General features: G+C 44.0%; 5 protein-coding genes, 2 long non-coding RNA genes and 3 pseudogenes across 44 annotated transcripts in view; 5 read left to right on the top strand and 5 right to left on the bottom strand.

Annotated features, from left to right (window-relative positions):
- Positions 1 to 22,918: 22,918 nt before the first annotated feature.
- LOC108594056 (uncharacterized) lies at positions 22,919 to 556,103 on the bottom strand. Of its 4 annotated transcripts, none has more exons than XR_013524691.1 (8): positions 556,017 to 556,103; positions 553,133 to 553,205; positions 516,416 to 516,542; positions 375,459 to 375,536; positions 331,222 to 331,329; positions 269,555 to 269,612; positions 173,948 to 174,088; positions 22,919 to 24,560 (listed from the first exon to the last, which is right to left on the bottom strand). It is a non-coding gene; the product is annotated as an uncharacterized LOC108594056 (long non-coding RNA). The 4 variants fall into 4 exon arrangements; XR_013524692.1 differs by having other exon boundaries at positions 516,460 to 516,542; XR_013524694.1 differs by lacking the exon at positions 553,133 to 553,205.
- On the top strand, positions 60,021 to 70,429 carry LOC144578479 (uncharacterized). The gene is made up of 4 exons (XR_013524329.1): positions 60,021 to 60,085; positions 65,399 to 65,504; positions 68,469 to 68,635; positions 70,231 to 70,429. It is a non-coding gene; the product is annotated as an uncharacterized LOC144578479 (long non-coding RNA).
- Positions 92,177 to 94,711, bottom strand: LOC100404574 (bromodomain-containing protein 7-like; annotated as a pseudogene).
- A 153,887-nt stretch (positions 556,104 to 709,990) lies between the features above and the next one.
- Positions 709,991 to 777,315, bottom strand: LOC100408200 (BOS complex subunit NOMO1). Of its 6 annotated transcripts, XM_078344778.1 has the most exons (33): positions 777,051 to 777,315; positions 776,507 to 776,650; positions 774,296 to 774,413; positions 772,975 to 773,064; positions 770,098 to 770,143; positions 766,474 to 766,574; positions 764,529 to 764,635; positions 761,743 to 761,815; positions 757,635 to 757,787; positions 756,599 to 756,736; positions 756,181 to 756,270; positions 752,935 to 753,040; positions 752,606 to 752,756; positions 747,260 to 747,434; positions 745,763 to 745,904; positions 744,543 to 744,674; positions 743,000 to 743,136; positions 741,068 to 741,155; positions 738,075 to 738,138; positions 737,436 to 737,531; positions 731,852 to 732,070; positions 731,683 to 731,765; positions 730,614 to 730,773; positions 730,344 to 730,470; positions 728,022 to 728,135; positions 726,773 to 726,900; positions 725,232 to 725,373; positions 723,941 to 724,024; positions 722,298 to 722,408; positions 719,943 to 720,044; positions 717,770 to 717,889; positions 711,058 to 711,150; positions 709,991 to 710,634 (listed from the first exon to the last, which is right to left on the bottom strand). In XM_078344778.1, exons 4-33 carry the CDS (start codon positions 772,993 to 772,995, stop codon positions 710,503 to 710,505), a joined length of 3,435 nt encoding a protein of 1,144 aa, XP_078200904.1. In that variant the 5' UTR covers positions 772,996 to 773,064; positions 774,296 to 774,413; positions 776,507 to 776,650; positions 777,051 to 777,315; the 3' UTR covers positions 709,991 to 710,502. The 6 variants fall into 6 exon arrangements, 4 of the variants coding, with proteins under 4 accessions (XP_078200904.1, XP_035122954.2, XP_054098610.2 ...); XR_013524683.1 differs by lacking the exon at positions 774,296 to 774,413 and having other exon boundaries at positions 717,770 to 717,930; XM_035267063.3 differs by lacking the exon at positions 774,296 to 774,413.
- Positions 777,316 to 784,964: 7,649 nt separating this feature from the next.
- NUBP1 (NUBP iron-sulfur cluster assembly factor 1, cytosolic) lies at positions 784,965 to 809,468 on the top strand. 2 transcript variants are annotated; one of them, XM_002755930.7, is made up of 11 exons: positions 784,965 to 785,006; positions 785,085 to 785,189; positions 788,133 to 788,266; positions 794,171 to 794,239; positions 797,251 to 797,283; positions 798,017 to 798,107; positions 798,801 to 798,955; positions 802,129 to 802,239; positions 802,835 to 802,937; positions 808,041 to 808,124; positions 809,159 to 809,468. In XM_002755930.7, the coding sequence occupies exons 1-11, from the start codon at positions 784,988 to 784,990 to the stop codon at positions 809,215 to 809,217; spliced, it is 963 nt and encodes a 320-aa protein (XP_002755976.1). In that variant the 5' UTR covers positions 784,965 to 784,987; the 3' UTR covers positions 809,218 to 809,468. The 2 variants fall into 2 exon arrangements, with proteins under 2 accessions (XP_002755976.1, XP_035122955.1); XM_035267064.3 differs by having other exon boundaries at positions 784,967 to 784,996.
- TVP23A (trans-golgi network vesicle protein 23 homolog A) lies at positions 801,685 to 862,112 on the bottom strand. 10 transcript variants are annotated; one of them, XR_013524686.1, is made up of 10 exons: positions 861,875 to 862,112; positions 861,474 to 861,553; positions 816,569 to 816,713; positions 814,383 to 814,472; positions 813,360 to 813,488; positions 811,877 to 812,005; positions 810,365 to 810,424; positions 805,231 to 805,483; positions 804,056 to 804,264; positions 801,685 to 803,805 (listed from the first exon to the last, which is right to left on the bottom strand). XR_013524686.1 is itself a non-coding variant. In XM_054242636.2 (8 exons), the coding sequence occupies exons 1-7, from the start codon at positions 861,881 to 861,883 to the stop codon at positions 810,371 to 810,373; spliced, it is 636 nt and encodes a 211-aa protein (XP_054098611.1). In that variant the 5' UTR covers positions 861,884 to 862,112; the 3' UTR covers positions 801,685 to 804,264; positions 810,365 to 810,370. The 10 variants fall into 10 exon arrangements, 2 of the variants coding, with proteins under 2 accessions (XP_054098611.1, XP_017834259.1); XR_013524689.1 differs by having other exon boundaries at positions 801,685 to 802,790; XR_013524687.1 differs by having other exon boundaries at positions 805,231 to 805,480.
- LOC100403594 (NADH dehydrogenase [ubiquinone] 1 beta subcomplex subunit 5, mitochondrial pseudogene) lies at positions 847,862 to 848,462 on the top strand (annotated as a pseudogene).
- A 6,565-nt stretch (positions 862,113 to 868,677) lies between the features above and the next one.
- On the top strand, positions 868,678 to 903,371 carry LOC144578795 (Fanconi anemia core complex-associated protein 24 pseudogene; annotated as a pseudogene).
- A 6,432-nt stretch (positions 903,372 to 909,803) lies between these two features.
- CIITA (class II major histocompatibility complex transactivator) lies at positions 909,804 to 970,733 on the top strand. 20 transcript variants are annotated; one of them, XM_078344767.1, is made up of 20 exons: positions 909,804 to 910,175; positions 940,803 to 940,952; positions 941,193 to 941,288; positions 944,135 to 944,197; positions 944,391 to 944,468; positions 947,236 to 947,280; positions 948,196 to 948,342; positions 948,808 to 948,951; positions 949,871 to 950,035; positions 950,826 to 950,894; positions 952,429 to 954,079; positions 955,266 to 955,424; positions 956,399 to 956,470; positions 961,156 to 961,236; positions 961,963 to 962,055; positions 964,377 to 964,463; positions 968,072 to 968,155; positions 968,313 to 968,396; positions 969,123 to 969,220; positions 969,769 to 970,733. In XM_078344767.1, the coding sequence occupies exons 1-19, from the start codon at positions 909,893 to 909,895 to the stop codon at positions 969,196 to 969,198; spliced, it is 3,627 nt and encodes a 1,208-aa protein (XP_078200893.1). In that variant the 5' UTR covers positions 909,804 to 909,892; the 3' UTR covers positions 969,199 to 969,220; positions 969,769 to 970,733. The 20 variants fall into 20 exon arrangements, with proteins under 20 accessions (XP_078200893.1, XP_078200892.1, XP_078200885.1 ...); XM_078344766.1 differs by having other exon boundaries at positions 944,388 to 944,468; XM_078344773.1 differs by lacking the exon at positions 909,804 to 910,175 and adding an exon at positions 921,153 to 921,343.
- A 4,416-nt stretch (positions 970,734 to 975,149) lies between these two features.
- The window catches only part of DEXI (Dexi homolog), a 14,158-nt gene continuing 14,132 nt past the window's right edge, over positions 975,150 to 975,175 (bottom strand). The window contains exon 2 of the mRNA XM_002755927.5: positions 975,150 to 975,175. This exon is cut by the window's right edge and continues 644 nt beyond it. The gene's annotated coding sequence lies outside the window, so the exon portion shown is untranslated.

Below are 975,175 nucleotides of genomic sequence, written 5' to 3'. Positions count from 1 at the left end.
GAGCCAAAACTGTTCTTTGTGGAAAGGTTTTAAGCTACAACCTAACTTTCTTTAATGGCTGCAGCACTATTCAGGTGATCTCTTTCACTTGAGTAGGCTGTCATAGTTACATCTTTTAAGGGGTTTATCAATTTCAATTGTCAATGCATTTATAGACATAAAGTTGTTTATAATATTCACCCAAGTATCTTTTTAAATATCTGCAGAATCTGTAAAGAGATTACCTCTCTTATTTTTGATATTGGTATTTGTGTCTTCCTTCTGGTCAGTATGGCAGGATGTTTATCAACTGATCTCAAAGAATCAGCTCTTTTTTTTCTATTTCATTTGTTTCTGCTGTGATATTTATTGTGTCTATTCTTTTGCTTATTTTGAATTCGTATACTTCAGGTTCACCTTGCTCTTCACTTTCTGTTTTTCTAAGGTGGAAACTGAGGTCATTGTTTTGACAGGTTTATGGTTTTCTAAGGTAGGCATACAGTACTACGGATAGCTCCCTAAGTACTGCCTTAATGACGGTGTATACCCTTTGTTGTATTTTCATGTACATTCACTTCAAGGTATCATTTTCCCTTTTGATTTCTTCGACTCATGGGTTGTTTAGAATGATGCAATTAAGTTTCCAAATATTTTAGTTTTTCCAGGGATCTTTCTGTCATTGATATTTCATTTAATTCCACTATTATCAGAAAACAGTTTGGATGACTTGAATTCTTTGAACTCTATTGGTGCTTGTATTCTGGCCCAGGAGACAGTCTATACTGATAAATATTCCATGGAGACATTCAAAACACATTGAAAAGAATGTATATTCCACTGCTGTGGAATATGCATCCCACATGTTTTATAAATGTTAATTCAGTGAATGAAGTTGGTTAATAGTACTACTAAAGTCTTTTATATCCTTGCTGATTTTCCACTGACTTTTCTCTCAATTATTGACACAGGATTTTGAAATTTCCCACAACTGTGGAATTCTTTCTTTTTGCATTTCTATTGGTTTTTGCTTCATGCATTTTCCAGCTCTGAGTAACTGATCCCTTTATTAAGTAACCTTCTTTATTTCTTGCTGTGAAATCTACTTTCTCTGATGTTAATATAACAACTACAGCCTTTTATAAAAAGTGTATGCATGCTGTACCTATTCCTATCCTTTTATGTTTAGCCTATTTGTGTATTTCTACCTAAAGTGAATTTCTTGTAGGCAGCATATGTTTAGCTCTTGCTTTTGAAAAAAATCCACATTAACATCACTGCCTTTTAATAAGGATGATCAGACCATTTAATATCATTATTAGTGTAATTAAGATATCTCATCTTGCTATTGGTTTTTCATTAGGCGTATTTGTTCTTTGTTTCTCTTTCCTTCTATTCCTTTTGTTAAGAGTATTTTATGGTTTCATTTTTTAAAAAATAAGTTTTATTGAGTTATAATTCACATACTGTCAAATTCAGTTTTTAAGTGTAAAATTCAATGGGTTTTATCAAATTCAGACTTGCTCAACATCACTACTACCTAATTCCAAGACATTTCTATCATCCCCCACAGAAACCCAATACCCATTATGCAGTCATTCTTCTTTTCCCCTTATTCTCTCTGCCAGCCACTATTCTACTTTTGTCTCTGTGGATTTGCCTATTCTAGATATTTTACATTAATGGAATCATAAAATACATAACTTTTTGTGACAGTGTTCTCTTACTTAACAAAGTGTTTTCAAGGCTGATTCATAGTATAGCATGGATCAGTGCTTCATGCCTTTCTAAGACTTAATATTCCTTTGTATACATAGGTCACATTTTACTTTTTAAATTCCTAAGTTGATGAACATTTAGGTTGTTTCAATTTTTCAAGTAGTGTGAGTAATGTTGCTATTCATATTTATGTATACATTTTTGTGTGGACATGTGTATTCAGATATCTCGGATATGTACCTAGGAGTGGAACTGCTGCCATACAAAGCTATGTTTGACAGTTTGAGAAATTACCCAACTGCTTTCCAAAGTGCCTGTACCACATTACAATTCCATCAGTAATTAAGGTTCTAATTTCTCTACATTCTCACCAACATTTGTTATTGTCTATCTTTTTAAAAACAGTCATCATAGCAGGCGTGAAGTAATATTCCATTATAGCTTTGTTTTGAGTTTCCTTAATGATTAATGATATCCAGCAACTTCCTGTGTGCTTATCGGCCATTTATCTTTTTTGAAGAAATGCTGACTCAAATTCTTTTTCCATTCTTGAATTGAGTTGTTTTAATTGTTGAGTCCAAAGAGTTCTTTATATTACATATTCTGGATACAAAGTCCTTATCTGATACAGAATTTGTAAACAGTATCTCCCATTCTGTGGTTGGCCTTTTACCCATTTTGACGATCTCTTTTAAAGCACAGAAGTTTTTAGTTTGGATGAAGTTCAATTTTTCTATTCTGTCACTCATGTTCTTTTTTGGTATCATATCTAAGGAGGCTTTGCCTACCACATATTACAAAGATATACTCCTATATATTTCCTAGGAGTTTTGTATTAACTCCTATATTCAGGTTGATAATGGATCTTGAGTTAATTTTTGCACATGGCATGAGATAGGGGCCAACTTTTATTCTTTTACCTGCGAGTATTGTATTGCCCGACATCATTTGTTGAAAAGACTATTCTTTTCCCATTAAATTATTTTGGCACCTTTATCAAAAAGTAAGCTGACTATAAACATGAGAGTTTATTTTGGGACTCTCAATTCTACTCCACTGATCTGCATGTCTAGCTTTATGCCCGTACCACACTGTCTTGATTACTATAGCTCTGAAGCAAGTTTTGAAGTTAAGAAGTGTTAAGTCCACCTTTCTTCGTTCAAGATTGTGTTGGTTATTCTGGGTCACATAAAATTTCAGATTATCTTGTCAATTTCTGAAAAAAAAAAAAACAAAAACACAATCCAGCTGGTACAGTGGTAATGAAATGGGGCTTGTCTGTTCAGCCACCACCACTGTCCAAACCCCTCATGGGACAGGGAGCATGTAGACAGGCAAGTGAAGGAGCTGGGGTGAGCACTTCCAGGCTTTGGCCCCATGGTAACATCTAGGGGTGGGCACCTGCAACTCTCAAAGCCCAAGTGTGCGTGTATTACAATACACTCTTATAGCTTTGTCCTCCATGGATGGCATAAGTGTTAAACAGCTCAGTAAACCCTGTGCCTTTTCACAAGGGCAGAGGGCCATCGTGACAGCTTTCTGTACCCCAAGCTCTCGTCCAACATCCAAGAAAAATCAGGTCACACCAGGACTTGAAGGATGGTGAATCCAGAGGTTTTACTGAATGATGGAGGTGGCTCTCAGTGGGATAGATGGGGAGCTGGAAAGGGGATGGTGTGAGAATATGATCTTCCCCTGGAATTTGGCTGTCCAGCAGCCCAGCTCCTCTCTGACCATCCCCAGCTGAACTCCTCTTGATGTTTAGACATTCCTTCTCTTCTCTCCTTCTCTGTTATTCTTCTGCTCTTCTGTTCATTTGCTCATCTGTGCTTGGAGCCTTGGGTCTGGGGTTTACATGGGTACAGGATATGGTGGTGTGGTGGGCAAAGAGGCAATATTTAGAAGCAAAGATGGGAATGCCTGTTCCCATTTAGGGCCACAGGTCTCCAGGCTTCAGGGTGGGGCCTTTGCTGGGGAACTCTCCTCTTCTACCCAGTATTCCCTGTCTCCTGTTTGTATCAATAAAAATTGAATAAAATCTTTAGATCATTTTGGAGAAAGTGGTAGGTAGAATTATGACCCCCTCCAAAAATGTATGTCCTAATCTCTGCAAACTGTGAATGTGTTATATGGCAGATGCAACATTATAGATGTGATTAAGAATTTTCGTCATGATAGGCTCAACGTAATCACAAATGTCTTTTACAGGAGGGAGAAAGAAAGGTAGACTTAGAGGAGGAGATGTAAGGAGGAAGTAGATATCACAGTGACATGCTTCCAAGCTATACCACCTCGTCCCAGGATTTAATCTGTAGGATTTTTAAAAAGAAGCCTCAGCCTCCCAAGTAGCTAGGATTATAGACACTTGCCACCACTCCCAGTTAATTTTTGTATTTCTTTCTTTTTTTAATTGCACTTTAGGTTCTGGGGTACATGTGCAGATTATGCAAGACTGTTGCATAGGTACATACATGGCAAAGTGGTTTGCTGCCTCCATCCTCCCATTACCCACATCTGGCATTTCTCCCCATGTTATCCCTCCCCAACTTCCCCATCCCCTGCTGTTCTTCCCCTAGCCACCCCCAACAGACCCCTGTGTGTGATGCTCCCCTCCCTGTGCCCATGTGTTCTCAGTGTTCCACACCCGCCTATGAGTGAGAACATGCAATGTCTGATTTTCTGTTCCTGTGTCAGTTTGCTGAGAATGATGGCTTCCAGATTCATCCATGTCCCTACAAAGGACACGAACTCATCATTTTGTATGGCTGCATAGTATTCCATGGTGTATATGTGCCACATTGTCTTGGTCCAGTCTATCATTGATGGGCATTTGGGTTGGTTCCAGGTCTTTGCTATTGTAAACAGTGCTACAATGAACATATGTGTGCATGTGTCTTTATAATTGAATGATTTATAATCCTTTGGGTATATAACCAGTAATGGGATTTCTGGGTCATACGGTATTTCTATTTCCAGATCCTGGAGGAATCACCACACTGTCTTCCCCAATGGTTGAGCTAATTTACACTCCTACCAACAGTGTAAAAGTGTTCCTATTTCTCCAAATCCTCTCCAGCATCTGTTGTCTCCAGATTTTTTGATGATCACCATTCTAACTGGTGTGCGATGGTATCTCAATGTGGTTTTGATTTGCATTTCTCTAATGAGCAGTGATGAGCATTTTTTCATACATTTGTTGGCTTCATATATATCTTCTTTTGAAAAGTGACTGTTCAAATTCTTCACCCATTTTTGAATGGGTTTGTTGGTTTGTTCTTGTAAATCTGTTTTAGTTCTTTGTAGATTTTGGATATTATCCCTTTGTCAGATGGGTAGATTGCAAAAATTTTCCCATTCTGCTGGTTGCTGATTCACTCTAATGATTGTTTCTTTTGCTGTACAGAAGCTCTGGAGTTTAATTAGATCCCCTTTGTCTATCTTGGCTTTTGTTGCTAATGCTTTTGGTGTTTTAGTCATGAAGTCCTTGCCAATGCCAATGTTCTGAATGGTTTTGCCTAGGTTTTCTTCTAGGGTTTTTATAGTGTTAAGTCTTATGTTTAAGTCTTTAATCCATCTACAGTTAATTTTAGTGTAAGGTGTCAGGAAGGGGTCCAGTTTCTACTTTCTGCACGTGGCTAGCCAGTTTTCCCAACACCATTTATTAAACAGGGAATCATTTCCCCATTGCTTAAAAGGAATCTGTCCATTTTACATAGATTATCTAATCTGTTGATACATATTTGTTTACAACATTTGAATTGTTTTATTTCTGTAAGCTCAGTAGTAATGTTCCCTTTTTCATTCCTGATGTCAGCAATTTGAGACTCCCCTCTTTTTCCTTGGTCAGAGTTAAGGCTGGCCAATTTTTTAAATCTTTTCAAAAACCAATTTTTGGTTCATGGACTTTTCTCTACTGTTTTTGTTGTGCTCTTTGTCATTTATTTCTATGCTCATCTTTGCTATTTTTCTCCTTCTGCTTTTTGAGGTTTAGTTTGCTCTTTATCAAATGAATGAGCCACAGATGGCCTCTGCATATTAGCCTCTAGGTTGTTTATTTCTTCACTGCAGGCTGAGACCTGTTTGCTCAAAACCCCTCTAGCACCAAACTCAAACTTTTACATAGCCATTTGTTTTAAATATAGCCCAAGCAAACATCTTTGTAGCTATTTAGTGCCTGTTTGCTTTGCATGCCCTATGAAATCCCATCCTGCATTTGGTATTGGCTAATATATGTCCTTCCAAAATTCATATATTTAAGTCCTAACCCCTAATACCTCAGAATGCAAGTGTATTTTGAGATCATATTTTTAAAGTGATGATTAAGGTGAAATAAAGTCACAGGGTAAGCTCTAATCCAATATGTCTGTCATCCTTATGAGAAAAGAAGATACAGATGAACAGACTAGGGAATGACTACGTGAGGACATGGTGAGAAGGCAGCCATTTGCCCATCAAAGACTGACGCCTCAGAAAAAAACAAACTTGCCAACATCTTGATCTTGAACTTCTAGCTTTGGGAACCTTTGGGAAATAAATTTCTGTTTCATAAGCCGTCCAGTCTGTGGCGTTTTGTGACGGCAGCCTTAGCAAATTAATACCCACATCTGCTAGCAATGGATAAGATAAAGCCTTATAGTTATAAGACTCCAAACTGCTACTGCTCTTGGGAGCTTCAGATCCAAAGACACCCTGCTATGATACTGAGGATGTTGACTAGATATGTAAGCCTTTTCTCTCCAACCCCCTTCCTCCCTAGAAGTAACCTTGCCCCATTTCCTTTAGAATGGTGGCCTCCTAGGATTAAGCCTCTGGAATGTCTCATGCAGCCAGCTACTTCCTCTCCTATGCAATTCTGTCAAAGCAACACCTAATAAAGCTTGTGTGTTACTGTCTCTCATGGTCAGCCCTGAAATTCCTTGAACTCTACCCCACGCTCCCTTTTCTTTAGTTTTTTAAGGTAAAAGGTTAGGTTTTTAATTTGACATCCTTCTGTCCTCCTCCCCTCCCATAATATCCTTTTGTTTTTTCAAGAACAGCTGTTCATACTGTAGATTCCTCTCTGAGCACTGATACAGCTTTATCCCCTAAGTTTTGGCATGCTGTGATTTTATTTTCACTCATCTTAATGTATTTTCTCATCTCCTTTCTGATTTCTTCATTGTTTTAGCAGCATATATTAAAATTCCAAATATTATAAAATTTCTAATTTTCTCCCTGTTAATGATTTCCAACTGCATTCTTTTTTTAATTGCATTTTAGGTTTTGGGGTACATGTGAAGAACATGTAAGATTGTTGCATAGGTACACACATGGCAGTGTGGTTTGCTGCCTTCCTCCCCATCACCTATGTCTGGCATTTCTCCCATGTTATCCCTCCCCGACTCCCCACCCACTGCTGTCCTTCTCCTATTTCCCCCCGACAGACCCCAGTGAGTGATGCTACCCTCCCTGTGTCCATTTGTTCTCATTGTTCAACACCCGCCTATGAGTGAGAACATGCAGTGTTTGATTTCTGTTCTTGTGTCAGTTTGCTGAGAATGAAGGTTTCTAGGCTCATCATGTCTCAACAAAGGACACAAACTCATCGTTTTTTATGGCTGCATAATATTCCATGGTGTATTATGTGCCACATTTTCTCTGTCCAGTCTATCATTGATGGGCATTTGGGTTGGTTCCAAGTCTTTGCTATTGTAAACAGTGCTGCAATGAACATTCGTGTGCATGTGTCCTTATGATAGAACAATCTATAATCTTTCGGATATATACCCAGTCAGAAAACATTTTGTATTATTTCAATCCTTTTAAATTTTGTGAAACTTGTTTTGTTGCCTAACATACGATCTATCCTGGAGAATGTTTCATCTTCACTTAAGGAATATGTGCACCTACTGTTGTTCACTTTATTTGATGTGTTATCATACTAATTACATCTTTATGCTTTCTATACCCATTAATACAGATTTATAAGTATTGCTATAAAGCTTTCTTGTAAATCATATATGAGAAAATGAGACTTTCAAATAAAAACACATTTATATTGTCTTTTATATTTATCTATGTAGTTACTTTTATCTATGCAGTTATGTTCTTTATTTCTTCACATGGATTTGAGTTACTGCTAAATGTGTTTTGTTTCAAACCGAAGGATTCTATTTCTTGTAGGACAGATCTGCTAGTGACAAATTCTGTCATTTATTGCTTATCTTGGAATGTCTTCATTTCTCCTTCATTTTTAAAGGACAGTTTTGCTAGGTGTAAAATTCTCGGTTGACATTCTTTTTGTCATTTTGAAACGTCACTTCCCTGCATTCTGGACTACATGGTTTCTGGAGAAAAATAAGCTGTTCATGTAATTGAGAATTCCTTGTATGTAATGAGTCACTTTTCTCTTGCTGCTTTAAGATTCCCTTTTTTTCTATCTTTTGTTTGACAATGTTTTACATGTGTATCTCTTTATGTTTATCCTAGCTGGACTTCAACAAACCTCCAGGATGTGGAAGGATGTAAATGCATGTTTCTCATACAATTTTGGAATTAAAAACATGATATCTTTAAATGTTCCTTCTGGATCTCTCTCTCTCTATTTTCTGGGATTATCAGTATGTGTATGTTGATGTGTTTGATAGTGTCCCACAGGTTTCTAAGTCTCTTTTCTTTCCTCCATTCCTTTTTTCTTTTTATTCCTCAGACTGGATAATACCATTTAAACTATTAATGTATTTGAGTTCACTGACTATTCCTTCTGTCTTCCAATGTGCTGTTGACCCTTTTTTGAATACTTCATTTCAGTTACAATACTTTAAGCTCCAGAATTTTAATTCTTTATATAGCTATTTATTGATATTCTCTCTTTAGTGAGATACTTTCATATTTTTCTTTATTTCTTTAGACATGGTTTTCTTTAGTTCTTTGACCATATTTAAGATAGCTCATTCATAGTGTTTGCCTAGTAGGCCCGACAGCCAGGCTTTCTCATGGACAATTTTTATTGACTATTTCTTTGTTGCATATATTGTGTCTGGTTTTGTTCTGGTTGGTTTTAGATAAGTAAATCTAATTAATGTTATTTTATCATCTTTGAAAAAAGAATTGATGATGTTCAAAATAAACTTTGAAGATAGTTCACAAGACACAACTGGGCCGGGCATGGTGGCTCATGCCTGTAATCCCAGCACTTTGGAAGGCTGAAGTGGGCAGATCACTTGAGGTCAGGAGTTTGAGACCAGCCTGGCCAACATGGTGAAACCTTGTCTCGACTGAAAATACAAAAATTAGCCAGGTATGGTGCTGCACACCTGTAGTCCCAGCTACTCAGGTGGCTGGGGCAGCAGAATTGCTTGAACCTGGAAAGTGGAGGCATTGCAGTGATCTGAGATTGTGCCACTGCACTCCAGCCTGGGTGCTGCAGTGAGACTCTGTCTCAAAAAACACAACTGTGTGTATGCTGTTTGTTCAATTTCTGTTAGTGCACTGCATCCAAACAACAAAAAGTTAGTGAGCTATCAACAGAGGAAAAATTGTCTTTTTAAGGAAGCATAAGGTGGAGGACACAAACCATGCAAGCTAAGAAGTTAATCTAGTAACTGTAATTCTTTTCCCTCACCCTTTCTCTAAGCCTCCCTCAACTGATCTAATCACTGAACTGAGGCAGGGTTAGGCCATGGGAGGGGTCATGAAGATATATGTGAACCTCACCAATCTGGGATATATTTTTAAAAGATGATGAAGAGGAAAATTCTAGCCTCAGCATCTTCTTTGGGGAATTCCAAAAAAGCCAGTTGTTCTTTCAGAAAAAAGACCTTGATCTAAGTAAGGAGGTGGAGAGTCTCAGAAATCTCCCTGGAGAATTGGGAAATATATAAGAAATAAAGTAGACAGTGTCTCAAAGGGAATAGGCAGGAGCAAGTAGAAGAGGAAGAAAGTAATGAATAATCTCAGCTTCTTATACTCTTTTCTCATTGCTGATTCAGCCCTTCCTTTCCTATTCTCTCTTCCCATCTTCTCTTTCGTTTATCCATTCCAGAAAATTTTGCTGGAAATGGAGAATGTGGCGGTAAGCAAAACCACCTCACTAAATATCAACAACAGCAACAAATCAACCCCTACACCACTAGAACTTACAGACCTTAATTAAATAAACTTTCCTATTTAAAAAGTGCTACAAGGGCATATAAGAGCTTATAACAAACAGATGGCCTAGATTTAATATGTTGGGGGATGGGGGGAGGAGGTTGACAACAGAGTGACTTGCCCAGAGAGCAGAAATGTGGAAGAAAAAGAAGGGATTAATTCAATGAAGCAGGTGAAGTGAACACTTCAGACAGGGGTACTCACCATACATAGGCCAGGAAGAAAGAAACAGATTTCAGTCCAGACTCTAGATTTTCATCTCAGAGCATGTTGGGGGATTGGAGGAAGAGATCTTTGTCACCATGATGCTGGAGTCAGGGGGGGGGTGGGTCTTACTTTCTTCCTTTTGGAAGCCAAATGTCTCTCTATCTTATTGTGACTCTCAGCCCAACTTGGATCACTTTCTGCCACACAGTAGGTCCCAGTGACTGACATCATCTTGAGCACATTATTTCTTCTCTAATGGGGCAGTATACCCGTACTGCCAGTGGCTTCTCCTGATCTCCCGAGCCTAAGGAGCCACAGGAGGTCACATTAACAGTTTTGCTTTAATAAGTCATTGCCATGCAAGCCAAAGGCAATTAGTTCTAAAACTGGGAACTGTCAAGATTAATTCCACTAAACTATATTATGAAACCCAGGCCAAAAAAAAAAAATCATACTACCATTTACACCAGGTGCTCTTTGTTTCATGATGTCATTTACTTCTCAAAGCCAACATTTCAATTACATACTATTGCTATTTTCCTTTTCAGATGAAACAACTAAGCCCAGAGAGGTCTGCGGAGTCACACAGCATCGATGCTAGAGATGGGATTCTATTCTATGACTAAGTTCTTTTCTGGAATCCTACGTGAGTTATGCTTCTGGTACTCTGAACTATATTTTACACTCAAAATTTAACTATTATTATCTCCTACTATTGACAGAGAATCAAGGCAGCAGGCTTTTACAGCTATGATTTCTTTTCTTTTTCTATTTTGTGATCTCTATGTAAATAAAATCTTTTGGCCCTAATAGCTATCCTGGCACTGCCAAACCTCTGATCCATGGGAGACACAGGGAGCCTCTGTCCAGAGCTGTCTCCTCCCAGAAGAGCTAACGAGGAAAAAAGTAACAGAAGGTAACTTGCTGGTTCTAATTACTTTGCCCATGTACATGTCTCAGATCAAATATCATTTTGTTCTCTTTTTCCCCTTTAGGGAGAATTAATTAAGCTCTAATTACACTGACAGAAAAAAATAGAAACTACAATAAAATTATTTTTTTTAAAAAAAGCTATTAACAAGGTCTGAGCACAGAGCTTGTTATAACCTGGGGAATGAGCCTAGTTTGAATTTTATGGCCTTTGCATTTACATTTTTTTATTAAACCTTTTCTTATAATCCTCAATATGTCTTCTTTCCATGGTACAATCATTCTTGGGACTCTGTAGATGTTAAATTAGATACTTGGGGCTCTCTTACTCTCCCTGCATTCAGTAAGAGTATAGCATATCCCATGAGGCAGATTAATCATTTTTTTAACTGATTTATAAGCTGACACCAGTTCTTTTTTTTTTTTTTTTCTATCTGGAATGAAGTCTAACTCACAGAGCCCCTCTGGTTCAGACAAATTAAGCCAATGTTTTCCCTGTTAGAGAAAAAATTAAAAAACTTAGTCCAATCAGTACATCTCACTGCAAAAATGGAGTTCGATTCTTTCTCCCTGTCAAATGGAGTCCAGCCATGCAGACAGGGCTGTGTTGACGTGAAGATGGAAAGAACCTCCCCACTCAGAGAGTGAGAGGTCCTTTTACCCCACAAGATATGCATTACTGACCTGAAGGTCAGAGCTTCAAAGATAAACTATCCCAGGAGGAGATGTGACCTGCCGCTGAGTAACACGATGCAGGGCAGAATCACACCTCAAACGTAGACTTTGGACCTGTCCAGCAGTTTCCCTGCCAACGTGGCTGGCCCACCTGGGTAAGGTGTTTAGAATTCAGGTTCTCATCTCAAGTCTAGGTCTACTGAATCAGAACCTCTATGAGTGGGATCCTTGAATCTGCATTTCTCAAAGCCCTCAGAGAGATTCTGATGACTAGCAAGGCAGAGGAGTCATCTGATTAAGAGTAGCTGTAAAACACTAATTTTCAGAGAAAGGGAATGCACTAGGTATTCCAAAGAGCAGAGAAGAATGAGACATACTCCCAAGAGAAGACTGGAGATTCTAACCAAGGTTGCTTCCTAAAGGGGAATTTCTCTGGAATCTTTACATTGGTCTTAAAAACTGATATAATTGGTAGAAGATGGCCGAAAGGAAGCTTCTCTGGAGTGCAGAGCCGACTGAGTGAGACACAGAACCAGAGCGATAGCTGCATCTCCAAGCGAGGTACCAGATTTGTTCCAAAGGGACTATTTGAACAGTGGGATTAACCCAATAAAAGGCAGCAAAAGCAGCCCAAAGGGGGCAAGCTGAGGCAAGGTGGGGCACTGCCCCACCTGGAAAGTGTATCTGGCACAGAGGATCGGGGGGCATCATCTCCTTGGTACTCCAAATCAGATACAGCGATTCACTCTGAGACTTTGGCAGCACGTAGCCCAAGAAAACGCCACTTGGCTAAGAACCACCCTGAGTTACAGACCTGGGTGACAGCCCAGGCTGCCGTCCCTGGCCAGACCAGTGCCTTGTCAGTGCAGACTAGGTGGGGACTTGGACAAACACCGAGAAAACTTGCGGAAAGGAACTGCTCGTCCCACAGAAGGGAGAGTTGAAAGTGGGGAGAAAGATATGGCCAGACGGGCCCTACCTCCACAAGATCCAGCAACCAGAATTCCTCTCCCTGTTAACTGTGAAACCAGGAGAGTGTCACTGTTAACACATCAGATGGAGCTCCATCCGGGAGCAGCAGGCTCCACAGAAGGAAAGAAGCCCTCTATTGGGAAGGTGAGGCTAATCTGACTGGCATAAGCAGAAACCAGGTGAAGAATAAACAGCAGTCTGGTTGAGACTGAGGCAGCCCAGCAGCGCCTCCACAGGCAGACAATGGACAGACTGTCTCAAGTGGAACACTGACACCCGCATTAAAAAAAAAAGCCTCGTACAGGAGAAATAACCCCAACTTTAACAGAAAAGATGTCCACTCAGCGATCCCACCCAAAATCACCAACTTCAAAGAGCAAAGATAGATAAATCCACAGAGATGGGAAAAAACCAGCACAAAAAGGAAGAAAACATCAAAGTCCAGAACGCCTCTCCTCCCCAGAGAGATCACAATGACTCACCAGGAGGGCAACAAAACAGGTCAGAAAATGATTCTGATGAGCCGACAGAAGCAGGCTTCAGAAGGTGGGTAATGACAAATTTCTCTGAGCTAAAAGAACATGTTTTAACCCAATGCAAAGAAACTAAGAAGCTTGAAAAAAAATAGACAAAATGCTAACTAGAATAACCAGCCTAGAGAAGAACATAAACGACTTGATGAAGCTGAAAAACACAGCATGAGAACTTGGTGAAGCATACACAAGTTTCAATAGCTGAATTGATCAAGCAGAAGAAAGGATATCAGAGATTGAAGATCAACTCAATGAAATAAAAAGAGAAGGCAAGAAAAGAGAAAAAAGAGTGAAAAGAAATGAACAAAGCCTCCAAGAAATATGAGATTATTTGAAAAGACCTAATCTATGCTTGATTGGTGTACCTGAATGTGACGGAGAGAATGAATCCAAGCTGGAAAACACTCTTTAGGATATTATCCAAGAGAACTTCCCCAAGATAGCAAAGCAGGCCAACATTCAAATACAGGAAATACAAAGACCACCACAGATATACTCCTCAAGAAGAGCAACCCCAAGGCACATAATCGTCAGATTCCCCAGGGTTGAAATGAAGGGAAAAAATGCTACGGGCAGCCAGAGAGAAAGGTTGGATCATCCACAAAGGAAAGCCCATCAGACTCACAGCAGATCTTTCAGCAGAAACCCTACAAGCCAGAAGAGAGTGGGGGCCAATATTCAACATCCTTAAAGAAAAGAACTTTCAACCCAGAATCTCATATCCAGCCCAACTAAACTTTATAAGTGAAGGAGAAATAAAATCCTTTACAGACAAGAAATTACTGAGAGATTTCATCACCATCAGACATGCCTTACAAGAGCTCCTGAAGGAAGCACTGAACACACACACACACACACACACACACACACACACACACAACCAGTATCAGCAACTGCAAAAATGAACCAAATGACAAAGACCAATGATGCAATGAGGAAACTGTGTTGACCAATGGGCAAAACAAACAACCAGTAACAAAATGGCAGGACCAAATTCACACATAACAATATTAATGTTAAAAGTAAATGGCCTAAATGCCCCAATCAAAAGACACAGACTGGCAAACTGGGTAAAAAGTCAAGACCCATCAATGTGCTTTATTCAGGAGACCCATCTCACATGCAAAGACACATACAAACTCAAAATAAAGGGATGGAGGAAGATTTACCAAGCAAATGGAGACCAAAAAAAAAAGCAGGGGTTACAATCCTAGTCTCTGATAAAATGGACTTTAAACCAACTAAGATCAAAAGAGAAAAAGAAGGGCATGACATAATGGTGAAAGGATCAATACAACAAGAAGAGCTAACGATCCTAAATATATATGGACCCAATACAGGAGCACCCAGCTACATAAAGCAAGTTCTTGATGAATTACAAAGAGACTTAGACTCCTGAACAATAATAGTGGGAGACTTTAACACTCTACTGTCAACATCAGACAGATCAACGAGACAGAAAAGCAACACGGATATCCAGGACTTGAACACAGACTGGAGCAAGTGGACCTAATAGACAGCTACAGAACTCTCCACCCCAAAGCCACAGAATATACATTCTTCTCAACGCCACATCAAACTTACTCTAAAATTGACCACATAATTGGAAGTAAATCACTCTTCAGCAAATGCAAAAGAATGGAAATCATAACAGTCTCTCAGACCACAGTGCAATCAAATTAGAAGTCAGGAGTAAGAAACTAACTCAGAACTGCACAACTTCCTGGAAACTGAACAACTGGCTCCTGAATGTCGACTGAATAAACAATGAAATGAAGACAGAAATAAAGATGTTCTTTGAAACCAACAAGAATGAAGACACAATGTACCAGAATCTCTGGGACACATTTAAAGCAGTGCCTAGAGGAAAATTTATAGCAACAAATGCCCACATGAGAAGCAAGGAAAGATCTAAAATCAGCACCTTATCATCAAAATTGAAAGAGCTAGAGGAGCAAGATAAAAAAAAAAAAAACCTAGCAGAAGACAAGAAGTAACTAGGATGAGAGCAGAACTGAAGGAGATAGAGACACAAAAAAACCTTCAAAAAATCAATAAATTCAGAAGCTGGTTTTTTGAAAAGATCAACAAAATAGACCACTAGCCAGATTAATAAAAAAGAAAAGAGAGAAGAATCAAATAGATGCAATAAAAACAATAAAGGGGATATCACTACCAATCCCATAGAAATACAAATTACCATCATAGATTACTGCAAACAACTCTATGCACATAAACCACTAAACCTGGAAGAAATGAATAAATTCCTGGACGCTTGCATCCTCCCAAGACTAAATCAAGAAGAAGTTGAAACCCTGAAACCCTGTTATTGTTGAGACCAATAAGAAGAGTCGAAGTTGAGGCAGCAATTAATAGCCTACCAACAAAAAGAAGTCCAGGTCCAGATGGGTTCACAGCCAAATTCTACCAGATGTACAAAGAGGAGCTGGTACCATTCCTTCTGAAACTATTCCAAACAATACAAAAAGAGGGAATCCTCCCCAACTCATTTTATGAGACCAACATCATCCTGATACCAAAACCTGGCAGAGACTCAACAAAAAAGAAAACTTCAGGCCAATATCCATGATGAACATAGATGCAAAAATCTTCAGTAAAATACTGGCAAGCCAATGGCAACAGCACATCATAAAGCTTATCCATCACAATCAAGTAGGCTTCATCACAGGGATGCAAGGCTGGTTCAACATATGCAAGTCCATAAATGTAATCTACCACATAAACAGAACCAAAGACAAAAACCACATGATTATCTCAATAGATGCAGAGAAGGCCTTTGACAAAATTCAACTGCCCTTTATGCTAAAAACTCTCAATAAACTAGCTATCAATGGAACATATAACACAATAATAGCTATTTATGACAAACCCACTGCCAATATCATACTGAATGCACAAAAACTGAAAGCATTTCCTTTGAAATCTGGCACTAGACAAGGATGCCCTCTCTCACCACTCTTATCCAATATAGTACTGTCAGTTTTAGCCAGAGCAATTGGGTAAGAAAAATAAATAAAGGGCATTCAATTAGGAAAGGAGGAAGTCAAATTGTCTCTATTTGCAGATGATATGATTGTATATTTAGAAGACCCCATCATCTCAGCCCAAACTCTCCTTAAGCTGATAAGTAATTTCAGCGAAGTCTCAGGATACAAAATCAATGTGCAAAAATCACAATCATTCCTATACACCAATAACAGACAAATAGCCAAATCAAGAGTGAACTCCCATTCACAATTGCTACAAGAAGAATAAAATACCTAGGAATACAACTGAAAAAGGAGGTCAAGGACCTCTTCAAGGAGAACTACAAATCACTGCTCAAAGAAATAAAAGAAGACACAAACAGATGTTAACACATTCCATGCTCATGGTAAGGAAGAATCAATATCGTGAAAATGGCCATACTGCCTAAAGTAATTTATAGATTTAACACTATCCCCATCAACCCACCAAAGACTTTCTTCACAAAACTGGAAAAAAACACTTTAAACTTCATATGGAACCAAAAAAGAGCCCACATAGCCAAAGCAATCCTAAGAAAAAAAAAAAAAAAAAAAAAAAAAAAAAAACAAAGCTGGAGACATCATGCTGCTAAACTTCAAGCTCTACTACAAGGCTACAGTAATCAAAACAGCATGGTACCAATACCAAAACAGAGCTATAGACCAGTGGAACAGAACAGAACAGAGACCTCCAGAGCAACACCATACATCTACAACCATCTAATTCTTGACAAACCTGACAAAAACAAACGATGGGGAAAGGATCCCATGTTTAATAAATGATGTTGGGAAAATTGGCTACCAATGTGCAGAAAGCAGAAACTGAACCCCTTCCTGACACCTTACACTAAAATTAACTCCTGATGGCTTAAAGATTTAAACATAAGACCGAACACCATAAAAACCCTAGAAGAAAACCTAGGCAAAACCATCCGGGACATAGGCATAGGCAAGGACTTCATGACTAAAACACCAAAAGCAATGGCAACAAAAGCCAAAATAGAAAAATGGATCTAATTATTTTTCAGAGTTTCTGTACTGCAAAAGAAACAATCATTACAGTGAACCAGCAACCAACGGAATGGAAAAAATGATTTGCAATCTACTCATCTGACAATGGGCTAATATCCAGAATCTACAAAGAACTAAAACAGATTTACAAGAAAAAAGCAAACAACCCCATGCAAAAGTGGTCAAAGGATATGAACAGACACTTTTCAAAAGAAGACATACATGAAGCCAACAGACATATGAAAAAATGCTCATCATCACTGGTCATTAGAGAAATGCAAATCAAAACCACATTGAGATACCATCGCACGCCAGTTAGAATGGCAATCATTAAAAAATCTGGAGACGACAGGTGCTGGAGAGGATGTGGAGAAATAGGAACACTTTTACACTGTTGGTGGGAGTGTAAATTAGTTCAACCATATTGGAAGAGAGTGTGGCAATTCCTCAAGGACCTAGAAATAGAAATTCCATTTGACCCAGCAATCCCATTACTGGGTATATATCCAAAGGATTATAAATTGTTCTATTATAAAGACACAGGCACAGGTATGTTTGTTGTGGCATTGTTTATGATAACAAAGACCTGGGACCAACCCAAATGCCCATTCACGATAGACTGGACAAAGAAAATGTGGCACATATACACCATAGAATACTATGCAGGAATAAAAAGCGATGAATTCGTGTCCTTTGTAGGGACCTGGATGACTATGGAAACCATCATTCTCAGCAAACTGACACAAGAACAGAAAATCAAACACCACATGTTCTCACTCATAGGCAGGTGTTGAACAATGAGAACACATGGATACAGAGACGGGAGCATCACACATTGGGGTCCATTGGGCAGGGTTAGGGGATGGATAGTGAGAGGGAGGGTGGGAAGGGATAACATAGGGAGAAATGTCAGGTGTAGGTGATGGGGGGATGGTGGCAGAAAACCACCTTGCCATGAAGGTACCTATGCAACAATCTTGCATGATCTGCACATATACCCCTGAATCTAAAGTACAATTTAAAACAACTGATATAATTTTGGATTTCATTCTAATGATGACATATACACATATAGACGTATACACACATATACAGAGATACTCTTATACATATTCATATATATATATCTGTGTGTATATATGTAGATGTACAATTGTGTATATATATGTATCTGTTACATTACCTAGAACAGCCCATTCTATAGTCAGAGAACAAATATAGTCTTCTGGGGCTGAATGTGGGGGTTACTTACATCCTGATATGGTTTGGCTATGTTCCCACCCACATCTCATCTTGAATTATAGTTTCCATAATCCCCACATATCATAAGAGGGACCTGCTGGGGGGTAATTATATCATAGGGGCAGTTACTTCCATGCTGTTCTTCTGATAGTGAGTTCTCATGAGATGTGATGCTTTCTATAAGGGGCTTTTCCCCCTTTGCTTGGCCCTTCACTCTCCTGCCTCCATGTGAAGACGGATGTGTTTGTGTCCCCTTCTGCTCAGATTATAAGTATCCTGAGGCCTGCCCAGCCATGCAGACTTATTTACTTTTTCTACTTCTAGATCCTTTCACCATTTCATGGGTATCATTTCTAATTTTCCACACAGGTAAAGTGAGCCTGCATTTGATTTCCACTAAAATCTATTCTCATAAGGTGTTGTTTTATATAGTACACCGTAATAAAGAGTATTTTGGGGAGAAATGCCTGGACGAGGGGCAGTGATATGCTGGATCTGGCTCATACAGGGCCATGAGAGCCAGCCATTAAATTTCCAGGAATTTTGTAATCCAGTTGTTAAGTACAACTATGATTAAATATTATATGTTTGTAATTAAGTTATATAATTAATAAGGGTAGTATCAGAAGCTCATCACTTACTAGTTGTTTTACTACATTTTATTATTACCTATGTCCTTGAAGATATTTATATCTACTGTATTTGTGTTGTAGAAATACAATAAAATTGGCTCAAGCCTGTAATCCCAGCACTTTGGGAGGCCGAGGCGGGTGGATCATGAGGTCAAGAGATCGAGACCATGCCGGTCAACATGGTGAAACCCCATGTCAACTAAAAATACAAAAAAAATTAGCTGGGCATGGTGGCACATGCCTGTAATCCCGGCTACTTGGGAGGCTGAGGCAGGAGAATTGCCTGAACCCAGGAGATGGAGGTTGCAGTGAGCCGAGATCGCGCCATTGCACTCTAGCCTGGGTAACAAGAGCGAAACTCCATCTTAAAAAAAAAAAGAAAAGAAAAGAAATACAGTAAAATGTGCTGCTATTGCTCATCTCTTCCCAATTCTGTGTTTAGAGATTATACATGGGTAACTTGAGAATGGCCATGGTGAGAGTATTTATATCACAGAAATTGGTGAATGCTACACATCTAGTGTTATGCTGATTGCCTGGACTTAAAAATTAATGGATAATATGGTAATAATGCCCATTAAGCTTAAATGTGTCCTGTCTGTAGCCACTACATTGTGAACAGTATAAAAATTGAAGACTTAGGCTGGGCACGGTGGCTCATGCCTGTAATCCCAGCACTTTGGGAGGCTGAGGCGGGTGGATCACGAGGTCAAGAGATCGAGACCACCCTGGTCAACATGGTAAACCCCGTCTCTACTAAAAATACAAAAAATTAGCTGGGCATGGTGGTGCGTGCCTGTAATCCCAGCTACTCAGGAGGCTGAGGCAGAATTGCCTGAACCCAGGAGGCGGAGGTTGCGGTGAGCCGGGATCGTTGCATTCCAGCCATTGCACTCCAGCCTGGGTAACAAGAGCAAAACTCCATCTCAAAAAAAAAAAAAAAAATTGCAGACTTTTTTCAGCATTTAAAAAACTTTTTTTTCTGATTCAGCAGTCATTCACATCATTGACAAATGAGTGAAGTCCTAACATATGTTTTCTTTGTGTTCCTTTTATTCAGTAACATAAAACATTAACCAACATTTATGTGGAATGAATGTTGTTTAATAAAGGCTACAAATAAATATGTGTATTCACGTATGTGGTTAACAAAGGCTACATGTTATATTCAAGTATTTATTTGTAGCCTGATTTTGTCAAATGATGGTTGAATTGCAAACTTAGGTCAGTTATACATATGAGAATTCTGCAAAAACCAAGAAAGTGTTGTGTAAGTATCAATTGGCTATATGACAAAGAACACTGTATAATTTATTATTATCTGTTACATATCCTTTAGGTCAGTAAAGTTTATAAGAAACTTAAGTATGTTTTCTCAGAGACTTGGTTGTTAAACATTTACCAGTCTCCCACAAGAGTTTATAATCACACCAACATAAATACATTAAATAGTAAATGTCCTTTGATATATATACATGCTTTCTCACCTCGTTGGTGGTAATTGTTCTTCTCCTTATCAAGTGCAAAAACTGATAATTCCCTTCATCTCCTGCAAAGTGGTTTGTCATCCCTTTCACTGGAGTACTAGATAATTGTGGGTTACCACCCAAACCTTCATGTCCTTTTCTCCCATCAAGAGCACACTGATCTTTCATTGGTGGCTATATTCCTCTTCAATTCTCAGTCCTATTGTTTGGGTAGATTTAACTCCATTCCCCAGTTACAGGAATTGGCTCTGCAGGCTTAAGCCAATCAATGCCTTCCTGCTCTCTGGCCACAGGGATTGGTGCAGAGTTGAGCACGTGACCCAATATGGGCCAATGAGAGAGACGAAATCTCAAAACTGAAGTTGAAAATATCAAAAGAGATCTATGACTTTTTTCTGGACAATGTATTTTAAGATAGGAAGAACTTTAGCCATTTTATTATCACAGGAAGAGAGCTAAGAGCTGAAGGGGGAGAAACTACCAGAACCCAAGAATGAGGCCAAACACCATAGACATAAACAGAATAGACAACAACCTAGGTCCATAGTAAAATCACTTGAGCTTTTAGATGAAGTGTTACCTGAAACAAGATCTTCCTGGGTTTTAGGTACAAGTATGAATATCTCCTTTTTTTTTAAGGCTCATTTGAGTTGGGTTTTCAGTCATGTGGAACCAAAAATATCCATAACTTTTATATTTGTCGTGACTTCTAAGCTCAGGGGCCTTACTTTCCATTCCAAGTCTAATCAAGCCTTTGGGTAAAACAGGTAATTCCTTCCTTAACAGTGTTTCTTCTCTAGTAAGGTAAAAAAAATTTAACCCCACTACACAAATGCAGTGTTTCTAATAACTTATTGCCAAACAAAATGAACATTCTAGAACTTTAGACCATATTTATTCCATGGCTTCTAGAGCTTGCTAGCACAGGATTATATGCACTACGGGAATATGCATACTTTAGATTGAGAAGTGTGGCACTAAAGTATGAAGCCACCACTTATATTTCAGGAAAAAAAATTTTCAATAATTTGCTTAAATAAGAATCATTGCTTGATCCATGTGTTTTCTATGATCACAGAGTAGGATATTGAAAGAATTAGATGTAGAATGCAGTGGTTTGAAGGAAGTGAAGGGTGATGATAATGATGCGAACAGCAAAAACTTTTAGTAGTTCTTGCAATGTGCCAGGCTGTGTTAAGTGATCTCCATGAATTAATCCTTGCTGCCATCCCCCGTTTACAGGTGGTGAAATGGAAATGCTTAACTTCCTACACCTTGGTTCCTGAGTCTGTGCTCTAACCACAAGGTTGTACTGCTTCTCCACTGTGTGCTTAAGAGAAAGCTGGGAAAATGGAAATGTTGGATCCATTCATAGAAATCGGTGAGTCCAGGTCACAATCTGCTTTGGGGGCTCTGATAGTTGTGGAGTCACAACATTCACAAAAGATGCCTAACTAATGCCAGCAAAGCAGACAAAAGACCGAATGCAATTCATGCTCGAAGAGCACTGGAGTTAGAACTGGAGAGGCATCCAAGAGCTCCATATCCATAGAGCAAGATAAGGCTATTAACAGTCAGGGATCAGAGGGCATGAAGATGTGTATATGTCAACCAGTGGAAAGGGAGGGCTGCAGATACTACCTCAGAATGGAGACTATACAATGAGAGGGCACCAAAGGATGATTTTTTTTAATGTATCAAATAAAGAAAGGTCTCATGGTTAAAGCCTCTGCACTTAGAGAGAGGAGTACTGTACTAAATAGTCATTGTCACAGTAATGCTAAATAAGAAACCATGCCAAGGCTCAGTAGCATCCAACCACAAGCATTCATTTCTTGTTCACAGATTTGTGGGCCAGCTGGGGTTCAGCTGATGTAGGCTCTGCTCTGCTGGAGGCAGCAAGCTGGGTTCAGATCTCTTCAGATGACCTTCTATAAGGTCATCCCGCCTTATGACCCTCTCACACCTTCTTTGGACCAGGAGGCAAGCCAGGACAGGTTTATGTCACAGCACTGACAAAAGTAAGTTGGACCATACCAGCATGTTTCAAGACTCTGCTCATATCTTGTCTGCTAGCATCCTGCTGACCGAAACCAACTCACATGGCCAAGCTCAAAGACACTAGAAACTGTGTGCTGTGAGATACAGCAAGAAGGATAGATTTAGTCCTGATACTATTCTAGAAGGGGAAGTAATTAAGACCAACAATTAAATCTACTCTATTAATCCATTTTGAATTCCCATAAAGGAGTATCTGAGAAGGAGTAATTTAATTAATTTAATTTTATATATTTATTTATTCATTTTTGAGTAGGGTCACTCTGTCACCCAGGTTGGAGTGCAGTGGTGTGATCTTGGCTCACTGCAACCTCCACCTCTCAGGTTAGAGTGAATCTCCTGCCTCGGTCTCCCAAGGAGCTGAGACCACAGATGTTTACCACCATTTTCTATTTTTAGTAGAGATGGGGTTTCACCATGATGGTCAGGCTGGTCTCAAACTCCTGACCTCAAGTGATCTGCCCACCCCAGCTTACAGGTGTGACCCAGTGCACTTGAGCCTGAGACTGGGTATTTTATAAAGAAAAGACATTTATTTGACTCGCAGGTCCACAGACTATACAAGTATGGCACAAGCATCTGCTTCTAGTGAGGTATCAAGAAGCTTTTAATGCAGGTGGAAGGGAAGAGGGAGCAGAGGGGTCACATAGTAAGGGAGGGAGCAAGAGAGAAAGGAGGAGGCTCCAGGCTCTTAAACAACCAGCTCTCATATGAACTGGAGCAAGAACTCACTCATTACTGCAAGGATGGCACCAAGCCATTCATAAGGGATCCAGCCTTATGACCCAATACCTTCCATGAGGCCCTACCTCTAACACTGGAGGCCTCATCTCCACATAAAATTTGACCAGAACACACATTCAAACCATATCATACAGGCCCAAAAGATGAAGAGAATTTGTTTTATAGCAATATAAGGGTCTGCCCTAAAGATAGAAGCAAGGTGTGAGACAGTATCCTTGGCATTGGAGAAGGAGAATGGGGAAGAACCCATCAGCATGATCAGGTGTATGAGAGAATGGTGAGGGAGAGTAGAGGGAGGAAGGCAGAGATGCTTTTTCTTGATAGACATCACCAGATGGGGCATGGCTATTTCTAAGGTAGCTCAGTGGGAAGAATCAAGATTGGGTTGAAATTGTGTTCAGGCCAGTTATAAACTAGTACATATGCAATGGTAAAGGTTATAGATTGATGATTAGGTTTCTTCCCTTCCCGGAAGGATCCTCAGCTCACCTTACTGTGGATCTAACATAGCCAGCCCAAGGGATGATTAAATTTGTGTTCTGTTGTGCTATGTCAGGGTCAGTTTTTAAAGGAAGCATGCAGTGATTCAGAAGGACTATGTTTCCCTGTCAATTTCACCCCTTGCTTCTTGAAGGAACCTCTCTAGTCCTTTCTTGGCCACCAGAGAATGCAGCCATGAACAAAGGTAGATGACCCATCATTTCCCTCAGGAAGTTGTAGATGCAAATTTGCTGAGCGAATTCACCCAGATTAGCTCAGCAAATCTGCACTCACAGCTTTCTAAGCAAAATGATCTTTACTACCTATGTTGGGCTGTCTGAATCTGAAATTACACCCAGTATTCCTTGGTGCTCAGAGCATTATAGTCAGCTTTCACTGGATATCAGAGCTTTACATACAATAAATGTCAACATCTGATACCTTCAAAAAAAAAAAAAAAGAAAGAAAGAAACTCACCAGGTACTGTTTTAGAGCAGTAACTCTCAATCCTGTCTGCGTGTGAGAATCATCTTAGAAGCTATGATATCACAGATGCCCGGGTCCCTCCAGGACTAATTCAATCAGAATCTCAAGGTAGAGGAAGTACCTGGACTTGTTGTTGTTGTTAAGCTCTCCAGTTATTTCCATTGTAGTCAGGTGTGAAAATCACTGCTTTAGACCCTCTCGTTTCATTAGCATGGTGCTGTATTGGTCTGGTGATGTCTCTGACAAAATTCACTGTGAAAATATAAAACATGTTCATGTTCGTTCTGTGTTCATTGAAGAATGGAACTTTCTGTGAAGAGCAACACATCATGCTTCTTTGCTCTAGAAGTTCTGCAACAGTTTTCAGCCAAAAGCAAGGGGGAGGCATGTCTTTTCAATCAAAACATTAATAACCAATAATGATGATGACCATGATGATGAGAAAATGTCGCAACGTCTTGGCCAACCGCACTCAGAGATAGAATGTTGTAAGTTTTTCTTTTTTCCCTTCAGGAATTGTGTGCATTTATTGATATACATGGAAGCTTTTGTTTTACAATCAAGGAATGATGGGGAGCGGATATGTTGCTAGATAAAAGGCCAGCAGGAGAAAACCTTTGACCTGGATGGGACTGCTTGGTGTCTACCTTTTCCTTCTTGGACTGCACATTTCTTGCATGTGCTAGAAGTGAACAAACTACCTTGTCTTAGGGGATTTTTGAGCTCTGGATATTTTCAGAGCTATTTTGGGGACAGATGATAAAATATAAGGTAAAACGGGAGAACCCATTCTCTCTTATGATCTGAGACCTCTGGAGCAGCACTGATCTGAAATAGTCATCCCCATTTCAAAGCTGAGACTAAGATAAAATAAGACATTTGCCCAGCATCACTGAGCATGGAGAGATGGAGCTGGGATTTAAACACAGATCTTCCAAACCACAAATTCTCTGCTGATTTCAAGATAGAAAAACCATAGTATTTTGGGGAACCGGAAATAACAGAGGTATAGAGGCTTTTTTTTTTTAAAATATCTCCATGACATCAGTTTCTCTGGGCACTTAGGGATGGCTCCATGTTGAGACATCACTTCATGTTATTTCAAATACAACAGCAAGCCCTGTGACTTCTCAAGCAACAGACCATTGCTGGGGAAAGAACATGAAAACACTGAGCTCATTTTTGCAACAAAGAATGGAAAGCCTTCCTTGCCAAGATGGTTCATACCTTTTAGTTTTTCCACTGAGGAGTGGAAATAGTAATGGAAGAAGCAGAGATGTAGGGTTTCAACTCCCTGTCTCTACCACCGTTGCTCTTTCGTGGGGCCCAGGGGCTTTCCCCACTCCCCACAGCTGCCTTGGGAATCATCCCTCCAGGAAAGAACAAACATTGCATTCATTTTCCTGCCAGGAAGCTCTTGGATGGGTAGGAGTTTACAGAAGATGGGCAGGTTGGAGAGTTTATTTTCAAAGTTGACCTTAACTTGGAAATCCTCACCCTGAGCGGCAGGGAGCCATCTGGTTGTCTGCTTGCACTCTGCCCTGATTTCTTTCTCATGCTCTGAGTTGGCTTGGTTATATAATTTTACTTTTTATTTTTCCTCTATGTCTCCCAAATGCAGTCTTGGCACATTCTCCTCTATTATAAACCTCATTTTGCCATAATCAGAGGCTAATTAGTTAGACAACCTTAGATTCCACTGCAACACTCTGATCAGTGAACCTGACCTGGTGCCAAGGAAGTCGGTGGACATGCCAGCGGGGCAGAAACACAACTCTCTGCTACAAATATACAGTATATTATCCTAAATTTCTTCGTACATTTCTGAAGAACCAAGAGTGGCAAGGGAGATGGTATCAGGAGATGATATTCCAAAAGGAGAGGCAAGTGTCAGGGAGAAAAAAATAGCTTTTTGATGACAAAGCGAATGGTTCCACATTGCTGAACTACCCAAGAGATTATTCTGCATTATCTGTTACTGGAATGGAGTGTCAAAATATTTCTTTTTTTTTTAAATAGATATATTTTATTGCATTTTAGGTTTTGGGGTACACATGAAGATTGTTGCATAGGTAAATACATGGCAATGTGGTTTGCTGCCTTCTTCCCCATCGCCTATATCTGACATTTCTCCCCATGTTATCCCTCCCCAACTCCCCACCCCCTGCAGTCCCTACCCTTGTTCTCCCCAACAGACCCCAGTGTGTGATGCTCCCCTCCCTGTGTCCATGTGTTCTCATTGTTCAACACCCGCCTATGAGTGAGAACATGCGGTATTTGATTTTCTGTTCTTGTGTCAGTTTGCTGAGAATGATGGTTTCCACATTCATCCATGTCCCTACAAAGGACATGAACTCATCTTTTTTTATGGCTGCATAGTATTCCATGGTGTATATGTGCCACATTTTCCCTGTCCAGTCTATCATCAGTGGGCATTTGGGTTGGTTTCAGGTCTTTGCTATTGTAAACAGTGCTGCAATGGACATTCGTGTGCATGTGTCCTTATAATAGAATGATTTATAATCCTTTGGATGTATACCCAGTAATGGGATTGCTGGGTCAAATGGAATTTCTATTTCCAGGAATCCTTGAGGAATCGCCACACTGTCTTCCACAATGGTTGAGCTAATTTATACTCCCACCAACAGTGTAAAAGTGTTTCTGTTTCTCCACATCCTCTCCAGCATCTGTTGTCTCCAGATATTTTAATGATTGCCATTCTGACTAGCGTGGGATGGTATCTCAATGTAGTGTTGATTTGCATTTCTCTAATGACCAGTGATGATGAGCATTTTTTCATATGTTTCTTGGCCTCATACGCGTCTTCTTTTGTAAAGTGTCCATATCCTTTGCCCACTTTTGAATGGGCTTGTTTGTTTTCTTCTTGTAAATCTGTTTGAGTTCTTTGTAGATTCTGAATATTAGCCTCTTGTCAGATGGGTAGATTGAAAATTTTTTCCCATTCTGTTGGTTGCTGATTTACTCTAATGATTGTTTCTTTTGCTGTGCAGAAGCTGTGGAGTTTAACTAGGTCCCATTCGTCTATTTTGCCTTTTGTTGCCAATGCTTTTGGTGTTTTAGTCATGAAGTCCTTGCCTATGCCTATGCCCTGAATGGTTTTGCCTAGATTTTCTTCTAGGGTTATTATGGTGTTAGGTCTTATGTTGAAGTCTTTAATCCATCTGGAGTTAATTTTAGTGTAAGGTGTCAGGAAGCAGTCCAGTTTCATTTTTAATGAACAAATGTTGACATTAAATTTGATTAAGTGAGCTCAACAGTTAATGAAAAATGGCCCAAATATTTCTTTTTCTCAAACATGTTAAAGGTTGCAAAACTCATATCCATTGAAAATATCTGGCCATGACTTCTCAACTAAGGAAACACCCATCTCCAAAGTTATCTGTGGAAGTCACAGAGCCAATAATGTTTGGCTACTGTGACGTTCATTTGGCTTAATGGTTCCTTCCTGAGAATCTGCTGTCTTTTCCACCTGCCCAAGCTACAAAGGAATTGAAACTGACATACTTCTCCCCACAGGTCACTTTCTTCTCTGTAGATTATGTGAAAAATGAGCCAAATTTCAATTACCTTGTTATGCTCACTCCCCTCACATTGAGGGCCTGTCTCTTTGAGGATCTGTTATCTGCCAAGCACCCCATTTTTTCTTTCAGCCTCATCACTGCTTTCTCGTCTTCCAACCTCCCTCAAAGTTTAGAGGGAGACCTTACTCTGCCCCAGATGTCCCAGGTCCACCCTGCTATGCAGACTCCAGGAATCAGCTCCAGGTCCTAATCCCCTCATTCTCCCCACCCCACTCCCGTCCTAAGTCATAGCCCCTTCTATACAGGCCCCCCTGTTAGAATGCAATGAGAACAAAAATCATCGTCATGGAACAACAATGAAAAAAAACCCCCCAAATTTAATGAAGATTTAACTCTGTCTAGGGCCTCATATGCACTGTAAAGACGTGTAAGTCATGTTTCCTGTTGTCTACTGGGGACAGTCTAACAAGGAACATGCAGTCATACCCAGTGTGCCATTTAAAATCCTTGGCAACACGTATGTCATGAACACCCAAACTGGCTTCAGCACTGGAGCAGACACCTGCAGACTCACTGACCAAGGTAATAGCCTTCTATTTGCAAGATACCGGAAAGTCTTGGGTGAATGGCTGGGATGATACAGGAGGTGAGGAGGGCATTGGAGTGATGGGAGAGCAGGTATTTATCAATCAGAATGGAGGTATTTCAATCTGTAACTATCTTAGATGACCGTGTGAGTGCTCACCAGCTGAGCAACAACCGTGCTGGGACCAAAGCATAGGTGGTAAACCTGTTTGTGCATCTGATACCACCTGGGACACTTGATAAAAAATCAGATTCTATGTCCTACACTCAGATTCTGATTCAGTAATTTTAGGCTGAGTTTGGGAATATGTACGTTAGCAAAAGTCTTTAGTGACTTCGATTTGGAAAAGACTGCTAACATGCTGGTCAAGATGGCAGGCTTTGCAGTTTGGCAGGTCTGGGTCAGAACTCTAGCTCTGACAATGGCTTAATCTTTGAGGCTCACTCTACTCATCTGTAAAATGGTTCTAATGATGGCGGTTGTGAGGACTATATGAGAAAATATTTCTGAAATGCTTAGCCCAGACCTGACATAGGAAAAGTAGTAAGTCTGTACCTCCCCATTCCTTGTCCAAAACAAAACAAAAGGAAAACTCTAACTGAACTTTCTAAGGCACACTGTGGGAATGAAGCCTCCCGGGACTCACCCTATTTTAAATAAGTCAATATTTCTCAGGGCGAGAATTTACATTTTAAACAAGCACCCAACATCATTCTTAGATTCACTAAATTAAAAATAAACATTGGTGCGGTCGGAGAAAGAATAAACAAGCACTTCGCATCACAGGAGCTGGGTGCTGCTGCTCTGGCTGCACAGGTGGCTTCTCCTGAACACAGAGAACGTGAATGATGTGGGCTCTGGAGGACTGTGCAGACAGGGGGACCCTAGCACCGAGTCTGTTTGTCAGTATCCTCCCTGCATCGGGCCTGCACTCCCCGGGGGGTGTTTAACCTCATTTAAATATGGATATGAACCCCCTCCCCTCTCAGCACACTGTGAAGAAGAAATGAGCTCATGGATATGCAGTACTCATGCCTAAGAGAGCATTCTAATTAATGACACAAATCAATAGTCCCATGGGTTAAGTAGGAGGCTTCCATTTAGTTTCTTCTTTAAATTTTACCAACATTTTACTTATTTATCAATCTTTTTCCAACTATAAAAATCCTATGACAAATTTGGAACAACTGAAAAATAGGAAAAGAGCATAAAGTGGTTTAAAAATGTTATTTATCCAGGCCCAACAACTACATCATCAAAAGGGCTTCCCAGGTCAGGAGCTCGAGATCATCCTGGCTAACATGGTGAAACCCTGTCTCTACTAAAAATACCCAAAAAATCAGTTGGGCATGGTAGCAGGTACCTGTAATCAGCTACTTGGGAGGCTAAGGCAGGAAGATAGGAAAATAGCTTGAACCCAGGAGGTGGAGGTTGCAGTGAGCCAAGATCGTACCGCCTGAGTGACAAAAGCAAAACTCTATCTCATTAAAGGAAAAAGGGCTTTCCTGTTAAAGACGATGAGTATCTCCTTACACAGTTCCTAGAAGGAGAGAAACACTATAGCACAGTGGTCAAAGACATGAGCTCTAGTTTGGGCTCTACCACCTACAGTGTGACCTTTAGCCAACTTACCTCACCTCTTTTTGTCTCAGTTTCCTCATCTGTAATGTGGGGGTAATACTATTCCCTAGTAGATAAAGGTCTCACAATAAGTAATACAATATAATAAAAAGTGTAGAGCTCTTAACCTGCTCAAAAGGCATCAGATTATTACTTGAATAATACATTTTGATCAAGGGAGAAAAACTGGGTCAGAAAACCCTACTGTTAGTAGGTGTCGTCCATTCTGATCGGTCAGTTTGTAAATATTTCAGCTGTCATCCTGGGAATAATAGTTGCAGCCAATATTAACAGCCTTTACAGTAGCCAGCCACTATTCTAAAAGCATTTAGCCCTCCAAATAGCTTTCTGAGATTGGGAATATAAAGAAGTCCCTATATATTTTACTGTTTTCTAATTTTTTCATTCTTACCTGAAAATTTCACCTGTCAAAGAAAATGATCCTGGCTCAAATCACACCCCTGCCATCCAGATGAGCACACCTGGAGGTTCATTTTCTCATCTCTGTTACTGCTTGAGGGAGTGATGTTTGTGATGTCGCTTTTGATTGTTTGCTGCATGGCTAATCTTAAATATTTGTTTAATATGCAAATGACACCTCCCAGTGACAGCTCCGGGGAAACTGCAGATGTCTTTCCTTCAAAACCACACAGCCTCACTGCTGTTCACTCAGTTACTGGTATTGTATTGCTTCAATTCAGAGCTCTGATAGACTGAGTTTGACTTCAAACACAATGACTTCCAGCGAGGCCACTGTTAACACATACAAAAACACCTCTGTGAGAATTAGAAAATGGTGCTTCCCCTGGACACATAAATTAGAAGAAAGTAGCACCATCCCCACTCGCCTACAACCTAGTAGAAAATTAGAAAACACGATTCCCATCTCAGTGGCTAACATAGGAAGAACAACCCTTCTGGATATACCTAATATCAAAGGGTACACAGCTTGGGGAGTGGAGAACCAGCTCCATTTGGGGCCAATACTTGGCCAGACATCTTTGGTCAGTGCAGCACCTGCAAAACCTTATATAGCAACCATAACCCAGAGTCCTAAAATATCTGCACTTCTGAATTTCCACATATTGTAAAATAAAAATGTTATTTCAGCAGCTTGGCATCAGAGACCCTCTTAGGAACCAAGCTTGATTAGGAAAATGCCTTGATGGGCTACTTTATGTGCAGAAAAATCCTTCATGGAAGAAGATGGCTTTATTGGTAGAGGCTCTCTCTGGTTAACAGGAATTTGGTGGGAGGCAGGTGGAGGATGGTTAGGCTAAGAGGAGAGGAATGAGAAAAGGGAAGGGAACTAAGTAATGGGAAGATAGCACATGTAGAGTGATAAGGTCCCAATGGCAAGGTGGTCAGAAGGCTTTTTTTGGGGGGAGGGGGGCAAGGATATCTAATATTCCAGTTTAGGTTTTAGGGAGATTGTCATACAAATCTCTTCTGTTGCCTTAAAGCTTTCCCAACAATCTGATAAATACAGCCTCAACTTAGGCCAGTGCTTGTAAACAGCCAAGTGACCCCAAAACTGATCTAATTCCATAAAAGGAGAAACACAGATACAGAGTGACCCAAGAAGCCTAATTCATAGAAGCTGGTCTGTACCATACCTCTGAGAGTCCTAGAGGGATGGGAAGAGACTCTGGTTCTCCCACTATGCATGGGGTAGAGGCAAAGTCAATTTCATTTAAATTTCAAAGAACAAGGTAACCCCAGTGGACATCAAACTTCCACATTTCAGCAATGATCACGGAGCTTTGGCTGTCATCTCTCTACTTCCCTCTGAATTGTGATCATTATAGTCCATAACTGCCAAGTGTCTAATATGTACCAGGAACTGAATATATATGATCTTAAACATCAAAACAAACTTAACCAGATGTGTATGTCCACATTTGAGAGTTAAGGGCCTTGTAGGTCAGAGAGGTCAGTTACACGTCCAAACTACAGAAGTGTTAGGTGACAGAGCTAAAATATGAACCCAGACCTCTCCAGCTCCAAAGACAAACTACCTTTCAGCATCTTGTGGGAGTGAATTCATATCTGCTTAAACTCTCCTTTCCAACCACTTTAGAAGAAGAGCAAGTTCCTGGGGCTGAGTGTGGGAAACACTTACAGTTGGAAACCCACACACGTGGGCAATTTTCCATTACCAGAATAAAATCTTGCTAATTTTGGAGATAGGCCAGACTAAACTGGGTAAGAATCTGAATTTTAACATGGTTCTTAAGGAAAGTATAAATATAGGATATATAGGACAGTTGATGGTTAAGTCTCCCCTGTTGGTGTTAGTTCTGGTATGAGTTTAAGGGATGTGAGAATCAGATCCAGACGGAGACCAGGAAGGGAAATGCCTTCCTCCAGCAAGAACAGAGGCTTTGTTGAGTCCCAATCTCTTCTTCCCAGCCGGCATTCCCTTAACTCCGGGGGTACTTAGCCTGGCGTTTGGAGAGAGTAATTGCTTTCATTTATGTGAAGAGCATGCCGTGTATGCAATGTGTGCCTAATTATCCTGCAGCATGGCAACAATGATGCTTATCATTAAATACATGCTGGATCACCTTCGTTAGAAGTTTTTCTTAATGTCAACACTACATTCTGTCATGCGGGCTGAGACTTCATGGCTTTTTAAATCATGTTGCAGTATGGTTACAATGAAGATAAAAGCTAGAGGAAAACACTGTGCAGAAATGCCAAGGAACAGGAGAAGGAAAGTACGGTTTTCTACGTGTCAGGCACACTGTGGCGGAGGTAGTGGCTTTTCATGTTGACAGCCGAGTATCTGGCACTGTTTTATTTTTACGTTCCAGAATACATGGACATGCAGGTTTGTTACATAGGTAAACACGTGCCTTGATGTTTTGCTGCATCTATCAACTCATCACTGAGATATTGAGCCCCACATGTATTAGGTATTTATCCTGATGCTCTCCCTCCCTGCCCCTGCCCCACAACAGGCCTCAGTGTGTGTTGTACCCCTCCCTGTTGCCACATGTTCTCATTGTTCAGCTCCCATTTATGAGTGGAAACAAGCAGTGTTTGGTTTTCTGTTCCTGTGTTAGCTTGCTGAGGATAATGGCTTCCAGCTCCATACAAGTCCCTTTTTATGGCTGCATAGTATTCCATGGTGTTTATGTACCACATTTTCTTTATCCAGTCTATCGCTGACAGGCATTTGGGTTGATTCTATGTCTTTGCTATTGTGACTAGTCTGGCAAAGTTTTCAAATATCCCACTCCCTAGGGGATGGCATCATCCCTCGCTGATAACCACTAGCCCATATACAGACATCACTGAGACATGAGGGCCCTCAGACAGAGGGTCAAAGGGGAACCTGGGAATATTCTAATGGCATTCCAGAGGGAGGGCAATGGAGGGTTCTGGGGATGTGGCATCATATCAACATTCCAGAGAGAAAGCTGAGATATATTGGAAATATAACATCCCAGTGACATTCTCAAGAAAGGAAGAATTTCTGGGCCTCTGGGAAGCATGGCAACATGAATGAGACATCTTTCCCATCCACTCACAGGTTTAAGCCTGACATTGTCCATGAGCAGGTGGAAGCAAACGAGGCCGTGGATTCTGCTTAAATCCTTTCAAAAAGAATTGGGGAGGAGACTTGTTTCCCCAAAGCTAGATAAGTCCTGTAGCTGCAGGATTCAAACAGCAGCTCCTGGGAAGAACTGGCATCTTAGAGATCTGTGTCTTTCCTAGAAACCTAAAATTAGTTTGTAACAGTGTGTAAAGTCCTCTGGAACCGAGAAGAAGCTGAATGGAAGGCCTGAGCTCTTCCTGACCCTGAGACAGAGAAGTTCGAGAGGTCAGAAAGGCTTCCTCTAGGTGCTTCTGCAGGGGCTGGCCCACCTCATCATTGCCTCACCTTCAACCTACAGGGGTAGAGATATTTCACCTCTTATCATCCATAAAGCTGGAAACCCAAAAGGCCAACAAATTAATATACAGTCACTACTAATAATGGCAAATGCTTAAATAGATTTAGCTTTGTGCCAGTCACTGAGTACTTGATGGATATTAGTAATTTTTAAAATTAAACTTCTTATTTTTAGATAAGTGTAGATTCACATGAAGTTGTAAGTAATAATAGAGAAACGTAACATTTATCCATTTTTCCCCTAATGGTAATGTACTGCAAAACTACAGCACAATAGCACAACCAGGAAATTGACATTAAGATAGTCAAGATACAGAACATTTCCATCACCACAAGGATCCCTCATATTGTACATATATTGCCATTCCCACTTCCTTCTTACCCCAAGTCCCTCCTTAGCCCCTGGCTGCCACTCATCTGTTACCCATTTCAATGACTTTTCCATTTCAAAAATGGTATATAAATGGAATCATATAGTATATGACCTTTTGAGACTGCATTTTTTCACTGAATGTCGTTCTCTGGAGATTCATTCAGACTACTGCATGCATCAGTAGTTTCTCTCTTTTATCACTTAGTAGTATTCCATGACTGCCTCCTTCCTTCCTTCCTTTCTTCCTTTCTTTTTTTTGACAGAGTCTCACTTTGTCACCCAGGCTGTAACACAGCAGCAGTGGCGGGATCACTGCAACCTCCACCTCCTGGGTTCAAGTGATTCTCCTGCCCCAGCCTCCCAAGTCACTGGGATTACAAGTGCATACTACCACATCCAGCTAATTTTTGTATTTTTAGCAGAGATGGGTTTTCACCATGTTGACTGGGCTGGTCTCGAACTCCTGACCTTAATTGATCTGCCCATGTCAGCCTCCCAAAGTGCTAGGATTACAGGCATGCACCACCACACCCTGCTGAATGTATCATATTTCATCCATTCATCCACTGAAGGACATCTGAGTTGTCTCCAGCTTGGGGATATTTAGAAAAAATAGTGCTATAAATATTTGTGTACAGGTTTTTGTACAAATCTGTTTTCATTTCTCTGGGACAAATGCCCAGGTGTGCAATTGTGGGGTTGTAAGGTATAGTGGCATGTTTGCTTTTTTAGGAATCGGTCAAATTGTTTTCCAGAGTGGCTGTACCATTTTGCGATCCCACCAGCAACGTATGAGTGATCCAGTTTCTCCACATTTTTACCAGCAATAGACTGGAGCTGACATACCGGACAGAATCAACATGTTATCCTTGTGCTAAAGCAACAACAAGCTTTCCAGGAAACTCTCATTAGAATGTTCCTAGATGGAGAAGAAATGAATCCATTGGCCCGCCACATTTTAGGAGGGATATATTTGTCAAATTCGCAAGGCAGAGAGAATGCAGAAGGAATGGCTCTCAAGAGAGATGAGTGTTGTTGGGGGTGTAGTAGGAGAAGTTCAGAAAACTTGTGTTGTTGTTCAGGACAATCACAGCAGTGCTACCCAAAGTGCTCTGTGTCTCTGGATGGTAAACAGAAAAGAAGAGACAGCAACCAAAAGCAAATTTCAGGAACTCTGAAAACCCAGGTACTCAGAGGTCAGTTTCCTGAAGTCTACTCAGTCCTACTGTTGGCAGAATTCTTACAATCAATAGCACAGCAAATAGTCCAGTGTTCGCCAACCAGAGGCTGAGGGCTTGTCCACGTCCATCTTTCTCCTCCACCCCTCATTTCAGCCTTATCTTTTCCCTCTCTTTTTGGCACCATCATTTTTATGGATGCAACAGAACTTGGTCCCTGTACTGTAGCTTCTGTGGCTCTGTCTGTCGTCGTCGTCCTCCTCCTCCTCCTCCTCCTCCTCCTCCATCCACTCAGAAAATTCTCTTTCCCTGTGATTCCCAATTATTTTCCTATCTTAACCCTTAAAACTTTGATTCTGAATTTCTATGATGGCAAAGAGTAACTGTGAGAATCCAAACAGATCTTTCTCTGGATGAAGGTATGAGGGGTGGTTGGGCAGGGCTTAACAAGAAGAAAAAGCAATTGGAGAAGAAAGTGTCACAGCATCTTTTACTTTGACGATATTAAAATAGTTATTTTTACTGAGGGATTATAAATGTGCCAGGCATTGTGTTAAAAACCTTATCAGAGATAATCCTTCAAACATTCCAATAATGTACGTACTATTTTTCTCTCTCCTTTGAAAACAGGAGAAGTGATTTTGACAGATGAAGTTACATGGCCAAGGTCGTTATACCGTAGGCAGGGGAGCTAGTATTCAAGCCCAAGCAGTCTCTTGCAGAATGCTTGTTCTGTCCCAGATTTATCAAGCAAGAAAAACTCATTTGGTATCAGCTCAGACATTGAGCCTAAGTCTACAGGAGCCAGTGTATAGGTTATACTGCATGAGAGAAAGGTCAGGAAGGGTGTCCCAACACAACTTGCCATGGATGTAGATCCTATCTGGGTTCTGGGACTGTATCTGGCTTCCTTTCGCCCTCTTAGATGCCCTTGGATGCCAAGATTAGGTCTGGGCACCAACCTGAGTGAGATTTCCAACCTCACCCAGCCTGGTGCCTGATAACTAATTGAAAGAAAGAGGCACCATTCTTATGACTGCATAGAAGGACAATATTTCTACAAAAACCTACATATTAAAAGATCATTGGGACTTCCATTTCTCATCAAATGGATGACCTACCACCTCACTGAAAATAACTAAAAATGCTGATGGTTAGAAATTATCAGGCCTAAGTCTAAGGGAATACAGGAACTCAGAAAGATTAATGGAGTGCTGATCCGCTTTTGTGCTGAAAGTATTTCCCAAATCTGATGAACTTAGACTTCATGGGGAACAAGGGACTAATTATCAAGCCTAAGGCATTCCCAAAGTGGAAAGTTAAATGCAAGATTCTACCAAACATGGGACCCCAAGAGTTACAATATTAGTGTGAGGATGAACCAGAGATTTGAGAATCCCCAGAGTCTATGAGAAAATTTTGTTTAGCAATGAGCAGAGCATGGAGACAAATACCTTCTCTAAAAAGTCATAATCATAGGGATTACAGCCCAAATTGAACCACCCTCAGGGTCCAACAAATTCTAAGTTGTGAACGATATTAACACATTTGCAGACTCTGCCCCAGGTGTCCACTAGAGGCAAAGGAAAATGCCCTTAGAAGAAGGTGAATTTCCCCAGTCCTCAAGGGATGACCACATATAAAAATCCAAGGAAAGACCAGGTGCGGTGGCTCACGCTTCTAATCCCAGCACTTTGGGAGGCTGAGGCAGGCAGATCACAAGGTCAGGAGATTGAGACCATCCTGGTTAACATGGTGAAACCCCATTTCTACTAAAAATACAAAAAATAAGCCAGGTGTGGTGATGCGCTTGAATCATTTGAACCCAGGAGGTGCAGGTTGCAGTGAACCATGATGAAGCCATGGCACTCCAGCCTAGGCAACAGAGTGAGACTCCATCTCAAAAAAAAAAAAAAATCCAAGGAAAATAAGCGCACATAGTAACAAATATTTAAACACACAAGGACAAAAGACACAATGAGTAGAACACAGAGACACAGAGAAATGATCATGGGCAATTCTTGGAAGATGGTAGCAATGGCAACTTCATGTTTCAATCTCTTTCAGTCCCTATCCAAAAGCAGAGCAATTGTATAGAAAACTAAAAACACATGGGCAACATCTGAAAAAACAAAAACATGAACCAAAATTACAAGAGGGTGGGGACAGACCACTATCAGGCACAAGACCTACACAGTATTGGTATGTGTGGAACAGGGGAAAGAAGGAAATCATAAAAATGAAATATAATAGACTTAAAAAAAAGAGAACCCCAAGATAGCCAACCAGAAAGAACACAAGAAACAAAGCCTCAAAGAAATAGAGAGTGGAGCGGAGGAAATATTAAGAAGACAAAAAGAAATGAAGAACTCAGATATTTGTATACCCATGTTTACAGCAGCATCATTTGCAGTAGCCAAAAGGTAGGAGCAACCCACATGTCCATCAGTGGATGGAAGGGGAAGCAAAATGTAGTCTGTACATACAATGGGAGCCGGGTGTGGTGGCTCATGCCTGTAATCTCAACACTTTGGGAGGCTGAAGGGGGGGATCATCTGAGGCCAGACATTCGAGACCAGCCTGACCAACATGGCAAAACTCCATCTCTACTAAAAATGCAAAAAATTAACTGGGTGTGGTAGCGAGTGCCTGTAATCCCAGCTACTTGGGAGGTTGAGGCAGGAGAATCACTTGAACCTGGAAGCAGAGGCTGCAGTGAGTGGAGAGGGCACCATTGCACTCCAGCCTAGGCAACAAGAGCAAAACTCTGCCTCAAAAACAAACAAACAAATAAATAAATAAAAATTTAAAAAGCATAGTATACATACAATGGCATATTCTTCAGCCTTAAAAAGAAAGGAAATTCAGGCACATGCTATAACGTGGATGGGACTTGAGGACATCATGTTAAGTGAAATAAGCTCATTACAAAAGAACAAATATTGCATTACTTGACTCACATGAGGTACTTAGAGGAGTCAAATTCAGAGAGGCAGAAGGTAGAATACAGGTTGCCAGAGCCTGAGGGGAGTAGGAAATGCAGTGTCATTGCTTAATGGGTACAGAGTTTCACTTTTGCAAGATCAAAGAAGTCCTGGAGATGGATGGTGGTGGTGGATGCACATTATGTGCATTATATATTTAACATCACTGAACAGTACACTTAGAAATGGTTAAGAGGGTAAAGTTTATGTTTTGTATATTTTAACATAGTTTTAAAAAATAAATTTTAAAAAGAAATGTAGAGGGAAAAAGTGTGAAGCATTGAAAATAGTCAATGGAGACTGAACAGACGGATGGTAGGAATTCGTGTAGATAAAAGCCAAAGCAAACGGATGGAAGAAATCCTAAAAATCATATTTCAAGGAAACATTGCTAAAATTTAAAAAAAAATTGAAACTACATTTGAAAGTACACAATGCAAACATGAGAATACTGACCTGGAATAATTAATATCTAGAGATATCCTAATATAATATGGGACCTAAAGTATTCTTTCAGTATCTTGCAGAAAAGAACATGTGACTATTAAGGGAAAGAAATCAGATTAGTAACAGGCATCGAAAGCCATACTTTATGCCAGAAGAAAATTGAGTAATATATGAAAGAAACTCAAAGAGAGAGAACATCAAGGCTTTTATATCCAGCAAAAACTGATGTTTAAGTACAAAATGCACAGACAAACTTATCAAAGCTCAAGAACTCAAGAAATACTGTTTCTGTAAGCCCTTCCTGAGTAATCTACTGTAGAATGAGTTTTAGACAACCAAAATAACTTAACGGTAAGTAACATAATGATTGCTAATCAGCATCAAATAAATAGCTATTAAGGTAAATACAATTAAGACAAAATGAGAAGAGGAAAAGGCTATATGCCCTGGCAATGTGTATACAGTACAGCTGTTAAGAATGGCAAGACTGTGTAAGTTGCGCAAAATTCGTAGGTCTGTATACCGAAAATGAGTAACTTCACTACTATCCTAAATTTTATCTCAATGAACTTGAAAAAAGGAAGGGGTAAGAAGAGCATACATTAATAATTTTTAAATGTTTTAAGTAATCATAAAGCAGATGTTATTATTCAGGAACTGTTGTATACTTAAAATCGGATAAAATGAGGAAGTATAATTGTACTATCCTCTAGGTCCTTGAAAACTAGGTTTCTTGGAATGAAAGAGTGCTTACTGATATAACAGAAATGAGATTTAAAATAAAAGCTCAGAAATCTTGACTTAGAATACCAATGTGAATCCATAAGATATTTTGTATATTAGGTTATAATTTGTTTCTTCAAAACTTCTAGAGACAACAACCAACTCAATGGCAATGAATATCCCTAAGTGCCCAAATTATGGTCTTGAAATACCATTTATCTAAAAGATGCCAGGGCTTCTTGGAGAAATAGCTGATTCCAGGTCTGGAATAAGAAATGCACACTACTAGCCTGAAATATAGTTTAATTATAGATAGCAATGGAGCTGTCGAAGACCACTAGGGTGACATAGAAAATACCCAGTAGCAAACTCAAACAGGCTTGTGTTGGCACAGATGGGACGCACTGAATTTCAACAAGGATAATAAGGGTAGTGGATTAAAAACCCAGTATGCTGGGTTGGGCATGGTGACTCATGCCTGTAATCCCAGGACTTTAGGAGGCTGAGAGGGGCAGATCACAAGATCAAAAGTTCGAGATCAGCCTAGCCAATGTGATGAAACTTCGTCTCTACTAAAAAAAAAAAAAATACAGAAATTATCCAGGTGTGGTCGTGCACACCTGTAATCCCAGCTTTTCGGAAGGCTGAGGCAAAAGAATCACCTGAACCTGGGAGGTGGAGGTTGCAGTGAGCCAAGATCGCCCCACTGCACTCTAGCCTTGCAACAGAGAGAGACTCCATCTAAAAAAAAAAAAAAACAAAACAAAAAACTCACTGTGTTCAAAACCATGAGTTCACAATGCAATTTGTAAAAAAATAAACAATAATAACAAAAGCTGATACCTTTTGGGGATCGCAAGAAACCAATTCATTATATTGAAAACTGGTAAATAAAGAAAAATGAGCATATATTCTGCATTTTTCATGTGAACATACTGGATAATCACATAATAAATGAAATAAACTGCCTTTATCAAAGCTTCTGACTAATAAGTGAGCATCACTGTGCCCAGCTGAATAAGAGCCCCCTTAAATTGTCCAAATCTTAATCCCTACACCTATGAATGCCATTTTATATAGCAACAAAAGGGATTCTGCAGGTGTCGGGGGAGATGATCTTGGTGGGCCAGATGTAATCTCAGGGTTCCTAATTGAGGGAATCAGAGAGACAGAAGACAACACAGTGGTGAAACCAGACGGAAACCTGAAGATGCTAAATTGCTGTCTTTGAAGATGGGTGAAGGGGCTGTGAGCCAAGGAATCCATTTCCCAAGGCTGGAAAAGGTAAGAAAACAAATTCTTCCCTGCAGACTCTTAAGGGCGCAAACTCCTTAGTTTCAGATCAGTGAACCCATTTGGGACCTTGGGCCTACAGAACGCTAAGAATACGTTTGTGCCATTTTAAATAGCTAGGTGTGTGGCAATTTGTTACTGCAGCCATTGGAAAATAAGACCACCAACATTTTGTAACCACCAATAAATAAATAGGTTACCGTAATTTTTAAAATAAAATTTAAAAAGAAATGTAGAGAGAAAAAAGATTAAGAGAGTAAGAAATACTGAAAACAGGCAACAGAGATGGAACACAGGGATAGCAGGAATTTGTGCAGATAAAATCCAAAACAAGAGAACAGAAATCCTAAAAATGCTATGTCAAGAAAATATTCCTTAAAGTAAAAAAAATTTGAAACTACATTTTGTTTTTTGTTGCTGTTTGAGACAGAGTCTTGCTCTGTTGCCCAGGCTGGAGTGCAGTGGCATGATCTTGGCTCACTGCAACCTCCACCTCCTGGGTTCAAGCAATTCTCCTGCCTTAGCCTCCCAAGTAGCTGGGCCTACAGGTACCTGCTACCATGCCCAGCTAATTTTTGTATTTTTAGTAGAGACAGGGTTTCCCCATATTGGTCAGGCTGGTCTGGAACTCCTGACTTTGTGATCTGCCTGCCTTGGCCTCCCAAAGTGCTGGGATTATAGACGTGAGCCACTGTGTCCAGCTGCAATTTATTTTTACATGGGCAAAACCAGACTACAGTGTCTAGAAATATACATTGGACAAAACACTATGAAATACCTCAAAGGAAAGATGATTGTAAAGAAGAGATCATGGGGTTTTTTTGGAGTTGTGAGGGATTATGGGGTATGGGACATACAGAGGGGTCTTTTGGGGTAGCTGGCAATATTTTTTCTTGACTTTAGTAATGTTCACTTTATAAAAATTCATTAAGTCATACAATTAACGTGTGTTTTTCTGTATTTGTGTGTTGCTTTAGGACTATAATTATGGTGTCTAATGAAATAAAACACAGATTTGAGACAGTCTTCATGAAACAGGAAACCTTTAAATAGATGGCAAAAAATCTAAAGATAAAACATATATAATTGATTTGAAAAGTCAATGAGCAGGTTTAACTTCAGATTAGACACAAATGCTGAAGAATCTGGGAACTGGAAGACAAGTCAAAAGAAATTACAAAGTAGCAGTTGAGAAGCAACCCAAACCGATCCACAAATTCTAATGCACTTCTAATCCGAATTCAAGCAGGGGAAAGCAGAAAGAATGAAGAAAAGCAAAACTGCAAGGTTATCATGAGAATTTTTCAGAACAACTGAAGGAGAGTAAACGCAGAATCAAGGAGCCTAATAAATACCAAGCAGGAAGAAAAGCAAAAACAAACAAACATACATCTCATCTAGACATATCAGACTGAAATGGCAGAAAACACCAGCTACAAAGAGAAGATCATAATAGAAGTCAGAAAATAAAATTACCTTCAAAAGATTTACAGTCAGCCCCATAGCTGACTTCATTAGTAACAAAAGAATAAGGATCATTCTGAAGGTTAGTCTCTGACATGTGATGATGGGAAGGGCGAAAAGTTGAAAGATGGAAAGACTTCAGACTTTAATTTCTGCAGGCCTATAATGCAATCTCATTAACATTACCACAAGAGGGAAAGGAGAGGGAAGGAGGGAAAAGAAAGGAGGTGGGAAGGAAGAAAAAGAGAAAAGGAGAGGAGAGAGGAATAAAACATAGATGACCACCAAAGCCGAATTTAACTGCAGCGTCCTTAATTCCTGTCTGGCCCCATACCACAATATTAAGGGCAGTGGTGTCCTCATAAAAATTTTAACAGATGGATCTCTGAAGCAAAAAGCCAAGACTGTGTAACATTTGTCAACTTCTACGGAGAAAGCCCTTGTACAAAGCCCGATTTCAAGCTACTACCCTGACATCACTGAACTGGGACTCGGGAAGTGATATGTATGGTCAGCTCCCACAATCCGGTAGGGCGATTGCTACCATCTCTCCAGCACACTGCTGGTTTCAAGGTCTCACATGCTGACATTAGTGAGACGGTCCAAAAATCAAACCTATGTCTCTCCAAAGTCACAGTCCTTTCCTCTTGAGGTATCTACAAATGTGATTACCACCTTCTTGGAATGAAGGAGCCCAGTTGAATTTAGAGCTATTTCTGTGTCTCGGCCATTGCAAGGGATGCTAGTTGCTCAGTAGAAGCTGGTCTTGCAGGTGTCCAAAGTGGAGAAGCCATTGCTCCCATAGTAGCCGAGGCACTAGGCAAAAACCTTTTCTTAGAAAAAACTATTATGTGACACTGTGCTGATTAGGAGGACTCCAAATATATATAATCCCAGTCCTTCAGGTTAAACGTCTTTTGATTTCCTCATATAACCATTTACACAGACCGTCCTATACAGTCTAACCATACTGCAAGAAGTTATCCCTTAGGCAAGTTTGTTTATATGTTTGCAGACACTGAATTCGTTTTCAAGTAGAAAGCCAACAATCCCTATGGAGCAAGCCCTATAGATTATAAAAGTTTACTAAAACCTCTAAAGTTTTAGTAATAGAATACAACTTGAACACTTGGCATATTTTATAAAAAGAAAAACACAGACTTATGCACACACATACAACTTCCCTTATCTTGTATTCTAGAAAATGAAAAAGATTGGGGTAGTCATGACTGAGCACAGTCCCATTTGATGCAGGGTTAAGCCTCCTCGGGTTGGGACTAGTTACACTGGGGTCACCTCTTGGTCAGCTAGTACCAGGAATTAGAAATGCAGAGATCCTTGGGTACCCCCAGAATGGCTTGGTTTAGAGTCTATTAACTGTGGCATTGGTGAAAAACAGGCCATAGAGGATAGCCCTATCCACATCTTTGAAACCTTCTCAGAGGTTGAAACCTAGAGGCTTTGCACCTTAGCACTTAGCTAACACACAGCGGCTTCCTGTCATAAGCTACCTGCAGACATACAAGATGAGAAGTCTTCCTAAGGTCTATGGATCTTAGACCCCAGAACCACCATTTGCTATTCTTGAATGGATCAGTACCAAAAATAGACCATTGGTCTAGTTTCCCTTTACACTTATAATTACTTTCATTATGATTATCCCATTACTCTGCTCTTTCACTGATTCTTAATTAGGTCCTCTCCAGCCCTCTTAGTACAACATCTTACGTAAAATAATCAGGAGCCAAGTATTCTGGGAATGTTGGTGTCTTCTTAGAAAATCCCTGGCCTCTCTATGGAAAGTACCCGTCTCCCCTTTGCAGACAAAGAGAAGTGTGTAGGTAGGATCTCTATGTCAAACCGAAGACCTCATTACAATAGTTTCCAAATCTAGGTCTGCTCAGCATATATCTGCATATTAAAGAGAGCATAGACATCGGCTCTCAATTGACCTTCTTTCCCCACCAGAATGAACAGAGCTGGCAGCTTCTTTACCCAAAGAAGGGAAAAATCTGGTTCGGCTATTCTACTCTGCAAGGACTCAGTATGAACCTACTATCAAAATCAGGGAGAAGCTTGCACTCAGAAGACTTACGGATAAAAACTGAAAATGGGCATGTAAATGTCTCACTAGACGTATCGTAGGACACTCCTACAGCCCCTCGTATCTCCTGCATGCATCTCTTCTACAACCTTACCTCTGTCTCTGACATGTAAGGTACTTGCCAAGCAGAAAGCCAGTAAATCGTCACTCTTCCTAAAGGACACTTGGTTTAGTGTTGTCCAGGCTGCATCCATCAGTAATATTTTTTGTAAAACATTACTTTAAGTTCTGGGATACATGTGCAGAACATGCAGGTTTGTTACAAAGTTATACGTGGTTTGTACCTATCAACCCATCATCTAGGTTTTAAGCCCTACATGCATTAGGTATTTGTAATGTTCCCCCTCCCCTTAGCCCCTACCCCTTGACAGGCCCCAGTGTGTGATGCTCCCCTTCCTGTGTCCATGTGTTCTCACTGTTCAACTCCCACTTGTGAGTGAGAACATGTGGTGTTTGGTTTTCTGTTCCTGGGTTAGTTTGCTGAGAATGATGGTTTCCAGCTTCATCCATGTCCCTGTAAAGGACATGATCTCATTCTTTTTTGTGGTTGCATAGTATTCCATGATGTATACGTGCCACATTTTCTTTAACCAGTCTGTCATTGATGGGTATATGGGTTGGTTCCCAGTCTTTGTTAGCATTCTTTTACATCCAGTTGAATAATCTAACTTAAAGAAAAGCAGTGGTCAGGAGGTAGGAGCAGCAGCACTCTTAATCCAAAGAGACACATCAATATACTCAGTACACACACACACCCCTCCACAGGCACAGTCAGAGCCATTGTAGCAATACGTGCTGCAAACTGTATGTTTTCTTCTGCTTGTTGTTTCAACACGTCAGAGGGTCAGAAATGTAAACAGAACAGTGGCTCTCAAGTATGGTCCCTGCAATGGCAGCATCGGCATCCCCTGGGAATTTGTTAGAAATGTAAATCCTCAGGCCTCACCCCAGAACTGGTCAATCAGAAACTCTAGGGATAAAGACTAGCAATCCAGTTTAAAACACCTCCCAGGTGATTCTAGTAACGGTCATGTTCAAAACTAGCGGAACAGATGATACGAGAACGTTCAGTATAGCCATGCTAGATAAAGGACATTTTTCTGGAAAACTGATCCAACAGCACCCAAGTAGAGAGAAATAATCTACAGAAAATCCACATATTCTTTCTGTTGGTGAGCACTAAATTTGGATCACTGTCTCTACGTTCAAGTGCAAGAAAATAAAAACCATTAACAATAAGCCCATAAAAAACCACTGCAGGACACAAAAGAAAATGCCACCATGAACACTTGGAAGAAAATAGCAGAGTTTTCTTAATGTGGTTTACTATAGAAAGAATAACAAATACATAAAACGATTTGACAAACAGTCATTATGAAACAGGAGCACATCGAGCGTGACTAGGTTAAGCTAAAACACATAGAATGTGACAAAAATGGAGTTTAGTTAGAAAAGATGAGGGAAACTTAAAAGTGCAATAGTAAAATTAAAACACATTTAATATTGCAACGACCAGAAGTGACGATGTGGAAAAATGAGATCAGAAATGTTGGAGACAAACTGTAACAAACTGACAAAGAAAAAGACATAAAAGGCCGAAGCAGGGACTCATGCCTATAATCCCAGCACTTTGGGAGGCTGAGGTGCCCAGACCGATTAAACTCAGAAGTTCAAAACCAGCCTGGGTAATATGGAGAATCCCTGTCTCTACTTAAAATACAAAAAACTAGCCAGACGTGGTGGTAGATTCCTGTAGTCTCAGCTACTAGGGAGGCTGAGGTGGGAGAGTCACCTGAGCCTGGCAAGTGGAGGCTGCAGTGAGCTGTGATCAAGCCATCGCACTCCACACTGTGCAATGAGAGTGAGACCTTATATATATTAAAAAAAAAAAAAAAAAAAAGGCTGGGCCACTAGCTCATGCCTGTAACCCCATCACTTTGGAAGGCCGAGGTGGACAGGTCACCTGAGGTCAGGAGTTCGAGACCAACCTGACCAACATGGAGAAACCCCATCTCTACTTAAAATGCAAAATTAGTCAGGCATGGTGGTGCATGCCTGTAATCCCAGCTACTTGGGAGACTGAGGCAGGAGAAGCACTTGAATTCGAAAGGCCGAGGTTGCAGTGAGCCAAGATCGTGCCTTTGCACTCCAGCCCGGGCAACAAAAGCGAACTCTGTCTCCAAAAAAAAAAAGACGAAAAAGATGACAAGGATGAGAGTAGGTGATGAATAGAAAATCTTACAATGTGAACTATTCCTGAGAAAGATATTTCAGTGATTACAAGTCATTGTAACAGTGCATGCAGAGTTTGTTTTTTTATATGCCTATTGTTTCAACATGTCAGAGAGCCAGAAACGCTCTAGAAACAGTAATCACAGATGCCATGGAAGACGGCTTTCCTTAACTGACTAATGTCTTCAATTCACAGATCCAAAAGGCTCAGTATGTTTCAGGCAACAACCATTAACAATGAGAACACTCACATTTTCACCTGGGTGGCAGAAGTAAGGGTAGGGGTGGGAGCCGGAGTGGGGAGCAGGGGGGTTGTCGCTTCAGAAAACCAAACCACTTCAGAAAATCAACTTGGAGATAGTTGGGGAGTCTGTTTAAAATACCATTCAGGTAACTCACATTGGCAATTTACTTCACTACGACTTGTTCACTTTATTTGTCAGAAGAACTCTGTTATTTAGGTACAAGAATTCAGCCTTAAAAACCCTGTCCTTGATCGGATTTATTGCCTGATATTGAAGTTCACTTAATAATGGGAGAAGATGTGACTGTCACGGAGCAACTGCCTGGATGGTGGGATTAAGGATGACTTTTTTCCTTCTGTAATTTCCAAATTATTTCCTGTAATGAGCATGTGTTATTCGTTTACAAAATACCCACTGGAAACAGAACTGAGGATAAACTGACCCACTGGAAACAGAACTGAGGATAAACTATGCGCTTGGTACTGTGCTTTTTCTCTCTTACTCTTATTCTTTCATTCCTTCCCTACCCCATAATCACCAACAAATAAATATTCATGGGATCCACTATTTACGATCTCACATTTAAAGAAAAAAGGTAGGCCGGGAGCAGTGGCTGATATCTCTAATCCCAGCACTTTGGGAGGCCGAGGTTGGCAGATCATCTGAGGTCAGGAGTTCAACACCAGCCTGGCCAATGTGGTGAAACCCCGTCTCTACTAAAAATACAAAAGTTAGCCAGGTGTGGTGGTGGATGCCTGTAATCCCAGCTACTCAGGAGGCTGTGGCAGGAGAATCGCTTGAACCCAGAGGCGGAGATTTCAGTGAACCAAGCATACCACTGCACTCCAGCCTGGACAATACAGCGAGACTGCCTCAAAAAAAGAAAAAAGATAATTTTTTTCTACCAGCTCCCCATATAAACATTCCAGGTAAATTTCTGATTGGCCTAGCTTGGCTCCAATCACTGTGAGAGGGAGGAACAGAAATTTATACTTGTCTAGTACTGGGCTTTATGTTCTGTAGGCAAGATGCTATAATTTTCAAGTTCATCCAAAATATGTGATGGTATTTCTTGATTATTCCACAATGCATACATGCATCGAAACATCACATTGTACCCCATTATACATTTATAAATTAACGTAAAACTTTAGAAAATGCAAGTTATAAAACTGAAAGAAAGACACATGGCTGTCATTAGGAAAAGTAACCTTTAAGGAATTTGAGAGGGAGGGTATTTTTTCCCCAGAAGAACCAAGTCATCAATGTTGAGCAGTCAGAAACTATAGAGGTCTTCCACCACAATCCCAGGTCCAAGGGACCCTGGGATACCTTGTATCACCATTCTTATGTATCTTCCTAAAGTGTACCACCAAGACTCAAACATGATTATACAAGCATCATCTGAAGGACTGGCAGCTGTCTGAATCTGACTGATACTCTGGCAAGCAAATTTTGAAAGTATACAGAGCTGAGAATACTATCTTGATAGTAATCTGCACTACATTCCAAGGTTCAAGAAAGTTGGATTACCTCTCTCTACCCTTCTGATTCATTGCCCTCGAATGGACCAGCACAAGTGAGAGCCTATCTTGTAATAATTGGCAGCTAGAGGCATCAGCAGCTGCCTGAATGTAATACTCTGGCTAGCCAATTTTGAACGTGCATAGAATTGGGACTATTATTATCTCAGGTTCTCTACACTCTATCGATTTTACACAATCAATGATTGAAACAAGGTGAGTGCTTGGCAACCTGGATGGCTTCAAGTTATCAAAGGATTGTCACTCCAGACAGCTGCTGTCTTTCCTGATTTGGATGATTTAGAGGATGACAGAACAATGAACGACGGCTTTAGCGTGACCTTTCAGTACCACCATTCAGGCAGCACTCAAAAACAACAACAACAACAGACTTCAACAAGACTCTTGCCTGGTTGTTCCTGCCCCTGAAATAGGGTGACTAAGTTAGTAACAGTTGTTCTATTTAATAACAGAGGAATTAACACATTTTAAAGATTGTGCATTTTGAACTTATCAGAACAGGAGGAAGGAGAGTTGGTTTGGACATTCGTCTGACATTCATTCTTTTCCTATTTAGTGTCCCAGTTTTCCTTTGGGCAATCACTTCTCTCTGATTCTTCATTCATCTCCTTTGGGTGGAGGTTAAATTCACTGCCTGTTCTAAGGATGGGCATGTGGCTCCAACCAGACCCATCCCAGCATGCAGTACTGTGGTTACAGTGATTGGTTTGGGGATAGTCACATGGTTCAAGTTGAACCAATGAATATAAGCACACTTGATGGTTAAAGAATCAGAGGTTCAGGTTCTCCACAGCTGTACTTGTATCTAGAATTAAACTTGGTGATGCTGAGAGCCATTTTGCCATCCCATGGAGTCTGAGAATGAAGTCACATAGAGGAAAGTATTAAGACAGATGAAGAAAGACTTCATTCTGATTACCTAATTTGAACACCTTGGTCAGGCCTCCCCTGAACCTGGTTCTGGTCCTCAACCTTGCATTTATGGGAATTAAGACCCATGCAGGGTGGCTTTTCTATCACTTGAAACAAAGAGTTCTATACGTAGGTTCTAGTCCCAACCCTGTCACAAACCAACAGTGTGACATTGGGCAAGCCTCTTTATTCCTCTGAATCTAGGTTTTCTCATCTATGAAATGAAGTCATTAGATGAGGTAGATATTTGAACTTTGACATTCTAGGTTATTGTACTAAATTATTGTTTCCCATTTGTCAGAGGAGACAGGCAGAACATCCTGAATTCAGGCCCTTAGGAAAAATAGATGGATTGGAGCAAATCTATCAAGAAGTCTTTCCAGAAAGGGAAATGGGTAGCTGAAGTGTTTTGTAGGAAGAGCTGATTCTCCACACTATTTCAGTATTTGAAGAGTCAATTGGTAGCTGGGTGTGTGTGTGTGTGTGTGACAGAAAGAGAGAGGAGTTATGTGTTCTTTATAACTTTCAATCACTTGAATTTCTTCCAACTGCCAAGTATGACTTTTGTAATAAAGAATATATAGAATAATATGAAAAAATGGCTAAATGTAATTATGACCCTGGACTAGTAGGCTTTATTATTTTTAAAATTCCTGACATGAGCTTGATGTCTTATCATTCTAACCCAAATGTCCCTGAGGCGAGACTTTGAGAATTTTTTACAAGAGTGAAAATTTCAAAATAACTTAGCAACTGACCTAAGGTTAACATTTCATAAAACAAGAGTATTTTAATAGAACAAGAATAAAATATGGTGAGGCATTTTATCTTTAAGCAAATAAAATTCTTCCTTAGAAAAGATAGTTGCCAATCTAATTCGACATTTATATCTTTCAAGTTTTCTTTCTGACTTTTCCCCATGGTCTCCTAAGCAACATAATAGTTAAATTTCCCATTAAAAAAATCCCAATAGTGTTTGTCTTTTAATAGAAGAAATTAACTTATTTATATTTACTGTAATCATATGTATTAGTTTTCTTCCTGTCCTATTAATTTATGTTGTCTGCTCTTCTTTGTCTCTCAGGGTTTCCCCTTTTTAGACTTTAGCTAATTGGTCAAATGTTCTTTCTTCCTTTCATTTCTTCAGGGAAATAGAAATGTTTCTTTTTTTGTATTTTAATTTATATGTATATTTTTACAAGCATAGATATGTTTCTAACCCTGTTTTCTTAGCAATTTCAAAAATCAAAAGCCTACTCTCACTAAAGTAAAAAGGCAATCCTTCATTTCTTCCACTCTCAGGGATTCACCTCCCAAGTTTTACTTTGCAGAATTTTGTTGTAAGACTGATATTTTGTTGTAGGTATGCATGGACTTATCTATTAAACTTTATGTCATGCCCTTTCTATTTATTAACTTATTTAATAACCCCATTGGGATTTTACACCTGCATTGTGAGCAATTGTTTGTAAGTTTCCCCTATCATTTATTTGGCTCTTCCTTAGTTCCATTATGTCTGGCTAGAATCACTCTAATGAACACTGGATTTCCTGAACCTCTCTCTCAGGTGTCAACTTTTCCCTTGTAATTTTTATGTTATTAGAGAGAATGCTTTGGCTAGCTATTCCAGATCACTAAGTCAATTTATTTATTTATTGTTTTTTATTTATTTTGACACAAGGTCTTGCTTCGTCATCCAGGCTGGAGTGCAATGGCTCCATCATAGCTCACTGCAGCCTCAACCTCCCGGGCTTAGGCAATCCTCCCACTTTGGCCTCTCACATAGCTGGGACTACTGATGTATGCCACCACACCCAGCTAGGTTTTAAATTTTTTTGTAGAGTTAGGAGTCTCACTCTGTTACTCAGGCTGGTGTTGAACTCCTGGGCTCAAGTGATCCTCCTGCCTTGGCCTCCCAAAGTGCTGGGATTACAGGCAGGTGCCACTGTGCCTGATCTCAATTCTTTTACTTAATTTTTACTTCTGCCATCAGCCTTTCCATTTTAGTTTTTAATCTTATAAATTATATTCTAATTTCCAAGGTTTTCTTTTTGGTATTATGAAGGTATTCTTATTAATTACCCTACGTTTTTCTGTCCAGTATAGCAGCTATTTCATTAGCTACATGTGGTAGTCACTAGCCACATGTGGCTATTTAAATTTCAGTTTAGGTAAAGTTAAATGAAATTGAAATTCAGTGCATTCATTGCCCTGGCCACATTTCAAATACTCAATAGCCACATGTGGGTGGCGACTGCAGCATTGGGCAGTTCAGAGTTGTACAGCATTTTCATCAGCACATGTTGACCTGTTGTATAAAGCTAGTATAGACTGATTAGTATTAACAGTGAATTGGTTTTCCTTCAAACACGAGGCAGTCACTGTCCTCCAGGTAGTGAAAATGGCTGCTACAAGAGCAGGAAAACTACCATCTTGGACAAACATCACCATTTTAAGTCCCCACGGTTCTAACCAAAAATCAGCCAAAAGCCCCTCTCAGGTTTAGTCTCCAAAATAAACCTATCTTTAACTGTTAAGCCACTTTTCATGTTTCTTTCCTCTTTCTTTAACTCTTACAGCTGCCTTGAGTGGAGAAGAACTCCATCCTGTAGGCTTCCCTGCACGATGGGAAGAAAACCTAACTTCTCATTGTGAATGCTCTTAGTTATGTTCAGCACAAGCTACTTGGGGCAGGGATCCATGTCCTCTCCAGCCCCCTAAACTCCAGTCCTGACATTATACAGAAAACTGACTTCACAGAAAACCTGGGATCAAGGTGCTGCAGCCAGCCTCTCTTTCAAATGAAAAATTTGTGTCATTGTTTTGTTGTTCTCTAATTTATGACCCTTAGACTATTCTGTAGACCATTGCTTCTCCCAGACTGCTGTCTTCAATCTTGATTTTCCTCCAGAATTCTGTTGGAAGAACTCAGTTTTACAACTGTCTCCTCTTTCATCTACTTGGGGTTATGGTCTCCTGAAGGCTGTTAAGGAATCACCATTCATCTGATGCCATATATTTTGTCTGTTTCATACATTTCTCAAAACTTACGGCTTGCTGATGGTGACGCTTTCCATTTTGCAGCATTGTCATTGATTTATTCTTGCTCTTATGTTTCCTCTGTCAAGATGTGCTCAGTCAGCCATCTTGAACTGAAAGGAGCAGCCCTATTTCTTAAGCTTTTGTGTCTACAGAATTCGTTTTATAAATAATCATAGAATGTCAGGCTAGAAAGAAAATCTAAGATCCAATCGAATCCATTTATTTTATAGATGAACAAAGTGAGACTCATATGAGAAAAGTGGCTCACACAAACCTTCACAGCATAAGGTCACAGCAAAGCTTGGACAAAGAGGGCAGTCACTTATCTCCTAGACTGGCCTCTGACCATTTCCCTATGCTCCAAGAACCCTGAGTCATTATAAGGGGTCAATGTCTCAGCCCACGCATAGCCCTTGTTCAGCACAGTTGTTCTATTATGCAGATCTTTTCTAAGCTCCTCCTAATGCAAAAGAATGGGGGACTCATATTTTTAAAAGGCATTTTCAACTAACTGAATGAAATTAAAAGAATCTTCCACTGTTGGTTGGAGTGTAAATTAGTTCAACCATCGGGGAGAACAGTATGGTGATTCCTAAAGGATCTAGAACTAGAAATACCATTTGACCCAGCAATCCCATTACTGGGTATAGACCCAAAAGATTATAAATCATTCTACTATAAAAATATATGAACACATATGTTTACTGCAGCACTGTTTACAATAGCAAAGACTTGGAATCAACCCAAATGCCCATCAATGATAGACTGGACCAAGAAAATGTGACACATATACACCATGGAATACTATGCAGCCATAAAAAAGAATAAGTTCACCTTCTTTGCAGGGACATGGATGAGGCTGGAAATCGTCATTTTCAGCAAAGTAACACAGGAAGAGAAAACTAAACACTGCATGTTCTCACTCATAAGTGGGAGCTGAACAATGAAAACACATGGACACAGGGAGGTGAACATCACATGCTGGGACCTGTCAGGGGGTGGGGGTTAAGGGGAGGGAGAGCATTAGGACAAATACCTAATGCTTCTGGGGCTTAAAACCTAGATGATGGGTTGATGGGTACAGCAAATCACCATGGCATATGTATACCTACATAACAAACATGCATGTTTTGCACATGTATCCCAGAACTTAAAGTAAAATAATAAAGAAAAAAAATCTTCCTCTTAATCTACAAATTCATTTATTCCAAAAAGTCCTTTCCCCAAGCACAGTGAAAAAAAAAATCAAGGTTATACTTCAAAAGTATAAGAAGAAAGGAGCTTGGAAAATGCAAACAGTTCTTGCTTAGGAATGAGCACGACATTGCAGAATGGGTGGGAGCAGTGGAAATGAAAAACAGGCTTCCCGTTTCCCCAGCAAGTTCTGGGGTGGGAGCTTATTGTCCATCTTAAGTGAGATCTTTCACTTCGAGCATCTGCCTAATTGCACTGATCTACAATCTGTTTCCAGTGAAGCAAAGTAATTAATTGTTTTAAAATGCTTTCTGAGACTTTAGAAAACTGACCTGAGGTTAATGGTTCATAAACCTCATTTGTGCTTCTATTAGAGATTTTAAAATGTGAGCTGATGTGCTTCTGGACTGGAGAGGAAGAGAGGCCCTCAGAGACCTGCTGTGAAACCTATACCAGTGGCTGCAGCCAGGGACTTATTCCCTTTTTTTTTTTTTTTTTTTTTTTTTTTTTTTTTTTTGACATCTTAAAGGAAGATAGAGGGAGCAGCACAGATTCTCTGACATCATCTCTCAGAGAGTTTGACTTAACGATGATGTGTTGAACTAGGAGAGAAGGAGTACACTTTCCCTATCCTAGAAGTTTCATCATCGACCCTCATCCGCTCTACAATGGGATTTGGAACCAGAGTTTCCAGTCCAGGGGGAGCTCCTGTTTCTATGTATTTCTTGATAAAATACATTTATCCCTGTACTTGGCCTCAAAGACTGTAATTTTTCTAGGGATACCAATAAGGTCTCTCAATATCTCTTCTAATATGAGCAATTCATTCCACGCGATCACAAAGACTTACTTTGCGGATTATGAACTCACATGCATCCAGACAGCAGACAGATAGCAAAAGTAAGTTGGGAAGAAGGGTGGAGACTGGGGAACTGGAACAGGCACATCCCTTTCAAAGTGGGGAGGTTCACTGCTTTTCAGTTCTAACTTGTTGTTGGCATGCAGAAATGTGTGCCTCATGTTTCCAGAGGAATCACAAATCCAGATAACAAGTGAAGCCTGACTCTTATTTGGTGCTGGTGACTAATTAAAAAATAGATACACTTTCAGCTACAAGCAATGCAGATCTGTGATTTCCCCCATCCCAACCCCTGGTTTGAGATTTCTGCTTTGGTTCTCCCAGAAACAACAATCAAATGCAGAGACAGAAAAAAAAATTTCAGAAGGAGCAGGATTGGAAAACAATGCAAAGATGAAAAGATTACAGAAGCAACAACTTTTAGATACCAAATGATCAGTGCATGTGCAAATTCTAAACAGATGTCGCTGATCTGGTGAAGTTCCAGCCTATAGGACATTCCCCCGCTGGCCCCGAGTAGTCTTTATAATATGCAAACTCTTGTTTATTTGAATTCTGGGTTAGACTAGAGGGGCAGTCACCTCAAGAAGGGGGAGTCTTCAGGAAGGTGGGTATTCTTAGGGTATTCTCAAGGGTAGACATCCTAAGAGATTAAAAAAGATCGAATTTCCAAGGTATACTCATACTAATCAGTTGAAATGTAACCATGGCACTTGTAATAAATCGCTTCAGTTCACCGAGTACGCATGTACAAATGTTAGGATAAGCAATTTATAGACATCGTCTTGTTTCGTTTACACAACAAACCAAATAGGTACTATAACTATCCCTTTTCTACAGATGGGAAAACAGGCTCAGAGAGGGTAAGTGGTTTTCCTGCAGCTCACAGATGATAACACCTGAATTTTGTTAGAAAATGAGCTCTCTCAATCTTTGTGTTATTCTTTGTCTCCCTTGAGGACACCTAGCAGGAAGTTCAACATAATGTTGAAGTGATTTTCCCCTCCCACTTCCAAAGATTCCCAGAGTGGGCTTAAAAGTAAGAGAACAGATGGTTGTTGTTGGTGGTGGTGGTGTATCAATTTCCTTCAAATGTATATCTGGAATATACAAAAACAAACTAGGATGAGCAGAAAAAATCAGCATTTCTAAAAAAGAAGAGACTCTGTAGCTTTCAAGAGTCTTTTATTAGCTTTTATTATCATTTTGTGTACTCTGGGACCATATGGATAATATCTGTTGGCCTAAGATTGGTAGGATAAGGAGAGGAGACCACAAAATAATTTAAGAGAGTAAAGGGTAGACACTGAGAGGGAGAGCATGACCTGGACAGTGAATTGCTCATGCTGGTTGTTGAGATGTTTATTTATATTTAATTATTTTTTTAAGTATCACTCTATCACCCAGGCTGGAATGCAGTGGTAAGATCTTGGCTCACTGCAACCTCTGCCTCCTGGGTTCAAGAGATTCTCCCGCCTCAGCCTCCTGAGTAGCTGGGACTACAGGCACCCACCACCGTGCCCAGCTAATTTTTTTTGTATTTTTGGTAGAGATGGAGTTTTGCCATGTTGGCCAGGCTGATTTTGAACTCCTGACCTCAAGTGATCTGCCTGCCTTGGCTCCTAAAGTTCTGGGCTTACAGGCATGAGCCACCACACCCAGCCTGTTGAGATGTTTAAAAACAACTTTATTAAGATATACTTCACATATCACACAATTTGCACATTTAAAGGATACAATTCAACATTTTTAGTATTTTTGCAGACATGTATAACCTACCCCACAGTGAATTTTAGAACATTTTTGTCATCTGTAAGAAGCCCTGTACCCTCTAGCTTTCATCTCCATATTCCCCATCCCTTTTCTCAAATCTCCAGAAAAAGCTCTAGACCTGGATACGCCTGGGATTTCCAGAGCTGTAAGCCAGAAGTCCTCTGCCAGTTCATTTTTCAGACGCAACATCTCCAATCAAATACTCAAGTCTTTGCCCCCTTTTTTTCTTACGCCTACCTTTCTGATAACTTAGCATTTCCAGTACTGACTTTAGAGATGGGTTGGATTTATGAACAGTTACCCCCAATATTGCTCAAGAGGTCGCTATGTTTAGAGTGGGTCTAAATTCAGAAACTAGTACCCAGGTCTTTCTCCAAGCACCATCAAAGGTAGTTCTTCTGTGTGCATCTTCACAACCTTTTTCTCTATTTTCTGCATTATCTTGAAGAGCCCACAACATTGTGAAATTATAGGATATAAGTGAGTTTTGTTCAAAGCAATGGTGGGAAGTGGTTATTCTTAAATGATGTCTACTATTAAGGACCTACAAGTGAATCGAAGGTGCTAGGCATTGTGAGTTGCACAAAAAGATTTTAGACTAGTTTAGGGGAGATAGAATATTAATTGTGATTGGAAGGAACATGGCATGGGAATACAGCATTTTTTTCAGAACCAAACTACTTTGGATCAAATCCTAATCCCATTACTTACCAACTGCACAGCATTGGGCAAGGTAACTAAGCTTCTCTGAGTCTCAGTTCCCTTACCAATAAAATAGAAATAATGTCACTGTATTAGTCTGTTTTCATGCTGCTGATAAACACATACCAGAGACTGGGAAGAAAAAGAGGTTTTAATGGACATAGTGTTCCACATGGCTGGGGAGGCCTCACAATCATGGTGGAAGGCAAGGAGGAGCAAGTCACATCTTACATGGATGGTGGCAGGCAAAGAGAGAATGTACCAGCAGGAGAAATGCCAGATGCTTATAAAACCGTCAGATCTTGTGAGAACTCACTCACTATCATGAAGAAGGTATGGGGGAAACCACCCCATGATTCAGTTATCTTCACCTGGCCCTGCCCTTGACATGTGGGGATTACTGCAATTCAAGGTGAGATTTGCACGGGGACACAGCCAAACCATATCAGTCACCTAGTCTATGTGGTGTTTCAAGATTAAAATAGGTGAGATTGACAACCACCATAACAATTATTACTTCTACTACTGCCACCACCACTACCACCACCATTTAAGTGAGCATTTATTGGTCAAGATGTTATAAGTCACTTCATATGTATTATCTCTCTAACCCATCCAACAACCTAGAAACGCATACAAGATACAATCCTCCCTCCATAGATGTAAAAAAAACTGGCTCAGACAAGTTAAATGACTTGCCCCAAACCATACAGCTGGTGAGTGGTGGAATTAAGTATTAAAACCAGACTTGGTCACAAACATAACATCACGTCACAATTAATTGCTACTAGAACAGTAAAAGGAAGAATCCAGAACATGAAAAGAGACTTTTTTTTTTTCATTCAAAAGCTAGAAATCCATCTTTTAAAAGTCAGGCAAACACTTAAATTTAAAATAGGCAGTTTCACATTTTGATGGCTGTGTTTAAAACTAGGCAATATCAAGTACATGGTTTAAATGCCAGTCGATAAGGACGAGAGACTATGTCTAGACAGCTGGTACACCAGCTCCAACACATCGCCTGTGTTCACCCATCTGCCCCACAGGCCGAGATGAATTTTTAGGAAGAGATGCTATTCAATCACTCTGTAAAGGGGCTTCCGGAACATAACCTGCCCTTCCTGGAACTATCTTGTGACATCCCCGGCAGAGAAACTCTGTCCTCTGTTCAGCAACAAACCTTGGGATCTGCCCAGTTTCTTGTCCTTGGGTTCTTGCAATGTCACCATAATTTGAATTTTTATAAATCAAATCCTATTTCAAATGCAATTGAAGAACTTGCACTTTAAAAAAAATCCTGTCTTGAATCCTCAAGAAAATGGAAGACTGACGTTGAACTGAATAGCTAATCCTAAAATTATCCATTTGCAAATTCGGAATTTGGTTCCCAACCTTGTGAAAATAACCTTTAAACTTCGAAACCAATTTGAAATTCAAGTTTGTGGCTCGGTCTTCTGGGCACTCCTTATCACCTTAGCTGATAAGCATTTAAATATATTCATTAACAAAAATAATTGTTGTCACAGTTAACTACATTAGCACCTTTTAATTGAATTAGAAATTAGATGGGGGTCATGAATATTTCACTAGGACTCACTGCCAGCCTTCCCAATTTCCATCTTAAAAAAAAATACTGCCACGTAGCATAAACAGGTAAATTCGCAATGTTCATGTTCCTGCCTTTTCTTATAGTTTTGCCACAAAAATCATCCTGGTGTCAAAAATGAATCAAAATCAAATTTTTAACTTTCATGCTGCTCTTCTGTGCTTCCTGACATGATGCAAGGAGTTTTCTGTCCTTAGGAAATTTTATATAAATATTGACTAAACAGAATCCAGAAACCATCAATCCTATTGCATGCTGAGAAGGCTAGGGCTTTTGAGGTAGAGTCCAGAGTTCTGGAACTGGGAAACTCAGTGGGAGGCCTGCTCTGCACATTGAAGGATGTTCAGCAGCATCCCTGGCCTCTACCCCCTAGATGCTAGTAGCATATATGACACACTGCATCCCCTGTGTGACAATTAAAATTGTCTCCAGATAATATTTGTTTGCTTGTCTATTTGTTTGCTTGAGATGAAATCTTGCTCTGTCACCCAGGCTGGAGTACAGTGGTGTGATTTTGCCTCCCTGTAGCCTCCACCTTTGGGGTTCAGGTGATTCTTCTACCTTAGCCTCCCAAGTGGTTGGGATTACAGGCATGCACTACTACATCCAGCTAATTTTTGTATTTTTTTTAGTAGAGAAGGGGTTTCACCATGTTGGCCAGGCTGGTCTTGAACTCCTGACCTCAAGTGATCCTCACCTTGTCCTCCCAAGTGCTGGGATTACAGGCATGAACCACCACACCTGGTCATGTCCCCAGATATTTGGGTGTCCATATCATATCCCACCCTTGGGGGAATAGTTTGCTCCCCAGCTGGGAGCCACTAAGACAATGATATAGATTCAATTACTAGCCCTGCCTCTTTTGTTTGTTTTTTTGTTTCTTTGAGATGGAGTTTCACTCTTGCTGCCCAGGCTGGAGTGCAGTGGTGCAATCTCAGCTCACCACAACCTCTGCCTCTCAGGTTCAAGTGATTCTCCTCCCTCAGCCTCCCAAGTAGCAGGGATTACAGGTGCCCGCCACCATGCCCAGCTAATTTTTGTATTTTTAGTATAGACAGGGTGTCTCCACATTGGTCAGGTTGGTCTCGAACTCCCAACCTCAGGTGATCCGCCTGCCTCAACCTCCCCAAGTGCTGGGATTATAGAGGTAAGCCACTGCACCTGGCTCTCCCTGCCTCTTGTGTTTGACCCTTCTCTGAGCCTCAGTTTTGTTCTGTATATGTGAAATAGAGGCAATCATAACTACCTCACTGGGTTGCTAAGAGACTTAAATAATACCGAGTAAATAAAAGGCATAGCTGAGGGTGTGTTCTTAATATCTGATGATGTAATAATCATAGTAATAGTAACAGAAGCAGCAGCATCACTAGCAGAACTTGCATCACAACATAAGGGAAGGGGAGGAAAGAATGAGCTGCTCCTCTTCTGTTTATGCTCCACTCCACTCATGGAAGTAAGTGCCCCTGTTATTGGGCTGAACCACATTAACCCTCCCCGCTGGAAGAAAGACCCAAGAGGACCCTTCAAAGGCAGCAGTAGCCCTTCATCCCTGCATCTTTAAGCTAGTTTGATTCACCCTGCATGCCACATGTGCAGTGGATGGGTCAAAAAAGCCCCAGATATGTCCCCAGTGGAGACGTTTGAGATAGCACAGTGAGGTTTAAAAAAAGAAATTGGATTTGGAGTCTAAGGGACCTAAATTCCAAACCTGGCTTCTGATTCTGGAAAATGTTGGGCAAGTTCCTTAATCTCTGTGAGCCTCAGTTTCCTCAGCTTTAAAATAGAGTCAATGGGCCGGGTGTGGTGGCTCATGCCTATAATCCTAGCACTTCGGGAGGCTGAGGCGGGTGGATCACAAGGTCAGGAGTTTGAGACTAGCCTGGCCAAGATGGTGAAACACCATTTCTACCAAAAAGACAAAAATAAGCCTGGCTTGGTGGCGGACACTTATAATCCCAGCTACTGGGGAGGCTGGGGCAGGAGAATTGGTTAAACCCAGAAGACTGAGGTTGCAGTGAGCCAAGATCACACCACTGCACTCCAGCCTGAGTGACAGAGCAAGACTCCATCTCAACAACAACAAAATAGAGTCAATGAAAATTCTCTCATAGACTGGTTGTAAGAACTAAATGTGGTAATACATGCAGAAAGCCCAGTGTGGTGATTGATACACAGTAAGTGCTGTTATCTGTAGTAATTATCACTTTTATGACAAAGAATATCACAGTGCTGGCCCAGCACTGTGGCCCACACCTGTAATCCCAGCACTTTGCAAGGCTGAGGTGGGTGGATCTCTTAAGGCCAGGAGTTCAAGACCAGCCTGGCCAACATGGCAAAAACTCATCTCTACTAAAAATACAAAATATTAGCCAGGCATAATGGCATGTGCCTGTAATCCCAGCTACTTGCTTGAACCCAGGAGGTGGAGGTTGCAGTGAGATGAGATTGTGCCATTGCACTCCAGCCTGGACAACAGAGCAAGATTCTTTCTGCAAAAAAAAAAAAAGGAAAGAATATCATGTTTTACAGCAAGGTTTCTCCACCGTGGTGCTATGTACATTGTGGGCTGGATAATTCTCTGCTGTGGGAAGCTGCCCTATGCATCCTAGGATGTCAGCAGCATCACTTGCTAATGAGATCCCAGTAGCACTTCTCCACAGCTGCGACAACCAAAAATGTCTCCAGACATTTCTAAATGTCCCACAGAGACAAAACTGCCCCTCCTCCTTTGAGGAATACTGCTCTACAGAAAGTGGATTCCCTTTCTAGTCTAACTGGTCACTGTATCCCGGAAGGATGCCACCTCTTCTGGGAAGATTCCCTGCCTTCCTTATGCAGAATTCACAGTTCTCTTCATTGCCTCATAAGTGTTTGTTTGCTCATCTCTGTGGTCTGCCAGACTGGGAGACTCACAAGGGCCAGCTCCATTCAGATCTGCATCACTTGGCACAGAGTGAAGGGTAGTGAACAGAGCAAGGAAGACAAGGAAATAAGAGAGGACACAAACAGATGGAAAAACATTCCATGCCCATGGTTAGGAAGAATCAAAATTGTGAAAATGGGCCACGCTGCCCAAAGTAATTTATAGATTCAGTACTATCACCATCAAGCCACCACTGACCTTCTTAACAGAACTGGAAAAAGCCACTTTAAACTCCATAGGAAACCAAAAGAAAGCCTGCATAGCCAAGAGAATCCTAAGCAAAAAGAACAAAGCTAGAGGCATCATGTTACCTGACTTCAAACTATACTACAAGGCTACAGTAATCAAAACAGCATAGTACTGGTACCAAATCAGAGATATAGACCAATAAAACAGAACAGAGGCCTCAGAAGCAACACCACACATCTACAACAATCTGATCTTTGACAAACTGGGCAAAAACAAGCAATGGGGAAAGGATTCCCTGTTAATAAATGGTGTTGGGAAAACTGGCTAGCCATGTGCAGAAAACAGAAACTGGACCCCTTCCTGACACCTTACACTAAAATTAATTCCAGATGGATTAAAGACTTAAACATAAGACCTAACACCATAAAAACCCTAGAGGAAACCTAGGCAATACCATTTAGGACATAGGCATAGTCAAGGACTTCATGACTAAAACACCAAAAGCATTGGCAACAAAAGCCAAAACAGACAAATGCGATCTAGTTAAGCTTAAGAGCTTCTGCACAGCAAAAGAAACAATCAGTAGAGTGAACTGGCAACCAACAAAATGGGAAAAAAAATTTGCAATCTACTCATCTGACAAAGGGCTAATATCCACAATCTACAAAGAACTCAAACAGATTTACAAGGAAAACAAACAAACAAACCCATTCAAAAGTGGGCAAAGGATATGAACAGACACTTTTAAAAGAAGACATATATGAGGCCAAGAAACAAATAAAAGAATGCTCATCATCACTGGTCATTAGAGAGATGCAAATCAAAACCACATTGAGATACCATCTCACATCAGTTGGAATGGTGATCATTAAAAAATCTGGAAACAACAGATGCTGGAGAGGATGTGGAGAAATAGTAACACTTTTACACTGCTGGTGGGAGTGCAAATTAGTTCAACCATTGTGGAAGACAGTGTGGCGATTCCTGCAGGAACTGGAAATAGAAATTCCATTTGACCCAGCAATCCCATTACTGGGTGTATACTCAAAGGATTATAAATCATTCTATTATAAAGAGATATGTACATGTATGTTCACTGTGGCACTGTTTATGATAACAAAAACCTTGAACCAACCCAAATGCCCATCAATAATAGACTGGACCAAGAAAATGTGGTACATATATACCATGGAATACTATGCAGGCATAAAAAATGACAAATGTGTGTCCTTTGTAGAGACATGAATGAATCTAGAAACCATCATTCTTAGCAAACTGACACAAGAACAGAAAACCAAACACTGCATGTTTTCACTCATAGGCAGGTGGTGAACAATGAGAACACTTAGGCACAGGGAAGGGAGCAACATTCCCTGGGTAGGTGGGGGGCGGTGGAGGAGAGGGGAGGGGAGGGACAACAGCAGGGGTGGGGAGGATGCGGAGGGAGAAAACTGGGAGAAATGCCTGATATAGGCGATGGGTGGAGGGGTGGGGTAATGGAGAGAGCAAACCACCACGGCATTAATGTACCTATGCAACAATCCTGCAGGATGCAGGATGTGCACATGTACCCCAGAGCCCAAAGTTCAATTTAAAAAAAATCAAAAAAGGCCAAGCACAGTGGTTCACACCTGTAATCCCAGAACTTTAGGAGGCTGACGCAGGCAGATCACTTGAGGTCAGGAGTTCAAGACCAGCCTGGCCAACATGATGAAACCTCATCTCTACTAAAATTACAAAAGTTAGCCAGGCATGATGGCAGCCACCTGTAGTCCCAGAAACTCAAAGGGCTCAGTTAGGAGAGTTACTTGAACGCAGGAGGCAGAGGTTGCAGTGAACTGAGATCACACCTGGGTGACAGAGTGAGACCCTGCCTGTGTCAAAAAATAGTGATAATAATTAATTAATAAATAATAAATGTTGGCATGGATGTGATGAAAAGGGAACTCTTTTACACTGCTGGTGGGAATGTAAACTGGCACAACTACTGTAGAAGATGGTATGGAGATTCCTTAAAGAACTAAAAGTGGAACTACCATTCCATCCTGCAATCCCACTTCTGAGTACCCAAAGAAAAGAAGTCATATGAAAAAGACACACACACACACACACACACACACACACACGCATGCACGTCAATAGCGTCACAATTTGCAATTGCAGAAACATGAAACCAACCTAGATACCCACCAACCAACCAGGGGATAAAGACAATGTGGTACATATCCACCATGGAATACTACTCAACCATAAAAAGGAATGAAACGATGGCCTTTGCCGCAAGTTTGACGGATTTGGAAGCCATTATTATAAGTGAAATAACTCAGGAATCACGTATCATCTGTTCTCACTTATAAATGGGAGTTAAGCTATGAGGATGCAAAGGCATATGAATTATCAGAAATTTCAGGATTCAGAAAGAAGGGTGAAGGTGGTGAGGGATCAAAAACCACATATTGAGTACAGTGTACACTGCTAGGGTGATGGGTGCATCAAACCCTCAGAAATCACCACGAAAGAACTTACCCATGTAACAAAGAACCACCTGTTCCCCAAAAACTATTGAAATAAAAATGTTTTTAAAATTAAACAAACAAATCGTTATTTTCTGAGCACCTACTATACATCAAGGATAACACCTAAACTGCTTGCAAGCACAATTTCCTTCAATCTTCTCAATGGGTTGCTCATGTATGTATTATTGTGCCCATTTTACTGATGAATAACTGAGGCTTAGAGAGAAGAGACTCAGTTAGAGACACATGGCAAGTATTCTAATGGACTTAAGATTTGAACTCACCTTCTTCCCAGGCTGTGCTGCACCCTAGAGTTCTCCCATCTGCCAAGGGCTTTATCAGATGCATTCCTTGTCCCATGGATGAGATCAGGCTGGGCACGGTGGCTCACACCTATAATCCCAGCACTTTGGGAGGCCAAGGCAGCTGGATCACCTGAGGTCAGGAGTTTGTGGTCAGCCTGGCCAACATGTGAAACCCCATCTCTACTAAAAATACAAAAATTAGTTGGATGTGGTGGTGTGCGCCTGTAGCCCCAGCTACTCAGTAGGCTGAGGCTGGAGAATCATTTGAACCTGGGACGTGGAAGTGGCAGTGAGTGGAGACTGCACCACTGCACTCCAGTCTGGGCAACAGAGCGAGACTCCAAAAGAAAAAAAAAAGAAAAAACCAGACAGAGAGATCAGAAAATTGGGGTGGATTGCCCAAGGTCAGGAAACGAGCTGACCAGCTTGAAGAAACAATCCATTCTAGATCCAAAGAGGAGGCACCACACATTTTTTTACTTTTACTGAAAAGGTCATATTGGAGGCAGCAAGACCCACAGTGACATCTTTTGACAATTTCTGAAAGTTCCACCTGCAGTTTGGGGGCAAAGTTGAAGCCAAGGCCTACATTGCCCCGGTCCCCCTCTCCACCTCTAGCTCAAACACCAGCTGGCCCTTAGCTCCTAGAGCATTAGCCTGCAGGGGTAGCAGATCCTCGTGCATGGAGGCGGCATCTCCCTTCCTAGACTAGACCACTCCCCGGTGCAGCTGCTTCTTGTTATTTCTGAGATTCTGAGAAATACGTTAAATAGGCTAAGGGAGACAGACAAAGTGGACAGCAGACTCCAAAAGGTTAATATCTTCCTTTTCAGATGGCTCCCACAGTTGCCATGGATATCTCCTACAGGAGGCTTTGCAAGTTCCACATGAAGGGGCTGAAATTAATAAACTCCTTTGAACTCAGAGGAAACAAACCAGGTGGGGCTAAAAATGCTGCAGCCTGTTTATAATCATCTTAGACAGGGGGCCTAGATGTGCAGGTGTGTGTGCAAAGGTGTTTGGGTGTCTGTTGGTATGTGTTTCAGTCACACACATGCAACTGTATGTGTGCCTTTGGTTTTTCTGTCTATACACACGAAAGAGGGTCAGAAAAAGACTAGACTGTCTGCATATCCCAAAGGGCAAAAATTGATTTGATAGTTTCCCCAACCAGGCAGCAATATATTCAAGGTCAAGGGCTGTTTTTATTTGTCTCTGCAATCCCATTAGCACCTAGCCCAGTGCCTTGTAGATGTTCAGCTACTGTTTATTTAACAGTTTCATCTGTTCATTCAACACATAATTTTGAGGGGCTGGTACTGTGCTATGCACTGAGGTTATTACCACAGGAAACAAGACAGAGACTCTTTCTTCATGGAGCTTAGGGGCATGAGACAGGTGGATGAATGGGTTGAAGGGTAAATTCCCAAATGAAAAGTCATATAAATGCCTTCCCTGTGGTTTATGTGTGCCTATGTGTGTGTGTACGTGCACACAGGTGTTTATAAACAGACAAAAGAATCACCTGAAAACTGAAGTGTCAGTGAGAAAAAGCATCTGTGCATAAAAAATAAAGAACATAGGGTGGGCGCAGTGGCTCATGCCTGTAATCCCAGCACTTTGGGAGGCTGAGGTGAGCAGATCACCTGAGGTCAGTAGTTCAAAACCAGCCTGGCCAACATGGTAAACCCTGCCTCTACTAAAAATACAAAAACTAACCAGGTGTGTGGCGGGTACCTGCAATCCCAGCTACTCAGGAGACTGAGGCAGGAGAATTGCTTGAACCTGGGAGGTGGAGGTTACAGGGAGCAGAGATCATGCCACTGCACTCTAGCCTGGGCGACAGAACAAGACTCCACCTCAAAACAAAACAAAATAAAGGATAGGGACTCTGGAGTGAACAAGTCCTGCCTCCGTTGCTAATCAGCTACACCTGCTTCGCCAACCAGAGCCTCAGTTTACTCACATTGAATATTGTGGCATACCTACCATGTGCCAGGTACTTTCCAGGTCCTGAGATATAGCAAGGAGCAGAGTGGACATCAAAATCCACCTTCATGGAGTAATGGTTCTAAAACTCCGTGAGTGCCAGAATGGCAAGAGGCTCCAAGATGGCCCAGGGAAGCAGGGGAGGTGTCTGAAGGAAGTGACTCTTCAACAGAGACATGAAGGATGCATAGGAGTTGGCCAAGGGACAGGTAGAGGGGAAAGGGTCCCAGGCAGAAGAAATAGTGTGCACAGAGGTCTTGAGGCAAGAGGGATTGTGGCATGTTTGAAAAGCTGGAGGAAATTGAATACGGCAGCAGCAATGTGTGTAAAGGTGAGGAAAGGGTGTAGGGATGGGTGTACTTATGTGTCCATGCATGCATGTGTCTCTGTGTGTATGTGTTTCTAGGCATGTGAGTATGAGCATGTATCTGAACAAGTGTGTGCATGTGTATCCAGGTATGTATATACATATATGGTATGGTGTCTGCATAAGTGTGTCTGTCTCTTTGTTTTTAAGCATAGTGTGTGTCTCCATGTATGAGTCTGTGTGTGCATGTATTCCCATGCATGTGTGTGCATGCCTATATGTACATGTGTGTCTAAGCATATGAATGTTTACGCATGTTTCTGAATGAGTGTGAGTCTGTGTGTGTGCCCAGGCATATGAGTGTGGGTGAGTACACCTCCTTACAAAGAAGTTTGCAGATACTATGACCAGAAAGCCACAGATAAAGGAATAAGACTTCCTAGGGGAGTTCTGTAACCACACAGCAAAATCAATATTCTAACCAAATTGCTTCTATAGATAATGTATCATGTGAGAAAGGTTTTAATTAAACTGTGGCCTCTAAGAAGGTTCAGATAGAGCTCAAAGAATCACAGATCTCACTGTTCTGCTCAGACAGAGCTCAGGGTAGACGGGGAAGAAACTGGTATTATCCAACAGGCAGCCCTCTCATTCCCTGTCCTCTTCTGTGGCTGTCATTCTTATCTGCCTTGTTAGAAACTCATTTTTAAAAAAGACTGGGCATGGTGGTTCACGCCTATAATCCCAGCACCTTGGAAGGCCAAGGCAGGTGAATCACCTGAGGTCATGAGTTCAAGACCAGCCTGACCAACATGGTGAAACCTTGTCTCTACTAAAAATACAAAAATTAGCTGGGCATGGTGGCAGGCACCTGTAGTCATAGCTACTCAGGAGGCTGAGGCAGGAGAATTGCTTGAACCTGGGAGGCAGAGGTTGCAGTGAGCCGAGACTGTGCCACTGCACTCCAGCCTGGGCTACAGAGAGACTCTGTCTTAAAAAAAAAAAAAAAAAAGAGTATATTTAGGAAATGCTGTTCATGAATTTTCCAGAAAACTATGCAAACATATTGGTAGTCAAAGAAATGCAGACGAAAACAAATCATATTTTTTGCATAAAAGAGTTAAAAAATAGATTTTAAAATAATAATATTTACTTGCAGTAAGGGTACAGTATGTCAGGCACATTGGTGATAGAAGTGTAGATTGGTTCATATTTTCTGAAGGATATTCAGGATATCAGAACCACAGTATCTGAAACTTTAGATATACCTTTGGATTCAGCATTTCTGCTTCTAGGAATTTCGCCAAAGAAAATAATCACTCAAATGGGGCAGGTTAAGTGTAAAAAGTTGCTCATATAAGATGAAATTCTTTTTATGATGGTGTGATCTTTTCCATAATTGGCCTCTAAAGGCTGAGAGGAAAAGGTAATAAGCATTCCACATTTTAAGGATAGTAACCATCAATATTTGGCCAGGCTTCTCCCTGAAAGGTTAGGTTTGAAGAAGAGGTGTGCTGGTAATTGTTTAACAATCAACTACCGGGTGGAGGTGGAGATGGGGTGTCGTCATATGATACGAACTTTCATAGTGTAAATATTCCCACCAGGGCTGATTTTGAGGTTCCAATGTGCCCTTGTGAATGCGGATTTTGGAAGAGATACTAACAATAGGGCCCCACAAGGCAGTATGAGCAGCTTCAGCATACGATGGGATAGAGGAGCCACTTCCGCTGAACCCACGCTGATCCCTTGCTCTGCCTGTTCCTCAGAACATGTAAGTCAGGGAGGGAGAGTGAAGTCATCCTTTGGAGAGGCGCGACGTTGGTGCAGAGAGATTCTCCCTACTTCCTTCTACTTCCCCCGAGGTTCTACTCCTTGTGGCAAAATGAGAGCAGCACAAAGAAAATTGCTCACTAATTTTGGAGGCATTTATAAAAAGGGGCTGCCAGTCCCTCTCTCTGTGCTTGCTGACCAGTTTAGTGCTTCCTGAACTAAATAAGAAAGCATCGAGACACAATAATACTGCAGATTGACCACAGGGATGAGAGGAGACAAGTTCCACTTGGTTCTCTCCAGTCCCAGCTTTGCAAGTAGAATGGATGATGGATGAGGGGAAGGGGCACTTTAAGTAGCATGTGAAATTGACATTGTCCAGTGACCAAGATGGAATCTTAAAAACCAAGTTCAAACAGAGACCTTTGTTTTTTTATTTTTTATTATACTTTAAGTTCTGGGGTACCTATGCAGAATGTGCAGGTTACATAGGTACACACATGCCATGGTGGTTTGCTGCATCCATCACCCCGTCATCTATTTCTCCTAATGCTATCCCTCCCCTAGGTCCCCAACCCCTGACAGGCCCCAGTGAGTGATGTTCCCCTCCCTGTGTCCATGTGTTCTCACTGTTCAGCACCCACTTAGGAGAACATGTGGTGTTTGGTTTTCTGTTCTTGTGTCAGTTTGCTGAGAATGATGGTTTCCAGCTTTATCCACGTCCCTGCAAGGGACATGAACACATCCTTTTTTATGGCTGCATAGTATTCCATGGTGTGTAAGTGCCACCTTTTCTTTATCCAGTCTATCACTGATGGGCATTTGGATTGGTTCCAAGTTTTTGCTATTGTGAACAGTGCTGTAATAAACATATGAGTGCATGTGTCTTTATAACAGCATGATTTATAATCCTTCGGATATATACCCTTTAACGGGATTGCTGGGTCAAATGGTATTTCTAGTTCTAGATTCTTGAGGAATCGCCACACTGTCTTCCACAATGGTTGAACTAATTTACACTCCATCAACAGCGTAAAAGCGTTGCTAATTCTCCACATCCTCTCCAGCACCCAAAAAGACCTTTTAATACTAGGATGTATCTGTCTGAACTCAGCTAGCGATCTCCTTGAGGAAGCCTGCTAGGTAACAGGATAGGAAAAATTTGAAAGGGTAGAGGTCATAGCAGCGATTGGAAAAGTATATATTTTTCTGGTTTTACCTCAATGACTTAAGGCTTACCAATCAAATTGGTCACACTTTTGAAATAACCTAAGTATGCAACAAGCAGGAATTCAGCATAATACAGTACATCCATTTATTCAGACAGCACGCAGGCGTTCAAAGGTGTTAATACCCATTGTGTGTGTGTGTGTGTGTGTGTGTGTGTGTGTGTGTGTGATCTGTACCTTAATTCAAGTACCACACAATAATCACTGATATATGCTTCTTTAAAATTTTTAAAACTTAAATTTTATATTCTCATTTTAACTAGTAGTTAATAACTCTGTGAATTAAAAACACCTCTTTTCCTTGTGTCTGCTCTGATATGACCAACGTTGTAGAATCCAAAGTCACAGTATATTCTTTCTATCACAGCTACTACCATAAAAAGATGACCACAATAAACAGGAGAGATGACTGCAGTAAATAGTTGTGTGGAAATAAAAAGTGACTTACAAATATGTACAATATAACCTTGCTTTTGTAATGGAATATGAAAGTGTTTGACGGTATGTATAGGAAAACATCTGGAAACGTACATATCAAAATGTCAAGAGTAGTTGCTCTGGGTGGGGTATAGTATATAGACCTTTATTTAATCATTTGCCCAACTTTCCATTCTTCAGTTAATATTTATTAAGTTCTCACTATGTATTGGAGACACTCTGCTAGCCGCCCATACTTTCCTGTTTTACCTAGCAGTGTACGCTACAGATTTTTAACTCTATAATTAACATGCATTTTTAAAAAGTGAGGACAGGAAAAGAGAGCACTTCTATCTTGTTGAAAAAACTAAGTACTCAGCCCATAGTACTTAGAACTCAGTGGGTACTTAGCAATGGTGGCCATGATTGCATCATTCTGTGAATTTTGGCTCTTCCTCTGCTATAGTTTCTAGAGCAATTGCCATAACAACAACAGTGATGATAGGAAGTACTGATATAGTATTTATTACAGACCAGGGTGGGGTTCTGAATACTGATTATTTTTGTTTTGGTTTGGTTTTTTGGGTTTTGAGATGGAGTCTCCTTCTGTGGCTCAGGCTAGAGTGCAGTGGTGTGATCTCAGCTCACTGTCACCTCTGCCTCCGAGGTTCAAGCGATTTTACTCCCTCAGCCTCCCAAGTAGCTGGGACTACAGGTGCCTGCCACCACACCTGGCTAATTTTTTTGTATTTTTAGTAGAGACGGGGTTTCATCAGGCTGGCTTGATCTCCTAAACTCATGATCCGCCCGCCTCGGCCTCCCAAAGTGCTGGGATTACAGGCGTGAGCCACCACGCCTGGCCCCTGAATACTGATTTGGTTCTCACAATAACTCTATGAGGTAACCATCATTCCTGTTTTACACATCAGGAAACTGAGGCAGAAACACAGTTCCTGCAGCAATAGGTCTTCTCCCTCCATAACTGCAACCTGGCCTGAGACTCAGGGCAATGTCTTCACCCTACCCTGTCCCTGAAACTGCTCTGATAGGAACTATCAAACTACACACACATGCACACACCTACATATAGATTGGGTTGGGCCTGGCCCGGGCTATTGTGGGTGACTCGGGCGGTCAGAGGAAAAGGCAATGTAATGCAGACAAATGTGAGATAATAAGTCTGAAGCCAATGAACCGAAGGAGAGGGAGAGCACATACTAAATAAAAAGCCATGAGTCCCTGCAGCCTGGAAAGGGATTTAGAGGTTACTGTTAAAAAAAAAAGAAAGAAAGAAACCCTCCTTGAAATTATCAGCACTTTGTACTATTAGAGCACACTTGGGAGTTAAGGGGTCCCTGTATCCATGCCTGTGGCATCTCCCTCCACTGACACAAGCCAGGAGGGAGTGGGTCTGGTCACTCCATCTGCTGGGGTCAGGCTGGGAACAGGAGAGCTGTTTCTGAGCCTCGGTGTATCCACGGTGGACGCATGCTCATTCTGGGTCCCAAGGAAGAGGCCAGCCTGAAACAACAGGAATGTGTACCTACGGACAGCCCAGCAAGAACAGGTGTAGCGTGGGGTAGAATATGAGTTTCAGGATCTCAGAGTAAGGATGTGTATGGAGGCTGGAGAATCTGGGAAGAAAGGAAAAGTACATGCATATTGCAGGTGGTCAGGGTGAACAGGAAGGCTAGTCTTGAACTCCTAACCTCAGGTGATCCACTCGCCTTGATCTCCCAAAGTGCTGGGATTATAGGCATGAGCCACCTCTCCTGGCCAAGAATTACCCTATTTCTTAGTGAGTTTCCACCCACCAACCTCCACCCCTCATCCTACTCCTTGCCTGTAAATTTTCACTTTTCTGATTTTATTTGGAGTTGGACTCAATCTTTCTCCCCTGCTTCAAAACCCTGTTGTAAAGCTTCCCTTGAACAATCTTTCTTGAAAGTCTAATGACATATTTAACAAATGTCATTAATAACGTGTTTTTAATATTCTTTTTTCAGCTCACTGCAGCTTCAACTTCTTGGGCTCAAGTGATTCTCCTGCCTCAGCCTTCTGAGGAGCTGGGATTACAGGCTTGTGTGACCATACCCAACTAATTTTTTTATTTTTAGTAGAGACAGGGTCTCACTATGTTGCCTAGGCTGGTCTTCAAGTCCTGGACTCAAGTGATCCTTACTCCTTGGCCTCTCAAAGTGCTCGGATTACAGACATAAGCCACGGTGCCTAGCCTGTTTTTAATATTCTTAACCGCTGTACATGCCACTCTAACGTCAGACAAAAATAAAACCTATTTGGTGGCTCAGGCATGTAATCCCATCACTTCGGGAGGTAAAGGTGGGTGAGTCATCTAAGGTTGGGAGTTTAAGACCAGCCTGATCAACCTGGAGAAACTCCATCTCTACTAAAAATACAAAATTAGCCAGGCATAGTGGTGCGTGCCTGTAATCCCAGCTACTTGGGAGGCTGAGGCAGGAGAATTGCTTGAGCCCGGGAGTCGGAGGTTGTGGTGAGCCAAGATCATGCCATTGCACTCCAGCCTGGGTAACAAGAGCGAAACTCCAACTGAAAAAAAAAAGAAGGTTTACTTATGGCATTTACTCTAGTAAATGTTGTAAGTCATTGGGGCCAAGCTGCATTGCCCTGGGTCGCTTCTAATTGGGTATGAAAATAAGGCAGGAAGGGGAAGAGAACAATTCTGCATTTTGTCCTAGACCATAGAGTAGCTTGGGCTTAGAATGGCAACCATCAAGCTAGAGGAATTCTTTGGAGCCCAGGTCTGGGGCAGAGCTGCTGGCAGAAGAGAGCTCTACAGCAGGAATGACGAGTGCCTGTAAGAGAAGCACAGGGATGCCTGAAAACTAAAGGAGAGAACTCATTCCTGAGCAACCCTGGAAGAACCACTGAGACATCAGCTGCCTGCAGAGACATGTGCATGAGGCCAAGACCACTGATGGGAGCAGGTGGGGCCAGCAGATCCTGGGGTATTCCGATTGCCCAGCCTGGTGAGCTTGCAAGAAAGTGTAAATATTTCCCTCTTTTCCATGACTCATTACAGAGAGGCAAGACACAATTTTCTTGGAGAGGGAGCAGGGCTGAACAAGTCCAATTTACTCGGATTTCAAGACTGGTTTCTATTAGGCTAAGGAAGATTCAGGATGCGTGGAGCAGGGAAACGATTTCAAGGTGACCTTGTGGAAGGAGCCGGCATTAGGAAATGTTTTCGATAGGGTGGAACAAGATAAGCTGTTCATGTTGTGGAAGGGTTCAAAGCCCTGGACACCAGCTGAAATAAGAAAATTCAATTTCTGGCATAAGATTGTGCTTTTTCTCCCTTCTAGAAGAATGTACACATCTGCTCCTCTTCCCCTGATGAAAGCGTCGTGTTCCTCTGCGGTCGTTCTGAAACAAACAGGGTGGTAAAGGCAGGTTTGCATGGCATAGGTGACACCGCTGGCAGGTGCTTAGAGACAGAGAGGGCTGTCTGAGCCCAGAGGCTTCCAGGCAACTTCATACAAGGCCAGGGCGGGGACCAGGGAGTGACCTAGGGCTATTTCCATAGCATTCTGTTTGCTTTTGTTCTCCCACAAAACACTCCTCTATGTCTACCTAAAACACGGCCATCCGACAGAACGTTCTGCATTCATAGAAATGTTCTATGTCTTATGTTGAGTAGGGTAGTCGCCGACCACATGTGACTACTGAGTACTTGAATTGTGTCCAGTGTGACAAAGAGATTTGGTTTTTAATTTTATTTCATTTTAATTAATTTAAATAGCCTCGGGTGGTCAGCAGCTACCTCAGTGGACAGCACAGTGCTAAAAGACTCAGTGGAAAGGGCATGATCCTCACACCCACCCAGACTGGGCTGAACTCTGCCTCTACCGTTTGCTAGCTATGTGACCTTGGGCAGGTTCCTTAACCTCTCTGACCCTCTCTCTGAGCCTCACCTGAAACATGGGGATGATGACATCAGTGCTGCAGGATTTGAGACACGGAGATGGAGACACAGAGACAAAGAGACAGACACAGAGATGAAGACACAGAGACACAGAGACAGAAACAGACACAGATGCCGAGATTAAGAGACTGATGTAGAGAGACAGATGCAGAATCAAAGACAGAGAGACAAGCAAAAAGAATAAGTGGGGTGGGGGGCAGGGCAAGACAGAGCAAGAAACACACACACACACACACACACACACACAAACACATACCCCTGGAGAGGGATGGGAAGCCGGGCTGAGAGAGACAAAGCAAAACACAGAAAGAGAAACAAAAAGGTGAGAAGAGCGAAGTAGGAGGAAGCAGGGAGGAAAAGCTGGAAAAGGTGGGCTGAGCAGGCACAGGGAGACCTGCAGAGACCCAGGGAGGCAGAGACATGAAGATAGAGACACAGAGACAGAGAGATAAACTCAGACAGAAACACAGAGACACAAAGACAGAGACAGACAGAGAGATGCAGAGAGAGATACAGGAAAGCAGGGACCCACAGCAAGACAGAAATACATTCCAAAAAAGAAAAGCAAGAAACAGAGGGGCACAGATGAGGTTGTGAGCCAGAGGGAGACTGGCTGGCGGGTGGGGCCAGGAGGAGGCTGTTGGATGGGCGTCTCCGCCTAGGCTGGGGGTTTACAGCGTGCAGCCTGCAAGGCTCCCACCGAGCCCTCTTTGTTCCCCGCCGCCTCCTCACCATCAAGGGGAGGGCCTGGGCACCTGGGGGCAGCCAAGGATTCCAGAGCCCCACTCGCCCGCCCTTCTTCCCTCTAATGCCGGAGTGGAGTCGTTAATCTTAGGGGACAGGTTGGTCTTTTATTAGCTATCTCCAAGGGTCAGCTTAGGAGTATCTGAGAAGATACTGATTCAGAATGTCATTTGTCATCTGGGGGCCTGACGGGTGGCCACATCGACCCGGCTGACTCCGGCCCTGCCTGGAATTTAGGAGGCGAAAGCTGCTCTTAACCTTTTCCCTAAATGGAGCTTTAATTCCTCTCTCCTTCTGTTTGCTCATGGGAACAACAGCAGGCCACAGGCGGGAAGGGGGAATTGTTCCTTCCAGGGAAAAGTGCAGTGTCCCTGCTCCTTGCGATGCCTCCCCCAATTCCCAGCCCCCCACATCAGCTGTTCTCAAGCTTGGTTGCATGTGGGACCCTCCTAGGAAGCTTAAAAAAATGCTGAGACCTGGACTCACCCAGAGAGGTTGGTATTTCACTGCTCCGGGCTAAAGATCAGACACTGCAGGTTTCAAACCTGTCCTCGGGTGATACTAAAGAGCAGCTGAGACAGGTCGGCCGACTAGATGGTCCCCTGCCTGCCTTCTCATCATTATCCAAGTCTCAAACCAGGAAACGCCTCCTCTGGGAAGCCTTCCCTAGTAACCTTCCCTGGAAACAACACCCGATCACAATTTCCCATTTGTCATCTGCTGAGCATTAGCAGCTATCTACACAGTGATTAAGAGCCTGGCCTCTCAAGCCAGTGCATGTGGGTTTCAATCCCCAAGTCACTCCTCCATAGCTGGAAGATCTTGGGTTAGTCACTACTTCTCTGTTCCCCCGTGTCCCCTTTCTGTAAAATAGGAATGATGATACCTTCAAGAATGCTGGTGTGGATTCAAGAAGCCAAGAAAGGCAATGTTCGCGGAAGAGTGCCTGACACAGAGTGAGCCCTAGATTTGTGTTCGCAACTGTTATTACCTGCTTTTTATCTCCTCCTGTTTAGCTCTTCCTGCAAGCTTCCTTAGGGAACTAGGCTCTGATTTTCATCTTCACCATCCCCATTTTACAGATGAGAACACTGAGGCACAAGAAGGTAAGAAACCTGGGCAAGGGGCTAGGTTTCACCATGCTGTTTGACTGTGGCCCTCCACAGCTAGTAAGCACAGAAGCCTCAGCAAGCTGGTAAGAGGCTGGCTGGTTGGCTTGTTTCCCCCTGGGCTGTAGGGCTTGAGCTTCCGTGGACATCAGCAAGGGAGAAAGAGGTGTTCCAGTCGGAAGAAGCAGCTAGTGCGGCCACAGGAAGCAGCCTGGGGCTTCTAGACAAAGCACCTGGCTCTGGGTGGTGTCAGGAGTGGGAAGAGGTGGGGAAGCAATGGAGGCAGGGCTGTCACCAAGGAGCTCTGGAGGCAATGTCAGAGATGGAGAGGTATTGAGGCTTTGGTTCTGCATCCACACAGAGATGGAGAATGACTAGAACACAGGCCCCTTGCTTCCAGCCCTCGGATCTTGCCCATGGACCCTGGTCCAGCTCTTTGAAATCATAGACACTTGTGATCTGTGTCTGCAGTTGGCTGAGTGAGACATTTCTGGGGTCCAGCCCCCCTAATCTGGGCTACAAACTCAATGCCTTCACTTTACAGCTGCGTGGCCTTGGGTGAGGTCCACAACCCATGTCTGCCTTGGGTTCCTCTCCTGTAGACGGAGGTGAGGACTCTCCCTCAGAGGGTCTAGTGAGGAATGACTGAGAGGAGGCATAAAAAGCATGGAGCACCCTGCCCACCTGAGTAAACGAAGCAGTCACCACTGCTGACGCTCACAACCACCTCCTGGGGCAGGTAGATGCCGAGAAAAATAGAACAGCTGGAAATGATTATGATTGGCATGCGGCATAATAAAGGAAGGAAGAGAGGAAGCAGCAGAGGGACACAGGAGGAAAGAAAGAAAGAAAAGAAGGAGGGAGGGAGGGAAGGAAGAAAGGAAAGGAGAGAGAGAAAAGGAGGCAGGGAGGGAGGAAGAAAGGAGAGAGAAAGGGAGGCAGGGAGGGAGGAGGAAAGAAAGCAATGAAAGAAGGAAAGATAGAGGGAAGGAGGGAAGAAGGAAAGGAAAGAAGGAAGGAGAAAGGGAGGGAGGCAGAGAGAAAGGGAGAAAAAGAAAGAAAAGGAAGGAAGGAAAGAAGGAAGGAAGGAGAAAGGGAGGGAGGGAGGCTGAGAGTAAGAGAGGAAAGAAAGAAAGGAAAGAAGGTAGGAAGGAGGGAGGGAGGCTGAGAGATTTTCGCAGATGAGTGACTTTCAGTGGTAAAACCAGGAAAGTCCCAGGCAACTAGAGATGAGTTTGTTGCTCTACTGGAAGTCTAAAGCAGCACAGTTGAATTCGTCAAGCTCAAAATTGGCCAAAAGGAAAACAATGAAATCAATTCAAGCTACAGCCCAAAGAACTGAGGTTAGATCTCGTGCAGAACTTCCTAGCTGCTGAACAACAGGCACAGCTGGGCATCCCCTTTAGCAACGGAGAAGAAAGCTCAGAGTCCAGGAGGCAACTAGGAGAAGCGGCGAAGCATCTCTCTGGGGCTGGAAGGTCCGCGTTGGCTGCTGGTCGCTCTCTGTGACGGGGTCAGCATTGACCCCACTCTCCTGTGACCCATCGTCCTCAGCAGAGCTAGCAGCATGTTTCCAAATGCCAGACATCAGAGGCTCAGGGAAGATACTCAGTCCAATTCCGCCTGAGCAGTAGAGGGGCAGGCATATGCTTGGTGGCACGCAGCCTAATCTCAGGGAAAGTGTTCTGATAGAAAGATTCATGATAGCCATCCACGCTGCAGACACTGGGCCTTAACTTCCAATTCCAAGAGCCCTGTGGCACACACCCCTTACCTGCCGGCTGGCATTGTGGCTGGTCTCAGGCAGAGTTACAGCCTATTATCAGCAAATGAATGTCACAGCTGGTCTTTGTGCTTTAGAGGAAAGGAAAAGAAAGTAGGACAGTTCAGAAGAAAAGGAGGCTGCAGGATCCGGATGATTCTGAATCCCTTTCTAACCTGCTGTGTAGACGGGCTGAAGCTACAGGGTAGGGGTGGGGGTAAGGAGAACCCTGCAGCCATTGTCTACAGAAGGAACTGAAGTCTACAGGGGTGCATAATGCAGCAAACCAGGGCATTTCCACAATGAAGGGGAACAGTCTGGCCTCCCCACTCCAGCAGAAAGGGCAGGGAGTCACCATTGCTCTAGGAAGGACCAGCATCTCAACTCTGCAGCTTAAATGCAATTTTTCATGTGTTGGAGCATGGGGGTCCAACGTGTCCCTGACACATGACCTCCCGAGGACCATGACAGGGTAAATAAGTGACTTTAGGGTATGGACTCTGAGGATCGAAGCCTCTTCTCTCATTCCAGGAAGCGGGACAGGGCCAGGAAAAGTACAAGTTCTGTTTTCTTTTTCTCCAACTGACTGTTAGGAAAATGTTCAAATATTCAGAAAAGTTGTAAAAGTAATGCAATAAATAGCACCTAGATTCAAAGGCTAATGTTTTGTTCTGAATGCTCTATCATACCTATTTTATGTATGTGTGTGTGTATTTTTTCTGCACCATATGAAGCTGCAGACACCGTGATTCATTAGCCCTAAATACTTCTGCCTTCTAGGAACAAGGCATTCTTCTACAACCACGGCCCATTACCACACCTAAGAAAATGAAAATTCGACATCATCTAACATCCAAATTCAAATCTCCTAATTTGTCCCCAGAACGCATTTTAACACATTTAAAAAATGCATTTTTGTGACACTATAAATTTACTATGTCGTTGCGGCACCTTTTAGTCTAGACCCGCCACAACCCCCACCCCCTGTATTTTTAGGACACTGATTTTATGTAGAGGCCAGTTGTCTTTCAGAATGTCCCACATCCTGGATTTGTCACATTGCTTTCCTGTGTTGTCATTTGACTTTTTTCTCTGTCTCACCTATTTTCTGTAAACTGAAATTTGAGCCTAAATGAGATCGAGGTTCGATTCTGGTTAATTTCGTGAATTTGAGTTATGTTTTACCTTTTCAGCAAAGAGCCTTTTTAGATGGTGCTCTGCATGTGGCAGTACATCACTGCCTTCGGAGGCAAATAACGTAAGGGTGTCAGGCTATCAATGAAGACAAGTGTGTAACTTGGTTAAGGTAGTGACAGCTGATGACCTGTTATAAAGATACACTTTACCCTCCTTTACTTCCCAAAGGCACCCATGGGTGAGGCTGGAACTAGGCAAGACCTCTTTTCTCCACCAATCTTTCTCCGAATGGTTATAGCATCTATTGCTAACATCTGCCTGAAATAACTACTTAACTGCAAGTTTTAAAATGATACTTTTCCTTGCTGATAGGTGTATATATTCAAAAGAAAGGAAATCAGTATATCAAAGAGATATCCTCACTCCCAAGTTTGTTGGAGCTGTTCACAATAGACAAGATTTGGAAGGAACCTAAGTGTCCATCAACTGATGAACGGATGAAGAAAATGTGGTATATCTACACAATGAAGTACTATGCAGTCATAAAAAAGAATGAGATTCTGTCATTTGCAACAACATGGACAGAATTGGAGGTCATTATGTTAAGTGAAGTACACCAGGCACAGAGATGCAAACTTTGCATGTTCTCACTCATTTGTGGGAGGTAAAAATGAAAACAATTGAACTCATGAAGATAGAGGAGAAGGATGGTTATTACCACAGGCTGGGAAGGGTAGTGGCAGGGCCTGGGGATGGTTAATATGTATAAAAATATAGTTAGGTAAAATGAATAAGAGTATCTGATAGCACAACAGAGTGATTACAGTCAATAATTTATTACATATTTAAAAACAACTAAAAAAGTATAACTGGAATATTTGTAACAAAGAGAAATGACAAATGCTTCAGGTGATGGATACCCTATTTACCCTGATATGATTATTACACACTGTATGCCTGCATCAAAATATATTAGGTACCTCATAAATATATACACTACTATGTACACACAAAAACTAAAATTTAAAAAATGATACTTTTTCTGTTTTTCCTTCTGATTCTCCTTCTGTATTAGCTGGTATAATAATTCCTAAATAAGTTCTCTTGTTTTCTTTCCCTCTTCTAAGAGTCCCTACAGACTTATGAAATTTTAGCCATTCAATATATAATGGCCAACCTCTGTCATTTTTTAAGCTAAAATTGTCCCAAATTTGGCTATTTCAAGCCCCATACACTTGGATTTGGGGCTGTTTGGACACATTTGCATCATTTTTGACACCTCTTTGCTTTCTGAAACAACTGGATGACCCAAGCTCACTTTGTATGTCTCTGCCCCAGACCTGGAGTGAATTATTTCTCCAAACAATGAGGCTCCTTTCAGCTTGGGATCCTTTTTTTTTTTTTTTTTCTTTTTAGATGGAGTCTTGCTCTTGTTGTCCAGGCTGGAGCACTATGGCACGATCTCAGCTCATTGCAACCTCTGCCTCCTGGGCTCAACTGATTCTCCTACCTCAGCCTCCCAAGTATTTGGGATAACAGGCACCCACGACCACACTCAGATAATTTTTGTGTTTTTAGTAAAGACGGGGTTTCACCATGTTGGCCAGGCTGGTCTCAAACTCCTGACCTTGTGATCCACCCACCTTGGTCTTCCAAAGTACTGAGATTACAGGTGTGAGCCACCATGCCCAGCCTGGGGTGGTATTTTAAACCAAAATCTGGGCTCCAGGTGTGATAAATACAGATTCTGCCATCAGATAACATGGGTTTAAATCTTATTTCAGGCTGGGCACAGTGGCTCACACCTGTAATCCTAACACTTTGGGAGGCAGAGGCAAGGTAGTGACAATGTCACTACCTTAACCAGATCACCTGAGGTCAGGAGTTTGAAACCAGCCTGTCCAACATAGTGAAATCCCATCTTTACTAAAAACACAAAAATTAGCCGGGCGTGGTGGCAGGCACCTGTAATAGGAGCAGCTACTCAGAAGACTGAGGCAGGAGAATCACTTAAACCCGGGAGGCAGAGGTTGCAGTGAGATGAGATGGCACCACTGCACTCCAGCCTGGGCAACGATGTGAGACTTTGTCTCAAAAAATAAAACAAAATAAAATAAAAAATCCTAATTCAGCCACCTACCAGTGTGATCTTATGTAAATCACTTCAGAGTTCTGTATGTCAATTTTCTCATCTGTAGAATGGGGATAGTAATGATAATATATTCTACTCTGTAAGATTGTTGACAGGATTAACTATATTCCTCTTTGTAAAGCCGTTCAAGCAGCACTTGGCACCCAGTGAGTGCTAGACAGATGTTTGCTAAATATATATGTGGCCTTACAATTTATGAAGACAGGCGGGTAGGGTGGAAAAGGCCCTCAGGCATCCTGAGACAGAGAGAGAAAATTCTTTTTAAAGATTTTATTCCACTTGGATGAACATAAGTGAAAATATCATGATGTTTATTTTTACCCTTTTTCCTTCTATTAATGATAAGTAATACTGACATGGGAACTGATTTGACATGTGGAGTCTTGAATCAAAATTTCCTTCCTAACAATAAAAGTAAATTTTTATTGAAGTTACATAGAGACACCCAACAAAGCTTCCTTTTAAAATGTGTATTTTTTAAAAAATCAAATGAGACAGTTTTTAAAAAAATGACTAATTCCTAATAGCTATGGAATGCAATATGTCAAATATTAATGCTGATGACATGACAGCAATCGAGGCCTGGGCAACATTGCAATAAAGGTGTCTGGGAGAGAATCCTCACTCCCATTGTTTAAAAGGACATTTCATTTTTTTAAATTAAAATAATTATTTTAATATGCTCTGGATGCATGTGTTATAAGGTCTACCAGCATCTGAGTCCTTCAAGGGCTGAAGACCTAATAGGAGAGCACAGGAGATCTCCATGCGACAACAGAAATGAAGTTGAAAATTCACCTTAATCATATTCTCCCACCCACCTTTCAGAAAGGAGATGTGGGTGAAGCAAGGGCTGAAATTTCCGGGAGAGCTGCTTCTGGGGAAGATTGTGTAGCGCTATGTGGGGGCACCCTGTGAGCTCCATATGCCTTAGTTAGAAATGCTTATCCCAGTCAGGTGCGGTGGTTCACAACTGTAATCCCAGCACTTTGGGAGGCCAAGGTGGGCAGATCACGAGGTCCTGAGTTCGAGAGCAGCCTGGCCAACATGGCTAAACCCCGTCTTTACTAAAAATACCAAAAAAAAATTAGCTGGGCATGGTGACAGGCACCTGTAATTCCAGCTACTCAGGAAGCTGAAGCAGGAGAATCACTTGAACTCAGGAGGCGGAGGTTGCAGTGAGCTGAGATTACACCACTGCATTCCAGCCTGGGTGACAGTGTGAGACTCCGCCAAAAAGAAAGAAAGAAATGCTCATCCCATGGATGAAGAAAATCTTCAAAACTAAATAAGTGAAAACTTAAAAACTAAATGCTCATCTTAAACACAGCTTTGGAAGCCATAGACAGTCTGCATTGCAGGTCATCTATCTATGGAATGAGACCACCCTTTCCATCCACAATCACCTTTGACTTCTTTGTATTAAACCCTGGACCCCAAAGAGCTGCAACTGTCTTGCATGTTCTGCACATGTACCCCAAAACCTAAAATGCAATAAAAAATATTCAACTAATTAAAAAATAAATTAATACAATTCTTCAAAAAGAAAAAAAAAAAAGAATGAGGCAAGGAAAGGGCAAGAATCAAGATGACCATGCTCGAGCAGAGTGAGGCGAAATCAAGCAAGGATGGAGCCTGGATGTGTGGTTTGCTCTGTTGACTGATGTTCAATTTTATGCTTTGACATCCAGTCAACTCACCAGCCTTTTCATGAGCATCCATCACGTGCCAAGCACAGAAAAGCTCAAAAGAAACATCCTACGGCATTACCTAGTGGTTCCAGTCATTAAACATCGTCTTTTCACTGAGAGCCCTGGCTGGAAAGTGAGGTTTTAATCAGGTGGCAATTTTAGGGTCTTTAGAGAATCACCCTATGAGAAGTGACTGCAGGGTGACTATTTCTTGAAATTTGTAGATCATTAAAACGGGAGTAATGCCCTAGCCTAACCTCTCCCCTCCTTCCCACCCCCTCCCTTATTCTCTACTTAGTCACTTAATTTATTCTCATGCAGCTTCAGAAGATAGAAGTTCTCACACCGCTGCGAAGATGATCAGCTGGAATGGGACCCTTTCCAGACTACATTTGAGGGTACGTTAGATGTAAAGTGTAGTGTTTTCTAAACCAAAAATTGGGACATGCAATCTGTCAAAAATAAGTGCCTGTGGGGACAGAGAGACAGCCTATTTTTAAGGCGGGACTCCCTCCGAAAATCTGGGGTGGATGCTGATGACAATTGCAGTAGGGTGTTCACTCTAGTGTGTTTTGCACAAGTGCCATTTAGTGTCTGTCTCTGTGTTTTCTCACATGCCCAAAGCATCTGCCACCAGTTGTGTTCACGTGTGCTGTGTGATAGACAGGGAAGGGGGATGTGAGCCCCAAACTCTCTCCTGTATGTGGAATATAGAACTCCCAGGCATAAACAAGCCCCATGAAGACAGAATAGGATAAGGAGGTTGGAGATTCAGTGGGATGTCCTGATTTTTCTCTCCTCTAGATCCCTGCCCTGAAATAATCTGAAGGCAGCTTCTCAAGTCTGATGTTTTTATCAAGTGATACCTGGAGAATTTTTTTAATTTTAAATGTTCTTAAAATGCAGAAATAATTAAGGATAATAGAGCCCCTGCTATGGAATGAGAACCATCCAATTAGTCGAAGTACACTCCTGTCAATCTTATAAACAACTGGGAATACAAAATTAAGGACAGACACAAGGGAATGAAAACGAAAGTCAGGACCCTGCTTCTGCAAGTGGGCATTCAGTAAACCTTTGTACATAAATGAATGAATGAACTCGACAAAAGTTGCAAATTAAGAGCCTGTATATTTTCTCTATGTCTTTTACATTAGCTTTTTGAAGAATAAATCTGACTGGCTTAGTCCACACTATGGACTAAGTCACATGACTGACTCACCCCCATCCAATCAGCTGTGGTCACAAGGATGGATTATACAGTAGAAACAGCAGTACTTAGTAGATAGGATCAAGGATCGTGGGGAACTTCCAAAGAAGGAAATATCAAGTAGGTATCCCAAAACATGGTCTCAGCCTTCAGTTCTTTGCTGAGGGCATGGCAAAGACTATTCGTTCAGTGTGGCTAAGGGAATTATCCTGGTCTGGTTTGTGTGATCTTCAGTGGTTCCCATACGGTTTTAGTATATGTCGGAATGGTTATGTTTTGCTTCTGTTCTAAAGCCCTAAGTTTTCTTCTGAATTACCCATAATAGTCCAGATGCTTTCTTTATTCCAGTGCATTTTGTTGCAGGATTTGAGCTCACTCTCCCAAGCCCTTCTCCCTTTCCCTTTCCCTTTCCCTCCTGCTTCCTCTCTTTGATTCTCTCTGTTCCCACCCAAGTACTTTGCTGCTGTACCTCTGTCCTCTTCTGCATTAGCATCTTTCCTGCAGAATTAATATTCTTCTGTGGAACTCAGGGAGGGCTGGTTATTGTGTTTGGGTGAGAAGAGTTAGTTATTCTTCTTTGAAATCTGAGCTATAAGCAGGCTCCCTGTTGCACAGGGAAAGGTAGCCATGATACTTTCTCTAAACTATAATATGATTACATTTCCCCCCAGCCATAGAAAATGCAGTGAATGGGTATTAGGATTTAATCACTCTTTTCCCAATGTTATGTGGCCTGCACTTACACATAGGACACTTAATGTAAGTTTGGGGTATACACACCATCTAGTCATGACAATGAGAAATACGTCTGAGGTCTCATGTTTACAGCAGTGTAACATATGTGTGTGTCACATATGTGTATGTATCAGATCATATATGATATATATCATAGATATATGTGCACATATAAAAAATTTTTCATAAATTTATATATCTACCCATCCATCTATTCAAATACATATTGTGTACTTTCTATGCAAAAGGTGTTTGATAAAAGATAATTGATTGTAAGAAGTGATATCAAATAGGACATGTAATATATTTATAAATATATATATATATATACACCTACACATATATATACAAACATGTATATGTATATACCTGTCATATATACCTGTAATAGGACTGACTATGGCTAATGCACAGTGCTATTTTGAATGAATTAGATTATGAGATTTTTAATTAAAATAATTTTGTTTTTGACACAGTGTCTTGCTCTGTTGCCCAGGCTGGGCTGGAGGGCTGTGTCACAATCACTGGACCTTCCAGGCTCAACTGGTCCTCCCACCTCAGCCTCTCAAGTAGTTGGAATCACAGGCATGCACCACCATGCCGGACTGTTGCATGTATGTGTTTGCGTGTGTGTATTTAATGTTTTATAGAATCAGGGTCTAACTATGTCACCCAGGCTGGTCTTGAATTCCTGGGCTCAAGTGATCCTTCTGCCTCAGCCTCCCAAAGTCCTGGGATTACAGATATGAGTCACCCACCCAGCCTTAACTTTTTTTTTTTAATCATAAGAACCATTTTTTAGTTTAGGAAAAGAAACAAAACCTAAGTAAAAACAAGTCTCATAGAGTTTCTGTCTCTTACCCAGCATTGCATAGCTAATAAGTAACAGATTCGGGTTTCAAACCAGGTGTGTCTGCCTCCAAACTACTTAACCACTATATTATATTGCCTCTTTCTAAACACTGAGATAGTTTTGTGTTTCTTCAGAAAACCACAAGAAAGCAAAGACAAATAAAAACTCTGCCCTTTCAAATCCTTGCAGCCAGCCAGGCTCTCTGGGTTTGGTTTGACAGGTTGTCTTCCCTTCAAAATGAAAAGAGAGGCACATGGACAGAAATAGAGGCCAGCTGTTTGGTGGAGCGAGATACCTGCCTGCATGCCAGCAGAGCCAGGAGATTATTTCAGGAGCTGCTGGAGTTGGCGGCTCTGTTCTCGCCTCCTCCATTCACTCTGGAAGCGTGAGCTGGGGCTGACGTTACCCCAATGAGGGAGAATCTCCCCAGATTGCATGTCTGTATATTAGGAAAATGTGAGAGATTCTGGTTAGAACATACTGATACCATCATTAATCAACAACCAGGGAGAGAAAATGAAGGGATGAAAAGGCAGTTTCTTGTATTAGAAAAAGAATTGTGGGAAGAGATTAGAAATGCTGAGAAACCAGAGAATATTTTTGCAAACACTTTTCCATTCTTAAAGTTTCAAAAGTTAACCAATAGAGGCAGCCCCAAAGCACTCATGTATTTATTCATGGACTTGAAAAATCACTTTCTGAATGCTTGCTGCGTAGGTGACTGAGAGGTGAAGACAGAAACAAAATTTTATGTAACAAACACTTATATAAAACCTACTATGTATCAGGCATGATTCCAAACACTTTACATGCATTCATTCATTCCATGGTCATCTAAAAAATTTCAGAGAGGTAGACATGCATTATCTCCATTTTGCTAAAGAAGAAACTGAGGCACAGAGAGGCATCCAACCGTTATCTTGCTCAAAATCATGGAGCCTTTGGGATTTGATCCCTGGCAGGTCTGGCTTCCACACTGTGCTTACAGCATACTACCTCTCACAGAGTCCTGGTCTTCAAGCTCACATGTCAGCAGAGAAGACAGAAAGAAATCATCCTTTTTTACAGTAAGAAACCAGTTTTGATTGAGAGACCCAAGGAGAAAGAATTCATTTCTATTTGGGGACTTTAGGGAGAACTTCACTGAGAAAGAGACCCTTTAATGCCTGCATGCATTTGTTAGCCTGGTGGGCAAGTGGAGAAAGGGCCCTTTAGGAGGAAGGAGTGGTTTGAGCAAATGCAGAAGCAGGAGACAGCCTAGGCTTGTCAGGAAAGTGCTGAGGCATGGAATGTGCAAAAGAGGACAGCAGGAGATAAAGCAAAAGAGGGTACCAGGTCAGAAGAAGGAGGTGCACCAATTCCAACTAAGGTACGGCAGGGGTTGAGCCTGTGCCTTCTGCAATGCTGATGTACCAATGAAACAGCATCTGCTGTTTGTAGATCTCTCCCAGCTGCACTTGAGGAAAGGTACCTGGCAGCTGTGTGCAGGTCTGGCTGGGAGGGTAGGTAGCAGAGCGATTAAGAGAGAACCCTTTACAATCAGACAGCTCTGAGCCTGAATCTCAGCTCTCTGTTATCACCCAAGCAGTTGCAGGCAACTGACCAAACCTTCCAGAGCCTCATCTGCCAAATGGGTTGCTGCAAGGGCTGCATATGAAAGGTGGTTATTACACGATCTGGATGCCAGAGTTCCACTTAAAAGGATGTTACTACAGAGCAGGTGAAGGTAGACACATGGCACTATTGCCCTGTCAATGAACAGGATTGTTTCCTTCTGCAGCGAAAAGGAATTTGTTGGCCCTGATTTATCCATGTTCACACACTGGGCTTCCCACAAGACCAAATGCAAGGTGAAGCTGGTCTGTGGGCTTCCCACAAGACCAAATGCAAGGTGACTCAGCAGTGCCAATTAAATTGGTTGATGTGGGAAACCAGCTTATACACTTGGCCTCACAATCAGGGGCTCTAAACCAGGGATGTTCAAACTTTAATGTGCACACAAATCACCGTGATCTTGTTAAAAGGCAGATTCTGACTCATTAGGACTGGGGAAGAGCCTGGGATCCTGCATTTCCAACCATCTTCCCATGCTGCTATTCCATTGAGTGCCACTGGCGTGGTCTGGCCTCAATCCACAAGAGCACTCTCATCATCCTAAGACCTAAGTTATGGAACCTAAGAGAGAAAATGCAACCCAATGCCTCTCGTTAATTGGCTTATTCTCTCATCCTTCTGTTAAATATTTCCTAAGCACCTACTATGTTCCAGGCTTTGGGAAAACAAAGGTATATATAACACAGGTCCTGTACTCAATCAGCTTGTCCACCCTATGTACATGGAAAAGGAAAAGAAAAGGGGACTGGCCATTTGGGGGGTACTCACTGCACATACTACATCTCAGTGAATTCTCCCAACATTCTATGAAATTGTAACCATTCACTCCACATTGGAAACTACAGCCTGCAGAGTCAGGAGATCTCAGGGCCGGGCATGGTGGCTCACACCTGTAATCCCAGCACTTTGGGAGGCCGAGGTGCGCAGATCAACTGAGATCAGGAGTTTAAGACCAGCCTAGCCAACATGGCGAAAACCCGACTCTACTAAAAATACAAAAATTAGCCAGGCATGGTGATGCATGCCTGTAATCCCAGCATCTCGGGAGGCTGAGGCAGGAGGATCGTTTGAACCCAGGAGGCAGAGGTTGCAGTGAACCGAGATCATGCCACTATACTCCAGCCTGGGCCACAGCTAGTTGCTGGCATTGGGATTTGAGACCACATCTTGGGATTCTGAAATCACTGCCTCATTTATACTTAACTGTAAGTTGTTGATTATGTTCTTTTTTTATTTCCTTTGAGCTTGACTGTGTCTCTTTAGGTTTAGAGAGTGAACTTTTTTCCCTCATAAATTTAATTGCTGACATAAAGAGAAAAAGTCCTGATGTAATTGAACAAAAGGATGTTTACAACCTTCTTTGAGTCATAGAGCTGCTGGCACATGAAATTTATGACAGCCAGGAAAGGGGAAATAAAAAGAAGGGGAAGACTGAGACAGATGTAACTGTGGAAATGCCTTGGTAATATATGAGTGGACACTCTGACACTTGGACATTCACTTGGGTAACTTTTTGGAGGCCATTTGACCAGCTAATGAAGACTTACTTAATAAACTCTCAAACTTGCCAGAGCTAGACTCTTTAAAACAACCCTATAAATTACAAAGATGGTGGCACATTCAAGAGGCCTTGCAGTTGTTCAAGGATGGAATGCAGTTGCCAGAGTTACAAAGGTCATTGTCTAGGAATCTTGTGGCCATCCCTGGAGGGCTGAGGAACCTTTCAAAGGAACGGCTCTGATGTTTGCACCCCATCCAGATAAATGCATACAGATGTTGCTTGAACTTGATCAACTTGCTTCTCAGCATGAATGCAAAACTGATTGGGCCAAATCAGAGCTCGTGCCAGTGAAGGCTGGCTGCATACAGAAATAAAATCAGCCACCTCCCATTTACTTAGAAGTCTCCGGCTTAAAATACATTGGAGGAAAATGTGCGCTTCACGTTAGAGCAAGAGCCAAACGGCACAGCGACAGAATTATTCCCATCATCATGACAGCTCCAGCCAATCGTTTCCTTTTTTAATGTGCTCAAAGGAGGCAAGTTGGCATCATTAAAAGTATTTTTTCCCCAAAATACAGCATGAAATATGGAGAAACTAGAAACAGAAGAAGGGGGCCCACGCTTAAATCTAATTCTGAGAACGGACTATAGAGATTTTCTGTTCCGGTTGCACTAGGAAGGATCTAAGGAAAAAGGTTGTGTTTTTTGCCTCCCACCTTGCCTGATGGCCTGAGGTTGACATGGATGTGGATTTTTTCCTTTAATTCAGTTCCCATTTTTCAAGCCTTGCCCCTTTCGCTGAATGATTATCCCCAGAAACCTTTGATCTTCACTCTTCCTTGATGAAAAGCTGCAACTCTATCATGTCTTTGTGACTTGGTCTTTCTTTTTTTTTTTTTTTGAGACAGAGTTTCGCTCTTGTTACCCAGGCTGGAGTGCAATGGCGCGATCGGCTCACCGCAACCTCCGCCTCCTGGGTTCAGGCAATTCTCCTGCCTCAGCCTCCCGAGTAGCTGAGATTACAGGCACGTGCCACCAGGCCCAGCTAATTTTTTGTATCTTTAGTAGAGATGGGGTTTCATCATGTTGACCGGGATGGTCTCGATATCTTGACCTCGTGATCCACCTGCCTCGGCCTCTCAAAGTGCTGGGATTACAGGCTTGAGCCACCGCGCCTGGCTTGACTTGGTCTTTCTTAAGTACTTGGTCAAGGAAAGCATTGATGCTGCACGCCTTCATTTCCTCTTCCCAAATGAGTCCAGTGTTCCCTTCACCCTTCCTTCTGTCTTTTATTACCGAAGTTCTAGAAGCCAAGCTAGGATGTTCTGATGTGACAAGTGTCTGAAAGGAAAAGGTTAACCCTGTGTCCGTGCTCAGCCAGCCTGTCAGAGAGATCCCTGTTCCTAAGCCATAAAGCAAGGCTTCTTTATATCCATTTTGTCCTTCAGCTGCTTCCTCTGGAGAAAGTTTTTTTTTTCTTTCCCTAACTCAGCCCCAGCAAATTGGTGTGCTCTTAACTCAGTCTCAGAAACTCTGATTTCCGGATGTCTTGTGCCCTTTAATATCTGTTTCCGATTACCGCCCTCACCACCAAGAACTGAAAGCATGTGCTTTTTCTTCTGTGCTGAATTGCATTTTGTTCTTTTTTTGAACCTCATCCTTGGAAATTAGACTCTGCTGTCTTTGGTTGTTTCTAGTACATGACTGAGATTTCCTTTCCAGCACGGTGACTTAATATCCCTTTCCGGAATATTACTTAAGGGGAAAAGGAGTAAATTCTTCAAGATTTTGAATATTCTATAAGACTATGTCCCCATTTTTACTTCAGAGGAAATCAGTCACCATTGATTTTAAGGATGAAAGTTGCACAGATAAAGAAGGAGCATATTATTTGAATCAAAGCCCAGTAATTCGGGGATGATCAGAGGTTTCATCTCACGTGTCAGGTCAAATCAATTGTACTGTAGTCTGGCACGCTGTGGTGAGACAATTCTGAAGCTGAGTTCAAACTGGATGAGGAAATATGGTGAAAAAGTTCAGTTATGTCTGCCATGGGTGATATGCTGGGACATCTATTCACTTTTTAAAATGCTAACTCTTGCATAAGAAAATCTACACTTTTTCTGATATACCTACCAGAAGTTTTGAGAAAAAGTCAAGATTTCCAGGGCAAATTAGTAAGTGGTCTTCCCCTGAAGCAGACGCTTCTGTCAACAAGTTTTATTACACAGGCCAACTCTGATTGATGATTGTCAAGATGGCTGGGTGAATCTCCATAATTGATTAATTATGTCTACCACAGATGAAGGCAAGGACATAGTGCCACATGTACCCAGTATTTTCTCTCCTGGTCTAGCTCAATATGCCATTTACTCTGTCTTGGGAAAGTAATAAAGCAAGAAAGGTTTTGAAGGCATCCCACAGAGTCAGGGTATGGGTTTATCTCACATCTGTTAGAGGAGAAGCAGAAATAAATGGAATATGGCAAAATGTTAACAAACCTGCACCCAATATTTAGAGCATTTACTTTTTTCCATCCCATATGGAATATTCACAAAATTTGACCATATATTGGCCATAAAGCAAGTATCAATAGCATTTAGACCACATTCGAAAACCAAATTGGAAAATAAAAGTAAAACCCCTTCTACGGTTTGAACGTTTGGGTCCCCTATAAAGTTCATAGGTTGAAATGTAATCCCCATTGTGATCATGTTGGGAGGTGGGGCCTTTAGGAGGTTATTAAGTCATAACGGCAGAGCCCTGATGAGTGGATCAACGCAATAATAAAAGAGCAAGTTCAGCTCCCTTTGCCTCTGTGCTCATCTATTCTTCTGCCATGTGAGGAACAGTATTTTCCCCCTCCAGGGAAGCAAGGATTTCAGGTGTTATCTTGAGCAGAAAGACCAGACACCAAACTTGCCAGCACCTTGATCTTGGACTTCCCGGCTTCCAGAACTGTGAGAAATACATTTCTGTTCTTTATGAACTACACGGTCTCAGGTATTCTGTTCTAACAGCACAAAATTAAGACAACCCCTAAACAATTTGATAGCTATGTGAAAAACTCACTATATATTTGAAGTTTTAAAAACATGCTTCTGAATAACTTACATACTCTCTGACATAATTTATTTGTGCATTTTGTTTGCCTTTCCTTATATGAGTACAAGCTTCATGAAGTTGAGGAGCATTATACTACCCACAGCATATGCATAGATCTAACCTTGTTTGAGTAGGGGCATGCTGATTAAATGAATGAATGAATATCAACACTTATGATATTCTATTTATAAAGTAGTTGAAGGGCAATGCATAACCTTAAGAACATATATTAGCCAGGAATAAAGACAGAATATGAGTTAAACATTTACCTTGAAATATTAAAAAATAAACAGTAAATTGAAAAAAATTAGGGTTTCTTAAATGAGCAGAGTTTAATGGAATGTAAATAATCAGGAATAAGAAGAGAACAAAACAATTATCAGGGGCATATGGTATTTTTTGGCAAAATCTATAAATTTTTGAGAAATAAATAATCCTATTTCTTATTTTTTTCCCCAGGTCCAACTTTATTACCTAATACAAGTCCAACCTATGGAACTTTAAAATTCACTCTTTCAAAGTTTAATATAAAACATAATTTATAAATATTTAATATCTTCTGAAAAGTGTTTCTAAGTTAAGAATGAAAAAGTATGTACATAATATATAATCAAATACCAGGCGGCCTCAACTCCCACCAGCTCCACACTCAGCAACATCCATCTTTTTAGGTTCTTCAGTATCGTCTGTGAAATCCACAAAGTTGTCTTCCACAATGGGCGAAGGAATGGAAATCCCCATTGCCCTCTGAACTCCATATGTGCTTACGATAATACCTGGAGTTACTTGCTGTGCAAGTTCTTCAAGATTATTGGTCACTTATTCGGCAAGATGCATATCTCTGTACGAGGGACCCAAGAGACAGATCATGTTGGGAGGGGGTCTGGTGCTCAAACGTTCATTCTGGGCTTCCTGAAGCTCCCTGAGCAATCTCGTGGTCTCATCAAGTTTCTTCTGGAATACTTCAGCTTCTTCAGAGTCAAAAACTTCAACTGGAATGCCAAAGTTTGCTACTGCTTTCAATGCTTTGAGCCTGTCTTGGAGTCCAAACTCCTGCTGGCGCTATTTCAGTAATCTCCATTTCTTTTGCTGTGTCAAATGTCCTAGTATGGCCTTCATCTTCAGGCGATGACATCTCCAACTCTTGTAGAGTTCTGGAATGCCCTTCTTTTGTTAAAACATCCAGCAAACTGCCGTGACAGATGGATAATCTTGGCATGTGGCCAAAAACTCGTGGTTGCTGAAATCGGCTTGGAAGATCAGAGTCTTCCCCATAGGTTGAATAGATTAAATCAGAGTCATCCTTGCTGATATTTGCAAATGTGGTGCGTAAGAACCATAGGGCTGGTAATTCAAATGTAACACTGAAGTGACTTTGTTCCTTTTATCCTCTCTGAACCCCTGCAAAGTATTCACTCCAGACTGAGGTCTTCCAGTTGTCATTCCCGGTCTCACGGGGCAGTAGCCTGGCTCTCCTACAATGAGATCCACAGGATGGAGAAGTCCCAACGTCCTTGTTCCGTCTGGTTTTGTTTTTTCAAATTCACACTCACTGCTCACAAGCCACCTGGTCAGCTTTCCTCCAGATTCCCTCAGGACGCAGTCAAGCTGCTCCTGTTTTCTCACTAAATAATTGCTTTTAAACTTATCTTCAAGCATATCTTTTTTTTTTTAATTTTTTATTGCATTTTAGGTTTTGGGGTACATGTGCAGAACATGCAAGACAGTTGCATAGGTACACACATGGCAGTGTGTTTTGCTTCCTTTCTCCCCTTCACCCACATTTGGCATTTCTCCCCAGGCTATCCCTCCCCAGCTCCCCTGCCCAGCTGGCCCTCCCCTTTTCCCCCCAGTAGACCCCAGTGTTTAGTACTCCCCTCCCTGTGTCCATGTGTTCTCATTTTTCATCACCCGCCTATGAGTGAGAATATGCGGTATTTCATTTTGTCTTTCTTTTTATTTTCTTTGCTGGGACTGTTGAAGCCTTGTGTTTCAGCATCTCCAGAGTCCTCTCTCTCTTGCCCAGCAGCCTCTGTCCTCTCCACTCTGCCAGGTGTCTGTTCTATCTTTCTGCAAGTCAGCCATGAAATCTATGCTCTGCTCCAGGCTCTTAATTCTTTCCTGGCTAAGAATTTTCATCCCTGAGTGCAACAGCTTCTTTGCAGCTTTATAATAAATGGTCTCTGGTTTGTCGTAAATCATGGCATTAGTACACATTAGTTTGAAGTTATCCTTCAGTTCTTCTATGGACTGGTAGTCATTGGTCTTGATCTTTCCTTGCATGGTACTGAAATCCATTGGATGTTTAATGATCACGGAGCAGCCAGGAGCAACACAATCAGTCACAGGAAATGAAAAGAAAGCACCTGGATTTTTTCTCTGCAATTGTCTCATCAGTTGATTCAAAGCTTCGCTAAAGAGCTTGTGAGGGGCTTCTCAGGGGGCAAGTCTAATCTCACACGGGCATGACACTGCAGGTCCTCTTCTGAGTCATTCTCCACACGGTCTCGATCTCGCTTGTTTTTATTCTTCTTAGCGCTTCTCCATTTTCTCCCTTTTTCTTCCCCTGCAACCTGCTTCTCTCATTTCTTTCTCTTTTTCCACTTGTGTTTGTCGTGATCGTTTTTATCTTCTAAGAGGCTGCCCGTGGAGAGTTTGGTGACTTCGTTCCCTCCTACTTTGAGGACCAGTCTCAAAGGCTTCTCTACACACTCCTCGAAGAGGTGTTTGTCTGACTTGTGCTTCTGGCCCATGTCCGACCAGGCCCCGGTGCCCACCCCCAGCGCCAGGCCATGCGGTGCCACTTAGGTCCGGGCCAGGTGAGCTGAGCGCGGGAGCGGGGCCCGCGAAACCCTGCGCGACGAGGCAGTGGGGGCAAATAATCTTATTTCTTATAAAACATTTTAAAAGAATAGAAAAAGAAGAATGGTTCAGTTGATTTTAAAATAACATATAACCTTTATATCAAAGACAGGCAAGGAAAGTTATGTCCATCTCATTTATAGATACATGTGTAAAAGTTTTCAACAAAATATTGGTCACCAAAAATCTAACAGTATAAAAAGAAACAGAAACCATAACCAAATAGAGTTTGTTCCAGGAACGTAAAGACAGCATAACATTAGAAAATCTATTAATGTAAGTTATTATGTACCAGATTCAAGTTGAAAAATAACCATCTTCATGTAGGCAGAAAAAACATTCAGTAAAATTTCACATTCATGTGTTAAAAGAAAAACGTTACCAAACTAGGAATAGCAGGGGAAATTCTTAACAGCTGAGGCCAAACTGCACTTGATATGACTGTCCAGATATGAAAATCAAGACTATCTAGGGCAAACTATCATTTTAAAAAAAATTATAAATACTAATAAAATCAGCATATTTGAACACTGTCAACAAGTTAGAAAACATTATTTTAAATGTCTTATTCATAACAACAAACAGAAAACAAGCTTCTACAGAATCAATGTATTGAAAGACCTGTTGTTATGGGGACAAATATAACATTTAATTAAAGGATAGAGAAGAAGATCATTTGGAGAGGAACACTAGGTTCATGGAAAAATGCACTATAATAAAGATGGAAATGTTCCAGATTGACCTACACAACCAATGCTTCCATCAAAATTCAAGCAGGTCATTTTTCATAACACTTGACAAGCAGACCCTAAAATTCACAAAGACATGTTGAAGCCAAGAATAGCCAAAACAATTATGAATAAGAACAAAGGTGAGACACCTGTAAGGTGTTAAGACTGGTTATAAAACTTAAATCAAAGAGTGTCGATCTGGTGTTGGGAGACACAATTAGAACAAGGTAAAAAATAACCACGAAAACCATCCAGAATGAGGACAACGTTTGCAATACACAGAACTAAATGTACAAAAAGTTCCTAACGGCAGTAAGAAAAAGATAAAACAGAGCAGAAAAATGAGCAAAGGTTGTGAATAGCAATGGACACCTGAAGGAACACAAATCTTCCACAAACATTTTGAAAAGGTGCTTAAGAAAATGTAATTTTAAAAATCATCTCACAGCCATTTAATGATGAAGGTTTCTTTGTGAGGATGTGGAAAAATCATATTTTAATACAGCTGGTGGGAATAAAAAATTAAACAATCATTTTGTAAAGGAATGTGGAGTCATCTGCTCTGTTACACTGGTTCTAAGATGTTCCTCTTCCACCACCACATGTACTGACCCCCACTGCCACCTTTTAACATTGCCTACATCTAAATGCATCTTACAACTGCTGCTTTCTTAATATTTTAAATAACATTTTGGGTGCAATTTACACTAGATGGCCTCTTCATTTTCATAAAATGTGTAGTAAAGTAGAAGACGTTAACCCTTCTGGATCTAGCAATTTGATTCCTAGATGTATTTCTAGAAGAACTCACATCTACACACAAAGATATATATAATGCTATCATTGCCAAATTTGTTTTTCTTTTAAAAGTTTTGCTCTAAGAAGCTAAAATATTGATTTCTTTCGTGCTTATTTCAGTAAAATTGCTGTTGCCTAGACACAGAGAAAAATGTATTACTCCCCATAAGAGGTCTAGAAGAGTTTTTATTTCTTGACTCAATAATGATCAAAATCTCAGATTTATTCCATTTCTCTGCTTTTCCACAGGTAACTTTTGGACCCATTTATTTATACTTGCACACTTCCTGATCACAACTTCCCTATTTAACAAGTCCAGGAGCTTCAAATGATCTCATTATTCTTGCTATTAATTTTTTGTTTTGAAATAATTACAGGTTCCCAAGAAGTTGCAAATGTAGTACAAAGAGGTCTTGTATAGCAATCGCCCAGTTTCTCTCAGTGGTGAAACCTTCCACAACTTTGAGCCAATGTCAGAACCAGGAAACTAATATTGGCACAATGTGCATGTGTATAATTTTATGTCATTTTCTCACATATTTAGATTCATGAAACCACCACCACAATTATTTAAAATCAAGATGGGGAGCTATTCCAGCACCACAGAGATTTCACTCACGCATGCCTGTACAGTCTCAACCATCTTCCTAATTCCAAATATCCCCTAATTCCTGGGAATCACTATTTTGTTTTCCATCTCTCACATATTTAATAGTAAAACATAGCAACTTACTTTGCAAAGCAGCAAAAGTAAGATGCATGGATGGATGAATGGATTAAAGGATAAGGATATGCGGAGCAATAAGGCAAATATAGCAAAATGTTAAAGAACCTGGGTAGAGGGATTATGGTTATTCAACACACAACGCTTTACATATGTCTGTAGACTTGCAAATGTTCATCAGTGTAATGTGGGAACCAAAGTGATCTAAACGTCCACCAGTAGAGAAAAGAATAAGTCAATTATATTTCTATAATAGATGATTTTATAGCATTTAAGGAGGAACTAGATCTTCATGTAACAATATGGCTAAGTATCAAACACATTATATGGAATAATAAAAAGGTACATGTCAGAATAAAGTACATGGTGCAATTGAAGCTAATACCTACAAAATATCAGAAAGGTAACCACTCCTTTGAAGTTGTTTTTTTCTATTTGTTTTCATAATTATATTATTGTATAATAACATCATGTGTGACATCTGGATATTGTCGAGAACATGGGTGCATGCTATATTCTTTTTACTTTTCATATTGGAGACACTTTACTATTAAAGAAAATTCAAATCAAAAAAGAAACACCACATAGGTCTGCATATGGTAGAAGATACTGGCTCAAAATTAGACTTCAGAGAAGTGTGAGTCACCTTCTACATATTCCTTTTATAGTCTCTCAAATTATGGAACACATTTGCCAATTACTTTACTTTAAAGAACAAGGTACTTCTGGGAGAAAACACATTATTCTGAAACGACCTCAATCAATGCTAGCTTTAGATGTTTATAGAGGCCCCATGACAGAATCAGTAAACAAGGAAGCAGGTAAATTTAACACACATGTAGTAATTATTCCTGGGAGTACGGCCTTCCCACTGCAAGCGCTGGTTATCATTATAAATAAAACCTGCAAAGCTACTTGAAAGTGAAACAGACTAAGAGCTTGTATTGTGTCGTCAACAAACAGATTTACACAGAACAGACGTTTTTTAAAAGAGCTGTTCATGCTTTTCTTATCACAGAAGTTAAGATAGTGTTGCTTCCAGGAAAGATAATGAGTTTTGATCTTTTGAGGACCTGGAAACATGCTATTTCTTTGTCTGGGTGGTTATAACAAATGTGTTTGTTTTATAATTATCCATTGAGCCATTCATATATTTTGTGGGTATGTCTGTATTTTGTTGTTGTTGGTGGTGGTGGTTATTATTATTTGAGACAGAGTCTCACTCTGTTGCCCAGGCTGGAGCCCAGCGGTGTGATCTGGGCTCATGGCAACCTCTGCCTCACAGGTTCAAGCAAATTCTCGTGCCTCAGCCTCCAAGTAGCTGGGACTACAGGTATGTGCCACCATGCCCAGCTAATTTTTGTATTTTTAGTAGAGATGGAGTTTCACCATGTTGGCCAGGCTGGTCTTGAACTCCTGACCTCAAATGATCTGCCCACCTCGCCTCCCCAAAGTGCTAGGATTACAGCCGTGAACTACCATTCTCAGCTATTTTGTTATGTTTTACAATAAAAGAAAAGGTGTCCTAAAGTTGTGCAAATCAGTGCTTGTGAGTTAGAATACAATTTCTAGTGAACTCAAAAATTGCTAGATCTGAAGTGCTTTGGATGAAAGTGAAATTAGCATGCTCAGGAACAATGTGGGAGGAATTGAACCAATGTCAGTTTGAGGAAAATGACTCAAAAGTGTCCCCTGTGATGCCAGAGAAAATCATATAGAAAATGCATGGAAAAATTGAAATGATTTACTGAAATAGAAGAAAAGAAGCCTTATATCTAAACTATAATTCTGTATATAATTTAAAATGTATGTGTAACTAAACACAAACTTACTATTATCACTAGATATGAAGCAATGTTATCAATATCTCACAGCTGTAAAAATGTACTTTGGCTAAAAAGTTTTAAAGAGAGAATCTTCGAGAAAATGATGATCGCCCTATATTTGGGGCCACCTTGTTTGTAGGCATAGACAGCTTTTCACAATTATGAAAGCTAACAGGATTTTTCTTTCTTAGATTGTGTACTGCAAAGACTTGTTTTAAAAAAAGTCATATCTTGAAAGATCTTTACAAATCATCCATGTTTTTAGTTTTCTCTCATGTAGAGCAAGAAAAGGAGGGAAGAGTTTGATCCTATTGAAGGAAAGATTGCCCCCTAAAAACTTGGAGATAAAGAAAAATAATAGAGTTGTCAAAAAGATTTCACTCTCCCCATGGTCCTGATAGATATTTGTCAACTCCTGTCAGAATGGCTTGTCATTCTTATGCTTTGCTCTTCCCTGAAATACAAGAAGCTACCAGCACCAAGGCACAAGAGCAGTGACTAAGATGCAATCTGCACATTCCTAAATCATTATGCAGGAGGGTGATATGCCAAGATAAATCAGGGTTGAATGGGAAAGAGCTAATGTTTGGTGAGGAAATATTTATTATGGGTCACTATTACATCATTTCAGAATACTGAGGGAGAGGATAAGTAAATTCATGTGATGGAAAATGAAATTTTAAAAACATATTTACAATTCATGGAAGGCCAAAATATTTTAAGTCCTAGGACAGTTAGAAACTACCTTATTTCAGATGGGCATGGTGGCTCTCGCCTGTAATCCCAACACTTTGGGAGGTTGAGGTGGGCAAATCACAAGGTCAAGAAATCGAGACCATCCTGGCCAACATGGTGAAAGTGTGTCTCTAGTGAAATATAAAAAACTAGTTGGGTGTGGTGGCATGCACCTGTTGTCTAAGCTTGGAGGCTGAGGCAGGGGAATCACTTGAATCTGAGAGGCAGAGATTGCGCCACTGCACTCCAGCCTGGTGACAGAGCAAGACTTCATCTCAAAAAAAAAAAGTTGGGGGGGGGCGCGCCAGGCATGGTGGCTCATGCCTGTAATCTCAGCACTTTTGGAGGCCGAGGCAGGCAGATCACGAGTTCAGTAGATGGAGAGCATCCTGGCCAACATGGTGAAACCCTGTCTCTACCGTCTCTACTAAAAATACAAAAAAAAAAAAAAAATTAGCTGGGTATGGTGGTGCACACCTATAGTCCCAGCTACTCAGGAGGCTGAGGCAGGAGAATTGCTTAAACCCAGGAGGCAGAGATTGCACCACTGAACTACAGCCTGGGAGACAGTGTGAGACTCCATCTCAAAAAAAAGAAAAGGTAAAGAAACTACCTTATTTCATACAACGACTTTGAAAATCACTAAGAACACAAAAAACCCTCATGGAGTCCACAAAACAATTTTTAGACAGAAGTCTTGTTTATCTGATAGTATGATACAAACATAAATTGAGATCCTGATGGTATATTTCCATAGCCTATTGTTAGGCTACCCTCTGGTGATTTTCAGAGACAAGTTCTTTCCGGTACTGATTATGTGCAACTGGTACCTTCCTATGGGATAACCAATCACAAAGTGTGAAAGTGATGTAAAATCTCCTTTACGCACCTACAGGATTCACTGTGGGTGTCTATGGGAACTCCTTGTCAAAACTCTGTTTTACATGCTATTAGTATACATAGTCACATACAAGACGGAAGGAATCATGGGTGGCCCCGATCTAGGGGAGATATCTGACAGTAGGGAGCTTGGGACTTCAAGAAGTCAAAGGACTAGATTGATAGGAAGCAGTGCTTAATGCACAGTAGGCAGTCAATAAATATTTCTTGCATGAATGAAGGAGACTAGATGGAGGTCTATGAGTAGGACATTTAATCATGAATACATATGAATCCAAGTATGCAAGAACTCAGTTGGCTGCTGAGGATTGGGAAAATTCCAGGGGTCTTTCCACTCACTCCAGAGAGGAGGAAGAAGACTAGTTCAGCAAAGAACAGTGAGGCAATTAGGCCATTTACTAGCACTAAGAAGTGGAGTTTTCCAGTATAAGCATTTTATCCTTTGGATTAAAAACCCTCAGTGGGCTAGGCACGGTGGCTCATGCCTGTAATCTCAGCACTTGGGGAGGCCGAGGCGGGCGAATCACGAGGTCAGGAGTTCAAGACCAGCCTGTCCAATACGGTGAAACCTCATCTCTACTAAAAATACAAAAATTAGGTGAGCATGGTGGCAGGAGCCTGTAGTCCCAGCTACTCGGGAGGCTGAGGCAGAAGAATGGCTTAATCCCAGGAGGTGGAGGTTGCAGTGAGCTGAGATTGCACCACTGCACTCCAGCCTGGGTGAGAGAGTGAGACTCCATCTCAAAAAAGCGGAAAAAAAAAAAAACCTTATGGATTTTCATAGAAGCAAATCCAAGTCTTTACTATGATTGTGATTGCTCAACTTCTTCCAGAAGCAGATCCTGAGGATGGGGAGAGGTGGGAAGTAAATTCATGTGATGGAAAATGAAATTTTAAAAACATATTTACAATTCAAGGAAGGCCAACATATTTTAAGTCCCGAGACAGTTAGAAACTACCTTATTTCACGCAATGACTTTGAAAACCAGTAAGAACACAAAACCATGGAGTCCACAAAACAATTTTTAGACAGAGGTGTGTATATTTCATAGTACAAAACAAATAGAAATTGAGCATCCTGATGGTATATTTGCATAGCCGATTGTTAGGCTACCTGTTGTATATCCAGAGAAAAGTTCCTTCTGCTCTTGACTATATAAAACTGGTACCTTCCTGTAGGACTATATGAAACTGGCACCTTCCTGTAGGAAAGATTCTTGTGCACATGACTGATAAAGACAGTGCTTTCAAGAGAGCGGGCCAGAGAAAGAGGCGGTGAGGCAGAATGTGACTTCAGGCCCTGTTCTACCCTCAGCCTGACCCTGGGGGGAGTGGTGGAGCATAAATTGCATGTCAGAGTTTGTTCTGCCTCATGACAAGGAAACTAGAGACTTGTGCTCCCACCAGTAGATTAACTGCTATGGGATACCCCTGGGGTGCCAGCTCAGTTCTCAGGATAGGTGAGGTGGTTCCAACAGACCAAGAGCAATCCTCTGAAGAAGGTTGCACATGCCAGCCATCAGCAACAGAGCACACAGAAGCTGGCGGAGGTATGCACAGAGCTATTAAAAGGGATTAGAGGAGATTTGGGAGGGGACACATATATTTCTGCTACAACAGTCACTTACAAGCCCACATGTTGATGTTCCGCCAAGCTTTCTATCCTCCTCTGCCCCCAAGGTCTCTGTATTAGCCAAGGTTCTCCAGAAAACAGAACCAATAAGCTACATATATCTATCCATCTATCTTTCTGTCTCTATCTCTATCTATCTATCTATCTATCTATCTATCTATCTATCTATCTATCTACCTATCTGCCTGCCTGCCCGTCCATCTGCCCGCCCATCTATCTGTCTGTCCATCCACCCCACCCACCCACTCAGCCATCTGTCTGTCTGTCTGTCTATCATCTATCTACCTACCTACCTACCTACCTACCTACCTATAGTTATTGTGGGAGATTTACAATAAGGAATTGGCATATGTGATTATGGAGGTGGAGAAGTTCTGCCATCTGCCACTAGGAAGCTAGAGACCCAGGAGAGCTGGTGGTGTAAGCCCAGTTCAGGCACAGGAGAAAACAGATATCCCAGGTGCAAAACAGTCAGGAGAGAGAGAGAGAATTCGTTTTCGTCCTTTTTGTCCTATTCAAGCCTCCAACTGATTGGATAAAGCCCATCCACAATGGGGAGGACTTTATCTAATTTACTCAGTCTACCAATTCCAATGCTAATCTCATCCAGAACTGCCTTCACAGGCATTCTGGCTGTATATCTGGGTACCCTGTGGCACAGTCAAAGTCACACATAAAAATTAACCTTCACACTCTCGTTAGGTTCTGTACTCAAGCCACAAAGGCTCTGTGCATGGAGTATGAATACAAAGATGGAGCTCTGTCAAGAAAAAGAAGGAAATGCTGGCCAGGAGAGTTTAGATGCTGGATTCTGAAAACAATGTCATAGAAAGGATACAGTGACCTCTTTCCAAAGAAGTTACTTCTTGATTCTTTACTTTGTTTGTTTATTTATTTTTTTCCTCAGTGAGTCTTGTCTTTTAAAGCACAGGCTACAGACTGCCTTTTATTTTACTGAGCTCCAGAAGTCAGAGGAAAAGATAGAGGCCTTTGTCCTGTAATATGAATTCTCAAAAGAGCTTATCCTGTCCCCAAGGGGGTGAAAATTGGTTCTTTTGGGGATAGGGTGAAAAACAATCTCTTTTTATGTATAAAGCACAGACATACATAGAGTATATCAACAGATGCACCCAGTGTATCTATGGTTTTTTATGGGGGTGGAGGGCAGGCACAGTGGCTCATGCCTGTAGTCCCAGCACTTTGGGAAGCTGAGGCAGGTAGACTGCCTGAATTTAGGAGTTTGAGATCAGCTTGGGAAACATGGTGAAACCCCATCTCTACTAAAAAATACAAACAAAATTAACCAGTCATCGTGGCGTGCACCTGTCGTCCCAGCTACTAGGGAGGCTGAGGCATGAGAACTGCTTGAACCTGGGAGGTGGAGGTTGCAGTGAGCCAAGATTGGGCCACTGCAGTCCAGCCTGGGTAACAGAGTGAGACTCTGCCTCAAAAAAAAAAAAAAAGAAAAATTTTTTTTCATTGAGAGACAATTAGGAATAAATGTCTAAAATGACTCTGGGTGGAAGGAAACAATAATAATTATTTTTAAAAGATTAAGAAAGACAATTCTAAAACCATAGGTATCTAAAGCTAAAAGGAAGCACCTCTTTTATCTAAGACCTTTCAACAGGCACCTCAAGGACCCGGATGCTCAGAACTTCCTGAAGTTCACACAGGGATTTGATGAGAGAACCTGGCACAAACCAGGATTTTTTCAATCCTAGACCAATGCACATGTCACATGTTTCATGCAAAATTTCATATATCTATGAGCAGAGTTCAAGCCTCTGCATCTCAACAACTCACACCCCCCACAGAGGTGACACTTTGGAAAAAAAGTAAGTGATCTGTGTGGTCAGATTACACACCTTTGGGATCCTTCAGGAGAGCTATGTTGTCTTGCTCTCTTAATGGTGAGATAAGGAACAGTCAGAGCAGACAGAGAAAACCCAGAGAGTTGCAAGATCCGAGCAAAAGTGTATCAGGACTCAGAAGCCTCACAACTCAGAGAAGACAGTGCAGCATAGGAAATAAGCCTTCTTCCTGACTCCTCACCCACTCTTCATGTCTCAAGTTGACTCCTTCTATTGCTGCTTAAAATCCATCCAGAAACTGAAGAGGTAGGGAGTGGAAACTTGGAAAAAGAAAAACAAAAATCTAGTGGACGATAATGAGAGTTTTATTTATCATTGGATAATTCAGTGTCATTAGACTCACTTATGTGAGTCTAACTTTACAATTCTCTGACTGTTCCTTGTCTCATCTCTGAGAGCAAGACAACATATCTCTTCTGAAGGATCCCAAAGGTGTGTAATCTGACCACACAGATCACTTACTTTCTTTCCAAAGTGTCACCTCTGTGGGGGATGTGGGTTAATGAGATGCAGAGACTTGGACTCTGCTCACAGATACATGAATTTTTGCGTGAAAAATGTGAAATGTGCATTGGATCTAGTGTTGAAAAAATCCTGGTCAATGCCAGGCTCTGTCACCAAATCCCTACGTGGACTTTAGGCAGTTTGAGCATCCTGGTCCTTGATGTGCCCATCAAAAGGTCTTAAATAAAGGAGGTACTTCCTTTAGATACCATATGGTTTTAGAACTTTCTTGAAGACAATCTCACAGGCCGGGCACAGTGGCTCACAGGCCTGTAGGCAGGTGAATAACGAGATTAAGAGATCAAGACCATCTTGGCCAACACGGTGAAACCCTGTCTCTACTAAAAATACAAAAATTAGCTGGACATGGTAGCATGCACCTGTAGTCCCAGCTACTCTGGAGGCTGAAGCAGGAGAATAGCTACAACCAAGGAGGCAGAGGTTGCAGTGAGCTGAAATTGTGTGTGCCCCTGCACTCCAGCCTGCTGAAAGAGCAAGAGTCCATCTCAAAAAAAAAAAAAAAGGACATGTTCATTGACATGAGTTAGCTTTATCATTCTCCCCAGTGTCTGTTTCATTCATTCATTTATTCATTCAAGCATTTATTGAGTGCCTAGTATGTGCCAGGCATTGCCCTCTAGGCTAACATTGGTGGTGGGAAAGCACTAACATATAGTAATAACAATCAGATTTGGTCCTAACTCCAGGCAAATTTTAAATTTCACAGCAGAGCTAAGTAAAATAGGTAGACAAGCCTACATTTTAATTAAATTATCTCCCATTCCCTGACTGGCACGTGACAAGCATTATTTTCTGACTGCGCAAGGAGAAATGGGCTGTGTCATATGTGTGAGTTCCACTCTCCTCTGGCAAGCTTCTTAATCCATGTTTGAGGGCAGTAAGGACTAAATGAAATTATGGGAACAAAAAAATGAAAAATGCAAAAAAAAAAAAAAAAGAAAAAGAAAAGTTTTAATTGGCTTACTCTGATCTCCCTGCTGTGATTGTATCACCGAGTTGGCAGCTTGTCATTGTGGTTGCTAGGCAACTGTGAGCGGTAAGGCGAACATGTCAGCCTGTGTTTCCCATCCTGTTGTTGGAGTCTCCCGGTGTCTGGGACTGACGTCTGGTCCTACCCGACCCTCCACAGGGGTCTGGACGCTTCACGAGCCCCATGAATAAGCCTCTGACCTGGTGCTCAGAGCTGCCTCATGGGGAAGTAATTGATAAAACTTCAGCCCTTATTCAACACCTTTTTTTTTTTAACTAGAAACAGGTTTTCACCATGTTAGCGAGACTGGTCTTAAACTCCTAACCTCAGGTGATCCTCCTGCCTCAGCCTCCCAAAGTGCTGGGATTATAGGCACAAGCCACCGCATATACACAATGTAGCACTCTAACTGTGACATTGCTGGAATGGCCCCAGCGACCCTGCGCGAGTCTTTCCAGCCCCTCGGGTATATCAGCAGAACAGATGTGGAAGCAGAGGCAGGAGACACAGAATACCTGCATCCTCCTTCCCTGGTGAGCTCTATGTACTTGGGAGCCCCATTCTGATGCCGTCTTTCCTATTCAGGCTTGTGGAGTCCACAGAGTATGGGTGCTGCAGTCAGAGAGAGCTGGGTCCACCTGTCATATACAAGCCATGCGACTTTAAAACACGTTTTTAGCCCCTCTGTGCCTCTTTTTTCCCATCTCTAAAGCAGAGCTGAGCTTAGGAGTTTGAGACCAGCCTGGGCAACTTAGCAAGATCCTGTCTCTACAAAAAATAAAATAAAATAAAAATTAGCTGGGTATAGTGGTGTGCATTTGTAGTCTCAAAACTGCGGAGGCTAAGGCAGGAGGATCACATGAGCCCAGGGTTTCAAGACTGAGGTGAGCTATGATCACCCACTTCACTCTAGCCTTGGCACCAGAGTGAGATCTCATCTCTAAAAACAAAACAAAACAAAAAAATGAAAAATAAAATAAAACGGAGCTAACACTCCTTCTATCCCAGGGTGTTGTTGAAGTTTTACTGGACAAAAACAGACGTGAAATGTTGAGTGCGACGCTAGCATATAGTTAATGCTCCACATTTTAGCAACTGTTATCCAGGCATCCAAGAAGAACTTCAAAGCATTTGTAGAATCCCAGAGCCAAAAAGGAAGTTAGCTAATGGTCACTGAGTCTCCTCATACCTTAACAGTCTGAGACTCAGAAAATCAAGAGTGTTGTACCCAAAGCCATGTCACTGTGATTGAAACTAAGGGCTCAGTTGCCACCATAAACATTTGCCAGGATTGGGTACAAAAAAGAGTCCTCCTGCGTTAAACACATCTTGCAGGCAATGGGTAATAGTATTTGTATTGAGTAATCAGAGAGGCATTCAATGGACACAGCTACCCAGAAGACAGTTTGGTCTAAGCACGTGCTTCCGACAGGGCCATATCTCATAGAAGACATCTGCTTATTTCCCTGGTGACTGTTTATTTCCCCGGTAGCTGATAGAAAATGATCCACTCTCTTTACCATGGCATCTGAGAGGCTACTTGCCCTGGCTATGGCTCCCACTGCGGTCCAATTCCCCTCCTCTCCATTCATCTTCCTGTTGATCCTCAGACATGCCTGAGGGAGGCTCCTGCCTCAGGCCTTTGCATGAGCTATTCCCCTTGCTTGGAACACAGATATCCACATGGCTCCCCACTTCACTTGTTTCAAGTTGTTGCTCAAATATAATGTCCTCATGGAGGCCTTTCATGAGTTTTCCATTTAATATGGCTGCCTTCTCAAGTACTTTCTCTTCTCTTTCCCTGCTTTTTCTTTATAGGACTCGTCACCACCTGACTCACTGCCTATGTGTGTGCCTGTCGGTCATGCCCAATCCCCCCCACTACACTGTAAGCTCTATGGGGGCACAGATTTTTGCATTTGGTTCATTGCTGTATTCCCAGTACTTAGAACTGCACCTGGCACACATGAGGCGCTCAAGAAACATTTGTGGGATACATAGAAACCATAGAAACCTCTGCCTGTGAGGTTTCCTCTGCTCTGCACTGTCCCAGGTTCATTTTCCTTACTTCTACACACCCTTCGTGAGGTAGCAACAAGCATCACCTCCTTTGAGAAGTCTGTCCTCACCTCCTCCAACTGGAACGGGGACCTTACCATGTGGCTCCATGGAATCCTGCACTTCTTCCAGAAGGGCAGCCATCAAATTGTTGTAATAACTTATTTGCCTGGTATGCCACCAGAAGCTGGGCCTGTTCTACAATTAGAGGGGCAACAAAAGAAAAAGACGTCTTCCTCTGATTAACTTCCCTGACTAGTTTTCAGAGACCAAGCTTCCTGCCTTCTACTCTCTGCCCCAATCCCAAAGCATTTCCCTTTAGATTGAGCCACTTAAGGGCAGGGCTTCATGTCATCCATCTTCCCATGTCAAGCACCTTCCCAGCATACAGTGCAGCTTCTGACATGGGGTAAGCGCACAGCACTGTTGCTCAAAAGACAAGAGTCAGGGCTCACCTTGAGCCATGAATTGGCCTATCTGGGCTTTCCAACCTTGGTACTTTCGACATATGAAACAGAAATTCTTTGTCATAGGAAGGCTGTCCTGTGCCTTGTAAAATGTTTAGCAGCATCCCTGACCTCAATCCATATGCCGATAATACTCACACCAATTTTGTAATCAAAACATCTGCAGACACTAGCAAATATCCCCTGGGCAGGGGGGGCGGTCACACATGTCTTCAGTTCAGAACCATGACTCTAAGAGTTGACTACGAATTAATTCATTAAATCCTCACAGCAATGTTATCAGGGGGAACTGTTATGAAATCTAGATTACAGATAAGTGAAAGGAGGCTCAGAGAGGTTAGGCAAGACATTGAACATCACACAGCTAGGAATTGGCTGAATCTGGATATGAACTGGGCTGTCTGACTCCACAGTTTAGGCAATTAACCTAACGAAATAATGCTGGGAGTTGGGTGGGGAATGGAGAGGCACTGTTTTCAGTGTGGATATGGATTGCCTCATTTAATTGTCTCTAGCCTTTATCACAGTCATCATTATTTCTAACACTGTACAGAGAAGGCAACTGAGGCACAGAAAGCACCCCATTAACTAGAGGCAGAGCAGCCAGAATTCAAGCACACAGAGTGTGACTCCAAAGCTTATGGTGGTGGGAGGTGGGGGGCTATTTCCACTCTGCTCCAAGTCTGCACAAAGTCACACTGTCCTTTACCCAGGCTTCTCTGCCAGGACAACCTTGGCACAGTCTCCATGTTTCCTCTAAAATAGCTTCACTGCAACTCACTCTCAATGTGCCCGATTCCCAGGGCACCGAGACCTGAGAGTCATGATGAGCACTTTCAAGTTCCAAAGCGGTCTTATACACAAAGAGAACTCCACGGGTGGGAAACTGCCAGAGGCTTCCCCAGAGTTGAGACTTCCAAAGTGGGGGCAGTCTTGGTCTTCAACCAAACCAGGCTTCACAGAAAAGCAGGAGGAGAGCCCAGAGGGGAGATCTTAAGGGTGTTTTCACAATATCATGAAAGTCTCTGACAAAAAAAATAAGAGAGAGAATTACAAGCACCTTCCCCAGTCCCTTCCCTTTCAGTAGTTACCAAAGCAGAGACGGTGTGTGTTTCAGAGGCATCTCTTGACATGATTGCCCTGATGTTTAAAATAATGATCAGATCATTTTCCCAAAGCCATTTCATCTAATGAGCTCAAATAGGATTACAGAGAAATTGCAAGGTCTTGCAGGAAGTCTGTCTTCTGACCTTGGGCATTGTTAGTCAGGCTGACTCATAGGAAACAAGATCCCCTTTCATTGTTAGGACAATTCTGCAGGCCCTTCTCCAAATAGGGGGATCCCAAAGTGGTAAGGAAGAGACACTCTGAATGGCAATACTTTATCTCCTGTGCACCCAGACACAACCAACCACTTGCCCACAGGACAGGGAGACATGGCGTGTGACTGTTTCCATGAGTCTCTACTGTGAAGCAATGTCAGCTTCTCTTATGCAATACCCTTAGCTTCAGCAAGATGCAGAGAAAAAGGTTATACTAGAGTACAATCAATTCTCCTTCAAAGACTTTTCTTTTTATTTATTATTATTATTATTATTTTTTGAGACAGAGTTTCACTCTTGTTGCCCAGGCTGGTTGCAATGGCGTGATCTCAGCTCACTGCAACCTCCACCTCCTGGGTTAAAGTGATTCTCCTGCCTCAGCCTCCTGAGTAGCTGGGATTACAGGTGCACATCACCATGCCTGGCTAATTTTTGTATTTTTAGTAGAGATGGGGTTTCATCATATTGGCCAGACTGGTCTTGAACTCCTAACCTCAAGTGATCTGCTCGCCTCCCAAAGTGCTGGGATTACAGCTGTGAGCCACCAGGCCCAGCCTTAAGACATTTTTCTTAAAAACACAGCTTGAAAAGTAGATGAGGATAGTGAACACCATATGAGAAAATGATGAGGGCAGATTTGCACCGTCAGATACTAAAGTGCATGCTTTAGGTACACTAATTGCAATGATAAATACGAGTGGGCAAGAATTTGCAAGAGGATCAATGAATCAAAATATATAGCTCCGAAACAAATAGCTCACATTGTTTCTCTCTCTCCCCTCTTTCTTCTACACCTGCACACACATAGCCGGGCAAACACATGTACACAATAAATTCGGCAGTGTAAATCAACAGGAAGAGGAAGGTTTATCCATCAGATCAATCAACGTACCCTTGAGAAAACAGAAATCACTCTAGGTATTTCAAACAGAGGGGACTTTAATACAGGGAACTGTATTAAATTTAATTTAATACATTCTTCCCATTTGTGAATCCCATGTGATTGACGCTGCTGGCCACTATGGACCCACACTCAGACGCCAAGGAACTCTGGGAATATAGTTTTCAGGTTTCTCGCTGTGGTGTAGAGTAAAATATATATATAAGGACAGGCATAGGGCTGAGATATGACAGACAATGTTTAGCAAAGAAAATTTATCTGATAATGCTACAGAAAGTGGTGAGTTGGCAACTGAGCAAAAACAAACATTTTCACTTCTTGCTGTAAAGCAAAGCCAATCCCAAGTTGTGCAAAGAGTTAATATACACCAGTATTCAAAGACAGAAAGGGAAAATAACAGCAAAACAGAAAAATATGAGAAAAATGTTATGATTTAAGGTGACCAATAACTTTCTAGATACTGAGGCAATGAAATAGTTACAAAAGAAAAAAATTTATAAAATGGAATAAAATAATTTCTAATTGTCAGATGATTAGGAATCAAATAATCTGGAAGGCATATTTACAACATGTATTAAAATGAGCTTAAAGCCTAACATATTACCATATAAAGATGAAGCTATAAACACCAGTAATTCTACTGAAGAAACACGTGCATATAATGGAATACTATGCAGCAGGTAACAGGATAAATTTTGCTATACACATTCATATGCACGAATCTTAATAACAATTTTAGGTGAAAAAAACACAGAATATTTACAGTACTGTGCCATTTATGTAAGATTAGATTAACTGCATTGCTTACAGATGCATGAATGTGTGTTAAAACTATTTTAAAAATCAAGGAAATAATGACCACAAATGTCAGAATTGTCGTTACCCCAGAAGGTGGGACGAAAATAATTAAGAGGAACATGCAGGAGGCTTCTAAGGTACACAAATGCTCTATTTCATTAGCTGAGTGGTGGATAGATTACTGTTTACTAATTATCATTTAAATTATACATACACATATTTTGACATGTGTCATAAAACTGAAAAACAAAAAAATACAGACAAAAAGAAATTTTTTTTTTTTTTGAGACTGAGTCTCGTTCTGTTGCCAGGCGCCAGGCTAGAGTGCAGTGGGGTGAGTTTGGCTCACTGCAACCTCTGCCTCCTAGGTTCAAGCAGTGCTCCTGCCTCAGCCTCCTGAGTAGCTGGGACTACAGGCACTCCCCACCACGCCCAGGTAACTTTTTTTTTTTTTTGGTAGAGATGGGTTTCACCTTGTTGGCCAAGATAGTCTCGATCTCTTGACCTTGTGATCTGCCTGCCTCAGCCTCCCAAAGTGCTGGGATTACAGGCGTGAGCCACTGCGCCTGGCTCCCAAAAAGAAAAATTTCAACCATTAAGTAATATGAATCAATAATCAACAACATTTTGGATCAAAGAACTGTAAACTTAAATAATGAGAGGAAATTGTTTAATAATCAAATTAAGAAAGATTCTGGATCTCATAATTCTCATCGTTAGCATAAATGTAGTGAAAAATCCTATTCCCTGGGTGGGGGTATAACTTGGTTAAACATTTTGGGAAAGCAATTTGGCAATGCCTATCAGAAGAATTTAAAAATGTCCATGCCTTAGGGAAATGTCTTCAATTTCAGATAAAGTTTTTATGGCTAAAATCGTGGTCATTTGAGTGTTTTTATAATAGTGAGAAATTTAGAAACATTATGGGCATAAGTAAATCATGAGCGATATAATGAAACATTACACAGCTTTTAATGATGATTACAAAGGGATTGTCATTATCATGGGAAAATGCTTATGTCACATTATTCAGTGAGAAAAAGAAACTGCAAAACTTTATGCCCAATGTGATCTCGTCTATTAAACAAAAACGAGCATACTGGAAGGGTGTTTTCTTTCCACATAGTCATGTTACATTGTATTTCAGCTTTTAGGCTGGCATTATTCCAAGAACATTCTCTCGTGGCAAGGAGATGGGAGGTTAGGTCATTTCCAGTGGCCATTCTTCATGTCTGTCTTGACTTACACAGTGATAGGGAAAGAGGAACTAATAGTTTGTGTCATCTTGGCACCATCCTATTCCTACATACTATCCTTGTGAGCTAGAAAATAGCACCCCCATTTGAACATCGGAGAAACTGGGTGGGCTTAAGGCACTTGCTGAAGAGCACACAGCTAGTAAATGGCAAGGTGGTATGTCTGATTCCTAAACTGTTTCTGTAAACTCCCTTCCTTCCCGTAAGTTAGGATCCCTGAGTCAAGCGTCTGTGATATCACAGCCTTAATAACTTGGCTCAGAAATCAACCTGCCTGGGCTGAGCTACTGCCTCTACTTACTATGAGACTTCAAGTAAAATTTATTTAATTTCTCCATGCCTCAGTTTCTGTATCAGTAGAATGAGAATAATAATGATGCCTTCCTTACAAGATATGATGCGTGTAAAATGCTTAGACATTTCTTGGCACTCAGTAGAAATCAGCCAACATTGCTATCTCGAACAGGGCCTGAGTGAACACTAAGGACTTATTTGAGGTAATTTACACTCTCACTTGCCCAGAGTCTCCAGTGGAAAACCATCAGTGATGATCTGCTCCAAGACATAATTTCACAGATGGAGACACCAAAGACCAGAAAGGTGAAGTGGAATAACCCAGTCCTACCAGTGGCAAGTGATAGAGGGTGGTCCTGACTATAGCGCATATTCTTTCCATCAAAGTACAGCATTTCCCTGTAAGCCCTTTTACCAACTGCCAGGAAGACCAGACCACAGCCTTCTCTTCAGGCATACACTATGATTTATGTACATATTATCATTTGCTCTCTCAACAACCCCTGGAGATGAGCAAGGCAGGCACTGTGAAGGAGAAAATGACCTGAGAGAGTTTAAGGGGTTTCTTCCTTTCCCATGGGGAACTGATGCAGGACCCCCAGAGTTCTTTGCACAACACCATGGTACCTTCAAGAGCTTTGTGTCTTGGCTACATTAGAAACCAACTTCAGATCTCTGTCTCTTATAGTCAGGAAGGAAGTTGGGCTGGTGAATGTTCTCATCCTGATATTCTCATTCATATTCTCTCTCTCTCTCTCTCTCTCTCGACAGAGTCTCACTCTGTCACCCAGGCTGGAGTGCAGTGGTGCCATCTCGGCTCACTGCAACCTCCACCTCCTGGATTCAAGTGATTCTCCTGCCTCAGCTTCCCAAGTAGCTGGGATTGCAATGCTCACCACCACATCTGGCTAATTTTTGTATTTTTAGTAGAGACAGAGTTTTGCTACATTGGTCAGGCTGGTCTTGAACTCTTGACCTCAGGTGATCCACCCACCTTGGTCCCCCAAAGTGCTGGGATTACAGGCATGAGCCACCATACCCAGCTTGATTTCTCTCTTAAACCCCAAGGTTCCAGCTATTATTCATCAACATCTCATTGACAGGAAAGGAGCTTCCTCCAGCACTTCACTTGTGGGGTAGCCCATTAAGCTTTCTTCCAGAGCTCAGGTGGCCAAAATGTGGGAATTGTGACAGTGGTTAGGCCAGTGGGACAGAAGTGATGCCATCCTTCTTCCCAACACCATCCCTGCTGTCTACAGCCTTGAGGTTACAATTCCTGCCTTACTTATGCATGATGCTAACCTGTGATGCTTTCTGAAGCCTGACAGCTACCAAAACTCTCAAGAGCTTCTGGTAGGGGTATAAATTGGAATCAAGAAATCCTTTCAATTTCTCCTGAGGCTAAGCGTACACCTTCTTATGATCTAGCAGTCCCACTCCTAGGCATATACTCAAGTGAAAAAAGTGTTTATGTTCATCCAAAGATATTGATAAATGTGTTTATGACTGCTTTACTAACACAGACAAAATTGCAAGCAATCTAAATGTTCAGCAATAGGAAAATGGATAAATTATGGCAATATTCATTCAACAGAATTTTGTGCAGCAGTAAAAAAAAAGTGAAGTACAATCTCATGCAACAGTATGGACGAATCTCACAAATGTAATGATGAGAAAAATAAGGCAGAAACAAAAGAAAACATACTATAGGACGCCATTCATACCAAGTTCAAGAGCAGGTGAAATCATTCTATCATGCTAGAAGTTGAATCCTCTTTGCTGTTGTGGGCAAGGTTCTACTGATTAAGAAAACTTCTGGGGTGATAGAAATGTTCTATTTCTTGACCTTGAATGGAGGTTCTACTAGTGTAACATATGTGAAAATCATTATGCTTTACATTTACAAAAAGTGCACTTTGCTCTATGTATATACAATATTTAAAAAGACAAATTCTGCCAGCTGGATCACTGAGGATTCATTCACCAAGAACTCAGAATAATCCCTAAGCAAAAACCCATCAGATAAGCTTATCTTTTAAGTCAGTTGGTGGATTCTGTATATACCAAGTGAGTTATCCCTTCCCTAAGACCCAACCTGGGCTGGGATACATCTCTCTTCTCAGAGGTGTTGCTGGCATTGTACTCCCTGAGCTGCTGCTGTGTGTGTCTGTCTGCCCCTCAGATCCATGTTCCAAGAGCAGAGACTGCACCATTCATTTCCCTTCCCCAGTATGTAGCAGAGTGCCCAGCTTAGACATGTAGTGACTATGCATGGGACATATGAAGTCATAAATGCACAAAAGAATGAATGAACATGGCACACAGAAATATGATCTATGACCACAATCTAGAAAGCTCCTGCGGGGCTGTGAGCTGTGGAATCATCACTTAGGCAGCAAGATATGAGCCAGTGGTTCTCACCCTGGAGAAGTTTTACACCACAGGGGCCATCTGGCTATGTCCAGAGTTAATTTTGGTGATCACAACTGGGGATGGGAAGCAATGCTGTTGTACCTGGAATAATGCTAAGTAGCCTACAAGGCACAGGAAAGCACACCTCTTCTCAGCACACACACACACACCATCCAGCTCAAAATGTCAGTAGTGCTAAGACTGAGAAAACCCTGGTACAGAGGAACAGGAGCTAAACACAGGAAGAAAGCCTTGAGTTCAAATGTTAACTGCCTACTTAATAGCTGTGTGACTCTGGGTAAGTTGCAAAACCTCTTAGATCTTTCCCTTTTGCACTGATAAGACTGATCCTTACCTTAAAAGTAGATGAGAATATTAAATGAGCTGAACTATGTGAATTGCCTGGCTCAAAACAGGAGCCCGGTGAGACTTGGTTCCCTTCTCTTCTCCACTGTTTCTGATCCCCCTTTCCCAGAGCCACAGATGGGCAATTTTTAGTAAGAAAAACAGCTGTCAAGCATTGCTGCTTCTTCCTCTGCATAAGAAACTCTCAAAGAGCAAGGCTGCCTTGAATCATGTACTTTATTTGCCAGGTACCTCAATAGCCCCTGTTCCTAATGAAATGCATTATTAAAAGATAAAGTCAACATATTCAGAACTCAGGCCCATGATACATCCCAATGTAATCTGCCATTCTCCCTGCCTTGCAGGTGTCCTCTAAGCCTGCCCTTGAAAAACCAATTCTGATTTACCCCCCTTTCTCTTGCTTTTCTCTAAGTCCCCACAAACACACTGGGTTCCCGAGAGATAGAGAGCAAACACCACACCCATTACTAGCGCTGTGTACAAGTGGCAGAGACATCGTGAAGAAAGAACCCAGCCTTGTTCTCTGCACATGGGAAGTGGAATTTCCCGCAGGCTCAATCTAAGGCTTGCTACATTTGTCCCTTCTGCCCCTTTATGTATTTATGAGAGCGGCTGCCCCCTAGGCAATCTGAAGCTGGATGCTTATGTGTGCTGATTATGATGATTTTTGCTGTCCTTGGTGCTGAAAAAATCTCCAAGTGCTAAGGGTTATGCTTTTCCATTACTCATATTGTCCAGGGACTATAAAATGGGGCATTAATACACATGTTAACATTATTTTAGCAAATGCTTAGTATAGAACATTTGGGAAACACACAGAACAGAAGTAATAAAATAATTAGTATTTACTGAGAGTATGATGCTTTTCAGGCATCATTGATTTTATCTTGGGAGCTATGTACCATATATTATTCCCCGTTTTTCAAATGAGGAAAACTGAGGCAGGAACAGTCCCATTCACATGAACTTCCAGCGACAACCACATTGACAACAGAAGAACAGCTGGGTTCCTACAAAGGCCAGTTGCACCACGGGCTCTGGCTCATCTTTCTTCATCTTCTCCAAAACTTGGTTTGTCTTGGCTCCCACATGTACCATTTCTTCTCCTGAACCATCATCTTCAGTCTTTCTACCATACAATTTTCTTACTGGCACACAAGCATGCCTCAGGATTTCTCATCTTACAGAAAAGCAAGAGCTCTTGGCCACCACATCCATCCCTCAAATAACTTTCTCATTCCTTTCCAAGGAGAAGTTCCTTGAACGGTGTTTAGTTCTTGTCTCTATGTATACAACCCCCATTTTATATTATTTCCTCAAATCACCCCACTTGAAGTGAACCAAGTTGAAATCAACAATGATTATCCCATTAAGAAATCCTGTGGTTGCTTCTTTGAGCTCTCATTTCAGTTCCCAGCAACATTTGACATCAATAACTACTCCCTTCTTATTAAACTACTTTTTTTTTCTCTTTACTATTGTGTCACAACAAAATCCTAGGTTTCCTTTTAACTCCATGGCCCAGATTCTCAGTCCTTTTCCCGGATCCTTCTCTTCTCCTCCCCTTAAAATATTTTGCCCCAGGGCTCGGTCCTGGGAAGCCTTCACTTTTCAAACTCTACTCCTCATCCAGTGAGCAGTCTCGTCCATTCCCGTGGTTTAAAAAACCATCCCTATCTTGATGCTTGCTAAGTTTATATCTCCAAGTTGAAGCTAATCATATATATCTCCAGGCAATCATTCAATAGCCTCTCCAATCACTACTTGGATGTCTTATCACCTCAAATTTCACAAAATTAAAAAGTACTTCTGATTTTCACCCCCAAACCACCTCCTACCCTAGTCCTCCTCAACTCGGAAAATGCCACAACTTCATTTCTCAAACCAAAACCCTAGCAATCATCTTTATTTCCCCTTATGGTTCACAACCAATCCTCCAATCTAGTTCCATAGACTGAGCCTAAAAATATATGCCAATGTCAACCACTTCCCTCCATCTCCAATGCCACTACCTAGCACCTCCACCCTCTCTTCCAAGGATTGCTAGGAAGACTCATTTTTTAAATTGAGCTTTGATTGAGTAGGTAGTACATATATTTAAAAATCTAACCATATCAAAATATATAAACCTCCATCCTCCATTACACCAGTCTCAACTTTACACCTCACAGGTAACCAGATTTTCACTTCATTTTAAAAGACTCCCTAGCATCTTCACCTCTCTTCCCAGGATTTCTAGGAAGTCTCATTTTTTATGTTTGAGCTTTGACTGAGTAGGTAGTACACACATTCAAAATCTAACCATCTCCAAATACATATGCCTCCATCCTCCATTGCTCTGATCCCACCTTTACGCTTCACAGGTAACCAAATTTTCACTTCATTTTTAAAGACCCTTTCAAGAGTTTTTATGGAAATATAAAACGTCCATTCCTCCTGCTTTTACAGAATTGTTAAAACATCATGCATTCTATTCTGTTCCTTGCTCTGTTCACTTGGCCATACATCTTGGAGAGCTTCCCATATAGATGTTGAAGAGAACACTCTCTTTAGCTGCTTAGCATTCCATCACATGCCTGTGACCATGTTTATTTAACTGGTAATATATCCTTTGGCAAGTGGGTTGTTTCCAATACTTTGCTATTTCAAATGATACTGCAATGATCATGCATATACTATTCTCACACATGCCATTATATCTGTATTATAAATAACCAGAAGACTACGGAATCAAAGGAAACATGCAAAAAGCACTTAATTGATTTATGTTTTCTCTCTTGAATTCTACATTACATTTCCAAAAGCATCTACAGTGGTGTGTGTTTTTTTTTTGAAATGGAGTTTCGCTCTTGTTACCCAGGCTAGAGTGCAATGGTGCGATCTTGGCTCGCCGCAACCTCTGCCTCCTGGGTTCAGGCAGTTCTCCTGCCTCAGCCTCCTGAGTAGCTAGGCATGCGTCACCATGCCCAGATCATTTTTTGTATTTTTAGTAGAGACGGGATTTCACCATGTTGACCAGGATGGTCTCGGTCTCTTGACCTCGTGATCCACCCGCCTCGGCCTCCCAAAGGGCTGGGATTACAGGCTTGAGCCACTGCACCTGGCCTACAGTGGTGTTTTTAAATATGTAAATCCTATTAGGCTGCTCCCCAGCTCAAAGCCCTCCAGTGCCTTTCTGCTGCACGTATATGGATATAAATGCCTATTTCAGTCTCCAAAGTCCACATTTTTCACACTTTGCCTACTTGGCCACTCATTAGACTCCAGCAATCCGGTATATCTCTAGAGCGCACCCAACTCTCCTTGCCTTGACACTTGCTCATTTCTACCTGGTACACTCTTCTACCAGATCTTCACATTTTCCCTCCCTATCAACCAGATCTTCACATTTTCCCCTCTATCAACCAGATCTTCACATTTTCCCTCCCTATCAACCAGATCTTCACATTTCCCCTCCCTATCAACCAGATCTTCACATTTTCCCCTCTATCAACCAGATCTTCACATTTTCCCCTCTATCAACCAGATCTTCACATTTTCCCTCCCTATCAACCAGATCTTCACATTTTCCCCTCTATCAACCAGATCTTCACATTTTCCCTCCCTATCAACCAGATCATCACATTTTCCCCTCTATCAACCAGATCTTCACATTCCCCCTCCCTATCAACCAGATCTTCACATTTTCCCTCCCTATCAACCAGATCTTCACATTTCCCCTCCCTATCAACCAGATCTTCACATTTTCCCTCCCTATCAACCAGATCTTCACATTTTCCCCTCTATCAACCAGATCTTCACATTTTCCCTCCCTATCAACCAGATCATCACATTTTCCCCTCTATCAACCAGATCTTCACATTCCCCCTCCCTATCAACCAGATCTTCACATTTTCCCTCCCTATCAACCAGATCTTCACATTTCCCCTCCCTATCAACCAGATCACCACATTTTCCCCTCCCTATCAACCAGATCACCACATTTCCCCTCTATCAACCAGATCTTCACATTTCCCCTCCCTATCAACCAGATCACCACATTTCCCCTCTATCAACCAGATCTTCACATTTCCCCTCCCTATCAACCAGATCATCACATTTTCCCCTCTATCAACCAGATCTTCACATTTTCCCCTCTATCAACCAGATCTTCACATTTTCCCCTCTATCAACCAGATCTTCACATTTCCCCTCTATCAACCAGATCTTCACATTTCCCCTCTATCAACCAGATCTTCACATTTCCCCTCTATCAACCAGATCTTCACATTTCCCCTCCCTATCAACCAGATCTTCACATTTCCCCTCCCTATCAACCAGATCTTCACATTTTCCCCTCTATCAACCAGATCTTCACATTTTCCCCTCTATCAACCAGATCTTCACATTTTCCCCTCTATCAACCAGATCTTCACATTTTCCCTCCCTATCAACCAGATCTTGATATTTTCCCTCCCTATCTTCAGTTCAGCTTAAATATCACCTCCTCAAAAAGGCTTCCATGACACATCATCTGAAGCTGTCCACTAAGAATTGAAGACGTCCAATAACAACCGCTCCAAAGGGGGCTATGCTTAGGCCCCTCACTGCTGGCACCATTCCAGTATATCATTGTGTTTTATTTTCTTTATTGCTCTTCTTCTTTCTGTCCCAAGCTCTTGAAACAGAGTCTGACAACAAATATGAGTTTAATGAATAACTGTTAACATCTTAGTATATTTACTTCCAGCATCTTTCCAAAAAGGTATTTTTTACATAGGTGAGATAAAATCATGCATATAATTTTCTGTCTTCCTTTTTCCCTCTAATATTATATTTAATCATTTCTTCAGGGAATTAAAAGTTCTTTACAAACACTCTGTTTTATGAATTCAGGACAAACTTATCATAAGGAGAGATAACTATGTTAATCACTCATTTTGTTAGGTAGATATGTTGTTTCTATAATTTTTATTATTTGAGTGAATACAACAATAAACATATTTAGGCAAAAATACTAGTCTATAACTTTGAATATGCTAAAACTGGATTTAATAGGTTAAAAGGCAACCAGATTTTTTTTACCAAATAGCTTCTCAGAAGACTGCAATACCTTCTCATTGTCTCACAGTAAATCACTCAGTCATTAGCAGCTTCCGTATTTTCTTCAGTATTTGCTAATTTGACAGGTAAAGTGGTTCATTTTTAAAACTGTCCCTTCTTATAACTAATGAATCTGGATTTGTATTTAGCTCAGCTTTGACTGATTGATAACAATATTACATCAACACCCATTTCCACAGGCTTACAAAGAGTTTGGCCGTATGAAAGCTGAAGACAGCAAGTAATACAGCTGTGAATTTTCTGCCATAGAAAGAAAAGTAGTAAATCACCTGTGGGATTATAGCACTAGTACTACGTGCTTTTCTCTTACTTTGGGAAAGACGAACCTCCTTTATAGTGCAATTTTGAGGAAATGCGTTGCACTTCCCTTGTTTTCCACATAGGATGTAATTTCCAGCATCATTGCAACATCTTCCAAGAGTGAGGCATTTTAAAATCATTGACAGATATTGTGAAGGTTCCATCATGGAGGTTTCATATAGTGGCTTTTGTTTTGCATTTTTCTGGACCATATTTCTGTTTAGAACCTACTATTAACTTCAGTAATTTAATTTTACCCCTCTCCTAAGAATAAAATCCATGCACGTGTCAGTATCAGCAAAATCACATCACCTCTGTCTTCTGTAGCTTCAGCTAACCTTTAAGCAAATCTTAAAATTTTCTATAACCATCTTCCAAAACTGGGCATTTTATCCAATAATATCAAATTAGCATGTTATAGAGGGTGCTGCACAAATAGCCTACATTGATTCACAGATGACTTTAAAAATCCAGTGAGCCAAGAATCCCACATTATTGATTCATGCTAACAAAGCGATGAAGCACAGCTAATCTTTACAACACATGCTGGGCAGAATGACATTTACAAATGCAGACAGATGGAAACCAATTGGACACAATTCTTTAAGGATTAAACTGATGGCTGCAATTAGACCTAAGAAGGTGAGCAGTCTCTCTGCTGGGAACTGAGACTCAGCCTGCTGGGTCCAGCTCCAATTTTCTCTCATCCTTGGCTAACCATGGTATTCCATTGTTCCACTGACTGGCTAGTTGAGTAGAGTTCCCCATGACTACTCAGGTTAACTAAATGAGTTTGTAAAATATGGCATGTTAACACTTTGACTTGCCTCTCTGACTGTTAATAACAACTGCTCCAAAGGGGGCTATGCTTAGGATCATCACGGTTTGATGCTATCATTGTAGAATACCAGATGAGCCCAGGAAAGAACCTGTGGGGGTAGGGACAGAATATGGATACATCCCTTTGTATCTGTCTTGCTTTGTCTTTCCCTTCCTTCCTTCTTTCCTTCCTCCCTCCCTCCCTCCCTGCCTTCCTCCGTCCCTGCCTCTCTTGCCTTGTCTTTTCCTTCCTTTCCTTCCTTCCTTCCTTCTTTCCTCCCTCCCTCCCTTTCTCCCTTCCTTCCTTCCTCCCTCCCTCCCTGCCTCCTTTCCTTCTTTCCTCCCTCCCTCTCTCCCTTCCTCTCTTCCTTCCTTCCTTCCTCCCTCCCTCCCTTCCTCCCTCCCTTCTTTCCTCCCTCCCTCCCTCCCTCCCTGCCTCCCTCCCTCCCCACCTCCCCCTCCTCTCTCTCTCCTATCTCTCGTTTTTGAAACAGAGCATTGCTCTGTTATCCAGGCTGGAGTGCAGTAGTGTGATCTTGGCTCACTACAATATCCACTTCCCAGGTTCAAGAGATTCTCCTGCCTCAGCCTCCCAAGCAGTGGAATTAAAAACACATGCCACCACACCTGGCTACCTTTGTATTTTTAGTAGTGACGGGTTTCACCATGTTGACCAGGCCACTCTTGAACTAACCTCATGTGATCTGCCCTCCTTGGCCTTCTAAAGTTCTGGGATTATAGGCGTGAGCTGCTGTGCCCAGCCTAATTATTTTTTTCTGTTTAAGGAAATACCTGGGCTTGACTCATAGCGCCTAGTCCTAGGAAACAAATCTGTCTGCCATTTCTGAGTAGTTTCAAGGTTGATAAGTATCACCCAAAGAACAGAAAAATCTAGTTGATAACCTTCAAAAGAATTCTGATAGTCTTAAAATTCATAATGAGTCTGCTTATTAGAAAAACAGAACAGCGATGGGGTAAGAAGTACTTTGCAGCCATGCAGTATACACAAAGCACCCACGTTAGGAAATCAAATTCTGTCCCTGCCACTTACTTACACAGTGAGGGCTTAATACATGCTATTATGTCCTACTTTCCCCATTCTACCTACATCCAGCAGGATTATTTTGAGACTCTCTTGAGGTGGCTCAGGGAAGCTCCTAAAAGAGCCTACACCACATAGTCCTGTAAGAACTGCCATCCACATTTGATGGTTTCTTGGCTCGCTCTCTCTTCTTCATCTTCTCACCATATTCTTTTCCTTCTCTACACTTTACTATGCACTTACATTTTGGGAACCATCAAGAATACACCCAAAGAGAAACTCCAGGAGAGGTGCAATTTCAGGGATATGGAATTAGCATTTCTGTAACAGTTAGGACTCTTTTGTTTAAAGTGAGTAACAAACAAACAAAAACCTTGAATTATTCTGAGAAATGGAGATAAAATACTGGTTGCACAGGACACAAGTATTGTCCAAAGCTCATAACATCTCTTTGACGGGCTCAACCTCAGTTTGAAAATTCATAATTATTCAGTTTAACAGAGGGAGAAAGGAGGCTGAGGTCATGTTTACTTGATGCAGCAATGCAGTAGAACAAAAATTCCAACTTCTGGCCAGGCCCGGTGGCTCAAGCCTGTAATCCCAGCACTTAGGGAGGCCGAGGCGGGTGGATCATGAGGTCAAGATATCGAGACCATCCTGGTCAACATGGTGAAACCCCGTGTCTATTAAAAATACCAAAAAAATTAGCTGGGCATGGTGGCGTGTGCCTGTAATCCCAGCTACTCAGGAGGCTGAGGCAGGAGAATTGCCTGAACCCAGGAGGTGGAGGTTGCGGTGAGCCGAGATCGTGCCATTGCACTCCAGCCTGGATAACAAGAGTGAAACTCTGTCTCAAAAAAAAAAAAATTCCAACTTTTGAAATATGACCTTCATGGAGTAAATCTCGTCTCTCCTACTGGTGGGCTGTGGAATTTTGGGCAACTAACTACATTAGTTCATTTTTATGCTGCTGATAAAGACATGCCCAAGACTGGGTAATTTATAAAGAAAAAGAAGTTTAATGGATTCACAGTTCCATGTGACTGGGGAGGCCTCACAATCATGGAGGAAGGCAAAAGGCACATCTTACATGGCAGCAGGCAAGAGAGAATTAGAACGAACTGAAAAAGGTTTCCCCTTATAAAACCATCAGATCTTGTGAGAACTACCTTGAAAAGGGTACAGGAAAACTGTAGCCCCGCCATGATTCAATTATCTCCCACCAGGTCCCTTCCACAACATGTGGGAATTATGGGAGCCACAATTCAAGATGATATTTGGGTGGGGACACAGGCAAATCACATCATTAACCTAACCTCATCAAGCCTCAATTTTCTCATCAATAAAATGGAGCTAATCATGACCATAGTAAATGGGATTAAATTCATGACTCAAATGAGGTCATCAAGATTCACTTCCCTTTTTAAAATATCAATAATTATTTTTATTTTATGTAGTATACATTTAAGGGGTACGAGTATAATTTTGTTACATTCATATACTGTCTAGCAGTGAACTATTGGTTTTTAGTGTGTCCATCACCCAAATATTGCACATTGTACCCATTAAGTAATTTACCATGACCTTCCCCACTTCTCCCTCAGCTTTCCAAGTCTCCAGTGTGTACTGTTCCATACTCTACGTTCATGTGTATACATTGCTTAGCTCCCACTTGCTTCTTCTTTCCACACTATCTTTTGCCATGCAAGCTTTGTTCTTAGGATCCTAGGTGATTCCAGCTTCTTCAGCCTTCTCCTAGGTGCAAGTCCAGCTAAAATGCAGGCACATCCCCTAAAGTCCTCATGCTGTTTGACTGGCCTGGGGAATGTGGGTGCTGACAGAAGCCTGAGAGTACTCTTCCATCCGGAATCCTGGAGTCAACCCTTCCCAAACTTGCGGATAGAAAATGGAAATGATAAATGCCTGGGGTGATGGATATCCCAATTACCCTGATTTCATCAGTACACACTGTCTGCTTGCATTAAAATATCACATATACCTCATAAACATGCACAACTATTACATATCCAGAATAATTAAAAATGAAAAAGAAAGCAGAAGTGATAGATTCCGAAACAAAATAGAAAGCTGTGACCAGAAGATGAAAAGATGAATGCACCCGAGGCAAAGCACAGTTGTTTGCCATGTTTGCCCAGCTGAAAACCAGTGGCAACATTGTCAGTCATTCTTAACCCAGGTTGCAGATTAAAATCACCTAGGGAGTTTATTTAAAAAAAAAAAAAAAAAAAAAAAGGATGGCTGATATCTGGGCTTCAACCTCAGAAAGGTTAAACCAAACTCCCTGACTGTAGGAACCAGACAGTGGTGGTCTTGTAAATGCACCCAGATGATCCTAATGTACAGCCAGGCTTGGGAACAGTGCCTATGTGTACTTGTATAGATACAGACCTTGCACACAACCACACATCCAGGTGGGATGCTTGGGTGGGGGATTTTGTTCTGAAACTTCTGTGCAAAATTAGAATTCCCATCTAAGAAAATGGAAAAACTGCACATTTAGCAGCCACTAGGATCTTGTCAAGGTTGCTACTTCTCAGGTAGTTATAGACCCTCAGAATTGGAAAGATGTGGGCTATCAATGAGGGCAGCCTCCACTTAAAATAGGAATCAGCCCCAGGGCAATCTGATGTCCAGTTTTCTCTTGTACATCTCTAATCATTGTGAACTCATAACTTTATGGGTAACAAAGTCTAATTTTGCTTGTTTGTGTTTGTTTGTGTCATAGCTCTGACTTGCTAAGACCTACATATGAGAATTCTGATGCAAAGCTCTACAAAATCACCTCTCTCTGTAATTAATAAGATTTTAAATGTACTCTTGGTTGTCTGGCACAAATCCACAGCTAGTCAGCAACAGAACAGGAAGTTGATCTAGGTTTACTTTGAACTACTTCAATAGTATGCCATCTGTAGTAAATAAAATGGAGAGGGAGGGGTATCAATCAAACAGAGAAAGCTGGAAAACAAAATGATGTAAGTAAACTCAAACAAATATGCTAGGGCAATAAATGTAAATCTTTTAAGCTCCCCACTTGAAAGTCAGAGACTCTGAGGTTGGGTCGAAAGTTAAATTCCCACCTTATGCTGTTTGCATTAGCTAAGCCTAAAACAAAATCAAGTATTTGGGTTAAATGCAAAAGAACAGGCAAAGAGGTGCCAGTCCAGTGCAAACAAAAGTCAAGCCAGAGGCAGCAATCGAATGTCAGGCACTGCAGAAGTCAAGCAAAATGTCTTAAAATAGACCGACACAATTGTTTTTTACTGATAAATATCCGATTCACAAGGCAGATCAACAGTTACAAATGTTTACTTGCTAAAATCATTAAACACCTAGAGCTAAAATTACTGGCAATACAAGAGACAAATGACATAAGCACAATCAATGGTGTGAGATTTTAACACTCAGAGTTTTTGACAGATTAAGTAGACAAAAATAAATAAGGATGCTGTGGATCTGCATAATATAATTAATGCTGACTGAATAGAGTTTTAAACATTATATCAAGAAAATAACTGAACTTCTTGTAAGAGATAAACGAATACAGTTTCCAAAATATATATCATTGGCAGGCATGGTGGCTCATGGGCAGGCGTGGTGGCTCATGCCTCTAATCCCAGCACTTTGGGAGGCTGAGGCAGGTGGATCACAAGGTCAGGAGATGGAGACCATCCTGGCTAACACGGTGAAACCCCGTCTCTACTACAAATACAAAAAATTAGCTAGGCATGCCGGAACGCACCTGCAATCCCAACTATTTGGGAGGCTGAGGCAGGAGAATTGCTTGAACCTGGAAGGCGGAGGTTGCAGTGAGCCAAGATTATGCCACTGCACTCCAGCCTGGGCGACAGAGTGAGACTCCATCTCAAAACAAACAGACAAACAAAATATATATCATTAGGTCATACACACTCAAAACAACAAAGTTTAGTAAGTGGTAGTTCAGGTCACATTCTTTGGGCATACAGAGAAAATACTAACTTGTAAGAATATACAGAAAACCTATATAAAATAACATTCTCTGAGCATCCATAATGGAAAACAGCCTTCAAAATCTAAAAAGCAAATAAACCAAAAACCCACCCAAAATTTCCAAAAGCTAAAAAAAAATTACAGATCTTTACAAATTGAAAATCTGTCTCCTAAATAACATGTTAAAGAGAAAATTAAAATATTGGTTATAGATTACTTGGAAATTAATGATCTGAGAAAATGCAATATACAAAGATGCGATGATCCAAGATTTCAGCCTTAAATTTTATTATTAAACAGGAAAAAATGGAAAGAAATTCACTGAGAAAAGCACAGCAATGAGTTTTCTTCAAAGGCAGCAAGAAAAGCATAAGGAATTAATAAAGCACAGATTTTAAACTCCCAATAATTTAGAAAACCAAATAAGACACCTGTATAGTTAATATATAAATCTAAATGGTATTTTCTTTGTAAACACAAATATTAAAAATTTGTAAGCTAGATTAATAGCTGAATGTTTACTGAGCACCACTTAGTATGTGCCTCACAGTGACTGAGTGTGTTATTAACAATAGCACAGGCTGGGCGTGGTGGCTCTCGCTTGTAACCCCAGCATTTTGGGAGACTGAGGTGGGAGGACAGCTTGAGGCCGGGAGTTTGAGACAAGCTTAGTCAACACTAGGAGATCCCATGTCTACCATACATTTAAAACCTAGCCAGGTGTGATGGTGCACATCTGCAGTCCCACGGTGAGTCAGGAGAATCCCTTGAGCCTAGGAGGTTGAGGATATACCGAGCCATGATCATGCCACTATCCTCCAGCCTGGGTGACAGAGTAATAACCTGTCTCTAAACAAACAAACAGACAGACAAGGCCCTATTGTTATCTTGGTGTTACAAATGAGGGAACTAAGGAAGACAGAGACAACCCAATGGGCCCAAGACCACGCAAGCAACAAGTAACAGAATGGGGTCAGCAGAGTACCACCATGCTCCATGACCTAAGCTCCTACCAAAGGGTTTATATAACCTCTCAATATGGAGAAGGAGTGAGGGTGAAAGCCAGAAAGTAATAATCACAAGGAAAGGCAATATATAATAAACATATAATTTTATGCTAAATATATCTGAAAATCTTCAGGATATTTATGGCTTTCTTAAAAAATAAATTATAAATATTGACTCAGTTGGGATTTGAGCATATTGAAAGTTTAGAAGAAACTGAATAAGTCATATAAAAGTCATCTCTGAAGGAAGTACTAGGCCTAAATTATTCTAAACATTCAATATTTCCAAATAAATAATTCCTATGCTAGCTAACAGTTTAGGAAGAAAAAAACTGTGTCCTAATTTTTCCGATGAGGTGGGCATGAGTCTGCTATGGCGACCTAATAACAATAACCAAAGAACAAAGAAGCTCCAATCCGATCTTACTTTTTGATATATATATAAACATGCTAAATAAAATACAAGCAAACCTAATTCAGCCATGCTTTAGAAGGGTACTTCACCACAACCAAGTAGATCTTCTTCCAAGAAACCCAGGATGATTTAATACAAGAAATCATCTACTATTCAGAAATCTATTAACATCATTGATCACACCAATGGGTCAAAGGAGAAATCCCACCGTCAAATATTACAAGGTCTTTGACAAAAAGCAGTATCAATCTCTGAGTTAGTCTTTACAATGCAGAGCTCTTGGGATAGAGGAATATTTCACTAACATTGTAAAGAATACTTCTCATGTATCAACAGCTGACACTTTCCTGAACTGTTAAACAGCAGAAATGTTCCCGTTAAAGTCACGGACAAAACGGGGGGTCTTGCTTGTCAACAGTTTTAGATGATGAAGACGACAAACAGGAGAAAAAACTTTAGGTTATCACCGGCTTGGAAGCACAGGCATTGACATCAGACCTGGGCTTGGATTTCGGCTGCCTCCCTCTCTAGCAGTTGAGCCCGATTTTGGTAAATCAGTAAGTTGGTTTCTTCTGCATGAGGAATAGTGGTACCCATCCCACAAAGGACAGTGAGGATTAAATAAGCAGACACAGAGAGACCCCTTGGCACAATGTCCAATGCAGCATCTGAATTCACAACTGCTCCCCTAGGCTCAAAAATATAAGGGGTGTGTGTGTGTGTGTGTGTGTGTGTGTGTGTTTCAGATGGAGTCTCACTCTGTCGCCCAGGCTAGAGTGCAGTGGCACCATCTCGGCTCACTGCAAACTCCACCTCTGAGTTTCAAGCAATTCTTCTGCCTCAGCCTTCCTAGCTGGGACTATAGGTGCATGCCACCACACCCGGCTAATTTTTTGTAGTTTAGTAGAGATGGGGTCTTACCATGTTAGCCAGGATGGTCTTGATCTCCTGACCTCGTGATCCCCCACCTCGGCCTCCCAAACTCCTGGGATTATAGGCATGAACTACCATCCAAGCCAAGTTGTTTCTTTACTAGAAAATCCAGCGAGGTCAACTGATAAATAATTAGAGGTATCCAAGAGTTTAATGAAATATCCAGATGCCACATAAACACATACAAATAGCAATGAAAAATTGGTTAGGGGACAGAAGGGCCTCAAGGGGCCTCTTGCTAACAGTTGGATCTTGTATACCACTATCCTCACTGGAAGGCCCAACCATGCCCTTGTTGCCCCATCCCTGACCAGCCATATCTTACAATTATTGTTTAGGTTTCACATAATTCATCACCTCCTCATAGAAGCTTTTACTGACCCCCAGGCTGAACCCTCTACCAAGGGTGCTTTTAACTGGAGCGGCTTGTTTGACACACTTATCACAGTAGAAATTTTATACTTTTATGGAATTATTGGATTAATGCCTGTTTTCTCCTCAAAGCTTAGTTCTGAGTACACTGTGCAGCGATTAAAATTATGTTTATGTAAAAGAATTTAATGTCTGCATGTGATTTATTTTTAAATGCATCATATAAATCAGTTTTTTAGCACTCAATCTTCATTTCTAAAATTTCACATTGGTATATGCATAAAAGATAAAAAGATATTCATCAACATATTAACAGTAATACTAGATTTTTATTACCTAAATTTTCTTTCTCATAATCATCAATGCTTTTAAATGTTTAATATGAATGAACAGTATTTCTCCTTTAAATGATAGAGATTTGCCAAATATCTAAATTTTAAAAACACTTAAAATAGATACTTTTTTTTAAAACCATCAAGTGACAAGTGTTTAGGTGGCTGGTCACTGAAGCTGACCACATATAAATATAGCTATATATTATATAGAAGTGTCTTCTTTCAAAAATTTATCTTCCTGACAGGTAAACTCTTATTCCTACAGAAGAGAGCAAAGAATTGAGTGCATTAAAAAAGAATCAGCAATGATGGCAAAATCTAGAGAAATATTTTAATCTCACCAATATAAGACCAAGCCCGTATCTCAGCCCCCACAGAATTACGTATCTAGCACCCTCTCACTTACACAAACACACACACACACACACAGCACCAGCAACTGGTTACCAAATGCACACTGAGCATCTACTATGTATCTCAGCCCTGTGCTAGCTGTGCAGAGGGCTTAGACCCTGCCCTTGATGAAGTCACTGGCCACCAAGACCAACACATTGAGAAAAGAAAACCAACAGCAAAAAATAGAATGCGAACACTGACAAACAAGTGGTAGACAGTAGTTCTGCACATTTTTAAAGTTACAACTTCCCACCCATCACGGGCTGCCAGCAGGGCTCCCAGTGGTGGTGTGAATCAACTCTATTTCCATCGTAGCAGTATAAATAGAGGAATGACTTGAGGAACTCCCTGTGCTAACCAAATACATTCAAACACCTCTATTGAGGTCTGCTCTCTTGCCACCCCTTGGCTGGCACGTTATCTTCTAGTCTGGAACCACAGAGCGGTGCCCATGCCAAAACTTCTTTAAATGACCTTCTTCCATTTTGGGCATCTGATTCTGCTCTCTCCTCCCCACAGGAAGCCCGGGTCAAATGCCCATCCTCCTTTTTCCCAAAGTCTCCTAAGGTCCTCCTGTTATTGTTCTTGACACCGTCTGTTCTACTTTCTTCTTGCCCTCCCTGATGCACCCATCAGACCAAAGCTCTTTGCAGTAATTTTTCTGCATCTCAGTAGGTCCAACTCCTAGCTCTGTGTTCCAAACATACTTTGTGCTTGGCAAATATATGTCACTTTCACTGAATGAAGAAAGAATGAATAAATGCAATTCACCTCTGGACACCTTTACAACCTTGCATTCCTTGCCTTTGCTCAAGCTGTTCCATGCATCTGAGATGCCCTTTCCCCAACTAATTTCCATATGTTCAAATCTTAACCTCCATCCTTAAACGTCTAGAATGGATGCCTTCTACTCCAGGAAAACTCCCCTGGTCTCTCAGCTATCAGTGACTTCTTCCTCTTCCAGTTACTACATTTCTTTATCAGGATTTCCCATATTCTACTCAGACCTAGTGTTATTTGTGGATATATTTTCACATGCCCCTCCCCATTAATTGATATACTCTGTGATGTCAGAGAGCACAAGTCTCCTCTATCCTGGTCCTCCTCCTAGTGACCACTACATTGTAGATAATAAATTAATAGATTTAAAGTAAATGGACACATACAGAATTAGTGCCTTGGAGATGTCAGCCCTATATTCTATTCCTCCATGGCGGATTTGGCAAATTTGAGCAGAAGGAGATATGGTAAAGACAAGTTCTTGGATCTTATTAGGAGCTCAAATATTTCCATTCCTGTCATTTTTATGGGATGTTTTTTAACTTGGCCTACCAGGAAATGTGTGTGATTTACTATAAGTATCCGAATGAACTTAAAGTGTCAGGAGAAACATGAGACCATCATCTGGAAGGTGAGGGGGAGGGAGGCGGAATGAAATTCTTTCTGGAAATACGTACTTCTAGGAAGGGAATGCAGTAACATCTCTACATTGTCTCTTCGAAGCATACTTCTGAAGAGAGAAGATTCAGGTCTTCTGACTTGGACACAGGTCAGGAGAAGTGGCTGACCTTGCACTCCTCTAATTTTTGAGCTTTCCCAAACACTATTTTTCTCCTCCTGCCTGGGCTTAGTCTTGGCGGCTCCTGCCACAATAAGGGGAGTTATTTTGGGGAGACAGTTGATGCTTGGCGAGTCCTCCTACAGATCAGCAATAGCTGTTTGAAATGTTAAATGCCTCCCAGATGGAGATACTTAGCATTTGTAGGAGGAATAATTTGGAGGAGAAAAATGCATTTGTCTTTTTGGCATCCTGTGGATTCTGTTACAGAAGACAGAGAACACTGTGAATCCTGCCATCCACACGTCAGTGTTTTCCTGGAATTTTGCTAGTCCCAGGTGACTGTGTTGCTGCTGCTGCTTCTAGGGATATCAAGGTTTGGATGTGCCAACACTCAAGGGAAAAGTGTATGGGGCTGAGTCTCCGAGGTCAGTGAGCTTCCAGAGTGCCCAGAAACCAGCAGGGCTTAGCCTCCCAGCTGCCACTGGCAAACACTTCAATCACGTAGACCAGATGGTTTTTACTTTTGGGTGTGATCGTTTATACTCAGTGAGGCTGAAGAATGTCGTACAGACTAGCAGAGAGAACCTGGGATTGAGAGGCGTGAGTTCTGGCCCTGCTTTTGCTACTAACTTTCTTTGTGGGCTCAGGCAAACCACCTTGCCTCACAAAGCCTCTGTTTCCCCACCTGCGAGGTGAAACGATTGGATTAGATCATCTTGTGATTCTTCTCTAACTGCAGAACAGTGCTATGGTGCTCACTGCCATGGCTTATGAAGAAGGCCACATTGTTGCAGAAGGTAACTTGGGTTTGTCCTTCAACATGAGCTTCCGGATGCTAGGAGGAGAAGACTTCACTGAATTGTTCATCATGCCCCATTATTCATGGCAAGGATAGGGTGGATCATTCACAAAAAAAATACTCAATCAATGACCCTTTTATTTAATTCATTTCTGGGCACCCATGGGAGCACTAAGGTCCATCAATAAGCTTCACCAAAAAGTTCTGCCTTTGAGTAAGCAGCCACTTTTAGCACCAGAGTGAACTTGAGCTGGATAGAAAGCTCAACTCTTAAAAATTGTAACTGGGTAATTGCAGGGTAAGTGTTCTCACACCACACTGAGATGTGCAGAGGAAAGGGTGCCTCCTTTATCATCTATACAAGCCTCACACACATTTTAAGAATCCCCTGGTCCTCTTGGATAGGTGGGTGGGTGGATCAGGGGTGCTACATTGAGTGAAATCCAGTCAGTTTTGCCCTATGCAATGATGAAAACAATCTTTATAGCAAATGCATACTCTTTTGGATAATGCTATCTTTCCAATTTCTCTCTTCTCCTGATCACTCCTGAGACAGATTCTGGGTACTGGAGAGAGGGAAAGAAGGCGGCCTCAGGTTCTCACATGTTTTAGACTCCCCTGAACTCTGCAGCAATGCACTGCGCCCCTCTGGTCACTGGTCATTTTATCAGGATCTGAAGGAAAAGCTGGGGCTGCTGGCTTACGGGCTATTTTCTTACTTTGTCTGGACACAGATTCTGATTTGACCTCACAATGGCTGCTTGGAGGGCTGGACATACCTGATTCCAGTGTGCCCCACTCTACGAACCATATACCACAGCCCTCAATTGCAGAGTAATGTACCCGACTCTGGTAACCCCCCTAGATGGGATCTCAGCTACCTTTCCCCTCTTCCATCATGAGGCATGGGTAGATATCTTGGTTCACTCTACCACACAGGATTTTAGTGTCGCTTAGGAATAATAATACAATCTCTCTCCCTCTCTCCCCTTCTGTTTTTCTGTATCTCTGTATCTCTCACTGTCTTTCTCTTCCCTCCAATCGTGTTATGCTACTATCACTTTGACAGGGAAGTCTCAGTGTCCGTAGAAGCATCTTGGGAGGTGTCTGTCTCCCAAATCTCAACCTACATTCAGGCGTGAGCCTGAAAAGAGATAGGAAGGACCCACGAGTCTCCCAGCATGGGAGCAACCTCTTTTCCTTACCTCAATCCATTGTGAGCCAGAAAAACACATGATTTCTATGTTTTCCCATCTTGTGATGGGTCTGCCTATATTTTATCCTCCTCTTTTCTGAGGTAAAATTTTTTTCTCTTGCTTTTCCTGAGGAAAATGGCACAATGGTTGCCTGGAAATGCAACATTTGTGGTATAAGATATAAACAAATAAATAATATTTTCAAATATTATTTCCATTACAAAATCATTTCTTCAATGGCTGAAAGAGGTTTTCTTGACTGAGGGTGATAGATTTTCTTCCCTGTGAGCCTTCTACCTATAAAACAATGTGATCAGACCTCACAGCCATTAAAATCCTTTCCAGTTCTTACGTCTTAATGTCACCTAACGATGACACACTGTGAGAGGCTCACAATGATCTCCAGATTATTTTCCAAACTAGCCATTCTATTCATAAACCAGTTAGAGGCCTATTTAATTTGTTTGGCATCTTACCAACAAAAAGACTGAGCTTATCAACCTTTTGCCCCACTAAATCCCACTATGAGTCCTGAGACTTAATAATTTACTACTAAGTAGCTATGGATACAGTTTATCCAACATGACTAGAAACCACAGAATATCCCATGAAGAATCCAGTTAACAGAGGAAGTGACTTTCAAGTCAGAAAATGGAGGAGAAGCAAAACAAAATGGCAAGTGACAAGAGGAATTACGTTCTCCTCTAACTGGCTAACGCCTGGGGTTGGTGGCTTCTCACATAGTGAAATGGGAAAGGATTCCACACGTCAACACAGAGGTCCTGGTATATCCTATTATAAGAAGGAATTAACTCAAATGGAGCAGAGAAATTCCCTGGCAGATTCCAAGATTCTGCAAAGGGAAAGGCAGAAACATGACATCCACACACAAACTGCTCCGAGGAAAAGAACTGCGGGGCAGTGGTTGAAGGCTTGATGATTGTTCTCCAAGTTAGCTGCTCTAACATATGTACATAATCTCCCCCACTTGATACACAATCCATACATTGGCTAGGATTTTTTTTTTTGAGACAATCTCACTCTGTCACCCAGGATGGAGTGCAGGGGTGCATCTCAGCTCACGGCAACCTCTGCTTCCTGTGTTCAAGCAATTCTCCCGCCTCAGCCTCCGGAATAGCTGGGATTACAGGTACTGGGCACCGTGCCCAGCTAAGTTTTGTATTTTTAGTGGAGACAAGATTTCACCACATTGGCCAGGCTGGTAGGATTTTTTTAAACAACAAAAAAAATTGTAGTAATTCTGGGGAAGCCGAGGTAGGAGAATCACTTGAAGCCAGGAGGCAGAGGTTGTAGTGAGCCAAGGTCACGCCACTGTGCTGCAGACAGGGCAACAAGAGCAGAACTTCGTGTCAAAAAAAAAATTGTAGTAATTATGAATGGCACATTTTAGCTATTCTAATCAGAGATGAGAAGGTGAACTCCACCATTCAGAAAAACAGAAGAATAAAAACATCTTTCTGGGAGCACGTATTGTTGCACTGTGATGTTTCATCCTTTTTGCCTATCAGGAAATATTTATTATGTCTGCTGTAGGATGCTAGGCATGATGGGATACTGTGTCACGCAACACAGGTTCAGTCCCTCACCTTGCTGGTAAAAATCAAATAGAAGAGGTGGGAAAATAAACCAAATATTCCACCACGTGTACTAAGTGCTAACACAGGTGAAGTAGACAGGTGTCTGGATTCGGACTTCTATGGGAGCTCTAACTTACCCAGTGATGAGGAAAGTGGGAGTCAATGTTTCCAAGAGGAAATAAACTTCAATGAACAGAACTAGTAATCCCAATTGGCCTCCATCAAGATGCTTTCCACCAAAAGGAAATAATAATATTTGGATTCCCAGATCTCAGCCCCAACAGTACTTGAGTTGTCAGACCCAAAGAAGTAAGACATTAGTATGTCTTCCTCCACCGCCCTCCACCTCCTACTTGAGCCCATTCCTAATCTATTCATCTCCATTTATAAATATCGACTAAATTAAACTTCCAGGAGCTCTGCATGGCTGCCTTTAATGCTGATGCCAACCTCCAGCAAGAGGCTGGTGTATCTGGAGCTTCCCAAACTATAACAAAACCGGCTAACACGTGAAAGCAATGACCCTGACAAAAACGTCATAGACTGGGAGTTCCAGCATTTAACCAATCTTACGTATGCATTTATTTGTTTAAAGGGAAGGACTTTTTTTAAACCACTAAAAGAGTTCCTCAAAACTCCCGAGTTCCCAATGCAGGCAGCCATCAATAAAGTATTTTAAGGCTGCTTTTTTTTTTTCATTCTGGGTTGTCTTCTGGCAGCCCTCAGGGGCTGCCATATTGAGTTCCAGTACTCGAAATCTTGGTAGCAAAGAAGAACATGCCCAGAATCATGCAGTGAGTGACCAAACACACCCCAGGGCCTCCAATTTCATCCCCTTAACAAGGGACTTGAAGAGTCAGCTAAACAACCAGCTGACCTCACAGGAGGCTCAGAACAGGAATGTCATCTGTCAGAAGCTGGTTTTCTTAAACTGACTTTACCTAGCAGGCATGGAATCACTCATAAGGAATAGGAACATCCTGAGGTTGTAAGATAGACAGTTACGGCTTCAAATTCAGCTCTTGGATTTGCTTTGCTATGACAATCCTGGGCAAGTCACCTAACCTTTCTAGGCCTTGGTTTGCTCAGTTTACTCATCTGTTCAATGGGAAGCACTGCTTTCTTGTAAGAATAGTGTTTTAAAAATAAGTCTTTTATTTGCCAAAGCAATGTGTACACATTGCTTTATTAAAAATCTAAAAGTGTTGAAAGTCTTTTAATAAAAATCAGAAGTTCCAACTCTCACCACCCCTGAATCTTACTCCCTGGGGCAGCTGCTCTCAACTCCTCCAGATCATTTTAATATTCCACAGATTTAAATACTGCATATTTCTCCTGTTTCCCCTATTCTTAGATCCCTCTACCTTTTTTTTTTCTCAGGTTGCTTGTTTGGATCTCTCTCTCTTCTGCATTGGAAATCCACATCACAGTATGGTCAGATTAAAGATCAGGACTCTAAGAAGCCATCTGTGAGTTCCATGCATGTGGGGTTAGGACTGTTGACTGATGAAATTCCTGTAGGATCATGAGGCAGTGAGTCAGCCTATTCATCGCGAGTCACCCTATTTCAGGATCTTGACATCTTTTCTCAGGGATCTGTCAGTTTCTCCGATTAAAAACCCTCTAAGCATTTGGATGAGAAGAGAGAAGGGTGGAAAGGCTCAAGTCTTTACTCATTTCTCTTCCCACTGTCTGCTGTCTCTGTTGACCCCTTGAGTCCTGAGCCTTTCTTGTTTATTACCCACAGAAATCCCATTTGTGTGTGGTGGGGGTGAGAGGAGAGAAGGGAGTTAGTTGTCTGACTGTGTCAGGGGAGGGATAGATCCCTGAGAGCCAAGAGATCTGCATATGGTTTCTAGGTCCCACCCACTTTCACCTTGCATATGCCTGGTGCCTTAACATGCCAGGAATATAATGTCTTTACTCTGTGATGTCCCTTGTCACTGCTTCTCTCCTCCTTTCCATGTTCCCTTATCTCCTTCTTGCTTTCTTCCTTTCTTTCCTCCCTCCTACCTCACTTCCTTCCCTTGTTCCTTTCCTCCTGCTACCTTTTCAATTGAGGGGAATGAGATAAGCTCAACATGGCCCTCAGCTTTTCAGTCCTTACTTTATAAACAGAAGTTCTGTTAAAAGGCCTTCTTGAGAGGAAGGATATGTAGTTTCTTGCTGAATACCTGCCATGTATTTAAATGCTCAGCTACACTCATTTCTGAACCATGCCTCTCAGCATCACCTTGGACATTCCCTGACATCTCCAAATCCTTCCCCCAGAGTGAAGAATCTACCACCTGAGACACAAATTTTTAGGAAATTCCTAGAGCTCACGGTGCATCCTCGAAGAGAGTGTGGGAGGGAGGGCTCTGAAATGACCCCTTTCTCCAGGGTCAGCCAAATAATTCTATTAATCCTCAAGACAACTTTACTAGGCAGTTACTGTTATGATTATTTCCATTTTTTGGCCCTTGGTTTTCATATCTATGCACTATAGAGCCATGACCTAGGACAGTCGTTTATTTGGGGAAGAAAAGAAAGGTGAGAAATATCCTTGACCTTCTGCCTGTCACCAGAGTTTAAAAAAATACAACCATCTTTCCCAGTGGAAGCCTTCCCACCTGAACCTACAAAGACATAGAATTATCCTGGCATGATCTCAGACACACACACACACACACACACACACACACACACACACACACACACACTCCTGTGTGCTCCAGAAAGTGGTAACTAATAAGTGAAACTATGGTTCCGAGGTCTCCTGGTGCCTGAGCTCCCCTGCAGGGCTCCCAATCAATACAAGGTTTGCTGTCTGCAACTTGGCCGAGTTACTAAGATTACAAATGAAAACCAGCCCCCAGAGGGTACAGCGTTCCTGTAGCACAGAAGGAAAGCATAATTCTTGCTTATACTTGGCTTTGTGATCGGTTTCTCCCCTGGTAGCTAGTCTTGTAACTTCTTTTTAGGGCTGTCAATCTTAACAAAACACACACACACACACACACACACACACACACAGCCCCACACTTCTGCAGATCCAGTCTTTCTCATCTCACTGGGGTGTTCTCTCCCCACTAACCACAGGATACTCTGTTTCTCTGTGGCTGTTTCAAATGGAACAGCTCTTTTGGTAGTTTAAAAAATATACACATTGAATAAACAGTGATAATAATAGTAACTATCATTATGATTGTACATATTGTTATCATTTCTCGTCCCTGTGTCTCAATTCTGTGTCAGAGGTTGTGCAAAATACTATGTAGCCAATATCTCTAAATCTTCCCCAACCCACACAGTTTATGTATATTATTTCCTGACAAACAAGGAAACTGGGGTTCAGAGATGTTCAACAAGATCCTCAAGGTCACACAGCCACTTAAGAGGGATTTAAACCCAGTTACCCCATTGACCGAAGTAGCTCTAGAACCTCCATTCCTCATACCAAGAAAGGATTTCAAATACAGTGCGACTGCTTTAAAAACCAGGCTGTCTTTCTGAGTTCTGTTAAGGAATCCACCTCAGAGACGATACCTGGATTCCAACATATTCCTTGGTTTCTGGATCTATCATCTTCATAGTTAAAAAAAAGAAAAGAGCCAATTGCCTTCCTCCTAGGAAATTTACATATCTTAAAAGGGTAATAAATATCTTACATTTTCCATCAACAATATAAGACACTGTCAGACTTCTCCTTCTATGGGTCCAGTTTATGCTCCAATGACCTCATAACTCCCCAAATGTACAATGTAGAGAGCAAGAAAGCCTGGCTCTCTCCTTAAATTAAGGTTCATTAAAAGATCCAAAAATAAAACTTTTAGACCAGCTCAGGAGGTAAGGACTAGGCTATCTTGTTCCTCGTCCCACTAGAGGGCACACACTGGTGATCTACTATGAAAATCAGACAACAGGCAGCTGAAAGAGGCAGGTCTTGTAAGACATGCCTCGGCAAATCCATCTAATTCATCCGAGAATGCTCTTAGCTGCAAGTGATGGAACAGCCAACAAATACATCCCTTCTTCCTCATAAGGTCAGAAGGCTGCTGACCTTAGTTCAGCGTTCAAATGGTCTGAGGCCAGCATCTCTGTGATTCTCATGGCTTTCTCCTCATGGTCTGCTCTCCTTCCAGGCATCATGTCCAGAATCTAGGTAACATAAAACAGGAAACACACGTGTGTGCCTGTGTGTGTCTGCACGTGTGATATTTAGAGTAATGGATTCAGGGAGTGAGTCTACCAGTTATATCTCTCCTTTTCTTTTTTTTTTAAACTAAGAAAGCAGAAACTTTTGGAATCCTCTCCCAGCAAAGTGTTATCATATCCTTGGCCATTTCTATGTCATATAACTACTCCTAGCTCCCAAGAAATCTTGGAAATCAAAAGTTTTAGTTAGGTACATTTCTACCTTGAACAAAATTGGATTTCTTTTTTAATTAAAAAGAAGAGTACATCAATGTCAGCTAAGCATCCTCTGAATTATCAGTGCAAATCCGTTTGGGCACCTTGAATTCCAGTTCTCTCTAAGCATCTCAGGTGCACAGCCAGCACTCCACCGGGATTTCTCCGTCAGGGTAAACTCCAACTTCCCTTTGGGAGCTTTCAAATATCAACAGTGATAAAGGATAGCTGAGGTATGCACGAATTATTCATCAAGGTTTTTACTCTTTGATTTTTCTCTAGGAGTTAATATACAATGTACTTTTGTCAATAACTAGAATCTGATTTGTGCACCTGATGGTTTAAATATTCTGCCTTAGGACATATCAATTGCCCGGCATGTAAAAGGAGTTCATCCAGTGGGACTGGAGTTGGAGTAACAGCCACATCTCAAGGAGACCCTCACATATATGTTGATTCTAATTCAGTATCTGATTCTAATTTACGTGTTAGTCTGCCTGGACCCTTGTAACAGGTCTACTGGAAATCCTTCATCTCAAACACTCTGCCAATGTTGAACCCGGAACTCTTGCTAAAGTAAACAAGGAAGCTATGAAAGGGGATTTTTAAAATAACTTTGTTATTTGTTTTAATAAAACAACCCCAAAAGGCTGGGGTTGGAATCCTGGCTCTATTGCTTACGTACTTTTTGACACTAGTCAGTTTATCTGATCTCTCAGGACCACAGTTTCCCCAAATGACCAGTAAGAACATCAATACTTACTGGTCATTGAAGAGTCATTTTCCAAGTTAGGTAATAATGTTTAAGATAAGCTATCTAGCATGGTCCCTGGCACATGACAGACATTAAAGAAACATTATTCCTATTAGCATTCTTTATTTTTTTGGTTCCTTTTTTTGAGACAGAGTCCCACTCTGTCACCCAGGCTGGAGTGCAATGACATGATCTCAGCTCACTGCAACCTCCGCCTCCCAGGTTCAAGTGATTCTCCTGCCTCAGCCTCCTGAGTAGCTGCGATTACAGGTGCCTGCCACCACACCCAGCTAATTTTTGTATTTTTAGTGGAGACAAGGCTTCGCCATGTTGGTCAGGCTGGTCTTGAACTCCTAACCTCATGATCTGCCCATCTCAGCCTCCCAAAGTGCTGGGATCACAGGCAGCATTCTTTTAAGAAAGCGGAGTTGAAGTGTTACTGAAATGCCAGGGGTTCAGTCTAGGTCCTGCTGCTCATAGAACAGAGAGATTATCACTGAGACATTGAGTATTACCAGGGAAGAAGGCTTTATTCAGGTGCTGCAGTCAAGGAAATAGATTAGTCTCAAATCCATCTCCTCGACCAGCGAAAAGAGCGGTTTACGTGGCAGAGAAGAAATGTAACTATGTTTGGAAAAAGTAGGAATTAGGGAGAAGTTAGAAAGAGGTCAAAAGGAAGCAGGTGGTCATTAGGCAATCATGACAGGTGAGGGTCTGACATCTCATTGTCCAGATGTGGTGACCTGGTGAATTTCCATTCCTTGATACTATCTGGGAAGCCTGATGGTCAGTTTCCTGAGACAGAAACTCAGTTAAGATAAATTTAATTTTCAAGCTTTAAGACTGAGGGGTGGGCATGGTGGCTCATTCCTGTAACTGGAGCACTTTGGAAGGCTGAGGCAGGTGGATCATATGAGGTCAGGAGTTTGAGACCAGCCTGACCAACATGGTGAAACCCCATCTCTACAGAAAACACAATATTAGGCTGGGTGCCGTGGCTCACGCCTGTAATCCCAGCACTTTGGGAGGCTGAGGTGGGTGGATCACAAAGTCAAGAGATAGAGACCATCCTGGCCAACATGGTGAAACCCCATCTCTACTAAAAATACCAAAAAAATTAGCTGGACGTGGTGGCTTATGGACGTGGTGGCTCACGCCTGTAGTCCCAGCTATTTGGGATGCTGAGGCAGGAGAATTGCTTGAACCCAAGAGGCAGAGATTGCAGTGAGCCGAGATTACACCACTGCACTACAGCCTGGGTGACAGTGCAAAACTGTGTCTCAAAAAAAAAGGAAAATACAATATTAACCAGGTGTGGTAGCACATGCCTGTAATCCCAGCTATGCAGGAGGCTAGGGCAGAAGAAATGTTTGAACTCAAGAGGCAGAGGTTGCAGTGAGCCGAGATTGTGCCATTGTATGCCAGCCTGGGCAACAAAAGTAAAACTCCATCTAAAAACAGAAAAACACACACATAAAACACAACACAACAAAGAAGATTGTGAGGATCAATCTCTATGTTTATCCAAAAGAAAAAATTCTATGGGACAATTGGGCGGATTTCAGTCTTCCCTTTCTATTTATCAATTCCTCAATTATGGGGAATCTGGTCATTGATCTTTCTGGCTGCTTTATGCTAAGAAGGGGTAAGAATTTTGAAGGGGCTAAGAACCGACCTACTTCTAAGGGCTCTTTGTATGTCTGGCAGGGCAAGAGGCAAGACCTTTTCCCAGGTAATATTTGTCTCTTGGCAAATTTTAGAAAGAAGTTTATAAAACTGCTTGTGACTCAAAAGAATTTCCTTTGCCATCTAAGAGCTCACATTCTGGCCTGGCTGTCCCAGGTCCCTAGGCCCCAAAGCTGGGTTGCATCTTCAGCACTGGCCTAAAATGGTGATCTGTTTTTAAGGTCTGTGTAAAGACACCTACAACCAGCAAAAAATAACATTCGTAACTAATCTTATCCCTTAAAAATTGGTCCTACGTTCTGATGTGCCCACCTCTTCTACATTTGTCCCCAGGACGGGCAGGATTGAATAGTTTTTATTTCTGGCCCTGTGTCTCATGAAAGTAATTCATTTTGACTGACACCTTCTCCTGGGTCTGAAGATGGGGCTTTGATTAGTGTCAATGTTCGTTCAAGATTTATCAGTAGTCAGTACCTTTTTCAGAAGTCAAAGACCTGTAACTTAATGATACAGGGAATTTAAAAGAAATGCAGAGGCCGGGTGCAGGGGCTCAAGCCTATAATCCCAGACTTTGGGAGGCCAAAGCAGGTGGATCATTAAGGTCAATAGTAAGAAAGAAGCCTGGCCAATATAGCAAAATCCCATTTCTACTAAAAATACAAAAATTAGCTGGGCATGGTGGCACATGCCTATAGTCCCAGCTACTCAGGAGCTGAGGCATAAGAACTGCTTGAACCTGGGAGGCAGAGGTTGCAGTAAGTCAAGATCATGCCACTGCAGTCCAACCTGGGTGACAGAGTGAGACTGTCTCAAAAAAAAGAAAAGGCAATATAGAAAATTAGATGGATATAAAAACCTGAAATACGAGTTTTCCTAAGCATTTAAAAAAAACAAACTAATAATGATGGCATAGGAATTATCTTAGTAATACATAAAATCTGCTCCTTAGACCAGTTACCAAAAGGCAAAGAAAGACCTCCTGCAGTGTGACTGATTCTGCTTACAGGAAGCCTACTTACATAACCTGAGAGTGAAACCCAACGAACAATTTAGACATATCGAGAAAATCCAAGTGTACAGGATCAAGTTATATTGTGGGGACACATCACTGCTCTAGACCTCAAGATAAACATTTCACCATGAGGCAGTTAGACAGCAGCAGTTAGAACCAGAGGTAAAAACTTACAGAAGCTGACAAAAATGTTGAAGGAGAAAATTATCATCTCAATGAAACTTACCAAGTGAAAGAAAAAATTGAAAGCTACTAGTAAGACACAATAAAATTAAACTTCTGAGATGGGAATGTGAGAGGTTTTCAAAAAGAAGCAGATTATATAATGAAAATCAGAATCTCTTGTCAAATCTATCTATCTATCTATCTATCTATATGTATATTTTATTGTACTTTAGGTTCTGGGGTACACATGTAGATCATGCACAATTGTTGCACAAGTACATACATGGCAAGGTGGTTTGCTGCCCCCATCCCCCTGTCACCTATATGTGGCATTTCTCCCCAGGTTATCTCTCCTTAACCTCCCCACCCCCTGCTGTCCCTCCCCTAACCCCCAGACCATAGACCCCAGTATGTGATGCTCCCCTCCCTGTGTCCATGTGTTCTCATTGTTCAACACCAGCCTTTGAGTGAGAATATGTGATGTTTGATTTTCTGTTCTTGTGTCAGTTTGCTGAGAATGATGGTTTCCGGATTCATCCATGTCCCTACAAGACAGGAACTCATCGTTTTTTATGGCTGCATAATATTCCATGGGGTGTATGTGCCACATTTTCATTGTCCAGTCTATCATCAATGGGCATTTGTGATAGTTCCAGGTCTTTGCTATTGTAAATAGTGCTGCAATGAACATATGTGTGCAAGTGTCTTCATAATAGAATGATTTATAATCCTTTGGGTATATGCCCAGTAATGGGATTGCTGGGTCAAATGGAATTTCTATTTCTACATCCTGGAGGAATCACTACACTGTCCTCTACAATGATTGAACTAATTTACACTCCCACCAACAGTGTAAAAGTGTTCCTATTTCTCCACATCCTCTCCAGCATCTGTTGTCTCCAGATTTTTTAATGATCGCCATTCTAACTGGTGTGAGATGGCATCTCAATGTGGTTTTGATCTGCATTTCTCTAATGACCAATGATGATGGGCATTTTTTCATATGTTTGTTGGCCTCATATATGTCTTCTTTTGAAAAATGCCTGTTCATACCCAAATCAGTATTTTAAGATAAGCTTGCTCATATAACCTATATCATGTAGGGGACCAATATAAACTTTTTCATCTCTCTCTCCCCTTATTGGTTTCTTTCTACTTGCTTATAAATAACCTTTCTAAGCACATGATTTTAATCAACCTTTAGGTAACTTCTGAATTTTCAACAAAATTATTCTTTGTTTCTCAATAAGAGCACATCTTCTGTGGCACATTTTACATACGGAATTATTATGTATTAACTAGAGTTGTTATTCTTAGTAACCTTAAATTTCAGTGATTACCTAAAAAACAAAAAAATTCTAAACTATCAGTATTAGCATTTCCTAGATAAAAACATTTCATGATTTTTAAAAACATATTTTCCCATATCATAAGCCTTTCTTATTCAGAAATGGCCCACCATCCCATGAACATCACAAAAATGTTTATTTTTACGTTAAGTTCTGGGATACATGTGTGGAAGTGCAGGTCTGTCATATATACATGTGCCACGGCGGTTTGCTGCATCTATCAACCCGTCATCCAGGTTTTAAGCCCTGCATGCCTTAGGGATTTGTCCTAATGCTCTCCCTCCTCTTTTCCCCCACCCCACAACAGGCCCGGCTGTGTAATCTTCCCCTCCCTGTGTCCATGTGTTCTCACTGTTCAGCTCCCACTTATGAGTGAGCACATGCGGTGTTTGGTTTTCTGTTCTTGTATAGTTTGCTGAGAATGAAGGTTTCCAGCTTCACCCATGTCCCTGAAAAGGACGTGAACTCATTCTCTTCTATGGCTGCATAGTATTCCATTGCATATATGTGTCACATTTTCTTTATCCAATCTATCATTCCGGTGAATATCCAGTGTTCGCCTAAGTAAGGACCTTAAACACATGGGCATGTTCACCAGTAAAGCAGAAGACATAGCTGCTTTTATCAAAACAACAAGGTTAAATTTGTCTTTGTATCAAAAAAGTCAGGAAACAAAGATTACTTTGTTTTGGCTGAGCGTATGGTTTTGTAACCTTCTGTGCCAAACCCTGGCACCTCAAAATCTCTGGCATAGACAAATATAATACCCAAAGAAAAATGTATGCTGATAATTCTGAAGACGTTCCTATTTCCATTTCACCAATAATTTTAAAACCAGTTTATTTATTAAGGATTTACTTGTTACATATACTTGAAAAAATGCTTACACTTTTTACTTAATTTATGAATACTCATTTAATTATAAGCCAATTTGGTACCACCTAAAAACATCCCATGAGAATCAAAAATAATTTTAAGATGTTAAATCACACAGAAAGTTCATGTATAAGCATTTATCCCATTCATATGTACTCAACTATTTCATTTAAGAGTTTATCTGGATTACTTATATATATAATATAAAAACCATGTAAAACAACACATAACACACACACAGACACACACACACACACACACACACAGACACACACAAAATAAAAGTCTAATAGCCTCTACCTTGGAATCTAGCCATAAGATAGCAATCAATACAAACTCACTGGTTTAGGAACGTGTTCACGTGGTTAAACTTCATTTGCCCCAACAGGTAATCCAATGAACGCTATGAACCAAAATTTTGGGTAAAGCAGTCTCCATGGCAGTTCAGTCTTTAAAGGCCAAACCTTCCCAGCCTGCAAAGAATGCTGGAGTCAAACAGCACCACAGAAGAACATCATATACTCACAAAGCCCAACCCTTCTTGGAACAGCAGCGTAAAAGCCTGGATACATGAAACTTCATCCCGCTTTCCTGTTCAACAGCAAATAAATCCAACTTTAAGACAACACTATGATTCCAAGACCTTCTGAGACCAGACAAGACTGGGCACATCCAGGGTAGTATGACCATAGATTTTCCTTCACTCCATTGGCCCACAACTACATTCAGACCAACCCCAAAGAATGCAACCAAGTGGGCTACAACACTCTGGGATGGACCCTGACCTCCATGACCACATCAACACAAACAAACAATCACCAAAACACAATCCAACTGCAGCAGCAACAAGCTCCATGAGTATCCAGCTGAAACAGTCAAGGTGCTTTCCTCTCTCAAAAGGTTGAGCATATTCAACCTGCAAATGGGAATTCCTATCGAATTTCCCAAATGGAAAGAAGTCATTCCTGCTGTCTGGTACCCACAGAAGACATTCAGCTGTCCACACCCAGATGTCACCTTTCAAAGGCTGTTCTTCCTGGGCGATCAGGAACACAGTTGGAGCAGGTGGCAGGGGAGTCAAGGAGGGAGACTAAAACCCATCTCTGGCTCAAAGTGGTCAAACAGCTGCTTAGAAGTGCTTCCAAAATTCTAGCCCCCGCGACTGAGACACAAACAACACGTTCCCAGTTAGGCAACCAAAATCTGTTAGCAAACTGCCAGGAGTTCCGTGCTAGGTCCTGTTGCTCACCACACAGTAGGTCAATTACTGAGACAACAGATACTGCCAGGGAAGGAGGCTTTAATTGGGTGCTACAGTCAAGAAAATGAGAGGTTAAGTCTCAAATCCATCTCCCTAACCAACTAAAATTACAGGTTTATATAGCAGGGAAGAAATGTAACTACATGTGGGAAAACAGGAATTAGGGAGTGGTAAGGAAGAGAAGTTGGTCAACAGGCAGCAGGCGTTTGGTCAGGAAAACAGGAATTGGGGAGGGGTAAGAAAGCAATCATTGGCTGGGCACAGTGGCTCAGGCCTGTAATCTCAACACTTTGGGAGGCCGAGGCAGGTGGATTACTTGAGGTCAAGCGTTCGAGATCACTCTGGCCAACACAGTGAATCCCTGTACTTTGTAAAAATACAAAATTTAGCCAGGGGTTATGCCTCAGCTGCTTGGGAGGCTGAGGCATGTGAATTGCTTGAACCCAGGAGGCAGAGACTGCAGTGAGCAGAGATGGCACCACTGCACTCTAGCCTGGGCAACAGAGCTACACTCCATCAAAAAAGAAAAAAGCTATCATGATGATGGGTGCAGGGAATATGCACAATAATGAGTGCATGAAAAATGCAACCTAATTAAATGTGCTTCAGGGAATTGACACTGCATTATCACTGAGGTCGTCTAAGCAACTTTAGCCAAAGATTCCAACGGTATCATGACAACAGCATGAGAACTCCTCCTGCCTTACAGACATAGGTGCACACAGAGATTTGCTTTAATCAGTCTTACAGCTGAGCTACAGAATAGTCATGTAACAGGATCAGGCATTATGTAATAGCAGAACAGATACAAATAGCCCCTGAGACCAGCAGCCTGGCATAAATTACCAAGAGCCATGAAAGGCACAGCTGTATCTAAAGCATATGATTACACAGAGGCACACACACCCAGAGAACCTATCAAGAATGCATGATGACTGTCTTCGAAGTTTCCCAGATTAGGCACACAAGAAAAATGAGTCTACCCCTTCCAAGAGAATGAATAATGCTAATAATACCTTTATTGGACAATTAACATATATTAGGTATGTTGCTAAGCAATTTACATGCATTGCCTCAGTTTCACTCAGTTTCATTCTCAATAATCCTTTGGGCTGGACACTATAATTACTTGTATTTTACAATTGAAGAAACTGAGGCTCAGCTGTCCAAGTTATACACTTGATAAATGACAGACCTGGACCTTCAAAAGAAGGTCCATCTGAGCCCCATACTTTTAATGAAATGTCATTACGAGCTTGAGCTTCACCTTTATGTATAAAGAGAGACAAACCTCAGTATTCCCCAAACTTCCCATCATTCAATTCCCATCTCCTCACTACACATCTTTTTGCCCAATTCTTTTCTCTCTGTCATCAATGAACACATCCCAAAAAAAGAGCAACATTACTGCAGTGTAACCCTTGGTCACGTGTTCCCAAAACATCTTCACACTGTGCTAGCCTTGTCCACATGTTTATGCCTTTGAAGTCATCCCCTTACAGAGGACTTGGAGGCATAGAGGGCTTCTAAAGATAAAACAAAACAAAACAAAAACAGAAAAAACCCACCTTGGTTCAATCTAGACTTCCCTCCTCCCTGCTATGTAAGCTGGAGCAAGTCACTTAACCCCTTTGAGCCCTACTGTCTTTATCTGTACAATGAGGATACTAGTACATGTTTCCTAGGAACTCTCATTAGAAACAAATGAAAATATTTATGCACAAACATTTGAAAGATATGGATGTGCCTAACACACAATAGGCAAAGTAACTGTTATTTTCCTTCTCTTGGCTTTGTGTAAAGAACACATACTTATCTTTGAAAACCCAGATCAAAGCCTCCATCTTTTGTCACACATGGGTTTTGTCACTCCATCCTCTGTGCTCTGGGAACTCTGTATCTCTAATTAGCACTTTCTACATGGATTTTTATCTGTTTACCAGACTATCTTTACTATTAGAAAGTGAGCTCCTCCAGGGAAAGGCTTTGTCTTATTTCTGTGTGTATCCACAAAGTCTACTGCTGTCCAATCACTGTGTAGAATAAACCATTGTTTGTCAATTGCATGCATTAAGCTGCATTAACACTCACTCATCCATAAAACCACCTGGAGGGGGTGTCTTTTGGAGAGCAGAGCTCACTGCTCCTTTGCTTGTGTTTTGTGTATTGTCTCACATCCAGCCTAACAGCATACAGTAAATCTGACAGAAACTAAGAATAATTAAGCAATACAACTTCCTTCCTTTCAGCTCCTACCCTATGCTATGCACTGGCTGTTTTACATATATCATCTCTAATTCTCATAGTGATCTTGCAAGGTCACTGTGACTGGAATAAGAGGATGAGATATTAAATTATGTTTGCAGTCAGCCTCCTCCCCACTCCCTGCCTGTAAAAGGGAAAAGATCTTGGTCCATCTCATGAGATCTTCCTTGCTAGGCAAGGAAGTCAATTTGACTGGGCCATGGGGTGCCCAGACATTTGTTCAAAGATTATTCTGGGTGTGCCTGTGGGGATGTTTGTGGAGAAGACTGATATCTGAGTTGGTAGACTAAGTGAAGCACATGCCCTCTCTAGTGCATACAGGCTTCATCGAATCCACTGAAGACTTAAATAGAACCAAGAAACTGATCCTCCTATAAATAGAAGGGAACTCCTCTTGCCTGGCTGTTTAGAGCTGAAACATTGGTCTTTTCTGGTCTTCAGGCTCAAATGGAAACATCAGCTCTTCTTGGGTCTCAAGCCTGCCAGCTTTCAGGCTAGATTTTATATCATGGGCTCTCCTGAATCTCCAGTTTGCTTACTAATGGGACTTGCAAGCCTCCAAAATCACGAGCCAAGTCTTTGTAATGGACAGGTAAGTAGGTAGGTAGGTAGACAGACAGACAGACATAGAGGCAAACAGATGACAGACAGACAGATGGACAGAAAGAAAAATACACACACACACACACACACACACTGCTGTTTATGTTTCTCTGGAGAATGCTAATACAAGAAGAACCCAAATAGTAATAAAATGGAGGAAAAATGAAGATATAGGGACTTATTTGATTTATATGTAATAATTAAAAAAAATGCAAAAGCAGGGGCTGGGTGCTGTGGCTCATACCTGTAATCCCAGCACTTTGGGAGGCAGAGGCAGGCAGATCACATGAAGTCAGGAGTTCAAAACCACCCTGACCAACATGGAGAAACCTCGTTTCTACTAAAAATAGAAAATTAGCTGGGCGTGGTGGTGCATGCCTGTAATCCCAGCTACTCAGGAGGCTGAGGCAGGAGAATCGCTTGAACCCAGGAGGCGGAGGTTGAGGTGAGCCAACATCGTGACATTTTACTCCAATTGGGGCAACAAGAGAGAAACTCCATCTTAAAAAAGAAAAAGAAAAAAAAAAAAAAGCAGGAAGAAAAGTGGGAAAACGGAAGAGCTTGCCAGATTATATACAAAGAAGCATTTGGGGGCAATACAGAAAAAGAGGAGAGAGTTTGCAAGGAATCATTCCTAAGAATGTAAGAAACCGGAGGCAGGAAAATACGGAGAAACTTTCTAAGAGATATTTAGGACATCAGAAATGATTCTTACCTTTGTCATTTTCTTAAGAGTTTGAATAAAGCCTTGATTTGTTTTCAACATTTTCTAATAAAAATGAGGCATTATGTAAGAAGGGCCACACAGGGTCCTAGTTATGTGCAGGTTACAGTTATACAGATTCTCGTGTATAAGTTCAACATTTGGGGTGGGTTATTGGTTTATGAAAATCTCTCTGTCTTTCTCGCTTTCCCCTTCCTTCCTCATTTCTATCTCCATTTCTCTTTTCTTCCTCCCTCCTCCCTGAAATAACCAATTTATTTAGCTACGGATACAGAAACTCATTGAACACAAGGTGGCCACATAGAACAAAGGCCACTGCAATGTGTCTCAGTTTAGCTTCCCTTGGCCCCCAGTGTCTCTGAAAGGTACACATTTACATAAATGCAACAGATTTAGAAAGTCACATTTTTACTACTATTCTTGGTTTTTGTAATTCTTGTAATTTTTTATTTTTGTATACTCAAGGTATGCATTAGAATTGCAAAATGACTTTCACTGACAAGCTATGCATTTCTATTTAATAATTTTTTGGTAAAAAAAATGAGTAAGTTCTCCTGGATCTCAAACCTAGATTTTGTGTTGGCAAGGCCCATGTTCTTATCAGCTGCAATGGGGGGAAAAGCACAGTCCATCCTTAAGTCAGTTCTTATGTGTCCCTGAAAAAAATATCTGCTCCTAGCACTCCAGAAAACTCATTTCACTGCTACCAAAGCGTGCACAAAGTTATTATTAACCATCAAGACGTTACCAAAATGCCAGGGGTTCAGTCTAGGTCCTACTACTTGCCAATCATTGAGACAACAAGTATTGCCAGGGAAGAAGTCTTTAATTGGGTACTGCAGCTGAGGAGACAGAAGATCAGTCTCAAATCCATCTCCCCAACTGCCCAGAAGTGGGGGGGTTATACAACAGGGAAGGAACGTAGCTATGCACAGGAAAATAGGAATTAGGTAGCAGTAAGGAAGAGGAGTTTGTCAACAGGAAGCAGGTGGTTGATTAGGAAAACAGAAAATTAGTGAGGGCTAAGAAAGCAATCATGATGAATGAAGGGGTTGGCATCTTATTGTCCAGATACAGTGATCTGTTATTTTTCAATTCCTTGATACTATCTGGGATGCCTGATGGTTAGCTTTCTGAGGAAGGAGCTCACATAAGATAAATGTACATTTTTCAAGTTTTAAGACTAGAGGGTCAATTTCTATAGCTATTCTATAGAATTGTAAATCTTAATTCTATGGGACAATTGGGCCAGTTTCAAAGATACCTTAACTTATAAATAGCAGAGACAGAAGATGAATCTGGATCTACCTGACCTTAAAGTTCATGATTTTATAGTCTTATCTCTGAAGAGCCAGTTTGTAGAAAATAGGCATCAAATTATACCAATACAAGTCCTAAAGAGGAGTAAGTCTAGAAGCCAATTCAGCTCTCAGGAGGCACCTAGGCAATGGTTTTTTTGTGCAGTAAACAGCCACAGCCTTCCTCCAAGGAATCCAAATGGAGCATCTGGTATACCTGTGTGGCTAGTCCCTAGGGAAGCCAGATCTTTTGAAAAATGGACCCAATTTTAAGCTTGGTCTTTGATCAAATAACTCATCAGACAGATTCTCAATTGGTACCTAGGAAGCATAATATAAGCTTTGGAAATTTATTATGGAAAAAAACAATAGATTGGGTAATTCACTCTCTTTGGAGGTTTCATGTCAGAGGTTTTTCATCCTAAATTTTACTTTATTTTGCTCTGAATAGAAACAGGCAATTAAATATGTCCATTGAAATTTGTTTTGGAGATTAAAAAGTTGCTAAGGCTGTATGGGAATGATCCAAAGCACTCCAAATGTCAAATGGGAATGGTCATAAAAGGCAAGTTGAATGCTAAAGATAAATGGCTGCAATTGGAATGCCATAAAACGTGATAGCCTCTTTCAGAGTTTTAACATTCAAAGGGTATTAGAACAGCACAGAGCCCTTGAGAATTTTTCCAACATCCTCACCTCCAAATCTCCCAAATTGGTGAAACTAATGCACAACCCAGAACTTGAGACCAAATTTCTCAACTCAGGCCAGTGAACTCATTCTTTAATTTGCAAGGTAAGAACTAAATATTTATGATCGATGACTTCATTTCTACTCTTATGTCAAATTTCACTGACACCGCTAAATATTTCAGAATGCATGCTCATTAGAAAACTTCCTAGCACTATGCACAGGGAAAAGAGTTTAGGAATGGTCACAATATCCAGGGATATTGTCTACATCTGTTTTACTTAGAGTATGCTCCCTGACAGGATACAGTTAAGTAACATTGCATACTTGCATTGCATTTCCTTCTTGAAGATTCTAGATTCTCTTTAGCTAGACGTTGATCTGTAAAGGGAACATCTGGCATTCTCTGTCACCCAGCCTTGTCATTAGCTTGTTAGTGCTCCTTTACAATCCAATCCTGTCAAAGCAACTCCTGAATCCCTCCATATTCCCAAGCCTAGGTCTGAATTCCTTTTTTTTCTGATAAAAATAAAATTTTCGGAACCTAGAATATGACATTATTTTCTCCATCCCAGATAACAGGATTCTTCTGGGTTAAAGTAGGTAACCTTCATAGTTTCATTCTTGCAAGGAAATGGTCCTGTAAATGCATATGGGGTTAGGGAGATCACTGCGTTCCAAGGAGTTTCGACTGTTTTTTGAAGTAAAGGATGCAGAACTAGTGGGGGGAACTAAGAAAATAGAAACATAGTTTTAGAAGTGGAGGAAGAAAGGAGTTTCTGAATATGTGCTTAGCATTGTACGTGACAGACTAGATCAACGCTTCTCAGACCCCACTGTGTGTCGGAATCACATGGAGGGCTTATTAACACAGAGTTTGGGGCCCCACTCCCAGGCTTTCCAACCAGAAAGGTCTGGGTGGGGCCCAAGAATCTGCACTTCTAACAACTTTCCAGGTTATGCTGAAGCTGCTGATTCGGGAGCCACACTTTAAGAACCACTTGTCTAGACCACTGGTTAGGCTTAAACATCTGGCATAACTACTCAGACCCCGGTCTTCAGGTTTCTTCTTAGCATAAAATCTTACTGTGCATGACATTGCTGTTGTTGTCAAGGTGGCCTTCTGTCCCCACCCAGCACCCATGTTCACACGCTTTGGCCACATTCTCTCAATCTTCCTTTAGAAAACCACTTCTCCCACACTCTCTTGCTAGGAAACTCAGTCAAGCTATTTTCTCTCTCACCTGGGCAGAGTGGATATCTCTGGATATCCACTCTGGAGAGGTCCAGCTATAATCCAATACCAGGAGTGAGTATGGGGGTGGAGGTAAGAAGAGGAGGGGAGGCAGAGATTTCACTGTGGCTAGAAAACGAACACCAAAAAGAAGCTACCGTAATCGGATCTTTTTCCGTGCATCTCAAGGTCCCATTTTTTTCAACAGCTTTCAATAGAGTCTCATCACAGATGTCAATATATTACTTAAATTAAAAATGCATCATTTAAAAAATGAACCCATCAACCCAACCCAGTCGTATTTCTAAACCAATCAGACTCATGTACCTGGGAATTTGAAAACAAATGCCTAAATCAATTCCTAACACGAAGTCCCTAACCGACTGGAGCCCAACCCTGGCGCCATGGAAAGTCGGTCTATTAGTTGCTGCTACATGGATCCAGGAGCTCTCCCCAGTCCTATCTCCCAATAAGGTTGTCCAGCATCCCCTTTACTTCTGTGTCTCCTCATTTCTCTTTACTAAGTTCCTTTTTCACCTAAGTAAGCTAGTCTGTTTCTGTGGCTTAACACCTAAGATTCTCCCAACATAAGAGATACGGAACTCCACATTTAACACATAAAAATAATCTCTCTGGATAAAAAGGGAAGTGGGGACCTATGACTGAGACAATTGGAACCTGTAACACATGCTCTCCCTATCCCAAGAACCTCCAATGAGTTTCTGAATAGCTAAAAAGTTTTGAGGGGCACAAATGGGAGCTCTCGGCTTATAACATCTGCCTGTGCTTTAGGCTAACTTTGGTAACCAGCAAAAGATAACAGTTTGGATGGATCTGGTCATCTTAAAAAGCAATGGATAAAAATAGGACCCACTTCCCTGTGAGTTTTAATTATAAATCCTTGTATTAGCTCAGCCCCAAAAGGCCTTACAAAAGTATATTTGTGTATAACACGATCCTCCAGTGCACTGGGTTGTATTACTCATTTCATCTACATAGATGGAATCAGATATTTGGCTCCACTAACATAACATACATCCAAAGGCTTATTTCCTCCAAAAGAAGTACAATTGGAAATAGCAGCGATTGAGCCAAAACACATTAATTTCAGCATACATCGTTAAAGAGCAGACATCAGCAAACAGGCAGCCGTTGAGGAGGCCCACACAACAGAACTACGAGAGTGCTTACAACACTACCCCAAATAGAAGCTGCCTCCTGGAGGTTTCAAACAAGAAAAGAAATCCACATGAATAAGCTTTGTCTTAAAAAAAGAATTTTCTATCCTACGACGTTCTTTATAAGACAGTTCATCTGAAATAAGTCACTGTCTTTGGAAAACAAAGACCCTTCACCAAATTTAGTACAATTTTACTTCTAGAGATGGATGCTTCACTATACAGCATAAGTACCCCAGGAAATCTGAATCCCACAAGTTGAGGGTCAAACCATTCTATTCAGGAGACATTCTGACTTTGAGAGTGCTAGACAAGCCTATTCTCAGAGATCATTTTGATTAGGACCCTCCACTCGAAGTGTAGAGGGTCTTAGTCTGATTGCTACATCAATCCAGTCAAGAAGTTGGGGTGTAGGCCAGGCATGATGGCTCACACCTGTTATCCCAGAACTTTGGGAGGCTGAGGCAGGCAGATCACTCGAGGTCAGGACTTCAAGACCAGCCTGACCAATATGGTGAAACCCTGCCTCTATTCATGATACAAAAATTAGCCAGGCATGGTAGCACATGCCTGTAATCCCAGCTACTCAGGAGGCTGAGGCAGGAGAATTGCTTGAACCTGGGAGGTGAAAGTTGCAGTGAACCGAGATTATGCAACTGCACTCCACCCTGGGCAACAGAGTGAAACTGTGTCTCCCGAAAAAAAAAAATTGGGGCATAGACCTCCTGAGGGCCACCCACTTAATGTACAGAGGGACGACTCCAAAGACCCCATAAGCCCCACTTAGGGGTCAGAATCTCAGAACTAGAGGGCCAGATCAGTCTATCTGGGATATAGGACCATTCAACAGAGAAAGGGCCAGACAAGGGACTCGGATACTCAGGGAGCTTATCAGTCTTTTCTAGGAATGGGGAGCTCAGACCAACTGGAGAAGTTCAATTAGGTTTCAAAAGTAAATATTCTCTGCAGAATAATTCTCAGCTTGGGTCATTAATCTAAGAAGGAAAGTTAAGGCTAAAAGGAATTATTAGGCATGCATTGCATGCTATTCCTAGGTGGGAAAACCATTTCTAGCCCAGGCTGAAGACAAAAACAAAAGATGATACTTGAGTCCTATTGAGAAGAGGAGTGGGAGTATAGACACCCAAGAAGTCTGACACCCTAAGGGAAAAAGATGCTGATCTACCCACGTTTATCAGTATACCACTTCTGCTTCTTCTGACCTTACCTTAGCCTTCATCCAGTGAATTCTCAAATAATCTCTGAACATCCATATCCTGTGATGCCCCCGCATTTTCCTATAAACTGCCTTGTTTGCTTAGCCTTGGTTTCTGCTGCTTATGGTCAAAACCCTTTAACAGACACAATTTCAAGATCCTTAAAAAAAAAAAATGCCCTTGCCTTCATTATCTCATGCGCTTCCTCATTGGTTTAAAATGCCTACAAACATGTGCAGCTCCATTTGAAGAAATAAAAATTCTCTAATTGCATTTTTGCACCCAGACATCTGCATGGTATTTCACAGTTCACACAGTATTTTCATAACTTCGCTAATTGGGAAGCCTTAAATACTTGTGAGGTTAAAAATAAGGAGGATTATTGGTGTCATTATCTCAATGTTACAGATAAAATAGAAAGTCTGAGAGATTAATTAGCTTGTCCCAGGATCTCATGGCTCAGGTGCTGTGCAGCTACATTTAGAGCCAGGTGTATCTGAATTTGCTCCAAGAGTCCTAGATTTGCCATTCATCTTTGAAACCTCTTTCTTTGGTGTCTCAAAGCCTTAATTTTTTTTTTTTTTTTTTTTTTTTTTGAGACAGAATCTTGCTCTGTTCCCCAGGCTGGAGCACTGTGGCACCATCTCTGCTTACTGAAGCCTCCACCTCCTGGGTTCAAATGATTGTCCTGCCTCAGCCTCCTGAGTACCTGGGATTACAGGTGCGTGTCACCACACCTGGCTAATTTTTTGCATTTTTAGTAGAGACGGGGTTTCACCATGTTGCAGGATGGTCTTGATCTCCTGACCTCATGATCCACCCAACACGGCCTCCCAAAGTGCTGGGATTACAGGCATGAGCCACTGCACCCAGCCAAAGCCTTAATTTTTTCCCCAACATTGTATATCCAGGAATTCAACTAACTGGACTCTGGTCCATGGAAGGACTTGGACCCGAGTTCTGTGTGATCTTAAATAAGTTATTATTTAACTGTTCTGATTTAGATTCTGCACCCCACAGAACAGATTTTTGTTGTTGTTGCTGTTTTTTGTTTGTTTGTTTGTTTGTTTTTTTAGATGAAGATCTGCTCTGTCACCCAGGCTGGAGTGCATGGCGTGATCTCAGCTTATGGCCACCTCTGCCTCTCAGGTTCAAATGATTCTCCAGCCTCAGCCTCCCCACTAGCTGGGATGACAGGTGCATGCCACCACTCCCAGCTAATTTTTGTATTTTTAGTAGAGACGGGGTTTTACCATGACAGTCAGGCTGGTCTCAAACTCCTGACCTCAGGTGATCCACCCTCCTTAGCCTTCCAAAGTGCTGGGATTACAGGCATGAGCCACTGCGCCTGGCCACAGAACAGATCTTTTATGAAGCCTAAACGAAATTATGTGCAAGGATTTGTACTTCACAACAAAGCAGTCCACAATGGAAGGTCTTTCACTGACTACTATCCCTCCAATGGGCCAAGGAGACTGAGTTTTCATAAAAGGAAACTTAAATATCATTTTTGTTTGGTGTTCTTTCCCTCAAAAGAGCAAAATGAAAGATTCTAACATTCCTGATGTGACTGAGAGAAGTCTTAATCAAACTCTCTAACCCAGATCTGTACTAGCTACACTCTCAAGACCATCATCCTTCTTGAGTAGGAGTAACACTTTAATACCTGGAGTCACTTAGGTTTGAAGCACGAGCAGATGTCATTATGAAGATGTTACCTACGGAAGGTAATGAGTGCGCAGAACCACTGTCAGCTTATGTTCATTGAATTACCACATTAACCAAGTCAAAAAAGATCCTTAGAGAATGGGACACAGGATACATAAGCTTTGTTGGAAACAAGGTAAAAGAACTTGTGCTTTTCTCCCCGAGAAGAGGAAAATTCCTTGCAATGGAATTCCTCGCACTGGACCATTGATTAAAACTCATGTATGCCTAGTGTACCCTTACTGGAATGCTAAGCATGTAGGAGTTATTTATATCCTATTGCTCAAGGTCATCGCCAATGTCTGATTTTCTGTACATGTCTGCAATTCAAAAAAGTGCAACCTCTGGCATAAACGGGTTAAACACACCTGACACCTAAATCCTGACATTCATTACCTGTGTGGTTATGGGTGAGTTCCTCAGTTTCTCCTATTAAAAAAAAAAAGAAATAAAAACCCTGCTTCACCTGCATCTCAAGACTTTTGTGGGGATCTGGGAAGGCAGAGCAACCATGAGGTCCCAGAAAGATGTATTGGGCACCAAGGAAGAGAAGTGAGACATAAAGAAGAAAACGAGTTTCTCATTCAAGATGGTATACTGGGAAAAACACTGGACCACTGATTAAAAATCCTGAAAGTCATTCGTTACCAGTGTGGTTGTGGGTGAGTTCCTTAGTTTCTTCCATTGAAAAAAAAAGGAAATAAAAATCCCACTTCTGCATCTCAAGGCTTTTGTGGGGACCCAGTGAGTGAATGGAAGAAGGGGTACTTTGAAAGGAATTGTGATGATTTGGATGTAGAAGGAAAGATGCAGGAGGGGTCACTGGTTGACTCCCAAGTTCCTGACTTAACAAAGTAGGTAGATGAAAAAAAAGACACCCTGGAGGAAAAACACATTTGAGAAAAAAGAGTTAGGCGGAAGTCGTGTTGAGTTTCCCGTGTTAGTGGGATATCCAAATGGAGACGGACAATAGGCAGCTGGATATTCAGAACACGTGGGCCAGGTGTTCTCCAGAACTGATCCAATAACCAGAAATCCATCCCTCTCTCAACTGGAGTTACTCTGACTCTGACCCTGCTGCTCTATGTACCCTATTTATTATTGCTAATTCCCCAGGGCCCCAAGATCCTTCCGCAGGACTCTCATTTCTCGCCACATAAATCAGCAGAAGAACTACACTAAGTCCCAGCTGATAAATGAAGCCCTTCCCCAAAGAGTTTGGCTTAAGCCCAAATCAGCAGCTTGCCTGTTGATTTACTGTTCATGTAAATCATTCTTGCCTCTTATGACAAAATCTTAATGACAAAATATAGGTGATCCTCCAATGGAGGGAAAAGCTGTATTTTTGCAACTGGAAATTAGAAATGTATTATTAACCATGAGCATTAATTATATATTTTAATGTTCACAGGCGAGAGGTGATGGGGGCATAATTTGCAGAGAGGCATAGGGGAACCTGAAACCTAGCGCGATCATTTTATTAGGCACACATCCTATTTCCTGCGCCCATGAATATTTCATTCTGAATATTTACTCCATCTTATTATTCAGCCATTCTTCCTCAGCTAAGCCCCAGGTTTAGACAAGTCCTCTCTCTTTCCTGATCTTGTTCTTGAGAGAGTGACACTTATCCAGAGATGATGCATGATTCTGAGAAAGGATATCCCGAAACCCAAATTACAATTTGCTCCGTCCCTGGGAAAATCTGTATTAAGCAGTGGAGGCCCTGTGACTACTTAGGGCTGTACACATCCTATGGGAAAAGGACATGAAGTATCTTCAGTGTTGATATCACTTGCTCTGGAAAGTCTTCCTAATCCTAATAATCTAATTCTCCAGTTCAAGACCAGATCCACAGTGCAATGTCCTGCCCTGTCAAAGCCCTCCACGAGGTTGTCCTAATTACCTGTGACTAACGCATATGTCCCTCTGCAAATGTGCTCATATTCTGGATGCAAGACCAAGCACAGATTTCAAGAAGTATTCAGCTCATCAGAATTGAATATTTTAACAAATATTCACATATGTAAACATACAACTTACACCCTTGCAAATATGATAAACTTCATGGGAGTAGACGTACCTGCCCCATGTGCAGCTGTATCTCTAGAATGCACATAAGTTCACCCCTACTTCAATGCATTTCATTGAAATGAATTATATGAATTCTCAGAATGAGTTGCAGAATAGTCAGGTAACAGAATCAGACATTTGGCAGCTCTGGTAACCTTGACTATTCACTCCACGAACAGAATATATCTTAGTCCTTCCTCACAACCTCACAGCAACATACTTTTCATTCTGTGCACTTTTGGTAGAAGTCAGACGAGCTTCACAGAGAAAACAGAAGCTTAAGAAATAAGCTCTTGAACAATGAGAACACATGGACACAGGGAGGGGAGCACTACACACTAGGGTCTTTTGTGGGGAAATAGGGGAGGGACAGCGTGAGGGTGGGGAGTTGAGGAGAGAGAGCATGGGGAGAAATGCCAGATATAGGTGATGGGGAGGAAGGCAGCAAATCACACTGCCACGTGTGTACCTATGCAACAATCTTGCATGTTCTTCACATGTATCCCCAAACCTAAAATGCAATCAAAAAAATATTAAAAAGAAAGAAGCTCTTGGCTGGGCACAGTGGCTCTCACCTGTAATCGCAGCACTTTGAGAGGCTGAGGCAGGTGGCTTACCAGAGATCAGCCTGGCCAACATAGTGAAACCCTGTCTCTATTAAAATTACACAAATTAGTTGGGCATGAGGCAGGGCCAATCACTTAACCCAGGAGGCAGAGGTTTCAGTGAGCTGAGATCACGCCACCCATCCAGCCTGGGTGACAGAGCAAGACTCTGCCTCAAAAAAAAAAAAAAGGAAGAAGAAGAAGAAGAAGGAAGGAGAAGAAGAAGGAGAAGGAGAAGGAGAAGAAGAAGAAAAGAAGAAGAAGAAGAAATAATAATGAGCCCTTAAGGGCACATGCCGGTACATGCTAGAACTGGGTTTGAACTAAACACCGATTCTGAAGTTTATGTATATAAGACCACCCAACCCATCCTTGGGTGAATTTGAGAAAGTTCAAGAAAAAAATGGTAACAAAGAAAAAATGACAATAACCCTAATTGTAAAGAACAGCCAACTGATGACATATTAAGAGCTTTACACACATTATTTCATTTAGTTCTCCCAACAATCATATCAAGTAGATATAGTTATCTTCCTTATTGATGAAAAGAGTCTCAGAGAGGTTAAGCAACTTGCTCAGGCACACACAGCTTCTAAGTGTGGGATCAGAAGTCACATCCTTCTGACTCCAAAGGAGACAAATTTTCACCTTGGCACCGAAGCAGCAGTTTTACAGACTTATGTTGACTTTCTTCTTCTCACCAACTGCGCAGAGAACTTCTAACTACTCTGCATTACGCTTCCTAAATTATTCTATTCCTGCTGTGCCAGACCACAGGCTCAAAGTTGTAGTCCTGGAATCCAATTTTTTGTCCCGGGCTCCTCAGAGCCTATGGGCCCACAGAAGCTACCTCTTCTCCAGAACAAAAGAGTTCCCTGCCTTGAAAATCCAGTTCTGTCTGAGTAAAAAGACTCTCTTGAAAAAGGTTCTAAAACAGATTTTATTGTGGTTCTCTTTTTGGACATATTAAGGGACAAGCTCTCTAATGATTCATAAAGGCCTTTAACATCAGTTTTGCAGTGAGTACAAGACCTTCCCAGACGAGTCATTGAAATCCTACACAAATAATGTGATGTTTAATTGCATGTGCAAATAAAATTATGCAAAACCCTCTAATTAGAGTATAAAGTTCAAAAGACTATATTTTATAAAGAATGTTTTAATGATATGGGAATATTCTTATGCAAGTATGTTAAGAAAAAAACAGCAGGGTGTGAAACTGTACACAGTCTATGATCATAATTATGTAAATTGTCTAAAGGTGAGAGGCAGGAGCAGGGGAAGAACTTGGAGATAACTGCACAGAAGTGCTAAGAATGGTCGCTGATAGACAGCGCTATGGAGACTTTTAATTTTCTTTTTTTATACGTTGTGGAATTTTCCAAATTCTCCTTGGTGAAAATATTTGCCTTTGGCCTACGGGGAAATAAACACTGATGTAACTACAATGTGTTAGATTATAATATTCAAATTTACATAGAGGTCTAATATTGTAGATTTGATAGCGAACTTGAAAGGAGAATAAACTTTTCAGGTTTTGCTTCTGTATCCACTCACCCCATTAGACAACATTTTGTTGACATAATATTTTATCTTTGTTCTTTTCCTTCAGAGCTGATGCAGTTAGAATATTTGTGCTAAACAAGCCTACCTGAGGCCAATTACAACTCTCCTTCCAACCCTGAAAGATGGGAGAAGAGAAGCATCTCATTTCTCTCCCACCCCATCCGATACATATATTTAGGCTGAGCGCAGATGACATCTGTCCAGACGATGCATAATACTGCAATCACTTCTGATTAGTTTCCTGTTACCACCACACTATCCTCCCGTGTTACAGGGGTGGCTATGGGGTATGCTGGAAGGAGGGAAGTGGAGGAGATAAAGGCAGTTATTGTAATTTGAGAATCCGTACTATCTTTACAAAGCCTTTTCTGCAGAATCCAGATCCACGCAGCCTCCCTTCCTCACATGCAGACATTCTGGATGTGGGAAGTGCTAGGCAGCCAGTCAAATTTCTGTGGGATGGGCTGTTTGTCTTAATTTACATTTCTCCAGGACCTTAGCAGCCATCATGTCGGTGAACAATAGATAGGTCCCAGCGATTGTAACATGATGCATGTAATTTGCCACTGACATCTTTCCCCTGAAAATAGCAACGAGGAAAACGCAGGTACTTCTTTCAAACCAGTGTTGAACTTCCTATTCATCTTCTGAGCAACTCAGTTTTTTGGGAGTCACTCTTAATTTTGTATTAATAAAAACTTGATTTTAAAAAATCAGGAAGATGTGTTATGAAGGCTGTCAGTCCATTTTCTAATGATCCAGATTTCCTTCTTCAAGGCCAAAGCTATAACTTTAATATTAAAATACATGTTCACGCTGGGCCTTACCAATGTTGATTAAGCCAGGGATAAGGCAAGAAGCAGAAAAGATCGACAGGATATTTTCATTCACTCTCTCTTAAAATAATGATGCATGCAACTTCATGTCATTACTTTTTAATGATCTTAGCCTAGTTAATAGCAGAGTAATATTCCAAAAAGGAGCAGGAAATTATTTCCACATTTAATTTTCATTGCAAAAGTGAAAGGAACTTTTGATGTTTTTTCCAGCCAGAGAAGCTGTCTGCTGCCTATGACTGCATTAGCTCTGCTACATTACAGCTGAGCTAATGGATCAAAGCCAAGTGATTAGTTTCCTACTCTTTTAAGCATTTCCAAGTGCCAACCGACTGGCTCTCAAAGACTTGGACATGGCTTTTCAACGTCTCCCTGAAGTTTGCTTGATTTCCCATCAAGGCAGGGCCTTTTGACCTTGCAACTGACCTGAGATGGGATTCATTATATGTGTTCCTTTGGATGTCTGGGTTGCACCGAATGATTAGAAAAGGGGGCTCTAGGAAGTGTAATAGAATATTATACAGTCCAGGCACGGTGGCTCAAGCCTGTAACCCCAGCACTTTGGGAGGCCGAGATGGGCGGATCGCTGGAGGTCAGGAGTTTGAGATCAGCCTGGCCAACGTGGTGAAACCCCATCTCTACTAAAAATATGAAAATTAGCTGGGCATGGTGGCATGCACCTATAATCTCAGCTACTCAGGAGGCTGAGGCAGGAGAATTGCTTGAACCCGGCGGGGTGGAGGTTGCGTGACCTGAAATCACACCACTACATTACAACCTTGGCAGCAGAGTGAGACTCCAACACACACACACAAAAAAATTATACATTATGAGTTTAGGCCTTTGGTATACAGCAGTGGACACCACAGAGATGGTTCCTTATGTTGGAGCTCATGGCAGTAAGGTTTAGGGTATTACATTTCCTCCATTCCAAAATGCTCTTCATTATAGGAAATACAATTGATATAACAGGGCCTTCTCTTTCAGGAGAAAGGAGAAAAATAAAAAGCAACAAACTGACTTAAACATTGACATCAATTGTAAAATGCATCTCAGATGACATCAAATGCAAAAAGAAAAGTATGTCTTTGAAACACAATGAGTGGCCACCGTATACCCAACAGAACGGCTAAAATTAAAAAGACTGACAACGCGAAACCTTGGCAAGGACGCAGAGCAACCGTAATTCTCATGCATTGCTAATGGGAGGGTAAAATTGGCCAACCACTCTGGAAAAAGTTCTGACAGTTTCTTAAAAAATGAAACCCACAACTATCCTATGACTCAGCAGTTCCAATCCTAGGTATTTGTCCAAGAGAAAGGAAAGCATATGTCCACAGAAGACTTGGACCTAAGGAAAAGTTGTCAATAGCAACTATGCTCATAATAACCAAAGGCTAAAACAGTTGTGCATCAACTGAGGAACAATGAACAGACTGCAGTGTCTTCATTCAGTGAAACACTATTCTTTTTGGTTTTGTTTGTTTTTGTTTTGAGATGGCGTCTTTTTTCCATTTTGGGCTCCCACTTAAAAGAATCCACAATCCCTATAGAGTACCTTCTGAAAGCTCACAATTCTGCTCTGTATCTTGTTCCATTCAATAATCTGAAAAATCAACATATGAACTTATTACGGTTTTATAGTAGGTAGATGTGTGTGACCACTCTCACACTGGGATATTGGTATTTTAATCCAATAATGCATTTAATGCTGATTAAGGTTGCCTTTTGTATGTTTGTTTTGTTTTTTGAGATGGAGTCTCCTTGCGGCTGGAGTGCAGTGGTGCCGTCTGAGCTCACTGCAATCTCTGCCTCCCGTGTTCGAGTGATTCTCCTGCCTCAGCCACCTGAGTAGCTGGGTCTATAGGTGCCCACCCCCACATCTGGCTAATTTTTGTATTTTTATTATTTATTTATTTATTTGAGATGGAGTTTCGCTCTTGTCACCCAGGCTGGAGTAAAATGGCACGATCTTGGCTCACCGCAACCTCCACCTCCCGGGTTCAGGCAATTCTCCTGCCTCAGCCTCCTGAGTAGCTGGGATTACAGGCATGCGCCACCATGCCCAGCTAATTTTTTTCGTATTTTTAGTAGAGATGGGTTTCACCATGTTGACCAAGATGGTCTTGATCTCTTGACCTCATGATCCACCCACCTCAGCCTCCCAAAGTGCTGAGATTACAGGCTTGAGCCACCACGCCCGGCCAATTTTTGTATTTTTAGTAGAGACCGGGTTTCACTATGTTGGCCAGGCTGGTCTCGAACTCCTAACCTCGTGATCCATCCACCTTAGCCTCCCAAAGTGCTGGGGTTACAAGCATGAGCCACTGTGCCCGGCCTTAATTATTTTTTTTTTTAGAGACAAAATTATTTGTCTCACAATTATTGCCCAGGCTAGAGTACAGTGGCTGTTCAGAGGCATCATAGCATACTACAACCTTGACCTCCTGGGCTTAACTCATCCTTCCACCTCAGCCTCCTGAGTAGCTGGGGACATGTCTATGTAATTCCTTTAGTGCCTCATCTATTTCCTCACCTTTAAACATAGTAACAACCATGTTTTGTGCAACTTCTGCGTGCCAGATGCTATGCTAAGTGCTTTCACAAATTATTGTTATTACTGTAAACTGTCTTGTGGCTTAGGAGTCATTACCACTGCTTTACAGACGAGAAAACCAAGGTTCAGGCAGTTTAGAAAATTTTCCCAAGATTAGAAAGCTATTCTGTGGCAAAGCCAGCATTCAAAACCTGGTGTGGCTGATTTTGAAACCTATGTCCTTCATCATACAATAAAATGAGGACTTGGACTAAGGTCCTTTTTTGTTCTAAAAATCTCTAATTCTAGGGGAGGAGGTAAAGCACTATATTAGACACGGTGGAGTACAATCAGTAAGTTCAAGGGTCTTCGTACAATTTTATGTAAATAAATAAGTAACAAATATGTCCCAGCCTATTTACAGCATTACCTCCAGCGACTCCTGCAGGCTGGTTAGTTTCCTGTTCCCCAAACATACCTTGTGTTTCTAAGCATAACAAAATGCAAAGAGAAAAGACAATCAAAGATCAATCTGGAAAAGAGCACACTGCTGTCACCAGCTACCTAAGATCAACTGACTGCTGTAGCTCAGGGATGAATTTGTTCTTTCCTGGAAGCCACAGTGAAGGGGAAACATCTTGTATTCTATGGCATTCGCTCTTCAGATAAAAGATAACATACAAATACAACTGCAGGGGTGAACATTTTTTTTTCCTGGACAACTTGGTAGGAATCTACATCCTTATTCAAGAAATGTTAGTTAACAGTGAACAGTATCTTTGGCTTTCTTTTTTTTTTAAACAGAAAGATAAGAAAGCATTCTTCAAATGGACACACTTTCTGGGATACTCCCTAAAGGCAGCGTATGACCTTAAATAGAAACTCTGCTAAGTCCTTGCTATGTGGCTAAGAATTAGTTTCACATACTTGGTTTTGTGAGAATCTCATAAAATATTGATTTAGAATTTGGAGACTCAAGATAAATGACTACGTTAACTGGTCTTTTGGTTGGATATTGGGCTGCAATTGATTCATGACTCATTTCTCTAACAGAAATTCATGGGACAGAAATTCTGAGTTTTGGGTTAGAGTGCACACATTTCTTAATTGGCCATTAAATGTTGCACATATTTTCACCTGAATAATCAGTTAAATAACCCCTTATTTTACACAGCATTATGTCGTTTTCAAAGACCTGAAACACTTTTATTCTTGCTCTCTATCTGTCTCCAAAATCCCTCATCTCTGTAGGACAGATACCAGGTCCTATTTTATTTTATAGATGAGTAAATAGAAGAAAAGAGCTAACAGTCACTATTATTTCAATTTACAGATGAGAAAGTTGAAAGGAATTTGGCAAAAAGTATATACTTGATAGTTGGGGCAGCCAGAACTGACCAGCCTTACCTCTCTTTGAATAGTAATAACTGTCATAAAACATCACAGCTTTTATTTAGCAAGATGCTTTGCATCCATAGGTCAGTGATTCTCCAGCCCACCAAGAGACTGGAAGACTCCCTAACCAAGCAGCTCCCTCTGCTGGAGGATTCGGGGAACCCAAGGCTGTCCCAAGTTGGCTGCCATCTTGACAATTTCTCACCAGCGCCCACTGCCATCATGGCAGCACACAATGAACCAGAGAAGCTTCTACCTGGATTGGTTAAATTCTGGGCTTCCTAAAATGTTCCAGAGGCTGCTTGCAATGAGGGAGCCACAGAGGAGTATCTGATCCTATCATTCCTGACCAAGTCCTGCCATTTGGTTTATTCAGGCTCACCTCTTTCTGTTATTTGCTTGGTCCTTCCTTATTTACAACGCAAAGATGGGGTTCCAAGATGATCTGGGGGACACTCATCCTTTATTTATCCTCTTTCTATGCTTTATAAGTAAAGGAAAGTTGATGGGTTAACTGAACAAGGCACAAGGTGCATGCCCCATATTACAGTTTATGAGCTATAGACATGTCCTCGACAAAAACAAATGAGACCTGGTTCACTGCAATGCTCCCATCCAGCAAAAGCCACCACACACATTCAAGCTCCCTAACCCAGTGTGGAGAGTCTCCTACCTGGCTACAAACTAATAAAAAAATACAATGACTGTATGTGTAACCAAACACTTTTGTTGAACGGCATACAATTCCACAGACTTCATGTGTTCACATATGACCAAGGGCCAAACAGTTACAGGCCACCACAGGTGTCCTTAAAGATAACAGACGCTGGTGGTACTCATGAACTGAAATCACTACATTCCCAAAGCTCACTGAAGATTCTAATTCAATGTTTTTCAAAGAATGATTAGACTATGCAGGATCTCTTGTGCTCCTTCTCAAATGAAGTTCAGCAGTCTAGTGATAAGTGGGGCATGCTCAAAAATGTTTGAGATACCACAAATGAACCAAAAAAAAAAATAGGATGCTGAGACTGATCACTAGAATCTTCACCTTGGCCATTATCACAAGACCTGTTTCTCCCCTCCTGAGCTCTTCATTTTCTGGTTGTTACCAACTAACCTTCCTAGTAGACAGGTATAAATAATGTCCTTCCAAAGATGTGGCATTACAGTTCTCAGACTCTTTACCGGAGTGTTATTAACTAGATATTAACCATATGAAGACTTGGGGTGAAGGAGGGAGGAGTTCCTGAAGCCTGTGGAAGGGGAGCCTACAGCACATCAATTACCAACTTCAAGGACTGTTCATTAAGTGACATGATTTATATAACACCTAGCACATAATAAACGTTCAATAAACATTATACCCATTCAGTCCCTCTTCCTGGGGAACGTAATCCATTTTCTACCTGCTGATTAATTGGCGAGAGTGCTGCATATCTGAGTGATGCGCCATACAGAGCATGGACAGTTGATTCATCATAAATAATGTAATGTCACAATCTGGACTATTTATATTCAGATGAATTGTACATAATATGCCATACATGCTAAAAAGGAACATTACTATTTAGCATTCCAAGCTAAGCCAGGATGATTAATTTGGTTTTAACTTACTATCTTCTTTGCAGAATTTTCAATCTTCTTTCTACTTCTAAAGGGGCATTATAAGAAATATTTTCTACAATATAATTGGTCCTTGCATATACACTGCTGAAAAGAGTTGAGTGGGATGTTTCAAGAGCCTTACAAAATCTCCATCTAGCTTTTTATCCAGATGTTTTAGTTCTCTGACTTTATGCTAAGGAGACATTTGAAAGTATATGGGGAAAAAGTCTTTATGCAAGAATGTATAAGAATAGGTAATTGCCTCAGTAAATTCATTCATTATATGGAACATTATGCAGTCACCAAGAAATGACTTACACAAAGCATTACTGACAACACAGGAAAAGGAATATGCTTATGTTATAGATTTAAGTAAAAATAATTAACACAGAATAAGGAACTGAAGAAAACACTGCAAAATGTTTACAGTGGTTATTTTTGAAGAAGTGAACCTACTGATAATACTTTTTCCAACTTCAAAAAATTCCTCCGTTTGCTTTTTTAATTGGAAAAGTTCTTTTATACATAAGTTAAATATTATTGGGTCCCAGCTCCGTGAGGCCAGAGTCCTTGTTCCTCATCCACTATTAGGGTTCCAAGTCTTAACACAGGATTGCCGTATGAACAGACATGTAGTAATTTTTATCAACCTTATTTTCTGCAATAATAATGTCTTCTCTGTGTTTTTAAAAACAATTTGCTGAGTTACTGAAGCCAGGGAAATTAATAAAGTGGAAGAGAGGAATGATGGTAACCGGTCACCATTTACTGAGCACCTACTATGTGCTTGCCCCGTGCCATCCACTCTACATGTGTTATTTCTAATCCTTTTCATAGCCTTGTAAGTAAATATCATTATCTGCATGTTTCAGATGTGGAAAGAGGCACACAGAGAAAGCTAAGGAACTTGCCCAAGTCCTATTTAGTCAGCATGAATAAAACTCAACTGTGGCCGGGCGCAGTGGTTCACACCTGTAATCCCAGAACTTTAGGAGGCCGAGGCAGGCAAATCATGAGGTCAGGAGTTCAAGACCAGCCTGGCCAACATGGTGAAACCTCATCTCTACTAAAAATACAAAAAAATTAGCTAGGTGTAGTGACAGGTGCCTGTAATCCCAGCTACTCGGGAAGCTGAGGCAGGAGAATCACTTGAACCCGGAAGGTGGAGGTTGCAGTGAGCCAGTGAGCCAAGGTTATGCCACTGCACTCAGCCTGGGCAACACTGAGAGACTGTCTCAAAACAAAACAAAAGAGGGAGGCCAAGGCGGGTGGATCACGAGGTCAAAAGGTTGAGACCATCCTGGTCAACATGGTGAAACCCCATCTCTACTAAAAATACACAAAATTAGCTGGGCATGGTGGTGTGCGCCTGTAATCCCAGCTACTCAGGAGGCTGAGGCAGGAGAATTGCCTGAACCCAGGAGGCGGAGGTTGCGGTGAGCCGAGAACGCGCCATTGCACTCCAACCTGGGTAACGAGCAAAATTCTGTCTCAAAAAAAAAAACAAAGAAAAATCACTGTGTGATTCCAGTGTTTTTGCTATTTCTACTAGAGCTTTTCTGGTCATCTGGATCTTTCTAGAATTCCATAAGCAGATGCTCCCTCTCAACACAAACATAATAACCTTTTAGCCTTTCAGTTTTCATTGCAGATGTTCCCGAGTGACTACTACTCCTATCTGTTTACACATGGCAAGGGTCTATGCATTTAAAATTGTGCATTTAATGACCCAGGATGCCTTCCTATCATGTATCCTGTTCTCCACCTCCATTCAGATTCCTTTACTGAAACCCCAGCATTGGCCTTCTTGAGCCCCTTGACCCCTCAGCTAGGTCAGAGTGGATAGCCATGTGCTTGGCCATCTTGGGCACGCAAACCCAGCACCATGAAGCCAGATGTTTATGTTTACTACAGAAACTGTGAGGAGCATTCCTGGCCTTTGGATTTGTGGAGTATGGAGGTTTAAATCACACTCACCTTCAAGGAGCCTACCTTCTTTCTGCAAAGAATTCGTGGAGAGCTCACTCTGCACAGAATAGTGCTGAGTGCTGAGCTAAGATGGATAAAAATATTGAAGATCCCTGTCTGTGTGCAGCTCACACCCCACTGGGAGAGGTAGAATCACACATCCAAGTACATAAACTGCTATGTGCTATAATAAGGAAGTTGGGTGTTATGACGGGGCCCCTTCCGTGGTCTGGAGGTCATTAAGGATGTACCAGTGCTCTGAAATATCAAGAATGGGTAGAGATAAACTTAGCCAAGAAGGTGGGGCGGGAAGAAACACGACTCATTTCAGAAATAAAAATGATCAGAATTTCCCAGAGCACAGAGGAGCTAATGAGAGAAAAGACCCAAGAAAGGAGAAGCCTGATGCAGAATCCTAAGGACTGTTTTAAGAATGTTCACATTTACGGCAAGTGCGATGGGAGGCTATTCAGACCATAAAGAGGCTCAAATTACGTTTTTAAAAGATCCCTCTGACGGTGTGGGAAACGAGCTGGAGAGGGACAAGAGCAGATATAAGCTCCTCCTTTCCTCCCTGGTCCAGAGCAGCGTCTCTCAATTCATCACATATCTTGCATACAGCCTCTGTGATGGAGTTTCCTCTGCATCTCTGCAAATCTGTCTTAGGGACCCTTCCTATACTCTGCGGCACTGTGTGCTTTCTCCATCTTCTCACGTGTCATGGCATATTGGAACTGCCTCTTTACTTCTCGGGAACATCACTAGTCTGAAAGCATTGAAGGTGAGGATCACATCTATCTTGTTTACACTTACATCCCCAATGCCACCAAACATGTTGGTTCACAGTAGGCATTCAATAAACATTTGTAAAATCACCATTTCATTGAGCACCTACTGTGTGCAAGGTACCCTTCCAGTCCTTTCATATGTTTGAACTCATCCAATTCTGCCAATACCCCTTCGCAGCAGGTTCTGTTATTGTTCCCAAAGTCCCTGATGAGTAAACTGAGGCACAGAGAAGGCTAGGCAACGTGTCCAGGGCTACAGGCTAGTGTGCAGCAGCACTGGGTCTCACAGCGCATGCTTGCAACCGCCGCACTCTAGTGATTATCCAAAGAATGGAGTTCTGATCTGTTAGAGCCGGCATTTAATTATCTGTGTTAATGGTTCAAAGCAGCATCCTGCATCATCCACAACAGTGAGTAACTTCCAAATAATGCCCAGTGGACTCTGTGATACATGTGGGGTTTTTCCAGTAGATTGACCTTCATAAATTACCACTTAAAATAGCCAATAACAAAACCTATCCCTGTTCCCTAAGTAGCAATCAAACTAATGGACAGGAAGTAAGGAAGAACTAAACTGGCTAAGCCAAAAAAAGCACTCAATCAACAAATTTAATTAAGCACTTACTTCTGCAAGCTCCACCCATGTCCCTGTTTCTCATCACTGCCAAGTTTCCTAAAAGCACATGCTACACCCACCATCTCATCTACTTCCTTACCTCTCATTTCCCCACCCTCAAGTCAGGTATTTGTTTGCACAACAGCACCGAAGACACTCTGACAGAAGTCACCGACAGCCACGGTACTGCCACATTCATTGGGTCCCGTCATCTCCAGAGTTGTCCATGGCAACATCTTTCACTCCCTGAAATTTCTTCTTTAGCACCTTGAACACCGCTGCCCATCCCGGGAGAAACAGACTGAAGGACATGGGATCCAGAGCACCATATTTTATTTCTCTTCTCCCTATCATTGGGAAATTCACAAACTCTTCCTCTGCCCTGAGTTTTAACCCATTGTGTGCTGCTATGAGATTAATACGTCCAGGCTGTGTGGCTTTCTCTTCTTTCTCCCCTAATCTTACAGGACAGCACAAAGAATTTTCATAAGGCAGTAAGTATTTCACCTCAATTAGAAAATAGAGGAATCAACAAAACCTCCATAATATAGTATACTAAACATACGAATTCACCAAGGAAATGGAGTTTGTTTTGTTCTGTGTTCTAGTAGGGGATTTCATTTGAGGACATCAGAGGTACAAAGTTTCAAAGACGAGGGGGGGGTCCCAGGATCATCCAGGATAGGCAGGTGGTGGAACTACATTTAAACATTGTGGAAAGTACAAAGGGCAGTGGATTTGAGATCAGCAACTTGAGCTAAAACTCCAGTTCAGCAAATTCCTAATAGTGTAAATTTCTGCAGTTACACTTAAGCTCTTGAGACTTGAGGTCTTCATGTGGAAAATAAGAATGATGGATAGTGAAGAACAAATGGAATACTGTATATATAAGACTTGGTATGTAGGAAGCTCTTAGTAAGTGCTTATTTTCTCTTTCCTTGGTAGGGATATAGCTTCCCCACATTTCCCAGCTCCTTTCAAGATGGGCGGGGCCATGTGACTAGTACCATCCAATAAATTGCAAATATATAGGAAACATTTTTGGAGTGCAATGGCATGATCTCGGCTCATTGCAACCTCCACGTCCCAGGTTCACGTGATTCTCCTGCCTCAGCCTCTCGAGTGGCTGGGATTACAGGCGCACACCACCACATTGGCTAATTTTTTGTATTTTCAGTAGAGACAGGGTTTCAGTATGTTGGCCAGACTGTTTTCAAACTCCTGACCTCGTGATCAACCCACCTCAGCCTCCCAAAGTGCTGGGATTACAGGCGTGAGCCACCGCACCCAGCCAGGAAGCTCCTAGTAAGTGCTCAGTTTCTCTCTTTCCCTGGTAGGGTTGTACCTTCCCCACACTTCCCAGTTCTTTTCAAGGTTGGATGGGGCTGTGCAACCAGTACCTTCCCATAAATCGTGACTGGGAGTGTTGCCTGTCACTTCTGGCCAATGCATTCATGAGCCACTGCAAGACCCCCCAACAGTCCCTTCTAATCTGGTGGCAACCTGGAAGCCCTGTGATCAAAGGAGCTTACATTTCTGACTCATCACCTAAAAGACAGCCCTATTGAGTGGCCTCACCAGCTTTGGAGTTTGGTGAGTGATACACAAGCCTTTGTCATGCTAAACCACTCACATCTCTGGGTTAGTCTGTTCTTACAGCACAGCCTAGACTACCCTGCTTAAACCCATCACCCACTGGGGAGTCCTTATGCTCCCAGCGGTGGAAACAAGGATGATTCAGCTTCATCTCTTTTTTTAGCCAAAGTCTTTACTGTTAGCATCTTCTCTTTTCTTCCTTGTCTTCCCTTCACACAGCAGAATATGATCTCTTTATTTTACCCATAAAGAAACTGAAGTCCAGAAAGGCAAAGTGACTTGTCCAAGCTCACACAGCACATGAGGGGCACAGCCAGGCCAAGAACCCAGGGCCTCCGACTCCCCTCCAGCCCTGGTAGTGTCCACACTACACCACCTCCCAGCAGCTTCCAGCTTCCAATGTTAATGTTCTGAGCTTGCCACACCTTTCAATCACTGTAAGCGATACAATCTATGCCACATTAATGCACTAATTACCAAAGGAGCATATTACCACGCCCTAATTACTAACAGCAAGTGTTGTCAATTCACCATCCTGTTTGCCAGTACATGCAAAATGTTTCCAGACTTGTTCTCAAGGTTTGGCTTGAGAAGGAAAGACGAAATAGAAAGAACAATTGAGTCATTTCATGTTGACAACCAGTCAGGTGGCCCTTCCATTATTATTCTTTGTTAGCTAAACAGAATCCAACAAAGCCCCGGAAGAAAGGTAGCTGATCGAATGAGACTGTGTGATAGGCAGTATGAATGAGCTCCAGAAATACAATTGCTCACCTGGTTTAGATGCTCATCTTTCCCCTTTTTGCCTCTGGGGTTTTTCGAAGCCTCTGTGTTTTCAGTCATCAAATGGGGATGAAGTAGTGCCAACCTCAGGGGGCTGTCCTGGGAGTTCTGGAGCATCATGCACATAAAGTCCTATGCAAAATGGCAAGAAAAGAGTAAGATGCTTCACTGTTATGCCTGTGATTATGGTTGCTATTTAAGGATAGTTTCTTAATCATTAATTTTTCCAAGAAGATTAAAACCAGGCAAAGGGGCCAGGCACAGTGGCTCATGCCTGTAATTCCAGCACTTCGGGAGGCAAAGGTGAGCGGATCACTTAAGGTCAGGAGTTCACGACCAGCCTGACCAACATGGTGAAACCCCATCTCTACTGAAAATACAAAAATTAGCTGGGCATGCTGGTGGGTGCCTGTAATCCCAGCCACTCAGGAGGCTGAGGCAGGAGAATTGCCTGAACCCAGGAGGTGGAGGTTGCGTGAGCCAATATCACGCCACTGCACTTCAGCCTGGGCAACAAAGTAAGACTCCATCACAAAACAAGCAAGCAAACAAACTGGACAAAAAAGTAGGGATAAGAGACAGTAACTTATCTTTTATTAAGCACTTGCCCATTCTATGAGGTGACTTCTTGGTAAGTACATTACTCACATTCTGTCTTTGGATCCTTACCAAAGTCCTATAGTTTAAACATGATTGTCAATTTTATAGATGAGGGAACTCAGGTTCGGAGATGTTAAGTAGCTTATCTGAGGCCACATAGCTAGTAAATAGTAGAGCCAGGATTTCAATCCAGGGCTGCCTACTTTTTTTATTTCACAACAATGCTGTCATTCATTTTCACTTTTCATGGACTGTCTGCCTCCAAGCATCTTTATGGATCTGTATTTTGGAAACTTTAAAGGGAATCCTACTTGAGGGCAAACAAAAAGGAGCATACCCTCTGGAACTGTCACTTGGGACATAATCGTATCCATTCATAGAGCCTTTGCTGTGTACCTAGCGTAGCGTTTAGTGCTGGGGTCATGGGGATCAATAAGATGTGACCCTGGCCTTCAAAGTTTAACAAGAAAACGGATACAAATTTGAGACAATTACAATAACCTGTGGACAATATTCAACAAAACTATAAGAGCACAGAGGAGAGATGGGAACTCAAGGGAGACTTGGAAGAAGCAAAGTCGAAAGCAGGTTTTGAAAAATTAATCACCACTTGCATGCGGATTCGGGGAGAAAGGGCATTCCAGGCGCAAAGCAACAGTGTGCAAAGGCATGAGGTGTGAAAAGGGAGAAAGACAAGCAGCCATTCCGCTGGACTACGCTAATACATGAGAAGGAAGAGGAGGAATGGGACTCCAGGGGCCAGCTAGTGTCAGATCACTAAGCAGGGACCTTGCCCTCCATGCTGAAGGTACCTAGTGTCGGGTTCTAAGCAGGGGATGGCACAGTCAGATGGGCTTTTTGCTGTCTGTTTGCTACATGAAGCCAGTGCTGGCTCTCAACTCTGGCTACACAGTAGATTCACCAGGGAGCATTTAAAAAAAAGTCCAATGCCAGGACCTCACCCTGGACCAATTAAATCAGACACTCTGGAAGTGCAGTCTGGGCACTGGTATATTTTAAAAGCTCTTCAGGCAACCCTAATGTACTGCCAGGAATCAGACTACTGGTGTAGGGGAAGGAACAGCATACAGGAGGCTCATCTTGGGGAAGTGAATTCTGGATGAAGAGAAAGGACAGGATTCAAAACAACAATATTTTTAGGAGCTAAAATTGACAATTGTGTTTGATGAGATGTGGGAGCTGAGAAAGAAGAGGGAGGGAGAGTGGGTAGGAAATGGCACTCCATTTTTTAAAATCTTGATACATAAATATATTATGTGTGTATATATCTCACATAATATTATTGCCGCCAAGTCCAGCAAGCCCATCAGCAATTACTGATGCCTCCATCCCCATAGTGGTTATCTATGCCAGTCCAAAACTACAATAATTGAGGAATGCGTATCATATCCTATAAGCACCATCTTCAATACTCAGGGGTCCACATTCATTCCAGTCACCCTGCATGGTCCAAAGAGATTTGCCCAGAACCTATCCTGGCCCCTTGAAGGAGAAACGCCTGGGGAATTCCACAGGAGGAATGAAATTGCTGCCTCGTTAGTGAATTATTTACTTCGACACACAATTCTAGCAGTTGAGGTTCAGGCACCATTGTTCACAGGGTTGGGCTGGGAGTGTAATGGGAATACCATTAATTTGATGGTTTTAAAGGAGGCAATTTCCAATTTGAATTATTCTCAAGTTGTGAAATGAGTCTGAGCTGGTTTGTAAAACAGCAAGGAATCAATGCACCGTATAACCTTGATTTTTTAGAGTCCCAACGCTATACAGGAAAAAGTGTCCTCAGAACCCATTAAAAGAGGGTTAAAAAAAAAATGCCATCATCCTCCCGCCCCCTAGACAAATTAGCAAGACAAATGTTAGCAAAAAGCTCTGCAGACGCGCCATTATTTACAAAGGGGAGAGAGAAGAAGATGCTATGAAATAAATCATGCTGACAGTTCAATCAAAAAAACCCAGAATATATTATTCATGCTGTGTCTCATGAGTTGGAAAGGAACTGGACAGGGACAGCCAAATATGTATTTGTGTGCTTTATTTATGCATAATAATTTGAATTCCTAAGGTACCTCTGTTTAATGAAATCTGCATGCTAAACTGACTTGACAGGCTCATTCAGCATGTATTTTTTGAATTTTGACTCTTAACACTCTTATCTAGTGCTGGTCTAGATACTGGGGATGCACAGGTGAGCAAGCCATTGAGACCTCTGCTCCTGGGAAGGTTAATTCTGCTTGTGAGTGGGGTGGATGGGCAGACAGTACACAAGCCAACAAGAGGACAGGGGTTCGTAATCAGTTCCCAAGAGAATAGTAACTGCGTGGTGCAGGAGGGACCTGCCAAGGGCTACTTTGTACTGGTGATTGGGTGAGGCCTCTCTGCAGAGATGACATTTAATTGAGTGACATGCAGGAGCCATGAAAAGAGAATCTCGAGAAAACGTGCTCTGGGGAGGGGTCATACCAATGCCAAGGTGTGGGAGTAAGAACAGGCTGGGTGTGTTCAGTCAACATGCAGTAGGAGCATGGACCGTGATATAAGGAACTGGCAGGGGCAGGTAGGAGATGAGGCAGGAGAAGTAGGAGAAGTAGGCAGGGCTTTGCCCAGGCAAGACTTTTTAGGCTGCAGAAAGGAGTTTGGATTTTATTCTAATTGCATCAAAAGCCTAGCAGAGGGTTGTTTTTTGTTTGTCTGGTTGGTTGGTTGGTTTTTAGTTTGAAACGGAGTCTCCCTCTGTCATCCAGGCGGGAGTCTAGCAGCATGATCTCGGCTGATGAAATCTCTGCCTCCCAGGTTTAAGCGGTTCTCCACCTCGGCCCCCCAAGAAGCTGGGATTACAGGCATGTGCCACCTCCTGGCTAATTTTTTATATTTTTAGTAGAGATGAGATTTCACCATCTTGCCTAGGTCTTGAATTCCTGACCTCGTGATCCACCTGCCTCGGCCTCCCAAAGTGCTGCAATTACAAGCATGAGCTGCCATGCCTGGCCTTTTTTTTTTTTTTTTTTTTTTTTTTTTTTTGATGTGGAGTCTTGCTCTGTCTCCCAGGCTAGAGTGCAGTGGTGCGATCTTGGCTCACTACAACCTCTGCCTCCCAGGTTCAAGGGATTCTCTTGCCTCAGCCTCCTGAGTAGCTGTGGTTACAGGTGCGCGCCACCATGCCCAGCTAATTTTTGTATTTTTAGTAGAGACAGGGTTTCACCAAGTCAGCCAGGCTGGTCTTGAACTCCTGACCTTATGATTCACCTGCCTCAGCCTCCCAAAGGGCTGGGAATACAGGTGTGAGCCACCGTGCCTGGCCTAGCAGAGGGTTTTAAGCGGAGGAGTGACAGGATCTGACTTCAACACTTTAAAGACTACTGTGGCTGGGTTGATGATTCAGCACTGGGCTGGACTCCAGGAGGGATGAGAGGGAAAGAGCTCTAGTAACTAGGGGGTGGTAGGCGTGGAAACTTGAGTGGGCTTGGGAGTGACGGTAGGGTTATCAACCAAGGAATCGAATCGAAGAAAAGGAAATCTTCCAAAAGGATGAGCTTTTGGAAGACATCCATGGTGAGAGGCAGGAGCAAGCAGTGGGAAGTTTCCTGAGTATATTTATGTCATCAGCACTAACACATTTGAAGAAAAATGGTATTATGTGGGTTGCCTTGCTCAGAGAGCAGGATGTGGATGGGCAAATGTGGGCAGGAGAGGGTGTGAGAAATCCCAGAACCATGAGAAACCTGGTTACTAGAGATGAGTGAGAGGAGGGATGGTGGGTACATTTCTGGACTGATGATTCTCAACTGGGGGCAATTCTGCATCCCAGCAGACATTAAGAAGCCCCTGGAGGCATTTCCGGTTGTCACAACTTGGGAGGCAGTGCTACTGGCATTGAGTGGATACAGGCCAGAGATGCTGCTACACCCCCTAAAAGGCATAGGACAGCTCTCAGAACAGAGAATTCTCCAGTCCACAATGTCCATGGTGCCGAGGCTGAGAAACTGTGAATGACAGCAGAGCAGAGCAGTCCTGGATTTCGGTCCCCAACGTGTGAACTTGAGTAGAGCCCCTGACTCCATCTGTAAAATAGAGGTGGCAGTCGTACCTGCCTCCCGTGGGGCTGTGGATGGAGCTGAGGCCATCGGGGTAGTAACCACAGTTGTGGGTGCAGGGGGACTGAGAGAAGAAGGCAGATGCTATGCCATATCCCTTGAAATGAGGTATCAAAATGCCTGGCTGAGTGTGAGAGGCTGGGCCATGCTCTGTTGGGCATCAGAGGATTGGGGTTTGAGTTCTCTCACACACAGTGGGTGGACTTTGGGGAAGTGACTCCGCCTCCCTATGCCCTCCCTGTTCTGGTGATATAGTTATAAATATAGATGTGGATATATAGACAAACTTGCTCTCAATATAGAAGCATAAAAATCATGTTAATGTGGTTCATCCCATAAAGGACAGTCTGTCTTAGTCTGTTCAGGCTGTTATAACAAAATACCTTAGATCGGATGATTTATAAACAACAGATGGCCAGCCATGGTGGCTCATGCCTGTAACTGCAACAATTTGAGAGGCTGAAGCAAGAGGAGTGCTTGAGCCTAGGAGTTCAAGACCAGCCTGGGCAATGAGCAAGACCCCATCCTTTCAAAAAATAAAAAAATTAGCAGTCCTTCTAATATCATCACATTGGGGATTAGGTTTCAATATATGAACTTCAGGGTGACAGGCATGTAACCCCAGCACTTTTAGAGGTGGAGGCGGGCAGAACACTTGAGGTCAGGAGTTCCAGAACAGCCTGACCAACATGGTGAAACCCTTGTCTCTGTGTAGGTCTGTGGTTCCAGGTACTCTGGAGGCTAAGGCAGGAGAATCGCTTGAGCCCAGGAGATCAAGGATGCAGTGAGCTGTGATTGCATCCCTGTACCCCAGCCTGGGTGACAGAGTAAGAGACCAGAGATCCTGTCTCAAAAAGAAATAAACACTTAAACAACAGAAATGTGGTTCTTACCATTGTGGATGCTGGGAAGTACACGATCAAGTCACCAGCAGCTTTGGTCTCAGCTGGGCAGTCCAGCTCCTGGGTCATAGATGCCCACCTTCTTGATGTTTTTTTTTCACATAGTGGAAGGGGCAAGCCAGCTCTCTGGGGCCTCTTTTATAAGGGCACCAATATGATTCATGGAGGCTCCACCCTCATGACCTAATCGCCTCCTCAAAGCCCTTCCTTCTAATACCATCACATTGGGGGTTAGGTTTCAACATATGAATTTCAGGGGGACATGCATATAATTCCAGCACTTTGGGAGGCAGAGGCGGGCAGATCACTTGAGGTCAAGAGTTCGAGAAGAGCCTGACCAACATGGTGAAATCCTCGTCTCTACCAAAAACCCAAAAATTACATGGATATGATGGTGGACTCCGGTAATCCCAGCCACTTGTGAGGCAGAGGCAGGAGAACAGCTTGAACCTGTGAGGCAGAGGTTGCAGTGAGCCAAGATCACACCACTGCACTCCGGCCTTGGTGACAGAGCAAGACTTTGTCTCAAACAAACAAACAAAAAATGTCAGGGGGACATAAATTTTCAGACCATAAATAGCACAGTCTTTTCCAGGTTCCATCCTGTAAGGTGGGACAGGGCAGAGTACAGGCACAACAAACAGCGAGCCCACCCTGAGCAGAGTGGCCTTTCTTACACACAGCAGGTGGGCCCACTTGCCCCAGGTGGCTCTCCTTCGTAACACCTAAACACAGCTTCATTTAACTCAACACTAGAGAGCTGGCCAAAAAGAACTAGCTGTGAGTGTCTCATCCAGCATGGAGTCTCTCAGCCTCAGCATGATTGATCCTTGGGAACAGATAATTGCTGGTTGCAGGGGGCTGTCTTTTGCATTTCAGGATACGTAGCAGCATCCCTGGCCTCTACTCACCACATTTAAGTAACATGAAGCTGAGAACCACTGATCCAGCATGGGGTAGTAATAATTCACCAGCATCATCATCATCTGTGTAGATGGGCAGAAGTCAGACTCAAATCCCTAACCAGAAGTCAGACCTCTCCCCTTCACTAGCTGTGTGGCCTTAAGTAACCCACAAATTGCTCTGTTTTCTCATCTGTAATATGGGTATAGCACTTCTCTAAGCCGAGAATGAAGTAATGTAGAAAATTCTTAGCACGGTGTCTAGCATATAATTCTTCTCCCAAAAGCCCTTATCCTTCTTTGTTGTACATGATTGAGAGTTACACAGAATTAGGTTGGGCTCAGTGGCTCACACCTATAATCCCAGCACTTTGGATGGTGGATCACTTGAGGCCAGAAGTGCAAGACCAGCCTAGCCAACAGAGCAAAACCCCATCTCTACTAAAAATACAAAAATTAGCTGGGCGTGGTGGTGCAAGCCTGTAGTCCCAGATATTTCAGAGGCTGAGGCAGGAGAATGGCTTGAACTTGGCAGGCAGAGTTTGCCTCGAGCTGAAATTGCACCTCTGCACTCCAGCCTGGGCAATAGAGCAAGATTCCTTCTCAAAGAGAGAGAGAGAGAGAGAGTTACCTAGAGTCAAGACAGTTCTGCAGCTGGGTCCCCAGAACAAAGTCCTCCTGTCCCTTTAAATAGGGCCACGAATGGACAGTGAGTATATGGTCCAATGCTTCTTTAAACCTGTGCTGTGAACATTTGACCCCTCATCTATCTACAGAGTGGCTGTTACTACTTATGAACACCACCGCCATCATCATTAGCAAAAGAAGAAACTGTTGAATTTTCCCCCATACCTGGTCTCTGTCTTGACCCTAACCAGAATCAAAGGATCCCCGAAATTTCTGATCCTCCCCCTCAGAGGGAGGAAGGCCACTGAAATGAAGTTCTCACAAGGTCGACCAAGGCACACCAAGAAAAAGCAGCATTGCAGCAGGCCGGGGTAGGGCGTGGGTGGTCTCCCTGACAGCTTGTTTTTAAATACTTCCAAACGAAAATGAGTTTGCCTCCAAGGAACTGTCTGTGTGCTGGCAGATCTGAAAGCGGAAGCAAAGTGCTCGTGGCTGGCTGCACGCAGGCTTCCTGATGCAGGAGTGCTGCTAATTTAAACCCATTTTACAAGGTGCACAGCCTCCATGGGAAATCACCAACGTTCTCTGGAGAAGATGCTTAATCACCTGAAGAAGTCGTGGGAACAGAGAAAACAAGAGCCGAAAATCCCCTCTGGAAGGGAGGTCCCCAAGTGACATTTCAGCAGAAGATTATTCTCTAAGCATTTTCTTTTCACCCTGTGTTCTCCTGAACCAAACAGATTATTAGGATCTAAGATGCATTTTGATGGTATTTTCCTGGTAGGGGCCAGTCGTGCCCCCAGTTCTGTCCCACCTTTTAATCTTCCTCTCGGTGGAGTTCCTGAAGGAAATAGAAGCAAAGAACTTCAACCAAATGAAAGCAAACACCACTTCATTATTCGCTGGGCCAAAGCCCAGTGGCCCAATGTTGGATGATTTGGAAAAAGCTGGTCTATGTAACAGAGACTCGATAGGTACCTTTTTCTTATCCTAGATCAGCACCTTGAGTAGATGCAGTGATAAAGGAACTCTGCACAATAGAGGCATGGCTGATGCAACTCAGGAGATAGAACGCCAGGTGCATTTCAGGGAAGGAGGACAGGGAGGGAGAGGATATGGCTGATCTAGCTTATCTCATCCACAGGTGCACGGATGGAAGAGGACAGAGGGAGCTTAGCTCGGTACACATCTCTTAAAACACACTGGCCCAGGCCCCCAGTCAGGGTGGCCCAGTCCGGGGTTTATATCCCGACTCATCACATTAGCCTTTTCTTCTCCATTGGATGTGGGAGCTAGGGTGAGGATGTATTGAGCAAGCTTCCAGACATGGGAGACCAAGGCTGATGAGAGAACCCTTCCTGCTATACATGGAGCTCTAGTTTTGTAGTTGTTGTTGAGATGGAGTCTCACTCTGTCGCTCAGGCTGGAGTGCAGTGGTGCCATCTCAGCACACTGCAACCTCCACCTCTTGGGTTCAAGCCATTCTCCTGCCTTGGACTACTGAGTATCTGATACTACACGTGCACACCACCACGCCTGGCTAATTTTTTGTATTTTTAGTAGAGACGGGGTTTTGCCATGTTGGCTAGGCTGGTCTCAAACTCGTGACCTCAGGTGATCCACCCATCTTGGCCTCTCAAAGTGCTGGGATTACAGGCATGAGTCACTGCCCCTGGCCCATGGAGCTCTGTTTATCAAGTATTTTTCCTTGTGATACAAAATAAAATTGGTCTTCTAATCCCCACTGCCAAACACTGGGAATGGATACAGAAGAAGTAAGTTCCTGACTTAGAAAATATTCCTTCATTCCCTTGTTCTGTTATCCAGCGTAACACAAAATAGCTTCCTCCATCACATGTATGAATCAACTCACGTCCTAGGACTAGGTATGTGTATGAACTAAAGTTAGATATGGCTGGGTAAAAATCATCCCAGCCTCATTCCCTTCTGCCCAGCGACCTTTCTTCCAGCCTTACTGGCAGGCTCCCTCGATTGTTGATCCATCTCTTATCATCTTGTCCATGTGACTTAGCAGAATATCCATTCATTCAATGAATATTTATTACATGTCTTCCTCTTAGGTCGGATTTCTCGAAGCAGAGGGTGAGAGATGGATGTGGGGCCAGGTGATCTATCAAGAAACAGTGGGCCGGGTGTGGTGGCTCATGCCTATAATCTCAACACTTCGGGAGGCCAAGGTGAGCAGATCACCTGAGGTCAGGAGTTCCAGACCAGCCTGGCCAACATGGTGAAATCTCATCTCTACTAAAGATACAAAAATTTACCGGCATGGTGGCACATGCCTGTAATCCCAGCTACTCAGGAGGCTGAAGCAGGAGAATCACTTGCACCTGAGAGGCAGAGGTTGCAGTGAGCCACTGCACTCCAGCCTGGGGGACAGAGCAAGACTCCATTTCAAAAACAAACAAAAAAGAGGTAGTGAAACTGGCCCAGTTTCCTCATAGGACTGATGTATATGGGGTTTTAAAAATAAACATTGAAATTAAGCCTCTCATCCTTAAAGCTTGAAACTTACATTTGTCTTATCTAACTTCCTTTGTTCGAAGTTTGAGGCCAGCCCTGACAACATGGTGAGACCCCTATACTTACTAAAATCAACAAAAAAAAAAAATAGAAAATTAGCTGGGCATGATGGTGCACACCTGCAGGCTACTGGAGAGGCTAAGGCAAGAATCTCTTGAGCCTAGGAGTTTGAGGCTGCAGTAAGCTGTGATTGCACCACCGCACTCCAGGCTGGGTGACAAAATGAGACCCTGCTTCAAAGAACCTGAAAATCCTCTTCTTTAACCCTTCCTAATTTCTGTTTTCCTGCGTGTAGCTACATTCCTTCCCAGTCCTATAAACCCCAGTTTTAGTCAGATGGGGAGACAGATTTGAGACTTATCTCCCATCTCTCCAGCTGCACACCTGAATAAAGCCTTTTTCCCTGGCAAAATCTTGCTGTCTGAGTGACTGGCTTTCTGTGCTGCGAGCAGTGGGAACTACATTGAACCCTTGGCATTTCAGCAACCACACCTATCCGAGAAAAGCCTCTCAAGGAAAGAGAGTGGAATAAGGAGAAGGAAAGACCAGAGAGCAAGAACATGGTCCCAGGTAGAGTCTAGCCTTGACCAGATCCCCACGGGCAAGGCTCTGTCTAGCACAGGGGTTGGCAGGCTTTTTCTGTAAAGAAATAACTATTTGAGCCTCTGCAGCCATATCATCTCTGCCACAACTACTCAACTCTGCCGGTGCAGTGCTAAAGCAGCCACAGATGATACATAAATGAGTGAGCACGGCCATGAGGCTAAAGAACTTGTCTTGCCCATCAATGTGCTCTATGCCTGGAACATGGTAGGCAGGAATAAATGATGTCACTGCACACCCAGGCTACTCTACTGGGCTGCTGCCCCCACCAGCTGCCATAACCGTTGGCTGCTATGGCTTGCAGACGCGCTTCTGATACAGAAAATTGCCCACATCGGACAGAAACCACCTTGCAAAAAAGATGACGCTCCCCGCTCCAACCTTTCCGGAAGCAGCCCACAGCCAATGGCTGATGGATATATAGGGGCACAAGAGACCAACCCTCCTGTTTCCCGGAGGGACACTTCAGTAATATGGTTGAGGCCAGCAAATTATGGGATGTGGGCCAAATGTGACCCACTGTCCAATCAACTCTGAATTCACTCTACCAAGTACAGATCCTGGAATAGAACAGACAGAGACTAAATGTGTATCGAATACAATGGAATAACATTGAACCTTGAAAGACGGGTCCAATTTGGGAAGGGTCAGGAGAGAAAAGCCTTCTTTCAGGTCCTCCAACATGTTATACACACGGTTCCATCTGCCCATCCCCCACACCACTTTAGTGAACCAGCCTTGTCTCTCATCTTTCAAGTCTCCAGTTAGATAGATCCGACCCCAGCATGAGTCCACCGCTCCCCATCTGTCCTTCCATAATACTTTTGCTTGCTAGTCACAGAATAATTCTCCCATAGCGTATTAGGTCCTTAAGTTTGCTTCTCTGTCTGTCCCACTAGAATATTGGCTTCTAAGAGTCACAGACCTCACCTGTCTCAGACTCTTCCATGATCTTAGCATCTAACACAGTGCCTGGCATGTGGTAAGCCTTCAATGTAATATTTCAGCAATTCCACTACTGAGTATAAAGACAATAGAAAGAAAATCAGCATGTTGAACCGCTATCTGTACCCCCATGTTCACTGAAACATTATTCACAATAACCAAAATATGGAATCAATTAATAAGTAGCCATTAATAGAGGAATAAAGACAGTGTGGTATATACACAAAATGAAATACCATTCAGCCTGAAAAAGGAGGAAACCCTGTCACCTGTGACATGGATGCACGTGGAGAAAATTATGTCAAGTGAAATAACTCGGGCACCGAAAGACAAATATCTCACGATCCCATTTATATGTGGAATCTAAAAACACTGAACTTGTAAAAGCAGAGGGTAGGATGATGCTTACCAGGAGCTGGGAGGTGGGGCAGCATGGACTGGGGAAATGATGGTTAAAGATGTCAAATTGCAGTTAGGATAAATACATCCAGGAGAGCCACTGTGCTACACAGGCGACTATAGTTAATGGCAATGTGCTGGATACATGAAAGTTGCTAAAAGTTGATTTTAAGTGTTATCACTATAAAAGTATATGAGGTGATACGTGTTAAATAGCTTGATTTAGCCATTCCTCAACGTGGACATACATAAAAACATCCTCTTGTATTCCATAAATACATGTGCTTTTTATTTGTTAACTAAAAACAAATTATCATTTCGACTCCGGATTTTTTTCATCCAATTTTCATAAAATTTTCCAAATGTGCAAAAACATGGAAAGGTTTAGTACAATGAACACCACTTAGATTCAATAACTGTTCATATTTTACAGCCCATATATATATACACACACACACACACAGACACACACACACACACATATTTTTCTGAGATGGAGTCTCACTCTGTCACCCAGGTTGGAGTGCAATGGCATGATCTCGGCTCACTGCAACCTCTACCTCCTGGGTTCAAGTGATTCTCCCGCTCAGCCTCCTGAGTAGCTGGGACTACAAGGTGTGCGCCACCATGCCCAGCTAATTTTTGTATTTTTAGCAGAGATGAGGTTTCACCATGTTGGTCAGACTGGTCTTGAACTCCTGACCTCATGATCCACCCACCTCAGCCTCCCAAAGTGCTGGGATTAATACAGCCTATATATTTTAAATGACAGCCATCATTCTTGGGCATTTACTACATATCAAGCACCTGCTAGGTGATTTGCAAATATTATTTTTTAAATCCTGAAAAATAGCATAGAGAATAAGCACTATTATTCTCCCCATTTTGCTGATGAGTAAGCTGAGACTTAAAAAAGTTACATCACAGCCGGGAGCGGTGGCTCATGCCTGTAACCCCTGCACTTTGGGAGGCTGAGGCAGACGGATCACCTGAGGTCAGGAGTTCGAGACCAGCCTGACCAACATGGAGAAACCCCTTCTCTACTAAAAATACAAAATTAGCTGGGCATGGTGGCGCATACCTGTAATCCCAGCTACTTGGGAGGCTGAGGCAGGAGAATTGCTTTAACCTGGGAGGCGGAGGTTGCAGTGAGCCAAGATTGCGCCACTGCACTCCAGCCTGGGCAACAAGAATGAAATTCATCTCAAAAGAAAAAAAAGAGAGAGAGAAGTGACATCACTAAAATCAAACAGATATAAAGTGTTAAATTTAAGCCTGAGCTGGGGTACTGTAGCTGAATTCCTGACTACTGTAACCCCACAAAGGATCCTAGAACTGTGGGGCTGGGTTATTTCCGAAGAGTCTGAGGCAGCGCCTGGGGGAAAGATGACTCCAGAGGGCAGCTGAAAGGGAGATGAGCTGAGACAAGAAATCCAGCTGAAGTTTGGTGGCCAGTCATCAGAGATTAACTCCAACAGCATCTACCCCGATCCCCTTCTTCCTTGCCATACATCTCTGACACAACCATTATTAGTGACTGGGCTCAGAAGCTTGCCACCTTGTATGATCTGAATTGATCCAGTAAAGAATTCTCTGAAAAGCACCATTAAGATGATTTATAGTCTAATTTTGGTTGCTATAGATTCCAAGTCAGACTTATGACCGGGAAGAGAAGGGGGGAAAAAAACCCCCGCTTGCTTGGAATTCAGGCAAAGGTTTCAGTATTGATAGAAAAGCATGGCTGGCTGGGAAAAAAAAGTCATATTTTTTTAAAGTTTACAGCTACCACTCCTGGTTTGGGGTTGTCATAGCAACGAAGGGCCTCGGAGGGGGGCACGGTGTCTGCAGATCTCACTCTACAGAGAGTTGATTGATAGGTCTCCTGAATGCTATTTAGACACTTCTGTGCTAGGAACCAGATAATATTAGTTTATTTATTAAAATACATGTTAAAACACCAGTCATCTCTCTTGCCCCAGCATTTTATTCTAATCATTGTTGTTAAGGAATTGTTAACAGGCTACTGATAGGAATGGAAGGCAAATCCCATTAGGGAGCTAAACGACATTTTGCTGGGGATGGCGTGCACAGGCTGGGCGGCAGGCCCATGCAGGGTGCATAATTACAATAATTTGGCATGATTGATTGCCTCCCTGTCCCCCACCTCCCACCCCCCACCCCTGGCTTTTCAGGGACTGAGAGGCACGGCTAATCCTTGTAAAGACTTCTGTTTCTGGCTGCGGAGGGGCTCTGGCTGGGACTGTGCCTAGCTAAGGTCTCCAAATGTCTGTCTTCTCTGTCACCATGTGACAGCCTGGCCTGCATGAGTAGCAGTTTGTGCCCCAAGAAGAGCGCCATCAGGGCCAATGTATATGGACTGTCCAAGGTCTCAGTGCTTGGGAGATGTGGTCAAGACAAGCTGGGCAGGAATCCTGGTCTTGCGACTTGCTAGATTTGTGACTGAAGAAACCTCTTAAGCCTCAGTTTGCCTGGCTGGAAATGGGGTACTGATGTTACTTCCTTTTTCTGGAGTAGAAATAAGACATTCTGTTTAGCCTTCTACCTGGAAGAGCTCCTTCCTTCCTCACCAAACCTGAGAAGACAAGTACTTCAACTCCATTTTGCAGATGGGGAAATTGAGGGTTGGGGAAGCTCAGGAGCTTGAGGAGCTAAGTCCTAGCGTTTGGGGAGCATTCAAGGATGCATGTAAACTGCTTAGCGTACTACTTAGCACAGGGTTGGTACTCCATAAAAGTTCTTAGGTGTGTACTGTTGAATCATTATCACGATGAGTGGCAGAAGGTAGAATGGTTACCCTCATCGGCCAAAGCTCCTCCTGGCAACACATGTCTCAGAGCGTGAATAATCTTCAAGCATTTGGTGGGCTGTTGGCACTCCTCATTATTTCATTAACCTCATAACCAACCCCATGATATGAGCATCTGAGCATCATTACCACAATTCTACAGGTGAAGACCTTGAGGTTCTCAGAGACAAAATCACTAGCTTGGGGTCACCCAGCTAGCAGCAGGCATTGCTGGGATTTCAACCCATGTCTTCATCATTCCAAAGCCGGCTGTACTCTTATGTTCTACTGTGAACATACCTATATAAAGCCACAGACTGTGCATTAACACAGGATTAACATAGGTCTCCTATGGCTTTCATTCAACCTACATGTGATGCATAATTTTCTCTGTGTTAATACTGAGCAAGAAATTACCCAGGCTTGGCTTGAGTACCTTAAGGGAGTTCACTGTAAAATGGAGGGCAACTTCATAGTTAGAAAGGTCTTCCCAGCTTGGTGCCATGGCTCACGCCTGTAATCCCAGCACTTTGGGAGGCCAAGGCGGGTAGATAACCTCAGATCACAAGCTCGACATCAGCCTGGCCAATGTGGTGAAACCTCGATCTCTACTAAAAATACAAAAATTAGCTGGGCATGGTGGCACACACCTGTAGTCCCAGCTACTTGGGAGGCTAAGGCAGGAGAATCACTTGACCCTTGGAAGCAGATGTTGTAGTAAGCCAAGATCATGCCACTACACTCTAGCCTGGGTGATAAAGTGATTTTGTTGGAAGGAAGGGAGGGAGGGAGAGAGGGAGAGAGGGAGGGAACAGAAAAGAAAAGAGAGAGAGAGGAAGAGAGGGAGGAAGGAAGAGGAAGGAAGGGAGGGAGGGAGGAAGGGAGGGAGGGAGGGAGGGAAGGAGGGGAGGAGGAGGAGAAAGGGAGGGAGGGAAGAAGGAAAGGAAAGGAGAAAGATTCTTTCTTATGCTAAGCCCAAAGCCCAGCCTGCCTACACTAGTTCAAATCTCCACAGCCACAGAGATACAGGGTCTTTTTCAGTGCTAGCCCATCGCATAGTTGCGATTCATCACCATGCCCACCTTTTGTAGATTCCCTTTTAGTTCATCTCTTCATTCTTCCGTTCACCTATCCGCTCAGTTATCTAGTTGTTCCACAAACATTTATGGAGCTTCTACTGTCCACCAGATACTTACCAGGCCTGGGGCTGTAGTGCCGGAGGGCATAGGTACAGTCCTGCCCCCAGGTTATTCACATTTTCGTTGGGGAGAAGGGTACTCAAAACTATTTTTCCATTCATTTGATTATAACTCTTAAGAATTATAAAGGGAACAATAGGATTCTAAAGGAGAACTATAAGATTCTATGGGAACCCACCACCAGGACAAGCAGAAATTGACTGGGCAAAGAAGAATGTTGGAAGGCAAGTCAGGCAAGCTAGACCAGAGGGAAAAGCATTCCAGGGAAAGTAAGCAGCATGTACAAAGGTCCTGTGGTAAGAAAGGAGTAAAAATCATCCTGTTATAAAGAACATGCCCACATATGTTTAATGCAGCGCTGTTCATGATAGCAAAGACTTCCAACCAACTCAAATGTCCACCAACGACAGACTGGATAGAGAAAATGTGGCATATATACGCCATGGAATACTATGCAGCCATAAAAAAGGATGAGTTCATTCCTTTGCTGGGACATGGATGAAGCTGGAACCACCATTCTCAGCAAACTGACACAAGAACAGAAAACGAAACACCACATGTTCTCACTCATAAGTGAGTTTTGAACAATAAGAACACATGGACACAGGGAGGGGATCACACACTGGGTGTTGAGGGGTGGAGGGGACCAGGGAAGGGATAGCATTAGGAGAAGTACCTAATGTAGATGACGGGGCTTGCCTGGAGACTCACAGAAGCGAAGCTACACACTGGATGATTCTCTGCAGAGATATCTACAAGCTCCCCTTTCAGGTCTCACTTTGGCTGGATGTGCTGAGACTCTATTTCCCGCTCAGGCCAGTGCTTCAGGAAGGTGGCCTACTGACTTTTTCCAACGCTCCATCGCCCTCTAGACCCTCATTTCCCAGCTCCTTGCACAGGTAGACGAAGTCTAATTCCTGTAACAAATCCTTGCACTCATAATAATCACTGTGGCTGTATTTCCCTGACTGAAGCTGAACCAACATGCTGAAAAACATCAACAATGGGAGAGGAAAAGGGGAGGAAAGGGAAAGGGAGAGGGAAAAGGAAAGAAAATAAGGAAGGGAAGGAGATGGAAGGTGAGGGGAAGGAGGAACTTCCTATTGAATCTTCTACTATATATATGTGTTTTTAATTTTAGATTCAGGGGATACATGTACTTGTTTGTGACATGGGTATTGCATACATAATGGTGAGGGCATGGATTCTAGTGCACCGTCAGCCAAATATTAGATATGCTACCAATAGGTAATTTTTCAACCCTCACCCCCTTCCTACACTTTCAGTTTTAAAGTCCCTAGACTCTGTTTTCTCCATTTTTTTTTCAAGATGGAGTTTCACTCTTATTTCCCAGGCTGGAGCGCAAGGGCACGATCCAGACTCACCGCAACCTCCACCTCCCAGGTTCACGTAATTCTCTTGCCTCAGCCTCCCAAGTAGCTGGGATTACAGGCATGTACCACCATGCCCAGCTAATTTTGTAATTTTTTTTAGTAGAGACAAGGTTTTTCCATGTTGGCCAGGCTGGTCTCAAACTCCCAACCTCAGGAGATCCACCCGCCTCAGCCTCCCAAAGTGCGGGGATTATAGGCATGAGCCACCACACCAGGCCTGTTTTCTCCATCTTTGTGTTCAAGCATGCCCTTTGTTTAGCAGTCACTTGTGAGTGATATTTGATTTTCTGCTTCTGTGTTACTTAAGATAATGTCCCACAGCTGCATCCATGTTGCTGCAAAGGACATAATTTCAATATTTTTTATGGCTGTGTAGTATTCCATGGTAGGTGCATGTGTATATGTGTATATATATATATGTGTGTGTGTGTGTATTCTTTAGGAATTTCTTCCCTTTTATGTCATGGAACAGAACTGGGTCTGTTCACTCTGAGGTGTCTATGCACCTTCACTCTGAGCTGCATAGACAGTCCATCTATCTGCAGCTATCTAGCCTGACTTTATTCTCTCTATAGGAGGAGGTAAGTAGAGGAAAACAGGTTGAGAATGGCTTTTGGGATAGCCAAACAAGAGCACTGGTTGTGCCTACTTCCCTGGCAGTTAAAGGATCCAGGGCACGAATGTAAGTAAAAGGGCAGTGAAGCACTCATAGAATGCAGCCAGGACATGCTCCTCTGGGGAAATGTTGGACAAAACCATGACTAGGCCGGGTGCGGTGGCTCATGCCTGTAATCCCAGCACTTTGGGAGGCCGAAATGGGCAGATCACAATGTTAGGAGTTCGAGACCATCCCGACCAACATGGTGAGACCCTATCTCTACTAAAAATACAAAAATTAATTGGGTGTAGTGGTGCACACCTGTAATCCTAGCTACTTGGGAGGCTGAGGCAGGAGAATTGCTTGAACTTGGGAGATGGAGGCTGCTTTGAGCTGAGATTGCACCACTCCACTCCAGCCTGGCAACAGAGACAGACAAGAAAGAAAGAAAGAAAGAGAGAAAGAGGGAAAGAGACAAAGAGAGAAAGAGAGAGAGAGAGAGAGAGAAAGAGAGAGAGAGAGAGAGAGAGAGAGGAGGGACGTAGGGAGGGAAGCATTCTTAACTGATACCCAGGGTCTCACTATGTCTATTTACATATGATGATGGAGAGGCTCAAAAAGTTGGGCAAATTGCAAAAATTCTCACAGAATTTCAGCAGAGTTTGAATTCAATGCCAGTTTCTGCCAGTTTCAAAGCCCGACTTCTTTACCAAGATCAATGTTCTGTACCCAATGAACGTAAGTTTCCCTACTTTACCTCCTCTTCTCCATATATTTAAATTCCATTCTGATTTTACTTCACGTTCTAGACCCTCCAGGAATCTTTCCTTGATTAATCCAGTACACAGGGAGCTCCCACTTCAGCGATTTCCGTTTCTCCCTGAAGGCCCCACCCTACTGTGACACTGAATGGTTTTCCAGCATTTCAAACGCATTGTACTTTTGACACCACTCCACCCAATCCCCATTATATCACACGCTCCTTAAGGTCAGAGAAGCAAACTCCTACAGGATTACAGATCACAGGATTTGGAGACTGGTTCAAATCCCAGTTCTTCCTCTTGCCTGTTACGTGGCTTTGGGGGAAAGTCAGTTCATCTCCTGTAGCCTCAGTCTGATTTATAAAATGAAGGTCATAGTTGCTGTGAGGTATTCACGTGAAACCCATTTGAAAAGCAATTAGCAGAGTACCTGACTTGTAATAGATATTCAAAAATGATAGCAACCACTGTTATTACCACATTACATATCCTGTGTACAGTCTTAGTGTGTGGCAGAATGACAACAAATAGCGTGAGTTCAATAGGCAACTGTTAATAGAATGGTCCATTGACTATTTCATTAAGAACTTACTGAGATGTCATTTTATTCCAGACAATGTGCTAAGTATTTGACTTTAATGATTTTTTTAAAGTCAAATAAAATACCCTTGTCTTTGATGCATGAACAGATAACTGTAATACAATGTGACAAATTCAGTAATAAAGAAATTCATAGGGTTTTATGGGGACACAAGGGAAGGGCACTTATCAAATCCAGGAGGACTTCCAGGAGGAGGTCCCAAGTTGACTCCTAAAGAAGAGAAGAATCTGGATTATGAGTCCTTTTCCCATCCACAGAACTCTGCTGTCCTTGCCAGGAGTAAGTTATAGAAACAGCAGATGAAGAAGTGGCATTTGTGCATCTGTGAGAAGGGACGCAGATTCATGTATATGATAATTGTTTTTGCATCTTAGGACTTCTATCTAGAGGCCGGATTAGTTAGAAACAAGCCTCCTTTTCAACTTCGCTTTCATTTCAGCTTTTCCTCCTGCATGGTAAACACAAAACCCGTTCTGTAAGGGCTCTCCTATTTCCTCTTAGGCACGAAGCATATTCTTAGAAGCAGCCTGCTGGGAAACAAAGGTTAATTCTGCAGGGAATGAATTGCTAAAGCGAGTTCTTATTTGAAGTTTTGATTTAGGGAAGCAACCGTGGGTTTTTCTTTGCTTTGTGAAGTTCTTTCATGTCTTGGTTTCAGGTACATCCGTCGGCGTCACTCCACGCGTGGGCCAAAGTCATTGGCAAGATTTTATTTGACTCTGCTATCCTTGCAGGAGACAGGCTATGTCAGGCCTCACAGGACCTCCAGCAAGGGATGCTCAGTTGGAAGGCTTCCATCCCACTAGCCCAGCCACGTACGGGGGGCTGTAAAGTTGGTGGGCAAGAACAAGGCTAACAGGAATACTTAAAGAAGAGTTCCTGTGGTTGGTGCATTTAGGAAATATCAGAAGGTCACAGAAGTCGCCCTCAATTGGTTACCACGCTATTGCAGTGCTGCGGTGTTCCAGCCGTGAGCCTCTGATTGGTTCTAGCTGGTCTGTAAGGGAATCGAGGCTGGTCTCAGAAAGCTTTCCAAGGTTTTTTGTGGTTGTTGTTCTTACATAAGATATTGCTGTATAACACGGATTGTTTGGTAGGTCTAAGAGGGTATTATGGTCTCCTCTTATTCAATTATGGTATCATATTGATTCATTCACTATATGCCGGCGGTGATCCCAAATAGCAGTAGACAAGCAGGACGGCACCATCTATTTCTGAAGTTCTTATGCTGCATGCAGATGAAAAGCAAGGGGTTGAAATCCGCTTACCAAAGCTATGAACCCATGCAACTGGCACCTACCAAGAGGATGTGATTTTTTCTAACCCATCTTTTTGGAGAGGGTGTTTTTTTCTAATTCATGCAAAGGTGCACCTGAATCTAGTTTAGGCTAGCCTCTACCCTGTCTACAAGACAATCATAGTTCTTGTACTCCCGAAGCTTTTATTTTAGAAGAGAATGAGGAGCAAGCCAGAGGTAAAAAGGCAAACTTACAATATTCAAGATGACTTCAATGTTAAGTCCAAGAAAAGAAATTCTTAGTGCGGTGTTAGCACAGTGATGGGGGAAGGCCGTTACCTTAAATAAGGAGTCAATGAAGACGTCCTTCGTTATTAGCATCTGAGCTCAGACTAAAGGTGTAAAAGACCAAGCTAGTGAAAAGCTGAAGGTCCAGAATTTCAGAGTCCAAGAGTCTAACTACAGGAAGTTGAAGATGGATTTCCCAGGACATTTATTTGAGAGAAGGAGAGCTTCCCAGTAATAGCAATTGCACCGCACTTCCCGTTGGCTTCTGACATTGTTTTTGTGCTCAGAATTAATCGATTCCTTGCTATTCTTGGTGGGCAGAAAGTCTTTGCAAAACTTGACCTTTCCCAAGTGTTATCAATACAGCTAATAGTGATGCTGTCAGAAATGTCCAACCATCATCACACATCAAGGGGCTTTCTGCGTTCAGTGCTCTTGGTTCAGACTTTCTGCTACCCTTGGAATGTGTCAATGTTTGTTGAAGATTATTTCTTTACTGAAGTTCAATTATGGCATCATATTGATTCATTTTATGTCGGATATTTTTACATGTTTACGTGTCTGTTTTCACCAGTAGGTTGTGAGTCCCCAGGGGCGGGGGCTCTGTGTCATTGAACTTTGTGCCCTCCCCCCACAATAAAACAGTGTATAGTTCAAAACAGATAGATAGGCAATCAATACTTTCATGTCCTATGATGGTCACATAGTCACATGGGGTGTCGTTTCAATGCTTTGGTTAACTGATTGGCAGACTGATAGATGACTAGAAATTTCAAAGTCTCTGTCCTCTATATTATAAACAACTTGAGAATGAGTCCACACATTATTCTCCTAGTTCGGTAGTTTGGATATGTGCTACCCTAATCTGTCTTCTTTTTTTTTTTTTTTTTTGAGATGGAGTTTCGCTCTTGTTACCCAGATTGGAGTGCAATGGCGTGATCTTGGCTCACCACAACCTCCGCCTCCTGTGTTCAGGCAATTCTCCTGCCTCAGCCTCCTGAGTAGCTGGGATTACAGCACGCGCCACCGTGCCCAGCTAATTTTTTTGTATTTTTTAGTAGAGACGGGGTTTCACCATGTTGACCAGGATGGTCTCGATATCTTGACCTCGTGATCCACCCGCCTCGGCCTCCCAAAGTGCTGGGATTATAGGCTTGAGCTACCGCGCCCGGCCTCCTAATCTGTCTTCTTGAAGAACCCCCCAAAAAACTGACTCTGATCAATGAATCAGTGAATAATGTAAAATTTACTGAAGATTTCATGGGGTAAATACAACTTTACATTGTGCACCAAAGTTCACAACCTGAAATCTCTTAGATCGTTCTTTTAAGGGAATCTCTTCTGTACTGTCTAAAGACTGTGTTTCCCTCATCCCATTGTCCTAAAGAGCCCCCAGCTTCACTGACATCTCTTTTTCCTGACTACATTTGCCTTTTATTTTGTTCCCAAATCATCTGTCGAGGCTTATTTTCTAAACAGCCACTGCGCTCTGTGCAAGTGGAGTTTCCGTATCAGCTTCTTAGACAACAGTCCCCATGTTGATTGACCTAGTCCCCAAAGTGTTTTGAGCATAACAGATGCTCAGTTAACAGCGAACGGAATCAACTATAGCCCAGAGCAATTATGATATACCGTGCTATGAAACAGAGAGAGAGAGATTCTCATCTTTCTCAGAGTCCTTCAGATCGGCTTCATATTTCTGTTGTAAGAGGAGCCGTCGCTGAGCCTGTCATCAGCCAAAAGGCAAACAGAGTTTCTTTAGTCCTAGTGTTGCCAGAATGCGGGTCACTCCAGACTGTTAAGTGGTTAATAATTCTAAGGGTGCACAACAGCACGTACATGGGATAAACCACTTCCTACTCAGACACTTTATGGTTTAGGAACTTGTCTGGTGCCAAAAAGCCAGTGCCATTGGGACCCCAGTTAGTGACCTTCCCTCAATCCATCATCTTTACATAGCTTTCAAAAAATTGATCTTTCTGGAGTTTGAGACCAGACTGGCCAATATGGTGAAACCACATCTCTATTAAGAATACAAAAATTAGCCAGGTATGGTAGTACAAAGCTTCCCAGCTGCTCAGATGGCTGAGGTGGGAGAATTGCTTTAACCCAGGAAGAGGAGGTCGCCGTTAGCTGAGATTGCACCACTGGACTCCAGCCTGAGTGACAGAGTAAAACTCCAACTCAAAATAAATAAATAAATAAAAATAAAAAATAAAGAATTGACCTTGCAAAAGCCTACAGTACCTGTCTTATGACACTTCTCCCTGGCCTCACATGGTGGGTCCAGAGTGGTACGTGACTCTGGTTGAGTCAATCACATTCTCTTTCTCTCTCTTGGCTATCTGGAATTGAGCCATGGAGATAGAATTCAATGCTGAACAGGAAGGATCTGTAGACCTCTGTATCATCAGATGATAAGAGCAGAGAAGTTGGATTAAACAGGAAGGACATGACATGGGCAGAGACACAGTAAGAGTTCCTGATGATTTTACAGTTCCCATGATGTCTCTTACATTTGCTTCAATGACATTCCCTCTGAATCTTTACAATTACATTGTAAGACCACATCTTTAAAACATTACATGTATATTCTTTTTTACAAAAATACACAGAAGTTTGATTCTGTCTTAAACTGGATAATTCAGAATTAGATACCCTACCTACTTTTCATGTGTCCTCCTTTGCATGTGTCTCTGGCACATAAACTGAACGATCCTGAACTAACCATATCTTGTCACCAAAAACAGAGGCAACCAACCCTCCCATGCACCTTGCACCAGGGGCTCTCTTCATACATTGAACTGGAATTCATCATTTACAGATTTCTCCCTTCCAGGCTGTGAACAAATGGAAGGCAAGGTCTGTATGATTTTTGTCCCTATATCCCTACTATCTAACTCAGCACCAGGGACATAGTAAATGCCTAATAAATGTTTGTTGAATCAAATTGAAAGCAATGCCATCTGCAGAATAAAATTATGTGCCTATTGATTTGCTCTAAGCTCTATTTACCACAGGAGACCAGAATTCTACAATCAGCTTACAGCCATGTATTTACATCTTGCACCAATCGCAAGCCACCTTGGAGACTCTTTTCTAAAAATAATCCCATTCCCTTAATTATAGCACTGCCTCTGCAGAACCAGATTGCCCTCCGTGGGGGCTTTTGAATGCAAACGTATGCGTAAGCCTGCATGCGCAATACTGAAGGTTGGTACTGGAGCCATTTTCATTATTCAACAACCCCTTGACCCACCTCTTCAGACTAATGGAATTACGCAATTAGATGTGCTGGCCATTCCTTTCTTTTGTTTTCTTCTGATAAGGGTAATGCGATTGGAGATAATTCTACAATGATGTCACAGGTAGCCTTGGTATCCACCTCCCCGCCAGCAAGAATCAAAATCCATTTACCCACAATATCATAATCTTGCTCTGCCCCAATTGGTCTTCAGCATCCTTTTATTCAACACTGTGGTAGCAAGTTCTACAGGAAATAAAATGAAGCCTGCCCGGGTTGCTTCTTATGCCATTACAAAATGTTATATGTGGCAAAAGCAAGGGATTATCTTTTTTTCTTATAAGCGGTGTAGTTCACCAAAATGATGCTGATGGGATTTAATTAAAAAAAAAAAAAAAATGAAGGCAGGGAATGGTAACTTATGCCCATAATCCCAGCACTTTGGGAGGCCATGGCAGGAGGATTGCTTGTGAGCAGCCTGAACAATATGGCAACACTGTCTCTAGAAAAGAGAAACAAAAGGATAGGGTTGATAAATAACAAAAATCTGTACCTTAAAACAATAAAGAAACATGCATGCAAAAGTGTGGTTTAAAAAGCCTTGACTAGAACTGGATTAACTCTGTAAATAATTAGAAGCAGTACTGAAAGGTGATCATTTATGTCCACTTACCCTCAATTTTGCCTAGGTTTAAAAACGAGCTAATAAAAAAATAGTAAAGCATGTTTTACACTGTAGTTCTTTGCAGTTCTCCACAGAACCTTAATCTTTATACATTGCAAGATCAAATATTAAAACATTACCTGTGTATTTGGGAGTGCAAATCACCTATCTCTGTTAAATAGCAAACTTCTCACTTCCCAAAACATGCCTCAAACCGCCAATCCAGACAAACAGAACATACGCATGATAATGATACATACAAAAATACCCAGAAGTTTGATTCTGTCTTAAACTGGATAATTAAGGATTAGATAGCTTACCTACTATGCTATTTGATATACATGTACCTTTCCTAGAATGGTAGTTCTTAAACCGCTATTGGTGTTAGAATGTCCAGGGAAGTTTTTTAAATGTTTGCTCTGCTCAATTCAATTTAATTATAATCTCTAGGTGTGAGATTCTAATGGCATTTCTTAAAGTTCCTCAGATGATTCTAATACACAACCCAGACAGACAGCCACTGTCCTCAGAAATATTTGGGAGTGGGTGGCCGGGTGCAGCAGCTCGGGCCAGGTGCGACTGCCCATGCCTGTAATCTCAGCGCTTTAGGTGGCCAAGGCAGGTGGATCACTTGAGGCCAGGAGTTTGAGAGCAACCTGGCCAACATGGTGAAACCTCCTAATAAAAATTAAAAATTAATAAATAAAAAACATTAGCTGAGTGTCGAGGCAAGCACCCATAATCCCAGCTACTTGGGAGGTTGAGGCAGGAGAATTGCTTGAACCCAGGAGGCAGAGGTTGCAATGAGCCCAGATCACACCACTACACTCCAGCCTGGTTGACAGAGTGAGACTCCATCTCAAAAAAAAGAAAAAAGAAAAAAATATTTGGGAGTGCATATCACCTATCTCTGTTAAATAGCAAACTTCTCACTTCCCAAAACATGCCTTGAACCACCTCACCCAGACAAGCAGAACGTAGGCATGAAAATGAGGACCAAGTTTGGGGAAAGGGCTGTGTAGTATAGATGGGTAAACATCTCTGTGTTAGTAATTTGGATCACATCTATACAAGTCAGATACCTCAGCAAGCACATCCTCTATTGCAAACTCGCAGAGCACACTTTTAATCAGCCATTGTTAATTTGGTTGGGGGTCAGAACAGAGTGCAGCCCTTCTATGGGGAGGGCTCATTAGTCACTATTAGGAGCATCCATTCAGCTTGGTTGTCTTAGAGTCTTTGTCTTGCTGGTTATAAAGCATTAGCTAGAACAGGAGAGTATGCCAACAGCCCGGCAGATTGAACAAGCAAGACGTCTTAGAGGTACAGATAGGACTTTACACTCTCCCAATATCAAACATTTAAATATTAAGTCATTATTATTCAATTGGTCAACAGTTATGATATGGTCACTATAAGGAAAAATGCATACAGTGTAACCAGAGTAAAGGAAATGTATCCTCAGAACTCTGAAAAGAATTTTCAGGTTGGGAAGTACTTTAGAAGTCAACCAATCCAACTTCTTTATTTTATGTTTGGAAATTCTCAGGCCGAAAGAGGACTAAAACTGAGGTTTCTAATTCTCAGACTGCCAATCTTTCTTCCTAATCCTGGAAGTCTGTTTGACTGATCTCATCAGCAGTTGACTTTTGAAAGGCGCTGCCTCCTCCTCCCGTAGAATAAAGTACTATCATGGCATTGCAGGATGAACATTGTGGCAGGGGAATAAGTGGTTTCTGTGGTTAAATGGGGTATAACCAGGCCTAGGACACTAGCATCCTTCCTCCAGATCTAGAATCACCACACGACCACTGGCCCCAGACAAAGCAAACACATTCTAATCTGAACCTCCAACTCAGAAAGTGTTGGCTTAATCCTCTTGAACAAGATTATTCACCTCCATGAATATCAGTTTTCTCATAAGTAAAATGGTTGTAATTTTTTTTTAAATCTATCTTGCAGGATAGTTGTCTAGATAAAGTGAGATCTGGCCGGGCAATGATGGCTTATACCTGTAATCCCAACACTTTGGAAGGCTGAGGCAAGTCATGAGGTCAGGAGTTCAAGACCAGCCTGAGCAACATGGTGAAACCCCATCTCTAGTAAAAATACAAAAATTAGCCAGGCATGGTAGTGGGTGTTGGTAATCCCAGCTACTTGGGAATCTGAGGCAGAGAATTACTTGAATCCAGGAGGTGGAGGTTGCAGTGAGCTGAGATTGCGCCACTGCACTCCAGCCTGGTGACAGAGCGAGACTCCGTCTCAAAATAAATAAATAAATAAAAAATAATAAAGTAAGAGCTTTAGAGGTCAGCAGACCTTTTCTGTAAAGGACCAGGTAGTAAATTAAAGTACGTTTTGCAGGATCCATGAGGTCTCTGTTGTATAATCTCTCTCTTACACACACTTTCAACATGTTTAAAAATAAAATAAACATTCTGAGTTTATGAACCATACAGAAGCAGGCATAGGCCATAGTTTTCCACAGCTGATAAAGACCACATGATGTATGCAAGAATGCAGGAACCAGACACGTCTTCCTGTTGTGTATTCAGCACCAAGCACAGCACCAGATTCTTGGGTATTTACTCAACAAAACTCTGAATAAATTACATGTAAAAGGCTGGGTGTGGTGGCTCATGCCTGTAATCCCACCACTCTGGGAGGCCGAGACAGGTGGATCACCTAAGATCAGGAGTTCAAGACCAGCCAGGCCAACAGGGTGAAACCTTGTCTCTACTAAAAATAAAAAATCAGTCTGGCACGGTGGTGGGCACCTGTAATTCCAGCTACTCAGGAAGCTGAGGCAGGAAAATTGGTTGAACCCAGAAGGTGGAGGTTGCAATGAGCCAAGATCGTGACACTGAACTTTAGCCTGGGCAACAAGAGTGAAAGTCCATCTGAAGAAAAGAGAAATAATAATAAATAATATGTAAAGAGCCTGATCCAAAGTCTAACACGAAAAGGTACTGTGTGTTTATTTAGTACTGTTACTGTCCTTGTGGCATGTAAGCTCCAGAACTATGATATAATATGATAGACAGGATGGGTTCGCAACTGAAAGTATTTGGAGGAAAAAGAGATGAGTGGAAGTGTTGCCGAGGAGGAAGCATTGTCCTGAACTTGGAAGGATGGGTACATTTTTGGGTAAATGGATAAATGAAGAAGGTGCTAGTGTATTCAAACGGAAACAAGAAGGAGGTCACCTGCCACCGTACCATGGTGTATATATGCTACCTGGACGAGGTTATGGCTTCACAAAGACCACCTCCTTACGTGAATTCTTGGAATGTGTAACTTAGCAGCTGCTGAGGTGAGATACGGGTAAACTCCTGCGGGGAGAACTGACCTCTCATCGTTTTGAGTTTCAATGAGACTAGAATATCTCAGACAAATATAGCCCTATTAAGTAGTGAACGTGTAAAGATACAGAAGGCCTCCCATGACTCACTATGAAGTAGAGGAAACTTGCCCAACTCTCTTGGTACATTGCCAATATCTCAACACTTACAGGAGCTGATTCTGCACACAAATTGTACTCGAGCCTGGAAACTTCAGGGGACTTGGACACTAGAGCAGTATAGTCATATTCTGAGTTATTGACTTTCCATAAGAGTTAATGAAGACCTGTAATTGAGAACCTGGGTCCTGGATGGCTGGGCACAGTGGCTTACACTTGCAATCCCACTACTTTGGGAGGCCAAAGCAGGTGGATTGCTTGAGCTCAGGAGTTCAAGACTAGCCTAGGTAACATGGTGAAACTCCATCTCTACACAAAATACAAAATTTACCTAGGCATAATGGTGCACATCTGGAGTTCCAGCTACTTGGGAGGCTGAGGGAGGAGGATCCTTTGAGCCTGGGAAGCAGAGGTTGCAGTGGGCTGAGATTGTGCCACTGCACTCAAGTCGGGGTGAGAGAGTGAGACTCTGTCTCAAAAAATAAAAGATAAAAAAAGAGAAACTGGGCCTAGGGTAATAGGAATTGTGGTTGAGTATCATCAGGGATAAATACTTTCTCCTTCCGTCTCCCACTAGATACACCCTCCGACACACAGAGGAATTTTTGCCAGGCTAACATAAAGGCTTAGGGTTGTGTTAATCTGATCACTAAAGGAAATGTGAATTAATACCTCCAAGATTGTGAATGGTAACATACCGCTGTGTAAGCATTATCAAACTTATTCCTCCCATCTTAACAGATAAGAAAATAGCCTCAAAATGTGAACTAACTTGCTCAAGGTCACAAGCTAAACAGGGGAGTAGATCTGTCTTCCTTTTCACTAAACCCTGTGGCTTACCTAAAGAATGAATTATAAATGGCTAGCATCAGGTCATTGCTCAAAAATGGGTTTTGGAGGGCAGAAGACTTTCTCTGAGCAAGAGTTTTAAAGACAGACAGGGGAGGCAGACAGAGTGAAGATAAGCATCAAAGTCATTTTCCTTGGGTAGAGAAACCCCAGATTCCATCAATCAAGTTAGCAGGGTTTTCTGGTCTTCCTTGAATACTGGGGCTTCGATAATGATGACACCCAGCTGATTGTCAGGCCGCTGTTGAAGTCAAAATTTACACAAAGATCAGACCCAGGGTTGCAACTCAGGCTACGTAAAGCTGCTGGTATGAGGAGTTAAGAAGAAAGATACATGGGCCAAGGAGACCGATCACACCCTGCTCCCTCATTTGGAATAACTGGCCAGGTCTATTAAACACAATCTCCAGATTCATCATGCCAGATAGGCGATTTCAAATACAGATGCGAGTATTTGTTCTATTTCATTCAACTCTTTGAGATTGATCAATAAAAAGATGTATATGGTGCCTGTGTGTCTGGCATTTAAAAAGGAAAGAAATGACCTCAGTGAATATGAACAGTGCTTGGATTTCTTAGAGTGCCTCGGAAACCCTGAGTAAACCAGGCAGATTCAAGCATGTGATGAATTTCTGCTGTCCAATTTAATATTTAATATTTTAATATTTAATCCTAAAGCTGTGTGTTCCATTTCTTCGGTTACAGAATATTAAAAAGTAAAGCTATTAAAAACACTAAGTGTTTTAGTTCAGGAAGAGAGCACAACCTTCCCTAAGTGACAGGTGATGCTGGATGTCTTGCTTTATTTGTTTTTGAAAACATGGGCTTTATTTCTTAAATATTTATTATTAATGTGACAATCAGACTACCCAGTATTTATATAGTGCCTTGTCTTCCAAGGAATACTCTGGTTGAATAACATCATCTGTCTTTATGAACTTCACCATCAGGAAGAAGACTAGACTAACTTTTGACATCTTACATATGGGAAAACAGAGACCCTGAGAGATCAAACAAGTTTTCCCAAGTCACAGAATAAATGTATTGAATTTCCTCACACTTAACATTGCTCAGACCAGCATGTGTTGGTTATGACAGGAAAATCTCTGCTACAGAATTCCAGAGAAATGTCCCTTCGACCTTTCATCTGATGCCCACTCATAAACCTTGACTTACAGGAAGATAAATGTGAAATGGAGACACAAACATTGCATTGCAAATGGCTCATATAGTCATTTGTGGAAGAAATACATAAGTTCCTACTATGTGCCTACCTCTATCTAAGCACTAGCACTATGTTTTCATTTCTTACTGGTGCTGTAACAAATTACCACAAAGGTCAGAAGTCTTAAAATCAAGTTGTCAGCAGGGAGACATTCCTTCTGCATGTTTTAGGGCAGAATCTGCATCCCTGCCTTTTCCAGGTTCTCATCTACATCTATCTATATATGTATATATAGATAGAGTTAATTTTTGAGACAGGGTCTCAAAATGTTGCCCAGGCTGGAATGCAGTGTTATAGTCAACTGCAGCCTCGACCTCCTCAACCTCAAGTCATCCTCCCACTGCAGCCTCCCTTGTAGCTGAGACCATAGCCATGCACCACATCCAGCCAATTTTTCTTTCTCTGTAGAGACAGAGTCTCTCTCTGTTTCCCAGGCTGGTCTTGAACTCCTGAGCTCAAGCAGTCCTCCTGGCTGAGCCTTCCAAAGCACTGAGATCACAGGCCCCAGCCTATCCAGCTTTTAGACGCCGTCTGTATTCTCTGACTCATGGAACTTTCCTCCATCTTCAAAGTGCATCACTTCAATCTTTGTTTTCATCCTCTCATCTCCTTTTTCTGACTTTGACTCTCCTGCCTTTCTTTTATAAGGACCCTTGTGATTCTATCAGGCCCATCTGGATAATCCAGGATAATCTCCTCATCTCAAATCCTTAACCAAATCACATCTACAAAGTGGCTTTTGCCATTAGGCAACATAGTCACAGGTCGAGTGGACTGGGAGTGGACTGGGATGTGAACGTGTCTGGGAGGAGAGACATTATTCAGTCTGGCCCAGACTGTAAAGAGGTTTAAGATGTGTTGAAGCCCTTGCAGCGATCTTCATTTGGTGGGAAAGAGGTTCACAAACAATTGATGACAATCATCATGGTGAGTGACAAGCGGTGATGGGTAAAATGATGGGCCTCTATCCCAGACTAATGGGTGTGAGGAAGACTTCCAGACAGAAGAGTGTCTGAACGAAAGCTAGTCTTAAAGGATGAATGGGGAATGTTCATGCAAGAGAGCAAGGAAGCATGTTGGAAGTTGGGTGGCTCAGGAAACAAGGATACAGCAGGCAAACAGCACACGAGAAGCCAAGGAGAGTCCATTTGTACAGTTCATTTGGGCACAGCCTCTGTCTCTCATCAGTCAGCGTTGTTTTATGAGTACCTTGAGTGAGAGGCAGACAAAAAACTAGGCTGGATAGCAGAACAATTAAGAGTAAGAGCAGGAGGCTGGGCATGGTGGCTCATGCCTGTAGTCTCACCACTTTGAAAGGCTAAGGCAGGTGGATCACTTGAGTTCAAGAGTTCTAGACCAGTCAGGGCAACATAGTGAGACCTCTCCCTACAAAAAAAAAAAAGTTAGCCAGGCATGATTGTGCTATTGCACTCCCACCTGGGTGACAGACTTTGATCCTGTCTCAAAATGAAAAAAAAGAGTCAGAGTAGATGGCCTTTGTTCAAGCCGTGACCCATCCTAAAAGTTTGTTTAACTTCTCTGCTCCTCAATTTTGTCATCTGTCAACGGGAGTAATAACAGTAATAATCTTAAAGAATTGTTCCAAACATAAAATAAGAGAATGAATATAAAGTCCTACGCACAATTTCTGGCACATAGTGGGTGTACAATAAATGTTAGATTTTTCTCTTTCAGTTCCCTCACGTTCAGCCTCTCCTGCACTAGGACACTGTCATGCAGTATCTCAGTTTGTTCAGGCTGCTCTAATAAAATACCACAGGCCGGGTAATTTATAAACAATGGAAATGTATCACTCACAGTTCTGGAGGCTGAGAAAGCCAATATCAGGACGCCAGCAGATCTGCAGTCTGGTGAAATCTCACTTCGTGCTTCAGAGATCACACCTTCCAGTTGTGTCCTCACATGAAAGGCGGAGAGAAAAAGCTCCCTCGGGCTTGTTTCACAGGGTCACTAATCGCATTTAGGAAGGCTCTGTGCTCATGACCTAATCATCCCCTAAAGGTTCAACGTCTTAACACTATTGCCCTGGAGATGAAGTTTCAACATATGAATTTGGGGGAGATGCAAACATTCTGACCACAGCACACAGGTCGTGTTTTGACCCATGCCAGGAAACTCCTATAGGAAGAGCATGTGACTTTCCCTAGAGAGCCTAGTTCCCAGGGAGCCATCACCACATGCACCATTACAGAGACGACAAGGACTTTTATAGGACATGATGTGCTACGTTAAGTACAGTTCAGACAAAACAAGACCACACCTGGCACACCCAGACTGCCAGGTCCTATCTATACATTCTCCATTGTTGGAATTTTACTTTTCTCTGTTCTTAAAACGGCCAGATGGGGGGGCGTTATTCTTAGGGAGGGATAAATAAATAGCTGTGATTTCTGTTTATGGGAAGAGCCCTAACTTTCTGGGTTTTTCCCCACAACACTGACTGTTGGGCAGATTAAAAGGTTTGGCGCTTGAGCCAGGTCAGCTGCTAGGAACTGCACCTCTGTATTAAATGCTATAATTTCAGTCTACTCACCAACAAAATGAAAAGGTTGGATGAGAAGATTTGTAAGAGCCCCTCCTAGATCTAAAATTCTCTTTTTCTATGGCAAGTTTAGCGCATAAATAGACACCAACTACAAGAAAGCAACAGGAGCTGATGGGAATAACAAAACTCTGTAGTCAAACAATCGCATGTTGAAATCCTGGTGAGATGTACCCACAGAGTTAGTTAACTTCCCTGAGTCTCCGCCTCTGTAAAGTGAGGATAAAAGTTCTTACCTCAAATGCATACTTCATTCACCCTGATGTGATTATTACATACACTTTGTAAGCCTATATTAAAATATCCCATATAACCCATAAACATACACACCTAATATGGTTTGGCTGTGTCCCCACCAAATCTCATCTTGAATTGTAGCTCCCACCATTCCCACATGTCATGGGAGGGACTTGGTGGGAGGTAATTAAATATGAGGCAGGGTGGACAGGGATTCTCCCATACTGTTTTCATGGGAGTGAATAAGTCTCACAGGATCTGATGGTTTTATAAGGGATTTCCCTTTTCACTTGGCTCTTATTCTCTGTCTTTGCCCGCCTCCATATAAGATGTCCCTTTTTTCTTCCTTCGTTTTTCTACCACAATTGTGAGGCCTCCCCAACCATGTGGAACTGAGTCTATTAAATCTTTTACCTTTATAAATTACCCAGTCTCAAGTATGTCTTTATCAGTAACATGAAAATGGACTGATACACCTACTATGTGCCCATAAAAATTAAATTTTTCAAAAAATGTGCTCCCCTCAAAGTGTTGACTAGAAGATTAAATGAGATGTCATATGTAATGGAAAGTCAGGCACAAAATCAGCATTCAGAGATTGCTGAATACTAAAGTGGAAAGGTCCTATGTCTCACTAAAGTGGTCTCTCCATATTCCAGTGGCCAGCCCCCTGTTCTGAGAGGTTTTCTCTCTAAAATGTTGATGTTTATCATTTTCAAAACAATAAAAAATCAGTCCTCTTCCCCACCCCTCTCTACCATTAATTACTGCTCTTAAGGGGAAATAACTTTTAACTTTTAGGCTTTCCTCATGGCAGTTTCCCCCCATATGCCTAAATAACATGGTTATGTAGCTATTTCTCAATTTCTCAATTTTAACTTTTTGTTAATGGTACTGAAAGATTTAGTGCCTGCTCCTGCTCCTTCCTCTCCTCACATTTTGCCAATTTAGTGATATTCCATCGTTTTTGTTACATCAATAATTAGTATATGTGTTACAATAGCTATTAATCCAAATAGAATACAATGATTGTTTCCTATTTATGTAGTTTTTCCTTAATTTTTTTGGCCTTTATTTTTAATGTACCTAACATGAATTCTTCCCAGAAATCTCCAGGAGAACATTAAACAAATTTTAATGGAATAAAACTCATCAGTAAGCTATCACTCCTTTTATAAGAAGTGCCTGTTCGGGACACCTGTGCCATCTTCTCCCATGTGAATGAGTTCCACTCTGAACATGCTACCTTACCTGTCTCCTTCCATCCCTCTTCCCTTCCTATCCTGCGGAGTCTACATTTCATGTCGTTCCTCTTTTGAATCCTATTTCCCTGATTTCCTGTCTAACTTCTCTTGATATTCTTTGTTCTCTTGAGAAAAAGTCTTGCTATGGCCCCTAGGCTGGAGTGCAGTGGTGGGATCACAGCTCACTACAGCCTCAACCTCCTGGGCTCAATCAATCCTCCCACCTCAGCCTTCCAAATAGCTGAGACTACAGGGACATGTCCCCCATGCCCTGCTTTGATTTTTTTCTTTTATTTTTGAAGAGGCACATCCTCTCAAAGCCTTTTCAAGTACAATTTTGAGTCTTCCCATGTCTGAAAATGTTCATTATATCCTCACACTTGATTAATCATTTGATTGGATATAGAATTCTAGATTATAATTTTGAGAGCCTGGATCTATTGTCTTCTAGCTTCTAGTATTTCTATTAAGACATTCAATATCAATTCTTATTCTTAATCCTTTTTATGTGACCTGTTATTATTCCCTTGAAGCTTTTAGGATTTTCTCTGCATCCCCAGCATTCTGTGACTTAGCAATGATGTAGCTTATTACACGTTTTAAAATTTATTTTACTGGGTACTCAGTGATTCCCTGTAGTCTGTATTTTCATATCTTTCACTTCTGGTAGTTTCCCTCCATATGTCTGAATAACATGGTTATATGGCTGTTTCTTAACTGGTCCATTTTTACTTCTCGTAAATGGTATTGGAAGACTTAGTACCCCTCCTGTCTCCCCCACACTCCCAAACACTTTTACAGCATTTATTCTTTGGTAATATTCTCCCTGCCATTTTGTGTTTCCTTTCTTTGCAATTTCTGGGAGTCCTACATACAACTTCTGAATTGTTCTTCTACTTTTCTTACATCTGCTCTATGTTTTTTCATCTTTGAATCATGATTTTGCCTTCTTGAAAATTTTCTTTTTCAACTACGCTTTTAAATGTCTTATCTTTCAGATTTTTCATTTCCAAGAGCTGTTTGTTATTCTCTTTCAGTTCATTTTTTTATAGCATCCTTCTCTTGTGGCATGGATGGAATATCTTCTTTAATCTCGCTGAGGCTCTTAATTATCATTTATTTGAAGTTTTCTTCTTCTGCCTGCAATGTCTGCTTTTCACAAGTTCCATTAGTTATACTGTTTGTGTGTTCTAATTTGTTCCTCACCCCATGTCGAAGGCTTTCCTTAAGTGCCTGATTACCTTTTATCTTGTATTAATAGCTACTCTAAGATAAGTCTCTCTCTCTCTAAGATTAGTCTCTCTCTCTTTCACACACACACACACACACACACACACACACACACATCCCTCACACTAATCAGAGGCTCTGTGGATAAGATTGACCAATTCAAGAATTTTATGGACGAAGCCATTCTGTTGGGATTATCCCAAAAGTCAGTATATCGCATTTATTTTTTTTCTTGTTTTTTTCTGTTACTTTCAGAAAATTCTTCTAAGCCAGGCACAGCAACTCACGCTTGTAATCTCAACACTTTAGGAGGCTGACGCAGGAGTTCAAGATCAGTTTGGGCAACACAGTGAGACCCCATTTCTGCAACAAACTCAAAAAATATTTGAACCCAGGCGTTCAAAATCAGTTTGGACAACATAGTAAGTTCCTATTTCTATAAGATGTTTAAATGCTAGCTTCCAGCATTCCAGAAGCTCAGGGAAAATGGGCTGGGTAGCCACACCATTCAGTGTACTGACTTTCATTCAATCTTCCCACTGTCACACTTCACATCCCTACTACCCACTGTGTCTGATATTTCTGAATAAAGAGCCCAGGTTCAATTTTTCCAAATCTTTACCTCCACGTTCCTGCCTGGCTTCACAGGGTGGGGTTGGGTGTCCTGCCTGGCTTCACAGGTGGGGCTAGGTGCCGGGGAGTCTATCAACCAGACCTCTTGTTGTGAGAGCCTCCTTTGCTCATGCTGTATGAGGTACCTGCAGCCTCCAATTGCTCAAACTTTCTGAGGTTCTATGACTCCATTCCCCTTGACTTTGGTTTGTAATCTCCCCTCAGTGGGGCCTTAGATTTCGGTTTCCTCCACTCGGTTAGTTTTGTTACACACATCGATCCACATACCACCACTCAAAACGCAATTGACATCCCTTGTCAATTATTGCCTTTTCTCCTCCTCTAGACTCCCTCTTTCATTCTAGTTTCTCCCTCTATTCATATCAGTTTATCTCTTCTGTGCCATTTAAGTGAGAGTCTCTGGGGAGTAATGGAGATAACCGGGTGTGTTCAATCTGTAATATTTAACTGTAATATTTAATATTCTACTGAGGGTTTCCTTCAGTGAAAGATTTTGCATGTGGATGAAACGAGGAAAAATACAGAGAATGTGCTTCGCTGATAAAGTCTCTCCCTGGTGCTGCTCATTCACAATGCCCTCATTTTCTAGAGTAACAGAACTTACTTAGGGCCACCGTGTCTCCTAAAGAACTGGATGACATTACCTTGAATTCCAACCTCACTTCTAGTTCATCTAAGATTCTCACCATTCTCAAGGTTTACTTTTTTTTTTTTTTTTTTTTTGAGACCGAGTTTCGCTCTTGTTACCCAGGCTGGAGTGCGATGGCGCGATCTCCGCTCACCGCAACCTCCGCCTCCTGGGTTCAGGCAATTCTCCTGCCTCAGCCTCCTGAGTAGCTGGGATTACAGGCACGCGCCACCGTGCCCAGCTAATTTTTTTGTACTTTTAGTAGAGACGGGGTTTCACCATGTTGACCAGGATGGTCTCGATCTCTTGACCTCGTGATCCTCCCGCCTCGGCCTCCGAAAGTGCAAGGTTTACATTTTTACTAGGAATCTTTTTTCTCCACTCAGATGGACTGTTTTCCTTATATCTTCCCCAGCATGATCTCAAATCCGAGACACAAGACGTTTTTTTGTCATTTCAGTATACTGTCTCCCAACCCCCCAAACACAAAGGAAACACCCTCCTGAAAAGAATCTGCCTGGAGTAGAGTTTTACTGAAGACTGGAAAGTAATCGTTTCTTCTCTAGATTGAATGCTGATACCAGATGGCAAGATTTTAATTTTTCTAATCCTGCTACCATGTCTGTATGTTTACTTCTAAAATGAACACAAAAATCCAAATAGCATGGACCCTCTATGTATTCTGATCGAAGAAATGAGAAAATCTTGGTTTTCAATTGAAGAAGGCCTGCTATTATATGCCAAGAATCCTTATAAAAGAAAAAACATTAAACAGGATATCCTGTATCTGCTTTTGGTTTCCACATTGCAAGAAAGAAAGAAGATATTTAGAACAAGGCCAGCAGGTGACAAAGCACATCTGCTTATGTTATTTCATTTAATCTTCTCAATAGAGGCTACATGACTTCCCCAAACCACATATCTAGAAAGTGACATTACCAGTAACTATAATAGTAGCTGTTTCTGCCTCACTGTGCTTGCTTGCAATACATAGTGATAGATTACATAGATACATATACACATAGATTCGCTACAGTTATATAGATTACATATATTAGATACATAGATTTCATTGCATAGATTACATAGATTATAGTTGTGTGTATCCATATATGCATATACATGTGTGTGTGTGTGTGTGTGTGTGTGTGTGTGTTCACATTCATGATGACAAGCAGATGATTCTTCTTCTTCCTCATCTTTGGAAACTAAGACTTAGAAAAGTTCAGTAACATGCTCGAAGTAACACAGTCACAAAATGCCCACCTCTCCCCCTCTCTTTTCTTCCATCTCCTCATGCTGTTTTTGTTAACTAGTGTCCAAAGATGGCGCCCAGTAATCCGTCCCCATTCTGTGTGCACACGCCACTCCTGACATGAAGAGGAGAGGTGTAATTTCCCAGCCCTTGAATCTTGGTTGGCTTTGTGACTAACTTTGACCAAGAGAATGTGGCACAAGCAACATTCTGGGTTTTCAAACTCAAGCCTTAGGATAAGTGGCCATTCCTATTCCCTGGTTCATGGAATTGACACACCATGTTGTAAAAAAACTCAAGTTACATGGAGAGACCATGTGGAAGAGAATGGAGATGCTCTGGTCAGTAGCCTAAGGTAAACTCCCGGCTGAAGACCAGCTTTATGAGGGAGCCATCTTGGTTGTTCTGGCCCTATCAAGCCCTCAGATTACTTCAGTCTCAATCAACAGCATGTGGAGCAGAAGAATCCCCCAAATGAACTCAGTCAATCAGCAGAACCACAAGATAGAATACAACAGTCATTGTTTAAGTTACTAAGTGTTGACATGTTTTGGTTATGAAGCAAGAGACAACCAAAACACCGCCTGTCTATGAAAGCCTGATCTCAAAACCTGATGTCTTTCTATTAGAGAAATTTCACTGACACAGTCTCTTCCACTAAGAATAAAAATGGCACGAATCATTGAGCACCTAGAAAGACAACATTTGAAAACAAGGCATGCAAGAATAACTTGGAAATGGCAAATTAAAAGCTCATATAGTTTTGGCAAGCGTGTAGAGAAATAGGAACTGTTACTCATTTACTGTTTGTAGTAGTGTCAAATAATAAAGTGCTTCTGGAGGGTATTTTGGCAATGTCTTATAAATGCTCTTCCTCCTTGATCCAGATTTGTCACTTGCAAGGCATTTACCCTTGGGAACCGTAAAGACATAAGCAACTATATTTTTCTGTAAGAATGTTGATCATAATGTTTGCTATAATACTCTTATAATAATGCAGAGAAAGAGAGAGAAACACCTAAATACCCAACAATAGGGGATTTAAGTAAATAAGCATATTTTCACATAATGGAAAGTTACTACATTGCCACTGAAAATAAGACAAGTTTTCAATGGGCCGGGCACAGTGGCTCATGCCTGTAATCCCAGCACTTTGGGAGGCCAAGGCAGGTGGATCACGAGGTCAGGAGTTCAAGACCAGCATGGCCAAGATGGTGAAATCTGTCTCTACTAAAAGTACAAAAATTAGCTGGGTATGGTGGCATATACCTGTAAGCCCAGATACTCAGGAGAATTAGGCAGAGAAATGGTTAAACCCAGGAGGCAGAGGTTGCGGTGAGTCAAGATCATGCTACTGCACTCCAGCATAGGTGACAAAGTGAGACTCTGTCTCAAAAAAAAAAAAAAATGTTTTCAATGGCACGAAAGTGCATTCAATATTAAGAAGAATATATGAAACCGTATAAATGGTTTCCATTGGTTTTTGTAAGCAACAACCACAATAATTATAACTAACACCAAGACACACTTGAAGGACGTACCAAGCACACTTGAAGGACGTAACACCAAATACATAACGACTATCCTTCAGTGGTCTGATTACTTCTGCTGTATGCCTTTTAACATTACTATTTTTTCAATAAACATGTGATAAGAATATAAAAACAACCCATTATTATAAGCCCAGATATAACTTTTTAAATGGGTTAGTAACGTTGAGATTTCTGGGATGATTTAAAAAACAGTTCTGCCCTTCTGAAATTGTCATATGTATAACCACACATTCTCATGGGGCATTTTTGGAACAGTAGCTTCAGCCAAACTCCTGGGCTTGAAAGAGCCCCTGATCTCAGGCATATTTTTAGTGCATAATTTTAGGCCAATTCTGGGCCATCTCCTGGGATTTTCTATGCCAGGCCAGTTCCCAGTTTCATTTCTGCCATATGAATTAGGCAAGAGATTCCAAGGTGTTCTTTGCAGGGGTTGGATCAGGTACACATTCACTTTTATTGCATCCCAGAAGTTTTAAACTCTCTGGGGATTCAGAATATATCGCTACCTTATACTCTATAAGCCTGGGAAACAGGGGACTCCCTGCATTCTCAAATGGCCCTCCTGCAATTAGAAATGAGATTTCTAGAAGGACTTCTATTTCAGCATGAGCAGCAGGCAATAGCCTTTGGCTCTAACAAGAGCAGCAAGCCAGGCTCTGTAAATTGGCTAAATTTATATTGCACACTAGACTCTGTGAATAAATAACAAGGAAATTCTTTTGTTGGCTTGAAAATAATCTATACAAATTCTATCTTATAATAGTCTCTCAAGAGGCCACACAAGGGCAGGCAGGCAGGAGCCAGATCAGAGGATGGGGACGGGATCTCGGAGTTTGGAGTGTCTGTAATGAAACGCTACACTGGCTGCCTCTCAAAGTGGAATTGATTGAATAAAAATTTAGTACACAAGTGTCATCCTGTGCCTGCTTCCCAGACATTCAGAATCTAAAGTTTAAGGTACTATTTCCCTAAAGCCTGGAAGGTGCTCTGAATTCTTAGTGAGATAAACAGTGATCTGGAGGTTTTCTATGTAGGAAAATAAGAAAACTGGGTGGGACATTAACCCTGGTACATTCTGTCATCTAATATTCATTTGATGTAATACAAACCTCTTTCCATACTGACCAGAGCACATGAGGAATTTATTCTCCCACCCAAGGGAAAAGCTGAGGGCCTGGTTTAGCTGCAGGCATGGCTTGATCAGGGGCCAAAATGATGCTAACAAGATTTAATTCCTCTCTTCCTATCTTTAAGTTGTGCCTTTACTCACCTAATATTAGATTATATTGGACTATTTTTTTCTTCTTTTGTGTTTTCTTTTTCTTTTCATACAATTTCTTCCATCATGGTCAAAAGAGAGATGCAATGTTTTCAGAACTTAACATCCTCCTGGTTTCAAATTTCTTGTGAAAAGAGGGAGAACCTCTTTCCCTGAGGGTGCAGCAAAAAATTATTGTGTCTCACTGGTTCTGTTTGGGTCACATACTTAATCCCTGAACTAACCAATGAAGCAAATGCATAGACAAAAGCATAAACTCACTTAGCCCTGGTTCACACCTCTTCCCTTATAGTTAGGGAAGCTGGGAGAAGGAAATCATCTCCACCCAAATCATGGATTGAATTCAGGGAGAAGTGATTGATCCAGAACTCAGTCAAGGTATACGTACAAGCAGGAACATGTTTGGACCTGGGGACAAAGTGCAAATTTAACACAGATGGTAAAGACAAACTTTAAAATTGCCCTTTAAGACAAACTTTAAAATTCCTCCTGTACAGAACACCTTAAGCCATCTTCTCTTTCTGCAACAATGGGTCTCTGGGATGAAGGTGCATGCACCTTCCACTTCATCTTGCAGCCCCTGCTCTTCATGGAAAGATCCATCTATGCCTCTTACCTACATTCTTCGTCCCTACATCTACTCTTAGGCATGCCCTGATGAAGGTAGGAAAATTCCTCTTTATTACAGTAATAGCTATTACTTACTGCTCCCTTAGGATACACCTGGTACAAGGCAAAATCCTTTGTGCTAAAAATCATTTAATCTTCACGGAAACTCTAGGAGGTCACATCTACTGTGTATACAGTGAGAAAAATGCAAGTCAGGAGGAGGATGAAGCTCAGGCAGGAACACAGAGCTACTAAGTGGAAGAAAGGGGTTCCATTATATGACTCCTGCAGCAGTGCTCTCAACTCTGCAATGATCCCGTTCAGTTCCATTCTTCACTCTGTCGAACCAGTTCCACACAGAAAGGCTTCTACTTGCTCACAGATATGGTTTGGCTGTGTCCCCACCCAAATCTCATCTTGAATTGTAGCCCCAGGTGTTCTGGAAGGGACCCAGTGGAAGGTAACTGAACCATGGGGCAGGGTTTTCCAGTGCTGTTCTCGTGAGAGTGAATACGTTTCACGAGATCTGATGGTTTTATAAAGGCCAGGTCCCCTGCACACACTCCCTTGCCTGCTGCCAGGTAAAACATGCTTTTGCTCCTCCTTCACCTTCTGCATGATTGTGAGGCCTCCCTAAACTGGTGGAACTGTGGCTCCATTCAACCTTTTTCTCTTTATAAATTACCCAGTCTTGATATGTCCTTATAATGGCAAGAAAACAGACTAACACATTCACTTTTCCTTAGATCTGAGTTTCCCTCTCTAGCCTTCATTGCCATACTCCTCCCTCACAACTGTAAGTATGCTTCAAGCTCCAGACCACTGACTGGGAGTCCAATGCCTTCTTTCACACCATTCCTCCTCCCTATGATAGGAAGCTTCTGGATATGACTAGGTTGCCTACTTGAAGCTGCCACTTGCTTGGCCCAGGGATCCTACCCACTGTTGTGTTCTTCATCTCTCCGTCTACTGACTGGGCAATCCGACTCTGGCAGTATTCTACATTCCTTCTTATCTTCCCCGCCAATAAGAAGCCGCCTCCCACAAGACAGGTGAACCAAAAATTTGCAGAAAAATAAATTTAAGTGCCCCATGGCATTACGCATAGAGGCTCGAAATCACTGAGGGTAAAAGGGATGTCAGTTAAAATGACAGTGTGATAACCACTCACTGCCTAGTAGATTGGCAAACGTTCACAAGCTGAATGATGTATTCTGCTGGTGAGGCTGTGGGGAAACACACTCATGTATCCTGGTGCAAACGCAAAAATGGTACAACCCTTATGAAGAGAAAATTGGCAATTTTTACCCAAAAAAAAAAAAACAATGTATGCATTTATTCTTTGACTCAGGATTTCCACATTAAGAACTCTAGTCCAAGGAGAAGTTGTCAAAAACATGAATATGCAAATGCACATGTCTAGTCATTGTAGTACTATTTGTAATGTTTGCAAAGGATGAAAAAATACCTAAATTTCCATCAATGGATCAGATATTTTTATTGATTGACTGATTGAGACAACGTCTTGCTCTATAGCCCAGGCTGGAGTACAGTGGTGTGAGCTCAGCTCACTGCTGCCTCTACCTCCTGGGTTCAAGCAATTCTTTTACCTCAGCCTCCCGAGGAGCTGGGTTTACTGCCACCACACCTGGCTAATTTTTAGTTTTTTTGTTTCTCGTAGAGATGGGGTTTTACCGTGTTGACCAGGCTGGTCTCAAACTCCTAGCCTCAAGTGATCCGACCACCTCAGCCTCCCAAAGTGCTGGGATTAAAGGCATGAGCCACCACTTTGGACAAGTATGATAAACTATGGCACATCCACACAATGGAGTATGGTGCAAAAATTTAAAAAAATGAGAACTACAATCAATCCTTGTTATTAGTGGATTCAACAGCTGCAAATTCACACGCAAGCTAAAATTTACTGGCAACTCCAAAGCCAATATCGAGGGCACTTTCACAGTCAATTGCAGACATGCATGTGCACAGAATGGCAAAATTTTGAGCTGCCTGATGTGCACGTTTTCCGCTGAGGTCACACAAGGTGACACTCTGTCTGCTTGCTTCATCTCTCCTATTATAAATGTAAATATCCTTGACACAGTCTACGGATTGCCACATCAAAAGCATTTTGCGCTTTTTGATGGAGATTTAACTGTTTTAAATGGTCCCCAAGTGAAGTACTGAAGTGCTGTCCAATGTTTGTAAGCATAAGAAGGCGATGAAGTATCTCACGGAAAAAAGAAGTTACATCAGCTTTGTTCAGGCATGAGTTACAGTGCCTTAGTTCACTGCTAATGAATGAACAGTATATATTAACTCAAGTGTCTTCAGAAAGAAACACACATAAAACAAGCTTGTATGTTCACTGGTTGGTGAAAATGTTGTGATACAAGGCTCACAGGAACCTAACGATATATTTTCCCTGGGAGCAATAGTTCAGGATTTACTAAGCTAGTATTCATGGGCACTTTACAGAACAAAACTACTATGAATAATGAGAATTACCTGTACCTCTATATATTACTAAGCCGTGATCTCCTGGATATATTATTAAGTAAAAATAAAGCACAAAATAATGGATATAGCATGCCACTCTTTCCCTAAAATATGAAGCATATATGAAGAGATGTTCTGTGTGTGTGTGTGTGTGTGTGTGTGTGTGTGTGTGTGTGTATAATCATAGAAATCACAAAAACTAAAAAAAAAAAAAAAAAGTCACCAAAAGCAAATAGTATGAAATATGTGAAGGGGAGATGGATATAAACTAGATTTATCCGAATACAACCTGTTCCAAAGATCTTACTTTCAAGCATGTAAATATTCTACAAAATTATAATATAAAATTGTATAAAAAATCTAAAATAATTCATTCAAACCTAAAGCAAAATGAAGTAAACGAACTCAACTATACACAGTTCATGGCTTAACAGTGAGAACTTATGTTACACTCCTTTAAAATACACTAATTTGCCTGTGTATCCCTGCTGGGATTCAGCTTAGGGTTAAAAATAACTGCAAAGAAATTGCGAGTTATTTTCAGGTATCATATTCTTAGTTGTGACTGCTGCGGTTACTCTGGAACCGCTGCACGAATGCGGTAGGATAAAGCACTGAGTAATTACATTGATGCTACGGGGGCCAAGGATTTTGTCATAGGGAAGCAACACCCAAGTGTAGAATCAGAAAACTTCATTATAAACCTTTTTACCTTAAATGTGAGTTGAAGGTATCAACAGAACACGTGATATATCCCCTCTTAAAAAAAAATTCATTTCCTACCTTAGTCTATTTAAAAGACCTATTAGGTTGGGGCAAAAGTAAGTGCAGTTTTTGCCATTCCTTTTTGTTTTTTGAGATGGAGTTTCCCTCTTGTCATCCAGGCTGGAGTGCAATGGCGCGATCTCGGCTCATTCCAACCTTCACCTCCTGGGTTCAAGCAACTCTCCTGCCTCAGCCTCCTGAGTAGCTGGGATTACAAGCACGTGCCACCAAGCCTGGCTAATTTTTGTATCTTTAGTAGAGACAGGGTTTCACCATGTTGGCCAGACTGGTCTTGAACTCCTGACCACAGGTGATGTGCCCGCCTCAGCCTTCCAAAGTGCTGAGATTACAGGCATGAGCCACTGTGCCCAGCCATCATTACCTTTAATAGAAACAGTGACATAGCTTACAATGCAGTTTCTATTTCTATTTGCCACTTAAGGAACTAGGGATCTTGAATACAAATAGTCAATTCCTGGTCCAGGGCAGGGAATACAAAAGGTGTGCCCAGAACATCACATTGTACCATTAGGCTAGAGAATTATCAAAGACCACTGGGGTACATCAAAAGGATTCGAGAGACATTCCCAAGAAGATATTTCTACTAGCTCAAGGTTGTTTAATATTAGCTTCAAAAAGAACATATGCAATAAATGTCAACAACCAAATATGTTAAAAATTAATGAGTTCAAACTAATACTATACAAAAAGAAAGAAACCTCAGTGGCCACAATGGAGATGTTAGGGTACCAACTTACTTTTCTGAAAACTGATGATAAAGGAAAAACATAAAAAGTGTAACCTGTAATCCCAGGACTTTGGGAGGCTGAGGCGGGCAGATCACTTCAGGTCAGGAGTTCAAGACCAGCCTGGCCAACATGACAAAACCATTACACTCAAAACCATGAGTGTAATGACACATGCCTGTGATCCCAGCTACTTAGGAGGCTGAGGCAGGAGAATTGCTTGAACCCAGGAGGTGGAGGTTGCAGAGACCTGAGATCGGTCCACTGCACTCCAGCCTGGGCAACAGAGCATGATTCCATCTCAAAAAAAAAAAGTTTAACCTGATTTTCCTATATAAACTCTACTGTGAGGTAATCGAAGAGTTGATAAGGCAGAGTTCTTCTTTTAGAAAAATCTCAGCTACTAATGAAATGATAGAGTTAGACTCTTATGACTTTGTACCCATAAAAACAATGGGTCCAGGAAATGATCATCAATAGTAGCTAAAACAATTGAGTGAAAAGCTGAAGAAGAACTTTAGAATGGGTGAACCAGGCTATTACCACTTACACCCAGGGATAGATCTTAAAGAGAGTTAGCCAGATTTGACTGGCATCTTGATGTAATTCAGTAGGAAGTACACAATGCTGCGTGTGAAATATAATTCCCTTTCCCCCAGAATTGAACCTAGATCTTACTGCCAATTTATAGGACACACAGAGGAGACAGGAATATATCACAAAACGCTGCAGATTCGTAACAGCAAGACTTACAATGGGGAAACTCTACCAAACAAATCAGAACTTTTAAATAGATAAATGGGGGAAAAGTGGGAAGAGGACTTTCAAATTAATAGACTCAAGAGATACATCAACCTAACACAGTAAGTGAATGTTACACTCTAATTTGATCAAATTAACGGTATTGCGCACACAAACATGCGAATACAGAGGAGTTGAGGAAATTTGGACAGGACCTGGCTAGTTTACGATATTAAGGTTTTTAGGTTTGATGCTGGTACCACGGTTATATATTTTTCAAAGTCCTTTTGTTTTATTATTTAGTTAGTTTTTGAGACGGAGTCTGGCTCTGTTGCATAGGCTGGAGCCCAGTGGCGTGATCCCAGTTCACTGCAACCTTCACCTCCTGGGTTCAAGCGATTTTCCTGCCTTGGCCTCCCAAGTAGCTGGGACTACAGGCCTGAGCCACCACACCTGGCTAATTTTTGTATTTTTAGTAGAGACAAGGTTTCACTATGTTGGTCAGGCTGGTCTCAAACTCCTGACCTCAACTGGCCATAAACAAATTATCTCACCTACCTATTTTGACTGTGGGTCATAGGACCCCCCTTCCAGAGAGGACCCTGCCCCACACGCAGAAGAAAGGAATATATGAAGAGAAACCAAGAAGAATCTAGACAGACAGGCCTTGCTGAGTTTCCCCACGCCATCTGTTAGCAATTGATCAGACCCTTTTTTCCCATGATATTTCTACACGTCTGTCTGTAGTTTGTCGGAACTAAGCATAACAATGGATGATTTCCCTGAAATCTTTTAGTCTTCATTCTTAAGGATCCTATATATACACGTTAAGTATATTTATATGCCCTTTCTCCTATTTACCAATCTGCTTCATAGTAATGATTGTTTTAGCAAACTTAGACTTAGAATATAAGCAAAACTCAGAGAGGTTTAGCAGCACAACGCCCAGTCAAGGTCACTTTGTAGGATCATTCTGTCAAGCGTACAATAACTGAAAAGCCACTATGGGACACTCAGAGCCTGCGGGGCTCTCAGCACCACCAATGCCACTGGATGCTTGATGCTTTTATTATTAAATCCTCAAGACGCAAAGTCCTAGGCATGAGCTTCTAATTAACCGAGTCTGTATCACGTAACCACACTCCAGGTGCCAGGATGTAGGGAAAAAGGAATATTTGCTGTCTTTGACTTCTGTTATTCAAGAGAGTACTTCCTACTAGATGCACAAAAGAAGCATCTCCTAAAAGTCCAAAGACTGTTTACACCTTAAGTAGGAAAAAAAAAAAAGGTCAAAAGGCCACAAGAGAAGCCACAGAGACATGCGAAGAAGTTAAGTTTTACCTTGTCGCTTGCAGAGCATGTGCTAACATCGCCAAATATCTCAGCCTAATAAATCATGGAATTTTTTTTTAAGCCAGGAGAGAGTGGTGTTAATTGATTCACGGGCCATGAAGGACTAGTTGGGGCTGCACATCTATTCATCACGTGGCTTCTGGTGACTTTTCACAGAAGCCCTTTAACTTCTTTGGCATCTAATTCAATTAAAGGATTGCAAGTTTCACTGAGTAGAAACTGCAGATGAAAACCCAATATTCTTTCATTTGACTCAAAATTATATTATCCATACCAAGAACATGAGAGGTGTCAAGGAGCATGAGTCATGATAAAGAGCAGTCATCGAAATGACTGCAGGAATGTCTGTAACCCAGTGTCATTCAGAAGACCCTTGACTCAGAATCGACTGGGAGTTTGAGAGAGAAAAACAAAAAACAAGAGTCAAGGCCAGGTGCGTGTTCATGTCTATAATTTCGGCACTTTGGGAGGCCAAGGCAGAAGAACTGCTTGAGGCCAGGAATTTTTTTTTCCTTTCTTTTTATTTAAGACAGTGTCTCTGTCTTTCACCCAGGCTGGAGTGAAATGGTGCAATCTCAGCTCACTGCAAACTCTGCCTCCAAGGTTCAAGTGATTCTCCTGCCTCAGTCCAAAAGCAGTTGGGATTATAGGCATGTGCCACCATGCCTAGCTAATTTTTTATATTTAGTAGAGACAGGGTTTCACCATGTTGGCCAGGCTGGTCTCAAACTCCTGACCTCAGGCTCTGGCCGCCCACACACTGGGATTACAGGTATGAGCCACCGCACCCAGCCAAGGCCGGGAATTTGAGACTAGCCTGAGCAACAGAGCAAGACCTTGCCTCTACAAAAAAAAATTTTTTTAATTAGCCCAGTGTGGCGACATGTACCTGTAGTCCTAGCTACTCAGAAGGCTGAGACAGGAGCATTGCTTGAGCCCCAGAGTTCCAGGCTGCAGGGAGCTAAGAGGGCACCACTACAACCCAGCCAGGGCTACAGAGCCAGACCCTGTCTCAAAAATAATAATAATCAAATTTTTAAGACAAATGTAAGGTATTTTTGGTGAGCAAAATAAAATTGTTCATCATTTAATAGCATCTCTCTTTTCTATACCATGCCCTCCCCCAAAAGTTACTATTGAATTAGCAGTGACTTTAGAATCAGTAAGACACAATAGTAAATGTCAAATCAATATCGGTGTATAGATATGGGCTTGGGAGTGGAACCATCCAGACTAGATAGCCTTTCTTCTCCTTTGCCTTTTCGATCTTGCACTTGCCTGAACTTCCTCATCTCTGTGGAGTCCACAGTTCCAGGTCTGAGCTGTGTCTGGGCTGAGTGGTGCATAGGACCCAGGGGATGTCAAGTCTCTGATTTCTCCCTGATGAGCTGTGCAAGGAAGCCATCTTTGCTGTGAAGTGAGAGACCCCTGAGAAGAAGGGGCAGGAAGACAGACTGGTGGCTGTGGATTCACCTCTTGGACTCAGTCCTATAGCCAGTGGCCAGATTCCCCCACAATGCTCAAGGAATTTGTCCTTCCTTCCTGTTGATCCTACTATGACTTTGACTGCAGATAAGCCCAGTGAACAGGGGCTGGGATAAGCAGGAGGAAGCAGGTGCTCCCTAGGCTCTGTCCACTGTGACGTACTCAATGCCAGGAGCCAACTATCACTCCAAACATTCAGCGTCTCCCCAGATCACATATCTAAAACTGGTGAACCTTTCTTTATCAAAGTTATAACTCCTGTCTTGCTTTATTATTAGATTCAAATTTTTAGTCACTTGTTATGTTCCAGGAACTATATATACACTTTATCATTTAATCATTACAAATACTCTATGGTTGTTGAGGTTTAGCCTCCCTTCTTCCATTTTGCAGATGATGTAATTGAGCCTCAGAAATGGAGACAGGAGTTGACTCCAAGCTCTGTCTGTGCAACTAGTTTTAACTAATCGGCACTGAACTAATCAAATTCTCCTCTAAATGTGCCTTTTTTGTATTACAGATTTATTAAAGTTTAATTCACATATAAACAACTATTTTTTTTAAAAAAAAAAGAGTTTTGCTCTTGTTGCCCAGCCTGGAGTGCAGTGGTACGATCTCAGCTCACAGCAACCGTTGCCTCCTGGGTTCAAGTGATTCTCCAGCCTCAGTCTCCCAAGTAGCTGGGACTACCACACCTGCCATCATGCCCAACTAATTTTTGTATTTTTAGTAGAGATGGGGTTTCTCCACGTTGGCCAGGCTGGTCTCAAACTCTTGACCTCATGTGATCCACCTGCCTCGGCCTCCCAAAGTGCTGGGATTACAGGTGCCAGCCACCACGTCCAGCCCTCACTCTTTTAAAGTATGCAGTTCAATGGTTTTTACTATAGTAACAGAATCAAGTAATCATCCCCAATATCTAATTCCAGAATGTTGTCACCAATCCTCAAAGAAACCCTGTGTTCATTAGCAGTCACTTCCCATTCCTCCAATCCCACCACTGGTAACCACTAATCTGTTTTTTGTCTCGACAGATTTCATATTCTGACTATTTCACATGGTTCTATTTATATGAAATATCTGTGTCTGGCTCCTTTCTTTTGTGTCTGGCTTCTTTTACTTACCATAATGGTTTCAAGGTCCATCTATGCTCTAGCATAAATCAGTACTTAAACCCTTTTTAGGGCTAAGTAATATTCCTATGTATGGATAAACCACATTTTATTTATTAATATTCATCAATGGATAAACACCCAAGTTGCTTTCACTTTTTTGCTATCATGGGTAATGTGCCAGGAACATTCATGTATGTATAAGTTTTTACATGGACATATGTTTTCATTTTTTTTGAGTATATATCTATGATTGGAATTTCTGGGTTATATGGTAACTTTATGTTTAACATTTTTTTCTTTTTTAATACAGAGCCTTGCCCTGTCATATAAGCTGCAGTGCAATGGCGTGATCTCAGCTCACTGCCTCTGCCTCCCAGGTTCAAGCAATTCTCCTGCCTCAGCCTCCCGAGTAACTGGGATTACAGGTACATGCCACCACTCCCAGCTAATTTTTTTGTATTTTTAGTAGAAACAGGGTTTCACCATGTTGGTCAGGCTGGCCTCAAACTCCTGACTTTGTGATCCACCCACCTTGGCCTCCCAAAGTGCTGGGATTACAGGCATGAGCCACCAAGTCTGGCTTCTATGTTTAAGTTTTAAGGAACTGCCAAAGTGCTTTTTACAATTTCTGCATCATTTTCTGTTCTCACCAGCAGTTCTATGTTCCCCACATCCTTTCCCACATTATTATTTTCCAACATGTCTTCTTTATTACGCCATCCTGCCAGGTATGAAATGGTATCTTACTGTGATTTTGAATTGCATTCCCTCAGTGACTTAAAATGTTGAGCATCTTTTCATGTGCTTACTGGCCATTTGTAAATCTTCTTTGGAGAAATGTCTATTCAAGGCATTTGCTCATTTTCAATTGGGTTGCTTTTACTGTTGAGTTACAGGAGTTTTTAAGTAAATTCTAGACACAAATCCTTTATCAGGTACATTACTTACAAAATATTCTTCTATTATGAGTTGTCTTTTAACTTTCTTGATGGTTTAACTTTGAAACATATAAATTTTTAATTTTTTAATTTTTTTTTTGAGACAGCCTGTCACCAGGCTGGAGTGCAGCGGTGCAATCTCGACTCACCACAACCTCCACCTCCCAAGTCCAAGCAATTCTCCTGCCTCAGCCTCCCAAGTAGCTAGAACTACAGGTGTGTGCCACCACACCCAGCTAATGTGTCTTTTTGTATTTTTTAGTAGAGACAGGGTTTCACCATGTTGGCCAGAATAGTCTCAATCTCTTGACTTCGTGATCCACCTGCCTCAGCCTGCCAAAGTACTGGGATTACAGGCATGAGCCATCATGCCTGGCCTAAATTTTTAATTTTAATGAAGTCAAATTCATCTGAATTTTTGTTGTTGTTCATACATTTGCTGTCATATGTAAGAAACTGTTACCTTATCCAAGGTCCTAAAGATTTATTTCTATATTTTCTTCTAAGAGTTTTGTGATTTAACTCTTAGGTTTAGGTCTATAATCTACTTTGAGTTAGTTTTTGAACATAATGTTAGGAAGGGGTACGACTTGTTTCTTTTGCATATGGATATCCAGTTATCCCAGTACCATTTGTTGAAAAGACTTTTTTCTTTGAATTATCTTTGTAACCTTGTAGAAAATGGAAGGGTTAATTTCTAGACTCTCAATTTTCTTCCAAGGATCTATATATTTATCCTTATGCCAATCCTTATACCACACTGCCTTGATTACTGCAGCTTTGTAGTAACCTTTAAAATGAGAAAGCATGAATCTTTCAAGTCTTTTTTTCTCAAGAACTTTTTTGGCTACTCTGGGTCCCTTGCACTTTCATATGAATTTTAGGAGGAGTTTGTCTAACTATGCTGGGGTTTTAGGATTGTTCAGAACCTGCAGATCAGTTATGAAATACTGTCATCTTAATATTAGTTCTCCCAGTCCTTGAACATGAGACATATTTCTATTTATTTAGGTCCTTTTTATTTCAATGGTGTTTTGTAGTTTTCAGTGTATAAGTTTTGCACTTCCCTTATTAAATTTAACCCTGAGGTTTTTAAAAATTCTTTTTGATGCTTTTGTAAATGGAATCGTTTCCTTCCTTTCTTTTTGGATTGTTCATTGCTAGCATATGGAAACATAACTGGTTTTTGTATATCGTTCTTATATCCTGCAACCTTGCTGATCTCACTGATTAGTTCTAATAGATTTTCGTACTTGAATTCTTCAGGATTCCCTGTCTATATACATGAGACATTCCTGGGTGGAGGCTAAAATTCCTGGATGGTCTTTTCAAATCCAAACCTCCCATTATTTGTAAGCATAGCCCTCTCTTACCCCATTCTAATGAGCTTTTTTGTTTTTGTTATTTTATTCATTTTTCCCACCTAGTATTCACTTCCTCTCTTCTGAAATTCATACCTTTTTTTTCCCAGGAATATATTCTCTCCCTCCCGCTCTGTCCATAGTCTTCAGAGAATGTAGCTCCAGGAATGGGCGTGTAATATAAGCTTGACCCTCATATGCATCTGGCTACTATTATTTCAGGTCTGGGAACGTGGCACAATTAGGACCAATGGGTTGCAATCTCAGGACTTTGAGAAGCATACTGCAAGATCATAGTCGTCTTTTCTGACAGGCTTATTAGAAGTCAACACAGAGAAAAGCAGAGAAGAGAGATTGGGAGAGATTGGGTCTGATTACTTCGCTTTTGCCCAGAATCACATTACACCGGGAACTCAGTCTAGCCCTTGACTATTTCAGTGTGCGAACCAATAAATTGTCTTTATGCATTAGGCAGTGATCTGTCACCCATACTGATGTTATTTTAGACCATGTGGGAGGCACTGCTACTCATAAAAAACCAGTCTTCTCCCTTTGCGACTCCTAAAGGCTTTATTTTTAAGTGCATTGTCTAGTGATTAAAGAATAGCAAACACTTAAAAAATATTATGTTTTATGTTTTAATTCTATAAAGGAAGCCCAAGTAAAGAAAAGTGATTTTCATTAAGGGCATGCATATTTGAATTATTTAGTTCTACATTTGGCAATGCACTTGGCTTGAATTCTACGTGTAGTCCCTCTGGTGGCTAATTTAACATAAAACACAGTCCAGGCTTCCTTTTCCGCCAGCAGTTTTTGCTAATGGTGACTCTCCTCTCAGAGAGTCTAGGACCACGAAGACTCAGCTCCATGGTATTTTTTAAATGAATCCCCTTAGATGGAAAAAGCTAGCTTCTATTTAGTGAGATGCTCTGTTAGAGGGAGTTTTGCATTATATCCAACAGTGTTAAGCAAGAAAAAAATAATCCTTCCAATAATCAGTTCCACAAGGGAGGCTGCTGACTTTTACTCATTCCTATAGCTCATGAACCCAACCTTGAATTCCAGAGAGAGAAAGCTACCCTCAGCTTGTGATTTAACAGGTTCTGCAGTTCACGAGAAACTGAAGAGGTTTTTAGCTCTGGATACCATCCCTCTGGCTCCATTCTTTTAGCTAATAGAGAACAGGATATTACTCCAGGGAAGAAGGTTCTTTTATCTCCCAGCTGTAGCTTTCTTTAGAGAAAAGGGATTGTGGAGGTCAGAGCATGGACCTTCCCTGAACAGACAGGATTGACTTATTAGTTGGCACCTTTATAATCCTTTCCTAAGTGAAGGCAAGCAACAGTGCTTACCAGCATGGATTTAAAGCTCCTCATACATGGGTCAAAATTTGCCACTCCCACTCCCACTCACTAGAATGTGTCGGTGGAAAAGGTCCTGAACCAGTCTGAGCCTCAGACTCCTTTTCTGTAAAAAGCAGTTAATAAAGCCTACCTCAGGAGACTGATTTGATAACTGCATGTGATAATGATGTAAAACGCACTTAGTTCATGGTGTCTAATAAGAGTTCCTCAAATATGATTTATTTTTGTGACTGTTTAATCCTCAGTGAGAATAGTAAATATCAGATGTCCCACCTCCCCACCAAGAAGGTACATTCCCAGTTCATTTTCAAAACTCAAATAGCCAAGATGAGCAAACTTTCTAGATGTGACTGAGGCTGAACCAAGTTGGCATTATCTACCCGTGATGCTCTCTGAAGGATAGTTATTCCAGTACTTTATGGCACCATAGTCCTCTAAATGTCAGGGATTTAAAAATATATATTGCTTGCCATTTTTTTGCTTCTGTCTCCCTTTCTTTTTGTGTTTTATTTGTTTATTTGTTTGTTTGTTTTTTAGAGACAGAGTCTTGCTCTGTTGTCAGGTTGGATTTCAGTGTCATGATCTCAGCTCACTGCAACCTCCACCTCCCAGGTTCAAGTGATTCTCCTGACTCAGCCTCCCAAGTAGCTGGGATTACAGGTGTGTGCCACCACACAGCTAATTTTTTTGTTTTTAGTAGAGATGGGGTTTCACCATGTTGGCCAGGATGGTCTCAATCTCTTGAACTTGTGATCCACCCACCTCAGACTCCCAAATTGCTGGGATTACAGGCATGAGCCATTGCACCAGGCCTGTCTCCCTTTCTTAGTCCCGAGTTTTAAAGTATTGAGGGGTTCTGCCATTCAACTTTCCAGATCTGTCTGGAAAACAGATGATTTTTATCCCACCAAGTTCACCTAAAGCCTTTCTTCCGAAATTTGACCAGAAATGATAAAGAATCATGAGTTGGTTCCACTGAGCATCCACCCAGAATGATGACTCCCAAGCTAACGTCATTTTTCAACCATCACAGTGGAGTGAATGATGTGGACATTAGCATCCCTACTTACAGTCATTGATGAAGCTGCTGTTGGCAGTCAGAGTGCCTAAGTGTGACTCCAACAATGGCAAGGGGGAAAGTTAGAAGGGGCGATAAATGAGCTCATTGTGCCTATGTGTTTTGGAAGCCAAGGCGACTACCAGGTGGTTCAAGAAATGGGATACAAAAGAAATGTGTTTTATTATCTCAAAAGAGGAAAGGATTCAACAAAGGCAAACTCTGGAAAGAAAGAACAGCCAGTGTTGCCCAATTTCTACCTCTTCTAATCATGGCATTCATCTAATTTATGTCTCTAGCCAAGGAAAAATGCAATGCCTCCTTTACAGATGTGTTCTGCTGAAGACAGTGATTATTAAAGCAATTTGTTACAGGCAGATTGCGTACATATTAAAGTAAGATGATCATATTGGAGAAGTTTGCCTGAAGCGGGGATTCAGCTGGAATGGCCACTGCACACCAGTCTGTTTTTCAGACCTGGGTAATGACGAGCACATTTAATGACCAAGATGCATGGTTGATTTAATGGGGTTTCCCCCAAAATATATGCGGTCATGAGATTAGGCCTGCTTAAATAGTGGGTACTTTTGGAATCCTGCTTTAAGGGAATACAACTTACCAATTAGATCCCAGCCTCGTGTAGGGGAGGAAAAAATTAAATCTGCCCCTGGAGTTGATGTATTCCTTCCACAAATATTTATCTAACACATACTCTGCACAAGGGGCTGGAAATTAACATTTGGAGAATAAGAAAGACATAGTGCCTGGTTTTATAAGGTTTCCATGCCGGTGAAGGAGATCAAACACAGCACCACACAGTTAGATACTCAATTACAACCATGACACATGCTTTGAAGGAGAACTAAGGGCACTTTGCATGTGAGTATTAGGGGAACTCACTCTAATCCAGACAATCAGAGGTTTTCTTGAGGAAGAAGCATTTAAGCTAAACACAACAGATGAGAATTAGGTGGGGTGGAGAATAAAAAACGTGTTCCAGGCAAAGAACATGGCATATGCCATGGCTGGAAGTCAGGAGCAACAGAGTTACCTGGTGTGGTTGGAGCTAGGACAGAAGAGGAGAGGTGAAAGAAGGTGCTGGAAAGGTTGTTAGAAGCCTTGCCATACACTGCACTCTTGCCTGGAACACAGCATAGTGCTGGAACATGCAAGCAGGGCCATGGGCAGGATTTGGCTCTAGCCTAAGAGCAATGGGGAGCTACTGAGGGACCCTAAGCAAGTGGCGTGGCAGTAGTTTTGCATTTTTGAAAGATCACTCTGGGCTGGGGGTGGTGGCTCATGCCTGTAATGCCAGCACTTTGGGAGGCTGAGGTGGATGAATCACGAGATCAGGAGTTTGAGACCAGCCTGGCCAACATGGTGAAACCCTGTCTCTATTAAAAAAAAAAAAAAAAAAAGACCAGGGGTGGCTCACACCTGCAATCCAGCACTTTGGGAGGCCACAGCGGCAGATCACAAGGTCAAAAAATCGAGAGCATCCTGGACAACATGGTGAAACCCTATCTCTACTTAATATATATATTAAGATATATATATATATATTAAGATATATATATATTAAGATATATATATATATATACACATCTACTTAATATATATATATATATATATATATATATATATATATATATATACACATCTACTTAATATATATATATAAATTGGGTGGATATGGTGATGCATGCCTGTAGTCCCAGCTGCTCGGGAAGCTGAGGCAGGAGAATTGCTTGAACCCAAGGGGCGGAGGTTGCAGTGAGCTGAGATGGTGCCATTACACTCCAGCCTGGTGACAGAATGAGACTCCATCTCAAAAAAAAAAAAAAAATTAGCCAGGTGTGGTACCGCATGGCTGTAATCTCAGCTCCTTGGGAGGCTGAGGCAGAAGAACTGCTTGAACCTGGAAGAGGGAGGTTGTAGTGAGCCGAGATTGCACCACTGCACTCCAGTCTGGGGGACAGAGAAAGACTCCACCTTAAAAAAATAAAAATTTAAAAGTACTTATAGTTATTAATTCATTTAGTCCTGTGAACAACCCTTTGCGATAGATACTATCCTTATACTCATTTTACAGACAAGAAAACTGAGATTCACAGAGTCAGGGCCACCCCAGCAAACAGCATAGTTGGGCTCGAAAGTAGTGAGTATTAAAGAAAAACAAGCTTCCATACCACTTACGAGGCAACAACAGGCAGAAATAGAGTTTGAAATTTATGTTAATCACCTTCTGTGATTCTATACTCTCAATAAATTCAGATAGAAAAACCCGAGCTAACTGCACAAAGGCACAGCACTCTGAAAAATTTAACACTGTGCCACGCTTATGAAGAATGAAACAGACTGGATGTCAGTTCCACAGCATTCCAAATGTTCCCACCCTTTGCCTCATGACAAAGGAACAGCAACTTCAATTTCTACGCCAGCGAATCATGCCCCAGCATTCCAAGGGACTTTGCTGGGGAGGAAGTACAGTGGTTTAATGGTACAGCATGCTGTGCTGGGTTAACAATGGAAAGCAGACACAGCAGTGTGGGCTCCGGCTTGCATTTACAGAAGGGAGTTCAGTTGGGTGTCGAGCTGGCTCAGTCCAGGCGGGGAAAGGATGAATGTCTGAATGTCTCCTTTGGAGAAGTACAATGGAATGCTACAGAGCTGCAAACTGTCAAGTCCTGCGGAAACTGACGGTCTCATTCATGACGTTTTACTGGCAACCCCAGCAAGGATGATAACAGGTTGTATAAGGTGGCACTTGGAGAATTAAACTTTTCATGCCATTGTTTGGTACAAAGATTATTGGATACTGACATGCAATGATGCTGTGTGCTGTTATTCATTTATTACCTGCTTCCCCAGTGAACCCCGTGAGGGCAAGAGTTCAGTCTGTCTGACTCAGTGCTACAGCTCAGCACTTAGCATGATGCCTATAATAATAACAGTAACAATGAAAAGGAGAAGAAAAAAGATGCTAAAGAGGAAGAAGAGGACAAAGAAAAAGGAGAAAGATAACAGTTTGCATATATTACATATTATGATAAGCCCATTATAGTCTAAAAGTTTCCCGTGAATTGTCATTGAATTCACGGAATCCTATGAGATGGAGTTTATTACTGTCTCGGATTACAAATGAGGAAACCAAGGCACTGTGAACTGCAGTAACAGGCTGACTCTGCCACTAAGAGATAGACACAGGATTTGAACCCATGTGCTGACATCACGATCTGTGCTCTTGACCACTACACAGTGGTGCCTCCTGTAAACAGAGGAGATAGGTCAGTTCTTGTGGAGTAAATAAGTAAGTGTTTCAGAAGCGCTCACAGTAGTAGGGGTGTAGTGAGGAAGTAAATGAGTGCCTTCCTAGGAGGATATATTGGAATCCTAAGGGAGTTTTTTTTTCAAACTACCCACGTTTCTTAGCTCCTCCCACCACCCTCCCCCGGATGAAAAGTCTTGCGGTAGCCAGTCACCTTTAGTGATTGGAAGTGTGTTTTCTCACTCGAGTGAATAGAAAGGAGAAAGAAAAAGAGCTTTGGAAATGACTGTTCTAGACCAGCAGTTCCCAAACATGCCTGCACATTAGACTAAACCAGGGAATTTATAAAAATACTAATGTCTCTGTCCCACCTTAAATGGAGCAAATTAGAACTGTGGGGGTGGGGCCTGGACACTGGTATTTCTTAAAAGCCACCAAGGGAATTCAGTATATGGTCAAGACTGAAAAGCACTGATCCACTCTCCTCATCAAAAAGCAACCAAGGGATGGCTCCAGGCCCACCTCATTCTCCTTCTTTAGATATTAGCTTAGAGGTACAGACATCAAGGGCGTTTGATAGTTAAAAGTTGAATTCAATTCAACTAACGTTTCATGAGCACCTCCAGGTTTTTTTGTTTATTTCTAATTTTTGTGGGTACACAGTAGGTGTATATACTCATGGGATCTAGGGGATATTTTGATATAAGCATCCTATCTGATACACATCCTATCCTGATATGTAATAATCACATCAGGGTAAATGAGTTATCCATCACCTCAAGCATTTATCCTTTGTGTTACAAACAATCCAATTAAGTTCTTTATTTTTAAATGTACAATTAAATTACTATTATAGTTACCCTGTTGTGATATCAAATGCTAGATCTTATTCATTCTTTTTCTTCTTACCCATTAATCATCCCTGCTTTCCCCATTTTGAAGAGATGTCTTAGTCTGCTCTTATTTTGCTAATAAAGACATATCCAAGACTGGGTAATTTATAAAGGAAAGAGGTTTGAAGGAATCAGAGTTCCACGTGGCTGGGGAGGTCTCACAATCGTGGTGGAAGGTAAAGGAGGAGCCAAGGTACATCTTACATGGCGGCAGGCAAGAGAGTGTGTGCAGGGGAACTCCCCTTTGTAAAACCCTCAGACCTCCAGACCTCCTGAGACTTATTCGCTATCACAAGAACAACACCGGAAAAGCCCATCCCCATGACTCAGTTACCTCCCACTGGGTCCCTCCCATGACACATGGGAATTATGGGAGCTACAATTCAAGATGAGATTTGGGTAGGGACACAGCTGAACCCTATCAAGAAATAAAAAGGCACAAAGCACAACTTTGATCTTCTATGGCCCCAAAGCTTAATAATGGAATAATACAAGCATAGAGATGAGTATATAACATAGTTATAATACATAAGTGAATATCTTAGAGATAGGAAGGAGGAAGATGACCAATAGGAAGAAAAGTCCTCGTGGAAAGTGGAAGATTCTCTCTGGGCAGCTAAGAAAAATGCCATAAAAGTACAGAGAAAATGGATGCAGAAGAACAAAGCAAAGACAGAATTTCTTTTCTTTTTAATTTTTAATTTTTTAAGTTAATTATAGATTCACATGCAGTTGTAAGAAATACAGAGAAATCACATATATCCTCCACCAGTTTTTCCCGATGGTAACAACTTGCATAACTATAGCCCATATCTCATCTCTTTTCTTTTTGATAAAAGGCTCTGAGAATGAGCAGATTTCAAAAAAAAAATTTAACTATCCTATCAGATAATTTAATTATAAGCATGAATCAACATTGTATTTCAAATCTGTGGCAAAGGCTAGAGACTTTGCTGACCTTGGAAGGGATATTTTCTGGGAAAAGAGAAAAAAGATAATCACTGTTAGACTGAATACATGTAAGAATGCCTGGTTAAGAAGATCATTGGCCCCTTGACTGACAGTCAGCTAAGTAAGTGGGTAGGTAGTTTCCCAGAAGAGGTTATAATCTCATTGAAATTTAATGTACAACTGTTTAAGCATTTTATCACAAATCTTACTTTCCTTCCTAGTAGGAGGTTATGAATTATATCATGAAAAAAACTTCTGTTTCAAACCAGATTTGGGACAGTTTTTCTGTATCATAAGCCAGGGATCTGAGTGAAACCTTGAGTACCCACACTGAATTTTGGAAGGAATAAACACAATAGCAAGAACTGAGGCCCTGGGGAAGATAACCCAGAAAGGAAACCCATACAAGTCAGTCCGACAACATGGACACTTTAGTTTCTGTGTGACAAACATGACTTGATGTTTGGTCTGTCTTGGCCTTGGTTTCAGTGAGATACCCTACGCTCTTATGATAATCCTTGTGTGTGCTTCTGTTTAATCAAGCGCAGTTGACTTGATTGTAAAAACACAGACTCTGAATTAACCTATGGGCTTTTATATACTATTTCCAAGTTAGAATGTGATTCCTCTGTAATATAAGGTTCCAGGACAGGGATCTCTATTTGTTGTACTGTTTTTCCCCCCTTGAACATTATCCAGCACATAATAGGTTCACAATGCAATAAATATCGACTGAATGAATGAATTTCTAAACACCTAAATAACCAGTAACACTGCCTTTTCTGTATTTCAGGCATGTCAGAGGTGGGGATAGTTAAGTCATGACTGTATTTCATGAATTTTCATGAACTGTTATTTGGGGAACACGTGAAGGAGTATGCTGATAGACACCAAGGCTGCAACTATAAGAAAGTTTTCAGCCTCATCTTGGCCAAGAACCTCTACCCAGACACAGGGGACCCAGGAAACACACAAGAAAGCATTCATTGTAATTATGAAGATGAAGAACAAATCAGTGGTTGCTGGGAATTGAGAAATGGGATGCGATTACAAAGGGATAGAATAAGAGAATTTTTTTTGTGGAGGGGAAGAAGCTGCTCTGTATCTTAATTGTGGTAATGGTTACACAAATCTATATATCTATTAAAATTCACAGAAGTATATATAATAAGTCAATCATTTTTAAAATGTTGATGCTAAAATCTCATTTAATGGATATCTTGTGTTGATGGGGGTGCATGCCAATCAATACACTATTATTTCCTTCCCTTGGACCTGCACCCCAACCCCCAACCACCACCTCTGTATATGATGAGGTCTCCAGGAATGATACTTACACTGTGAGACTCCACTCCCATCTCTACCCTTCAGAGTAACTGACAATAGGTAGACAGCAAACTAGACCAACTAGGTGTCTCTCTCAGATATTTGAGATTGGGACTGTAGCTACAACTAAATCTCTAAGAGTTGCTGGAATGGCAACAAAACTACCTAAAATTGTGAGACAGCCATATTGTGTTTCACAGATATACAAGTTGAGGTAGACAGTTTGCAGAGTGAGAGAGAGAAAAGGATGTAAACCTAGCAAAAGAGGTGACAATAAGGGAAATGAGAAAGAGATTGAGAATCAGACATGTTGACTGACTGATTTCATGGGTTTCCAGTTTCTAATTCCTCTTCTTAAGGTTCATCTACTTTCTTGGCCTTGGTTTCAATGAGCCACCCTACACCCTTATAATAATCCTTTTGTGTGCTTCTGTTTAATCAAGTGCAGTTGCCCTGTTTCTAAAAACACAGACTGAATTAACCCATGAGCCTTAAAACACTAGATCTAGCACCATCAAATAGTAAGAATTTGGGCAACTCAACCTCTTGATGCCTTAGTTTTCTCATCTTTAAAAGAAGGATAGTACCTTTCACATAGTTGTGGGGACTAAAGGAGTCCCAAGATGAAGTTCTTAGAGCAATGCTTGACACATAGTAAGAATCCAGGTATGTTGCTATTATTACTAACACAGCTTTGTCACAATCTGCCTATACCCTCAATCTCATTTCACAGGAGGAAATAGCTATAATTGTCAATATTTTCTGAAGTAAGGGAACAAAAAATTGGAAACCATCTCACTCATTTTAAGAACCCTAAGACTTCCCCCAAACATGAAAAATGCCTCCTGAAATGATTATTCTAACCTAATTCAAAATTACGAGCATGAGGAGTTTTCCTGTATATCTTTAAATTCTGGTAAGATTTCCTGTGAAATTATACCACGGTGCCAAAATGAAATTTAAGACCTCTCACCAAGTTTGGTCCCATTCTCTCTGTGGCATGAATACAGTGGGGAATTGTAGATGATTTCTTCCTTGTGCATTGTAATTTTAGAGTTTACAAAACACCTTCTTGGATTCTAGCTCATTTTGATCTTTATGACAGCTCTTTGAGGCAGATATTATCATCAAAAATCTACAGATGAGGAAACAGAAGCTCAGAGAGACACCAACATCATCCAGCTGCTTAGTCTGCTAGACATAACAGAGGCCTTCTGGCTCCAAAAATTTCGCTTCTTCATGACAATCATACTGATGCCCACCAGATTAACACCTCTGAAGATGAAGACGAGTCTGATGTAATTATTTTGCCCACTTCTCAGTTTCTGCTACCGACTCTCATGTTTCAGGCCTATATATGAGGTTCTCACATAAGTGCACAGAAGTTAGCAGATCATCTTCATTGCACAGACTGTGAAACCAGGTTTTCAGTAATTCAAGTCCAAGGTCACCCTTTGGGTGTGTTAACTAGTAATCACATAAACCTGGAAAATCAACCAAATATCTCTTGACTTCAAATCCAGTACTTTCCCTCACATTATGGTGCTATCTCTCATGATACTTTATTCTTAGTGCTAGAACTTCAAATTTCCAACCAGGGTTGGGTGGTAGAGACATGTATTACCTATGGTCAAACAAATTGCCAGAGCTAAGACAGAAACACATTTGCTTTTCCAAGTAGATAGGGGAATAATGAAAACTAAGGTCAATTGCTTGATACTGTGCACGTTACGCAAGAATAAGGTAGATCTATGTATTAGGTTGATGCAAACCTAATTGCAGTTTTGTTTGTTTGTTTGTTTTGAGATGGAGTCTTGCTCTGTAGCCTGGGCTGGAGTGCAGCGGCACGATCTTGGCTCACTGAAACCTCTGCCTCCTGGGTTCAAGTGATTCTTCTGTCAGCCTCCTGAGAAGCTGGGACTACAGGCGTGTGCCACATGCCCGACTAATTTTTTGTATTTTTAGTAGAGACAGGGTTTTACTGTGTTAGCCAAGATGATCTCGACTTCCTGACTTCGTGATCCACCTGTCTTGGCCTCCCAAAGTGCTGGGATTATAGGCGTGAGCCACTGTGCCCAGCCTTGCCGTAACTTTTAATGGCCAAAAATCGCAATTACTTTTGCGCCATCCTAATATTTCAACCTAGGTGTCCAAGATAGAGTGTTAAGTTGGTGGGGTGGGCAGTGAAGGAAGCACATTGTAAAACAGCTTAGCTGATGGCTTCAACCATAAGGAGAAAAGGCACAAACTTATATAGGCATGTAACGAATTTGAGTATTTCTCTAGAAATATCAAATTCATCGCAAAATAGGTCACAGTTGGTCTTGGGCCGGAAAGAGCACAGTTTCTTTGTTCTCTGCGTGGTTGAGGATGGAAATTCTTCCCTAAAAGATCCAGCTATCCCACTATTGTGGTTTGCCTTAAGAAAGTAATTGCAAGAGAGGTAGGGAGTGAGAGAGAATGAGTGTTGGGGGTGTCTGTGTATACCTGTGTATGCGTATCTGCATACGTATAGCTAAACTATGAGATTTAAGCGTTAAAGAGCTTTGGAAATCTGGGACCTGCACCTAGAGACACCACCTATTGGAACAGCAGTTTGTATAAGTGGGAAAAGAAACTGGGTTACTAGGTTTGGCTGTAGTATAATCCCAGGTCATGGTCAATTTTATTCAAGAGTTCATGAATTACACCAGCACAGCTGGAGAACCTGTGTTTCTACAGTAACCATCTGAAGATAAAGACTACCCAAGCCAAAAACATTATTCCTCAGCTGAGGAAGGTTTTTGTTTTTCTTTATCTCTTCATAATTGTGGTAAGCAGATCTGCCTCTTCAAAGAGTAGAATCACCCTGTATTATAAGAAATTACCATAGGAGAACAGACTCAGGATGGGAAAAAGATATTCTTACAGTATAAGGTTTCAGAGATATTTAATTTAGATAATAAAGGGAACGTGATGTAACTTCTATTTCTGCCTAGGACAGTGGCTTTTATCACACTAAATCTTCTGACAACAATAACTATACAATCTAGGTTAAAAAAAAAAAAAAAAAGACCATTGAAGGGGAACCAAGGCAGCCAAAAGTGGATGAGGCAAGATCATGAAGAGATGAGGGCACTATTAGCCCTGTGTTATCATTTAGTGTGTTTCCCTTTGAGGCGTTTGCCAAGTCACAGTGTGTGGCATCCAGGCCAAATCGAAATCAGCAACCTGGAACTTGCAGCTGTCTTAGCAACGAACTTCCCTACTCCCAAAGCATCCAGAACATGAAGGTCCCAGATTTCAGGGAAAAAGAGAATTTCTGAGAAGTGAGCCCAAAATTCTACATACAATGATTTCTCGAGGGATTTGGAAGCTTTATTGATGTACACACACACTGAGCAAAATGCTGAGAACATAGGAAGAAAGTTGGCTAAGAAGCTAAAAAGCTAGATTTGCAGAGATAAACCTTGGAGGTCAAAGGAGACCAAAGATAATGGACTCTGGTTAGGAGAATTGGGGGAGGATGGTGGTGTAGAGGGCACACTTTGAGTTGAAACTTCAGTAGTCATTGTCCTAGGATTAGGGGCTACACTTTAGGAGCATGGAGAAGCTAGAAATACAGTCTATACTTAAAAAAACTGAAATCTAGCCTCCACTAAAGCAAGGTAATCTTCTCATACTCTCTGCCAGAAAATAAATCCCCTATAGAGGAAGATAATGTTGTGTAGAGGTTCTACTATCTTTCATACAAAATATCCAGCATTCTACAAAAAGAAACAGAAAAAATTATCAGGCATCCTGGAAAACAGAACAGAATGACTAAAAACCTAAAGAAAACACAGACAATAGAAACTAGCCTCGAAAGGATCCAGATATTGAGTTATCAGACATGGACTTTAAAATAACATTAGTATTTCCAAAAACAGAGAAAGAGACAGTGAATTTGTTACAGGCTTAGAACCCCTAAGAAAAAAGCAAATGGAAATTTTAAAATTGAAAAACATCGTTACTCAAATTTAGAATTCAGTGATGATTTTAAGAGAAGATAAGACAGAGCAAAGATTAAGGAAATAAAAGGTAACTAAGTAGAACATATCCAGATTGAGGCATGGGGAGACTGGGAGGAATGAAAACCAGATGAGGGTGTGACAAAAAGGATATGACAGGAAAGTTTAATGAATATACAGCAGGAATCTCAGAAAGAGAGAATAGAAAAGATAGAAAAGAAATATTTAAAGAATAAGGACTGGAATTTTTCCAAAACTGATGGAAGATCAATCCACAGATTTAAGAAACTTATAAATACTGAGAGAAAATGAATACAAAATAAAATATCTGGGTACATTGTTGCAAACCAAAGACATGGAAAAAACAAAGAATGGCCAGAAGAGAGAAAAAGTTTCATGATTTTCCAAGGGATATGCATAAGACTAACAGAAGATTTCTCAATTAAAATGACAGAACCTAGAAGGCAGTGCAATGGTACTCTTAAAAGACTGATAGAAAGTAACTGTCGTCCGGGTGTGGTGGCTCACGCCTATAATCCCAGCACTTTGGGAGGCCGAGGCGGGTGGATCATGAGGTCAAGAGATCGAGACCATCCTGGTCAACAAAGTGAAACCCTGTCTCTACTAAAAATACAAAAATTAGCTGGGCATGGTGGCGTGCACCTGCAGTCCCTCGGGAGCTACTCGGGAGGCTGAGGTAGGAGAATTGTTTGAACCCAGGAGGTGGAGGTTGAGGTGAGCCGAGATCGCACCATTGCACTCCAGCCTGGGTAACAAGAGCGAAACTCCATCTCAAAAAAAAAAAAAAACAACTGTCACCTCAAGTTCTACACACAACATGAAAGTGAAGGTAGAAGAAAAACATCTTTATATAAATAAAAACTAAAAGGTTTAATTACAGCAGACTGGTACTACAGAAAATATTAAAGGAGGTTCTTCAAACAAAAACAAAAACAGTGATCCTAGAGGAAAGCAAAGCAGTACAGTAAGGAATAAACAGCAATGGAAAGGACAAATATGTAAGTAAAGCTAAATGAATACTGACTACCAAAACATCCACAATTTGTCTTGTAGTGTTTACTATATTTTTAGAATTAAAATATAAAACAATGATGACATTAAAAATACGAGATGTTAGATAAAACTTAACTCTTGCAATATTTTAGTTTTGTCTGGGAAATAGGAAAAAAATGGTTACATAAAGGAGACCTTAGTAAGTCAATAATGCATATTATAATATCTGTTGAAACCCCTAACAGGAAAATAAGAGAATGCATGTGAACATGCTAAAAACTGGGGAAAATGGAATTAAAAAATAATGTATTAATCCAAAAGCAAATACAAACAAAAGTATGATGATACATTTCACCATAAATATTTCAGTAACTAGCATTAAATGTTAATTGACTAAGTAACACAAGTCAAAATAATGGTGATCTTTGAAGAAGATGATGGAGAAAGAACACGGAAATCTTCAAGGAAATGTTTCCCATATTGATCTGGGTGGTGGGTCCACCTGGGAACATTTGTTAAGCAGTATACTTATGATTTGTTTACATTTATGAGCACATGTTTTACTTCAGTAAAATGTTTTAGAAATAAGATAAATGTAATCCCATTTGCTATATCAAGCTACTGAAAGAGGATATCTGATCTGCTTATGATAATTTTAATCATTAATAGTAACAGTAAACACTTAACTAGTCCTGCCTGGAAAGGCAAATACCACAAATACGATATGTGAAAGCTAAAAAATTTGATCTTATAGAGACAGAAAGTAAAATGATAGCTACCAGAGTGAGAAGGAAGTATGTGAAGGTGGAAGAGAGAAATGAATAGAGACTGGTGAACAGGTACAAACCAAGAGATGGATAGAAGAAATAAGTTCTAATGTTTGATAGCAGACTAGGGTCACCATTATTAGCAACTGTATATTGCATATTTCAAAGTAGCTGGAAGAAGATTTGAAATATTATCAATGCATATAAATAATAAATACTCAAGGTGATGAATATCCCAAATACCCTGACTTGATTAATACACATCCTATATGTGCAAAAGATACTCACTTATACCCAATAAATATGTAAAATATTATTTGCCAATAAAATTTATTATTAGTCCTGCATGTTAGCATTGTAAATATGTTAACTTAATACTTAGAAAAAAATGTATTAAGTAGGTTATTTTATTATCCTCATTTTACAGATAAAGAAATGGAATAAGAGGTAGTGTCATAGTTATTTTCTGCTGCTATAGCAGAATCTCAAAGGCTACAAACTTTATGAAGAACAGAGTGTATTTGGTTTATGGTTCTAAAGGATGGGAAGTCCAAGAACACAGCACCTGCCCCTGGCAAGGTTTATCTTGTGGCAGAAGAGTGTAAAGCAGAAAATGGAAAGCAGAAGCAAGCACTCAACACAGAGAAAAAAACAGCAGCCAGACTTACCCTTTTGTTAGGAGCCCACTTTCAAAATCATCAACCCACTCTGGTGATGACATTAATCCATTCATGAGGGTAAAGCCCTCATGGCCTAAGGGCCCTCACCTTCTAAAGGCCACACCTCTTAATCCTGTTAAATATATGATTAAGTTTTCAACAAATGAAATTTTGCAGGACACATTCACACTATAGGAGGGAGGTTAAGTACTTTGCCCCAAAAGATACACAGGCAGTGAGTAACACTCTTTCTCTTTCTCCCTCTCCCTTCCCTTCTCCCCCTCTTTTCTCTTCTCCCTGCCATTTCTCTGCTATACATTAGAATCACTTGAGGAAATTTTTAAAAATTTCAACGTCTAGACTGCAGCCTAAGCCAATTAAATCAGAATCTCTAGAGTAGAACACAGGAACCCTTTTTTTTTCTTTTAAACAACTTCTTGATTTGGTTTATGTATGTTTATCATTTCAAAGATGCAAAAGTTAAAGCGTGAAGGGGTTATGTAACAACTAATGAGTGGAGGGAAGTTAAGAAGCAGGGAAATCAGAATTTAAACTCCATTGTGTTGAAGTAGAATTTGGGTACCATAACACATTCCAATGATCAGGAACTTCTGATTTTCTTCCAGATACCCAAGCCTCCACCTTAAAGGCACAGCCCCAATATCTGGGGGTGGGGAGAGGTAGAGGTCTGGCCTTTATCACGGTTTTCTTTAGCTTCCTTCATCAGAAAACACCTGAAGATAAACAGTTACCTATGCCAAGAAGCAAATACCAAAGATGCAACTATGGGAATAAGACATAAGTAAGTTCTACCTTAGGAATTCTGTTCCAGTATGATATCCACACTTCAAAATTTTATAACCATGTCCTTCAATGACTAAACTTCTTTCATGGGTGTCCAAAGCAGGCTTACCTTTCTCCTTCCTCTCTCCAGAGAAATTAAGTGACTAAATTACACTGTGGCTCCAAAACTCACATTGAAAGAAAATTGGGTAACACTCAAATGGGCAAAGGAGAAATTTTCTAACATAAAAATATTATAATAGTGCAATGTTGGCCATAAAACATGCTGAGAAATAATTGTTTGAAAATTATCATTATCCAAATCTCAGTATGGGAGAGAGAAAAGAGAACAATGTTCACATGAGCTTCTTCAATTAAGGGTGCTACAATCACGATCTCCAAATGTAGAAGAAACAAATATATGCAGTTCTTTGAAACATGTACTTACAGCCACAAAATGGATTGTGAGTGTAATTTAAAGGTAAGGGTCTCCCTGCAACTCACCTGGTTATATTAATGAGAAGCAGGGTGTGGAGGTAAAAAGTTCCCTTTGCCAGAAGATGTGCTTATTCCTATCAGCTTGAGTCCATCCACTGGCCAGTCCCCTGATAAGGTCTTTCTTAATATCTAAAATGATATCCACATCATCCCAGTATCAGCTTCCCTGAGACACCCATTCCTTTGAAATTCAAATGAAACTGGCAAAGTCAGATACCATATGCCACGGAAAAGCTTGGCGTTAACCTCCATCTCTGTGGAGATTCTTGAGATGTACAGAAAGAGTTGACACAATCACTGGACCATTTCTTGCTCAGAGTCTCAATAATCAGGAAAGACCATTTAGTTTGTAGGTAAACTCACTGTCTGCCCATTTTTTCACAAAGCTCCGTCACTTAACCCAGAATTCGCATCCCTTAGCCCAGGCTACATGAGTGGCAGCCTTTACCATGAAGACGGTTTCAGCACAGACATAAACCTAGCAGCAAAGTGCCTCACTGTTCTAAAATTCAACATAATTTTTCACAGACCACCTCACTTGGCCCCATTTTCTCTCTCCTTCCTCCTCCTACCCCTTCCTTTGCTCCATACAAGCCATAACTGCAAAATTATCAATCTCTTGTGAGGATGAGTCTCCTTGTTCACTGTCTCCTCCCCAACGATTCCTTGTAATCTCACCACTTTCCAAGCCCAACTGGTCTGTATATTAAGCCATTTTGCTACAACAGTAGCTCTCTTTCTCAAAGAAGTTCTGCTGCCAGATTTTACATGATTAATTTTTACCGTGCTTCAACCAAATGATGTAAGTAAGTTCTCTTCTACTTCTAAATTCAACCAGTAGACGGTACCTAGTCTCTGCCAAGCACATACTGGGATAGACGGTGGCTAAACATGACAAAGTCCCTAATTTTATCAAGACAGATAATTTTACCAAGACAGAACTCAAGAGATGCTTGTTTGTTTAGAAAGAATAAAGTCAAGTCTTTTGCATTAATGAGTGAATGAGGAGCATTATTTCCACATCTGTGACCTGGAAGTCAGAAATGCATACATAATAATGGTTCTCTCTTTCATTCTTAGGATACCCACCTAGGCCCCCTTGTTTTTTAAAGGGGTGGAGGGGGGAATAAGTTACAGAAGCAATGCTCCTAACCAACATTTACTAAATCTGCATTATCAATATGACCAAAACCCTCCATTTCTTCCACAAATCATACTGAATGCTCTCTACAGAAAGCTGAATGCTCATGGTTAACAGGAAACTCTAATTTTTCTGCTAGATTAACCAGCCAACTACCACTTCTAATTATATCAGATAAGAAGGCTTCTACTGTATTTTTCCAAATAAAAGCAGTTCCTTCCCAAGTGAAAATCTAATGCAAGCTGTTGAAAAGAAAGTAGTTCTGTTTTCTTATCACATGCAGATGACTGAACTCCTCAGAATGACTTTGCCAGGACTTCACAAAATTCACTTAGTCCTGTTACAGATTATGACTATGATCTTCTTTTGCAGAAAGGAAACGTAGTAGCTATCAATTGTATCAGCTACCTATCACTGAGAAACAAGTCCCCTAATATTCAATGGTTTAAAACAAGAAGCTTTTATTATTGCTTATGAGTCGATGGGTAAGCAGGGAAGGTCTATTGATCTGGGCAAAGCTTGGGTAATCTCATCTTATATCTGCAGTCAGCTGGCAAGGACATCTGGTAATGGTTGTCCAAGGATAACCTGACATGTCTTGTGATTGGTTGGCTGTTGGCTGAAGCAAAGGGAGTCACTGAGCCCTGTGGCATCTCTACATGGCAGCTGGGCAGATTCCAAAAGAAAGAAGGTACGATGATGCCTGCTGAGGTGGAGGTTTATAGCTGACACACTGTCACTTCCACCATGTTCTAATAGTCCCCTGTAATTGATTAATTAATTATTTTTTGAGATGCAGTGTCGCTCTGTAACCCAGGCTGGAGTGCAGTGGTGCGATCTCAGCTCATTGCAACCTCTGCCTCCTGGTTCCCAGTTCAAACATTTCTACCTCAGCCTCCCAAGTAGCTGGGATTACAGGCACAAGCCACCATGCCCTGCTAATTACTGTATTTTTTTTTTTTAAGTAGAGACAGGGTTTCACCACGTTGGCCAGTCTGGTCTTCAACTCCTGACCTCATGATCTGCCTGCCTTGGCCTCCCAAAGTGCTGGGATTACAGGTGTGAGCCACTGTGCCTGGCCAGCCCCTGTAATGTATAATGTCTTATGGATTGAATTTTGTCCCCCCTTAGATTCATATGTTGAAGCCCTAGCCCCCAATGTCACTGCATTTGGAGACAGGGCCTTTAAGGGGTAATTAAGGTTAAAAAGGCCTTAAGGGCGGGGACCTAATCTAATATAACCTCTGTCCTTATAAGAATAAGAAAAGATACCAAACACACACACACACACACACACACACACAGAGAGAGAGAGAGAGAGAGAGAGAGAGAGAGAGAGAGAGAGAGAGAAGGAGGGAGAAAGAGGGAGGGAGAGAGGAAGGGAGGGAGGGATGGAGGGAGGGAGAAAGAGAGAGAGAAAAGACCCTGTGAGGACACATGACCTTCGTTATTTTGCCAATATTTATTGACAAAACAATCGAATTCTTTATAGGAAAAAAATGAACCATGATACTTTTTCCCCCAACAAAACTTATTCAAGTTAAATTGAATTATATACTTAGACATAAAACTCAGAACCATAACATTTCTAGGAATAAAAGAATATTTTCAAGACCTTGGGGATGCAAAAATTTTTTTGAATAGTATACAAAAAAGTGACAAAGTGTCACCTGCAAATCAAGGGGAGAGACCTCAGGAGACACCAAACCTGACAACACTTTTATCTTGGACTTCGAGCCTACAGAACTGTGAGAAAACAGATTTCTGTTGTTTAAGCCACCTAGACTATGATATTTTGTTATGGCAGCCCAAGCCAACTCACACACAAGGTGAACCCAGACTCAAGGGGTAAACAGATAGATTCCAACTACTTATGAAAACAGTTACAAAGTCATATTACAAAGTTTGTTTATATAGGGAGGGACAGAGAATCAAAGCTATTGTTGTAATCAGTCTACCCTACTATGTCAGTTGAGGCAGAATTATCAACACTTTCTATATTGTATTTCAATTTTACCTGTCCATTTCAGTATTTAGAAGAAAGTCATGGGTTCTTTTACATGATGGACATAGAACACACCCAAAGGATCTAAACAAGTCACTGAAGCTATAGCAAAGGGCTGAGACTAAATATGATAAGGTCTGCCTCTAAGGCATTCTAGTCCTATATAGTTCACATAGCTGCACCCACAGAAGACCCAGAGACATGAACAGGACTGAAAAATCTCTAGGCTCTGAAATCAGGCAGCAGGCAGAGTGAGCAAAGAGAAATCTTCAGAACCCCACATGTTGGTAGGTTGGTAGCAGAGCAGGAAAGACTTCCTCCAGTTCTGAAAGCTGGAAACTTGTTCGTGAAGCACAGAGAGATTGGTATACCTTCACCAGCACTCAGACCCGGGTCCTACTGAAAGGAAGTTTTGACCCTCCACTCTTTGAAGTCAGGAACAAATGGAATTAAAAAAGCAGCAAAACCCAGCTCAACTACAGATTACTGATTACAGATTACTAATGCTATTAGTAATCACTCCCTGCTGCAGTAGCCTAATATAAGAATAGCCAAAATGATCTTGAATGAAAATAATTAAGCTGGAGAAATTTTCCTACCTGATTTCAAAATATACTACAAGGCAATAATAATCGAAACAGCATGATTGACATAAAAACAAACATATAAGCCAATGGAACAGAATTAAAAACCCAGAAATAAATCCATACATTTATGGTCAATTGATTCTTGAAAAAGAAGCCAAGAACATACAATGGAAAAAGAATAGTCTCTTCAATAAACAGTACAGAGAAAACTGGATACCCACACACAAAAGAAGGAAATTAGACCTGGATCGCTGCTGGGTGCAGTGGGTCATGCCTGTAATCCCAGCACTTTGGGAGGCTGAGGTGGGTGGATCATGAGGTCAGGAGTTCAAAACCAGCCTGGCCAAGATGGTGAAACCCTGTCTCCATTAAAAATACAAAAATTAGCTGGGCATGGTGGCGGATGCCTGTAATCCCAGATATTTGGGAAGCTGAAGCAGAGAACTGCTTAAACCCAGGAGGTGGAGGTTGCAGTGAGCCGAGATCATGCCACTGCACTCGAGCCTGGGTAACAGAGTGAGACTCCATCTCAAACAATAATAATAATAATGGAACTTGACCTCACATCAGATACAAAAATCGACCAGAAATAAATTAAAGACTTAAACATAAGGCCTGAAACTGAAAAACCACTGGAAGAAAACATGATTTTTTCAGTCGGACCCCAAAGATACAGGCAACAAAAACAGAAAGAGACAAAAGGGATTTCATCACACTAAAAAGCCTCTGCACAGCAAAGGAAGCAATCGACAGAGCGAAGAGGCAACTTACAGAATGGAACAAAATATCTGCCAATCACACACCATATGAGGGAGTTAACATCTAAAATACATAGGGAACTCAGTTCAATAGCAAGGGAACAACCTGATTAAAATGGGCAAAGGATCTGAATAGACATATCTCAAAAGGCACTATATAAACAGGTATATAAAAGATATTGGATTTCTACATCTTTTTATATTTTCTTAATTGACAGAAATTGTACCTATTTATGGAGTACAACATGATGTTCTGATATATGCATGGTTTGATCTAGTCATTTGACAGTCATTGTGAAACGACTAAATCCAACTAATGGACATATCAACTCCCTACATATTTAGCGTATTTTGGTGGTGAGAACATTTAAACTCAATTCTCAGCAATTTTCACACATACAGTATTATTTATTATAGTCATCACAATATACAACAGATCTCTTGAACTTATTCTTCTTGTCTAACTGAAGTTTTGTATCCTTTGACCAATATCTCCCCAGTACTCCAACCCTCCAGCTTTATTTTTTCAATACTTTTTATATGCCAACAGGGTACACACACACACACACACACACACGTGTATATATATGTATATATATAAAATACTTTAAGTTCTGGGGTACGTGTGCAGAACATGCAGGTTTCTTACATAGGTATACACATGCCATGATGGTTTGCTGTATCCATCACCCTGTCATCTACATTAGGTATTTCTCCTAATGCTATTCCTCTCCTAACCCCTAATCCCCAACAGGCCCTGATGTGTGATGGTCCCCTCCCTGTGTCCATGAGTTCTCATTGTTCAACACCTACTTATGAGTGAGAACATGCAGTGTTTGGTTTTCTGTTCTTGTGTCAGTTTGCTGAGAATAATGGTTTCCAGCTTCATCCATGTCCCTGCAAAGGACATGAACTCATCCTTTTTATGGCTGTATAGCATTCCATGGTGTACATGTGTCACATTTTCTTTATTCAGTCTATCACTGATGGGCATTTGGGCTGGTTCCACATCTTTTCTATTGTTAACAGTGCCACAATAAACTTATGTGTGCATGTGTCTCTATAACAGAATGATTTATAATCATTTGGGTAGATGCCCAGTAATGGGATTGCTGGGTCAAATAGTATTTCTAGTTCTAGATCCTTGAGGAATCACCACACTGTCTTCCACAGTATTTTTAAAATGCTCAAGATAACTAGTCACCACAAAAATGCAGATTAAAACCACAATGAGAGCACTTCACAACTGTTACAATGACTTACCAACGAGATGAAAGAAAACAAGTATAGACTAGGAATGTAGATACAAGGGAATCCTCGGATGGTATTGGGAAAACTATAACTTAGTACAGCTATTATGGAAATTATAAGTATATTCCATGCTTAGGAAAACAGTATGGAGGCTCCTCAAAGAATTAATAGAACAATCGTTTGACCCAGCAACCTCTCTACTGGTTATGTGTCTAAAGGATATGAAATCAGTATGTTGAAGGAATACTTGAACTATGTTCACTGCAGCAACCATAGCTGAAATTAACCTACATGTTCATCAATGGATGAGTGGATAAAGAAAATACAGCATATATACACAACAGACTATTATTCAAACTTAAAAAAGAAGCCCTGGCCGGGCGCGGTGGCTCACGCCTATAATCCCAGCACTTTGGGAGGCCGAGGAGGGTGGATCATGAGGTCAAGAGACCAAGACCATCCTGGTCAACATGGTGAAACCCCGTCTCTACTAAAAATACAAAAAATTAGCTGGGCATGGTGGCGCGTGCCTGTAATGCCAGCTACTCAGGAGGCTGAGGCATGAGAATTGCTTGAACCCAGGAGGCGAAGGTTGAGGTGAGCCAAGATTGCGCCATTGCACTCCAGCCTGGGTAACAAGAGTGAAACTCATCTCAAAAAACAGGGGAAAAAAAAGAAGCCCTGCCATTTGCAGCAACATGAGGGTACCTGGAGGACACTTTGTTAAGTAAGCCAGGCACAGAAAAACAAATATTGCATGAATGAGTTCACATGTTAAATCTAAAACAGTAATGCTGGAGAACAGAGGGATTGGGGAGATGCTGGTCAAAGGATACAAAATTTCAGTCAGAATGGAGTAAAGAGATATCTTATGCATTATGGTTACTGTAATTAATATCATTTTATATGTGAAAATTGCTGAGAGAGATTTTAAATGGTCTCACCACCAAAAAATGCTATGTCAGCATTTATGAATCAGCTTTAGTCATTTCACAATGACTATCAAATGACTATATCAAACAGTGAATGTATCAAAATATCATGTTATACTCCATAAATATATACAATTTTTGTCAATTAAAAAATAAAAAGATGCAGAAATCCTATACCTTTTTGTAACTAAAAACCCAGCAAATCGGGAATTTCAAAAGTTTCTCAAGCTGATAAAGTGCATCTATGAAAAACCTACAGATATACCAAATATCTAATCAATATTAAAATTATAAACCCTTTTTACCCCCAAGATCAAAAACAAGGCAATGATGTTTGCCTTCACCACTTGTATTCAGTATTATCCTGGAAATTATAACCAGAGGAATAACATTTTTTATAAAATTTGGAAAATAAATAAACCTCTAATAATTTGCAAACTACATTATTGTGTAAGTAGAAGGAGAATGTCCAAATGAATCTACCAAACTTCTACAACTAATTAGTAAGTTTTTAAAAGTCAGAGGACACAAGGTTGAGATACAAAATTAATTGTATAACTATATATAAGCCACAAACAACTGAAAATTAAAATTTAAAAACACAGTAACTCTTCCCTTCCTTTTCAATCCTGAACAATTCAGTCCAAAAGCCATCAGGTGGGGCTGAACAAGTTAAGCAACCCTGCAGAGATGTAGGGTAAAGTTGCTGTGGGTCTGTACATGGTGTTGAGGGCTGAGTATGGTGTAGAAGAGGTCCACAAGAAAAGATGGCCCATCACAGGCCATCAGAGTTGAGTAAAGTATTGCCTACATGAGAAGGTGGCCAGGTGCTAGGCATTAAAGTCCCTGCAGGTTGAAAAGGGCATCTGCATGGGAGGGAAGCCCAGCATGAGTTGTTGGAGGCTGAATAGCCACCAGTGGGCAGGAGTGACAGCCATGACCAGACATTGGTAATGGGAATGATCAAATAAACACATTGAGGGAAACGGGAGCTAGGTTTCTCACTACCAATAAAGAGATTTACAAACACAGAAAGGCAAAAAATTAGAATAAACTCTGTAGGGCTGGAATGAAAGATACTGGTGTAAACCCTTGGCTTTCAACAAGTGTAGATAAGACAGTTACTCATATAAGATATATAGATATACATATAAATATAGAAATAGGAATATACAAAGCAGCTACTGAGCACACCTAAGGCTCAGATCTTAGTTTCTAAATACCATCCTAAAATAAAAGGAAACATGAAATAAAATAAAAGGGTTTCATGGATCAATGGCTAATTCCAGGGCTAAAGAAAAAAGAAGTACAAAATCAATATGGAACACTTCGCACCAAAAGTAAGAAAGCTTTTTTTTTTAATGGGGGTTTATTAAAAAGACATGGAGATTTTGAAGGTACCTCTACCAGCAAAATCTGCAACAATTTGAGCATCAAAATAAAGAATAACAGTAATGGACTAAAGCTGACTAAGTAAAATCTGAAGGCATTAGCCTATACTGATAATAATGAAATTCAAAGTTTGATGAAGAAGAAGACAGTTTCAAAATATCATTATGCAAAATATTTATTAAAAGGATATACATAGTAAATTACAGTGGAAAGCCTCACAGACATCACCTTTATCAACTGATCAAAGTGAACGTCATCAATAAAGGAATAAATCAAAATTGTGTGTCACTTGATAGGACTCTGTAGAACACTGTCTCACTCTGTGATAGTTCTGCCCAAAAGGAATAGCCTGAATCTAACCAAAAGGCAAGATCACAGCCATCCAAATTCTACAAAACCATCTTACAGTTTGTATAGGTCACGAAAGTCAAAGGAATACTGAGGAACTGTTTCAGACTAGTTCAACTAAACATAACACAGGATTCTGGACCAGATTATTTTCTTATAAAGACCATTTTAGGGATGACAACTTGAATGGAGGCTGATGACCATGTATTAATAGTGGATACATGTCTATTTCCTGATTTTTTATGTTTGTATGGTGGCTATTTAGGGGAATGTTCTTGTTCTTAGAAAATACACATTCAAGTATTAGAAGATGATTAAGTATCATATTGGAAACTTTTAAATGCTTTGAAAACATTTCTTTATTATGTACTTTAAACTTTTTGGAAAATTTGAGGTTTAAAAATAAAAATAAACAATGTAATTTTCAATAACATCAAAATATCAAATACCTGAAAATAAATGTAATGAAACCTATTCAAACCCAGAAAACATGACTGAGAAAAGACCTGAATAAATAAAATATTAATAAATAAAATGCTATACAATGTTCATACATTGGACGGCTCAGTGCTGTTAAGATACTCATTGTTCCTAAACTGGATATAACTTCAGTATGATTCCCAACAAAATTCCAGCAGGCTACTTATTACACTTACCTAAGATAACTTTAAAAATGTTTACGGAAAATCTACATGTCTAGAATAGTGAAAACAATCTTGAAAAAGATGAACAAAACTGGAGAACTAACATTATCTGATGTCACGTCTTATTCTAAAGCTACAGTTAACAGTTTAATAGCAGGATCATAGGACAGAAAACTAGATCAATGAAACTAGATAGAGTGTGCAGAAACAGACCCACATTCATATGGTCAGTGGATTTTACATAATGATACAAACTCAATTCTATGTGGTAAAGAGTGCCTTTTAAACAAATGTTGATAAAGCAACTGAATGCTTTATAAGACAAAAAAATGAATCATGACACTTCCCCCCCGCACATACACAAGATGAATTATGTACTTAGACATAAAACTCAGAGCCATAATATTTCTAGGGAAAAAAAGAATATTTTTAAGACTTTGATTATGCAAGAAATTTTTGAACAGGACCCCAAAATACAAATGGTAATATATATATATATATATATATATATATATATTGAAAATGTACTGTATCAAAGTTAAAATTTTCTGCTATCAAAAGACACCACTAGGAAAATGAATAGACAAGCTATGGTTTGGAAATATAACATCTATATAAGACTATGGGCTTATATCCAGTACACACAAAAATCTACAAATCAACAATTTAACTGAGCAACCTAATTTTCCAAAATTAACAAAATGCCTGAACAGATGCTTCACAAAAGAAGATACATGAATAGTCAACAAGTATTTGAAAGGAACCCAATACTGTTAGTCATCAAGGGAATGCAAATTAAAAACTATAATTAAATAGCACTTGACACCCAGCAGAACCACTAAAATGAAAAAGACTGACATCAAATGTGGGCAAAAATAGAGAGCAACTGGAACTCACGCACTGCAGGTGTGAGAGTACAATGTTACTACACTTTAAGGACTATGTGGCCCTTTCTTCAAGTTTGACATACATGTACCTTATGATCCATCTATTCTTCTTGTAGGTATTTACCCAAAAGAAATGAAAACACATTTACCCCAAATCTTGCACAAGAATGTTCATAGTAGCCATGTTTCTAACTGCAGAAAAGTGGAAACAATGCAAATACTCATCACGGGAGAATGCTGGATGCCTGCAATGGAATACTACACAGCAAGAAAAATAACAAATGACAAATACACACAACGTGCATCTCAAAAATGGTATAAGCAACACAATCCGGAAACAAAACAACATCCAACACATAAGAATGACCATATTTATGAAATCTACATACAAATGAAACTAACCTAGGTTGACAGAAATCAGGTAGTAGGATGTAGGGAAAAATTAACTGGAAAGGACCCAAAGGATTTCTGGGATGATGGAGATTTATGTCCTTTTGAGTGGTGTTACAATGGTATATACAATTACTAATACTTAATGAACTTAACACTTTAGATCTGTGCATTTTATTATGTGTTAATTATGGCTCAATAAACAACAACAAAAAAAGTCTAAAAGGCCTAGTAAGGGACCTATTGCAAATTCACGCCATTTTCTTTTTTATGTAATTTCAACTTTTATTTATTTGAGACAGGGTCTTGCTCTATCACCTAGGCTGGAATTCAGCAGCGTGATTATAGCTCACTGCAGCCTCAACTTCCCAGGCTCAAGTGATCTTTCTGCCTCAGCTTTCCGAGTAGCTGGGGCCACAGGAATACACCAGCATGGCCAGCTAATTTTTTATTATTTGGAGAGACAAAGTCACCCTATGTTGCCCAGGCTGCTCTCAAAGTCGTGGGATCAAGGGATCCTCCTGCCTCAGCCTCCCAGAGTACCAGGATTACAGGTCTCAGCTACCATGCCCTGACAACTTTTATTTAGATTCAGTGGGTACATGTTCAGGTTTGCTACCTGGGTATATGTTACATGATACTGAGGTCTAGTGGACAACTGGAGTACCTGTTGCCTAGGTGCTGAGCATAGTACCCAAAAGATTTTTCTAATACTGTCTCCCCCTTTCTTCCTCCCTGCTTCTAGTAGTCCTTAGTGTCTACTGTTAGCAGCTTTATGTCCATGAATACCCAACATTTCAGCCCCACTTATAAGTGAGAATGTGTGGTATCTGGTTTTCTGTTCCTGTGCTACTTTGCTCAGCATAATGGCCTCCAGCTACATCCATGTTGCTTCAAAGAACATGATTTTGTTGTTTTTGTGGCCACATAGTATTCCATGGTGTATATGTACCGCATTTGCTTTACTCAATCCACTGCTGATGGGCATCAAGGTTGATATCTCTGCTATTGTGAATAGTGCTTCAAGGCATGTATGAGTGCACGTGACTTTTGGTGGCAGGACTTATTTTCCTTTGGATATATGCCCAGTAATGGGATTGCCAGAGCAAATTATCGTTCTAAGTTATTTGAGAAATCTCCAAACTCTTTTTTACAGTGGCTAGACTTATTTACATTCCTATCAACAGTGTATGAGGATTCCCTTTTCTCCATGGCCTCATCAGCATCTGTTGTCTCTTGACTTTTTTTTTTTAATTAAAGAGATGAGGTTTCACCATGTTGGTCAGGTTGGTCTCGAACTGCTGACCTCATGATCTGCCCACCTTGGCCTCCCACAGTGCTGGGATCTTGACTTTTTAATAATAGCCAGTTGCATGAAATTTTGAAAGTTCAGATTCTTTTACTCTATAAGAGCACAGTGTTTGAAAAATTAGAAATTTAACACATGATATATAAATCTGGACATATGCAACTCAAAGCATTGAAATGGTTGCTACACAACAAAAGCTGTGAGCCATCACAGTATGTAATCTGCCACACTCAGATGATGTCATATTGTAATCCAACTGTTAGAACCATGCTGCTCACAATTTGGTAACTATACATTAACAACTACGTCACTGAAGTTAGTAGCACAGCTTCAAAAGCAAGCAGACCTGGACTCAAATTCGGCATCAGAAAATTTCCTACTACATAGCTTTGTGCTCTTCTTCCAATAATTCTGGGAGGTGCAAGTCTGGAGATGAAGAGGTGGAAACTTCTTCCAGTTTCAGTCTAAATGATCTTACTCGGGATCTCATGTTAAATCTAACCCCAAGGACCACAAGGTTTAGTGTAAGTTCCAGTGGCACAGGCAACACAGAAATTATAAATAAATACATACTTCAACTAAGTCCCTCACACCTCAGCCAGCTTCTCCGGCTTGTACGGAAATAGTAAACAGGAACTAGAAGCCACGCAGAGTGGTGGAGATATTGCAAAGTGCAGCCAGAATCTGAAGCACTTTTCTTGAACAAGACTGTCAAGGGGCAAATAGACATTTACTTATTTTTTGGTTATGCCTGATTGAGGATGCCACTCTGTGGTCCAGGATTCTCATTTAACACCCCCTCGGGCATGCAATTGTTTGACAGGCTTTAAACACATGAATTCTATTTCCAAAGACAGAGACAGACATCAGGGCCCTCCTACCAGAGCATGTGGAAGAAAGGGCAAACAGCAACGAAACCACCCAGGGAAGGTGAGGCCATGGACAGCTGCCACTGCATTTGTTTTAGAGTGTAAGCAAGGAAAATGCTCCTTTGACGTTTGAAAACTTTCTATAGCCTCCCCCATAACCGCCAAGCTATCCCAGACTTCCTCACCAAAGCTCCAAATGCCCCTGTTTTTCTTCACTCCTGGATATAAATGTGACTCTCTTCTCTTATTATAAGGCAATGAAAGGCCTCCAGACATAGTCACTGGCACTACTGGGACCACCAGATGGTTTGCTGGGCCAGGAAGGAAGCCGTGTAGCAGTGGGGAGGTAACAGGTTCCTTCACAAGAAGCCACCTGCTCATAATTCATTCACATGCTTTTCCTCTGGGCAAAGCAACAACAATTTAAAATAGTCTAATGTGGGCCTTCCTGGAATTACAAAAATAGGAGTGCTTCCAGATCTGAGGATTGGTTGCCCCTTGTTCTCTGATGCCACCCCAGATGGAAGACTGCCAGGAACAGGTTACAATGTCTCTTTAACAGAAATGGGGATTAGTAGGTGTTAAAGACAGATTAGCAACGAAATGAGTTTCTCCCTGTCATAATCAGCATTCAGAGAGGAAGGGTTTTTAGTTGGGCAGCTGCTAGGAGTCTTCTGAAAGAAGAAATTTGCCTGGATGTACCAGGCTTTGGCAAACTCAACATATCAAAGTGTAAAGGTAACCTATAAATGAAGTTTGTAGCAGGCAGGCACTTGGCTAGAATGTGTAATTGAGATAAAATGGGGTCACAGCAGGTTCTGTTTTCAGGGCACTTTCTGGGGATGGGAAGGGAGAAGTTCCATGTTTGCACTTTTTTTTCCTGTGGACTTAGGTCCTGACTCTAATTCCAAGACTCCTCCAGTGGTTCTGCGGTGCTTTCTTTGCGCACCCTTAGATTTGGTTATCAGGCTGGAGAGCAGAGGGAAGAGCTTTAACAGACTTGGATGAAATAATCCTGTCTTAGTCAGTTTGGGCTGCTATAACAAAAATACCGGAGACTGAGTGGCATAAACAACACACATTTATTCCTTGTGGTTCTGGAGGCTGGGAAGTCCAAGATCAAGATGCTGGCAGATCTGGGGTCTGGTGAGGGCTCTCTTTCTAGTTTGCAGATATAGCTGCCTCTCCTATCTGAGAGGACAACATGGTGAAACCCTATCTCCACTAAAAATACAAAAAAAATTAGCCCGGCCTGGTAGCACATGCCTGTAGTCCCAGCTACTCAGGAGGCTGAGGTGAGAGAATCACTTGAAGCTGGGAGGTAGAGGTTGCAGTGAGACAAAATCATGCCACTGCACTTCAGCCTGGGTGACAGAGCAAGACTCAGTCTCAAAAACAAAAAAAAAAAATCTCTTTTGTGTTTTCTCTTATAAGGGCATGAATTCCATTCTTGAAGGATCCACTCTTATCTCCTACTTGTCTCACAATGATTCTACCCTCTAATAGCATCACATGGGGCTAGATTTCAACACATAAACTCCGGAAAAACTCAAACATTCAGTCTACAGCCGACACTATGACAGCAAAGTATGCCATCGTGGTCAACTGTGTTTTTAGAGACAAAGAAGGAAAACAACTATTTATTAAGCACCTACTATATACCATGCACTTTACTAGGCTCTTTCATCATTTTATTTTAACCCAAAAGACCCAGTCCACATTAGAAGGTCTGGCATAAGTGAAACTAAGGACAGATTGAGCTGCTTATTTCTTTCCTTCCCATGGTTTCGTGTTTTCTTCTTAATGTTATTTTGAATTTGTTTGGGCTTAAATTATATTACACCCTTGTCATCTCCATTAGCTAAAATGTATTTATGGCTGATTATGCATGCATAAAACAAATATCTGAATAACATTACCAGTAATTGGTGAAATTGCCTTATGTTTTCACATCCTTACAACAAAAAGGCATCAACAAATGACCAGGAAAACAAAAAGATAATCCATTATAATTTTCCGTATTACCATAGAGATAGGACAGACACAATTATGGGCAATTTCAGTGTCTAAAAATCAAGTGTGATGATTAAGTTAACTAAAAAAAATTACTCCAGCTATTGCTCCAAAGCAACTGCTAGTCAGGATGAAAGAAAATATCCCCTGCTTGGAAAAATCAGCCACTGACTTAGAAGTTGACACTGAATCTTTTAAGTTTCTGCAAAATGTAAACCATAGCTGTGTGTTCATTTTTATTTGCCTGGGTGTTTCTCTATGACATGGTTTCCCTTCAGACACCACTGCCTTATTGGTGAAACATTTATGCTGATTTAAAGACATATTCTCCTATGATTTTATTTCTAAGCACATAAGTACCCTCTTCAGCACAGCCTGGTATACATAAATATATGTGTTCATACACACACACACCCAGGATCAGACCAGCACAGTCCATTTCTTTGCTTGCTAATTTGTATTTTTTGATGGTGATGTGAATTTTAAATATTAAATAACCATAAAAACCATCATGGCATAGGTATTGACCAGTTGAGAAGGATACCTGCTGCAACATTAGAGCACAGTACTGGGATCCCTTTTGGGAAAGAGAGGGGATCATACTGACTAGGGAGCACCAGGAAGCTCCTATTCACCAATCAAAATGAAAGTCTTTTAACAGGTTATCAGGGTGTCCCACCTAAATGTCAGTACTGTGCATGTGCGCGTGTGCACGCACATGAAACCCCAAGGTCCGGACTCTCCCTTGACCTCTGTTACCCAGGCGGTTTTCCTCAGCATCTTGACAAATGGACACCCCAGGAAAGTACACTCCTGCAGGGCTCTGGCAGGTAACATGACAGCCCAAACCAATGGTCATTCCTACAAGGACATCCCTTCTCTTCCAGCAATGACACCTGGAAAACCATATTCTTATCCAAAGAACACAGTAGTTGGGACCCAAGCACAGGTACCACCACTTAGATTTTAAAAGCCAGAGATGTGTGAGGTTTGAAACAGACAGAAATGCTCCAAGTCCACCCAGGGGAATCTAAAGAATATGACAAATCAAGAGAGGAGTGAGAGAGAGAGGAGGGAGAGAGGGATGTCAGGGCCTGTGTCGCCAAAGAAAGAGAATCCTTATCCCATCAAAGTGAGTTTTATATAGAACAGATCCAAACATGCCTTTCCGTTTCTCAAAATTATTTGAGGGCCAGCATCACCGATCCTTTAATATAGCAGACAAGGGGCTTCATAATGGTGTCTCACCTTATTTCTTGCTGTCTTAATCCTACATTCAAGCAGCAGTGAACCATTTGTGGTATTCAAACACGTGGTGTCATTCAATGCCCAGACTTTCATTTCACTGGGTGGGCAATCCATTGCAAACCACATCATAAGCCCTGGAACTGTTAGCTAGAAATCAACCTAGTTGCCTTGATCCAGGTATCCTGAGCAACACGAGGCTTGGCACAAAGTAAATCCTAATAGTTTTTGTTGAGTAGATAATTCGATATAATCAGGGAGCTCTGAAGAATAAAATATGGCAGGCACACTGTCACAAATCTTTTCTTGGGAGACATGAAGACATGTCCAATGTACTCTAAGATCACAGGATTGAAAATGAGCAGAGGTTAAAAATAAAAAGATTTACCATTTCAAGGAGCAGTGAAGATGAGGAGTAATTAAAACTCTCATACCCTGCTGGTAGGAATGTAAAACGACACAACCACACGAAAACAATTTGGCAGCTTTTTCAAAAATTAAACATATACTTACTACCATCCAGCCATGCTAGTTCTTGGCATTTACTCAACAGAAAACAAAGCATATGTCCATAGAGATTTTGTACACAGTGTTCATGAAAGTCTTACTGGACTTATCTACTGGAAACATCTACATTATTTACTGTATGGTACATCCATACAGTAAAACACTGATCAGCAATAAAAAGCACTTAACTATTGACACACACTACAAAAAGGATGAATTTCAAAGTCATGATGCTACGTGAAGGTATCCAGACAAAGAAAGAGTACAAACTGTATGACTGTGTTTATTCATAATTCTAGAAAATGCAAACTCATGACAGAAAGCAAGCTAGGGCTTCCTGGAAATGGAAGAGGAAGGGGTAAGAAGATATTATAAAAGGGGCTTAAGACAACTTTTGGAAATGCTGAATATATTCACTATTTTAATTATGATGGTTTTGAAAGTGTATAGGTAAATGAAGATGCATCTAATTCTATACTTTGAGTATGTGCAATTTATTGAATTTCAATTTTACCTTGATAAAGATGTAAAAAATAAAAATAAAAACTGAGCAAGCAATATGCTTTATGAGAAAACAGTCATTGTGGTTTGGGGAAATTACAATGAAACACTAAGAAAGTAATGAGAACACTTTGATTTTGGAAGTATAAGTTAGAGATTAAGAAGGGTGGCACTTCAGAAAAGGAAAAATGTAAGAAAAATGTCGAACAGATAAGGCTGTCCAATGATGAAATAAACTGGCCTTGGAGGTAGTGAGTTCCTAGTCCCTGGAGGTATTTAATTTGATGACCATTAGCCCTCAAAATGGATTCTTGCCCTGGTTGGCCAATTATCTTCTATGACCCCTTAGATTCTTTTAATCTCTGATATTTTCTTGTTCACCAAGAAGACACTGGCAGGGTATACTTGCTGGTAGCAAACTCCCATCACTGATGCTCATGAAAACAACCATTAGGAATATTCCTCAAGAATAAAAGAAGTGGAAATCATTCAAAGGCACAGGACTTCAAAGAAGTCAAGTTGAAAGGAAATCTGTTCTTCAGACATAGGAATTACTAGCGAGTACAAAGAGAAAAGTGAGTGATGGAGCTTTGGGGAGAGGGCGGCTGTGTGGCTGAAGTCTGGATGTGAGAATATCAGGGAGGGGAGCAGGCACTGGGGTCTAAAATACCCACAGTGTGGGTATAAAAATCAACTGGAGGTGTGAGCAGGGATTAGGAGGCTGGGGTCTTGGAATGCTTCCTCACAGGTGCTGTTGGACTTGATGTGGAAATCATTTCCCAAAGAACACAATATACCCCTGTGTTCAAAAACTTCCAGTAGCTTTCCATTGCACTTAGAATATCATTAAAATGATTTACCAGGGCTACACAGATACTGCTAAGTGAAAACAGCAAGATGCCAATAAATGAGTAATAAAAATGCAATGGTTTTAAAAACAAAGACGATGAAAACTCTTTTAGTATGAATGTGTATTCTATCTGAGCATTTTGCACAAGGATATCAGTCTTGATTATTACACTAAATTAAAACTTCTCCTTAAGCCTGGCCCAGGTCCCCAACAAGCCCCACTCTGGCATATGGCACTTCTCTGAAGGGGAGACAGGGATAATTGCTGGAAGCAGAGGGTGTCCAAAGAGGAGCAGTTGTGACCCCCACCAGCCACCTGGATGAAGCAATTAAACGATTGACTGAGTGAATGTAACAAATGCCAAAGGGATGAAAATTGATTTGCGTAAAATAAAAATGAGGTCAGTTTCCTCATTTCTGAAAACCAAGGTAAGAGTTAAGGGCAGACCCTTCTCCAGATTCCACATTTCTTCCTTGGTCTGTAAAGGAGAGGCCATCACTCTTGTTTTGTGGGAAGAAAGTTGCCAACTCTTTCCACCCATCAGTCTGCTCCAAGAAAAGAAGAAGGGATGAATGCAATTGCTCAGAGAGCAACATTCACTGGAATACAACTTATTAAAGGGCAAGGGATAGGGGTGTTGCAGAGTTAGGGCCCACTATTTACCACTTTCTTTTTGCATATCCCCCAGACTTCCCTCTTTATCCATCTTAAGGACCCTATAGGCCTTTGGCCTCACCCTGTAAGTCAATAGTCTTTAACTTGGTGAAGAAGGTGATATAGTTTGGCTCTGTGTCCCCACCCAAATCTCATCTTCTAGGTCCCATAATTCCCATGTGTTATGGGAGGGACCCAGTGGGAGATGACTGAATCATGGGGGTGGATCTTTCCCAGGCTGTTCTTGTGATAGTGTTGATAGTGAATGGGTCTCATGAGATCTGATGGTTTTAGAAATGGGAGTTCCTCTGCATAAGCTTTCTTTTTGCGTGCTGCCATCCATGTAAGATGTAGCTCGCTCCTTCTTGCCTTCCCTCATGATTGTAAGGCCTCCCCCAGCCATGTGGAACTGTGAGTCCAGTAAACCTCTTTCTTTTGTAAATTGCCCAGTCTCAGGTATTTCTTTATCAGCAGCATGAAAATGGATTAATATAGAAGGAATAAGAAACTAAGATCTGTTTCTACTCATAACACTTCTGACATCAAATGTGTGGGTTTTTTCCACACCAATAACCAATTATTCAACTCTTCAGACAACCAACTGGGTGTCCACAAATCCAGTTCTAAGACCAACTACCCAGGATATGCACCAGACCCCACAGGTTAAGGGCTCAGTCCCTCAAGACTGCTCCCACTTCAGATGTTAACTGCAAGTTCTGGGTCTCTTGTACTTCTAATAGACCAACTATAAATCAGGGGTTCCCCACCAGCACCCCCATGTTCAATAGTTTGCTACAATGGCTCATGGAACTCAGGAAAAGCCACTTATTTACTATTACTGGTTTAACATAAAGGATACAAATGCACATCAGATGAAGAGGCACACAGGGTGAGGTTAGAAGGGTCCTAAGCATAGTGACATTTGTCCCTGTGGAATTGGGGTGTGCCACCTTCCTGGCACATGGATGTGTTCACCAACTCAGCAGCTCTCTGAGCCCGTCCAGTTTAGGGGATTTCATGGAACTTCCATTATATAAGCATGCTAGATTCCATTTGTGATCAGCTTTATCTCTAGCCCTTTCCCCCTCCCTGAAAGTTCCAACCCTCTAATCACATGGTTGGTTCCTCTTATAACCAGCCCCCATCCTGAAGCTAGCTAGGGTCTCACCAAGAATCACCTCATTTACATAAACTCAGGTATGGTTCAAAGTGACTTATTAAGAGTAGCAAAAGATGCTCCTCTCACCCCATCTGACTCAGAACATTAAAATGGTTTTAGGGCCTCTATATTAAGAACTAAGGAAGAAGATCAAATATGTATTTTTTATTCTATCACAGTATCACAGAGGCTCTACTCAGCCTCAGGCCTAGCCATGTTCCCTAGTCGAGGTTTGGAACCCTGCTTTGGAAATTGAAACCCTGCTCCAGAAGTGTTGGGGGTAGGGAGGTGCAGCTATGAATCCAGCGCTTTGTGTGGGAGCTCATTAGTCAAAATCCTGGAAGAAAAGAAAAGCGACTAGTAGGATTTGTCCACCATGAATTCTTAGACAGTAAGAGAAACCAAAAGGATGACACGAAGGAAGTAGCCAATTAGTCTATGCACTAACATTGGCCTCAGACACTCTTCTACCTCCTGATAACAACAGCAATACCACGTATCACCATAAGGCATGTACTGTTTATCCCCTTTCCACATATGAGTAAGAGAAAACAGACTCAAAACAAATATCCTGACTTATCATTCCATGCATGATCATTCTAGGCATGTTATAAATTCTCACCTGTACCCTGCAAATATGTGAAATAGAATGTATCCATACAAGAAAAAAGTTTAAATAAAAATTAACTAAAATTTCAAAATAAATGTCTAATTCAATAAATAACGTAGTAGGTGGTGGGGCCAGGTAAGGTCCAGAGAGTGTTTTTTTGTTTGTTTTTATTGTTGTTGTTTAAGACAGGGTCTTGCTTTGTAAGCCAGGCTGCAGTGCAGTGGCATGAACATGGTTCAATGAAGCTTTGACCTCCCAGGCTCAAGCAATCCTCCCACCTGAGCCTTCCAATTAGCTGAGACCACATGCCACCATGCCTTGCTAATTTTTAATTTTGTAGAGACAGGGTCTTACAATGTTGCCCAGGCTGGTCTCAAACTCCTGAGCTCAAATGATCCTCCCACCCTGGCCTCCCAAAGTGCTAGAATTCTATGATAGGTGTAAGCCACCATGCCCCGCCCCAGAGAGCTTTTAATCACTGCATTTTTCCACCTCTTTAAATGCATGAAGAGATGTTGGAATTATTATTATAGTACTGAAAGAGAAAGACACTAAGCCAAGGAGGCCCAGTGGCTTATCTAAGCCAAAAATAGGCAGGGAAGTGCAGAGAAGGCAGTGTGGTATAGTGGGTAACATTTGGGGCTTGGATCCTAAAGACCAGGGTTCAAATCTCAGTTGTACCATGAGCTTCACCCCTTCATCTGGGAAACTGAGCACTGTGACAAGGCTCAGACAAGCTCATACACATATAATACTTCATGCTTGCAATACTATGTCTGCAAAGCACAGACTTTGTAAGTAGTAGTTTCTGTTGTCACAGCTGACCAACCTTGAGTTGACCCAGTGGTTCTCTACCCAGGGTGATTTTGTCCTTCAGGGGAACCCAAGCAATGTCACAGTTTTGGGGAGAAGGTGCTACTGACATCCAGTGAGCAGAGACCAGAGGTGCTGCCAAACACCCTACAATACAAAGGACAGCTCCCTGTAACAAAGAATCATCCAGCCCAAAATATCAATAGGACCAAGGCTTAGAAACACTGGTTTGGAATAAATTCATGACATTTATAACAGCTCAGGAGTAGAGTTGACGCTCAATAAATATTTGTTGAATATATGAATAAATAATCAAGTTCTGCAATGCTGTCAACAATGTGGTTATCTGAGAGCAATGTTACAGTAAATAAAGGGGTGGTAAATAAGCCAGGGAGACTGAGGGATGTGCAACATCCTTGCTACTCCAAGCGTGGTCCACAGACCGGCAGCTTCACAATCACAATCGCCTGCGCACCTGTTAAAAAAGCCGCATCCCAGATTCTATCCCAGACCTACTGAGTCAGAATCTGTATTGTGACAGGATTCCCAGAGAACTCATAGGTACATTCAGATTTGAAAAACACCATCCTAGAGCCTATGTTTGGTGGCAGGTTATATCCAATAGCAGCCCTAGGTTCTAATCCATTAGTGCAGAAACTAAGGTCTCTTTCAGATCAGTTCTGCTGAAGTGTCCCTCTTGGCTATAACCCAGCTCTATCCACAGGTGGTATTTCCGCCTGGATACTCTCCATTTGGATAAAGGAGAACGTGTTCCTCAGGCATTCAGCAGGGCTTTCTCTCTCTTTGTTCACAAAGTAGAGCGCTGAATATAATGAAATATGGCACATCATCAATACCCCCTATGCAGAAACTGCACGGAATGGTACAGCTGAAAGATTCATTGAAGAGGAAAAGAAAATCGTATTGCAACTTTTATTTGGAGTTTGATTGCTTCATTGTCTTTTACCCTCTGGGTGAAGGGGCAGCCAAGAAAAACACATTCTGTGTGATGCTATGAGCTCGGATCCTTGGTTCTGAATGCTGCTCAGACTTTGCACGAGGAAAGGAAAAGAGGTGCATTGCATCAGGCCCAAAGCCAAACATTTCCCCCAATGTGGATTATCATATTCTTTCTTCGAATACTAATAGGTCATCAGAACTCAATGTTTATTGAGTATTGACTAAATAGCATGGTACTATTTCAAATATTTTACATATATTAAATGCATTTAGTACTTACACACCCTATGAAGTAGAAACTATCAGTGTCTTCATTTTATAGATAAGGAAATTTCTCTATCTATAAAGAAATTATAGATTTCTTTAATAAGTTACTTAACAGAGAAGTTAAGTAACTTTCCTGAGGTCAGATAGCTAAAAAGCAAGCGGTGAAGCTAAGATCAGAACCCAGAAAGTCTGGCTTCAAAGCCAGTGTTCTTAACCCTTCAACCATACTGTTTACATTTTAGATTTTATGAGAATAACTAAGATGAAATCTCTGCTCTGATGGAGTATTCAGCCTAGTACAGATAGGTAGATAAACAGATATAACACACACATTTAGAGCAAAGATGAACTGTTTTCTCTGTTTAGTATCACTCGTATTATATCTCTCATATTAGCTGTTCTTATTTTTTGTTTATTTTTTATTTTTCTGAGATAGTCTTGCTCTGTTGCCTAAACTGGAGTGCAGTGGTGCAATCTTGGCTCACTGCAGCCTCTGCCTCCTGGGGTCAAGCGATTCTCCTGCCTCAGCCTCCTGAATAGCTGAAATTACTGGCATGCACCACCATGACCAGCTAATTTCTGTATTTTTAATAGAGACGGGGTTTCGCCTCGTTGGCCAGGCTGGTCTTGAACTCCTGACCTCAGGTGATCTGCCTGTCTTGGCCTCCCAAAGTGCTAGGATTACGGGAGTGAGCCACCACACTCAGCCTATTTGTCCTTATTCTAATTTGACTCAATGATTTAGAATCAACAAGGATGTTATAACATGTCAGGTACCTATGAGGTGATCAGTAAATAATAGTTGAGAGAACAAATTAATAAAACAATTATCAGCCAGGCACAGTGGCTCATATAATCCTAGCACTTTGGGAGGCTCAGGCAGGAGGATCACTTGAGCCCAGGAGTTTCAGACCAGTCTGGGCAAAATGGCAAAAACCCTGTCTCTCAAAAGAAAAAAAAAAAAATTGGCCTGGCATGGTGGTGTATACCTGCAAGTCCAGCTCCTCGGGAGGCTGAGGTGGGAAGATGACCTGAGTCCAGGATGTCAAGGCTGTGGTGATTTGTGATCCCATCACTGCACTCCTGCCTGAGCGATGGAAATGAGACTCTGTCTAAAATAATAATAGTAACTAACAAATGAATGACCATGGTCCTATACTGAGGTGTTTTCTGTTTTTTTTTTTTTTTGAGACGGAGTTTTGCTCTTGTTACCCAGGCTGGAGTGCAATGCTGCGATCTCGGCTCACTGCAATCTCCGCCCCCTGGGTTCAGGCAATTCTCCTGCCTCAGCCTCCTGAGTAGCTGGGATTACAGGCACGCGCCACCGTGCCCAGCTAATCTTTTGTAATTTTTAGTAGAGACAGGGTTTCACCATGTTGACCAAGATGGTCTCGATCTGTTGACCTCGTGATCCACCCGCCTCGGCCTCCCAAAGTGCTGGGATTACAGGCCTGAGCCACCACGCCCGGCCTATACTGAGGTTTTAAGAGAGTAAGGCACTATGGAAGGTAATAGGCCCGTAAAGCAAATACTTGCTTTTTTTCTTTCTATCCAGCACTATCCCTCAACCTCCCTCTTTAATTTGTGGAACTGCCCCTTTTGCCAGCTCCTCCCATGTTCTTCCTGCTGGAGCTGTGAAAGCTTTACATAGCAACACCCCTGGCCTTAGCTGACTGGCCATGGGCGAGCTCTCAAAATGAGCTGGGCCAGTCAGTTATCTTCCTTAGGAATTTTGGAAGCAGGAGAAAGAAGATCAGTACAACTTTTCCAGGTAGTCAAAGCTGTACAATTAAAAAAAAAAAAAGATATCTGTTGGCCTCCACATTTTCAGCCCTGGGGAGACAGCTTGTCTGTGTCCCAAGAGCTCCATAAAGCTTTATGCTAACATGCAGCCATGAGCCACGAGATGAGAGATGGAAAGAAATTACTTCTGACATCGTTCAAGTCTCGGTTTCCAGACACTTAACCTCTCTGAGGTTTCATTTTCTCTTTTATAAAATAGAGAGGGGTGGGAGGATCCTGTGAGGCTACAATCCTACCGTTCAAGGAAAAGGCAACAACGTCGAAATAAGGGGAAAGTTCACTCACTCCCCTGTATTCTAACTCACAGTCTCCAGCACCAGAGTAAAACCAATTGAAGGAATCCAATTCCTTTCGAGCTTGAGCTCCGCCAGCACAGGTGATATGCCCTGACTGATGACATGAACAGGTAAGTTTCTATAATAGGAGTGTATCATGTTTTCCTGAACAAAATGGCATGCTAAGTTTACAAAACTGGTCTCCTGTGTCTTTGGATGCCATGAACCATTTCTCAGGGTCTGCTCACACAGAGAAGCTCAGCATTCAAATTCTGTTCCCATAGGAAAGACCATACCCACTTCATTCATACCAAGCACCCAGCCTAACAAGATGGTTTCCAGGCCCAATACAAGGCTATGATGCTCTCTGCTGAAGAAACACAGTACCATCAGTGAGTTCCAAAACCACACCAGGGCTCAATGCAAACAGTCCTTCAGATTCTCTAGAAATGTGTTTTTCACATCTTGCTCTGAGCATCCTCAGAGACCACAGAGAAAAAGGAGGTAGTTTAAATGAGATGGTTCTTCTGTAGGCTTCAACTGCTGCAGCTCCATCTGACATGCTTTAAATATTTGGGTTTTGCATATAACATGTAAAACATTCTGATATTTTCTGCTTCTTTCCTTTTTGAGTCAGGGTCTCAGGCTGGAGTGCAGTGGTGCAATCATAGCTCACTGCAGACTCGACTTCCTGGGTCTTAAGTGATCGTCTCATCTCAGCCTCCTAAGTAGCTGGGACTACAGGTGTGCACCTGTACATTGTGTACCACCACACCTGGCTAACTTTTTTCTTTTTTTTGGAGAAGGAGTCTCACTCTGTCACCCAGGCTGGAGTGCAGTGGTGTGATCTCTGCTCACTGCAACCTCTACTTCCCAGGTTCAAGTGATTCTCCTGCCTCAGCCTCCCAAGTAGCTGAGAATACAGGCACGCACCACCACGCCCAGCTACTTTTGTATTTTTAGTAGAGACGGGGTTTCACCATGTTAGCCAGGATGGTATCGATCTCCTGACCTTGTGATCTGCCTGCCTCGACCTCCCAAAGTGCTGGTATTACAGATGTAAGCCACCGTGCCTGGCTGCTATTTTTATTATTATTATTTTTGGTAGAGACAGGGTCTTACTATGTTGCCTAGGCTTGTCTTGAACTCCTGAGCTTAAGCAATCCTCCCACCTCAGCCTCCCAAAGTGCTGGGACTGTGAGTGTGGGTCACCATACCTAGCCCTATTTTATGTTTTTTAGAATATAAAAAGCAGCTATGGCCCACAAAACTAATGTCATGATCCCTTAATGAGCCCCAACCTGAAATATGAAAAGCATTACTCGGGAATGCCCACAAAACACATTCCAGCTGGGATTTGCATCAAATGAATTCATTAGGTCAAAGGTCACCAACCGGTTCCCACACACAGCAAGGGTCCTTTGAACTTAAGCCCCACTTGGCCATCTAGCATACTGTCAGAAATAAAACTTAGATGTTATCTCCAGACTCTAAATGGAGACATGTACATTCCAGGACTCTAGCCTTGCTTGGGGAGAAAAAATAATAAACAGAAGGTTATGTGGCGCAGGGTCTGCATTCCCACACAATTGCAACTAACAGGAGCTGAAGTAGATGTCTGAGTTTGTTGCCTCTACTCTTTCCCAAAAAGTAAGTTATGAACAGTAAGCAATTCCAAGACCACATGGGCTCACCCCAGGTCCAAGTCCGTCCACCTGCCAAGCCTCCTGCTGATAATCCCCTCTCACCATGGCTTCTTCAAGTCTGGCCAGCTCTCCTTTTGATAAATGCCCTTTGCCAAGATGCAGGTCAGTGTAATTTTCCAAAAGGTTATGAGGAGTGACTGCTCAGAGAGGGCGCACTTATTATTCCAAATGCCATGCATCCCATTCTCTAACATTTGCTGAGTTATTTACAACTTGATTCTTGCTGCACCTGCCAGTATGTGTGACCTGCTCCAGGCTCTCCTCTTGTCACCATCTCTACAGCCCTGAAACAGAAGCTAGTGGCTAATGGCCATGCTTCTGAGAGCCAGGGTGGTTTCTAACCTAAGACAGGGAAGCCACCCTAATAGGTAATTTTGCACCAAGTCATCCCTTAAACATCAATAAAATTCACCTATTTTGAGGCATGAATGGTTGTTGATTGTTTCCACGTGGCTGCAGATATTTTGTCTGTTTTCAATTTGTTCAGCCAGATTAACAACCCAGTACTAATGTTTAAACTAGCAAGCCTCAAAAAGACTTCATTTCTCCTCTAAATAATATGGGGCATTTGTTTGAGTGAGTAATTTCAATCAAAGAAACTTTTTGGGGACAAATATTTATCCCATAAGCCTGGTGAAGTTAGAACAAAAATAGTAACATTCATGATAACATGAACGTCAAGCATTCAGTGTCTACTGGGCACCAAATATGGTACCTGGTATTCAGCTTTTGGCTATATATAAATATATACCCCTAGAGAGAGTTTTGTATATAGTTTATATCAGCGGTCCCCAACTGTTTTGGCACCAGGGACCAGTTTTGCGGAAGACAATTTTTTCACAGACCGGGGTCAGCAGAGGGGGTGATTGTGGGATGATTCGAGTACATTACATTTATTGTGCACTTTATTTCTATTATTACATTGTAATATATAATAAAGTAATTACACAACTCACCATAACGTAGAATCAGTGGGGGCGCTGAGCTTGTTGTCCTGCAACTAAACGGTCCCATCTGCAGAGAGATAACAACAGGGAATGAGATTCTCATCTAGGAGCATGCAACCTAGGTCCCTTGCACGTGTAGTTCACAGCAGGGCTCCCACGCCTATAAGAATCTAATGCCTCCACTAATCTGACAGGAGCTGAGGTGGTGATGCAAGCAGTGGGAAGCAGCTGTATATACAGATGAAGCCTGGCTTGCTCACCACTCACCTTCTGCTATGTGGCTGGTTCCTAACAGGGCACAAACTGGTACCAGTCCATGGGCCAGGGGTTGGGAATCTGTGGTTTATACAGTTATGTGTAGTTAATATTAGTTATATATGTAGTTTTATATGTATTGTTATAGTTTTATATATACATATTTAACTCAACATCTTTGCAAGTTAGATATCAGATAATTATTTCCCCTTTACAAATAAACGAAGGCTGAGAGCTTCAGTGACTTTCCCAGGAACGCGCATTATCAGAGCCAGGACTAGATTTCAGGACTGCCCATACTTTCTACCCTATCCACTGCCTATCAATCATAATTATACCAAGAACCTCAACTTTGCAGCCAGCATCCCTCATACACATCAAAGCACTGATATTACTCAGCAAGCCAAATGTGAAAATTCCCTTTGTCATGAATAAGGGAATGTTCTTTTGGTCTGGAATAAGAATTCTGGAGCTTGAGTGAATCCAGCCTCCTTCTTCCCATGTGACCAGGAGATCTTGGTTTCATGGCCTAAAGTGGTTGAACAGTTTGAAACTGGAGTCAGATTATCTAGGATTTAAATCCTGCTTTCCTCATTTACTAGCTACGAGATGTTGGGCAAATCACTAAACCTCTCTGAACCTCAGTTTCCTTATCTTAAGGAAAGGGATAAACATAATTTCTGCCTCATAGGATTATTGTATGGGAAGAGTTTCTACATATAAAGCTCCTGTGGCTGGAGCTATGATAAATAAATGTTAGATACTGTCATAATTAGCTATCTGAAGGCTGCTGCTTCAGGATCTGATAGAACCATCTTATATGGCTTCATTCTTACAGACAGAAATCTGTAAGAATAGAACATGATACCTTTACATTATTAGGACAAAGTTTTTACCCTTCATCCCACCCTATCCACCACCCAGAATGCTGCAACCCCCTCCTCCTCCTCTGCAAAGAGAAGCTATCCTCCAGGCTTTGATAAGCGAGGAAATGAAAAGTTGCAGAGTTGACCCAGGAAAACCCCAGGTTGTGTGTCCCAGGCTTGCCCTGAGAGGTGTCACTCTCACCCACTCTAGGACCTTCTGCTTCTCAGTCCACATTACTAAGCATTTCCAACCCCCATTAGACTTGTTCTTGGGTCTAAAGAATATACATTTGACTGATTTTACTCCGCATGTTCTTCCTTTCCTCCTCTTTCTCCCGTTGCCTCTTCTCCTTCCCTGCATGCCCCTTCTTCACTTTCGTGTCTAGGATAATTAAGTTATACTTTGACCTATGAGTGCTCAGAGCTGGCAAGCACTATCTGCTGCATTATCTGTATCTCCGTCCTGGTTCAGAACTAAGTGTGGACTGGAAGGGAGGACTTGAAGTCTCCCATCCTAATAAATATTTTCTGATCACAATGCTGTTTGTGCAACATCAGATCTACACTGGTTTCCTAGGGCTGCCATAACAAATAACCACAAGCTTGGAAATTTAAAGCCTCCAAGAAAGAATCCTTCCTTGTTTCTTCCAGTTTCTGGGTCCAGGGATTCCTTGATTGTCTGTTTCCTCCTCTCTTTATCTTTTCCTTATCTGCCTCTTATAAAGACACGTGTCTTTGGATTCAGGTCTCACCCTGACAATGTAGGATAAACTCATTTCAAGATCCTTAACTTAGCTGGACAGAGGTTACTAGAGGGTGGAAAGGGAGGGACAGAAGGTGGGGTATAGGTATAGGTATAGGTATATTGTAAAGGATATAAAAACTCAGCCAGATAGGAGGAGTAAGTTCTAGTTCCACAGCACTGTAGGATGGAACTGTATGTGATTAACAATAATATATATTTTCAAAGAGCTGGATGAGAGGCTATTGAATGTTCTCACATAAAGAAATAATGTTTTATATTATGGATATGCTAATTGCCATGATCTGATCACTATCTATTGTATATATCAAAACATCACTGTGTATCCCACAAATATGTACAATTATGTACAAATATGTACAATTTTTAAAAATCATTAACAAAAATATTATTAACTTGTTTATATCTACAAAGACTCCTTTTTCAAATAGATTAACACTCACAAGTTCCAGTTGGGCATGTCTTTTAGGGTCCACCATTCATCCTACTCCAAGATTCTAATGAGTCCCATGAGATCCGTGGCAGGCCTTCCTTTCATCATCCAGCTCACCTCCCTCCTTCATCAGAACAATGCCAAGAACTGGAGAAAACCTTCCATTCCATCCCACAAGCCAGATCTTCCCATTCCATTCCTGACACTCCACATTTTGCAGAAACCCAACCCTGGTAGAGGAGGTTATGGGAGTAATGTGGGGAAATAAAGTAAACGTCCAGGCATAAAAATGTCCCTGGTCTCCTCCCTAAGTCATTGGCTTCCTATGGAACCAGGATCACTGCATGGGACACGCTGACTGTCCCATTATTCACTCTCTCCAGCAAGACCGAGGCTGGGGAATAGGCAGAATTTGGCACTTTCCGAAAAACATTTACTATTTACCTTCCAGTAACAAAATTTACATTTTCAGATAAATCTAGGAAGTGCTGAGTTAAATAAATTCAGGCAGGTTTCTATATCGCAGGACTGGAGTTCTCAGTACAATATACACTGAATAGACATAGAAACAATTTGCATCATTTCCTAACCTCTTTATTTGTGAGGCATCTGATGGCCTTAGTGCTTTTCCAAAGACACAATGGGAGACTCTAGTGTAGATGATCCTATGCAGTAAGTAGCTGTCCAGCCATCAGGGGCATGTAAATCAAAACTGCAAAAATATGCCTCTTCACACTCACTAAGATGACTATAATCAAAAAGGCAGTAACAACCCCAACTGTATTGGTGAGGATGTAGAGCAACTTGGGCCCTCATACTTAGCCAGTGGACATGTAAAGTGGCCAGCTGCTTTGGAAAAACACCCAGCAGTATCTTTTTATATTTTTTTTTTTGAGATGGAGTTTTGCTCTTGTTACCCAGGCTGGAGTGCAATGGCGCGATCTCCGCTCACCGCAGCCTCCCCCTCCTGGGTTTAGGCAATTCTCCTGCCTCAGCCTCCTGAGTAGCTGGGATTACAGACACGCGCCACCACACCCAGCTAATTATTTTGTATTTTAGTAGAGACGGAGTTTCATCATGTTGACTAGGATGTTCTCGATCTCTTGACCTCGTGATCCACCCGCCTCGGCCTCCCAGAGTGCTGGGATTACAGGCGTGAGCCACTGCGCCCAGCCGGCAGTATCTTAAAAAAGTCAAATTTACCCTATGACTCAGCACTTCCCACTTCTAAAAACATGACATATGTGCACACATAAATGGTTATAACAGCTTTATTCGTAACAGCCCCAAACTGGAAACAACCCGAATATTTATTTGCTGGTGAGCAGATAAATATGTGGTATAAATTTATTGGCCAGTAATAAAAAGGGGGGACATACTGACACGTGTGTGAACGTCGAACACATTATGCTAAGTGAAAGAAGCCAAACACAAAAGACTGGATAGCATATAATCCCACTGCTATAAAATGCTCCAAAAAGATACATATAGAGACGCAAAAAGCAGGGAGTGGTTGCCAGGTATTAAGGATGGATTAGGGATTAAATGGGCATGAAGGATTTTATTGAAGTGATTAAAATATTCTAAAACGGAATTGTGCTGATGACTGTATAACTCAGTAAATTAACTGAAAATCAAATTACACACTTAAAACAGGTGAATCTTGTAGTAGGTAAACTATACCTCAATAAAATTGTTTATAAAATGTGCTCTCATGGATCGATGAAATAAAATGGTATTCATCTACAAAAGACACCTCTCAGGCTATTTTCTCAGCCCTGTGCTTGTCCAAATGAAGATGTTGAGCATCTACTTTGGAATTAAAGTCTCAAGAGTCAAGTTTTTCATCACACTTGGGAAGCTGAGCAAGCTGCGTAAAGTACTAACCATAGAACACCTACCTGTGTTTTGAAGGAGACACTGAAGTCTTTCCTATTGAAAAATGTGCCCCACAGAGAGGTACTTGCAAACTGAAAATCCTTATGATGAATCCCTAATTGAACTTTGTACCCCGGACAAAACAAGACCCAGCCCAGAGAATGTATTTAAATGGTGGAATTGATTAGAATTCCAGTACCAATGTGAGAGAAGTTCTAAGGGAGAGAGATTGGGCTCTTTGATCTGCCTGGTTCCACTCTGACTTCATTCTAATTAGCAAAGCTTTTGAGGCAGACTGATAAGCATTCTGGGCACTGCACATGTCTGGCCACTGACTAATTAATTAATTTTTGACTTTGAACAGTGACACTTAATTTGAAAACTTTCTATCATCCATGGATGAACGTGGAAAAGTAGGGCAAAAGATTTAAAAATATGCTAAAGGTGCCATTTCAAATCCAGTTGATTTCCAAGAGGGCAAAATGGGTCAGTGAGTTAAATAAAGAGATGGACGGTGGAGAAGGGCCAGGGGAGGGTGTGCTACGCCAGCTCTGCATCCTCTGCACTATGTGTGTGGGATTAGCCATTGATTCTGTTTTCTCAGTGCTCTCTCGGTCATTTTATTTGAAAATTAGGCATCTCCTCAGCACCCTCAATTATTGAGAATTGACTGTGTGCACTGCCCACAGAGAGTAAAGAGGCAGAAAACAAAAACCATTTACAGAGAAGAGAATGGGAGGGTGGACAAAACTTATAAATGTGCAATGAGGTTTTTTGAAATGAACACTGTTCAGATCAGAGGTCTGCAAACCACATCCCAAAGGCCAAAGCCAGCCTGCCACCTGTTTTCATAAACATAATCTTGTTGAAACACAGCCACGCCCACTTGTCTGTGCATTGTCTAGGGTTTTCATGCTACCGTGGCAGAGCTGAGTTGGTCTGACAGAGACGGTATGACCCACCAAGCAGAAAATATGCATTCCCTGGCCCTTTGCAGAAAATGTCTGCCAGCCCCTGATCCAGACAGAGTCAGCATTATGCCTTCTTGGTGCAACTAAAGGGACATCCAGAAATCTTTTTTTTTTTTTTCAATCTTGAAAGAGCTTCTTTTTCTAACAAGGAAGGAGCTAACATTTTTCTTAGCACCTCTGTGTGCCTGGTACAAGGGCCCTTTCTCAAAGATAGACTCATCCCAAATCTTTGAGGTAGAGATGAACATGCTTCTATCAGAGGAGGCAACTGAGAAAGCTAGTAACTTGCCTGTAAGTTACAGAACTAGTGATTGAAACCGGACTTACTTACCTGCAACATGATGCCTCCCTGCTATGCCAACATTAAGAGGAACATTTTGGCCAGAGACGTTGTTGGACATTCCCTTTGTAAGGGTCAAAGGGCTTTGGAAACAGACTTGTATTTCAGCATATTTATGTAATCATCTGTGTACCCACTCTATACTCCAAGCTTGGAGAGAAACTCTTCTATTAATCCCCCTTTCGAACAGGTCTAAGTCCTCCAGATCATACTATTTAACAAACCTTTATCAAACAGTTGGGGACTTCAAAACTATTCAGAGAGAAACTCAGTGCTGCCACTGGAGTTATTGCCTCTCCAATGGGAGCTCTAAAAAGGTAGGTCCTTACTCTCCCTAGACCCAGATGCAAAAAAAGTCCCTTCCTCTCTTAGCCCAAGGTCTTATTTCCCATCTCAGGATGGCTGGCCATAGGAACAGACCCTTCCTTCAGAAGACACCCCCATTCCAACCACACAATGGTCTTCATCCTCCAAGGTCTAGACAAAGCATTTGAAATATTTACAGAGTACTCCTAAAATTCTGGTGTATTCACTACCCTAAGGGCTATGCCAAAATTAGTCTAACTCATGTTCAAAGTCCTTTCTCCAGCCTAAAATGAAGTGATCAGGTCGGACCATACTTCCCTCTCAGCAAGATTCTGCTCCCCTGATCAACTACAAACAAACTTTTAGAAAAAGAAACCCAGGCTTCTTACAAACAAGTAGGCTTCAGGTATCATTCAACCTAAATCCAATTTGAGAGAGCAGCAAGTTTCCTCTAACTCTACAAAGGCACCATCCTGCTGAACATCATCTCAGTTTTCATCACTAAATAGAATTCTGTGTGTCTCAGCCCGTAGCTTCCACAGTTAATACTGACTCATAAAGATTATTAAGAGCTCACGTGGCACCCATGTGCAAATCAGAAAACAGCGCCTCCTCTTGGCAGGTACTTCTGTGAAAATTAAAGTGGTCCCTTCTCTGGGTGAAGATGCCCAACACACACTGGGATGCAAGGCTGGGCAAACAGAGCAAGGGCTCTTCAATGTCACCATTGCGCAGTGAGCAACCCGCGAAGTCATCCATGACTGTACTTGGTTTTCTCGAGGAACACTGGACATTTTTTTTACATCTTTATATCTGGGCCTTATATCCAAAGGCCTATTCTGATGATTTCCATGAACAAAGTTGCCTGTAAAATGTAAAACTGATATCCACCCCTAAAAAAAAAATGCAGCGATTTTTCAATAATTTGAACAACCTGAGTTGAATTCACCAGTTAGCCAACTGCCAACTGTGATGAGACAAATTCCCTGTTCATCCGTAAAATGGGGGCATCAATACTGGTACTATCAAGATCTCAGGAATCCCAGCACTTTGAAAGGGCAAGGTGGGCAGATCATGAGGTCAAGAGATTGAAACCATCCTGACCAACATGGTGAAACCCCATCTCTATCAAAAATACAAAAATTAGCCAGGCATGGTGGTGCGCATGGTGGTGTTTGACCAAGTCCAAGCTACTTGGGAGGCTGAGGCAGGAAAATAGCTTGAACCTGGGAGAAGAAGGTTGCAATGAGCTGAGATGGTACCACTGCACTCTAACCTGGTGACAGAGCAAGACTCCATCTCAAAAAAAAAAAAAAAAAAAGGCATGCTTAAAATCTCTAATTTGAAAATGCAAAATGACTTGGTAAACATACAACAGTCTGTGGCTATTAAGCAGTAACCACATGAAAAGACAGTCAGCAAATGGTATCATTGGTGCTTCCATGGAAAGACATTTTTCTTATTCTTGCTGGTTTTGGCCACAGTATTCTCCCAGCAAAAATCTGAGAAGGGCCCTGATTTTCCAAAAAGGTCATCCAAGCAATAACAGGTTTCCAATGTGGAAGATAATTAGCTCCCAAAGCCTTCCCATTCCACACGATCAATTAGACTAAGTACTAAACACTCCCAAGCCTGAAGTGCGTAAAATTGAATTGTATGTATGCTTTCTTGTTATAGAATGGTAATGTGCTGCTTTCAGAATCTGTCACACAAGCTGGGAGTAATCAAAAATTTTTTTTTCCAAGTTACCTCCCTGCCTAGTGATAAGGCACCGGCTAGCTGGATGTGTTTGACTAGGATTTTTAATTTCTTGGGGGGAAAAAAATCCCAACCACTGCAACATGGGTTTTTGTGTGGCTCATCAGTGTTGCTTTAAAGACTTCTGAGAAACGCCCAAATCACAAATGGGCTGTCTTAATGGTGCCTTCCACCGCTGGAATCTGCAATCCAGAATCAGTGACTGTGCCGGGTGTGAGCACCAAATGTAAGGCCCATTTTTCTTTGTCAAAGGCTCCCTGTGATAGGAGGAGATGTCAGACATCAGTGCAGGATTTTTCTTAGCAACCCACCCAAGCATAGACGTGCCCCCATCTCCTAGAAGACAAGTTATTAAAAAGATGTATTTTTGAAAGCAACGTTCTCTGCATGCAACATCAGTGTCAACAAATAAAGAGGGAGGGAAGGAAAGGCAAAGGGAAGGCTGTCCAGTGAGAGAAAGGAAAATGCCTCCCTGGGCACAGTTTAAGAAATGATCAATGCATTTGTCAAAGGCTGTGATAAGACACACTGAGCTTATCAAAAACGGAAGCTCCAATAACAGAGTTCACATGTGGCAAGAAGATAAGCAGCCAGGTTTTCACTCTCTTTCCTTTCTCTCCCTAAAGACCCTGTTTTAATTTCCCACTCTGCATGTTACATTTTCAGGCCCAACAGAGACCACCTAACCTCGTTCAATTCCTTTTCTAATCTCACTGTAAATGTTTCCAGGAGACTCAGATTCGCAGACGTTGACCTCAGTGATATTTGGGGAAACACTGTGCAAGTCCCTGTTGGAGATCAAAATGCAACTGAAGGTTTCAGAAAACACCGAGCATCTCAAAAAGGAGTGTTAAGAACATTGAGCTGGAAATTAAAAATGCACATGCATCTTGGCTGGATCATAAACACAATTTGAGATCTTGCGTAAGTCATATCACCTACCTGAAATGGAGTCTCCTCTTCTGTAAAGTAGGGAGAGATGGACTGTGCTGTGCCATCACTAACATTTTCATCTAAACTAATTCCACCTTCACATCTGCCCTCTGGTAATAAGGCTGACAGGTCACAAACAACCGCAAACCAGCCTTCCCTCTTCCACCTTATTGATAAAGAGACTGTCTAAGCTCAGGCCACTGTACCAAAATACCACAGACTGGATGATTCAAACTTTATCATGGTTCTAGAGGCTGGGAAGTCCAAGATCAGGCAATCTACAAACGTGGTTCTTGCTGAGGGCTCTCTTGCTGGCATGGACACCTTCTTACTGTATCTTTACAGGGCACAGAGAGGAATCTCTGGTATCTCTTCCTCTTCTTATGGGGACAACAATCCCATCCTGGGGGATTCACCCTCATGACCTTCCAAATTACACATCCAATTACCTCCTAAAAGCCCTACCACCTAATGCTATACCATTGGGAGTTAAGGCTTTAACATATGAATCTTGGGTAGGGAGAAACAATCCAGGTCATAACAGACACAAAAACTTCCTGCAAGACGACCATAATCTGGACGTGAGAGCAGAGGGCGATTGGTGATCTACCTCTCCCCACTCCAGCTCAGCAATTCCTGCCACTACTGCCTGCTGCTTCCAGATCAAGGCTGTGCGTTCCCCTGTGGTCATCCCCAAGTCACAGAGATGTCCCTAGCCCCTTCTCCTAACTCGAGTCTGTTCCATTTTTCCATGATCCACAATCAAAACCATTTTGTTTTTCTTACCCAAGCCTGAGATGAAAAGTATCCATGTCAAGAAATGGATTCCTTGCAATTTCCCCTCTCAAAGCTCCTTGGCATTCTGCCCTGATTCACTGGAAATGGCTGCCTGACGAGAATGATCTTGACGGAGGTCATGTGTAGGCTGAGATGGTAAGAGAACTGTGATTGATTAGAGATGTCTGCCAAGGATGCCATGTGAGACAGTGTGATGGCATGCAGAGCCAAGCAGTAGTTCTCAAACACTGGTGTGTATCAGAACAAACTAGAGTGCAGATTTTTTGTAGTGACTACAATTATTTGATTCTTAGAGTCCCTCCAAATAAGCTGTACCAATTTTTGTGTCCAACAGCAGATTATGATGGTACTTCCTGAATCCTTTAGAAGTGATTATCAAGAGAGCAGCCTTCTTGTCCTGGGGTGTCCTTTATATTATTTTTTTTTTGAGACAGGGTCTCACTCTGTCACCCAGGCTGGAGTTCAGTGACCTGATCACGACTCACTGCAGCCTCAACTTCCTGGGCTTAAGCAACCCTCTCACCTCAACCTCCAAAGTAGCTGGGACTACCAGCACACACTACCACATCTGGCTAATTTTTGTATTTTTTGTAGAGACAGGGTTCTCGCTATATTGCCCAGGCTGGTCTTGAACTCCTGCTCCTAGGTTCAAATGATCTGCCTGCCTTGGCCTCCCAAAGTGCTGGAATTACAGGTATGAGCCATCACGCCGGGCCATGATTTTTATTTTTGTAAAAGTTAAAGATTTAAAGTATATGACAGCACGTTTTGATGTACATATCCATTGTGAAAAATTACCATAATCAAGCATATTAACATCCATTTTCTCAGTTTCTTTTTTGTGGTGAGAGTACCTGAAATCTACTCCCTTAGCAAGTTTGCAGTACATAGTACAGTCTATTAACTATAGTCCTCATGCTGTATATTAGATCTCCAGACTTTTTATCCTCCATTTGTACCCTCTGACCAGCATGTCCCGTTTTCCCCACCCTCTCCAGCTCCTAGTAGCCACTGTCCTACTTTCTACTGCTATGTATCAATTCTTTGGTTCTGCATATTACGTGAGATTATGCAGGATTTTTCTTTCTGTGTCAGGGATAGTTCACTTACCACAGTAGCTTCTGAGTTATTTAAAGTGCAAATTCCCAGGCCTCACACAAGATATCCTGAATTAATATACCTATAGTGGGCTAAGCATCTCACCAACAAAATGCCCTTACGTGGTTCTGGTGCCAATGTCTGAGTGGCAAAGATTTGGGAACAACTTGACTCCCTTCCAATCTTAGTAATCTAGGATTCTTAGTGGTCCAGTGAAATGTGTGCCTTGCCCACATACACCTCACCCTGCAACTTCAGTTGACATAGGCCTGCCTTCCCATTGCTGGCGTTTGCATCTCTCTGCAGAGGGGGTTTCTCAGCTACAGGACTTCCCTCTATTCACACAGAAGGCTGAACAGAAGTGCCAGTAAATTTACATTGCCTAGCAATCCCATTACTGGGTATATACCCAAAGGATTATAAATCATTCTACTATAAAGACACACGCACATGTATGCTTATTGCAGCACTGTAATAGCAAAGACTTGGAACCAACCCAAATGCCCATCAATGATAGATTGGAGAAAGGAAATGTGGCACATATACACCATGGAATATCATGCAGCCATAAAAAATAATTAGTTCATGCCCTTTACAGGGATATGGATGAAGCTGGAAGCCATCATTCTCAGTGAACTAACACAGAAACAGAAAACCAAGCGCTGCATGTTCTCACTCATAAGTTGGAACTGAACAATGAGAACCCATGGACACAAGGAGGGGAACATCACATACCGGAACCTGTTGTGGGGTGGGGGACAAGGGGAGGGAGAGCATCAGGACAAATACTTAATGCATGCAGGGCTTAAAAAGTCTAGATGATGGGTTGATAAATGCAGCAAATCACCATGGCAGATATATACCTATGTAACAAACCTGCACGTTCTGCATATGTATTCCAGAACTTAATATATATATACACACACACACACTCTCACACACACATAGATATGTATATATACACACACACACTCACACACACACATATATATGTATACACACACACACACACACACACACACATATATATATATATATATATATATATATATATATATATATATATATATATATCTCAGAAGCAGCACCCAACCAATGAAGTCCCACAAAGACATACAGGATGCTTCCAGAGGTCCTCAGTGAGGCTGAACTACCATTGCCCACAGCACTACTTGGCAACATCCTTCACTGGCTGCCTTCCCTTCCCTGTCTTACATTCTAATCGTTCTCCCCCTGGCAAAGTATGTCCTGGGATTACCACCCAGATATGCTCTCTGTTGTGTATCTGTCCTGAGATCTGCTTTGGAGGAAACCCACATTAAGGTAATAAGCTAAGAGTTGACTTCAGGCACAAACTTTATGAAACAGCATAGCTGCATCAATGTTCAAAGCATAATGGAAATGTTATCCTTAAATTCCCTTTCCTCAAAACATGCAGCTCTAATTCTTTTTTCCATCCTACTCCACATTCCATTCATAACGTGAATAACTCTGCCTATTTGTGAATCAGTTTTAAATTTTCAATGTACTTACACATTTAGATGTCCCTTTGAAATTCACCAAAAATAATCTGCAAAATTCGAGAAGCAATATCATTACCCTCTTGATAAAGGAGATCAGCCCTTAAAACAGGAGCCCAGAGAAGTGAGTTAAATTCCACAAGGTCACTCACACACCATATGGGTCTCTGTTATCTCACTGGCCCCAGTGGCACTGCTCTTTGGGGTGGCATCATCTGCTGGGGATCATTCAGTCCCAGGAATAGGGATGGGTTAGAATCACTTACAAAGCCCACTGTACCCATCAGAATAGGGACCTACTATGAGAATGCTTTGTGATGACTGTCATTTTCTATTTCTACTCTTACACAATGGATTACTCTAGAAAACAAGAAAACAGCTGTTCCGATACCATCCTTGCTGGGAAAGACAAACTGATTGTGTTAGAAGTTTGCTGAGCTGGAGTTAGTCAGTAACATTCGATTCTTTATCTCCTATTCATGGAGTCCCAACACTTCCAGGGACCAGATGGAAGTGAATGGAGCTTCTTTGATACAGTAATTCAGAGAATGGGATAGCGTATTCACAGGTATAAACGTCAAGGATAGACTAAAAACCTGAAGAAAAATGAGGCTTGTTTCAAACAAATAGAGTCAGAAGTTCTCAGACTTTAGCATAAATCAGTGTATTACCTGGAGGGCTTGTTGAAACCCAGATTAACAGGCTCCACTTCAGTTTTTGATTCCAGTAGGTCTGGCTAGGGCCTGAAAATCCGGATTTTTTTTTTTTTTTTTTTTTTGAGATGGAGTTTCACTCGTTACCCAGGCTGGAGTGCAATGGCACGATCTCAGCTCACCGCAACCTCTGCCTCCTGGTTTCAGGCAATTCTCTTGCCTCAGCCTCCTGAGTAGCTGGGATTACAGGCATGCGCCACCATGCCCAGCTAATATTTGTATTTTTAGTAGAGACAGGGTTTCACCATGTTGACCAGGATGGTCTCTATCTCTTGACCTCGTGATCCACCCGCCTCGGCCTCCCAAAGTGCTGGGATTACAGGTGTGAGCCACCGTGCCCAGACAGAATCTGTTTTAATCAGGCATCTTGGGTTATCCTAGGATTTCAACTTATGGCCCTATATGGTATTTCCCAGTCTTGACTGATCATAAGAATGGTCTGATGCATATGTTAAAATACAGATTCCTGGCCCTGTACAGTGGCACGTGCCTGTAATCTTAACAATTTGGGAGGCCAAGGTGGGTGGATCACTTGAGGTCAGAAGCTCAAGACCAGCCTGGCCAACATGGTGAAACCCTGTCTCTACTAAAAACAAAAAATTTAACCAGGCCTAGTAGCACCCGCCTGTAGTCCCAGCTACTCAGGAGGCTAAGGCATGAGAATCGCTTGAACCCAGGAGGCAGAGGTTCCCATGAGCCGAGATCATGCCACTGCACTCCAGCCTCGGTGACAGAGTGGGACTCCATCTAAAAAAATAAAATAAAGATTCCTAAACCTCAGGCTACACTTACTAAATTGGAGTATTTCAGAAAGAAGCCTGGGATTCTGGACTGTGTTAATCTTCCAGAGGAGAAAATCTGGGAAATGGTCTGAGTGTTTGTACTCTCCTGCTTTTTGGTGTCTGGGTACCAGTCTTCCCTTTAAACTTTCACGGGATCCACCCAACTTAGATGTCAATATGTAACACTACATAAAGGAGCTCTTGAACTTGGAAATCCTGACAGAAAGTTCAGTTCAGAATGGTAGGACCCATGCTATAAACACATTTGCCACACAGACTTATGGACGATACAGTATAAAGGCTGCATGGTGTGTTACCACATCGGTGCCAAGTTTTGTCTCTCTGCAAGCAGGGCCATCTCAGGGGCTTGCCTTAAGCCCTGGCTCTCTAAAGTTTGCACCAAAGATGGGATTCTTTGAGTGCCTTGAACTCAAGTAAGTTGCAGAAACCCTCTAAAAAAGGGGGTGGGGGGGAGGAAGGGAGGGAGGGAAAGAAAGAGAGAGTGAAAGCACGCCAGTAACCCTACTTAGCTGTGGGGTGACAGTCTTCCTGCTGGAGACTAGCTGGGATTTTTAGCTGAACCAGAGTGAGTTAGGCCATCATTAGTTGGACATCCTTGAGGACATCAAGTCAGTTCCCCTCACCCTTCAAATAAAGAGAGAGGGAGGAAAGAAAGGAGGAAGGGGAAGGGAGGTGGGAGACAGAAAGAGGAAATTGTGCCCTCATTACAAGATGGCATTTGGAGTAATGTAAAAATTCAAAACAAATGTCGAACAACTTGCAAATTGCATTTTCCTGGGACTTTGTTTTTTGTTTATTTGCTTTAATTGAAAGCTGTGTGTTTCAATGGGCTCACGTGGCATGCCATGTTCAGTTACTCCAAATGACTTGGGCTGCATGATGCTCTGTTTTTTGTCAGTTGCAGAGCACATTTTATGTTTCAGGAACTAGAGTACAATCACTGTCTAACTATCACATAGCACCGAAATGGCTTCAGCACTCAGGTACAATGGCACTCCCTGAGTGATTGCGAGGGTCGTGCCTGGGTCAAAGATGCAGAGGGGCCATGAAAGGCAGATGGCTTCCTGTGTCACCACCTGGGGAAAAAAGTCAGAGACCTGAACTGAGAAAACCAGCTTCAGGGAAACAGAACACAGCACTGAGGGGTCCTCTGACCCTAGTCAGAAAAGCAGGAAAAAAAAGCCTAAGAATGTGACTGGAGCCCGGGAGGAATTGAGACAAGAGACAAGGAGGAAACCACTTACGTTGTTTCCGGACAGATTACAACCACCCCATCATCTTTTGTTCTTGAAACTGGAAGCTTGGACCAGAGCAGCCCCCATATGGGAAAAGTTATATGAGATTATTGAACCCAAATATTATTTTTACAAGTAAAACGAAATTTTTTTTTTTGAGACAGAGTCTTGCTCTGTCACCAGGCTGGAGTACAGTGGTGCGATCTCAGCTCACTGCAACCTCCACCTCCTGGGTTCAAGCGATTCTTGTGCCTTACCCTCCCAAGTAGCTGGAATTACAGGCACACGCCACCACACCTGGCTAATTTTTGTATTTTTAGCAGAGACAGGGTTTCACCTTGTTAGCCAAGCTGGTCTTGAACTCCAGACCTTGTGATCTGCCCACCTTGGCCTCCCAAAGTCCTGGGATTACAGGCGTGAGCCACAATTCCCAATCTAAACAATTTTTTAAAAACCAAACCACACACAAGATTTACTTATCATAAGAACTGATGCAGAAATTGCTATATGATGGACACCGGACCTATAATCTGATTTGCTCCTTGCAACTACCATAAAATGTAGGCATTATTATTTCTGTTATTGTTTCCATTTTACAAAGCCAAAATAAAAAAACCTGAAGCTAAAATAGTTTATCAAAAGCAACACAAGTGATAACAGGCAAAGCAGAGATTGAACCCTGTGCTGCATGAAGCCAGAGCTGGGCTTTATGTAGGTATACATTTACTGATTTTCAATAGAGACTTTGTAGCTCAGGCTGGAGTGCGGTGGCACAATCACAATTCACTGCAGCCTCGAACTCCTGGGCTCAAGCCATCCTCCTACCTCAGCCTCCTGAGTAGCTGGGACCATAAACACAAGCCAAATGCCTGGCTCATTTTTCACTTTTCATAGAGATGAGGCCCCTTACTTTGTTGCCCAGGCTGGTCTTGAACTCTTGATCTCAAGTGCTCCTCCCACCTTTTAACTACTGCTCTAAATTCCCTTCAGTAATAAGATGCGATCAGAAATGGGAATCCCCATACGTTGCTGTTTATAAATGTAAAATAGTACACCACTTTAGAAAAATAGTTCAGCAGTTTCTTAAAATGTTAAACATAAATTTCCCATATGTACAAAGGACCCAGAAATATCACTCCTAGGTACCTACCCAAGAGAAATGAAAACATATGCCTACAAAAAACTTCTAGACAAGTGTTCATGCAGCATTAATCACAATAACCCCAAACTGCAAACAACCCAGATGTCCATCAACTGGTGAGTAAATTAACAAAAGGGGTTAAAAATGATAAACAGTCCGGGCACGGTGGCTCATGCCTGTAATCCCAGCACTTTGGGAGGCCATGACGGGTGGATCACAAGGTCAGGAGATCGAGACCACTCTGGCTAACACTGTGAAACCCCATCTCTACTAAAAATACAAAAAATTAGCCAGGCGTGGTGGTGTGTGCCAGTAGTCCCAGCTACTTGGGAGGCTGACGCAGGAGAATCCTTTGAACCCAGGAGGCAGAGGTTGCAGTGAGCCAAGATTGTGCCACTGCACTCCACCTAGGTAACAGAGCAAAACTCTGTCTCAAAAACAAACAAACAAACAACAACAACAAAAAACTATACAGTGGAATACAATTCAGCAAAATCAAAGAACGGAACACTGAAATGTGCAATAATACACAGGAACCTTAAAAACTTGCTAAGTGAAATACATCCAGTGCCAGAGATCACATGTTATATAATTTCATAGTATCAGAAAAACAAAAATCTATCAGAGAACAGATGAGTAGTTTTGGGGATGAGAAACCCAAGAACTACAAAGACGCAGAGAGATCATTTTAGGGCAAAAAAACTGTTCTTAAGCTGGATGGTGGTGATAGTCGCACAACTCTGAAAATTTACTAAAATTCATTAAATTGTTCACTCAAATGAGGAAATGTTATGATATGTAAGTTATTCCTCAATGGAGCTTTTTAAAAATAAAAATGTAAACTCTAAACATCTGAAAAGAAAATAATTAGAAATAAAGAAATGAGATGGGTGCCTGTGGTGGCTCACCCCTGTAATCCCAGCACTTCAGGAGACTGAGGCGGGTAGATCACCAGGTCAGGAGTTCCAGACCAGCCTGGCCAACATGGTGAAACCCTGTCTCTACTAAAAATACAAAAATTAGCTGGGTAGGGTAGTGCGTGCCTGCAATCCCAGCTATTTGGGAGGCTGAGGTAGGAGAACTGCTTGAACCCACGAGGCAGAGGTTGCAGTGAGCTGAGATTGTGCCACTGCACTCCACCCTGGGATACAGAGTGAGACTGGGCGGGGTGGGGTGGGGGGTAAGAAATGACCATTGTATTTGCTGAACACTTCATCATCACCATGTCATTTAGTCTTTATGAAAGAGCCTCCCCTCTCCCTTCTCAAGTGCTACAATGTCACTTCAGACACAGGAACGTTCATGCTTTTAACACAGGGTCTGACACGCAGGAGCCACTCAGTAAATACAGCTGCATAGAGCAAGCTGGGCAGGAGGCAGACATGGATTCAAACCTTCTCTTAGTTATCCTTGTAGAATCATCAGCTTTTATTTATAGGACTGAAATATACTGCAATTAGTAATAATAACACCTGTGGCAGACATTGCTGTTTGGCTGTTTCAACTCCCCTTTCTCTCTAGCCACTTCCCACTTACAGCAGCTGGGAAAAGTTGTTTCAACTCCCATTTCTCTCTTACCACTTTCCACTGCATCAGCTGGGAAAAGTTACTTCCTCAGAGCCTCTTGCAGCCAGGTGTGGCTAATTACGTTTTAAGTGACTGTGTGTGGTTGTTGGTGGGGGGAGGGGTTAGGAGAATAATTCTGGAAAACCTTTTTACTCTCCTGATCAAAGGAACAGTGCAGCTAATGCCCTTTCTGCTTCCTTCTTCCTGACTTGAATGTAGACGCGATTTAAGGAATGAAGCAGCCATTTTGTGGCCATGTTGAAACTATCACAAAAGAAGTTCTGGCCTGTCGTTGCTTTGGTTTAATATCTCTTTCCTCTTGGGTCTCCCAAACCATACCTAAGTTCTATTATTATGTGACTGGAAGAGTGAGGGGCACCTCTGGTCAGCCCCTACTTTAGCCTCATTCTAAATACCCACTTAGACCTTCTTTTCTCTCATAGATTCATTGAAAAATCCCAAAGCAGCAGTCCCAGTGGGATATAAATGGGTCTAATTTCAGAAAAGCCAATTTCTCTTCTCCCCAGCAATTTCCCAATACTATGGTAATAACCAATAATGAGAGTAGGTAATTAATACATATTCACCACGATCAATGTCTCCCACCATATTCCCATTCGTCCATCCATGATGTTTGCAGAAAAGGAAAATTTCACTATGAAATATTCCAGAAACAAGAAATGGTCCTTCCACTAGCTGCCTCAATGTCAATTCCCTCAGTTCTTTCAGAACAGGAAACCAGAACACCAAGCCATCACCAACAGCATGACAGTCTCCTGCTTTGCTCTACAGTGGGACAGCTATTGTTCTGACCTCTAGCAGGTTTGATTTAAACTGACAGGCACCTGGGAGAATAATGAAGGAGAAGCTCCCGGAATTAGATGGTAATTTCCAGTTGGTGATCAGGTAGAATGAACTTCATGGAGCAACAGGATGTACTCCCAGAAGACAACCCAGATTAAAGAATGGGACATGGGGCTGGACATGGTGACTCACACATGTAATCTCAGCACTGTGGGAGGCCAAAGTGGGTGAGTCACAAGGTCAGGAGTTCAAGACCAGCCTGGCCAACATGGTGAAATTTTATCTCTACTAAAAATACAAAAATGATCCAGGTATGTTGATGCATGCCTAAAATTCCATCTACTTGGGAGGCTGAGAGGCTGAGGCAGGAGAATTGCTTGAACCCAGGAGATGGAGGTTGCAGTGAGCCAAGATTGTGCCACTGCACTCCAGCCTAGGGGACCGAGTAAGAGTTGATCTCCAAAAGAAGAAAGAAGAAAGAAGGAGGAGGAGAAGAAGGAGGAGGAGGAGGAGGAGGAGGAGGAGGAGGAGGAGGAGGAGGAGGAGGCGGCGGTGGCGGCGGCGGCGGCGGCAGGGAGTGGGGAGGAGGAGGAGGCCGGGAGGATTGGGAGTGTGTGGTGAGCAGAGCAGCTTCTGACATGGCCCCTCAAGGATCCCCACCTCCTGGTAGTTTTGCCCTTGTGAAATCCTCTCCTTTTGCATGTGGGCCAGACCAAGAGACTCACTTCTAACAAACAGAATATGGCAAAACGGATGTCATTTCTAGTATTAGGTGTCTTAGTCCATGTAGACTTCTGTAGCAGAATGCCAGAGACTGGGTGGCTTACAAACAACAGAAGCAGTTATTTCTCGCTCACAGTTCTGGATGCTGGAAAGTCCATGACCAAGATGATCGTGGCAGATTCAGCCTCAGATGAGGCCTCATTTCCTAGTTCACAAATGGGCATCTGTCTTTTCACTGTATCCTCAGGAGACAGAAGGGGTTAGTGAGTTCTCTGGGGTCCATTTTAAAAGGGCACTAATCCCATACATGAGGGCCCCGTCCTAATGACCTAAGCACCTCCCAAAGGCCCTATCTCCTAATACCATCATCTTGGGCATTACAATTTGAACACAGGAATTTTGAGGGGCCATAAACATTCAGTCTATGGCACTGGGTTACCAAAGACTGATTTCCATCCTGCTATTATTCTGTCTCTTGCTCTACTCACATGTTTGCTCTCTGATGGTGAGAGCCACACTGCAAGGAGTTGGGGGCAGCCTCTGGCTAACAGCCACCGGGAAACAGAGGCCCACATGCTGACACCTCATGAAACAAATCCTACCAAAAAGCAGAGTGGACTTGAGAGCAGATATTGTCCTAGTTGAACCTTAAGATGACTAAGGCCCCAATGACACCTTGATGAAGCCAGTGAGAGACCCTCAAGCACAGGACCCAGCCAAGCTATTCCCAGATTCTTCACCCACAGACACTGTGTCTTTAAAAACTACAGAAATAAACTACCATCAGAGATTACTACCAAGAACTATGCACATAAAACAGTAAGCCTGGAAGAAATTGATAAATTCCTGGACACTTGCACCCTCCCAAGTCTAAACCAGGAAGAAGTTGAAACCCTGAATAGATCAATAACAAGGGCTAAAGTTGAGGCAGCAATTAATAGCCTACCAACCAAAACAAGCCCAGGTCCAGATGGGTTCACAGCTGAATTCTACCAGACATACAAAGAGGAGCTGGTACCACTCCTTCTGAAACTATTCCAAACAATTCAAAAAGGGGGAATCTTTCCCAGATCATTTTATGAGACCAACAGCATCCTGATACCAAAACCCAGCAGAGACTCAACAAAAAAAGAAAACTTCAGGCCAATATCCATAATGAACATAGATTCAAAAATGTTCAATAAAATACTGACAAACTGATTGCAACAGCACATCAAAAAGTTTATCCATCACAATCAAGTAGGATTCATCCCGGGGATGCAAGGCTGGTTCAACATATACAAGTCTGTTAATGTAATCCACCACATAAACAGAACCAAAGACAAAAACCACATGATTATCTCAATAGATGCAGAGAAGGCCTATGACAAAATTCAACAGTCCTTTATATTAAAAACTCTCAATAAACTAGGTATTGATGGAATGTATCTCAAAATAATGAAAGCTATTTACAACAAACTCACAGCCAATATCATACTGAATGGGCAAAAACTGGAAGCATTCCCTTTGAATCTGGCACTAGACAAGGATGCACTCTTACCACTCCTATTCAACATAATATTGGAAGTTCTAGCCAGAGCAATCAGGCAAGAAAAAGAAATAAAGTGAATTCAATTAGGAAAGGAAGAAGTCAGATTGTCTCTATTTGCAGATGATATGATTGTATATTTAGAACACCCCATCATCTCAGCCCAAAATCTCCTTAAACTGATAAGCAACTTCAGCAAACTCTCAGGATACAAAATCAATGTGCAGAAATCGCAAGCATTCCTATACACCAGCAACAGACTTAAAAAGAGCCAAATCAAGAATGAACTGCCATTCACAGTTGCTACAAGGAGAACAAAATACCTATGAATACAACTAACAAAGGATGTAAAGGACCTCTTCAAGGAGAACTACAAACCACTGCTCAAGGAAATCAGAGAGGACACAAATAGATGGAAAAACATTCCATGCTAATGGTTAGGAAGAATCAGTATCATGAAAATGGCCATACTGCCCAAAGTAATTTACAGATTCAACATTATCTCCATCAAGCTACCTATGGCCCTCTTCACAGAACTGGAAAAAACCACCTTAAACTTCATATGGAACAAAAAGAGAGCCCACATAGGCAAGTCAATTCTAAGAAAAAAAGAACAAAGCTGGAGGTTTCACACTATCTGACTTCAAACTATACTACAAGGCTATAGTAATCAAAACAGCATGGTACTGGTACCAAAACAGAGATACAGACCAATGGAACAGAACAGAGGCCTCTGAGGAAATGCCACATATCTATAACCAACTGATCTTTGACAAACCTGACAAAAACAAGCAATGGGGAAAGGATTACCTGTCTAATAAATGGTGTTGGGAAAACTGGCTAGCCGTGTGCAGAAAGCAGAAACTGGACCCCTTCCTGACACCTTACACTAAAATTAACTCCAGATGGATTAAAGACTTCAACATAAGACCTAACACCATAAAAACCCTAGAAGACTTTGGGAGGCCGAGGCGGGTGGATCACGAGGTCAAGAGATGGAGACCATCCTGGTAAACATGGTGAAACCCCATCTCTACTAAAAGTACAAAAATAAATTAGCTGGGCATGGTTGCATGTGCCTGTAATTCCAGCTACGCAGAAGGCTGAGGAAGGAGAATTCCCTGAACCCAGGGGGCGGAGGTTGCAGTGAGCCGAGATCGCGCCATTGCACTCCAGCGTGGGTAACAAGAGTGAAACTCCGTCTCAAAAAAAAAAAAAAAAAAACCCTAGAAGAAAACCTAGGCAAAACCATTCAGGACATAGGCATAGGCAAGGACTTCATGACTAAAACACCAAAAGCATTAGCAACAAAAGCCAAAATAGACAAATGAGATCTAATTAAACTCCAGAATTTCTGAATAGCAAAAGAAACAATCAGTAGAGGGAACCAACAACCAACAGAATGGGAAAAAATTTTTACAATCTATCCATCTGACAATGGGCTAATATCCAGAATATACAAAGAACTAGGACAGATTTATAAGGAAAAAACAAACCTATTTAAAAGTGGGCAAAGGACATGAACAGACACTTTTCAAAAGAAGACATATATGAGGCCAAAAACATATGAAAAAATGCTCATCATCACTGGTTATTAGAGAAATGCAAATCAAAACCAATTGAGATAACATCTTGCACTGGTTAGAAAGGTGATCATTAAAAAGTCTGGAGACAACAGATACTGGAGAGGATATGGAGAAATAGGAACACTTTTATACTGTTGGGAGTGTAAATTAGTTCAACCATTGTGGAAGACAGTGTGGTGATTCCTCAAGGATCTAGAAATAGAAATTCCATTTGACCCAGCAATCCCATTACTGGGTATATATCCAAGGGATTATAAATTGTTCTATTATAAAGACACATGCACATGTATGTTCATTGCAGCACTGTTTACAATAGCAAAGACCTGGAAACAACCCAAACGCCCATTGATGATAGACTGGATAAGGAAAATGTGGCACATATATACCATGGAATACTATGCAGCCATAAAAAACAATGAGTTCCTGTCCTTTGTAGAGACATGTATGAGTCTGGAAACCATCATTCTCAGCAAACTGACACAAGAACAGAAAATCAAACACCGTATGTTCTCACTCATAGGTGGGTGTTGAACAATGAGAATACATGGACACAGGGAGGGGAGCATCACACACTGGGGTCCATTGCGGGGAATAGGTTAGGGACAGTGGGGAGTAGGGAGGTTGGGGAGGGATAACATGGGGAGAAATGCCAGATATAGGTGATGGGGATGGAGGTAGCAAACCACATTGCCATGTATGTACCTATGCAATAATCCTCCATGTTCTGCACATGTACCCCAGAACCTAAACTGCAGTTTTATACACACACACACACAAACTGCTAAGTGGTGGGGTCCTTTGTTACACCGCAACTGACACCTAATACAGGGAATGAGTCATTGGGATATTTTTAAAATGAAAAACTTGTACATACACATGAATATTTAGATACTCAAAACATCTCCCTTTTCCACACTCTAAGAGGGTCTTTTGTTTGGGGATTTTGTTTGATTCTGTTTTGGGGGTTTTACTTTTTGTTTCTTTTTACTTAAGCAGCTGCTGATCAAATCTGGGAATTTCCTGTGTTAATAAGAACAGTATTGATAATTATTATTATGCTAATATTTCATCAGCATCTATAATATACCAAGCCCTGTGATAAGCTTTGCAAATACTATCTCATTTAATTCTCACAACAGCCCAGTGAAAGAGGTACCAGTATTCTTCTTCTTTTGTTGTTTGAACCAGAGCAACTCCATCTTGAATAAGGGCTGGCTAAAATGAGGCTGAGACCCAGTGAGCTGCATTCCCAGACAGCTAAGGTATTCTAAGTCATGGGATGCAATAGGAGGTCAGCACAAGACACAGGTCATAAAGACCCTGCTGAAAAAACAGGGTGCAGTAAAGACTCCGGCTAAAACCCACCAAAACCAGGACAGCAAGAGAGTGACCTCTGGTCGTCCTCACTGCTACAGTCCCAGCAGCTCATGACAGGTTACAAATGCCATGGCAATGTCAGGAAGTTACCCTATATGGTCTATAAAAGGGAGGCATGAAAGATCCATCCCTTGTTTAGCATATCATCGAGAAATAACCACAAAAATGGGCAACTAGCAGCCCTCGGGACCACACTGTAGAGTACCCATTCTTCTCTTCCTGTACTTTCTCCATAAACTTGCTTTCACTTTACTCTAGGGACTTGCCCTGAATTCTGTCTTGTGCAAGATCCAAGAAGCCTCTCTTGGGGTTTGGATCGGGACCCCTTTCCAGTAACACTTTCACGGGTGAGGACATGGAGGTTTAGAGTGACTGTTCTTGCCTGTATCACTTAACTAGTTACTTGTGGAGCCAAAGTGCAAACACAGGAACAAGACTCCACCTGCTCACTTTATCACTGAGCTGGACAGAGGTGACGTGGGGAAAGGGGACAGAAAGACTAGAATGACTTATCCTGGAAAGGGCGGGGAGCTTCTCTGAGGGATTAAACAAAGATCTGAAAGGATTAACGGGACATGGGACAGAAGAGCTGCCTAAAGATAAGGTTAAAAGTTGGAAGGAGGGAGATTTGGTAGAAACTGATGAGGAATTGGACTCACTGCCTGGCAGGCTAAGGAAGCCGGAAAAGGGAGAGAGGGAAGACGGGGAGAGGAAAGAAAGAAGGAAGAGGGAGGCAGAGAAAGTGAGGGAGTGGAGAAATTAACTGAATAATTTACTTGTACATAATCCTATGTGTAATCTCTTTCAGCAGTTTTAAGAGATGCAGTCAAGACTGAAGCTACTTTTGCCTTAAGAGATGGGCTGCACCAGGATCACTTTTGCTCCTTTCATTCTGTCAGTTTCTCTGTGTATCGTTTCCAATATGCCCTCTGCTTCTTTGACTGTTCTTTGTCTTTCCTGTGAATCTGAGCTTATTCCTAATTATCTCCCAAACCTCTCTTATTAATGGCACTGTCGCCAACCCAGTCCCAATCTTCACTTTCTCTCTCCTGCATTATTCCAACAGCCTCCGAAAAAGCCTTCCTGTCTCCAGTCCTATCCGTGCCTCCCTTTTCTGTAGACTAGTGCCAAGCAATGCATTTAACAGACAAATCTAACCAGGATGTTGCTCTGCTTATTCAGACTGTCACTGATTCCCTATTTCATACCGAATCAATTCCAAGCCTCAAATCATGATGGAAAAGATCACCACCTCTTGCCTGGACTACAGCAATCACCTCTAAGCGAAATACAGAGGAATACACAATGAATCCCTCCCTCACCTCCTGACCCCCTAGGACACCTCCGCAGAAGGGAAGAGCAATGATAGCCCTTCTTTAAACTTCCCGAGGTGTGGTATGCATATATAAGCATTACGTGGAGCACGCTCAAGCTTCATCCTGTACAATTTGCAAGTAAAAAAAGAAAAAAAGAAGGCAGCAAACTTTATTTTCCCTGATTTCATCTTGCTGCAAGCCACATTCTACTAGGTAGTATGAAAAACACTTAACATGCCAGTTTTAAGTTGTAAACAGTCTTCAGTCAGTTCAGACTCTTTATGATAGATATTCAATCATATCTAAGATTTAAACTCTATACCAAGGCTATTCATCTCTTCCATACAATGTCACGTGGGTGTAAGAGAAGGTATGTGTGTCTTTAGAGCAGGAGGACACCTCAAGTCTACCAGAGGCATCTTGGGACTTTGCTGGTATCTGCAATAGTCCACCCCTGCTGTCTCTCGATGTTTGGGGCACCACAGTAGGATGACTCGTTGAATTCTGTGATTCTGGCCACTCTCCTCCGATTACAAAGTCCCTATCTACAGAGTCCTCCTTGCTCTTACCCCAGTGGCAGTCCATGGGCTCTCTCAGAATCTCCACATGGCTCTGCAGGGATCCAGGCTACAGGGAATCCATCCACCTGCCTCCCTTTGCAGAACTGAAGGGTGGGGCTTCTAAAGGATGGGGAAGTGAAAATATTCACTCCGCAGTGCAGAAAATGAAGAAAGTGGCCAACCATGCTCTGAAAGGCCGCCAGACTCAGTTTCCAGTTTTGTACTTCACTTCCAGCATATCATCAGAGAGGGCAGTCAAGACACACCTATTTCAGCATTATTCTTTTTTTGTGACATTCTCACTCTGTCACCCAGACTAGACTGCAGTAGTGCGATTTTGGCTCACTGCAACCTCTGCCTCCCAGGTTCAAATGATTCTCCTGCCTCAGCCTCCTGAGTAGCTGGGACTACAGGCACACACAATCATACCCAGCAAATTTTTGTATTTTTAGTAGAGATGGGGTCTCACCATGTTGGTCAGACCGTTCTCAAACTCCTGACCTCAGGTGATCCACCTGCTTTGGCCTCCCAAAGTGCTGGGATTACAGGCATGAGCCACTTCGCCTAGCCAGCATTTGTTTCTTTTGACTTCAGGTCCTCTCTGAGGACCAGAGGGCCTTCCTCTGTCACTCGGCACTTCCTTCAGGACCTCTAGGAGCTGGGCATAAGGATCTGCCACAAAACTCTACAGTCTAAGTTGGCCAGGCCTGCACGCTGGTATGTAGAAAGACCTCTTGGAATTTAGAAAGGGCAAACAAATACAGAAGCATTTATCTTGTAATAAAGTTTAGCTTTACAGATAATTGTCTTGCCATTTCCTGGAGGAAAAAAAAGTCATCTTTGAAACTCAATGTTAAATGGTGAGTTTTGTTCCATTCCATAGAATCCTCTCCTTCCCTGGGGCAGTAAGTCTCATGGCTTAGCTTTTATCACACTAGGAGTACAGAGAAGAAACTGCCTTTTTTTTTTTTTTTTAGATGGAGTCTCACTCTGTGGCCAGGCTGGAGTGCAGTGGCACAATCTCAGCTCACAGCAACCTCCACCTCCTGGGTTCAAGCAATTCCCCTGCCTCAGCCTCCCAAGTAGCCAGGACTACAGGTGCATGCCACCTCGCCCAGCTAGTATTTTTGTATTTTAGTAGAGACAGGGTTTCACCATGTTGGCCAGGATGGTCTCAATCTCCTAGCCTTGTGATCCGCCCACTTCGGCCTCCCAAAGTGCTGGGATTACAGACGTGAGCCACAACACCAGGCCAGGAAACTGGCTTTCAAGGGAATAATTAATCACCAAGAGGTATTTCAAAACATTAAACTATCATATTTGTTGTGTGCAGTTTGTATGTTTGTGTTTGTGTGTATTTGTACACGAATGGCCCCTGTTCTACACCGAGTCTCCAAACTATGGCCCACAGTCCAAATCCAGCCTGCCTCCTATTTTTTTGTTTTTGTTATTTTAGTTTTAAAAATTTTTTAAATTGTGTTAAAATACCCATAACAGGCGGGACACAGTGGCTCATGCCTGTAATCCCAGCACTTTGGGAGGCTGAGTCGGGTGTATCACAAGGTCAGGAGTTTGAGACCAGTCTGGCCAACATGGTAAAACCCCATCTGTACTGAAAATACAAAAATGAGCCAAGCATGGTGGTGTGCACCTGTAATCCCAGGTACTCGGGAGGCTGAGGCAGGAGAATGGCTTGAAACCAGGAGGCAGAGATTGCAGTGAGATGAGGTCACACCACTGCACTCAGGCCTGAGTGACAGAGCAAGACTCTGTCTTGGGGAAAAAAAATTACCCTAACATAAAATTTACCATCTAAGTCATTTTAAGTATACAGTTAAACACATTCATAATGTTGTACAAGCATTAGAACCATCCATGTCTGCAACTCTTTTCCTCTTGTGAAACTGAAACACTACACTCATTAAATAACCCCCCATTTGCCCCCTCCCTCAAGCCCCTGACAACCACCATTGTACTTTCTGTCTCTGTGAATTTGAATGTAAGTACCTCATATAAATAGAATCATCTAGTGTTTGTCTCTTGTGACTGGCTTTTTTCACAGGGCATAATATCGTCAAAATTCATCCATGTTGTATGTCAGGATTTCCTGTTTAGAGCTGAACAATAGCCTATTATATGTATGTAGCACATCTTGCTTATACATCCATCAGTGGATGCTCTCACATTTTAGCTATTGTGAATAACGCTGGCACAGAAGTAGGTGTACAAATAATCCCTTTGAAGCCCTGCTTTCATTTCATTATTTTTTGGTATGGCTAGCAAGCCAAGAATGACTTTTACATTTTTAAATGATTGAGGGGAGGGGGAATGAAAGAAGAAGAATATTTGGTGACATATAAACAATTTTTGAAATTCAAAGCTAAATGTGAATGAAGTTTTATTGAAACACAGTCAAATGAATTCCTTTGTATGTTGTCCGTGGTTGCTTTCACAGAATGAGAAAAGAAACCGTACAGACCACACAGCCTTTTACTATCTGGTCTTTTAAGAAAAAGTTTGCCAACCCCTGTTTTTTTTTTTTATACTGGTTGGCACTTTTTTTAACCTTAAACACACATTGGAGATCATTTCATATCATACCTCTACTTGAGTCTGCTTTCAAAAAGGTTGTTTCAGAAATTTGCTGTTACAAACACCATAATGAATATTCTAAAGCATCTAACCTTCTATATATACCATCTCTCTCTCGGTACTCCCCACCCCTACACACACACACACACACACGCACGACCATGAGCCCATTGAAGACAGTGACCTTGTCTATTTATCTTTAAAGCCCCAGAGAACTCAAGAAAAACACTCATTGCTTTCTTTCAATACATCTGTTTTTTCATAAACGTAAAATTAAAGACAACTTAGAATCCTTTCAAAGTTGATCACGGTTCAAACAAAAGAATTTGAACTTGAGAAAATCCTGCATTTTTTAGCATGGAAATCTACCTTCTGCACCAGTCTTTGCATTCCTATTTGTCTCCTCTGCCTTTTTTTTCTTAGCAATTTGACTTATGTTTAGCAGCCATTCCTCAAGATAGCATATTCCTCTGTGACAAGATTTAATTAAACTTCCAGCAAAATAATTAGCAAGGCTATCTTAAAAGACTATTTTAAAATACCAGAGTGATACCAGGGAGTGAATAGAGTTAACACTGTCATCAGAGATCAAAGCCATCAGAAGACGTGACTGAAAATTTAACCTCCAGCAGCCGCCTAATGAAGAAGTACACATCGGAACAGTTGCAATAGCCTCTCTCTCAGGTCCCATCGACAAATTCATTTGACATGGAAAATTTCCCAAAGGAAGCTTAAAAATGGTAAATTTCCATTAATTACATAGAGAAGAATGTACTCTTCATAATTTATTAACCATTAGGAAACTTTGGAGGAAGCTGTAACTGCCTCTTATAATATAGACTGTCTTTCTTTACTTGGGGATACTGATGGGATTAGCAAGCAGCTTCTCAACCAATGTAAAGACTTATCGGGAGAAAGACACTTAGTAAACTACCTTGACTATGATGGTGGTGCCCCTGGGAATGGCGGTGGTGGCTATCTTGGCAATGAGCACCGTGGCGATGGTGACAATTCCAAGGCTATTAGGTAGGTGCAAAATTTCAGGTTTTGCCACTGAAATATTATCAATTTAGGACCCACTGCCCTCCACCAGGAATCTTGGGAAGAATGAAAAAAGCTCAAGGGATCCAAAGCCAGACGACTTACGTTGGAGTGTCTGCTCCACCAGTCACTCGCTCTGTGGTCACGACAAAGTCCCTTTCCCTCTTTAAACCTCATGATTCGCCTGTACACTGGGTATCTGGTATGATTTGGACCTGTTACCCCACAAATCTCTTGTCGAATTGTAATTCCCAGTGTTGGAGGTAGGACCTGATGGGAGGTGACAGGATCACGGGGGCAGAGTTCTCATGGTTTAACACCATCCCTTTTGGTGCTGTCATTGAGATCCTGAGTTCTTGTGAGATCTGGTTTTTTAAGAAGTGTGCAACACCTCCCCATTCCCTCACTTCCTCCTGCTCTTGTGCAGTTATTGCTCCCCCTTCATCTTCCACCATGATTTTAACTGTCCTGAAGCCTTCCCAAAAGTAAGCAGATGCCAGCATCATGCTTCCTGCACAGCCTGTGGAACTGTGAGCCAAAGAAACCTCTTTTCTTTATAAACTACCTAGTCTCAGGCATTTTTTACAGCCATGTGAGAATGGACTAATATAGTGTCATACTCCTTTTACCTATTTTGCACCATTATGAGGGTAACAAGAGATGCTGTCAACTCTCAGCGTCATGGTTACTATAGTGATTCATTCTATATAGCACATCCTATTCTTGTCTTTTTCACCATCTTCCATGAACATATCCACCTACAGGCAGCCCATGAAAACTACAAGTGTAAGAACAAAGGCCAGATTCGGATTTCTTTGCATTTAACTCAGGGATATGGGGGCCTCATTTCTTCCTTACAGGTCAATAGCTCAACATAGTACCTTAATTCTTTTTTCCTGTGTTAGGAATATATTCATCAAGTCTTATTTACTCTTTGGAGATGTAGTATGAACTATTCCCAAATAGTACTACTTCCCATAATTGGTGGTGACAAATTATTTTTTATTTCTAATAAACTAAGAAAATCCTAGTTATTATTCCCTAAGGAGATACTAAGACAGGGTGTTTAAGCGTTTGTTGTGTATTGACCATAGCACTGATACCTTCCAAGCCAAAAGACAGTGTGGATTTTTCAGCACTTGCAACTTTTTTTTTCATCTCTGCCTCACGCCCAGTATGCCCTTCCACTCTACCTGAATCACTGTTCTTCTTACCAACACAACTATACCATGACTCAGAGATCTACAGACCCTGCTCCTCATTCCTTGTTTTCCAAATTGGAGTAATACACCTTAATAGGCACTTCAACAGTCCAGTGGACCAGTGTATGTAATGGACCTAGCTTGCTACAAAAACCACAGTGACTGTTTAGTACGTGGTGGCTGCAACACAGCCCTGTGATCCAATTCAGGAGCTTGGAATTCTGAGTTCTTGGTTCAAACCCTGGCTCTACCACTTATAAGGAGAAAGGCCTTAGCCAACCACCATCTTCATCTCTTCAGGGCTTGAGTTCTTCGTGGGGATGACAGTGTGTCCACGCATTGCGCTGTGGTGGGGATTAAATGGATTAGATACATGTGATGTACTTGGGACCCTGTCTGGTACTGGAAGCAGCCCATACATGCAACTTCCACTACTACTGTTATTACCCGACAATGCAAAGCTTCCATTAAGTGAGGTTTTTCTCCTGATGTGCTGTGTTAGTGCCAGATAAACCAAATTAACCTTAGGAAGCTTATTACCTTTAAATCTTGATTGCAAACATGCTCCCTCTCCTCTGGCAAGACTCTTTCATCCTCTCAATTCCTCTGTTAATACTTCTGATTATTTTTTTCTTAAATAGGGCTAGATTGTTTTTCTCCCAACAAGCTCAGTAGAAAAATAGACATGAGGGAAAATCTGTTTTAGCCATTAACTGTGTCTCTAATGCTGCCAGTGACCTCGGCAGGGCCCTTGCTGACCCTCCTTACATCCCATCTGCACACAGATTTCCTTTAATTTTAATAAAAACAGTAGGAGGTCAATCAACTACAGCCTGTGACCTCACCAACAAAACAAGACCCCAACGAGGGACACAAAGTTCAGGGAGCTCCCAAGTACAATTTAAAATAAATGCTCACATAGATGCTACGGTCAGCACTCAGAATTTGTCTCAAAGTGATTTGCATATTTAGAACAATATTCTCCAATGCTTTGGCCCATTGGGGAGTGATTTGCATTCAGGGAGGAAAGGCTAATATTCTAGTCTTAGCAATTATTGAAACACATCCAGTCGGTACTCTAATAAATTATCTTAACCCAATTACTAAAAACATTGCAAAACATTACTGTGCATGGAAGACCGTTCTGCCCAGGAATCTTTATTGGCAGGGTAATTAAAAGCGTACTAGCTATGGCTTCTGCTCAAATATTTGGGGATGTTTTGTGCCATCTGAATTAGCTCTCTTGGACTGTGAAACGAGGTATCTGCTGCTACTTGCTTTATTTATCCCTGCCTACCCCACCACCTTGCCTTGGGGACCAGTCATCACTAGGGTCCCCTTCCCACATCAAAGCCACCTCCAACTTTCTTTCTACCCCAATCCTCCTTGCAGAAACAAGTACTTACATAGGCCTAGTCCCTACCCCTCTATGCTGCCATCTTTATTCAAAGTAAAGGTTTTGTTAGCCATTGCATATTGGGTGCCTGCTATATATCAGAAGGTTCTACATCATGAGAATAAATCCTACAGGAACATTGCAGGGAATGGTATTCCCATTCCATGCATGAGAAAATTGAGGATTAAAAGGTGAATTTCCAAAGTTGGCTGATAAGCGGTAAGTTGCAAAATCAGGATCATATTACGGGCTGGTGGTTCCAATGCCCTCCTTTCCTTCCTCAACCAGGACTTATCCACTGCTTCTGTGTGCCAGGTACCATGCTAGGCCCTGGGAATAAGGTAGGAACAACATCAGGCAGAGTCCCTGCCCTTGCAGATTTTGAATCCATTCATCCATCAGTCAGGGTCCATCAGTTATGCTTACACAACAAGCAAGCCCCAAATCTCAATGCGAGGTAACAAACATGGCTTTCTTATTCATGCCTCATGTCCATGAAAGTTGAATTAGCAATTTACGTGTCAACGTCTACCTTTAAAGTAGGTGGGAAAATATAATCTTACCAGAGGACTGGAAGTCACAAAGCTGGAAATATTTGATAAAAAGCATTAATGACAACCTCAGCTCCTTTGAGACAGGGGAGGGTGTCCTTTCTCAGAACAGGAGCTAGGAGCTCTGCAACGAATTTACAATCAAGCTGCAAAGCTGGCTGAGTTCCCCCGCACTCTACATACAAATCCGACATTCATCACCAGACCACAGAGACCCCTGGCATCAAACCCTGCAATGATCATAGGGACACGCAACACTCACTCCTTCATAATTAGGCTCATCTTCACACCCTGCAGTATGTGCCAGGCAGCTGGACCCTGAGCCAAATATAAGGGTGCAAATGAATCCAGCCTGAGGGACAGAACAGAGGTGGCCAGGACAGCTCTGCCTGTTGAATTAACTCCTTAGAATATTTTTTTTTTCAGGTCTGTGTGCCTTCAGCAGACGGCCACAAAGATGCAGTTCTCCCTCCATCTCATTAATAACATGGTTTGTTGTTAGTCCTCCTTTCACCACCTCCTTTCACTGCCTAGACCCTGGGCTCAACCACGTTATGTAATTTTTTTCTTTTTTTGAGACAGTTTCGCTCCTGTTGCCCAGGCTGGAGTGCAATGGCGTGATCAAGGCTTACTGCAACCTCCACCTCCTGGGTTCAGGCAATTCTCCTGCCTCAGCCTCCCGAGTAGCTGGGATTACAGGCACGCACCACCATGCCCAGCTAATTTTTGTATTTTTAGTAGAGATGGGGTTTCACCATGTTGACCAAGATGGTCTCGATGTCTTGACCTCGTGATCCACCCACCTCGGCCTCCCAAAGTGCTGGGATTACAGGCTTGAGCCACCACGCCCGGCCCACATGATACAGTTTAATCTGCACAGTGATGCAGACGGGAACATACTAATGGCTTCTTTTTACAGACAAAGACACAGGATGCGAAAGTTGAAGCAAACAGCTCAAAAAGTGGCAGAGCAAGGCTTTGAACTCAAGTCTTTGTGATGCCTGAATATACAGCAGCCTGGAGCTGCCAGATTCTTAGTCAGGAGCACCATAGTAAAGACCCGGACTCCATGACCATTTCTGTCATGGGCTAACCAGGACAAGAAATAAACAAAATGTTCCATGATCCAAACCAGAAGTGAGTGATCCCAACTCTTACCCAAATCCACCAGCATGCAATGTGAAAAAATGATTTTCAAGCACCTACTCTGGGCCAGAACACCGGACAAGTCCAGACTATGAATCCCTATAATGCACATGGGCTGGGCCCACAGTATTATCACATTTAATCTGCCCAACATCATTGCAACTTGAGTTATTTTTTTTTTTGAGACGGAGTTTCACTCTGTTTCCAGTCTGCAGTGCAATGGTGCAATCTTGGTTCACTGCAACCTCTGCCTCCTGGGTTCAAGTGATTCTTGTGCCCAGCATCCCGATTAGCTGAGATTATGGGCACCTACCACCACACCCAGCTAATTTTTGTATTTTCAGTAGGGATGGGGTTTCACCATGTCGGCCAGGAGGGTCTGGATCTCTTGACCCAGAGAGTTGCCCCTCTCGGCCTCCCAAAGTGGTGGGATTATAGGCGTGAGCCACTGTGCCCAGCCAACTTGAGCATTTTATGGATAAGAAATCTGAGTCTCAGAGAGGATGAGAAGTTTGCCCAGGGCCACGCAGCTTGTAGGAGGCAGAGCTTGTGCACGAATTCTGTGCTGCCCGACTTCATGTTTTCTACTCCATGAAGATGCTTGTTCTGAAGTCCCAGGAGAAAGCCAGGCATGCCTGTTGGGAAGATTCCCACACACACAACCCCCACAATCATGGGCTTTTCTATAATTGTCTCAGAAATAGCACAGCATCAATCCAGGAGTAGACTTGGGGTCCTCCCCCAAGTTGAAGTATGCCTCACTCCAAACCAAGTCCATTAGCTTGCTACGGGATAGCAATAACATTACCAACAATACAAGTAAACAGGACAGAGAAAAAGAAGGATAAAGAGAGAAGGAAAAAGATGAAGAGTAAAGAAGAGGATGGAAGAAGAGACAAGAGAAAGATGGAGGAGGAAGGAGGAAGAGGAGGAGGAGGAGGAAGAAGAAAGAGGGAAAGTGGGAGGAAAAAAGACCATTATCACCCCCCCACCACCATAATTAAATACATAATTAAAAACAGTCTCTGTTTTGAGACTATGTGCACCAGCTCATAAATCTTCCCAGAAAGATCCAAAAGGTAGGGAGTGCTATTATTCCCATTTTACAGACAAGGAGACCGAGGCTCAGAAAGGTCAGGAATTTCTCCCCAGTTCAGGAACAGCCAAGCTTTAGACCTACGTCTCAGTGCAAAATCCATTCCCTTAACCAGCTCCTACTTCTGCCTCTGAAGAAAAGCAGGAAGAGCTTCATATGGACCAGGACTTCAGGGGACATAACCATGCTTTCTTCCAGGAGGGAAAAAAGCAAGAACAGGGTTGGCTTCTTTCCAAAGGGAATTCCTGTTCCACAGTATGCCTGCCACCTCCCCACCCTCCTCTTTGTCCCCCACTCAAATTTCTTTTCGAGTGGGCACACCCCTCCCCAGCTGCTTCCCGTGACGGTCAAGAGCAACTTGAACCTGCTTATGCGCCCTCCAGAAAATTGCTTCACTCCACACATCAAGGAGGGGCTCACCCTGTGCTGCATTTGAGCCCCAGAACTCCCAAAGGGACCAGTGTGAAGCTTCTCCCCATCCTTGCTCAGCTCCTCCTTCCCCTTTCTCCTGAAAACACTCCCTGGATAAATCACTTGCCCCTGAATCCCTGTCTTGGGCGCTGTGTCTGGAGAAATGGACCTTAGACAGCCCCCGTCTTCTGCTCCCATCTCTGCCTCTGCTCACTTGGGGCTCTTGGACACCAGCTTCCAACTTCTGCTTCTCGGCACAAAGGCAGGCGGCTGAGCAGGTAGCCAGCTCAACTATGCAGGCAGCCGCCCCCACGTCAGCCTGCCCTCGCCCCGTGCACTTTGGGTAATTAAGAGCAGATGGCCCATTGCCTCCGCCAAGCCTCATTAACTCCTTAATGCCGTTCTTCTGGAGACCGGACGGTCAGCTGGAAAAGCTGGCTTTGGAGGTCACCTGATTAAATGATGCCCGGCCAGAGGGCTGCCCAGTCCCTCTTCTCAGGCTGGCAGCTGCCCCGGTTGCTTCGTGAAGAGCTGCCATTGTGACCAGATGGGCCAGGAAAGGGGATGGGGTGTGCTTAAGTGAGGGGAATGCACTGAGTGAAAAGGCTTAGGAGTCCGGGACAGAGCCCTGGGGCATTCGGAAGTCACTTAATTAGGCCTCAGTTTCATCACCTGCCAAATGGCTAGAGTCATGGCAGTAACAAGGCCAGGCGCGGTGGCTTGTGCCTGTCATCTTGGAACTTTGGGACGCCAAGGTGGAAGGATCACTTAAGTCGGGCGTTCAAGACCAGGTAGGGCAACATAGCAAGACTCTGTCTCCATGAAAAACAAAACAAAACAAATTAACCGGGCATGGTGGTTCACAGCTGTAGTCCCAGCTACTCAGGAGGCTGAGGCAGGAGAATTACTTGAGCCCAGGAGTTCAAGGCTGCAGTGAGATATGATCACCACCACAGTAGACTGGGTGACGGAGTGAGACCCTGCCTCTAAAAGAAACTAATCGCACTGCCACGCGTGTACCTATGCAACTATCTTGCATGTTCTTCACATGTACCCCAAAACCTAAAATGCAATAAAAAAAGAAACTATTTTAAACAATAATAGTTTTAATATTTTTCTAATGGCAATTATTTTTTCAATTCTTCTAGTGGTAATAAGAAAACTATGCCAAACACTTTACATATAATCTCATTTAATCTTCATAACTGCTCTTTGAGATGGTACCTCTTATAGTCTGCACTTTATGGATGAGAAAAGCTGAGGCTCAGAGAAGCTAAGTAACTTGCTAAGTTTACACACCTGGCAAGAGTCAGGCAGGATTCAAACCCAGGTCTGGCTAATTCCAGGTTCCCTGATCTTCACCCCCGTCTTGGGCTGCTATAACCAACTGCCACAAACTGGGTGGCTTATAAATAGTAGAGATATATTTCTCACAGTTCTGGAGGCTGCGGAGTCCAAGGTCATGGTGTTTCAGGAGAGAGGGTCCAAAACGTGAGTTGTCCAGGATCTTGGCATGTTGGACAAGGGATTAAATAAAACACCAGAGTGGGCACAGATTTACTGAAGACAGTTCACAGAACAGGAGCGAGCTCGAGCAAGAGGCTCAAAAGCCACCTTAATTGGGTTTTTATCAAGCCAGAGGAACCTGGCAACACCCCTTGGTGCCCTTTAGAGACCTCCAATTGGGATACGTCCCATGAAGGACTGCCCTGCGACCAATCAGAGGCTGATGTGGAGACCCAGCCCGCAGTCAATCAGACGCTGAAGTGGCTTGTTCTCTTGGGAGCAAGAAGTGGCCTATATGCTGCACCTGCTTGTCTTTTGCTTTTGTGAACTGGCTGCACCTGCTGAATCCCCAGTCACCGTAATTCCCTATTCTCCTGCCACAGTGGGATCAGCAGATTCGGTGTCTGCCGAGGTACATTCTCCTTTCATAGACGGCACCTTCCCACTGTGCCTTCACAGGGTAGAAGGGCAAATAAGGTCCCTTGGGCCTCCCTTTTATAAGGACATTAATTCCATTCACCTGGGTCCCATCCTCATCACCTAATTCTTTCCAAAAGGCCCCACCTCTTAATACTATTGCATTGGGAATCAGGCTTCAGCATCTGTATTTTAGGGAGACAGAAACACTCAGACCATAGCAACCAGCATTCCTGTCTTACAGGGAGAGTCCCATCACAAAGGAAAAGAAGAAACTACAAAAGCATTCCCTAGGAGGGAGGGAGGGAGAGAAAGAGAGAGAGAGAGAGAGAGAGAGAGAGAGAGGGAAAGGAAGGAGAGAGAAAGGAAGGAGAGAGAAAGAAAGAAAGAAATCTTTGACTCCCTCCCAAGAAAAATTTAAACCCCCTATTCTTTATTTTGTCTATTTTTCACCCAGACTATCTTCTCAAACCTAAAAATCTAGGCTTATATTGAAAACATCAGGTTCCCATTGTGGAAGACAGTATGGCAATTCCTCAAAGATCTGAACCAGAAATACCATTTGACCCAGCAATCCCATTGCTGGGTATATACCCAAAGGAATATAAATTATTCTATTACAAAGATACATGCACGTGTATGTTTGTGCAACACTATTCACAATAGGAAAAACATGGAATTCACCCAAATGCCCATTAATGATAGACTGGATAAAGAAGGTATGGTACATATATACCATAGAATACTATGCAGCCATAAAAAGGAATGAGATGATGTCCTTTGCAGGGACATGGATGGAGCTGGAGGCCAATATCCTCAGCAAACTAACACAGGAACAGAAAACCAAATGCCCCATGTTCTCACTTATAAGTGGGGGCTAAACAATAAGAACACATGGGCACAGGGAGGGGAGCAACACACACTGGGGCCTGTTGGGGATGGGGTTGGGGGAGGGAGAGCATTAGCAAAAATAGCTAGTTCATGCTGGGCTCAATACCAGGTGATGCAAACCACATTTACCTATGTAACAAACCTACACATCCTGCACATGTACCCCAGAACTTAAAGTAAAAATAAATTTTTTGTAAAGAAAATTCCAGGTTCCTTGCAATGCTTCTAGCGACCTGGAACAAGGGAAAGAAGACACATGTACATCTACACACTTTGGATAAAGTTAACTAAGGGGAAGGCTGAGAATTAATCATATATTTGGTCAATGGAAGAACCCAAGAAGCTCACACACTCCTGTCTCATTTGAGAATCGTGGGCACATCGGGAGAGCTTCAGGTGGGCACAACATGGGCCACAGATATGGGACTCTGGGAAAAGCATATGGCTGAACTTGAGGGAGCAGGAACCCAGTTTCTACACACACAGCATCGGGATTGACTGACTCCAGCAGGATCTGGTGCCTGAGTTTGGGCACAAATACCAGAGGCCCACAAAAAAATGGTTAATTCTAGTCTCTGCTTTTGAAGTTCTAAAGTGCTGTGGCAGAAAATGTTGTATTTCTTGAGCTAGATAATTGTTCCATGGGTGTGTTCTGTTTGTGAAAATCCATTGAGCTGCTTACTTATGTGAATGTACTTTTCTGTTTGTGTATTTCAGAAAAGAGTTTTTTAAATGAAAGAAAAATGCCTCTGATGAAAAACAGAAAGTGCTTGGGAAAGCCCAAATTGCTACTCAGGTTAACTGTTTTGACGTTCTTAGCATGTTATAAGCACCTCCTCATCCTTACTCAGCAAGTCTGTTCCTCATCTTAAAACAAATAGGCACTCAGCTTGCTGGATATTGGCTTGCTTTTGTCTACACATCTGTGCAGGAGAGTTCCCCTGAAACCACCTCTGGAAGAGTTCGTGAGCATCTTACAGGCAAGATTTTATTCCTCTGTATTCTCCAAAGGCCTTATCATAACAAGGATGTCCTCTTCCCTTCTCACTTTCACTATTTGAAGATGGAGATAATGACATGGATGGAGATAATGACATGGACGGAGTTCCTCATTCTGGCAATCACAGGATTCGCTGGCAAAAGTCTGAATGCTGATAGCACTGAGTTTCCTCCAACCCCTTCTTCATCCCCAGCATCTTCTCCAATCTTCTCTGCCTTTGTCTTGACTTCTAAATCCAGTTTGCTAATTCCATTTGGATCTACTAATTCTTCTTTGCATTGTTCCCCACCTCTGCCAACCTCACATCATTCTCTCCTCCAAAGGTTCCCATCACAATTAGCCTTCTTCCAGTCTTTTAAGGCAAAAGCTCAGAATCTCCCTAGATTCTGCCCTCTTCCTCATATGTAATGTCTACTTCCAGAACCCATCTGCTCCTCCCTACCTCCACGGGCACCACTGCAACCCAGCCACCTCTATGACTACCATAGCTCCCAGTTTGCCCCACTTCCAAACTACCCTACATCCCACAGCCAGAATGAGCCTTTTTAATTATTACACTTTAAGTTCTGGGATATATGTGTAGAACGTGCAGGTTTGTTACGGAGGTATACATGTGCCATGGTGGTTTGCTGCACGTATCAACCCGTCATCTAGGTTTTAAGCCCCACATGCATTAGGTATTTGTCCTAATGCTCTCCCTCCCCTTGCCCCACACCCCCCGACAGGCCCCTCCCTGTGTCCATGTGTTCTCATTGTTCAGCTCTTGCTTATGAGTAAGAACATGTGGTATTTGGTTTTCTGTTCCTGTGTTCGTTTGCTGAGAATGATGGTTTCCAGCTTCATCCATGTCCCTGAAGAGGACATCAACCAGAATGAGCCTTTTAAAATATAAATCTGATGAAAGAAGTTCCCTGCTCTGATCCTTCAGTGGCGTTCTCACCCACGTACATGTGGTCACCCTTGCAGGAGTAGACAGGCTGGCATCTGCTTCACCACCTCCAGACAGTCTCTCACTCAGCCCCACCAGCAGAGGCCAATTTACATTTCTTGATCACACGAAGCTCACATCCGATGTACATATACCTTTTGCACATTGTGTTCCCTTGCCTGCAACACATTACCCTTGGCTTTCCCATAGCTGGTGACTTCTCATCTTTCAGGTCTTAAAGAAAGGCCACCTCCTCAGAGAAGCCTTCCTTGACCACCCATCTAAACTGCCCTTCAATTAGTCTCCATGGCACCATCCCATTTTATCTCCCTCATAGCTCTTAATAAGAAGCTGGCATTTTTCTTATTTGCTTACTCTACCATCTGTCTTTTGCCCCAATAGTAAGGACCATGACACCAGAGACCCTGCCTTGTTCCATGCTGAGCCCCTGGTACATGGCATGCAGTCAGGACTTGCTGAATGAATACACCTGGTATTCTTCCAGGTGTCACTCACCTAGACTGCCTCCAAGAGAAATGCCTGGCCCAGACCCATCCCCTTCCTGCCATCCCAATTAAAGAAGGGAAACTGGACATCAAATAATGACTCCCGATTTTTCCTGGGCTGCTTCTACTTCCTCGCTTCACTTGTCGCACACAAATTTCCAAAACCAAAAAGAACAAAGTCCTTCTGGGCTCAGGCCTGCATTACTCTTTTCCAAGTACTTGTGGTCATGTAGACTCATCCCACATTTCCTACTAGACAAGAAACCAAGAGGCAGCCAAATAATATGGTACATCAAAGAGTCTGGGCTCAGAAGTTAAAGCACCTGAGGTCAAATTCCATCCCCATCACATTTATTAGTTATTTGTCTTTACACTAAACCTTATGAGCCTCCATTTCCCCTTCTGGAAAATAATGAAAATTCTATCACCCTCAAGACAGAGTATGCGGCATTGTGGAATTATTTAGGGGTCAACCATTTCAGCAAGAGCTACGTGAAATCCATCTAGAAAGTGGCACAAAGTACTCAATAAATGCTTTTGTAATTAATTGTAATATCTCCTGGAAGTTTGCCTCTCTGTTTACATTTTCCTTCCTCTGAGATTTGCTTAACCGCGCCACCCTCTTAAGTCTGAGTTAGATGCTCCTCCACAGTGTGGCGCTTGAACTCTGTACTCAGTGGGTTCTGCAGCTCCCCACTGCATTATGAGTAAAGCCAAGTCTCTACACCAGCCTATGAGATGCCATGTAACAGAGTCCCCATCCTGCCTCTGGCCCTGCCCTCACCATTCTCCCCATCATTCCCTCTGCTGCAGCCACACTGGCCTCCATATGGGTCCTCAAACTTTCTGGCCGGGTGCGGTGGCTCAAGCCTGTAATCCCAGCACTTTGGGAGGCCGAGGCGGGTGGATCACTAGGTCAACAGATCGAGACCATCCTGATCAAAATGGTGAAACCCCGTCTCTACTAAAAATACAAAAAATTAGCTGGGCATGGTGGCAAGTGCCTGTAATCCCAGCTACTCAGGAGGCTGAGGCAGGAGAATTGCCTGAACCCGGGAGGCAGAGGTTGCGGTGAGCCGAGATCACACCATTGCACTCCAGCCTGGGTAACAAGAGCGAAACTCCGTCTCAAAAAAAAACTTTCTGGTCTCTCACCCACAATTCCCTCTTCTTAGAGCACGCTCCCCCAGCTATGTGCCCAGTTCCCACTCTCACCTCCTCAGGTGAGATCAGCTATTGATCAAATAGCTCCTCACTGAGGCTTTCCTTGGCCACTGGAAGACTGAAAAATGGCTCCCCAAAGACATCCAAATCCTAATCCCCAGAATCTGTGACCATGTTACCTTTACACAGCAAAAGGAACTTTGCAGCTATGATTAACGAGGATCTTATTTATTTATTTATTTATTTATTTATTTATTTATTGACACAGTCACCAGGCTGGAGGGCAGTGGTGCAATCTGGGCTCAGTGTAACCTCTATCTTGCAGGTTCAAGTGATTCTCCTGCCTCAGCCTCCAGAGTAGCTGAGACTACAGGCCCGCGCCACCACGCCCAGCTAATTTTTGTATTTTTAGTAGAGACGAGGCTTCACCATGTTGGCCGGGATGGTCTTGATCTCCTGATCTTGTGATCTGCCAGCCTCAGCCTCCCAAAGTGCTGGGATTACAGGCATTAGCCACTCCACCCGGCCTAACAAGGATATTTCAAAGAGAAGTCTGTACTGAATTATCCAGGTGGTTTCAATGGAATCGCAAGGATCCTTATAAGAGGAAGGCAGGAAGGACAGAGTCAGAGAGAGAGAGAGAGAGAGAGAGGTTGGAAGGTGCTAAGAAGCTGGCCTTGAAGTGGAGGATGAGGCCATGACCCAAGGAATATGGACGGCCTTCAGAAGCTAGAAAAGGCAAGAAAACAGATTCTTCCCTAGAACCTCCAGAAGGAACACAGGCCTGCTGACCTCTTTCAATTTTTTTTTTTTTGGATATGAAATCTTGCTCTGTTGCCCAGGTTGGAGTGCACTGGCACGATCTCGGTTCACTGCAACTTCTGCCTCCCAGGCTCAAGTAATTCTCCTGCCTTAGTCTTCTGAGTAGCTGGGATTACAGGCACTAACCATCATCCCCAGTTAAGTTTTGTATTTTTAATAGAGATGAAGTTTCACCATGTTGGCCAGTCTGGTCTTGAACTCTTGATCTCAAGTGATCTGCCTGCTTCAGCCTCCCAAAGTGTTGGGATTACAGGCATGAGCCACCACACCCAGCCCAAATTTTTGACTTACAGAACTGCAATGTATTTGTGTTATCACAAGTCACTAAATTTGTGGTAATTTACTACAGCAGCGACAGAAAAAAAATACACCTACCGATCTGAAATCATACTCTCCACCAATTGTGCACACGTGTATGTATTTGCAGAAAACACAAATGCATATGCGCTCACACAAGACACACAGACACTCCTTATCCCTCCATCATTTCGTTTTCTCCGCTCATCATCTGACCATCAAAATAAATAAGAAAAATGGCCAGGCATGGTGGCTCAAGCCTGTAATCCCAGCACTTTGGGAGGCCGAGGCGGGTGGATCACAAGGTCAAGAGATCGGGACCATCCTGGTCAACATGGTGAAACCCCGTCTCTACTAAAAATACAAAAAATTAGCTGGGCATGGTGGTGCGTGCCTGTAATCCCAGCTACTCGGGAGGCTGAGGCAGGAGAATTGCCTGAACCCAGGAGGCGGAGGTTGTGGTGAGCCGAGATCATGCCATTGTACTCCAGCCTGGGTAACAAGAGTGAAACTCCGTCTCAATAAATAAATAAATAAGAAAAATAGGGCACATGTCTCTCACACATTCAAATACGCACACAGAGAGATGAAAGTTCCATGAAGACATCAATTTGTGACTGTGTCTTGTGCCTCTTTTTATCACTGCAGAATTCCTTGCACCTAGAAACTGGCCTGGCATTATTGAGTGAGTAGAGACTCATTACATTTTGACTGCATGCTTTATCTTAGCACATAGACATACATCCTGTTATTATTTGCACAGTCTCTCCACCTCTCAACTCTCAGCCCTTGAGGGCAGGGACCCATCTCTGTTCTTCACTTCTACATCATTCCATCGTTAGCACAGCACCCTACCCCCCCAAAAGAGCCCCACGAACATGGGCTGAGCCATCGGGCCAACGCTACCCAATTCCGTACATCTGAGCCCCAGAGTTGTCAGAATTCCAACCCATGAAGAGCGCTCACATTTTATTTGATTGCAAATATGTCTAATACGCGGTTCACTCAAGCAGCAAGGAAAAAAAAAGCCACTTGAGTCTGTAATTTACAAAGCAAATCTGCCCGGCAGAAATATTCATCTTCAGAAGACAGTTGGATTCAATCATTTCTTTAAAAGGAAGAAGAGAAAGAAACTCACCCTGTTCCTATTGTGTTCCAGTGGCATTGTTTGCAAAACTTTTGAAAGCCCTTTGAGGCCAAGGCTAATCATTTTGCTTCAAGGGGCTCATTTCCTGAGGCAGGTGGTACCTTTGTCACCAAGGAAGGAATGCAGCAGGCAGGAAAACTGAGATTGTGGCGAAAGTCATTCTTGGGAAAAAGATGTATAAAAATCTAGTCAATTCCGCCCAGCTTGCTAATTAGAATTCCAGAAACACAGAGATGCTGTGTCCCTTTGAAATCCTTAGAATAGTCGTATGAACGAGGCTGTCCCTAAGAGAATGTGTAAGGACATATTTAAATTATGTTATTTTTACTTAAATAACCAAGTAGAAAGAGTTGGTGACTAGAAGTTAAATTAGGCAGGTTTGGGGATAATGAGCATATATGAGGCACCCCTCCTTTTCCATTTCCTCTCTCATAGATCGATCTCATCCTTGTCTATTTCCTTCCCAGTCTGTGAGCCCCTAAGGGATAAGGACCATGTGCTATGTGTCTTTGCATTTCTAGCAGTCATTATAGTCCCATGATAGTGCCCGACACCTATTAGACACTGTGTTGAATTAATGCCCAAATGAATGAATGAGTGGATGACTGAATGAACAGATGGACAGATGGATGGATGAGTGTTCGAAACTGGAAATGAGTATGCCTGTACCAAATTCCCGTGTCCCCACTTGCTTGATAACCATCCAGGATGTTTGTTTTATCTTCAGCTACTCAGGCCCCTCCCAAGTGATTCTGATTCAGCCTATCTTGAAGAGAACCTGGGAATATGTTCTTGAATGTTTCCTCCGTGTAGCTCCGATCCTGAGGCACGCTCAGGAAACACATGCTATGCCCATCTGTCTCATGCATTCTTACCTGAAATGTCCTTATGTTTCATTCACCACCCCAGGGTAATCTTCAGCAGGTGAAGTTTCTCACATTCAACATGGGAATCAGGGCTTCTTGTTGTTTAGCTACATCCTACTCCCTCTCCACTGCCAATCAACCCTTCCAAACGCAGTCCTGTTTCTCTATTCTCACTCTCTTCCCCAGAGCTTTCAAAGATTTCTAACGTAAGACTGAGACAGAGAGCCCCCAGGGGCTCTAAAAGCAGGGCCTCCTGGCTCTCAGGATTCCCCTGCATGCGAGACCCATCCTTCCTGCCCATCCAGTGTGTGTACCAACCTAGGAAATGGGAGAGATCTTTTCCTTTCCTTTTTTTTTTCTCCAAGACTGGGTCCTGCTTTGTCGCCAGGCTGGAGTGCAATGGCACAATCTCAGATCACTGCAACCTCTGCCTCCTGGGTTCAAGCGATTCTTCTGCCTCAGCCTTCTGAGTAGCTGGGATTACAGGCGCCCACCACCACACCTGGCTAATTTTTATATGTTTAGTAGAGACAGGGTGTCACCATATTGGCCAAGCTGGTCTCAAACTCCTGACATCATGATCCACATGCCTCAAACTCCCAAAGTGCTGGGATTACAGGCGTGAGCCACCATGCCTGGCCAGAAATGGGGGAGATCTAAGTTTGTGTTTACTGTGTCATGTTACACATGTTACACCTTTGAGGAAGACAACCTGGGCAGTGACTTTCAACCTTCATGAGCCAAGCAGGCTTCAGGCCTCCACTCTTCTCAAGATGATAGAGCAGCATCTTGTTTTTCTAGTTTTCATAGTCAAACTTCCCCACGACAACATTTGCTTATTTTCTTCTTGTTGTTGGTTTTTTGAGATGGAGTCTTGCTCTGTCACCAGGCTGGAACACAGTGCACTATCTCGGCTCACTGCAACCTCCACCTCCTGAATTCAAGTGATTCCTCTGCCTCAGCCTCCTGACTAGCTGGGACTACAGGCACGTGCCATTATGTCCGGCTAATTGTTTGGATTTTTTAGTAGAGATGGGGTTTCACCATGTTGGCCAGGATGATCTTGATCTCCTGACCTCATGATCAGCCTGCGTTGGCCTCCCAAAGTGCTGGGATTACAGGTGTGAGTCACCAAGCCTGATTTTTTTTTTAAAGGTACCATGGATCAAAAAAGGTTGACAACTGCTAAAATATCACTTTTGAGTCAATGGACCGTATTTTGACCTTCCTTTCTCAAGGTACGGTTAGAACAAAAACAGATTGTCTTTTAGAACAATGAGCTAAGTACTGGAATTGATGTTTATACAGAGGTGACCGAACAAACCTTAATAATGTTTGTGTTAATAATCGATTGCTGGCCAGGCATTGAGGAACATTCGTGTAATCCCAGCACTTTGGGAGGCCAAGGTGGGTAGATCACTTGTGCTTAGTAGTTTGAGATCAGCCTAGGCAATATGGCGAAACCCCATCTCAACCAAAAAAAAAAAAAAAAAGAAAAATTAGCTGGATGCAGTGGTGCACACCTGTGGCCCCAGCTACTCAGGAGGCCAAGGTAGGAGGATCATTTGAGCTTGGAAAGTGGATACTGCAATGAGCTGAGATCGCACTACTGCACTCCAGCCTGGGTGACAGCATGAGACCCCATCTCAAAAAAATAAAAACCAAAAAAATCTGTTGCTGCATTACAGATTCTCCCAAAACTTAATACCTACAAACACCAATGTTTATTATCTCACAGTTTCCACAGAGGTGGCACAGATTTGCTGGGTATTTTCACAGTTTCCAACAAGGCTGTAGCCAAGGTATCTGCAGAGGCTGCAGGCTCAACCAGGAAGAACTCACTTCCTGTATCACCCTTGTAGTGTCGCCATGATTGCGTTTCTTTGGGGTTATGGGACTGAAGGCCTCAGATCTTCTGCTATTGGCCAGAGGCTGCCCTCAGCTCCTTCACATGTGCATCTCTCCATTGAACAGCTCATGACCTAGCATCTGGCTGCTATCAGAAGAGGCATTGCAAGAAAAAAAGTGCGAGCAGGATGGAAGTCACGGTCTCTTTGAAACCTAATCTTGGAAGTGACAACCCATCCCTTTTGCTGTGCTGTGTTCATCAGAGGCAAGACGCTAGGCCCAGCCCACACTCAAGGGGAGGAAATCACATGTGGGCATGAATACCAGGAGATAGGGACCAGTGGGAGCTCTTTTAAAAGATGTCCACTGCACCTTCAAAAGCATTGCTATCAGGTAATCCTCGCAAGCAATGGCGTACAATGTGGTCAGCCATACCTGGGTTCAAACAAATCCTGGCTCTGCCACTTACTGGTACTACTACTGCTCATAATGGCAATAAGCACTCCTGCTATTATTTGTTAGGTACTGCCCAGATCTTCACAAGTGTCATTTCATTTGACCCCCAAAGTATCCCTTTGAGAAAGTCCTTTGACTATCCCCACAGCATGAATAAGGAAACTGCAGATTAGGGGAATTCGGCAACTCAACAGAGGTCTCACAGCTACCTCTGTGAGCAGAAGAGGCCAGATTCCAGCCACAATGCCTCTGTGCTGTGACCTGGAAGCTATACTCTGACCACTGGTATAATTCCTTGGACCTCAACCAACCGTGAAACAGAGATACTAACACTGGTCTTCAAGGGTTGGCGCAGAGAATGAAGTAAGCGAATAAAATAGTGGCCCATAGTCAGAGATCAATAAAGGGTAGGTATTTTGTTTGACAAACATTTGCCAAGTACTTTATCTGAGCCAGGCATTGTGCTGATCCTGGCTTTTCTCATACAATTTTATTCCATTTCCACACCGACCCCACAATGTAGCTGGAGGTAAGTGCTTACACTGACTTGTTCAAGCCAGGCTCTGTTTGAGTGCTTTGCAATAATTTCACTGACTGAGCCCTCAAAATGACCGCAGGAGGCAGGGGCTTGGAGCAGATGCCACACATGTCCTCACCCGTGTCACTGCAGGGCACACAGTTTCAACTTCCGGTCTCCAGCATGTGCGTTTCTTTGCCAGGGCTCTCTTGGGCTGGTGAAGCTTAATTTATCTTCATGTGACATGCTGTCCCACCCTTGCTCTGGAGGCATCCTTCAACAGATGACCAGTGCCCCAGGTCACTCATCCCTCCCAAAGGATAACTCTGAGTTGCGTGTTATACAGTATCTACCAGAGCTGCCCAGAGAAACTCCTGCCTGTGTTTCCTCCACGGGGGTGGCTTAATAGCAGATCCTTGGTGCCTGCCTTCCCCTTATCTCACATCCCGACTCCCCTACCCATGTCCTCTAAACCTTCCAAATAAATTACTTGCCTCCAAATCCTTGTCTCAGTGTCTGCTTCTGAAGAAATCCAAGTGAAGGCAATGTTATCATCATCATCATCATCATCCCCATTTTCAAATAAGCTAACTGTAGCACAGAGATGTTAATTAACTTATCCAAAGTCACACAGCTAGAAGCAGTGAAGTCAGGATTCAAACTCGGGCAGTCTGACTCTTAACATTATGCACAGTGATTACATTTTTTTAAACATTCAACTTTTAGCTACAGGAGATACATGTACAAGTTTGTTACCTGTACATAATATACATGGGTATATTATACCCAGGTAGCAAGCACGGTACTCAATAGATCATTTCTCAACCCATATCCCCTTCCTTCTTCCTGCCCCCAGTAGTTTGCGGTGTCTATTGCACCCATGTTTATGTCCGTATGTGCTGAATGTTTATCTCCTACTTATAAGTATTTTTCTTTCTTACTGAGCTGGGAAAATGGAGAAGAATTGCCTTATGGTGCCAAGGAGAAACCTTCTACACCAAAGCACTGTGTGTAACCACTGGCCAGGCATGCAAATGGTTTCATGTATTAATGCAAAGACCAGCTCTCTTCTCTAATGAAAACGTCAGCTCCCCAACACAGCCAGCTGTGATCCCATTGAAAGATGTGATTATGGAAGCCATGCTAATGGTGTTAACATGTTGCAAGGATTTCTGGTGTGCTTGTAAACCTAAAACCGTAATTGCTGAAGCAAACTCATCTCCCACAAATCAAACCCCTCTGTATTGACAATTGCATCCGGTGTTGCACGGAATGTAATGCCTAAATAATGAAGTCAAAGAACAATGCTGGGGACTGAGCATTTGAGTATGTTTGATTGATTCATTTCTCGCTCCCATTTAATAACCCACTTAGTCAGTGACGGTTAAGTGCTCAGAGAGAAAACATTTCACAGATTAATAACTGGATGTGGGTACAAGCTGGCGCTCCCCTAATAGCAGCACAAAAATAGGTTATCGTCAAAAATCTGGATTTAATGTTCCAAAATGGGAATTCATGCTTGTCTTTTATACGGTTCCATACTTATCACCACAGGCTAATGAAACATAAATCAGAAATCAGGAGCTAATAAATGCAATTCCAGGGGAGTATTTTTTTTTTATTTAATACCTTCCAAGACCGTGATCTTTGTTCGAGATCTTTAATGTTCAAATTACAATGTGTGAATATTAAGCATATTCCATTATGATTGAACTCTCTGAAAAGCTAATTTATGAACCCTGCAGCCTAACACATTTGCACCATTTAAAAAAGGATATGACCACAGTTCGTTTATACCAATTTCTCCAGCATAGAGATAAACACTCCTAAACTGCCTATATGAATCAAGTTATGTGCCTGTAACTTTATTATAGGCTGGGTTGTATGAATTCTGTAGAGAGATATACAATTAAATGATATTGACTCCGTGCTTAAAGCAACTTCCGCAGAAATTTTACATTGGGGAATGTTCTTAAGTTCTTTTCTTGCTGTTCTGGTGGAAAAAAAATAGGTGGTCAGACAAGGGACCTGACTCAAGTCAGACAGTGACAAAATGGGACTTCCTCCCTAGCTATAATTCTCTTTCTGCAATAATTTCATGACCTCTTGTGAGAAAATAGTTCCCCCTAATGAACTCAGTTTTAATATGAGTTTAACAAATCCTTATCCCTTTGTTATGAGATTTACTATCTTTTATGATGTTTGCCATGGAATGCCTAAGCCATCAGGCATAATGAGAACTTCTTCGTGTCCTTCCAAGTGTCCGGCCAGCCTGGCAGGACACATCACTGACATTGTGAGGAAGAATAAAAAACACGTTTCTCATGTGCTGTGAAATACTCTGGCCTGGAGAGGTCCTGGTCCATCCATTCTCTGGGTTATTGACTTTTGCCACAGCTTAATTTTTAAAAATGTATCGGCCAGGCATGGTGGCTCACGCCTGTAATCCCAGCACTTTGGGAGACCAAGGAGGGGGATCACTTGAGGTCAGGAGTTTGAGACAAGCTTGGCCAACATAATGAAACCCTGCCTCTACTAAAAATACAAAAATTAGCCAGGTGTGGTGGCAGGCACCTGCAATCCCAGCTATTCGGGAGGCTGAGGCAGGAGAGTCACTTGAACCTGGGAGGCAGTTGCAGTGAGCCAAGATTGCACCACTGCAGTACTACCTGGGGGACAGAGGGAGACTCCGTCTTAAAAAAAAAAAAATATTGCAAAGTGTATGAATGATGCCAATTTGGTAAAACTGAAATGCAAAATTAAAACTCAGGCCTGGGCAAATATTAGGGCAAGAATGGGTAAAATGTAATGCTGAGATTTACTTCTCCAGACCCTATGCATTTATTCCAGTGAAGGCTTTTGACTCTGAGCCCCCTGACAGTCAAGATATAAAGGAACACTGTGTCCAATATGTGGGTTCCCCAGGCAAAGCAGACATTGCCTGGCCCAGAGCACTATCGCCACTAAGCTAAAAAGTGCATGTCAGAGACCAAGTAACTACTCTCCACCTTGCCCCCACTCTGCCCACTATCTCCCCTCACACTCCATGGGCAGATTCTCCCTGAGCTCACAGTGTCTCTGTGCAATTCATTAATAAATTTATTATAATTTTTATTATAATACATTTATTATATATAAATATATATATTAAATAAATATATATTTGTTATATATAAATATACATTATATATATAGAAATAAATGTATTTATTACTAAATAAATGGTGCCTTCACACAAGGAAGAAGACATCCCTTTCCCTGGAGGATGCAGCCAGAGAAAACAGCTTGGCAAACAAGCTGGCTTGATCTCAGCCTCTGTGTACTTCTTTGCCTAGATGATGCACAAGGACTCGGATTTGATTCTTAAGGTTTTTCATGCAGGTCTTGAAATGGAACCACAGAGAGATGGGATGGACACAGTTTAAACAATGAGAACAATATACCTTCCCTGAGACAGTGTTTCAGTCCTTGGTGGATGCCAAGATATATGTCTAGGAGAAAACAATCCTATGGGGGCCAAGACAATGTTGTTCTAAAATCCCTGGTGGTCTAGTTCAAGGTTTTCTAATATGGTAGACGAGCTAAGTGTGCTTCAGCCAGTCTTCCTAGTTCTACCGCTCTCAACAAGTTCATAAGACTTAAGGATAGATCACTGATGCTGGAAGCCATTCAGCAAAGCCACGGTGCTAGAGGAACATTACTAGAGAGACATCCGGTCCAGGAGCAGATCTACCAGGACCCATGAGAGTTTTCTACTCTGGGGCAAGAATGGAACACTGGAGGCCTGAGATATTGGGACAACTCCTACCTTCTCTCTTTTATTATCATAAATAAGCTCCTTTGAGGGGCTTGATTTAAAGAGTCATCTGAGCAAATCCAAGAGCATAGAAACAGGCTATAGATTATGAAGGCATCCTAGAAATCATTTGGTTGTACAGAGTAAAGGATAACATGAGTTGTAGCTGCTTAAAGAACAATGACAGATTTGACAAGCTTTGGCATTAGGGAACAAAAGAGAAAGAGAACAGGGAGAACTGATTCAAGCCCTGGAGCTTGTTTATCTGAAGCAATCCTCTGTAATCCTCTGACACTCAAAATCCAACCAGACACACCAAGTTGGAATACTGAACTATTACATTTTCCAAAAATGTGGTGTCACTCCCTGTTTCTATAAAAGTTCCCACCAAAATGATCTTCCCTCTGGAAAAGTCCTTAGGAATATACCAAATCCTAAGGCTGCTGTGAGGAAGGAGTCTTTGTTGATATAATTAATGCTGGCCATCTAGGAAGCAGTATGCAAATGATGACTGCACTGATTGGACAGAACCTGGAAACCAGGACAAAATGCCAACCAATGCCTGCCTGTGCACTAGGTTTTAATCCTCCCATTACTATTTTCACTGTTCCTCCAGGACTAAAAATGTCTTCACCCTCTCACTCAGGAAGCTAGGAGGAACATTTCACCATGGACTACCTGATACTAGAGCTATAGAAAGTTAGCCTGTGCGAGAAAAGATCAGGCTGAACAGAAGCTAATTTCTGCCCCCATTTCCAGAGTTTTGTTCGTGACCTACTGTATTATGGTCAACATCTGGAATGAACAACTAATAATTGCAACCCTGCCTTGAGGGGTTTTTACCTATTTACATATAAATAGTTCTGACCAGAGCTGGCCACCAGCAATGGTTAATTTAATTTACTATCCCTTGGCAAAAGAATAGTCATTGGATTTCCAGCACTTTTAACCTTGGTAGACCCTTGGGAAATAAAAATTAGATTGAGAGAAAATTACCAGTGGTGGAGAACAGTATAAAAGTGACAATGACATATATAAACCTCCAGCAGGAGTGGAATCAAGTGGCATATTATTGTTTGCTGGCACCCAAAGTTCAATATTTCTTGTGTGATTTACACTTCCGCCATCATCTTACCCCGGAGTCATTCTGGCCACTCTGGGAAGTCTCTCCCAAGATGCACATCCTTGTTACTGTCAGAGAAGGGGCATATTGCCTGGCTAAGCAGCAAGAGATGTTTAGACAAAGAGCCATTAGAAAATGGGTTTCAACAAATAAGAGTTTAAAGAGGTGTCTGGAAATATGAGACTGCAAATATATGGGAAAGAAAAGTAGACAATCCCTGCCTTTGCAGTCGTGTGTGTGAGTGTATGTGTGTGTGTGTGTGAATGTGTGTGTGTGTGTGTTTAAAGAGGTGTCTGGAATGAGAAGTAGATGAGTGTCTGGGGTGTTCCAGGCTACTTGTTGCACTTCGTCTATAGAATTCTATCAATATAATCTGTGTGCAAACTCAGCTTTGATTGGAGGGTGATGATGCCAGCTCAGCTTCATTACCCATCAGTTGATGCTCCCATTACGTGATCCACCTGTAGTACACACACACACACACACACACGCACACAACTGTTCCTTTTTCCTGAACTTTTGCTCGTGTGTTATGTGCCTGGACCACCCTTCCTCCTACCCCTGTTTTGCCTGTCTAGCTCCTGACTTACTCTTTAAAACCTAGCCCAGGTGTCTCTTCCTCCAGGAAACTTCACCTGATCACCTCCAGGCCAGAGGAGTACTTTCTTTAGTATTAGCCTCTTCAATTTGCCACTTTTATTATTTGTATCAGTCTACTTATGTGTCTTTTTGTTTGTTTGTTTGTTTTGAGGCAGAGTCTCACTCTGCTGCACAGGCAGGAGTGCAGTGGCATAATCTCGGCTCACTGCAACATCCGCCTCCCAGGTTCAAGCAATTCTCCTGCCTCAGCCTCCTGAATAGCTGTGATTACAGACACATGCTAATTTTTTGTGTTTTTAGTAGAGATGGGCCAACCTGGTCTTGAACTCCTGACCACAGGTGACCCATCTGCCTCAGCTTCCCAAAGTGCTGGGTAACAGGCATGAACCACCACGTCTGGTCCTACTTATGTATCTTTCTATCTCACATTCAGAACATGTAATGAGACTACTGTGACCTTCAAAAAGAAAAAAAAGAAAAGAAAAAAAAAAAGAGAACAGAACATTAAAGCCTGGAGAGAGAGGTCAGAGTATAAAACAAAGAACAGAGTCAAGAAAGTTAGGAAACTCCTAAATGACATCTCCAACTACATAGGTTTCCTGGTACAGGCTTTTCTTTTCTTTCTTTCTTTATTGTACTTTAGGTTCTGGGGTACATGTGCAGATCACGCAGGATTGTTGCATAAGTACATACATGTCAATGTAGTTTGCTGCCTCCATTCCCCCATCACCTACATCTGGCACTTCTCCCCATGTTATCCCTCCCTGATTTCCCCACCTCCCCTGCTGTCCCTCCCTTGGCACCCCCTGACAGACCCCAGTGTGTGATGCTCCCCTCCCTGTGTCCATGTGTCCTCATTGTTCAACACTCACCTATGAGTGAGAACGTGTGGTGTTTGATTTTCTGTTCTTGTGTCAGTTTGCTGAGGATTATGGTTTCCAGATTCATCCATGTCCCTACAAATGACACAAACTCATCATTTTTTATGGTTGCATAGCATTGCATGGTGTATATGTGCCACATTTTCCTTGTCCAGTGTATCATCGATGGGCATCTGGGTTGGTTCCAGGGCTTTTCTTTTATTGCACATTACACTGTTGTGTTTTTATTTTATTTGTGTGATCATCTAATTAATGTACACACATACACCTCTAAAGGAAGAGATTGTGTCTCCCTTCTTTTCTATATTTTCAGTACCTAGCACATAGATGGTGCCCTATGAATCTGTATGTAATGAATTAGTTCATAAATTAATTAATAAAAAGGCATAAAATAGATGAGGGAGAAAAAAGTAGACATAAGGTCATAAATGAGGCTAAATTCCAGAGTTCGTTTATACATGGTACAAGGATAGACAGGAACACCATGTAGAAATAATGGATATTGAGTTCTACTTCTGATAAATTTACATCCAAGTCTGGGAATGTCTGATTCTAAGACTTATCTTTAAACAAATATTGAAACTGGCGTGGGATTTCTCTTGCCCAATAGAACCCAAAACCCACAATTTACTGAGGATAAACAGACTTGGATGATACAGCTGCCCAGAATTCACCAACACCTTCACTTTACATGTAATGAGGTGGAGCAAGATGGTCCTCACTCCCCAACTGCTGTAATAACGTGTCATGAACAGAGGGGACTGCATTTGTTTAGGAGACGCTTTGACCTTGTTGGTAATAGAACATGAAGACCCCAAAAGTCACCAAAGTGCCTTGAATAAAGGTGATCACAGTGAACTTTGGGTTGTTTTCGTCACCAAGCACCATCGTGAGTGGAATTTGTTAAGTCTGAAGTGAAGAAGGATCGTGATAATAAAGAGAGGAGCCAGGGGATTGCATTGGGTGTCCAGGGAGAAAGACAGGAGTGAAATAACAGTAAGAGACATGGGGATTTTTCCAGTTGCTTGCTGTGGGCAATGTGATAAAAACTCACTCATGTCTCATCTACAATGTCTTTAGTAAGTTAATGCTTAACTCACTAAATGCTCTTGTGTGAGTGGGTCTTCATTCGCAGCAGAAGTAAGAGGAGCCTCAGAGAGCAGGACAAGTGAGTAGCTGGCTTCTAGGTGTTAAATGAATAAGGGACAGGATTCCTAGCTGAGCTGATTTGTAAAAATCCCTCTGCTAGTCATAGACTGGGCCATTTCAAATTCATCAGTTTCATCTCTCTCTCTCTCCTGTACATTAAAGATTTCAATTAGCCATTTAGCAGGGTACTGCAGGGAATACGGAAGGAAGGGTGAGTTTATTCTGATGAGTTGTTTTCATCATTTATTGACACCTAATAGATGTCAAACAGGATTATCTCATTTCAATTTCACAGCATCTTTATGGGGTGGTTGGTGCTCTTTCTATTATGTAGATGAAGAATTAAAACTTGAGACCAAGGAGGTAAATTGTCCCAAGTTGTATAGCCAGTAAGTTTTAGAGCCTGGATTCGAATTCCCACTGTCTTTCCACCATATTACACTATGTCTTAAAAAGGGCTAGGTGACTGCTAAGGAAGATCGAGGGAAACATATTTGCACTGATGTGGGGTGGAGGTAGGAGATGTTGCCACCAAAATTCAGGAAAGCGTTCCCCAAGGTAACTGTTGCCATAAATTACTTTAATCCTCTAGATAACCAGAAAAGGTGCCACTGGTGACATGGATAACCACGGACTTGGGAATTGCAGGACTTTATTTTGGCATAATTACCAAAGGAAGTCAGACAGTCTTGTGGAAATGTAGGCTTTGGAATCAGGCGAATCCTGGTTTGAACCATGGTTCTGATTTATTATCTAAAATAGTTCAACTCTAAATTGCCCTTTAGAAATAATCATCATAAACATAAATTTAACAATTAGTCAAAAGAAGAGCTGCTCTTCTGAATCAGGGAGCAACTGCCATTAGAGAATAATAACCCTAAATCTTTTTCACTGAATTCACAGCAGCCCTCAGTTAACAGACCATAAGAGCTCAATCTTGCAATTTTCTTAATTCCTAAAAATAAACTGAAACCTCTGGTGCCTGTGGGATCAATCTTCATTTTATGGAGGAGACTACATTGATGTTGGTGATTGTTTTGTGACCTTGGGCCAATGACTTCACATCTCTGAGCCCCTGGTCTGTCATCTGTAAAACGGGGATGAGCACACATGACAGTTAATTGTGTAGATGATGTGAGATAATGCAGGTAAAGTCCTGAGCACAGAGCCTGGCACAAAGCAGGCACTCAGTAAGAGGGAGTGACAAGAATGGGGACGATGATGACAATGACAGAAACAAGGATGCAAAGATAAGACCAAGCTAAGAAAATCTGACGTTGATGTTGATGCTAAAGTTGATGTGGCAGTGTTGGCGGTAACAGTGGATGACAGTGAAGACAGAGACAAAGACAACAATGAAATGATAAGGCCAGGATAAGCAATGAGGCCTCAGCATGATGGTTTGTTGCTGCTGATAATGTTGTGGCGGTAAACAATACAAAAAAGAAATAAGAAGGAGGGAGGAAGGGAGACATGAAAAAGGATTTGATATGTTTTCATTTTGTGTCCCAACCCAAATCTCACCTTGAACTGTAATAATCCCCACATGTCATGGGAGGTACCCAGTAGGAGGTGATCGAATCATGGGGTGGGTTTTTCCCATGCTGTTCTCATGACAGTGAGTCTCATGAGATCCGAGGGTTTTATGAAAGGCAGCTCCCCTGCACATGTTGTCTGGTCTGCCTCCATGTAAGACACCCCTTTGCTCTTCCTTCATCTTCTACCATGATCGTGAGGCCGCCTCAGCCACGTGGATCTGTGAGTCCATTAAACCTCTTTTCCTTTTTTTTTTTTTTTTTTGGAGATGGAGTCTTGCTCTGTCATCCAGGCTGGAGTGCAGTGGCATGGTCTTGGCTAGCTGCAATGTCTGCCTCCCAGGTTCAAGCAATTCTCCTGCCTCAGCCTTCTGAATAGCTGGGACTACAGGTGCCTGCCACCATGCCCAGCTAATTTTTTGTATTTTTAGTAGAGATGGGTTTCACCATGTTAACCATGATGGTCTCGATCTCCTGACCTTGTGATTCACCTGCCTCAGCTTCCCAAAGTGCTGGAATTACAGGCGTGAGCCACCACGCCCAGCCTAATCCTCTTTTCTTTATAAATTACCCAGTCTCAGGTATGTCTGTATCAGCAGTGTCCAAACAGACTAATACAGGATCAAAAGAAGAAAGAAGAGGATCTCCATAAAACATTGACTACAACTCATGGGCAACTGGGTTTCACATGCCCAAAGCTAAGGCACTCTGTTTCTCCAACCACAACAGATATTCTTTTCCTGATTAGAGGAGCAATGCCAACCACATCAGTGGACATCATCTCTGGGATCCCTCTAAGCCCATTCATCACCTGGCTCTGTCTTCCCATCAAGGATGAAAAAGGGATTTTTTTTTTTTCTCTGCATGAGGAGGAGGATGCATCTATAAACTCATCATAATCTCATAGCCACATGCTTCTGTGCCATGGTTCCAGCACCACCAAGACTAACAAAATACAGCATCAATCCTCAAGATCCTAGTTTCTGGCTGGACTGCAACCATGCCAGGGAGGATCTGGCCAAATCGCTTCTTCAGTGTTATCATTGATGAAACGGAAATGAAGCCTTTTCAGAGTTATAAGTACATCAAGTGGATAACTAACATCATACAAGCAAATGTGCTCCCAGTTCTTTCAAGCAGTGACCATGAATATCTTAATGTTTTTCATTATGAAATGGAAAATTATCCTCACGATTAAAAGCAAGATTTTTAGCCTTTTAGCAAGTCAGTTAATCTCTCTACATGTCTACATGATGAAATGATAAATTTCTGTAGTAGTATCAAACTTACAAGACAGAAGTGAGCCTTAACTAAGTTAATTTATACAGTTTAACATAGTATCTTTTCTATAGTATCCTTCAGCAATATTAGCTGATAATTGTTACTATTACGTAAGAGAAAAAAACTTTAAAATATACCAAAAATACATATCTGATCATGTGAATCCCATGCTTAAAACTTTCCGTGATTTCCTCAGAGTTGTAAGGATGAACCCAAATGCCTTGACATAGCTGTGAAGCTCTTCATGACCTGGATTCTGCTCAACTCTCACCACAGACTAAACCCTCCTAAACTGTTCTTATACCTTTTGGGTTTCTCGTTCTTTCTGTGTTTGCACTCTTCTGTCCCACTGTTGGCCCTCCTCACACACTCAGCCCCCAGGCTGGGGGGTACTGCCTTCCTCCACAAGCCCACAGCTCTTTGAGTCTCCGTGATCACAGTGCAGTTGAATGATTTCTGGTGATTTATCTGTTTTCTCAACTACTTGGGACTAAGATGGTATATTAATGGTTCTTCCTTACCATCTAGCATGGCACCTGGCACAGAGCAGAGCCCAATAAATATTTGCTGAATGAAGAAAGGAGTACTGTGATTGATGTTAGCATGGGGCACAGAGGAGGGGTGTGGTGGGGAATTAGAAGGAGATTGATGGAGGATGGTACCTGAGCAGGATCTTTGTGGACAGGCAAGATTTACTGTAGCAGATTTAAAGGAGAAAACAAAAGCAATGACAATACAGAAAGAGAGAACAGCATGGGCAAAGCAAAGAGGTCTAACCAAGCATGATACATTTGGGGCAACTTCATACAGTCACACAGCACTGCAATACTCCAGAGTAAGGAAATAAGAGATAGCGTTGGGCTGTGTGTGCCAACAAGATACCTGGTCTTTGTCCTGCAAATACTAAGCGATCGTTGAAGAATTTAAAGTAGAGCACTGATCTGATCAGACAGAAGCATGAGATTAATGACTGGGACCTGCTAACACTCTGATATTTTCCTATTCTTTCTTCCCACCCTTCCATCCTTTTCTCTCCGACCTTCCATCTTTTTCCATCGTCTTCTAAAATATATTCTTTCATTTTCTACAGTTTTCATTCCCATGGATAAATGTTGACCCCAGCTGTTGGAGGATCATGAATTACGCCAGGTAGGACTCCCAGCATCAGTTAGTATTCAAGGGGACAAAATTTCATTCTGATGACCTGGAATGCTAATGAACACTTCTCCCCAGCATGAGGGCTCTAAAAATGGTCTGAAAATGAGGTGGAAATGGTATCGTTATCTTGATGTAAAGGGAACAGATTCATCACTCACTTAAACTAATTATTTATCGGAGAGTGATGGTGGCAACACTGACCTTTTCCAATGATCAAAACATTTATTTTTAAATGGAAGATGTCATCCCTCCTTTTTGTTGAAATGTCTGTCCTAACCTCCTTCAGTGATGAATACCCAGAAATTTCTGCTTAATAGTGTGATTAGTGAAATTATTTTAAGATCATGATCACCGAACTCAAAGTCTGGGACCATTTTATGTATTCAAGTTAGGGCTTGGGGCAGAGTTTAGCATTCACGGTTAGGGTCATGGTTAACATTAAGGTTACATTTGTTAGACTCGATTAGGGTAAATGTTAGGGTTAAGGCTAAAATTAAGGGTAGGGCTAGATTAGGGTTAAGGTTAGGGATAAGATCAGGGAAACTAATGGGAAAAGAGAAATGAGATTAGAAGGCAGTTAAGATTCAGGCTACTCATATGTACACATTCCATATCAAACTCATGGTTTCCCTATTTTTTTCTGTTCAGTTTCACTTGAAACAATAATAAAAGGAATCTACTTTTCTCTGATTCATAGACAGGGTTTGAAACTCACAGAACTAAGGAAACTCACAAGCCATGTATCAGAGCCAATGACTGACACCACATTCCATTTTTCAGGAACTCAGTAGCCTCATGAATAAAAAGCATTTCGACTTCTGCAGATGACATCCTACTTACAGAGCTAAAGCTGCCTCAGGTTTGCCAGAAACTGCCCCTTGACACAGGGTTTGGGGTAGGGATACAGATTATCCACTTACGGACCCCTTGCCCAAGTGGACAATCTGTATAACTCTCCTTCCTGACCGGCAGGAGTCAGAGAATATGGCCAGAAATGGGAACAGGGCCATGCTTACCATCTTTTGCGGTGAATGGAAATAAGGAAACTATTTAAGAATGATTATGGTCTGAGCCAGACAGAAAAGCCAAAGAACAGGATTCTGGATCTGAGTGGTTAGGCAACAAACACTTCATGAAGCCAAGAATGTGGGATGGCAGGGGAACTGACAATTGATCAGTCATGGTAAGTGAGCCTGGAGAAATTCTGACACTATGTACCTCCATAACAGAGTGGGGTTCAGCAAAACATTTCTGTAAAGGATCAGATAGCAATACTATTTTAGGCTTTGCGGGCTATAGTCTGCCTCTGTCCTAACTACTCAACTCTTGCTCTAGAACAAAAGCAGCCATAGATGAGACATATATGAATGACTGTGGATGTGTTCCAATAAAACTTTATTTAGGAAAATAGATGGGAAGCCAGATTTGGCCTGTGGACCACAGTTTGTTGAGCCTTGTACTAGAGTATTTGGGGAGCTTGTTTTATGAAGCCCCCAAAAAGAGCAGTCTCCTAAGAATTAAGACAATAGAGACATAAGCAGAATGAAGACATTGGAAAGCAAGACCAAAGCTGCAACATTATCAGAAACCCTGAATCCAGTCATACCTGAAACTAACTTCCTTTCCATGTCCTCACGTATGTAAAACGATACATCTCCTCCTTTTATTGTTATTGTTTAAGTAGTGTGAGTTAGGTTTCTCTCCACTGCAACCAAAAAGTTCTTATTGGTATACGATGCACATAGAATATAGGAAAAAAATAATCAGGTCTCATTACAAATCTTCTGATTCCCATTCCAGTGCTCTTTCATCTCAACAAGCAGCAGACACAAAAGAATGCCCTAGTTGAGATATCTTTTGTGGCCGAAGACCCATGTTGCTAATGTGAACCTAGATTTTGCTCCAAAACATTCCTGCTTCTTGGAGTGTCATTTAAGGAAAGTGTGTGCCTCGGAAATGCTGCCCACAGATGAGGAAAGTTGACAGAACATCCCTGAAGGGCCAGATGGATTCCAGACAGCTGTGACTTGATGGAGGCACTCCATTTGGCAAGATCAGGGAGAGCCCAGCATGAACAGCATCAATTAGCAACCTCTTTTGAGAGAGGACAATTACAGTACACCACTGCAATCAAGCTTCATGCAGCCACTACACATAATGGTTATCGAGTCCCTATAGAAACATGCAGACACGTGTGGTATGATTTTTAGAAGAGTGTAGCAGAATGCACTGGGATTCATACATTGCTGAAGAGATTGTGAACTGGTACAAGCTCTCTAGAAAGCAATTTGGTAATAGGTATCAAACACCTTTAAAATTCAAAACCTCATGACCTTTCATGCAGTCAGCGTCCTTCATCCCTGTAAGAATCGACTCTGAGCACATATTAGCAATGCAAACACATATTTCTGCACAAAGATGTTCATCACAGCATTGAGTATGATAGCTAAAAAAGAAAGTGTACATGCGGCAATGTTCACAGTAGCAAAGACTGGGAACAAACCCAAATGCCCATCAGTGATAGACTGGATAAAGAAAATGTGGAACATATATGGAATATTATGCAGCCATAAAAAGGATGAGTTCATGTCCTTTGCAGGGACATGGATGAAACTGGAAACCATCATTCTCAGCAAACTGACACAAGAACAGAAAAACCAAACACCGCATGTTCTCACTCATAAGTGGGTGTTGAACAATGAGAACACATGGACACAGGGAGGGGAACATCACACACAGGGGCATGAGATACCTAATGTAGATGACGGTATCCATGACCAACCACCATGGCATGTATATACTTATGTAACAAACCTGCACATTCTGCACCTGTACCCCAGAATTTGAAGTATAATAAAGGAAGTGTACAAATGCCAAAGGTAGGAAATTAATGAGAACTATTTATGATACATAGCTACAGAATAGGAAATTATGGCAGCCATCAAGAGTATGACTAAGAAGAGTCTTGAATCACATGAGAAAATAACCACACTATGGGAGGTGACAAGGCAGGGTACAGATTGCATATATAAAATGATAACCAGTAAATAAATATATGGCATGAGTTTTTATTTTTATTTACCTGGTACAGTGATGAAATGTTGGAGTTGAAGGACTCAGGGCTCCTTTTATGGGCTTATTTGCATGGGGATATTTGGGGCTAAGAAGAATCAATGAGGTAGGAGAGTTCCTAGAGAGAGGAGAAAACAGGGACAATTAAAGGAATGTAATAATAGGACAATGTCTGATTCCTCACTATGATATTTCTGAGGTTCCCACTGAGAAGTTCTAGGCAGAATTTGAAATACATTCAATGTCACTCTTAAAGGAAGCTTTCTCACTCCCCCAGTGACAAGGTCATATGCCCCTGATCTATGCTCTCAAAGCTTTTTATGTTTCTCCTTCCAAAGACATAAGAGATATTATCATTGTCTATTTAGATGTTATGTGATTCTCACTCAGTTCTGCATTGTTGAATATGGTAGTCACTATAAATAGCATGTGGCTATTTCTATTTAAATTTAAGTCAAATAAAGCAAAACTTAAAAATACATTTCTCACTCACACTGACCATATTTTCAGTACAAGATAGCCACATGTGGTAAGTGGCCACCATCACAGATAAGACAGATACAAAACATGTTCCTCACGGCAGCTTTATTGAGCAGTGTGGTCCTGGGCTGTAATTTTATGAGGTCTTGCTCACATGCTATTCCTAGTTTCTAGCACAAATATCTGGCATATTACAGGCATTCAATAAAAACATACGCTGAAGGGGCCAGGAGTGGTGGCTCACACCTGTAATTCCAGCACTTTGGGAGGCTAAGGTGGGTGGATCATTTCAGGTGAGGAGTTCAAGATCAGCTTGGCCAACAGGGTGAAACTTTGTTTCTACTAAAAATACAAAAATTAGCTGGGCATGGTGGCATGAGCCAGTAATTCCAGCTACTTGAGAAGTGAAGCAGGAGGATCACTTCTACCTAGGAGGCAGAGGTTGCAGTGAGCAGAGATTGCACCACTGCACTCCAGCCTAGATGACAGAGCAAGACTCTATCTCAAAAAAGAAAAAATATATATATTCCATATATATAATACATATATAATATACATCTCAAAAAAGAAAAAATATATGTATTCCTTATATATATATATTCCATATATACATATATATATATATTCACCATATACATGCTGAAGGAATACAATATGGAAATGATTTTTTTTCTTTTTATTCTTTTTTTTGGAAATGATTTTATAAAAAGGAGGTTCTTAATATGCGGAGAAGAAACATACACACGCACACACACACACACACACACACACACACTCCTCAGATATGTTCCTTTTTCAAATAACCAGCACCATCAAGATCTCATTAGGAATGTATTTGGTAAGGAATAAACACAATAAATGATGATAGAACTCTGAGCTCTGAGTAGACGTTCAAACAGGCAGGATGGGTCCTGACAGTGAGGGTGTCTGTGATGACATAAATCACAGCAGATCTAGCTTCTCAGGACCACATCTGACCTGGAAGCAGCATGTCCCTGTCACAGGGGCTGGAGCACTTGGCGTGACAGAGCCAACTGAGGAGCTGATGGTGGCCGGCCTATTCTTTCATTACTGACATTTTTTTTCCCTGACAGCTAAAAGATAAAAAGTCTGCCATCTTGGCCATGTACATGGACATGAGGGTTCTGAACCTAGGGTTCTAGAAGACCCATGCCATTCATCCTCTCTATGTCTTCTTTGTCCAAAGAAAAAGCCAGTAATTCAAGAACCTCAATGTGGAGCTGCATGAAATTGTTCTGTAACACACTTTCTTACCGATAGGAGGTGCTCAGATACATATTGAATTAACAGATAAGTCTGCAGCCATAAAAAGGAATGAGACCAGGTCCTTTACAGGGACATGGATGGAGCTGGAGGCCATTATCCTCAGCAAACTAATGCAGAAACAGAAAACCAAACACCACATGTTCTCACTTATAAATAAGTGGGAGTTGAGCAATGAGAACACATGAACACAGGGAGGGGAACAACACACACTGGGGCCTACTGGGTGTTAAGGTGGGGGAAGGGAGAGCATTAGGAATGCTGGGCTTACTACCCAGGTGATGGCTTGATAGGTACAGCGAACCACCATGGCATACATTTACCTATGTAACAAACATGAACATGTACCCTGAAACTTAAAAGTAAAAATTTAATTTAAAAAAAATTACAAGACAAAACAGGTAAGTCTTTGTCTTGGCAGGCTGGTAACTGGTAAGGAATACTCGTGTTCATTCAACAAGTGTTTATTGAGCGCCAACTGGGTATTAAGAATTATTTTAGGAGTTTGGAAGAGACCTGTGAACAAAACAGAAATCAACAAAAATGTCTGCCTTCATGAAACTTACAAGCCAGGCTGGTTTTCAGCCATGACTGGATATTAGAATCACCAGTGAAGTTCTGAAAAATCTCATTGCTTGGGACACACCGCAGAGAAATTCCAAAATTCTATAGTCAAAAATAGGGAATGGCAAGAGACTGTTTTCTAAGTTTCCCAGGAGAGTCAAAGTACAATCACCTGGGAACCAGAGAACCACCGTTGTAAAACAATGGTTCTCAAAGTGTGGTTCCTGGACTGGCAGTAGCAGCATCACCCGAAAACTTGTTAGAAATGCAAATTTTCAGGCCTCTCACCGGAGGCACAGAATCAGAATCCCAGTGAGTGGGACCCAGCAAGCTGTGTTTTCACAAGATCTCTGTACAATTTTGATACGTGCTTAAATTTGAGAACCATTGCTCTAAGCAAAATTTCCTGGGGAGACAAGTTTTGTGAGGCAGAGGCATCCTCCTCTCCTCCTTTTCCCAATGCTCTTCTGCCAAGTCACTAAACCTGGAGAGGGATCCCAAGAGCAGCCTCCCCACGTTGGTACCTGACAGCCACACTGGGTTTTCAGTATCTCTCTCCAGCCACTCAGGACACTGCCTCACTTATCAAGACTCCTTTCTCCACCCAGTTCCCCACTTGGCAAATCCTTCCCAGCTGCTGAGACGCCCAGCACAGACATCCTCCAGCGAACCTTCCCATCATAAACTGCAGACGTCATGGTCTCTCACAGCCATCTGAGGTCCTGATCTCCCACAGGACTGCACAGAAAGGGTACACATTCATATATCAAGGTATGACCCACTGCAGCACACACACACCCAGAACCTCATTTTACACAACACATACAAACACGCACAATCACATATTCACAGTTACACATATATACACATCCTCTTACTCTATTCTACACACAGACACATAGGCACATGCACATACACTATCATGGTACCAGTGATTCTCAAATGTATCTAAACATTGGGAGCTTTAAAAAATTCTGATGCTCAGGCCACAGCTCACACCAGTTAAGTCAGGATCTCTGGAGCCAAAAGCCAGGTACATATCTGGTCTTAAAAGCTATCCAAGTGCATATATATATATATATATATACATACATACACACACACACACATACACACACACAGACACACACACATACACACACACATACACACACACACATACACACACACACATATATACACACCATAGCTTCTGTATTCACTTATTGATTAATGGGCATTTGGGCTGTTCCACATTTTTGGAATTGCAAATTGTGCTGCTATAAACATGGGTGTGCAAGTATTTTTTTTTTTTTTTGTATAATGACTTCTTTTCCTCTGTGTAGGTACCCAGTAATGGGATTGCTGAATCAAAGGATAGTTCTATTTTTAGTTCTTTAAGGAATATTCACACTGTTTTCCATAGTGGTTGTACTAGTTTACATTCCAACTAGCTGTGTGGAAGTGTTCCCTTCCCACTGCATCCACACCAACATCTGTTGTTTTTTAATTTTTTTTATTATGGCCATTCTTGCACAAGTAAGCTGATGTTGCACTGTGGTTTGGATTTGCATTTCCCTGATCATTAGTGATGTTGAACATTTTTTCACATGTTTGTTGGCCATTTGTGTATCTTCTTTGGAGAACTGTGTCTTTATATCTTTAGCCCACTTTTTGGTGGAACTGTTTGGTTTTTTTCTTGCTAATTTGAGTTCATTGTACACATGATGAAATACTACTCAGCCATAAAAAGGAATGAATTAATGGCATTCACTGAAACCTAGATGGGATTGGAGATAATTATTCTAAGTGAAGTAACCCAGGAATGGAAACCTAAACATCATATGTTCTCACTCATAAGTGAGAGATAAGCTTTGAGGATGCAAAGGCATAAGAATGATACAATGGACTTGGGGACTCAGGGGGAAAGTAGGGAGAGGGTTAGAGATAAGAGACTACAAACTGGGTTCAGTGTGTACTGCTTGCATAATGGATGCACCAAAATCTTACAAATCACCACTAAAGAACTTACTCATGTAACCAAATACCACCTGCTCCCCAAAAGCCTATGGAAATAAAAAGTTAAAAAGAAACTCAGGGAACTGTAATAAAGAAATAAATAAAATTCTGCCAAAAATTTAAAAAGCTACCCAAGTGATTCTAATGTGCAACCAAGGTTGAAAACTACTACTCTACACCACGGCCTTATGACAGAAAGGAGAAATAAGAGGGTGCCAACTTCTTTTCACAATGGAAGAGGCAAAAGAAATGGAGAAAACTGAATTTAAAGGACCTCCAAACATCTCTGGCAGAATCTCTGGAGTTATAAACATCCAGACCACTCATCTGGTGTTCTTGACCACATTCTACCACGTCTTCCTTCATTTGTGAATGTTCATTAGTTGATGACAACTAGGAACACACTTTCATCAAAGTTGGGTTTATTGATCCAATGCACTGGAGGATATGGTGTACCATGGAGAACCATGAGGCATCTCTGTAAGACACTGAGCAGGAGCTTCTTGCAGGATTTGAGCTTGTGCTGTATTGCTGTATGACTTGGAGAAGGTTTCAAGCAAGGAGGGACTGGATATGTTAGGAAGGGAGGCCAATTCCATAACTAGGTCTTATCTAGGAGTCAAGAGGAATGAAGTACACCTAAAGCTCTACTTTATTTACTATTATTATAATTGATAAAGAAGCAGGCATAAGGCAGGGAATAAAGATATTTGATGATTCTTATGCTTTGGACAATGTTCTTGCTTTTGTGTGTGCTCAGATGCAACTATGGGCCAGTCTTGTGTTTGTCTTGCTCCATTGTTAGTCACAGATAGTCCTTGTCTGACATTGGTCATTTGTGAAATGGTTCCTATTCAGCAGGACAGCAGGGGAGACTAGCTGGGCATGCCAGGCCAGCTTCCCTGTCAGCAGCTGCCTTTTTCTTTCCCCCGTCTCATCCCCTGTTCTCCATGTTAACTCTGTATTGTCTCTTTACTTTTAAAATCTGTCTGCTTCTTCCACAAAGTAATTAACTTCATCTTTTCAACGTCCTTTATAATACATGACAAAGTGGTGGCATATTGGTAGGGAATTCTAACAATCTCATTAATTAGCTCTCAAAGGCCCTACATCCTAATATCATCACATTGGGGGTTAGAATTTAAAAATGTAAATTTTAGGCCAGGCATGCTGACTCATGTCTGTAATCCCAGCACTTGGGAAGGCTGAGACAGGTGGAACACTTGAGGTCAGGAGTTTGAGACCAGCCTGGCCAATATGGTGAAACCCCATCTCTAGAAAAATACAAAAATTAGCCAGGCACAGTGGTGTCTACCTGTAATCCCAGCTACTTGGGAGGCTCAGGTAGGAGTATTGCTTGAACCTGGGAGGTAGAGGTTGCAGTGAGCTAAGATTACACCACTGAACTCCAGCCTGGGCAACAGAGGAAGACCCGTTTTGAACAAACAAACAATGTATATGTTTATACACACACATATGTATATATATAGTTTATTATATGTTTGTTTTATATATATATAAATATATATTATGTACATAATTTTGGGGAAACACATAATTCAGTGCAAACTCCAAATGAAATTGTTTCCTGGAATGGAAGCATGAAAAAAACAGCTATGTTCTAAAATAATCTATTATTAGATACACATAATTAAAATTGCTATATGAACAAAAACACCTAACTATACCTTTGACTTTCTCATCTGCATATCTAGAAGTTTACATATTCAAGTTGGTTTTTTAGAAAATCATTTAACCATCATTAAAAAATGAGAGTTATCGGTTTCAGAGATACAGAATAATTTAATATCGAGTGCTGTGAGAGAGGTAATTCTGGTTAGGAGTATGAAGGTATGTTGGGGAAGTCAGATCTTCAAGCCACTGTCCCACCCTCAGGCACCACCTACAAGGGTACTCAGTACTCGCAGAGCTGTTCCAAATCCTGGTCTGAACATCCCCTCCTGACCCCTTTACATTTTCCCCTCCCTGCCTTTGGCACTCCCAGGTACTAACCTCACTCTGTATTCTGCTATTATCCTACCCTCTTCTCTCTTTAAACCTACAGCTTAAAACTACTTCCTTGACTCTATTCCTACTGATATTTTTTTCTTTTTATGTTTTACATCAGCATCCTGGAGGTGTAATTTCTAGATAATAAAATGTATCCATCTTAAGGACACAGCTTGATGAATTTCAACAAATGGTTATTCACATAACCAGCATCCCAATCAAAATACAAAATCCAAATCGGTGCCCTCATTCCCCTCTGTCGTCAGCCCTTTCTGTTACCACAGATTAATGTTCCTGTCTAGAATTCATTATGAATGAAATCATACAGCGTGTGCTCTTTTGTGTTTTGTGTCTGCTCTCATTCAGGGTGATGTCTCTGAAATTCATCCACATTGTTGTACATACCAGTCATTTATTCTTTTTGTAGCTCAAAAGTATTTCTTTGTATGAATACACATATTCACTTATCCATCCATATGCTGAAAGATATCTGGGTTTTTCCAGTTTTTGAGTATACAAATAAAGTAGCTATAAACATTCAAAGTCCTGCACTGCCTTTGTTCAATGTGCAAAAAATAGTTCTTTCATCTATTTTGTCCAGTTGTCTAATGTCTCATGGTGTGAACACTGGCATGATAATCTTTACTTATTGCCAACAAATTTGCCTCCCTGCCCCACCCAGATCTGCTGTCCTCATGTTATTCCAGGATGTGCCCTTTGGCTCAATACCAAGACCCTCCTGCCCCAGAGAAGCATTTCCACCAGCCATGCCGCTGCCCCGAAAATAGAAAACAGGTATTTAAAAATCAGACTTTGGTAATCAGGTTAACATCAACTAATGAAAAGTCATGGTGACAGATGCATTCCCTGACATGATGTCACAAGAAGGGCACTTTTCTCCATAGTATCCTCCACCAAGACCGCACACCGGTCTGATTAACCATGAGAAACCCAAATTGACGGACAGGTGACAAAATACCTGGCTAGTACTCTTGAAAACTGTCAAGGTCAAGAAAAACCAGGAAAGACTTATAAACTTTCTCAGGCCAAAGGAGAGTAAGAAGACATGACCACGCAGTGTAAAGCAATGTCCTAAATGGGATCTGGGATGACCTTAGACCCAAAAAATTGGCATTAATGGAAAAACTGGTAAATCTGTATAAAGTCTAGAGTTTGGCCAAGAGTAACATACCAATGTTGGTTTCTTAGTTCTGACAAATGTACATTCCACGCTGATAGAAGATGTCACAAAAGAGGAAACTGGTAAGGTAACTGTCTGTACTGTTTTTGCAACTTTTCTGCAAACAGAAAATTATTCCAAAATAAAAAATTAATTATAAAAATGTCAAGTTGTAACATTCTCAGCCCATGACAGCCGATAAAGCAATAACCCAGAGCTATGTTCACTGTGGCTAAACCCACTCTGCTGTCCCCTGCACTTGCATTTCCTGAAAAAGGTGGGATGACTCCTCGTCTGGTTGCACTTCTGGTGTATTTTTTCTTTGCTCTTTGTCCAGATCTTCCTGGGATTTGTGATCATTAAATCTCTGCATTGTTAATATAGCCAGAAATCCTCTCTGTGGCCTTTCCCACAGGCTAGGTGATAAACTGCCCCAAACCAAGGAGAGAGACATGCTCATTTGAACCAAGCAGAGACATGTTCACATCCAATTCCAGCTAGCTCCAGGAAGAGGAAGAGGAAGCCAGGGGGGAACATACCCTCTGAAGTTCTTTGGGTAGCATTATGGCCTCTTAACACCCTGGCTTTTCCATCATTTTCTCATTCCACTGGAAAACAACGCACCCCAGAGTGGGTGAGGTGGCCGTTTTACAAACCCTGCACCCGGCTCTGTGGTTTTATTTCCCAAGGTTAACTATCTACATAAATCGGCCCTGTCTTGCCTCTGCTAAGCTGCTTGAGAAATGATGTTTTGTAGTCAACATAGATCAGATTGGTACTTTATTCCTTTGAAAGTTGTCCTCGTTAGAAGTTCTCACCCTACCTAATGAACCAAGACTAGTTTAACTACATGTTGTTAATTAAAAGTAGAATTTTATGCAGGCTCTTTTTCCCCTACTAAAAAAAAGGTGAGGAAGAGGGGGAAATATTGTGCTTCAAAGATTTTTAACAGAATAGTGGTCCCCGGATTTATGGGTCTCTTTTAATGGATACTGGGAAATATCTTTTAAGGATATCCTACACTTAGGGACTTTATTCTCCTTCCAAGCAAGATCGGCCACACATAACTCTCTATAGCCCAGGTCATTTAGCTTTCATGTGTGGGAGAAGATCTTTCATCTTAGGTTCTCAACCTTTTCTTCATCCCAAACCCCTTTCCTAGTAAGTCAACATGAATTGTGTGCACAAGAAAACAAATGCTACTTCTCCTGGCCATTCTGGTCAAAGATTTAGGAAAATGTCTTTATCTGGGTTCTTCTAGAAGTAAACCCTGAAATAAGGATTCAAGTTGCAAGTAACTTATTAGGAAGTGACCCAAGGATACATGAGCAAGGAGAAGAGAAGTAAGACAGGGAAGGGATGGAAATTCACGTAAAGGGTGTGTTATCAGATAAGTTGTTACTATGGGTAACTGGGGCTTACCTACACTACACTGGCATACTCTGGATCCAGTATAGAATGCACACCTCCAAGTCATCTACCAGGTACACTGGGAGCTGGGTCTTCATTCCCCATCTTTCAATTATCACAGGTTGGCAGCTACTTCTAGGGAGTATTAATTTCTCAGCCCTCTTGACCTCCCTTTCTAGCCTCTGTCCATGAGCAGAGTGGACTCCAATGACCAAAAAGAGCCTTCAAGCAAAAGACACAGGCACTGGCAGTTGCAAGTTAGGCCAACTTCCAGGGAAATGGTGAGAGCTGATAGGAGATGGCTGGCCACCAGCAGTACCTGCAAATCAGTGGACCAGGACAGAGATGGGGATGCATCCCCACTTCTCCAGCCCACTGGCCATGTTGGATACATCTCGTTTCTGTCTCTAGCATCAAGAGAACACCTGGCATGATTTCAGATGAGACTGGGTACATTCAGGGTTGTATGGCCATAGACACCTGGCATGATTTCAAACATGATGTGTAGGTGGGTTAGTCCAACTCCAGGAACCTGCTGGCTGGAAGTCAGCATGCTGCCTCTGTTTGTGTGGCCCTTGGAAATGACACAGGGGGAAGAAGATGAGCCAGTACAACCAGTTTTGCCACCAGTGGTTACCTTAGGAAAGTCACTTGACCTCTCTGAAACTCAGTTTCTTCTGTCTGTGATTGATTGATTGATTGATTGATAGATTAATAGATGATAGATAGATGAATAAATGATAGGCAGATAAAACTATCTAAGATGTGATCTCATTAGTATTTACCTTGAACGGGAGCTAATATTATTTCATCTATAATTAAGAAAGCTAGAGTGTCCTGTATTGCTGAGTCAAATGAGATAATGTAATCATCAGGCTCTGTTACAAACTGAATGTTCATGTTTCCCCCAAATTTGTATGTTGAAATTCTAATCCTCAGTGTGCTGGTATTTGGAGGTGGAGCCCTTAGCAAGTAATTAGCTTTACATGAGGTCAAGAGAGTGGTGCTTTCATAATGGGATTAACGTCCTTATAAGAAGAGGAAGAGACAGAATAATTCTCTCCAAGAACACACACCACGGAAAGGCCATGTAAGGACATAGCAAGAAGGAAACTGTCCAGAAGCCAGGAAGAGGACCCTCAGAAGACGCTGAATCTGCTGATGACTTGATCTTGGACTTCCCAGCCACCAGAATCGTGAAAAATAAAATCTGTTGTATAAGCCGCTCAGTCTCTGGCATTTTGTTTTAGCAGGCCTAGCTGACAAAGACAGCATCCTACAAAGAACTCCAAAGGGAAGCCTTTTCAACACAATCTTTTGAAGCAGGGATGCCAAAAATACAGCCCAAAGTAACCCAGACTGTCCTGGGTTATTAAGGATATTGTAACCAACTTATGAAAATGGATGTAAGATTTCAGGGGTTGTAAGAAACAGAAAAATCAAATGCAACCCACGATCTCTGTCTGAATCCTGGCTTTAAAAAGCACAGTTATAAAATATACATTTGGGAAACAATCCAAGATGGCCGATCGATAACAGCTCAGGATTGCAGCTCTCAGTCAAAGTGCAGAGAACTAGAGGACTCCACACTTTCAGACAAATTCTGGTCGCTCACAGAGCAGAAGATCCCCAGTGGAGGAACCACACGGTGGCCAGCGCGACTCTTGTGGCCAGCGCAGCGGTTTTGCCGGTACCTCGGCGCAGCAGCTCTTGGAGCAGAGTAAACAGGGCCAGCTCCCCTTCTGACCGAGGGTTGGAGGACCCACACGGGTCCCCAGCACGACTCCTGAGACCGGCACAGCGGCTGTGATGGCACCTCAGTGCGGCAGCTCTCAGCACAGAGTAAACGAGACTGGTTCCCCTTCTGACCGAGGTTTGGAGCCCGGGGAAGGCAGAGTTGCTCATTACGGACACAAGAAGGAAGACAGACAGGAGAATCCTGGGCAGAAAAGCACCATCAGTCTTAACGCCACCGTTCTGGCCCTGGGAACTAACAACTTGGATGTCCAATCAAGAGACCTAATCTGAAAGCTGGTAATTTCAAAGACGACAGGAGGATAAATTTACAATGATGGGAAGAAACCAGCGTAAAAAGGCTGAGAATACTCAAAATTAGAACACCTCTCCCTCTAAAGATGATCACAGTTCCACATCAACAATGGAACAAGGCTTGACGGAGAATGAGCGCATCCCAATGACAGAATCACTCTTCAAGGAATGGATAATAAGAAACTTCTGTGAGTTAAAAGAACATGTTGTAGCCCAACGTAAAGAGACTAGGAACTTTGAAAAAAGGTTTGACGAAATCCTATTGAGAATAGACAACTTAGAGAGCAATATAAGTGAATTAACGGAACTGAAGAATACAATACAGGAACTCCGAGAAGTATGCACAGGTTTAAACACTCGAATTGTTCAAGCAGAAGAAAGGATATCAGAGATCAAAGTCCAACTTAATGAAAGAAAACAAGAAGACAAGATTAGAGATAAAAGGATAAAAAGGAATGAGCAAAGTCTCCAAGAAATGTGGGACTATGTGAAAAGACCAAATTTATGTTTGATAGGTGTACCTGAATGTGACGGAGAGAATGAATCCAAGCTGGAAAATACCCTTCAGGATATTATTCAGGAAAATTTTCCCAAACTAGCAAAGCAGGTCAATATTCAACCCCAGGTAATACAGAGAACACCACAAAGATATTCCTCAAGAAGAGCAACCCCAAGGCACATAATCGTTAGATTCACCAGGGTTGAAACGAAGGAGAAAATACTAAGGGCAGCCAGAGAGAAAGGTCAGGTTACCCACAAAGGCTAGCCTATCAGACTTACAGCAGATCTCTCAGCAGAAACTCTACAAGCCAGAAGAGAGTGGGGGCCAATATTCAACATCCTCAAAGAACAGAACCTTCAGCCCAGAATTTCATATCCAGCCAAACTAAGCTTCACAACTGAAGGAAAAATAAAATCTTTTATGAACAAGCAAGTACTCAGAGATTTTATTACCACCAGGCCTGCTTTACAAGAGCTTCTGAAAGAGGCATTACACACAGAAAGAAACAACCAGTATTAGCCTTACTAAAAATACACCAAAAAGTAAAGAGCACCAACATAAAGAAGAATTTACACCAACGAATGGATAAAACAGCCAGTTAACATCAAATGGCAGTAACCCTAAATTTAAATCGACTAAATCCCCCAATCAAAAGACACAGCCAAAACCCAACAGCATGTTACATCCAGACCTGTTTCACATGCAAGGATACACAAAGACTCAAAACAAAGGAATGGAGAAAGATTTACCAACCAAATGGAGAACAAAAATAAATAAATAAATAAATAAATAAATAAATAAATAAGAAGCAGGAGTTGCAATTCTCATAGCAGATAAAATAGATTTTAAAGCAACAAAGATATAGTGGTAAAAGGATCAATACAACAACAAGAGCTAACAATCCTAACACCCAGATACATAGAGACTTAGATTCAATGAGACAGAAAATTAATAAGGATATCAAGGACTCGAACTCAGCTCCGGAACAAGTAAACTTAATAAATATTTATAGAGCTCTCCACTTCAAATACATAAAATATACATTCTTGTCAATACCACATCACACCTACTCATAGGTTTAAATGAAACATTGATTGGCCATTATTAATACCCATTTTTTTTTCAGAATAAAGCAATATTTCCATTCACCCTCCCTCTCTCTCTTCCTCTTTCTCTCCTTTACTCATTTTTTTTCTTTCCTTCTCTCAAAAAAAGAAATCAACTTGTAAACCTCTAGATCCAGGTCGGCAATGTCTCTCTCATTGCTTGAATTCCTTCCTTTCCTTCTCTCCCTCCCTCCCTACCTCCCTCTCCCTCCTCCCTTCTTTCCTTCATCCCTTCCTTCCTCCCTCCCTTCCTCCTCCCCTCCCTTCCTGCCTTCCTCCCTTCCTCCCTTCTTCCCTCCCTAAAAAAAAAAAATAATAATAAATAAATAAATAAATAAAATATATATTTGAAACAAATGGAGAAATTTAAATGTGAATCAACATATTAGATGATATTACTTTGTATTTATTTTGTTCGGTGCAATATGGTATTATAGTTTTGTAGGAAAGTTATCTTTTTTTTAACATAGACTTGCTCTGTCACCCAGGCTGGAGTACAATGGTGTGATCTTGGCTCACAGCAACCTCCACCTTCTGGGTTTAAGTGATGCTCCTGCCTCAGCCTCCTGAGTAGCTGGGACTACAGGTACGCACCACCATGCCTCACTAATTTTTGTATTTTTACTGAAGATGGGGTTTTGCCATGTTGGCCAGGCTAGTCTCAAACTCCTGACCTCAGGTGATTCACTTGCCTCAGCGTCCCAAAGTTCTGGGATTAAAGGCGTGAGCCAACACACTCAGCCAATCTCATTATGTCGGAGATGCAAGTTCATATATATAGAGATGAGATGTTATTATGTCTGCATTTAATTTAAAATAATTGAGTAAAATGTGCTAAAATGCTAACAAATGCTAAGTGTTAGCTATATTCATTATACTGTTTACTTTTTATATGTTTGAAAAGTTTCATAATAAAAATCTTATAATGTTTTAAAGGAACTTTTAAAATGAATATTTTAAACATCAAAAAAGTAGACAGCACAACTGAGATTTATTTATGCTGTTATATTGAACACTAGTTCATTTATTTTTTTCATTGGGATATTATTTATAATTATTCCAATAAATTTTATTGAGATAATTATAGATTGATATGTCATTGTAAGAAATAATAGTGTCCATGTAAAGTATAACATTTTTGCAAAACCAGAGTATAATATCATAACCAGGATATTGAAAGAATATTGACACTGATCCAATCTAATCTTCATTTTACTTTTACTCATTAGTATCTATGTGCATAGTAGTTGGACACAATTTTATCATGCATGTAGGTTAACGTCACAATACTGAAAAGTTCCATCACTCCAAGAATCCCTCACGTTGTCCTTTTATAACCACGCCCCTCTTGCCTTCTTCACCCCTCCCCATCTCTAAACTCTAGCTCCCCTATTTTTAAAAATTTGTCATTTCAAAAATGTTCTATAAATGGAAACATACAGTAGACTTTAGTGGTTGGCTTTTCTTAGTTGGCATAAGTCCCTGGAGATTTATTTGAGTTACTGCATGCATAAAAAGTATAGCCCTTTCTCTTGCTGAGCCATGTTCTGTGAAGTCTCCATATTACGGTTTGCTAAATCATTCACCTGTTGAAGGATGTCTGGGCTGACCTCAGTTTGGGGTCTACTAAAAGTAAAGCTGTTAGAAATACTTGTATACGGGTTTGAGTATACATTTTCACTTCTCTGGCAGAAACGTTTAGGAGTATAACTGCTGGGTCATATGTTGACTGTATGTTTCATTTTATTTTTAAAAACTGACAAACTGTTTTCCAAAGTGGCTGTATCATTTTACACTCCCCACCAGCAATGTGTGAGGGATCCAGGTTTTCTGCAACCCTGTCAGCATTTGCTGTTGTGACTACTTTTTATTTTAGCCTTCTGATAGATGTGTCGTGATGTCTCATTGTCTTAATTTGCCTTCCCCTCATGGCTAAAGATCCTGAACATCTTTTCCTGTGCTTATCTGCCATCTGTATAGCCTGCTCTGTGAAATGCCTGTTCACGCTCTCCCATTTCCTAATTGGATTGTGTTTGTTTTGTTTTTACTGTTGAATCTTGGGAGTTCCTTGTATATTTAGACCCTAACACCTTGTCAGATATGTGGTTTGTAAATATTATTTCCCAGTCTATCATTTGTCTTCCTATGAGCTTTCTCAGAGCAAATGTTTTAGTTTTGATGAGATCCAATTTAAGTGCATGGATTGTTTACTGTTCTGTAGCAATCGACTATATGACTATACCACAATGTGTGGGCTAGACCAAGTGACTTCCTTCTAACAAATAGAATATCACTAAAGTGATGAGATAATTGAGATTAAGCTATTAAAAAAATACTGTGCCAACAGTCTTGCTTACCTTCTCTCACCCTCTTGCTGGTTCACTCTAAGAGAACACAGCTGCCAAGTTGTGCGCTGCTCAGTGGAGAAGCCCATTTGGCAAGGAACTGATGTGTCCAGCCAATAGCCTGTGAGGATCTGAGGCTGCCAATAACCAGGTGAGTGGGCTTGGAGTGGATCCTACTGAATCAAACCTTGAGATGTTAGCTCTAGCCCAGCCAGCACCATGATCACAGTCTGTGAGAGGCACTGAACCAGGGTTTCCCAGCCAGTTCCCATCTCAAGGAAACAGTAAAAAAATAAATTTTCTAGTTTTCAGCTTCTAAGTGTTGACACAATTTGTTATGCAGCTAATACACACAGTATGTCTTATTTATGGCCATTTAAGATATTTCCACTTTTTATTATTATAAACAGTGAAGTAATGATTCTTGCAGAGATGTACATGAGCACATGTGGTATAGTTTCTTGGGGTATATGCCTAGTAGGGAAATTGCTTCATTACAGAATATGAAATGCAAAATTTTACTAGGTTTTACCAAGCTGAAACATTCCCAATGAAAGGTATCCCCATTCTGCCACATTCTACTCAACTCTTGGTCCTGCCATATTGATGGGTGGGGAATGGCATTGTATTTCTCAAAAAATTTTTTGAGATAGGGTCTTGCTCTGTTGTCCAGGCAGGTGTGCAATGGCACGATCATTGCTCACTGCAGCCTCAAAACTCCTAAACTCAAGTGATCCTTCCACCTCAGCCTCTCAAGTAGCTGGGCTGAAAGGTGTACAGCACCATGCTTGGCTAATTTTGTTTTGTTTTTTTTAAGGAGACAAGGTTTTGCTATGCTGCCTAGACTGCTCTCAAACTGCTGGGCTCAAGTGATCCTCCTGCTTTGGCCGGGAAAAGAGCTGGGCTTACAGATATGAGCCACTGTGCCTAGCCACTTATTTTTCAAATTTAATTGCCCTAATTAATAAAGATATCAGTTCATATTTATTGGTCTTTAGGGTTTCTTCTTCTACAGATTGCCTGTTCTCCCCTTTTCCCTTTCGCTGTGTTAAATTGTTAAATTAAATAAGCAGGAGGCTATTGGCCTGAGGTTGTCTCTGTACTTTGAGTTTCTATGTAACAAACTGCAATTTAATTCAGCATGTAAACAAACCAAAATATAATTTAGGAGTCTATTTTTTGTAATAGAGAGCCAGGTCTCCACCAATCACAAGCAGCCAAGCCTCGCCAATCACAGGCAGCCAAGCCTCACCAATCACAGGCAGCCAAGCCTCACCAATCACAGGCAGCCAAGCCTCACCAATCACAGGCAGCCAAGCCTCACCAATCACAGGCAGCCAACTGATCTGACCATGTCCAAATAAGGTAAAGTGCAGCTATAACCTATCAAGCTATTTCTGTGTTTTGCTTCCATTTCCTGTCTATAAATACTCACTGCCCACTCAGAGACGAGCTCTCCAAACTTCTCCTGGTTCTGCATGCTATCTGATTCCTGTCACTCTTTGCTCAAAAAAAAAAAAAACTGCTAGATTTATTTTTGTTCAAAGTTTTTCTTTTAAAAGTTGTTTGTAGTTTTTGGAATGGACTTGTAGGAGTGCCTTATGTCTTTAGGAAACTAATTCTCTATACTGAAAATGTATTCTGCTAGTCACTGGTTTGTTGTTACACTTTGTTTACATTGTATTCAACATACAGAAGTTTTAAATTTAGTGTAGCCAAATTTGTCAATTGCTAGACTTAAGGATTCTACTTTCTCTGTCTTAATTAAGAAACATATATATTCCAAATATGTAAAGATATTTAGTTTCTTCTAAAAGCTGTAGAGCTTTGCTTTTTTTTTAACATTTAGATCTTCAATCCACCTGGAGGTTAGAATATTATGGAACCTAAGGATGTTTTATGTGGAGTTTTCTGACTTGATAATCAATAATCCTATTCACTTAATATTTTTTCCTACTGATTTGACTTTTTCCTGCTGCTCTTAAATGCCATCTTTCACATACACGTTTCTCTCTCTCTCTCTCTCTCTCTCTCTCTCTCTCTCTCACACACACACACACACACACACACACTGTGTGAAACAACCAGAGAAAGACAGAGAAGGAGAGAGAGAAACTGGTTGTTGTTGGTCTCTCTCTGGTTGTTTCACACACTGTGTGTGTGTGTGTGTGTGTGTGTGTGTGTGTGTGAGAGAGAGAGAGAGAGAGAGAGAGAGAGAGACAGACAATGTGTGTGTTATGGGGTTCTAGACTCTATTCTGTTCAATTCATTAGTTTATTGTCTATGCCTGTGCCAATACCACAGCATCTGAATGGATATATATTTAGAAGAGGTCTGGATGTCAGGTAGAAAGAGCCTCAGCTCTGTTCTGCTTCTAAATTATCTTCCATTCTCTTCACCCATTATTCCTCTGTAAGATTTTCAGAATTAGTTTACCAAACCCACCAAAATCATTGTCTGAATTTTGATGGAAAAATGTATTATTGTGGGGGGGTAAATTTGCATAACAATAATATCGAGTCCTCTCACAAGACATCCTAAGAAGAGAAAATCAATTCTTAATTCTCACAAAACATCTGAAAAGGGCTGGATTTTATGTCCTCATCCCAGCCTGTAAAGACTGTCTAAACAGCATCTAGTAAGCTTGAACTTGGCCCTCTGGCCTATTATCTATCTATGTACATTTATAACAAGTCCCAGATGTCCATCAGACATTCATGTTAGATGTCAGAAATGTGATTTTTAGTGCTGTTTGTCAGTATTCTACACAGAAACTCAGGAATGCATAAATCCTTTCCTGCCAATCAGCACCATGACCTTTACACACAAAGGACAACAGAAGAGTAAGAATAAGAATACCACTGTATTAAGATCAAAGCAAACACCCGATGATTCCCAGTGTAAACCGCTGTATTTAGAAAAGTCTGTATCATGCAGCTTAAGCATTTTACCCAAGCAAGGGCTTCTCCTCCTCCTCCTGCATAATCTAAATCTTGGGAACACCTTGGAAGTAAGCAGAAAGAGATAAAGGAGAAAGAAGACTGGCCTGAAGGGCAAATTCAGATACAACTTGACTAACCAACTTTAAGCTCAGAAGAGGTATTTAAAAAAAATGGCGATAGGCCGGGCGCGGTGGCTCAAGCCTGTAATCCCAGCACTTTGGGAGGCCAAGGCGGGTGGATCACGAGGTCAAGAGATCGAGACCATCCTGGTCAACATGGTGAAACCCCGTCTCTACTAAAAACACAAAAAATTAGCTGGGCGTTGTGGTGCGCGCCTGTAATCCCAGCTACTTGGGAGGCTGAGGCAGGAGAATTGCCTGACCCCAGGAGGCGGAGGTAGCGGTGAGCCGAGATTGTGCCATTGCACTCCAGCCTGGGTAACTAGAGCGAAACTCCGTCTCAAAAAAAAAAAAAAAAAAAATGGCGATAAAGGGTGGCCTGACATTAGGTCCGTAATGAGAAGCAAAAGAGAAGACAGTAAGATTAGGATTCTTGCTAAAGTACACAACATCCACTGTACCTAGTAAAACAGAACTTAATAAATATATAGGTGCCAACCAAGGAATAACACCTCTTCCTTCCTTGGTAGAGAGTTGGGAAGATGGCAACGGAGGTGAGCTTGGCATGGGCAGATGGACCAACTCAGCTTCCCTCCCTCAAATTTTTTTACAGACCATTCACTCACTTGTTCAGTCATTTGGAGGACAGTATAGTCAATTCTTACTACCCAGATTCCAAATTTGTGAGATCAACTGTCTTGCTCTACTTTGTGCTGCTATAATAGAATACCACAGACTAGGCAATTTACAATGAACAGAAATGTGTTGGCTCATGACTCTGGAGGCTGGGAAGTCCAAGACTGAAGCGGCTGGTATCTAGCAAGGGACTACTTACTGCTTCATCCCACAATGGAAGGGCAAAAAGAGGAGGAGAGAGAGAGACAAAAGGGAACCAAACTTGTCCTCTTATAAGGAACCAACTCCCAAAATAACAATCCTACTTCTGCAATAACAACCTTAATCCATGTATTAGGGCAGAGCCCTCACTGCCTAATCATCTCTTAAAGGTCTAACCTCTTAATACTGTTACAATGGTAATTCAGTTTTGACAGGAGCGGGGGAAGGGGGTTAATATTCAAACCACAGCATCACCTATTCACTATAATTTATTTATGATCCTTAAATGCAGTGCTTTTGAAGTCATTTGCAGATAAATGAAGAAGAGTAAAAAGTTTGAGGCACTCAACACACACATTCCCAGTAGAGGTCAAAGCAACACCCTGCCTTCTTGTTTCAGCTCTCCTACTACAAATAAATGTCCTTCCTACAGTCAACTCAGTCCTGTATTTTTGCATCATATATATATATGTGTGTGTGTGTGTGTGTGTGTGTGTCCATATATATACTATTATGGTGTAGTACATGGTGTATACAAACACACATATATGTGTGTGTCCATATATATACTATTATGGTGTAGTACATGGTGTATACAACACACATATATGTGTGTGTCCATATATACTATATATGGTGTAGTACATGGTGTATACAACACACATATATGTGTGTGTCCATATATACTATATATGGTGTAGTACATGGTGTATACAAACACACATATATGTGTGTGTCCATATATACTATATATGGTGTAGCACATGGTGTATACAAACACACATATATGTGTGTGTCCATATATGCTATATATGGTGTAGTACATGGTGTATACAACACACATATGTGTGTGTCCATATATACTATATATGGTGTAGCACATGGTGTATACAAACACACATATATGTGTGTGTCCATATATGCTATATATGGTGTAGCACATGGTGTATACAAACACACATATATGTGTGTGTCCATATATACTATATATGGTGTAGTACATGGTGTATACAAACACACATATGTGTGTCCATATATACTATATATGGTGTAGTACATGGTGTATACAAACACACATATATGTGTGTGTCTATATATACTATATAGGGTGTAGTACATGGTGTATACAACACACATATGTGTGTGTCCATATATACTATTATGGTGTAGTATATGGTGTATACAAACACCGTGGAATACTATGGATCAGGACATCCTAATGGTGTAGCTGCTATTACAGGTTCATTTGTTCAACAATTAAAGTCCTATGTCATCTGAGGTCAGACTAGCAATCCAGGTTGGTTTCTATCTATTTAATATTTCTCCCAATATGAAAGGATAAGATATATCCTTATATTTAAAGGACATATACAGCATGGCATAGCAGTAAGTCATTAAAAAGACTAAAATCATGTTTTTGCAGCAACATGGATAGAACTGGAGGCCTTTATCTTAAGTGAAACAACTTAGAAACAAAAAGTCATATACTATGTGGTCTCACTTATAAGTGGAAGCTAAATAATATATAAACATGAATGTAGAGAGTGAAATAATAAACACTGGAGACTTGGAAGGGTGGAGGGGTGGGAGGTATGTGAAGGAAGGGAAATTACTTAATGAGTACAATGTAGATCATTTGGGTGATAGTTACACTGAAAGCCCAGACTTCGTCACTATATAATATATCCATAAATGTATAAATGTGTGTACATATATATAAGCACACACATATATGATGCAAAATGTGTACACATATATGCACACATGCATGCATACATACAGTATAAATACTATACAGATAGTATATAGATATATAGCATATAGATAAAACTGCATTTGTACCCTTTAAGTTTACACAAATTTTTTTGAATGTCAGAAAAGGTAAGACTAGATTGGGTGCCAGAAAACCTGGATTTCAGTCCAGGTTCTCTCACAAAATGAATATATTTCTTGGATGTGTCATTAAATTTATCTTGGCCTTCGTTCTTTCATCTATAAGATTGACAGCTTGCCTTCTAAGTTGGAAGACTTTGTTCAGAAGACAAAAGTGCGTCCCTAGCAGAAACTTTGATATAAATGGTAGCTGCTGGATTTATGCAGGGCACTACCTGTGCAGCTTAATGCAGAGACCCTGCCTCCAGCGTGCCGTATTTCTTCATTTTCAATGATTATAATGGCATTTGGCTTTTCTTCATCTCTGCAAGCTTGAGTGGACTAAGCTGTCTCCCCAGTGCCTCGAAGATACTCTACCTTCCTGTGCTGATGTAGAAAGTTTCTTGACCTGTAAGATCCTGGGCCATGATAAATCCATTCCCAAAATAAAGGCCACTATGTGAGGTTTCTTGTCAGACAGTTAAAACTCTCCTGGTTTCGGCCTGACTTTACTGCCAACTTCTCTTACATGCTAACAGATGGTCTGACCTTTTCAGAGTCTGTTTCCTCTTCTACAAAAACAGGCTATGCGACAATTGGAATTCCACATCACCAGGATAGAGCAAACCATCACAAGGTGGGGACGCCTTCTTTGCAATCTTAGAAAGTTTAAGTTCAGGACATATGCACCCGTCTTTAGCCAAAGTGGAACTCCAATTTGTTTAATTTATAGTTATTTATTCTGCTATTTTGCCTTCTCAAGTTACTAACAGATAATTGCACAGGGGGAAATGAAATCCAATACGTGATGGTAGTGGGAGATCATTTTAAGGGCAAATTCCTGTCTTGGAAACACTTACTGAAATGGGACACAAGTGATTCAGTGCAAAGAATACAAGGAGATGGTACCCCACACACATCCTTTTAATTAGATCCTTAACTTATTTAATGACCCCTCTGGGTCTGGAAAGCTGTTATTGTTTAAGCGTTAATGTGTCACAGTATTCAGGGAAAGGAGATTGGGAAGGAAAAAGACAAAATGATTTTAGGACTCAAGTTATTGGTGTGATCTGCCTGATATCCCAAAGCAATCCTGGTGGTGATATTTTGCTTTCTTTCCCCCCTTCTGGGTGTAGATATTGGTGTAAAGATGCTTCTGGAAACTTTGTGCAGTAATTGCCCTCTCTCAGAAGTTTATTTTACAACCTAGTGACGACGTATATATTCAATTCCTGCCTCAGCACATTCATAATCAATAAGAAGTATTTTTTCCCAGTAGTTATTCTTCACCTTAGGGGAAAAAATCAGAGTCCAAAAAGAATGGGTCAGAAATGCAATTATTGGTAGGGCACAGTGTCTCACTCCTGTAATCTCAGCACTTTGGGAGGCCGAGGCAGGTGGATCACCTGAGATCAGGAGTTCAGGACCAGCCTGGCCACCTCAGTGAAACTCCATCTCTACTAAAAATACAAAAATTAACTGGGTGTGGTTGTGCACACCTGTAATCTCAGCTACTTGGGAGGCTGAGGCAAGAGAATCACTTGAACTCAGGAGGCGGAGGCTGAAGTGAGCTGAGATCACGTCACTGCACTCCAGCCTGGTGACAGAGCAAGACTCTGTCTCAAATAAAAAGAAAGAAAGAAAAAGAAATACAATCATTTTTCTAAAACTGAATGTACTTTATTACCAGATTTTACTTCAAATAGAAGACAGAAGCTTGGTCTCAGTAACTTTGAGCTCCTCCTCCCACTGTGGTTGCCTCAAAGCATGCATGGTTTCACCTCTCCATGCATTCATCAACCTGTTTCCAGTCCTTGTCTTTCTGGGTGAGGGTACAGGAGTAAAATGCAACCCTCCTATCAGAACAAGCATGTATTCCAGGTGAGCAGCGTCTGGATTCAATCATCTGTTTCCTCTCCTCCCTGGGGCTGTTTCTATTGCCGGCAATGTCTCATTCAATATATTTTTCTGTCTACATTTAGCTTCTCCTCGTATTTCTCCTCTCATTCCAGTTGTCCATTTTTTGTGACCTTTTCCACATGAATCAAACGCCAGAGATTATAGGTAAGAGAGCTGAAAACATGGGACAGAACTCTGAGATAACTTAATAGAACTCTCAGCTGGTAAAGAAAGTCCTACAGGTAAGGAAACTGAGGTTCAGGCACACGTTTGGGGCAGAATTGGAACTAGACACCAGAGCATCCCAGAAGCCAACTAATCCCCCCTCGCTCACAATAAATAGTTGCCATTTCCCTAAGATCTGAGGTTGAGAGGTGGGGCGTGTCAACAGTGACATGTTTGAGCTGCCCAGAGGATGGTGTATTGTTTTCAAATGCAGCTTTTGCTCTGATGGAAAACCTGAAATTCTTCAGATAAGTGCATAATTCAGGTAACCACTGTCTCTGAGCAAGTGGCTGTTCCCTGCCTCAGCATACTCATCTGTAAAATGAAGAAAACAGCAGTACTCTTACAAGGATTAAATCATATCATAAAGATAAAGCACTTTGTATAGTTTTTGATATAGAGTAAGTGCTCAATAGATGTTAGTCACTATTAAATCATCATTACCTTCATCATCATCACCACCACCATCATCTTATCACTTACTGTTTGGAGACCCCTGCTATACTTTGATGCTTGAGTCATTCTGTCAAACAGCAGTACGCTGAAAGAATTCTTCCAGTCATTCATTGCCAGATATTTATATAAAGGGTAATTGGCAAAATAGCACTTCCTTTCCCTGCATGGTGGGAAAGGATGCCCTTGTTAGCTTTCTTTCCTGCTGGAAAAATGCTAGGCCACAAATAAATATTGAAATATGAAATACTCAGTGAATGAATGAAAGTAACATGGGGGTATAACTAGAAAAAAGCCTGCAAAATGTTATAATCAACTTTGAGTTTCAATATACTATTAACAGTGATAGAAGTAACTACAAAGAGGGCTTAGAGACCAGGCAAATTCCCTCTTTGGATGGTCAGACATCTGCATTAACTGTTCTTCTTTATTCTTTTCCTTCCCAGCTGAAAGGATTTGGTGTAACTCTGGTAACGCATGAAGATGTGTCTGCCTAGAGTAACTACAGGCTTCTACAAACAAAAAAATGAAGGTTGGAAAGTAAAGAATCAGGGTTGCCAGAAAAAATTTAAAAAGCACAACTAAATGCGAATTTCAAATAAATAACAAAATTATTTTAATATGTCTCAAATACTGGATGAGCCTCTCTTATTGTTGATATTTGGTTTTGCTTTACTTTGTTTCTAAATCTGGCAACCCTTCAAGTACTACCCATTTTCCCTACTTGGCATATAAAACACAGGTAATTTAGTAATCTGTCTGGCAGTGTCTGGTTAGAGCTTATTTGGATTATGAAGAGATGAGACAACAGCACTGTACACATAATCAAGGCTCTCCCTGAGAAGACATAGAGGTGGCCTCCACTGGCTAATAATCCATCGCCTGAAACTGTACCCCTTACAGAAGGGGTTAAGGTTTATTGTGAGAGAGGAAGAATCAGAAAAGACTTAGATTTAGAGAGTATAACATCTCATAAAAGCCTATTTTTATGAGGTATTTTTAGACCAGAGCATTAACTGATTCCCATGGGAATTCTATGTTTTAATAAACTCCAAAGACTCAGCAATTGGGTATTATATTTGTGCTAATTTCACTATCTCAGAATATCTTAGTATTTTGGATATGGGGAGAGATATCCTGACCCTGAAAAATTATGTGCCAGACATTTAACACACGTTACTTCAACTAGTCCACAAAACAACCCTATGAAATAGAAATTGGGGTTCAGAAAGTCAAAAAATAACTGAAAAATGTGTGCATACCATATGACCTGCTAATGCCACCCTTCATTAATACCCCTCAAGAAATGCAAACTAGGCTGTGCACAGTGGCTCACACCTGTAATCCCAACCCTTTGGGAGACTGAGGCAGGCAGATCACTTGAGGTCAAGAGTTCGAGATCAGCCTGGGCAACATGGTGAAACCCCGTCCCTACTAAAAATACAAAAATTAGCTAGGCATGGTAGCACATGCCTGTAATCCCAGTTACTTGGGAGGCTAAGGCAGAAGAATCACTTGAACCCGGGAGGCAGAGGTGAGCAGAGATCACGCCACTGCACTCCAGGCTGGGCGACAGAGCAAGACTCTGTCTCGAACAAACAAAACAAAGAAATAAAAACTTATGTTCATACAAAAACCTGTACACATGTGGTGATAGCAGTTTTACTCACAACTGCCCCCAAATGGAAACTTTATTCATAATTGTCCCAAATTGCCCCTAAATGCCCTTCAATGGGTAAAAAACAAGCAAACTTCAGCACGTCCACACAATGAAATGCTATTCAGCATTAAAAAGAATGAGCTACCGACACACACAACAGTGTAGATGAATTTCAAGACATCATTTTGAGTGAAAGAAACCAGTCTCACAATGTTACCTACTGTGTGATTTCATTTATATGACATTCTTAAAATGCCAAGCCTATGGTGACAGAGAACAGACCACAGTGGTTGCCAAGGGTTGGCATGGGGATTAGAGCATGACTCTGCAAGGATAGCAGGAGGGAGTTTGCTGGGGTGGCCAAACTGTTCTGTATTCTGATTATGGTGGTTACAGAAATATATGCCTACACAGTCATAAAACTGTACATGAAAAAATCAGTTTTACTACATGATAAGGTTAAAACATAAAATTAACTTAAAATACAGAAATAGTTGAGGGTTGGATTTCAAATCTTGGTCTCTTCAACCCTATTAGACAACTCCCTAAAAGCAACTATAATTCAGTTGACAACATGTTTCAAGATGGCAAGGACACTGATACATATATAAACATATTATATACACACACACATATACACCCACATACATTACATAAGTGTGTATATATATTCCTTTTCCAAGTGCTTAGCATAGTGTCTGGAAAGTTCTACAGGAATAGCTTGAATTTTTGGCCTCTAATACTCTATTTGCTTAATTGCTCAATGCCCCTGCCAGCTGGGAACTTGACTAATCACCTATGCTAATATAAAGTCAGTGCCAATGGAAGCTGTCATTTTTCTGTCCTTTAGCTGGAAGACTTTCTTTCTTTCTTTCTTTCTTTTTTAGGCAGAGTCTCTCTCTGTCACCCAGGCTGGAGTGCAGTGGCACTATCTCGACTCACTGCAACCTCCGCCTCCCAGGTTCAAGTGATTCTCCTGCCTCAGCCTCCCAAGTAGCTAGGATTACAGGCACATGCCATGCCTGGCTAATTTTTTTTGTATTTTTAGTAGAGACAGGGTTTCACTGTGTTAGGCAGGACGGTCTCGATCTTCTGACCTCATGATCCGCCCACCTCTGCCTCCCAAAGTGCTGGGATTACAGGCATGAGCCACCGTGCCTGGCCTCAACTGGAAGACTTTCAAGTCCCATATGGTTTTCACTTGACCTTTCCCTTGAGCCCCTGGCTCAACTAGTCCATATCTACTAGTCACCTCAAACTCAACATGGCCTAAACAGAACTATTGAGTTTTTGCCCCCTGCATAAAACTCCAAACAAAAAAACTCAAAATTAAAGGAAATTTTCTTTCCCATTTCAGTAAATGGCACCAACATTCATCCAGGTGCTCAAGCCAAAAACTAAATATCACTCTTGATTCCTCCATTCTCTCACCTTCCCATTGCGAGCCCATCCACCCCCATGGAATCCATCATCGTCCTCCAGCTTCATCCCTGTCATCCTGGTCCCCATCTTCCACCTGGAAAACTGCAAGAGCCTTGTCTTTGACATACCAGCTTCCGCCCTTGCCCTGCTATGGAGCCATTTTCTGCAGAATGAACTGGTGTTTTAAATTAAAATTTCATCATGCCACCAGAGCCCTAACCTGCTTTCTTTCATGCTTCAAGTACAACTCATTGCCAAACCTGCTGTGATTTGACCCTTTCTCAGCTCTCTGATCCTGTCTCTTTTCACTGTCCCTTTCACATAGGCTTCAGGTACCTAGGTACCTTTGCTTTTTTTATTGTTTTATTTTTTGAGACAGTCTCACTCTGTCGCCTAGGCTGAAGTGCAACGGTGTGACCTCGGCTCACTGCAAACTCCGTTCCCCAGGTTCAAGCAATTCTCCTGCCTCAGACTCCCAAGTAGTTGGGATTACAGGTGCCCACCACCACACCCAGATAATTTTTGTTGTTGTTGTTGTATTTTTTGAAGAGATGAGGTTTTACCATCTAAGCCAGGCTGGTCCTGAATTCCTGACCTCAGGTGATCTGCCAACCTTGACTTCCCAAAGTGCTGTGATTACAGGCGTGAGCCATCGAACCCAGCCACCTTTGCTTTTATACTGTTAATCAAATATGTCTAACTACCTGCTACTCTAGTGCTCCTGTCTTCACTGTCCCCTCAGCACAGACCACTCTTCTCCTAGATCATGGCCGGTTTCTCCATTTCATGAGTCTCACCTGAAATCTGATCTCTTTGCATATTACTTATTTAACCTCCCAATCCAAACAAGCCTCTTTCAGATCAAAGAGCATTTACCATTTTCATTAAACAACTGGATTTTCTTATTTATAAGAATAAGTTGTCTGCTGTTCTCCTCTGGAATATCTGCTCCATGATCATAGGGTTTTTGTCTGCTAAAGCCTCAGTGCCAAGAATGGTGCCTTGCACCTAGGTGTGTGGTAAATGTTTAGTGAATGTATAGATTGGAAAGAAAATGCAATATGTACAAAGAAAAAATAATTGGAGTATCCTCGGAGAAACTCTAAAAGGCTGCATAAGCTGGCTGACAGATTCCAGAGGACAGATTTAAAGAAAATATCCCTAAGGTACAAAAGATGTCAGTAAAAACTACAGTCCAGGGGCAAAAAATGTCCTTCACTCTCTGTGTTAAAACTTCAACCCCAAACACAGGAGCTTCTTCCCTCAACCAATCAGGTATCTCCTCTAAGGGCAGAGAGCATGGCAGATATTCCAAAAATGAATTAGTATGTTTAGTGGCCCACATCCCCCAAGACAAACCACTTGTCTCATCAGTTACAGCTGTCTCCAAAGCAGGGAAAAGCCTCTCCAATCAGCAAGCTACATGGGCAGACTTAACATATTGTACAATGTTGATTTATGGTGACAATTAAGAACGTATTACCAAAGTCTAGTTCACCATTAACATCCCTGGGGACTGGATAACTTCTAAATCTTCCGGCTGCTCCCTCCCTAAAGGCTTGGATCTTGGCTAAGTATTCAGAGATTATAAATTTAACAAAGGATGAAAACTGCAAGAGGAGAGTCTTGAACAGCAACTAATGAGTTTAACCATCTTCTTAACTTCTCCGTGAGATTTACAACGCCTTCCTGCCTGAGGGCAAGGAATCTTTTATTTGGAGGTTTATAGCCTCTATCACTTACTGTTTTAGTTCCAGATGTGAGAGTCTGGCATTTGGAGGGGATTCTTTGTGGAAGCCAGCATGCATCAGTTCAGCAAACCTTTCCTTCAGAGAATCTTTTTGGAGAACAGTGCAGTGACCAGAAGGCAACGGCTTCCATTTCCAAAGACAGGTACCTACGACTTAAAGAAGCTGCTGGATGTACAGACCCTGCATTGCATATTCATCTAACCAAAAAGCCCAAGGACAAGACTTGTAATACTCTGACGTGAAATAACTCTAGGACTACTTAGTTCCATGGTTTGAGAGTTGGATTCTCACCTCTGGTGCAGCTGGGTCACCTCAGTGATCCTCACTACCAGCAAAGAAACATGAGCCAATCATTATCTACATAGGGTTGAACTGGCCAAGTTTGAGAGCCAGTCACATCCAGGTCACATTTTCTCAAAGTATGAGTCAGAGGCCATTAGAATCACCTGGGATGCTTTCAAAGGAAGAAAAAACCCCTGCACCAAATCTACAGAATCAAATCTCTGGAATTTGGAGTTAGGAAACTCTTTCTTAAAAAAAAAAAAAATTATCTGTAGAGGTGGGGTCTCGCTATGTTGCTGGGTTGGTCTCAAACTCCTAGACTCAAGCAATCCTTCTGCCTTGGCTTCCCAAAGTGCTGGGATCTGTGAGCCACGACCCCCAGCCGGAAATCTCCATTCTTAACATGCTATATAGATTATTCTACTGCAATTTAAATTTGGGGAAACTGACCAAGCTTTTTTGGAATGCATGCAACCCAACCTGGAAGGACAAGTTACCTACTCCAGGTGGAGACCTCAGATGGCACTAGTAAGCATCTCTCCACCTTTCGTTATTTTCTTCTGAAAATGTAACCCATCATCAGGGCCCCATGGAGAGAAAGGTAGATGAAATTCCTGAGGAGAGTTCATCTCTTTGAGATATTTACCTTTCACTAGACCACCCACTAGCATAACATTTATATAAAATCATGCTCAGTTTTGAGGTGAAATATGTATCTACAAAATACTCGGCACTCTTCTGGTTCTCAGAATATTTTTAGAAATGAAAATAACTTAAGAACTCAAGTAATGAATATACAATAGGAGAATTTCAGGTATCATGAGGTTGGTGGAAGAAAAATAATTTTACTCTATTTAGAGGTAGTACTATCTATCCTCTCTCTGAATCTCCCCCCAAGGAGAGTCATATAAAGTTTGGCTCCCAGGACATGTATTAGGGACTGGAAATTTGTCCTGTATATGAGTTTGAATTTCCAAAGTTATCCAGTAAAGAGAATATCAGAGCATGGCATTTTGCCACAGGGTGAAGTGCCCGCCAAATGCAACAGGTGCTACCTGCAAGTATGCAGATACATGTACACGCAAATAAGCCTGGAAGAAGTACTACTCTGTTTGGCAGCAATGCGCAGAGAATAGTGGTTCAATAAACTCAAAGTTTACATATTCTAGTCACTACAATCTTTGTTTCTTTTTTATTTTTATTTTTTGTTTTGTTTCTTTGTTTCTTTGTTTTTTGAGACGGAGTTTCACTCTGTTGCCCAAGCTGGAATGCAGTGATGTGATTTCAGCTCACTGCAACCTCCATCTCCTGGGTTCAAGCAATTCTCCTACCTCAGCCTCCTGAGTAGCTGGGATTACAGGCATGCACCACCATGCCCAGCTGATTTTTGTATTTTTAGTACAGATGGGGTTTTATTATGTTGGCCAGGCTGGTCTCGAACTCCTGACCTCAAGTGATCTGCCCACCTCAGCCTCCCAAAATGCTGGGATTATAGGCGTGAGCCACCGTGCCTGGCCTATTCTGGTCACCAGCATCTTAACTGTAATAATCAAAAAGCACTAATCAACATCAGATATTCATTTATAACATTTCTCTGACAAGGTACATTTTCACAATGTGAGCTGGCTGTGATATGGCGTGCTGACGTGATGATTATGTTAACTAACATTTGTTGGAAATTTTACATGTGTGGTAGGTGATCCTCACTCCAATGTATGAGTTAGGTGACTTTTTTAATCTTCACTTTACAGATAAGAAAACAAAACATTTCAGTGACCTGCCACAATTACAGAGCAGAGACGTGAGGCATAGGATCTGAATCCAGATAGTCTCACTCCAGAGACAACTTTTTCAGTAAAGGGCCGCAAAAGTAAATGTTTTAGGCTTTGGGAATCAAATGCTCTTTGTGGAAAGGACTCACCTCTACCACTGTGACATAAAAACTGCCATAGACAGCAGGTAAACAAGTAAGCATGTCTGTGGCTGTGTGTCAATAAAACTGTAATTTTCACATACCTTAAAATATTACTTTGGTTTTTTCAAGTATTCAAAAATATGAAAACTATCATCATCACACAGTCCATACAAAAATAGGTGATGGGATGGATTTTGTCTGCAGGCTGTAGTTTTCAGACTCCTGCTCTATAGCATGGACCCTTCCAAGAATGAGACCTTGCCTTTTTCTACTACTTTGAGGTTGTGACATCTTGAGCAAGTCATTTAACTTCTCAGTTTGCTTGCTCTTAGTCACTTAATCTTTCACCTCGATTGATGGTACGCAGTCAGCTATTCTACATTTATATTTTCATTTAACAAATATTTATTGAACCCATGCACTGGGCTAGATACTTGAGGCACTAGATTTAGTCCCTGCCCTCCCTGAGCTTATATTTCAGAGGAAATAACAGATAAATAAGCAAGGACCTTACTTTCAGGAAAAACAAATAGGCTAAGGAACTCAAAACCTATCAAAAGCATCATGGGGAAATTAGAAATTGAAGAGACTTTTTGGACACAGGCAGTTCCATGCCAGGAGGGGGACCTCAAATCATACTTTCACCTCTCCTGCCCTAGTCTGATCCTCTTGAGAGAGCACTGAATTATCTGGATTACAGAACCTAGTACATTGCTCTAATTCTTTGACAAAAGATACATTTGTTTTTCATTGCCATGTAACAAGTTATCATAAGCTTAGCAGCTTAAAAGAACATACATTTATTATCTCAAGTTTTCAAAGATCAGGAGTCTGGACATGGCTTAGCTGGCTCTTTTGTTCAGAGTCCTATGAGGCTGTCAACAAGGCATCAGTTGGGCTGTGTTCTCATGTAGAGGTTTGGATAGAGAAAAAATCAGCTTCCAGATTCATTCATATTGCTGGAAGAATTCATTTTACTGTGGCTATAGAACTCACGGTGGCTTGCTTCTTGAGGCCAGGAGGATGGTGAAAATAAGTGTTCTCAGAGTCACAGACGTAGAAAGATAGTGAAGGCCGTGACATCCCATCACCTTAGCCGTACAATACAATTCAATCAAGGCAGTGACACATGATCCAGACCTTTGCTGTACTCTATTGGCAAGAAGAAGTCACTGAACGAGAGGGGATCTCCAAGACCATTGCACTGAAAAGTGGAGATCACTGAGGTTGTCTTGGAATCCTGCCTGCCATAAAAGATATCATCTAAAACATATGACTGATGGTGGTGCTGGGTCAAGGGGTTGTCTTACATTTAAAGAGCTAAGAACAGAGCCTGGCACACAGGAAGAACCAATTTTATTTTATGTTTTTGAGATAGAGTCTTTCCCTGATTCCCAGGCTGGAGTCCTGTGGCATGATCCCAGCTCACTGCAACTGCAGGGTTCAAGTGATTCTCCTTCTTCAGTCTCCCAAGTAGCTGGGACTACACAACATGCAGGCCACTATGCTCAGGCTAATTTTTGTATTTTTAGTAGAAAGAGGGTTTCACCTTGTTGGCCAGGGTGGACTTGAACTCCTGGTGGCAAGTGATCTACCCACCTCAGCCTCCCAAAGTGCTGGGATTACAGGTGTGAGCCACTATGCCCAGTCAGGAAGAACTCATTTTGTTTTTCTTATCACCCGCCACTATCATTATTAAGAAGGTTCCGGCCATGTCTCACCCAGCTCAGAGCATCATTCAGCCTCTCCAGGGTGATTTGGGATACTGGGATTCTGTCGTGCAGAGAGCAACTTCTCTTCTCTACCTCCAAGGATGTCTATGCATCACCTACTGAGTCCACATCACCTCTGACACCTTGAACTTCTCATGCTGGACCTAACAGCTCTGTGCCACCTCATTTTCTAGGTGGAAATGTTTCCATCAGAGATAGGGTATGTCAACTTTTCCCCCATAACCTCTGAGCTCCCAAATTCTAATTTGCTTTAGTTCAACAAATTCATTTTATAATCTTTTATCGTGTGCCTTCCACATATCAAGTGCTAGGCTTTCTCCTTCTCGGCAGGTTCGCGCCAATCTATAACCCGAGAATTTCTTCTCATTTTGCCTATTTTAATTTGGATTCTCTGTCACTTTTTCCCGTTCTAGTTAAGATTACATCCGTTTTTTAAGGGCAATATCTACAGCCTTGTGCTGTTAGAGAAACAGTGCATCTTACTGACCTGCTCTCTTATTGTATAGAAATGTAGGAAACCAAAGTTTCTTCTTTCTCTTCTCTCACCATCTATAATATATATATGGAGATATATATTTTTATATATTTATAAATAAATATACTATATAAATATATATGGATATATATTTTTTTCCTGCTCCTTTATCTGCCTTATCCTGCCATTTAGATTCAAATTGCTCCCTATCTCCCTTCTGATTCCCCTGAAAAAACTCTGGAAAATTCATTGACTGTTTCTTATTTTTTTCTTTTTGCCTCTAATCCCCTAGAAATTCTTTTGGAAAGATTTCCCTCACACTAAAAGATTCAAGTGATTGTCACTATATAATTAGTAATAATAATGTCACCAATAATGATGATATTAATAACAAGTAATATTGCTAGAACTCTTCCTGTATTCTGGGGTCTCCTGTAAGATCTTTGTACATTTTAGCCTACTTCACCCTCATTTTGGATATCAGGAAATTGAAGCATACAGAAATTAAGTAACTCGTCAAAGGTCACACGACTCAAAAGTGACAGCTGAGAGTCATGCTCAAGCTGTCTAATTCCAAAGTCTACACTTTTCATCATGATGTAATTTTGCCTCTTCACATAGATCATGAGAAAAATGTTACTGGAAACAGAATCCCATATCCAGAAATAGACTATGAGAAAAATGTTAGTAGAAAGAGAATCCCATATCCAGAAATATACTTTGAATCCAATTAACAGGGCAAGGTAGTAGGGAAATACGGGGAGAAAAAGGGAAAATTTTGACTCTTCGCCCCTATGAAATGCGAGTGAGGGTCAGGTCAGTAGGGTGAGCTCTTTCTCTGACACCTCAATGCTCTAAATATTGCTTTTACCAAACCATCCCAGCTGAAGTACAACGTGAGAAAATGTGACACTGAATCCAAATTAAAACAGCCATGAGGGAAGAGGATATGGGTTCAGGCAGAAACAGGGTCAAGTCCCAGTCTAAGACTTAATATCCACCTGAATATTGGGGGACAAGAAGTTTATGCCCAATTTCATTTGAGGAAATAAATGTCTGTTCCTAAAATCAAGCTAGTAAATTACAAATGGATTCTTATCCATTAATTAGAACATGGTTCTATTTCTTAGATACATATTCTAGATAGTGATGCTATTTATTTTATTGTATTTTTACTTATATATATTCTAGAACGGGGTGTTGTTTATTTTATTTTACTTAAATTGCTTTATATTTTTACAAGACAAAATCAAAATATACAAAATTAAAAATCATATTTAATCTTTAAATATTATAATATTAGCACCAGGTGTGATGGCTCATACCAGTAATCCCAGCACTTTGCGAGGCTGAGGCAAGCAGATCACTTGAGCTCAGGAGTTTGAGATCAGCCTGGGCAACAGGGTGAAACCTCATCTCTACAGAAAAAAAAATACAAAAAATTAGCTGGGTATGGTGGCAAGCAGCTGTAGTCCCAGCTACTTGGAAGGTTGAGGCAGGAGAACTGCTTGAGCTGTGGAAGTTGAGGCTGCAGTAAGCCATGATCATGCCACTGCACTCCAGCCTGGATGACAGAGCGAGAGACTCTGTCTCAGAAACAAAAGTTACAGTACTAGTACTCCACATGGGTCATTTCACTTTGTTTCTTTTTTAAAAGAATTAAAACTTTTTATGTTTTAGTTTGTAATATTTGGTGGGAGACTCCAGTCCCTTTATTCAGCAAATAGTTACTTACATTGTATTAGTATGTTTTCAGGCTGCTGATAAAGACACATGGGAGACTGGGAAGAAAAAGAGATCTAACTGGACTTACAGTTCCACATGGCTGGGGAGGCCGCAGAATCATGACAGGAGGTGAAAGGCATTCTTACATGGCAGTGGCAAGAGAAAAAATGAGGAGGGAGCAAAAGCGGAAACTCCTGATAAACCCATCAGCTCTCATGAAACTTATTCACTATCACAAGAACAGCACGGGAAAGACTGGCCCCCATGATTCAATTACCTCCCCCTGGGCCCCTCCCACAACATGGGGGAATTCTGGGAGATACAATTCAAGTCGAGATTTGAGTGGGACACAGCCTCACCATATCATGCATTTACAAGGATAATAATTGCTATGGTTCTACATTAAGCCAGGCTCTGTGCTAAACCCTTGGTCTATGAAAGGCTTATCTAGAACGGACCCATTCTTTAAGCTTAAAGTGCTTACTCTATTGAGCATTGAACCATAGGAGATTGCAAATATTCAATCATTTTTTACTTACAAGAATGGCAGTTTTCTATGATCTAACCTTATAAAAGGGAAATACATTAAATAATTACACAAGTGGAAGTAGAATTATAATCTGAGATAACAGCCATGTAGGAAAAATGTAAGGTTCTACATCAAACAGGAAAAGGAAAAGGCCAGCATCGAAATAGTGTTGGAGATTCTTCTTTTCTACCCCACGTTGCTTTCAAAGTATAGAAAATTCCATTAATCAATCAATCCTAACCTCCCTCCATTCTCCTCCACAGGTATATTAGGGAGAGAACTGCTACTGGGCCCTTTCCTTCTCCTTCCTCTTAGGAGCTAACCACCACAGAAAACCCGCTTTGCCCTGTTCCTCTATGCTACGTTCTTTGTTTTGCTTTTATTGTGGTAAATATATACAACACAACTTACCATGTTAACCATGTTTAAGGTACATTGGCATTAAGTACATTCACATTGCTGTACAACCATTACTACCTTCCATCTGCAAAACTTTTATCATCTTCCCCAAACTGAAACTCTGCTCCCATGTAAACAACTCCCCATCCTTCCTCTCCCCAGCCCCTGGTAGCTACCATCCTACTTTCTGCCTCTATAAGTTTGACAACTTTAGATATTTCATATGCGTGAAATCATACAGCATTTATATTTTGGTGACTGGCTTATTTCACTTAGTATAATGTCCTCCAGGCTTATTCATATTGTAGAATGTGTCAGAATTTCCTTTTTTTTTTTTTTTGAGACGGAGTTTCGCTCTTGTTACCCAGGCTGGAGTGCAATGGCGCAATCTCGGCTCACCACAACCTCTGCTCCTGGGTTCAGGCAATTCTCCTGCCTCAGCCTCCTGAGTAGCTGGGATTACAGGCACACACCACCATGCCCAGCTAATTTTTTGTATTTTTAGTAGAGACGGGGTTTCACCATGTTGACCAGGATGGTCTCGATCTCTTGACCTTGTTATCCACCCACCTCGGCCTCCCAAAGTGCTGGGATTACAGGCTTGAGCCACCATGCCCGGCCAAAATTTCCTTTATTTTAAGACTGAATAATATTTTATTATGTGGCTATATGACATTTTGTTTCATTTCATGACATTCATTTATCAATGGACATTGGAATTACTTCCTCCTCTGGCCATTGTGAAAACTACTACTATAAATACAGATGCAAAAATATCTGTTCAAGTCTCTGCTTTCAGTTGTTTTAGGTACATATTCAGAGACGGAACTGCTGGACCACATGGAAATTTCATTTTTCATTTTTTAAGAAACCACCATACTGTTTTCTTAAAAAAATTTAGAATGGCAATCATTAAAAAATCTGGAGACAACAGATGCTGGAGAGGATGTGGAGAAAAAGGAACACTTTTACGCTGTTGGTGGGAGTGTAAATTAGTTCAACCTTTGTGGAAGACAGTGTGGCGATTCCTCAAGGCCTTAGAAATAGAAATTCCATTTGACCCAGCAATCCCATTACTGGGTATATATCCAAAGGACTATAAATCATTCTACTATAAGGACACATGCACACGAATGTCCATTGCAGCACTGTTTACAATAGTAAAGACCTGGAATCAACCCAAATGCCCATTGATGATAGACTGGATTGGGAAAATGTGGCACATATACACCATGGAATATTATGCAGCAATCAGAAATGATGAGTTCGTGTTGTTTGTAGGGACATGGATGAATCTGGAGAACATCATTCTCAGCAAACTGACACAAGAACAGAAATGAAATACCGCATATTCTCACTCATAGGTGGGTGATGAAAAATGAGAACACATGGACACAGGGAGGGGCGTACTACACACTGGGGTCTATTGGCGGGAAAAGGGGAGGGCCAGTGGGGGGGGAGCTGGGGAGGGATAGCCTGGGGAAAAATGACAAATGTGGGTGAAGGGGAGAAAGGAAGCAAAACACACTGCCATGTGTGTACTTATGCAACTGTCTTGCACGTTCTGCACATGTACCCCAAAACCTAAAATGCAATTAAAAAAAAATTAAAAATGAAGTATAGGGATCACACCGTTTTACTTCCTCACCAGCCGTGCACAGGGTTTCAGTGTTTCTACACCCTCACTGACACCTGTTATTTTCCTTTTAAAAAAACAATAGCCTTTCTCTTCTAATGGGTGTCAAGTGGTAACTCCTTGTGGTTTTGACTTGTATTTCCCTAGTGGTTATGGATGTTGATCATCTTTTCATGTCTTATCATCCAACTGTATACCTTCTTTGGAGAAATGTCTATGCAAGTTCTTCATCCATTTTTAAATCATGTTTTCTGTTTGCTTGTTGTTGAGTTGTAGAAGTCCTTTACATATTCTGGATATCCTACTGCTTATCATGTATATAATCTGAAAATATGTTCTCCAATTCCATGGGTTTCCTTTTAACTGTGTTGATAGTGTGCTCTGATGCACAAAAATTCAAAATTTTTTCTTCTGTTGCCTATACTTTTGGTGGCATACCATGCTGAAGCTTTACAAAGGCAGGACCACCATGGAGCATCCTGTGGGGTTGGATGATGTCTGTGACTAGGTGGTGAGTTTAGTTAATTCTGGATTCAGTGTAAAACTCTTACCCACAGAAATGAGCCATATTCTCCAACATCAGCTTTTCTGATTTAACAAAGGTGGATTTTGATCTACATCTGAATCACTCTTTGACTTTTTCTTAACTTTTTAAATATCAACTTATGCCCCTGTCCCAATACCAAAAGGAAACGGGGCATATGTGGTTTTAGGGTGGTATCTCAAAAATTCATAGACGTTAACAATTTAAGGGAAAAGAGTAGAGTAGATTGTTCAAGGCGAGGCAATGAAAAGAGAGCAAACAAATGCCCTATGGTAGGAGAAGTAAAGTATTTTCAACACACACACACACACACACACACACACACACACACACACACAGGCTAATACAAACCAGATAGAAGAGAGCAAAAAGAACGGGGTGAAAGATGAGGTTCCGGACTAGAGTACAGCCAAAGTCCTATATTGTCAGGATCTTGTAGCATATTGTGTCTGCCTTTAACCAGAAAGAGTTAAGCCTGTGATCCTTACTGGTTTGCTTACCCTCATTCCTGAGCATGAATAATGGAAGCATCAGATACCAGATTTCCCCTAAAAGGCGAGGATTCCTATTGAACAATACAGATAAGCATGTCATTTTGCTGCCACCAAAGCCTTAGGTCAGAAACACTTTAATTGGCTAAGAAGATTCCCATATATCAAAAATGGGAAAACAAAATCATGAAAAAGTCAACGCAAATTTAACTAACAGAATAAAGTGTGTTGAGTGGGAAGACATCAACATTATTATCCCCCTAAAATCGTCCGGAAACAAAAACAAAAAATAATCTTCCCAAAATGCATTTGGCTAATAGAAATATAAACACTTTTCCCTAGTCTTTGGAAAGGGATTACAGAAAAAACAGGAAGACATTGATAACACTTTCCTCTGAACTCCTCAATCAACCCACAGTACCTAGGCCTACATGGAACTACATTATCTCATTTAACTCTCACAACTTCCCCAAGAGGGTGGCCATTATCCCTATTTTGCAGATTAGAAAATCAAGGCATTAAAGAGGTGAAGTGAATTCCCAACAGTTACCCTACTAAGGTATAATGGATAGATTAAAAATCAGGTTTGGGGCCGGGAGTAGTGGCTCTTGCCTGTAATCCCAGCACTTTGGGAGGTTGAGGCAGGTATATCATGAGGTCAGGAGTTCAAGACTACCATGGCCAATATGGTGAAACCCCATCTCTACTAAAAATACAAAAGTTAGCTGGGTGTGGTGGCACACACTGAAATCTCAGCTACTCAGGAGGCTGAGGCAGGAGAATCGCTTGAACCTGGGAGGCAGAGGTTGCAGTGAGCTGAGATCACGACACTGCGTGCCAGCCTGGGTGACAGAGCAAGACTCTGTCTCAAAAAAAAAACAGGTTTGTCTGTCACCAGAATTTATGTTTCTAACCATTAAAACAGCCTTGTTCGCATAAATTCTATCCCAGAGAAAAGAACAGGCATCTTTGGCCAGCTTAGAGAAAGAATCCTTCCCTAAATACGAGGAAATTTTCACATTGGGTTGTCTGTTCATTCAGCCAGTTCCAGGCCCTGATGACAAACTGTAGAGTATGCACAGCTTCTGCTGAGTGACTGGGAAAGTTGAGGGAGAAAGGGAAGATGTACAAACTGTAAAGAATGTAGATCCAATGAGAAGAAAAAGGACTAGGAATGAAAGAAAGAGGAAAGGAGTCATCCTCCTCCCAAAAGGGTATCCATTTCAATTAAGCTGTTTACCTGCAGTCACCTTTTCATCTAAACATTAGCTTCTCCCATCTAAAAACTGAAATGCAGAAGTAAAGAGAGATATTTCAAAATAGGATAAGTCCTTCCTCATTCATTTATTCTCTAACATTAATTTATGGAGCCCCTCCTCCACGCCAGGCAGTTGGAGCCATGGATGAAACAGAGATCCCGTCCTGTGTAAAGTTTACATCCTACTGAAGGGAGACAGACAATAACCAATAAACAAAATAAATAACGTGTAAAATGTGTAACGGAATTTTTTGAAAAGTTGATTAATAATGGAAATCCAAAGTATTGGAACAGAAAAAGGAAGAATAGTTGCAGTAGCAAAACATCCTCATTAAAAAGGTGATATGGTGTCCTCAAGTGGTGTTCAAAGTGCCCCTTTTAGGATCATTCCCTTCGGGTTGTTCTTGGGCAAATATTGCCTCAAACACATTCCCTTTCAAGATGTCCTTGGCCCTGGCGTCAGGTGCAGGAGGACAACGACATCACCTCATCCTCAAGGATGGGGCCAAGGGAGACCATGATGTGTGGCAGGATTGCTGAATCTAACCAAGAAGAGGACTCTGTAGCTTCTTTTGTGTGACTTATCCCCAGATATCCCTGGATGGAAGGGGAGAAGGCAAAGTCAACCTGAGGAAGCCAGTCCATGGGAGTATAGCCGTCAACATCAAGGTGCTTATAAAGACAGATGGAAAGAGGGGCCCACACTTTTTTCTACCCACATTTATCTTCACTGGCTGGGAGAGAGTTAGCCTAGCCAGGAAGATCCCAGGGGCTAGGGCTAAAAGAGTATCTCTTTATCCAAAACCATGGATGAGGATGAGGATTGATGATGATGATGATAAAATGATGGTGGTAGTGACGATGAAGATAATGATGGTAATGATGGTGATGATAATGCCGAAGATGAAGATGGTAATGTGATAATGATGATGATGGTGATGGTGATAATGAAGATAATGATGGTAATGATGGTGATGATAATGCCGAAGATGAAGATGGTGATGTGATAATGATGATGATGGTGATGGTGATAATGAAGATAATGATGGTAATGATGGTGATGATAATGCCAAAGATGAAGATGGTAATGTGATAATGATGATGACGGTGATGGTGATAATGAAGATAATGATGGTAATGATGGTGATGATAATGCCAAAGATGAAGATGGTAATGTGATAATGATGATGACGGTGATGGTGATAATGAAGATAACGATGGTAATGATGGTGATGATAATGCCAAAGATGAAGATGGTAATGTGATAATGATGATGACGGTGATGGTGATAATGAAGATAATGATGGTAATGATGGTGATGATAATGCCAAAGATGAAGATGGTGATGTGATAATGATGATGACGGTGATGGTGATGGTGATAATGAAGATAATGATGGTAATGATGGTGATGATAATGCCGAAGATGAAGATGGTGATGTGATAATGATGATGACGGTGATGGTGATGGTGATAATGAAGATAATGATGGTGATGATAATGCTGAAGATGAAGATTGTGATGATGATGTGATGATGATGATGATGATGATGGTGATGTGATGATGATGATGACGGTGATGGTGATAATGAAGATGATGATAGTGATGATGGTGATGATAATGCTAAGGATGAAGATGGTGATGTGATAATGATGATGACGGTGATGGTGATAATGAAGATGATGATGGTGATGATAATGATGGTGAAGATAATGGTGGTGATGGTGATGATGATAGTGATGAAAATGATGATAATGTAGATGATAATGATGGTGATGAGGATAAAGTTGGTAATGAGACTGATAATGATGATAACAATAACTATTACTATGTATTATGCTCTGGGCCAAGCACTTTATGAATACTAAACAATCAGCTTACATGACAAACCAATGAGAACAATATTATTATTATCATCCCCATTTTACAGATAAAGACATTGAAGCTTCTGAGTTGCTTATCTTTGTCTCATGAAAAGTAAGTGGCAAAAGCCAGATTTAACTGCATAACATCTGGGTTCCAAAATGGAATCAGGAGAGTATTGATGGGAATGGAGATACGCCATCTGGTAAGCCAGAAAAGAGAGGCAGAGTAGTTGGCCAAACTAAAGAGCCACCAATAAAAGAAAAACTGTAATATCAGATACATGATATAGTTTGGATATTTGTCCCCTTCAAATCTCATGTTGAAATGTGATCCCCACTGTTGAACGTGGACCTGATGGGAGGTGTTTGGGTCATGGAAGTAAAACTCTCATGAATGGCTTGATGTCCTCCTCATGGTAATGAATTAGTTCTCAGTCTATTTGTTCACAATGCAGCTGATTATTAAAAGGAGGCTGGCACCTCCTCCCCTCTCACTTGCTCCCTCTCTCACTGATGGCATAGCCACAACCCCTTTTGCCTTCCACCTTGGTTGTACCTGCCTGAGGCCCTTACCAGAAGCACTATAGTTTTTATGCAGTCTGCAGAATTGTGAGCCAAATAACTTTCTTTATAAATTATCCAGCTTTGGGTATTCCTTTATAGCAACACAAAATGGACTAATACCATACATGTTTGCTGCCTTTCCTTCTCCTGTTTTCTAAGGATATATGTTTTCTGAGTCTAAGTAGTGAGTGATAAGAGAGGCAGATTACAGAATTCAGAGGGGCAATGTTAATCTAAAAATACAAATTGAAGCAAGTAGGTTAGCAAGACCACAATGCATACTGTGGCTTCACTGAGGGTTAAAAGTTCTGGATTTGAGAAAATAGAGGAGAAACTATCTTGAGGACCAATATGTCAAGGAAAAGAGGGAGAGGAGACTAGGGTAAAGGTCTGCTCTAGGTCGTAGACGGAATCTCTCATGATTGTTGTTGAGAAACTTCAGTGAAGCTGTGAACCGGGTCTTCTTAATTAGACTTTTCTTTTACTCTTGGGGCTCCTTCCTGGTTTTTCTCCATTTGGAGAAGACAGAGCCTCCCAACTAGATCTCTGCATTCAGTTCCCCCCTGCCATTCCCCTGATTCTCTATTTTTCAGTCTGTAGCCAGAATGATCTTTAAAGACACACATGAGATTGCATCATTACCCACAACCCACACTTTGAAACCTAGGCATCATGAGAGATTCGAACTCCTAAACACAGCAGATAAGGTTCTCTGTGATCCCACCCCTGTTACCTCACCGACTTTATCGCTTTGTCATTTGATCTCTCATCATTCTTTAACCACTGCCTCCCCTTATGAACGCACCTTGCTCCTAGCCGCCCAGGGCCTTTGTATGTGTGATTTCCTTTGCTTTCTGTGAATTCCCATTCACTTTCCACATTCATCTCAAACATCACCTCCTCAGAGGATGCTTTCCTGAACACCCCCTCATGAACCCCAGACCACAGTAGGCCTTCCTGTCTCATTAGCTCTTATATTGCTTTTGCATGGCACTGCTATCACACTTTATGTATGTGATCCATGTGCTTCTCAACCTCTTCCCTGCAAATCCCATTAAAGCAAAATAGGATATTGGTCACTATTATGTATTCAAAAATTAGCACAATGCCTAGCCCCTCCACCCCCAAAGAATGAGAAAAATAAAACAGGAAGAGTGACCTCAGGTTTCCCGTCTTAACCTGAGCTTTGAGAAATATAGATACCCATGGGGGTGCTCTTGGATGGTGTGGGTAAAATGAGGTCTTTGCTGAGAAACACTGTAAGCCAACAATGCAATGGCTGCTGCAGGGTCATAAGCTAAATATGAATAAAACATACTTTAGAATCTGAGAAAATTCCATGGCATATAACAGAGTAACACTCAAGCTCTGAAATCAGGCACATCTGGTTTCAATACCACTTCTTTCATTTAAGTAGCTGTGTTGACCTTTGGCAGGTTACAAAGGTGATCTGAGACACAATATTCTATTTTCTTTTTATGAGACAGAGTTTCACTCTTGTTGACCAGGATGGAGTGCAATGGTGCGATCTTGGCTCACTGCAACCTCCACCTCCTGGGTTCAAGCAATTCTCCTCTCTCAGCCTCCTGAGTAGCTAGGATTATAGGCGCCCGCCACCACACCTGGCTAATTTTTTAAAAAATATTTTTACTAGAGACGGGGTTTCACCATGTTGGCCAGACTGGTCTCTAACTCCTGATCTCAGGTGATCCACCCAAAGTGCTGGGATTACAGGCATGAGCCACTGCGTCCAGCCCTAAGATTCAATATTCTCATCTGTAAAGTGAGGCTAATGGTAGTCTAGGCCTTACTTTCTTGTTGCAAGGATTCAATGAGATAACATATATAAATGGCTTAACACAGCTCTTGGGACATGCAAGACCCCATTATTAATGGTAGCTATGCCAAACCAGATCATCTATCAGTACAGTCCAATAGAACTTGTAGCAACAATGGAAACATTCTTCTGTGCTGTCCAATATGATAGCCATTAGCTACCTGTAGCTATTAAGCATTTGAAGTATGACCAGTGTGATTGTGGAACTTAATTTTCAGTTTATGGCTAGTGGCCACCATATTGCACAGCATACCACTCTAGACTGGAATCTTCATCCACTGGTTCTGGGGGTGGTGCTGTCCCAGGTGCTAAAATTCTAGATGTTCTGATCACTTGTTAGTTCCATGGGCAAAGGAAGCACTCCTTGGTAAATAACTTTGAGTAGCTTCCATATCACTAGACAACTGCTGTTCTGGGGCTTCTTGGAGAAGCTTGACATAGTCACAAAGAGTGAGCCATACGTCTTTCTTGCCCCTCTATAATTCCACATTCTCGTTATGATAATAGCTAGTACTTACTAAGCTCTTGCTCTGTGACGAAGTCCATTTTAGAGGTGTGTCTCACTTAATCTGCTTGAAATTCTATGAAGTAGACCCCATTACAATTCTCATTTTGGAGGAGTCTGTTTAGAGGTCCACAACTCATAGTGGTTGATCCTGGATTTGAATTCAAGTAGCCTGTTTGGAATCTGTGCTGTAACCACCAGCTAGACTCCCTCCTGGTACTAGGTTCCAAGTTTTAAACAACAGAAATGAACTCAACTTAACCAGTAAAGGGATTATTAGAAGATCCCCCAATAGCTCACAGAATCAAAGAGAAAATTAGACTTTAAAAATGGGGCAAAAAAATCAAGGGAAACTAAGTGGTCAAAATCATCTAAACTCACCCTTGGAAGAGTCCATTAAGAGTGCCTCCACCCCCGCTGCAGCTTGTTCTTTATGTCAGCAGCCCCAGATTCAAGGACCTAGAAAGAAACATATTAGCTGAACCTGGGTCTAAAAAGCCCACACTCTATCATCCAGAGATCCTGGGAAGCAAATTCTGGTCTTTTAGGTTCCATAGCAGAAGCAGCAGCAAAGTATCTCTTCAAGATCGGCTTTTAATGATTCCCTAAACGTAGCAAATGGGTTAGACGTTGAGCAGATAAAAAATTACAAACATTCACTACCCACTGCCCTTACCTACATCCTTATAAATGTTGTCATTAATAGTGTGTTTTTCTTTCCAGGCTACAAGGTATTGCTTCTAGCCAAGAAAGCATAATCAAAGTCCAGGCTCCACATCTGAGTATCTTTAAAACTTAACAGAAAGTATGATTTGGGAATTTTTAAAGAGGTTATTTGCCATGCTCCAATCATTTAAGTACTGCTTTCACAAGTTTCTGTCATATTGGTGCATCGCTGCATGATTATTTGCTTAATATTTCTCTTCAAACAAAATCTACATTTTACTTGATTCGTTTTAAAAGGAAACTTTATATTACTGCTGAGAACATGAGGTTAGCACACTAGCTAAATTTCGTCTCCTAATTGTCATTAAAATATACATAAAATTCTGAATGTTTTTTAAGTTTGTTCAGGAACCATCTAAAAGCATCCTCTGCTCCAGAGACACTGCTGTAATATAAATAACCACCTTGCAGTTTTCCATAAGGCTGCAGTGATGTGAGATGGATAGTGATGCCTGGAGAGAACAGAGGCGGCTCAATTTTTACCACCAGAATTCAGAGTCGGGGACCTCTGGGAAATCTACCTTAGCATTCTCTCTTTTTCCTTGTCTGACCTTAATCAAGTCCCATGGTTCTTTTGTCTCTTGGTCCACTCAACACCAGCACTTGAGTAACAAACATGTAATGTAACACAGCATCTGCTTGCATCGAAGACACACTGTCCTCTGCACTACCCAAAATACTATTTAGGATTCATATTTATTTCCTCCTAAGAAACAGAAATCAAAGTCTAGTTTCTCTTACACTTTCTGTGTACTGCTTTTATCCCAGACCCAACAGAGTGACAGGCTAACCAAATAAACACAAAATCAAGGAAACATGAGCCTTCAAAAAAGAGGAGGTGAGGAGCAAGGGGAGGTGGGGAAAAGAGGCAATTCTGTTCAGGAATAGACTCTTTTCTTTCCAGTTAAAGCAATGAGCACGTCTATTTACACAACATAGGTCCACCTAGGACTACCTTTGTCCTGCAAGGATATAAATACTGCATTAAAACTACTTTCTCTTTGCACAGAAAGTCCTGCAAACATACCTGCTGTGGATGCAAAGCAAAAAACCCAGCTGCAAGGAGAAAGGTTGGAGAAACCTGAGAAGGAAATGTTAGACATCTCTGCCCTGTACACAGATTTGCTCTCTCCTCGTCTTTCTCTTTCTCCTCGACTCCTCCTCTTCTCCCTTCTTCCCCTTCTCTTCTTCTTTCTCTTCCTTCTCCCTTTCCTTTTCTTCCTCTTTCTCCTTCTCCTTCTTCTCTCTCTCTCTCCTCCTCCTCATCTTCTCCTCTTTCCTACTTCTTCTGGAGGAGATGAGAGCCAGAATTCATGGACTGGAGAACCCTGGATCCCAGCAACAAAGACACTGTCTTGGAACAAGAGTTGCCATGCTGGTTTTCCTAAACTGAAGACACTGCTCTCCACATCTCTGATCTTCCACCCAAGAAGTGGGAAGGCCACAGGAAATTCTTTCAGAGCATTTAGCCCTAAGTTCCCCTGTTTAATATGGTTGACTGAATTCATTAATCAATTAATAAGTCACACTGCTCCAGACTAATACACATGCCAACGCAGCAAGAGACTGGAAAGACACAGGAGGAATGAAGAAAGGGAAGAGGCTTCCTCTGCAATACTGGAGTATTTACTCTGAGTGCAGTGTAAGTTCAGCAAACGTCTGCTTATTCCGAATATGAGCAACTTTCTCAGAGTAACCAGAAAGGTTTCTCAGAATTTTAAAAGAACAGTTGATGCTCTTAACCATAACATGCTCAGCCCTTATGAGATTTTGAAGTGCTCTCTGAATCAAAAGAAGATCTTTCCCCCCTAAGGAGTTTTACAATAAATTGGGTTCCAACTTTCTAAACATGAGCTGAAATTGTACGTTTTCCAGGGCAGTTCCCAGTCAAGCTGGATATTCTATTCACGAAATAACCCACTTCTCAACCATTCCAGGGCACGTGTGTCAAGGAGATGGGGAAAACAAGATGGAAACCATCATCCTGCGCTTATGCCAGGAAGGCTGTATTGTCGTTTAAAGAGCACTGATCTTTGAGTCTAGAAAACTGCGTGGAAACCCCAGCTCTTTGGGTTCCCAGAGGGGTGATTGTGCAAGCCTCTCAGAACCTCAGCACCCAATCTGCATAGTGAGAAAATCACTTTGTCTTTAGAAAGTGGCTGTGAGATTGAAATAAGAAAGAGTGTGTATGAGTGCTTTGAATGTCACAGAACAGTACTCAAAACTGAAGGAATAATTACTGTCATTTATAACAACACACTCTCAGCCTTGAGTTACCCTCTCATTCTTTCTTCTCTTTTTCCTTCTCTCTCTCCCTCCTGGGGAGCATAATAATGTCTGCGATAACTATTGCTTACGAAAATTACATCCATTAGGTCTCTTTACAGAATAAATTTCATTGAAATCCATTAAAATATTTTAGACAACATGCCTACCTTAAAGGTGTTGTTAATCGCGATTTTATTTCGAGATGTTAGTCTAAGGGAAACAAAGGCTTTAGACGTTTGGTACCACACTGGATTTTGTTAGACTTAGGGCACTCCTTTCAAACTGTCACCAAACAGAAAAACAGGGAAAGAAAGCTGGACAATCAGCAAATGCCTAGAAATTAATCCAAGGTCAAGATCTCTAATTTGTTTATAAAGGTGGTAATGAGTTGAGAAGGGAATGTTTTGTCCGAAATTAAGTATCCACACAAATGGCAAGTTTATACTCTGCTTAGTCTCAAGATATGAAAATGCCTTAAAAGTTTTTCAGATTATTTCTTGAATCTTTAGGAAACGAGCCTCTAATTGGATGGATGGATGGATGGATGGATGGATGGATGGATGGATGGTTGGATATATAGATAAATTAGACAGATATTAGACAGAAATAGATAAGATAGGCAGACAGACAGACAGATAGGCAGACAGGCTGGGTGTAGTGGCTTACACCTGTAATCCAAGCACTTTGTGGGGCCTAGATGGGGGGTCACTTAAGGTCAGGAGTTCAAGACCAGCCTGACAAACATGGTAAAACCCCATCTCCACTAAAAATACAAAAATTACCTGGGCATGGTGGTACGTGCCTGTAATCCCAGCTACTTGGGAGGCTGAGGCATGAGAATCACTTGATCATGGGAGGCAGAGGTTGCAGTGAAACAAGATTGTGTCACTGCATTCAAGCCTGGGTGACAGAGTGAGACTCTGTTGCAAAAAAGATAGATAGGTAGACAGATAGATAGACAGACAGACAGACAGACAGACAGACAGACAGATAGATAGACAGACAATAGATATCAGTAAATAGATACAGAAATAAATTCAGATGTAAAGATGAATACATAGATGAATTAAATTCAGATAGAGTATTTCTCCTGTCCATTAGGGCGTGTAAAACAGAGACTTAAGAAAAATATGCAATATGGCTGAAGGAAACCAAAACAATCATCTTATCCCACCTTCTCATTTTTAAAAGGTAAAGCACTGAAAAGGGGATGAACTTACCCCAGCACACAAACCCAGTACTGCAACTGTTACTGCTAACAGCTGATGTGCGTTAGACACCTACTGCACACCAGGTTTTGCACTAAGCTGTCGGAGTGTGATATCTCATGTAATCTTCCCAGGACAGTCGGATTGCTGGTCTTACTAATTAGAAAACTGAAACTCAGAGGGGGGAAGCAATTTGTCCCAGGTCACTCAACCGATGAGATGTACAGACAGACTTGAAACTGGAAGAATACACTAAGCTACCTGAACCCAGAACTCCTGGTTTCCAGTGCAGTACAAGGTCCCTTTATATATTTCGACCTGAAATTTTAACCTAAAATATTGCTTTCCTTCCACCGGTAATTGGAAATTCACTTTTGTAAATGAACTTACGAAAAAATAATTACCTTCCCAAATTGCACATTCCCTTTTTTCTAGTGAAAGCTACTGCACGCACTGAGGACTCGTTCAGCTGGGGCTGGGCTGCCCCATAAATAAGTCATGCCTGGGTTGACCTGTGTGGCTGTCACTGTATATATAATAGAAGCGCCAGTGTCAGGGAGCAGCCAACACTCACCTCCTTGAGCACATGTTTCCAAATTGCCCTTGACAGGTTATGAGCAGAGCATTTCAAAGGGATGCATTAAATACAGCACAAGTGCTTTGAGAGTCTGCCTTTCTACATCCTGGGGCTGGCACTTTGATTTCTTCCAATTCCATTTGGTTTTCCCCTTCCTACCAGAAGGAAGGAAGCTGAGAGCAACTCCTGGGGCAGCTGGTCTGGCTGCAGGGTTACTCTCCTAGCCTCTGAATATTAGAACAGAACTACGAATTGATGAGGTACCTGGTATCTGAGGCTAAGAAATATGGGTTTAAATCCTGGCTCAACCATTTACTAGGCACATGGCCTTCAGCAAGTTTTTTGGCCTCTGACTTTTCCAACTATAAATAGAAATAATAGCCCTCTCCTCCAGAAGGTTATAGTGGGGATGAAATAAGCTTCTTAATAATAGTTAATATTTATTCAGTACTCATTATGTATCAAACACTTCGCTAAGCACTGAACATGGGTGGGTTACTTATATAATTCTCATAAAGAAATAGGCAAGATTGTTATCTCCATGTCACAGATGAGGAAACTGAGGCACAGAGCGTTTCTATAACTGCCCCATTGTCTCATAGCAGGCTTTGCACCAGGTAGTCTGGCTCCAAACTAAACCTGCTTAGTGACCACACCATGAGCAGAGAGTGCCTGACACATAGTAGGTGCTCAATAAGTTTTAAGGATTTTTTTTGTCACTGAGTTGCCTTGTGCTTGCTCACTATTCAGAAAGAACTGTTGACAGTGTCTTGGGGAAGAATAACACAATTAGCATTTACTGAACCTCAGCTGTGAGCCAGGTGCGTTACTTGTATTTTCTTATTTAATCATCACAATTCCATGCTAGTCCTATTATTGCCATTGCCTGGATGGGGAAGCTGAGGCACCAGAAGGACAAGGACTCTCCCAAGGCAAATAGAAGAGCCAGATAGCCTAAGTCTAAGTCTATCCAACTTCAAAGTTCACACCACACTGACAATCTAGGTAAACCCTTGATACTTATATCATCTAAATTGAACAGACCATTTCTGCCTCCCTACCTGAACCATGGTCCAGTCAGAGCTTCTCAAAGTTTACTGTGCACACAGATCATTGGGGCATCTTGTTAAATGCAGGTTCTCATTCAGCAGGCCTGGTGGGAGCTAAGATTCTGCATTTCTAACAAGCACCCAGGTAGACAACACTTTGAACATCGAGGATGTAAGAGCGTCCTTCAGCCCTTTCCATGTTTTCTCACTCTTTGCCACTTAAAACTCAAGAGGTGTCTCTGAGGCTGGGGACTGAGACTGGAAATAAGTTCCACCTTCTTCAGCTCTGTGGAGTCAGATTTTCCAAATCACCCCTTTCCCCACCAATATCATCCTCACCACCAATGTCACCATCACACACACACATGCACACACCAGAGGCCCTCTCCAGCTCTCTTGAATTTTTATGTCTTTTTGACATGTGCTTATTATGCACATTTCATATTAAATCACTCTAATGACAAAAGAAAATTCAAATTGTCACTAAGCATATTTAACTCCAAAGAAGAATTCTACCATAAGGCTAAATGCGGCAATACCAGCAATTTACGACTGAATAATGACTTAAGTAATGATAATGAGCCTGATGACATTTGGTTGTGCATGGTTAAATCTTTCGTAAAATAGTCCCTTTCCACTCTTGAATTTAAACCTAGTGAACTATTTAAAAGGTTCTTCATAAAGCTCTCTAACCAGCCCACAATTTTATAGCTGTGGTTCTTTCCTGTCCAGCCTCACCTCCCGATTTCTTTCCTCCAATACCGCGTTTTCCCAGTTTTGCTGGATTTTCAGACCTTTGATCATGCCTACTCAAGGCCTCGGACCATGTTCTTCCCTCTTCCTGGATTCTCTCCTCCCCTCTGTAATTCCCTGGAGATCTCTGTCTCCAAGCCCAGAGTTTCCTTCCATAGAGAAGGTTTTGTGGTCAAGATACACTCAAGGGCTCTGCTCTCCCCTACAAGATGTTGACTTCATATCCTACTTTCTCTAGTAAATCAACCCCTACGTAGAATAAGAATAATAACCCTCTCTGCCAGAAGGTTGCAGTGAGGAGGTTAATCATAGGTAATGTTTATTCAGTGCTCATTATACACACAACACTTCACTAAGCACTTGTACGCTTGTATCACTCTTATAATTCTCACAAATTATAGAATACCTATGTGTAGCATATGTGTAACATAATCCCATATGGTATATGTAGTATATGTATATTATATAGCCACACACACAAATGTATATACATACACATATACATACACACATGTACATGTATGTATGTGTATCCTGCATATATACACATACACACGTGTATACACACATACATCTGCACATGTATACCATGTGTGTATGTGTATGTCTGTATATATGAATGCATAGGTATACATGTGCAGATGTATGTGTGTACATGTGCACATGTACATATACATGCATATATGTCCATGTTTGTGTGTATATGTGTGGTCATGTATATGCCTATATGTGCATGTCTACCTATATACATGTGTATGTGTATTACATATATGTATACATGTGTGTATGTATGTGTTCTGTGTGTGTGTGCATGTGTACAATATATATATGTAATGTGTGTAATATAGAACCCATATATGTATACATAATCTCATATAACCTCATGTCACATATGAGGAAATTGAGGCATAGAGAGAGGTTATAACTGAGGCATAGAGAGACAACTGACCCATTGTCTCACAGCAGGCTTTGCAGCAAGAAGGCAGAGGAGACATTAGGAAGGACCCGTTTGGGCATATGTTTCAGAAGTGCAAGAAGCATCAGTCAATGTGGTCCTTGAAGGAGACTTGCCAGCAGCATAAAAAACTAAAATGAAGAGGAGAATAACAGAGTGAGAGGGGAAGAAGGAAAATGAGGGAATCCCTGACCTTAACACCAAGCCTGCTATTCTCCCCAGATCGTCCCACTTAATCCTTCCATCATTGATGATGGAAGTCCTTTGGATGATAAAATCACAAAGTAGCAAAGTGGCTCATCTGACAGACAGAGAAATGAAGGACCAGAGTGGGTGAGTAACACAGCCAGATGCCCTGTGTGTGGCCACCCCTGCCTTTTTACCCTATGATACCATCCAGATAACACTCTGAAGGACTGTGAGGCAGAGAAACATTACAGATTCCGCCACAGAGCCTCAGTTCACTCCAATCCCTTTAATAGGTCTTGCTCAGACAACCCTGTAAAGCTGCAGAATATGGTTTCTCTTCTTTGATACTAGAAGTGTCAGGAGCCTCCCTGGCCATTTATTTGATGGAGAGGTTGCTAAATGTTACAGCAAATGGCCGTATCAAACTGGTTAATGGCTGAGTATTGGTGTAGGCTGAAACCCTAAGACCTCACCAACCAGAAAGGAAAGTTTCCTGGCCTCCAGACCATGCTGTACATGAATACCTGTAACAAAAAAGCCATGTGATGCTATGGACTCTGTCCCCGGAGTGAAGGGGTATTCTATCTTAGCCTTGTTTCTGCTGCTAACTTGCGTAGCCTTGAGGATATCATCTACTTTCTCTGGGATGATTTTACAAAAAGAAAAAAGAGGCTAAAATAAAGGGTGCATTTACTTCTAAAGTCTCATGTTTACTGCTGTGTAACAACCACAAAATCCCAGTGGGTGCCACAGTAAGAATTTATGTAGCTCATGCATCTACAGTTGTTTTGATGCAGGCTTAGCTGGCCTGGCTGATTCCATCTAGGCTTGGCTGGAGTGGCTGGCTCTGCCTCGTATGTGTCTCATCCTCTTCCAGCTCTGAAAGACAATCCCAGGTAGATGCATCTCATGATGATGACAGTGATACAGAGAGCAGGCAGAAACATATGAGGCCCACTCCCTGTGTCCATGTGTTCTCATTGTTCAGCACCCACTTATGAGAGAACATGCAGTGTTCGGTTTTCTGTTTTTGTGTCAGTTTGCTGAGAATGATGGTTTCCAGCTTCATTCATATTCCTGCAAAGGTCATGAGCTCATCCTTTTTTATGGCTGCATAGTATTCCATGGCGTATATGTGCCACATTTTCTTTATCCAGTCTATCACTGATGGGCATTTGGGGGTGGGAGGCTAGGGAGGAATAGCATTAGGAGAAATACCTAATGTAGATGATGGGGTGATGGATGCAGCAAATTGCCATGGCGCATGTATACCTATGTAACAAACCTGCATGTTCTGCATAAGTACCCAAGAACTTAAAGTATAATAAATAAACGTTTTTAAAAAAGAAACATGTGAGACCCCTTACGGCTCAGCTCAGAACTGGAACACTGTAACTCTTATTTTATTCTACTGGCCAATAAATAACACATGGCCAAGCCCTAAGTGAAAGGTCAGGGAAATATACTCCAGTCTCTTGGTGCAAGGAACTATAAAGTCATGGGATGGGGCACGCACAGGGCCAGTGAATTAATCCACCTGTTCTCTTGAACAGGAAACATGGGTCTCCTCCACTGGGCCAGTTTCCTCACTGTTCCCCCATTATGTTTTTATTACATTGTACCTCTGATTCCCCACCTGGAATCACTCCCCCATCCACCCATCGAAACTGTGTTTATTCCATAAGACCCAGGCCAACAGCCCCCTCCACCATCAAAGCTTCTCCAGACCCACAGTTGGCCACTTGAACTGTTCCAATCCTCTGGCTTGGGGATAGGTGCCTCCTATCTCTCTAGCCAGCTAGCAGCTGACTCCTAGAAGACCACATGCGATACGTCTCACCAAGTGGCCCTCACTGGTAGATGAAGCTGTCTGTGAAGTGGGTGTGGCATTGGTGATCAGGTTTCCTAACAAGGGAGGGAAACATTGACTCTCTTCCGTAACTGCCCTGCCTAGGTTAAAACCTTGGGGGCTGAATGATAGCATTTCCCCTTCTGGGTTCACTGAGTCAGAACCACCCATCTGTCTACTGCTAAGGGTGCTGCACTGTGTCATGTTAGCCCAGGGCAGCCCTACTTGAATGCAAATCTCACCTGCCCCCTTCACCTTGTACAAAGACCTTTGATCCTCCCTAGAGCCCACACCTAGCCCATGTACTAGGGCAGAAAAGCAAACATCACAGTGAAATGGGAGAGTTCCTTTATCCCTCCCACAGGGCAGGTGACAGGGGTGTGGCTCACTCCTTTGGTCACCCGACACTCAAACCCCTAGGGGAGCAGGCAGATAGGCAGATGCAGAGGCCATGGGGAGCACTTCTGAGTGATCTTCTGTACTCAGTCTTCAGATTCTAATGCTAATTTCCAAGTGAATGCCCTTACAGACACAGCCAGAAATAGTATTTTATCAGCTAACTGGGGACCCCTTAGCCCAGGGATGTGATAAACCAACCCCATAAATTGATTTCTATGTCCACGTATTACATTGACACATATTACAGCTGGCTTTAGGGTTATCAGAAGTCAATCATAAAATACAAGTCAATGGACCCATTTTCTGCCATAGTGCCCAATGGATGACTTTTCCTTCTCCCCACCACTCTCTGCATCTCCCTTAGCCTTTTGGATTTTCAAGGTCTCACTGACCTCTGCTACAGGACCAGGCCTGGTGGGTCACAAAATAAACACAGTCAGAACCTATGTTGGAACCCATATAGGTTCCTTCTCACCCTCCAGGTCCAATCACTCAAAGTCTGGTCTTAACCACTTATTTTTCCAAAGTCAGAAGCAGCCCCGGCCAGCCTCCTGCCTGCTGGTCTATAGATCCTTTCCCTTCTTCATGTTAAGTGCCCAGGGAGCATTTTGTACACCCCTCTCAGCAGCGGCTGCAGCAGAGACTGTAAACCTGTATGCAGAATTCATCAGCTTCGCCACAGGTCCTGGTGCTCACCCTCCTCAGCACTCTTGTTTCTGAGAGGCATCTGTGGGCCTCTGGCCAAGTCAACAGAGAAAGAGTCCAGCATGCCCTGATACCCAGCCATGGCTCCAGTGGCCACCTGGAGCACACCAAAGTGGGCTCCTGACTTTGTAGGCACGAAGTAGAGCCTGATGGATGCATGTGAGGCCTGGCCGTGCCACCTCTGCTCAGAGTATAATTTAACAGATTTTTTTTCCATACTGCTCTGGGAAGCAGGGGCCTATAGAGAATTGGTAATTGGCATCCTAAGTCCAAGCATGCTCTGATCTCTGCAGCACCTTGTTGCTCTAATTGCTTAGAGACCCATTTTCCTATCTCAAGACCAGGGGCCAGAGACTTTGCAATAACCCGAAGGCAACAGATATTAAACTGTCTCATTGCCTCTGCTCTGAACAGAATAAAGTTCTCATTGTCAGCCATAGTGGCAGGGCAGGACAATTCTAGGGATATCCAGAATCTAAGAAGTTTCTTCCAGTAAGTCAGGGCCTGTGGGAGAAGGGATTCCACAGGGTCACCCCCATGTGGAATAGACTGACTTGGGAGGTTGTGCAAATTCGTGGCTTTCAAATTGATCATCCATCAAACCGGAAACCTGGGCATAATCCACAGTTCTCTTTCTTTCCCTCACACCCTATCAATCAGCAAGTCCCGACAATGTTACCTGCTAAGTAGATCTTGAATCTGTCATACCCTGTCTCCTTATTCCCACAACCTCCATCTCTCACCGAGTCTATTTTCTGAACTCCTCTTCCCAGTGTGAGCCTCCAGTCCTCTGAACCAGGGATCAGCAAGTACAGCTCATGGGAGGACAGGACCAAATCTGGGCCTTTGCCTGTTTGTCTTATAAATAAAGTTTATTGGAATGCAACCATGCCAATTTGCTAACATACTGTCTACAGGGTTCTATGCCACAACAGCAGAACCAAGTAGCTGCAAAACAGATGAAGCTCATGGAGCCTGTGAAGTCAAAAACTACATATACTCTCTGGCCCTTTAAAAAAATATTCACTGCTTCCTGCTCTAAACCACTACCAGTTAAGAAAACTCATCACTCATTCCTCCTGCCAACTAATAAAATCTGAAATTCCTTGCCACACATCCCGCATTCTTTATGAATGGGTTCTTAGCTAGTTCTAGAATTACAACTTAGTGGGAAACAGACTATGTCTACTTCATATATTTCTATTGTGGTCCAAACGGGTTTTAAATACTAAATGAGTTGCCAACATTTTTATAGAATGATAAGACTATACTTAAAAATTCATATTGATGTTGGGAGGCTGAGGCAGGTGGATCACGAGGTCAAGAGATCGAGACCATCCTGGTAAACATGGTGAAACCCCGTCTCTACTAAAAATATAAAAAATTAGCTGGGCACGGTGGCTCATGCCTGTAATCCCAGCTACTCAGGAGGCTGAGGCAGGAGAATTGCCTGAACCCAGGAGGCGGAGGTTGTGGTGAGCTGAGATCGCGCCATTGCACTCCAGCCTGGGTAACAAGAGCAAAACTCCGTCTCAAAAAAAAAAAAAAAAAATTCATATTGATGACTGACCTTGAAGAACAGGAAATTCTGGCAACACCTGGCCTTCACTGACAGTGAGCAGCCAGAATCAATGTGCGTTCACCCACTTTAGATAAAGCCTCAGACTCCACCTCTCCCTACTGTCCTACACCTGCCCTGCTTCACTTGTACAAGCATATGAGTTAGAAAAGCCCTGCTCGTCCTTCTTTCTCTGCCAATCGACCCTCTTCCTAGAACTGTTTTCCTATAGTTATGCTGCAAGACAGAGTCCCCAGAGAAGCCACGCTCCATCCCACCTCCATATTTTTATGCACACTAACATCTTGTATTAGTTTGCTGGGGCTGCTATAACAAGCATCAAAGACTTGCTGACTTAAACAACAGAAATATGTTTTCTCACAGTTCTGGAGGCTGGAAGTCCAAGATTAAGGTGACAGTAGGGTTGGCTCTTCTGAGGCCTCTCTCTTGGGCTTGTAGATGGCCATCTTCTTGTGTCTTTATGTGCCCTTCCGTGTGTGTGTGTGTGTGTGTGTGTGTGTGTGTCTAATCTCCCCTTCTTACAAGGACACAAATCCTATGCCATTAGAGTCTACCCCAATGAACTTATTCAACTCTAAGAAGCTCTTCAAGAACCTATCTCCAAAAACAGACACAATCTTAAATACTAGAGGTTAGAGTTAGAGCTTCAACATTTGGTGGGGAGACTCATAATATCCCCCCTCCATGTGTGCCATTCCCTACTGTATTTACCTAAAAAATATGCATTCTTGCTCTAAGAATCAGACCATGCACAGCCTTCTCCAGCAGCCCCCGCTGGGTTGGTTTTCTATCCGATGTTTCTTTGTAACTTACACACACCTTCACCAGAGAACTATCACCTTGTACTTTAATGATTTATATTCTCCCTTTCTTCCACTACACTGTGAGCTTCTAGGTGGTAGTAACTATACATATTTTTTTATCCCCGTTTGTTCAATAAATATCCACTGGGGGCCTGCCATGTGCTAGGCACTGTTAAGGTTACTGAAGATTCAGCAATAAACAAGACAGGCAAGGTCCCTGCCTATATGGGGCTCACATTCTAGTAAGGGAAAGGAGCAGTAAATAAGTCAAAAAGCAATAAGGATAAATTGCAAACATTATACTTAATCCATTGCAGGTGTTCAAAAAGCCTTGAACCAAATGCTATGGGGAGAATGCATTCATCTGGGAAGGATGAGAGAAGAGGGGTCTAAACCCCTGAGAACATTTTCAAACCTGAAATTTTGTGATTCTTTTTTCACTCTGAGTCACTGAGGCAGCTATTACACAGAAGGGCAAAGAAGGCTCCCCTCGTCCTGGAAGCTCATGTCACTTAACGATCTGGAACCCTGGGTCACTGCATCCCTACATCTGTCCTTGAATCAGGAGACCTCTCAGCATCCCTGAGAAGAGACAGACAACCAAGATAAAACCTACCAAATGTCTCCCATCCCACTGCCTCAGAATTCCCATAGCCAAGGTCTGTCTTCCAGTGGCCAAGCCTAGAGATGAGATATATTTTCCTACGTCCATTTTTTGGATAAATTTATGGGGCAGTGGGGAACGAGGTGAGGGCAGGTGACTAGGTCTAAGGAGGCTCATACTGTGTAAATGACACCCATTTTGGGTGCATCACAGCCCATATCAGCCTCTGAGGAAGAGAAGGACCATTTCTGGAAATTCTCTAGTAATAATGAGGCATGATATCAGCCACACTGGGATCCACACTCTGCTAAAAGCACAAAGCCTGCGGGAGCTCAGCATGGCCACACTAATGTCCATTCCCTTCCTATCTGTTGTCCATGATTTAAAAAAAAAAAAAACAAGTGCTATTAGGGTACCAGTGTATAAACCTCCTATTATGGAAAGTGTTAAATGGATTAAAATGTAGAAACAAAATTCATCCATGGAACTCTGTGTCCTCACATATTTATTCATATAAAATTTAGAATCCTTTTTGTCACATTAAAAATTTACATTAAATTTATAACTTAATGTTAAATTTATAGATTAATCTAGTGGGAGGTGGCTTAGGAATCCCAAGCATATCATTCTAAAATAAATTGAATGGTCTTTTAAAACACTCGATACACTTTTATAAATATATTCCAGTATGTCCTGCATGTCAATTACTTTCTGCTGGGTGGTTTCTATTACTTGGTAACTAGGCTCAATGAAATCTTTCTAAATGATAATATTTCCTACCTGATTACTGTTGATTAAAAAAATTCAGCCAAACAACTAAACTTATTACTTCTGTAAGTTTTTAGTTGGTTCTATGAGATTTTCTATATAGATATTCTTACCATTTTAAGAAATGATTATTTTCCCATGTTGATTCCAATACTTATTCCTAGTCCATTTTCCTCTATAATGGCCTCGGTGAACAATTATGAATAAACAATGACAAAGAGATCAGTTTGTTCCCACATTTGACAGAAAGGTCTTTAGTGGGGCCGGGCTCGGTGATTCATGCCTGTAATCCCAGCACTGTGGGAAGCCAAGGCTGGTGGATCAACTGAGGTTGGGAGTTCAAGACCAGCCTGGCCAACACGGTGAAACCCCGTCTCCACTAAAAATGCCAAATTAGCAGGTCATGGTGGCACCCACCTGTAGTCCCAGCTACTCGGGAGGCTGAAGCAGGAGAATCGCTTGAACTCAGGAGGCAGAGGTTGCAATGAGTTGAGATCGCACCATTGCACTCCAACCTGGGCAGCAAGAGTGAAACTCCGACTAAAAAAAAACGCTTTTAGTGTCTCCCTGTATCAACAGGTAGAATGTTGGTTGGCTCTCAGTTCAGTTTAGATTATGTTTTGGTTATGTTTTTAAAAATTACAACTTAAGCCTTTCTGTTATCAGTGATCGATGTCAGATTTCATCAAGTATTGTAGGTGCCTATTGAGATGATCGAAGACTTACAAAATACTTTCTTCTATGCTACAGATTTTCAAAATCCTTTATTTCCCAACATGTTACAGGACCAACATGTTACAGGTGGAGTTATTTGATCAAAGATATGAGCATTTGAACATCTTTATGTGTTTTGTTAAACTGCATTTGCAAAGATGAGGTCAATTGACACCTCGGCCCCAGCAGTGGATTAAAATGCCTATTATATGAACTCTCAGTAGCATTATGTTTTTATAACATAAAATCTCTGTTAATTTATACGGCTACTGAATGTTAGATACAAAATATATAAGGTATACCACCTCTTTCTTATCCTCTTACTGCACTCCTTAAAAAGTAATTGTAGGTTCTCAGGTTTATGTTACCTGCTGATATTTTCTAGATTTTAACACAGTTCCTCTGGAAGAGCTCTAATGGAATATCTGGAAATATTTTGGGGTCACATAACTCTAATATTGAGAAAAAGCTATTGGATTAGGGCCCACCCCAATGACCTCACTGAACCCTTTGGAGCTCTGTAAGGACCCTGAAGACAGATTCTTAGATACTAGGGGTTAGAACTTCAACACAGGAATTTAAAGGGGAGAGACACCCTTCAGTTCGTAACACCCGTTTTCCAGGAATGTCCTTCCCTCCCTTATTCACCTGACAAATACTCATTCATTCATTCCTAAACATCATATCGCACATAGCCCTCTTTGATAACCAGAGAAGCCACCTTTCTCTGACAGCCACATTTTCTTCCCAGAAAAATGTGCATACATGCAAATTTTTTTTCATTGCTTTCAGAAGACTCCAGTATCTAGCAGGAGTGTCACAGACCCACAAAGAAGAAATGTGGCCTATTTTACTACCCCTCTTTCACAGATAACAAAGCTAAAGCCAGCCGGGCGCAGTGGCTCATGCCTGTAATCCCGGCACTTTGGGAGGGTGAGGCAGGTGGATCACCTGAGGTCAGGAGTTCAAGACTAGCCTGACCAACATGGAGAAACCTTGTCTCTACTAAAAACACAAAATCAGCCAGGCAAGGTGGCGCATGCCTGTAATTCCAGCTACTCGGGAGGCTGAGGCAGGAGAATCTCTTGAACCCAGGAGGTGGAGGTTGCTGTGAGCCGAGATCGTGCCATTGCACTCCAGCCTGAACAGCAAGAGGGAAACTCCATCTCAAAAGGAAAGAAAGAAAGTTAAAGCCAAAATAAAAAAAAATCTGCTTTTGCTAAAACACTTTTTTCTTATTTTAAAGGCCTTTACCCCCACTAAAAAAAAATAGAAAAGAATATCCTATATGGCTTTCTACTTAAAAGACAGATATTTTTATTTTGAAAAAGAAAAACGCTTTGAGAAACAGTGGCATTATCTGAGTAAACACAGAGCATTCCAAGGTGAGCACTTTAAGGGAGTTCATGCACAATCTCATGGGGCGAGGTGGGAAAAGTGCTGATCAAGGAATATAAGACACAGGATCTAGTGCTCCAGGACCACAGACTGAACGTAAATCCTCAAATAACTCATAAGCCCCTTGAGCCTCACTTTCCACACCTGTAAAGTCAGGTACTAATGTTTGCCTCACAGCAATGCTCTAAGGAATAAATGAAATTTCTGGACACATAAGGAAATGCTATATAGGTAGGCTAATGCTATATAGATATTGCTAAAGATTATCTTTCAAATAAATTCAGCAAATACCTATTGGGCACCTATGGCATGTCACGCACTGTTCTAGGTGCTAGGGAATCAGCCCTAGATGGGAGGGTTCAGAGAGCTGCTCTTCTAGAGTTTGCAATCTGGCAGGCACAGCCAACTTTAAACAGGGGATTTGTATCAGGCCCTTCTTGCACTGCTATAAAAAAATGCCTGAGGCTGGGTAGTCTATAAAGAGAAGAAGTTTAATTGGCTCATGGCTCTGCAGACTGTACAGGAAGCGTAGCGGCATGTGCTTCTTGAGAGGCATCAGGAAGCTTCCAATCATGGCAGAAGGTGAAGAGGGAGCAGGCACATCACATGACAAGAACAGGAGCAAGAGAGAGAGACTGGGGCACAGGGCGGGTGGGGGGGCGCGGGATGCCACGTGCTTTTAAACCACAAGATTTTTTTTTTTTTTTGAGATGGAGTTTTACTCTATCATCCAGGCTAGAGTGCAGTGGCACAATCTCAACTTACTGCAACCTCTGCCTCCTGCATTCAAATGATTCTCCTGCCTCGGCCTCCCATGTAGCTGGGACTATAGGCATGTACCACTACATCTGCCTGTTTTTTGTCTTTTTAGTAGCAATGAAGTTTCATCATGTTGGCCAGGCTGGTCTCGAACTCCTGACCTCAGGTGATCCTCCCACCTTGGCCTCCCAAAGTGCTGGGATTACAGCTGTGAGACCTGGTGCCCGGCCTAAACTACCAGATCTTGTGTGAACTCAGAGCAAGAGACAGCTCACTTATCACCAAGGGGATGACCCAAGCCATTCATGAGGGATCCATGACCATTACCTAGTCACTTCCTGCCAGGTCCCACCTCCAACATTAGGGACTGCAATTCAATTTGAGATCTGAGCAAGGACAAATCCAAACTACCTCAGGGTTCAAATGGGATAACTGTCAGGAGCAAGGAAGTGCAAGGTGCTGAGGTTGCTTATAGGGACGGGAACCAACTCCACTGGAACTGGTCAAGATGTCCCATCTGAGGAGACTAGAGTTTAACTGAAACCTGGAAGGGGAGAAGAGGTTTGTCCAGTAAAATGAAGAAGGCATTTTAAGGATCAGGAATTAAGAGAGAGTTTTGCATGTTAAATGAACTTTTAAAAGTCCAGTGTGTGGTGTGCGTGTATGTGTGTGTGTGAGAGTATTGTATAGCTGTGTGTGCTGTGAGTGTGGGCAGGTTGTAGATTTATGTGTCTGTTACAGGTTGCATATGTGTTTGAGGGTATGTGGGAGGGGTTCTGAGTTGTGTGTGTGTGTTGTGGTTGTGTTCGTGCATTGTGGTTTGTGTGTGGTGTGGATTATGTGGATTGCGAGTCACATGCATGTGGGTGTATGTGGGTGTATGGCTTCATATTCTGGGTTATGTGGGTGGGTTTTAGGTTGTGAGGAGTTGTTGTACATGGAGTGTGGATGTGTGAGTGGTGGGTTATGCTTATGTTGCAGGCTGTATGTGTGTATGCTGTAGGTTGTATGTGTGAGTATGAGTTTTAGGTTATGTGGGAGGAGTTGTGTGTGTGTATGAGCTGTGGGTTGTATGGAGGTGTGTGTTGTTGTTTGTGCTATGGGTTGTGTGTATGGAAGTCTGTGGCAGATTGTATGTTGTTAGTAGCTCTCACTGGATATGTATTATGGGTTATGCAGTGAGGGCTGTAGGGTGTAAGGGGCTGTGTGTATTTGTTGTGCATCAGTGTGGGTTATGGGGTTTGTGGGTTGTGCATGTGGGTTGTGGGATATGGTATGTGTATGTGTGTGTGTGATCAGGCTAAAGGGGTAGGCTGAGATAGGCTCCAGATGATATAGCAGACACTCTTGGTTCCCATTCTTCAATGAAAGACACCTGACTTTCAAATGCCAGAACCTGCCCTGCTTTACCTGGGGGCTTTTTTGGGGTCTGGGTCCCACCTTGCCCCCACTCTCAGCAGTGCCAGCCAATTCACACTCCCCACCCCCAGAATCCTTATATCAGTGACTAAGCAGGGGTGAGTGGATAAATACCCCAGCTCCCTCACCCCTCGGGGGAGATAATGCTGACATGTGTGTTCTGTGCCACTCTTTAGCCTTGCCTGGCAGGATTTAGCTCTAGGTGCACACAGTGGTCTTTGTTTGACAGTGACCCTTTATTGGTTCTTTTCCTTCCCTGTTTCACTTTCACACCCCTATCTGGGTGTTTCCTGAGCCCTTCCTCAAAGACCTGGTTTCACATCCATTGCCACATTGATCTACTTCTGGGCCAACCCAAGCTGAGACAGCCTTGTAAGCCATCCTGGACTTTACCCTGAGGGCAGTGGGCAGCCATAAAGGTTAATGACAAGGAGATCTCATAATCCATTATGCTTTGAAAAATTAAATGAATAAAACATAAGGTTCCAGCAACTTCCCATCTTCCACAATTCGTGCCTTGGAAATGGATGCCTGTGTTGTCAATGCACGAAAACCCCCCAGTCAAGGAAGGGTATTTGCTCACCTCCCAGGCCAAGGTAGTCTCACCCTCCAGTGGGTCCTTGAGATTCCAGAACATTCAGGTGACTCATTTGAGGCCACAGAGCTAAGGAGCTGCCAAGCCCAGAGTACAGTCCCAGCCACATACATCTCAGCCTCATTCTCACTGGGACGCTTCTGCAGTAAAATCTACAAACGACTCAAGATCAGGACCCGGGGCCAACTTAAAAAAATGGCGATCATTAAAAAATCTGGAGACAACAGATGCTGGAGAGGATGTGGAGGAATAGGAACACTTTTACACTGTTGGTGGGAGTGTAAATTAGTTCAACCTTTGTGGAAGACAGTGTGGCGATTCCTCAAGGCCTTAGAAATAGAAATTCCATTTGACCCAGCAATCCCATTACTGGGTATATATCCAAAGGACTATAAATCATTCTACTATAAGGACACATGCACACGAATGTTCATTGCAGCACTGTTTACAATAGCAAAGACCTGGAACCAACCCAAATGCCCAACCACGATAGACTGGATTGGGAAAATGTGGCACATATACACCATGGAATATTATGCAGCAATCAAAAAGGATGAGTTCGTGTCCTTTGTAGGGACATGGATGAATTTGGAGAACATCATTCTCAGCAAACTGACACAAGAACAGAAAATGAAATACCGCATATTCTCACTCATAGGCGGGTGATGAAAAAAGAGAACACATGGACACAGGGAAGGGAGTATTACACACTGGGGTCTACTGGGGGGAATAGGGGAGGGACAGTGGGAGGGAAGGGGGGAGGGATAGCCTGGGGAGAAATGCCAAATGTGGGTGAAGGGGAAGACGGCAGCAAAACACATTGCCACATGTGTACCTATGCAACTATCTTGCATGATCTGCACATGTACCCCAAAACCTAAAATGCAATTAAAAAAAAAAGGAGTTTATCATTTTTCCAATTAAAAAAAAAAAACCTGTCTGTCACAACTGCTGTTTTGAGAGGACATTGTCACTTTCACTTAGCCTCCAGTGGGAAAACAGGGACCAACGCCAGGTCCCACCCTGGGACAGGAGCCAGGGGCCTGTTTCTTTTGCAAGTCAGGCAGCTGCTTTCAGACCTGCTTGAAAGGAGGGGATCTGGGCAGTTGTAATTGTCCGGCCCTGCCTGGCACAGCTCTCCTGGGGAGCACCATCCCTGTCATGCAGTGAAGCCTGCTGAGACCGTCAGTCTGTAAGCATGATAGACAGTGCATCCAAGCTGGCTGGGGCTCCTTTGAAATTTTTCTGTGTCAGGCTATTCCTTCAGTGTGGATGAGAAAGGATAGAGCTGGAGCCTTGGCAGGGCTGGGAAGAGGATATCAGAACAGTGTGTGCACACACAGAAAGAAAAGGAAAGTGAGTAGATGAGGGGCCCCTGATCTAACGAGATGGACAGGTACACCCCCCTCCATGCTGTGGGGGCCGTCCATCCTGTCAACACACCTGCTTTCTGGAGATCCCAGGAGGGCAGGCATTGCCAGAAAAACAAAGTGTGGTGCAACCCTAGATGTTCTTCCTGCTTATGCATTCTTAAACAAATCATTCACCCTCTCTGAGCCTCAGTTTCTTCCCTCATAACATAGGGCTAATAATTCCTATTTCAAAGTATGGCTGGGAGACTTAACTGGGACAGTGTATAAACACCCCCAGGGAGGTACCTAACACATGCTGTTAGATACGCCTTACTTTCCCTGTCAAAACTAACATTTGGAGAGTTGCCAGTTACTCACTACATACCAGGCACTGTCGAAAGGACATTATAAACATCTCTTCTGTTCAACCACCGTGGGAAGCAGATCCTAAAGGTTAGGAAACTGAGAGAGGTTCCATAACATTCATGAGATCTGGCACTCCCAGTGGGTGGCCACCAGGCAGATCTGACTCCAGAGCCCCACCTCTGAGCCCTTCCAATTTCTCCCCTATTTACAAGGGAAACAGAAAGCCCACCTTTCACAGGAAGAGCACTTCTGTGTCATCAGGCAAGGGTCATGTTCATTGCCCACGTGTGATGTCTTTTAAAGACATAAAGCTATAGTGTCGTGAACAGTGTAAGTAATAGCTCTGGCTTGAAACTCCCATAAATCGAAATCATGATGCGGCACAGCAGTGGTTCTCAAAGTGTGGTCCACAAACCTCAGCATCCTGGGTACCTGGGAAGGTGTGAGAAATGCCAACCCTACGTCCCCGCCCAGGCCCACTGAGTCAGAAACTCTAGGAAGGGAATATAGCGATCTGTGCCTCACCAAGCCTTCCTGGTGACACTGATGGACACCATAGATTGAGCACCACTGCCATAGTAGGGTACACATTTTCACTCTCCAGCAAATACAGGTCATGAAGGAAGTTATAAATAAATAAATAATAGATTGTTACTGTTTCATTTCCGGGTGGGATTGGTAGGAAATAGGGCAATGACCATGTTCATTGAGGGTTAGCAAGTTCATTCATTCATTGATGTTTATTTCTTGGGAACTAAATGCCAGGCACTACCCTGGGAATAATAAAATGTAGTTAAAAAGACAGAGATGTGGGTGGTTCCTACATTTATAATCGAGCAGTCCAGTGAGGGGCAGGGGTACTTATATAACAAAAATGACCCAATTATTAAATTGTGTTGGTAGAAAGAACTATGAATGGGAAAAGGTGTGAATATGGAAAGCAGAATGGGAGCCCCTGGCCTAATCTCAGAAAACCTCTCAGAGGAAATGACACTGGAGTCAAGACACTGGCCAGTGAAGCCAGTTGAGGGTCTTGGGGAGGCAATGACCTTGATGGGGAGAGGAAGTGAGCTCTCTAGCAGAGGAAGTACCCTGCACAAAGGCTCCCAGCACAGCACAGCAGGCTGCCCTGGGGCAGGGAGGGGCTCCGTAGGTGATCTCAGGTGCGCCCCCAGTTTCCACAAGAATTCCTCCACTCTGGTTCCCTCGCCCCGTAATGGGCAAAGTCAGAACCTCCACCCACAGGGTGATTTCAGCTGCTCACAGAGGACACTTTCCCACCTAAGGCCCCAGACAGAAGTTCAGCTTCCTCGCTGTACCTTTTTTTTTTTTAAACAGAGTCTCACTCTGTCACCCAGGCTGGAGTTCAGTGGTGTGATCTTGGCTCACTGCAACCTCCGCCTCTCCGATTCAAGCAATTATCTGCCTCAGCCTCTGGAGTAGCTGGGATTACAGGCAACTGCCACTACGTCCGGCTAATTTTTTTGTATTTTTAGTAGAGACGGGGTTTCACCACAGTGGCCAGGCGGGTTGTGAACTCCTGACCTCGTGATCTACCCGCCTTGGACTCCCAAAGTGCTGGGATTACAGGCGTGAGCCACCGTGCCTGTCCCACTGGCTGCACTCTTAACCCAGCAGGTGGAGTGTTCCCTGGTGGGTAGTTCTGCATGAAGTCGGGAGCTACACACACACACACACACACAGAACATGCCTGGGACTGCTGAGCTGCAGCTCCTGTTCATCACTGTAGCTTTTCATTTCCTCTTTCTTTCTGCTGCTTGAAGCTCTCCCTTCTTTTTTCTGAGCTCTCCTATACTTCTCTTACTTGTTATATTTTACCCAGCACTTCTTTGTAATTAAAGAGAAGCAGTGAGAATTCATTTGCAACATCAGCTTGCTTCACTGCGTTGATTTTTTTTTCAATCCCCCACCCCAAACCAAATCAGGTATCATTGCAATGCACTTCCAGAGTGTCTTGTGCCTCCCATCAAAACCTGAACCACACAGGATTGTAAACTGTGCTTTAAGCATCCCCTATCCTCACCCCCATGTCCCACCCCTCCAAGCTACAAATTCCACACAGGTATGAACTTTCTGGCTTTTTTGCTCATCCATATCCCCAGAACCTAACCCCAGTGCATGGCACATAATAGGTGCTCAATAAATATTTTTGAATGGATGATGAATGAGTTCATTGTTAAGCTTTATGCAATTCTGCGAGGTAGACTGCCACCTTGTTCCCCTTTTGAAGTTGAGAAAACCAAGGCTTGGTGTGTTTACTCTCTGAAGCTCAAACATGAAGTTGCAGATCTTAGATTCAAAATCTGGGCTGCCACAACCCAAAAATCACTCTCTTCCCCATCCATCACACTGTCTCTTCAATAGCCCTTAAACTCCAGAAGGGCTAGGTGTGTAGGTGAGTGCGACTGGACAGAAAATAGGACTGCTGCTTTCTGCCCTGAGTCAAGACAGTGTTTGTATGATTGGAAATGAAGGGTGGGAGCCTTGGGGCATGAAAGGGAAATTGGGCTGCTGACAGAATGGGGTGAATGCAGACATCGCTGTACAGTGGCAACAGAGAGGAGACGCTCTCATCCCAGTAAAGTTTAATCCCTCATAAAAATAGCAACATAGTTAGTAGAATGCGTCCCTCCTGTAATGCAAAGAGCAGCAGGATTTTCCAGATGAAAAGCCAGCTTAGACTAGTATACACATGCCCTCAGGGCTGATCCCTGAACACAGAGCTCTGGAGCATGCAAAGGGGGCCTCTTAGGGACCAAACTGTCACCAGGAAAATCACAAGAAGAGAGGCCAGCAATTCTCTGTGACTCTCAGTCCAGGAGCTCCAACTTAACTCTGTAAGACATTCAGGATTCGGAAACCTTGGCACATTTGAAGTGATGATTATCACCTATCAACATAACAGTTGAGTGAAGAAAAGCAGGGTATGAATTGCATTTCACTATGATTTCCATCTTGGTTAAAAGCAAAATAAAAATCGGTGCAATATGAAAAAGCCCCAGAATTAAAGGCAATACATGAAGAGTTTCAGGAGTAGGACTCAGAGTGGTTTTTTTTCTCTCTCATTTTCTATATTGCCCTAATTTTCATTAATGAAACTACCTCTCATAAATAAAACAAAATTCCATTTTAAAGGAATATAATGATGCTCAGTACATGCTTGTTATATGGCTAGTTCATTCTATTTTACATAACCCGGGGTAGTGCATATTATTAGCCTAATTTTACAGGCGAAGACATTAGGTTCAAACAGACTGAGTAGCTTGACCAAGCTGTAGCTCCGAAGTACAAAGCCAAGGTTTAAAAATAAATTTTGACCTACTCTAAAGCAGGGCTTTTCAACTTTGCATGTTAGAATCATGAGAAGCTTTTTAAAATCCTGATGTCCAGGCCATGCCCAGACCAGTTAAACTTGAATCCTTGAATGTGAGACCCAGGTATCGGTATTTCTTATATGTTCTCAGCAATTACAAGGTGTGGCCAAGATTGAGAAGTAATGCTCACAAGCCTATGTGCTCAAACACAGTGCCACATTGCTTCTCCATATACAGAAATCTGTTCTTTGTCACTTGTTGGGAATATAGATAATTATTTTCAGATATTGCCTAAGAACTCTGTCCATTTCAAAGTCTTGTCCACATGCTCAGATCAATCCATGGAAAAAGACTAGCTACCCTACAAGAGAACTGTTCCCCAATCTGAGCAAGTAAAAAAACAATACTAAGAATAGATTTCTGAAGGCTGAACCCATTCAAAAAGGTTTCCTGAGAAATCTGAAACCTGAACAGACCAATAACAAGTAACAAGTTCAAAGTCATAATAAAAAGTCTCCCACAAAGAAAAGCCTGGGTCCAATGGCTTCATTGTTTAATTCTACTAAACACTTAAAGAACTAACACCAGTCCTGATTCCAAAAACACAAAAGATACATCAACAAAGAAAACTACAGGCCAATATCTCTGATGAATATTGATGCGAAAATCCTCAACAAACTGCTATCAAAGTAAATTAAATAATACCTTAGAAAGACCAAGCGCGACTGATACCTGGAATATAAGGATGGTTTAACAAATGCAAATCAATCAGTGTGATACCGCATATCAACAGAATGAAGGATAAAAACCATATGATCATTTCAATTGATGCTGAAAAAGCATTTGATAAAACTCAACATCCCTGTATAATTAAAAACCCTCAAAAAACTGAGTATAGAAGAAATATAATTCAACATAATAAAAGCCATATATGACATACCCACAGCTAGTAACACACTGAATATGGGAAAACTTAAAGCCTTTCCTATAAGATCTTGAAGAGGACAAACATTACTTCCATCACTGTTATTTTTAACATAGTACTAGAAGTCATAGCTAGAGCAATGAGACAAGGGAAGGATATAAAGGACATTCAAAGTAGAAAGGAAGAAGTCAAAGCACCCTTGTTTGCAGAGGATATGATCTCATATTTAGAAGAAAACTCAAGACTCTATAAAAAAATGCCAGAACTGATAAACAAATTTAGTAACATTGCAGGATACAAAATCAACAAACAAAAATCAGTAGCATTTCTATGGGCCAATAGTGAACAATGCAAAAAATAAATTTTAAAAAGTCATCCCATTTACAATAGCCACACATAAAATTAAATATCAGGAACTGACTTAACCAAAGAAGTGAAAGATATATATAATAAAAACCATAAGACACTGATCAAAGAAATTCTAGAGTACACCAAAAAATAAAAACATATTTTATGTTTTCATGTTCATGGATTAGAAGAATTAACGTTGTTAACATATCCATACTACCCAAAGCAATCTACAGATTCAGTGCAATTCCTATCAGAATATCAGTGATATTCTTCACACACACACAAAAGTCATTCTAAAATTTATAGGGAACCAGAAAAGACCCAGAATAGCCAAAGTTATCTTAAGCCAAAAAAAACAAAAAACAAAAAACTGGGGAAACCCCATTATCTGACTTCAGATTTTACTACAGAGCTACAACAACCAAAACAGCATGGCACTGGCATAAAAACAGACACATAGACCAATGGAACAGAATAGAGAACTCAAAAACAAATCCACACACCTACAGTGAACTGATTTTTTTTTTTTTTTTGAGATGGAGTCTCACTCTTGTCACCCAGGCCAGAGTACAACGGCACTATCTCAGCTCACTGTAACCTCCACCTCCTGAGTTCAAGTGATTCTCCTGCCTCAGCCTCCTGAGTAGCTGGGAATACAGGCACGTACCACCATGGCTGGCTAATTTTTGTATTTTTAGTAGAGATAGGGTTTCATCATGTTGGCCAGGATGGTCTCAATCTCCTAATCTTGTGATTACCCTGTCTTGGCTTCCCAAAGTGCTGGGATTACAGGTGTGAGCCATCATGACTCGCCACGAACTGATTTTTTACAAAGGTGCCAATAATATACACTGGTTAAAAGATAGTCCCTTCAATAAATGGTGCTGGGAAACTGGATATCCATATGCAAGGGATATGCAGATAGATTTCTATCTCTTGCTACATAAAAAAATCAAGTCAAAATTGATTAAAGATTTAAATTGAAGACCTCAAACTATGAAACTACTACAAGAAAACACTGGGGAGAATCTTCAGGACATCTGGGAAAAAATTTCTTGAGCAATACCCCACAAGCACAGGCAACCAAACCCCAAACAGTCAAATGGAACCACATCAAGTTAAAAAGCTCTACACAGCAAAAGATACAATCAACAAAGTGAGAGACAACTGAGAGAATGGGAAAAGATATTTGCAAGCTACCCATCTGACAAGGGACTAATAACCAGAATAAATAAGGAGCTCCAACAACTCTATAGAAAAAAAAATCTAGTAATCTGATCCAAAAAAATGAGCAAAAGATTTAAATAGTCATTTCTCAAAAGAAGACCTGCAAATGGCAGGCAGGCATAGGAAAAGGTGCTCAATTTCATTGATTATCGGAGAAATGAAAATCAAAATTGCAATGAGATATTATCTTATCCAGTCAAAATGGCTTATGTCCACAAGACAGGCCATAACAAATGCTGGTGAGGATGTGGAGAAAAGAGAACCATTGTACACTATTGGTGAAAATGTAAATTTATACAAGCACAATGGAGAACAGTTTGGAGGTCCCTCAAAAAACTAAAAATTGAGCTACCATATGATCCAGCAATCCCACTGCTGGGTATACACCCAAAAGCAAGAAAATCCATATATCAAAGAGATATCTGCACTCCTGTATGTTGCAGCGTTGCTTCCGACAGCTAAGATTTGGAAGCAACCTAAGGACCTATCAACACATGAATGGGTATAGGAAATGTGGTACTAATACACAATGGATACTATGCAGCCGTAAAAAAGAATGAGATTCAGTCATTTGCAACAACATGGATGGAACTGAAGATCATTATGTTAAGTGAAATAAGCCAGGTGGAAAAAGACAAACGTCACAGGTTCTCACTTATTCGTGGGATCTAAAAATTAAAACAATTGAACATGGACACAAAGAGTAGAAGCATAGTTACCAGAGGCTGGAAAGGGTATTGGAGGTCCAGGGGGGAAGTGGCGAAGAAATAACTAGAAATAACTAGAAAGAATGAATAAGATCTACTATTTGATGGCACAATAGGTTGACTATAGTCAATAATAACTTAATTGTACATTACAAAATAAAGAGTATAATTGGATTGTTCATAACTCATAGGATAAGTACTTGAGAGGATACATACCCCATTCTCCATGATGTGCTTATTTCACATTTCATGCCTGTATGAAAACATCTCATGTACTCCATAAATACATATATATACCATGTGCCCAAAATAATTAAAAATTTAAAAATTTTAAGAAAATAGAAAGGTTTTCTGGTTGACCAGTTCCAGCAAAGAAAGGAAGGACTTAAGTAAGTGACTGCAGAGATGTTTCAATAAACCAATTCCAGAGTGAATTCAAGTCAACTGCACCCACTGGTGATATGGTACCAGGGTACCAGGTAGCAGGAGAGGATGAGTTGCTTATTTACACAACTCAACAAGAAGGTGCCAAAGAGGAAACTGATACCCCTGGGGGACCAGAGGAACAGATTTAAGACAGGGAAGTGGTCGAAGCTAATGCATACGTGGATCAAGATAGAGATCACAGCACCAGGTGAGGGAAGAACAAAGACTGAGCTAGCTCAAGGTTATGACTCCCAGCATTAAGGACAACCAAAAGTATTTCTAGAACTCTTCCTATACACAAGTAATTTAGACTGTTGTTCCTCTTTCCTTCTTACTGTAGGCAAGGTATACTTCCTAGCCCTATCAATATGAGGTTTGGCCATGTGACTTGCCTTGGCCAGTGGGATAAAAGCAAATGTTCTTGTGAACCAAAGTTTGACACGTGCTTGTTTGCTTGGGTTGCCGCCTTGAGCTTCTTCCTTTTGCTCTATAAAGAGTAAGTGTGTTGGTTCCAGGTCTTTGCTATTCTAAACAGTGCCACAATAAACATACATGTGTATGTGTCTTTATACTAGAAGGATTTATAATCCTTTGGGTAAATACCCAGTAATGGGATTGCTGGGACAAATAGAATTTCTTTTTCTAGATCCTTGAGGAATCACCACACTGTCTTCCACAATGGTTGAACTAATTTACACTCCCACCAACAGTGTAAAAGTGTTCCTATTTCTCCACATCCTCTCCAGCATCTGTTGTCTCCAGAGTTTTTAATGATCGCCATTGTAACTGGCGTGAGATGGTATCTCAATGTGGTTTTGATTTGCATTTCTCTAATGACCAGTGATGATAAGCATTTTTTCACGTTTGTTGGCTGCATAAATGTCTTCTTTCAAAAAGTGTCTGTTCATATCCTTCTCCCACTTTTGGATAGGTTTGTTTGTTTTCTTCTTGTAAATCTGTTTTAGTTCTTTGTAGATTCTGGATATTAGCCCTCTATCAGATGGTTAGCTTGCAAAAATTTTTTACCAATCTGTTGGTTGCTGGTTCACTCTTTTGCTGTGCAGAAGCTGTGGAGTTTAATTAGATCCTATTTGTCTATTTTGGCTTTTGTTGCCATTGCTTTTGGTGTTTTGGTCATGAAGTCCTTGCCTATGCCTATGTCCTGAATGGTATTGCCTAGGTTTTCTTCTAGGGTTTTTATGGTGTTAGGTCTTAAGTTTAAATCTTTAATCCATCTGGAGTTAATTTTTCTGTAAGGTGTCAGGAAGGGGTCCAGTTTCAGCTTTCTGCACATGGCTAGCCAGTTTTCCCAACACCATTTAGTAAACAGGGAATCCTTTCCCTATTGCTTGTTTTTGGCAAATGCCTATCAATGATACACTGGATAAAGAAAATGTGGCACATATACACCATGGAATACTATGCAGCCATAAATAGGATGAGTTCATGTCCTTTGTAGGGACATGGATGAATCTGGAAGCCATCCTTCTCAGCAAACCGACACAAGAACAGAAAACCAAACACCACATGTTCTCATTCACAGGTGGGTGTTGAACAGTGAGAACACATGGACACAGAGAGGGTAACATCACACACTGGAAGAGATAGAGGAGGGATAGTGGGGGTGGGGAAGTTGGGGAGGGATAACATTGGGAGAAATGCCCGATGTAGGTGACAGGGGTTTGGAGGCAGCAAACCACCATGGCATGTGTGTACCTATGCAACAATCCTGCAAGATCTGCACATGTACTCTAGAACTTAAAGTATTAAAAAAAAAAAAAAGAATATGTGTGGCCAGGCATGGTGGCTCATGCCTGCAATCCCAGCACTCTGGGAGGCCAAGGTGGGAGGATCATGAAGTCAAAAGATGGAGACCATCCTGGCCAACATGGGGAAACCCCGTCTATACTAAAAGTACAAAAATCAGCTGAGCATGGTGGCACGCACTTGTAGTCCCAGCTACTTCAGAGGCTGAGACAGAAGAATCACTCAAACCCAGGAGGTGGAGGTTGCAGTGAGCCAAGATCACCACTGAACTCCAGACTGGCAACAGAGCAAGACTCTGTCTCAAAAAAAAAAAAAAAAAAGAGTAAGTGTTGGGTAGTTGGGTAGTGGTTGATCCAAGAAGTGTGAGAGATACGTAGAACCTGCACCAATCCATAGGGGAGAGGCAAGCCCAGCATAGGTCAGCCAAACTACAGCCAACCTGAGAATACATGCACAGAAAATAGTTATTGTGGTATGCCGCTGAAATTCTGAGGGTGTTTGTTACATGATGTTTTGCAGTAAGAGCTGACGGAGACATGTGACTCTCTCCTTGCATCCACACCACAATCCAAGTCGGTAAGCATTGTCATTGTTTTCATTTTATACCGGAGGAAACAGTCTTGGGTAGGTTAAATAACTTGCCCAAGAGTGGCGAGTGGCACAGCTGGGTTTTTAACTCAGATCTTCCTTTAAAGTCCATGTTTAAAACCACTATCCTATGCCACCTCCCTGAAACTTTATTATCAAGAGGGTTGAGGACTGCACCAGCAGAGACACTTTTCCAGGGCTTTTATCAGATATGGAGTCATAATGAGAGCAGGTGGAATTTAAGAGCCAGAGAACAGAGGACACCAAGTGGTCACAGTGACATTGCTCTGAAAACTTCCCTCTCCATGAAATGACACAGGAATATTGGGGTTATGTTTCAGATGGTGAAGATTTAAAGGGACTGGCATCTCCAAAGCTCTTATAAGCCATTTAGTCTTAATGGAGGCATAACACCTCTGGAGAAAATGATGCTATGAGGGCTCAGCAAAAATAAGCCTCCTCTAATACAGGGTTTCTCAGCCTTCTCGCTATTGATATTTCGAGTTGAATAATTCTGTGTTTTGGCAGTATGTCCCTGTGCACTGTAGGATGTTTAAGAGTATCCCTGGCCAGGCACAGTGGCTCATTCCTGTAATCCCAGCCTTTGGGAGGCCAAGGTGGGTGGATCATGAGGTCAGGAGATGGAGACCATCCTGACCAACATAGTGAAACCCCATCTCTACTAAAAATACAAAAATTAACTGGGCATGGCTGCATGTGCCTCTAATCCCAGCTACTTGGGAGGCTGAGGCAGGAGAATTGCTTGAACCCAGGAGGTGGATGTTATAGTGAGCCAAGATCGCACCACTGCACTCCAGCCTGGGTGATAGAGTGAGACCCTGTCTCAAAAACAAAGTTTATCCCTGACCTCTTCCCATCAGATGCCAGTTGTATCCCCTAGATGTAATAACCAAAAATGTGTCCAGACAATGCCAAGTGTCCCCTTGGGAGGCGGGTGAAAACTGTCCCCAGTTGAGAACTACAGCTTTAATACATAAAGCATATTTTGTAATTAAGAAAATGTCACTTAGAGTATCATGCCATGTCTTGACTCCTAAGCCTGGCTACACATTAGAATGGTTGGAAGGGTTTTGGAAACTGCAAATCCCCAGACCTTGATTGGACTCACTGAATCGGAATCTCTGGAGGAAAGGCCTGGGACCCTGTGTTTTTAATAAATTTCAAGGTGATTGTCTTTTAGACAGTCTTTTAGACAGGGACCATTATTTGCAAACCACAGTATGGTCATTATAATTATGGTCGCTGGAGCCAGACTGGCCCAGGACTGGAGGCCAGCTCAAGTATTTACTAATATTATGAAAAAAAAAAAAATGTCATGTCTCCCAGCTGCATAGCACTTCTTGAACAATAGCTTTCCTATGTCAGGGGCACTTCCTGCTGACGAGTCCTGCCTCCCCGAAAGGCTAGCCCCAAAACTTGCTCGTCTAATTCTCTGAGAATCATGTGTGCTCATGAGAAATATCAGTTCAGAAGCCCAACATATAAGGAAGATGACACCGTGCAGTGCTCATGTGTCTGGTGACAATGGAGACAGGTGGCTCTCAGGGCATCAGAACTGTGTTTAGAGTCAGTAACAAGAGCTTGGTGCCTATGCCCAGAGGTGGCAAGAGTGGGATCTGCAAAGACCAGCCCTGCAGTGGGGTTTCCGGCAAGGCCAACCTTCAGCCCTTTGAGAGAGTCCGTGCGCTCCCTTGCATCACTGAATAAATTTCTTTCTGTTTAAACTAACTTGAGTGGGTTCTGTTGCCTGCAACCAAGAAGAGCTGACTTCATCCTTGAGCCTTTTTCTAATCTGGAAAATGTGATGCAATATTAGGAATATTATACATAGCTTAGAGAGTGACATTGGACTGCCCAGTTTCAAATTCCGCGTCTGTCATTACACTGTTGCTCGAGGCGAATTGCATCAGCTTTCTAAGACTCAGTTTCCACAAAGTGCAATGAAGATAGCACAAACTTTATTAAGTGTCTTGAGGATCAAAATGGAGAGTCGAAATAATGCTTTGCATGTTTCAAGCCCTTGAATATTAGGTATTGTTATTGCCGGAGAAGCACTGAAGTCTTTTTACCACTAAAAGCCTTCACTCCAGGGAAACCAGTCTCCTTCACGATTTTTAGAAGTCAAACCATTCCCTGACCACTATGCTTTTGCCCTTGCAGGTCTCTTGCCTGAAATGTCCTCCTCCTTTTTCACTTCTACCTATCCTTATCTTTCAAAACCTAGCTCACCTCTCTCTTTAAAAAAAAATCCGCACTACCATTTCCCCTCTGTGAACCTGTGCAGCATCTGGCGATCCCATAGCTTGCCACAGATTAGTTCTTAATTATGCTTTGCTGTACTTCACTGTATTTCATCCTGGATACGTCCTGTCTCCATGGCTAGACTGCAGACTTCTCGAGGGCAGATTCCTTGCTTCTTACCCCTTGGGAACCCACACTGTGTTGGCACTTAGGAAGGAAGAAAAACGCGTCATATTGAACTAAACCATTGAACGGATGCCAAATCAGTATCTCAAGTCACAGAAGCAGGGGTGGGTCAGCGGTGAAGCCAGGAGTGGGTCTCCCTGGACCCCTGATTTCCACACAGCAGAATGACTACTTGGCTATTTGGAAATCTGCATACAGATGACATTCTAGAAAATGTAGGTGCCTGCTTTTTCACCACAGAGACCAATTAAGTGCTCTATATTTTAAAAAGCAGACTGTCTGAGAAATGCCTGTGAGAACAATTAAGAGTACAAAACATGGTAAATGAAAGTGGAAGTTATCAAAAGCCACTGGAGTAAGTTGAGAGAAATGGCAAGTAACCACCACATGGAAGGCTACAGAGCCCAGTGGACCAAAAGCCAATGGTCACCAGCCCCAGTCCCTACCCAGCCTCTCTCCAACGTGCGTGCGGTACGGCTTCTCCAAACAATAGCATTCTGAATTGTGAAACAGAGATAATAACAGTATTTGTCTCATAGGGTAGTTGTTAAGATTGAATGTATTAATACATGTAAAGTAATTAAAACCGTGCCTAGCACTTAACTGCTGAATGACCGTTGGTTGCTATGATAATGATTATTAATAGACTATTATGTATGCCCCAAAATAGCGGAGACCTTTGCTGCCTTGTTTTCTCAGCACCCGGCATCTCCAGCACACAGGAGGAACTCAATCAATGCTTGTTGAACGACTGCATAAAATGGCAAGCTTAGCTGGTGACAAATTATGATTCGGATCAGCTTGCAGACCCACTACACAAGTGCCCTACGCTGTTCTTTCCTTCCCATGGGCAGAGGCTCAGGAGCCCTTTTATAAGTTTCTTTCGCTCCTCCGCCAGCCCCTCCCAGCTCACCCACTCAATCACTCCTGGACAAGGGTCCATCCCCCACGTCAGATCTAGTTCCAGCATCTTGTCCGGCTCCCTTTGAACTTGATGCTTTGAACCATTCCTACAAATGCCTGCTTCTACCTTCTGAGACTGAATTTTCCTATCTTTCTTTCTTTCTTTGGCATTTGATAGCTTCTGGTCAGCCCACCCCACTGACTGAGCCTGCCTAGGTCACACCCCAACCCTGATGCTCTCCCCAGTTTCCCATGGTCTGGGGTTCAAACACCTCCACGTCCCAAGCCCTCCCAGGGTCCACACTGGGACTCTGGAATTTTACAAACATGGGTTTAAATCCAGATATTCAGGGTATTTACTTAATCTCTCTGACCTGTTTTTTCACTTGAAAAGTGGGATAACAATACCCACTCATTGGCATAAAAATTAAATGTCTATAACATGCCTCCCGCAGAGTCTGCCATAAAAGAGGATGATCCAATGCTAATTCCTTCTCTGATTCCTACTTCTACAATATGGTGAACTCTCTAGAGCCCCATAAAAACACGGGATGAGCCATTTGGCCAGCAAGGGCCTGGTGATGGAAACTGTGAGCATCAAGTCTATTTCTCCAAAAGAGAGCAGAACTTTGTAATAAAACTGAATTGCGGTGGAAAGCAAGGAAAAACTGCTTGCTGCAGCCTTAACGGGCAAGATAAAGGGCACATCTTTGGAGGCCAGGGGACAGGTTTATTAATAGGATTAAAGCCAGTGAAAGCTGCTGGAGAGTCCGTGTGGCTTATCAGTGTGAAATAGTGTGTACTCACAGATAAGATCACCCACAGAGCAGCCAAGAGGCCACTTCAGAAATATATATTTAAAAAATTGCAATGGGATCCTGGGATACGATAGGAAAACCAGTGGTCCTCAAGTTCTGGACCATAATCTTTTGTAAGGATGGTTAGATCAGAATCATCAGCCATGGGTGACGAACTGGGGGTTAAAATAGAAAATCTGGACCCCATCCCTAGAGTTTCTAGTCCCATAAGTCTAAGGTCGTACCTGGGAATCCAGTAGCAATTTTTTCTCTTTATGGTCTTGCTCTGTCACCAGGCTGTAGTATAGTACAATAGTACAATCATACCTTACTGCAGCCTTGACCTCCTAGGCTCAGGCAATCCTCCTGCTTCAGCCCTCCCCCACCCACACAAGTAGCTGGCAGTACAGGCACACCACCACACCTGGCTAATTTTTTTAAAGTAGAGATTGGGTCTGGCTATGTGGTTCAGGCTGATCTCAAACCCTTGGGCTCAAGCAATCCTCTCATCTTGGCCTCCCAAAATGCTGGGATCACTGACATAAACCACCATATCCCACCCATTAGCTTTTTTTTCTTTTTAATCTTAGATTATGTTGCTGAAGAAGCAGCCATGCTTTGGACTGTTTGAAGATTATTTTTTAATCAGTTTCATAGCAATCCAGATACCTGGATACATACATTCATTTGTTTAACAAGTATCTGTTATGTATTTATGACATTTTTGGTGAGCAAGAAATAAGAATAAAAGATGATCGTGTTCCTCATCAAGCTTCCAGTTGGCTACGGGAGAGATCAGAGTATAACAACCAATCATTCATTCATTCAAAAATTAAGTGCCTCCTATATGCCAGGCTCTGTGCTATGGAAGTGGGATTTTGATTAGTCTTTAAAAATGGGACGCAACCGCTGGGAGCAGTGGCTCACACATGTAATCCCAGCACTTTGGGAGGCCGAGGCAGGTGGATCACAAGGTCAGATGCTCGAGACCAGCCTGGCCAATATGGTGAAATCCTGTCTCTACTAAAAATACAAAAAAATTAGCTGGGCATGGCGGTGCATGCCTGTAATCCCAGCTACTCAGGAGGCTGCGGTGGGAAAATTGCCTGAACCCGGCAGGCGGTGGTTGTAGTGAGCCAAGATGCCACCACTGCACCCCAGCCTGGGCGACAGAGCAAGACTCTGTCTCACAAAAAAAAGGCGGGGGGGTGGGAAGCAACAAGAAAAGGGAGAACGTCTTATCTTAGATTTCAGCCTAACCAAGCGGGGGATCACTGTTTCCTTCTTCTTTGTTCTTTTTCAGAATTACGTCCCATATTACTCTCCCACAGGCAAGAGGAATGTTTCATAAAGTTCATAGCAAAGGTTATGCATCCACGATCCCAGTCCCTAGGGTTGGAAGAGAGGTCTGCACGACAGATATACAGCTTGGTATGCTCTCCAATGATACTGAGATAGAAAAGAGTGAGGAGAGCCGAGAGGAAAAAATAGTAATAGCAGCAGTTGTAAAACCTAACACATTAAACGCTTACTATGTGCTGAGCAGGGATCTCAGTCTGAATGACTATAAACAAACAAACAGAGCCCTTTCATCTTCTCCTGGAGGGAGTAGCAAACACAGCAGCCCTATGGAGAGATCTCAGAACAGTATCAATGGCCTTCAAAAGCATCCCTGCCATTTGACTATGTTCTTTGCTTTCAGAGAGTCTATCCTTTGGAACTACCACAAAGGCTTCACCAAAAAAGATGTGCAGCACTGCTTATAATGACATAAAACCTGGAAGCAAACTATGTTTCCAACAGTAGGGGTTGGCTTAAATTATCTTTGGTCCACACATATAAAAGAAGAATGAGGAGACTCTCTACTGACATAGAACCATTTCCAGGATTAACCATTAAGTGAATAATGCAAGGTACAATTTTGAAGTACACATTATTATTACCTGTAGTCTCCATGGTATACAATAGATCACTAGAACTTATTCCTTCTGTATCCTTTGAGTAACATCTCTGTTTCTCCGAATACTACATCCTCGCTTCTGATAACCACCATTGCTGAAAGAACAGATTTTAAACGTTCTCACCACAAAGAAAGGTTAAGTATGTGAGGGGGTGAGTATGTTAATTGACCTGATTTAATCATTCCACAACGTATGCACATATCATAACATCCCATTGTACCCCATAAATATATGTACTTGTCAATTAAAAATAAGTTTTTAAACATAAGATGCAGAAGAATGTGCGCTAGCTTTTAAATTTTTTTTTTTTTGAGACGGAGTTTTGCTCTTGTTACCCAGGCTGGAGTGCAATGGCGCGATCTCGGCTCACCGCAACCTCCGCCTCCTGGGTTCAGGCAATTCTCCTACCTCAGCTTCCTGAGTAGCTGTGATTACAGGCATGTGCCACCATGTCCAGCTAATTTTTTGTATTTTTAGTAGAGACGGGGTTTCACCATGTTGACCAGGATGGTCTCGATCTCTTGACCTCGTGATCCACCCACCTCGGCCTCCCAAAGTGCTGGGATTACAGGCTTGAGCCACCGTGCCCAGCCCTAGCTTTTAAATTTTATGGCATATGCATGTATTAACTTTTCAAAAATGTAAAAGCAGTATGTCAAACTCTTTATAGAGTAAAACCCAATGATCTATGTGGGAACAAGAAAGTTTGGGAAATAATTTTTGGGAAATGTTCCCTAGTTTTGTTTGCATAGAAGATCACCAGGTAATTCTTTTTTCCCATTTTTCCATATTTCTAAAGTTAGCTGTGTGGTAGAATCAAATACTTTTATCATGAAAAAAAAAAAAGATATTTTAAAATGAAAGAAATCCTGGATCCAGGCTAGGGGTTTGCTTATATACTTAAAGTCTTAGAACACGTATAAGAAGGGTCTCCTGAAAACAATAGTACATCACAGAATGACCAAGAAAATGTCAAAGATATGGTCAGGAAGCCATAAACCCTAGAACAATTTGCCAAAAACCAGTGGGCTCTCAAAATCGAGCGTTAAAGCATCATTCGGAGGTTTGCTGCTCTAAGTATATTGGTTACGACTTTGCTGCACGTAACAAGAACCCCAAATCAAAATGGATTAAGCTAAAGAAGGAATTTATTGGCTTAAATAATTGAAGGGTTCAGGGGAAAGAAAAGACTGACTTTAGAATAGCTTGGTCCTGTTCACTCACATTTTTTTCTTTTCTTTTTTTTTTTCTATTTTAATTCCTGAAGTACACATTGTCACACAAGAAGGTTCTAAAAGGAAGAAATTTTGCTTCCTGTTGGCATCTTTTGGAAATTCTTTAACTCAGTGATGCAGCTCTATTATTTCATGCTGAACATCTGTAGATGTCAGCCACCACGCCTGGCTAACAAAGTACATTTGATCTCTGACTGTGACTATGGAGCTTGTGAACTTGCTCTCACTCAGCCTTATTCCGCAGAGGATTATGTGACCCTTCAGGAATTAAAATAGAAGGCAGATCACTTGAGGTCAGGAGTCCAAGACCTGCCTGGTCAACATGGTGAAACCCTGTCTCTGCTAACAATGCAACAGTTAGCTGGGCGTGGTGGCGCATGTTTGTAATCCCAGCTACTCAGGCTGAGGCAGGAGAAGGGCCTGAACTCAGGAGACGGAGGTTGCAGCGAGCCAAGATACAGCCACTGCACTCCAGCCTGGGCAACAGAGCAAGACTCCATCTCAAAAAAAAAAGGAATAAAGAAATAAAATGTATTTTGTAACTTAGGATGATGGGCTGGCGAGGTGGGTAACAGCATAATCATTTACAATCATCAACAGGAGCTGTTAGAGAGCTGAAGTTCAGTCAAGAACAAAAGAGAGTAACTAGATTAGTGTTGGAGATAAGAAAGAAGGTTCAGCTATTGACTGTATACATTTTTTTCTTTTCTTTCTTTTCTTTTTTTTAGAGATGGATCTTGCTCTGTTACCCAGGCTGGAGTGCAGAGGCATGATCATAGCTCACTGCAGCCTTGAACCCCCAGGCTGAAGCAATCTTTTTACCTCAGTCTTCCAAGCAGCTGGGACTACAGGCACGTCCCATCAAACCAGCTTTTATTTTTTTTTTATTATTATTTTTTTGTCTACAGACAGGGTCTCATCATGTTGCCCAGATCGGTCTCAAACTCCTAGCCCCAAGCAATCCTCCCATGTCAGCTGCCCAAAGTGCTATGATTACAGGCATGAGCCAATGGGCCTAGCCTCACTTATATCTTGACTTTTTCCCTCTTGACTCAGCCCTCCACCTGAGGAACCATACTGGGACTTTCTCAATTATCAGGCCCTAGGTAGTAGCTCCTAGAACGCCAAGTTCACTGTAGTATTTTTTTTTTCAAGCAGTTCTAGAAGAAAAGAGCCTGTACCTCCTCCCCAGCAGAGGCAACAGTATCCATCGCATACCGACTGAGTCACATGCTTATTCCAAAACAATCCCTAGAGACCTGAGAATGCAATGCTCTGATTGGTGGGGTGGAACCAGCACCACCAGAAGTACAGTTTTCCAGAGGAAAAGCAGGAACTAAGAAAAGAGACTGAACATTTGGCAGGAAAACAACAGGTAGCAGAGAAAAATGAAAATTCATGTGTGCACATCTCTTCAAGTAAAACGAATAAATAAGCAAAATGAAAAAAATATATACCATTAAGAAGAACCTGGAATCTGAAGTAGGTGGACAGCAAGTAAGAGAACATTGCTTTAAATGGGTTCAAATTTCCAGGCCACATGCACCAGTCTCAGAACCCCTGTTTACATCTACAGAGCTACCTCCAAAGACCTAAACTATCATGTCTTTCAGAGAAACCAAACTGGAGAGAGGCCACTGGGCTCTCCCTTTTCACAAAAGGATTTTCACAAAAATCCTTTGGATATATACCCAGTAATGGGATGGGTGAGTTGGAAGTTGACATCCAAGAACCAGACATAGGCACTGACTTCTGAGAAATCTTTTTCAATTTTATAATTTTTTTAAAATTGTACTTCAGGTTCTAGGGTGCATATGCAGATCATGCAGGATTATTGCACAGGTACATACGGCAATGTGGTTTGCTGCCTCCATCCCCCTTCACCTATATCTGGCATTTCTCCCCATGTTATCCCTCCCTGATCTCCCCACCCCCCCGCTGTCCCTCCTTTCCCCCAACAACAGACCCCAGTGTGTGATGCTCCCCTCCCTGTGTCCATGTGTTCTCATTGTTCAACACCCGTCTATGAGTGAGAACATGTGGTGTTTGATTTTCTGTTCTGTGTTAGTTTGCTGAGAATGAAGGTTTCCAGATTCATTCATGATCCTATAAAGGACACAAACTCATTGCTGCATAGTATTCCATGGTATATTTGTGTCATATTTTCCTTTTCCAGTCTTTCGTTGATGAGCATTGGGGTTGGTTCCAGGTCTTTACTATTGTAAACAGTGCTACAGTGAACATTCGTGTATATGTGTCTTTATAATAGAATGATTTATAATCCTTTGGATATATACCCAGTAATGGGATGGCTGGGTCAAATGGAATTTCTAGGTCCTTGAGGAAGCACCACACTGTCTTCCACAATGGTTGAACTAATTTACACTCCCACCAACAGTGTAAAAGTGTTCCTATTTCTCCATATCCTCTCCAGCATCTGTTGTCTCCAGATTTTTAATGATCACCATTCTAACTGCCATGAGGTGGTATCTCAGTGTGTTTTTGATTTGCATTTCTCTAATAATCAGTGATGATGAGCATTTTTTCACATATTTGTTGGCCTCATTTATGTCTTCTTTAGAAAAGTGTCTGTTCATATCCTTCTCCCACTTCTGGATGGATTTGTTTGTTTGTTTCTTGTAAATCTGTTTTAGTTCTTTGTAGATTCTGGATATTAACCCTTTGTCAGATGGGCAGATGGCAAAAATGTCTTCCCATTCTGTTGGTTGCTGGTTCACTCTAATGATTGTTTCTTTTGCTGTGCAGAAGCTCTGGAGTTTAATTAGGTCCCATTTGTCTATTTTGACTTTTGTTGCCAATGCTTTTTGTGTGTTAGTCATGAAGTCCTTGCCTATGCCTATGTCCTGAATGGTTTTGCTTAGGTTTTCTTCTAGGGTTTTTATGCTGTTAGGTCTTATGTTTAAGTCTTCAATCCATCTGAAGTTAATTTTAATGTAAGGTGTCAGGAAGGGGTCCAGTTTCTGCTTTCTGCACGCTGCTAGCCAGTTTTCCCAACACCATTTATTAAACAGGGAATCCTTTCCCCACTGCTTGTTTTTGTCAGGTTTGTCAAAGATCAGATGGTTGTAGATGTGTGGTGTTGCCTCTGAGGCCTCTGTTCTTTTCCATTGGTCTATATCTCTGTTTTGGTACCAGTACCAGGCTTTTTTGATTACTGTGGCTTTGTAGTATACTTTGAAATCAGGTAGCATGATGCCTCCAGCTTTGTTCTTTTTACTTAGGATTGTCGTGGCTATGTGGGCTCTCTTTTGGTTCCATATGAAGTTTAAGGTGGTTTTTTTCCAGTTCTGTGAAGAAGGTCATTGGTAGCTTGATGGGGATAGCATTGAGTCTATAAATTACTTTGGGCAGTATGGCCATTTTCATGATACTGATTCTTCCTAACCATGAGCATGGAATGTTTCTCCATCTGTTTGTGTCCTCTGTTATTTCCTTGAGCAGTAGTTTGTAGTTCTCCTTGAAGAGGTCCTTTACATTCCTTGTTAGTTGTATTCCTAGGTATTTTATTCTCTTTGTAGCAATTGTGAATGGCAGTTCATTCTTGATTTGGCTCTCTTTAAGTCTGTTATTAGTGTATAGAAATCTTGTGATTTCTGCATATTAATTTTGTATCCTGAGTTTTTGCTGAAGTTGCTTATCAGTTTAAGGAAATTTTGGGCTGAGATGATAGGGTCTTCTAAATATACAATTATGTTGTCTGCAAATAGAGACAATTTGACTTCCTCTTTTCCTAACTGAATACTCTTTATTCTTTTTCTTGCCTAATTGCGCTGGCTAGAACTTCTAATACTACATTGAATAGGAGTGGTAACAGAAAGCATCCTTGTCTAGTGCCCGATTTCAAAGGGAATGCCTCCAGTTTTTGCCCATTCATTATGATATTGGCTGTAGGTTTGTCATAAATACCTTTTATTATTTTGAGATACATTCCATCAATACCTAGTTTATTGAGAGTTTTTAGTACAAAGAGCTGTTGAATTTTGTCAAAGGCCTTCTCTGTATCAATTGAGATAATCATGTGGTTTTTGTCTTTGGCTCTATTTATGTGGTGGATTATGTTTATAGACTTGCATATGTTGAACCAGCCTTGCATCCTCAGAATTAAGCCTACTCGAGCATGATGGATAAGCTTTTGGATGTGCTGTTGCAATCGGTTTGCCAGTATTCTATTGAAGATTTTTGCATCTATGTTCATCACAGATATGGGCCTGAAGTTTTCTTTTTTTGTTGAGTCTCTGCCAGGTTTTGGTATCAGGATGACGTTGGTCTCATAAAATGATTTGGGAAGGATTCCCTCTTTTTCTATTGTGTGGAATAGTTTCAGAAGGAATGGTACCAGCTTCTCTTAGTATGTCTTGTAGAATTCAGCTGTGAACCCATCTGGACCTGGACTTTTTTTGGTTGGTAGGCTATTAACGTCAGCCCTTGTTATTGATCTGTTCAAGGTTTCAACTTCTTCCTGGTTTAGGCTTGGGAGGGTGCAAGTGTCCAGGAATGTATCCATTTCTTCCAGGTTTACTAGTTTATGTACATAGAGTTGTTTGTAGTAATCTCTGATTGTAGTTTGTATTTCTGTGGAGTCAGTGGTGATATCCCCTTTATCGTTTTGTATTGCATCTATTTGATTCTTCTTCTTCTCACTTTTCTTTTGTATTAATCTGGCTAGTGGTCTATTTTGCTGATCTTTTCAAAAAAACCAGCTCCTGGATTTATAAATTTTTGAAGGATTTGTGTCTCTATCTCCTTCAGTTCTGCTCTGATCTTAGTTATTTCTTGTCATCTGCTAGAGTTTTTGAGTTTTTTTTTTAATCTTGCTCCTCTAGCTCTTTCGATTTTGACAATAGGGTGTTGATTTTAGATCTTTCCTCGCTTCTATGGTGGGTGTTTATTGCTGTAAATTTCCCTCTAGACACTGCTTTAAATGTGTCCCAGAGATTCTGGTATGTTGTGTCTTTGTTCTCATTGGTTTCAAAGAACATCTTTATTTCTGTCTTCATTTCATTGTTTATCCAGTCGACATTCAGGAGCCAGTTGTTCAGTTTCCATGAAGTTGTGCAGTTCTGAGTTCATTTCTTAATTCTGAGTTCTAATTTGATGGCACTGTGGTCTGAGAGACTGTTTGGTATGATTTCCATTCTTTTGCATTTGCTGAGGAGTGTATTACTTCCAATTATGTGGTCAATTTTAGAGTAGGTGCCATGCAGTGCTGAGAAGAATGTATATTCTGTGGATTTGGGGTAGAGATTTCTGTAGATGTCTATTAGGTCTACTTGGTCCAGATCTGAGTTCAAGTCCTGGATATCCTTGTTAATTTTCTGTCTTACTGATCTGTCTAATATTGACAGTGGAGTGTTAAAAACTCCCACTATTACTGTGTGGGAGTCTAAGTCTTTCTGTAGGTCATTAAGAACTTGCTTTATGTACCTAGGTGCTCCTGTATTGGGTGCGTATATATTTAGGATCTTTAGTTCTTCTTGATAAATTGATCATTTTACCATTATGTGATGCCCTTCTTTGTCTCTTTTGATCTTTGTTGGTTTAAAGTCCATTTTGTCAGAGACTAGGATTGTAACTCCTGATTTGTTTTTGCTCTCCATTTGCTTGATAAATCTTCCTCCATCCCTTTATCTTTAGCCTATGTGTGTCCTTGCATGTGAGATGGCTTTCCTGAATACAGCACACCAATAGGTTTTGACTTTTTATCCAATTTGCCAGTCTGTGTCTTTTGATTTAGTCCATTTACATTTAAGGTTAATATTGTTATGCGTGAATTTGATCCTGCCATTTTGATGCTAAATGTTTTGCCCATTAGTTGACACATTTTCTTCATTGTGTCGATGCTTTTTACCATTTGGTACGTTTTTGGAGTGGCTGGTATTGGTTGTTCCTTTCCTTGTTTAGTGCTTCTTTCAGGAGCTCTTGTAAGGCAGGACTGGTGGTGACTAAATCTCTCAGCAATTGCTTGTCCATAAAAGATTTTCTTTCTGCTTCACTTATGAAGCTTAGTTTGGCTGGATATGAAATTATAGATTGAAAGTTCTTTTCTTTAAGGATATTGAAAACTGTCCCCCACTCTCTTCTGGCTTGTAGGGTTTCTGCAGAGAGATCCGCTGTGAGTCTGATGTGCTTCCCTTTGTGGGTAACCCGACCTTCCTCTCTGGCTGCCCTTAGCATTTTTTCCTTCATTTCAACCCTGGTGAATCTGATGATTATGTGCCTTGGGGTTGCTCTTCTTGAGGAATATCTTTGTGGTGTTCTCTGTATTTCCTGGACTTGAATGTTGGCCTGCCTTGCTAGGTTGGGGAAGGATAATATCCTGAAGAGTATTTTCCAGCTTGGATTCATTCTCTCTGTCACATTCAGGTACACCTATCAAACATAGATTAGGTCTTTTCACATACTCCTATATTTCTTGGAGGCTTTGTTCCTTTCTTTTCACTCTTTTTTCTCTATTCTTGCCTTCTCATTTTATTTCATTGAGTTGATTTTCAATCTCTGATATCCTTTCTTCTGCTTGGTCAATTTGGCTATTGTAACTTGTGTATGCAAAGTTCTCATGCTGTGTTTTTCAGTTCCATCAAGTTGTTTACTTTCTTTTCTAAACTGTTTATTATAGTTAGCATCTCATCTAACCTTTTTTCTTGGTTCTTAGTTTATTTGCATTGGGTTAGCATCTGTTCTTTTAGCTCTGAGAAGTTTGTTATTACCCAACTTCTAAAGCCTGTTTCTGTCAATTCATAGATTCATTCTCCATCCATCTGATCCCTAGCTGGTGAGGAGTTGTGATCCCTTGGAGGAGGAGAGGCTTTCTGGTTTTTGGTGTTTTCATCCTTTTGTACTGGTTTCTTCCCATCTTAGTGGCTTTATCTACCTGTGGTCTTTGTAGCTGGTGACTTTAGGGTGAGGTCTCTGAGTGGACATCCTTTTTGTTGATGTTGAAGCTATTTCTTTCTGCTTCTTATTTTTCCTTCTAACAGTCAGGACCCTCTGCTACAGGACCACTAGAGGTCCACTCCAGACCCCACTTGCCTAGGGATCATCTGCGGGGGCTGCAGAACAGCAAGCGTTGCTGCCTCCAGTTTCTTCCTCTGCTATCCTTGTCCCAGAAGGGTACCCACCAGATGTTGGCCTGAGCTCTCCTTTATGAGGTGTCTCTTTGGGTAATATGGGAATAGGGGAATTTCTTGAGGAGAGAGTCTGTCCCTTATAGGAGCTCAAGTGCTGTGCTGGGAGCTCTGTTGTTCTGTGCAGAGCTGCTGAGCAGGTACCTCTAAGTCTGCTGCAGCTGAACTCATAACCACCTCTTTTCCCAGGTGCTCCATCCTAGGAAGGTCAGCTTTATTTATAAGTTCCTGTCATGCTGCTGCCTTTTTTCATAGATGCCCTGCCCCTCCTGGAGTAGCCTAGTCACAGTCTGCTAGCAGAGGCATTGCTGAGCTACTACAGGGTCTGCCCAGCTGCTGTGTGAACTGCCTCAGTAGTGGTGGACTTCCTCAGTAGTGGGGGATGCCCTTCCCCACTGAGCTGGACTGTCCTGGGTCCAGCTGTGCTTGCTGTGAAACTCTCAATCCAGAGTGTTTCAGATTGTTTGTTTTGTGGGGGTGGTACCCGCCGAGCCAGATCACCCGGCTCCCTGTCTCAGCCCCCTCCCTTTCAGTTGCATGGGCAGCTCTGTCTCTCAGGTGTTCCAGGGGCTAATTGAAATGGCCACCCAGACTTGTGTGAGTTTCTGTGTGCCAATGAGGCACTAGCTGAAACCACCACACTGAAAACTCATGGCACATTTTGGCTGGGAATCTCCTTGTCTGTGGGCATTGAAAACTTGTTTGGAAATGTGGTGAGCATTCACCCACTGCGCTGTTCTCACTGGGAACTGTACTCCAGAGCTGTTCCTTTGGCCATCTTGTATCCTCTCAGTTTTATAATTTGACAAATAAAAATTGCATATGTTTGTTGTGTGCTACATCATATTTTGAAATATGTATACATTGTAAAATGGCAAATTAAGCTAATTAACATGCATTACCTCACACATTACTCCCTAAGCAAATTTCAAGAATGTAATACATTATTGTTAACTATATTCATCATGTTGTACCATAGATCTCTTAAACTTATTATCTGAGGAAATTACTGAACAAATTATAAAGTAGCAGCTTTATGAAGAGTTAGAGGAGATGGATCAATAAAACCTACTGTAAACTTACCAAGATCTATGGTACCAAAACACACTACATAGGATTACCAGATAGGGACCTCTAGGGAAGCCCAATAAAACCCAATTTTAAAATAGCACAGGGGGCCAGGCGCGGTGGCTCACGCCTATAATCCCAGCACTTTGGGAAGCTGAGGCACGTGGATCACAAGGTCAAGAGATCGAGACCATTCTGGTCAACATGGTGAAACCCCGTCTCTACTAAAAATACAAAAATTGGCTGGGCATGGTGGTGCACGCCTCTAGTTGCAGCTACTCAGGAGGCTGAGGCAGGAGAATTTCTTGAACCCAGGAGACGGAGGTTGTGGTGAACTGAGATTGCGCCATTGCACTCCAGCCTGAGTAACAAGAGCGAACCTCTGTCTCAAAAAAAAAAAAAAAAGCACAAAAACTAACTATTGGGTACTAAGCTTAGTATCTGGGTGATGGGATCAATAGAGCCCCAAACCTCAGCATCACAGAATATACCTAGGTAACAAATCTACATGTTTCCCCTGAATCTAAAAATACTTTTAAGGAAACAAATATTTAAATAATCTGTTGGCCAGGTGAGATGGCTCATGCCCGTAATCTCAGCATTTTGGAAGACTGAGGCAGGAAGATCACTGGAGACCAAGAATTGAATACCACCCTGGGCAACATTGTGAGACCCTGTCTCTAAAAAAAATACAAAAGCAGCCAGATACAGTGGTGTGCACCTGTAGTCCAAGCTACTTTGGAGGCTGAAGCAGGAGATTGTTTAAACCCAGGAGGTCAAGGCTGCAGTGAGCCATGATCCCACCACTGCACTTCAGCCTGAGCAACAGAGTGAGACCTTGTCACTTCAAAAAAGAAGGGAAAAAAGCAAATGCTATTCTCAGAAAAGCATATGAAAATTTGAAAACATGCATGTTCGTGTTCTCAGGATAAAGACAGATAGAAGAAACATGGGTGTGAATTAGTAGCTGATTGGCTATCCATACCAACTAACTGCCATCATCATCATCATCATCATCATCATCATCATCATCATCGGTATCTGAAGGTTTTTACTACCTGACTTAGTCCTCTAAGGCTGCAGTCCTAGAAGGCAGATATTTATTAGTCCCCTTTTAGAGATTAAAACACTGATCTCAAGAGGTGAAATAACTTGTCCAGCTAGCAAATAATGGAGCATGCATCCTGACCCAGATCTGTCCAGCTGCAAAAATCTTTCTTCTCATGAGTTGTTAGCATTATTCCAAACAAAACACTGCCCTAAAAGTGTGAAAATGTCCTCAGCTCACCCCTTCTCTGCAGTAGGACCCTGACATTTAAAGACGTACGAAGAAGAGACAGCGCCCCCTGCAGGGCTGGAGGATAATATCTGAGGTCTCGGAGGGGCAAAATTCACCACGAAGAATTACTCCCTCCCACCTGTGCCTGACATTTTTCTTGCAAAAAAATCTGCTCATTTCTGTTCTTCTTTCTTCTTCATTTTCCCTCTCTCCTTTTTCAATATTTTATGACTTTATCTTATTTGGTGTTTTAATTGCCAAAGTAATTCATACATAATATAAAAGCATCAAGCAATAGACAAGTGTATAGTAAAAAGCAAGAGGTCCAACCCTCAGGAAACTCCTGGGGACAGTTTGGTACCTATCCTTCCACAGTGTTCACTGTGCACACATCAGTAAATCAGACTTAATACAATGTTACATATTATATAGAGAAGTGCTGAATTGTACACCTAAGAACCCAGCAGCCCTGCCTATAGTCTCTGGTGCATGCATGAGGCGTGACTGTGTATGACTCTCAGAAACCTTGCTTGCTGCTCCTATCATTCATTCCTCTAGCAGTCCACAAATAATTAACTGCCCACCATGTACCAGGTACCATGCTCCATGCTCAGAACACAGCTGTGAACGAAGTGGACGTGGTGCCCTTCTTAGAAACAAAATCTAGGCTGCAAGAAGGGTGATTTTAACTCAATTCAAGAAACGCATTCATCAAGCATCTTCTCTGTGCTAGCCTTTGCAGGGGATGAGGAGACATCACAGATATGTCAGACACAGCACTGCTTTGAAATGCTCATAGAATAATAGAAGAGACAGGCTAGAAAATGAGGTCCATTATGTGTACTTTAAAATTAGGCCAGGCACAGTGGTTCACTCACGGCTGTAATCCTTTTGCAGTGTAACCCCTAAGTACTTTGGTAAACCAAGGCAGGAGGATTGCATGAGGTCAGAAGTTCAAGATCAGCCTGGGCAACAGAGCAACTTTAATTTTAAAAAAACTTAATTTAAAAATAGCCAGGTATAAGGGTGCATGCCTGTAGTCCCAGCTACTCAGGGCTGAGGCAGGAGAATCACTTGAGCCCAGGAGTTTGAGGCTGCAGTGATCTGTGGTAGTGCCACTGCACTTCAGCCTGGGTGACAGAGCAAGATGCTGTCTCTAAGTAATAATCCTAATAAATTAAAAAATAATAATTTGTATTATGTCATTAAATAAAATTTATTGAGCCCTTACTATATATCATGAACTACACCAAGCACTTTACAAGCATTAACTAATTTCACCCTTTTAAGGACCCTTTGAGGTAAGTGTGATGATTCTTCCCACCTCATATGTGCAGACACTAAAGCTCAAAGAAGACAAGTGCCTTGCTTGAGGTCTCATGGCTGGTAAATGACTGGGCTGTGACTCAAGCCTGGAGCTGTTTGTCTACAAGACATTTTATTTAACAACCACACTATTCCATTTCATGGTATTCTCTTTTGCTCCCTCATTAACAGGTTCCTACGGAACCGACATAACTCTATCTTCCTGCCCCAATTTATTTGTGCCTGAGTCTCCCCACTTTAGGCAAAAACCTCACTTGAACTATATCGATAGCTACAATGACTGAGAATTGTGTCACATATCACATAGAATCTCTGTTCCCAGGGCACCCAGGGAGAATGAAATAGGTCCATTAACAGTTGTGTGTTCCACATTCCACTTGGAAGGTTAACATTCACAGTCACCCTTCTTTTGAGCCTTAAAAACCAGGGGTATCAAAGTAATGAGGGAGTGTGAGCATTCCGTGGAGTTTGGATTAATGACCTGTGAGCTTCCGTTCAGCCCTGAATTCATGTCGATTTTAGAGTTCAGCATGGCAAGAAAGCTTAACAAGGATCCCGGTCAAAAGAAGTCTTTGGTCATTTAATGCCAAAGAGTAACTTGTCAACCTACCCCTAGCAATTTATTTTTAGACCAACCTAAGTCATACTTCTATCCATGATCTCACCGCCATGATTCCCTTGCCCTGCACCCAGTTAAGATCCTCAGCCCTAGGAAGCAAACGTTCTGCAGATGTCTCTCTGCACAACATTCCCAGACAACTTTACCTTGACTACAGATCTGTCAATGTCATCATAGAAAGGTCTTTCTGCAGACTGAGCTGATGCTAGCTTGTTCTATCAGGACCCCTTCCTTCCCTGTGCAAATGGTCCCCCAAGCTCCTGTGCTCCAATCAGACCTTTCCGTTCACTTCAGCAATGTGCTACTGAGCTGCCACTCTGGGTTGGGTACCAGGCTAAGCTGGGGACAGAAAGATGAATGAGACCCATGCCTTATGAGTGAGACACATGGTACTGACAGTGAGGAAGAGAGAGAAGATGACTTACACCAAAACAAAAATAATAATGTTTTACACGCAATAATGTAAGAATAAACAAGACACAAAGGAAGGGGCTATTTCTTCTCTTTGGAGAGAGTAGGAAACAACGAAGATATATTTCTACGAAGAAGGGCTTTAAAGGATGAACAGGAGTTTTCCAGGGAGAAAAGGAGAAAAGGTCCTTTCTGGCACAGGCAAACAAAGGCAGAAAATTCTGAAAGTGAGTATTTGGCAGGAGCTGCAGAGAGAGAAGAAAAGAGGGCAACACAATTCAGTAAAGGGATCATGTTGAACAAGGGACAGCAGAGGGGCTGGAGACGAGCATAAGAACTTGTGATGGTTCCCTGACCACCTTGCCTGTTTTGTAGTTTTTTTTTTTTTTTTTTTTTAGATTGTGACATTATTTGATCCTAACAGGAAAGTTATAAGCTTGGTACAAAGAGCTCTCATATACAGGCTGGGTGCAGTGGCTCATGACTGTAGTCCCAGCATTTGGGAAGGCTGAGGTGAGAGCATTGCTTGAGTCCAGGAGGTCGAGATCAGCCTGGGCAACAACATATCAAGACCCCTATCTCTAAAAATAAAAATAAAAAAATTTCCAAGCATGATGGCGCTTACCTGTAGTCCCAGTAACTTGGGAGGCTGAAGTGGGAGGATGGCTTGAGCCCAGGAAGTCAAGGCTGCAGTGAGCCGTGATTGTGCCACCACACTCTAGCCTGGGCAATAGAGTAAGACAGTGTCAAAAAAAAAAAAAAAAAACTCTCACATATCCTTTTTACCTAGTCTTCCCTCAAATTGTCAATATTTTACCGCACTTGCTTTATCAACTTTTCTTGATACGTACACACTGCATCTGGATTTTTTTATGAATTGTTTGAGAGTACATTGGGGTCATGATATTCCTTTACCCCTAAACACTTCAATCTGTATTTCCTAAGACAAAGGTCATTTTCTTAGGTAACTGCTACATAAAGTCAGGAAATTTACATTGACTTAATACTGAATCTAATCCACAAACCTTATTAACACCACCATGGCATGTGTATACCTGTGTCACGGTCCTGCATGATCTGCACATGTATCCCAGAACTTAAACTATAATTTCTAAAGAAGGGGAAAAAAAAGTCCGGGCGCGGTGGCTCACGCCTATAATCCCAGCGCTTTGGGAGGCCGAGGAGGGTGGATCACAAGGTCAAGAGATCGAGACCATCCTGGTCAACATGGTGAAACCTCGTCTCTACTAAAAATACAAAAAATTAGCTGGGCATGGTGGTGCGTGCCTGTAATCCCAGCTACTCAGGAGGCTGAGGCAGGAGAATTGCCTGAACCCAGGAGGCGGAGGTTGCGGTGAGCCGAGATCGCGCCATTGCACTCCAGCCTGGGTAACAAGAGCGAAACTCCATCTCAAAAAAAAAAAAAAAAAAAGGGAAAAAAAGATCCTTAAATCCTTAAGGAATAAAAAATTTTATTAATATATCACCAATGTTCCCAGTAATTTTTTAATAGTAACAAAAAGAAAATGTTGACCACCTGTATTAGTCATTTTCACACGGCTATAAAGAACTGCCCGAGACTGAGTGATTTATAAAGAAAAGAGATTAAATTGGTTCACGGTTTTGCATGGCGGGGAGATCTCAGGGAATTTACAATCATGGTAGAAGGAGAAGCGGGCAAGTTTTACAGAGCGGCAAGTGAGAGAGGAGAGCAGGAGAGATTGTCACTTATAAAACCAGCAGCTTTCATGAAAACTCACTTACTATCACAAGAACAGCATGGAGGAAAGTGCCCCCATGATCCAGTCACCCCCCCACCAGGTCCCTCCCTTGACATGTGAGGATTACAGTTCAAAATGAGATTTGGGTGGGGACACAGCCTCAAACCATATCACTGCCCTATTTACAATTGGAACTCCATCTCTCTCAAATGCCCTGGGCCCTGGCTCTGGTTTGCTTTTCTTTATAGAATTTTTTGCCCTCCAACATGTAGCATTATTCCTATTTCTAAAATGTCTCTCCGTTCCCACCATCCCACTAGAATGTAGATCTATGAAGTTAAGAACTTTTGTCACTTTTGAGAGTGACTGCCACATGAAAGTTACTCAATGAATAGTCTGAATGACTGAATGCCAAACCTGGAGTTATCTCTTCCCACCCCGTTCTTCCTCGTATGTTTTTAAGCAAAAAACAATAGGATATTATTTCATGTCAAGAACACTGAGGCTCCATGTTAGTGTTCTTTTTTCCTTTAAAGTTCTTGCTTGGGGTTTTCTTATTTTCCCTCCCTGTAAGTATAGAGGGCATATTGCAAGGAAGAAGGCTTGTGCCAGAACAGCTAGGGTTTCTCCTAAGAATAGCCCAAGTCAACTGAATCTCCCCTGGGACTTCAGTACAGATGTGAAAGACCTTGACATGCCATGCTATCTATCCCTCTGCAAACAGAGTGAGGATCTTTAGATCTAATTGAAAGATTAAAAAGATTCCCAGCTGGAAGGTCAATTTATAGATTCAACAGTTAAATCAAGCCATATTCTTAAGCACATGGGACACAAACCTTGCATTAAATCAAAGACTTAATCTAAGTTAAACCACCCTGACTGAGGAACTAAAGCTGGAGACATGTAATTAACACCAGCCAGTCAGCACCAACTGCTCCAGCTGACAGGTCCACAGCCTGGACAACTTTGTTACAATTTCCAGGGGGAAGGCTTTGAGGATGCTTGCCCTCAAGTTGCAGAGATAGTGGGCTTTGCTTCTTTCTACTCACCCCCGGGCTCCCTGGACTCTAGCCCCGCTAACCTCCTTGCCACTTCTCAGACATGTCAAGGACACTTCCACTTCAAGGTCATTTGCACCTGCTCTCTCCCCAAGCTCCCTTTGAACTTTGCTCAAATGTCACCTCTCTCACTCTCTTTATTTCTGTAAGCCCCTCTCCTCCTTATTACCTACTATTCCCTTCCCTGCTTTATCCCTTCCCACCACTCATCCCACCTAACATGCTGCAGTTTGTGCTTATCCATTTACTCTCTCTTCCCCTGAGAAGTCCCATGAAGGCAGGAGTTGTACTTTTTCATTCAACGTTACCCCACCAATCATCTAGAACAGTTATGTAGTGTATACACTCCATGCCTAATTGCTGGATTTGATTTGTTGGCTAGTTATCTGGTGGATAAATGGCTCATTAAATAGTTAGTTAATTAATTTACCTCCTGGAGCTGGGCCCCTATATGGCCACCTGGCTAACAAACCCCATGAAAGCCAGGACTGGCTATTTGGGTTACCAAGGCAAGTAAGAGCCACCTAGAAATGCCCTAACTCTAGATGTCTTCAGTATTCTGAGACCTGAGTCTCTGATACAGGTTGGTGTGTGCATGCTTCATGGCCTTATTCAATGAAGCACTCTGTCCTGGGTTTATTGCTAAATCCTCCTTGGGTCTTTCAATTTCATAAAGGTTATGAGATTTTCTAGGGATAGAAAATGTAGCCCATTTCTTGCCACCTCATGAGCTATACCTTAACCTAACATTCCCTTGACCTACAACTTGACCTCAGTTCCACCCCTGAACTATAGGTCAAGGTCCCCACACCGTGCCTGACCTTCCACCCCTGAACTGTTCATCTGCCCTCCAGTGAACTAGAATTTTTGTCAGCTCCTCAGAGTCATCAGGTTCTTATCACATAGGACATCTCCTCCCAGAACAATCCTCTCCATAACTCCATACTCTTCAACGCTGACCGCCTACTCCCCAGGTCTCCCCTGTCTGTACTCCCCACACACTTCTTGTAGGTCAGTCACCAGACTGTGGGTTTCACGAAGCCAGAGCCCCTGCCTTCTTCTTCCCCATGGCATTCCAGTGTCTAGGGCATTGCCAGACTCATGCTTGAATATTTGCTAATTTGGATAGGGATTATCATTTTATTTCACAGATCAAGGTTATGAATTTTCTACACACCTAATATATGGGTTTTCTCACACTAAGCAATCCCCCAATTCTCTGTGGATACCAAATGGGTATTCTATAATTCAGTTAAACTTTGGCACTATCTATCTGGAGTTAGCATCAGATCCCATGAGTGAAGGGCTCCATCCCACAAGACTGTTCCCCACTTCAGAGGCCAGTTGCAAGTCCCAGGTTGCTACCTGTACTTCTGAGCAACCAGCTATAAATCGGGGGATCCTGCAACTCACTCTCAGGTTTGATAATTTAGAATGACTCACAGAACTTAGAAAAGTGTTTTAATTACTACTACTGGTTTATTATAACGGATGAAAGTCAGTAACAGCCAAATAGAAGGGAAGCATAGGGAAAGGTATGGGAGAAGGGCCCAGGGCACACCAGCGTCCCAGCTGTGTGTGCTTACCATCTTGGAAGCTCTCTGAACCCCATCCTTTAGGGGTATTATGGAGGTTCCATTACATAGGTGTGATTAAACCACTGGCTGTTTGGTCATTAGGTCAATGGTGTTGACTCCAGCCTCTCTCCTCTCCTCGTGGTGGGAAGTAAGTGTTGGGGTGGGCAGTGAGTCTAAAAGCTCTAACCTTTTAATTATGGGGTTAGTTTCTCTATAGCCAGTCCCTTCCTGAATCTATCTACAGTCACCAAGAGTCCCCTCAATTGCAGAAACTCAGGAATGGTTGAAAGGGACTTGTTATGAATAACAAAAGATGCTCCCCTAAACCCATCATTCAGAAAACTCCAAGGGTTTTAGAAGTTCCGTGTCAGGAACTAGGACAAAGACTAAACATACACTTCTTACTTTATTACAGAGGTTAAATACAGCATAGTGGTAAGTGGATTTGAAGACCATGAGTTCAAATCCCAACTCTTCTACTTAATGGCTTAATGTGACCTTAAACAAGTTATTTCAGCTCTCTAAATTTTTTTCTCATTTATAAAATGATGATCATGGTAAATTTGTAATTCATTCAACACCATTCTCAGGGCTGGGAATATAGCAGTAAACAACAGGTTGGCCCAAAGTGATATTCGAGCCAAAACCCAAATGATGAGAAGGATTTAGCCACCTTCAGCCTCAAAGGAAGAACCTTCAAGGCAGAGGGAATATCATGCCAGAAGGAGCTGAGGCAGGAACAACCTCAACGTCTTCAGGAAAGATAAAATAAGGCGAGTGGTGCATCTGGCATCCTCAAAGGCAAGCCTCCAATACCATTAAGGTGCACAGAGTCACTTTCCCTGGACCTAATCGGCTCCTGATCTACCCAACTCCAGACTCACAGGTCCACCTCTAGTTGTGGAAAGGAGCACGAAAGCAGCCACATCTGCCTCATTTTGCCTCAACTGCAATTGGAATCTTTCTCTGACTGACTCTAACCCTAGCCTGACCTTCTCAACCCCCCACTTCTGTGCGCTACCATCCCCTTTGGTGACGCTGTCAGCCAGGTGTGCCTGGCTCTCAAGCCACAAACGTCTAAGACAGAAGTCAGTGGGTAACGAGGATAAGAAAATGTGAAGGACTAGAACTCCAGATCTTGATGCTACTGGTACTAGTTAGGTCAGAGAAGATAATAATTCGGCATCCTAGAAACCCAAATTTCCATCCCTCTCTAACTCCACTCTCCAATGCTAAACTCAATGGCTTATACTATACTTTATTCGTAATCAGTATCTGCTTCATCTGGTCCCTTTATAGTACTGATTCTCAACCAGGGGCAAATTTGCTCCCTAAGGGACATTTGGGAATATCTGGAGACACTTTTGGTTGTCACAATTGGGGGTGGAGGGTGCTACTGGCATTCGATGGGTAGAGGCCAGGGATGCTGCTAAACATGCCCAGGACAGCCCACCCCATGCCTGCCAACTAATTTCCCTGCCCAAAATGGTATCAGTGCCAAGGTTGAAAAATGCTGCTTTTAAGAAACACAGCTCACCGTACATAAACATTAAACATATACAAAGAGAAGTTAAAATGTATTTGTATGCAGATAAACACAAATTAAAACACGAATAACATATTTCATACCTCACACACAGACCACGTTCAATAAGGACAAATACTGGCAGAAAAGTGGGGACACAGGAACCCTCAGGCACACTGGTGTGACCTCTTACTATTTAGTCAAAGGAAGATCCACAGACACAAGGACCAGCAGCTCTAGAAGGAATTCTTACAAAGCTCCTTAGAAAGACACATACAGAAATAATCACTGAAGGTTATTTATGAAAGGTGGAAGTAATGAAGGTGTCTATCACTGGGGAGGCAGGCAGGTAAAAGTGGATGAGCAAATACCGTGGAGTGTTAGAAATGACATTTTTTTCTTTCTTTTTTTTGAGATGGAGTTTCACTTTTGTTGCCCAGGCTGCAGTGCAGTGGCGCAATCTCAGCTCACTGCAACCACTACCTCCTGTTCAGGTGACTCTCCTGCCTCAGCCTCCCAAGTAGCCAGGATTACAGGTGCCTACCACCACGCCCCACTAATTTATTGTATTTTTAGTAGAGAGGGGGTTTCACCATGTTGGCTAGGCTGGTCTTGAACTCTGACCTCAGGTGGCCCACTACCTCTGCTTCCCAAAGTGCTGGGATTACAGGTGTGTGCCACTGCACCTGGACAGAAGTGACATTTTAGATGTACAAATAGCAATAGAGACTGAGGAGAGGGGGTAAAAAATCAGCAAGAGATGATTAGTACAATTCCACATACATTAATCTTTTTCAAAGTATACACATCGGGAGAGTAACTTGGCACATGTACTTTGGAAATTTATTTCCTAGTATTTACTAAAGCTCAATATTAATAGCTTGAACCAGCATTTCTACTCCTGAAATTATACTCAGGAGATAAGAGTGTTTGTGTCCGCCAAAAGACGTGTCCATGTTTAATCCACAATAGCCCCAAATCAGAAACAGGCAGTTGTTAATAAAGAAATTGAGGTACATCCACACAATAGAATACAATACGACAATGAAAACAGACAAGCTACACAACATGGATGAATCTCATAGACATCCCATTGAGCAAAAGAAGCCAGGCACAAAGAATAGACACAGAATGCCTCCTTTAACAAAGTCCAAAATCAGGCAAAACTAACCAACTGGGTGTTAGAAGTCATTACACTGGCTTCTTTGGAAAGGATAGACTTGAGGGCTTGACAGGGAGATTTCTGCAGTGCTAGAAACATTCTAAGTGTTTATCTAGGCGGTGATTACACAAGATCTATACATATGTGAGAAAATATTAAGCCGTCCATATAAGATCTGTGCTCTTGATATTAGTTATACCGTAACGACAAATAAAAAACTTGGAATGGGGGACTTTCAAAAGATATGGATTCAACTGACAACACCAAGTACTGGCAAGCATGCCGAGTAATTAAGAATTTTCATACACTGCCAGTAGAAAACAAACTGGCATAGGCCCTCTCGAAAATAGTTTGGCAGTTTTTTATAAAGTTAAATACATACTTATAATTTGACCCTGTAGTCCCACCCTGGGTAACTTAAAGAAATAAAAACATGTTTGTACAAAAACCTATGTTCAGGGCCAGGCACAGTGGCTCACGTCTGTTATCCTAAAACTTTGGGAGGCCAAGGCAGGTGGATGACCTGAGGTCAGGAGCTTGAAACCAGCCTGGCCACCATGGTGAAAACCTGTTTCTACTAAAATTACAAAAATTAGCTGGCTGTGGTGTTGGGTGCCTGTAGTCCCAGCTACTTGGGATGCTGAGGCAGAAGAATCGCTTGAAACCGGGAGGCAGAAGTTTCAGTGAGCCAAGATGGTGCCACTGTACTCCAGCCTGGGCAACAGAACTGACTCAAAAAAAAAAAAATGCAAGAGGAAGGAAGGAAGGGAGGGAGAGAGGGAGGGAGGGACACAGAGAGGGCGGGGGGAGAAAGAGAGAGAGAGAAGGAAGGAAGGAAGGAAGGAAGGAAGGAAGGTAGGAAGGAAGGAAGGAAGGAAGGAAGGAAAAAACACTATATGCAGATACACACATGTATAGCAGCTCTATTTGTAATTACCAGAAACTGGAGAAAGTTCAAATATCCTCCAAACAGACATCCATGCCATAGAATACTATTCAGCAATTAAAAACAAACAACGAACAAACTCTTGATGCCCAACAAGCAGAACGAATCTCACAGGCATTACCCTGAGTGAAATAAGCCGGCCTCAGAAGGTTACTATTTTAGTCCATTCAGGTTGCTATGTAACAAAATTCCACAAGCTGGTTAACTTACAAGCAACAGAAAATTATTTCACACAGTTGTGGAAGCTAGAAGTTCAAGATCAGGGTGCCAATATGGTCAGGGCCAGCATGGCGAGGGCCTTCCTCCAGGTAGAGAGGGCCCTCCTCCAGGTTGCAGATGGCCCACTTCCCATTATATCTGCACGTGGTAGAAAGGGCATGAGAGAGTTCTCTGGGGTCCCCTTATAAGGGCACTCATCCCATTCATGAGAGCTCCACCCTCGTGATCTAATTACCGCCTGAAAGCCTCACTTCAAAATAACATCATATTGGGAATTATATTTCAGCTTGGGAAACTGCAGGAGGACACAAACATTCACTCCATAACATGACTTTCTTGAAAAGACAAAATCATAATGACAGAGACAGGTCAGTGGGTGCCAGGGGCTATGGGTGGGGGAAGCACACAACTATAAGGAATAACAGGAAGGACTTCTTCGGGATGATGAAAGTGTTCTGTATACTGGTTGTGGTCATATTAGTTACATGAATCTACATATGTGTTAAAATTACTAGAAACATGCATCAAAAAAGAGTCAACTTTACTATATGTACTTAAAGTATAAAACAAATGAGATATTGATTCAGTGTCATATTCCACAATTAATAAAGAACTATATTAGGAATAAACACATATGCACACAAAATATATATTCCTCAAGAATATGTGCAAACAAAAGATATACATCTTTGGGAGGCCAAGGCGGGTGGATCACAAGGTCAAGAGATCAAGACCATCCTGGTCAACATGGTGAAACCCCGTCTCTACTAAAAATACAAAAAATTAGCTGGGCATGGTGGCACGTGCCTGTAATCCCAGCTACTCAGGAGGCTGAGGCAGGAGAATTGCCTGAACCCAGGAGGCGGAAGTTGCGATGAGCCGAGGTTGCGATGAGCAGAGATCACGCCAGTGCACTCCAGCCTGGGTAACGAGAGTGAAACTCTGTCTCAAAAAAAAAAAGAAAAGATATACATTAAGCACAAACGGTGGCCAATTAACGGTAGGAAGTGTAATACCTGGAGTGCGGTGGGATGAAAGGGTGTGAACCTAGAGACAATCAGAGACACATCTGAGGTGGTGGGGATGAAAGGGTGTGAACCTAGAGACAATCAGAGACACATCTGATAATGCACTAGGAAGACGTACAAGATGGAGAAGCAAATGTACTCACAGCTACGGTTTATTATAGGATCAGCAAGGGGCAGGGGACACAACAGGTGGAGTCTGGAAGAATCCATGCACAGGCTCCCAGCATCCTCCCCACCTCTCTCTAGCCCTAGGGATCATGGTGAATATATGATTTTAGCAATATCTTTGCAGTATTTCTGCCTAGAAAAGCCCACATTTAGGCCAAAGTGTGGGTGTTTTATTTATTTATTTGTTATATTTTCAGATGGAGCCTCACTCTGTCACCCAGGCTGGAGTGCAGTGGTGTGATCTCAGCTCATTGTAACCTCTGCCTCCTGGGTTCAAGCAATCCTCCTGCCTCAGCCTCCTGAGTAGCTGGGATTACAGGCGCATGCCACCATGCCCAGCTAATTTTTTGTAAGTTGGGTGTTTTATTGAGAGGTCAGTCACATAAGCACAAAAACTAGACATGACTATTGAAATTCCAGGCTCCAGGAAGGGAAGTGGGTATTTCATGCCCCAAGTGGGCAAAACAGCGTTTTACATAGTTAGAGAACAATGTAAATGCCAAGTTCCCAGATTCCAGTCAAGAGCCAAGCCTGAAAGCAAGCCTTTCTAAAGATGGCAACCTCACGCCAGCCATGTTAATTCTCCCTTGTCCTGGGGCCTTGCACAGACCCATGTGGATGCGCCACGAGAGACTGTCATCCAAAAAAAATTAAAATGATTTTTAAAATGCTAGGATCTGCTTCAGTTTTCAATTCTATTATTCGAGTCATGCAACAGTGTTAACCAGGCAGGCTCACTAGCATGACGAATGGATAAATGAGCGGGTGGGTAGGTCAACAGATGAATGGATAGATAGATAGATGGATGAATGGATGGATGGGTGGACACATGCAAAATAAAATCAATACTGTATCAGCCAAACAAAATAATGCCTTGAGCATTTTGTTTCTAATGCTCTCAGGAATGCAACCACAGAGAAACTCTGCCCTCACCTCCACCCCATGAGGCATATACTGGCCATCAGTGACAGAGAGACAGCGTGGACTCCTCAAATTTTCTTGCGAGATGTAGATGACGGGGGGATGGAGGCAGCAAACTACATCGCCATGTGTGTACCTATGCAACAATCCTGCATGATCTGCACATGTACCCCAGAACCTAAAGTATAATAAAAAAGAAAGAAAATTACATATACATATGTATATACACACACACACGTACGCACGCGCGCACACATGCACACAGCATCTCTACGGAAAAAAAAAAAAAAAAAAAAAAAAACTGGTCCCAGAAAGCTAACCTGAATGTATTTTTTTCTCTCACCTTTGGCCTGACTGTCTAACAACCAAAAGTCACCACCAAAAAAAAAATTAAAAATCCCTCAGCAAATGCTTAAAACCAGAGAAATCCCCCAAAATACACAGGGGCAGAGAACACTTCACAAATCTCAAGAATAAGATAAAGATGGAATGATTCTCACCCTACTGCAATGACCCTCCCAGCCCCCAGGCACCAAAGCTTCTGAGATTAAAAAGAGAAATTCTTTAATATGTACAGTTTCAGTTTTTTAAGTTTGAGGCATGAAAGAGTTTTTGCTCCCTAAAGATGTCCCTCAGATGTAGCAAGACCTGGTCTCTGTTTCACTAAAGAATTGCCTTTACGTTCACCACAGAGTTCCCTCACCTCAAAGACAGATCTCAGTCAGAACAAGGAGCCTGAGGATACATAGAAACTCTCTGATATTAATTGATCTGCTCCTAGTTTTCAGTTCTTCTATTATTTAAGACAAGTGACAGTGTTCATCAGGCAGGCTCACTAGCATGATGGATGGAGAGTGAATGAGTGGGTAGGCTGATGGGTGAATGGATGAAGAGATGGACAAATGGACAGATAGACGAATGGATGGATGGATGGATGGATGGATGGATGGATGGATGGATGGATGGATGGAAAACTGGATGGATGGACATATTGATGGAGATAGATACAGAGAGAACTCGATATAGACAAATAGAAACATTGTTAGAGAAGGAGGTAATTATTTTTACAATAAGTATTTATCTACTCTGGTAGTTATCTATTTTTGCAACAAGTATTAACTACTCTAGGTAAGGCACTGTTCCAGAAGCTGAGTATATAACAGTAACCAAAACAAACAAACACAAACAAACATCCCCTACCTTCCTATAGCTTACATTCTAGAGAGGGGGAGGGGGAGGGGGAGGGGGAGGGACTATAAAAAATAAATATAATATATAGAATTATAGATGGCATTAATTACTAAGGGGAGAGAAAAATCAAATAAAGGGGCTTGGGATTGTCTGGGAAGCGGTCCAATTCTTAACGAGTAGGTTCAGGAAAGGGCTCACCAGAAAAGTGACTTTTGAATAAAGACCTAAAGGAGATGAGAGTGTTCATGTTCAATATTAGTTTTTAAATAGACAGATTTAACTACTTGAAGAGAAAAAAAAGACTTATCCCCCAAAATACCAGAACAAGGGGAAAAGTATTGAAGTTGATTTAACACCAACAGGTGTGTAAATGAGATGATGGCATACAAATTCTTAGTTCCTCGTGAGATTTAGATTGGAGAAGAAGAGCATTACATGGGCACACTTGGAAGAAACTGCTGGGCTATCGCAAAGAAGGACCTGCTCGGGCTCAAGATAACCAGGAGACATAACCATCCTTTATGTTACAATAATGCAGTAACACAAAAAGGTGGGGGGACATGTCTCATATTGACTCAGAAGCAGGCAAAAATGTGAAACCAACCTGGACTTATATACACATGCCTAGGAATATACTGGGTTAAGTCAAAGACAGCAGGAAATTGATATTCTACATAAATATGAAAATGCACATTATGAGCTTTTGAGAATCTCTGAGGATTTTTGATAGATCTCACCTATCACTGGGCAGATAAATATGTTATTTTTGGCAGAATCAAATTCTCTACACTTCTATCTGTTCTGTATTGCTGCAAGGACAGCTTTTTGAACTAGGGTATGATAATGATCCATCTTGAAAGTGCTTATGAGTCAATTCAGAATTACAGTGATTACTAAATTTGGTCACATATTCCTCTCATCCCTATATGCATACCTCTTTGTGATGTAACTTTGCTGTCCTTTCCACTAAAGAATATAACCAGGCCGGGTGCAGTGGCTCAAGCCTGTAATCCCAGCACTTTGGGAGGCGGAGGCGGGTGGATCACAAGGTCAAGAGATCAAGACCATCCTGGTCAACATGGTGAAACCCCGTCTCTACTAAAAATAAAAAAAAAATTAGCTGGGCACGGTGGCGCGTGCCTGTAATCCCAGCTACTCAGGAGGCTGAGGCAGGAGAATTGCCTGAACCCAGGAGGCAGAGGTTGCGGTTTTGAAACTCCGTCTCAAAAAAAAAAAGAATATAACCTATTTCTCTGCCTTCTTGAGTCTTACCTTGTCATGTGATTTGCCTTGAGCAAGACAATTTCGAAGAAGTGATGGTATGGTAATTCAGAGCCTACACCACAACAGGCCAGAAGCATTTACCATATCCCTCTTGAAGTGTTACCCTGAGACTGACATATGAGGAGTCTGGGCTAGACTCCTCAAGGATGAGAAACCATGTGAAGCAAGGTCTGGCCAATAGACAGCTCCACAATTGGGAGTGAAGTTGTCATAGACCATCCATCTCCAGTAGAGTTCCCAGATGAGTGCAGAACAGGAATAGCCCCAGCAAAGACCAACAGAAGAACCATTCAGCTGAGCTCAGCCCAAATTATTGACTCACAGAATTGTAAATAAATCAACAAGGTAGTAGTGTTAAGCCACTAAGTTTTGGATAATTTGTTATGAAGAAATAAATAACTAATACAGAGGGTAGCCACAAGTCTCTTCCTATACCTATGGCTGTCAAGAAGACAGGTGAAACTATTAGGAGTGGAAGCTATCCAGTAACTAAACAAGTACTTATGGAGCTCCTACTATATGCACACACAGCTGAGTGGCTCACAATATGCAAGCTTCACAGACACTGCTTTATAAAATATCTTCCAACGAAAGTATTCCTTCATCATAGCATAAGGTGATGGTCTGCCCTTCTATGTCCATCCTTGTTTAAGAAACAAACTAATGTTCCTTCACTAAAGATTCTCCTTCCAGTGAGGACAACCCAACTCCTTGCAACCGTTGTTTCCCCTCTGATTATCTTCCAATAACTCACACAAAATCTAGACTTTTGACTGTTTATGACTTCACTGGGAAGCCCCTCTGTTGTCATCAGGCCTTCAGAAGGTTGGTTCTTCTGAGAAATGCCTGCCCCTCACCCAGCCCTGGCAGGCCAATTCATTCCTCTCTGTGTGGGGACTCACTCTAATGAAGTAGATGAGGAGTAGGATGGGAGTCAGAAAACTTAGGTTCCATCTGTGCATCTTCCAGACTTGTGGAAAGATATTTCAACATCCCCAGCCTTAGAAATGAGAGTAACAGAGCCGTACAATCTCTGAGTTGTTATGTGTCCTTAAGAATACACTTACTGGCAGGGAGGAACTGCTCTAAGCCAATTACATACATTACCTATCTACTCCTTTAACCCTCCAGGCATCAGGCATCTTCATGGGGTAGGCAGTCCCACCATCCTGATTTTACAAATGGGACTCTGAGGCTCAGAGGAGTCAGGTGACTTGCTGAATGTCACACAGCTAGTTGCAGGAGTCAGTCTTTTAACTCAGGCCCGTTCAGTCTTAAAAACACGGACTTAACTAGTGTACATCCAGCTGACAGATGAGTTTAGAAGCTTTCTAGTCCAGATAAGCTTGAATTCAACTAGTCCAGCCTATTTAGTGATGGGGGGGAGGTCATTACTTCTCCAAGCAGCTTACGTTATATTAGGCTGAAAACTGTCTGCCTGAAATTCCTGCTCATGAATCCCTCTTGCCCATCTGTTAACATGAGTAATTTGACCAATAATTAAAAAGCACCTACTATACACCAGGCATGATCCTAAGTGCTTGGGATACACATATGCAATTGCTCATTCCAAGTTGTTTTGGCCCAGTTTTCAAGAGTTTCCTGCTCAAACTCATACCGCAGGCTGAATTCCCACTCCTGAAATATTTCTTACCTCTCTGTAGTGAGCTCTGTTGATGCCCTATCTTCACCCTGCTGTAATTCACAATGGACCCTGTCTCTTCCTTCATTTCTCCCGAGGATCTCTAAGACAGAGCTGTTTCATGCAGCTGACTTTACTGAAGCTCTCAAGAAATGGAGGGGGATTACAGCATGCAATAAGCAACGACTTCCACAAAGTTCAGTTATCTCTGTCTTAAAGTTCTTCACTCACCCCTGCCGTAGGGAATTCCACATTCCCTAGCCTTTCCTCAAAGCCCAGCTGCTGTCATTCTGGGGCAGTCCTCTACCAAGTCTCTTCCCTGTTTCCTTTTAATTTTTTGCAATTCTCAATACACCAAAGACCCTCTTTCCCTGAGCTATGAGAATATCTCAAATTACTATTTTTTGAAATGCATACCAATGCAACTCTTCTTATCCTAAGCTTTTCTCATCTCTACTGTACCCCAGGGGAAATTTCCCTGAAAATCAGCAAACCACACCAATTAAAGTATTTTTTTCTGGGAAAAAAAAATATGTAGTTGTCTCAGAAGGATTCTTCATGATCCTCCTAGGTCAACTAATTCAAACAACAACCAACTTTTTAAATAGAATTTTTTTCCCATTAATTAATAGTCCTGTCAACTATTAAACCTGCACCTTAGCATATGATATGCAACATTGATTTCTTCATCTTCCAGACGAAGAAACTGAGGCTCAGAGAGAAACACTATCACTAGCTTTAAATCAATCACTGGGCCAGAAAGTGGAAAAGTGAAGATTCAGACAGTCTGTCCCCAAACCAACACACCTTGCCAATGCTTGAACTATGATCAGGCAAGAAAGTGCAACAGTTAAGGTGACACTCACTCTTAGGGGCTGACTCTGCACAAGCATGAGCCTGAGAATGGGTGCTTCCTTAACAGCAGGGTACCTAGAATGGCAGTTCAGGAAAGTGCAGGGTGAATGCAGCTTTAATTTGCATCCTAAGCACCTCACTTGCCTCATCACAGCTGAGGCCCTAACCTCTTCCACAATGAGGGACAGTGACCGGTCCTGACAGGGACACTAGCCTGGCCTTCTGGGCTTGCATAGCAATTGGTGTCTGGCTTTCCCTGTGCAGGTGGTGCTGATTAATGGTGCTGTTAAGAAGAGATCCAGCTGCTGCTTTCAGTTTCCCCTTCCTGCAGAGATCCTTAATTACTGGGCTTCACCTGTTGAGTTTCCTTAAATGACATGAGTGTGTATTTTTAAGTGGGAAAACAATTCATTAGGAAGTGCCAACATCTCAGAGGAGGTAAATCCTCCAGTTAATTTCAGAACCACACTGCTTCAGCCACGTAAGAGAGCAGGCCAAGGATGTGCTGCTTTCATCTGAATGCCACCAAGCCAAAGCAACCAACCTTCAGCAGATGGCAGGGAGTGGCCTTGAGAGACCATGGGGAGGGGCCATGAGACCAAACCACCCTTAGCCATCAACCTTTAGCATCCTCCCTGGTCTCCCTGTTAGCTCAGCACCCTGGGAAAAATGGCACCACCCAGGCATTTAGGTACTGCTTCCACACGGCCAAAATTACTTTTGTATTTTATTAAATAAAAGCAATCTGTGCAAAAGTCTAGCCTAAAGTTATTAACAGATATTTTAGTCTAAGATAAGTCATCTTACAGTATTAGAATTCAGGTTACAAGACAATAGCTCTCAACCATTGTCAATCTTCACATTTGGGCAGATTTTTGAAACTTCGGGTTCCTACACTCCAGATTCTTATTTAATGAGTCTAGAGTGGGGCCCTGGACATCAGCATTTTTTTAAAGCTCCAGCCTTCAGTGGTGACTGATGTGCAGCCAAGATTGGAAACCACTCTAGTTTGTATCTTTTTCTCTCTCTTTCTTTCCTTTTCTCTCTCTCTCTCTTTTTCTTTCTTTCTTTCCTTTTTTGAAACAGAGTCTCACTCTGTCACCCAGGCTACAGTGCAGTGGCATGATCTCGGCTCACTGCAGCCTCCACCTCCCGGGTTCAAGCGATGCTTGTGCCTCAGCCTCCCCAGTAGCTAGGATTACAGGCATGCACCACCACACATGGCTAATTTTTTGCATTTTTAGTAGAGACAGGGTTCATCCATGTTGATCAGGCTGGTCTCGAACTTCTGGCCTCAAGTGATCCACCCGCCTTAGCCTCCCAAAGTGCTGGGATTAGAGGCATGAGTCACTGCGTCCTGCTACTTTTTTTTTCTTTTTTTGATAGATTACAAAATACTTTCTAAAGGACAGTCCTGGATCTTATTACTGTATTGCCCATACCAAGCAAAATGCCTGGCACAGAGTGTGCCACTGATACATGTTTTATGAGTAAAAATAAGTAATGTAACTTGATGGCTACTAGAGGTAGGAGAAGGGAGAGAGAAGGAGCAATGGGGGGAGGTTGGCCAAGGGGTACAAAGTTAGTCAGGAAGAATAAGTTCCTGTGTTCTGTTACACAGTAGGGCGACTGTAGCTAATGACCATACATTGCTTATTTCAAGATAGTCAAAGAAGAGGAGCTTGAAAATTATCACCACAAAAAAAGGTAAAGGTTTGAAGTGATGGACATGCTGACTACCCTATTTGATCATTATACAAAGTACACATGTATCAAAATATCACACTATACTTATAGACATGTATAATTACATGTGCCAATTATAAACAAAAGTTTAAGATGTCCCTTGATTCTTTTGTTTGTTGCTTTTTTCCAATTATTTAACCTTATGTATATCCATGTATATATACATTTTACATAAATGCATAAAAAGTGAGCATTTCTTTGTGTGTGTGTGTGTGTGTGTGTGTGTGTGTATATATATATATATATGAGAAAGAGAGAGAGACAAATAGAAAGAGAGAGAGGGGTGGTAACAGAGAGAGGAGGTAACAGAGAGAAAAAATGTTTTTTACTGCCAATTTTGGCTCAGTTGCCCTGTCCCCTCCATTCCTACCCCCACTGCCACCTCCCTACCTCCTCCACCACCCACCCCACCAGAAATCCAACACTGACAGTCCAGTCAGTGGGCTTCTATGTAGTGTCCATCATCATTTAACTCTAGACAGACATATAGACACACATAGGTGTGGGCAGTCACTGTTCTATAGAAATGGAATCATATTCTACCCCCTGTTCCCATGTAGCCTTTCTCATTCAACAATTCCTTGTTGCAAGCCCTCCAAGCTGATTTCTCAAAGAACTAAAAATGCAACTTCCATTGGACCCAGCAATCCCGTCACAGATATGTACCCAAAGGAAAATAAGTCATTCTACCAAAAAGACACCTGCACTTCTATCTTTATAGCAGTGCTATTCACAATAGCCAAGACACGGAATCAACCCCAACGGTGGATAAAGAAAATATGGCACATATACAGCACAGAATACAACACAGCCACAAAAAAAAGAATAAAATGATGTTCTTTACAGCACCATGGATGCACCTGGAGGCTGTTATCCTAAGCAAATTAATGCAGAAACAGAAGACCAAATACTGCACGTTCTCACTTACATGCAGGAACTAAACATTGGATACACATGTACATAAAGACAGTAACAAGAGACACTGGGGATTCCAAAAGCAGGAAATGGAGGAGGGGGCAAGGGCTGAAACAGGACATATTGAGTACCAAGTTTGCTACTTGGGCAATGAGGTCATAAGAAGCTCAAACCTCAGCATCAGGCTATATATACCCATGTAACAAACCTGCACATGTAGCCCGTTAACCTAAAAGAAAAAGAAGAGCAAGCCCCCCAAGTCACATGATATCACTCACCTTTATTCTCCTTACTGGGCTCATACCAGTCCATGGGTGGAAGCACCATTGCTTACTCAGCCATTCCCCTATGGATGAGCACTCACTTTGCTCCCATTTCTGCCCATCAGAAACAACTCAGCTACAAACAAGTCATCTGATGCTTGCAACCAGCCTACAAAGCACAAATATCCACATGGATCATTCTTCCCATCCCCTGACATAGCCAAATGCCTGGCAGGCCTGCCCTGACCCCACTAAAACACTCTCTCTGGCTAGGGAAAATTATAATGAATTATATGAGATCATACATACAAAAAAAACTTCACAGTCTGCAAGAGGCTTTGTGTCAAAGTCGAGCTCGCACGTGGCCATGGCCAGGTTCTCTGTGGCCAGCCCCATTCACAACACAGCTCTGGCAGAAAGCTCTTCAGCAGCATCATTAACAGCTCATTGATCCAATTACATTTCTTTCTGTTCCACTTCAGAATTACAATCTTCCGTTCCCCCTGAAAGAGCCCAGATAGATTCCCGATGAGTATCGGAAGAGGTAGCTGCCATCAGGACTTGCTTGATGGACCCAAGCACTCATCTAATAGTGGCATTGGAGGAATTAATCTGGCTGACACATCAGTCTTCTCTCCACCATGGGAACATGCCATTTTCTCCAGCCTCTGAGTTTTTCTAGTGAGATTCAGGAATACAGCCAAATGTGAGTTAACTCAGGGACATCCTAACACTGCCTTCATAGTGTGTGGCAAGGGGTAGGCACTCCATAAATAACTGCTGAATTGAAAAATGCCTAAGGGGTGGTATATTGGGGCTAAAGCAGAGCAGGTTGGCTGAAGAAACAGGCTTTATCCAGAGTGTCTCTTTGCAGATTGGGCCAGAATGAGAGCTTGAATCTGATTCCCAAGGTAATGCATAAAATTAAAACATATACCAGAAAAAGCCGAAGTCAAGACCTTGAATAATAGCTGAGGAAAAAGTAGAGAGAGCTAAATACATATTCTAAGTCCAATGGGCAGATAATGAGGGCTACAGGTAGGCAGCAACAGGACCAAAATAGCATTCATTCACTTAGTAACTGTACTGAAGACCCACCATACACCGGGCACCATGCTAAGCACCCTGGAGGTGGTGGTGTAGGAGGCGTGATCCCAGCCCTTAATTGCTCATGGTCTTAGGGAGGAGGCCAAGACACAACCATAATAGAGCCACGACCAAGACAGGACAGAACTAAAGCCTGTGACAAATGCAAGCCCAGGGAAATTGAAGAGTAAACAGAGAGGCACCTAAAACAACCTGGGAAGCATCAAACGCTTCCTGGAGGAGGAGGAGGAGGAAGAATTACTAACGTTGAATACTGGCAGGTCAACAATTCACACTGTGAGAGGTTGTGGTCCCAGTACCCTTGCATCTGCTCTAGTCTTTGACTTCTATAGCGAGACTCCTGGCAGATGAGGATGGATGCCCACAGGCCCTGGCAGTCACCAGCCCTGCACGCTCCCACCTCCACATCTTTGTCCATGTTTTTTTCCTCTGCCTGGATGGCACTCTCCTGTTTCCTCCCCTAAGTCTGTAAAACTATCATCTTCACTTCCCATCAAGGCACAGCCCAAATGCTACCTCCTGCATGCAGCTTTTCCACCTTGCTCTACCTAGAATTAATCTCTCTCTCTCTCTCTCTGAATCCCAATAACACTTTGTTTGTTCCTCTCTTATAGTACACAGCATTCTTGGCATTGTATAATTATTTGTGTATTTGTCTTATCTCCTCTGCTAAACTATGAACTCTGCAGGGGCAGAAAAACCCTGTCTTAACCACCTTTGTATTCCCTGCAGCACATTATACAAGGCAAGTGCCTGATACAGGTTGAATGAAGATTATGTTTACCAGGTTCCAGGTAAATGGAAGGAAGTTAATAGACAGCCCAGCTGGAAGCAGTGGGCAGGCATTACAGGCAGGCCAGCTTTCTAACCACTATCAGAAAACTGGCGGCTTGCTGGAGTTGTGAATTTCCCATCGCTGGCTAGAGAGAGTCTTTAAAAGGGAGATTCTTTTTTAAATGACTTTACTAGACGATGTCTAACTCATCTAACTTTCTCTAGGTTACTGCAATGGAGAATGGCTAATGAGTAAGCAAAGGTAACAGAAATGCACTACACAGTGAAATAGGAACAGGTGTGTTATTGTCAATGTGATTGCTCCTGGTTAAATGATGAGATCAAGGTATTTATTAGATTATTAAATATTTAATCAACTAAACTAAACGAGATCCATTCTCAGAGTAATAATGATAGTCTGTCATAAGCAAGCATTATAACTAATATAATTCTAAACATCTAAGAATTGCTTTTCTGTAGAGATGGGGGTCATACCATGTTGCCCAGGCTGGTCTCAAACTCCTGGGCTCAGGCCATTCTACTGCCTCGGACTCCCAAAGTGCTGCAATTACAAGTGTGAGCCACTGTGTCTGACTAAGAATCATTTTTAAAGTTTGATTTAAACAATAGCTAATCCCGGGGTATCAATGGGGTCATGTGACATGGGCTCCCTAGAAAACAAACCTCAGGATGTCATACAGATAACTTAAAACCTTCAATGGCTTCCCCTTTTCCTACAACACATTCCTAGTTTTTAGCTTGATGTTTGAGCCCCTTAATAATACAGCTCTTGCCAGCTGCACCTTACACAACCCCAGACACACTCAGGCCAGAGGTTTCAATCTCAAGGGCATGAGACTCAGTGGAGGGTGCTGGTCCAGGACAAAACCACAAGGGCGTGCCCGAACTCAACAACCAAGCAACTTCACAGGTCCGGCCCCTTTACCCAGCAGAAATGCAGATTTAGCATTGCGAGCTCTTCTGAATTTTCAAAAAAATCAGGAAATTCAGATTTTTTTGGTACAACCTGCCATTTTTCAATGTTAGCTTAAAAATGCTTAAACACTGTGGGGAAAAAAAAGTCCATCTGTGGCTCATAGATCTCTATGCTTTACTTAGACTCTATTTTTTTAATTACATAGATTTACCGAAATGTGTTATGCTCGCAGCCTTTCAAATATCCCTCCCTGATGTTTCCTCTGTCTAGCTTACCCCTCTTCAGCTCATTTCCGAGATTTATTCCTGCCCAGCCTGTAAGATTAGCTTTTAGTTGCAGTCATTCCTGCAGAATTATCTATTTATTTATACTTTTCAATATCATCAAAATGTTTTACAATAAACCTGAGCAGCAGATGCTGTCAGTGCCCTTCTACATCCCCTCAGATCCCTTGGTGATTTTGTGCACACCAGTTTCCCCTGCGCCTTCACTCCCAACAGCCTCAAAATATCGGAATCCACTTTATCTGAATGCATGGAGTGCCAGAAGCACCTGGGAATTTATGTGGCCCAAGAGCAGCCCTTGCTAATGATTGACAGGTGGAGGGGTATAAATACTTCAGATCCCTCGCTTCTTAATGGAAATTACTTCAAAATATGCTGCCTCCACCTCCTGCAGATTGACAATATAGAAAGGAATATGCTCTCTAGACAATATAGAGAGGAATATAATAATGGGTTCAAGGAATATTGTCTATTCCTCTCTATATATGCCTCCCCTGCAGATTGAGCCAAAGTTATCTTCCACCAGACTTTGTTATCACATACGTGCTTGTGTTTTTCCTGGAAACACTTCCTGTTAAATTGGTTTAAAATGAGCCCTCACTTCAGGATCTACTTCTAGGACCTTTGATAGGCAGCTTTTGACATGGTCTCCAATGATCTCCACCACCTGTGTTCATGCCCTTACACGATCCTCTCACCATGAGTGTGACATGTTTCTAAATCCAAAGGTGATGAATGCTGCTTCCAAGACTGGGACAGAAGAGACTGACTTCCAACTTGCTACCAGACTCTCTAGATTGTTGGATGGTCACTCTCTGCCACTTCAGAGCAACAGGGAGTTCACTCTGCCTTTCATGCCCCTCTGGGAAGCCCAGGAAAATTATCTCTGATTAATACCATTTCTTCTTTTGGCCCTAATGACTAAATGACAGCAAAATTCAGCCCTACTTCTCTCTTTGCATGCTTTGATAATGCAAGAGAAGACACCGAAGAGACCCACGGGGCAAAGAAATGAAGGTCATCTCTAGTCAATAGTCAACGAAGAGCTCAATGCTACCAGTTACTACTGAGTGAGCTTGGAAATGGATACTTCCTCAATCAGACCTTCACATGAGACCACAACCTTGCACCAACATTTGACTGTAACCTTGTGCAGAACCATGAAGCAGAGAACCTAGCTCACATCCAGATTCCTGGCCTACAACTATAAGATAATAAATGAGAATCAGTCAAGCTGCTAAGTGATGGGTTGACCTGGGGTGCATCAATAGATAGCTAATGCCAGATCTCAACATAAGACACTGTGTAATATTTCTATAGTTAGAAAATAGTCCATCCTAGTTATCTCCTCCTGAAGGCCATTCCTGAGCTCCCAGACCAGGGTGTGTTTGTTGCCTCACCCTGAATTTAATAATTAATATATCCTGCCTCCCCATCTTTCTCTTCCCTACTAATCACCTCGAGGGCAAAGCTTTCAGAGAGAAAAAATCTGATACATTTCTTTATTCACCATCTAATCATAGTATCATACAGTAGATGCTTAATAAATGTTGATTAAAGTAATTAATTAATTTGTTAATTGTTTTCTGCATGAGATTTTGGCCAAATGCCCCCTTATACATCATTACTCTCCAAATGCCAAACAAGGATAAAGCACGCTTTCAACATTCAGCAAAATCTCCACTCCATGCATCCCCCACATTATTTTCTAAGCAGTTACTTCTTTTCCATCACCAGGGTGCTTATCAATTTCACATTGACACTTCCTCCCATCTGTTCAATTCATCTGTCGGATGGTCACTCCCTGCCACTTCAGAGCAATGGGGAGTTCACTCTGCCTTTCATGCCCCTCTGGGAAGCCCAGGAAAATTATCTCTGATTAATGTCATTTCTTCTTTTGGCCCTAATGACACAATTACAGCAAAATTCAGCCCTACTTTGCACCACACTTGGAAAAAAAATCTGCTCAGCTTTTGTCTGCCAACCACAGCAAAAACTTGATTAACCAGGACTCAGTGCACATGGGCAGAGAGTTTTTTTTTCCCCCTGGTTAGCATCCTTCAGCAGAAGGATGAAACTGAAAATCCCATTTATTTCCTCCCTTATTACCTGGGGAAAAAAAAAAAAGGAATCAATAGGTTAGCCCACATTGCTACCCACTGTCAATAAATGCTCCCAAAGAAATTGAGTCTCTCTTGGAAAGATGAGCATTCTTGCAGGCCTAGGAATTGTGTATTCTGGGACTAAAGATAGTGTTAGAAATTAGACTGAATCAGCAGAGATCTTTGGCATGTGGAATTTTTATTTAAAACACTATTTGTTATCACTTGTATTCCTGTCTTTGCCCTTCTCCCAGTAGCAAAGTATAAAAAAATGTGTGTTTCAAGTGTTCTAGATTCTTAAAGTCCAGTTCACATACATTGTAGCATATTCTTATTTATATGACAGAGACTCTCACAGACATCCAAGCTCAAGCTTATTAAATTGATGTCTCCTATTCTATCTACGCAGTGGGTACTCATAGTCTTCTAAGCATCTCATCCTCTTCCTCCTCCCTCTGAGACATAAAACTCCTACTTGGAACCTTGTCAAGGTCTATGGCATTGTGCAAAAAGAAAAACCTTCCTTGTTATGCAACTAACAGATCCTTTCAGTTCTGGGGGAGGAAGAAGCCGCCAGAATGGTAACTCAGTAACTTAGCCAAGTTTCAACTCTGTTTTCAGGGAAAGGAATTGCGAAGAAAGGAAACATTCGATTGTGGAACACTGATTATGCCAGGCACTGATGTGAGAATGCATTTTTTACTCCTAATCACAGCCTGAGGCCCTGCACAATCTGGTCCCTCCCTGCCCTTTTGACTGCACCTTTGACCATGCCCCACATCACTTACTATGTTATACCCACATTTGATGCTTTTTATTTTCTAGACCATGCCAACCTCCTCCTACCCCAGAGCCTTTGCACTTGCTGGTCTCTGCTGAGAATGCTCTTCCCCAGATATGTGCATGGCTCACTCCTTGTCATTAGTCATTCCTTAATTCAAGGTCACCTTCAAAAGGGGCATCCGAACTAAGCTGTCCACCTCCCATGCGGAGGCATTCTCTATCTTGTTCATTTATTGTATTTTCTTCATAACACATCACCATTTTAAATTAACTTAGTTACTGCCTGCCTCCCCATGAATATAAAAGCTTCACAAAAGAAAGGTCGTTCCTGTATTACTCACTATTGTGAAACCAACATGCCAGCACATGCCTGACATGTAACAGAAGCTCAACACATTTCTAGAGTGGATGAATAAATAACTTTCTCTCTGAATCCTGCCAAGATAAATATTGTTATTATCCCCATTAGCAGATAAGGAAGCTGAGGTTCCAAGCAGATCAGGAAACTTTGCAAGTTCGCACAGCTAGAAGGTGCTAGAACAAAGCTTACAACCACGGAACTGTCTAACTCCAGTGTGTGCATTCTCCATCACTCCTAGACACCGTGTGGGAAGACAGGAGATTATACCTTAATCAATTGTTTTCTAACTTCTGCTAATGAAAAATGTCTGGGCAGCTGTGACAAGGAAAGAAAAAGTCTTTTCTCAGCCCACAGCTGTGAGCGTGACATAGCAAGGATGTATCTTCTGCATCAAACATTGCCAGTTTGTCAAATATCACAATGGAATGAAAGTTTAGGAAACCATTATTGCTAATGCACCTATTTATTGGGGATCCTCTCAATGGACCGAGAAGGTCCCAGCAATAGAATGGGTGAGGCAGGCATCTGTCTGTCTAAGATGGTTGGGGTGCATGAATTTGATAAACCCTATATTTGGTGAGGGATGTCTGTCCTTACCCCAAACCTTCTTACCAAGGTGACCGCCCACCAGCATGAAGACCAGTGTTGCAGCATTGTGAGGAGTGGGCCCTGCAACTGTGCCAGTAGCCATTTTTCTGGGACCCTCTTCTATTACTGATACCTTTGCATGGACTCCCATCCTCATTTCTGTTACTATTCACCCAGGCCTCTCATTCTTTGCTGTAATTCTTGTCTCTAGTTCAAAGTTCAAAAGCCTCACAATAAAGAACTGGATTTTACTTTTTAGATCTTGAACCTTGGGGCTATCCTCCCAAAAAAGTCCATGTCTACTATATCCACTCCCCATCTTCCAGTCCTCTCTGAGCATGGCTGATTTAGGGAATTGCTCCGACACAGTTTCAAAGCCTAAAACAACACACTCAGCTCTGGAGATGCCTATTTGCTATGGGTTGAGTGTTTGTGTCCCTCCCAAAAATTCATCTGTTAAAATCCCAATCCCCAAGGTGATGATATGAGAAGAGGAGGCCTTTAGCAGGCGATTGGGTCACAAGACAGGAGCCCTCATGAATAGGATTAGTGACTTTATAAGAGACCCCAGAGAGATCTTTGTCCCTCCTAACAATTCCCTGGTCCCCAAAATCACTCTGCCTCTGCTGTGATGGAGAAAACTCCTACCAGCACTATGAGAAGTCACCAAATCTGGAAGCTAATGGCTGCAAAACTACCCAGTCTCTGCAAAGATCCACAGGAGCGAAGTGAATGGCATTATGCCATTCTCCCCTCTTAATTCACTTATAAATTCAAGACTCACAGTGAGATGATAGTGAAACGTCAGCCATGTATGAAGCAGGAAGTGGGTCCTCAGCAGACACTGAATCTGTAGACACCAAGATCTTGACCTTCCCAGACCTCAAAACAGTGAGAAATAAATTTCTGTTGTTTATAAGCTACCCAGTTATGGTATTTTGTTACAGCAGTCCAAATGGACTAATACACTACCCCGTTTTATTTAAAAGAAAATAATCTATTTGCTCACACATTTACTGTGCTGAAAATTTCCAACCAGAAGAAAAAGCTTTATGGAGGTGACCCAACAATATGGAGGCAACTCTGTGGGTGGCTACAAGAATCAAAGAGAGAAATCAGAGTTCAAAGGCAAAACCTACACTATATGCTCATCCCTATTTTTTCTTACTTTAAGCCATTTTTATTAAGAGAGTCATAATGTGCCCTGTCTACATGACACTTTCCATCTTTAAACATTAACTAATTCATTACTGAAATGGTATCTCGGGAGCATTTATCATCTATCACATTAGCCAGAGAGCCAGGGAACTGTCTATAAAAGCTGTCGAGCACTCAGTGAAGGCTTCAACTTTTCACTTCCTTTCCCAGAAATGGGGTGTGTGTGTGTGTGTGTGTGTGTGTGTGTCTGCATATGAATGTGCAGTGGGGAAAAAAATAAAGAGAGGATTTGACTTCCACCAACTGCTATAAAAATTTACCTCTGGGAGACATGGAATTTCATTTGTGAAATAATCAGTCTTGGAAATTGTCCTGTCCTCCAGGAAAAGGAAAAACAAGTAGTTTAACAGTAATTGCCCTTCAAAACAATTACTAATTATAATGTCTATAAAGAAAAATACCCTCGATACCATTACTCCTAATAAAGCCGGGCAAATCTATAGAAAGGAATTAGCTGGCATGTCTAAAATCTGACAGGAGAGCTCTTGGGGATGGGTCAGAAGGGGAGTGAGCTCCAACCAGCTTAAAAACCTGGATCCAAAGCTTTAGGAGGCTTACCACCTAGAGCAAGCCTCTCTCTGCAAATTGGCAAGATTAACACAAGAAAACAGGCCAGGACAATGACTAATAGAGAACCTAAGTTATTTTTCCTGACCTTCCTTACACTCTCTCCCATCCCAGCTTTCTCCATGAACTTCTTTTTTTTTTTTTAGATAGAGTCTCGATCTGTCACCAGGCGCCAGGCTGGAGTGCAGTGGCGCGATCTCGGCTCACTGCACCTCTGCCTCCCAGATTCAAGCAATTCTCCTGCCTCAGCTTCCCAGGTAGCTGGGACTACAGGTGCATGCCACCACGCCCAGCTAATTTTTTTTTGTAATTATAGTAGAGATGGGGTTTCACCATGTTGGCCAGGATGGTCTTGATCTCTTGACCTCATGATCTGCCCGTCTCAGCCTCCCAAAGTGCTGGGATTACAGGCTTGAGCCATCCATGAACTTCTTAACCTTAACCTCCTCTTCAAGCAGGTGTCATGGTGCCTGGAACTCATGCCTTACAGCTCACTATCTTCCCTTCACCACCATCCTCTTAAAGACATGTGCCCAGGTAGGGTTATATCAAGGCCCTAAGGCCTTGAAATGAATTTGACTGTCAGATCCTATCTGTTTGAAACAAAATGTGTCATGGAGGATACTGGAGGAAAGAATGAGAGAAAAAGAGCACAGAAAAGAGAACTGGATGGCAGTGCTAAAGATAGACAAATGGAAAAAGTCAGTTCTGGTTTTAAATTTTCTATCACTTCCCTGCTGTGAAGCCTGTGTCAAGACAATTTGAACTCTCAGATCTTCTGATCTCAGATTCTCAAAGTGGGGGAAAAATATACCTGAAAGCCTACTTTTTAAATTAGCGTTCAGGTGCAGACAATAGAAACCACTCCAGATACTTTAAGGAAAAGGGAAGTGATTACCAGATGTAAGCTAATGTAGAAAACCACTGGAAGGTCTCAAAGAGTTAGAGCTTCCAAGAGCAATTCCCTGATCCCCAAAATCACTCTGCCTCTTCTATGCTGGAGAAAACTGCTACCAGCACTATGAGAAGTCACCAAATCAGGAAGATAATGGATGCAGAACTACCCAGTCTGCAAAGATCCACAGGAGCAAAGTGAATGGCATTATGCCATTCTCCCCTCTTAACTCAGTTATAAATTCAAGACTCACAGGAGAGTATCTGTTTTGCAGGAAAAAAAAAAATGCCAGACTCCCTTGCAGCTAGGACTCTGCCTGAGTCATAGGCAGAATCCTAGCTGCAAGGGAGTCTGGCATGTTGCCCTTTTAGCATCCCAGCCCCTGCAGTACAGAATGACACAGTTGACAGAGACTGGAATGGAAACTGAAGGAGTCCATGCACAAAGGCAACCACCCACGGGATCCACGGCTATCAAGAGAATTAAATGAGATGGTATTTACAAAGCACCTGGTAGGCTGCCTTTGTATTAGTAGCTTCTCAATAAACACCAGTTACTTTTGCTTTCCTAACATTTTGCTACTGGTTGGCCCTCTGAATCATCCTAAAAGAACAGAAGAAAAAACCTGGAAGCAGCAAAATGACCTTTCTAACTTAACTGTGAGGTTTGTAGGAGCATTTTTCATTTAGCAGTCATATCAAACATCAGGTTGTCTCTACTTAAGGCATTACCCTACCCACAGAAAGAATGAAACATTTGAGCAGTAGTTTGAGCTTTTGCTCTATCCAAACAAAATTGGCAAAAGACCTGCCCACTGGATAATTACATTTACATTATTTATCTAACCACTATATATTTTTTTGAGATGGGGTCTTATTCTGTTGCCCAGGCTGGAGTGCAGTGGTGCAATATCAGCTCACTGCAACCTCCACCTCCCTGGCTCAAGCAATCTCCCACCTCAGCCTCCTAAGTAGCTGGGACCACAGGCACACACCACTGTGTCTGGCTAATTTTTTATATTTTTGGTAAAGACAGGATTTGTCCATGTTGCTCAGGTTGGTCTTGAACTCCTGACTGCAAACAATCCATGCACCTAGGCCTCTCAAAATGCTGCAATTATGGGCATGAGCCACTGCACATGGCCAATCTAATCACTATTTATTGAGCACCTATTGCTTGCTCTATAAGAGGAAGGCAGATGCGATTCCTCTCCTTCAAGGAGTTAACAGTCTAGGCAGGATAATTGTGCAAAACTTGTAAGATTACAAATTCTGCTAAAATGTTAAAAGAAAACATCAGAGTGCCATAAGCCAGAATAAAGAGGGCAAAACTGATTCTATTCAGGGAGTCAGGAAAAATCTCCCCGAGGAAGTCACGTCTACACTAAAACCTGAAGGATGAATAAAAGTTAACCTAGCAAAGAGTGGGAGGGAAAAGCATTTCTGGTAGAGAAAACAGCACATGAAAAGGCTGTTTATTTAAGAAACCAGAAGAATACCTCTGTGGCTGAAGTATGCTGAGTGAGAAGGAGAGTGGAGTGCTAATTACCTTGGCTATGAAACCCCAGGCTATTATCTGGGGTGACATTTATGAGACAATTAACATTTCATAAAAATAACATTTGAAGCAATGTTTGTCCACCTTTCTGTATCTCAGTTGTCTCCTCTGAAGAAGAGAATAGTGTTAACCCTTCTTTGGGTGATCATGAGTGTTAAATAGGATAGTAAGTATAAAATTATTACAAGAAGGCTGGAGCCCTGTCAGCAAAGCAGCAACATCCTCATCATTTTCTTCAGTGTTAAGCCGTATCAATCCAGAGAGGTCTGCCAAGAACCAGAGAGGTGCTTCCCTGCCTGCATAACTTCTCAGAGACGCTCTCCAGCCCATACACAGGAGAGGCACCCACGTGACACCTTCTCCTGGCCCCGTCTGGTTGGACCAGGGCGGACCCCACCTACTACCTGGACCTATCATATTCCCACACCTGGGAAACTAACATTTAGAAAGAGGTGCAATTGATCAGAGCATGTTAGAAGCTGGAGCTGTAAGATAATGAAGAAGAGGTACCAGGGCCCTGGGCAAGTAGAAACTGGGAAACAGCAACTTCTGAGAGTCCAATGGCAGGAGCCAGGCTGCAGAGAGGAGAATGGAGCAGATGTGTACAGATAAGCTCCACGGAGTGAAATAAAGAAAGCAGTTGATTACAAAATTCCAGGTCCCATGAGGTCCAGCTGCATACACTGGATTTCCAGAGAACCTCCTGTGTCCAGACAATAAAACTTCCTATTCACTTTAATTTCTTTGAATGAGTTTCTGTTCCTTGCAATTGAATTATCACTCTCACAGGACCATAAAAGTGGAGAGCTGAGGCCACGCTTCCTTAAATCAGACCTGAAATGTAACCCTATCTTGCTAACAGGTCATAATACCATGACCAAGGGCCCCCACCACCATCTCACGGCCTTCACAGAGGCTGTTCCCTGTGCAAAGAAAGCTCTTCCACCCACTCTTTTTGCAAAACTAAATCTCACTTACCTTTCAGCTTCCCCCTTTGAACATCACTTCTAAAGACTCCCACTCCAAGGTAGACCCTTGCTGCTGTGGTTTCCATAGCTCTCAGGACTTCCCTTTGCATCGGATAACTCACTTTAGATCACTTGTATGATGGCTGCCACCCCACGATATGTGACATTCCACACTCACCTCCCTGTTTCTTGGTTATTCTCCAGGGTTTGACAGAGTGGGGGACACATAGTAGCTGCATGATAAACATTTGAGTAATGCATGATCAATAAACTTAAAGGATCAAATTGACATTCTTTTGAAAAAGAAGAGTTTCACTTTAACCTACTAGGTGCTCTACTCTACACAAGGTGTTGGAAACACAAAGATGAATTAGACACGATCCCTGCGTTTAGGTCTTGAGCAGCCTAAGGGAACAGGTGGATAGGCAGATAAGTAAGTTTCTTATAATATAACAACATGAGTGTTAGGAGAAAGAGAGAGAGACTATAATAGGGGTATTTTCGAAGGTATCTTGGATGACAAGGGAAGAGAGAGAGATAGAGTAGAGGGTCCTAGTGGCCCCCATACCACTACTCCTCTGAATTTTTGCAGAAAATAAATGTAGTGAATATCTGATTTTTGGCAGCTCAGCATCTACTCTCAAATTCTGAATACAGCACTTCACTTTTCCTTCACTTTTCGGAAAAGCACCTTCCTGCCCTCTCAGTCCACCACCACACTGGTGTAAATGGTACTAATTCAACACCTCTGCCCCCAGAGTCAAGGGTAGATGTGTGTCCCGAGCCTAGTCAATCAGCATATTCCATCCTCACGATGATTGGTTCAGGGATGATCATGTGATAGTTTAGTCAAACGAGAGTCAATCTGGGAGTGCAAATTAGTTCGACCACTGTGGAAGACAGTGTGGTGATTCCTCAAAGACCTAGAGGCAGAAATACCATTTGGCCCAGCCATTCCATTACTGGGTATATATCCAAAGGAATAGAAATAATTCTATTATAAAGATACATGCAGGTATATGTCCACTGCAGCACTATTCACAATAGCAGACATGGAATCAACACAAATGTCTATCAATGATAGACTGGATAAAGAAAATGTGGTGTATATACATCATGGAATACTATGCAGTCATAAAAAGGGATGAGGTCATGTTCTTTGCAGGGACTCGAATGGAGTTGGGAGCCATTATCCTCAGCAAACTAATGCAGGAACAGAAAACCACATGTTCTCACTTATAAGTAGGAGCAGAACAATGAGAACACATAATTACCTGAGGGGAAAAACAGACACTGGGGCCTGCTGGAGTGGAGGGGGAAAGAGAGCATCAGGAAGCATAGCTAAGGGATGCTGGGCTTAATACCTAGGTGATGAGATGATCTGTGCAGCAAACCACATGGCACAGGTTTAACCATGTAATAAACCCACACATCTTACACATGTACCCCTGAATTTAAAGGGCGAAAAAAAAATGAGAGTAAATCTCACAATTCCTGGGGAGAAGCAAGGAGAAAGATAAGCTCTTCTGTCACTAAAACCCCTAACCTGGTAGCAGCCTTGAACTGCTGAAGCCTGTCTCGGGACTACAGGGACAAAAGAAAAAAAAAAAACCTCCCCAAAAATAAAGCTTAAAAGGAAAATAGCAGGCCTAAGAGAAAAAGTCACTTCTGAGGACAGTTTGAACATCTGGACCCAAATAAATTCATCTTTGATTTTTCAGTTATGGGTCAATAAATTCTACTTTTTCTGCTTAAGCTACAGTTTCTGAACCTCAGCAGGATTGATGGTATTTGGCCGGACAGGGGCTGGCTGGCTTGGCACTGCAGGATGTTTAGCCGTGTTCCTGGCTTCTACCTACTAGGAGTCGACAGCCATCTCAGCTCCCAGACATGGTCACCAAAAACAGCTGCACTCACTGCCAGCTGTCCCCTGAGGGGCAAAATTGCCTCCTACTGAGAACCACTGGTTCAAACCAGTTTTCAGGTTTATATCGCTTGCAACCAACAGACATGAGCACCCAGTAACCTATCAAATAATGCTCGACCCAATTTCCAGGAATAATTCTCACTCCTACAGGCCTTTACGTTCCTTGGTACCTGGAGCATCTTTCTATGGGCCTTCCAAAGCCGGTCCATTGGTTTTACACTTTTTAACTACTGGAGTCGATGGAAGTAAGTCAATCAGATCAAGAACAGCTCAGCTTTCAGTTCTCGCAGTACTTTTACAAGTGACATATTTAGGTACATTGATTATACTTTTTCTTCCTTTTAAAAATTTAAACATCTTCCCTCATTTACTTTCTTTATTTTAGAATTTTCAGCAGTCAATTTTCTTTTATCCACAGGCCTTCCCTTCAATGGGAAACTAATCAATAAGAAATTATATTTTGCCAAGCTATTTTAAAGTAATGTAACCAGCATATTTTTCTCTCATTCATGACTTTATTGATTGTGAAATGAAAACAGCAATACCGCATCCGTGAAACCCTCACTTCATTAAGCTGCATCACAGCTACCCTCAGCCATCCCAGCCATCTCTTCCAATGTCATTGTTTTGGGTGAAGCTTGTGTGTGATCACCAACCTCGCATTTTAAACTGAAGCTCAGCTGGAATAGAATTCTTCCTTCCGAATGAGGGACAGCAGTCCCGTAATTAGCAGCAAAGCTCAAGCAGACAGGCTGCACCCACTGATTCTATCTGAAATTCTTTGTTTGTTTGTTTGTTTTTCCAGTAATTACTCTTATCTTGGTGAGGCTGACCCACCTCTTGGCCCCTAAATTGAAGTCTCCCTTTCAAGAAAATGTCACATTCTGTCAAATCAGAAAATTGAAATGGAAATGAAGCTTCAAGAGGAGTCTAGCTACCATCTTTTCAATTGCCTTTTGAAACATCATCTGGGTGAGCTTTCAAGACACAGGCACAGTTAGATATGTGGATCTGTTTCATAGATTGCACTTGTGTATCTGAAGACATCCATGGTGCCCAAGAGGGAAGTAATGAGCGATGACTTCCCAATGAATACAGGTGCTTTGTAACACCTGGTGATGATCTGTTACTGAAACAGCAGAGGTTCGGTCTAGGTTCTGCTGCTTGCTGCACAGAAAGCCAATCACTGAGACAATTATTATTGCCAGGGAAGAAGGCTTCAATTGGGTGGGTCCTGCAGCCAAGGAGATGGGAAATCAGTCTCAAATCCATTCCTCTGACTAAAATTAGAGATTTTTATAGCAGGGAAGAAATGTAACCATTTGTGGGAAAACAAGAATTAGGGAGAGGTAAGGAAATGGAGCTGTCAACAGGAAGCCAATGGTTGCGCAGGCAATCGTGATGGGTGAAGGGTCTGGGGCTTCACTGTCCAGATGCAGGAATCGGTGAGTTTCAGTTCCCAGATTCCATCTGGGAGGCCTGATGGTTGGAGTCCTGAGAAAGGAACTCAGTTAAGACAAATGTAACTTTTGCAAGTTTCAGGACTGGGATAGCCAGTTTCTATCTTTATTCAAAATAAATCATAACCATCAGTTCTATAGGACAATTGGGCTACTTTCAGTCTGACCCAGTTTTTTGGAATGGAAAGGAGGAAGAGAGTACCAATAATATTAATAGTAAAGCTATACTGCTCCTTTATTAGAGAGAGAGAAATCTATTCATTTGGAGGAGCAGCTTGAAAGTGTGCCAAGTCAGTGAATCAAAAGCATGTTGGGAACAAGCAGACCAAACATCAACCAGGATGAACAGTCTTGAACCCACAAGACCAAGATGAGCCAAGAACCCACTTCGAGTTTGACTAAAGCAGAGAGTATAAGACCTTCCTGTAGGAGCTCCACTCTTGTTGCCCAGGCTACATGCCACCCTCCACACTGACAAGTTTATCACATAAACAAGCAAATGCAAAGGAAGAAAGTGATGTGATAGGATGACACATGATCTAGCCAATTCCATCGAAGGCAAACAACGGAGGGAGACCAGGTGAGATTTGTGCATTTATTCTTTCCACAGAATTATAGAGCCCTTACTCTTTGTCTGGTACTGTTCTAGGCTTGGAATACAAACAAAACAAAGATCCTTGCACTTCTGTGGTATACTCTGAAACAGGTGAACACGTCAGAGGATAGTCAATAACCACAGATAAAAGGGATCATATCCAGCCTGGACATTTCCTATGCCCTGTAAGCCTCTCCCTGCCTTTGGTAGAGGTGACTATAGACAAAATGTTGCCTGCACCTGTATGTTTCTCCTCTATTTTATTTGTTATGGAAGCAAAGTTCCATCTCCAGGACAGGAGTGGGTAGAGCAACTTCTGGTGTAGTAGCTCTGGTGAGTTACCTTGAGCTGAAGCCAATTTGGGCAACTGTCTGCTTAGACAACTCACCCATTCCTATCTGCCACCAACAAAGTTGGAGCCTCCAAGAAGCAGTTAGGATTAACATAGAGGGTAGTGTCTTAGTCTGTCTCTCTTGGCTATAAAGGAATACCTGAGGTTGGGTAATTTATGAACAAACAGAGGTTTATTTAGCTCCCAGTTCTGCAGGCTGTCCATGAAGCATGGCACCAATATCTACATCTAGTGAGGGCCTCAGGCTACTTCCATTCATGATGGAAGGTGAAGGCGAGCCAGCATGTGCAGAGATCACTTGGCGAGAGGGGAAGAAAGAGAAAGAGGGGAGGTATAGGGGGCACAGGACAACATATTCAAGCTTATGTACATGGCATTTGAGGTCAGGGCATGGAAACTTACTGAGGCACTGTGTGTATGTTATTTGTGTGTGGGAATGAAAGCCCTTGACCCTGAAAACAGGACAGGGAGTGGAGTGTGTGGTGTGACAAGGAACCCTGAAAACAGCCTCCTGAGAATGCAGTTTGAGTGTGTACAAGGTCACAGGTGCCTCAGCAACCCACCTCAAATGACCATCTAGTGGAAGTCTGTAGTTAATATAAGCCCCTCAATAAATACTTGGTGGATGGACGCTGGGGTGGACTCTCTTGGAAGAGCTACCCCTAGCCCCACTCAGCTGGAACTGTCTGAGTACTTTGTTCTTGGTGTTCACTGCAAGCTATAAGCTTTGCAGAGAGGTATCAAGCCTTTTTAACAATCAGCTCTCACAGGAGCTAATATAACAGTAACTCACTTATTAACATGAGGATGGCACCAAGTCATTCATGAAGGATCTGCCTCCATGACCCAAACCCTCCCATGAGTCCCCCACCTCCAACACTGGGATCAAACTTCAACGTGAGCTTTAGAAGGACAAATACCGGAACGATAGCAGGCAGTCAGCAAAAACAAGAACTAGCACGTGTTGCATCTGCTTGATTCATCCCTTTGCAAATATCATGTCTCATTTCATTTTCACAACAATTCTATGAAGTGTGTATTAGCCCCATCTCACAGATGAAGAAGCTGAAGCTCAGAGAGACTAAGTGGCTTGTATAAGATCTGTCCGACTCCAAATTCTGTAGCCTTTCTGTATTGCTGTGTTACCTGTTTCACCCAATAAAATCCAACTCACCAGTGTGAGAGTGTTAACAAATCAATAATCTGAGTACTTCCTAGGGATGGCTCTGTGTCTATGCCTAGGTTGGCCATGGCAAGGGGAATGAAATTAAGGTACAGTCTTTGTTCTCCTGGGACTAAGTTAGTAAGGAAACAAGGGGGGACATATTCATTCAAAAATATTTAAGGAACGATACCAACACTCCACCCACATTCACCTTATCTTGCACAAATACTTGTGGATCCCCAAACGTGCCATTCCTTTGCACTAGTCTGAAATGCCCTTTCCTCTCTCCTCTCTGTTTCAACCTACATCGCCTTGATCTTGCACTAGTTAGATTCTCCAGAAAGCCCCTCTAAACCCGAAGGCTAGTCAGGGGACTTTCTTCTATGAATTGCATCGACCCTGGTGCTTCTCTCCACCATGAAACTCTCTGAAACAAACAAACAAGAAAACATCAGTGAGAGCGTCAGAAGTTAGGGAACCCTGTAAGTGAGACAACTGGGGAGAAAACAAAAGCCTGAGATTGGGAAATGGCTAAAGACAAACGAGGGGAAGAAATGTGTATGTGGCCCAAGATGGCACCATCTGCAGCAGAAACCTGGCAGCCAGTAACAGAGCTAGGGATGTGATCACAGGAGGAAACAGAACACATCATTACTCAAAACCAAGTTAATTACGAAAGTTCTGCTTTCACGTATGTTTTCTAAGTGTCTCCACCTCTGGAAGCATTTCTAATCAGCACATCAGTGAGGCTGGTAGCAGGTACTATCATTCCCATTTAGCGGAAGGAGAAACTGAGATGCTCAGAGAGGTTAGGTGAACTGCCCAAGGACACACAACACGAAGATACTAAGGCAGTAGAGTGATAAAGATCAGACCCTCTGGTGTCAGGCAAACAACAACTCTCAACCACCTGGCCGTGTGACCGTGGACAAAAGACTTAACTTCCCCGAGACTCTCGTTTCCACACCTAATAATAAAAGGGAACTAAAAATCTCTACTTTGTAGAGTTGTTATATTATTGCATAATCATATCAGATCTTTGTCAGTCCTTGACATCTATGGCAATAAACCTTTGTTTCACTCCTTGCCACTGCTTTTGTTTCAGTGGAGTCATCTGCAAAACCACTTGTGTGAAACTCTGGTCGCAGTTTCTCTCCAGGGACACCAGGGCTTCCTTTAAAATGAAGCAGCCAAGATGGCTTTGGGCCCTGAGTTTCTGGGCTCTTGTTGGACTGCACATCCCCTTAAAAAGCCACCAGCTTCACATTTCCTTTCTAAACTGCCAGGAAGTAAATGCCAGGTTCTTGCTTTATGAAACAATTTGGGAAATAATTAGTTTGCCTTCCACAGAGGCCAGGGTTCACTTCTAAGATATTTAAAACTCTACTGATGGCTTAAAATAAATATCACAATGGAGATGTCAAAATATCTATGTGTTCTCACACATGACATGTGGAGGGGAGGAGAGACTAAAAAATGTAACTGGATTTGCCAAAATAATCTCGAGGTAAGACCTTTGAGGCTTGATGCTGCAGAAAGGACATATTGTTGATTTTTTTTTTTTTTGAGACGGAGTTTCGCTCTTGTTACCCAGGCTGGAGTGCAATGGAGTGATCTCGGCTCACCTCAACCTCCGCCTCCTGGGTTCAGGCAATTCTCCTGCCTCAGCCTCCTGAGTAGCTGGGATTACAGGCATGCGCCACCGTGCCCAGCTAATTTTTTGTATTTTTAGTAGAGACGGGGTTTCACCATGTTGACCAGGATGGTCTCGATCTCTTGACCTCGTGATCACCCACCTCGGCCTCCCAAGGTGCTGGGATTACAGGCATGAGCCACCGCGCCCAGCCCAGGACATATTGTTTTTAAGTTTCTTTTTTTTTTCATTTGTAAGTTTATTTCTCTCCTTTGAGGGCACTGAAAGTTTTATCATGAGAATGAATAAAGATCTGTTTTCAAAAAGAAAATAAAATCATGATTATATTTGTAAGAATCAATCTTAATAATTTCCCGCCATTACTTTATGAGCTTAATGCAATCCCCAAACACTAATAACTGATTTCTCCAACTGGAAGATGCGAAGCGTACCCAATGGATGCCAAGTTCCGGGCTGAGTATTTTAAATATTTCTTTAATTATTAATCCTCATAAATGCTCGATGAGGCAGAAATGATATTCCTCATTCTGTAGAGGAGGTAGCAGAGACCCTCAGGTACTTGCTTAAAATCATGGGGTTAATAAAGCACAAAGTCAGGATCGAAGCCGGAGTGTCTTTATCCTGACTCCGTGCTCTTTCCAGCATAGTCCTGGAGTTCTTCCCGCCATCCAGGTCTGTGAGTGCTGAACACTCAACATTACCAGGCAAGACAACAAACATAGTTGTGTCAACTGGAGTTTGTGGCTAGTATAAAGCAATATAGGTAAGAAATACCCACAACCTCAAGAATATGTCCTTTCCGGCTGTGAGCAGTGGCTCGTGCTTGTAATCCAGCACTTTGGGAAGCCAAGGCAGGAGGATCGCTTGAGCCCAGGAGTTCAAGACCAGCCTGGGCAGCATAGTGAGGCCTCATGTCTATTGCTTTTTAAAAAATAGAGTATGTCCTTTCTCCCTTGCCCGCCTGAACAAAACCTTCTTCTTTATCTCTTGCTGCTTCCTGCTTTGCATTTTCTGCTCTGTTAAACACTAAATTGCTTCTGTTGCCCAGAACTATGTCTCAGGTTCCATGTAGCTGTGCCTTTGCAATGCTGTTCCTTTTTCCCAAATGCTCTTCCTCCACAATCCACTTAGCAAACTCCTGCTCATCCATCAAAGCCCTGATGAAACATAACCTTTTAAAAGAAGTCTTCTTCATCCCTTTCCTGCTCCTAGACCCAATGGAATTCACATGCTCCTCTTAGACTTCTGTCCACAGCATGTACATGCTTACATTTTTACAATTATTGCAATGTCTGGGATTTTGATCTCTGGGTTACTTGATTGGTTTGGCTGATTCATCGGTCTCCCTCACCCAAGTGGCTTTCCTGCAGGCAGGGGCTATGCCTGAATCCACCTCTATAGACTCCATGCCCAGCCCTGTGCCTGAGTCAAAACAAACATCTAATTGAATTGAATCAAAATTGAAAATGAAAACAAATATCTTGGAGAACTAGAAGATAGGGAAACAAGCGTTAATGTTCTGAAAGTCTATTACAGAGCAATCAACCAGACCGTGTTTCCCTAATACAGATTACAAAGCTGGCACAGAGGCGAGACGGAGCAGCAGTGGGGATTTATGCTCTCTGGACATCTGTTGGGCGTCTCTTCTGATAAATCCTCGCCTTGCCTTGCTGACGATTTCATCTTTCAGAAGACAGAGGAAGCAACAGAGGAAACAGTTACTTGGCTCTAAATCCTGGCAATGAGGAAAAACTGGTTAATGAGAAAAGTGGAATCCTTAGGAGAAAAAAATGGGCACATAATCCTAGAGTTAATGACCACGCAAGAAAGGAAGGAAGAAAAAAGCAGCCGTTGGACACCTACGGTGTGCCGCCTACTTTGCATGTGTTACTACATTTAATTCTCACAACAACCCTGGGAGGTGGGTTTCAGTCACTTCCATTTACAGAAGAGAAAGCCAAAAAATGCAAAAAGTAACTTGCCCAAGGTCATAAAAGGCAAGTCTATCTGCCTACAAACCCCCAGTTCTAACCTCACATGAGGCTGCTGAGCAAAAAAGCAAGGCATTGCCTGACTTCGAACCTACAGTTGATGAATAAAGCAGTGTCAATCCGTGTAGGCTAGGTAATGCTACGGTAACACACACACACACACACAGAAATCAAAACACACACACACACACACACACAGAAATCAAAACACACACACATACACATAGAAATCAAAACACACACACACACACATACATGAGAGAGAAATCAAACACGGTCAAGTGACATGACCAAGTTATTTCTTCCAACCTTGGCAGCTTCCTAGGATGGGCAGCCCCCTCCTTTGTGTGCAGGCTCAGTTCTCCAGTCTGCTTCCAACTCATGAGCCTCCATCTCAACAGATGCTTCAGAGCTTGCTTCATTCACAGGGGAAAAAAGTCGCCCTGGAGGATCTCACCCCAGTAATTCAATGCCTCCACCCAGAAGTCACATGTGCCACCTCCACTTGCATGGCACAACCCAAGGACAAGGGGCAGAGAAGTGCAATTCTCCACCCAGAAGGAGAATGAGCCAGAAATGGATGTGCAACAAAAGTTTCAACCACAGCAGCTTTTTTAAAGATGAGAAAGAAAGCTTCCATATGCAGCAATGAACACTTGCCAAGCCCTGCCCCTGTACACTACCAGGGGAGAGAAGAGAAACATGTAAACAAAAATTAATAACTAGATAGCAATGCTTGAAAAGAGAGAGAGAAAGGGAGTGATGTTGACAGGAGACTGGACTATGGAAAAGGACTGCACAAGAATCACCAAGCGCATGTGGAAAGTCAGTGCCATAAACAAGGTCCCCGATCACAACCTAAGAAGGAAATATTGGGCAGAATGGATGGGAGTGCCTTCGTCAGTTCAGACTCCTGTAACAAAATACCATAGCCTGGGTCTTGAACAACAGAAGAGGCTTTCTCAGAGTTTTGGGAGCTGGAATTCCAAGATCAGAGCACCAGCGTGGTAGGTTCTGGTGAGGGTTCATTTTAGGGTTTGTAGACAGCAGCGTTCTTGCTGTGTCCTTACTTGGCAGAGAGGGAGAGAGCACCAGCCTCTTTGTCTTGTAAGAAGGACACTAATCCCACTCATAAGGGCCTCACCCTCCTGACTTAATTATCTCCCAAAGGCCCCACCTAATATTATCCCAAGGAGATATCATCCTGTTGGAGGTTAGGGTTTCAACATATGAATTTGTGTGGGGGACACAAACATGACTCCACAGAAGAGAGGCTCAGAAATTGTGTCGACCCATTCAATTGTTACCATTCAATTCCATTCCCAGGAATTAGGAAGAAGCAAGTAATAGGACTTCTAAGAGCTGTCTGGAGGCTCTTATTGACAAGGCTGTGAGCAAAAGATAGAAGGTGGGACACAAATAAAAACTGCTTTGAAAATGGAAGCAAGATCACATGATAGAAAAGGCACTGGACCTTTGCCCCTGTGCTGTGTGGCCTTATAAAGTTACTTAACCTCTGTGAGCCTTGGTTTGCTTCTATATGCAATGGGAATAATATACCATCTGCCTCAAAAGGTGGTTGTGAGGATTGAGAAGATCCTGCAGGTAACGTGCTTGTCAAAGTGCCCAGCAAAATGGCACAGCAAGGAAAACAGTCATAAGAACAAGAAAGACGGACATGACAATAAACCCTCCGATTGGATAACTCAAGTTGGTTGTTCCAGGAATCATCTTCTTGTAACTCTCTGACTTCACTTCCCGCCACTCTATTCTTGCCTGAATTTGCTGCATGGACCTTTTCTGTTCTTTTTTGGTCATTCCAGGAATGCTCATGTCTTAGTGCCTAGGCACTCTGGGGTTCTCTCTTCCTAGAATGCTCTTCTAGAACGGGAGAGCCTGTCTTGTTTCAGTGCTATTACATTTACTCATTGAAACCTTCCATAATTACCTACTTGAAATGATAACATCCACTCTCCCGCCCCACACTCTCTGTCCTCTTTCCTTCCTGTGTTTTCACATTGGCATATCATTTCCTAATATGCAAAATAATAGACGTATTTTTTATTGTCTATCCCCCCTTTATTAGAATATATTCCAAAACTTAGAGAAATTCTCCAACCAAGAAAAACATCGGACACATAGCATGCATTTATCATTATGTATTGTTGTTGTTTTTGTTACAGCTACTCTACATTTCTCTCCTCTGATCCATTACATTTTAATTTTATATTTTAGCCACAGGGCATGCCTTATTTATAAATTCTCCTCCTACACCTTTTACTCTGGCTTTGCCGGTTCCGTAACAGAACATCCTGAAGAGTTCATGCTCAAAGTGCAACCTACTCCTCCCATACTGTCTTACTGAAACCTGTGCTTACTTCATTCTTGGAACCGCCCATCACATCACACTTACTGAGCCAAGGGCTTGGACATCAACCTGTGAGAAGTCGCCAGCATCCAAAATATCTAAGACTCACAGAATAGTCAGCATAAGCTGCTGTGACAATTGTATTTCCTCAACGGCAGGAACAAGGTGTGGCTGTGAGTGTCAGTCTCATCGTTCATACTCATTCTATATTGCTTACAATTTTTTTTTTTTCAGGGAAATGCAGCTGGGATCAAAAGCAGAATCTAGCTCATGTGATTCTGCATCATAAAGAATAAGTATGTGTATAGGGCTTTGGCAAAAGTTGCTTGGACTCAGTTAAGATGCAATGATTTGCAAGTAGTTATGACATCTGAATTCCTTGGACAACTTTTGATTACTTTCGCAACACAGAGACACAATATAGGCATCATTTCAATATCAAATCTTATTTGTCCAAAAATATCAAGATCTCTAGGGCAACAAAATAAGTAACCAGGTGCAAATTATCTAGAGGGTACAGTCTCCATTCCCTACAAGAAAAGGGATTCGCATTCATAGTACCAGACCCAGTAATAAACACTTAAGTATCAATGTTATTCCACTTCATATTCACAATAAGCATTATGGCAAGGTAAATTCTACTGGGTCCATTTTATTTTTCACCGCCAAGGCTGGACTGTAGTGGTGCAATCACAGCTCTCTGTAGCCTCAACCTCCCAGGCTCAAGTGGTCTTCCCACGTCTCAGCCTCCTGAGTAGCTGGGATGACAGTTCCATGCCACCAGGCATGGCTAATCTTTGTATTTTTTGTAGAGACAGGGTTTCACCATGTTATCCAGTCTGCTCTCAAACTTCTGGACTCAAGCGGTCCTCCTGCCTTGGCCTCCCACAGTGCTAAGATTACAGGTGTGCACTGCTGTGGCCAGAGGTCCCATTTTTCAGACAAGAAAATTAAAGCTCAGAAACGCTAAGATCATTGCCCAACTCCATGCATCTAGCAAAACACAGGGTTAGAAGTCACAGCTATGTCTGCTTGGCACTAGACTGTGCTTTTTCCACTATAAGAGATGAAATTGGGGAAAATAAGTGGCTCAACTGAATAAATAATAAAATCAAACAAACGAACAGGAGTACAGGTAGACCTGCTTCTTTGCAGCTGCTTAATAGCTTAAAGGAGCCATTCCTTTGGTTTGGGAGCCACCAAAGCCAGGGAAAGGTGATATACGTTTAGTCCAGATGGGTCCCTCACCCTATTTGGGAGCCAATCACTGTCCCCTACAGACCGAGTTCGTTGAAGGATTTAACAGACTCCAATCATCCACATTACTAATTGGCCTCCATAAGCCAACAAAAGAAAAGATCTGTTCATCCAATTAACCTTGGGACTAGCTCACCCTTAATCTCAATGCTCATCCAGATGGAGAGAAGTCCTCTGGGCCAAGATTGGGAGACTGAGCCCCCCTCTCTCAAAGCTGGCAGCTTGTTAAAAGTCACCAACTCAATTTTGCAAGAGATGAAGGGAGGCAGACAGTGGATAGAGTACCTCCAAAAACTCAGATATACAGGGCCAGCATAGCAACTTACAACTTGTATTTCCCCCTTTTTCCTCCCAAGTAGTCTCAACCTCACAACCTGATTGTCTTATAAGCCAAGCCGCTTTTGCACAACTTGATACCCTCCACCTTGATTTTTTAAATGACCAGAAATTTAGGAGGTGAAAGAGCGATAGAATCTTAGCTCAAAAGTCAACGGGACCTGGGTTTGAATCCCAGATTCACAGCACAGCAGCTGCAAAACCTTGAGCAATTAGTGATAACTCTTTTTTTTTTTTAATTTAATTTTTTTTAGATGGAGTCTCATTCTGTTGCCTAGGCTGGAGTGCAGTGGTGCAATCTCGGCTCACTGCAACCTCCACCTCCCAGGTTCAAGCAATTCTCTGCCTCAGCTTCCCTGAGTAGCTGGGATTACAGGCACCTGCCACCATGCCCAGCTAATTTTTGTGTTTTTAGTAGAGATGGGGTTTCACCATCTTGGCCAGGCTGGTCTCGAACTCCTGACCTTGTGATCCACCTGCCTCGGCCTCCCAAAGTGCTAGGATTACAGGCAGGAGCCACCACTCCAGGCAAATAGTGATATCTCTAAGCCTCGGTTTCTTCCTCTCTAGAAAGAGAATAAAAACATAGTATCTCCCTTTCATTAGGCTGTGGCTGTGAAGAAATACAGGTAAAGCCTTTGACATGGGGTTCAGCACACAAGTACTCAATAAATGTTGGCTATTTATTCTAAAAAGGAAAAAGGTTAGTCTATAAATTTTACAGGTCAACGCCAGTACTGAAAATGACCCTTCACTCTTCATATCTTCTCTTGATCTGTGTGCTTATAATTTCTGAATTTTGAGCTTCCCTTAAATCCTTATTTGGGGGTCCCTTGGGATAATGTTCCCCTAAGAGTATCTGCATTGCTCCCTGCTTCATTTATGTCCCTCCTAGAAACATAATCAGAATGAGCCTGGAAAATCTCATCCACATCATGGTGTTAGCCATCGAATCCTTCCCTCAATAAATATTTATTAACCATCTATTGGTCACCAATTACTATGCCCTATACACAGAGTTGGGCACTGTCTATCCAGTTCATCTCCACTTTGGTGGCCAAGATAGTGGAAACTCAGAACGTCCAAAGCTGGATGCCATGGCCTAAACTGTATCCCTAAAAATTCATATGTTGAAGCACTAATACATTTCAGAATGTGATGGTATTTGGAGATGGGGTTTGGGGAGGTAAGTAGGTTTAGATGAGGCCACGAGAATTGGATCCTCATGATGGGATTAGTGCCCTTATAAGAAGGCACTAGACAGCTTGCTCACTGTCTTTCCACCATGTGAGGACAGGAGAAAACCATCATCTGCAATCCATGAAGAGTGCCCTCCCCAAGAACCGAATCAGCTGGCACCATGATCACAGACTTCCCAGTCTCTAGAATTGTGAAAAATAAATGCTAGCTCTTTAAGCCATTTGATCCATGGTATTCTGTTTTAGCAGCCAGAACCAAAACACTTGGTTTCCAACTTTCTCTTAAAACATGCTTCTCTCCTGTCTCCTTTCTTGGTTAAGGGCTCCACTGACCAACCTAAATTGAAATCACTGGAGACTTTCTTTCCCTCCCCCACCTCAGATCCAGTCAGTCCCCAGTTCTTGACTGTGGGTTGTAGATTTGGGGGCAAAAAAAGTGATTCCATCCTTATAAACACATCTTTTTATCCATTCATAGCTGATTCTACTCATTCTCAGGGCTTATGGTGTCTCCTCTAAAAATCCTCCAGCAGCACGGTGGCTCACGCCTGTAATCCCAGCACTTTGGAAGGCCAAGGCAGGCAGATTACAAGGTCAGGAGATGAAGACCATCTTGGCCAACATGGTGAAACCCCGTCTCTACTAAAAATACAAAAATTAGCTAGGCGTGGTGGGGTGTGCCTGTAATCTCAACTACTCAGGAGGCTAAGGCAGGAGAATCACTTAAACCTGGGAGGCAGAGGTTGCAGTGAGCCAAGATCACACCACTGCACTCCAGCCTGGTGACAGAGCTAGACTCTGTCTCAAAAAAAAAAAAAAAAAAAAAATCCTCCAGGAGCTTTCAAGGTGGCCTCACTACTCTCACTTTTCCCCAGTAGAGCCCGTGTCCAAAAGGCATCTTCTGAAACATAATCCTGAATCTGCCCCTTTTCTGCTTAAAAGCCTTCAAAAATTCACAAAACCTACAGGATATAGTCTCACCTTCTCAGCGGCAAAATCCTACCTTGACTGAGCCCTGGCGGCAGCCCAACCATTTCTCAACAAGGCACCTTTACTTTAGATCCATCAACCTACTTGCAATCCCCACATGGCCAAGGTGCTTTCAAACCCCCACACCTTTGCAGGTGCTGTCCCTTCTGCTCACAGCCCCCTCTCCCCTCCTTAACTGCTGAGCCTGCACCTCATCCTCATCTTCCATAAGTTCAAATCCCACCATAGTCTATTACTGAGCCCCTCCCCTACTGTATAAGGCTACTGCTTTCCTCTGTGTTCCAATATATTCCCACTATAATAAATGTGACACAGTCTACTGTAACTTGTTTTTTCCCTCTGTCCTTCCTTCACATAACCAGATGGTCATTCTTTTGAGGATACAGAGATCCTGTCTTACTTATTTTCAATGCCATACATGTTTTAAGAATAAAAATCAAGAAAAAATAAAGTTTTTGCAACTGTGCTAAAGCCAGAAATTTCTGAAAGCAACTGTTTAATGCATACCAGGAGGATCGTCATAATGATAACAATATCAACTATTTTTAAGTGCTAAATATGATTAAACATTTTATAGGCATAGCTCATTTCATTCTTTTAAGGAAGTATTATTTTTGCTCTCTTGTTTTCTGGATGGGGTAAATGAAGCACAGATCTCTCTCTCTCTCTCTCTCTCTCTCTCTCACACACACACACACACACACACACACACACACACAGTGGGTTTGGGATTCAGAAAGGCACACTTCCTAAAGTGGCTCTGTCATTTATCATTTACGTGACCTGAAGGCAATTCACTTAATCTCCATTTGTTTCCTCATCTCTGGAATAAGAAACGACTTGTTGTGGTAATTTAAAAAGACTATTTACAAAAGTATTGAACCAGGAGCTGTGGCATGCACGTCTACTCCCAGCTACTCTGGAGGCTGAGGCAGGAGGACTGCATGACCCAGGAGTTTGAATCCAGCCTGAGCAACATAATGAAACTGTCTCATAAAAAGTAAAATAAAATTGGCACTTAATTGGAACTCAGTGATATCCTCTCTTTCTCCAGGTACCCACACCCATAGGCTTCAGGAATAGTATGAATGTCTCAAACCGGTTAAGTAGTCCATTGATTGGCTGAGATTCGGGCATGTTAATATCACTTGGCGGCAGCTTACCTACTAGACCAGTTCTGAGTCTCTCTCCATCTGTGTCTCCCACTCACACAACTCTAGCCTCATGGATAAGGCGAGGCCCAGGGAGTGAGACCTGGGACGCGGTTAGAATGAGCCTGACTGCCAGGCAGTTTGCTTGATAACTTTTAAAAAGCTGAAAGTGTAGCAGTTTGGCTTTGGGACTGTGACGAAATGCAGAAGTGTTCGCTATGTGCTTCTGCCAACCACACCTGAAAGGCCGTGTGCAACACCATGTGCCCAGGTGCGGAAGCTCAGAGGCTCGAGGTAGGTGGGAATTTGCCGTGATAGGATTTAGCAGCTCTGTTTGCCGGGAGATTCAGAGCCACCTTCACCATTAACCCCCCCTTTCCCATCAAACCCCCCCTTTTCCGTCCCCACCCAGCCCCAGCTCCTCACTCAGGAATACATTGACATTTCCAAATGTATTGATTACAGGGGCAGACTAGCTTTGGGCGGGAGAAGGGGGAGAAATGGATTGACTTTATTATTTGTGGGTGGAAAAAAAGAATAAACAAGGGTGCTTTTGTTTGAAGGACAAAACCAAAATTATCGGTTGAATGGGGATGAATTAAGCACTTAAAGTTCAATCCTTCCAGAGTGCTGACAGTGCACAGGTGGAGATCAATACAGAAACAATTTGCGCCGCGGGGAACCCGGGCCCTGCTTATTAACGACAATTATACTAGGTTTTCTGCTGAATTGGGTTAGTGCTCTTACAGATTATGATGCAGCAGAACTGGCTGGCATTGCCAGGCCCAGGTCTGGGATCCAACTCCCTAGGGCAGGAAGTCCGAGGATCAGGAGATAAACTCCCAAAGGCCTTTTCTTTACAGCTTGCCACTTGCAGAGCAGGGTATAGGAAGCCCAGCACATTTTTATCGGAACCTAAAATATGACTACCAATGGCAAGGTGGATATTTCATTCGGGCTTTCAGTATGGCCGCACCAGTTGCTTAAAATAGGGACACTCTTCCATACCAGTAGCTCAGCAACCTCCCTGCTGCCTCCCATGCTCCTCCCTCTCTTTATCCAGGGTTAACACCTGGCAGAGCAAGGGTCTGCGGGACCCACTCGAGCATCCTCTCTGGTGAGTCTGTGCTCATGCCCCACGGGTGCGCAGACATGTTGAGTACGACCCTGACCACAGGCAGTAACTTCCCATCATCCATTAGTCACCAGCCAGTCGACAAACCCAGATGCCTTCCTGTGGGGAGGGGGATGTTTACTGTACATGCACAATGTCACACGCACACTATATAAATTTACAACTGCATGTGTATGTATGTAGTTATGTATATATACAGTTATATAGAACCATATAAAATACAGAAATATTTATTTTATATTAGTCTTATTTATATATTAAATATGTATATATAGTTATATATACTAAATATTTAACATACTAAATATTTACTCATAAAACTAAATATGTACTATATTACACAACTATGGTTATAGTACATATTTAGTACTAAACATACCATATATACTAAGTATTTTTATATATCTAGTATATACAAATACTATATACTATATAAACATTTATATATAGTAAATATGTCTGTATAGTATATATTTAGTATAGCATAACCTAAACATACTAAATATATTTAGTGCTAAATATGTGTATATATGTAACTATATACTTAGTTTATATATTTATAGTAAATATATATTTAAATAGTTTATATATTTATAGTAAATATATATTTATACAGTTACATATAATACATACTTAGCACTTAATATACTATATATATTTGTATAGATAGTATGTGTATTTCCTATATATACTATAAATATATATTTAAATAGTTTATTTATAGTAAATATATATTTATACAGTTACATATAATACATATTTAGCACTTAATATACTATATATATTTGTATAGATAGTATGTATATTTTCTATATATACTATAAATATATATACTCAGCATGTAAATTTAGTATGCACTAAATTTACTAAATCTATATTTGGTATGTAAATTTAGTATATATTTATTTAGATTTGGTATAGATAAAGATTTATATAGTTACATATAGTACATGTTTAGTACTAAATATATACTGTATATATTCAGTAAATATATAAATGAACATGTACTATATGTAAATACATATAAATATGTAAATGAATAAATATATTGATATTAATATAGTTACATATAGTACATAGTATATATGTAGTTATACAGAGTATATATAGAATATAAACTATAACTATATATATAAACTATACACAGTCATCCCTTGGTATACACGGGGGGCTGGTTCCAGGACCCCCAAGTGCACCAAAAGCTGTCCCTACACAAGACCTGCAGTGAACCTCGAAGAACTCAAGGACAGGAAAAGTCACCCTCATATACACAGGGGTTTTAGGGCAGTCAAACCTGTATTGTTCAAGAGTCAAATATATACAGATAGGTGGACACACACACACACACACATACATACATATATATGTATAGACACACACACAGTTTATGTAAACTTGGTGTGTTTGGGAGAGACTTCCATGTTAGCACATATAAATTTATCTTATCTTCCTAACAGCTACATGGCTCCCCACAGTACAGCTATACCATAATTGAGCCACTCCCTAAATGATGAACATTTAGGTTACCCTCCATTTTCTCTATCACAAAACATGCTGCAATGAATACCTTGAACATCTATTATTCTGCACATATGTGAATATTTCCATAGGACAGATTCCAAGAGGTGGAATTGTTGTGTTTTTAATTGGGGCGTATCTTGATAAATTACTCATACTTTCTCTCATACAAAAATGATGGTGACATGTGCCCCATTTATCTGGATGGTTTGCAGAAATGAGCTCCCTCAAAGTGGTCTCTGGTCAACAAGACAGGTCTCTGTGATGTGCCCATCTGCATTTAGCAATCAGAGTTCACAGAGCTCTTTCCAGTCTGCTCAGCACACATTGTCCACAAAGAAGCTGAGGGAAGCTTCATTGCTGTTTCTAAAAACCAGATTATTCCCGATCCCTGCAAAGCTTCCAGTCTGTTGAGCTGCCCGAGAATGGCAAGCAGCAACCTCCCCTGCGGAGTCCAGGAGTCAGAGTTTGGTCATCAATTGCCACCCGGATCCTGAAGCCACTCTGCTTGTCTCTAGGGCAATGTGGACTCCTGGCCACCATGCCTTGCTTAGAATGTCACCAAGTGTCCAATGAAAAACAGCTGTTGGTCTGTCCCTCTAATCATAGGAGCTCAAACCCAGCACAAAGAGCCAAATAGAAAGCAGATGCTATTCCATTCCTTTTATCTCCTTGTCTCCCAGTAAAAATAAAAGCCCCAGAGCATGCAAGCAGGCAGAGGAGAGGGAAGGATTGATTGTCCATAGTCGAAGCATCTCGACCCCCAGACCAGTCAGCCAGAATGCCCTGCTACACAAGCATTTTCATTCATTCCAGGGTGTTCTTGAAGCAGTTTCCAAAAATGTACACAACACAACAAAATTGGAAAGTGCAATTAACAGACAAAGTGAGAAAAAGTATATATGGGACAAGATATAAAGACCCAACCCAAATGTCCACCAATGGTAGACTTGATTAAGAAAAATGTGTTATATACACACCATGGAATACTATGCAGCCATAAGAAAGAACAAGTTCACATCCTTTGCAGAGACATAGATGGAGCTGGAAGCCATTATCCTTAGCAAACTAATAGAAGAACAGAAAACCAAATACTGCATGCTCTCACTTATAAGTGGGAGCTAAATGGTGAGAATACATGGGCACAGAGAGGGGAACACCACACCCTGGGGCTTATCTGAGGGTGGAGAGTGGGAGGAGGGAGACTATCAGGAAAAATAACTAATGGGTACTAGTTTTAATACCTGGATGATGAAATAATCTGTACAACAAACCCCCATGACACAAGTTTACCTGTAACAAACTTTCACATGTACCCCTGAATGAAAAATAAAAGCTAAAAAAAAATAGACTGACAACTGAGGAGAAAGAAACCTATGTGTCACATTCAGTTCTGCACAATTTTTAGGCATTCGGACTCCAACTGGGCTCTAAGTTTGCTGTGGTCAAAACCAAAAAAGGGAAAAAAGAAAAGTCAAGGGAGCAGGTTAGGGAGATGGAATTACAGTTAGTGTCCAAACCTACAATGTGTATGAAAATAATTCCCACATTTTGCCTTTACAAATAATCACAATCCCAACACTTTTGGAGGCTAAGGCAGGTGGATCACCTGAGGTCAGGAGTTCGACACCAGCCTGACCAACATGGTGAAACCCCATCTCTACTAAATACAAAAATAATTAACCAGCCATGGTGGCACGTGCCTGTAATCATAGCTACTCTGGAGAATGAGGCAGGAGAATTGCTTTAACTTAGGAGGCAAAAGTTGCAATGAGCTGAGATCATGCCATTGCACTCTAGCCTGGGCAACAAGAGCCAGACTCTGTCTCAAAACAAAAAAAAAACTAACAAATGAACGAATGAAAGAGAGAGAGAGAAACAAAGAAAGAAAGATCACAGAGAGAAAAATAGGAAATAAAGATAGCAGATCTTTCAGTTTCTCGGAACGGGTCTGTTTCTCATTTGAACTTAGATCCCAACAGCATAGAATCCAGCCAGGCCCCCTGTCCAACCAGAAGTCTAAAACCCTTCCAAACTGACCTGCCACCCCCCCATACCCCATCTTGGCACCCCACCCACTGCCCCTCCACTTGCCTGTCTCCTCGCCTTTCCCCTCCTCTGGGTGCTGCCAAAACCAGACAAAAAGCAGGCACCCAAGATGCTCCCACGTGACTCTCTAAGGCTCTTAGTGACCTTCTGCTTAGTTCTTTAAAAACAAAAACAAAAAACTTAGTTGGCAACTGTTAAACATTAGGAAATTGCACATTAAAAATATTGATCTCTGACATTTTAATAAGGCAATAAAAACAAAACTGGCAATATAACATCTCCCCATAGCTGGAACTGGGGCCTCCTTGGAGGAGCAAGGTACCTCCCATTTCTCACAGCTCCCCACTTTGTGCAGCCAGCCCATTCCCCTGACTCATGCCCATGCAAACCCCGGCTAGGCAACAAATACTTAAACTTTATTTTTATTTGTTTTTTTTTTTTTTAGTGGAGACACGGTTTCACCACATTAGCCAAGCTGATCTCGAACTCCTGGCCTCAAGCCATCCTCTCACTTTGGCCTCCCAAAGTTCTGGGATACAGGCATGAGCCACCACACCCAACCTAACTTTTAATTTTTTTTTAACAAAAAGAAAACATGAATGGGGTGAGGAAAATGGCACTAAAAGACCTGAATCTGGACCCATGAGTTGGCTGTCCATTTTCTGAATCCAACAAATGAGGGGTCAGACACTTACTGACGATTCTTTGCACCTCTGATAATGTTCTTTCTTTTGACTGACAGAGGTCCCACTTTCCAGGGTAGGAGATTTTGCTGATATCTACAAACCAAGCCAACTTTGTTTAAACGGTCAAGAAACAGGGGGGTCTCCATAATGGGGCCGTTTCTCCTTAATTTTTTCTTGACATGCTTACCCAGTTGGTCCCTTCCCTCTACTCTTACCTATTCATTTCCTCTCTAGGGTTTTGCTGGGTTGTTAGGCTAATGTAAGCTTCAGGGACGAATTGCAAGCTTAGAGGTGGTGATTGACTTTGCAAGCATAAACAAAAACAAAACGGTGACAAAAAAAAAAAAAAAAAAAAAAAAAAGCCCCGCAAGACCAACAAAATAAAACAAAACACCTCTTCCTTTCCTTAAAATATATTTTGCATAAAACCGGTAGCCTGTTTACCAAAGGCAGCCTGGAGCCTTAGGTGTGTCCTGGAAACTGAGCCTTGAGCGCCATCTAGGAGCAGAGGGCGGCACTGCGGTCTTCCGCCCCGGAGCTTTGCCTCCAGGTCCTTGGCAGACTTTCCCATCCATCTCTCCATGACCCATCTCTTCTCTCAGAAGAGAGGATGTGCTATAGTGAGGAGTCATGGGTTTTGCAATTTTTGCAGTCAGACCCTGACACTTCACTAGCTGTGGAGTCTTGGGTAATTCATTTCCTTTCTGCAACATTAGGACAATCACAACCACCTTACTGGAAGAGTGGAAGATTAAAAAAGAAAAATGACATAAAAGAGCATATAGCATGCAGTCAGTAAACTCATCCCCTTCCCCCACAGCACCGTAAGTTTTCTCAGTCTACAGACGAGTAACTCAGGGAGGCGGGCTTGTTTAGCTCAACTGTAAAACAGGGCAGCTGGAAGCAGACATCGCGTAACCCACATGTACGACAAGTGGCACACAGTGGGTGAAAGGAAAGGAAAAGAAACTGTTTATCTGGCTCTTTACAGGTCCTGAGGTTAAGCAAATAAAGAGACAGTTTTAAAGATACGTAAGACAAGAGAGCCAAATGTAAATAACAATATGAGGTAATTAATTAGATGTATGAACACAGTTCAAATCAGTATGGCTTCCAGGCTCTATCAATTACCTCGAGTAAGCCTTCTGTACCTCTTACAACACAGGACTGTCACCCCTGCTCAATTTATGGGCCAGCCAAGGTGGGTTCAGAAAGGGCAGGGAATGTGCCTTAGGCTTACGCTGCTTGTGACCCTGCTTCTTCTCAGGTCCTATTCCAGATCTGATCCATCCCCATCTTTTTTTCCCCAAAATGGCTTTCTCATTTCTGCCACTGAAGTCAATTTCAAAATCTGACTCTTCCTTTTCCTGTCTCCCCTCTGCCCCACCACCAATACTTCATTCTCCTAAAGTCAGCTTGATTCCAACTTCTCCATGGCTGTTCCATCCAGTCCTCTTCCATTCCTCTCTCCTCTCTCTAGTGAAGACCCCTCCACCTCACACCTGGATGCCTGAGAAGCCTGTGCCCTGTGCTGTCCCATTCTGCTCCCTCCAGTCCACCCTGCATGAGCCCTTGGGGGAATCTCACCCTTGCAGCAGGTCCAGCTACAAGTCTAACTCCTCTAGGTGCCACACCTTCCTTCGGGAAGCTTCTCCCAACAATCACTGACCCACAAGAATCTCTCTTTCCCTAAACACAGACAGGTAGAAGTTGCAACTCTCCCTACATGTTAGAATAACCTGAAGAAGCTTCATACCGCACTGTTCACCAACAAGCACACAGAAAAATGCTCGATGTCACTAGCCATCAGGGAAATGCAAATTCAATCCACAGTGAGAGACCATTTCACACCCACAAAGACAGCTAGCATTAAAAAGATGAACAACATGTGTTGATGAAAATACAGAGAAACTGGAATCCTCACAATACCACTGGTAGGAATGTCAAATGGTGCAGTCACTTGGGAAAACAAGGCTGGTTGTTTGTTCCTCAAAAGGTTGAACACAGAATTATCATATACCCCAGCAACTCCATTCCTAGGTGTATATATATAAGAGAATTGAAAATTTCTATATCCACACAAAAAACTTATATGCAAATGTTCATAATAATGGTATTCACAACATCCAAAGAGTGGAAACAACCCAAGTGTCCATCAAATGATGAATGGATGAACAGAATGTGGTCCAGAAATGAAGTGCCGAAACACACCAGCACAGATCTTTACAAGTCGTGTAAGTGAAAGAAGCCAGTCACAAAGAACCACGTGTTACTTCATTTATATGAAATGTCCAGACTAGACAAATCCATAGATACGTAAAGTAGATTAACGGTTGCCAGGAGTTGGGGAAGGGAAAATGGGAGGAAATGGGGAGTTTCCGGATTTCTTTTTGAGGTAATGAAAATGTTCAGACTGTGGGCTTAGTGCAGTGGTTTATGCCTGCAATCCCAGCACTTTGGGAGGTTTACGTGGGAGGATCACTTGAGCCCAGGAGTTCAAGACCAGCCTGGGTAAAGTAGCTAGATCCCATCTCTACAAAAAAAATTTTTTTTTAATTAGCTGGGTGTGATGGTGCATGCCTGTGACCCCAGCTACTTGAGAGGCTGCGGCAGGAGGATCCTTTGAGCCTAGGAATTCGAGGCGGCATTGAGCATGATTGCCTCACTGCACTCCAGCATGGGTGACAAGGTGAGTCCCTGTCTCTAAAAAGCTAAAAATAAAAAAGTTGATTGTGGTGACAGTTGCACAATTCTGTGAATATACTACAAACTGTTAAATTGTGTACTTTAAATGGGTGAATTGTATGGAATGTAAATTATATATCTGAATAAAGCTGTACTTTTTTAAATAAACCTCTTATTCCCTTACTTCCTCATGTTCAGTATGACTTCATATATTTCTTAATAAATAAATATATTAATTTAATATGTGTTTATTCACTTATTGTCTACCACGGCAGTAACAGTCATTTCAATGAGAGCAGAGCCTGTGGCTCAGTCACTTCTCTCTCTCCAGTGCCTTGAGCCTGGCACACATTGCTACTGAATAAGTAAGTATCAGTGTGTGAATATGTGACTACCTGTAAGAATCAGCAAAAATAAAATACTCTGTCCAGGGCCCCACCCCCCGAGATTCAGAAGCAATTGATCTGAGAGCCCTGACCCACAGCAGGTGTCATCTACTAACCTAACCCCCTCTCCTCCCTGCAGATGAGGCTTCCGTAGCGCACCATTGCCTCTACAGACATTCTAAATTCAAGTTAAATAGCCCAGATGAGGGACTCAGGTGAGTCTTGGACTTTCTGCATCAGAATCGTCAGATGCCTCAAAAAATCAGATTCCTGGACCCCATTGGAGACATTCAGTTTCTTGCAGACCCCCTCCAGGGAATTAATGAATCCAGGTTCATTCCACATGCAGATTCTTGGGACCCCCTCCAGGAAATTAAATTCAATTTCCTGGATTTAATCCCCTGGAGGGGGTCTCGAGAATTCACGTGTTGAACAAGTGTCCTTTCTCAGACATGCTAAAGGTAGGGAAATATTGAACTGCAGAGTCAGATTCATGCAAGGTCTGTGGCACAAGGCCTGGCTCTGCCTGCATCTCTGGCTTTGTCTCCTATATTCATGCCCCCACCCTGTGCAGCTCCACCAACCCTGGCTGCCCCACATAAGAGAAATGGCCTTTCCCTACTCCTTCACTTGGCTCCTGCAGCCAGCCTCCCAGCCTCCACTCAGGAGGCAAGCTTCCCTGGGTTCCGGGTCTATTCTGAGCTCCGAGCCTCCTACAGTTGCATTTAACCAGGGGTGATTGTGCTTCTCAGGGCACGTGGTAATTCTGGAGATTTCAATAGTCACACTGCTGGGGCCCTACTGCCACCTACTGGGTGGAGGCTAAGAATGCTGCTAAACATCCTACAATGCACAGGACAGCCAGCCCCCACCACCTCCAACAAGAATTATCTGCCCAAAATATCAGTGTAGCTGAACTTGAGAAACTCTGCTATAGTCTATAGTCTTGTGAGTTCTTTGAAGGCAGGGAATGTGTTAAGACTCACCTGTATAACCTCAGATGCCACATACAGAGCCTGAAACATAGTATTTGGTAGATATTAGTGGAATGAATTATTTGTACCCCTCATCTGGCATTTAAGTGTGTTCATTTCTGTCCTATGTTATTCCAGAAAAGAGGTGCAGATAAAATCAGTGAAGGTACCTTAGAAGGGGAAGCTTTGATGAAACTATAGGTGGGTTGAGAGCAGGTATTAGGAAGGTTTTTATCGAGATAGAGTAGAGATAAGCTGAAATTTGACTCTGGGCTTCTGGTTTGCCATAGCAAGAAAAGAAACATGAGACTCATGGCATCCGTGCAATAAAAACGTCCCATTTGTTCAAAGGAAGCACAGCTTTCTCTGAAGTTGAGAGGTGCGGGGCACTGGGCCATGGGGATAGTGGAGTGGACAATGAGCCATGGGGATAGTGGAGTGGACAATCCTTCCTTCCTTCCTTTCTTCCTTCCTTCCTTCCTTTCCCTTCCATCCCTTCCTTCCTTTCTTCCTTTCTCTCTCTCTTTCTTTCTTTTCTTTCTTTTTCTGAGACAGAGTCTTAATCTGTTGCCAGGCACTAGGCTGGAGTGCAATGGTGCAATCTCGGCTCACTGTAATCTCCGCCTCCTGGGTTCAAGCAATTCTCCTGCCTCAGCCTCCTCAGTAGCTGGGACCACATGCATGTGCCACCATGGCAAGTTAATTTTTATATTTTTTTTTTGTAGAGTTGTGTTTCACTGTGTTGGTCAGGCTGGTCTTGAACTCCTGACCTCAAGTGATCCATTCGCCTCGGCCTCCCAAAGTGCTGGGATTACAGGAATGAGCCACCACGCCCAACCGGACAACACTTTCAACACCATCAATACATCAGGAGTCTCTCACGACTAGTTGTCATACCTTCCTCTGCATTCCTTTCCCCTCCCCGAACTCATTCTCTTTCTCTTTCCCACATAACTTGATAGTTTCTTTCTACCCCTTGAGTTTGAGCTTGTCCACGTGACTTATTTTGGTGAATGAAATGATGATAGACACGATACAAGTAGGAGCTTTAGATGTGTTTGGCAGCTGGATGTGAATTCCTGAATCTCTCCCAACACCATGAGAAGAGCATTCCCTAACTAGCCCTCTGGTTAAAAGAGGGTAAGAAATCTCTGGAGTCAAGCTCATTCAACTTAACCCACAGACCTGTAGCCTATGGCAGAACCACATGGCTGAGCCCAGCCTAGCTCAGCACATCCCCCATTGACCTGCAGGTGCATAAGCAAGCCAAGCTGGATTCGGCCATCCCCCACTTGAAGATGCATCAGCTAAATATATGTTCATTGTTGCATGCCACAGAGTTTGGGGAAGATCTTCTATGCTCCATTGACAATAGGTAACCAAAGCATCTCCCAACACCAAGTTAAAAAATAACACCAAAGATGGCCAAATTGACAAATGAAAGCAATCTTTTGGGGGCTAAGATAGACCAAATTATTTCAGGTTACTTAAGATTCCTCCAAAGCTAAGCAGTCACTCCTTCATGAGAGATTATATTCCCCCACCAAGTGACCACCACTGAGCTGGGCACATAAGGATGCTTGATGCCAATGTGTCAATCAATATTTGATTGGGAAGATAGCCAACCCATTTAAAGAGAAATGCTGTCAAGTAAAGTCAAAATGTTGGCAACACTTCATCAATCGATTGAATTGGACAGTCCATAGATTCAGATGCTCTAAATGCCTTCCATCATATCAGAACTGCCAGAGGTCCAAACCAGATGATGCAGTGGCAGACTTCCTGGTCTTATCTCCCATGTGGCATCCACTCTCCCCAGATGGTTGAGTTTTTTCTGGTCATCTTAGACTCCTCCAGAATGATCTTTTGATCTCTCAGGCTAGCACAAAGCTCAACTTGCAATTCAAAGAGACCCTTCTTATACTTCCTTCTGTGAAATTACAAGCCCGGGATCCTAGCTTGTCTGCTCAGAAATAAAAAAAGACTCAGTCCCATCTACACTTGTGTTAGAGTTGAGAGTTGCACACACTCAACTCCTCATGTGGCTGATTTGCTAAAGGTGTTGTATTAGTGAGTTCTTGCACTGCTATGAAGAAATATCTGAAGCTGGGTAATTTACAAAGAAAAGAGGTTTAGTTGGCTTATGATTCCACAGGCTGCACAGGAAGCATGGCTGGGGAGGCCTCGGGAAACTTACAGGCATGGCAGAAGGCAAAGGAGAAGTAAGCATGTCTTACACAGCCAGAGCAGGAGGAATAGAAAGAGGGAGGAGGTGTTGCATACTTTTAAACAACCAGATCTTGTAAGAACTCACTATCACAAGAACAGAAAGGGGGAAATCTGCCCCCATGATCCAATCACCTCCCACCTGGCCCCTCTTTCAACATTGGGAATTACAATTTGACATGAGATTCGGGTGGGGACACAAATCTAAACCATGTCAGGTGTGAACCATTTAGTCAGGTAGTCCTGGTTTCTGTTGCAGCTCTGCCACTGACATGCTGTGTGACCTTGAGAAAGCACTTAACCTCTCTGAGCCTCAGTTGTTCTAACTATACAATGGACATGATAATATTTACCTACTGTAAGGCTGTTGTTAGGACTGAGAAGGGTAAGGCCTATAAAATACTTAGCACAGCCCCTGGCACATAGTTGCTGTTTAATGAATGCTGTTATCATTTGGTTTTGAATTCAGAGAGTAGACTGGTCACAGCAGAGGTTCAGTGGGGTGGATTGGGGAGGAAGCAGAGGCAACAGGACCCACCATGAGCACCTACTGTGTGCTAGCAGTTGTGCTAAGCACTTTAAATACACTCTGTCATTTAATCCTTACCACCACCTACTTTGTCACCATTGCTCCTATAACAGGACATCAAGTAGGAATTTTCCAGTTGTTCTGGATCATTGACTATGGCAGACAGCTGGTACCTAGTTCAGGGTGAGAGATCCTCAAGAGAAATTGCTCTGAAAGTGGGGGATCACACATCCCCAGTTTGCCCTGTATGATCCCAATTTATATCTGCTGTCTTAACATATCTACAATAACTTCTCATTCCCTTTCATATTCAGAACATTCCAAATTTGCACAACAAATTATATGGTCACCTGTCACGGTCACCAGCCAATTATATGGTCACCTGCCATGGAGCCATGGGGGCTGATTGCAAGGTGGGGCTAGCGTCTGTATCCCTGAGCTCTAGAACCATGAGCCCTTCTAGTGCTATCATCTGAGTAGGGTGGAGTAAGGATGTTCTTGGAAAAGCTGACTCTAAGCCAAGCTTAATGTAGGAAAAGGATGGAGGGAGGCATCCCCCCCTCATTCCCTGTGCCCTAAGAATGTGTCACAGATACCTGTGATTTCATAGAAGAGGAAGCCAGAGAGAGAGAGATGTGAGACTAACCAAGGAGCCACTAAGTGAGGGGCTTGGGACCACAGATGATTGAAAGGGGCCAATGGGAGGCAGGGCTGGCCTTCTCTGGAAGGTCTCAGTGACAGATGGGGCACAGATGACATTGAAACCAAGCACACCACCTACACCAGAACCATCTCATTTGCAAAGGTTTTGAGTAGTAACACCAGTGTTACACAGAGCAAGATCAGAAATGCCATAACTACAGCCTTGCCAAGTTAAGTAGAGATTAATCTAAACTACCCAACCTACTTTCCTCCCTATCTCTAGGGACAGGGAGATGGATGGGAGACGTATAAAGAGCTAAACATGTTCCTCTCACACGCCTTTTCAGGTCCCTGCCACGGGGAAGGGAGATAACTGTTTGTTTGTTTTTGAGACCAAGTTTTGCTCTTTTTGCCCAGGCTGGAGTACAATGGCCCAATCTCAGCTCACTGCAATGTCCACCTCCCGGGTTCAAGTGATTCTTCTGCCTCAGCCTCCCGAGTAGCTGGGATTACAGGCACCCACCACCATGCTTGGCTAATTTTGTATTTTTAGTAGAGACAGGGTTTCACTATATGTGGCCAGGCTGGTCTCAAACTCCTGGCCTCAGGTGATCCGCCTGCCACAGCCTCCCAAAATGTTTGGATTACAGTCATGAGCCACTGCACCTGACTGGAAGAGAACTTTTAATTGGAGCTGAAATTGGAGGTTGAAATCAGACTGAACAAAGTTTTTTAATAGCTGAAAGTGGTCAGAAAGTTAAGGGACCTAGCACCCACCGGGGTAGAGAGACTGAACACACAACTGATAATAAGATTTAAAAAAAAAAAAAAAACTAGTTCATATTTGCACCCCACAGAGTTGAAACTTCTCCCCAAACTAATTACTGTCATTTAATAGATACTTGGGGCTGAGTGCTTTACATATTTTCCTTTTAGAAAAAACCCTGAGATACGTGGGCTCGGGTGAAATATTTGTTGACTTGGGTGAAAAAGGCCCGTCCTCAGCTTTTGTTCTGCCCTGCCCTGCACCTGTCAGTGTTAAGTTCAACGCTTGGGGCTTTACCAACTTGTATTCCTGGTAAGAGCAGAAATTCAGCTCATTTAAACCTCACAACAATCCTTATCCCATCTAACAGAGGTGGAAATGGAAACTCCAAGAGGTAAGGAAACTCACCCAAAGAACCCCAACTAAAACATTTAGCAGAGTAGGGATTCGAACCCAGGCCTGTCCACCTGCACCTCCCTTGCCCTTCTGTCTGCATTGAGCTGTCTCCTCAATTTCATCTTCACCCACCCCAATTCCCAGATGTCCCCTGGGCCTCCTCAATACCATGTTTCAGGCCGTAACCCCAGCCTGCTAAATGACACACAGCCTCTGTGGGAGAAGACTCTAATTGTGCCTGACCACAAGGTCTGCAGGGAGTTAATAAATTATTCCAAGAGAATATTTGCACAGAGGTCTTATTGACTGGAGTCCACTTCCTGAGTTGGCATAATTTTTTCTCAAGCGATTGTTACAAAGCAACTCCAAGTGCAAGCCTCAAAGCCTAAACCGTAGAATCCCTCGAGTGTCCACAAGAATATGGGATCCCAAGCCTACCTACCTTCAAAGTCAAGGTCATCATAAAGGGACAGTCTACCTACCTTCAAAGTCAAGGTCATCACAAAGGGACAGCCTACCTACCTTCAAAGTCAAGGTCATCACAAAGGGACAGCCTACTTACCTTCAAAGTCAAGGTCATCATAAAGGGACAGCCTACCTACCTTCAAAGTCAAGGTCATCACAAAGGGACAGCCTACCTACCTTCAAAGTCAAGGTCATCACAAAGGGACAGCCTACCTACCTTCAAAGTCAAGGTCATCACAAAGGGACAGCCTACCTACCTTCAAAGTCAAGGTCATCACAAAGGGACAGTCTACCTACCTTCAAAGTCAAGGTCATCACAAAGGGACAGCCTACCTACCTTCAAAGTCAAGGTCATCACAAAGGGACAGTCTACCTACCTTCAAAGTCAAGGTCATCACAAAGGGACAGTCTACCTACCTTCAAAGTCAAGGTCATCACAAAGGGACAGTCCCTCAGGTGAGAGGAAAGATGAGTTGTAGGGGGTCCCCCGGTTTCCACAGAAAAAGGACTCCAGGCCAGGTGCCATGGCTTATGCCTATAGTCCCAGAACCTTGAATGGCTGAGGCAGAAGAATGCCTTGAGCCCAGGAGTTTGAGATGCCTGCGCAACATGGTGAAATCCCATATCTATAAATAATACAAAGGAAAATTTGCAGGTATAGTGGCACCTCCCTTGCTCTTTCACCTGCATCGAGCTGTCTCCTCAATTACATCTTCCTCCACCCCAATTCCCAGGTTTCCCCTGGGCCTCCTTAGCTGTAATCCCAGCTATTCATGAGGCTGAGGTGGGAAGATAACTTGAGCCAGAGAAATCGAGGCTACAGTGGACTGAGGTAATGCCATGGAACTCCAGCCTGGACACAGTGAGACCCTATCTCAAAAAAAGAAAAAAAAGAAAAGGACTCCAGTTCCATTCCATTCTTGATGTAACTATTCATAATTTACAGATTAATATCCCTTTTCTCTCCCCCAGTCTCATCTTTCTCCCTAAGAAAACCACAACTGATTTATTGCAGTATTATCCCTAAGAAAACCACAACTGATTTATTGCAGTATTATCCCTAAGAAAGCCACAACTGATTTATTGCAGTATTGTAACATCCAATAAGTAGAAACAACCCAAATGTCCATCAGCAGGGGAATGGTTGAATAAAGCATGATATACCTTCCCAATGGAGTACTATGAAACATACTAAAAGAATGAGAAGGACCTCTACATCCCCAGTATGGAGGAGTTTACATCATTCAAAGGAAATTAGCAAGGTTTCAGAAAAGAATACATAGCTTTGTATAAGGAAATGAAAGGGATTACAACATATATTTGCTTACATTAGCAAAATGAAATAATAGAAGGCTAAAACCACACAAAAAAAATTAGTTTCCTTGGGTGGGGAGAGAAGAATAAGGGTAATAGGAATGAAAATGGGACTTCTCTAAGGCAGAAAAGGGGGAGAACCAAGAAAGTGGGAGTGTGGGAGTGATCTGTAATGCCAGGCACGGTCAGTAGGGGTCTTGTGTGTAGAGAATTTAAAAAACAGTAATAAAATCAACTATTAAATGCGATGACTTTATCTAAATCAGATGTTAGATCCAGGAAGAAAGGACACTGGTGGAAAAACTGATGAAATTTGAATAAAGTCTACAGTTAATAGCATTATATCAATAGTAATTTCGTTTGACAAATGTACCATGGCGATGTAAGATGCTAACATTGGGGGAACTGGATGAAGGGTAACCACAAGAGAGATCTGTTCTATTTTTGCAACTTTTCTTCAAATCTAAAATTATTCCAAAGCAATGTTGTTATTTCTAAAATATATGAATTTCATATGCATGAATAAGTATTGTGAAATGAAAAAATAAGCAACTAAAGGTCATCTGTTTTATTATTACTGGCAATTCTAAACAGTATTAGTGATAGAATTCTCCCACTCCTCTAACCAGGGCAACTACCTACTCTGTACTTTGAGGATACTTTTATTTAGCTCTTAGTTTGGAATAATGTAAATGTTCTGTAAAGACAAACAAAACAAAATGTTAAAACAGACAAAATGCTGGGCATGAAAACCAAATCTGAGCACCATCACCATGGGCTCCTCTCAAATTCAAGGTTTTAATTTTTTATTCTTTATTAGAGACGGGGTCTCATTATGTTGCCCAGGTTGGTCTTGAGCTCCTGAGCTCAAATGATCCTCCTGTCTCGGCCTCCCAAAGTGGTGAGATCACAGGCATGAGCCACCACGCCGGGCCTCAAGTTCAGGCTTGAGCAGCTCTCACCAAAATCCCGCTGCAGTAAAATTCACAGTGGGCTTCAAATTCAGGTCCATCCGAGTCTAGATCCCAAAAGCTTTCTGACAGATCTTCTTGGGGGTGACAAAACAGAAAGACACAATCAGAATGGGAACTTGCAGTTCCTCTTCTGTCCTTTATAGAAGTGTCAATAGGGATGCAAAGATTTCATTATCAACAGGACTGGCACTCTGCCCTTGTATCAGACATCTGCTCTCACAGGGAAATCAACTTGGCAAAGCCTCAAGCATTGAACCTAACACTGAGAGGCAGCCAGGCAGAGCAGAACGAAAGCTGAAGACATGCCCTTTCCATCCAAGTCAACAAATATTTCCTTGGAGTATGTGTACCTCAGGGTTTTCCCTAAAAGAAAAATCCCTCCTCACATAAACCCCCTACATAGAGCCCCTCACTGCCTCAAATGTATGCATGATCTTTGTATTTAACTGCAAGGCTTCTATTGCTGCATGTTTTCTGATTACAGCCATCATTTCTAAGTCCTGCAGTTATTTGTGTATCTTGGATCCTTTGAAACAGCTCCTTCCTCTGCCCCATTTGCTTCCAGATATCTGCATGTCTCAATCCCTCCATTCATTTGGGCATTTGCTCAAAGCCACCTTTTCAGAGAAGCCTTCACTCGCCATCCTATCAAAATGGGGCCGCCCCTCCCATCTCTCTCCATTCTCTATACCTCACTTTATCTATCTTCTTTAAGGTTCACTGCCTCTTGACATTTATTCATGTGTCGACTTGTCTTTCTTCTCTGAAAACTCCATAAAAGCAGGGTCTATTGCATTTCCAGAGCCTAATATTTTTTTCAGTGTAAACAGCAGGTGCAAAGGTCCTGGGGTAAAAATGCCCACGCATGTTAAAGGGGAGAAAGGCCAGTGTGTTTAGAGGGAGAGTGCCAGAGATGAGCAAAGGGAGGAGGGCAGGACCTCTATAGGGCAAGTGTACTCTTATTCTGAGTATAACAGGTAGCTTCTGGAGAGTCATAAGCTGTGGGGTCCGGGTGATGGGGAGGTTGACATCCTCTGATTATTCTAAGGATCATTCCAATTTCTATATAAATAATAGACTGAATAAGGCAAGAGGTAAAGCAGGGGACCAATTATAAAGGCTACTGTAATAGTCTAAAGGAGACGGGATAGTGGCTTGGATTACAGGGGTAGTGCTGAAGATGGACACAAGCAGAGAGGAGGCTTGTGAGTGTTTCCTGATAACTTGTGAACAAACTAGATGTGGGGCATGAGAGAAAGAAAAATGTCAAGGATGAATCCAAGTTTAAGGAGCTGAGCAAGGGAATGGATTATTGGTGGCATTGACTGAGATGGGGGGTCTGTGGAAAATACACCTTGCAAGTGGGATAAAAAGTTGGTTATGTTTTGTCCCAGAATCATAGCAATAATAAATTAGTCTTAACACATTAAGTTTTGGGGTGGCTTAATATGCAGAAACTGATAACTGAAATACTCTAATGAGTACTGTCTCCTTGACTTCAGGATGCTTTTGATGGAGTAATGAGCATCAGTTAAATGTACACATCAAATGAAAAACACATCACAATTTTAGAAACCTACTTAACATCTTCTTTAGAGAAATGTCTATTAAAGTCCTTAGAACACTTTTTAATCAGATTGTTAAATTTTTTTCTCTTTGCTATTGAGTTGTAGAAATTCCTTATATATTTTAGAGATTAACTCCTTATTGTGGTCTACAAATAATTTTTCCCATTTTGTGGGTTGCCTTTTAACTCTGTTGATTGTTTCACTGCAGACACTTTTAGCTTTATGTAGTTCTCTTAATTTATTTTTGTTTTTGTTGTCTTGCTTTTGGTGCCCTATCTGTGAAATTATTGCCAAGACCAACATCATGAAGCTTTTCCACTATGTTTTCTTCTAGGAGTTTTATAGTTTCAGGTTTTACATATAAATCTTTAATCCATTTTGTGTTGATCTTGTGTATGGTGTTAAATAAAAATTCTATTTTATTCTTTTGCATGTAGTTATCCAGTTTTCCCAGCATCACTTATTAAAGAGACAGTCATTTCCTCATTATATATTTTTGGCAACCTTGTTGAAGATCATTTAATCATATATGTATAGATTTACTTTTGGACTTTCTATTGTATTCCTTTGGCCTATATGTCTGTCTTTAAGCCAGTACCATATGGTTTTAATTATTGTAGCTTTGTAATATATTTAGAAATCAGGAAGTGTGATGCATCCAGCACTGTTCTTTTTTTTTCTCAAGATTGATTTGGCTATTTGTACAGTCTTTTGTAGTTCTATACAAATTTTAGACTCATTTTTTTCTATTTCTGTGAAAAATGCCTTTGGGATTTTGATAGGGACTACATTGAATCTCTATATGGCTCTGGTAGTATGGACACCTGAACAATGTTAAGTCTTCCAATCCATGAATTTGGAATGTCTTTCCACTTGTTTATACTCTCTTTCATTTCTGTCATCAAGGTTTTATAGTTTTCATTATACAAGTCTTTCACCTCCTTAGTTAAGCCAACAAGTTTATGAAACAATGCTCAATACCATAAATAATCAATACCACTAACTGTGAATCAAAACCACAATGAGAAATCACCTCACACCTGTCAGAAGGGCTACTATCAAAAAGACAAAAGACAACAAATGTTGGTGAGGACGTAGAAAAATGGAAACCTTTGCACACTTATTAGCAATGCAAAATGGTACAACCACTAAGAAAAACAGTATGGAAGTTCCTCAAAAATATTGAAAATAGAACTACCATATGATCCAGCAATCCTACTTCTGGATTTTTGCCCATAAAAATTAAAATCAGGATGTGGAAGAAATATTAGCACTCACATGCTCATTGCAGCACTGTTCACAACAGCCAAAATGTGGAAAAAACCTAAATGACAGATTAATGGGTAAAGAAAATGTGGTATAAACATGTAATGGAATACTATTTAGTCTTTAAAAAGAAGAAAAGTCTGCAATATGTGAGGCTAAGAATTAAATTTTGAGGACCTCATGGTAAATGAAATGTCAGTCACACAAAGACAAATATTGCATATTTCCACTTACAGGGGTCATGTAAAATAGTCAAACGCATAGAATAAGAGAGTGTAATAGTGGTTGTTGGGGTTGTGGGGAGGAGAAAATACTCATCAATGGGCATAAATTTCAGTCAGGCAAGATGAATGCATTCTAGAGATCTGCTGCATAATATGTACCTAAAGTCAAGAAGGCATTCTGCCCTTAAAAATCTGTTAAGAGGGTACATTTCATGTTAAGTGTTCTTATTACAATAAAATAATTTTTTTTAAAAAATCTGTTTACTATATACCTTGGCATGAAGAATATAGGTACCAGGTGACGTAGCTATGCACCCCTAGCTCTGTGTCTCACATTTATTTCAATCACATGCAGATAACAGCAAGAATCTTTAGACAACTCAGATTGCATCTGGCTTATCACCTGGTTTGTTCCTAAATTTATTGTCTCTACAGAGTGAGCAGACATGTCCCTCTTTCTCTCTCTCTCTCCCTCTCAGGGCATATTTCAATAACTCTCCTTTTTGATGAAGTCATACAAGACGCAGAAGCAGTCCTAAAACTCAATTTATGGAAGTCAGTTGAGAACAGACTTTGGATTGAACCTCCCAAACCTGCCTAATTAATGACACACATTATTGCCCCTGCTCCTCTAACTAAATGCAGCCTCCAAACCTTGACGTGTTTTCCCAACGAAATGCACTAAATGAATTAGTGTCCTGAGGGACTGTGGCGGGAATAAAGGGAAAGCCATGAAAGATAGATGATGTCTCAACTAATTTTATGATTTATCGATCTCCACTTTGCTCATTTTGCAATGTGGGAGAGCTCATTTTTCTGCCGGGCCCACAGTGGTGTCACTCTTGCTAATAGATATGATTACCATCCCCAAAACCGTGTTTGTGAAAATAAGAAGTGTGGCTCCTCTGCTGCTGCTGACCTCAGCAGTTTTCTTTTATTATGTGCTGGATCTGCTAAGAACCAAAATTGATGCACTTATCTGGGGACTCTGTTGGACGGGCACAAGCATTTTCCTCATTTTTCTTCTAAACAAGTTCATCTTTAAGCAAGTACAGATTCATGGTTTAAATTACTGCGTTGACACATCATCTGTTTTCAGCATGTATATTCTTACAAGGAGGATCTTTTATGTGATCAGAGAGAGCAAGAGAGGGGATAGAGGTGTAGCCCACGTGCCAAGTTGTGTTTAAAGATATACTTGTCAAGGGCTGGGTGCAGTGGCTCGCACCTGTAATCCCAGCACTTTGGGAGGCTGAGGCTGGCAGATCACCAGAGGTCAGGAGTTTGAGACCAGCCTGACCAACATGGAGAAACCCTTATACAAAAAATTAGCCAGGCGTGGTGGTGCATGCCTGTAATCCCAGCTATTTGGGAGGCTGAGGCAAGAGAATCTCTTGAACTCAGCAGACAGAGGTTGCAGTAAGCCAGGATTGTGCCATTGCACTCTGGTCTGGGCAACAAGAGTGAAACTCCACCTCAAAAAAAAAAACAAAAAAAAAAATATATACACTTGTTAGGATACAATACAGACTGTTGTGGATGGGTCACCAAATCCATTCAGCAAATACTGATTGGGCACAGGTATTGTGCTAAGCTATTCAGTCATTTAATATTTATCAGCAATTTCATATATATAGCTGGAATTATAAAGTGAGCAAAATAGGCAACATCTGTTTTTTCATGGAAACTGTGTCCTGATTAGAAAAGATGGAAATTTCAAAATAATAATTATGAAGTTCATAAAACAGGGTGCGTTAGTCAACTATGCCACAGCAGTGCTGGGTAGCATAAAGCCAGTAACTTACAACAGCAAGCATTTGTACCTCACTTAAGGAACTGTGGTTTGCCTTGGGTTTGGCTGATCTAGGCCGGGCTTGACTCCAGCCCATAGGTTTAGTTCAAATCTGTTCCATGCATCTCTCACTCTTGGGACCAACAGGTTACCCAGGGCACGTTGCCCTCATGGCCATGGCAGAACTAAAGCAGGCAGGCCCAACCACTCTATCCCATTTCAAAGCTCTGTTCACTTCCACCCACTACTATCCTATTGGCCAAAACAAGTCACATGGCCACGCCCAAAATCATGACATAGGGAAGTAAGTACCATCCACAACTGGAGTGGGGAGAACATGAACACTTGCTGGGCAACCACCCAAACTATCACGCAGAATAATGTGATAAAAGGGATCAGAGAGAGAAAGAGAGAAGCAGTGTGAAGAATGGGGAAGAGGTCACTGAAATGATGTCAGAGAGGTAGGCGGGGACCGGATCTTGCTGAGCTATGGAAAGAAATGGCACATTTGATTTGTCATTTCAAATAATCCCTTTCACTGCCATGGGAAAATTAGACTGTAAGTAGCACACGAGCAGACGCAGGGAGTCCCAGCAGGTAGGACACTCATTCAGTGTTGTAGGTGGGTGGTGATAGAAGGTGTGGACTTGAATAGTGGCAGTGGAGGTGAAGGCAAGTGCTAGAGTGAGAAACAGAAGCAAATGGACAGGGCACCAAAGTGGCTAACATGTGGTCCCTGACCTTAAAGAGCTAATAATCTATTTGATGAGAAAAACATATACAGACACAGTCATGGTTTGGTGAGATATGCTTTTTAAACAAGGACATACACAAAGTACTAAAAAACACACACACATACACACACAAAGAGCTGTGAACTTCGTCTGAAAATATCTGGATAATTTTAAGGAGGGGGTGACATTTGAGGTGGGCTTGCAATGTGTCCTCTCAAATAGCACCGAGCTGATAAGCAAGAGCTGTCTTAATTAGATTGACTGGGTGCCACAGAGCCACAAATATGATGGACACACAGGAAAGTATAACAGCCAAGCAGAGGCAGGACGACTTCACCCAAAGACAAGTATTTATGCTGTAAGACCACATGCTTGGGGCCATCCACAAGATGGGTGCATTTGTAAGAAGGAGGCCACCAGGCAACAGGCTGGGGGCCAGGTAGGTACTTCTTGAGTAGTTCCACACACTAGTCAAGGAGATCTGTGACTCATTACCCCCAAGAGAACCTCCAATTTGCCACCATTCTGCCAAAGGGAGACTAGAGGTTTGAGGAAAGCCATCTGGCAAAGAGGAAGCCTCAGAACTGAAAGACCTAAAAGCACAGGCCCATCCATGTCCCCGAGTAACTTGGTGATCCCTTTGCTCTTCAGTTTCCACAAAAATAAAATATTATTTATATAACATATGCATATATATGCACCAAGATACATGGCATGCCATAGACTCTCAAATATTTGTTGAACAGATAAACATTTAATGTAGCATTATTTATCATTGTAAAAACTTTGAAACTACCCAAAGCCCCTCAATAGCACAATAATTAAATAAGCAATGACATATTCATACTGTGGACTATTATGTAGCTATGGAAAATTTTCTCATTAGAAAAATTCATTATTAATATATGGGGAAAAATGTGGAAAACACAGAAAAATGCAAGAAAGAAATAAAACACATCCCTAGAGATAACCTCTATGAATATTTTGGAGTCTCCTTTTCTACCCCATGTGGTACTTTTGCAGTGTGTGGGCACCATGTGCCCATGTGTATTTAGCTAACACAACTGAAATTATATTAAACACACGAATTTGAATTCTGCTTTGTTTCCTTCAATATTGTTTTACAGTGTTTTTCTATATATATTTTTACAAAGAAGTTTAGCAATGTGAAAAAATTGCACTGATTTTATAAAGATGGAAACTTGGAATGCAAAATCATATATTCAGCATGAGTTTAAGTACAAAACCATTTCATATAGACAGATGTGTGTGTTTTGTGTATGTCTGTATGAATGACCATCAGAAAATACACCAAGGTTAACAATGATTGTCTTGGGGTTGTGGATTATTGGTTATCATTTCATCACTTACATTTTTCTGCATCTTCTTCATAACATACAATAAGCATGCATTGCTATGGCAATAAGAAAAAAGAAAAATGTTTTTGAACAGGAACAATGAATTTGAAAGATTCCAGGAAGGAGCATATTAACCAACTCTGATATCTATGACTGTGGTTGCACAAATTAAGGGGCACATTTGCAGCTCCAGGCCCACCTCAGCCTCCTGAAGTTATGCCTGCCCCTCAAGCCAGGCCTTAGAGGTCATGGGACACGCTGAGAAAAGAGAGTTCCAAGCCAGTATCCATGGAATCTGTCCCGTTACCTCAGAGACAACAAATACGGGGAGGATCCAGAGGGTGAGGGGTCCGACAATGCAAGACACAGGAAAAACTAGAAAGATCCCAGACATTAGGAGAACAAATGGCCAAAGTGAGTGGCAGCCAGTCATCAGTCTGACCAAGTCCTCCCCAACAGGCCCTACACAGCAGGAATTCAGGAAATTCCAAAGCCTGACTCTGAGGACTTCCTCAAACCCTCACACGATTGTTCATGATGGCAAGAATAGTCTTGACAGTCATATAGAAGTTAGTGGAGAATCGGGCAGTGGAAACCCACCATGGTGATCAGAAAGGGCCCTTTGTTTGCAGCGCTCGATTACTGACTGAGAAAACTTGAACATCCTCCTCGGCCAGAGAAACACCAATTTTTTTTTTTTTTTTTTTTTTTTTGAGACAGAGTCTCCCTCTGTTGCCCAGGCTGGAGTACAGTGGCACAATCTCGGCCTATTGCAACCTCTGCCTCCTGGGTTCAAGCCATTCTCCTGCCTCAGCGTCCCAAAGAGCTAAGATTGCAGGCATGCACCACCATGCTGGGCTAAGTTTTTTGTAGTTTTAGTACAGAAGGGGTTTGTCCAGGCTGGTCTTGAACTCCCGACTTCAAGTGATCTGCCAGCCTTGGGACCTCCCAAAGTGCTGGGATTATAGGCATGAGCCACCGAGCCTGGGCAGAAAGATCTGTTTTTTCAGTTTTGTTTGTTTGTTTTGTGGCAACCTCCACCTCCCAGGTTCAAGCAATTCCCCTGCACAAGCCTCCCGAGTAGCTGGGACTATAGGCGCGCAACACCATGCCCACCTTATTTTTTGTATTTTAGTAGACACAAGGTTTCACTGTGCTAGCCAGGATGATCCGGATCTCCTGACCTTCTGATCCACCTGCCTTGGCCTCCTAGTGCTGGGATTACAGGCATGAGCCACCACACCCAGCCAAGACCAATTCTTTTAGCATGGCATTCAAGGCTTCCCTGGGTCTGTCTCCAACAACCAACCAACCTACCTGTCTGCCTACCTACACACACACACACACACACACACACACACACACCACCACCACACCACACATACACCCTCTTGTCCATACCTGCCAACACTTTGTTCATCCTGTTTCCTCTGCCTGGAATGCCTTTCTCTCATTTCCACTTATTTAAACTCTATACAACTCCAAAGTCCTCTTCTTAAAAAGCCTTTGGAAAAAACTGTTGAGTGAACGAAGCAAGGGCTTGATCAGACAGGTTCTGTTCCAGTCCAAGCCCCTCTCTTTACTGGCTGTGTGACCTTGGAGAAACTGAATTGTCCTTCTGATACCAATTTTCTAATTAGTAAAATTAGCTGCTAATTGGAGCTGCCTCCAAGGCTTGCTCTAAGGATTAACGGAGAAAATTATTTCAGATATCTGTTGAAAAGCAGACAAATTCACTGCAATAAATGGCCACAAATATCATACATTTTATATCCTCTTTCCTAGTATCAGTTCTTCCCTTCATTTTCTGGGAGGCATTTTGCCTATGGGTTCACCGTCTTCTGCCCAAGTTTACTTTTATGTCTCCTGAAGTCAAAGATAAGGCAACTGCTGCCTCTGAGTTTAGACACAATTGGGTTGCATCTCAGCACTGGTATCTTCTAACTGTGTGTTTTTGAACAAATCATCACGCCTCTCAGTGCTTCAGTTTCCCCATGTGAGAAATGGGTTTAACGTTTTATGTCCGGGGGCTGAGTCAGTCAATGTGCATAAAGCTCTTGGAACGGTGCCTGGCACACAGAAAGCAATAGATGGGTTTGTTGTTACTGCCTCACTGGGTTATGGTAAAGATGGAGTGGGCTTTGTGTGTCTGCAAAGCCCTTATCCAGAGTCCTGACACGTAGCAAGTCCTGTGTAAACATCGGTTGTACAATCCGCAATTTAGTAAACAAGTCCAATGCCCCTCTCTCCACCCCCTGAGCAATTTAATAGATGTCAGTCAATCCTTTTTTTTTTTTTTTTTTTTTTTTTTTTAGCTCTACCTTTTCAGAACAAAAGTCCTGTTCTCTCCTCCAGTGGTGTCTCTCTGGGCTAACTGAATCATCCTCCTGGTCTTAAACAGGAAGATTCCTAGAACCAAGTGGGTTCCTTCTCCTGTACCATGAGGGCCCCAGGGCAGGGTAACATACTGCCTGGCTAATCTGGAGCCAAGCAGAAATTGACATAGAGGGCATCAACAGGCTTATTGCATTTCCTTCCCCCATGAAAGAACCCTACAGTGCAGCCCAGCAAGCCCCTCTCCTTGACCAGCTAATGAGGTTACAAGAAAACTTAAGTATCTGACTTTAATAATGGAATTAAACCCAGGAAACTGACTTTAATAATGGTATGTCAAGGCAAGCATGGTCCTAGCAGGGACCGGGAGCTAGGACAGGTGAGGGTACGAATCTGAGGCTGAGTGACACATCCTATATGAAGTTGATTCATGTTGGAGCAAATCCGGGCAGGGACCAGCTGATTCAGGCAGTTAAGTTATTGCTCTGCCAGTTTAATATTTCGCCATCTGCTAACTGAAGGCTCTACTGCCTGCTGGGTCCTATAAAGACTTTTATTTATTACATTACACATGGCAACATCTGCCACCGGATAAGGCTCTACTCAGCGCCCTAATTAAACAAATACACACTTCAGTGACGGCAGAGGGCCGGGTCTCGCTGTGAGTGAGCTGAAATGTTGCTGGGAGTTAAAAACTCGGAGTGTCCCATCCTGAAGAGCCTTGCTGAGAAAAGGTAGTAAGAATCATTCAGCTTACCTCCTTGTGGTCACTCAAGATTAACAGGTGATTAAAAATAGGCTAGGAAAAAAAATGAGTTTTTTGAAAAAAAAAATTTTTAAAGGCTGGCCATTCATCTCCTCTAACCTACCTCTCACTCCCAAGCAGAACTCGAGTTTCAAGGCTGGGTTTGGCCAATGGTCAGAATTCCTGCTCCACACTGTCACATGAGCCCCTGCCCTTCAACCTCCTTGCACACTCTCAGAAACAAGAAGCCCTGCAGATGAAGAAAACGAATGTCAAAGTTTCCATTCAATTTTTCATTCATGCATGTGTTCAAGAAATATGGAGTATATGCTAGGTAACTTGTACTCTAGCAGGTGAGCTGGTAAATAAGATTGACATTCGTGTCTTCATAAAAGCCCCTTTTGACTAAGTCAAGGGGACATATAAATGGACAAGATCCTTGAAGATCGTGCTGTGTGTCAGGCAGCAAGTAAAAAGGGTGATAAATGTATTAGATACTGGGTTGGCATATGGGTATATTAGTTTCTTATTGTTGCTGGAACAAGTTACCACAAATGTAGTGGCTTAAAACAAAACAAATATATAATGCTGTAGTTCTGTACTTCAGAAATCCAACATGCGCTGAAATTACTGAGCCAAAATCAACATGGCAAAGATCAACATGTTAGCAGAGCTATCCCTTCTGGAGGCTCTAGCAGAAAATACATTTTCTTGCTTTTGCCAGCTTTTAAAGGCTGCCTGCTTTCTTCGGCTTGTGGCCCCTTCCTCCCTCTTCAAAGGCAGAAACATAGCATATCTGTTTCCATCATCACACTTCTATCTTTGACTTTGATACTGTTCTGCCTCCCTCTTCCACTTTTAAAGATCTTTATGATTCTATTGGGTCCAACCAGGAAAATCTCCCTATTTTAAGGCCAGCTTATTAATAAACTTAATTTCACCTGCTACCTTAATACCCCTTTGCCATGTCACTTAACATGGGTTCCAGGGACTAGGATGAATTTTAAAGTTGCCATTTAATTGTTTACTTATGTATGCATTCAATAAATATTGAGGAGGTGCTGCAGAATCCATGCTCTAGCAGGTGAGCTGGTAAATAAGAAAGGCTTCTCTGAAATGTGATCATGAGAAGGGATTGCAAGCAGAAGGAAAAGGAAGTACAAAGAGTCAGAGGCAGGAGAGAATTTAGAATGGGCTTGGTTTCACTGAAGTGAAACTCGTCATGGGTTTAGGAGTTATAGAGAGTCATGGGGAAGGGAAAAGTGGCCCCAGATGAAGCTGAAGGGGTGAAAAAGGGAGGAATCAGATCACCTAGGGTCTTGTGTGCCTTGCAGAGGCAGCCTGGTACAGTGATCAAAAGCGCCATCTTCTGTCAGAAGGAAACACAAACAGGCTGACAAATACCAGCACATTTCCCTGATCGGGAGTACAAGTTGTGAGGACCCCTAATTATACAAAAACCCTGGAACTGGAGAAGAAGGTTTCCAGGAGGTAATTCAGGACTTCTGGTAAACCTGGAAGCTGGTCACTCAAGTAATTTTGATCAAATTTTGGGAAAAATAATTAAAACTCATGATAGTACTTGCTCTTGAGGTATTTGTAGAAATGCTATTTCTGCCAATAAACAAAAGAGATTTTTTTAGACATTTAAAAATCCCTGAATATGTCATCAAATGGGATGCTGAAGCAAAGATTGATAAAATGCCAAAGATCTGGCTTATAGAAATGCAAAGAATTCATGGAAGAGCCAACGTGACCCACTAAAACCACTCCAAGTGCAATTTTTGGACAAAATCCCACTTGAATGATTGTTTACCCAAGGTCACTGGAGGACCAGGGCAGGCCCAGTGAGGAAGGGATTTAACATGGGCCACCGAGCACACATCAACCACAGGAATCACCTGATAATCACATAAGCTGATGGCCTGTTTTCCATCTGTTCCTCATCTCTACACCTAAATTTAACGTATCCATCTTTTTGGAAAGTTTCCTCCTAGTCTTGCATTGTATGTGTATGAGGAAGGTGAGGAGTTGGGGGCTGCCTAGGAGGGATGGAGAAGGATGGATGTAAAAATAACACTGAGGCAATGGCCTTGCAGCCAGATGACAGTTTTTTAGGAAGATCCGCACAGATGCCTACAAAGAAAACTCCATGACCTCAAATGCTTCATCTGTGAAATGGGATGGTTACTCGAATCACTGATATAAATTATGTGCTCTAAGAACAAATGGTGGCTCGCACCTGTAATCCCAGCACTTTGGGAAGCCGAGGCAGGCAAATCACCTGAGGTCAGGAGTTTGAGACCAGCCTGGCCAACACAGTGAAACCTTATCTCTACTAAAAATACAAGAAAAAAGTTAGCCAGGTGTGGTGGCAGGTGCCTATAATCCCAGCTACTTGGTAGTCTGAGGCAGGAAAATTACTTTAACCCGGGAGGCGGAGGTCGCAGTGAGCTGAGATTGTGCCACCCCACTCCAGGCTGGGTGAGCAAGACTGTGTCTCAAAAAAAAAAAAAAAAAAAAAAAAAAAGGAGCAAAAGCCAAAGCTCAGCTCTGTGGCTCAAGGATAGTGTTCCTGAGGCAGGAGCATTTGAGAAGGGTATAGAAGGAGGGATATTGATGGGCAGAGACTGGGTGGAAGTATGGGAGAATCACGGGAAGCAGATTGTGTGGAAGCTTTCATCTCATCATCAGCTTTCATCTCCTCAGCAGTGAAGTGGGTTACAAGATTATTTTGCAAGTTAGAAGTAAGGTGTGTGGAACACACAGGACAGTGTGTGACATTAAAAGAAATTATCAAGTGATCGCGATTAAATTAACAACTAGTCACTGACTGCAGCAAGGTTGGGGAATCTGAGAATCCCGTATGAGGCTAGCTGTTTTGAAGCAAGACAAAGCTGGTGGTTTCCCAGGTCCTAACAGAAGCAAATGAAAATTCTCTCTGACTGAAGCATTTTCTGCTTGGCCCATACGAATTTCCATAGATTAAGATCAAGCCTCTATAAGCTTACAATCAAAAGCCACCACATTCATTAGGAAATAAGCCACCATGAGTGAGAATCAGCAGAAATAATACACATATTTTTACCCCATAAAGGTCAGATATTGGAATCTCTGAAACAATCAGATGCATGATATAAAATTATTCTGATTAAAATATTTATTTAAATGAATAAAAGATGGAATTAGAAAAATGGGAAAATCAATGTTTATAAAATAATATGTGGTATAGTTGAAAAAGGAATAAATCAACATTTTGGAAATCAAATATATAACTGTTGAAGTGAAAAACTCAATTCAGTTAGCTGGATCTGGTGATGCAGGCCTGTAATCCCAGCTACTCAGGAAGCTGAGGCACAAGAATCGCTTGAACCCAGGAGGTAGAGGTTGCAGTGAACCAAGATCGTGCCACTGCACTTCAGCCTGGGTGACAGAGTGAGACTCTGTCTCAAACATACATAACAAAAACCAAAAAATAAATTTAAATAAAAAGGAGATTAAAAACAGCAGGAAGGAGAATTAGAACTTGAAAATATGTCTAAAGAAATTATCTAGAATGCAACACAAATAGATTAGGTGATTAAAACTATTAAAGAAAGGTTAGGAGATACAGAGAATAGAAAGAAACAACCTATTTAATGTATGTCTAATATATTAGACATAATATTGGGAGAGGATAGAGAGATTGGATAAGAGGCAATATTGAAGTGATAATCGAAATTTTGCAGAGGCCAGGCGTGGTGGCTCACCACTATAATCACAGCACTTTGGGAAGCAGAGGTGGGCGAATCACCTGAGGTCAGAAGTTTGAGGCCAGCCTGCTCAACATGGTGAAACTCCATCTCTACTAAAAATTCAAAAATTACCCAGGGGTGGTGGCACATGCCTGTAGTCCCAGCTACTCAGGAAGCTGAGGCAGGAGAATCACTTGAACCTGGAAGGCAGAGGTTGCAGTGAGCCAAGATCGTGCCACTTAACTTCAGACTGGGCAACAGAGTAAGACTCTGTCTCAAAAAAGAAGAAGTAGTAAAGAAACGAAGAAATTTTTGTAAAAATGGTAAAACACAGTCACGTGCCACATAACATTTTGGTCAGCAGACTGCCTACGTAGGTGGCTCCACAAAACTGTAACACTGTATTTTTACTGGACCTTTTCTATGCTTAGATGTGTTTAGGTAGCCCAATGTTTACCACTGTGTTCCAGTTACCTATAGTATTCAGCAGAGTAAGATGCTGTACAGTCATGTAGCCCAGGAGCCACAGGCTACACCATATACCCTAGGTGTGCAGGAGGCTACACCATCCAGGTCTGTGTAAGGACACTATGATATGCACATTGTGTGATACGCACACAATGATGAAATTACCTAAACATGCATTTCTCAGAACATGTCCCAATTGTTAAGTGATACATGATGATATATATATATGGATATAGATATATCATCACGTATACAAACACACACATAAAAACATTCAGGTCCAAGCCCAGCATATATAAGCAAGATGAATGCAAAGAAATCCACAGCTAGACATAGTGCAATGAAACCACAGAACATCAAAGACAGAGAAGACCTAAAACTCGCAGGGGAAAAGGGCAGATAACCTCCCAAAACTCTACATTTAGATCACCTAAGTTTTCAGGCAAAGCAATAGAAGCCAAAAGACTCTGGAATATTTCCAAAATTCTAAAAGAAAACAGCCATCATTCTAGAACTGTGCTTCTGGCAAATGTATCTTTTAAGAATGAGTGTGAAGGCCGGGCACAGTGACTCACACGTGAAATCCCAGCACTTTGGGAGGCTGAGGCGAGTGGATCACAAGGTCAGGAGTTTGAGACCAGCCTGACCAACATGGTGAGACCCCGTCTCTACTAAAAGTACAAAAAAAATTAATGGAGCATGTTGGCACGTGCCTATAATCCCAGCTACTCAGGAGGCCGAGGCAGGAGAATCACTTGAATCCAGCAGGCAGATACCGCAGTGAGCCAAGATCACGCCACTGCATGCCAGCCTGGACGACAGCGAGACTCCGTCTCAAAAAAAAAAAAAAAAAAGAATGAGTGTGAAATGATTGATGACATTTCCATATAAACCAAACCTCAGATTTTTACCACCAATAGATCCCCACTAAAAGAATACTAAAAAAATAAAAATTGAAAAATAGCCCAGAAAAAAATCTCAAGTGCAAGAACAGTTAGCAAAAAAGCGTATAAACTGTAAGATAAATCTAAAACATGAGCTGTATAAAATATTAACAATCTGAATTTTGAGAATTTTTAAAGACAAGATTGAAACTATTGACAACATTGATATTTAAGTCATGAGGAAGTCATCGACATCAAAGTGTCGTAAAGTCCTTATATTACTTGGAAGGGGTAGTTAAGATATTTGTAGGCCTTCAACTTTACTTGATACAATAAAATTTCAAGGGAGAAATGACAGAAAATTTTCAGAATTTTAGAATTTTTAGAATCCTAGTATTTGAATTTGTTATTTAAAAATTCCGCCGGGCACGGTGGCTCAAGCCTGTAATCCCAGCACTTTGGGAGGCCGAGGCGGGTGGATCACGAGGTCAAGATACCGAGACCATCCTGGTCAACATGGTGAAACCCCGTCTCTACTAAAAATACAAAAAATTAGCTGGGCACGGTGGCGTGTGCCTGTAATCCCAGCTACTCAGGAGGCTGAGGCAGGAGAACTGCCTGAACCCAGGAGGCAGAGGTTGCGGTGAGCCGAGATCGCGCCATTGCACTCCAGCCTGGGTAACAAGAGTGAAACTCCGTCTCAAAAAAAAAAAATTCCAAAAAGTAAAGGGAAAAGCAGAGTTTGAAAAGAAAACAATTCAAAGGAAGGAAAGAAAAGAAGTATGAGGAAAAACTGAATAAATCTTAGAAACCATATAGTGTGAAAAAAACACGTCTTAAAATATTATTTAAGGCCAGGCATGGTGGCTCACGCCTGTAATCCCAGCACTTTGGGAGGTTGAGGCAGGTGGATCAAAATATCAGGAGTTCGAGACCAGCCTGACCAATAGGGTGAAACCCTGTCTCTACTAAAAATACAAAAATTAGCTGGGCGTGGTAGCACACCTGTAATCCCATCTACTCAGGAGGCTGAGGCAGGAGAATTGCTTGAACCTGAGAAGCATAAGTTGCAATGAGCCGAAATCATGCCACTGCACTCCAGCCTCAGCAACAGATCAAGAATCCATTTAAAAAAAAAAAAAAAAATTTAAGGTATGAGACCATCTTTATAAAGCTCAAAAGCAAGCAAAACTGATAAAGCTTTGTGGTTAAGCTAAGAAAGCAAAGAAAGGGGATGATAAACACAAAACAGGATTTCCACATGGGGATATGATGGGGGATGCAAGAGGTCATTTCCACTCAGATAGATCCAGTAGAAATGGCAATTGTAGTGACTCAGTTAGGCCATTAATGTCGTTTGGATACTTGATCCTCCAAATATCACGGTGCAATCTGATCCCCATGCTGGAGGTGGGAGCTACTGGGAGGTGTTTGGGACATGGAAGTTGATCACTCATGAATGACTTGGTACCATTCTCATAAAGTGAGTCCTTGGCCAAGCACGGTGGCTCACGCCTGTAATCCCAGCACTTTGGGACACCAAGGCAGGTGGATCACAAGGTCAAAAGATCGAAACCATCCTGGCCAACATGGTGAAACCCCATCTCTACTAAAAATGCAAAAATTAGCTGGGTGTTGTGGCACGCACCTGTAATTGCAGCTACTCGGGAGGCTGAGGCAGAAGAATCTCTTGAACCTAGGAGGCAGAAGCTGCAGTGAGTCGAGATCATGCCACTACACTCCAGCCTCATGACAGAGTGAGACTCAGTCTCAAAAAAAAAAAAAAGAGAAGCCCATTTTGGGCTGGGCATGGTGGCTCATGCCTATAATCCAAGCACTTTGGGAGGTGGAGGCAGGAGGATCACATGAGACCAGGAGTTCCAGACCAGCCTGGCCAACAAGTAGAATCCCTGTCTCTACTAAAAATACAAAAATTAGCCGGGCATGGTGGCAAGCACCTGGAGTCCCAGCTACTTGGAAGGCTGAGGCAGGAGAATCACTTGAACCCTGGAGGTGGAGGTTGCAGTGAGCCGAGATCGCACCACTGCCCTCCAGCCTGGACAACAAAGGGAGATCCTGTCTGAAAACACAACAAAAAATTGAGTTCTCATTCTTAGTTCCCAGAAGTCATTATTGAAAAGAGCCTGGCACCTCCTCCTCTCTCACCATGTGATCTGCACATGGCAGCTCCATTTCCCTTCTGCCATAAGTGGAAACAGCTTGAGGCCCCACTCAAGCAGATGCTGATGTCAGGCTTCTAGGACAACCTGCAGAACCATACACCAAATAAACCTGTTTTTTTTTAATAAAGTGCCCAGCCTCAGGTAATCCTTTATAGCAACACAAATGGACTAAGACAGCAATAATTTTATGGGTCTTCATTTTGTTGGCATGCTTGAAAAGTTACATGCCATATATATGCTTTGTGTGTTTCAAATATTGCATTAAAACATTTAAAAACAGGCTGGGCATGGTGTCACATCTGCAATCCCAGCACTATGGGAGCCGAGGCGAGTGTATCACCTGAGGTCAGGAGTTCAAGACCAGGCTGGCCAACATGGTGAAACGCCACTTCTACTAAAAATAAAAAAAAAAATTAGCCAGGTGTGATGGTGGGCACCTGTAATCCCAGCTCGGGAGGCTGAGGCAGGAGAATTGCTTGAACCCGGGTGGAAGAGATTGCAGTGAGCTGAGATCACACCAGTGCACTCCAGCCTGGGCAACAGAGCAAGACTCTGCCTCAGAAAAAATTAAAAACCAAATTGAATGTGTCAAACAATAGGAGGATAAGTTTCTTGGGGACAAGAGCAACACCAGAGCTTTTCTGTATCCCATCTGTTGTACACCCAGTGGGCCCTCAACAAATATCTGCTTACATCACAGCCAGGGAATTTGTTTACTTTAGTGCATTACAAAAGAATGGGAAAAGCCAAGGCTTCTCAAAAGCAAACGTCAGTGCAGCAGACAGAGGACAAAATTACATGGTAACCCAGTATATAATACAGTATAATGGGCATGATACAGGTGATAATAACAGAAAAACAAATCTGTTTTTCAGCCATGAATTACACTGTCTCTGGGGCTTTGGGCAAGAAGCATGCCTGTAGTTACCCTGGGCTGCAAGTTGTTAAATCATGATGGATGATCCCATAAGGAACCAAACGAGATCGGTGGAACTCATTCATTTGCCAGGTGCCCTGGGAATTCTTTCATTTCCCCCAAGACCTGACTGCCTCCTCCTATTACTGGGACAACAGTTGGGCTATGAAACAGACTAACCACAAAGTGGGAGAGAGAGCCAGAAACACAAAGCCAGCATCCCAGGTCTAACCACAAAGATTATAAAATAAGCATCTCTCGTATCCAGTCCAAAGCAACAACAAGGTAGCTGGGAGGAGGGTGGTAGGACACACGCAAGAATTAAAACCTAGATCTGTGGGTGGTGGCTCATGCCTGTAATGCTAGCACTTTGGGAGGTTTAGGCGGGTGGATCATGAGGTCAGGAGCTCAAGACCAGCCTAACCAACATGGTGAAACCCTGTCTCAACTAAAAATACAAAAATTAGCCAGGCGTGGTGGCATGTATCTGTAATCGAGGCAGGAGAGGTGCTTGAACCTGGGAGGAGGAGACTGCAGTGAGCCGAGATCATGCCACTCCATTCCAGCCTGGGTGACAGAGCAAGACTCTATCTCAAAACAAAAAAAAGAAAGAAAGAAAAAACAAACAAACCAACAAAAAAAAAACCTACTGCAACTGCTGGTGTTGTGCCTGGGAATTGATTGGTTTGCCAACATACAGCTCAGTTTTTGCATTAGGAAAATGGGAATCGTAATGTCTAATATAAGGCTTATTTGGAAAACATCTCCTTGCACCATATCTAGCACACAGTGGGTCCTCTCAAAATATCTCCTTCTCTCAGTAAGTTCTCTACACAGCTTCACCTCTGACCTTCAACTTTTAAATAAAGAAGAGATTACAATCCCACGTGACTGAGGAGAAAAATGCTATCTAAAACTGCAGCTGCTTCTGTCCCTAAGGGAGAGACATTATTTCTCTCCAGACTAAATACACTTTCTTTAGCAAAATACTTTGATAGGCAGCTTTGGTTATGAAATGTGAGGCCCCCCAGGGCACAGTTTAGAAGAAGACAGTGAAACAAAGAAGTAGTGAAATAGCTCTGCATTGTGATGCCAGGGTTTGGCAGTATGCTAGGAAGCAGGGTGACAAGAGGAAGCACATTGCAACAGCAATCCCTGTTGCTGTTCTTCACCTAACAACCCATCCTCCCCTCCTCCCCTCCTTTATTGCTCTCATTAGAAATTATCTTCAACCTGGGGAAAACAATTCAGAAAAAGAAAAATAAAGAAATTATCAGCATCTTACTATAAAATCTACTTATTTGTTTACTGCACGTCTCTTTCCTCAAGAAAGTCAGCTCCCTAAGGGCAGCATTTATATCTATTTCATTCATTGCTGTTGCTCCAGAGCCCATAAGAGTGATTGGAAAGTAAGAGGTATTCACTATGTTTTTCTTCAACAAATGACTAAGAGGGGACTCAATGCAAAACTGCTACTGCTGAACTGCAGCACAAGGAGAATACAAAACTATTGTCTTAACTCTGAGTTTAGGGGATGTTTGTTATGTGGCATTACTGTAGCAACAACTAACTGATACAGATAGCAATATTGGTTGTATTCAATCCAATACTGAATCACATCAAAGTTGGATGACTCACTGAGGTTTGGGGCTCAGAACCTCTTGAATTTAATTCTGCCCCATTATATATGAGCCTTTCCTCCTCTGTAGGAAATAAATCCTCCTTCTGGAGAAAAAAAATGATCCTCACAGGTCACTGTGAGAAATAAAACACCACTTTTTTCATAATAAGCACTCAATAAATATCAGCATTATCATCTATCTACTTAAACAATTCTGATGTTTAATGGGTTCACTCATTCTCCAGGTGAAGTCGGTCTTGCTTAAAAAATGAACATAAGATTTTTATCCTGTATAGTACTGAAGTTAAAGGTATGTAATGTGAAATAATATTTTTGGATTAATTAAAAAAGTCAAATTAATTATAACACTTAAAGCTTATGAAGCAAAATGGTTATCTGTATTCATTAAAAATAGGTATAGCTTCCCTTTGTCTTTTTTTTGAGATGTTATTGGACCATATTTTATTAAGAACCATAAAATAACTTTAGATGTTTTGTTCCATGTCTACCTTTTAGAACTTATGTTAAGGAAATCATTGTAAATATATATATATATATTTTTTTTTTTTTTTTTTTTTTTGAGACGGCATTTCGCTCTTGTTACCCAGGCTGGAGTGCACTGGCGCAATCTCGGCTCACCGCAACCTCCGCCTCCTGGGTTCAGGCAATTCTCCTGCCTCAGCCTCCTGAGTAGCTGGGATTACAGGCACGCGCCACCATGCCCAGCTAATTTTTTGTATTTTTAGTAGAGATGGGGTTTCACCATGTTGACCAGGATGATCTCGATTTGTTGACCTCGTGATCCACCCGCCTCGGCCTCCCAAACTGCTGGGATTACAGGCTTGAGCCACCGCGCCCGGCCTGTAAATATTTTTTTAAAAAAACTTTGTGAATGTACATCTTTGTTGTAGCATATTTGGTTGCATATTATTTTGAATTCAAAGGTAGAAAGTCACCAGAAAATGCCATTTTCATGCAAATAACCAAAACAAATTAGATGAGCTACAAAGTTTAAAAAGAAAAAACAAAAAACCTTCAGTGAACTAAGGACACAGAAAAATCCAAATTAACTAAATTCCAGAAAGTGAGGGTTATTTTAGTAGAGAAGAGAGATTGAAAACATGCTCTTTTGGATGTAAATGTTTTTTACTTTAGTCTCTGCTGTTCTTTTATAAAAATTTTCAGTATACAATCAAACATTAAAAGGCATATTAACATTTTTAAAGAACAACAAAAAAGTGGCCTATCGTTAAGAATAGAAACGATGAAAAAAAAATCCAGAAAGGACTCAGATGTTGGAATTATTAGACAAAGAATTTAAAATAACTCTAATAAAAATGCTAAAAATCTAATGGAAAACGTAGAAAACGCATGAAGAAATGGAAAATTTCCCAAAGACATGTTCATCTGGAAACATTAGAAGAAAATCAAGTTGCATAGGTAGCAATGAGAAATACAATATTAGAAATCAATAACATCAGATGCACTTAACAGCACACTGGGAAAAACAAAACAGATGAAAGTATCAGGAACTAAAGGCAGATTAATAGAAAGTTTCCAAACTGAAACACAAAAAGAAAAAATTGTGGAAAAAATGAAAACAGAATATTCCAGATCTGTAGCACAGTATAAATGAATCTAACTTGATATCGGGTGATGCAATAGAAGTTCTAGAAGAAGAGAAAAACCGGAGAGATAATGTTTCCTGTAATCATAACCATCTGAAAACATTCCAAAATGGATAGAAGACACAAAATTGCAGACCCAAGAAGCTCGGTGAACCCTAAGCAAGCAAGATAAATATAAATGAGACTGTACCTAGACATATAACAACCAAAATTCATATAAAATAATAAATAGCAAATCTAAAAAGCAATAGGAACAAAATGATACATTAAATACACGAGAAAAAAATTTTGGATGGCTAACTTTTTATCAGAATCTAAAATAAAGGAGCCAGAAAACAATTAAATGACATCCTTAAGTACTAAAAGAAAAAAGAAATGGAAGCAGAGAATTCTACGTCTAGCAAAAAATATCCTTCAAAATGAAGATGAAATAAAGGTATCATCAGGGAGACAAAAGCTGAGATACTTGTTACAAGCAACAACTGCAGAAAACTCATTCTTTTCAAGTTCTCATGGAACATTCAGCAAATATATTCTGGAACATATAAAAGTATTAATGAATATCAAAGAATGAAATCATACAGAGTAACACGATAGAATAAAATCATTCACAATAAGACATTTAGCAAATCCCCCAAGTACTGGGAAATAAAACCACACTTTTCTAAATAATCCATAGATCAAAAAAGAAATCATAAAGGAAATTAGACAATATTTTGAACTGAATAATAATGAAAATACATCAAAATTTGTGGAATAAAGCTAACGCAGTGCTTATAAGAACATTTATGACTTTAAATACTTATGCTGGAGACGAAAGGTCTATCTAACCTTTCATCTTAAGAAGCTAGAAAAAGAAGAATAAGCTAAATTTAAAGTAAGTAAAAGAAATACTAATAGGTCGGGCACGGTGGCTTAAGCCTGTAATCCCAGCACTTTGGGAGGCCGAGGCGGGTGGATCACGAGGTCGAGAGATCGAGACCATCCCCGTCAACATGGTGAAACCCCGTCTCTACTAAAAATACAAAAATTAGCTGGGCATGGTGGCGCGTGCCTGTAATCCCAGCTACTCAGGAGGCTGAGGCAGGAGAATTGCCTGAACCCAGGAGGCGGAGGTTGCGGTGAGCCGAGATCGCGCCATTGCACACCAGCCTGGGTAACAAGAGCAAAACTCCGTCTCAAAAAAAAGCAATACTAATAATAAAATGGTAATACAATGTCTTAACAACAATGGTCCAAAGAAAGAGGGAAACCACCAATTACCCACATAAAGAATAAAAATGAAACATCACTACATAGTCTAAAAATCTTGAGGTAACAAATATTAAACTATTATTTTAATAATCAACAGCTTATATTAATCCAAATAACAAATTACTAACAAATGAAGACACAGAAAATAAATAACCCCATATCTGTGAAAGAAATTAAATTTGTAAACTTTCCTACAAAGAAAATTTTAGGCATATATGGTTTATTAGTGAATTATACAAAACATTTAAGGGAAAAATAATATTGATATTGCACAAATTCAGCACAGAGGAAGAGGTATCACTTCCCAATTGAATCTACAAGGCCAGTGTGACCCTGACCCCAAAATGTAACCAAGATATTACAAGTAAAAAATAACAAAATATTTGCAAACAGAATCCAGCAGTGTGTGTGTGTGTGTGTGTGTGTGTGTGTAAAGGATAATATATCAAGACCAAGCAAGGTTTATTCCAAGAAAGCAAGGTTGGTTTAATGAAAATCAATCAATGTAATTCATCATACTAATAGAATAAAAGAGGAAGAACCATTTCATCACCTCAAAATACATAGAAAAAAACATTTGCCAAAAATCATCAGTTCTTTATGACAAAAACACTCCATGAAACTAGGAATAGATGGGAATATCTCCAATATTATAAGGTTCGTCTATTAAAAACCTACAGCCAATATCATAATAATAAACTATTAAACCTTTTTCTCCTAAAGTCAGGAACAAGAAAAGGATGCCCACTCTCATGTGCTGTGTTCAGTATTTACTGAAGTTTTTAGCCAGAACATAAGGCAAATACAAGAAAGAAAAGGCATGGACTTGGGAAAGAAGTGAACTGTCTTTATTTGCAAAAATACAAGTTGCCTAAAACCTGGAAGCAAAGCTAATATCCAAAAATAATAGATCCTTTGAGTAAATTTCAGGGAACTCAGTAAACAGACTATTCTGTGGCCCTTTAGAATGAGATTCTATTAACAGTGCTAATAAAATGAGAAAGTGTTTGCTAAAACCAGCTGTAAAAGGCATTTTAGAGGAATGCTGGGGAAATATGGACTGGTTATTAGACAATTTTAAAGAATGATTTTTCGCTTTGTTAGAAGTGACGGTGCAATGTGGTTATGTGAAATTTTGTATTTTAAAAAACACATTCTTAATCATTTAGAGCAAAGTTTTTCAACCTTGGCACTACTGGCATCTAGAACCAGATAACTGTTTGTTGTGGAAGGGGCTGTCCTGTGCACGCCGTATGTTCAGTAACATCCCTGGTCTCTACCGGGGATACAGGCATGCTTCATTTTGTGACAAGCTGAATTGTCTCCAGATATTTTCAAAAATCCTCTTGTGGAGGTCGACAGTAAAATTCACCTTGAGTTGAGAGCCTCTGATTTAGGGTTTAACAGCATGATGCCTGTACTTTTGAACCACTTCAGAAAAAAAAATGCACAAAGAAAATTTAACAAACATTAGTGTTAATTCTAAGTGATAAATACATGGGTGTTTATTATGCTATCTTCTTTTATTCTACCTTTTCCTTATATACTTTATTTACATACTATATATATATATATATACATACATGCTTCTTTTTTGAGATTGAGTCTTGCTCTGTTGCCCAGGCTGAAGTGCAATACCATGATCTTGGCTCACTGCAACCTCCGCCTCCCAGGTTCAAGCAATTCTCCTGCCTCAGTCTCCTGGGTAGATGGGATTACAGACACATGCCACCAAAACCAGCTAATTTTTGTATCTTCCATAGAGACAGAGTTTCACCATGTTGGCCAGGCTGGTCTCAAACTCCTGACCTCAAGTGATCTGTCTGCCTTGGCCTCCCAAAGTGCTGGGATTAAAGGCGTAAGCCACCACCCCCCACTGACATATTTGTTATTTATATTCTTATTTATATACTTTTTATTTTATCTAGTTTATTATACTATCTAGTTTTCTGTTTTAAAGTTTCATAATAGAAGTCAAAATAATTATAATACGCTGTAAATGGAAAATGCAACACAACTGTATTGCACTAGGATTAAATGCAAAGTCACATATATAAAAACTAGTCAAAGGAGTATGTTCAAGAGGACTAAGACTTCTCAGCAGTGTGCCCCAGCCACTCCAGTGACAGTGGGGGTCAACATAGGTTGGCTGTGGGCCTCCTAGGAGGCACGGCTGCCACAGCCACCTGAGTTCACTATAATGATTAAGCCCCTCCTCCCCTCTGTGTGCTTTACCAGCTGTATGATGAACCCTGGTATAAAGTACAATCAAGAAAGAATCAAAGAGAATGTAAACAACAGTCCTTTCCCAAGAAGAGCTCTGATGATTCATTCTTCCACAGCCAGATCTCTTGTTGGAAGGAAAAAAGATTGGCCAAAGGCATACCCAAGAGGAAGCATCAGAATGACCAGTTGACAGCTAGGACTTCCCACTCTAGAGCTGTCATTGTCCCAGAATATAGAGACAGTTAAAATCTTGAAGGAGTCACCCAAGAAGCATTTGATTTTAGGATTAAAGGAAATTCATCCCTTCAATATTGGAGAGTAGCAGCAGAAGAACAAAGGAAGACCCTCTGTGAAACACTTAAGGAAAATGAGAAGCTTCACAGAGAAATTGAACAAAGAACAATGAAGCTGCCTGCCTGGAACAGGAGACTAATGAATTGGCAGAAGCAGGGGAACATGTACAGTCTATGACAGAGGCAACCCAAAGATTGAATGATGAACCTCTGGATAACTCTGAAGCACCAGATAGTCAGGAATTTGATTCTGAAGAGGAAACTGGTGGGGATTCTTAAGTGGAATACCCAAAAATTGCCACATGACCTTAGAATTCTATCTTCCTCTACAAATGCAAAACGTTGCACATAAAATTTATGACTCACAATTGTTGAGATACAGAACCAACCTAAGTTCTCATCGACCAACGAGTGGATGAAGAAAATGTGTACACCGTGGACTCCTACTCAGCCATTAAAAATAATGATAATCATAACGTCTTTGCAGCAGCTTGCATGGAGGCGGAAGCCATTATTCTAAGTGAGGTAACTCAGGAATGAAAAACCAAATACTGTATGTTCTTGCTTCTAAGTGGGAGCTAAGTCACAGGTACATAAAAGCATACAGAGTGATATAATGGACACTGGAGACTCAGAAGGGGAGAGGATGACAAGGGAAGAAAGGATGAAAACCCTACATACTGGGTACAGTGTACACTGCTCAGATGACAGGTGCACTAAAGTCTTAGACTTTACCATTATATAACTTATACTTCATCCATGTAACCAAAAACCATGTGTACCCCAAAAGCAATTGTAATATAGGTATATGTAAATACACACACACACACGCACATATATAAGTCTTGCATGTGAAACGTATTAATATTTGACTCTTGAGAAATACCCCATCCAATGGGTTCACCTTGCCCACTGCCTAGACAGAGCCGATTTACACACACACACACACACACACACACACACACATAAGTCTTGCATGTGAAACGTATTAATATTTGACTCTTGAGAAATACCCCATCCAACGGGTTCACCTTGCCCACTGCCTAGACAGAGCCGATTTACACACAGACACACACACACACACACACACACACACACACACACATAAGTCTTGCATGTGAAACGTATTAATATTTGACTCTTGAGAAATACCCCATCCAACGGGTTCACCTTGCCCACTGCCTAGACAGAGCCGATTTAAACACACACACACACACACACACACACACACACACATATAAGTCTTGCATGTGAAACGTATTAATATTTGACTCTTGAGAAATACTCCATCCAACGGGTTCACCTTGCCCACTGCCTAGACAGAGCCGATTTACACACACACACACACACACACACACACACACACACATATAAGTCTTGCATGTGAAACATATTAATATTTGACTCTTGAGAAATACTCCATCCAACGGGTTCACCTTGCCCACTGCCTAGACAGAGCCGATTTACACACACAGACACACACACACACACACACACATATAAGTCTTGCATGTGAAACATATTAATATTTGACTCTTGAGAAATACCCCATCCAACGGGTTCACCTTGCCCACTGCCTAGACAGAGCCGATTTAGCAAAACGGGGAATGCAGGGGAAAGAGTAATTTACACAGAGTCACTTATGCGGGAGATCCGAGTTTTATTATTACTCAAATCAGCCTCCCCGGAGCATTTGGAGATCAGAGTTTTTAAAGATAATCTAGCAGGTAGGGGCTCAGGAAGTGGGGAGTGCTGATGGGTCAGGTTGGAGATGGAATCATAGTGGGTTGAAGTGAGTTTTTCTTGCTGTCTTCTGTTCCTGGGTGGGATGGTAGAACCGGGTGAGCCAGATTACTGGTCTGGATGGCGTCAGCTGATCCACTAAGTGCAGGGTCTGCAAAATATCTCAAGCTGATCTTATGTTTTCCAATAGTGATGTTATCCCCAGCAGCAATTTGGGGAGGTTCAGACTCTTGGAGTCAGAGGCTGCATGATCTCTAAACCGTAAAAGGCCGACTGATCACCAGGTAAGAAGGGGGTCTTTTCAGGAAAGGGCTATTATCAATTTTGTTTCAGAGTCAAACTGTAAAGTAAATTCGTTCCCAAGGTTATTTCAACCTATGCGCAGGAATGAGTAAGGATAGCTTAAAGGTTAGAAGCAAGATGGAGTTGGTTAGGTCTGATCTCTTTCTCTGTCATAATTTCCTCAGTTATAATTCCTGCAAAGGCAGTTTTCAGTTTACCTCCAGTATAGTTCTTTGTAGCCAAACACATAACTACATAATGTAACCTCTGAGATCAAAATTCTTTGTTTGGATCCTGGGACCTTATTGCATTAAAATACAAACACTGTAAGTTTTTAATGTATGATGTTTTATGTGAATAGCATTTTCTCAATTGTCAGGCAAGACTTGTGTAAATGACTAAAGAAATTTCAACCTCCTACTGAAAAAATAGATATATTCAAGGGGTTGTGGATGAGTTAGAGTATAATTCATGGTTAATTTCACTTCCCGGATTTTAAAATAATCTGTAGCTATATGCTTTTATATTGAAAAATTGACAAAATCTAAGAAAGTCAAAATGCAATATTATTAATCATTTATATCCTAATATTAGAAGAGAATTAGCAGAAAACACAGCAGGGACGGGAGACTCGCAGCCTGGAGTCCGTCTTCCACTCACTGCAAAGAAAGCATCTAGAGGCGGAATAGCGTTGAATGGGCATACATCTGCATAATGACTTTTCCTTTGTTCTTTTCTTGCTGGCTAATTGAGTAACTTGTACAACAAATATGCCTTCAGACTTCACACCAGATTAGAGCCCTTTGTAAATAAAATTATAGTTGGGAATATGCTTCCCCTAGCCAGTAAATAAACGCAGGAAATTTGAGGTTTGGCGTTGCATCACAAGATGGCTACGTAAATTTCAAACGCTTCCGTAGTTATAAATAAATGCTAAAGATTATCAAATTCCAAAGACTCCCAAGAGGAAAACAGCTCACCTCACTCTTTCAATCAGAGCCCCTCTCCAATCAAAACATCCCACCTGAAAAGCAGTCTTCTCTCCTACCCCATCATGGACACATGGATGTAACTGACATCATGCTTGTCTGGAATACTGCCTGGTGCCTATAACAAGAACAATAAAATCTCTTAGCATTCTGCAGCAAACAGTCTCTTATTTATCCACCTCTGCTTTGAACATGAGTCCCTCCTATGGGCCCAGGTATTTTTCTAATTATTGGCATTACCATAGTGAACCAATAAAAAATGTCTGTCCTCAGAGAGCTTAGTTCTTTTGTTTTTTATTGAGGCGGAGTTTCGCTCTTGTTACCCAGGCTGGAGTGCAATGGCGCGATCTTGGCTCACCGCAACCTCCGCCTCCTGGGTTCAGGCAATGCTCCTGCCTCAGCCTCCTGAGTAGCTGGGATTACAGGCACTCACCACCATGCCCAGCTAATTTTTTGTATTTTTAGTAGAGACGGAGTTTCACCATGTTGACCAGGATGATCTCGATGTCTTGACCTCATGATCCATCCGCCTCGGCCTCCCAAAGTGCTGGGATTACAGACTTGAGTCACCGCACCCGGCCGAGATCTTAGTTTTTAATGGGTTCTTCCAAAATCCTAGGAGTGGTGACCACGAGCAGAGGATAGATCCTGGGTAACCTGAGTTAGTTTATGCAGTGCCTGTGTTCATAATATGGGGATAAAAATCTTCATCTGCTTTCAGACTCATCACACGTCGTAGGCATAAGGTTGTCTTGGATCATTTTAGGAAGCACTGAGCTAAAAGGAAAACAAGTGCCCTTGAACCTTTCTGAACACAATGGTATCAGCCTAAGAGATGGGGAAGCTGAACTGGGTCACACTGAGATGAGAAGGGGGCTGACCGCCACGGTGGGGCATGACTGCTCTACCCACAATGTCCTTGTCTCAGAATAAGTCAACCTCTTACACTCTAAGACACAGATCAAAGGAACAGGATGGGCTGGGCACAGTGGCTCATGCCTGTAATCTCAGCACTTTTGGAGGCTGAGGCGGGTGAATCACCCGAGGTCAGGAGTTCGAGACCAGCCTGGCCAACATGGTGAAACCCTGTCTCTACTAAAACTACAAAAAAATTAGCCAACTGTGGTGGCAAGTACCTGTACTCCCAGCTACTCAGGAGGCTGCGGCAGGAGAACTGCTTGAACCAGGGAGGCAGAGGATGCAGTGAGCTGAGATCACACACTCCAGCCTGGGCAACAAGAGCAAAACTCTACCTCAGAAAAAGAGAAAAGAAAGAAAAAAGAGCAGGATGTGGGATCAGAGGAGCCCTCCAAGACAAGCAGCTTCAGTTCAAATATAAGCTCTATTGTTTGCTCATAGTGTTTCCCTGGACAAAGTACTTGACTTCCCTGCCTCAGTTTCCCCATCTGTAAAGTGAGGTGAGCAAGAATTCTTCAGACTTGTTATGAGAGGTAAGTGAAATGTTTCACAGGATGCAGTAAGCACAGTGACTGTCACATAGTAAACACTCAATAAAAGTTAGCTATTTCCTATAATACAGTACATCTAATATAATAATAATGCAAGCTGGTTATCACACCTGTAATCCTAGCACTTTGGGAGGCTGAGGCGGATGGATCACCTGAGGTCAGGAGTTTCAGACCAGCCTGGCCAATGTGGTGCAACCACATCTCTAAAAATACAAAAATTAGCCAGGCGTGGTAGCAGGCACCTGTAAACCCAGCTACTCAGGAGGCTGAGGTTACAATGAGCCGAGATGGCACCACTGCACTCCAGCCTGGGCAACAAGAGGGCAATTCCATCTCAAATAAATAAATAAATAAGTTAGTTAGCTAGTTATGAGTCACTATAGATTTAGTTACTCACCCAAAGACCCCAGTAATATTCTGAATGCACACAATATGCCAGGCATCATGCTAACTGCTGTTTATATGTTCTTCTTTGCTTCTTCCAGCAGGCTTTGTGGAAGTTATTGCGTTTATTTTACAGGTGAGGACATTGAGCTCAGAGATGTGAAGCAACCTGCCCAAGGCCACACAGCCAGGAGGAGCAGAATCAAGATCCAAACCCAGGCACAACTTACTTGAAATTCCAAGTTCTCTTCCCAACACACCCCTGTCTTATTTCTGTCTTCCCAGTGACACCAATATTTCCAAGCTTTCACCTCACCACATTCTTTAAGCAATACATTATTCAGATTTTTTTTTAATCTGGCAACCTGAGGCATGTCTCTCTTAACTGCTGGCAGCCTAAGCTCACTGCTAAAGCACCATCCCTATGTGTCCCCAAACCTTTGAACACTATCAGAATTAGAAATGCATTCACCCTTTAACTCAGCAAGTCTACTTTTGGAAATTTATCCTAGAGATAGACACACACCTGTGCACAGTAACGTACATGCACTGTTATTCATTGCATTGTGGTCATAGCAAAAGATTGGAACTATCCCAACTGTTCACCAAGAGAGAAATAATTAAATCAATCATGATATAACCATTAGAACAGAAAAACATACAATTATAAATAACAATGAGAGAACTCAGTATACCCTGATATAGAAAGATAAGCAGGAAATACTGTACGTTTTAAAAGGCAGGACACAGAACCGTCTGTGTAATGAAAAAAGGAAGCGTGCATACATTTGTATTTGCTTGTATGTACCTGAAATTCTGCAAAGATAAAGAAGAAACAAGTAACAATAGCTGCCTGTGAAAAGGAAATATTCTAGGCAGTAGGGAGAATTTTCACCGACTATTCTAGCATACTCTTGTTTTCAAATTTTTCAATCACATGAATGAATGGCTTACTCAAAGAATGAAATAATTTTAAAAATACATTTTCGGAGTATAGTATTAAGAATCAGAAATTTGAGGCCAAATTTGCAGCAAACTGGGACAGGTTACTTCATTTCTGTCAGTCTTCATTTCTTTATCAGCAAAATCTCCAAGCCCCCAAATCCTGGGGACTTTGGCAGTCGTTATCATCATCACAGTTACTATTTATTAAGTGGTTACTATTTGCCAAGCTCTATTCTAGAGCCCTCTAAGAATTTGCCTCATTGAATCATTGCAAGCAACCCTATGAGATAGGAACTATGATTATTCCCATTTCACAGATGGGCAAACTACAGCCCAGCGTGGGGGTATAACTTGCCCGAGGTCACACAGCCAGTATATGGTGGAACCGGAATTCAAAGCCAGGTCTCTCAGGCCTGTGTTTGGACCCAATGGTTTCCTGCCTCCCTCCACATTGATAATGTTTTTAGTTGTGTTCCCTGCCTCTTGCACAAATCTCGCCTACCAGCTCCCTTCTGAACATTGCTGGCCTCCACCAGGCCTGGCCCTCACTCATTTCCAATCACCCTTTATCCACCATAGCTTTGGAAATGGACTGTTACTAATGGCTAGTCATATGTCAGCCTAATGAATGGGAGGCAGACTTCCATTAAAATAATGAAATTAGTGAGTTTCGAATTTGGTTACATTGCATGGCACACAGCCTCAAGTAATTACCACCCCATGCTCCTACGAATTAAAGTCAGTTTATTTATTTAAGGTCTTTGGCTTGGCCATCTCTATTAAGCTCACATCATCTGTTTGAGGATGGATTTTTTTTTTTTGCCTTGTTTGTTTAAATGATGTTCGGGCTGTTCCCCTGATTCATAAAGTTGTAAACACAGTCAGGAGCAGCTTCTGAACCATGAGCAAAAGCAAAGAATATAAGTCAAAGAACACTTCTTTGTGGGGCTTGGATTTTGTTTGTTTGGGGTTTTTTTCCTTCTCCAAAGGATGGAAACAATAAGAAAGAAGTTCTTTGAGCTCCAGAAACTCCAATTATGCTGACATTTCTGCTACAGAAATACACCAAGCTCCATTTTGCAGGAACCCAGTGAACTAGCTAATCAGATTTCCTTGGATAATTTGCTCCAAAGGTTAGCTGCCTTAAAAAGCACCCAGTGCCTCATTATTTGATAAAGCAGGCTGCACACAGGCTGGGATTTGGAACTCAGCCTCCCATGGCAAGGGAGTTTTTCTGGAATTTTTTAGCCCAGACCCTGCATCCTTGGCTGTGGCCAAAGTCTCATCTACCTTCGTGATCAGCCAACAGACAAAATCACCACCAGAAAAAGCACCTGAATCTCTGAGTCTGTGAGATCTCTGTCTCCAAGACAGGTCTCTCTCGTGTCCCGGGAGCACCAAAGATGGGAGACTCATCTGAAATGTTCACGCCACTGGTAAATTTCAAGGGAGGCTTTTACTGATACTGTGGTGGGTGGGTGACCAGACCTAGGATCTAATCACCAAGTCCAATTCTACAAAATCCCTAACAGGTACTCCTCAAAACTTTCATGATCATGAAAAGTAAGGAAAGATGGAGAAATTGTTCCAGGCCAGAAGAGACTACAGAGACATGGGAATAAATACAACATGAGACTCTGAACTGAATCCTGGACAGGAAAAGGACATTAGCAGAAAACCTGGTGAAATTCAAATAAAATCTGGCACGCAGTTAATAGTTTCCAGTGTTGGGGTCTTAGTTGTGATAAAGACACTAACATTTCTTTAACATTAATGAAAACAGAAACTGAGTAGGGATTTCTGGAAACTTGCTGTACTATTGTTGCACTTTTCTATAAATCTAACATATTTTTTCAAAATCCAAATCCCAGCACTTTGGGAGGCCGAGGCGGGTAGATCACAAGGTCAAGAGATCGAGACCATACTGGTCAACATGGTGAAACCCCATCTCTACAAAAAATTAGCTGGGCATGGTGGCGCGTGCCTATAATCCCAGCTACTCAGGAGGCTGAGGCAGGAGAAGTGCCTGAACCCAGGAGGCAGAGGTTGCGGTAAGCCGAGATCGCGTCATTGCACTCCAGCCTGGATAACAAGAGCGAAACTCCATCTCAAAAAAAAAAAAAAAAAATCCATGGTATATTAGTTATAGTTTGATGAAAATAATTAATTTTAAGTAATACATGATTCTTATTCTATTATAAACTTGATATCATAGTCCTGAGATGATATTACAGTCTTGACATGTGATATCACAGTCTAAAAACAAAACACCAAGTCCAGAGAGGAGGGTCAAGCCATTCCTACAACTCCATTTTTGTTCAACCTCTTTGAAGGTCCCAGCAAAGAGAAAAAGAAGCAACAGAAAGTAAAATTTCAGTTGAGTTAAAATAAAATATGACGAACGTTCTATGAAGTGTGACAGTTCCAAGACAGGAAAATCCAAGACAAAGAAACTAGGTTTCTCAGTGCTTTCTTCCCACTCCCACTAACCTCACCACCCTGAAGCAGTATAATGTCATAAATAGCTACAAAGCAAATGCCACTGGCTTAGCTTCCACTCTCACAGATTTATAAGACACACAGCTCCAGTCCTCACTTCTGATCCTTCTCGTCTCTTGGAAAGAGATGCGTGAAAGAGTCCATTGTGGACCAGGCACTGCACTTGATGACGGAAACACCAAGTCAACTTGGACCAGGTCCTTCCCGTTAAGGAATCTTGGAAAGTTTGCTCAAGAGGGTCTCAGCTGAATCTTCAAGGAAGAAGGGGAGGTAGTTGGATGAAGAAAGGGAAGAGGCTTCTGGAAAGAGAGCGCAGCGCATGCCAGGGCATCTAACCCACAATGCTTAGATGCCTACAGAAAAGTGGACAAACTGAGGTAGGAGGAGTTAGAAAGCGCTTCCAGGTAAAGGCCTTGTGTGGTAATGATAGACTGGACTGGGAAAATATGGCACATATACACCATGGAATATTATGCAGCAATCAAAAATGATGAGTTCGTGTCCTTTGTAGGGATATGGATGAATCTTGAGAACATCATTCTCAGCAAACTGACACAAGAACAGAAAATGAAATACCGCATATTCTCACTCATAGGCGGGTGACGAAAAATGAGAACACATGGACACAGGGAAGGGAGTACAACCCACTGGGGTCTATTGGGGGGAATAGGGGAGGGACATTGGGGCGGGGGAGCTGGGGAGGGATAGCCTGGGGAGAAATGCCAAATGTGGGTGAAGGGGAGGAAGGCAGCAAAACACACTGCCATGTGTGTACCTATGCAACTGTCTTGCATGTTCTGCACATGTACCCCAAAACCTAAAATGCAATTAACAAAAAAAGAATTCAACTTTCTCCTGGAGGTGATGGGGAGTTTTAAGCAAGCACTTTAGAAAGATTCAGCATAAGACAGTGGATGGAGGTTGAGGCCAAAAGCAGGAAGACCATCATCCAGGCCAGACTTGTGAATACAATGCCCAGAGATTTCTCAGTGGGAGTGATTTCTCCAAGGACTCTCTGCAGGAAACAAGGGTCCCTGCAATAATGAGACCTGAGGTTCCTCTTTATCTGGTACCTTTGTAGCTCAGCACCCATCCCAACTCCAGCTGGAAGCGCCCTCTACTATTTCTCCATTCCACACTGCAAGTCCCTGCCCTACAGTATGTAGGTACATTTTGCCACCCACCCTCTGACTCTTACATTGTATCTTGAATCTTCAACCTAAAGATCTCAATTGTCTACAAAAAAAAAAGAGAATTACCTGCACTTAATACTTAATAATGTTAACGACAGTTACCACAGGAGCACTGACTATATCTGAGCATTGTGCTAGCCTTTAACCTGCAACAAAAGATACAATTATTTCTATCTCACAGGAAATAAGAGGAAAATCTAGACTCCAAAAAGTAAAATAACCTCTTATATAGCTTTCAAGAGGGGCAGGGATAAGATATGGATTTGAGGATGCCTGATTCCAATGACCCTTTTATGGCACCTCACTGACTCACTTAATTTCACTTTACTGATTTATTACAAATCCCCCTCTCCTTCAGAATAAAACACAAGCTCATTATGCTAGGCCAAAATAACATCTGAATAGCCATACCTAATTGTTTTTAAAATGTTCAGCCTTCCCTGACAGGTCTACGACATTGCAACACTACAGCTTTGGAGTGACTGGCTAAACCCCAGCTAGACTGCTTCCAAATCTCTTTCCAGTGCATCAGTAGAACAAGTTTGGTCTACCATCTAAAACCAAATAATGGCTGCCTTTTTCCTCTTCCTGGAAAAAAAAATGACAGATGAGTAAATGGATTAATGAATGGATTAGATGGATAAATGGATGGATGAATGGATGAGTCAGTACATGGATAGATGGCTAAAGGGATGAGTGGATGGCTGGAGGGATGGATGGATAAATGCATGGGTAGATGAATAAATGGATGAGTGAATAGATAGATGAATGGAAAGTGGATGGAGAGATAGATGAATGGATTGATGGAGAGATGGATGGATAAATGCATGGGTAGATGAATAAATGGATGAGTGAATAGATAGATGAATGGAAAGTGGATGGAGAAATGGATGAATGGATTGATGGAGAGATGGATGGATAAATGCATGGGTAGATGAATAAATGGATGAGTGAATAGATAGATGAATGGAAAGTGGATGGAGAAATGGATGAATGGATTGATGGAGAGATGGATGGATAAATGCATGGGTAGATGAATAAATGGATGAGTGAATAGATAGATGAATGGAAAGTGGATGGAGAGATGGATAAATGGATTGATGGAGAGATGGATGGATAAATGCATGGGTAGATGAATAAATGGATGAGTGAATAGATAGATGAATGGAAAGTGGATGGAGAGATGGATGAATGGATTGATGGAGAGATGGATGGATAAATGCATGGGTAGATGAATAAATGGATGAGTGAATAGATAGATGAATGGAAAGTGGATGGAGAGATGGATAAATGGATTGATGGAGAGATGGATGGATAAATGCATGGGTAGATGAATAAATGGATGAGTGAATAGATAGATGAATGGAAAGTGGATGGAGAGATGGATGAATGGATTGATGGATAGGTGGATAGATGATAAATAAATGGATAGATGGTTAGATGAATAAATGAATAAATAGATGAATGGATGAACAGATGAATACACATTTAAAATACAGACTATTTCTCAAAGGGAACACAGAAAACCACCCAGAGTGGTTGCCATTCCTGCGAAGAAACAAACTGGGTGGCACAAAGATGGGGTGGAAACTACCTTTTACCACCTTTAGTACTGTTCCAATTTTGAGCTATGTGTGTTTAACACTTATTTTTAAAATAAACAGCAATATAAAACTAACTTCCAAATACTTTTGTTAAATGTATATATAAAGGGACAGATGGAAGAATGAATACATTCTAAGAATAAGTTTTTAGACAAATAAGATTTTGTTTCCCACTGATTTGTCTTTAAATCTTGGCACTAACTTCTTGCCTACATCAGAATATGATGTAATATGTATGCACCTTAGTGCATAATCTATTCAAAATTTGATTATTTAAGTGGAATATGTCAGTCGGATGGTGTTGCTTTGCAAAGAGCATCTTGACTTCAGGATGTGGCCGTTAGATCTATTCAAGGACCTCAGGGACAACAGCAATGAGGCCTGGACACATGATCCTGCCCAAGTTTCTCTTTTTGTTGGTGCTGATTTTTGTTTTATTTTGTTTTTTAAGACAGGGTGTTACCCTATGGCCCAAGCTGCAGTGCAGTGGCACAATCTCGGCTCACTACAGCATCCACCTTTTGGACTCAAGAAATTTTCCCACCTCAGCCTCCTGAGTAGCTGGGACTAAAGGCATGAACCACCATGCCTGGCTAATTGTTTGTGGAGATGGAGTCTCATCATGTTTCCCAGGCTGGTCTCAAACTCCTGGACTCAAGCGGTCTGCCTGCCTTGGCCTCCCAAAATGCTCGGATTACAGGCATGAGCCATCACGCCTGGTCAAGTCTCTTTAAGCCATAATTCTCCTCTGTGCAAGACCCCACCTGCCTGCTGGGCTTCTGAACACTGCCCCCTGCACCATTAGGGGAACATAAGGAAGGGCTGTGAGTAATGAGACCTTGCCAAGGGAAAGATAAAAATACAAACGACTTCCTCAGCCACCATCAGTAGCATTTCCAGGAAGAAATAAACAGAACTGACTCTTGGCCATAAAGAATTTATCACTTTCCTTTTCATTGGTGTGGAAATGAAGCAGGGTTGCTTCAAAACTGGGTTTTCCAGATTTCCAAGGAGCTGTGTAGATTCCATATCCTAGAGAAGTCAACACCATTCTAATAAGCTGGCATGGACCCCAGGTCCTACCCTTAAGCGCTTTATACTGGAATGTGACATCTAAAACATAATCAAGTAAAGGCTGACGTAGTGTTTGTGTACCAAGTCTCTGTAGCGAGTACCAAGGTATTTGCATGGATTTGGGGGTGGTGGCAAGTGCGTGATATTCTCCTTCCAAGTCCCCTGGGTGTGGGGATGGAATTTTTAACTGTGGGTGACGTGATAGGACTATCAGAGATACGCAAAATCACCTTTTTAATGGTGGAACACAGTCACAGTTCCATTCCTCCTGGGACTATTTGGAAATCACACATTTCTCATCAAGTAAGAAACTGAAAACAGAGAAAAACCAATTGACAGTGATGGCTCAATAGCGCCATCTTGTGGTGATCTCTGTCCCACTCCAGGAGCAGCCCACGGGCCCCACCGCTTCCGGGTAGTTTTGGCCCCCTCTGTACTTGAGTTCCAGAAAACCCAGTGCAAAACGGATCTGGGCATCAAAGAGAAGGAAAGACATTTTTGATGAGGGGCATGGTTCAAATCAAGGTTGGTGGCTGGAAAATGTCAGATCCTCTGAAGATATGAGTCAGTCTGGATTGGTGAGGACTCACTGCTGGGCTGCTGTGGGCATGAGGTGTCCCTGGGGAGGTATGGACTTTCTGAGAGATAGAAAGTCAAAGATCATCTCCATCCACCCGTAGACCAGCACCGTGCTAAACTACAAACATCTATCAGTTCATCCGCCCTCAAGGAGTGATGCTATTATTGCCTCCACTTGACAGATCAAGGAAGTGAGGCTCAAAGAGGTTAAACTGCTTACCTGACATGACTTAGCTAACAAGTGGCAGAGCCAAGATTTGAACCAAGATCTCTGTCCAACTGCAAAGCATGGTCTTGCTCTTCATAAAGGTGTTCTCATCTGCAGATCTCTGCTGTTGCTTGTGACAAAGACAGTTGTCACTAATGAAATTGTTCAATCCAAAGCACTTCCAGTTTCAATCTAAGTAGTTACCAAACAATCTGCCCCTGTAAAGCGGAAGTTTCTACTGAAGCCTTCAGGCTTGTCCCCTATGCTTTCTTGTCACCAGGCCAGCTGGTCAAAGTGTCTTTAAATGGCTGGGGGACAGATGTGGCAAAATGGGAAAGTGTGATGGCTAATTTCATGCATCACCTTGACTGAGCTAAAGGATGCCCAGATATCTGGTAAAACATTATGTCTGGGCTTATGTGTCTGTGAGGGCATTTCTGGGAGAGCTTAGCATTAGAATCTGTAGACTGAGTAAAGAAGGCCACCCTCACCCAGGTGGGCAGACATCATCCAGTCTATTGAGAGCCCAAATAGAACAAAAAGCAGAGGATGTGTACATTTTCCATTTGAGCTGAGACATTCACCTTCTCCTGCCCTTGGAGATCAGAGCTCCTTGTTCTCGGACCTTCAGACTTACCCCAGGACCTAATGCCAATGGCTTTTCTGGTTCTCCAGCATGCAGATGGCAGAGCGTGGAACACAGCGTACATAATTGCATAAACCAATTTGTACGATAAATAAACATATATATCCTACTGGTTCTATTTCTCTGGAGAAGCCAAATGCAGGAAGGTTGTGAGCTCTGCCCCTGAGTTGCTCAAGCATAGCCTATCCAAAGCTGAGCTCCCAGGATCTTTCCCCCAAAACTCCTCCTCCTCTAACCTGATCACCTTCAACTCTCCTCCTCCAGTCACGCTTTCTACCTTGCACCTCCTGGAACAGATTCCCACCTTTGCACTGGCTGTCGCCTCTGGCTGGAACTGCTTTGCCCTCTGACACGCACATGGCTCCCTCACATCCTTCAAGCCTTTGCACAATTGTCACCACCTCAATGAGGCCAAGCCTGGCCACCACCGCCCCCAACTGCATACCCTACACCCCGTTCCCTTCTCTGTGTCTCTCATAGCAGTTTCCACCTCCCACGACTCCATATAATTTACTTGTTTTGTTTCTGGTTTACTGCCTGGCTTCCCCCACTAGAATCAAGGTGCCCCAGTGACTGGTAGAACCTAGGTAGTAACTGAACATGTGTTCCCTGTGAAACTGTTTTAACTCTGTTTTAGGTGTGAAATTTTTTTGTAATGAAATGTTGAAGCTAATGATCTCAAAGCCGGTTTTATATGCTTTGTTCACTGATGTACCCTAAGTGTCTGAAACAGGACCCAGTTCATAGAAGGCACATAATAAACATTATTGAATGAAGGAATTAAGGAGTAAATAGTGTTACTTAGGGCAAGTTGTCTCCCCAAAGCTCTGGGTGTCAACTACAAAGGGGCAAAATGGTAGCTATTTCCTTTATTAAAAGTATTTATTGAGCACCTACTGTGTATCTGGAACTATATATGTTCTCTAGTATCTAGTATATATGTAGGTACGAGAGATACAACTCTGTGAAAGATAGACCAAGTCTTCCTTCTCATGGAGCTTTCAGTCCAGATAGGAAAACATAGCCATGATTTCATGTAACTCCTTCATTTATTCTTTACTGAGCATCTACTATATACCTGGAACTATGTAGGTGGTAGAGATACAACTGTTTGAAAGGTAGACCAAGTCCTCCTCATGGAACTTTCAATTCAAATAGGGAAACATGACTACAATTTCATGTAACTCCAACGTCATCCATGAGATTGCCTAAGACCTCTGTGTCCTAACTCTGTCTCAGGGGTTCAGAGAGGACCTAAACAGACCTCTTGGCTGAGGTCCTCCCTGCACAGTGTATATAATGTATAGTGGGTGCCCAAAATATAAGCAATCTCAGCTGAGTGGCATCGTAATTAAGCACTGAATCTTAATTGCTAGAATTCTGGTAATAAGAAAATTGCACCTTTATTTTGCTAAGGGTGACAATGTATCCAGCTAAAAATCATCCTTCACTAGCATCTCTTGCAGCTAAGGCTGGCGTTCTGACCAGTAAAAAGAAGGCAGAGTGCACTTTTAGCTTCCTGGCTTACTGTCCTTCCTCAGCTTCTGTGCCTGCTGATGTGATGCCTGGACAGGAAACAGCTATTTTGTAACCATGAGGATAGAAACTGAATGGCAGAGCAAGAAAATTTTTTTAAAGTGGGGGTTTCTGATGGTCTCTTTGATTCTACTCTCCCAACACAGCTTGCTACTGTTTAGCTTATTACTGTGCAAGCCAAATAAACCCTTGCACCTTCAAGCCATGCTAATAGGGCTTTCTGATACTGACAGCCATGGGCAGTCCTGTTGTCCCATACAAGACATTAATGAGGTCACGAGGATGAAAGTGAAATGTACTAAGCCCGGGGCACATCATGTGCAAAGGACCAGAGGTCTGAGAGAGCAACCTCAATTCAAGCAACAAAAAGAAGTTCAGGGCAGCCGAAGGGGAGCAGGTGAAAAGGAGGTGGTGAGTGAAGGGTTTGCAAGAGCCAACAGAGAGATCTCATTGAAATCAAGGTTGTATAAATTGAATTAGAGAAATGATAAAGAGCCATTGCAGGCTGCTAAGAAAATTCTGAGTTAATTTATGGAAAGTGTCCAATGTATAGCGGGCATTCAAAATGTAAGTACCATATCATTTTACCTTGGAATATATACAAATTAACTTCTCCAACAAAATGAAGCTGCATCACTTGTACCTGCAAGCCCTCCAGAGGTCATGAACACATGTAGAGGGAAAATGGTATGGTGAGATGAAGAAAAACAATCCAGCCAGAACAATTACAGTGACGCTTTATTCGTATTTGCCACCGTTGGGATTTATTCCCACACGGTGACTCAGCCACAGCACCAATCTCAAGGACCCTCTCCAATCAACCGTGCTGAGCAGTGACATCCAAGCTCATCTCGGGAAACGGTGGAAACAGCAAGGCAAGGTGGCCTCTCGACCTGGCCTTTTCCCTTCCTTCCTCATCCCTGGGCTATTTCCAGCAGAGAGCAGCGAACGCCTAAATGAGGGTTTGATCAATGGAGGCAAGGCTGATATTGACAAAGCAGCTGTAGTTTCTGCAAATCACCCAGCACTCATAGATACTGAAGACTAATCTTTACAAATACGGGGCAAAGGGGGAGAGAAAAAACCAAGTCGATTTAGTTTCCGATTACTACTTTCCCCAGAAGGCGCTGAAGAGTCAAAAGTTTAACTGATGTACATTAGACAGGGAGACAAATCCAGAAATATCACCCAATTACCCGGTAGCTTCTAGAAGGTATTTTTCATGACAGCAGGTGGGTTTGCCTTTTCTAAATCAGGAAGTAGACAAGACACCACTAAAAAGGATGCTGACTTGGCCCAGCACACAAACACTAACCTCACCGGATGCACAGAAGCCTGAAAACTCGTCCTTAGTCTACACGGCGCCCCTGAAAACACATTTCCACTGATTTCCTAGTCATTTATGTTTTATGCTGCATAGATATTTAGAAATTAAACGGACTGTTTCTTCCTGGAACAAGATGGACATTTTTAACTACAAAGAAATAATAAATAAGTGTTGGCCAGGTGCAGTGGCTCACGCCTGTAATCCCAACACTTTGGGAGGCTGAGGCGGGTAGATCACGACGTCAGGAGTTCGAGACCAGCCTGGCCAACACAGTGAAACCCATCTCTAATAAAAATACAGAAATTAGCTGGGCGTGGTGGTGAGCACCTGTAATCCCAGCCACTTGAGAGGCTGAGGCAGGAGAATAACTCGAACCCGGGAGGTGGAGGTTGCAGTGAGCCGAGATTGTACCACTGCACTCCAGCCTGGGTGACAGAATGAGAATCCATCTCATAAGTAAATAAATTCGTGCTTAGCCTCCCTAGGCCTCCATTTCCACATCCAGAGAGTGGGTACAGCCCAGGATGTAATGTGTAGAGGGCACTGCCACCATCTGGGGTGGATCATTCTCTGTTGTGCAGGGCTATCCTGTTAATGGCGTCCCTAAAGTCTACACACCAGATGCCAGTAGCACCATTTCCTCATCTCCATTTGTTACAACTGGATGTCTCCAGACGTGACTGAATGTCCCTGGGGACAAAACCACTTGCATACGGTAATGAACAGATAACAAGAATAAGAGTGGGGAAAATGTGAATCAAAAAATCTTCCATGCTGTGTTCACAAGCAATAAAACCAAATGCCTGAACTTAATGCTAGTTAGAACCTTCTTATTCATGTCCATGTTACAGACAAAGAATTTTTTTTTCTTTTTGGCAGAGACAACATTTCATTTATTTTAGAATGCGTTCACAGAAGTATTCATATGTTCTGGCAGAAAACACCTATTACGCAAACATTTCATTCACATACTACAGAAGAGGAAAAATTATCTGTGGTCAGAATTACCCCTGAGATTTCTTTAAATCAACCATAAATTACAGAATGTGCACGTACTTGTGTATATAATCATTTTAAGTAATAACTATGCTCCTCGAAGAGTTGGAAGAGCTGGACCAAAGAATGAACGAAAGAGAAAGCTATACACAGATACTTGGGTTTTGAAACCATTCTGTCATTACATAGCTGTCTAGTCCTCAGGATGAACCAGGCGTGTGGGCAGGATCCCAAGTGCCGCTTCTCACCTGCAGGGCCGACTCCATTGAGACTCTGCTGCTAACCTTAGCATACAACCCTAGATGACCTTGAGTGAAGACTAAGGAGAGATCACAGCATCTTTCCAGGGACTGAGTTTTAGTGCTGGTGTTTTAGTTATCCTATCGGGCTACGGAAACATAGGAGGCAAGATGTTACGTGTTGTTTAAAGGATCGAGAATTCCAAAATCAGGTACAAAATCCAAAGGTAGATTTTCAAACAAAATCTTTGAAAAGTGGTTCTGTCCTGCTTAAAGCCTCTCACCCATTCCCGGAACACAGAAGGGCCAAGAGACGTGAGCAACAAAAGATTTCTTTGGAGAGAGTTTGGTGGAGCTGCACCTTCACGTTACAAGGAGGAGATCTCGAAACCCAGGGCACCGTGCTCTGGGATCGGAATCCTGCAGCAAAGCTCTTCCAGGCTTCCTGCTACCTGTGCAACCGCACATGGCCCCACTCTGATGGTGGCATTTTGAAATTCATATACATATACACATATATGTATGTATATGGATTGCCCACGGCTGTCAGTATCAGAAAGCCCTATTATCATGGCTTGAAGGTGCAAGGGTTTATTTGGCTTGCACAGTAATAAGCTAAACAGTAGCATGCCATGTTGGTAGAGTGAATCAAAGAGACCATCAGAAACCCCCACTTTATTTTTATTTTCTTGCTCTGCCATTCAATTCCTATCCTCCTGGTTACAAAATAGCTGCTTCAGCTCCATGTATATATATATATTTACATACATGTGTATACATATGTGTGTGTAGATATGTATGTGTATATTTAGACAGGGTCTTGCTCTGTCACCCAGGCTGCAATGCAGTGGCATGAACATGGCTCACTGCAGCCTCAACCTCCTGAGCTCAAGTGGTTCTCCTGCCTTAGCCTCCCAAGTAACTGGGCCCACAGATGTGTACCACCATGCCTGGCTAATTAAAAAAAATTTTTTGAGAGATGGAATCTCGCCACATTGTCCATGCTAGTCTCAAACTCCTGAACTCAAAGCAGCTCTCCCACCTCGGCCTCCTAAATTACTGATATTACAGGTGTGAGCCCCTGTACCCAGTCAGAATTCCTGTAATTTTTATAACAATAATTCCCCACATTTTCCTTCTGTGCTGGACCCTGAAAACTGCAGCCAGTCCTTCCCAGGGCGCTTGTTTTATTTCACTCTTCCAGCTTTCGTGGGGTTAAAATTGACAAAAATTGAATACATTGACTGTGCACATGATCTTTGGAGACACATATACACAAATTGGGAAATGATCACTATGAGCTAGCTAATTACCCTGTTCATCACCTCACATAGTTGTCTTTGGATGTTTATGTGATAAGAATGCTTACGACCTGCTCTCTTAGTAGAAGGCTGGGATTACCAGAGGCTGAAAAGGCTAGTGGGATGGGGAAGGTAGAGATGGTTAATGGATACAAGAAAAATAGTTACAAAGAATGAGTAGCCCTTATACTTGGTCAGGTGTGGTGGTTCACACCTGTAATCCCAGCACTTTGGGAGGCCAAGGCGGATGGATCACTTGGGGCCAGGATTTCAAGACTAGCCCGGGCAACATGGAAATATCCCATCTCTACTAAAAATACAAAAATTCGCTGGGCATGGTGGTGCACACCTGTAGTCCCAACTACTCAAGGGGCTGAAGTGGGAGGATCACCTGAGCCCAGGAAGTGGAGGCTGCACTGAGCCAAGATCGTGCCACTGCACTCCAGCCTGGGTAACAGAAATGAGACCTTCTATTTTAAAAAAGGAAAAAAAGAAAGACCTACTAGCTGATAGCACAACAGAGTAACTATAGTCAATAATAATTTAATGACACATTTTTAAATAACTGAAAGAGTGCATTTGGATTGTATGTAACACAAAGGATAAATGCTTGAGGGGATAGATACCCCCATTCTTCATGATGTGATTACACATTGCATGCCTACCATATTAAAACATTTCATGTACACCATAAACATATATACCTACTATGTACCTGCAAAAATTAAAAATTTTTTTAAAAATTGGGGAGGCTGGGCTCAATAGCTCATGCCTATAATCCCAGTACTTTGAGAGGCCAAAGTGGGAGGATCACCTGAGGTCAGGAGTTTGAGACCAGCCTGACCAACATAGAGAAACCTCATCTCTACTAAAAATACAAAATTAGTGGGGTATGGTAGCGCATTCCTGTAATCTCAGCTATTCGGGAGGCTGAGGCAGGAGAATCACTTGAACCTGAGAGGCAGAGGTTGCAGTGATCCAAGATCCTGCCACTGCACTCCAGCCTGGTCAACAAGAGTGAAACTCCATCTCAAAAATAAAATTATATATATATATATATATAGGCTGCTCTCTTAAACAAATTTCAAGTAAACAATACAGTATTGTTAACTATAGTGGCCATGCCATGCCAAATTTGAGATTTCCAGAACTTACTTATCACTGAAAGTTCATACCCTTTGAGCAGCATTCCCTCCTAGCCCCTGGCAACCATTCTAATTCTACTCTATTTTCCTATCAGTTCAACATTTTTAAATTCCACAAATAAATGAGATCACACAGCATTTGTCTTTCTCTGACTTGTTCACTTAGAAACTCACGAGGTGCTTAGAGGTTTTGGGTTTTTTGTTTTGTTTGAAAATCCTAAGCAAAAAGAACAAAGCTGGAGGTACCATACTACCAGACTTCAAATTATATTGCAAGGCTACAGTAACCAAAACAGCATGGTACTGGTACCAAAACAGAGAGATAGAGCAACGGAACGGACAGAGGTCCCAGAAGCAATGGCACACATCTACAACCATCTGATCTTTAACAAAACTGACAAAAACAGGCAATGGGGAAAGGATTCCCTGTTCAATAAATGGTGTTGGGAAAACTGGCTAGCCATGTGCAGAAAGCAGAAACTGGACCCCTTCCTGACACCTTACACTAAAATTTACTCCAAATGGGTTAGAGGTGCATGTTTTAAACTCAGGTTCCTGGACACCACTATTTTCAACAGTTTAGCTTCCTATCCAAGCCTGTAAGAGACACTGATTCTCTGGATTAAAATGAGAGAGAGGAGAGTAAGAGGAATAGAAGAGGAGAGATTTCTCTCTAAAATCTAGGGATTCCGATTAAAAGTCATCTCTCATTTTATGTGCAGAAAACATATAGTGAGACACAAAATGGGTTGGAACACAAAACTCTGAAACGTCTGGGAGGGTTAAGTGAATTCATGGAGACAAATACAAAAATATTTAAAATATCAAAGTTCTCTAGCCTTTCTATTTTTACTTCTAACCGTGCTAAGAAAAAAAAATCTGATTATTTGACGAGAATAAAAAAAGAAAATTTTTATACAACTAAAATCACATTCCTGAACCCCTAAATGCTTAGCTTAGGGGAGGAAACTGGCCTGGAATTTTCTTTGTGAGAGGAAGGACCAAGTTCCCAATGTGGATTCACTACCAGTTAGATTTTCCAAGCACACTTCATACTGCAGAATTCGCCTAATCGGATTTAGGTTTCTCCTTTCTGATCAGTTTCCACTTGCACGTGAACTACCATGAAAAAATAAGTAAGTAAAGCAAAGACTTGAATTTCGGGGACCTTTGTTATGAGAGGAACTTTCTAGACTGCACTTTGTTGTCTTATATAGTATGGCTAAGGAGTTGACTCAATGGAGGGATATCATGCTATACAGATCTAACATCACGCTGGGTGAGACACACAGTCTCTGTTTTAAAAAGCAAAACAGGGCCGGGCATGGTGGCTCACGCCTATGCCAGCACTTTGGGAGACCAAGGTGGACAAATCACCTGAGGCCAGGAGTTCAAGACCAGCCTGACCAACATGAAGAAACCCGTGTCTACTAAAAATACAAAAATAGCTGGGCATGGTGGCACATGCTTGTAACCCCAGCTACTAGGGAGGTTGAGGCAAGAGAATTGCTTGAACCAGGGAAGCAGAGGTTGTGGTGAGCCAAGATCACGCCATTGCACTCCAGCCTGGGCAACAAGAGTGAAACTCCATCAAGGAAGGAAGGAAGGAAAGAAGGGAGGGAGGGAAGGAAGAAGGGAGGAAGAAAAAGGAAGTAAAAGGAAAAGAAAAGAAAGAGAGAAAGCAAAACAGAAGCCAAGCATGCCAGAGGTTTATTGCAAGCCTCTGAGAGTGGAAGTCCTGAAATCTACCTGCTGAAGTAGGGGACAAAATTTAGAGGACTTGGCAGAATCACAGAATGTGGGAGGATGTTTCCAAAGGGGGCCTCATCTGATGCTGCAAATAAGATGCACGTTTTGTTTGGAGGAAAAAATACAAAACAAAGTTGCTTGTGTGTTGGGTTGTGTTGTTGTTGTTGCGGTTTAACATGAGTGACGAGTTCCTTGCTCTGCTAAGGCCCTAGAAGCACACGGGAAAGGAAACACAGAGGCGAGAACTGGAGAGAAACAATGTGCTCAAAAAAAGGGTAAGGTTTTGGAGCCCGATGAGAAAAAAAGGAAGTGCAGAGTTGGGGGAAGAATAGAACGTTCTAGAAGACTGCATGTGCCAGAAAATCATCCCCTCCAGAATCCCCCAGTCTTCAGTGGAGCCCCACAAACTCACCAGCTGAGCAGGTTTCCTGCTGGCAGCAGGGAGGTACCAAGTGCTGCATTTAAGCTCATTTAGGGGAAAAAGCAGAGGCAACGTGGGTTGGGGGCACCAGAGCCAGAGGCAGATGCAAACTTGAGAACATCTCCCTCTTCAGATTAGCAGGAATTAGCCTGAGAAGATCTTACCTAGACTTTTGAGGAGACAGGGGACCCCAGATAACATGTGGGTTATTCTACTTCATTATATAATGTTTGAGCCAGGCACAGTGGCTCACGACTGTAATCCCAACACTTTGGGAGTCTGGGGCAGGAGGAACGCTTGAGCCCAAGAATTTAAGGCCAGCCTACGCAACACAGTGAGACAATGTCTCTAAACAAAGTGTTTTTTTTTTTAAGTGGCCAGGTGGGGTGGTACACACCTGTGGTTCCAGCTACATGGGAGGCTGAGGTGAGAGGATTGCTTGAGCCCAGGATTTTGAGGCTGCAGTGAGCTATGATTGTACCACTGCACTCCAGCCTGATGAGAATGCTTAATATCTGCTCTCTTAGTAGAAGGATGGTGATTACCAGCGGCTGGGAAGGGTAGTGGTCTGGGGAAGGTAAAGATGGTTAATGGGTACAAGAAAAATAGTTACAAAGAAAGAATAACACTTTTACTTGGCCAGGGCAACAGAGTGAGACTCTTTCTCAAAAAATAAAAACAAAGGCCAGATGCAGGGGCTCACGCCTTCAATCCCAGCACTTTGGAAGGCCAAAGAGGGCAGATCACCTGAGGTCAGGAGTTCAAGACCAGCCTAGCCAACATGGTAAAATCCCATCTCTACAAAAATACAAAAATTAGCCAGGCATGATGGCAGGTGCCTGTAATCCCAGCTACTGGGGAGGCTGAGGAGAGAGAATCGCTTAAAACCAGGAGGCGGAGGTTGCAGAAAACTGAGATCATGCCATCGCACTCCAGGCTGGGTGACAGAGCAAGACTCTGTCTCAAAAAAAAAAATAAATAAATAAATCAAAATAAAATTGTTTGGCTGTTTCCAACCTTGTCTTCAGACTATGGGTTTCTGGAGGGCAGGAACACTTCTCAACCATCTCCGGATGCCCCAATGTGGTCACCTCCATTGGTGCACAGTAAATCTTGGTGTGGACCAGTAGGGTCCCTACTTGCTAGGGACCAACAACCAGTTTTTGAATCTCTGCTTGAATAGAGCCCACAGTGGTGGTCAGGGCTCTCTAGGCCAGTGCACAGAACAGGTCAGAAGCCCTAGAGAAATCACATGCCCCCTGGATTGTCTCCACCATGTCTAACTGGGGGGATGTATAAATATCCCAGCTGCTTCCCTCCTCCGGGGGGTCATTCTGGGCTACATGCTCAACACTAGGGTTGGCAAACTTCTGGGAAAAGGGTCCTAAAGTAAATATGTTATGCTTTGCAGGTCATGTAGTCTCTCACAGCTGCTCAACTCTGCCGCTGTTGTGCAAAAGCTGCCAAGGGCTATACATAATGAATGGGTGTGAATGTATCCCAGGAACATTTTATTGAAAAAACAGGTGGCAGAACAGGTTTACCATGGGCCAATAGTTTGCAAATCCCTGTGCTGTGTCATTATCTAGAGTTCCCCAGAAAGATTAAACTGTGACTCCCAACACTGGTAACTGACATGACGATGCATCTTTCTTGCCACTTTCCTCCCTTCCCTGTCCCCTTTCCCAGACCCCCCTCCCCGAAGTTAATAAACTATCAGCACTCAAATCCTTGCCTCGGAGTCTACTTCAGTGAGAACCCAAACAAAAACAGTTGATTCGGATTTTTTTTTTTTTTGACAGATGGAGTCTCACTCTGTTGCCCAGGTTGCAGTGCAGTGGTGCAATCTCTGCTCACTGCAACCTCAACCTCCAGGGTTCAAGCAACTCTCCTGCCTCAGCCTCATGAGTAGTGGGTATTACAGGCATGCACCACCATGCCCAGCTAATTTTTGTATTTTTAGTAAAGATGGGGTTTCACTATATGTTGGCCAGGCTGGTCTCGAACTCCTAACCTCAGGTGATCTGCCTGCCTCGGCCTCCCAAAGCGCTGGGATTATAGGTGTGAGCTACCACATCTGGCCTGAATAGGATAGTTTCGAATGCAAGCAACACAGAGTTCAACTACAGGTGATTTAAATATTACTTCTACACCAACGTATAATTCAGATTTATTGTATCTCCCACAAAAAGTCTAGGCATAGGTGGTCCAGACGGGCTAATTCAATAATATCACGGCTTTGGGGTTTTTCTGACACTGCCGAGAATGAGGTCATGTGCGCAAGGCTAAACCAGTCACTGGTGAGAGAAACAGAATGAACATGACTGGCTTGGGCCAACTGAGGTCCATGCCTGGGAGCATGGGGAAGGAAGGGGTTCCATTTCTCAGGGCGTACTGCCAACTGATGCATAAATTAAAGTAGGATGGACTCAGCAAAGAGGAAGGGAGAAGGGATATTGGGCAGGGAACCAATACATAACCAGCAGTTAGTGCTTAGGAAATGCTGCTGCATTCTATGAATGCATGAGCCACTGGATGTCAACAATGAATAGCAACTTTCTAGAAGAAAGACAAAGTTGAAAGGGTCGTCCTGGACACACAAGTGGCCAAGATGTTCAGGGGAGATCTCAGACAGAGGCTTTAGGTAGCATGGTTACATAACTCAGAACCATCAATGCCAACTGAGGAGGACACAGGGTATGTCAGTTAAAGTTCAGGACAATCACGTTTTTCCCTAGTTAATAACAGACACCGCATTTTACAGTTCTAAAGTTCTTGTCCATCCATTACTCTCACCATTCAATCAATGAAACAAACCCAGGTAATAATCAGGTCTGATACTATTCTTTTAAAATAATTTTATCCCTATTTACTTTGGAAAAAAAAACTACTTGAGAAAGCTTGCAATAAAAGGTACACCCAAAGGGAAACCAAAAGAAAAATTATTGATTTATCAAATACATAAGATGACTCACTTAATGTAGTTATTCTGATGGAGTGTATGTACTCTTGGGTTTTGACCTTCCTAATAGCCAGAGCAAAAAAAGAGAAAGAAAACATAAAGGTTACATGAATATCACCACTCAACAAAGGGAAGTATAGCTGTTCACAGGAAAGAAAATAATTTTTCTTGGAAAAGAATTCAAAAAAATTCTACTTGGAGCCTTACATAAGGGAAACGTAACCAAATGATGGATGATGTCTTCCATGATGGTTTTGCAGAAGGTATGAGAATGTCCTCTTTATCATGGTATTTGTATTAGTCCGTTCTCACACTACTAATAAAGACATACCCGAGACTGAGTCATTTATAAACAAAAAGAGACTTAATGCACTCACAGTTTCACATGTCTGGGGAGGCCTCACAATCATGGCAGAAGGCAAAGGAGAAGCAAAGTCGTATCTTACATGGCAGGAGGCAAGAAAGGGCATGTGCATGGGAACTGCCCTTTGTAAAACCCTTAGATCTTGTGAGACTTACTATCACAAGACAGCATGAGAAAGACCCACCCTCTTAATCCAGTTACCTTCCATTGGGTCCTTTCCATGACTCATGGGAATTATGGGAGCTACAATTCAAGATGAGATTTGGGTGGGGACACAGCCAAACCATATCAATATACCTAACCATGAACTTTTCATACAAAGCCAAAGGTTTCTCCCTGTGAATGCTATCACAGCATTGATACCCACAAGCCTCACTTCCATTTCACATTGTCCTGGATATCCTAGCTAGTGCAGCTGGGGTTGGGGTTGGTGGCAGGGGGAAGCCTGGAAAGGAAGAAAGGAAACAGTCATCATTCCCAGGTAACTTGATTATATACATAAAAATTCAAGGAAAATTGTTATGGACTGAGTGTCTGTCTCTCTCCACCAAATTCACACGTGGAAAGCCCTAGCCCCCAGTGCGATGGCATTTGGAGGAGGTAATTCAGTTTAGATGATGTCACAAGGGCAGTACCCCCATGATGGGCTTAGTGTCCTTCCCCAGAAAAACAATATCCTTCACCAAATCCCAGAAATAATAACAACAACAACCAGTTTTTTAAGTGCTCACTATGCATGCATAAAGTGTTTACAGGTTTTGATTTATTCATTGAAACCTCAGCCTACAGCCCATCTAGTATGTGGCACAGTTGAGACACGAGCAGAAAAGCAGGGCTCCAGATTCCCTTGGAGCCTTACATAAGGGAAATGTAACCAAATGACGGATAATGTCTTCCATGATGGTTTTGTGGAAGATATAAGATTGTCCTCATTCATCCTACTTGTATTAGTCCATTCTCACACTGCTAATAAAGACATACCTGAGACTGGGTAATTTGTAAAGCAAACAGGTTTACTAGACTCACAGTTCCACATGCTGTCATGTGCCACACTTCCTAGAGATGGATGAACTTCACCATGATGCCATACTTCCCACTTCCTAGGGAAGAATGAACATCAGATTCTTTTTATTTTTTACTTTAAGTTCTGGTATACAAGTGGAGAACGTGTAGGTCTGTTACACAGGTATACATGTGCCATGATGGTTTCCTGCACCTATCAACCCACCATCTAGGTTTTAAGCATCGCATGCATTAGCTATTTGTCCTAATGCTCTCCCTCCCCTTGCCCCCCAACCCCCAACTCTCCCCAGTGTGTGTTGTTCCCCTCCCTGTGTCCATGTGTCATTATTTGAACATCAGATCTTAAAGGAGCATTCCCTGCTCTCTTCTCTCTCCACTCGGCTGGGCTTCAGGTGCCTCCTATATGCTTCCTCCATAACACCTCCAGCCTCCTTTGTCATTGCCTGGGTTTGTATTCGCTTCCTGAGACTTTTGCAACAAATGACCTCAAACTTAGCAGCTTCACACAATAGCAATTTCTTCTCTCCCAGTTCTGGAGGTCAGAAGATGGAAATTGGTTGCATTGAACTGAAACCAAGGTATCTTTCCTTCTAGGAAAGCCCTTCTAGGGCTCTTTCCTTCTAGAAGTACTAGGGGACAGTCTGTTCCTTGCATCTTCTGGCTTCTGGTGGCTGCCAGCATTCCTTTCCTTCAGGCAGCATCACCCCAATCTCTGCCTCCATCTTCATATCGCCTTCTCCTCTTCTGGGTGTAATATCTCTGGCTTTCTTTTATAAGACACTTGCAATCGAATTTAGGCCCCGCCTAGATAAACCAGAATAATCTCCCCATCTCAACACCCTTAACTTACCATGCCTGCAAAGACTCATTTTCCTTATAATTTAACATATACAGGTTCCAGGGACTAGAACCTGGTATCTCATCACTCTCTCTTTATTAACTGTGAAGTCCTTAACAGCAGAGACCACCTGTAGCCATTTTCAAATGGCTATACAATTTTTACATCAAAGCAATTCCTTGGGGCCAGGTTCAGTGGCTCACACCAGTAATCCCATCACTTTGGGAGGCCAAGCCAGGCAGAATCACCTGAGGTCAGGAGTTCCAGATCAACCTGGCCAACATGGTGAAACCCCATATCCACTAAAAATATAAAAATTAGCTGAGTGTGGTGGTAGGCACCTACAGTCGCAGCTTCTTGGGAGGCTGATGCACGAGAATCACTTAAACCTAGGAGGTGGAGGTTGCAGTGAGCTGAGATTGTGCCACTGCGCTTCAGCCTGAGCAACAGAGTGAGATTCTGTCTCAGACACATACACACACCCCTAAGGAATCCCTTGGGATCTACACCCTCTCCCTTGATTCTACTGACCTCCATGATTGCCTTGATGTGTTGAATATGGTGGAAATCATGCTTTTCTAGTCCATGTTTTAAAGGACTATCAAGTGCCACTTCCCATATCTTGGAATACTCACTCTTGGAACCCAGACACCACTATGCTACGAGAAGCCCAAACCACATAGAGAGGCCACACCAAAGTGCTCTAAGCAACAGCACCAACTGAGCTCCTAACCAGTAGCCAGCATCGTGCCAGCATATGTTTCAGCCATCTTGGATGGCCAGCCTAGCCAAGCCTTCAGCTGACTCCAACCCCGGTCACTATCTGTCTACAACTGCATAGGACTTGAAATGAGATCCACCTCCGTGAGCCCGGTCAACACAGAGTCATGAGCAATAATGCCAAATATGTGTTTCCAGCCACTGTGGGATCAGGTTGTTTTTCTATGCAGCAGACGATGATCTGAATGCCATCTTGGTTGCTGCATCCCAGGTGCCGGGAACTATGCCTGGAGGCCTCGATATTCAATGACAGTGGAATAAATGGAATAAACGAAACTCCAGAAGCTATGGATTCTAAGGAGTTGAGATGGAGATCAAGAAGCATGGATATTAGGTCTCAAAGAAATGACAAGGTAATAAGGTCCAAGAGGAAGACTGTGGAGAAACATTTTCTGCAGCCTTAATGGGAGTGAGGAGTGGACAATTCAGTGTTCAGCAGGACCAAGTTCAAAAGACCCTCAGTAAATGTTTGCTGACTTAGTGGTACACAGATTCTGCCTACATCTTCCTTCCTTTTAACCATTCATTTAATTTTACAAGCAATATATTGAATATCTACTGAGAGCCAGGCATTGGGTTGGGTGAAGACTATTCAGTAGTTAAGTCCCTTTAATGATACACGGTCGATGGGAACATATATTAGTCCAGACACTGTGAAAAACAGTTTGGAGATTTATCAAAGAACTTAAAATAGAACTAAGATTGAACCCAGCAATCCCATTAATGGGTATAAACCCCAAAAGAAAAATCATTCTACCATAAAGACACATGCACACATATGTTCACTGCAGCACTATTCACAATAGCAAAGACATGGAATCAACCTAGATGCCCATCAATTGCAGACTGGATAAAGAAAATACGGTACATACACACTATAGAATACTATGCAGCCAAAAAAAAAAAATGAAACCATGACCTTTGCAGCAACATGGATGGAGCTGGAGGCTGTTATCCTAAGTGAATTAACACAAGAACAGAAAACCAAATATTGCACATTCTCCTTTACAAGTAGGAGTTAAACACTGAGTTGACATGAACACAAAGAAGGGAACAATAGACAGTGGGGCCTACTTGAAGGTAGAGGATGGGAGGAGAGTGAGGATTGAAAAACTACTTACCAGGTACTGTTTATTACCTGCGAGATGAAATAATCTGTACACCACTCCCTGTAACATGAAATTTACCCACGAAATAAATCTGTGCATGTATCCCCTGAACCCGAAATAAAAGTTGGAAAGAAAATAAAAAATAAAAAACAAGTCCCTTTCCTGTGGAACTTAAAACCACGGAATATTTAGGGAAACCTTGAAACCACAGGCAGGTGGTTCAAGCCCCATCTCTGACCTTCATTACTCTGCTGTATGGCCATGATAAAAAAAAAAAAAACCCAGACCATTCAATGTTATTCATTCTCTCTTCCAAACTGGATGAAGTGCAGGCAGTAAACCAGGAAAGATGAACTTGGCCAAGTCCTTCTATTCACTTTGTGGCAGTGATGAGAATTTCCCATTGTGGGGAGCTGGATGGGCAGTCCCCTTTGGTTTAAATGACTCAGCACACTTTTGAAGGGGCCTAACAACAGGAAAGTATGGGTGCTAGTGAAGCAGGCCTGTATTTGCAGGGAGAGTTGGCCCAGACTTAAGCTTCTCAAAACCATTGCTAATGTGCTTTTACAAAATGCTGCCAGACAGTTTGCTAGGTGGCCTTGGGCCTATCCAGTTATTCCCCCTTTTTCTCACTCATGGTTCTTAAGAATAACTGAAGAATGTGAGAGAGAGAGAGAGAGAGAGAGAGAGAGAGAGAGAGAGAGAGAGAGAAGCAGAGAGAGAGACACAGAGCAGACCAGATCAGCTACCATAATTCAAATGTTCCCCAAAATCACTTCCTATATTTGCAATGCAGAAGCTGCAGGAGACGTAAGAATGAGAGCTTCATACAGAAGTTGGGAAGTGGATTTGAAATCAGTGGAGATTGGAGCCTTGTACAATTAATTCTGTTTTGCCTTCTACTGCTCAGAGGACCTGAACCGACCCACCTACCAACATCGAGAGACAGCTACTCTTTCATTTTTGGGTGTTTTTCAGTTTCATGATTTAATTTTCATGATTATCATTTTGCGTTACTTCCCGATTTTACATGATAATAGGTGCCATCTCATGTTACTGTGCTTCGTGCCTATCATTGATATCCCATAATATTCCCTTGTATGGAAGTATCATAAATATCAACATTCAGGGTCTTTCCAGATTTTTTCCTAATTAAATGATGCTGCAATAAACGCCTTGCTTAGCTCCCTCAGAATAGGTCATTGCAGTAAGGCCTCGCCGTCAGGGGTGGTGGTTTTTAGTTGACTGACACAGAATTTAAAAAGCCCTTCATGGGTTTTGGTTCTGGTTCTGATTCTGCTACATCCTAACTCAAGACCCTGAGCAAGTCACTTGATTTCTCAGGACTCCTGTTTCCTTACCCATCAAATGGAGGTAACACCAAACCAGGATCCTTTGTGAGTAAAGATTTAATTCATGGCATCATTTTGAAAATGTTTTCTTTTTTTTTTTTTTTTTTTTTGGCACAGAGTCTCACTCCATCACCCAGGCTGGAGTGAGTGGCATGATCTCAGTTCACTGCAATTCTCCGCCTCCTGGGTTCAAGCGATTCTCGTGCCTCAGCCTCGCAAAAGATTTCCATGTAAGGTGCTTGCAAAGGGAAAATAACAACTTGTGTGGTCCGAAAAGTTTTGGAAACCCCGGTCTAAACAGTGTTAGCAGGACTTACCAGAGCCTTTATTATAACAAGGAAAAAAAGCAAAAAATAAATAAAAAATAAAAGAAAAAGAAAATTTAATTTAAAAAAGAAAAGAAATATAACAGCACACAGTCCCAGAGGTAGATGCTTTTAGTATTATCTTATTCTATTCAGACTGCTGTAACAGAATGCCATAGGTTGTGTGGCTTACAAGCAGCAGACAATTATTTCTCACCATTCTAGAGGCTGCGAAGCCCTAGATCAAGGCACAGGCAGATATGGTGTCTGGTGCAGGCTTGCTTCCTAGTTCACAGTCAGCTTTCTTTTCACTGTGTCCTCCCTAATGCACAGGGCAAAATAGCTCTCCGGGACCTCTTTTAAAAGGGCATTGCCCAGGTGCTTATGCCTGTAAACCCAGTACTCTGGGAGGCTGAGATCGGCAGATCACTTGGATCAGGAGTGCAAGACAGTCTGGCCAATGTGGTGAAACCTCATATCTACTAAAAATACAAAAAAAAAAAATCCAGGTGCAGTGGTACACACCTGTAGACCCAGCTACTCGGAGGATGAAGCAGGAGAATCACTTGAACCCAGAGGCAGCGGTTGCAGTGAGCCTAGATTGCACTACTGCTTTCCAACCTGGGCCACAGAGTGAGACTCTGTCTCAAAAATAAATAAATAGGCATGAATCCCATTCATGGGGGCCCCATCATCATGTCCTAATCACCTCCCAAAAGCCCCACCTCCAATACCATCCACCACACAGGGGATTGGGTTTCAACACATGGTGGGAACACATTTAGTGTACAGCAAGCATGAAGCATTAATCAAGCTTATTTGCCCATCATGCCTATAAAATTCTGAGGTCTGAGAAGCAGCCCATGAGAAGAAAGACATACAACAATAAGAAAGGACTATGGTACTTTGGGGTGGAGGCCACTGATGAGAAACACCTCAAAAGCACCTCCCACTTTGATACCTACAGATGCAACACCCAGGTAGAACCATCCTTGACATCTTCTAATCTCTAAGCTGGCCTGTGACAACCCTCAGAGTGACACTGTTCAAGCCCCTCTTGCTACATAATCACTTTCAAAAGGCTGCCCCCACCCCCAGGGCTCAGAGGGCTTCCTGTGACCTGACACTGTGATCTTGAGCGAGAGCCACTCTCTGTCCCCGACTTTGCTTCCTCATCTGTCATCCATGGCTTTTCCTGTGAGGAGTTATTTAGGAAGAGCTGAAGCAATTTGCTTTCAAAAATGAAAAACAACAGAACTAGTATTTTTTGAAAGTCAGCTTGATATGCAGTAAACAATCCTGCCAAAGAAAAGCAGAAAATGCTGAAAGGTTCATGTCTCTTCAACAACTCTGACCAACACTTCAGAGGACGCTCCAAGGGGAGAAACACACTCAGGGCTACAGAAGCAGGAGTCACGGATACCCTAAGCTGGTCTTTCCCAGGGGCAATTTCGCCATGCCATTTACCCTGGATCCTTAATCACCCCATAACAACTCTCCCATTTGGAAACAAAAATATAATCTTTGAAATAAGAGAAATCACTGTTTAAATAAAAATAATGCATTCCTAGCATTTATTCACCCTCTTCTGCAAAAAAAAAAAAAAAAAAAAAAAAACTGATTTATCACGTTGATTTTCTCATCTCTTCTGAATGCCACACAATTGGGCATTAACAGTGTGAATTGAGCAAAATGTGTTCAGTCTTTTTTTGTTGTTGGTTTATTGCTTTATTCATTCACAATGGAAAGAAACACTACAATTCAGGTAGCAATAAAAGAATATAAGATGTATTTTTTAACTGTCCAAGATCACGGGATCCCCTGAATTCTATTAATGATAGAATGTTTGAGCATTTTTGGACCGCAGTTAGTGAACTCTTGCCCTAAAACAAAGCCTGCCAGTTATCTGTGTTCAATCTTTTAACAGGGGTTATTCAATTTACTCAAGCCAACATGAATATTTCCCCCTGGTTTCCATGACAACCTCTCAGCACATTCAGTCTTCATATAAATGAGTTATTGCTTTTATGTTCTCATATGCTAAGACAATGGGGAAATTAACATAATGTGGTCATACCCAAAGAAAAAACCAATCAAAACAATCAAAATCCTCATATCCTCCCCAGAAACTCACAGATAGCATTCAGTGAAAAAGAACCAAAGAGAAATGAGGCCTTCACATCTGCAAACACTGTTAACATTAGAGATTTCATTTCAGATGCATTTAAATGAAGCCAGACCATAATGGGATTCAAAAAAATTGTATAGACAGAACCAAACCTCAGAGGAAAGAGATGTAAAGTCAGGGACCCAAATTCACTTTCAGGCCATATATCCTTGCAAGATAACTACCATTCTCTGCCTCTCTTTCTGCATCCCAGCCACACTAACATTCCTACCCCAGGACCTTTGCATGTGCTGTTCCCTATGCTTGGAACATTCTTCCCCTGCTATTCTTCCAGTGCTGCTTTGCTTAGCTAACTCCTTTTTTTTTTTAAATTTATTTTACTTTAGGTACATAATATATGTGGCATTTCTCCACGTTATCCCTCCCCACCCCCCTCCCTCCCCACCTCACTGTCTCTCCCCTACCCCCACTAACTGCCCCCAGTGTGTGATGCTCCTCTCCCTGAGTCCACATGTTCTAATTGTTCAATACCCACCTATGAGTGAGAACATACGGTGTCTGGCTTTCTGATCTTTTGTCAGTTTACTGAGAATGATGGTTTCCAGATTCATCCAAGTCCCTACAAAGGACATGAACTCATCATTTTTTATGGCTGTGTAGTATTCCGTGGTGTATAGGTACCATATTTTCTTTGTCCAGTCTATCATTTATGGGCATTTGGGTTGGTTCCAGGTCTTTGCTATTGTACACAGGGCTGCAATGAACATACATGTGTATGTGTCTTTATAGTAGAACAATTTATAGTTCTTTGGGTATATGCCCAGTAATGGGATTGCTGGGACAAATGGAATTTCAATTTCTAGGTTTTTGAGAAATTGCCACACTGTCTTCGACAATGGTTGAACTAATTTACACTCCCAATAACTGTGTAAAAGTGTTCCTATTTCTCCACATCCTCTCCAGCATCTGTTGTCTCCGGATTTTTTAATGATCGCCATTCTAACTGGCGTGAGATGGTATCTCAACGTGGTTTTGATTTGCATTTCTCTAATGACCAGTGATGATGAGCATTTTTTCATATGTTTGTAGCTAACTCCTACTCATCCTCGGGTCTCAGCTCAGCGAAGTCACTTCCTCAGGGAAGTCAAGCTTTGCAATTCATCAAGATTAGGGAGAATCCCCTTGTTAAATCTATTTCCAGATTTTCCCGGCTCTTTGTATTTTCACCATCTTAGATAGGGTAGGTTTCCCCAGAAGCAAAATCCTGAGAGAAGGTAATATGGTTTGACTGTTCCCCCCCTCTGCCCCACCGAGATCTTACCTGGAATTCTAGCAATCCCCAAGTATCAAAGACAGGGCCAGGTGGAGAAAACTAAATCATGGGGGCAGTTTCCACCATACTGTTCTCCTGATAGTGAATAAGTCTCATGCGATCTGATGCTTTTATAAATGGGAGTTCCCCTGCACATGCTCAGCCTTGGCTGCTGCCATGTAAGACATGCCTTTGCTTCTCCTTTGCCTTCCACCATGATTGTGAGGCCTCCCCAGCCACGTGGAACTCTGAGTCCATTAAACCTCTTTCCTTTACAAATGACCCAGTCTCAAGTACGTCTTTATTAGTATCCTGAGAACAGACCAATACAGAAGGATTTGAAGATAAGTGGGTTGATTTGGAAAGTGAGCCTAGGAAACACTGGTATGACAACAGGGAAATGAGACAGAGAAGGGGAAGAAGCCAACCCAGGTCATGATGATGAGCAAGTTGCTACTATGGGCAAGTGGAGCTTAATTCCACTGGGGACATCTGGGGAACAGCATAGAACCTCTTCAACCTAAGGTATGGAAGGCAGGGCAACAGTCCTCAGCAGCTGGCTGAGGGAGACAAGCCTGAGTGTTGGTTTCTCTGTACTTCCAGCCTGTCCTAGGTTTATGGACACAAGAGCCTAGGTTTATGGCATCCAGAGAAAGCCCCACGCATTATTGCACATACCTGCAGTAGGAATGGTGAGTATCCAGAGGACATGGGCAAGGTAACAACTCCATCTGCCATCGCCCCCAATGTAAACAGCATAATTATTGCTGGAGACTGGAGAGCAGTGGAATAGAAAATGGGAGCTTTAATTCAAAGCCATTAGACAAAAGCTAGTAGTCCCAATGAAGACAACGGCATGGGAATATTGGAAAGGTATAAATTCACAGGAAGAGACAATTCTCAAAAGAAGATATACGAATGGCCAACAAACATATGGAAAAAAATGTTCAACATCACTCTGATCAGGGAAACACAAATCAAAATCACAATGTGATACCACCTTACTCCTGCAAGCATGGCCATAATCAAAAAAATTTTTTAAAATAGATATTGGTGTGGATGTGGTGAAAAGGGAACAATTCTACATGGCTGATGGGAATGCAAATGAGTACGACCCCCTTGGAAGATAGTGTGGAGATTCCTTAAAGAACTGGAAGTAGCATTACCATTTGACCCAGCAATCCCGAAACTGGGTATCTAGCCTGAGAGGGAAAAAAATAATTATATGAAAAAGATACTTCCACATGCATGTTTATAGCAGCACGATTCAGAATTGCAAAAATATGAAACCAGCTCAAATGCCTATCAATCAACAAGTGGATAAAGAAACTGTGATACACACACACACACACACACACACACACACACACACACAATGAAATACTACTCAGCCCCATAAAAAGGAATGAATTAATGGCATTCACAGCAACCTGGATTGAGCTGGAGATTATTATTCCAAGTGAATTTAACTCAGGAATGGAAAGCCAAACATTGTATGTTCTCACAAGTAGGAGCTAAGCTATGAGGATGCAAAGGCATAAGAAGGATACAATGGACTTTGGGGACTTGGGGGGAATAGGTGGGAGTGGGTGAGGGATAAAAAAGACTACAAATTGGGTTGAGTGTGTACTGCTCAGATAATGGATGCACCAAAATCTCACAAATCACGATCCAAGAACTTACTCATGTAACCAAATGCCACCTGTTCCCCTAAGCCCTATGGAAATTAAAAATTTTAAAAATAAAAAATAAATTTATGTGATATAAAACACCTTGACTCTAGGCCTGGGTGTTAGATAGTGGAGTACAGGTTTTAGTCAAAGAGCTGGAGACTTTATAGAAGGGGGTGTCTAAGGCCCTCCCTACCATTTTAGTAACCCCCATCATCTTTTTTGCTGGCCAGGGGCCCACCTTGTAGGACAGTCCAGTCCAGGGTAATTCCGGCTCACAGGTCAAGGAATACCCATCCTTGGTCCCAAGGTTAACTGACTGCACCCACAGTGGATTTTATAATAACCTCTCCAACCTCGATTTGTTGAGCTTAGATTCTTAAGCCTCTAAGCTTCTGATGACTCTTGTCAGAGAAATGAATGTAATTCCCATCAATAGAGAAATGGCTCATTCAATAAGGATCTATCCATTCAATCAAACATTATGGAATCACTAAAAACAATGGCTGTTTAAGAGTACATATACAAAAGATACGTGTGCAACAGGATAATAAGAGCAAACATAAATTATACCTGTTCACTGATGATCTCACCACAGTAGTACAAAAGTTCAACAAGAGCAGGGATCTTTTTTTGTTCAACGCTAGGTCCTCAGCACCTAGGACTGTGCCAGGCCCAAAAACATCCAGCACCCACCAAGATAAAATTCACAATGGCTGTCATCCCATAAAAGGTACTTTAAAAATAGAGGCCAAGCTATGTACCATGGCTCACACCTGTAATCCCAGCTCTTTGGGAGGCTGAGGTGGGTGAATCATGAGGTCAGGAGATCGAGACCATCCTGGCCAACATGATGAAACCCCATCTCTACTAAAAATACAAAAATTAGCTGGGCATGGTGGTGCATGCCTGTAATCCCAGCTACTTAGGAGGCTGAGGCAGGAGAATCACTTGAACCCAGGAGGCGGGGTTGTAGAGAGCCAAGATCATGCCACTGCACTCCAGCCTGGTGACAGAGCTAGACTCCATCTAAAAAAAAAAAAAAAAAAAAAACAGACAAGTGGGGCCTGGAGCAGTGACTGATGCCTGTCATCGTGGCACTTCGGGAGGTGGAGACAAGTGGATTACTTGAGGGTCAGGAGTTTGAGAGCAACATAACCAACATGGCAAAACCCCATCTCTACTACAAACACAAAAATTAGCCAGTCATGATGGCACACACCTGTAGTCACATCTCCTTGGAGGCTGAGGCACAAGAATCGCTTGAACCCAGAAGGCAGAGGTTGCAGTGAGCTGAGACTGCACCACTGCACTCCACCCTGGGTAAGAGAATGAGACTCTACCTCAAAATAATAATAATAGAGGCCAGGCATAGTGGCTCATGCCTGTAATCCCAGCATTTTTGAGAGACTGAAGCAGGAGGATTGCTTGAGATCAAGAGTTTGAGACTAGCCTGGGCAACAAAGCAAAATCTCTCAAAAAAAGCCAAGCATGGTGATGTGCACCTGTAGTCCCAGCCACTCAGGAGGCTGAGGCAGGAGGATCACAAGAGTCCAGGAGTTTGAGGGTGCAGTGAGCTATGATTGTGCCACCGGACTCCAGCCTGGGCAACAGAGCAAGATCCTGTCTAAAAATAAAATTACCTTAAAAATAATATGTAAATAAATAACAATTTTACAATAAAATAAAAGTGACTCAGCCTCCCCCGGATGGGGTAAGTGCTGGCCTCCATCACTCCCAAATGTCCTGGGTGCCCCAGCAGCTGCTAGGAGGAAGTGCAAAGTGGAGCAAACTTTGACCAGTAAGAGGCAAAGCAGCAGGAGCTGGCAGATGAATCACTCCAGAAGCATTCCATGCCCATGTTTCTGGAAAACTGCAGCTCCACTAGGTAGTATGCACTTCTTTGGGTTTGCTCTTCCTCCTCCTCTCTTTCCCTTATCCCTGCTTCCTTGAGATTGCACGACCCAATGAAGTGTTCACATATTTGTATCAGGCACTATTGCTAGGCTAAGACAACCTCCATCCCCAACATCTGTGACACATGGGTTATCTCCCGAAGGATGCCACTCTAGTTAATCCCAAAATAGCATGGCTTAAAGCAGCAACTGTTTTTTATTACAGATCATGATTTTGAGGGTCAGAAATTCAAGGAGGACCCGGATGGGCAGTACTTCGGCTCACGTGGTATCATCTAGGGTCATTCCATGGTATTCAAAGGGCTTCTCGGCCACTCTGAAGGGTCTAATGCAGTTTTAGTGATGTGCCAGGCACTTTGGTGGGTGTATTAGTCCATTTTCATGCTGTTGATAATGACATACCTGAGACTGGGTCATTTATACCGGAAAGAGGTTTAACAGACTCACAGTTCCACATGGCTGGGGAGGACTCACAATCATGGTGGAAGGCAAGAAGGAGCAAGTCACATCTTACATAGATGACAGCAAGGAAAAGAGAGCTTGTGCTGGGAAGTTTCCTGTTACAAAACCATCAGACCTCAGGAGACTTATTCACTGCCACGAGAAGAGCATGGGAAAGACCAGCTCCCATGATTCAATTACCTCCCACTGGGCCCTTCCCACAACACATGGGAATTCAAGATGAGATTTGCATGGGCACACAACCAAACCATATCAGTGGGGCAGGCTGGAAGCTGAGCTCAGAGTGACATCTCTCCCTTTCCATGTCATCTCAGGGTCTCTCCAGGTGACCCTCCAGCAGGGCCCTCAGATTTCCTACACAGTGGCTCAGGGATTTAAAACCTAAAGTTTCAAGAGGTGTAAGGCAGAAACTGCACAATCCCTTAAATTCTAGGACCAGAACATCATAGTGTCACTTCAATCTCAATCTATTGGTCAAAGCAGTCACAGGCCAGCCGAGGCTCGGGAAAAGGGAAATAGACCCCATTTCTGAATGCATGGTGTATCAAACAGTTTGCACTCATCTCTGACCTGTCACAGATACACAAGAAACTGGAAGGAGGGGTGGGCAAAAGACCGAAGCCTTAGAGTAGGAGGGGCCCTTCCATCCTCCGGCCAACATTTTCCATGTGCATGTCTTACTTTTAAAGTGGAGAGAAACCAAGTCAGTAAGCTGAACCTTCATCTTCTATGGCAGAGAGTCAATAGAAAATATCTTAAATTGATAAATCAAGAAACAGCTACATAAGAGCTCATTTGGAGTTACAGAGATAAACACGCAAAGACCTAAAAATGGAAACAACATTTCAAGCAGTTGCCTCCGGAAAATAAGAATGAAGGAGGGGAGAGAAGAGAGAAGGGGCCAGAAACCGCTTCTTTCATTAGCAGCAATTCTGTTCTTTAACTTTGCACGATGTACTGATATTACTTTGATTTTTTTTAATTCAAAAGGGGAAAAAAATAAGAAAAAAATGATGATGGTTATTTTTAAAACTACGTAATTAAACATGGAAAAATCTCATTTTGCTAAGTGGAAAAAAAAGTAGCAGGATACAAATATATTAATAGTATGGTCACAAGTATGTTTAATAAAGAAAAAATATATATATAAAACGCTAAAGAAATTTACCTACCAAGTCATAGTGGGTGGGTTTCTTTACCGTTCTAGGTTTCCCACATTTTCAGCAATGTGATTCTCACACTTTCCTAATGAAAAGAAATGCATTCATTACATAAAATAAATGAACTGGGCCAGGGGTGGTGGCTCATGCCTGTAATCCCAGCACTTTGAGAGGCCAAGGCAGGTGGATTACCTGAGCTCAGGAGTTTGAAACCAGCCTGGGCAACATGGCGAAATCTCATCTTTACCAAAAATACAAAAAATTAGCCAGGTGTGGTGGCAGGTGCCTGTAGTTCCAGCTATTCAGGAAGCTGAGGCAGGAGAATCGCTTGAACCGGGGAGAAAAGGGCTGCAGTGAGCTGAGATTGTACCGCTGCACTCCAGCCTGGGTGACAGAGTGAATTCCATCTCAAAACAAAACAAAAATAAAAATAATAAAATAAATGAATTGAGAATCAATTAAATAAAATGCCAGAAGGGTCTCTGAAGAACTCTCCACAATAGAAGTGTGTTTTAAGTTCCTGAGCCTTCATCCCATGCCTATGGACAGGGGACTCTCCACCAGTTCTGGAACATTCCAGTCCACCAAGCCCATGGATTTATTAGGAAACCTTCCCAGAAAAAAATGTAGTCTGTCTCATTTCAAAATGAATTAATTCAACTCAACAAGAACTTTTGTAAGCCTCCAATGTATCCAGTTCTGAATCTGGAATGCTCATTCAGTCACAAAATAAACATTTATTGAGTGCCTACTATGTGCCAGACAAATGCTACTTGCTGGGGTGACAATGACAAAGACAAGCAAAAGATTCATCTCTTTGGAGACATATGTTAGTGGGAGAGGCAGACAAGTGACCAGGCAAGTGTAATACACCCTAACATTTTGATTGGGGAACAGAAAAGGGACTGGGGAAGGAGGCAATCTGGAGGGCTATCTGGAAAAGGCCAAACATAGGCCAAGCGCCATGGCTCATGTCTGTAATCCCAGCACTTTGGGAGGCCGGCAGGAGCTTTCTCCTTCCAAAGGCCCCATGTGAAACTACCAAGCTCAAACTCTTGAGCCCGTGAGTTCAAGGCCAGCCTGGGTAATATGGTGAAACCTCATCTCTACAAAAAGTATAAAAATTAGCAGGCATGTTAGCATGCATGTGTAGTCCCAGCTACTAGGGAGGCCGAGGTGAGAGGATCATTTGAGCCTGGGAGGTTGAGGCTGAAGTGAGTCACAATCATATCACTGACTTCAGCCTGGGTGCCAGGGTGAGATCTTGTCTCAAAAAAAAAAAAAAGAAATGGCCCAGTATGAGCTCAGACTCAAAGAATGAGCCAGAGCAGATCAGGTTGAAGGAGAAAAACTGTCTGCAGCACAGAGAATAGAATATATAAAGACTCAGAAACAAGAGAGAAGATGGATAAATTCAAGGAACTGAGAGTGCTAAAAAAAAAAAAAAAAAAAAAAAAAAGAATATGTCATGATCAGAAGAGACAGTCCCAAAACACTACTCACTTGGGGGGCTCTGGGACTGAACTCCCTAAATTTGAATCTCAGCCCCATCGTGTGAGCTCAAAGTGCTTCAGCTACCTGTGCCTCTGTTTCTACATCTGTAAAACAGGGTAGATGAACTTATCTCAGAGGAGTTACAAAAATTAAATGAGAGAATGAATGAGCATTGTTTATGTGTTTTTTGCTATGGTTTCACAACTGCTAGTAATAACAACAGCAATGATAATAGCTTATGCTTTCGTTGAGCCCTTGCTTTGTACCTGGCCTGTGAGAGGCACATTATCAGTAACATAAATGCAGGTATTTCCCCGAACCCTTGCATCAACGCTCAGAGATGGGTTTTTTTTTTTTATATATATTTTTTTGAGACGGAGTTTCGCTCTTGTTACCCAGGCTGGAGTGCAATGGCGCAATCTCGGCTCACCGCAACCTCCGCCTCCTGGGTTCAGGCAATTCTCCTGCCTCAGCCTCCCGAGTAGCTGGGATTACAGGCACGCACCACCGTGCCCAGCTAATTTTTTGTATTTTTAGTAGAGACGGAGTTTCACCATGTTGACCAGGATGGTCCCGATCTGCTGACCTCGTGATCCACCCGCCTCGGCCTCCCAAAGTGCTGGGATTATAGGCTTGAGCCACCGCGCCCGGCCTCAGAGATGGGTTTTATCATCATCCCCATTTTACAGATGAGGAAAACTGAGGCAGAGCAGGTGCACAATGTTGCAGCTATTCCTGGTGCTTCACCGAGATCCTCACTGCCAGTAAACCCTTCATCATTCAGTCTTTGCTGGTCTGTGCCTAATGGCCTATACCAATACTTTTTCCAGAGAATTCTCCTCGGCTAGCAAAAGCCATTTCAGCCAGGGAGTTATGCCGTCACAGCTAGAGCGACCAATGACGAAGCAATACGAGGCGGGAGGAGTCCTATGGAAGTCCGGTCCTCTTGCTTCAAGGCAGAATACACTCCAGAAATCCATTCTTTTTGGCTCCATCCCCTCCCTCATCCTATTTCCCTCACTTCCCTTCTGAGAACCCCCACCTGGAATAAACTGCACCTACCCAAATCCCATTCTCAGGCTTCCAAGGAACCCAACCTGTCACACAACTTTCAGGGATTCGGACCAGGCTTTCTCCTTCCAAAGGGCCCCATGTGAAACCACCAAGCCGGACCAGGCTCATCTCAAAGTCAGCGTCATGGGTTCAAAGAACAGTGGCTGACGCCAACCCCCGCGGCGCGGGTCCACTGCTGGGGAAACGAGGCGAACCAGGATTCACTCAGGCTACAGGTGTGAATCCAAGAAGAAGATGGCAGGAGGTGTATTCATCTTTTCTCATGCTGCTAATAAAGACGTGCCTGAGGCTGAGTAATTTATAAAGGAAAGAGATTTAATGGACTCACAGCTCCACGCGACTGAGGAGGCCTGACAAGCACCGTGGAAGGCCAAGGAAGAGCAAAGCCACATCCTACATAGCGGCCGGAAAGAGCGCGTGCGCAGGGGAACTCCCATTTATAAAACCATCAGATCTCGTGAGACTTACTCACTACCACGAGAACAGTATGGGGAACAGCCTTCATGATTTAATTCTCTCCACCTGGCCCTGCCCTTGACACATGGCGATTATTACAACTTAAGGTGAGATTTGGGTGGGGGCACAGCCAATCCACATGTTCGGAGGGGAGGAGGGGGCACAGCATTAGGACGCAACCTGCGGCACTCTAATGGGGGTGGGGGAGGTTGCTGAAATACACTAGTAAGGGCGGTTTTCAAAGAGCATCGCCAAGGAGACAGGCTTTCCAGCCTTGGACTTGGGGAGAAAGAGGGAGAGTGAAAAAAACAAGAGCTTCAGACAGGTCCAAACTCAACCCTGCAAGTTGCCTGACCTCTGTTTCTTTATCTGTAACGTGGAGATCACAATGTTCACCTTGCAGAGTAGATTAAGCAGCTGGCATGTGTAAAATGCCCAGAACTGTGCCTGGCATGTGCTAGGTATTTGGCTTGTGTTTATTTCCTTCTCTCCCTCATTCAAGGCCACATAGTCCATGACTGGCAGACCTAGAAGCCTTCTCATTTATCCAAAATCAAACAACTTCTACACAATAGAAACAGCCCCCTGCCCCCTCCTGCCCCCGCCGGCTACCTTAATAGTTTATTTCCCAGTTATTCAATGCAAGAGACTTAGCCCAGTGAAAGTTATTCAAAATCGACCTTGAGATCAGGAACAAATTGGCTACAGCAGTCAGCACTTGGCAAATGCAATCTAAATGCCCCAGGCGGCATGAGAGCCTTCCACGTTGACAGGAAGAGTCAATGTGCATCTTGGAAAATTCTGAGGAAAAAAAAATTAAAGGTCACCGCATTTGTAGGCAGAATGGGTTTTCTTGAGACCGTTACAAACAGACTGCCTGAATTGCAAAGATTCCAGGCTTGACAGCTCCTGGAGGGCTCCAGATGGAAAGAACGCCACCCTCATCTCACATACATCCAAGCTGCTGTCTGTGGATGTCCAAAGGTTCTCCCACCGCCCATGCTGTTGCTAAAATTCCACAATCAGCCTGTGGTGCCCCAGTGAACCACTTTGCTGGGATAGGAGCACCAATTTAGGGCCAGCCCTGTGTTCCAAGGGGCTGACCAGGCACTCCAGCCGAGGAGCTGCGAGTCTCAGATGGGTCCAATCATTTCTGTAGGTAGGGGGTCTTGAGCCAAAGCAGGAAAAATCAAACCCCAACACAAGTGTAGAGAGTCGGATCATAATTCAGACGTAGACAGGGTCCAAGAAACATGGGTTAGGGACCAGAAGACAATAGGCTAGGATAACTGATCATTAGAATATTTGTGCTACCTTTGTTGTAAGAGTAGTATTGATGTTCATCACAACAGCTAATATATACTGAGTGTCTTCTGGAGCCAGGCTCTGTGCTAAACTTTTGCATGTATCCTCTCACTTAATCGTCACAGTGCTCTACAAAGTGGGTACTGGTTTCATGCCCATTTCACAGAGAAGATAACTGAGGCTCAGAAAGACATCTGCAAGGTCAACCAGGTAATCAAGAAAGCCAGATTTCAAGGGCTTGTCCACATCACTCTATGACGTGTGGAGAACTCAAGTGTGTGTTGTCTTAACTCAAATAAATAGTAAATGTTAGGCTGGATGTGGTGGCTCACGTCCATAAGCCCAACAGTCTGGGAGGCCAAGATGGGCAGATTACCTGAGGCCATGAGTTTGAGAGCAGTCTGACCAACATGGTGAAACCCTGTCTCTACTAAAAATACAAAAAATTAGCCAGGTGTGGTGGCGAGCATCTGTAATCCCAGGTACTTGGGAAGCTGAAACGGGAGAATGGCTTAAATGCCAGAAGATGGAGGTAGTAGTAAGCCAATATCACACCATTGCACTCCAGCCTGGGCAACAAGAGCGAAACTCCATTTTAAAAAAATAGACATGGCCGGATGCGGTGGCTCACACCTCTAATCCCAGCACTTTTGGAGGCTGAGGTGGTCGGATCACGAGGTAAGAAGATCAAGACCATGCTAACTAACATGGTAAAACCCCATCCCTACTAAAGAGACAGAAAGTTAGTCAGGTGTGGTGGCACGTACCTGTAGTCTCAGCTACTCGGGAGGCTGAGGCAGGAGAATTGCTTGAACCTGGGAGGCAGAGGTTGCAGTGGGCTGAGATCATACCACTGCATCCAGCCTGGGCAATGGAGTGAGACTCCTTCTCAATAAATAAATAAATAAATAAATAAAGTAAGTACGTAAGTAAGTTAATTCTCAGTGTGAGCTAATCATTTTAAAGTACCTCACATTTTTGTTTTCCTTTACTTAATATTTTTTGAATTGACAAAAAAATTGTAATTATTGTGTACAACTTGATGTTTGAAATATGTATACGTTGTGGACTGGTGAAATCAGGCCAATTAACGTGTGTTATCACATATACTCATCATTTTTTTGTGGCGGGACACTATAAATTTACTCTCGCAGCAATTTGCAGGAATACAAAACATTTTTATTAATTATAGTCACCATTTTTTGAACAAGGAAACGAATGCCCAGTAAAAGTACAAAGTAGAAGAGCTCTTCACTGAAGCTGGGGTCATGGATGAAGAAGATAAATACATACATCCATATACAATGAAAATATGATGTTAGTGTGCGTTCTTGTTCAGCAAATATTTACTTCCCCTCATTCGCTTCACCGTGGGAGAAACAGACTCCTCTGCCCCATTAGTGCTGGGTTTGTTTTGGCCAATGGAACGTGAGCAGAATTGACAGTGTACCAGTTCCCAGCTTAGGCCTTAAAAGGCATCGAGTATTTCTGCTCACTCCTCTCTGGAAGCTGCCAACTTTCCCCAGGCACCACTGCTCCTCCGATCTGGACCTCAGAAATAAATGTAAGAATCAGACTTGAACTCAACCCACAGCCTAAAGCAGACTCTCTCCAGCCAAACCACAGACCTGTGAGCCAGAAATAAGTGCTTATTTTTATAACCCATTAAGGTGGTGTTTCTTGTTACACAGCTATAGGTGACTGATACACTTACACATGAATATGTGCACATACTATACGTGTGCATATTATATAGGATACTTATGTGTGGCTGTGTTACATAAAGATGGACGTGTATAAATACTAAAAATATCTGCATATTTGGGATACATATTTATACATGTCTATCTATTTGGGATATAGTAAATGGTGTAGGATTTGGAGACTGCTAAATTTGCATTGCTCTGACACTTATGGGCTGTGCGTTTTGGGGGAAATTACTTGACCTTCCTGAGTACATTTTTCTCCTTTGTAATGTGGAGATAAAGATGGTGCTTATCTCATAGGATTACTGTGAGAGTTGAGTGAAATAATACACATAATGGGCTTAGCAGGGAGCCTAACACATACTCGCTCACACTCATTCATTCAATAAATGTTTATTGAATAACACATTTGCCAGGCCCTCTTCTTGGTGTTTAGGACACAGTTACTAGCCGTGGGGAAAAAGCACAAATGAAAAGGATAAGGAGAGCCAGTAGCCCTGGAGGAGGAGAGAGGGAGGCATAGCATGTGCCTGCGCCTGGCACACAGTAAATGCTCAATTATTGGAAGCCATTTTTATCCTCAAAGTGATTAACATGTGAGAACCAGGGCGTCAGCTGGAGATTTAAAAAATAATAATCAGTGTCTCTGCTCTGCATCAGACCCCTGAAACTTGCCAAACCCCAGCAATAGATCAAGGACCTTCAGTAGGTGAACATAGCCGCAGGAATTGCCATAGATGACACAGTCCCTGCAACTCCAGCCAGACACCAACACCAGCTGCCACTGGGAGATGTGAGCTTGGCTTCTCCATGAAAGAGGCAGGTTCCCGGGGCCTCAGTTGTGCCTCAAACCCACGGATCACGTCAAACACACGCTGCTGTGGGGAGCCGGCCAGGTGCGCAGAAGCTGGAGGGTGACCCTGGGTGGAGGTGTCGGGGAGTCAACAGGGACTCGGGGATGGAGAAACATCTATGCCTTTGCAAACACTCTTAATGTGCTTCCCTGAGGCCACCTCCTGTTTTTTTGGCCCTAATTGGCACACTTTCCTGTCTCCTCAGAAACAGCCACGGGAGACAACATTCCATCGCAGTTAAAAGTGTGGTCTCTGGGTTTGCATCCAGACTATTCCCCACCAGCTGCATCCTTGGGTGAGACACTTAACCCCAGGAGCTTCCCCTCCTGTGGTTGTGATGATTAAATGAGATAACCTGATAACCCCTTAGATGGAAAACACTCAGCACTTAGCACAGTGCCTGGTGCTTATCATCGTGGCTTTTATTACGGACTCATTTTACAAACGAGGACTCCGAGGCCCAGACAGGTTAAACCATCTGCTCAAAGTCAGAAGGGCACTCTAACCTCACCATCAAACCTTGAGATTTTCTTTTTCCTCCATCACACCATCCCCAACTGATCTACTCCTCAAGTGAATTTCAGAAATTCTCCAAAGATGAATTTTCATCTACGTAAAGCCGTGCTGACTTAACAGGTACTTTCACAACAGGAGGAAACTTGACCACAGCTTTGATCCCTGTGGAAGATAAAGTCATTGTAGGTGAACTTGAGACTGGGATTCGGCCCTTGTGTCAATTGCGATTTAGCACATAGTGAAGCAGCGTCATTGTCTGCGGGTAATAGCCAAGGTTCGTTGCCTCATACCAAAAAAATAAAGGACACAGACGCACAGGAGGAGTGAGTTTAAAAGCAGAGGTCTAATAGGCAAAGGAAAGAGAAAGGAGAACAGCTATCTAGCAAGAGAGAGGAGCATTCAGTGGGACTTCCAGCCTAAGGCAAAGTGCACCGGATGTATAGACAGGCTTGAGGAGGCGGTGCCCGATTTACATAGGGTCCACAGATTGGTTAGACCAGGTGCCTGATTTACATAGGGTCCACAGATTGGTTGGACCAGGTGTGACATTTACATAGTGCATAGGGAAGCTGGCGCCCCACCCTAGTCTTACTATGCAAATGGAGTCTTTGTCTGCCTGGCACCACGTTGCCTGCTCCTTACTGTACACATGGCTGGCAAAGAGAAGGGAAGATGGAGCCGCCATGCTAGCCCCAGATGGCCTTTTCCTATTGGCACAGCTGCCGGCATATACCCGTTCAAGATTCCAGCTTGCTTGTCTATGTCTGCAGCTTGATTTTACAGGATGCTCTGCTAGAAAAGAAAAATGACTTGGGGTGCTGCTTTTCATTAAAAGGAAAACCTTACCAAGGACTTCCTTACCCTCACTCTCTGCCTAAATAATTTATTCTTAACTCTTACATCAGTGGTGTGAACTCAACAGACTGAATATAACAATCAGATCACAAACTCAGACGTGTGAGAGTCTGGGGTTTACTAGGATACCTATCCATCCTAGCTTGAGCACCGAAAGGCTCACACTCTGGGAATCTGCTCCGACCTGGGCAAACCAGGACAGCTGGTCACCCTCGCTGTAGCATAACTGAGTGAAGGTATAAAAAGCTGTGCCTGTCTCAGCGTTTTCCACTTCCGAGAAGCAATCATATATGGTGGTTAAAAGCAAGGACTCTAGAGCCTGGCTCACTTGGTCTACACCCCATGTCCATTGTATCATGTACACAGACCCCAGGTCCTGCCTACCAGCTGCAGGACCTCACACAGGATTCCCCATCCTCACCATGCTTCTGTTTCCTCACCTATAAAACCGAGACATTAGAGCTCCCTACTCTAGGTCAGCCTCAACACCGCTGACATTTTGGACCCAATCATTCTTTACTGGGAGGTCTGGGGACAGCCCTGTGCTTTGTAGGATGTGCAGCAGCATCCATGGCCTCTACCCGCTGGATGACAGTCTCACAGTGCACCCCAGCTGTGACAATCAAAAATGTCTCCAGACCTTCCCAAATGTCTCTTGGGGGACAGAGGTGTCCCCGGTTGAGAACCAGTGGTCTAGGCAGTGTTGTGAGGACAAGGGAGGTGGTGCAGGCAAAGTGCTGAGAAAAAGCCATGACTTGGAGAGTCAGGAGCAGCCACTAAACACGTAGAGACAGACCAGGAAGGTGGCAAGCCAGGAGCTGAGCAAGCAAGACCTTGGATGGACCAAGGGCAAGGCGCCAAGCCACTGTGAAATGGGACAAGCTCTGCGAATGGAGCCCAGACTGGCCACCATCCCGCTCACCCCTCACATGAACTGGGGCTCTTATTTTACCCCAGATGCAGAAAGTGGAGTGAATTACTCTTGAGTTTCTGGCATGCCAGCACGGGGCAATCCCCTCATCAGATTTATTACTCTTCTCTTGAATATATATGCATTTCTTGTGAAGTGCATTTACTCATCAAATATTCAGTGTTCAGAAAGTGCCATGAAGGTGGCAGTGAGCAAAATAGAGATCTCTGCCCTCAGGTTGCTTTAAGCCTACTGTGTTGTTGTGTACGTGATACATTTTTAACCAATCGAAATTGTGTCATGCCGCTGTGGTCTACATATGGTTTTGGCCCCTGCCAAGTCTCATGTTGAAATGTGATCCCCAGTGTTGGAGGTGGGGCCCGGTGAGGTGTTTCGGTCGTAGGAGCAGATCCCTTGTGAATGGCCAATGGGTGCCATGCTCTCAAGAGTGAGTTCATGCCCACTCTCAGTTCCTGCGAGAACTGCGTGTGTGTGTGTGTGTGTGTGTGTGTGTGTGTGTGTGTGTGTGTCTTGAGACAGAGTCTTGCTCTGTTGCCCAGGTTGGAGTGCAATGGCGAGATCTCAGCTCACTGCAACCCCCCGTGCCTCCCAGGTTCAAGCGATTCTCCCACCTCAGCCTCCCAAGTAACTGGAGTTACAGGCAAGCGTCACCACGCCCTGCTAATTTTTGTATTTTTAGTACAGACAGGGTTTTGCCATGTTGGCTAGTCTGGTCTCGAACTCCTGACCTCAAATGATCCGCCCACCTCGGCCTTCCAAAGTGCTGGGATTACAGACATGAGCCACTGCATCTGGCCAAGAACTGATTGTTCAAAATAGCCAGGCACCCTGCTCTCTCTCTCCTATTCTTTTCTCTCTCCTCCTTCCTCCTCCTCTCATCCTGTCTCCTTCTTCCTCCTCTTCTTCTCTCCCTCTCTCTCTCTCTCTCTCTCTGTCTTACCATGTGATCTGCACACACCAGTTCCTCTTCCCTTCTGCCATGAGTGGAAGCTTCCTGAGGCCCTCATTGGAAGCAGATATTAGTGCCATGATTCTTGCAGAATGATGAGCCAAATAAACTTTTTGTCTTTGTAAATTATCCAACCTCAGGTATTGCTTTATAGCAGCACAAAGATACTTGCTATAGAATTGATCTTCTTGCTCACTGTTTTTCCCCTTGTGCTTTGTTTTTAAGATCCATCCAGGCTGGGTGCCATGGCTCACACCTGTAATCCCAGCACTTTGGGAGGCTGAGGCAGGCAGATCACCTGAGGTCAGGAGTTCGAGACCAGCCTGGCTAATATGGCGAAACCCCGTCTCTACTAAAAATACAAAACTTAGCCAGGTGTGGTGGCGAGCACCTGTAATCCCAGCTACTCAGGAGGCTGAGGCAGGAAAATTGCTTTAACCCAATTAGGAGGTGGAGGATGCAGTGAGCCAAGATCATGCCACTGCACTCCAGCCTGGGCAACAAAGTGAGACTCCATCTCAAAAAAAAAAAAAAAAAAGAAAGAAAGAAAGAAAAAGGAAAAAATAAAAAATCCCTCCATACTGGCATTCGAATAGCAGAACTGTTCTGACTGCTGCAGTCATATCCCACAGTGGGTAATCGTCATGCTTTGCTCACCTGTCCCCGCCTCTGGAGGCACTGCCATAGCCTCCAATTCCCCGCTCCCACAAACCCACCTCCCTGAACATCCTTGGGTGAAACTTTCTCTGGGGTATGAATCCAGGAGTGGAATTGCTGCTGCTCAGACTTTAATATGCACATGACTCACCCAGGGATCTTGTTAAAAGGCAGATTCTGATTCAAGAAGCCTGGAAGGAGACTCAGGAATTTACATTTCTAACAAGCTCCCAGGTGGTGCTGATGCTGCTGGTCCAGGACCACAGAGAATATGCAGCCTCCATTTGCTGCAGTATCAGATCTCTCTAGCTGGCTGCACCAGCCCAAACTCTAAGGGCTTGCTTTTAAAGGGAGCCAAACTCCCCGACACGGCGTAGACTTGCAGGGCTCTGCTAAGAGCCACCATCCACCAAGAGCATTATGTCTCTATTCCCACTATGCATCAATATCCTTAACCACCTTGCCTTAAAGTATCCTCAATTTCCAAGTACATCCCCAAATCAGAGACCCCCCCACCCCCATGCAAAGTGGAATGATCTAGGACAACATCCAGCCCAACCGCGTGGCTTTATCCAGGGAGAAACTGAGGCTGAGAGACTTGCAAGAAGTCACAAACATTTTCTGTCAGAGCCAGGTTAGAAATGGCTATTTCTCAGCATCTCACTCCTCTGGAGCCCTCTGTGATCGATCAGAAACTTGTCTACAATTTATAGGACTTAGTTCACTTTATCCATCTTTTCCCATCTCCCTGGCCCACCCTGCCCCACCCTCCCCATCCCACACCCCCCTGCCCACCCTGCTTTTTAATCCTTGCTAGGATCATCCGTTTTGCGACCAAGTGTTGACTTCAAATGATATATGAGACAATTGACATTTCAAATATTCCAGGCAGGATACAGAATTCTGATCACAGCCCAGTCTGAAACATCTCCTGCACATCTCTTTCCTCATTCCTTCTGGGCAATAATTGTTCCCCCACCAGCCCACCCCCTCCCAACCTCGACATTAATTTCCCCTGATTCATTTTTCATGCCTTTGAATTCTGCCTTTTCAAAGCAGAATATGTTTCTGTAGCTGTTTCTCATACCGCCCTTCCCCTCATGAATATTTTAAATGCAATACTGATAAGATCATTCAACCTTAGAGGCACACCAACTTTATCTTATTTATCTTACCGAGCTGCTTCCGATCCCAGGATTAAGTCCAAAACATCCTTTGAGAGTTTGTTTGGGTTGTTTTCCCCAGGCTGTTGCTGCTGTGTGTGTAAATTATAAAGAGAAGCAGTCTCCCCCTCCCCGAGCCCCAGCCGTGGGCACGGGCCCCTGGCTCGAGACACCCGCCTTGCCTCCACCAATCCTCCCTGGAGATCAAGACTCGCTCCTCTCAAAGCCAACTGGCAGGGTCCCTGTTGGGGCGTGTCTCCCTGAACTTCCACCCAGTGGTCCCTTAGAAGCCCAAAACTCACCGTGTGACCTTGGGTAGCAGGCCAAATTTCCCCATCTACAAACAAGGGGGTTGTACATGGTGACCCTAAAGTCCTTTCAGCTCTGAGACTCCGTGTGACACGATATAACTAACAGAGCCCAACCTGGTTCAAATCCAAGCTCTACCACTCAACTGGTGATGTGATGGTTCACCAACTGTACCTACCACTGACTACCCATGTGCCCCTTAACCAACTGTACCTACCACTGACTACCCGTGTGCCCCTTAACCAACTGTACCTACCACTGACTACCCGTGTGCCCCTTAACCAACTGTACTTACCACTGACTACCCATGTGCCCCTTAACCAACTGTACCTACCACTGACTACCCGTGTGCCCCTTAACCAACTGTACCTACCACAGACTACCCGTGTGCCCCTTAACCAACTGTACCTACCACTGACTACCTGTGTGCCCTTAACTAACTGTACCTACTACTGACTACCCGTGTACCCCTTAACCAACTGTACCTACCACTGACTACGTGTGTGCCCCTTAACTAACTGTACCTACCACTGACTACCCATGTGCCCCTTAACTAACTGTACCTACCACTGACTACCCATGTGCCCCTTAACTAACTGTACCTACCACTGACTAGCTGTGTGGCCCTTAACTAACTGTATCTACCACTAAACCATCCATGTGTCTTAAGTTATCCATGTGTCTTAAACTATCCATGTGTCTTTCAACTGTCTATCATTGACTAGCTGTGTGACCCTTAATTGTATCTCCCACTGACTAGCTGTGTAACCCTTAACTAACTGTATCTACCACTAAACTCGCCATGTGTTTTAATCGATCCATGTATCTTTTAACTGTGTCTACCATTGACTAGCGGTGTCACCCTTAACTGTGTCTACTACTGACTAGCGGTGACACGCTTAACTGACTGTATCTACCACTAACTAGCTGGGTAACCCTCCAATCTATCACTGACTGTGGGACCCTTAGCTGTTCCCATCACTGAGTCAGCGTGTAACCTGTTTCTACCACTAAGTAGCTGTATGACCCTGGTGCGAGTTACAGAAGCCCTCAGGGTCTCCATTTCCTCCCCTGCAGCATACATTGGCTAACAGCAGCTGCCTCTGAGGCTGTAGTAGGGCAACCAGCCATCCTCTTTGGTTTGTGTGGGACCAAAGTGGTTCCAGATATAGGGAACTCTCAGTGTCAGATCCAGTGGAGTGCTGAAGCCAACACAAGTTGGTCACCCAAGGTTGTAGTGAGAGTTAAAGGTGAATGAGGTGACACGGATAAAACCTAGCACATCAGTATAAGTAGTATCTGGCATTAATTACTATTGCTACTGTTTGTTCGCTCTGTCGCCCAGGCTGGAGTGTGGTGAGTGGTGGGATCTTGGTTCACTGCAACCTCCGCCTCCTGGGTTCAAGCGACTCTCCAGCCTCAGCCTCCTGAGTAGCTGGGATTACAGGCACCCGCCATCGTGCCTGGCTAATTTTTGTATTTTTAGTAGAGACACGGTTTCGCCATGTTGGTCAGGCTTGTCTCGAACTCCTGACCTCAGGTGATCCACCCACCTCGGCCTCCCAAAGTGCTGGGATTACAGAAGTGAGCCACCGTGCCCTGCCTACTATTGCTATTGTTAACGGTTCTGCTCATGTCTATAAAGGACTTTTTTTGCTTCTAATTTTTTCAGTAATTTCAGAATTTCTCTTGACTGAAGCAGTAAAAGCACATGATACAAATGACTTGAAATGAAAGAGAAAGCCCCTCTCCCCCAGCTCTTCTCCCATCGACTCCCTCTCCCCAAAGGCAGGCAGTTGAAGCCCTTTGTAGTGTCTGGTCTTTTAAGGCTGCCCCAGCCCCAGTCACCCTCTGCTTGCCGTACTTCAGGCTCTCATGGCAACTCTATGACATCACTTTCCTTTCTGGGGATCAGAGTGAAGAGTGGAAACAGGCCCTGGAGACCCCTCCAGGGTTAAGCTAGACATGAACTCATTTTTTTTTTTTTTTGGAGAGAAGTTTTGCTCTTGTTACCCAGGCTGGAGTGCAATGGCATGATCTCTGCTCACCATAACCAGCACCTTCCGGATTCAAGCAATTCTCCTGCCTCAGCCTCCTGAGTAGCTGGGATTACAGGCACGCGCCACCATGCCTGGCTAATTTTGTATTTTTAGTAGAGACAGGGTTTCTCCATGTTGGTCAGGCTGGTCTTGAACTCCCGACCTCTGGTGATTCACCTGCCTTGGCCTCCCAAAGTGTTGGGATTACAGCCGTGATCCACTGCACCCGGACTGACATTAACTCTTTAATACTGGATCATGGGGAGTGAGGGAAAGGGTGGCAGGAAGAGAAGTGGCTGTTTGCTGTAGTGTGGAAGTATTTCAACACCAGCAAAAGTCACTGAATCAAGCCTGCTTGTAAGGGGCTCACAGATGCCAGAGATATGGAAATCAACCCAGCAGAGAGACCAGAAGAAAAGCTGGACATCTGGACTCCGGGCAGAGCCACGGCCAAGACATCCTGGACACCTGGTTTGTATCTGCACCTCCAGGAGATTGCGGTCAGCTGGTCTAGGTCAAGCCAAGCTCATTTGGAGTGGGAGAGTATCTGCTCCACAAAGCAGATGTAGTCAGCTTCAGGGAACCATCTCCTGCTGGCTAAACCCAGGTGGCACAGGTGTCCAAGCGAAGCATGCTCTGGACAGGAAGAAGGTCCTATACTGTCTGCTGACTGCCCTGCCTGGCACATACCATCGGTTTTCATTACCACCACCTGACAGGTGAGCAGGCTGGTTCACACTCCTGTCACCTGGCATGGCTTGTCACATACTCGTGAAGCTGTCACCCGCAAAATCCAGACCTGGGGCTGAGGAAAGAGCAAAGCAATCCTAGAGAGATGCAGTCCCTCAAGTGGCCCTTGAAGGGGGCAAAGAGAAGAGGAGGCAGTTCTTTTATTTGTCCATTCACACATGTTGGGAGCCAGGCATTAAATTTGAAAGCCAGAAAAGGCAGTAAAAACTAAGTTAATGGCTTTTCAAGTTTGTTCAGAAATTACTGTGCATGCCCCTCCAAAAGGTAGTGTCTCTGTGGTGTCATCCCAAAGAGGAGCACAAAGAAGCAAGAGGAGCTGCAGCTGGACACCCCAGAGGCACTGGACCCTCACCTGGACGCTCTCATTTCTGAGGCTCTATCAGTTAAGGTTCTTTGGTTTGTAAGCAACAGAACCAATTTCCCTCCTCCCCCGCAAGATGGAGTCTAGCTCTGTCGCCCAGGCTGGAATGCAGTGGCAAGATCTCCACTCACTGCAATCTCTGCCTCCCAGGTTCAAGCGATTCTCCTGCCTCAGCCTCCCAAGTAGCTGGGACTACAGGCACTTGCCACCACACCCGGCTAATTTTTGTATTTTTAGTTGAGACAGGGTTTCACCATGTTGGTCAGCCTGGTTTCGAACTCCTGACCTCGTGATCCACTCACCTCCTCCTCCCAGAGTGCTGGGATTGCAGGAGTGAACCACTGCAAGCAGCCGCAACAGAACCAAATCTTAGCATTAAAAAGCGGGGGAACTTACAGGATCAGGGAAAGAACAGAATTCCCAGACCTGAAGGGGTTCGAGTTGGACCATCTTTCTGTGGTGGTGGATCTAAACCCTCTCTGCAGCCAAGAGTCAAACAAAGAGATTTCTAGAAGCCACTGATGCTGGGACCTCACTCTCAGAAATTAAGATTTAAGCCAGGCATGGTGGCTCACGCCTGTAATCCCAGCACTGTGGGAAGCCGAGGTGAGTAGATTGCTTGAGTCCAGGAGTTCAAGACCAGCATGGGAAACATGGCGAAACCCCATCTCTTAAATACAAAAATTAGCTGGGTGTGGTGGTGCATGCCTGTTGTCCCAGCTACTCAGTAGACTGAGACAAAAGAATGGCTTGAGCTCAGAAGGTGGAGATTGCAGTGAGCAGGGATTGTACCACTGCACTCCGGCCTGGGTTACAGAGGGAGGCCCTGGCAGGAAAGGGAAGGGAAGGGAGAAAGAAGGGGAAGGAAAAGAAATGAAATTGGGATTTAACTGGCTCAGGTGGGACTATTGCCTTGTTTCACAGCTCCCTAGATTATTCTTTTTTTTTTTTCTTGAGATGGAGTCTTCCTCTTATTGCCCAGGCTGGAGTGCAACGGCGTGATCTCAGCTCACCACAGCCTCCGCCTCCTGGGTTCAAACAATTCTCCTGCCTCAGCCTCTCGAGTAGCTAGGATTACAGACAAGCACCACCACGCCCGGCTAGTTTTGTGTTTTAGTAGAGACAGGGTTTCTCCATGTTGGTCAGGCTGGTTGCAAACTCCCGACCTCAGGTGATTTGCCCACCTCGCCCTCCCAAAGTGCTGGAATTACAGGTATATATCACTGCACCCAGCCTCCCCTAGGTGAGTCTAAGTTGAGGTTGAGAATACATTCACTACTCTCATGCAACTGCACCGTGGACCCAGAAACCAGCAGTCCTGGCATCACCATCTCCAAGGTAGCTTGTCAGAAACGCAGACTCTCAGAACCACCCCAGCCCTACCGAGTCAGAATCTGCCATTTAACAAGATCCCCCAGTTAGTGTTAAGCAGATTGAAGGTTGAGAAGCACTGGGCTTCAGGGTCATGGGATGACTTGACTCTAACCACTCTATATCCTTGAAGATCTCTCATTAAGATGCAAATTCCCAGAAGATGAGCATTTGATGAGCCATGCTCTGGTCATACCACGATAGAAGATCCGGGAGGAAGAAATTCTGCAGCGTGGACCCACCAGGCCCACAGGCAGGAAAAGGGCCTTTCCTGCCTGAAAGGAGTGGGATGGACGGCTGATAAATACTACCTAGGTTCCGCACAGCACCCTTGGCAGTTCAGAGACAGTGATGCCAGCTATCACTTATTAAGCACCTGCTGTATGCCAAGCACAGCACCAAGGATTCAAATTACTCATGGAATCTGAGTAATTATAATCCATGAGGCCAGTATTGTTGTTACTACTACAGCTACTACTACTCTTATTTTATAAAGTAGAAACTAAGGTTTACCGCAGATCTCCAACTTTAGCATGGATCAGAATCACCCGGAAGCTTTGTAAACTCGCAGACTTCTGGAACCCACCCTCAGAGTTTCCGGTTCTGTGAGTCTAGGGTAAAGCCCGAGAATTTTTATTTCTAGCAGGTTCCCAGATGATGCTGATGCTCTCTGTCCATTCACACATGTTGGGAGCCAGGCATTAAATCTGCAAGCCAGAAAAGGCGGTAAAAACCAAGTTAATGGCTTTTCAAGTCAGTTCAGAAATCACTGTACGTGCCCCCAGAAGGGGAATGCCAAATATTAGCCATGTCCCCATCTTCACAGTGAGAACTCCCCTATCTTAGAGAAATGGTTTCCCCAGGAAACAGGTGCAGATGGCATTTTGCAGAAAGTGCACATTGAAAGAAGGCAAACCAGCTTAGAAATATAGTTAATGGGAATTCTTTGGAATTCAGAGAATCAGGAGAGAGTCGTTTCCCTCTGCCACACACCTGGCTGGGAGGGTGACAATATCCTTTGGAGGGGGAACTGGGGAACATCAACAGCAGAGCCCTGGCTTTTATTTGCAAGGTATGGCCATGTTTACCCTCGAGGTAGATCTTTAGTGAGCTGTACACAGCCAAGCTAGCCATTCAGGTAGAATTACTTCCAACTAGCCATTCCCGTCTTACTAAAATAGTAAATAGTGCTTGTGGAAGTCAGATGTCTAGCGCCAAATCTAAGATCCACCATTTACCGGCTGTGGTCATTAGGCAGCTTGTTTAACCTCTTTGTAACTTATTATCCTATTTTGTAAATAGGGGAAGTAAAAATACCTAATGTCTTGATTCCTGGACAGACTAAATGAAATCACATGTGTGAAGTTATTAGTCATATAGCTAGAATATTATAAGCTCCCAATAAGTCTACTGTATTAGTCCATTCTCACACTACTATAAAGAATTGCCCAAGAGTCCGGGCACAGTGGCTCACGTCTGAAATCCCAGCACTTTGGGAGGCCGAGGTGGGCGGATCATAAGGCCTTGATCATAAGGCGGAGATCAAGACCATCCTGGCTAACACAGTGAAATCCCATATCTACTAAAAATACAAACAAATTAGCGGGGCGTGGTGGCACGCGCATGCAGGCACCTGTAGTCCCAGCTACTCGGAAGGCTGAGACAGGAGAATCACTTGCACCTGGGAGGCGGAGGTTGCAATGAGTCAAGATCATGCCACTGCACTCCAGCCTGGGTGACAGAGTGAGACTGTCTCAAAAAAAGAATTGCCCAGGAATGGGCAATTGATAAAGAAAAGGGGTTTAATTGACTCACAGTTCTGCAGGGCCGGGGAGGCCTCAGGAAACTTACAATCATGGTGAAAGGGAAAGCAGACACCTTCCTGGCAAGGTGGTAGGAGGGAGAAGAGAGAGTGCAAGAAAAAACTGCCACTTGTAAAACTGTCAGATCTCGTGAAAACTCACTCACTATCCTGAGAACAGCAGGGAGAAACTGCCCTCATGAGCCAATCACGTTCCTCCCTCAACACATGGGGCTCACCGGTCCCTCCCTAGACACGTGGTGATTATAATTCAAGATGTGATTTGGGTGGACACACAGAACCAAACCATATCACCGATTTTATTTATTATACCATTATTGTTATTATTATTGGTGGGCACGCTGGTGGTGGTAAAATATTGCTGGAAAACTGTAACTAGCTGGATCTCTATCAATAATTGCAACCATGATTCTGACATCTGACCCTTCCATGCCACTGGTGGGCACGTACACAGGTACAATTTTTCTACAAGGCCATTTGGCAATATGTGTCAAGAGACTTACAAATACTCACTTTGACCCAGAAAGTCCTCTCCTAGAAATGTATTTTAGGGGAGTACATCCCCTAAAATGAGGACAAAGATGTATGCCCAAGGAAGCCATCCCATTATTGCAAATGGTAAAAAATGAAGCGTCAACCAACAGAAAAACGTTTTTGAAATTATGCTATAATTATACAACAAAATCTTCTTTCAATTATTAAAATAGCATTCCTGCCCTTTAATTGGGGTGATTCTATAGTTTTATATTTTTATAAAAATATATGTATATAAGACTTCATATGGATGATGAACTCAATTATGTAAGTATGTGACAGAAAGAGAGAAGGGAACAATCCAGAAGTCATCTGCTCTGGCTCTTGGAATGGGAATTCTTAGGTTTTATGCAGATTTTTCTCAACAGTCACCTTTATAAGCAGAGCAGGCTGGGTAGAATCTGGTTCAGGAGATTGTGGCAAACTAGATAATTAACCCGGAGAACATTATTTCTGTCTGGATGTGCCATTAAGTTACAAGGACCTTTCGTAAATGTGGGTAATAATTAAAAGAAGGCTATAGAGTAGGAAAGAAAGAAAGGAGATAAGGACAAATGAAAAGGAGCAGGTATTATTTCTACAGAGTCTTAAAAGATTAAGAAAAATGAGGCAGGCGGATGCAGGGCTTACACCTGTAATCCTAACACTTCAGGAGATCAAAGTGGGAGGACTACTTGAGCCCAAGAGTTTGAGACTGGCCTGGATGATAGAGTAAGACTCTCATCTCTCCAAAAAAATTAAGAAACTAGCTAGGCATGGTGGTGTGCACCTGTAGTTCCAGATGCTCAGGAGGCTGAGGTGGGAGGATCACTTGAGCCCAGGAGGTTGAGGCTGTAGTGAAGCATGATTACACCACTGCACTCCAGTCTGGGTGAAAAAGTCCCTGCCTCAGGAAGAAAAAAAAAGAAGAAAGGAAGAAAAGAAAGAGAAGAAAGAAATAAAGAGAGAATGAGAAAGGAAGGAGGGAAGGAAGGAAGGAAGGAAGGAAGGAAGGAGAAAAGGAAAGCAAGAAAGAGAAAGAAGCCAAAGATACCAGCAGCATTGACTGAGCTGCTGGGAAGGGTTGATGAGGCAAGATCAGAGACTTCTGTGATGTTCCCATTTGATGAGACAAAACTGAGCATGAGCAGAATTAAAGTTACATAATCTCTGGATTAGGAAAGGGAATAGAGAGATACTTCATGGAAATACATGGCCTTTTTAAGTTTCAAGTTGACAGAAACTCCATGCAAATTGGCTTCACTGAGAAATTCACTCTAGGTGAGATCTGTCATCAGGTTGGATGGATACAGGCTCCTAGGCAGCGGGATCGGCTTCCCTTTTCCTCTCTCACTCAGCGGGGCTCTCCTGTGACTTCATTCTCAGGCAGGCTCTCCCCCAGGGTGATGAGATGACCACCCACAGCTCTAGGTTTCCATCCCACCAGCTTTGCAACCCCAGCAAAAAGAGAACCCCTGTTTCCCTATCCATCTGACAGAAGTCCTGCTACTGATGCTCTCTGAACCACCTTAAAGTCAGGTTTCTGACAATAGCCAGGGAATGGCACCCTCCCATCCGCCAAAGCCAAGTGGTTGACACCCTTTCCCTCGAGTCACCCAAAACACATGGGCTGAGAATGGAGGAGAGGTCTCCCCCCAAAAAAGTGAGACGCTGGTCTAAGAAAAAGAAGACGAAGCCCAAATAGGCTAAATGAACTGAGAAGTATAATGTGGGGTCATTCCCTCCAGAACATGAACCAAGTACTCAAGTTACCCCCAGATGGTATCAGAAGGAAAAATTCAACAGTGCCCTTAAAAGAGGGGCCATGGAGGCCGGGCGCGGTGGCTCAAGCCTGTAATCCCAGCACTTTGGGAGGCCGAGGCGGGTGGATCACGAGGTCAACAGATCGAGACCATCCTGGTCAACATGGTGAAACCCCGTCTCTACTAAAAATTACAAAAAATTAGATGGGCATGGTGGCGCGTGCCTGTAATCCCAGCTACTCAGGAGGCTGAGGCAGGAGAATTGCCTGAACCCAGGAGGCGGAGGTTGCGGTGAGCCGAGATTGCGCCATTGCACTCCAGCCTGGGTAACAAGAGCGAAACTCCGTCTCAAAAAAAAAAAAAAAAAAAAAAAAGAGGGGCCATGGTTCTCAACCAGGGGTGATTCCTCCTCCTCCCCACCAGGGGGCATTTGGCAACGATTGGGGAGTGGGGCTGGAGGCGGGGGCGGGCAGGGGGTTGTGTTACTGCCATCTAGTGGGCAGAGCCTAGGGCTGCTGCTAAGCACCTTACAGTGCACAGGACAACCCTTCCTCACCGAAAGGATTACCCAGCCCAAATGTCCACCATGCTGAGACTGTGAAACCCAGAATGAGGATGACCATATAATTTATCGCCCAAACCAGAATGCTCCCGAGACCGGCAAAACCAGGAAAGCAGGCATAACGAGGACTGTTGCTGTACTCTCAACACACTGTCCAAACAGAAGGTAAAGCCATTCTCACTACAGGCTGAGGTTCAGGGGACACGTTTCAACACTCCCCACCCCGAACATCAATTACAGGACCACAGAGATGCTCTTCCCAGCCGAGGCTTGTCTTTGACCCCTTCTGCTGTCTCCCATTTCCGGCATGGCTGACAGTCCCTGCCGTCTACTTCCAAGAGGTCACTAAAAATCGACAAGGGCTCGCCAGCCTAGTGGGGTTGCCTAAAGGTCTGCCCAGAGACACCGCTGCAAAAAGCTGTCTCTGGCATGACCCCCACTGCAGCAACGCATGAGACTGCCTCGCTCAGTGGAAGGAATCCCACTCCAATTAAATTGCAGGAGCCCTGCTGGGAAGGAGGTGGAGGCGGGAGGAGAAGGAGAGTAGGGAGCCAGGCCAGCCGCTCCTGCCACTCCTTTTTCATCTCGGAAGAGCCAATTTCAAGCTTGCCTCGGGTCATAAAAGAAATTAATTTGATTCTCTCAACCTTGCTTGGAGTGGACACATGTCTTCAGCTGGAGCATCTGCTGCTGGTGGATCCAGAGCAAGGAGACCGTCCCCTCGAAACGATTCCATTTCCATTGCACGACGAGGCCAAAATCATTTACTTGGAGCTGGAGAAGCAGCTTCTGGGAATATCCTGGGCTGTCATTTTTGCTGGTAAGTTCCAAAATGGTTCTCACAGCTAAATCCCAAGTGGCAGGAGGTTTTACCCAGAGAGATATACATGGGTAGGGCTGGTTCTTGGCAAACTCCCAAACAGAATTTAGTATTGGCAGCTGCCTAACCCACTTCATGTTGATCAGCATGATCACAAAGAGTCCTCTTACCTGCCGGGCATGGCCCCTGGGCTGTATTCCTAATTGCACACAGCTCAGGTGTCTCCCTTGAACAAGACTCCCCCACTTGAGAGAGGATGGAATTTGTGACTTGCTTCTAATCAGAATATGGCAAAGGTGCGAAATGTCACTCCCTTATCATGTTTCATCCAATACGATTTCCTCTTAGGAGACTTAGGGACTCCCTGGCTGGCTGGGAGGAAGTAAGCTACCATGTTGTGACAGCGCCATGTCAAGGAATGCAGATGGCCTCTAGAAGCTGACAGAGGTCCCCCGCTGACAGCCAGCAAGAAAACAAGGCTTCAGCCAGGTGCAGTAGCTCATGCCTGTCATCCCAGCACTTTCAGAGGCTGAGCCAGGAGGATCAATTGAACACAGGAGTTAGAGACCAGCCTGGGCAACATAGGGAAACCTTGTCTCTACCAACAATTTAAAAAGGAGCCCGGTGTGGAGGCACCTGCCTGTGCTCCCAGCTACTTGGGAGGCTGAGATGGGGGGATCGCTTGAATCTAGGAGTTCAAGGCTGCAGCAGACTATGACTTACTACTGCACTCCAGCCTGGGTAACAGAGCAAGAGGCTGCCTCAAAAGGTCATAATAATAATTTCATTTAGAAGAAAAAGAAAACAAGAACTCAGCTTTACAACTACAAGGTAGGTCACCAGCAACTGCCATGAGGACCCACTCTCTAAAGTTTTCATGTAAAATAAAACTATATTACAAATCACACAGAGCAAATGTGTAGCTTCTTCAGCCTTTCCTTATATTTTTAAGGTTGTGCAAAACTATTGTATTTACAAAAATAGCACAATAGTGAATTCAATGGTCAATGCACATGTGTACTGCATTTGTATCTTCAACAACAGGAGGTATTCTGATTCTGCAAGCTTGGCAGTTTTCAGGAATACTGGGGAGGGATTTTGTAGCATGTAACTCTGTATTAGCCCATTTCCACACTGCTGATAAACACATACCCAAGACTCGAAAATTTACAAAAGAAAGAGGTTTAATGGATTTACAGTTCCACGTGGCTAGGGAGGCCTCACAATCATGGGGGAAGGCAGGGAGGAGCAAGTCACATCCTACATGGATGTCCGCAGGCAGAGAGAGCTTGTGCAGGGAAACTGCCATTTTTAAAAACCATCAGATCTCATGAGACTCGTTCACTATCACGAGAACAGCATGGGAAAGACCTGCCCCCAAGATTCAACGATCTCCCACCAGGTCCCTCCCACAACACGTGGGAATTAGGGAAGCCTCAACATGAGATTTGGGTGGGGACACAGAGCCAAGTCGTATTAACCTCCATTTGAGTTTGTCTGTTTTTTGTTTTTTGGGTTTTTTTTTTAATGATTAGACTCAGGTCATGAGCTTTTGCAAAGAGCACCACGGAGGCAAAGTGCCCTTCCTTCCCAATCTCATCACTCGTCCATGGTGTGGTTCAATACTTTCCTTTGTCTGGGACGTTCCTGCAACCACGTCTATATTTTCAGACTGCAGTAATCTCATTCTAAGGTACATAGCTCATTCAAGAAGGATGAGGGGCGTATCGATTGCCTAAGGACGGTGTAACAAAATAGCACAAACAAGGTGGCTTGAAACAAGAGATATTTATTCTCTCACAGTTCTTGAGGGCGGATGTCCAAACTCAAGGGGTTGGCAGCGCTATACCCGCTTAGAATCCTCTGGGGAAGGACCCGTGCTTTCCTTTCCTGTATTCCTGTAGCTCTAGGCGTTCCTGGGCTTATAGCAGCCGTGGCGGCTTCACTTCAATCTCGAACTTGGGCTTGCTTCCGCAGCACATACACTGAAATGGAAACTCCATCTCTACCTCCATTGTCACAGGGGGTCTTCCTGCTGGGTCTGTGCCCAAATTTCCCTCTTCTTCTAAGGGACAATCATCATATTAGATTAAGGGGCCACCCTACTCCAGTGTGACATCTTCACTAATCACATCTGCAACGACCCTCTTTCCAACAGAGGTCACATTCTGGGGTACTGAGGAGTTAGGGCTTTCAACACATGTCTTTGGAGAACACAGTTCAACCAATTAAATAGAGCATCCCAGAAAACCAAAGTCAGAGAGTACAGCAGGGCTTTGGGATAGAAAGACAGCAGGAGTCAACTCAGCCCATCCGTCTTTCTGGGAGCTCCTAGTCTGTCCTTCCTAAGGCGCTCTCTCTCTCTCTCTCTCTCTCTGTCTCTGTGTGTGTGTGTGTGTTTGTCTCCCCCCCCAACTCTCTCTCCCTCTCTCTGTGTATTAGTCTATTCTCACACTGCTAATAAAGACATATCCAAGACTGAGCAATTTATGAAGAAAAAGAGATGTCATGGACTCACAGTTCCACATGGCTTGGGTGACCTCACAATCCTGGCAGAAGGCGAATGAGGAGCAAAGTCACGTCTTACACCACGGCAGGCAAGAGAGCGTGTGCAGGGGAACTCCCCTTGTTAAAACCATCAGAGCTCATGAGACTTATTCACTATCATGAGAACTCAGCATGGGAAAAACCCACCCCCATGATTCAGTTACCTCCCACCATGTCCCTCCCACGACATGTGGAAATTACGGGAGCTACAATTCAAGATTTAGGTGGGGACACAGCCAAACCATATCACCGTGCATACCAGTTTTTTCTACCGCAGTTGTCACCAGGCCAGACGTGACTATATTGTCATCAACTTTCTATCCCCCTCTAGGTTTAAGCACCTTCCGGAGATGAGCTCAGAAGCTTTCAACTCCAGATTCCTGGGACACATGGCCTGGCTGTGATCCAGATCCACCCCCTTGGTGCACAGCCATGGCCACAGCCAAAAGAATCCGACGTACAGGGTTCTGGATGTCCCAGGGCTCTGGGAAGGGCATGTTTCTGAAGGAGGAATGGGGGTGGGAAAAATGATTGGCTGAGAACATAGCCGGTGGACGAGACAGTGTTTCTGGTAGAGAATGAACGCAAGAGGCCACTATGTTCTGGAGCACAAAGAAAACTCCCCCTGGACTCTCAGGACTGGCTGAGGGGAATTTGAAAGCAGCTGAATGATCACAGGAGAAACAGAGTGGAGTCAGAAAAATTCTGCTTCATGGCACTTAACTCAATTCTATGTCTCATATCTCTGGGGGCGTGGGTGATATCCACACACTACTGCCCCACCCTCCATTTTCCTCATCTCTTTGAACAAAGGTTTTAGTTTGTGAAGTCAAATCTCATCTTTTTTTTTTTTTTTTTGAGACAGTCTCACTCTGTCACCTTGGCTGCAGTACAAGAGGTACAACCTCGGCTCACTGCAATCTCCACCTCCCAGGTTCAAGCAATTCTAGTGCCTCAACCTCCAGAGTAGCTGCAATTACAGGTGTGCACAACCACCCATGGCTAATTTTTATATTTTACAAGAGACAGGGTTTTGCCACATTGGCCAGGCTGATCTTGAACTTCTGGCCTCAGGTGATCCACCTGCCTCGGCCTCCACACCCGGCCCAAAACTTGTCATTTCTGAAATACAGTGTCAAGGTAGAGTCTTAGTTATCTCAAGCTGCTATTACAAATTATCATAGACTGTGAAGCTTAAACAACAGCAATTTACTTCTCACAGTTCTAGGGGTGGGGAAGTCTGAGATCAGGGGCCAGCATGGTCAGGGTCTGGTGAGGACTCTCTCCTGGCTCATAGATGGCTGCCTTGTCACTGTGTCCTCATGAGGTGGAGAGACAGACATCATCTCTCTTATAGATCTTCTTATAAGGGCACTAATCCCATTCATGAGGGCTCCACCCTCATGACCTCATTACTTCCCAAAGGCCTTGCCTCCTGATACCATCACATTGGGGGTTAGACTTCAGCCTATGAATCTGAGGGCAACACAACCACTGTGTTTTAGTTCGTAGCAGATAGTGAAGTAGTGGAAGGGAGGGTATGATTGATTCTGGGAGGGACTGGTGTTGAATTCTGACTGAATGATGATAAAGCCCTCATTGGTTCTCTGAGCCCTAGTAACTCCCCACAAGTAACTCCCCATCTCCCCACATCCATTTCCTCCACATCTGGGAGTGAGCCCAGCCAACCATTTCATCAACAACTGATCTCAAGAGTCAAAAGACACAGGAAGAGTATGATGATCAGGGAGCTGAGAAAGAGGGTGAGAAAAGGCAAGGGGTGCCAAGCAATTCAACCAGCGCTTCCCCTCCATCTCCTGCTGGATTTGCTCCATTGTCTTCCCAGCAGGTAGGAGGGATTGTCCAAAACAAAGAGTTGGTCACCATCTTTCTGTGTGAAGGCTCTGGGAGACGGGGCTGGATTTCTGCCTTCCTTCCTTATCGTTCTAGTCCACTTTCACACTGCTAATAAAGACATACCCCCATGCCCCAGAGTGAGTAGTTTATAAAGAAAAAGAGGTTTAATGGACTTACAGTTCCACATGGCTGGGGAAGCTTTACAATCATGGTGGAAGGCAAAAGGCACATCTTTTATGACAGCAGGCAAGACAGAGAGCCACGCAGAAGGGGAAACCCCTTATAAAACCATCAGATCTTATGAGACTTACTACCATGAGAACAGTCTGGGGAAAACTGCCCCATGATTTAATTATCTCCCACTGGGTCCCTCCCGTGACACATGGGAATTATGGGAGCTACAATTCAAGATGAGATTTGGGTGGGGACACAGCCAAACCATATCACTTATTTTGTAAGAAGAAATGACTTCCAAGGCATTCTCCGCCCCTGCCTACATCTGACAGAGTTATACTTAATTATGTGTTAATATATTATTATGGTAATAATAACTCACACCAACCCGTGCTATCCCCATTTAAAGATGAGAAAACGGAGGCACAGAAAGTGTGAGTATTGTGCCCAAGCTCATGCAGCTGATAAACGGCATATCCATCTAACTCTAAATCCCTTGTGGTTATACAGCCAGCTGAGCTGGCTCTTGGATAAAATTAGTTGGAAGCAAGTAAAGAGAATGGGTTGGGGGAAAGTGATGGATGCCCCCACCAGGTGTCTCAGAAATAATGTGTTGTCATTTTCGCAGTGAATATCTCAGGCTCAAGAATAAAATCACTCTTCTATGTAATGATTGGCAATAGTCATGATTATGACGCAAATATAACCCAAATCAAACTTGCCTAAGCAAAAACAATATATACATATATATGTATGGTTTATTAACTTATGTCTAGAGGTATTCAGGCATAGCTGGATCCAGGAGTTCTGATGATGTAAACAGAAATTTGTATTTCATCTCTCAACTCTTTTTTTTTAGATGGAGTCTGACTCTATGGCCAGTCTGGAGTGCAATAGCGTGATCTTGGCTCATTGCAACCCTGTACTCCTGGGTTCAAGTGATTCTCCTGCCTCAGCCTCCTGAGTAGCTAGGACTACAGGCATGCACCATCATGCCCAGCTAAATTTTGTATTTTTTTTTAGTCGAGAGTGTCACCATGTTGGCCAGGACAATCTCGATCTCTTGACCTCATGATCTGCCCACCTCAGCCTCCCCAAGTGCTGGAATTACAGGCACGAGACACAGTACCTGGCCCTCTCAGCTTTTTACTCCCTCTGTAGTGACTCTTCCCGTACATTAGCTTTTCTCAACAAATTTTGGCTTATATTCTATCAATTTAGCAACCCCCCATGGACAGAGAGTCTATAAATAAGTCTTGGGCTGTTATTCATTGGCTTAGCTTAGGTCACATGTTCATCTCTGAACCAATTACTGTGGCTAAGATGCCAGGTAAGCTAGTGTGCCAGGCCAGGTACACAAGCCCACCACTAAAAGGGTAAATAAACAACTCCTCAAAAATCATAAAGCCTGAAAATAAAGAAGAGGGAAGGGTAATGCTCAAAATAGTTGACAATGGACTTGGCACACCCACCAGTCAGAACGGATGTGGCTGGAAATATCCAGCATGGCCATACCTGTGTCTACTGGTTCATTATCAACCCTGGGGAGAAGTGATTGCCCAAAGAACCTTTTCTTCTTAACAGAAAAGCAAAAGATGAATGCTGAACAAGCGAAAAGGATAGATTTCTTCCACAGGGCTGCTTGGCATGCCCTTTCCTCATCCCTGTTCACTTGGTGAACTCCCACTCACCCTTCAAGACCCAACCAAAGGGTATCTGCCTTTGAAAGCCTTTACTTCTCCACCTCATCCTGGCCCAATTGGTTCATTCACTCATAGGGGCCACTCTGGGGCCCTGTAAATGCTGCCTCTACACTACCACCTTTCACACATTCAAGTTTTGGTTTATAAGTCTATGAGTGTCTGGAGGTGGACCTGTCTAGGGCTAGGTGTATTTCCAGCATCTAGTATCGAGGCTTTCACATGATGAGTGCTCAATACATCTACGATGAATGGATGGATGGAAGGAGGGATGGAGGGATGGATGGAGGGATGGAGGGATGGAGGGATGGAGGGATGGAAGGAGGGATGTATGTACATATGGAGGGATGCATGGATGGAAGGAGGGATGTATGTACATATGGAGGGATGGATGGATGGAGGGATGGATGGAAGGAGGGATGTATGTACGTATGGATCGATAGAGGGAGGGATGGATGGAAGGAGGGATGGATATACACATGGATGGAGGGAGGGAGGGAGGGATGAATGCATAGATGCATGGAAGGATGCGTGGATAGATGAATAGATGGATAGATGAACAAACAAACATGTAAGTTCCCCTATGGAAACCTCGCAGCATAAAAGCAAAGGATAGAGAATTACACAAAAGCGAAGGCTTTTCTGGAAGATGGAGCAGGTCAGACTCATCAAAAACAGCACCCAATACAAAATTGAAGTTAAAAAAGATGAGATTAGCCCAATTTTGCAGACCTAGTAAATGGTGGGGCAGACTCTTCCTCAACAATACATGGTGGGGGGAAGAGGGGATTTTTGCAAAACTACCTGGCTAATAACAAAATTTCACCTTCAGGGGATGGGGCTGGGGTTACCCACTGGATGCAAGCAGGAAAATTAGGCAGGGCGGCTGGTATATCCACCAGAGACCACCACTGTGTTCCTGTCACCCCAGCAGGAAGCAGAAAACCCAAGGCTGTGTTGGCAAATAGAGGACCCAGAGGGCTCAGAGAACCCAGGGATTCCCAGCGCAAGCCCTCAGATGCCTTGACGCCTTAGGGAAGAACATGCCAGCATCAAGCTGCCTAACTTCAGCAAGAAGAAAAGACCATTTCTTTAATACAAGCCACAATTGCCCTAATGCCTTATGGCTGATATTTGGGAGAATTATAATGCCACTTGTGATTACCACCACAATGCAGCCACACAGCAGACACTCACAAGTAACCTCCCAGCATGAATACCAAGAAAATCCAGACTTCCCAAATCTAAAATTACACATTTTAGATTTTTGCTAAATTGGCCCTTGATAAAGCATGTGGCCACCGTCACACAAATCAGCTTTCTCCCCAGGCCTAAAATTAGAAGCCCCAGCTGCCAGTCGTTAGGTGAGAGCTCACTGCCTGCTGAGATTCTCCTCTTGTTTATCTTCGGGGAGCATTTGAAGTAATCAGCTGCCCTGGGGAAGGGCAGCAGGCAGCGAGAGGGGCGGCTAGCATAGGAAGAGGTCAGCAGGTGGGGGGTGGCTCTGGAGGCAGTCGAACTGGCTAGTCCCTGGAAAGCTTCCTGCTGCAGGTCTAGAGTGGGGAGCTCAGACTTCAACAGGGAAGAGCGTGGCTGGCTGGGAAGAATTACAGACCAGATCCAGGGCCGGATTCTGAATTTAGATGGGGCCCAGAACAATTTGCCTGAATAATTTATTTCAGTAATCAACACATCCATGTGCCTAGCCTCACGGAATGATGACTGAATAAAAATGACGCTAACAGGCCGGGCATGGCGGCTCATGTCTATCATCCTAGCACTTCAGGAGGCCGAGGTGGGAGGATTGCTTGAGCCCAGGAGGTCCAGACCAGCCCTGGCAATATAGTGATACTGTGTATACAAAAAAAAGAGAGAGAGAGAGAGAATTGCTGGTCTGAGGGAAGAGAAGAGTATCCAAGTGGCTTCCCCAAGGTGATGACATTTTTGTTTGAGTCAGTCTCACTCTGTCACCCGGGATGAGATGCTGTGGTGCAATCATGGTTCACTGCAGCCTCGACCTTCCAGGCTCACGTGATCCTCCCACCTCAACCTCCCAAGCAGCTGGAACTACAGGCACGCAGCACCACATCTGGCGAATTTTATTTCTTTATTTTTTTGAGCAAAGTCTCACTCTGTCACCCAGGCCGGAGTGCAGTGGCACAATCTCAGCTTCCTTCAACCTCGGCCTCCTGGGTTCAAGTGATTCTCCTGCCTCAGCCTCCTGAGTAGCTGGGACTACAGGCGTGCACCACCATGCCCAGCTAATTTTTGTATTTTTAGTAGAGATGGGGTTTCACCATGTTGGTCAGGCTGGTATTTTTCTCTTGACCTTGTGATCTGCCCACCTCAGCCTCCCAGAGTGCTGGCATTACAGAGTGAGCCACCGCGTTCAGTCGATTGTTTTTTTTTTTAGAGATGTGGTCTTACTTTGTTGCCCAGGCTGTTCTCTAACTCCTGGGCTCAAGCAAACCTTCCAAACTCAGCCTCCCAAAGTGCTGGGATTACAGGTGTGAGCCATCATGCCTGGCGAGATGGTGATATTTAAGCTAAGACTAGAAGGACGATGAGCAGTTAGCCAGGTGTCAAGTGAGAGGAATGCATTTATACAGAGATAGTAACATGTGCAAAGGCCCTGGGGTGAGAAGGAGTGCCGTGTGTTGAAGGAATTGGAATGTCGCGAGGAATGAAAAGGGTGTCGCAAAATATAGGGGCTGGGGAGGCAGTCAGGGGCTAGCTCAGTCACAAGTACGTAAACTTTGCTAAGGATTTTACGTGCTCACAGATACTCATTAACACTTTGCTGAATGCTAAGATTTATTCGTCAGGTTTTAGGGTCTGTTTGTGAGGGGAGGGTTGTTCACCTTCTCCACTTGAATATAAGCTCCTTGAAGGCAATGACCTTTGGTTCCTAGCTCTATCAGCATCGAGAACAAGAACTAGAACAAAGGAATGTTTTCCTGTGCCCCTAACACCCATTAGCTATGACACCTTCCTCTGAAATAAGCTAAACAAAAGACGGTCCCTGGCTGCAGTGACTGTTGTCAGGGGTCCCCAAGACTACCCTCAGGCCCACCGATCTGCTAGAAGGAACCACTGAATCAGAGAAGTCATTATCCTCATGGACGTGGTTTACTGCACCGAAGGGATACAGATTAAAATCAAGGAACTACAAGGTGCATAGTTCTCTCCAAGAGAGACCCGGGGTAAGTTTCCAGTTGTCTTCTCCCAGTGGGGTCAGAAGGATAGCTCCTAATGCTCTGTGTTAGTCTGTTTTCACGCTGCTGATGAAGACATACCCAAGACTGAGTAATTTATAAAGAAAAAGAAGTTTAATGGACTCCCAGTTCCATGTGGCTCGGGAGGCCTCACAATCATGCGGGAAGAGCAAGGGAGAGCACTGGGATGCCCTGCGTGGTAGCTGGCAAAGAGAATGAGAGCAAAGTGAAAGGGGTTTCTCCTTATAAAACCATGAGATCTCCTGAGACTTACTACCATGAAAACAATATGGGGGAAACTGCCCCCAGGATTCAATTACCTCCTACCGGGTCCCTCCCAAAACAAGTGGGAATTGTGGGAGCTACAATTCAAGATGAGATTTGGGCGGGGACACAGCCAAACCATATCAGGCTCCAAGAAACAATTAGCAATGTATACAAAGTACTGCCAGCCAGAGGAGTGCCCCCAAGCCTTGGTGTCCAGGGGTTTTATCAGCCTCTCATCACCCAAGCATGAGGCACCTGCATGACTGACCTTTTGTTGCTCAGTCTCCAACCCCTCTAGATGTCAAACTGATACATACAAAAACAAGCACTCACCATAAACTGCATTGTTACCAGGGAGTATCTGGCTAGGCCTGAGGCCACAGGTAAACAAAGACACTCTTAGGAGGCAGAAAGTTCCAAAGACTTAGTGGTTATCTCCCAGGAACCAGTCAGGGGCCCGAGCTTTCTTTGAAACGTGCAGGATTTGAACTCCCCAGACCTGCTGAGTCAACTCTTTACTGCATGGGAACAATATAGAGACGAGAAAGATGCCACACTCTTTCACTTCTGGGTAGCAGAGTAAACAAATGGAACCAGGCTGAAAGAAGACACACTCAGAACCAGAAACCACCTCCACCTGCACCCCTGCATAGCACCTAAAAAAATGTCACAGGACCATGACAATTGTTTTGAGACAGAGGCTCAGTCTGTCACCCAGGATGGAGAGCAGTGGTGCAATCACAGCTCACTGCAGCCCTGACCTCCCAGATTCACACTCCCTCTCACCTCAGCCTCCCAAGTAGCTGGGACTACAAAGCCTGCACCATCACATCTGGCTAATTTTTTGATTTTTTTTTTTTTTTTTTTTTTGAGATGGGGTCTCACTTTGTTGCTCAGGCCAGTCTCTAACTCCTGGGCTTATCAGGAGTTAGATGCCCAGATGGACAACAGGGACACCATCCCTCCCCAGGGGTCTTAATGTAGGACCCTTGGCAGGTCAGAGGTCAGAGGAGTAGCTCTCCTGCCCCAAACCTATGCCCTGTTGTGATGTTTATAAGCCTGTCATAGGTCAGGTTTCTAGAGAGACAACCCGTGGGATGGAGATCTGGGAGCAGGGGGTTCCCTGGGAGGAGCACCTGCTGGAAAGCAAGGAAGCAGCATTGGGCAGAGAGAGGAGCAGCACCGTGGCGCAGTTGCTAGGACACCTGAGGCACCCCTTGCGATGCTTAATACTGAGTGTCAACTTGATGGTATTGAAAGATGCAAAGTATTGTTTCTGGGTGTGTTGCCAAAAAAGATTAACGTTTGAGTCAGGGGACGGAGAAAAGCAGATCCACCCTCAATCTGGGTGGGCGCCATCCAATCAGCTGCCCGCATGGCTAGAATAAAGCAGGCAGGAGAACCTGGAAGGGCTTGACTGGCTGAGTCTTCCGGACTTCATCCTTCTCCCGTGCCGGATGCTTCCTGCCCTTGAACAGCAGACTCCAAGTTCTTCAGCTTTGGGACTCTTGGACCTTTGACTACACACTGAAGGCCGCACTGTCAGCTCCCCTGCTTTTGATGTTTTGGGACTTGGATTGGCTTCCTTGCTCCTCAGCTTGCAGACAGCCTATCCTGAGACCTCGCCTTGTGATCATGAGTCAATACTCCTTAATAAACTCCCTCTTATATACACATCTATCCTATTAGTTCTATCCCTCTAGAGAACTTGAACTGATACACCCCCATAGGGAGGGGCAAGAGACAGAGCCTTTGTAACCCTCAAGCATTATGGGATGCCTTGGAGGGGAGGGAGGATTTCTCAGCACTAGATGGCTTCCTGCAGGTGGCTTCCTGTCAGAGGCAGGACTCCTCTATGAGCTGTGAGCAGCCAGGTCTCCCAGCAGCTGGGGGAAGGAGGGCCTCGGCAGTCCTGCACAAAGGTCTGAGTGGTGCTTCACCCACAGCAAAACCAGTGACCAAAGTGGAAAGACAAAGATATGAGAAACTTTGAACCAATTAAGATTGAAAACCCAGATTGACTTGAGAATCCCGAACTGACTGTTTACTAGATACTAAGTTTTAAATGAGAAGGGCCTGGGTTTACATTGACTAGGCAAGACTGAGTGGCTGGTGTGGATGGATCCAGGAAAAAAGAAGGAAAGTATGGGACAAAGAAGTTCAGAATAAAGAAAGGGGCCAAGGCCGGACACCATGGTTCACACCTGCAATCCCAGGGCAGCCAAGGCAGGAGGACTGCCTGAGGCCAGGAGTTCAAGGCTGCAGTAAGCTATGATTATGCCATTGCACTCCTGCCGGGGTAAAAAGCAACACCCTATATGTAAGAAAAGAAAAGAAAAAGAAAGGAAAGGAAAAAGAAAGAGAGAGAAACAGAGAGGCAGGCAGGCAGGCAGGCAGGCAGGCAGGAAGGAAGGAAGGAAGGAAGGAAGGAAGGAAGGAAAAGAAAGAAAGAAAAGAAAGAAGAAAAGAAAGGAAGGAAGGAAGGAAAAGAAAGAAGGAAAGAAACAAGAAAAATGAAGGAAGGAAGGAAAGAAGGAAGGAAGGGAAAGAAAGAAGAAGAAAGAAAGAAGAAAAAGGAAGGAAGGAAGGAAGGAAGGCAGGCAGGCAGGCAGGCATCAAACCTCACAGGCTGAGGTAATTGTAAATACATGATAGTTCATCTCTCATGAGCACAGAATCTCAATGGCACAGCCAAAGCCCCAAAGAAGTAAGAAACAGGCTGGGTGTGGTGACTCACACCTGTAATCCCAGCACTTTGGGAGGCCAAGGCGAGCAGAACACGAGGTCAAGGGTTTGAGACCAGCCTGACCAATATGGTGAAACTCCATCTCTACTACAAACACAAAAAATTAGCTGGGCATGATGGCACGTGCCTGCAATCCCAGCTACTCAGGAGGCTGAGGCAGGAGAATCGCTTAAACCTGGGAGGCAGAGGTTGCAGTGGGCTGAGATCGCACCACTGCACTCCAGCCAGGAGACAGAGCAAGACTCTGTCTCAAAAAATAATAATAATAAAATAAAATAAATAAGAAACAAACATCATTTTCATCTTTTGGACCTGAAGAAGCAGGTACAGTAGAGAAGGGCAGCCACAATACCTGTGAACAGTCATTAAGCTCTTAGACACAGCATCCCACCTTCACCAAGAAAGAGAAAGGAGAAAGAGCATCACTCCTTGAGGGAGATAAAAAGGAAAACCTGGCCAGGCACAGTGGCTCACGTCTGTAATCCCAGCATTTTGGGAGGCTAAGGCAGGAGGATTGCTAGAGCCCTGGAGTTCAAGAGCAGCCTGGGCAACATAGTGAGACCCCGTCTCTTAATAAAGTAAGAAAAAAGAAAAGTAAACCTTTCTTTTACACTAAGGCATCATATTTGAAATGCACATCCTACCTGCCCAGCAGGTTCTCCTCTAGATTTGTATCCTGCAGATGGACACATACCAAGATGAACATACAAGCATAATTGCGGAAAATGACAGAAAATATCCCAAATGTCCACCACGAGGAAACTGATTAATTTATACACATCCATGGACTGGAATACTATACAGCTGATAGAAAGAATAAGGAATGTCTACATGGACTGCTGTGCAGAAACCCCAAAGATACATTGTTGAATGAAGTCAAGATGCAGTGTAATATGTACAGGGACCTATCACTTGTAGTTTTTAAAACTGGCTGGGCACGGTGGCTCACACCTGTAATCCCAGCACTTTGGGAAGTCCAGGCAGGCGGATCATTTGAGGTCAGGAGTTCAAGACCAGCCTGGCCAACGTGGTGAAACCCTATCTCTACTAAAAATACCAAAAAAAAAAAAGAAAAAGAAACACCTTAGCCAAGGGTGGTGGTACATGTCTATAATCCCAGCTACTCAGGAGGCTGAGGCAGGAGAATCACAGGCTTGCACCAGGGAGGTGGAGGTTGCAGTGAGCCAAGATTGCACCACTGTACTCCAGCCTGGGTGACAGAGCAAGACTCTGTCTCAAAACAAAACAAAACTGGGAGGGGACATATGTATATATGTCCTTCTATATAAAGATTGTGTCTCTGGAAAGTTTGAAGAGAAGCCAGAAACACTTGTGACCTTAGAGAAGAAGGACTAGTGGTTGGGATGGAAAGAAATTTAATTTTCACTGTATACTTCTTTTTTTTTTTTTTTTTTTGGTACTGTTTAATTTTTTTTTTTACCATATGTATATTTCCTATTCAAAAGAGAATTTTTTTTAACTGGAAACAATGAAAAATCCTATAGGCATACAAACTAAATTAATTAGCCATTCCTGTAGCTTCCAACATGCATTGAAATCCGCAAGCACCCTGGCCTCCAAGACTGACTGACTGGCTGTAAATTGAGAACCTCAGCAATTTCCTTTCACGAGGACAGATGTTGACATTATCCCTGTGATTTTTCACAGATGTTTGCCTTCCAGCATCTTTAAAATCGAGTTTTCTGTCAATCTGGAAATCCCAAATTTCTCATATCAAATTGAGATGACAGGAAAATCAAAACTGTTATCACATTTTGAAAGAGTTTATAGATGGCAAATGACACTGAGAAGGGAGATGTTTCAGGAGGAGCTGACATCTCTCTCTTAACCCTTTCTCGTCATCTCCTGACTCAGTTTACCTGACTAAGCCAGCTAAAAGGGAAAGTTGATTGAGTCCGCATAGCTGTGCGATCTCACTTTGGCTCCAACTCTCTAGCTGTGATACTTTGAACCAGTTCATTAACAGCCTGCCTCCTCTCCCTCATCTGTAAAATGGGGATAATATCCCCCGCAGTGTGATTTTACAATTAACTGATGCACAGTGGAAAATGCTTGGCACTTACGCAGCACCCCATAATCGTTTTTCCTTTTTTTTTCCCTTCCCTCCTCCTTCGCCACGCCTCCAAGCAGCTTTTCCTCCTTCTTTATGTCCACATTTTGCTTTAAGGCATTGGGGAATCTCTCCCGAGATTTCCAGATTTACCCATTGTTGAGACATTAGACAGAAACATCCCCCAGCCCCTAGAATTCTCCTGACTTGTGTCCCCTCCCCTTAGGACTCTGCTCTCCCTAAATAACAACAGGCAGGAATATGATCTACGAATACAAAGCAAAACTCTGCCGTTTGTACATCTTAGCTATTAATACCCAACATGCAGCCAGCATTTACTCGTCAGGCTCTTGAGAGGCACTTCGCCTGCAGGACGCCACGAAATTCCCTCCACAACAAAAAGGCACTATTGTTATTTCTGTTTTATAGATGCAGAAATGAGCACCAGAGGTAGGTGTAACTTGTCAAACATCTGGGTGGTAGAGCTGGGAATCAGATCACCCTGAACCCCAACCACAGATACGTCTTCAGTTCAGGCTGGCTCTCCACGCTTTGCTATTAGTAAGGGGGCATTACGCTCCCTGGATGGCCACGATGCTGCAGTTAACTCTGCTCCTGTGGATGAATGCAATTATTTGAGGAGCGCTATGGGCAACCTCAGGCACACTGCGGAGTCTTAATTTCCTCATCTGTCAAATGAGAATAGCAAGGATGGCAGGGAGGGATTAAGGAGCATTTTTGGAAAAGGAAGTGCAATGAAATGAATGTCCACCCCCAGAGTTATGTCGAAGCGGAAGCCCTAATCTGCAATGTTATGGCGTTTGGGCATGTGAAGATGGGGCTTTGGGAGGTGATTATGTTTAGATGAGATCATAGGGTAAGGTCCTGGTGATGGGATGTTTCCTTATTCGAAGAGACACTGGAGATACCTTTCCCTCTCACTCTTGCTTGATCTCTCCCTGTCTCTCTTGCTCTCTCTCTCTCTCCCTCGCTCTCTCTGTGTCTCCTCTGTGAGGATACAACAAGAAGCATTCCAACTGAAAGCCAGAAAGAGGGCCCTCATTGGAGAACCAAATAAACCAGCGCCTTGATTTTCACATTCTCAGTCTCCAGAATAGTGAACAATAAATGTCTCTTGTTGAAGCCACCCAGTATGTAGTACTTCGTTACGGCAGCCTGAGCAGACTGAGACATTAATAGATAGTTGGTCCTTCCTCCAACCAATAATAGATGGCGTGTCCTTTCCAACGCCCACCTTGGGTGAGCAAACAGGACAGTGAAGGAAAGTACACCTCACAGACACCAGCATTCATGTGCTAATGAGGTTCACTACCAGTACTGGAAAGACAGGACGTCAAACAGAATTATGTCCTTGCGAACATACAATAACTTGTAAAATTTTTATTGAAAGACATTAATTTGCAGGCACACAAAAATGAGTGAAGAGTTTTTTGTTCCATCAAATAATTTAGAGGACATTTAAGAGAATGCAAGTTTGAAATCTTATTATATTTTATATAATGATACGTAATAATTTCCATGATAAAGCTGAAGTGCATTGAGGAGATCCTATGTGCCAAGCACTCACTGTGTGTTAAGCATATTCTATGCATTGTCTCATTTAACCCTCAAAATATTATTGTAAGGTGTTTTAGGCTGGCTGACTGTGCCATGGACTGCATGGTAACCTCTGTGACCTGCATGTACACCTCCAGATGAGTTCCTGGAATTACAAAGTCTGAAGTAACTGGAAAACCTCAATAGGAGAAGAATGACCAACCCCTGCGGCACCTAATCAACTTTGAGACTTTATTCTATTGCTCCTCATTCCCGCCTCAACTGTTGAGGCAACTGGACTTTGCAAACAACCTTGCTCAACTGATAGGTCAACCTCGTGACTCCAGACCCTACGACCCCCTCCCAGCTTGCAAAAATCACCCTGAGCTGTAACTTCTGTAACTTTCCACTGCCTACCCCAAGCCTGGTTTTACTCATACTCCTACCCTCAGCCCACTGCCCTCCACTGACTCTCTTTTCAGACTCAGCCTGCCTGCACCTGGGTGAATAAACAGCCACGGTGCTCACACAAAGCCTGCCTAGGGGTCTCTTCATTCAGAGTGCACTGAACAATTATCACCACCTGTATTGTTCAGGGTTTCCTGAAACAGAACCAATGTCTACACACAGAGAGAGGCTAACAAGTGCTGTCAACGGAAGGGTGATTCAGCAAACTGGAGACCCCAGAGAAATGATGGTGTTAGTTCCGGTCCTAAGGCAAGCAGGCTCAAAACCCAGAAAGAGCAGTGTTTTGGTTTGAGTCCAAAGGCAGTAAAAAGCCAATGGTCCAGTTTAAAAACCTTCAGAAATTTAGGTGATGGGGATGAAGGTAGCAAACCACATTGCCATATATGTACCTATGCAACAATCCTGCATGTTCTTCACATGTACCCCCAAACTTAAAACACAATTTTGGCAATTTTATATGTGTATATAGACCTTCAGGCAGGAGGAAGTCTCTCTGACTTGGGAAAAAGCCAGACTTTTGTTCTACTCAGGTCTTCAGTTGATTGGATGAACTCCACCCACATTAGGAAAGGCAACTGCTTTCCTCCATCTGCCATTGTAAATGATAATCATCCAAAAACGCCCTCAGAACCTACCCAAAATGATGCTGAGACAAATAGCTGGGCACCCTGTAGCCCTAAGAGTTAATGCACAAAACTTACCATCACACTACTCTTTGCAAATAAAAAAAGTGAGGCTCAGAGAGGTTAAGTCACTTGCCCAAAGTCACAGAGCTGCTTATAAGTGTTGGAGGGTTTGATGGCGGACACACGCTCTATTGTAATCATAGAAACTCCTAGTGGAATTTTCCAATAGAATAAAATGCCTGCCCAGCCCCAGCCAAACGTTCCATATACAATGTCTCTGGGCCTTTTGTGGCAGATATAAGAAGTCAGGAAAGGAAAGCTGGAGATGCCAGTTTTACTAAACACCCAAAAGGTAAAGGCATGGATCTTTCTGGAGAAAGGTGCCTAAAGGAGATGATTAACAAGAGCAAATATATAGCAACAAATGCCCACATGAGAAGCAAGGAAATATCTAAAATCAACACCCTATCGTCAAAATTGAAGAGCTAGTGAAGCAAGACCAAAAAACCTCAAATCCTAGCAGAAGACAAGAAATAACTAAGATCAGAGCAAAACTGAAGGAGATAGAGACACAAAAAACCCTTCAAATATCACTAAATTCAGGAGCTGGTTTTTTGAAAAGATCAACAATATAGACCACTAGGCAGATTAATAAAAAAGAAAAAAAAGAATAATCAAATAGATGCAATAAAAAATGATAAAGGGGATATCACCACCAATTCCCCAGAAATTCAAACCATCATCAGAGATTATTACAAACAACTCTATGCACATAAACTAGTAAACCTGGAAGAAATGAATAAATTCCTGGACACTTGCATCCTCCCAAGCCTAAACCAGGAAGAAGTCAAAACCCTGAATAGACCAATAGCAAGGTCTGAAGTTGAGGCAGCAATTAAGAGCCTACCATCCAAAAAAAGCCCAGGTCCAGACGGGTTCACAGCTGAATTCTACCAGACACACAAAGAGGAGCTGGCACCACTCCTTCTGAAACTATTCCAAACAATCCAAAAAGGGGGAATCCTTCCCAAATCATTTTATGAGACCAATATCACCCTGATACCAAAATCCGGCAGAGACTCAGCAAGAAGAGAAAACTTCAGGCCAATATCCATGATGAACATAGATGCAAAAATCTTCAATAAAATACTGGCAAACCAATTGCAACAGCACATCAAAAAGCTTATCCATCATGATCAAGTAGGATTCATCCTGGCGATGCAAGGCTGGTTCAACACACGCAAGTCTATAAACGTAATTCACCACATAAACAGAACCAAAGACAAAAACCACACGATCATCTCAATAGATGCAGAGAAGGCCTTCGACAAAATTCAAAAGGCCTTTATGCTAAAAACTCTCAATAAACTAGGTATTGACAGAACGTATCTCAAAATAATAAAAGCTATTTACAACAAACCAACAACCAATATCATAATGAATGGGCAAAAACTGGAAGCATTCCCTTTGAAATATGGCACTAGACAAGGATGCCCTCTCTCACCACTCCTATTCATTATAGCATTGGAAGTTCTAGCCAGAGCAATCAGGCAAGAAAAAGAAATAAAGCATATTCAATTAGGAAAGGAGGAAGTCAAATTGTCTCTATTTGCAGATGACATGATAGTATACCTAGAAGACCCCATCTTCTCAGCCCAAAATCTCCTGAAACTGATAAGCAACTTCAGCAAAGTCTCAGGATACAAAATCAATGAGCAAAAATCACAAGCATTCCTATAAACCAATAACAGACTTAAAGAGAGCCAAATCATGAACGAACTGCCATTCACAATTGCTACAAAGAGAATTAAATACCTAGGAATACAACTAACAAGGAATGTTAAGGACCTCTTCAAGGAGAACTACAAACCACTGTTCAAGGAAATAAGAGAGGACACAAACAGATGGAGAAACATTCCATGCTCATGGTTAGGAAGAATTAATATCGTGAAAATGGCCATACTTCCCAAAGTAATTTATAGATTCAACGCTATCCCCATCAAGCTACCAATGACCTTCTTCACAGAACTGGAAAAAACCACCTTAAACTTCATATGGAACCAAAAGAGAGCCTGCATAGCCAAGTCAATTCTAAACAAAAAGAACAAAGTGGGAGGTACCACGCTACCTGACTTCAAAGCATACTACAAGGCTACAGTAATCAAAATAGCATGGTACTGGTACCAAAACAGAGATATAGACCAATGGAACAGAACAGCAGCCTCGGAGGCAACATCACACATCTACAATCATCTGATCTTTGACAAACCTGACAAAAAACAAGCAATGGGGAAAGGATTCCCTGTTTAATAAATGGTGTTGGGAAAACTGGCTAGCCATGTGCAGAAAGCAGAAACGGGACCCCTTCCTGACACCTTACACTAAAATTAACTCCAGATGGATTAAAGGCTTAAACATAAGACCTAACACCATAAAAATCCTAGAAGAAAATCTAGGCAAAACCATTCAGGACATAGGAGTAGGCAAGGACTTCATGACTAAAACACCAAAAGCATTGGCAACAAAAGCCAAAATAGACAAATGGGACCTAATCAAACTCCACAGCTTCTGCACGGCAAAAGAAACAGTCATTAGAGTGAATCGGCAACCAACAGAATGGGAAAAAAATTTTGCAGTTTACCCATCTGACAAAGGGCTAATATTCAGAATCTACAAAGAACTAAAACAGACTTACCAGAAAAAAACAAACAAGCCCATTCAAAAGTGGGCAAAGGATATGAACAGATACTTTACAAAAGAAGACACACATGAGGCCAACAAACATATGAAAAAATGCTCATCATCACTGGTCACCAGAGAAATGCAAATCAAAACTACATTGAGATACCATCTCGTGCCAGTTAGAATGGCAATCATTAAACAATATGGAGACAACAGATGCTGGAGAGGATGTGGAGAAATAGGAACACTTTAACACTGTTGGTGGGAGTGTAAATTAGTTCAACCATTGTGGAAGACAGCGTGGCCATCCTCAAGGACCTAGAAATAGAAATTCCATCTGACCCAGCAATCCCATTACTGGGTATATATCCAAAGGATTATAAATCATTCTACTATAAGGAACATGCACACAAATGTTCAATGCAGCACTGTTTACAATAGCAAAGAGTTGGAACAAACTCAAATGCCCATCGATGATAGACTGGACAGGGAAGACGTGGCACATATACACCATGGAATACTATCCAGCCACCAAAAATGATGAGTTCGTGTCCTTTGTAGGGACATGGATGAACCTGGAAACCATCATTCTCAGCAAACTGACACAAGAACAGAAAATCAAACACCACATGTTCTCACTCATAGGTGGGTGTTGAACAATGAGAACACGTGGACACAGGAAGGGGAGCATCACACACTGGGGTCTGTCGGGGGGGAAATGGGGGGGTGGGGAGTTGGGGAGAGATAGCATGGGGAGAAATGCCAGATATAGGTGATGGGGAGGAAGGCAGCAAATCACACTGCCATGTGTGTACCTATGCAACAATCTTGCATGTTCTTCACATGTATCCCAAAACCTAAAATACAATTTAAAAAAAAGAAAAAAAGAGCCATTTTTTAGGGAGGGAGAAAGAGCAGTGACCCAGCTCCCGGGACACTGCAGCCTGGGTGTGGCCTGAGCTGACTGCGGGCTCCATTGTAATTATACTGTAAAGGAATGACTCTGCTGAGACCAAGCTAAGGGAGAGTTGGAAGCAGTTTACAAAATTCTGCCCAGGCTGAGCATGGTGGCTCACGCCTGTAATCCCAGCAGTTTGGGAGGCTGAGGCATGCAGATTATTTGAGATCAGGAGCTCGAGACCAGCCTGGCCAACATGGTAAAACCCATCTCTACTAAAAATACAAAAACTAGCTGAACATGGTGGCGGGAGTCTGTAATCCCTGCTACTCAGGAGGCTGAGGCAGGAGAATCGCTTGAACCCAAGAAGCAGAGGTTGTGGTGAGCAGAGACCGTGCCACTGCACTCCAGCCTGGACTACAGAGCAAGACTCCATCTCAAAAAAAGAAACAAAATATTCTCCTCAGACAACCAGCATTGATAGAAAAGGTCACAGGCACCTGGCTTTACCCTGCAAACAAAAGAAAAACAGGAAGTGAGAAAGCAGTTGCTCCCTGAGAAGCATCCATTGGTTATTCCCTGCCAGGTGCCTACAAGGTGATGTTTTTGTGTCCCAAATATAACCAGGGGCCCAATCTCTGCATTCAAAGAAGCGTATTTCAGCAACTCAAAAGTAATCGAAAAGCAGTTCCCAACACCTCAGCTCAAAGGGTGTTACAGGGCAGGCGTTCCTGGCACTATCAGATCCGGTGTCTCATGTTTTAACTAACAATTGAAAAGTCCTCTTTCTTTTCTTTTTTTTAATGACAGGGTCTCATTCCGTCACCCAGGTGGGAAGGCAGTGGTGGGATCTTTGCTTACGGCAACCTTCACCTCTTGGGTTCAAGTGATTCTCATGCCTCAGCCTCCCAAGTAGCTGGGATTACACAGGCATGCACCACCATGCCCGGTTCATTTTTTTGTATTTTTAGTAGAGACAGGGTTTCACCATGTTGGCCAGGCTGGTCTTGAACTCCTGACCTCAAATGATCCACCTGCCATGGCCTCCCAAAGTGCTGGGATTACAGGTGTGAGCCACCACACCCAGCCGAAATGCTCTCTTTTCTATCCTGGAAAAAAAAATGTGTTGATCCTATAACCCATCTACTCTTAATTTAACCAATCACAGTTGTGCCCTAATTATAACAAAAAAGGGAAATGAAATGGCAGGGACTTCTATTGAAATAATATACAGTGAAATGATATGGATTTCTATCAGGAAACATGGAGCGAAGCAGTCAGGTGCTACACACTCGTATATAGAATAACCAGCGACAGTCACAAATGCAGACTGCATGGCGTGTTGCCACATCAGCTTTACTAAGAGCACCATGGTCTTCAAAAGAGTGGCTCTTTCTTGATAAATTCCCACATCAAACAGAGTCAGATCTTCTCTTGATTTACACCATAGCTGCTGCATTCTTGGAAACGTCAGCGTTCATTCATCGTTTACATGTAAAATAGAACATGTAAACATATAAAACAGAATAGGCACATACAATAGAACAAGGTCATAGACTCTGATTATCATGGTTCTTCTAACCCAAAAAATCTGCATATATATGCAAAAAACTGTCCCCCACCAGAATGATTCCCCCATCCCCATCATTTGGGCAACCAAAAGCTCTCTGCAGATTTAAAACACACACACACACACACACACACACACACACACACACACACACACAGAGACATACACACACACATATACATACATACACACACACGCATACACACACACAATTCAGTCTCCAGTGAGAACCTGTGTAATAGAAGACCCAATTCCTAACCCACAAAATATTCTTAAAGTCCCCTTTCTTGCCTTCTAAGTTCTCCCATATTTCCTAGTTTCCCCAAAACAAACCCCAAGAGATTTCTCTGACCACCCCTCCCCCAGGTAGAGATGTCTTCCGTCTCTCCCACAGCACTATAACTCTTCACGCTGGTCAAGTGGACTCCACCTTGGGGAAAGAATGTTTGTACCTGGCACCAAACTAGACTTTGGAGATATGTTAGTTCTTGGTACCTGCTAGTATGATAATTAAGGTAATTGTTATTTAGACCAGGGGTCTGCAAACTACAGCCTGCAGGCCAAATCCAGGCTACCTGTTTTTCTATGGCCTGCAAGCTAAGAATGGTTCTTACATTTTAATATTTTTTTTCCTCTGAGATGGAGTCTCACTCTATTGCCCAGGCTGGAGTGCAGTGGTGCCATCTCAACTCACTGCAACCTCTGCCTCCCGGGTTCAAGTGATTCTACTGCCTCAGCCTCCTGAGTAGCTGGGATTACAGGCATGTGCCACCACACCCGGCTAATTTTTATATTTTTAGTAGAGACAGGGTTTCACCATGTTGGCCAGGCTGGTCCCGAACTCCTGACCTCAGGTGCTCTGCTCATCTCAGGCTCCCAAAGTGTTGGGATTGCAGCCATGAACCACCACGCCCTGCCAGATCTTACATTTTAAATGGTTAGTGGAAAAACTAAAAAAGGAATAATATGGCCGGTCGCGGTGGCTCACGCCTGTAATCCCAGCACTTTGGGAGGCTGAGGCAGGTGGATCACGAGGTCAAGAGATCGAGGCCATCCTGGTCAACATGGTGAAATCCCGTCTCTACTAAAAATACAAAAAATTAGCTGGGCACGGTGGTGCGTGCCTGTAATCCCAGCTACTCAGGAGGCTGAGGCAGGAGAATTGCCTGAACCCAGGAGGCGGAGGTTGCGGTGAGCTGAGATCGCGCCATTGCACTCCAGCCTGGGTAACAAGAGTGAAACTCCATCTCAAAAAAAAAAAAAAAGGAATAATACATCATGACATGAAAATTATATGAAATTCCAATTTCTGAGTTTATAAATAAAGTGTCTGTGGCTGCTTTTGTGCTATAACAGCAGAGTTGCATGGTGGCAACAGAGAGTACATGGCCTGCAAAGCCTCAAAATATTCACTCTCTGGGCCTTTACGGTAAGGTTGTCAACCCCTGGCTTAAACACGAAATAAGTGCTTTTAAGCACCTACTGTATGCCAGACACTAAGATAATAGATAGGGGAAACAATCAACAGGAAACATTCTTTCTCAAAAAAATTATTGGCTCAAGCCTGTAATCTCAGTACTTTGGGAGGTAGACAGGAGGATCTCTTGAGTGCAGGAGTCCAAGACCAACCTAGGCAACACAGTAAGACCCCGTCTCTACAAAAACTGCAAAAAAAAAATCAGTCGAGCATGATATCGAATGCCTGCAGCCCCAGGACTTGGGAGGCTGCGGTGGGAGGATCACTTGAGCCCAGGAACTCAAGGCTGCAGTGAGCTGAGCCAATGACCCCACTGCACCCTAGCCTGGGAGACCGAGTGAGACCCTGTCTCAATAAAATAAAGTAAAATAAATAAAATAAAATAAAAGCATGTTATTCAGCATCACTGAGACTTGGGCTCAGCTCTTCGGCCACAAGCATGTTTTTTTTTTGAGACAGAGTCTTGCTCTGTCACCCAGGCTGAAGTGCAGTGGCACAATCTTGGCTCACTGCAACCTCCACCTCCCGGTTCAAGCAATTCTTCTACCTCAGCCTCCTGAGTAGCAGAGATTACAGGCACGCGACACCATGCCCGGCTAATTTTTGTATTTTTAATACAGATGGGATTTCACTGTGTTCGCCAGGCTGGTCTGGAACTCCTGACCTTGCAATCCGCCTGCCTCGGCCTCCCAGAGTGCTGGGATTACAAGCATGAGCCACTGCCCCGAGCCCATAAGTATGTTCCTTGACCTCAGCTTCCTCTTCTATAAAGTATGGTATGGATTGCCCACCTCACACAGGCATGTGGTTATCAAATGAGACAGCCTGTGCAAAGTGCCTCAGACAAAGAAAGATCAGCAAATAATATTTCCTTTCTAGTTCATCCTTTCTTCCCACGTATGCCAAGAAAGCCAGCGAGATTGAGTGAGGGAGGTCATATCCTCCTCGTCTAAATGTTTTCTTGTTAGAGAACATCTTTCTTCTTAACATCCCTTCCTACATAAAGAATCCCCGTCAGCGGAATATTAAAAGGCCCTAACCTACCATTATATGGAAGGCGAGACTCTGATCTCACAGCTGAATCACTTTAGTCTATCTCTCTGCTGATCTAATATTACCCCTTTCGAAAAAAATAATAATAATATGAAAGTTGGGAAGTAGAAAACCATCCTCTGGAGTTTTCAAAAACTAATTCAGTTGTAATCACGGAAGATTGAAACTAGGATTCACGGCACATTTCTCTTCCTCCTGGGCAGATGAATCTATGATGTGTATTTGATTTTAAATGTGATTCTCCTGCATCTTCAGTGGGTTTGATTGATAGAGCACATGAGGCCACTCACTAAAGTGATACAGTGGAGATCAAAGCCTGAAAGATAATTTCTCCCAAAATGTCTGTAGTCGACAGTGAGTTATAAGCCTGTGTCTCCCACTTTGTGAAGCACAATTTTATTTAAAGCCGAAATCTGTCACTTTGGTATTGTTTATTGAAATGCATCCCATCCAACGGTGAACAATGTCAAGTCAAAAGGTAAAAAAATCAAATGGTTACAAACAGCCCAGGACCAAGTAAAGGCGGGGCAACGGCTTTCAATCTGCATAAATATTAGCCGGCAGTGATGCATTCGGGGTAAGAAATGAAGCCATTCAGCGGCTAGGTGAGCATCCGGCATTGTCAGAGGTGCCCGACGCAGCCCCGTAAACCCAGTGAGTTCCGTTCTGTTCAGCAGCTCATACGTCTCTATTTGATAACTTTGCTTTACTTATGGGTCCACCATGAGAGTCACAACTGGGTTTTTATCTCTGCACAACTTTTGTATTTTATTTATTTTTTGAGACAGGGTCTCACTCTGTCACCCAGGCTGGAAGTGCAGTGGTGTGATCACAGCTCACTGCAGCCTCGACCTCCTGCACCCAAGCAATCCTCCCACTGCAGCCTCCCAAGTAGCTGGGATTACAGAAATGCACTGCCATACCTTGCTAATTATTTTCATTTTTGTACAGATGGGGGTCTCTCTAGGTTGCTTAGGCTGGTCTTGAACTCCTGGGCTCAAGTAATCCACCCACCTAAGCTTTCCAAGTAGCTGGGACTACAGATGCATACCACCATGCCCAGCTAATTAAAAAAAAAAATTTTTTAAAGACGGAGTCTTGCTCTGTCACCAGGCTAGAGTGCAGTGGCTCAGTCTCGGCTCACTGCAACCTCCACCTCCTGGGTTCAAGTGATTCTTCCGCCTCAGCCTCCCGAGTAGCTAGGACCACAGGTGCATGCCACCATGCCCAGCTAATTTAGTAGAGACGGGGTTGGCCAGGATGGTCTTGATCTCTTGACCTCGTGATCTGCCAGCCTCGGCCTCCCAAAGTGCTGGGATTACAGGCATGAGAGCCACTGCACCTGACCTAATTTTTAAATTTTTTATAGAGAAGGAGTCTCACTACGTTGCCAGGCTGGTCTCAAACTCCTGGCCTCTAGAGATCCTCCCGCCTCAGTGTCCCAAATTGCTGAGGTTATAGGTGTGAGCCATTGCACTCAGCTTGCACAACCTTTTTTAAACTTTTTCTCTTTTTTTGCATCTATTCATACTTTTCATACTCATGATTGAGGTTCTACCCTGTAGACTGTATGGAGTTATCCAGAAGGCAGGAAGGCAAAGAACTAAGACCTTCAGTTAACAGATCTGGGCTTGGGCTCAGTTTTCCACTCTCCAGCTTTGTGACCTTGAACAGGTCTGTCTGCCTGAACCTCAGTTTCCCCACTGCAAAGTGGAGAGCAAATGAGACCATGGACTTGGACATGCTTTGTACCTTGCTGAGTGCCTCACAGATATGAAGCCCGAAGATGGCATCATTCTAGACACTGTGGGAACACTGAGGCCAAAGCTGTCACTGATTCCATAAAGTTGTCTGTACAGTGAAAGTTCCCTGGAATCAGCAGGAGGGTTTTTGTGGAGCAAATGCCTCCTTTTCTATGTGGAAAATGAGATGCCTCAATCACTCTGCTTAGATGTCTCTAGATGTCTCAATTCCTCTGCCACCAACAGACTCTGCGACGCTGAGTCACTTTTGAGATTCCTGGGTTCACCAGAATGTCATGCTCTGGAACCTTCTCAGTTTCCAACCTCGTCACTCACCACACCTCACAAGCTTTTCCTACACTTTGGTAGATGCTATGATTGCTTGTCAAAACAAGAGACTCTCTTCTTCTTTGCTAAGAGAACCCCAATTTTTAAAGCATTGAACAGTCACATGCTTTAGGAGAAGTTGAGCACCTTCTGAGCCTCAAGGAGTGATTCTTAACTGACCGAAACTAATCATAGTAATACTGACCTCCTGTCTAGTGATTGCTTTAGGAATAAGCACGTGACCCATTGTGACCCAGGAGAGTTGATGGAAATTTCCTCCTTGCTGTTAAAAATGGACACAAGGAAGACACATTTTCTCTTTTGATCTTCGGACATTGAACATTGTTATGTGAGGACGTGATGTATGGTGCTGTGGCAGCCATTTTGTGACCACTGAGGAAAACAATGGCACAAAACCCTGGCTCCGTAAGTCAGAGCAGAAAGATGGCAAGAGCCCAGGTCTTTGGTAATAAAACTGAACTACTGAATAAACCAACCCTAGGGTCATCTACCCCCAGACTCCTTTTAATGTGAGAGAATAATGCCCCATATTGTTTAAGCAATTTCAGATTTCTGTTACTTACTAACAAATACATATGGATTCCATGCAAGTTGTTATTTCCTTGCATGGAATGCTTCTGACACAATTCACCCTTGCTGGCCTCGAGGGCAGTGGCTGGACTGGGGAGGGCCCAGGAGGAGCTGCAAAAAACAGAGCTGCAAGGAGCAGCCTTATCTCTGACCCCTATGGTGAGCCCCCCACTTTGCATGCCCTCCCCCAACCATGTGACTCTGGATCAGCCAATCAGGTGAACTCTTTTGGCACCTTGACTCATGAAGCAAGAACACAGGCCCTCTTGGGTTTCCATGAATTCTCTGCAGGGACAGCTGGGGTCCCCGGATCAGGCTATCTCTAATACATGCCATTGGAGGAGTTGCCCCTGTCTAGCCCTCTGGAGCCACCTTGGTGCTTTTCCGAGGCTAGCCCTTCAGCAATGCCTTCGGCATGTTCTCTTTCTAAGAGTCAGTTTCTGCAGTGAACAACAGAGAACTCAGGGACATAGACAAGAAATCCTGTCTCATTCTTAAAAACCTCAGCACAAGTCCTAGCACAGAGTCAGTGTTGATGGGAAGTTTGATGAATGAATAAAAGAGTGAGAAAGTTAAGTGAATTCCCTTCTCTGGGATACTATATCAATCAAGGTTGTGGCAGGAAAGACATAATGAACTCCAATGGGGTAACTGAGAAGAGTTCAGCAAAGGGCTATATATGGCTGTATGAGTGGAATTCTTTTTTAAAAAAGGAAGGTTACAGTAACCCTAGCTAGCAACAATAAGGAGCCATTACCACCACTAGACCTGGAGGGGAAATAGTTATGGAACCCAAGGAGAGTAGTCACAGTCTTCAGGGAAAGAGAGCTGCCTGGCAGGAAGTTCCAACCTACGGCACCCCAACTGGAAGGAGCCACAGAAGTCCATACCCCAAACCCTCTCTCCTCCCACCCTCTAGTACTCTATGATCCCTGCCCCAATGGCCAAACCCTAGCAGCCACAGGAGTATGGGGGAGCCCATGTGATGCAGTCCATAGAGGTCAGCCTCCTGGAATACAAAGCAGGTGTAGGAAATAAGAAGAAATAAAAGGTTCCTTTTCAAAGCTTTCCTCTCAGTTCATTATGAATAAATAATAGTTTCTTCAAAGGTTAATTTACTTTAAACCTTTCACTAATAATCTTAAAGTAGCTGTTAGTCATCATAAAGAAATAAGTGCATCCCGTGTTTTCAGTTCTTACACTTTAACCCAGATATTTGCCCTGACGGGCTTGGACAAGCCCAGGCAAGTCTTAGGTCAAAGCTTATTCCGCTTCCTTATTTGGAAATGTTATCCCTTCTCTAAGCATTCCTCAATTTACTTCAACTTTTCCTTTGTTCTCCTCTGCCTTTACTTCTTCTTTTTTTTTTTTTTTTTTGAGACGGAGTTTCGCTCGTCACCCAGGCTGGAGTCCAATGGCGCAATCTCAGCTCACCGCAACCTCCACCTCCTGGGTTCAGGCAATTCTCCTGCCTCAGCCTCCTGAGTAGCTGGGATTACAGGCACGTGCCACCATGCCCAGCTAATTTTTTGTATTTTTAGTAGAGACGGGGTTTCACCACGTTGACCAGGATGGTCTCGATCCTTTACTTCTTTAGAAAATGTCCAAGTTTTTAGCCAATCGGGTCAAGCATAGAATGTGAGGTCCTATTCTGGCCAATGGAAACTGGACATAGCAGTAGGGTGACTGCGTCAGGTTATAAAAGTTATAAATGTCCCTGTCTCCTTTGTTCAGGTGTGCTCTTGTGGCAAGACTGCCGGCAAATTGCACCCTTCCTGCAGGAAGTAAACTAGCCTTGCTGAGTGATCCATTTCTCAGTGTGGATTCTTCCCGATGTCATAAAGCCGTTTCCCACAGCAGGAAATGGAGTTAGGCAGTGGATGTAAAGGAGCAAAGACAAAATATCCGGCACAGATACTGCTGCGGTTTGCATGCGCTCCCCAGAGTTCATGTGCTGGAAATGTAACTCCTGATGCAGCAGTGTTGAGGGGTGAGACCTTTAAGAGGTGTTTGGATCATGGGGACACCATCCTTCTGAGTGGATTAATGCCTTTATCGTGGGAGTGGCTTGCTTTTCACAGGAGTAGCTGCTCCCTATCACCATCTAGCTCACCCATGTTGAGGGAGGAGACCCTTAGTCACCTTTGGCGTTCTACACTGTGTCTCAAAAGGAGAAGTTAGAAGTTAACCAGAGGAGGGACTGGTTGGCGCCACTAGCCCAGTTAAGGATAAGACCTCCACTGCATACCATAGATCACAGATATGGTATGGAGGAATCTTTCCAAAGGCATTGTTTTTACTTAAACACAATCAAACCCCCACCTAAGTCACGTACCTGTTACCTACCTACTTCATGGATCAAGACCCTTTCACATGTAATTTCTAGAGTTGTAAACCTTTAAAAGGGCAAGGGTTTTCTTTACGAGCTGAGCTTGGCTGTTAGGCAACTATGCCGCCCTGCTCCCAGCCAAATAAATCACCCCTTCCTTCCCAGTTCAGTGTTCGAGAGGTTTGTTTTGTGGCCGTTCCTGCTTTATTGGGATGCCTTCAGCCACGCCACGATGCAGCAGATGTAAGCTCTCGACCTTGGACTTTCCAGCCTCCAGAACTGTGAACCAAGTAAATTTCTATTCGTTGTAAATTACCTGGTCCGTGGTATTGTGATATAGCTAGCCTAGAGTTAGAACTTGTACACTGCCATTTTATAAAAGACAAAACTGTTTCTATTCTCCTCACAAGGACTGCTAACCTTGGTTTCTGTAAACTGCTAATTTACTTTGCAAAAAGGTAAAGCTGCATACTTCCCCTTATCTGTAACTGCCAGAATTGCTGGCCTTTGATCATCGGTAATGGCCAGAGTAAGCACCCCTAGATAATTCCATCCTGGCGCCAAGCAACTAAAAAATCTGTGGAGCCCACACCTGCCCAAATAATGTATAAACTAATGTTTATCTTGACCTCTGTAAACCACTTAAGTAGCAATTGCTTTCATCCCCATCTCCACTCTTCACCCCCACTCCCAAGGTGGTTTTGCAGGCATAAAAAGGTCTTGTCCCTCTTCTTTCAGGGCCATGGGTTGGAGAGACGTGAGTCCTCCATGGTTGCCGGCAATAAACCCTGCAATTTGGCATACTTTTGTTCTGGTGTTGACTTTCTGTGCTCAGTCCGATACAACAGTATTCTGTTACAGCGGCACAAAATGTACTGAGACACATACTGCCTAATGATAGGATCGACGATGAGAATCTCCTTCACCCAGATCCTGCAGCCACAGAAGAGCCAGCGTTCTTTGGAGAGTAAATCTCACCCAAGTCGCCAGCAGCAACAGTGAACAGCAATCTTCCTCTACACTCTTGTGCATCTCCTTCATCAGTGTGAGTTTCCACCATTATTTTACTCACAAGGAAACCATTCTCCAAAGCCCAGAGTAATTACAGAGTCCAGAAGTCCTGGGGCATTCTGAATTTGAAGTAGATTCAGGGCTCAAGAGAGCCAAGAAGTCATATCAGTGCCAGGAATCTGGACCCCAGGCAGACAGTGTAGATAACCTACCCCAACAGAGGTGGGGGCAGGCTATCAAACCCACCCAAAAAGTAGCAAACACAGTTACTGATCGGTATGGGCCCTTTCCTTCCACCTGGAGGTTAGCAGGAACTTTCAAAGGTTCAGCATCATCCCATATCCCATTGTCTGCTTCATGCACAGAAAAGAGAAACTCCCTCATCTCTGGGCAGGAGACATGGACTCACGCTCTCCTTATTCTCATTTTTTGCCATTTCACAGGAATGGACTCACGCTCTCCTTATTCTCATTTAAGCCATTTCACAGGAAGTTAGCCGTGGTTTGTGGATTTTTAAATCCTTCTGGGAGAAGAAGGATTTACTAGTGATAAGACATAAAAATGCAAATATTTTATTGATGAAATATGTAAAGTGCTTGATACAGTGCCTGACATGAAAAAACACTCAATAAATGTTAGGCATCAGTATTTATATCATTCTTTTTAATATGCACCATTGACCGGGTGCAGTGGTTCGCGCCTGTTAACCCAGCACTTTGGGAGGATGAGGCTAGAGGATCACTTGAGCCCATGAGTTCAAGACCACCCTGAGCAACATAAGAAGACCCCCATCTCACAAGAAAATCTTTAAAAATTACCTGGGTATGGTGGCACGTGCATACAGTCCCAGCCACTCAGGAGGCTGGGGTGGGAGGATCAATTGAGCCCAGGAGGTTGAGGCTGCAGTGAACCATGATGGTACAAAAAATAGAAAGAATGAATAAGACCTAGTATTTGCTAGCACAATAGGGTGACTATAATTAAAATAATGTAACTGTACCTTTTAAAACAACCAAAAGAGAATAATCAGATTGTAACACAAAGGCAAACACTTGAGATGATAGATACCCCATTAGCCTGATGTGATAATTACACATTGCATGCCTGCAATATCTCATGTAACCCATAAACATACATGCCTACAAAGTAGTTACAAAAACTAAAACTAAATATAAAACAAGCATTTATTATCTCACTGTCTGGATCTGGAACCCACAAACCTACTCAGCTAAGTGGTTCTGGCTTAGGGTCTCCCATGAGGCTGCAGGTAAGATGTCAGCCAGGACCGCAGTCATCTGAGAGATTCCAAGGCTAAAGGCTATGCTTCCAGGGACCTCAGTTCCTGAGGAACTGAGTGAGGCAGCAGCAGCGTCAAAACATGACACACGCTCCACTGACGTCCATCCAGAAGGGGAAACACTCATGTGAAACCACCGGCTTCGATTTTGCTTTGTTGTTGTTTTGACTTTTTTCAGAGACAGATTCTCATTCTGTTGCTCAGACTGGAGTGCAGTGGTGGGATCATAGCTCACTGCAGCCTTGAACTCCTGGGCTCAAGCAATCCTCCTGCCTCAGCATCCCCAGGAGCATGGGCCCCTCCAGAAATTTCCTGAGTGTCCTCGTAATACGGCAGCCAGCTTCCTCCAAAGCGACTGATCCAAGAAAGAGAGAGAAGGAGCCAACAATGGAAGCTGAAGTCTTTGATGATGTAATGGCAGAAGTGACATCACATCATTTCTGCAGCATTGGTTACATAAGATCCAACATGGGTCTTTCTGGCATGGAACTATACAAGGGTGTGAATGGCAGCATGCAGGGATCCTTGGGGCCATCTTGGAATGTGGCTACCTCAGAGGAAACCTGGAAGGCTGGGAACAAGGAAACATGAGAGACTTTTTTTCTTTTTTCTTTCTTTTTTTTTTTTGAGATGGAGTCTCTCTCTTGTTGCCCAGTCTGGAGTACAATGTCACGATCTTGGCTCACTGCAATCTCCGCCTCCTGGGTTCAAGCGATTCTCCTGCCTCAGCCTCCCAAGTAGCTGGGGTTACAGGTGCCTGCCACCACACCTGGTTAATTTTTGTATTTTTAGTAGAAATAGGGTTTTGCCATGTTGGCTAGGCTGCTCTCGAACTCCTGACCTCATGATCTGCCCGCCTCAGCCTCCCAAAGTGCTGGGATTACAGGCATGAGCCATCACACCCAGCCAAGAGAGACTATTCTGTACTTTTTTTTTTGAGATGGAGTTTCGCTCTTGTTACCCAGGCTGGAGTGCAATGGCGCGATCTCAGCTCACCGCAACCTCTGCCTCCTGGGTTCAGGCAATTCTCCTGCCTCAGCCTCCTGAGTAGCTGGGATTACAGGCATGCACCACCATGCCCAGCTAATTTTTTGTATTTTTAGTAGAGATGGAGTTTCACCATGTTGACCAGGATGGTCTCGATCTCTTGACCTCATGATCCACCCGCCTCGGCCTCCCAAAGTGCTGGGATTAAAGGCTTGAGCCACCGTGCCCAGCCTGTTCTATACTTTTTAACTGTGTTATTTTTAAACTCGAAACTGTATTTCCTGTTTAAAATATTAGTGTTAGAGAGAAAGAGAGAGAATGTCCTCGGGAACAACCAGCAGCCTGGATCATAGTTTGAGACTCCCAGTAACAGAGCCAAGAGTCTCAAACAAGGCCAACAGGTATACTTGGGGAGCCCTGCTGTATCCCAGGCACATAAAAAGCTACAGTACAAACATCACCATCTTCCTGGAGCATGGATAAACTTTATTAGAGTAATAGTAATTTAAAATACATGTGGCACAAAGTAGAATGCAGAGTTCACAAATAGCTAAGATAAAACACAAGACTTCAAAGGAAATCTCCCCCTTGGAGAGGTTATTTTGGCCCACACTCCACAGGGTGTGAATTCATTCTCTTTTCCTCTCAGGGATAGTTTGTTAAGAGTTTGAAAACCACTGCTCTGAGCAAACTGCCCTCCAGAATCACACACAAAAAAACTAATCTCATTACTAAAAAATAAATTTTATTTCAATAAAAATTGTAGTAATGAGCTTGATCATCTACCCTTTAAACCTGACTTGGCTACAAATGACTGCCAACTATTTTTTAAAAATCCAATCTACCCTCAGAGCCAATATGCTATTACTTGAAAGATTACAGGCAGGCTGGGCACAGTGGCTCATGCCTGTAATCCCAGCACTCTGGGAGGCCAAGGTCGGTGGATCACCTGAGGTCGTGAGTTCGAGACCAGCCTGACCAATATAGTGAAACCCTGTTTCTAATAAAAATACAAAAATTAGCCAGGTGTGGTGGTGAACACCTGTAGTCCCAACTACTTGGAAGGCTGAAGCAGGAGAATCTCTTGAACCTGGGAGGCAGAGGTTGCAGTGAGCTGAGATTGAGCCACTGCACTCCAGCCTGGGTGAGGGTGACAGAGCAAGACTGTCTCAAAAAAAAAAAAATCATAGGCAAAAGGGGTTGCCCATGCTCTCAGCACCGGTAGCAGCAGCATCAAAACATGACACACACTCCACTGACCTCTGTCCAGAAGGGGAAACACTCATGTGAAACCACTGGCTTCGATTTGGCTTTGTTGTTGTTTTGTTTTGTTTCAGAGACAGATTCTCATTCTGTTGCTCAGACTGGAGTGCAGTGGTGGGATCATAGCTCACTGCAGCCTTGAACTCCTGGGCTCAAGTGATCCTCCTGCCTCAGCATCCCCAGGAGCTGGGGCTACAGGTGCACACCAGCACCCCTTGTCAATTCTTTAAAAACTGTTTAGAGATGGGTCTTGCTATATTGCCCAGACTGGTCTCAAATTTCTGGCCTCAAGTGATCCTCCTGCCTTGGTCTCACAAAATGCCAGGATTACAGGCATAATCCAGCCACTGTACCTGGCCCCTGCTTTTTTTTTTTTTTTTTTTTTTTTTTTGGAAATGGAGTTTTGCTCTTGTTGCCCAGGCTGGAGTGCAATGGTGCGATGTTGGCTCATCGCAACTACTGCCTCCTGGGTTCAAGCGATTCTCCTGCCTCAGCCTCCCAAGTAGCTGGGATTACAGGCATGCACTACCATGCCCAGCTAATTTTTGTATTTTTAGTAGAGACGGCATTTCTCCATGTTGGTCAGGCTGGTCTCCAACTTCTGACCTCAGGTGATTCACCCAGCTCGGTCTCCCAAAGTGCTGGGATTACAGGCATGAGCCACCACACCCAGTCTTTTTTCTTTTTTAATGTTGCTCATGATCACAAATGGAGCTTGTTTTCCTTGCTCTTTTTCCCATTTGGTACTTTTCTTTCTCTCCCATGCACTCCCCTTCAAACCAAAAGTGAATCTTGTTATTTCTTGAATAATGTGTAGATGCTAAAAGAATGAAAAACCTGAACTCTAGAGTCTGTCTGAACCCAAATTCTAGCTGCCCCACTCAGTTGCTGTGTGACTCTCAGTAAGTTCTTACCCTCTCTGAGCCTGTTTCTTCACTTGGAAAATAAAAGTACATATACAGCTCTTAGCCAGAATTCAGCCTAGGGTAACCATTCAATAAATATTAGCATCATCAAGGAAATCACTTCTGATAAATTAATTTTCATTAAGCAATGAAGGTCTATCACAGTAATGACTTCTGATCAATCAGCCTGACAAAAGACTCATAACACTTTACATTTTTATAATTTCCCTAAATTCCAAATTCTCCACAAAGAGCAAGTACAATTTTTATAATCAGACATAGAGCTGGCATTCACTCTCTCTGCTCATCCCAACCCTTAGCCACTGGCCACCAATTTCCGGGTTGGCTGCTCCAACCTGAGAGCACAGCTACTCCAATCAGAGGCAGAGAGGCTCATCTTGTGTTTTGCCGTTGATTTCCCTTGGTTTTGTAAAAATAAACAAACAATAAAATGGGGATCCACCCTTCAGACAGCATGTAACTTCCTAAGCTAAGGTGAACAGAGGAAATTGAAATGTCTTTCCCCAGTTCAAATCCCCTACTCCCTCCCATCTGCCCACCCTGGGCTCCAACACTCTGAAGAAGAACCTTAAGTGCTTCTCCTGATGCTTTTGAGCTGGGCAATCAATCATGATCAAAAGCAGGAGCGTGGGAGCCCTGCTAACGTGGAATGATGGGAGAAAATCAGGCTGAATTAGAGAAGGGTACATTCTGGAGTGTGTTTTACAACCCCATTAGTTCTAAGCACATAAGGATTTCAAATCAAGGAGCATCCGCACACAAACTCTTGGATTATTTAAGAGATAAGGCGGATCCAAAATTAGCATATAGATCAGAGGCATGCAATTGAGTGCCACTAAAGTGGGCTATAAATGCCTGGGTGGGGAATAAAATAATTTTTTTCAAAAGAAAGCTTTACAACATTCCAAAATCGTGTCCAGGAAGTGTGAACTGTAAGTCAGATGAACCTAAATCAATGGACTGAGCTGTGTCCCCCTAAAACTGATATGTTGAAGCCCTAACCTCCATTGTGATGGTATTATGAGATGAGTTTTTTTTGAAAGACTATCAGTGTAGATGAGATCATGAGGGTAAGATCTTCATGATAGAGCTAGTGTCCTTATAAGAAAAGACACAGAGGGCTTGCTTTCTTGCTCCATCTCTCCTCTTCTCTCTCTCTCTCTCTGTCTCTCCACCCCCGCTCCACCTTCCTCCCTCATGTGAGAATGCAGAGAGAAAGCAGCTTTTTGCAAGCCAGGAAGAAGGTCCTCTGGAAGCTACAACAGCCAGATTGTGAGACTTTTCAGCCTCCAAAACTGTAAGAAATAGATTTCTGTTGCTGAAGCCATCCAGTTGACACTATTTTGTGATAGCAGCCCAATAGGGTGTGGATTTGTGTCCCCACCCAAATCTCATGTTGAATTGTAATCCCCAGTGTTGGAGGAGGTGACTGGATCATGGGGGCAGATTTCCCCTTTGCTGTTCTCATGATAGTGAGTGAGTTCTCACAAGCTCTGGTTGTTTAAAAGTGTGTAGCACATTCCCCTTTGCTCTCTTCCTCCTCCTCCAGCCATGTAGGACATGCCAGCTTCCCCTTCATCTTCTGCCATGATTGTAAGTTTCCTGAGGCCTCCATAGCCATGCTTTCTGTACAGCCTGTAGATCTGAGCCAGTTAAACCTCTTTTCTGTATAAATTACCCATTCTCAGGAATTTCTTTATAACAATCACTGCCTAAACTGACTAAGACACCCATTCTGACCCATTCTAACACCCAAACTAACTAAGTCCTGCTTTGAGCCTTTCACTATAGTGTTACCTTGGGGCAAGTCACCCAACTTCTCCAAACCTTTGTTTCCCACCAGGAAAATGGAAATGACAGTACCTCTCCTTCCTACCCCACAAGCCAATCAGGAGGATCAAAAGGAACATGGCAAGCAAATACTTTCTAAACTGTAAAGTGCTGTGCTAATGCAAAACAGCATTCCTCTCTTTTTATGGAATTATTTATACTCTACCTGATTATAACAGAGGATTTATAGCAGATGTCACCAAGGCTCTTCATTTTAAATTTCAAGAGAGAAATAAGAATCTTTGTTATCTGTAGAGACCCAAATATAATTTCCATGAGGCATAAATATAATATAAATATACTTTACCTAATAAACCCTTCACTCAGACATAGTGAAAAGATAAATTCCCCTTCAACCTAATGAAGTCTGAGTCAGTCATATATTCTAAATTTGCTGAACAGAAATGCTAGTGGTTACCTACTATGTGCAGTACCCAGCACAATGTCTAGCACTGAAACATACAGTGTATACACCAACACCTCCACCAAACCCATATCCAGCATGCAAAACATACCCTTTTCAAGTTGGAAGCACCTAAATAGATTTTTTGGAGTTCAAAAGGTCTTAATGCAAACTGGCTTCTGTTCCTATCATTTTATCTTAGAAACATTGGTTAAGTCTTCTCTGAGTCATTGTTTTACACATATGGGAACTTGAGACCAACCACCCTTCAAGTGTCTCAGGACACTTAGCAATACTGAAAGTGAAGGACCTAGCATAGTACTAATACATTTTCAACAAATGGTAGCTACTGTTATTTAATCACTGCAGATTTTAGGGTGCCAATTCTCAGAGCACTTCAGGTAAAACTCCTGCATTTCTTAAGGCAAAAAAAGGGGCATTAACTTTGTTTTTTTTAATTAACCTAAGTTCCCATCACGTTTAGAAAAGAGATCACAATGATAAACGCTTGCTCTGTCTCTCTTTTTTTAAAATTTACAGTTCTTACATGTGACACGTACTGTGGTATTTAGTGTCACCCTACAAAGAATAAATTTAAATTGAAGAAGCATAAACAGGGGAGAGTCCTTGTTTGGGTTTAATTTGTATTTGAGTATAATAAAAATTCTATCCTAGAAGCTAGAGTCATAAAACTGAAAGTGAGGAAGGAAAAGATGGCTAATTAAGCTCTGAAACGAAAAGCTCTTTCTTTATTGCTATTTCCTGAAGTCCTAACAATGGGTCAGGCACAGGGGCTTAGCTGTGCCATTCTAGTTAATGGTCAGTTACAAATTTCCACCATAAACTCATCTTCCTTCCAGCAACTTAAATCTCAGGCACTGGGATGTAATAAGAAGAGAAAGCTCTTAGGCCCAGGGCAATCTCTCTCTCAATCCCAATCTCACTTCCCCATCCTTGTCCCACCACAATAACTGTTAGTAAGGGCTTTTGGTTGCATGCCCAGAAACCTAACTCTAGCTACATTAATCAAGAAACGGATACACTGGTTTATCCAGCTGAGGTCATTTATGGAAAGGAAGTGCTAAGATTTGGAGGAATGTGCCTCCTCCAAAATTCATGTTCAAACTTAATCCCCATTGCAGTGATATTAAGATGTGAGGCCTTTTAGGAAGAGATTCAGTCAGGAGGACTTGGCCCTTAGGAATGGATTCATGCCTTATTAAAGGGGTAGAGGGAACTAACTTTGGCCCTTTTGCCCTTGACCTTCCACACGTGAGGATACGGCATTCATGCCTTCCAGAGGACACAAGGCACCACCTTAGAAGCAAGGAACAGAGCCCCTTACCGAACACAAAATGTGCCTGCGTTTTGATCCCAGACTCCTCAGCCTCCAGAACTGGGAGAAGTAAGTTTCTGTCCTACATGAGTTACCTAGTCTCAGGTATTTTGTTACTGCAGCAGAAACAGACTAAGAGAGGAAGGGAAAAGAACCAGAGCCCCAGGGACTAGAAACAGGACTCACTGCCACCAAGACACACATATACCCTCTCTCTCTCTCTCTATCTCTCCACTTCTCTTTTTGTTTGTCTTTGCTCAGCCTTATTCTCCATCTCTCTCCATGTGGGAGGACAAGTAGAGGTTGGCAGCTCCAGATTTATATCCTCTCTGTTCAGGAACCACAATAAATTAATCCCCAGGGAAGATTCTGATGCATGTGCTGCTCCATGGCCAACACTGCGGGGCAGACGGAGCCTGATGTTTCACCAGACATCTGCCACTTCCCACCATAGCAGACACTGGCAATGCCCACCCCTGCCCCTTGGACCCTCCCCATCCCACACAAGCTGAAGGCATCCCTCTGCAAGCACCTGCAACTCCCCACTTGAAGGCCTTTTCTTGGCCAAGGCGAGACAGGCCAGAAGTTCTAGAATGTCCAAGTCCCTGAGCGCATCCCTCGGTCAACATCAGATGAGTGATGAAAGATAAATATCTCAGTTTTCTCGACACTCAGGTGGGACACGTTGAGGTGGGTTCCACGCATCAACCATAGCTCACCAGAAGGATCGAGCCCTGGCTACCCGTAAAAGTAACTCACTCATTACCTTGCTCTGTTTTGGTTTAAATTTCCTCGTCCCATTTTGCCCTGTGATGGTTAATTTTATGTGTCAACCTGACTGGGCCCCTGAGTGCCCAGATAATTGGTAAAGCATCATTCTGGGTGTTCCTGTGAAGGTGTTTTTTGGACGAGATTAGCATTTAAATGGGTAGACTGAGGAGAGCAGGTTGCGTTCCTGGTGTGGGTGGTCCTCATTCAATCAGGTGAAGGTTGAACTAGAACAACAGGCTGACCCTTGCCTGAGTAAGAGAGATTTCCTCCTGCCCGAAGGTCGTCAAACCGAACCATCAAAATATTCCTGCCTTTCGACTCAAACTAAAACATTTATCTTTCCGGATCTCGAGCCTGCTGGCTTTCAGACTGGAACTAAACCGTTGGCTCTCCTGGATCTCCAGCTTACTGATGCATCCCGCAGGTCTTAGGACTTGTCAGCCTTCATGATTGCATATACACACACATACATATACACACACATATATATAAAAGTGCGTATAGATACATATACACATACATCTGTGTATATGGATATATGTATATGCATACATACGTGTGTGTGTGTGTGTGTGTGTGTGTGTGCGTGCATGCGCACAGGCACTATTCTATTGGTTCTGCTTCTCTAAAGAACCCTGACTAATATACTCCCATTCTCCTACCGGAGTTTCTCACAGTCACCCTACAAACAAACCATTCACGTGGACATCCACATCACAGGATCTGCCTGTGGGAAAACCCAGCCTAAGACACCCATGAATTTCACGGGAGAAGAAAGAGCTCCAGGATTGGCAGCCTTACTGCACCACATGGAAGAGGAAAGAACCGCACCTGAACGAAAGAGTATTGAGCAATTAAAATAACCTGAGCCCACGCTGGTCCACGTTGCTGAAAAAGTGAGATGAGATGAAACAATTTTAACCCAGGTCCAAATATTGCTGTGACTCCTAGACTGGCCTGACACGAGGGCAACGTCCACCAGCTCAGACATCCATCTCAACTAAGATTTCTCCAGGAAGGCCAGAACTGGCACCCTCTGCTTAGGCTCTCTGTGACTTCACCCAGCCAGCAAAGGAGCTCTCAGAAAGGCTGACAAGCCCTGACGTCTGCTCAGGCTCCAGCGACCTGCTCTATTCCTGCTTCATCAACCGCTAGCCTAGTCACCCAATCTCCAGCTTTGCTCCCGCCCATTAGATTCTATGGCTGAACGTGACTTCCGCCGTCTCCGTTTCTCAGATGAATTTAAGGCAAGGTTGCAAACTTAAATGCCCACAGGGGACAAATAAGTAACAAACAAATGAGTGAAGTGTAGAGATTAGGGCAACAGGGCCTGGTGGAGACCGTGGCAAACTGGAGAGCACACACCCCATCTAAGGAGAAATCGAGGCTTGGTTTTTCAAGATTTGTGGAAATGGAGGCCCAATGTTGCCAAACTGCCACTATTTTTTAGAGAGAAGCAAACAAGCCGGGGGTCTTTAAAGATGTAAAATACACAGATTATTGAATGCTGGAAACTGATTTTTTTTTTTTTTTTAGACAGGGTCTCCATGTGTCACCCAGGATGGAGTGCAGTGGTGCAGTCTGGGCTCACTACAACCCCCACCTCCCAGGTTCAAGCCATTCCCCTGCTTCAGCCTCCTGAGTAACTGAGATCACAGGTGCACGCCACCAGTTAATTTTTATAGTTTCAATAGCAGTGGTGTTTCCCCTTTTCGGCCAGTTTGGTCTCAAACTCCTAACCTCAAGTGATCTGCCCGCCTCGGCCTCCCAGAGTGCTGGGATTACAGACGTGAGCCACCGCAACCGGCTATGATTTTTTTTTTAATGTAAATACTATTTTTTTTCATGTGTGAATCTATGAAATGTTCTGCCAGGCCAGTGCTGCATGGCTCACAATGAGAATGGGCCTCATCAACCCCCCTCCACAGGGAGTGTAGTTAAGCAGGGCCCCAGCTACTGTGCTGGGGATCCATATGCTTCCTCCCATGGGGTGCCCCTGACTAATGACCGAACATGGCAGGGACATTAGAGCAGACCCCTCCCCGGGAGACACAGGATTCCTCCGTCCCCAGCTTTGGCTTAGGGACTTACCCATGGTGTTTCCACCCTAACTTTTTTCCCTCTCTCCTTCACTTGGGGTCAGACTTGCATTACTGTCTCAGGTTCTCCCAGCTTCATCTGGCACCTTCTCCATTTTCTCTCAAGATTTTTCTCCCCTAATAAAAATCACGTATGTGTAATCCTGTACTGGAGTTTGTTTCTCGGGAGAACTGGGCTAACACATCATCTTGCAAACTCTGCTTTCAGCATTCAGCTCACACTCAATTACATCCTCCAAACTCCAGCTAATTAGAGCTAATTCCATTCCAGCTCCCACCCCTCGAATCCCTTCCCCACCCACCCTGCCCCTTCCCCCTACACTCTCATTCTGCTCTCCTGGAAATAGCATTTCTGCTTACTTTTGGACAGTGGTCCTTCCTTCTTTGTTCATTCATGGAGTTTGGATAAGGTCGACACCATCCTCTAAAGCTAGGGCTGAGCACGTGACCAGGACTGACTAATCAGCCACTTCTACTTCCACAGCCACAATAATTGGTTAAGAGATGGCCACCTGACTCTTACGATCCAATGAGAGTCAGCTTCTTATGCCAACGCTTTTGGCAAACCTAAGTTCATTTTCCCCTGGGGTTACTAAAGTGGTAGGAGGTAAGTCAGTAGCTGCTGCAGGCGCAAGGAGAGGGCCTGATAATGAAGCTGACACAGAGGAAAAGAGACCTGAGAAGTAGAAATCAGGCAGATTCCAAAGCATATGATTTAAGCACCTGGATCCAGCTATACTTGAAGTCCAGTCTATCTGGGGGCTTCGAACTTGCATAGAACAATAGCAAAATGTAGCTGAGAGAGTTTTGGCTAATCTACCACCTCACCTCTCATTCAGGCTCATGAAATATAAAAGACATTGCCAACTTAAATTTACAAACAGCATTGACATAAAAGCTATTTCAAAAAGGAAAAGTTCTCATTCTTTCACTATGTGAACTTGGGAAATTTCTAATCCACTATGAACTTCAGCTTTTTCCCCTCTCAAATGTAGCAAATACAATATACCTTGCTTGCCATGGAAGGAAATTAAATGACCTTATCTAGGAAAGTAAAGAAAAAGGTATAAAACATTGTTATTTTCCAAAAATATCTAACACATAAGTCCAGGAGCATTGAATAAGGGCTCTAGGGGCATAGATTCAGATTCCAGCCCCATTACTAACTGGCTGTATGACCTCAGACAAGTCAATTGACCTCTCTGCCCTCAGTTTCCTCATCTGTAAGATGGAAACTCCGATCATAATCTACTGAATGACTATGATGCCAACCCCCCTGCACAGTTGGAAATCCACCTATAACTTTTGATTCCCCCAAAATGGAGCTACTAATAGACTACTGTTGACCAGAAGTCTTACCAATAATATCACAGTCAATTAACACATATTTTGTATTTTATATGATTATATACTGTATTCTTACAATAAAATAAGGTAGAGAAAAGAATATATGATTAAGAAAACCATAAGGAAGGGAAAATGTATTTGTTATTCATTAAACGGAAGTGGATCATCATACATGTCTTCAACCTCATTGTCTTCACATTGAGGAGATCGAGGAGGAGGAGAAAAAGGAAGTCTTGTTCTCACCATCTCAGGGGTGGCAGAGGCAGAAGAAAATCCACATATAAGTGGACCCGCACAGTTCAAATTCATCTTGTTCAAGGTCCAACTGTATTTATATTATAATAAATCTTGTTCATGTTGTCACTGTTGACCCTTCTATTCTGTTCCCGACATAACTTACTACACCCAGTGGAAAATTTCATCTTAAAATCCCGCAGCCCAAGGCCTCTTCAGTAGACGCAGCTAGATGGCTTGTCAAGGGTATGACTTAACAACTTCTGCAAACACAACCAACCCAGTTTCAACTGCCTTTTGGGGAACTTTCCCAATTACCACAACACTTCTGCACATCAAATATGAATTAGTGTAATTGCCCCAGAAGAACACACCGTTGAAACATTTGACTTGCCCAGAACTAATTGTCAAAAAGATATTTTGCAGCCAAGCTAATCTCTTAATTGGACCTCTAATTTAACTGAAACCTTTTCTCCCTGCTTATTTTATGCTTTCTTCTCTTGTTTTTGCCAAATTCTGGATGCTGGGCACTGCTTTCAGAAATAATTTATCTGTTTTTTTTCTATTATAAAAGTAATACATGTTCATTATAGAAAAACCAAAAAAAAAAAAAATGCAAAATGAAGAACAATTGACCCTAGACTCTCTGCTCAGAGAAAGACTATGAACATTTTAGCAAGTCTCCATTCCAAGTTTTTCCAGAATAGATTTTCCTATATAGTTAATAAAAACATATATTCAATTTTTGCAGCTTGTTTGTATTCTACTTTGCATTTTAAGTTGAACATTTCCACTCACTATTCCAAGATCTTCAGAAACATGTTTCGAAACAGCAGGATATCCCAACATTGTTACACTCTGTTTAACATCTTCCCCTAATGTTGAACTTTTGTTGCTTTATCAATAAATTTTCTGTGTGTTTCAGATATCCTTTCCTTAGGAAAGATTCTCTATGCTATGTAACAATTCCCCATGTGTCTCTTACATTTCTGCACATCTCGTGTCAGCTTTTCTTCTAGGCCATCTTTATAAGAATGTTTATATAGCTAATAGCATTAGAAGATAAGGATAATATAGCAGAAGACAGATTTGTTTGCTGATTAGGGCTATAATGATAATATAATCCCACCAATTTGTGAAGCCAAGGTGGGCAGATGACCCAAGGTCAGGAGTTCGAGACCAGCCTGACCAATATGATGAAATCCTGTCTCTACTAAAAACACAAAAAATTAGCCTGGTATGGTGGTGGGTGCCTGTAGTCCCAGCTGCTAGGGAGACAGATGGGAGAACTGCTTGAACCTGAGGGGCAGAGGTTCCAGTGAGCTGAGATCATGCCACTGCACTCCAGCCTGGGTATAACAGAGTAAGACTCCGTCTCAAAAAAAAAAAGGATCATAACGATAACGTCTCCCTCCATCCAGGTAAAGGTTGGAAAGATCAAGATCCCTAAACTTGGGGCTCCTCAGCTGTGATGCAAATCCACTGCATGCACAGATTCTACCTGCATCCACCTGCATATTACTCAGTTCTCACACTGCTAATAAAAACAAACCCAAGGCCAGGCGCGGTGGCTCATGCCTGTAATCCTAGCACTTTGAGAGGCCGAGGTGGGCAGACTGCCTGAGCTCAGGAGCTCAAGCCAGCCTGGGCAACATGGTGAATTCCATATCTACTAAAATATAAAAAATTAGCCAAGCATTGTGGTTCACACCTGTAATCCCAGCTACTCAGGAAGCTGAGATGGGATAATGGCTTGAACCCAGGAGGTGGAGGTTGCAGTGAGCCAAGGTTGCACCACTGCACTCCAGCCTGGGTGACAGAATGAGACAGTCTTTAAAAAAAAAAAGTTTACCCGAGACTAGGTAATTTATAAAGGAAAGAGGTTTAATTGACTCAGTTCCACAGGGCTGGAGAGGCCTCAGGAAACTCACAGTCATGGCAGAAGAGAAAGTAAACATGTCCTTCACATGCCAGCAGCAAGGAGAAGAATAAGCAACAGAGGAAAAAGCTCCTTATCTGAAAAACCCTCAGATCAGCCTGGCGTGGTGGCTCACGCTTATAATCCCAGCACTTTGGGAGGCTGAGATGGGTGGATCACAAGGTCAAAAGATCGAGACCATCCTGGTCAACATGGTGAAACCCCATCTCTACTAAAAATACAAAACAATTAGCTGGGCATGGTGGTGCGCACCTATAGTCCCAGCTACTCGGGAGACTGAGGCAGGAGAATTGCTTGAACCCAGGAGATGGAGGTTGCGGTGAGCTGAGATTGCGCCATTGCACTCCAGCCTGAGTAACAAGAGCAAAACTCCATCTCAAGAAAAAAAAAAAAACCCTCTGATCTTGTGATAACTCAGTCACTATCACAAGAACAGCGTGAAGGTAACTGCCCCAATGATTAAATTACCTCCCACCAGGTCCCTTCCATGACACATTGGATTGTGGGAACTACAATTCAAGATGAGATTTGGGTTGAGATACAGCCAAACCATGTCAACCTGTGTCACCCTTGAGGGACTTGGCAGTCAAGGGAATCTGGTGCAGACATGAAGCTCAAGCTTCCTGTCGTGCCATGAAAAATAAAGTCCTTTATCTCTGAACCCAGAGTCTCATGTCTTCCGCCAACATCCATACAGCTCTGACAGGCTAACCTGTTAGATTCCACATGGGATAGTATCTTAGACCGGCACAGCTCTTGACACTCTAGAAGTGAATTTGTTGGATCAAAAAGCGTAAACAATTGCTAAGACTCTTAACATGTCTTGTCAATTAACTCTCCAAACAAATATGAGTCATTGCCTGAAATCTCTCTTGTCCTCAGGAAGGAACAGAGCTGCTGGACTCAGATCTCCCAAGCAGCCTTAGGCTGTAATGTCTTCCTTTCATGCAGAGCTTTTGCCATCCAGAGCCACCACCCCTACCTAATATCCTCTAAAAAGCTTTTTCTCCCTACCCAGTGTCCCTGTTGAGCTGACTTTCTTTTCTGGATTACTCTTTCTTGTAATAAAAAGTAGGCATGAGGATCAAACTGAAAGAGAAAAAAGGGAATTTAATTTCTGCAAAGTGCCAGGCACAGTGCAAAGAATATTTAGATAAGGCAGACGGCATTCATTATTTTTATCTACCCAGAACGCCCTGCCCCACCTAAGCACCCCAGCCCCTGACGTGGCCGCATGGGTGGCTATGTGATCCAACCTGAAGCAATCAGAGTCCTTCCCTGGGATTTTTTCACACTGTAACCACATGAGAAGTTCTCCCATCATGAAACAGTGAAGCTTGTTGGCAGCCATGGTTCTAGCCAAAAAAAAAAAAAAAAAAACAAAACGGAAAAACCAACCAGAAACCAAATAAACAGACAAATAATCACTATGGTAAAAAATAAAATAAAAAAAGATATGACAGACATGGGGAATGGTCTCCTTCCACTTGCCCCTGCCACTCAACTGCCCTCCTACCTTCCTGGGTCTGGTTATGAGAGTCAGTAAATTCTCCCCTTTTATTGCCTAAATAACTTCCAGTGAGTTTCTGTTCCTTGCAACCAACATAATCTTGTTTAATAGTAGCTAGCATTTTGTGAGTGTTAACTGTGCTGTGCCCATGAATCCACCTAATCCTTTCTACAGTTAGACAGCTAAGGTACTTTAGGCAAACCCAATGTACAAAAGGGAAACAATTTAGTGAAGTTAAATGACTTGCTCACGGTTGCTCAGCTAAGGGGGCAGTCAGAGTTTAAACACAGAGCCCATACTCTTCCCTACTGTAAAACACAGATATATCTCTGTTCCCAGGGCTGGGGAATACAGAGAACTGGGGATTGAAGGAAGAGCAGGTGTTCAGGTGAGCAGTAATCAGGGGACCTTCCACAAGGGAAAGGGGAGTACTGGCCTTGGTGATGACCAGCCAGCACTCAGCATGGTCAGGGAGAGGAAGTACTGCCCTTGGTGATGACCAGCCAGCACTCAGCATGGTCAAGGAAAGGAAGTACTGCCCTTGGTGATGACCAGCACTCAGCATGGTCAGGGAAAAGGAGTACTGGCCTTAGTGATGACCAGTACTCAGCATGGTCAGGGAAAGGGAGTACTGACCCCTTAGCTTGGTGATGACCAGCCAGCACTCAGCATGGTCAGGGAAAGGGAATACTGGCCTTGGTGATGACCAGCCAGCACTCAGCATGGTCAGGGAAAGAGAGTACTGGCCTTGGTGATGACCAGCCAGCACTCAGCATGGTCAGGGAAAGAGAGTACTGGCCTTGGTGATGACCAGCCAGCACTCAGCATGGTCAGGGAAAGAGAGTACTGGCCTTGGTGATGACCAGCCAGCACTCAGCATGGTCAGGGAAAGGGAGTACTGACCTTGGTGATGACCAGCACTCAGCATGGTCAGAGAGAAGGAGTACTGGCCTTGGTGATGACCAGCCAGCACTCAGCATGGTCAGGGAAAGGGAGTACTGACCTTGGTGATGACCAGCATTCAGCAAGGTCAGGGAAAGAGAGTACTGGCCTTGGTGATGACCAGCCAGCACTCAGCATGGTCAGGGAAAGGGAGTACTGGCCTTGGTGATGACCAGCCAGCACTCAGCATGGTCAGGGAGAGGAAGCACTGCCCTTGGTGATGACCAGCCAGCACTCAGCATGGTCAGGGAAAGGAAGTACTGCCCTTGGTGATGACCAGCACTCAGCATGGTCAGGGAAAGGGAGTACTGGCCTTAGTGATGACCAGCCAACACTCAGCAAGGTCAGGGAAAGGGAGTACTGACCCCTTAGCTTGGTGATGACCAGCCAGCACTCAGCATGGTCAGGGAAAGGGAATACTGGCCTTGGTGATGACCAGCCAGCACTCATCAGGTCAGGGAAAGAGAGTACTGGCCTTGGTGATGACCAGCCAGCACTCAGCATGGTCAGGGAAAGAGAGTACTGGCCTTGGTGATGACCAGCCAGCACTCAGCATGGTCAGGGAAAGGGAGTACTGGCCTTGGTGATGACCAGCCAGCACTCAGCATGGTCAGGGAAAGGGAGTACTGGCCTTGGTGATGACCAGCCAGCACTCAGCATGGTCAGGGAGAGGAAGCACTGCCCTTGGTGATGACCAGCCAGCACTCAGCATGGTCAGGGAAAGGAAGTACTGCCCTTGGTGATGACCAGCACTCAGCATGGTCAGGGAAAGGGAGTACTGGCCTTAGTGATGACCAGCCAACACTCAGCAAGGTCAGGGAAAGGGAGTACTGACCCCTTAGCTTGGTGATGACCAGCCAGCACTCAGCATGGTCAGGGAAAGGGAATACTGGCCTTGGTGATGACCAGCCAGCACTCATCAGGTCAGGGAAAGAGAGTACTGGCCTTGGTGATGACCAGCCAGCACTCAGCATGGTCAGGGAAAGAGAGTACTGGCCTTGGTGATGACCAGCCAGCACTCAGCATGGTCAGGGAAAGAGAGTACTGGCCTTGGTGATGACCAGCCAGCACTCAGCATGGTCAGGGAAAGGAAGTACTGGCCTTGGTGATGACCAGCCAACACTCAGCATGGTCAGGGAAAGGGAGTACTGACCTTGGTGATGACCAGCACTCAGCATGGTCAGAGAGAGGGAGTACTGGCCTTGGTGATGACCAGCCAGCACTCAGCATGGTCAGAGAGAGGGAGTACTGGCCTTGGTGATGACCAGCACTCAGCATGGTCAGAGAGAGGGAGTACTGGCCTTGGTGATGACCAGCCAGCACTCAGCATGGTCAGAGAGAGGGAGTACTGGCCTTGGTGATGACCAGCCAGCACTCAGCATGGTCAGGGAAAGGGAGTACTGGCCTCGGTAATGATCAGCAAGCACTCAGCATGGTCAGGGAAAGGGAGTACTGACCTTGGTGATGACCAGCATTCAGCAAGGTCAGGGAAAGAGAGTACTGGCCTTGGTGATGACCAGCCAGCACTCAGCATGGTCAGGGAAAGGGAGTACTGACCTTGGTGATGACCAGCATTCAGCAAGGTCAGGGAAAGAGAGTACTGGCCTTGGTGATGACCAGCCAGCACTCAGCATGGTCAGAGAGAGGGAGTACCGGCCTTGGTGATGACCAGCCAGCACTCAGCATGGTCAGGGAGAGGGAGTACTGGCCTTGGTGATGACCAGCCAGCACTCAGCATGGTCAGAGAGAGGGAGTACCGGCCTTGGTGATGACCAGCCAGCACTCAGCATGGTCAGGGAAAGGGAGTACCGACCTTGGTGATGACCAGCACTCAGCATGGTCAGGGAAAGGGAGTACCGGCCTTGGTGATGACCAGCCAGCACTCAGCATGGTCAGAGAAAGGGAGTACCGGCCTTGGTGATGACCAGCCAGCACTCAGCATGGTCAGGGAAAGGGAATACTGGCCTTGGTGATGACCAGCCAGCACTCAGCATGGTCAGGGAAAGGGAGTACTGGCCTTGGTGATGACCAGCCAGCACTCAGCATGGTAAGGGGTGGGTTTGTGCTCTCTCCAGTCACTCAAGGTGCTGAGAAGACAAAATAAAATATTCCTTTCATCTGAGGAGATCGAATACAAAACTTTTTAAATTATTAGGCCCACAGAGGCAATAAAATGAGATAGCAATCATGTCCTACATCCCCTCTTTGAGCTCGGTATTCATTTCTTAAAACGGCTTGCCACTGCCACAAGTAGCTATAAATTAACCTAATAATGCCCCACTGGACACTATAACCTACACCTCATAGCTTAACAATGTATAGCCAATCACTCATCAATGTTATTTCTGAAAACCAATGAGGATTTCTAACAACCAGCTGTGTACCAGCCCACTCCATGTTCCCCGATTTTGCCTTTAAAAATCCACTTGTAACTGCTGCTAACTGGAGTGTATATTCGGGCAACTTGAATCCACACTCTCCGGCTACAGTCCTCAAGCCTGGCCCAACTAGAGTCTTTACATACATTAGTTTTCCCTCAACTTCTTTTTCTTAGGTTGGCGGTCCAGCACTTTGGGAGGCCAAGGCAGGCAGATCATTTGAGGTGAGGAGTTCGAGACCAGCCTGGCCAACATGGCGAAACACCATCTCTACTAAAACTACAAAAATTAGCCAGGCATGGTAGCAGGTGCCAATAATCCCAGCTACTCAGGAGGCTGAGGCAGGAGAATCACTTGAACCTGGGAGGCAGAGGTGGCAGCAGGCCAAGATCGTGCCACGGCACACCAGCCAGCAACAGAGCAAGACTCTATCTAAAATATATATACATATATATGAATTTGAAGCCCTTCAGCCATACAGATCATATATTGAAGCCTTAACCCCCAGCACCTCAGAATGTCACTATATTTGAAGATAGGGTCCTTAAGAGGTGATTATGTTTAAACAAGACCATTTAGGGTGAGCTGTAACCCAATGTGCCTTGTGTTCATATAGGAAGAGGAGATTGGGACACACAGAGAGACACCAGGGATGGACAGGCACACAGGGACACAGCCAAAAGTCAGCCATCTGCAAGCCAAGGCGAGAGGGCTCTGGAACAACCAACCAGGGTGTCTGCTGACACCCTGATCTCAGACTTCCAGCCTCCAGAATTGTGAGAAAAATTTCTGTCGTTTAAGCCACCCAGTCTGTAGTACTTTGCTATGGCAGCCCCAGCGAACTATATATATGGTAATCCGTCACCACTTATGACGGGTCCTGGCGTGTAGCCAGTGTGTGTGCACACACACACACACACACACACACAACATTTTTAGAATATGATATCCGTGAGCCCTACTCCCATGCTGATAATAGTTCATGAATAGTTGATTGTCAATCTAGAAATCTGGTGTTTTCCTAGTTTCCATCCCACCAAGACCCCTTCCCACCTGCTGGGGAAACACTTTGAACACCTCGCCCCTTTCACAACACACACCTGGTGACAGGGAGAAGCTTCCAACTTTGATATTGACAGGGTGCTTGTAACCTGGCACCCTTTCTCCTACCTTATTATGGAAGAAATAAATCCAGTATCTTATTTCAACTAGAGTCTTGGCAAAGGAAACAAAACAAAACAAAAAAGGAAAGCAGCCTAGAAATGAAAACCAGAGATCATAAACAGCACTGTGCTGTGCTACAGCTTACGGTCAGCCTCTCAGTAGCTGCTGCCTTTAGATGTCCAGGCTCTGAGTGTGTGTGTGTGTGTGTGTGTGTGTGTGCCAGAAGCACAAAATGACACACCCTGGGGTGGGGTCAGGCAAGCTGATTGGGGGAAAGGTGGGAACAGAATATTTTATAACAATGTCAGAAAAATGGGTTTATGTTTTCTGAGAGAGAGATCCCCAAAGCTTCAAGCTCACCTCAGAGGAAAATTGAGCTAGGTTCCCATGCACTCCACTCGGATCTCAAGCACAGGACCATACATACAACCTTCTCAACATTCAGGAGAGGCCTCTGTTGTCTGCTTCTCCAGAGAGCAGAAGTGAATTTATCTGAAGCTAATGAGGCCTGGGCTTCAGGGTCTTTTCCTTGTATCGGTCTCTTTAAATGTTGGACTTGGGAAGAGATTTAGGTCACAAGGGAACGCTGGGTTTCAATAATAAAGCACCTCTATGTTCACATTTCTGATTAATTCCCTACACAGATCCCACAAGAATGGAATGGAAATATCTAAAAGCTCCAGAATTTTCTCCTTTTTTTTTGATAGGGTTTTGCTCTGTTACCCCCAGGAGTGTGGTGGCAAAATCATCACTCACTGCAGCCTCCAACTCCCTGGCTCAAGCGATCCTCCCACCTCAGCCTCCTGAGTAGCTGAGACTACAGGCACATGCCACCACACCTGGCTAATTTTTAAAAAAATTTTTTTTTTAAAGATAGGGGTCTTGCTATATTGCTTAGGCTGGTCTTGAACTCCTGGGCTCAATAAATCCTCCCACCTTGGCATCCCAAAGCGCTGGGATTACAGGCATGAGCTACCATGTCCGGGCACCTACAGAAATATTTTACTTGATTTCTCATTCCAAAACAACATTCCCTTTTGTGTGTAATTCTAAATTCATAATTTTGCATTCTTTTTCTTAAACAGAGATTCCCATATTATATAAGCTCCAGCCCCCACAAAGCCTGGATCTGGCTCTGCCCAAATGATATATCCTTTATGGCATTTTTGGAGAAATTCTGGTTATTCCTGAACATCTCAGACCTTCTGGAACCAACACAGGTTCTATTACGGACACCCTCTTACCTAATTTTAAAGACTATGGGGAAGCCGGGTCCTTATGAGGACCATAAACGCTCCAGGCCAGATGGATATTGGGGGAGTGGGCTAGCAGAGATGTTCTGAAGCAATTAATTACGGTAATGGGATGAACAAAAGGTAAGTCTAATCACAGATGTCTTGGTTTTCCAGCTCGTCATCCTTCAGATACCTGTCAAATCCTCGGCCATAAATGGAGAGTAGAGGAGGATTAAAAACCCATCCTTCTTTGCTTACAGAGTTTACTCAATTTACTCACTCTATCCTTAACTGATAGAAAAAGGTTTAAAAAATACCCAAAGTAGGCCGGGCGCGGTGGCTCACGCCTGTAATCCCAGCACTTTGGGAAGCTGAGGTGGGTGGATCACGAGGTCAAGAGATCGAGACCATCCTGGTCAACATGGTGAAACCCCGTCTCTACTAAAAATACAAAAAAATTAGCTGGGCATGGTGGCACGTGCCTGTAATCCCAGCTTCTCGGGAGGCTGAGGCAGGAGAATTGCCTGAACCCAGGAGGCGGAGGTTGCAGTGAGCCGAGATCGCGCCATTGCACTCCAGCCTGGGTAACAAGAGCGAAACTCCGTCTCAAAAAAAAAAAAAAAAAAAAAAAATACCCAAAGTAATCTATGCTTTGCTACATAATAGCAAAAGTAATAGCCAACATTCATCAACATCTGCTATGTTATACCCTTGACAGGGTTTCCTATTTTAGTAGTCAAAGCAATTTCATGAAGTAGCAATTGCGGTTGTAATTTCACTAGTGAGAATGCAGAGTGAGGCTCAGAGAGGTTAAGGAACTCACCCAAGGTCACACAGCTAATGAGTGGAGAATCAGAACTTCATCTCTGATTTTAAAATCTGGGCTCGTGTGCCCCTCTCTGAACTCAATGACACATCCTAAGTAAGTAAGGGCTTCTATGCAGGATGGGTTAGGCTATGCTACAGCAACAAAAAACCCCCAATCTCAGCAACTTAAAACAAAATTTCAGGCCAGGCATGGTGGCTCACACCTGTAATCCCAGCACTTTCGGAGGCCAAGGCAGGTGGATCACTTGAGGTCAGGAATTTGAGATCAGCCTGGCCAACATGGTGAAACCCCGTCTCTACTAAAAATACAAAAATTAGCAGGCCATGGTGGCAGGCACCTGTAAACCCAGCTACGTGGGAGGCTGAGGCATAAGAATTGCTTGAAACCAAGGGCAGAGGTTGCAGTGAGCTGAGATCGCACCATGGCATTCCAGCCTGGGCAACAGAGTGAGACTCTGTCTTAAAAAAAAAATTCTAGAAATAACTCCAACCTCTCAAGCCTGTAATCCCAGCAATTTGGGAGGCCAAGGCAGGCGGATCACGAGGTCAAGAGATCGAGACCATCCTGGTCAACATGCTGAAACCCCGTCTCTACTAAAAATACAAAAATTAGCTGGGCACAGTGGCGCGTGCCTGTAATCCCAGCTACTCTGGAGGCTGAGGCAGGAGAATTGCCTGAACCCAGGAGACGGAGGTTGTGATGAGCCAAGATCGCACCACTGCACTCCAGCCTGGGTAACAAGAGTAAAACTCCGTCTCAAAAAAAAAAACTCCAACCTTATTTTCTTGAACACAACTCATCCTGACCCTCCAGCACTCCATTGGTCTGGGCTAAATACACAGAGTCCTACAGATGAAGATAACAGCACCCAAAGCTAATGGGACACAGAAAACAGAGGCCACCCAAATAAATGTCCGCACTCCTAGTTACTGGATACTCTGTCTGGCAAGTTCCACCGTTAGTCAGCTATTCATTCATGCAATCAACAACTACTTACCAAGTTAATATAGCATCGTGGTTATGAGCACAGACTCTGAAGCAAGAGGGCCTAGTTTCAAATCCCAGTTACCCTGCTTATTAGCCAAACGACTTCTCAGTGACTTGGTTTCTCCATCCAGAAAAATGGGGACTATAATTAACAATCACCTACCTCATTGGGTTAAGAGGATTAACTAAGAACAGTGCCATGCCTATATGATATGCTCCGTAATATTTCTTATTATCACTGTGTGCCAGACATTATTCTATATGATGGAGGATGCAGCAGTGAATAGGGCAGACAAGGCACCTGTCTTTACAAAACTTCTACTCTAGTGAAGAAGAGAGGCTTTATTAGCAAGTAGCCCTTGATCCAGCCATGCCTGAAGCTAATGCCACATCCTTGAACCTTCAAATTTCCCCAGGCGGTAAGTTCCATTTCCTTTTCTGCCTAGGGTAGCTTGCACTGAGTTTCTCTCCCTTGTGAACCAAAGTGTCCTGACCAGTACAGAGGTCTAAAGGCTAAGCTCTTTCCAGTCTGTTCCCTGCCCCTCTCAAGCTGAAGCCCTACGCATTTGCACCCAACATCATCATGGTGTCCAAGGCTTCACCACCTAGTGAGACCCTTGAATATTCAAACCAGCCTGTAAACAGAGAGTCAGGAACTATAAACAGTAAATTATAACAAGCATGAAATTGAAGACTGCTGCCGATCATTCGCCAAGAGAGCAATCAAATCTGTCTTGATGCCTACATGTTTTATGGAAAACATATCTATGTTTTAAAAGCTTTTTTGAAATAAAAAGTAATTTGCTAACTAAATTAGATTTCCTCATGTTTTATCTAATTAATCCATCCCTTAACATAAGAAAGATAACTTATTTTTTTTCTTTTTGTATGGAGTCTCCCTCTATTGCCCATGCTGGAATGCAATGGAGCGATCTCAGCTCACTGCAACCTCTGCCTCCTGGGTTCAAGTGATTCTCCTGCTTCAGCCTCCCGAGTAGCTGGGATTACAGGTATGCACCACCACGCCCAACTAATTTTTGTATTTTTAGTAGAGACAGGGTTTCACCATGTAGGCCAGGCTGGTCTTGAACTCCTGACCCTCAAGTGATCCTCTTGCCTCGGCCTCCTGATCATGCTGGGATTATAGGCATGAGCCACTGTGCCCAGCCTAGAAAGGTGACTTCTTAATTGCAAGTCACTTTCATCAGTCCTTATAGGACTCCTGTCACAATGGATTGGCAAAGAACAGGTCAGACACAAGAGAGGGTAGAGTATTATAAAATACACATGGATTTGGAGTCAGACTTTCCTAGGTTTAAGTGCTGGTTTTATCGGTTACTAGTTGTATGCCTTCATTGGGGTTTCCCAAGAATCAGACCCTGAGACAAGACTCCAAGAGTAAGTCATTTAGGTGGGAGGTAAATGAAACATGATACAGGAAATGAAACAGGTCAGGGAGGCAGCCAGTAAAGAGCATATTATCCACAAGTTACCACTTTGGACAACCAGAGCGTAAACTTGCTGGAAAACTCTAGGATACAGTGTGAAACATCTCTAGCCGTGTGCCGGGAGATGTTTAACAACTGACACTGCAGAAAAAACATGAAAAGCCCATATTTGCAGTATCTACCCATTTCCGTGGTATAAATCCTACCACCACGGCTGATTTCACACGACCTCATCCCGGAACAAGGACTTGGGGGAAGATGTACATGCCAGCTCTTGCTTCATGGTTATCTGATATAATGGGTGAGGGAGCTGGGGTAGTTAACCACATACATCAATTCCCATCAGCTCCTGGTGGAGGGATGCTGCCAGGGGCAGGCATTTCTTCCCCCAAGACTTCCAAGCCATCATATGAATGGGCAAAGATATTTACAATCAGAAAAAGACCTCAGAAAGAGGGCTGGATGCGGTGGCTCATGCCTATAATCTCAGCACTTTGGGAGGCTGAGCGGGGTGGATCACCTGAGGTCAGGAGTTCGAGACTTAGCCTGGCCAACATGGTAAAACCCCTTCTCTACTGAAAATACAAAAAAATTAGCTGGGCATGGTAGTATATGCCTGTAATTCCAGCTACAGGGAGGCTGAGGCAGGAGAATCGCTTGAACCCGGGAGGTGGAGGTTGCTGTGAGCTGAGATTGAGCCACTGTACTCCAGCCTGGGAGACAGGGTGAAACTCCAGCTTATAAAAAAGAAAGAAAGAAAGTCCTCAGAAAGAGAAATGCAACTGCATTTGGGTGGACCAGCAGACACTTAAGAGGTAAGGATTGAAAGATATGAGGGGAGCACTGAAAGCATCTGTTACTCTGCACGATTGTAAAAAAGTTTTCATTTCTCTAGGCTTCCAATATTGCATTGGTAAGATAGCATTCTTTAAATCATCCAACAAATATTCATGGAGCCCTTAGTGTATACCAGCAATTTTCAGGCCACAGGAAACATAATTTTGAGTAACCATGACAAAGTCACTGTATGTCACAGAGTCAGTGGGGAAAGCAGCCTCTAAACATGCCACCCAGTAAGTAGCAAAGATCATTTCAGTAATGGTGAGGACTACCATGTTAGAGAGATGATGGGAGGGAGAATAACCTCGCGGAGAGGGCATGAAAAGGAAAACCTTTCCAAAAGGGTCATGTTTAAGGTGAGGGGCAACAGATAAGAGGAATGCTCTAGATGAGCATTCCAGGGGGAGGAATCTGCACATGCAAAAGCCCAGAGGTGGGAAGGAGCTTGGCTTGTTCATGGAAAAGAATGGAAGCCAGCGTGTCTGGAAAAGAATGGAAGCCAGCGTGTCTGGATCAGAATGACTCAGGCAGAAGGTAACTGGGTAACCAGGAAACAGAGTGGAGGTGCAAGGCAGAAATCAATGTCTGCAATGTGTGGTCAGCATCATAAGGGATTTGAGCAGTAACACAACCTTGAAGATTTGTTAAATGAGCTCCCATGTGTGTAACTGACATTACCCATGTTATTAACCCGGGAAACAGTCATGTCTCTTACTTTTCCGTTTAATCTCATGCCCATCCCCTTTGCTCACAGGAGCAGGAATTCCAGCATCTCGCTCTAGATCTCCCTTCTCACGGTCCAACACTCCTACAGACTCAGTTAACCCAAAGGTCACTTCCAAACTCCAGGGCAATGGAAACCTGAGGAGTTGGATCCATTCACTTTCCCTTGTCCCTGAGGCCACCATTAGGTTGAAAACCAGTTTGGTACCATCAGTGTATCTTTGCCTACAGCTGTGACGATGTCCACATAGTCCTGTCCCTACATAGGGCACAATGATTCTCCTCTACATCTCAGCTCCCAGGTTCCAGCTTGTCGAACATACATGCAAACAGGAAAACCTTTCACATGTTCTCCTCTAGGCCCTGTAGGGTCTTATCCTTCATACCTGAGGTAGGGCCATTTCAATCTATTCTTAGTCTAGTGTTAAGCTGGGTCAACAGCTGAGATGCCCCTTCTCCCTGGACTAATTTTATTTCCAGAGTTTCATTTTCCTTCCCTGCAATATTAGGCACCATTTGGGAATATTTCCATCAATCCAGATAGATTCTGAACTCTCATAATGAAGGAGCTGGGAGAAGAAGGAGGAATCATTGATTTTAATGACTGTATTTATTGACCTCTTACTCCATTCCTGGCCCTATGTTGAATAACATAAATATATATACACATCCACATGCTATACATGGTATCTAGATGCTATATGTGTTATATTTAACATACATGTTATATTTATATATGTTATATATGTCTGTACATATAATATATAATTATATGTTGCATATTCTGTTATACTATTACATATTATCATATGTAATATATAATTATGTTTATATAATAAAATATAATGCATATAAACTATATATAAGTATATATTATATGATATATGTTATATATTTCATATATTATATATTTTATCATACATATATTATGTACAAGTTACATATGTTATATATTATATAAATTATAATACATGTTATAATTATACATTAAATAACCATGTATTGTATATTATATAACATATATAAACCATGTATTATACATATTCTATAAATACTATATACTATATATAAACCATGTATTATCCATGTATTTCATATATATTTATTATAATTTTATACATATATAAAATACATGGTTTATATATGTTACATAATATAACAAATTATAATATATAATATCTTATTAAAATAGATATTACATAATATATATTATTATACATATTTTTATGTTATATAATATGTATGTTTTATACAAATTCTTCTTGTTTTTTATTCTGTTTGTTGTTTTTGGGGGGCTGTTTTTGAGACAGTCTCACTCTGTTGTCCAGGCTGGAGTGCAGTGGTATGATCTTGGCTCACTGCAACCTCCGTCTCCTGAGTTCCAGTGATTCTCCTGTCTCAGCCTTCCAAACAGGTGGGACTACAGGCACCCGCAACCATGCCTGGCTAATTTTTGTATTTTTAGTAGAGATGGGGTTTCACCATGTTGGCCACACTGATCTTGAACTCCTGACCCCAACTTCTTTGCCTACCCCAGCCTCCTAAAGTGCTGGGATTACAGGCATGAGCCACTGGGCCCAGCCTGTATATATTCTTTTAATCATCACCACATCGTCTAATTTTACAGATGAGAACACTGAGGCTTGGGGAGATTAAATGTGTTATCCAGATTGCATGCATGTAAGTGATATAAGCAGAATTTGAAACTAAGAAATCCAAAATGGAAGTCCTAGCTCTAAAGCCCTATTCTATACAGCCTCTCTGACCTGCTTTCTATCCAGAAATTATCTGAGTTTCTTTTTTCCTTTTTTTTTTTTTCTTGCTAGCAGGTTAGACATTCAGAGGCATATCTGAGTCCTTTATGCAAATTGATGCATGTTTTCTCCTCAGAAATTCCTTGGGGCACTTGGATTCCAATATAACCTCAGGACACTGAACTTTGTTTTGTGTTGTTGTTGTGTTGTTTTGTAGTGTTATTGTTGCTTGGTATTTTGTTTCATTTTTAGAAACGGGCTCACTTTCTCACCCAGCCTAGAGTGCAGTGAGCACGATCATGCTCACTGCAGCCTTGAACTCCTGGGCTCAAGCCATCCTCCTGCCTCATCCTGTGGAGCAGCTGGAACTACAGGTGTGCACCACCACACCTGGCTAATTTATTTAATTTTTGTGGAGACAGAGTCTTGCTTTCCTGCCTAGGCTTGCCTTGAACTCCTGACCTCAAACAATCCTCCCACCTTAGCCTCCAAAAGAGCTGGGGTTATAGGTGTAAGCCACTGCACCTGGCCATTTTAAATTCTTTAAGCCTCAGTTTTTCCATTTGTAAAATGGGCATAGTAATAGTACATCCATCACAGTTGATTTGTGGATAGAATAAAGTGATGCCTGCTCACCAGAAATGAAGACAGAAGGGTTATGATTCAATGAAAAACCCAACCTGGGTTGGGTGTAGTGGCTCATGCCTGTAATCCAAGCACTTTGGGAGGCTGAGGCAGGAGGATGAATTGAGGACAAAAGTTCTAGACCAGACTAGGCAACATAGTGAGACCCTGTTTCTACAAAAAATAATAATAATAAAATAATAAAATAAAATTAGCCAGGTGTAGTGGCATGAACATGTAGTCCAGGCTACTTGGGAAGCTAAGGCAGAAGGATCACTTGAGACAGCAATTTGAGGCTGCAGTGAGTTATAACTGTGTCACTACATTCCAGTATGGGTGACAGAGTGAGATCTTGTCTCTATAAAAGAAAAAAACAAGAAAAGGAAGAAGAAAGTCTGAACTGCTCTCTATAGGAAGAGTAGACAAGCTAAAGAGCCCTAGAAAAGATTTGTCCCCATGCGTTCCTCTAGAATGAAAACTCCAGTAATTTGTACCGGTGCTTCAGCCACCATCAAGCCTAGAGCTCAACCGCTACCGTGTCTATGGTGGTTAGTGCACAAAAACATAAAGCATGACTGGAATTCAGAAGAAACAAGATGCTCAAGGTTCCCCCTTCAGCCTTCCTTCCAAGTAGCAGAATCATGATTGGATCCCTTCTTCTACCATTTCAATATTGAAATCTGTTTCCAATTCCTGTGACCTTAGAGAACACCATCAGATGTCCATTGGATATCTCGGATTCATTTGATCTTGCCTCCCAAATAATTTTGCTCCTAATTTCCAGCTCACTTTCTCAGTGAGTATCATCGCAATTCACCCAGTTACCCAAGCCAAGAGCCTGAACATCAGCTTTAAGTCCTTCTCCTTTACACCCTACATTCAACCAATTGTCATCTTCTCTTTAATGCACCTCTTTAAGTCACCGCCTAAATTTGGGAATGAACATTCCTCATCTGGGCTTGACCTCATGGTCAAATAAGGCATCTAGAGATCCAACCATTGCATCCTAATTCAAAACCAACAATAGGAAAAACGGGCAAAGAAATACATGGTTCTTCTTCTGAGAAAATGTCCACATCACCCTTCTCTTTGCATTCCTTGGCCAAAGCTAAATTGCATGGCTTGGGTAGCTTCATGAGAGACTGGGAAATTAAAGGGTCTTGATTTTGTTTTTTTTGTTTGTTTGTTTGTTTTTGAGACGGCGTTTCTCTCTTGTTACCCAGGCTGGAGTGCAATGGCGTGATCTGGGCTCACCGCAACCTCCGCCTCCTGGGTTCAGGCAATTCTCCTGCCTCAGCCTCCTGAGTAGCTGGGATTACAGGCACGCACCACCATGCCCGGCTAGTTTTTTGTATTTTTAGTAGAGACGGGTTTCACCATGTTGACCAGGATGGTTTCGATCTCTTGACCTCGTGATTCACCCGCCTCGGCCTCCCAAAGTGCTGTATGTCCCCCTAATTAAAATCAATGTTCATCTTTTATTCTTCCTCAAAAATTCAGGTTTAAAGTCACTAAACGAGACCAACCAAGGCAAGCATCAATGACAGGGGACAGGACAGAGATCTGGCGTGGGGTGTTGACACCTAGAATTGTTGCATAGCCTGGTTCTGGTCATAAAAAAGCATCGAATAATCCCAACATGAGAGTTCATATGCCACACGAATGGCCATATCTTCAAAGTATCAATGTCAAGAAAGTATCAAAGAGACTGATGAATCTTCTGGAATAAGACATGACAACTAAATGCTGTGATAATCTTGCCCTGCAGGATTATAAAAGACATTATTGGGACAGTCAGTGAAGCCTGAACAGGGCCTTTGGATTAGATGGTGGCAATGTATCAATGTTATAATAATTTCCTGACTTTGATGGTTGTATTATGGGCATATAGGAGAAGGTCCTTACTGCAAGAAACACACAGTAGAGTATTGGGAAATGATGGGAAGTGTGTCAGAAACTTACTAACGATTCGGGGAGAGGGAAAACTTAACTGTATTATTCTTGCAACTATTCTCTCAGTTTGAAATTTCCCTCCCAAAAATAAGATGTTATTTCAGAGAAGAAAAGGGAATGTGGATGTTCCAATATGTAAATAGTAGACTTCACCACAGATGGTATTTAAATAACATATCAGAAGAGGTCATCCCGAGGAAGTAATATTTAAATCCAGACCCAAAGACAGAAAGCCATCCAGGTAAGGAGCAAGGAGACCAAGTTTTCAGGCAGAAGGAACAACATGTACAAAGTAGCTGAACTTGTTTTCAGAGTTATAATCCTAGAAATATGGTTGAAAATAACAAATAGCAAGCAATGTGGTTGAAATAAACAAACTGCTATTCCTTCAGAAACATGAGTAAGCACCGCTGTGTGCAGGAACTCGCAGCAGTCAGCTAGGGACACAATGATGCTGTGAAACAAACAACTCCAAATCCCAGCAAGAACTATTTCTCTGCAGTGCCTGTAGAGCTTGGCTGCGGTGGCTCTGCTCTAGACGGATCTCATTTTCCTAGGACCAGTGACCAACTAAGTCATGTTTTTCTCGTAGAGGAGGCAAAAGCACAAGAAGGCACACCTCATCACATAAGAGCATTTCAAGTCTTTCATGAGGGTTACATCCTCTCACATCCCATTAGCCAAAGAAAGTTAAGGTCAACCCATCAGTCAAAGGGTGGGGAAGTACACTATGCCATCTATCAGGGAAAAGCAAGTCACATGCCTAGCTGAACACCAATGATGTAATGAAGGAGGGAACAAATATTTACTGAACAATGGTCTAATGTACCATAAAGCTCAAATACTTCACAAAAGAGCCACCCTTAAAAACAGCTTTTATCCAGCTACTCGGGAGGCTGAGGCAGGGGAATCGCTTGAACCTGGGAGGCAGAGGTTGCAGTGAGCAGAGATTGCACCACTGCACTCCAGCCTGGCAACTCCACCCCCACCAAAAAAAAAAAAAGCTTTTATCTCATCTATTTTATGGGTGAGTGGGGAAGAAGGATGATGAGGCACCTTTGAGAATTCTATATACCCTAGACACATTTACTTTTGGAGTTCTCACCAGACACCATTTGAAGCATGTTACATTTGCTTGTATCATACATTAAATGGATTTTTGGCTCTAAACATTTTTTGAGAAAATTTTAAAATTTTGCTCCTTTCCTGAAATTATTTGGCGATCAGTAACTTATTTAATTTTTGATTGGATGTGATTTCTCGGCAATTGTGCATATTCAGGAGCTCTAGAAAGAGAGAAATTCTACCTATCCACGTTTTTCAGTTGTAATGAAATCCCTAGGAACGTTAAATTTACCAAGTGATATTGACAAAGTAGCAGTTTGTAAGTAATTTTAAAGATATTCATTAATTTCAATTTTGCCATTTTCTCTTTTGTATTTTTAAGCCAATATGTGCATGTGTATGTACTGTTTTTTTTCTTGGTTTTGGGGGTTTTTTAGGTCTCAAACATTACTGTAGATATTGAAAAACATATAGGTCTCAGGAAGACCCTATGCCAAATGGATTCAAAATGCATACACTGCCTGGAATCAAAGCTAACTGGTATTGGTCAGGAAATGGATACCCTCCCACTCCAGACTCCTCGCCATAGGAAAATAAGAGCAGCTAACTCCAACAGAATCCAATTCATTTAGGAGGCTCTCTGCCTCTGCACAAGGGCGAATGGTTTGGGTTTGCTGCTCAGCAGAGCCCTCCATCTCACTCAAGAATGTGTGAGGCACTGTATCCACTCCATTTGTAAGGCAAATAAAATGTCATCTTCCAATCTTGGCTCATTTCATCTTATATGAAAAATCTCCTGTCCGATGTCTGGCCATCATTTCCCTGTTGTGATGAAAAAAACAGCAGGTAATAAAAGCCGGACTACTGGTTGGTCCTCCAAGGACCATAATATGATTGAAGGAGCAATAACTTACACCAGTGCCCCCAAGGAAAGTTGTCTCAGTAATGTAACAAAGCTATACTTAATGGTGACAGAGCACGTTTCACTGATACTGCAACATACACTGCCTGCATCCAATTAGTTAATACATATTACAGGGAGTCAACATATATTTACAGCAATCATTTTTATGTATCCAAGATGCCACAAAAATGTAGCTCTCTGTTCCTTCTGGCCATCTGGCCACATGAGAATAATCACCAACTATAGATGCCGTTCTGGAAAAGTCATTAATGCTCATCTCTATGGTTGAAAGAGATGATCAGGCTTCTAATCCATGCCAAGAACTTCACATATGTAAATAGTGGTGCATGCTTTGAATGAGGTCATGTTTTTGTGACCTGCAATCCCCACTGGCTGCTGCAGCACCTGGCATGTATTAGGCCACTCGAAAAATTCTCATCGAAGGAACTCAAGATGGCACTGTGACAACAACCCAGGATTAAGCTCTTGGTTAATCCGCGGAGAGGTGAGTCAAAGCTGCATTTTCAGACTGATCTTTGTTGCCCACAGAACAGGGAAATTCCCAAGTATAAAGGAGACGTGGGACACCAGGCAGAGGCTCTGCCTGGAGAAGCCGGCAGCCGGGGTGGCGGCGGCTGGCCCTACCCAGCGATCCCCACAGGGTGCGCTTGTCCGGGTGCCCTGTTGAAACGACAACCTGAGACTTGAGAGGGCTGAACTCGAGACTGAAAGGGACTTGGGCAGTGGGCCAGCCCAGGGGATTGCAGGGACACAGCGTGTGGGATAGCACAGTGGGACAGACAAAACGGCGATTCCAAACGCTCGCCGTGGAGACTGTCCCTGAGGCGCTCCGTGGGGGAGGGGCGTCCACCATTACCGAGGCAACCCGCCCCGACTGAGGCAACCCGCCCCGACTGAGACGCATGCCCACTGCTGACGCAGCCTGCAGTTGCCGAGGCAACCCGCCCCTACTGAGATACACGCCCACTGCTGACACAGCCTACCGTTGCCGAGGCAACCTGCAACAACAGAGAGACTCCACTGCAGGGCATAGCCCATGGTGGAGAACGCAGCAGAACAGCAAGAGCCTGGAGCAACAGGGCGAGCCTCGCAACAGCAGGGCGGAGCCTCGGCAGTCAAATAGTGATTAGACTGCCTCCTAGCTGGGCAGGACACCTCAACAGACATCCAAAAACAAAGCCCCAACCCCCCAAGACAGAGCATTTGAGAAAAAAAAGGGGTTTTTTAATGAGCTCTGTTGCAGCAGAATCAAACATAGCAGCCTAACAGCCCTGAATGAACAACAGAGCTCACAGCTCAGCAATTGAGCTCCTATAAAGTACAGACTGTCTCCTCAAGCAGCTCCCTGACCCCTCTATATCCAAAAGACTGACATTTGGCAGGCATCATCCTGGGACAAAGATAGCAGAAAAAGAAACTGGTAGCATCCCTCACTGTTCCGCAGCTGCTATAAGTGTACCCCAGACAAGCAGGGCCTGGAGTGGACCCCAGCAGTTGTACAGCGAAGGGGCTAGACTGGTAGAAGGAAAACCAAGTAACAGAAATACTTCATCACCAACAATCTGGGTGTCCACTAAGAGACCCAATCGAAAAGTCAGCAACTACGCAGACGACAAGTGGATAAATCCACAAAGATGGGAAGAAACCAGCGCAAAAAGGAGGAAAACACCCTAAACCAGAACACCTCGCCTCCTAGAAAGGACCAAAACTCCTCACCAGCAAGGGAACAAAGCTGGACGGAGAATGACTGTGATGAAATGACGGAATTAGACTTCAGAAGATGGATAATGAGAAACTTCCATGAGCTAAAAGAACATGTTCTAAATCAATGCAAAGAAACTAAGAACCTTGAAAAAAGATTTGAGGAAATGATGACAAGAATGGATAACTTAGAGAGGAATATAAATGAACTAAAGGAGCTGAAAAACACAATACGAGAACTTTGCAAAGCATGCACAAGTTTCAATAGCCGAATTGACCAAGCAGAAGAAAGAATATCTGAAGTCAAAGATCAACTCAATGAAATAAAACGAGAAACCAAGATCAGAGAAAAAAGCGCAAAAAGGAATGAACAAAGTCTCCAAGAAATGTGGGACTATGTGAAAAGACCTAACCTACGTTTGATAGGTGTACCAGAAGGGGACGAAGAGAATGAATCCAAGCTGGAAAATACTCTGCAGGACATCATCCAGGAAAACTTCCCCCACCTAGCAAGACAGGTCAACACTCAAATGCAGGAAATACAGAGAACACCACAAAGATATTCCACGAGAAGAGCAACCCCAAGGCACATAATCGTCAGATTCAACAAGGTTGAAATGAAGGAGAAAATACTAAGGGCAGCCAGAGAGAAAGGTCGGGTCACCCACAAAGGGAAGCCCATCAGACTCACAGCAGATCTCTCAGCAGAAACACTACAAGCCAGAAGAGAGTGGGGGCCAATATTCAACATTCTTAAAGAAAAGAACTTTCAACCCAGAATTTCATATCCAGCCAAACTGAGCTTCAGAAGTGAAGGAAAAATAAAATCCTTTGCGAACAAGCAAGTACTCAGAGATTTTGTCACCACCAGGCCTGCTTTACAAGAGCTCCTGAAAGAGGCACTACACATAGAAAGGAACAACCAGTACCAGCCATTCCAAAATCACACTAAATGCTAAAGAGCATCAACATAATGAAGAATCTACAATAACTAATGGGCAAAACAGCCACTTAGCATCAAAATGGCAGTATCAAATTCACACATAACAATATTAACCCTAAATGTAAATGGACTAAATGCACCAATCAAAAGACACAGACTGGCAAATTGGATAAAAATCCAAAACCCATCAGTGTGTTGTATTCAGGAAACCCATCTCACATGCAAGGATACACAAAGACTCAAAATAAAGGGATAGAGGAAGATTTACCAAGCAAATGGAGAGCAAAAGAAAGCAGGAGTTGCAATTCTCATCTCTGATAAAATAGACTTTAAAGCAACAAAGATCAAAAGAGACAAAGAAGGCCATTACATAATGGCAAAAGGATCGATACAACAAGAAGAGCTAACGATCCTAAACATATATGGACCCAATACAGGAGCACCCATATACATAAGGCAAGTTCTTAATGACTTACAAAGAGACTTAGACTCCCACACAATAATAGTGGGAGACTTTAACAGTCCACTGTCAATATTAGACAGATCAACCAGACAGAAAATCAACAAGGATATCCAGGGCTTGAACTCAGACCTGGAGCAAGCAAACCTGATAGACATTTACAGAACTCTCCACCCCAAATCCACAGAATATACATTCTTCTCAGCACCACATCACACCTACTCTAAAATTGACCACATAATTGGAAGTAAAGCACTGCTCAGCAAATGCAAAACAACTGAAATCATAACCAAACAGCCTCTCAGACCATAGTGCAATCAAGTTAGAACTCAGAATTCAGAAACCAACCCAGAACCGCACAGCTTCATGGAAACTGAACAACTGGCTCTTGAATGTTGACTGGGTAAACAACGAAATGAAGGCAGAAATAAAGAAGTTCTTCGAAACCAATGAGAACGAAGACACAACATGCCAGAATCTCTGGGACACATTTAAAGCAGTCTCTAGAGGAAAGTATATAGCAATAAGTGCCCATATGAGGAGAATGGAGAGATCCAAAACTGACACCCTATCGTCAAAATTGAAAGAGCTAGAGGAGCAAGATCAAAAAAACTCAAAACCCAGCAGAAGACAAGAAATAACTAAGATCAGAGCTGAACTGAAGGAGATTGAGACACGAAAAACCCTTCAAAAAATCAATAAATCCAAGAGCTGGTTTTTTGAAAAGATCAACAAAATAGACAGACCACTAGCCAGATTGATTAAAAATAAAAGAGAGAACAACCAAATAGATGCAATAAAAAATGATAAAGGGGAAATCACCACAGACTCCACAGAAATTCAAACCATCATCAGAGAATATTACAAACAACTCTATGCACATAAACTAGTAAACCTGGAAGAAATGGATAAATTCCTGGACTCCTGTGTCCTCCCAAGCCTAAACAAGGAGGAAGCTGAAACTATGAATAGACCAATAACAAGGTCAGAAGTCGAGGCAGCAATTAAGAGCCTACCACACAAAAAAAGCCCAGGTCCAGACGGGTTCACAGCCGAATTGTACCAGACACACAAAGAGGAGCTGGTACCATTCCTTCTAAAACTATTCCAAATAATCCAAAAAGAGGGAATCCTTCCCAAATCATTTTATGAGACCAACATCATCCTGATACCAAAACCCGGCAGAGACCCAACAAGAAAAGAAAACTTCAGGCCAATATCCATGATGAACATAGATGCAAAAATCTTCAATAAAATATTGGCAAGCCGATTGCAACAGCAAATCAAAAAACTTATTCATCACGATCAAGTAGGATTCATCCCGGGGATGCAAGGCTGGTTCAACATACACAAGTCTATAAACGTAATTCACCACATAAACAGAACCAAAAACAAAAACCACATGATTATCTCAATTGACGCAGAGAAGGCATTTGACAAAATACAACAGCCCTTTATGCTAAAAACCCTCAATAAACTCGGTATCGATGGAACGTATCTCAAAGTAATAAAAGCTATTTATGACAAACCAACAGCCAATATCATACTGAATGGGCAAAAACTGGAAGCATTCCCTTTGAAATCTGGCACTAGACAAGGATGCCCTCTCTCACCACTCCTATTCAATATAGTACTGGAAGTTCAAGCCAGAGCAATCAGGCAAGAAAAAGAAATAAAGGGTATTCAAATAGGAAAGGTGGAAGCCAAATTGTCTCTATTTGCAGACGACATGATAGTATACCTAGAAGACCCCATCGCCTCAGCCCAAAAACTCCTGAAACTGATAAGCAACTTCAGCAAAGTCTCAGGATATAAAATCAATGTGCAAAAATCACAAGCATTCGTCTACACCAATAACTTAAAGAAAGCCAAATCAAGAACGAACTGCCATTCACAATTGCTACAAAAAGAATAAAATACCTTGGAATACAACTCACAAGGAACGTAAGAGACCTCTTCAAGGAGAACTACAAACCACTGCCCAACGAAATCAGAGAGGACACAAACAGATGGAGAAACATTCCATGTTCATGGTTAGGAAGAATTAATATCGTGAAAATGGCTATACTGCCCAAAGTAATTTACAGAATCAATGCTATCCCCATCAAGCTACCATTGACTTTCTTCACAGAACTGGAAAAAACCACCATGAACTTCATATGAAACCAAAAGAGAGCCCGCGTAGCCAAATCAATTCTAAGCAAAAAGAACACAGCAGGGGGCATCACACTACCGTATTTCAAACTATACTACAAGGCTACAGTAATCAAAACAGCATGGTACTGGTACCAAAACAGAGATATAGATCAATGGAACAAAACAGAGGCACCGGAGGCAACACAACATATCTACAACTATACAATCTTTGATAAACCTGACAAAAACAAGCAATGGGGAAAGGATTCCCTATTTAACAAATGATGTTGGGAAAACTGGCTAGCCATGTGCAGAAAGCAGAAACTGGACCCCTTCCTGACACCTTACACCAAAATTAACTCCAGATGGATTAAAGACTTAAACATAAGACCTGGCACGATAAAAACCCTAGAAGGAAATCTAGGCAAAACTATCCAGGACATAGGAGTAGGCAAGGACTTCATGAACAAAACACCAAAAGCATTGGCAACAAAAGCCAAAATAGACAAATGGGACCTAATGAAACTCCACAGCTTCTGCACGGCAAAAGAAACAGTCACTAGAGTGAATCGGCAACCAACAGAATGGGAAAAAATTTTTGCAGTTTACCCATCTGACAAAGGGCTGATATCCAGAATTTACAAAGAACTCAAACAGATTTACAAGAAAAAAACAAACAAGCCCATTCAAAAGTGGGCAAAGGATATGAACCGACACTTTACGAAAGAAGACATATATGAGGCCAACAATCATATGAAAAAATGCTCATCGTCACTGGTCATCAGAGAGATGCAAATCAAAACCACATTGAGATACCATCTCACGCCAGTTAGAATGGCGATCATTAAAAACTCTGGAGACAACAGATGCTGGAGAGGATGTGGAGAAATAGGAACACTTTTACACTGTTGGTGGGAGTGTAAATTAGTCCAACCATTGTGGAAGACAGTGTGGCGATTCCTCAAGGCCTTAGAAATAGAAATTCCATTTGACCCAGCAATCCCATTACTGGGTATATACCCAAAGGACTATGAATCATTCTACTATAAGGACACATGCACACGAATGTTTATTGCAGCACTGTTTACAATAGTAAAGACCTGGAATCAACCCAAATGCCCACTGATGATAGACTGGATTGGGAAAATGTGGCACATATACACCATGGAATATTACGCAGCAATCAGAAATGATGAGTTCGTGTCGTTTGTAGGGACATGGATGAATCTGGAGAACATCATTCTCAGCAAACTGACACAAGAACAGAAAATGAAACACCGCATATTCTCACTCATAGGCGGGTGATGAAAAATGAGAACACATGGACACAGAGAGGGGAGTACTAAACACTGGTGTCTATTGGGGGGAAAAGGGGAGGGCCAGTGGGAGGGGGAGGTGGGGAGGGATAGCCTGGGGAGAAACGCCAAATGTGGGTGAAGGGGTGAAAGCAAACAGAACACACCGCCATGTGTGTACCTATGCAACTGTATTGCATGCTCTGCACATGTACCCCAAAACCTAAAATGCAATAAAAAAAAAAGAAAAATTCTTATCGAGTGAATAAATGAAAGATTCAGTGGCTCTGAGACCTGACCTTTTAGATTATCGGCATAATGCCCTGCTTTTGAGACCCCTACTCACTCTGCCTTCCCCAGTATCTCTTGTTGAGAGTTGGGGGATGTCTCACCTGAACTGGCCCATGATTTCATGTTCCCGTTTGCACTATTACCTGTTGCCTTACCTGGCCAGAGTCATTAAGCCACTATTCACATCTCTATCAGATGCCCTGAAGTTCTGGGGCTCCTGCCTCTTGGGACCAGGCTAGAACTGTCATACCAGGTGTGATGGTTAATATTCAGTGTCAACTTGATGGGATTGAAGGAGGCAAAGTCTTGATTCTGGATGCCTCTGTGAGGATGTGGCTAAGGGAGATTTACTCTTGAGTCAGCAGACTGGGGGAGGCAGATTCACTCTCAATCTGCGTGGGCGCCATCTAATCAGCTGCCAGCATGGCTGGAATAAAGGAGGCAGGAGTTGGAAAGAGCAGACTTGCTGAGTCTTCTGGCCTTTCTCCCATGCTGGATGCTTCCTGCTCTCAAATGCTGGACTCCAAATTCTTCAGCTTTTGGACTCTTGGACTTATACCAGTAGCTTCCAAAGGGGCTCTCGAGCCTTTGGCCACAGACTGAAGGCTGCACTGTCAACTTCCCTACTTTCCAGGTCTGGGGACTTGGACTGGCTTCCTTGCTCCGCAGCTTGCAGAGAGCCTACTGTGGGACCATATCTTGTGATCACGTGAGTCAGTGCTCCTTAATAAACTCCCCTTTATATATACACATCTACCCTAGTTCTGTCCCTCTACAGAACCCTGACTAATACGCCAGGCCAGCAGTAGAAAAACATTTGCCTTTCTGGACATTTTCTGTTCATTGTACATTTGCTAAATGAAAAAAAAACAGATTGCAATACATATATAAATAGAACACAAAGACATTAATATTTTTTAAAAAGAATAAGAAACATATGCCCCAAAATGCTAATGTGATTACATCTGGGAGGTTAATATTTATTTTCTGTTTCTATTCCCTTTGTATTTCCCCAGATTTGCTTGTTGAGAGCAGGTTTGTATTGTCTTTGGCCAATAAATGTTTAGCTTATTTAAAGAGTTATCTTTAATAAGGTAACCAGGTATGGTGGCTCACGCCTGTAATCCCAGCACTTTGGGAGGCCAAGGTGGGCAGATTACCTGAGGTCAGCAGTTCAAGACCAGCCTGGCCAACATGGCAAAACCCTGTCTCTACTAAAGATATAAAACACATTAGCTGGGTGTGGTGGCGTACACCTGTAATCCCAGCTACACTGGAGGCTGAGGCAAGAGAATTGCTTGAACCTGGGTGGCGGAGATTGCAGTGAGCCGAGATCATGCCACTGCACTCCAGCCTGAGCAACAGACTCTGACTTGACTTAAAGAAAAAAAAGAGTTATCTTTTTTTTTTTTTTGAGACGGAGTTTCGCTCATTACCCAGGCTGGAGTGCAATGGTGCGATCTCGGCTCACTGCAACCTCCACCTCCTGGGTTCAGGCAATTCTCCTGCCTCAGCTTCCTGAGTAGCTGGGATTACAGGTGTGCACCACCATGCCCAGCTAATTTTTTGTACTTTTAGTAGAGACGGGGTTTCACCATGTTGACCAGGATGGTCTTGAAATAAAAAAGAGTTATCTTGATGGCAGGTCAGGAACTTGGGAGAAGAGGGCTATTCTCCTAAAACCCTATAAGAACCCTCAGGTGGATTAGGACGCCTACTCATTAATATCCCATCTACGGGTGAGGGGAAATGTGGATGAGACCAACCAACTCTCCAGCAGTGCCTCATTCTCAAATAAAACTTAGTCCCTGAGTTAGAAGCCAACTTGACCATGGAGAAGAGGGAGTTCATCAGATGGTACTAAACCTGCTCACTTCCTTCCCAGAACCTCCCCAAGGGCCCATTTCCCAGGTGCCAGGAGCCACCCAGCTCCAATATGCTGTTTTCTGTCTTCCAGTGACTTTTCTCTTGTTATTTCTTCAAGAGTAAGAACTTGGTCATTCCAAGTAAACATCTCAAATGCACACATTCCTAAAATAGTAAGTCATTTATCCACCTGTGAATCCAACAAATTATTACGTAGTGAATGCCCTTGAGGGGCCTGCTGCTGTGTTCAATGCTGGGGACACCACGGGGAGCCACCCACAGATTTGGTTCCTACCATCATGGAGCTTTCAGTCCAGTGGAGCAATTAGACATGAACCAAATAAAACACAGTTGTGAATGTAAAATCAGAAACTACAGTAAGTGCTCTTAAAACTGCCTTTGAAAATGACTGAGACCGTGAAAGAGATCTAATTTAATTAACTCCATCTTTCTTCTAACCTCCAGGCTGTCCTTGTTCATTCTTGGGCGTAGGCTGACCTAACTTTGGGAGAAACTTAGTTTATAGTTTATAGTTTAAAAAGAAGATGATAATAGCCCTTTCCCAAAGCAGACTTCCTCCATGCTTGGGGACTAGATTGCCTTTGTTAGGACTAAAATTAGCCAAAAGATTAGAAATTATGGTTTAGGAGTCATGCAGCTGGAGGCTACAAGATGCGGACCCTCCCTAAACTCTTCCTAAGATCAGTGCTTGAGGTATTTTGCAGACCCTGAACTTGATGGATCAGCTGGCACCACCCAGATGTATAAACTGGTTCATCTGATCGTGTGGCCCCCACCCAGGAACTGACTCAGTGCAAAAGCACAGCTTCAACTCCCTGTGATTTCATCCCTGACCAATCAGCACTCCTGGTTCACTGGCTTCCACTCCCCACCCCCACCAACTTATCCATAAAAACTCTGCTCCCTTAATGCTTGTGAAGACTGATTTGAGTGATAATAAAACTCTGGTCTCCTGCACTGCTCCTCTCGCTCTATTGCAATTCCACTGTCTTAATAAATTGGCTCTGTCTAGGCAGTGAGCAAGGTGAACCCAGTGGGTGGTTGCACTCTGTAGGGAAGGAACACAGGGAGTTGTGGAAGGCTTCCAGAGGAAGTGCCTGGGCTCTGAAGAATGACCGGGCATTAAGTGGGCAGGCAGTGTGGATGAAGGTGGTTTGCCAGCAGGAAGAGCTTGTGCAAGGGTGCTTTGCAATGTGCCACAGCCCAGGGAGAGAGGAGAAGAGAAGTAAGTTATGAGGCTGGGGACGTAAACAGGGGCCTGGCCATCAAGGGCCTTGCAAACCACATGGAGGACATTTGTTATTTATCCTAACATCAAAATGAAGCGATTAAAAGATGGCAAGCCCTTGATTAACCAACAATTCTAGATCCTTCTGCAAACTTGCCTTTTAGGGAAAGGAAACCTAGAGGTCAAAACATAAGGTGGTGGGATTTCATTTGAAAAGGTGTCCGGGGTCTGCCTCAGGTCAGTCTGTCTTTGGGTCCATCTCAAACACTATATTAATTGCTCCTATTACTCTTGCATTATGTGCCAGGCGTTGTGATGACGCACACTTTATATCCATTAGCACATTTAAGTCTCACCACAAGATTTAGGTCCTATCATTACACCCATTTCGCAGATGAGGAAACTGAGGTTCAGAGGGGCTTGTAATATGTCCCAAATGGTGTAGCTAGTAGGTGGCAGTGCCAAGACTCAAATCCCTCCAAAGGTTCTCTCTCCAAAGGTCATTTTCCTTTCCCTAAGCCATGCCAGTGCATCTGGGGTCCTGGACATTAGGAAATGATTTTCAGAATTATAAGACTCAGGTCCTGCAAGCTTCTTAATCATCAAAGACAGTCTGAAAGGAGATGTTTGCAGGAATCTGCCACAGGAGAGAATCTTTTAGGCAGAGGAGTAGCATGAAGAACCAAACCCATGTGGCATCCCCCGGGAGCCATGAATACAGCAGGGAGGCGATCACCGAGTTGGGGAGACCCAGAGAGAGGCAGGACAGACACAGTGGGTCCTGAAGGTGCATCAAATAAAGCCACAGTGACACAGCAATCAGGAGTGGCAAGGGAACCACAGACACACACAATATACACAACCATCATGTTTTCAAGGCACAGCCCACTTTGAGATCACAGCAAGATGCTTTATCCAACCTCTGCCTGCAATCTGAGCTTGAAACTGGCGAATTGTCATCAGTCAACTTCACTTTGGGCAAAAGACAGAGGCAAAGGAGGAGATACTTCACCCACTTTTTAATAAATGTGTCCTAGGGAGAGAGTTGGCCTATATAGCACAGTCTCCAAGATCTAAGACTCCTCATGGGTAGTGGCAGGGGAGACAATGAGACCTACAGGATAATGGCTGGAATCACAAGTCACACCTTCAGTGAGCCAGAAGAGTCATTTTTTTCTCCTTTGTTGCCTCTGGGCCCTGGAGAAATGCATGGCAATTCAGGGGAAAAGGAGTTGAAGGTAGACAGCGCCCGGACATTATTTCTACTAGCCCATTTTAGTTTATTAGGCAAACATTTTGCATTTGCAAGATGACATCATTTACTAATAACTGTCAATGTCAATGATCAATACTGTCATAACAACACACATATCCTTGTGGGCTTGGGGTTGGAGGGGTGGTACAGTGGAGGCTGACTTCTTTGTCTCCTGTCCTTTCAGATGTTATGAATAATGATGATAATAATTTATATTTGTATAGCTTTGTGATTGCAGACAGCTTCAGGCTTCCTGAGAGCTTTCACCTGTATTACTTTAGCTGATCCCTCTACAATGTGGAGTATCTATTTTGACCCCCTCTTGGAACCTGAGGTTTGACAGGGTGAGGAAAGGCCACACCTTGGCCTGTTCCTAAAACAGGAACCACAAATGAAAAGCCCTGCAGAGAGTACAAGTAGATAACCTAAGTGAAGAAAGAGGAAGGAATGAGAAGCAGTAGGGAATGGTGGGGTCTGTGGCAAATTGGAGTGCATGCCCTATCGAAAGATGGGCGTAGCTGCTTATCTTGTGCCCACCAACTGCTTCCATGTGGGAACATGGGCCCAATACTGTCAGAGCTTCTAATACATTAAGAGAAGCTAAAAGCCAGATGCTATGTAAATCTCCCAATTTTTAAATGATTGCAACTGAATTTTCAAAACACTATACCAAACAAAATACATTTGAGGGCTGGAAACAGCCTTTGAACCCTCAGCTTGCAACCTCTAAAGCCACGCCTTAGAGGGATTTCTTACGTTGTAACTTCGTGGACATGACAAAAGGGTTTATTAAAATCCACCAAGCGACATTCAAAAGACCACTCTTTATAGTTTTATATGTATTGGGATTCACTTGGCTGCTGTTGACAAGACTGCAATGCAAGCTGACTTAAACCGAAAGCAGAATTTATTAAAATGAAAGTTAAAGGATTAAACAACCAAATCACGGAAAAGATGGGGAAGAGATTTGGCTTCAGGAACAGCTGGAACCAGGACCCTAGGGGTCACCAGACTTCATAAGTCCCTGTCTTTCAACTCTGTTTCCCTCTGCATATCAGATTCATCTCTGCTACTGCAGAATGACCTCCTCCTCCTCCCCACTGCAGAATGACCTCCTCCTCCTCCCCACTGCAGAATGACCTCCTCCTCCTCCCCACTGCAGAATGACCTCCTCCTCCTCCCCACTGCAGAATGACCTCCTCCTCCTCCCCACTGCAGAATGACCTCCTCCTCCTCCCCACTGCAGAATGACCTCCTCCTCCTCCCCACTGCAGAATGACCTCCTCCTCCTCCCCACTGCAGAATGACCTCCTCCTCCTCCCCACTGCAGAATGACCTCCTCCTCCTCCCCACTGCAGAATGACCTCCTCCTCCTCCCCACTGCAGAATGACCTCCTCCTCCTCCCCACTGCAGAATGACCTCCTCCTCCTCCCCACTGCAGAATGACCTCCTCCTCCTCCCCAGCCACCTAAGTTCCCGAGTTCCATGTTGTGGTCCTCTTATCATCAGAGAAATGACTGATCAACATGTCTGTTGTTCACAGGAAAATCCTGATGGCAGTAGTTTAGCACAGGTGCCTATCGCTAAACCAATCACCTGTGGCCATAAAGACAGGTATTATAATTCATAATGAGCCCAGCTTCACTGAGGTATCTTCCTCTTAGCTAACAACTTTGGCCAGGGGTCAACGTGGAAGAACACAGCAAGCTCCACTAAAACCATGTGGAACATGGGGCCCTTGTAGGAGAAGGGACACATGAACCAGAGACCCACTTCTAGTCTGTTTGATATTTTATAGACAGTGACTTCAAAAGGCAGGTGGCTGGCCTGCTGTTCTGCACAGATCAATCCCCAGCTTCCAGGGGTGTTGAGCTCACTGCTGAGTCCTCCCCAGAAATTACTCTTGACTGAAGGGAGTTGCCTCACCCAAAGTTACAGCCCTAGGGCACAGTCTATACCTCATGACTGGTCGATGTCCAGTACAAAGGCCTGGGACACATGCCTCAGCTCGAACAAGGTTGCAGGTCTTTTCCAGCCTCAGCTCTGAAGGGATCCGCTGAGAACTCGACCTCAACTTCTCCCTTTACCTAATTTGTGTCCCCAACCAAATCTCATCTTGAATTGTAGCTCAATTCCCATGTGTTGTGGGAGGGACCCTGTAGGATGCAATTAAATCATGGAGGCTGGACTTACCCATGCTGTTCTCATGAATAAGCCTAATGAGATCCGATGGTTTTATAAAGGGCAGTTTCCCTCTACAAGTTCTCTTCTCTTGTCTGCCACCATGTGAGATGTGCCTTTGACCTTCCACCCATGATTGTGAGGCCTCCCCAGCCACATGGAACTGTTAGCCCATTAAAACTGATTTTCTTTATAAATTACCCAGTCTCAGGTATGTCTTTACCAGCAGTGTGAAAACGAACTAATACCGCACCCTTCCGTGGGAGTACCACCCCAGCAAATGTCCCACGGGCAAATCTCCGTCTCAGAGTCTGCTTCCCAGGAACCCAACCCAAGAGCACTGATACCAAGAGTGGTCCCAGGATCAGACTCAAAAATACGTTTTGGAGCTGGTTCGCCCACTGGCTGGCAGTTAGAGCCCATCGTTGGTGCAAGGGGAATTTTAATTTCTCTAGACCTGCTGTAAAGGTACAATTGTTAACCCGTTAAGTAGTGGTGATGTGGGGTGGGGTGCTGGTGGAAGGGCAGGTGTAATAACTCAGGAGTTTGAGAGGTTCAGGAAAAGTAGGATCAGGGCCAGGACTAGGGGGAAGCAAGTGAATTGCTTCAAACCAGCTCCAAAACATATTTTCCAATCTGATCCTGGGACCCCTCTCGGTATAAATGCTTTTAGGTTGGGTTCTTGGGAAACAGACTCTGAGATGGAGACTTCCCTACAGGAAGTTTGCTGGGGCGGTGCTCCTGTGAAAGAGTGCTGTATGTATTAGTCTGTTTTCACACTGCTTAAAATATAAAGAGGCAGTCATTCTTAAGGTCACGCAAGTTCAGACTCTGCACTTACATGTGCCTGTGAGCACCTCCTTAAATGTTTCACCCTAGGTGTGTGTGACTGTCCTCACCCTAGTCCAGGCCTTGAAGAGTGGGATAATAATAATGAAATCTGATGGCTGTTTCTGGGGGGGTTCAATGCAATGGAAAAGGACAATAAATGCCCAAGAATGATTAATCACCAACAAACTATATGAGAAAAACCAAGGGCCTCCTTTGCAGCAAAGAGAGACTCTGTCGCCTGCAACAGTAAGCTTGAAAAGCTGCAGGCTGAGCCCAGGTCTTAGTAAAAAAGGTAGTGGAACTCTGGAGAAGGCGGAATCTCAACTCCAGCAAATCTACAATGCCAAAGTCACACCCCTACGTTGGGAAGGAGAATGAGACTAGGAAAGGGGGTATCTGGATTGACTCACTCAAGAATCTTGGAACCGTGGGCCCCTGGTTCTGCATTCCTCCCTATTAAGGGCTGATGCCCCTGCCTTGCCTAAGCTGATGCTGAGGATTCCATCTTTTAAGACCAAGGATACCTCTCTTAAGATCGATCCTCATCTTGCCTCCTGGCCAAAACTACGGTCAAAACATAACCTAGCAGCCAGGCGCGGTGGCTCAACCCTGTAATCCCAGCACTTTGGGAGGCCGAGGCGGGTGGATCAAGAGGTCAACAGATCGAGACCATCCTGGTCGACATGGTGAAACCCCGTCTCTACTAAAAATACAAAAAATTAGCTGGGCATGGTGGCGCGTGCCTGTAATCCCAGCTACTCAGGAAGCTGAGGCAGGAGAATTGCCTGAACCTAGGAGGCAGAGGTTGCGGTGAGCCAAGATCGCGCGATTGCACTCCCGCCTGGGTAACAAGAGTGAAAATCTGTCTCAAAAAAAATAAATAAATAACCTAGCTAGGGAGCATTTTTCGCATGCCAAGGAAAGAAAGGGACTCAAAAAATTTCAGGCCAGGCATGGTGGCTCACACCTGTAATCCCAGCACTTTGGACGGCTGAGGCAGGTATAACTCCTCACCTGAGGTCAGGAGTTACAGAATAGTCTGGCCAACATGGAGAAACTCCATCTCCACTAAAAACACAAAACTTAGTCAGTTGTGGTGGTGGGCGCCTGTAATCTCAGCTACTCAGGAGGCTGAAGTGGGAGAATCGCTTGAATCTGGGACATGGGGGTTGCAGTGAGCTGAAATCATGCCACTGCACTCCAGCCTGGGTGACTGAGCAAGACCCCGCCTCAAAAAACAAAAATAAAATATTGCTGCAGCACCCAGCCAACATGAACCTTGCAGGAGCTAGAAGCATATATACAGGACCACGCCCTGAGGGTGCCAGATCTTGGAAGGCGGAACATAATACTGTCAAAAGGAGAAGTTATCAGGATGGGGCGCTGTCCCATGATTCAAGGATTCATAACCTAGCAAGGATACAGGACAAGCATGCTCTTAGAGTGGTGTCCAGAGCCATGCAAAAAGTGATGGGTTATAGAAAGTGCAGTGGAAACTCTGGAACAGCATGGCAGACAGCGGTCGAAGGAAGACAAGGGCCCAGTGAGGTGGACATAGTAGAGTGGATATGCTGCATAAGCCCAGAAAACGCACTAATAGATTATGGTGCATGGGAAAACCGAGAGGACACCTTGATATAGCTTAGATGTGTGTCCCCTCCAAATCTAATGTTGAGATTTGATCCCCAGTGTTGGAGGTGGGGTCTGATGGGAATTATTGGATCATGGGGGTAGAACCCTCATGAATGGCTTAGCACCACCCCCTTGGTGATGAGTGAGTTCTCAGTTCACTAGAGATCTGGTTGATCAAAAGAGTCTGGGACTTCCCCTCTCTCTCTCCTGCTCCTGCTCTCATCATGTGACGTGCTGGTTCTCCTTCACCTTCTGCCATGATTGTAAGTTTCCTGGGGCCTCACCGGAAGCAGCTGCCAGTACTACACTTCCTGGATAACCTTCAGAATAGTGGCCCAAAATAAGGCTTTTTTCCTTGCAAATTACCCAGCCTCTGGTATTTCTTTATAGCAGTGCAAGAATGGCCTAATACACACCCTTTTAGCAAAGTAAGAAGGAGTGTGCTGATGGGGGCCCCTGCATAATGGGCATGCTCAGTGGGGGCTCCTTCTGCAAGATGAGAGGAGGTGGGAGCTACTGTTGTAGACGTGGGCTCCCTGAGAGCATTGAGGGTAATGGAATCCCAGTTGAACAGAGGCCAGATGGTGGCAGTCAGTCATCAGAAGTATCAGGGCAATTATTCTGTTTTGTCGTTTGTTTTTCTGAAATGGAGTCTCTCTCTCTCTCCAGGAGGCTGGAGTGCAGTGGCGTGATCTCAGCTCACCAGAACCTCTGCTCCCTGGTTCAAGCAATTCTCCTGCCTCAGCCTCCCAAGTAGGTAGGACTACAGGTGTGTGCCACCATGCCCAGCTAAATTTTTGTGTTTTAAGTACAGACGGGGTTTCACCATGTTAGCCAGGGTGGTCTCAATCTCTGGACCTTGTGATAACAGTGCAATTATTCTAAGGGGAAGGTTGGATTAGAAGCCAAGGACCCTGCCTCACAGGGAGCTATGGAGATGGTTGATAGAATACAGTGTCCTGGTTGCAAAACAGAGGACAGTCAAGAGTATTGATCAATTGTTTCAATCAAAAGAAATTAAGAATGGCAGCCACCCAATAAGAAATATCAATGTGGCCAGATGTGGTGGCTCCTGCCTATCTATAATCCCAGAACTTTGGGAAGCCAGGAGTTCGAGACTGCAGTGAGCTATAACTGTGCCACCGCATTGCAGCCTGGGCCACAGAGCAAGATCCTGCTAATCAATGAACCAATCATCAATGTTTTGCCCAGTTTGCAGATCAGTGTCAGCTTCCACCACTGGAACCCGATGACCCGCCTTCATTCACACCTTTTTTAATGCTTTGCAAATACTCATGAAGTACCACAGCTTAAGGGGTGATGGAGGGATTACGTTGTTCATGAGAAGTGTGGGCACCCCTAGAGGAGTGAGGGAGAACTACAAGGGAGGCAAAGAGAGGGTGGGAAGCAAAAAAACATTACCCTTGCTCTTAAATAATGCCCCCCACCCCGCCCTCCCAGCCCTGAATCTAGAGGTTGAAGAATAGTGAGCAGGTGTTCAGAGCGCGGTGACTAGCAGAAGCAGTAATTTCCATAGTAGCACTTAACAATCCAAACACCTCACTCCCTCTGTTGTGTAATCTACACTTCAGCAGCCCCAAAGACAAGGGTTCAGACCCAGAAGGCACAAGCAAATGTTGAGATAGAAACTCAGCACCTGCCAACACTGCCGGGTGCCGAGACACAATTCCGGCCTGCCTCACCCCCAACATGTCCTTTGCCCTCGGAGTTTAACTGTACTTTGGTGAAGAGTGGCAGAGGCCAGAAGGATCCCAGGGGTGGACATGTGATTAGCTTGATGGACGACTGCAGGAGAGAGAAGAGGGGTGGCGAAGGAGACGCTTCCCACTGAAGACTCATGCACTCTGCAACTTACAATGCTCCTAAACCCCCGATGCTGGCTTATACACTCTCTTGTTTAAGTTTTATTTATTATTATTATTATTTGAGACAGAGTATTGCACCGTCACCTGGGCTGGAGTGCAATGGCGTGATCTCGGCTCACTGCAACCTCTGCCTCCCAGGTTCAAGTGATTCCACTGCCTCAGCCTCCCAAGGAGCTGGGATTACAGGTGCCTGCCACCATACCCAGCTAATTATTTGTATTTTTAGTAGAGACAGGCTTTCACTATGTTGGCCAGGCTGGTCTCAAACTCCTGACCTCATGAACCACCCACCTTGGCCTCCCAAAATGCTGGGATTACAGGTGTAAGCCACCATGCCTATTCTAATATTATTATTTTTAGAGATAGAATATTGTTCTGTCACCCAGTCTGGAGGGCAGTGGCAAAATCCCAGCTCACTGCAGCCTTGAACTCCTAGGCTCCAAGGACCCTCCTGCCTCAGCCTACCGATTAGCTAGAACTACAGGTGTGTGCCACCACACCTGGTTAGTTTTTAAAATGTTTATGGAAATGAGGCCATCTTGCTATGTTGCCCAGGTTGGTCGCAAACTCCTGGGCTCAAGCGATCCTCCCCACTCAGCTTCACAATTAGCTAGAACTGCAGGTGTGCACTACCACACCAGGCTACAAACTCTCTTTGCCACCCCCTGTTAACAGGTCTCTTTCCTTCACAGGCTGAGACAACTCTGATTCAGCTCTGAATCCCCAATACCGGACCTGCCCAGGGAACAGGGCTCAGACATTTATGCTGAGAAATACCCAGCTTTTGGGGCTCAGCCTCCTTGTCTGCAAAAGAGCTCGCCTCCCAACAGGAAATTCCCTAAGCCTAAGGACAGGAGGTGATGGAAAGATGGATGGATGGGGAGATAGATGGATGGAAAAAAATGGACAGTTGGAAACAGACAAACATGATGGCTGAAAAGAAATAAGGTTTGTTCTTGCCTGACAATGGGACAGCCTGGGGGGAGGGGCAGGACCCACCAAGGACTCCCATGGGCCCTCAGCAGAGAGGGCACAGCACCCGCAAAATAGCTTCAATTGTTCCAGGATCCGCAGATGATCCCAGAGAGTTACCCCACATCACAACGTGGTGTAAGCCTGGGGAGGGGTGAGCATTGCTCGCTCCTGCCCAGAGGAGTGGCTGAGAGGGCCTAAGCTCTACCCTGACCAGCCCGTTCCATCCACCACCCACCTGAAACTGTTCTGTTGACCCCCAGCAATTGGTCCTGGTGCCAACAGGTGCTCAAAAGATATGGTTGATTCTGTCTGGGTCCAGTGGCTCATGCCTGTAACCCCAGCACTTTTGGAGAATTGCTTGAGGCCAGGAGTTCAAGACCAGCTTGAGCAACTTAGTGAGATCCACATCTCTACAAAAATAAAAATTAGCTGAGCATGATGCTGCACGCCTGTAGTTCCAGCTACTTGAGAGACCGAGGGGGAAGGATAGCTTGAGCCCAAGCGTTCAAGGTTGCCGTGAGCTATGAGCACACCACTGCACTCCAGCCTGGGAGATAGAGCAAGACCCTATCTTAAAAAAAAGTGTGATTAAATGTCTTTATTGATTACAAGGCACTTTCTCAGCCTTCATCACCTAAGACACCTGCATAAGAGCCACACGAGGTATAAAGACCATTTCTTTACCCCAGGTCACATGGAAGACAAGAGACAGAGCCAGGATTTAAGCCCCTGCCCCTGGCTTTCACTGCTTTGCTGTGTCCTTGCAGACCCGAGACCCACCTGGATGAAGAACAGGTGTGTGGACATTGGCAGTGCTCACCAGGGAGGCATGCCAGGTGCAAGCAAGCATTTGAGCACCTGTCCCTGCCCAGTGAGTCTCTGTTTGTCTCCCTGAATCTTCACTCAAACCAGTTTCTCACATCCCCATGGCCACCACCACTCCAGGCCTCTCCCTGGGCCCTTTAATGCCCCTTCCTCATTCCTCGAGACCCCACTGTGGTCCCTTCCCTGATGGCCGGCTGGCTTCCTGCCTCCCTCCCTGACCTCAGCCTCCTCTGATTTTCAGCAGGCTGGGGTTGCGGGCTGTGCTCAGCACCTGGCAGGGACCTGGAAGAAATGACCTCTGCAGGGCCCACACTCTCTGGATGTTGTATTTTGGGGCTGTGATCACGGAACGTCTTAGACTGGGTAATTTATAAATGACAGAAATGTGCTGCTCACCGTTCTGGAGGCTGGGACGTCCCAGATCAAGGCGCCTGCAGATTTGGTGCCTGGTGAGGTGTGGCGTCAATCACGTCGGGGTCACGACCTGAGACGCTGATCATCACCTGTGGAGGACTGTCCTCAGACCCTGACTCAGCCATGGATGAATGACATACACTCTCACATCCAGTACAGTGATCCGAGTGGGCTAGGGATGGTCGTCAGCTGCTCTCAGAGGACAATTGCAGCTAACCGACCACCACTCACTGCCCCTCCTCACATTTATTCAGTATAGATTTAATAACAGAGGTTCTAAGTTGACAAGCTTGTGGGTAAATGACATGGTTAAAAGAGTAGTTTTACGAATGACAAAATGTCTTTGTTACAGGGCCCAAAATAAACACCATTAATGGGTAATTCCCCTTCGACTTCCCACTGGGAGGACCAACCAGCACAGTTTATATGAGTAAAGAGAGACAAAGGAATATGGGTAAAGAGAGACAAAGGAATATGGGTAAACAGACTTAACTGGGCAAGCTTTTCTTTTCCTAATCTTCACTTTATGACCTAATGCTCTAACGTAAGAACTGGCTGCCTTCAGCCCGTTCCGTAAGTTAGTAAAGACCTTTCAGCCTTCCAAAAGTTTAGAGACTAAATCTTATCAACTTTCCCTAACATTTCCCTTAATATTTTGCCAGCCACCCCGAGTGAATCCCAACAGTGAGGAGGGCTCGCTCTGCATCATAGATGGTACCTTGTTACCAAGTCCTCATATGGCAGAAGAGGCAAAGGAGCTTGCTCAAGATCCTTTTATAAAAGGGGGCGCTAATCCCATTCGTGAAGGTGGATTCCTCATGAGTCAGTCACTTCTTAAAGGGCACCCTCTTACTATTCTCACATTGGGTATTAGGTTCCAACATATGAATTTAAGAAGAACACTGATATTCAGACCATAGCACCAGATGTCTATTTGGGGAAGCCCTCACATTATTTGTCTTTTCTTCTTTTCTTTCTTTTTTTTTTTTTTCTTTTGCAAGCAGGGTCTGGCTCTGTCACTCAGACCAGAGTGCAACGGCACAATCACAGCTCACTGCAGCTTTGAACTCCTGGGCTCAAGCAATCCTCTCATCTCAGCCTCCCCGGTAGCTAGGACCACAGGTGTGCACTACGACATCTGACTAATTATTTATTTTAGATTTTGTAGAGACAGAGTCTCACCATGTTGCCGATACTGATCTTGAACTCCTGAGCCCAGGTGACCCTCCCACCACCTCAGCCTCCCAAAGTGCTGGGATCACAGGTGTGAGCTATCACACCGAGCCAACCCCCTCATATTTGATCCAGCCATTAAGCCTCCTGACAAGACCAGCAGCTCCCTGCACCCAAGGCAGGGCTGAGTTTGAGAAGCTACTTTTCATTCTCAGATGATGCTGAGCCTGGTACTGTGCACACAGCACATCTGAACTCTGTTCAACACCACAACCCTGCACCAGCCTACTGAGACAGCCTCAGGCCAGGGAGGAAATGGGGTGATGACATGGGATGAGAAGAAAGATCAGACAGAGGCTGTCTAGACACAGTCTCCTGGCAAAGTCACCAAGAGCCCTGCGAGAAGCTGCCCACGCCTCCCTGGCACTCTCTGCATCTGCCCCATCCCTGCCAGCTCCCTACCCTTCCAGCACTTCACCAGCTTGTCCCTCAGACACTGTCCATGTGGGAACCATTCCCCTTGGCTCCCTCCAGAACAACCAGATGGTGCCTGCCAGCATCCCCAGGAGCCAGAATCCCACCCATCTGACCCAAGGGCCTTATCTGTTCTCAGCCTAACCCATGAATCAGGCCCTTTGGAGAGCCAGAGGAAAACTGAGCTTCTCTGCCAGCTGGCTATGTGACAATTCAGATGTCCCAGAGCACAGGAAAGATGCAGAGATGGGGTCATGAGGATTCCTCACTTCTCCTTCAACATCTCCCATAAACAGCTGGAGAGGGGCTCTCACAGGATCCACGGGAAGAGACCGAGGAGGGGCATGGAGAAGAGAAGAGGGCTGAGAAGACCAGAGTGAAATGGATGACGTGGAGGAAGCAGATGGCAGAGGCCCCTCCCCATCTCCCACATGGGCCCCCTTAGGTGCTACTGGCCTTGTACAAACTCACACACTCACAATCTCTCCTCCTTGTCTCCTGTCCCCTCCGGAGGGTCTGGCTCAGAACAGATCTCACTGTGGGATCCAAGCCAATCTGTTAGCCACTCCTACCCCAGGACAGTTGAAACACAGTCTTACAGTAACAAGACTTACTTTCCACGGATGGAATTACAATATGGGAAAAATACAACTTCGCAAGATACATGTTCAGTTCATAGCAGCAGCCAAGACTTTGAAGGAAAAGTTCAAGTCGCCACAAGAACTTGGCAGAGGGAATAGCGTATGCTTACGAGCTAGACAGTACTGGAAACATGGAGACTGCAGGGCTGTGAGGGGTCCCAGACAGTCCTGAGTTCAAATCCCCACTCCACCACTCATTGCCCACATGACCTGGTGCAAGTTATTTAACCTCTCGGAGTCTCAGTTTCCTCAACTGCAAATTGGGGATAAGGAACCCAGTGTTTGTGAGGATAGATAGAATGCATATTCCTCCTGTGGTTGTGCCAACGCAAGGACACATTCAGAGTACATTCAAGACGCTTTTCTTGGCCAGGCACAGTAGCCCACGCCTGTAATCCCAGCACTTTGGGAGGGCGAGGTGGGCAGATCACTTGAGGTCAGGAGTTCGAGACCAGCCTGGACAACATGGTGAAACCTTGTCTCTACTAAAAATACAATTAATAAGCCAGGCGTAGGCATGTCTATAGTCCCAGCTATTCGGGAGGCTGAGGCAGGAGAATCTCTTGAACCTGGGAGGCAGAGGTTGCAGTCACTGAAGTCCAGCCAGCCTGGGCAATAGTGCGAAACTCCATCTCAAAAAAAAAAAAAAAGAACAAGACTCTTCTTACTGCAAAAACTGACTTCTAGGGGGTAGCAAAAAAGCCATTGGTCTTGCCTAGCTGTTGAAGACTATTGCATTTTCTAATAACTTGACATGATACAGAAACATCCAATGAAGAAGCTGATGGGTATTGAAATGCCAGTTGCAAAATAATTATTAATCATTGCAGGTGCAGTGGATGCAATTATTAATCATTGCAGTGGTTGTGGTGTTGAACAGACATCCACTGTTTGGATGTCCCGGGCCTCTAAGCCAAGCTCCCAGAGCCCAGGCCTACTCTTTGGCTAAGGCTGGCTCTCTCTCCTGAAGAAAACAGTTTGATGCAGGGAAGAACTTCCATTAGCTTTGCCCTGGGGCATCAGTAACTGTCTACAAAGAGCAGAGCAAGGGAAGAAGGACAGTGAGAAATAAATCATGGAGTTTCCTCCTCGGTGATTCATCCATTTAGAAATCAGTAGAGTCAGAGAAGTGTTTCTTTATCCGGTCCCGCTGTTCCCATGATCTCAAAAATGGAAAGGCAGGCAGCCCTGACCACCATCCATCAGTCACTTCCTTTCACAAGTGAAGGGCATGGGCTGTGCCACACAACGTAAGTGCAGGACATGTCTCTAACAGGCCTTCTGCAACCAGAGGAAGCTGGTGACCTGGATGAATCGGCTGGGAGGTAGAGTATTATACTGCAGCCCCCATAACCCTGCAATTCTCCAAGTCTATGACTAGTTGACTCTGGAATTTGGTGTAGCACATTTGTTCAGTTGCTCGGTCATTACTTAGTGAGCACTTACAATGTGCCAGGACAGGCTGGGCATAGAGGATTCAGAAATGAACAAGGAAGCACAATCCTTGCCCTCAAATAACTTTTTTTATTACAGGGTTTCTCGACTTTGGCACCATTGCGGGCTGAATAATTCCTTGTTGTGGGGCTGTCCTACGCATTGTAATTTTTTTTTTATACAGTCTTGCTCTGTTGTCTAGGCTGAAGTGCAGTGGCGTGATCTCAGCTCACTACAATCTCTGCCTTCCAGGTTCAAGCGATTCTACTGCCTCAGCCTCCTGAGTAGCTGGGATTACAGGCCCATTCCACCACACCCGGCTAGTTTCTATATTTGTAGTAGAGTTGGGGTTTCACCATGTTGGTCAGGCTAGTCTCGAACTCCTGACCTCAGGTGATCCACCCACCTTGGCCTCCCAAAATGCTGGAATAACAGGCGTGAGCCACCATACCCAGCCCACTGTAAAATTTTTAGCAGCATCCATGGCCTCTACCCACTAGATTCCAATATCACACCCTTTCTCCCAATTATGACAACCAAAAATGTCTCCAAACATTTTCAAATTTCAGCCGGGGTCAAAATCCACCCCACCCACTTCCACCATTCACAGTTGAGAGCCTCCGTTCCAATGAAAGAAGCAGGCAGCTTAGTGGAAAGAGTGTGAGCTTTGGAGCTGGGTGGGCCTGGGTTCTCCCTTCCACCTTATTAGCTGTGCGATCTTTGGGGAATTACTTCCCTCTCTGACCCATACACAGCTTATTTGAAAATTATGGGTAGTAATCATATTTTTACAAAGTTGTTAGGGGAACTAAAGATCAAATGTATAAGGAACTGTGGCAGGCCATGCACAGCAGCTCACACCTGTGATCCCAGCACTTCGGGAGGCCGAGGTGGGTGGATCGCCTGAGATCAGGAGATCAAGACTAGTCTGGCCAGCATGGTACTAAAAATACAAAAATCAGCCAGGTTTGGTGGCATGTGCCTGTAGTCCCAGCTACTCAGGAGGCTGAGGCAAGAGAATCGCTTGAACCCAGGGGGGTGGGGGTTGCAGTGAGCTGAGATCACGCCACACATTCCAGCCTGGGCGACAGAGTGAGACTCCATCTCAAAATAAAAAAAAAAAGAACTCTGGCAGACACTGTCAACACCATACGTCATCCTCTTGTCCTCTTGCCTTAATTCTTCTTGCTAACAGAACCCCAATTCGGTTAAGGCTTCTTATCTCAGAAGTTGGGCTCAGTCCTTAGACGGGGTGGGCATGCAACCCAGGTCCAGCTAATGAGATATGTGGGGGAGCGGGCCTTCTGGGAGTAAGAGAGTAATACAAAGTTTGCTTATTTTATATTTGTTTATTTATTTTTTCAGAGCTAGGACCTTGCTCTTGCTCTGTTGCCCAGGCTAGAGTACAGTGTCACAATCATAGCTCACTGCTGCCTCGAACCCCTGGCTGAAAGAAGGGTGGGGACTGAAAGATGGAGGTAAGCACTCCATATTTGGTATTTATTATTGCTGTTAGCATTCTTATTATCAGTATTTTGTTTTTTGAAACTGAGTCTTGCTGTGTCACCCAGGCTGGAGTGCAGTTAGTGGTGCAGTCTCAGCTCACTGCAACCTCCGCCTCTCAGGTTCAAGTGATTCTCCTGCCTCAGCCTCCCAAATATCTGGGAGTACAGGCATGTACTGCCATACCTGGCTAATTTTTGTATTTTTAGTAGAGATGGGGCTTTGCCATGTTGGCAAGGCTGGTCTCAAACTCCTGACCTGAGGTGATCTGCCCACCTCAGCCTCCCAAAGTGCTGGGATTACAAGTGTGAGCCACGCATGGCCCATTATTAGTATTATTATTAACTATTTTTTTTTAATAGAGATGGGGTTTCACCATGTTGGCCAGGCCGGTCTTGAACTCCTGACCTTGTGATCCGCCCGCCTCATCCTCCCAAAGTGCTGGGATTACAGGCATGAGCCACCGTGCCCAGCCTATTATTAACTTTTACTAAGGAAAGAAGGAGGCCCTTGGCCAGGCTGTGGGATTGTTGGCCCTCCAGGGAGCATGTAGCCCAGGGAACAATTACAGAACTGGAAAGCTAAGAGGTAGCTCTAGACATCACACCTCTAACATTTCTGATACTCAATTGCTCCATCTACAAATGGCATTTGGGATTTTTGTCTTAAAGAGTCGCAAGCCACATGCTTGAAACCAGTCCTGTTACTTTCCTGTGCTCTGATGTCACCGGGGAATTGAGCTAGCGTTTCGGGTAAGAGAACCGCTTAGAGCCAAGCTTTTCAGGACAATGAAGACTATCTTTCAGTGGAACGATGGAAAATCTGCCTAAGTCACAAGAATGATACAACGGACTTTGGGGACTTGCGGGGGAAGAGTGGGAGGGGAACGAGGGATAAAAGACTGCAAATGCAGTGCAGTGTGTACTGCTCGGGTGATGGGTGCACCCAAGTCTCACAAATCACCGCTAAAGAACTTACTTATGTAACCAAATACCACCTGTACCCCAATGATATATGGGGGAAAAATCTGCCTAAGAAATAAAACTAAATTGAGACTTTAAAAAACAAGACATTAAGGAAGCTGGCTCTTAGCTGCCCTGGACTTGGGCCCAGTTTGGCAAGGGCTGCAGGTGGACAAACAACAGCCATTTGCCTCTTTCCTTATAAATCAAATTTCTTTAAAAAAAAAAAAAAAACTGCCTTTGAGATAGAGTCTCGCTCTGTCACCCAGGCTGGAGTGCAGTGGTGCAATCTCAGCTCACTGCAACCTCTGCCTCCTGGGTTCAAGCGATTCTCCTGCCTCAGCCTCCCAAGTAGCTGGGATTACAGGTGTAAGCCACCACACCTGGCCCAAATTCCAATTTTCTAAAGACATTGGGGCTCTCTGTGTTTTAAGAGTATTAGGCTTTCCCCAGTTTCAGGGATGAATCTTGAGCAGTCTGATGGAGGGCTGGTAAACCACTGCCTAAACCCCGCCCACTACCTGCTTCTGTGTGGCTCAGAAGCTGAAAATGGCTCTTATATTTTTAAGTAGTTAGAAAAGATTAAAAGTATAATAATATCTCCCAACACATAAAAATTGTATAAAATATAAATCTCCATCTCCATAAATAAGCCCATTCACTTATTTATTATCATCTACAGCTGGTTTCACACAGCAGTGGTAGAACGGCATGGTTGCTACAGAAACTGCATGGCCACAGCCTGAAATATTTATTCTCTGGCTCTCTTTAGAGAAAAAGATCTTAGACAGCCAAGGTTCTGAAACTCAGAGTCCATCAGAAACCCCTGGAGGGCACATTTAAACAGAGAATATGAGCCGGGTGTCGCGGTTCACGCCTGTAATTCTAGCACTTTGGGAGGCCAAGGCGGGAGCATTGCTTAAGCCAAGAGTTTGAGAGCAGACTGGACAACATAGTGGACCCCGTCTCTACAAAAAATAAAAAACTTAGCTGAGTGTGGTGGTGCACACCTGTAGTACTGGCTACATGGGAGGCTAAGGCAGGAGGATCACTTATGGAGGCTACAATGAGCTATGATTGTGTCACTGTACTCCTACCCCAACAATAGAAACCCTGATTCTAGCAAATAAATAAATAAAAACATAGACCTCACCCCACAGTTTCTGATTTAGTAGGTCTGGACTGGGGTCTGAGATTTAGCATTTCTTACAGGTATCCAGATGATCCAGATGCTGCTAGGCTGGGGATCTCACTTTAAGAGCCACTGGTCTAAGGCAACCATGGTAATTCCACTCCCCTTGCCAGCAATTGGCTTAAAAAAGGGCAACATGATGCATCTCTGACCAATGAGATCAAGGAGAAGTCAGCTGGCAGATTCTGAGCAAATTATCATAAAAAGGGACAAATGGGTTGGGCACGGTGGCTCACATCTCTAATCCCAGTGCTTTGGGAGGCTGAGAGGCAAGAGGATCACTTGAGGCCAAGAGTTTGAGACCAGCCTGAGCAACACGGGGAGACCTCATCTCTACAAACACTCAAAAATTAGCCGGGTGTAGTAGCAGGCACCTGTAGTTCTGGCTACTCAGGAAACTGAAGGAGGATCACTCGAGCCCAGAAGTTCAAGGCTGCAGTGAGCTGTGATTGCACCACTGCACTCCAGCCTGGGAGGCAGAGCAAGACCCTGTCTCAAAAACAAGCAGGGAACGAGTGGAAGGGACAGGCTCTTTTCTCTCTTGTCCGTATTATCTTGAGATGATGATGGGGCATAGCTGAGGCCAAGAGCCAGCTGCTAAGAATGGAAGAGTGGAGAGGTGGAAGGAAACCAGGCCCACCATTCCACAATGGAACCACTGAATCAATTAACCACATGGCACCCTTCAGAGAAACAATAACTTCCATTAGCATCTATGCCACTTCAGCTGGGTTCTCAGTGATTTGAAGCCAAACACAACCTACCTGGTATCCCTACACCTTCACCCCTCAGCTCTGCTAGGACACTACCAAACCCAGGCCACGATGATGAAGATCAGGCATGAGCTCCACACTCCCCACCACCCTGCAAGGAATAAAGCAGATACGGGGAAGGTGAAAGAGCATGATTTGGGGATCCAAGAAGCCCCAGATTGGAGCCTTAGTTCTGCAACTCAGTAACGTGGGCCAGACCTGTATCCACTCCATACTCTGGGATGCGGACTCATACCTGCGTGGTTGACTAGGGCAATCATGTCTGTGCATCGGAGAGAGTTATTTTCTTCTCTGGACCATTATGCACCACCAGAGCACTTGTCCCCAGGTCCCACATAGGTGCAAGTCTTCATTATCCCACTACCTCATAATATAGTTTGGATGTCTGTCCCCTCCAAATCTCATGTTGCAATGTGATCCCCAAAGTTGGAGGTGGGGCCCGGTGAGAGGTATTTGGGTCATGGGGTCAGATCCCTCATGAATAGCTTGGTGCCCTCCCTGTGTAATGAGTGAGTTTTCACTCTTTTAGTTCACAGTGAGGTCTGATTGTTTAAAAGTGTTTGGCACCTCTCTCTCTCTCTCTCTCTCTCTCTCTCGCTTCCCTTCTCACCGTGTGATGCACCTGCTCCCCCTATACCCTCCACAATAAGTAAAAGCTTGCTGAGGTCTCACCAGAAGCAGATGCTGGTGTCATGCTTCTTGTACAGCCTGCAGAACAATGAGCCAAAGAATCCTCTTTTCTTATAAATTCCCCAGCTTCAAGTATTCCTTTATAGGAACACAAAACAGGCTAAGATACCTCAATGGACTAATACGTAACAACCCAATAAGGCAAGCACCACCATCTCCCCCACTTTACAAATCAGGAAACAGGGGCTCTGAAAAACTGTGGCTCACTCAAGATCATACAGCTTGTAAGTGCAGAGATAGAATTCTGACTCAGAGGCATCTGGCTCAAGAACCCATGTGTCTGTGTTTCATGTTGCAGTGCCGAGGTTAAACAAGAGAATGTGGGCCAGGCGCGGTGGCTTATGCCTGTAATCCCAGCACTGTGGGAGGCCAAGGCAGGTGGATCACAAGGTCAAGAGATCGAAACCATACTGGCCAACATGGTGAAACCCCATCTCTACTAAAAATAAAAATAAATTAGCTGGGCATGGTGGTGCGCACCTATAGTCTCAGCTACTCCAGAGGCTGAGGCAGGAGAACCACTTGAACCTCGGAGAAAGAGGTTGCAGCGAGCCAAGATCACGCCACTGCACTCCAGCCTGGGCGACAGAGAGCGATGTCTCAAACACACACACATACACACACACACACACACACACACACACACACAGACACACACAAAATGGAGGCTGGAAAACATTATTAAATCGATTTTGAGTCCATCACAAGGTCTTATACCTCTCTCGTCACCCACCACTCGGCCTAGAAAAAGGGTTGGAGCATTGACTCCACTTTCAGAAGCTTTCCAGCTCCAGCCATTCAGCCAGAGTGAAGCTGACATGAGCAATGAGGGAAATGCGGAAAGATAAATCCAGATGTGGACAATGAGAATGTGTCCCCTGAGAACTGTGGCGGCAGCAGGACTCAAGGGTCCAGGCCTGCTCGGTGTGGCTGCGGCTTGGGTTCCTGGGCCACAGCGCTGCCCTACCTGCCAGTTTCCATGCCTGACTGACTCCCTCCACTGCCTGTCTCACCAGCCCGCCGATGCTGCCCCCGGGGGAACTTGGCTGTTTGCCTTGCTCCTCTGGAGGACAGGCAGATGCAGTGAAACGGGCAGCGATTTCAGAGGCATCACAACTCTTGGCTGAAACCAAACATGACAGATTTACCATTGGGCAGGCTGTTCCATTTATTATTTAACACTCGCAATAAATATTTGCATGACCCAGTGCTGGAGGGAACGCTCTGTGATAACTCACTGCATTTTCCTGCCAAACACCAGCACAATCGGATTCCAGCGCTGCAGCAGGGAATATTTTATGCTATTCTAAAAATCCAGGTGATTGCCCTCTGTTAGAAAACGTTTTCTCATCCATTTCCATAGGGGAAAAAAGGAGCAGGGAGACCATAGCCCTGAGAAGCAACTAGAGGAGAAAGGAGAGGAGGAGAAGATGCTGACAGGTGACATTTACTTAGCACCTACTGAGTGCCAGGCTCTAGGCTAAGGACTTCACACTCATTCAATCAACACCTATCTCTAGAGGGTAGGGTTGCCAGACTTAACAAGTAAAAATATATGACACCCAATTCGATTTTAAATCCAATGACATAAGGAATGATTTTTAAGATACAAGTTATACCTCATGCAACACTGGAAAATTATTGAACGTTTATCTAAGATTCAAATTTGGGTACAGTGGCTTGCGCCTGTAATCCCAGCTACTTGGGAGCCTGAGGCAGGGGAATCACTTGAACCCAGGAGGCAGAGGTTAAAGTGAGCTGAAATCACACCACTGCACTCCAGTCTGGACTGCAGAGCAAGATTCTGTCTGAAAAAAAAAAAAAATGAACAAACTGGGCTATAAAGTTTTGCTGGGCATGGTGGCTCATGCCTGTCATCCCAGCACTTTGGGAGGCCAAGGAGGCAGGGGGATCACTTGAGGTCAGGAGTTCGAGACCAACCTGGCCAACATGGCAAATACCCGTCTCTACTAAAAATACAAAAATTAGCCAGGCATGGTGGCAGGCTTCTGTAATCTCAGCTACTCAGGAGGCTAAGGCATGAGAATCTCTTGAACCTGGGAGGCGGAGGTTGCAGTGAGCTGAGATTGCACCACTCAGCACTCCAGCCTGGGGGATAGAGTGAGACTCTGTCTCCAAAAAGAAAAAGAAAAACAAATTTAACTGGGCATCCTCTTTTTATCTGGTAACCCTCCTTAAGTTGGACTATGCCCAGACACTGAATTTAAACAGCTTTCCTTTTCATTTACTTTTTAAGAGATGTATCTGTGTAAATCAGGCTGCAGTGCAATGGCTGTTCACAGTCATGATCAGGGCTCACTGCAGCCTCAAACTCCTGGGCTTAAGAGGTCGTCCCACCTCAGCCTCCCAAGTAGCCAGGACTACAAGTACATGTTGTAGGGCAGTGGTGTGCACCACAAGATGCTGCATCTGGTGTGCAGTGGTGCAATCACGGCTCACTGCATCACTGCAGCCTCCAACTCCCAGGCTCAAGCAATCCTCTTGCCTCAGCCTCCAGAGTAGCTAGGACTAGGACTACAGGTGCACACCACCACACTTAGCTCTTTTTTTTTTTTTTTTTTTTTTTTTGTAGAGCCTGTGTTGCCCAGGCTGGTCTCAAACTCCTGGGCTCAAGTGATCCTCCCACCTCTGTCTCCCAAAGTGCTGAAATTACAGGCATGAGCCACGGCACCCCGCCTCATTTTTTCTTTAAGGAGATTTATTTTTGAGTGTGCATTAGGAAAGAACTGTGTATGAATGTGACTCTTGAGCAGAGATGTCAAAGATGAGAAGGAGCTACCCATGACAAAAATGTAGGAGTAGGATTCCCAGCAAAGAGCCTGCAAGACCCTGGGGCTGGACACCATGCGGGGCATTGGAGGAGTCAAGGAAGGTGACATTTTTGGAGGAGAATAATGGAGAGGCAAGTGACAGGAACAGACTACACAGGGCCATGGTCATGATGAAGGATTTGGATGCTATTCTAAGTTGAAGGGAAGGCATGGGAAAGCTTTTCAGGTGGAAGTGCCCAAACTGAGGACCGATTCCGGCTGCATGGATTTCTGAGCCTGGAGATGGCACAGAGGACCTGACATCGGTGAGTAAAGAAAAGAGGAGGAGCAAGAACAAGAGAAATTGCCTTGAAAAAGAGCTGGTCAGGTCTCGCCAGGAAAGTTCACGCAGCAACAAACCAGCCGCCCTCAACAGACATCTCCACGTGTTCCCAGAGCTGTCCCCCAGCCAGACAGCCAGAGGGAGGGGATGCCAACGGCGACAATGCTATGAATTTCCATTTTTGCTTTTGCCAAATACAGAAAAGGACACTTCAAAGACTTTTAAAACTAACTTCCAAACAACTCAAGAGTGAAAAAAGAAGAGAGAGGTAAAGAATTACAGTCTGCTTGAGATTAGCGATAATGACAATAAGTAATACAAATAAAAACAGCTGCTTTTGCACATACGTTATGTCATCTGCTCCTTAGTCCTCTATGAAGCAGGCATGACAGGTCATGGTATCCTCATTTCATAGATAAGGAAACTGAGACCCAGAAAAGTGGGATCCAGCAGAGAGGAAATGATCAGGCAGGGTGGGAAGCTATGTTTGCCTGGCCCCAAAGCCTGGGTTCCCCAGAGCCCTATGCAGGCTGATATAAGCCTAACCCCAGCCCAGCTCCTGGCTCTCAGCCATGTCATCCTCCCAGTCCAGCTATGAGGAGCAAGATACCTCCCACCATGTCCCTTGCAGCCTTCCTCCCTAGCTGACACCTTCAGGGGCTTCCTGCCTGGAAAGCCTGTTCCTTTGCCCTTCTTCTCTCGAGGATTCACCTACCTCAGAACATGTTCGATGACAGGTCACAGCACTGCAGGGACACCTCCCCTGGAGGAGCATGATGGGACAGTGGAGGGTGCACAGCTTTTGCATTAGAATGCCTGAGTTCAAATCCCAACTTGATCACCAACTGGTTGCATATCCTTAAGCTCTTCCAAAGAGTCAGGAATAATGCAGTTCACCCCCACAGGATCCTGGTGGGGATTAAATGAGTTGTTTTATGTAAAACGTCAACACAGGGCCAGGTGCAGTGGTAACAGCAGCCCATTAGGAGGCAGAGAAAGGAGGATCACTTGAGGTCAGGAGTTTGAAACTAGCTTGGGCAACACAGCAAGACCCTTATCTCTACAAAAAAAAATTATTTTTAATTAGCTGGGTGTGATCACACATGCATGTAATCCCAGCTACTTGGGAAACTGAGGCAGGAGAATTGCTTAAGCCCAGGAGTTCAAAGCTGTAGTAAGCTATGATCATGCCACTGAACTCTAGCCATGGTGACAGAACTAGATCCCATCTCTGAAATAAATAAATAAATGAGCACAGTGCCTGGCATACAGTCAGCACCTAATAAGTAGTAGCTGGTTTTTTTTCCATCTCTGAAAAAAAAAAATCAGCCATTTTAAAAAATTAGCTGAGTGTGATGGTACATGCCTGTAACCCCAGCTATTTGGGAAGCTCAAGCAGGAGGATTGATTAAGCTCAGAAGTTGAAAGCTGCAGTGAGCTATGATCATGCCACTGAACTCCAGCCATGGTGACAGAACAAGACCCAATCTCTAGAAAAAAAGAAAATTTGGCACAGTGCCTTGCATACAGTCAGTGCCTAATAAGTAGTAGCTATTAGAATTAATAATTACAACAGGCTGGGTGTAGTGGCTGAAGCCTGTAATCCCAGCACTTTCAGAGGCTGAGGATGGTGGATAGCCTGAGGGCAGGAGTTTGAGACCAGCATGGCCAACATGGTGAAACCCATCTCTACTAAAAATAATAAAATAAATTTTAAGAAGCTGGATGTGGTGGCACATGCCTGTAGTCTCAGCTACTCAGGAGGGTGAGGCAGGAAAATTGCTTGAACCCAGGAGGTGGAGGTTGCAGTGAGCCAAGATTGTACCACTTCATTCCAGCCTGGGCAACAGAGCAAGACTCTGTCTCGAAGAAAACAAAAGAAAGAAAGAAATATTAATTATAACAATTATAACACTCAAATCATGGGATTGAGTGCCCATTCATTCAATCAATTTTTATTGCCACCTACGATGTGCTAGGTACTTAGAGATATAACAGGAAGCAAAACACACGTGATTCCACCTTAATGGAACTTAGAATGGAAGGCATGTACTTATGGTATAGTGAAAGAAACACATTTATTAGAAATAAAACATATAAAGCATAAAAAGTGTTGAAGAGTGCTCTAAAAGAACAGAGGTTTCAGTGAATCATCTACTTTATTTTATTTATTTATTTTTAATTTTATTTCAAGATGGAGTCTCCCTCTGTCACCCAGGCTGGAGTGCAGTAGCATGATCTTGGCTTATTGCTACCCCCGCCTCCCAGGTTCAAGTGATTCTTCTGCCTCAGCCCCCCACATAGCTGGAATTGCAGGCACCCACCATCATGCCTGGCTAATTATTGTATTTTTAGTAGAGATGGGGTTTTACCATCTGTACTAAATAAATGTTGACCAGGCTGGCTCCTGACCTCCAGTGACCGCCTGCATCGGCCTCCCAAAGTGCTGGGATTACAGGCATGAGCCGCTGTCCCCCGGGCCCAAATCATCTACTTTAGCCTAAGGCATCTGAGAAGGGCTGAAGGCCATTTCAGTGGAGACCTGTGGGTGTGAAGGAGGGAGCCACCCGGAGGCTGGGAAGGGACAAACTTTTGCAGAACAGAGGGCAGCATGTGCAAAGCTTGTGCTGGAAGGTGAAGGGAGGCCAATTCACTGGAAGAAGCAAAGAAGGGGAGATAAATCCCCCCTTAGTTAAAAAGACAGCCAGAATCAGAGCATGCAGGGTCTGATAATTTATTTCCAAGTTTTTCTGAAATCAAAGAGAAGCAGGCTTTTAAGCTAAGCATGTGCAACATTGGCTGGTATAGAATAAGAGTTCAGAAAACGTGTAAGCTCACGTCCCTACCCTGAAACAGCCAAAGTAAATAAAAATGGCCCTTCTGTTTTGAATTTTTTTTTTAATTTTGCTTTAGAACTATTTTCTTCAGAAAGAAAAAAAAAACTATAGACTGGTGTAGTGAGTGGGGGCAGAGGGGTAAGGAGTAGAATATTCAAAACTGTTCAAAATCAAACGAGCCAGAAACTCCTAGCTGGAAATTCTCTCTCTACATCTAGGCAGGAATCAATGGAACCATGAGAGACAGAGCCGAAATCAGCAGAGCCTGGAATTATTTCTCTAAGCAACACCCAGACACCAGGCAGGTAGTGAGGCTGCTCCTACGCCACCTCCACCCTTGCTGCCTATCTGAGAACAGAGTCCACCAACCCCCTCCTGACAGGAGACTGACTCATGGCCACTGCAGGCTGGAAGCCGTAAGCCGGAACCACTTCCATACCATGAAAGCAAAATGCATGGTTGTCAAAAAGCTAAAAAATGAAAAACAAAAAAACCTGGTTACTGGCAGGTACGGAACCACAGTCTGGGTAGATGACAAATTATCCAGCCTGAAATTTGGTGTGACTCAGACCCTTCTTAGTCCTCTAAAATTCGTCGCATTTTGTTTATTCATTCACTACTACCCACTTACAGTAGATGCCAAGAAATATAAATAACAAAATTATAGAACATAAATTTACAATTGGGACTACAGAAAGATAATTTAGAATAAGAAGCAAAAGCAGAAGAATGGAGTAGGATGAAAGGTAGAATAAAGATATATAGGACAGGCTGGGCACGGTGGCTCACGCCTGTAATCCCAGCACTTTGGGAGGCCGAGGCGGGTGGATCACAAGGTCAAGAGATCAAGACCATCCTGGTCAACAAGGTGAAATCCCGTCTCTATTAAAAATACAAAAATTAGCTGGGCATGGTGGCGCATGCCTGTATTCCCAGCTACTCATGAGGCTGAGGCAGGAGAATTACCTGAACCCAGGAGGCGGAGGTTGAGGTGAGCCGAGATCGCGCCATTGCACTCCAGCCTGGGTAACAAGAGTGAAACTCCATCTCAAAAAAAAAAAAAGATATATAGGACAGAAAGCCTGTAACTAAACTGGATCTGAAATCATGGCCCTGAGTTCTCTGGTGGACAAGTCAAAAAGGGCCGTAGAAGATATTCTCGTGGTCCACAAAGAGAAAGACACGTAACTTTGTAGAACCAGCACTGTCCTGCCATGTCACCCCAGATAAGGGATTTAGCCCACTTAGACTCAGTTGCCTCATTTCCAAACAGTTAGTGAAAATGATTAAATATTTAAGCAAAAAGTTGGAATAAAAAAACAAAATGGTGTTGGGAAAACTGGCTAGCCATATGCAGAAAACTGAAACTGGACCCCTTCCTTGTACCTGATACAAAAATTAATTCAAGTTGGATTAAAGACTTAAACATAAGACCTAAAACCATAAAAACCCTCAAAGAAAACCTAAAGGAATGTATTCCTTCAGGACACAGGCATGGGCAAAGACTTCATGATTAAAACACCAAAAGCAATGGCAACAAAAGCCAAAAATGACAAATGGGATCTAATTAAACTAAAGAGCTTCTGAACAGCAAAGGAAACTATCATCAGAGTGAACAGGCAACCGACAGAATGGGAGAAAAATTTTGCAGTCTATCCATTTGACAAAGGGCTAATATCTAGAATCTATAAAGAACTTAAATAAATTTACAAGAAAAAAAACCAAATAACCCCATCAAAAAGTGGGCAAAGAATATGAACAGACACTTCTCAAAAGAAGACACTTATGTGGCCAACAAACATATGAAAAAAAGCTCATCATCACTGGTCATTAGAGAAATACAAATCAAAACCACAGTGAGATACCATCTCATGCCAGTTAGAATGGCAATCATTAAAAAGTCAGGAAACAACAGATGCTGGAGAAGATACGGAGAAATAGGAAGGCTTTTACACTGTTGATGGGAGTATAAATTAGTTCAACCATTGTGGAAGACAGTGTGGTGATTCCTCAAGGATATAGAACCAGAAATACTATTTGACCCAGCAATCCCATTACTGGGTATATCCCCAAAGGATTATAAAACATTCTACTATAAAGACACAAGCACATGTACGTTTTTTGCAGCACTATTAACAATAGCAAGACTTGGAACCAACCCAAATGCCCGTCAATGACAGACTGGAAAAAGAAAATATGGTGCATATACACCATGGAATACTATGCAGCCATAAAGCAGGATGAAATCATGTCCTTTGTAGGGACATGGATGAACCTGGAAATCATCATTCTCAGCAAATTAACATAGGAGCAGAAAACCAAACACCACATGTTCTCACTCATAAGTGGGATTTCAACAATGAGAACATATGGACACAGGGAGGGGAACATCATGCACGGGGGTCTGTCAAGGGGTGGGGGACAAGGTGACGGATAGCATTAGGAGAAATATCTAATAGAGATGATGGGTTGACAGGTGCAGCAAACCACCATGGCACATGCATACCTGTGTAACAAACCTGCATGTTCTGCACATGGATCCCAGAACTTAAAGTATAATAATAATAATAAGAGTGGCTGATCATTTAGCCTAGACTCTGAAATAAGAATTCCAAGCTAAAATGTCTGCCATGCCCAGTAAAAAACAAAAACAAGAGAAGCCACCTCAGCATAACACAGCAGGGAGTAGTGGGGACTGGGGTAAACCAGAAAGCCCGGGTTCTGTCTCCAGAGGGAGGTTGCTTCTCATTTTAAACTGCTTGTTGTCCTGTAGGAATGTGGGCCCACTTTGCCCTGTCTCATGATTTTTAAGAGGGGCTTGAAATCAGCATTTTTAATGTAAATGCTTCTAATTTTTAAACATTTGCTCTTAACTCAGATTTACTTAAAATAATGCACAGGTTAAACACAGCACCATCTGAAGGCGAATTTCGGACAGAAATAGCAAATTCCCATAGAGTCTTACCCATGAATTTTTCTATTTCCAGGTTAAATTGCAATCCCCAGACCCAAACTTCATCCAGCTAAGTATCTCAAAGAAGCTTTTCTCAATGAAAGCCTGATTCTTTTGGAGTTACATTTTGCACACATTGCTAAGTTCCTACAGTATCGTAGGGATAGTGAAGGATACACCAGGGTAATAAAGTCTCCACCAAGTAGCCAGACAGGCCTGGCAGCATGCTCCATCAGAACGCTGGACAGCTCTCCGGGCATTCTCGAGGTTTGACGTTATCTGCAGAAAAAGTCCTTTCATCATCAACTTCAAGGCATATTGCTGGATTTATTTCTACTAGAAGCCAGGAAATGCCCATTCCTCTCCAAGTCCTTCTTCCTCTATGTAGATCACTGGATAAGATCTTCTTCAGGGACCGCTGCCACCCCGTTCAGTTCAACATTTGTAAAATGCCCATTGTGAACAATGGAAAGTGAATTAATCTGACCAGGGTTCAGGTTAAAGTTCTCCCATTCACCAGCCATGTGATCTTGGGCTGGTCCTTTTGTGCCTGTTCCCTCACCTATACAAGATGAATGATAAAGTTTGGCTCTGTGATCCCACTAAAATCTCATCCTGTAGTTCCCATCATTCCCATGTGCTGTGGGAGAGAGCCAGTGGGAGATGATTGAATCATGAGGGCGGGTCTTTGCCATAGTCTTCTCATGGTAGTGAACAGGTCTCATGAGATCTGATGGTTTTAGAAATGGGAGTCTCTCTGCACAAGCCCTCTCTTTGCCTGCTTCCATCCACATAAAATGTGATTTGCTCCTCCTTGCCTTCTGCCATGATTTTGGGGCCTCCCTAGCCACATGGAACTGTAAGTTCAATAAACCTCTTTCTTTAATAAATTGCCCAGTCTCAAATATGTCTTTATCAGCAGTGTGAAAACCAACTAATACAATGGGGTATAACACTGCCTAGCCTGTTTTGTTGGAAACAGGACTGGCCCATATTGTTGCAAAGGCTGGGCACTGCAAAACTCCAAAGGGTACTCTTCAAATAGACGATTATGCCATTGGTTCCTTCCTTGAGTTGTGCAGTACCCAATACAAACAGCTGTATATGGCAGCCCTAGTTGGAAGGAGTAACTACCACATATGAAAAAAATGAGCAGAGCAGAATGTATAGTACATAATAGTGATAGGTGATCAGGAAATGAAACTGTCGCTAGTACGGGAACCCACTGGAAAATAAAACCTGGTTTTCTTTGCTTTATATATATATTTTTTGAGATGGAGTCTCGCTCTGTCACCAAGGCTAAAATGCAGCCTCGTAGCTCCCATCATTCCTATGTGTTGTGGGAGAGAGCCAGTGGGAGATGACTGAATCTTGAGGGCAGGTCTTTCCCATATTCTGATCTCAGCTCTGCAACTTCTGCCTCATGGGATCAAGTGATCCTCCTGCTTCAGCCTCCTGAGTAGCTGTGACTATAGGCACCCACCAGCATCCCTGGCTAATTTTTTGTATTTTTAGCAGAGACGGAGTTTCACCATGTTGGCCAGGCTGGTCTTGAACTCCTAACTTCAGGTGATCCACCTGCCTTGGCCTCCTAGCGTGCTGGGGTTACAGGCATGAGCCACTGCGCCTGGCCTAAAACTGGTTTTCTTAACTTCTTTTTTCCATTATCTTTCAAACAAGAATCTCACTGCATAAAGCAAAGCACCCCTGGACAATTAGGGTCTGTCAGACTCGGGCTGAGCCCTTCTCATCTGGTGGCACTTCTTCCTCCAAGGAAACACACGTACCTGTCCTAGAGCCTTGATTTATCTCTGCCATTCCTGTCAGCTGGTGGTATGTGTCCCTCCTTTCCCACCCAGACCCGTGCCCTGCCTCTGGATTGAGGTTGCTGACTGCAGCTTGGCAATCCATCTTCCTCCTTGGTCCAGAATGATTCTCCAGGGTGTCATGTCCTCAGATTCCATAGCACTGGGATTTTTTTCTTTTAAGCGTCAAATGGATTGTCTCAGATGTTTAAATATAGCTGGTGCCTGGCTCTTGCCTGATTATTTTGGAGGTGGTATTGGCCAGGTCTCTTTCTGTTGCAAAGTGACAAGAAGACCAACTGGACTCGGTTAAGCAAATAGTGAATTCATTGGTTCACATATCTGAAGAGTCCAGGAGCAGAACTGGCTTCAAGTACACTAGAATTCAGGAGCCCAAACAAAACTTTGAGATCAACTTCTCCAACTCCTGACTCTGCTCTCCTCCTGGTGGGGCCATATGGTGGCTTCTGGGACTCCAATTGTTACAAGTTGTGTAAATGCCTCCAGCCATAATAAAACTAGAGTTGCACGGAACAGCATGAGCCTAGGCCCAGGAGTTCCAGCTTCACTCCTCGCCTACACCCACCATTTTGCTTATTTTGTCCTGTTTAGCCCTGCAGGGAGGTTTCCTTTTCTCAATTTCTGGTTCTGCTTATGCCAAAGCTCCCAGCCCCACCAACTCACAGGAAAGCGCCTTGTCTCCCTCCCAGAGATAAAGCAGAAGCCCCACCTCTTCCTGTTTCCAAGGCCCTATGAGTCCTCACTTTCTGCCCAGAGGGAAGCTGTCAACCCTTAGGTCATTGGTGGTATATATTTGACAGTCAGACCCTGCACCCAATGAATGATAAAGTGATAGAAGCTCAAGTGATTGGAAGGATACTAAAGGATCTTTAATTATTTTTAATAGTATTATTGGATAGAATAACCTGTTGTTGTTGTTGTTAGAAATATTTATGAAGCATTTAATCCCTTCTAGGTACTATTCTACCACTTTGCATTTATCTCATTTAATCTTGACAACCACCCTTTGAGCTGGGTATTCTTATTCATTCCATTTTATTTATTTATTCATTTTTTTGAGACACAGTCTTGCTCAGTCACCCAGGCTACAGTCAGGTGATCACAGCTCACTGCAGCCTCAAACTCCTGGGCTCAAGCAATCCTCCCACCTCAGCCTGCAGAGTAGCTGAGACCACAGGTACAAAACACCACATGTGGCTAATTTTTTGTAGAGATGCTGTTTCACTATGTTGCCCAGGCTAGTCTTGAATTCCTGGGCTCAAGCAATCCTCCCACCTTGGGCCCCCAAGGTGCTGGGATTACAGGTGTGAGCAACTGTGCCTGGCTATCCCATTTCATAGAAGACGAAAACAGCTGTCACATACCTAGTCAATGAGCCAGGATTTGAATCCAGAATTTTGGTCTGGCCCAGAGTCTGCACCTATCATCATTAGACTATAATCGAAGAACAGGTAACTGGAAGAGCAGGAATGTAAAGTGTAGCTGAAACCAAGCTTCTGAATTTCAACTGGACTCTTCATCTCTGCCTCTGCCAACTTTTCCCTTCTCACAGCAGACAAGCTCCCCTCCTATTTGTAAAAGATGTGGGTCCTTACAGCCCCCAGCCTCATTTTCTGCAGTCTCCACCACAGACAAGGACCCACATACAGCCTCTCCAATACCAAGTCCAAAATCTGGCCCAGCTTGGGTCATGTGCCAATATCTGAGCCAGGCACCTGTGGCCAGGGGGGCAGGGGCTAGGGCTTCAAGGCTTTGGGGTTAAAATCAATCCATGGTAGGTAGAGGCAGGACCCCACTAGGGGTTGACATGGCAGGGATGGATGAGGGGGTGAAAGCGGTTCTCATGAGAAAGAATGCATGCTAGGACACTAGCATTTATTTCACCTGATAGCAAGGGAAGTTTGCCAGGAAGCCTACCTGGGAAGAAGCCAGTTGGCCAAAGATCCAGAGCGACCCTCGCAGCTGTGGCCCTTCAACATCTGGTCCAGATGCTGAATGTTACTCCTTCAGAAGTATGCATGCAGCTTTAATAAGGAACTAAAGGGAACGGTCCTCCCAGACTCCCACGAAGGGGCATTAGCATGCATTATCATCCTGCTCTGCCTGCCTGGATGAAATATGAAAGGGGTCTTTGTGGCCGGGTGTAGTGGCTCACACCTGTAATCCAAGCACTTTGGAGGCCAAGGCGGGTGGATCACCTGAGGTCGGGAGTTCAAGAAAGGGGTCTTTGAAGACACATCCAGAATGTTTAGCAAACACTCCAGAATGGCTTGTCTGAAAATATTGTCTGAAAAAAAGTGCAGGACTCAGGACTCGTTGCATAACCCGTTACATTTCACAGTTGCAGTTTTGGCAGGAGGTGGGCTAAATTCACATTCGCTTTCACTTCATTCTGCTTGTCAGTTCCACTGACTTTTTCCTCCACCCCTCAATCCTAATTTACCTTCCAAGAACCCCAGGGTGGTGGGGCAAGAAAGCAGGCTTCGCAGTCCATCAGAATTGGGTTTGAATCCCGGCTTTGCCACTTGCTAGCTGGCTGATCTTGGGAAAGTTAGTCAATTCTGTGAACCTCAGTTTTTCTTTTGTTTTTTGAGGTTTTTCTGAGATAGGGTTTTGCTCTGTCACCCAGGCTGGAGTGCAGTGGTGCAATCTCGGCTCACTACAACCTCCATCTCCCGGGTTCAAGCGATTCTCCTGCATCAGCCTCCGAGTAGCTGGGATTACAGGCAGCACCACCATGCCTGGCTAATTTTTATATTTTTAATAGGAACAGCATTTTTTTTTTTTTTTGCCACGTTTCCCAGGCTGGTCTTGAACTCCTGATCTTAGGTGATCTGCTCACCTTGGCCTCCCAAAGTGTTGGGATTACAGGCGTGAGCCACTGCACCTGGCCAGCATTTTTTTATTTGATAAGTAAAAATACTAACGCCTCCCTTGTAAGGTAGTTAAGAGGATTATACTTAATACGCTAGATAAGAAAGCTCTATATTAGTCAGGATGGAATGACTATGCTACGGTGTCAACTAAATCTTCAAGCATCAGTGACTTCAGTGCAACAAAGGGTTTTTTTCTTTCTTATTCCAAGTTCCCTCCTGCAGAGTAGCTCTTCTGTAGTGGGACAGAATAAAGCCAAGTCACCAAGAGATGCTGGCATCAGAAGAGGAGACAGATGAACAGAGACAGAAGGCATCTTGGTGTCATGTCACTGAGTCGCTAGTTCCCGCCACAAGGCACTGGTCTGTACAGCTCCTCCCTCCCTTCTGTGAGTCACTAAGTTCTGGGTTTGCTTACAAGTGTTCCACGTGCGTGTCAGTCCCTTGTAACTGAAGGATTGGGTTTCGGGATACGAGCAGGACCACAAGAGCCTCTGTCACACATGCCCAAGATCACACAACTGTGCAGAAGACACTGAGGAAAATTCAATGCAGTTATAAGGAACTGAAGTCCAAGCTGAACAATTCGCCGATTCCTCTGGTATAAATATTCCCATGACAGCCAATTTCAAGCTACCGATGTATGCCAGCTGGCTTGCAAAATTCCCAAAAATTCAACAATTGGCTCTTGTGGGCTTGTATGAGCCAATTCCAGCACACCACTAGCCAGACGGATATGGACAAGACAACAAGGGTGTCTGCTGCACACGCCCAAGATCACAGGACCGTAGAGAGCACACCTGGGATTGTTCAGCACAGTGGGGTATGATTCCAGGACTATAGTCTTTCCGTTCTACTGTGAGGGGTGTTATTCATCCTTATTCCTCAGCCATGCATAGATTATGGTGACCAGCAGGCATTGGGCAGGAGAAAGGAGATGCCGCTACCACAAAGAGGAAGGCAGAGACACGCATGAATATTGAGCAGGACCTTGAAAATCCTATAGTCGGGCTCCACGTTGAATGCTGGACTCCTCCTGAAGCATCCCTGCCAAGTGATCATCCAGCCTCAACTTGGACAGTTCTGTGATGGGAAGTTCACCACGCCTCTTACAGAGGATCTTCCTCCCAGGTGTCTCCCGTCACCAGACCATGTTGGGATTCAAACAGCCAATCACCTGTTAAAGAGAAGTCATTGCGGTGTGTCCAGGACGATGGATGGATTCGTCTCTGGAGGAAGGCACTTGAAGAATGAGCAAGGCGCCAGATTGGACACATGGAGCAGATGAAGTGCCTGGGCCCAGACCCACTTCAGCAGTGGCTCCTTTTGTCAAAGCCACTCAGCAAAAGCAAGACTATCACATGATAAATGTTGATCTGGATCACAGGCAGGATTCTCTCTCTGACAGGGCTTCAGGACATCCCCCAGGCCGAAAGATGATGACAGCCTTCAAATGCTCTTGAGCGTAAGAATCACCAGAAGTGTTCTGGGTCCCAGCCCAGATACTCACTGCGTAGGTATGAGGCTAGCTCGGAGATCTTCCCATCTCTCAAAGTGGAGCCAGCTTCGTGGGCATACAACATTCAGAAGGGACTCATGCTTGGTTTAATGCTCTGTTGTCATTATGGTCAATCTTAATAATTTGTTTCTGTTCTTATGAGACAAGTTCTTGCTCTGTCACCCAGGTTGGAGTGCAATGGCATAATCATAGCTCATTGCAGCCTCAACCTCCCTGGACTCAAGTGATCCTCCCACCTCAGCCTCCCGAGTAGCTCGGATTACAGGCGCCCACCACCATGCCCAGCTAATTTTGTATATTTACTAGAGACAGGGTTTCACCATGTTTGCCAGACGGGTCTCAAACCCCTGACTTCAAGCAATCCATCCACTTCACCCTCCCAAAGTGCTGAGATCACAGGCATGAGCCACTGCCCCTGGACTATTTTCACATTCTTAGTAACTTTACTTAAAAAAAAGTATTTTTTAGAGACAGAATCTCACTTTGTTGCCCAGGCTAGACTCAAACTCCTGGACTCAAGCAATCTCCATGCCTCAGCCTCCTGAGTAGCTGGGATTGCAGGCACATGCCACCGTGCTCCACCCTTAATATTTTTTAAACCTAAGACCTTGCATTTTTATTTTGCAGTGAGCTGAGCCCCATGCATTATATAGCTGGTTCCAGCTGCTAGTCTCCAAACCACACTTTAACAGCAATGGATTAAGGAATGATGTCAAGTGAAAATGTGAACACACTTCAAATAGTTCAGCTTACATTTACTGAGCACCTAGCATGCGCTGGGCATTGGTGCCAGGCAGGCTACAATACAATGGTCACTGAGCCCAAAGGCTGCTCTCGAGGAATTCACAGGTGAGTGGAGGATCTTAGTGGCAGTGTGCTGGAGATTGAGCATGCAGCATTAAACAGAAGAGCAGGCTCTGGAAGGGCAGGAAACCTCTTGAGGAGAAAGATTCCGCCACCAACAAAAACTGGAGAATAAAGCTGAACTAAGAGTTAATCATAAAACAAGCACCTAATAGATCAGAATCAAGATACTCAAAAATCAGAGAAAGACCCTGTAAAAAGTATGATAGCCTGGACAACATAGCAAGACCCTATTTCTACCAATAAATAAATAAATTAGCTGGGCATGGTGGCATGTGTCTCTAGTCCTACCCTTTAGCATAGGACGTGTTTATATGTGTATATCTGGCTAAGTCATATCAACTACAATTTAGCTTCCTCTTTTGTCTTTACTGGAGAGAACAGAATCATTTATTGGTAGGCTGAGGTGGGATGATCACCTGCCCATATCCCTCTGGCTAGTGGGTGCTGGAATTGGCTCACATCTTGGGAGGCTGAGGTGGGATGATCACCTGCCCATATCCCTCTGGCTAGTGGGTGCTGGAATTGGCTCACGTCTTGGGAGGCTGAGGTAGGAGGATCACTTGAGCACGGGAGGTTGAGGCTGCAGCGAGCCAGGATTGTGCCACTGCACTCCAGCTTGGGTGACACAGTGAGGCCCTGTCTCGTCAACAACAACAGCAAAAAAGCAAGATGGAGCTGTGAGCTCTGAAAGTACACATCTTTGAAGAGAGATGAAATGTCTCTGAAGTGAATTTTCAGTATCAAGAGCCACCCTCAAATGAGAAAAGCTCCCCAGTCACTATCCTGTCACCAAGTTCTATTTTCTTGGTGGCACTTGTCACTAAGATGACCCCATGTATTTGTGTGTTTACTTCAGCAACATGTGTCTTCCACTAGAACATAAGGTCCTGTGAGAGTGAGGACTCTGTCTTTTTTTTTTTATATACAGGGTCTCAGTCTGTCACCCAGGCTGGAGTGCAGTGGCGCAATCTCGACTCACTGCAACCTCTCTCTCTTGGGTTCAAGTGATTCTCCTGCCTCAGCCTCCTGAATACCTGAGACGACAGGCATGAGCCACCACACCCTGCTAATTTTTGTATTTTTAGTAGAGACGGGGTTTTGCCATTTTGACCAGTCTGGTCTCAAACTCCTGACCTCAAGTGATCCACCCACCTCAGCCTCCCAAAGCGTTGGGATTATAGGCGTGAGCCACTGCACCCAGCCAGGACTTTTTCTATGGGTATTCACTATATCTCCAGGCCTAGACCACGGCCTGGCCTATAACAGGTACTCCCTACATTTTTGTTGAGTGAATAAATGATTTTGTCCTCCCCGGTAAAGTCAAAAGAGAAGACTATATTGCAGTTGATATGACCTAGCCGGATATACACATATAAACACTTCCTATCGTAAAGGATTGAAATCCTGAAAAAGGCTATCATAATAAACGAAGGAACCATTTTACAACGAAATTGTATTTAAAACCATAGCACCCGACGCTGGTAACACTGTGAGTATCTTTGTCGTTGGATACAAACTCTTTGAAAAGCAATAAGGTATGAAGGGTCAAAAGCCGTAAAAACGTTCACTCATTAGACTTGGCATTCCCACTCCCGAGAATTCAAAGAAATAATTCAAGAGCAGCAAAGAGTTTTTGCATCAAGGTGTTTATTGTTTTATTAGCTGAAAAGAAAAAACTAGAACAAGTGAACTGCCTGACGGTTGGTGAACACAGCCTGTAACCAGGATCATTATGAAAACTCACTGGAGCCACACGGGAAAAGGATTATGATAAATGAAAGAAGTCCCATGAAAACTAGAATATATATTATGGTTCCAAGTAAGAAAACCGCTTACAAATGAGGACAGGAGGAGAGCAGGGAATCATGGAAATACTTATCATTATGTGTGGTGGAGACTGCGGGCTGCCTCTCAAATGTGGTCCTTCCCTTTTCCTGGACACACAGTTTGGCCAGACATTTTAGGAGTCCTTGTAAGTAGGGGGAGCACAGGACTGGGTTCAAGTCAACAGAAAGAAATCAAATGCAATGCACCACTTCCTGTCTGGCCCATAAAATCCTACCACATGTGCTCCACCAACCTCTGTCTCCAAGGTGGCGTTGGATGCCACATAGGGAAGGTGGCAGAGACCCAAAAGACTATAAAAAGTGCAGACTGGCCAGGCGTGATAGCTCATGCCTGTAATCCCAGCACTTTGGGAGGCCAAGGTGGGTGGATCACAAGGTCAGAAGATCGAGACCATCCTGGCCAACATGGTGAAACCCTGTTTCTACTAAATATACAAAAAATTAGCTGGGTGTGGTGGCATGTGCCTGTAGTCCCAGCTACTTGGGAGACTGAGGCAGGAGAATCGCTGAAACTTGGGAGGTGGAGGTTGCAGTGAGCTGAGATCATGCCACTGCACTCCAGCCTGGCAACAGAGTGAGACCTTGTCTCAAAAAGCAAAACAAAACAAAAAAAAAATGCAGACCTACCCATTCTTATTCACCTAGGACCACCCTGAACTATATCATGAGTAAGAAATAAACCCCTATGGTACGTACGTGCACCATTTGAGTTGGGTCTATTTGTTACAGCAGTTTAGCCAACCCTAATCCATGTATACAGTGGAACAGTGACTGAGATGATGTGTTGTACAGACATGAGAGTCAGAAAGACTTGAGTTCAAGTCCCAGGGATGACATTTACTATCTGTGTGACCTTGAGAAGCTGCCTAACTATTCTCCGACTCTTCCTCATCAGTTTATTTTGAGAATCAAACGCGAAAATTACTATAAAGCCCTTAGCAATGCATCTAAAATGAAGAAGAGATAGTCAATGAATTCAAGTTTCCTGAAGCCCAGTTGCCTTCCTGCCCTGCCCTGGGTTCTGAGAGACAATTGCCTAAGCGATTATTAAAGTGAACTAAATATGGCCTGAGAAGGACTTCGTACTTCTATAGCTGAGTCCTTGTGGACAAATGGCAACCTAGCTTAATAGGTAGACAAATTAAACATTTAACTTAGGAGTATGCGCCTGTAACAACAGCTGAGTCTTGGCCAGTCCCAGTGGCCATACTTCGACCACTCATACCCTGCTGAGTGTTCAAATAAGGCAAACGCCAATTTATAACAATCCAGCTGTTCTGTACCTCACTTCCGATTTCTGTATGTCATTCCCCCCCCCTCTTTTTTTTTTGTCTATACATCTTCTTTCACCATGTGGCTGTGAATCTCTGTGAATCTGCTGTGATTTGGAGGCTGCCAATTTGCAAATCATTCATTGCTCAATTAAACTACTTTACATGTAATTCAGCTGAGTTATTCTTTTATCGCTACTTTGAGCTGGTTTTCTAATTTCTGCAAACTGGAGTGCGGACTAATATAACACTGCTCCAAATATGAACGTCTTTCTCCCAACCCGTCACCCAGGCAGCCTGGGCAACCCTAGGAGGAGGCTAGCTCTCCCCTGGGAAAGCTTAGCATGGAGGCAATGGGAAGTCACTGACTCAGTGTTCCTTGCAACTTAATAGCTGAACCAGGTCCAAAAATCAGGTTGACCCCCAACCCATCTTTCCCAAAATATGGCTCCATGCCCATCTCAGGTCAGGCTGGACTGTTTCCTGGACAGGGAAGTCCCAGACAAGCAGGCAGTGGTCAGTGGGCTTTGCCCAGGTAAGGAACATTTCCCAGAGCAGATGGCATCTCTGGCAGTCCCTTAAAGCCAGCAGAGGCCAAGTCATACCCAAGAGTCCAAAAGGCCCAATATGGTGGAGAGAGTCTACAGTTCCAATGAATAAGGCATCCTGACGCCTTCTCTATGTACCAGGCAGGCACTGCCTGAGGGACCCAGAGCAGCAAGAGGCAGAGCCAGCCCAAGCAGGAGCACTGGACTGGAACTGGAGCTCAGAGCCTCAGCACACACACACTCACACATACACAAATGCATGTGTACACAGACGCATTCACACATCACAAACGTGTATGTTCCCTGCAAACTCAACGTCTGCTGATAGCACAGCAAACAGTGGGGCCACAGTGGCATGGAGGAACGCTGGAGTCTGATCTCATTTTATTGCATGTGTCAGGGGATAATAAAGATATTTGATTAAAAAAAAAAAAAGAGTCACATCCCCAGCAGGTCCCTGCCTACCTGTAGACCCCATTAAGCCAGCTCCATGGCCCCTCAGATACCTCTTCACTGGGTCCCCAGGGATTGACCTCAGTCCTGGAAATTGTAGAAAGATCTGTATTTGTGACAGTTGAGACTTGTGGCCTTCTGCCAGCCTTCCTAGAGGCAGAGCTGGAGACAGGGACTTGGATGGATGAATGTGGGTTTTATTTCTTTTTTTTTTTTTTTCTTGAAAGGGGGTTTCAGGAGAAGGAAGGTAAGGGCTACAGAATATAGAAGGGGACAGAGTAGAGTGAGAATGTAGTCCCTTAAAGTCCTGCCTTGATCTATCCCACGAGCAGCAGAGAGCATACCATAGGATGGTCCCCACCATGGGGCAAAGGCCAGTCATTCATGTTACCGTATCAGTTAATCACTGCCATTACTGGGCATGGCATCCCCTCCTAGGCAAGGTGGCTTCCATCTGAGGGTGATTTTTTTTTTCTTTTTTTTGAGATGGAGTTTCACTCTTGTCGCCCAGGCTGGAGAACAATGGCACAATCTCAGCTCACTACAACCTCCGCCTCCTGGGTTCAAGTGATTCTCCTGCCTTAGCCTCCCGAGTAGCTGGGATTATAGGTGTGCACCACCATACCCAGTTAATTTTTTGTATTTTTAGTAGAGATAAGGTTTCGTCATGTTGGCCAGGTTGGTCTCGAACTCCTGACTTCAAGATCCACCTGCCTCAGCCTCCCAAAGTGCTGAGATTATAGGCATGAGCCACTGTACCCCACCTCTGAGGGTGATTCTCAAGAGAAGGACAGCTGTGAGCTCTCAGTAGGTGAGGCTCCAAAAGCAGCTATGTCAGTATAGACCTCAGGGGAAGGGGGAATAGACCTCAGGGGAAGGGGAATAGACCTCAGGGGAAGGGGGAATAGACCTCAGGGGAAGGGGGAATTCACCTCTAGGCAGGGATAATTTTCAAAACATTCAACTCTTGACAGGCAGGAGCACTGACCACTCAGAACAGACAGTGTGAGCAAACAGGCACAGCCACATCAATGGATACCAGCAGAATGTCCACGCTGCCTCTGCGAAAGAACAGTCCCATGAACTAAGCCCCAGACCAGCTGTTCTGGGAGCAAGCACTGCATCATTGCACTGGATTCTCACAACTGCCCCATAATGCTGGGACCATCCCCATTTTCCTGCCCAAGAGCCTAAGTCTTATAGACAATAGGCAGCTCTCCTAGTGTCAAACAGTCCAGTCAATAACAGACAGAACTTGTACTCCAATCTGTCTGGCTTCAAAGCTGGTAAAAATTTTCCACTTGGCCTCACTGGCTTGAGAGAAATTAAAAAAGAAAGCAATTCCTATTTTCCAAGAGATGCTAAGGTCCCTCAGTGACGCTAGATCATGACTTTATCATGTTCAGAGGGAATGAAAGGGACAGAAAACAAGCAATGTGTGATCTTCTGTCATGTCAAGAGACGCTATTTTCAAAGATATGTACATTTCGCAGAATCAATATGCTCTGGGGCCTCAGAAAGCTGAGGCAGACACACAGCCCCGACCACTCTGCACAGGAGCCTTGCTACAAGAGACAGCAGAAATTAAACCAAATCAGCTGGAGCAAGTAGGTTGTAAATGTTCAATATTAATGACCTACCACAGTCCCAAAGAAGAGAGCCTTGGGCTTTGTCCAGCTGTGTCCTCCGTTGTTAAAAGATCAACTTGTGGGGGAGGACTCAAGATGGCGCTGTGAGAACAACCCAGGATTGAAGCTCTCGCTGGACGCACAGAGAGGGTGAGTCGGGGAAGCATTTCCAGACGGATCTTAGTTGCCCACAGAACGGGGAAATTCCCAGGTATAAAAGAGACGCGGGACGCCAGGCAGAGGTCTCCGCTGGCATAGCCGGCAGCCGGTGTGGCTCCGGCCCGCGCCCCAGCACAAAGGCGCTCCACAGCGCTCCACACAAAAGCGCACTGTTACGGGTGCCCTGTTGAACCGGCAAACTAAGACCCGAGAGGGCTGAAGTTGAGACTGAACGGGTCTTGAACTGTGACCCGGCCCAGGAAATCCCAGGGACTCAGCGTTTGGGGGAGCGCAGTGCGACAAACAAAACGGCGATTCCAAACGCTCCCGGTGAATAGGTTTTTTTTTTTTAAAGTGAAGCTCCGCGGGGGAGGGGCGTCAGCCATTACCGAGGCAATCAGCCCCTACTGAGGTACACGCCCATTGCTGACGCAGCCTGCCGCTGCCGAGGCAACCCGGTACAACAGAGAGACTCCACCGCAGGGCGTAGCCCGAGGCAACAGGGCGGAGACCACAGCAGAAGGGCGGAGCCTGCAGGAAAAGGGCGAACCTCACACCAGCAGGGCGGAGCCTCGGCAGGCAAAAAGTGACTAGACTGCCTCCTAGCTGGGCAGGACAGTGAGCCGGACACTCACAAGGAAAGCCCCAACCCCCCCCAGACAGAGCATCTGAGGAAAAAAAAGGGGTTTTCTTACGAGTTAGATTGCAGCAGAACTAAACATAGCAGCCTAGCAGCCCTGAATGAACAACAGAGCTCACAGCTCAGCACTTGAGCTCCTACAGACTGTCTCCTCAAGCAACTCCCTGACCCCTCTATATCCATAAGACTGACATTCGGCAGACGTCATCCTGGGACAAAGATAGCAGAAAAAGAAACTGGTAGCATCCCTCGCTGTTCCACAGCCGCTACAGGTGCACCCCAGACAAGCAGGGCCTGGTATGGACCTCAGTGGTTGTACAGCGAAGGGGCTAGACTGGTAGAAGGAAAACCAAGTAACAGAAATACTCCATCATCAACAATCTGGGTGTCCACTCAGAGATCCAATCAAAAAGTCAGTAACTACACAGACGACAGGTGGATAAATCCACAAAGATGGGAAGAAACCAGCGCAAAAAGGAGGAAAACACCCGAAACCAGAACACATTGCCACCTAGAAAGGACCAAAACTCCTCACCAGCAAGGGAACAAAGCTGGACGGAGAATGACTGTGACGAAATGACAGAATTAGACTTCAGAAGGTGGATAATGAGAAACTTTTGTGAGCTAAAAGAACATGTTTTAAATCAATGTAAAGAAACTAAGAACCTTGAAAAAAGATTTGAAAAAAGATTTGAGGAAATGATAACAAGAATGGACACCTTAGAGAGGAATATGAATGAATTAAAGGAGCTGAAAAACACAATACGAGAACTTCGTGAAACATGCACAAGTTTCAATAGCCGAATTGACCAAGCAGAAGAGAGAATATCAGAAGTCGAGGATCAACTCAATGAAATAAAACGAGAAACCAAGATCAGAGAAAAAAGCGCAAAAAGGAATGAACAAAGTCTCCAAGAAATGTGGGACTATGTGAAGAGACCTAACCTACGTTTGATAGGCGTACCAGAATGTGATGAAGAGAATGAATCCAAGCTGGAAAATACTCTGCAGGACATTATCCAGGAAAATTTCCCCCACCTAGCAAGACAGGCCAACACTCAAATGCAGGAAATACAGAGAACACCACAGAGATATTCCGCAAGAAGAGCAACCCCAAGGCACATAATCGTCAGATTCAACAAGGTTGAAATAAAGGAGAAAATACTAAGGGCAGCCAGAGAGAAAGGTCAGGTCACCCACGAAGGGAAGCTCATCAGACTCACAGCAGATCTCTCGGCAGAAACTCTACAAGCCAGAAGAGAGTGGGGGCCAATATTCAACATCCTTAAAGAAAAGAACTTTCAACCCAGAATTTCATATCCAGCCAAACTGAGCTTTAGAAGTGAAGGAAAAATAAAATCCTTTGCAAACAAGCAAGCACTCAGAGATTTTGTCACCACCAGCCCTGCTTTACAAGAGCTCCTGAAAGAGGCACTACACATAGAAAGGAACAACCAGTACCAGCCATTCCAAAATCACACTAAATGCTAAAGAGCATCAACATAATGAAGAATCTACAACAACTAACAGGCAAAACAGCCAGCTAGCATCAAAATGGCAGTGTCAAACTCACACATAACAATAATAACCCTAAATGTAAATGGACTAAATGCACCAATCAAAAGACACACACTGGCAAATTGGATAAAAAGCCAAAACCCAGCAGTGTGCTGTATCCAGGAAACCCATCTCACATGCAAGGATACACAAAGGCTCAAAATAAAGGGATGGAGGAAGATTTACCAAGCAAATGGAGAGCAAAAGAAAGCAGGAGTTGTAATCCTCATCTCTGATAAAATAGACTTTAAAGCAACAAAGATCAAAAGAGACAAAGAAGGCCATTACATAATGGTAAAAGGATCGATACAACAAGAAGAGCTAACGATCCTAAACATATATGGACCCAATGCAGGAGCACCCAGATACATAAGGCAAGTTCTTAATGACTTACAAAGAGACTTAGACTCCCACACAATAATAGTGGGAGACTTTAACACTCCACTGTCAATATTAGACAGATCAACCAAACAGAAAATCAACAAGGATATCCAGGGCTTGAACTCAGACCTGGAGCAAGCAAACCTGATAGACATTTACAGAACTCTCCACCCCAAATCCACAGAATATACATTCTTCTCAGCACCACATCATACCTACTCTAAAATTGACCACATAATTGGAAGTAAAGCACTGCTCAGCAAATGCAAAACAACTGAAATCATAACAAACAGCCTCTCAGACCATAGTGCAATCAAGTTAGAACTCAGAATTCAGAAACCAACCCAGAACCGCATAGCTTCATGGAAACTGGACAACTGGCTCCTGAATGTTGACTGGATAAACAACGAAATGAAGGCAGAAATAAAGAAGTTCTTCGAAACCAATGAGAACGAAGACACAACATGCCAGAATCTCTGGGACACATTTAAAACAGTCTCTCGAGGAAAGTATATAGCAATAAGTGCCCATATGAGAAGAATGGAGAGATCCAAAATTGACACCCTATCGTCAAAATTGAAAGAGCTAGAGGAGCAAGATCAAAAAAACTCAAAACCCAGCAGAAGACAAGAAATAACTAAGATCAGAGCTGAACTGAAGGAGATTGGGACACGAAAAACCCTTCAAAAAATCAATAAATCCAAGAGCTGGTTTTTTGAAAAGATCAACAAAATAGACAGACCACTAGCCAGACTGATTAAAAAGAAAAGAGAGAACAACCAAATAGATGCAATAAAAAATGATAAAGGGGAAATCACCACAGATTCCACAGAAATTCAAACCATCATCAGAGAATATTACAAACAACTCTATGCACATAAACTAGTAAACCTGGAAGAAATGGATAAATTCCTGGACTCCCGTGTCCTCCCAAGCCTAAACAAGGAGGAAGCTGAAACTATGAATAGACCAATAACAAGGGCAGAAGTCGAGGCAGCAATTAAGAGCCTACCACACAAAAAAAGCCCAGGTCCAGACGGGTTCACAGCTGAATTCTACCAGACACACAAAGAGGAGCTGGTACCATTTCTTCTGAAACTATTCCAAATAATCCAAAAAGAAGGAATCCTACCCAAATCATTCTACGAGACCAATATCATCCTGATACCAAAACCCGGCAGAGACCCAACAAGAAAAGAAAACTTCAGGCCAATATCCATGATGAACATAGATGCAAAAATCTTCAATAAAATATTGGTAAGCCGATTGCAACAGCAAATCAAAAAACTTATTCATCATGATCAAGTAGGATTCATCCCGGGGATGCAAGGCTGGTTCAACATACGCAAGTCTATCAACGTAATTCACCACATAAACAGAACCAAAAACAAAAACCACATGATTATCTCAATTGATGCAGAGAAGGCATTTGACAAAATTCAACAGCCCTTTATGCTAAAAACCCTCAATAAACTCGGTATCAATGGAACGTATCTCAAAGTAATAAAAGCTATTTATGACAAACCAACAGCCAATATCATACTGAATGGGCAAAAACTGGAAGCATTCCCTTTGAAATCCGGCACTAGACAAGGATGCCCTCTGTCACCACTCCTATTCAATATAGTACTGGAAGTTCTAGCCACAGCAATCAGGCAAGAAAAAGAAATAAAGGGTATTCAAATAGGAAAGGTGCAGCAGGTCTCCACACAAAAACTCACACAAATCTGGGTGGCCATTTCAACTGGTGCCTGGAATGCCTGGAAGACAGAGCTGCCCATTCAACTGAAAAAAAGGGAGCTGAAACAGGGAGCCAGGTGATCTGGCTCAGGGGGCCCACCTCCACTAAGACCAGCAGTCTGAAACGCTCTGGATTGAGAGTTTTGCAACAGTTCAGCTAGACCCGGGATGGTCCAGCTATGTGGTGGCAAGGGCATCCACCATTACAAAGGCAGTCCACCACTGTTGAGGCAGTCTGCCATTACCGAGACAGTCCACCATTACCGAAGTAATCTGCCATTACTGAGGCAGACTGTGACTACTGAGGCAGTTCTAACTATACATCTATAAACAAAACTGCAAGGAAGTTCATAAAGCAGCTGGGCAGAGCCCCTCACAGCTCAGCAATGCCTCTGCTGGCAGACTGTGACTAGGCTACCTCCTAGCTGGGCAGGGCATCTCTGAAAAAGGGCAGCAGCATGTCAGGAACTTATAAATAGAGCCCCACCTTCCCAGGACTGAGCACCTGGGAAAAAAAGGCAGTTATGAGTACTGCTGCAGCAGACTTAAACATACTGGCCCAGCAAGTCTGAATTGAATAACGGAGCTCACAGCTCAGCACCTGAACTCCTCTAAGGGACAGACTGTCTCCTCAAGCAGCTCACTAACCCCCATATAACCAAAGGACACCTCATAAAGGAGAGCTCAGGCTGACATCTGGCAGGTATCCTTCTGGGACAAAGATAACAGAAGAAAAAACTGTCAGAAATCCTTACTGTTCTGCAGCTGCCACAGGTGATCCCCAAGCAAGCAGGGTCTAGAGTGGACCTCCAGCAGTCCTACAGCACTAGGCCCATACTGTTAGAAGGAAAACTAAAAAACAGAAAGAAATAACTTCATCATCAACAAAATGGACATCCACTTAGAGACCCCATCTGAAAGTCACCAACTACAAAGACCACAGGTAGGTAAGTCCACAAAAATGGGAAGAAATCAGCACAAAAAGGATAAAAACACCAAAAACCAGAATGCCTCTCCTCCTCTGAGGGATCACAACTCCTCATCAGCAAGGGAACAAAATCTAGATGGAGAATGAGTCTAATGAATTGATAGAAACAGGCTTCAGAAGCTGGGTCATAAGAAACTTCTCTGAGCCAAAAGAACATGTTCTAATCCAATACAAAGAAACTAAGAACCTTGAAAAAAGGTTTGACAAAATGCTAATGAGAATAAACAGCTTAGAGAAGAATATAAATGACCTGATGGAACTGAAAAACACAACACGAGAACTTCATGAAGCATACACAAGTTTCAATAGCCTAATTGACCAAACAGAAGAAAGGTTATCAGAGATTGAAGATCAACTCAATGAAATAAAACAAGAAGGCAAGATTAGAGAAAAAAGAGAGAAAAGAAAGGAACAAAGCCTACAAGAAATACAGGATTATGTGAAAAGACCTAATTTACATTTGATTGGTGTACCTGAATGTGATGGAAAGAATGAATCCAAGCTGGAAAACACTCTTCAGGATATCATCCAGGAGAACTTCCCCAACCTAACAAGGCAGACCAATATTCAAGTCCAGGAAATACAGTAAACACCACAAAGATATTCCTCAGGAAGAGCAACCCCAAGGCACATAATTGTCAGATTCACCAGGGTTGAAATGAAGGAGAAAATGCTAAGGGCAGCCAGAGAGAAAGGTCGGGTTACCCACAAAGGGAAGCCCATCAGACTCACAGCGGATCTCTCGGCAGAAACCCTACAAGCCAGAGGAGAGTGGGGGCCAATATTCAACATCCTTTAAAAAAAAAAGAACTTTCAACCTAGAATTTCATCTCCAGCCAAACTAAGCTTCATAAGTGAAGGACAAATAAAATCCCGTACGAACAAGCAATTGCTGAGAGACTTTGTCACCACCAGACCTGTCCTACAAGAGCTCCTGAAAGAAGCACTAAACATAGAAAGGAACAACCAGTACCAGCTATTCCAAAAATGTACCATATGGTAAAGAGCATGGAAACAATGAAGAAACTGTGTCAACTAATAGGCAAAACAATCAGCTAGCATCAAAATGGCAGGATCAAATTCGCACATAACAATATTAACCTTAAATGTAAATGGGCTAAATGCCCCAATCAAAAGACACAGACTGGCAAATTGGATAAAAAGTCAAAACCCATCGGTGTGCTATATCCAGGAAACCCATCTCACATGCAAGGATACACATAGGCTCAAAATACAGGGATGGAGGTAGATTTACCAAGCAAATGGAGAGCAAAAAAAAGCAGGAGTTGCAATCCTAGTCTCTGATAAAATAGACTTTAAACCAACAAAGGTCAAAAGAGACAAAGAAGGGCATTACATAATGGTAAAAGGATCAGTGCAACAAGAAGAGCTAACAATCCTAAATATATATGCGCCCAATACAGGAGCACCGAGATACATAAAGCAAATCCTTAATGACCTACAAAGAGACTTAGACCCCACACAATAATAGTGGGAGACTTTAACATTCCACTGTCAATATTAGACAGATCAATGCGACAGAAAATTAACAAGGATATCCAGGACTTGAATTCAGATCTGTTTATTAGCAAACCTAATAAACATATACAGAACTCTCCACTACAAATCCACAGGATATACATTCTTCTCAGCACCACATCACACCTACTCAAAAATTGACCACATAATTGAAAATGAATCACTCCTCAGCAAATGCAAAAGAACAGAAATCATAACAAACAGTCTACCAGACCACAGTGCAATCAAATTAAAACTCAGAATTAAGAAATGAACTCAGAACTGCACAACTTCATGGAAACTGAACAACTGGCTCCTGAATGTCGACTGGATAAACAATGAAATGAAGACAGAAATAAAGATGTTCTTCGAAACCAACAAGAACAAAGACACAACATGCCAGAATCTCTGGGACACATTTAAAGCAGTGTTTAGAGGGAAATTTATAACAATAAATGCCCACATGAGAAGCAAGGCAAGATCTAAGATCAACACCCTATCATCAAAATTGAAAGAGCCAGAGCAGCAAGATCAAAAAATCTCAAAAGCTAGCAGAAGACAAGAAATAACTAAGATCAGAGCTTAACTGAAGAAGACAGAGACTCAAAAAACTCTTCAAAAAATCAATAAATCCAGGAGCTGGTTTTTTGAAAAGATTAATAAAATAGGCCACTAGCCAGATTAATGAAAAAAGAAAAGAGAGAGCAATCAAATAGATGTAATAAAAAACAATTCCACAAAAATACAAACTCCCATCAGAGATTACTACGAATAACTCTATGCAGAAGAACAAGTAAACCTGGACGAAATGGATAAATTCCTGGACACTTGCACCTTCCGAAGCCTAAACTAGGGAGAAGTCGAAACCCTGAATAGATCAATAACAAGAGCTGAAGTTGAGGTAGCAATTAAGAGCCTACCAACCAAAAAAAGTCCAGGTCCAAATCACAGCCGAATTTTACCAGACATACGAAGAGGAGCTGGTAGCACTCCTTCTGAAACTATTCCAAACAATCCATAAAGAAGGAATCCTTCTCAAATCATTTTATGAGACCAACATCATCCAGATACCACAACCCAGCAGAGACTCAACAAAAAAAGAAAGCTTCAGGCCAATATCCATGATGAACATAGATGCCAAAACCTTCAAAAAAATACTGGCAAACAAATTGCAACAGCACATCAAAAAGCTTATCCAACACAATCAAGTATGCTTTGTCCCGGGGATGCAAAGTGGGTTCAACATACGCAGGTCAATAAACATAATTCACTACATAAACAGAACCAAAAACAAAAACCACATGATCATCTCAATAGATACAGAGAAGGCCTTCGACAAAATTTAACAGCGCTTTATGCTAAAAACTCTCAATAAACTAAATATTGACAGAATGTATATCAAAATAATAAAAGCTATTTACGATAAACCCACAGCCAATATCATACTGAATGGAGTATTCATTCAATAACTGGAGGCATTCCCTTTGAAATCTGGCACTAGACAAGGGTGTCTTCTCACACTACTCCTATTCAATATAGTATTTGAAGTTCTAGCCAGAGCAATCAGGCAAGAAAAAGAAATAAAGTGTATTCAATTAGGAAAAAAGGAAGTCAAGTTGTTCCTATTTGCAGACGACATGATAGTATACCTAGAAGACCCCATCATCTCAGCCCAAAATCTCCTGAAACTGATAAGCAACTTCAGTAAAGTCTCAGGATACAAACTCAATGTACAGAAATCACAAGCATTCCTATACACCAATAACAGACTTAAAGAGAGCCAAATCAAGGACAAACTGCCATTCACAATTGCTACAAAGACAATAAAATACCTAGGAATACAACTAACAAAGGATGTAAAGGACTTCTTCAAGGAGAACTACAAACCACTGCTCAAGGAAATAAGAGAGGACACAAACAGATGGAGAAACATTCCATCTTCATGCTTAGGAAGAATCAATATTGTGAAAATGGCCATACTGCCCAGAGTAATTTATAGATTCAACACTATCCCTATAAAGCTACCAATGACCCTCTTCACAGAACTGAAAAAACCCACCTTAAACTTCATATGGAACCAAAAGAGAGCCCTCATAGCCAAGACAATTCTAAGCAAAAAGAACAAAGCAGGAGGCATCACCCTACCTGATTTCAAACTATATTACAAAGCTACAGTAATCAAAACAGCATGGTGCTGATGCTAAAACAGAGATGTAGACCAATGGAACAGAACAGAGGCCTTGGAAGCAATGCCATACATCTACAACCATCTGATCTTTGACAAACCTGACAAAAACAAGCAATGGGGAAAGATTTCTCTGTTTAATAAATGGTATTGGGAAAACTGGCTAGCCATGTGCAGAAAGCAGAAACTGAACCCCTTCCTGACACCTTACACTAAAATTAACTCCAGATGGATTAAAGACTTCAACATAAGACCTAACACCATAAAAACCCTAGAAGAAAACCTAGGCAAAACCATTCAGGACATAGGCATAGGCAAGGACTTCATGACTAAAACACCAAAAGCATTGGCAACAAAAGGCAAAAATAGACAAATGGGATCTAATTAAACTCCAGAGCTTCTGTACAGCAGAAAAAACAATCATTAGAGTGAACCGGCAACCAGCAGAATGGGAAAAAATTTTTACAATCTACCCATCTGACAAAGGCCTAATAACGAGAATCTACAAAGAACTAAAACAGATATACAAGAAAAAAACAAAAAACCCATCCAAAAGTGGGAGAAAGATATGAACAGACACTTTTCAAAAGAACACTATATGATGCAAACAAACACATGAAAAAATGCTCATCATCACTGGTCATTAGAGAAATGCAAATCAAAACCACATTGAGATACCATCTCACGCCAGTTAGAATGGCGATCATAAAAAAATCTGGAGACAACAGATGCTGGAGAGGATGGGAGAAATAGGAACACTTTTACACTGTTGGTGGGAGTGTAAATTAGTTCAACCATTGTGGAAGACAGTGTGGCAATTCCTCAAGGACCTAGAAATAGAAATTCCATTTGACCCAGCAATCCTATTACTGGGTATATATCCAAAGGATTATAAATTGTTCTATTATAAAGACACAGTATGTTCACTGTGGCACTGTTTGCAATAGCAAATACCTGGAACCAACCCAAATGCCCATTGATGATAGACTGGACAAGGAAAATGTGGCACATATACACCATGGAATACTATGCAGCCATAAAAATGAGTTTGTGTCCTTTGTAGGGACATGGATGAATCTGGAAACCATCATTCTCACCAAACTGACACAAGAACAGAAAATCAAACACCACATGTTCTCACTCACTGGTGGATATTGAACAATGAGAACACATGGATACAGAGAGGGGAGCATCACACACTGGGGTCTGCTGGGGGTAACAGGGGATGGACAGCAGTGCATAGGGAGGTTGGGGAGGGATAACATGGGGAAAAATGCCAGATATAAGTGACGGAGGAATGGAGGCAGCAAACCACATTGCCATGTATATACCTATGGAACAATTCTGCATGTTCTGCACATGTACCCCAGAACCTAAAGTGCAATTTAAAATATATATATATATATTTCACCATTTTTCTATTTTATATATATATAAATAGAAATATTCGTTATATATAATAGAAATATTATTTTAGAAATATATATAAAATAGAAGATATATATAGAAAAATAGAAATACATATAAAATAGAAGAATGGCGAAAGCAGTAGAGTTTCCATGCACCCCATAGCTTGATGTGTTATGAACTCAAGTCCATATATATATATATTTTTTGAGACAGGGTATTCCTCTGTCACTGAGGCTGGAGTACGGTGGGGTGACCATAGTTCACTGCAGCCTCAACCTCCCCAGGCTCAAGTGATCCTCCATCTCAGCCTCCCAAGTAGCTGGAAATACAGGTGCACGCCATCATCCCCAGACCAAGCTACGGGGTACATGGAAACTCTCTATACTGCTTTCACCGTTTTTCTAAAACTGTTCTAAACTGTTTTTTTTGAGACAGGGTCTCACTCTCACTGCCTAGGCTGGTGTGCAGTGGCAGAATCACGGCCCCCTGCAGCCTTGACTTCCAGGGCTCAAGTAATCCTCCTACCTCAGCCTCCCAAGTAGCTGGGATTACAGGTGCACACTACCGTGACTTTGATCACCTGGCTGAGGTAGTGTCTGTCCCTGTTCTCCACTGCAAAGTTACTCTCTTTCTTCTTTTTTCACACTGTACTCTGGAAGAGAGACACTACGTACAGCCCACACTTAAGATGTGGGGAGCCTGCTCCATCTCCTTGAGGATGGAATAGCTATAAAAATTACCTGGGGCTGGGCACGGTGGCTCACATCTATAATCCCAGCACTTGAATGGGAGGCCCAGGAGGGTGATCACTTGAGGTAAGGAGTTTGAGACAAACCTTGTCAACATGGTGAAACCCCATCTTTACAATAAAATACAACAATTAGTCAAGTGTGGCAATGTGCACCTGTGATCCCAGCTACTCAGGAGACCGAGGCATGAGAATCACTTGAAACTGGAAGGCAGAGGTTGCAGTGAGCCTCTCAGGGAAAGGAAGGAAGGAAGGAAAGAAAGAAGAAAGAAAAGAAAGAAAAGAAAAGAAAGAAAGAAAGAAAGAAAGAAAGAAAGAAAGAAAGAAAGAAAGAAAGAGAAAGAAATTTAATAAATAAATAATCTGGAATTATTCTTCCTGGGAGATTTGTCTCTTCTCTTTTTATTTATCTGGTCATTTATATCAGTATGGAATCATGAGTATTTATTTCATTCTCTGATTTCTAATACAATACTACTTTTGGGGGGCTCAAATTGTTCTGGCTTTGAACCCTGGGAGCTTTTTCACTGGCTCATGTGTCCCTCTGAGATACCCCATCACTGTGGCAGTTTTGTTTAGCGCCTCCTCACCCTGTGACCCTATCAGATGCTTCAGGTTCCTCTTATCTATTTCCTCCCTTGGTCCTAGAATAGACATTTGTTCAAGAAGCCTGGTTCCTTTTATTGGAGAAGGGTATTAACAGTGATTTGGGCACTAGAGGTTTGTTGCTACTGGGGTGTCCTTGCTCCTAGGCTCTCTCCGCTGACAGCCAGGATTAGTAACATGTGTGTTACTAATCTGCATATATGCAAATATCTATAAATGCTTCTCTATGTAGCCGTCTGTATCTGTATTAACCTAAACATGTGTTCATACTGATTCCTGAAGCTGTAAGCCACTGCCACATGGATCACTCTAGCCTTGCCTCCTTTCCTGACCTGTAAACCTCCCTCCCCCAACCCGCATCCATTACATGATGAATTTCAGTAAGTACGTGAAGTAGTTGGTTATGGAAACCATTTTCAACCTATATATAAAATGGCAGTTTTGTCTGATTTCTTCTAAATAGAAGACAAGTATGAACTGGTAACATGGTCTCTGCAGGAGTCATATGGATGGACCATGGCCAACCGTGTTATTAAGGAGTATTCATGCGTTCATTCATTCATCCATCCATCCATCCATTCATTCATTCACCAATGAATGAGTGAAGCATTAGGTATTCACTGCACCATCCTCTCCCGGACTTCCCCTACCTCACTGGCCACTTCCTCTTTGTCTCTTGGCCAGGCCCCTCCCTGCCCATCCTCTGAAGGTTGTACTGTCCCCAGACTTCTCTTCTCAGTTTTTATGAGGATGCCTATTATTCAATCCCATAGCTTCATCTATCAGCTAAAACACTCCCAGCTCACCACGTTTCATCTCCAGCCGTGATTTCTCACCCAGGCTGCAGACTCAGGTGTCTGATAAACATCTCAAACTCATGATTGCTAAAACAGAACTTTAAATTTCCCTACACATTTCAGTAGTTCAGCCAGAAACAAAGGATTAACTTATCATTCATTCCTCCATACATCAGCAAGACCTTTCTGTTTTATCTCTGAATTACAGCCTCAGGCTCACCACTTTCCACCACTGTTAACTTCCATCACTCTAATCCAAGCCTAAACCAACTCAACGTCCTCCTTGCTTCTCTCCCTAAATTCATTCTTACTTCCCAATAATCCAATCTCCTCAAAATTCAAAGAAGCAATTGTTTAAAAACATACACGGGATCACTCCCCTTTCCCTACTTAAAGCCTCCAATGGCTTTCGTTGCAATCAGAAGTCTAAACTTCCCAGGGCATCCACGTAACCCGATCCCTGCCGTCTTTCTCATCTCTTCCTCTCAATCACTTGGCTGTGGCCACCCTGGCCTCTTTGCTATTCCTAAAACTCATGGAGCTCATCTCTTCCTCGGGGACTTTGCAATAATGGTCCCCTCTGCCTGGGCAGCTCTTCCCCCAGATCTTTGCATAACTGGCCCTTCCCCTCCTCAGCTCTCAGCTCAAATGCTGCCTCCTCAGAGAGATCTTGCCTGATACCAATCATCCTCTGTCACATTGCCTTGTTCCGTTTCTTTCTTTCCTAATACCTGGCATATAATTCAATAACTTCAAATGTGCATGTTCACCATCCCTCCTCCATCAGCCCTGAGCACCTAAGAGCTGAGGTCCAGTCTCTCTCACACCACTAAACCCCAGTACGCCAAGCAGTGCCTAACACAGGAGAGATGCTCAGTTAATACTTGTTGAATGAATGAATGATGCCCCCCAAAACTAAACTTTACAAAGTGCCCACTAGAGAAGAGGTCAGGAAACATTTTCTGGGCCGAACGCAGTGGCTCAGGTCTGTAATCCCAGCAATTTGGGAGGCTGAGGTCAGGAGTTTGAGATCAGTCTGGCCAACATGGTGAAACCCTGTCTCTACTAAAAATACAAAAATTAGCCAGGCATGGTGTGGCTCCCTGTAATCCCAGCTATTTGGGAGGCTGAGGCACGAGAATCGCTTGAACCCAAGAGGTGGAGGTTGCAGTAAGCTGAGATCACACCTCTGCGCTCCAGCCTGGATGACAGAGCAAGACACCATATCAAAAACAAATTAAAAAAACGTTTTCTGTAAAGGGCCAGATAGTATTTTAGGCTTTTTAGGCTATCTGGTCTTTGCCACATCTACTTACCTCTGCCACTGCAGGGCAAAAGCAGCCTTAGACCACCTGCAAATAAATGGGCGTGGCTATGTGCTCATAACACTTTATTTATAACACAAAAACAGCGGGCCAGATTTGGCCCAAGGGCCATAGTTGGCTAACCCCTGCCTTGGCCTAGTCTAAGTCTTGAACATCATCTGTGTAATCAGTTCACAGTGAGGCATTCTATGCTGTCATAATTACTCATCCAACGAATTACTCTTTCAATGAATATCAGTCGTCAGTCAGGTGAGGCATTCTTGAAACTCTGGGAGGCAAGAAGCAAAACGTTCTTTCTCCACACCCGGGGCCACTCCAGTCCACGAAAAGGAAGCAAGACAGGCAGGCTGCAAGTTTGATCACCCAGCGGCTGCCAGCCGCTCCCCCTCAGCTCAAAGAGCAGAAACAGGATGAAAATGCAGCAGCTGCCGGCTTCTGTCCTCTTGCCAGCTGCCTCTCTTGCAAGACTAGACAGGGAGGGGCAGCTGCCAGTCTCTGGAGGCACAGACTCTGCACAGAATTGAGGATCAGTTGTTCCACTGCATTCATCTTATCTTACAGAATCTTCCAGTTCCAAAAAGCACACATAAGAAGGGCTGCTGTTTCATTCACACAGTGAAATATTGTTCATCTAAAAGAATATGCAGATGTATGGCATCTTAACCTCAGGATCACAAACATTTCAATTACAACCCCTCTATTGCTGTAAGGTGCAAGAAGGGGTGTAATTGAAATGTTTGTGATCTTGGCTAGACCTGGTGGTTCATGCCTGTAATCCCAACACTTACGGAGGCCAAGGCGGGAAGATTGCTTGAGCCCAGGAGTTCAAGACTAGCCTGGGTAACCTAGTGAGAGCTCATCTCTACAAAGATAAAAAAAAAAAAAAATTAGCCAGGCATGGTGGCACACTCCTGTAGTCCCAGCTACTTAGCAGGCTGAAAAGCACAATGATCCCTTGAGCCTGGGAGATCAAGGCTGCAGTGAGCTATGACGGTGTCACTGTACTCCAATGTGGGCAACAGAACAAGACCTCATCTCAAAAAAAGGTTCATAATCCAACCAAGATCCCACTATTGTAACATGAAGCTTAAACACCTGCCCCACTGAAAAAGTACGGAGGAAGCGAGTCTTATCATATCTTCCCCAACCTTAGCAAGTTCCAGGGCAGGAAGAGAGTCTCGCCACCCCAGCACACAGTAGGCCCACAGTAAGATGAGTATCTCCCTTCTCTAGGCATTTCATGGTCATGGTCATACAGTCAGGTTCATTTTGCTAATGAAAGAGAAAGCTAAAAATGGAGGGTGATTTTGACCAGGGCTTTTCTGTCTTTTTTTTTTGAAATGCAGTCTCACTCTGTCGCCTAGGCTGGAGTGCAGTGGCATGATCTCGGCTCACTGCAACCTCCGCCTCCTTTGTTCAGACCATTCTCCTGCCCCAGCCTCCCGAGTAGCTGGGATTAAGGCGAAAGCCACCACGCCTAACTGATTTTTATATTTTTAGTAGAGACAGGGTTTTACCATGTTGGTCAGGCTGGTCTCGAACTCCTGACCCCGTGATCTGCCCACCTTGGCCTCCCAAAGTGCTGGGATTACAGGCGTGAGCCACCACGCCCGGCCTCACTAGGCCTTTTCATCAAGTTTTGAAAGGAAGTAGAGCTGACTTCTCTTCTGTTGCTTTTGCCCACCCAGGACCACTTGTTCCTCTGGGTAATACAGTACCCGAGGCACAGGGGCCATCTGTCACATGAGCATGGGCGTGGCTTGTGTGTGGCCAGGCCCCAGCAATTTTGCAGAGGTTGCCCCTAAGTTCTTCCTCTGCCCCAGGACTGGCATGTGATGCCAGGGGATAGAAGGTGTCCTGCTGGGTCTGCAGATGGGGGCAACATAAGGCCTGACATTGCCGGATGATGTCGGAAGCAGAACCCATAGGCAAAACCCAGCTTTCCAACACTGCCCCCCCAGTTTCTGGCCATCTCACTTCTGTGGATGTGTGCCAGGTATCTGCCTCTGCCCCTGACTCTGAGAGCAGTGACTGAGCAAACTGTCTAGCCCTGGTTGAAAGAATGAGTCTGTCCATTTCTAACAGAGTGGTCTTTCAGAAAGCTGATTCCTGCCAGGCGCTGTGGCTCACACCTGTGATCCCAGCACTTTGGGAGGCCAAGATGGGTGGATCATGAAGTAAGGAGTTTGAGACCAGTCTGACCAACATGGTGAGACCACATCTCTGCTAAAAACACAAAAATTAACCAGGCATGGTGGCAGGCACATTTAATCGCAGCTATTCAGGAGGCTGAAGCAGGAGAATCACTTGAACCTGCGAGGTGGAGGCTGCAGCGAGCTAATACTGTGCCACTGCATGCCAGCTTGGGTAATAGAGCAAGACTCTGTCTCAAAAAAAGAAAGAAAGAAAGCTGATTCCTGAGTCTTGGGAAACAGAGCCAAGAGGTGGAAATGGAGCCTGGGTCCATAAATAAACCCAGCCACTCCTGGATTTTTCTGTTACTTGACCAGAGATATGCCCCATTTTGCTCAAGCTGGTTGGAGTTACTTGAAACCAAAAGAGTCTTAATTAATACACAACTAGAAATGCATCCATGGTCACTGCCCATTCATGTGACAGACATTTACTGAGCACTGTTCCAGTTACCTAATGTTGCATAAGTTACCCCACAACTTAGAGGCCTAATACGGGCATAGGTCACATTCACAGATTCTGTGAGTCAAGAGTTTGAGAAGACACGATAGATTGAACTTTGTTCTGTTTTTCTTTCTTGGAAAGAGAGGACACAGCTTGAGGTCAGCAATGATTTGGGATTGCATAACGCAAATCAGTGCTTCACTGTCACCGTGTTTTTAAGCTTTCTAAAATTAAAACAGCTCATTTTAGGGGGAAATAAAGAACCTGGGAAGAGCTCAGCTAGGCAACAAAGACCTGGAGTCTCTCGAGTGGTGGCAGTTGGATGTCGACTGAGCTGCAGTCATCAGAAGGCTTGACCGGGGCTGGGGGATTTGCTTCTAAGGTAGCTTACTCACATGGCAGCAAGCTGTACAGGCTGGGGGCCACGGGCCTCACCCCTCCCCACCAGACAATCTGAGAACTCTCACACAAGGCAGCTGGCTTCCTGAGAGCCAAAGTGCCTCATGCCTGTTATGACCTAGCCTGAGAAGTCACACACCATCATTCACTTCCGCCACTTCCCACTGGTGGTGCAGAACCAGCTTGATTGAGTGCGGGAAGGGACCATACATGAAGGCAGTGTGGATCCCTGGGGGCCATCTTGAGGCTGGCTGCATACCACAAACAACTCCCACAATGCCAGGGACTGGACACAACGCTCTTGACCCCACTGAACACTCAGCCTGAACAGAAGGCAACCAAGCAAACATTATCCCCCAAACTCATCCCAACTCCTCCCTTAGGGCAGCCCCAGCTTTTAAGTAAAGGGAATCATGCCTAATAATTATTCCTATTAAGAAACTAGATCTCAGAGTTTGGTCATGCAGCTCTTTGGTTACAGAAACAATGCTGATAGAATAATCAAAGGTCCTCCACCATCCTCACCCCTAGCCATGACCCCGTCCACTGCACACACTGCTCCACGTCACTGTGCCTTTCCTAACTTCACTACAACTTATGCCTGCCTCTCCTGTATGACACCCATGTGACACCCATCTCTAATCCTGAGTCATCCCCAGACAAGCTGGCATGTGACTACATCATCTCATTTCATCCATCCAGGGCAGGAAAACATGGCAGTTAAGAACTCTTGGACCTAGGTTCAAACCCCTGCTCTGCCACTTGACAGCTGCAAGATTGTTCATTCTCAGTTTCTTTCTCTGAAAAATAGGGCTGAAAGCATACCTGCTTCATGAACTCATGGAGCGTCCACGTGCATGCGAGAGTGCGGCACAGTGCCTGGCACACAGTAGCTCAAGAAAGGCTGGTCGTGCCCACTGGTGTGCTTCCACAGAGGCAATCATTCATTCATCTTTTTCTTTGTTTCCTGAATCTTTGTTTCTCACAACTAGGCCATGAGAGTTAAGCACAAGGACTGCCTCTTCCTCCAGCCATCTCACCAACCCCTCCACACACACACACACACACACACACACACACACACACACACACGTTCTCATGCCACCTTCAGCCCTTGCCATCTCCTGTAACCCCAGAAAAGAAGACTGAAGTGAAGCCATCACCGTAGAACAGCACTGCCCTGGCCAGCTGTGGTGATTCATGCCTAGCATCTCAGCACTTTGGGAGGCTGAGGCAGAATCATTTAAGGCCAAGAGTCCAAGACCAGCCTGGTCAACATGGCCGAGACCCTGTGTCTACCAAAAAATAAATAAAATTAATAAGAATGAAACTGCCCTAAACTCCCTGAGGTGTCCTCGTCAAACATTTATGGTTGTTTTTATGGCCACTTTAATAGGCAGAAATGTACACAGAGCAGCGTTCCCCAAGAACCCACCATCTTTGACCGTTTCCTTTTTTTAATTCCTCAGCAAACAAGTCTGTCTCATATGACTTTTGTCTCATTCAAAATCTTATAACAGGCCGGGCATGATCACTCACTCCTGTAATCCCAGCACTTTGGGATGCTGAGGCTGGTAGATTCACATGAGGTCGGGAGTTCAAGACTAACCTGACCAACTGATGAAAGCCTGTCTCTACCAAAAATACAAAAAATTAGTTGGGGGTGATAGCGGGCCAGCTACTCGGGAGGCTGAGGCAGGAGAATCACTTGAACTTGGGAGGCGGAGGTTGCAGTGAGCCAAGTTCAGGCCACTGCACTCCAGCCAGGGCCACAAGAGCAAAACTCCATTTCCAAAAAAAAAAAAATTGATAACATTAATGTTTACTTCTCACAGGAGAATCAGAGGAGTTCTGTCCTGAGATTGCCAGAAAATGATGAAAAGAAAATTACACACAAGCAAACAGGCCCCACTTTCAAATGGACTGAGAATGACCCAATGAAGTTCCACCAAGGCCAAGCGTGACCTCCAGCCAGCAACAGGGAAAGACTGCCACTTAGTGACAGCCTCTGGAACTGGAGGGAGCACACTGAGACACTTAATTGTATCTTTCACAAGCTCTTCACCTTTACACCCTGTCAATAAAAACCACATTAACATTTAAAAGGGATGTTTCTGGGCATCCAATTGGAGTAAGAGTTGGAAAACACTCCAAGAAATGGATTTTGTGTTAGTATCGCATCTGTCCCAGACCTCCAGTACTGTTCACTTTCCTTCCACGGTACCAACACCAAGCTAGCTGACAGGTGGGAACAGGGCAGCTCTGTGGTTGGCCCCCAAGAGCCAAGGAGTCCCCCAGGCTGACCCTCTGCATTGGCAATTGCAAAAAAAACTTTTGCCTTGTCTTCCCTCTCTCCATTCTCTGTCCCTTTGGACTCTGCTCACACATCACATCCAGAAAGCTCCCTAAGATCTCCGGTGGGATGAGAATTCTGCTCTGTGTTCCTGCGGCATCCCATGCTGCCTCCACCTGAAGGCCCTCGGCTCACTGCATTACATCATCTACTTACTGGCTTGCCTTCTACCACAGCAACGGGCCATGCGCTGTGAGGGCATGCATTGTGTGCCCATCTATTCGTTCCTGTGTGCATGCATTCATTCATTCCTTACTGAATGCCCACCATGTGCCAAGCATTGGGGTATGAAGAACAAGGCAGACGAAGCCCCCGGCCTCTCCCCACTTGCTGTAGAGTGCTGTTTACTCTACTCGTCCTCACATACCCATGCCATCCTATGTGGCACTCAATACATGTTGGATGGATGGATGTGCCCCTCCGTCAACATCACTTAATTAACTTAGTAACTTCCTGCGAGGATTACATTCTTGCTGTTACACCGCTGGGACTTCCTCTGGATCTCTCACGTAAGCCTGCAGCCTTCCAGCCTCACCCAGCCTACAAAGGCATTTTGTTTGGCCCAAGTTTGTAGTTTTTTTTAAAACACTGCATTTGTGGCTTTTAAAATTGGGAAAATTTCACGTAAATCTTTTTCTGGCTTCTCTAGAAAAATGAACACACATTTCTTCACAGCAGGGGTGAGCCAGAGCTGAGTACCTAAGCTTCCTTTAGATGTGGTAGGCACACTTCCATTTGCCACAATCCCCACTCTTTCCGAGTTTTCTATCACTGAGGCCAAAAGCTGCTGAGGATCATCTCAGCTGTGCTGGTGATTATCCTGCCCCAGCCAGCTTCACTCAGGACTGTGAGTTGTCCTACATGTGGTTCAGCTGAAGACCCCAGGGTTACACGCATGTCATCCAAGAAATACCTCTGAGATGAGCTACAACACAAATGAATGGGCAGTTTTATTGATTTTTACCTCCTAGCAGTGGACACAGGTTGCTGTGGTTTCCAGCAGGGATCTCAGATGCAAGGGAAGCGAAGAAAACGGGGAAATTCCAAGGGTACCTCACCATGGAACCAAATGCCCTGTCGACTGGAACTCCTCTTGCAAACGAATGGTGAAGATCAAGAATGACATTCTCACACCACCAGCACAGCTTAAATACTTCGACAAAAATAATAATAATAAATTATATTCAACTCAGAAAATAAATTCTTTTCAGCAGAGTGACAGGAGGGTCCATTCACTGCATTGCACGAGGGGCCAAATGGAGGGTGAGGATGCGCACAGGCTGCCACAGTGACAAGGGACAGGGGTGCAAGGCCAGCAGTACAGGCTGAAGTTAGCTGATGCATGCTTTTGGCTTTCATCCCATGGGCGGGTGGTGGCCGGACCCCTGGCTGTGGCCTGTCCGAAGTGAGACTGCTACGGCCCCCCTTCCTCCTCACGTCCGCCTTGTCTTCTGTTTCTTGGCCTGTCTCTTGGCATCTTCTGGGCCGCTATTGTCAGAGGCTACCTGGCCGAGCGCGCGGACTCCCTGTAGCCGACTCGTCAACTGTAGCAGCAAAGGAATGAGCTGGAAAAGAGAAAAAGTGTGAGAGTGGGGTACAAAGAGGAGGCTTCTGCCAGATAAACAGCGGAGCCTCACTTCTCAACATACCTTCTTCAGACATGATCAGCAGCTGCCACATGCTAATGGGTGGGTTTCGGTTCATATGAGGCAGGCCTCTGTACTAGTGGGTCCCTCGGGATAATGGGCTGGCCTCTCCCTGGGACCAACACGTCCCTAGACGTACTCCAGGTTTAAGGATCAGGAAATATTGCAGAGGTTTACAGCCTTGAAAAGAGGCCTAAGACTGGACTTGAGGCCTTCATAGGCCCTCCCAACCCTGAAATGCGATTTCTGTGACCGTGGACATCCTCTGCTATCACTCCTGCAGCTGTGAGGACTCACTCTCCCTGACACCCCGCCGTCTCCTGAAGCCTCTGGATTTCCTACCTTGTCATGGTTGTAACCGGCCAGCAGAACCAGCAGCGTCAGTGGCAGGGCAATGTAGGATCCTTGCGCAATGTCCTGTTCAGGCAGCTTCCTCTGCAAACACCAAGAGCCCCATCACTCCTCACCAAGGCTGCACGCTTGTCCACTACCCACAACGCCACAGCCACCACCCACCCAGTCTTCTGAACTGGCTACCTGAGGACACTCAAGGACCCTCATGATCCAAATTCTTTCTATCCAAAGGAAGGAACCAAAGTGATTTGGATACTTTTCCCCACGAATCCTCTTCTGCCCAAACCCTCACTATTTGCTTCTGCAACTCAGGAACAAAGAGATTCCAATGACATGGTATTCCTCAGCCTCTGGACGCTCCTCCAAACTGAGGAAATGAAGAGATGCAGCTATCAGGGAGTCCTGGTGTTGAAAAGCAATTGGGTCTCAGGTTGTTGAGTCCCAGAAACATGCAGGGACTTAGTCCCAGAGATGTATCAAGAACCTGCTGTTCTAGGCCCAGGGCACACAGTGAGGGCAGCTATTCCCAGCCAGTACAGCCTAGTGAGGAAGGGCTGGGAACACTGTGGACCTAGGTGGTAACTGAGCAACCCCAAGCTTCTGGAAGAACTGGCCAAAGCCCAGCTATCTGAAATAACAAGAAGAAACAGTTGTTGATTTTTAACTTGTAAATTCTCTTAGAATTTGGTTTCCCCCAAATGAGTTATTTGCTTTGAGATGCTTGTTACTTACTGTATTGATTATATCTGAGAAAATGAAGAATAATGTGAAAAGTTAAAATGTAGCTTGTAACTTTGGCTCTGCTGAGCTGTTCTTGTAAAAACACGAACTTGGTCTAAGAGACAAACCACGTGGCCTGACTGCCAGAGAGATGACAGCAGGCAATAAGCTTCTCATTGCAGAAAGGCATATTGATTATGGCCCTGGAAAGGGAATGCGACCCTTATGGAGAGCCTATAAACGGACGCATGAGTGTCTGTTGAGGAAAAATCTCTGTGGTGGAGATTAGGATGTAAAAGTCTTCTCCCACTGCTCCCCCAGGCCTGCATGGGGGTCTTCCCCTTCTTGCAGTTTTTGTAGTCAGGCTGGTTGCCCTGTGTCGGAGCCTGCTCCCCCTGCAGCTGTGAGCCCCGTGCTTTTCTTGCTGATAATTCTAACTTTATGTTTAACCTCTATTATTGCTAAAGTATATGGTTTCTATGCTGACACACAGAAATTTATCTTTACGTTGTTCTGCTTTTATGATACCACGTTGTGACTTCTGTGCACCAGTTCTGCAAATGTATTCTTTTTGTACGATCGTTACAACAACATTGTGTAATCTCACTTCCCCATCCCCTTCGAAAGAGCATAATAAAAAACTGAGGTTTTCAGGGGAATTTTAGATATCCACGGAGCGGCTTTATGTGATGGCTGCCCTGCGTCCAGCTTTGAAGAAAACTATTTGTCTTTTTTTTTTTTTTTTCACCGATCACTCAATCACTTTGAGAGATCTTGAATCCATGTTGATATATTGGGAGCTGGTCTTCCAATAAGGAAGCAAAGCAGACACTGTTACGAGCATCCCTGTGGCCATTCTCCCTTTCTCCAAATATAACCCCCAACTTTTATCTGGGCCACTGAGAATACAGGCCACCTTTCCCAGCCTCCCCTGCAGCCAGGCACAGCCATGGAACTAAATTCTGGCCAATGGTACAGGAAGAAAAGTGGTAGGAGCCACACCCTGGCTGGACCCTAGAGGAGAAGTGGTATACCTTCCCTTTTGCTGGGTGGACAGCATTTGGCCAACTGCCCCATTCTGGACAAAGCAATGCGCTTGAACAGAGCAATGAGACAGAAGGGGTCTGGGTCCCCTGACGCCTTTGAGCAACCAGACTATCTCTGCACTGGTGACTCCTGGACATTTGCCATGAGACAGAAATTTTCGTCTTAATAAAGCCCCTGAAATGCTGGGTTCTAAACCATTGGCTGAACCTATATCCCATTAGCCCACTCTACTCCCATAAAGGAAACGAATAAACGAAATGAGAACTTTCCAATAAGGATAAAAAGTCAGTGAGCCAGAGCAATGTTCTCAGTATAGGGTACCGGGACTCCTCTCTTAGGAGGTTCATGAGGCCACAGGTATTTTCATGACAATAGTAAGATGTGATGTGCCTTTTCCACTCTCATTCTTTCACAGGTGTACAGTGGACTCTTCCAGAGGCTACGTGCCCTGATGTCATCACGCCCACAACTAATGGAATGTATGGCTTGTGGGTTATGTTTTTAACATCTCTGTTTTAATTTCTAATATGATAAATACAGATAGAGATAATCCATACAAACTTAAGCTCTTTAAAATCCTCAAAAATTTTTAATAGTATAAAGGCGTCCTGCAACAAACCCATCTGAGAACTGCTAAGCTAGAGAGCGGCTGTGGGGCCCTTTCGCAAGTGAAAGAATAAGGGCAGGAACGCATTTCCATCTCTAACTGCCTACTTCTGTATTTCTGGACATCTATTAGATTCTAACCGATTTTCCACTGAAGTAAACACTTACTTAAAAGTTTAATTCAAGCCAGGCACAGTGGCTCATGCCTATAATCCCAGCACTTTGAGAGGCCAAGGCGGGCAGATCACCTGAGGTCAGGAGTTTGAGACCAGCCTAGCCAACACAGTGAAACCCCATTTGTACTAAAAATACAAAAATTTGCCAGGCGAGGTGGCATGTGCCTGTAGTCCCAGCTATTCCGAAGGCTGAGAAAGGAGAATCACTTGAACCTGGGAGACAGAGGTTGCAGTGAGCTGAGATCGTGCCACTGCACTCCAGCCTGGGTGATAGAGCAAGACTTCGTCTTGGGAAAAAAATAAATGAATAAATGAACAAATGAATGCATGTTTAACTCAGCAGGAATTAGAGTGAGTATGAGTCTGGGCTCAGGTCCCAGGCCTTACTGGGTAACCTCAGGCAGCCACGATGAGACTCAAGTTTACTCAACTATGACATGGAGATCATTTGAACACCACCCACTGCGGTTGGACGCTGTGAAACTTGATGAAATGAGTGTGTGAAATGCTCATCAGTGCACGGAATACTGAGTAAAATCCAGTCAGGAGGCTATGGGCACTCACATCAACAAAGGAAGAAACTAATGTGCTTACAAAGCCCCGTGAATGTGCAATGCTGAGACACTCATCACATGAAAGGCAGAACGAGGTGGAAACCACGTGGCTTGAGACAAACCACCTCACTCGAGTCCTGGTTCTGCTAACACTCGGTAAGTGACTCAATCTTTCTGGGCTTCTATGAAAATGGGAGGAATAGCACACCTGCCTGAAGCCTTGCTGTGAGGACCAACCTGTGAGGGCCTTGTACGGGGTAGCACAGAGCAGGCACGCTCTTCATTCATCACTTGGCCCTGCTCAGGAATCCAACCCCTGGCAGATGCCATTTCTCACATTCTCAGAAGTGACAGGCAGCAGCTACGAGGCCGGGCTGCCACCAAGCAGTGTCTCTACACTCCCAACGCTGGCTCCCAAGTGTGGCCCTGAGACCAGACGAGTTCCCTGCCTTGGGAATGTCGCTGCCTGCAGCCAACAATGGCCTTCACAGAGGCCTCTCCCATCCACTGGGGCCAACACGCAGCCCCAAGCAAAGGTAAGTGGTTCTTTTACATGCTCATTACTCTGGCACTTTCTTCTTTTTGAGACAGAGTCTCGCTCTGTCACCTAAGCTGGAATGCAGTGGTGCTATCTCAGCTCACTGCAAACTCTGCCTCCCAGGTTTCAATTCTCCTGCCTCAGGCTCCCGAGTAGCTGGGATTACAGGTGCGCACCATCACGTCCAGCTAATTTTTGTATTTTTAGTAGAGATGGGTTTCGCCACATTGCCCAGGCTGGTCTCGAACTCCGGACCTCAAGAGATCCGCCCACCTTGACTTCCTAAAATGCTGGGATTACAGGCGTGAGCCATGGCACCTAGCCCTCTATGGCACTTTCTACTCAGGTCTCCACTGTGAGACACAAGGAGGTGCTTCCTCCTGGGTCATCAGACAAACTCCCTTGTTCAGGTAAGATATTTGCAGGCTCACTGAGCATGAACCACTCTTCACAGAAGCCAGGAATCGGCAGCAGAGCTCTGCTCAAGTCCTAGCTCAGCTCCGTGTGAGCTGGTGACCTTGGGCTGCTCACGTCTCCCTCTGGATCTCAATCTTCCCATCTCTAAATGAGAGGTAATTCCTGTCCACCTTCCATGCAGGATGTCTTTCAAAAAGCATGAAATGGTAACTGGACAGCATGTGGAAAAAGACAATTTGGAACCATACTTCACACCTATACCAGGAAAACCCCCAAATGATAGGGATTTAATTGTAAAGAAAGACACCATAAAAGTCCCCCCAAAAACATGATAAATTCCTATAAAAGCTGAGAAGGAAGAAAACCTTCCTATCACTAAAAAACCCAGAAGCAATAAAAAATCCAATAAATTTAACATAGAATAAAAAAAAGTAAAAATAAATAAATAAATCTCTGCATAAGCCAAGTGAAGAGATAAATGACAAAACTGGAAAAACATGTACAACAGACATTACAAAGGGTTAATATTCCCAATATACAAAGAGCTGAAAGCTGTTGAAGAAAACCAAAAATTCTGTAGGAAAATAGGTTAAACCATTCACAGAAAATACAAACAGCTCTTAACCACATGAAAAGAGAGAAATGCAAATTCCAAGTACACTGAGATAATATCACTTCTCATCTATTAGACTGCAAATATCGAAAACTTTGACAACATATTCTGTTAGAGAAAAAAGGTTCTCATTCACTGCTGGCAGGAATACAAAACAGTGAAGCCCCTGCAGAAGGGAAGTGGCTGTAACAATCAAAATTCCGTACGCATTTACCCTTTGACTCAGCATTTCTCTTCCAAAGAGAGACTGACAAACATTCAAAAACATGCCTTCGTAAGGCAAATCATTAAAAGGTTATTTGTGATAGCAAAAAACCAGTGACAATCCAAATGCCCCTCAACCAGGGGCTAACTGAATATCCTACAGGATCTGAACGTGTCTGTGCCTACAGAATTCATACGTTGAACCCTTATCCATAAGGTGATAGTATTAAGAGGACACCCCTTTTAGGAGGTGATTAAGTCAAGGATAAACCCCCCTTTCAAAGAGGCCTAAGGGAGCTTGTTTGCCCCTTTCCACCTTGTGGGGGCACAACTAGGTGGCACCATCTATGAAGCAGATAGCAATTCCTCACCAGACCCCAAATCTGCCTGCGCCTTGATCTTGGACTTCCCAGCCTCTAGGACTGTAAGAAAGACATGTTTGTTGTTTGTGAGTTACCCAGTCTAAGCTACAAAACAGCAGCCCGAACAGACCAAGACATATGGTATATCCACAAAGAGGAATGCTGTGCAGTTAGTAAAAAAAGGAATAAGGAGGATCTGAATATATTGTTCCCTGTACAGTTTGTTTTTTTAAATAAAGTTCTCATTCTTTCCACTGAAAAGGCCTAGTAGCAATGACCAACCCCCTAAGCTATGAGGCCACATTTTTCTTTTTTTAATGCAGATTCCCATGCTCCACTTTCACCCCCTATCAAGTTCAGAATCAGTAGTGCTGAGGCTGAGCCCTGAACTCCATTTCTGTTGCTGCTGATGTATCTATTTAATCCTCAGTTGATGATACTGCACCTGAGCTTCAGGAATCACAAAACAATTTTATCAAAAAGGTGAAAGATACGTACGTATATGTTTTGTTTGTTCTATTGTTGTTTCCAGTCTATCGGTTACACAATAGACTATATGCAATAGATACACATATTGCACATAGTAAGGGGCACATATTACAATGAATTAAGCAATAAGTTAAGTTTCTTTTAACCCACAGGTATTCTGTCCATCTGTTGTTGGTTGTTTCTTTTTCTTGCAATTTATTTGTCAAACAAATCAGGCTCCAGGTGGTTGTCCTGCATCCCCGTGGAATCATTTGTGTGCTCTTAGGCCCTCTCTATTTTCTGTAAAGCAGCAGTTGGTTCTAGAGGTTTGAGTGGGCCATATACCATGTGCTCCCACATGGAGAAACACATGTCACCAGTCACGGCATAGTGGTGTCCCTCTTCCCCAAAATCGTTCCTGAGCTGCCAACCTAAACAATTACACTGCTCTTACCAGTTTCCTCCTCAAAGGGAATGGCAGGCATCAGTGCTCAGAAAAGCTAAAAAGAATCTGGGGAAGCCCAGAATCCAAAAGGCAGAATGAGAGTGACCCAATGCCAGAACCCCATTAAATATCTGCCCAGCAACCTGCCATCTGGAGCATAGGCTGTATGGACGTGCCTTCCCTTCCACCCATGTATTGTTTTCTTTTGGTCTGTTTTGTTAGTTTTTCTGGAGAAAGGGTCTTACTCTGTCACACAGGCTGGAGTGCAGTGGCATAATCATGGCTCATCGAGGCCTCAACCTCCCAGGCTCAGGTGATCCTCCCACCTTAGCCTCCCAAGTAGGCAGGACTATAGATGGATTCCACCACGCCCAGCTAAATTTTGCATTTTTTGTAGAGATGGGGTTTCACCATACTGCCTAGCCTGGTCTAAAACCCCTGGGCTCAAGAGATCCACCAGCCTCGGTCTCCCAAAATGCTGGGATGAAAAGTGTGGGCCACCAAACCCAGCCCACGGATTTTTTTTTTTTTAACTCCCCCTGTTACTCACCGTGGGATTGAAAATCAAGGTGATGTGTTTATGGTAGCCCACTGCGGTGAAAGAAACTTGAGGCAAGATGTAGTCATACTGGGATCTGGGGAGTGTGGAGTCCAGAAGCACAACATAGTTCTGTGCACACATGGGAAGAAGTTATTCTTACAGGAACAGCTCTGGCAAAGCAAATGAAAACTCAAATCTAACGTATGGCTGTGATGTAAAGAAATTAACGTTTTTCAAGAACTCCCCAGGTCTACACATCCAAACCAAGGTTGCTGCCTTCAAAGTAGCAACCTCAATGGGCTACTGCATCAGTGGCAGGCATGTGTCCCCATCCCCAGTGTCTCTGAGACTGTGGCTTCTGATAAGGCTGTCAGAACCTGCAGCTCTTTTTATGAGTACTCAACCTTGACAATTACGGTCCTCTGAGGATCTGACTTTATGAAACACAAAAAATAATTATGAGCCAATTCTGATGAGGGAGATATGTGATACAACTGAGGATGCTGTATCCTAAAAATAGAGCATCCCTGGAACAGCACGAGGGGCAGCCACAGCTTTGTGTGCTGGGCCCCAACCACGTGGCAGGCACCATGCCCACTGCACCAGGCCCGTGGCTGCCCTTCTTTCAACCACTGGCAAGGTCGAGATCATTACCCCCATCTTATTTTTTGAGACGGAGTTTTGCTCTTGTTACCCAGGCTGGAGTGCAGTGGTGCGATCTTGGCTCACCACAACCTCCACCTCCTGGGTTCAGGCAATTCTACTGCCTCAGCCTCCTGAGTAGCTGGGATTACAGGCACGCGCCACCATGCCCAGCTAATTTTTTGTATTTTTAGTAGAGACGGGGTTTCACCATGTTGACCAGGATGGTCTCGATCTCTTGACCTGGTGATCCACCCGCCTCGGTCTCCCAAAGTGCTGGGATTATAGGCGTAAGCCACCGCGCCCGGCCTACCCCCCATCTTATAGTCGAGGAAAGTCAAACATGAAGAGAGTGAGAGTAATGTGCTCAGGATCACTCAGCAAGGAAGGCTGCCACACATCTATGAAGGCTCTGAACTCAGGGGAAGTGTGATCCCAAAGCCAAAGATGTTTCTACATCTCTATGGAAAATAGCAATGTAGCAAATGTGACTTTCCCCCCTGGAGAAAAGTCAGGGAGAATTCCATGACAGCCTGTTTCATTATTTTACAGCCATTTTCCGCAAAGAAAGGCTAGAGCATAGCATCCTCATGGCAGGTGTTAAGAAGCCAGGAGAGGGAATGTCACCACCTAGGCTCACACTTGACATCCTCAGGCTGAGACCACCAGCAAGAGAACCAAATTCTTTGCAAAGTTTGCACTCCCCACATCAACTACAAGTTAGCTCTGTCCAAATAGAACTGATAATAAGTAGTTTATAATCAGTAAATGACATCCAAAATAATGGCTGACAACTTCCCAGTTCCAAGGGGACACCAAAAAGGTAGAACTGCAAGTGGCCCACACGACACACATTATAATTAGATTGTCAAAGACACAGAGAATTTTCAAAGCAGCAAGAGAAAAGTAAATCATCACATTCAAGGCAACCCCCATCACAAGGCTCTCAGTGGATTTCTTAGCAGAAACCCTCCTAGCAGGAGAGCATGGGGTGATATGTTCCGAGTGCAAGAGTCAATGATGCCTAACGCAGGCCTTGGTTAAATAAATTACAGTGTTTCCTGTTTTATGGACCACCATCCATAAAAACCACGGTATGAAAGATTTAATGATGAGGAACAGATCTGCAATATATTCTTCACTGAAAAGCACAGACAACAAAACAATGTACCAAACAGTATCAGTTTTGAATTATTAAAATAAATGTCTATTTATATTTATACATGCATGAGCACATGTGCCTGAAAAAAGACCCAGAGGATACCAATCACCACATTAGCAGTGGCTATTTCTGGATGATGAGACTTAAGTCTTTTTTTTCTTTTTTCCAAAATCTCCTGCCATGAATATGTATTCTTTTTGTAAATAGAAAAACAATTAAGAAAAAGTAATCCCTGCAGAACCCAACCTCTTTTGATTGAGAGAGCACATTTCTGCAGAGTGGTATTTAGGAAGAAAAGGAGAGAACTGTGTTTCCTTAAACTATACAGAAGAATTATTAAAACAAAGGCAGAACGCAGAATCAGGTCAGAGGCCTTACCTCGCCGTCTCTGAGCAGTGGGGGGAAATGGAAGAAGAGGGACTGGCCAAGGGAGACGGTCTGGATCGGATTGTCGAGGTTTTCGCTTTTGTAAAGCTTCACCTGGAGAGAGAAACAAAACAGGACATGCTTTGACAGTGAAACACCATCAGCATTTTGTACCAGACATCCTCAGGAAAGCTGCTCTCTGGGTGGGTATCTTTGGATATTTGAAAAAGAAAGCTCTCCCCATATGCATCACACATCCCTTGGTCATCCGAGACTCCATCCAGTTACACACCACACACAGAAATTAAGATTCAAATCAGATTCTGACGACCTGTGTTCTTGTTCCAAATAGTAATAAGAATTAATATAATAGTAATATTAAAAAGAATAGCTTCTAACATGTGTTGAATATCTGTAATATGTCAGGCAGGCGGCAGACATTTTATTTATATTATCACCGATCCTGACTATGAAACAGGCATTGCTATTATCCCTATGGAGACCCAGAGAGCCAAAGTCACCTAAGGTCGCACAACTTACACACAGCGTAGCCTGGGACTCAACCCCCTGAGGATCCCAAGGGTCGTTCCTGCCTTGCACTGCCTCATCATACGATGTCACCTTAACTCCACAAATATCTGTTAAAGTCAAAATGCATTCCATCATGTACGTGGCTCTCCACGCTGCTTCAAGAGGCACCGGAGTACTTTGTTTCTGGCTTCATTTCTGGGGTTGTTGCCTGTTCTCACTATTCTCACAACCACATGGGATGGGGCATGAGCAGGACTAAGGTGCAGTCCTGAATGATGGCAAAGGCTTTGAGGATGCCACACTGCACCTGCCACAAGAGAAAAAGAACGCCAGGACCACGTCCCTGGGCCCATGCTGGCACCTTTCTATGTAACACACACGAGGGGAGTTTTCCTAAAATGAAAGTCACAGACTGAAGGCTTATGGGTCACATCAAAGACCCCTTATGTGTTCTTTTGTCTTGTATAAGGAAATCTGAATTCACTGACTCTATTTAAAAATCAGGTGATTTCAAGTAATTCTAATTTCCAGCTTCTCTGAAAAACTGGGAAGTGACGCCAACTCTGAGCCAGAATTCCAGCAGAGCAATTCCAGCACAGCAACCATCAGGAGCCAGAGCATGGCACCGTCTCCTGTGCCTCCTCCCCTCGTGGTTGGGGCAGGGGTTCCCCAGTTTGCCCCCAACCCTACCCAACCCTCTGCACTCTCTGACATTACTTGCCTGGTCCCCACAAGCACACACCTGCAAGCCCTGGACAGAGCAGACTAAAGCCTGCACACACTTTCTCACCCAAGCTGCATACTTAACCGTGTATAAAATTACAAGTGCATCTTAACAATATACCCTCAGAGCAATTCATTAACATCTGCAGAGAGTCTACAGGGTATTATATAAACATTTCTTCATCATGGTAGCACGGAGATTTTTGTTAGAGCGGGACAAGATTTGGTCTCTGAGTCCAAAATCTAGGCTTTACAGAGGAGGAAACCGAGGCATGTGGAAATGAAGCGACTGGCCAAGACAGCAAGGTGAGTTACTACTGGAGACAACAGAGAGCCTCTACCACCTGCCCACCACTTCTGAGACTCTGGATATCTGTCCCTGCCCAAATCTCATGTTGAATTGTAATCCCCAGTGCTGGAGGTGGGGCCTGGTGGGAGATGCTGGATCATGGGTATGGATCCCTTGTGGCTTGGTGCTGTCCTTGTTACAGAGTTCTTGTGAGATCCGATCATTTAAAAGTGTGTGGCACCACGCCCCCAACTCTCTCTCTTTTGCTCCGGCTTCTGCCATGTGACACGCCTGCTCCCCCTTCACCTTCCGCCATGACGGGAAGCCTCCTGAGGCCTCCCCAGAAGCAGAAGCCACTATGCTTCCTGCACAGCCTACAGAACCAGGAGCCAATTAGACCTCTTTTCTTATAAATTACCCAGCCTCAGGCATTTCTTTATACCAATCCAAGAACATCTCATACAACCTCCACTCCAGGGAGAATTTTCAAAGTTATAAGGCACTTTCTCTAAAATCGGCTTTCCACGTTAGATTCCAGATTGCACTGATCAGGCTCCTACTATAATTCTTTGAAAGATTAACTGCTGGCAAACAGTTATCTGAAACCGGAACACATTCTCTCCAACAATTAGCAATCACTGCACTATGCGCAGTGGTCCAGGTTCTTAAATCTCAGTGCCAGCCCTCAGCAGGCGGCACTCTGGAGCACCTCCACCTGTCGTACCTAAGGCAACAGACAGGCATAAAACCACAAAATGTCCCACTCCTACTTGTCTCAAAGCCAAACGGAACACAATACTTGGAATTTAAAAGTCTGGTCTTACCCATAATGTAGGAAGGTACTCAGAGGAAGTGATCACGTTTCCACTTAAATCAAATTGATTAATCTGCCGGAAAACTATGATGTTTACATCATCGATATCATTATTCCCAACCTAGAGAGAGGGAGAGAGTGTGGGCAATGAGAAAGCTAGACCAGGAACTTCTATGCTAGGATCTGGCAGCCAGAGAGCTGACTCGAGGCAAAATTCACTTTTTACATTAAGAAAGTGAAGTTTGTCATTGAGTACCCTACGTTCAAGCTCACAAACTGGCAGAAAATAGCTATCCCTGGCCCTCAGACAAATTTTGTTTTGAGAGCACAGTATTTTTTTTCTAAGTTTTAATTACTTGCCATCAAGTTTAAAAGTAAGAAATTTCATATATAAAGCCAGATTTCCCAGCTTCTCCTAAAAAAAAAAGAAAAGGATGCTCTTGTCCATCAGCCATCAGCAGGGGCAGAGTCACAGCACCCCCTATGTGTGGGGTCTGTACATGGGGTTTTTGAGACCCCAGAGGGCCAGCTCCCTTTCCTTTCATACCTGCTAGCCACAGTCCACAGTATGTTAGTGATCCTGGCCTAAGTTACTACACCAAGAACATGCAAAGCATTTTGGTGTGAGATGCAGTCATCCCAGCCATTTAAAATGCTGACACCATCAAGACACCAAGGAAATCCACTTCTGGCTGGTTGCAGTGGCTTACGCCTATAATCCCAGCACTTTGGGAGGCTGAACCAGGCAGATCGCCTAAGGTCAGGAGTTCAAGACCAGCCTGGCCAACATGGCAAAACCCCATCTCTTCCAAAAACACAAAAATTACTGGGAGTGATGGTGTGTGCCTGCAATCCCAGGTACAGGCTAAGGAGGGAAAATCACTTCGACCCATTAAGTGGAGGTTGCAGTGAGCTGAGATCATGCCACTGCACTCCATCCTGGGCGACAGAGTGAGATTCCATCTCAAAAAAAAAAAGAAAAAGAAAATCCACTTCCTAGGTCAAAAGTTCTAACTGGCTCAATAACCTCCCTCCAAATTCCTCACAATCTTCATGCATAATGAAGTCACCTAAATAAAGCCACTAAGAGACAGCCCTTCTTGCCCACCTAAGCTGTCTAGTCTTGCCAATAATTGAGTGAGAGAAAAGCCCTACTTCAAATGATTCCCAGGCCACATCCCGTGATTAGCAGGACGTCCTCTTTAGGGATTAATTTAGCTAAGTCATGATCTTGAATATAAAAAGACTCCCCACCAAATGGGAGCAGGAAAAAGGTCATCTGAACCTAAGAAAACTGAGTGGCCCTGCCACCAACTGAGCCCATGTTCTCTCGATTATTGTCCCTTGATTTGAAATGCTGCTTATGCCTTAAGATCCTTCACTTGCGGAATAATGATCAGAGCTTACAGGGCAAATCACAGGGAAGGATACAACAGTTCCGATTTCCTTTCTGGATGCATGACAGCAACGCTGTTCATTAAAAACCCACATAAGATGCTGCTTGTGAAGATGACACCATTCTAAGAGGACCCTTAATGAGGAGTAAAGCTCCCCCCGCCACAGATGAAAGGCAGACAGCCAGAGAAACTTGGGAGGACTTCTGATCAGGGAGGCACCCACACCCAGGTGCAGTGGCAGCACTGAATGCCTCACCTCAATCACCCGATGGTGGGGGAGCGCCCGCTCAATGTGGTCGTTGCCTTCTGCCTTGAGCTGAACGTGGTACACACATCCCGGCTGCAAATAAACTCAGAGTCAATTCTCTAGAAAGGAGGCTTCTTGTATTGCGCCTGGTCTAAGCCTGGTTTGGCTGCATGTGGTCACTATAATAGGAGCATTTCTGTCCCCTCATTTCCCAATCTGCAGCCTGTTAACCTTTTTTTTTTTTTTTTTTTCTGAGACAGAGTCTTACTCTATCGCCCAGGCTGGAGTGCAATGGCATGCTCTCAGCTCACTGCAACCTCTGTCTCCCAGGTTCAAGTGATTCTCCTGCCTCAGCCTCCTGAGTAGTTGGGATTACAGACGTGTGGCACCACATCCAGCTAATTTTTGTATTTTTAGTAGAAACAGGGTTTCACCATGTTGGTCAGCCTGGTCTCGAACTCCTGACCTCATGATCCGCCCACCTCCACCTCCCAAAGTGCTGGGATTACAGGCGTTGAGTCACTATGCCTGGCCCTGTTAACCTTCTTAAAAGTTCAGAATTCCTTTAAAATCACCCCTGGTGTTGAAGCATCTGAAATTCTGTGACCCTTTGATTCCCAACTCAGTTTCATTTTCTTTTACCCCAGAAAAGTCAAATTGGGTTTCTTATTTCAAAATTCCAAGCATAATATGCACTCCCACACTTCTAAGATTTTTTTCCATCCACCTCTCCCCTCTACCCATGTATACACATCACTGGATATCTGGAATGTCCATCGTAAGCATTCCCAAATGCTTGTGTTGGATATTATTTCTGGGAAGTGGGAATTTCTGACTTCTCTTTTTAAAATTCAAATGATCTGGCAATGCTGAGTCTGTCTTCCCCCACGGCTACAATAAGCTGGAGCCAAGTAACAGGCTGCCCCTTTCCACAGGCCGTGCCTGCTCCACAGTCTTCTCCCTATTGTTCACTCAGCCTCCTCCACTGTTCACACTGCTCTTCTGGCCCCACAGGCACTTGGCTTGAGAGCCCTGGCATAGGCCGTGGCCACACACTGCTAGGGCCAAGTCCCACCAAATCCTGGGTTTTCAAACTTCATTGTGCCACAGATCCTTGATCTGACCTGTTAGCTAGAAAAAAATGCAAACTGTACTCATTAAGGTAAGAATTGGAACGCTCCAGAGTCCCATCCGACCCCTCTCACCCACCCCACTCCTGGCAGTCTCGGGGGTACCACAAGACACTTCTGAACACAGGATGAAAAAAAAGTCCCCTAAGAAAACACGTTCCAAGTCTCACCAGCAATCCACGTAATCTGAACTTGCCCTCTTCATCTGTCACGGTGTCTTCTCCATAAATGCTGCAGTCATTCTGGCCCACGGCTTCCACAGCAACCCCTTGTTCAGGTTCTCCATTTAAGGAAGACACTGTGCCATAGCAACTAGTATGGCAAGAAAAGACATGAACGAGATATTCTCATGGTTATCTGAAGGACCCAAGTGCTTCCCATTTACCAGCAATTATGGGACAAAACAGCTCAGTGCAGAACTGTGCCCCAGTGACCCAAGCAACTCGGTGTGGCTGGGCCACTTCCAGACTGCACCTTATCCCTCCTGCCAGAGTGAAAAGCTGTCATCAATTTCTCTTCTCATACATTTTGAGGAGTGCTCTGGAAAACTGTAATTTAAGAAGGCTAAGCTTCATTTTCTTCTTTCTGGGCTTTATTTTAAATCATGAGCATTCAATAACATGGAAATAATTCGATTCCTCTTTCACTCCACATATTCAGCTGAAAATGGTCCATTTTTCTACACCCAATCTTTCCGATTACTCTTCATGTAATGTGATTCTGCAAACGTGTACAAATACATATATACGTATTTTTGTTTATGTGTCTGTGTGTATACATGTATATATGTACACGTCTTTTTACCTAGAGATGTATATCATTTTTGTTTTTTGTAAAGACAGGGTCTTGCTATATTGCCTAGGCTGGTCTTGAACTTCTGGAGTCAAGCAAACCTCCCACTTCAGCCTCTAAAAGTGCTGGGATTATAGGTGTGAGGCACTGTGCCTTGCCAGACACTAATGTGTATCTATCTATCTATAGCTGGAAGCATTCAGAAAAACTGGAAGTACTGGTTGTTTCCCAGAAGAACTTGGGTGGCTGAGAGACGGAGCAAAGGGGAAACTTTACACTATACTCTTTTCAGCATTTTGAAGTTTTACTCAAGTGAACACACTACCTCCTTTGAATAATTTAACTCAGGTTTGAAACTCTTTTAAAAAATAAAAGTGGCCAGGCCTGATGGCTCACACTCGTAATCCCAACACTTTGGGAGGTGGGCAAATCACCTGAGGTCAGGTGTTTGAGACCAGCCTGGCCAACACAGTGAAACACCATCTCTACTAAACATACAAAAATTGCCCAGGCCTGGGGGTGGGCAACTGTATTCTTAGCTACTTGTGAGGCTGAGACAAGAGAATCACTTGAACCCAGGAGGCAGAGGCTGCAGTGAGCCAAGACTGCACCACTGTACTCCAGCCTGGGCAAGAAGAGTTAAACACTGTCTCAAAAAATAAAAAATAAATAAAAGCTTTTAGTAACTCAATAGGTTTTCTCAAGTTCATTTCAAAATAGGAAATTTGAGACTGAACCACCAGGTTGAGCTACTAGGACAAAAAGGCAGCAGTCAAAACTCCTTTGACCTCGTATCTCATCTCCCTTGCCTCCCAGATAAAATCAATGTGAAGCCTGGGATGCATCTCCAGGCAACAGAAGCCTGAATGCGATTCACCAGCGCAGCCCTGGAAGAGAGTGTGGTGGCTGGGGCACTTACCTATAAGCGGTTCGATACCCCGTGATAGTGATCTTCAGATTCTGGCCTTCCTGCACCTCGATCATCTGTGAGGACGGCTCAAACCGGAACTCCTTCATCATGGGCTTGAAGTAATACTGGCCAGGGCTCTGCCAAGATAATCACACTGAGCCTCAGCAGCCATATCTAGGTATGGCTTAAAAGTGGGGGGCAAAGGTCACGATGGACCAGAATTACACCACAGGAGTGCCATGGCTTCCCAGGCAGCCAAAAATGTAACCCTCTCTCTACAATCACAACTCTAACAATGGCAGCTGCCAGTATCACCTGCCTGCAATGACTCTGCAAGGTAGAAGTCATATTTCACATTTTTTTTTAAAGGCAGGGCTTCACTCTGTCCCCCAGGATGGAGTGCAGTGGCAAGATCACAGAACACTGTAGCTTCAACCTCCTGGGCTCAAGCAAATCTCCCACCTCGGCCTCCTGAGTAGCCGGGACCACAGGCGTGCACCACCATGGCCAGCTAATTTTTTTAATTTTTGTAGAGATGGGGTTTCCCTAGATTGCTGGTCTCAAACTCCTGAGCTCAAGCAATCCTCCCACCTCACCCTCCCAAAGCAGTGAGATTATAGGTATGAGCCACCAGGCCTGGCTCGTATTTGAATTTAATGAATAAAGAAATAGACTCAGAGAGGCAAAGTAAGTTGCCTGATAGGACACAGCAAGTAAGGAGCAGTATGCATCACTGCAAAGAGCATCTTCAGATGCCCCCACTGCCTGGTCTGTGGTAGTCCCACCACAGCCACTTTGTTACCACAACTGACAAGATGACCAGCTAACTGAATCCCCACCAGTTAGGGCCTCCAACTGCATCTCAAAAGAAAAATTGCTGCTCTCTTCCCACCATTGGAATGTGATCTTCAGAAGAAACACAAGCTAAGCACCGAACAAGACTCGGCATCATAAACATGATTCCACGGCAAAATAAGATGACACCTGAGAGGGTAGCCGCTGTGGCTAGGGTAATTAGTTACACTGTCTCAATGACAAGCAGGCGATCAGAAAACAAAAGGTGCCATGAAGGGAACATGAATCAGCAGCATGAAGTTCGAGTAAGAGCAATACTAACTACTGTGGTCCCCCACGAAACTGAAACCGCTCCCCAGTGGTTTCATCTTCTCATGTTGTCAAGCAACATGTAAGTATCACACGCCACATCCTGGTCTCTCTTAGGGAAGACAGGCAGGCGGGAAATTGCAGAACACATTACCAGGTTTGAGAACGTCAGAATGCCATTGTCCTGGGTCAAGAGGTTGGAACGAAACAGGCCACCGCTAAGGGATAAGAGGACTCCCGGAAGGGGCTGGTCATCCTCAGCTTTTATCTGGGGATGAGAAGGCAAGACCAAAGAGCGAGGTTAAACTCCAACTAACCATGAAGATAACAATTCCACAAGTCAAGAGGTCATTCTTTTACAGTTTTTTTTCTTCTATTGTTACTCAAGGAGGACAGGGGACCTAATCTTCCTCCCCACAGGTAACTAATGATATAAGTTTTATAAATTCGGTGTGTAGCCTTCCAGAACTTTATTTTCGAGATAGGATCTTGCTCTGTCACCAAGGCTGGAGTGCAGTGGCACAATCTGGGCTCACTACAACCTCTGCCTCCCAAGCTCAAGCAACCCTCCAGCCTCTACCTCCTGAGGAGAGGGGACTACAGGCACATGACACCATGCCCAGCGAAGTTTTTGTATTTTTTATAGAAATGGGTTTGCCATGTTGCCCAGGCTGATTTCAATCTACTGGGCTCAAGCATCTACCTGCCTGGGCCTCCCAACGTGCTAAAATTAGAGGCACCAGCCACCATGCCCAGCCCAGAACTCCTTCTATGCCCACACACATTTTCTAAACATTACGTATGTATTATTGTTCACAGACTGGCAAGTTCATTGAGTGGGTGGAGAAGGTGAAATAAAAATGGCATGTTACATGTACATTTCCACAACTTGCTCTCTTCCTCAACAATTTATCCTGCTTCTCTTCTGCCAGCCAACAGAAACCTGCCTCCCTGTTTCTTAACTACTGTGTAGCATTCTAAGGCAGGGGTTGACAAACCACAGCCTGCACACCAGCCACCTATATTTTGGTACAAGAGACAATCGGAATATCCCCAAATACGTATCTCTATGTACTTAGGCTTTTTCTTTCCCGGAACAATCAATTCCTAGAATTGTTGGATATACGCACTTTAAATTCAGAAAGATACTATCAAACTGCATTCCAAAGTGGCTGGAACTACTTACAGTCCCATAAATTATTTATGCTTGGGAAAACCCACACTTACAAAAAAATAGAGATTGCCTTAATTACGGCAAATCTAAGTTACCAAAACAGTTTCGATGGTAACTTCCTTTGCACATTTCCTCAGTAACTACGGAAGCTTAGTGTTTCTATATTTATTAGTCACCTGCGTTACTTCCATGAATTTCCTTTTCATATCCTTCCTTCATTTTTTTTTTTTTTCTAGCATGTTGTCTTTTTCCTACCACCTTTAGGAGCTCCTTGTAAAATGGGGATAGTGTTGGCCAGGCCTGGTGGCGCAAGCCTGTAATCCCAGCACTTTGGGAGGCCGAGGCCGGTGGATCATGAGGTCAGAAGTTCAAGACCAGCCTGGCCAAGATGGTGAAAACCACCTCAACTAAAAATACAAAAATTAGCCGGGCACGGTGGCTAATTTTACGCCTGTAATCCCAGCTACTCGGGAGCCTGAGGCAGGAGAATTGCTTTAACCCAGGTGGCAGAAGTGACCACTGCACTCCAGCCTGGCCAACAGAGTGAGACTCTGTCTCAATTTAAAAAAAAGGGGGGTGTGGGGGGAATATTATTTATGACACAAACATTTCTTCCCAGTTTGAATATCTTTCAATTTGGTTCAAAAATTCAGCAATATAGAATTTTAAATTTTTATGCGATGTAATCTGTCACTTTACTCTTTTCCTTTGGCCTATGGTTTATAAATATTCCTTCTCAACAATCTCTAGACCCACTCTGTACAATCAAAGCACGCTTCTTCCCAAGAAGGGCTGATGGAGGAGAGCTAGGCAGCTAACACCTCATTAAGAACAATCTGTGTCCTTCAACATGAACAGTTATGGATGACAGCTTCAACTACTTCAACTACTGTAGTACCAACAACAGAAGGTACACAAACATGCTCAAGTCAACAGTTCTCCAAATGATGCTGCATGAAAGAAGCCGGACCAAAAAAAAAAAAAGTATATCCCGTATGATTCCATTACTTTCAATGGCAGAAACTGCAATCACTTTTGCACCAACCTACAAAAACTCAAAAATGCAAACTAATCAATGGTGACGAAAAATAGTTCATCAGCTCAGTGGAACGGTGGGAGGTAGGGATTACCAAGGAGCAGGAGGAAATCTTGAGGGTCACAGATGTGCCCACTATTTTGACTGTGGAGGTGTTTTCATCAGTATATTCATAGGTCAAGACTATGACTCTCTACCCTTTCTGTGCAGTTTATTATATGTTAATTATACCTCAATATAACTGTCTTTGTAAAATACAGTGTTACCTCAAAGCTTACGCCTGCCAGGGCATAGGCCTTGAAGTCTCCGACGGTTCCTTCCACGGCAGTCAGAACGTAGCCCTCCTTCTGTGAGGTCACCGTGTACTCCAGGTCACTGTGCAAGGGGCCGACACTGAAGAGGACAAAGCAGAACGTGATCAATGGCTTTGTTCACACCCATAGGAAGCCTTACCAAGCCCAAGGAAATGTGGGACCAGTTTCTTCGGTGGACCCTTACGCTGATCCCAGGCAAACATGTCTCTATCCTGGGCTCACCTGTAGCCACCTTTGTCATCAGTAAAGACTGTGATCAGGGGTGAACTCGCCCCCTTTTCACTGATGATAATCTCGACTCCTTCCAACTCGGGGTGGATCTGGCCTTCTAAAAACAGGCCTGCCTTCCCGTGGATCTCGATCAGCTTCCCTGGGCAGCTTTCTAAGAGGGGAAGAAATAAACACAAGGATGGGGCTTGGTTACAAAGAAACAGGAGCCTCTTGGCTGGGGGCTTCCCGTAAGAGAAACAGCTAATACAGATATTAGAAGCTAGTTCCAAATTCGCCCTGGGAGCTCAATAATAGGATACAGCCCAAGCCTCCTTCCATCCCTGAAAAGCCTTGCTCAATGCCAAGACTTTAGCAAGAGAATCAAAAAATGCCAAAGACTGGTTTTTACTACTACTTTTCCTGGGTTCTCAGGAGGCTACAGATCAGGAGAGAACCCTTCACAGCAGACAGGAGGCTGTGCTGCTCAACCTCCAGAGGACCCACTGAGGAAGACTGTCCCAAAGAGCCTGCCTACTGGAAGTCACACTTTTCAAAACACTCTGCTTCCAAACATGAACCACATAACAACCACAACCTAATGAAGCCATAGTGCTGGGAGAAAAGATAAGTTAGCAAAAGACAAATACTCCACAAGTGATCATTTCAATCATCCATTCCCCCCCGCCGCCCCACCAAAAAAAAAAAAAAAAACACCCTCCCATCATGCTCTGCCAAACAACAGAAAGATCATCAAAGGTCATCACTGCGGTTTTGCTCTTCACTGATGTTGACCTGATAATGTCAAAGAAAACCAAGTCCTTTTCCAAAAAGATCAACTAAATTCTCACAGCAAAAGTTACTTTTATTTATCTAAATCATCCATCCAACCATCCATCCAACCATCCAACCATCCATCCATCCATCCATCCATCCATCCTACAGTAACAGCTGTGTGCCAGAGAGGATGTAAGCTGGCTTACAAAGATGGCTTCACTATAACAACACAAATTTATTTGTAAATGCAGGCGAGGGAACAATTGCAAAGGTGTGTGTGACATCTGCTTGCTAGGTTGACATTTACCTCCACTGACGATGGCTTCCATTGAAGGGGGATAAAAGAGCAGCTCTTTAGATGATGGTGTAACAGTGATTTTCTCTCCAGACCTAAAATAATTAATATACTTCCGTTTGGTGGGTGCTGAACCCCCAAGAATGGAGGACACTGTATGGAAATGCACAAGAGAGCTTACCGGGCCCAATAAGAGAAATCATATGAGAAGGGGCCTTGCAACTCATCTACCATTTCCTGCACGGGCGGCTTGGTCATTCTTTCTTCCCCTTCCTCTTTGCCGTTCTTCTCCCTCTCCTGTCTGCGGGCCTCGATCTCAGCCAGCTGCTGTTCCCTCCGCAGCTCCTGCACAGACTTCAGAGGGCCTAAGACCAAGGCGGGTTCACTGTCGATGGAAGACCTGGAAGAGAGGAATGGCGGTCCCTGGGACATGGTTGAGTATCCCTGTGGTCAGTGGGAATTTGATCTTTCTACAAGAATGGACTTGTGAGTTAAAAACTGAACACCTCATCGTGACGCCACAGTGGTGGAGTCTTCTGTTTTAAATAAACTTGTAGTTCAACAAAAAAAAAAAAAAACTGAATTTCACAGTGATGGCGGCAGTATCTGGTAGAACTGGGCTGGAATGGAATAAAACCGTTGATTTTATGATGACTGGACATAAGCCTGTCAGTTTCCACGTAGGACATGGAGTTCTCTCCACACTACCATCCTCTGTTCCTTCATTCTATCTTCACTGAGAACTGCTCTGATAGAGAACTAGGCACTGGAGATACAACATTGACAAAACAGACCACACTCCCTACCCCAGTGGAATCCACATTTTAGTGGGAAGGGGCTGAAAATAAATACAAACATAATACCAGAGGATAAGTGCAATAAAGAAAAATAAAGCAGTGTGGGAGGACAGAGAGCCTGCAGCACTGCTTTACATGAAAGGGACAGTCAAGACCTTTCTAATGAGGTGACATTGAGCAAAGGTCTGAAGGGAGAGAACATGCCATGAAGCTCTCTGGGTAAAGAGTCACTCGAGCAAAGCGATGCCAAGTGCAAAGTCCTTAGAGAGAGAGCTCACTCAGATGTTCAAGCAACAGCAAGAACAGCCCAGCCCGGGATAAAGGGGCCCAGAGAAGCGACACAGCCATCAAGGGGCAGCAGGTGTCAGACTGAGGCTTCACAGGCTTGGTGCTGACCTGGAGCCACTGGAGTTTTGAGTCGAGGAATGGTATAATCTCCACCAATAAAAGAATCACTTGCTGCCTCATGAAGAACACATGAAGCAATGGCGGAAACAGGAAGGCCAGCTGGGAAGCTGCTGCAGTGATCCAGGAAGGGGTCAGACCACGGCTGGGGGCCACATGTTAGGAAGAGAAAGCCAGCTGGGAAGCTGCTGCAGTGATCCAGGAAGGGGTCAGACCACGGCTGGGGGCCACATGTTAGGAAGAGAAAGCCAGCTGGGAAGCTGCTGCAGTGATCCAGGAAGGGGTCAGACCACAGCTGGGGGCCACATGTTAGGAAGAGAAAGCCAGCTGGGAAGCTGCTGCAGTGATCCAGGAAGGGGTCAGACCAAGGCTGAGGGCCACATATTAGGAAGGGAAGGCCAGCTGGGAAGCTGCTGCAGTGATCCAGGAAGGGGTCAGACCACAGCTGGGGGCCATGTGGTAAGAAGGGACTAGATGCCGGGTATATTTTGACTGTAAAGCCATGGCTTTGTTGAGGAATTGGTTGGGCATGGGGTCCAAGAGAAAAAATAATCAAGGAACAAGGAGAAAGAGGGAGCTGCCATTTCTAAATCAGGGAAGATCACAGAGAGGCTCTATGGAGAGCAATGTCAGCAGTCCGATTTTGGGTCTAAGTACAATATCCCAGGGGTGATCCAAGTGGCTCTGTCTAGCTGGAAGATGCACTCCATACAACCTCCGGCACAAGCAAGCAACACAAATACCCTTCCGAAGTAACAAAAATGAATGTAATCAAGCTGAAAGGAGGTAATATTGAGTCACTACTGGTAAGAAAGTAGACTGCTAGTCCCATCAGTAATTCATACTTTCCAAGCAGGAAGACAGTAAATGGCAGTATGCCAGCACCAGGCACCTTCTGGGACTACAACAGACACTCAGCAAATCCACCCCCAGCTACAACCCTGGCTCCCCATCACCAGAAACCAGGGGTATCCCTGACATTTCTCCCATCCTGACCCAGTGGTCACTTTAGTGCCATGTCTCATCAACTCAGTCCCTCAAAGACTCCCTGACAGATCCGTCGCTCTCCATCTCCACAGCCACCAGTCTATCTGGGGCCCCCGTCACCTCCCCCATCTCTACCACCCCCCACTCTCAGCCTGTTCACCACTCAGCAGACAGGGGGACCTTTAGGAAGAAAAAAGTCATCCCTCTACATAAAACACGTCAATTACATCATGGGACAGACTAAGGACCTTAATGGGGCCTGGCCCCAAGCAGCCAACCTGTCCCGCATGCCCCCGAGGTCAAGCTCAGCACAGTTGTCATTTTACAGCTCTGCATGTGAGTCTCTACCACTGTCTGCCTACCCCATGAGACCATCAATCCCATGAATGCAGAAGCTGTGGCCTCATAAGCCCAGTGCCTAAACACTGAAGACCTTCAGTTATTTGGTCATCATATATTCTGCAGGGATGAAGGATGGATAAACAGACGATAGAAAGACGGAAACATAGATGGACAGGCGACTTCAAGCAGGGGCAGGGAGGAGACAGTGACTCTGATTCCCATTCTACTTGACAAAGACGGTCATGTTGCCAAAACTCTCATTTCTCAAGAAAATGCAGCTGTCACAGGTACCTCACCACGCTGCAGAAATTCCCTGAGAGGCGACATTCACATGAACGTGACCCTCGGTGAGGGACTTGTCTTTCAAGTATTTCCTCTCTCATGACCCTTTCTTATACCAGGTGTCCTCTATTTCCCAAGCCTTCAAGCAAAGGTCTAAAGAAAACTAGGCAATTTTTTTTTAATTTGCTAAAACACTTGAAATACAATGCACAAACCCCAGAGATTTTTTTTTTTTTCCTTAGCTAATACAAGAAATACAAACAGTTCAAACAGAAACCGAGGACACTGAAACAAGCTGTCGTAACGCTCTTCCTCACCCACAGGTAATTTCTGAATCAGAAAAGAAAAGGATCAAGGAAGGCTGCTGGGAATTTACGATGACGTCCTGTAAGAGAAGGAAGGCCAATCCAAGATGGCCGACCACTAACAGCTCAGGATTGTAGCTCCCAGTGAAAGCTCAGAGAACGAGACGACGCCACATCTTTAGACGAATTTTCGTCACTCACCGATTAGCCGATTCCCAGTGGAGGAGCCCCACGGGTCGCCAGCGCAACTCTTGTGGCCGCCGCAGCGGTTTTGCCGGCGTCTCGGCGCAGCAGCTCTTCATGCAGAGCCAACGGGACTGCTTCCCCTACTGACCCGAGTTTGGAGCTCCGGGAAGTCAGAGCCGCTTGTTGCGGACTCAAGAGGGAAGCCAGACCAGAGATTCCCGGGCAGAAGAGCACCATCAGTCTTATCGCTGCTATTTAGGCTGCCACAGTGGGTTGCTCGGATCCCAGCACTGGGAATCAATAAGTCGGGTGTCGACTCAGAAACCTAATTAGAAAGGCGGTTCATTTACAATGAAGGGAAAAAGACAGTATAAGAAGGCCGAGTATACTCAAAATCAGAACCCGTCAGCAATGGAACAAGCCCTGATGGAAAAGGACTCATCAGCAACCGAACAAGCCCTGATGGAAAAGGACTGTGTTCCATTATCTGAAGTAGGCTTTAAAAGGTGGATGATAAGAAACTTCTGGGAGTTAAAGGAACTTGTTCTAACCCAATGTAAAGAAACTAAGAACTTGGAAAAAAGGTTAGATGAAATGTTGAAAAGAATAGACAATATAGAGAGGAATACAAATGAACTTATGGAGTTGAAAAATACAACACGAGAACTTAGTGAAATATGTACAAGCTTAAACAGCCGAATGGATCAAGCAGAAGAAAGGGTATCAGAGGTCGAAGACCAACTTAATGAAACAAAACGACAAGACAAGAATAGAGAAAAAAGGATAAAAAGGAATGAGCAAAGTCTCCAAGCAATATGGGACTATGTGAAAAGACCTAATATACGCTTGATTGGTGTACCTGAATGTGACGGAGAGAACCAAGTCAAGCTGGAAAATACTCTCCAGGACATTATCCAGGAAAATTTTCCTAATTTAGCAAAGCAGGACACTATTCAACCCCAGGCAAAACAGAGACCACCACAAAGATACTCCTCAAGAAGACCAACCCCAAGGCACATAATCGTTAGATTCACCAAGATCGAAACGAAGGAGAAAATATTAAGGGCAGCCAGAGAGAAAGATCAAGTTACCCATAAAGGCAAGCCTATTAGGCTTACAGCAGATCTCTCAACGGAAACCCTACAAGCTAGAAGAGAGTGGGGGCCAATATTCAATATACTTAATCAACAGAACTTTCAGCCCAGAATTTCATATCCTGCCAATTTAAGCTTTACATTTGAAGGAAAAATAAAATCTTTTAGGAACAAGCAAGTACTCAGAGATTTTATTACCACCAGGCCTGCTTTACAAGAACTTCTAAAAGAAGCATTATATACAGAAAGGAACAACCAGTATGACCCTTTCTAAAAATACACCAAAAAGTAAAGAGCATTAACATAAAGAAGAATTTTTATCAACGAAAGGACAAAATAGCCAGTTAATATCAAATGGCAGCAACCCTAAATTTAAATTGACCAAATCTCCCAATCAAAAGATACAGACAAAATCCAACGGTATATCCAAAGATATACATAGACTCAAAATAAAGGGTTGGAAAAAAAAAAAAAAACCTACCAACCAAATGGAGAGCAAAAATAAATATATAAGAAGCAGGAGTTGCAATTTTCACATTTGACAAAATAGATTTCAAAGCTACAAGGATACAAGGGTAAAAGGATTAATGTAATAATAAGAGATCTTAACACCCAGATACATAAGACCCATAATGAAATTTAGATTCAACGAGACAGAAAATTGATAACGATACCCGGGACTGGAACTAAGATCCAGAACAAACAAACTCAATAGAGCTCTCCATTTTAAACACACAAAATATACATTATCCACAAAATCTAACGATATATCTAAAGATATACAAAGACTCAAAACAAGGGGATGGAAAAAAACTCACCAACCAAATGGAGAGCAAAAATAAATAAATAAAAAGCAGGAGTTGTAATTCTCACACTTAATAAAATAGAGCTACAAGGATGCAAGGGTAAAAGCTACAAGGATGCAAGGGTAAAAGGATTAATGTAACAATAAGAGATCTTAACACCCAGATACATAAGACACATAATGAGATTTAGATTCAACGAGACAACAAATTGATAACAATATCCAGGACTTGAACTCAGAGCCAGAACAAATAAACACAATAGAGGTCTCCATTTTAAACACATAAAATATGCATTAACCACTTTAAACACTCAAAATATTGATCGGCCATTATTGAAACCCATTTTAGGAATGAAGTAATATTCCTTTTTCCCTCTTTTTCTTTTTTTCCCCTTCTTTTTCTCTTTTTCCCTCTAAAAAAAAAAAAAGAGAAGGAAGGCCACTTGTATACACAAATAGAAATAAGAAATCAAAACTAATTTCCAGAGTCTATTAGAGACCTCCAGGTCTCATCCACACCCTCCCTCACCACTCTCAGCCCATCGCAGAACACTCGACTTACTTGATAGTCACAGTGACATCCATCATTTTGTCGGTGGTGATAGTTCCAAGGACATGGTGGCGAATGGCTGTCAACGTCAAGATACTAGGTGAAGACCTATAAATCAAAGAAGAGGAAGGAAACACTAGAACCTACACGTTCTCGGAAGACCGTCAGCAATACCCGATTTGGGCATCCTTCCCGACCCTAAGTTTACTACAGAAAATTGCTCTTAGCCTGGGGTAAAATAACTCTGGAGATCCACAGAAGTATTTTAAAGAGTAAACTAATCCTCCACTCCAAAATACACTTCCAACTCCCAGTGAAACCGACACAGGTCTGTAAAAATATAAAAATGGCAGACTTGGGCTTGACTGATGCCCATCAGTGAGGGTGGGGAGAGTCAATAGAGCTTCTATTTCAGCCACTTCAAAAACACAACCCTCTATCCTGGGGTTACAGAATTCTAGGGAGAGATCCTCTCTCTGGTTCCTCAGTAACTAATCCAAGTGTCTTAAAACCCTTATCCAGAAATTCTGTTGAAGACCTAACCTTGCCTCTTTCAGAAAAAAAACAGAAAAATTCCTTTTGTTCTCTGAAGTAAATGGAGGAGTGAAGCACACTCGCTCTCCTCCAAAAGCATTCAATTCCCGGGCTTACGTGTCATAGGTGTAGAACGCTTGCTCAAACCGGTGACAGGAGCGAGGGGTCACTTTGTACACACCTACAGACAGGAAATCAAAAGCAATTTTCAGAGAACGGCATCTATTACACTGAGCAACTCTGACATTTGAAATCCAAAGGCAGGCAGCTCTTTGCATGTGAAAACTCAAAGGTATCGCAGATCAGCTATAATGGGATCAGAAATACTGGGCAGGCATAATTTTCACTGCCTGTGATGGCTTCTTACCAATCACCAAATCCACATAACAGCCCAATCACAGGCACACGATTTTCATTTTCCATAACGTAACAACTCATAGTAGTTAAATCTGCGCAGACCAAGTGAACTAAGGTCAGGTGTACACCGCTACTGCAAATTGGACTGAGGATAATTTTCTACTTAAAAGATCCTATTAAGGATCCAAGAGATAACCACAGCCTCAATTTCTTCCTATAAATATTCGTAAAAAGGAGGCAAGGACTCAGGGACGCCCCAGAAAAGTATGAGTGTACGTGGGAGGACGCTCTGAGTAGGGATGTATTTCATCACTTGTCAGAGGAATACCGTCAATTTCGGGAAGATACAAGGAATAACAATGCATTCCCCTAAATCATCATTAACCAATATTCTGGCCACATTTTTTGCAAAAACCTGAAATTCGTTCAAGCTACCCTGCTATTTTCATTGCACTCAACAAGTCCGAGTAGTTACCACCCAAAAAACAAGAAAAGATCAGGTTTCTCCATTCATTTGTTTGGTCTGTCATTCAACAAATATTGACAGAGTGCCTCTTCCTGGCCAGATACTGTCCTAGGTACTGGTACACAGTGGGGTATGACAGAGCAGTGGTCTCTGTCTTAATGGAGTTTACCATCCACAGAGAGAGGAGGGCATTTGACAGCCACAAACAAAAAAAATCAATTGCGGCATGTGCAAGAAGGGGACAGAAGTGAGTGCTGAGGGCAAGAGTGTAGGAGACAGGTCTAAGTGGCCCTAGAGGCCATCTTCCCCCAGGGAAGCAATACTGAACTGATGGGTAAGAATGCCCTGGCTAGGAGGGACAGGAGGACATGTCCACAGAGAACAGCATCTGCCTCACAGGCTGGGTCAGTGTTTCCTCAACAGGCCTCCTTCCTGCCTTGAGAAAAAGCCCTGGTTATGTTGAGGGTAGCAACATGCTCAGCCTTGGGCAGCGCATCCAACTGTCCCAGCCCCTCTTGCAGTGAGAAGTAACCATGTGACACAGTTCAAGCCAATAATACAGACAAGTAGCTTACTGGAGAAGGGGGCACGAGGAAATGTTTGCCTGCCCCCTCCTTGTCTTTCGCCTTCAACATAAGTTTTCTAACCATAGCTATTTTGAAAACATAAGGCAAAAAATACAAGGGAAAGGCCTAAAGAATCACAGAGACACCACCTCTACCATCTACCAGCTGCTGAACCCATGCAGGCAGCCACATACTGCCACACTTCTTTACTGAGCCAAATAAACGCCCACTTGCTAATAGCACTGCTGCATGGATTTTGTTAAGTGTAGCCAAAGGCTGCTGAACTGACACCCAGAAGGACAGAGTGACTGGATGAGAGAGAGTGGCAGACAGGGCTGGGTCACACAGGAGCTAAGATCAGGTTAAGGATCTAAGGAGTTTGTATTTTATCTTGGGAACCAAGGGGAGGAGCCACTGAATTATTCATTAGGAAAATGCGAAATAAAACAAAGATAGACACTACTTCACATCTACCAGAATGGCTATGATAAAACAAGATAATAACAAACACTGGTGAAGGAGGTGAAGAAACCAAATCCCTCGTGTATTGCTGGTGGGAATATCAAATGACACAGCCTCTGCGGAAAACAATTTGACAGTTTCTTTAAAAATCAAACATAATTTAGCACGCAATCCAACAATTCCATTCCTGGGTATCTAAACAAGGAAAATGAAAACATATAGACACAAAGACTTGTACAAGAATGTCCATAACGTTATTCATAATAGGGCCAAACTAGAAACCACTCAAATATCCACCAATTGGTAAATGGATATACAAAATGTGATCTAACCATACACCGGAAGCAATGTAACACAACAAATTACTGATGTGTGCTATGACACAGATAAACTTCAAAGATATGTTAAATAAAAGAAGCCAGACAAAATACCAATGCTGTATGATAAACATCCAAAAAAAGCAAATCCATTGGGACAGAAAATAGATCAGTGGTTGCCTGTGGCTGGAAACAGGGATGAACTGTCAGCAGGCACTGAGGATCTTACACTGTGGGTAATGAACAGCTCTAAAACTGGATTCTGGCCATGGTTGTTCAACTAGGTAAATGGACTACAAATCATTTTATTGTATATTTTAAATAGGTGAGTTTTATGATATGCAAACTCTGCCTACAAAAAAAGCTGTTATAAAAGACAGAGGGCTGGGTGCAGTTGCTCACACCTGTAATCCCAGCACTTTGGGAGGCTGGGGCAGGCAGATCACTTGAGGTCAGGAGTTCAAGACCAGCCTAGACAACATGGTGAAACCCATCTCTACTAAAACTACAAAAATCAGCCAGGCGTGGTGGCAGGTGCTTGTAATCCGAGCTACTCAGGAAGCTGACGCAGGAGAATCGCTTGAACCCGGGAGGTAGAGGCTGCAGTGAGCCAAGATGGAGCCACTATACTCCAGCCTGGGTGACATAGCAAGACTCAATCTCAAAAAAAAAAAAAGAGAGACAGAAGCCACTGATTCAATTTTTAAGACAGCACTTTAAAGAGAGGTCATTGCCCAATGGTATATTTTCAGAGGTGAAAGGGCCCAGTAGTCTCTACCCAATTCAAACCCAAGAGAGACAGAAAAATAAGAGCAGACTGAACACACTGAAATTGACGGCTTGATGCAAACAGAACCAAGGTAGGAAAAAATGCCTTCAAAACCATCCTCTGGTGCCTTTCCATTCTTCTATTTCGTAGCATATCAATCCTTCCAAACTTACCAGGTTTGGACAGGCAGAATCGGTTAACTCCTTTGGAGAGGTTATAAATCCCCACGTTCTCACGTCCATTTCCATCCTGATAAAATTCCTAAGGGAGCAAAGCCAATACGATGACTTATTAGGAGAGATGGAGACACCAAGATGATTAATAATATTTCTCTTTCCAAACCAGTCATCTGTTTTGCTCATTAATCATCTGAGCAGTTGGGTGCCACAGGAAAATTTAAAACCTCCCAAAACTTCCAACAAAAGGATACTCTTTTTCATTCAATCAACTAATATTTATTGAGCACCTGCTATGTGACAGACACAAGGCTGGGCCTTGGGAGCCACCTCGATGGCTCCTGCTCTCACAGGGCTTATGTTCTAATACAGGAAGACAAAATCAAGGAGTCAGCAAATAAATTAGTGATCTCAGCTGGTAAGTAAGGAAGCTGTGAAAATAAACAGGGAAGCAAGAGAAGAACAATCCCGACCTAGGGGTCTTTAACTCGCTAGTTCCAGGGCACATCTTTCCTGAACTAGGGCTGCAGCCTGAATGAGGAGGAAAAACTAATGACATGTTTCTGAAGAAGACACAACATTCCAGGCAGAGGAGACAGTGTGTGCAAAGGCCCCGAGCAGAGAGTGAGCTTGGTATGGGACTGGAGAGGACCACTGCAGCTGGGGCCCGGCCAGTGAGGGAACAGTAGCAGGAGATAAAGAAGGGGTTAAGGAAGTATCAATAACAACAACAATAAAAAAAGGGGGCTTAGTATAAGGGAGCTGGAAATCACTCCACTGCTGAAAGGGAAAGGTTTCCTAAATATCCATCACTTACTATCACCAGATACTAACCTATCTCCTGTCACAAATCGGCTTGTCGAGTGTTGGTAATTATGCAGTTAAGGCAGTAAGCTGTTGAAACACCAGTTTCAATTCTTCTAGTGTTCAACATCAGTAGTCACTTAATTGCCATTTGCATCAGTTTCTCTACAGAGAAACTAAGACCTGACAATGACGTCTGCCACTGCTCAACATCAAAACATTATAGAAAATTCATGAAGGGATCGACATAGGTGCTTCCGAAACCCATTTCACACTGCCTTTCAGGCCACAGAGCCCACAGTCAGGAGACTGAGATCCTGTTTACAGCTCCGTCCTCCGTGCTGGAATAAATATACCAGAGAGGGCAGGGCACAGTGGCTCATGCCTGTAATCCCAGCACTCTGAGAGGCCGAGGTGGGTGGATCACCCAAGTTCGAGACCAGCCCGGCCAACGTGGTGGAACCCTGTCTCTACTAAAAATAAAAAAAAATTTAAAAATTAGCTCAGTGTGGTGGTGCACACCTGTGATAGCAGCTACTTGGGAGGCTGAGGTAGGAGAATCGCTTGAAACCAGGAGGCAGAGGTTGTAGTGTGAACTGCAGCCTGGGCAACAGAGCAAGACTCCATCTCAAAGAAAAACACCAAATACATATACCAGAGAAACTCACTTGGCAGCATCTTAATAAATAAGAGCAGTGTACACCGAGGACACTTTAATACCTAAGAGGTTCACTTAAGCCCTAACATAATGCTGAGAAATAGGTACTATGATCTCAATTTTTGGTGAAAACTGAGGCTGAGAAGTAGTAAATGAATTTACCCAAAGCTTTTATTACTAAGAATATAAAGTCAGTGTGCTTTGCACTATGGCAAAGAACACTCAAATCATCAGTCAGATTTAATGTGGGGCCAGGACAAGAAAATCTCCTAAATACACGGGTCCTTCCACTGAGCGATTATAAATGCTTCCCAATTATGCCTTCCATAACAGGTGGGCAAGTCAAGGGGAAGAAAAGGAAACCTGAGTTAACTACGTTTACAATATTCCTGGCATGTTAGTCTTTCTTGATATCCGCAAGGTGAGCATTTTTTCCAAATAAGAGACTCTCTGTAAGCCGCACATACCAGAGTGATGGCGTGAGACAGGGAACATCTCAGCATGTAGCCCGTCTGCCTGAACTCAACACCAGACACGTCATCCTCCAGCACTTCCACCTCCAGGCTCTTGTTCTTCCAGCACCAATCCTCATGCATGATGCTTACTGCAAAAGCAAACACCAAAAACAGACACATGGGTGTGGAGCACACCACCCCTCTGCACGCCAGCACAAACAATTATCATGAATTAACTAATTTTAAAAACCGGGTATGTAGACATAAAGACAAAAATATATACATACATATATTTATAAGTAGTAGTGCTTAGAATAAATGACTGCTAAAGAAAACCAGGAGCCGAGCGTGGTGGCCCACACCTATAATCCCAGCACTTTGGGAGCCCGAGGCAGGCAGACAGCTTGAGGCCAGGAGTTCAAGACCAGCTTGACCAACATGGCAAAACCCCATCTCTACTAAAAATACAAAAATTAGCCAGGAATGGTGGCGCACGCCTGTAATCCCAGCTACTCGGGAGGCTGAGGCGAGAATCTCCTGCACCCAGAAAGCAGAGAGGCTGTAGTAAGCCAGGATCGCACAACCACACTCCAGCCTGGGTGACAGAGAGAGGCTCCATTTCAAAAAAAAAAGAAAGAAAGGAAAACTAGAACCAATGTCCATTACATCATCAAGAAAGAAATCCAATGGGGCCTGTAAGATCAGACTGCAAATAAGGCATTCGGGAATCCACAGATTCTTCTCTAACTCTCTCCAGCTTTGTAGGCCACACGCTTTGTTGGTTTCAACCACTTGACTCAGCCGCTGTTACAGGTGAACGGCCAGAGAGAATCCATAAACAAACGGGCTAGGCTGGGTTCGAAGAAAACTATCTTATAAAAACAGGCAGGCAGTTTTTGTAGTCTGCGAAGCCCTGCTGTAACAGAAAATATTAATATAATTCCAGAAACAGCAGTCCATTTTATAAGCTGCCCACTGCCAGTAGCTCCAAGCCAATTTCTGAAAAAGCAGAAATACAAGCAAGAAGCGGCTTCTTGAGCTGGGCAGGGAAAAGGGAACTAACATTTGTGGGCACCTGTTACTTAGCCGGCTCTCTGCCTAAGGGACTTTATAAATTTTACTTCATTTAGTCTTATGTTCTGCAGAAAGGTTCAATTACATCTATTTTACAGATGGGAAAACTGAGTTTCGGGGAGCTCCAGTACCTTGCCATGTTCAGTATTCAGCACCAGTACTGGTGCTAAGTTAGTAGAACACATCAGTGGAACTATTTCATACTCCTTTTTCTGGCCTTCAGAAACAAAATGCTGTACATTGGGGCACCCTCCCTAAACAGAAGCAACCAGTGGGCTGTGCTGACAAGGTGGCAGTCAGTTCAGAGCCTAGACTCCTCCAGGTTTGTCCAATGCTAAATAATGCACAGTCAAGGCCATGAGGCAAAGACTTAAACCAGGAAAGGTACATGGTCATAATACAATCTGAGACCTGGGTCTTAGAAAGCTTACAAAGACAAGAAGTGTGTGAGGGCCATAGGATGTTGCATTCCAGTTCTTACTTTTGTATCTTCCTGGGAGCACGCTGTCAAAGGTGAAAGTCATGGAGTTGACCTTGCCGGAGAGCTGGAGGCTCCGCTTCTCACCCTGGCGGCTCAGTGACTGCAGAGTCACCAGTAGGTCACCGCAAGTATCTGCAGGAGAAAGGAGGAGGGCCCCATGTGACCCAGCCCAGGTTCGAATCCTAAGCCTATGTAATAGCTTCTTGCTACTGCTGAGCTCCTAAGAGGCAGTGGTGGGAGGCCTTCTTTCAAGCTAATTGTGTCGACTTGACTCCAAAAAGCCTCCCGCCATGTCGGTAATCAGTAGCAGACAAGGAAGGCCCCGACAGTGAAAGCAGCCCCCTCATTCGTTGAACACTCCTATGTGAGCCAGAGAAGACAAGAAAAGGAAAGCAACTTTCATAGAGCACCTATGTGGAAGGCAAGATGAAATGGGGCAGGAACATTCATGGAGCACCAGTAAGAGCCAGAGAAAAGCGCAGGAAGTGGCGAAACAGTCGTGGAGTGACCATTTAAACCAGGCACAGAACTCAGCCCTCTAGCATGATGATAATATTAATAAAGACAGCAAAGATTTACACGGCTTTCTGTGTGCCAGGCACTACTCAAAAGGCTAAACATGCTCTAACTCATTAGATCCTCACGACCCTGTGAGGCTGTACTATTACTAGCTCCATATCACAGATGAAGAACTCAAAAGCAGAGAGGTTAAGTAATTTGCCCCAGGTCACACATACAGGGGTGAAAAGCCCAAGGAGTCTGGTTTGAGTCTGCGCCCTAGCCACTGTGCTGCACTCCCTCTTGACATGAACACACTGAAGCCTCATTAAAAACCTTAAGAGAGGTAGCATTCCCATTTTAAAGATGAAAAACTGAGGCTGGACAAGTAAAATGCAGTCTCACAGCTAGTAAGACACTGAGCCAGGAATGAAAACTGGGCCTGATTCCATCCTCTCTGCACAGTCAGAGAGGGGAAAAAAGAAACCTATGTGCTCCACTGGGAGCCAAAGCAGAAATACTCCAAGAGAATGTTCATAGTGATTCCCATGGCAATTATTCAGACAGAACTACGTGCAATAAGGACACTCAGAAGCCACTCTCCAGGAACAGGGTCTACTTTTATCTTCAATGTCCCTAATGAGGAAAAGTTTCCCAAGATCCCACCCCTACCTGCTGACTTCTTTGAAACTAGGTATTCTTGCTTTCCAGTGATATCTTACCCAAACAAGAGACTTTCCCAGAAACTGATGCCAAAAACTGTACAAAGGCCACATCCATCACAGGCCTGTCGGTCACAGTAAGAGGAAACGTCTGGGGTTTCAATGTCAGCCCTGCTCTGGTCTCTGCCTCAGGAACTATCACCTGCAAAAACATGGATGAAATGTTAGAGGCTGTATGCGGCAAGGTGGGGAGGTCTTCACCTTGACCTACGGGTCACCAGAACATTCATTTGGGTCCAAGGCTAAAGAGATTTTGAAGGCCAAAGGTTCATTTCCAGGCCAATTTTACAATCACAACGAATCCACAAATAACATATGTGAAGTAAACACGGTTCTACCCAGATGAAAAATTAGCCTCAACAGACCCACGTGTCTGCACAAAAGTCTATCTGGCCTAATTCCCCACAGAGGCACACAAAGGTAACATGTCTCACTTATATACTGGAAATCAAACCACATCCCAGTCACTTTTCCTGGCTTCAGACTATGTGGATGACACTGGTGGAATTAAGTCCTTTTCTTCTTCCTTTTGTTCTGTATGCCTTTCACGGCTAAGAGGAACAGGCAAAGGGAGCAGCAGTCAACTCTTTCACACCAGTCAAGATGACACTGCCCTTCCTTGGAAAAGTCCATCATGCTTCCAAAAGGGCTTTTAAAGGCTTGTCAATGTGGACATCTTTGCAAGAAGCCAACTACCATTTAATAAAGGCAGCTGTCAACTCACACACCATGTTATTCTGTGGAAGCAGGGAGAACGTAATCTCCTTCCCTGTTTCCCACAGAGGGAGGGACCCCACTCTGCCCTAGAGGAGAGCAGAGTCTAGCAGGGAACCTTCCCGGCCCTCTCCCTTTGTGTTATTTGCTCTTCCACAGGGAGGAAGGGCAGCTGCTGATTTGATAGGTAAGAGCCCACAGAAACAGTCTCTCCCCCAGGGCAGGGCCACTGCACTCAAAGGCATGATGGGCTGACCTCTGCTCTGCCTGTCTCTTGCTTGCTTGGGCCAGCTGTGGCTTGGGCTTTCACTATGGTGATCAGACTAAGGCCAGAGCATCTTCCCTTCTCGGCCTGCTTGAACAGATAAGTCGCATGGTGCCTGCCCAGCCATCTTCAAGTCAGGGCAAAGCAGGAAACGGGAGGCTCCATTTTGGCCTGGGGTCCTAGAAGCCATGCACTGTGGCCACTTTTGAGCTCCCATTAATAGAGTTCATTTTTGGTCTCCTGGACTCATCAATATTCCACAGCAGCCAGAAGCCTGAAGGTGGAGGAGTTGACTGGCAGCCTGATACTAACCTAATAAACACCATGACTGGAAAAGAGAGAGGCATATGGCACTATTTTTTCGCTGGATGCCTATCTGGCCCTATTCTACTGGTGCAGGATTGTAAAAACTTAAAAACAAGAAGTTGGAAACTGGAATGCTCCATTCTAGCTAATAACCCTTCTAAAAATCACTGCTTTTTCTCAAAACATTTTAAATCTAAAACAACACATCGCACCTGAACTTTATAAGTCCCTGGTTTTGCTTTAAAACAAAATGATCCATGAGCATCCGTCTCCACGGTGACCAAAGACTTGTCCTTGTCTTGAGATGATAGGACAACTTTGTATTTACTCATCTGCTTGACAGTGTCGGGGAAGCGAATGATTGATATCTGACCACAGACACTGAACCTGCAAAGAGAAGACCGTTCATTCCAGCATGAGGACTCAATTATAACAGGAAAGGCTCTTATCAACCAAAAAAGATGTAGCTCTCTCCCAGCCCTTGTTCCTAAGAATAGTTTAATCTTAATGAAGAGACAGAATGCAGTCCAAATGATTCTGGTTTTAAAAAGCAACCTTCATTCTGGTTTTTAAAAAACACATCCTTCAGGAGGAAGACTGGACCTCTTTCTACAGAGCAGGGGCCCGTAGTGGGGGAGTCTGTGTGTTCTGGGTGACATCTGGCAATCCCCCCCACTGCAGAAGCAATTTTAAGAAAATGTGCAGATAATAAAAACGTTTCAGGTAATTGGATCGTTGACAGTGGAGCGGCCTTGGACTGTGAATGTGGGCTAACCCTTAAAAGCAAAAGCTCTAAGCTGTGTAAGAAACTGTGGCATTAACCAGGCCATCAAATAAGGCAGGATTATCACAGACGCCTTCCTGGTTTGTGATTTTATATAATGCATAGATGAAAGCAAACTGAGACACTGGAACAGAAAAGGTAATTAAGTTAAAAAATGCAAAGCTAAAATTGAACTCCTTGGGAGGCAGAACCCACAAACATAACTTCTAACTGAAAAGCCCTATTAAGGTAATGACGCAGATTTCAGATTCTACTTGAGGAGTGAGGTGGGTGGTGCAAGGCATCCCTGGAAAAATTCGTGAAAGGCACTTCTACAAAGACCATCATCTCTGGAGTGCTGGTCTTCATTTCTGAAGCAATTGGTGTGTCACAGTGTAATAGTACATCCTAGCTGGAGGCCACAGTTGTTTTCTCAACTGTTCATCTTTGAGAACCTTCGAGAATCATTTTACATGAAAGTTAGTTACTTTTGACGTAAAGATAATAAAGAATGCTGGATACTGACAATTAGGGGTACATTAAATGTTGGAACTACCACTCAGCCTCAAATAAAAAACAGTGGAAAACAATGAAACAGTGGAAGATTATGTATGTGAAATCTAGGAATAATGAAAATCAGTCATTTCTTCAGAGTATGATATGCAAGCCAAAAAAAAGGTTTTTACACTCTTAATGGTTAAAAGAAAAAAAATCAAAAGAAGGATAATACTTCATGACATGTAAAAATTGGATGAAATGTAAATTTCGGTGTCTAAAAACGTAGTTTAGTTGCGCTCTGCCCATTCATTTACAAATTGTCTATCTCAGCTGTTGTCTTAGAGACCATATGGACCATGAAGCCTAAAATATTTATTCTCTGGCTCACCACAGAAAAAGTGTCCCAATCCCTGACCTAGAATATGCATTCTGGTTCTCACATTCCCCTACTGTGAACTTTCAGAATAAAAGGATGGGATACGAACACTGAGAGAACCATTCCTAAGGACCTTTCATAGTCTCTGGATTTGTGTACCTGTCAGGGGACACACCACCTTGTCTATTTCCTACCAAATCTCTTTGCCTCCTTAAGTTGTAAATATTTGAACCATAAGATCTGTTTTGGCTCATATTGCTATTAAAAAGAAGTGCCTATTTTCACTAAACCTCAAACCTATACTGGCTTAGTTTGGAAAAATAAAGCAAAAGGGTGGTAGAAGATGGCTCCATTATACTGAAGCCCTTAACAATTGATTTGTAGCAATAAATTCTTTCAGCAGGGTTTAATATATATATGTTCAGAAACTGGTAATCTTGGTGAATATTGAGATAACTATTTTCACAGTCATTTGGACAGAAATCAAAGAGTTTGTTTTTAAAATAAATTAAGTAATTTTTTTTTTTTTTTTTTTTTTTTTTGGTAAAGGAAGACTAGGCATGGTGGCTTAGCCTGTAATCCTAGCACTTGGGGAGGCAGAGGCGGTTGGGTGACTTGAGGTCAGGAGTTCAAGGCCAACCTGGCCAACATGGCAAAACCCCTTCTCTACTAAAAAATATAAAAATTTTTCAGTTGTGGTAGCTTGTGCCTGTAATCCTAGCTACTCAGGAGGCTGAGGCAGGAGAATCACTTAAACCCGAGAGGCAGAGGCTGCAGTGAGCCGAGATGATGCCACCGTACTCTAGCCTGGGTGACAGAGTGAGACTCTGCCTCAAAAAAAAAATAAAAAGGAAGAGAAATATTAAGAAATATCAGTGTGCCAAAAAGGCAAATGTACTATGTTGACCAAAAAAAAAAGATAGATTTTCCAAAACTGCTCAATGCTGTTTTTCTTTCTTTGACCCAAATACTCTACTTTAAAGGAGAAAATAAATATATTTCCTCCATCTCTGTGAACAGCACCTCCTCCACCCACCCAGTGGCTCAAATAAGAAACCTGAAACCTCAACAGCACAGGACTGTGCTGTTTTCTCTATATGACCTACCAAATCCATCTATTCCTGGCTCCCTCCCTGCCACCCCCCTGGGCCCAGCCACCACCGTATCTCCTCCGGACAACTGCCACCGCCTCCTATCTGGTCCTTCTGTTCACACCATGGCTTCCCTCCAATCCATTCTCCACACAGCAGCCAGGAAGAAAAACAAACTTTCAAAGTGCCATGATCCCTATCACTCCCTTGCCAACTGAAAACTCTTAACAGGTTTCCACTGAATTAGGGAGCAAAGCCCAATCCCAAAGCAGGGCTATAAGGCCCCAGAGCTCCCTGACCTCCCCCACCTCCTCCAGCTGCACAGACTGCCTTTCAGGTCCTTCCTATCCTGTCCAGGCCTCTGAGCACACTGCTCCTCTGCTAAGGAAGGTCTCTATTTAGCTAACTTTTAGTCTTCACTAAGGACTCTGCAACCCAGAGAGCCTTGCAGAGCACCCAGTCTAAATCATGTCTTCTTGCAATTCCCTCGTCTCTTCCCTGCACACTACTTGCCATAATTTAGCATCACAAATGTATTTGTCTATTTTTTTAATCTTTGTTTTTTTGGGATGGAGTCTCGCTCTGTCATCCAGGTTGGAGTGCAGTGGCATCATCTTGGCTCACTGAAACCTCCACCTCCCTGGTTCAAGCAATTCCCCTGCCTCAGCCTCCCAAGTAGCTGGGATTACAGGCACACACCACCACAACCAGTTAATTTTTTTGTATTTTAATAGAGATGGAGTGTTACCATGTTGGCCAGACTGGTCTCGAACTCCTGACCTCAGGCAATCTGCCCACCTTGGCCTCCCAAAGTGATGGGATTACAGGCTTGAGCCACTGCGCCTGGCCTTAAAATATTATTAATCTTATTTTATTTTTTAGACCAGGTTATGAGACTAGGTAATTTTTGTATTTTTGGTAGAGGTAGTGTTTTGCCAAGTTGCCCAGGCTGGTCTCAAACTCCAGGCTTAAACTCCACCTCTGCCTCCCAAAGTGTTGGGATAGATTACAGGCATGAGCCACCACGCCTGGCCACACATGTATTTGTCTTAAGTCTGTCTGCCTGGTAGGGTGAAAGCCCTATCTCTGGAATGTTAGCATGATTAATTATTAGATACCAAGCATTTCTCAGTGTCTCACCTACAGTAGTTGCGCAAAGTGTTTCTGGAAGCGGGGTAGGACTTATAACCAAGAATTACTTTCTGAGGGTGATTTGCTTCCTTGTCTTCCATTCCCCACTGGACTCCTTGACCTCCATCTGTTTACAGAAAAGGGTCACTGCGGTCTCCTCAGTGATCAAGCCAGCAGACTGGGCTCCGCTCCCTGGACCTCCTTGTCAGGCACTACCTCGTACCCCAAATTTACTTTCTTAGCTTCTATGATCTCCCCCTTGCGCCACCTGGTACTCTGTTTTTAGCCTACTGTTTTTCTAATGCTACTTGTACATACATATTTGAGATCCTGCCTGCCACCTGCAGCCGAATCGTCAGGATTTACAATCCATGTAAGCACCTATTGAAGAGCTCCACCTAGTGGTCCTACAGACTGATGTGCCCAAAACTGAATCGTCGTCACCTAATGGGCTCCTCTTTCTGTCCCCAGCCATCACACCTCTCAAGCTGGGCACCCCAAATATCTCCACCAGTTTGTCCCTGACTTCCCTATAAGAGAAGCCTTTGTCGTCTCTGCTTTCAGACCTCCTGTGCCCAAGTCCTGTCCCCTTCAAACCCACTCTCCTCCCTGCCATTGTTTTCAGAATGCCCTATCTTGATGCTCAAAACCACTCATGGCTCCTTGGCCCCAGGAGGAGCAAGCCCCTAGGCCCCGGTGGGGCTGTCCTCATCACCTCCTTCACCTGCCAGCACATTCTGCTCCAGCAGCACCCAGCTTCACACCACAGCCACCTGGTGCTGCTGTGAGGCTGCCTGACTTGGCTCATGCTGCGCTTCTCCCAAGCAGACCCTGAGCTCTCCTTCTAAGCTACTGTTCTGTGAGCAACTGTGATGTCTAAAGCTGTTCAGCAAGTTACACGCAGGTGGATCTGGGATCCGACTCCAAAGCCCAAGTTTCTTGGCTCTACACAATTTTGCTTCAGATGATGGAAAACCACAGGAATTCAGCCAAAAGATGTCCCCGCCGGTGCTTACAGTATAATGAGTAACTATAAGCAGGAAGAACTACACCAACGACCTGAAGCATCTTCCAATAAGCTTTCTCAACCAACAATACCATCTTCCAAAGTTCTCAAAATTAAGCAAAGAGGGGTCCCATGAAAGATCAGACATGAAAGACCTTTTTTTAGTTTAACAAGCCCATTTTAACTTGAAGCAAGGGACTTTTCATTAAGCATTCGACGTGTCCGTACCTTCAGTTTATAAGATTTAGAACTAATCTTACTTGGCCGGGCACAGTAGCTCACACTTGAAATCCCAGAACTTTGGGAGGCCGAGGTGGGCCGATCACCTGAAATTAGGAATTGAGACTAGCCTGGCCAACATATAGTGAAACCCTGTCTCTACTAAAAAATCTAAAAATTACCTGGGCGTAGTGGGGCATGCCTGTACTGTCAGCTACTTGGGAAGCTGAGGCAGGAGAATCGCTTGGACCTGAGAGGCAGAGGTTGCAGTGAGCTGAGATGGCACCACTGAACTACAGCCTGGGTGACAGGGTAAGACTCCATCTCAAAAAAAAAAAAAGGCAGAAAGAAAGAACTACTCTTTCCTAAGTCCTTAAGCTCAGCAAAGACACACAATCAGATCACAGGTCATTTTCTTCTCCACCAGCCGCCAGCATAAACACTGGTGCTTCCAAATCCACATGATAAGCTTACCCTGTTGCAATAATGTCAGCCAGCTGAGGTGTGTTCGGTGCAATTTTGATGGTGACTGTTTCAAAGTAGAGGTGCTCTTTCTGAGCATGGATGGTGTATGTCCCTGTGGTTATGTTCTCCAGGCGGAATGAGCCATCAGCTTTTGTTTTGACTATAAAACAAAAACACACGAAGAAAAGATAAGCCAAGAACAACTGTACTTATATGTACACCAGAGTACTTGAGACCAAAAGCTGCCATGTTTCCATACAGTCATCAGTTCCTTTCCATTTCCCTCTGTGATCCAAAAGAGCACTGGTCCTCAGCCCAAGGCTGGTGTGCCAGCCCACCTTTGATTTGGTTATTCAGGGTGACTACTGCCTCTGAAACACCATCTCCTTCTGGTCCGTTCAAGACCCTCCCGGTGACGGAGAACCCCATGACGTGGAACACGGGCTAGAAAACAAAGAACAAAGAAGAAGGAGCTCGAAGGTGCTCCTGTGCCAGAGCCACAAAGCCTCCTTCTGCTGCACCAGCCATCACCTACCATGTCTGCCCTTGCTGCCCACCTCCCGACCCCCAGACCCCCGGTGCTGTGTGCCAGCTGGGGTACCTCTCATTTTACCCACATCTGTCTTCTCTGTTGTGTTCCCAACACACTGCTGTGTCAAACGGCAGAACAGAAAAGGTCTAGAGGCTTGCTTCCCAAGTTAAAAGGTCACTGACTCAAGATTCTAAATGCCCCACACCCTCGCCCCTGTGCCGTCTCCTCCCCTCCAGATGCCCCCATTTTGGTGAACCACGTCTTCCTCCAGTCTTCCTCGCATACCCCAGCATCACTTTGGATGCCCGCTCCCTGCTTCTCCAACATCTATCAGTCCTGTGGTTTCCACCTCTGCAAAGTCTCACACGCCCCCCTCCTATCTTTCCTTTAGGTCCTTATAAAATCCACTTAGGCCGGGCACAATGGCTCATGCCTGTAATCTCAGAACTTTGGGAGGCCGAGGCAGGTGGATCACTTGAGGTCAGGAGTTCAAGACCAGCCTGGCCAACATGATGAAATGTGTCTCTACTAAAAACAAAAAACTAGCCAGGCGTGGTGTAAGGCACCAGTAATCCCAGTTACTGGGGAGGCTGAGGCAGGAGTATCACTTGAACTTGTCAGGCAGAGATTGCAGTAAGCCAAGATTGTACCAGCTTGTGCGACACAGTGAGACTGTCTCAAAAAAAAGAAAAGAAAAAAGAAAGCAAGAAATCCACCTAGACCACCCTCCTCCACCCCCATCACTGACTCTCACATGCTCCCAGGCTCCATGTGTCTGTGTCTGTGCCCCACTTGCCTGTGAGCAGCACACCTGTGCTTTCTCTTAAGTCAATGAGTTCCAGCCCTGATCCATGCATCCCCAAGGTCACCACAGCTAACCTCTTTAGTACCTTCATCAAACTTACCAGTATCTCAAATGTCTGTTTGATTTCTTAGTTGTCTCCCTCCCACTAGCATGGCACCTTAGGAAGACAGGGATCTTTTCTGTCTTAGTCATCTGGTACACGGCAGGCGCTCAGTAACTGACTCCTGAATCAATGTGTGCATGCACATGTGCAACAGCATTTGAGATGAAGCTTTTACTAATTAAATCACTTCCTTTTTAGGCGGGGAGCCTTCCTTTTTTTTCTTTTTTTCAGCAAATGGTTTCTTAGTGATGGTCTCACATGACAGGTTGCCCTTCTTGATCTTTCCAAAAAGATATGTTTCGTTCCATCCATTACCTACTTATTAATTCACATATGTACTCAACAAATATTTTTACTGGGCACCTATACTAGATCACATGGCAGGAAAACAGTAAAGAATAAGACACTCACGGTTCCTGACCTCAGGGAACTTACAGGGCCCCATTTCCTGAAACACCATTCATCATTTTCAAAATTTCTATCTGGCTGTGATCTGGGAATATCTCTGTCTGCTCACCTGGCCCCATCCTTCTCTGTGTGCTGTGTAAAGCAAAGCAAAGGCTTCATCTTCTCACCCTTCTCTTCCCCCTCCAGTGTACCGCAGAACAGTCAAACACTCTACTGAATCTTAAAAAGCAGAGTCTGCACCCCACTGTGCATATGACCCAAAAGCCCACTCCTGCCAGTTTAAGCTATTTTAACACAGTACTTTCAAATGCATTATTAAAAGAAAACGATTAAAATATAATTTTTTCAATGACTCTAACATTGGGTGGTCCACTTAGGAGAGGCTGTTATTTTCTTCTGGGATTTGCTCTAGCTAGGCAATTTTCTACAGTAACCATTTTCCACTCCTGTAACTAAAGGAGACACAAGTGAGATGAAAGATACATTTACCACCTATGTGAGCGTCGAGGGAGTTTATCAAGCCACCTATCACACTGCTCATTCCCAGCACCACGGTCTGAGCTCTGCCAGTTCTCATCCGGTTGACAGCCATGGCATCCCAAACAGTCCCCCACTTCCACCCTGACACCCTGCAAACTCTCCTCAATACAGAAGCCGGAAGGATCACACTGCTCCTCTGCTAGGAACCTTCCAGTGGCACCAATTCTCACCCAGAGTTATAGGCAGAGTGGCCCACCAGGCCCTGCACAATCTGCCCCATCACCTCCTCGTTCCTTGCTCATTCCCTCCACTCCAGCCACCTGGCCTCCTGGGGGTGCCCCAAACCCTTCAGCACACTCCTGCCTCAGGATCTTTGCACATGACATTCCTTCAATCTCACACACTCTTCCTGCAGGAGTGAAGTATAGTTCACTTGCTCTTTCCCTTCAGGTTGTTACTCAAATGTCACCTTCACAGGGAGGACTGGAGGACTTCCCAAAAACACCCTATGTACAACGGCAAACCCTGTCGCCACCCTGAAACTGTATGCTCTCCTTTCTTCCTTTATTTTTCTAAAGAACACTTATCACCTTCTACTGTACTTTCTAACTTATTCATCTATACATGTATTGACCCTTCCCGTCATTAGAACATGAGGTCTAGCCAGGCGCAGTGGCTCACGCCTGTAATCCCAACACTTTGGGAAGCCGAGGCAGTCAAATCACTTGAATCCAGGAATTACAGAACAGCATGGGCAACATCTCTACAAAAAATACAAAAATTAGCTGGGCATGGTGGCACACGCCTGTGGTCCCAGCTACTCAAGAGGCTAAGGTAAGAGGATCACTTGAGCCCAGCAGGCAGATGTTGCAATGAGCTAAGATCGTACCACTCCACCCCAGCCTGAGCCACACAGTGAGACCCTGTCTCAAAAAAAAAAAAAATGAGATTCACACGGACAAGAATTTTTGCCTCTTTGGTCACTGCTATATCCCCAGTCCTAGAATCTGGAATGATGACTGAAATGTATATCACTGGAACTCAATAAATATATTTCACTGAATGAGTAGATTTAACTAGGAATCCAGATCTCTACCATAAGGACATCATGCCTAAGAATATAATACCAGATTGCACTTTTTCCCACAGCCCTTCCAGATAAAACAATTGATTTTTTTTTAAAGCATGTCTGCAACACCTGTGCCTAGGGATGGGAACTCAAACACCTGTCCCTCCAGAAGATAGGAAAGCCTTACCTCGATTTTCAGGCTGTCATGCTCCACTGTAAAGTCGAGTCTGGAAGGCGCCACATCAAAGGTAATTCTCTCCCCGCGATAGAATGGAATCTGGAAGAAAGAGTCTGCTAATTACTAAGAACCACTAACATGATCAATCATCAATATTAATAATCAATCCAGCAGCCCACAGATGACAAGGGTTCAAGACAGGCTAAGAGCAACATTCATCATAACTGTTGCAGATTTGAGAAGAGGAAGCCTGGCCCTTTTTGTAGCTATTACTAAGGAGTGAACGTCTCATCTTAAGTTACTGCTTAACAGCGTGTTCAGAGAACTGCAGGCCAACCATCTGCTCCTTTAACACCCAAACAGCATTGGCTCTTACTTTGCCATGAGAGTCCCAGACATCAACAGAACGGGAATCTGCTTCACTCACCACAGTGTAGCCCCCACTTGGCAAGGAATAGAAGGAGAAGGAGCCGTCTTCTCTGGAGACAGTGTAGCACAAATATACCAGACTCTCATCTTGGAGCTGGAACCCAGGCACTGGTGAGACACTGCAGCCCAGGACATCCTATGCCAGGAAAACAAAAGATGAGACTTCCTTTTTCATTTACATGTTCTAATTACCATCAATTAGCCACATCATAGGAAAGTTTTTCTAAGTTTCATGTCAATATGTGTATTTCTGAAATCTAAGACACAGTAATACAGGTAAAAAGAACAAAAATCTTCGCATTCAAGTTGTAAAGTTAAAAACTGGCACAGTCTTGTTGGGGAAAAAAAGACATGACTGTCCTTCCTTATGATGGGTCACCATTCTCCAAATAAGAAAACGGAGGCTCAGGAGGGTAATGATGACCAGCCAGGGGTCGCACAGCTAAGAAGAGGCATTTGTTTAGACCTGGAATTTGTTTGAACCCACGTCTGATTTCAAAGCCTGTGTACTTTCCATCACATACCACTGCCTCCCAGTGTAGATGTGCAATATTTTATGCGCCAACAGAGACACATGGTATTCCTGAAATCTTTTTTTTTTTTTTTTTTTGAAACAGAATCTGACTCTGTCACCCAGGCTGGAATACAGTGGCATGGTATCAGCTCACTGCAACCTCCACCTTCCGAGTTCAAGCGATTCTATTGCCTCAGCCTCCCTCGCAGCTGTGACTATAGGCATGTGCCAACACACCCAGCTAATTTTTTTTTTTTTTTTTGTATCTTTAGTAGAGACGGGGTTTCACCATGTTGACCAGGCTGGTCTCAAATTCCTGACCTCAAGTGATCCGCCTACCTCAGCGTCCCAAAGTGCTGGGATTACAGGAGTGAGCCAACACCCCGGCCTGAGACACACGATATTCTTAAGTATTAAAATGATAAATCAACCCAGATGTGCATTTTTTAACCAGTATGTTCCAGTCCGTAATCCTCCACCTACCCTTCATACCATTTCTTTTGTTCTTTTCTTTGCTTACCTCTTTAGTTACTAAAGAAGAAAAGAGAAGAAACTTCACCCCTTTCATGGGCTCCCCATCACTTCGGACAGAGCCAGACACATTATAGCCAGCAACTATGAGGGGACTGGCCGCATTGGCATTTGAGTTGGTTACACGCACTGTGGTGCTTGCCTGTAACAGAAAAAGATTTTAACTTGAAAAAAAAAAAACACTTGCCAAGTGTCTAACAACATGAGGACATGATGAAGCTAAAGTATTAACTGGGAAACATAATCTATAAAATTGCTTATTCGGTATAATCACTATTTTTTTTTTTTTTTTTTTTGAGACAGAGTCTAGCTCTGTCACCCAGGCCTGAATGCAGTGGCATAACCTTGGCTCACTGCAACCTCTGCCTTCTGGGTTCCAGCGATTCTCCTGCCTCAGCCTCCCAAGTAGCGGATTACAAACACCCGCCACCACATCCAGTTAATTTTTGTACTTTTAGTAGAGATAGGGTTTCACCATGTGGGCCAGGTTCATCTCAAACTCCCAACCTCGGGTGACTCCCCCTCAGGCTCCCAGAGTGCTGGGGTGAGCCACCATACCAGGCCAATCATTATTTTTTAATGCCCAAAATGAAGCGAAAGGAAATGTGACAAAATGTAAATACTGATACGGTGGTATTTTTACTTGTATACTTTTCCATCTTCCCAAATTTCTAACTTTGTTTCCACTGCTTTATAGTCCTCTATATGTTCCAATTTTTTTAAAGAGCATATTTTGCTCTTTTTTTTTTTCTATGTTGAATGATAGTGTTAACTGAAGATTAGCCTAAAGCTGCCTCCTTGTATGTTTTAAGTTTGGCCTAAAGGTTTCTGTATATATAGTGCCAAGTCTCAGCCAATTCCAACAGCCATCCTTCAACCACTCACAGGCGGCAAACTGTTCAAACCGCGTGCAAGTAAGAAAAACGTGCAGCTGTAACCAGTCCAACTGCTTCTGTACCTCACTTCCGCTTTCCGTCCGTCACTTTCTTTTTTTCTGTCCATAAACCCTTTCCAATCAGCAACAGTGCCACAGTCGCTGTAAACCTATTCTGGCTCAGGAGGCTGCCTGACAAACTGTTCTGTGCTCAATTAAACTCTGTTTAATTTGTGTTCAGTTGTTCTTTTCACAATATGTGTATGTTTTAAACATTTTTGTTAAAGTACAATTTACAAAGAGAAAACTGCATGTATTCTAAGCATACAGCACAGGGCTTGTCACAAACTGGGCACCGGTCACCCAACAGAATAGCACCAGCACCCCAGAAATGCTCCTCACACTTGCTTACGGTCACTAACCCCCCAGGAAGATAAACATAATCCTGACTTCTAACAACATGCTTTACTTTAAAATCCCAATTTCATATTAATACCCTCAGATTCTTCTAAGTAACATAAAATGTAAACCTTAAAATCTCTTCTATTTATAAATGTGTAAGCCCTTTCATTTTGAATAAAAAAAAATTTTTGGCCGGGCACAGTGGCTCATGAGAGATCGAGACCATCCCGGTCAACATGGTGAAACCCCGCCTCTACTAAAAATACAAAAATTTGGCTGGGCATGGTGACATGTGCCTGTAATCCCAGCTACTCGGGAGGCTGAGGCAGGAGAATTGCCTGAACCCAGGAGGCGTAGGTTGTGGTGAGCCGAGATCGCGCCATTGCACTCCAGCCTGGGTAACAAGAGCGAGACTCCGTCTCAAAAAAAAAAAAAAAAAATTTTTTTTTTGAGACGGAGTCTCACTCTGCTGCCAGATCTGGAGTGCAGTGGCACAATCTTGGCTCACTGCAACCTCCACCTCCTGGGTTCAAGCTGGGTTCAAGCGATTCTTCTGCCTCGGCCTCCCGAGTAGATGGGATTACAGGCACATGTCACCATGCCAGATAATTTTTTGTATTTTTAGTATTGACAGGGTTTCACCGTGTTGGCCAGGCTTGTCTCAAACTCCTGACCTCAAGGGATCCACCAACCTCGGCCTCCCAAAGTGCTGGGATCACGGGCATGAGCCACCACGCCAAGCCTCGAATAAAGTATTTTTAAATGTTGCTCCAGAAAAGAAAAATCCTCAAAACCAAAAGTCATAAATAGTATGAAGAGACATCTAGGTGTGAAACTATCATCAATTATAAATGCATAAAACCTATAGAGTTAAAAAAAAAAGATAAAACCTACAGAATAAAAGCTGAAATACTGATTCCAATGATTCCTTAGCAAAAAATAAGACACAGCTTCAGTACCAACACAGAAGCTAATATGTCAAGATGCTCCTTAAGACTTATTTTAATTTGGTCCTCACACTATTTTGATCTTCATCCTTTTTTGATCTTTGACTATAAACTATTTCAGTCAAACAAAAAGAAAATATACTAAAGAACACTTACATACCTTCTAATCAGCTAAAGAAATTTAAAAAGTAGAAATACAATTAAAGATCCTGGCGTACCCTCAAATCCCCTTCCTCCCTCTTTCTCTAGAAGTCAGAATCATTTTGAACAGTGGTTGCTATTCCCATGCATGTCTTCATAATTTTTCTATGTAAGACTGTATCCTCCCCATCTCCACTAAAAATACAAAAATTAGCCAGGCATGGTGGCAGGTGCCTATAATCCCAGCTACTCAGGAGGCCGAGGCAGGAGACTCACTTGAACCTTTGAGGTGAAGGTTGCAATGAACCAAGATCGTGCCATTGCACTCCAGCTTGGGTGACAAGACTGTGTAAAAAAACAAAAAAGACTGTATCCTTAGCCAGGTGCAGTGACACATGCCTGTGTCCCAGCTCCTCGGGAGGCCAAGGTGGAAGGATCGCTTAAGGCCAGGAACTGGAGGCTGCAGTGAGCCATGAGTATGCCAATGCTATATTCTAGCCTGGGCAACACAGCAAGACCCTGTTGCAAAAAAAAAAAAAACAAAACTATCTGTCCGGGCCAGGCGCCCTGTAATCCCACTACTTTGAGAGCCAGAGGGTGGTGGATCATTTGAGGTCAGGAATTCAAGACCAGTCTGGCCAACATGGCAAAACCCCGTCTATCCGAAAAATACAATAATTAGCGGGATATAGTTGTGCACACCTGTAATGCAGCTGGCTCAGGAGGGTGAAGCAGGAGAACAGCTTGGACCCAGGAGGCCGAGGTTGCAATGAGCCAGGATCGCACCACTGCACTCCAGCCTGGGCGAGAGAACGAGACTCAATCGCAAAAAAAAAAAAAAAAAGACTGTATCCATCAATAATGTTATCACAAGTATTTAAATTATATTTCTTTCAACTCTGTTTTAAAATGTAGTTACATTGATATATGCAGCCCTGGTTTATTCATTATTGCTGACATACAGCAGCCTATTGTATGACGAAACCACAATCCTTTGTTCTCTTAAAAGACATTTAGGTTATTTACAATATTTTGCTATTACAAAGCTGCAATAAAGGTTCTTGCTGCCCAGGATGGAGTGCAGTGGTGCGATCTAGGCTTACCACAACCTCTGCCTCCCAGGTTCAAACAATTCTCCTGCATCAGCCTCCTGAGTAGCTGGGATTACAGGCATGCACCACCACACCTGCCTAATTTTGTAATTTTAGTAGAGACTGGATTTCTCGATGTTGGTGAGGCCAGTCTCGAACTCCCGACCTCAGGTGATCCACCTGCCTCGCCCTCCCAAAGTGCTGGGATTACAGACGTGAGCCACCTCATCCCGCCAATAAACATTCTTATACATTCTCCCTGGGCACACGTACCACAGTTACTAGAATGTTTAGTATATTTACAGATTTCTGTTTCGGGCAGAAAAAAGTACAACAAATAAATCTCATCAGGGCCTTCTGTTGTTGATTTAGTTTAAAATAGCTACGGTTAATAAAACTGATCTATTTCACAGCAGGAAGACAACATTGTCACCTAAAACTGAAACCAACACAAGCGACATCTGCTACAGTGAGGAGTTACACCTTATACATAACCACCAAACTCATCAACAGCACCAATGTTTCTTCATCTACTCCTGGAAAAACCATCAATTCTTTTCAAAACCTTAACTGAAAACCCCTACCTTCATCCCCGAGCCAGCATATTACTGGCATGGCTACAGACGTAGCCGTCACACTCACCTCTTTCAATGCCCAGGTCGGATGAGTTGCAAGGATTTCATAATCTCCAGGCAGAACTTTAAAAAACGCAAACCTAAGAAATACAAAATAACCATTTAACTTTCTCCAAACAACCTCAGTATTTCTAATTGTTTTTTTTTTTTTTTTTTTTTTTTTTTGAGACGGAGTTTCGCCCTTGTTACCCAGGCTGGAGTGCAATGGTGCGATCTCGGCTCACCGCAGTCTCCGCCTCCTGGGCTCAGGCAATTCTCCTGCCTCAGCCTCCTGAGTAGCTGGGATTACAGGCACGCGCCACCATGCCCAGCCAATTTTTTGTATTTTTAGTAGAGACGGGGTTTCACCATGTTGACCAGGATGGTCTTGATCTCTTGACCTTGTGATCCACCCGCCTCGGCCTCCCAAAGTGCTGGGATTACAGGCGTGAGCCACTGCGCCCGGCCCAGTATTTCTAATTTTATGATTAACGTTGGCAGCACAAGAAAACCATGATGGAATTATCACCAACTTGCCATTAGCTGGTTAAATGAGCATGAATGAAATTCAGTCCTTCACTGTACAAATCTGCATCAAAGAGCACTTACTGTGTGCCAGAAGGGGTGTTCCATGTGCTGATGGGAAGGAGGAGCGCTTAGGTCTCCCTTAAACTCAAGGATCTCTGGCATAAAACTAGCCCTTGTAGCAGAGCAGGGACCAGTCACACAACATTTGACTGGGTTTGACAGAGGGGACAGGCACGAACTGACAAGGAGAAGGGAACAGAAGTGTCCAAGGAAACATGTGGGAAGGAAGAAGTGGGGTAAAAAGAACAGAATGGATGCACAGGCTGAGGGGGAGGGGGGCACTGACACAAAATGATGCTAATGACACACAGCAGGGTAAACCATGACAAGCTTTGAATCCCATAAGAAAGCCTTTACAGAAATAGATAAGCTAGTCTGGGTTTTTGCACAAAGCAAGTGAGATGAGAAACCAGCAGTGATGAAAATGACTCTACTAGCCACAGACAGACTAACACTAGAGTGAGCCGAGCTCAGGCTGCATATGTCACCGCCAGTACACTAACATGTTTATCCCTTTAAATTTGTAAGGCAACTGACAATTAGAAGGCTCATTCCAGTGAAACAAACTACAAAAAGCGTTTTATTTCTTCTTCTGCAGTATTTTATTACATCAAATGTCGCCAGTAATAACTGCATAGGGCTTGGAAATCCTGTTACTACCAAGTCTTGGTGAGACTGAGTTTCTGTTTCATTTTCACAACAGCTCATGCTACAAGTCACTATCATTAAGTGCAGATGAAATGGATTCAGAAGGCTATCTTTTCTAGTCAGGTCAACGCCGAACTACAAGCCCAGAAAAAAATTATAGCTCCGTATTCCTGCTACAGACCAGGACTGGAGAGGCACTAATCAAGGAGAAGTAAACGTTATTTCAAAAATGAAAAGCAGTTTCAACAATAACTTTAAAATTGACTTACTGACAGACTCATTATAAACTTCTACTTTGCAATTTAGTCAGTTTGGATATTGACAGAGTTAGTAACGATTTGATCGCTTTCAAAATTATCAGTTCGAACTATTCAGGTATTAATCTTGGCACGTCTGTTAACATTTACAAATACATACATCCATGAAATAAATGCTTTACATCTGACTCAGCAGGGTCAGTTAATCATCACTTCCAACTACAAAACACTTTTGAGATAATAATGATAATGATTTTTTCTAATCCTAACTGAGCTAACCTATTGGAGCTAACACACCAGGCACTTTGAAGTAATATTAATTTCATCTTTCCAGTAACCTTAGCAGGTATGTTCCACAATTATCTTCAGTTACCAAAGCGGAAACAGAGGCATAGAAGGGTTACGTTATAGGTATTAACTATATTACATTATAGGTATTAACTCTTTTTTTCTGTTTGTCTGAGACCGGGTCTTACTCTGCTGCTGAGGCTGGAGTGTAGTGGTACGTGATCATGGTTCACTGTAGCCTCAACCTTTCAGGGTCAAGCAATCCTCCTGCCTCAGTCTCCTAAGTAGCTTGGACCACAGGAGCATGCCACTACGCCCATGTAATTTTTTTCCTCTTTGGGACTCTGCTTCATATAATTTTTTTTTTTTTTTCTTTTGAGACGGAGTTTCGCTCTTGTCACCCAGGCTGGAGTGCAATGGCGCGATCTTGGCTCACCGCAACCTCCGCCTCCTGGGTTCAGGCAATTCTCCTGCCTCAGCCTCCTGAGTAGCTGGGATTACAGGCACGCGCCACCCTGCCCAGCTAATTTTTTGTATTTTCAGTAGAGAAGGGGTTTCACCATGTTGACCAGGATGGTCTCGATCTCTTGACTTCGTGATCCACACACCTCGGCCTCCCAAAGTGCTGGGATTACAGGCTTGAGCCACCGGGCCCAGCCCCATATAATTTTTTAAATTACTTGTAGAGATTCAGTCTCCCTATGTTGTCCAGGCTGGTCTCAAACTCCTGAACTCAAAGTGATCCTCCCACCGTGGCCTCTCAAAGTCCTGGGATTATAGCCACAAGCCAATGTGTCTGGCTGATATTAACTCATATTTAATCATCCCATCAATGCTAGGCAAGAATGGTCAAATGACTTCCATTTCACACATGGGGAACTCAATGCTCTGAGGGGCATGAACTCACCCAAGGTTAAGAAGCTGAATCAGGATCTGAACCCAGGATTCCCTGAATCCAAACCCCCAAACCCAGCTCTGTGACCCCATCACAGCCTGGCTCTAAGGCAAGACTGGGGGACAGGATGCTACTCACTTTCCGCCGGGCTGTGTAACTGTCGACTGGATCTTTGCTTCAGTCCCAGTGTTTCTCAGAGACACCTGAACTCCTGCAGGACCCAGGGGCTGCCCTTTGCTGAGGACCTGCCGTGGAGAAGAAGGTTAGGCCCCACCTAGCAAAGGACCCTCCTCTTAAAGCACTGGCAACTGCTTACAACCCCCAGGTGGAGCCAGGAACCTTCTTTGGGTCAACAATCCCATTGAAAAGATGATATAAATCATGGATATGTTTCCTGGGGATGAGGGAGGAGAGGGAACAGTAAGGTAAAATAAGACTCTACTTCAGTAAATCTAAGACATCGTCAGCTAAAGATTCACCATTATTGGCCTGGCCAGGTGTAGTGGTTCACACCTGTAGTCCCAGCACTTTGTGAGGCCAAGGTGAGCAGACCACCTGAGGTCAGGAGTTTGGGACCAGCTTGGCCAACATGGGGAAACACTGTCTCTACTAAAAATAGAGAAATTAGCTAGGTGTCATGGTGCATGCCTGTAATCCCAGCTACTCAGGAGGCTGAGACAGGAGAATCACTTGAACACAGGAAGTAGAGGTTGCAGTAAGCTGAGATCACACCACTGCACTCCAGGCCACAGAGGGAGACTCCATCTCAAAAAAAATAAGTAAATATAAATAAAAATACAAAAATTAGCGGGTGTGGTGGCACATGCCTGTAATCCCAGCTACTGGGGAGGCTGAGGCAGGAGAATCGCTCGAACCCGGGAGATGGGGGTTGCAGTGAAACAGACTGCACCACTGCACTCCAGCCTGGGCTATAGCACGAAACTCTGTCTCGGGGGAGGGGGGGAAGGGATCACCATTATTTTGCAAATCACTGAGAAAGAAAAAAATACCCAGATCCCCATCTCCTTTATCTCTTCTTTCTTTAAAAAATGCAGGATATTTTAAACTGGGGACTTTGATCCCACAGGGGACCCATGGATAAAGGGCAAGAGAGCCTGTGAACCCTGCACTCCATCCTGTGTAGAACAAGAAACCCACACATACAGCTGGGACGGAAGGGCCTTGTCCTCAACACAAACGTAAAGGGCAGGAAGGAAAAAAGCACATCTCAACCTCAGGCACAGGACGGGTGGAGGAAAAACAACTCTCCCCTGAGAATCTGAATCTAGGGGAGCTGGGACATACACCCATTAGCACTCTAAATTCACAACACCACGGCAGTGCAAAAAAAAAAAAAAAAAATCTCAGAATTTAAATGCTGGGAATCCTCCCAGGTGAGTGGCAGAAGCAGGTGCACACTATCTCAAGAAGAAGCTGACTTCAGTTCACCCACAGGGAGAGCAAGACGCCAAGAGGCTTTGGGAGTACATCCTTCCAACTCTACATCCCTGTAAAAGGCAATCCCTGGCATAAACTCTAATAGCTGCCGGGTGCATGGCCCACACCTAGAATCCCAGCACTTTGGGAGGCCAAGGCGGGCAGATCACCTGAGATCAGGAGTTCGAGACCAGCCTGACCAACACAACAAAAGCCCATCTCTACTGAAAATACAAAAAATAGCTGGGCGAGGTGGCATGCACCTGCAATCCCAGCTACTTGGAAGACTGAGGCAGGAGAATCACTTAAACCTAGGAGGTAGAGGCTGCAGAGAGTCAAGATTGCACCACTGTACTCTAGCCTGGGCAACAGGGCAAGACCCTGTCACAAAATAAAAGAAATAAACACTAACAGCCTATGTCCTGGGAGCAGAGGGAATGACCAGCAACCTCAACCTCACTCCTAAGCACACCTGCTGCATTCTACACAGGATGGAGTGCAGGGCTCACAGGCTCTCTTGCCACTTATCCATGGGTCCCCTGTGGGATCAAAGTCCCCAGGTTAAAATATCCTACATTTTTTAAAGAAAGGATTTAGTATACATTATAGAGTGAACAGGAAAAATAATCAAGTTCCAAAGACAAACCTTGCCGTTCACAGAGAACCCAGTGAAGACAAAGTTGATGTCCCCACCCTTTGTGCAGATGTCACTGACTCCATCCACATGGAGCTCCACGGTCGTCGGCTCTGAGGATGAAGCAGGGGAGGAAACAGGGGCACAAGACACAGAGGCAAGCTTAGTTTTGGGGTATCGTGAACCTGTCTAAGTAGAACATATTTCACTGTTCAGTTTTCATTTTATTTCTGAACACTTAATATACTCATGTGTTTCCAAATCCAAAGGAACAAAAAGGTATGCTGAGGAAAGTCTCGCTCTTACCCGCATCTCCCTAGCCACCTAGTTTCCTGCCCCAAAAAGAACTTGTGTTTAGAGTATAAAATAATTTTACAACAGCCTTTCAGCCAAGTTATATCTCAGGGTGCCAGTGGAAATTCAGTGAGCACCAAGTAATTTTATTTACTGAATGCTCATCACAGACCAGGCACTGAGGTGAGTGACTTTAACCCTCACAATTACCTTAAGAGGCAGGCAGTAATAGCCGAAATTTATTGAGGGGTAAATTGAAGCACAGAAAGGTTAAAGGAGCTCCCAAGATCACAGAGCTTCCAAGTGACAGAGCCCCAAGTCAAGCCTAAAAGTCTGGCTCTGGATCTGTTCCCTGACCAAGTACATGAGCTCAGCCATGTTAAACCAGGACCACAAACTCCAATGCCGCAGGAGCCTCGTGGGTTCAAAGTGAGCGGGGCGCCCTCAGGGAATTATGACGGTAAACTGAAAGGGGGCAACCACCACTCTAGTCTGCCAACCACTGCCATGCTTTGCCAGAGCTTCCAACTTCTCCAAAAAAGTGGAAATCTAGATTTTATATACCATCTCTTTTCAGTATCAGCAATTAACTTCATTTTTTCTAAATACTGAGGAGTTCACCATAATAGGGGTTAAAGCTGAGTTTTTGAAAGAATGTGGAGTAATGAGTAGAGAACAAAAAGGAAAACCATGAGATGAGATTTTCAGCTAAGATGAAGAATTACACACATGTTCACATGTGCAGGTACACGCACACACACACAAAGATTCCAATAAAAAATGGGCAAAAGACTTGAACAGAAATCTTACAAAAATAGCTAGCCCATGGCAAATAAACATACAAAAAAGTGTGCAACTTCACTGGCCATCAGAGGAATGTAAATGAAGACCACAGTGAGATGACATGACACCCCCACCAGAAAGCCTAAAGTGAAAAAAACTGACCATACCAAGTGCTGACCAGGATGTGGAGCAATGGAAACCATTGTACACGGCTGGGAGAACACAAACTGGTGCGTCCACTTTGGATGTTTGGAAATATGTAAGCTGAGCATGTATCAACTCTATGGCTCAGCAACTTTATGCCTGTGATGTACTCAGCACAAAGGCAGGCACATGAGTATCAAAAAATACATACTAGACTGTTCACAGGAGCACTACTCTTAGTGGCCAAAATCAGGAAGCAACCCAAACGGCCATCAACAGAAGAGATCACCAATATAAAATATAAACATAAAATACCAATATAGGCCAAGCATGGTGCTCATGCCTGTAACCCCAACACTTTGGGGTGCCGAGGCAGGCGGATTACTTGAAGTCTGGAGTTCAATACCAGCCTGGTCAACATAGTGAAACCCCATCTCTACCAAAACCACAGAAATTAGCCGGGCAGAGTGGTGTGCACCTGTAATCCCATCTACTCAGGAGGCTGAGGCACAAAAATTACTTGAAGCTGGGCAGAAGCTGCAGTGAGCCAAGACTGTGCCACAGCACTTCCTCAGTTTCGAGAAAAAAAAGAAAAAGAAACATATTTCATAAAATATAAATCATTTTGTATTTATCCATCAGAATTCTGAACAGCAAAGAGAATGAACAAGAGCTGCAGATGATACAGAGAAAGCCCACAGTATCTCTGTGAGCTTTTTTTGAAACCAGGTATTAAAAAGCACCCTGCATGATTGCATTTGTATAAAGTTCAAAACAGACCAAATGGATCTCTAATTTTTAGACGCACAGGGTGGTGGTCACCTGGGGGGTGGGGCAGGATGGCTAATGAGCACCCAGGATGGGGACTTCTGGGGTGCTGGTGAAGTGCTATCCCATCATTTGGGTGGTGGACACATGGGTGTGTTCACTTTATGAAAATTTATCCAGGACACTTTTGTGAAAGTATAACTCAATTAAAAAGCTTATCAACAGCATCAGGTAGGGGTGGGGTGGGGTGGCAAACACAACACTCCTGCAGGCCACCAGTCTAGATTTCTGCTTTGACCATGAGCATTTCTCTCAGGGCTGCATTCCTCTCCAGCTTTCTGGAACATACCAGCCAGACACCCCCCGCCCCCCACCCCTGACTAGAAAATAATAAAGAGCTGCTCTCACAGAGCCAAATTAGCTGTCAGCTGCCTGAGCTTCATTTCAGCCTTGGTGATGGCAGGTGCTAAATTCTTCCTTGTCTAATGCACAGGTAAGCCTGATACCAACAATGGTGGTCCCCAGTCCTCTTACCAAGGTATGGACTGGGGGTCACCCACATCTGCTTTACTGAAACATCGAGAGTCTCTCCTCTTCAAAAATGTATGCTACATCAAACAGACCCTCTCTTCTGATCTCAACCCCATTCTCAACTCTCCAGCTATGATTGAAGGCAGCTATATGAGGAAAGTTTGGAGCTCTTGTTGGGAAGTATGCAGAAGAGCTGTTTCTGAGTACTGAGTGCTTGCTAATTACGTGCCAGCCACTCTCAACACTCATTATTGCTTTATTCAACCTCCAAGTACCTTGTGGGGCATGGACTATAACTACCCTGGCTCGACAGTGAGGAGCCAGGCTGACACAGGGGAAGTAACTTGCCCAAGGTTGTTATTTAACTAGTAAGGCTTAAGGCTGACAGATATTATAATCTCTTGGAACATAAATCTGGATTTTTATGACAGATCTCACAATGTTTAAATGTTGCAATTAATTACATAAAAGATTAAAAAACTGAGGAGGCTAAAAAAAGAAGCCATCCTGGGACAGGAACCAAGTCCCCACTCTTGGCTTTTATGCTGTTCTGCTGCCACGTAACGAGTGAAACTGCAAAGGCAGAGTTTCCAGAAAGGTACAAGAAAATATATCTATTTTTCAAAGGTGACAGAAAGCCTTAAGGTAGATTAAATCCAAACTAAACCAGAGAGATGGGGACAGGGAGGGGAGGAATTCAAAGCCTCTTCCATACTGAAAATGACCCTTAATATTTTAAGAGTGTATGCACCCTCCTAATGTAAATTAATATTTGGCATATAATTTTTTTTGAGAGGGAGTTTTGCTCTGTCACCCAGGTTGGAGTGCAGTGGCACCATCTTGGCTCACTGTAACCTCCACTTCCCAGATTCAAGCAATTCTCCTGCCTCAACCTCCCAAGTAGCTGGGTTTACAGGCGCGCACCACCACGTCTGGCTGACTTTTTTATTTTTAGTAGAGATACGGTTTCACCATGTTTGCCAGGCTGGTCTCGAACTCCTGACCTTGTGATCCGCCTGCCTCGGCCTCCAAAAGTGCTGGGGTTACAGATGTGAGCCACCATGCCCAGTCATCATCTAATCTTACAAAGAACATCTAGTGATTCAGTTAACTTACCAAAACTCCACCCTAGGGGAGGCTCAATCTTCAAAATGAAATCCCCCTAAAAGAAAAAAAAAAAAAATGAAATTTCAGGAAATGAGAACTGTGACTCTGGTTTAATTTAGTTTAGTGTTACCATTTAATCTAAATATTTTACATCGGAAATGAAATTCAAAGAGTAACCCTTGTTCTTCTTCAGATGCTACAAACTGAAGCTGAACACCAGAAGTTTTCATCTAAACAATCAGAAGACAGTGTTGAAGCCCACTCGTGAGTTCTCAAAACACTAGGTTCACATACTCACTGTCTTTTAATATTAAACATTACTATTAATCTATTAACTGAGTCTCCCATTAAGCCCTCACATGCCTATCGCTGCACAATTAGCGTATCTTCAGGAACTAGAGTCACTTCTTAAAACAGGCACAGTACACCTATAATCCCAACACTGTGGGAGGCCAAGGCAGGAGGACTGCTTGAGGCCAGGAGTTCGAGACCAGCCTGAGCAACATAGCAAGACTCCATCTGTACAAAAAAATTTTCTTAAAAAATTAGCTAGGTGTGATGGCAGGCACCTATATTCTTAGCTACTCAGGAGGTGGAGGTAGGAGGATCACTTGAGACCAGGTCAATGCTGCAGTGAACCATAATCATGCCACTGCATTCCAGTACAGGCAGCAGAGGGTGATCCTGTCTCTAAACAATACATTAACTCATTAATTCAATAAATAAAACTAGATTTTACTCATCACCCTGGTTTCTTTCCTTTTCTTTTTTTTGAGATGGAATCTTGCTCAGTCACACAGGCTGGAGTGAAGTGGTGCGATCTCAGCTCACTGCAACCTCCGTCCCCTGTTGAAGAGATTCTCCAGCCTCAGCCTCCCAAGTAGCTGGGACTACAGGGATGCCCTACAACATCTGGCTATTTTTTTTGTATTTTAGTAGAGACAGGGTTTCACCATGTTGCACAGGCTGGTTGGTCTCACACTCCTGAGCTCAGGCGATCTGCCTGCTTCAACCTCCCAAAATGCTAGGATTACAGGCATGAGCCACCATGCCCAGCCTCTTGGTTTCTTAAGACTGACGCTGTTAAAAACTAATTAAATAGATTTCAGGACAGATGCAGCTAGCCAACCCCTAGAAATCAATCCCATGCATTATGGATGAAGAGTTAAGTTCAAGAATAGTTCCTGGTGTGTTACTAGAAATAATAATTACTATTATATTAAAACTGGGGAAAGTCTATCTGTCCATCAAGAGGGAAGTAAATAAATTACAATTTGGGTTTGATTCTGACACACTATGAAGTGATTACAAAGAAGGCAGTAGGCTGAGCATGGTGGCTCACTCCTGTAATCCTTGCACTTTGGGAGGCATGCGGATCACCAGAGGTCAGGAGTTCGAAACCAGCCTGGTCAACATGATGAAACCCACCTGTATTAAAAACACACAAAAAAATTAGCTGGGTGTGGTGATGGGCACCTGTAATCCCAGCAAATCAGGAGGCTGAGGCAGAAGAATCAACTCAAACCTGGGAAGCAGAAGTCACAGCAAGCCAAGATCGTGCCACAGAACTCCAGCCTGGGTAACAGAGTGGGACTCCATCTCAAAAAAAAAAAAAAAAAAAAGAAAAGAAAAGAAAGGAAGGCAGTAAATCTATTCACACTAATTTTGAAAGCATGCAAGGGAAAAAAACCAAATGTCCCTCTGGTAATGAAAGCTTAACACAGGGGAAAAAATGAAACTGCAGAATAAATCCTATTGTTTGAGTCTACTTGTATTTTTTAAAAAAATCAAAATCAAAACTAAGTATATTGACTATTTTTGCAACTTCCTATGAATCTATATTTCCAAATAAAAGGTTTATACGGGGGAGGATGGGATTATATAAGCAGAGGTGGTGGTGGATACACATCTATGTGTACATATGTTTGTGTGTATTTGCATATATGCATATTCATGTGTATCCATGGATATCTGAATAACTCTAAATAGAAAGCAATCTGTTAGGATGCACACTGAAACTTTATAAGAGGGCTGGGCAGTGGCTCACACCTGTAATCCCAGCACTTTGGCAGACCGAGGCAGGTGGATCACTTCAGGTCAGGAGTTCAAAACCAGCCTGGCCAATACGGTGGAACCCCGTCACTATTAAAAACACAAAAATGTAGCTGGGCATGGTGGCATGCACCTGTAATCCTAGCTACTCAGGAGGCTGAGGAAGGAGACTTGCTTGAACCTGGGAGGTGGAGGTTGGAGTAAGCCAAGATCGTGACACTGTACTCCAGCCTGGGCAGCAGAGTGAGACTCCATTTCAAAAGAAAAAACAAAAACAAAAAAACTTGATCAGAGATTGTTACTATAGAGGGAGGTATAACTGGAGGGAAAAGGGTACAAATTTATTTCAACTACTTCTAAAGACCTTGACTTTTTTTCACAAAGCTCATGAATTCATATATTACCTGTATAATTGTTTTACAATATATTAAGCTGCTTGCAAGTAAAGGGTTGTATGAAATCAGAGTTTCTCAACCCTGGCACCACTGACATCTGGGCTGTCGTGGGCAGCAATGTAGCACATTTAGCTCCACACCTGGGTACTACTCATGGGATAACTGCAGCACGCAGCCACAGATATCACAACCACAAACCTCTCTAGATGCTGCCAAATGACCCTGAAGACACAGAGAGACACTTGAATCATCAAGGCTGTTTGTGAGTTCTCTCCCTCCGAATGTGGCTAGGATTACCATATTCCACTAATAGTTTACAAAACAGATGAGCATGTGCTAGTGTAGGAAAGGGTATAATCAGTGCAGCCTGGCGGGGCACACTAGAGACTTCCCATCATAAGTGACGAACAGTAAAGATGGAAGTGCCCTCCCCTCTTACCTTATCATACAAAGGGATCATAAAGTAACCATTGTTGGGGGCACAGTCCGTCTGGTATTTCAAAGTCCCATGCTTGGTGTACAACTTTATCTAGAAAGGAAGGAAGGAAAACAGAAATCATAACATTGCCTTTGAGAAAAAAACCACAGGTTACACCTGAATGTACTCAGTCAATATGCATTCGCTGAGCACCTATTATATGCCAGCTTTTAACACTGTGCGTTATTGGGGACAGAGGGGAATAAACAAAGTCTCTTCCAAATCATGTGACTCAATGTTTTTCAGATTGGAAATCACCTACAGCGTATCCCAAAGCCTTGTTTTTCCGTGCTTTTCTACTATTTTAGTGGCTGTCTCTAGGTTGCTCATGTAAGTTTCTGTGTCTAAAACAAATCTGCAAACTTTGCCATTAGCAAGGTGACTATTAAAATGCAAATTCTTGGCAGGGAGCAGTGGCTCACTCCTGTAATCCCAGCACTTCCGAAGGCTGAGGCAGGAGGACCACCTGAGCTCAGGAATTTGGACGAGCCTGACCACATGGTGAAACCCTGTCTCTACTAAAAATACAAAAAAAGTTAGCTGAACATGGTGGCGGGCACCTGCAGTTCCAGCTACCTGGGAGGCAGGAAAATTGTTTGAACCTAGGAGGCGGAGGTTGCCGTGAACCAAGACAGTGCCACTGCACTCCAGCCTGGGAGACAGAGCAAGACTCTGTCTCAGTAATAATAATAATAAAGTAAAATAAACTGCAAATTCCTGAGGCCCACCTCTGTTTCTAAAGACCTGGAATGAAGACCAGAGATCTGCCTTACTAACTCTAAATAATTTCAAACATTTGGAGTAAGGTTCATCTAGAAACTTAATTTTCTCATTACTGTCATTCTCAGAACAAAAAGAGAACAAAAAGGTACTTACTACCTGTCTTCTCCTCAAGGACTCTCTAAAACTCTTACATTCTGAGCATTATCAGACACCGAGTGTTACCCCAGTAAGATGCCCAAATACTGCCTGGGTCTTCCACGCATTGCGTGGCCTCCGGCAGGCTCATATTCAATTTCACATGTAGACAGAGAGCCACTCCCTTTCATGTGGTTGTACAGATTCACATCGACGCATATTAAGCACCTGCTACAGAATATGGATTCAAAGAAAAATCAGTTTGCGGCAGTCAGGCATGGTGGCTCATGCCTGTAATCCCAGCACTCTGGGAGGCCAAAGGAGGAGGATCATTTGAGCCCAGGAGTTCAAGACCAGCCTGGGCAACATAGCCAGACCTCGTCTCTACGAGAAAAAAAACTTGGCTAGGAATGATGGCATGTACCTGTAGTCCTGGCTACTCGGGAGGCTGAGGCAAGAGGACTGCTTAAGACCAGGAGTCAGAGGCTTTGGTGAGCTATGATGATGCCACTGCACTCCAGCCTAAGCAACAACGTGAGGCCCTGTCACAAAATAAAATAAAATAAAATAGAAAGAGCAGTTTGTATTACTACTTAATATCTCTCTTTAAAGAAAAAAGCAACACAGTGTAATAGGCAGGGAACACACTGGGCTCCAGAAAAATTTCCTAAATGTCCCTGTACAGGTCGACCACTCTGAGGCTCAGTTTCTGTATCTGTAAAAGGCAGCAGTTGGTCTGAGCGTCTAAAAGCCTCACCTCTAAAATGTTAATGCTCTGTGACCATTAAACAGACCATACCCAAGCTGCAATGAAAGAGTCGAATCTTACCAGCTAAGAAGATGCATAAAGTGACTAACTCATAAAATGAACATTTGGGAAATGACTCACGTGAAATTATGTGCAGCCTGTATGTAGGTTCTCTGTGGGCAGTGACCACAACTTACATTCCAAGGTGCCTGAGACAGCGTCTTGCTTACTCTAGGTACTCAGTGGATTTGTTACAGGTGACAAAGAGATTCAGATGCATGCATTTAAGGCACAGACTGGAAATTCACCAGCCCAGAGGGGTTAGGGAGGCAACAACAAGGGGCATTCATCCAAAGGGATTCGGATCACTACATAACCCAAGCCAACTGCTGTAGCCCAAAGATCAGCTGGTTTTCCAGAGAAATAAAGAACGCAGTTTTTAATGTGAAACCTCCTGATTGTTAAAGTATTAGCAACCAGTATAAATTTTTTTAACAGTAAGGTCCCTGTTAAAGAACAAAATGTCAATCCCATGAGAGTAGGGAGTTGTGTCTGTTTTGTTCACTGGCTGCTATATCTACACCGGGAACAAGGCTTCAGCATGCGCAGGGGCTTAATAAATCGTTGTTGGCTCAATGAACGTGATGTAAAAACGCCCAGGATGGGAGAAAGCTAGAGAGGAATGAAGGCAGTTGCACAGGAACACAAAAAAACACAATCGAGAAACGACTGTGAAATATCTTGATTATTTCTATGTCTTTTGTAAAGTACAATCAGGACACAGGATGGCAATGTCATCTACATCAAGATGACCAATATGAAATGTGTGATTTCATAATCAGAATTACGAAAGAATGAGTGTCCCAAACCATCTGGACAGGCAGCCCTTGAGCTTAACGAAAACACTTCACAATGGGCCACAAAACCTGCTCTCTGGTCTCAAGGTGACTATTAGTATGGGAAGGGGGGTGCCTAACTGTCTTTCCCTTCCTTCAGGAACCCCTGGAAACTACATGTTGCAAGACGCCTTCCTGGGTGGCTTCTCCAATGCCCTGTGCCATCTATGGCCATACGACCCGAAACACACCTGGTCATCTGAAATGCCCTGTCCCCACAGAGAGGAAAACACAGGAGGTGGCATGGGTACCCAGAAACATGTACCCAGGAAATTCTAGGAGGCCGGTCGCTGCCAGTGAGTAGATTCATTCAATGCCTGACTTCTTCAGACTAAAAAAGCAGCAAACAAGGGCACCTTGAAGATCACAGATCAGCTTGTTTAGGAAATATATCTGCTGAGTCCGTTTCTCTCCCAGCACCATCCTATAGGTACAAAAACTGAGACCTCAAAGCCAGGGCGCAGAGCTAGTGGGGTGTGGAACTGACTCCCTCGACCTCCCCCAGTCCTTAGCAACCCACTTTGCAGAACACAGTGGTTCACTCTTCACAGTCAGGCAGGTCAAAGGTGCTTTCAGACGATCTTTGGGGTCTTATTCCCCAGTCTCTCTCTTGGGCATTTCCCAGCCTCTTCCTTCGCTTTCGCCTAAATTACCTCCAAAGCACCTGCTCTTTTCCTCTTCCTTGTCATGCTCCACCACAAATCCCCTCCCAAAAAGGAGGCCCAGGCCTCACTGGTCTCCTACCATCTCCCCTGGAAGTGACCTTCTGCCCCTACCTCCATCCATCCCCTTCCTCTTTATGAAAAGCTTTCTGGGTCATAATCCCACTAGGCTGATAAACATTTAACAGCACTTTATAACTTAATTTGTTTAAAATCCTACACAAATCTCTAGGGTAATTCCAGCAACTAACTACTCATTAAGGCAATCAGGGCAGCTGACAACTCTCCATTTTCAGAAGTGGAGGGGCGCGGGAGAAATAAAAATATACCTTTCTGGCCCCAGGTCAGAATCTGCGGGATGGGAATCCATGCTCTTTAAAATCATGCCGGGAGATTTGGAGGAGCAGTGGATTAGAACTTCGGGGACTTCTGGGCTGTGGAGTTTGCACGATACGACATGTGGTCTACAGGTTCTGTAACATGGGTTTGGGGAAATCTGAGTTTCAGGGGGTCTGATTCGAGGGAATCTGGGGTCCAAGTTTAAAGAAATGGGGTCTGGGCTCCAAGGTTTTTGGGGTCTGGGTTTTGAGGATCTGGGGTCTGGTTGCGGGGATCTGGAGTTCGGGTTTTTAAGAACCTGAGGTCTGGCACCCCTCAGCCCTCAGACGACACCACAATAAGAACCTACACTCCAGCGCGACTGGGGAGGGACTGCGGGGAGCCCGTGGACAGCAGAGCCTCGGAAAAGAGAAGGGCTCCAAGGACTCCACGATGCCCGGGTGTCAGAGGCGAGGCCAGCGCGGCCCAGAGAGGCTGAACCACCCGTCCGCCGTCCGCCCCGAGTCGGGCCCGGGCCGCGGGGCGGGCGCTCACCTCGATCAGCGAGTAGTTGATCTCCACGTCCGACTTGACGAAGCCCCCGCAGCCCACCACGATGTCCTCCGAGCCGTGCACCGGCCCCACGCCGCTCAGCAGCAGCACCACGGCGGCGGTGACCACCACGGCCCCCAGAGGCCCCGCGTCCCGGTCCGCCAGCATGGCCCGACCTTCCCCAGCTGGAGCCTCCGCCGGCCGCCAGGTCCCGCCCCTCACACCGCCCGCCGCAGGTTCCTTCCGCCTCCTAGGCCGGCTGACAGCCAAGGCTCCGCCCCGCCGCCGCCGCCGCGCACGCGCGCTCCGACCCGAAGCCCAAGGCCCCGGAAGAGAGAACTACGGCAAATGCTCGGCAAGGAAACGAGACCATCTTTGCCCTCTGGAGGCCTGGAGGACTCCGCTTATCGTCCGGCAGGTGCAACCAAGGTGCACGCAGGGAGAAGCCCCAAAGATGAATTCGACTTTAGAACTCACCGTCACAGCTGGAAAGCACGGGAGATTTTGTTGGGCAAATTAACAACTTTCCTAAATATTTCTGACCCATGTATTTCGCAGGTAAAATACATAATCTCAAAAAAACCTTTAGGGCCGGGAACGATGGCTCAAGCCGGTAATCTCAACGCTTGGAGGAGTTTGAGACCAGCCTGGGCAACATGGCAAAACCCATTAGGAATTTGTGTAACTTGGTGCATTTTTCCATGATAAATAATGGATTTTTTTTTTTTTTTTTTGAGACGGAGTCTTTCTGTCACCAGGCTGGAGTGCAGTGGCACGATCTCGGCTCACTGCAACCTCTGCTCCCTGGGTTGAAGCGATTCTCCTGCCTCAGTCTCTCGAATAGCTGGGACTACAGGCGCGCACCATCACGCCCAGCTAATTTTTGTATTTTTAGTAGAGACGAGGTTTCACCATGTTGGCCAGGATGGTCGCGATCTCTTGACGTTGTGATCCACCCTCCTCGGCCTCCTAAAGTGCTGGAATTACAGGCGTGAGCCACGGTGCCTGGCTAAAGCAAAACATGTGTTAATGTTACCATAATTTTAAAAAGCATGTAGGATTTGTCGTAATCCTAGCTCTAATAACATATGCCTAGAAACAAATTTCGATGAGTTTTCTTCCCCTAAGCAAGAAGTGCATGCAATTTACTTTGAATTAGCTATGCAAGATGAAACACGATTTGCCTGAAAAGTTCAAATTCAGCGTATTTTGTCCCAAGAGTGAATTCATGTGTACAGTAAATTTAACTACTGGACACCACATCAAGATACGCAGCAAAAAACTTGCTTTTCTAACCTAATATTAGGAATTCTTCCACTTGTCTCAAAAAAAAAAAAAAGTTGTGCTTTATTTTGATTGGTTTTGTATTTTGTTTCTAAATACAAGGTAAGGCTAGACTTCCCACTGCAATTTGCCACTGTGGCTAAAACTTAAGTACCATACAACTAAGAAGCACAGGCTCAGACTACACAGTAGTCAAACCTTCATGGTGGCAACAAGGCAATGAAGGGAATGACACATTGACCTCAGGGTCATAATAATGAGTGCATCTGATTTCAGCTTCTCACGCTGCATTTTCAGTCACATACAGTAGACTCTCAACTACTCAGTGACAATGAAAAAGCATTGAAACAGTCTATTTACAGGGGGTTGTTATTTATAACCACAATTGAAATAGATGCCTTATATCCAAATTACTAGAGGACTGAAAACCACCCATTAGAAAGTGTTGGTTTATGGAAACCTTTCATCGTACATAATGAGAATCTGAGGCCCGGAAAGGAAAAGGAACTTGTCTAAGACTCTCTGCATGCAGCCATAGGTTTTTCCAGGAGCCAATGAGCAGGAATTGAGCCCTGGCTCCCACCTATAATATAAGGATTTGGGGAGGCTGAGGTGGATGGATCACTTAAGGTCAGGAGTTCAAGACCAGCCTGGCCAACATGGCAAAACCCGGTCTCTACTAAAAATACAAACATTAACTAGGTGTGATATCCATCTAGTAGCTCTAATCCCAGCTACTTGGGAGGCTGAGACAGGAGAATGGCTTGAAGCAGTGAGGCAGAGGTTACAGTGAGCTGAGGTCATGCCACTGCACTCCAACCTGGGCAATAGAGTGAGACTCTGTCTCAAAAAAAAAAAAAAGCAGGAATTGGGATCCCCAAGTCCTGTTCTGGACTCACCCCAAATGATTTCCTCTGTGTTCTTGACTTTCTATTTCTCTCAAATTCATCTTCAAATGTAGAAAGAAATAAAGCACAAGGATGGTGTCAATTCCAATTCATGGGTAGGGAAGGTGGGGAGTGGCTTGCAGGGGGAGGGGAATTTCGCTTCCCCATAATTTCCATCAATTTCCACCAAAACCACTTCAGATAAACAGGCATGATTTACAAGGAAATAGTAGATCTGCCACACTCAGCTTCAGGACAAATCCTTGGGTCCCTTCTGTCCTGAAGCTTCCATTAGACTCGGGCAGGAAGACAGCTGAAGGGGGAAGAAAGGAGGGTGCTCCCTGGGCCCAATACTGGATTTAGAGAGGCTCAAAAAGACTGAGGAAACCACGCTGTGGGGCTCCTCCAGAAGGCAGGAGTAGAAGATGAAAACAGGACCTGAGAATTAGCAAGGTAGTGTGGGGAGTGCAGAGGTTTTAATTCGCCCAAACTGAGCACCTGTGCTTGTCTAAGAGTTGAAGAGGTCATTCCTATCTTGAAATGAATACAGGCTCACTGCAACAAGAAGGAAATTGGAAAAGAAAACTAGGATTCCCCATGATCACTGCATTTGTGCATTTCTATCTTTTTATCTATGCATTTATGCTATTATGACATTGAGTCATTTCTAAGAAGTGGTGGCTGGGTCTTTGACGCTTTGCTTTAAGACCCAGGAGAGGGTTAGACATGGTGGCTCATGCCTGTAATTGCAGCACTTTGGGATGAGGAGGCAAGAGGATGGCTTGAGGTCAGGAGTTCCAAAGCAGCTTGGACAACAAAGTGGGACCAGATTCCACCAAAGACTTTAAAAATTAGCCAGGCGTGGTGGTGTGTGCCTATAATCCCAGCTACCTGGGGGAGGATGGGTGGGTCACTTGAGCCCAGGAGGTCAACGCTGCAGTGAGCCACGATGGCACCACTGCACTTCAGCCTATGTGACACAGCAAGACACTGTCTCATAGAAAAAAGAGACAGAGAGAGAAGACTCAAGAGAGGAAGGTAAGTGCCTTGGCCTTCTTCTCTATGTTCCCTAATTTAGGCATATCCTTTTCTTTTTTTCTTTAAAAAAATCATAGCCTATTTTATATTATATTTTCTTTGTTCATATATCATTTAGCAACAACCTTTCCATATGAATATATGTATGCAATGGCAATTGTACACTTACAATACGTGCAGTTTGTTGTATATCAGGTATACCTCAACAAAGCGGTTTAAGAAATAAACCACTCACACCTGTAATCCCAGCACTTTGGGGGACCCAGGTGGGTGGATTACCTGAGGTCAGGAGTTTGAGACCAGCCTGGGAAACGGTGAAACCCCATCTCTACTAAAAATAAAAAAATTAGCCAGGCATGGTGGCAGCCCCTGTAATCTCAGCTACTGAAGAGGCTGAGGCAGGAGAATCGCTTGAACCCAGGAGACGGAGGTGGCAGCCAGCTGAGATTGCACCACTGCACTCCAGCCTGGGTGACAGAGTGAGACTCTGTCTCATTTTTTTAAAAAAATAAATAAGCAAACTGATAATTACTAACACCAATATAGGGTTTAAATGTGTGACTTAAAAAAACTATTTTACTCATTAACTTGTTTAATCTTACCAACAACAACCCTTTGAATATTATTGTTGACATTTGTCAGAGAAGGAAACTGAGGCAGAGAGCCTGAACGCAAACACCTAGCATTCAAGAATCCATATCCTTTTCAGTTTCTCTCTTTTTAATGCATCTGAGCCTTATTTTTCGACCTAATTACGTGTTAAGCACCAGGTGTATACAGCCCCTTGTTAGATGTTTGCCCAATTCCAGGGTAGTAGAAAATTGCCTACACCTAAACTCACTTTTGTTTCCATTGCCTGAGTATCTTGATCATAGGTGGGGGGAGAGCTCCACCTGCTGCCGTAACTAAGGAATTGCAGGCACTTGTGTTTTCTGAGTGCTGGCTGACCTGCTTTGAATGCAGTGCCCCTGTGGCTGAAATCAAAATTGTCAGCTAAATTTTTAGCCACTTTAACTCAGGTTTTAGTCTTGTTTCATCCACTAATATTTTTTCTTTTTTCTTTCTTTTTTATTTTTGGTGAGATTGAGCCTCACTGTTGCCCAGGCTGGAGTGCAGTGGCAAGAGCTCGGCTCACTGCAACCTCCGCCTCCCAGGCTCAAGTGATTCTCCTGCCTCAGCCTCCTGAGTAGCTAGGACTCCAGGTGCCCAGCATCATGCCCAGCTAGTTTTTATATTTTCAGTAGAGACGGGGTTTCACCATATTGGCCAGGCTGGTCTCAAACTCATGACCTCAGGTGATCCACCCACCTTGGCCTCCAAAAGTGCTGGGACTACAGGCATGAGGCGCCACACCTGGCCAGTTTCCTCCATTTTAACATGTTGCATCATGTGGTACATTTGCTATAGCTGATGAACCAGTATTGACATGTTATTATTAAAGGACATGGTTTATATTAGGGCTCACTCTTGGTGTCATACATTCTGTGGGATTCGACAAATGCATGATGACATGTATCTGCCATTACAGTGGCACACAGAGTAGCTTCCTGGCCTTAAAAGTTCCCTGTGCTCCCGTTTACCCCTTATCCCCTCCCACCCCATGAACTCCCAGCAACCCTGATCTTCTGACTCTATATATAGTTTTACTAATTTATTTTTAAAATCATTTTGAAATCTATTTTTTTTTTTTTTTTTTTTGAGATGGCTTGCTCTGTCGCCTAGGATGGAGTGCAATGGTGCAATCTTGGCTCACTGCAACCTCCGCCTCTCAGGTTCAAGCGATTCTCCTGCCTCAGCCTCCTGAGTAGCTGGGATCAAGGATGGTCTTGATCTCTTGACCTCATGATCCGCCAGCCTCAGCCTCCCAAAGTGCCAGGGTTACAGGTGTGAGCCATGGTGCTGGGCCCCAATCCCAGCACTTTGGGAAGCTAAGGCAGGTGGATCACCCGAGGTCAAGAGTTCAAGACCAGACTGACCAACATGGAGAAACCCTGTCTCTACTAAAAATACAAAAATTAACCGGGCATGGCGGCATGTGCCTGTAATCCCAGCTACTCAGGAGGCTGAGGCAGGGGAATCACTTGAACCTAGAGGCGGAGGTTGCAGTGAGCCAAAAACGTACCACTACACTCCAGCCTGGCAACAGAGTGAGACTCCATCTCTCTCTCTCTCTCTCTCTCTCTCTCTCTCTCTCTCTCTCTCACACACACACACACACACACACACAATGACCTGTCTTAAGCCTCTGAAGTGTGGCAGAGGAAAAAGATCCTGTGGACAGGACAGGCACAGTGACTCACGCCAGCTACTTGGGAGGCAGAAGCAGGAGGATCACCTGAGGTCAGGAGTTTGAGATCAGCCAGGCAAATGTGGTGAAACCCTGACTCTACCCAAAATACCAAAAATTAGCCAGGCATGGTGGCAGGCACCTGTAGTCCCAGCTACTCGGGAGGCCAAGGGAGGAGAATCACTTGAACCTGGGAGGCAGAAGTTGCAGTGAGCCAAGATCACGCCACTGCACTCCAGCCTGAGTGACAGAGTGAGACTCCGTCAAAAATAAATAAATAAAAATAAAAAGCAGAATAACTTGCATCCTGCCCTCCAATGTACAATATAATGATTAGGTGCCAATGTGCTGTATCAGATTTTGTGAAACACCCAGTTCTGCTCTTTACTGCCTCTCACTGTGGGTAAATCGTTACAGCCGTCTTATCACCTGTAAAATGGAAATGACAACAGTCCCTACCTGACAGGTGACTTCTTCTCTGTTCTTCAGGCCTTTGATGATGCCCCATCACTCTGGTCCTCTTCTCAAGACCAGACTGGGCTCCAGATGGCAGGGGCCAGGTTAGTCAGCAATCATGGACTTCTAACCCAGTGGCTGAGACTATGTGTTACTAAGTGCAGGCTCTGCAGCCGGACAGACCAGGTTTATCAACCTGGTTCCCCTGCTACCAGTCACGTGATGTCAGGAAAGTAGTTTAACTGCTCTAAGCCTCAGTTTCCTCATCCACAAATGTAAACAGTAGAACTATGAAAGGACATACATTAGATAATTCACATGAAAGTACAAAGACGGTAACTAACGGGCAAAGAGCAACTATTCTACAAAATGATGGTTATAGTTAGTGGTAGTGACAGACAACTGATACAGTGCTTTTTATTTTGTTATTGCTGTTTTTTGAGACAGAGTCTCACTCTTGTTGCCCAGGCTGGAGTGCAATAGCACGATCTCGGCTCACCACAACCTTCGCCTCTTGGGTTCAAGGAATTATCCTGCCTCAGCCTCCCAAGTAACTGGGATTATAGGCATGTGCCACCACGCTCGGCCAATTTTTGTAGAGATGGGGTTTCTCCATGTTGGTCAGGTTGGTCTCAAACCCTCAACCTAAGGTCATCTGACTGCCTCAGCCTCCCACAGTGCTGGGATTACAGGCGTGAGCCACTGCACCCGGTGATACACTGCTTTTTAATAAATGTTTCCATATTCTTAGTGTCTAAGGCCAGGCAAAGTCTGTTCACTCATTACTATTCCAGGAGCCAACAAACCTGTGAGTAACGATACTCCCATAGCAGTGAGCACTTGTGGCATCCAGATCTTGGTTTCTGAACTGTTGTCTGTTAAAAGTAACCAAGACTTCCCAAAGAAATGACTGCAGCAGGGAGAAGGGATGATGGAAATATCTTACTGTGTCAGAAAGCAAGAAAATGCTAAAAAAAAGTTGGATTAGTGTCCAAAGAACATAAGAACTGTCTTGAGGATTCACTGGCCACATTTGGGGAGGAAAAATTGACCAGAAAGAACAATAATTTATTATAAAAGGCAAAAAAAAAAAAAAAAAAAAAAAGAATCCAGGAGTCCATAGCAAGTCTCCAAGAAAAGAAAAAGAAAAAAATAGAGAGGGTATATAATGAATATGACATATATAATATATATATCTAACTACAGTTTTGTGTGTGTGTGTGTGTGTGTGTGTGTATATCAATGCTACTAAAATCAGTCAGTGAAAGGCTGATAGAGAAGATGGTCACATGGTCTTTCAGTGCATTGCCCCAGAGTACTTAATTACAAACAGAAGAGGGTACCATTCACTGGAGCAATAGGGCAGACACCACCTTTACTAAACGATCAAACTTCACATTACCAAAAACGGGACAAATTGACATTATCCAAGTGTGTTCCACAGGGGGAAAAAAAAAATAACCTGAATCTAATTATGGGACAAGAGGGAGGGGAGGATTAAACAAATCAAGATTACGGGATATTCTATAAGACAACTGGTCTGGACCGGTCGAAATTATCAATGTGATGAAACTCCCCCTATAAAAGGAAGGACTGATCTGAATTAAAGGACACCGAAAAGAGGTAACTCCAGGCAATGAATGAATCCAGGATGGGAGGAGGTCTTCGAACAATTGAAATTGGAATATAAACTGTCTACTGGCTAACAGTACTGCATCGATATTACATCTCTTGGGTATCAAAATGGCCCTGAGGTCACGAACAACGCTTTCATTCTTAGGAGATGCACTGCTGGAGTATTTATGATAGGAAATCGCGGAAAAGGAACACAGAAGTGAGTCCCAGCCTCTCGGCTCAAAGTTCGCGCGTGCGCACAGACCTCTATTTCCGAGACTTATTTTGCGCAGCCCGAGAATCAGATAGTGCTCGTAAGGCGGAAATGCACGACAGCGGATTCCGGTGACCACGAAGGCGGCAAAGGCGACGGAATGGAGGAGGTACCTCACGGTGAGCTCGCGGAGGGGGCGTGGGTGGTGGGGCGAAAGTGTCGCGAGCTGTTCTAACTGTGGTCTTGTCTCTGCGCAGACTGTCCAGGGGCCGACAGCGCCCAGGCGGGCCGAGGGGCTTCATGTCAGGGATGCCCCAACCAGCGGCTGTGCGCTTCTGGAGCGGGGGCCACTCCAGACCCAGGTGAGAAAGGGCAAGGCCTCAACAGGAAGTGACAGGCCCAGGCCAGGAAGAGGCGGGGCATGAAAATAGGGGGCAGGATCTGCAGAATGAGTGACAGGGGCGGGCTAGACGGTATTGTATACGGAGAGGGGCGGGGCCCAGAGGGGGCGGGCCGTGGAAATTGGGCAGGGTGAGGGCGGAGCTTTGAGTGACAGGGACGAGGCCTTTAAAAGGCGGGAGCGAAGGCAGTAACACGGATAGGGGGCGGAGACTGGCGCAGATTTGGAAGGCACGTTACTAAGGGTATCCGTTCCAGTGGTTTGAGTGGTACTAACCCACCGCGGAGAAAACGGGACAAGCTCCGAAGTCAGGGAGTTCTCGGACTTAAATCCGGGCTCTGCCAGCTACTTTCTTGATACAATTTTCTTCCTTTTGAGGAGTGATTGTTTCTTTCATTCAACGGAAATGTGTTGATCGCCTCATAGGTACCCTGCTGTCCTGGGGACACAGCTGGGGATCAGGCGTGGTCACTGCCCTAGTGGAGTTTAGCTTAACACTGGAAACATAAACACGTGAGCTAGCAACTAAACCACCACAGCTTCAAGTGCTGTGAAGCACAGATTCGAGGATGGGAGGACTCTAGGAGCCTACTCAGGACCTTAAGCAGGATGCAAAGGGAGAATCTCCCCCCCCACCTCCTTTTTTCAGACGGAGTCTTGCTGTGTGGCCCAGACTGGAGTGCAGTGGTGTGATCTCAGCTCACTGCAACCTCCACCTCCCAGGTTCAAGCAATTCTTGTCCCTCAGCCACCTGAGTAGCTGGGACTACAGGCACCCACCATCATGCCCAGCTAATTTTTGTATTTTTAGTAGAGATGGGGTTTCACTCTGTTGGCCAGGCTGGTCTGGAACTCCTGACCTCAGGTGATCCGCCTGCCTCAGCCTTCCAAAGTGCTGGGATTATAGGCGTGAGCCACTGTGCCCCGCCAAGGGGGAGAATCTTGAAGGAGTTCAAAGAGAGACTTGGGTTTGATTCTTGGGTCCATGTAGTGTGACCATCAGCAATAGTCCTAACTTCTCTGAGCTTCTGGTTCCTCATCAACAATGGAAACAAGCCGGGTGTGGTAGCTCATGCCTGTAACCCAGCACTTTGGTAGGCCAAGGCAGGTGGATCATTTGAGGTCAGGAGTTCGAGACCAGCCTGGCCAACATGGTGGTGAAACCTGTCTCTACTAAAAATACAAAAATTAGCGGGCGTGGTGGTCCATGCCTACTCTTGAGGATGAGGTGGGAGCATTTCTTGAACCTGGGAGGTGGAGGTTACAGTGAGCTCAGATCATGCCACTACACTCTACTAGCCTGGTGACAGAGTGAGACCCTATCTCAAAGGAAAGAAATAAATGAAGAGAAAAATAGTTACTTCTGTCAATCCAGTGGAGAGACTGAACCAAGTCTCTACCAGTGGAGGTTTATTGAACCAGAGCTTGAGGACGTGCCCTGGAAAACACAAGTCACAGAACCTTCTGTGGCCTGTGCTCCCTGGAGAGGTTCCAGGAGGCTCATGTTTATATATTTCATTAAAAGGGGAAAAAGCATGCAGGAAAAAGTGTGGCAGGACTTGAAACAGGTAGTCATGTCTTGTGAGGTTTTAATTAGTGCCCAGTATATCTGTGCTATACAGAAGATAAGGTGAAAATTCAAAAGAGGGAGTAAAGGAAGATTTCATTAGGCAGATGTCTCAGGAGAGGAGAGGAAGGATCGATCATCCTGTCTTTGTTCAGCACATGGGAAGCTTGTAATGGACATTGTCAGTGTGACATTTAACAGACAGTAGTAACACACAAGGAGTTAGGCTAAGTTTACGGTCCTAAAGAAAGTTACAGTTGACGTGTCCTTGTTTATGGGAGGATATTCATCTTCAAAGGTTTAGGGGCCAGCAAAGAAGTTCCGTAGGAGCAATTTGTGAGGGTCGTCATCTCATGATGGAGATGCGTGAGGCCTTTGGCCTTTTGTAGGAGTCTGGTTAATGTAGAATGTTTTGACACAGGTTAGGAAGTAATAGCTGTCCGTTGATGGGAAGGAGGACAGCAGTGTTGGGAGGTTTCCAGGCCTAATGTTCACTCATCAAAGATGGAGACAGGCGGGTGTGGTGGCTCGCGCCTGTAACACCAGCACTTTGGGATTTCTAAGTGGGGCATCATGAAACATTTTATTTTCCTTTATACCTCGTGTATTGTTTTAAGGATTTGAAATAAGATAGTTCCATTGATAGATACTTAGTATGAGCCTGCTGTCTATCAGGGTTTCTCAACCTTGACACTGTTGACATTCGGGGCAGGATCACTTTTTGTTGTGGGAAGGTGTCCTGTGCATTATAGGACATTTAGCATGATCCCTGGCCTCTACCCGTCAGATGCCAGCAGTACCTCTCCTGTGACAATGAAAAGTGTCTCCAGCCTGGGCACAGTGGCTCACGCTTATAATTCCAACACTTTGGGAGGCCGAAGCAGGTGGATCACTTGAGGTCAGGCAGGAGTTTGAGACTAGCCTGGCCAACAGAATGAGACTCTGTCCCAAAAAGAAAAAGAAAAGTGTCTGCAGACATTACTAAATGTCCCTGGGGGATTTTGTCCCCAAGTTGGGGACCATTACTGTATGCAGAGGTCTCTTCTGGAGCTGGGAATACAGCACTGAAAACTTCAAAGAGCGCCTCCCCTTGTGGAGAGTATCTTCTAGTTGGGGTACACAAACGTGTAAACCAATAAATGAGACACCTTCAAATGTGATAATAGCCTTATTTTCTTCCTGGCACGCACTTCTACCATTGACAGAGAGGTATTTCAGAGGATCCTTTTAAACAGCCCCAGGACTAGGACTAGGAGTTAGCTCTTCCTGGTTGACCGGAAGAGTGACATTCGAAATTTGGTCAGGGACCTCATCCCCTGTACTTTGGCTTTCTTTGCAGCTATAGAAGAAATCAAAGAGAAAATGAAGACCGTAAAACACAAAATCTTGGTATTATCTGGGAAAGGTGGTGTTGGGAAAAGCACATTCAGCGCCCACCTTGCCCATGGCCTAGCGGAGGATGAAAACACACAGGTGAGACCTCAGGAACCACTGGGAGATGCTTATTCTGTCTGAGGGTCATGATGGCTATTAAATAACCAATTCCTAGGCCAGCTGTGACGGCTCACGCCTGTAATCCCAGCACTTTGGAAGGCTAAGACAGCCAGGTCACTTGAGGCCAGGAGTTTGAGATCAGCCCCACTAACGTGGCAAAACCCTGTCTCTACTAAAAATACAAAATATTACCTAGATGTGGTAGCGCAGGCCTGTAATCCCAGCTGTTCGGGAGTATGAGCCATGAGAATTGCTTGAGCCGGGGAGGCAGAGGTTGCATTGAGTTGAGATTGTGCTACCGTACTCCAGCCTGGTGCACAGAATGAGACTGCCTCAAAGGAAACATTGAATTGGCCTCTTTGGAATCTCAATCCCTGCAGAGAAGCAATGCCCAGTAGTGAAATGAAGCATTTCATTGGATTCTCTAACCAAGAAAATGGCTAGCAGATGTACATCTCCCCTTGTATGTGGATAGTTACCTTACATTCTTGTTTCTTTTTCCTCTTTAATAACCCTTTTTGCTTCTCTAAGCCAGGGACCTATAGCCAAGGCCAAATCAGCCGGGAACACTGGCTCATGCCTGTAATCTCAGCACTTTAGAAGGCTGAGTTGGGTGGATCATGAGGTCAGGAGTTCAAGACCAGCCTGGACAACACAGTGAAACTCTGTCTCTACTAATAATACAAAAATTAGCCAGGCATGGTGGTGTGTGCCTGTAGTCCCAGCTCCTCAGAGGACTACATTTAAGATGCAGAGAGCAAGACGCTGAGGTAGGAGAATAGCTTGAACCCAGGAGGCGGAGGTTGCAGTGAACTGAGATCATACCACTGCACTTCAGCCTGGGTGACAGAGCAGAGCAAGACTCCATCTCAAAAAAAAAAGGCCAAATCCAGTTTTCCCTGTCTTTATGGCCTATTTATGGCCTATGAACTAAGAATGGTATTCACATTTTTGAAATGTTTTTTGTTTCTTTGAGACAGGATCTCTCTCTGTCACCTAGGCTGAAGTGCAGTGCTATGATCAAGATTCACTGCATCCTCTACCTTCCAGGCTTATCAAGCTATTCTCCTACCTCAGCCTCCCAAGTAGCTGGGACTACAAGTGCTTGCCACCATGCCCAGCTAATTTTTGTGTTTTGTGGAGGTAGGGTTTTGCCATATTGGCCAGGCTAGTCTTGAACTTCTGAATTCAAGGCATCCCCCCTACCTCGGCCTCCCAAAGCTCTGAGATTACAGGCATGAACCACTGTGCTTGGCCTAAAATTGCAGTTTTTAAATTAGTACCTAAGAACCTACATGTGATTCTTGATTTTGCACACAAAGCCTAATAATATATTTCCTGTTGGCCCTTGTGGAAAACGTTTGCTGGCCCTTACAAGAGTTTATTCATTTCCTCCCAAGTATACAGATGAGCATGAAAACTCAGATTACCCAGTGCTGCCCTCTGGATCTCAACTTTAATAAAAGGGGTTGTGGGTAGTTAAGAACACACACTCGAGTCAGACAGCCCAAACTCAGGTTCCGGCTCCATCGGCACCACTGCAGTGACCATGGGCAGGCTACCAGGCTTACTCTGCCTTCGTTTTCTCACCTATGAAATGGGACTCCAAGGACTGAGTGAGATGACACATATAGAGCACTTAGCACAGGGCCTGACCACTAATAAATGCTCAGTAAATGTCTGTGATGGCCATCGTTTTTATTACTTTATTTCACTAACCGGATATGAAGGGATGATGATTATATCTGCTAGAGATGAGTCTGTAGCCTACCCAAAGCATAGTACTGAGTAGATTCAAAATATGCTTGTTGGGCCGGTCGTGGTAGCTCATGCCTGTAATACCAGCTCTTTGGGAGACTGAGGCAGGCAGATCACTTGAGGTCAGTACTTTGAGACCAGCAGCCTGGCCAACATGGTGAAACCCTGTCTCCACTAAAAAATACAAAAATTAGCTGGGTGTGGTGGTACACAGCTGTAGTCTTAGCTACTTAGCAGGAGGCTGAGGCACAGGAATCACTTGAACCCAGGAGGCAGAGGTTGCGGTGAGCTGAGATTGAACCGGAGTTCACCCACTGAACTCCAGCCTGGGTGACATACCGAGACTCCATCTTAAAAAATTAAAATTTATATACACACACACACACACACACACACACACACACACACACAGATATTCTTGTTGATTCATTGTTTTGTTAGTTGGCAGTCTCTTGCCATTTGAGGGTCAAATTTGTGTTGGCCTAGTGGACTGGCTAAGAAATCTGGTTTCTCAGATTGTCTGTATTGTTTAGAATAATCTTTGCTTTTCAAAGCTGTCAGGAATATTCTTAAACAGCTCACTGGAGATGGGCTTTCATCTGGTCCCCTGCAGGTAACCACTTATGAGTAGACAACTGTTGACATCATTCACTTTCATGTATTTACGTTCTGAAGTCTTTGCTGCATGCTTGTCTAGACTTTGCAGTATACAGAAGGAAAGCACACCAGTGTGGAAATACGGCTAGATCAGCCGTATTTCTTTATGCAGTGGTGATCTAAAAAAAAGAAGTCAGCATTTAGGAAAGATTTTCTCCCCAGGCAGACCTACTCATGACAGTGACATCACAATCTGCAAAGTGTCAACACATGGAAAATACTGAAAATGTTTTGATTAAAGTCAAGCAGCACAGATTTCTCCCTGTCCTAAATCTAGCTGGATGGTGGGATGCACCCTGACCCTTGCCTGCCTGCTGTCTGGTGGAAGCTTGGCTCTAACCCTAGGCAAGGCCATTCCATGTTAGCGCTTGAGGCAAGCAGATATCTGTCATCTCACTGGCAAAGGGCCTTGGATCAAGAGAGAATAGAATTAGAAAACACCCCTGATGAATCACAGGCTGACCAGGGATTGTGTAAGTTGTAGTGAAGGTAGGAGGAGCCTCTGTAGCATAAGCCTGAGTCACGAGACGGCGAAGAGTCACACACCATCTTCTACTGAAAAAGTCACTGACTCCCAGCCCAGGCTACAAAGTAAGACCCCTGTCTCTACAAAAAGTAAAACACAAAAAAAGTTAGCCAGGCATGGTGTTGAGCACCTGTAGTCCCAGCTACTCAGGAAACTGAGGTAGAAGGATCACTCAAGCCTGGGAATTCAAAGCTGCAGTGAGCCATGACTGTGCCACTGCACTCCAGCCTGGGCAATAGAGTGAGACCCCACTTCAAAAACCATGAATAACTAACAAGTCATCAACTTCCATCAATTAACTTTTTTTTTTTTTTTGAGACAGACTGCTGCTCTGTTGCCCAGGCTGGAGTGCAGTGGTGTAATCTTGGCTCACTGCAGCCTCCACCTCCAGGGTTCAAGCGATTCTCCTGCCTCAGCCTCCCGAGTAGCTGGGATTACAGGTGCCTACCACCACACCCAGCTAATTTTTGTATTTTTAGTAGAGACGGGGTTTTACTATGTTGGCCGGGCTGGTCTTGAACTCCTGACTTCAGGTGATCCGCCTGCCTCAGCCTCTAAAGCACCGGGAATACAGGCGTGAGCCACCACACTTGGCCCTCACAAATTAAACATTTGTGATCTGAAAGGCTGTCATTACAAGATCAGCACTGGGTGTTTCAGGACTGACTGTGCAAGCCTCTCCTGTGGGACTTGGGACTGCAGAGCAGGAAAAGGCCTTGGTGACATCGGAGCACTCATCTCACATATCAGAAGCCTGAACAACCAAGGCTTAGAGAGCAGAAGCAAATTGTACAAGGACTAAAAGTTGGGAGCTGGGCGCAGTGGCTCACGCCCGTAATCCCAGCACTTTGGGAGGCCAAGGAGGGCCAATGAGATCGGGAGTTTAAGACCAACCTGACCAACATGGAGAAACCCCGTCTCTACTAAAAATACAAAAAAATTAGCCGGGTGTGGTGGCACATGCCTATAATCCTAGCTATTTGGGAGGCTGAGGCAGGAGAATTGCTTGAACCTGGGAGGCAGAGGTTGCAGTGAGATGAAATCACGCCATCGTACTGCAGCCTGGGCAACAAGAGCAAAACTCCATCTCAAAAAAAAAAAAAAGTTGGGACTAAACCCCACTTCCCCTACTTTCCTCATTAGGGGCAGTTTGGGGTGCTGGGTAAAGGAGACGCTTTGGGTCCTGAGAGCCCTGTGGCATCCCCATCCCTCCACCTTCTGCAGCAAATGCTGCCTCTTCCCATCAGCTGCAAACACAGGCCCAGAGGTCGTGGTGTGGAGGAATGCAGGCACATTGCTCAGCTTTGCTTATCTGGCCTAACCTCGGCAGAATTAGTTGGACAGATTCTGGGGGAGTAATAGGCTCAACAGGAAGTCTGAAGAGACGGGACACAGGGCCGCCCTGGCCATCTGGGTAGCAGGAGCCTGTCAGCAGCCTCTCGGGCCTGCCACGGGAGTGAGTGTGCTTGATTTTCTTCTGGCATCCTTACATCATTTCGCGCAAGTTTCACTCCTCAAGGGGGTGAACTTCCTCTAAAGGGAACTGATGAAATTGTTCCCTGAAGGAAGGGCGTGGAGACAGAGTAGCTAGAAACCTGAGAATATCGAGGAATGTCTCTCGACTCATAGTCATTGATGGTGTCATTTCCCCGTGGATCATTGACACATCAGTCCCAAGTATCAAGGTCCCGGGAGAGCAAAGTCAAGTTTTCCCATGATGTCACTCTGCTGTGTTCCTCAGATGGCCCCACAGAGGGCGCCTGAGGCCGGCACTAGTCTATGAATGGCGCTTCCCCACTCTCCGCCCCGCACAGGTTTGAGACAGCGCTGGGTGCAGAGGATGTAGGAGGCTGGGCTTGTTGAGAGAATTGAAGAGGTAGGCAAGAAACTAATTGGGGGCAAGTTAAAAAGTGACCCGGAGGTGCAGCACTTTGGATCTGAGTCACTGCAGCTTTCAAGATGAGTACTAGCCCTGTTCTCAGAAGGTTCCCAAAAGCCATCTCAGACTTCCTGTATCAGAGGGGAAGGCTTAGGATGGAAGAGGTCCGGTGATACTACACCCGAGTCACAAGCAAAGAGCTTTTCCAGGTTTCCATCTCACTTTAAGTTTCCGTTTTGAAAGTTTAGCCTAAATAGTCATTCACCTTCAGGATCAAAGGAAAACAGAGCTTGGTTCGGGTTCCACTTTGGTCCTCCACAGCAGGCCTCTTGGCATACTGGAAAGAGTCCTGGTTGGGGCCGGAAGACCTCAGTTTATGCCCCAGCTCTGTTCCTTGCTTATTGAACTGGTCCCCTCTGAACCTCAGTTTTCTCCTCTGTCAGCAAGAGATAATGATACCATCTAGGCACATGAGTGCCTTGGCCTCCCAAAGTGCTAGGACTACAGGTGTAAGCCACTGTGCCCAGCCCCCAGTATATTTTTTTAATACATTCATAGTGTGCTTAAATGCTTGCATCTGAGACTCCTGAACAAGATAGGATGAGTTTGAGAAATATTTAAGATGCAGAGAGCAAGACTTGGTGAGGGGGTGAGCAAAGGATTGCTGTTTAGGGTGGCTCCAAGATGGCTCTCGCTTGCTGTCCCATCCCTTCTATCACACAATCCAAAAAGGCACTAGGCCCCTTTCCCTGTCTCCTCCAGCCAGAGTTCAGTAAACAGGGTCTGGGCCCAAGCCTCCAAGTGACCTGACACTCAGGTCTGTAAGATCACCCTCAAGGAGCTGAGCCAGGCTGAGGGGTGGGCAACTGGGGGCATCCGTGTTTATGAACCTTGAGATCAGTGTTATGACTCTCCCTCAGGAGAATCCGATGGCTCCAAGTTTGACCTGGTTTCTGTCTTCTACCCTGTCCTTTTCCTCTAACCCCACTCCCCTCCCAGTGGTGTGTACCTGGGGTTTGTGCATTCAGTTATGTAACCGCTTTGGTCTCTTCTTGCTCCCTAGACTGCTCTTCTCGACGTTGATATATGTGGGCCATCAATTCCCAAGATAATGGGATTGGAAGGAGAGCAGGTAATAGCGGTTACAGAACTCGGGAAATTGTTCTCTTAAGGCAAACTCGGTAGCACAGCACTGTCAGACGTAAACAAACAGGTATGCAGAGCCCATAAATGCTTTGTTGTTGTTGTTTTTTGTTTTTGTTTTTGAGACAGTCTCTGTTGTCCAGGCTAGACTCCAGTGGTGTGACCTCAGCTCACTGCAACCTCCCCCTCCTGGGTTCAAGCGATTCTTGTGCCCCAGCCTCCCGAGCAGCTGGGACTACAGGGGTGTGCCACCATGCCTGGCTAATTTTTGTATTTTTGATACAGATGGGGTTTCACTATGTTGGCCAGGCTGGTCTCCACTTCTTGACCTCCAGTGATTGCCTGCCTTAGCCTTCCCAAGTGTTGGGATTACAGGCGTGAGCCACTGCACCTGGCCTATAAATGTTTACATGGGCCTGATGAGCTGAGATACGTGCTCGGTATTCCATCTGTCTACTTTAACAACTGTGAGTTTTGAGGGGCCAGGAGTATGTATGAAGTTCATCTACACCATTCGAGAAGCATTGGTTTCGATGCCTCCTCAGAGGGGAATGGAAACAGCCAGTGAAATGCAGAAGTGAGACACGGAAATTTAGCTCTGACTGGGAACACTAGACCGGGGCTTGCGAAGGCTCTGTACTCTGGAAGCAAGGGAATATTTCTGCCCTTGTGGTCTCCCTGGGGAACTGAGACTGCAGGGTGGGTGAGCGATGCAGGCTGGGGACAGGGCCATAGCAGTCTATGTAGTTGCTGGCTTCTTGCTAGCGAGAAGCTCTCCAAGAGAGGATTCCCCCACGGGCAGTGCATGGAAGCTGGGGCTGGGGGTGCTGGGATGTCCCAAGAGTCTCAAGAGTGTTTCTTTGTTTAATTGGTGCCAGGGATGCATTAATCCTGTTCTGAAGATTCAGTAGTAAACAAGGCCTATAAAGACCCCCATCTGAGTGGGAGAGGACAGATGCTAGGTAATGGGAAACCAACCCAGGGTGAGGGTATAGACAGTAGGGCAGGGTCAGAGGGATGTTGTTTGGAAGGGGTGGTCAAAGGTGCCCTCACTGAGGGGTAGCATTTGAGCAGAGGATGACAGGAGGGGAGAGCTGGGGGAAGAGCATTCTGCACTAAGGGAGCAAGAGCGTAGGCCTCTGACACTGGGTGTCCTTGTGTCCTCAGTGTCACAAGGACCAGTGGGGCTGGTCCAGTGGGGCTGGAGGGTGGCCTAAGGCCGATGGGGCCAGGCCTTGCAGGCATGTTTGTTTTGTTTTGTTTGAGACTGAGTCTCCCTTTATTGCCTAGGCTGGAGTGCAGTGGCACAATCTTGGCTCACTGCAACGTCCACCTCCGGAGTTCAAATGATTCTCCTGCCTTAGCCTCCTGAATAGCTGAGACTACAGGCACATGCCACCATGCCCAGCTAGTTTTTTTGTATTTTTAGTAGAGATGGGGTTTCACCATATTAGCCAGGCTGGTCTTGAACTCCTGACCTTGTGATCCACCCACCTCCCAAAGTGTTGGGATTACAGGCGTGAGCCACTGCACTGGCCCCTTGCAGGCACTTCTAAGGCCTTTGGGGTTGCCTCTGAGGGAGTAGGGAAGGAGAGCGATCTCACTCCTTGAGGCTTGGTCACATACCCCCATGGATGTAGTAGCCCAAGCCCCAGTGAGGGTATAAGGTACTGTCATCACACATAAGTATTTCATAGAAATAGAAATTTAAAATAAAGTAAAACAGAAGTTTCACCATTTTCTTCTCCAATAATGGAGAAGATTGGATCGTCCTGTTTACCCTAACTCTTAAGATAAGTGGACTTAGCAAACGAGTATAAACGTGAATGAATGGTTTTGTTGGGTTTCTTTTAATAGAACTTCAAAGTCAGGCACAGAGGACCACATGTTGTATGATTCCACGTACATGAAATGTACAGAGTAGGTCAGTCCGCAGAGAGAAAGTAGATGAGGGATCCCCTTAGGCTGGAAGGATGTGAGAGAGACTGGAGGGGCGAGAGCTGAGGGGTGATAGCTATAGCGATTCTTCTTAGAGTATGAAAATGTTCTAAAATTGTGGTGGCCAGGCATGGTGGCTCACACCTGTAATCCCAACACTGAGAGACCAAGGAGGGTGGATCACTAGAGATCAGGACTTTGAGACCAACCTGGCCAACCTGGTGAAACCCCGTCTCTACAAAAAAATACAAAAATTAGCTGGGCATGGTGGCGGGCACCTATAATCCCAGCTACCTGGGAGGCTGGGGCAGGAGAATCACTTGAACTTGGGAGGCGGAAGTTGCAGTGAGCCAAGATCATACCACTGCACTCCAGCCTGGGCAACATGGCAAGACTCCATCTCAAAAATGAAAATTAAAAATTAAATTGTGGTGATGGCTGCACACTTGTGACTATTCAGAAAGCCACTCGGTTGGACACATTCAGTGGGTGAGTCGTACTGTCTGTGTATCATGTCTTAGTAAATCCGTTGAGAAAAGTAAGGCTTCTTTAAGAAAAATAGACCTGGGTGCTGCTGGACACCTGCTGGAGGGAAGAGGTCTGAATCTTGAAGTTGCCCCAGGGAGCTACCCTTTGACCCCGCCTCAACCCTTTCCCTTGGTTCTGAATCAGCTGTTTCACCAGAGGTCATTCCCTTCACTCCTGTGCTTTTACAAAAGCCACCTCATTGCTTCACAGGTACCTGCATTTTCTTAACAGTCCTACCCGATTTTTATCACTCTTTTAAAATACCTTAGACACAACGTCATATTTGAACTTTTGGTTCCTTATCTAGACACCCAAGCAGGGTTTCCAAATAACCCAGCTTGCGGCACAAGGGGAGTTGAGTTGCATCTTTATTACCCACGCCCCAGCTGTTCACCTCCTTTTAGGAATTTCATGGTACCACCTAAGACAATGAATTGTATTTTATAAAACTGTCTCCTTTGTGCAATTTGTACGTGAACTGTGACCAGGGTACATGATTTCTACAAACGAACATCGGTGCTCATGTTCACACAGGTTCACCAGAGTGGCTCGGGCTGGTCTCCAGTGGTAAGTTTTCACCTCTTTGCTTATTTTCACAGTAGTGTGTGGTTGTATGAACATAAAGGGTTTATGGTTTGTCAGTCCAGGGTATTTATTGGGGTACTTTTCGAGGCACAAAGGATGCGATTAAAACCAGTGATTGGCAGATTTTTTCCGTAAAGTGTAGGATGGTAAAGGTTTTTAGCACGTGCGCCTACATTCCCTGCTGTCGTAGCACAAAAGTACTACTATGTAACTGAACAACCAGGGAGACCAGCCTGGCCAACGTGGTGAAACCCTGTCTCTACTAAAGATACAAAATTAGCCAAGCACGGTGGCACCCACCTGTAATCCCAGCTACGTGGGAGGCTAAGGCAGGAGAATTGCTTGAACCCAGGAGGCAGAGGCTGCAGTAAGCCGAGATCACACGGCTGCACTCCAGCCTGGGCAACAGAGCTAGACTCCATGTCAAAAAAAAGACAAGACACAGAGTTAAGGAGGTGACATTTACTTGCGTTAGCTGAGTCCCTGTCATCGCAGCCCTGACATACAGCGTCTCTTTCAAATCCCCTAACATGGTCCTTTTTTTTTTTCCAAAAATGATTTAGGATGCAAAGAGTGAGTGTGCTCATGGGTCACACGGCAGTTTTGTTCTGAAAATGGTTTTTTCAGCGAGAGCTCAGACAGAAGACCTGGGGGAGGGCCTCACTGTGTGGCTTTGAGTAAAGTGTGTCTTGCCCTCCCTCTGTTCCCTCTCCAGTACATGGAAGACAACTTGGGGGTGATGTCAGTGGGTTTCCTGCTCAGCAGTCCTGATGACGCTGTTATCTGGAGGGGACCCAAGAAAAACGGTTTGCCGCTCTGCCTTTTTTTGTCTCTCACATCCTTCCACGAGCGTCGTGGCTCTCGGCCTCATCTGCACCCTGTCCTGCCAGTCTCAGCCTGCTGGGCCTCACAGTATATTGTTTTTAAGCATCCATTGCCTCTTCTTCACTGGTTGAAAAGAGCTCATCGAAATACCAGTTTTCCCTTATATAATTATAAGTATCTGCTGTGAGTTTTTCTCTCCTAAAAAGCTATAGAACCCTGGCCAGGTTGGGTATCTCACACCTGTAATCCCAGCACTTTGGGAGTCCGAGGCGGGCAGATCACCTGAGGTCAGGAGTTTGAGACCAACCTGGCCAACATGGTAAAACCCCGTCTCTACCAAAAACGTAAAAAATTAGCTGGGTATGGTGGTGTGCACTTGTAATCCCAGCTACTTGGGGGGCTGAGGCAGGAGAATCGCTTGAACCCAGGAGGCCGAGGTTGCAGTGAGCCGAGATCATGCCACTATAGAACCCTGAAATTATTTTTATCATGGTTTCATCGTGGCTTATTTGGGTTAGAGAGGTGAGATCAGCAGCAGGTTGATCTGGTACTGAGACTTAGGGTAATAATGTGAAACTGTTATCAGGACGAGCTTCCTCAGCCTCAGCTCTATTGAAATTTGGAGCCAGATAAATAAAGAAAAAATGAGCATCCCCTGCGATTCCTCTTTCTAGGCATGATCAAGCAGTTCCTCCGAGACGTGGACTGGGGAGAGGTGGACTACCTCATTGTGGACACCCCACCTGGGACGTCAGATGAACACCTCTCAGTCGTCCAGTACCTGGCCGCAGCACACATCGACGGAGCAGTGATAATCACCACTCCCCAGGTGAGCAGGCTCCCAGGTGGAGCTGGGTCCAAACTGTGCGCCACACTGCAAGGCTTCCTTCCTGCAACGCTCTGATACCCTGGTCTCACCAAGGTTCTTCCCAGTGTGTATTACACAGCTGCATCTAATGCGGATCTGCAAAAATCTCTTGTTAAAAATGTCAGCCGGGCACAGTGGTTCACACCTGTGATCCCAGGACTTTGGGAGGCTGAGATGGGAGAATTGCTTGAGTCCAGGAGTTCGAGATCAGCCTGAACAATATAGTGAAACCCCATCTCTACAAAAAATATTTTAAAATTAGCCAGGCGTGGTAGCTCGCACCTAGAGTTCCAGCTACTCGGGAGGCTGAGGTGGGAGGATCATTTGAGCCTGGGGAGAGGAGGTTGCTGTGAGCCACGATCACGCCAATGCACTCCAGCTGGCACAACAGAGTGAGACCTTGTCCCAAAAGAAAAATAAGAAAATAAGTCATCTTTAGTCTAGACATTTGTAGCTATCAATGATGTATTTTTTTTAGTCCATAAATTAAACAGTAGTGGGTCAAGAATGCTTTTCGAAGGTTCCTTGAGGAAACTAGTGAAGCCACCAGTGCAGTTATAATTCACATCATGTTGCCTGGTGCCGTCAGCCTTGCCATGTCCGCGCATCGAGTCCCCTAGTCTACAGTGTATTTCCATTTACATCCCAGTATGATTTAGGAAATCTCTCCAGTTTTCAACAGAACTAGCTGGGTGCAGTCAGGGATTTCGGGATAAGCCCCTGGGTACCCTTGCTCCTTCCGTAGTGACACCCAGTGCCCCTCTGTACCAGTCACCTAGTGGCTGTGCCCCTGGATCCATGGTGAGCCCAAGCTGAGAAGAAAGCAATAAGAAGTTTCCTCTCCGTAATCCCTACAGAGAGCACCTGAAGGCAGGACCATGGCACTGTCCATCCCAGGGTCCTGCGTAACCAGGGGCCCTCCTCCACAGTTATGCTTGACTGCTCTTCATGATGTTCTCCTCCACACCTAAGAAAGCCCAACAGAGGAGGTTTGGTTTGATCTCATTGGTCAGAATCAGTCAGGACGACCCATAGTCTCACCCTCATCCAGCACTCACTGAGCTCCAACTACGTGCTGGGCATCAGGGCAGTAAAAAGGCCTGGTCCCCCATAGTGGCCCCTGTGGCCCCCTGAGGAACACAGGTGCCAGACACACTCATGAGGGCTCAGCCAGTGGAGTGGCAGGCCCAGCAGCCGTGGGAAGGGTGTCTGGGTCAGAAAATGGTGACAGGATTCATGTCCGTTTTGGCATTCTGCAGAGAGGGGACATGGGGGCGCATGGAGGAGCAGAACAAAGTGGTTGGTGCTAGGCACAGTGGCTCATGTCTGTAGTCCCAGCATTTTGGGAGGCCAAGCCGGGCGGGTCACTTGAGGTCAGGAGTTCAAGACCAGCCTGGCCAACATGGCAAAATCCTGTTTCTACCAAAAAATAACAAAAATTAGCCTGGCATGGTGGCAGTCACCTGTAATCCCAGCTACTTGGGAGGCTGAAGCAGGAGAATCACTTGAACCCAGGAGTCAGGGTTGCAGTGAGTCAAGTTCATGCCACTGCACTCCAGCCTGGGCAACAGAGTGAGACTCCATATCAAACAAACAAATGAGAGACTGAGCCACAGCCCAGTGACTTTCTAGCTGAACACCACTTCCTCTGCATCCCGCCTCAGTGCCGTGAGTCAAACATGTATGTCAGGAAAAAAGGCTCCAAGCTGCAAGCCTTTTGAGCTAACGTGAGTGGTGAAGCCAAAGGTGCTAAGGAGTTACTACACCTGACAGTGACCAGCCACAGCAGTACTTGGGCACAGGGTCCTATGATAATGTGAACTGGGGAAAACAGGCAGCTTCTGAGCACTGTTCATGCGCAGTAAACACTAAAAACTCAGAGTTCAGAAGGGAATGCGGAGTTGTCCACGTGGGGCAATACTCCCTATTTCTTTTTAGTCCATAAAGTTGTTTGTGTTCATAATTATCTGTCTAGATCAGGGATCGGCAAACTTTCTGTAAAGGACCAGATAGTAAGTAGGCTTTGCGGACCCCGCGGTCCCTGGCGCAGCCCCTCAGTTGTGCCACTGTGGAGTGAAGCAGCCACAGGCAGTGCCCAGAGGGATGGGCATGGCTGGTTCCAAAGGAACTTGATTTATAAAACCAGCCAGATTCAGTCCCCAGGCTGGGGTTTGCCAAGCTGTGGTCTAGAAAACAGTGCACACTCAGGCTGAATAAATTTAGGACATGGAGCATGGAGACGTGTTAAAAGGTCATTTTCAGATAGGCATGGTGGCTCACGCCTGTAATCCCAACACTTTGGGAAGCCGAGGCAGGAAGATCACTTCAGACCAGGAGTTTAAGACCAGTCTGGACAACATAGCAAGACCCTATCTCAGTAGCATATGCCTATAGTCCTAGCTACTCGGGAGGCTGAGGCAGGAAGATTGTGTGAGCCCAGGAGGTTGAGGCTGCAGTGAGCCGTGATTGTGCCACTGCACTCCAGCCTGGGCAACAAAGTGAGTTCCTGTCTCTAACAATAAACAGTCATTTTCTTTCAAATTTATTTCTTGTGATTTGGCTGTGTGGGAATTAAATAGCACCTCAAACAAACAGGGCTTAGCGCTAGTAGGTACTGAATAAATATGGACTTGGCGGGGTCAGATATTAGTTCATTCTCACACTGCTGTAAAGAACTGTCTGAGACTGGATAATTTATAAAGGAAAGAGGTTTAATTGACTCACAGTTCCACATGGCTGGGAAGGCCTCAGGAAACTTACAGTCATGGAAGAAGGCGAAGCAGGCACATGATACACAGTAGCAGCAGTGAGAGAGACTGTGTGTAGGAGGAACTGTGAAACATTTATAAAACCCATCAGATCTTGTGAAGACTCACCATCACAAAACAGCATGGGGGAACCGCCCCCATGATCCAGTCACCTCCCACCTGGTACTGCCCTCAACACGTAGGGATTGTGGGGATTACAATTCGTGATGAGATTTGGATGGGGACACAGAATCAAACCATACCAGGGCAGAAACCTCTAAGGCTCACGACAGCAGATCCACTGCATTGCAGCCACCCCCTCAGGTGCACAGACATTCCCTTTCTCGCACTTTGATGCTGGAATCACTGATCTCTTCACCTTCGTAGGAGGTGTCCCTCCAGGATGTCCGGAAAGAAATCAGCTTCTGCCGCAAGGTGAAGCTGCCCATCATCGGGGTGGTGGAGAACATGAGTGGCTTCCTCTGTCCTAAGTGCAAGGTGAGGGCCCATGGGGCCGCCAGGCGATCTGAAGATGCTGCTGCTTTCACGGTTGAGCAGTCAGTCAGAAGGGTGCTCTGCACATGGTTTCTGCTTTCCCCGGCATTTTGGGAAGTGGACTCACAATTAAAATCCCTTTCTGCTGACTCAAGGAAAGTTCTTTTGGTGTTAAGTGTTTCACATTCAAACTAAGCTTTTGTGTGTGTGTAAGTTTCTTTAAAATGTAGTCCATCCAGGCCGGGTGCGGTGGCTCATGCCTATAATCCCAGCACTTCGGGGGGCCGAGGTGGGTGCATCACCTGAGGTCAAAAGTTTGAGACCAGGCTGGCCAACATGGTGAAACCCCATCTCTACAAAAATACAAAAAAATTAGCCAGGCATGGTGGTGGGTGCCTGTAATCCCAGCTGTTCAGGAGGCTGAGGCAGGAGAATCGTTGGAACTGGAGAGGTGGACGTTGCAGTGAGCCAGGATTGCCCCATTGCACTCCAGCCTGGGTGACAGAGTGTGACTCTATCTCAGAAAAAAAAAAATGTGGTCCATCCTTGTGATTCTGCAAGAAAATCATGTTTCCTCCCCTTTGAATTTGCCTTGCAGAAAGAATCTCAGATATTCCCTCCCACGACCGGGGGCGCGGAGCTCATGTGCAAGGACCTGGAGGTCCCTCTCCTCGGCAGAGTGCCCCTGGATCCACTCATAGGTGGGTGACCCCGGCATGGGGCGGAACCTCACTCCTCGGTCAGTCCCACAGTCATGGGTTGGGCATGACAGTGGGTAGCTACGGATAGGGGCAATGGAAGGAAGAAGGTCAGTGGGGTACTGGAGCCAGACCCATCCTCCATCTGGCACCCCCAGAGGCCTCTGGGAGAAAAGCAGCGGGAGCAAGCAGGCCTCAGGCAGATAAGATCGAGGCCTGTAAGAACGGGTTAGAAGTTGGTGAGGGCAGTGGTGGCAGGGGACTGACAAGGGCGCTCAGTAGAGGGGCAGCTCCAGGGGACACAGATCACTGACCTGTGAGCAGGGGCCACATTCCCAGAATGGTCTGGGGGGAGGGTTGGGGCCAAGTATTTGTGGGGAGGGTTGGAGGGTGGGAGCCTGGAGGCGGGGAGAGCGGAGGCCACCTGGGGTGCCCTGGGGGAGGGCCAGGCCCGCATGGGGAGCTCAAGGGGAGAATGGGAGCCTGTGGGAAACGGCTAAGTGTCATTATCACTGAGTGTCAGTGTCCTGTGCCCGGGATCAGGAGGCCCAAGGGTGGCTGCCCTGGGGTCAGAGTTCAGAATGTGTCACTGGGTTCTGGCGTTGGTATAGAAAGGAGGGGACACACAAGAGAGAAAGTGACAGGATCTGATGGTCCAAGTTGTCCCCACTGCCAGTACAAGCCACCTGGAGGAGGGTCCGTCCTTCAGAGACAGTGAAGCAGGGGCGAGGCCGGGCCCTCTGGGGTGCTGCAGCTGAGAGGTGAGGGGGCTCAGGTTGTCAGCAGGCTCTGGGGTCAGTCAGGAGAAGGTGGTTTGTGTCCATGCAGGCGAGTGTTGAAGCCACAAGGCACAGACAGGACTGCCAAGGGGCTGCACAGAAAGCGAGAGCCAGGACAGTGCTGGGGGCGGCTGCCGTTGAGGAAGTGGTGAAGGGGTGCGAGGGCCACTTGGCGGTTGGGAACGGCCCTGGAGAACCCCAGGGACCCCGGGAGGCTGGGTCCCAAAATCCTTCTTCCCTTCTTCCCACATCCCTAAATGCTTCTCTGGCATGATTTCCCCGACAAAATGTACAAAAGTACAGCTGCTTTCTCAGCCTTCCCCAGCATTATAAAACACTCACCAGGCAGCTTTTGCAGTGACCAGAGTGGTGCTAAGAGCTGCCCTCAAAGGTCCCTGGAGGCAGGCAGGCCACATGAATGGACGTGACTGGGGCCGGCGGGGAGCTTGCAGCAGCCGGGGGCACAGACATTCCTGCCAGCTTGTACCTCTGCCACAGGTCAGCTCTGCCGAGATGGGATTGATGGACAGGACATTTGTCAGGGGAAGTATCTGTGGAAGAAAATGACAAGGGAGAGCATTAGCCCACAATGAAGGAGTAGGGGAAGGAACATATCAGCCCACAAAAGGATCTCAGCCCACAGGAGTATCTCAGCCTGAGGGAGCATCCCAGCCCTCAAGAGCATCTCAGCCCAAGGGAGCATCCCAGCCCTCAAGAGCATCTCAGTCCATAGGAATATCCCAGCTCTCAAGAGCATCTCAGCCCACAGGAGCATCTCAGCCCATGGGAGCATCCCAGCCCAAAGGAGCACCTCAGCCCACAGGAACATCTCAGCCTACTGGACCATCCCAACCCTCAAGAGCACCTCAGCCCACAGGAGCATCGCAGCCCAAAGGAGCACCTCAGCCCACAGGAGCATCTCAGCCTACTGGACCATCCCAACCCTCAAGAGCATCTCAGCCCACAGGAGCATCGCAGCCCAAAGGAGCACCTCAGCCCACAGGAGCATCTCAGCCTACTGGACCATCCCATCCCTCAAGAGCATCTCAGCCCACGGGAGCATCCCAGCCTGAAGGAGCATCTCAGCCCAAAGGAGCACCTCAGCCCACAGGAGCATCTCAGCCTACTGGACCATCCCAACCCTCAAGAGCATCTCAGCCCATGGGAGCATCCCAGCCTGAAGGAGCATCTCAGCCCAAAGGAGCACCTCAGCCCACAGAAGCATCTCAGCCTACTGGACCATCCCAACCCTCAAGAGCATCTCAGCCCATAGGAGCATCTCAGCCCAAAGGAGCACCTCAACCCACAGGAGCATCACAGCCCAAAGGAGCATCTCAGCCCACTGGAGCATCTCAGCCTACTGGAGCATCTCATTCTGTTGGAGTGTGTCAGTCTATTAGAGCATCTCAGTCTGCTGGATGTGTCAGTCTGTTGGAGCATCTCAGTCTGCTGGAGTGTCTTGGCTGCTGTCAAGGAAAGCTGGGGACAGCCACCAGGGCATTCCTGGGTTCACTCACCCATCAGAGGGGCTGCATCTCCTAGGAACGTGCCTGACTGAGTGCCATGCTCGGCTCAGTCACTAGCAAGGAGCAGCCTGAGTGTGGCATTGCCTTGACACAAACATGGTGATGGGTTTTGGAGCATGGCAGCTGCTGTCAGAGATCCAGGAGGAGTGTCCTTGTGGTCATCACAATTGCCACATTTTCCAGTGTTGAAAGAAGAGCTGGAAGTTCAAGACCAGCCTTGGAAACATGGTGAAACCCGTCTCTACTAAAATACAAAAAAATTAGCCAGGCATGGCGGTGTGCGCTTATAATCCCAGCTATTTGGGAGGCTAAAACAGGAGAACTGCTTGAACCTGGGAGGTGGAGGTTGCAGCGAGCCAAGATTGTGCCATTGTTCTCCAGCTTGGGCAACAGAACAAGACCCTGTCTCAAAAAAAAAAAATGCCATACTTGCTGACCCACCCAAATATTTCCATGGGCCCAGCCACAGGTCTGCCATTGCCATTGTTCGACAGATCAGGAAGTGACCTTGGGGCCCTCTGTTAGATCCTGATGTGACTTGTCTTCCAAAGAGCCACCAACCTCCATCTTCCCCACTCCCTCAGCCCACTCCTGGCATTAACCCTGGTCTTTCCTTTCAGGGCCAGTTTTCACAAAGAAAATTCCAGGTGGTTCACAAGAGCTCATTTCAAAGCAGAGGAGTCCCCTGTGACAGCTGCGGGCTCATTCTGAGCTGAGAGAGGATTAAGTGTCTTCTAGTGAGCACGGTCCTGTGTGTCAAATGGCACACTGCGGAACCTAACCTCAAGGGGAGACCACAGATAACAAGGCCAGGGAGTGCCAGAAAGGAAGGGGTGGTTCACACTGTTGCACACCCAGGAGGGTGGAGTGTGAGGGCCAAGTGACACGCATCTGGCCAGGTCACTGGGGACAGAGTGGGGGCAAAGCCACCTTCCTAGGAACAGACAGGAAGGCGTGAGGACAGCACTTCAGTCCCCTCTGGGAACATGGTGGCAAAGAGTTATAGACGTCAGCACCCTGGTGCTGTGGGTCCTGGCCTCATGTGCTGACGATCACAGGAGGGCTGGCCTCAGATCCTCTGCCACCACTAGCTGTGGGACTTGGGCTAGTCATTTCACCTCTCTCAGCCTCAATGGCCTCGTGTGTAAAATGCAGGTGACAGTGGTACCTAGTGAGAGGGATCTACAGGGATGGAGTGAGAGGATGCTTGGGATCTCTTGGACAGGGTTGAGCTCACACTAGCTGTTCTGACAGTGCCGCCTGTTCTTGGAGAGGTGGGAGCCCAGGGGAAATGTGGTTAAGATGGGAAACACTAGAGCAGCTTTGTGTGCTGGGAGCTGGGGAGCCCTCTGGGGAAGAGAGCCCTGAGTGAAAGTCAGGGACAGAAAGTAGGCCCAGCATGACTCTTCTGGGATCCCCATGCTCCCAGGTCTGGCCCAGTGAACGAGCACTCATGTGCCTCCCTGGTGAGTTCCACATGAGCTCATGGTCCCCGTGTTAACAGTGGAGGTGGTCCAGGTTCTTGGCATCTTACACGAAAAACTGGGCAAAACACACAAAGCAAGGAAGGAATGAAGGGATTTATTAAAATAAAAGCACACTCCATGTTGTGGGAGGGGAGTGGGCCTCAACACAGGGCTCAAAGACCCCATTACAGAGTTTATGTGAGTTTAAATACCCTCTGTGTGGGGTACGCCCCATATAAATGAAGAGGATGAAGTAAAGTTACAAAGTCATTTACGGTGTACATTCTATGGAGAGGACATTTCCTGTGATAGCTGAAGTGTGAACTGGCCTTACGTTCCCTGCCTCCAGACCCTATTTCCCTGCCTCACCAGGTCATCTGAGCTCCACATTTCCCACCAGCCTCTCCCCACAGGCCTCTTCCCCCACTTGGGCTCCCCTGTCCCACAGAGTGACACAGTAGTAAAGTTGAAGAAATGAGTGCAAGGTGGGAACCCCTCCTGGGGTTCACCTAAGGCTGGTGACCGACCATGGGCCGTGCAGTCACTTAGCCCTGTTTCTCAGGGCCTGGGGAATGGGCAGAGTAAGCTGATGGCAAGTCCACCCATGAATGGGGGCTGGCAGGGCAGACCGGAGGCAAGAACATTCCCAAGAATGACCCCAAGCCCCCTATGTCTTGTCCACCTGGCTCTGGGATAACGTGGTCCTAGAGAAACCTGGATGTGCATAGGAGGGGACTGGAGCAGTGGCCACATGGCGGGGAAAGACCAACACACCGATGGACACCAGTGCAGATGACCGGGAAGATAACATTACAAGCAGCAGGCGGAATGTGTGTGTCACATGCTCCCATTTGTATTTTAGGTATATGCGAGTATGTGGGTTTGCACACTTGTGACCGTGCACCACATTTATATACCCATAATATTTCTGGACACTAGTAGCCCTTTTTGGACTTGCCTTCGTGGTATATCCTTTTGTATTCTGTACTTTTTTTAACCATGTGCATTCGTGATCCTTTTACTCAAAAGCTAGTTAATCTCTTAAAATGCAGACTCGTGGGCCCACCTGGAAGCTGCTGAATCAGTTCTCTGTAGGGCCCTGGAACCTGCATTTGCCACACACCACCTGATGATTTAGCCATGCTGAAATGCTGGCTGGGGACCCTGCTGGAAGGAGGGTCCCAGAAGCCCCAATAGCCTGTTCTACTTTGCTCTTCACTACAAGTGAAGGGCTCAAGATCTTTCCATTGTCACCAGCACAGGAAGAGTCCCAAGATCTTGTGGCCACTGAGTTTTCCTCTTGGACTGAATTGTATTCCATTTGTTTCTTTTAAGGTAAGAATTGTGACAAAGGCCAGTCTTTTTTGATTGACGCCCCAGATTCCCCAGCCACGTTAGCCTACAGAAGTATAATTCAGAGTAAGTATTTCTATGAGTAGTAAATGCAGAGGCCTGTGGGGCAGGAAGCAACATAAAGGAGCTAAGCATGTGGGGATGTGGAAGGACAGACGGGTGGTGGGGTCTGCGATGACCGTAGAGTGGCCCCATAGCCCAGGAAGCCAGGAATCCAGGAGAAATTTCTCAGTGTGTGAGTATTGTGAACACATTCATAGTTTAACAAATAATGGTGAGGGTGAAATTTATGGCTTAGGAAATACATCCTATTAAAGCTATAAAGTAATTGATTTTAAAAAGTAACTGATTTAAAAACAACAATAGGCCAGGCGCAGTGGTTCACACCTGTAATACCAGCACTTTGGGTGAGGAGGCAGGCAGATCACTTGAGGCTGGTCAAGAGTTTGAGACCAGCCTGGCCAACGTGGCAAAACCATCTCTACTAAAAATACAAGTTAGCCAGGTGTCTTGGCACACATCTGCCCAGCTACTCAGGAGGCTGAGGTCGAATGGCTTGAACCTGGGAAGTGGAGGTTCCACTCCCAGAGAACCTGGAAGTGTTCATGAGCCCAGATGATGCCCCTGCACTCCAGCCTGGGCAACAGAGTGAGACTGTATCTCTAAAAAAAAGCAAAACCATGGTGAGCCAGACCAAATCCAAGTGCAGCCCACATTCAGCCACTGGCAGCCATCAGAGGCCTCGGTTAAAGCAGAGTTGTCAGTGTTTGTCAAAGCTGCAGCCTCTGAGTCTGTGGCTGGATTTTACTTGCCTAGAAAAATGATGTCAAGGGTAAGGAAACAGCATTCCCAGAATCCTCCATCTATAGATGGGCCAAGGAAGGTCTCAGCCATTGGTTATGACCGTGATGGGTAGTGTGAGGTATTTGGGTCACTTTCAAAGACTCAGGGCATCACAGACACAGGGCTTTTTATGGAACTAGCCAGAGGATTCCACCCCTGTTAAGACATGCCCCCTCTCCCACTTCCCCAGCACAGGACAGGGCTCTAAGGGGGCAGACAAGCCATGAGCGTTCTATGCCTGTCATCTTGTTTTCCAGAAATCCAGGAGTTTTGCAATCTCCATCAGTCAGAAGAAGAGAACCTCATCAGTTCTTGAAACAAGAGAATGTTCAGGACCAGCAGTTACCGAGCGGGGCATTCATGGGGCAGCACATCCAGCCAGACCCAACCAGCTCCAGGACGGGGTGGGTCACAGCAAAAAGGAACAAGACCCTGGTGTGGTCCAAAGCCACTTTCTCAGAGACACTTTCATCATCGAGTATGTGTACACTATTGTTTAGAACATATATAAAGGGCATTCTTTACAAATGTGCCATTTTAAGAATTAAAAACCCCTCCTCAAACCTCTCCTCCGAGGCCTGCTTCATGTAAAAAACAAACGAGTAATGGGACCATGGGATTCTGCTGTGTCAGAAGCTTAGTTGATTATAGAAACTCCCATTTAAGCCATTTCTGCCTCTGAAGAGAAGAAATGAACAGAACCAAAGGGGTGAGTGTACCGCATCACTGCGGAACACACAGGGACATTTCCAAACAGCACACAGTCCAAACGCTCTTCTTCAGACTGAGGAAAAATCTAAGTCACAGAGCTCATGCTGGGGTTCGTTCTAAAATCACTCTGTATGATGCAGCTGGGTCAACTCAAAAAGGCCTTGAATCACTCAGTAAGACAGAATTTGGGGTCTGTGTATACACCCTGTATAACGTGCTTAGTATATCCAGTAATGTCCAGTGTCATGTACAAAACAGTTTTCAGGTTTTTAAATTAAATTAAAAAGAGTCAGATGTAAATGCTACAGTCATCATTGCCATGAGATGCTTGCTCTGTTTGAGACACACAGGATCAGAGGTAGCTGAGAGAAGAGTAAATTCCTGTTTTCCATCAGCTCTGGGGCATAAAAGCGGGCGAGTGGGAAACAAGAACAGATCCCCTTGTTCTTTCCCTTCCTTGTATCTTTTCCCTCCCCACCCTTCCCTGGGCCTGCACATATGGTCAGATTTGCACATGTGCAGTGTGAGGAAGCTGTGACCTTGCTCCCCACCCCCCAGCTCTCGCCCCAAGAGCAATGAGGCTGCAAAGCCTAGGGAAGGCCCAGTGCCCAGTCTGCTTCCTGCCTGGCCATGCACCTGGCCACCCCAGGGAACGGGGGAAACCCACCGAGAGCCTGGGTCCCTGGGCCCCAAGAGCTGCATTTATCAGAACTCCCAGCCCCTCCAAATGGATGCCATGATCCATTTCTCACCTAATGCTAGTGAATCTCCAGCCCCTCAAGGCCAGGCTTCTGGAAGTCCTCTGGGCAGGCCTGCAAGGGGAAAAGTCAACCATGGTTATCTGTCCTTACATGCAAGTGGGCCAATCCTGCTGATTTAAGGCCAGAGAAAACCCACAAACTACAGAAAACCTGCGGAATTGGATGATGTCTTGGCATAAAGCAGCGCTGTTCAGATTTAAGATGGTTCAAACCATTTCAGGATGAACCTGGACAAATTTGAAAGACTCTGTATCTCAGTTTTAGAAATATCTGTTAAGTTAAAAAAAAAAAAAAAGGCCAGGCATGGTAGGTAGCTGAAGCCTGTAATCCCAGCACTTTGGGAGGTTGAGGCTGGCAGATCACTTGAGGCCAGGAGTTCAAGACCAGCCTGGCCAACATGGTGAGACCCCATCTCTACCATAAACACAAAAATCAGCCAGGCATGGTGGTATGCACCTGTAATCCCAGCTACTCAGGAGGCTGAGGCAGGAGAATCACTTGAACCTGGGAGGTGAAGGTTGCAGTGAGCCGAGGACGAACCATTGCACTGCAGCCTGGGAGATAGAGCAAGACTGCATCTCAAAAAAAAAAAAAAAAAAAAAAAAAAAAACGCCAAGCGCAATGGCTCATGCCTAAATCCCAGCACTTTGAGAGGCTAAGGTGGGGGTGGATCACGAAGACAAGAGATCGAGACCATCCTGGCCAACATGGTGAAACCCTATCTCTACTAAAAATATAAAAGTTAGCTGGGTGTGGTGGCATGCACCTGTAGTCCCAACTAATCAGGAGGTTGAGGCAGGAGAATCACTTAAACCTGGGAGGCGGAGGTTGCAGTGAGTCGAGATCCTCCCACTGCTCTCCAACCTGGTGACAAAGTGAGATTCCATCTCAAAAAAAAAAGAAACTCTTTGTGACTCCTTCCTTAATTCTGTGGTTTTAAAATTCACTGAAAATTAACAATGGCAGTTACAAAAGGACAAAAACTATGATTGCACTTACAGGAGGTCCCTAAGCAGTCAAACCCACAGACAGAAAGCAGAGTGCTGGTTGTAGGGGCAGGAGGCGAGGAGAAGGGGGAGGTAAGGTTTTTCGGGTACCAAGCTTAGATTTTGTAGGATGAAGGCAGTTCTGGAGCTGGGTGGGGGAAGGTTGCACAACAAGGTGGTTATACTTAATGACACAGAACTGTGCACTTTACAACAATGGTTAAAATGGTATTTTTTATTTAAATCTTAACAATTAAAAAACAAAACTTTGAGGCATGGTGGCTCATGGCTATAATCCCAGCACTTTGGGAGGTCAAGGCAGGTGGATTGCTGCAACCATCACGCCATTGCACCCTAGCCTAAGTGACAGAGCGAGACCCCGTCTCCCAAAAAATAAATAATAAAACAATGGCAGCCTGGCTGATATGTTACATTACAAACCACAGTTGCCAGCAGGCCACCTTGACCTTGACTACCTGGAGAGGAGTGGTCAAGGAGACAGACCTCAATAACTCACCGTCTGGAACACCGTCTGGGACAGGAAACTGGCTGTGACCTTGCTGATGTCACTGTTGCCTCCCATCTTACAAAGGATGTAGCCATACAGGTTTGCAGCTTGGAGAGAGATCCCAGCAACCACCAGAGCCTGCACGCAAAGAAAACAAAGGTCACTCTCTAAGAGCACTTAGAGAAATGCGCCTCTCAAGCCAAGTACAGGTAGCTCTAGCCTGCGCCTAAGGCTAGTAACAGCCAACATTTACGGAGCATTTACAAATACCCATGGACACCTCCGAATCATTACAACCAGAGAGGCTGCCACCATCATCATCCCATTTTACAGGGAGGAAAATGAGGCTCAGGAAGACGAAAGCTGCCCAAGGCCACAGAGCTGGAGCGTGGTCGAGCCGGGATCCAAATTCGAGAGCCCAAACTCATTAGATGACACTGTTGTTCTACTATCTACAAGTATTTTGTTCTCGTTCTCTCTCTCTCTCTCTCTCTCTCTCTCTCTCCTCTCTCTCTCTCTCTCTCTCTTTCTCTCTCTCTCTCTCTCTCTCTCTTTCTCTCTCTCTCTCTCTCCTCTATTTTTTAAGATGGAGTCTTGCTCTGTCACCTAGGCTGGAGTGCAGTGGTGCTCATGGCAACCTCTGCCTCCCAGGTTCAAGTGATTCTCCTGCCTCAGCCTCCCAAGTAGCTGAGATTACAGGCATATGCACTATGCCCAGCTAATTTTGGTATTTATAGTAGAGACAGTGTTTTGCCACGTTGGCCAGGCTGGTCTTGAACTCCTGACCTCAGGGGATTTACCTTCCTTGGCCTCCCAAAGTGCTGGGATTATAGGCGTGAGTTACCATGCCTGCCCTATGTGAGTCCATTTATATGAAATGCCCAGAATAGGCAAATCCATAGAAACAGAAAAATTAGAAGGTGCCAGGCCTTAGAGGAACAGAAGCATAGGGAAGCAATGTTGAAAGGGGGTGCCAGGCTTCTTTTCCAGTTGGTGAATATGCCCTAACATTGATGGTGGTGCTGGCTGCACAACTCTGTGACTGTACCAGAAGCCACTGAATTTCACACTTTTTTTTTTTACTTTTGGAGACAGTCTCACTCCAGCACCCAGGCTGGAGTACAATGGCACAATCTTGGCTCACTGCAACCTCTGCCTCTCAGGCTTAAGCGTGCACGTCAGCATGCCTGGCTAATTTTTGTATTTTTTGCAGAGATGGAATTTCGCTATATTGCCCAGGCTGGTCTCGAACTCCTGAGCTCAAGCAATCCTCCTCCTCAGCCTCCCAAAGACCTGGGATTACAGGCGTGAGCCACCACGCCCAGCCCCTAATTGTACACTTCAAATAGGTAAGTTTTATGGAATGTGTATTATATCTCAGCAAACTTGTTACACTTGATCAATCAATAACAAATAACAACAAAAGCTACTGGTGCAGACACTGGTTTTGCAGAGACGTCAAAGCAATGTGGAAGTCAAAGTATGGACTTACCAGCCACTTCAGCTTCAAGGAAAATAAGGTGCTAAAAAAAAATACAATCCATATCATGGGGCAGATTATGAGGCCCAGCCAGAAGATTCGTGCTTCCGCTTCTGTGGCAGCGATGTTATTCGGAGAGACCTGTTAAAGGAAAGTAATTCAACTGTCAAAACAAGTGGAAGTGATTGCAAAGCAGCGTGCTCACATTTTCTTTTTTCTTTTCTTTTCTTTTCTTTTTTTTTTTTTTTTTTTGAGACAGAGTTTCGCTCTTGTTACCCAGGCTGGAGTGCAATGGCGCCATCTCAGCTCACTGCAACCTCCTCCTGGGTTCAGGCAATTCTCCTGCCTCAGCCTCCTGAGTAGCTGGGATTACAGGCACGTGCCACCATGCCCAGCTATTTTTTTGTATTTTTAGTAGAGACGGGGTTTCACCATGTTGACCAGGAGGGTCTTGATCTCTTGACCTCGTGATCCACCCGCCTCGGCCTCCCAAAGTGCTGGGATTACAGGCGTGAGTCACGGCACCTGGCCACATTTTCATCTATTTTATTTTGCAGATGCTTTTGTTGTGGCGTTTTTTGGCTTTGTTTTGTTTTGAGACCGACTCTTATTGTGTTGCCCAGGCTAGAGTGCCATGGCATGATCTTGGCTCACCACAACCTGCACCTCTCGGTTCAAAGTGATTCTCCTGCATCAGCCTCCTGAGTAGCTGGGATTACAGATGCCTGCCACCATGCCTGGCTACTCTTTGTATTTTTAGTAGAGACAGGGTTTCACCATGTTGCCCAGGCTGGTCTTGAACTCCTGACCTCAAGTGATGCACCCACCCAAAGTGCTGGGATTAAAGGCATGAGCCATTGTGCCCAGCCTATTTTTGCAGATACTTTTGCTACACATATGCTTCACCAGGGCACCCACAGCGGTGGTTTAGTGTAGGGCAGGAATCGGATATGCACAAAACTACGAAGGAACCCATGGAAACTTTCCACGCCCATTATCCCCACTCTGGTTAGTTCGGCTTGCCATGGAGAATACCTTCCTGGCTTCAAAGATCCAGTGGCTCTTCCCGTCTTCATCTATCTGGTTCCACCATCGCAGGCCTACCAGGAGTCTTCCGGTCACATTCTGAGAACAGACAAATGACTCTGAGGAGGTCACAGGCAAAGAGGTGTATTCATTGTATTGATAAATAAAAGCTCCCTGGTTCATTTCAGACTTGTACTGGGAGCAGGAAGAAAAAAGGTGTTGAATGGTAATGGATTCTCAGATGTTGCAGCTTCTGATTTTTAACTAAGCTCACTTTAGACACACTCAGCCGGGCATGGTGGCTCACACCTATAATCCCAGGACTTTGGGAGGCCAAGACGGGCAGATCATGAGGTCAAGAGATCAAGACCATCCTAGCCAACAACTGAAACCCCATCTCTACTAGAAATACAAAAATTAGCTGGGCATGGTGGTGCGTGCCTGTAATCCCAGCTACTCAGGAAGCTGAGGCAGGAGAAGCACTTGAATCCAGAAGCGGGGGTTGCAGTGAGCCGGGACTGCACCACTGCATTCCAGCCTGGTGACAGAACCAGATTCTGTCTCAAAAAAAAGAAGTGACACACTCCCTTCCCAAACATACGTAATTTATATGTTCATATTATATATGTTTTAAATATGTGTTAATTCATATACAAGTGATATGGTTTGGCTGTGTCCCCACTCAAATCTCATCTTGAATAGTCGCTCCCACAATTCCCACATGTTGTGGGAAAGACTGGGTGAGAGATAACTGAATCATGGGGGCGGTTTCCCCCATACTGTTCTCATGGTAGTGAATAAGTGTCACAAGATCTGATGGTTTCATAAGGAGAAACCCCTTTCACTTGGTTTTCATTCTCTTATTTTTTTTTTTTTTTTTTTGAGACAGAGTTTCACTCTTGTCACCTGGGTTGGAGTGCAATGGCACGATCGTGGCTCAATGCAGCATCCTCTGCCTCCCAGGTTCAAGTGATCCTCCCACCTCAGCCTCCCAAGTAGTTGGGATTATAGGCACACACCACCATGCCCGGCTAATTTTTGTATTTTTAGTAGAGACAGGGTTTCACCATGTTGGCCAGGCTGGTCTCAAACTGCTGAGCTCAGATGATCCTCTTGCCTCAGCCTCCCAAAGTGCTGGGATTACAGGCGTGAGCCACCGTGCCCCACCGGCTTCCATTCTCTCTTGTCTGCTGTCATGTAAGATTTGCCTTTCACCTTTTTCCATGATACTGAGGCCTCCACAGCCATGTGGAACTGAGTCCATGAAACTTCTTTGTCTTTATAAATTACTCAGTCTTGGGTATGTCTTTATCAGCATCGTGGAAGCAGACTAGTACAGTAAGTTTTACAAAAAAATCCCAAGTCACTGGGTGTGGTGATTCACACCTATAATCCCAGCACTTTGGGAGGCTGAGGTGGGGTGGAGGGGCAGATCATCTGAGGTCAGAAGTTTGAGACCAGCCTGATCAACACGGAGAAATCCTATCTCTACTAAAAATACAAAATTTGCGGGACGTGGTGGCAGGCACCTGAAATCCCAGCTACTCAGGAGGCTGAGGCAGGAGAATCGCTTGAACCCGAGAGGTGGAAGTTGCAGTGAGCTGAGACAGCACCATCACGTTCCAGCCTGGGCGACAAGAGTGAAACTCCGTCTCCAAAAAAAAAAAAGTCCAAAGTCATATGGGGTTGTCACGTGTGCAAGAATGACAATTGACATTCAAAAGCCATTTAGTAAGCGCTAAACAATGCATCTTTCCCCCTACTTTTTTTTTTTTTTTTTTTTTGAGATGGAGTTTCACTCTTGTCACCCAGGCTGGAGTGCAATGGCACTATCTTGGCTCACTGCAACCTCCACCTCCCAGGTTCAAGGGATTCACCTGCCTCAGCCTCCCGAGTAGCTGGGATTACAGGCATGTGCCACCACGCCCGGCTAATTTTGTATTTTTTAGTAGAGCTGGGGCTTCTCCATGTTGGCCAGGCTGGTCTCGAATTCCCAACCTCAGGTGATCCGCTCGCCTCAGCCTCCCAAAGTGCTGGGATTACAGGCGTTAGCTACTGTGTCCGGCTTTCCCTATTTTTAAGAGATGCCGCTCAGCACTCTTAAGCAATCTAAACCAAAGCACCTCTTGGTCCCACAAGCATAGGGAGCAAGCCCCGTGTTTCAGGAGTGATGGCATCACAGGAAAGGGCCTCACCTTCACAGACCAGAAGTCCAGGGACAGGAGGAGCAGCACCGTGACAAAACAGCCCACAAAGCTCTTGCTGAACCAGTCGCAGCACACGTAGGTGATGATGGCACTCACTCGGAAAAACAGGTGGAAAAAGGTGGCCAAGGGGTGTCTAGGAAAGGACCCAAAAGATGCCCTCATTCCAAGAGCCAAACGGATGGTCACTGAACTCCCTTCGCCACTTCAGACTTTGCTGGGGGCGTTAGCATGGCTCAGTGGAATGTTCTCCCTGGTGCATTGGAAGCAGAAACTCAGGCTGTAGCCCTGAGGATGCCTCATTAAGTCAGTAATCCCAAAACAGTTATGATGACACTGGTTTTTTTTCCCCCGTGCTCGAAGAATCCTGTACTTTCCTGTCACCTGACTCCAAATATCACTTGCCTTCTTCGAAACACGGTCATCTTTGAAGCAAAACGTGACAGCAATCACTGCCTTCCCACTTAGCAGAGATGATGACCAGTTCCCTAAAGGTAAAGGTTGGGTTTTTCCTCATCACATGCAGCCCACGGGGCAGCTGTCTCATGTCATCGGGGATTGTGTGTTCCTGGAGAGAGGGAAACAGCGTGACCTGTGAATGGCAGGTCTAACTCATCATAGTGGTTCAGTGGTGAGTTGCATTTAATCTAGGGGAAGGTAGCTCTTGTTCACTGTGCCTTTAGACACAAACCTGGCCAGAAAAAAGAGCGGGAACCAAAGGGAACGTGCTTATCCTATGTAAATTACTTTTTCTTTTCTTTTCTTTTTTTTTTTGGAGACAGAGTATTGCTCTGTTGCCCAGGCTGGAGTACAGTGGAGTGATCTTGGCTCACTGCAACCTCCACCTCCCAGGTTCAAGCAATTCTTCTGCCTCAGCTTCCTAAGTAGCTGAGATTACAGGTGCTTGCCACCACACCCAACTAATTTTTGTATTTTGAGTAGAAATGGAATTTCAACTTGTTGGCCAGGCTGGTCTTGAACTCCTTACCTGAGGTGATCCGCCTGCCTCAGCTTCCCAAAGTCCTGAGATTACAGGCCTGAGCCACCTCACCCACCCATTTTTTTTAAATGTGAGTTTGAAAGATAAAAGAGTAAAGGGTGGGCCGGGCATGGCGGCTCACTCCTATAATCCTAGCACTGTGGGAGGCTGAGGCATTTGGATCACCTGAGGTCAGGAGTTCAAGACCAGCCTGGGCAACATGGTGAAACCTGGTTTCTACTCAAAATTAGCCAGACGTGGTGGTGGTCGCCTGTAATCCCAGCTACTCGGGAGGCCGAGGCAGGAGAATCACTTGAACCTGTGAGGCGGAGGTTGCAATGAACCGAGATCACGCCACTGTACTCCAGCCTGGAGTTAGACTCCATCTCAAAAAAAAAAAAAAAAGAGCAAAGTATAAATCATTTCAAAAGGTCACCAAATTGTCTAGAATCTATGGGGTCAAGCAGGTGATGGTAGCCGGTGATGTGGGCCACAATGAAGACACTTGTAGGTTTCTGTTTCTTTCTGTGGCTTCCCAGTTTTGATAGAGCACACAGGTAACGAACAACATTCAGCTATGATCAGGAAATCAATGGCACGAGCCCAGCTGCTACCAGGAAGGGGTCCGGATCCAGACACTAAGAGAGGGTTGTCGGATCTCCCCAAGACAGAATTCAGGGCAAGTCTATAAAGTGAAAGCAAGGTTATTAGGAAGGAAAGGAATAAAGTATGGCCACTCCATAGACAGAGCAGTTCTGAGGGCCACTGGTTGCCCGTTTTTATGGTTATTTCTTGATGACATGCTAAACAAGGCGTGGATTATTCATGCATCCCCTTTTTAGACGATATAGGGTATCTTCCTGACGTTGCCATGACATCTGTAAACTGCCATGGTGCTGGTGGGAGTACAGTAATGAGGACGACCAGAGGTCAGTCTTTGTGGCCATCTCGGTTTTGGTGGGTTTTAGCCAGCTCCTTTACTGCAGCCTGTTTAATCAGCAAGGTCTTTATGACCTGTACCTTGTGCTGACCTCCTGTCTCATCCTGTGACTTAGAATGCCTGAACCACCTGAGAATGCAGCCCACTGGGTCTCAGCCTCATTTTACCCAGTCCGTATTCAAGATGGAGTTGCTCTGGTTCACACACTTCTGACACAGTGATGAATGGCAGTGAGACCTGAAACTCAGGGCAGGGGAGGAAAAGGGAGGGATGAACAGGACTCTTCCTAGCACCAGGCAGCTGTGCAAATGAGACCCAGTACTGCCAGATCCAAGGTTTTCACGAGAAGCCAGAAATCCAGACTTGCAGTGGGAAATTTGATTTTTAAATGATGGCCACTAATTCTTTTACAGAAGTATTCCAGTCTGTGTTTCTCACTTGGCCTGTGAGCAGTGAGCTTGCAACCTCTGGATCAGAGTTAGAAAATCTTGTGGGATTTGGAAAATGAGAGTCAGAATGGGATGGTCACAGAGTTCCACACAAAACTGCAGGGGGAAGAGCCTGCTCCCTCTCCCCAAGAAGAAATGGGGTCAGAGCCAGCAAACCATAGGCACCTATAAAACCATGGAGTTTCTGACAGGGCAAGGTGGCTCACACCTGTAATCCCACCACTTTGGGAGGCCAAGGTGGGTGGATCACAGGATCAAGAGATCAAGACCATCCTGGCCAACATGGTGAAACTCCATCTCTACTAAAAATACAAAAATTAGCTGGGTGTGGTGGTGCGCACCTGTAGTTCCAGTTACATGGGAGGCTGAGGCAGGAGAATCACTTGAACCTGGGAGGTGGAGGTTGCAGTGAGCCAAGATTGCACCACTGTACTCCAGCCTGGTGACAGAGCAAGACTCCGTCTCAAACAAAACAAAACTAAACTCAACTAAACTAAAACGGTGAGGTTTCTGCCTCCCGGGGGGAATGTTAAGGTTCAGAAGCAGACTTCATAGTGACTTTCTGCATGGCAGAGCAACAAACATTCACCAGGATGGTTGTCATCTGAGCTTTCAGGCTCTCAGCTCTCCTGGTGACCTGAATGAAAACCAACCCAGGAAGTGCACCCAGCATTTAAAAATTAGACAGGATCATCAGGCGTGGTGGCTCACACCTGCAATCCCAGCACTTTCAGAGGTCAAGGCAGGCAGATCACTTGAAGTTAGGAGTTTGAGACCAGCCTGGCCAACATAGCAAAACTCCGTCTCTACCAAAAATACAAAAATCAGCCAGGTGTGGCGGCAGGTGCCTGTAATCCCAGCTACTCAGGAGGCTGAGGCAGGAGAATCCCTTGAAGCTGGGAGGTGGAGGTTGCAGTGAGTTGAGATGGCACCATTGCACTCCAGCCAGGGCAACAGAGAGAGTCTTTGTCTCAAAGAATCAGACAGGATCACGCAGAACTTAAAAACTTCCAGAAGATAAGACTCTTGGGTGTCTCCTTTTGCTTTAAACCTTATTGAGAATTTCTTAACTAACTGAACACAGTTTTGTCCCTTGCCCCTAGAGATAAATAAATGCTCTTTCAATAACAAAGTTCTTTGAGGGCACAGGCCATGTTTAACATATTTTTATATACCCAAAAGCACCCAGCATTTAAGATTCTTGGCAAATGTATTTGTTACGTTGAACCTTTTAATCAAGTCAATTAGAACCACTGGAAACGTCTGTCCTCTTTGTAGAACAATACACATGTAAAAACATATAGAGGGTCGTCGGGCACAGTGGCTCACTCCTGTAATCCCAGCACTTTGGGAGGCTGAGGCAGGCGGATCACTTGAGGTCAGCAGTTTGAGACCAACACAGTGAAACCTCATCTCTACTAAAAATACAAAACTTAGCTGGGTATGGTTGTAGGTGCCTGTAATCCCAGCCACTGAGAAGGCTGAGGCAGGAGAACTGCTTGAACCCAAGAGGCAGAGGTTGCAGTAAGCTGAGATTGCACCACTGCACTCTGTTTTGAGAGGGAGTCTCCCTCTCAAAACAAACAAAATATGCCAGGCGCAGTGGCTCACGCTTGTAATCCCAGCACTTTGAGAGGCCGAGGTGGGCTGATCACCTGAGGTCAGGAGTTCGAGACCAGCCTGACCAACATGGAGAAACCCTGTCTCTACTAAAAATACAAAAAAAATTAGCCGGGAGTGTTGGCACATGCCTGTAATTCCAGCTACTCAGGAGGCTGAGGCAGGAGAATCACTTGAACCCAGGAGGCAGAGGTTACAGTGAGCTGAGATCGAGCCATTGCACTGAAGCCTGGGCAACAAGAACAAATACATATATTTGAGAAATATATATATCTCAACAAAGGCCAGAGTGTGCCCCAAATGTGCACTGACCCATGGTAAATGCGGAAGTACATGCATTCAAATAAATCCCCTGCTCACCCACTTCTTTTCTTTCTTTTTTCTCTTTGGCTGTGGCTTTCCTAAAATAAAATGCAGAAAAAATTCCAGTTGTTGATAGCTTCCATTTAGCTGGGCCCTGATTGACTCAGTGGAAGGTGGTGTTATTTAAACAAAGCTCAAAGCCCAAAGCAAGTAGAACAGGATGACTGTTGCCCTTTTAAATGCTGCTTTAATCCTGTTTCATGCAGGTTGCTCTATCAGCATCCTCCAAGTCCTCATTCACCCCCTATCTGGAGTTTGCCCAGCCTGTGTCCCTAGTTAATACCGTGTGATCTCAAACCAGCTTTCCCGTTTTGAGAGTTCTGAAAGTCATGGCTTAGGCCGGGTGCAGTGACTCATGCCTGGAATCCCAGCCCTTTGGGAGACCAAGGCGGGCGGATCCCCTGAGGTCAGGAGTTCGAGAACAGCCTGGCCAACATGGCAAAACTCCAGCTCTACTAAAAATAAAAAAATTAGCTGGCATGGTGGTGGGCGCCTGTAATTTCAGCTACTCGGGAGGCTAAAGCAGGAGAATTGCTTGAACCTGGGAGGCAAAGTTTGCAGTGAGCCGACATTGTGCCACTGCACTCCAGCCTGGGCAACAGAGCGAGACTCCGTCTCAAAATAAATAAATAAAATAAAGAATTAACTTCTTTTAATCTATAACTAAGATCTGAGTCTTGAAAACCTGTCTCTGGCACCTCAGTAAATGTACTTGATCTAAATGGGTCCAGGTGCGCGGTGATTACCCTTATCTTGTCACCTGCTAAATCATGGAGGTTTCCGGAGCTCCTTCAGATCCCCAATAAAACATGTTTAATCCTAAACAGGTCCTGTTAAGAATTCCTTTGTTATCTTGCCATGCTTCAAGGCCCAGGGAAAGCCTAGACAAAACTCTGGGTGGGCTTTTGTTACATTCCAGCCTTTGTATAGGGCACTGTCTCTCTCAGCTTTCTTTTTTTTTTTTTTGAGATGGTGTCTTGCTGTGTCACCCAGGCTGGAGTGCACTGGCATGATCTCAGCTCACTGCAACCTCCACCTCACAGGTTCAAGCAATTCTCTGCCTCAGATTCCCTAATAGCTGGGATTACAAGCATCCACCACCATGCCTGGCTAATTTTTGTAGTTTCAGTAGAGACAGGGTTTCACCATATTGGTCAGGCTGGTCTCAAACTCCTGACCTCGGGTGATCCGCCCGCCTCGGCCTCCCAAAGTGCTGGGATTACAGGCATGAGCCACTATGCCCAGCCTCTCTCAGCTTTTAATACTTAACCACTCACTCAGTGCTGAGACAGCTGTTACGGAGGCCTGTATTAGTGAGACCTGGCCTGCCACACATGGGCTTGGGCGCTAGACCACCAGGGTTCCAATCCTGGCTCTAACCTCTGCAAGCTCTGTGGTCTTCCCTAAGCTACTTAACTCTGATGCCTCCATCTCCTCTTTTGCAAAATGGGAATGCCAACAGGAGCCACCTTCTGAGATACTGAAAACAGCAGGTGAGGGTGGTACATATAAAGTGCCTGAAATACATACCATGCTCAAAAATGGGTGACAGCGGCTGGGCACAGTGGCTCATGCCTGTAATCCCAGCACTCTGAGAGGCTGAGGCGGGTAGATCATCCGGGGTCAGGAGTTCGAGACCAGCCTGGCCAACATGGTGAAACCCCATAATCCCAGCTACTTGATAGGCTGAGGCAAGAGAATCACTTGAACCTAGGAGTCGGAGGTTGCAGTGAGCTGAGATGGTGCCACTGCACTCCAGCCTAGGAAACAGAGTGGGACACTGTCTTAAAAAAAAAAAAAAAAACAGGTGACAGCTGTTACCATGTCAGTCCTCCTTGTATTCGAAACAACAGTTCTATCACCAAGAGCCAAACTGTGAAATTCCCCCTCTGACCACAACTTTCTCTCACTCCTGAGGACGTCACTTTTTGTCTTTGCAGGGATCTCCCAAGACTCACATTCCCCAGATGAACCTTTATCATGCTCAAGTTGAACAGGTGCTATTTCCACATAGTATCCAACATCCCCAACCCCAGCCAGGTAGAAACCCACCATTTCAAGAAGAGGAGGCTGGGTGCAGTGGCTCATGCCTATAATCCCAGCACTTTGGGAGGCAGAGGTGGGCAGATCACTTGAGATCAGGAGTTCGAAACCAGCCTAGCCAACATGGTGAAACAGTATCTCTACTAAAAATACAAACATTAGCCAGGTATGGTTGCGCATGCCTGTCATCCCAGCTACTCAGCAGGCTGAGGGAGGAGGATGGCTTGAACCTAGGAGGTAGGGGTTGCAGTGAGCCGAGATCACATCACTACACTCCAGCCTGGGTGACAGAGTGACACTCCATCTCAAAGGAAAAAAGAAGAAAAAAGAGGAGAGAAAACGTCAGTGTTGAAAGGGAGAAATTAGGTTAGAGTGTCTTGATGGGGGCTTCTGTTCAACCTTCCTCTCTTTGTAGCCCCACCTACACAGCTCTGGGCCCTTGTCATCCATTGTCTTCCTCCCTGGAGTGAAGCACAGTAGCGACTCAATCTGGAATGTACAGGAAAGCCACCTGGGGATTCAGACCTCAGGTGGCCCTGAACATGAATTTCACAGAGAGAAAGCACAGCTCTAGCGGGGTTCAGCAAACTACAACCCAAGGGCCAAATCTGGCCAAGGCCTGCTTTTGTTACTAAAGTGCAGAGTCTTAATTAGGGAGAGTTGGGTTGGCAGAAACGAGGGAAAGCAAAAACACAAGGCAGATAAGTTATAAATCTGCCTCTGTTCATGGCCCAGAACACTTAGCCCTCCTTCACACATAATAACACAGTCTTTTTTTTTTTTTTTTTTGAGACAGCATCTCACTCTGTTGCCCAGGCTGGAGTACAGCAATATGATCTCGACTCGCTGAAGCCTCCACCTCCCGGATTGAAGTGATTGTCCCCCCTCAGCGTCCCAAGTAGCTGGGATTATAGGTGCATGCCACCACACCTGGCTAATTTTTGTATTTTTAGTAGAGACAGGCTTTTGCCATGTTGGCCAGGCTGGTCTAAAACTACTGACCTCAGGTGATCTGCCCACCTGGGCCTCCCAAATTGCTGGGATTACAGGTATGAGCCACCGCCCCTGGCCAAATAACACAGTCATCCCGTGCCCAGGCATCATCAGACCCTCAGCTGATACAAAAATCACAAGTGAACTCACTGCAAACCGTGGCATCAGCAGCAGCGCACAAAGCCCTCTTCAGCACACAGCACGAGCACCATCCCAGAAAAGCCCCAGCAAGCTTCTGATTCCTGGCAGTTGGCTCCTCTCTTGCTGGCCTGCCTGTTGCTCCTTTGAAATGTACTTCCATACCTTCTCCAATCATTCTGCCTGTCTTTACCTAGAACTGTCTGGTAAATTCTTCCTAACCCTGTGCCACCAGCCCCAGCTAGTTGCTGCTCCCCTGTGACATAGTTTTGTTGGTTTTGTTTTTGTTTGTTTGTTTTGAATACAGGGTCTTGCTCTGTCACCCAGGCTGGAGTGCAGTGGCGTGATCAAAGCTCACTGCAGCCTCGACCTTCCGAGGCTCAAGCACTCCTCCCATCTCAGTCTCACAAGAGGCACACACCACCACACCTGGCTAATTTTTACATTTTTTTATAGAGATAGGGTCTCACTGTTTTGCCCAGGCTTGTCTCAAATTCCTGGGCTCAAGCTATCCTCCCACCTTAGCCTCTCAAAGTGCTACAATTACAGGTGTGAGCCACTGTGGGCAGCCTACAAATAAAGCTTTTTTTTTTTTGAGATGGAGTTTCGCTCTTGTTACCCAGGCTGGAGTGCAATGGCGCAATCTCAGCTCACCGCAACCTCTACCTCCTGGGTTCAGGCAATTCTCCTGCCTCAGCCTCCTGAGTAGCTGGGATTACAGGCACGCACCACCATGCCCAGCTAATTTTTTGTATTTTTAGTAGAGACAGGGTTTCACCATTTGACCAGGATGGTCTCGATCTCTTGACCTTGTGATCCACTGGCTTGGCCTCCCAAAGTGCTGGGATTACAGGCTTGAGCCACCACGCCCAGCCCTTATAAATAAAGCTTTATTGGAACACAGTCATGCCCACAATACCCAGTGAGTGTGCCAAGCCCTGCTGCAGACCAGCAAGAACAACCTGGTGATGAAATGAGGCTCCCTTCAAAACAATCCAACATGAAGAAAGCTGCTCCTACCTGCTTCCCAACCCCACACTCCAAAAAAATCTGCTTTCAAAAGCTGTGAGGTGGCTGCTGCCTGACGGGCAGAATCCCAAGGGATTGTGTTCTTTCTTGGAGTGGGTGAGGGGGATAGTGACTGGAAAGGGGGACGAGGGAGACTTGCTGGGGCTGGGATGTTCCCAATCTCGATGTAACGCCTACAAAATCCACTGGACCATATGAATTTCCTGTTGGAAGCCACTGACCAAAGCCAAATCTTTGCAAGTCACTCTGAACATTTTGCATGTGATACAATCCAGCAACCACAATCCTCGGTGTTTACCGAAGGGAGCTAAAAACCTACGTCTGCACAAAAAGCAACACACACATGTTTACAGCAGCTTCATTCATAACGGCCAAAACTCAGAAGCAACGAAGACATACCTTCAACTGCCTGGGCGCGGTGGCTCACGCCTGTAATCCCAGCACTTTGGGAGGCCAAGGCAGGCAGATCACCTGAGGTCAGGAGTTCCAGACCAGCATGGCCAACATGGTGAAATCCCGTCTCTATTAAAAATACAAAAAAATTAGCCAGGCGTGGTGGCACACTCCTATAGTCCCAGCTGCTGGAGAGGCTGAGGCATGAGAATCACTCGAACCCAGGAAGTGGAGGCTGCAGTGAGCCAAGATTATACCACTTCATTCCAGCCTGGATGACACAGTATTTGTATTTTGTCTCAAAAGACAAATAAACAAAAAGATGTCCTTCCATAGAGGAATGGATAAACCGTGGTGTATCCAGACAACAGAATGTTATTCAACGCTAAAACGAAATGAGGTATCAGACCACAAAAAGGCATGGGAGGACCTTAAATGTATATTGCTTAGTGAAAGAGGTTAATCTGAAAAGGCTGCGTACAGGACAACGTCCACTATACAACGTTCTGGAAAAGGCAAAACTCTGGAGACAGGAAAAAGATCAGTGGTTGCCAGGAGTTCCAGAGGGCGAGGAGGGATGAAAAGGTGAAACACGGGACTTTTAGAGCTGGGAAACTACTCTTTTTTTTTTGCAACAGAATCTCGCTCTGTCTCCCAGGGTGGAGTACAGTGGCCCGATCTCAGCTCACCAAGACCTCTGTCCCCTGGGTTCAAGTGATTTTCTTGCCTCAGCCTCCCTGAGTACCTGGGACTACACGCACAAACTGCCACGCCTGGCTAATTTTTTTGTATTTAGTAAAGACGGGGTTTCACCGTGTTGCCCAGGCTGGTCTCAGACTCCTGAGCTCAGGCAATCTGCCCGCCTCAGCCTTCCAAGTGCTGAAATTACAGGCATGAGCCACCAGGCCCGGCCAGAGCTGGGAGACTACCCTGTATGATGTTGTGAGGGAGGATATATGACATTACACATTTTTCAAAACACAAAGAATGGGCCAGGCATGGTGGTTCATGCCTACAATCCCAGCACTTTGAGAGGCCGAGGGAGCAGATAGCTTGAGCCCAGGAGTTCAAGACCAGCCTGGCCAACATGGTGAAACCCTGTATCTACTAAAATACAAAAATTAGCCAGGTGTGATGGTGCATGCCTATAATCCCAGCTACTCAGGAGGCTGAGGCAGGAGAATTGCCTGAACCCAGGAGGCGGAAATTCCAGTGAGTCGATGTGTCGCCGCTGCACTCCCGCCTAAGCAAGACTCTGTCTCAAAAAAGAGAAAAGAGATCAACCTGGGCAACATGGTAAAACCCCATCTCTACCAAAAGAAAAAAGAAAGAAAGTTAGCCAGGCATGGTGGCACACGCCTAGAGTCCCAGCTACTTGGAGTGCTGAAGTGGGAGAATGACTTAAGCCTGGGAGGTGGAGGTTGCAGTGATCCAAGATCACACTACTACATTCCAGCCTGGGTGACAGAGCAAGACCCTGTCTCAAAAAAAAAAAGGAAAGGAAAGGAAAAAGGAAGGAGAGGAGGGGAAGTGAGGGGAGAGGAGGGGAAGGGAAGTGAGGGGGAAGGAGGAGAAGGGAGGGAAGGGGAAGAAGACTCATGAAAAGTACAGCACCAAGAGTGGACCCTGATATAAACTATGGATTTTAGTTAATAATAATGTATTGGTTCATCCATTGCAATGCATATAACTACACTAATGCAAGATGTTAAAAATGGAGGAAATTGGGGGAGAAGGGGAGTATATAAAAATTACATGAATTTTCTCCTCAAACTTTGCTACAAAACTGAAACTTCCCTAAAAAACAGAGCCAGGGCTGGGCATGATGGCGCATGCCTGTAATCCCAGCACTTTGGGAGGCCGAGATGGGCAGATCACCTGAGGTGAGGAGTTCGAGACCAGCCTGGCCAACATGGTGAAACCTCATCTCTAAAATACAAAAATTAGCTCAGTGTTTCATTTTTATATTAATCCCAGCTACTTGGGAAGCTGAGGCAGAAGAATCCCAGCTACTTAAGAAACTGAGGCAGGAGAATCCCTTGAACTTGGGAGGCAGAGGCTGTAGTGAGCTAAGAATGCACCACTGTACTCCAGCCTGAGTGACACAGTGAGATTCTGTCTCGAAAAAATATATATAGAGAGAGAGCCAGGACAGGTGTGGTGGCTCACGCCTGTAATCCCAGCACTTTGGGAGGCCAAGGCGAGTGGATCACCTGAGGTCAGGAGTTAGAGACCAGCCTGGCCAACATGGTGAAACTCCGTCTCTACTAAAAATACAAAAATTAGCCAGGCATAGTGGCAGATGGCTGTAATCGCAGCTACTTGGGAGGCTAAGATACAAGAAACGCTTGAACTGGGGAGGCAGAGATTGCAGTGGGCTGAGGTAGCTCCACTGCACTCCAGCCTGGGTGACAGAGAGAGACTCCAGCTCAAAAAAAAAAAAAAAAATAGAGCCAGATATTATAAAGGTGAATGGACACAGGTATAAGGCTCCACCTAGACAGAATACACAGAGAAACTGGGAGGAGGCCCAGACATCACCTTCCCACAACTTCCAAAGCAGGTCTGATTTGGGAGTGTAAATCCTGAATATCTGAGGCAGTTCTCAGTTATTTTAGAAAGTTTATTTTGCCAAGGTTGAGAACACACTCAGGAGGTCCTGACAACATGTGCCCAAGGTGGTCAGAGCACGGCTTGGTTTTATACATTTCAGGCAGACAGGAGACACCCATCACCATTTGTAAGATGAACATTGGTTGGGTCTGGAAAGGCGGAACAACTCGAAGTGGGGAGGGGGCTTCTAGGTCCTGGGTAGACAAGAGACAAATGGATGCATTCTTTTGAGTTTCTGATTCGCCTCTCCAAGGAGGCATTCAGATATGCATTTATCTCAGTGAGCTGAGGGGTGAATAGAATGGGGGCTAGTTGCCAGTTTGACTCTTCCCTTTAGCTTAGTGATTTGGGAGCCCCCAGATTTATTTTCTGTTCACAGGGGAAAAGTGGGTTCATCCAATTCGGCAGTGATCTAACAATATTTGTTGTCCTGTAGCCAGGGGCAGTGGCTCATGCCTATCATCTCAGCACTTTGGGAGGCTGAGGCAGGAGGATCACTTGAGGCCAGGAGTTCAATACCAGCCTGGGCAATACAGAAAGGCCCCTCTCTCTAAAAAAAAAATAAAAAAAAATAAATTAGCTGGGCATGGTGGCGCCCACCTATATAGTCCCAGCTCCTCAGGATGCTGAGGTAAGAGGATTGCTTGAGCCGCGGAGTTTGAGGCCGCACTGAGTGTTGATCACACCACTGCACTCCAGCCTAGGGACAGAGGGAGACCTTGTCTCAAAAAAAAATGCCCTTTGAAAACTGTACTGTGCTTTTTTTCAAGCCTCCAACTAGAATTCTTCATCAAACATCACATTGAAAATTCTGGGTCTTCTTTCAGACACTCTGGAAATGTTCCTGCTTCTCAGTATGGCAGGCCTGAGGAAAGGCACTCTCTTCCCTTCTTGGTTTGCTTTGCTCTGCAATGATGTCTAGAATTTACTTCAAAATAACCTGGGTGTGCGGGGGTGGGAGGGGGTGAAGATGAAACTGCCTGGCCACGTCCTGGTGATGACTGGGGATAGGCAATGGGAATGTCAGATTCATTGTTCTCTGCGCTTTTACGTAAATCTGAATTTAAAAGTAGAAGAAAGACATCGGCAGAAGCAGGCCTGACTTTGCATTGAGGCCAGGTGCCTTTTGGGATAAACCAAGCCCATGGGCTGATATTCTGGGTACCTAGATGGCCCAGTCTGTAGTCCCCAAAAAATTTAGACCTAAAAATCCCCCATTGAGTAATGGAGCATTAAAGATGGATGCATGAAGAAAATTCCAGAAAGCGGGTCCTTTCTTCTGGCTTTACCAGTTCCTCTACAAAAAAGAGGCCACCCCTCTACGGAGTACAAAAGCCCAACCCTCCCTGTACCTGGCCTGCATGGTGCAGTGAAAGCTAGAGAGTCACCCGGGCATGGTAACTCATGCCTATAATCCCAGCTCTTTGGGAGGCAGAGGCAGGTGGTTCACAAGGTCAGGAGATCGAGACCTTCCTGGCTAACATGGTGAAACCCCATCGCTATTAATAATACAAAAATGATCTGGGTGTGGTGGCACATGCCTGTAATCCCAGCTATTCGGGAGGCTGAGGCAGTAGAATCCCTTGAACTAGGGAGTGGGAGGTTGCAGTCAGCCGAGAGTGTGCCACTGCACTCCAGCCTGGCAACAGAACAAGACTCCATCTCAAAAAAGTGAAAAAAAAAAAAAAAAAAAAAAAAAAGAGCTGGGCGAAGTGGCTCATGCCTGTAATCCTAGTGTTTTGGGAAGCCGGGTGGATCACCTGAAGTTGAGAGTTTGAGACCAGCCTGACCAAAATGCAGAAATTCCATCTCTACTAAAAATCCAGTATTAGCCAGCCATGGTGGTGCATGACTGTCATCCCAGCTACTCGGGAGGCTGAGACAGAAGAATCGCCTGAACCTGGGAGGCGGAGGTTGCTGTGAGTCGAGATTGAGCCACTGCACTCCAGCCTGGGCAACGAGAGTGAAACTCCGTCTCAATAAAAAAAAAAAAAAAAAAAAAGAAAGCCAGAGAGTCCAGCCCCATGTTCCTGCTCCATGCTTGCTGGGCATGCAGTCCTGGACAAAATACTAAACCCTTATTGATACGGGAGTTAAGAAGAAATTATTTAGGCAGAGAGTGAGGGGTATGAGAGTCCTCTGTAAGGTTTTCCTTTTAATGAAAAACAAGCCCCAAAATTATTTTCTTTTGTGACAAAGAGCAACCTGTAAAATCCAGCTGCAGACAAGCAAGCTAGAAGCTTGTAGGGGCGAATGCCAACAGCTGTGCCCAAAGGAAAAGGTTGCCTGGAACTAGGCACGTCCAACATGACAGCTCCATCGTCTCTTCTCCTTTCCAGCTAGTGTACAGTAAGGAGCAGGCAACATGGCACCGGCCAAGTGGAAAGCTTATTTGCATAACAAGATGACGGTGGGGTGGCCAGACTTCCCTGAGCGCTCTGTGAATGTCACACCTGGTCCAACCAATCTTTGGGCCCTAAATCAGACACCACCTCCTCAAGCCTGTCTATAAAATCTGGTGCAGCCTGCAGTGGGCTGTTTTTTGCCCTTTCAGGAGTCCCTCTGTCTCACAATGGAGAAAGCTATTTTCCTTTCTCTTTCTTTTGCCTGTTAAACCTCTGCTCCTAAATTCACTCCTCATACATATCAGTGTCCTTAATCTTCTTGTCACGAGACTACAAACCCCAGCTATTTACCCCAGAAAATGACACTGCTTCATTTTGAGCTTTGCATTATCCATCCGTAAAATGGGACAGTAATGTCTACCTCAGATGCCGGAGGCTTTCAACTAATAGAATCAAACTCAGTAAAATATTTGAGGAGATTAATCCTGAGCCAAACATGAGACCCACGACCCATGACACAACCCCATGAGGTCCTGAGAACACATTCCCAAGGGGGTCAGGCAGGCTACAACCTGACTTTATACATTTTGGGGAGACGAAAGACATCAGTCAATACATGTAAGATGTACATTGCTTTGGTCTGGAAAGGTGAGACAGCTCAAACAGGGAGGGGGCTTCTGGGTCATAGGTTAAATTCACAGATCTGATTGGCAATTGGTTGAAAGAGTTATTATCTAAAGACCTGGAATCAAGAGAAAGCAGTGTCTGGGTTAAGACAAGGGGTTGTGCAGAGCAAGGATTTTTTCTCCCAAATGACACCTCCAGGAAGCCAGCTTCAGAGAGAACAGATGGCAAATGGTTTTTTGTTTGTTTGCTTTTGAGATAGAGTCTCGCTCTGTCACCCAGGCTGGAGTGCAGTGGCACGATCTCAGCTTACTGCAATCTCTGCCTCGCGGTTCAAGCGATTCTCCTGCCTCAGCCTCTTGAGTAGCTGACAGGCACGCCACCACACCTGGTTAATTTTTGTATTTTTAGTAGAGACGGGGTTTCACCTTATTGGCCACGTTTGTCTCAAACTACTAACCTTGTAATCCGCCCACCTCGGCCTCCCAAAGTGCTGGGATTACAGGCATGAGCCACTGCGCCCAGCCTGGCAAATGTTTTTTACCAGGCTTAAAAAGGGGCCGCTCTTAGTAAATTCTCTCCTAGATGAGGGAAAGCACCTGGAAAGGAAAGGGGATTCTCAACAGAGTGCAGATTTTCCCCATAAGAGACAGCTTTGCAGGGCTCTTTCAAAATACGTCAAAAAAAAGAAAATGTGTTGACGAAAACAGTCAAACTATAAAATATTTGAAGAGACTTACTCTGAGCCAAGTATGACTGACCACAGCCCATGACACAACCCTCAGGAGATTCTGAGAACATGTGTCTAAGGTGGTTAGTGTACAGCCTGGTTTTATACAGTTTTTGGGAGATACGAGACATCAAATCCATTCAACATGTACACTGGGGCTGGGTGTAGTGATTCACACCTGTAATCTCAGCACTTTGGGAGGCTGAGGCCAGTGGATCACCTGACGTCAGGACTTTGAGACCAGCCTGGCCAACACGATAAAACCCCATCTCTAATACAATACAAAAAAAAAAAAAAAGCCGGGTGTGCTGGCAGATGCCTGTACTCCCAGCTACTTGGGAGGCTGAGGCAGGAGGCTTGAACCCCGGAGGTGGAGGTTGCAGTGAACCAAGATTTTGCCACTGCACTCCAGCCTGGGTGACAGAATGAGCCTCTGTCTCAAAAAAATAAAAAGGTACAGTGGTACAATGGTTCAGAAAGTCAGGACCACTCAAAGCAGAACAGGAAGAGGAGGCTGATTGGTGGGGACCTTCTAGGCTATAGGTAAATTTTATGATTGACAATTGGTTGGGTTTATCTAAAAGGCTGGGATCAAGAGAAAGGGAATGTTCAGACAAAGATAAAAGATTGTGGAGGCCAAGGTTCTTTTGAAGTCTCATAGTGGCTGCCCTTAGAGACAGTGGACGACAAATGTTTCCTATTCAGATCTTTAAAAGGTGCTAGACTCTCAGTTAATCTCTTCAGGATTTGAAGGGCCTGGAAGGAAAAAGATCTAGCTATGTTAATAGAGATTCTTTTTCTTTTCTTTTTTTTTTGAGACAGAGTTTTGCTTTGTCACCCAGGCTGGAGTGCAGTGGTGCAATCTCGGCTCACTGCCAACTCTGCCTCCTGGGTTCAAGCAATTCTGCCTCAGCCTCCTGAGAAGCTGGGATTACAGGCATGTGCCACCACATTCAGCTAATTATTGTATTTTTAGTAGAGACGGGGTTTCACAATGTTGGTCGAGCTGGTCTTGAATTCCTGAACTCGTGATCCGCCCACCTTGTCCTCCCAAAGTGCTGGGATTACAGGCAAGAGCCACTGTGCCTGGCCAAGATTCTTTACAGATGCAAATATTCCCCCATAAAGAAGGGCCATACAGGATCATTTCAAAATATGGCAAAGAAACATGTCTTGGGGCAAAATATTTTGATTTTCTTCTTTATCATTGTAAGCTGACCTAAAGGATGGAGAGGCAGACCCAGGGTCAGGTTTAGCAAGTTTATTTCAATCTGCCAGGCTGGCTGCCTCACCACAGGCAGTGAAGGCAGCAGTCTGGCTTACAGACTACGGGGGTTATATAGGGGGTTTGCAGGTAGCCCAGTGCTATTCTAAAAACCGCAACTTGGTTCTCAGGGGCAAACATTCTGCTTAATTAGGTCAGCATCCTGGGTTTGAGAGCTGGGTGCAACCACATCCTGGAATCTACCTGTTTATAAGGCTTGAGGCTGTTTTTTGTTATGAGGTTGGCTTGGTTAAATAAAACCCTATATATCATGGGCATCTTATGGGCAGCTTTGTTAAGGCCTGAAATAAGGCAAGTAATTATATGGTTACAGGATGCTCAGCCTGGATCTGTGGGCTGGTATTCCTAGGCTGGCTTTTCCCAGGGGATGGTGGTGGCTCCTATGGGCTCAGTAGGATCTTATCAATGAAGATTGTTGGCAGGTGCCTGGGCTGCGAGCCACACTCTTTCCTTCTCTTTTGGAAGGAGAGTAGAAGAGAGGATAATATAGAGATTATGCCAAGTGAGTTTATAAGACTAGATAAGATATTTAAATTCTTTAACATAAGCGTCTGGATTGAAGGAGAAGGACTTGAGGTGCTTTTTGATTTGGGAGAGATCAGATAGATAGAAGGGGAAAAGAATGTGGACAATGCCTTCCATCCCCGCCACTTCTCGAAGGGGAATGCCAGTCCGAGAGTGGGTATGGGGTGGAGAAGGAGAGGAGTCAAAGTGGGAAGCAGGGAGACTGAAGAGGGGAGGGGACAAGGCAAGAGCCAGAGCTGAGGGGTAAGGCAGAGGTTCAGGGTGTCCTGGTGCAGGCTTGGGGCACTGGTAGAGAGGAGGGAAGTCAGCCGGGTTGAAAGAGGACGCATCATCTGCCAGGGCCATGGGAGGGGTTGAGTTGAGTGAGCAAGGAGAATCTGGAAACTGTAGCAGGACTGACAGAGAGAGGGGCAGTTACAGAGGGTATAGAAAGCCTGAATGTAGGGAACCTCAGACCATTCACCACTGCAGTGGCAGAAATTATTAAGGTCCCAGAGAACGTTGAAATTGAAAGTACCATTTTCAGGCCACTGACAGCCATTATCTCATTTATATTGGGGCCAGGCCGTATTACAGTAGAAAATTAATCTTTTGGGCCTGACTTCAGATCAGAGACCAAGGGTGCCCAGATTCCAGAGGAGGCACCTAAGGGGATAGTTTTAGACAGAACGAACTATCTGGATCCCATGGCAAATGTCTGGAAGAGGAGGAGGCTGCTGAGGAGAAGACAGGAGAAAGTGTCCTCTGCCCTGTTTCCTTTACCTAAGACAGTGAATTCAGAACAGTTGCTGTTGACTTAGGCATCCCCAAGATGACAGGACTGAGGCCCCTGGGGCTGGAAGGGTGTCCTCAGCCCAGCGCTGGGACTTTTTTGGACAGAAAACGGACAGTCGAGGAACCTGGACCAAGGCAAACCTCTTTCCAACTTACCGGCTGGGAAGTGATGATTTGGATGGAGATAACTGCAGTTGGAGGTCTGGGGTTTCCCTCCTGGGTCTGGAAAGGGGTTTGGGATGGGGGGGGCTAGCCTCGGGAGCAGGGAGGGAGAGAGAGAGAGAGAGAGAGAGAGAGAGAGAGAGAGAGAGAGAGAGAGAGAGAGAGAGAGAGAGAGAGAGAGAGAGAGCAGCCAGCACCTACTCCCATCCCGGGTTTCAGCACTAAAAGGCAGACACAGGGTCAGGTTTAACAAGTTTATTTCAACCTGCCGGACCACAGGCAGTGAAGGCAGCAGCCTGGCTTACAGCCTATGGGGGTTACATAGGGGGTTTGCAGGTCGCCAGGTGCTATTCTAAGAAGAAACTGCAACTTGATTCTCAGGGGCTAACATTCTGCTTACTTGGGTCAACATCCTGGTTGGAGAGCTGGGTGTGATTTTGTTATAAGCTTGGCTTAACTCATAACAAAAATGGGGAGAATGGGGAAGGGGTCTATGGGTTTGCCTTGCTGTGACCCTAACAGTCATGTAATGTTACATCAGAATCAGGTTGGAAAGTAAGTCACACTATATAGGGTTAAATATAACCCATCTGATGAGAATTTATGGTTTGTAGGGCATGAATCCTCAGACCCCTTAGATATGAATTTGGGTAAGATAGGAAAAAATTAGAGTTAGTCCTCAAATGTATTTTGGGGGAAAATAACATCAATTTATTTTGGGGCCTGCTATCTGTGCTGTTGGTATGTTATTGCCTCAAATAATCTGTGTTGTCAGTCTTGAGGTCTCTGTTTTAATGCTACTGCCGGCCAGCTGTGCCTGGATTCCAAAGGCAGGAAGGTAGAATGAGGCATGTCCGACCCCCATCCCCTTCCCATCACGCCTCAACTAGTTCTTCAGGTTAACTCTAGAATGCCCTTGGCTGAGAGGAGAGGTCCATTCAGTTGGGTGGGGGGTTAGACTTTTATTTTTTGTTTACAGGCTTCTGGAAGATAAAATACCTACCATGCCAGATCAGAGAGAGTCCTTCATTGGCTGTGACTCATATCACTCTACTTTTTGCTTGACTCATTAATAGTCAACGTTTTTGAGAATGGAAGAAAGAGAAAAAAACCTTGACCAGCAATGCTCTTTTTGGACATCCTTTGTCAGACAAATGTTTTTCCCCCACTGTTAAAAATAAGTAGGGTGTTGCTATTTATTTCATTGGCCCTGACACCCACTTACACTCAGGTGGCTTCTCTGCTAATGATGTACGAGTTAAGAAGAAATTACTTAGACAAACAGTGAGGGAACCGGAGTACTCAGTAAGGTTTTCCTTTTTTTTTTTTTTTTTTTGAGACAGAGTTTCGCTCTTGTTACCCAGGCTGGAGTGCAATGGTGTGATCTCGGCTCACCGCAACCTCCGCCTCCTGGGTTCAGGCAATTCTCCTGCCTCAGCCTCCTGAGTAGCTGGGATTACAGGCACGTACCACTGTGCCCAGCTAATTTTTGTATTTTTAGTAGAGACGGGGTTTCAGCATGTTGACCAGGATGGTCTCGATCTCTTGACCTCGTGATCCACCACACCTCGGCCTCCCAAAGTGCTGGGATTACAGGCGTGAGCCACCGCGCCCGGCCCAGGTTTTCCTTTTAATGAAAAGCAGCAGGACTCAACAAACCTAAGCCTAAAAAAGCAGGCCGGGCGCGGTGGCTCACACCTATAATCCCAGCACTTGGGAGGCCGAGGCAGGTGGATTATGAGGTCAAGTGATCGAGACCATCCTGGTCAACATGGTGAAACCCCGTCTCTACTAAAAATACAAAAATTAGCTGGGCAAGGTGGCACATGCCTGTAGTCCCAGCTACTCTGGAGGCTGAGGCAGAATTGCTTGAACCCAGGAGGCGGAGGTTGGGGTGAGCCGAGATCACGCCATTGCACTCCAGCTTGGGTAACAAGAGCGAAACTCCATCTCAAAAAAAAAAGCAAAGGTCCCTAGAAGCCCATCAGGAATGCTGTGGGGCCTGCACTGAGCCAGAGGATGAACCATCTGGGCTGATCTGATTTTTCTTTTACAGAGTGACCTAGATGCAATGTTAGCTCCATCATCCTTCTGAAACTGGCTTCATAATTCAAAAGACAGCATATCATCTTACTCCGCTGACATCTGAGCTGGGAGACCAGGGTTTGGGACTGTTGGGACATCTGAGCAGAGGCTGATGGCTAAGTGCTCAGTTTCCATTCAAAGGTCAGCACAATAGAGGTTTATGTGTGGAAGTAAATAAAAGAACAAACTTCCCTCTGGTTGCCGCAGTTTTTTCCTCTTGTTTCTGTTCTTTATTTCTTTTAAAGAGACATACCCAGCAGGGTGTGGTGGCTCCCGCCTGTAATTCCAGCACTCCGGGAGGCTGAGGTGGGTGGATCACTTAAGGCCGGGAGTTATAGATCCACCTGGGCAACATGATGAAACCCTGTATCTACTCAAAATACAAAAATTAGCCAGGCATGGTGGCATGTGCCTATAATCCTGGCTACCCGAGAGGCTGAGGCAGGAGAATTGCTTGGGGGTTATAGTGAGCCGAGATCGCACCACTGTACTCCAACCTGGGCCACAGCAAGACTGTCTCAAAAAAATAAAAATTAAAATAAAGAGACATACTGACTCTAGAGTCTGGGTATGCGCCGCATCAAAATGAAAGTGTGAGCCCCAGGGACGAGTTGGGGGAGGCCTCTGGATGCTGGGCCCTGTGTGCAGATTCTCACCCTCACCCTCCACCTCTGGGCCCTGCTTGGCTTGTAGTGGCTCATTCTAATCTCTACCACATTTTTAGGCACTTGTTATAAAAACACTTCACTTCTCTGGTACCAACTTTTGAGTTGGCCCATTTTGTGCTACTATAACAGAATATCGTAGACCAAGTAATTTACATATCAATAGAAATTTATCTTTTGGCTAAGCGTGGTGGCTCACATCTGTAATCCCAGCACTTTGGGAGGCCAAGGTGGGAGGATGACTTGAGCTCAGGAGTTTGAGACCAGCCTGGGAAACACAGGGAGACTCTGTCTCTACAAAACAAAAAATAAACCTAGCTTGGCATGGTGGCACACACCTATGGTCTGAGCTATGTGGGAGGCTGAGGTGGGAAAATTGCTTGGGCCCAGGAGAATGAGGCTTCAGTGAGCTGTGATCATACCACTGCATTCCAGCCTGGGTATCAGAGTGAGACCCTCTCTCAAAAAAACGAAAAACAAATGTATTTTTCACTATTCTGAAGGCTGGGAAGTCCAAGATCAAGGCGCCAACACATTTGGTGTCTGGTGAGGGTCTGGTCTCTGCTCCCAAGATGATGCATTGAATGCTGCACCCCCTCAGGAGGGGAGGAACATTGTCATCACACGGCAGAAGAGCAGAAGAGCCCTGGGACAGGACTCACTCCTACCAACCCCTTTATAAAGGTATGAAACCCACTCATGACGCATAGCCATCACGGCTGAATCACCACTCAAAGGTCCCAGCTCTTAATACTGTTACAGCGGCAATCAAATCTCAGCGTGCACTTTACAGGAGACAAACGTTCAAACCATAGCAGTGGCAACTCTTGGCATTGCTTGGCTCAGATCCCCATCATTCCAATCCCTGCCTCTCCCTGTGTCTCTGTCTTCACATGTCCTTATAAAGACCCCCGTCATACTGGATTAGAGGCCGGCCCTACTCCACTATGACCTCATGTTAATTAATTACACTTACAAAGACCCTAGTTCCAAGTAAGGTTCCATTTTTGAGGGGATTAGGATGTCAACATATCATTTTGGGAAGACCCAGCTCCACCCATAACGTCTGCCTTAGGACAAATGAGCCCAAAGAAAATAAGTGAGGTAGGAAGAGGACATCCTGCTATTTTACAGATGAGGACACATGCTCAGAGAGGTGACATGAGCTGCCTGGAGTGGGAATAAAGAAGCAACAATGTGTGCAGGTGGTGCACAGGGCAAGGGCGCTCAGCTGAGGTGGGGTGGGGTGCAAGTGCCGAAATCTGCCCGTGCTCCACTCCCCAGCTAGATACCCTGGTAGGGGTCTGTGTCTGTCTGAGAGGGGTTTGCCCGTCCCAATTTTCAGGACAGCATCCTGTGGGCCAGCAGCTGCTCTGAGTGGCAGAGTCAGCAGGAAGTCCTGGGTCCCCACTCACTCTCAGCTCAGGGTTTCCAGGCTGCCCCCGTGAAACCCTCAGATTAGCAGGCTTAACCACAGAGAGCTAACAAGACAGGCAACATGAGACAGTGGCCTCTGAACACAATTCTCCACTCAGAGGACCCAAGGCTCCCTGAAGAAATGGCGGATTCCAGGTACAGATGGAGAAATCTACAAGATGGGGAGGGGACATCAGAATATCCCAGATAGCGAGGAAGCTACCAGATGCCACAAGAGTCAGGTTAAGGAAGACTCAGAAGCCAACTGGAAGTGAAGAGGCTCCCACTGGCCAACAGTGAGACAATTTGAGTAGCAATAAGAGTATGTCTGCATCCATTAATTTATGTGATACTTTTTTTTTTTTTTTAGACAGAGTCTCATTCTGTTGTCTAGACTGGAGTGCAGTGGCATGATCTTGGCTCACCACAACCTCCGCTTCCCAGGTTCAAGTGATTCTCCTGCCTCAGCCTCCCAAGTAGCTGGGATTACAGGCATGCACCACCACGCCTGGCTAATTTTTGCATTTTGAGTAGAGATGGGGTTTCATCATCTTGGCTAGGCTGGTCTCGAACTCCTGACCTCAGGTGATCTGCCCACCTGGACCTCCCCAAGTGCTGGGATTACAGGTATGAGCCACTGCGCCTGGCCTATTCGATACTTTTTAAAAAACCCTCAGTGATCACCTCATAGAGGATGCAAGGGACCTAATGCATTGCTTTGAAAACTGAGTAGCGAAGGACAAGTTTCAAGCAGACATTCTGCCTTTTCTCTACAAAGTATACATTGCAAGGACTACACATTCCATGAGGGAAGTTTCTCCTTCCGCATCATTTCAGCTCACAGATGAAGACAGTGTGGTAAGAATCAGAACACCGCCACATGCCACAATCCCTGAAGAATTCAAGGATGAGGGACTAGCACCAAGGGTTCCCTGAGAGACAGCCAGGCCCTGGGAGCCTCCGGATGGAAGCACACACCCCCTCCTCTGAAGACTCCATGCCAAAAACAATCACATCTGAATCACATCAGACCTGTAGCTCTCACTGCTCACTTACAAGAAATATAGACAACCAGGGAAATATTAAAAGATGCAACAGGATGCAATCAGCAAGTCTCACAGCATAATTCACCTGCGAGGCAAAAATTCAAACTTTTAAAAGATGGGGCCGGGCGCAGTGGCTCACGCCTGTAATCCCAACTCTTTGGGAGGCCAAGGCAGGTGGATCGCAAGGTCAAGAGATCGAGACCATCCTTGTGAACACAGTGAAACCCCGTCTCTACTAAAAATACAAAAAATTAGCTGGGCATGGTGGCGCGTGCCTGTAATCCCAGCTACTCAGGAGGCTGAGGCAGGAGAATTGCCTGAACCCAGGAAGCGGAGGTTGCGGTAAGCCGAGATCGCACCATTGCACTCCAGCCTGGGTAACAACAGCAAAACTCCATCTCAAAAAAAAAAAAAAAAAAAAAAAAGATAGGTCAAGAGGTTGGCTCATCATGCCTGTAATCCCAGAACTTTGGGAGGCTGAGGCAGGAGGATTGCTGGAGCCCAAGAGTTTGAGACCACCCTGGGCAACATGGTGAAATGTCATCTCTACAAAAACATCATAATAATACAAAAAGTAGCCAGGCATGGTGGTGTATGCCTGTAGTCTCAGCTACTCAGGAGGCTGAGGTGGGAGGATCGCTAAAGCCCAGGAGTTTAAGGCTAAAGCAAGCTGTGATTATGCCACTTGCACTCCAGCCTGGGCAACAAAGCAAGACCCTGTCTCAAAAAAGAACAATTTAAAAGATAAGAGAGAGAGGAGAGGGTGAGAAACCTATTATAGTAAAAGGAATCTTATTTAGCAACCAACTACAATATTGCAATGTGTGGATGTTATTTCAATTGTGGCTCAAATGAATAAGTTGTAAAAAATAAAGTGATGAGCCAATCAAGGATAGGGACACTGGCTGGCTATTTCATGCCATTTGGGTATTGTCAATTATTTTAAAGTTTTAAAAACTGGAGGCTGGGCATCGTGGCTCATGAACTTTGGAGGCTGAGGCAGGAGGGTGACTTGAGCCAATGAATTTGAGACCAGCGTGGGCAACATAGTGAGAGCTTATCTCTACAAAAAAATCAAAAAATTAGCCAGGTGTGGTGCCATGCACCTGTGGTCTCAGCTACTCAGGGGGCCGAATTGGGAGGCTCACTTGAGTAGGGGAGGTCGAGGATGTAATGAGCCCTTATCACGCCACTGATCTCCAGCCTGGGTGACAGAACAGGAAAAAAAAAGATGGAAAGTTGAGAAAATTCTATTGTGGTTTTGTTTTAAAAATGACTCTTGTCAAAAATTAGCCAAGTGTGGTGGTACACACCTGTAATCCCAACTACGTGGGAGGCTGAGGCACAAGAAATCACATGAACCTCAGTGGCAGAGGTTGTAGTGAGGCGAGATCACACCACTGCACTCCAGGCTTGACAACAGAGCGAGAGACCCTGTCTCAAAAAAAAAAAAATCATTCTTGTCTCTCAGGGATATCAAAGTATGTATATTTGAATTGATATGATATGGTATCCATGGTTTGCTTCAAAATGGTCAAGGGAAGGGGAAAAGCTGGGATAGAAATGAAAAACGAGGCCGGGCATGGTGGCTCATGCCTGTAATCCCAGCACTTGGAGAGGCCAAAGTGGGCGAATCACCTGAGGTCAGGAGTTCGAGACCAGCCTGACCAACATGGAGAAACCCCGCCTCTACTAAAAATACAAATTAGCCAGGCGTGGTGGCTGGTGCCTGTAATCACAGCTACTCAAGAGACTGAGGCAGGAGAATCGCTTGAACCCGGGAGGATGAGGTTGTGGTGAACTGAGATCCCACCACTGCACTCCAGCCTGGGCAACAAGAGCAAAACTCCATCTCAAAAAAAAAAGAAAAATGATTGGTCATTGAAACAGGGCGACAGGGACATGGGATTCATTTTATTATTCTATTTTGCATATATTCGGAACTCTCTGCAGTAAATCTTTTTTTCTTTCTTTAAGTAATCAGGGAAGCAGACTACTTCCTTTCAAATTACAGTTCTGCCATTTACTGTGTGACCTTGAGCAAGTGAGTCAACCTTTCTGGGCCTATTTCCTCACCTGCAAAATGGAGATAATCACATGTACCTTATATCAAGGCCTGGAGCACAGTGGACACTCTGCAGACACCCATGCATTAGTTCCTTCTTTGGGATGGGACCTGTGGTAGCCAGACTCTGAGGTGGCGACCCGTGACCCTGACTGCCTGGTGCTCAGACCCTTGTGCAATCACTTCTCACAATGAAGCAGGAGTGGTAACCAGAGTGGCCAACAGAACATATCGGAAGTGATTGTACGTCACTTTTGAGATTAAGTTATCAAAGGTGTGGCAGCTTCTGTCTTGATCGCTCTCTCCCTCACTCTCCCTAGGGCAAGCCAGCTGCCATGTTGGGAGCAGCCCTATGTTGAGAGGCCCACATGGCAAGGAACTGAGGCCTCCAGCAACCGCCATGGGAGGATGCCATCTTGGACACAGCTCCTCCTGCCCCAGTCAAGCCGTCAGATGACTGCAGCTCTGGCAACCTCTTGACTACAACCTCTGGAGACCCTAAGCCAGAGCCACCCAGCTGAGCTGCTCTAATTCCTGAACTTCAGACACAGTGTGAGATAATAAATGTTAAGCTGGAGGAAATATTTTATGCATCAGTAGCTCACTGCTACAGGCTCTAATGCTGAAGAGGTTTTTTTTGGTATGTTTATTTGGAACAGAGTCTCACTCTGTCGCCCAGGCTGGTGTGCAGTGGTGTGATCTCGGCTCACTGCAACCTCTGTCTCCCAGATTCAAATGATTCTCCTGCCTCAGCCTCCCAAGTTGCTGGGATTACAGGTGCCTGCCACCACACCTGCCTAATTTTTATATTTTTAGTAGAGACAGGTTTGGCCATGTTGGCCAGGCTGGTCTTGAACTCCTGACCTCAGGTGATCCTCCCATCTCTGCCTCCCAAAGTGCTGGAATTACAGGCGAGAGCCACCACGCCAGGCCTGTTGAAGAGTGTTAACTCTATATAAGGCATGTTGTTTTGTTAGGTGGTTTCAAAGGGCAGGAAAGATAAGGAAAGTGAGGTTCCTCTAAGAACAGATGGTGAAATGACGGGTCCCAGGCTTACTTGAGGAGAGTTGGGGGTGAGTGGATGAGACCACGGGGACAGCTGTACTGACACTCACCTTTTAAAAATAGGAGACTCAGAGTTATTAACTGACGGACAGAAAAGAGCAGAGAGCCCTGGGGCTGGCTTTCCAGAAGTCTGGAGCAGAAACCAGCCAGCCGACAGTGCAAAAGGTGGGAGTGGATCACAGAGATTGAAGACGTTATGAAGCCTTTATTCTTGTTTTGTTTTCACCCTGAGTGGGGTCTTTTTTTTTGCACTGGAAATAAGTAGAATTACCCCAGTTATATGCTTTTCATTTTCTTTTCTTTAATTAAAAACAAAAAATTTTTTTTTTAGAAACAGGGTCTTGCTATGTTGCTTGGGCTGGTCTCAAACTCCCAAGCCAAGCTCACCTTGCCCTCCCAAAGTGTTGAGATTATAGGTGTGAGCCACTATGCCTGGCCTTGGGCTTTTTCATCTGAGGAGCTTCTAGATTCTGCTAGAAACTGGACAAGATCTGAAGGCAGCAAATTTTCACTTGTGTCTGTTACCTGGCTTCTGGGAGCTTCAGTTTCCTCATCTGCAAAATGGAGAGAATCTTGTCTTTCCTTGCATTTTTATTTTTGACTCTTTTAACATTTCTGGAATCAAACTGTGTCCACTAATGGTTGCAAATATTTAATATGGTGTTTATTTCCTACCTGTACTTCTTAAGAGCTATAACCAAACCAATATACCCTAAAACATATGGCACTTTAGAAACTACGGCCGTCACTGGTAAAGCCCAACTCAGAGGTTATTTAATGGGAGAATTGATGGTCATCTTAACTCATTCAGCAAATACTGAATCACTGCCACCGCCTCTGGGAGTCTCATTAAACTAGTTCATTTATTCTTTTTGAACAGCCTATGACTTTTTAAAAAGTATTTTTGGCCAGGCAAAAATCACAGGTGGCTCACACTGTAATCCCAGTACTTTGGGAGGCTAACGCAGGTGGATCACTTGAGCTCAGGAGTTCAAGACCAGCCTTGGCAACATGGAGAAACCCCAGCTCTATTACTACTACTAATAATAATAAAAATTAGCCAGGCATGGTGGTGTACACCTGTGGTCTCAGCTATTTGGAAGGCTGAGGTAGGAGGATCATTTGAGCCTGGAAGGCAGAGGCTGCAGTGAGCCAAGACTGTGCCACCACACTCCAGCCTGGGCAACAGAGCAAGACCCCGTCTTAAAAAATATACTTAAAAAAAAAAACAGTATTTCTACCTTTTGTCAACAAAAGGATGTTCTAGATCCAGTCTGACTGGTTTCGGCCTCAAGACTTAGAATCAGCTGCTTTCTAAGGAGCCCTGGGTTTGAGTGGTAAAGACAATGGAAGGCCAAAATCTGGGGCCTGGGATTGCAGGTAAGAGGGGCAGGATAGGAGAGAGAGAGAGAAAAACACCATGTGATTTCTGGGTCACCTTTAGTAGTGACAGAGCTCAAAAAAAAAAAAAGAGAATGTCCTTTTAGGGCATTGGGGCTTGTCCCAGCAGGGTATCCATGAGGCTTTCGGCTATTTACTGACATTTTAACCAATACAGAGACCCAAGAGGTGGACACATCAGCTGACCATCATTTCTGCAGTATCTCTGTTGAGAAGCATAACCTGGATGTAATCGGGAAAGCAACAAGACCCAAATTAAGGTGTATTCCTCAAAACTGCTGCCCTTTACTCCCCAAAATGAACAAAGGCTAGGAATAGTTCCAGAATAACTAAACACAATGGAGATCCTGGATTGAGTCTTTTTTTTTTTTTTTTTTGAGACAGAGTCTTACTCTGTCACCCAGGCTAGAGTGCAGTGGCATGATCTCGACTCACTGCAACTTCCACCACCTGAGTTCAAGTGACTCTCATGCCTCAGCCTCCTGAGTAACTGGAATTAGAGGCACATGCCACCACATGTGGCTAACTTTTGTATTTTAGTAAAAACAGGGTTTCACCATGTTGCCCAAACTGGTCTCGAACTGCCTTGGCCTCCCAAAGGATTACGGGCATGAGTCATCACCCAGCCTCTGCATTGAATCTTGAACTGAGAGAAAAAATTGACTCTAAAGGACAATAGAATGTGAACTATAGATTAGATAGTCTCGTAGTTTCCAATCGCACTCTGCTTACATAAGACAACGTCCTTTGCTTATAGTACACATTGATGGCTGGACACAATGGCTCATGCCTGTAATCCCGGCACTTTGGGAGGCCAAGGCAGGATCGCTTGAGCCCAGGAGTTTGAGACTAGCCTGGGGCAACATAGTGACACCTCTCCTCTACAAAAAATAAAAAATAAATACAAAAAGTGTACAGCGAAGTATTTAGGGGCAAGGGGGCATGATGTGTTCAACTTATTCTCAAACACTTTAGAGAACAAATACACAGACACGCATACACACGTGCAAAATGTTAGCAATTAGGAAGACTCAGAAGCCAACCAGAAGAGGTTCCCACTGGCCAACAATGGGACAATTTGAGTAACAATAAGAATATGTCTGCATCCATGCGTTTATATGATACTTGTGTGTGTGTGTGTGTGTGTGTGTGTGTGTGTGTGTGTGTGTGTGTGAGAGAGAGAGGAGAGAGAGAGAGAGAGAGAGAGAGAGAGAGAGAGACTCATTCTGTTGCCCAGGCTGGAATGCAGTGGTGTTCTCTCGACTCACTGCAACCTCTGTCTCCTGAGTTCAAGTGATCCTCCTGCCTCAGCCTCCAGAGTAGCTGGGATTATAAACATGTGCCATCATGCCAGGCTAATTTTTGTATTTTTAATAGAGACGGGCTTTCACCATGTTGGCCAGGCTGTTCTCCAACTCCTGAGCTCAAGTGATCCGCCTGCCTTGGCCTCCCAAAGTGCTGGGGTTACAGGTGTGAGCCAAGGCGCTGGTCCAGTAAGTGAATCTTGGTTACATGAACACATCAGTTATTTGTACTATTCTTGCTATCTTCCCGTAAGCCTGATCTTATTTCAAAGTAAAAAGTTTTTTAAGTTATTTTAGGGACATTAATTCAAATATTATTTTCTAATTCAACATACCTTGCTGCTATATTTTACATATTTCTTTCACCTGGGGTTTCATTAACCACTAAAAACTCCCCGACCACGCTGTAAACAGTAAGTTTTGTCACTGCCATGTGTATTTTAGGCTGCATGATTATGTGGTGCTCCACATAATCATTAATGCTAAATTCGAAATGTCATTTAAATTGTCCAAGGATATAGAATTAAGTTTATGATCAACACACAAATGTTCTTCATTGATTTTCAACACTGCTTAAGAAATACTGAGTTTAATAAACTGAGCTTAGAGGCCGGGCGCAGTGGCTCATGCTTGTAATCTCCCAGCACTTTGGGAGGCTGAGGTGGGTGGGTCACCTGAGGTAAGGAGTTCAAGACCAGCCTGGCCAACATGGAAAAACCCCGTCTCTACTAAAAATACAAAAATTAGCTGGGCACGGTGGTGGGCACCTGTAGTCCCAGATACTCTGGAGGCTGAGGCAGGAGAATCACCTGAACCTGGGAGGCAGAGGTTGCAGCGAGCCATGATTATGCCACTATATTCCAGCCTGGGCGACAGAGCAAGACTCCATTTCAAGAAATTAAAAAAAAAAAAAAAGAAAAGAAACATAAATTGAGCACAGAGCAACTACAACACATGTATGGAGAACCTCCCATCTACCCGGTGGAGGGCTAGGTCAGAGGTCAGTGAACAAGCTGGACCAAGTCCTGCCCTCCCTGACATTACTCATCTCTAGCGGGGAGGGAAAGAAACCGAGGAGTGATTTCAACCCAGTGTGCAGTGTCATTCAGGGGTAAACAGAGTCACAATCCAAATATTTAACAATTAATGTGGGACAGCCACTGTCCATTGACAATGGCCAACGGTCCTGGTGTTCAGGGTTCTGACCCTTTAGTTGTAGGGGCTTGTCCCAGCAGGGTATCCATGAGGCTCTCGGCTATTTACTGACATTTGAACCAACACAGAGACCCAAGAGATAGACACATCAGTTGACCATCAGGCCTAGGCAGACACTGGGGTTGTGGGGGCTAAGGAGGGATGCCTCATTTAGCGTGGACAGCACTGCTTAGCAGTAACGCAGATTAGGATATAAAGAACATGGGGTTTTTGGGGTGATGAAAATGGGAATTAGACAGTGGTGATGGTTGCACAACCTTGTAAATATACCAAAAACCAATGAATTAAATACCTTAAAGGGATGAATTTTGAATTCATGGTATGTGAAATCTATCTCCATTAAAAAATTAATTTTAATTTTTTTTTCCTGAGTCAGAGTCCTGCTCTGTCACCTGGTTGGAGTGCAGTGGTAAGATCTTGGCTCACTCCACCTTCCAGATTTAAGCAATTCTCCTGCCTCAGCCTCCCAAGTAACTGGGGCTACAGGTACACACCACCACACCTGGCTAATTTTTTATATTTTAGTAGAGAGGGGTTTCGCCATGTTGGCTAGGATGGTCTTGATCTCCTGACCTCTTGATCTGCCCACCTTGTCCTTCCAAAGTGGTGGGATTACAGATGTGAGCCACCGCACCTGGCTAAATTTTGTTTTAAAGATCTAAGGACAAATTTAGGAAGCAGAGAGAGCAGCATTTACAAAGGCCAGGGGCTGAGCAGGAACATGGGGTTCAGGGTGAGTGATCTAGGATGGCCTCTCCTGTCCATATGCACAGCCTGATCCTGGGGCTGGCCTATCCACACAAGCCCCTTAGGCCCCGGAAGTGGCTTCAAGGGGTTTAGGTTGAAAACCCACAGCATCAGGGAAGAATTCCGACTCAAGGCCTCTTGGGCCCCTAGAAAATGCTTCCTTGGAGTAATATTTTCTCACCACTGTTTTCAGGGGTGGGGTCAGGGGCTGCAACCTCAGGTGCTCATAGGGCCAGGCAAGGCTGGTAAATAAGTCAACTGAGAATAGCCATGGTGGCCAAGAGTCTGTCACAATGGGTTTCAGTTACTGCCATGGCAGCTGTGTCCGGCGGCCACCTTGGCACCGGACTGGGATTTGGGAGTTTCCTCACTCGTGACTTTCTGAAGACCACTGCTCATGTTCGACACAGTGGAGGCCTTGGAAAAAGACTATTTGTCATCAAACCTTCTAGATTCTATGACAGGTGTTTTTTGAAGTTACTGGGATTCTACGTTTGATTGACTGGGATTCCAGTAGCAATTATTGCAACTCTGGTGAATGTATTCATTGGTCGAGCTGAACTAGCAGAAATTCCAGAAGGCTATATCCCAGAACACTGGGAATAGTATCAGCATCCCATATCAAGATGCATTGCCTGTACTTTCTATGATGGTCCTGAAAAGAATTATGAAAGAACAATGGCCGTCCTTCAGATTGAAGCCGAAAAGGAGCTGGAAGTACGAAGATCAATGCATGCGAGAGGAGACGGACCCTGGTATCACTCTGAGACAGTTGATAAGGAACTTACTGATCATTCTCCAAAAGCAACTCCTGACAATTAAGCATTTTTTTTTCTCTAAATACAAAGTATATTCTCTTTCTTGGAAAATAAATTAGTCAACATATTCTGTATTTTTGCTCTCCATGGACAAAGAGCTTCTGACATTACTGTTTCTCAGTGTTGGTTCAGATTGAGGCTTTTATTTGGGGGGTTTGGCTTCCAGTCCCTGAATGTTTAAAATGTACTAATAAAAACTGAAGAAATAGGAATCCATGACCTCCTAAAATTGTAGCAACTCTGAAAGGTCAAAGCGTTTTATTTACCTGACGAATGGAAGTTACAGAACAGTGTAATTACAGTAATTACAGTATTTTGCACAAATGTCTGCACTGCAGACATCTGTATTACTGAAGGGCGACTCAGGATTTTCAGTTCCATAAAGAATTGAACCAACTCTGTAAAATGTTAACTCCTTAATAAACAGATTTTCGGTAGAAAAAATAAAGAAATATGGGGCCGGGCGCGGTGGCTCAAGCCTGTAATCCCATCACTTTGGGAGGCCAAGGCGGGTGGATCATGAGGTCAAGAGATCGAGACCATCCTGGTCAACATGGTGAAACCTTGTCTCTACTAAAAATACAAAAAATTAGCTGGGCATGGTGGCACATGTCTGTAATCCCAGCTACTCAGGAGGCTGAGGCAGGAGAATTGCCTGAGCCCAGGAGGCGGAGGTTGCAGTGAGCCGAGATCGCGCCATTGCACTCCAGCATGGGTAACAAGAGCAAAACTTCATCTTAAAATACATACATACATACATACATACATACATACATACATACATACATACATAAGTCAGTGGGGTGGGTGGGGGCCAAGGCTCACCCACAAGCAACTCCAGCCCATTCTTCCAGCTCCAACAGCTTTCCGAAAGAAGCCAGCAGGCTAGGCACAGTAGCTCAGGCCTGGAATCCCAGCACTTTGGAAGGCCAAAGGCAGGAGGATTGCTTGAGGCTAGGAGTTCGAGACCAGCTTGGACAACCAGAGGGACCCCATCGCTAAAAAGAACAAAAAAATTAGCTGAGTGTAATGGTACATGCCTGCAGTCCCAGCTACTCAGGAGGCTGAGGCTGGAGGATCACTTGAGGCCAGGAGCTTGAGGCTGCTGTGAACTATGATTGCGGCACTGCACTCCAGCCTGGGCACAGAGCTAGACACTGTCTTTAAAACAAACAAACAAAAAAGCCAGCAATCATATTTTTAAAAACTAATTCAGTGAAGTGAAATTCCCATCCCACAAAATTAACCATTGTAAAGTAAATAATTCAGCGGCACCAAGGGAACAATTCGTACTGTAGTCGCAAACATTTCCATCGCTCCAAAGCAAAAGCCTGTACCCCTTGGGCAGTTTCCCCCATTCTCGACCCTCACCCCAGATCCCAGAAGCCACCACCCTGCCTCTGTCTTAGTGGGTTCATCTATTTTTAGCAGTCCAGATTTTTAATGTAATCTTTTCTTTTTCTTTCTTTTTTTGAGACAGACTCTTGCTCTGGTGCCCCCACTGGAGTGCAGTGGTACAATCGCAGCTCACTGCAACCTCCTGGGTTCAAGTGATTCTCATGCCTCAGCCTCCTGAGTAGTGGGGATTACAGGTGCATGTCACCACACCTGACTAACTTTTTATTTTTAGTAGAGATGGGGTTTCACCATGTTGGCCAGGCTGGTCTTGAACTCCCAACCTCAAGTGATCTGCCCACTTCAGCCTCCCAAAGTGCTGGGATGACAGGCGTGAGCCACCATACCAAGACTAATGTGATCTTTTTTAATTTTAAATTTTAAATTGAAATTAATTTAAAATATCTCCCTGGCTGACAAGAACATATCTGAGGCTTGGAGTCAGTCGGCTGTCACTTTGCAATTTTTATTCTAAAGTATTTTAAAGTCCAGGGGAGAGAAACATCTGTATTGTAATGCAGGGAACCCACGAACACATGTGGCTAGCTCTGAGTCATCTCAGAAGCCTCCTTGCTCCTGTCACGAGTGAAGGGTGAGCAGGTGGCCACAGAACCCCCAAGGCTGATCTCCATGTGAAGAGCTGTGCTGAAGAAAGTCCTCCCCCTTGCATTCCACTCCCAAGTTACTGAGTTGGTCTTTACTAAGGAAATGCTGTCAGCATCTCCTGCTAGAATACAGACATTTTACCTAGGGAGAAGACAATAAATATGTAAGCAATGATCGAAACAAGATAACTTCATAGAGTCAAGTGGAATGTGATAAAAAGGCTCCAGGGACTGGGCGCAGTGGCTCACACCTGTAATCCCAGCACTTTGAGAGACAGAGGTGGGCGGATTATGAGATCAGGAGTTCAAGACCATCCTGGCCAACATGGTGAAACCCCCACCTCTACTAAAAATACAAAAATTAGCTGGGCGTGGTGGCATGTGCCTATAGTCTCAGCTACTTGGGAGGCTGAGTCAGGAGAAGCATTTGACCCCAGAAGGCGGAGGTTGCAGTGTGAGCCAAGATCACGCCACTGTACTCCAGCCTGGCAACAGAGCAGAGACTTCAGCTTAAAAAAAAATAATACAGAGTTCAGAGCTAAGCATTGTATCAATGCATCAACAACTGCTCCCTCCCTACTGAAGGTGAACACCCACACATATACACAGACATAAACCAGTGTAAGCTACTTATCCAGATATGAACAACTAGAAAACTACTCCCAGCTGTGCAGGGCATGTCAGCATCACAGGAGCCTCTGACGTCTATTTCTTTTTTTTTTTTTTTTTCTTTTTTTTTTGAGACAGAGTCTCACTCTTGTCGCCCAGGCTGGAGTGCAATGGCACGATCTTGGCTCACCGCAACCGCTGCCTCCTGAGTTCAAACGATTATCCTGCCTCAGCCTCCCAAGTAGCTGGAACTACAGGCATCCGCCACCACGCCCAGCTAACTTTTTTGTATTTTTAGTAGAGACGAGGTTTCACCAAGCTGGTCAGGCTGGTCTCGAACTCCTGACCTCAGGTAATCCACCCGCCTCAGCCTCCCAAAGTGCTGGGATTACAGGCGTGAACCACCACGCCTGGCCCTCTGACACCCATTTCTACACCTACTGAGCCAGCATCCTCAGGTATAGAGCCTGAGACCCTGAAGGGTCAGCTTTTGGTTCACTGGAGTTCTCTGAGGGACACTGATGAAAAAAGAAAAAAAATAATAAAAAATAAAAGTACTAAATAGTCCAGATTCATGCAGTCAAGCTGCTGTCCAAGATGAAGCATCAAAGAACCTGACCAATGTCCTCTGCCTTTCCCCAGATGCCTTCCCAGATTATGCGGGTCACAGGTCAGCAGAAATCACCTTTCAGTGATTTTATTTTATTTATTTATTTTTGAGACAGAGTTTTGTTTTGCCATCCAGGCTGGCATGCAGTGGCACAATCTCGGCTCACTGCAACTTCCACTGCCCGGGTTCAAGCATTTGTAGTGCCTCAACCGCCTGAACAGCTGGGATTACAGGCACCTGCCACCACATCAAGCTGATTTTTTGTATTTTAGTAGAGATGGGGTTTCACCATGTCACCCAGGCTAGTCTCGAACTGTTGAGCTCAGGCAACCCACCCGTCTTGGCCTCCCAAAGTGCTAGGATTACAGACATGAGCCACCGTGCCCGGCCCTTCAGTGATTTTATTGTGGGCATAGCTCATGCAATAATTTCATGTGAACAAGAAATATAAATAAGAGGAAGTTAAGCTGCCTTAGATGTAAGAAGTTAATTTCAAAATATGTAATGCCGTGCCCTAATCAAAGAGAACTGAAATTTGTCTAGTTCCTTCATTTTGTGGGTTATTTTCTTTGGTAATCGTGGACCTTCCTTAAAATTCAACCAGCAGCTCTTGGTGGGACCAGCCTATGTGTCACATTTCTATAATTTCGAAATAGATTTTAAAGAGTTGGTGACAATATAACTTGTTCCCCAAAGGCTCAGGGGACAGGGGTCTGGATAAGGGGTCCTCGCTTATTGAGGTAAGCAGAACTCCTAGAATATCAACAAAGAAAAATTAAAAGTCTTCTCCTTAGCATGTGGGAGCACGATGTGCTGTGTGCATGTCTGTGTGCGGGCAGCAATTAGAGATGTGCTCAAGTTGATTTCAGAGAATGAGTGCCCACCAAGGGGTCATCAAAACCATCGCCTGTGCCCTCTCCTTCCTTGCCCCCAACACCTCCAGCTTCTCTTGGGTCAATGTCACAAACAGAAGTGTCAAGAGGTGCTTTGAGGTCAGGCACAGTGGCTCAGGCTGAGAGGGGCGGATCACAAGGTCAGGAGTTCAAGGCCAGCCTGACCAACATGGTAAAACCCTGTCTCTACTAAAAATACAAAAAATTAGCCGGGCGTGGTGGTGCACGTCTGTAATCCCAGCTACTCAGGAGGCTGAGGCAGGAGAATCGCTTGAACTCAGGAGGCAGAGGTTGCGGTGAGTTCAGATCGCACCATTGCACTCCAGCCTGGGCAACAAGAGTGAAACTCCATCTCAAAAAAAAAAAAAGGAGGTGCTTTGACTTCCCTTACATACAAATTTCACTATCCAAATCCAAACCCCAGACAGAGAATAATCTACATCAGAGATCTCAACCAGGGGGAATCAATCTGGCTGCTAGGGGACACTTGACAACATCAGGAGACATTTTAGGTTGTCAGAACTGAGGCATGGGAAGCTACTGGCATGTAGCCAGGGCTGCTGCCCAGCATCCCATGATGCACAGACAGCCCCCACAATACAGAATGATCTGCCTCAAACATCCATAGTGTCAAGGCTGGGAAGCTGCTCTAAAGCGTGGAGTCAATTCTGCATTAGTATTTACATGAGGAAAACATAAGGTACTCCCCAGGGTAAGTCTAAGATGGAAGCCCTGAATCTGCAGTTCTCACAGCAAAGCTCATCCGAGTGCCTCGCCCTGTGAGTATCTGTGTACAGTGTAATATAAGATATGGAATCTAGAGCCAGATTCCAAGGGTTCAAATCTCCTCTTTTTTTCTTTTTAATGGTGGGGTCTTGCTGTGTTGTCCAGGCTGGACTCAGACTCCTGGACTAAATCCATCCTCCCACCTCAGCCTCCCTAATAACTGACACCTGTAGGTGCCGCCACTGTGTCAGGCTCAAATCCCATCATTGAAGTGAACAGGTGTGTGACATTAAGCAACTCACTCAACTCTCTCAGCCTCAGTCTTTTTAACCTTGACTCTGAGAAAATAATTGCGCCTAGGTTTGCAATGCACATGAAATGAAGTCCGCTAAATAAAATGCCCAGAATAGTGTTTGCATATAATAAGCACCAGGGAAGTGTTTGCTATTATTATTTTTAATTCAACGTAACTTCCTCCCAAAAAGCAGCTGACAATTTCACCTGGGGCTTATGTTCAGGATTGCTGTTGTATCCAAGGGCAGATAAAGTGATTGCTGAAGAATTCTTGAAAGACAAAACTTACTTGATGGGCTCCTTAGGGATTTTCAGGGGTAGTTTTTATCTCACATGTTTGCCCAAAGACATGGGCCCACTAACATGTGACTTCCTGTAGTGTCTGAGACCACAGGACAATGATCTTCTTAATATGACATTTTCTAGACTAAACAAGGGCCAACCAAGAAATACTATTCAGGCTGAGCGCAGTGGCTCACACTTTTAATCCCAGAACTTCAGGAAGCCAAGGCGGAGAATCACTTGAGGCTAGGAGTTTGAGACCCTGTCTCTGCAAAAAATAAAACTTAAAAAAAAAATTAGCAGGGTATGGTGGTACACGCTTGTATTTCTGGCTACTGAGGAGGCTGAGAAGGGAGAATTTCTTGAGCTCAGGAGGTTGAGGCTGCAGTGAGCCATGATTACACCACTGCACTCCAGCCTGGGCAACAGAGCAAGACCCTATCCCCCCACAACTCCCCAAAAGAAAAGAAACACTGGCCAAACCCTGCAAACAAACCAGCTGTGACAACTGAAACTAAAATCAGATCTAAGAAATCTGTCTGCAGCAGGAAGAGACTCTCCTGCTTTGCGTGAGAATTCATGGGAGCCCATGACCTTTGGGTTCAGAGGAATTCTGTGAAAACAGTGCCTCGAAAGCATAAAATAACTTTCCATAGGAAGGACCATTTCCAACTCCAGGGAGAACCCCAGCATGATGTCCCGTGCCAGCTGAGAACTTGCCTCTGCCCAGCCCAGGATGTGGAAGTCACACTCATGATCAGAATAACAGGTACCACTTACAAAGCCCACAAGGTGCATCAGAAGCTCTGCCAGGCCCCCTAAACAAATTGTTCACTTCATTTAATCCTTTTTAGAACCTTACCATATGGCCACCATCATCCCCAGCTACAGAAGAGAAAACTGGGGACCCCAAAGCTACCGTGGTCACTGTTCAAGTTCAAGGTCACTGTGAGTCTAGGGTTAGCATCAGGCCTGGGCTGATGGGGGCCTGCCTGGCAATGACACTGGCCTCCCACAGCATAGAGGCTCCATCAGGACTGTCGTATCTGCCAACCACTGCCCCTGCACTGGAGGGACTGAGTTTGCCAGCAGGACTTAGGTCTGGGTAAACAGAGTCATAGAACAGGTTGGTGGGAAACAGAGGCTACAGCTTCTATGATTCAAGGTGACCCATGGTACTTTGGCTCTCGCCTGTGGCAACGAGACATGATCTTGCAGTGATAGAGGAAAAGAAGCTATGTGGGGGCAGGGGCTAGATCTCCCAATGAACTGAAGACACTCTACCTCTGCCTTCCTATAGAGCTGAGGAAACATGTTTTATATAGAAGCCTATTTGCATCTGGGAGCTGGGGCGTGCAGTCACTTGGCTAGGGAACTGTACTGTGGGCGTGCAGTCACTTGGCTACGGAATGGTAGGATCAAGGTCCAGGTCTGTCTGACTTACAGCCCAGGATCCTCCTGCACCCCAAGGCAGCTGGAAACCCACAACACTCACTCACAGTTGATCTGCAACATGGCATGGCTAAAACAGAGTTACCATATGGCCCAGCAATTCCGCTCCTAGGTATATGCCCAAGAGAACCAAAAATGTATGCCCCGAAAAAGCATCCACATAAACATTCATAGCAACATTATTCATAACAACAGGAAAGCAGAAAACAACTCAAATGCCCATCAACTTATGAATGGATAAAATGTGGTGTGTTCACACAATGGATGATTATTTGACCATCAAAAAGAATGAAACTGTAACCAAGCGAGTGCAAAATTACCACCGAGACAAAGACTAGGCCAAATTACAGGGTCTTTATTGCCAGTGGCCACGGAGGACTGGCGTCTCTTAACCCATGGCCCCGAAAGGAGGGTGTCAAGACCTTTTATGCCCATAAACCACCTCCTGGGCGGGGGTGAGGGTGAGGGGCTTTGGACATTCCAAGGGCCAGTGGACTTTGGACATTCCGATTGTTACTTAAATGGTTCACAGAAGTCAAGATAAGTGTTAGTTTACACATTGCCTGAGTAGGGTGGAAATGAACAGACCTCAGTTACTTATTACAAGTCTTAGTTTTTCTTAAAATGCAGGGGCCAAAATGGCATTGGTTTGGACTGCTTGCCTGTCACATTAGGGTTATAGAGAGCAGTTTCAACGGAAAGCCAAGGTATGGCCGAGGTATGCAGTTTATAGGGCAATTACCATGTCACAAAATAATGATAAATACCAAAACAGGGATGAACCTGGAAAATATGGTAAGTGAAAGAAGCCAGACAAAAAGCCACATACTGTACAAAACATGTGTCATCTAGACTGGGCTAAGGGATGCCCAGATCACATCTGGGTCTGTGAAGGTGTTTCTAGGGGGGAAATTAGCATTTGAATTGGTAGACTGAGAAAAGAAGATTCACCCTCATGCAGTGGCTCATGGCTGTAATCCCAGCACTTTGAGAGGCCAAGGTGGGAGGATCACTTGAGCTCAGGAGCTCAAGACCAGCCTGGGCAACATAGTGAGACCCCATCTCTACAAAAAATAGAAAAATTAGCCAGGCATGGTGGTACATGCCTGTAGTTCCAGCTACTCAGGAGACTGAGGCAGGAGGATCAATTGAACCCGGGAGGTGGAGGCTGCAGTGAGTTGAAATCACACCATGGCATTCCAGCCTGGGTGACAGAGCAAGACACCGTCTCAAGAAAAGAAAAGAAAAAAGAAGACCCATTCTTCTCAATCTGGATGGGCATTATCCAATCCTTTGAGGACCTGAATACAACAAAGAAAGGAAGAGGTAATTTCCCCTTCCTGCTTGAGCTGGGATATCTGTCCTCATCTGCTCTCAGATATCATATCTCCTGGTTGGACTCAGACAAAGGACTTCCTTTGTACTCAGACCAGGACTTCCATGCTGGTCCCTCTGTTCTGGAGCTTTCAGATTCAGGGGGAGACACTGTAGGCTCCCCTAGTTCCCAGGCGTTCGGGCTAGGGTGGGTATTACGCCACCAGCGTTCCTGAGCCTGCTGCTTGTGGATGGCAGATCCTGGGACTTCTCAGCCTAACTGCATGAATGAATCCCTCATAGGAAATCTTTCTACATATTTATAGATATCCTATTGGTTTTGTTTCTTTGGAGATCCCTGACTAAACCAGATTTCATTTACATGAAATGTCCAAAAAAAACAGAAAGTAGATTAAAGGTTCCCGGGGGTTGCGGAAGCGGAAAATGGGTAAGGACTGTTTAATGGGTAAGGATTCCCATTTGGGGCAGTGAAAAACTTCTGGAACTACATAGTGGTGATGGATGTACAACCTTGTGAATGTACAAAAACCACACTGAATCGTACACTTCTAAAGAGTTAACTGGTGGAATGTGAATTATATTTCTTTGTATTTGTCTCTTGTTTTTTTGAGACAGGGTCTTGCTCTGCCACCCAGGCTAGAGTGCAGTGGTTTGATAATAGCTCACTGCAGCCTCAAACTCCCAGGCTAAAGCAATCTTCCTACCTCAGCCTCCCAAGTGGCTGGGACTACAGGTGTGTGTCATCACATCTGGTCAATTTTTGTATTTTTTGTAGATATGGGGTTTTGCCATGTTGCCCAGGTTGCTCCCAAACTCCTGGCCTCAAGTTATCCACCTGCCTCAGCCTCCCAAAGTGCTGGAATCATAGGCATGAGCCACAGTGCCCCGCCGTGAAATATATTAAACAGACACACACACACACACACACACACAGCAAAGGAAACAAAGTACAAATAGACAAATGGAACTACATTAAACATAAAATCTTTTGTGCATCAGAAGACACAATCAACAGAAAGAGGGCAGCCTATAGAATAAGAGAAAATATTAATATCCAGAAGAGATAAAGAACTCAACGACAAAAATCCAATAACCCAATTCAAAAATGGGCAAAAGATTTGAATAGATATTTCTCCAAAAATGATATACAAATGGACATGTAGCACATGAAAAAATGTTCAGCATCATTAACTACTAGGGGAATGCCAACCTAAACCACAATGAAATAACATGGTTATCACATCCACGGGGTGGTTACTATCAAAAACACAGACAATAACAACGCTGGCAAGGCTGTGGAGACACTGGAACCCTTGTACGCTGTTCGTGAGATTGCAAAATAGCATAACTGATGTGGAAAACAGCATGGAGGTTGGTTCCTCAAAAATCTAAAAATAGAACTACCCTAGGATCTAGCAATCCCACTTTTGGGTATGCAGCCAAAATAACTGAAAGCAGAGTCTCAAAGAGAGATTTGCCTGCCCGTGTTCATTCCAGTACTATTCCCAACAGCCAGAGGTACAACCCAGGTGGATAAACGGATAGACAAAGCATGGCTTATTCATACCATGCAATTATTATCCAGCCTTAATAAGGAAGGACATTCGGGGACATTTTGCAACACAGAAACACAGATGAACAACATCATTAGCTAAGTGAAGTAAGCCAGTCATACAAGGACAAACACTTGTCCTTGATGGGGTCCCTAGAGTAGTCAAATCCATACAGACAGAAAGGAGAATGGCATTTACCAGGGGCTGGGGGAAGGAGAGTTGTTTAACGGTACAGGGTTTCAGTTTTGCAAGATGAATACGTTCTTTTTCACAGCAACGTGACTCTACTTAAACTACTGAACTGTTAATTTAAAATGACTAAAATGGAATTTTATGCTATGGGGTTTTTTTTAATCACAATTTTTTTTTAAGTTGAAAAAAAAGTAGGCCAGGCACAGCGGCTCACGCCTGTAATCCCAGCACTTTCGGAGGTTAAATAAGTCCAGGGCTAGAGCCAGGAATCTGCACTAGGCATACCGAGGATCCTGGGATGGGTGGTTCGCAAACATCCCCACCTGGATACATGAGCTGCTGCCTCCCAGATCTCTAATTGCAGCCCTGATGACCCCTGGAGCTCCTGGTCTCTCCTCCCAGCTGTCCGCTGGTACTAGAATGTTCCAACACAGCCTAACAAGGACCACTCTAAGCTCAGCATCTTTCCCCCAGAAGTACTTCTTCACCTAAGTCACCAGACTAGCACCTAAGCATCACCCTGACAATCCCTGTCCTCATTCCATGTCTTAACCTCCAGCAACGCAGGCTGATTCTCCTCCCCTGTGCCTCTGGGCCCCTTTTCTCCATCATCCCTGCCAGTGCATTGGTCTGATCTCCTATCCTCCCCAACAATCCGGCCTCCATTCCACAATCCTGGTCACATCACTGCCCTGAGCAAAATCCTTCCACAGTGAGCAAACTCTAGAACTGCATTGCCCAATGCCACAGCCACATGTGGCTATTTACATTCAAATTCCTTAAAAGTAAATAATATCAAAACGTCTGTCCCTCGGTCACCCTGGCCACATTTCAGATATTCAACCACCACAGGTGGCTAGTGCCACCATGCTGCGCAGCACAAATAAAGGCAGAGCCCTATCCTCGTAGAAGGTTCAGAAGACAATGCACCTCCAGAGCTTGGAGCTTGGTTGCTGAGTGTTCCAGGGTCTGGCCTCAACCTCTACTCAGGCCACTCCCCAGCACCTGGGTCTTGAGCCCCAGGGAACCACCCTAAACTCATAACCTTAGCTCCAAGCCTCCCCATGGTATATCTACCCTTCCCAGCCTAACTAACTCCCACCCCACCTATGGGTCCCAGCTTAGCTGTTACCTCCTCCTCATGCCTGTAATTCCAGGACTATGAGAGGCTGACACAGGAAGAGCACTTAAGGCCGAGAGTTCCAGATCAGCCTGGACAACACAGCAAGGCTCCATCTCTACAAAATTAAATTTTTAAAAAATCAGCCAGGTGTGGTGGCAACACCTGCAGTCCTAGCTGCTTGGAAGGCTGAGGCAGGAGGATCACTTGAACCCAAAAGTTTGAGGTTCCAGTGAGCCATGACTGTACCACTGCACTCTAGCCTCAGCAACAGAGCAAAACCCTATCTCAAAAAAAAAAAGAAAAGAAAATGAGGTTCTAATCCCCAGAAATTGTGATGGCTACCTTATATGGCAAAAGGAACTTTGCAGGTGTAATTTAAGACTTTTTGTGTTTTTTGAGACAGGGTCTCACTCTGCCACCAAGGCTGGAGTATAGTGATGTGAACTCAGCTCACGGCAGCCTCTGCCACCTGGGTTCAAGCAATTCTCCTTCCTTAGCCTCTGGAGTGGCTGGGATTACAGGTGCATGCCACTCTACCCGGCTAATTTTTGTATTTTTTGGTAAAGACAGGGTTTCGCCATGTTGGCTGCAAACTTCTGACCTCAAGTGATCTGCCCGCCTTGGCTTCCCAAAGTGCTAGGATTACAGGCATGGGCCACTGCACTCAGCCCATAATTAAGGATCCTGAGATGCAAAGGTTATCCTAGATTATCTGGGTGGAACCTAAATGCCATCACAACAGTCCTTAAAAGAAAGAGGCACAGGGAAACTTCACACACACAGTCACTTGACTACAGAGCAGAGAGAAATCTGAAGATACTGTAACTGCTGGCCTTAAAGATGGACAAACAGGCCACAAGCCACAGAATGCCAGCAGCCACGAAAGCCGGAAAAGGCAAAGGACGGATTTCCCCCTAGTTCTGACGGGAGTGTGGCCCAGCTGCCATCTTGGTTTCAGCCCAGGAAAACTGACTCTGCCTTCTGGCCTCCAGAACTGCAGGAGAATAAACTTCTTTTGTCTTAAGCCAAGATGATCATGGTAATTTCTACTAGCAGCCACAGGAAACTAATACAGTCTATTCCTTTCTGAGGTTTGTTAGGTTTGAATCAGTTTGATTTTAAGAAAAGAGACTTTACAAGGAATGGCATTTAGGTGCCAGGGCCTGCCACATGCCTGCTGGCTCTGAAAGCTGGAAGGAGAGTGAGGCTGAGCTGTGGGTGTTTCTAGAAGTGGCTGCCACCTGCGACATCAGCAACCATGTTGACTGGTCATTTCTAGAAGTGGCTGCCGCCTGGGACATCAGCAACCATGTTGACTGGTCATTTCTAGAAGTGGCTGCTGCCTGGGCTATCCGAAACCATGTCCCCTGGTCATGCCTTATGCCTTGGTCCTGCCAACTTCTGAGATGCTAGGAGGTCTCAGGCAGGTGAGTGACTTGACCCAGGACAAGTCTGTCTAACTAGACTCAGCGGGGATTAGAATAAAACTCCAAGCCCTCTTCTACTTGTCCAGCCCCTTGCCAAGCCTGCTCCCCTCTAGCCTCAGTGGCCTTTCTCTGATCTTCCAACACAGCCCCAGGGCCTTTGCACTTGCGGTTCCCTCAGCTTGGAACACTCTTCCTCTGGAGTCTCCCATGGCTGGCTGCTTCTCATCATTCAGGTCTCAGCCCAAATGCCACCTCCTCAGAGAGGCCCTCCATGGCTGCAATAAAGCAAGTGGACTTCCCTGGTTACCTTCTCTTTCATCACAGATCAGATTTTCTTCTCACATTCAATTATCTCATCAATCTCTGTTTGCCTGTTCAATGTCAGCACCATCCCTTCTTCCTCCCTCTCCCAGTGCAGGCTCCAGGAGGGCAGGGATGTGTCCCCACAGATGTGTCCCCAGCCCTAGGCCTGGCACACGGTAGGTGCTCAATATATTTTGAATGAATGACTAAATGAATGAATTTGCAGCTTTGGGGGAAGCCGGCCCCAAGCTCTATCCCAACAGACCTGATCTTGGCTTTCCTAAAGGCCAGCTCCTCCTCGTTCCCAAAGTCCAGGGACACATCTTCCGTATCGTCCACCAGGGCCTGGGGGAACAGCAAGGGCAGGTGGCAGGCCAGGACACGGCGCACACCCCACCCTATCCGCCCAGGCCACCCGCCCTGTCCTCCAGGGCCTGGACTCCACTAGCACACCGCTGGGTTCCCAAGTGTTCCCTCCGAGCTGGCCCGGCCCCTCCGCTTCGGACGCAGTGGCAAAGCCCTTCCCATCCCTCCCAACCACCCAGCCTCAAGCAGCCAGCCCCAGGCCCCGGCGCGTCCCTCCTCCTCCTCTGGGCTTCTCCAGCGCTCCCGCAGGCTCCTCCGGTCCCCGCCCCACCTCTAGCCCCAGCATCCCCGCGGCCCTACCTGTTTCATCACCGTCCCAGGAGCCCACCTGGCGCCCAGGCCCGAGGCTCCAGCTCCGCCCGTCGCCGCCGAAAGGCTCGGATGCCGGGTGGGCGGCTGCGGGCAGCTGGCGGTGGACGCGGAGGGTCCCGGCCTGCGGCTCCGTGGTGGGGGAGGGGCGGGACGCTCGGGGCCCAGGGCGCAGTCGCGGGCTGGGGACGGGGCTCGGCCCAGTGAGGACTCGCCCCGGCCAGAAAGCGGCGTCAGGAACAGCTGACGGAGATACTGGGAGGAATGGGAGGAGCGAGGAGGTGCGTCGGCGCAAGGTGTGCACGGAGCAGGGACGTGGATGGAATGATCGATAAGGCAATGAATGACTGTCCGTGGTGGGCAGCGGCATTCAAGGCTGTCGGTGTTTCCCAACAGTCTCCGCGCGAAATGATATTCCTAGGACCCTTGTGAAAAGCAGATTCTCAGTCCCGGCCCAGGGGATGTGGAAGGCCTGGAGTGGGGCCATAGAATCTGCCTTCCCCCTCACACACACACACACCCAGAAACAGGGCCTCTCTCTGCCAGCCAGGCTGGAGGGCAGAGGTGCCATCATAGCTCACTATGGCCTCAAGCTCCTGGGCTCAAGCAATCCTCCGGTCTCAGCCTCCCAAATAGCTGGGACCACAGGCTGCACCACCACACCTGGCTAATTTTTTGTTTTTTTGTGGAGAGGAGGGTCTCATTACGTTGCCCAGGCTGGTCTTCAACACCTGGGTTCAAGCCATCCTCCTGCCTTGGCCTCCCAAAGTGCTGGGGTTACAGGAGGGAGCCACCAACCTGGCCTCATCTGCCTTTTAAGGGCTGCCGCTGCTGCCGCCACAGCTTCAGAACCACGGTGAGATCTGCATCCATCTCTGTGCCAGGCACGTAACTAAGCACAAAATTATTATTGACAGTAATAGTAGTGTTTCTTGATCTGAAAGTCTTCCTGGGTATCTCCTAGGACAGAAAACTTGTTATCTGAGGGTCTTTCCTGACCCAGGACATGGTGACTCTCCTCTCCTGCGTGCCCTCTCCCTGTCCTGATCCCCCACCACGGGCAGAGGGCTAAGCATCAAGATACCAAGGCCACTGGTCCTCCCCTTTCCCTCCCGCCATGGGCAATAGGTACCTGTCCCCCACCCCTGGTCACCCCCAAAGAAGGCTCCTGGGCCACAAGCCCCTGACACATTTCCCCCACTGCTGGCCTCTGTGGGTGGAGACGGAGGCAGCAGCTGCCTCATCTCTGATCCTGGAGCTGGGTTCCGGCCTTTCCGCCCTCTGCCCCCACCCCAATTCCCTAAGCTGACCCCACAAGAGGGGCCTGCCAGGTGTGTGTGGAGGGAGGGTGCTTTCTCCTATGCCATCTCTCTCTTTTCTTTTTAATTTTTTGAGATGGAGTTTTCCTCTTGTTGCCCAGGCTGGAGTGCAATGGCACAATCTCAGCTCAGTGCAACCTCTACCTCCTATGTTCCTGCAATTCTCCTGCCTCAGCCTCCCAAGTAGCTGGGATCACAGGCACCTGCTACCACACCTGGCTAATTTTTGTATTTTTAGTAGACAGGTGGTTTCACCATGTTGGCTAGGCTGGTCTCCAACTCCTGACCTCAGATGATCCATCTACCTGGGCCTTCCAAAGAGCTGGCATGAGCCACCGCACCCAACCTCTACTATGCCATCTTCAGGAACCAAGATTAAAAACAAATACACACACACACACCAAACTCTGCTGCGATTTGGTGTAAAAGACCCACTGCCCTTGTCGTGTTACAGACCAGTTAAATCAGGCTCTGGGGGTGGGACCCTATACCAGTGCTTTTAAAGCTCCCAGACATTGGGCTGCAAGGTGAAGAACCAGTGATTTAAATGAGTGCTTCTGACCCCTTAATCTGCAAATGAATCTCCTGGGGTCCGCTTAGAAGCCGGATGCTGACTCAGGGATCTGGGCAGGGCCTGAGATCCTGCATTCTTTCCTCTTTTCTTTTTTTTGAGACAGAGTCTTACTCTATCACCCAGGCTGGAGTGCAAGCTCAATCTTGCCTCAGGGCAACCTCCACCTCCCAGGTTCAAGCGATTCTCCTCCTCTCCCTCTCGAACAACTGGGACTACAGGCACACACCACCACGCCCAGCTAGTTTTTGTATTTTTAGTAGTGACAGAGTTTCACCATGTTGGCCAGGTCTGTCTTGAACTCCTGACCTCAAGTGATCCCCCTGCCTTGGCCTCCCAAAGGGCTGAGATTACAGGTGTGCCACCACGTCCGGCTGAGATTCTGCATTTCTGGGAGTTCCAGGGAGAAGTTGATGGTGCTGTTCCCTGGACCACCCTTTGAATTTTAAAGATCTAAACCACCAGGCCTGGTTTTCTAGAAAGGCCTGTGAACTCTTCCTGCCCAGAGGGTGAACGGATAAACCCACTCCCAGCTGGGCCCCAGCAGACTGGGAGGGGATATCAGGGAGGAAGGAGGAAGGAGGGCAGCTGGAGGGGAGAAGCCATTGCAGAACATTTAGGGGCTTTTCCTCTGACCCTAAGAATCACCAGCTCTGGCTGTCTGTTGAGTGGGGCTCCTGGACTCATGGGAAAACCCCCTTGGAATCCCCACTCAGGACCAACTGTCATTCTCAGCCACTGGGTTGGAGATCCCTCCAAAAATATCCGGTTCCTGCCATCTGGAGGTCGCTCTGTAAATACAGGGTCACTTCTCTCCCTCCTGACCTGTCCACATGGGGCAGAGAGCTGAGGATACAGATGCTGGGGCCACATGTGAAGAAGCCCTGTTATTCCCTCCTCAGAAGAAAGTACCTCCCTCTACACATGGCCCAGACGGCCATCTGTGGGGTCAGCTTCCTGAATCTCTGGGCTGGGCAGAGGGCCTGAAGGTTGCCGAGAGTACTCATCATTGGTTTTAAAACTGGCTGTAGCAGAGACACCTGTTGAAAGGTAGATTTTAGGCCGGGCACAGTGGCTCACACCTGAAATCTCAGCTCTTTGGGAAGCTGAGATGAGTAGATCACTTGAAGTCAGGAGTTCGAGATCAGCCCAGCCAACATGGCAAAACCCCTTGTCTACTAAAAATGCAGAAATGAGTTGGGTATGGTGTTGCAAGCCTGTCATCGCAGCTACTTGGGAGGCTGAGGCAGGAGAATCACTTGAACCTGGGAGGCAGAGGTTGTGGTAAGCTATGATTGCTCCACTGCATGGTGAGAGAGCAAGACTCAGTCTCAAAAAAAAAAAAAAGTAGATTTTAGGATTCCCTTCTAGGTCTTCTGAACCTCCAGGGTTGGGGCTTGGAGATATGCCTTAATAAGAGGCGTGGAGAGGGAGCCAGAACTTTGGGAAACACTGACCTTCTCCCCTCCCCTAGCCCCCACTGGTCTTGGCCCCTGAAGGATTTGGGGAGCAGAACTTCGAGAAGCAACCCTATCTCTGATCCCTGCAGGGGGCTTGGGCTCTTGAAATCAGAAGAACCCCAGGGAAGAAGGCCCAGGTTCAGGCAGCCGCTGGCCTCTGGATGACCTTGGAGGTCAACACCTGGAGTCCACAGGCTTTGCTGGGCAGATGGCAGGTGGTCTTAGACAGGGGACTTTACCTCTCTGGCCTCAGTCTCCACATCTGTAAAGTGGGGCCATACTTTCCCTCTACCTGGCAAGAATGATGAAGGACGAGAGAAAACATATCAGATGCCCTTCTCAGAATAGGGGCTTAGGAAACAGCAGCCTTGGTGACAGTGACTTAAGGTCATCAGCAGAGGGGTCTCAGGTCAGGAGCCCCCGTGGGCCAGCAGCACACCGGACAGGAGCCTTGTGTCAGGGGCCCGTGCTGGGGATATCTGTCTTCCCAGCAGGACAGAGCTGGTCTTTCCTGAGTGGCTCCTCTTGGCCTCACAATGAGTGCCGCCAGGACAAAGGGCACCTGCACAGAGGTACGCACATGGCCTTTCTCTCCAGTGACCCCAGGAGTCCTGGACCAGCAGCCAGAGTCATGGGTGTGAATTCTGGCAAACACAGGTCAGAGAGGTGGAGCCCAGAGGCTGGAGGAGAACGACCAGGGGAGGGAGGAGATGTCAGTCTGGCAGGACCATGACAGGTTCTAAGTCATGCAGAGCATTTGACTCTTTAGCTGTGGGCAAAGGGCAGTTGGCATAGAGGGTCAGTGGGGAGTGGAAGGAGTTTTACTACATCTGGAGTTGGAAAAGACTCACGTGGCACTCCATGTCCCCACCAGGCAGGATGGAAGTGGCAACCCCCAGACCTGTCACACCAAAGCCAGCAGCTGCTCATCACCCTCAGCCTGGCATTACTGTGGGTGGCACTCCCTAAGATGCCACTGGTCCCTAAGATCTGCACCCCCCACCCTGGCATCTGGCGACGATCCTGCCATTTCTCCCCAGGTAAGATTGCCAGATGTAGCGAATAAAAATAAGGGAACTCAAACCGGGCATGGTGGCTCACACCTGTAATTCTAACACTTTGGGGGAGGCCAAGGCAGGTGGATCATTTGAGGTCAAGAGTTCGAGACCAGCCTGGCCAACACAGTGAAACCCTGTCCCTATTAAAAATACAAAAGTTAGTTGGGCATGGTGGTGTGTGCCTGTATTTCCAGCCACTCAGAAGGCGAAGGCAGGAGAATTGCTTGAACCCGGGAGACAGAGGTTGCAGTGAGCCGACATAGTGCCATTGCACTCCAGCCTGAGCGACAGAGTGAGACCCTGTCTCGAAAAAAGGAAAGTGAGCTAAATTAGAATTTGAGATAAATTACCTTTTTTTTTTTTTTTTTTTTTTTTTTTTAGTGTAAGTATGTTCCATGAAATATTTGGGTCATATAAAATGATCACTTGCTTATTTCAAGTTCAGATGTATCTGGGCGGCCTCTATTTTCTGACAGCCCTATTGTAACCAAACATAGGCTTGGCTGCTGGTCACTTACAAAGCCAATAACAGGGGTGAGATGCAGTGAAAGGAAAGTGACTTTATTCCAGGGCTAGTGGTGGGGAAGTGGCCCAGGCTTGCGCTTCACAGGAACCATTTCAAACTTTAGGCTGGGGAGACAAACTTAAAAAGGGCACTTGGAAGGCCAGGGGCAGTGGTGGCTCACACATGGAATCTGACCCAGGTCTTCCAGTCTAGCTTGGGCAACATGGCGAGACCCTGTCTCTACAAAAATTAAAAAGTTAGCCAGGCGCAGTGGCACACACCTGTACTCCCAGCTACTCTGGAGGCTGAGGCAGGAAGGTCACTTGAGCCCAAGAGGTTAAGGCTGCAGTAAGCTGTGTGCCCCCAGAACTTCTAAGGGAACATGTAATTAACACAAGCACATAGCTAGATAAATGTGCCTGGGATAAGGGAGGGAGACAGTTTGAAAGTACATTTCACAGCTGTATTTTAAGACTAAGGAGGGAAAAAAGTTTTCTGCAGTTTGCTTTGATGTTACATCTTGAGACTACAGAGAAAAGAGAAAAAGGGAAAAAAAGTGTAAAATGGGTTTTGAGGCCCAGCACAGTGGCTCACACCCGTAATCCCAGCACTTTGGGAGGCCGAGGCGGTGGATCGCTTGAGGTCAGGAGTCTGAGACCAACCTGGCCAACATGGTGAAACCCCGTCTCTACTAAAAATACAAAAATTAGCTGGTCATGGTGGTGTATGCCTGTAATCCCAGCTACTTGGGAAGCTGAGGCAGGAGAATGACTTGAACCTGGGAGGCAGAGGTTGCAGTGAGCTGAAATTGCATCACTGCACTCCAGCCTGGGTAACAGAGCAAGATGGAAGGAAGGAAGAAGGGAGGGAGGGAGGGAGGGAAGGAAAGAAGGAAGGAAGGGAAAAGAAAAGAAAGAAGAAAAGGAGAAAGAAACCTAGATAAAATAAAATAAATTTTACCTTTTTTCTTTTTTTTTTTTTTAAGAGCTGGGGGTCTCACTATGTTGCCCAGGCTGGTCTCAAGCTACTGGGCTGAAGTGATCCTCCTGCCTCAGCCTCCTGTATAGTTGGGACCATAGGCACATGCCACTATGCCTTGCTAATTTTATTTTCTGTAGAGACAGGGGAAATTCCAGACCAGGGGACAAAAGGGACAGCCAAGTTTGGATGGACCTGCCTGGCTTCCCAAGCAACACACCCTCTTGCCAGGGCCATGGAGAAGTCAGCTAACAGGCCAGAGAAGGCCTCTCATAAGTCAAGGGCCTGGGCAAAAGGCGGAAGTGTGAGGTCAACAGGGCCTTCTCTGCAGCCAGCTGGGGTAAGGGGCAGTGGCTGTTACCCAATGGGTAGGATGGACCTTGGACCTCTGACTCCTGTTGCAGCAGCCAGAGCTTGGCAGGCTCTTTCACAGGTGCAAGGCTGGGGAAATCATGACGCTGGTCATTCCCCCAGCAGCCCGGGGGTCTAAAGCTTGTCCCCAGTAGAGAAAGTGACCTAGGCAAGCCCTGCTTTGACCAAGGGACCTGCCGACCTTTCCCACTTCTTCCCATACCACTGGCCAGACTCCAAGATTTTCAGAAACTTCCAAGTCGCTTCCTGGCTCAGGGCCTTCGCACCTTCTCCGTCTGATTTTCTCAGGGCTGAAAATAGGAGGGCTCCCCGCAAGGGGCCTTCCCTGAAGCTCAGCTCTTGTCCCACCCAGTTGCTCAGTCCCACTGAGGGTCTGGGATCTAGATTGTGGCCTGATATATTTGTTCCCTTTCTAGCACTTTCTGTGATCTCTAATTCTCTCCTTCTTACTGGTTTGGTGAGATTCTCCTCCCCATGACTCCACCAGGGTACTCTCTCCATAAGGGCAGATGCTGCTTCTGTTCACGAAGCATGGGGCCAGGTGCACAGCTGGCGTTCCACAAGCTGGCGGTGAGTGGGTGAACACAGGAATGAGCGACTCAAGACACACACCTGGCAGTGAATCTCTGCAGTCCCCTGATGAGGACCTTACAATTCCGGGGACACAGAGGCCTGGATTATTGCCTCCCAGGGGTGTCTGGTCTCAGTCTAGTTCTCTCTCTCCCTCTCTCTCTCACACACACACACACACACACACACACATACATACACACACACACGCACACACACACACACGCGTGCACACGCTACCTTTCAGCCCAGCCCCACCTGCCCCCATCCCCTCCCGAAACGCCCTGCCCCAAATTTAAGCCTCGAGGCCGGCAGCCCAGAGCAGCCGCGATAGCATCCCTGGGCCTCCGCCGGGCGGGTGGGGGTGGGGGAGGGGAGTGGGGAGGGGAAGTCGGGCCAGGTCAGGCATCGGGGCTCAGATTACCCATGCCCCGATTTGGGATCCCTGGCCGCCTCTTGAAGGAGGAGCCCGGGCGATGGCTGGCTGCCCGCCCTGGCAGGTCTGCGAGCCAGCAGGCAGGCTGCCACCATTTACGGGAAACGCTCCGCTGAGGAGAAGGGGTGGTGTGCTGTTTAACCCAGCCCTGGCCCCTGTCCAGACTGGGTCAGAAAGCCTTGCCTTGTGCCGCTGTGTCGCCCACACAGGCTCAGTTCCTCCCGGGACAGCTTGTCCAGAGTTCACCAGGCAATCCAGGGAGTCACCGCGCGTCTCTCTCCTTCCCGTGTACCCAAGGCAACAACAACAAAAACCGAAGCGGCAGCTTGTGGGCTCAGACGCTCTGCAGTCAACGTGTTTTGAAGCTCAGCCCTGCCTCTTATCAGCTGGGAGATTCTAAACCTCTCTGAACCTGTTTCTTCCAGTGTGAAATGAGAATCATGACCTGATGTTAAGGGCTGTTGGATGGAATGCAGGAGTTCATTTTTTTTTTTTTGAGCTTTGGTCTCACTGTCTCCCAGACTGGAGTGCAGTGCTGCAGCATAGCTCTCTACAGCCTCCAACTCCTGGGCTCAGGCAATCCTCCTGCCTCAGCCTCCCTAGTAGCTGGGACTATAGGTACATACCCCATGCCCAGCCATTTTTTTTAATTGTTTATTAATTTTTTGAGACAAAGTGTCATTCTGTCACCCAGGCTAGAGTGCAGTGTCTGTCACCCAGGCTGGAGTGCAGTGGCACAATCTTGGCTCACTGCAACCTCCACCTCCTGGGTTCAAGCAATGGGGGTGCACAGTCCTTGCCAAACCTTTAACCCAGCGTTGCAAAGTGCCTGTCCAAGGATCAACTCTGCTCTCCAGACATGTTTGGGTTGGACCTGCATAGTTTAAAAAAAAAAAAGAAGAAAAAAGAAAGGAAAGTTCATGGAGTTCATTGCCAGTATTGGAAAACTGGGGCCAGGTGCTGTAGCTCACGCCAGTAATTCCAGCACTTTGGGAGGCCAAGGCAGGAGGATTTCTTGAAGCCAGTTCAAGACCAGCCTGGCCAACAAAGCAATACCTCATCTCCATAAAATTAAAAAATAAAAGTACTAACCTGGCGGGGCATGGTGGCATGCACCTGCAGTCCCTGCCTCTCAGTAGGCTAAGGTGGGATCACTTAAGTTCTGGAGTTCAAGCCTGCAGTGAGCTGTGATCACATCCCTGCTCTCCAGCCTGAATGATAGAGTGAGACCCCGTTTCTTTAAAAAGGAAAGGAAAGAAAAGAAAAATCACATGTCACTTTTTTCTTTTTTTGAAGTATTTCTTTCTTCTTTTCTTTTCTTTTTTTTTGAGACAGAGTCTTGCTCTGTTGCCCAGGCTGGAGTGCAGTGGCACGATCTTCATTCACTGCAACCTCTGACCTCTGCCTCCCAGGTTCTAGCAATTCTCCTGCCCTCGCCTCCTGGGTAGCTGGGATTACAGGCAGGTGCCACCACGCCTGGCTAATTTTTTGTAGTTTTAATAGAGACAGAGTTTCACCCTGTTTGTCAGGCTGGTCTCAAACTCCTGACCTCGTGATCTGCCTGTCTCGGCCTCCCAGAGTGTTGGGATTACAGGCGTGAGCCTGGCCTCTGTTTTTTCTTAAGGAAGCTAAGGTGACACAGAGCCTGAATCCCGTGTGGCGGGAGCTGAGCGGTACTACTCCCCCTTAGTTGGGGTTGCAGAGTCAAGCTCACTGCCCCCAGAGAACAGTGTGCTCACTTCATTCTCTGTCTGCCACTGGCGAGCTTGTCATTGCTCCTTAAAACCTACTGTTGTAGCCTGGGCACAGTGGCTCACGCCTGTAATATCAGCACTTTGGGAGGCCAAAACAGACAGATTACCTGAGGTCAGGAGTTTGAGACCAACCTGGCCAACATGGCGAAACCCCATCTCTACTAAAAACACAAAAATTAGCCGGGTGTGGTGGTGCACACCTGTGATCCCAGTTGCTGGGCAGGCTGAGACAGGAGAATCACTTGAACTTGGGAGGCGGAGGTTGCAGTGAGCTAAGATCATGCCATTGGACTCCAGCCTGGGTGACACAGCGAGACTCTGTCACAAGAAACAAAACAAAACAAAAAAAGCCACTGTCAGGTGGGATTCCTGAAGTAGGAAACAGACCCTACTCTGCACAAGGATGAATGAGTGCCTTAGGGATTAGGCAGAGCCCCAGGGAGGGAGGGGGAGATGGGCTGAGAGGCAGGGAGTCTACTCAGGGGTGTGATCGCAGACTAAGGCCCTCAAAGGTGTATCAAAAAGTACCAAAAACTGAGTGGCTTAAAACTAAGAAATTCACTGTCTCACAGTTCTGGAGGCTGCAAGTCCGAGACGTGTTTCTATGGAGGCCTGCTCCCTTTGCAGCTGCCAGGGAAGGAGCTGTCACCAGCGTCTCTCCTAGTTTCGGGTATTTTCTAGGCTGTGGCAGCATAATCCAATCTTCACATGACATTCTCTCTGTGTCTGTGTCCAAATTTCCTCTTTTTATAAGGACACCAGTCATATTGGATTAGGGATCCACCCTACTCCAGTGTGACCTCATCTTTCTAATGACGTCTACAATGAGTCTATCCTGAAATAGGGTCACATTTTCAAGGTACAGGAGGTTAGGGCTTCAACGTAGGAATTTTGAGATGAAGGACACAGTCAGCCCTTAACAGAAGGTAATTGTAGCTCACCCCACGGGGGGTTCTCAGAGTCTCCAGGGGGAGGAGGGAGCTGGGGTATTTATACCCCCACTGCCCATCTCGACCCTGCCCCACTGGCTCTGGGAACACACACAGGCAAAGCGGGTTCCAACATCATGAGGGGTGTCTGCAGCTAAGAGGTGCAGGGACTGCTGTTGGAAGTGAGAGCTCACCAGGACCTGGTTGTCATGAAGATGGTGACAGTATCTGAGGGACTGTAGGCTCCTGCCAACCATTATCATTGAGACATAGAGGACAGAGTCTTCACTCCTCCTCTGCCATCCACTACCTTGGTGGGGACTGACTGGCAGGGTGGCCCTAAATGAGTCAATGGTCTCTCTGCCTTCCTTTGGCCACTTACAGGCCACACCAGCTGGGACCAGAGCTGCTAAAGAGTGGATGATGCCCATGCACCCCCATACGTGTGCACCCCGACTCAGCTGGCACTTGGGGACAGTCAGCAAGTGGAGGGGAAGAGCCCTCATACCTGTCAACTCACTTACAGAGGGACCAAGGAGTCCCTGGGAGAAACGGGACCCCCAAATCAGCCTTCCTCATGAGTGCTCAGGATATCCAAACACAACTCTTGAAATGTCACATCTGGGCCCGGTGAGGTGGCTAATTTATGTAATCCCAGCACTTTGGGAGGCCAAGGGGATCACTTGAGGTCAGGATTTTGCGATCAGCCTGGCCAACATGGCGAAACCCCATCTCTACTAAAATTACAAAAATTAGCATGGTGGTGCCTGCCTCTAATCCCAGCTACTCCAGAGGCTGAGGCAGGAGAATTGCTCGAACCTGGGAGGTAGAGGTTGCAGTGAGCCAAGATCGTGCCACTGCACTCCAACCTGGGCAAAAGAATGAGACTCCAACTCGAAAAAAAAAAAGAAAGAAAGAAATGTGGCATCTGTGTGCAGCAATGGGTGCCAGAAATGAGGCCACCATCACAGCTTATCGAAGACTTGACCTCCCAGGCTCAAGTCATCCTCTCACCTCAGCCTCCTGAGTAGCTAGGACTACAGGTGCACACCACCACACCCAGACAACTTAAAAAAATTTTTTTTGTAGAGACAAGGTCTCACTTTGTTGCTCAGACTGGTCTCCAACTCCTGGCCTCAAGCAATCCTCCCACCTTGGCCTCCCAAAGTGCTGGGATTTACAGGCATGAAATACCATGCCCAGTCCTTATTTTTAATTTTTTTTTTAGAGACAGGATCTCGCTCTGTCACCCAGACTGGAGTGCAGTGGTGCAATCATAGCTCACTGCAGCTTCAAAGTCCTGGCCTCAAGCAATCCTCCCACTTTAGCCTCCTAAGTAGCTGGAATTATGGGCAAGCGCCACCATGCCCTGAATTCTATTTTCACAGAGGATGGAGAAAATAGATTTCAATGGCTACCTACTAGTGGCTTCCACAAGGTGAATTCATGTTTCGGGATTTCCATTGTCTTGACTCTAAAATGGGAATGGTACCACTGTTTCCTCATGTGAAGACCTTAGTACAGTGCCTGGCAGGCAGTGAACCTGTGATAAGTGGATATTCAGTGTTAGCAAATCTCTGTAGCCTCCGTTGGGGTTCTAGAACATATTTAGGGAGGGGAACTATGAATGCAGCTGGGCTTCCTGGCAGCCAGATAGAAAGGGTCTGAATACACTAAGATTTGGGACCTTCACTGAGATGTGATCACTCTTGGATTTCGTCTGGGGAAATCCAAGCATCTGCAGTTCTGCTCCTCTCTCAGAATTCAGTCCAGCTTCCTTTGTGTTCAGCGTGAATGTGGAGTTGGTACTAGGCTGCCAGAAACTGTCAGCCAGGGTTCCTGCATCCCAGAGTCTAGAGTGAGATGACCAGCCAGTCCCAGGGCTGCTTGGCCAAGGTACCTCGAGGACTGAATTTTCATTTCTCAGCCTCATTGACCTTTATGCCTTCGAGACATTGTGTTCACCATTCGTAATTTTAGCTCAGTTCACTTGGAAAAGCCCAACCACACAGCAGAGACCTTGAGAGAGGCCCCGTTCTGTACTTGATGGGTCCAAGCATGGCCACTTCTACCCGAAGGGTGGTGTCAAGCCACAGCCAGGAGACCTTCATCCAGCTGTAGCCAGGGGACTTCCACTCATGGGAGTCACCAAACATGCTTTTTTTATTTTTTAGAGACAGTCTCACTCTGTTATTCAGGCTGGAGTGCAGTGGTACAATCACAGCTCACTGTAGCCTCGACCTCCTAGGCTCAAGTGATCCTCCTGCCTCAGCCTCCCAAGTAGCTGGGACTATACAGGTGCATGCCACCAAGACCAGCTAATTAAAAAAATATATTATTATTATTTTGCAAAAACAGGGTCTTGATATGCTGCCCAGGCTGGCCTCAAACTCCAGGGCTCAATCCTCCCAACTTGGCCTCCCAAAATGCTGAGACTATAGGCCTGAACCACTGTGCTCAGCTGAAATGCCCCTCTGAAGCACATGGGGCTAGCTAGGCTGCTTGGCCACATTTTCCAGATAAGTGGCTGAATCCAAGAGAAGAAAAGGGACTGGTCAAGGCCACCCAGAGGGGTGAGACCATCTCTCCTCTTCCCTCTTGTGCCCCTCCCTGCAATCCCTTCTCCACACCATATGCGAAGTGAGCTTGTTGTCCAGCAGTAACTGGATCCCACAGAAGCCTGCTCAAAACCTTCCAGAGGCTTCCCTGCCTACACAGTTGAATCTCAGCTCCACATGGCCTGGACCTGGCATCTTCTTCTCCACTCCAAACCCCTGCCACTCTCTCTTCCTCCCCAGCCTGGGCCACACTGCCCACCGTCTTTGGTGGCTGTTCTTGGAATGCACCAAACCTGCCTTGGGGACTATGCCCTCTCGACTCCCTTGCCTGGCATGCCTCCACATGCCCTGGCAATGCTTGTCACACAGCCAGCTCTTTCATGTCCTTCAGATGGCAGCTCAGAGGTCACTTTCTGGAGCAGCCACGGTTGGGGACACACTAGGACCTTATGGCACTCACTTTCCGGCAAACACCTCTGCCTTCCAGAAGACTCAAGACCAGCAGACGATGCCAAAGGTCTGGCGTGGCAAAGCCCCCGGATGCTGCACCCAGCCAATGACTTTCAGGAGCTGATGTACCCACATGCATCCAATACATCACTCCATCAAGTTCCTTCCCATCTTCATCTGGAAGTTTCCAGGTGACTTGCTTCTTGCCTATTTGTTTCCCCAACTCAAATGTAAGCGTCTTGAAAACAGGTTTACGATCACCCTCTTCCCCCAGTCCATGTCCCCAGCCCCAGACAGCTCCTGAACCATAGCAGGCCCCCTGTACATATTTGATGAATGAATGAATGAATGAATGAATGAGTGGGTGAAGGAATGAGTCAACGAACCCCAATTCAGTGGTCCTTCTCCACTCCTCCTCAGCTCCCACTGGAGCTAGAAAACAAAAATCTACCTTTAACCAACTCCTGGCTCAGCTCCATCCTCCCGAAGGAGGGGCTCACAATCCTGGCTCTACCTTGGATTCCTGGGAGTATTTTTTTTTTTTTTTACAAGTTCCACACCCAGCCTCAACCCTGAAACTCTGAATGAATTGGTCTGGCAGGGGGACCCAGGCAGCAGCATTCTTAAAAAGAGCCCAGGAGATGCCAATGTGCAGCCATGGTGGAGAACCACTGGTTTAGAAGGTGGGGGTGGGGGAGGACCCAGATAGGACCAAAGTTCTAGGGTGACTAACTCCCCTAGCCTCCCCAGACCAAGGGGGTTCTCAGGAGGCAGGCTCTGCAGTGCTAAAACTGGGAAAGTCCCAGGAAACCAGGGTGAGTGGGTCACCCTGTGGTTCCCCATGCCACCTGGATAACACCCAGCCAGTCACACCCCTGCCCTGGCCGCCTCTAGAGGTCCAAGTCCCTTGAGATCCCTGCTGCCTTGAGGAAAGGACCATGAATGTTGCTCTAGACCTTGAATGTCAGAGGAGGGGAAAGGGCCGGAGATGGATAGCATGGGGATGAGGTCGGAACCAGGACTCAGGCAATTGATGCTGATGAAGACCAGGCCATCCCTCCCCCTTTCCTCACCCCCACCCCACCCCAGGCAGGTGTAATTCTAACAGAGGGAGCCGGGCTTTCCCATGTGGCTTGCGGGCAGTGCCTATTCATTGTGAGAGTCTTTTGGGGTCAGGCTGAATTTGTTTCTGCTTCATTATACCCTACCCAGGCCTGGCACATATTAGGTGCTCAGTAAACAGAGGCAGAATATTAATGGCATGCAAGGAATTGATCATCACGTCAACTGGGAACAACCAAGCTTCTTCGCCCACTTTCCTTGCTGCATGCACCCAGTGTCTGCTATAGCGTCAGACACAACGGAAATGCTCAATGCACGTTTGTTGATTGAATAAAAGAAAAGATTGACAGCTTTTCCAAACAGGCTTCTTTCTCGATCTGGCCTCTTGCCCATTACTCTGTTGGGGATTTGGAGGCCTTTTACTCACATCCCTTGGTCTGAGTATTCGTCCAACCACATGAATAAAATTAAACTTTTATCTGTTCTGTTATGTAGGGCAAAACTACTAGCTGACCCAATATCTTCTTCCGTCAGAAGAGAATTTTTGGCTGGCTCAGGGTCCTATCAGCTAAACATTACCTTTCTTGGCCTCCCCTGCAGTAAGCGTGGTCATGTAAAGTAAAGCTAATATAAAGTAAGTTGTGCCACTTTGGAGTTACTTTTCCCTCTGATAGAACACGGTTGTGATGGTCGGAGCTGGAGCAGCTCTGTTGAATCATGAGGTGGGAGCCATGAATAAAGATGGGGAAATCATGAAAGAGAAGAAAGCTGGGACCCTGCGCTGCAGAGCCTCCTTATCTGTTTTAAATGGCTGATACTTGGACTGTTAGTCCAAGAAAGAAATACACTCGTTTCTCATTGGCCTTTGTCACAGCAGCCACATCTCCATCTTACTTTGAAGCAGGCAAAAAATGGGCAGATGGATGTTAGTCAACGGTGGTGTTATGTTTGAGATGGTTTGGCTTAAGATATTGGCTCCATGAGCCATGCTTGGGGAAGCCACTTAAAGAGATAGGCACTCATCCAGGGTACGGAGGGGTAGAAACTAGGCATGTGGGAACAGGGTGCTATGACTTGGATATTTGTTCCCTACAAACTGCATGTTGAAATTTGATCTCCAATGCCGGAGATGGGGCAAAATGGGAGGTGTTTAGGGTACGGGGCATGGGGATGGATGTCTCCCTCCCTTGGGCTGAGTTCTTGTTCTATTAGTTCCCAAGAGAGCTGGTTGTTAAAAGGAACCTGGCACCTGCCCCCCTTTTGCTTCCTCTCTGTCCCTGTGATCTCTGCACACATGGGCTCCTCTTCACCTCCCACCGCACGTGGAAGCAGCCTGAGGCTCTCACTGGATGCCCAGTCTTGAACTTCCAGCCAGCAGAATCATAAGCCAGGTAGATCTCTTTTCTTTGTAAATTACCCAGCCTTCAGGTATTCCTTTATACCAACAGGAAATGGACCAAGACAAGGGGACTTCAGGATAAAGATACTAAGCATAAAAAATGGCAGTTTCCATAGACATCCCAGTGTAAGGGCTACTAGGGCAGACAACCCAAAACACAAGTGCTACTTTGCACTGTGCCACTTCTCCCAGGGCCCAGAGAGGTTAAGCAACTTGACCAAGGTCCCACTGGTAGGTGGCAGAGCTAGGATTGAGTCCAGCTGTGATATGATTTGAATCTGTGTCCCACCCAAATCTCATGTTGAATTGTAATCCCCAATGTTGGAGGTGGGGCTTGGAGGGAGGTGATTAAATCATGGGGGCAGTTTCTCATGAATGGGTGCTCATGAACAGCATCTTCTGGGTGCTGTTCTGATAGTGAGTGAATGAGTGATTGCAAGATCTCGTAGTTTAAAAGTGTGTAGCACCTCCCCGCTTCTCTCTTCTTCCTGCTCTGGGCACGTAAGACATGCCTTCACCTTCCGCCATGACTGGAAGCCTCCTGAGGCCTCCCCAGAAGCAGAAGCCACTATGCTTCCTGCACAGCCTACAGAACCAGGAGCCAATTAGACCTCTTTTCCTATAAATTACCCAGCCTCTGGTATTTCCTTATAGCAATGTGAGAATGGACTAATGCAAGGTGTAGGTGATCCCAAAACCTGCTTTTTGTTCCAAATCACACTGCCGCAAAATCTCGGAGCAAAACAACAATTGTATGTACCACTACATACCTTTAGAAAGGTGAAAATTCAGAACGCTGACAACAGCAAATGCTGGTGAGGACGTGGAGCAACAGGAACTCTCGTTCATTGTTGGTAGGGATGCAATAATGGTCCAGCCACTCTGGAAGACAGCTAGGCAGTTTTTAGATTTTTTTTTTTTGTTTTTTTTTTGAGATGGAGTTTCGCTCTTGTTACCCAGGCTGGAGTGCAATGGCACAATCTCAGCTCACCGCAACCTCCACCTCCTGGGTTCAGGCAATTCTCCTGCCTCGGCCTCCTGAGTAGCTGGGATTACAGACGCGCGCCACTGTGCCCAGCTAATTTTTTGTATTTTTAGTAGAGACGGGGTTTCACCGTGTTGACCAGGATGTTCTCGATCTCTTGACCTCATGATCCACCCGCCTCAGCCTCCCAAAGTGCTGGGATTTCAGGCATGAGCCACCATGCCCAGCCCAGCAGTTTTTAATGAAAGAAACGTACCCTACCATACAACCCAGGAATCAGGTTCATTGGCATTTACCCAAATGAGTTAAAAACTCATGTCTATACAAAAGCCTATACATGGATGTTTATAGCAACTTTATGCATGATTGTCAGAACTTGGGAGCAGCCAAGATGACCTTCAGCAAGTGAATGGATAAAAACAGGTACATCCAGATAATGGAATATTATTCGGCGCTAAAAAAAAAAAGAGCTATGAAGCCATGAAAATGCGTGGGGGAAACTTACATGCATGTTAGTACGTGAAAAGCCAATCTGAAAAAGCTATACTCTGTGATTCCAACTCTGAGACATCCTGGAAAAACTATGAAGAGAGAAAAAAGATCAGTGGTTTGCAGAGGTTGAAGGGAGAGAGGAATAAATGGGTGGTGCACAGGGGATTTTTAGAGCAGTGCAACCTCTGTATGTAATGGTGGATTCATGTCCTTACCCATCAGCCCACCCTCACAGAATGTACATCGAATACACTCATTCACCCTAACGTAAACCTGGACTTGGGGTGATGATGTGTCAGTGCAGATTATCAGCTGTAACAAACATTCCACTCTGGTGAGGGATGTTGATGACAGGGCAAGCTGTGCATGTTTTCGGGCAATGGGTAGAAGGGAAATCTCTGTACCTTCCGTTCAATTTTGCTGTGAACCTAAAACTACTCTTAAAAGTACAATCGATTTTTTAAAAACCTGAGGGCTGGGGTTGAGGAGTGAGGACTTACAGGGCCATGTCCTGGCATTAAGGATGGTCCTGGCTCTGCCCTCGCAGCTCATGAGGGATATCCCAGTGTTATACAGGAGAACAGGGAGAGGCTTATAGCAGATTTGGAGCTGAGGAGCCTGGGCTCGTCTGCCTCTGAGGGGCAGCCTGGGGCCCTCGGGGTAGAGGAGCCCTGGTCCCTGACTGGCATGAGGTAGGTGTAAGCCTTCTCTGGGATATCCTCAGAGCTTGGCATGTTCAAGTTGAAAATCATTCTTAGAATTTCTCAGCCAGGTGTGGTAACTAACCCCTGTAATCCCAGCACTTTGGGAGGTCGAGGTGGATGCATCCTAGCCCAGGTTTCTCAGCTGAGGCACTGCTGACAATTTGGGTTGGATAACTCCACGTTGTGAAAATCTGTCTTCTGTGCTGTAGGGTGAAGCATCCCCGGTCTCTATCTGCTAGATGCCAGACACACCTTCCCTCCCTGTTGTGACAACCCAGAATGTCTCCAGACCCAGCCAAATGCCCCTTTGAGAACACTGCTCTCCTCCTCTTCTCTGTGCACTTTCCAGATAGGGAAACTGAGGTCTGCGGGGCCAGGGCTTACCCAGGATTTCATAGCATCTGAGAGGTGCCCAGGCAAGGTGGAGGTGGGGCTGCCCTGCCCATATTCCTTGGCACTGGGAAATCCAGCACACACCCAATGTCCCAGACAAGCTGTGACTACACCTGTGGGCTCCCTCCACCAGAGCCAGGGTGAGGAGGCAGTGATGGGCAGGGTGGAGGATAAATGCATCTCCCTCGCCCCAGAGTGGGATTGAGCCTCAGTTGCTCATCACCTATTTTGACTTCCTTTCCCTCCTGGATCCCTTCCTGAATAAACTATTCCCACCCACATCCTTATCTCAGGATCTGTTTCAAGAGACCGAGGATTGCATTTGTTCTTGCCTGTTCTTCCTATCGTCAAGATTCTCTGCACCAGGTTATGACCTTGAGTCTTCCTGAGCCTGGGAAGCCAATAGACTGTGGCTGGAGGCCAGCTGGCAGGCACCGGTGCAGCCCTGTGGGTGGGGCCATCTGTCTGGCATTCATCTGGATTGCTCTGGTATTCTTTCTTTCTTTCTTTCTTCCTTCCTTCTTTCTTTCTTTTTTTTTTTTTTTGAGACAGAGTTTCACTCTTGTTACCCAGGCTGGAGTGCAATGGCGCGATCTCCGCTCGCCGCAACCTCCGCCTCCTGGGTTCAGGCAATTCTCCTGCCTCAGCCTCCTGAGTAGCTGGGATTACAGGCACGCGCCACCATGCCCAGCTAATTTTTTGTATTTTTAGTAGAGACGGGGTTTCACCATGTCGACCAGGATGGTCTCAATCTCTTGACCTCGTGATCCACCCGCCTCGGCCTCCCAAAGTGCTGGGATTACAGGCTTGAGCCACCGTGCCCGGCTTCTTCTTTCTTTCTTTCTTTCTCTTTCTTTCTTTCTCTCTTTCTTTCTTTCTCTCTCTCTCTCTCTTTCTTTCTTTCTTTCTTTCTTTCTTTCTTTCTTTCTTTCTTTCTTTCTTTCTTCTTTTTCTTTCTTTCTTTCTCTTTCCCTCTCTCTCCCTCTCTTTCTCTCTCTCTCTCTTTCTCTCTTTCTTTCTTTCCTTCTTGGACTCTGCCTCCCAGGCTGGAATGTGGTGGCGCAATCTTGGCTCACTGCAACATTCGCCTCCGAGGTTCAAGTGATTCTCCTGCCTCAGCCTCCTGAGTAGCTGGGTTTACAGGTGCGTGCCACCACGCTTGGCTATTTTTTGTATTTTTAGTAGAGACGGGGTTTCCCTGTGTTTGCCAGACTGGTCTCGATCTCCTGAACTTGTGATTTCACCCATCTCAGCTTCCCAAAGTGCTAGGATTACAAGCGTGAGCCACCACACCCGGCCGATCTGGTATTCTTTCTAATGCTAATCCCCCGCTAAATTTCTTCCTTTCTTATTTTAGACAGAGTCTCGCTCTGTTGCCCAAGCTGGAGTGGAGTGGTGCGATCTTGGCTCACTGCAACCTCCATCTCCCAGGCTCAAGCAATTCTCCTGCCTCCTCCCGAGTAGCTAGGATTACAGGTGCACGCCAACACGCCCAGCTAATTTTTGTATTTTTAGTAGAGACGAGGTTTCACTGTGTTGGCCAGGATGGTCTCGACCTCTTGACCTCGTGATCCACCCACCTTGGCCTCCCAAAGTTCTGGGATTACAGGTGTGAGCCACTGCGCCCTGCCATTGGCTTTTAGTATACAAACAGAGTTGTCTAAGCTTCACCACAGTCAATTCTAGAACATCTTTCTTTTTTTCCTTTTCTTTCCCTTTATGTTTTTAAGACATAGGGTTTCGCTTCATTGCCCAGGCTGGACTGCAGTGGTGTGATCACAGCTAACTGCAGCCCCCAACTCCTGAGCTTCTGCCTCAGCCTCCTGACTAGCTGGGACTGAGGAGAGCACCACCACGCCCAGTCAATTTTCTATTTTTAGAGATGGGGGTCTCACTATGTTACCCAGGCTGATCTCCAACTCCTGGCCTCAAGTGATCCTCCTGTCTTGGCCTCCCAAAGCGCTGGGATTACATGTGTGAGCCACTATGCCCAGCTCCTTTTGTACCTTTTTTTTTTTTTTTTTTTAGAGATGAAGTCTTACTCTGTCCCCCAGGCTGGAGTGCAATGGCAAGATCTCAGCTCATGGCAACCTTCGCCTCCTGGGTTCAAGTGATCCTCTTGCTTCCCAAGGAGTTCCTCCCGAGTAGCTGGGATTACAGGCATGTGCCACCACGCTTGGCTAATTTTGTATTTTTAAGTAGAAATGGGGGTTTCATCATATTGGACAGGCTGGTCTCGAACTCCTGACCTCATGATCCGTCTGACTTGGCATGCCAAAGTGCTGGGATTACAAGTGTGAGCCACTGCACCGGCCTGTACCTTTTGAGAAACTTCCAGGTTATCTTCCAAAGCTTCACTCTGTCAAAAAAAAAAAAATACAATTTTTAACAAAAGCGTAAAATACATAAAGTGCAAAATCAAAAATGTACAACTTAATGCCTTTTCGCAAACTTAGCATTCCTGTAGATCCAGCATCCAGACCAAGAAACAGAATGTTTGCAGCCCTCAGAAGCCCCTGTGGGGGTCAGTTTCTTCCAGGCACGCCCCTGCCAGGGGAGTCACTGTCCTGCCTTTTCATAGCACAGTTTCTGTTTCCTTTCTGGATTTTAAATATTCTTCAGGTGAGGCACAATGCTTCATACCTATAATCCCATGACGTTGGGATGCCAAAGTGGGAAGATCGCCCAAGCCCAGGAGTTTGAAACCAGCCTGGGCAACATAGTGAGATCTCATCTTTACAAAAAATTGTTAAAAATTAGCTGGACTTGGTGGTGCATGTCTGTAGTCCCAGCTACTTGGGAGGCAGAAATGGGAGGCTCACTTGAGCCCAGGGGTTCGAGGCTATAGTGAGCTGTGATTATGCCACTACACTCCAGCCTGGGCAACAAAGTGACACTGTCTCTAAAAATAAATAATGTAATAAACCAGTATTCTCCATCCCGGGTGAGGGGTGGCAGCCTACTGTTCCCAGCTGGCTCGACACCGTTTCCAGACAGGGGCCCTATCAGCCCTTGAGGTTCAGAGGACATCTTTCCCCACCTCCTGGTCTGTTCCCATCGTTTCTCCATTTCTTTCCATTTGTGACAGTGGGCCTAACCCGGAAGCAGGAAGCCCACCTCTGCCTCACCTCCCAGGAAACCTTGTTTACATGCCTTGTGGAAGGAGGCAGGAGGGCCAAGGGAGGACATCAGAAAAGAAACCTTACTCCCAGATTCTAGAAGGAGGGAGGCACCCCAGAGAGGCGTGGGGGCTGGGGCCTGTGGGGCTTCCTCCTCGAAACCCCTTGCACCTTCCCACCTGCTGGGAGTTTTAGGGGGTTTCCAGAGGTTGCAGAACCAGGGAAACGTTTTCTAGAGTCCTTGATTTTGGCGTGACCACAGGCAGCCTGAAACCGAAAGCCAGGCCTTGGGACTAGACGGCTGCTTCCCTTGGCTGGGATTCAGGAGCAGGACAGACATAAATGAGGCCTTCAGAGCCATCATACGGGCTGCATGGACATCAGGCAAGGTCGTGATATAGTGGCGCACGTGCCATTGACTTGTACACTTTTTTTTTCTTTTTTTGAGATGGAATTTTACTCTTGTTGCCCAGGTTGGAGTGCAATGGCGCCATCTCAGCTCACGGCAACCTCCGTGTCTCTTTGTGACATCAGAACCCACCTGGAGAGCCCCTATGTCCTAGATGTGTCCTGAAAGCTAAGCTGGAAGTTCAGAGCACATTCCCCAGAAGAAGTGGGGCCTTTTGAGAATTTTTTTTTCCTTTGGAAACAAGGTCGCCCTTGTTTCCATTTGTGACAGTGGGCCTAACCAAGAAGCAGGAAGCCTACCTCTGCCTCATCTCCCAGGAACCCTTTTTCCTGTTTACATGCCTTGTGGAAGGAGGCAGGAGGGCCAAGGGAGGAGTCGCCCAGGCTGGAGTGCTGGGGCGCAATCTTGGCTCACTGCAGCCTTGACCTCCTGGACTCAAGCGATCCTTCCACTTTTCATTCCCATGAGTAGCCAGGACTAGGGAGTGCGCCACCACACCTGGCTAATTTGTGTATTTTTTGTAGAGATGGGGTTTTGCTGAGTTTCTCAGGGTGGTCTCAAACTCCTGGGCTCAAGTGATCCACCCACCTCAGCCTCCTAAAGTGCTGGGATTATACGCACGAGCCATCACAACCAGCCTTCAAGTTTTTTTTGCTTTAGGGATGGAGTTATGCTCTGTTGCCCAGGCTGGAATGCAGTGGTGCAATCTCGGTTCACCACACCCTCTGCTTCCTGGGTTCTAGCAATTCCCTGCCTCAGCCTTCTGAGTAACTGGGACTACAGGCACACGCTGCTACACCTGGCTACATTTTTGTATTTTAGTAGAGAAGGGGTTTCACTGTGTAGTTCAGGCTAGTCTCGAACTCCTGAGCTCAGGCAATCCACCCGTCTCAGCCTCCCAAAGTGCTAGTATTACAGGCAGTTACAGCATCAGCCACTGTGCCTGGCCTGGAATGTTTTAAGGTACAACCATGACAAAACCGTTGCTGATGCCACGAGAAGCCCCCAGGAAGCAGAGGGTGCTGGCTAGCCTCTGTTGCCTCCAGAGGGGCTCCCCTCCCTTCTCTTCCCTTCCCCATCTGTGCAGGTGTTAATCATACGAACCCCAATCAGCAGGCAGCTGTGGCACTCACCACCGTGGGCTCCCATTGGCCAATGCCGGGCCCAGACAGGAAATTGGAGGGTGGAGGAGAATGAGCATGCTGGTTTTTCTGTTTGTTTTGAGATGGAGTCTAACTCTGTTACCAGCCTGGAGGGCAATGGTGTGATCTCCGCTCACTGCAACCTCTACCTCCCAGGTTCAAGTGATTCTCCTGCCTCATTCTCCTGAGTAGCTCGGATTACAGGCACGTGCTGACACATCCATCTGATTTCTGTATTTTTAGTAGAGACTGGGTTTCACCATGTTGGCCAGCATGGTCTCGATATCCTGATTTCATGATCTACCCACCTTGGCCTTCCAAGCCACACTTGGCAGAGCATGCTGTTTTTATACCTCTGGCTCTGTTCATCAAAGATAAACAAAGCCCACCACTAGCTAACGCACTGAGGAAGAGGTCATTCAGTAAAACCATTGCAACAGGAAAGAGGGACCAGCATTAATCAAACCCAATTTTCCCAAAGTAAAATGCTGGGCCGGGCGTGGTGGCTCAAGCCTGTAATCCCAGCACTTTGGGAGGCCGAGGCGGGTGGATCACGAGGTCGAGAGATCGAGACAAACCTGATCAACATGGTGAAACCCCGTCTCTACTAAAAATACAAAAAATTAGCTGGGCATGGTGGCGTGTGCCTGTAATCCCAGCTACTCAGGAGGCTGAGGCAGGAGAATTGCCTGAACCCAGGAGGCGGAGGTTGCGGTGAGCCGAGATCGCGCCATTGCACTCCAGCCTGGGTAACAAGAGCGAAACTCCATCTCAAAAAAAAAAAAAAGATGCTGGAGACTTGTTATTTTTTTGAAACAGGGTCTCTCTGTCACCCATGCTGAAGTGTAGTGGCACAATCATAGCTCACTGCAGCCTCGACCTCTCAGGTTCAAACAATCCTCCCACCTCAGCCTCCAGAGTAGCTGAGACTACAGACATGCACCACCATATCTGCTAATTATTAGAACTTTTTTGTAGGGACAAGGTCTCCTTGTGTTGCCCAGGCTGGTCTCGAACTCCTGGACTCAACCGATCCTCTCACCTTGGCCTCCCAAAGTGCTGGGGCTACAGGTGTGAGCCACCATGCCAGGGCATCTCTGCCTCCACCTTCACGTGGCCTTCTCCTCTCCTGTGTCTCAAATCTCCCTCTGCCTTCTTTATAGGGACATAAGTCATTGGGTTTTGACTTGTGTCAAACCTAAATCAAGGATGATCTCATCCTGAGATCCTTAACTTAATGAAATCTGCAAAGATCCTGTTTCTAGTTAAGTTTGCTTATATATGGAGAGTTAGGACTTTGAACATATCTTCTTTTTTTTTGGTAGAGATGAGGGCTCCTTATGTTGCTCAGGTGGGTCTTGAACTCCTGGGCTCTGGCCATGCTCCCGCCTTCACCTCTCAAAGTGCTGGGATTACGGGCATGAACCACTGTACCTGGCTACCATGGACATTTATTTTTATTTTTATTTCTGGAGATGGAGTCTTGCTCTGTCTCCCAGGCTGGAGAGCAGTGGTGCGATCTTGGCTTATTACAAACCTCTGCCACTTAGGCTCAAGCGATTCTTCTGCCTCACCCTCGGTAGCTGTGATTACAGGTATGCGTTACCACGCCCAGTTAATTTTTGTACTTTTATATTTTAGGATTTTGTATTTTAGTAGAGATGGGGTTTCACTTTGTTTGTCAGGCTGGTCTCGAACTCCTAACCCCAAGTAATACATCCACCTCAGCCTCCCAAAGTGCTGGGATTACAGGCATGAGTCACTGTACCTGACCACAGATAAATCTTTTTTAGGGTCACAATTTAACTCACTGCATTCTACCTGTCTTCATTTTTTCCATCATTCTGCTTTCTATATAGGGCAAGAGAGAGCCTGGGTAGGTTCACAAGACAGGTGGGGCCTCTATGAATGAGTATCCAGACAACTGACTCAAAGAGTTTAGGGATTCTCTAAAAAGAGAAGTGAGAAGACAGAAGGGAAGAAGGCATCGCAGAAATAAAGCCAGAAATTTTCCTGGAACGGAAGAATACGAAGCAGTAGATGAATGGTGGTTCTTTAAACATCTTGTTCCGATGAATGGATGGGGAGGCACCATGATGATAACGGGCTTGGGCACAGCCCAATCACTGGAGTGATTGTGTCATTGCACTCCAGTCTGGGCAAGAGAGTAAGACTCTGTCTTAAAAAAAAAATAGAGATGGAGGTCTTGCTATGTTGCCCAGGCCAGTCTTGAACTCCTGGCCTCAAGCAACCCTCCTGCCTCAGCCCCCGAGAGTGCTGGATTACAGGCGTGAGCACTGTGCCCAGCCAGAAAATGCATTCCTGTTGAAAAAGCCACGCAGTCCAGAGTACTTTAATATGGCAGCCTGAGCAGACAGATGCAAAGGGAATGTCCTTTTGCATCATGGACTGTGTCCATTGATGGACACAATCTCCACTCCTCCTTATCACCTTGCACATACCTGCTTTACTCATCAACACGGCCTCACTTTTCCTGATGGTGTGTGGGTTTATACCTAAGAGGCTACTTGTGGAGAGGCTAAGAACGTATACTTTCCACCTTTCACCCCACGTTCAACATGGTGAAACCCTGTCTCTATGCAACATTCAAAAATTAGCCGGGCATGGTGGCAGGTACCTGTAATTCCAGCTACTCAGGAGGCTGAGGCAGGAAAATCTCTTGAACCTGGGAGGTGGAGGTTGCAGTGAGCCGAGATCACACCACTGCGCTCCAGTCTGGGTGAGACAAAAAAAAAAAAAAAAAAAAGAGCTGGATGTGGTGGTACATGCCTGTAGTCCCAGCTACTTGGGAAGTGGAAGGACCGTTTGAGTCCAGGAGTTCAAGACTGCAGTGAGCTATAATCACACCACTGCACCCCAGCCTGGATGACAGAGTGAGACCTTATTCTTAAAAAATAAATAAATAAAAATAGTTCATTTTGCATGTCCATCACACTTGTCTACCCCCTCCCCCTGACACACACACACACACACACACACACACATACACACACAGAATGGCAGTTTGTAGGCTCTTAGCAACACGTTTGTTGATTGAAGAATGGTGGGCAATGGATGAAGCTGGTTCCCAGATGGGTGGACTCTGGCTTTGCAAGAGTTCGGGGAATCTCTGTCCACTGCACAGTTCAAATTTGGAGAAGCAGATTAATGTATTTACTTGGAAAAGAGAACTTACCCCTGTGGTTTCTCCATCTTGGGAGGAAGTTCCATGAAAAAAACAACCAACTTGTTTTTCAAACACTTTCTACCCGAATACTTTGAATACTTAGAAAGACCCCCAAGATGATGCCTGAGCTGGGGACAGAATTTCTAGAGCTAAGTCAGCCTACAGCAGCCGCTCACTCCGCCCACCATTCCTGGATCTTCCTTGGGGTCTGCAGATGATCATGGTATGCACTGTTACCCTCTCTGGAGGGAGCAGCTTCCTATAAGCGTTCATTGAGTGCCTGCTGGATGCAGAATCTTTTGGTTGTAGGAGAGGGGAGGAAAGAGAAGGCATGTGAGTTTGTGGTAGGCTGGAAGGTGAACACGGATTGGCCCTTGAATTCTCACTATGGTTTTTGCCATTTTGTGTTGTCAGATCATGAACAAGTGACTTTGCCACTCTGAGTCTCAGTTTTCCTGTCTGCAAAATGAGGATGTGCCTGTCTACATTGTGGGATGTGCCTTCCTCACATTACAGGATTGCTGGGCGATTCAAGTGTGAAATCCTACATGAGCATGCTTGCAGAAATTCACAAAGGCTTGGGAGGCAGAGTATCATCATTGTTCTTGGGTGAAACAAAAAAATCGAAGAATGATTCAAAGTTCACATGCGAGATGAATGCTGCTGGGTATAAAGTGAATATCAGAAATGGAATCTCTAAAAGATGTGGGAAAGTAGAAGAGAAAGGCAGGAAATGTGTCTTGTGTCCCTGCTGGTTGCTGCGAGCTACACAGATTGCTCCATTCTTGTGTGCTTTGGGGTCCTCATAATCAAATGGAGATGGAAGTGTCTACTTTACCAGGTCATTTCTAAGTAATAATAGTAATAAATTGGCCAGGCACAGTGGCTCACACCTGTAATCCCAGTATTTTGGGAGGCTGAGGCGGGTGGATCCCTTGAGCGAGGGGTTTGAGACCAGACCAGACAACATAGCAAGACTCCATCTGTACCAAAAATGCAAAAATTATCCAGGCATGGTGGCATGTGCCTGTAGTCCCAGCTACTTGGGAGGCTGAGGTGGGAGGATCACTTGAGCCCAGGAGGCGGAGGCTGCAGTAAGCTGAGATCGCACTACAGCACTCCAGCCTGGGGGACAGAATGAGACCCTGTCTCTAAAACAAAATAGTAATAAATACTAATATACAGTGGACACTTACTATGTATTGGACACAGGTGTTTCATAGACATGTCTTCTTTAGGCCCCACAGAGACCCTAAGAGGTAGGAGTTTATTTCTACTTCCATTTCACACATATGGGCTCAGAGAAGTCAACTAACTTGCCCAAGGTCACTCAGTTTTTGAGAGGCTCTACAATCTGTGCTATTTGATCTGTGAAAACTCTTGCAAGATGTCAAGCTTATTGCAAACTTCGACATTGTCAGCAACTGCAAATGCTGGGGACAAGGAGAATACAGAACTGGTGAGCAGTGGGTGGATTAATCTGAGAAGCCTTCCTGGAAGAAGCAGATGTGAGGTCAGGTTGTGAAGTGGATTCAGATTATTGAGTTCCTGGAAGAGGTCTGGAACAGCGATGATGTGTGTAAATCAAGGGCATGCAGATGACATTTAAAGACATGGCGCTGGATGGATTGCCCAAGAAGTTAATGTGACTAGAAAACAGAAGAGGAGGGCCGGGCGTGGTGGCTCAGGCCTGTAATCCCAGCACTTTGGGAAGCCTAGGTGAGAGGATCGCTTGAGCCCGGGAGTTTGGGACCAGCCTGGCCAACATGGTGAAATCCCAGCTCTACTAAAAATACAAAAATTAACCAGGCGTGGTGGCACACACCTATAAATCCCAGCTACTGGGAGGTTGACACAGGAGAATCACTTGAACCCAGAAGGCAGAGTTTGCAGTGAGCGGAGACTACACTACTGCAGACCAGCCTGATCAACATGGAGAAACCCAATCTCTACTAAAAATACAAAAAATTTGCCAGGCGTGGTGGCACACGCTTGTAATCCCAGCTACCCGGGAGACTGCGGCAGGAGAATCACTTGAACCAGGGCAGCAGAGGTTGTGGTGAGCTGAGATTGTGCCATTGAACTCCAGCCTGAGTGATAAGAGTGAAACTGTTTCAAAAAAAAAAAAGAAAGGAAGAAAGAGAGAAAGAAAGAGGGAGAAGACTTGATGATCAAGCAGCTTTGGGGTGCTCTAATTTTAGGGGCAGAGGTGATGAGGGGAAAATATAGGAGGCGAAGCAATCCCAAGTGGGAAAAATATTTCAAGGAGGGAGTGATAGACTGTGGCAAATGCTGATGGTTGTTCACCTTAGATGTGGCAACCGCAATCTTAACGAGAGCTATTTGGGAGAGAGGTAGGAATATAAGCCTGATTGGAGGTTTAACAGAGAATGGGGCTGAGCACAGTGGCTCATGCCTGTAATCCCAGCATTTTGGGAGGCTGAGGCAGAAGAATCACTTCAACACAGGAGTTTAAGACCAGCCTGAGCAACATAGGAAAACCTAATCTCTGAAAAGTAAAAATAAATTAACCAGGTGCGGTTGCACACACCTGTGGTCCCGGTTACCTGGGAGACTGAAGTGGGAGGATTGATTGAGCCTGGGAGGTCAAGGCTGCAGTGAGCCATGATTGTGCCATTGTACTCCAGCCTGGGCAACAGAGCAAGACACTATCTCAGAAAAAAGAAAAGAAAGGAGAGAGAGAAAGAAACAGAAATAAAGAAAAGAGAGAAGGAGAGAAAGAAAGAAAGATAAAATAAAATAAAACCCCAGACAGAAGAGAATAGATAATGCTTTCAAGGCGTTTGGCTCTAAAAGGAGAAAAAACTGGAGCTGGCCTGGAGGAGGATGTGCGGGAACTGAACCCCCCAGAGAGCTGCCTGTGGGTCGTCTCTAGCACCCTGACCCACCCTCTACATGGTGTCCTGCATGGCCTTGACGCGAAATGTTTGTAGAATGAGTAGTGATTATAGTAGCCATGCAGTCATTAGTTTCCTGATCCAGACAAAGTTGCTAGGAGACTGAAAGTAAAACAAAAAATAGCTAAGAAGACTCCCTGTAAAGTGAGGTTCATTATTCCTTTGTATGCTGAGCATCATCCTCATCGCTAATGTGATTTCTTTTTTATTTCAAGAGACTTGGCTTCACGGTCACATGCTATGGCTGGGAGTGTGAAAGCAGGTGCAACCTTTTGGGTGGATGTGTTAGCCCACTTTGTGCTGCTCTAACAGAGTACCCACGATTGGGTAATTTACAAAGAAAAGAAGTTTATGTAGCCTGTGGTTCTGCAGGCTTGGAAGTTCAAGGACACGGCACTAGCTGCTGGTAAGGGCTTTCATGCTGCGTCATATGGCAGAGGAGGTCAAATGGGAAACAGACACATGCAAAGAGGCAAAACCCAAAGGCTTTATAACAACTCACTCTCAAAGGAACTAACCCATTCCCCTAGGAGAATTAAACCCAGAATACCCAAGGCTGGGTAATTTACAAAGAAAAGGAGTTTATTTAGCTTGTGGTTCTGCAGGCTGTGAAGTTCAAGGGCATGACATAGCTTCTGGCAAGGGCTTTCATGCTGCGTCATATGGCAGAGGAGGTCAAATGGGAAACAGACACATGCAAAGAGGCAAAACCCAAAGGTGTCCTGGCTTTATAACAACCCACTCTTAAAGGAACTAATTCATTCCCATGAGAATTAATCCAGTATCACAAGAGCCCACTCATGACGGCAACACTAGCACCAAGCCATTCGTGAGGCATCCATCCCCATGACCCAAACACCTCCCACCCACTAGGCCACACTCCCCACCACCACCATATTGGAGGTCAAATTTCAACATGAGTTCTGGTGAAGACAAACACAGCAGATCCAAACCATAGCAGTGAGCAAATTGGCAATGCCTGTCAACAGCTAAGAAGTCAAATGTATATGACCATTGCAACATAGTTTGTGACACACCAGATCAGCTTCGATGCCCATCATTAAAAGGACTTGGTTAAATAAACGATGATATATTCATTCTGTGCAATATTTAGAACCATTAAAAGGAATGAAGCAAGTAAACAAACAAGACAAACAAAGGAATGAAGCCAGTTTGCATGCACTGATATAGAAAGGGGTTCAAAATACATTACATGGGACATTTGAGAGTCAAGTTGCATAACAGTATTATTAGAGAATGATGTTTAAAGATTTCCCTAGATTGACTCTAGAAAGAGAGACTATGTATGGACAGATGGATTTATTTCTTATCAGTTTCAGGGAGAAGAAAGGAGGCAAGGACAGTGTAGGGAATAATATTCTCACTTTGAAGATGAAATTGTTCTTTTCCAGGGGAACAAAGCCAACTCTGAAACCCCCTCCTAGAATCTGAGGCTGAGCAGTATGGTGAAGAGTTGATTTGTTTTTTTGTTTGTTTGTTTTTTGAGACAGATTCACATTCTGTTGCCCAGCCTGGAGTACAATGGCATGATCTCAGCTCACTGCAACTTCCGCCTCCTAAGTTCAAGCAATTCTCCTGCCTCAGCTCCTGAGTAGCTGGGATTACAGGCACGTGCCACCACACCTGGCTAATTTTCTATATTTTTAGTAGCGACGGGGTTTCACCATGTTGGCCAGCCTGGTCTTGAACTCCTAACCTCAGGTGATCCACCCACCTCGGCCTCCCAAAGTTCTGGGATTACAGGCGTGAACCACCATGCCCGGCCACTATGGGAAGAGTTAATTCTTACCTACAGATCACCTTCCAGATGCCCATGAAGGTGACTTCACTGAAAATTGGGTTTTCCCAAACATACCACCTCTGAAATTCCCCAAGCCCTCCTCGCTGATTCAGGGGTGGGTGGGTGGGTGGGTAGGAGAAGTAGGTGGACAAATACCATCTGCTAAGAGAAGGCAGAATTATAGCAAGTAAAGACTTCCAGCAGGGTTCCCAGAACCTGGAGCAACTGTTCTTACCGTGGAAACCCAAACCATAGCCAGCATTCGAGAAGCCATGAGCACCGTTCTTCCCAGGGCTTAACTATGCCGAAACCAACTTAGAGGCTGCCTTCATTCACTCGTTCATTACCAGGGGCTTAAATCTAATGCCAGCCTCTATGATTGGCATTGGGAACATGAAGATCAGTAAGACCCATTCCCACACATTAAGGAGCTCACAGTTCCAAGGGGCAAAGGTACGATTATAATTCCATGAAAGGGCTTAGTGAAAACCCAAGTATTCATTATTCAAACGCCCACCCTTCATCCATAATAAAATTGCCCAGGAAAGAAAAAGTCATCATTACAAGAACATCTTATTTATTTATTTTTGAGTTGGGAGTTTCTCTCTTGTTGCCCAGGCTGAAATGTAGTGGTGTGATCTCAGCTCATTGCAACCTCTGCCTCTCGGGTTCGAGCAATTCTCCTGCCTCGGCCTCCCAAGTAGCTGGGATTACAGGCACCTGCCACCATGCCCGACTAATTTTTTGTATTTTTACTAGAGACAGGGTTTCTCCAGGTTGGGCAGGCTGGTCTCAAACTCCTGACCTCATGATCTGCCCGCCTCAGCCTCCCAAAGGGCTGGGATTACAAGCATGAGCCACCATACCTGGCCTACAAGAATGTTTTGATAAAGTATCTGGTCATCAGTAAGTTTAATTTTCAGATTTAGCTCTCATGCATTTCATTTCCACATTTCCTTAGGCCCTTCTTCACTGTGAATAATTCTGATAATATTTTTAACTTTTTGTTTTGAAATAATTATAGAATCAGGTAACCTTGCCAAAAGAGTGTCAAGTGGTATTGTGTACCTTTCACCCAGCTCTTCCCAATTGTAACAGCTCCCATAACTATAGTGCATTAGCAGCACCAGGAAATTGACATCAGTCCAATAGAATTAACTAGACTCCAGACTAGCAGAACCTTTCTTTTTGAACCCTAGTCTGGATCTGTCCATCATATCAACACCCTCTTTCAGTCAGTCTGCCTCTGACTGTGTGTGATCATTTGCAAAATGTAACTGCCATCCTTTGCCAAGTTACAGGATTTCCTGAAGTCGACGTAAATGATGTTGGCGAGCTATTCAAAGCACCCACAAAGATATCAACAAATGAGCATCTGGTAAGAAGCAACTGCAGAAGAGGAAATTGACAAGAAGACTGGACAGGTGCTTAAAACAGATAATTTCATTATGAAAAAACTAAAGACCCGTTGGGAAACTGGTGGTACTTTCTAACATTTTTGCAAAAAGGACTTCCTTTCTGTGTGATTATGGCATGAAATTTGCAGAAAAGGATGTCATATCATGCGTTCCAACAAACCTTTTATCAGAAAATTATGCCTAAAAGAAAAAAATATATATATCAGCCCTGGCTTATTCTCTGTTCATTCTAAAAATTACTACAGTATTACAATTATAATTTCATTAGCTAAAAACAGAATAATGTCCATAAATTTTAGTTTCACTTAGTTTTATTTTTAAGGTAGAGCCTCAATCAAATCCTTTTTTCCTCTCAATATTTACTATGAAATTTTAGTCCCATTCTGACTAGATTTGCATTTACCTGACTTTCTCTGCCACTGATGATTCTCAAAGATCAAAAATCTCCTGCCAAGGTATTATAGGGCAAAGGACACAATAACCAGTTCTGCCTGGGGAAGGTGAGGCAAGCATTCCACTAAGTAACATTTGGGCTGGGTATTGAAGGATGTGTAGGAGTTCACCAAGGGAAAATGAAGGGGAAATGTGTGCAGTTAGAGAATAGTGTATCAGAGCCTGAGAAGGATGGGAGAACATGACTTCCTTTCTGGTGCCACGTGTGGGCTGTGGTGACGTTGCAAGCAAAGTGAATGGAATGCAGTAGGACAATTTCCTGTGATAGGGGATGAGGCTGTGCAGGTGAAGAGCCTTCCTGAAGAGCTGATACTTCATCCCAAGGCAGTGGGAAGCGCTGCTGGAGGGCTTTGCACTAAGGAGGGACATGACCAGTGGTGCAGTTTAGAAAGATCATTGTAGCTGCCACTAGGATGATGCTGAAGGCAGGAAAACAAAAAAAAATTTTTTTTTTGAGACAGAGTCTTGCTTTGTCTCTCAGGCTGGAGTGCAGTGGTGTCATCTTGGCTCACTACAACCTCCACCTTCCAGGTTCAAGCAATTCTTGTACCTCAGCCTCCTGAGTAGACAGGACTACAGGCGCACCCCACCACACCCAGCTAATTTTTGTATTTTCAATAGAGACGGAGTTTCGCCATGTTAGCCAGGCTGGTCTCAAACTCCTGACCTTAAGTGACCTGCCCGCCTTGGCCTCTCAAGGTGCTAGGATTACAGGTGTGAGCCACCATGCCCAGCCAAACTTTAGACAGTGGTGGTTAAGATAGAGACCCTAGATGAGACAGTGCGTGGAGTCAGGCTCCACCACTGACTAGCCTGGGACCCTCACTTAAGCTTGATTGGCCTCAGCTTCTTCATCTGTAAAATGGGAATGATGATTATACCTAGCACACAGGCTTGCTGGGAGGACTAACTGTGAAGTCATATGCTAGTAGGGAGCCAGGTTCAGATGAGAAGTGATGAAGAGGATTTATATTACAGATGATAGGCTGGGCGCGGTGGTTCACGCCTGTAATCCCAGCACTTTGGGAGACCGAGGGGGGATCACCTGAGGTAAGGAGTTTGAGACCAGCATGGACAACATGGTGAAACCCTGTCTCTACTAAAAATACAAAAATTAGCTGGGTTTGGTGGCACACATCTGTAATCTCAGCTACTTGGGAGGCTGAAGTAAGAGAATCTCTTGAATGTGAGAGACAGAGGTTGCAGTGAGCTGAGACTGCACCACTGCACTCCAGCCTGGGCAACAGAATGAGACTTCATCTCAAAATGAAACAAAACAAAAATTACAGATGATAATTTAGGCTGTTGAGGATGAAGGATGAGGTGAACACGAGACTCCAGAATGCCAAGAACACATGGCCAAGTGACCTGGGAACAGACTGCATGGTGTGGGAGGTCCTGGTAAACGGAGAAGATGACACCAGGTCTCCGGCCTGGCTGTCCCAGCAGCAGGCACGAAGGAATATCATTTACTGACTAGGGGAACAAAGGCAGATAAGCAGGTTTTGAGTTCAGAGCCAGTGGGTTTGTGTGGAGCATGTGTGGAAGGACAGAAGCCACATCATAGTCATTGACTTTATCTTTATGTAAGAAGCACTTCTCTTTTTTTAATTTGAAACAGAGTTTCACTCTTGTTGCCCAGGCTGGAGTGCAATGGCACCATCTTGGCTCACTGCAACCTCCAACTCCCAGGCAGGGATTCTCCTGCCTCAGCCTCCTGAGTAGCTGGGATTACAGGTGCCCGCCACCACATCCAGTTAATTTTTTGTATTTTTAGTAGAAACAAGCTTTCACCATGTTGGCCAGACTGGTCTCAAACTCCTGAGCTCAGGTGATCCACCTGCCTCAGCCTCCCAAAGTGCTGGGATTACAGGCATGAGTCACTGTGCCAGGCCAAGAAGTGCTTTTATTGAATGCAGGTTTATGATAAACAGTTCCAGAAGGACGGATGGCAACCATAGCAGCTATCTCAGTGACTAGAAATTATGCCTTTTAGAGTGTGAGGCACAACAGCGTGTTCAAGGAGGGAAAGGACTGAGAAAAGAGTGTGGTAAATTTCACGCACCTTGACGTCGATTATATATTAGAGGTAATGGACTTCTCGGTCTGCCACTGTGGAGAATTAGCTACTTTCATGGCTCTGCCCACTGAAATGACTAAACTGCTGGATAAAATACTTTAAAACATCTTTTTAGGCCAGGTGCAGGGGCTCATGCCTATAATCCTAGTAGGTTGGGAGGCCAAGGTGAGAGGATTGCTTGAGCCCAGGTGTTGGAGGCTACAGTGAGCTATGATCACGTCACTGCACCCAAGCCTGGGCAACAGAGCAAGACTCTGTCTCAAAACAAAAACAAAAGCATTTTAAAACACATGGCAGGGCCGGACGTGGTGGCTCATGCCTGTAATTCCAGCAATGTGAGGGGCCAAAGCAGGCAGATCACTTGAGGCCAAGAGTTCAAGAATAGCCAGGCCAACATAGGAAAACCCCACCTATAGTGAAAAAAAAATTAACTGGATGTGGTGGCGCACACCTGTAGTACCAGCTACTCTGGAAGCTAAGGCAGGAGAACTGCCTGAACCAGGAAGTCTGAGGTTGCAGTGAGCTGAGATTGCACCACTGCACTCCAGCCTGGGCAACACGGCATGACTCTGTGTCAAAAAATGTAAAAATAAATACATAAAAATAAAACACATTGCTGGTCTGGCACAAATATAAGGCTCCTCAGATCCCCCAAATGGCATGAAGTCAAGGTTGCTGGTGAGCACCCACTAAAAATATTTTTTTCCTAAAGGTTCCTGTCAAGTTCTGTAGAACCCGAGCTTTCTCCTTTGAAGGTTGTAGAGTGTACTAGGATACCTAAGGTGAGAATTTTTGTTTATCTTTTGTTTTCCTTTTTTTTTTTTTGAGACTGGGTCTTACTCTATCACCCAGGCTGGAGTGCACTGGTGTGTTCATGGCTCACTGCAGCCTCAGCCCCCTGGGCTCAAGTGATCCTCCTACCTCAGCCTCCCAAGTAGCTGGGACTACAGGCACCACCAAGCCTGACTAATATTTTTTGTAGAGACAGGGTTTTGCCATGTTACCCAGGCTGGTCTCGATCTCCTGGGCTCAAGCAATCTGCCCGCCTCGGCCTCCCAAAGTGCTGAGATTACAGGTGTGAGCCACTGCACCTAGCCACAGGTGAGGATTTAATGGTAGATTTCTGCCACAGCAGAGCCCTAAAGGAGTATACTATCACTGTAAGAATGAGAGCTAAACCCTGCCAGAGAAACAGCTTTGAAATTTACCTGTCCCAGTCTTAGGGTTGAATGTAGGAGAAGAAAAATATCTTATCTGAGAATTTGTCATCACAGAGGGATCCTCACTCAGGTTTGTGAGCTGAATTCATGCTGCTTCTCTAGCAAAACTAATAAGAATCTAAAAATGTTGTAAATTGAAAGTCGGGTGGTTAAAGATTAGCAGAGGTAGAGTCAACTCCTCCGGAATGGAATTTAACTTTATTCCAGGAGTCAAAGATTACCTGCAATAAAATTCTAAGGAAATTAATAGCTCACAGTCAAAAAAAAATCACACACACAGACAAAGCACCACCACATGTTGTGTGGAAGCAAACAGAAACAACAGACAGTAAAACAGAGGCCAGGTGCAGCAGCTCCCTCCTGCTTTGGGAAATCGAAGTGGGAGGATTGCTTTAGGCCAGCAGTTCATGACCAGCCTGGGCAACACAGTGAGGCCCCGTCTTTACAAAAAAGTTAAAAAATTAGCCAAGCGTGGTAGCATGTGCCTATAATCCTAGCTACTTTGGAGGCTGAGGCAGGAGGATCCCTTGAGCTAGGGAATTCAAGGACACAGTGAGCAATGATCATACCACTGTACTCCATCCTGGCCAGCAGAATATTTGTCCAAAAGACAAACCCACAGACTTCAGATACCAGAATGTAGATACAAATGTGTAAAATCAGAGGTGTGCTTCAGCCAGCTGGTGTAGCTCCAGACAGCTGATTGTGGGGATCTCTTCCCAACTCCATGTTCCACAACATCACATTGGTAGCCTGTAATTTATCCATGGTGGGAATATTTACACCATGGAGGTTGGCAAACACTATAAATTAGGACTTCTTTTTTTTTTTAAGAGACAGTGATACAGTTGTTTAACATTTACTAGAAGACTGCTGAATATATTTAATTTTAATTAGTTAATTAATTAATTTATTTTCAAACACCAACTCAAACCAGATGCTGAATTTATTTAAAAATTAACCGAGAAGGGTGAACGTGGAAGTGGTGTGGCCGCAGGTGGAGATCACCCACGGAAAAAAAACCCCTGATGGCATCGGCCCCGTGCACGTGCCTTTGGGGCATGTTCTGGCCAATGAGAAATGGCACAGGTCACAGCTGGCACCGGAGATGCTGCGTTCTTTATGTTACCAAAGCTGATTTGATGGCAGGAAATGGCTGCTGAAAGAGGCTTGTTCGGGTTAGAAATCTCATTAATCGTCAAGGAATTGTTGGAAAAAACCAGGTGAGTGAACAATACTGCCCAGGCTTACAGGAGTTTACTGTGCTGGACCTTGGAATGGTGCTGCTTCCAATGGCCAGCCAGATGGCAGCGTCCTGCCTCATCATCCAGTTGGTTCAAGAGCAAATCAAAGAGCCCAGCAAGAACCCTCTTCTCAGGAAGAAATAGGTCCTGCTGCTGTCTGAGCCATCGCTCCTTTGAACCGTGCGGCAGATCCCAGGAGATGGAAAGGTTAAAGCTCCCCTTCTGCTAGAGAAGTCTCCAAGCATCCAGCAACTGAGTAATGCTTCCATTCGGGAACTGGAGCAGGTGTTTGGACAAGCAGTGGCACAGCAGATCCATGCCTTCTTCACACAGCCCAGGCGAGGGCTGGCCTCAGGGCCACGGCATCTTCTCCCGAGACCACGAACACCAGGATCTTGTTTTCTGCTTTATAAAACAAGAAAAAGGGCAGGGCGCGGTGGCTCACGCCTGTAATTCCAGCACTTTGGGAGGCTGAAGCGGGCAAATCTCCTGAGATCAGGAGTTCAAAACCAGCCGAGCCAACATGGAGAAATCCTGTCTCTACTAACAATACAAAAATTAGCCAGGCATGGTGACAGGCACCTGTAATCCCAGCTACTTTGGAGGCCTAGGCATGAGAATCACTTGAACTTGGGAGGCGGAGATTGCAGTGAGCCAAGATCATGCCACTGCACTCCAGCCTAGGTGGCAGAGTAAGACCCTGTCTCAAAAAAAAAAAAAAAGAAAGAAAGAAAAAGGATTTCCTCTCATGGCAACTAGTGAAAGATGAGGTGAGGCCTGAATCGTGCCTGTGGGTCATCCTGCTGTGGTGTCTGAGTTCAGCTTTTGAAGTTAGTGGGTCACAGAGGTCATTGCCTTTATTCTAAGATGAAAGGGATGGAGGGATCTCCCCAAGAGAGTCAGGGACTCTCACCCTCAGCAGAAAGCCAGTTAGGGCTGATTTTACTGTGTGACCTTGACCCACATCTGTCATGGAAAGTTCTGAAAAGCTTCGGTGGTGGATGTGACCATCTAAAGGAAACAAATGACGTACAAGGAAGCGCTGTGTATCCCAAGCCCTTCTTTCCTGGGTCAGAACTGCAGTTCGTCAGGCGTGGCCTTCATATACCTGGACTGCAAGACTGCTTCCAACGTAAATAAATAATTCTGAAAAAACAAAAATAAAAACAAAAAAGATTAACAGAGAAAGTTGAAGAAAAAAACAGGAAACAAGGGAATCTAAAGAACAACGGGACCGGGCACGTTGGCTCACACCTGTAATCCCAGCACTTTGAGAGTTGCCCAGCCTTGGCAACATAGAGAGACCGCATGTTTACAGAAAACTTTGAAAAATTAGCCAGACATGGTGGTACATGCCTATAGTCCCAGCTATTTGGGAGGCTGAGGTGGGACAACTGCTTGAGCCCAGGAGGTTAAGGCTGCAGTGAGCTGCAATTGCACCACTGTACTCCAGCCTGGGCAACAGGGCAAGACTCTGTCTCAAAAACAACAACAACAACAACAACAACAACTGAGCCAATTTTGCAAAGAACAAAATAAGACCTCTAGAAGTGAAAAACATAACTGAAAGTGAAAACTTAGGAGACAAATTAAATGGTGAATTAGTAGATTTTCTGATTCACTAATTCTGAAGATGACAGATACGAGAGATATGTTAAAAGACATAAATGACAGGTCTGACATAAAACAATTGGAGTTTCAGAAGCAAATAATAGAGAAAACGGGAATGGTAATAGTTACAGATACGTGTATACCTTTGTATATACGCATATCTATTCAAGAGAACGTTTATCTCAAATATTTTCTTCATTATAGGACTCTAAAAGAAAGCAAACACACACTATGACCTGGAAACTTTGCGCTTCGCTTACTAAATGCAATTTGCTTGCATTGACTGTTTAGTCTGTGTCCTATGAAAACCTCAGAGCAGGCTGGGCATGGCAGCTCATGCCTGTAATTCCAGGACTGGGAAGCAGAGGAAGGATCACGGAGACTTTTAACTAATAAGACTGTAAGCTGTATAAGACCAGCAATTTTGTTGTTGTTGTTGTTCATGGTTGTTTTCCCTGTTTCTGTTAGTGCCTCACTGAGGTTGATTCATTCATTCAATAAATGAATGAGTTTGTTAGATGCCTACTACATGCCAAGCCCAGTCAAACACATAATGGACACCATTTTCCAGATGAGAAAACTAAGACACAGAAATATAAGAGGGCACATTCAAGCTTATATGTGATAAAGCAGGGATTCAAATCCACAAATACTAACAGCATGGCCAGGCATGGTGGCTGACACCTGTAATCCCAGCACTTTGGGAAGTCGAGGTGGGTGGATTGCATGAGGCCAGGAGTTTGAGACCAGCCTGGCCAACATGGTGAAACACTGTCTCTACTAAAAATACAAAAATTAGCTAAGCGTGGTGACGGGCACCTCTAGCCCCATCTGTGCAGGAGGCTGAGAAAGCAGAATTGCTTGAACCTGGAGGCAGAGGTTGCAGTGAGCTGAGGTCATGCCACTGGACTCTAGCCTGGGTGACAGACCAAGACTCTGTCTCAGGAAAAAAAGAATAATGATAGATGCGGCAGGAATGGTGGTGGTGATAAGGGTAGTGGTGAGGAGGGTGGTTGTGATGAGGGAGGTGGTGATGACGGAGGTGGGGATGATGTTGGTTATGATAATGGTGATGATGATGGTGGTGGTGATGACGGAGGTGGTGATGATGGAGGTGATGACAGAGGTTGTGATGATGGTGGTGGTGATGATGGAGGTGGTGATGACAGAGGTGGTGATGATGTTGGTTGTGATGATGGAGGTGGTGATGATGGTGGTGGTGATGGAGGTGGTGATGATGGTGGCAATGATGGAGGTGGTGATGGAGGTAGAGATGATGGATATGGTGATCGAGGTAGAGATGATGGAGGTGATGATAGTGGTGGTGATGATGGTGGTGGTGATGATGGAGGTGGTGATGGAGGTGGTGATGATGGTGGCGATGATGGAGGTGGTGATGGAGGTAGAGATGATGGATATGGTGATGGAGGTAGAGATGATGGAGGTGATGATAGTGGTGGTGATGATGGTGGTGGTGATGATGGTGGTGTTGATGACAGAGGTGGTGATGATGGAGGTGGTGATAGAGGTGATGATGATGGAGGTGGTGATGATGGTGGTGGTGATGGAGGTGGTGATGATGGTGGCGATGATGGAGGTGGTGATGGAGGTAGAGATGATGGATATGGTGATGGAGGTAGAGATGATGGAGGTGATGATAGTGGTGGTGATGGTGGTGGTGATGATGGAGGTGGTGATGATGGTGGTGGTGATGGAGGTGGTGATGATGGTGGCGATGATGGAGGTGGTGATGGAGGTAGAGATGATGGATATGGTGATGGAGGTAGAGATGATGGAGGTGATGATAGTGGTGGTGATGATGGTGGTGGTGATGATGGTGGTGTTGATGACAGAGGTGGTGATGATGGAGGTGGTGATAGAGGTGGTGATGATGGAGGTGGTGATGATGGTGGTGATGATGGAGGTGGTAATGATGGAGGTGGTGAGATGAAGGTGGTGATGATGGTGGTGGTGATGATGCTGGTGGTGATAGTGGTGGTGGTGATGACAGAGGTGGTGATGGTGGTGGTGATGATGCTGGTGGTGATGATGGAGGTGGTGAGATGAAGGTGGTGATGGTGGTGGTGATGATGCTGGTGGTGATGGTGGTGGTGGTGATGGCAGAGGTGGTGATGGTGGTGGTGATGATGCTGGTGGTGATGATGGAGGTAGTGATGGTGCTGGTGGTGATGATGGAGGTAGTGATGGTGCTGGTGGTGATGACAGTGCTGGTGATGATGCTGGTGGTGATGACAGAGGTGGTGATGATGCTGGTGATGATGACGGAGGCGGTAGAGGTGATGGGAGTGATGGTGAACATGGAAATAGTGGTGGCAATGTGGGAGTGCCAGAAAGGAAGTTGGTGCTGGAAATAAGTTGGAAGAGGATATGGTGAAGCTAATTCCAGTACCCAACTGGGCCCAGGTCTCCCGACTCCCACCTCTGGCCCACATGAACCACACACAGTGAGTCATGCTGTCATCCTGTAGGTGACATGCCAGTCTCCACCCACTCTCCCCATTGCTTCCAGTTATAAGCCAGGAGTGAACTCCATATGCCTTGTGGGGAAACCCAAGAAGCACAGGTAGCAGTCCACATCCCTGATCAGTGGCCAACGTAACTGAGGCTGAGACGCAACAGCCTGGTCTGTGGGCTGGCACATGCCCGTGGATCCAGAGAGCTGATCTCCTCTGCCTCTCAGGAGGAAGTAGCCACCCCAGCAGATGCTGTGTTCCCAGCCCTCTTCTCCTTTTCTGAATCTGCAGCCCAGCATTCCTTTCAGGTTCCGGCTCAGGTTCTGCAACTTACACCTTGGAGCTGCATCCGTGCAGCTGATGAATGAGATGATTGATGCTTACCTCGAATTGTTTTTGGTGATCATGAGGCCATAAACAGAAAGCATCTAACTCCCCAATATTCTCACTCAAGGAATGATATCCGAATTTTAAAATTATATCATTATCGTTGATTTCCAGCTGGAGGAGCCAGAGAGAGAGAAGCCAATTGTCCCTCACCCACCAGATAGGTGACCTCATGGATGGCCCGAGCCCCAAGCCTTAAACTGGAGAACTGGAGCCTGAGCATTTTACGTGTGACCAACTCCACTGCCCCTCTCAAGAGATCTCTCAGCACACTCTCTTTTCCCTGCTTCCAGCCTCAGGCCACAAACTTCTCAACCGCAAGGCCCCTAATATCTTGAGAGTCAAGAGCCAGGTCTCAATTGGTAACAGAACCACGACACCAAGCACTAAACTGGTGTTTCCCAAAGTGTGCTTTCTGTTCCACCCTCCTGGCTGGCGGATAACTGAGGGAAGAGGGGTTCACCCATAGGTGTCAAATAACAACCAATCATGTAGTAAGAAAGTCTTCTCTCAATTCACCATCATCATCGTTATTATATGAGTTCACACCATATGAAACAGCAATTTTTATGAATCTAAAGCAAATATCAGCAGTTTTACATGACTCAGTCTAATAGGATATTTTAGATATATAAAAAGTTATAAAGAAAAAATGCCCAGCACAGCGGCTCATACCTGTAATCCCAGTACTTTGGGAGGCCAAGGCAGGCGGATCACCTGAGGTCAGGAGTTCAAGACTGCCTGGCCAAAATGGTGAAACTCTGTCTCTACTAAAAATACAACATTGGCTGGGTGTGGTGGCATGTGTCTATAATCCCAGCTGCTCCAGAGGCTGAGGCAGGTGAATTACTTGAACCTGGGAGGCGGAGGTTGCAGTAAGCCAAGATCACACCATTGCACTCCAGCCTGGGCAAAAAGAGTGAAACTCTGTCTCAACAGCAACAGCAACAACAAAGATATAAAGAATAATGGCTAGGCTGAGCATGGTGGCTCACACCTGTAATCGCAGTGCTTTGGGAGGCAGAGGCAGGAGAATCGCTTGAGGCCAGGAGTTCAAGACCAGCCTGGGCAACATTGTGAGACCCTATTTCTACACAAAATTTACAAATTAGCCAGGCATAGTGGCACACTCCCAGCTACATGTGAAGGGGCTGAGGTGGGAGGATCACTTGAGCTCAGAAGGTTGAGGCTACAGTGAACCATGATCACACCACTGCACTCCAGCCTGAATGGCAGAGCAAGATCCTAAATCAGAAAGAAAAAAAAAAAGAGGACCAGAATTTTCTTTAAAGTAACCAGTTTTTTTGTGGAAGAGCAGTCACAGAGACCCCTGATGGCAAATAAGTTATGATGATTCTGGAAGGAATAACAGGTGGGTAATCATAAATGACCAATGCTACCACTGGGGTGGAGATTGTACTAGCAGCTGAGCTCATGAGAAGATTCTAGAATACCTGTATCTGAATGCTGGACCTTTAGCAACCTGTATTAAGGGTCTCTTCTTAGAAATGTAGCAGTCCCAGGTCATCACTTAGGGATTCACTTTTACACGTAACACCGTACTGTGATGACACAGGAGGAGAGAAGAGGGTAAGAGACTCAACTATTAAACCTCTAAAACTCACCCTCTGTCCCAATGTGTAATTTATTTGAATAACTTCATTTTAGTAAACACCAATTTTCTACACTTTGATTGGGCCTATTAAGTTTAATTCATTAAAGCTGTATGTCCTCCAGAATGTTTATAAAAGACATATCTATCTCTAAAGCTGCCTCGTGTGTCATAATGCTTATATGCAAGAATTTTTCTGGAGTATACACTGAAGAGTGGAAGTCCTGGGTAGTATTTAATGATTTTGCAGGCATGACCAAATTATTACCCTACACAATTACACCACTCTACCTGCTCTCCGGCAAAGCAGAATTCCCATTTTTCTATACCCTTACCATTTATACTTATCTGCTCATGCAAGACAGCTTCAACTTGGTGCTACTCTACATTTGATCCCTTTCTAACACTTGCTAAGTACCTTTTGCCACAAAGGGAGATAGGACCCCAGGATCAGAAACTCAAGCAAGCAGAAATCTAAACGTTCATATTATCATATTACAGTCTGCGTGGGTTTTTGTTTTTATTTTCTTCCAGTTGCCTACTATTCTTACACAAGGGACGCTGGCTTTCTGACTGTAATAAAGGTAGGGTATTTTCTTTTAAAAGAAATTAAATCAGTAAGATAGATTAAAACAAACTGTTAGATAAATGATCGTACCGATTGCATGTGATTTAGAGAAGAAAATCATGCAGAGAGCTCTGAATAAGTAAAGATGGAAGAAGTCAGGCGCCAGTGATTAACCGCAGGGGAAAATGGCTGAGCTCAAAACCAGTGAGTTCTGCAACTCGGTAACACCTCCCTGGAAACTGCAGTATTTCAGAAGTGAAAGAAAGCCCAGGGATCATGTAATCCAACCTATGCGTTTCATGGGTGACGACACTGTGGTCCAGAGAGAGGAACTGCCCTGCCAGTAATGGCACAGTGAGTCAGTGGCCAAGTGGAAGCTGGCACCTAGGTTTTCCTGACTAAGCACATGACAAGTGGCGGCTGGATTGATAGGAACCATCAAGGCAGACTTATAAGTGATTAGGACAACAGACCCTTATCCCTGGCTCTGTGCACCCACTGTCTGCTGTTTCATCATCTTGTAAGGCAGGCCTCCTGCAACATATTCTTTAAGTTTTCTTTTATCTGAAAATGTCTATTTCTGTCTATTTAATGTTTGTGTATTCTTGAGGGATATTTTCACTGACTGTAGAACTCAGGATGAACATATTTTAAAATCTTATCTCTTCTAAGATATTCTTCCATGCACAGTCTTCCAGTCTCCATAGTTGCAAATGAGAAGTCAGTGGTCATTCGGGTATTCTCCTGTATGTGATGTGTTCTTTTTGAACAGGCTGCTTTCACCAGTTTCTTTTCAGCTTTGGTTTTGAACAGTTTGACTATTATGTGCCTAAGTGTGGTTTTCTTGTATTTATCCTACTTAAATTTGCTAAGCTTCTCAAATCTGTGCTCCATTCAACAAAAGGTTCTGAATATATATATATATAGGCTTGAAACGACACTAGCTTGTTTTCTTAACATTTCCATAAAAGTCTTACATGGGTCTCAGTGGGCTAAAATCAAGCTGAGTTTGACTCCCTTCTGAACGTTGTAGGAGAGAACCTATTTCTGTGGTTTTTGAAGCTTCTAGAAGCTATCCACGTGCCTTGGCTTGTGACATCTTTCCTTCATCTCCAAAGCAGTAACAGTGCATCTCTTTGACTGGTCTTCATAGTCGCATCATCTCTTTTGTCTTCATTTTCTACTTTTAAAGATTTCAATAGTTTTGGAGGGAACAGGTGGTGTTTGCTTACATGGACAAGTTCTCTAGTGGTGACTTCTGAGATTTTAGTGCACCCATCACCTGAGCAGTGTACATTGTACCCAATGTGTAGTCTTTTATCCCTCATCCACCTCAATCCTTCCCCTTAGCCCCCAAAGTCCATTATATCATACGTATGCCTTTGCCTCCTCATAGCTGAGCTCCCACTTATAAGTGAAAGCATACAATATGCTTTCTGAAAATATCCCTCAAGAATACACAAACATTAAATGGACAGAAATAGACATTTTCAGATAAAAGAAAACTTAAAGGATATGTTGCAGGAGGCCTGCCTTACAAGATGATGAAACAGCAAACAGTTTTCCATTCCTGAGTTACTGAATTAGAAGCCTCTTCATTGAGAACACCTTGGCTACTATTTCTTCAAATATCTTTTCTATCTCAACCTCTTTCCTCTTTCTGTGACTTTATATATGTATAAGTTGAACCTTTTGAGATTGTCCCACAAATACTTGAAGCTCATTTAAAAAAATTGTTTTCTCTCTGTTCATCAAATTGAATGACCTCTATTGTCCCATCTTAAAATTTCTTTTTCTTATTTCATATCCATTTTGCTGTTAATTCCACCTAGTGACTTTTAAACCTTCATGCATTATATTCTTCACTTGGAAAATTTCCATTTGGTTATTTTTTAATAGATCCTATTTTTTTATAGTTTCTAGTTTTATGCTAAAATTTCCTATCTTTTCATTTTGATGAGCATATTTTCCTTTACATCATCGATATCTTTTTCCTCCATGATTATTACAGCTTTAAAAATAATTGTCTGCCAATTTCAACATTGACATCATCTTGAGGCCAGTTTTCATTGATTGTCTTTTTCTCTTGAGAATGTCACTTTTTTCCTGTTTCTTTATATGTCAAGTAATTTTGTATTGAACACAGGGCATTAGGGAAATGTTGTAAACACTCTGGATTCTGTTATAATCTGAACTGCATTAATATTTGGGTTTTTTTCAGTAGGGATATAACTTGGCTGGAATCAAATGCAAAATCTCCTACTCCTACACCCATTGCAGCTGAAATCTTAGTTCAGCTTATTTAGCCTTAGCTGAGCTTCTTGGAGTCTGACCTATGAATACATACGTGGTCGAGAGGCCAGCAGACATTTGCAGCTATACACAGAATTTGGGGCTACTTCTTTCTGCCTCTGTGTCTGTGATTTCTAATTTCCAGTAGCTATTTTTGCCCTAAATTCTGCCCTCTAATTATAAAGGGTGGTAAACCTTTCCTTTTTTAATTTTTTTTTGTGAGATAGAGTTTTACTCTATTGCCCAGGCTAAAGTTCAGTGGCACTATCAAAGCCCACTGCAACTTCAACCTCCAGGCTCAAGTGATCCTCCCACCTCAGCCTTCCAAGCAGCTGGGACCACAGGCATAAGCCACCACGCCCAACTAACTTTTGTAATTTTAGTAGAGATGGGGTTTCTCCATGTTGCCCAGGTTGGTCTCAAATGCCTAAGCTCAAACAATCCTCCCACCTCCACTTACCAAAGTCCTGGGATTATAGGCACGAGCCAACATGCCCAGCCTTTTTTGTTTCTTTCTTTTTTAAATAAAAATCTTAACTGCCCTGCAAAGCACTGATTGAAACCTGCCTTCAGACTAAACTCATAGACTAGGAAATTCACCAATGATATTCTCATTTTCCTCGTATTAACTCCATTCCAGTATCTGCCTGGCCTGTCACTCTCCAGTGCCTTTGGATAGTTATTTTTTATATTCTCCCCAGAGTGTATAATTGTTACCTGCGGTAGCATTGATCATATGGAAGTTGGTCAGCCATACTGGAAGTGGAAATTCTTTGTCTATTTAAATGAGTAAGGCAAATGACCTTATCTGAGAGATGGTAATCCTGAGTCTGGAAGGAAACAAAATCAGGGCATGTTACAGAATGGGCAGGAGAACAGTCACCTATGGTTCTTTAAAATTGGGTTGGGGATTTTTAGAATCATAAACCAGACTGGCTTCTGTGCGAATACTCTGTTTTGTGCATTAGTAAGTTGGGAATAGTATTAACAAATAGTCAGTGTTCATTAAGTGTTTACTAGGTCCAGTGTTAAGCCCCTAAATGCATATGAGACTGGATTGCTTTTGGTGGGAAATTTTGCAGAGGAGGAGACTGAGGTTTTGTGATAGATAGTATCACTTCTATAGGTGATAGTAGTTTGCATGATTAAGCACTAATAATAATGACGGCTCATATTTATTTATTATTATAATGTTGTAGATAATGTGCTAGGGACTCTGTTTATGTTATCTTATTTAATCCTCCCAACAACCCTGTAATGTAAGTGCTATTAACAAACAGAGACTAAAAACGCTAAGTAAGGCAGGTATGGTGGCTCACACCTTAATCCCAGCAGTTGAGGAGGCTGAGGCAGGAGGATCACTTGAACCTAGAAATTCAAGACCAGATTGAGAAACAGAGTGAGATCTTGTCTCTACTAAATTTTAAAAAATTAGTAGGGCCTGATGGTGTGAGTCTGTAGTCCCAGCTACTCAGGAAATGGAGATGGGAGGACTGCTTGAAACTGGGAAGTTGAGGCTGCCATCAGTTATGATCACCCCACTGCACACCAGCCTGGGCAACAGAGCAAGACTCTGTCTCCAAAAAAAAAAAAAAAAAAGGCTACATAACATGTCCAAAGTCACATAATTGGCAAGGAACAGATCTGGGACTTGAACGCATGTAGATTAGCTCCAAGCGTATCTGCTTAACCTCTATACCACAATGCCTACTTGCTATAATAAGACATCTGAAAAGACCTGTCACCTTATAGGTCCTGTACAGAGGCATGCTGGCTTCCTCTTAGTAATACTAGATTGGCTTCAACAGAAGGCTGTGGGCTTTGCTGGCACATGCACCTGCGTAGCACCCAGTGAATATCTGTGGTGTCTGAATCAACCCCAAAGCCCATATCTGTCCCTTTATCAGGAACCCCAGCCTCCAACGCAAAAGAGGAAATCTTCCTAAGTAGGAATAAACTGCAACAAATTGCAGAGGTTCCCTCGTCCTGGTTTTCACTTCATGTTTTGGATGCAGCAGGCCGGGTGAGCGGAGATTCCAGGCACTGGCCAGGGCCACTGCCCCGATTCCAAGAGCTGCCATGAACCACTTCCAGGCCATCCTGACTCAGGTGCGTACACTGCTCTCCAGCCATCGGCCCAGCCTGGTGCAGGCCCTCCTGGACAGCCTGCTGAAGGAGGAGCTCCTCTCCAGAGAATACCACTGCACCCTGCTCCATGAGCCTGATAGTGAGGCTTTGGCCAGGAAGATCTCTTTGACCCTGCTAGAGAAAGGAGACCTGGACTTGGCCCTCCAGGGGTGGGCCTGGAGTGGGCTGCAGCCCCCAGCGGCCGAGAAAAGCCCCGGCCACAGGGACCATAGTGGTAAGTTGGCATCACTTTTACTCAAGGAGCAATGCCAGGCTGTAGGTAGCTCAAAGATATTCCCTCCTCTCTGAAAGGGAAGTCAAATGGGAAGGCAGACGGGTGAAAAATCCAAGTGTCTGGTGAGCTGGCAGGAGCAGTGAAAGCTTGGAGCACTGCCTCTATTCCTGGGTGTGCTGGAGTGCACAGCATGCTTCCCGCTCTGCTGGAAGGGACCGTCCCAGAGGCACGCAGACAAATGCCTGCTTGAGTTCATTCCCTGAGCCCTGACGATACACCAGCACTAACGGGGCACCGATGGACAGACCAGCGCCTGCCTTCAAGGGGCTTGCAGTCTAGTGAAGATGGATGCAGGCACAATCAGTGTGAGTCAAAAAGAGAGAAAAGGGGCCAGATGCAGTGGCTCACGCCTGTAATCCCAGCACTTTGGGAGGTTGAGGCAGGTGGATCACCTGAGATCAGGAGTTCGAGACCAGCCTGGCCAACATAGTGAAACCCCATCTCTGCTAAAAACTATAAAAATCAGCCAGACATGGTGGTGGGTGCCTTAATCCCAGCTACTCAGGTGGCTGAGGCAGGAGAGTTGCTTGAACTCAGGAGGCAGAGGTTGCAGTGAGCCGAGATTATGCCACTGCACTCCAGTCTGGTCAACAGAGTGAGACTCTGTCTCGAGGAAAAAAAAAGAAGAGAAATGGGGTTAAGAGAGAGGAGCCAGGGAAAGAGCAGAGAGCAGAGGCTGCCGTGTGTGCACGAGTGTGTGTGTGTTTATATATAGTTGCTTATGTGTGCATGTGTGTGTCTGTGTGACACACAGAGACAAACTAAGCGACAGGAGAGTGAGAAAGGAAGGGAGAGATAGACATAGAGACTGAGAGATGCACAGACAGGGAGAAAGGGAGGGAGAGAAAGGAAGACTGACAGAGGAAGAGAAAGAGGGAGAGGATGGAGGAAAGAAAGAGAGAGAAACAGAGTAAGAATTAGCTTACAGGGAGAGAGAACGAATGCCTCAGTTTTAAGAGCATTGGTGACACACCTACATCGTCAACCAGAAAGCCAAGTCTGCACCGCGCTCTTCCCGCTGCACTCACACCCTCGACTCCTCCAACATTTTTGGTTTCCTACCCAGTTATAAAGAAGTTCTCTCTTCATTCCAATGTCACAACTTCCTTTCTTTGAGATGGGGTCTGTTCTGTTGCCCAGGCTGGAGTGTAGTGGCACAATCACAGCTCACTGCAGCCTCAACCTCTGGGGCTCAAGTGATCCTCCCACCTCAGCCTCCCAACTAGCTGGGACCGCAGGCGTGCACTACTATGCCTGGCTACTTTTTTTTTGTAGAGATGAGGTCTCACTACGTTGACCAGGCTGCTCTTGAACTCCTAAGCTCAAGCCATCCTCCCGCTTTGGCCTCCTAAAGTGCTGGGCTTACAGGTGTGAGCCACTGCACCCGACCTGGTCATCACTTTCTAAAGACGGTGTTTGTTCTATATCCTTCTCAAATGCAAGTCTTGAGAAAATAACAGTAATGGACATTCACTGAGGATTTAGTGTGCCAGGCGAGGCCCAAGCGCGGTCTGGAACCCGCTTCCTTCTCCCTTGACCCTGAGTCCTTTGATCCCCCAGAGGTGACACAACTTGCCCAGGTCCCCTAGGTGGGAAGTGGTGAAGGTTGGATTTGAAGACAGACACGTTTTGATCTTCCACTTAGTCTTCAGAGCGTCAGATGCTGTCTGGAGGCCTTCCTTATCTTGGGCACCAGGGCAATGTCATTTTCCAGCTTTCCTGCCGAGACATACATTTCTATGGGGTTGGCTTGTCTTGTGGTCGAATTCTCACCCCAGCAGTTTCCATCAGCTCTTGGCCTCAGCTTTCATTCTCTTCCTCCTGACAGACACCTGGGTGAAGGGGCATCTTTACCACCCAAGCATTCTCCCTTGGCTTCTCAACAGGGGTGCAGACAGCCAGTGTGGTCTTGATGGCAGCACAGATGCCAACTGGGGGAGAAGCCAGAACCCTCCTCTCTCCCTGGCCGCAGCCCCACCGCCCCAGCCACATGTGCCTTCACACGGCTGCTGCAGGACACTTCAGCCCCTCCCACCCCCTCCTTCCAAGAGTGCTGGTTCCTGTTATTTAACTCTGTTTCTTCCCTCGGGAGATAGTATTTTTATTTCCGCTCCCACGTGACTTCAGAAAGTGGAACTGCGCTCAGGGCCCAGTGTGGTCTTTGGGAGCTGGGAGGGGAGCAGGGCAAATTGCTTTCTTTTCCTGCTTTCTCTTTCTGCCTTTCCAGGCCAGTTTCCCTCAGGGCCGCCAGGCTTAACATGTGACAGTGGGCAAGTATGCTGCTGCTGGTCAGCTCTCAGAGGGGAAGCAAGAGGACAGGGAAAGAGAATTGCATGGTTTGTAAACAAAGGGCCCTGACTTTCATTTCGGGGGGTGCAGAAAAGGAAATCATCCATGTGGGGTTTTTGTGACTCTCCCTCTCAACCACCCTGTAATGACCATAGCCCTCTGCGGTGCTAAACACTGCACTGGCTCCCACATCACTCAGAGGAAAAGCTACATCCGAACAACAGCCCACAAGACCTTTCCCACCTGATCACCTCTCTGCTCTCGTCCCCTGCTCCTGCCTGCCTTGTGCATTACTCCAGCCATGCTGGCGCCTCACTGTTCCTCAGACACACCCAGCACACTGTCTGCCTCAGGACCTTTGCATGTGCTGTTCCCCCTGCCTGGGGCACTCTTCTCCAAGCTTCTTCTTGGTCCACCTCCTAAAGTCCTTCTACTCTTTGCGCAAATGTCACCTTATCAACGAGGTCTGCCCTGACCAAGCCATTTAGAATTGCAACTCCTCCCTCCACACTCTGAGTCCCCTCCCGGGCTTGATTTTTTCCCCACCTTCTTTTTTTTTTTCCTGAGTCTCGCTCTACCACTCAGGCTGGAGTAGAGTGGTGTGATCTCAGTTCACTGCAAACTCCACCTCCCGGGTTCAAGTGGTTCTCATGCCTTAGCTGCCCAAGTAGCTGGGATTACAGGCGTGCACCACCACGCCTGGCTAATTTTTGTATTTTTATTAGAGACAGGATTTTACCACATTGGTCAGGGTGGTCTCAAACTCCTGACCTCAAGTGATCCACCCGCCTTGGCCTTCCAAAGTGCTGGGATTACAGGCCATGAACCACTGCACCTGGCCCCCCACCTTCTGTATTTCTTACTTTTTTTTTTTTGAAACTGAGTTTCATTCTTGTTGCCCAGGCTAGAGTGCAATGGTGCAATCTCGGCTCACCGCAACCTCCACCTCTTGGGTTTAAGCGATTCTCCTGCCTCAGACTCCCGAGTAGCTGAGATTACAGGCATGTGCCACCATGCCCAGCTAATTTTGTACTTTTAGTAGAGATGGGGTTTCTCCATGTTGGCCAGGCTGGTCTCAAACTCCTGACCTCAGGTGATCCGCCTGCCTCGGCCTCCCAAAGTGCTGGGATTACAGGTGTGAGCCACCATCCCCAGCCATCTTACTTTTGTATTGTGTGTGTTGTTTATTGTTTGACTCTTCCACTGGAAAAATAAACTCCACATGGACATGGATCTGTGTTTTGATGATGATATGTCCCAAATCCCTAGCACAGGGCCTGAGCACAGGGTAGGTATGCAATATATGCAATCTATATTCATTGGATGTTGAGTGGATGGGTGGGTGGATGGACAAATGGATAGTTCATTATTCCTACTTTACCAATGAGTAAACTGAGGCACAGAGAAGTTAAGTGATTTGCCTCTGGGCATGAACTGAGGAAGGAGACTATGGGGTCTCATGAGTCCTGGCCAGTTGCAGTACTTTCTGTAAAATTAAGTACAGTTTTGGCTTCCTCTTCTAAACAACTCAAGGGGCTACCGAAAATCTACCCCAAATAGGTTGGCAATCTTCAAACAGAAACCAGCCTGATGATTCAGAAGGCACCTTCAGATATTGCAGTGCCTGGGTTGCAGTTGTGCAGAAAACCCAGTTCTGGAGATGAGAGCTTAGGGGTTTCGCTCTATGCTACGCAGAGCAACCTGTGTGCGTCCAGCCCCAAGAAAGCTCCAGGGAGTCCCAAGAGTCCAGTCCTTGCCCTGGAGGAACTCAGGTGGCTCAGTGGGAAGGGAAAGCAAACATTCAGGCAGTCGCCAGTCAACAGTGAGTGACAACATCTGGAAGGGCCAGCAGAGGCCGGAGAAGGGGGAGCTAGGATGGGTGACGATGGGAAAAGAACCAGGCTGGAAGCTGGACAGCTGGGCAGCTCTGGGTCTGGGGCCAGGCTCTGCTCCTTACACAGCATGTGACCTTGGCCACATTGACCAGACCACTCGAAATCTCAATCTTTATCTCTGAAATGGGAGCAATGATATGAATCTCCTGGAGCTTTAGTGAGTGTTAAATGAGATGGTAGGTAGAAACCTTCCAAGGCAGTACTTGGCATTAGGGAGCACTGTTTAAACACCAGGCAACTGGCTGGGCGCAGTGGCTCAAGCCTGTAATCCCAGCACTTTGGGAGCCCGAGGCGGGTGGATCACGAGGTCAAGAGATCCAGACCATCCTGGTCAACATGGTGAAACCCCGTCTCTACTAAAAATACAAAAATTTAGCTGGGCATGGTGGCGCGTGCCTGCAATCCCAGCTACTCAGGAGGCTGAGGCAGGAGAATTGCCTGAACCCAGGAGGCGGAGGTTGCGGTGAGCTGAGATCGTGCCATTGCACTCCAGCCTGGGTAACAAGAGCGAAACTCCGTCTCCAAAAAAAAAAAATAATAATAATAAATAAATAAAATAAACACCAGGCAACTCTAAGGAAGATAACAGCAAAGAGAAATGAACAGGAAGAAGGTAAACCAGGGGTCTGAAGCACCAAGAAAAATAATGACTGCAGCCTCCCTGGGGGCCCCTACACGCCTACTCTGTACAAAATGCAGCACTGAGTGCTTGAGCGCTGTGCACGTTTGAGAAATGAATCAATGTGGCCCCTGCCCTTGGGTTGGCACATCGAATTAGCACATGGGCCATGTCTTCAGACAGCCTGAGTGTCCGTGCTGCCTTCCCAGTTCCAAGAGGGATGACTTTGAGCACTTCCCGGGCACCCCCACCTCGGTTTCCCCATCTATAAAGTGGAGATAACAATAGCATTCAGAGCTGTTGATTTAAGGACTCAGGGACAGCATCCAGTGTAAGGCCCATACATTCTCTGCAAGAGGAAGCCGGTTCTGACTCAGCCCCGAGGCCGGCGTCTGAGGCAGCCACGAGCCCAGCCTGAATGGTGGAAGGATGTCTTTAAGTGAGGGCAGCCCCAGCTGGCCTTGGGTTTGGCCATGGAATTCGAGGCACAAAGGGGCCCATTTTGCAGACTTTCTCAGCGTCTGTAGGGCACCCCCGCCAGGGTCTTATATTTTATTGATTCCTTTGACTCTACTTTGTTGATTGTTTTGGTCGCCCTGTTTTCATTGTGTGGTATTTTGTCCATGAGGTCTCAGTTCTGGGAATAACAGAACAAAGCCTTCCTCTGGGAAGCTGCCTGATTTATAGGAAAGGGAGGAACACCTCACAGATAGCTAAGCTCCCTTTCTCCAGCTTCCTTCCACATCTGGCCCTTAGGATATGAGAAACCAGAGCTATGACCCACCAGAAAGAAGACAGCCCGTGCTCTCCCTCCATCCAGGCTTCCTTTCCTGAGAACCAGCCCCTGCTCTGATTCTGGGAGTCTCATTTGCCTCAGGGAGGGAGATATGTTGCTGAGGAAGACCCATGCCTTTCACCTTGGACTGCTTCCCAGTCAATCAGATTCACTGGCCCTCTACCCCAGGAACCACAGTAGGAGATGCGCCTGCACCCGGAAGCTGGCATTTCCCCACGGGTTTTCCCAGCCCAGCCTGTTCCAGACACAGCTTGCCCTCAAACCTGGCACATCCCCAAACAGGGGCAGTTTCTGTTCTCTGTGGCTACGCCCTTGAGTGGCTCACCTGCATTCCTTACCTTCTGCTTGCCTATCCACCTACCTGCCTGCGCTCAAACTTTCCTGATCTATCGACCTACCTTCTCATTTCTACTTCTTCTTCTTATTATTAGCATTATTCTCACCCTGTCTTTTTTTAATTAATTAATTTTAAGACAGAGGCTTGCCTTTTTGCCCAGGCCAGAGTGCAGTGGCGTGATCTCGGATTCAAACTCCGCCTCCCAGATTCAAGCAATTCGCCTGCCTCAACCACCTGAGTAGCTGGGATTACAGGCGCCTGCCACCATGCCCAGCTGATTTTTGTATTTTTAGTAGAGACAGGATTTCGCCATGTTGACCAGGCTGGTCTTGAGCTCCTAACCTCAAGCAATCCACCCGTCTCGGCTTCCCAAAGTGCTGGGATTATGGGTGTGAGCCACCACGCCTAGCTGCTCGCCCTGTCTTATGGTGGTAATCTACTTCTCAATGTATCTATTTATATCTACTATCTACATATTTATGTCTACAAGTAGACTCATGTCTACTTGTCAGTTGATCAATTTCTCTGCCTATTTAATCACCCATATATTTCCCATATATTTTCATATCAAGGTGTTTCCCTGCCTTCCTACCAACTAAGCCTTCTATACAACAGCCCTGCAGTAGGCCCATGTTCTCATGCCCTCCTATGCCCCTCCCTAATTTAAATACATAGCTGTTGTATTCTGTTCCCCTGCCTCCCTATTCACCGATCTCTTTTCCTTCCTTTCTCGCCTCCTTTCTTTCCTTCTCCTGAATCATTTATTTAGTACCTGCTAGAGATTATGGTGGACTTCCCATCCAGTGCTATTTCACCAAAAAGCATGAGATGAAGAACTTTCAACCTAGTCGGGGAGGAATCTTCATTCGTTTGGAACTGGAGGCTGCCTTGATCATTCAGATCTAAAATTCCATTCCTTCAAATGGTCTTGGGATAGTGTGTCTTTTATTTTATTATTTTATTTTATTTTTTGAGACAAGGTCTTGCTCTGTCACCAAGGCTGGTGTGCAGTGGTGCAGTCACAGCTCACTACAGCCTCAACCTCCTGGGCTCAAACTATCCTCCTATCTCAGCCTCCCAAGTAGCTGGGGCCACAGGCATGCACAACTGTGCCTGGCTAATTGTTTTATTGAGGTCTCGCTGTGTTGCCCATGGCTGGACTCAAACTTCTAGGCCCAACTGACATTCCTGCCCCAGCCTCCCAAAGTGCTGGGATGACGGCGTGTGCCACTGCACCTGGCCTGATGGTGTGGTTGTCTTTTAAACGCTCAGTTCTGCGTAGACACTGGGGTGACTGTGGAAAGTTAAAGACCTGGTCCCAGTCCTAGACATCAACAGATTTACGATCTCATCAGAGGTAGCAGGGATGATGCTTATGAACTTGAAAGGTGAAGATTTGTTGCCAAATGATGTTGTAGCAAGTCTTGTAAAAATGAGCAAAGCAAAAAATTAGAGTTAGCTGGAAGCGCGATGAAGGTGGGAACTCTAGCCTTGCAGGATGGCTGAACCAAGAGGAGGCAGGAGAGCAGCGCGGGGAAGGAGCGAGCTCCCAGCATGCTCCCGTGGCTTGCAGGGAACCGAGGTGCAAAGGTAGGATTGACCAGAATCCGCTTTGGCAGACTGCAGCAAGGACCAGCAATTTTTCTGGAACACTGTTTTTTCTCCCCATCTCCCCATCTCTCCCTGGGACTTGGCAGGAGACCCCAGCATGGCAAACAGCAACCTTAACGATGGTTCTGGTGGGTGCCAGTGGTTGCTGGCATGCTAGATCCTGACTTGAGACAAATAAATTCAGATCTCCAGGGCAAGACTGGCTTTGGCAGCAGGGGTCCCCTTTGATAGGGGTGCCCTGTCAGGAGAGAACTGACTTTGTCCCAAGCAGACCTGGGCTTGAGGAATCCTCACCAACTCTGCAAGAGTCTTTTTTCTTTTCTTTTCTTTTCTTTTTTTTGAGACAGAGTCTCATTCTGTCACCGAGGCTGCAGTGCAGTGGTGCGATCTCAGCTCACTGCCACCTCTACCTCTCGGGTTCAAGCGATTCTCCTGCCTCAGCCTCCTGAGTAGCTGGCACTGAAGGCACGCACCACCACACTTGGATACTTTTTCTGTTTTTACTTAGAGACTGGGTTTCACCATGTTGGCGGGGCTGGTTTCAAATTCCTGACCTCAAGTGATCCATCCACCTCAGTCTCCTAAAATGCTGGGATTACAGGCATGAGCCACCACAGCTGGCCTGCAGGAGTCTTTAAGAGGCAGCCGGAAGGATGCAGGTATTTTAACAGAAAGGAAGCCTGCAGTGGGCTTCACTTCTCCTCCTGCTCTTTGCCCCCATTCGATAGGTGCCAGAGGTTGTCATTCTGCCTCTGAGCCATTCTACCCCTCCCTCTCCATCCCCACACCCTCGCCGGCCTCTGCTGAAATTCAGGTGCACCTCAGCTCCTGGCTGGGTACCACTGCCACTCATCTCTAGCCTCTCTACCCTGGTGGCTCCGGGTACCAAAGGGCAGACTCTGCCATCAGCCAAACACACAGGTAGATGTGTGTCAGTTGCTCTTCTCAGAGACCTTCTGCACTGGCACAGGCATGATCAGGTTCAGGTCTTGTGACAAGACCTGGGTTTGGAGGAGTCAGGGAAGGTGAGATGAGGAAGGTGGGACGAAATGAATCTCTGGCACAGGGAAGATGTACCAGGCAGCTGCTGTCATCCAGGTGAGAGACGGTAGGCCTGGCTGGCCTATTCTAAGTTCCAAAGCTACCTTGGCCATTGGGCTGAAGCTGGGATGGGGGCAACATCAGAGCCAGCTGTCTCTGAGAACAGAAAGGAACCCCCATATGGGGCCTCAAGACAGCTGAGCAGTCAGAGGTGACTCTCCTGTGGCACTAGGTCTTGGGAGAATGAGACTTCTTAGAATTTTTTTTTTTTTGAGATGGAGTCTCTCTATTGCCCAGGCTTGAGTGCAGTGGCACAATCTAAGCTCATGGCAACCTCCACCTCCCGGGTTCATGCGATTCTCCGGCCTCAGCCTCCTGAGTAGCTGAGATAACAGGTATGTGCCATCACGCCCAGCTAATTTTTGTATTTTTAGTAGAGGAAGGGTTTTGCCATGTTGGCCAGGCTGGTCTTGAACTCCTGGCCTCAAAGCCTCCCAAAGTGCTGAGATTACTGGTGTGAGCCACTGTGCCTGGCCCTTCTTAGAATTTCTGACATTCACCATGTCTGTTTTGTTAGCCCAACCAAGCAAGGCTATTTCAAAATGACTCTTAGCATTTCTTATTTGTCTGTCAGCTTCCATCCCCCTTTCCACGCCAGGACTTCTGAAAACAGTGAAGCCTTCAAAGTAATCACCTTACAAAGAAGGGCATTACTCTCATTTCACATTTGGGGAAACTGAGGACCACAGAGGGGAAGTAAAGACGCCAAGGTCACACACCTACTAGTAAGTTCCCATCAGTGCTCTGGCAGCAAAAATGCATGAGGCACAGGAGTCATGGCTTCCCAACCTTCATTTCTGTACCGCCTTCCTCAGCTGTATCTTTTCTGCATAACATCTTACTATTATTTATGACAGGGTTCTTCTTGAACCTATTCACCTTTTTTACCCTCCCTCCCTCCCTCCCTCCCTCTCTCTCTTTCTCTCTTTCTTTCTCTTTATCTAAGACAGACAGGATCTCACTCTGCTGCCCAGGCTGAGTGTGTGGCGTGATCATAGCTCACTGTAACCTTGGACTCTGGGCACCTGCGATCCTGCCACCTCAGCCTCCAGAGTAGCTGGGACTACAGGTGTGCACCATCATACCTGGCTATTCAAAAGATATATATTTGTAGAAAAATTAGCTTGGCATAGTGGCGGGTGTCTGTAATCCCAACTACTCAGGAGGCAGAGGCAGGAGAATCACTTGAACCCGGGAGGCAGAGGTTGCAGTGAGCCAAGATCATGCCATTGCACTCCAGCCTGGCAACAAGAGTGAAACTCCGTCTCAAAAGAAAACAAATTTATTTGTAGAGCTAGGGTCTCCCTATGTTGTCCAGGCTGGTCTCCAAGTCCTGGCTTCAAGCAATCCTCCTGCTTTGGCCTCCCAAAGTGTTGGAATTACAGGCATAAGCCACCAGACCCAGCCATCTACTTTATTTTCAAATAAAACTTTACATCCCATTATAAAGGGAAAAGAATGGCAAAAACAGGAGGTAACTATTAAACAAGAAAGCAGAGTGATGTTATTAGACGCCAGCCAGGACTGTGGACTATGGAAGGCTCTGAGGTTAGAGAGCTACTCTCTATAAAACGGGGTGATCATGCATTAGAAGAGGTATTAAAGGCATGTTAGCAACAAGCTGAGACTTTCTCCTTGATGCCATCAGGCAGATGGGCAGAGACTTGAAAAGACACTACCTTTCTCCCTGTGGGAGTCACATTGGTGGGTCACCTCAAACCATCTGGCTATAAGGGTGGTTTTACACTCTTGTAGGTGTAATTTATGTTTTAGTCCAATGTCTTGGGATGAGAATGACCCATAAATGGGTGGGTCATTTATGATCTCCAGGGAAATTCAGGGCAATTTGGTGTAGGGGTTGGCACAGTGGGCACCTGCATCCATGCAGAGGGGAGGGGCATCCAAGAAGTCCTCAACAGAGGCTCTCAGCTTGTCTTGAAGCATTTGCGGGGACTGTGATTCTGGCCCCATCCTGCAGAGGATGGCAGCTATTGGCAGCTGGCACCGGTGTGGTTCTGTTGCGATCATCATTTGTGAATGTCAGAGTGTTGAAGTTTCCCCCAACAGACTTTCTGTGCTCACCAAATTTGATCCACAATAAGGAACTGAAATTAATATCAGAGGCGTGGGGAGGGCTTAAGGGAGTGTGGGAAAATTAGGGGGTGTTCAGAAACAAGACCGCTTGGGGCCAGCTTGCAGGGAGAGTTTTCTGCCGGTCCCTTGCTTGTTTCTTTGCATGTTGCCTTAGCTCGGTGGGCTCCCGACTGGTGACTGGTGTAAGAAGGCAGGCTAGTGATGAGGTTGTGTGCTTCTGAGCTGGGCATCTGAAGGCATCCTTAGGGCAGCTGAGGGCACGAGGAGGGGCTGCCAAACTCCAGGAGCTGCTGCCTGGCTGGGATTCCTACACCATGCGTTGCCTGGCTCCACGCCCTGCTGGGTCCTACCTGTCAGAGCCCCAAGGTAAAAGGGCTGGGAAAGCATCCTAATTTAGAGTGTTGTCTCAGCTGGTCCTGTTATTCCAGATAAACAGAGAAACCACTCTGAATTGGGGGCAGGGGTGAGGGTGGGAAGAGGGTGGGAAGTGCTCTGCTGGGGTGGGCTGTTGGAAGATGTGAAGGAGTCGTCTATTTCCTTCCACCGGAGGGAACCTTCAGGTCAGCCAGGTGCCTGGAGTGTCAACCCTGTATCAGCACTGAAGGAGCACAGAAGTCCAACTTTCAGGTAGCATATCGTTAACTCTCAGCATGCTGGCCTGGCTTCACCAACAGCAAGGTCCTGTCGCCTCCCTGTCTGTCTTCGGGTCAATACTGAGGGGTGCCTCTGCAGGACAGGACCTCTGCTAGGCCCTACCCTCTCCCCATCCCCAGAGAAGCAGGGAAAGAAAAACTAGAGTCAGCCTCGAGGTGTAGCTGTTGAGTCCTCGGCAGCTGGCCAGAGCTGGTGGATGTTGCCCTCCCCCAAGTTTCCAAATGATGTTGTTTGAATAGGGACAGGGGACAGGGGGAAAGATAGTGGGAAGAGCACAGCACAGCGCAGATGCCTGGCACCGGCTCTGAAGGCAGCATGGCAGCTGCACTGTTGGCTGGGAAGGGTGTGCCCCCACAGAAGTTGCTTACTTTCTCTGAGTCTCACGTTTCCTGAACTGTAAAATGAACCTGTGGGAAAGTCTGTATGACAGGGCAATGAGGAGGGACCTAGTGCAGTGCCAAGTATTTCGTAGGAACTGAACATCATCATAGGAGCTCAGTATTATCGGCATGCTGTTGTCTGATCGTTAAAGGGGTGGTACCCCTTTTCTCAGACTCCCCTGAAATGTACGGTTTGCTCTGAACCCAGAGACTGATGACAAGTCTGCCAGTGTCATTGGGTGCAGCCATTAAGTTGCTGGGGGGAGTGTTTGGGGGGGAGAAGTCAAAGGTGGCTTTGCCCCCCACCCTCAATTCCAGATGAGGAAATTCAGGCTTGAAAAGGGAAAGAGGCCACCTCAAGATCTCATCCCTAGAGGACCCAGCAGCAATCCTTTAAAAAGGAATGTAGGGCTCTTGCCGCTGTGGGTGTGGTCATTGGAACAGAGGTTTTCCATCCATGGAAGGTCCCTGAGGGATTTTTCTTTTCCTCCCTAGGGCCAGCATAAGAGGAGTGAATGGCTCAGCTAGCTCATCTCAAGAGTTATGTGCCCTGGGAGGTGGTTTGCCACTTTCACGTAGGGCTGAGTTGGAGAGAAACAGAGAGCCACCCAGGGTGAGGGGAGGAGTTCCCTGCAGGGCAAGACTTACAGATCACTTGCCCAAGTGGCACCCTAGCTTCTGGCTCCTGGCTCCGGGCCTGGGGCTCTCCCTGAAGCGGGGCTGGCCACTGTGAGGAGCCTGATGGAGGCGGGGACCTCTTGGAGGGCCCAGGCAGTTTGGGTGCCACTTCTGATAAAGCACGTGGTGGCCGCAGTAGGTGCCTGCGTGTTCCCCAGCCTGGCCCGAGCCCAGTGCTGTAGAGAGAAAGTGAAAGGGAAAAAGAACTGCGGGGAGGCGGGAAGGTAGGATGACCAGGGGACGAGCAGCCCCAGACTCGCCGCGGCGCCGGAGCAGCTGGCGGGAGGGAGAGGCCACCAGCAGCGCGCGCTGGATCCCGGGGAACGGCGGTAGGTGAACAGTCTCCTTGGCAGCCCCTAACGCCGGGCTGTCAGCTACTTGCTCAAGGTCACACAGCAAGGCTGGGAGGAGGCGGGGCTGGAATATGCAGAAAGTAGGCTCAGGAAAATACCTGGTTTCCAGCGTATCTGGAAACCCGTATCGGGAACCCGCAGCTTGGCTGTTTAGGATGCTCAGAGTTCCGGGGCCGCGGCCGGGCGGGTGGCGGGAAATGCGGAGAGGCTGGGGCGCAGATGGGGACCGCAGAGCAGACGCACACCCTCGGCCACCCTTGGCGGACTCCGAGCGTCCCGGGTCCTGCAGAGGTGCGCACCTGCGCACGGAGGGGAACACGGGCCCTTACAGTACGTGGGAACTTGGACCAGGGTCGCCCTTCTCTGAGCCTCAGATTCCCTGTGGGGTCAGGCTATATTCCTGCTGTAACTCTGGAATCTGGGTATCTGGCTCTCCAGGTGGGGGCTCCTGCGCAGGAAGGCAGTAGGGAGCTAAACTTTTATAGCCAGAGGATGGGAGAAGACCTCAACTCTCTTTGACCATCTTGGCGAAGGTGTGTGTTGTTGGGGTGAGAGGGAAACCCTGGAATGAACCTATCGCTTTCTCTCTCACTTTTCTATCACATTTTGGAGTCCTGAGTCACACCCTCTTAAGGAGAGACGCTAAAGGGCCCTGGAAAGCCAGCAGGCGATTGCGGGGGTGGGAGTGGGAGGTTGGGTCTCCCTGGGGTCCAGGAAAGCCAGAATCCGAGCCACCATGCTTAGCTTTGTCTGGAACTCTGAAAACCTGCAGTCCTCCTGAGTCCCACAGCCCCTCTTTCCACCCTAGATGGCACAGCAGTGGTGGCAAACACCTAGAAGTCCAAGGCATGGCTCCCTCCCCAATCGCAGCCAGGAGTTTTTAACTTTCCAGGAAGTCTTCAGTCTCTGCTCCCCACTCCAAAGCAAAAATAAATATTCCTGAGTGACATTAAGGAAAATGGTGCTTCTTCCTCTTGGAGGAAGAGGAGCCAAAGGAACTTGACTCCAACAAATCATCACCTTGCAAACCCCCAGCTGCCTGGTCTCCAAATGAGGACCTGGTCTCCAAGAATCTCAGAATGTCTTCAGAGATGATTGATAGGGTATCCCAGGCTCCCCACAGGTGAGCGTCACCTGGGATGATCAACCTGTTTAGGATGCAGGTTCCCGGGCTCACCCCCAGGTGCCCTTGGCTAGGCCTGGGGTGAGGCTGAGACCCTGTAGGTTAAACCATCTATCCCAGGTGACACCAATGTTCGTTTGTGGTGCAAAAGTCCCTCAAGGCACTGACACACAGGGAGGCATTGATTCGATCTAATCTCTCTCCTTCTTTTTTTTTTTTTTTTAAGGTGGAGTCTCACTTTGTTGCACAGGCTGGAGTGCAGTGGCGTGATCCCAGGTCACTACAACCTCCACCTTCTGGGTTCAAGCGATTCTTCTGCCTCAGCCTCCCGAGTAGCGGGACTACAGGCACCCGCCACCCTGCCCAGCTAATTTTTGTATTTTTAGTAGAGACGGTATTTCTCCATGTTTGTCAGGCTGGTCTCGAACTCCCAACCTTAGGTGATCCACCCACCTCAGCCTCCCAAAGTGCTGGGATTACAGGCGTGAGCCACCCCACCCGGTCCATTTTGCCTTTTTCAGACAAATAGCTGGAGTTATATCATGTGTAGCCTCTTCAGATTGGCTTCTTTCACTTGGTGGAGTTGTGTGTTTACTGTTTAAAATTATTTTCATGTATTTATTTATTTTTGAGACAGGGTCTCACCCTATCGCGCAGGCTGGAGTGAAGTGGCACAATCACAGCTTACCCGGCTGATGTGGTGTCATCTCTTTACTCTCTCCCAGTTACAAAACCTCCAGTGGAAATGGAGTCCCAGGAGGTGTTTTGTTTTGTTTTGCTTAAGGTCACATAACAAGCAGTTTGCAGAGGCAAGATTTAAACCCTAGTCTACTGAGAACCCAGTCCCATGCAGCAAGCAGATGTGAACCTCCACAAACCTCCCAGGCGGTCAGAGAGAAACCTGTTGATAGCCAGTCTGTCTGATGGCTGGGGCTTGGTTTCATGTCTTGAGACCCCAGCCTCAGATACCTTGAGAAGAGGAGAGTCAGAAAATTGACCCAAGGACACTCTGCGTCAGTGTGAGGCAATCAGCGAAGTAGCTAGAGGGAGGTGGGAAGCTTCCGGACTTAGCCTCAGATTTGTCTTGAGTCACTCTGACAAATGACTTCCCCTTTCTGAGGGTCATCTATAAAATAAACGTGAGAGCTTGCTTGACGATGTCTGATGTGCACAGAAAAAGCACTTTGGAAAACCACCAAAGAATATTCATGCATTGGGAATAATGATTACAGATCCTAAAGGGATTGTTTAGAAAGATCAGAGAGGGGCTGGGTGCGGCAGCTCATACCTGTAATCCCAGCACTTCGGGAGGCTGAGTTAGGTGGATCGCTTGAGGCCAGGAGTTCAAGACCAGCCTGGGCAACATGGAAAAACCCCATCTCTGCTAAAATACAAAAATTAAAATAAAAAAAAATAGCCAGGCATGATGGTGCACACTTGTAACCTCAACTACTTGAGAGGCTGTGGCATGAGAATGGCCTGAACCTGAGAGGCGGAGGTTACAGTGAGCTAAGATTGCACCACTGCACTCCAGCCTGGGTGACAGAGCAAGATTATGTCTCAGAAAAAAAAAAAAAAAAGTCAGAGCAGAAAGCAGAGGCAGATGGGAAGTTTCCAAACACCAGGAAACACATAGTTAAAAGACAGTTTGGAAAGAGGCATTAGTTCCCACCAAGGACCCAGATACTTTACAGATTCCTTCAATCCTTCTTACATCAAGGACAAAGTCTCTGATTTTCTCTGATCTTGCACAACACCCTAATGCTTGGAAGATTTCTTTTTAACAAGGGGGTAGAGAAGCGGACATTATTTTACTAACATTGTTTCTTTTTCAACCACGTGATGCTACTGGTTGGGTTTTGCTTTTCCATTTATAAATGGAAAAACGTTTTATTTTTATAAAATCATGGTGAAATTTATCATTTTAGCCACTTTCAAACATACAATTCAGTGGCATTAAATATTTCAAACTGTGGTGCAACCCCCACTATCATCCATTTCCAGAACTTTTTCATCATCCCTAACTGACAGTCTACCTATTAAGCAATAAATCCCCACTGTCCCTTTCACCCAGCATGGCAACCCTACTTCCTGTCTCTAAGTTCTGGGCTACTCCAGATACCTCCTATAAATAGAATCATACAATATTTGTCTTTTTGTACCTGGCTTCTTTCGCTTAGCATAATGTTTTCAAAGGTTCATCCATGTCGTGGCATGTGTAATTCCTTTTTATGGCAGAATAGTATTCTAATACGTGGTTAGCCCATATTCTGTTCCTCCATTCATCTGTTGATAGATGCTTGGGTTGTTTCTACCTCTTGACTATTGTGAATAATGCTGCTAGGTACATGGGTGGACAAATATCTGTGTGACTCACCGTTTTCAACTCTAGAAAGCTTTCTTTTAAAATAGGTCTATTTAAGTTTCTTTAAAAAGTTAATTTAAGGAAAATACTAAGGTAAATTGTAGAACAGGGGTATGTCAATATGACCCAAAGAAATGTAATGATGGAATATGAATGCCTGCAGTTTGGCAAACGGGATTAGAGGAAGGACCTGGAAGCTACTGTAAAATCTACGATGAGGGTCTGGTGACTACTAGGTCAAGGGCATGGCAGCAGAGGGCAGCTGAGAGGCTTCAGGAAGGAAAGATGTAAGAATTAAGAAAGAGGCCCAGTGCAGTCAGTGGCTCATGCCTGTAATTCCAGCACCTTGGGAGGTCAAGGCAGGATGATGGCTTGAGACCAGGAGTTCGAGACCAGCCTGAGCAACATAGTGAGACCCCCCCCATCACTACAAAATTAGAAAAGAAAAATTTAGCTGTGCATGGTGGTGAATGCCTGTAGTCCCACTTGGGAGGCTGAGGTGGCAGGATCCCTATAGTCTGGGAGTTTGAGGTCACAGTGAGCTATGATCATATCACTGCACTCCAGCCTAGGCAACAGAGCAAGATCTTCTCTCTTAAAAAAAAACCATAAATAAATAAAAATAAATTTTTGAAAATACAGATTCCACCAAGCCTGGTGGCTCACGGCTGTAATCACAGCACTTTGGGAGGCCAAGGCAGGCAGATCACCTGAGTTCAGGAGTTCAAGACCGGACTCGGAGACATGGTGAAACCCCGTCTCTACTAAAAATACAAAATTAGCTGGGTGTGGTGGTGCATGCCTGTAATATCAGCTACTTGGGAGGCTGTGGCAGGAGAATCACTTGAATCCCAGAAGTGGAGAATGCAGTGAGCAGAGATCATGCCATTGCACTCCAGCCTGGGCAACAAGAGCAAAACTCCAACTCAAAGTAAAAAAAGAAGATAAAGATTCCTGGGCCCAGCAGCAGACTCCCTGAATAGAGCCACTGGGGGTGAGACCCAGGACGCTCTGTGTTTAGCACCCTTCCTAAGTAATTCTCATTCACAGCAGAGCCTGCCAACGGCTGGACTCCACTGTGAGATCCCAGCAAGCAGGACTGGCTCATGGTTCATTTTGGGGTCTCCAGCACCCAGCAGAGTGCGGGGTGGGGGGTGGGGGTGGGGGGGCATGTTAAGTAGAGCCAGATGAATCCGGACTGGAGTGTGGGGCCTGCCTTTGCTAACTGCAGTCACAAGATCCTCATGACGCCACCCACTACCCCAGCACCAGGGTCACGTTCCCTTCCAGGAAAAACTTGTTGGACTCATTTCCAGGTCATTGACTACAGCTAGGAGTGTTGTGGCATGCAGAGGGAAGGCCACCTGAAGCTGGGACAGACCAGGCAAGCGGACATTCTGCATCCCAACCCTGCATTCTGGACAGGGACTGAAGGTCTCCTGGCTGCAGCTTATACAGCTCCTTTTCCTTCTCATCCTGGGACCACCAGGCCCCTCACCTGCAATAACTTTACCATTTACTGGCGAATGCACAAGCTGGAGATGATGTGTCATTTGAGTTTTAAGATTTTCCTGCCAGGCGTAGTGGTTCACGCCTGTACTTTGGGAGGCCGAGGCAGGCAGATCACAAGGTCAGGAGTTCGAGACCAGCCTAATCAACACAGTTAAACCTGGTCTCTACTAAAAATACAAAAATTAGCCAGGTATGGTGGTTAGCACCTGTAGTCCCAGCTACTCAGGAGGCTGAGGTGGGAGAATCGCTTGAATTCAGGAGGTGGAGGTGGCAGTGAGTTGAGACCACACCATTGCACTCCAGCCTAGGTGACAGAGTGAGACTCCATCTCAAAAAGAAAAAAAAGATTTTCCAAGTTGCTATGAGGTTGATGTCCTCAATCAGGACCCAGAGAAGAAAGGTGGCTTGCCTGAACTTTCAGAGGGGGCATCTGTGGTGTCTTTTGTGGGGTTCTGTAGCATTTCCAGGCCCCTCTTGGAGGAAAATCAGAAGTTGTCCCAGGTCAGAGTCCCTGGGAAGCCAGGTAGGAAATGGAGATTTGCATATAGGAGGTTTATTGGGGACGTTCACAGGAAAGAACACCGGAAGGAAAAGGGAAGAAAGCAGGGTTGGGAAGCAGCAGGAGTTGGGGCGCAATGCAGTCACAGCAGAGTCTCAGCCAATCTCATAGGAAGCACTCAGGTTGGGACAACAAGGAAGCTACGTTCACACCCCTCAACCACACCCTGTCCCCCCTGCACAGGCATAGCCTCCCCCATGATCAGCATTCTGCACCAGACTCATACATTTCTTGTAACCAGTGAACCTACATTGATGCATCATTCTCACCCAAGGTCCATGGTTTGTTTACATGAGGGTTCACTCTTGGCGTTGTAGATTCTCTGGGTTTGGACAGATGCATGATGTCATGTATATAATATTATAGTATCACATAGATGCGTTTCACTGCCCTAAAAATCCCATGCTCCGTCTATTCATCCCTCTCTCTCTCCCCCGCACAACCCTGGGCAAACCCTGACCTTTTTATCTCCATCATTTTGCCTTTTTGGAGGAGGGATGGAGTTTTGCTCTTGTTACCCAGGCTGGAGTGTAATGGCGCGATCTTGGCTCACCGCAACCTCCACCTCCTGGGTTCAAGTGATTCTCCTGCCTCACCTACCAAGTAGCTGTGATTACAGGCATGCACCACCATGCCTAGATAATTTTGTATTTTTAGTAGAAACGGTATTTCTCCATGTTTGTCAGGCTGGTCTCGAACTCCCAACCTTAGGTGATCCGCCCACCTCAGCCTCCCAAAGTGCTGGGATTACAGGCATTAGCCACCCCACCCAGTCCATTTTGCCTTTTTCAGACAAATAGCTGGAGTTATACTGTGTGTAGCCTCTTCAGATTGGCTTCTTTCACTTGGTGGAGTTGTTTAAAATTATTTTCATGTATTTAGTTATTTTTGAGACAGGATCTCACTCTTTCACGCAGGCTGGAGTGAAGTGGCACAATCACAGCTCACTGAGGCCTTGACCTTCCCAGGCTCAAGGGAATCCCCACCCTCAGCCTCCTGAGTAGCTGGGACTACAGACGCATACCACAACGCCCAGCTAATTTTTGTATTTTTTGTAGAGATGGAGTTTTGCCATGATGCCCCTGCTGCTCTGAAACTCCTGGGCTCAAGTAATCTGATCCACCCGCCTCGGCCTCCCAAAGTCCTAGGATTACAGGCATGAGCCATCACACCCAGCCTGAACTGTGTTTTTAAACTGTACTCTGTGTAGCTTAGGCAAGAGAGATTTCAAGGACAGAATTGAGCCCTGCTTCTCCTTGCCCCAATCACCCATCCCGTCCAAGCCATCATTTCTCCAGAGCTAAAAGGGACCTGAAAAGGGCCTCTAAGCCATGGATGTCAAACAGAAGAACCAAAAAGGTGTCCAGGCAGAAGGCAATAGGAAGTAGTGGGGCCTCTGGCAATCCTATTTAACCAGTGCTCAATCTTCGTCTGCTCAGGAATTTAGGATCCATGTGAAATTTCATCTGGAAACCACTGCTCTTGTGTGATCCTTTTAATTAACAGATGAGGGCCCTGGGGACCAGAGAGGGGAATGGGCTTGCCCAGGGTCACACAGCCTCTCAGAAGCAGAGCAGTCCCCAGATCTCAGGTCACATGGCTCTCTGAGTCAATTCCATCCCACCAGGCTAATGTAAACACAGCCGTTTCCATGACTGAGCTAGTCATTCTTTCTTTAAACTACTTCCAACTGCTGAGAAGCCCTTTGGCCAGGGACTGGAGCCAATTTTGCTTTTATTTCCAACTTTCCTGTTCTGAAGTTACTTTGTCCTGCCACAGGCTGGTTGGTTCAAAACCAAAGGGCAGGGAGCTGCAATAGAAATCCATTCAAGGGCACTGGAATCCAGACGACGAGGAGAAGCAGCAGGCAGCTGTCAGTGGGGAGCAGCTCTTTGCCTCCTGCAATTCCCAGAGAGCTTACCAATCATTCATTCATCCATTTATTCATTCATTTATGAGACAGGGTCCCACTCTGCTGCCCAGGCTGGAGTACAGTGGTACAATCATTGCTCACTGCAGCTTCAAGCTCCGGAGCTCAAACCATCTTCCTGCCTCAGCCTCCCAAGTAACCAAGACTGCAAGGGCACTCCACCACACTCAGCTCATTTTTTGTATCTTTTATTTCTGAATAGATGGGGTTTCACTATGTTGCCCAGGCTTTTATCAAACTCCTGGTCTCAAGTCATTCTCCCGCCTCTGCCTCTCAAAGTGGTGGGATTACAGGCGTGAGCTCAGACAGCTTACCTCTTAATCACCTTTCTATCTGAGCTGACAGCAGAGCTGGGAAGGTGTACCCAACACCCCAGATGTGGCAACCTCAGTGCTTTCTGCCCCTTCTCTGTGTGGAACTGGCCTGTTTGCATACCCAGGGCCAGCCCCCTCCAAAACCCTCTGTAGAACAAGACCCTCCTGTGCACCTCAATTCCACTGCAGGACAGGACAGAATTGAATCCTGCTTCTCCCTGCCCCAATCACCCATCCCTCCCAAGCTATCATCTTTCCAGCAGGTCAGAGCTAGAAGGGACCTGCAAGGGCCTCCAAGCCCCTCCAAGGATAGCAAATCCAAGTGCCAAAGAGAACATAATGATGTGAAATGTGTCCAGGTGAAAGGCAATAGGGAGTAGTGGGGTCTCTGGTAACAATTGTGTGTGATGGTAATTCACACACACACACACACACACACACACACATTGGCTTAGGAAACAAAACAAGTAGGCCTACCAACCAGATTCAACTTTTGACTTTGAAGCCAAGCCCTGTAGCACATGTGAGAAGCCTGCAGGTCAGAGGGGGGATTCAGACCCAACCAAGAGCAATATTTCCAGACCTCTCCTGACATGAAGCCCATCTGACCTCCTGCCCCCATTACACACATATACATGCCCACACATGCATGTACACACATGCACACATGTCTTCCAGTCTCCCTGCCGTGAGGACAAATGATCAGATCCTGCATCTTTTCCAGGCCCATAAGCCCTGGAGTGTTGCTACACGCCTCAGTTTCCTGTCTCCTATGACCTCCTCATGCCACTCCCGGAAGTAAAAGTCTTGAGTGAGACCAGTCGTTTCTCTAAGTCTTCTCTCTGTCTCATTTTCCTGGGATACCTACACTTGGTTGGCCAACAGCAGGCTGGAGAGCGAGGGGCTTCCTCCTCTACGTCCATCTCCTCCCCCATCCTGCTCATGTCCAGCGTGTTCTTATCTCTTCCCCAGGACTGTGGGCTCTTGGGCACAAGTCAAGCCATCCCCAGACAGCCTATAGGGTGGCAAGAGCAGAGGTTTGTTTCTTTGTGAGCATTTCTAGGTTCCAGGCTCTGGGCAGGCCCTGTGGTTGGTGAGCCACAGAGGTACCAACGCTACCCCATGAACCCTCCTGTTTCTTTTCTTTTCAACTCTTGGGCCTTTAAACTTTTGATTAACTGCCTAGCCCACCCCAGTTCACAGTACATTATGATCTTTGATTCACCTGAGGGATCACTCTTCATTAATGTCCCTACTTCCCGTTCTGGGTACCCATTCTAATGCATTTCAGGTGTATTCTTCTGTTTGTGTGTGCTCTTATAAAACATGTTTTCCACTGGGTGCCGTGGCTCATACTTGTAATCCCAGAAGTTTGGGAGGCCGAGGCAGATGGATCACCTGAGGTCAGGAGTTCAAGACCACCCTGGCCAATGTGGCAAAACCTTGTCTCTACTAAAAACAAAAATTAGCTTGGCATGGTGGCACACACCTGCAATCCCAGCCATGTGTTGCTTTTTAAGGTGCATGTGTGTCACTTTGCTCATCAGGAAGATCTGGAGCTCTTATAGAGCTCATCCAGTTTCTATTGAGACAGAGTCTCACTCTGTCACCCAGACTGCATTTGATCTTAACTCACTGCAACCTCCACCTCCCAGGTTCAAGTGATTCTACTGCCTCAACCTCCCGTGTAGCTGGGATTACAGGTGCATGCCACCACACCAGCTGATTTTGGTATTTTTAGTAGAGATAGGGTTTCACTGTGTTGGCCAGGCTGGTCTCGAACTCCTGATCTCAGGTAATCCACCTGCCTCAGCCTCCCAAAGTGCTGGGATTATAGCTGTAAGCCACCACCCTTGGCTTGAAGCCTCCTTGCAGGTCCCTTCTAGCTCTGACCTGCTGGAAAGATGATGGCTTGAGTGGGATGGGTGATTGGGCAGGGGGAGGCAGGATCCAATTCTGTCCTGTCCTGCAATGGAATCGAGGTACACAGGGAGGTCCTCTTCTACAGAGGGTCTTGGAGGGGACTGCCCTGGTACCCAAACAGGCCAGTACCACACAGAGAAGGATCTGGAAGCACTGAGGTTGCAGCATCCAGGGTGTTGAGTGCACCTTCCCAGCTCTGGTGCCAGCTCAGATGGGAAGGTGACAGTATTATAGTACAGTATCTCTCCCCTAAAATGTCATCTGGGTCTACATTGCAAGCCTCTTGGCAGGGACTGTGTGGTAAACTTCTTCGGGGCCCCTAAGGAACTGAGCTCAGTGACTTTCTTATGGGGTGCTCAGCAAGTCATTGTTTTACAGCTTTCCAGGGGAAAAGTGAGACATGTTTCTTAGAGTTTATCTGGAGGACTACAGGGTGCATGAGGAAAAGGGGAACTCATTTCAACTATTACCTCTGCAAAGAAGCTGTTTGGGGTCTGGTCATGGTAGATAGGCATTCCTAGGCTCCTGGCTTCCCACCACCATCTGGCCCCCGGAATCAGCTTGTCATGAGGTTGGAGAGCAGGATGGTATGGTTGGGGGAAAGGCAAAGGAGAAGGAAAGACTGCCAGACAACGAGGAATCAGAATCTCAAAACGACCCAACTGAAGGGGCTCCCACACTCACTGAAATGGAAGCTCAGAGGGCTAAGGTAGTGTACTCAGGATCAAAGGCAGAGCAGAAACTCAAACCGTGTCTCTAGGCACACAGTTCAGAGGTCTTCCAATTCCTCCTCAGGAGAAGTTCATGGTCTCCTGAGGGGAGATATGCCTTCTCTCTTTTTTTTTTGAGACAGAGTCTCACTCTGTCACCCAGACTGGAGTGCAGTGGCGTGATCTTGGCTCACTGCATCCTCCACCTCCACAGATGAGGTTCAAGCAATTTTCCTGCTCAGCCTCCCGAGTAGCTGGGATTACAGGCACCCGCCACCACGCCTGGCTAATTTTTGTATTTTTGTAGAGATGAGGTTTAACTATATTAGCAGGCTGGTCTTGAGCTTCTGACCTCAAGTAATCTGCCCACCTCGGCCTCCCAAACTGCTGGGATTACAGGCATGAGCCTCCACCCCCGGCCTCCTTCTCATGCTCTTTAATCACAGTTCAGAGCAGTGCTGGAGGCTTTTAGGGGTAGCAAAAGAGCCTCCTTCTCCCTGGCAGTGCTTCCTTACACCCTCAAAGATAGACTCCCCTCCTCTGGGAAGAAAGCATTTAATGAACTGGACGTGATCTCAGTGGCTGCATCTGTAAAATGGGTATAATCATACCAATCTCCCAGAGTTGCCATCAGCAGTTGAAAGAGAATAGTAAATGCAAGGCATCCAGCACAGCCCCAGACACGAAGAACTCTTTCCTTGTCACTCTCACGGAGGTAAGAAGCACCTAATAATAATGACGGCCATCACACATATCGTCCTCATCATGCAGAAGTTTTGTGCTGCTGTAAGCTACTCGTCATTCAGCACTTACTGATCACCAGTCCCTTTTCTAAGGGCTCCATGCGACTTAACTCCCCTAATTCTTATGAGTTGCCAATTATCATTATTCCTATTTTACAGATGAGGTAACTGAGGCTCTAACTGGTTTAAGAAATGAACTCGTGGCCGGGCATGGTGGCTCACGCCTGTAATCCCACCACTTTGGGGCTGAGGTGGGGGATCACCGGAGGTCGGGAGTTCAAGACCAGCCTGGACAACATGGCAGAACCCCATCGCTACTAAAAATACAAAAATTAGCTGGGTGCAGTGATGGGCACCTGTAATCCCAGCTACTTGGGAGGCTGAGGCAGGAGAATTGCTTGAACATGGGAGGTGGAGTTTGCAGTGAGCCGAGATTGCACCATTGTACTCCAGCCTCGATGACAGAGTAAGACTCTGTCTCAAAAAAAGAAAAAAAAAAGAAGTTGCTCAGAGTGTAGTGTGTTGTTTGGTAGGGGTAGTCTCAAAGTCAGCAAATTTCACCCCAAAGCTCATCATCGAAGCTCCCAATCATTTCCCACCAGCTGAGACGGGGCATCATGCAGCACACAGAAGAGCTGCATCTACTGATTTCAGGTCGCTTCAGTCTGAGTTAGAACACTCTGGCAACCCTTGATTTTCCTCGGGGGAGAGAGAAATGAATTGTTATGTCAGATACCTGTTTAGTATTAATACTTGGTCTTTCAAGTCCTGCATGCAGTGTGAAGTGGGGATGAAAACAAACCCCAAAGAGGACTTTTGGTGCCAAAAGATAAGGAACATTTTCTCAAGTTAGATGTGGAAGGTGGTGGCCCTGGAGGAAACAGTTTCAAAGAGGACCTTCTAAAAATACTTCCCGTTTACCAAGAAGACACAGACCGCAACTCTGCCCTGCCCCCAGATGGCTGTTCAAAAGGAGAAATTGTCTTGCCACTACACCTTCCCTCCCTGAGTGAGGGCACCTCCCCAGGGTGGCGGGGGAGACCAAGAGCAATTCAAAAAGGCAAAAAGGCTATCGAGTGGGCTGAGGCTTTGGAGTCGGGTAGTTTGGTTCAAATCTCAGCTCACTCATCTCTCTGAGCCTGTCTCTTCGTCTGAAAAAAAATAGGAATACAAATAGCTGATGTGTAAGTTAGACCAAATGGGGTAATGTTTGTAAGTCACGTCATTTGCTGCCCGGCACTTGCTGGGCACTGTGAATTCTAGTTCATTATCATTGCCGGGGATGGAGAGAGCCTGCCATGTGCAGAAACATGCTGAGGGCTGAGAGGAGGTAAGCTAGAGGGATGCGGTCCCTGCCCTCCCTGGGCTGGGGGGTAACCGAAGGGCTCTCTCTCTCTTGCCATAGGATGATCAGGACCATCTTTTTCCTCTACCCTCCTCTGGTATTGCAGGTTGGAGAAAGAGTGAAATGAAGGGGCCTTTGAAGCACCTCCTAAGCATCTATAGGCGTAGGAAACTTGGCTCTGGGGATAGAGGAAGGTCCCAGGCCAAGATCCAAGCAGATCTTGGTGTGACTGGAAGGCAGCTATGGTGTTGTGGGGAAACCTAGAGTCTCGGGCCTGAGTCTTAGCTTTGACACCCCCTAATGTAATGAGCTTCCTTTGACTGTGCGCTTCTTACGTAGCTGGCATGCCACACAGAAGTCCCCTTGGCTTTCAGATGATCCTGTTGGGCAATCATTTTGTTTGTTTGAGACGGTGTCTTACTCCATCACCCAGGCTGGAGTGCAGTGACATGATCTTGGCTCACTGCAGCCTCCGCCTCCCAGGTTCAAGTGATTCTTCTGCCTCAGCCTCCCAAGTTGCTGGGATTACAGGAGCGTACACCATGCCCAGCTAATTTTTGTATTTTTAGGAGAGATGGGATTTCATCATGTTACCCAACCTGGTGTTGATCTCCTGACCTCAAGTGATCCCACTGCCTCAGCCTCCCAAAGTGCTGAGCTGCAAGGCGATCTTCATTCTCCAGATCTAATGTTGGGGAAACTGATGCTCAGAGAGGTCAAGCGACTTGGCTAAGACATCACAGCCAGGATTCCGACTCAAGCTCCTAAACCACATGACCTTGAACAAGCCATTTCACTGCGGTATATGAACCTCCTCCAAGGTGAAATGGGCATAACACTCTACCCTGCCTTCTCCTCAGAGCTCTGTGGGAACTCAGATGGGGAGAGAGGCAGAAGTCCATTGTGAGCTGCAAATCCCTGCTCATCCAAGAGGAAGTACTTAAGGTACAGGAAGTACTACCTTCAGTCTTAAGGAAGCAGGAAGAGGGGCGCCGAAATGTGTACTGGGGACTTCCAGGAGTGGGTTTCCTCTTGTCCAGGTTGAGCCAGTGACACAGATCGTAGGCCCTCTGGTGACTTTCTGCCCAGGCAACTTCTCTGTGTTGGTGATGGGGTGTGTGGCCAGATCATCCAAGCTCTCCTGCTGGCTGTGCTGTAGGCTGCAGTTTTTGTTTTTGTTTTTGTTTTTTTGACACAGTCTGGCTCTATCACCCAGGCTGGAGTGTAGCCTCAACCTCCTGGGCTCAAGCGATCCTTCCAGCTTAGTCTCCCAAGTAACTGGAATTATAGGCACATGCCACCACAGCTGGCTCATTTTTGTGTTATTTATAGAGATAGGGTTTTGCCATGTTGCCCAAGCTGGTCTCAAACTCCTGGACTCAAGTGATTCTCCTGCCTCGGACTCCCAAAGTGCTGGAGTTTCTACATATGTCAGCTACCATGCCCAGCCTGCGGAGGGCTTTCTTCTTCCAAAGAAGTCTGTGGGTCCCCTTATGCAAAAGAACAGAAAGCTTGGCTTCACAAAGTTTGACCTAGGAGGAAATGGAAGGGAAAGGGTCCCTTTGTCACTCACAGAGGTAGGAAGCGAACTAATAATAACCATGGCCATCACAGATATCATCCTCACCATGCAGAAGTTTTGTGCTGCCTTAAGCTACTCTTCATTCAGCTCTTACTGATCGCCAGTCCCCTTTCTAAGGGCTCCATGTGACTTAACTCCCCTAATTCTTATGGGTTGTCAATTATCATTATTCCCATTTTACAGATAAGGAAACTGAGGCTCCAAGTGGTCTAAAAAATGAACTTGCCCACGTTGCAGTGCGTTGGTAGGTAAGGGTAGTCTCAGAGTTGGTCAATTTCACCCTAAAGCTCACGATACTTGCCTTCTTTCCCTTCTCAATGTATTTCTCTGACTGAAGGCTTAATCACATGGCAATGTCATTAGATCTTGAAGAAGAGATTGTCAATAAGTGAGGGTGGGCTAAATGTCTCCAGTCTCCTCCCTACAGTCCCTCCCACCATGCCGCATCTGTGATATGGCCTGCATCTCACAGGGGCAGGGGAGAGCAGGTGCAAGGTCAGCCACCGACAGACCATGGGGTCTTGTGGAAGTCATGTCCTTCCCAGGGTCTCAGTCTTGTCATCTATAGAGTGAAGGAAAGAGACCAAGCTTAAAGGTCCCTGGCAGAGCTGGTGCCCTGTCAGAAAACTGAGTTAGGGTAACTTGCCCAAAGTCTGAAATCACACAACTCATTCAGAGTTGCTAGGGTCACTCTGGAGCTCTTGTCAGGTGATCACACTACCTCAAAGAGGAGGTAGATTGCTGCCATGTAGGTTCTCCATAAAGACCACGGGTGGAATGGGAGGCAGGCAGCTGGCAGGAGTGGGGGCAAGGGAGTCTTCTCTCACTGCTCTGAGAGAACAGTCAGTTGTGTGCCCGTGTCCCAGAACAAGGTGCTGGGAGGGGTGGAGCATCCCACCTCACCCCACCCCCACCTCCCAGCCTTGGCCCCACTTCCGGAAAAGGGTGGTGGCCCCATCTTTCAGTTCTGCTTCCTCCAGTCACGGCTGGCTGGGACCTCGCTGCAAGCCGGTTATGTTTGGGTTCCTGCAGACCCTACTCAGTCATCATGAACAAGCAGCCCCTGTCAGTGCCCCAGGTTGGACTGGAAAGATCATTCTCTCTGACCTCCGGGGTCTGTGCTGAGCCCCTCCATAAGCAGTGAGAGCTGTGGATAAGTGCAAGAAAATGAGTCTCTGGGCCGGGTGTGGTGGTGGGTGCCTGTAATCACAGCTACTCAGGAGGTGGAGGCAGGAGAATCACTTGAACCTGGGAGGTGGAGGCTGCAGTGAGCCGAGATTGCACCACTGCACTCCAGCTTGGGTGATAGAATGAGACTCTGTCTCAAAAAAACAAAAAACAAAAAAAGGAAAAGGAGTCTCTGGAATGGGGTGACAAGTTGCACGTGTTTTCTCTCATGAGCTTAACCTTCAATTCATTCTCTTCTGGGCCCAGGATAGGGCAGTAGCAGGCTCCCTCGGGTCCTCCAGCTTCAGGGCCAGCTCTCCTCTTACCTCCTCCAGGAAGTTCCCTTTGTTTCCTTTTGGCCTTCATCTGCATGCCATGTGTGGTGTGTTGAAAGGTGGACTCCCCAAAAGATATGTCCATATCAAATCCCTGGAACCTGTCAGTGTGACTTTATTTGGAAAAAGGGTCTTTGCAGATAGAATTAAGGGCCTGGGTGCAGTGGCTCACATCTGTAATCCCAGCACTTTGGGAGTGCTGAAATGGGAGGATCACCCGAGGTCAGGAGTTCAAGACCAGCCTGGCCAACATGGTAAAATCCCATTTCTACTAAAAATACAAAAATTAGCTGGGCATGGTTGTGGGAACCTGTAGTCCCAGCTACTCAGGAGACTGAGGCAAGAGAATCGCTTGAACCCAGGAGAGGGAGGTTGCAGTGAGCCAAGATCGTACCACTGCACTCCAGCCTAGGTGACAGAGACTCCATCTCAAAAAGAAAAATACAGTTCAATGATCTTTTTGGAATATTTACAGAATTGTGCAACCATCTCCTATCCTCACAGTCAATTTTAGAACATTTCATCACCCCTCAAAGAAACAACTCATCAGCAGTTGTTCCCCGTTTTCTTCTAAAACTGCTCTCTGCCATGCCCTAGGCAACCACTAATATTCTTCCTTTTTAAAAAACAATAATAATAGAGATAGGATCTTGCTATGTTGTCCATGCTGGTCTTGAACACCTGGGCTCACTGTCTCAGCCTCCCAAAGTGCTGGGATTTCAGGCATGAGCCACCATGCCCCACCCCTTCTACTTTCTGTCTCTATGGATTTGCCAAATCTGGACATTTCAAATAGAATCATATATTATGTGACCCTTGTGTCTGGCTTCTTCAGTTGGCATTTCATCCACATTGTAGCATGTATCAATGCTTTCTCCCTTTAGTGGTGGAATATTTTATTTCATAAATAAGCAATATTTTGTTTATCCATTCATTTTTTGATAGATATTTGGGTTTTTTTCATATTTTGGCTATTATGAGTTATGCTTCTATGACCATTCATGTATGTGTTTTTGTGTAGATATATCTGGGGTTTTTATTTTCTTTTATTAATACATAATATTATACATATTTATGGGGTACATGTGAGTATTTATTACATTCATGGAATGTGTAATGATCGTGTCAGGATATTTAAGTATTTAAGGGATTGTTTAAAGATTAAATGAAGGCTGGGCAGGGTGGCTCACACCTTTAATCCCAGCACTTTGGGAGGCCGAGGCGGGTGGATCATGAGGTCAAGAGATCGAGACCATCCTGGTCAACAAGGTGAAACCCTGTCTCTACTAAAAATACAAAAATTAGCTGGGCATGGTGGTGCGTACCTGTAGTCCTAGCTACTCGAGAGGCTGAGGCAGGAGAATTGCTTGAACCCAGGAGGTGGAGGTTGCGGGGAGCCGAGATTGTGCCATTGCACTCCAGCCTGGATAACAGTGAGACTCCATCTCAAAAAAAAAAAAAAAAGATTAAATGAAATAGCATAAAAACTATTTAATACACCCTTCAACAAATGATGATGAGGAAATCTTAGAATCTACTCAGACTCCTTCAGTTTACATATTAGGAAACTTAGGCACAGAAAAGAGAAGAGACTCACTCAAGGCCACCCAAGGCAGTAGAGCACTGCAGTTAAATGCAGGGCCTTTAGCTGGACTCTCTGGGTTCAAATCCTGGTTCCAGTAGGATATGGGTTTCCTTACATAAATCACTTCACCTCTCTCAGCCTCTGTTTTCTCATATGCAACGTGAGGATAACAACAGTACCTTCCTTACATGGTTGCTGATATGAGGATTAAATGTGCCAGCTCATGCCTGGCATATAGTAAGTGCTTTATAAATCTTAGCAGTTACCATTCATGGCAGTGCCAAATGTGGGACAGGTCTCCTGACTCTCTGGTGTGAGATTGATGGAATCCACACTTCCCAGTTCCCTTTTCTACCTCCTGGTATCTTCTCATGTGGTTGTAAGTTCCTTGGAGGAAGGGAATGTGGCTTCCTCTATCCACCACCCTGAGCATGTAAGAAGTGCTGAATGAGCACTTTTATTCACTCCTTGCATCCCCAGCCTTCACCAGCTGGGAGTTGCTGTAGGTGTCAATCTTCCACCTCTTTCCACACCCTGGCAGGTGACTGAGCGTGTCTTCCCTCCCAGGCAGCACACAGTGTGCCACCATGGAGTTGGGACCCCTAGAAGGCAGCAGTTACCTGGAACTTCTCAACAGCAATGCTGACCCCCTGCACCTCTACCACTTACATGACCCAATGGACCTGGCTGGAGAAGAGGAGACTGAGCTTCAATCAGGTGGGCCCTCTTCCCTCTGGCCTCTCCCTGTATCCCCCACCCCTCAGCTTGCTGTAGAGATGGCAATCAGGGGAAGTTCCCACTCCTGTGCTCCCGTCAGCACCAAGGACAGCTCTCGCGTCTACGGACCGCTTGCTGAAGATGAGGTTGATCTGCCAGCCCTACCCTGCCTCTCCCTCCTTCCCCACCAGCCCTCTTCCCAGAAATTTCCTGCTTCATCCAAGGGACTTTTCCTCTCAGAACCTGACACGGACACCATCAACTGTGACCAGCTCAGCAGGCTGATGCGCTACATGGAAGGGGATGAAGAGACCAGGGAGGCTTATGCCAGTATCGGTGAGGAAACATGAGCCTGGAAAAGAATAGTCAAGGGAAAGAGTTGTTATCACTTGTCAATCTCACAAGTGATAACATGGGAATGGCAGGCCCCTCCCATGAAAATCATGGCAAGAAAGATACACAGTAAAGGCTCGAAGAGGCGGGAGATGGAGGCCAGTGGGGGAAATAGGCCCCTTAACTAATGACCACTAGGCAAACAAAATTTCATGTATATATTCTCCACCTCCATTTCTATGCCCATTTCTGTTTCTTGCTCTTCTGTCCATCCTTTCTACAAAGCTCATACCATACACCTCTGTCCCTTTTCCTCCCAGCTCCTTAGCCAAGCTACCCTAGTATTTGTAATAACTAGCATTTACTGGATACTCATAGCATGTTGATTTCTGTCCATACATTATCATCTGGAATCCTTACAACAAAGGAAATGCATATTATTAGTTTCTGTCTTTTACAAATGAGGAAATTGAGGTTTAGAGAGGTGAAACAACCTAACCCAGGTTGCATCAGAGAGAGTAATGTTCAGATCTGAAATTCTAACCTAGATCTTTCTCATTTCAAAGTCTCCATTTTTAACTACAAAAAAAGAAAGTGTCTGGGGTTGGAAGGTTTGCTAAGGCTTAAGCAGAGAAGCTAATGTGCAGCTTTCAGACAAGGCCAGAACTCTCGGGGAGAGGTGGTGGTGGTGTTTCTGCTAGTGGCGTATTTTCTGGGGAAGGGAAGTGGGACAGAGAATCCCTTCCCACCAGCATCACCACCATCTGATACGGAGCCAGTGTTGAATTAGAAAATCGTTCCCCTTTTCTGGAGGATGCAGTCCCTACCAGTAAATAACTGCTTGGCTAGCAAAGTGCAAGCTGTATTCCTGCCCCCATTTTCCCTTTTGGCTAGGGCACAGTGAACAACCTGCAAAACGATTCTTAGTGGTGCTCTTCCTGGCAACCCAGGAACCGCATCATTCAGCAGCCCTGTGCCCGATGCAAATGTGGCCAATTTTTCCCTAGGGCACAGTTTACTGAACATCATACAAAAGAAGAAAATGGAGGAAACTGGTAATTGTTCATGTTTCTGAAATTACAGAACTGAGAGCCGTCTGACTGCTTCCTTCCTTTCCTGGGAATTTACATGGGAGAAGGAGGAGTGATTGGGCAGAGGACAATCACATTTCTTCACAACTGGAGGCAGTCATGAAGGATCTGGTCACGTCTTAGGATTTGGGTTTTTGTCTTTTTCTTAGGGGCATCTCCATAGACAGTGGAAGCTGCCTAAGCAAGTAGCTGAGGCAAGTAGATGAGGCAGTCCAGTTTCTGTTGCTTAGAACAACATACTGATACTGAGTGATTTATAAAGAAAACAATTATCTCTTAATGGTTCTGGAGGCTGAGAAGTCCAAGGTTAGGGGTGGCATCTGGTGAGGGCCTTCTTGCTGTTAAGAGACTCTCTGCAGAGTCCCAAGGCAGTGCAGGGCATCGCGAGGCAAAAGGTTTCAGTGTGAGAGTCTCTCTTCCTCTTCTCATAAAACCACTAGTCTCACTCCCATGACAACCCACTAATTTATTAACTTCTTTATTCACTAATTCATGAACAGATTAACCCATTCATGAGGGAAGAGCCCCAGTCACTTCTTAAAGGTCCCACCTCTCAATGTTACCACATAGGAGATTACACTTATATGTGAGTTTTGGAGAAGACAAACATTCAAACCATAACAGGCAGCATCACCCAAGTCTGCTCCTGAGGTCTGTGGGTGTTCTCTCTGCTTCTAGAAGGTGAAGCCCAGGCCTGGGAAAGTATTCTTTTGCAGCATCCTGAAATATGACCTTAGCTTCCAAATGTGTAAGCTGGAGATAACAAATCACATCCACCATCATGGGATGGTTGTAAGACTGAGTAAGTTACAATGTGTAAAGCATTTAGAAAAGGAATTTGCAGAGTAAGCATTAAGTAAACGTTAGTTACTACCCCACAACCACCATCACCATTGTCAAGCCATCATTATCATCGTCTTAGTTTCCATCACCTTCATTATGGCCATCATTCCATTCCTCAGCTCAAAAGTCTTCTATGGCTCCCCATTGCTTATGAAACCAAGTCCTAACTTTCCCTAACATGAAACTTCTACTGCCATCACCTATCTCTGAGGGTTTTCTAAACATATTCTGAACATCTTTCTTCATTCTGTCACTATGACCCAGAAAGCTATCCACATTCTCCTTCTCCCAGACTCTGCCCCATCTTTCAATGTCTGACTCCAGGATCCTTTCCTCCAGGAAGCCTTCCCTGATTGCCCCATCCCACTATACACTTTTTTCTCTTACCTTGTGTCATGATGCCTGTATTCCAAGGGCTCAAAGCCATGTACACCTTTATATAGTTAGCACTATTTATTGAGTGCCTACTGTATACCAGCTACTGTGGTGGATGCTCTAGATGCAGAACCTCTATTCATCATGGGTAGTAGGCATTATTTATTCACCTTATACAGATGAGGAAATGGGGGCCCAGAGTGCTTAAGTAACTAGGCCAGGATTGCACAGCTAGTAGGGCTAGTGGAGAGTAGAGATGGAATTTGAACTCAAATCCCACGGCAACTCTACCACCTTGCCTTGCTCTTCTTTGTAGCAGTGGATAAGTTTTCATGGATACATACCTCACTCTTTCAATTAGATTAAGAACCCCTGAAGCATCAGGGTTCCTTCATTTGTTTGATCATTTATTCATTCAACAAACATTTCTTGAGCCCCCACTGTGTGCCAGGCCCAGAGGGTCCCCAACCCAGGGCCTGGCACACAGTAGGCCTTCAGTGAGATCTTGTTGTTTGACTGCACTTTTCCTTGTCTGGGCAGCGGAACTGGACCAGTATGTGTTCCAGGACTCCCAGCTGGAGGACCCAAACAAAGACATTTTCAGTACGTTTGTTGGGGGGTGGGAAGGTCATGGCTCAGCCTGAATTTCCTGCCTTGTTCCTTGGGGGGTGCCTTTATACCTGTTGGCCATTCATCGATGGGCAGCCAGACCCCTCTCCCCAAGGTGGGAACAATAGAGGCTCACCTTGGGCTTCCATTGATTGTGCAAGTTGGTCTCCTGTTTTTCTCAAAGTAGAGCACATAGGACCAGATGAAGTCAGTGAGAGGATGGAAACGCCGGCAGAAGTTGGGCAGAAAAAAAGTCAGAAAAGACGTGAGTGAGCCCCTCTCTGATCCAATCTAGTTTTGCTTGAGAGCTGGCCTTTCCTTGACTCCAAAGCCTGCTGTGGTTCCAACTCGCTTTCCTCTCTAAGTCCTATCTGGTTGGGAGGCCCTTTAAAAGCCAACAGGAGGGGCTGGGTGCTGTGGCTCATGCCTGTAATCCTAGCACTTTGGGAGGCTGAGGCAGATGGATCACCTGAGGTCAAGAGTTCAAGACCAGCCTGACCAAAATGGAGAAACCCATCTCTACTAAAAATGCCAAATTAGGCGGCCGTGGTGGCACATGCCTATAGTCCCAGCTACTCAGCAGGCTCCGGCAGGAGAATCACTTAAATCTGGGAGGCAGAGGTTGCAGTGAGCCGAGATCATGCCATTGCACTCCAGCCTGTGGACAAAAAAAAAAAAAAAGCCAACAGGAGATTTAAAATGTAAATCTGATCATTTCATGGCCCTGATAACCCTCCGATGGCTATGCATGCCACAAGGCCTGCATGGCGCTTTCTGCCTCTCCAAACCCACTCTGAGCTACCACACCGCAGCCACCACTGGCTTCTTTCCACTCCTGTAACCCATGTGCCCTTTCAAGCCTCAAGCCCTTGGCAATTGCTGTCGTCTCTACCTGGAATGCCCCTCCCCCAGTTCCTCCCATGGCTGGCTCCTTTGAATCTTTCTGGTCTTGGCTAAACTGTCACCTCCTCCTGGAAGCCTTCTCTGACCATCCTTCCATGTAGATTAGCTCAGTTATTCCCACCTTGTGTGTGTCTTTCCTGACAGCTTAGCAGTCATTACCATCTGGACATATTTTATGCCTGTTTTCCCACTGTGAGGACAGGGACCTCATCTTTCTTGCTCATGACTCCTACCCCAGCATCTAGTGCAGTGCCTGGTATACAGTAGCACCTCAACAGATAGCTGGTGAATGAAAACATCTGTAACATGGGCATAACAGTTAACTGAGTACTTATTATGGGTTTGACTTATTATGGGTGTAAGCCTTGTATCTGTCTGTTTATTTTTTAAACAGGTGAATTGCACACAGGGTATAAGAATTTTAAAAGGTGAAAAGAATATTCAGTGAAGGCTGGGCACAGTGGCTCACACCTGTAATCCCAACATTTTGGAAGGCTGAAGGGGGGGGGTGGATCACTTGAAGTCAGGAGTTCAAGACCAGTCTGGCCAACATGGTAAAACCCCATCTCTACCAAAAAAATACAAAAATGAGCTAAGTATGGTGGCGCGCCCCTGTAATCCCAGCTACTCGGGAGGCTGAGGCAGGAGAACCACTTGAACCTGGGAGGCAGAGGTTGCAGTGAGCTAAGATCACACCACTGCTCCCGAGACTGGGTGACAAAGTGAAACTCCGTCTCAGATAACAACAAAAAGAATATTCAGTGAAAGAAAAAAATCTCCCTCCCACTCCTGTTCCACAGTCCCTCAGTTTTGCTCCTGTGTATGTGACCAACTTCCTGTTTGCCCTGTCAAAAATAAAGCCAGCTCCTTTGTTTTATTTTTTCTATGCTAATCGCCACATTTTACTTACACTATTCTGCACTTTGCTTTCTGCATTTCCCATGTCTGGGAGGTTATATTCCCTATTATTGAGGGAGAAGACATGGTCCCATCTCCAGCACCTTATTTATTTATTTTCTTTCTTTCTGTTTTTCTTCTTCATGTTTTCATTTGATAGATATTTTCCCCCAAGATTTTTATATGAAAGTTTTTGGCTGGGTATAGTGGCTCACATCTGTAATCCCAGCACTTTGGGAGGCTGAGGCAGGCGGATCACCTGAGGTCAAGAGTTTGAGACCAGCTTGGCCAACGTAGCCAAACCCCATCTCTACTAAAAATACAAAAATTATCCAGGCGTGGTGGTGAACGTCTTTAATCCCAGCTACTTAGGAGACCGAGGCAGGAGAATCTATTGAAGCTGGGAGGCGGAGGTTGCGGTGAGCCGAAATTGCACCACTGCATTCCAGCATGAGCAACAGAACTAGACTCTGTCTCAAAAAAAAAAAAGAGTTTTCAAGATACAATAAAGGTGAAGAAATTATTCTATGAACTTCCGTATACCCGCCAGGTACCACTTTAATTCTACAATTAACATTGGATTCTATTCATTTTATCACATCTCTATTCATCTCTCTATCCCTCTAACCATCCACCCATTCATTCATTATACTTTTGGTACATTTCAAAATACATTTCAGATGTAAATTGCAAATTTACACTTCCCCCGTGTACTTCAGCATCCTTTCGCCCTCAACGCCAGGTGGTGTTTCATTAGGTAACCATCATTTGTTTAAGCAACTCCTCGCTAAGGGACACATGGGTTTTTAATCTATTGATGAGAGTGCTTGATACTCACTGATTTCTGACATACTCCTGCCAGGTAGGAACCACCACCCCCATTTCGTAGATGTGAGATCAAAGGTTAACAGAAGCTGTATTGCAAAGGCACACAGCTAGGACGGGATTCAAAAGCAGGCTGCTTTCTTTCATTTTTCTGCTCAAACCCATGTTCTATCTTCTTTGTGACTCAGCCTCTTCTGCTGCTGCACTGTCTGCGGTGCTTTGAGATAGGGTTTAGGTTCAAGCCAAGGAGCCGGGGTTGGAATGGCCAGAGGAAGGGGAGGTAAAGGGACCCCCAAGACCACTTCCCAGCCTTGAAGTTAAGGCCATATGGCCTGATGGGGTCCTGAGCCCCTCCTGGCTTGGGATGCCCTCCGCCTGGGGCAGCTGACCACGTGTTTTCTCTGTAGCCTTCCCAGAGGAGCTTCCTGCAGACCTGAAGCACTGGAAGCCAGGTGAGCAGGGCAGATGGGCTGGGGTTGAGAGGGGGCAGATATCTTGGTAGGGAAGCTGGGGTATTCTTAGGTGCTCATATAAACTGGAACCCAGGATGGCGAAGTGATCCCTGTTCTTGAGTAGTTCCTAATCTGATGAGGGAGACAAATCCCTCCCACCTTATATATTCCTATTAGATGGAAGAAATTGGAGCCAGGTGCACTGGCTCACACCTGTAATCCCAGCACTTGGGATGCTGAGGCAGGTGAATCACAAGGTCGTCAGTTCAAGAGCAGCCTGGCCAACATGGCAAAACACCATCTCTACTAAAAATACAAAAATTAGTTGGGTGTGGTGGTGTGTGTCTTTAGTTCCAGCTGCTTGGGTGGCTGACGTGGGAGGATCGCTTGAACCTGGGAGGTGGAGGTTGCAGTGAGCCGAGATTTCGCCACTGCACTTCAGCCTGGGTGACAGTGAGACTCCATCTCAAAAAACAAAAAAAACAAAAAAAGAAAAAGTGGAAGAGATTGAACTCCTGGCCCAAGTCTGATGGGGATGGTGCAGCCCCTGCCCTTCTTTGGGCAGAGTCTGAGAGCTCGGGGCCTCTTAGGGTCCCCTGAGGGGCTCCAGCTGTGTGTGGGAGGTGGTAGGGGCCTGGAGCTAACAGCCTGTTCAAAGTTCTCTTTCGCCTCAGCTCTTCATGTGAAGGCCCTAGGGTCCTGCTCAGCAGAGCTCTCAGGGCCAAGTCACAAGGAGAGGACTAGGGGGCTGCCTGGCACAGAGCAGTTGCTGATCAACACAGCTGCAGCCAGGGCTGAGAAAAGGACAAGCATTTCCTCTGCCAGGAGAGAGATCCATGCTATTCTGGAGTCCTCCCCATTCCCAGGAAGGTCCCCTCCAAGCACCGGCCTCTAACACAGCCCCCTTTCTCACAGCTGAGCCCCCCGCTGTAGTGACTGGCAGTTTTCTGGTGGGGCCAGTGAGCAACTCCTCCCCCCTGCCCTGCCTGCTGTTGCCTGCTCTGTTCAACCAGGAGCCAGCCTCCAGCCAGACTCACCTGGAAGAAACCCACCAGATGCCCAGTATGTTAGGGGGCTTGGAGAGGGTGGGCTTTCTCACTCTTGGGAGGTGGATGAGGAGTTGACACTAAGACTACCAGGAACTGAATCTCCCCCCTCCCTGACCCTATCAGTGTCACTTACCTCTGTCCCAGCCAGTTTTATTCTTGGGGCCCCCATCAGCTCAGTCCCTACTGGAGAACACGCCTCAGAAGGAAGCACGTCCATGTGACGCTTAGGAGGGAATCTCTCCAATTAGGGCATTCACCTGCAAACCTCATTATTCATCAGCTTTTCACGGAGCCCCTTCTCTGTGCCACCTGCTCTGCTAGGTGCTAAGAATGACAGCAGGGCAGGATAGACACAGCTGCTGCTCTTAGGGAAATTAGGGCCCTTTAGGGGAGTCAGACATTAATCAAATAAGCAAAAGCAGACTTACAAACACAAGTGCTATGCAAGATCCCACCTTGCTGCCTGTGTCTCTTGCAGTGCCTTTCTCCATTTCCTCATTGAGCTGCCTGAATCTCCCTGAGGGACCTGTCCAGTTCATCCCCACCCTATCCACTCTGTCCCAGGGGTGCTGGCAAATCTCTGGGGCTGGGACAGGAGTCTCCAGTATATTCATCTACCACAGTAAGTATAGGGCCTGGCTCCCCAACCACGTCTCCCTCCTACCTGACTACTCCCTGACCTCATCCTCCCCATACTCCATGCACTTGGCAGTGGTGCCCTAGCACCTTCTCATTATCCTCTCTCCCTGGTACAACTTTCTCTGTCCCCATTCCCAAAAATCAGAGCAGAGGGACAGAGATTCCTGTGGCAGTCTGGGTGCATGACCAAGAGTGGTGTGTGGCCTTCCATATGTTGCTTTCCCCTTCTGACCCTTAGTTTTTCCTTATTTTTTAAAACATTTGTGTTTTTAAATTGCAACATCAATACATGCTCATCAATAAGCTAATGATAAGCAATGCTTACGAGAATCGACTCTCTCACTCTTTTAGTATACTGATGTGAATAGTTTGGTGTGCATCCTTGCATAGCTTTCTCCGATTTGTGTTGTTTCCTAATCAGTAAAATGGTCCCTACTGCCCCCCAACACTGAGGGGTTGTGAATTGTCCCAAGGAAGTTGTGTTTGGGCTCTCAGGGATGAGGCCAGGAGGATGCTTCCACTCAAGTCCAGAAACGTTCATGGTTGCATGATAGTTTCAGTAAAAGGCACTGGTGTCCCAGAAGCAGAGGAGCAGTTCCTGACATCTAGGAAAATGAGCACTAACCACACAGAAGGAAGAGTGCTATAGTAGCACCTGTCCTAAGCTGCTTGAGAGCTAATTGTGCCCTTTTCACAGACGGGAAAAGCAAGGTTCCAGGAGCTAGATGTAACTCCAGAGCTCTTTCCTCAGCTCTGTCCTGAAATGTCCTCCTTTGGAAGTTCTCCTCTCCTCTCTCCAGACTTCCTGAGCTGCACAGCCCAGTTTGGAGTGGGATGACCTGAGTGCATTTCTGGAATGAATACCTGGTTGTTCTCAACACCTCTCTCCACCTCCCATGTAGGTGAGGTGCCCCAGGCCAGTCAACCACCTTCTCCCAGTGGACCCATTGTCCACGGCCTCCCGACATCTCCAGACCGGCCAGGCTCCACCAGCCCCTTTGCTCCATCAGCCACTGACCTGCCCAGCATGCCTGAACCTGCCCTGACCTCCCGAACAAACGTGACAGGTGAGGACCCTTGGGGCCCGTGACAGGCACTGGAAGCAGGATCGAGGCCCTGGGGAAGGAATGGTCCCAGATAAGATTCCTGAGCAGAGTTGCCTGAAGGGACGGCAGGTCATGTTTAGGGGTCAGACAGGACAGGGAGAGTCTCGGGGGAGTAGGGGCATGGTTGTGGGGGAAGGGACAGCTGGAGAATCCAAATCCCATCCAAACAAAGCCACCAACCTTCAGCTGCTTCTTACTCAGCAGAAAAAGCCAATGTGGCCAGACTTTTTACGTAGATATTGTGATTTTTATTTTTATTTTATTATTTATTTATTGTTGAGATGGACTGTCGCTCTGTTGCCCAGGGTGGAATGCAGTGGTACGATCTCAGCTCACTGCAACCTCCGCCCTCCAGGTTCAAGCAATTCCAGGCTCCCAAGCAGCTGGGACTACAGGTGTGCACCACCACACTTGGCTAATTTTTGTAATTTTAGTAGAGACAAGTTTCACCATGTTGGCCAGGCTGGTCCCCAACTCCTGACCTCAGGTGACCCACCTGCCTCAGCCTCCCAAAGTGCTGGGATTACCAGCCTGATACTGTGATTTTTTTAAAAGTGGGTAAAATTTTTTAAAGTATAGCTGGCCAAAGAAAGACATCTTTGGGATGGATATGGCCTCAGGCCTCTATCTTATAACCTCCATCTTGGGAAAGTCAGCCCATGAAGGCTGTAAGGACTGAGTGGCCCAGAGGGAGGGGAATCCCCAGGGGTAATCCTCACCCTAACTCTGGCACCTGCTTCTCCATCTCCAGAGCACAAGATGTCCCCCACCCAATGCCAGGCAGCTGGAGAGGGCTCCAACAAGCTTCCAAAATGGCCTGGTGAGTGGTGCCCCAGGTTCTGGGGAACTCAAATCTGGCTTCACATCACTCATTCACTTGATCCTTATTCCATCCCTTCTTTGTTGGCTCACACACTCATTCATTCACTCACTTATCTGATCACGCCATCACTTCGGCATTCACTCTACCACTCCCTCACACAGTATTCGTGGAAAAGCTGCCCTTCAATAAGCCTGAAGTGGGCAATGGAAAGTGGGAATAAACCAATGAATAGAGAATTGCTAAATTACTAAATGCTTGCTCTCACATACTGTCTAAGCATGTTAGGTATCTTAAATCATTAAAGATTCACACAACCCCAATATTATCCCCATTTTCCAGATGAGGCTACTGAGGCATGGTGGGATGTATAGCATGCTCAGGATTGCTCCAACAAGTTGTAGAGCCGGGATTTGAACCCAGACACGTGGGCTCCACTGTCTTAACTCTTAACACTCCCTCCCATGACCTCCCCACGGTGAGTGAGTAGTGAACAAGAGAAGAAAAAGATTACTGAGTAAATGAAGGAATGAGAAAAGGTGGCTCATGCCTGCAATCCCAGCACCTGGGGAGGCCAAGGCAGGTGGATCACCTGAGGTCAGGAGTTCAAGACCAGCCAGGCCAACATAGTGAAACCCCATCTCTACTAAAAATACAAAAATTAGCTGGACCTTGTGGTGCATGCCTGTAATCCCAGCTGCTTGGAAGGCTGAGGTGGGAAAATCACTTGAACCCAGAAAGTGGAGGTTGCAGTGAACTGAGATCATGCCACTGCACTCCAGCCTGGGCAACAGAGCAAGATCCATCTCAAAATAGAGAGAGAGAGAAACGGCCTAAAAGGAGTGGACAGATAAATGAGAGAGAGGACGAGTTAATGAATGAATGGGTATGGAAATGCGTGAACTAATCAATGAGTATCTGGGTGACTGAATGAAGCAGTTAATGAAGACTGTATGGTGGCCCGATGTGGTGACTCCCACCTGTAATCCCAGCACTTTGGGAGGTCAAGGTGGAAGGATTGCTCAAGCCCAGGAGTTCAAGACCAGCCTGGGCAGCATAGTGAGACTTTATCTCCACAAAAACAAAAAAGAAAAATTAGCTGGGCATGACAGTGGGCACTTGTAGTGCTACTCTGGAGGCTGAGGCAGGAAGATCACTTGAGCCTGCGAGGTTGAGGCTGCAGTGGGCTATGATTGTATCATTGAACTCCAGCTGGGGCAACATAGTGAGACTCCATCTTTACAACAAAAAATCAAAAAATTAGCTGGGCATGGCATCACATGTCTGTGTTCCCAGCTGCTTGGGAGGTGGAGTTGGGAGGATCGCTTGAGCCCAGGAGGTTGAGGCTGCAGTGAGCTGTGATCGCACCATTGCACTCCAGCCTGGGTAACAAAGCCAGAGTCTGTCTAAAAAAAAAAAAAAAAACTGTGCAGGGAACAGATGTAGATGATGGCAGCAGTGCTGGCCTCGTGGAGGCGAGCCCTGGCCCTGCCTCTCACATCCCGCTTCCCTGACATGCCCCTGGCCTTTGCAGAGTCAGTGGAGCAGTTCTACCGCTTGCTGCAAGAAACATATCAGACTGAACCTGCAGGCCCGGATGGCATCCTGGTGGAGGCGGATCTGGTGCGTGCCAAGCTGGAGAGGAGCAGCAGCAAGAGCCTGGAGCGGGAACTCGCCACACCAGACTGGGCAGAGCGGCAGCTGGCCCATGGAGGCCTGGCTGAGGTGCTGCTGCCTGCCAGGGAACGCCGGCGGCCGCGTGAGACACAAGTGATTGCTGTGCTGGGCAAGGCTGGTCAGGGCAAGAGCTATTGGGCTGGGGCAGTGAGCCGGGCCTGGGCTTGTGGCCGGCTTCCCCAGTACGACTTCGTCTTCTCTGTCCCCTGCCACTGCTTGAACCGTCCAGGCGATGCCTACCGCCTGCAGGACCTGCTCTTCTCCCTGGGCCCACGGCCACTCGTGGCAGACAATGAGGTCTTCAGCCACATCTTGAAGAGGCCTGACCGCGTTCTGCTCATCCTAGACGCCTTTGAGGAGCTGGAAGCACAAGATGGCTTCCTGCACAGCACTTGCGGACCGGCGCCCGCAGAGCCCTGCTCCCTGCGAGGGCTGCTGGCCGGCCTTTTCCAGAGGAAGCTGCTCCGAGGCTGCACCCTCCTCCTCACCACCCGGCCTCGGGGCCGCCTGACCCAGAGCCTGAGCAAGGCCGATGCCCTGTTTGAGCTCTCCGGCTTCTCCATGGAGCAGGCCCAGGCCTATGTGATGCGATACTTTGAGTGCTCAGGGAAGACCGAGCACCAAGACAGAGCCCTGGCGCTCCTCCGGGACCGGCCATTTCTCCTCAGTCATGGCCACAGCCCCACTTTGTGCCAGGCAGTGTGCCAGCTCTCAGAGGCCCTGCTGGAGCTGGGGGAGGACGCCGAGCTGCCCTCCACACTCACGGGGCTCTATGTCGGCCTGCTGGGCCCTGCAGCCCGCGACGGTCCCCCAGGGGCCCTGGCAGAGCTGGCCAAGCTGGCCTGGGAGCTGGGCCGTAGACACCAAAGTACCCTACGGGAGGACCACTTCCCATCCGCAGACGTGAGGACCTGGGCAGTGGCCAAAGGCTTAGTGCAGCACCCGCCGGGGGCCACAGCGTCCGAGCTGGCCTTCTGCAGCTTCCTCCTGCAGTGCTTCCTGGGGGCCATGTGGCTGGCTCTTAGCGGCGAAATCAAGGACAAGGAGCTCCCGCAGTATCTAGCATTGACCCCCAGGAAGAAGAGGCCTTATGACAACTGGCTGGAGGGCGTGCCACGCTTTCTGGCAGGGCTGATCTTCCAGCCTCCCACTCGCTGCCTGGGAGCCCTGGTTGGGCCATCGGCGGCTGCTTTGGCAGACAAGAAGCAGAAAGTGCTTGCGAAGTACCTGAAGCGGCTGCAGCCGGGGACACTGCGGGCTCGTCAGCTGCTGGAGCTGCTGCACTGCGCCCACGAGGCCGAGGAGGCTGGGATCTGGCGGCACGTGGTGCAGGAGCTCCCCGCCCGCCTCTCGTTTCTGGGCACCCGGCTCACACCTCCTGATGCACATGTATTGGGCAAGGCCTTGGAGGCGGCAGGCCAAGACTTCTCCCTGGATCTCCGCAGCACTGGCATTGACCCCTCGGGATTGGGGAGCCTCGTGGGACTCAGCTGTGTCACGCATTTCAGGTGGGGGCAGGGGCCAGGAGAAGGGGCAAGCTTGTGTTGGCCATTAACTGTGGTCTTGATGTCAAGCCCAGTGCTCACTCTGAGGAGTTTCAGTATGCACAGCAGCGGGGTGGGGCGGAATAGATTCTCTCCTCCCTTTTTTTTCTTTTTTTTTTTTTTGATACAGAGTCTTGCTCTGTTGCCCAGGCTAGAGTGCAGGGGCACAGTTTCAGCTCACTGCAACCTCCACCTCCTGGATTCAAGTGATTCTCCTGCCTCAGCCTCCTGAGTAGCTGGGATTATAGGTGTGCACCAACATTTTTTTTTTTTGGTAGAGACAGGGTTTCACCATGTTGGTCAGGCTGGTCTCCAACTCCTGACCTGGTGATCCGCCCACCTCACCCTCCCAAAGTGCTGGGATTACAGAAGTGAGCCACTGCACCTGGCCTGATTCTCTTCATTTTTCAGGTGAGGATGTTGAGCCTCAGAGAGGGGCAGCCACTTGCCTAAAGCCACACAGCCAGTGAGAGGCAGTGGCATTCTCCCAATAAATATTTGAGACCCTGCCATGTGCCATTCACTGGGACATGGCTAGAATCTGAGATTGACCTGGGCTCCAATTTGTTTATTCTTTCCACCTGTGGAGTAAGCCACCATTTTTTCCTGCTTACAGTAAGGCCATGGCCTCCCCTTGGACTCTCTGCCTCCAATCTTTCCTCTTCCACTCCATTTGATATTCAGCAACCAGAGCCATCATCTCAGAACTTGAATCCTATTATATCCTCTGCTTATGATCCTTAAAGGACACGCCACCACTGTTGGGATGAATCTAAATTCCTTAATTTGGCTTTAGTAAGTTGGTCTGCAATCTGCTTAAGCATTTCAGCTTAATCTCCAGAAGATTGCTTCCATATCCCCCCCCCCAAACATACTTTGCCGAAGCTGTAAAGTCCTACATCACTGTGCCAAGAATTTGGCAGTGAGCTTCCTGGTAGCCAGAGCAAAAAGGGAAAGAAAACCACCATGAGAGTTGTAAGAAAGTAGGACTCAATAAAGGCTAACGTGGTCATGGAAGGCTTTCTGGGAAAGGTAAAGGTTGAGCTAAGGAAGGAAAGATCTTAATAGGTCAGAGGGCCCTTATGGAGCTGCCCTTCCATTAAGGTCTAGCCTGGTTACCATGCCTGGGTCTGAGGCCCTCCCTCCACAGGGCTGCCTTGAGTGACACAGTGGCGCTGTGGGAGTCCCTGCGGCAGCATGGGGAGACCAAGCTACTTCAGGCAGCAGAGGAGAAGTTCACCATTGAGCCTTTCAAAGCCAAGTCCTTGAAGGATGTGGAAGACCTGGGAAAGCTCGTGCAGACTCAGAGGTGAAAGGAGAGGGGGATGGGAGGTGGTTCAGGCCATGCAGGTTGAGGACATGTAGGACTCATTATCAAATTTATCATGGGCATTTCCAGGGGCCCCTGTTCTTTGAGATACCCCATGCCCTCTTTCTGGGCAATGACTACCCAGAACCTCTCGCTGACTAGGCAGACCCTCCAGGATTGAAAACTACTGCATTCATAACTTGCCATCATGTGCCCAAGTCTTAGCTACAGCCATGGAGAACCTCCCCCTTCTAGGAGTTAACGAGGATGGCTTGTGTATCTAGTAACAGAAATGACACCTCCTGCTGCCCTCTGAAGCATTTAGGATAATCGTTGTCCTGAATTCAGAGGTGGCAGAGCTAAGGTCCAGAAGGCAGACAAAACTTGATTACAGAACAAGTTAACTGTCTTTCATTCATTCCTTCATCACACATTTCTTCGAGCACTACTTACATGCTGTCTGGGATAGGCACTGCTCAGTGCCTAAGCTGGGCTCATTTCCATGAAAGATATGGTCCTGAGATCTTTTATTTTTATTTTTATTATTTTTTAGAGACAAGGTTTCACTCTGTCTAGCAGGCTAGAGTATAGTAGTGTGGTCATAGCTTACTGCAGCTTCAGAACTCCTGAGCTCAAGCATTCCTCCTGCCTCAGCCTCCCCAGTAGCTGAAATAATAGGATGATTTTTTAAGTTTTTGTAGACACGGGGATCTTGCTATATTGTCCAGTCTGGTCTTGAACACCTGGCCTCAAGCGGTCCTCCTGCCTCAGCCTCCCAAAGTGCTGGGACTATAATCAAGAGCCACCACACCCAGACAGATCTTTTTTTAACAGGAGGACAGCAGCAGCCCCAAGGAAAGGAATCCACCCCCCTCGGGGGCAATTGGGGCACTGGGGCAGCCTTCATGGGACCTGTGGGTAAGGGCTCAGTAACAGCAGTGCCTGCTCCCCCTAACATTGCCTGTTCTCTCCAGGACGAGAAGTTCCTCAGAAGACACAGCTGGGGAGCTCCCTGCTGTTCGGGACCTAAAGAAACTGGAGTTTGCGTAAGCAAAGGGGTGGATTGTCTCGTGGGTCTGCACAAAGTTTTCCCTGCACCATTAGCTGGGCTTGTAGCACCTGCATGGAGATGGATCTCCAGGGTCATTCTTGCCCTCTTTCCCACCACTTTGGAAATAGCTTCCAGCAGCTGGATAGTGGCCAGTCTGGGCAAATGCTGAAGGTTCTAGGATTTGAAGCTAATGGACCCATTTGCTGGTTAACATGGTCATTCCATCACTCATTCAACAGATGTATTGAGCACTTGAATGACTGAGGCTGCTGTCCTCAATGAGCTGACAGTCTAATCAACCTCCCTCTGGAAGAGGTCAGGGGGACTTCCTGGAGGAGGTGATACCTCCATTGAAGCTTCAGTGAGGATAAAGAATGAGCCGAGTGGGGAGAAGGGGAGTAAGAAAGGCCTTTCAGGAATTATAATTTGGTCAGGGATCAGAAAAGGTCCCAATGTGTCCCCAACCTTACATAGGAAGATGCCACTATGACTATGTGGTTGTTTTCACTCCTGTGACCAGGAACTACACAACGGCCATTGTGCCTGAGCTTATTTACTTCCATAATGAAGGGATGACCTCCCCAGCAAGACTCTTTCCTCCAGTTTGAAGGATTCCCAGGAGCTTTTGATGTGCAGCTAGGATGAACAAGCATCCCTACTTGTCTAGGACTATCCTGGTTTGAAAACTGAAAGTCCTGTGTCCCAAGAAACCCCTCAGCCCCAGGCAAACGGGGATAGTTGGTCACCTTATGTGCAGCCAGGGCTGGGGGCCGACATCCTAGGCAGTGCTGCTGGGGTGACAGGAATGGAGACCCAGGCAGGGCTCTAGGGAATCCAGTTATGTCTGAGTGGGGGCAGCCTACCACACATGGGCCCCAAGAGAGCACAATAATTATTAGAAATTATTATATTTAGATCTGTCGGAACATAGCCTTTCTTTCTTCCTTCTTTCTTTCTTTCTTTCTTTCCTTCCTTCCTTCCTTCCTTTCTTTCCTTCTTTCTTTTTCCTTTCTTTTTTCACTCCTTCCTTCCTTCTCTCTTTTTCTTCTCTTTCTTTCTCTTTCCTTCCTTCCTTTTCTTTTTCCTTTTCTCCCCTTCCCTCCCCTCCCCTCCCCTCCTTTCCCTCCCCTCCCCTTCCCCCTCCCCTTCCCTTCCCTCCCCTCTCCTCCCCTCCCTCCCATCCCCTCTCCTCCCCTCCTCTCCCTTCCCTTCTCTTCCATTTCCTTCCCTTTCTTTCCTTTTTTTTTTCTTTTTTGAAGCAGAGTCTTACTCTGTCACTCAGGCTGGAGTGCAATGGTGCAATCATACCCTACCACAGCCTCAACCTCCCTGGGCTCAAGCAATTCTCCCACCTCAGCCTCCCTAGTAGCTGGAACTACAGGCACGCATCAACACACCTGGCTAATTTTTGTATTGTTTATGGAAATGGGGCCATATTGCCCAAACTGGTCTCAAACTTCTGGGTTCAAGTGATCCTCCGCCCCCCCCCAGCCTCCCAAAGTGCTGGGATTGCAGCTGTGAGCCCCCGCACCTGGACAGAACAGGCTTTTAAATTTGCAACTCACCTCCATCTCTATTATCTCAGGTGATCCTCCTGTGGATGGATTGTCATCATCTCCCCATTGTACAGATGGCAACACTGAGAAAAGAGACTTTAAATTGTTTATCCAAAGTCATAAAAGTCAGGTCAGCCTGGCCCTAAGCTCCTTCCATGGAAAAAGCTAAACGAATGTTTGTTCCTTGATAGAGGTCTAGATCATCTAATGGTTAGGAAGGAATTTTTAAATGCCTGTGGTATATTCAGTGCATTTTTTTTTTTTTTTGGAGATGGGGTCTTGCTCTGTTACCCAGGCTGGAGTGCAGTGGTGCAATCTTGGCTCACTGCAATCCTTGCCTCCCGATTCAAGCGATTCTCCTGCCTCAACCTCCCAAGCAGCTGGGATTACAGGTGCGCATCACCACATCTGGCTAATTGTTGTGTTTTTAGTAGAGGTGGGGCTGCACCATGTTGTCCAGGCTGGTCTTGAACTCCTGGCCTCAGGTGATCCACCTGCCCCAGCCTCTCAAAGTGCTTGGATTACAGGCATGAGCCACTGCACCCGGCCTATTCAGTACATTTCATATATAAGAGCTACAGTGAGAGACAGACAGTCATCATCTTCCCCATTTTACAGTTGAGGAGACTGAGGCCTGGTGAGGTTAAGTGACTTGCCCATGGTCCCGCAGCTGGTCACCCACAAGCTATCAGCTCCCCGTAATTACCGCTTCCCGTCTGCCCCAGAATAAAAAGCCAGTGTCTCTTATTTTGAACAGAGACAAGGTGCTAAATTTGTGCAGAGGTAAAGATGATGCTGAAAGGGGAAATGTCTGAAAACGATCACCGAGGGCCCTTTCTGGCCTTAAATTATTTTCAGCAGAAAAAGCCCCTAGTTCGAGATCGGAACTGTGCTCTGGGGACAAATGTCATGGGTGGAACAGCCTAGAGCCGGGTGGCCAGCCATCCGGAGATCAGAAGCCCCCGAGGAGGTTCTGAGGAAGGAAGGAAGGAAGGAAGGAAAAGACTATTTCTGGCATTTTCTCTGGCTCCTACTGTGCAAGGCACCCTGTAGACCTCATCTGTCTGTCACATCAGGCTGCTCAGCCGCTCAAAACACTACAGGGACACCACTTGTACACAGAGTCCTTTTCCGATTCTGTCTCCACTCACGTGTTCACCGTCATCCCCTACACTCTCTCCTGTGCTCTCCCCATTCCAGCCACAGGGACTCCTTGCTGGTTTTCAACCTCCTAGGGATGCTCCTGGCTCCAGGCCTTTGCACTGGCTATGCCCTCTGCCTGAACACTTCTCCCCAGATATTTGCCCAGCCCATGCCTTCAGCTCCTCTGGTCTTTACTCAGTGAGGCCTTTTCTGACCCTCATGGTTAAAAATAAAACTCCAGCCAGGCATTGTGGCTCACGCCTGTAATCCCAGCACTTTGGGAGGCTGAGGTGGGTGGATCATGAGATCAGGAGTTCGAAACCAGCCTGGCCAACATGGTGAAACCCCATCTATACAAAAATACAAAAAAAAAAAAAAAAAAATTAGCTGGGTGTGGTAGCAGGCACCTGTAGTCCCAGCTACTTGGGAGGCTGAGGCAGGAGAATTGCTTGAACCTGGGAGAGGGAGGTTGCAGTGAGCCGAGATTGCGCCACTGCAGTCCATCCCGGGTGACAGAGTGAGACTCTGTCTTAAAAAAAAAAACTCCATCCACCTTGCCGCTGTAAATTTCCAAATGATTCAGCATCTCAAACATCAGCTCACTTTCATATTTCTTTGATTATCTGTCTGTCTTCCCCACTGGAGTGTCAGCACCCAGAAGGCAGGAATTTTTGTCTCTTTGACCCATAACCTTCCCCCCGGGCCTGGCACAGAGTAGGCAAGCGGTCAATATGTAACAATGAATTCCTTAATCCAAGAACCTCATAAGAGTGGGGGTAACTATTTGAGGAGACGGAGACTCAGAGGTGAAGGGATCTACCAAGGCTCTTAGCAGGGAACCATGTGGCAGACCGTGCAGTCACCTCTGATCCTGTGGCCTTTTGCTGAGGCCACTGGTTCTCAGACTTGAGGATTTCAGAGGCCGAGCACATTTCAGAATGAATTTGAGTAACCATGCTCAGTCACTGTTTTTTGTTTATCAGCGATGTTCATTCAAACACACAAATAACAGCAAAATGCCCACTGCTGGCCCCGTAATATTTCAGCACCAAAAGATTTATCATTTTAATATTGAAAAAGTTCAAAGGACATAACTGCAGAATAAAGGACAATTTTTTACGTAGAATGTATTTAACCATATTTTTTAACCAAACAAAACAGCCCTTCATTGTCCTTGTTTTTCTCATCCCCTTGAAGTCTGATCTGAATGTCGATCCAGGCTGTGTGATCTTGCGTGAGCTATTTGTCCCCGGGCCCCAGCTTTCCTATATGTAAAACGGAGATAAGACAAGCCCATAGCTCAGTCTTGAGGAGTAAATGAGATAGATCTAGGCTGAGGGAAGGACCCAGCATGTCTCTCGTTTATAACAAATGCTCAGAAAGGACTCCTTCCCCGGGCTGGGGAGGGATAAGCTATCTCCTCTCCACTTAGAGACAAAAGCTGGGGAGCCCCAAGCTGGGAGCCCAACTGACCTCTTTTTTTGAGACAGAGTCTCACTCTTCTTACCCAGGCTGCAGTGCAGTGGTGGGATTGTGGCTCACTGCATCCTCCACCTCCCGGATTCAAGCCATCCTTCTGTCTCAGCCTCCTAAGAAGCTGGGACCACAGGACATGCCACCACACCCAGCTAATTACTGTATTTTTTGTAGAGACAGTCTCGCTATGTTGCCCAAGCTGGTCTCGATCTCCAGGGCTTAAGCGATTCTCTGACCTTGGCCTCCCAAAGTGCTGGGATTACAGGCACAAGCCACTGTTCCCAGCCTCAGCAGGCCTCTGATGGGGGGCTGTGAAATCTGCCCCCAGCAGAAGAGATTGGGGTCCTCTGTGGAAGGATCGCAGGGAATTAAGAGGCTGGGGTGGAAAGGAGGAGGAGGGGCCTCAGGCAGGGCCTGACTTCTGTGCCTTGTCTCTGCCCCACCCATGGGCTGAATGAGGGGCTGTAACTGTTTGAGGGTCTTACCTCTGCTCTTTGCCTCCTAGGCTGGGCCCTGTCTCAGGCCCCCGGGCTTTCCCCAAACTGGTGCGGATCCTCGTGGCCTTTTCCTCCCTGCAGCATCTGGAGTGAGTATAGTCTCTGGGACCCCTTCCCCTCAACACCTAGGTGCAGTTCTGCCATCATACCTCACTGCAGCCTCGAATTTCTGGGCTCACGTGGTCCTCCTTCCTCAGCCTCCTGAGTATCTGGGACCCCAGCTGTGTGCTACAGTGCCCCGCAACCTCTTCGGCTTGACAACCCCAAACCCTGCCCCTAAGGCATGTGCAGAGAAAAAAGCCCTCTCTTTGTCCCGTTTTTTCTCTGTTCTGCCTACTGCATCTTCAATGTGGCTGTCACACAAGTGGTGAGATGACTCCACTGCAGAGAAGAAACAGCACATGGGAATCCCCGATAATAAAACAACTATAGATCCTTTTGCAACCTTTGAAACTCTTTCCATCGCAGCCTCATTTGCTGCTCTCAGCAATTCAGCTGGGGAGGGGTTGAGAAGCCTGATCCTACTTGATAATGGAGGTTAAGGACGTTGTGCAGCTTCAGGGGATTCCCGAGAAGCTAAACAGGGATTTGTGGCCATCACAAATTAGACCTTGCCCGCTGGCTGGCTGGTTGGAACCTCCAGGTGATGAAGTCCTGGTCTGAGAAGCTCAGGAGTGTGCTGGCTGCTGATGGCGTATCTAGAGCTGGGGAGGTGGGAAGGGCAGGTGCCAGGGCTGAGGAGGCCCACTGGGATGAGAAGGGTCCAGTGGCGCCCTGGACGCTAGCTGATGGGCCCCATCTGATTCCACCTGCAGCCTGGATGCACTGAGCGAGAACAAGATCGGGGACGAGGGTGTCTCGCAGCTCTCAGCCACCTTCCCCCAGCTGAAGTCCCTGGAAACCCTCAAGTGAGTGGACTGTGTCTGCCCTTCCTGCTGAATCTGACCCCCAAAGTCCAGCTGATTTTTAAAAAAATGATTAAAAATATTTTATTGAGACAAGGGCTTACTCTGTCACGCAAGGTGGAGTGTGGTGCTATGATCAGAGCTGTACAGGCTTGAACTCCTGGCCTCAGGGAATCCTCTGGTCTCAGCTTTCCAAAGTGCTGGGATTATAGGTGTGACCTACCATGCCCAGCCCTAGAGGACATTTCAATTCTTCTATTCGTTCATTCATTCATTCATTCACCCATTGAATCAGCTAATATTTAGTGACAGAAAATTATACTAGGGGTGAAATAGGAGAGATAGATTAGGATTTATCAATAAAGCATTATTATCAAAACAGTCAAACTTTTTTTTTTGAGATGGAGTCTCACTCTGTCACCAGGCTGGAGTGCAATGGTGCAATCTTGGCTCACTGCAACTTCCACCTCCCAGGTTCACGTGATTCTCTTGCCTCAGCATCCTGAATAGCTGGGACTACAGGCACGTGTCACCACACCCAGCTAATTTTTGTACTTTTAGTAGAGATGAGGTTTCACCATGTTGGCCAGGATGGTCTCAATCTCTTGACCTCACAATCTGCCCGTCTCAGCCTCCCAAAGTGCTGGGATTACAAGCATGAGCCACTGTGCCCATCTAGTAAGACTTTTTAAAAACTGTTGTGGGCTCTGGGAAGTTGGAAATGGATAAGATACAGAAGGATCAATGTGATTTTTTTCTTTTCCTGAGACAAGTTCTCACTCTGTCACCCAGGGTGGAGTGCAGTGGTGTAATCATGGCTCCCTGCAGCATCAACCTCCTAGGCTCCAGCAATCCTTCCACCTCAGCCTTCTGAGTAGCTGGGGCACTTGCAAGGCACCAGGTCCAGCTAATTTATATACTTTTTTGTATTCAATAAAAAAAATGGGTTTTACCATGTTGCCCAGGCTAGTCTTGAACTTCTGAGCTCAAGCCATCCTCCCACCTCTGCCTCCCAAAATACTGGGATTATAGGCATGAGTCAGCATGCCTGGTTCAATGTGACTTTTTTTTTTTTTTTGAGACGGAGTCTTGCTCTGTAGCCCAGGCTGGAGTGCAGTGGAGTGATCTCAGTTCATTACAACCTTCACCTCCTGGTTTCAAGCAATTCTCCCACCTCAGCCTCCCAAGTAGCTGGGACTACAGGCATGTGCCACCGCACCTGACTAAGTTGTGTATTTTTAGTAAAGATGGGGTTTCACCAGGTTGGCCAGGCTGGTCTTGAACTCCTGACCTCAAGCGATCTGCCTGCTTCAGCCTCCCAAAGTGCTGAGATTACAGGCATGAGCATGAACCAGCTGAACGTGATTTTTTGCGGAACTTAGAGGATATCAAAATCTTCCCACATTCCCCCTCACAGCCAAAGTCCTGCGATGGCAACGAATTTACGGGAATTGACTTAGGAGTTTTCCTTGATTGTCGGACTCTGGGACTTCTCCAGTAATTTCTAGTGTCCCAGGTAACACTGTAAGCTAGATTTCTCCTCTTTAGTCCTTCCCTCCCTCCCTTTCTTACCTGCCACCTTAAGTATTGAGCACCTACTATGTGCCTGGCAGTGCTCTAGGCACGAAGATGCAGTAATGAGCAAAACAGATACAGCCCCGCTCCATGTGACGCCCACAACCCAGCAGAAATGATGACATAGCCATTAAACAAATAACACCAGCCCTTATTTCATTACAGTGCTGAAAAGTGGCGCAGAGGGAAAAGAGGGGATGTTGTAAAATCACAGGACAGGCCGGGCACGGTGGCTCACCCCTGTAATCCCAGCACTTTGGGAGGTTGAGGCGGGTGGATCACGAGGTCAAGAGATCAAGACCATCCTGGCCAACGTGGTGAAACCCCATCTCTACCCAAAATACAAAAATTAGCTGGGCATGGTGGCGCGTGCCTGTTATCCCAGCTACTTGGGAGGCGGAGGCAGGAGAATTGCTTGAACCCAGGAGGCAGAGATTGCAGTGAGCAGAGATCGTACCACTGCACACCAGCCTGGCACCTGGCGACAGAACATGACTCTGGCTCAAAAAAAAAAAAAAAAAAAATCACAGGACAGGTGGAGGCAGGAGGATGGGCTCTCCCTCCCATCCACGTCCTCACCTCTGCCCTCCAACTTGGCCACAGGACCTAACAGTATTGTCTTATTTACTGAGAGGTAGTTTAAGTCTATCGACAGTGCCATTCATAGCTTATGACCCAGAACTCTCCTGGAGGTCGAAGGGAGGCATGCAAGTCTGGTCCTGAGCCCTCCCCCTCACTGTGTCCTGCAGCTTATCCCAGAACAGCATCACTGACGTGGGTGCCTGCAAACTTGCGGAGGCCCTGCCTTCACTCGCGGCATCCCTGCTCAGGCTAAGGTGAGTGGGGCCCTGGCTACTGGTCAGGTGCTGAGCTGGGGGGCTGCGGAGGGCAGGGAACCGAGACCCTAGAAGCAATCACCACAGCTCTCAACAAAAGGACTGGCAGGATTTGGGGAAAGAAGCTCTGGGCAAGTCACTTATTCATTCCTAGCCTCTATTTTCACATCTGTAAAATGGGAACCATTCCAATGGTCCATGTAAGTACTTGACACAATGCCACGTTCTGTTGTGCAATAAATATTGGTCCTTTTCCCCCAGGGATGCCAGGAGTAGGCTTTTTCTGGAATCTAGGGGCGGTAGCTTCTGGAAGGCTGACAACGCAGGGGCAGTCTTGGCTGGCCTTGTTACTCATATGTTGGTCAGTGCTTTCACTGCCACCTTCTGGTAGGCCTTGGCATAGCACCTCTTGCTTTTGAGTGACCCAGCCATGCCCTTGTGTGGTCCTGGAGACAACAGAGAGGACTGAGCTTGGACCTGAGCACCAGCCATTCAACTCAGCATTACCAGCTCTTCTCACTTGCCAGGCTGGGAGAAATTTCCCTTCTTTTCCCCAGAGCTCTTCACTTACTGAGGACAGCCAGAGTCAGATTCCCAGGAAACATGGCATTTGGTCCATTACTATTTATTTATTTTTTATTTTTTTAATTAATTAACTTGTTTTTTGAGATGGAGTCTTGCTCTGTTACCGAGGCTGGAATAAACTGGTGTGATCTCAACTCACTGCAACCTCTGCCCACCAGGTTCAAGCGATTCTCCAGCCTCACTGGGATTATAGGCGCCCACCTGGCTAATTGTTGTATTTTTACTAGAGACGGGGTTTCGCCATGTTGGCCAGGCTGGTCTGGAATTCCTTACCTCAGGTGATCCACCTGCCTTGGCCTCCCAAAGTGCTAGGATTACAGGCGTGAGTCACTGTGCCCAGCCACCTTATTTATTTGTTTGTTTGTTTAGAGATGGGGGTCTTGCCCAGGTTGGAGTGCAGTGGTGCAGTGATGGCTTACTACAGCACTGCCTGGACTCAAGCAAACCTCCCACCTCAGCCTCCTAAGTAGCTGGGTCCTCTACCCTCCTGAGCCTTGTTAGTTTCCTTCCCAGCACGAATCACTGTTTTACAATATTTTATTTATGTAGGTGCTTACTTCTTGCTGTGCAAAGAAACTCAAATGCAAAAATAGAATCTGTCTGGTTCATAGTTGTACTAGGAATTAGAGATACAACTGTGAACCAGAGAGATGCGGTTCTTGCTTTGGGGTTTCTTGGCATAGTAAGAATTAAATACGTATATAAATAAAAGATTGTAAAACAGCGATTTATGCTGAGAAGGAAATTAACAAGGCCCAGCAGGGTACAGGACCTCTGGGGAGGTGATTCTTTTGCGGGAAGCTCTAAGGGAAAAGGACCCTATGAAGAAAGAACAGCAGGTGCAAAGGCCCTATGTGGGAAAAGGGGCTGGGTTTTGAGGGTCAGAAGGGCCACTGTGGCTGTGTGGAGTGAATGAGGGACGGAGGGTGGGCGATGGTGGAGGTAGGGGAGGTCAGGGGCCTCCAGATCACACAGGGAGGCCCTTGTGGGTCACAAGAGGCATTTGCAGTTTTTTTCAGTGTGAATGGAAAAGTAGGTGGGCCTGTGAAGCTGTGCAGGTGATACCTGATCTAATTTACACTTTTTCCTTTTTTTTTTTTTTTCTTCTTTTTTTGAGACCAAGTCTCACTCTATTGCCCAGGCTGGGATGCAGTGGTGCAATCTCTGCTCACTGCAACCTCCACCTCCTGGCTTCTAGTGATTCTCATGCCTCAGCCTCCTGAGTAGCTGGGATTACAGGCACCTGCCACCACACCAGCCTATTTTTGTGTATTCAGTAGAGGCAGGATTTCACCATGTGGCCCAGACTGGTCTTGAAATCCTGGGTCTAAGCGATCCACTCACCTTAGCTTCCCAAAGTGCTGGGATTACGGGTGTGAGCCACCATGCCCAGCCTGATTTACACTATAAGAGACATCATAATTTCATGGAATATAAGATGCCATCCATTGTAAGACCCCAATATGAGACCAAAATGCTGCTCTTTAAACTGTGACGCGCTCTTGGTTATAAGACACATTCTGATCTCGACGAATATTCACATGGTGATATATATGTCTTGGCATCAATGAAATATGGTCAGATTACTCTTCCCATGGGATGGAGGAAGGGTGTTCAGGGTTCGGAGATCACAAAACCCCCATCTAGTTTCTGCACTGGTACTGGCAGACCTGTGGTACAAGTGGATTTAGCCTGAATCCACTTAGCAGCAGTGTACACCTGCAGCTTTTTTTTTTTTTCTGAGAGAGTTTTGCTCTTGTTGCCCAGGCTGGAGTGCAATGGCATGATCTCGGCTACTGCAACCTCTACCTCCCAAGTTCAAGCAATTCTCCTGCCTCAGCCTCCCGAGTAGCTGGGATTACAGGCATGCACCACCATGCCTGGCTAATTTTGTATTTTTAGTAGAAATGGGTTTCGCCATGTTGGTCAGGTTGGTTTCAAATTCCTGACCTTAGGTGATCCGCCTGCCTCAGCCTCCCAAAGTGCTGGGATTACAGGTGTGAGCCACTAGACCTGCTGCTTTTATGTGCAGCCCTGAGAGGCAGCTCTGAGACTGAGTCATGGCAAATTCATGGCCCTGAAATCATACCCGCAGCAGCACCTGTCCTGTTAAAAGGCTGCTCGGTGTTGAGTAAACAGCAGAAATTGGCATCGGTGACATCCATCATGCTATTTTCACTGCTGCTAATGCTGGCTGCGAGTATGCCACAGAAACTCAAGCTGGCCCAGTGACTGGCTTTTTCTCTTCCCACCCCCAGTGCTGGTCACACCCTGTATGTTAACTCACGTAACCCTCACCAAGGTTCCTGTGAAGTAGTCAGAACCAGAGCTAACATTTAGTTCATTCTAGGAACCAAGATGTATTCTAAGTGTTATAACAGCATTGATTCATTTACTCCTCCCCACAATGACTCCGTCATGCCCATTTCACAGATAGGCAAACTGAGTCTCAGAAGAATTGAGTCACTTGCCTAAGGACACATAGGCGGTAAGAGGCATAGTTGGGATTTGAACTTGGGAAGTTGTTCTCCTGGGAGTTTCCCCACAGTCAGGCAGGACATGACTTCCTTTTAGTCCCGCTGTTTTCCTGGGCTCACTGTGTGACCACAGAGAAATGGCGTCAACTCTCCGGGCCTTGGTTTGCCTATCTTTAAAATGGGACAGTAATCCCAGTTGGCAATGATTCCCACAAGGCTGACCCTCAGTCTGCAGGGGACACTGAGACCCTAGAAGCAATCGCCACAGCCCTGAACAAGGAAATTAGCAGAATCTGGGGAAAGAAGCTCTGGGCAAGTCACGTATTCATTTCTAGTCTCTATTTTCATATCTGGAAAATGGGAAACTTCCGAATGGTCTGAGTAAGTACTTGGCATAAGGCCAGGCTCTGGTGGGCAATCAGTATTGGTTCCCTTCCCCGAAGGATGGCAGGACCTGGCCTTTTCTGGAATCTCGGGGCGGTGGCTTCTGGAAGGCTGACCACACACGGGCCTCCAATCCCTTCCCCTGGCCTCTGTTTCTGACAGCTTGTACAATAACTGCATCTGCGACGTGGGTGCCGAGAGCCTGGCTCGTGTGCTTCCTGACATGGTGTCCCTCCGGGTGATGGAGTGAGTGTGGGAGCCTGGGCGGTGGGTGGCTCAGCCCGGCGTGGGAGACACTGAGGTTCTCTCCCTGGTGTCATGGGAGGGCTGGATGTGGGGGTGGCCTTGGTCTGGAGCTGGGGGGTCCCAAGGGCCAGGCCTCAAGGTGAGTTTCTCTCGCCAGCGTTCAGTACAACAAGTTCACGGCCGCCGGGGCCCAGCAGCTCGCCGCCAGCCTTCGGAAGTGCCCTCACGTGGAGACTCTGGCGTAAGTCCATGCAACCTGGGCGGGTGGCTTATCAACTTGGTCCCCAGTTATGTGGCCCAGTGTGACCCCAGAGCTCAAATCACGCTCTTGCCCTCACCAGTCTGCAACCCTGGGTGAGCAGACACTTCACCCTCTGGCCTCAGTGTCTTCATCTGTAAAGTGGGGATGGTGACAATATCCACCCCAAGAGATTTTGTGAGGCTTAAGCTAATCAAGCCCCACAAAGCTCTTATAACATCAGTACCTGGCCCACAGAAATGCTCAAAAAATACTGTATTAGGCTGAACCATGTGAGATTGCGGACATCCACCCATTTTTGACCTGTAAAATTGGCAATTTCTTATGGTTCAAGTTTGTCTTTTATTAAGTCATCATGATACCCAACACTGGTTACTTTATACTCTTTCAAAGCAATTTTATCTCCACAATCGCTCACATCTTCTAAGATGCACAGGAGAATAAAGCACAGAGCAGTTAACTGACCTTTCTGAGGTCACACAGCAAGTCAGCTGCAGAACCAGAAAGGAATCTCAGGCCTCCTAGGCCTCTACTTTTCCCCATGACCCACGCCTTTGTCCTGTATCCTGCCAGAGGAAAAGTCCCCAAGATTCTAAGCTGGGTGGAAGGAGGGATTTGGGGGCAGCTGTCACAGGGGGCAGCTGTCACTGGGGCCCCAGGCCGCCCTCTCTCCCCTAACCTGGCTCTGTGTCCCATCCCCGCTTGCAGGATGTGGACGCCCACCATCCCATTCAGTGTCCAGGAACACCTACAGCAGCAGGACTCACGAATCAGCCTGAGATGATCCCAGCTGTGCTCTGGACGGGGTAACCAGGCGGGCTTGGGAGGGGAGAACCGCAGGGGGTCAGGGGCAGTGTCCTTGTGAAGGTGGCATTCATAAAACATGGGCGGGACACAGGTGGGGCTGAGCCACCACCCTCGGATGCTCACATCATCAGGGACATCTCCCCATCTCCACCCTGGGCTCGGTGGAGCTGTCCTTCAGGCTTTGCGTGCTTGGTCCCTGTGGTCAGGCTTAGAGATCAGGGGACAGGGAAGTTGGCCATCCACATCCTGCAGCCTCAGCACATGGAAGAGCTTCTTCTGGGGACTCCAAGCCTTCCCAGCTGCTGTTTTGGCTTGGTGGCTGCCCTGATGCTCCGGGTTTGTCTTCATAGGAACTTGTTTGACAAGTTTCCCGGCCCTTGCATCGCTGTCCCCCACCTCTGTGCTCCCCGCACAGTGCGGTGCTGCATGTCCCCTCCATTCCCATTGCCCCTCCCATCCCCCATCTTGATAGCACCCTTCCCAGGTGTCAAGCTGCCCCTCCTAAAGTGTCCTGGCTGAGCCCTCTCTCCTGGCTCCTCCCCTACAGCATGTTCTCTGAGGACACCAACTACACTGGACCTTGAACTGGGTACTTGTGGACACAGCTCTTCTCCAGGCTGTATCCCATGAGCCTCAGCATCCTGGCATCCGGACCCTGCTGGTTCAGGTTTGGCACCTGCCAGTTGCAGAATGAACCACGTCTTGCTCTGCTGACAGACACAGGCCCAGCTCCAGGCTCCTTTAGCACCCAGTTGGGTGAATGCCTGGTGGCAGCTGCGGTCCACCCAGGAGCCCTGAGGCCCTCCCAGCAGGACACTGTGGACAGCCACGGCCAAGCCAGAGGGAGTGACAGAGGCAGCCCCATTCTGCCTGCGCAGGCATCTGCCACCCTGGGAAGAAAGTACTTCTTTTTTTTGTTTGAGACTGTCCCGGGCCAGAGTGCAGTGGAGCGATCTGGGCTCACTGCAACCCCCGCCTCCTGGGTTCAAGCAATTCTCCTGCCTCAGCCTTCAGAGTAGCTGAGATTACAGGCACCCACCACCATGACCGGATAATTTTCAGTATTTTTAGTAGAGACAGGGTTTCGTCATGTTGGCCAGGCTGGTCTCGAACTCTTGACCTCAGGTGATCTGCCCACTGCAGCCTCACAAAGTGGTGGGATTACAGGCATGAGCCACCACATCCGGCCGTAGAGAAGCAGCCCTGCTCTCTGATCCAAACACCGTGACAGGGCACACTGGGTGCTCAGAAGATACTGATGGGCAACCCCAGCCTGCTAATTCCCCAGATTGCAACAGGCTGGGCTTCTGTGGCAGCTTCTGTGGCTCTACGGAACTCGATGCACTGACTTTTTTGACCACGGCCAAAGCTAGGCCTGGCCAGATGCACTGGCCCTTAGCAGGGAAACAGCTAATGGGACACTAATAAGGGCGGTGAGAGAACAGACTGGAAGCACAGCTTCATTTCCTGTGTCTTTTTTCACTACATTATAAATGTCTCTTTAATGTCACAGGCAGGTCTAGGGTTTGAGTTCCTACCTTGTTACCATTTTGGGGTACCCACCGCTCTGGTTATCTGATACATAACAAGCCACTCCAAAATATAGTGGCTTAAAACAACACACGTTTATTCTGCTCACACATCTGTCATTTGAGCAGGGCTCAGTGGGGACAGCTCCTTCTGTCCTACTCTGTGTCAGCTGGGGCAGCTTGAGGGCTGGGCTGGGGTCACCTGAAGACTCGTTCCCATGTACATCTGGCAGGCAATGCTGGCTGTTGGCTGGGGGCCTCAGTTCCACTAAGAACAGTTGGCTGGGACCCCTCCATGTGGGCTAGTTGGGCTTCCTCATAGCATGGTAGGTAGGTTGGAGGATGTCCCAAAAAGAGAAAGAAAAAGAAGAGGGGATAGAGAGGGACCACTTTTCATAACCTAGCCTTAGAAGTCACACAGGATTACTTGACATAGAGATTCTTTTTTTTTTTTTTTTTCTTTTCAGAGACAGGATCTCACTCTATCACTCAGTCTGGAATGCAGTAGTATGATCACAGCTCACTGCAGCCTCAACTTCTTGGACTCATGTGATCCTCACAACTCTGTATCAGCCTCCCGAGTAGCTGGGACTACAGGTGTGAGCCACTAAGCCCAGCTAATTTTTATTTTTATTTTTGTAGAGCCAGGGTCTTGCTATGTTGCCCAGGCAGGTCTTAAATTCCTGGCCTCAAGTGATTCTCCTGCCTCAGCCTCCCAAAGTGCTGGAATTACAGGTGTGAGCCACCGCAGCCAGCCCACTTCTGCCATTTTTTGGCCAGTGTGACAAGGGCTGCTACTCTCCTACCCATGCTCCTTTCACACACATACACACACACACACACATACACACACACACATACACATGAGACCGCCTTGGCTCAAGTCCTCTTTTCTGAAAGGATTTTCTTTGTGGTTTCCTAAAATTCAGTGGAAAGTTCATTGTTTGGGGATCAGAAAGGTCGAAGCACCAAGAGCTGTATCAAGGGGAATTGTTTGCCTCTGCCCCTGACACACAGCTCTGTCTTGGGAGTGCGCTGGTTTTTGGAGATGGAGTCCCGCCTTGGGCTGCAGTGAGCTGGAAAGGGACTTCACAGCTCCACTTTCTACCCAGCGAGCTGCCAACATGACTGTTGCTTTTCGTTCTGGCATCACCTGCTCAGAGGCTAATTCAAGACAGCTTGGCTTACTCCTCGTGGCAGTGGGAGCTGCCTGTTCAGCTCCAGCTCACCAGCCCCAGCTCACCAGCCCCAGTGCCCACAGGATCAGCCTGGTTCCCAAGCTCTGCTGCTCTCCCCAGTCAGCGAGAGTCGGGTGTCCAGAGGGTCTGAGGGATCCAGACCCGGCTGCGTGGTTGACGATCTTTGTAGAGAGGTAAGAACCTCCTGCCTGGACCCGGCTGCAGAGGGTATCAGGTGCTGTCGCCCAGGTTCAGGTTGTAAATAGCTCAGGTGTCACCCCGCAGGGGATCCCTGCACTTGCAGACTCTGCAGAGGCCATGGGCTTCCTGTGTGTGCAGCCACAGGAGTGAGCACTGAGGTGCACTCTGATCGTCAACTGTGCCATGTCCCAGGTTTTTGGTCTGACCCACTCCCTTTGGTCTGTGTGGAGATGATCAAATGAGGTCAGAGTCTGCAGTTATTCATAGTAATTATTCGTGTGTGATAGCTACTGTTTACTATTTTATTTTATTATGATGGAGTTTCACTCTTGTTGCCCAGGCCGGAGTACAGTGGCATGATCTCGGCTCACTGCAACCTCTGTCTCCTGGGTTCAGGTGATTCTCACATCTCAGCCTCCCGAGTAGCTGAGATTACAGGTGGGAACCACCGCACCTGGCTTATTTTTGTATTATTAGTAGAGATGGAGTTTTGCCATGTTGGCCAGGCTGGTCTCAAACTCCTGACCTCAGGTGATCCACCCATCTTGGCCTCCCAAAGTGTTGGGATTACAGGTGTGAGCCTCTGCGCCCAGCTGCTACTGTTTATTTAATGAGCTGATAGCACTTACCACAGTACAAGGGAAATTGGAAACAGTAAGCATTAGCGATTGTGATGACTGCATGGCACGCACCGTCCTAAACTCCTGCTCAAGAGGGATGACAATCTAGGGGCAAGCAGCAGAGACTCTAGAACGAGGTTGCCTGGGCTCAATGCTTAGCTTACCACTCAATTTTGCAAGCTGGTTCTCTGTGCCTCAGTCTCCTCATTTGTAAAATGGGCATAATCACAGTACCTTCTTTATGGGATTATGTGAAGGTGTGGCGAGCTAAAACGTTGAGAACTAGAGCTCAGTAACATGTTGGCTGTCATTATTACACACATCTGTGTTTCGTTCTTGCCTCTGCCTGGAATGTTCCTCCCAGCTCTCTGTATGGCTGACTTCTCATCCTCCAGGACTTATCCTACTCTCTGACCCATCGCTAATTTGTCTTTTTCACTTATTTAGGTATTGTCTGCTCTTGTGCTGGGACATGAGCTCCAGGAGGGTGAGAAACAGCTTGCTTTGTACATTGCTGTGCCCTCTGCACCCAGCAAGGCATCTGTGTATAATAGGTGCTCAGTATACACAGAATGAACAAATAATCCTCACCTAACTTTGCTTTATTAATTCTACAAATATGTACTGAGTACAGCTGTGAATAAGATGTTCCTGCCCTGGGGAGTCTTATATTTTAGCAAACTAAAAAATCTCTTTGGACAGGGCTGCCAGGGGAGGTTGGCCAGTCTGGACACTGCACAAAGGCACCTGGATGAGGGGGAACATGGGGGCTGCAAAACAGTCTGGGTTCTGCTTGCCGAGCTGGGAGTCCTGGTGTGGAGCCTTTTAACCCAGAGGGGCACCTTTTTGTAGTTAACACAAAGTTGTCATAAGATGTGGATAAATTACTGTCCCCATGTCACAGATGTAAGTGATACTTGTCACATTCCTATACAGGAATAGACTTCTGACTTCTTAGGAGGACCTCTCTGCAGGCACAGGCACGGTGTGCCGGAAGTGCCCCTGAGCCCCGTATTTCAGGTGGTGAAGCACTGCTCAGAGGAATCAGGGCGTGATGGTGACATCCATGTCAGTGGCTTTTAAGTCTGCATACCTTCCAAAGGCTCACTTTTCCTCTTAGGCCTCTCTCTCCATGCATGCCTCCCTCTTCACGCTCACCTTTTTCCTTGGGCCTCTCAAATGTCTTCTTTTTGGATTTTGTAGCTTTTCTCTTTTCTTTATTTTTTGAGATGGAATCTCGCTCTGTCACACAAGCCGGAGTGCAATGGCGCAATTTCCACTCACCGCAACCTCTGCCTCCCGTGTTCAAGCTACTCTCCTGCCTTAGCCTCCCGAGCAGCTGGGATTACTGGTGCCTGCCACCACGCTCAGCTAATTTTGTATTTTTAGTAGAAATGGGGTTTCACCATGTTAGCCAGGCTGGTCTCGAACTCCTGATTTCAGGTGTTCCACCCACCTCGGCCTTCCAGAGTGTGGGATTACAAGGGTGAGCCACCATGCCCAGTTCGCTTCTTTATTTAGAATCACATGAGGGCAAGTGGTGCTGTAATTGTCTTCCCCCAGAGTTCCGGGGTACCTGTACTCCCCCACACCTCAGTCTCCTCACCTGTAGAATGGGGTTAATCATTGGTACCCTGCTTCACTTGGTGTGTATGTGAAGGTGCTTTGAAAATCAAGTACTCTGCAAACTGGAGAGAATTACTGCTAGTATTCCACAGAACTGCAAGCTGACCCAATTCCACTCATTCATTTAGTCCTTCCTTTTTTTTTTTTTGGTGAGACAGAGTCTTGCTCTGTCACCCAGGCTGGAGTGCAGTGGTGTGATCTTGGCTCACTGCAACCTCTGCCTCCCCGGTTCAAGCACTTCTCTTGCCTCAGCCTCCCAAGTAGCTGGGAGTACAGGTGTGCCCCACCACACCTGGCTAATTTTTTGTATTTTTAATAGAGATGTGTTTTTGCCATATTGGCCAGGCTGGTCTCAAACTCTTGACCTCAAGTGATCTGCCTACCTCAGCCTCCCAAAGTGCTGGGATTACGGGTGTGAGTCACCATGCCAAGCCCTTCCCTGCTATCTTTAATGAAGGTCTACCATGTGCCTGGCACAGGGGATACCTACTCCCACTTCTACGGGGTTCAGGCCCTGTTTCCAGCTTGGCCTTTAGGCTTTTCCCACCACACCCCAAATACTGTCCCTGGCTTGTGGAGCAGGTCAGAGAGCCAGCCTGGGACTCACGTCAGCCCAGCTGGGGCAGCCTCTCCGAACCCTGCAGGATCTCCAACTTGGGAGGCCCTGATCTTCTGCTGTTTGTCAATCACAAGGTTCTGCCTAAAACTCCTTTCCCGAATCTCAAAGTTAAAAAAAAAAAAAAAAAAAAAAAAAAAAAGGCAGGACCCCAGGGGTTGGAGTTGCATACATTTTTGTTTAA

The sequence above is a fragment of the Callithrix jacchus genome, chromosome 12 (genome assembly GCF_049354715.1).
Source record: "Callithrix jacchus isolate 240 chromosome 12, calJac240_pri, whole genome shotgun sequence".
Classification (NCBI taxonomy): domain Eukaryota; kingdom Metazoa; phylum Chordata; class Mammalia; order Primates; family Cebidae; genus Callithrix; species Callithrix jacchus.
The sequence above is the reverse complement of the archived record's forward strand: the minus strand, read 5'-3'. Positions and strand labels throughout refer to the sequence as shown.

Excerpts from the sequence above, each read along its gene's own strand:
- TVP23A (XM_054242636.2), bottom strand. Across the intron at positions 816,714-861,473 it reads TTTAGGAAAGCCAAGATCAG|ACACCCCTTGGCCACCTTTT; the intron begins GTCTGTTGGGAT and ends GTCCTTTCCTAG. Across the intron at positions 813,489-814,382 it reads GGATCTTTGAAGCCAGGAAG|GTCTCTCCGAATAACATCGC; the intron begins GTATTCTCCATG and ends TTCCTTTAACAG.
- CIITA (XM_078344758.1), top strand. The coding sequence starts at position 909,893 with ATGAACCACTTCCAGGCCATCCTGACTCAGGTGCGTACACTGCTCTCC. Across the intron at positions 944,469-947,235 it reads GAAAAAAAGTCAGAAAAGAC|CCTTCCCAGAGGAGCTTCCT; the intron begins GTGAGTGAGCCC and ends TTTTCTCTGTAG. Across the intron at positions 968,156-968,312 it reads GTGTCCCTCCGGGTGATGGA|CGTTCAGTACAACAAGTTCA; the intron begins GTGAGTGTGGGA and ends TTCTCTCGCCAG.
- LOC100408200 (XM_035267062.2), bottom strand. The coding sequence starts at position 777,215 with ATGCTGGCGGACCGGGACGCGGGGCCTCTGGGGGCCGTGGTGGTCACC. Across the intron at positions 757,788-761,742 it reads CGACCTGGGCATTGAAAGAG|GCAAGCACCACAGTGCGTGT; the intron begins GTGAGTGTGACG and ends TTTCTGTTACAG. Across the intron at positions 717,890-719,942 it reads CACTGCTCAGAGACGGCGAG|AACTATGTTGTGCTTCTGGA; the intron begins GTAAGGCCTCTG and ends ATGTGTGCACAG.
- NUBP1 (XM_002755930.7), top strand. Across the intron at positions 788,267-794,170 it reads CGGAGGATGAAAACACACAG|ACTGCTCTTCTCGACGTTGA; the intron begins GTGAGACCTCAG and ends CTTGCTCCCTAG. Across the intron at positions 802,240-802,834 it reads TCCTCTGTCCTAAGTGCAAG|AAAGAATCTCAGATATTCCC; the intron begins GTGAGGGCCCAT and ends TTTGCCTTGCAG.